The sequence below is a fragment of the Tamandua tetradactyla genome, chromosome 1, assembly GCF_023851605.1.
Source record: "Tamandua tetradactyla isolate mTamTet1 chromosome 1, mTamTet1.pri, whole genome shotgun sequence".
NCBI lineage: Eukaryota > Metazoa > Chordata > Mammalia > Pilosa > Myrmecophagidae > Tamandua > Tamandua tetradactyla.
In genome coordinates this window covers 141,636,226-142,558,766 of record NC_135327.1, presented here as the reverse complement: position 1 = coordinate 142,558,766, position 922,541 = coordinate 141,636,226, and the positions used below count along the sequence as shown (strand labels likewise).

General features: G+C 36.7%; 2 protein-coding genes, 2 long non-coding RNA genes, 1 other non-coding gene and 2 pseudogenes across 20 annotated transcripts; 5 read left to right on the top strand and 2 right to left on the bottom strand.

Moving 5' to 3' along the window:
• The window catches only part of LOC143681428 (serine/threonine/tyrosine-interacting protein-like), a 52,691-nt pseudogene extending 12,445 nt beyond the window's left edge, over nt 1-40,246 (top strand).
• Nucleotides 40,247-84,610: 44,364 nt separating this feature from the next.
• On the top strand, nt 84,611-224,368 carry ORC5 (origin recognition complex subunit 5). 3 transcript variants are annotated; one of them, XM_077159174.1, is made up of 16 exons: nt 84,611-84,627; nt 86,523-86,854; nt 88,998-89,090; nt 94,015-94,050; nt 95,365-95,565; nt 103,280-103,354; nt 114,633-114,744; nt 119,909-120,039; nt 157,567-157,615; nt 157,734-157,824; nt 179,180-179,232; nt 180,601-180,713; nt 183,491-183,538; nt 189,483-189,593; nt 209,763-209,875; nt 223,547-224,367. In XM_077159174.1, exons 2-16 carry the CDS (start codon nt 86,783-86,785, stop codon nt 223,590-223,592), a joined length of 1,344 nt encoding a protein of 447 aa, XP_077015289.1. In that variant the 5' UTR covers nt 84,611-84,627; nt 86,523-86,782; the 3' UTR covers nt 223,593-224,367. The 3 variants fall into 3 exon arrangements, with proteins under 3 accessions (XP_077015289.1, XP_077015349.1, XP_077015322.1); XM_077159234.1 differs by lacking the exon at nt 103,280-103,354 and having other exon boundaries at nt 223,547-224,368; XM_077159207.1 differs by lacking the exon at nt 94,015-94,050.
• Nucleotides 224,369-241,706: 17,338 nt separating this feature from the next.
• Nucleotides 241,707-278,374, bottom strand: LOC143686726 (uncharacterized). The gene is made up of 3 exons (XR_013177273.1): nt 278,283-278,374; nt 269,533-269,608; nt 241,707-241,797 (listed from the first exon to the last, which is right to left on the bottom strand). It is a non-coding gene; the product is annotated as an uncharacterized LOC143686726 (long non-coding RNA).
• A 14,172-nt stretch (nt 278,375-292,546) lies between these two features.
• On the top strand, nt 292,547-356,955 carry LOC143686705 (uncharacterized). 4 transcript variants are annotated; one of them, XR_013177269.1, is made up of 6 exons: nt 292,547-292,594; nt 292,844-293,051; nt 293,657-293,765; nt 304,034-304,098; nt 355,915-356,003; nt 356,523-356,955. It is a non-coding gene; the product is annotated as an uncharacterized LOC143686705 (long non-coding RNA). The 4 variants fall into 4 exon arrangements; XR_013177271.1 differs by lacking the exons at nt 355,915-356,003; nt 356,523-356,955 and adding an exon at nt 305,265-305,321; XR_013177272.1 differs by lacking the exons at nt 292,547-292,594; nt 292,844-293,051; nt 293,657-293,765 and adding an exon at nt 295,064-295,173.
• A 26,173-nt stretch (nt 356,956-383,128) lies between these two features.
• RELN (reelin) lies at nt 383,129-914,006 on the top strand. Of its 11 annotated transcripts, none has more exons than XM_077158967.1 (64): nt 383,129-383,599; nt 465,765-465,875; nt 552,012-552,147; nt 600,200-600,270; nt 629,040-629,072; nt 631,796-631,874; nt 647,920-648,016; nt 653,243-653,294; nt 676,325-676,421; nt 678,789-679,029; nt 697,785-697,930; nt 726,395-726,546; nt 735,462-735,574; nt 736,741-736,949; nt 737,720-737,848; nt 738,833-738,942; nt 742,835-742,901; nt 746,792-747,025; nt 747,711-747,872; nt 752,544-752,780; nt 770,744-770,936; nt 771,328-771,440; nt 777,150-777,287; nt 778,344-778,530; nt 784,293-784,498; nt 786,505-786,676; nt 787,129-787,329; nt 800,126-800,358; nt 809,094-809,251; nt 810,447-810,654; nt 811,823-811,899; nt 818,099-818,257; nt 818,446-818,634; nt 819,185-819,458; nt 821,911-822,051; nt 822,153-822,330; nt 825,799-825,883; nt 826,676-826,858; nt 828,716-828,887; nt 829,391-829,493; nt 831,189-831,418; nt 836,064-836,284; nt 837,560-837,707; nt 839,956-840,214; nt 841,047-841,296; nt 844,893-845,061; nt 858,949-859,089; nt 860,260-860,437; nt 861,877-862,070; nt 865,524-865,780; nt 873,723-873,877; nt 874,947-875,161; nt 877,198-877,375; nt 883,923-884,098; nt 884,278-884,384; nt 885,968-886,210; nt 886,794-886,969; nt 888,061-888,134; nt 888,945-889,106; nt 889,752-889,909; nt 901,160-901,379; nt 903,087-903,284; nt 903,994-904,092; nt 913,708-914,006. In XM_077158967.1, exons 1-64 carry the CDS (start codon nt 383,374-383,376, stop codon nt 913,802-913,804), a joined length of 10,377 nt encoding a protein of 3,458 aa, XP_077015082.1. In that variant the 5' UTR covers nt 383,129-383,373; the 3' UTR covers nt 913,805-914,006. The 11 variants fall into 11 exon arrangements, with proteins under 11 accessions (XP_077015082.1, XP_077015015.1, XP_077015163.1 ...); XM_077158900.1 differs by having other exon boundaries at nt 809,091-809,251; XM_077159048.1 differs by lacking the exon at nt 383,129-383,599 and adding an exon at nt 465,436-465,475 and having other exon boundaries at nt 809,091-809,251.
• TRNAR-UCU (transfer RNA arginine (anticodon UCU)) lies at nt 635,148-635,218 on the bottom strand. The gene has a single exon. It is a non-coding gene; the product is annotated as a tRNA-Arg (tRNA).
• Nucleotides 723,805-725,982, top strand: LOC143679197 (nucleobindin-2 pseudogene; annotated as a pseudogene).
• Nucleotides 914,007-922,541: the final 8,535 nt, after the last annotated feature.

Here is a 922,541-nt window from a genome sequence, read left to right as displayed (position 1 = left end):
CACCTTTGATCTTTCCATCCTTCTCTTTAGGGGTGTTTGGGCTATGGCAAATCTAAATTTTTCATGTAGGAAGGGTCTGTCACTAATATGGGTTAGGAAGATGGAACTATCTGATGTTCTGGAGATGCTGGGCTAGGTTTTAGGACTTATCTGGTCCAAGGACCCATCTGGAGGTTGTAGGTTTCTGGAAGGTTGCTCTAGTGCGTGGAACCCTTGTGGAAACTTATAAATTGCCCTAGGTGTTCTTTAGGATTGGCTGGAATGGTCCTGGTTGGGGGTTGGCAGGCTATGATAGGTAGCAATGTCTAACTGAAGTTTGTGTTAAGAGCAACCTCCAGAATAGCCTCTCGAATCTACTTGAACTCTCTCTGCCACTGATACTTTATTAGTTACACTTCTTTTCCCCCTTTTGGACAGGATGTAATTATTGATCCCATGGTGCCAGTGCCAGATTCAACCCTGTGAGTCATCTCCCACATTGCCAGGGAGACTTTCACCCCTGGATGTCACGTCCCATAAAGGGGAGAGGGTAATGATTTCACTTGAGAGTTGGGCTTAGAGAGAGTGAGGCCACATCTGAGCAATAAAATAGGTCCTCCAGAAGTAACTCTTAGGTATGCCTATAGGTAGTCTAAGTTTCTCTTCTACCTACATAAGCTTCACAAGGGTAAGCCTTATGATCGAGGGCATGGCCTATTGATTTGGGTGTCCTCAAAGTCTGACACAGTATCAGGGGATTCCCTGATGGAAAGGTTTAATAGCTCCAATTCTTTCTCCCATCCCTCAGGGGACTTTGCCAATACTTTCTGATTATCTTCAGCAAATCTTATTAAGAGATATGGCTTAATCATTTTCATCAGAAATTACGATTGACCTGATGTGGGACTTGTTCCTTCATCAGGTATATAGACTCAACTTCAGTGAACGACTGGTCACCCTGATATTCAATAACTCATTATACCCATCTGGCTTGTGGAATAAAAATACCATTGCTATGTAGTTCTTAAGGAATAGGGAACATAAGATTTGAAGGAGGTGCCTGTTGTTTGATTCTCTTTTGGCTACTCTAGAGGTCGCATGGTAACTGCAGTTTTCATTCTAGCCTGTAGGTATTATGATTCCTTGTCCTGGGCCTTTCTATAAAGCTAGGTAACTGTCAATCCAAGAATTACATAACTGGTCAAATTAATTGCTACATATGACCAAATGAGAGGGGGTATTTTTATTTTTCTCCCTAAAACTTTGCCCTGTGGTTTACTTGAAACAAGTTCTTAAGAGACTTGCCCAGACACTCCACTGGATTTATTTAATCTAAAATAAATAAATGACAAAAAGAGCTTTACCTTCAGAGCCAGACTTAGGCAAAATCTGATTCAGGAACAAGGAGAAAATAACCCCCCTACGAAAAGCAAAAAATTCTCTTACCTTCTGACTATGGTCTGAGATTCTTTTCACAGGAATCCAAGTGTCTCATTCCATAGTTAAAAATCAAGGGCAAACACCTGGGAGATTTCAACTTCCATATAGATGAGAGTCAATCTAACTGCAAATGTTGTTTCTGGGGAATGATTGTATAGGCTTGGGATGATGAAAGCTGGATCAGCAATAGTGAGGGTGGGAGGCTGTCAGCGAAGGTCAAGAGACGGTAAAAGAGAAGTGCCCTGGGAAATGCACTGACAGCTGGGAGAATGGCTAGAGTTGTTTTTGCCCTACTGGGTAAGGCTCTAATGACAATTACATAATTAAAGTCAAGCAGATGAAAACAGAAAGGGGATGGCATTTATACATGTATTTTTGCTTGGCTAAGATGTTTCTGAAAGAGTGTGAAAACTGGGAGAATAGGACCCACAACTGTCAATTTGTGGGCAATATTTTAGACTGTTCAAGAATCTTGAGGGCAAGTGTTTATACTCCAATCAAAGTATTTGGAATGCTTGTAACAGGGTATGATACAAGCCCATAAAATAGCTAATCAGAGTTTCTGAAGTGTGTTTATGTTCGTGTGTCAGGTATTAAAATATTGAATGAAAATTGTGCTTAGAACCGCACTATAAAACTTGAGATACTCTGATATGTGAGAGAAATATAAGCAGAGTTTTCTCTATTTTCAGGGATGGTTGTGTGATACCGTGGCAAGACGTATGAGAAAAAAATCCATATAATACAGGTTATGGGGAGTTTCTCACTATGGTAAGGAACCATGCAGCTGAATTATGCTAGCAAAGTATCCTAGAGCAGCAAAGTAAATCCTAAGGAAGGAATTCTCTCTGACCAATCATTTGGCCCAACTATTCAAGGAATGTACAGAAATGAGAAAGGAAGGTGTGATGCAGAAAACAATGTGTATAAAAACTAAAATAAAATCAAGATAAAGTAAAAGTTTTGAACATATGATTAAACAGAGGATTTAATGAAAGTGTGGTGCTCAATGGCTACCAGAATGAGTTCAGTAAGAACCATCATATTAAACTAATATTTTCTTTTTAGATAAGATGTATGATTTAGTAGAACACAGAAACAACATAGAAGGAGTTTGAGATTCCTTCAAAATAAAAAGTTAAAAGAAAATAAATACCATAGACAGTTAACGGATCTTGGTTTTTAATATATATTTGGTGAAGGTTTCCATGACAGCCTCAGGGATTGGTTATCGGCATGTCAGCATCTTTTATGAGTCATCACAGCTAGAACAACCACAGTCAGCGGGTATGAGGGACATCATATGGGTTGGGTTTCCTCCCAAGCACGGTGAGTAAAGCACATGGCGCTGCCAATGGGGTAGCATCTTCAGTAAAGGGTTAGTGGCTCTTTCCTTTTTCTTTTTTTTTTTTTAATTTTAAAATTTTTTAAAAAATACCAAAGAACACCAAACAAACACAAACATTCTTAACTTTTGATCATTCCATTCTACATATATATCAGTAATTCACAATATCATCACATAGTTGCATATTCATCATCATGATCATTTCTTGGAACATTTGCATTTATTCAGAAAATGAAATAAAAAGAAAACAGAAAAAAATTCATACATACCATACCACCCACCCCTCTCCCTCATTGATCACCAGCATTTCAATCTAAATTTATTTTAACATTTGTTCCTAATGGCTCTTTCTCGACTTCATTCTGTTCAAAATATCAACTTGAATAAAATTCTTGAAAGCAAGATTATCCAAATTTCAGAAGGCAGAATTGGGATTAATTATTTATATAATAGAAAAAAATTATAAAATAGATTACATAGTTACAATTTAATGTCTCTGTGAGCTAGAATGCTAGGCTCATATTTGTAGGGTGAAATTTAATAAAATAAATGTTAACTTCTGTATTTATCATTAAAAAATAACCAAATATGTCAATTTAGGCCAAGGGGGACTGGCTTGGAGACAAGTCGTTTCTCATGAAAAACAATGTGAGATGGCATTAAGTAATGTGAGTCTGCCCACAACACATCACATATAACATTAATAGGCCTTACAAAGAGGGCTATCAAGATCATGAGACTAATAGTTCCTTGACTCCTAGGCTGAGCAGGTGACATCTGGAGTATTTTGTGTGATTTTATATTGACCCATTTTAAGGGTCAATTTTTTCAAAGGTCAATGGGTCAATATATTTTCCCATTTTAAGAAAAATATTGACAAATAGTGAAATTGCTAGAGGCAGATGGAGCAGCCTGGAGACCATGTTGAGGAATAATGGAGAAAGTAAAATGGCTGTTTATTGTGGTTAAGAGAAAAGTAAGAAAGTCCATCAAAGTGGTTAAAAATATGTATTTCAAGAGTTCTCCTAGAGAATGAAAATAAGTTCATTTTATGTTGCCACAAATGACAAAACTAGAATTACAAGGTGCAGATTTCAATTTTATATGTGAAAGTTATTTATTAAATAACTAGGACTATGATACAGATTGCCCAGCAAGACATAGTGTTGCCTCTGGTGGTCTTAGTGGTTTCACTCACATTATGAGAACAGATGCAAAATTGTGGAGACTTGTGGAAAAATTAGAGGTAAGGAAGAAAGTCAGGATGGAGTGAAGATTAATTTTTCTAAAATATTACCTGAAAGAAAAGATTGCTATTTACAATTGCTATTGTAAATTGAATTTTTTTCTTGAATCTTCTTCCAGTTGTTCATTACTAGTGTATAGGAAAACTACTGATTTGGGGTGTGTTGCTCTCATACCCCACCACTTTGCTGAATTAATTTATTTGCTTTACTAGCTTTGTTGTAGATTTTTCAGGATTTTTGTATATAGGATCATGTCATCTACAAACAGGGAAAGTATTACTTCTTCCTTTCCAATGTGAATAGCTTTTATTTATTTTTCTTGTCTAATTGCTTTGGCTAGAATTTCCTTGTCTTAGAGAGAAAGCGTTAAGTCCTTCATCATTACATATGATTAGTTGTTAGTTGTGAGTTTTTCATATATACTGTGTCATGTTGAAGAAGTTTACTTCTATTCCTAGTTTTCTAAGTATTTTTATCAAGATGAGGTGCTTGATTTTGTCAGTTGCCTTTTCAGTATCAATTGAGATGATCATGTCATTTTTTCCTGTCACTATGTTAATGTGGTATATTACATTAATTGATTTTCTTATGTTGAACAACTCTTGCATGCCTGGGATAAATCCCACTTTATCATGGTGTATAATTCCTTTAATGTGCTGTTGAATTCATTTTGCTAGTATTTTGTTGAGGATTTTTGCATCTATATTCATAAGAGATATTGGTCTGTAATTTTATTTTCTTGTGGTATCTTTATCTGGCTTTTATATAAAGTGATGTTGGTCTAATAGAATGAATTAAAGAGTGTTCCCTCCTCTTCAATATTTTGGAAGAGTTTACACAGGATTTGGGTTAATTCTTCTTGGAATGTTTGGTAAAATTCCCTTGTGAAGTCATCTGGTCCTGGCTTTTCTTTGTGGGAGGTTTTTGATGACTGATTCAATCTCTTTACTAGTAATCAGCTTTTTTGAGATCTTCTGTTTCTTCTTGAGTCAGTGTAGGTAGTTTGTGTGTTTCTAGGAATTTTCCATTTAGTCTATGCTAATTAATTTTTTGGAATATGTTCATAGTATCTTCTTATTGTGATTTTTATTTCTATAGAGTTGGTATAATATTCTCTTTTTCATTTCCCATTATAGGTATTTGTATGCTCTCCATTTTTTGCTTCATCAGTCTAGCTAAAGTTTTGTCAAGTTTACTGATCATTTCAAAAAATAAAACCAACTTTTGGATTTGTTAACTCTCTGTGTTGTTTTATATTCTATATTTCATTTATCTCCTCTATATTCTTGTTATTTCCTTCCTTCTGCTTGTTTTGGGTTTAGTTTGCTCTTCTCTTTCAAGTTCCTCCAGTTTTGAGATCATATTTCTGATTTGACATCCTGCTGTTTTTTTAACAAAAGAATTTAGAGCTATAAATTTACCTCTCAGCACTGTCTGTGTAGCATCCCATAACTTTTCATTTTCATTCACTTCAAGATATTTACTAATTTTCCTTATGATTTCTGTTTAATCCATTGATTTTTAAAGAGTAAGTTGTTTAATTTCCGTGTGTTTATCACCTTTTCATTTCTCACTCCATAATTGATTTCTAGCTTCATCCTATTGTGGTCAAAGATATATTGTATGATTTCAATATTTTAAAATGTATTGGGATATATTTTGTGACCTACCATATGTTCTACCCTGGAGAGTGCTCTATGTGCACTAGTGAACAATGTGTATTCTGTTGCTGTTGGGTGAAGTGTTTTATATATTTCTATTAGGTCTAGTTGGTTTAGAGTATCATTCAAACTCTTCTATTTCCTTCTTGATCTTCTGTCTAGATGTTCTATTATGGAAAGTGGTGTATTAAAATCTACTACTGTTAATGAGGAGCTGCCATTTCTCCCTTCAAATCTGTCAGTGTTTGTTTCATATATTTTCGGGCTCGGTTGTTAGATACATGTATATTTGTAATTGTTACATCTTGTTGAATTGACCCTTCTATTAGCACATCATGACCATCTTTGTTCCTCATCTCAGTTTTTTACTTAGCTTATTTTATCTGATATTAGTATAGCTATCTTAGCTCTCTTTTGGTTACTATTTTGGTGGCATGTTTTTTTCAATCCTTTTACTTTCCACCTACCTATGTTTTTGAGTTTAGGGTGAGTCTTGCATAAATATATAAATGAATAATGCTCTTTTTTTTACCCATTCTGGCAATCTCTGCCTTTTGACTGGAGAATTTAAACCATTTCCTCTTAAAGTAACTTCTGATAATTTCTGACTTTCTTCTGCAACATTACTACTTAGTTTTTGAAGTCTTACACTTTTTGTGCGGCTCAATTCTATTAATGCCTACTTTTATATTTATTTGGGTTTTTTAGGTATTGTACCATACTGAGTCCCTTCTCACGTCCTTCTCAATATATTTATCATATTTTTTTGTGGTTACCATGGGGAAGCCATAAAAATTTAACACCTCAAATATATTACAATCTTTTTTTTATTTGATAGCAACTTTGCTTCAATAGCTTCTCATCTCTTTGTCTCCCTACATTTTTTGTACTTGTCATAAATTACGTCTTTGTACATTTTATTTCCAATACCAATAGACTTATTTCTTTTTATGCATTTGCATTTTAGCCCTGTAAGGACTAAGAAGTACAATTATATACCAAAAAATACAATACAATTTGTATTTTGTGATTACACATATGATTACCTTTACTGGAGGTCTTTAATTCTTCATGCCATTTTGTTTTGCTTTGTTTTTTTGGATACATGGTCCGGGAATCGAACCCGGGTCTCCCACAAGAAAAGCGCACATTCTACCACTAAACCACCCGTGCACCCTCTTCATGTCATTTTGAACTACTGCTTAGCATTCTTTCCTGTCAGTCTGTTGAACTCCCTTTGGCATTGCTTGTAGGGAAGGTCTACTTATAAGGAACTCCCTCAGCTTTTGTTTATCTGGGAATGTCTTAATCTCTCCCTCATTTTTGAAATAAGGTCTCACTGGATATAAAATTCTTGGTTCATAATTGTTTCCTCTCAGCGTTTAAGTATTTCAGTCTAGTGCCTTCTTGCCTCCATGGTTTCTGCTGAGAAATCAGCCCCTAATCTGATTGGTATCCCCTTGTACATAATAGGTTGCTTTGCTCTTTCAGCTTTCAGAACTCTCTCCTTGTCCTTTACTTTCAACAGCATGTGCTGGGGAAAATTTCTCTCCAAGTTTATCCTGTTTGATGTTCTCTGGGCTTATTGAATGTGCATATTCATGCCTTTTGCCTAGTTTTGGAAGATTTCTGTCATTATTTCTTTAAATATTCCTTCTTCCCCTTTCTCTCTGTATCCTCTTTCTGGGATTCCTATAATGCCTATTTTGGTATGCTTGATGGTGTCTCACAAGTCTCTCAGGCTCTGTTCAATTTTTTTTACTCTTTTTTTCTTTCTGCTCTTCAGCCAAACTCATTTTAGTTGTCCTGTTTTCAAGTTCACTGACTCTTTCAGCTCCATATTTCACATTTCAGTTATTGCATTTGTTTCCTTTTTAAAATTTCTGTTTATTAAGATTTTCATATTGTTCATTTATTGTTTCCATTATATCTTTTAGTTCCTTCTCTGTATTTTCCTTCATCTCCTTGAGCATACTGAAGGTCATTTTTTTAAAAGTCTTTGTCTAGGGCGGGTCACAGTGGCTCAGCAGGCAGAGTTCTTACCTGTCATGCTGGAGACCCAGGTTTGATTCCCAGTGCCTGCCCATGTTAAAAAATATATATATATCCACACTCCGGTCTGCTTCAGTGATGTTTTCTGGATTTTATCCTCATTCTTTGGCTGGGCTATCATGTCCTGTTTCTGTGTTATATATTGTAATCTTTGGTTACACATTCTACATTTTAATATTTTACAATGCTAAATCTGGGGATTATTCCCTTAGATTTGAGTTTGTATCCAGCTAGTGATATGACAGAGATTTTCTTGAGCATTAGGAGCTAACAAATCCAAGCAAACCTAAGCAAAAATACCTTTCACAGTCTTTGCAACTTGGCTTTATGGTGGCTGGTGCTCTCCTAAAGAATCCCCCTCTCAAGAAGGTCGGCTTTAGGCAAATGCAAAGTGCAGAGTCTCTGTTTTTTTCTGGCCTATGTCTTGTACTGGGCGTGTGTGTCCTAGTGGCCTTTGGAATTTCCCTGTTTTACGGGATTTTGAATATCCCCTCTACTCCCCAGAACACAGACCTTTCCCCTCTTCTGGATGTTCCACTGCAGAATTTAAGCCAATATGGAAAAAGCTTAGATGCAGATGTTTGGAAATGCAGAAGCCTTTGACCTAGGCCTCCCAACTGAATTGTTTCTTACTCTGCTTTTACCTTCTCAATTTTTTTTCTTGGAGGGAAAATCTTGGAAGGGAGGTACATAGGAAAGGAGATTCTCAAGTCATACTTTGCCAACCAGAACAAAGCCAGGGGTTCACAAAAGGAGATGACTGACTCTAAATTGCCCTGAAGAAAGGTTGAGGGGGGCTCCAGCAAGGGTGCCAGGAGCTTCTCTCATGGATCCCCAAAGCTGCAGTTTCTTGATTCAGCACCTACTCAGCAAGTGTAGCCCTCAACTGTCCTCTACAGCTCTGAGGAAGCATACCATCTGTTTTGGTTTACTAATATTGCTAAATGCAATATACCAGAAATTGAATGGCTTTTATAAAAGGGATTTATTAAGTTCCAAGTTTAGGGTCCTAAGACCTTAAAATGTCCAAACTAAGGCAACCAGAGAAAGATACCTTAACTCCAAAGAAAGGCCAATGTCTGTCATATGGAAAGTTACATGGCTGGAGTCTGCTGATTCTTATTTCCAGTCCCATTGCTTCCAGCTTCTGATTCTAGTGGCTTCCTTTCTAAGCATCTACTGGTCCTGCTCCAGGACAAAACTCTGGGTCTCATCTCTTAGCTTAGCATCTCATGGGAAGGCACATCACAACTTCTGCTGGGCTCTCATTCCTATCTATCTTCTGTTGGCCCTTCAGCTCCTGGTATCTCCAGGGGCTTCTGCATTTCCAAACATCTGCATCTAAGCTTTCTCCGTATTGGCTATCTAAGCATCTCTGTCAGCACTCCAAGTGGCTTCAAATCTCTGTGTCTCTGCTCAGCTCTTTAAAAGACTCTAGTAAACTAATCAAGACCCACTTTGAGTCACATCTCCATCTAATCAAAAGGTCACATCCACAATTGGATGTGCCACATGTCCATGTAAACAACCTAATCAAGAGGTCCCACCCTACAATACTGAATCAGGATTAAGAAAACATGGCTTTTCTGGGGTATATAACAATTTCAAACCAGCACACCAGCTTTAAGTCTTTTCCAGGGTGGGTTGGAACAATGGCCACCCTCCGAACTTGGACCGTAGTGATCAGAAATAGCTAATCAAAAACAGTGATCAGCGATGGGACTATACACCTCAAGATCTTGTGGAACTAGGTCTTTATGTCCCACCCTGACACCTGCATAATGCACCAGGGGTGAGTTTGAGTTTTTCACTGTTCCAGCCATAAGACTGGGAGATAGGTATTGGTAGCCAGCCATGGAGAGTAAATTCACTGGTATTTACTGCAGTTTATCAGCTTCTTCCTCCTGGTCTTCCCTGGAGGCTAGACAGTGTTCTATAAGACTCTGGAATTCTGAAATAGTTGATACAAACAATTCCTGCCTGTTTAATAGTTGTGCTGGTGGAGATAGTGAGTTTCCTACCCTGGAGTTTCCCTCAGTCATCTTCAGGGAAGATTTTCATTTAAAATTTTTAGAATGGGCAAGATGAGCATGTTTTGAGGCTAAAGAGGTAAAAGTCAATGGAAAAGGGAAGTGGAGGAGGTGGAAGATAAAAAGGTTAATTAATAGAGCAAAGCCCCTAAGGAAGCAGTAGTATATGAGGCCAAGAGCAGGACACAGGGATTGATCTTAAACAGGGAAAGTCCATAGTGGGTGTATATGATGCAGATTTTCCCAACGCACCATTCATGACTGGTTGTTCAAGTGCCTATTCTGCATTCATTGGGGGAAAGATGGATTCTATTTAATCAGGTGCTATGCTGGTTTACCAGCCCTCCAGAAATTATTTTTCTCTGGGTAGAAGAACCTTTACCTGTTTTCAGGGATAATAGAGAAAATTTTATTAGCATTTTAGGTATATAGTAAGAAAAAACCCACAGTCATCAAAATAAATGCTTAAATAACTGCTTCTAGGTAGAGTTGGCAAAACTCAGGGGCATATATTTCTATAACAGTCAATAAAAATAAATAATGGCTCACTGATGTTGCACAATACTCAGCCAAAGGCATTTTCTAAGGATTTTAAATGCAAAAACAGAGTGTCACGTGTATTTTTCAATGGAAATAATTTCCCCTTTCCTAGAATTATTAAATGTCCACTGTGTAAGATGTAAAACCATATTTCAGTATTGAATTATTTTTAAACTTTTTCAAATGTTATTTGGGCTCTAATAATCTCTGCTGATGATCATTATTACCACAATTTAACCCTGACTTTTCCATCCACCCCTGCTAAGGGATTCCATATTCTCTTCCAAGTGACAACTGGAAACTCTGAACTACAAAGACAATGTTTGCTAATCAAAGTCTCGTTGCCTTTTAGGATTTGCTCAGGAAGTAAGAAATGCAAAAATCAAAGCATAATTATGTATTGAGTCATCTAGTATTAGTTTCCTAGTTGCTAAAATAAATACTATTCAAAAGATTGGTTTAGCAACAGGATTTTACTGGCTTAAGGTTTCAGAGACTAGAAACCTTGTTTCCTTCCAGGGTTGTTATCGTCTGACTGGCTGGCAATCTTTGGGGTTCCCTGGCCTTTCCATCACATAGTAATGCACGTGGCAATATAAATATTTTTTTCTTATGGGTTTTCCTAACTTCCTGCTTCTAGCTGGTTTCAAGCTCCCTGTGGCTTCTTCCGTGTTCAATTTCCTTTGAGTACAGGGACATCAGCCATATTGGATTAAGGTTCACCCTTGTTCAGATTGGGCATGCCTTAACTAATAACATCTTCAAAAGACCTGAAATCTTTGCAGATGGGTTCACACCCACAAGATCAGGGATTGAGACCTGAACATGCCTTTTGGGGGGAACATGATTCAATCCTCATAGCATCCATATATGATATAAATAGCCTGATTATAAATAATAATCCAGTCTTCCTGATTTGCAAATGGAGCAAGTTTTAAAACATTGCCATCTACTGCAATAGCCATAAACTGCATAAGCATTTTATGAACTGTGAAAGTAGGCACAAGAGAAAATAATTTATCCAGTTATGCTCAGCTATGTCATTATACTTTTGAAGATGATTTAAAATAATAATTAAATAATTGTTCTTTTTAAGAGTTACACCATGAAAGTTATATTTGTATATGTTGCTCTAAGACAGTTTCTAGGGTAGTCAGACTTGTTCAAAGATAGAATTCAGAGTGCGTGTAGGTTCTGACATGGAATGCCTGGTATGAAACTCATGTGTTTAATATATTACTTCTGTTAAAAGTCTAAGAACTTCCTGTTTTGAATCACTAATCACCTTGAGAATTGAATCCAAGCTTGGTTTAAGAGGGAGGCTTATAAAGCTTTCAGTGAAGCTAAATGGCTGATTGTCTGGCATTCAGAGTCCTTGAAATTCTTAGTTTAAGGGAGGTCAAATAATTGTATCACTGTGCATGAAGTTAATTCATCTTTTTCTGAAGATTTTTGTTATAAAATATTGCTTTCAAAAGAATAATTTCACTGAGATTCTTTTTATATCTCATATGAGTATACAGTTGGCAGAGAAATTTTTATAAGTTTTATCTATAGGGCCTCTATCACTCTAACATCATAAAAAAATAACCTTGACTGAATTAAATAAAAAAGAATATACTTTGTGTTAGTCAGGGTCCTCCAGAGAAACAGAACCAACAGGATGTATGGGTGTGTGTGTGTATATCCAATTCCTATAATCGAGAGAGAGATTGATTATAAGAATTAGCTCAGACAATCATGGAGATTAGCAATTCAAACTCCTTAGGGCAGGCTGCAAGTTGGGAACTCGGATGAAGGATGAAGAGTTTAATGAATTCCCGGGAGAAGCTGGCTGGCTGAAGTAGAGACAGAAATTCTTTTTTCTAACTGCTGAAACCCTGCATTCTCTCTTTAAGGCCTTCAAATGATTGGATGAGCTTCTCTTATCGCTGTAGGGAATCACCTTTGTTGATCATAGGTATAATTAGCCATAGATACAACCAACTGGCATTATTTAAAACCATGAAATACCTTCACAGTAAGAATCAGGCCAGTACTTGCTTGACCAAACAACTGGACATCACAGCCTAGCCAAGCTGACACATAAACTTAATTATTACATGCTTTCATCGTTAAGTCTGTATTTGTCCAGGGGAAAAATATTCTCCAAATCTTAATTCTTTTTGATCTGTTTGCCTTTCACTGAAGTGTATGATCTATTCTTTGATTTTGCAATTATCGTCTTGTAATAAACATTTAGGTGACATATGTTAGGATTCCCATTGGCAAGACAAATATAAACATGCAAGTTATAGCCTGATGACCCATGGATCAGAACTTTGGAGTCTTAATGTTTACTCATTTTCTTTCACAGGCTTCTGTTTAGATATGTGCCAAGAATACCAAGTTTACCTGCTGGGAATCTCTGAATAAGCGTTTTGACTGAGAAAAAGAATTGACAGTCAAGACAATAGATGGTGCCCTCCTACTTTGTTAATAATCATTTTTTTAAATTTATGGTAGAAAATTCGGTAGTATTTCAATTCAACATTTAAAACTAGACTCAAAAGTTACACAGTCATAGTCATTCCCTTGTTTCATTGCTTATAAAAAGACCGAATACTGTAAGCTATAGAGATAATTCTTGATTTACAGGGCAGATATTAACTACTCTTCAGATGAAGAAGAGTTTTATTTACTCGGGGTTTAATTTTTTTTTGGTGGGGGGGGTGCATGGTCTGGAAATCGAATCTGGATCTCCTACATGAAAGGCGAGCATGAACCACCCATGCACCCGGGTTTAAATTTTTTAATTAAAAATACATGGTGGTAACAGAGACTTCCATTACAAGCAAAAGAATCTTGATTCTGTCTTACTTAGCTACATTTTTAATGACCCCATTAAGCAAGCTCTGGACTGGCAGAGGAAGGAGGTTGACATCTTCAGGGTAGGTATCTTGCTTACTTGCTAATCCAGGAAATCATCACAGGAGGCCTTTGGTCAGCATTCACAGAAGGCACTGCTGAGCCTAGGTTTTAGTCAACTAATCAAACAAACAATACCAATCCAATTTGCTCAAACGAACTCTAGTAAGTACACTCAGATTGATCCATTTAGTCCAATCTTAAAGTATTTATTCATGATTCCTTACTCTATCACTTTAGAAGCTATTACTATGTATATATTCATTCCTCTTTCTTTTTCATCAATATTTGCTAGCAAAATCTGGTAATTCTTCTGGTATGTATCTTTGCATCTGGGGTCTGGCTTTCTATTTGCCTACCTTAGGCTTACAGGGATCTGATTCCATAAGGATCTAGAGACAATTGGAGATATTGAAAATGTGGCAGAAAAATTGCCTTTCCCTTGCAAGGTAACTGAGAGGACATAATCCCAGAGTATTTATACAAGGTTGGAGTAGCTTCCTCAGAGAGGAGCCGATGGCGCTTCTCCTGGAGGGTAGTGCAGGGGAATTTGTAGGTTTAGAGCATTCTGAGTTACTTAAATCATCCCATACATTCCCATTCCAGTTCTTGGAATACTTTCCAAGATTCTCTTCCTAACTTTCTTAGATCTGGCATGGCTGTGAATTCAATGGATATAATTAAGTGACTCAGGAATTCGCATATTGAGTTTCATTTTTTGGTATGTTATCCTGTAACTACTTTCGATAAAAGAGATATCTTTTATCCACAGTCATAGATATTCCATGATTTTCTTTTTTCTGTGAGCTGAGAATTTAGAAGATTGTGTCATTTATTCTCTTCCTCTAAACTATTCAGTGCAGTTAGAAGCAACCAATTTACCCTACAGTCCTTAAACTATTCACAACCCTCTTTTTTTTTGGTGATAACATTCAGAATAGGAAAGTTAACATCATGACAAGATCCAAAGCATATGTTGATGGAAAGCAAATCCTGCAGTGACAAGCTAAAGGATAAAATAGAGACGAAGTAACACCAAAACAAAAGCAGGCTAAAAGAAGACGCAGAGTATCAATTTATTGCAGAGTTCTTGAGGTGTGGCTGGTGTCCTTCAATTCAGTCTTCTCTCATGGCTGTGGCAGGCCACTAAGAAGGAGCTGCCCTTTCTCTCTTATTTTGCACCGCACCTCTGGAGGATGAATGATTGGAGGAGTGACTTCTCAAAAGAAACAATCTAAGGTCTCCTTATATGCTGAAGATACTGAAAAATGGGTTAATTCATAAAGTTGGTAATCTAAAAAAAATTAAAACCTTTGGCAATTGATTCCATTAGACCATCGATTCTACTGGTCACTTTTGCTTTAATGTTTTTCTCCTGTGGCTTTTTTTTCTCTATCAAATAGTCAAGAATGCCATGATTTTTAACTAAAACTAAGTTGATTTTTGTTTATTTTGGTGCAGAATTTTATTTTAAAGACTCAAGAAGAAAGTTGCATATGTGGGGTATTTTTTTTTTAATCATTGCACATTTATATATTTTTTATCATTGCACAAAATATGTTTGCAGTACTAAGGACCCTGAGATGATTTGCTTCTCCAAAGAGAAGAGTGTTGTCAGGTGCTGGAGTTAGCTCATACCCCTGGCTCTTTGGATACCAAGACAAACACCAGTGATGTCAGGCCCAGGAATGTCACAGCCCCAGAATTGCATAACTACAGATTTTTCTGACTTTGTTTCTATATATTCTCTCCAGAAAATAGTTCATAGGCTTATTTCTTGCTAACCAGATATTCCCACAGTATGAACCTTTGCATTTTCTATGATACTCGGTAGATAATACCTTAGTTGGTTCTTCCATTTTCTACTAAGCTTATATCATCTTGATAGGACTATATGGCATACAACTAGATAGGACGTATTTGAGTTGTAAAATGCAAAATGTAAGTAAATGGATTTTTCTGGTAAAAATTCTCATTTTATTTAGGCCAGCATGATTATAGTTTTATAACATGATTTCAGCTATAATGACATTACTGGGCTAATCCTGAGGAAGTCAATTGGATTTTATATACTAGCTATAACAATCAGTAATATTTTATAGCTATATAATGGTTGTTATGAATATTAATTGCTAATTTCAACTATTCCTTGACTGCCACCATTTCTTGTCTATTCCTTTGGCTTTATAAAAAAAATGAGGGTTTTATAGGGAAATCTACTTATAATTATCTGTGCATGACATTTTTTAAACATATCTTTTTAAATCTTTTTGATTTACTCTAATTCTATTTTTTTATTTTTAATGAATGGGAATTTTATTAGATTATTTTGGTGTTAGAGACCTGATTTCACCCTTCAGTTACTCATATAATCTTTGCCAGTACGTATTCATACACTAAAAATACTTGCCAGCTGTTTTAAAGGGAGAAAAAAATTTTAATGTAATGGGTAAAATAGTTAACTTATAAAAGAAATGAATCAAAACACAATGTTTTTTTAGAATAGGTAATAATTTACCTAAACAATTAGGTAAATTTCAGAATAAAATAATTGTGCTTAAAAGCAATAGTCTGAATTATCTACATGAATAAGAAATAGCCGTTGATATTTAGGGAGCACTTTTTAGTGTTACTGCCTATTAAAAGAATGCATCCAACTATGTCTACACTGTTTTTGCCAAAAACTTCATTCCTAGGAATAGAAATAAGAAACAAAGTAAAAGAATATATTACAGAATGTTAAACAAATGGAGACTACAAACTGAATCTATTTTACATTTTTAATCAAAGTAATTACAAATATAAGAGAAACTCTGAGCCTAGTGTAGGAATAGGAGGAAACAGATTTTAAAGTAGATGAAATAGGATAATGGTCTACATTACTTATGTGTAGTCTGAGAAGATAGGAGACAGGGAAACAGGAGAGGATACTGAGAAAAATGCCAGAATAGCAGACCTGTTTTAGGATGGGCTCTAGGCATTAAAAATAACTAGATGGGGACTTCCAGTTCTAGTTGTAAAATGTAAAGAGCTTGAGTGTAGCCACTCTTATCCTTATAATAAGAAAGAAGTAGAACAAACTGAAAAGCATTGACTTTTATTAGTCCCATCAGATAATTAGGGTCACAGAGCAAACCTTCACCCCTAAATCTGGAAAGACAGGTAACTATGGAGAATAGGAGCTGATATCAGCTTGCCTAGAGCAGAAATGAGACTACTTTGAATCATAACAGGTAGAAACATTAAGTGGCAATTTTGTTAAATTTCTGGAGGCTGAGTGTGAATTAACTTGAGAATGGAAACTCCCAGGGGCCTAACCTTAGGGAAGCCCCTATACTCATGGATCTTACCGCCAGGAACCGCACAAGGTTCTCAAGGTAAAGATCTGAGAAACATCCCCTTTTGTTTCAGGCAGGAGGAGGGGAGAAGTCATCATTTTTAATTTACCCAGAACATTTGCCATCACAAAGTCTAGTTCTCCATGGCAAACTAGGGCCTTATCTACCTGGACGAAGGCAAGTAGCCAACTACAGCCTCCTTTTGCTCACATGTACCATTTAAGGGGACAAAAAATAAAAGATTAAGAAACACTTCTGAAAGTCACAGCCCAGGGACTCAGGCCCACTAAAAGACTGGATTTAAGATTTATAAAATCCTTAAGATTATAGAATGCTTCTTCCCCACCCCCCTCTCATCAGCAGGATTACAACTGAGAGAATTCCAAGACACAGATTATAGTTAATGAAGCCCAAAGACAAGAGAGGAGGGGATAAAAACTATAAAACTAAAAGGAAACAGAAGCTCCTAGTACCTACAGCAACAGCAGACATTAAGCACAGACTGATTCCTAGCCAGTTACTCACACTAAATACCTATTTACCTCAGTTTCTATTACCTGACCAGCTTTCAACAAAAAAATTGCAAGCCATGTTAAAAAGCAAGAAAAAAACAGTCTGAAGAGACATAGCAGGCATCAGAACCAGAGTCAGATATGACACAGATTTTGGAATTATCAGGGAGGGAACTTTAAAATAACTATTATTAATACGTTAAGGACTCTAATGGAGAGAGTAGATGACATGCAAGGGCAGGTGAGGAATGTAAGCAGAGAGGTGAAAACTCTGAGAAAGAATCCAAACAGAAATGCTAGAAATTGAAAATACTGTAAGAAAAATGAATGTCTTTGATGGGTTCATCAGTAGACTGGCCAAGGAAAGAATTAGCGGTCTTGGAGATATGCCAATAGAAACTTCCCAAACTCAAATACATGGAGAAAAAAGAATGAAAAAAAATTAAAAACAACAGCATAACCAGGTTCTCAGGAGCAATTACAAAAAGTGTAAGTGTAATTGGAATACCAGAAGGAGAAAAAAGAGAGGAAGGAGTAGAAGAAATATTTGAAGTAATAACGGCTGAGTCTTTTCCAAAATTAATGGTAGACACCAAATCACAGATGAGGAAATTTAGAGAACACCAAGCAGGATAAATTTTAAAATCTACCCCAGACATATCATATTCAAACTGCAGGAAACCAAAGACAAAGAGAAAATATTGAAAGGAGGCAGAGTTTTAAAACTACCTCAACTGTAGAGGAAGAAGGAAAAGAAGAATTACAACAGACTTCTTGTCAGAAACCATGCAAAAGAAGAAGAGAGTGGAACGAAGTATTTTAAAAACCGATCAAACTAGAATTTTATATCCAATGAAATTATCCTGCAAAGAAAGAATACACTTTTTCAGACAAACAAAAACAGGGAATTTGTTCACAGTAAACTTTTCCTGCAAAAAAAATTTTTTTTAAGTTCTTCAGGGAGAAGGAAAATGATATAGATCAGAAACTTGAATCTACATAAAAATAGGAAGACCATCAGAGAAGGAATGAATGAGGGTAAAATAAAATCTTTTGTTTTTCTTATTCTTAATTGACCTAATAAATTATTGTTTGTTTAATTGAAAATACACAATTTCAGGATTTTCTAGACCCTTTTTACCACAGAGCAGGCATAGGAGAGCTGATCCCAGGAGCAACCTCTCAGGCAGGACCAGCCACTCCCAATCTGAAAATTTCAGAGGCCATTTCAAGAGAGGAAGTAAAATGGTGCTTCACCTTTTTCCCCTGCATTTTAGTTTGACAACTAGAGGTTCTTTTGGGTGACCTAGAAGTCCTTTTTTGAAGACAAACCATTTGGAGAGAGAAAGGGTAGTACGCCTACACTTTAGTGTAAGTAACTTCAATCAGATTGCCTTTCTTCTAATACCTAGGCAAAATCAGATGCATTGCATGTTTTAATTATTTTGGAGCTTGGTGTCGTTTGGGAAATTAGGTAGATCTGGAAAAGGATTTATAGCACTGACCTCTGGGAAAGAGGAGACTAGAGGTGAAAGTGGAATACAGGAAGAAAGGATGAGTTTCAAATACAATGCCTAGGAAAATAAAAACTAGGCTTTTAAAAGTATGTACAATGTGCCAGGAGTTGTGAAAATTAATTTATATGTATTATCACATTTAATTCTCCAACAACTATGGTGTTATTTATCAGAGAGAGTGAGAGAGAGAGAGAGGATGAGAGAGTGTCTTGGCAATATGGAGTAACTTGCCAAAGTCAGCTGATTAGTAACATGGCCAGGACTGATTAAACCCAGACTTGTTTTCCTCCAAATAAAGCCCACCTTGCCACAATGGCTCCTTTGAACTAAAATCTAGCCATTCCTTATGTGGTAGTTAGATTCAGGTGTCAACTTGGCCAGATGAAGGTGCCTAGTTCTGTTGCTGTGGACATAAGCCAATGGTACGTGAACCTCATCTGTTGCACGTTACATCTGCAGTCAGCTAGGAGGTGTGCCTGCTGTGATGAATGATGTTTGATTTAATTGGCTGGTGCTTAAATGAGAGAGCTCAATGTAGCACAGCCCAAGCAGCTCAGCATATCTCATCTCAGCACTAGCAGCTCAGCCCAGGCCCTTGGAGATGAAGAAAGAAATCACCCCGGGGAAACTTGTTGGAACCCAGAAGCCTGGAGAGAAGGCCAGCAGAGATCACCTGTGCCATCTCACGTAAGAAAGAACCTCAGTTGAAAGTTAGCTGCCTTTCCTCTGAAGAACTAACTAAGTAAATCCCCTTTTATTAAAAACCAATCCATCTCTGGTGGGTTGCATTCCAGCAGCTAGCAAACTAGAACACCTTGTAAGAGTTTTCCTATGAGAAAATGTAGGTCAAAATCTTGACTTGCAAACGAAGTTTTGAAACACTACCTGTTTTTTTAATGAAGACTGTCCAATTTAATTTTGACCATAATGCTGTTTATTGTCCTGTAGGGGAGGAGGTGGGAAGAGATATGCTTCACGATATCTAGAACTGGCCTGAAAGGCTCCTTATATCAATGCTTGTTTTTAGATACTCTCCCCATAAATCTGCTAGCATTCTCCAAACAAACATATGCCTGGGTGTTATTTAACTTCAGAGCTATGAATATTGTGAAATTCAAGTTTACATATGTTTTCAAAGAATGTATTTTAAATAAAATTGTTTGCAACCAGAAGAGAAAGCTAATTTATTCATCATCCAAGTAATATACATTGAGCATCCCCTCTGTGCCAAGTGTTCTGCTAGGACCAGGGCTGCAGCAATGAACAAGATAGTCTCTTTCCTCAAAGAAACTCTGTCTCCTTTAAGCCTCTTCACAGTCTTGAGATGTTTTTATTATGGTGACCCTTTGGAGTAAAAACTAAAACTAGGAAATAAGAACAATATATTCAGAAGAAAAGGCATGGAAATAGCCCTTCTACTACATGAAATATAAATCATCTCTAGATGTTGCTGCTCATCTGGTACATTTAAAAATATTTCTTGGGTGAATGCCTGTCATTCAATCAAAAATTCAACTTTTTCTTAGGATGGAGTACATTGCAAAAGGGGGAAATATCATGAATATAAGCAGCCTCCAATTTAATGGAGGAGACCAGACAGGCTAATTCAAACAAGAAAACTCTAGGTCATCTATTGGTAAACATTTGCTATAAAGGACTAGATAATTTTAATTTTAGACTTTGTGGACTATATGGTTTCTGTTACAAGTACTCAACGCTGTCATTGTTTCAAGAAAGCAATCATGGATATAAACATAAATAATGAATGAATTGGCATTCTTCCAGTAAAACTTCATTTACAAAAGCAGAGGGCATGCTGGATTTGACCAACAGGCCATAATTTCCTGACCCCTGCTCTAGGTGAAGGCAATCTTGCTATGACACCCACCCTCCTTTTGATGGTCACTGTGGTGGGACAGGTAGGCATCTCCTTCCTTCCTCGCCACCGGATGTGTGTTCTTCTCAAAGTTACAAGGTCATCTTTCCAGTTAGACCAGCCATGCTCGGGTCAGGGACATTTTGAGTCACAGCATTCCCATGCTGGAACTTCCAGAAAAGCAAAAGGAAGCCCACATTTCAAAATTAAAATATTCTCTGCCACACAATATTACGAGTGGTTGGTGAAGAAAAGTGGGAGGCCATTATAGGTAAGAAACAAAATATATCCAGATTCAGATGAGAGAGAGTATGAGAGTATGAAGAATAGTCCAAATAGAAGAAAGAGCGTGCACGAGCAGGAATGCAGCAGGAGGCTTCCATGGGAAGATAAGGATAAGGTGAATCCTTGAAATTGGAATTTTAATCCAATTGGAAAATCAAGGTGGGGGTTGGGTACATGTAAAGGAGGAACACACTCAATGTAATAAGAGTTAAGACAAGAAGACATTGGCCACTGGAAGCAACATGGTGTCCCAGCATGAATTGTTTAAGGTCTACACTACAGTCAAGACTAGTTTTACAACTGAGGGAAATAAAAGACCTTGGTGACTTGTGGAGGTGAATCTGAAGGAAGGGGTATTGGAGGCTAACAAACCCCAACTGAGCCATCGAGTCTGCCAACCAAGTGCAGGCTGGACTGGGTGACATAATCTGACTCAGGCATGTCACAATACAAAACAGGATGAGCTAAACACCGTAATCTCAAGACAGGCACTTCATGTAAACAGCAGAGGCAGGTGGGTGTCATAATCCTAAATCAGGCTCCCAAAATAGGCAGCTGACCACCTCTAGCCAGACCATTACTCACATTGCGAGCCAATTAGTGACACTCAGAGGCTTTGTTTTCCTAATATGGGACAGAGACAGCTCTTTGTCTATAAAAAAATCTATTCCATTTCCCCTTTCCTGAACCTCAGCCCTAGGAGCCTAAACTATGTCCTAGATTTGTGTCCCTGTGTCCATTATGTGCTCAATCTTTGGTCTTTTAGTATTTTTCTTTTCTCTTTTAGTGAAGTGAAGTCCACTAAATTTCTACTTGCCCACTTATTTCCATGCCTTTTGTACGTCTGGATTTTTTTTTTTTTTTGTATTTCCATGTCCTGCTCCTCCTTAATATCTGCCCTATTACAATGACTCATTTTCCCCACCATCTGGTTCAATTCGGCCCAACAAAGATTTATTGAGCATTTCCAATGTCCCAGACACTGTCCAAGGCTTTGGAGATAAAATAATAAGATACTACTTTTGTCCTTAATGGGTTCACACTCAATGAGTACATTTACAGTTGATATAGATAGATTTATATACAATTTAATAGACATTGTTATTGATGCATGCACGACTATAATAGTAGGGTTTTTTTAGAGCTTTGATAATAATATATCTTAGATTTGCATAAGCAGGGTTACAAATGCAAAAGCCTTCAGGGTCAGGCAGTTATGCAAATTAAGGAAGTCTGCCAGATGTTAAACCTGTTGGGGACTGTCATTTATTCAAAGGCACCTAAATTTAAAAACACCCAAAACATAGTTTTATTAAAACCAAACATGTCCTTTAGTTATGTGATTAAGATCATTGGTTTAATGCTTTACTTTTTATGAAATCACTCCTATTTTTTTCATTTGACCAACATAAGAAACTATGTGGCAGGCTGTGCAGGCATGTTATCCTCATTTTGCAAACAAGAAAACTGAGGTTATAGCCCCTGTGCACCCCCAGCCTACCTGGGTGAAGTTGTAGTTATTATTCTAGTAAAATAATCGTAGATGTTTTTCAGTATAGCCACTAGCCTCTGAGGAAGTCCCCTGTGCAGTTTGGCCTTTTAGAATGTCATGTGGATAACCGTACAGGGTTGAGTGTGGCCTTGCTTTTCTAGAGCCAGGATTCCGAACCCCGACCTCCTTAATTACCATGCTTCACTATAGGCCAGTGTAAAACAGCTTCACAGGGCCACCTGTCATTAAAGAATTACTCGTCCTACGGAATGGAGTTCAGTGACCAGTACCTGTCCATGAGCACCCTGGTTGACATCATCATTCTCATCCACTACCCAGTAAGAATTAGCCAGGAGACAATCAACCTCAGTGTTTAGTCGGTTTCTGGACTCAGGTATGAACTCATGCTTTGGGGAATTCGATATAATTCAACAAACATTTAATAAACATCTATGTGAAAAAAACTGCTGGATGCCCAATCTTGTGGTTGGGAAGGTAGAAAGGAGATAGAGTTTGGATTTGTTCAGGCACTCTTTCTGAATGTTGTTTTTGAATCTCAGGACAGAAGTCTCATCCTTGAGGGGATCTAAGCTCCTGGTCATCATGATTTCCTCCAGCTGGAGTTGCTTCACTTTTCCATTAACCATAAAAATTGTGCACAGAAGTAGCAAGTGATTCACCAGTGGTAGGTGCCAAACATATTCCCACCTGCTCCCATTATGCAGCTCTGCCTCTTCTTGATGATCAGGTTCAATTACTGCTGCCAATAATGGTGACTCCCCTTCTTACCTGCCAGTCCCTGGGCCCAAGAACCCTGAGATGCTCAAATGGCAACCATAGTTTATAATCCAGTGGGATTTTTGCTTTGTCCCCTAGTGCGACTATTCCACCTTTGGGAACCAGAACTTGGTTATTCTCAACCTTGCATGATGAGAGTTGCAGGAATGGGAAACACCAATTACCCACATGGATCATTGTAAGTGATGGCAAGCAGGGCCACCCCTGTTTTCAACCCTTGGTTCCTAGACCCTCTATTTTTTCCTCTGGGGACCCAGAACCTTAACAAGTTCTTTGATTCAGAGTGTGTATTACATTTTCTCTTCACACCCTCAATAAATATTGCCTCCAAGCTGACACTGCAGCTATCCCTTTAACAGGCTATTCCAGTGCTCTCTCAGGTCTTTTGCTTCTGGATGATGCATTTTGTGATAGGAGCAGTGGATTCCCTAGTCATGGGCCTACTCCCACTCCTCCTTTGCTATAAAATGAGCCCTCTAATCTGAATGATTTTATGTAGATCCTGTCCTTGTGGATCAAACATTCTGTAAGCCTCTGAAGAGTGATATGGCAGAAGCCCTGCAGATAAGAAAGGCAAACCCATCCCAGAATATGTGGCTATTTCTGTCAAATGAATTTCTGGCCCTTCCAGAATGGAACAGGTCCAAAGTAGCCAACTTGCCACCTAGTGGCCAGGAGACTCTTTGAGAGATGGAAACATATTGGAGCTCAGTGTTGATTGCTGGCAGAAGGACTAGCTAGATCAATCTTGCTAAGTGAAAGTACATGAAGCTGGGCCCATTCCTATCTTCTATCCTTGCTGCCATGGCCACTTCACTCACCAGCCCTCCCACCCAAAACATTTTTCTCCTTAACTTGTAAGATAACAAAGATCTGCTGGTTTTACCTCTGCCTTCCTCTTCACTCTTTCTTGGTAATTTTCCCTGATTCATTTTCCTTTACTTAACTATTAAATATTATTGACTCCCAAGGTTCTACCCTCTATTATGTTTTTTCTCTAGTTATATATTTTCTCTAGTTGATCTCATCCATTGCCAAGGTTTCATTGATCAATTCTACACTAATGGGTGGTGACCTTGATCTTGAACTCCACATTCATGTTTGTAGTTTAGAAAAACAACTCATGAGGCATTGTGGAAAATGAATTCACTCAACCACACATTCACTTATTTAATGAATTTCACTGAATTCCTATTATCTATCTGGAAAGGGGAGAGAGTGGAAGCAGAGAGCAGGCAAATGCAGATGGTGGCTGAAACTGTGGATAATATAACAGAGTTCATGTGGAGGGACAAGACAAGGCAAACCACAATCAAGCCCTAGGATATACCAACATTTTATAGGCAGTACATGTCTTACTGAACTTGGATGAATTTTAAAAGGTTCAAAACGCATTATCTCTTTAAGCTAACTTGCTTTTCCTCTTCCTCATATCCTTTGGTCAAGTAGCCCCATCTCTCAAGCTAGAAAACTTGAAAGTTATTGATGCCTTATCCTCATTCTCTGCATCGAATTGGTGGCTAAGACTTTTAATTCTTCCTGTGATATATCTTTACCTCCAAGACCACAATACTTATTTAGTCCTATGTCCCCTCTCATCTAGACCTCTGGATTAGCCTCCTTACTGTCTAGAGTAAGACATGGGGTTAGAGAAAACTTGGCCTGAGCAGTCATGGAAATATAAATTTATGTGGGAGGTCTTAAGGCTGTGCCAAAAGGGAGTGTGTAACAGTTATTACTCTGTAAAAGTTTCTGCCAGATGAGAGATCTTAATCAGAATCACGGCAACAGGACAAAAGGGGAAGAAAGTCAATTGTGTCACAGGTAAGAGAAGTTAGGCTTGAAGAAAATAAAGAGAAACAAGCGTGGATCACTAACAGGGAAATCAGAGATATGCATATTTCACTTCTATGCTGAACTATTCCTCTCATTTGTTCTTTGATTTCCTATTAGAGTGGGAGCCAGATTTTAAAGGAACCACGCTGGCTGTAATGCAAATGGCTTACCTGGCCTCTAGCCTGTCCCTCTTTAAATCTGATACATGAGAGATGATCAAGTAATATTTATGGTAGAAAAAAATGAATTAGTCCATTGTCCACTACTGTAAGAATAGTCTTTCTAAAATACAAATTTTATTCTATCATTCTCTTGCTTAAAATAAGTCAATGGCCCTGTTTTAGTTTGCTAGCTGCCGGAATGCAATATACCAGAAATGGGACAGTTTTAAAAAGGGAAATTTAATAAGTTGCAAGTTAAAAGTTTTTAGGCTGTGGAAATGTCCCAATTAAAGCAAGTATATAGAAATGTCCAATCTAAGGCATCCAGGAAAAGATACCTTGATTCAAGATGGCCAATGAATTTCAGGGTTTCTCTCTCAAGTGGAAAGGCACATGGCAAATATCGTCAGAATTTCTCTGTCATCTAGAAAGGCACATGGCAAACATGGTCAGGGTTTCTCTTTCGGCTGGAAGGGCACAAGGTGACCACAGCATCATCTGCTATCTTCCTCTCCAGCTCCCCAGGAGGCATTTTCCTTCATCTCCAAAAGTTGCTGACTGGTGGACTCTCTGCTTTATTATGCTGCGGCATTTTCTGCTCTCTTAGAATCTCCCCTCTTTCTCTCTTGTGGTTCTCTCTTTTATAGGATTCCAGTAAAGTAACCAAGACCCACCTGGAATGTGTGGAGATGTTTAACACCCAGTTTAACATCCACTCTTGAGTGAGTCACATCTCCATGGAAATAATCTAATTAAAGTTTTCAACATACAGTACTGAATAGGGATTAGAAGAATGGCTGTTTTACAAAATGGAATTAGGATTAAAACATGACTTTTCTAGGGTACATACATCCTTTCAAACCAGCATAGTCCCGTTTGCTTTTAGCAGGGGTTCTTAACCTGAAGACTTTGGTAGAGAGCATGAAATGGGAAAGGGGACTTATTAATCACACTGAAATTGCTTGCAGCATGGTAAATGTGGATTTCCTGAACTGAAGAACCACTGACCAGTTAGAAAAATGTAAACTCCATATGACTTCCAGGTACATTTCTAGTCTCTTCATCTTGAATCAACCTCCAAATAGTTCTTCAATCCCTGTTCTAGCCAAATTAAGCTATTTCCTGCTCCCAAACATCCTTTTATTTTTTAAGCAGTTTTATTGAGATATATTCACATACCGTACAATCCATCCAAAGTGTACAGTGACTTTTAGTATAATCACAAATTCATCACCACAATCAATTTTAGAACATTTTTATTCTTCCAAAAAGAAAAGACTCATAGCCCTTAACAACCATTTCTCAATCTGTCTATCCTTCCACAGCTGTAAAGAACCACTAATCTAACTCTTTCTCTCTCAATTTATTTATTATATTATATTTTATATAAATGGAAACATGCAATGTGGCATTTTCTGTCTGGTTTCTCTCACTTAGCATGTTTTTTTTAATTTTTTTAATTAGAAAGGTTATACGTTTACAGAAAAGTCATGCAAAAAATGCAACATTCCCATATACTCCTCTGTTGTTGACACTTTGCGTTGGTGTGGTAACTTTACTACAATTAATGAAATAATATGAAAATGTTTACTGTTAAATATAGTCCATAGTTTACATAGGTGCATTTTTCCAATTTATCACTCTATTATTAACCTCTTATAATAGTATCATAGGTTTGTTATAATTCTTGAAAGAACATTGTTATATTTGTACTATTAACTATAGTCTATCATCCACAACAGGGTTCATTGTGTTATACTGTCCCATGTTTTATCTTCTAACTTTCCTTTTATATATACATGGACTCAAAACTTCCCCTTTCGACCACATTAACCAACAAAATTCAGTGCTGTTATCCACACAAACAATAATGTACTACTTGTCACCACTATCCATTTCCAAAAATTTACAATTAACCTAAATATAAATTTTGTGCAAATTAAGCATTGGCTCCCCTTTCTCTACCTCTATTCTATCCCCTGGTAACTTATTTTCTAGATTCTGACTTTGAGTTTGCTTATTATAATTAGTTCATATCAATAAGATCAAACAATATTTGTCCTTTTGCGTCTGGCTTATTTCAACTCAATATTATGTTCTCAAGGATCATCTGTGTTGTCACATGCATCTGGACTTCATTCCTTCTTATACCTGAATAATATTCCACTGTATGCATAGGCCACATTTTGTTTATTCATTCATTGGTTGATAGACACTTGGGTTGCTTCAATCATTTGGCAATTGTGAATAATGCTGCTGTGAACATCGGTGTGTAAATGTCTGCATTCCTCCTATCAGATCTTCTAGCTATATCCTAAGTAGCAGGATTGCCAGATCATAAGGCAACTCTATATACAGCTCCATAGTGGCTGTACCATTTTACATCCCCACCAGCAGTGAACAAGTGTTCCAATTTCTCTGCATCCTCTCCAACACTTGTTCCTTTAATAGAAGCCATTCTAGTGGGTGTGAGGTGATATCTCATCATAGTTTTGATTTGCATTTCCCTAATAGCTAATGAAGCTGAGCATCTTTTCACGTGCCTCTTAGCCATCTGTATTTCCTCTTCAGAGAAATGTTTACTCATGCCTTTTGTCCATTTTTTAATTGAGTTGTCTTTTTCTTGTTGAGTTGTAGGATTTCTTTATATATACTGATATCAAACCCTTATTAGATATGTGGTTTCCAAACATTTTCTCCCATTGACTGGGTTGCCTTTTCACCCTTTTGACAAAGTCCTTTGAAGCACTGAAATGTTTCATTTTGAGGCGCTTCCATTTATCTTTTTTTTCCCTTTCATTGCTTGTGCTTTGGATGTAAAGTCTAAGAAAGTACTGCCTATCACTTAATCTTGAAGATGTTTCCTTACATTTTCTTCTAGGAGTCTCGTGGTATTGGTTCTTATATTTAGGCCTTGGAATTCATTTTTAGTCAATTTTTGAATAGGGTGTAAGATGGGGGTCTTTTTTCATTCTTTTGATTATGGATCCAGTTGTCTCAACACCATTTATTGAAGAGACTGTTCTGTTCCAGTTGAGGGGGCCCCTCTGAGCATCTATTTCTGAGCTCTCAATTCAATTCTGTTGGTCAATATGTGTATCTTTATGCCAATATACCATGCTGTTTCTACCTTTGTGAATTGATAATATATTTTAAGTCAGGAAGTATATCTCCCACTTCATTCTTCTTTTCCAAGATGTTCTTTTTGACCATTTTTCATTGGAGTTGCTTGACTTTTATTGTTGTTAATTTTGAGGAGGTCCCATTTACCTATTTTTTATTTTGTTACTTGTGCTTTGGACATATAGTGTAAGAAGCCACTGCCTACCATAAGATCTTGAAGATGCTTCCCTACATTTTCTTATAGAAATTTTCTGGTCCTAGTTCTTATATTTAGGTCTTTGATCCATTTGGAGTTAATTTTTTTATAAGGTGTGAGTTAGGGATCCTCTTTAATTTTTTTGCATATGGATATCCAGTTTTCCCAGCACCATTTCTGAGAGAGGCTATTCTGCCCCAGTTGAGGCACATGGCCACCTTGTCAAATATCAATTGGCCGTAGATGTGAGGGTCTATTTCTGAACTTTCAATTCAGTTCCATTGGTCAATATATCTTTATGCCAGTACCATGCTGTTTTGATCACTGTAGCTTTGTAATATTCTTTCAAGTTAAGAAGTGTGAGTCCTCCAACTTCATTCTTAACAACTGTTTTTGGAGGAGGAGAGAGCACTGCAGCTCTGTACTTCACCATCTTCCCCCAAAATTCTCCTGCAAACATTCTTGTATAGCTTCATGCTTTTGCACAGACAAATCACTTTCCTGAAACAAACATTTCCCTCTTGTCTGCGTGTGAAACTTCTAATTATTCCCTCATTATCCAACTCAAACATCAAATATTCTTTGAAGTTTTTTCTTGTTTCTTCCAGGCAGTTAGACTCTCCTAGTATTTATACACATCTCTATGCCAGAAGTTAATATGTATGTATTTGTAAAAGTATAATTTGGCTCAATTAGGGATGTTTTGATGATAGAGAACTTGTCTCCTTCAACTTGATTTATTCAGCACCTCTATCCAAGCGTCTGGAAACTTGGGGAGATTGATGCTTAGTAATATTTGAGGTACGAAAAATGGTTCTTTTTGGGACTTGTGGATAACATGTTTGCAGGTGATGGTGGTGGTGGGTCTTACAAATATCTAATTTCCCTACTTCTGGGTGGAAGGTCAATTCAACAGAAACTGAACGTATCCAAAAGTCCATTGTGACATGGAGTTATTAGACTCAAAATTATAATGATAAAGGACACTGTTTTTCGCTTCCCTTCTTTAGAAGTAATTAACATTTCTATTTGAACCAGAAATGTTAAATGTTTAGTCAACTCATCAGACTATAACATTTCAAACTCTATTTACTTTCTGTTTAAAACCACAACCATAAAGTATCATTTTACCAGCAGTAATGTTCAACTAGTTCCTCTTAGACCTACCCTGGATAAAATTGAATGTTGGCCGTGATCATATCATTGGCTCAAACACAGGATGAAACTAGTCCTTGATACAGTGAATATTAAATGAGAAGGGAAAAGTTACATATGTGGGCAAACACTTTTAACTTTATTCTAATCTATTGAAATCTTAATACTTTGGGATTTTCCTTTTTCAACCTGATTTTTTAAATGATTCTTACATCCAGACTAAGATGCGATGCTAGTATTCAAAGAGCACATCTATTTGTGGCTGATGAATAATGCTCTCTTAAATAAAAGTCCATTTTAGCCTAATTTTCACATGGTTCTCACATTTTGCTTAGAAAGATTTCATACTCTAAATATAAAATGCAAAGGAAAAGAGACAAGAGAAAAGGAAGACGAAAGGGCAGAATGGAGATTCTGTTACCTGTTTTATAGGAAAGTTAAACTTCATTGGAAATCATTTTACGCATGCAGTTACTTAAGAGGCTAAAAGTCTGTTTCTTTTTTAAGCTCCTATTTTTGTGGTGGCAAGAATAAGAGGGACATTTCTAGAATAAAAAACAAAACAAAAACCACACATAACAAGACTGTGCAATCAGTTATTCTGACCACGTGCCTATTAGAATTCAGGAGTTCAGTTTGGGTACCTGTAAATCTGGGCCAGATGCCTTAAGGCAGCTGCAGCCAGTTGCTTTTCCTGTTTATGAAATAAATGATGAAGATTATGTCCCTCCAACTAGTACCTTAATTCATACATATTTGCTTACCACATGCTTTCATGGGTGAAAGGTTTCTTGTTGTGAGATAGTTAAGATTTTGACTTTGTGTTTATTAAACTACTGAATGCTTAGAAAGTGAGCTGCCTTGCTCAAACCATTTCATTAGATTTATACATGATTCAAAATGGATTCCAGCTATATAATGAGTCCAAACAAAGAATCTGACTCCTCTCAATGTATTTGTTTTATACCATCAACTGAAGAAAGCAAAAAAAAAAAAAAAAAAAAGAAAAAAGATTTTTTAAAACCTGACTGCTTAATGCAAAGGAATTTTGCTAGGCTTTTCCTCTCTGTCCTCCCTTCAATTTTACTGCTCATTTCAGGACACATTTCTTCTCCCAGATTGCTGCTCCAGATAGGCTTTAAAGCAAAGCCTGCACGTTAAGGATGACAGAAAGTCCTCTTCCATCGTGGGCATCGCTATAATCTTCAATTTCAGCATGATCATCTGACTATTCCAACTTTATTAACCTTTTCTAACTGATGGCTGCCCCACTGGCACTGTTTGAGGTGCCTCTAAATGAAACATATTTTGTGTTTTGCTAATTACAGAACTACTTTGACAATGACAGTCACTGCCTGTAATTACTCACCACAGTTTCCTCAGAATCTGAGGGAAAAAATTGTCAAGGCTGACAGGCCACCTTAACATTTCAAAAATAGTTATTTCCTTAGCTGCAAAATCATCTTCTGTTTTGCCTCCCCCATTCTGCCTGTTCAATTGTCTGGGTATAGCCTCCTGCCCGGTTCCCCAAAGGTCTTCACCAATCATTCTAGAACAGATACTACACATTCCTTCTCCCTCTGTACCCGCTGGACTAAGCCCCCAAAACACTACACTGGATATGTGCATTTTGAATCTGTGTGTACATCTCTGCAGCTCTACCATAACTCACACTACGCTTTCCACCAAGGGGTGAAAATGGGCAGAATGCAATGAAAATTTAGCCAGGCATCAGTTTCCTAGATAAAGGATTTCAAGTCCAATTTGTGATCTTGTGAAAAATAATCAACAGACTAATGAATTGTCTGTGACTCATATTAGAAGGGACGCAAATACATCTGTAGGGGAAATGAGACTCACCTCTGTGGGTTTTTTATTACTGAGAGAAATGGAAATTTTTTATACAGGATAGCATTTTTGAGCAAGAAAAAGTTAGTTAAGTAAAATCACCAAGGCATTGTACTATCACTTCTTTAACATCTCTAATTTACATATGTGCTCTGACCCAGGAAATAACCAAAATGTGACACTTCTGGATATTAAAAATATTTGGAATGACACAAAACAAATTCAATCATTCAACTTTCTTGTATATCATTATTATTATTTTACTTTCTCACTCCTCCCCTTCAACTCCTACTCAAGAAAAACAGAGTTTGTTATGATGGCAAACCATCCTGTGGGTGCTGCGCTAAGAAAATTTGATGTGTTAGTATTATTTTTCTATAAGGCAAATTAGTAATAGTGGTAGCACATCTTTATTAGTCATTATTGCCACTTACATTGCATCATTCATATTAGGCCAGTCAACACTGTGAATCCAAATTCTACATTTGTCATTATATTGACCGCTGAAAATTCAGGTTGTGTGCTGTCGGAGGACTACAGATCACTGAGTATTAGGCATAGAAAACACCTTATAGATGACTCAGCCCAACACTTATCTATCTTGGTTGTGCATCAGAATCACCTAAAGTCATTTTTAAAAGGACAAGGGACTCCCTGGGACCCACCCCTATAGATTTTAATTCAGAAAATCTATAGGGAACTCAAGCGTCTGAGCTTTTTTTTTTTTTTTAAAGAGAGAGGGAGGAAGGGAAGGAAAGAAGGGAGGAAGAAAGGGAAACATTTTTAAACATTTTCTTGTTTTATTATATTTTGTTTGTTTGTTTGTTTTTTACATGGGCTGGGGCCGGGAATAGAACCGGGGTCCTCTGGCACGGCAGGCAAGCACTCTTGCCCGCTGAGCCACCGCGGCCCGCCCGCGTCTGAGCTTTTTAAAGCTCTGTGGCAGACTCTGATGACCAATAAGGATTGTGAGCAACTGCTGTAATCCACTTCTCTTATTTTGGAGGATGAGAAAACAGACCTATAGAGTTTTAAATGTTTTTCAAAAGGTATATATATTTAGTGTATGGCACAGTTAAGCCCAAATCCAGCTTTTGTCACTCCTTGATCCATGCTCTTGAATATGAGCCAGGATTCTTTTGTTTGCAAGATTCTTTTGGTTCCAATTCAACCTTATTAAGCCAAACAGGAAATACATCGGCCCAAGCAATGGAAAAATCCAGGGTAACTGTGGGAGCAAGGGCACTGTCTCTCTTTAAGTCTCTCCAATATGTCCACCGGTAGCCTTAAACTCACATTCTACCAATTTAGCAGCTCTAGTGGGGAAAAAAGGAGTTTTTCTTGATATCTCTGGCAAAAACAGAAAGGAAGGAAGGAAGGAGGGGGGAGGGAAGGAGGGAAGATTCCAGCAAAGACATTATTGGACTGCCTTGTGTCATATGTCTCATCCTCAGCCAATCACTATGACTAGGGAATGGAGTTCTCTAAAGATGAACCTTGGTGAGTAAAGTCAGCCCTATTCAAGAAGCAAGGAATGGAGTGGTTCTGTTGCAAAAAAAAAAAAAAAAAAAAATAGCCAGAGAAGGTATTAGATAGACAGAAGCAACAAATGTCTAATTTACCATCTATCCTACCATCCAATGTAATTCAGGCTTTCAAACTTTTTAAACCATGACCTACAATGTTGTAAATTAGGTTTATCCCATGTGTCCTAACTGGTGTGAGACAAAAGTTTCATAAAACAATACTCCGTTTTGCGATGCATTCTGACATTTTGTATCCTATCACACTTTACTTCATTTTATAAAAAATTCTGGTCCTTGATTCACTAATTGCACTACCACAATCAATTATGGCTTTGAAAGCTGGTTTGATTGATATTTGATTCAACAAATAATATTCAACGAGCAATTAATAGTGTCCAGCAATATAAATAATCATTATGAAGAATTGAAAAGATGTGGTTGGCAGTCTCTGGTCTTGAAGTGTGTAAATAATCTAGGAGAAGCTGGGTAGGACAGCGTGGCGTAGATGGCGAAGGCTAAAGCAGAGGGAAGCTAATATAGGAGAGGAATGGTGATGTAGGGATAATGAATCTAGCCAGAAATGATCATGGGTGAGAACCAGGCAGGCAAGACGGATGTTATTCCAAAGGTCAGAAATAAATATCAAACCAAACATGAACAGAAGGTAATCCCAGGAGGCAGCCAGGAAAAAGTGGAATAACAGTTAGAAGCTGAGAGTAAGACAATTAGCAAAGAACTGGAAGAAATGTCAGATGAGAGCCTAGCAGCAAGTAAATATAGGTCACGGGCCTCTGTACAGATAGTGCTGGAAACCCGCAATGGACCTCCAGCGGGGAAGAAGGGATAGAGCCCTCCCCACCCCTGTTGCCTCTTCTGGGTCAGAAAAATGGGACTCCTGCCTAAATCCTGCCCCTATCTGCTGAGCAAACCAGCCTGTGAGAAGCACCCAGCCTCCTCAGCTTGCTTCATGAGAAGGTGCATCATGGAGAAACTACTACTCTAATACATACTGTTAGCAAGGATCTCTACAGCACAGATAGAATTAAAAATCTCAAATGGTGACACAAAATTCTGAGCTAGACAAATCCTGATGTGAGCTCCTTAGTGCTCACAGTAATGCAATTACAGAAGAAGCAGAACATCTCCAAGTTAAGTATGTTTCATACACTTCAATAAGAAATGGTTTATTTCTTTAAATGAGATGACCAGAACTCATATACATCACTTTAATTTATGCTCTATATTTACTTATTTATTTTCACCTCCCTTGCTCATCAAAGCAATTGAACCATTGCATATTAATGTTTTCTTATACAATAAAGACTCCACATTATGGGTGCTTCCTCAAACTGTGAAAATAACCCCCAGATGTATTTCCATACTGTGAAATATCTGCAAGGAAGTCCGCAAATGTCAGCACCTCTCCTCTTGATTTTCATGGATTCTCGTTTGCATCTTTATCTCCTAGAGCATACCCTCTTAGTGTATTAGCTCTGGTCATCTCATTTAAAGAAATAAACCATTTCTATTGAAGTGTCTTCCTATTTCATTTTCTTTACTGCTTTATTTTTCCCAACTAGGTCTCTTTCATATAAAACCGAGATCTAATAATCACAAAGTTCCTACCCAGCAAATTCCCTTGGTGATCTGCAAGACCTGGGATTTAGGTTTCCCTTTCTTCTAGTAAGCTCCGGACCAAGTAACAGTCACTGAACACTCCCCACTCTTCCTACCCTTCACCTCTGTCACAAGGACATAGAACCTAGGCTAATCTTTCCCTGTATTTCTCAATGTGTGAATAAAGTCCAGCCAGCAGGCAAGGAGTTACTGCTATCCTGGATTTATTGCTTCCGTGGCCAGCAAACTTAGACATCACATAGAGAGTCACATGCTACCTCTCCGCATGACTCATTATTCCCTGACTGCCCTTCGGAGAGAATAGGCCCTTTGGGCTAATCAATCTCAAGAGCTATAACCTGCACATCTGCTCTGAGAGTATATTTCCCTGAGCTTGAAAATAGGTAACTTGGGTCTATCCGGCAACAGTTGCTCTGTACATAAGCCAGAAAGCACCAAGTATAATTCCACAAGCAGTTTTTTTTTTTTTTTTAACTGTTGTGGATCAATCTTCTGGAATTCAGAATTTTCCAGATTTTATAAATAGGTGGTATGGTGCATAGGTCTGGGAGTCTGATGCCCTATGATAAAGCACATTAATATTTCTTCAGCAAAACATATATAACTACTGACACGAAAAAAGACAAAGACTATAAAAAGTGTCAGGCCAGATATTGCTTCCCAGTGATGACCAAAAAGCTTTTAATTTTTAGAGCTCTCTAGATTTTTGAATTGTGGACTTGTATTATAGACAGGAGTTAATAATGGGTTCTTGGTGGATTCCAATTGCAACACTTAGTTATTTATTCAGGATTAGCCATTCACTTGCTGAGGTTGTCGCGTTGTCTCAGAAGCCTTTGGTTAGGAGTATTCGCCCGTTATTGCCCTGTTCTTCACTCTAGGAAGTGCAAGCACCCATTCCAGTGTGATTCCTTTGTGACCCAAGTAAGGTGCAGAGCCTGGCAAAGCTTATTCAAGGTTTTGTTTACTTTAATATTTAAAGGAATTTATTGGAGATACTAATTTGATTTTGTTTTTGATCAGTGTTTTTCCCAATCCCCCCAGTTCCAAGAACTGAAACTTATGTTCCTTTGCCCTACATTAGGCAACAACTGCCTCTGGCATTTGTTCTCCAAAAGACTGAAACCATTGATGTGATTTTATTAGGAAGAAAGGTAGGAAAGTAGATAATTTTGAGAAATAAGAAAACAAAGTGGAAAAGAGAGGTAAGATTTCTTTTGAAGACTAGGAAGAGTTTGGGGTCAGCAGCTTCCACAGGCAGTGGTGGCCAGAGGCGGCTCAGGGAGGGTGGCTGAACATCAGTGAGAGGCTGACTGTATGATCACCAAGCTTTGACCAAAACTCACATCTGCCAAATTAAAAGAGTCCTTCAAAGGCCCAGCAAGGACAATGTGAATTATCAATGGCAACCATGGCAAACTGAAGGTGAGAGGGGTCACCCCATAGTGTTAGTATAGTAAATTCCCTGGGGTGCTTCATGGAATGATGGGTCAACACGGTGTTCCAATATGACTGAAATTGAACTTTCTGCCAACCTAGTCATGGGAATTGGGACCCAAATCACATTAATTAGATTTTAAAAAATAAAATGAAGTGATGTTTTATACACCTCAGTGTGTAGATTCATGTTAGCCATCATTAATTTTTCATCTTCTCTTTCTTACCTTTCTTATTTCTTGGCTGCTTTTTCAGTTATACTGCCACCGCATTCCTGATACCTAGAGTTTGATCTATATTTTGTTCTTTATATATATTTTTACTTCACATTTCTTCCTTATCACTCTCTTTTTCCTTCCTCTTTCCTTGACAGGGAAGAATCTCTTCTCAGAAAATTATCCAGTAAGACAAGAATAAAGATAGAGAGTTGGAGAGTCTGCATATGACTTCACATAGCACCAAACAATAAACAAACAAGCAACAGTTAAATTATATTTCTTTGTACCTGAGACCCTTGACCCATCTGTGTCTTTGGCCTGGGTTGTGGCATTGGGCTGAGAAGGCTTTGAGTATTTAGTAGATCTGTGCTTTTTGCTGCTGAGGTGACAACAAATGGCAGCAGATATATAAGTGTACGTGAAGTTCCTTGAACACGGTCCTTTATTATTGGAACATATCTGCTTCCACCCAGGAAGCAGTATGTCTTTGAGAACAAAGAAGACCAAAGATGAACCTTGGTAACCATACACCAAGAGTGTTCAGGGACCAGGCAGGGCTTCCCAAAGTGTTACAGGATATTGCTTATGAAGAATTCAGCAATAGATGCTTCATATGTTATTCTACATCTTGAATGAGCCATAGTTTTTTGGCTGGGAAGTATTACGGAAGAGGTCCAATATGTGGTTGGGGCCTTCCCTGATAAGGACAAATATCCAGCTTCATATTAGGCCAGTCAGCCTCCTGCCTCTCCATCCCCAAGGGACTTTCTGCAAGTGACCCTGAGGATTTGGGAAATGCTGCTTCCAAGTAACTGCAAACAGAACCAAATAACTGAAAGATTTTATACATGTATATATATTTTTAGAGTGATAAGCTCATGATTTCTTCAAGTCTTATTTTTTGTTAGATTTATTTCTAGGGACTCATGTTACTGTTGCTATTATGGCAAATAATTTATTTTTAAATTACATTTTTATACTATTACTGGTGTATCAAAAGGTTATTGATTTTTTTATCCTTTATGCTTTCAATGCAGTGAAATATCTCTGAATGTTCCTTTAAGGTGAAGACTTCTGCCAGTTTCGCTTCCTCTAGGACATCTTCATCCTTTATGTCATGTTCCTTGTTTATTTGGTAAGTTCACCTTCACGAAGTTCGTCTGGCTGCATAACTAGAGTTTCTCCAACAGCAGCAGTATTACATCCCCAGTCTGCTGTTTCTATTTCAGCTAACTCTGTTTATGTGTGATTAGAATTTCACCTCCAGCATTATCACTTTTCATTGTTTGCTGCACTTTCATTTTTGTTGACCACTTCCCTCTTTCGATGATTCAGTTTTCTAAAATGTCATGTGGGTTTATCACTGGGAAACAAAGAGGCAACACCACTCCACGCTCTCTGGTCTGTTTGTGAACTGAACAACAGACACACAGGACCAATCAGATAGACTTTGAAAGAAGTGACATGACTGGTCACCGACCATGGTGCACATCTGTTCTCTCTGCTCTGACATGTGGACTGAGCACTCTAAGCAGTCATTCAGTATACTGTAGTAGCTGAAATTTGAATATTGTTGGAACTGGTGTTATGTAACTAAATCACGGTAAATTAAATTCATGCATATTGGGACCATTCAAAGTTAGAACTGCCTATATTGAGTTGCCATAAAATTAATGATAGCTATAAAACGCAAAGCAATGACCAGAATGTACATTGTAATCTTGTAAAAAATACATAAGGAAAAATATTATTCACGATAACCTCCCCCAAATTAGTATTACTATGAATAAACTCAAAAAAGAATAAGCAACATTTACATTTTTTTAAAAGCCATACAACCAATATTGAAGGACATAAATGAAGACATGAGTAAATGGAAAAACATATCATGTTCCTTGGTGACAAGACTGAACATTATAAAGGCATCAATTCTTTCCCAAATTGATCTACATAACTCAGGTAAAAAAAGCACTAGGGAAATTCTAGACTGTCTTTACACATTTAGAATGGGGAAGACCTTGTAATTATGAGTCCTAATAATCAGGTCAGAAAGTAGAGTCCTAATAGAGATTACTGTAAAAATAAATTTTAACTTCTTTCCAAAAGGACTACAAAATCCATCATAAAATACAGACCAATATATAAGAAAATCTTTACATTACATATAACAGGAAAAGAAATACTATCTATAATGTAGAAAGAACTCTTATAAGCACCAGTATGGCTGAATCTCCAAATAATTATGCTAAATGAAAAAAAGCCAAAGGGACTACACACTACATGATTCCATTTCTATAAAATTCTAGAAAATGCAAACTAATCTATAATGATAGAAAGCAGATCCATGTTGTCAGGGCCTGTTAGGGGGAAGTGGTGAACAAGGAGGAATTATGAAAAAGCATGAGGAAGTTTGGGGGTGATGGATATGTTCATTATCTTGATTGAGGTGATGGTTTCATGAATGTACACAGTGAAAATTTATTGAACCATACAAATTAAATATGTACAGTTTATTCTATGTTAGTTACACCTCAAGAAAACTTTTAAAATCAACCTGAGCAACACTAAAAGCCAATATAAATAAATGAAGGATATGCATAACCAATTCACAAAAGAAGAATTCAAATGGCCAATAAAATTAAGAAGATACACCTTCATTAACGATCAGGGCAAGTCCATTTAAACCAATGCATTATAATACCATTTCTGTCTGTCAGATTGGGAAAAAAAATGAAAAAAGTATAATATCCAGTGTTGAGGAGGGTGTTGGGAAACAAACATTTTCATAAATTGTTGGAGGGTAATTTGGCTGTATCTATCAAAAAGAAATTTACATGTATCCTTTGATTGACTTCTAGGAATATTTCCTATAGAAATAATCATACAAATTGACAGAGATAAAATAATATCTACTGTAATGTTGTTTGAAATGGCACCTAATCATTAATGTAAGTAAAATATTTTAAACAATAAAATATTACAAAACCACCTAATCATCAATGTAAGTCAAATATTTTAAACAATAAGATACTACGCTACTATTAAACTGAGTGCGAAAGATATGTACTGAATTGGAAGCAATATCTTTGATTATTCTTAAGTGAAAAAGCAAGTTTAAGAGTAATCTTTTTGTTAAGAGTTAAGAGTGTTGGGGCTGTAGCCTGGCTGCCGGGTACCAGCTGTGGAATCCAGCTCTCCTGGCTGTCGCTGCACCGGAATCGTTTAGATGCACGGCTTAGTTGTAAACCCTCCTCCTGCCGGCCAGTCCTCTGGTCCATCGGTTCTCCATTGAGCCGCCACTGCCAGCTCTGACGTCGGCCAGCCGGGTAATTCCCCCTCCCACCTCACCCACCCGCTCGCGGACCGGGACCCTGGAGGACGTGAAGCTAGAGTTTCCCCACCCTCCCTCAGTGCAAAGAAGATGCCAAGGAATGGACCTACCCTCTGAGATGACAGATGCAGGAAATTTTACCTGGATTCTTTTTAGGCACACATTCTTCTGCTGTGTAAAGCAAGGTATGAGTTTTAGGCTAGATTCACCAAGAAAGTTTAATAACCAACTTTTCTGGGCTACCAGTACTATAGAAACATGGAAGCACATATAATACACATAAGACAGAATATTGAAGCAAACTTTATTAAACCAAACTTTCTGCAATTATTTAGATATTTAGCCTTGGATATTGCAGATAATCTAGTTGGAAATATAAAACGTTTTTTTCCCCATGACTACAGAATTTATTGTTGGATGCTTACAAACTGGAGGAAAGTCCTTGTCCATGAGCATGCAGGCCTCTGTGGGAGTGCTGCCTCTGTTATTGCGTACATTATGGAAACATCTGGAATGAAGTACAGAGATGCATTTGTTTACGTTCAAGTAAGAAGAGTTTGTATTGATCCTAATGCTGGATTCGTCCATCAACCTCAGGATTGTGAAGCCACCTGCCTGAAAAAATTAGCAATACAGATGACACCACTACAGAGTGAAAGGTCATCATCTGTCTATTCTGGTATCACAGGCAGTTTGAAGGGAATACATGAAGAAGATGATGAAACGTTCAAGTGGTGACAGCGCAGAATGGCTGACTCAAGAGCAACCTTATAGAAGACGAGAATTTCTATTTGGGAAGGAGAAAATACTAGAGGCAACCATTAATGTAAAATGGTAAAAAAATAATAATAATAAGTAGTAGTTTCTTTTCAGTTATGTGTTGGTTCCAGACATGTTTCTCTGCAACGTGTTGAGAAACATTTTAAGAAGCTGTTGGACTTCTACAATAGATGCGTTGATGGTTTTACTCCTTTTTAAAAATGTTTTTTTTTAATTTTTCAGTTTTAATATAAACCAAGAATTTTGGACTTGTAAAGAGGTATTATTGCAATATGTACTTTTCATACTTGAAATTTATGTGTATGATAGAAAGTTATTACTTTAAACAAAATGCAAGTCAAGAGGGATTTTTTTAATAAAATTAGGGTAATTTATAACAAAAGAATTTACTAAAGTTTGCTAAAAAATTCATTTTGTGTTATATATATCACATTTAAAAAATAATTTTACAGTTAACTTTTATAATGGCACCTCTTACAGAAACATTAATATAATGCAGGAATCTGCCACATTTCTTTCTTTTAGTACAGCTCAATACCTTAGTTCTTTTATATTTTTCTAAGCTCTTCTTGAGCCTTCATTAATAGCCTTCAATCATGTCATTAGCCAATTTTCCTCACTTTAACAGGATCCAGTTTTTGTTTCCTTTTTTGTTATCTCCCTTATTTGTTTATTCCATTTAAAAAAAGTTTAATGAACAAAGGAGGTTGTTTCACTTTATAGTATCAGATTCTCCCCCCAAAAGGATAGTGGTAGAGGTTTCGAATGACTTCTTTTTTTTTAACCTTTTTTTTGTAATATTGTGAAATATAACATATACACAAAAAAAGCAATAAATTTCCAAGTACATTTTAACAAGTAGTTATAGAACAGATTTTAAAGTTTGGTATGGGTAACAGTTCCACGATTTTTCATTTTGTCTTCTAGCTGTTCCAAGACACTAGAGACCAAAAGAAATAGCAATGTAATGACTCAGCAGTCATATTCATTTGTTAAATCTAATCTCCTCTGTTATACTTATCCTTCTCTCTTTTTTCTTTTTTTGTGAAAATAACATGTATGCAAAAAAAGCAATAAATTTCAAAGCACAGCACAACAATAACTTGTAGAACATATTTCAAAGTTTCATGTGGGTTGCAATTCCACAATTTTAGGTTTTTACTTCTAGCTGCTCTAAGGTACAGGAGACTGAAAGAAATACCAATATAATAATTCAGCACTCATACTTGTTTTTTAAACCCTACCTTCTCTTTTTAACTCCACCATCATCTTTGATCTTTCTTCTACTATTTAGGGGTATTTGGCTATACTTATTCTAACTTTTTCATGTTGGAAGGGAATGTTGATAATATGAGATAGGGGAATGATGTTCTGGAGAGGCTGGCCCCTCTGCATTTCAGGACTTTTCTGGTCCCAGGACCCATCTGGAGGCTGAAGGTTTCTGGAAAGTTACCCTAGTGCATGGAAACTTTGTAAAATTTTATACAATGCCCTAGGTATTCTTTAGGATTGGCAGAAATGGTTTTGTTTGGGGGTTGGCAAGTTATGATAGGCAGCAATGTCTAATTGAAGCTTGCATAAGAGTGGCCTCCAGAGTAAACTTTCAACTCTATTTGAGCTCTCTCAGCTTATTTTCCCCCTGTTGGTCAGGATGGTATTGTTGATCCCATGGTGCCAGAGCCAGGCTCATCCCTGGGAGTCATCTCGCACACAGCCAGGGGGACTTTCACCCCTGCATGTCATGTCCCACGTAGAGGGGAGGGCAATGGTTTCACTTGCAGAGTTGGGTTTAGAGAGAGAGAGGCCACACTGAGCAATAAAAGAGGTCCTCCAGAGGTGACTCTTAGGTATTCCTATAGGTAGGCTAACCTTCTCTACCATGTATATAAACTTCACAAGAGGAAGCCTCAAGATCAAGGGCTTGGCCTATTGATTTGGGTGTCCCTAATGCTTGACACAGTATCTGGGGCTTCCCCAGTGGTAAAGTTTAATAGTTCCGTATTTTTTCTCCCATCCCTCAAGGGACTTTGCCTATACTTTTTTTGATTATCTGCTTAATGTACTTTGGAGTGTATCCAGGAATTACATTAAGCTATACAGGATTAAGGCCCTCATTCTTCTTCTGGGCTCCCTGTGTTTGGATTGTTTAAATGAGTTATCCAGACAGGTTGAGTTAGATTACAAACAACTTCCTTTTGTGCATTACTTTTTATCTAGTTTTGAGAATGTGTTTTTTTTGTTTGTTTGTTTTAGTTTTGTCTGAAATAGTTCTACATAGAATATAGCACACTAATATAGCACTATTGTTTTTCTTTCCCCTAAGTAAACTAAAAAAAAAGTGCCTTATATCATTAAAAAAAAAAAGATAAATCCTTATGATCTCCAAAATTAATAAACAGAACAGTGAAAAGTAAGATTAATGTTTTCTATAATTTCTTTGTTTTTTAAAACCATAAATTAGTCTAAATAAAAATATATTAAAATTTGAAGAGTCCTTAGTAAATTGTTTGGAACATGTTCATTTTATGTTGTCTTAATGATTCTGTGAAATTTTTCCGTCTTTGATAGAAACTTTCTCTGAAAATGCACTTATTGGCAAAAGTGATTTGTGGGAGATTTTATTGTTTTAAATTAGCTTTTTAATAAGTTCTTTAAATTAAGTTAATCCAAATTTCCCCAATAATTTGCATTAGCAAAGTCACTTTATGAATCCTTGGTTCTATGTGTTTTATTTATATGTATAAAATTGTTCCAAGAAACAATTTGCTAATTTAAGTATGTGATGGGAGGGAGGAGCGGAGTGTCTTCGACTTTTTGAAGTTGCTAGTTTTAAGGTAGCATAAATAAAAATCCTTTTATTTCACTTTTCTCAGTCCTCTCTAGAGGTACTTTACTATGGGAGTGATTTCTGTACATTCCCTTTATGCAAGGTAAACTATTACACCAAGTTACTTGCTTTGTTTCCTCTGTATTATTATGATCTAATAATACAGTAAAAACTATTTTATCCGGCATAGTAAGAGAGTTAGAATGGATTAAAATGCTTTGTTAATTGAGTTAATTCCTGTTAACCCAGGTGATATTCCTTTCCTTTCCCCCATTTTGCCATCCTGAAAACAGCATCAGGTTAGTTAATGCCATTGTGGTAAAATATTCTGTTGTGTGATTAGGTCATTTGGTGGTCTAGTGGAGTCAAGATTTGCATTGGGTGTTCAGAAATCCAGTTAGCAAAGTGCCAGATCACATGCTATCCTGTATATAGATCACTTATTGGACAGGTCAGCAAAGATCTCTCTTGTAATTTAATAATCTCTGATGCGTCTTTCTACAAAGAATCTTCATAATTGTAAATTTAGGTTTGAAAAATGAGGCAATAAGATTTTTTTTATTAGCTTCTTAAATATACATATCCTCTCTAGAAATCTGGCCAATAATACAGGTTGGTTATTGATATTAATTTATAACTGTTAATTTCCCACTTTTTCTAACCACAATAATTTTTATGCTGTCACTACAATACCTTCCAGTACTGTATATTAAGGACAGTCTCTCACAAAAACTAGGAAAAGGACTGCCATTACCTTGGGTGGGCAAAATATGAATGTGTACAAAGCATGGAGTTTATTCTTTCTTCCATTGGAATAGTTCAAGTTTTTTTTTTTTTTGGATCAACTTTCACCTAATATTCAACTGGTTCTACTGGTAACTCATCCTATTCTTAAATCTCTTTGGTTTCATTTCTGTGGTTCCTTTATTTCCACTGATGTTTTGTGATAATTACTGTTTTGCTAGAAACAGGCTCTGAAAATCAAAGTATAGAAGAAGTTTTTCAACTGAAGTAGCATTAAGTGGAACAGCAACAAAAGGTTACTGCTTGATAAACAAAAAATATTGGCAAAGTCCCTTGATGAGTGGGAGAAAGAAAATGGAACTATTAAACCTTACCATCAGGGAATCTCCTGATGCTGCGTCAAACTTTAGGGACACCCAAATCAGTAGGCCATGCCCTTGATCCTGAGGCTTACTCTTGTTGAAGGTTATGTAAGTAATGGAGAAGCTTAGCCTTCCTATCGGTATGCCTGAGAGTTAATTCTGGAGGACCTCTTTTGTTGCTCAGATTTGACCTCACTCTCTCTAAGCCCAACTCTGCAAGAGAAATCATTGCCCTCCCCCCTATTTGGGACATGACAACCAGGGGTGAAAGTCTCCCTGGCAGCATAGGAGATGACTCCCAGGGATGAATCCGGCCCTGGCACCATGGGATCAATAATTCCATCCTGACCAAAAGGGGGAAAAGAAGTATCAGTGGCAGAGAGAGTTCAGAGTCTAGATGCTACTTTGGAAGTTGCTCTTATGCAAGCTTTAGTTAGACGTTGTTACCTAACATAACCTGCCAACCTCCAACCAGCACCATTCCAGCCAATCCTCAAGAACACCTAGGGCAATATATAAAATTCCACAAGCGTTCCATGAACTAGTGTCACTTTCCAGAAACCTACAACCTCCAGATGGTTCCCTGGACCAGATAAGTCCTGAAACCTATAGGGCCCAGCCTCTCCAGAGCATCAGATAGTTCTATCTCCCTACCCCATATTTGTGACAGATCCTTCCAACATGAAAAAATTAGAATGGCCATAGCCCAAACAGCCTTAAAGTCAGGGATAGAAAGATCAAAGGTGATGGTGGAGTTATACAGAGAAGATAGGATTTAACAAATGAATATGATTGCTGAATCATTTAATTGATGTCTCTTTTAGTCTCCAGTATTTTAGAGCAGCTAGAGGTAAAAACCTAACATTGTGGAATCGTAACCCATGTCAAACTTTGAAATATGTTCTACAAATAATTGTGATGCTGTGCTTTGAAATGTATTGCTTTTTTATACATATGTTATTTTTCACAGAAAAGAAAGAAAAAGTCAATTGCAGTGGAAAAAAAAAAGATATTCAAGCCTTGTAGCCGCTTATATTTTAGAGCAGCTAGAAGGAAAAATCTGAGAGGATTGTGTGGTGGCCCCTAACAAACTCTGGGATCTGTCCTGTAACTTCTTGTTGAGGAGTGCTGTGAAAACTATTGCATTTTTACTTCTTTGCTTTGTTTATATGTTATACAATGATTTCACTTACAGAGTTGGTCTTAGAGAGAGAGAGAGACCACATCTGAGCAGTAAAAGAGGTCCTCCAAAAGTAACTTTTTTTTTTTTTACATGGGCGGGCACCGGGAATTGAACCCGGGTCCTCTGGCATGGGAGGTGAGCATTCTTGCCTGCTGAGCCACCGTGGCCCACCCCAAAAGTAACTTTTAGGCATATCTATGGGTAGGCTAAGCTTGTCCACTACATACATAGCCTTCACAAGAGCAAGTCTCTGGGGACAACCAAATCAATAGGCCGAGCCCGCGATCTTGAGGTTCACCCCTATGAAACTTATTCCTGCAAAGGATAGGCTAAGCCTACTTAAAAATAGGCCTAAGAGTCACCCCCAGTGAACTTCGTTTGTTGCTCAGATGCGGCTTCTCTCTCTAAGCCAACGCAACATGTGAATTCACTGTCTTCCCTTCTACATGGAACATGACTTCCAGGGGGATAAATCTCCCTGGCAACATGGGATGAAAAGCCTGGGATAAACCAGAACTCAGCATCAAGTGATTGAGAAAGCCTTCTTGACCAAAAGGGGGAAGAGAGAAATGAGACAAAATTAAATTTCAGTGGCTGAGAGATATCAGAATTGAGAGGTTATCCTAGAGGTCATTCTTATGTATTATATAGACATCCCTTTTTAGTTTATGGTGTATTGGAGTGGCTAGAGGGAAGTACCTGAAACTGTTGAACTGTATTCCAGTAGCCTAGATTCTTGAAGATGATTCTATAAGATATAACATTTACAATGTGACTGTGTGATTGTGGGAACCTTGTGTCTGATGCTCCTTATATCCCGGGTATGGACTGATGAGTAAAAAATATGGATAAAAATAAATAAATAAACAAATAATAGGGGGAAAAAGGATAAAATAAATTAGGTAGATGGAAACACTAGTGGTCAATGAGAAGGAGGGGTTAGGTGTATGGTATGTATGAAGTTTTTTTTAAGTTTTATTTCTTTGGAGTGATGCAAATGTTCTAAAAAATGATCGTGGTGATGAATACACAACTATGTGATGATACTGTAAGCCACTGATTATGCATTATTATTGAAAGAATATGTGTGAAGATTTTTCAGTAAAAAAAATTAAAAAAAGGACAAGCCTCAAGATCAAGGCCTTGGCTTATTGATTTGGGTGTCCCTAATGTTTGACACAGTATCAGGGGTCTGCCTGGTGAAAAAGTTTAATAGTTCCATATTTTTTCTTCCATTCCTTAAGGGACTTTGCCCATACTTTTTTATTATCTGCTTAATATATTCTGGAATGTTTCCAGGTATTACATTAAGCTATACAGGGTTAAAGGCTTTCATTCTTATTCTGGGCTCTCTGTGTTTCAGTTGTTTAAATGAGCTATCCAGACAGGTTGGGTTAGATTATGTGCTACAGAAAATTTTTGCTCTGGACAAAGTAACACTTTCTTCCTTTGGTCTCAAAGAGTAGGTGAGGTACTAAAATATAGACAATGTTTTCCTTACCTCTGTGTTCTGAATTACCTTAATCCCGACCTGATCAGCTTCGTTCTTATCTCTAAAGACCAGGTTATACATATATAAACAGCCTCACAAAATCCAGAAATAATAATTACCACTCTGTACAAAATGTGACTTCTATAAGAGCTTACAATCTAGGCCCCTGTTCTCTTATAAGCATTTTCTAAATGAAGCCATACAATAATTGCTCTCTTGTGTCTGGCTTATTTTACCTCACCAAATGTCCCACAGGTTCATTCACAATGTTGCATGGCACACAATTTCATTGCTTTTTGTAGCAGCACAAAATTTGATCATATGTCTACACCATCGTTTGCCAATCTACTTTTCAGTCAGTGCATCCTTCAGCCAGCTCCATTCGTTAAGCATCATGTATAATGTCCAAAGTCAACAGTCCATTAAAAATTTGGATAGTTTCATTGTTCCCAAGAGAAAGATAACCAATAAACACACCCTCACCAAATCTAAACCTCCCCTTAACTCTGTTTCTCCTCCCAATTATTTACCCGTGGTATTGCTGTGGTACATTTGATGATTTCCTGTTAAACATAGCCCACAGCATGCAATAGCAGTTTTCCCCATATACCTCAACCTTGTACACTCTTTGGACAAGAATCATACCTTTGAAATAGTGCATGCAAAAACTTATTTATATTTGTAGTGTTGATCAATGGGATGCATGGGTTTTTACAACCCCTTTCACTCATGTTCACTTTCAATATGGTAATATTACTTATAGACCCATTAGTAGACAACCTTCACTTCTATCCATTCTCTTACATATGAGTTCAAGCTCATTAGCTAACTGTTCATTCATCTCTAGCTTCCATGTATCTCTAGATCCCCTATAATCTGTATTTTAATCCTCTGCTTTTACCTTCACTATGGTCATAAAAGTGGAATCATACAGTGTCTATCCTTTTATGTCTGGCTTATTTCACTCAGCATTATGTTCTCAAGGCTCATCCATCTTGTCATGTGCTTCAGGATGCCATTTCGACTTACTGCTGCATAATATTCCATTGTATGTATATACCACATCTGGTTAATCCACTCATCTGTTGATGGACAACTGGATTGTTTCCATCTTTTGGCTATTGTGAATAATGCTGCTCTGAACAGCAGTGTGCAAATGTCTGTTTGTGTCAATGCTTTCAGCTCTTCTGGGTATATACTAAGTAGTGCTATTGGTGGGTTATAGGACAACTCGATATTTAGTTTCTTAAGGAACCGCCAGACAGTCTTCCATAGTGACTGCACCATTATACATTCTCACCAGCAGTGCATAAGTGTCCCAGTTTCTCCACATCCCCTCTAAGTTTTATAGGTTCCTGTTTGTTCAATAGCAGCCATTCTTATAGGTGTCTTATAGGTCTCATTGTAGTCTTGATCTGCATTTCCCTTACAGTCAATGAAAATGAGCATCTCTTCATATGCTTTTGAGCCATCTGTATTTGCTTTTCAGAAAAATGCCAATTCATATCTTCAGTCTATTTATAATTGGGTTGTTCGCCCTTCTGTTGTTGAGTTGTATGATTTATTTGTATATACAGGAAATCAAACCTTTATCTGTTATGTGATTTCCAAATATTTTCTCCCATTGAGTTGGCTGCTTCTTCACCTTTTTGACAAAGCCTTTTGAGGTGCAAAAGCATTTGATTTTGAGGAGTTCCCATTTATCTATTTTTTGTTGTTGCGTGTGCTTTGGGTTAAAGTTTAGGAAGCTACCTACTATAACTAGGTCTTGAAGATATTTCTGTACATTTTCTTCTAGAAGCTTTATGGTGCTAGTTCTTATGATTAGGTGTTTGATCCACTTTGAGTTAATTTTTGTGTAGGATGTAAGATAGGAGTCCTCTTTCATTCTCTTGGCTATTGATATCCAGTTCTTCCATGCCCAATTACTGAAAAGACTATTTTGTCCCAGTTCAGAGAATTTGGGGGCCTTGTCAAAAATCAGTTGACCATAGATTTGGTGGTCTATTTATGCACTCTTGATTCAATTCCATTGGACAGAAGCATTGGTCAATGCTTCTGTCTTTGTGCCAATACCACGCTGTTTTTACCACTGTGGCTTTATAATAGGTTTTAAAGTCAGGGAGTATTAATCCTCCCACTTTGTTCTTCTTTTTTAGGAAGCTTTTAGCTATTTGGGGTCTCTTTCCCTTCCAGGTGAATTTGGTAGTTAGCTTTTCCAAATTTTCATAGTAGATTGTTGGAATTTTCATCGGTACTGTGCTGAATCTGTAGATCGATTTGGGGGAAACTGACATCTTAACTATATTTAGCCTTCCTCTCCATGAACAGGAATGTCTATCCACCTGTTTAGATATCCTTTGATTTCTTTTAGCAATGTTATGTAGTTTCCTGTGTACAAGTCCTTTATGTCCCTAGTTAAGTTCATTCCTAAGTATTTGATCCTTTTAGTTGCTATTTTGAATGGATTTTTTTCCTTAACTGATTCCTCAGCTAGGTCATTGCTTGTGTATAGAAATGTTACTGATTTTGCACATTAGTTTTACATCCTGCCACCTTGCTGAATTTGTCTATTAGCTCAAGTAACTTTGCTGTAAATTTCTCAGGATCTTCCAAGTATAATATCATATCATCTACAAATAACAAGAGTTTTACTTCTTCCTTTCCAATTTGGATGCCTTTTATTTCTTTGGCCTGCTTGATTGCTCTACTAGGACTTCTAGCCCAAGGTTGAATAATAGTGGTGACAGTGGGCATCCTTGTCTTGTACCTGATCTTAGGGGAAAGGCTTTCAGGCCCTCTCCATTGAGTTTACTGCTGACTATCAGTTTCAATATATTCCCTTTTATCATATTGAGGTAGTTACCATTGATTCCTATCTTTTGAAGTGTTTTTATCAGAAATCGAGGCTGAATTTTGTTGAATGCTTTTTCAGCATTGTCATGATCAGGTTAATGTGTCAGCTTGGCCAAGTTGGTACCTGTTTGTCTAGTTGGACAAGTGCCGGCTTGTCTGTTGCGAGGAGGACATTTCATAGAATTAAATCATGACCACATCAGCTGCATCCACAGCTGATTCCTTTTGTAATCAGCCAGGGGAGTGTCTTCTGCAATGAGTGATGATTAATATAATCACTGGAAGTTTTTTAAGGAGGATTCAGAAGTAACAGGCTCTCTTCCTGCTTCAGCCAGCGAGCCTCTCCTGTGGAGTTCGTCCAGACTCTCCACTGGAATCGTCAGCTTCACAGCCTGCAATGAGGATTTTGAACTCTGCATTCCCACGGTCACATGAGGCACTTTTATAAATTTTATATTTGCGAGTGTTTCCTGTTGATTTCATTTCTCTAGAGAACCCTAACTAACACAACTTGGTACCCTGAGTGGTCCTTAAGAACAGAATCTTAAAAATGGGTTTTTATGAATGGTTTTCTACTCAGACTGGACTCAAAGGCACTAAGGACCCTGATTCCCATAATCAGAATGACACTCCCAATCCATGGAGTGAGTTGGCAAAAGAGAGAGTCAAAATATCACCATTCGATTCTCCTAATACTTCGCTTATACGAAGCCAGGCTCTGGGGGATAATGTTTTTGACACCTTTATGGAGTTTTGTGGAAATAAGAGAGGTATAGAGATGTCGGCTGGCTGTTGTCAGATACGCTGGATACATTAATGAGTGAAAGGGATGTACTTAAGGCTTCAAACGAGAAGCTTAAGCACCATCTGACAAATGTAGAAGTTTCTATGAGTATCCTGAAGGAAAATCTTATTTCCTGTAACCATAGACTTGAGATCTCCGAAAATCAGACTCAGAATCTTATTGTTTGAGTAGCAACTTTACAACATAAACCGAAACTCAATGTTGCATGGTGCCTGCCATTAAAGTGAAGGCATTGATTGGAAAGGACTAGACCCTGAAAAATGGGATGGTGACATAGGGATTGATAATGATGTCGGGGGTGAGGTTGAAACCCTAGGTCATGCTGAGTCTTCTCTAGATAACCCTGTATTAGTCTGCCCTGAGGACATAGCCGCCCCACTTTCAGCCTGCCTTGAGGAGTTGGCCACCCAACCACCTCCTGAAGGGATTAGCCCTAGAATGATTAATCCTGTTTCACCAGAGGAAACTACAAATGGATGCCCTGAAGCAAATGACTTGGAAGATATTTCTAATTCTTTTCATGATCCACCCCACCACCCCTCATTTCTTCCAGACCTATAACTAGACTAAAGTCCCAACAGACCCCTAAAGGTGAGGTACAAAGTATCACACATGGAGTACATTGTACTCCAAAAGGACTGTGTGAGTTTTCCAATTTATATAGACAGAAATCAGGGGAATGTGTGTGGCAATGGATTTTAAGGGTGTGGGATAATGGTGGGAGGAATATAAGGCTGGATCAGGCTGAATTTATTGATATGGGCCCACTAAGCAGAGATTCTGCATTCAGTGTTATAGCTCGAGGGGTTAGAAAAGGTATTAACAGTTTGTTTGGATGGTTGGTTGAAACATGGATCAAAAGGTGGCCGACATTACCTGAGGTTGAAATGCCAGAACTGCCCCGGTATAATGTAGATGAGGGGATCCAGAGGCTTAGAGAGATTGGGACGTTAGAGTGAATTGATCATGCAAAGCCTGCTCTTACACCCCAGGAATGTCCGGAGGATGCACCTTCTACCAGAACAGTGAGAAATAAATTTGTGAGACTAGCACCATCATCCCTGGAGAGCTCTGAGGTTGCACCTCTCTATAGGTCAGATATTACTGTGGGAACTGCTGTCACTGAACTGGGATCCTTAAACACAACTGGGATGACTGGATCCTGAGTTGGCAGAAGCCAGGTGGCAGCACTTAATCGCCAAAGACAGGGTGGATGTGGCTATTATAATAGACAGCAAACTCAAAGCAGGAGTCAAAATAATATGACTCGCAGAGATTTGTGGCATTGGCTAGCAAATCCTTGGCCAGAAATACAATAGATGGGCAGTGTACTAAATTCTTGTTTGAGCTGTATAAACAAAAGAGTTCTAGGTCAAGTGAACAGAAGTCTAACCTGAATTACAAAAAACACAGAGTCATGGCCCCTTAATCAATTTCCAGACTTGAGACAGCTTTCAGACCCAGAGCCCCTTGAATGAAGGGGATTATTAGACACTGGTTCAGAAGTGACATTAATTCCAGGGGACCCAAAACATCACTCTGGTCCACCAGTCAGAGTGGGGGGTTATGGAGGCCAGGTGATCAATGGGGTTTTAGCTTAGGTCTGTCTCACAGTGGGTCCAGTGGGCCCCCGGACCCATTCTGTAGTTATTTCCCCAGTTCCAGAATGGAATGCATAATTGGAATAGACGTAGTGAGCAACTGGCAGAATCCTCACATTGGCTCTCTAACTCATGCAGTGAGGGCTATTATGGTGGGAAAGGCCAGGTGGAAGCCACTAGAACTACCCCTGCTGAGCAAAATAGTAAATCAGAAGCAATACTGGATTTCTGGAGAGATTGCAGAGATTACTGCCACTCTTAAGGACTTATAGGCTGCAGGGGTGGTGATTCCCACCACACACCCATTCAACTCTCCTATTTGGCCTGTGCAGATAACAGATGGCCAACAGATGAGGATAACAGTGGATTATCGTAAGCTCAACCAGGTGCCAACTCCAATTGCAGCTGCTGTTCCAGATGTAGTATCATTGCTTGAACAAATCAATGCATACCATGGTACCTGGTATGCAACTATTGATCTGGCAAATGCTTTATTCTTCACAGCTATTAGTAAGGACCACCAGAAACAGTTTGCTTTCAGCTGGCAAGGTCAGAAATATGCTTTTCCTGTCCTACATCAGGGATATATCAACTCTCCAGCCCTATGTCATAATCTTGTCCACAGGGACCTTGATCGTTTCTCCCTCCCAGAACACATCACACTGGTTCACTATATTGATGATATCAAGTTGATTGGACCTAGTGAGCAAGAAGCAGCAACTACTCTAGACTTACTGGTAAGACATTTGCGTGTCAGAGGATGGGAGATAAATCCAACAAAAATACAGGGGCCTTCCACCTCAGTGAAATTTCTAGGTGTCCAATGTGTGGGACATGTTGAGATATCCCTTCTAAGGCAAAGGATAAGTTGCTGCATCTGGCCCCGCCTACTACCAAAAAAGAGGCACAACGCCTAGTTGGTCTCTTTGGATTTTGGCGACAACTTATTCCTCATTTGGGTGTGCTACTCCGGCCCATTTATCGAGTGACCAGAAAAGCTGCTAATTTTGAGTGGGGACCTGAACAAGAGGAGGCTCTGCAACAGGTCCAGGCTGCTGTACAGTCTCCTCTGCCACTTGGGCCATATGATCCAGCAGATCCAATGGTGCTGGAAGTGTCAGTGGCAAATAGAGATGCTGTTTGGAGACTTTGGCAGGCCCCTAAAGGAGAAGCACAATGCAGACCCTTAGGATTTTGGAGCAAAGCCTTACTATCTGCTGCAGATAACTACTCTGCTTTTGAGAAACAGCTTTTGGCCTACTACTTGGCCTTAGTAGAGACTGAACACTTAACCATGGGCCACCAAGTTACCATGAGGCCTGAGTTACCTATGATGATCAGGGTGTTGTCTGACCCACCAAGCCATAAAGTTGGGCGTGTGCAGCAGCACTCTATTGTAAAATGGAAATGGTATATACGAGATAGGGCCAGAGCAGGTCCTGAAGGCACAAGTAAGTTACATGAAGAAGTGGCCCAAATGCCCATGATCTCCATTCCTGCCACATTACCTTCTCTTTCCCAGACCAGAGTTATGGCTTCTTGGGAAATTCCTTACAGTGAATTGACTGAGGAAGAGAAAGCTCAGGCCTGGCTACAGATGGTTCAGCACAACATGCAGGTACCACCTGAAAGTGGACAACTGCAGCACTACAACCCCTTTCTGGGGTGTCCTTGAAGGACAGTGGTGAGGGGAAATCTTCCCAGTGGGCAGAACTTCGAGCAGTGTACCTGGTTGTTCATTTTGCTTGGAAGGAAAACTGGCCAGAGGTGTGTTTGTATACTGACTCATGGGCTGTTGCTAATGGTTTGGCTGGATGGTCAGGGACTTGGAAAGACCATAATTGGAAAATTGGTGACAAAGAGGTCTGGGGAAGATGTGGATAGACCTTTCTGAGTGGGCTAAAAACATGAACATATTTGTATCTCATGTGAATGTGCACCAGAGGGTGACTTCAGCAGAGGACAGTTTTAATAATCAAGTGGATAAGATGACCCATTCTGTGGATACCAGTCAGCCTCTTTCCCCAGAAACTCCTGTCATTGCCCAATGGGCTCGTGAACAAAGTGGTCATGGTGGTAGGGATGGAAGTTATGCATGGGTTCAGCAACATGGACTTCCACTCACCAAGGTTGACTTGGCTACAGCCACTGCTGAGTGCCCAGTCTGCCAGCAGCAGAGACCCACACTCAGCCCCCGATATGGCACCATTCCCTGAGGTGACCAACCAGCTACTTGGTGGTAAGTTGATTACATTGGACCACTCCCTTCATGGAAGAGGCAGCAATTTGTTCTAACTGGAATAGACACATACTCTGGAAATGGGTTTGCTTTCCCTGCATGCAATGCTTCTGCCAAAACTACCATTCGTGGCCTTACAGAATGCCTTATCCATTGTAATGGTATTCCACACAGCATTGCTTCTGATCAAGGAACACAGTTCACAGCAAATGAAGTGTGGAAATGGGCACATGCTCATAGAATTCTCTGGTCTTACCACATTTCCCATCATCAAGAAGCAGCTGGATTGATAGAACGGTGGAATGGCCTTTTGAAAACTCAATTATGGTGCCAACTAGGTGGCAATGTTCCTTGAAGGGCTGGGTTAATGTTCTCCAGGAAGCTGCATATGCTCTGAATTAGCATCTGCTGTATGGTGCTGTTTCTCCCATAGCCAGGATCCATGGGTCCAGGAACCAAGGGGTGAAAATGGGTGTGGTGCCACTCACTACTGATCCACTAGGAAAATTTTTGCTTCCTGTCCCTGCGACCCTGAGCTCTGCTGGTCTACAGGTTTTAGTTCCAAAAGGGGGAGTGCTTCCACCAAGAGAAACAACAATGATTCCATGAACTGGAATCTAAGGCTGCCACCTGGTCATTTTGGGCTACTCATGCCTCTCGATCAACAGGCCAAGAAGGGGATTACATTATTGTCTTGGGTGATTGACTCTGACTATCAGGGGGAAATGGGACTGTAACTCCAAAATGGAGGTAAGGAAAAGGTTTCATGGAATATAGACGTCTATATTCTTTTAGTACTACCATGCCCTGTATTTAAAATCATTGGAAAACTGCAACAACCCAATCCAGGCAAGACTATCAATGGCTCTGAAACTTCCAGAATGAAGGTTTGGGTCACCCCACCAGGCAAAGAACCATGGCCAGTACTCAGTGCTTGCTGAGAGTAAAGGGAACTTGGAACCGGTAGTGGAAGAAGGTAGTGATAAATATGAGCGATGACCACGTGACCAGTTACAGAAACGAGGACTGTAATGCTGTTTTGTTCATGTTAGGCTATTTAAGTTGTAAGAAATCACATTTAAGAATGAATGCTACCCAAGGACTTGCACCCTATTCTGGAGAGAGTTAATGTGTTTCCAGTTATATGCAGGACAGTTGAGTATTGTTAGGTGAAAGAAAAATGTGGGTTTTATTGCTTTTTATTTAGAAATTAGGTATGGTTTAAGGTGATATGTATAGCTGCCAAGTTGACAAGGGGTGAACTCTCATGGTCAGGTTCATGTATCAGCTTGGCCAAGTGGTGGTACCTGTTTGTCTGGTTGGGCAAGTGCTGGCCTGTCTGTTGCGATGAGGACATTTCAGAGAATTAAATCATGATCATGTCAGCTGCATCCACAGCTAATTCCATTTGTAATCAGCCAAGGGGAATGTCTTCTGCAATCAGTGATGCTTAATACAAGCACTGGAAGCCTTTTAAGGAAGATTCAGAGGAGAATGGTTTTCTTCCTGCTTCAGCCAAGCTTCAGCCGGCTGCTTCAGCTGGCAAGCCTCTCCTGTGGAGTTCTGATTTACTATTTTGCTCAGCAGGGGTAGTTCTAGTGGCTTCCACCTGGCCTTTCCCACCATAATAGCCCTCACTGCATGAGTTAGAGAGCCAATGTGAGGATTCTGCCAGTTGCTCACTACGTCTATTCCAATTATGCATTCCATTCTGGAACTGGGGAAATAACTACAGAATGGGTCCGGGGGCCCACTGGACCCACTGTGAGACAGACCTAAGCTAAAACCCCATTGATCACCTGGCCTCCATAACCCCCCACTCTGACTGGTGGACCAGAGTGATGTTTTGGGTCCCCTGGAATTAATGTCACTTCTGAACCAGTGTCTAATAATCCCCTTCATTCAAGGGGCTCTGGGTCTGAAAGCTGTCTCAAGTCTGGAAATTGATTAAGGGGCCATGACTCTGTGTTTTTTGTAATTCAGGTTAGACTTCTGTTCACTTGACCTAGAACTCTTTTGTTTATACAGCTCAAACAAGAATTTAGTACACTGCCCATCTATTGTATTTCTGGCCAAGGATTTGCTAGCCAATGCCACAAATCTCTGCGAGTCATATTATTTTGACTCCTGCTTTGAGTTTGCTGTCTATTATAATAGCCACATCCACCCTGTCTTTGGCGATTAAGTGCTGCCACCTGGCTTCTGCCAACTCAGGATCCAGTCATCCCAGTTGTGTTTAAGGATCCCAGTTCAGTGACAGCAGTTCCCACAGTAATATCTGACCTATAGAGAGGTGCAACCTCAGAGCTCTCCAGGGATGATGGTGCTAGTCTCACAAATTTATTTCTCACTGTTCTGGTAGAAGGTGCATCCTCCGGACATTCCTGGGGTGTAAGAGCAGGCTTTGCATGATCAATTCACTCTAACGTCCCAATCTCTCTAAGCCTCTGGATCCCCTCATCTACATTATACTGGGGCAGTTCTGGCATTTCAACCTCAGGTAATGTCGGCCACCTTTTGATCCATGTTTCAACCAACCATCCAAACAAACTGTTAATACCTTTTCTAACCCCTCGAGCTATAACACTGAATGCAGAATCTCTGCTTAGTGGGCCCATATCAATAAATTCAGCCTGATCCAGCCTTATATTCCTCCCACCATTATCCCACACCCTTAAAATCCATTGCCACACACATTCCCCTGATTTCTGTCTATATAAATTGGAAAACTCACACAGTCCTTTTGGAGTACAATGTACTCCATGTGTGATACTTTGTACCTCACCTTTAGGGGTCTGTTGGGACTTTAGTCTAGTTATAGGTCTGGAAGAAATGAGGGGTGGTGGGGTGGATCATGAAAAGAATTAGAAATATCTTCCAAGTCATTTGCTTCAGGGCATCCATTTGTAGTTTCCTCTGGTGAAACAGGATTAATCATTCTAGGGCTAATCCCTTCAGGAGGTGGTTGGGTGGCCAACTCCTCAAGGCAGGCTGAAAGTGGAGCGGCTATGTCCTCAGGGCAGACTAATACAGGGTTATCTAGAGAAGACTCAGCATGACCTAGGGTTTCAACCTCACCCCCGACATCATTATCAATCCCTATGTCACCATCCCATTTTTCAGGGTCTAGTCCTTTCCAATCAATGCCTTCACTTTAATGGCAGGCACCATGCAACATTGAGTTTCGGTTTATGTTGTAAAGTTGCTACTCAAACAATAAGATTCTGAGTCTGATTTTCGGAGATCTCAAGTCTATGGTTACAGGAAATAAGATTTTCCTTCAGGATACTCATAGAAACTTCTACATTTGTCAGATGGTGCTTAAGCTTCTCGTTTGAAGCCTTAAGTACATCCCTTTCACTCATTAATGTATCCAGCGTATCTGACAACAGCCAGCCGACATCTCTATACCTCTCTTATTTCCACAAAACTCCATAAAGGTGTCAAAAACATTATCCCCCAGAGCCTGGCTTCGTATAAGCGAAGTATTAGGAGAATCGAATGGTGATATTTTGACTCTCTCTTTTGCCAACTCACTCCATGGATTGGGAGTGTCATTCTGATTATGGGAATCAGGGTCCTTAGTGCCTTTGAGTCCAGTCTGAGTAGAAAACCATTCATAAAAACCCATTTTTAAGATTCTGTTCTTAAGGACCACTCAGGGTACCAAGTTGTGTTAGTTAGGGTTCTCTAGAGAAATGAAATCAACAGGAAACACTCGCAAATATAAAATTTATAAAAGTGCCTCATGTGACCGTGGGAATGCAGAGTTCAAAATCCTCATTGCAGGCTGTGAAGCTGACGATTCCAGTGGAGAGTCTGGACGAACTCCACAGGAGAGGCTCGCTGGCTGAAGCAGGAAGAGAGCCTGTTACTTCTGAATCCTCCTTAAAAAACTTCCAGTGATTATATTAATCATCACTCATTGCAGAAGACACTCCCCTGGCTGATTACAAAAGGAATCAGCTGTGGATGCAGCTGATGTGGTCATGATTTAATTCTATGAAATGTCCTCCTCGCAACAGACAAGCCGGCACTTGTCCAACTAGACAAACAGGTACCAACTTGGCCAAGCTGACACATTAACCTGATCATGACACATGGGTAAGAAATAGGCTTCAGTTCGGGGATTGACAATCTCAGGGACACCAAACAAGGTCCAGTGTCTTCCAGTTCTTCAGAGTGGTAGTGAAGAGGCCATCCCTCTTCTCCCCTGTCCTCTCTTACTTGGCAAGCATGAGAATAATCTCAGTGAGGCAACTGCAGATTACTTGTCCCCTAGGAAATGCTGATTTATATCCTGCTATTCTCATTCTGTTAATAGGCATTGTCTGGGAAAGCCAGCTGTGCTGCCCCTTAGAGGTCTTGGGGCCAGTGAGAAGTGTGGTCCCTCACTATTGGGGTTGGAGGTTAGCTCCTGGATCAATGTAGTTCATTTTCCAGGCAACAGAGAGATTTCCAGAGTCATTTGCAGATAATTCAATTGTTGTATGATAATTCTACCGTCTAATCTCCATACTTCTCACATATCTGAGATAGAAAAAAGAGAGCCCCCACCTGCACCTGCAGCCCTTTACTTTGGATGTCTAAATTCAAGCAGAGTTTTTCATTTCCTCTCCTTCCCCCCCCCCCCCCCCCCCCCATGAAGGGCAAGGTTGAATCTGCATCCTTTTCCTGGAATAAAGAGCGGCCAGGGTCATAGGAGTTGTCATTTTGACTCAAAGGGAGACATCTAGAGGCAGAGAAGAGTACCTGTGGAGCTACCTGAAGCCACATTCCAGTGTGTGAATCATCCTTCCAGCCTTTTGCTGGAAGTCCTCTTTCTTGGAAGACCATGTCTCCTGCCAGGTTAGAATGGCCAAGAGTCCCTGGCTCCTTCAATGTCCCACCTATTCTGACCGTTTTGACTGCATTCTGGTCTGACAACCCTCCATTTTAAAGGCCATCAGCAGAGGGTTGTAATGAACCATCACGAGTTCATCCAAAGACCTGAAATTTTAAAATTGGGTAGATGGATTTCTCCTGCCATTGAGCATCAACAATCCCAGGGGTCAGGAAGTGGATGGAGGGCACAGAACACTAGATTCCACCCCTCGTTCACTTCCAATTCTAATACACCTGACTGAGGTAGCCACCTTGTGGCTCCCGACTGGCATTGGTTTGTAGGGCAACACCAGAGCTGGATGGGTGGGGCTGAAGATGTTCACTATCTTTGATACTTTTGAGAGGCATTTGTGGGTCAGCCTCATTTTCTAGCACTGGGAGACTGTGGGTTTTCAGGGCAAAATATGAATGGGCCCTTATTGCTAAATGAAATCCAGATTCTGCATACTTAGGACCTTCTTGCCCCTTGTCTTCCACCTGGTTTTCTTCCCTCCTCACTTGTATTCCAAGAGGGTTCCTTCCCTAAAAACTGCTCGAGCTTTTCTATTCCCCATTTACCCAGTACTGGTAACTTTTATGGATCTGATCAGGTTTTTCTATTATTTCTCTGACTTTCTCTTTCTCTACTTACTGCTGTCTGCAAACATCAAAGGAATTTGATCCAGAGCCAGAAACTCGTCACTCTCTTTGACAACTTGACAAGCCCTCTGCTCAACTGTGGTATTTTCCTAACTTGGTATGCTGTTTCCAGATGGTGCAGCCTCAGGTCATAGAAAGCACCTCTGCTCCAGCTCATACTGTTAAAGAATGGGGAGGACATGCCTATCTCACTCCTATTTCGTTAGTCCATCAATTTATCCTGCAGTAGCAGGTCCTGCCATTGGTTGATCTTAATCTATGGAGTCCCTGTCCATAGATGTTTCTCTCCAGGGAAGATGTCTATTTCCTTATACCCAGATTCAGGTGCCATTAATGACTTGTGACCATCTACTCCTTTTCCAGTCTCTCTGGTTTGATTCAGAAGTATCAGGTTCAGTTAAATTGGGAAAAGCTAATGGAAGGCTATTTGGTAGGTTTATTAAAAGTCTTCAAAATCTGTATAGACTTTTTTTTAGCATGGGCAGGTACCGGGAATCGAACCCGGGTCTCCATCATGGCAGGTGAGAACTCTGCCTGCTGAGCCACCGTGGCCTGCCCATCTGTATAGATTTTGAGCTAAATAATTCCAATTCTATTATTTTAACTTAAGGAATCATTGAACAGATGAAAAAGATGCATATACAAAGATATTCGCAGAAATGTTTCTAAAAGCAAGGATTGATAACAATATTTGTGTTCGTTTGTGATTAGATAAATTATGGAGCACCCCAAACAGTTAAATTCTATGTAGCAGCTACTTTATAGCTATTTTAAATTACAATGAGGATCCATTGATACTGAAATGAAGAGATGTCACAATATCTTGTAAGGAGAAAAGCAATCTACAGAACCACACATATACTGTGATCCCAATGTGTATCTCACTTGACTTGGCAGTGTTGAGCATTGTTGATCATACCCTCTTTCCTGGACCTCTTAGTTTTCATGGCATTGCTTTTCTCACTCCTCATTTTTGTGAAATCTCTCTGATCTCCTAGACCTTTCAAATCTTTAATCCATTCTTTTGCCCACTCATTGAATTTTGGTTGGTGTTTCTTCAGATTTCCATCCTCACCTTCTTTTATCTTCCCATACTATCTTTGAGTGATTCCTTGAGTGACTCTACTTATCACATGCATTTAATAACCCAGCTGAATGTTAATAACTTTCAAATCTGTATGGTTAGCTCAAATGGTTTTCCTAAGCTCTAGACCCATTTAGCCAACTTCAAATCTCCATTTGGTTATTTTCAAGGCCTCTCAAAATCTACCTACCCAAAACAGAATTCACAGATCCTTCCTTCCTGTTATGTGTTCAATTGTTTCCACAAAAGAGATGTGTTGAGGGACTTCTGGTCAACTAGATGTCAGCATAAGTCATTCCATGGTGCTGTCCTCCACAGAATCTTTGAACAACTAGCAAAAATTGGCAGAGCTATCTTTCTTAAAATTCCAGAAAACAGATAAAGGGTCAGAATAACTGGACAAGTGCCAAGTCGAGAAAAATCAGCTTTAATAATGGTAGAAGCTCATGGCACACTTGTTAGCCCCTCTCCCAGGCCTTTTCTGGCTCAGTGTATAGCCAGCCATCATGCCCATTGTGGGTCCCTGATTCTGTTCTGGAGGGAGCAGAGTAAGCTCCATATACACCTGGGGTGCCTGTATGTTGGTGCCTCATCAGGTGTGAAATGCAGCTTGGTGAGCCTTTGCAGGCTAGGTCATTCCAATCCTGTTCATCATAAAACGGGCACTTTCTATGTGTATCAACCTGAGTAACACAGATGGTGCCGTTCCACTTCACCGGTTATTTCCAAAGGTCCCTTCCCACATCATGGAACTTTCGATTCTCTGATCATGCTTCCTCCATGAATCTGACAAGACTGCTAAACCATTGGTGATGGCTCCTGAATCAGAAAACAGGCACATAAGAATGACTGAGTCTGAATGTTCTACTGTTTGCAGTTTGGCCTATGGAGCACATTTTTCCAGTGCTAGCGGTATTATATAGTCTGCCTGAGTCAAAGAAAACTGTGGCTGCCGCCCAATGGACACCAGATGGCTTCAGCTTGGCCAATCCATCAGTGAACCAGCACTGAGCATCTATGAGTCAGCTTTGAGCTTGGGTCCCCAGGATGCAAATTCAAGGAGAGAAGGGTCCTCATCTGGTGTTGCAACAGGATCATTGTGGAAGGGGGCTTCTACCACCTGTACATGTAAAAAAAAATCGAAGAGGAGAGAACACCCCTTAACTCATTCTATACGAGGCCATCACCCTAAAACTAAAGCCAGATAAAGATGTTACAAAGAAGTTTACAGCCCAATATCCTTTATGCATATAGATGCGAAAGTCCTCAACAAAATAGTAGCAAACTGAATCAAAGAAAACATTAAAAGAATTATGAACAATGATCATGGGTTATATCTTATTTATGCAGGGATGGTTCAACCTAAGGATATCTATTAATGTAAAACACTTCATGCATAGAATAAAGGGGAAAAAACATGTAATTATCTCATTTGATGCATAAAAAGCATTTAGCAAAATTCAGCACCCCTTCTTGATAAAAATAAATCATTAAGAAAACTAGAAATAGAAGGAAATTTCCTCGATACAGTAAAGGGCAAATGTAAAATCCCCACAGAGAACAACCTACTCATGGTGAAAGACTGAAAGCTTTCCCTCTAAGATCATGAACAGGACAAGGATGTCCATTGTCACCACTGCTATAATGGCAGTTACCATGTGCTGAGCACTGTGCTAAGCATATCACATTCTTTCATTCATTCATGCAATAGATCTTTACTGAAGACCTTGTGCTTGCTAGCTGCTCTTCTAAGGAGCTGGAGATAAAGCATTGAACAAAGCTGACAAAGTATCTGCCTTCCTCTGTGGTGCTGGCCTTCTAATGGATAGTCAGGCTGCTGAGCAGGTTTAATATGGGTGGAGATTATCTCTTTCTGGAGATACAGAGATGTTAATCCTGTGAAGTGGGTATTATTTTTATCTACCTACACCCACACTTTACAGATGAGGACACAGGATTAGAAAAGTGATATGGCTAACATGCTTGACAAGTGTTGTAGCCAAGATTCTTAGGTCTGTTTAACTATAGAACTGTGCTTTATTATTTATTTCTGAATAAGAATGTATTCATGAACATTCACTAGTAGAAGTGAATATAATTTCTTTTAAGAAGTGTTAAATAAGCCAGTTCAATAAATTTTCTTTAAAAAATTCAATATTGAAAGTTTAAAAAGAAGCAATATAAAAGTAATGTATCTTGCTGTGGCAGTGGAAAAGTTAACTGAATTGCTTTTTCAATATAATATTGATTTTTGATTTCATTCTGATATTAGATTTTTTAATATTTCACTACAGAAATCACTTTTGGATATAGTTCTATTTCCTTATTATTTTCTTTTTCTTTTGTAGTATAATTTTAAAAATCTATCTAATTGAAATAAATTTGAGATGAGGTGAATTTCAAATCACTTGTCCTAGTCAATGCAATATTATGCTAGATTTCTAACAAATGTTAATACCTCTTAGAGAGTTTGAAGGATTGGAAACTGAGGTCCTGTAACAAAAATTCAACATTTACAAAGAGCTGTTCTCTGATTATTTATCAAACAAAGAAAAAGTTTTGGGAAAAATATTTCCTGGAACTATATATAGTAAAATTCTAAAATAATATGATGGAGAACATAAGAAACATTAATTTTCAAGCTAAATTTAATATAAAGAAGAGAGAGAGAAACAATTATGGAAAAGATATTATTTATGCATTGATTTATTTGACCACTCATTCATTTTTAGTATTTTTATTAATTATTAATACATAGTGAAGCTTACCATTTATAGATCTCAATAAGCTTCTAATTAGATCTCAGTTATCTGTCTTCCCCACTATATTTTAAGTTTCATGAGGATAGGTTCAATGTCTCTTTTATTTGAGCTGCATCCCTGGCCCTCCAGCATTCCACATCTTCAACAAATGTCTGATTAATGAATGAAGGAATTAATAAATAAGACTGGGTACTTTAAATCAGTTGTCACAAAAAAAATACACATAAATACCCATAACACAAGATTGAGAGCGTTAGGTACTATACAAAATTTAAATAATAAATCTTTATTATTTAATAATATGGGATTTCATAAATTGGAAATTTTTGTGGAGAAAATAGGGGAAATAAAATAGCAGTGGAACTGGGACTTAAAAAATCGTAGATGCCTGAGGCTTATTTCCCCAGAAAATTCAGCCAGAGTCAACTATGAAATTGCTAATGCATTCAGATGGAAGTTTCAAACCAATGGTAGAGAGGGTGAGGAAAAAAAGAAGATAAGAAAAGAGAAGATATGTGAGCTTGGATTTTAAAAGTAACTAGGTGAGTTCTGCTATTGTCTAGATTGTAAACATCTGGGAAGAGCATCACTCCCACTTTAACAATATGAAAAAACTAGATTAACTGTAATATCATAATTTTTCTTTAGCCCATCAGAGAGCTGGGATCACGGGAATCCTGGTAGCCTGAAATCTCAGGAAACGTAGACTCCTCAGAGGAGAGATGGGATGTGAACGCTAACTCACTTGTGGCACAATAAAGGAGGAAAAGAAGCTAGGTGCCATATATTAGGAAAAACTATTCAGCTAAAATGTTTAACTCCTTGGTAAAGGCCAAATGGCTAGGATAACGGCAATGCCTTCTCTCAGAAGACTGTGGAGTTCTGGGGCTGCCTGTTAGTGATTCACGGTCCTTGCCTATTCTGTCACATGGCAGTGCACATGGCATTGTCTTCTCCTTTCTTTTCCAGGTCCCACTGACAGTCTTGCGTCCCATGGTTTCTCCTTTGTGCTTAAGAACTTATTTCCCAGCTTATCCCTTTCGTCTCACATTTTGTATAAACTGAAAGGCGAAATCAAGCTACACCTCCACACTTAGCACAAAAATGCTAGAACTTGCTAGAACTATCTTGTTCATCATTTCCACATTCTTAGGTATTGTGACAGCATCACAGTCTCAGTTTCAGAATCTGTATTGTTCAGTGTTCTCCAGACAAATAGAAATGACAGAGATCCTTGACTCCTCTGCCACATGGCAATATGCTTGGCAGCCTCTCTCGGCCTCTCCCTTCTCCTCCAGGTTCCATTGACTTTCACATTCTGGATGGTCCCCCTGACTTTTATATATATATATATATATATAAAAAGTTTATATATATATATATATATATATATATATATATATAAACTTCCCTGTAAGCCTTCAGTCATAGGATTAAGACCCATGGTGATTTTGCTGGGCCATACCTTAACTAAAGTAGCCCTGGTCAAAAGGTCCTATTTAAAATGTGTTCACACCCACAGGGATAGATTAGGTTTAAGAACATTTTTCTGAGATACCATGCATGTTATATAAAGAGGGAAAAAAGTTAAGAATTACAATAGACTTTCTGTCAGAAACTATGCAAATCAGAACACAATGGAGAAACAACTTTAAAATGCTGAAAAAAAAAAAAAACCCACCAGAAATTCTATACCAGCTAAAACATCTTTCAAAATTATAGGTGAGGCCCAAGAGAGCCTCTTTTGTTGCTCAGATGTGGCCTCTCTCTCCAGCCAACACAACAAGCAAACTCACCACCCTCCCCCTGTCTATGTGGGACATGACTCCCAGGGATGTGGACCTTCCTGGCAACGTGGGAAAGAAATCCTAGAATGAGCCGAGACTCAGCATCAAGGGATTGAGATAAACCCTAGAGTGGGCTGAGACTCAGCATCAAGGGATTGAGAAAACCTTCTCAACCAAAAGGGGGAAGAGTGAAATGAGACTAAGTGTCAATGGCTGAGAGATTCCAAACAGGGTCGAGAGGTTATCCTGGAGGTTATTCTTACGCATAATACAGGCTGGAGGGAACTGCCTGAAAATGTAGAGCTGTGTTCCAGTAGCCATGTTTCTTGATGATGATTGAATAATGATATAGCATTCACAATGTGACTATGTGATCGTGAAAACCTTGTGTCTGATGCTCCTTTTATCTACCTTGTCAACAGACGAGTAGAACATATGGAATAAAAATAAATAATAGGGGAACAAATGTTAAAATAAATTTAGTTTGAAATGCTAGTGATCAATGAGCGCGAGGGGTAAGGGGTATGGTATGTATAATCTTTTTTTTCTGTTTTCGTTTTATTTCTTTTTCTGTTGTCTTTTTATTTCTTTTTCTGAATTGATGCAAATGTTTTAAGAAATGATGATATGCAACTAAGTGATGATATTGTGAATTACTGATTATATATGTAGAACGAAATGATCACATGTTAATGTTTTAGTTTGTTGTTAATTTTTTAAAATTAACATATAAATAAATTTTAAAAAAATTATAGGTGAGGGCATAGGGCTTAGGAGCTGGAAGTGTATTGCTTTAGCCTATAAGGGAAATACTTAAATGGCTGTAGTGTTGATGATTTCAAGCTACTTCTTCTACTACCACTAAGGGTCCCATCAGCAAAAGGCTGAGGTATGAGAAATGTGAAAAGAAACTTGGTATTGTTATCACTCCAGATACATGGAAAGATGGTGCAAAGAATAGCACAGAAAGTGGTGGAAGAAAGCTGAATGAAAACAAAGCTTTGACTTAGAAAAGAGCAAGATTTGATCCATATGAAAGGAATAAATTCTCCACCTGCAGAATTTGTAAAAAACAGTTCTGTGCCCCAGCCAGTTTCTCTTTACCATCAGAGTTGTGCCTACAAAAAGTGCATCTGTGAAATATGGGGAGAAAATGTTTTGGATTCCAAGCTTAATGCAAAAGTCTGTCTAAATGTATTGATGAAGTTTCTGGCTCTCTATATAATTTTACTTTTTGCTTTAAATTTTTAAGACATAATGTTCTAGTTTGCTAGCTGCGGGAATGCAATATATCAGAATCAGAATGGCTTTTTAAAAGGGGAATTTAATAAGTTGCAAGTTTACAGTTCTAAGGCCGAGAAAATGTCCCAATTAAAACAAGTCTATAGAAATGTCCACTCTAAGGCATCCAGGGAAAGATACCTTGGTTCAAGGAGGCCAATGAAGTTTGGAGTCTCTCTCTCAAGTGAGAAGGCATATGGTGAACAGGGTAAGAGTTTCTCTTTCGACTGGAAGGGCACATGGGAAACACAGCATCACCTGCTAGCTTTCTCTCCTGTCTTCCCTTCACTGAAGGTCCCCAGGGGCGTTTTCCTTCTTCATTTCCAAAGGTCACTGGCTTATGGACTCTCTGCTTCTTGTGGCTATGTCGTTCTGCTCTCTCCAAATCTCTCATTTTCCAAAATGTTTCTTCTTTTATAGGACTCCAGTAAACCAGTCAAGACCCACCTAAATGGGTGGAGACATGCCTCCCCTACTCCAGTTTAACAACCATTCTTGATTGGGTTACATCTCCAGGGAGATGATCTAATTACATACAGTATTGACTAGGAATTATTCTGCCTTTATGAAATGGTATTTTAAGTAAAACATGGCTTTTTAAGGGTACATACATCCTTTCAAACCAGCACATATAACATTGATATAAAATGTTTTAAGACAAACAATTTAGTTTAAACCAGGGAAGTTGACCAGTACTCAAAATTCTCTTGCTTTCAAAAAGTTCGGAACAGCAAAAATGTAACTAGTGTTCTTTCTTAAATTATTTTCCTTACATTTTATTGAACTCGAATCAGTGACAAATTTTATGCAGAATATTTCCCAGTTCTGTATGCACTTTTTATTTAATGTTATTCATATCCTGTTTTTTTTTTTTTAAAGCAAGCAGGCATGTGCTTATTGAAAATACATGTAAGAGGACATGGGCACTCTTGAAAAGACAGAGGTGTGAAAGGTGAGAGGCAATAGGCAATGTGGGGCCATTTGTTTTCATAGATTAGCTTTACTCATTTCCTTTCCCCTTTCCTTGTTTAGGGCTTTTTACTTCTATCCTCCCTTGTCTCTGGGCAGTTCCTGGTGGTAGATAGCGCATTTGTGTCAGTTGGTTGGTCCTGCCTTTCTCTGTAGATGACTCACTCAGGTGGAAGTCATTTGGCTCCAGCTAAGTCTGCTGCCACTGGGTGTTTCTCACAAGTGGGTAGTCCCCAGGCAGATTGTCTGTCCAGGGCACGGGCCCTCCTGACCTTGTTTAACTGTCTTTGCTTTAGGGCTCCTTCACAGTTTTTTGCCCTCTCCTCTCTCTCTCTTTCTATCCTAGCCTGCCTCAAATTCCCCCTCAGAGAGTTCATGCCCCTTAATCTTAAGAGGTGTTGAGGGATGATTGAGGGATGAGAGTCTGTCTTGTGTAGTTGCTTCTGGCTTGTTAGGGGGTGTCAGCCCTGCCTGATGGAGCATAGAACTTTTTGGCTATCTCATTTAATTTGAGAGGGGAAGAGTCCCAGTGGTTGATCAGCTAAAAATCCTCACATCAGCATTGGTTTGGTGTGAAAGGCTTCTAGTCTGGAAGAAAAAACTTGGTGAGAAACTTAAAAGTGCAAGGGCCAATTAATAGCAAGAAGAGGATAGAAGTGAGCAAGCCTAGGAGATGTATTAGCCAAGTGAGACTGGGGAAGAGGGAAGGAAATGATCATCTTTCAGGTCCAAGTGAATCCTGGCAGCTCATTCCTGCTTAAGGAGGAATAAGAGGGCCCACGTACTAAGTTAAAGGGTGCGGGATTGAGGCTTAGAAAGGGCTTGATTGGGCTGTAGCTTTGGCTATCGTGTTGACCCAGTTATTACTTTGAGAGATGTTAGTATTATTTTTCTGATGATCAGGCAATGAATTACCACTATTTCTCTGTGGATAAGAGTGTGGCATTTAAGAAACTGAGTAATTCTTGGTGGGGTTTTGCCTTTTGTGAAAAGGACTCACTCTTTCCACACTACTGTGTGAGCATGCAGAACTAGGAAAGCATTTTTGGTTTTGGTGTAGAGATTTAACTTTTTTTCCTTTTCCTAGTTCTAGAGCTCAGGCAAGGGCAATTAGTTTTGCTTTTTGAACTAAAGTCCCTGGGGGCAGGGCTTTGGCTTATTAAATTTGGGGCCTTTATTGCTTAAGAGAATATAAAGAATTCCCTAGGTGGGGAATTTAATAGGCTTATGGTTTTTTAGTTCTAAGAGACTTTGTAAAAATATTTTATTTATTTATTTACTTAAAATACTCTGGCTCTTTTTTTGGTCTTACCAGAAGTTAAAGTTTTAGAATATAGACAATATTATATTATCTTAGTCCTAACTAGATCAGCATCATTTACATGTTGCTGTATAGAGAAATGCTGACTTTGACAGCTGGAGAACTTTAACTTTGAATCTTAGGTGCAACACATCCTTAAAGTTCTAGGGAACTACTAAGTTATACAAAGAAGAAGGCATCTCAGAATTCAGAAATAACAGTTAAAGCTTAGGAGTAAATGTGATTGCTGTAAGAGCTTACACTTTAAATTTTAAATTTATAAACATTTTAAATGAATTTACTTTCAGAAATGAAAACATTTGACAGTTGTTTTATATTGGGATCATTAACTACAAACTATAGCAGAAATTTTGTCCTGTTCTACTTTTACACTTTTACCAGGGTTATGTTAATTTTCAGGTAGAACATAATTTTTATACTTGCCTTGCTTCTCTTTTAAAGTCATTTTGTTGAAGACGAAGTTCTGACTTATAGCTGACCACTTGTATTTAGAGAAGTTTTAGAGTAAAGTAGTATAATTGACGAGCAAATTTGGTTGTCCTATGATTTGTTTATTTTTTTTAAAATTCATAACTTTTAACATTATACAGATCAGTATTAGGATAGAAATTATTTCTAAATATATGAATAACATTTCATCCATGCAAATTTAGCTAACAGAAGGATATAAAATCTCTTTAAATTATTGTAATACTTCTTAAACACTTTTTTTAGGTAATATGTTAAATTCTTTTAGCACTTTATTTTTGCAAGGTGAGAAAACAAACCTTTTGTCACAGTTTTTCTGTAAGAGTGAGAAGACTTGCCTTCTAAAATAAAGGATGATAGGTTAACATAAACATTAACAAGGATATTATTGTGATATGATAGAAAATTATCATTTAGCAGAGTACTCAGATGGTTAAGAAAAACTTTTTATAATTTTTCATTAAGAGCAGTTTAAGAGATAGCATCATTGGTTGGGACAAAATTCATTTTAATAAACTTTCTATAACTTCTTGTAGTAAGCAGTGACTACAAACAAAACTTACTTTCCTAAATTCTTACAATTTTCTGCATCCATCTAGAGCTTTCAGTCAAAATTCACTTTCTCATACCTTCTCCAACTTCCCATACACATTCAGGACTTGTACTCAGTAATAACTACAAAATTCACTTTCTTAAACCTTCTGCAAATGTTGGAGTGGCTGTGTAAGAAGCCATTGGAGCTGCTAGGGTCACTGAAAACTGTTAAAGTTGTAAAGAGGAAGCAGGTAGCTGGCTAGAACTGTAGAACAAGGATACCAAGTGCCCAACATTAAAAACTGATGAGATGTACATAAATTATAAAAGATTTGAATGTTGGCCTCAGTATAAAAGAAACTGAGGCCAACATCCTGTGCTTGCAGTTAACTGTATCCTGTTTCTCTGGTCAAGAGAGAAGCTGGATTCAACTGGTTGTGAGCATAAGCCCAGTAATCCCAAAATTGTCCTTAAGGCGATGTGCTGGTCTGAAAGTATTATGTACCCGAGAAAAGCCATGTTTTGATCCTGATCCAATCTTGTGGGAGCAGCCATTTCTTTTAATCCTGATTCAATACTGTAGGTTGGAAACTTTTGATTAGATCATCTCCATGGAGATGTGACACACCCAATTGTGGGTGTGACCTTTTAATTAGATGGAGATGTGACTCCACCCATTCCAGGTGGGTCTTATTTTACTGGAATTCTTTAAAGGAGGAAACATTTTGGAGAGAACCAGAAATGACTGAGCTGACAAAAACTTCATAGCAGAGCTGATACAGATGCCAACACTTGGAGAACAGAGACATGGATGTTTGGAAATGCTTGGAGTTCAGCAGATGTTGTCATGAGATATTAAGCAAGCTAGAACCTGGAGAGAGCCAAGGGAAGCCAAGAGATGAAGGCCATCCCTGGAGAAGCAAAGTGAGGAATCCCCACATGAAAAGAGGCTGAAGGTAACGGAGCCCAGGAACAAGGGACCCACAGATGCCAGCCATGTGACTGCCCAGCTGACAGGTGTTCCAGACCCATTGACCTTTCTTGAGTGAGGGTAACCTCTTGTTTGGTGCCTTAATTTGGACACTATCACTTCCTTAGAACTGTAAACTTGTAACTTATTAAATTCCCCTTATTAAAAGCCATTCCAGTTCTGGTATATCTTATTCTGGCAGTTAGCAAACTAATACAAGTGAACCCTGCCTTGTTAGTATAGTAAAAGACACACCTAGAGGTGGAGACTTTCCATCATTTTTGAACATGCAATATATGAAGTAATATGTAGTTAATATAGGATTATACAACTGTAGGAACATGCCCATTAATTAGTAGTCGACAGATAATGATAGTGCAAATGATGCTAGCTGTAGGTAAAATACTTGGCCTCAAGATATAAGCTAGGATAGAATAGCCTGGGGGTTCTGACTTGTCACCCCTTGCCTCTGCAGATGCAAATAAACTCTTTGAATCTCCAACTTAGGTTGTGGTTTTTCTAACTTAGAGCTGTCGTTGGCTTTTCTAAGAGGTTGAAGGTTTTCCAACCTAACAACTTTTTATATCTATTCAGGACTTGTAATCAATAATCACTACAAAATTCACTTTCTAAAACATTTCTGCAACTTTCCATATCCATGCAGTCAGCAAGGATTACAACAAACAAAATTCACTTATATTAGGAATATGGTAGTTTACAAAGTTAACATATTGCAAAATTGTATATCGAGGCAGTTGGAGGCCAATAAATTCTGCTGCTAAGAGATTTTTAAAGATATGGATATTATTTTGAAATCCTTGGGGCAGCACTGTCTAATTGAGGAGGGTGGGAATCTTATTTTTTTAAGTCCCTGCTAATCAACAGCAAATTGGTGTTAAGAGTTAGGGTGAAGAGGTATACAAAAACGTGTTTTTAAGATTTAGGACTGAAAACTTGCTGCAGTCAGGGGTTATTCATGGGCCAGCCCTAAGATACATTCATTCTATACAGGCAGGCTTATTTGTTCAAGGATCATCTTTGGGATGTCAAGAAGTCTCCATCTAGTGGGAGCCTCAGGGCAAACACGGGGTAAGCACTAGCTGGGTTTAGTAGTCATAAGGTGGATCCCAGGTAGTGATCTACCCAGTAAAATCTGACCTTCCCAGGACTCCAGGTTTACATTAGCATACTTTTTTTAGGGCTTCCACTAACTTCCACTGGAATAGGGCCATATGTTTTACTCTTTCTCCCAAGTGATTTCCTTTAGCTTATTACAATTAACCAGCTTGGTAGTACATTTTCTCATGCTGTTAAGCAAACATGTATTTTCTCCTCTAATGAAAGTTGATATGTGGGCATAATACAAGTAACAAGTCTTTTTAGGGCCTTGTCTTGATAGAGAGCTATAAATATCAGGGTACAGGGATTTCTGACTACTTTCCCTGTCTTCTACAGATCGGAGGATGGTATTATAATTGAGAGTCCCATTGGAAGACTATGTTTCCCCATTGTTTTTTTAGTTTATATTGACTGTTGACATTTCTCATTTTCTCTGGAAAAGTAAAAAGAGGAAAACTTTTGTCCTCTAAGTTTCCTGTTTCCTGAGGACTAAAAAAATTTATGCATTTTGAAAAGGAGTTTTATATTTGGCCGCAATGGGCTTCAATAGAGACTAAAGGAGGATTCTTTTTTTTTCGGGGGGGGGGGGTGGTATTTAAAAGGTGGTTATTTAAAATATTTGCCTCCTTTCACAATGAAAAGTCATAAGGAAGAAGTTTTTGACATTTTTTCCTGGACATAACATAAATTTGCAAGAACCCTTTATGGGTTTGTCCTGAGGTAAGTCAATAAGAGCTGTGCATAAGGAATTTTTTGCCACTTTCATTCCTCCTTATAAAAGATATTTAATTGTAAGATAAGGTTATGGATGATTGTCCTATTTGTGGTTCAGAGTGGGCTGTCCTCTGGGTGATATTGTGGCCGGGCAGTATGCTATAGAAAATATGAGAGGCGTCACGTGTATTTAAGGAAGAGAGAGAAAAAAGATTTCCCTGCTGGTTCCTGGTATCCTGGGTTACTAGCTTGCTATACTGAGGGCTGATCCCTTGGGCTCATAGGTTTAGGCTCTCTTTCCCTGGAAAACCCCAGGGGTTCTCAAAGGCTCAGAAGATGGATGGTCCCATACCATCTTTAAGCTGCTGAGCCAACCCACTCATCTTCCTGGGTGTCTGTGTTCTTAGCTTACTGCATAGAGTAATGCCTAAGAGAAGAATTGCCACAAACAAAGAAACTTTAGGGAGGGGATTTCCCAGGTGCCAGCCCCAGGTGTTGAATTAGAGAGAAAGAAGGGAATCTGGCTCCTTCTTAGAAAAAGTAACCAATTCCCAAGGGCATAAACCAGAGGTGACTCCCTAGACTATTAAAGACAATGCCTTGTTTGGTACAAGAATCCTTAGCCCACAATCCTGTGTTACAGAAGATGGAATATTTTAGGAGGTATTAAAAACCAGACAGAGGAGAAAGGAGATTCTCAAGGAAACAGGGTAGAGGATATCTCTGGAATAGATAGAAAGAAGAAAATATTCAGCAAGAGGAAGGGTCTGGATCCTCAGAGGGAGAGTGTAGGGAAGTGTTTGAGAGCTAAGGAGAGAGAGAGGGGGGGGGGGGGCCTTGATTTGGTCCCCTTTAGACTTCTGTTCGACACACTGTGACAAAGGGCCATATCACCGGCCACCCTGAGCCTCTTTGGATCTACATGGCATGGAGACAGGGCTCCTGCCACTTCTGAGGAGATAGCCAATGGCTCAGGGTGAACCAAGTTTATATCCTGGTAGAGCCACATTTAAGCCCCTAGATTCCTAGAGAGAACAATGGGTCAAGTGAGAAAGAAAGTGACAGCACATTGTCAAGCCTCCCAGTACTCACCAGTCCAGATGGTCAGAGAGGAGTGGCTCTTGGCTGGCTTGCCAAAATATGTTGCTGGATTTCAGCTTCCAGGTTCTTGGCCATGACATGGGAAAGAATTTAAGGGCACACATAGAATAGAGTAAGCAGGCAGAAAATTTATTGAGAGCATGTGTAAGAGGACATGCAGGCATTCTTTCAAAGACAGAGGTGAGAAAGGTGAGAGGCCTATATACCTCTTATTATCACCTTTCTCCATTTTATTTATAGATATGGCAAATGTGGGCAGGAGATTGTTGTTATTTTACTGTGAACTTGGCATCCAGGCTTATAATTCTTCCCTTCTTCCTTGGTTACATACTTCTTAGAATCAGCAGTCCCTTAATTAATTGCAGTTACACAGGGTGTTGAAGTGTTAAAGATTGTCATTGCTGAATGGTCCCTAAGTAGTTAGCCCGGAATCAAATCAAAGACAAGTTGGAATTTTAATTTTTAAAATTTGTTCTTGAAGCCAAAGTATTAAGTATTAAAACTTGAAATAAATCAAATGTCCTTAACGTAATGAATGGATAAAGCATAGTAAATCCATACAATGGGATTGTACTCAGCAATAAAAAAGGTATGAACTACCTATTCATGAAGCAGTATGGATGACTCTCAAGTGTGTTATGCTCACAGCATGTGTTCCAGTAGCCTTGATTCTTGAAGACAATTGTATAATGATATAGCTTTTACAATGTGATTGTGTGATTGTGAAATCCTTGTGTCTGATGCTCCTTTAATCCAGGGTATGGACAGATGAGTAAGAAAATATAGATAAAAAAATGAATAAATAATTGGGGGGATAAGGGGGAAAATAAATTGGGTAGATGGAAATATTTGTGGTCAGTGAGAGGGAAGAGTAAAGGGTATGGTATGTATGATTTTTTTCTTTTTTCATTTTATTTCTTTTTCTGGAGTTGTGCAAATGTTCTAAAAATTATCATGGTGAGGAATACACAATTAGGTGATGATATTGTGAGCCATTGATTGTACACCATATATGGACTGTATGTGTGTGAAGATTTGACAATAAAACTATTTTTAAATAAATAAAAGATCCATCCATGAAGTTGACTTTTGTGTACGGTGTATAGAAGGGATAAAATTCCATTTTTTCTTTCATGTGTAATTACTTTTTCTAGTTTCATTTACTAAAAATAGCCTCTTTTTTCTTCATTGATCTACCACGCCACCAAGTATTACATACACTTTGTCTGTTTTTGGACTCTATTCTTTGGCATTGGTTAATTTGTTTATCTCTGTGCCAGTACTATATTGTCTGATATTTAGGCAGAATCAACGTCTTTAATATATATTACTGTTCAAGAATATGACACTTTTCTTCATTTATTTAGGTCTTTTTAAAAGGTTTTCTATGATTTTTCTTTAAATTCTGTTGATTTTTTAAATAATTATCTGCATACGGGTTATGAACATTTTTGTTAGATTTATCTCTACTTACTCTATATTTTTCTGTAAACAGATGACTGTTATAAAAATTATATTTTGTTTATATAAATAAAGGACTTTTGTACATCAATATTCAATTATCTTATAAACTGTCATTTTTTACTAAACTACATTTTTACTGTAGATTATTTTAAACTTTCTATATAGATAATCATCTTATGTGTAAATGGATCAGTATCTTTTACTTCCCAATTTTTGTGCTTTAATTTCTTTTTGTTGTTTTATGGATTAGAATTATTGGTTAAAACTTCCAATACAATGTTGAACCTAAGTGGTAAAAGTGGGCATTTCCATCTTGTAACTAATTTTAATGGAAATGATTCTAGTATCCTTCTAGTTAGAATAATGTTTATTTTAGTTTTTTTTTTTCATCAGGCTTAAGGAAGTTCCTTGTATTCCTAGACTTAAAGGATTTTTCTTTTCATTTTTAACTATGAAAGTGCATTGAACTTTATATACTTTCTCTTTATCTGTTTCAATGTTATATGCTTTTCTTTTGTGCTGTGTTACTATAACCAATTGCATAGATTTTCTAATATTAAGCCATCTCTGCATTCTTGTGATGCTTGTCAGGGTGTATTATTAGTGTTTTTAAATTTTGATTTGTATCACAATTTGTATCATATTAATCTGCTAATGATTCATTTTAAGATTTTTGCATCTATGTTGATAAATGTTATGAGTTTATAATTTTCCTTTTCATACTGCCCTTATGTGGTTTTGGTAGAAAGATTATATTGGTTTAACAAATTGAGCTAAGGAGAAGTTATTATTTCTACTTCTTTAAGAGACAGTGATCTCTTCTTTGAAAATTTGGTTTAAATAACCTGAGAAAGGTGTGGGCCTGGTAGCTTTGTATGTTTCATTTTGTTTTCTTTTGGTGGGAAGATTTTATGCTATTGCTTCAATTTCTTTAATTGTTATAGCAATTCATAATTTTTCAGCAATTTATTTCAAATTTTATTGGTTTTCAAATTTATTAACATAAACTTTTTCAATAATATCTTTTTAATCTTAGCTGTAGCTTTAGTTATATAACCTTTTCCATTTATAGTATTATTAACTTTTGCCTTCTCTTTTGTCTACTTTCATTTTTCAAAACTGAATTTTTGGCTTTACTGAGTCTCTTGATTTTATATCTGTGCTAGTTAGAAACTGGTGTGTACCCCAGAAAAACCATGTTCTTTAATCCTCATTCAGTATTGCTGGGTGGGGTCTTTTCTATTGTTTCCATGGAGATGTAACTTACCCAGTTGTGGGTGGCACCTTATGATTAGGTGGTTTTTATGGAGCTGTATCTCCACCGATTCAAGGTGAGGTTGCTTACTGGAGTACTTTAAGTGCGAAGCATTTTGGGAAAGAACTTTAGAGCCCACACAGCCAGAGACATTTGGAGATGAAAGAAAATGCCCCAAGGGAAGCTGTTGAAGAAGCTGGGAGAGAAAGTTAGTGGATGTCATCGTGTATGTGCCTTCCCAACTGACTGAGGTGTTCAGAAGCCAAAGACCCCAGCAGACACCAGCCACTTGCCTTCCCAGCTGACAGAGATGTTCTGGATGGCATCAGCCTTTCTTGAGTGGTGGTAACCTCTTTCTGGTGCCTTAATTTGGACATTTTCATGGCCTTAGAATGTAAACTTGAAAGTTAATAAATTCCTCTTTTAAAAAGTTATATTGCATTGTCAGCAGCGTTAACAAACTAAAATAATATCCATTCTCTATTTCATATATTTTTGTTTCTTAATCTTTATTTCTCCTCCCTTATAAATTTTTTAGTTTATTCTTAAGTCTTACTTTTTGTTAGTTTCTTAGCTCATTAATTTCCAACTTTTCTGGCTCTATTTCCTTCTTAGTAGTGTGTTAACTGCATTCCACAAATTTTGATAGGTACTACTTTTGTTATTGCTCAATACTGAAAAATTTTGACTTGATTCATTTAAAGGTGTGTTTTCATATTTTCAAACTGTGAATATTTTTATCTTTCATTATTGATATGTATTTTATTGCATGTTGATGAGAACATGATTTGTATAATGGTTTAAAGCCACATATATCCCCCAAAAGATTGTATTCTTAATGCTAATCTATTCCTGTGGGTGTAAACCTAATGTAGGTGGGACCTTTTGATTAGGTTATTTCATTTGATGCATGCCCCAGGTGAGTCTTAATCTTCTTACTGGAGTCCTTAATAAGAGACTAAAGGACAGAGAAAATATACAGAGAAGCTCAGAGAGAAAAGCCAGAGAGGCTTAGAGAGAAGGACACACAGAGAAGCTAAGAGAGACAGAAGCTAAAAGAGAAAAACACACAGAAGCTCAGAGGCGAAGCCACCAAGTCAGAAGCTGGAAGCAGTGAAACCCAGGAGAGAAGGGAAAGACCAGCAGAAGTCTCTAAGTGCCTAGCCCAATTGTTTCCAAACATGATTACCATGGAAACTAATCAGCATGAGCACAATTAGCGCAGTGTACTTAAACTTCTCATCCTAAAAGAAAGATAATGAACTTTCTTGTAACAGGTAGTGTGCTAGGTTTCTATTGCCACTGACCAAATTTTCACAAATTTAGAAGCTTAAAACAATACAAATTTATATTTTGTTCTGGAGGTCAAAAGTCCAAAATGGGTCCTACTGGGCTGAAACACAGTCTAGTTTTCCTTTCTGAGGGCTCTAAGTGGGAATACATTTTCTTCCGTTTTCCAGCTTCTAGAGGCTGCCTGGATTTCTTGGCTCATTCCTGTATTTTCCAAGCCAACAATTTTGGGATGAGTCTTTTCCATGCTGCCATCTCTATGGTTCTCTCTCTCTCCCACTTATAAGGACCCTTTGATTACCTTGGCCCCACCTGGATGACCAAGCTACTCTCCCCACTTCAAGGTCAGCTGATTAGCAATCTTAATTCCACTTGCAATCTTAATTCCCCTTTGCCATATCCTAACATATGCACAGGTCCAGGAATTAGGATGGGGGCATCTTTTTTGGGGGGTGCATTATTCTGCCAACCATCACTGGTAAAGAGGGAGGGGGAGAGGTGAATATCATGTTCAGGTTGAAATAAGAGAGATTTATAGTAAGTTAAAGTTAGTGAAGTCATAAGATAATACAGCAACTGCCTAAGTATGACAGTTCTTTCAAATCCTATTTCATATTGTATTCTCTCTGAAAATAAATTTTTTGGACATAGGTAATTATTATTTAATAAGTATTTGTATGTTATTAAAATAAATTTATTTTGGAAAAAATAATAATTGGCTTATTTTCAGATAATGCTCTAAACAATGTGCTCATCCACCTGGGGTTGGGGTGGGAGAACAATATCTAGTGTGTTATTGAAGACATATTACCCAATTTCTAAAGACCATACTGGTCCTTCACGTTCAAACTTCCATGACAGTAAATGGCCAAAGGACCTAAAGATAACTTCATTGTAGAGTAAACTGCTTGGACTTTAACCCAATTTTATTGATTGATTGCACAACAATATAAGAATATTTTCTATTTTCCTTTTGGTTTAGGTTAGTTTTTGAAATGATTAAGACTTTGATAATGTCTGCTGATAAGTATGGAAGGTAATAGTAAAGACACAAAAAGTAATCATCTTTGAGATTAAAACCAGGAATTTATTTCCATTTGTCTATACTTTATGGGTAATTTTTCCTTGAATGTGTCAAGGAATTTTTCCTATTCTGTATCAAAACTTACATTAATCACTTGGGATAAAGAAAATTACTCAATTCAATAAATATTTATTGAGTGCGTATTATGTGCCAGGAACTTTTTAGGTTTGTTAAGCTCTTCAAAGAGCTTACATTTTAGTGTGGGAGACTGACAATAAACAAGAAAAATATGTAAGTTGCCAGATGCTGATAAATACTGTGAAGGAAAGTGAAAAAAGGAAGGGGAATAGGGAGTGAGGGTAGAAAGTTAAAGGTATTCAAAGTAGGCTTCTTTAATAAGGTGACACATGAGCAGAGATCTGAAGGAGCTGAGAAGTGAGCCATGTGAACAAAGTTGAGAAAAGGCTTCCAAAAGGAAAAGCAAGTACATAGTCACATGAAGCTGGAGCATGCCTCACATGTTCCAGTGGCAGCGAGGGAACCTGGGTTGCTCAAAGGGAGTGAGCCAGTGTAAAAGAAGTAGAAGATGAAGTGAGTATGGTTAAGCGATGAGGTGGAGATCAGATTCTGTAGGGTCTTATAGACCATCACGGAGGATCTGGGGTGGGGAAAAGATGAGAAGGGCTTGTGGGGGGGATTGATAATGGGATAACTTAATAAAATTAGATTAATATACTAAAATAAAATCTTCTTTAAGTTTTCCATATAGGGTTGGGGTTATCTCCAGCTTATCTGAAATGGGTAAAATTCCATAAGCACTGTTTAAAATTTTCCTTCTACCTGACTCTTTAATAAGAAATTAAGCTACATTCTATTAGTCCTGGGATGCTAGTTCATCACAATGTGTATCAGACTTTCAAAATGTCATTTAAAAAAAATTTACCAGAAAGCACACTTTATCACTCAATATTTTGAGAACAAATCTTCTGTTTGTTTTTAACTCAGAGGGTAAATAATCAAAGATTGAAAGAGCACAGATGTAATGTTGACAGCATTAAAAATAAAGATAATAAAATTAGCTTCATTTATTGTTGATGCTCATTATTCATGCATTCTGTACTTGTGAATTCACCTACTTGCTAAAATTTATTTGTAACCCCCAAGTCAGTACTTGTGGCATTTTCACAGCAATTGTTGGACTGTAAAAATTTGAATTGCCAGTTGTGCACATTTCCATCTGAGGTCAAACAAGGGGACGGTCCACCTTCTTATTTCAACTCTCACAATGTAAACAAGGATCCTTTTGGCAGTATATTTACTGCAATGTGTTTCACATTTGGGTGCTTTTTGCTGGTGATTTCACTGTTTTTAAATGGCTCTCAAGTGTACTGCTGAAGTGAAGTGCTGTCTAGTGTTCCAAAGAGCAAGAAGTCTTGTTCTTGACTTATTGATAGAGGTGGACAGAGGCTTGTAGGAACCTAATCCTGTATTTCCCTGGGAACAATGGTTCAGTTTTTGCTAATTCAGTGTTCACAGTAACTTTATATTTACCACAAATAACAAGAGTAACTGTATTTCCTTTTTTAGCTCTTCAATACTGTCATAAATAAGTTGTTTGAGTTTTGTTTTGGAAAATAAATTTTCCTGTCATATTGCGTTTCTTCAATGTTTTAGATTAAAAGACCAAAATTATAGTTAAATGCTTTTAACAGATAAATATTATCCCTAATTTCCTCCTTATTTACATATTTTAGACTGAGAAAGTTTCAGGACTCTTTAAAACATCCTTGGTGTATGTTCTAGTTTGCAGGCTGCTGGAATGTGGTATACCTGAAACAGAACGGCTTTTAAAAAGCGGAATTTATTAAGTTGCAAATTTACAGTTCTAAGGCCACGAAAATGTCCAAATTAAGGCATTCATGAAAAGATACCAGAAGGCCAATGATGTTCAAGGTTTCTCTCTCAGCTGGAAAGGCACATGGTGATGTGTGCTAGCTCTCTCTGCTTATTTCATAAGGCTTCCCCAGGGGCGTTTTCCTTCTGCATCTCCAAAGATCTCTGGCTGTGCGGGCTCTGTCAGCACTAAAACTTTTTCCAAAATGCTTCCCTCTTAAAGGGCTTGAGTAAGCAAACCCCACCTTGAATGGGTGGAAACACATCTCCATGGAAACCATGTGTAGCCAAAAGTCACCACCCATAATCGGGTGGGCCACATCTCCATGGAAACAATCCAAAAGCTCCTAACCAGCAATACTGAATGAGGATTAAAGAATTGGCTTTTCTGAGGTACACAACAGATTTAAACTGGCAGAATGTATAACCATTGGTAATCCACGGCTTGTGATATGCTGAGTTTTTCTTTTCTATAGAGAAGTGTTCTGACATTACTATGCTTAGCTCCTTAAAACTAGGGCCATATCATTATCCAAACTTTTGACAATTTATAACACTAATTCTGATGAGTAATCTGCTTGTAACTGTAGGTATTCATGATTTTATTTCCATTGAAACTTAGGAGTTAATACAGCAGGCCAAGAACCATCTTATTATTTGATGCTTCTTAAAGATACATTCTTTCTATAGAAAAATAATTTTAACAATACTTGATAGCAAAACACTACTTCAAATAACATTTTCTCTTTTGTGAGTGAGGCTTTTGTGTGTGTGCAGGCTTCATGTGTAACTAACATAAAGTTTATCTTCTGCAGGTAATCTCATCCAGAGGTCTAGCTCAACTGCTATATGCGAATGACTCACATATCTCCTTCTTCAGGCCGCTTTCTTTTGAGCTCCAGATGCTAATTTTCTTTACCTAGTTATCTTGCAGACAACTGAAACTTACTATGAAATACTTATTTTGTTCTTGTTTCATAAAAATAAATGAAAATCAATGCACTTGCTCCTTTATTTGTAACTTCATTGTGGGAAAACCTAAAATCATCTAAGTCAGAAGCTTAGATGTCTTAAACAATAGTGCTGGAAAAACTGGATGTCTGCACACAACAGAATGAAAGTGGATTCTTATCTCATATCACGTACAACAACTAACTTGTAATGGATTGACAATCTAAATATAAGAGCTAAAACTATAAAACTCTTAGAAGAAAATATAGGGGAAAATCTTCACTGTGTATTTAGGCAATGAATTCTTAGACTTTACGTCAAAAGCATGAGCAATGAAAGAAAAAGGAAGTAATTTGGATTTCATCAAAAATTAAAACTTTTGTGCCTCAAAGGACATTACCAAAAAAAAGTGAAAAGACAACCAACAGAATGGGGGAAATCATATATCTAATAAAGATTTAATATCCAGAAACGTAAAATCCAAAAACAAAATGATAACCCAATTTAAATTTCTTCAAAGAAGAAAATATACAAATGGCCAATGAGCACAAGAAAAGCTGCTCAATATCATATCAGTTGTTAGGAAATGCAAATCAAAACCAGAATGAGATACCACCTCACAAACACTAGAATGGCTATTTTAAAAAGAGAAAATAACAAGTTCTGGTGAGGGTAGGGAGAACTAGGAGCCTTAGTTCATTGTTGGTGAGAATGTAAAATGGTGCAGCCACTATGGAAAGAAAAGAGTTGGCAGTTACTTAAAAAGTTATACTACTATATGAACTGACAATCTTACTTCTAGGTATATACACCCAAAGATCTGGAAGCAGGGACAAATATTTGTATACCAATGTTCTCAGCATTATTCACAACAGATAAAAGGCGAAATGTCCATCAGCAGATGACAAATGGGAAAAAAAATGTGATATATATATCCAATGGAATATCCTTCAGTCCTAAAAATGAATGAAGTTGATGCATGCTACTACATGGATAAACCTTGAAGACATCATGCTGAATATAATAGGCCAGAAACAAAAGGCTAGATATTTTATGATTTCATTTATATGAGATAGCTAGAATATGCAAATTTTAGAGACAGAAAATAGACTACCGGTTAAGGGAGACAGGTAGGGAAAATGGGGAGTTAATGTATAATGGTGCAGGGTTTCTGTTTGGAGTGATGAGAAAGTTTTGGAAATGGATGATTGTGAGGATAGCACAATGTTGTGAATATGATTAATTCAACTGAATTGTATGCTTGGGAGTGGTTGAGATGGAAAAGTTCATTTTGCAAATATGTTTCCACAATTTTAAAAGAAGGAAAGAGGGAGACTACAGCAGCAATAACAACTAAATGCACAACATGATCCTGGACTGGATCTAATAATGAAGGATAAAATGCTCCCCAAAAAACGTTATTGGGATATATGGAAAAACTGGAATATAGACTGTAAGCTTTATGTCAATGCTAAATTTGTTGAATTTGATAACTGAATGTACTTAAGGTGGTTACAGAAGTGAATATCCTTGTTTTGGAGAAACATACATGGAAGCACTAAGAGTTCAAGGATCATGATGTATACAACATACACACAAATGTTTAGAAAACAGATGGACAGATAGGTAGGTAGGTAGAATGATTTGGCAAATATGATAAAATGTTAAAAGTTGGTAGATGTGGGTGGGGGATATATGTTGGCGTTCTTAGCATGGGTTTTGTATTAATTTGGCAACTCTCTTGTAAGTTTAAATCATTTCAAAATAAAAAAGATTATTAAAAAAAAACACCTAAATGCTATTCTCAGTGACCATTCTCTCTCTCTTCTAAGCAGCTACAGAGTCTTTTGGACTGTACTTTTAAATCTCTCTGATTTAGCCCCTTCCCATATGCTGTAGTGGAAAGATCATGGACTTTGGAGTACCCAAACCTATGTTCAAGTCTGTGAGACTTAGGATAAGTTACTTAAGCTAGTTTTTCTTTTTACAAAACAAGAATAATATCTCTATTATACTACAACTAATGTTTAAATGGAATGATATATCTGTCTAGTAAGTGCCTGCCACATTATCAAACACTGAACTTTAATTTCCATTCCCTCTCATGTCTATTGCCATTGCTTTAGTTTAAGCTGTTACCATTACTGTTTGGAACTTTGCAATAGTCTCTTTAACAAATCAGATTGATTCCACTTTCCATGTTGTATCCAAGCTTTTCTAAGAGGTCATTTTCTTCACTGCCTTAAAACTCTTCATTGGCTCTTTGTGGCCTACCTACCTGGTAGGGTACAATCCTCCCAGCATACATTTGTACTCAGTCTGATCCTCCTGTCTCTCTCTAGGTTTATTCTTACAAAACGACTTGTAGTCCTGGTTATGGGATTGGTTATTTGTTTTGTTTTGTTTTGCTTAGTATTTCTTTTTTGGTCTCACAGGTGAACTCCTATTTTTATAGGCTCAGCTTCCAGGTTCCTTATCCTGGGAAACTTCCCTAAAGCTCCCCAGGCAGTAAGCTTTTTTTTCCTAGGTCAGCAATTATTTATTGACTGCTTATTAATTGCTAGGCATTACAGTATACATTGTAAATAGAACTGTGAAGAAGGCAGTTTCCTGTCCTCATAAAGTATTTATAGGCGGAGACTAACACTTTAGATAATTATATTATGATTTTTTTTTTTAGTACTGCGGTCATCTTCCCGGAAGGCGACCGCTTGGGGACACTCTCTGACTGCTATGGGTGAGTACCCGAGCTCGGGGATGGGATCTAAGGCGGCGCCGAGGCTCAGCAGCAAGCTGCTGAGGGCCCCAAAGACTTGAGCCGAATACCAATTGATGGCACAAAGCTTCTTTATTGTTACATTGCAAGAGCTTAAGTGCTCGGGGACTCAAGATCTAAGAAGGACCCCGAGGCTTGGTGAGCCCCGGATTATATACAGTGTAAGGGAGGGTGGAGTGGAGACGTGGACCTCAGGGGAGGGTAACCAATCACACAAGTTTAGAAGTAGTTACTAGGCTTTGGGCAGAAGTTAGGTTAGGGATAGAGTTTGAATATAACAGGAAAGGTTTGTGGTTTTGTGGTGGGCTACGGAAATGGGCGGTCTACGACAAGAGGGGGAGAGGACAGTAAGTTAGACTGCAGGTATGGAGAGAATGTAAAGAAAAATATTTTTTTTAACTTTTTAAAGATGGCTAGGCTCTAATTCCCATAAATATGCCACAAGTACAAATAAAGAAGTTTGTAGGGTTATGAGAATGTATAACCCATCTTGGAAGGATAGTTTAAATAAAAATAATATGGTCACAGGTATTGGGAGTTGCTCTGAGCAGCCCTCTCTGAGAGATACTGCAGGGTAAAAACTGTGAAAGAATGGGACTTTCCAAGAGAAAGGAATAGTCCCAATCAATCTGCAATTTTTGCAACATTTAATGATTAGTTGGTCTCATGGGGATAGTGTAAAAAAATGGACACGTATGCTATATTAATCAATGTATATCTACTTCCTGCTTTATTAGACCCTCCCATGTGATGAAAAAGGTGTCAACCAATTATTGTAACCTCCCACTTGGAAATCTCCTACTAACCTTTATAAGCTGCTAAAACCTGCTTGTCATATTGAGATTTTCACTCTAACTTTCCCAGTTACAGATCTTCCGCTCCAGCACTCTTTCAGTAAACTCGCACCCTTGATTGTGCTGGTTACTGTTTGACAGTGGAGTGTAAAAGCTAGCTTCTCTCAGGAAAAGACATTGTAAGATTTTATGGGTCGTCCCAGGGTACCCTTCAGAGCTATTAAAATATTTAGGGAACTGGATTTGAATAGATGCTTCAAAAATATATATTTGGACTAGCTAATAATTCTAGGAGACCATAATTACAAAAGATCCTTTCAGCCATTACAAACATAAGATTCTGATTATAACATGTACAATTTAAATCTAAGTACACCAAGCACTAAGTACAACAATTCTTCATCCTAGCAATGACCTGGTTATTATTATCCCTATTTTATAGATAAGGAATTCGAGGTTCAAAATGAATGGTTCAGTGATTATTCTAAGGTCTCACGTTGGTAAGCAGTTGAGTTTGCGGTACCAAATCAGGGGTTTCAGGACTCCCAAGTCTTTTTTTCACCACGCAATTCGGCCTACTTATATCTTCCTATTCCCAGAATCTTCTAGTGTCTTGTTTCTAGTAGGTGTTCCACGAATACATACATGTGAAAGCCCTATGCGAAAGGTGGCATTACTGTTACCCCTGCCGCCCTCACCAGCACACACATCCCCTCCTCGGCAGTGAGATATTTCTGGATGTGGTGTCAGGTTTGCACGAAGAATGGCAATTCCAAGTTATTTATTCAACCCCATTACACTAGTTTCTGCACAGAACGCAACCAATTTTCCACACCCATGACAGTATAATTCCATCTTTTGAGAATATTGATCATCCCGAGTCCACCTTCCCGCAGCGGCCGCGCCCTAGTCCTAATGGACTCCGTCCGCCTTCCCTTCCTTCGTGGGGTTCTACATTTCGGACCTCCAAGTAGGAAATCGGATGCACGGGCTCGCACGTTCTCGGGAACCTACAGGGTCCGCTTAGTTCCTTCCTCCCTTCTCTTTCGTCCATTCCTGCAGCGTCTCCCAGTACCTTTCTCAAAGCACGCCCGCTGACCAGAAACCCGAAAGCCCAACAGCTCCGACGCCAGAGGTGGGCGTGTCCGCGCCTCTCCGCTTACGCACTGACGTCACTCAGACGCATGGCTGCGCCGGCCTCCCCGCGCCTTAACGGGTCCGATTTCCGGCGGGAGTGAGGACCGCCAGGCTGAGGTGAGGCTGTCGCTGCTGGCGCGGGTTCGACTGGAGCCGTAGTGTCCACTCCGGTGGTGTCCACCAGAATGCCTCACTTGGAAAACATGGTTCTGTGTCGCGAGTCTCAAGTGTCCACCTTGCAGTCCCTGTTTGGAGAGGTATTGTGGTCAAAACTGTCTTTTCTTTTCCAAACACTGGAAGCGGATATATGCGTGGTCTTGCAACACGTTCCTTTTTTTGTTTTCGTGTGTGGGTTGGGGACATCTTTTGCATTGCGAAAGGTGGTGTTGTAGGTTTACTCCCTATCTGCACGTAAAGGAATTTACAATTAGTAAAGAAAACTGCACAGGAAGACCAGGCCTAAGCTTTTGAAATGGGGTTAGCCCAAGGTAGCTTCTAGGAGTTAATTGTTATCTCTCCTGAACAGGTGTGTTCGCAGACTTATTTATTCAAATATAAGTTCATACATTTCAGTGAAGTAGTTGGTATAAGTCAAGGAGAGAGAGGGATGGTTTGTTTGCTTTATTAAAGAGGAGTGAGTTGCCAAAGCAGTGGTTCCAGTGTAAAAATCCAGTGGGTTTTCCAGAAATTGTAAAGGCCTGAAGAGGTTGGTCTAGTCTAGGCTTCTCTTTTCCGTTAATAGTTCAGAAGAGGCCAAAAGAGGTTAAATGTCTTGTCTGGATGAACATAGCTAGGGAGTCCTTTCCATAAGCAGCAGGTAGCATTCACTAATTTAAACTTAATCTATTTTTGATTATTAAAAGTCACATTTCTGATGGCTTTTGATGGGCCTTTTGCTTCAGATTCATTAATCAAACTTGGAATTGGCTTCACTTCTGATCATCTGGTTTGCTTTTTAAAGACCTCCCTCTAGGGTGCATGGGTGGTTCAGAGGTAGAATGCTTGCCTGCATGCAGGAGACCCGGGTTCGATTTCTGGACCATGTACCCCCCAAAATTAAAAAAAAAAAACAAAACCTTCCATCCAACTAGAAATGGTGGATGTTGGTCTGAGGTAACCTTTAGAGTATTAGTGGAAACTATCACTCTCCTAATTGGGAATTAAGAGGTTAGTGACTGCGTCCTCATACTATTTTCTAGTTACAATGCTTTCAGTTGTAGTTACCCAAAATATAACTGAAACATTTTCTTAGTTATGCTCTGTGTGTTCCTTCTCTGGAGTTGATAAACCCAGGCCGTTTCAGAAGTGCTGCTTCAGAAAAAGAATACTAACAAATAGAGATGACTAGTTTTGATTTAGTGGTATATCACAAAAAGGGTTTTAATCTATGCTCTTATGGCACATCATATTTAACAATATTAATATCACTTTTCAGAAGGAGCTGTACATGTGGGAGATACAAAGAACTAGAACAAAACTGTAAAAAACTGTCTTTTGTTCTTAAGCAAGATTTATTGATTTGTTCAACGTGTAAATATTTACTGAGTATCTTCTCTTATCAGGCACTATACCAGATCCTGGTACACCTTTATGCTTTCATAAAGATATAAGGCTAAATAGTGCAAGAGTTAAATATAATCCTAGATAACAATAGAAAAAATAGTTATAGGTGGAATATTATTATTAAGTACCACATAATGGATGTAGATAAGTTTGACAGGATTTTGGAGAAGGAGACATTTAATTTAGCTTGCAAAAATTTCCCGAAAAAAGATGGTCTTTAACTTTTCTTTAAAGGTAAAATATATGCTTTGCAGATTTTGTTGTTGTTTTATTTGATGGATTAAATACATTTAGACCAGGGTAAATAAGTACTGCCTACATAATTAAAATATATTCTGTAAATTTTTTTAAGAATGGAAGATTCTTGAAGTTCTAACTCATTGATTACATATACTTAGTTTTGAAGCATTAAAATATACAATGAAAGCATTAAGTGACAGGATTAGATTCTTTTAAAAAAGGATTGAGAAAAGGTTAACAGGGAATATGATGAAAATTATCCTTGAAAAATCCCTTAAAACTCTTAAAAAGTTGAAAATACAAAACTTTGTATATATAAACCTGTGTAATAATAAAAAGTATAAATATATAATCTATGGTGATATATAGTATATTATAAAATATGTAGAATGTAATTTAATGAAAAAATTTGATTTTATGAAAAAATTTAATTACATAACAAAGTTCATAGTGTTGATCTCAAGAGAGTTCAAAGTGTGAAGATCAATCACTGTATGCGAACTGGTGAAATAATTTGGATTGCATATTTTACTGTTTGATAAATAGTTTATTTTCTATTTTATTTGTATAGGCTTATATTTGTCTTTTCTCCCCTAGAAACATCATTTCAGCTTCCCGTCCATTTTTATTTATGGACATACAGCCAGTGGAAAGACCTATGTAACACAGACATTGTTGAAAACTTTAGAGGTAGGAATAACCCCAAATTCAATGTTAATTTATTTTTGTTCATAGACTCCAAGAAGGGGAATGGATCTGGAAGTTTAGTACAATCTTCTGAAGGATTATTTTCTACATCAAATATTTCTGTTCATCTTTTTTTAAATGCAGTTTTACTGAGATATATCACCCAGCATAGAAACCATCTGAAATACACAGTCACTGGTTCACAGTATCATCATATAGTTGTGCATACAGCCTCATGATCAAATTTGACCATTTTCATTACTCCCAAAAAGAAACACAAATAAAAAAGAAAACCCTCCCTAATCCTCGCATACTTCTTATCCCCTCATTCTAGTTTGCTAGCTACCGGAATGCAATTTACTGGAAACAGAACATGTTTTAGAAAGAAGAATTTAGTAAGTTGCTAGTTTACAGTTCTGAGACCATGGAAATGTCCCAGTTAAAGCAAGTCTATAAAAATGTCCAAATTAAAGCACCAACAAGAGGTTACCTTCACTCAGGAAAGGCTGATGAAGTTCAGGGATGCCCTCTCACCTGGAAAGCTTCATGGCGAACGTGGATAGTCTGCAAACTTTCTCTCCTCTCCAGGCTTCTTGTTTCATGAAACTCCCCGGGAGGCGTTTGCCTTTTTCATCTCCAAAGGTCTGTGACTGCCTGGGCTCTCGTGGTTCTCGTGGCTCTAAAAAGGGACTTTCTGCAAAATACTTCCTCTTTTAAAGGATCCCAGTAAACTAATCAAGGCCCACCTGGAATGGATAGAGTCACGTCTCCTAATTAATACCCACAGTTGGGCAAGTCATGCCTCTATGGAGATAATCTAATCAAAACATCCCAACCTATATTATTGAATAGGGATTAAAAGAAAGGTTGCTCCAAGATTGGATCAGGATTAAAATATGGCTTTTCTATGGTACATAATCCTTTCAATCCAGCACATTCCACCCTCTGGACTTTAAAAAACGTGTTTTTCCCATATACAAATTACATTCATTCCATCACAATATGAGAAACCCTTAAATCTTTTTAGCAACAATCCAAATACAATGCAAGATTAAAACCAGTACAAAGTTTTATCAAAGTCAGCTACAGACATGGACAGTCCTAAGGCAAAAGTTCCTCTGGCTCTGGACCTGTAAAACTCAGAACAAGTTATTTGCTGCCAACATACAAAGGAGGAACAGTCATAGGGTACATAAATCTGTTTCCATAGGGAGAAATTCGAAGGAACACAGGGATCACCAGACCCATACAGCTCCTAAAACCTGCAGGGCAAACTCCATTAGATTTCAGAGTCTGAGAGTCATTTATCTTTGGGGCTTTAGAAGGCAGCAGTCTTATCCTTTCCAAGGGCCTATGCAGCGGCTCACCTCTCTCCGATTGCAACCTTGAGGAACAATGGAGAGACCACCTTTTTTATTTGGCTCTACCCTCTCCAAGCACTGGGGCCATAACACCCTCTCCAAGCATTGGGGCCATACCCGTGCTCTCTCCCAGCTCCAGATACACACTGAACCCCTCCATGTGGTGACAGCTAGACTCTCCCCAATCCCCAAGGAGTGTGCTCCACCTGCTCCAAGACCTGAGGTGGGAGGCCCAGCCTCTGCCTTTGAGACAAACTCACCCTCTCCAAGTACTTGGGTGGGTCTACTCTCCTGGCCCGAGGTTTCTTGATTTTAGACTTTAGCTTCCAAAGTTCTGCCTCTGACGTTATTTTACCTTCACATTGTCTATTCTGAGTCCCCTAGTCCAGGCTAACAGAGACTCTGTTTATACAGGTCCCATAGCACTCTTGTTGGCTTTCTATTTAGTAAGCAAGGATTGTGCCCATCAGACAGCAGGAGTTTCCACAAATCCTTCCTGGATAACTCCATCTCCAGTCCTGGCTTTCTCTGAAATGGCTGACTGGTTACACATTTGGCCAGTTCCTCACATGGCACACCATTCTTTGGGGTTCTCCCTTCCTGGAAGCCCAGAATTTTCCAGAACATCAATTTCTGGTTTCTTTATATTCAAGAGTTCAGTTTTCAGCTTATCTCTTTCCTGTTGCATTTCACTGTACGCTACAAGGAAAAACCAGGCTGCGCTTTCCACATTTACTTTGAAATCTCTTCTGCTAAATATCCAAGTTCACGGCAAATTTAAAATTTGCCTTCCAGCCAAAGCCACTAGTCAATTTTGCCAAATTATCTGCCATTTTTAAACAAGGATCGCCTTCTGGTTTGCAATAACACAAGCCTCATTTCTGTCTAAGCCCTTATCAGAAGCATCTTTAGAGTCCACATTTCTACCAACAGTCTCTTCAAAGCATTCTAGGACTTTTCCATCAAGCTTCTCACAGCTCCTCCAGAATCTTCCCCTTATTCATTTAAAAAGCCACTCCCACATATTTGGTATTTGCAAACCACTTCTCTGGTACCAAAATCTGTTATAGTTTGCTAGCTGCTGGAATGCAGTATGCCAGAAATGGAATAGCTTTTAAAGGGGGGGTATTTAAGAAGTTGCTAGTTTACAGTTCTAAGGTTGTGAAAAGTCCCAATTAAAGCAAGTCTATAAAAATGTCCAAATTCAGGCACCCCCATATTATTGATCCATAGTAATGGTATAGCACATTTGTTACTGTTGATGAAAGAGTATTAAAATATAACTGCTAATTATAGTTGATACCCTGCAGTAGATACATTTTTTTCCAAATACCCCTCTATTTCTGACCAACTTTTGTTTGAAGACTTGCAGAGACTCCCAGCATGAACAGGTATTAGATAATTTGAACCTACATGTTAGTTATTTTTTAAGTTTTGTCAAATTTCCTTCTCTGTAACTTTTGCTCGCTGATGGTAATATTTTGGAAGAAATGCCACATAATATTAAGGTTTAAAATATTACAATCTGTTTCTTTTTCATTGTTTTATCTGTAATATTGACATTGATAAGTCTGAATTTCCACTAATTCAAACCTCAGTTCATCACCTTTATCCTTTCCTTCTTCCCATGCTGTCTATCTGAATTCTCCATTCACTGTTCACACTGTTGTTCAAACTTGCTCTTCAACTCTGCCATCTTCCTCATTCATCTAATTAATCAAATAGTCAACACATTATACTGATTCTCCATTCTTAAAGTTTTGATTCACTCTGTCTTTAGTCATAGCCATTGCTGCCAGCTTAGTTTCATTTACCGTTATTTCTTTTCTGTGTTTCTGCTGCAGTCTCCTGACTGCAATCTCTTCTTCACCCTGCTCCAGTTCATGCAAATCTTACTTAAGATCTTTAGGAAAATGTTTAGATACTTTGCCTGATACATAAGATCATTGATGAGCTGAATTCATAAAATAATGGCTAATAAGAGTTTGGGTTGTAGACTCTGGCAGATTCAAATTCTTAGGAGTAATAGTGACAACATTTGAGATTATTGTGAGAATTAAAGGATTAAGTACATGAAAGGTACCTACTACAATACTTAGTATATAGTAAGCCCTCAATAAGGATTAGCTGTTATTGTTAACAGTTATTGCTACTCCCTCTTTCACATTTTAAGGCAGGCATGGCAAGCTTTTTAAGGGCCAGATTGTAAATATTTTATTTTGTGGGCTACATGGTCTTTATGGCAACTACTCAATGGCCATTGCAGTGGGAAAGCAGCCATAGGCAATATATAAACAGATGGGAGTGGCTGTGTTCCAATAAAACTTTATTTACAAATTCAGGCCCATTTGCTATAATTTGCTAACCCCAGTCTTAAGCTCTAGCTGTGAGCATGTGGGGACTACTTACAGTTTCTGCTCTCTTACTTCTAAGCATATACTGTACCCTCTGCTTGTAATAGCTTTCTGGGCTTACTTGATTTTCTTCTACTACACTACTACTTAGTAAATGCCTAGTTATTTTGCCAGATTTTCTTCTTACACTTTGGAAAGCCTTTCCTTACTTCCCAAAACTGTGTTAGTTGCCACTTTGTTGTACAACCTCAATACTCTGACATAATGTTTAGTACACTCAGCTGTGACATTTTTGTCTTTCCCTAGCTCTGGATTGTAAATTCCTTGAGATTATCCCCAGCATTATGCATAGTACTTGGTACATATCAACTTGTGGATTTCAGCTTTGATCCCCAAGATCAGCTGTGCATTTTAAAAGCACAAATGCCTAGGTTCCATGTCAGACTTCAGAATCAGAATGTCCAAGGGCCTGGTCCAGGCATTTGCATTTGAGAACCCTCTGTGTGAAACGTCCAAAGATTATATGCTGAATAAAAGAATGGAAATCCAATAAGGAAGTTCTGTATTTAATGGCTATATTCCACTTTTTACCCCATAATTTTTGCTGCTTCTTAATCAGCATAGATGAGTATCACTACTTCTGGTACAGGTACATTACAAGATATGCCCTGACACTTAGAATATGCTGGCATTAAAGGACATAGATAGCAAAAACCCAGAAAACAAGATACTTGTTATCATAGAGACCTTGTAGACTGTAGTTTACAAAGAATGGAGATGAGAAGGGGTCAGTAAATGCTGGTAAAAATGTGCCTAAGTAAGTAAAATGCTTTCACTGTTACTTGGAGAGAGAGTGAGAAAAGTCTTATTGGGTAAAATTTTACCACTACAAATAGATAAGTTCCGTTATTTGTATTAGATATCATGTTACCTTTATGATTTCGCTTTGTGAAAAATAGGTCATGTTCATGAGTAAGTCTTTTGTTTTCTTGTTGCTGAAATTATCTCCATTTTAATAGTTCTGTAAATGAAAATCTAATTTTCATAATAGAAGGATTACTATAGCTTCTGACACTTAGAATTCCTTTCTAGATCTAGCTTTGTTCATTCATCAAGGATATTAAAATGATAAATATAAAATTTTCACTAAAAAAATTAACATTCAAATGTACTTAGATTTCTTTTTATTTTTTTACTTTTTTGTATGGACAGGCACCGGGAATTGAACCTGGGTCTCCGGCATGGCAGGTGAGAACTCTGCCTGCTGAGCCACTGTGGCCTGCTCTGTACTTGGATTTCTTTTAAAGAATTCTTAAGAGGAGAATACAAGTTTGGTGATTCCCTGGAGGAGATGAATGGCAAACTCAAAGGAATAATTGAAGTGGGTTTAATGAAAGGACTAGTCTACAAAGGTTGAGGAAGCATTCCACCAATAAAGGATGGTGGTACACTAGGGAGCTAACAACAGTAGGAAGCCTTTACCATCCCTGGACCCAAAGGAGTAATGGGAAGGAGCTGTCCCCAGAACCTAGCAAGAGATATAGCCTTAGGACAGGAGCTGCCAACTGGAGTTTTCTAGAAGCATATAGCCCACTGCAAAGCCTGGGCTAGCTATATGGGGATATCAAGGATATAAATATCCAACTTCTCTATCTTTCAGTTTCCTGCTGGTTCCTCCAATTGGCTAAATTCAACAGTTGCAGGAAAGTAAGAGATTCTCATAATGATCAACCTTCTTGGACAAGGACCAGGATAGAGAATAGTGGAGTGTAGATCTAGAAGGACAAAAGAGAATATCCAGCCACAGCCTTTGTTTTAGTTTGCTAATGCGGCTGAAATGCAATTTATCAGAAATGGATTGGCTTTTATAAAGGGATTTATTAAGTTAAAAGTTTACAGTTCTTAGGCCTTAAAAGTGTCCAAACTAAGGCATCCAAGAAAGATACTTTGACTCCAAAAAATGAAAGGCTAATGTCTGTTACATGGGAAGACAGATGGTTAGCATCTGCTGGTCCTTGTTCCCAGTTCCATTGCCTTTAGCTTCTGATTCCAGTGGCTTTCTCTTTAGGCATCTGTGTGTCCTGACTTTAGCTGCTCCAGGGAAAAACTCTGGCTTGCATCTCTTAATTTAGCATTTTATGGAAAGGCACGTGGCAATGCCTGCTGAGCTCTGATTCTCTTGTCTAGCTGGCATCTCCTGGACACCTACATTTCCAAACGTCTATGTCTCTGTGGCTCTGACCTCTTTCTCTGTGAGCTCTTTTAAGGATTCTGGTAAATTAATTAAGACCCACCTTGAATGGGCAAAGTCACATCTCCATCTAATCGAAAGGTTACACCCACAATTGGTTTGTCACATCTCCATGGAAGCAATTTAATCAAGTCACACTCAAAATTGGGTATGTCACATCTCTGTGGAAATGACTTAATCAAGAGGCCTCACCCTACAGTATTGAATTAGGATTCAAGGACATGGCTTTTCTGTCCTTTCAAACCAGCACAGCCTTGATTGTGTATGGGAGTTTATTTCTCTACTTATACTTGTTTGGTTTTTGTTTTCAGCTCCCACATGTCTTCGTGAATTGTGTTGAATGTTTTACCTTAAGGCTGCTTTTGGAACAGATTTTAAACAAGTTGAATCATCTTAGTTCTTCAGAGGATGGATGTTCTACTGAAATAACCTGTGATACCTTTAATGACTTTGTCCGCTTGTTTATACAAGTAACCAAAGCTGAAAGTCTCAAGGATCAGACTGTATATATTGTAAGTAATTTAATGTGATTTAACATGCTGTTTTTGAAAACTGATCTGTTCATTTACTCAACTTCTGTATATTATTTTTAATCAGGGTGTTGTTGGGATGTAAAAATGTATTAGATATATTCCTTATCCAAAGAGAGCTTCAGTTTAATAGAGAAGTTATGGCACATACTAATATGTGACCACATGTATAATGTGATAATTGATAACTGCAAAATACAAAGTACTAACTGAGGTGCATCTGGAACAGCTTCATGACATGATAATATTTTATAGAAACATAAAAGAATGATTAGGTTTTTATAGGAAGAAACAAAAGAGGAATTTCTGATGGAGGGAGTTATATAAGCAAAAGCTTGGAGGTGGTAACAGAGTCCAGAAAATGCCAAATAGTCTAGTTTTAGGGGAAATATGAAGGGAGAAAAAGAAGTCTAGAAAGGTAGGTTGGGGCTATATCAGGAAGAGTCTTGAAAACTATGCAGAAGCATCTTATTTCATTCCTTAGGCATGGGAAAGGTATTGAAGATTTCAGAACAACAGATTATGCCTTAGAAGGATTACTCTAAAAACATGTTGAATATGAGATTTGGGGAGGTGGGGTGGCTATTGTGACTATTTCTGTGAGATAAAATTTGATCTAATAGTGAAAGACAAATTGATAATGTAGAAAAGAAAGGGGAGAGTTACTAATGTGAATCCTTGTAAAAGAGAAAAGGGTTGGTCTTATATAGGAACGTGGGCAGTTCATCTGAGGGAAGACGGAGTATATGGCCATATGGCCATGTGGGTGGGACCTTGTGGACTTTCTCTCTTTATTGCTTCTATTTTCCCAGTGATAAAAGAAGCAAGGTGATCAGCTGAGAGAATTAGGAAGGTGATGTTATAGCTTTGAGGAGAGAGGTGAAGTTTTGAAATGTTTGTCTAGAGGAATGAGAGTGAATAGACCAAGTAAATATGGTAGGATTGCCAGGCAGTTCTGAGAGCTCATTTGAGCTTAATTGTCATGAATTTAATGTGATTTGGCATTAATGGGTATTATTTTCCAGTTATGTTCATTGTGTGGAAATAGACACAGATTAGATGAATAGCTGGCTTTTACCAAGGTCGGTGGCATGTGAAGCAGTTATAACAGTGAGAAAGAGACAGATGAGTTGAGGGTGGTTGCAAGGAATTAAATAAAATGTTGAAGCATGGACTCCAAGTAGAGTTAGTTTGCAAGCTGCCAGAATGTAATATATCAGAACTGGAGTGACTTTTGAAAAGGGAAATTTAATACGTTTTAAAAAAGGGGAATTTAATAAGTTACAATTTTACAGTTCTAGGTTTATGAAAATGCCCAAACTAAGACATCCAGGGAAAGATACCTTAATTCAAGGAAATCTGATGGGTTAGGAACATCCCTGTCAGCTGGGTAGTCATGTGGCTGGCATCTCCTGGTCCCTTGCTCCTGAGCTCTGTGCTTTCAGCCTCTGTCCCTGTGGTGGTTCCTCACTTTGCTTCTCTGAGGCTGGTTTTCATCTCTTGGCTTCCCTTAGCTCTCTCCAGGTTCTGCCTTGCTTAACATCTCATGGCAACTTCTGCTGGGCTCCAAGCATCTGCAAACATCTGTGTTTCTCTGTTCTCCAAGTGTCAGTGTCTGTGTCACTTCTGTTCTGAAGTTTCTGTTGGCTATGTAGTTTCTGGTTCTGTCATTTCTGTAGGCTCTGAATCTCTCCAAAATATTTCCTTTTTTAAAGGATTCCAATAAATTAATCAAGACCCACCTTGAATGGGTAGAGTCACATCTCCATCTAATCAAAAGTTCACATGCACAGTAGGACACAACATATTTCTGTAGAAATAATCTAGTCAGAAGATTCCAATTTATAATATTGAATCAGGATTAAAAGAAATGGCTGCTGCCACCAGATTGGATCAGGATTAAAACATGGCTTTTCTGGGGCACATAATAGCTTCAGACTGGCACAAGTAAGGAGGGAATTTAGGATATGAAAGGAGTGAAAAGGCATTTGGATTCTTTTTACCAGGTATAGGTCCTTAGGGTTTCAGAACGCTTTTGTACTCTTAAAAATATTATCTTTCTTTTACTGATTTCTAGTTTCATTCCACTGTTGTTGGAGAACTCATGATTTCAATTCTTTTGAATTTGTAAAGGTAGTCTGTGGCAACAGTTTTTCAGTGTTTTTAACACTTGTTATGTGGGGTAATGCTGACTTTTTTTTAAAATTTATTAATTAAAAAAATTAACAAACAAACAAAAATATAAACATATCATTCCATTCTACATATATAATCAGTAATTCTTAATATCATCACATAGTTGCATATTCATCATTTCTTAGAATATTTGCATCGAGTTAGAAAAAGAAATAAAAAGACAACAGAAAAAGAAATAAAACGATAATAGAAAAAAAGATTATGCATACCATACCCCTTACCCCTCGCTTTCATTTATTACTAGCATTGCAAACTAAATTTATTTTAGCATTTGTTCCCCCTATTATTTATTTGGTATATATTCCATGGGCACTTGAAAAGACTGTGTATTATGTTCTTTTGGGGTGGATTTTCTATACATTTTCATTAGATACTGTTTGTTGATGGAGTTGTTGAGTTCTGTATTCTCGGTGAGGTTTTTTTTTTTGGTTTAGTTCTGTTAATTGTTGAGAGGGTGTTGTCATTTCCAGCAATAATTGTGGATTTATCTTTTTCTTTCAGTTGTGTCAGTTCTGCTTTATATATTCTGCAGCTCTGTTGTTTCATGCCTTACACATTTAGGATTGTTATGTCTTCTTGGTGATTGACTCCCCAGGAGTCATGTCCCACATTACCAAGGAGATTTACACTCCTGGGAGTCATGTCTCCGTAGTGGGTAGGGCCGTGAGTTTACCTACTGAGTTGGCTTAGAGAAACAGGCCACATCTGAGCAATAAAAGAGATTATCTGGGTGTGACTCTTAGGCATAATTATAAGCAGGCGTAGCTTCTTTGCAGGAATAAGTTTCGTAAGGGCAAGCCTCAAGCTCAAGGACCTGGCCCATAAAATTGGCAGTTCCCAGTGCTTGTGAGAATATCATGTCTTCCCCAGATGGGGAAGTTTCGTATTTCCACCTTTATCCCCAGTCCCTCAAGGGAACTTTGCAAATATTTTTTAGTTGTCTGCCCACATTACTCGGCAATGTTTCAGGGGATCACACCAACCTGTACAAATCAACAAGATCTCACCCCCTATTCAAGTTTCCATGTAATTATTGTTTTTTAGTAAGTTGACCATACAAGTTAAATTAGATAGTGTGCTACTGAAAACATAAATTTTGCATCAAATAAATATTTCTTCCTTTGGTCTCACACAGAGTTGAAGTTTTAAAATGTGGTCAGTATCATTCTTTATCCTGTAGTCTAATTAGTCCTACCCAGATCAGCTTCATTCATTTCTCTAATTGAAGGCTGATCACCTTTTCAGTGTTTTTAACACTTGCTAATGGGGTAATGCTGACTTTTTAAAAAAAATTTATTAATTAAAAAAATTAACAACAAACAAAATATTAACATATCATTGCATTCTACATATATAATCAGTAATTCTTAATATCATCACATAGTTGCATATTCATCATTTCTTAGAATATTTGCATCGATTTAGAAAAAGAAATAAAAAGACAACAGAAAAAGAAATAAAACGATAACAGAAAAAAAAAGATTATGCATACCATACCCCTTACCCCTTGCTTTCATTTATCACTAGCATTTCAAATTAAATTTATTTTAACATTTGTTCCCCCTATTATTTATTTTTATTCCATATGTTCTACTCGTCTATTGATATGGTAGATGAAAGGAGCATCAGACACAAGGTTTTCACAATCACAATGTCACATTGTGAAAGCTATATCATTGTTCAATCATCATCAAGAAACATGGCTACTGGAACACAGCTCTACATTTTCAGGCAGTTCCCTCCAGCCTCTCCATTACATCTTGACTGACAAGGTGATATCTACTTAATGCGCAAGAATAACCTCCAAGATAACCTCTCGACTCTGTTTGGAATCTCTCAGCCATTGACACTTTGTCTCATTTTACTCTTCCCCTTTTTGGTCGAGAAGGTTTTCTCAATCCCTTGATGCTGAGTCTCAGCTCATTCTAGAGTTTTTCTCAGTCCCTTGATGCTGAATCTCAGCTCATTCCAGGATCTTTGTCCCATGTTGCCAGGAAGGTCCACACCCCTGGGAGTCATGTCCCATGCAGAGATGGGGAGGATGGTGAGACAGCTTGTTGTGTTGGCTGGAGAGAGAGGCCACATCTGAGCAACAAAAGAGGCTCTCTTGGGGGTGACTCTTAGGCCTAGATTTTAAGTAGACTTGACCTGTCCTTTGTGGGGTTAAGTTTCAAATGAACTATCCCGAAGACTGGGGGCTCAGCTTATAGATTTGGTTGTCCACACTGCTTGTGATAATATCAAGAATTCAACATGGGGAAGTTGCATTTCTCCCCGTTCTCACCATTCCCCGAAGGGGGCTTTGCAAATACTTTTCCACTCACTGATTGAATCACTCTGGGATTCATCTGGGCATCACTCTGGACAAACTAACAAAATCTCATGTCCTACCTGAGACTCCAAATACTTACGGCGTTCAATCAAACTATCTACATAAGTTATATTAGGAAATGCACTAGTCAAAGTATAAATTTTACAGCAAACATTTTTTGCTTTAGTCTCACATGTAAGGTGGCATTTTAAAATATTAATCACCATCTATTTTCAGCACCCTGCAATAATGACAGTCCTTTATTCCTCATACAAAAACATTTTTAAAAATTGTACATTGTACATTTCACTATTATTATACACTCTAGGCATTCCTAGATTATACCGTCTCAGTCTTTAACTTCTATCTTTCTTTAATGCTGACTTTTGTTGCTACAGTACTGTAGCTCTGAATTTGAGGTGTTACATAGATGCCCAAAGTTCCAGGGAATGACTAGGTTATATACAAAAAGCTCAACATCTCAGAATTTAGACGTAACTGTTATAACTCCAGAATACATGTGACTGCTGTAAGAGCTTACAATTTAGGAATTTTCACAACAGACTTTACCTGATAATGTATCCTTTCTAATTCAATTCTCAGATTTTGCACAATGTAGTTAATCCATATTAGCTATTTTTGGTCTGCTGGTGACAGATTCTCATAGGTTTCCTTTATTTGGGAAAATTTGTTTTCCCCTTCATCTCTGAAGATATTTTTGCTGTAAATAGGACTTGAGGCTGAGATTCCTTTTCACTCAGTGTTTGAAAAATGTTGTACTGCTTCCTTCTGGCCTCATGGTTTGGATGAGAAGTCTGCTGTCATTCTAATTGTTTTTTCCTTGTAGATAAGATGTCATTTTTTTAGCTGGCTAGGAGCTTAATTATGATGTGTCTTGGCATAAATTTCTTTGTTTATTTTTTTTCCTGTTTGGGGTTTTCATAATTTCTTGAATCTGTGGCTTTATGTCTTTTGCCAAACATGGGACATTTTTAGGCATTATTTCTTTGAGTCCTTTTTTTAACCCCTTCCCTTTTTTCTCCTCTTACCTAGGATTTTGATTACATGAATTTTAGATCTTACTTTATGGTCCCTTAGTTCTCTGAGAATCTGTTCAGTTTTTCTGCTTAAGAGCACATCCACTGAATTCATTCTTTGATTTTTTTATGTATTCAGTTCTAAAAATTCCATTTGGTTCTTCTTATATCTCCTGTTTCTTCACTGAAAATTTCTTTTTATTTACTGAGGCTATCTGTGCTTTCATTTGTTTCCAGTAATTCTTTCTGAAGCGTTTTTATTATGACTGCTTTACAATCTTTGTCAGATTATTCTAATGAATCTGTTTTCTCAGTGTTGGCATCTATTGGTTTTTTTTTTTAAATTCAGTTTGAGATCTTCCCATTCTTGGTATAACAAGTGATTTTCAATTGAAACTGACATTTGTATATTATACAAGATCCTGGGTCTCATTTTCACCTTCTCTTTTAGCTATTTTTTCCTGATATTGCTCTGTCAGAGGTAAACAGTTTGGGGTGGGGACATGGGGAGATATTTCTTTATTGCCTGGTGGAATTAGAAGTCCGGATTCCTCATTTGATCTCCATTGATTCCTGAGGTGGTAGGGGCTCTTTGTAACTATTTGGTGAATGATGAGAGTCCTCTCCTCTTCTCCACTGACAGTACTATGGACATGACCTTATCGCTTGGTTAAGGTGACAGTTTTGAATCTCCTGTAAGCCTCCTATGACACCACTACAGCAGGCAAGGAGTGATTATTTCATTATTGCTGAGTGGGGGAGTAAGTCTAGGCTTCTTCGAAATGGTCTCCACTAATACAGTGGTCAATGTGACCTCATTACCAGCTGGTCCCAGCTTTCTGTTTGGACATTTCGGACACCATGAAAGGATGAGGGGTGATCATGGTGGTGGTATGTCTTAAGCCTCATGGAGGGTGAAAATTTAGGCTGCCTACCTGTCCTTTGCAAGCAGAAGTGGTGGCCCCTGCTTTTTCTTTAGTGTTTGTCTGGAATAGAGCAATTATGTCTATAAGTTTTTTGGGTTTATGAGAGGGCCCTTTTCCTAGTCATTTGCTAAAGATAGCAGGTTTTTGTTGGAACGTTTTTGGCTGCTACCTTTGCCTTTCTTCATCGCCAGCTTCTTCAGCCCCCAAATCTGGGAAATATGAAGCAAAAAAGAGCCAACTCACCATTTTGTTATTCCTTGGGTCCCAATGTCTCCTGCTAGTCTGCATTCTTTCCACTTTCAGAGTCTTATGTTTTTGGTTTGTTTTTTTTTTTGAATATTGAATATTCAGTGTTCTTGATTTTAGTTAGTGGAAGAAATAACATGTACTGTATCTTCCCAGAAGCATAAGTCTATTTTTTTTTTTTAAATGCAGATGCCTAGTGGTGAAGAATACAATGACTACTAGTACAATTTGGCACCATTGCCTTAATTTATACTAAGGCATTTCTCATTTAACCTGCTGCTACTTTTGTTCCATTAGTTCAGGATACAAAAACCAATTTGAAAGGGCTTCTACTGGCCAAGGATGAGAAAGTTTGACCCTCAAAAAGAATAATGAATTCAGTGGGTGGAAATGCATTAAATGTATTAAAATCAGTGAATTCATAATGATGCTGAACAAACATATAAAACATAAAACTGCAACTGTTTGGTCACTTTAGGAGTTTAATAATAGTCTGTAATACTAATAGAGTTTACCATGCAGCTACAAAGTTCAAGCAAGTAGAGTTTTTATTCTTCCTCTCTTTCTTGGGCCAGAAAGCCCTATAATTTTTGGTACATGGTACATTTATTTTTTTATCAAATGGAATAAAGAATTTACACAGTTGTACTTGTATACTTAGAGGTATATACTCATAGGGCATCTTACATAGGGTATAATGTGCCTATAAAGTAAACTTTTAAAATGTAATTACGACTCACTTGCTGTTTAGAAATTTGGACTAAAAGGTGTTATATACTGAAAGCTTTATTTTTTCCTTCTTATATATTTGATCTATTTGAAATGCCTTTCTACAAATGTAAATAGCACTTAAACATTGAGAAGTTGCAATTTTTCCTCATAACTTGCAAAGTTTGCCTCGTGAACTGTGCTGTATGTTATGTAGATATTTGTAAAGGGCTTTTGTAAATTAATTTTGACAACTGTAATTATTTTTTAAGGTTCTAGATAAGGCAGAGTATCTAAGAGATATGGAAGTGAATCTTTTGCCTGGATTTCTTAGGTTACAAGAATTGGTAAGTAATCAAGATTAGAAAATAAGTAAGGGGTGGTGGTGGGGGGCTTCCTTTTTGTTTTATTTTATTTTGGAGTTTGGAGATATTAAGTGGTTTCATCTCTTTTCCATCTTTTGTTTCTGAAAACTTTGTGAGCATTTTTACTGATTCAGCAAGTTAAAGAGCCTTAAACATTAAATAGTTTGACACTTCACCCTATTATTAAGATTGATGATATTTTGTGGATATTATTTTCAAAGTTAAGCTCTCTCATTACTGAGAATCTCATGCAGGGGTGGTAGACTCACTTTTGTCTTCTCTACTTATTTTCTCCCCATCTTCATATAATTTGTGCTAACCCAGTTTCCCTCAGAAAAAAAAATCAACATGAGCAAAAAAGATTGTGGTAGGAACGTAGGAGACTTCTCAGAGAACCCAAAGGCAAGAATGTAGCTAGGCATAAGGGAGGAGCTAAAACTAGAAACAGCAGGCTGCCTAGACTGTCCATCTCTCATGTCTTTTTCTGTAAATTTTGAGCAATTTGTTACTTGATTACAGTTATTCTTTAATTATTAGTTTTTATTTCTAACTGTGAAGGATCAGCATTGTTTTCTATTAAAATAATTTTATGTGTTTGCTGGAGTAAATGGGGAGGGGATAGGTTTTGAGTTTTCTATAAGGACTTTCATATTTTCTTTTTGTTTCAATAATAGGCTAAAAAAAAAGAGAGCGAGAGCTTTATTTTGGATCATCTGCATTTCCACCTATTGCCAGAACCTAGCTTTGTATTTCAGTTTACAGTTGTGTTGGCACCAAATAGTATTAATACTGCTGTAATTGTCATGGCCAAATGAGAAAATATAGATTTTCTATACATGGAGTGAAAGCCAGATAACATTGTGGCAAAAACAAGACTTTGCAGTTCTTTGAATACAGATAATTTCTGGGATAATTCATTCTTCACAAAGACAAGGTAATAGAGTACTGTTAAATTCAAGAGCTGTAGCAGTTTCCTTTCAGTACCATACTCACAAAATGAGCTAAGATTTAGCTGAACAAAACAGTATTGTTCATCAAATTCAGTTAAAGTTAATTTGAATTTTATTGGTTTTAAATTTTATATTTAATTTATAATTTTATTTTGATTTTACAGTTTTGTAAGAGCTTTGAACATAAACAGTTTATACTTAGTTTTAGTATATATATATTTAAGTATTAAGTAACATTATAGTAAACATTAAATAAGTGCTTGAGGAGACTGTACTGGGGTCATTTCCAACCCTTAACAAAGTTAAGTAGTTTATTCATTTTTTTTTTCCATGCATATCCTTATTTTATTACTCATCTATCCAGACACTGGATAAAGAGGGTGTTCATCACAAGGATTTTACAATCACACCGTCACAAGATAAAAACAATATAGTTATATAATCATTATCAAAAAATAAGACTACTGGATTACAGTTCAGCAATTTCAGATACTTTCTTCTGGCCATTCTAATACACTAGACACTAAAAGTAAATATCTATGTAATGAGTCAGTAGTTATAATCATTTGTTAAATCCTAACTTCTCAGTTACACCTCCTATCTCTCATTTGATCATTCTCAATCTTCAGGGATATCTGGGCAATGACCATTTTAACTTCTTCATGCTAAAAAGGGGTGTCAACTTTATGAGCTAGGGGAGTGAAACTGGTTGATGTTCTTGGAAAGACTGGTACCTCTGGGTTTCAGGGCTTATCTGGCATGGGAGTCAGCTGGAAGCTTTTAAGTTTCTATAAAAATAACTTAATAGGTAAAACTTTTAGATAGAGCCCAGAGTATTCTTTAGAATTTTCAGAAATATTATTGGTTGGGGTTTGGCATACTGTGGCAATTTACAATATCTGGCTGAAGCTTTCATAACAGTAACTTCCAGAATGACCTCTCTACTCTTTTTGAAATCTCTTAGCCACTGAAACTTTGTTTCATTTTTCTTTCCTCTTTTGCTCGAGAAGGTATTGTCGATCCCACAATGCCAGGGCTAGGCTCATCCCTGGGAGTCATGTCCCACATTGCCAAGGAGACTTAGCACCCCTGGGAATCATGTCCCACATCGTAGGGGAGGGTAGTGAGTTTATCTGCAGAATTGGCTTAGAGAGAGAGGCCACGTCTGAACAACAAAAGAGGTTCTCTGAGGGTAACCCTTAGGCATGATTATAAGTAGGCTTAGCTTCTCCATTACAGAAATAAGTTTTATAAAGGCAGGCCTTAAGATCGAGGGCTTGTCTTTCTTTAAGTTGACTGTGCAGAAAAAGTCATTACCCTTCCCCCCTATATGGGACATGACTCCCAGGATTGAAAATCCCCATGGCAATGTAGGACATGACTCCAGTGCTGAGCCTGACCCAGGCATCATGGGACTGAGAAAATCTTCTTGACCAAAGGAGAGAAAGGAAATGAAACAGTTTTAGTGGCTGAGAGATTTCAAATAAGGTCAAGCGCTCATTTTGGAGGTTATTCTTATACATTATATAGATACTCCTTTTTCGTTAATAAGTGTAATAGAATAGGTATAAGAAAACACCTGTAACTGTTGAACTATAATCCAGTAGCTTTGATTATTGATGATGATTGTATAATTACAAAGCTTTTACAATGTGACCATGTGATTGAGAAAACTTTGTGACTGACACTCCCTTTATCCAGTGTATGGGCAGATGAGTAAGAAAATAAAGACAAAAAATAAATAATGAGGAATAAGGAGTATGGGATGCTTTGGGTGTTCTTTTTTATTTTTTTGCGGTAATGAAATGTTCTAAAATTGATTATCGTGTTGAATGCACATCTATATGATGATACTGTGAGCCATTGATTATGTTCTTTGGATGACTTTATGGTTTGTGAATATATCTCAATAAAATTGCATAAAACAAAAACGAAACAAAAAATGTTTGAGAGCTTAGTTTATTAAATTGGGAGTCCCTAAAATTTGCAAGAATATCAGAAATTTCCCAGGTGGATCATTTAATAGTTCCACATTTTCCCTCCAGTCCTTCAAGGGACTTTGCAAATGCTTTATTATTTTCTGCCCAAAATACTCAAAAATGTATTAGGGTATAACAATGACATGTACAGAATAATAAGATCTCATTACATATTCTAGGTTCCATGTAATTAGGTTGTTTAAATAAACTGTGACCAGACAGGTATTAAGGTAATGGCTATAGAAATTTAAATTTGGACAAAATAAACATCTCTTCCTTTAGTCTTACATAAAAGTTGAAGTTTTAAAATACGGACAATCCTTTACTCTGTATTCTTGTTTACCTTACTCCTAACCAGATCCACTTCATTCATATCTCTAATTGAAGGCTGATCTCTTTTTCACCTTCTTTAACAATTGATGTAAGTAATACTGACTTTCATAGCTGCAAAACTCTAACTCTGAGTCTCAAGTGTCATTACCCAAAGTTCTTGGAAACTACCAGGTTATACACAAAGAGCACAGCATCTGAGAGTTTAGAGATAGCACTTAAAACTCAGGAATAAATGTGACTGCTGTAAGAGCTTACAATCTAGGCCCTAATTTTCTTATAATGATTTTTACACAGTGTTGTGCTATTCATTTCTGGACTTTTATAATGAGCCTATTGAACATTCTGTACTCCTGTCTATTGTCCAGTCTCTGCCCAGTTTCTATCTCCTGGTAATCTATCCTCTCGAATTTAATTCTCAAAGTTTGTTCCTTATAGTTAGTTTATATTCACTAATATACATTTTATACATATGATGTTTGTCTTTCTGTTTCTGCTTATTTTGTTCAGACTAATGACCTTAAGGTTCATTTGCCTCATTGCCTGCCTCACAACTTCTTTCCTCTCTGCAGCTGTATAATATTCCATCATATGTATATACCACAGTTTGCTGTTCTGTTCATCAGTCAGTGTACCCTTGGGCCACCTCCATCCATTGGCAGTTGTGAATAATACCTCCTTCATAACTGCCAGTGATTAAATGGTGCGCTATTTTTGTACCTGCTTTTTGTTCTTCCAGGTATAGTCCTAGTAACAGGATTGAAGGATCATACAGTGTGCTGGTTTGAAACTATTATGTTCTCTAGAAAAGCCATGTTCTTTTCATCTTAATCCAGTCTTGCAGGGCAGACCCATTATTTTGATGGGACCCTTTGATTAGATTATTTCCATGGAGATGTATCCCCTGCCCATTCAAGGTGAGTCTTAATTTACTAGAGTCCTTAAATAGCTTGTGGAGAAACAGAGTAAAGAGCCAGCACAGCTGCCAGAGAGATGAAGCCAGGAGTTTGAAGATGCTAAGCTAAGAAATGAAACCCAAGTCTGCCCTGGAGAAACTAAGCGAGAAACCACAGATACTTAGAGTGAAAGCCACTGGAAACAGGAGCTGAGAGAGCTGTTTGAACCAGAAGCCAGGAGAGAAGAACTGTAGATATCACCATGTGCCTTGTCATATGACAGAGAAACCTCAGACCCTGTACAGTCTTTCTTGAGAGAAGGTATCCTCTTGTTGGTGCCTTAATTTGGACATTTTCAAGGCATTAGTATTAGAATTGTAGTTTATAACTTAATAAATCCCACCCATTTCTGGTATATTGCATTCCAGAAGCTTTAGCAAACTAAAACATATGGCAGTTCTATACTTAGCTTCCTGTGGAACTGCCACACTGCCTTCCAGAGGGGCTGTGCCATTGTACTTCCCTCCCAACAATGAATAGGTATTCCTCTCTACCACATCTTCCAGCACTTTTATCTTTCTGTTTGTTTTGAATTCACACACCATATAATCTATCCTAAGTGTATAGTCAGTGGCTGTTGGTATAATCACATAGTTATGTGTTCACTACCACAGTCTATATGAGAACATTTCTATTTCTTCCACAAAGAAGAAGAAAAACAAAAATCTCATACCCCTCCCTTATATCCCCCTCATGTTGACATTTAGCTCTGGTATATTTCCTTTATTACAATTAATGAAAAAATATTACAATGTTATTGTTAACTATATACTCTAGTTTGCATTAATTGTATTTTTTTCTATACACCATACCATTTTTAACACCTTGCAGTGGTAACATGTATTTGTTCTCTTTCATTTAAAAGCTACTTAGATTTGTACAATTAATCACCATCTTTGTTGACTGTAAGTTTTGCCAAGTTACACAGTCCCAGTTTTTACTCTCTGTCTTTCCTTCTGGTGCTATATATACCCCTAGTCTTCCTTTTTCAACTATACTCACACTCAACTTTGTTCATTATACTCGCAGTATTGTGCTACCATCACACAGTATTGTATTAACCATTTCTGAATCTACAATCTACCCTTTTTTATCTCTTGATAACTTGTTTTAAACTTTAACTCTCAGAGTTGGCTCATTATAGTTCATATTAGCAAGGCCATACAGTATTTGTCCTTTTCTTTCTGGCTTAGTTTGCTCATCATAATGTCCTCAAGGTGCATCCACATTGTTCCATGTATCATTATTTTATTCTGTCTTACAACTGCATAATATTCCATTGAATATATGTACCACAGTTTGTTTATCTACTCATTAGTTAATGGACATTTGGGCTGTTTCCATCTATTGGCAATCATGAATAATGCCACTGTAAATAGTACGAATATCTGTTTGCGTCCCTGCTTTCAGTTCTTCCCAGTATATATCTACTAATGAGATTGTTGGGTCATACAGTATTCTATACTTAGCTTTCTGAAGAATTACCAAACAGCCTTCCGGAGTAGCTACACCATTCTGCATTCCCACCAGTAGTGAAATAAGTGTATCTATTTCTCCACTACCTCACCAGCATTTGTAGTTTTCTGTTTTTTATTTTTATTTTTTATAATGGCCATTCTAGTCATAAGAAATCTCACTATGGTTTTTTAAAAATATATTTTTATTGAGATATCTTCATGTACCGTACAGTCCATTCAAAGTATACAATCACATAGCTGTGTATTAATCGTCATGATCATTTTTAGAACATTTACGTTACTCCAGAAAAATAAAAAGACAAAAGAAAAAAAGCATATGTCCCATACCTCTTATCCCTCCCTCTCATTGGCCACTAGTATTGTAATCTACCCATTTTGTTTAAGTTGTCTAGTTTGTTAGCATATAGTTGCTCATAGTATCTTCTTTATTTCTTGGTGTCAGTAGTTATATGACCCCTTTCCATTTCTGATTTTATTTATTTGCATCCTCTCTATTTTTTTTTTAGTAAGTCTAGCTGAGGGGCTATCAATTTTATTGACTTTCTTGAAGAACCAGCTCCTAGTTTCATTGATTCTATTGTTTTTATGTTTTCAATTTTATTTATTTATGCTCGAATATTTGTTATTTCTTTCCTTCTGTTTGCATTTTTCATTAGTTTGTTGTTCTTTCTCGAGTTCCTCCAGGTGAGCAGTTAATTCCTCAATTTTTGCTCTTTTTAAATATAAGTGTTTAGGGCAATAAACATCCCTCTCAGCAGTGCCTTTGCTGCATTCCATCTTTTGTTTTGTTTTTCTTCCTCATGCAAAACATTTTTTAGTTTGTACATTTAATTACCATCATTATACACTCAAGGCATTCCTGAATTATACCATCCCATCAGTTTTGATGTTGTGCTCTCGTCATTTGCCTCAAGATATTTACTGAGTTCTATTGAAAGTTCTTCCTTGGCCATTGGTTGTTTAAGAGTATGCTGTTTAGCCTCCATATATGTTTTTTAAACTTTTATAATATAGCATATATACAAAGCAAAGAAAGGAAAAGGCAATAATTTTCAAAGCACACTTCAACAAGTAGTTACAGAACAGATCCTGAAGTTTCTCCAGATCTGCCAATCCATCATCTCAGATTTTTCCTTCTAACTGTTCCAGAGCACTGGATAGCCTCCATATATTTGTGAATTTTCTAGTCCTCCACTTGTTATTGATTTTCAACTTCATTCCATTATAATCTGATAATCTGTTTTGTATAATTTCAATCTTTTTAAATTTATTAAGACTTGCTTTGTAACCCAACATGTGATCTATACTGGAGAATGATCCATGAGCACTTAAGAAGAATGTATATCCTGCAGTTGTAGGGTTCAGTGTTCTGTAAATGTCTAAGACTAGTGTATTTATCATATTATTCAAGATCTGTTTCTTTATTGATCCTCTGACTAGATGTTCTGTCCATTGATCAGGGTGAAATTTTGAGTTCTCCAACTTTTATTATAAAGTTGTCTACTTCTCCCTTTGGTGTTATCAGTGTTTGCTTCATGTATTTTGAGGCACTCTGTCTAGTTGCATAAATATTTATGATTGTTATTTCTTCTAAATGAATTTTCCCTTTTATTAATACATAGTATTATACTTTGTCTCTTTTTATTATTTTACAATCGAAGTCTAATTTGATGTTAGTAAGGCTACTCCTACTCTTTTCTGGTTGTTGTTTGCATGGAATATCTTTTTTCAACCTTTCATTTTCAATCTGTTTTTGTCCTTGGATCTAGAGTCACTTATAGACAGCATATATAGATGGATTCTGTTTTTCTATCCATTCTACCAGTCTTTGTCTTTTGATTGGGGAATTTAATCCATTAACATTTAATGTTATTACTGAAAAGGCAGTACTGCCTATATGCCCTGCCTGTATATGTCCTTTTTGTGTGTGTGCAGTTGTTTCATCCCTAAGAAAAAAGCTTTCTCCTATCTCTTCCTCCTCAGGAAATGTTCTGCTGTTTTGTGTGTGTGTTTTTGCCTTACTATGTTTTTAATACTCCTTTTGTTACCTCTAGCAACTTTTACCTGGAAGTTTGGCCCTGGGAGAAGGGTCCCTCCAAATAGGATCGACCCCAGTCCATTTTTCCCTGACAGTACCGGTCGAGGACTCATGAAGCAGATGTAATCAGTATCAAAGTTTCTTGGGGATGAGACCTAGGAAGGACCTAGGAGGGTGACAATCTTTCCTGTTAAGCCTCCTTGGTTTTCCTTCCTGCTCAGCAGATGGCTCTTGTCAGCCTACTGCTCCTTATAGGCCTAAAGTGGTACTGTGCCTTTAATTCTCAAGAGACCTGACCCTACCAGGGCCATGATTGAGACTGAGGCTGAGGCTGAAGGTGGGCTTAAACTGCTTCTGTTTTCCAGCTCCTGGGGTCGACTTCTCTGAATATCAGTCACCTTTTATGCTGGGCCTTGCCCTCTGCCTCTTTTGGGGGTGGGGTGGATCTGCTCTTCACCTTGCTGTTCCTTGCAGGCTGGGAAAGTTACAGGACTCTCAAGCAGCTCCACTATCCGCTCCACCCCTGCCCTGCCAGGAGTGTGTTTGAGATAGGCTGGACTCAGCTTTTTGTAGGTTGAAACTGCTACTGCTATCCCAGCCCCTGGGGACTAAATTCACTGCCTTGTGTACTGGGTTCTGCCCCCCACCCCCATTTCTTGGGGAAGATATGCTCTTTAGGGAGCTATCTCCTCTACCTGATTTCATTGTCTCACAGTCAGTTCTACTTCCACCCCCTTGTATAGGTCAGGGCTGAAAACAGAATGCCTGGTACTTTCATTAATGGGCTGCTTAAAAGGAAAAAAAAAAGAGATAAAAAAATCTGCTCTTAAGCTGGTCCCTAGCCCCTTAGTTTACCAATGAAGAGCCCTAGTTGGTATCTGGTTCTCTGTGCCCCTTTTCTTGGGCCATAACCCTTTTCCAGCATTCTGAACACTGCTATCTCCATCTGCCTGTGTTTTGTTTTGTTTTCTTCCGTCAACCCTGCCTTTTCCCTTCTGGGAGCAGGATTGTCACAGAACTCTGGGTTTATTTCTTGTTTACATTGTAGATTTATCTGTGTCCAGAGCTGATATTCAGTCTGAATTTTTTAATCAAATCCACACTTGGAGTGTGGTTCAACTCCCCTTCCCTTGCTCCTAGTAGATCGAGCTTCTGTTTTTGCGAGGAGATTCCAGGTCAGCCTGCCTTGCCATTTGGGGAGGGGCATCAGCCTCCAAAGTACGGAAGAATTTGCTTATAGTTCTGTTTTGTAATTTATCAGTCTTGGCCCCTCCAGTCATTCTTGGTTGGTGTACAATGTGCATGTGCTCTCCAAATTCCCCCAAACAATTCTAGACAGTTCCTGGCTATTTACTAGTTGCCCTAGAGGATGGACTAAATTCCATACCTTCGTATGCCATCACATTGACTCCAACCTCCACTTTATTCAAATTGGGGAAACTGGAAATTCAGAGAGGACTTCTAGGTGCCACTGAAATCATGTGTACCTGAGGCTGGCTCCTAAAGTTCTTTTTTTTAAGATTTTTTTTTTGCGTAAACTGGCACCAGAAGTCAAACCTGTGTCTCCGGCATGGCAGGCGAGAACTCCGCCTGCTGAGCCACCATGGCCTGCCCAAGTTTATTTTTAATAATAGTCTGGAGGTTGGTGGAAATAGTGGTGGAGAGTACAGGAGGAGAGTAAAGTGTATCCTGGAAGTTACCTCCCACAATCTAGCCTTTTTCAGTTTCAGTAATTCTTGGCATTTTATTATTGAGACCAGGGTCTGGTTCTCTTTGCATAAATGTCTCCTCCTTTCTTTCCTTAGTGTATTTATTTGTTTGGTTTGTTTTACATAACTCTCATCCACTATTTCCCATTGCTGTTTCTCATTGCTTCCAGTCTGCTATCCAGAATGCACTCTTGTTCTTTTGTCCTCCCAGTGCACATTTTCCCACATTGTTATTCCCTCAAACCTGGTCTTTTATCCTTAGGCCTTTCGTATTTTATTTTTTAAAAATGGGAACTGAAGAAAATTAAAAGATTTGCTATAGTCTTGACTCTACCAGAAAAGAGAATTGTTTTGATGTTTCTAAAATATGCTTGGTTTTTAAAAATATATTTCATTTAAGAGAAATCCAGGAAAAGCATTTTCCCATTTTTTACATTAAGAATTTATCTGAGTAAAAGGAAGTTTAAGTTATAATAAATATCATGTATTCAAAGTACTTTCAGAAGAACAGATGCAAGACTGTTATCTGTTTAAATCCTTTCAGACTGATAAATAGCCTTTATATTTTTAACATTGCAGTATTTTAAAATTGATTTTATAAAGTACTTGTGGATAATCATATACTAAAGCAAAAACAACTCAATACTTTGTAATCAGGTTTGTGGTTAGACCATACCTTTTTACTGCTGTAGTGATACAGTGATTCTTAAAAAAATCGATCTATTTATTGGACAAATAGTGAAAAGCGTTTGAAGGTAAAAAAAGTTTTTTTTTCCATTCATACTGATGCTAGATTTTCTGGGGAATTATTAATTTATTGAACTCAGCTGTCTTTGTTAACCATAAGAAATGTTTTTCTAAATAATGAAAATTTGTGTATAAGACTTCCTACAACATGTAGTTATGAATCAATAAATAGTAAATCATCATAAAGGTATGGTATAATTTTTTTATGGGTTGTGTCCTAAGAATAGTTGCAGACCAAACAGCCATCATTCTGCATTGTCAGTTTGGGTAATGTCAAAAATAATATGATAAAAAATAAAATTTATATGGAGAATGCAGAGGAATCTACATAAAAGTTCTAACCAGTCTGCACAGGATATTTGTGTCCACTCTGTAGAAGGATGACATACATATTGAGCTTGCTTTCTTTAAGGTTCTTTTTGATATGCTAATTGTAATTTCTAAATTACTTCAAAAGATTATATAATATTCTTTCTTGGATGTTTGTTTTACTTAACATTGATATTTTATATACTAGTAATCATAGTTTGTGTTTTTAATGTATATTCAACATCAGTTTTACTCAGTAATTCTGTAATAATAACTTCTGAAACACCATTATATTTTCTTAGTATATGGTTATATAGTATCTCTTTTCCTTCAGTTCAGATTTTTTATTCTTTGTGTCACTTATAGCTAGTCTAATGATGAGAAACGCTTTGTTTTGTTTTTTTGTTGTTGTTGATTTGATTGAAATCTTGTGCTTTCTTTGAAAATATCCTTAAAATGTCTTGTCTCTTTATTCAAGCAAAGGTATTTCTTAATTTGGGTAAATTAAACCCTTTTGTGACTGTCCTAGCAGTTATGAATAGCTGAAATGTCAATTAACCTGGAAGTTTTATGGAAATCACATGAAATTAAGTATGATGTTAGCAAATATATCAGTGCTTTGATTAGGTTTTCTAAATATGGTTTATTAATGTACAAATAATTTGTTATATGTTGGACTTTGCTGGATACCTTTGAAAATGGAATTACTGTTTTTATTAGGATTTTTAAATGTATAGTTACTTTTATTTTTCTTTCTTTTTCAGACTGACAGAAATGTGACTGTTATCTTTCTCAGTGAAATTGTTTGGGAAAAGTTTCGTCCAAATACCGGATGCTTTGAGCCATTCGTCTTGTATTTTCCTGATTATAGCATAGGTACATTTTAAAGCTTTGCTTTGACAAATGAAATTCATTGAAATAGTTTTTATTTGAGAAATTAAAATTAGGGTGTTCACATTGGAATACTTTGATGTGTTAATCTGATAAGATTTGCTACCAATCTCAAAATGTTGGCTATGCTTCCACACTTGTAGAGGTTTTATTTTGGAAATGTGAGAGGTTATTTTCTATGTATAATTACTAACATCTTTTGAATGAGCGGTTTTACATATTTGTGCTAATGGTACATTTATACAGCTCTCAGTCAGTACAGTAATATCTATATATTATGGTTAGAACCTCCAGACAAAGAAAAATTAGGCTAGGAGGGCAAAGTATATTAAAGTTGTATTAAAATCTTTATCATGTGGAATGTGTGTTTTGATTTTATATATCAATTTAGAAATTAATTTGTATTATATTTTTATTACTTTAACTCTTATAGTATCAACTGCTAGTCCTTGTGTTTCTTATTTCTCTGGGGTTGTGTTTAATCTTAAATTTCACTGATCCTGATGAATTTTGCTTTGGAAGAACACATAGCTTTTTGTGTAGCTGAATAGCTTTTTAGATTACTAATGGGACTGTCAGCTGATTCAAAGATGGTAACTGTGAAGCATAAGGTGGTTTTAGCAGACTGTGAAAAAGACAGCATTCCATGACCTTGGCCTCATTACCACTTTCCCTTTGAACTAATCAGCCATAAACATTCATTGTTAAGGACAACATATTTTTGCCTGCTTTGACAATAACAGCAATCAGATAACACTTCTTGCCTTAGCTAATGAACTGAAGTTGATAAAATTAACTCAAAATAGAGGAAGAGAACTCTCATTTTCAGTAACTTCTTTTCCATAAAAATTACAAAATGAGAAGAGTTTTCTCTTCTCAGCCCAAAAGAAAGGATAAATCAAGATTTTGTAAAGAGCACATTTATTTGTACCTATGTCATCATTACTTGTAGTTAAACTTTTTATGACCCAGTTTAGGCTTAAGTATTGAAAAACTATTTAAAACTTAAGAAAATTAGTTTTAAAATACTGCTTGTCTATAGCTTAATAAATTTGATTTAAAGTATGGTATAATGAATAGTACCATTTAATTAAAATTGTTGAAAAGTAAAGATATAAAGCACTATAGTTAAAGAGTGTTTGAAGATATAATTTTAGTAATTTTAGAAAAAGTTATGTTTAGATTTTTGAAAAGTGCGTAATATAATAGAGCCAAGTTTAATTGTGTTTTGTTAAATTTCAGAGACCTTTTGTTCACCCAATTTTGAGTTTTTTTTAAAAACAAAAACACCATACCCAGGACAAAAGGAAAAAGACGTTCTAAAAAGGAAGCATTAATTGACAAGCCAAATTATAGTCTCAGTCTCCTCAACTCAATGAGATTATTAGGGTCCTTTTGGAATTCTCTCTGCACCACACACAGTCTTTAAACTACCTTAGTTAGAAAGCCTTGGTGATGGAAAAGCTCACCTTATTTGTTTTCCTTTTTTTTTTTTTTAGGTGTCATAGTCCTGTACTGCCTGTTTGGTGTCTGAAAATAGTTGTTTTTCATATTTTGTTCAGTTTTTAGCTGTGTACGATAGGAAGGTGTTTCTGGACCCTTTTACTCCTTTATGATTGGAAGAAGTCCTTCTCCAAGTTAGGGATGGTTATTTTCTGTGAATTAGATCATACTTTGATAGAGAAACACTCAAGATACCAGAAAAGCAATCAAATTATTTAATACCTGGTGTACTGTTTTCATTTTTCTGTTAAGAGATGAGATGTTTGTAAGTTTAATTAGCACTTGACAATTAGAGCCAGCATGGCTTGCTTAATGTACAGTTGGATTGTGAGATTTTGTCTCTGGCCCATAGCCAAGTAGCTGGGCTACTTTCCCAGCAAAGTCAGCCACGTCTGATTCTTTTATCAGAGATAAATGGACCACTGGTAACATCTAATCAACTCTCATATGAGACATCAAGGAATATCCCCTGTAGAGATATCTAGCTGGAGATGCTTAGGAAGAGCTCAGGAGGACAGTGTGAGCCTGGAGACTTAACTGTTTTACAAATTTCCTGATATGTGCATTTATAAGGTGTCTGTTTTGCCTGTATATTTTATCTGTTCATCTGTTCAACCATTCCTCCCTTCCTCTCTTCCTCCTTTCTTCACTCTTCCTTTTCTTCATTCTATCCATCCAATTATTTGATGGCACATATATTGGTGATATATATATATATCTTGCACCTATACCTAACTGATAAGGAAAGAATAACTAAACTGAAGGACTGATGGTGAGTGGCCCTGATATCCACGGTTAAAAATGTTCACTTAATGAAAATCCTAAACGAATGGAAATTGACAGGATCAGAATATCCTAGAGAGTTTTTGCTTACAAGTATTACAAAAGACTTGATTCCTGTGGAACTGGATATAAAGTACTAGTTATATTAAAGAGCTCTTAACTGAAAAGTCTAATGAAATGATTGTACCAGGAAGTCAGATGGAATTCTAGTAGTGAATGAATGATTGATTTATGTACTATTACTGGAAAATTTTGAATAGTATGTTTGTTTCTCTTCATTTTTTTTTAAACTTTTTTATTATATAATATAAATATATACAAAGCAATAGTTTCAAAGCACGCACACTTCAACAAATTACAGGACAGATCTCAGAGTTTGTCATGGACCACCATACCATCATTTCAGATTTTTTCCTTCTAGCTGCTCCAGAACATTGGAGGCTAGAAGGAATAAATATATATTTTCTAATCATTACAATCAACTTTTTCCTTCTTTTTTTGGTGAAAATAACATATATACAAAACAATAGATTTCAAAGCACAGCACAACAATTAATTGTAGGATGGATTTCAGAGTTTGACATGGTTTACAATTCCACAATTTTAGGTTTTTACTTCTAGCTGCACTAAGATACTGGAGACTAAAAGAAATATCAGTATAATGATTTAACAATCATACTTGTTTGTTAAATCCTGCCTTCTCTGTTTAACTCCACCATCATCTTTGATCTTTCTCCCACTCTTGAGGGGTATTTGGGCTATGACCATTCTGACTTTTTCATGTTAGAAGGGCTGTGAGTAATAAGGGGTAGGGAGATGAAACTAGCTGATATTCTGAAAAGGCTGGCCCCTCTAGGTTTCAGGACTTAATCTGGTCCAGGGACCCATCTGGAGGTTGTAGGTTTCTGGAAAGTTACCCTAGTGAATGGAACCGTTGTAGAATTTTACATAATGCCCTAGGTGTTCTTTAGGATTGGCTGGAGTGGTTTTCGTTGGGGTTTAGCAACTTAGGTAGCAATGTCTAACTGAAGTTTGCATTAGAACAACCTCCAGAGTAGCCTCTTGACTATTTAAACTCTCTCAGCCACTGATGCCTTATTTGTTTCACTTCTTTTCCCTCTTTGATCAGGATGGCATTGTTGTTCTCACAGTGCCAGGGCCATACCCATCCCTGGGAGTCATCTCCCACGCTGCCACAGAGACTTTCACCCCTTGATATCATGTCCTATGTAGAGGAGAGGGCAATGATTTCACTTGCACAGTTGAAATTAGAGAGAGTGAGGCCACATCTGAGCAACAAAAGAGGTCCTTCAGAAGTAACTTTTTGGCATACTTATAGGTAGGCTAAGCTTCTCTGCTACATACATAAACTTCGCAAAAGCAAGCCTCATAACCTATTGATTTGGATGTCCCTAATGTTTGACACAGTATCAGGGTTTCCCTGGTGGTAAAGTTTAATGGTTCCATATTTTTTCTCCCATCGCTCAAGGAACTTTGCCAATACTTTTTGATTATCTGCTTACTATATCTGGGATATATCCAGACATTACATTAAGCTATATAGGATTAAAGGCCCTCATTTTTATTCTGGGCTCCCTGTGTTTCGATTGTTTAAATGAGCTATCTAGACAGGTTCAGTTAGATTATGTGCTACAGAAAATTTAGTTTCTGGACACAATAAAACTTTCTTCCTCTGGTCTCAAAGAGTAGGTGAGGTTCTAAAATATACACAATGTCTCCTTACCTCTGTGTTCTAAATTACCTTAATCCTGACCTGATCGCCTTTGTTTTTATCTCTGCATACCTGGTTTATGTATGTATAATCCCAAATTATGCATACATAAAACAGCCTCTAAAATTCCAGATATAATAATTACCACTACGGACAAAATGTGACTGCTACATGAGCTTCCAATCTAGGCCCCTGTTTTCACATAAGCATTTTCTAAATGAGACCAAACAGTAATTGCTCTTTTGTTTCTGGTTTATTTTGCCTCACCAAATGTCCCACAGGTTCATTCACAACGTTGCATGCCTCACAACTTGGTTCTTTTTTGTAGCAGCGCAACATTCAATCATATGTATACACCATTGTTTGCCAGTCTTCTTCTCATTCAGTGTATTCTTCTGCCATCTGCATTCAGTAGACATCATGTATAATGTCCAAAGTCCACAGCCCATCAGCACTCTCAGTTTTACATAATTTCATTGTACCCAAGAAGATAATTTCATTGTTCCCAAGATGTTTCTCTTTATTTTTTTAATTGTGCTTCTATATTCATGTTTTTCCAGCAGGATACAAATGTGTAATATTATATAAGAGGTTTGAGATAGAGAAGAAAAATAAAGTTGTGTAAAGACAACATGTTTTATAAAAGGGGAATAGCAAAGTAAGGATTGGGTTCAGTTGATTTTCATAAAAAATTTAATGAATTCTTTTTACTTTACAAAAAGAAAAGAACATTTGCCATTTTTGTGGTACTTTATATCCTACCCCTCTTCTTTTTTTTTTCCTGAGATTTGCTTAATAAGGTAGAAAAATGAAGTGGAATGTGTATTATTTTTCCTCATTGATATTGATTTTTCTAGTAACAAGTTTCTTGAGTTTTTCTTTATAATGGCATTGTTTTATATGAGTTGACCAATATTTACTGATCCTTTTCAGAACATTGGATTTGTAATTGTTTTCTTTTATCTGAGTTTCAAAATTTGTCTTACTTTTCTAATCTTTGTAACAGTTTTTTATTCCTTAATTATTGCTGGTCCAGAGCATGCTCTTCTTTAAATGTTTGATACAAGATGTTAAAAACATGACAGGGATGCTGTGCAAATCACTGTAATTTACTTTGTGTCCTATGAACAGGGAACCTTCAAAAGATCCTGTGCCATGATCATCCTCCAGAATATTCTGCTGATTTCTATGCTGCCTACATTAATATTCTTCTTGGAGTTTTCTACACTGTATGTCGGGATTTAAAAGAGCTGAGACATCTGGTGAGTGAGCATCTTGTTTTGTTTTGTCTTTTTATTCTGTCCGTCTGTCTCTCTCTCTCTGTATATATATGTGTACATGTAAATTTTTTTCCATGTTGAAATGTTGTGAGATAGGCTGGAAGCTAAAAATTTATTTTGGAAATTTGGTTTTGACCTTTTGAAGCTAATATACTATACGAAGGTAGTTAAAACTGGTTGTACTGATCAAGAAACTTTCATTTGTTTTTAGTTGTCTTTTTACTCTTCCTTAATTGTTTCTTTTTTCCATTTCTTTCTTTTTTCTAATTGCAGAAAATGCAGAAGTTCATTTAAAATCAAAATGAAGTGTAACAGAAAGGGGATGTAGAAACTTAATAAGCAAATTTATATCTTTTTGAAAATCTTCTTGTAACAGATTTCTGACAGTTTTTTTGTATTAGTGATTGTGGTCTAGTATCTAGATGGACTTGAGTGTTGTCTGAAGCTTAAATTACATGTCTTTCATTAGCTACTGACTTTGTGTTAATCTTTTTATGAAAGGTTCCTTTTTTTAAAAAAAAATCAGACGATTCGTATTCCAGGTAGTTTTGAACATGATCACATTTACTTTTGTTTTCCTTTGACCTTTCTATTTTAATTGTGGGCCTGTGGAAAGGTAGGAAACAAGAATAACTGGTTTCCCTTTTAGTAACTTTAATATTTAAGGTCTTATCTCCCATGTAATAGAAAGTAGTAATATATCTAAGGCTAGAAAACAGTTTTTTCAAAGTTAAGCAGATTCCATTGAATGCATAGTTTCATTGTTTTGCTCTTTTCTCTTTGCTTTGGAAAGTATTATTTGGAAGAATTCATTGTGTGTTAAAACATGTTTTTCCATTGATTACATAGAAGATGATCATTTAATATTGTGTTCATATTCAGTACGTTTTTGGAAGTGTTAAATTTCAGGCCTCTTTTGACTGAAAAATATAGATTTTCAAGCATTTTCTGAGTAGGGCAAAAACAAAAGACAAGCTGTTTCAGTTCAAGCTCATCACTAACACACCTTTCCAGAAAATGACTGTCTAGGAATCAATAGCCTGACACCCAGTGTCCTTGAATCCTGTGGGAATCTGTGCTGGCAGCCATTTGAAAGTAAATTGTAAAGTACAAGAAGGAAGAATTATATAGGGAAAATATTTCTGGGAAAATACAATGTAAAGGGAGGAAATTTAAGTATGGTATTTTATAAAGTGCTTTGGGTTTCACCTAGGAATGATTTTATTTAGGGATAGAGATGGATTTACAACATTTTTTTAGAACATCATATTCATAAGCTTGAAGTATAGTTTAAGCCTCTACTACTAATAAACATAGAAATGATCTTTAACCATTGAGGGGTGGGGAATAGGATAATGGTCTTAATTTTCTTCATGTGTGGAACTTTGGAGAATAAAGATACTTATAATCTTCCTTTCCTTCACTTGTATGCTGGTTTGTTTCAGTGTTTGCAAGTGGAGTATTTCTTGAAAGTTAAATGCAACACTTGTGTTCTAGTTTACTAGCTGCCAGAATGCAACAACACACCAGAGGCAGATTGGCTTTTAATAAAAGGGGATTTATTTTGTTAGTTCCTCAGAGGAAAGGCAGCTAACTTTCATCTGAGGTTCTTTCTTACGTGGGAAGGCTCAGGGTAATCTCTGATGGCCTTCTCTCCAGGCCTCTGGGTTCTGACAACTTTCCCTGGGGTGATTCCTTTCTGCATCTCCAAAGGCCTGGGCTGAGCTGCGAGTGCTGTGCTGAGGTATGCTGAGCTGCTTGGGCTGTGCTATGTCGTGCTCTCTCATTTAAGCACCAGCCAATTAAGTCAAACATCATTCATTGCAGCAGGCACGCCTCCTAGCTGACTGCAGATGTAATTAGCAACAGATGAGGTTCATGTACCATTGGCTCATGTCCGCAGCAACAGAACTAGGTGCCTTCACCTGGCCAAGTTGGCAACTGAATCTAACTACCATAGCTTGTAAAGGATTATTTCCAAATATCTTTTCTGTGTGTGTATTTTAAAATTTGCTTTAGGAATTAAAATGTTTTTAGATTTTTTTTTGTAGGCAGCACAAGGCAAGAGAAAGTAAAGTACTTTGAATATTCATTTAGGTTATAATATTCCTAAAATTAGGTATTATAATTTTTTTAAAAAGCCAGTTGAAGAAAGTTATTTAATTTTTTTTAAATTTTTTTATTAATCAAAAAAAAGAAAAGAAATTAACACAACATTTAGAAATCATTCCATTCTACACATGCACTCAGTAATTCTTAATATCATCACATAGATGTATGATCATCATTTCTTAGTACATTTGCATCGATTTAGGAAAAGAACTAGCAAAACAGCAGAAAAAGATATAGAATGTTAATATAGAGAAGAGAATTAAAATAATAATACTAATAAAAATATATATATATAAAAAGGAAAAAGAAAAAAAACAAAAACAAAAGATACAAACACACAAACAAACAAACAAAAAACCATATTTCAGGTGCAGCTCCATTCAGTGTTCCAACCTAGTTACATTACACTTAGGTATTATTGTGCTGTCCATTCTTGAGTTTTTGTATCTAGTCCTGTTGCATAGTCTGTATCCCTTCAGCTCCAATTACCCACTATCTTACCCCGTTTCTAACTCCTGCTGGTCTCTGTTACCAATGATATATTCCAAGCTGATTCTCGAATGTCGGTTCACATCAGTGGAACCATACAGTATTTGTCCTTTAGTTTTGGGCTAGACTCACTCAGCATATTGTTCTCTAGGTCCATCCATGTTATTACATGCTTCACAAGCTTAGTCCGTCTTAAAGCTGCATAATATTCCATCGTAGGCATACGCCACAGTTTGTTTAGCCACCCGTCTGCCGATGGACATTTTGGCTGTTTCCATCTCTTTGCAATTGTAGATAATGCTGCTATAAACACTGGTGTGCAAATGTCCGTCCGTGTCTTTGCCCTTAAGTCCTTTGAGTAGATACCTAGCAGTGGTATTGCTGGGTCGTAATCCATTCTGCCATTCTATGTCTTTTGATTGTGAAATTCAGTCCATTAACTTTTAGTGTTATTACTGTTTGGATAATATTTTCCTCTACCATTTTGGCTTTTGTATTATATATATCATATCTGATTTTCCTTCTTTCTACACTTTACTCCATACCTCTCTCTTCTGTCTTTTCGTATCTGACTCTAGTGCTCCCTTTAGTATTTCTTGCAAAGCTGGTCTCTTGGTCACAAATTCTCTCAGTGACTTTTTGTCTGAGAATGTTTTAATTTCTCCTTCATTTTTGAAGGACAATTTTGCTGGATATAGGAGTCTTGGTTGGCAGTTTTTCTCTTTTAGTAATTTAAATATATCATCCCACTGTCTTCTAGCTTCCATGGTTTCTGCTGAGAAATCTACACATAGTCTTATTGGGTTTCCCTTGTATGTGATGGATTGTTTTTCTCTTGCTGCTTTCAAGATCCTCTCTTTCTCTTTGACCTTTGACATTCTAACTAGTAAATGTCTTGGAGAACGCCTATTTGGTTCTAATCTCTTTGGGGTGCGCTGCACTTCTTGGATCTGTAAATTTAGGTCTTTCATAAGAGTTGGGAAATTTTCAGTGATAATTTCTTCCATTAGTTTTTCTCCTCCTTTTCCCTTCTCTTCTCCTTCTGGGACACCCACAACACGTATATTTGTGCGCTTCATATTGTCATTCAGTTCCCTGATCCCCTGCTCAAGTTTTTCCATTCTTTTCCCTATAGTTTCTGTTTCTTTTTGGAATTCAGATGTTCCATCCTCCAGTTCACTAATTGTAGCTTCTGTCTCTTTAGATCTACCATTGTAGTATCCATTGTTTTTTCCATTTTTTCTTCTTTGTCCTTCACTCGCATAAGTTCTGTGATTTGTTTTTTCAGATTTTCTATTTCTTCTTTTTGTTCAGCCCATGTCTTCTTCATGTCCTCCCTCAATTTATTGATTTGGTTTTTGAAGAGTTTTTCCATTTCTGTTTGTATATTCAGCATTAGTTGTCTCAGCTCCTGTATCTCATTTGAACTATTGGTTTGTTCCTTTGACTGGGCCATATCTTCAATTTTCCGAGCGTCATCCATTATTTTCTGCTGGTGTCTGGGCATTTGATCAGATTTCCCTGGCTGTGGGACCCAGCTGGTTGAAAGGTTTTTCTGTGAAATCTCTGGGCTCTGTTTTTCTTTTCCTGCTCAGTAGGTGGCGCTCCTGGCGCTCGTCTGTCTGCGGGGCAGTTGGCCCGGGAAACCGCGAGGAGGCGGGGGTCGCTGGCCGCCGCGGCTTAGGGGAGTGCCGGGCCAAATTGCCCAGCTGGCCCGAGACGCCAAGCGTGACGGGAGGGCCCCGCTATCCAACGTTCCCAGTCAGACCGGGGAGCCACGTGCGTGGAGGGGACCCCAGTCGCCAGCCGCCCCGGCCGGGAAAACGCGCGCCCCTCGGGTATCTCACCGCAGCGGATTCTCCCTGCCCGTTCAGCCGTTCCAGAATCGGGTATGCTGTCTTTTTGGTCTCTGTCGTGACTCCGGGAGCTGCTTCGTATTGTTTCTGTTTCTTTAGTTGCTTTTCTGGAGGAGGAACTAAGACCCGCGCGTCTTACTAAGCCGCCATCTTCTCCGGAAGTCAAGTTATTTAATTTTTATACTCTTATACATACAAATACCAAGTACAGAATACTTAATTTTCTAAAATGAACTTTAGTTTTCTATGATAATTTTCTTAGAAATTACTCAGAGAAAAATTCATTGTTTATCAGTTCTGAGTTAAAATTATAGACTTGAAAAATTATTTTAAAAATAAAAGGAGATTCCCTGGTGCCTTCTCATGCCCCCCAAAAAAGTAATAATGATAATACTATATAACAAGAGAAAAACACAAGAAAATTAAAAAAGAAAAAATGTAACAGGAGGCTTGGTTAAGTGAGAAACATAAATCCCTTTATTGAAATGACATCCTAGTTTTAATAATACAAATAAAAAATTGATGTTATGTGGAATTTTAAAACATATAAAGGAACTGATTTGAAATTAATGGTCAGAGTATGAGACCTAATATTAAGGAGTCTTCAGTCTTTCTAATCTGATTGTAGACCTGATAATCAAAAAATAACATGATTATTTCTAGCTTTCTTGGTTGTGTTAAGCTTTAAGTTTATTTTTGCTTCTAATCAGTGCAATCTAAACAGGAAATTTCTGATGATAGTATGCTAAGAAAATTGAATGGTCAAGATATTAATATTCTTAAAATGAATAAAGAATTAATGTAAGTGCTGTGCCTGAGCAAGTACAATAACTTGAATCTTAATATTGTAATGCATACTCCTGCCGTGTATTTCATGGAACATATAGCATATCAGGAGCTAGAAATAACTTAAATTCCTAACCTGATTACCCAACTCTGCTTTCCAGTACCCCAAGTGAGAGCTTATTTATCTTGTAGAGTACAGCTAATGACTGATGTCTGTTTCTTTTTTGGGCTACTAGTAGCTAGTGGCAGTAGCTAGTGGCTTAGGGACTAAGAATGTGTCCTAGTTTGCTAGCTGCTAGAATGCAGTATACCAGAAATGAAACAGCTTTTAAAAAGGGGAATTTAATAAGTTGCAAATTTACAGTTCTAAGCCTGTGAACATGTCCCAATTAAAGCAATTCTATAAAAATGTCCAAATTAAGACACTAATAAGAGGTTACTTTCACTCAAGAAAGGCTGATGAAGTTCAGGGTTGCTCTCTCAACTAGAAAGGCTCATGGTGAATGGCACGTCTGTTAGCTTTCTCTCCAGGCTTCTTGTTTCAAGAAGCTCCCCCAGGGGTTTTCTTTCTCTGTCTCCAAAGGTCTCTCTCTCTGCCTGTGTGGGCTCTCATGGTTCTCATGGCTCACATCTGAAATGCTTTATTTTTAAAGGATTCCAGTAAACTAATCAAGACCCACCTGGAATGGGTGGAGTCACATCTCCATCTAATCAAAAAGTTTATACCTACAATTGGGTGTGTCACTTCTCCACGGAGAAAGTCTAATCAAAATGATCCCAGCCTGTAGTACTGAGTAGGGATTAAAAGAAATGGGTGTGTCCACATGATGGATTGGGATTAAAGCACAGCTTTTGTATGGTACATAATCTTTTCAAACTGGCGCAGAAGCTATTTATAATTATGCAAAATACAAATAATCTTATTATACATATAATTGAGATTTGTATGGTAGGAGGAGCAGTATCCTAGTATTAAAATACCTTAACTCTGCTACTTACTAGCTGTGTCGTATGGAGTAGGACACTGAACATTCCCATGCTTCATTTTTTCTTTTCTAAAGTGGGACTAAGAATACATATTGTGCTGGTTTGAAATGATGTATGTATCCTACAAAAGCCATGTTTTAATCCTAATCCCATTTTGTAAAGGCAGTCGTTTCTTCTAATCCCTATTCAGCATTGTATATTTGAAACTGTAATTAGATCATCTCCCTGGAGATGCGATTTAATCAAGAATGGTTGTTGAGCTAGATTAGATGACGACATGTCTCCACCCATTTGGGTGGGTCTTGATAAGTTTCTGGAGTCCTATAAAAGAAGAAACATTTTGGAGAATGAAAGAGATTCAGAGAGAGCAGAGCAGAATGACATAGCCACGAGACGCAGAGTCCACCAGCCAGCGACCTTTGGAGATGAAGAAGGAAAATACCTTCTGGGAAGCTACATGAAAGAGGAAGCCAGGAGAAGAGCTAGCAGATGATGCTGTGTTCGCCATGTGCCCTTCCAGATGAGAGAGGAACCCTGACTGTGTTCACCATGTGCCTTTCCAGATGAGAAAGAAACTATGACTGTGTTCACCATGTGCCTTCTCACTTGAGAGAGAAACCCTGAACTTCATCATCCTTCTTGAACCAAGGTATCTTTCCCTGGATGCCTTAGATTGGACGCATCTATAGACTTGTTGTAATTGGGACATTTTCTCGCCCTTAGAACTATAAACTAGCAACTTATTAATTTCAAAAGCCATTCCGTTTTTGGTATATTGCATTCTGGCAGCTAGCAAACTAGAACACATATATCTAATGATTTTTAGGAGTATGAAATAACAATTTGTGTTAAAGTGCTTGTAAACAATACATTTCTATAAAAATGTTAGGTGATATTACTGAAAGAATAGTAATAGTCTATTTATGAGAATAGAAGTTTTGATTCCATTTCATTACGTCATTTTTTATATTCAGTTCTCTATTAGAGAAATTGTACATTTACAGAAAAATTATGCTGAAAATATAGAATTCCCACACACCCTCGCTCTTAGTTTTCCCAATGTTTTATTAGCATGGTACTTCTCTTACAACTGTTGAAACAATGTAATAATTATACTACTAACTATAATCCATAATTTACATCAAGGTTTGCTATTTATGTTGTAACATCTATTTCTTTTTAAATTTCATTCTAGGAACATACATCTGTACAAAATTTTCTCTGTTACCGCAATTCAAATATATAATTCAGTGGTGGTACTTACATTCACAACTTTGTGCTACTGTCTGTGGTAGTTAGGGTCAGGTGTCAACTTGCCTAGTTTTGTTGCTGTGGATTTGAATCATTAGCTTGTGAATCTCATCAATGGCTGATTACATCTGCAGTCTCTAAGGGGAGTGCCTGCCACAATGAGTGATGTTTAATTTAATTCATGGGAAGCTTAAAAGAGAGAGCTCAGTGCAGCACAGCCCAAGCAGCTCAGCATACCTCATCTCAGCACTCGCAGATCAGCCCAGGCCTTTGGAGATGCAGAAGAAGTCACCCGGAGAAAGCTCTTAGAACACAGAAGCCTGGAGAGAAGGCCAGCAGAGATTGCCCTGTACCTTCCTGTGTAAGAGAGAACCTCAGATGAGTTAGCTGCTTTTCCTCTGAAGAACTATATGTTTTAAACTAAATAAATCCCCTCTTATTTAAAGCCAACCCATCTCTTAGGTGTTGCATTCTGGCAGCTTTGGCAGACTAAAACACCATCCATTGCCAAAACTTTTCCATCAATTCAAACAAAAAATTTATACCAATTAAGCTTTAATCCCCCATTCCTTCCCCCTACCCTGGCCCAGGTAACCTGTGTTATAGCTTCTGACTCTATGTATTTGATTATTCTAATTATTTCATATCAGTGAGATGATACAGTATTTTCCTTCTGTCTGGCTTATTTCACTCAACATGATGACTTCAGGGTTCATCCATATTGTCACATGTATCAGAATTTCATTGCTTTTTATGGCCAAATATTCCATTCTATATGTATACTGCATTTTGTTTATCCATTCATCTTTTGATAAACACTTGGATTGTGTCCATCTTTTGGCATTTGTGAATGCTGCTGTAATTATCAGTGTGCAAATTTCCATTCAAGTTCTTGCTTTCATTCTTTTGGGTATATGCCTGGAAGTGGGATTGCAAGGTGTCTTAGTTTGTTAATTGCTGCCAGAATATGCTATACTAGAACTGGAATGGCTTTTCAAAAGGGGAATTTAATAAATTACAAGTTTACGGTTCTAAACATGTAGAAATGTCGAAACTAAGGCATCCATGAAAAGATACCTTAATTCAGGGAAGATCAATGGGTCTGGAACAGCTCTGTCACCTGGGAAGTCATTTGCTGGCATCTGCTGATGATCCCTTGCCCCTGGGCTTTGTTGCTTTCAATCTCTGTTCCTGTGAGGGTTCCTCACTTTGCTTCTCTGTGGCTGGCTTTCTTCTCTTGGTTTCTCTTGGCTCTCTTCTGCTTAACATCTCATGATGATGTCTGCTGGGCTCCAAGCATCTCCAAATATCTGTCTCTCTATTCTCCAAGTGTCGACATCTGTGTCACATCGGTTCTGAAGTTTCGGTTGGCTCTGTCATTTCTGTTGTTTCTGGTTCTCTCCAAAATGTTTCCTCTTTTAAAGGATTTCAGTAAACTAATCAAGACCTACCAGGAATGGTTGTTTGGAATCTCATCTCTATCTAATCAAAGGCCACACCCACAATTGGGCATACCACACCTCTGTCGAGATAATCTAATTGAGTTTCCGACCTACAGTGCCAAATAAGGATTGAAAAAAACAGCTGCCTTCACAAGACTGAATCAGGATTAAAACAAGGCTTTTCTGCGGTACATAATATTTTTCAAGCAAGCACACAAGGTTATTATGGACATTCTGTACTTTCTGAGAATCACCAAATTTTCTTCCATAGCAGTTGCACCATTTTATATTCCCACCAACAATAAAGGAGTGCTCCTGTTTCTCCACATCCTTTCCAACATTTGTTATATTCCATTTTGTTATAGCAACCATTCCAGTAGATGTGAAATGATATTTCATTGTGATTTTGATTTGTGTTTCCCTAGTGACTAATGATGTTGAATATCTTTTCTTGTCCTTTTTTGCCGTTTGTGTATCTTAAAGTCTTTTGCCATATTGAGCTGTTTATTTTTTGTTGTTGTTGTTTAATTGTAGAATTTCTTTATAAATTCTATAATGTAAACCCTTATCTGATTTGTGGTTTCCAAATATTTTCTCCTATTCTGTAGGCTGAATTTTTCACTTTCATTATGTCCTGTGATGCACTAAAATTTTTTATTTTGATGAACTCCCACTTATCTGTTTTTCTTTTGTTACTCATATTTTTGGTGTAAAATCTAAGAAACCACTGCACAACCTAAGATCCTGAAGATATTTCACTATGTTTTCTTCTAGGAGTTTTATAGTTTTAGTTCTTCTATTTAAATCTTTTATTCATTTTGAGTTAATTTTTGTGTGTGGTGTGAGATTGGGTTCTGTTAATTCTTTTGTGTATAGATCTCCAGGTTTCCCAGCACCACTTGTTGAAGACTGTATTGTTTCCCCTTTGAGTGGACTTTGTGCTCTTATAAAAAATCAGTTGGCCATAGATATGAAGATTTTATTCTGAACTCTAAATTCAGTTCTATTGGTCTCTGTGTTTTCTTTTGCCAGTACCATGTTGTTTTGAGTACAGTAACTTTGTAATAAGTTTCATGATTGGATATGTAGGTACTCTGATTTCATTCTTCTTGTTCAAAGTGGTTGTTTTAGTTTCCTAGGCTACTCAAAGTAAATACCATGAGATGAATAGGGTTGAACAATGGGAATTTATTTGCTCACAGTTTTGAGTCTGGGCAAATGTCCAAAACCAAGTCATCATCAGGGTGATGCTTTCTTCCTGAAGACTGGCTGCTGGTGATCCTTGGCTCTTCTGTCACTTGAAAAGGTACATGGTGGTGTCTGTTAGTCTTTCCTTTCTCTCCTGGATTTCATTGATTTCAGCTTCTTGCTTCCATGGTTATCAGTGTCTCATGTCTGAATTCATTTGAATTATAAAGGACTCCAGTAATGATTAAGACCCATCCTGATTGATGTAAGTCATACTTTAACTGAAGTAGACCCACTGCTGCCAGAACACAATATGCCAGAAATGGGTTGGCTTTGTCAAAGGGAGTTTATTAGGTTACAAATTTATAGTTCTAAGGCCATGAAAATATCCAGGTTAAGGCATCAGAGAAAGATAACTTGACTACTTAAAATGGGTTCACAGAACTCTGGGGGCAACCCCCCCTGCTGGCAGTAAATCTTCACCACTGCATGGAGAGTTGAGAACTGCCTTAGCTTTAACTGCTGTTTCAGGTGGCTGCAGAGCTTGGTCGTCATGTAAGCCTAGCCCAGAGGGGATGAAGGCATGGTACAGATGTTTCTGAAATGGTAAAGGTTTGTGTTTGTTTGTTTTGTTTTGTTTTGGAAAAAAAAGGAAAGGAAAATGATGCTAAATCGAAAACCATTCAGATTGGCCAACCTGCCTGTGCTCTGATCACTCACTTCCATTGTTGAGCGTTTTGCACGCATCTGTGATTTCTTTGTCAAGAGGAACCAAAACTTGCAATACTATTTTTAGCAGACAAAAAAACAAAAACAAAAACCTAAGTATAAATGTATAAATATTTTTTACTTGAACATTTGGATGACATTTGATACAAATAGACTATTAATCCTTCAGACAGAATGTTTTACGAGAAAGACTTGCAAAGAAGATGATAGTTTTGAGGCTGTTTAGGAGTTAAAGTCATACTGTAACTCATGACTGTTAATAAATAAATACATAAAATAAGACCAGTTGTTCCTATGCTGTCAACAAGGGTTTGCAGTACCACTAAGTTAGCTTTCAGCCACAGAAGATGCTAGTTTCTTCCTCTTTTTTTTTTTGTAGCAAGGGGGAACACCCTTCCTTGGTTCCTTCTGCACCCCCACTCCCCTTTCTGTTCTGTGTGCTGTTACTCTGTAGAGTCGAAACTGTTACTTTTTAGCCATGGCTGACATTGTATCAGTAACTAAACACCAGAAACATCCACCGCCACCAGGGAAACCCCAGGGCTCCAAGTCTTCTCAGAGCCCCTCCATGCGGTGGAATCCATCACCAACAAAGAAGTATGTGGTCGCTAACTGTAAAGCACTTTGTAAAATTCACATTTACATGGAGAGGCTGGAGGGAACTGCCTGAAAATGTAGAGCTGTGTTCCAGTAGCCATGTTTCTTGAAGATGATTGTATAATGATACAGTTTCCGCAAGGTGACTGTGTGATTGTGAAAACTTGTGTCTGATGCTCCTTTTATCTACCTTATCAACAGACGAGTAAAACATGTGGATTAAAAATAAATAAGTAATGGGAACAAATGTTAAAATAAATTTAATAGATTGAAATGCTAGTGATCAATGAAAGGGAGGGGTAAGGGGTATGGTAAGTTTGATTTTTTTCTGTTTTCTTTTATTTCTTTTTCTGAATTGATGCAAATGTTCTAAGAAATGACCATGATGATGAATATACAACTATGTGATGATATTGTGAGTTATTGATTATACATCAAGAGTGGAATGATCATACGGTAAGAATGTTTGTGTTTATACATTGTTATGTTGAATTAAAAAACTGAAAAAAATTATTATTAAAGTAAAAAGATCACATTTACAAAACAGTAAAGTCAGTTCAAACAAACAAAAAAAATGGGTTCACAGCCACAGGAATGGATTAAAATTAAGAACATGTTTTTCTGGGGTCCATACAGCTTCATATCAGCACAGTGGCTTTGGCTATTGGGCCCTCATACCTTTCCATAGAAATTTGGTTATTGGCTTTTCCATTTCTGCAAGCAAGGCTATTGGAATTTTTACTGAGATTGCAATTGAATCTATAAATTGTTTTGGGTAGAATTGACACCTTAACGATACTTAGCTTTCTAATCCATTAACACAGGATGTCTTTCCATTTGTTTGGGTCTGTTTTGATTTCTTTCAGCAATGCTTTTAGTTTTCTGTATACAAGTCCTTTATATTCTTGGTTAGATTTATTCCTAGATTTGGTTATTTTAGTTGCTATTGTGAATGGAATTTTCTTGGTTTCCTTTTCAGATTATCCATTACAAGTAGAGAGAAATACTACTGAATTTGTCTCTAAAGAATGCTGAATCACTGAGTGATCTTCTTCCCTGCCACTTTCTGAATTCATGTTATATCTAGTGCTTTGTTGTGTTTTTTTTTTTTTCAGGATTTTCTATGTATAGGATTATGTTATCTGCAACTAGAGAAGTTTTACTTCTTTCTTTCCAATTTGGATGTCTTTTATTTCTTTCTCTTGCTTTTTTCTTCTGACTAGAATTTTCACTACATGTTGAATAGCAGTGGTGACAGTGGCCATCCTTGTCTTGTTCCAGATCTTAGAGAAAACGCTTTCAGTGTTTCACCATTGAGTATGGTATTAGCTATGAGTTTTTCATATATGCCCTTTATCATGTGGAGGAAGTTTCCATCTCAGTTTTATGTTTGTTTTTTATTGAGAAGTGGTGCTGGGTTTTATCAAATGCCTTTTCTTGTTAATTGAGATGAATATATAGTTTTTCCCCTTCACGTGTGTTTTAGTTTGCTAAAGCTGACAGAATGCAATATGCCAGAATGCAAATGCCAGAAATGGGTTGACTTTTTCAAAGGAAATTTATTAGGTTACAAATTTACAATTCTAAGGCCATGAAAATGTCCAAATTAAGGCATCAGAAAAAGATAGCTTGACTCTGAAGATAGGCTGATGGCATCCAGCATTCCTCTGTCACATGGGAAGGCAAGTGGCTGGCATCTGCTGGTCTTTTGCTCCTGGAATCTCTTGTTCTCAGCTTCTGATTCCAGTGATCTTCTCTTTGAGTGTCTTTGGGTCCTTTCTTAATGTCTCCAGAGCCTTTTTCCCTCTATCTCCAAAATGTCTCTGGGCATTTCTTTCTATCTTAGTTTCTCCTGGGGCATTTTCTTTCTCTCTCGAAATATCTCTCAACACTCTTGGCTTTTTATTGTCTTTTTATCCTCTCACAAAGACTCTAGTAAAGAGGATTATGACCCACCTTGAATTGGGTGGGTCAGATCTCCATGGACACAACGTAATAAAAAGGTCCTACCCTTAATAAGTCTGCCCCCACAAGAATAGATTAGAAGGACATGGCTTTTCTGGGGTTCATAACAATTTCAAACAGCACAACTCATTAATGTGATATATTACATTAATTGATTTTTGTGTGTTTATCTACCTTTGCATACCTGGGACAAATCCCACTTAATTATGGTATATAATTACTTAAATGTACTGTGGGATTCTGTTCAACAAACATCTGTAGAAACAAATGTTTACTAGCATTTGTTGAGGATTTTTGTATCTATATTCATAAAGTATATTGGTTTCTAATTTTTTTTTCTTGTGGTATCTTTAGCCTTGGTATTAGGATGATGTTGGTTCCATAGAATCAGTGACAGATTGTTCCCTCCCCTTCAGTTTTTTTTGGAATAGTTTGAGCAGGATTGGCCTTAATTTTACTTAGAATGTCTGGTAAAATTCACCATTGAAGCCCTCTCACACTGGCTTTTCTTTGTTGGGAGTTTCTTAATTATTGATTCTATCTTTTTCCTTATTGGTCTGGTGAGACCTTCTTTCTTGAATCAGTGTAAGTAGTATGTGTGTTTAATTTGTTCATTTCATCTAAGTTACCTAATTTGTTGGTATACAGTTCATAATATCGTCTTATAATACTTTTTATTTATCGGTAGTAATATGCCCCTTTCATTTCTGATTTTAGTTATTTGCATCCTCTCTCTTTTTTGTTCTCTATCAGGCTAGCTAAAGGTTTGTCTACTTTTTTTGATATTTTCAAATAACCAACTTTTGGTTTTGTTGGTTTTCTGTACAGTTTTTTATTTTTTATTTCATTTATCTGTGGTCTAATATTTGTTATTTTCTTCCTTCTGCTCATTTTGGATTTAGTTCTTCCCTTTCTAGATTCTCTAATTGTGAGGGAGGTCTCTGAATTCAGCTCTTTTTTAATATAAGAATTTAGGGCTATAAATTTTCTTCTGAGCACTGCCTTTGCTGCATCTCATAAGTCTTGATATGTTGAGTTCTTCTTATCATTTGCCTCAAGATACTTCTTTATATCCCTTGTGATTTGTTCTTTGATCCACTGATTGTTTAACCTCCATATATTTGTGAATTTTCTGTTTTTCCATCGGTTATTGATTTCTAGTTTCATTCCATTGTGGTCACAGAAGATACACTATATGATTTCAGTATTGTAAAATTTAATGAGACTTGTTTTATTAGAGTTCTCTTGGGAAACAGAACCAACAGGAGAGACCTATAAATATGAAATTTTATAAAAGTGTCTCATGCAACTATTGAGGATGCATGAATCCAAACTCCATAGGACAGGCCGTGAGCTTTCATCTCCAATGAAGGTCTTAATGAATCTCCCTGGGGAGGCTAGCTGACTGAAATGGAGAGAGCAGTTCTCTCTTCTGACTTCTTTAAAGCTTTCAGCTGATTAGATTAGACATCATTAATTGTGGGAGACACACTCCCTTTGGCTTATTATAGATGTAATCATCTATGGATGCAGTCAGTATACTGATGATTTAATAACCAACCCTTTGATTTCTTAGCCAACCATGAAAATGTCCTTGCAGTAATGTTTAGGGCAGTGCTTGACCAGACAGCTGGGCACCATCACCTGGCCAAGTTGACACACAGACCTAACCATAACACTTGTTTTGTGACTTAACATGTTGTCTATCTTGGAGAATGGCCCATATGTATTAGAGCAGAATGTGCATTCTGCTACTGCTTGGTGAAATATTCTATTGTCAGTTAGGTTTAGTTGGTTTAGAGTATCATTGAAGTCTTCTAGTTTCTTACTGATGTGTGTTAGATGCTTTATGCATTATTGAAATTGTTGTATTAAATTATTCTATTTATGTAGAGCCTTCTTTTTCTCCCTTCATATCTGTCACTATTTGCTTCATTTTTTTGAGGCTTTGCCATTAGGTGCATATATTTGTAATTGTTATTTCTTCTTATTGAATCAGTTCCTTTATCAGTATATAGTGATCTTCTTTGTCCCTCATAACAGTTTTAACCTGAAGTCCATTTTATTTGATGTTAGATTAGCTACCCAGTTCTCTTTTAGTTACTGCTTGTATGATATATGCTTTCCATCTTTCAGCCTTCTTGTGTCTTTGAATTTAAGGTGAGTCTCTTGTGAACATGTAGTTGGTTTATGCTTTTTATTCCTTCTGCCAATCTCTGCCTTTTGCCTGGAGAGTTTACTCCATTTACTTTTACAGTATCTAGTGATAATGTACTTTCTTCTGCCATTTTATTATTTTGTCTTTATAAATTTTATGCCTTTTCACCTCCATTGTTCTATTGATGCCTAATTTCATATTTATCTGATTTATTGTAGTGTAATATTTTGAGGCACTTCTCATTTCTTTACCCTTTTTTAAGGTATTTTCTTTTTGGTTACTATTTTAGCTGCTAGAATGCATTATGCCAGATATGGGTTGGTTTTTATAAAGGGGATTTATTAAGTTACAAGTTTATCATTCTGTGACCATTAAAAATGTCCAAACTAAGGCATCCAGAGAAAGATACCTTGACTCAAGAAAGGCTGAAGGTATCTGGAACACCTCTATTAGCTAGGAAGACACTTGGCTAGTATCTATTGGTCCTTTGGTTTTCAGTTTCAAACAGATTTGAAACTGAGGGTGTTTTCTTTCTGCATCTCCAGAGGTCTCTACCTTTGTCCTTTCTGAGCTTTTTCCAAAATGGTTCCCTCTTAAAGGACTCCAGTAAGTGGATTAAGACCTACCTTGAATGGGTGGAGACATATCTCCATGGAAACCACCTAATCAAAAGGTCCCACCCATGTCAAATCCATGGAAACAACCTAATCAGAAAGATTCCACACTAATCAGGATTAAAGAACATGGCTTTTGTGGGGTACACAACAGTTTCAAACTAGCACAGTTATACCATGGGTCTTATATTTGATATCCCAGTCTATCATAATCATGTTTGATTTGATTTGAACTTAATATTAGTTTTATACACAGGTATGGTTTCTATACCCTTTTGTGTTCCCACCTTTTTGTTATATTTGTTGTAAATTATATCTTTATACATTGTCCCAAATCACAGTTTTATGGCTACTTTTTATTCATTTGTATTTTAGAACCTGGAAGAAGTAAAATGTGGAATCACATACCAAAAACCCAATTTGTTAGTACTGACATTTATAATCATCGATGTCATTATTTCTTTATGTTGCTTTCCTCCACTATCTAGTTTCCTTTCCTTTCCATCTGAAGAATTTCCTTTATCATTGCTTTTAGAAAAGGTCTAGCAGTGATGACCTCTCAGCTTTTGTTATCTGGGGATATGTTACTTCCTCATTTTTAAAAGACAGTTTTGCCACCTATGAAATTCTTGGTTGGCAATTGTCTTTCAGCACTCTTATTATGTCCCACAACTCTCTTGCTTCCATAGTTTTATGAAGAGAAATCAGTATTTAATCTTATTGGAACTCCCTTGTACATAACACATTCCTTTTTTCTCTTGCAGCTTTCAGTGTCCTTGCCATTTGACAGTTTGACTAGTATATGTCTGGGTGTGATTATTTTTGAGTTTATCCTATTTGGGTGTTGGTGGTTCTCTTAAATGTATCTATTCATATCTCATTAAATTTGGCAAGTTTTTAAAAGTTTTTTCTTTGATTATTCCTTCTACCCCTTTCTTCTCCTTCTGAAACATTATTGTGTATGTGTGTGTGTGTATACATATGTTTAAAATATTTTTATTGATATATCTTCACACACATATATTCCATTCATTGTGTGCAATCCATGACTTGCAATATCATCGCACAGTGCATTCATCACCATGATCATTTTTTAGAACATTTGTATCACTGCAGAAAAAAAAAAGAAACAAAAAAATAACACATACATACCATACCCCTTACCTTTCTTTCTCATTGACCACTAGTACTTCTATCTACCAAATTTATTTTTCCCTTTGTCTCCCTATTATTTTTTTTATTTTTTAATCCATAATTTTTTACTCATCTGTCCATATCCTGGATAAAAGGAGCATCAGACACAAGGTTTTCACAATCACACAGTTACATTGTAAAAATTACATCTTTATACAATTATCTTCAAAAATCAAGGGTAGGGGTGTGAGGGTAGTTCAGGGATAGAGTTCTTGTCTGCTGTGTGGAAGATCATGCATGTCCCCAAAACAAACAAACAAACAAAAAATTCAATGAATAGTGCCTCAATAACAGATAGTCACGTGGAAAAAGAATGAAATGTGACCCCCACCATACAGCATACAAAAAAAAAAATCAAGGCTATTGAATACAGCTCAACAGTTTCAGCTACTTCCTCTAGGTACTCCAATACACCATAACCAAAATGTGATATTTATATAATGCATAAGAATAACCTGCAGGATAATCTCTAAACTTTGTTTGAGATCTCTCAGCCATTGAAACTTTATTTTGTCGCATTTCTCTCTTCCCCCTTTGGTCAAGAAGGCTCTCTCAATCCCTTGATGCCAGGTCCTGGCTTATCTTGGGATTTCTGTCCCATGTTGTCAGGGACATTTACAACTCCAGGAATCATGTCTCAGGTAGGAGGGAGGGCAGTAAATTCACCTGCCAAGTTGGCTTAGTGAGAGAGTCCACATCTGAGTGGCAAAAGAGGTTCTCTGGGGGTGACTCTTAGGCCTAATTTTTATTAGACTTAGCCTGTCCTTTGCAGTAATAAGTTTCATAGGTGTGAACTTCAAGATCAAGGGGTCAGCCTATTGATTTGGTTGTCCCTACTGCTTGTGAGAATATCAGCGATTCTCGGAAAGTTGTAATAATTCCTCCATTCTCCCCATTCCCCCAAGGGGACTTTGCAAATACTTCTTTATTCACTGCCCAAATTACTCTGGATTATATTGGAGCATCACACTATGTACAGGTACATCTCTTTCTCCACATTTTCTCTGGACAAACCAACAAAATCTCATGCCCTATTCAAGATTCCATGTACTTTAGGTGTTAATTTATGGTGTAAACTGACCATACAAGTTATATTAAGAAATGCACTACCCAAAATGTAAATTTTGCACCAAATGAGCATCTCTCCCTTGAAAGAAGTTGAAGTTTTAGAATATGGACAATATCATCCTTTACCCTTACCTTATTCTGGTTTACCTTAGTCCTATCCAGATCAGCTCATTCATATCTCCACTCAAAGTCAGATCACTTTTTCAATTTTTTAAACAGGTCCTGTATAGGTACTGCTGACTTTCATAGTTTCAGAGCTCTAACTCTGAGACTCAGGTGTCCCATAAATACCTGAAGTTTCTGGGAATGAGAAGGTTATAATCAAATTGCTTAGTATCTCAGAATTTAGGAAAAACAGTTACAACTCCTGAATATATGCGACTGCTGTAAGAGTTTACAATCTAGGACCTTTTACAATAGGCCCCAACCTGATAACTCAGGATCTCAACTTCAGTTTACTGAGTTTTTATATTATAGTTAGTCCACATGATTGAGGCATGATCATATCTGTCTTTTTGTTCCTGACATTTCATTCCACATGCAGTCCTTAAGGTTCATATAACACTAGTTGCATACCTCATAACTTCATTCCTTCTTGCAGCCACTCAGTAGTCCATTGTATGTGTACGCCATAGTTCTCCATTCACTTCCTCAGTAGTTGTCCCCTTAGGCCCCTTCCATCCATTGTGGGTCACTAACACTGCCACCATAAACACTAGTGTGCCAATGTCCGTTCCCATCTCCACACTTTTTAGCTCCTCCAGGAATATACTGAGCAACAGGGTTTTAGGATCATATGGCAACCCCACCCCTGGCCTCCTCTGGAACCACCACACTGCTCTCCAAGGAGCTGCACCTCTCTTTCCCTACTGACAGTACAGGTACATCTCTTTCTCCACATTTTCTCTAGCACTTGTTTCTGTCTGTTCATTTTTAAACAGTTTTATTCACACATCATACAGTCCAACATGTGTATAGACATGCCTTTGCCACCATAATCTATATGAACATGTTTCTTTTCTTCCATGAAGAATCCACACCCCTCCCCATGCCTATTGACATTTAGTTTTGATATAATGCCTTTGTTGCATTCAGTGGAAGTTTATTACAATGTTACTGTTCGCTATTTACCCTTACTTTGATTGTACTCCCCCCCATACCATCTCTTTTTAGCACCCTGCACAATGTTGACATTAATGTGTTCTCCTTCTTGGAAAAGCTTTTTTTTATTTGTACATTTAATCACCATCATTGTCCACTGTAGGCATCCCTAAATTATACCATTGCAGTAGTTTGTCCTCTATCTTTCCTTCTGGTTTCATATGTGTCCTCACCCCTTCTCCTTCAGTCATGTTCACATTCAACTTCATTCAGTGTGCTTTTATTATTGTGCTACCATCAAGTAGTATTGTGCTATCCATTTCTGAATGTTTAGTCAGTCCTGTTGCGCAATATATATTCCTTCAGTATCAATTGCCCAATCTTTACCATATTTCTATCTCCTAATAACCTGTGTTCTCAACTTAAGTTCTCAAACTTCAGTCATTAATGTTAGTTCATATTAGTGAGGCCATATGGTATTTGTCCTTTTGTTTCTGGCTAATTTCATTCAGCATAATGTCATCAAGGTTCATCTATATTGTTACCTGCTTCATGACTTTATTCTGTCTTACATCTGCATATAATATTCCATCGATGTATAGCTTGTTTAGCCACTCATCCATTGATGGACATTTATGCTGTTTCCATCTCTGACATCGTAAATAATGCTCCTATAAACATTGGCAGATGGCCACTTGTGACCTTGCCCTCAGGTCCCCTGAATGTATATCTAGTAATGGGATTGCTGGATCATATGGCAGTTTTATATTTAGTTTCCTGAGGAATGGCCAAACTGCTTTCCAAAGTGGTTGTACCATTTTTATTTTTTTATTTTTTGCTTGGGCAGGCACCAGGAATCGAACCCAGATCTCCAGCATGGCAGGCAAGAACTCTTCTTGCTGAGCCACCGTGGCCCGCCCTTGGTTGTACCATTTTATGTTTCCACCAGCAATGGATAAGTATGTCTTTCTGTACATCCTGTCCAGCACTAGTCGTTTTCTGTTTTTTTGATAATGGCCATTCTAGTGAGCTTCAGATGATTTTGGTTTTGATTTGCATATCCCTAATAGCCAGTGAAGTTGAGCATGTTTTCATGTACCTTTTAGCCATTTGTATTTCTTCTTCTGAGATGTGTCTGTTCATGTCTTTTTCCCATTTTTAAATTGGGTTGTTTGTCTTTTTGTTGTTGAGTTGAAGAATATATTCTGGATACTAAACCCTTATCTGATATGTGGTTTCCAAATATTGTCTCCCATGGCATTCACTACTGTTTTTACTTTCCTGATGAAGTCCTTTGATACACAAAAGAGTAGAATTCTGTTTCTTTTGGGGGAGCTTGTTGATACTGATTCAATCTCTTGTGATTGGTTTGTTGAGGTTATCTGTTTCTTCTTAAGTCATTGTTGGTTGTTTATGCCTTTCTAGAAAGTTGTCCATTTCATCTACATTGTCTAGTTGATTAGCATATAGTTCCTCATAGTGCCTTCTCATTACCTCCTTTGTTTCTGCCAGGTCAGTGGTTACGTCTCCTTTTCCATTTCTGATTTTATTTGTTTGCATCCCCCCTCTTTTTTTTTTTTTTTTTTGGTCAATCTAGCTAAGCGTCCATTGATTTTAGTGATTTTCTTAAAGAATCAACTTCTGGTTTTGTTGAATTTTCTCAATTGTTTTCATGTTCTCAATTTCATTTACTTCTGCTCTAATCTTTGTTATTTCTTTCTTTTTGTTTACTTTGGAGTTAGTTTGCTATTCTTTCTGTAGCTCTTCCCAGTGATGAGTTAATTCCTTGATTTTTGTTCTTTCTTCTTTTTTTTAAAATAGACATTTAAAGCAGTAAATTTCCCTTTTTACTGCCTTTGCTGTATCCCATAAATTTTGATATGTTGTGTTTTCTATTCATTTGCCTCAAGATATTTACTGATTTCACTTGTAATTTCTTCTTTGACCTATTCTTTGTTTAAGAGTGTATTATCTAGCCTCCATATATGTGAATTCTCTGGCCCTCTGTCGGATATTGATTTCCAACTCCATTCTATTATGATCAGGAAGGTGTTTTGTATGATTTCAATCTTTTTAAATATTGAGACTTGCTTTGTGACCCAGCATATGGTCTATCCTTGAGAATGATCCATGAATGCTTGAGAAAAATGTATATCCTGCTGTTGTGGGATGCAATGTTCAGTAAATGTCTGTTAAATCTAGTTCATTTATCACATTATTCAAATTCTTTATCAATCCTCTACCTAGATATTCTATGCATTGATGAGAGCAGTGAACTGAAGTCTCCAACTATTATGGTCCAGGTGTCTATTTTTCCCTTCTGTGTTGTCAGTGTTTGCCTCATGTACTTTGGAGCACTCTGGCTTGGTGCATAAATACTTATGATTATCTCTTCTTGTTGAATTGTTCCTTTTATTAATACATAGTGTCCTTCTTTGTCTCTTAATTATTTTACATTTGAAGTTTAATTTGTCAGATATTGTTATCACTCCTGCTCTTTTTTGATTGTTATTTGCATAAACTATCTTTTTTCAACCTTTCACTTTTGATCTATTTTTGTCCTTGGGTCTAAAATGACAATCTCCTGTAGAGAGCATGTAAATTGGTCCTGCTTTTTAATCCATTCTGCCTCTCTCTGTCTTTTGATTGGGAGGTTTAATCCATTAAAATTTAATGTCATTACTGTAAAGGCAGTAGTGTCTTCTACCATTTTGTCTTTTGAATTTTATATATCTATTTTTTTCTCTTTTCACCTTTACTGATAGTCTTCATTTCTACACTCTTCTCCAGACCTCTCTTCTGCTTTTTCCTATCTGCCTGTAGTGCTCCCTGTAGTATTTCTTGCAGAGCCAGTCTCTTAGTCACAAATTATCTCAGTGATTGTCTGAAAATATTTTAACCTTCCCCTCTCTTTTTTTTGTATGCTGTATGGTGGGGTCACATTTCATTGTTTTTCCATGTGAGTATCCTGTTATCACAGCACCATTTATTGAATTTTTTGTTTATTTTTGTTGGTTTATTTGTTTGGAAAGTGTATGGGCCAGGAATTGAATGTGGGTCTCCCTCACGACAGGCGAGAATTCTATCACTGCAATACCGTTGCACCCCCCCTCCTCATTTTTGAAGTATAATTTTACTGTGTATGGAATTCTTGCTTTGTAGTTTCTCTCTTTTAGGATCTTAAATTTATCATACCACCACTGCCTTCTCACCTCCATGGTTTCTACTGAGAAATCTCTTGTATGTGATGCTTTTCTCTTATTGCTTTCAAAATTCTCTCTTTGTCTTTGATATCTGACAATCTGATTAGTAAACGTCTTGGAGTATGTATGTTTAGATCTATTCTGTTTGGGGTACACTGCACTTGGATCTGTAATTTTATGTCTTTCATAAGAAATGGGAAATTTTCAGTGATTATTTCCTCCATTAGTCTTTCTCCTCCTTTTCCCTTCTCTTCTCCTTTTGAGACACCCCAGCACATATATTTGTGTGCTTCATGTTGCATTCACCTTCCTGAGTACCTGCTTATATTTTTCCATTCTTTTCCCTATATATACATATTTTTAATGTGAAATATAACACATATACAAAAAAGCAATAAATTTCCAAGAACATTTTAACAAGTTATAGAACAGATTGTTAAGTTTGGTATGGGTTACAGTTCCATGATTTTTCGTTTTTTTTTCTTTTAGCTGCTCCAAGACACTGGAGACCAACGGAAATATCAGTATAATGATTCAGCAGTCATACTCATTATGTTAAATCCTGTCTTCTCTGTTATACTCCTCCTTTTCTTTATACAACGTACATAAATAAAAGCAATAAATTTCAAAGTACATCATAACAAATAGTTGTAGAACAGATTTCAGAGTTTGGTATGGGTTACAATTCCACAATTTTAAGTTTTTATTTCTTGCTGCTCTGAGGTATTGGAGGCTGAAAGAAATACCAGTATAATGATTCAGCACTCATACTCATTTGTTAAACCCAACCTTCTCTATATAACTTCACTATCAGCTTTGATCTTTCTCCCACTTAGGAGTGGGATGGGCTGTTGATAATATGGAATAGGGTTATATAACTAGTTGGTGTTCTGGAAGGGCCGACCCCTCTGCTTTTCAGGTCTGGTCTGGTTCAGGTACTCATCTAGAGGTTGCAGGTTTTGGGAAATTACCCTAGCCCATAGGGCCTGAATTCCTTGAAGGAGGGATTCTGGTTGATCTGGGTCTTACCCTGTTCATGGAGATGATGTACCCTTTAGGGACATTCACCTGACTAGTTACTTTGACTCTCAGACAAACTTAATTCTGCCCTTGGCTGGGGCAGTGCTGGAGCCTAGTGCTTCTAGTTCTATCTAATGAACTGTTAAGGAGTAGAGAAAAGCAAAAAAAAAAAAAGCCTTTTCAGAGCAGGACCCCTGTTCCTCACGTTTGTCAATCAGGAGCTTACGCTGGTAACTGGCTGTATGTATCTCCAGACTCCATATGCCCCCTTTTCTTGGGGTCCAACTGTTTTCCAGTATTTTGTACTGTCCAACTCCAAAAGCCTTTGGTTTTTTTTTCTGTCAGCCCTGCTCTCTCTTTGCTGGAGTAAAAACTTCTGGTACCTTTAGTGCTTATTCCAGGTTTATCTGTGCTGGGGGCCTATTTTCAGTAGTTAATTTGTGAATTAATTCTGCAATTGGAGCTTGGTTGAGCTAAGCCCTTGCTGCTAGTAAAGTCTGTTTCCTTTCCCTTAGGGGAACCGGCCCATTGGGAAGGGGTGCTCGCTTTGCAGCTTGGGAGGCTTGCAGTTCTGTGTGTGGTCTCAGCCATTCCACCTGGTCCAGACTGGTGTACGCTGTGTACTCAATCACTGATATCGCCCCAGCACGTGTTCTATACTGTCCCTGGCTATTTACTAGCTGCTCTGGTCTGGAGGATAAATTAAATTCCACACCTTACTAAGCCAGCATCTTACCCCTAAGATCAATAACGTGTATATTGACACACTTGTTGCACAAGTCTCTTAGGCCCTGTTCATTTTTTTTTCACTCTTCTTTCTCTTCCTCAGCGTAAATCATTTCTGTTGTCTTGTCTTCAGATTTACTGATTCTTTCTTCTCCCACCTCCAATCTGCCTTTGAAATAGTCTAAAGAATTTTTCATTTCAATTTTTGTGTTCTTCTTCTTTATTATTTCTCTTTAGTTTCTTTTTCAAATTTCTGGCTCTTTACTGGGATTCTCGTAGTGTTCATTCTTTTTTCCCTTGATATCCTTTATTTCCTTGAGCATATTAATGATCAGTTTTTTAAGTCATTGTCTAGTATGTCCAGTGTCTGGTTGTCTTTATTGATGGTACCTGGAGTTTTATCTGCTCCTTTGGTTGAGCCATCATTTTCTGTTTCTTTGTTCGTCTGGTAATCTTTTTTTGCACACTATGCATTTTAGTATTTTAAGGTGTTACCTCTGGGATTTAGTTACTGCGCTGTCTGCTTCTTATATTTTTATCCAGCTAGTAATCTGATAGATATTTCTTTGAGTGCCATTAACTAACCAAACAAACCAATGCAAAAAATACCTATTATGTGTTTTTCCAGAGCTCTGCTTTGGCTTGTGCTCTCTTTCAGTCTTTTGTCCTGTGAAGATCAGGGCCTAGGTGAACATGAAGGGCAGGGTCCTCTTTGTTTTTCTGAGCCTGTGTCTTGTTCTGGGCGTAGGCATGCCAAATGCCTTAGGAATTTCCCCATTTACAGAAATTGGAATGCCCACTTAACCCCTCCTGGGTGCTCTTAATGTATGTCTTAAAGCGGGTAATCCTTTGCTCCAGGCAACTTTGAGTTGTTTCTTAACTTTTTTAGCTGCTTAGAAGCTGCTTCTGCCTATGAGTAGGTTCTGAGAGGGTGAGCCAGAGAAGTGTCCTTGTTCAGGCTTTCAGGCTGCTACTGGATAGATTGGCACTGACATACAAAAATGTATGTGCATAGGGTGTAGTTTACTCCCTTTGAAACATGGCCTGGACCCCCCAGTGAAACCTCAAGATGGCTCCACACTGTGATGTTGAAGAGATTATGGGAAGGGTCAGCAAGAGAGCCTGCAGATTCTCCTGTAGCGTTTAAAGCTGCCTTTCTTGGTTTGGTTCTTGCCTTGTTACTGTAACCTTTTTTGGTTTTCTGGAGTTTTGACGAAAATGGCTTTTCCAATTTTTGCTAGTTATTTAAAGATTCTCTGGGTAGGAATAGTACCCTGGAGCATCTTATGCCACCATCATGGTCAACTGGAAGTTTCCCATCCCATTTTTGAGGATGAGTCTAGATAGATGACTTCATTGCTGTTTGGAGAGTGGGGAAGCTAATTCTGGACAGCAGAATAATGATGGAGGAGCTGGCACCAAAAAGTTGCCAGAAACACAAGTAGGTTTCTTCTACCACACACTTAGTCATTTCATGAGCAGCTGACTAAGCCAGGGTGGTCTCTGAATATTTCAAGTGATAGTATGATATTATTAAATCTCAAATACTTTAATGTATTTTTTTAGTGTGCAATTTGTTAGCTTTTAATATATTCACAAAATTGTGCAACGATCATCACTCTCTAATTCCACAACATTTTCATCAGCTCAGAAAGAAACCTCATACCCATTAGTAGTGATTCCCTGTTCCTCTTTCCTCCTAGTGCCTGGAAACCACTTGTGCTGGTTTGAAAGGATGTGTGTACCCTAGAAAAGCCATATTTTAATCCTAATCCCATTTTGTAAAGGCAGCCATTTCTTCTAATCCCTATTTAGTACTGTGTGTTTGAATCTGTAATTAGATCATCCCCCTGTAGGTGTAACTCAATCAAGAGTGGTTGTTAAACTGGATTAGGTGGAGACACTGGTTGGTCTTGATTAGTTTACTGGAATCCTATAAAAGAGGAAACATTTTGGAGAAAGCTGGAGATTCAGAGAGAGCAGAGAATGACATAGCCACAAGAAGCAGAGTCCACCAGCCAGCGACCTTTGGAAATGAAGAAGGAAAATCCCTCCTGGGGAGCTTCATGAAGCAGAAAGCCATGAGAGAACACTGTGTTCGCTACATGCCTTTCCATATGAGAGAGCATCCCTGGCTATGTTCACTGCATGCCTTTCCACTTAAGAGAGAAACCCTAAATTTCATCAGCCTTCTTGAATTAAGGTGTCTTTCCCTGGATGCCTTAGATTGGACATTTCTATAGACTTGCTTTAATTGTAACATTTTCTTGGCCTTAGAACTGTAAACTAGCAACTTATTAAATTCCCCTTTTTAAAAGCCATTCCGTTTCTGCATTCTGGCAACTTATTAAATTCCCCTTTTTAAAAGCCATTCCGTTTCTGCATTCTGGCAGCTGGTAAACTAGAACACCACTAATCCAATTTCTGTCTCAATGGATTTGCTCATTCTGGGATTTTCATATAAGTAGAATCATACAGTATGTCACCTTTTGTGTCTGGATTCTTTTGCTTAGCATAATATTTTCAAGGTTCATCCATTATTTTGCATGTATGGGCACTTCATTCCTTTTATTGCCAAATAATATGCTATTTTATGGCTATATAACATTTTATTTATCAATCCATCAGTTTATGGACATTTGAGCTGTTTCCACTTTTTGACTGTTATTTTGACTGAATAATGCTGCTGTGAACAAACATATACAAATTTTTGTGTGGATGTATGTTTTCATTTCTATTAAGTTTTACTTAGGAATAGAATTGATGGGTCATATGGTAGGTAACTTTATGTTTAACATTTTGAGTAACTACTAAACGATTTTCCACAGTGCTGTACCATTTTACTTATCAGCAGTATATGAAGGTTCTAATTTCTCCATATGCTCACCAGCACTTGCTGTTTTCTTTTTTATTAGAGCCATCCTAGTGAGTGTGAAGTGGTATCTCATTGTGGTTTTGATTTGAATTTCCTTAAAAGATTATGATGTTGAACATCTTTCATGTACTTGTTGGCAATTTGTATATCTTTTTTTTTTTTTTTTTATTAACGGAAAGAAAAAAAAAGAAATTAACACAACATTTAGAAATCATACCATTCTACATATGCACTCAGTAATTCTTAACATCATCACATAGATGCATGATCATTGTTTCTTAGTACATTTGCATCGGTTTAGAGGAACTAGCAACACAACAGAAAAAGATATAAAATGTTAATATAAAGAAAAGAAATAAAAGTAGTAGTAATAGTAAAAAACAACAACAACAAACAAACCAACAAGCAAACAAAAACAAAAAAAACCCTATAGCTCAGATGCAGCTTCATTCAGTATTTTAACATGATTGCTTTACAATTAGGTATTATTGTGCTGTCCATTTTTGAGTTTTTGTATCTAGTCCTGTTGCACAGTCTGTATCCCTTCAGCTTCAATTACCCATTGTCTTACCCTGTTTCTAACTCCTGCTGAACTCTGTTACCAATGACATATTTCAAGTTTATTCTCGAATGTCCGTTCACATCAGTGGGACCATACAGTATTTGTCCTTTAGTTTTTGGCTGGATTCACTCAGCATAATATTCTCTAGGTCCATCCATGTTATTACATGGTTCATAAGTTTATCTTGTCTTAAAGCTGCATAATATTCCATCGTATGTATATACCACAGTTTGTTTAGCCACTCTTCTGTTGATGGAGATTTTGGCTGTTTCCATCTCTTTGCAAGTGTAAATAACGCTGCTATAAACATTGGTGTGCAAATGTCCGTTTGTGTCTTTGCCCTTAAGTCCTTTGAGTAGATACCTAGCAATGGTATTGCTGGGTCGTATGGCAATTCTATATTCAGCTTTTTGAGGAACCGCCAAACTGCCTTCCACAGTGGTTGCACCCTTTGACATTCCCACCAACAGTGGATAAGTGTGCCTCTTTCTCCGCATCCTCTCCAGCACTTGTCATTTTCTGTTTTGTTGATAATGGCCATTCTGGTGGGTGTGAGATGATATCTCATTGTGGTTTTGATTTGCATTTCTCTAATGGCCAGGGACATTGAGCATCTCTTCATGTGCCTCTTGGCCATCCGTATTTCTTCTTCTGGTAGGTGTCTGTTTAAGTCTTTTTCCCATTTTGTAATTGGGTTGGCTGTCTTTTTGTTGTTGAGTTGAATAATCTCTTTATAAATTCTGGATACTAGACCTTTATCTGATATGTCGTTTCCAAATATTGTCTCCCATTGTGTAGGCTGTCTTTCTACTTTCTTGATGAAGTTCTCTGATGCACAAAAGTGTTTAATTTTGAGGAGCTCCCATTTATTTATTTCCTTCTTCAGTGTTCTTACTTTAGGTTTAAGGTCCATAAAACCACCTCCAGTTGTAAGATCCATAAGATATCTCCCAACATTTTCCTCTAACTGTTTTATGGTCTTAGACCTAATGTTTAGATCTTTGATCCATTTTGAGTTAACTTTTGTATAGGGTGTGAGAGATGGGTCTTCTTTCATTCTTTTGCATATGGATATCCAGTTCTCTAGGCACCATTTATTGAAGAGACTGTTCTGTCCCAGGTGAGTTGGCTTGACTGCCTTATCAAAGATCAAATGTCCATAGATGAGAGGGTCTATATCTGAGCACTCTATTCGATTCCATTGGTCGATATATCTATCTTTATGCCAATACCATGCTGTTTTGACCACTGTGGCTTCATAATATGCCTTAAAGTCTGGCAGCGCGAGACCTCCAGCTTCGTTTTTTTTCCTCAAGATGTTTTTAGCAATTCGGGGTACCCTGCCCTTCCAGATAAATTTGCTTATTGGTTTTTCTATTTCTGAAAAATAAGTTGTTGGGATTTTGATTGGTATTGCATTGAATCTGTAAATCAATTTAGGTAGGATTGACATCTTAACTATATTTAGTCTTCCAATCCATGAACACGGTATGCCCTTCCATCTATTTAGGTCTTCTGTGATTTCTTTTAACAGTTTTTTTGTAGTTTTCTTTATATAGGTTTTTTGTCTCTTTGGTTAAATTTATTCCTAGGTATTTTATTCTTTTAGTTGCGATTGTAAATGGGATTCGTTTCTTGATTTCCGCCTCAGCTTGTTCATTACTAGTGTATAGAAAAGCTACAGATTTTTGAATGTTGATCTTGTAGCCTGCTACTTTGCTGTACTCATTTATTAGCTCTAGTAATTTTGTTGTGGATTTTTCTGGGTTTTCTACATATAGTATCATATCGTCTGCAAACAGTGATAGTTTTACTTCTTCCTTTCCAATTTTGATGCCTTGTATTTCTTTTTCTTGCCTAATTGCTCTGGCTAGAACTTCCAACACAATGTTGAATAATAGTGGTGATAGTGGACATCCTTGTCTTGTTCCTGATCTTAGGGGGAAAGTTTTCAATTTTTCCCCATTGAGGATGATATTAGCTGTGGGTTTTTCATATATTCCCTCTATCATTTTAAGGAAGTTCCCTTGTATTCCTATCTTTTGAAGTGTTTTCAGCAGGAAAGGATGTTGAATCTTGTCAAATGCCTTCTCTGCATCAATTGAGATGATCATGTGATTTTTCTGCTTTGATTTGTTGATATGGTGTATTACATTAATTGATTTTCTTATGTTGAACCATCCTTGCATACCTGGGATGAATCCTACTTGGTCATGATGTATAATTCTTTTAATGTGTTGTTGGATACGATTTGCTAGAATTTTATTGAGGATTTTTGCATCTGTATTCATTAGAGAGATTGGTCTGTAGTTTTCTTTTTTTGTAATATCTTTGCCTGGTTTTGGTATGAGGGTGATGTTGGCTTCATAGAATGAATTAGGTAGTTTTCCCTCCACTTCGATTATGTTGAAGAGTTTGAGGAGAGTAGGTACTAATTCTTTCTGGAATGTTTGATAGAATTCACATGTGAAGCCGTCTGGTCCTGGACTTTTCTTTTTAGGGAGCTTTTGAATAACTAATTCAATCTCTTTACTTGTGATTGGTTTGTTGAGGTCGTCTATTTCTTCTTGAGTCAAAGTTGGTTGTTCATGTCTTTCCAGGAACCTGTCCATTTCTTCTAAATTGTTGTATTTATTAGCGTAAAGTTGTTCATAGTATCCTGTTATTACCTCCTTTATTTCTGTGAGGTCAGTAGTTATGTCTCCTCTTTCATTTCTAATCTTATTTATTTGCATCCTCTCTCTTCTTCTTTTTGTCAATCTTGCTAAGGGCCCATCAATCTTGTTGATTTTCTCATAGAACCAACTTCTGGTCTTATTGATTTTCTCTATTGTTTTCATGTTTTCAATTTCATTTATTTCTGCTCTAATCTTTGTTATTTCTTTCCTTTTGCTTGCTTTGGGATTAGTTTGCTGTTCTTTCTCCAGTTCTTCCAAGTGGACAGTTAATTCCTGCATTTTTGCCTTTTCTTCTTTTCTGATAAAGGCATTTAGGGCAATAAATTTCCCTCTTAGCACTGCCTTTGCTGCGTCCCATAAGTTTTGATATGTTGTGTCTTCATTTTCATTTGCTTCTAGGTATTTACTAATTTCTCTTGCAATTTCTTCTTTGATCCACTTGTTGTTTAAGAGTGTGTTGTTGAGCCTCCATGTATTTATGAATTTTCTGGCCCTCCGCCTATTATTGATTTCCAATGTATATCTTTTTTTGAGAAATTTTTTCAAATCTCTTGCCCAGTTTTAAATTGAGTTATCTTTTTATTATTAAGTAGTAAGATTTCTTTTTATATTCTGTATACAATTCTTTATATGATTTATGGATATTTTCATAGTGGGTTACTTTTACCTTCTTAATTATACCATTTATAGATCAAAACTTTTAAATTTTGATGAAATTCAGTTTTCTTTTTCTTTTGTTGCTTGTGCTTATGGTGTTGTATCTTAAGAAACCACTGCCTAATCCAAGGTCATGAAGATTTACCCCTTTGTTTTCTTCTAGGAGTTTTAGTTTTAGGTCTTATGTTTAGGTTTGAGGTTCATTTTGAGTTCATTTTTGTGTGGTGTGAGATTGGAGGTCTTATACCAACAAATATTTTCGGAACAACTGTTTTGGTGAGTAAGAGGTTGTCACAGTTCAACAGGTGTTACACATCTGTCCTGTAGGTCTTGATGGACTCATAAAGGTAGTATACACTAATGTGTTTTTATACTTACTGGTTATTTTGGCTTATTTTCTCTATCATTGTATGATAAGGAAAAAGGTTCCTGAGAAGTGAAATGAATAAAATTGTAAGATTTTGTGAATAAAGAATCATGGTTGCCAAAACAACTTCTCTTTCACCAGATGTTGTGATAGTAGTTGTAATAATAATGATAACATTAATATTAATAATGATAACTCTGTTTTGTATGTTCATTATCCAATTTTTATAAATTAAAAATCTGAGGATTAGAAGAAATTACTTGAACAAAATCAGACAGTTACTAAGTGACAGACTTCTGCTGTAAGAGTCCAAAGCCTGAGTTTTTAACTGCTATTTTATTTGTCTATACCTTTAAAAGCATGTATAATATATTAAAAAATGTTCCTATTTAAGAAAGATTATTCAAGTTACCTCATGGGAGGGTGAGATGGTTGGCAAAGGAATTAGAAGATCATAGAACTAGAAACTAAGGACTGTTGAAGAGGTCCAGCTTCTTTTCCTGCTATGCAATAATGAGAGCAGGGCGGGCCACGGTGGCTCAGCAGGCAAGAATGCTCGCCTGCCATGCCAGAGGACCTGGGTTCGATTCCCAGTGCCTGCCCATGTTAAAAAAAAAAAAATAGTAATAATAATGAGAGCATATCCTATTTTGAATTATTTTCAGAGAAGTTGTACAGATTCTGTTTCTAATGTGTTTACAATGATTATTATTTATTCATGATATGATTCCTTATTCCATCAGAGTAACTCATACTTGTAGTTTAAGCTCAGAAGGGCTTTGCAGTTTGACAGATCATAACTCTAATTTCTACTCTGTCATGTACTCTCTGAGGCAGTGAATTAAGTCATTTGCTTTTCTGAGCTTCTGTTTTCTCATTTCTCAATCCCTTTAAGAGTTTTGTCATATATCACATAAGTGCATGCACATGCAATACACACACAACTTGGATATCATTTACTACGTTTATTCAAAATGAAGAAGATAGCCAGTAAAAGTAACAACGTGTGGAATTGAAAAGTCAGGAAAAGACTGAACTCACTTGGGCTTTAAAATATTATGAGAATTGATTTACACTAATAACGTTGAAAAGTAAATGGACCAGCTATGTTTTGGTAACCTCAGAAATTGCATCAGTGGTATTGGATGTTAGAACAATTTTCAAATGATTATTACTTAAGGATAGGATCTAAGAAATGGGTTATAAATGTTGAAGGTACTTCTGAGAAGTTTTCAATTTTCCCAAGAAGAGTTTGAGATGTGATTTGAAAACGCTTTTATTTTGGCCTTGCTAATGTGTACTCATTCTTCAGGGATGTAATTTAGGTCTTGGGCCCTCTGAGGAGCCTTTCCAAACCCCTTGTTTCCTGGGTTTACCTTTATCCTATCATTTATCTTATAGTATTGTAATTGTCTCTCTATTGGTATACTTTCTCAACTAAATCTTGAAAAAAGTGACAGTAATTTCTGAATCACCTGGTTCATATATAATAAGACCTCAGTATGTGTTTAATGAATGAGTAGGTTTTGTAAGCTCTCAATCAAATTGCAACTAATAACAATAGCTGATGTCTGTTTAATGCTAGCACTGTTTGAAGTGCTTTATGTGTATTAATTCATTTAATCTTCATAATGACTCCATGAGGTAGGTACAATTATTATGCCCATTGTGCAGATGAGGAAGCGAAGGCACAAAGAAATTAAGCATCCCCACCATTAAGTACCCAAGTTCACATTGGTTTATGGTGGGCCTTTAGGTGGTCTGACTCCAGAGCATATGCTCATAACCATTATACTAAACTATCTCTTAAGTTGTGGCTAGCCTTTATTGAGTACTTACTTTGAACTGGGCGCTATTCTAAGACTTTTACCAATATTAACTCATTTAATTATTATACTTCCTCTCTGAAGGAAAGTAATATTATAAATCCCCATTTTACAGCTGAAGAAACAGAAGTTTTATCCTTTACCAGCTCTATGTTCTTGGGCAAGTTACCTGCTCTTTTGAAATTTTATTTTTTTCATCTGTTAAGTAGGTGTAATACCTATCTCAAAGGAATTTTGTGATGATGAAAGAGGAAACACATTTATAATGCCTGATACCTATTGGGGATAGGTTAATTTTAGTTCCCTTCCTTTCTTTGCAGAAACAAAAGTTCATGGGCTTAAAAATAAATTGAGATATTACTGTGCCTGGGAACATAAACTGGAGCCCAAGTATGGAGACTATTAATATCTACTGTAGTTTTGTTTAAGGAGGCACCTAATGAAATGATATATTCAAGAAAGGTGAGATTGAAGGGATGATTTGGCAGAACAGCTATCACTCTGTTGACAGTCAAATTTGACAGATAGCTGGATGAGTGGATGTCCTTCACTGCTCTTTTATATCTCTGAATTGATTGCCTTATGGATGAGCATATCTGTCCCATATAGAGGAGAGCTATTTGATTAAGGATACTTAAGGGAGTCTTTAATTAGAGTCATTTATTTAGGCCTATTTTTCTTTTCTTTTTATTAAGGTTTTGGTTAAGGTATAGAATGCACTCTTTTCCAGGAGGAAAGAGTCACTTGCGTCAGTTTTCCCTGAGGGTGAGACCCAGCAGGTTGAAAGATTTCTCTATGAAGCCTCTAGACACTGTGTTTTTCCTGCCCTGGTCGGTATGTGGCATTTGTCTGCCTGTGGATCCTACCAGCATAAAGTGTTGTGGTACCTTTAACTTCAGCAGACTCTTCCTGCTGGGGTTGTCATCAACACAGAGGAGAGGGTGTAGGCTGGCTTTAATTGCTTCAGTTTTCCAAACCCTGGGGTCTGAATTCATTCCAGACCCGTCTGAATTCTTTGAGGGAGGGATTCCACCTGATCTGGGCCCCACCCCTCTCCTGGGGAAGGCACAGCCTCCAGACAAGCTCTCAGACAAGCTTAATTTCACCCTTGCCTGGGGCAGTTGGAGCCTGATAAGCCTTGCAGGTGTAGCCAAAGAGCAGTCAAGCTGTAGCAACACAGTCACAAAAAAGAAAAAAAAAATCCGTTGCAGAGCAGGACCGCTGTTCCTTGGGTTTGCCAATCAAGAGCTTAAGTTGGTATGTTGCTCTGTGTATCTCCAGATCCTATGTGCCCCCTACTTTCCTTCAGGGCCCAAACCCTTTCAAGTATTTTGTGCTGTCCGAGCCAAAAAAAAAACCTGTTTTTTTTGGCTCGGATGTTAGATGTTAGAACAATTTTCAAATGATTATTACTTAAGGATAGGATCTAAGAAATGGGCTATAAATGTTGAAGGTACTTCTGAGAAGTTTTCAGTTTTCCCAAGAAGAGTTTGAGATGTGATCTGAACTCTTGTGCTCTGTGTTTTTTTTTTGTTTTGTTTTGTTTTTGTTTTGTTTTTCTGTCACCTTTGTTTTTCTGTCACCTTTGCCCCCTCTGCACTGGGGCAAAAAACAGCAACCTCAGCTTTTACTTGAGGTTCAGCTGAGCTGGGGCCTATTCTTAGTAGTCAGAATTTGTTAATTCCACAAATTAGAGCTTGGTAGAGCCCATCCCCTTGCTGCTAGTAAAGTCCCTTTTCTTTCCCCTTTGGGAAGCAGCCTGTGGGGAGGGGTGCCAGCTTCTACGGCTTGGGGGACTCATGGTTCCAGGTGGGATTGCAACTTCTTCAGCTTGTCTAGACTGGTGTGTGCTGTGTGTCCAGTCACTGATGTCGCCCCAGCAGTTCTTCTGCACTGTTCCTGGCTATTTACTAGCTGCTCTGGATACCAAACTAAATTCATACCTCACTAAGCCGCCGTCTTGGCTCCGTTATTGGGAAGATACTTTGAAGCTTTGTAATTATCTTGTTCCTCATCAGAATTTCTTTGTATCAGTATGAACTCAGGATATCCTTTTCATTTATTTTTTTCTTTTTTTACATGGACAGGCACTGGGAAATGAACCAGGGTCTCTAGCATGGTAGGCAAGAATTCTGCCTGCTGAGCCACCATGGCCTGCCCAGGATATCCTATTTTATTCAAAGGATTATAATCTATTACTGTCATTATTTTGATGTTCAGATTGTTCCCACATTAGCATTCAGAGCACCTTCAAGTTGGCCCCTGTGTCATTTCAGTGTGTCCTTATCATTCTTTCAGCCCTCCCTTTCTTTCTGGCACGAAAAGTTGCTCCAGGCTTATCTTACATTTTCCAAGCCCCTGGTACCTTCTAGAAGAGAATGGTATTTAGAAACCAGTGTTGGGGGCCAGATGCGTTCATTGCTATCGAGGTGTGGCTGCTCCTAGATCCTCTCAGTGGACAGAGCTAGGGGATAGCTCTGTGTGTATATGTATATATGGCTATATTTATTTTTGTTTATATATAATGAACTTAATGAGTTTACATCGATATCTCCTATTTTAGTTCATAATGACATGATACACTCTAGTTTTCTAACATTATCTGACAATGAGAAAAATTGGCTCCCAGTGATGTTAATATATTTTATGGCTGTTAACCTCTAGACAGATGTCCTCCTCAGTGCCCAATGACAGATCCTTCCTCCATATAGATAGATGCCTTTCTTGCTCTTCCTCACCTAATGGCTTAAGTACTGAATTATTTGGGAAAAGGAATGGCTGACTGTTTTAATTATATAGCTTTTACTACATTTCTATATTTTACTAGTATCATGGAGAAAAGAATTTAGCTGGGGCCTGTTAAACAAGTAGGTGACAATTTTCTTTGTTAATTGTGTGTTTGGTAGTCTTACACATTCAGTAAGTTCTCATAGAACCATTTGGAGAAAATACTGATTTTCTTCTTATTGTAGTTTATTAAAATGAGATTGTAGGATAGTCTTTTAAAATTATATTTATTGTCTTTCTGCTGCTATTTGTAAATTTTTTAACATATTTTACCAAGAAGAGAAGTAGTATGCTTTTATATAGCCAAGTTATTCACCAGTTATTGTTAACATTATGACATCTTTGTGTTATTAACCAGTGCTTAGATCTGAAAATCTGAAGCTGAAGTAAGAACATTGGCTGAAGTGAAAATTTCTTTTCACTCCCCTCTCACTATACTTATATGTTATGAAATAGTAGGAAAAACTGTTATAAGGATTTTGCTTTATAATTCTCTGTTATCCTCTTAATTTGAGGTTGTACATTTACGTATTTGTGTACCTCTTTCCTTTAGGCCACATTATTTAATTCACACTTTAATATGAAATGCCTGGGACCAAATTGATGTTAATAAATGGCAGTGCCATGTTTCTACCAATTTGTTTAAATTGTAGTTCAGTAGAACTCCAGTGTTGATTCATGAAAAACTACTAAACAGTTTTGATTAGTTAGTGCTTCTCAAACTTAAGAATGTATAAAAATTAGAAATTTTGATAAAACACAATTCTTGTGTCTCATCGCAGGGATTCTGATTTCATTGTGTCTGGGTTAGTGCTGAGAACTAGCATTTATACAATCTCAGTTAGTGCTGCCAACCCAAATATTTTGAGTAGTACCAGAATTGCATGATTATTTTCTGAGAATGTTCACACCTTAGAAAATAATGGGTCAATTATTTGTACTAGAGTACTAGAGTTTTATTTATATTTTGTGGTCCTATGGGACATATTTATGACCTATATGTACAAATTGTAATTTGTTATATTACTTTATACCCAGAGTTAATACCTTAGGTAGGATTTAGCCAATTTAGATGCATTTTACATGTTGTTTTACTATCATTATTGATTATTATTGTTTTATTATTTTGATAAGTTATAATAAAAGTTTACATGACAATCGTATTAAAATAAAATTGCCTGAATCATAATGAAAATTTTACTTGAAAAGTTAATGTTTAATTATGATAGATCAGTGTTTTAAGTATCTTTTCTTTTTTTTTTAATTTACAGGCAGTACTTAATTTTCCTAAATATTGTGAACCTGTGGTTAAAGGAGAAGGTAATATAATTTTATTTATTAATAGTAAAGGAGAAGGTAACTATAATTTTATTTGTTAATATTAATTTTAAAAACTTTTAAGGTCTAAATTATTACATTTTTCTCCTATTTGGAGTAGCAAGTGAACGTGATACTCGCAAACTGTGGAGAAATATAGAACCTCATTTGAAGAAAGCCATGCAGACTGTTTATCTCAGGGAAATATCAAGGTAATTTTCTATCTATTAGTATTTCTGTCTCTCTATTAATATAATTATTAGTATAATTAGTATGTTATTTCTGTGTCTTCATTGCAATATTTTTATGCTAACATGTCCATGTTTTGTGTTTTCTTCTCATTGGGTAAAAAGTTATGAAAGTCTTTCAGGTTTGAATCTTTTATTATTTTGAAAGGAACCGTTTTTAACCAGTATGCTTCACAATTTACCTTTAGCAAGGTATATATCTATTAATTGCTATTTTTTTTAACATGGAAAGTTACAAGAAAGTTAGTATTAGTTTTGTTTTTTCATATGTATCCTAGATATTTGAATTGTATAGTGAAAATTTATTTTATTGCTAAAGAACTTAACTGTATAAATCAAGTCATAAATCTATATTTGTCATGGTAATGAAACTGCTCAGGAATCATGGCAGCATGTTGTGGCAGGATATTGATGACAATGTGAATTATGAAGTGCCTTATAATATACTAGGCTAAGCCTAAAATACAAAACATTATAGGAAAAAGATTAATTCATCTCCTTTTCTCCTTTCTAGTTAATTTCAGTATCATTTTCTCTCATAAGTACCTTAATCTCCAACTAATTTATTAACCTTGTTTGCTTTTAATTTATCTGATTGAACTATAATTCAGCAGAATATTATAATATTTTGTTTCTGAATAAAAGTTTATGAATAAGTTTCTGAATAATATTACAAAAGATATTCCTCTTCCTTTTTCAATAATGAAAACTGATTTGATGAGAATTTTTGGAAATCACAGAATGTAAAAGCTTATAAGATACTCCTCTAAAGTCAGAAAAATTTGGAGGCCTGTTAAAAATGATACCTACATAATAAAGAAAGGATTTCCAGGTACCTATAGGATCATAGTGGTCACTCCTGACCAGATCTCTCCACAAGATCAATGAGGATAACAAATCATAACTTTTGTCTCCAGTATGATTAGGACACAGAGATTATAGATTTCAGTTTATATGTAGATGATAAAATAAACAACTGAAACCGTCATAGCCAGCTCTGAAACTCATGCTTGAGTGAATAGTCAAGTGAAGACTGCCAGGAAAAGAAGAGAGGATAGTGGGGGCAGGGAAGAAAGTTGATCTAGTAGTGGTGAAATACAAATGAAATCACCTCTAGAAAGAATGAATCCTGTCCTGAGTGGGAAGATACTGAGAACAGGTCTGATACCTAAATAGTCAGAGCATCGGCTATTGGAGAATCATAAGGAAATGTTTAAGAGTTTGTAGGACCAAAGTCAGTATGCCAGTCTTGGGAAAGTACTGTTTCTGAAGGGAGACAGGTAGGTTATTTGAAAGGGTGTGGGTTCTCTTGGAGGCTTGATAATAAAGGAAAAGAAAGAAGCAAGGGGTAGAAATGAAGGTTCCTCTTCTCTCCTCCCCTTACCCAAGAGAAATGGCAAAACCAGAAGATAAGCCTGTCCCTCCCCCTTAAAATGGCACTACATATTTAAAAAATACCTCATTACACCTGCAGAAGAGGGCACTTTAGAATGAAGAGATCTCAGCCACCTCAAACCCTCATTTTGCCTTTATAGAATCATTTGTCATTGCTGATCCAGGTGAATACTAAGCATTTAAAAATGAAGAGAAAACAAAATAGAAAATCCAAACAGTAGCATTATAAGAAGAAATGGAAATTGTGACTAAACATATTTTAGCTATTGGAAAGTCTCCCTCCCTCCCCCCCCAAAAAAAACAGGTAAAGCTGAGGAAAACTGCAACAATACCATAAACTGATTTAAATTTTTAAAGGGATTTTCAGATTAAAAAGTAGTTTAAATTAAAGATTCAGAAGCTCAGAAAAAGTGGACAAAGGACAGGAAGATATAAAATAAAAGTTGGCTGGACTCAGAAAAGAAATTCAAGCAAAAGTAATCATCTTAGAAATGAAAACCAAATTATAAATATCCAAAGGAGGGTAGATTAATCTGAAAATATATAAGAACACTGAGGAGAGAAATGAAAATAACAGGAGAACACAAGTAGAAGTAAAAACAATCAGGTGGAATGTGTTAATTATATAGAAGACAGGCAAAGAAAGTTCTGTTCTGGTTTGAAATGATGTATGTCCCCTACAAAAGCCATGTTTTAATCAAAATCCCATTTCAGGGTGGGCCACGGTGGCTCAGCAGGCAAGAATGCTTGCCTGCCAGGCCAGAGGACCCGGGTTTGATTCCTGGTGCCTGCCCACGTTAAAAAAAAAAAAATCCCATTTCATAAAGGCAGAATAATCCCTATTCAATACTGTATGTTTGAAACTGTAATCAGATCATCTCCCTGGAGATGTGATTTAATCAAGAATGGTTGTTGAGCTGGATTAGGTGACGACATGTCTCCACCCATTTGGGTTGGTCTTGATAAGTTTCTGGAGTCCTATAAAAGAAGAAACATTTTGGAGAATGAAAGAGATTCAGAGAGAGCAGAGCAGAATGACATAGCCACGAGATGCAGGGTCTACCAGCCAGCGACCTTTGGAGATGAAGAAGGGAAATACCTCCTGGAAAGCTACATGAAAGAGGAAGCCAGGAGAAGAAGCTAGCAGATGATGGCTATGTTCGCCATGTGCCCTTCCAGATGAGAGAGGAACCCTGACCTTGTTCACCATGTGCCTTTCCAGATGAGAGAAATTCTCACTGTGTTCGCCATGTGCCCTTCCAGATGAAAGAGAAACTGTGAACTTCATCAGCCTTCTTGAACCAAAGTATCTTTCCCTGGATGGATGCCTTTGATTGGACATTTCTATAGACTTGTTTTAATTGGGGCATTTTCTTGGCCTTAGAACTGTAAACTAGCAACATATTTAAATTCCCCTTTTTAAAAGCCATTCCGTTTCTGGTATGTTGCATTCTGGCAGCTCGCAAACTAGAACAGTTCAATATATGTATAATTAAAGTCCCCAGAGACAGAAAACAACTCTTAACAATGGGTTAGAATTAATAGCTAAAACTATAATCCCAGAAAAAATTTCCAGAAATAAAAGAAGACTTGAATCTACGTATCGAAAAGAATTCATCTTTCTAGTTACCTGGAATGATCAATTCTGAGCCCATATTAGTTTTTTTTTTTTTTTTTAACTTTTTTGTTGTTGTATAATATAACATATATACAAAGCAAAGAAAGAAAAAAGCAATAGTTTTCTAAGCACTGTTCAACAAGTAGTTACAGGACAGATCCCAGAGTTTGTCATGGGCTACCATACCATCATCTTAGATTTTTCCTTCTAGCTGCTCCAGAATACAGGAGGCTAGAAAGAGTAAATATTTTTTTATCATCACAATCGACTTTTTTTCTCTTTTCTTTTTCTTTTGTGAAAAATAACATATATACAAAAAGCAATAAATTTTATAGCATAGTATAATTAGTTGTAGAACTGATTTCAGAGTTTGGTATGGGTTACAATTCCACAATTTTAGGTTTTTACTTCTAGTTGCTCTAAGATACTGGAGACTAAAAGAAATATCAGTTGAATGATTCAGCAGTCATACTTGTTTGTTAAGCCCTATGTTCTGTGTATAACTCCACCATCACCTTTCATCTTTCTATCCTACTTTTTAGGTGGGATACATCTTTAGGGGTATTTGGGCTATGGCCATTCTGATTTTTCCATGTTGGAAGGGGTTGTCAATAATAAGGGATAAGGAGCTGGAACTAGTTGATTTTCTGGAAGGGCTGTACCCTCCAGATTTCAGGACTTACCTGGTCCAGGGACCCATCTGGAGGTTGTAGGTTTCTAGAAAGTTACCTTAATGCTTGAAACGTTTGTAAAATCTTATGTATTGCCCTAAGTATTCTTTAGGATTGGCTGGAATGGTTTTGGTTGGTGTTTGGCAAGTTATGATCAGTAGCAATGTCTAACAAGCTTGTATAAGAGGAACCTCCAGAGTAGCCTCTCGACCCTATTTGAGCTCTCTCAGCCACTGATACTTTATTAGTTACACATTTTACCTCCCTTTTAGTCAGGATGGAATTGTTGAGCCCATAGTGCAGTGCCAGGGCCAGATTCATACCTGGGAGTCATCACCCATATTAGTCTTTTATTGATGCTGTAACAAATGTCCACAAATTTAGTGGCTTAAAGAAACACAAATTTATTATCTCACAGTTCTAGAGGTCACAAGTCTAAGGTGAATCCACAGGGTTGTGTTCCTTCTGGAGGTTTTTGAGGAGAATCTCTTTCCTGGCCTCTTCCAGTTTCTAGAGTCTGCCTTCATTCTGTGACTCTTGGCCCCTTCATCCATCTTCAAAGCCAGCAGCATAGCATCTTTTCCCCTCTCTGACCTCTGCTTCCTTGTATAAAGACCCTTGTGATTACATCATGTCCACCTGGATAATCCAGGATAATCTCAAGATCCTTAACTCAGTCACTTTTGCAAAGTTCCTTTTACATGTAAGGTAACATATTCATAGATTCCAGGGATTCACACATCGACATTTTAGGGAGCAACATCGTTCAAACTATCATCGGTCAAACTATCACAGAGACTTTCTTTTAAACTTTTATACTTAAGAAGGCTTTAAAAAGTCTCTGAGCTTTCAGACAAAAAAAAAGTCATTTACAGGGGATAGATCATCAGTAGTAAACAAAGCAAGAGCAACATTTTCAGGAAATTCTAAGAGAAAGTATCAGCAAGCAATTTATATCCAGCCAACCTATCATTCAAGTATCAAAGCTTTAGGGAAAAAAATTTTGTTTTGTAGGAAAACTTTTTAAACTTGCAAGAACTCAGGAAACACTACTTATAAGCTCTTTCTAAAAAAATCTGGTGAGTAAGCTTGTTGCATCAAAGAGATAACTGGGGGAACTTTAGGAAAATGATTGATAGTGAGCTTTGAATTTAAATAATTTTAGCTGTAGAACTAGAACAAAGGTGAGAACAAAGGTAGAAGAATAGTATATAAATATTGTATGTTCTTACAAAGTAGAAATAACAAATTTAAAAAAAAACAAGAAGAGAAGGGTATTAGTCAGGGTTCTCTAGAGAAACAGAATCAGCAGGAGATATCTATAAATATGAGATTTGTAAAGGTGTTGCATGAAGCCATGGGAATGAAAGAGTTCAAAATCCATAGGGCAGACTTGTAAAGCTGACAGCTCCGATGAAGGGGCTGGATGTACTCCACAGGTGAAGCTTGCTGGCTGAAGAAGCAGTGAAAAAGTCTCTCTTCTTCCTTAAAAGTCTTCAACTGATTGGATTAGCTCATTGGTGGGAGATGTGGTGTCATTGATCATAGATATAATCAGCCACAGATGCAGTCGATTGGCTGATGATTTAATACACCAGCCTTCCAGTTTATCAACCAGCCACAAAATATCCTTGAGGCAGTGGTTAGGCCAGTGCTTGCCTGACCAGACAACTGAGCATAATCATTTGGCCAAATTGACACTAGATCCTAACCATCACAAAGAAAAAGAAAAAGGGGTGTATGTAGAATTAACTAATTGATTACTGTATGGATAATAATAGGTGGGAATCAAAGAATAACTTAAACTAAATAAGAAAAGCCTAAAAAAGGCATGATCGGGCGACAGTGGCTCAGCAGGCAATAATGCTCGCTTGCCATGCCAGAGGACCCGGGTTCGATTCCCGGTGCCTGCCCATGTTAAAAAAAAAAAAAAAAAGGCATGATCTTCCTGTAAAGGTAACTGGTTGAACAAAATGCAGACTTTCCTTTAACACCAAAAAAGTTTTTTCAAAATGAAAAAGCAAACAAATTCAGTTAAAAAAAAAAAAGAGTTAGTGAAACATATGTCCTTTCATATCAGTAAGTATAAGTGGGTTTAGGTGTCTCACTAAAGAAAACAGTTTTCAGATTGGCTCTGAAGCAATGCTTAATTTTGTGCTGCATACTTTTTTGTGAAAGAAATGTTACAGATTACATATTAATTGTAAAGGAAATAAGATATCTGCATACATGAGAATATATATGTATTTGCAAATTTGTGAAAAAAATATGGATGATAAACTAGGAACTGTATGAGTGGTGGAAGGGTAAAGAATAGTTGTGAAACTTGAGTACTTTTACTTTTTATAGTTACAGGTTTTAGAGCCTATAAATGTTTATATATTTTCAAAAAATAGAATGAAAGAAAACAAATGCTAAATTGGAATGAAAACTAAAATTAAGGAACCCAGCAGTATATCATATTGAAAACATAACCACATAGAAAAAGGAATTAACCCAAGTATCTTTTCAACATAGTTCTTTGACTGAATATCCATAGGATATATTCTGAGGACAAAGAGAACTGCAGAGAAATTTCCAACATTATTTGGCAAGTTCTTTATGGATAGCAGTACTGATTTAATAATTCTGAAAATGTTCTGCTTATATTGTATGTTAGTTTGCCAGAGCTGCTATGACAGGTGGGTTGTCTTAAGCAGTAGGTATGCTCATGGTTTCAGAGGTTAGAAATCCAAAATCAAGGCATCAGCAAGGTCATGCTTTTCCTCTGAAGTCTCTGGTGTTCTGGTGCTGGCTAATCACAGTCCTTGAGGTTCTTTGGCTTGCATTTCTGCCTCCTGTCATGTGGCAACCACTGTCTCTAATTTTGTCTTTCTTTTTGGTTTCCACTGATTTCTGTGCTTCTCTCACTTAGTGCATCTGGATTTCTTCTGTTTATAAAGGATTCTGTTAATGTGTATTAAGGTTCATCCTGATTCACATCTTAACTAATAATAAGTCTTCATTTATAGACCCTATTTACAAATGTGTTCACACCCACAAGAATGCAGATTAAAATTAAGAACATCTTTTATTGGGGTACATAATTCAATCACCACATTATAGGATGGAGAAAATGTGTTAAATATATTGGTGTTTGGGGGTACAATGCAGCATATTAACATTGAGTTAAAAACAAAAGAATTCCCTGACTCTTCAGTGATGCTTAACAACAACGAAAAAAAAGGAAACCGGGGAAAGGAAGGAAGGTTCCTCCCAGAAAAATGCCACCAATCATATGTAGACAGAATAATGAAATCACTGTTTTTGAGCCATCAATGAAATAATAGATTTTAGCAAGTAATATCAATTCACACTAAATCTTTTGGGTAGAATATTTAGAGGGAACAGAATATTCATGTATTCTCAAGTGTTACCCCACTGATTACACATTAATCACAAAGAGAAGAGGAAATTTTACAATGGAAGACCTGGCAGGCCCCACTTAACAAAATGTTCAGATTTAGAATCCCCTTATTATGAGACAAATGGATGTTTCATGCCTCCCGATGTGATAAGTAAGAAGCGTACAACATTACTTATGTAAAATTCATGGTAAAAATATTTAACTTGATCTTAACCATGAGAAAAATAAAAATTTGCTTATTTGTATTGGTCTGGATTCTGCAGAAGACAAAAGCCAAAAAAAAAAAAAAGAGAGAGACTAATTCTAGATTATAAGGGTCTATATCAGTTGAGGTTCTCCAGAGAAACTGAGCTAAGTGTGTATGTGTCTGTGTATGTGTAAGGAAGTGGATCATTCAGTTGTGGGGGCTGGCAATTCTGAATTCATAGGCATGGCAGAGGATGGAAATTCTAGTGATTGTGTTGAATATGTGAGTCCGAATTCCTTAGGATTGACCTTCAGGAAAGAGTTGAGGGTCTTGGGGAAGAATTCTTTCTCAGTTCTCAATCTTAAAGACCTCCAACTGATTGGAAGAAGCCCACCCACATTAAAAAGGGTAATCTCTTTTACTTAAAGTCAGCTGATTGCAGCCTCTAATCCTATCTATGAAATACTTCCACATGACAACCAAGCCAGTGTTTGACCAAACAACTGGCCACTATAGCCTGTCCAAGTTGATGCATAAGATTAATCACCACAGAGTCTAAAACAGACATGACTGTCAAATACAATGCCAATTCTTGATTGGATCCTGGCTATAAACAAACAATAAAATAAAACCCAATAATTTGTGGACAACTTGGAAAATTTGACTATGGACTCTTGAGTAGAGTATCAGTGTTAAATTTCTTCAATCATAGTATTGTAAGTATGCCCTTATTGTATACATGCTGAAGTAGTTAGTATTATGATGTTTGCGATTTCAAGTGATTCAACATAAAAAATGTATACATAAAAAAGAAAGTGTATACATAATATAAATGGAGAGGTAAAGCACATGTAGCAAACCACGAACGATTGGTGAATCTAGTTGAAGGGTATATTGGTGCTCATTGAACTATTCTTTGAACTTTTCTGTAGTTTTAAAATTATTCAAAGTAAAAATTGGAGGGAGAAGAAGCAAGAGGATAGTTAGTATAGTTGGTAAGGGTCAGCCTGGTGGAGAGACTGAAACAAAATGGCATAAAAGACAGTGAGACTCTCCTGTGGTGTAGTAGAAGAATGGGATTATAAGAATGGTGATTCCTACTGTTCCATTTGAAAGTGGTTGAGCTGCTTCCATGTGCTGGTTTGAAAGGATGTATGTCCCCTAGAAAATCCATGTTTTAATCTAAATCCCATTTTGTAAAGACAGAATAATCCCTATTCAATACTGTATGTTTGAAACTGTAATCAGATCATCTCCCTGGAGATGTGATTGAATCAAGAGTGGTGGTTAAACTGGATTAGGTGATGACATGTCTCCACCCATTTGGGTGGGTCTTGATAAGTTTCTGGAGTCCTATAAAAGAAGAAACATTTTGGAGAAAGGAGATTCAGAGAGAGCAGAAAATGCTGCAGCACCAGGAAGCAGAGAGTCCACCAGCCAGCGCTTTGGAGATAAAGAAGGAAAATGCCAGAAAGTGGGAGTCCTTCAACTTCATTCTTTTCAAGGAGGCTTTGACTATTTGGGGCCATTCCATATAAATTTGATGATTGGCTTTTCCATTTCTGCAAAGAAAGTTATGGGAATTTTGATTGGGATTGCATTGGACCTATAAATTGCTTTGGGTAGGATTGACATATTTAATCTTCCAATCCATGAACATGGCCTGGTCTTCCATTTGTTTAGCTTTTCTTTGATTTATTTTAGGAATGTTTTGTAGTTTTCTCTGTACAAGTCCTTTACATCTTTGTTTAGATTTATTCCTAGATATTTGATTCTTTTAGTTGCTATTCCAAATGGAATTTTTAAAAATTTCTTCTGATTGTTTATCGTTTGTATATAGAAACAGTACTGATTTTTGGACTTGATCCTATACCCTGCCAATTTGCTGAATTCATGTATTAGGTTTAGTAACTTTGTTGTGGATTTTTCAGGATTTTTTTCTGTATATAGTGTAATTTCATCTGGAGTGAGGGAAAATTTTACTTCTTCCTTTCCAAATTGGATGCCTTTGATTTCTTTTTCTTGCTTAATTACTCTGGCTGGAACTTCCGGTACGTTGTTGAATAATAGTAGTGACAGTAGGCATCCTTCACTTGTTCCTGATCATAGAAGGAAAGCATACAGTCTTTTGTCATTAAGTAGAATGTTAGCTGTGAATTTTTCATATATGCTTTTGATCATGTTGAGGAAGTTGTCCTTCTATTCCTAGTGTTGTAAGTGTTTTTATCAAGAAGAGGTGATGGATTTCATGAAATGTCTTTTCTTCTTCAATTGAGATGATCATGTGTTGCTTTTTTCCCTTTTTTCTGTTAGTGTGGTGTTCCACATTAATTGATTTTCTTATGTTTAACCACTTTTGCCTACCAGGGATAAATCCCTCTTGATTATGATGTATAATTCTTTTAATAGACTGTTACATTCTGTTTGGTAGAATTTTGTTGAGGATTTTTGCATTCGTATTCATAAGAGATATGGATCTATGTGGTTTTCTTTTCTTCGTTATCTTTTTTTATTATTATTTTTTATTAATTAATGGAAAAAAAAAGAAATTAACCCAACATTTAGAAATCATACCATTCTACATATGCAATCAGTAATTCTTAACATCATCACATAGATGCATGATCATCGTTTCTTAGTACATTTGCATTGGTTTAGAAGAACTAGCGACACACCAGACAAAGATATAGAATGTTAATATAGAGAAAAGAAATAAAAGTAATAATAATAGTAAAAAAAAAACAAAAAAACAAACAAAAAACAAACAAACAAACAAACAAACAAAACCTATACTCAGATGCAGCTTCATTCAGTGTTTTAACATGACTACTTTACAATTAGGTATTATTGTGCTGTCCATTTTTGAGTTTTTGTATCTAGTCCTGTTGCACAGTCTGTATCTCTTCAGCTCCAATTACCCATTATCTTACCCTGTTTCTACCTCCTGCTGGACTCTATTACCAATGACATATTCCAAGTTTATTCTCGAATGTCCGTTCACATCAGTGGGACCATACAGTATTTGTCCTTTAGTTTTTGGCTAGTCTCACTCAGCATAATGTTCTCTAGGTCCATCCATGTTATTACATGCTTCATAAGTTTATCCTGTCTTAAAGCTGCATAATATTCCATCGTATGTATATACCACAGTTTGTTTAGCCACTCGTCTGTTGATGGACATTTTGGCTGTTTCCATCTCTTTGCAATTGTAAATAACGCTGCTATAAACATTGGTGTGCAAATGTCCGTTTGTGTCTTTGCCCTTAAGTCCTTTGAGTAGATACCCAGCAATGGTATTGCTGGGTCGTATGGCAATTCTATATTCAGCTTTTTGAGGAACTGCCAAACTGCCTTCCACAGTGGTTGCACCATTTGACATTCCCACCAACAGTGGATAAGTGTGCCTCTTTCTCCGCATCCTCTCCAGCACTTGTCATTTTCTGTTTTGTTGATAATGGCCATTCTGGTGGGTGTGAGATGATATCTCATTGTGGTTTTGATTTGCATTTCTCTAATGGCCAGGGACATTGAGCATCTCTTCATGTGCCTTTTGGCCATTTGTATTTCCTCTTCTGAGAGGTGTCTGTTCAAGTCTTTTTCCCATTTTGCAATTGGGTTGGCTGTCTTTTTGTTGTTGAGTTGAACAATCTCTTTATAAATTCTGGATACTAGACCTTTATCTGATATGTCATTTCCACATATTGTCTCCCATTGTGTAGGCTGTCTTTCTACGTTCTTGATGAAGTCCTTTCATGCACAAAAGTGTTTAATTTTGAGGAGCTCCCATTTATTTGTTTCCTTCTTCAGTGCTCTAGCTTTAGGTTTAAGGTCCATAAAACCGCCTCCAATTGTAAGTTTCATAAGATATCTCCCTACATTTTCCTCTGTTTTATGGTCTTAGACCTAATGTTTAGATCTTTGATCCATTTTGAGTTAACTTTTGTATAGGGTGTGAGATACGGGTCTTCTTTCATTCTTTTGCATATGGATATCCAATTCTCTAGGCACCATTTATTGAAGAGACTGTTCTGTCCCAGGTGAGTTGGCTTGACTGCCTTATCAAAGATCAAATGTCCGTAGATGAGAGGGTCTATATCTGAGCACTCTATTCGATTCCATTGGTCGATATATCTATCTTTATGCCAATACCATGCTGTTTTGACCACTGTGGCTTCATAATATGCCTTAAAGTCTGGCAGCGCGAGACCTCCAGCTTCGTTTTTTTTCCTGAAGATGTTTTTAGCAATTCGGGGCACCCTGCCCTTCCAGATAAATTTGCTTATTGGTTTCTCTATTTTTGTAAAATAAGTTGTTGGGATTTTGATTGGTATTGCATTGAATCTGTAAATCAATTTAGATAGGATTGACATCTTAACTATATTTGGTCTTCCAATCCATGAACACGGTATGCCCTTCCATCTATTTAGGTCTTCTGTGATTTCTTTTAGCAGTTTTTTGTAGTTTTCTTTATATAGGTTTTTTGTCTCTTTAGTCAAATTTATTCCTAGGTATTTTATTCTTTTAGTTGCAATTGTAAATGGGATTCATTTCTTGATTTCCCCCTCAGCTTGCTCATTACTAGTGTATATGAATGCTACAGATTTTTGAATGTTGATCTTGTAACCTGCTACTTTGCTGTACTCATTTATTAGCTCTAGTAGTTTTGTTGTGGATTTTTCCGGGTTTTCGACGTGTAGTATCATATCGTCTGCAAACAGTGATAGTTTTTACTTCTTCCTTTCCAATTTTGATGCCTTCTTTTTCTTTTTCTTGTCTAATTGCTCTGGCTAGAACCTCCAACATGATGTTGAATAATAGTGGTGATAATGGACATCCTTGTCTTGTTCCTGATCTTAGGGGGAAAGTTTTCAATTTTTCCCCATTGAGGATGATATTAGCTGTGGGTTTTTCATATATTCCCTCTATCATTTTAAGGAAGTTCCCTTGTATTCCTATCTTTTGAAGTGTTTTCAACAGGAAAGGATGTTGAATCTTGTCAAATGCCTTCTCTGCATCAATTGAGATGATCATGTGATTTTTCTGCTTTGATTTGTTGATACGGTGTATTACATTAATTGATTTTCTTATGTTGAACCATCCTTGCATACCTGGGATAAATCCTACTTGGTCATGATGTATAATTCTTTTAATGTGTTGTTGGATACGATTTGCTAGAATTTTATTGAGGATTTTTGCATCTATATTCATTAGAGAGATTGGTCTGTAGTTTTCTTTTTTTGTAATATCTTTGCCTGGTTTTGGTATGATAGTGATGTTGGCTTCGTAAAATGAATTAGGTAGCTTTCCTTCCACTTCGATTTTTTTGAAGAGTTTGAGGAGAGTTGGTACTAATTCTTTCTGGAATGTTTGATAGAATTCACATGTGAAGCCATCTGGTCCTGGACTTTTCTTTTTGGGAAGCTTTTGAATTACTGATTCAATTTCTTTACTTGTGATTGGTTTGTTGAGGTCATCTATTTCTTCTTGAGTCAAAGTTGGTTGTTCATGTCTTTTCAGGAACCCGTCCATTTCATCTAAATTGTTGTATTTATTAGCGTAAAGTTGTTCATAGTATCCTGTTATTACCTCCTTTATTTCTGTGAGGTCAGTAGTTATGTCTCCTCTTCCATTTCTGATCTTATTTATTTGCATCCTCTCTTTTCTTCTTTTTGTCAATCTTGCTAAGGGCGCATCAATCTTATTGATTTTCTCATAGAACCAACTTCTGGTCTTATTGATTTTCTCTATTGTTTTCAATTTCATTTATTTCTGCTCTAATCTTTGTTATTCCTTTCCTTTTGCTTGCTTTGGGTTTAGTTTGCTGTTCTTTCTCCAGTTCTTCCAAGTGGACAGTTAATTCCTGCATTTTTGCCTTTTCTTCTTTTCTGATAAAGGCATTTATGGCAATAAATTTCCCTCTTAGCACTGCCTTTGCTGCGTCCCATAAGGTTTGATATGTTGTGTTTTCGTTTTCATTCGCCTCGAGGTATTTACTAATTTCTCTTGCAATTTCTTCTTTGACCCACTTGTTGTTTAAGAGTGTGTTGTTGAGCCTCCATGTATTTGTGAATTTTCTGGCACTCCGCCTATTATTGATTTCCAACTTCATTCCTTTATGATCCGAGAAAGTGTTGTGTATGATTTCAGTCTTTTTAAATTTGTTGCGACTTGCTTTGTGACCCAGCATATGGTCTATCTTTGAGAATGATCCATGAGCACTTGAAAAAAAGGTGTATCCTGTTGTTGTGGGATGTAATGTCCTATAAATGTCTGTTAAGTCTAACTCATTTATAATAGTATTCAGATTCTCTATTTCTTTATTGATCCTCTGTCTAGATGTTCTGTTCATTGATGAGAGTGGTGAATTGAAGTCTCCAACTGTTATGGTATATGTGTCTATTTCCCTTTTCAGTGTTTGCAGTGTATTCCTCACGTATTTTGGGGCATTCTGGTTCGGTGTGTAAATATTTATGATTGTTATGTCTTGTTTAATTGTTCCTTTTATTAGTATATAGTGTCCTTCTTTGTCTCTTTTAACTGTTTTACATTTGAAGTCTAATTTGTTGAATATTAGTATAGCCACTCCTGCTCTTTTCTGGTTGTTATTTGCATGAAATATCTTTTCCCAACCTTTCACTTTCAACCTATGTTTATCTTTGGGTCTAAGATGTGTTTCCTATAGACAGCATATAGAAGGATCCTGTTTTTTAATCCATTCTGCCAGTCTATGTCTTTTGATTGGGGAATTCAGTCCATTAACATTTAGAGTTATTACTGTTTGGATAATATTTTCCTCTACCATTTTGCCTTTTGTATTATATATATCATATCTGACTTTCCTTCTTTCTACACTCTTCTCCATACCTCTCTCTTCTGTCTTTTCGTATCTGACTCTAGTGCTCCCTTTAGTATTTCTTGCAAAGCTGGTCTCTTGGTCACAAATTCACTCAGTGACTTTTTGTCTGAGAATGTTTTAATTTCTCCCTCCTTTTTGAAGGACAATTTTGCTGGATATAGGAGTCTTGGTTGGCAGTTTTTCTCTTTTAGTAACTTAAATATATCATCCCACTGTCTTCTAGCTTCCATGGTTTCTGCTGAGAAATCTACACATAGTCTTATTGGGTTTCCCTTGTATGTGATGGATTGCTTCTCTCTCGCTGCTTTCAAGATCCTCTCTTTCTCTTTGACCTCTGACATTCTAACTAGTAAGTGTCTTGGAGAACGCCTATTTGGTTCTAATCTCTTTGGGGTGCGCTGCACTTCTTGAATCTGTAATTTTAGGTCTTTCATAAGAGTTGGGAAATTTTCAGTGATAATTTCTTCCATTAGTTTTTCTCCTCCTTTTCCCTTCTCTTCTGCTTCTGGGACACCCACCACACGTATATTTGTGCGGTTCATATTGTCCTTGAGTTCCCTGATACCCTGTTCAAATTTTTCCATTCTTTTCCGGATAGTTTCTGTTTCTTTTTGGAATTCAGATGTTCCATCCTCCAAATCACTAATTCTATCTTCTGTCTCTTTAAATCTATCATTGTAGGTATCCATTGTTTTTTCCATCTTTTCTACTTTATCCTTCACTTCCATAAGTTCTGTGATTTGTTTTTCCAATTTTTCTATTTCTTCTTTTTGTTCAGCCCATGTCTTCTTCATGTCCTCCCTCAATTTATCGATTTCGTTTTTGAAGAGGTTTTCCATTTCTGTTCGTATATTCAGCATTAGTTGTTTCACCTCCTGTATCTCATTTGAACTATTGGTTTGTTCCTTTGACTGGGCCATATTTTCAATTTTCTGAGCGTGATCCGTTATCTTCTGCTGGTGTCTGGGCATTTAGTCAGATTTCCCTGGGTGTTGGACCCCACAGGTTGAAAGATTTTTCTGTGAAATCTCTGGGTTCTGTTTTTCTTATCCTGCCCAGTAGGTGGCGCTCATGGCACACGTTTGTCTACGGGTTCCACCAGTAAAAGTTGCTGTGGGTCCTTTAACTTTGGAAAACTCTCGCCGTGGGGGAGGTTTGGCAGCCGAAGCAGCTTGGAAGAGTGCCAGCTGGCCTGGGGGTCCGAACGCGGGGAGGGTCGCCGGCCGCCGCAGCCTGGGAGAGCACCCAACCGAATTTCCCAGTCGGCCCGGGGCACCAAGCTTGGCGGGAGGGCGCCAGCCGCCGCAGCCCGGGAGAGTGCACCGTTCCCAGCCGGACCGGGGAGTCACGCGTTCGGAAGGGACCCCCCGGTCACCGTTCTCCGCGGTCTGGGGATTTCCGACCCAACTCTCTCAGTTGGTCCGGGGGTCCCTGCGTGGTGGGGGCACCAGCCGCCGTGGCCCGAGGGGACCACCTGCCCAATTCTGCCAGCTGGCCTGGGAGGAGGAAGGGAGGGACTCACCCAGGAAAGCCCGCGCCCCTCGGCGATCTCACTAAAGCTGGTTCTCCCAGACAGTCAGCCGTTCCAGGATGGGGTACGCCATCCCTTTGATCTCCATCTTGGCTCCGGGAGCTGCTCTGTATCGTCTCCACTCCCCTAGTAGCTGTTCTGCGCCCACGGCGACACCTGGGAGGGGACCGCGGGGCGCCGCAGCCTACAAGGAGGTGGGGGGGGTCCACGCGGGAGGCTTCCTGCGTCCCACCTCTTGTTCGTTATCTTTACCTGACTTTGATATGATGGTGATGTTGAATTTGTAGAATGAATTAAGGAGTGTTTCCTACTCTTTAAATTTTTGGAGGATTTTGAGCAGAATTGGAGTTATGTCTTGGAATGTTTGGTAAAATTTCTGTGAAGCCAGCTGGTCTCGTGCTTTTCTTTGTTGGGAGTTTTTGATTACTGATTCAACCTCTTTACTCGTAATTGGTTTGTTGAGTCTTATATTTCTTCTTGATTCAGTGTAGGTACTTTCCGAATTTTGAAGAATTTGCCCATTTCTTCTAGGTTATCTAATTTATTTGCACACAGATTTTCTTAGTATCCTTTTCTAGTCCTTTTTATTTCAGCAACATTGGTATTAGTGTCCTTGTTTTCATTTCTCATGATGGTTATTTGTATCTTCTCTCTTCCTTTTCTTTGTCATTCTATCAAAACGCTTGTTGATTTTATTGTTCCTTTCATTTTTGTTTGTTTTTGTTGTTCTTTGTTTCATTTAACTCTGCACTAATCTTTATTTCCTTCTTTCTGCTCACTTTGGGTTTAGTTTGTTCTTCTTTCTCTAATTCTTTCATTTTTGAGGTTAGGTCTCTGATATGAAGTTTTTCTTCTTTCTTAGTGTAAGCATTTAGAAGTATAAATTTGCCTCTCCATGCTGCCTTTGCTGCATTTCATAAATTTTGGTATGTTGTGCTTTCATTTTCATTCACCTAAAGATATTTCTGATTTCCCTTATGATTTCCTCCTTAACCTGTTGATTATTTAAGAGTATGTAATTTCCTTATGTTTGTGGATTTTACATTCGTCCCTCTCATTGATTTCTAGTTTCATTCTATTGTAGTCAGAGAAGATACATTGTGTGATTTCAGTATTTTTTAATTTATTAAGACTTGTTTTGAGACCTGACATAATTTATCTTGGAAAATGATCCATGTACAGTCTCTCTTCAAACTTATCAGTATTTACTTTATGTATTTTGGGGCTCTGCTGTTAGGTGTATATATATTTATAATTTTTGTATCTTCTTTAATTGACCTCTTTATCAGTATGCGATGACTGTCTTTATGCCTTATAACTGTTTTTTACTTAAAGTCTATTTTATCTAATATTAGTATAGTTATCCCAGCTCTCCTTTGATTACTTCTTGCATGGTGAATTAGTTAGGGTTCTCAAGGAAACAGAACCACAGGAGATATCTGTAAATATAAGATGTAGAGAAGTGTCTCACCAAGGGCGAGCCATGGTGGCTCAGCAGGCAGAGTTCTTGCCTGCCATGCTGGAGACCTGGATTTGATTCCTGGTGCCTGCCCATGCAACAAAAAAGTGTCTCACCCAGCTATGCGATGCAGGAGTCCAAAACCTGTAGGGCAGGCTGTGAGCTGACAGCTCTGATGAAAGTCTTTAACGAACTTGCCGGGAGAGGCTAACTGGCTGAAGCAAAGAGAGATTCTCTCTTATGGATTAGCCTTAAAAGCCTTCAGGTGATTAAATTAGCATCATTCGTTGCAGAAGACACTCCCCTTAGCCAACTGCAGATGTAATCAGCTATGGATGCAACCAGTGTGCTTATAATTTAAGTTCATGAAATGTCCTTACAGCAACAAGTGCTTGCTTGACCAGACAACTGAGCACCATCACCTGGCCAAGTTGACACATGAATGTAACCATCACACATAGTATATATTTTTTTCCATCCTTTTGCTTTTCATTCTGTTTACATGTTTGACCTTAAGGTTTGTCTCTTGCAGACAGCATATATTTGGGTCATGCTTTTTTATCTGTTTTGCCAATCTCTGCCTTTTGACTGGATAATTTAATCCATTTGTAATTAAAATCACTGCTGAGAATACTGGACTTTCTTCTTCCATTTTGCTGTTTAGACTTTGTAAGTCTCACATCTTTCCCTTCCTCAATTCTGCTAATGCCTACTTTTATATTTACTTGAATTTTTGTGTTATATCATATTGAGTACCTTTTCTTTTCTATCTCGATATGTTTTTTGTGTTTTCCTTGTGGTTACTATGTGGTAAAAATTAACATCCTAAATATATAACAATTATATTTAGTTTGATACAAATTTGACTTCAGTATTATACACATATAATATTCCCATACAACTCCATCCCTCACCTTTTTTGTACTTGTTACAACTTCTGTTTTTATTCATTGTATGTCTGACACCATAGATTTATCATTAGTTTTTGTGCATTTGTATTTTGGCACCTGTACAATGGAAGAAGTATGTTATATACCAAACAATACAATAATACTGCCATTTATATTACCCAAATGGTTACCTTTACTGACGTCTTTATTTATGCTGCTTTGAGACACTATATAGTGTCCTTTCCTTTCAGTCTGAAGAACTTCCTTTAGCATTGCTTGTAGGGCAGGTTTAGTGGTGATGAACTCCCTCAACTTTTGCTTGTATGGGAATGCTTTAATGTCTTCATTTTTTTTTGGCGGGGGTGCATGGTTCAGGATTTGAACCCAGGTCTCCCACATGGAAGGCGAGTATTTTACCACTGAACCACCCATGCACCCTCTCCTTCATATTTGAAAGTCTGTCCAGTAAAAAATTCTTGATTGGCATATTTTTTCTTTCAGCACTTAAAGTATTTCAATCCACTATGTTCTTGCCTTCATAGTTTCTGATTAGAAATTGACACTCAACCTAATTAGGACTCTCTTTTACATAACACATTGTTTTTCTCCTGCAGCTTTCAGAACTGTCTCCTTGTCCTTTGCATTTGATAGCATGACCGATATATGACAGTTATATTTTTCTTCATACTTATCCTGTTCTCTGGGCTTCTAATATGTGTATATTCATGTCTTTTGCTGAGTTTGGAAAGTCCTCTGTTATTATTTCTTTGAATGTTCTTCTGCTCCTTTCTGTCTTCTCCTCCTGAAATTCCTATAGTGTATTTATTGGTACACTTGATGGGGTCCTAGAAGTGTCTTCTAGAATAGTGGGGGCTATTTTCACTTTTTTATATTTTATATGTTTATACTTCTTTTTTTTTCTGTTCATCAGCCTGACTCATTTCAATTGTCTTGTCTTCGAGTTCACTGATTGTTTCTTCTGTATCCAATCTGCTGTTGAAACTCTCCTGGGAATTTTTCATTTCAGTTATTGTGTTCTTCAACTCCAGTACTTCTATTTGGTTCCTTTTTAAAATTTCTGTCTCTAAGATTCTCATATTACTCATTCATTGTTTTGCTGGTATCCTTTAGTTCTTTGTATTTTCCTTCATCTCCTTAAGGATTTATAAGATCCTTTTTTTTAAGTCTTTGTTTGATATGTCCACATTTTGGTCTGGTTCATTGGTGTTTTCTAGATTTTTATCCTCTTCCTTTGGGTGGGCTATCATTTTCTCTTTCTTTATTTGTCTTTAGTCTTTTGCACATTGTACATCTTAATATTTTATAATGTCAACTCCGGGATTTATTCCCTGATGCGTCTGTATTTTTATTTTGTAACTAACTGGTAGTAAGACACATTTTCTTTTGCTTCAGCCCTCCTATCAGGAAAGTCTTTTCTGGGCCTGTGTTTTCACCCGGACTTGTTAATGTTCATTTTTTGGAGTTTCCCTGTTTACTAGAGTTTGATTGCTCCCTCTATTTCCCAGGAGACAGACCTCCTTCTCCTGAGTATTTAAGGCAGGAATTCCTTTGCCTTGGACTCTCTGCCTCTATAGTTTCTTATGCTCCTTTCATTGTTTCAAACTTCTTTCATCTGGAGGACAGATTTTAGAATCTTGCTGTACAGGAGATTCCCAAGTAATCCTTCCCAGGGTAACAGGGCTAGGGATCTAGGAAGGTGATCAGGAAAGATACCAAGAGCTTCTTTCACAGCTCCTAAAGTGGAGCTTTCTTGACCTGTCCAGCTTATGCCACCTTTCAAATAACTGTCCCCAGCAATGCTGAGAATGTGTAGAGTCTTTAAGCCTTTATTAGCTCCCACCTGTGTTTGGTGTGGTTTCAAACAATGGCTGCCCTCAGAGTCAGGCCTTCAGCAATCCAAAATGACTAATCAGAAGCCATGTTTAGCAATCAGCTGTGCCTGGCCCTGGTGTTGGAGAAGAAGATTTTTATGCCCCTTTCTGTCCCCAGTGGACTAGCCAGGGGCTGTCCCCAGTGTGGCATGTTGTGAGAGTGGAGAATGGGAGATGGTAAATCTGTGTACAGAGAGCGCAATTTACAGCTCTTTACCAGCCGTTCTTCCCTGGGAGTACACTGTTCTACTGGTTCCGGATTCAAAATAGTTCTTTCAGATAGTTCCTGCCTGTTTAATAGTTAGTTATTCTGGTGGAATGACTGAATCCTGGAGGTCCCTACTCCACCATCTTCCTGCAGTCCCCCCGAAAACTGTGCATGGACTTTTTAGTCAGGCATTATAGTTGAAACTCATTCCACCCCGTAACAAGCTTTGCAACCTTGGTCAAATTAGTTAATCCCTCTGGATCTCAGTTATTTATAAAAACATAAGAAAAGATACTATCTCATTATTTTATGAGGATTAGTTATGGTATGTTAAGAATTGAGTTCGTAATAAACATTAATTAAGTGTTAGTTTTCCTCTCCCCATTAAAGAGGGTCAGTTCTCCCCTAGCTGTTTTAATAATAACATTAAACAGGCAGTTCTATTAAAAAAAACTTATCCGTTTAGACTGTTTATAAGTCAAGGTTATAGCATTGTAATTGATAAAAATTTATTCTTACTTGCATTTGAAAGAAGTAATGAATGTGAAAATGCCTTATAATCTGTGAAGCACTGTTCTACTGTAAAGTGGAGGAAATTACCCATTTTGAAAGTCAACTTGTTTTCCCACGTCTGCTTTCCACTTAGGTTGCTAGTAGCCATTGAGAGTTTCCCATGGTGCTATATTCCCAGAACTATCAGCTATACTTGCAGGTTTCAAAAAATGTGTTGAGTTTGGTTTGGGGTATTGAATTATTCTAATCTGGCATTTATTTTAAAATTGTCATTGTAAGAGCTAGATAAGAGAATTTCAGAACTGGAGGGGGCGTCTTACAAATTATTACATCTGACTGCCTAGTTTTAGATGAGGAGGTTATTTTCTAGGTCACCAGGTTTAAAACATCATCTCCTAGGTATTTCCTTATAAATTTTTCATCCTAACCATTTATATATCAGAAGAAATTATTAAAAAAATTAATATCTGGGTATTAATATATTAAGTTTATATTATCTTACATACACTAAATAATTTTGTTGGGATATAAACATGTGTATTACATGCATGTATTATTTTTCTTGTTTGTAAGGAAATTGAATCTATTTCTTCAATAAATTAAAAACATTTTAGTTTTTCTAGGACTCTGTTCTTAGTATAGTAAGTTATTTCATTTATTTTCAATCCATTTTTGCTCTTCATTTTCTTTCAGTTCACAGTGGGAAAAGATACAGAAAGATGACACTGATCCAGGACAACTGAAAGGTATAAAGAAAGTATTGAGACAAGTTACCAGAAACAATTCTTTAATTGATTACTAATATTGAAGACTCTAAACATAGTACTAAAGATAACATCATGTCAGTAAATAATATTATAAAAGAAGATTTACTTTTCAAGCTATAATGGTATTTCGAGTAATGATTTTCCTGTAAGAGAAACTCCAGTTTAATGGAGGGATATAAAGTTTGAATACTAGTTTGTTATTTTCTGAATGTTGGATTATGTTGTGAAAATCAAGCAATTTATGTTTCTTTAAATGCTTTTGATAAAATTGATTGTATGACACAATTTTATCTCAGAATGTGTTTCATGAGTTTTATAGAATGAAATCCAATTTTATTTTAACCCACTTTGGGAGATGCATTTCAGCTGATTATGTTTTGAAAGCTTTGTGCTTTTGTTTTCTTTAAATAAATTACTTTGCATTTGTCCCAAATATAACTACTTTTCCTTTTTTAGAGAAAGAGAATTTTTTAAAAGTTCTTATTTTAAAAACAGGTCAGTGGCTTATGATTGAGGGAAGTGATATGAAATGGTGGTGTTGAGATTCTATTTTAGTTTCTAAATGCTCTAGATGTTGTACAAGTGCTTTCTTGTTTCGTGTTTTAATGGGAAGATACAGTTGCTAGAGTTAGAAAATTATGCAGCCCTGGTCTGTGCTACTTCCTAGCTGTGTGACCTTGTACCCAGTTCAGTTTTTTGATTTGTAAATGGGAAGTCTATCAGACTTCAGGTTACTGTAAAGATTCAAAACTATGCTTAAGTAAAGGACCTTGTACAGTGTATGATATAGAGTATATATTCAGTAAATATCAGATGCCTTCTTCCCTTTGCTTAAGAATCAATGCTGCTTGATTGACTACACCGTTTTATCTATCCATTCATTATTTCCTATGTGCAAGGCATTGTAGGAATACAGAAAACAGATGTGACTCCTTAAGTGAATGGTATTGCTAATTAGGAGATGTAATTTATGTATAATTAATTATTAATTTAAGGAAAAAGTTCTGTGGATCATAAGTGAAATTCATAAAGTAGAAACTCAAGTAGAGACAAATATTTCTAATTTAGTATTAGAGGGATCATCACAGAAGACTTCAGGGCAATAGTGGTGTTGAAGGGAAGATGGGTAGGAATTTTAGTTTTGATAGTGGGAGGAGCCAAACAAAGTAATAGAATGAGCAAGGATCCTTGATGATAATATTCTTCCTCTTCATCATCATCATCATCATGACACTCCAGCCGCAGGGAGTAAGTCAGATCACCATGAGAAAGTTGAGAGGTAAGTGAGAAGAGATATGAGAAGAGAAATTTAAGGAAATACCTGCATAAAAATATTTTGTTTTGTAGGTCTTTCAGCATATACTCATGTGGAACTTCCATATTACTCTAAATTTATTCTAATTGCTGCATACCTGGCTTCATACAATCCAGCAAGAACTGATAAGAGGTTTTTCCTTAAGGTAATAGTAAGATGCTTTTTTTTTTCACTTTATTTTGAACATTCCAGAAATATTTGAAATTTCTTAACACCTGTAGATTTTTAAGGGGCAGAGATTAGAGATTGCTAACTAAGGATTAGGACTCATTCTGTTAAGGTTTTAAATTAATGTCACAACCTGAAACTTCAGGGAAGTACTTACCTTCACAGATGAGGTACCTTAGGTAATAATTCTAGACTTTAAAAATGTGTCAATAATTTGGAGATCTGAAGTATCCAATTTTGTTCACAAACATAAGGGAGAATTTGCAGATACTGGCAGTAACAGTTCCTTACTTGTGTGCAGATGGTGGTGGGTCATTTACAAAACAATTTCAAATCCATTATCCCTTTAGGGGAGACAGGAAGGAGATCAAAAGACACCTAAATAAAGTCTTGTTTAAACTGTGGGGGATGGGAATTTTTCAAGGGTAGTAACTCATTGGCTATCTAAAGCTCCTAATATAGGGCCATGTACTTCATGACCATTATCCAGGACATGCAGGAGTTCTGCTGCATGTATATTAGTCAGAGAGATCCCTGTTTTCTGTTTAAAAGAAATTAATGCAAATTGATTTAATATTACATTTATTTATTTTATTAGAAGAAGATTCAGTTAGAAATTCAAGATTTTCTGTGAAATCTAGAAAATCTTTCCACTGGGAAAGAAAATAACTATTTTCTTATTATCAGAAATCCTTAGATGAAGCTAAATTTTAAATTAAGTAATTGTCATCTAAGAATTATATTTCTCTTTTATTTTGTAATAGCTAGCAGGTTTTAATATGATTTAATTATGGCAAGTTGAATATTTTTGGGGATGGGTAAAGTGATCACAGCATCCTTTTTATCCAATATGATGTTACTTTGCTTTTATTTCTCCCCAGTGATGAATAATATTATGACAGTTCTTTACTCTTTTCATTTACATTTTAGAATCTCTAAAGAATTGGGCTCTTTAGATGTTTTTCAGAGAAATTTGGTCTGTAGTTAGATGATTATATTATGATTAATCCTCAAGTTATTTTATCTTCTTTGAATTACTTTCACACTTAAATTATATTTCCATGAATTATTTTTCTTTTGAAAACTTTTGCCATCTTTCTCTTCTCTTTGGTTTTCTAGTTTGTTAGCAAATTTAGTGAAGAATTGTTGGGGTCTAAGGCAGCGTGACAATTTGAGTATATATAATCAAGGTCAAATAACTTTGGGTTTCTTTTTATATGTTACATTCATTTCTCCAATTTATAGAAATTCAAGATTTAATAGCATTAAACATGTTTACTTTAGCCTTTTTGTTTATTAGGTTGGCTGGTTTTTGTTTTTGCTTTTGGGACTAACTACACTTTCCTAGGATATAGTAGGTGTTTCTTTTCTCTTCTTTATGCCACAGAATTTATTTTCTCATTTGTGTTTGAGACTAAGAGACCCCTTTTTAAGTAATAAGTAATGATGTCTTTTTGTGTTATGTAACCAAACAAAACTAAATCAAATATTTTCCCTTAGAGTTTGTTTTAAACATGATAGAGCAATTAATACATTTAATATTTTATTATTTTTAATAATTAATACCTTCTGTTCATATTAGTTTGGATTTAATAATGGTTGCTGTCCTAAAAGGAGACAAAAGCGTTTTAACTGATCTTACCTGTTAATAGCATAATACATCTAGAATCTATCTTTATTGCCCTCAGTGTCATCCAGACTGCATTATTCTCTTGCCTAGTATTTTACAGTAGCCTGTGATCTGGTTTGTCTCTTTTCATTTTCCACAAAGCAGTAGGGATTATTTTACCACATTATGTCAAGTCAATCCCAGTTTAAAGCCCTTCTGCATCTTCCCATGGCTCTGAGATAACTGAAAGTTAATCCTTTTTAGTATCACCTCTGTAGTTCTGGCCCCTCTGACTCCTGGCTTCCTCTCTGGCTACAGAGTGGGCTCCTTTCTTCCTCACCCTCCGTGTTCTCGTCTCAGTGCTTTTTCGACTTCCTCAATTGTTCCATTTCTCTTTCTTGCTTAAAGTCTTTGTACATGTTCCGTCATTCTGGAAAGCCTCTTTTCTAGAGAGGTCTTACCTGTATATGCTGTTTAAGTAGGCCCTTTGTGTTTCCTGTTTCATACTTTTTTACCATGTTTGTTTCCTTCTTTGGGCTTGTAATACTTTGGTATAAATTTGTATTTATTCTTTTGTCCATCCTTCCCACTCGTCTCTAGCTCCGTGAAGACAGGAATCATATTTATTTTTTTCTTTATCGAATTCCAAGTTCCTAACTGAATACCTCGCAATCAGTCTTAATTGTGTATTACCACCTTACTTTAAGGGATGAATAAAAACCCATTTTATCTTTGGAAGTTGTCTTTTCATAGCAATCAATATGCTGTAATAAATCAGTATAGTAAATTCTTTTATGAGGTATCACTATTTTATTTGAAAACTTCTTTCTTTATGTGCAAATGTAATTTTTTGTCCATTCTCAATCCAGGTTAAATATATAGAAGGTGATAAGAATAAAATTAAAAAGTCTAAGATGTAAAAATTAGTATTATGTGTGCCATGTTTTTTTTTTTTTTTTTTTTTAAAAAAAAACACTGTTTTCTGTTGTTGTTGTTCTTTGGTTTTGTTTATTTGTTTTGCATGGGCAGGCACTGGGAATCAAACCCGGGTCTCTGGCATGGCAGGTGAGAATTCTGCCACTGAGCCACTGTCACACCACCCCAAAACACTGGTTTTTATCTTACATTTTTTTCTTTACTTGCAGCATCATGGAAAAATCAAGAAAACCAATTTTCTAAAGAAACATGAAAAGGTATTTACATTTTAATTTCTCTAATTGGAAAACTTATAAACTTAGGATACTATAGAAAATGATTAAATACACAATCACATTAGTCATTTGTAAGATCTTATTTGTATTTATATATACTATTATAATGCTGTAATAGTGTTTTGTAATGTAGAGTACAGTTATGGAAGGCACATAGAAGTGAGCTGGCTCTGGAGATAAAACCGAATTACAAAGACTTTTTAAATGAATTCTTAGATGAAAAAAATCACTCTGAAATTTTTAATTAAATGAATGAATGACATAGAAGAAATAAATAAAGAGTAAACAGATGAGAGACTCATAAAATTTGGAATTGAATAATAGGCAGATATACAAATGCTTGAGCATACCAGAGAAGGCTGAGACTTCAGCCTCAAAGCTAGCTGATTTGACCTCACTCTTGTAAAAGCTTAGGAATTAGAGACACTGAATATCTTTGAAGATATGGGTCTGTGGAGTGAGGTTAAAAAGACAATTGGTTGAGATTTGTGAAAGGAACTAAAATTTAGATTGTTCAGACTACAATCTAAATTTTAGATTTTCCTGGCAGAAGTTGGAGAGGTTTGAACTATATACTTTTAAGTAGAGAAACTGTCATGTGTGGCTCTCATTGTTAAAAACAGTTTTGCTTGTGTACACTTCTAAATTGATAGTGTTTTCTCAGAACTTTGAAGACATTGTTTTACTGTTTTATCTCTTGCCTTGTCGCTGCTGAAACTCTTCTTGTTTATTCTTCCTTTGTGGGTATCTGTTTTCTCTAGCTGCTTTTAAGTTCTCTTCTTTGCTTTGATGTTTCTGTAGTTTCACTGTGATGTGTCTGAAGTTGAGGGTTTTTTTTTTAATTTTATTTACTTGGGATTAGTTTTGTTTCCTGAATTTGAAGAATCGTATCTTTATTCAGTTACAATGAATCATCATCACATCTCTTCAAATATTTCTTCTTCCCCATTTTCTCTAACGTTTTCCTGAAACACATTTGATCTTCTCACTCTATCCCCTTTGTCTCTTTAAAATTTCATATTCTGAGTGATGCCATAGTGGCTCAGTGGCAGAATTCTCACCTGCCGTGCTGGAGACCCAGGTTCATTTCCCAGTGGCTGCTCATGTAAAAAAAAAAAAAAAGGAAGAAAAAATATTTCATATCCTTGTCTCTGGGTGCTATATTTTGGGTAATTTCTTCAGTTTTGTCTTCTGATTTTCTGTTCAGCTTTGAATATTCTGTTTAAGTCAGCTTTGAAATAACAGTAATTTCTGAAAATTCTACTGGTTCATTTCAAGTCCATCTGACCAGTTATATAGTCTCTTCTTCCTTAGTCATATTTTTCTTTAACATAAAATATCACATTTTATATTCTGTATATTGTATTCCAGGGTAAAAAAGTCCTTATTGGTCTGATTCCACATTTGTTATTTTTATTGACTCTTACAAATGATGCCTTCTTTCTTGAATGTTTTATGAATTTTAACTGTTGGTTGAAAATCCTTTGGAATTTTTGAACCTGGGTTGTGTTCCTTCGTAAGAATTTTATATTTAGTTCTGCGCAAGCACCTGCAAGCTGGGTCATTTGAAATTCATTCTTAGTCTGGGAATTTTCAGACTGAGAATTTTGCTCCCATGTCAGCATTACCACTAGCTTCTAGTTAAAAATTCTCAGGGAAGACTTTTTCCCTTCCTACACATAGAGCCAAAGGTATGACAGGAAGTTTCCTTACCAAATCCATTTGCTGGGGATGGAACATTTTTTTCTGATGTGCTTTTTCACTATGAGCAGATCATTGAGTTCATACTCTGTTTCCTGTGTGGGTAGCCCAGCAAACTGCTGGTTAGGAAGGATTGCTAGGTGAGAGTACTTCTCACTGTTATGGTCAGGAAAGGATTTGTGGTAAGGCTGGCATTTGAACAGGCCCTTAAGAATGGTGAGGATTTGGATAGGCAGAGATAGGAGAAGAGATCATTCCCATTGAGGAAATTATTTAAGCCAAGGTGCTAAGATGAGAAAGTATAGTGTATATAAAAGAAATAATAGAATATATTTGACTGGAGTGAATATGAGTTTCAGATAAAAGTGAATTGAGTTCGAATTGTGGAAGAATTTCCTCACTCACCAGTTCCTTAAGGGAAGTATTTTAGTTTGCCAGCTTGCTATGACAAATACCATATAGTTGGTTGGTTTACATGAAGTGAATTTATTAGCTCATGATTTTGAGGCTGGAAGAAGTCCACGAATCAAGATATACACAAGGCTTGCTTTCTCCCCCAAAACTAGCATTCTGGTGCTGGCTCCTGGCAATCCTTGGGGTTCCTTGGCTTATGCTGCTTCCTATCATATGGTGATGTCCTCTCCTTTGCTGGCTTCTGTGACTTATAGGCTTTCTTTATATGCCTCCTGTAATCCAGCTTAAGGCCCAACCTCATTCAGTTTACTACACTTTATGTGAAAATAACATCTTCTAAAGGTTCTATTTAAAATGGGTTCACACCCACTGGGGTACCGATTAAGGTTAAGAACGTGTTTGTTGGGGGACATTTTTCAACCTACCATGGGTAGGGAATTCATCTATTCATCTTTATGTTGTCTGCATTTGATAGTGTTTGAGAAGTGTTTATTGAGAAAATGAATAAATTGAATGAGTGAATGAAGAAAAGTAAAGAATGAATGTAAAGTTACAATTTGAGGTCTTATTCCTAAAATATCAAATGACAGAGAGTCATTTAAGAATTTTGAGGAGGGTAAACATGCAAGCAGTGATGTAAGGCCTGTGAAGATGAGTGAAGAAGATAAAAGAGCTCAGCCTTATGAAGTGAGTAGATTTGTACAAGTCTAGGAAAGGGATAATCCTGACAAGGGAGCTGTATGAATGAAGACATCATAAAGATTTCTCTAGTTTTGAATGAACTCTAGTTCTGATGTTATTCTTACAAATTTGACTTTTTAAAAGTAGCCTGTATTGCCTTTGGTTCATGCTATTTTAAAATCTGAGCTCAATCAGAAATCTTCCTGTTTACACTTACTGATTTCTTTATATTTTGTTCTCACTCTGCTCTTAAACACTTACTTTATGCTAAGCACGCAGCTAGATACTACTAGGAATAAAGCAAAGAACAAAATAGTCATTGTCCCTGCCCTTATGGAGCTCTGAATGTAATTAGGACTTCAAACGTTAAAAAACAAACTATGCAAATAATTATCCTAGCAGTTGTTTCATGGCTATCATAGATATTCAATTGTATAATTCTCTTTCTCTTTGTTTTTTTACTTGACACTGATCTTTAAAATTTAACTTTAATCAGAGTAACGTGTATCATAACAGATTAGGTACTTACCAGTTAGTTTATACTGAATAAACAAGTATTTTTCCTCTCCTCACCCGTAGTCTCATTCCCCGCAGGCAACTTCTTTTAACCGTTTCTGGTTTAGTATTTCTGATATAACTGTCCATAGCTAAATTTGTATTTCTGCCTCTTTTTTTTTCTTAATTTATCTTGATGCCAATTTTAGTTTGATTTACCTTCTCAGAATTTATGTTAGGTTCCTTCTTTGAATATTTCTTCCATTCTTATAAGCCTTTATTCTCTCTAATAAGCTATAGTGAAAATAGTGAGGTATTGCTCTGACTTTGTCTTCCTCTCTGTGTGCGGGACCAGTTTGCACTTACAGCCCAGAAAATTAGTTCACTGAGAAAAATAAATATTATATACCCTGCTTACTACTAGAACATATTCTTTTTAAATTGGAAATGTGTTTTCTAGTCACAAAATAAAATAACAAGAGTGAAAATCAGAAAAGTTTCAGCAGCTTTTACAAAATAACTGTCAGCCAGATTGCTTCCTATACTGTTCTTGCTATTCCCATTTCAGGAATTTAAGTGTTTTTTACAAATCTCAAATTTCTTTAGATGTCTCAGTATTTACCTTTATACTAGTCTTTCTTCCCTCTAATGTTCATTCATTCATCCATTCTTCATTCATTTGTTTAACTAATAATCTTAAATACTAGGAATACAAAGAAAAATAAGACATTTTTTATTTTCAAGGCCTTTGTCTAAAAAGAGAAAAAACTAATAGTGAAAGCTCCTGAACACCTATGAGCCAACATCGCTAAATACTTCATATGTTTTCATCTAATTCTCACAGTAATGTAATGAATGTGGTTACTGTCATTATCCACTTTCTAGATGAGAAAACTGAATATTGAAGAGAAATTAAGTAATGTGTTCAAGGTTCCATAGTAAATATGTGGTAGAACCAGCATTCCATCCCAGGACTGCCTGACTTCAAAGCCTAAAAAGTTAACCACTAACTTTGAACACATACAACTGACAAATGATTAATCCAGACGTTTTAAAGACTACTCAAACTGATAAGAAAAAGACCAAAAAAAATAGAAAAATGGATAAATGCTACCAAAAAGGAACTTGAATGGCTAATAAGCATGACATGATTGTCAGCCTCATTCACTAATGAGAGAAATGCGAATTGAAGCAACAGTGAGATATTATTTCATACCTTCAGCTTGGCAAAACTGAAAACAGTCTGATAATTCCAGGTGCTCGTAATAATGTGGAAAAATAGTCTTCAGATAATATCTAATGAAGATAAATATGTGAATCATACTTTGTATTGGCCAAGTTAGGTTGGGCTATGCTGAAGTAAAAAAATGAACCCCCAAACCCTCAGTGGCTTGACACAACAAAGATTTATATATTGCTCAAAACACTGTTTATTATTAGTTGGGTGGTTCTCTTTCATATACATAGTGATGTCAGGTGAGACATAGTGGGTATCACGGAAGGTCAAGATAAGTGAAAGATCCATTAATTTGAAAGGCCAGGCTAGGAAGTCACTTTCATCACTTCCACCCACATGCCATTGGCTAGAACTCAGTCATATGGCCTCCATCTAACAGTAAGAGAGATGGAAATACAGTCTTCCTATGTGCCTAAGAAGATGAAACAGTATGGTGAAAACACATAGCACTGCCTCTGCCATATACTTTAACCTGACAGTCCCACTTAGAGAAACTCACACATATCCAAGATGAAATGTACATGATAGTCTGTCTCAGTATTACTTGTAATGTGATGAATTTTTGAAGGTAGAGAGTATATTCATACAATGGAATTCTATGTGGCAGACTAGACTACATGTATCAATATGGGAAAATCTTAACAACATAATTTTGAAGGTAAAAAGCAATTTGGTAGAGAGGTCCAATATAATATCATTGCTGCTAATAATGCTGTATATTGTTTATAGATGCATATGTTGTAGTAATAGTAGTAGTACAAAGACAGTCATGAACATGATAAAAACACCAAAGCCCAAAATATTAGCATTAGGTATAACTGAGTGATTGGTATATTGGCATTTATTATTTTAACCTTTATGCTTTCCTAAGTGTTTGAAAAAAGCATGCAAAACTTAAGATCTGGAAAGATAGTTTCTAAGCTACCTTCTAGATATAAAAAGCAGATAGATAATTGTGATAGTAATATTTACTGTATTAATCTTTTAGAGCTATTAATGTTGGACAGATATATTTTCCATTACAAAGAGGAATGTCAAGATATAATTATTAAGTCCCAGTTCAGGAGGCAGGAGACCTGAGCCTAGATTTTGTTATGCTTTATCTTGACCAATGACTTGACGAATTCATTTAAACATCTGGTTGCAGCAGTGAAACAGAGCTGATGTTCAGGACTGAGGTAGATGACTCAGTCAGAACTGAGTCAGAAAATGTTGACAAAATATTTAAAGATAAACCATGATCATATCAGGTAAAGTTTTAACTTAAAGACTCCAGGTTAGATGTATTACCATCTTTAGAGAAACCATAGAAAGGATAAATTTTTGTCATTGGGGATTTATAGTACAGGAAGTGCATGCAAGCTATAAGAAGAAAATCCATGTTCTTTTTTCTTATAGACAAGCAATCATCTACTGGGACCCAAACCATTTCCATTAGACAGATTATTAGCAATATTATATAGTATTGTGGACAGCAGAGTTGCTCCAACTGCAAATATCTTTTCCCAGGTAAGCTAAATCATAGGTTATTTATTATATTTGTGGAATTCTTCATGTAATATAATTGGTAGAGTTCCAGGCATTCTGATTTTTTTGTCAGTTATTATTTTAACTGCATGATGAAAAATTTTTTTGATAAGTTATTGAACTTTTCAAATATAGAAGTTTTGGAGATACTTCTCAATTTGTAAATTTTTACAGCTACAACTTAATAGCAAAAACAACTTGTATTTCTGGTTCTTTTTCAATAAAGGAATTTTTTGACGAAGTGATCGTAATTATCTTCCTGATTAAATAAGCAAGAAACTTGATAATTAAATTGATGAATTGTATAGAAGTATGATTTAATGAACATAAAATTTAAAACAATTATTTGTAAGAAAGTAATCTGAAATGTCCTTATTCATCATATATGACTGTGTTCGTTGAACGTATGTTTTTAAAAACTGGGAAACTTTAAATTTATGTTACCACAATAAAAATAATAATAAAAACCATCATACAACTGTACAGACAAACTGAACCCTAATATAAGCTGACTATAGTTAATAATATCATTATAATAATATTGGTTCTTCATTGGGGTACCCCATCAATCAAAATGTTAATAATAGGGAAAACTGGAGGTGGTGAATTTAGGAACTCTATTCTTTCTGCATGATTTTTCTGGAAGCCTTTAACTGCTCTAATAAAAAATTGATTTTAAAAAATTGATCTTTTTCCCTAATACTTGTTAGTTCTCAGATATTTCACTAGGTGGCAACAGTAGCATAAAAATAGAAAATGAAAATTTTAAAAAGTCGGTTTTTGTTTTGTTTTCTTTTTGTTGGCATTTTAAAAAAATCCCATTTATTAAAGGTATAGTCAAAATAGATTTCATGAATTGTTGAGAAAACAAAACTTAGCTTATGGTTGGAAGGAAAAGCAACTAGTATTTTTTGGAAAAAAAAAGTCATCTTAGATGTTGCAATTAACATTTTGTTCTAATTATATGTAATTAGGTTGAGAAATACCTAACAGCATTTGCATTTTAATTCACTGTAATTTTGGCACGGAGTGGTTGTCAGATTTTGCAGTTTAATGTGTGGTGGTAACTTTTCTATTTTTGTTTAGAAAAGTCTTTGAGAACTGAAAATCGATAGGTGCTCCAAATTGAAACTAGATAATTTTTTTATAAGTCAGCATTTAAAGAAAATCATATCTACATGTATTGAATTCTTAAAAGAAAGGTAGTCTAGCCCGTTTTTAAGCTATATAACTAGCTGGATAAGTGAATAACCCTAATGTCAGTCATTATTAGAAAAAATTTAATTCAATTTTAATCTGTATTATAGGGATATTCTCCCATATTTTAAAGAAAATGCTTTAAATATTAGTGTTGTTTTTAGTCAAGCTTTACATTTTATTAATAGCTCTCTACATACAATATATGGAGTTTTGTTTTGTTTCTAATTCTGAAATAGACAGCAGGTAGTATGATCTTTTACTCTAAGAAATTGAGCTTCAGAGAGGTTAAATGATTTGCCCAATATTTTAAAACAAGTAAATCTTTGAGAATTAAACAGAGGTAGGCAGTTCTAAACAGAGCAGCAAGTGTTTCAGTCACGTGGTGATTGTATTTCTCAGGTGCCCAAAAATTACCTTTCTGGGGTACACAAAGGAAGATATTAAATGTTGTTCTCCTTTCAGAGAAATTTAGATCAGAATAATGATGTAAAGCTGTAATGAGGATCCTGATTTAGATAGCAGATATACTAACTGCTGTGAGACTTTGGCTACAGGTGACCAATGTCATCAATTTTTATGGTTCTAATAACACCAGTAATATTTTCAAGATGAAACAATTTGGCCCAAAATGTACCTTGATCTTTCATTGCAATTAAATTCTTTTCAATATTAACAATTGTAGTTGATCTTTTATTATTTATCTCTTCTCATTAATGCTTAGTATTTTAAAATGATAAAACTTGTATATTTATAACATTGCTCTGATGTATTGATATTCATTTGATGACGAATTGTTTAGGAACTTAATCTCAGTCATTCCCATTTGGGTCACAGAGGGGCAGCACAAAGCAGGTAGAAATAACTAACCCTGAGGAATTGACCTGTACATTTATCTCTATGTTCAATAATGTATCCAAGAAAATCAAATAATTTTTGTACTGTGTTTGGAGACAGAAAGTGGCAGGGATTGCATTCGGAAGAAAGGTATAATATGTCTTTTCTTTTCTACCCCATGATTTTTTTCTTTCCTTTGATTCCCAATTCCCTTTTCTGTTTTCTTCTTTTATTCATCTATCAAAACCATACTCTTGTTCATAAGAGAGGCAATATATATTTAACCCATGCCCACTTAATTTTTTTAAGTGGGGCAGGGGAGAAAGACTACATTTGTATTGCAAGTGCTTATGTGATATGAAACCTAGATGGCAGTATTGCTGCATTCTAGCTTTAGGATGAACTAGGAAAACAGCTTTTACTTGTTAATATTGCTTTTGATATCCAGAGAAAGCTGTTTATTAATTTAACACATTGATTTAGTTGGGCAAAAAACCCACAAAATTTCATGAAAACATTTAATGTGTGTATATATATCTATATGCACACTTTTATGAAAATGAAAATAAAATTGATAAGGAATTGTGGTACCTGACTGTTTTCCACTTGGAAGTAAATTGCCTTTATTGGTTGTAATATGCCTATTTGAGATGAAAAATATATTACTTTTCTAATAATTTAATCTATATGCCACTGTTTTAAGCATTTACTTTATAGTAATGTGCTACTTTTATAGCTTTATTTAACAGTAATAAAAGTATTTAATTTTTTATATCAGTGAATTGATATATGGCATACACAGTCAAAATTATCTTAAAGTAAAAACTTGTTTCCATTACATTTTATTTAAATCTATTTTGTAATAAAAAAATAGTAGCTTAAGATATCTTTAAAGTTCATTGACATTCCAATTGTGAAAAATAATCAAATTCTTAATAATGTTATAAGTTGGTATCCTTCTGAATTTTTTTATTTCTATATTGAATTTTAGATAAAATTCTACTCATATTTTTGGTCTCGTAAATAAGTAAAAGATAATATTGGCACATTTTACGTTTTGTTAATACTCATATTTATTAAACTTTTAAACAGTTTAAAATTTTTTAGACTTTCAAGATAATTTTAGTCATGTCCAATTTTCATTTTCAGTATAATTTTACAATCATTATCATAAATGCCTTTCAAATTTTCATCCAGATACAATAAATGTAACCCTTCTATATATGCCTGTCCTTCATGAGTGACGAGACTTTAATTCCATTTTTTTAGTCCTCTTTCTTTTCTACTCTCAGCATGGATAGAATGAATAAACTATACAGTTTATCGACATTAGCTTTAAAATTTTTATTTGATCAGATATGTTTTTGAAGACCATTTATGTTATTTAAGAGATATTTGTGAATTATCTTTCTTCCAGAAGTATATTAAAACCAGAATATGCTTTTTTGTATCTATTTTTTTCTTGAACAAAAATGATAATTTTCTTAGAAATTTTTGAACAGTCTATTTCATGCATTTGATATTTCTGTATCTTCTCTTATTATTCATCCCCGCCTACCCTCACCCTCCAGAGTCTTGTAGTTAGATGAAGGCAGAAGGAATAGAGTTTTGAAGACTGTCAAATATATCACTTATTTTTAAATATTAAGCCCCACTGCTTTATCTTTTCACAGATGGTAAAATTGCTGAAGAGTTTCAATTCCAAAATTATTGGTAGAGGGTTCTAAAGTGAATTTTAAAAGGAAAATTACCTTTTAAAAACTGGAGACATTTTATTACACATATGTGTTTATATCATATATTATTCATCTTATATACTCAGTTAGCATTTTGAAAAATAATTTTTGAAGGTAGTTGACTAATTCATTCCTTTGGTGGCAGATTTTATGTTGTCTAGGAAGGGCTAATGTTTAATTTCTGAATGGTTCCGTATTTAGTTGGACCTATTTAATTTTAAAAATTAAGTTAAAATGCCCTTATAAAACTATTTTTATTTATTAATAATATGAGTGAAAAACATTTTGGAGCAAAGTTTAATGTGCAATTACAGTTTTTCAGAAGATACATTTTCGTTTATACTTCCTCTGCTTTTGAATTCACATTATGATATTTTATATTTGAATGACTTATTTGTTATGTCAATTTAACTTTTTAGTCATGAATCAGTCTTTTCCCACAAAAGTTGCATCAACTTTTAGGTAATAACCTTAAGCTTTCTACTCATTTAGGTGCTGAGTTATGAGCTACACAGGATACATTTACCTTAATTATCTTTATTTTTTTCAAAATGAATTTATTTTCAGTCAGAGAGCAGAATGATTATTTATTTATTTTATCTATGAGAGTTTTTTTTAAAGCAGGTACTTCATTTTTAATTCACCATAGTTGTAGGATGATGTCTTTGCTTTATTTTATTAGGACAGCTAACATTTAATTCAACTAAAAACAGATTTTTGGCATTTTTCTTCAAATGCAATTAGGTATGTAAGAAATTCATATAGTCTTCAGTTTTTTTAAAGTGAAAGGGAGTTTTCTTCATGTTTACTTAATTTAAAAAGGGTTTAAACATTAAAATAATAAATCCAAACTTCAAATTCAGTCAATATTTATCTTTTTTGCAGTCGGCATTTAATTTTCCTTTCTTTGTGCTTAAAATTTCCCTTAACAGGGAATAAATGTTAAAATAAATTTAGTTTGAAATGCTAGTGGTAAATGAAAGCAGAGGGTAAGGGGTATGGTATGTGTAACTTTTTTTTCTTTATTATTGTTTTATTTCTTTTTCTGTTGTTTTTTTATTTCTTTTTCTAAATCGATGCAAATGTTCTAGGAAATGATGAATATGCAACTATTTGATGATATTAAGAATTACTGATTATATATGTAGAATGGAACGATATCTTATTGTTTTGTTCATTTTTTTTTAATTAATGAAAAAAAAATTTCCCTTAACAGGTATTTATTAAGTTACCACTATGTTCTAGGTACTGTGTTAGATGACGAAATACAAAAGCAAAGAAAACACAGTCTCTAATCAAGGACCTTATAGTTTGTGGCTTCCCCTGCCCTTCATTTCTCCTTGGGGCGTTTACCCGATTCTTTCTTATACTGACTGAAGTTAATGGTGTATGTTCATTCACTGGGAGGACATATACATGCTGGGAGAATTAATACTTAAAGTGAATAAATAAAAAGAGTACCCTGATATTTGGTAATTTAGGTACTTATTCTCTACCAAGTGGTAACATGTTCCTTGACTGGTTTCCTTCTGACATGCCCAAAAGTTAATATCCTGGAGCAATGATTGTTTCATTCCTGTGTCATGACTAGATTTTGTTAATAACCAATGAAACTTAGTGATGGCATTGTTATCAGTCTCAGTTAAGACTTGAAACTTAATGCATGGCCTGTTACATAAACTAAGTGGCTTTAAAAAAATTGCATGACTTTATTTCAAATACTTTATAATTTAAAGTTTTACTCACTATGTCACTCCACTTTTACCTGTAGTATTTTAAAATACTTCTACAGATTTTTAATCAAAAGAACTTTAAACAAACTGATTTTATAAAGATTATAAATTTTCTTTATCTCAAATCAATTTGCATGTTACATAACATTATGGTTGGTGGTTTGCATTTCTGCAAAAAATGATTACATTTACCTAATGTTCATCATATAACATCAGAAATCATTGGTGATGATGCATATATTGATTAGGTAAGAATTTGAACCTTGTAAACATAAAGTGTAACATACTAAGATTTAGCTATAGGGTGCTCATATAAAGGAATTTGAGTCTGAGAATTATCTTTATAGATACTAAACTTGTGAGAAAAGGAACAGTTTTCCTGAAAAAAAACCATTCTCTCGGCACTAGAGTATTGGAAAATATTAAAAGCTATTCCTTTTCAGTTTCTCTGTGCTTCATTTAACTTGTACCAGCATTCCAGTGTCTATAATATCCAACTGTAAAACTTGATTTTATTGGGGAAAATTATGTAAACCACAGAAAATATCTTGAATGCTGACATTTCTATTGATCTTTCTATCTTTTTTCCTTAACTATGACTGTCAGATGTGAGGACTTTCATTGCAGAGATGGATACGGAGCATTATTTAAGGCCCTTTCACTGATGAATAGGTCACTGGGGGTGCTGTTTGACAGAGGATTGCCCTCCTCTCATGGCGAGTAGCATCCCCACTGTAATGCTCAGTTTCCTCTGGTGCAGTAAGTAGACTCTCATATCTCTTGCTACACCTGGTGTGGATAAAAAAATTGCTTTTTTGGGATGCTTCATCTTTGAAAAGAGTAAAGTTGATATGATTTTCAGTAGTTAAACTATTGTTAGGGATCCTTGGAATACTAATGTTAATTATTACCAAGGATAATAAAAAGCACAGTATATTTTACTCTACTGCTCAGGTGAAAAGTTTGTCTTCTTTTCTTTTTTTAAAAGAATAGTTTTTAATCCCACTCTTCTTGTCTTCCATGAATTTTGTGTTAAAATTCACCAAGGTAGCCACTTTGCCTTTGCAAATATGTCAGCCCATCAGTAGGCATTTTTACTGAATGCTAGCAAAATGGAACCGTAGCTCAAGGGTGACATGTATAATACTGCCTAAAGGGCAAAAAAAATTGCATAAATTATGCTTTCAACTTTTGTATAATATAATCTATTGATACCTTTTTTTGTAGACAATATTTTATAACTACCTTTCTCAAAACCTGGTATTGTTTCAATCAATATACCAAATGTATATTTATTCATATTTGGGGGGAAATGTATACAGTACCAATAAATTTTCTTTGACATGGTACGTTTTTTTTGCTAAAAGCACACAAAAAAGTTTGTACATGTGTGTGTTTGTGAATGCACATTTATTTAAGAGACTCCATACTATTAATATAATGACTGTATAGGAAAATACATACATTGGGTTGAGCTTTATGACTAGATTGTTTGAATGAGAAAAAAAAGTTAATAAAAAATCTTATAAGATAAATGATTTGGAAAAATCAATATTATGGGAATGTGTGCTGCATTTAAAAATAATCCTATAAAATCATGAATAAAAGGAATACTGATGTTTAAGGGAGTTTCCACTGATAAATTGTCTTGATTCTTTGTCAGCACACAGCTATTTGGAGTCCTTTGGAGAAGATTGGCCTCACCTGCTCCTATCTGTACACATTTCAGTAACTGATGCTGCAGAAGTTTTTTTTTCTCTCTAGATGAGAAATTTGGGTCCTCTGTCCCGGGTCACCTGCAGAGTTTTTCAAGTAGAAAGTTTTTCAAATAGGAATTATGCTCCTATAGTTCAGAATAAGAAAGGGAACTAGATTTGCCAGATCCATCTCCTTGCCTGCCTGACTTCAGATGTGATGTGTATGCTGATGACTTTTGAATTTGATACTTCTAGCCTTTATACTACTAACTCTGGATGCAAATTGCCTACTAATCAGTAGCACCTGAAAGTTCTGTACACATTACATGCTGGTATATCCAAAACTGAATTATCATTTCCTCTAAGCCTTTTGCTGTGTTTTCAGCCTAACCTAGAAAATATGTTCTAGGTTTTGTACACAATGTTAGGTGCTAGTAAAAGACTGAAAATAAACAGTTCCTAGTTTTTAATTTAGCTTAATTGAGAAATTATCTCTAAACCCTCTCTTTATTCCCTCTCTAGTTGATCAGCAAATCCAGTCAACTTTCCATCCTCAGGGCAAATGTCTCTTGAATATATTCCTTTCTTTCCACCCCTGCTGCTGTTCTTTCATTCCATAACTTTGTTTCTTTTTTTTTTTTTTAGAGCAAGTACGAATTAGGTTATTGACCTGACCTTATTATGCTTGAGTTATTATGTGTTCTACAAGTCTTCACTTGATTTTTTTATTACTTTTATTGTGAAAAATAACATATATACAAAAAAGCAATAAATTTCAAAGCACACTGCAACAGTTAGCTGTAGAACAGATTTCAGAGTTTGGTATGGGGTACGGTTCCACAATTTTAGGTTTTTCCTTCTAGCTGCTCCAAGACACTGGAGACTAAAACAAATATCAATATAATGATTCACGAGTCATTCTCCTTTGTTAAATCCTGTCTTCTATGTTATAATTCCACCTTCACTTTTAATCTTTTTCCCAGTCTTTAGGGGTATCTGTGCTATGCCCATTCTCACTTTTTCATGTTGGAAAAGGCTGTCGTTAATATGGGATAGAAGGATGGAACTAGTTGATGTCCTGGAGAGGGTGGCCTGTCTGGATTTCAGGACTTACCTGGCCTGGGAACCCATCTGGAAGTTGTGGGTTTCTGGAAAGTAATCATAGTGCATGGAACCTTTGTAGAATCTCAGATAAAGCCCTTGGTGTTCTTTAGGGTTGGCAGGAATGGTTTTGGTTGGGGTTTGCTAAAACATTATGCGCCAGTTAGAAAGGATTATGTGCCATAGAAAAGCCATGTTTTAATCCTCATCCATCCCGTGGACGCAGCCATTTCTTTTAATCCCTGTTTGGCACTGTAGGTTGGAAGATTGATTAGATTATCTCTAGGGAGATGTGATGCGTCCAGTTGTGGGTATTAGTGTTTGATTAGAGGGAAATGAGACTCCACCCTTTCCAGGTGGGTCTTGATTAGTTTACTGGAATCCTTTAAAAAAGGAAACGTCGTGGAAAAAGCTAGAGAACCAGGAGTGACACCAGAGTCCAGGCAGCCAGAAACTTTTGGAGATGAAAAAGGAAAACGCCCCCAGAGGAGCCTCATGAAACGAGAAGCCTGGAGAGAAAACTGGCAGATGTCACCATGGTCACCATGTGCCTTTACACTCAAGAAGAAACCCTGAACATCATTGACCTTCTTGAATCAAGGTGTCTTTCCCTGGATGCCTTAGATTGGACGCCTTAATTTGGACATTTTCACAGCCTTAGAACAGTCAACTTGCAACTTAATAAATTCCCCTTTAAAAGCCATTCCATTTCTGGTATATCACATTCCAGCAGCTAGCAAACTAGATAGAACACATGATAACTAGCAATATTTAGCTGAGGCATGTATAAGAATAGCCCCCATGGTAGCCTCTCTACTCTATTTGATCTCTCAGCCACTGATAACCTTATTTGTTACAATTCTTTTCCCCCTTTTCATTGTTTCTTAGATTACTGTACCAGTTTCCTATCTGGTTTGTCACCTGACTCCTTCCAGTTCATTTCCATGTGATATTCAACACAAACTTAAAAAATAAATTTCATCTGATTCTTCTACTTTCACTTTTGTGAGGTTACATTATCTACAAAACAAGTCTACATTTCATAGCAGTTCTTGCAAGCCTGTTCATAGCCTGGCCCCATTTTCTGCTACTTTTCTTCATTCACCCTATATACCATTAATACTAAGCTATTTCCTCTGAAAGAATACCAATTTTTTTGTTTTTGTGTTGTTACATGTGCTGTCTACCCACCACTGTTGAGTTCTCACTTATGTGTCATAGTCCACACCCCAAATGCCAAAATTCCACTTCTCAATGAATTAATACTCTGCCTTCCTTCCTCATAGTCGTTCCCTTTCTTAAAATCAGAAAACTGAGTGTTTCATAGCTCTTTCATGGCACTCATATGTTTGTTTCCCTCAATACCCTGAGTTCCTTGAGGACAAAGACCTACTCTTTTCATTTTTGTATCTCTTCACAGTGTCCTGAATATAGTATTTTTTAAAACTTGTAAAATTAAATTATAACATATATACAAAGCAAGAAAGAAAAAAGCAGTGGTTTTCAACGGACTCTTCAACAAGTAGCTGCAGGACAGATAACAGAGTGCTGTATCTACCATACCATCATCTCAGATTTTTCCTTCTTGCTGTTCCAGAGCATTGGACGCTAGAAGGAATAAATATTTTTTTTCTCATCACAATCAACTTTTTTTTCTTTGTTGTGAAAAATAACATACAAAGTAATAAATTTCTAAGCACAGCACAACAATTAGTTGTACAGGACAGATTTCAGAGTTTGGTATGGGTTACACTTCCACAATTTTATGTTTTTACTTCTGTCTGCTCTTAAATGCTAGAGACTAAAAGAAACATCAATATAATGATTCAGCAATCATATTCATTTGTTAAACCGTACCCTCTCTGATTATAAGTCCACCATCACCTTTGGTCTTTCTCCCACTAGTTAGGGGTATTTGGGCTATGGCCATTCTAACTTTTTCATGTTGGAAGGGGATGTTGATAATATGGGTAAGGAGATGGAAATAGCTGATATTCTGGAGAGACTGGCCCCTCTAGGTTTTAGGACTTATCTGGTCCAGGGACCCATCTGGAGGTTATATGTTTCTGTAAAGTTACCCTTGTGCATAGAAACTTTGTAGAATCTTGTATATTGCCCTAGCTGTTCTTTAAGATTGTCTGGATGGTTTTGGTTGGGGTTTGGCAAGTTATGATAAGTAGCAATGTCTAACTGAAGGTTGCATAAGAGTGACCTCCAGAGTAGCCTCTCAATTCTACTTGAACTCTAGCCACTGATATCTTATTTGTTACACTTCTTTTTCCCCCTTTTGGTCAGGATGGAATTGTTGATCCCATGGTGCCAGGGCCGTCACTGGAAGTCATCTCCCATGGTGCTAGGGAGACTTTCACCCCTGTATGTCATGTCCTATGTAGGGGGGAAGACAATGATTTCACTTGCAGAGTTAGACTTAGAGAGAGTGAGGCCACATCTGAGCCACAAAAGAGGTCCTCCAGAAGTAACTCTTAGGCATACCAATAGGGAGGCTAAACTTCTCTGCTATATACATAAGCTTCACAAGAGCAAGCCTCAAGATCAAGGGCTTGACCTATTGATTTGGGTGTCCCTAATGTTTGACACAGTATCAGGGGTTTCTCTGGTGGTAAAGTTCAATAGTTCCATATTTTTTCTCCCATCCTTCAAGGGACTTTTCCCAATACTTTTTGATTATCTGCTTAGTATAATCTAGGATGTAGCCAGGTATTACATTAAGCTATACAGGATTAAAGTCCCTCGTTCTTATTCCAGACTCCCTTGAATATAGTATTTTCTCAGTGGATGAATGTCCCCCTTTTCTCCAGAGAATAAAAGTTATGGTCTTCCTAACTAGTAAAGGTTTGCAACCATTTGGGTGCAATAAAAAGTTAAGAGATTAAAACACTAACTTTACTCTTATTGCATTAGCATAAACATATATGGTACTTTTTGCTTATCAGAACATATAGGAAGACTAACAATTCACCAATTCACCCTCCCCTTTTTAAATTTGAAAACAAAAATTTGTGATGATATTTAGGTTGAATAGTTTTACAGTATTTATGTATTTTTTCCATGTGCTGCACTAACCATCTCTACCTTGGATGTACAAGTTTTAGTTTAACTCTCCTGATATGTGCCACATGGTTAAGTATTGTCACACCTAAAATCAGATCAAACATGGTGCTTATTTGGTTGTGTGGGCCCCATACACTAACATATCACGTTGAGTTTTTTATTTAAATAATTTAATATTTTTCAGATTTTAAAGCTCTTCCAGGATAAGCAGGATAGGGTAGGACACAATTCAACTGATTTTTATATGAGGCTATGAAAGTTTCAAAATAAGGAGTATGTTAAAAATTAATTATAGCTGTAAATTGATTTCCTTCTGTTGGCAGAAAGAACATAGTTTGTTAGCCCAGGAAGAGTTCACACTGTTTCTACATCAAGTATTTCCAGCTGAAGCTTGTTACTAACTGCCTCTCAGATTAAGAAAAAGAAATCCTCACTGTGATACATGAACTTATATTGTTGAACCATAAATAATCAGTGCATCCCTACATGAGTGAGAACAAAGAACCTAATAGATGTAGAGCAAAGATTAAATAAGCAAATATTGCACAACTCCATTTAAGATGTACATCTAAAAACACTCTACATATAAAGAGGATTTTGTTTTGTTTTGTCTTTTTCTTTGTGAATGCCTCAGTCGTGGCATCTAAACTAGTGGGGGGCAGGGAATATATCCTTTGAGTTTTAAATCAGATAAATTGATTATTTTAAGCCAAAGTAAAATAAGGTACTTTAATTGGTGTCCATATGCTGGTAATATTTAAAAGCTAGAAAAGTATTATTCCATTTGATAACAAGATGCTTTAGATTTTTAGAGCTTTTGTTTATTTTTAAACCAAAAACTAAAAACCAGAATTTTTATATTGAGGAAAAACATCAGTAGAAATGTATCATTGAAAATTTAGAGGTAAAGTCATTGACATTTAGAATAGTTTTTTTCTTTAAAACTTCCTTCTGTATTTTCTATTATGAAATCTAGATTGTGACATTGAAAAGGAAAATCTACTCCCTGGGCTACTCTTTCATTCATTTGATTATAATGACAAGAAAAACAGCTGTGGAAAATAGTATATACTTTTCTAAAATCTGAGAATTATTGGCAAAAGAATATGTCTTCATAGGCAATAGGAACATAGAAGGGGAATAATAATTTTTCCATAAAATTTTAAATTTGCTTAAATAATTAAGATGGCATGTTTTGAAAAAAGTCCAGTGTTTTGGGAGAGATCTTTTCATTGTTCTACTTCTTAAAATTTTAATGTTTATTCTACCTTTTAGTTTATTCAACAATCATGCATTTGGTATGATTTGCAGTCATGATTTTTTGGTAAATGAGTTGTAATTCACAAGTGTGTAAGAAATTTTGCTTAGTATGCCATTTTCAGTGTTGTCTGTTATTTTCAAATTTTAAGAAATCATGCTTTTCACCCCACCTTAAATTATTTCTTTTAAAATTAACATTAAAAACAATAATTTTGCATGTAATAGTCTGATTTATGAAAAGTTAGCAGGTCATTAGGTCAATAAATTGCCCATTAATATTTAACTTTTGTGACATCAAATCCCACACATCTGTGTTGTATCTTTGTAATTGAGACTTCTGGATTAAATAATGTTGAAGCATATGCTAAAGTACCTCCACATATTAATTTGTTTTGGGGTGACTGACTAGGGACTGGTAATGCCAATCATCCTTTTATGGTGTCTGTTTTCTCATGTGTAAAATGAAGCAATGATATTCATTATCTCCAAGGTTTCACTCTTGATGGGCTATCTCAGAATTCTTTTTTGCATTTTTTTTTACATTGAGGGTTTTTGATTTTTAATAAACTTGAAGGACAATTGGATTATATAGGCTACCCCCAAATAAACCAAAACAGAACTTTCACCATAGAAATAAAAAGTAGAATTTGAGAAAATTTGAAACTCTCAGGTCAGGATTTGTATAATAACAGATTTGCTATATTACTCCTATGCTTTAGAAGAGGTAATAAGTTGTACCTGCCACGGGTTTGTGACAACCTTGTAAGAACCTTTATGGGCTCACAGCATGAAACTAACAGCTATAAATCCGTGAATTTGAACCACAAGTCATAAGTAATCAATCTCATTATCTCATTTAATAGGCACATCACTATTTCACACATTTTTAACAACCAACATTTATATTCACTTTTATTTCAATTAACTTAAGCCCTAAACTAGGTAACTGGGAAGTCTTTTTATGGAAATGTAGATGAACTCTTATTTTTTTGCTTTTTCTTAACTTTCCTCTCATAGAAATATGAAATATTACTAAGAAAAGCATTTACTAGCTTATGAAATATTTTTTGCCTTGAATCAGTTTTACATTATACTACTAAATATCTTGATTGCGTAGAATATGATTGTATAGGCATTTCCTAAGCATGGAAATAGCTTCATTTAGAAAATAACACTAGTTGATAAATAATTTGTTGACTGAATGAAAAAATTTTATATATGGTAGGTCATAGAATAACTGACTACATGTTTTTTTACTGGCCCCTTTGATGCCTGAAGTGAAATTTCTAAAGTATGGCATAAGAAACTGGACAAGTAGGAGAACAGAAAATAGAAATCCTTCTATAGGTGAGGTCATTGAATCTAGTAAAATTTCTCAAAATGTTGCGGTCTAAAGAAGCATTTAATCTACTGCATGTTAAAGAGAACTTTGATTTATTCATTGGTACTTTCTTATAATCATAGAAAATTCCTTAAAGTTTGGCTCTTTCTTCATAGTAGGGTATCACTGTTTAATAAAGGCTTTCAAAGGTATAAATGGAAATTTATTAACAGAACAATAAAATTGCCTTCTACAGAATCTTACCCCTACAGAAAATCTATGTCTAATTACTAAATATCCAGATAGGTAGCAAGTGTTACCAGTTTCATTGATTTTGACTATTTTTAAACCTCTTTCTTATCCTTTATAATCATTTTTTATTTAAGTAAGAGTTGATTTTCTTTCATATAGAGTTTGTGTGCAAGGACTTTAGCCAAACATATACCGCTGTGACATGTAGAACTTTTTTTTTCAGATATTTGAAAAGTTTTTAAATGTTCATGTTGTTACAGTTTGGAAAGTTAAAAGTGAGAGGCAACTGAGTGAGACTAGAGGATAGCAATAGTGAGGGAGCAGGGCAGCTGGAGTCTTGCTGTTCACCTGGACAGGGACTCTCTAAAGCAGGTCTTTACATGTATAACCGTAGCCCAGGAACTGGCCCTTTGCTTTTTAAGCTTTGAAGCTCGGTTTTATAGATTTTCTTAGAGGTGATCATTCTCTTAGGAATATGATTAGAATTATGTATACTAATCAAATCTCAAGAGATAAATGTTTATACTGTAATGCCAATTTATTGATAAATATTGCTAAGCAAACTAGATACTGAAAATACTGGTTAAGCAGATAGGATCTCAGAGTTTGTTGATTAACATATCTCCTCTTTGAGTGTTGTCTACGTGTAAAACTTTTAAAATTAATAGGGGGCGGTACAACAATGGCTCAGTGGCAGAATTCTTGCCTGCCATGCCATTCGATTACCAGAGCCTGCCAGTGCCAAAATAAATAAATAAATAAAATTAATAAGTACTATTTATTGAGTGATTGCTTTGTGCCAGGCATTGAAATAGCACCTTAATATATGTTCACTTTTAGTGATCTCGTAAGTACTTAGAACATCACCGTGTGGTTGCTACATTATTATTCTACATTTTAGTTTTAAAAATTAAGGCTCAGATTGTTTGTGGCTGATCTGAAGACTGCTGCTAGTAAGTGGCAGAAGATAGGTCTTTCTAACTTGGAATGTTCTTTCTCTTAAACTATGTTCCGTATCTTCTGAAATCAGAAGATTAAGCATGCAATCAGAGTGGGTTCTGAGATGGGAGCAGGAATGAGATAATTGGATGATCTTAAAACCTTGAGTGATAGGCAGACAACCTACCCCCAAGGTGAGTACATACTTTTAGCACATACCCAGCTTTCCAGGTTAATGGGCAAGGGACGCTTTGTCTTACTGCTGGAGGCACACTGCCAGGTTTATTCTCTTGAAACTCCTTTTATGACTGTTTTACAGATCATCCCCAGTCTTTTAATGCTTTTTTCAGGGAAGAGTTTAATGCAACTTATTAGATATAAGCTCTCTTAGCTGCCACCATAATTCACTCATACTTTTCAAAAGTTTTGGAGTTGCAGATAAAAGACCCAAATATCAGTCAAGTGAGTTTCTGCCACCATCCAGTCATTATGACTTTGGGCAAGTCATAGGTGCCACATTGGTTAAATTAATAATTTGAATCTAGCAATTTTCTAATGTAGAAGTCAGAAAACTTTTTCAGTAAAGGAGCAGATTTTAGGCTTTGCAGGCCAAGATTGAAAATGAAGGGCAAGTTGGCACTTGTGTAAGTAAGAAAGAACAATCTTGTTTCTTGAGGTGGATCATTCTGGATGGTGAGCATGCTTTTTCTCAGTTACCATCAACTGAAAACATTCTTGGGAGGTGAAACCTCACAGGCTGGGCAAGCAGGGCAGCCACCATTGACAATTTCATGTGTCCCAGTGACACTGAGATCCCAATGGACCCTTCTCTCCTCCCAGCCTTATTAACAAATTTCACAGGATTGCTTGTATACAGATCACATTCTCTTATCCCCCAAAATAAAACAAACATGCTATCTAGAAAAAGTCCCTGAATTGGAAACTGAGCCTTCTAAAACAGCATGAGGGGCCAAAGAAGAAATCAAAATGGGAATTAGAATTAAAATGGACTACATAGCTACTTGTAAGGTGGTAGAGGAAAAAAATACTCAATTCAGTAAAAGGCAAGAAAGATGTGAGAAAGGCACGTGGAAAAAGAAGGACAAATAGAAAGGTTGACATAATTGGAGGAATAAAATTTTAGAGAATCTATGAGTATGATAAAAGTGAATTCAGTAAGTGGTCCAACTGAAAGATAAGGTTTGTCAGACTAGCTATAAAAACAAAATTCCACTGCATGCTGTTTACATGATCATTGTTTAAAGTTAAGAAAACAAGCTTGAAAATAAGGTGATTGAAAGTAATATCTCAAGAAAAAAAGGCATACCACCCTAAATGTTGGTGTTGGGGATTGAATCATACTCCCCACAAAAGGCATATTTGGTTCCCAATCCCTGGTCCTTTGGGTGTGAACTCATTTGTAAACAGGACTTTTAATGATTATATTGGTTTGTTAATAGCTGCCAGAATGCAATACACCAGAAATGGAACAGTTTTTTAAAAAGGGAATTTTTAAAGTTACAAGTTTACAGTTCTAAGGCCATAAAATGTCCAAACTGAGGCATCCAGAGAAAGATACCATGACTCAAGTAAGACCAATGGATCTGGAACGCCTCTGTTAGCTGGTAAGGCACATGGTGGCATCTGCTGGTCCTTGGGCTTCTGGTTTCAAACAGCTTTCCTGGGGGTATTTTCTTTCTGCATCTCCAAACGTCTGGGTCTCATGTTGGCTCTGAGCTTCCTCCAAAATGTTTCCCCTTTGAAAGGACTCCAGTAAACTAATCAAGGCCCACCTCAAATGGGTAGCGTCACATCTCCATCTAACCAAAAGGCCACACCCACAATAGGGCACATCACATCTCCATGGAAATGAACCAATCAATGTTTCCATCCTGAACTGTGGGTCTGTCACCACAAGATTGCGTTAGAAAGAAACATGTTTTTTTATGGGGTATATAACAAATTCAAAACAGCATATTCCATCCTCTGGATCCCAAAAAGATATGTTCTTTCCATATACAAAATATATTCATTCCATCAACAGTATCACAAAAGCCTTAAAGCATTTTAGTAAAAGTACAAATACAATACAAAGTAAAACAACAGTTCAAAATTCATCAAAGTCAGTTACAGGCATGTTCTGTCTTAAGGCAAAAAGTTCTCTTCTACCTGTTGACCTGTGAAACTCAGAACAAGTTACCTCCTTCCAGTATACAAAGGAGGAATGGCCACAGGATGCATGTACCTATTTCCATAGGGAAAATTTGAAAGGAAACCAGGGATCAAGGGACTCAAACAGTTCCAAAAACTTACAGGAAAAACTCCATTAGATTTCAAAGTTTGAGGCTCATTAAAGAATAATGCTTCCTCCTCTAGGTTTCAGAGAGCAATAATCCCATCCTTTCCAAGGGCTTCCAGCAGCTTGCAGACTAGAAAAGTGCCAGAATGTAATATACCAGAAATGGAATGGCTTTTAAAAAAGGACTTAAGTTTCAGGTTTACACTTACAAGGCCATAAAGATGTTCGAACTAAGGTATCCAAGGAAAGATACCTCGACTCAAGAAAGGCTGTTGGGTCCAGAACACATCTGTCAGCTGAGAAGTCATGTGGCTGGTGTCTGCTGGTCCTTTTGGTCCTTTGGCCTCTGGTTTCAAACAGCTTCCCCAAGGGCGTTTTTTTTTTTTTTTCCTGCATCTCCAAACATCTGGGTCTCGTGTTCACTCTGAGCTTTCTCCAAAATGTTTCCCCTTTGAAAGGACTCCAGTAAATTAATCATGGCCCACCTTGAGTGGGCAGAGTCACGTCTCCATCTAATCAAAAGGCCATACCCACAATTGAGTAAGTCATATCTCCATGGAAACAATCCAGAGTTTCCACCCTAAACAATAAGTCTGCCCCCAACAAGATTGGATTGGGAGATAAATCATGGCTTTTCTGGGGTACGTAACAATTTCAAACCAGCACAAGGGTATTATTAGTTAAGGTGAGTCCAAACTGATTGAGGGTGGGCCTTTTTATTACGTGACTGAAGTCCTTAAAAACAAAGGAAATTGAACGCAGATAGAGAAGCCACAGGAAGCAGCAGAAGCTGTAAGCCAATGAGAGCCAAAGGAGAAAGAAGATGCTACTATATGTGTTGTCGTGTGACAGAGAAGCCAAGGATCAAGGATCATAGGCCACCAGCTATGAAATACCACAGTCTTTGAAGAGAAGGCATTGCTTTCATACACCTTGATTTTGAACTCTCCTAGCATCAAAACCATGAAGCAATGAATTCCTGTTGTTTAAGCCAACACATTGTATGATATTTGTTTTACCAGCTAGGAAACTAAAATAGCTGTTATAACTATATTAATATCAGAAAAACTAAAATTTCAAATAAAGGTTTTACTAGAGAAAAAAAGGATCAATATACAATAATAAATAAATTCAATTCACCAGCAAAACATAGTAATTTTAAGTCTGTGTGCATTTAATAATAACAAATTCAAAAATATAAAGCAAAAACTAATAGAATTGCAATGAGAAAAAGATTATCTGTCATAGTGGGAGAGTTTTAATACCTTTCTCAGTTTTGATAGACCAAGTTAATAAAAAATGATATATATAAGGTTTAAACAGCAGCTTGATCTAATAGATATATGTATAACAGAGCACACAACAGCTGCAGCATACATGCTCTTCAGCATACATAGACCATTTATAAAAAATGTTTCAAGGTATAACCCAATTTGTAATATTGAATTAAAAATTAAAGTCTTGGCCTTTTAGATACAAAACTTCATATTCTGATGTATTAATACAAAAGGTTTTTCAGTTGAAATAATGCTTCATATTTACAAAATGCAGTGTTGTCTCAATACAAAATACAGTGCTATCTACTATCTGTTCATCCTTGAACTTGTTATTAAAATAATGATAGCCAACTGAATACTGCATGGCATTTTTCCCTGTAAAATTATAATAGAAAATGTAGCAGGAGTCCATTCTTGCTAAGCCACCTACTAGTTCTGGGATTTGGAGAAACTTAATATTGCTTATGCTCATCTGTAAGTGAATATAATAATAATGTCCACCTTATAGGGTCATGAGAAATAGATGAGATGATGTGAACGTACTCAATAGTAAACAGATTGCTACTGCTATTGTTTTTATTATTCATAGACTGTTTACTGATGAGTGTCTGCAAGAATTAGTTCCAAATTAAGTGAAGAGTTTTAATTCTTCAGACATATAACTTAAACTTCTTATACCTTTATTGCCATAGAGCAGTTACAGGCCACAAAAATCTCCAAATCTTTTTTTTTTTCTTGCCTTTGTGAACCTCTTTCTCCCCTGGTTTAGAGGAAATGAGAATAAGAAATTGGTAGAAGAGAATGGGCTGCTCAAAATATTTTAGCTCTTGGATCGGCTTGCTTTCTTGGATTTCAGCGCACTTAATACTTTGGTTCGCCCTATGAGTGTAAGGTTATCTTGTGCCTTGGTTTTAACATGCCAAAATATGCTTTTGCTTTTGTCAATATTAATCTTTCTAGTGTTTTCCTGACTACCTGATTTGTGTTCAGTTTTAATGAAGATTAAAGTCAGGGTCTGAGGGATGCATTTCTTATCTCTCATTTAACCACCTGTCTGAACCTGAAAAAGGCCCAAATCCATGTTTTAATTGTTTGATTTCCAAGGGAGCATGGATTTGGTATTCTGAAGTATTTAAATAGAAACTTCATAAAATGCTTATGTGAAGAAGGAATGTGCTTTATTTACAGTTTTTAAAGTTTTGCATCTAGTCATTAATGAAACAAAGCTGTCTCTAGTGGAATCCTTTAAGACTGTTAGTTTGATTAACTAGGACTTTAAATATATGTACATGTTTAAATCCGTACTTTTGCAGATCCTTTGTGAATTCAGTTATATTTTTATCAAAGAAACTATAAAAGATTTCAGAAAGAAGGATATCATGTAATTTCATTTAAAATAGTTTCTCATGAAAATGCTTCCTGATTTTTAGATTACCTCTCTAGTGACCCTTCAGCTATTAACCCTAGTTGGCCATGACGATCAACTTGATGGACCAAAATACAAATGCACAGTATCTCTTGATTTCATCAGAGCTATTGCAAGGTAAGAGTAGAATAATCATTAATGTAAAATATCTTAGATTATGTAAATGATATACTAAATATAAAAATTAATGTTCTTCCTAATGTAATGTCATTAGGCCTTTAAAGAAGAAAAGAGATCATTTATGTGCCAAGATTGAAAAGATCCGCTGTAGAATAAATGCTCTCATCAAATTTACAAATGACATAAAATTGGGAGGAACAGTTAACATGTTAGATGGTAAAAATCAAGATTCTAAAAGATCTTAATAGACTGGTATAATGGTTCCATGTCAGCAGGGTGAAATTTAATGCAGACAGTTGGCTACAAAAAAATTACACTTACTAAAACAAAATGGGAGAGACCTAGCGTAGGTCCTAAGTATTTTAGCTGACTACAGGTTTTTAAAAACCCTGACTTAGGTGACACTGATAGAAATACAGTGTTCAGTTCAAGGGATGTAATAATTCTGCTGTGTGTTGCCATAAATAATTCAAATCTGCTGTGCTATGCCATCTTTGGAGTTTTAAGGGGGTCACTGACAGTTGGGTGTATGCCAAGGTGGTCATAAGGAGAGACGTATAACCAGGAACCAGATTACATACCTAACTGATGAATAAGGATGTGAGAGAAGCCATAGGAAAGACTTACTAGCTCTCTCAAATATTTCAGGAGCCGTCATGTGCAAAATGAATGAATCTCATTCTGCATAATTCCAGAGCATTAGAAATTCTATAAAGAAAAGTATGTTTGTCAGAATGAGAGCTGTCTAAAAATATAATGGGTTTTATCACAAAGAGGTGTACTTTTATTTTAGAAAACGTTTAAGCCATTTATATGAAAAAAAAAATAACCTCATCTCATGGTTGCAGTTAGATAGCTATGGCAGACATGGTGTGGAAGAACTGAAGTGTGTATAGACTGCTAGGTCGAACGAAACAATCTTAAGACAGTGATATCCCAGCCTTCTTGAATATGACGTTTCCATTTAACACCCTTTGCTTTTTAAAATAGTCATGAAAGTACTTACATATATTTCAAAATTTGTAATACACATAATATTTATTCAGCCTGAAGACAGCGCTTGACATGTGTATGGATTTGTAGATCAGCTCTAGTGAATGTCACAACTTCCTGAGGTTCTAAAGTCCTCTCAGATTAGCAGCCTGTGCCCTGAAATTTCTTCTGAATTAAAAGTTTTGTGATATTATGGTTCAAGTAGTTTGCCTCATTTTGATAGCACATAGACTCTAAAACATGAAATGAAGATTATGAAATGTTTCATTATAATAAGACCAGGCAAATTTTTACACAGAAATTAAGCAGAAACTTTCTTTGAATGTATTCAGTATGACCATAAAGCAGTAAGACTTTTTTTTTTCAACAATGATATTAGAACCTCTGTATCTAAGAGCTGCCACCAAAGCTCTAACTTTGGAATGATGCACATTTAATTCAGGGATTTTACCATTATTCTAAATAGATTGGATTATACCCCAACATAACTAAATCTTGTGTAGGACAGAAGTTAGTGAATATCTAATATAGTTGAACCAAATTGAATTTGATGCTACTTGATCCATAGTACCACACTAATACTACACACATCCCTAGGAAAAAGAGAAGTGCACTTTCCTTTTACCACTTCAGAAGGGAGCAGAAACTCCACAGACTTAGGATTTTGCCATAAGGACTTGGGAAATTTGTAGCTTCCTTTCTTTTATTTTTTCTAATCTTCTCTGCTTTCCCTGGGCGCTATAAGTGCCTCCTTCCACTTCCCGTATGTGCCCTCTTCCACTCTTTCATCCCATAATGATTTGTAGTTTTCTGCTGATTTAACCCCATTCTTTCCCCCTCTCCCATATCCCCCCATCTCCTAATATTCTTCCTCATTGCCTTAACTGAAACACAATTCATTCCTGGAATACAGCTTTTCCTAGAGTCATCTCTAACAGTAGTTATTTTCTCAAACCCTGATCCCTCAGTGCTAGAAGTTTATTTCAGTGCAATCTGTCCTTCTTGTTGCCACTTGCAGACTGTCAATCCCCCCAACTTCTTGTAAAAATGTGGGCTTCTTTGAGGCTCATGTGATCTGGTTCTATTTCCTCTTATCCTGTCTACCTGACCTCTAAATGTAGGTCTTCCTCAAAATTTGGTCCTAAGCTCTTTTTACTTCTCAAATTATACCCTTTTCCTAGACAATTTCAGCTAAACCCATGATTTCGGTAACCATCTGTATATGGATAACTCCCTTATTTTTAAAGACTAGAGCTTTTCTCTAATTTGTTTGACCTTTATTTGATGTTGCTAGCTACATCAATAAATTCCTAACACTGAACTCATAAATTCTAATCTCTGCTACCACCCCACCAACAACAACCAAAAAAGAAATGATCTAGCTTTCCTCAGTGTTCCTTATTTCATTGATTAGTACTATGGTCTGTCATATTGCACAGGTCTGAAACCTGAGCGTCATTCTTGATCCTTTTTTTTTTCATGCAAGAACTTATTTTTATTTGTAATATTAAATCAGTGGGACACATGGGTCTATAAATCCCCTTTCAATCATGTTCACCTTCAATATCATATTACTTATAGACCCACTAGTGAACCGCCTTCACTTATATCTATTCCCTTACATTTATGTTCCACCTCATTAGCTAACTGTTTACCTATATGTAGCTTCCTTGTATCTCTACGTTCCCTATATTCTGTATTATAAGCCTCTGATTTTACCTTTACTGTGGTTATAAAAGTGGAATCATATGGTATCTAACCTTTTGTAGTCTGGCTTATTTCACTCAGTGTTATTGTCCTCAAGGCTTATCCACCTTTTCATGTACTTCAGGAGGTCATTTCGTCTTACTGCTGTATAATATTCCATTGTATGTATATACCACATTTTGTTAATCCACTCATCTGTTGATGGACATTTGGATTGTTTCCATATTTTGGCAATTGTGAGTAATGCTGCTGTGAACATCAGTGTGCAAATGTCTGTTTGTGCCACTGCTCTCAGCTCTTCTGGGTATATACCAAGTAGTGCTATTGCCGGGTCATAGGCAACTCGATATTTTGTTTCCTAAGGAACTGCCAAACTGTCTTCCGTAGTGGCTATGCCATTATACATTCCCACCAGCAGTGCATAAGTGTCCCAATTTCTCCACATCCTCTCCAACATTTGTAGTTTCCTGTTTAATAGCAACGATTTTTATAGGTATGAGGTGATATCACATTGTAGTCTTGATCTGCATCTCCTTTATAGCTAATGAAAATGAGCATCTTTTCATGTGCTTGTGAGCCATCTGTATTTGCTCTTCAGAAAAATGCCTATTCATATCTTTAGTCCATTTTATAATTGGGTTGTTTGTTCTTTTGTTGTTGAGTTGTATAATTTCTTTATGTATACAGGATATCAAACCTTTATCCGATGTGTGATTTCCAAATATTTTCTCCCATTGAGTTAGCTGCTTCTTCACCTTTTTGACAGTGTCTTTTGAGGCACAAAAACATTTGATTTTGAGGGCTTCCCATTTACCTATTTCTTTCTTTTGTTGCTTGTGCTTTGGATGTAAAGTTTAGGAAGCTACCTCCTATTACTAGGTCTCAAAGATGTTTCCCTATATTTTCTTCTAAGAGCTTTATGATACTGGTTCTTATACTTAGGTGTTTGATCCACGTTGAGTTAATTTTTGTATAGGATGTAAGGTAAGGCTTCTTTTTATTCTTTTGGCTATTGATATCCAGTTCTTCCATGCCCATTTGTTGAAAAGTCTATTTTGTCCCAGGCCTTGTTGAAGATCAGTTGGCCATAGATTTGGTGGTCTATTTCTGTGCTCTCTATTTGATTCCATTGGTCAATATTTCTGTCTTTGTGCTTGTACCATGCTGTTTTGATGACTGTGGCTTTATTATAAGTTTTAAAATCAAGAAATGTTAATCTTCCCACTTCGTTCTTCTTCTTTAGAATACTTTTAGCTATTCAGGGTCTCTTTCCCTTCCAGATGAATTTGATAACTAATTTTTCCATGTCTTCAAAGTAAGTTGGGATTTTGATTGGTATTGCCTTGAATCTATGGATCATTTTGGGTAGAATTGACATCTTAACTACATTTAATCTTCCTGTCCACAAGGGAATATCTTTCCACCTATTTAGATCTTCTTTGATTTCTTTTCTCAATGTTACGTAGTTTTCTATGTAGAAGTCTTTTACATGCCTTGTTAAGTTCATTCCTAAGTACTTGATTCTTTTAGTTACTATTTTGAATGGAATTTTTTCCTTAATTGACTTCTCAATTAGGTCATTACTTGTGTATAGAATCAGCACTGATTTTGCACATTAATTTTATATCCTGCCACCTTGCTGAATTTGTTTTTTAACTCAAGTAACTTTGTTGTAGATTTCTTAGAATTTTCCTAGTATCATGTCATCTGTAAATAATGAAAGTTTTACTACTTCCTTTCTAATTTGGATACCTTTTATTTCTTTTTCCTACCTGATTGCTCTAGTTAGAACTTCTAGTACAGTGTTAAATAATAGTGGTGGTCACAGAGAGGGCATCCTTTCCTCTTTCCCAATCTTAGGGGAAAAGCTTTCTGACTCTCTCCATTGAGTATGATGTTGGCTATTGGCGTGTCATATATGTCCTTCATCATATTGAGGAAATTACCTTTGATTCCTACCTTTTGAAGTGTTTTTATCAGAAAAGGATGTTGAATTTTGATGAATGCTTTTTCAACATCATTTGAGATCATGTGATTTTTCCCTTGATTTCCTTTTGTTGAACCATCTTTGCATTCCTGGTATAGACCCAACTTGGTCATGGTATATAATTCTTTTAATGTGTTGTTGGATTCTGTTTGCTTGTATTTTTTTTTTTTTTTTTTTTTTTTTTTTTTTTAAGGAAAGACAGAGAGAAGGAAGGAAGGATAGAAGGAAGGAAGGAAGGAAGAAAGGGAAACATTTTTAAACATTTTCTTGTTTCATTGTATTCTGTTTCTCCATTTTTGTTACATGGGCTGGGGCCGGGAATCGAACCGAGGCCCTCCGGCACAGCAGGCAAGCACTTTGCCCGCTGAGCCACCGCGGCCCGCCCTGTTTGCTTGTATTTTGTTGAGAATTTTTGCATCTATGTTCATTAGGGAGATTGGCCTGTAGTTTTCCTTTCTTATAGCATCTTTACCCGATTTTGGTATTAAAGCGATGTTAGCTTCATAAAATGAATTAGGTAGTATTCTTTTTCCCTCAATTTTTTGGAAAAGTTTGAGCAAGATTGGTGTTAGTTCTTTGGGGAATGTTTGATAAAATTCCCCTGTAAAGCCATCTGGCCCTGGGAGTTTTTTTGCAGGAAGATTCTTGATGACTGATTAAATCTCTTTACTTTGATTGATTTGTTGAGATCTTCTATTTCGTCTTTAGTCAGTGTGGCTTGTTTGTGTGTTTCCAGGAATTTGTCCATTTCATCTAAGTTGTCCAGTTTATTGGTGTATAGTTGTTCATATTATCTTCTTATGATTTCTTCTGTTTCTTCAGGGTCTGTGGTAATGAACCCCACCCCCCATTTCTGATTTTGTTTATTTGCATCCTTACTCTTTTTTTCTTGCTAGTGGTTTTTTGGCCTTGCTAGTGGTTTATTGATTTTATTGATTTTCTCAAAGAACCAACTTTTTGTTTTATCTATTTTTATTCTTATTTCTAAGATGGGTCTCTTGTAAGAAGCATATAGCTGGATTATATTTATTAATCCATTCTGCAAATCTGTATCTTTTAATTGGTAAATTTAGTCTGTTAACATTCAAAGTTATTACTGAAAAGGCTTTTCTTGAATCCACCATCTTATCCTTTGGATTTCCTTTTTTAGAGCTATATATTCTTCCTCTTTCTCTTTTTATCCTTTAAATTACCCTCACTTATACTCTTCAATTCTCTGACCTCCAGGCCTCCCTCTCCTGTCTGTTTTTTTTTTTTTCAGCTGGTAGAATCCCTTCAGTGTATTTTGTAGGGATGGTCTCTTGGTGAAATTATAATCTCTCCCTCAGTTTTGAAGGACAGTTTGGCTGGGTACAGAATTCTTGGAAGTCTTTCTCTTTCAGGATCTTAAATATGTCATGCACCTGCCTTCTCTCTTCCGTTGTGCCGGTTGAGTAATCCAACGTCAGTCTTACGTAATTTTCTTTGTATGTAACAGATTGTTTTTTTCTTGTCACTTTCAGGATTTTCTGCTTCTCGTCAATATTTGACAGATTGATCAGTATGTTTCTTGGGGAAAGCCTGTTTGAATTTATTCTATTTTGAGTTCGTTGGGCTTCTTTGATTTGCGTTATTTATGTTTTTTATAAAGGTTGTGAAGTTTTCCAGCATTATATCCTCTAGTAATCTTCCTAGCCCTTTACTCTTCTCCTTCTGGGACACGAGTGATGCTTATATTTGCTTTGTTGTGCCCATCATTTTCCTCAGATCCAATTCAAAACTTTCCACCTTTTTTGCCAGTTGCTCTTTTGTTTATTTGAACTCAATCATCCTGTCCTCTAGTTCACTTATTCTTTCTTCTGCGTCTTCCATTCTGATGGTTGTGTGTCTCTAGCATTTTTTTTTTTCAGTGCATGGTCCAGGAATTGAACCTGGATATCCTGCATAGAAGGCGAGCATTCTACCACTGAACCACTCTAGTATATAGTATATTTTTTATTTGGTCTGTAGTATCTTTAATTTCTGTGATAGCTGCTATTTTTCTGTTTATTCTTTCAAAATCCCCTTTATGCTCTTCTAGTGTCTTCTTGATCTCCTTTATGTCATTAGTCTTCCCATTGATTTTGTTTAGCAGGATTATATGAACATCTTTGATTAGTTGTTCCAAAGTTTGTGTCTCCTCTCGTGTTTTAATTTGGTCATTAGGCAGGGCTGTATCTGTCTGCATGTTCATATGCTTGGTGATCTTCTCTTGCCTTCAAGACATGTAAATATCTTGATAGGGTTATTTTGGGAGTTGATTTCCTTCAGTAGTCTAATGCTTTATATTTGGAGGATGGTTCCTTGTGCCTTTCTCCTTTTCTGTGCACTCTTGAGGACTCTGGGCTTGTGTTTGGAAAGGGGCATGTTAGGCTTTTGCACTAGCTGGGCGGTCTCTAGTTCAAGTTTTGTAACCATTGCCTTCCTATGTTGTTTAGACACTTCCAGGTCACTTAAACCCTGGTATCACTGTCCTAACTGCCTTCCCGTCACTTCTCTAGCTGTTCCTTAGAGCAGGGGTAAATTCACCCTATCCTATTCCACCATCTTCTGAGAACCATTCTTGATACTTCTTTCTCTCATACTCCCAATATCTTATCATTAGTCCTGTTGAGCCTATCAGTTTCTTCCTACATGTCTCAAACTCATTAACTTTGTAATTACTTCTGCTGCTACCATTTTAGACCTAGACACTCTCATTGCTTCTCTAGTAGCCTCAGAACTGGTCTTCTGCTTACTCTTGTCCTCTTACAATTTATTGTCCACAGGTAGCCAGACGATCTTATAAAAATTTATTATAAAATATGTCACTGTCCTGCTTAAAAGTCTTCAGCAGATTCCATAGCTCTTGGCATACAAAATAAAATCCTAAAAATAGCCTAAAAGGCCCATGCCTTTGTGCTCAGCCATATCTGGTACATTCTTTTTCTTCCCTCATTGTTTGCATTTTAACCATACCAGCAGGGCAGTTCCTCAGTTTTCATATTTACCATTCTGCTTCCCACCTTTGCATATGCAACACTTTCAGTTCTTCCCCTCTTTAATCTAGCTAGCTGCTGCATAAACTTTAAATTTCAGCTTAGAAGTCTCTTCCTTAAAGAAACTTTCTCAAACATACCATGTCCACTGTCAGCATATGCACACACACTGTTAGGAAAGTCCTATTTTCTTCTTCGTAGTATTTATTGTAGTTTTAACTAAAAAATTAATTGGATAATTAGAGTTAATTTCAGTCTGTGAAGCTCAAGGCACTGAGTATGTCTGCCAACCACTGCCATATTCTCAAGGCCTAGCCCAATGCCTTATACTTAATGTGTGTGAAATAAACAAATATTGTTTAAATGCATGTTTTCTTACAGTGACTGGCAGTGAAACTTCAGGTTAAAAGAGAAATAGACTTGTTTTCTGGAGCAGCATGAAAAAAGGGATACTAGTCTCATTTGAAATCTAAGTTTGTGGGAGAGAGGAAGTCCCAAGGATAATTATCAGAGAAGAAATAGATAAGCCTAGTTACAGACATCTGTTGCAGAGAATGAAAGGTTAGATCACAGGTATAACCTGAATGTCCAATAATAAGGGAATGGATTAATAATTTATTGTACATTCTCATGAGGAAACACTATGCAGTTTTTAAAAATTGTATTTTGAAGGATAAAAGTACAGCTAAATTCTCATGATGAGAGCTTAAGTGGATTATACAGTTGTATATATAACATCGTATATACAAGAAAACTAGGAAAACCTAAGTGAAGGGAGTAATTGTCAGAATTGTAACATGCTGCCAAGAAGTCAAGCAGGGCTAACCTGTTTAATGATAAAACAGACACTCATAACTCTGTCAGGCGTACTTTCAGTGGTATAGTGGGATACAAGTTAGATTATAGAGAGTTTAATCAATATTTTTGAGAAAGCACATGTAGCAAATAGGTATCATTGCTTTTCATTCATTTATTCATTCAGAATTTATTGGATTGCCCATTATAAACAAAATATGATATTAGGCTTTGGGGAAGTAGCAACAAGTATTCATTTATATATATATAATTCTCACAAACTAAAAGTTCAGAAGATTTGTATTTAAAAGATTTGAACATATTTAAATGTTCATGGGAAATAACTGGCAGAGAAAGATTTTAATATAAAAGAGATTAAAAGTATGAAGTTCTAGAAGTGATATGTGAATGTGGAATGTAGAACATGAGTTGAAAGAAATCTTGGATAAGAGAAGGGAATCTTACAAGATGGATTTAGATGGAGCTGAGTTTGGAGGTTTGGTGATGAGAAGTTGAGAAAGTTCTGATCTGATAGTTTCTATTTTGCCTATGAAGGAAGAGGCAAATTCTCTGCTATGTGAAGGGCAGAAATGGCAGTGTGCTAGAAATATGGAATATTTGGAATAGCAGCCTTGGGACAGGAAGAATGCGCTGGCAAGGAAAACAATTTGCTGGGAGTGTTGAGGGCCCAGTTGGGTTGCTAACCATGAATTTACAGAGGCACCAATCTATGAGCCTTGTGACCCTCTCCAGTAGCATCCCATATGCTAAATACTAGGACGGCAAGGGAATATAATTGAGTTCACATAGCACTGGGGTTTTGCCAGGTGAGTTCAGTGAATGCTAACAAGTGAATGCTTGAAGTGCTGAACCATGAACTATGGAGTCTAAGGGTGGAAAGGAAGGAAGGAAAGCCATTGAGGGGCTAACAATACAGTCTCTGACATATAGATTTTAAGCAAATGTTTGTGGATCAGGAAAAAGTGAATGGGTTTGTGGGATTGTGTCCCAAGGGGTTGCAGAAAGATTTAAGGAAGAGATTGGGATCAGAAGGTACCATGTCTAAGTTTATATTTTCAGAGTAGAGTATTTCTTTTTTTTTTTTAATATTTTTATTGAGATACCGTCACACACCATACAGTCCATCCAAACTATACAATCATTGGCTCAAAATATCATCACATAGTTGTGCCTTCATCATCATGATCATTTTTAGAACATTTGTATCACTCCAGAAAAAGAAATAAAAAGAAAACAGAAAAAACTCATACATTTCATATCCTTTACCCCCTCCCTCTCATTGACCAGTAGTATTGCAGTCTACCTAATTTTCTTTTACCCCTTATTCTCCTTAATTTGTTTGTTTGTTTGTTTATGCTTACTTTCACTCATCTATCCATACTCTGGACAAAGGGAGTATCAGCCATAAGTTTTTCACAATCACTTTGTCACACTATAAAAGCTATATAGTTATATAGTCATCTTCAAGAACTGAGGCTACTGGAATACAGTTTCAGATATTTCCTTCTAGCTATTCTAACACACTAAAAACTAAGAAGTGATATCTGTATACTGCATCAGAATATCCTCCAGAATAACAACTCTATTTGGAATCTCTAAGCCACTGAAACATTATTTTGCTTCATTTCTGTCTCCCCGTTTGGTGAAGAATGCCCTCACAATCCCATAATGCCAGGTTCCAGCTCATCCTGGGAGTCATGTTCCACACAGAAGGGAGGATAGTGAGTTCTCCTTCCAAGTTGGCTTAGAGAGGCCACATGTGAGCAACAAAAGTGGTTCTCTGGGAGTAACTCTTAGGCATAAATAAGTAGTCTTACCATCAGAGTGGAATATTTCTGAGTGTGAAATGAGAATGGGAAAGAAGGGCACTGGATGTGAGAAAGAAAAATATACAATAAGTCTCTAAGGCTAATGCAGATTCTGGGGTGAAATGATGCTAAATTATTCAGCAACTGAGAGTGGTGACAAGGGAGAGTACAGAATGTTTAGTGGAATGGTCTTAGTCTAAGGAGCAAAGCTTGTTGCACAAGGACCCCCAACCCCACGTGTCAGGGCTTCCTGGTGTACAGGATAGAGTCTGACCTTCATTGGCGGTTGCTAAAGAGGAAGTCTTTCAGTATTCAGGTAAACCCAGAAGGGAAGAAAAACATTCACTGAAGAGGTGGAAGACATAGAAGTGGATCATACTTTATTGGTCATGGGATAAGTATGTGTAAGGTTTTGGATAGAAAAGTAGGAGGCTGGTTCCAAGGGAGCAGAGACTATGGAGGTGGAGTATGGGAGAAGGAAGATGACTGAGATGCTTCTTAAGTATTGTCCTTCATTTGTTCTTAATGTGATTGTTAGTTGTAAGTTTGCGATTGTTTTTCCTCCATAGTCAGTGGGAAAGACACAATGAAATAACATAAGGTTACTACTTAAAATTGTATGATTATAAGTTGTGAGACCAAATATTTAAATGACAAAAGAACCCAATCTCAAACTGCTCACAAAATAAAAGGAAATAAAATTGTATGCCATGAGAAAAAAGTATTTCATTGTGAAATAAAAGAATGAAAGAAAGAAACAAAGCAAAATAAGAAGATAAAGACAAAATTAAATTTGTGTGTGTGTGTGTGTGTATATATATATATATGTGTGTATATGTATATGCCATAAAATTTACTTATATTTAGGCATTTTAACTTCTGATTTAAGAAGTGTTCCTAGCCAATACTAGGAAAATAGTCTTTTCCTGTTTTCTTCTACGATATCTACTTCAGGAAATAATTCATTTGGGGTCTGTGGGAGATAATCTTCTATAGTATAAAAAGTTATCCTGAAATTAAATTTATATGAATCTAATATATGTCTGTCTGAAGCTATGAAAAAACAGGGAAACTACATGCAAAGTATATCTTTCTTTCTAAGTTAAAACTTTCTTTAAAAGTAATTTAATAAAATGTTTATCTCCAAGTCCTTTAAAGTGCAAAGTTATTTAGTCGGCCATGAATGTGGCATAATCTTTTATGTTGTTAATGATGACAGTTCTGCCATTGTCCTAGAAAATTATCTGTGGGGATCAGTTGGCATGTCAGGGGGTGGAGGAATGATAGAGATAAATGCCCATACATCTTGGTTAGCAAATATTTCTTAAAGGAATAATCTTATGTATTCAGTTCCTGATTAGATTCTTTTAAAAAGAAAAAAAAATCATACTGCATAATCCAGTTAGCTTCAGTACTTCCTAATGGCAAGCAGAGAAGTGAAATACATTTTTTATAAATGAATACATTTAAATCTCTCTGTTTTAAAATAAATCCATTCTATTAAAGAAAATTCTTTTGCACAAACTATTCTATTGTAATACAAATAGATTACTGAATGAAAGGAAGTCCTACCACTGTAACAAATCAAGGTTATTTTCATTTGTTTTATGTTTCTTCTAGTACTCATCCATAATAAAAGCATTTTTCTCCATTGCTCTTACTACTTAGTTGCAATTCTTTGTTTTCTCTTTACCCCTTAATATTGACATGTATATGTTCATATTGATCATTTGTATGATTACATAATATTCCATCAAATAATGCCTTGTATTTTAGGGATTCTTCTTAGTATTAGAATTTAAGTTGTTTTTAATATTAACTACTAAACTTTTTTTTTTTTTTCATTTGAAGCACCACCCACCCCACCACCTCGCAAAACAAGCAAAAAATTTAACATTGAGTCCACCTTACCTTGCCACTTTAAGTTTATAACCTGAGTCCCAAAGTCATTATGGGAACTGTGCTTGGAGAAATGTGCAGATTCCACTTCTTTTTTTGCCTATGGTTAAAATTAACCTACCATGTATATTCTTTCTGTGACCCTCTAGAAAGATCATTTCAACCAATATGCTGACTTAAAAAAAATTATTTGTTGATGTACCCTGTTCCCAGAAAATTTAGAAGGGTTCTATAGTTGAATGAAAGATAAGCATATAAAAATAAAATAGCTTTATGATTTAATAACCATACAGACCTTTTGAGTATAAAGTTTATACTTGAGATAAAGTTTCATTTTAAAATTTTAGTAACTATTTTTAGTTGTTTTATTACTGCTAATGAGTATAACAGAATTGTTTTGGCAGAGTTTTAAAACCATTTTGGAAAGGTTTAGAACTCTTCACAGACACACTATTGTATTGTAACAATTAAGATATTCTTCAGTCCAACATTAGCTACATCAATAGTCATAGCATCTCATTTGAGCTATTTTTGAATATTTCCATAACTAGTATCTATAGCTCCACATTCCAAATTAAAAAAAAAATTTATATGTCAATCATTTGCTTAGAAACTTTTCAGAAAGTGTATTACAAATGATAGACAAAAACGTTAATTGATGAGGGTTTAATAAATAAGAGCATGTAATTAGGGAAACTTTAAAAGACTCTTCTCACATGGATGATTATTTTTGTAGAACTGAATACTTTAAGGCTTTAATTTTATACTTATTGCTAGATCATTATATCTAATTATTTTGACCATTTATTCAAATAATAAACCTCCAAGTCTGAATATTTATAGTGAAGAATAAGTTTGAAGAAAAGAAAATAATTATATGTCTCTCTCTGCGATTTTATTCTCCCTGCCATCAGAATACAAAAATATACAATTCACAATATCTTTGTTGTAGCATATTCTTGGATCATACAGATTTAGTATGGTCACACACAGGTTCACCAGTGTTAAAAGACTGAAAGAATGAAAACTACAAATGAGGACAGATAAGCTATGCATTATATAATGATAAAACAGGTGTTTTGGAAGATAAACATTGTTCGGAAATAGATGATTTCAATACTTTTGCATCTCTAATTACTTTATTCTGTGTATTAGAAAAAAACCAAAATGCTTTCAAATGAAATCTAAACGTTCTGTATTATAGTTGAAATAGAGTGCTTAATAGTTCTTACTTTGTTCCTTTTTAGAAAAGCAAACTTTATGCATGGCATAAAAGCTTTAATTTAAAGAAACTGTCTTCCTAGTGACATTTAAAAAAATTAGAATCAATCTTATGGTGCACATGATAGCACTATAGGATTGTTTAGTGTTAGTTGTGAATTATTTTGCATGTGCTTCCTCATACAAATCTGAGCAATGTACAGGGTGAGGATGCTAATGTATTATCTGTTTTTGTTTTTAGGACGGTGAACTTTGACATAATAAAATACTTGTATGATTTCTTATGAAAACAAGCTTCAAAGCCATATGGACACTGTGACAATGACTAAGCCAAGCTGTGTTCATCCATCTACTTAGCTGGCCAGGGAAAGGAGTTCTTTGGCTCTATTGGATTTGTCCAAACAGGTGCTGGCCCAGCATGGAATCTGATGAAAATACTCTGATTGGTCTGGGTGGATGTGAGCAGAAGACTATTTACTAGGGACCCTGGAGTATTTGGAAGGAACGTGTTAATTATAAACAGCAGGGTTTGAGCACAATCTGTTCTGCTCTTAATGATGTTATCTTAACACTGAAATTGCCTGAAACCCATTTACTTAGGACTACATTTTGCTGTGTGAACTATCCCCTGTGCTTTAAATGTGCCAGCAGCCCTTGTTCATATGCCCAGTCTTTTCACTTCCTCTCCACAGGAGCCTCTGCAGTTGCTGCCAAAGCAGATTTTCCTAAAGCCACCATTTTAAAAGATCACAGTTACAAAATATAATAAATACAAGTTTGTTTTAAAAGCCAAGCTTGTATATGCCTATCTTTTCACTCTAATTGTCTCAAAAGGCAAGGTAGTTTTTTGATCTGATCAAATATAGACCAACTTTCCATCTCTGTGCCAACTTGATAAGTACAGTGTGGTTGTGGGAGGTTTATCTGGTCACTCTTCTGCGATTAATTACTTAACCTAGTTCTTTATCAGCATGACTTTTTTTTTGTCATTGTTCTTTAATAAGAGTTCCACAATAAAATTTTTCCTGATACATAATCTCTCAACCTTGCTTCTGCTTTTCTTGTCTGTCCACTGTTTTTGAAGAAGTTTTCTGTGAGCATTTGAATGCTTGAAAATTTTGAGCACATTTAAAGTGCTTAATTACAGGGCCAGGTTAAAATTTCACTGGCATTTTATTCTGTCATTCCGTTTTTGAAGAAAAATTCTCAAAATAGACACTCCCAGATAGGAAGCCTTCTTATGTAGTGATTGTCTGACACTATCAAGTTCAAAGAAAACAAGTGGTTGTCTACTTGCTTTATGCAGGGATGATGTGTGGGGAGAGAAAGAATGAAATTTCTTTTTGCCTCCCTGCATAAGCCAGCAAGGGGAAACTTGCCTGCACAGAGGATGATGTCTGTAATGAGTGATAGAGTGTCCTTGCTCTACGTTTTTGCCCCACAGAAAATGAGGAAGTTTTGTGTATCACAAGAAGTTTAGAGAAGCCAGGACCAGGGCAAAGCCATGTCCAGTGTGGATTCTTGCTTAGGTTCCTCCATGGGGAATATATCATCAAAATAGAAAGCAGTTTGGGTAGCCGATTCAAGGACCACCAACTAGGATAGTTTTCAGCCCCTCATAGTTTGTTAAAAAGAGGCATTTCTGCCACTTCCTCCTGGCATGGATAGGGTGAGACCAGTCTGCTTCAGTTCTATGCATTTTGAGGAAGAACTCTAGAATACCAGAGGGGAAAGAGATTGTCAAATAGGGAAATGGGGAGGATAGAAATGAGGTAAGGTTTTCTTCTAAGTGATTATCCATGCTTCCGTATGCTGGTCACCTGCCCCCTGGCCATCTCATTTCCTGTCCTACACTGTGTTACACTGTGTTACAATCTACAGGTGTGGCTTCCTTGTGACAAAATTTTCCCTGTCCCTGACTGGGCCATCAGAACATTACTGTTTAGTAATTTACTTTCTACTGGCTTGCTAAATCACCCACCAACTAATTTAATTAGTTCATTTAAATGAAGACTAACAGACCCTAACGGGGATGTTAGCATTTTAACAAGGTTCATCTGCAAATGGAATTCTCTAATTGGGAGACATAAATCTCCAATTACAGGAGGGAATCTAATGGTGAAAATTGTGTGTGCTGGTGGGCCAGATATTTCCGTTAAGAGAGGAGGAGCTTAAATTATACTTAGCATTTGCTACCTAAGTCTAAAAGTGATTCACGTGGTAGAAGAAGAAAGTTACTAAGCTGTGGGTTTTGGGGTTAGTCATATGTGGGTGATATTCCTTTTCAAAAAACATCTTTCAATTACCGTGACCTAAGTTTACATGGTTAAGTGGAGCCCTTACTCTCTCCTCCCTCTGCTTTAAAGTCATTTTCAATTGCTGGAACTACTCTTCATTGCTGCAGCAGTTCTCTTTCGACAGACAACTCTGGAGGAGATTCTTATCCACTAAGCCTTTTTTCATCAAACCTTGGTCAGAAAGGGGTCAAGTCTCAGCCTGGGCAGCAGATAAGTCAGGTCAGGATCAGACTACCTATGACTGAATATCGGTTGTATTACTACTAGCTGCGTGACCTTAAGGCAAATTGTTTAACCTCTCTGTGCTGATGTCTTCTCACCTGTGCAATGGAGACTGGCACTTACCTCATGGGGTTGCTTTGAGAATTAAATTAATTGGTGTATTTAAGACAGTATATGCTCAACCAGAATCAATTTTGCCTACTTGTTACATTTGGCAATTTCTGCAGATACTTTTGGTCATCACAACACAGGCTAAAGGCCAGGGATGCTGCTAAATATCCTATAATGCATTTCTCACAATGAAGAATTATCCACACCATAATAGTAGCACCAACAGTGAGAAGTAAGGTACCTGGTATTTGGTAAGTGCTCAATAAATATTAGCTATTGCTATTGCCATGAAATAGATATTTGTGAAAGGAGATAGGTGAGAGAATGTGGCAACATGCCTACTAAAAAGAGAAGAGACACATTCCCTTTTTACCATACTCTAACCACACCTAGAAAAACTTTTTCTAGTAAAGTCTCAGTTATTCAAAGGGCACAATGCCTTGAATTTTTATTTTTAGAATTTTAAGTTATCTACTGGGTTGTAATCCACATACAGATTTCATTACTTATCAGAATCCTGTGGGATAGCCAAGTGTAAGCTCAGTGATAAAATCAAGAGCAGCTGACTAAGGACTTATATTATTTGCCCTTAGGGTGTGATGGCTGAGAAAATTAGTGGTATACATCCAACTATTTATTTAACCAATGACTATTTAATGTAATTAAAGTGGTCTGGAGCATGAAATGCTCAGAAAGTAAGAAGCCTCTTCAGTCCCTCCAAAATGTGCACCAGTCTGCTTGTATTATGTACTATGGAAAGAAAACTAAAGTAATGAACCAAGCCCAAGAATAATGCATCCGTTATATTAACTACTCAGTAGGCCTCTAAAGTAGTGGATGAAATGTAGAAACTGTTCCATTTGTGCAATCAGGGCTATAATAGTGTCCTTCATTGATACCTGGAGTCTCATGCCATCCTGTAGCTTAATTGTTGTATTTTATGCCTTTAGCCATAAGGAAAACTTCTATTGAAGGTAATTAGACCAAAGGTTGATATTATTCAGCTTCATCTTCTACATTTTGAAAGCTTCATCTACTACAAAGTGTGACTGTCTATCATATGTGAATAGTTTAGATAATTTTGCATGTAATTTCAGTCTGCTGACACAATTTGCTTTGAAAAAATGCTTAGTAGAAAAAAAAAATGCTTAGTAGAGCCCAAATCTTTGCTATCAATATCAACATTTCACTCAAATTTGCTGTTAAATGCCCTGAATACACAGTTAATGTTCATTTTCCAGCAGTGACACGTTCATGAGGCACAGTATGAGAAGGAAAAATTTGGTAGAGCTGAGAAAATTATAATCAATTCATTCATTTAACTGCATGTTGATTCACAGTAATGATGGGAATTTTAGAAGGCATTCAACTGCTTGAGCAAATAGTCATAGCTCTGGCAGTGATAGAAAGAGCCTGAGTTTTTAGATGCATTATGGGTAAACTGTAATGTTCTGGTTTCCTAGCTGCTGGAATGCAGTATACCAGAAACAGAGTGGCTTTTAAAAAGCGAGATTTAATAAATTACAAGTTTACAGTTCTAAGGCCATGAAAATGTCCCAATTAAAGCAAGTTTATAGAAGTGTCCAATCAAAGACGTCCAGGGAAAAATACCTTGGATCAAGAAGGCTGATGAAGTTCAGGGTCTCATTCTCTCAAGTGAGAAGGTGCATGGGGAATACGGTCAGAATTTCTCTCTCGGCTGGAAAGGCACGTGGCAAACATGGCATCATCTGCTAGCTTTCTTTCCTGACTTCCTGTTTCATGAAGCCCCCGGAAGGCATCTTCCTTCTTCATCTCCAAAAGTCGCTGGCTGGTGGACTCTGCTTCGTGGTGCTACAGCATTCTCTGCTCTCTCTCCCATTCTCCAAAATGTTTCCTCATTTATAGGACTCCAGAAACTAATCAAGACCCACCCAAATGGGTGAAGTCATGCCTCTACCTAATCCAGTTTAACCACTCTTAATTAAATCACATCTCCAGGGAGATGATCTAATTACAGTTTCAAACATACAATGCTGAATAGGGATTAGAAGAAATGGCTGCCTTTACAAAATGGCATTAGGATTAAAACATGGCTTTTCTAGAGTACATACATCATTTCAGACCAGCACATTCCACCCTGTGAACCCTAAAAATGACATGTTTTCCCCATATACAAAACACATTCATTCTATAACAATATCAGTACCTTAAACCATTCCAGTAATATTTCAAATACAAGATTAACACAAGATTAAAATCAGTACAAAGTCTCATCAAAGTTAGTTAAAGGCATGGGCAATCCTAAGGCAAAATTTTCTCCATTTTCTCTGGACCTGTAAAAACTCAGAACAAGTTATTTGCTGCCAACATACAAAGGAGGAACATTCAGAGGATACTTATACCCATTTCCATAGGGAGGAAGGAACACAGGGGTCACTGGACCCAAGTAGTTTAAAAAACCTGCAGGCAAAGTCCATTAGATTTCAAAGTCTGAGAGTCATTTATCTTCCGGGGCTTTAGAAAGTGGGAGTCCCACCCTTTCCAAGGGCCTGTGCAGTGGTTTGCCTCTCTCCAAATTCAATCTTGGGGAACTTTGAGGAGACCACTTTTTTCTTGGCCCCACCCTCTCCAAGCATCGGGATTGCATCTGGGCTCTCTGCCAGCTCTGGGGCACACACTCAACCCCTCCATGTGGTGGCAGCCAGGGTCTCCCCAAACCCCAAGGAATGTGCTTCGCCCTCTCCAAGGCCTGAGGCAACATGACTCTTCCCTTGCAATGAGGTGGAAGGTTCATCCTCTGCCTTTGGGGCAAACTCGCTCTCTTCACAAGCTTGGGTAGGTCAGCCCTCCTGGCCCAAGGCTTAATTTCAAGAACCCAGTCTCCATGGCTTTACCTCTGAAGTTATTTTTCCTCCGATGTGTCCCTTCTCTGTTCCTCTCAGCCCCAACTGGCAGTGGTTCTCTTTATACAGATCCCACAACACTCTGATTGGCTTTCTATGCAGTAGCCTTGGATCATGCCCATCAGACATAAGGAGTTTCCACAAATCCTTCCTGGATAACTCCATGTCTGATTCTGGCTTTCTCTGAAATGGCTGACTGGTTCCACATTTGGTTAAATCCTCATGTGGGGCATTATTCTCTGGGTTCTCCCTCTGTGGAGGCCCAGAATTTTCCAGAACTCCAATTTCTTGTTTCTTTGTACCCAAGAGTTCAGTTCTCAGCTTACCTCTTTCCTGTCGCATTTCATTATAAGCTGTGAGGAGAAACCAGGCTGTGCTTTCCACATTTAATTTGGAAATCTCTTCTGCTAAATATCCAAATTCATGACTTTTAAAATCTGCCTTCCAGCTAAAGCCACTAGTCGATTTTGCCAGATCATCTGCCATTTTAAAACAAGGCTTGCCCTCCTTCCAGTCTGCAGTAATACATGCCTCATTTCTGTCTAGAGCTTCATCACAGGTAGCTTTAGAGTCCTCTTTTCTACCAACAGTCTCTTCAAAGCATTCTAGGCCTTCTCTATCAAGCTCCTCACAATTCCTCCAGAATCTTCCCTTATCCATTTAGAAAAGCCATTCCAACATGTTGTATATTAGCAAACAGCAGCAGCATCCCACTCCTGGTACCAAAATCTGTTCTAGTTTGCTAACTGCCAGAATGCAGTATACCAGAAACAGAATGGCTTTTAAAAAGGGAAATTTAATAGGTTGCTAGTTTACAGTTCTAAGGCCAAGAAAATGTCCCAATTAAAGCAAGTCTATAGAAATGTCCAATCAAAGGGATCCAGGGAAAGATACCTTGGTTCAAGAAGGCTGATGAACTTCAGGGTCTCTCTTTCTCAAGTGAGAATGTGCATGGCGAATACAGTCAGGGTTTCTCTCTCAGCTGGAAAGGGCGTCATCTGCTAGCTTCCTCTCCTGACTTCCTGTTTCATGAAGCTCCTTGGGAGGTGTCTTCCTTCTTCATCTCCAAAGGTCACTAGCTGGTGGACTCTGTTTCGTGGTGCTACAGCATTCTCTGCTCTCTCCGAATCTCTCTCATTCTCCAAAATGTTTCCTGTTTTATAGGACTCCAGAAATAATCAAGACCCACCTAAATGGGTGAAGACATGCCTCTAGCTAATCCAGTTTAACAACCATTCTTGATTAAATCACATCTCCAGGAAGATGATCTAATTACAGTTTCAAACATGCAAAACTGAATAGGGATTAGAAGAAACAGCTGCCTTTACAAAATGGGATTAGAATTAAAACATGGCTTTTCTAGGGTACATACATCATTTCAAACCAACAGACACTTATTTCCTTTGTCTTTGAAGGAGTTGAAAGTCTGACTTAATGACAGTTTCCATAAAAGTATTCAATATTCATTCAACAAATATTAACAACTAGATATGAGCCAAGCTTTGTATTACATGCAAGGGATATAGCAGTGGACAAAGGATAAAGATTTCTGGCTTGACAGCAGTGTTGGTAGAGCCAATCACTGAAGTAGGAAGTTCTGCGGGAGTACTAGGTCTGTGGAGGTGAGAAAGATTGTGAATTTAACTTTGTAGGTCTGACCATTGAGATCCTTGTGAGAAATCCAAGTGGAAATGTCAAGTATGTAGTTGGATATAGGTTAAGGACCAGAGTTGCAGCAAATATCAATAGGTGCCATCAGGATAAAACTGGTTATGTAGGAATTTAGAGATCCCTGTCCTTAAAGTGGTGTCCATGATATGGTGAGAAGAAACCAGCTTAAAGGGAGTTAAAGAAAGTTATAGAAGGTGGTCAACACAATTTGCTCTTCAGCACATCACAAAACTTCAAGTTAATTTATTTATTTCAAATTACCATTCTCCAACTATTCATATAAAACCCATTCCCTTCAGCATATGAAGTGGCTGTAAGAACCAGGCCCATTAATATCTGGTCCTAAAAAAGGAAGAACCATACTCTTTTAGAGTCTTAGTTCTGTAGAGAGTGTTAGATCCAAACACATGGGATTTCACACTCTTGCCAACTTTCAGAATATACAGTTGCTGCTCTGGCTAGAATTTCTGAATCTTCTGTAGAGTGTTCACATCCTCTGGGCAGTAACATTCATCCATGCTGGTTCTTGGGACTCACCCAGTTGGAAATAAAGAGAGCTTCAGAGGACTTGAGATGTGCTAATCCCACCATGTACTATCTTAACTCTTACCAAAACAGATAAGAAAAAGGTATCATGAAAAAGGTGCTGGAATAGAAAGCCCTTCTTTTCTGGACATCAGTCTTTTTTTAATTGAAAAATGTTGACTAATTGAAGGCAATTATTAAGGTTATTAGCCATTATTATTAGCCATTAAAGAATGGAGAGGCATGGGAAGGAGCCACATGGTTAATGCAGGGATAATACAATCAGCTGCTATAACAGTCTCTGAATTTAAAAACATAATAATTAAGATGAAATAACTTACAGAGAAAAGAATAAATCCAAAGAACATTATAACTAAGAGTTTTATTGAAAAATAAAACACATACCAATAAAAAGAAACTTTCTGAGATTAATAGAATTGGAAGGCTATGACAAAACTCTTAGCTAGGAATAAAATTTTAGGACTGTTGAACAGAAAAGGATAACTGTCCAGACTTCTGCAAAATGGGCGGGTTGCCATTTCTTTTAGTGATAAAAAATGGTTGGGCTAAACTGAAAAGAAACTGGAGAGTGAAAAAAAATGACCCCTCACCCCAAAAGAGAACACTTTTAAACATTTTTCATAATGCACTTATATATAATTTAAAAATCTGTCTTTATTATAAAAGGAACACATATATAACATAGAAATTTGGGAAATTGTGAAGAAGAAAATGAAAATCACCAGTTAGCTGAATACCGAGAATTTTGGTTACTACTAATTGCTATATTGTTCTTGTAATTAAAAAAAGAAGAAAAAACTTGTTTTTTTCACCCTAGGGAAAAGTAATAGGTATAATTGTGCTCTTTACGTTGGGAAAAAGAACAGGTCAAATGGAAACTAATGGTAATCACAACAGTCTGTGAAATATGATTGCTGGAGACTTAAGAGTGGAGAGTCACCAAAAATGTTTGGAATTACAGCAGTTTTTAAAACTTACCCATATCCAAGTAGTTGAAATGTGAAACCACAGCAACGTCTTAAAAAGTAATACCTCAATGACATAATATCAACAAACAATTCTCAAAAATTTGTGCCCAATAATATCTCTTTTTAATAAGATTGCTTATTTAAAATGCTTATCATGATAATATTCGAGAGTGAGGGGAAAGATGAAAAATGAAGTGCAGAAGCAGGAGGTCAGTGAAATCGATACTAACTTGTAGAAATATGAATCAGATATGGTATGGAAATAGGATGTTCCAGTGATCTAGTATTGGATAACAAACCACTCCACTTAGTGTCCTAAAAAAGATTTGCTTATGGATCTATGGCTTGGGCAGGGCATAGCTCCAGCCGAGTCGCAGGGTTGCCTTAGAGGCTGGGGCTGGAATCACTTGCGGACTTGCTTACTCTCAGGTCTGGATGCTGATGCTGGCTGATGGCTTTCACCTGGAATGCCTACATGTGGCCTCTCCATGTGTTCTCTCTACTTCTTCATGGCATGGTGATTAGGTTCCAAAAGCTGATGTCCCACAAGAAGCCAGCAGAAGCTGTATGGCCATTTCCAACCTAGCTTCGGAAGTCACATAGCATCACTTCTATTAAAATCAAATGTTCTTGGCCCTAACAGTATTAAGAAAGAGGAAAATAGCAAGAAGAGAGCGAGTGGGTCATAGAATTAGGTGTATCAATGTACATCATACCCAGTCCAGACAAAATGGCCTCTAAATTCTGAGTTCACAAGTTAAATATGCGAAATAAATTACAAAAGAACATTGTTCTAAAGCTTATTATTAAACATTTACTTTCCATTTCAAAAGTTTTAAAAAAATGCTAAATTTCTCCATTAAATTTAAAGATTCCCTCTACGTATATCTAATTGTGGAATATTTGGTAATTAGTACCTCTTCTATTCCCCTGGAAATAGAAAGGAAAGTGAAGGAGGTACTGATTGAATGTACTGATTTGAAGGTACTGATTGAATAGAGAGAATGATTGAAAAGAAGGAATGGGCAGACCTCAGGGATCAAGGCAGGCTTTATTAGAGAGCTTGAGAGGGACAGCCCAAGGAGCAGTCAAGCTTGGAGGGCTGACTGAACCCAGTTCTGTGCTAAGGGGAGGGAGAGTGGCATATTTCTAGAGCAGGGTTTGTTGAAATCAAGAAAAATAAACAACAAAAGAGCAATGTATTTTGTGGTTGCACATCTGTGGGTAAACGTTTGGTATGCTTTGGAGATTGTTAGGAATGGGCAGATGGGGCTCTCCAGTTCTCCAGGGTGGGTGAAGTTCAATCAGCCACAACAGGTAAGATCAGTTTTGACAGGTCAGGTCAGTTTCCTGATTTCTGTTTGTTTCATCAGAAATAACCATCTATCTTGTGTTGTATATTTTTGCCCTAATTATGATAAGTCTACCACTGAATCACACTCAGTAAAGTACATGCTTTGAGTTGTGGCTCCAGATGTTAGATTGATTTGCACTGAGTCTCTCTCTCTCTCTTAAACCCCATTATGACCAATGGCACTCATTAGCAGGACAGTTGTAGGAGGCAGAACAGAGCACAACTGACAGCTCATGAAATGATTAGCACAATAACATAGCCCCATCCTTATCATACAACAACCAGTATTGCTGAAAATGAGGGGAAAAAGCTAAGGGGATTACTGAACACAAAGGGCCCATTGAGATGGAAATTGGCTTTCTTTTCCTTTTTTAACTACATTGGTAGAAGATATTCTTCAATTGTACTTTTACTGGCAGTGTTAAAGCTATATGATTGTTACAGTGACTGCCAATTGAATTTCTATGTGCCTGGCTCTGTAATAGACAGAACTCTAATACTTCTATAGTTAAGATGAAAACTTTATTCAAACAACAGCTGACTCTGCAAGCCTCTTAGGGAATAAAATACCTTGATCAGCAACTAGGGGGCAGAAGAGTAGACCCTGAAAGTTCCCTGGGAGGAGGTAGGGCAGAAGAGATGGGTAACCCCTTTCTCATAAAAAAAATCAGAAGAATTTGTTTTTGCTCCTGAGAAACAGGACAAGAGCTCAAAAAGGAAACTCTAAACTGGGGAACTGATGAATGATACAGCCAAAGAGAAATTTTAAGTTATTACTTTTCCTGCAACCCTTATATTTTCAGTAACAGTTGACTACATGTGACAGCCTTGTTTTGGAGGAGATTATCAAAAAGCGACTGTTCACTACATACTGGTTGACCATAGGGCAAATGTGTTTTTAAAAGCCCACAGGAAATCTCTGAAATCTGTTCAAATAATTGTTGTGATGTGCTTTGAAATTTACTACTTTTTTTATATATATGTTATTTTTCACAAAAAGGGGAAGAAGAAAAAAAAGGAAAACCCCAGTGGTGGAGGAGCCATGGATTCAGGCTGCGTACACTTATGCCATTAATGGGTAGGAAGACAGGTTTGGAGTCAGACTGCTGGGATTATAACCCTGCCACTCACTACAATATGACCTTGAATGAGTGAACCCTGAGCCTTAGTTTCTTTATTTGAAAAACATGATCGTATACTTTATGGAGTTGTGTGATACTAAAATGAAATTAGAGGTGCTTAGAATGTAAGAAGTCCTCAGTTAATTTGTTCTTTTATTTGTTATTAATTACTATCATTTGTTACTGATTTTATTATATATTTTTATTAATTATTATTCTCATTTCTTAAAAAAGAACAAAGCCCACAGGATACCAAGTGGAAAACACAACATTAGCTAAAGTTAGAAGTTGGTTATAAGTGACTATGAGAATGTTAAGACTCAACCTGTTCCTCCCCACCTCAAGGAATTCAGAGAAGCCTTGGTTGTGACAATCCTGGGTGAGCAGAAACATTGTGTACTTTATTTTCTGAAACTGAAATTCACTTAGTTTTTGAACTCTGCTGATGGGGCAACTGGCCATTTTGGCTTCTGTTAGTTTAAACTTAGCCTCTTAGGATCCTTTTCCTCCCTCTTTTCCTTCTCACTTCTCATGCCTTCTCCCAGGTAGGGGTATCTGCACCATAGTTCATCCTCACCTTGTTGACCTCTTCAAGCTGTGGCTTCTCAGATCACTCACTGTGCACAGGTATCTGCTGCTAATGTCTTTAGTCTACCAGAACCCCCTCTGCACCTACCAATCCCAAGCATTTAAGTTCTCACAGTCATTTTTGAGCAACTTTTTGGGGGTAAGGGGGGGGATAGAGGGATATGGATGATTTCCAGCACCACTGCTAGTGCCACCCAAGTGCCATATTGGATATGGGGCCCATCTTGGAGGCTAGCAGCCTCTTACATTATGCCTTGGGAAGCTCAGCAATGGTCCCTTATGCATCCCCCAGATCATATGGCGTTTTGATGCCAGAGAGCCCCAAGAATTCTTGGAGAGGCTGAAACCTCAGCTAGGGGCTGGCACCCTGAGGTTCTTGGCTCAGCTGCAAGAAATAACTCAAGGACTAGTCAGTGTGTATAGTCAAAAAGTTAAATGCATAGCAAAAGTACAAGCTCAAAGGTAGAAAGCGCAGGCGTTCTCCAAAGGAAGAGAAGCACTCTGAAATTGGGATTCTTGCATTATAATGATTTAAAGGAGCCCTTCCCCCTCTGGTTATGCTAATAAGGGATTAATGCACTGTACTTTTCATTGGATCTGAGTGAGAAACTTTGTTATGGGTTACTCATCTAGCCATACACTGGATAAAGGGAGTGCCTGTCACAAGGTTTTTACAATCACATTGTCACACAATAAAAGCTATATATTTATACAGTCATCAAAGATGAAGGCTACTGGATTTTACTTCTGCAGTTTCAGATATTTCCTTCTGGCTATTACAATACACTAGCAACTAAAGAGAAACAACCATATAATGATTCAATAGTCATATTAATTTGCTAAATCCTAATTTCTCAGCCCTAATTTCTCCTCCTTCTCATTTGAGCATTCTCTCAATCTTCAGTGATTTCTGGGCAGTGACCACCTCAACTTCTTCATGCTGGAAAGGGTGTCAACTTTATGAGGTAGAGGTATGGACCTGATTGATGTTCTTGGAGAGACTGGTAGCTCTGGGTTTCAGGATTTATCTGGCATTGGAGCAATCTAGGGGCCTTACGTTTCTGGAACAAAAATCTTACTAAGTAAAACTTTTATAGAGTCTTGGATAGAGCCCAGGGTATTCTTTAAATTTTCCAAAGAATGCAGTTGGTTGGAGCTTGGCATACTGTGGCTATTGCAATATCTTGCTGAAGCTTGCATAAGCGTAACCTCCAGAATGACTTCTTAACTCTATTTAAGATATCTAAACTGCTGAAACTTTATTTTGTTTCATCTCTTCTTCCCTTTGGTAGAGAAGGTATTCTCAGTCCCATGATGCCACAACCAGGCCCATCCTTGGGAGTCATGTCTCACATTACCAGAGACTTACACCCCTTGAGTCACGTCCCCAGTAGTGGGAAGGGTAGTGAGCCAATCCAGAGAGTTTAGTTTAAAGAGTGAGGCTACCTCTGAGCAACAAAAGATGTTCTCTGGGGGTGACTCTTAGGTATAACTATAAGTAGGCTTAACATCACCGTTACAAAAACAAGCCTCATTTGGGCAAGATTGAGGGCTTGGTTTATTAAACTGGAAGGAATTAGACTGACAAATAATCTCACCAGACAGGGTAAATTATATAGTGTGCTACAGAAAAGTTAAGTTTGGGATAAAATAAACATCTCTTCCTTTAGCCTCACACAGAAGTTGAAGTTTTAAAATACAGACAATATCATCCTTTACCCTGTATTCTAACTTACCTTACTCCTAACTAACCCAGCCTTATTCATATTTCTAATTGAAGTCTAATCAATTTTCCAGCTTCTGTAACTATTGCTCTATGGTGTAATACTGATTTTCAGAGCTGCAGACTCTAACTCTGAGTCTCAGGTATCACACAGGTACCCAAAGTTCTAAGAAACTACCAGGTTATATACAAAGGACACAGCATCTCAGAATTTAGAGACAATGGTTAACTCTCAGGAATAAATGTGACTGCTATAAGACCTTACAGTCTAGGAACATTTACAACGAGCCTTAGAAAACATTCTGTACTCCCTAATCATCAATTGCCCAATCTCTGCCCACTTTCTATCTCCTGATAACCCATGCTGTCAAATTTAATTCCTGGAGTTTGCTCATTATAGTTAGTTCACACGATATTTATCCTTTCATTCCTAGCTTATTTTGCTCAACATATTGTCCTTGAGGTTTATTCACCTTGTTGCATGCCTCATGACTTCATTCCTTTCTGCAGCTGTACAATATTCCATCATATGTGTTCATCCTTCCACTTATCAGTTCATGTACCCTTGGGCCACCTCCATTAATTGGCAATTGTGAATAATCTCACTATGAACACCAGTATTCAAATGTCTTTGTATCCCTGCTCTCACATCTTCCAAGTGGATACCTAGTAACTGGAGTGCATGATCCTATACTTAGCCTCCTGTGGCACTGTCACACTACCCTGCAGGGAAACTGTACCATTCTGTTTTCCTACCAACAGTGAATAGGTATATCACTCTCTCCACATCTTTTCCAGCATTTTTATTCTTCTATTTATTACTTTTTTTAATATTTGATTTTTTGACTCTGCAGATTTTACTGAGATATATTCACAAACCATATATTCTATCCAAAGTTTATAATCAATGTCAAGAGTATTCTGAAACCCAAAGTTATGAGACTTCCAGTGCTAAGTAGGGTAGAATAGCAAGTTACAAAATACTGGTCTTGTTGCAATAACTGAAAAAAAATTGTGAGATCATATGTTTAAGGACTTCAGGGAGCTGTAGAAGCAAAAAAGACTAAATGAGTGGGGAACCCTTCTGAAGTGGACAGGCTGTCACTGGCTGCTTTCTTACCTAGGGGTGTTTGCTGTTGCTGGGTATAGGCTGAAAATGGAGCTTAAGCCAAATGAGGGGATATTATAGTGATGTTCTCTAGGGAAACAGAACCAACAGGTGATATCTGTAAATATGAGATGATATAAAGCTGTATCACGTAACTATGGGCATGCACATGTCCAAATTCTGTAGGGCAGATGGCAAGCTGACAGCTTTGATGAACATCTTCGATGCATCCCCTAGGGGAGCCTGGCATGCTAAAGTGGAAAGTGTGATTCTCTCTTCTGACTTCTCCTTTAAAGCCTTCAACTGATTAGATTACATGTCACTAACTGCAGAAGACAGTCTTCTTGGCTGACTACAGATGTAGTCAGCCATGGATTCCAGCAAAGCGCTGATGATTTAGTAAACCAGTCTTCTGGTTTATTAACCAGCCACAAAATGTCCTTGCAGGGTGGTGCAATGGTGGCTCAGTGGCAGAAACCTCGCCTGCTATACCAGAGACCTGGGTTTGATTCCCAGAATCTGCCCATGCCAAAAAAAAAAAAAAATGTCCTTGCAGTAACAGACCAGTGCTTCCTTGACCTGACAACTGGGCACCATCACCTGGCCAAGCTGACACATCAACCTAAGTATAACAAGTGGGAAGGGGACATCATCAAAGTTTTGGAGGTTTATGGGGCTTGTGTGACAGTCTGGGAACTTGAGAAGCCCAAAGTATGCAGTAGAGCTTTCCTCTATGTTCTTTACGGTATCAATCAAGGTACAGTACAAAAGGTCAGTAAGCTTCTAAAAGCAGATTAAAATCTATGATAGTTTTGAAGTATTTGAAAGATGATTACTGTTGGAAGAAAGAGGTCTGCCTGAAACACATGGTTTGTCTCCTCCTCCAGATAATTATTAAATATTGAAGCCAAGAAGAGCTGAAGACTGGTAAGCAAAGCTCAAAACCACAAAGGGCAGATTTAGTTTCTTACTGTTTTTCAGGGTCTTTTCCTTTGAACATTTTATACCAGAATCAGAATTAGTCTAACTAAACCTGCCACCCAGCTCAGCTCCAGCTCAGTCCTTGAGAGAATCCAGAAAGGACAAACCTTTAGAGGGTAGGAGCAGAAGATAAAATACACTTCCATCTCTCAGTTCAGCACACAATAAAAAAATTATGAAATGTGAAAAGAAGGAAAGGGTGACATATGAAAAAATTCAATAGAAGACATGCTGATGATCTGCTTAATTAAATATAACAGATAAGGACTTTTAAGTAATAATTATAGGTAGATTAAAGTAAAGAGAGTAAAAGATTGATAAAATATATGAAAATATGGAGAATTGCAACCAATAATTGACATCTATAAAAAAATGGACATTCTAGACTTGAAAAACACTACCTTTGAAATTTAAAAATTCACAGATTACACATTCAAACAATCTAACATATTTTTAATTGGTATTCCAAAAGGAGATGACAGAGAGAATAGGAGAAAAGCCATATTTGAAGAGATAATAGACGAGAATTTTAAAAAACGGATGAAAAACAACATTACATGGATTAAATAGCCTCAGTGAACCTAAGCAATAGAAACACAAAGAAAACACTTAAAAATATTGTAGCCAAACCATTGAAAAAAAATAGAAATTCTTAAAAGAAGCCAGATAAAAGAGACACAATACATTTATAGGAACAAAAATAAGAAAGACTTCTCAACAGAGACATCATGCCTTATGTCTTAGAAGCAGAACCTGAGAAGTAGATTCATGTGAAAGTGAAGGAGTGTTCTCAGGAGAAGGGCAGTGAGGGAAGGAGAACAAGGCAAGGGAGTAAAGCTAAGCAAGGGACAGCTTGACCATGGGGAGCTCTCGATTTTAAATTGTGCTACAGAATTAGTCCCATCTTGATGCAAGGAGGCCATCCTTTTGTACCTCCATGTCAGTCAGTAATTGGTTGCTGGCTACTCTCAAGGGGCTCCTTGTTGAAGAGGCTCCCAATTATCTGAGGGCATTTCTCCAGAGTAAGGACAGCTGCAAACTTAGCCACTAAGAATCAGCAACAGTAATGGGTGTACCAGTCTCAGTAGAGGTATAAATCCAGTATATGCCACACCTTGCATCACTTAGATCTATTTGCTTTTTGCATTAAATTTATTCTATTTAGACACAACCTCTACAGAATTCTTGTTGATCACAAGAAGGGAGTTAGTAGGATAAATCACAGCCCTCACTGCTGTCCCTGAGGCACCTGTTCTCTCTTCTGCTAGCCTAGGTGCCTTGCACGGTGGTCTGAACCTGTGGTGTGATGGTTAAGTTTATATGTCAATTTGGCTAGGTCATGGTATCCTGTTATATGGTCAAGCAAGCATTGGCCTGATTTTTACTGTGAGGGTATTTCGTGGATTTAAATCATCAGTAAGTTGATTGCATCTGTTGCTGATTACATCAACTAAGGAGATTGCCTTCTGCAATAAGAGAAGTCTCATCTAATCAGGCTTTAAAGAGAGAACTGATGATTTTAGTACTCAGAAGGAAGAATTTCCATCTTCAGCAATCAAGCTCCCCATGGGAAATTCATCAAAAACCATCAGAGTTCCCAGCTCGTAGACTGTTCTAGGAATTTGGACTTGCCCATCTCCCCATTCACGTGAGTTCATTGCTAGAGTTGATCTCATAATATTTGCATTATATATATAGATATATTTGTATATCTCCTGTCATTTCTGTTTCTCTGAAGAACTCTGACTCAGTTATAGTCAAAACTGGCCATGGGAGTACCAGGAGATAGCCCAGTGGACCAGTTGAGTCCCAAATATCTCTCTCTGTTCTTATTTTGTAACAGCAGTCCCACCTCCTCATGATCATCAGGATTGTTTACCCTGCAAGTATGGAAACTTTTCTCTGTGCCTGCTGGTCAACTGGCATGGGGATTGCAAAGTGACTAGGCAGCTGTAACTTTAATGGGGCTCTTGTCTCCCGTTATGAAATCTCCACTACCATCAAGTGACCCCTAAACTCATAGAGCCCAAATTTGTGGAGCCAAATAGAATAAGTAACCCAAATGGGTTTTGGATAGTGATGGAGATTGGGGCATCTCCTCTTTCACTCTTTGGTTCCCAGATCCATTCATTCTACTTAATGAGGATATAGTGCAATAATTTAATGGCCATTGGTTTAAGCTGGATCTTAAAGGATGGCATCCTTTCCCTTTATACATGCTCTCCAAGCTTGTTCCTCAGATGCTTTTTCAGGTGAAGTTCCCAATATTTTATCAAGCTAATAGGTTCTGGATGATGTGGAAGGTAATCCAGTGGATCCCATGGTCTTTTGCTCATTGCTGTAAATGTGCTGTAAAGCAGGTCTCTTATTCTAAGGCAATGTTATGCAGAATCCCAAGCCAATAGATCAATGAACCCTCTGGCTGAGGCATAGAGAACAGGAAAGACAAAATCATATTGGAAATACACACTGATCTGGGTCACAATGAACTATTGCTCTTTCTTTCCTTATGTCTCTGTTTCCAGCCAGACATTCAGCAGTATCAGTAGTTAAATTGGCCTTGGTGAGATGGCACTAATATTGCTAGACCCATGACTAGCTTGTATCTCTATCACTTGGGTGGCTGAAGACAAGCTGGCTGACCAATCATCATGTCCACTTGCTGATTTAGTGCCTCTTTTGCAGTAGATAGATAAGATCCTCCCATCCTGTGCCCACTCCCATAGGTCCATCTCATGCCTCTTCCATAGACCTCATTGTCCCTGATTTTTCAATCTTCCCGCTTCTGGACTCCTTATCAACCAGCCAAGTCATTCATCATGCCCCTGAGTCTGACAATAACCTTACCTTGAACTACTTCTCCACACAAAGTGATGCCCTCTCAAAGCTCTGCCCATAGGAGAATTTCCACTCACTGCTGTCATTCAGAAAAAAAAAAACAAAAACATGAGTTGGCTCTAGTACAACAATAGTCCACTTTAAACTTGCACCAACATTCAGAATTTCCCCATCCATGAAACAAAAATGGCCTTTTTCCTCCTCCATCAGTTGATTTTACAGAAACCCCTAAGAAGTCACAGGTATGAGCCAAGGGAGTGGCATCAGTATAACTGTGGATCTGTGCTACCTGTTCTTGCAGCTTTCTTATAATCTCTAGACCTATTTTACATCGATCCCAGATGTACTACTTCCACTGCAGAATGGATAGCTACTGATGGACTTGGGGCTTTAACAGTACCCAGGTCATCATAATGAGCAGTTCTGGCCACATTGATTCTTCATGTCCCATGGTTAGAAACTCATTTCCACTGAGGCACTGTAGCATGCCAAGAGCTGTTTGCTTCTGCACTGTAGAGGACTATGCTATGACTTCTGCTAGAGGTCAACTTGTTAGAGGCTCCACACAGCATCCTTCTCACCCGAAGGTCTCTATTACCTTGAAATCTGCTGGATTTATGGTCCAAGAGGAAATATTGCTTGTATTGCAGTCTAGATCCACTACAAAGATCTTTCCTGCTCTGCTCCCCTCTAGAACATAGTAGCTCTCCATAACAGCCTATAAAATGGTAGGAAGGGTATATGCTGCTTCCCGAACTCAGAGATGGCCATAAAGCATTATACTTCTTTGTTAGTATTAGGAGATGCAAGGTGCAATAAATAAGTTGACCTATGCTTGGGAGGGAATGTCTGCTCATGCCCTAGACCACAGGACTCATCAAACTTCAGAAATCTGGAAGGTTTTTGAATCTTCATGGGACTTATTTCCCATCCAATACATTGAAGGTATGTGTAATCATACCAAGGCATTTAGATTGCTTGTGGTTTCTTGTTCAAAAGGCCCAATTAACATAATGTCATCAATATAATGGACCAATATGACATTTTGTGGAATATCCAGCTGGCTCAGTTCCCTTTATCTATATTGCAACAGAGAACAGAAGAATTAATAACCTAGGGGTAAGACCGTGTGCATAGTTGACCATCACATCTGAATAAGAAATGCATGCTATTCTCCTTTCTAATGTGTGTTGAAAAAAAAATGTATTTGCTAGATCAAAAGCTGTGCATTGGGACTTCTGGCTTTTGTTAAGAATGTGGAAAGTCAGGAAAAGTATCATTTCCAAACTTCCAACAAGAAAAAGTCGGATAATCTACAAAATCATAGCTTTTCTTGGGTCCATCAGAAAGTGGAGATCACAGGGCAACCAACTAGGTTGAAATATAAGGAAAGATAGGTGATTCCAAAGCAAGACAGGGCATGAGCATTTGCTTACCTAATGGAGAGGCCAGGTATCATACAAATACAAATTGGTAAGAAGAATTCAGCTACAATTTTTAATAAAACATTAAAGACTGTGTATGGGCTAGTATGAGGATAAAGAAACCTGGGAGGTGCAGACACGAAGAGAATATGCATACATTCGCAGGCTTTTCTCCAGGTGCTTATGAAAAAAAAAACACAAGGGTAGGACAGAGAATAGAGAAAAGCTTCCTCATTATGCATGCCTGGGGCAGAGGAGAAAGAGCTGCTTTGGATAAGCACGAAGCTCCCACCAGGGCACAGGAAAAACCCATTGCAGCTGGGAGAAAGAAACAGAAAACTATACCTCTACCAGTGGGGAAAGCATAGAATTAATGATGAGGCTCTACTCCTAGAGACACTGCCTGCATAAGACTGAGGCTTATGCCAGATCAGTAGTGAACAGACCCCTCCCTGCAACCAGGCTAGCAAATACCTAGTAACAAATAACAACTGTCTATTGCTTCTGGAGAGGGAGGAGCAGGAAAGACAAACCTCTCTGAATCCCAGACTTAGAGGGAAAGCCTACAGCTCAGAGTGGAACAGGAACTTTGAGATAAACTCTTTGGCAACCTCCTCACTTGAAACACAAAGAAATTGAGGAGGAATTTGATGCCTGTTGTATACTGAGGATAATCATAGCAATAACAACAATGATAAAAATTCAAAACCAGCTCCCCAAAACTGCATACATATGCATGTGCACACACACATACCCACTTTCCATCTAGCACAAGAGGCATTCCCAATTCCAGATATAAATAGTGTTTATCTAAGTCTCTACTGTCTTACAGGTGCTGTCCACCAATTAGTAAAAAATTATCGGACATAAAAACAACCCACTCTCATGAGAGATGGCAATAAATGAAACCAGACACAGAAATAACCCAGATGTTAGAATTATCAGACAGGGAGTTTAAAATAACTATTATTAAATTTTAAAGGCACTAATGAAAAAGATGGCCAACTTTCATGAACAGATAGGTAATATTGGCAACAAGCTACAAATTATAGGAATCAAATGGAAGTACTACAGATGAAAACCACAGTAACAGAGATGATGATTGCCTCAAAGTCTCATCAGTAGATTCAAAGCAGCCAAGAGAAGAATCTGTGGAATTGAAAATAGTCTATAGAAATAATCCAAATTAAAACACAAAGAGAAAAAGAGAGTTGGGGGGTGGAGGATTGGAGCATTCAGAGCTGTGCAATATTATCAAATGGTCTAATATATGTAAAATTAGAACACCAGAAGAAGAAAAGAGAAAGATAAATGATAATAATAATTTGAAGAGAGAATGATAATTTGTCAAAATCACTGAAAATACCACCAATGATCCAAGAAACGGAAACACCAGAAACAAAACAATGCTCACACACCACAACTACGCACATCATATTCAAACTGCAGAATACCAAAAACCAAAGAAAAAACTCTTGAAGGCAGTCAGAGAAACAAGGCTTGTTACAAACAGTGGAACAGAAATAAGAATCGCAGCAGAACCAATTAGTCAGAAATTATGAAAGCAAAAGGCAATGGAGAGATAACTTTAAAGTGAGGAAAGGGGGAATACAACAACAACAAAAAATCTGTCAACCAAAAATGCTCTATCCAATGAAACTATATTTCAAAATGAAGAAGTCGGAAATTTCAACATTCCTTTATCAGGAATTGATAGAACAAGTAGGCAGAAAATCAATACTGATATCAGTGATCTGAAGAGCATTATCAGCCAAGTTAACCTAACTGATGTCTATGGAACACTTCAGCAAATAATAGACAATTTAACATTCCCTTCAAGTAAACATGGAGCATTCATAAACCCAAACCATATTCTGGACAATGAAGCAAATCTTAACAAATTTAAACGAATAGAAATGATACAAAGTGTGTTATCAGACCATAACAGAATTAAACTAGAAATCAGTAACAGAAAGATGGATCTGGGAATTCTCCAAATGTCTGGAAATTAATCAACACAATTGCAAATAACCTATTAGTAAAAGAGATTATCAAGAAAAATTAAAATATATTTTTAACTAAATGAAAATGAAAAACCATATTAAAATCTGTGAGATGCTGCTAAAGCAGTGCTTAGAGAGAAACTTATAGCATTACATGTTTATATTAGACAAGGAAAAGTCTAATATCAGTAACCTAATTTTTGACCTTAAGAAACAAGAGGAAATTAAATCCAAAGCAAACAGAAGGAAGAAAATAATATATATTCAGGCAGGAATTAATGAAGTGGAAAACAAAAACAAGAGAAAAAAATCAATAAAATCAAAAGCTGATTCTTTGAAAAGATCAATAAAGTTAAAAAAAAAAGAAAAGAAAAAATGTAAACAACACCCATAAAAACTCTGTAGTTTAATGTTTATGGTGGTTTTAATCATAATAGCAAAAATCTGGAGACAACCCATCAAGTGGTGAATGGCTAGATGCAATGCAATGCTACTAACCAAGAGCATTTTGGAGATGCCAAACTACAGGGTTAGGAAACAGATACTTTTTGCCAGGTCCTTGTGGTGGTGCAATTGAATTTATCACAAAAGAGCATGTAGGAATTTCTTTGTAGGGATTGAAATGTTCTTTTATCTTGATTGTGGTGATGGTTAAAGAGCATGTATTTCCCCAAATTCATAGAACTATATACTTATTGGATTAGAATTATCATATGTAAATTATGCCTCATTATGATCAGATTTTTAAAGAAAGATCCATCTATATACTAGTTACAGCAAACGTCCTTTAAATATAAAGATACAGATAGATAGAAAATGTTAGAAAGAGAAATACCATGAAAATACCAACCAAAAGAAAATTAGTTTGATTATACTAATGTATTAGTCAGGGTTCTCTAGAGAAACATAACTAACAGGATATATCTGTAAATATGAGATTTATAAAAGTGTCTCACGCAACTGTGGGAACAAAAGAGTCCAAAGTCTGTAAGGCAGGCCACAAGCTGGCAGCCCCAATGAAGGTCCTCAACGAACTCCCAGGAGAGGCTGGCTGGCTGAAGTGGAAAGAGAGATTGTTTCTTCTGAATTCTCCTTAAGCCTTCATGTGATTAGATTAAGCATCACTCATTGTAGAAGACACTCCCCTTAGCTGACTGCAGATGTAATTAGCCATGTATGCAATCAACATGCTCATGATTGAAGTCCATGAAATGTCCACACAGCAAAAGATAGGAGAATACTTGCTTGACCAAACAACTGGGCACCATCACTTGGCTAAGTTGACAACAGAACCTAACTATCAAAACTAAGATTAAAGTAGACTTTCTTTAGGCCAAAAGATAAAAAGGGACATCTAACAATGATTGAAAGATGATAAAATAATCCTTAATCTATGGTCATGGCCTGAGTTTGTAGCATCCTTCTCTCAGTAACTAAAAGAACAGGCACACACATACACTTGTACACACACAAATCCATAAATTTATAGAAGACTTGAAAAATACACTTACCCATCTGACCTAGTTTTTGTTTGTAGGAACTACATTCAACAACTGCAGATTACACATGGTTTGCATTGGAATATTTACCAAAATATAACATAGCTGTTCTCAACAAATGAAGTTTGAAATCATACAGTGTAGGTACTTTGCCTACTAGAAATCAATAATAGAAAGATAATTAGAAATCACCAATGTTTGGACATTATTCAAAACCTTCTAAAAAACCCATGGGTCAAAGAAGAAAAAACAGTGGAAATTAGAAAATATTATAATATTAACTGGAAATAAAATAAAACATAAAATCAGAGATACATCTAAAGTAGTGGTTAAAGAAAGATTTATACCTTTAAATCCATACAACTAAAAAGAAGAAAGATTTAAAATCAGGCAGTCTAAATTTCTATTCCAAGAAACTATAAAAGAAAAGAAACTCAATCCAAGTAAGTAAGCAAGAAAACAAACAAGAATATGAGTAGAAACCAATAAAAGAAAACAAATGAGCAATAGAGAAAACCCAACAAAAGCCAAATGGGATTGCCAAATGTGAAAAGATGAAGAAAATTGATAAATCCCTAGTAGAATTGATCAAGGAAAAAGAGAGGAAATGCAAATGATAATGTCAGAAATGAAAATGGGAGCATTAAATGTTGAAATTAAAAAGATAAGAGCATATCATGAACATTTAGTGCCAATAAATTTGACAACTAAGATGAAATGAACAAATTCCTTGTAAACCACATTTCAAATGTAGAACAAAGAGCAATAAGGAAAAAATTGCAATTATTTTAATTTATGTTGAAAAATCAATTTCAGAAGTAATTCTTCCAACAAAGGACATTTCAAAATCATATGGCTTCACTAGTGAATTCTACTAGAAGCTTGGATAAATAATACCAAACTCACACAATAAGGCAAGAAAAAGAAATGAAAGAAACAAAGATTAGAACTGAAGAAGTAATATTGTCTTTATTTGTTAATGAGATAATTGTGTATGTAGAAAACCCAAAGAATATATAAAATATAAGAACAATATGTTTCCATATAGTAGCAACAATTGGACAATGAAATAAAAATAACACCATTTACAAAAGCATAGAAATAGATGTAGATAAGCAAAGTATGCACATCAACTCTGCAATGAAAAAAATTACAAAACATTAGTGAGAGATATTTTTCAAAAACCTAAATAAATTTTCATGGGTTGGAAGACTCAGTTTTGTTAAGATGTCAATTATTCCCAAATTGGTTGTGCTGGTTTGAATCTGTTGTGTACCCCAGAAAAGTCACATCCTTTAATTTCATTCAAAATTACTGGGTGGTATCTTTTTTAAAGTTTTCCATGGAGATGTGACCCACCCAGTTGTAGGTGGTAACTTTTGATTAGATGGTTTCCATGGAGATGTGTCTCCACCCATTCAAGGTGGGATTGCTTACTGGACCCCTTTAAGAGGGAACCATTTTGAAAAAAGCTTTAGAGCCATGAGAGCCACCAGAACTGACAGAGTCCTGGGGAAGCCTTATGAAATGAGGACAGAAAGCTACAGACTTTGCCATGTGCCCTCCCAACTGAGAGAGAAACCCTAAGCGTGATCAGCCTTCTTGAACTTAAATATCTGTCCTTGGATGCCTTAGATTGGACATTTTTATATCCTTGCTTTAATTTGGACATTTTCACAGTCTTAGAACTGTAAACTTGCAACTTAATAAATTCCCCTTTTTAAAAGCCCTTCTGTTTCCAGTATATCGCATTCCGGCTGCTTACAAACTAAAACACTGGTATACAGATTCAATGTCATCACAATCAAAATCCAAACAGACTTTTTATAGAAATTAAGATGCTGATTGTAAAATGCATGTGGAATAAAATGATTTGAAAAAGACAAAACATTTTGCTAAAGGAAAACAAAGTTGGAGGATTTATACTGCCTAATTGAAAGCTTATTCCAAAGTAAATATGTATTTCAATAGTAATCAAGATGATATGGTACTGATGTAAGGAGATATATATATATATAAAATATTAAAACTCTCCATTTATATATATATATGTATATAAAATAGAGTTCAGAAATAAATCCCCACATAACTCAGCTACCTGGTTGGTAACAAAGGCACTGATGCAGTTCAACGGGGAAAGGATTGTTTTTCAATAAACAGAGCTGGAGTAAATGAATATCTGTATGGAGGAAGAAAAAAATTAACCCTTAACCCTCCACCATATGCAAAAATCAATTGTAGATGAATCCTTGACCTAAATGAGAAATGTAAATCAATAAAGCTTCTAGGAAAAAAAATATGAGTATCTTTTTTATCTTGGAGATGATAAAAATTTCTTCCCCTAAGTACTAATTATAAAAGAAATGAAAGGAAGATTGGACAAAATTAAATTTAGCTACTCTTATTTACCAAACAATATCATTAAGAAAGTGAAAAGGCAAGACATAGATTGGGAGATGATTTTTGCATTATATATATCTGACAAAGAACTAATATGCAGAATATATAACTCCTACAGTTAGTGATAAAATGTCAAACCAATTTTTAAAATGGCCAAAAGCCTTAACAGGCACTTCACAATAAAGATTATCTAAATAGGTAAGTAGTATAGTAGTATATAAAATGATATCACACATTATTATTTATCAGGGAAAGGCAAATTAAATCACGAGATAATACTGTGTTGATTTGAAGGGATGTATGCATCCTAGAAAAGCCATGTTTTAATCAAAATTCCATTTTGTAATGGCAGAATAATCCCTATTCAATATTGTATGTTTGAATCTGTAATTAGATCATCTCCCTGGAGATGTGATTTAATCAAATGTAGTTGTTAAGCTGGATTAGGTGATGACATGTCTCCACCCATTTGGGTGGGTCTTGAGAAATTTCTGGAGTCCTATGGAAGAGGAAACATTTTGGAGAATGAGAGATTCAGAGAGCAGAGCAGAACGACATAGCCACGAGAAGCAGAGTCTATCAGCCAGTGACCTTTGAAGATGAAGAAGGAAAATGCCTCCCGGGGAGCTTCATGAAACATGAAGCCAGGAGAAGAAGCTAGCAGATGACGCTGTGTTCGCTATGTGCCTTTCCAGATGATAGAGGAACCCTGACTGTGTTCATCATGTGCCTTCTCACTTGAGAGAGAAACCCTGAACTTCATAAGCCTTCTTGAACCAAGGCATCTTTACCTGGGTGCCTTTGATTAGATATATCTATAGACTTGTTTTAATTGGGACATTTTCTTGGCCTTAGAACTGTAAATTAGAAACTTATTAAATTACCCTTTTAAAAAGCCATTCTGGACTTCCAGAGAAGATGGCAGCTTAGTAAGGCACGTGGGTCTTAGTTCCTCCTCCAGAGCAACTACTAAAGAACTAGAAACAGTACAGAACAGCTCCCGGAGCCACGATAGAGACCAGACACACAGCGTACCCCATTCTGGACTGGCTGGACCGGCTAAGAGACTCCACTGCGGTGAGGTCCCCGAGAGGCGTGCGCTTCCCCGGGCCGTGGCGGCTGGCAGCTGGAGCCCCTCCCTCCCTCCTTCCCAGGCCGGCTGGGAGCTTTGGATTGGGTTCCCCAAGCCGCAGCGACCGGAGCCCCTTCCACACACGCGGCTTCCCGGGCCAGCTGGGAACCTTGGATCGGCGGTTCCCCAAGCCATGGCGGCCCTCCCACACGTGGCTTCCCGGGCCGGCTGGGCACTTTGGATCGGCAGTTCCCGAAGCTGCAGCGGCCGGCGACCCTCCCCAACGCGTGGCTTCCTGGGGTGGCTGGTAGCCTCGGAACAGCGGTCCCCCAAGCCGCGGTGGCTGGCGACCACAGCCTCTTCCACACACGCGGCTTCCCGGGCCGGCTGGGAGCATCGGAACAGCGGTTCCCCAAGCCGTGGCGGCTGGCGACCCTCCCCCACAGGCGACTTCCCGGAGGGAAAGGAAACAGTCTCCAATAGTAGTAGAGACTGAGCCCAACCTAACACCAATAGTGGCATTAAGGAACAACTTCTGACTACTAAAAATAGGCCCTCATCTCAGGCGAGAAGTCGCCGATTGGGCTAACTGAAAAAGAGGAAAGGGGGCGAAACAGAGCCTTCTGCAGCTGTTTCTATGGAGGCTTCGTTGCCTCTGGGCTCAGCGCTGGGATTACATAGGTTACAACTGCCCCAAACGCAGAAACAGGCTGCTTTTAGGGCTCTCTACCACCTGAACCTTCCCCACAGGAGGGGTGAAATCAACTCAGGTGGAATCCCTCTCTTAAGGAATCCAGATCCCAGGACTTCACAATTTGAAGCCATTAAAACCAACCTACAACCTTTCCTCTGTCTCCACCACACACCCAGCAGTGAGAGTCCTCCAAAGTTAAAGGAGCCACAACATCTTTTGCTGGTGGGACCCACAGACAGACAAGCACCACGTACTGGGCAGGATAAGAAAAACAGAGCCCAGAGACTTCACAGGAAAGTCTTTCAACCTGCTGGGTCCCACACTCAGGGAAATCTGATTAAATGCCCAGACACCAGCAAAAAATAACAAATCACACCAGGAAAATTGAAGATATGGCCCAGTCAAAGGAACAAACCAATAGCTCAAATGAGATACAGGAGCTGAGACAACTAATTCTGAATATACGAACAGAAATGGAAAACCTCTTCAAAAACCAAATCAATAAATTGAGGGAGGACATGAAGAAGGCATGGGATCAACAAAAAGAAGAAATGGAAAGTCTGAAAAAACAAATCACAGAACTTATGGGATTGAAAAACACAGTAGAAGAGATGAAAAAAAAAAAGGAAACCTACAATGGTAGATTTAAAGAGACAGAGGATAGAATTAGTGAACTGGAGGATGGAACATCTGAAATTCAAAAAGAAACGGGGACTATAGGGAAAAGAATGGAAAAATTTGAGCAGGGGCTCAGGGAATTGAATGATAATATGAAGCGCACAAATATACGTATTGTGGGTGTCCCAGAAGGAGAAGATAATGGAAAAGGAGGAGAAAAACTAATGGAAGAAATTATCACTGAAAATTTCCCAGCTCTTATGAAAGACCTAAAATTACAGATCCAAGAAGTGCAGCACACCCCAAAGAGAATAGACCCAATAGGCGTTCTCCAAGACACTTACTAGTTAGAATGTCAGAGGTCAAAGAGAAAGAGAAGATCTTGAAAGCAGCAAGAGAAAAACAATCTGTCACATACAAGGGAAACCCAATAAGACTATGTGTAGATTTCTCAGCAGAAACCATGGAAGCTAGAAGACAGTGGGATGATATATTTAAGTTACTAAAAGAGAAAAACTGCCAACCAAGACTTCTATATCCAGCAAAATTGTCCTTCAAAAATGAGGGAGAAATTAAAACATTCTCAGACAAAAAGTCACTGAGAGAATTTGTGACCAAGAGACCAGCTCTGCAAGAAATACTAAAGGGAGCACTAGAGTCAGATACGAAAAGACAGAAGAGAGAGGTATGGAGAAGAGTGTAGAAAGAAGGAAAATCAGATATGATATATATAATACAAAAGACAAAATGGTAGAGGAAAGTATTACCCAAACAGTAATAACACTAAATGTTAACGGACTGAATTTCCCAATCAAAAGACATAGACTGGCAGAATGGATTAAAAAACAGGATCCTTCTATATGCTGTCTACAGGAAACACATCTTAGACCCAAAGATAAACATAGCTTGAAAGTGAAAGGTTGGGAAAAGATATTTCATGCAAATAACAACCAGAAAAGAGCAGGAGTAGCTATACTAATATCCAAGAAATTAGACTTCAAATGTAAAACAGTTAAAAAAGACAAAGAAGAATACTATCTACTAATAAAAGGAACAATTAAACAAGAAGACATAACAATCATAAATATTTATGCACCGAATCAAAATGCCCCAAAATACGTGAGGAATACACTGCAATCCTGAAAAGGGAAATAGACAAATCTACCATAATAGTTGGAGACTTCAATTCACCACTCTCATCAATGGACAGAACATCTAGAGAGAATCAATAAAGAAACAGAGAACTTGAATATTACAATAAATGAGCTAGACTTAACAGACATTTATAGGACATTACACCCCACAACAGCAGGATACACTTTTTTCTCAAGTGCTCATGGATCATTCTCAAAGATAGACCATATGCTGCGTCACAAAGCAAGTCTCAACAAATTTAAAAAGATTGAAATCATACACAACACTTTCTTGGATCATAAAGGAATGAAGTTGGAAATCAATAATAGGTGGAGTGCCAGAAAATTCACAAATACGTGGAGGCTCAACAACACACTCTTAAACAACGAGTGGGTCAAGGAAGAAATTACGAGAGAAATTAGTAAATATCTCGAGGCGAATGAAAATGAAAACACAACACATCAAAACCTATGGGACACAGCAAAGGCAGTGCTAAGAGGGAAATTTATTGCCCTAAATGCCTATATCAGAAAAGAAGAAAAGGCAAAAATTCAGGAATTAACTGTCCACTTGGAAGAACTGGAGAAAGAACAGCAAACTGACCCCAAAGCAAGCAAAAGGAAAGAAATAACAAAGATTAGAGCAGAAATAAATGAAATTGAGAACATGAAAACAATAGAGAAAATCAATAAGACCAGAAGTTGGTTCTATGAGAAAATCAATAAGATTGATGGGCCCTTAGCAAGATTGACAAAAAGAAGAAGAGAGAGGACACAAATAAATATGATCAGAAATGGAAGAGGAGACATAACCACTGACCTCACAGAAATAAAGGAGGTAATAACAGGATACTATGAACAACTTTACGCTAATAAATACAACAATGTAGATGAAATGGACAAGTTCCTAGAAAGGCATGAACAACCAACTTTGACTCAAGAAGAAATAGATGACCTCAACAAGCAAATTACAAGTAAAGAAATTGAATCAGTCATTCAAAAGCTTCCCAAAAAGAAAAGTCCAGGACCAGATGGCTTCACATGTGAATTCTATCAAACATTCCAGAAAGAATTAGTACCAACTCTGCTCAAACTCTTCAAAAAAATCAAAGTGGAGGGAAAGCTACCTAATTCATTCTATGAAGCCAACATCACCCTCATACCAAAACTAGGCAAAGATATTACAAAAAAAGAAAACTACAGACCAATCTCTCTAATGAATACAGATGCAAAAATCCTCAACAAAATTCTAGCAAATCGAATCCAGCAACACATTAAAAGAATTATACATCATGACCAAGTAGGATTCATCCCAGGTATGCAAGGATGGTTCAACATAAGAAAATCAATTAATGTAATACACCATATCAACAAATCAAAGCAGAAAAATCACATGATCATCTCAATTGATGCAGAGAAGGCATTTGACAAGATTCAACATCCTTTCCTGTTGAAAACACTTCAAAGGATAGGAATACAAGGGAACTTCCTTAAAATGATAGAGGGAATATATGAAAAACCCACAGCTAATATCATCCTCAATGGGGAAAAATTGAAAACTTTCCCCTAAGATCAGGAACAAGACAAGGATGTCCATTATCACCACTATTATTTAACATCATGTTGGAGGTTCTAGCCAGAGCAATTAGACAAGAAAAAGAAATACAAGGCATCAAAATTGGAAAGGAAGAGTTAAACTATCACTGTTTGCAGACGATATGATACTATAAGTCGAAAACCCGGAAAAATCCACAACAAAACTACTAGAGCTAATAAATGTGTACAGCAAAGTAGCAGGTTACAAGATCAACATTCAAAAATCTGTAGCGTTTCTATACACTAGCAATGAACAAGCTGAGGGGGAAATCAAGAAAGGAATTCCATTTACAATTGCAACTAAAAGAATAAAGTACTTAAGAATAAATTTAACTAAAGAGACAAAAGACCTATACAAAGAAAACTACAAAAAACTGTTAAAAGAAATCACAGAAGACCTAAATAGATGGAAGGGCATACCGTGTTCATGGATTGGAAGACTAAATATAGTTAAGATGTCAATCCTATCTAAATTCATTTACAGATTCAATGCAATACCAATCAAAATCCCAACAACTTATTTTTCAGAAATAGAAAAACCAATAAGCAAATTTATCTGGAAGGGCAGGGTGCCCCGAATTGCTAAAAGTATCTTGAGGAAAAAAAACGAAGCTGGAGGTCTCGCGCTGCCAGACTTTAAGGCATATTATGAAGCCACAGTGGTCAAAACAGCATGGTATTGGCATAAAGATAGATATATCGACCAATGGAATCGAATAGAGTGCTCAGATATAGACCCTCTCATCTATGGACATTTGATCTTTGATAAGGCAGTCAAGCCAATTCACCTGGGACAGAACAGTCTCTTCAATAAATGGTGCCTAGAGAACTGGATATCCATATGCAAAAGAATGAAAGAGGACCCGTATCTCACACCCTATACAAAAGTTAACTCAAAATGGATCAAAGATCTAAACATTAGGTCTAAGACCATAAAACAGTTAAAGGAAAATGTAGGGAGATATCTTATGAAACTTACAATTGGAGGCAGTTTTATGGACCTTAAACCTAAAGCTAGAGCACTGAAGAAAGAAATAAATAAATGGGAGCGCCTCAAAATTAAACACTTTTGTGCATCAAAGAACTTCATCAAGAAAGTAGAAAGACAGCTTATACAATGGGAGACAATATTTGGAAACAACATATCAGATAAAGGTCTAGTATCCAGAATTTATAAAGAGATTGTTCAACTCAACAACAAAAAGACAGCCAACCCAATTACTAAATGGGAAAAAGACTTGAACAGACACCTCTCAGAAGAGGAAATACAAATGGCCAAAAGGCACATGAAGAGATGCTCAATGTCCCTGGCCATTAGAGGAATGCAAGTCAAAACCACAATGAGATATCATCTCACACCCACCAGAATGGCCATTATCAACAAAACAGAAAATGACAAGTGCTGGAGAGGATGCGGAGAAAGAGGCACACTTATCCACTGTTGGTGGGAATGTCAAATGGTGCAGGCACTGTGGAAGGCAGTTTGGCGGTTCCTCAAAAAACTGAATATAGAATTGCCATACGACCCAGCAATACCATTGCTAGGTATCTACTCAAAGGACTTAAGGGCAAAGACACAAACGGACATTTGCACACCAATATTTATAGCAGCATTATTTACAATTGCAAAGAGATGGAAACAGCCAAAATGTCCATCAACAGACGAGTGGCTAAACAAACTGTGGTATATACATACGATGGAATATTACACAGCTTTAAGACAGGATAAACTTATGAAGCATGTAATAACATGGATGGACCTAGAGAACATTATGCTGAGTGAGTCTAGCCAAAAACTAAAGGACAAATACTGTATGGTCCCACTGATGTGAACCGACATTCGAGAATAAACTTGGAATATGTCATTGGTAAAAGAGACCATCAGGAGTTAGAAACAGGGTAAGATAATGGGTAATTGGAGCTGAAGGGATACAGACTGTGCAACAGGACTAGATACAAAAACTCAAAAATGGACAGCACAATACTACCTAATTGTAATGTAATTATGTTAAAACACTGAATGAAGCTGCATCTGAGCTATAGTTTTTTGTTTGTTTGTTTGTTTTTATATGTATTTTTTGTATTTTTTAATTTTTTTCTCTATATTATCATTTTATTTCTTTTTCTGTTGTCTTGCTATTTCTTTTTCTAAATCGATGCAAATGTACTAAGAAATGATCATACATCTATGTGATGATATTAAGAATTACTGATTGCATATGTAGAATGGAATGATTTCTAAATGTTGTGTTAGTTAATTTTTTTTTAATTAATAAAAAAAAAAAGCCACTCCATTGTTGGTATATTGCATTCTGGCAGCTAGCAAACTAGAACAGATTTTGGTACCGTAGAGTGGGGTGCTGCTGCTGCAGTTTGCAAATACCAAACGTGTTGGAACGGCTTTTTAAGTGGATAAAGGGAAGATTCTGGAGGAGTTGTGAGAAGCTTGATAGAGAAGGCCTAGAATGTTTTGAAGAGACTGTTGTTAGAAATGTGGACTCTGAAGATCTCTGACGAGGCCTTAGACAAAAATGAGGCACGTGTTATTGCAAACTGGAAGGAAGGCGATCCTTGTTTTAAAATGGCAGATAATCTGGCAAAATTGACTAGTGGCTTTAACTGGAAGGCAGATTTTAAAAGCCATGAACTTGGATATTTAGCAGAAGAGGTGTCCAAATTAAATGTCAAAAGTGCAGCCTGGTTTCTCCTCACAGCTTATAGTGAAATGTGACAGGAGAGAGATAAGCTGAAAACTGAACTGTTGAGTACAAAGAAACCAGAAATTGATGTCCTTGAAAATTCTGGATCTCCAGAAATGAAGACCCCAGAGAATAAGAAATGGAGACCCCAGAGAATAGTGCTCCATGTGAGGATTAGACCAGATGTGGAATCAGTCACCTATCTCAGAGAAAGCCAGTATTGGACGTGGAGTTATCCAGGAAGGATTGGTGGAAACTCCTTACATCTGATGGGCATGATCTGAGGCTACTGCATAGAAAGCCGACGAGAGTGCTGTGGGACCTGTATCAACAGACCCACTGCCAGTCTGGACTGGGGGGTTGAGAGAAGGGACACATTAGAGGAAAAATAACTTCAGAGGCAAAACCATGGAGACTGAGGTCTGAAGTCAAGAAGCCTCAGGCCAGGAGAGCGGACCCACCCAAGCCCAGGGAGAGGGTGAGTTTGCCCCAAAGGCAGAGGATGGGCCTTAGGCCTTGGAGAGGGTGAAGCACATTCCTTGGGGTTTGGGTACAGCCTGGCCGCCCCCACATGGAGGGGTTTAGTGTATGCCCCAGAAATGGCAGCGAGCCCAGGGGTGGCCCTGATACCTGGAGAGAGTGGAGCCGAGAAAAAGGTGGTCTCCTCAGTGTCCCCTAAGGTTGCATTCGAAGAGAGGCAGGCCTCTGTTTAGGCCCTTGGAAAGCATGGGACTGCCGCTTTCAGAAGTCCTGAAGATAAATGATTCTCAGATTTTGAAATCTAATGGACTTTGTCCTGTGGGTTTTTGAAACTGTATGGGTCCGGTGACCCCTGTGTCCTTTTCTCCCTATGGAAATGTGTATATGTATCCTATGACTGTTCCTCCTTTGTATGTTGGCAGCAAATAACTTGTTATGAGTTTTCAAAGGTCCAAAGCCAGAGGATAATTTTACCTTAGAACAGACCATGCCTATAACTAACTTTGATAAGAGTTTGTACATTTCTAACTTTGCATTTCATATATATTGCTATTGAAATGGTTTAAGGAATTTTGATATTGTTATGAAATGAATGTATTTTGTATACAGGGAAAACATGTCTTTTTTAGGGTCCAGAGGTTTGAAAGGATGTATGTCCCCTAGAAAAGCCTTGTTTTAATCTAAATCCCATTTCATAAAGGCAGAATAATCCCTATTCAATACTATATGTTTGAAACTGTAATCAGATCATCTCCCTGGAGATGTGATTTAATCAAGAGTGGTTGTTAAACTGGATTAGGTGACGACATGTCTCCACCCATTTGGGTGGGTCTTGATAAGTTTACCAGAATCTTATAAAAGAGGAAACATTTTGGAGAATGAAGGAGATTCAGAGAGAGCAGAGCAGAATGTCATAGCCACAAGAAGCAGAGTTCACCAGCAAGTGACCTTTGGAGATGAAGAAGGAAAATGCCTCCTGGGGAGCTTCATGAAACAGGAAGCCAGGAGAGAAAGCTAGAAGATGATGTTGTGTTTACCATGTGCCCTTCCAGATGAGAGAGAAACTGTGACTGTGTTTGCCATGTGCCTTCTCACTTGAGAGAGAAACCTTGAACTTCATCAGCCTTCTTGAACCAAGGTATCTTTCCCTAGATGCCTTTGATTAGATGTTATCTATAGACTTGTTTTAATTGGGACATTTTCTCGGCCTTAGAACTGTAAATTAGAAACTTATTAAATTCCCCTTTTTAAAAGCCATTCCGTTTCTGGTATATTGCATTCCGGCAGCTAGCAAACTAGAACAAACACTAAACACTAAAATTAAATACATGGCTGAAATTTAAATGCCAAATGGAGTAAGAATATGGAGCAATTGAAACTCTCATACATTGCTGATAAGAATGTGGCAAAACTACTTTAGAAAACTGTTTGGCAGTTTCTTACAAAGATAAACATGCTTATTTTCTGCTCCAGCAAGTCCACTCCTAAGCATATGCTCAAAATTTATGAATGTGTTTGGCTCATTGATAAAAAATTAGAAAAAAAATTAATGTAAAAAAGAAGCCAAATGCAAAAACAGGGGGAAAGAAAATCCTAGGTTTAAATTTCTCATTTAAAAAATCCTGCTAAAATTTCAACAACACTTCAAGGGAAATACTATACTTTCACCTCAATCAGTGTGGAAACTGAAGTTTAGAGGGCTGAAGAGGCCGAGCTAAGCAAGTGACAGAACCAGGATTCATGCCCAAGTCATATTATACCCCATTTTCATGGCTACAATTTTGGTAAGGCTAGATAGATTAGTATATTTTCATTATTTTGTTCTTTAGAAACTGCATACATCCTAGTTTAAATCTTTGAGAGAAATCTTGGAATCCTAGTTAATGGGCATGTAGACACCACAAACACAAATTTCAAGGTCTCCTAGTTTAGTTCTGCCAAGTGTAGAGTTAGCATATTTGCATTATGTTGTGTTCCAGGGGACCCCAGAATGTTTGTGGCGCGGAGCTGTTTTGTTTTTCGTTTGAAACCGGGCCACTGATTAGTTGGGAGAGGGAGGGCATTCAGAGGGAAGTTCGTGGGCAGGGAAGGGGGCGGGTGTGGCTGCTAGATTTAGGCCAGGCACGTTTCCTTTTCACTGGAGATGTTCTCAGGTCATGTGAGGGCCTGTGGCTAAAGCTTGTGATCCTGCACTCATGTTCGGCTGAGTTTTCAATCTTCCAATAAGTCATGAACAGCCAGTGGGGACAGTATGGGGGTCAATTGTCATGAGAATCTGTTTTAACGTATGACAGTGAGAGGAAGAAAATACATTGAGCATAATATGCTAGTTTAAAAATCTGTGGCTTCCCGGTGCCTGCCCATGCAAAAAAAAAAAAAAATATATATATATATATATGTATATGTATACATATATGGTTTGTGCTATTGAGACAATGTAATGGACCTATTAAGAATACAGCAAAGGTTTGAAAATTATTTCCCAAACATCACAGCTTTGTATGAGTAGAGTCACAAACTTAACAAATAAGAATTGCTAGATGTCTATATTCAAATAAAATTGTCAGACAAAAGCCTTTACAAACTAGTTCTTATAAATTAATGCATCCAGAAGTGCACAAATAAAAACATCAAGCCCATAAAATGGCAATTCGATAGCAACATATTAGACAGTGAAGAGGTGCTTGGAGGAGGCTGAAGTTTAGATTAAGACTCATGTGAGAACTAGGTTCCTAAATGTGCTCTTAGATAAACAGAACATTAACGACATTTGATAATTATTCAGGTTGCAAATCAATGTCAGCATCAGGAAAATGAAATTATAAATGGACTGGGGAAGTGTGTGTGTGTGTGTGTGTGTATAAACAAATAAGAGTGAAGATGAGCTTCAAAAGAAGAAAAAATGAAGTGGTACCCACAGCAGTATTTCCCTGTCTGACAAAGTCACTTAATTTAAGGACCATCCAGCTGTGTCCTTGATGAATTCAGGGATTTCATTTATAGACAATATCATTATAGCCAAGTTCTACTGAATATGTATTTGTTGAATGAAAGAATCTCCAAGAAACTAATTGTAAATTAAGTGCTGGGTGTTGTGGAATAGGTAATTAGCCTTAACATTGTACACCGGCACAATAGCTGTCTGTGAAGGTTAAGGAATGTGAGGTTTTGCATGTACATGTAATTATTCAAGTGGATTCTATCCCTTCAATATTTTCCTCTACCTATTCTCCCATCATATGAGAATGTGAGTATATTTTCAACTCATTATTTTATGAAGGATTTTTGAAATGAGGATGCTTACTGTTGTTTATACCTATAGAAACCTGAATGAGATACAAAATTATAGCCAGTCATTTCACTAGAAAGTAAGGACTATTTTGCCAAATCAAGGTGATTTATCCATCCTGTTTATCTGAAGAGGCCAGAAAAACATCTGTCTTTATCAAATGATTTAGGACGTTATTATCTATTTTTTGTTTGGCATGTAATATCTTTAATTCCAGATGTCAAATTTCCCAGAATCAAAGTGGCAAAATTTACACATGTGTATTTTATTTTCAAATAAATTGTAACATCTTTTTGGGGGACATTGATCAACACCAAGAATTTTGTTTTTTATTGTGAAAAATACCATATATACAAAAAAGCAATACATTTCAAAGTACACTGCAACATTTCATTATAGAACAGATTTCACAGTTTGGTGTGGGTTACAGTTCCACAATTTTAGGTTTTTCCTTCCAGCTGCTGTAAGACACTGGAGACTAAAAGAAATATCAATATGATTCAGCAGTCATACTCCTTTGTTAAGTCCTGTCTCCTCTGCTATTACTCCACCTTCTTTGATCTTCCAATCTTTAGGAGTATATGGGCTAGCCCCATTCTAACTCTTTCAAGTTGGAAAGGCTGTCATTATTATGGGATAGGGGGACAGAACTAGTTGATGTTCCAGAGAGGCTGACCCCTCTGGGTTTCAGTACTTATCTGGCCTAGGAACCCACCTGAAGGTTGTAGGTTTCTGGAAAGTAATTATAGTGCATGGAGTCTTTGTAGAATCTCAGATAAAGCCCTCGGTGTTCTTTAGGGTTGACAGGAATGGTTTTGGTTGGGTTTGGCAAACCATGATAACTAGCAACATCTAGCTGAAGCTTACAAAAGAATAGCCTCTAGAGTAACTTCTCAACTCTATTTGAACTCTCTCAGCCACTGATACCTTCTTTGTTACAGTTCTTTACCACTTTTGGTCAGGAAGGCATTGTCAATCCCACAGCGCCAGGGCCAGGTTCATCCCTGGAAGTCATAGCCCACATTACTAAGGAGACTTTCATCCCTGGATGTTATGTTCTACTTAGGAGGTCATTACCTATTTTTTTCTTTTTTTAAATTTATTTTGTATTATCAAACCAAAGCAACATACAAACATGAACATTCTTAACATACAAACATTCCATGTATTGTGTACAATCAATGGCTCACAATATCATCACATAGTACTATATTTATCACCATGATCATTTTTTAGAACATTTGCATCACTTCAGAAAAAGAAACAAAAAGAAAAAAGAAAAAAGAAAGACTCACACATACCATACCCCTTAACTCTCCCTCTCATTGGCCACTAGTATTTCCATCTACTCAATAGATTTTAACCTTTGTTCCCCCTATTTTTTTATACCCCTTACCACTCCCTTTTCTTGTTCACTAGTATTTCAATCTACTCAGTTTATTTTAACATTTGTTCCCCCTATTATTGATTTATTTTTAATCCATATTTTTACTCATCTGTCAATATCATAGATAAAAGGAGCATCAGACACAAGGTTTTAACAATCACACAGTCACATTGTGAAAGCTATTTCATTACACATTCATCTTCAAGAAACATGGCTACTGTTTCTACACTACATTTTCTGGCACTACTCCTAGCCTCTCTAATATACCATAAAAAAAAGGGGGGATATCTATAAAATACAAAAGAATAACCTCCAGGATAGTCTCTCAACTCTGTTTGAAATCTCTCAGCTACTGACACTTTATTTTGTCTCATTTCTCTCTTCCCCACTTTGATCGAGATTTTCTCAATCTCTTGATGCTGAGTCCCAGCTCATTCTAGGATTTCCATCCCACATTGCCAGGGAGGTTTACGTCCCTGGGAGTCATATCCCACATAGAGAGGGGGAGGCTGATGAGTTTGCTTGCCATGTTGGCTGAGAGAGAGATGGTTCATGTCTGAGCAACAGAAGAGTTTCTCTGCGGGTGACTCTTAAGCCTAATTTTAAGTAGGCTTAGTCTATCCTTTGCAGGGGTATGTTTCATGTGAACAAACCCCAAGATTGAGGGCTTGGGCTATTGATTTGGTTGTCCCCACTGCTTGTGAGAATGTCAGGAGTTTTCCATATGGGAAAGTTGAATTTTCCCCCTTTGTTGCCATTCCCCTAAGGGGACTTTGCAAATACTTTTTTATTCACTGTTCAAGTCACTCTGGGATTTATCAGGGCATCACTCTGGACAAACCTACAAAATCTTATGCCCTATTCAAGGTTCCATGTAGTTATGCTATTCAGTTAAACTGTCCATATAAGTTACATTAAGAAATGCACTAGTCAAAATATAAATTTTGTATCAAATATTTTTTTCTTTAGTCTCACACATAAATTAAAGTTTTAAAATATGAATTACCATCTATTTTCAATACCCTACGATACTGACATTCCTTTGTTCTTCCTCATATAAAAACATTTTTTAATTTGTACATTTATTCACTATCATTCTACACTCTAGGCATTCCTAGATTATTACTATCTCAGTCTTTATTCATCTATCTTTCCTTCTGGTTTCATTTCTGCCCCCACGCCTCCTCCATCATTCTCACATTCAACTTCATTAATTGTACTAATGTTATTGTGCCCCAGATAGATAGTATTGTGCTATCCACTTCTGAATTTTTACAATCAGTCCTGCTGTACAATCTGTATCCCTTCAGCTCCAGTTACCCAAAATCTACCCTATTTCTCTCTTGATGGCCTTTGCTCTTAACTGAAATTCTCCAAGTGCTTTCATTAATGTTAGTTCATATCAGTGAGACCATACAGTATTTCTCCTTTTGTTTCAGCTAATCTCACTCAGCATAATGTCCTCAAGGTCCATCCATGTTGTTACATACGTCATAACTTTATTCTGTCTTACAGCTGTATAATATTCCATCATATGTATATACCACAGTTTGTTTAGCCAATCCTCTGTTGATGGACATTTGGGCTGTTTCCATCTTTTAGCAATTGTAAATAATGCTTCTATAAACACTGGTGTGCAAATGTCCATTTGTGTCCTTGCCCTCATGTCCTCTGAATAGACACTTAGCAATGGTATTGCTGGATCATATAGCAATTGTATACTTAACTTCCCAAGGAGCCGCCAACTGCCTTCCACAGTGGTTGTACCATTTTACATTCCCACCAACAGTGGATAAGTGTGCCTCTTTCTCCACATCCTCTCCCGCATTTGTCGCTTTCTGTCTTATTGATAATGGCCATTTTGGTGGGTGTGAGATGATATCTCATTGTGGTTTTGATTTGTATTTCCCTAATAGCCAGGAAAGTTGAGTATCTTTTCATGTGCCTTTTGGCCATTTGTATTTCGTCTTCTGAGAAATGTCTGCTCATGTCTTTTGCCCGTTTTGTAATTGGGTTGTTTGTCTTTTTGTTGTTGAGTTGAACAATCTCTTTATATATTCTGGATACTAGACCCTTATCTGATATATCATTTCCAAATATTGTCTCCCATTGTGTAGGCTGTTTTTTTACTGTCTTGACGAAGTTCTTTGATGCACAAAGGTGTTTAATTTTGCGGTGTTCCAGTGTATCTATTTCTTTCTTCAATGCTCATGCTCTGGGTGTAATATCTAGGAAACCGCCTCCTATTATAAGATTTATAAGATATTTCCCTGCATTTTCTTCTAAAAGTTTTATGGTCTTAGATCTAATGATTAGGTCTTTGATCCATTTTAGGTTAACTTTGTATAGGGTGTGAGATATGGATCCTTGGGGGTCATTATCTATTAATGTGAAAATTGTTTAACCCACGTTAGGCTTGGTCCTACACCTGCCAGTGACCTTAAGATGCGGAGTACCTCAGGAGGAACTCTGATTTGGGAGTCATCGGTTTATAGGCAGCAGCTGAACCCTGACCCTGGATGAAATCCTGCAGGGAGGAATAGTGCAAAGAAAGGAAGAACAAGGGTAAGCACAGGAGAAAGATGGGTCCAAGACACCAACGAAGAGAGTGTCAACTGGAATGGGTATAAATTCTGCCAGATTACGAAGATTAATAAAGAATGCAAGAATAAAAACTTATCTATTGGACATGACAATTAGATTAAGGTGACTTTTTAAATACCATTGTCACTGAAGTTGAGGGGGTAAAAGGCAGATGACAGTAACTTGAGGAGTGAATCCCAGAAAAGGGAATAGACAGGAAGTGTTGGTTTCATATTTCAGAATCTTGGCTCTGGGAGAAGATAGTGTAGAAGCTACATAGAAAAAGGCAGGGCTGATGAAGGTTAATCTCTTCAAAGTGGAGGAAAGGTAAACATACTTTCACGCTTAGGAAGAGAGAGAGGATAGAGGTCTGAGAAAGGATAATAGATGAGCAAGATCCTGAAGGAGATGGGCTCTAGAGGAGTGTTTTTACTACTTCTGATAATAATAAGTATTAATAATAAACACATGCAGGTAATACCAAATGTTTTTTATTACTATTAAATACTATATTGAAAAACAACCTAATATAAATCATACCAACACAAAACAAAAGGCAAAAATGCTGGCTGTAACCAACTAAATTTATTCTAACAATGTTTTAGAAAAGATAGTCTTAGAGGACAGCCAGAGCATTAGCTTCGGGCAGAGGAAGCCATGGGGGATGGATGCCCGTGGATGTAGCTTTGTATGAAGTGAAAAGCTAACCATTCTCACCATTTGGGCATGCTCTTTGGATAAGGAGAAAAGACTATCTGCTAGATGGTAGGTAGAGAAAGTGAGAGACACAGAGTTTAGAGGTGAATGGTAAAGATTTGTACTAACTGCAGTGGGGAATGACAAAGGGAGCAAAATTAAAAGGAAGAAATAAAGATACATAGCTCCAAGTATGAATCCTGGCTCCTAAGGAGCTCTTGACCAGAGAACTGCTGTGTCCTATTGGGAAGAATTAGATGAGATTGGGGATTGCTGCCTGGGTCAAATATCTTATACCTTGGCTATTTTTCCCAATCACCAATGCTTGGCTCAAGCACTTTTGACTTGATCCTGCTTAGATCTAGGTTGCTCTGAGCACAATTCAGAGGCTATGTTTCATGTTCCCTTTGAGTCCTCTATATACCTAAAATGTTGCTAGGCAACAGAAAATATGTCTGCTTGATTGATTGATCTTCCCTTAGACGTATACTACTCAAGCTTGTGATAAACAGAAATCTCAGGTTCCACCCCAAACTTCCTGAATCAGACTTTGCTTTTAACAAGATTCCTCACCTGATTCATATGCACATGAAAGTTTAAGGAGCACTGTCCTAGAACAGAAGTTCTCAACTTTGACTATATATTAGAAATTTCTGGGGACTTAAAAAAAAAATGTCCAGGCCTGAATTATAAAGCTCTAAGGGTGGAGCTCAGGCCTTGGCATTCTACTGTGTAGTCAGGGATGAACACTTGCACTCTAGAATCTTGTTGTATCTATGTAGTATTTCCAAGAGTATTTAGTTATAAGGGAGCACACCATAGTGGTTCAATATAAAAAGTCAAGTCATGCAAAACATCATGTTACTAGAACAAAGGTAAAAACCCACATGATCATCTCAATTGATGCAGAAAAGGCATTTGACAAAATCAAGCATCTTGATAAAACACTAAGTAAAACTAGGAATAGAGGGAAAAATTCCTCAACATGATAAAGGAAAGGACATAAATGAAAAATCCACAGTTAACATTATAGTTGATGGTGAAAGACTGAAAGCTTTCCCTCTGAGATCAGAAACAAGACAGCGATGCCCACTATCTCCATTGTTATTCTGCAAAGTACTGGAAGTCCTAGCCAGAGCAGTTAGGCAAGAAAAATAAATAAAAGACATCCAATTGGAAAAGAAGAAGTAAAACTTCCCCTAGTTGCAGATGACATGATCCCACAGAAGAAGATCCTGAAAAATCTACAACTAAGCTGCTAGAGCTAATAAATGAATTATGCAAAGTAATAGTGGACAAGAGCAATATACAAAAATCAGTAGTGTTTCCATACACTGCTAATGAGCAATCTTGAATAGGAAATCAAGAAAAAATTCCATTACGAGTAGCAATTAAAATAATTAATATCTAGGAATAAATTTAACCAAATATATAAAATACCTGTACATGGAATACTTTAAAACATTACTAAAATAAATCAAAGAAGACCTAAAAATGGAAGGATATTTCATATTCATGGGATAGAAGACCAACTGTCCTTAAGATGTCAGTTCTACCCAAAGCAATTTAGATTCAATGAAATCCCAGTAAAAATTCCAATATCCTACTTTATAGAAATGGAAAAACCTGTCATCACATTTATATGGAAGGGTAAGGGGTCCCAAATAACCAAAACCCTCTTGAAAAAGAAGGAAATTAGGTAACTCATACTTTCCCATTTTAAAGCTTATAACAAAGTGACAGTAATAAAAACATCATAGTATTGACACAAGGACAAATAAACCAGTGGTATCAAATTGAGAGTTCAGAAATGAACCCTCACATTTATGGCTTACTGATTTTGGACAAGGTTGCCAACTCTTCTCAATGGAGAAATAATAGTTTCGTCAACAAATGGTGCTGGAAATAGAATATGCAAAAGAATGAAAGTGGACCCCTACCACAGACCATATATAAAAATTAACTCAAAATTGATCAAAGACCTAAATGTAAGAACCAGAAATTTAAAACTCCTAGAAGAAAATGTAGAGAAACATCTTTAGGACCTTTTGTTAGGCAATGTTTTCTTAGACTTTAGTCCAAAGCAAGAGCAACAAAAGAAAAATATAAATGGAAGCTTAACAAAAACTTCATCATGAAAGTAAAAAGAAACCTACAGAATGGGAGATAATATATGGAGACCACATATCCAATCAGGTCTTAATATCCAGAATACTTAAACAAATCCTACAACAGCAAAAAGATAGAAAACCCAAGCAAAAATTGGGCAAAACAAACAGACATTTTTCCAAAGGAAATATACAAATGACCAAAAAGCACATGAAAAGATGTTTGACATCATTAGCCATCAGGGAAATGCAAATCAAAATCACAATGAGATACCATTTCACAACCAACAGAATGGCTACTATTAAAAAAAGAAGAAAATAACAAATGTTGGAGAGGATGTGGAGAAATAGTAACAATTATGCACTGTTGGTGACAGCCACTGTGGAAGACAGTTCAGTGGTTCCTCAGAAAGTTAGGTATAGAATTACCATATGTCTTATCAATCTCACTTCTAGGTGTATAACCAAAGAACTGAAAGCAAGGACACAGATATTTTCACACCAATGTTTATAGTGGCTATTTTGGTTTGCTAACTGCCAGAATGCAATATGCCAGAATGGAATAGCTTTTGAAAAGGGAATTTATTAAGTTGCAAGTTTACAGTTCTAGACTGAAAAAAATGACCAAATTAGGGCACCAACAAGAAGTTACCTTCACTCAAGAAAGGCTGATGCCATCTGGAATACCTCTATCAGCTGGGAAGGCACATGACTGGGGTTTGCTGGTCTTCCTCCTGGTTCCATTGCTTCCAGCTTCTGATGCTAGGGGTTTCCTCTCTAAACATCTGTGGGCCTTTACTTAGTGCCTCTGTGACAGAACTCTGGGTTCTGGCTTGCTTAGCATCTCCTGGGAAGGTACATGGTAATGGCTGCTGGGCTCTGCCTGTGTCTAGGCATCTGTTCTCTCTGTTGGCACTCCAACCATCTCCAAACTTTCGTATCTCTGTCAGCTCTGAAGCAGCTGTTCTCCAAGCATCTGCATCTGAGGTTTCTTCAAAATGTTTCCCCTTTTAAAGGACTCCAGTAAACTAATCAAGACCCACCTTGAATGGGTGGAGGCACATCTCCATCTAATCAAAAGACCACACCCACAATTGGGCATGTTACACCTCCATGGAGATAATCTAATAAAAAATTTCAGCCCTAAAATTTTGAATCAGGATTAAAAGAAACAGCTGCCCGCACAAGATTGGATCAGGATAAAAACATGACTTTTCTGGGGTACATAATAGTTTCAATCTGGCATACTGGCATTATTCACAATTGTCAAAAGATGGAAGGAACCCAAGTGTTCATCAACAGATGAATGGATAAACAAAATGTGGTGTATACATACAATGAAATATTATTCAGCTATCAAAAAGTAATGAAGTTCTGATACACGTGACAACTCAGCTGAACCTTGACAACTCGGCTGAGCCTTGAAGACATCATGTTGAGTGAAATAAGCCAGACACAAAAGGACACAAATTGTATGAGCTCCTTTATATGTAATTTGAATAAACATATGCATGAATTCAGAAACTAGAATACAGGGTACTGAGACAGTGGGTCAGGGGAGGATAGGAAATAGAGAGTTAATGCTTAATTGGTATAGAGTTTCAGTTTGGGCTGATAGAAAAGTTTTGGTAATGGATGGAGGTGATAGTAGGACAACATTATGAATGTAATTAACACTACTGAATTATATATTTGAATGTCATTAAAAGGGAAAATTTTATGTTTATTTATACTATTAGAATAAAATAAACACAGGATCTTAGGACTGTACAAATAAACTGTGACTCGATATTAACTATGGACTATATTTAATAGTACACTCATAGTAATCGTTTATCAACTCTAAAAAGGTACCACACTAATGCAAAATTTTAACAATAGGAAAAACTGCGGTGTGAGGGGAGGTGGGAACTCTGTATTTTTACAAGATTTTTCTGTAAACCTCTAACTTCTCTAGTAAAATGAAAAAAAGTTTTGTGGCTTCTACTGTTATCAACTTTCTTCTTTGTTAGACTGAACAATCCAATTTTTCAAGTTGCTGGTTCTGCTTGGAATGTATCTCCACCACTATTACAAAGAAAGCTTTGGGTTTTGAAATGTTGAATCCCACTAATATTTTGACAGTTTCCTTACTGCTTATAGCGTGTAGCTCCCTACAGAGGCTTCCTTTCCACTGTGCTCTCTGCCAAGTGGTTGTCACAGCATTAACCTGGAAGAATAAAGGCATTGCATATCATTTTCTGTATTGGATGCCTTCATGTTATGGATATATCTCCATGGAGAAAGCCTGTACATAAACAGAAAACAAATGCCTAGTAACATTGCAAAAGCTCAATCAGAGTACTGTTAAGTGGAGAAATTGCAGCATGCCAAAATGCGAACTCTGTTGCATGATCATATGGGCACAAACTTTTTAGGAAACCATTTCTTCAAGTGTCTAGAGAAATAAGAGTTTGCTCCCTTTCCTATTTTCCGAATTACATTTCAACTTTCTCCCCAGAACATAATAGGCAGTTTAAAGATGTCCACATCATTTTTGTAGATGTTATCCTTATCGTTACTGTATTATTGTAATAGTGTTATTATAATTACTGTATCAATTAACTGCTGTGGAATGAGAAAAATGTGTTGTTCACTCCATTCATACATATTGATAAAATTTTCGATTTTAAAAGTTTTCAGTCTCCATACATACAAACAGTATTAAACATACTGTGTTTTCAAATATGTGTTTTTTAAATAACAATGAGCATAACGAAATATCAAAGTGAACTAAAAATTTGTGTCCTGGTTGTTCTCCAACAGAAGAATGAACAGCTTTGGAAGCTGGTGCTTTATCCCCATATTTCAAAGGTCAACTAACTGGGCTCCTGTTAAACTAGAGCTTGCTAGGTTTCCCCAGAAAGACTCTGGAGACTTTTCCCAAAGAGAACGAGTGGGCTCAGTAAAGCACACACACCAACCTTGTTAACCTGAGGGCATGAGAGGGGCAGTGGGGAAGAGATAAACTCTGAAGGAATGTCAGACTACTGCTCCTTGAAGTTTGGTCTTTGGACCATCCTTGCTGGACCACAATGACATAAGTACAGAAACTGAAAGTAAGTGTCCAGAATTTTAATAGCAATTTGACAGAATAATTATATTTCTACTGAACCTAATAATAATAAATTGCATTATTATTATTTTAGTTATTATTTATTTATTTTTAAATTTTGTTTCTGGTCATTAATTTTCATTGTAATTTATAAAAGTATTGGAAACTAAAAAAAAAAGGTCCTTCACCACAGATAATCTGTGAAGTGCTGGTCTAAATCAAATTAAACTATGCAAATAAATCCATTGTAAAGGAATTCACTTTTTGCAGGGCTGAATTTAGAGCATAGAAGTACAGAGTGTCCTCAGGTTGTTTATTAGATTCATCTTGAAAAGTTTGAAGCATCATGTGGGAAGGCAGATGAACAAAATGATTAACTCAATTTAACAAATATGTATGCTTAAAGTTTCAGGTGCTTAGGGTACATCAATGACATGATAACAAAAATGGAGTTTATATTATAGTGGAAGGAGACAAACTATAAACAATAAACAAAATACACAGGTAAATTACACAAATGTAGAACAGGAAATCAATAATAGAAATAATAAATTTAGTCATGCCAGATTGAGTGTGTGTGTGTATATGTGTGCGTTATATGTGTGATTATTTAAAATACAGTGTAAGGGTACACCTCACTGTGAAAGTAACATTTAGATAAGATTTTGAAGATCATGGGGGTTAGTCATGTGAATATCTGGGGTAAGGTTGTTCCAGGCTGAGGGACAAGCAAGTGCAAAGGCCCTGGGGTGGGGCTGTAGCTAGGGGGTGGGGAGTTAGGCAGCAGCAAGGAGGCCAGAGTAGCACAGCAGAGTGGTCCGAGGGAGGTGATAGGAAATGAGGTCAGAAAGAGAATGGGAGCCCAGATCTCTTGAGGCCTTGTAGGCCATATAAAGACTTTGTTTTTACTCTGAGTAGCATCAAATCATATAGCATAATGCTTTGAGCATAGAGGAGGCATACTTTAAAGGACCACTGGCTGCTGTATTTAGAATAGAGGATAATGAGAGACCAGTTAGGAGGCTACTCCAAGTGAGAGATGATGGTGGACTGGAATAGGGTGATAATAGTAGAAGTGGTGGGACATGAGTAGATTCTATTTTTATGGTACAGCTAACAGGATTTCCTGATCCATTAGGTGTACTATATAAGAGAAGAAGAGGAATCAATTGTTTGGGTTTCAAATCTTATTTTGAAAGAAGTCATTATAGCTTCATAGTTATTTTGAAAGAAGCCATTATAGCTTCATAGATGTGCTTCCTTAGAAAAACTTTCTCTGCCTATATACAAAAACTATACTGAGGAACCCTGAATTCCAATATTGGATTGTGGCCTCCTTTAAGACAAGGGCTGTGTCTTTTCCCATCTAATTCTAGCTCTAGGAATGGCTCTAGGTACAGTGTAGGCTCTAAATAAGTGTTTGATGGCATAAGAAGCACGTTATACGTTCATTTACGAACAAGATACATGCATGTAATTTTCTCACTGAGGCATGAATCAGCAGGTAACTCCAGCACCCTATCATCACTTAACCCTATTAAATATCTAAACAATATCCATATGATATTCTTATTCAATGTTGTTGTTTTTTTACCACTAAATGGGACTTAGATATTTAAGCTACAATATTGGTTAGTTATGATTTCTGTTTTTTACTGGAATTTCCCAGCTCAAAGAAGCACAAGAAAATGCTGCTTTAGGAGCTTGCAGACACATAGATGAATCCTTCCTTGTGGTACTTAACAATAGACACCTTAAGACCTTAAATGAAATTACAGCCTACCCAACTTTCAGGGTCTGGACACTCATTGCTATGGGAGGATCCCCACACACCTATACCTGTTGTTGAGTCAATGGGACCTGCAGACATTTGGCACTCCTTAAGGTCCATTCACTGGACATGCAAACTGGAGAACTACATTTTTTTCATTTCACCCAGACCACTTCTGAAATCTGGCCCCCAAGAGGCTTTTGCCAACAGGCCCTGATACCCCCAAGCCCTGCATTTTGCAGCAGAGGAGGCTCTGGTTTTGAAACGGAACCCCAACCATAAGAGAACAAGACACAACTCATGGGGGGAAGTGTGTGCCCTCAGCCTGAGGGCTGAATTTCCATCCCAAATGACAGACAGGTGGACAGGCTTGGAGTTTAAGCAACTTGCTTAAGGTCACCCAGCTGGTTGATGCAGCCAGGATTTAAATTCAGATTGATTGATCCCAATCCATTCGATGTTCGCCCCCCATTATTCTACTGCCGGACACAAACTAAGATTTGCTAAGAGATAGTTCCATTCTGTTCCCTGCAACTCCAACATCCCCATGTGGAAAATCCCATGAAAAGAGGGACCACGGCTATCTCTTCTAATTTCTGTAGTTTAGCGACCCTGGGCATTCATTCTTGTCTGAATTGAATTTCTGCCAGTTCATTTTCAGCCAAGTCTCCAATTTAGCCAGCCAATGGATAAGATACAAAAACCATCCTGTCGGAATCGGATGAAAAAGAAATAAGGGCTGGGGATTCTTGGCATGATGATGAGGCGGGAGGTCCAGGTCCCTTGCTGGTATTTTAAATGGTCTCCTATTGACACCGAACAGAGAACATCCCTCTGGCAGGAGACACAAGACCAGCATCCTGTCGGTGGACGAGCAATCACCGCAAACCACCTTTTGGGTTTTCAGAGAGAAGATGGACTTGCTGGAGCCAAAACAAAACAAAACTCTATCCACTCCACCTCAGCACCCAAAATTGAATAGTGCTTGGCGATGGTACAGGAAGCACAATGAATATTAAATCAGCCGTATTCAATTTGATTGGCAGCAGGACTCCAAGTGGGAAACCAAGAAGAATTGATTGAAATGGTCTTGCTCATTCTCCTCCACCCACACTTCCCTTCCCTCTATCTGTCCTTTCCATCTGTACAGCCCTCAGACCTCAGGAGTGCTGAGAACCCACTAGCCCCAAGAAAAGTCCAAGGAAGGTGAGCAGGCAGAATGCAAGGGCATCGTGGGTGCTGAAACTTTTATCTTTGGTCTCTTCTCACCCAGGGAGCAGGGATCGGTCAGGACAGAAGGACCTAGAGCAAATATAGAGGGAGCAACTGCAGATCTGGATGCGAGGGAAATCAAGAAATAGGGGAGAAGGAAACAGAGAACTGAAGAAAGTAGTAGAGGACAAATGGGTGGAAAGATTACAAAGAAAGAGGAAGTGAAAAGGAAATAAGCTAAAAGGGAAGGCATAAGAAGAGGATCCCATGGCAACCCAGGAAGAATGATTCTCCAGGGTAATTTTGTCCAACCAGCTGTGTGCTTTTTCTCCCCCTCCCCCTCTTTTCTTTTAAATCCTTAGGGAACTTTTAAATACCTAATAGGTAAGGGTATACACATCTAGGAAGCAATTTTGACCTATCCACTGAGCCCCAGCGGGGCTGTGTCCCGAATCCTTTGAGCCCCACTGTCTTCCTTCTCAACATCACTAACTGGTATTGACCTGCCCCCATCTGTTTACACATCTGTCTCCCCTGCTAGGCTGGATAACCCTCAAGGGAGATACTGTCTGAAAGACCTTTGTAGTCCCTGCCCTTAGTTTGTTTCCTGCCTCAGGATGGAAACTTAATAAATGTTAAATTAAAAACTAAATACCGTAAAAAATATATATATCGTTGGTCAGACACAGAAAAGTGCATCCTCTGTGATTGCAATACAGAAAATTGCAAATCAGACAAAAGTAATCTGAGGATAGGAATCAGGATAGCAGGTACTTTTGAGTAGGGGTAATAACTGGGAGGCAGTATAGGGGAAGATTTTGGGAGGTGATAATGTTTTATTTCTTGATCTGGGTGGTACTTTACATGGGTGTGTTTCTTTTGTGAAAATTGTTGAGCTGTAAATTAGTGATTTGTGCTTTTGTCTGTACTAGGCTATGTATGTATGCTTTAATAAAAATTTTACTAAAAGAAAATTGGAAAAATCAAATAATTAACTCTCCAGCCAGAAAACCTATAAAAAAAATTGAAGTGGATGAGAGATTTTAAATATACAAGGAGATACTTCTTTCTTCTCTCTCTCTCTCTTTTTTTTTTTTGCTGAGTATGAATTAAGATAGCTTGCAAATTATATGACAATCCTCACCAGCACTTCCTAAAAATATTTACCCCAAAACATATCTTATTTCAATCATTTATCCTTAACAGGTCAACAAAAAGAAATGCTTCCATATGTAGGTACAAATTACAATCTAATTAAATATCTCCATAGTACCACATCCTGTATGATTGATTCCAAAAATGTTGCCACACTAGAGGTGGACAAAAAGATTTTTCTGCATGAGGAACTGTTCAGGATGTCAGGTACTGAAAAGTGAATTGTGCCTCTGATTAATTGACTTTAATAATAATAATTTTATTTATATAGAGACCCGGCCAAGGCATTCAGGGAGCTGTAAAGCAACCCATAATCCATGATTAAAACATTACACAAGCAATATATAACAAGCCTCCCTCCCAAAGTAAAACAAAGGGAAGAGATGGATGGGGCTGAGCTGTGAAGGTGCAGGAGAAGGAACCGGCTGTAGATTCAGTGTGGAGAGGGTGATAAATATTTCATTAGGGAAAGAGGGGAGTTTCCTGGGATTGGTGAAGGAGTGTAATTTAACGGTGTTGAATTGAAATAGTGGTCTATGGGGAGTCAGGACTAGCCCTGCAGAGATGTGCTCACGTTCTCCTCTGTGGGCCTCTTGGCGGGAGCACAGATAATAATCACATCTTGCCTGCCAGCTACATCCTATCTATGAGTGGAATTTTTCATAATGATCCCAACAGCAGAAGTTAAGGAAATACTTATAAATAAATTATTCCTCGCTTCTTGATATTGGCAAATGATCTAGGTTAATTTTTTTTTATCAGCTTTCAGTGAAGTCCTAGAAAATATAAGTGTACACATGAAATTGACTGTGGAGGTGGCCAAGTGGGAAAGTTCTGAGAATAACGGCAGCAGGAACTGAGAATTAGATGGGATTAGTTGGCCCTTCCTTCCCCGGCAGAGCGCCCACCCCTACCTGCGTTCCCTCCCCATGCCCTCACACCCACCCTCGCCCTCCAAGCGCCCCGCTGCCCTGCCGGATCACTTCTCTCCTCTTCAGGGCTCTTTCTGTTAGTCTTTGCAGTCTTAGGCTTTCTTTTATTGTGACTTGCAACCAATGCACAGACATTATAAAAAAAAATGTGGAAAGCAGAGAAAGATATAAATATATAGAAAAAAATTATCTCCTGAGGTTTTGGAAAGTATTGTATATGACATATATATGAAAATGTATTTTCATATATATATGAAAAATGTATATATATATATATATATATATATATATATATATATATATGTCCCCATGAATATATACCAAAGTGTATCAGTGGTTGCTTCTGGGTGGTAGAATGATGGTTGATTTTCACTTTTACTTTTTGCCTTTATGTAATATTAGAAAAAAATCTCAATGAACAGCTATTAATTAAAATCAGGGAAAAATAATAAGCAAAAACAGGTTCTCTAAGTGATCTTTGTCTACCTGATATTAAATATGTTTTATCTAGGCCATCTTTTTTAGGTGAAAAGATGTAATAATATATGGCTTCCAAAAAGGTAACGTAGCAGATGCTAAAATAACATGTCTTTGGAAAGGAAGCTGATGGTCTAGTTCTATTGCACTCTAGGTTACAAGATTAATTTTTATTCAGTTTGGGCATTTGCGTAACAAGCAAAGAAAGATTCATTGTAGGAAAGGGAAAGTCATTAACAAAACTCTAAGTGATAAGATGGAAGATTAGAAGTGATGTAGCCTCACCAGCAAGGTCCACATGTGTGCGGTTAACACAAAGTCGGAGACCACTGAGGGGGATTTCTCTCTAGCCGGAGCAGGGGCAGGGAATTCCCCCTTGTTCAATTAATTTCACTTAATCCCTGGGAAAATCAAATACATGTTTTTATCTTATGCTGGGTAAATATAGTGAATAATATCTACCCGATAATGTCCTATGTTGTCTGTCATGAAATGAAATTTTCAAAAAATCCTTCTTTGTTTTTGCATTATTCTCATCTAGTTTGGATATATAATCATATGCCTTTGTTTGATGAAAGCTGAAAAGATGTTCTGACAAGGCAGGAAGGGGAGCCAGAGTTTACTGAGAATCCTTGGGCAATGAGTGATTGATTGGTGGGTGAGGAGTCAAGTGAGAGCTAGTGCCCTGAATTGAATAAAAGAGTTTCCATTATTCAGAGAGTGCTAGGGAAGCATGGAGAGAGCCTGCATGGAAGGCTGCCATGAGCCTTTAGAGAAAAGCAACTTTCTGAAAAGAAAGCAGACATTAGGGCAAAGAAGGCAACCATATTCTACCCACTGAGCAAAAAATTTTACATTAGGGAGGGTAAAGGATAAAAGCAAATCTAGAGAGGAGAGATTATAAAACACTCTGTATGTGGGATTATTTCTTTTGTGGGATAATTTCTTCTTTGGTATTTGCCCTTCTCTTGATTGTTGATCATATAACCCCCATTTTAGATTTTTAATATTAAAGATGAGAGAATTTTTAAAAGCCTGGGACTGATGCTAAGGAATTTTTCAGTCTTATCTCTGTATGTTTGCATTTGCCCGCTATAGGTAGCATCTGAGACTATTACAGAATAAAGAAAACAGTAAAGAATATAAATCTTCCCAGTCACTCAAAATGGGGTGGCAGTTAGGTCAGACATGGGGCTGTCAGGTGACAAACTGAACTCCTATACATGATTACCCTGGTGTGATAAAACTGTATTTCTCTGAACTTCAAACTACAGCTGTAATCCATTATTAAATTGTGAAATAGGTTGGGTAAATTACCCAGCATTTTTGCAAATTGAAATAAATACAATAGAAATATCAAAGGAAGTATAGATAGAAAAGATAAATATTGTTTCATGAAACTTCTCTCTTCTCTCTCTCTCTCTCTCTCTCACACACACACACACACATGCACACACACCTTTTTATGTTCTGGGTTGCAAGTAAAATCTATTTCTTATGTGGGTCAAAATCAAAAAAAGTTTCAAAGCTCCTGTCATAGAGTATACTCCAATACACCAAATTACAAAAATATGCAAAACCTTAAAAGAACAATTCTTTAGGAGAGTAGACTTTATGATAATAATTTTCCACAAAGATTTTGTGGCAAGAAGAGCCCAGTCCTTGAATTGCTTCAAACCAGACTAAACAAGTATGTTCTCCCAAACTACCCCAAATTGCAGATTAAAATTTCAGTAAAATGGATGAGGGTGAATGTGTTTATAGGGGGAGGGGGTGGATAGGTGGGGGTATTTGTCCAAAAACACATTGCCTTTTGAAGCTCAATCACATTAAATCTGTGCAAGTTCAACTTTCAGCAACTTAGGGTAATACATGAGCAGCTCATGCATCAGTGAATTAAAAATATTAGATAAGAAAGAAATCATAGACTTTTGAACAGCAGAGGCAAATCTAGTGGCTGCAAGGAGTCAGGTTAGATTAAAAATTTCCTAATATAACCCACAAAATAGCAGTTTTGTAAGAGATTTTGCAGCTGGTAAATTTACATTTACAACATGAATTTTTGAATACTATTTCTTTTATTACATAGTGTTTGCCATAGAAAAAAAATTCAATCCTGAATCCTGTCGAAGAAGAATTTGTCTTAGAAGCCCCCAAATTATTTTGGTAGACATTTTAATACATAAATTGAGCCAGTAGACAGCTGGATACACTATATCTCAATATTCACCTACACACTCACCTGAATTGGTCCTCACCACTCTCCAGCAAGGTCCCTGACACTTTTTCAAGATAACCCAAGAGGTTGGTGTAAAATGACTCAGCAGTAACCTGGATGTAACATTCAAATATTTGAATAATTATAGACTTAAACTTTATTTTAATTTAAGATACATTTTAATTGCAAGCATAACATTAGAAAAAGAATACAAAACAAGAGGAGGTGGAGGCAAAGAAGGAGGAGCAGTAAAAATTCCATTCCAAGGGTTAGGTATGTAAACTAGTGAGGTGAGCATGTATCAGCCTTTATCACTGACAGCATTGCAAACTGAAATCCTAGGCAATCAGACTTCTATAAAGTAGCATTTTAAGAGCTTATACCCACAGATTGAAGTGTGGTTGTTGCATATTGAATTTTCATTTGCTGAAAATTCATCTTTCAAACTGTTTCTTGCTTTCTTAGTTGTTGGAGCTATATAGTACTGTCTTTAATAATTGGCAATCAGATTTCTTCAAAAGGAAAAAGAATCCCTTGAAAAATTATCTCTTCTTATCCAAAAAAGTTGCTGATTAAAGAGCATTAGTTCTTCGTAAGAGGGCTGTAGAATTACTTGACAGCACAAATCTTTATTCATGAACACCCTTTGAAATTCAGTCTTGCATGTATTTATATAATTTTTCTTCAAAATGAATGAAGTTATTTAAAAAGGAGAATAAATGCCATACATGTAGTCTTTGGAATATTTCAAATAAAATACTTGAAAATGATTTTCCGTGAAAAAACCCATGCTTAGAAAAGCTTATCAGCCATCATATTGAAGTCACCCTTTGGGAAGTTTTAAAAATATTAAGTGAAATCCTTATCAAAATCCTAGCTGCTCTTCTGCAAAAATTGACAAGCAGAACGTAAAACCAATATAGAAATTCAGGGGATACAGAATAGCCAAACAATCTTGGAAAAGAAGAATGGAGATGGAGGACCCATGCTTTCCAATTTCAAAACTTACTGCAAAGTTACAGCAATCAAGACTGCCTAGAATTGGCATAAGGGCACACATATAGGATGATAAAATAAGAATTGAGAATCTAGAAATAAACCCGCACACTTATTGTCAATTGATTTTCGAAAAAAGATGCCAAGATAATTCAATGGGGGAAGAACAGTCTTTTCAGCAAATGTTGCTGAGACAATTAGATATCCACATCCAAAAGAATGAAGTTGTTTTGTTGGACAAAACAAAAATAGAAGCAAAAATCTCAAAATAAACCTAAATGTAAGAACTAAAACTATAAAACTCTTAGAAAAACATAGGCATAAATCTTCCCAATCATGGGTTAGGCAGTAGTTTCTTAGATCCATCACAAAAGTACAAGTAGGAAAAGAAAAATAGATAAATTGGATTTCATCAAAATTAAAACATTTTGTGCTCAAAGGACGCCATTAAGAAAGTAAAAAGACATGGGAAAGAATATTTGCAAGTCGTATAGCTGATAAGAGATTTATATGTAGAAATATAAAGAACTCTTATAACTCAACAATAAAAAGGCAAGTATCTCATTTAACAAATGGGCAAAGGATTTGAACAGACATTTCTCCAAAGAAGATATAAAAATGGCCAATAAGCACATGAAAAGATATTCACCGTCATTAGTCATTAGGGAGACACAAATCAAAATCACAAAATACCACCTCACACCAAGTAGGATAGCCAGAATCAAACAAAGACAGACAATAACAAGTGTTGGCAAGGATTTGGAAGAATTGGAACCCCCATACATTGCTGATAGGAGTATAAAATGGTGTAGTTGGCTTGGAAAACAGTTTGGCAGTTCCTCAAAAAGTTAGACATAGAATTATCATATGATCCAGCAGTTCTGCTGCTAGTGATATACCCAAGAGAATTTAAAATATATGTCCACACAAAACTTATACACAAAAGTTCATAGCAGCATTATTCATAACAGCCAAAAAATGTAAACAGCCCAAATGCCCTTCACCTGATGAATGGATAAGCAAAATATGGTGTATCCATGCATACTGAAACATGGATAAACCTTGAAAACATAATTGTAAATGAAAGAAGCCAGACAGGCCACATATTGTATGATTATATTTATATGAAATAGCCACAATAGGCATAACTATAGAGACAGAAAGTAGATTAATGTTTCATAGGGGCTGGGGGAGGGTGAAATGGGGAGTGACTACTAATGGGTATGGGGTTTCTTAGGAGCGATTAAATATTATAAAATTGTATAGCAGTGATGGTTGCACAACATTGTGAATATACTAAAAACCTCCATTTTAAGAGGGTGAATTTATGGTATGTGATTTATAGCTCAGTAAAAACCAAAAAACAAAGGGATTACACAGACATAAAATGATGGAATAGAAAGTTAAACATCATTTCCTCCACCAAAAAATGACTGAACTGGAATACAGAATTGGAATTGATGAGTGGTGATCTTGGAACCAGATTTGACATTTAACAACCATGAGAGTGCCAGATGAAGGGAGGGGCTGCCCAAAATACAGCTTTTGTAAGTGAAACTGTGAACAATCGACCAGCCCAGCCCCTCCTCCTCAGCCTGCAGCAGTTGTGGAAACAGTGGCTGTGGCTGTGGGAATGTGGCCAGATTCTGGGAGCAGCTAGCTGACCAGGGTGTGCAGAGGGAATATTGTCTTCCAAAAGCTGGGGCTGAATGTTGAGGTCAGTCCGGGGGATGCCTGAGAGAGCAGCATGGGCACTGGCCCCAGTTTTGGCCCTCTAGGCAGCAGTGCTTTTGACCTCCCAGAACATATGAACATAAAGGAATTGGGCGCCTTTTTTGGGTCAGTTTCTTATTTTACTTCTGTTTGTGGTTATTTCTTTGTCAGACTGATTCCTGAAGGCCCAGTACAGCTGCTGGTCCTAGTTTTGGTCTTGATTTTGACCCTTTAGACAGCAACAACCTCTAGCTTACCTATAGCATCTTCTGGGACATAAAGAACCAGTGAACCTTTTTTTGTTGTTGGTTTTCTTTCTTTTATCGGTGGGTGCTTCTTGGCCTAGTGGATCCTGAGGGAACAGTGTAGACACTAGCCTAGGTTTGGGTCCTCTGGGCAGAGCAGCATCTACCAGAACTTAAAGGGCCATGCCAGAGAGGTTTTTGGTTTGTTTGTTTGGTTTCCTTCCTTGCCTTGCTTGTGTTGTTTGATCTGGCTTATCGCTGAGGGACCAACTTGGACACTGGCCTCAGTTTCACCTTGACAGCAGCAGTTTCTGGTCTTCCATTGGTATACTGACAGGCATGGAAAGGCAGTATATTTTTAAGATAAAACACATTAAGAATGTTTTTTATCTATTCAGTATTTCTCTTTACCTTTTTCTTTATTTTCTTCTCTTTCTTTCTTTTTATTTTTTAAATCTTATTTTAATTTGTCCATGGTCTGGTAGACTGAGAAGTGGCTAGAACTAGATTTCCAAAGTTACCACAATGTAAGACTCAGTATATCCATTTCTCAACAAAAACTTACAAAACATACAAGGAGACAGGAAAATATGGCCCAGTCACAGAAAGAAAGTTTGACAGAAGCTATTCAAGAGGAAGCTCAATATCTGCAATTACTAAACAAATATCTTAGATCAACTCTCTTAAATAATATTAATGAACTAAAGGAAGCCATTGAAAAAGAACTAAAGGAAATCAGGAAAACAATACATGAACAAAATGATAATTTCATTCATGAGATAGAAATGATAAAGGAGGACTTTAAATGGGGTTCAACAAGAGATTGGAAGAGGCGGAAGAAAGGATCATCAAACTTGAAGATGAGACATGGACATTGTCCAGTCTGAGGGGCAGAAAGTAAAAAGAATGGGGAAAAAACAAAGAACAGAGTTTGAGGAACCTGTGGGACACTGTGGAGCATATCAGTATACACATCATGGAAGTCCCAGAGGGAGAAGAGGAAAATAAAGGGTCAGAAAAAATAGGGAAATAATAGATAAAAAATTCCCAAATTTGATCAAAGGTGTGATTATAAAAATCTTAGAAGAGCAATGAATACCAAGTAGGATGAACCGAAAGAGATCTATGCAAAGATACATAACCAAGGACAAGGACAGAGTCATGAAAATAGCAAGAGAAAAGTGACAGATCACATATGAACGATCCTTAATAAGACTAACATCTGATTTCTCAGGAGAAACCATGGAGGTCAGAAGGTAGTGGGAAGGCATATTTAAAGGGCTGAAGGAGAAAAAGAGTTATCCAAGACTAATATATTCAGTAAAGCTGTCCTTCAAAGCAGAGGGAGAAATTAAGACATTTCTAGATAAATACAAACAGAAGGAGTTCATTATCAGTAGACCTCCCTTAAAAGAAATTCTAAAGAGAGTTCTTTATGTTGAAAGTAAAGAACATTTAACAGTAACTTGAAGCTTTATGAGGAAACAAGGAGTTACCTATTTGGGTAAATATAAATGCTGATAATGTTTCATTTTTCATCTGCATTGCAGTCTTTTACTCCTTATATGACTTAAAATTCAAATGCATAAAAATAAGCAGAAGCCCTTGTACTAAGTATGTAATGTATACAGATGTAATTTGTGACTAGAATACCATAAAGTGGAGGGATGGACAGACATAGGAAAAAAGTGTTTGTAGGCTACTGAAGTTAAGTTTATATCAATATAAACTAAATTGTAATAGATTTAGGGTGCTAAATATACCCCCATGGTAACAATAAAGAAGATATATAAAACATTTCCACAAGAGGAAATGAGAAGTGATTCAAAATCATTATAAAGGATTTTAATTATAAAAGATCATTTAAACATATGGTAGCCTATGACAAACTATGGGATTTGTCCTGTAACCACTTGTTGAAGAGTGCTTTGAAAACTATTGCTTTTTTATTTCTTTGCTTTTGTATATATGTTGTACTATACAATTTAAAAAGTTAAAAAAAAAGATCATTTAAACAAAAAAGAAGATGGTAGTGGAGGAAAAGAGGGATAAAAAAAGTAGAAGAATTACATAAAACAATTAGCAAAATAGAAGAAAAAAGTATTACATTATCAGTAATTACTTTAAATGTAAATGGATTAAACTCTCCAATTATAAGGTTGTTGTAGGCACTTATCTTAGATCCAAAGATAAAAATAGGTTGAAAGTGAAGGATGGAAAGAAATATTCCATATAAATAGTAATTAAAAGAGAAGCAGGGTGGCAATACTAGCATCAGAAAAATATATAATTTAAATTAAAAACTGTGATGAGAAACTAAATAGGACACTATAGATTTATAAAAGCATAGCTCAACAAGAAGATTTAAAATTATGACTATGTATGATCCTAACAGCAGGCCCCCAAAATATATGAAGTAAAGATTGAAAAAATTCAAGGCAGAAATAAAGAGTTCTACAACCATACTTAATTTTAATACACCACTTTCAATACTGGCTAGAACGTTGAAACAGAAGATAAACAAGCAAACAGGAACTGAACAACACTGTAAACCAGCTATATCTAACAGACATATGCAGAATATGTCACCCAAGTGCAGCAGAATATAGATTCTTTTCAAGTATTCAAGGAATAATCTCCAGGTTAGACCATATAATAGAGCACAAGAGAAGTCTCTAAAATATTGAAGTCTTACAAAACAACTTCTCTGACCACAATGGAGTGCAACTAGAAATCAATAACAGAAGACAGCATGGAAAATTTACAAATAAGTAGAAATAAGACAGCTCACCCTTAAACAACAAATGGGTTAAAGAAGAAAAACTACAAGGCATATAAGAAAATATTTAGAAATGAATGTAAATGAAGATGCAACATACCAAAACTTATGAAATGTGGTGAAGACAGTGCTCAGAGAGAAATTTGCAGCTATGAATGCCTATATTAAAAAAGAAAAAAGATTTCAAATTAACAGAACTTAACATCCCAAGGAACTAAAAAGAGGAAGAGCAAAGCAAAGCCTAAGTTAGCTGAAGGAAGGAATCATCAATATTAAAGCAGACATAAATGAAATCGAGAATGGAAAAACAACTGAGGAAATCAACAAAACAAAAAGTTGGTTCTTTAAAAAAAATCAATAAAATTTAAAAACTTTTAGCCAGACTGAAAAGAAAAAATAGAAAAGACACAAATAACTAAAGTCAAAAATGAAAATGGTGACATCACCACTGACTGTACAGAAATAAATATATTATAACAGAATACTACAAATACAGCAAATAAGATAACCTAGGTGAAATAGAATACTTACTAGAAATACATGAATTACTTATATGGACTTAAGGAGAAATAGAAAACCTCAACAAACCTATAACCAGTACAAAGATTCAATCAATGATCAAAAACCTTCCACCAAAGAAAAATACAGGACCAGATGGCTTTGTTAGTGAATTCTACCAAACAGAAAATGAAAAAAATTAATTCCCTGAGATTGGGAAATACCAAAGCCTGGTAAAGACATCACAAGAAAAGAAAATTACAGGCCAATTTCCCTTATGAATATAGATGCAGAAATATTTAACAAAATACTAGCAAAACAAATCCAACATGATATTAAAAACATTATTCAATCTGACCAAGTGGGATTTATCCTAATAATGCAAGGGTGGTTCAACATATGAAAATCAATCAATGTAATGCACCACATAATTAGAACAACTGCAAAAACTCACATGATTATCTCAATAGAATCAGAAAAAGCAACTGACAAAACCCAACACCCTTTCCTGATTAAAAAAAAATCAGATGTATGAATAGAAGGGAACTTTCTCAACATGATAAAAATCATTTATGAAAAAACCCACAGCTAACATACACAAAGATGAAAGACTTAAAGCCTTCTCTTGGATCAGGAACAAGATAAGAAGTCATGATTTTACTACTGCTATTTAATATTGTACTAAAATTTCTAGCCAGTGCAATTAGTCAAGAGAAAAAATGAAAGATATCCAAATTGGAGAGGAAGAAATGAAACTCTCTATTTGCTGACAGCATGATTTTATATGTAGAAAATCCAAAGGAATCCACATGAAAACTACTAGAACTAATAAATAATCTCAGCAAAATGGAAGGGTACAAGATCAACATGAAAAAATCTGTCATGTTTCTACATGCTAGTAATGAACAATTTGAATAGAAAATTAAGAAAACAATAGGATCCAAAAAAAATTAAAAGCCTGGGAATAAATTTAACCAAGGATATAAAAGATTTGTACATAGATAATTACCAAACACTGCTGAAAGAAATTAAAGTATACCTAAATAAATGGCAAGATATCCCATATTCATGGATTGGAAAGCTCAATATTGTTATGGTGTCACTATTACACATAGTGATCTACACATTCAATGCAATCCTTTTCAAAATCCAGCACCCCCTGCTGTTTTTGTTTTTGTTTTTTTTTTTTTTCCAGAAATAGAAAAGCCAATCCTTAAATTCTCATGTAATTGCAAGGGACCCTGTAAGCAAAAACAGTTTTGAAGCATAGAAACAAAGCTGGAGGACACACAGTTCCAGGTTTCAAATTATACTACAAAGATACAGCAACCAAAACAGTGTAGTACCTACATAAGGACAAACATATAGACTAATGGAAAAGAATTGAAAGTCAGGAATATACCAGCACATCTATGACCAATTGATTTTTTTCCGATTGATTTTTAAAGCTGCTTTTTATTGAGATATAGTCACATACCAAACAATCCAATTAAATTGTAAAGTCAATGGCTTTTAGTATAATCACAGAGTTGTGCATTCATTACACCAAAATGAAAACTCCACACCCCTTAGCAGTCACCTCTCCATCCTTCTATCCTTTCCCAGCCCTACATAACCATTAATCTAATTCTGTCTCTATAAATTTATTTATATTTGCATTTTATATAAACGGAATCATACAATATGTTGTACTTTGTGTCTGGTTTCATTCACTTAGCATAATGTTTTAAAAATTTGTTTTTTAATTAGAGAAGTTGTAGATTTACAGAAAAATCATGGAAAAATTGCTTCCATATAGCCCCCTATTGTTGACATGTTGCATGTGATATTTTGTTACAATTGAATAAAGAATATTAAAATATTATTAACTATACTACATATTTTATAGTAGGTATATTTTTCTCATATCCACACTATTATTAACACCTTGTAATAGTGTTGTTCATTTGTTATAGCTCATGAAAGAGTGTCTTATATTTGTACTATTAACCCCAGGCCATCATCCACCACAGGGTTCACTGTGTTATACAATCCCATGCTTTATCATCTAACATTCCTTCTGGTAACATACATGACCCAAAACTTCCTCTTTCAACCACATGCACAAACATAATTCAATGCTGTCAATTTCACTCACAACGTGTTGCCATCTCCACTATTCATTTCCCAATATTTACAATCAACCCAAATAGAAGTTCTGCTCAAATTAAGCATCAGCTCCCTTTTCTATATTCCCATTCTATCCCCTGGTAGCCTATATTCTAGGTTTGAACTAGACTGGTGTTTGTTATAATAATTAGTTCGTATAACTGGGAACATAGAATAGTTGGCCTTTTGTATCTGGCTTATTTCACTCAAAGTAATGTCCCTAAAGTTCATCCATGTTATGCATGTATCAGGACTTCATTCAATCTTACAGGTGAATTATATTCCTTTGTACATATATATTACATTTTGTTTATCCATTTATCAGTTGATGTACACTTGGATTGTGTCCATTTTTTGGAAATTGTTAGTAATTCCACTATGAACATCAGTGTGCATGTGTCTGTTCAAGTCCCTACTTCCAGTTTTTTGGGGTATATACCTAGGAGTGGGATTGCTGGGTCATAAATCTAGATTTTGCTAATTCTGGATTTAGCTTTCTGAGGGTTTGCCAAATTGTCTTCCATATGGCTGCATCATTTTACATCCCCCCCACCAGCAGTGAATGAGTGTTCTTATTTCTTCACGTCCTCTCCAACACTTACCATTTTCTGTTTTTAACAGTGGTCATTCTGGTAGGTGTGGGATAACATCTTGTGGTTTTTATTTGAATTTCCCTAATGGTTATGGTTGAGTGTCTTTTCGTGTGTTTTTTTTTTTAGCCATTTGCATTTCTCCTTTGGAAAACAGTCTATTCACTTTTTTTTTTTTTGCCTATTTTTAAATTGGGTTGTTTGTCTTTTTAATGTTGAGTTGTGATAATTCTTTTTATATTCTTGGTATTAAACTCTTATTGGGTATGTGATTGCCAAATATTTTCTCCCACTGGGTAGGTTATCTTTTCACTTTCTTGATGAAGTCCTTTGAAGAACAATTTTCTTTTTTTAATTGTTTTTTTTTTTTTGAGGATGTCCCATTTATATGTTTTATTCTCAAGTTGCTTGCACTCTGTGCGTAAATTCTAAGAAACCATTGCCTACCATGAGATTTTGAAGATGCTTCTCTACATTGTCTTCTAGAAGTTTTATGGTCCTGGTTCTTGTATTTAGGTTTTTGGTCTATTATGAATTCATTTTTGTTTAAGGTGTGAGATAGGGATCCTCTTTAATTCTGTCGCATATGGACATCCAGTTCTCCCAGTACCATTTGTTGAAGAGACTATTCTGTCTGAGTTGAGTGGAATTGGCAGCCTTGTCAAATATCAAATGACTATAAATGTGAGGGTCTATTTCTGAACTCTCAATTCCATTCCATTGGTCAATATATCTTCCTTTATGCCAATACCATACTGTTTTGACCACTGTAGCTTTGTAAAATGCTTTAAAGTCAGGAAGTATAAGCCATCCAAATTCATTCTTCTTTTTCAAGATGTTTTTGGCTATCAAGGGTCCCTTACCCTTCCATATAAATTTGATACTTGACTTTTCCATTTCTCCAAAATAGGCTGTTGGAAAGTTGATTGGGATTGCATTGAATCTGTAAATCAATTTGGGTAGAATGGACATCTTAATGGTATTTAGCCTTCCAATCCACGAACATGAATGTCCTTCCATTTATTTCTTCTTTTATTTCTTCTAGAAATGTTTTGCTGTTTTCTGTGTACAAGTCCTTTATATCCTTGGTTAAATTCATTCCTAGATATTTGATTCTGTTAGTTTATATTATAAATGGAATTTTTTCATGATTTCCTCCTCAGATCATTCATTACTAGTATATAGAAACCCTTTGGATTTTCGTATGTTGATCTTGCATCACACTACTTTGCTAAACTTGTTTATTAGCTCTAGTAGCTGTATTATAGATAGTGTGGCACTTTCTTTATATAGGATCATGTTATCTGAAGATAGCAAAATATTTTACTTTTTCCTTTCCAGTCTGGATGTATGTTATTTCTTCTTCTTGCCTAATTGCTCTTGCTAGAACTTCCAATACAATGTTGAATAATAATGGTAACAGTAGACGTCATTGTCTTAGAGGGAAAGTTTTCAGTCTTTCATGATTGAGTACAATGTTACCTCTGGGTGTTTTCATATATGCCTTTTATCATGTTGAGTAAGTTTCCTTCTATTCCTGCCTTTCAAAGTTTTTTTAATCAAGAAAGTATGTTGGTAACTTATATTCTAGACTCTAGAAAGTAGGTTACCAGGATATGGATTTGGACTAGGAAATGAGAATTTGACTTGTACAGATTTTCTATATAGGCTGATGGTAATGGTTTGGAAATGGATGGTGGTGATGGTATTACATTATTGTGAGTATAGCCAACAGCACTGAACTGTATGTGATTAGATGGGAGAACTTTAGGATGTAGATGTTGCTAGAATAAAAATTTGAAGATAAAACATAAGACTGTACAATGCAGTGAACCCTATTATAGATGAAGGACAATAGTCAATAATATAAGTATAAGAATGTTCTTTTATGAAGTACAAAAAATGTACAACACTAATGCAAGGTGTTAATAATAGGGAGGCGTATGAGGAAAATATAAACCTAATGTAAACTATGGAAATAGGTAAAAATGCTATTTTAATAATCTTTCATCAATTGTAATGGGTAACCATTGTTAAAAATAGTACAATTATTAAAAACTGCTATCAATAATTAAGTATTTCAATATGGTACAAGGTGGGGTATGGGAATCCTGCATTTTATGCAGGATTTATGCTGTAAACCCACAACTTCTCTAATAAAAAAATTTGTAATTAAAAAAAGAAAGGATGCTGGGTTTTATCAAATATCTTTTCTGTGTCAATCAAGATGATCATGTGGGTTTTCCCCTTCAATTTGTTAATCTAGTTACATCAGTTTCTTTTCTTGTGTTGAACCATCCTTGCATATATGGGTTTTATCAAACCCATTTGATCATGGTGTATGTCTTTTAATGTGCTGTTTGATTCAATTTCCAAATATTTTGTTGCAGATTTTTGCATCTATATTCATTAGAAAAATTGGTCAGTAATTTTTCTTGCAGCTTCTTTTATCTGACTTTGGTATTAGGATGATGTTGGCTTCATAGAATGAGTGATGCAATGTTGTCTCTTCAATCTTTTGGAAAAGTTTGAGCAGAATTGTTATTATTTCTTTTTAAAATGATTAGTGTAATTCATCTGTGAAGCTATCTGGTCTTGGGCTTTTCTTTTTGTGGAAGTTTTTGATAAACAGATTTAACCTCTTTACTTGTCATCAGTCTGTCAAGTCTATTTCTTCTGGAGTGGACTGTTCATATTTCTAAGAATTTTTCCATTTCATCTAAGTTTCTAATTTGTTGGTGTTCTAGTTTGCTACCTGCCAGAATGCAATATACCAGAAACAGAATGGCTTTTAAAAAGGGGGATTTAATAAGTTGCTAGTTTACAGTTTTTAGATTGTGAAAATGCCCCAATTAAGGCAAGACTACAGAAATGTCTAATCTAAGGCATCTAGGGAATGATATCTTGGTTTAAGAAGGCCGATGAGGTTCAGAGTTTCTCTCTCAGCTGTAAGGGTACATGGTGAACATGGCAATGGCTTCTTGTTTCCTCTTCAGGCCTCTTGCTTCATGAAGCTCCCCAGGGGAATTCTCCTTCATCTCCAAAGGTCATGGCTGGTGGACTCTGTGGTTCTCTCGTCATTCTCCTCATTCTCCTGTCATTCTCCCATCATTCTGAAGCTTTCTCCAAAATGTCTCCTCTTTTATAGGATTCCAGTAAACTAATCAAGACCCATGTAGAATGGGTGGAGACATGTCTCCATCTAATTGAGTTTAATACCCACAATTGATTGAGCTACATCTCCATGGAGATGACTTAATCAAGTTTCCAACCTATAATATGGAATAGGAGTTAGAAGAAACCATTGCTCCCGCAAGATTGATTAGTATTAAAGCATGGCTTTTCTAGGGTACATAAATCCTTTCAAACCAGCACAGTTGGCATGTAGTTATTCATAGTATCCTCTTATGATCCTTCTATTTCTGTGGAGCTGGTAGTAATGTCCCCCTTCTTATTTCTGATTTTACTTATTTGCACCTTCACTCTTTTTGTCTTTATCTGTCTAGCTAACAGTTTGTCAATTTATTAATCTTCTCAAAGAACCAACATTTGGTTTCATTGATTCTCTCTCTCATTTTAAAATGTCAATTTCATTTATTTCTGTTGTAATATCTGTATTTCTTTCCTTCTACTTGCTCTGGCCTAGTTTGCTGTTATTTTTCTAGTTCCACCTGGTTGCAGCTAGATCTTTGATTTTAGCCCCTTCTTTTTTTTAAATGTAGGCATGTGGTGCTATAAACTTCTCTCTTAGTGCTACTTTTGATGCATTCCATAAATTTTGATATGTTTTATTCTCATTTTCATTCATTTAGAGATATTTGCTGATTTCTCTTGCAATTCTTCTTTGACCCACTGCCTGTTTAAGACTGTTTTTTCAACCTCCATATATTTGTGAATTTTTCAGATCTCTACCTGCTATTGACTTCCACCTTCATTTCATTATGGTCAGAGAGAGAGAGCTTTGCACAATTTCAGCCTTTTTAAATTTATTGAGACTTGTTTTGTGACCCAATATGTGGTCTATTCTGGGGAATGATCAATGAGCACTTGAGAAGAATGTCTATCCTGCTGTTTGGGGGTACAATATTCTGTATATGTCTGTTAGGTCTAGTTCATTTATCACATTGTTCAAGCTCTCTGATTCCTTATTGATTCTCTTTTTAGATGTTCTATCTATTGATGAGAGTAGAGTGTTAAAGTGTCCAACTATTATTGTAGAGATGTCTGTTACTCCCTTCAGTTTTACCACTGTTTACCTCATATATCTTGGTGCTCCCTGGTTATGTACATAAATGTTTATGATTGTTATTTCTTCTTGGTTGAGTGTCTCTTTTGTTAATATATAGTTCCCTTTTTGTCACTTATAAATGGTTTTGAAGTTAAAGTCTATTGTTATGGTTAGGTTCATGTGTCAACTTGGCTAGGTGATGGTGCCCAGTTGTCTGGTCAAGCATGTACTGACCTACCCTTTTCTCCAAGAATAGTTCATAGCTGGTTAATAAACAAGAAGGCTGGTTTATTAAATCATCAGCATGTTGATTGCATCCATGACTGATTACATCTGCAATCATTCAAGGGGTGTGTCTTCCACAATTAGCGTTGATTAATCTTATATATTAATTATAATATTAATTAATTATAAAATTAGTCAAAGGCTTTAAAGGAGAAGTCATAGAAGAGAGAATTGCACTCTCTACTTCAACCAGCAGCCTCCTCTAGGGGATTCATTGAAGAACATCACAGGAGCTGTCAGCTCACGGCCTTCCCTAGGAATTTGAACTCATGAATCCTCATTGTTGCATGAAACACTTCTATAAAATATCATATTTACAGATATTTCCTGGTGGTTCTGTTTTCTTAGAGAACCCTGACTAATACAGCTTGTTACCAGGAGTGGGGTGGCTATTGAGACACAAAATCTTCAAAATGGGTTTTTGCAATTGGTTTTCTACTCTGATTAGACTTAAAGGCACAAATGATTCTATTTCCAATAATCAAGATGGCACTGACAGTCCATGGGGTGAGTTGGCAATAGAGATATACAAACTATCACCATTTGATTCTGCTAATTTCACACTTATATGAGACATGACCATGGGTGATAAGTGTTTTTGACATCTTAACGGAGTTTTATGGAATTAAGAGATATATGATGTTGCAGGTTTTTCTTAGATATATATACTGGATACTATTAGGAGGGAAAGGGATGAGCTGAAGATTTCAAATTTGCAACTTAAACATCATATTGAAAGACAAAAAATGTTTCTATACGTGCCCTGAAAGAAAATCTTATTTCCTATGGTTTCAGACTTGAGATCTCTGAAAAACAGACTCAGAGCCTCATCATGCGAGTAGCTGATTTACAAGGTAAACTGAAATCTCAACTTTGCAGTGTGTCTGATTTTAAAGTTAGAACTTTCAGAAAAGAATGCGATCCTGAAACTTGGATTGGGGACATATGGGTTGATAATGATAGCAGTGGGGACCATGGAATCCTTGGGTTCTGCTGAGTCTTCCTAGATAGACCTATAATGAGTGGTCTGTCCTGAGGGAACAGCCAGCTCACCTCCAGCCTGCCTGGTGGAAACAACCTCCTAATCTCTAGTGTGTCCTCAGGAGTCAGTTACCCAGCCTCCAGTCGGCCCTGAGGAGACAGCTTCCCAGTCTGCAGTCCCCCTTGTGGAATCTGCCATCTGACCTCCACCTAAAGACATTAACCCTTCAGTGTCTGCCAGACGTGTAACCACCTCCTCTGGGGAAACAGCCTTCATTCCTATCTGGAGAGATAAATCCTGTTTAACCAGATGAAACAGAATACCCTGAGGTAATTGGCTTGAGAGACACTTTTTATTCTTTACATGACCCATCCCTACTCTTCAAGACCTATAACTAGATGAAAATTCCAACATGGCCTGAAAGGTGAGGTACAAAGTGTGACCCAAGAGGAGGTATGCTATACTTCAAAGGACTGCATAACTTTTCTAATTTATATGGACAGAAATCAGGATTTTGTGTGGGAATGGATATTCAGAGTATGTGATAATGGTGGGAAGAATATAAAGTTGGATCAAGCAGAATTTATTGATATGGGTCCACTAATCAGAGATTCTGCATTCAGTGTTTTGACTCCAGGGGTTAGAATGGGCATTAACAGTTTGCTGAAACATGGATCAAAGATGGTTGATAAAAAATATATATATAGCTGACATTGCCTGAGGTCAAAATGCCGGAACTACCCTGGTATAATGTAAAGGAGGGGATCCAAAGGCTTAAAGAGATTTAAATATTAGAATGGATCTATCATGGAAGACTTGTTTACACACCCCAGAAGTGTCCAGAGGACACATCTTTTGTCAGGACTGTGAGGAATACATTTGTAAGATTAGCTCCATCATCCCTGAAGATTTCTGTTGCCACCTTTCTCTGTAGGTCAGATACTACTGTGGAACTGCTGTCACTGAGGTGGAATCCTTGAACACAATGGGAGTGATTGGATTCCAGTTGGCAGAAGCCATATGACAGTGCTTAATCACCAAAGGTAAGGTGGGCATGGCCACCATAATGGACAGCAGACTCAAAGCAGCAGTCAAAATAATCTGACTCACGGATTTACAGAGTTGACTAATAGATCGTGGGGTACCTAAAAGTAAAATAGATGGGCTGGCTACTAAATTCTTATTTGAGCTGTATAAGCAGAAGATGTCTAGGTCAAATGAACAAAAGTCTAACTTAAATTACAATACAGAGAATCAAAGCCCCTTAATTTCCAAACTTGAGAGTTTACAGACCCAAAGTTGCTTGAATGAAGGGAAGTCCAAGTGTCATTGGGTAAGGACCCTGTTACATTGCCAAAAATGTATATTATTAACCTTCCTTCTAGCCTTCCCCAAGAAGATATACAGCCTTTTATAGGGTAACTGTGCACTGTGGAAAAGAAAATGATCATATATTATATGGACTATTAGACCCTGGCTCAGAAGTAGCACTAATTCCAAGAGACCCAAAACGTCACTCTGGTCCACAAGTGAGAGTAAGGGCCTATAGAGGTTAGGTGATCGATGGAGTTTTATCTCAGGACCATCTCACAGTAGGTCCAGTGGGTCATCCGATCCATCCTGTGGTTATTTCCCCAGTTCCAGAATGCTCAATAGTAATCAACATACTCAGCAAGTAACAGAATTCCCACACTGGTTCCCTGACTCGCGGAGTGAGGGTTATTGTGGTAGGAAAGGCCGAGTGGAAGCCATTAGAACTACCTCTACCTAGCAAAGTAGTAAATCAAAATCAATACCAGATTCTTGGACCTAATACTAATACCTGGAGATAAGTGCCAGTCTTAAGGACTTGATGAATTCATGGGTGGTGATTCCCCTCACATCCCCCTTCAACTCTCCTTGTTTGGCCTGTGCAGAAAACATAGGTTTTGGCAGATGACAGTGGAATATTATAAACCTACCATGTGAACTCCAATTGTGGCTGCTATTCCAGGTGGGGTATCATTGCTTAAACAGATCAACACATCCCCCTGGTAACTTGTATGCAGCTATTAAAAATCTGGCAAATACTTTTTTTCTCAATGGGTGTTAGTAAGGACCACCAGAAATAGTTTGATTTCAGCTGGCAAGGCCAGTAGTATACCCTTACTGTCCTACCTCAGGATTATGTCAACTCTCCAGCCCTCTGTCATAATCTTGTCCATAGAGAACTTGATTGTTTCGCCCTCCTGCAAGACATCATCATTATATTGATGACATCATCATTATATTGATGACATCATGTAGAATGGAACTCATAAGCAAGAAGTTGCAACTGCTCTAGACTTATTGGTAAGGAATTTGCATGTCAGAGGATGGGAGATAAATCTAACAAAAACAGAGGGGCCTTCCACCTCAGTGAAATTTCTTGGTGTCCACTGGTGTGGAGCATGTGGAGATATCCCTACTAAGGTAAAGGATAAGCTATTGCATCTGGTCCCTCCTATGACCAAAGTAGAGGCACAATGCCTAGTTGGCTTCTTTGGATTTCAAGGCAACATATTCCTCATTTGGGTTTGCTACTCCAGCCATTTACTGAGTGATAAGAAAAACTGCTAGTTTTGAGTGGGAACTGGAACAAAAGGATGCCCTACAATAGGTTCAGCCTGCTGTACAAGCTGCTCTGCCACTTTGGCCATATGATCCAGCAGATCCAATGGTGCTGGAAGTGTCAATGTCAAATAGAGATGCTGTCTTGAGTCTTTGGCAGGCCCCTATAAGAAATTCAAAATGCAGGCCCTAAGGATTTTGGAGTAAAACCATACCATCCTTGTGCAGATAGCTATTCTCCTTTTGCAAAATAGCTTCTGGCCTGCTACTAGGCCTTAGTAGAGAATGAATGCTTAATTATAGGCCACCAGGTTTATATGAGACCTGAATTGCCTATCATGAGCTGGGTGTTGTCTGATCCACCAAGCCATAAAGTTGAACATGCACAGCAGCACGCCATCATAAAGTGGAAATGCTATATATGAGATAGGGCCAGAGCAGGTCCTAAAGGCACACGTTACATGAGGAAGTTGCTGAAGTGCCCATGGCCCCCCACTCCTGACACATTACCTTCTCTTTCCCACCCCTAGCCATGGCCTCTTTGGGAGTTCCTTATAGTCAGTTGGCTGGAAGAAAAAACTCAGGCATGGTTCACAGATGGTTCTGTACAATATATAGGTATCAACAAAAAATGGATGGGTGTAGCACTACAGCCCTTTTTCAGGATGTCCCTGAAGGACAGGGGTGAGGGAAAATCCTCTCTCTGGGTGGAAATTTTAGTGCATCTGGTTGTTCATTTTGCATGGAAGGAGAACTGGCCTGAGGTATATTTGTATATTGACTCATGGGCTGTTGTTAATGATTTGGCTGGATGGCCAGGGACTTGGAAGGAGCATGACTGGAAAATTAGTGACAAAGAGGTCTGGGAAAGAGGTATATGGAGAGAACTTTCTTAGTGGGCAAAGAATATGAAGATATTTATGTCTCATGTGAATGCACACCAGAGGAGGACTTCAGAAGAGTAAGGTTTTAATAATCAAGTGGATACGATGACTCTTTCTGTGGATATCAGTCAGCCTCTTTCCTCAGCCACTCCTGCCATTGCCCAATGGGTTCATGAACAAAGAGATCGTGGTGGTAGGGATAGAGGTTATGCATGGGCTCAGCAACATGAACTTCCACTCACCAAGGCTAACCTGGCTATGGCCACTGCTCAATGCATAATAAACCATCAACAGAGACCCACACTCAGTCCCTAATATGGCACCATTCCTGGAGGTGATCAGCCTACTACCTGGTGGCAGGTTGACTACATTGGACCACTTCCATCATGGAAGGGGCAGTGATATGTTCTATCTTTAATAGACACATACTCCAGATAAGGTTTGCCTTCCCTGAATGCAATGCTTCTACCAAAACTATCATCTATGGGTTTATTGAATGCCTTATCCACCATCATGGTATTCCACACAGCATTGCTTCTGATCAAGGAATCCACTTCACAACAAATGAAGTGTGGGAATGGGCACATGCTCATGAAATTCTCTGGTCTTACCTTGTTCTCCATCATCCACAGGCAGCTGGGTTGATAGAACACTGGAATGGCCTTTTGAAGTCCCAATTATGGTGCCAAATAAGCGGAAAAAACCTCCCAGGGCTAGGGCAGTGTTCCCCAGGGGGCTGTGCATGCTCTGAATCAGCATTCACTCTATGGTGCTGTTTCTCCCATAGCCAGGATTCATGGGTCCAGGAATCAAGGGGTGGAAATGGAAATGGCATCACTCACTATCACCCCTAGTTGTTGTGGGACGCACCAAAAGAGAGACCATGTAATTTAAAACTGCAAGCCAATTTGGAGTCTTTATTAGCCAGCCAGCAACTGCTTCAGAAACTTCTAAGGAGGAAGATTCAGAGAGCAGCCCCCAGAGGTTTTCAAGGTGTGCTTATAAAGGCTAAACTCATGTTGTGGTTTTGCAGATGTTAGCAAGCAAGTGTATCATAGAAGCAGAAAAATGCCATTAGCTGTTGCCAAAAACACATCCCATTCTCTCAGTTTCCTAACATTGGTTATTGTTTAACGTCTGGAGACATTCCGCCCCAGTGTTGTGGGGACTTTCCCTGCTTGGGCCTGATTGATTATTCCTGCTTGGGCCTGATTGATTGCTCCTGGTCCTCCACACTAGGGATCCACTAGAAAAATGTTTGCTTCCTGTCCCTGCAACCTTAAGTACTTCTGGTCTACAGGTCTTAGTTTAAAAAGGAGGAGTGCTCCTACCAGGAGATATAACAATAATTTTATTGAACTAGGAGTTAGAGCTGCCACCTGGCCACTTTGGGCTTCTCGTGCCACTGAATTATTGTAGTGGCTGGGTATTTCCCCTGATTGATCTTGACTATCAAGGGGAAATAGGACTGCAACTATGCAACAGAGGTAAAGAGTTTTCCTGGAATACAGTAGATCCCTCAAGCAACTTTTAGTACTACCATGCCCTGTGGTTAAATTAAATGTAAAAGTTTAACAACTTAATCCAGGCAGGACTACCAATGGTCCAGAAATTTCAGAAATGAAGGTTTGGGTCACCCCACCAGAAAAAGAACCACAGCCAGCCGAACTACTTGCTGAGGATGAAGGCAACATGGAATGGGTAGTGGAAGAAGGTGGTGATAAGTATGAACTATGACCACATGACTAGTTATAGACACGAGGACGGTAATGGTATGAATATTTCTTCATTGATTTGTTCTGAGTTTGTATTTGTACATAAAACAAGTAATTTTGTATTCTTCTCTATCATATCTCCTTATCATATGACATAAGTTGTATTATTCATGTTACAGTATTTAAGTTATAGGATATCAAATTTAAGAGTGAATTTTACCCAAGGACTTGCACCCTATTCTGGAGAGATTTAGAATGTTTCTGGTTGTATACAGAACAGTTGAACTTTGTTAGGTGAAAAATATGTCTGTTATTGTGTTCTATTTAGAGATTAAGTATTGTTTAAGGGGATGTGTACAGCTGCCAAGATGAGAAGGGGTGGACTGTTATGATTAAGATCATGTGTCAACTTGGCCAGGTGATGGTGCCCAGTTGTCTGGTCAAGCAAGCACTGGCCTACCCATTACTGCAAGGACAGTTCATGGCTCATTGATAAACCAGGAGACTGGTTTATTAAATCGTCATCACATTGATTGCATCCATGGCTGTTTACATCTGCAGTCAGCCAAGGGGAGTATCTTCTGCAATTATTAACATTTAACCTAATCATTCAAAGGCTTTAAAGGAGATGTCAGAAGAGAGAATCTCTCTCTCTGCTTCAACTAGCCAGTCTCTCCTGAGGGATTCATTAAAACCTTCATCAGAGCTCTGAGCTTGCAGCCTGCCCTACACAATTTGTACTTGTGCATACCCATGGTTGTGTGAGACACTTCTATAAAATCTCATATTTAATCTCATATCTCCTGCTGGTTCTGTTTCTGTGCAGAATCCTGACTAATACATTTGTTTTCTCCAATATTGGTACAGTGACCCCAGCTCTTTGTTGGTTAGTGTTGGTGTGGAGTAAAAATTTCCAATCTTTCACTTTCAACCTATTTGTGTCTTTTGGTCTTTACATGAGTCTCTTGTAAACGGCATATAGTGGGATCATACTTTTAAAATCCATTCTGCTAATATGTGTGATGGTTTGAAAGTGTAATGACCTCAGATAAGCCACGCTCTTTTAATGCTATCTTGTGGAGGCGGACTCCTTATCCATGGGATCTTTTCATTAGATTATGTCCATGGAGATGTGACTCCACCCATTCAAAGTGGGTCTTGATTAGTTTACTGGAGTCCTTAAAAGTATCCACAGAGAGAAAGAGAGCTCAGAGCCAATACAGAGAGCAGACACCTAGACACAGATGCTTGGAGACAGAAATTGACAGAACTGAATCAGAGTTCAGATGCATAGAGACAGACATAAGAAGCCCAGAGAAGAGGCCATTAGAACTGGGAGCTGAAAGTAATGAATCCAGGAGCAGAGGGCAGCAGATATCACTGTGTGCTTTCCCATGTGACAGAGAAAACCTGGACATGATTGGTCTTACCTTGGGTGAAGGTATCTTCTTGATGCCCCAATCTGGACATTTTCATGGCCTTGGAATTTTAACTTGTGATTTAGTAAATCCCCTTTATAAAAGACAAGCTATTTATAATATATTGCATTCTGATAGCTTTAGCAAACTGAAACAGGGAGTTTAATCCATTAACATTCAATGTGTTTACTGTAAAGGCAGAACTTCAATTATTTTATCCTTTCATTTTTATCAGTCATGTTTTATTTTTGTCTCTCTTTTCACTCTTTTAGTTACCCTTACTGATAATCTTCATTTCTATACTCTTCCTAAAGCCTCTCTCTCATGTTTTCCTCTCAGCCTGCAGAACTCCCATTAGTGTTTCTTATTAGGCAGGTCTCTTGTGGGCAAATTCTCTGTTTTTATCTGTGAACATTTTAAATTCCCCCTCACTTTGAGGGACATTTATGCTAAATAAATAACTTTGGGCAGGCAGTTTTTCACAGTACCTTAAATGTATCATACCATGGCCTTCTTGCCTCCATGAATCCTCATGAAAATTTCCTCAGATATCTTTCTTCCCCTTTTCACTTCTCTTCCTTTTCTGGGACAGCCATGTCTCATATTTATGAGCTTCATGCTCTCATTCAAATCCCTGAGACCTTGTTCAATTTTTTCCATTCTTTTCTCTATCTATTGTTCTGTCTTTAAAATTTTGACTGTCCTGTCTTCTAACTTATCAATTCTTTCTTCTATCTGTGCAAATCTGCTATTGTAAGCCTCTAGTATATTTTTGATCTCTTCTATTGTAGCTTTCATTCTATAATTTCTGTTATGTTTCTTTTTATACTTTCAAATTCTTTTTTATGCTCACCAGGTGTCCTCTTAATATTTTTTATCTTTTTAGCAATATTTTCCTTCATCTCCTTGAATTGATTTAGGAGATTTGTTTGATCTTTGATTAGTTGTTTAAATTCTGTGTCTCCTCCAATGCTTTAATTTGTCCTTTGATTTGCCATATCTTCCTGTTTCTTTAATGGCTTGTCAGTTTTTGTTGATACTTAAGCATCTTATTGTTTTGATGAGAGTACTCTCAGGTCTAGTTCTCCCTCTTTAGGGATTATATTGTTGATTGACTTTGTGTTGAGGCTATTTGATACTTGATCCAAATTATTCTAAACCTTTAGAATTACTTGTGTCTAACCGGTCTGGTATTTTTCAGCTCTTCTTCATCTGATTCTTGCCCTGGATATGTGATAAAAATTTTAAGATTGTACTATTTGTGCAATTGCTTCACCCGTAGGGGAAATCTTCCTTTCTTCCCTTTCTTCTTTGGGAATCTTGACTTTTTTATGTGTGTTTATGTTTTGTTTCTATAGTTTTTTTGTTTTTTATTGTCCCTAGTTTCTTTGCCCCAAAGGGCAAATTCTAGGAGGAGGAATGGGAGGATTGTCCTGGAATAGACCTTCCTAAGTCTGTATTTCCCAGCCAAAACAGGAGAGGGACCCATGAAGCAGGCGCATATAAGTTCCAAAGAGTCCTGGGGAGAGGGTCAGAAAAGATGCCCAAATCCTTTTGATGACTCTCTGAAGCTGTGCTTTCCTGGCCTGAACAGTAGACGGTGACACTTCAGGAAACTGTTTCCTGGCCATCCCTAAGGAGCTACTGTGTCTATAATGTGCCCTGCCTCTGTCCCTGTTGGGGTTGGGGTTGAAACAATGACCATGGCTGCTTTTGTCCAATATGGGCTGAAACAGCAGCTCAGATCTAGGACCCAGAGATCTGAATTCACTGTTCAAAAACCATATCAGTGCTCAGCCATGCACCAGCACCCTTCCTTGGGGAAGAGGACATCTATGTCCCTCTCCATATGCCGCAGTCAGCCAGAGACTGGACCCCAAGGCATCCTTAAGATGGGGGCACATGTGTTAGTAGCTGCTGCAGACCAAGTTACTGATGGTTTTTTACTGCAGCTTATACTCATTTTATACTCCCTCTGTTCCTTAGATGCTATACAGTGTTTCCCTTGCTTTCAGAACCCCAGAACAGTTGTCTCAGATATTTCCTTCCTGTCCACTGGATGTTTTGGAGGATGAGTGAGTCCTGGAACTCCCTACTCCACCATCTTCCCTGGAAGTTATCCCAGCCAACTGATTTTTGACAAGGGTATTAAGTATATGCAATGAGGAAAGAATAGTCTCTTCAACAAATGGTATTGGGAACAGGATACCCAATGCAAAAGAATGAAGTTAGACCCTCACACCCAAATTAACTCAACATGGATCATGGTCCTAAATTTAAAAGCTAACATGATAGAATTTTTTGAAGATAACATAGGGGCAAATCTTCAGGGCCTTTGAATTTGGTAATGTATTATGAGATATGATATCAAAAGCTTGAACAACAAAAGAATCAATAAATAAATTTAACTTTTTAAAAATTAAAATCTTTTATACATCCAAGAACAATTTCAAAAAAGTGAAAAGACAACCTAGAGAATGGGAGAAAGTTGTAAATCATTTATTAGATAAGGGTTTAATCTCCAGAATATATAAAGAACTTTTATAATGAAGAAAAAAAAACCCACAACTCAGTTAAAAAGTGGACAAAGAAATTGAGTAGACATTTTTCTAAAGAATGTATATAAATAGCCAACAGGCATATAAAATATACTCAACATCATTAGCCAGTAGGGAAATGCAAATTATAAAATCACAATGAGATATCACCTCATACCCACAAAAATTGCTAGGATTTTTTAATGGAAAATGAGTGTTGGAGAAGATAAGTGTATTGAAACACTAGTTCATTGTTGATGAGACTATAAAATGGTGCAGCCACTGTGGAAAGCAATATGAAGTTTCCTCAAAAAGTTAAATATAGAATTATCATATGACCCAGGAATTCTATATCTAGGTCACTACCTATAGAGAGTGAAAACAGGGTCTCACACAGGAAACAGCACAAGTGTCCCTCAATAAATGAATGGATAAACAAAACGTGGTACATAAACACAATGGGATATTATTGGACCATAAAAAGAATGAAGTTCTGAGACATGCTGCAAAATGGAAGAACTTTGAAGACATTATACTCAATGAAATAAGCAAAGCACATAAGGACAAATATTGTATGATGGCACTAATAAGAGATGTTTAGAAATAGCAAATCTGTCAAAACTGAAAGAAGTGTAGAGGATACCAGAGAATACAGGAAAGGGGTAGTGGATGTTTGCTGGATGTGGAGTGTGTGTAAATAAAATTAATGAAACAACAAAAACTTTTGGAGGATAATTGAGGAAATTTAGATATGAACTAAACATTAGATGACAGGTAATAATTTTGAAAATTTTCTTATGGTGATAATGATTATGGTTATAAAAGGAGAATGTCACTATTTTTAGTTGAGGAGTTCTGAATTATTTAGGGATAAAGGTTATGATGTTTGCAAGTTCTTTCCAATGGGTTCAGCAAAAAATATTTTTATACATCTATACATAAAGCAAAATTAGCAAAATATTAACAATGTTTCAATCTAGGTGGTGGACACCTGAGTATAATTTTCTTCTATTCTTCACAGAGTGATTGCGATGAGCAAAAGAAATAATTGGTTAGGTGCCATACAGATGTTAAGGATTATTACCATTTTTAAATGCTGTATTTTCAGAGCTTGGAATATCTATCACCAATGAATTGTGAGAAACGCAAAACTATTGTTTTAAGATAAATCAATTTACTACCCTTATTCTTCTATTTTACAAATTTAAGGCATGCTTTTTTACTTTCCTATTGGAATTCTTTTTTGAAAAATTTCTGGGCCACTTAGGATTAGGTGATGAATAGTTAACACCTATTATTTTGATAGCTAACTTTGTTTTTCAAGCTGCTTGGAAAAAATACATCTGGGCAGTCTTTAGACAATAAAGACAGAACCATAAGATTTAGCTAGAAAGTTATACCATGGGATTCTTGAGAGGAACAGCACATAGATAAGCATTAGACATATTGTAAATAGTATTGATGAGCTGACTAAATCAGGAGCTAGGAAAAATAGAAGAACTTAGGTAAACTTTTATATAGATAAATCTCCTTTAACACTGATGAAGCAGCCCTGTGGGTGCTTAGGCCCTGGGAAACTTGTAACCCTCAACCCTGTGGCCTTCCACATCCCTGATGGTATCCTTCTGTCGCATCCAACCCGAAAACTTTCTTCCACAGGGGACAGATTTATGCTTCTGTAGCCACCCCATCACCAAAGCAAAGCAAAGTCTGCTACAAAGCGGTTTTACCCCTTTCAATAAATTAGAAGTGTTCTATAGACCTTGTAATGTCTTAGGAACATCTTCAACACCCAAAAATACAAACATCCATCCATTCTTTCATCTATTTTCCCCATTCACTGACATGTATTGGGTGCATACTCTATGGGGACAAGAGTTCCCTCTATCTTGTTTACACTCTTTTCTACCTGGTATATAGGAGTTGCTCAATTAATATTGGTTGAATAAATGAATGTGATTGAGTGCCTGTTATGTGCCATGCCCTATTCGTGGTGCTGGGTTTACTGTGATGGATAAGGCTTGATCCTAGCAATTCAGAACCCAGACTCTCAGGGAAAGCATCCATAAATAGGTATGCCTACGTGTACTTCCTGAGTGGTTATTTAAGAAGGAAACTCCAGGGAATGGCCTCTGCTTCACTGACTTGGATTCACCATTACCTTCTAGTGGGATTCAGATCTTATTTCTGGTGCAAGCCTTCTCTGACCAACCCTCTCAGATTCATGCTTCAGGTATGTACTCTACCATTGTTTATTAATTTGTAATAACATGTTTATTTGAATTATTGTTCATGGTTTTGTATATCTATCTGATTTTTCCTATTGGATTGTCAAAGTATGTGGACAACTAGTTCTTCCATTTCTACTTTGTTTAGCTCTTCCTTCTTCTCCAGCTGTTCTAGTCTAGAAGGCTGCTGAAAGCAGATACCATAAAATGGGTTACCTTTTACTAATGGGAATTTATTAGGTTACAAGCTTACAGTTCTGAAGCCTTAAAAATGTGCAAATCAAGGCATCATCAAGATGATACCATCTTCCTAAAGACCAGCTGGTGGCAATCCTGGACTTCTCTGTCACACGGCAAGGTGTCTGACAGCCTCTGCTGGTCTCTCCCTTCTCTTTTAGGTTTCATTGCTTTCAGCTTCTTGGTCACCTATTTTTCTCTCTCAATGTCTGAGTTTCATTTTCTTATAATGGACTCCACTAATAGGGTTAAGACCCACACTGAATGAGGTTGGTCACATCTTAAATTAAGATCCCACTACCGAAAAAAAATCATTTAAAAAACCCCTTGGACTGGGTGAAAATGTGAAAATATTAAACTTCCCCACCTGGGGAATTCCTGATATGCTCGCATGCATGGGGGACTACCAATATCATAGGTTGAGCCCTCGATCTTGGGGCTTGCCCTTATGAAACTTATTCCTGTAAAGGATAAGCTAAGCCTATTTATCATTATGCCTAAGATACATGCCCAGAGAACCTCTTTTGTTGCTCAGATGTGGCCTCTCTCTCTAAGCCAACTTGGTAGGTAAACTCACTGCCATCCCCGCTATGTGGGACATGACTCCCAGGGGTGTAAATCTCCCTGACAACATGGGACATATTCCCAGGGTGAGCCTGGACCTGGCATTGTGGTATTGAGAAACACTTTTTGACCAAAAAGGGGAACAGACAAAGAGGGGAACAGAAATGAAGCAAAATTAAGATTCAGTGCCTAAGAGATTTAAAATAGAGTCAAAAGGTTATTCTGGAGGTTATTCTAATGCATTATATAGGTATTCCTTTTTAGTTTTTAGTGCATTAGAAGAGCTAGAAGGAAATACCTGAAATTGCTGAATTGTGATCCAGTATCATTGATTTTTGAAGATGACTGTGTATCTATATGGTTTTTACAGTGTGACTGTATGATTGTGAACACCCTGTGGCTGACACTACCTTCACCTAGTGTATGGACAAACGAGTAAAAAGTAAGGACAAAAAAAATCAATAATAGTGAGGGTTAAGCGGTATGGGATGTTTCAGGTATTTTTTTATTCTTATTTTTATTCTTATATTTTTAGAATAATGAAAATGTTCAAAAATTGATTTTGGTGATGAATGCACAACTATATGATGATACTGTGAACCACTGATTGTACACTTCGGATGATTATATGGTATAGTCACATATATCTCAATCAAATTACATAAAAAAGATCCCACAACCAGAAGAATCCTACTTACAATGGATCCACACCCACAGGAATGGATTAACTTTAAGAACATACTTTTCTGGGGTACATACAGCTTCAAACTATCATACTACCTTAGAACAGAACTTTATCCAAAGTTGTTCAGTGACAGAATATTAAATAACCAGTTGTTAGAATGTTTTCCCTTTCCCTTTTCTCTTGGCTGGAGACCTGCTGTGATTTCCTCCTAATGAAAGAATTCCCAGCTTCTCATGTGGGTGGTCAAGGCCCCTCTGATTCTTCTTTTGTTCAGGTGACCAAGTGACCTAGTGAGATGCTGACCAGTCAGACATGGCACTGCAAGGCAGGACTTGAACAACATTAGAAAGTGGGATTGTTTTAAGTCTCTCCCCTCATCTCTATGTAGCATGTGTTATTATTCTTCTTTCTTTTTATTCCAAAAACCCATTCTCTGGATGGGATCTGAAGTTTCATTCACAATAAGATACAAATAATTGCTAAGATTTAAAATATCTCTCTTCCTTAGGGTATTTGTAATTCAATAATCTAACGAAGTCTTAAACTAAGGAGTGAAACTCAAACCATGGAGTATCAGATGTTATCGAGCAGGAGGAGAAGGTCGGTCCTTTCTAGCCAGCTGCGTTCCTCAGCCACCTCAGCACCCTACTAAATGTACATCTAAAGCCAACATGCTCCCTGGGGGGTCATCAGTTCATATCTGAAACTGGCACTGGATGTTACCTTCTTGGCGACTTGATGTTTATGTGAAATGAAGTGGTAATTTCATTTCCTGTTCCTTGTACAAAGATACCCAACTCACAAACCCCATCTAACAGGTTTCCACCAATAATTAGCACTCTGTAGGAAGTCAGATACAGAGAACTGAATAGCCCAGAGAAAGAAAGTCTCTCTCCCCTGAGCACTTCTTTTAACTAAAAGTAGTCTTTTCCTCAGGCAGGGAGAGCTGAAAAGGACAGGAGATGCTTAATGTGAAACTTTCCAGTCTCTGCTGGGGATAAGTTGGGTGAACGCTGGGATTCACTAGAATCTGATTATGTAATCATTTGGAAAGCAGCTTATGAGTTTAACATGAATTTAAAGATACACTTGCAAGGAGAATCAGGCAATACCAGTATTGTCTTTTTGATTTACAGTTATAATAGACTCTGTATGGATTTTGAATAACGTGATCATATTCTGTCAAGCTCTATGGCTCTAGTGTGAACTCTTCTGATAAAAAACACATCAGGATATGAGCATGTCTTTCTTTGAGATCATAACAGAGAGACAGACAAGTCTCACGTGCTATGGCTGTATGAGTCGAAATACTGCTATCAATCACCCACAATAACTTGGGCCACCATAATGGTTAATTTGGTTTCAGGTAATAGAAAACTGAAATCATAGTACCAATGTCATGGATAGTTCTTAAAGGTTTCTAAATGAGATACTGCTTTTTAAGGGAAACCCACCTCTTAGAATAGTGTTATATAATAAAAAAGACGTAGAAACTGCCTACGTTAATTTCTTCCAAATAATAATTTTTTGCATATTTATAGTGTTTAACACTAAATAAAGCAACATATACAATGATTAAGAATACTGGCAATGCTAATTATTAGTTGTGTGACCTTGGACAAGCTATTTAGCCTTTATGTGCCTCAGTTTCTTCATCTGTAAAACAGGAATAAGAAGAGTATCTACCTAACGAGGTTGTGAAGACTGAATTAAGGAATATAGTTAATAATTAAAGCACTTAAAATGGGGTCTGACACAGAATAAGTGCTCCATAACACTTTTAGCACCTTATCCAGGGTCCTGGCCTTGCAGTACAGTCTCCAAGTGACTGGGTTCTTTGTACATGTATTATCAGTTACACAGCTTGGCTACTGGAGATTCACAATTTCCTGCCATTTAGGTGAATGATTTACTCAGTTCTCCCAGAGTTTCCTATTAGGGAAGACCTTGTCCTGTCCAGGAGCATCTCCTCTCTATCACCTAAGATGGCTCCTTATGGCTAATGTGTTGGCTTTGTTACTTAACTTATAAATAGAGTTGACTGACAACCTGACATACCACCTTCTTTCTGCTTCTTTATAATACACTCTAATTTCTTCCTCACTATTTTCACTATTTCCAGTATGAGTTTGACATTCCCATGGAATTTTCTTCCTCCTTTTGTGGAGTGAGTGTTGGGGGATGAACTCATATGCACAGAGCTGAGTTGACCAGACTCCTCAGCTTCACAGCACTATAGCATCATCAGTTTGGGCAAGGCCATCTTTGTTTTATTTCATTTATCATTTTTCTGCCTTCAGCCCTTCTCACTCCCATTCCTCCCTGTAAATACCCATGCTGGGTATATATGAATGCTTCTTCCAAACCAATTTCTTAATTTATTTAGATGCATGTGCATCCTTGAAATATATATATTGATTTAGTGCATGGGGTTTTAAAGGCAATATATGGCATTGTGTTGCATATCCCATTGGTTTTTTCCTTTCTTTCTCAACATTCTGTTTTGAGATCTCTCTATGTTACTATATACAATCTAGCTCATGATTTCTGGCAGTTATATAATATTCCATTATGTGGAATACACTATATTTTACTTATCCACTCCCCAGGTGATAGACCCTCTAATTTGCCTGAAGTTCTTGGCTACCAGGAACAATGATATCCTCATACATGACTCTTTGCTACTGGGAACAAAGAATATCCTCGTACATAGCTCCTTGTAGCCTGTGTAAGAAATTCTCTGGCGCATATAGGAGAAGTGAGTGCTATGCTGTATAAGGTAAACATGTGTAGTCTCAATAAATACTTCCACATTGCCTTTCGTAGTCATCTGATCAGAAGGACAAGAGGACTCCTCTTTCCCCATATCACAGTTAGCACTTAATAGCATCCTCTTTTCTAATATTTTCCACACTCCTCCTTCCCCCAAGATCACGAAAATATTCTTCTATGTTATATATCTATGATTTCATATTATTTAATTAGCTATATGGTATAAATTTCACATTTAGGCTTTATCCATTTGGATTTATTTTTGTGTAGTAAATACCGAGTAGTTACCTCTCAATTCTCATTCTTCTTTCATTCCTTAGGCATACAGCCTCAGTTTTTAGATGGGTGTAGCACCATCTTTAACAAAGACCATATTTCCCAGACTCCCCAAAAGCTAGCTGAAGTCACGTAACTTCTTTTTTACCAGTTACATATAAGCAAACATACGTGTGAGACTTCTGGGAGATTTTAAAATGAAGGCAACAAGTCCCTTCTTTTATTCGCTTTTTTGCTACCAGCTTGAAATGTTGACATGATGGCTAGAGTAATACAACTATCTTCGGACATAGAGTGACCTTGAGGATGGATGTCATATACTGAGAATGGTCGAGGAGAAAGAGAGGAGGCTTTGATGATACCGTGAACTTGCAATACCAGCCCTGTGTCCTACCTCTGGACTTTTCTTACAGTACATGGTAGAGAGCCATCCTTATTTTTCTCCATATAGTGAGCCTGTTTTTCAACTGCATCTACTAAATGACTCATTCTTTTCTGACTGGTTGCAAAGTTACTGGAATTCCACTAGTAAAAAGGAAACTGGGAATCCCATGCTATTCCATTTTATTTGTCTGCTCCAGCACCATAAAATAGCTGTTAAACTTTATCAAGTCTATTCTCACAAGCAGTGTGGGTAACCAAAGCTATATGCTGAGCCCCCAGTCTTGGGGTTTATTCATATGAAACTTAACCCCACAGGGGATAGGTCAAGCCTGCTTCAATTAGGCCTAAGAGTCACCCCCAAGAGAACCTCTTTTGTTGCTCAGATGTGGCCCCTCTCTCCAGCCAACACAGCAAGCAAACTCACCACCCTCCCCCTGTCTACATGGGACACGACTCCCAGGGGTGTGGACCTTCCTGGCAACATGGGACAGAATCCCAGAATGAACTGAGATTCAGCATCAAGAGAATGAGAAAAACTCTAGAATGAGCTGAGACCCAGCATCAAGGGATTGAGAAAATCTTCTTGACCAAAAGGGGAAGAGTGAAATGAGACAAAGTGTCAATGGCTGAGAGATTCCAAACAGAGTCGACAGGTTATCCTGGAGGTTATTCTTACGCATTAAGTAGATATTACCTTGTTATTCAAGATGTGATGGAGAGGCTGGAGGGAACTGCCTGAAAATGTAGAACTGTGCTCCAGTAGCCATGTTTCTTGATGATGATTGTATAATGATATAGCTTTCACAATGTGACTGTATGATTGTGAAAACCTCGTGTCTGATGCTCCTTTTATCTACCTTGTCAACAGATGAGTAGAACAGATGGAATAAAAATAAATAATAGGGGGAACAAATGTTAAAATAAATTTAGTTTGAAATGCTAGTGATCAATGAAAATGAGGAGTAAGGGGTATGGTATGAAAATTTTTTTTCTGTTTGTTTTATTTTTCTGTTGTCTTTTTATTTCTTTTTCTGGATTGATGCTAATGTTCTGGGAAATGATCATGATGATGAATATGCAACTATGTGATGATATTGTGAATTGCTGAGTGTATGTGTTGGGAATGTTTGTGATTCTTGTAATTTTTTTAATTAATAAAAAATTTTAAAAAACTTTATCAAGTGACATTTTCCATTTAGTAAAGTGATCATATGATTTTTCTAATTTTGCCGTATTTGTGAGATCAATTTAAATGTCTGTCATAAACAACCTATTGCTGGATTTTTCTCCAAAGTTCAATCTAAAAGTCTTTGTTCCATTAACATTTTTGGGGGGGTGGGAGGGGCATGGGCAGGCGCTGAGAATTGAACCCAGGTCTCTGGCATGGCAGGCGAGAACTCTGCCACTCATCCACTGTTGCCCGCCCAACATTTATTTCTGATTTACAGAAATGCTTTTTTGTCTGTTACTTGTTTCCTGTCCTCATTTGGATAGGTGATAATTTTTTTCAGGTGTTTGAGGGCTAACCATCTATTCCTAACTTATCCTAATTTATTAAACCCTCACTGATGCCTATTTTTCCCCAACAATACCTAAACAAGAATTTTAGCATGCTATCACTTTTTTCACATTGAAGCCTCTTATGCCCCACAACCCTTATACAAGTCTACCATGGACGTATCAACTAAAACTTTATTTCTGAATTATCATGGATATACTTTTTGGCCATTGCTTAATTAAACAAAATAAATCTTACCATGTTCTTTATCTATCCTTTCCCATATCTTGTTGTTTCCTCCTATATTACTTTCTCTTCTTGCTGAAATATATATTCCAAGAGTTCTTTCAGAGTCTTGATGTGTTAAATTTTCTGTCACATATATTTTGAGAATATTTTTTTCACTATCATATTTAAATGATAGGTTAGTTGGATATAAAATTTAAGGCTGAAAGTTGCTTTCCTTCAGTACTTTAAAGAGATTCTTTCTTCCATCCAGTTTCGCCATTGAAAAATCTCATTTCCTTTTTCTTCCTAGAGACAAAAAAGCAAAAAGAAAAAAGTTACTTTCCTCAGTATGTTAAAATTTCAAGATCATCTGTTTAAGTTAGGTTTTCATCTCTTTATCTCTCCCCAGTACCTCAGGAACTTCCTTGACTATCTTCCAGCTTACTAAATTGTTCTTTAATTATATCTACTCTACTATTAAACCCATTTGTTGATAATTTTCCATTTCAATAGTAAAATATTGGATTTTTTTCATAATTGCTCTTCTTTCTTCATGTTTCTAATATCCCTCCTTGCATCTCTGAGTATTTTTATTTATCTTGAATTCTTGTCTGCTTCATTAATTCTGCCCTTTTTAGTATAAATTTTCCATTATTTATCTTTATTTGATAGTACTTATGTTCCCAAGATGTCTCACTCGTTACCTCTTGGGGTTGTCAGCTAACTTGGTATGTTGGAGGTCTTCTGTTTGCTCTCCAGATCCGCTCTCCACCCTTCCCCGCCCTGCTCAGCGTCCCTTCCCCACCCTGCTCAGTGTCCCAGGAGGCCACTAATTTCCCACTGGGTTCAGTCACTGGGGAGCCCCAGCAGATAGGTGGGAAGGAAGGAAGACAGGTCAAGTTTATTTATTCTCTCAGGTCCCTCCCTGTGTGGTTGGCTGTTTCTTTCACTGAATATTATAGCTTCTGTCAAAATAGCTGTCTCCATATGAGTCCCTTCTCCTGATTCTGGCATATCTTCCCTTCCTTCTCTTTTTCAGGCCTATTACTAGCACTTAGGTGCTGCTCTGTGCTGCCTACATAACTGTAAATAGTCTAACTGTTAAAGTCTTCTCAAATTTTCAGTTTGATTATGCCACTATTTCCTTTTGGAACCTGATTAATAATTTCAGATAGTAATATCTACCTGGTGAGAGGGGCAAAAGTTTATGCCCTGGCCAGTGCATCTCCAGGTGAGATGGGAGATGTAGAGTGTTGACCTAAGGATTTGGGGAGAGTGCCTCATGGTAGAGAAGCTCTTGTGTTGAAGTCTAAATTAAGCCATACTTGCATCCACCCCCTCCACAGTGGAAGCTCAGGCCCTCCTTCTCAGAGACTGCTTTTATCCAGAGATACTGTAATTACCCAAGCTGTAAGTTGAGTTGAAGAGGAGAGGGATGTTTGGGTGCCTTCCAGTCCGTCTCCATTCTTGCTCTCTGCTCTTCACCTCAGTAGGGTCCAGAGCATCTAGGGTATTATCCTATTGGCCCTGTAATGAACTTCCCAGGGCAGTGCTGGGGAGAAAAAAGAGCAAAACTAGAAAACTCTCCACCAATATCCCCTTTTGTGTGTTTTAGAGCATACCTCATTATCTACCCCATCCCAGACCCAACTTCCTTCTAATTCACAAAGGGTTTCTCATTGTTTGTTTTATAATTGTTAGCTAGCTCTAAGATCCATTAACCTTCCTACTTCTTCAGTTTCTCTCATGTTGGATTTGGGGAAGGGAACCATCAGTGGAATTCCTTGGACCTGTAATTCAACCTGGCTGCTCGAACAGGTATCTATCCCTTGTCAGCTCTGACATTATGATTTACTAGGGCAATAATTATTTGCCCAGGGAGGCCTCTCAATTGTCATTGATTCATGGGCTGATAGTAGATAAGGTTAACCTCCAAAGGCCGCCCAATCTATTTCCCTAGAAAATTCTGCACTCAACGCTATCACAAAGAAACAGACAGGACATCTCTGCCCAAGTTCAGGAAGGTCTGTCTATGATTACTCTACCTACCACTAACTTGAATATTAGAGTAGATTCTCTCACACTCTGCCCAGAACCCACTTCAGTAATGAAGGACTTATTACCCCAGCTGCTAGGAGTGCTACTTATAGACAGCCCTCAGCTGGCAGCTCCCCTTCAGGGATTTCCTTGACTGAAGAAGCTGCTTGCCCAAGAGAGCTGTCACTGATTGTGGGTATGGGATTGGGGGCAAGAGGTGGTATAAAGGTCTGGCTCTCTCACCTCCATCCTAGGAAAGCTCTGAAGGGCCATCCCATCTTCACAACCCTTGACCCAAATAGCAGAGGCTACTCTTGGGCCTGCATTGCAGCTTGCCTCCTCTCTCTGCCCTACATCCTACAACCTTCCATTTCTTTCCACAGGTGTTGGTTTTGCAAGCCATCTCCAATAAACCCATGGCACAATAATCTCTATCCCAAAATCTGCTTTCCAGTAAACCCAGCCTGGGCCAGTGATTATGGTTGGGCTCTAGAGCAAAACTACCTGCAATCAAATCTCAAACCTGCCTGCCATTTGCTAATGGTGCACTTTTGTGCAACTTTCTTAACTTCTTTGTGCCTTGTTTCTTCATCTATAAAAATGGGCTAATGATAGTAACTACTATTTAGAATTTGTGGGTATCTTAAAGGAGTTTGTGCATATGAAACAGAAGAGTGGATTGTTATTATTGTTATGCTAAGTGCAAGGGAGAAATCAAAGGACTATTAAATCTCCCAACTTCATGTTTGGCAGACAATTCATAAATAAATGGAGATATAATTGAGAATACAAGACAATATGTGCTAAACCACAAAGGTCAGCCAAGCAGCAGTTACAGTAATTTGGGAATTTAGAGGAAGATGAATAATGCCCATTTCTCAAGGCTAGTATAGCAGATTCTATAGTATAAGAGAGATTTATTAAAGGTTTTGATGATAGCTAGAACTGGACAGGATATATTCCAAATATGGATATTCTAGAGCTTTCTTTAGTCTACCAGATACTGTCTCACCTATTTCAAATAAGACTGATACGTCTATTGGAGAATTCACCTTTGCAGTGATCACAGAAGCTGTCAGGTAGTAACTGAATTTTACCCAAACACTTTTATTGAGTGCCTACTAATCGTCACAACTTAATGCAGTAGATAGTACTTTATTTCCACTTATAGATAAGGTAATGAGGCACTGAATGATTAAGTGACTGGCCCAAGATTACATGGCTTGTAGGTGGTAGACTGGGGTCTAAATCTAGGGAATTAGTGCCAGAGTGTATGTTTGCCTACCCTGTTTACAAGCCATGCACTGCTTTCCTCCGAGACACTAAAAGATGAGAACTGGATTGAATCTGTTTATGAAGTGATAGTTATGGATAAGCAACTATGCCTCTGGGGAAAGGAGCTTGTTTATCATTTCTCATCTATTCTGCAAAAGCAATTTTTGCAGCAGCTCACATTCTATTATGAGTTAATGAAACAGGTGCTCATTAGGCTTCCGAGCTGGTGTGACTCTTATTTTGCAATTGCTATAAGGGGTGGTAAAGATGAACAATCTTCAATGTTTGCTGCGGAAACTGGACATCATTTACATTCATGTGAAGTTTTTTAACCCAAGCCTCTCTAACTGTGCCATTTTATATAACAAGCAAACGTGCTATTTTGGAGGTGGGAGAGCAAAGGACTGGAAGGCAGTGTATATTTTTTTGTTGTTGTTAGTGTCTTTTGCCATGCCTTCGTTGTATCTTTTTTTTATTTTTAATTTTTGTTGTATCTTTTTCAAAAGAAGAACTTTCCTGCCTCTTCCTTTTATGGTGGCCTCTGGGACACATTAGCACAGGCTCCCTAAGTGCTTTTAGTGAAAGTTAATAAAAGATACATTTTGAAGAGGGGACAGTACATACATGATGACCAAACAATCTGGAGTTCCAGCTTCGTGGCTTTAAAGAACAAAGAATGCATGGTTCTGTGAGATGACTGAACAGAATCCATTCAGTTCGAACAGAGATGAATAGACTTTTATAAACACAAGGGAGAACTATGTATTGATCCAAAGGATTTCTGAAGTCACTGATTTGTTTTAATAACTCTTTGGTAAAGTGTCTACTGCCATTCACCTGATGGTAAACATGGGATCAAAGTTCTGATTCCCCCAAGATTAATCATTTTCTTCTTTATCTGCATCAAAGTGCTTTGATATAGCAAAACTTTTTTTTTAGTCTAACTTACTGCATGTTTAGACTTCAGTCAATAATAGTAAATATTGACTTGAAAGATCTTTATTTACCAGGGGAAAGGGGTTATCCTTAGAAAAAATCCCATTTGCAATTTTTTTCTCTACTCCTTTCCATAAAAGAAGCTTTTCCAAAAAAACCCCAGTTAATTTGTGAAAAGAAATTTTAGCCAAAATTCCTTCACCTTTTCACCTTATTTTGAAATACTTGGGGCAATTTTCCTGATTCTCTGTGAGTTTTGTAATACAGTTATTATAAGCACAGATTTTGAAATAAAACAAACAAACAAACCTGAGCTGATTTGTGGCTCTGATACCTTTTCACTGCCTATAATTGGCAAGATTCCAACCTCTATAAAAGGTGATAATGACAAGGCCTACATTTTATGCTCAAAGATATAATCTGAAAGCAAGAAAAAACATCTTGTCATTCAGGTACATTTCTTTCACATGGTTCATGGAAGAAAAGGAGTGTTAACCGCATTGTGTAATGCCTCTTCTGACCACCCCACCTGAAAGTGCATACCTTCTTAAAAATGGAAGAGCCAGAAAAGAGAAGTAGTCTAAAATGTGCTGCATGTGGTTTTTTCCTTTCCTTGGGGAAAACCTGTTCGACCTTGGGTTTCACCACTCATAAATTATCAAGTTACTTCTCACTTATGGCATAAATATCAGTCTGGTTGGTATACGCACCCACACATCAGCTGAGACTGAAGAGAGCTAAATTTACAAAACATTAAGTCAATAAGTATGTGTGAATGGGTAAACAGCGTGATATGCCTAACTTAATAAGGCCACAGCATTACTGTTAATCATCTGTTTTACAACTTCTGAAGTTTTTTTTCTTCTAATCTTGTAGTGTCACAAGAAGTCCATATGAGTGAGGGTCCTTTTATTAGAAGAGAACAGTGTACCTCAAAGTAGAAAAAGAGAAGTTATCCCAGAGAGATTAAGCCATGATAATATCCAAAGTGCTACAACAGTTGCAAGATTTTGGGTTTATAAGGAAGAAATAATTATTGCAACTCATTTTCAATTGTCATCTCTACTAATGAGAAACCTTGGAACAGACAGGGCTATGAGATGTCTCTCATGAAAATACCAACCATCCAGGCCGGAGTTGGGGAGATGTGAATACAGATGAATAAAAATAGCATTTTTTCAGCAACCTCTGTCCTAGGGTTCCACCCTAAAATTTTTCCTCAAACCAACAAAGATATTTATCAAGGACAAATTGACAATGTCTGTACATTAAAAAATATCTTTCTGTAAAGAAGAACCCACTCCTGTATGGGATACCTTTTTTATGACAATACTAAACACATCATCTTGGGCTTGTCTAGAGTGTTTGTATTGGATTATTCACCAACGCGCAGAACTTTTTCCAAGAACAATGTACTGAGGGGAACCAGCTTCAGATTAGATACTTCATCTGGTAGACGATGTTGGTGACTATTAGGAATTGGTGAAAGTTATGGTCCTATGTAAATGCAGAGAAGGACTATAGTACAGAGACGGCCAGGGGTGATAGCAGGGGTGAAATGTGGGAATCAGAAGGGAAAAGGAAAACATGGCATGAATTGGAAATCTGGGTAAAGCCAGTGAACAAACTGCCTGAAGAGAATTAGGACTGCTGGACGGGTTCTGGAACTTAAGAGTAAAATCCTATCTATTCATTCAGCTGTCCAGCACATACATATAGAACAACTCTCCACTACTTATTTTGAAACAGATCTTATCTGTTGGCTCTGTCTACCCTCTACCACCATTAACATATAATCATAGCTCCCAGGCAGGTTTTCTATCTAGAGATCAGAAGAAACAAGAGAGCATACTAACATATGCAACTTTATCCACTACCTAGAAAAAGCAATCAAGTTCATTTATACATGTGAATAGGCAATGACTCATATAAAGAAAACAGGAGTTAAGAAATGGAAAGTCCAAGATAAAGAGAGAATCTGATCCCAAATAAATTTGAGATAATTTAGAAAAGAGAAGAGAATTAGAGAGAAAAAAGGAAATCTCAAATCATATTCTTAGAGATTCAAGAATGTATTTTTAAGCATATATATGTTTATAAAATGCATGAAATATTTCTGGATGGAAACTAAAAAATTAATAAGAAGGATGTCTCTAGGACTAGGAACAGGGTAAGAGAGAACTTACTTCTCACTTTATTTTTTTATCTAATGAATTTTGTCCCCAAAGCATGTGCTGCTATTCAAATGAAAATATTAATAAAAATATGATATAGGCATAAAATAAGAACAGGGCACCATGAGAACAAGAAGGAGCTCCTAGAAATAAAAAAAATTGATGAAATAATAGAAGTGATGTGCTAACAGAATAAAAATACAAAAAAGACAACAAATCTGACTAGTGGGAACTTAATAAAAAGAAAGAGAAAAAAATAAGGGAAATTGTCATTGAAAAAGAAGAAATTTTCCCAGAGCTGAAGTGAGAAATGAATCTTTAGATTGAAACTAATCTCTCGTAACTCTTCTCTTCTGTTTTAAAAGGCAACTGCATAAAGCAATAATTATGAGACTATGATGATAGACTTAAAACATCTGAAGATATAATTTGTTTAACAATAATAGCACAAAGAGATAAGAAGGGAAGGAGACATATTGGAGCAAAGTTTCTGCATATTATTGTAATTAGTAGTAATCTGAACTAGATTATTTTAAATTAACATGATGTTACTCATCAAATTAATGGAAAAGACCCACAAATAGACACATCATTGGGAATCTTCAGAAGATGGATAGAGAAATGGTCCTAAGTGCTTCAATAGAAGAAAAAGTGGTCACCCGTAAAGTAATAAGAATCAGACTGGAATGTAGCAACGTCTTCAAAATTCGGAGGAAAATATTTTTAAACTAGAATTCCACACCCAGTCAAGTTATCAATCAACAGTGATGGCAACAAAGACCTCTCTGTATATGCAATGTCTCAGAAGATATACTTGTAACAGTCCTTTTAAGGAATTTTCTTCTGGTAAAATAAGGTAAAAAATAATACAGAGGCACATGAAAAGATGCTCAACACCATCAGTCTTTAGAGAAATGCAAATCAAAATTCTGAGGTACCACTTCACACTAACCAGGAGGATGACCTAATTAAACAAAACAAAAACTAAAAAAGAAAAATAACAAGTGTCGGCAAGGAGGTGGAGAAATTGGAACTCTTGTGGAAAACAGTTTAGTGGTTCCTCAAAGAGTTAAACATGAATTACTATATAACCCAGCAATTCTACTTCTAGTGATATACACATGAGAATTGAAAACAAGGACTCAATATATAAATATGCATGTTCATAGTGTCACTGTTCATAACAGCCAAAAGGTGAAAGCATCTCAAATACCTGTCAACAGATGAATGGATATATTGTGATATCTACACACACAGTGGAGAATTATCCAGCCATAAAATGGAAGAAAGTATAGATACATCCTACATTGTGGCTGAATCTCAAAAACTTTATGCTAAGTGAAAGAAGCCAGGCACAAAATGTCTCATATTGTATGATTCCATTTATATAAAATGTCCAGAAGAGGGAAATCCATAGAGACAGAATGCAGAACTGGTGATTGCTGGGGGCTGGGTAGAGGGGTGAACAGGGAGCAACAGCTTAATGGGTACAGGGTTTTCTTTTTGTGGTGATGAAAATATTTGGAACTAGAGAGTTGGTGTTTGTACAACATTGTGTATGTACTAAATGTCACTGAATTATTCATTGTAAAGTGGTTAATTTTATGTCATGTGAATTTCACTTGAATAAAAATTCTTTTCTAATTTTTAAAAATAATAGGAGGAGTTGTGGGATGTGTAAAATGGCGATACCAGCTCAAGTGCACACTAAAAAGAAATCCCAGGAGGAGAATCCTGCAGCAGATCTAAAATGCAGTTGGTCCAAATTAGAGCAGCAAGTCAGGGGGCTTCTGTAAGAATGTAATTAAAAATGGGATCTTTGCAATAGAGAGAATGAATAAGTAGCTAAAAGATATAAGTGATATAGTGAAAGAGCATCTTTCTTTCCTCAGCAAAAGGAAGGGGGCAAAGAAAAACAAACGAACAAAAATACTGTACAAGCTGTTCATTAGCTAAACATGAAATAAACCATAATAGAAAGGTAACCTACCAATTTTTACTCCCTCCACACCTGGATCCATCGACCTCACCACATTTGAACTGTTCATCACCCACCACACACACCTCATTTTTCTCTGACTTGTATTTTGCAATCATCACTCCAATTACTTCTGTTTGAAAATACCATCAATACCTCTTCCTCTGATATAATCACCTGAATAGACAGCAACACAGGTTAAACACAACTTGATATCTGTGCTGTGCCTGTGTATCAGCAGCTGTTCATAGCTGGACAAACACTTGCAAACTTAATGATTGATCTCACTCTAAATACAGGACCACATATCTCATGGGTGCCGTCAGAATAGTCTACCAATCCTGTTATACTTAATTTCCAGTCCCTCTCTTGCATTGAACTATTGTATACTGTCTTCCTACATCCCAGACCTTATCCCAGACCTTTCCATTCCTTACTCTTAGCTAGGAACCTAATTTATTAATATATTGATAAAGTATAAGCATTTTCTATATGATTCTGCTCCTCAAGATCATGATTGATTGATCAGTGTGTTCCTCACAAAACCCCATATGGCTTGGAGGAGAGAAAGTTGGTCTGCGGAGAAAGAGAAGATGAAGAGGGTACACAGAAGGACACTGAGATAAGAGGCAGAAAGAATCCTCCTGACCGCCCTGTTCTTTGTTCTGCTTCCCAACTGACATCCAACAGCCTGGAGTTCAATGAAACATCACTGTACCCTCCTGGAAAACTCCACCCCCTCTACCTCCCTATTCTTTCTCTCCTTCTCGTGATAGCAGTCAACCAATACAGAGAATATGAATACTTTATGACCTACTGGGGACTTTTCAGACTGTCTACTAGGCAGATTTACATAGTTGAGATAGTGGGTTTCTGGCTTGGGTTGGGATTTGAAAGGGTCACTTAAAACACACTTCTCCCCTCATCCTAAATTCTGTACCAAGAGATTAAAGAGTCAAGCAAATGACAAAAGTATCATATCTATTGCTGATGAAGGTCAGATTGAAGGATGTGATATACATGTATGACCAAAGAAGCTTTCCTAATGCTCAGTCCCACAAGTAAATGAATTAATCCACCCATCACAGGTAGCAAAGGGAAGCTATGACTTCTGCCTCCATGGACAGAGACTTTACCACTAAACTTACCTTGTGGCTGAGAGCAGACCTAGGACATGCCCTCTACAAGCAGACAGATCCCAAAAAGGAAAGAGGGGAAGGAGGGACTCAGCTTCAAAGTCACAATCCCTGCTCCTAAAGCCACTAATCAGATGAGAGATTACTCCTCTCCTGGGCCAGGTGAGTGAAGGGTGAGAGTCCAGAAGAGTTATGCTAAAGGATGACCCTCCATAAGGGCTAAAACCTCTGGCAGGGGAAATACTTAGTCCCACTGAGTTCCCCTAGAGCTTGGTAAAATTGCTGATCCCCTGTTTGTTGTGTGGTGTCCCCTTTTGTCTAACCTCATAAAGGAGCAAATCTGCCATTATGGAAAAAGAAGACACAAATACAGCTAATCATGGGACAACATTTGGAGACCTCATTTAAAATAGAGATTTCTCCATCTAGAATAGTGCAAGGTTGAATTATGAGCCCCCGAAAAAAACTTGTTCTTAATCTTAATCCATTCCTGTGGGTGTGAACCCATTATAAATAGGATTTTTTGAAGATGTTATTTTTAGTTAAGGTGTAGCCAACTAAATCAGGATGGCTATTAATCCTATTACTTACTAGAGGCCTTAAAGAGAAAGCCACAGGGAAAAATCCATGGTGAAGAAAGAAAATGAAAGTCAACAGAACCCGGAAGGGAAAGAAGACATTGCCATGTGTATTGCTATGGTCAGGGAAAAGCCAAGAAAACTCAACGATTACCAGCCAGCCAGAGGATAATGACTCCAGGAGGAAGCAAGCCTTCTAGGCTCTGAAACTTTGAATCAATAAATTCCTATTGTTAACCCAACCCATTGTATGGTATTTTTTAGCTTATGGGAAACTAAACAAGTAAGTATAGGAAATTGACATATACTCCTGACAAAGACTTTTTAGTCACTTATAGAAGATGATTTCTTTTGATGAGTGGCAGACAATATTCTTATATATACCAGAATCTTTTGCAGCCCTTACAATATAGTAATCAATTCTGGGTCACTAAAATATGACATATGGTCAAGGACTTCTTGCAATCAATTGCTTATTATGTTTCACCTATTGTGGCTAAGATAACATGGAAGTTATATTAGCCACAATTCTGTTATAACAATAACAATGAGATTTCCTTGTAAAAGTCATTATCATATGGCAGCTTGTTAGAAGCTTAGGTTCCTCTGCCCTTCTTCCCTGGCCATCTCTCCACACTGCATTTGAGTTCAGGCAGTTAATATGATGTACCAGGCGGAAAAGACAAATCAAGGAAGTATTTCACATTAAAACTCTTGCAGGGAAGGTGGCTTGGCAGTTTGGGGGCCATTGGAACAGGTAGCCCAAGGTTCTGGAATTAGATGTTGTTCTCTAAGCCTATTAATAAGATTGAAATAACAATAGCGAGGCAGACACCTTTATTCTCCATATCCATCAATATAATTAGGGTGTACGCTGATCTTTAGGAAAAATGAACCCCAGAAGCCTTGTGACCAGGACAATTTTTTAAGGCACCACAGTAGAGTGAGCTACAGAACTCCTTTCTTCCTGTTTTCTTCCTTTCCTGATGTATAACCAATTCGGTGGTGAAAATGTGATTTGTTCTTAGTGGTGAGAAATCTCAATGCCATCTGATATTTGTGGCTGCATTATTCAGAGTAATTAATTGCAACGGACAACCTTAAAATCTCAGGGGTTTAACACAATTACAGTTTATTTCTCACTCTCATCACACCCCAACGTTAGCCAGGCAGACCTCCATCTTCTGTGACATATGAGATGCGTGCCCTCCACGGCTGCCTCCACTGGGAAAGGGAAAGATGAAAAAGGAGCACCAGCTCTTACTTGCTTCAGCCTGGAAGTAATAGTCAGAAATCATGGTCAAACTAGATGTATGGCCCTAACCTAACTGCAAGGTGGAATGGGAAATGTGGGAGAGCAAATGGGTGTTTGATGAGTGCAGTCTCCATCATAGCAGCTAAGCACGGCTCTCAGGCCATACTATAAATCATCAGTGGTTTATTTTAGCAAGGCAGCCCTACTTCTTTCAGGATCTACAGTTTATATTCTTAAATCTGTAAGCAGAACAGGTATTTACATGTCTGATTTAATCTGCAGATATTGTGAGGCATACATTTCTATCCTTTGCTAAACCTGTTAATAAAAGTTTATTTTCATGCTTTTATTACCTATTAGTAATGAGAGTTTAAATTTCTGTGATGCAATAATATAGATTCATTGGCTATTTTGGACTAAAATGGTTAAATTTGGTGTAGTCAAAGGCTGCTGTAAATGTCTCTTAGAAGGTGAACCTGCAACATTATCTAAGAACTGTTTAAGATTTCTGGGTTGAGACAGATGCGGCAGATCAGCAGTAAAATAATCAGTGTGCCCCAGACTATTGATCTTATATGTGCGTCATAAATCACAGACGATGATGATGGTGCCTGTGAATCTATTTCCCACAAGCTCATCAGATGTGTTCATCATAGTACAGCCAGAGAGCCTAGTGACTCTATTGTAATAATCATATAATACATAAGCAATAGAAGCACAATACATTTCTGACCAAAACAGTTTTAATTTGCTTCAGGGTGAAAGTAAGATTCTCAGGGTAGTATTCCCAAGAAGTGGCCTAAGTTCAGGTTGTACAATTTGTGTTAGTCCTCAGGTTTCATGTTTAAGGTTTCATTATTTTACTTATCAATAGTACCAGAAGATGGATTTGTACTGTTTGTTATTCACCAATATATTTTGGAAGGCATCTCCTCTTCTGATGTAAAAGACTTTGAGTTTGTTAAAAGTAAGAAGCAGTAATAGCTGAGCAGGCCTTTAGCAAGACTGTTCTTAATTATTTTAGAAAAATTCTAGCTACTCCACCTTTTTAAGTTCTAAGGAACTTAAAATACCAAAAACACTGATAGTGATGTGCTGTAGTTATAGATATGTATAATTCAGAAACCTCAAGTTTGAATGACTTTTACTCTATTTTATATAAGCTGTTGGAAGCTCAATACAGTATTTTGAATCTTTTAGTTACTTTTTTTTTTTTTTGCATGGGCAGGCACCGGGAATCGAACACGGGTCTCCAGCATGGTAGGCGAGAACTCTGCCTGCTGAGCCACCATGACCCGCCCTTTTTATTACATTTTTAATAGAGAGAGGCTGATGGCTTCATACTGTGGAAGCTGAAGCATGTTAGGGGACCATTAAATTCACATAGATTATCTGCATGTCTAGGAATTGCTAATTTGCCCATTACATTCAGAGTTATCCTATTTCATCACAAGTTCAATCACAGCGCATCTTCTCAGGAAGTCTATGAAAATACTGCTTCCTCTGAGGACGGGCTCAAGGATGTGTGAGTGTTTAGGAAATGTAGATTGAGGTGAGGTTAGTTACCTGCAATTGGCAGAGTAAGTACTTTTTAAATACGTTATTATTACCATAAGGACGGCAGGAAAACACTGTGGCTCAACATGTCTCTGAGCCTGTTCGTTCATCTGTAAAGAGAGGATAATAATATTATCTATCTCACAGCATTGTGATGGGTAGTGAAATTACGTTCATAAAGAATTTAACATAATTTTATACTCAAAGTTAGTATTATCTTCACATTTGCTAATTTCAAGGAGTTAACCTAGTGCTGTCCAAGGTTCTGATCTGAGCTCTGAATCATAGGCCATATGACATGACCATTTTAATAATGTAAACAGCTTGCCCAGAACTCTACAGTGTGTACAGACTATCAAATGGATGGTCTTCCAATCAGGGAGGCTATGTCTATGTGAGGCCATCACTGTGACTATACTGAAGTGGGACAACTGACAAACCGCTTCACATCAATTTTATGATGGGATTAAGTGCCGCCAAAACAACTAGTCACTTATGAAGACAACTGTTTTGACTGGTTTCCTGCCCCCAATGAACTGTCTTAATTGACCAATTAATATCTTTGTGCACACAACTTTAATTTTTAAAATAAATTACTTATGCAAATTTCTTCATTAATTAGTTTGTCTTCAAATTACATTTTATTGAAGGACTAAATAGCCAACTGGTCCATTACCCTTCATTCATATTTACCATTGATATAGACCATTAGCGTAGCTGTTAGTAGGGTACAAAGACATGCAAACAGGACTAACACAGGATAAACAAAAGAGAGGGACATTATTTTTTATTTGGAGCCCTTCAGAATTAAAAGGTGACACAGTCATAAATGGCTTTGGGTGATGTGGGAACCATGGCAAAAGTATACAATTTAACTATACTGATAAAATTATATTACCAGCATCGCATACTCATAATACTAGTTGCTACATTTAAAAGTTAAGAAGATGCAAAATTAATAATTCAGCAGACCAGGCTAAGTTAGTAAACCAGAAAAGGGGATCCAAAGAAGTCCTCAAAATAGGCAGTGGCTGAAGAGTATGAAGCCAAGGTGTTGAGTTTAAGAATCAAGAGAGGGTGTTAAAGATGCAGAAAGAAGAGTGAGGAAAAAAGTTAGCGAATGTGTAAAAGAAGCTCAATTAGGGATAAATAAGAGAAGACTATATCCTGAGCTTTTAAGCTACCTTTTATGAAATGCACTAATAGCATGGCTCCATTTAAAGAACAAGGATGGAATAAACAATGTACAGCAGCCTGAATATCACTTAATCTCTCCGAACTTCAGTTCCTCTCACAGGTAAATGAAGGTAATAGTATACAACTCATGGTGACACTGAAAGAATAAAAAGGGATAACATATAAGGCACCTTGTACTGATTTTGGACATACAGGTATTTGATAGCCAATAGGTTGGTAAAACAAAAATCTATTAAATTTTGCCCTATAATAAAGATTCTTCGTTACATTACATTACATATTATATAGCTTTTTATTTTTTTACTCAGTGTCCGCCTCTCTAATGAGAATGTAAGCTACATAGAGAATGGTATTGTTTCTTTTGCTCTCCTTTTATTCCTAACTTGGAACTGTTCATCGCACGTAGTAGTCACTCAATAAATGTTTGTTGAATGAATGAATAAATGAACATCTTTGTAACCAAGAAGATAGCCACCTTCATATTGTGATTTTAAATGTTCTCTATGCCTAAAACCGTCATGCCAATAAATCTATGGTGATCCAGATTAGTCAGTATCTGAAAGGAGTCAAATATGAATGAAGATAACAATAGCATGGCAATAACCGAACCAGAAGTTCCCACCCACAATAGGTCTGTACCACAGATATGGATTAAAAGAACACGGCCTTTTCTGGGGTGTATAACAGCTCCAAATGACCACATCCACTCTCACCACTTGTGCTGGTTTGAAACTGTTATATAACCCCCAGAAAAGCTGTGTTCTTCTAATCCATTCTCGTGGGTGCAGACATATTGTTGAGTGGGATCTTTTGATTAGGTTGTTTCTATGGAGATGTGACCCACCCAATTCAAGGTGGATCTTAATCATCTTAACCTGAGTCCTTTATGTGAGAATAAAAGGCAGAGACATTTTAGAGAGTGCTCACAGACAGAAATACCCCAGGAGGAACAAGTAAGGACACACAGAGACATTTTGGAGAGAAGGGGCAGCAGATGTCACCATGAAACTTCCCATGTGACAGAGGAACCCTGGATACTAGCGGCCTTTCCTCAAGAAGGTATCTTCCTCTTGATGCCTTAATTTGGGCATTTTCATGGCCTTAGAACTGCAAATCCCCTTTGTAAAAGCCAATCCATTTCTGCTATATTGCATTCTGGCTGCTTTAGCAAACCAAAACACCTCTTCTATTCAACATTATACTAGAGGTTCTAGCCAGAGAAATTAGACAGGAAAAAGAAATAAAAGGTATCCAGATTGGAAAGGAAGAAATTAAATTATATCTCTTTGCAGATGACATATTTTTGCATATAGAAAATTCACAGGAACATACAAAAAGCTTTGGAGCTAACAAAGGAGTTCAACAAGTTTTCAGGATGCAAACCAATATACAAAAATCAGTGGCATGACTATATATTAGCAATGAGCAATCTGAAAATTAAGAAAATTATTCTATTGATAATAGATAAAAAGAATAAAATACTTTTCTGTTAAATAAGTTTGACAAAAGAAGTGTAACACTTGTACATTGAAAACTACAAAACACTGTTGAAAGAAATGTAAAAAGCCCTAAATAAATGAAGACATCCCATATTTATGTATTGAAAGACTTAATCTTGTTAGATGGCATTTTTTTCTCCAAACCAATCTGCAGACTCAATGCAATCCTTTCAAAAACCTCAGCTGACTTTTTTTTGTGGAAGGTCACAAGCTGATCTCAAAATTCATATGGAAATTCAAGGGACCCAGAATAGCCAAAACAATCTTGCAAAAGAAGAGCAAAGTTGGGGAATTCACACTTCCAGATTTAAAAACTTGCTATAAAGCTACAGTAATCAAGACAGTGTGTTAGTAGTAGGAATATATACATCAACGGGATAGAATTGAGAGTCGAGAAATAACCCCTTATATTTATGGCCAATTGATTTTGACAAGGGAGACAGAACAATTCAATGGGGAAAAGAATAGTCTTTTCAACAAATGGTGCTGGTTCTACTGGATATTCACATGTAAAAGAATTATATGGGTCCTACCTTACACCATATACAGAAATTAACTCAAAATGGATCATGGACTTAGCTATAAGAGCTAAAACTACAAAACTCTTAGAAGAAAACATAAGAGTACATTTTCACGACCTTGGGAATGTTTCTTAAATAAGATACCAAGAGTACAGCAAAAGAAAAAAAAAAGAAATAACCAAGAAAGTGAAAAGAAAACCACAAGATCAGGAGAAATTATTTGCAAGTCATATATGTGACAAAGTTTATCCAAAATATATAAAGAACTCTTACAACTCAATAATAGAAAGACAAATAACATAATTAAAAACAAGCAAAGGATTATAAACAGACATTCTTCCAAAGAACATATATAAATGGTAAACAAGCACATGAAAAGATGTCTAATATCATTAATCATTAAGGAAATACAAATCAAAATCACCACAATGAGATATCACATCACATCCGTTGGGATAGTTAGAATCTAAAAGACAAATAATCACAAATGTTGGTAAAGATGTGAAGAAATTGGAACCCTCATACATTGCTGATAGGATGGCAAAATAGTGCAACTATTTTGAAAAACAGTTTGCTAGCTCATGTGAACATAGAGTTAACATGCAATTCAGCAATTCCACCCCTAGACATATACCAGAGAGAATTGAAAACATGTGTCTACACTAAAATGAGTTCACAAATTTTCATAGCAGCATTGATCATAGTAGCCCAGAAGTGGAAACAACGCAAATGCCAATCAACTGATGAATGGATAATATGTGGTGTATACATACAATCAATATTGTTCTGCAATGGAAAGGAATAAAATACTGATACTTGCTATAACATGGGTGAAATATGAAAACATCATGCTAAGTGAAATAAGTTAGTCATAAAAGATCATATATGTATGATTCCATTTATATGAAATACCCAGAATAGGCAAATTCATAGAAGTTGAAGATAGATTATGGTTGCCAGGAGCTGTAGATTGATAAAGTGGAGTCATTGCCAATGGTGGGGTTTCTTTCTGGGTGATGAGTATGTTCTGAAATTAGTGGTGATGGTTGTACAACCCCATGAATATACTAAAAATCACTGAATTGTGCTTTTAAAATGGTGCAATGGATTGTATGTGAATTATATTTCAATAAAGCTGTTTTAAAAATATGAATAAAGAAGCACATTCAATAGCCAAGTTTATTTTAAAAGGAATTTTATTCCTTACTTGCCTCTCTCAGAGGTCACCAACTGGAATCTAAATACATAGTCTATTGACCTCTCTCTTTGCATCAACTCTGGCACTTTTTCCTTTAACTCTGCAAAAACATTCCCAACTTTCTTAGCCGGTCTTACCATTTCACTTCTCTCCAAACTTTTCATTGTGTTAATAAACGTAACATTTCTCACAGTGAAAAAGAACAGTCTCTCTCTTCACAGGGAATAGAGGAAGTAGCTTGGAGTTATAGGATGTTTTTGGTAGGCTGGGGGGAAAAGGAAAATTGCACACACTCCCACACAAAAACTTTTATCCTGTCCCATATGTGTTTGCATATATGCAAAGAAATATATACAAATACATATAATGTTGTAACAAAGCAAATTGTTTTGTAGTCAAGATGCATATATGGTGAGAGTTCTTGAAAAGATAATACGTAGGAAGAGCTGAGTTTTCCCATTCCACAACTCTCCACCATTCCCCTCCCAGAACCTGGTGCTTCGAGAGCACTTTCTAATGTAACTGAAGGAAGGAGACAGACATTGATGTAGCATTCCAAGTGCTGGGAATATTTGTATCGTGAGGTGACTAAATGGTTTCTAGATTTTTCCACCCTAGACCAGACTTCTTTGATAAGTCTCTTCCCTCCTTCCTCTCCATTTGCATGATTCAGAGTTTCCCTTATTGTCCTCTGTGTTAGAGGAACTAGATGATGTGTAGAGTGACTACGGCTATGGGGCAGATGCAGAACACATGATGAGGTTTGTCCCTTGGCTGTGGGTAGAGAAAGGGTAATGGAGCCTGGGGCACTTTTGAGGGAGAAAAGAGAAGACACAGGGAGAGACACAGGAGAAATTCTCTCTGATTACTGAGGCCACCTAGGCTACCTGAGATCTAGGAATAAAGGCCACGGTCTAAAAGTAGATACCAAGAATGACCCAAAGAGATTAAGAATGTCAGTCTCAAAACCTTGCCAGCCCAGGTGCCCTAAGTGGGCTGGAATACCATATTACTTAACTCTGATGTAGTAACTGACAGCTTTCTCTGAGATTTTGTGCCTGGGTTTGATTGATTGGAAAAAGGGGTGGGTCACCCTTACCATCACCTCCAGATTACCAGCAAATTCTTAGATTTCTCCAATCTAAGGGTAGGAAGATTAAGACCAATCAACATTTCCTTCCTTGCCAAGGGACCTATTTTCTTGGTTTCAATAATAAAAATTCATATCAGTGATGAAAGTTCTATTTTCTTGTGATTTTCTGTTTCAAAAATCACAGTCTCATGCACAAACATACACATACACACACAATTGCCACATACTGGAATCATTTATACTGGTTACTGTATAAGGTGATCTCTGATTATATTAGGAAACAATACAGAGGAAGAGAAAGGATCGAATTCGGAATTAACATCTTTACCAAATAAAAAAGGAGAAATATTTAATAATTTTTAAAAAATGTTTAAATCTAACTCTACTTGCTAAATGTTACAGGGAAGCCCAGAAAGCTAGGGGTCCATGCACTTAGCAAGATCTATTCCTCTCAGCAGAATAAATATCCAGAGATTTGCTGCAGCCATCTAGTGGGAATTGTGTGCCAAGGAGACCTACCATTACCGAGGTCTAAATTCCTGTTTAAAGAAACAAATAAATAAATAAATCCACTGCCCTCTCATATGAGAATTTTTCATTTTTCGACAATTTAGACATTCTAATGATGTAATTTGTCTAAGAACCAAACTCAAACTTATTTTTATCAGGTGGGGCAAAATGACTCTTGTATCAAGACAACTTAGCATTGGAAGGGGCTGGGGCCCCTTTATTGCTATTGTTTCAATGCCAAGAAAAAATGCTTTGTTAGGAGCACATTGAAGAACAAATACATCTTTTGTGTGTCAGATTTCATATGCCTGCATCTTTTCCCAGTCCCTTACCTGTCATTTTATGAAACTTTTATGACTACTTACAGACAAAGGCTAATACAAAGGGAGGAAAATGAGAAGAGTTCAGTAAACAACAGATCAGCAATTTAAGCTCAGCTGAGGAATTCAGCTTTCAGGTCCCAGACTGATGAAGAGGCTGGATTCAGGTGTGGTTGGCACTGATGAATCAGAGATATGAGTTTTAGTTCCCTCGTGTGATACTGCTAATGGGACTGACCCTGCTTCAACTACTAGCCAATCACAGAACCTCACTTCAGTCACCTAATCTACTTGACTCTGTTTCTTTACCTGAAAGATGAATCTAGTAACAAGCACTCTCCTTTGAGATGAAATATTGCTATAAAGCACTCTAATGAAAATAAGAATTGCAGATGACAACTACAAATTGTGGCTTAAGTGGTCTATAATAAAGATGGCACTCCACAAACATGAAGAGGTGTAATTTGATTTCTCCACAATAATATTAACCTACATTTATGGAGTGTTTTACTATTTAATAGGAATTGTTTCATCTACTTTACTGGTTTAATTACTTATTTAATCTGTGTTGAAATCCATTAGTTCAGGTTTTCATCTATAAAATGCAGATAAAAATAATTCCTGTGTCACAGGATTGATTCAACAATCCCAGCACAGAATAAGCACTCAATAAATGCTCTTCGTTCACAATCTACTCTTTTCAGTCCTTGAAAATTCGAACATTTGTTTTTTCTCCAGTTTCTGGCTCTTCTTTTCTTCTCCATGACCTCTCAAAGTCATTATACAGTCACATACATAGATTCATTCCATGCCTTGGGGTGTAATTCTTAGAGCTTGAAAATTTGGATGTATTTAAAGCAACAATGTACATCCTTAATTGGTATCTTCTCTCCTCTCCTATCTTTGAATTCCCTTTTTGCTGTGGTTTACTCCATGCTCATTTAAAAATGATCCTGATATTTTAAATATTTCACCTGTAGTCTCTCCATGTAGCAGCCTTGTTTTGTAGTTGAGCAGACTGAGGTTTGAATACAGCATTTACTGTTGTGTAGTTCTAAAAGTAATTCACCAACCTAAATCTATTTTCTTCATATGTAACATGAAATTAATAAAAGTACACAATCTCTAAGGTTATTATGAAATTATGTGATGCATGTAAAGGGTTTAGCATAATCCCTACCACAATAGAAAATACACATAGTGAGTGCTGGTGGATATTGTTATTTGTTGTGGTCATGGTAGTTGACTTTTCAATATCTATTCCAACCCATAGGTTTAGTCTGAGACAGTCATGATTATGCCCTTACATTGACTAATTTCAGATTGGGCATTATTAATGAATTCTAGACAATAAGACAAGAGGGGAAGTCTGCTGGGGAGATTCTGGGAACAGTATAATTGCCCCTAAAAAAAAGAGATGGGAGAAAGAGTTTGTTCGTTCCTCTTTCTTCTTTGGACAATTCCTTGCCGGGATGTGATAAGGAGAAAAGCTGCAGCCGTCTTGCTGCCTGTCTGTAGATGAATCCAATTCCCAGTGGAGGGAAGAGGAACCAGACCCTGAGCTGCTGAGCTGGGAGCTGCTGAGTTTGGAGCTGCACTACTTCTAGGCTCCTAGTTACAATAATTTACTGCTTAAGCCACTTTGGGCTGGAGGTTGCTCACACAGCCAAAAGCACTCTCTGATACAAAATTTTGATACTAATCATCAGAATGTGAAAAAGACCTATAAGAGTTGCCATTTCTCTATAACAAATCTTTAAAGAGGTCTGAAGGGTAATTATTTAACCCAAACATTCACAAAGGAAACATTCTAATCTTTATCACTTATCCTGAGTTTATGTGTGCAAGTTGGTTTTCAGAATTTCTTGGGCTTTATAATTCAGCAGTATGTGCTAGAGGATGAGGTGGGGGAGAAGAGAAAAAAAAATTATAATCCAAAAAATCCAGCTTGTTTTAACTCTTGCCATGTTTTGATATAGATAGAGTTATAGAATTCCAGAAAGTAATGATTAATTAATTACTTTTAATTACCCCCTTGGTCTTTTTTTCATTATTATTATTACTGTTGCTTCCTAATATTCTCATAAATACCAGCTTTGATGACAGATTATCAAATAGCTAACATATTTTTGGAATGTCCTCTGCCTCTGCTCCAAGAATATTTTATCAACATCATTTGTGTTCAATTTTCTGTTCAAATTGAATATTTTTTCTGATTACCTGGAAGCCAGCATTCCCTAGATCAGACAATCCAGCTTTTTTTTTCAATCAGAGAAGCTGTAGGTTTACATATATGAATTGTGTATACATATGGAGTTCCAATATGCCACACTGTGATTAACACCTTGTATTAGTGTGTAACACTTGTTACAATTCATGACAGCACATTTTTATAATTCTTCTACTAACTGTAGTCCGTGGTTTACATTAGGGTTCACTTTGTTTTACAGTTCCATGGTTTTTTTTGCTTGGTGGTGTTTTATTTTAATTTTTATTCTAGTAACATATGTGCAGCCTAAAATTTCCTCTTTTAGCCACATTGAAATATATATGTACCAGCGCTGCTAATTACATTCACAATGTTGTGCTTCCATCACCACCACATATTACCAATATTTTCCCATCATCCCAAATAGAAGCTGTATAATTGAAGCATTAACTCCTCATTTCCAAACCCCATTCCAGCCCCTGGTAACCTATTGTGCTGGTTTAAAAGGAAGTATGCTCCCTAGAAAAGCCATGTTTTAATCAAAATCCCATTTCATAAAGGTAGAATAATCCCTATTCAATACTGAATGGTTGAAACTGTAATCAGATCATCTCCCTGGATGATGTGATTTAGTCAACAGTGGTTATTTAAACTGGATTAGGTGATGACATGTCTCCACCCATTTGGGTGGGTTTTAATTGGTTTATTGGAGTCCTATAAAAGAGGAAACGTTTTGGAGAATGGGAGATTCAGAGAGAGCAGCACCACAAAGCAGAGAGTCCACTAGCCAGTGACCTTTGGAGATGAAGAAGGAAAATGCCTCCCAGGGAGCTTCATGAAACCAGAAACCAGTAGAGAAAGCTAGCAGATGATACCATGTTTGCCATGTGCCCTTCCAGATGAGAGAGAAACTCTGTGTTCACCATGTGCCCTTCCACTTGAGAAAGAAACCGTGAACCTCATCGGCCTTCTTGAACCAAGGTATCCTTCCCTGGATGCCTTTGATTGGACATTTATATAGACTTGTTGTAATTGGGACATTTTCTCAGCCTTAGAGCTGTAAACTAGCAACTTATTAAATTCCCCTTTTTAAAAGCTATTCCGTTTCTGGTATATTGTATCCTGGCAGCTAGCAAACTAGAACACCTATATTCTGTTTTCTGTCTCTATATATTTGCTTATACAAATTGCATATCAGTAAGCTCACACAATATTTGTCTTTTTGTGCCTGACTTATTTCACTCAACATGATATCTTCAAGGTTCATCCATATTGTCATATGTATAAGAACTTCATTCCTTTTCAATGGCTGAATAACATCCCATTGTATGTATATGCTACATTTGGTTATCCATTCATCAGTTTGATGGACACTTGGGTTGCTTCCATTTTTTGGCAATTGTGAATAATGGCACTATGACTATCGGGGAAATATTTTTTCTGAGCCCCTAATTTAAGTTTTTTGGGGGGTGTGTACTTAGAAGTGGGATTATCGAATCATATTTAAGTTAATGAGGAGCCACCAAACTGTTTTCCACATGGAAAATGGAAAATGTTTGCACCATTTTACATTTCCACCAACAATGAATAAGTATTACTATTTCTCCACATCCTCTCAAAAACTTGTAATTTTTCATTTATTTAATAATAGCCATTCTAGTAGATATGAAATGGTATCTTGTGGCTTTGAGTTGCATTTCCCACATGGCTAGTGATGTTGCCCATCTTTTCATGTGCTTTTTGGCCATTTGCACATTTTTTTGGAGAAATGTCTATTAAAATCCTATGCTCATTTTTATTTTTTATTTTTTGCATGGGCAGGCACTGGGAATTGAATGTTTGTCTTTTTAATGATTGAATTATAGGATTTCTTTATATATACTAGATATTAAACCCTTACAGGAAATTTAGTTTCCAAAAATGATCTCCCATTGTGTAGGCTGTCCTTACATTTTCATGATAAAGGCCTTTGAAGCACAAAAGTTTTAATTTTGATAAGACCACACTTATCTATTTCTTCTTTTGACTTTTGATTATAAAATATAAGGTCCTGAAGATGCTACCTTAGGTTTTCTTCTAGGAATTTGGTAGTTCTGCCTTTTATATTTAGGTCTTTGATCCATTTTGAGCTGATTTTTGTATATGGTATGTGGCAGGGATCCACCTTCATTCTTATGCATATGGGCATCCAGTTTTCCCAAAGCCATTTGTTGAAGAAATGGTTCTTTCCCAATTGAGTTGACTTGGCACTCCTGTCAAAAGTCACTTGGCCATAAATGTGAGAGTTGATTTCTGAGTTCTCAATTTGATTTCAATGGACTATATGTCTGTCCTTGTGCCGGTGCCACGCAGTTTTGATTACTGTGACTTTGTAATAAGTTTTAAGATCAGCTAGTATGAGTCCTTCAACTTTGTTCTTAGAACTTATTATGAAGCCACAGCAATCAAAATGGCATGGAGAATGATCCTACGCACTAGAGAAGAATGTGTATTCTGTTGTTGTTAGGTAAAGTGTTTATTTATGTGAGTTAGGTCTAGTTTATTTAGAGTGTCATTCAAGTCTTCTATTTCCTTGTTGATCTTCTGTCTAGATATTCTATCCTATATTGAAAGTGGTGTATAGAAGTCTCCTACTACTAATGTAGAACCACCTGTTTCTCCCATCAAACCTGTTACTATTTACTTCATATATTTTGGGGTTCTGCTGTTAGGTACACATATTTTATAATCATTATGTCTTCTTGCTGAACTGACCCCTTTATCAGTATATAGTGACCCTCTTTTTCCTTGTAACAAGTTTGACTTAAAGTATATATTGTCTGTTATTAGTGTAGCTATACCAGTATAGCATGGTATATTTTTTTCCATCCCTTCATTTTCAACCTATTTATGTCTTTAAAATTCAAGGTGAGCCTCTCATAAATACCATATAGTTAGGTCAAGCGTTTTGACCCATCTGCCTGTATCTCCCTTTTCACTTAAGAGTTTAATCCATTTCCATTTAAGGTGATGTCTGATAATGCCAGGCTTTCTCCTGCCATTTTTAAATTTAATGTTTATATGTCTTATACTTTTTGTCCCTCAATTCTTCTGTTAATTATTATTTTATTTTATTTATTTATTTATTTATTTTTGTATTTTACCCTTTTGAGCCCCTTCTCATATCTTTCTGAATATGTTTTTCAAATATATTCTTTGTGGTTCATGGAGATAAAACTTAACATATTAAATCTATAACAATCACTTTTGATTTAATACCAACTTAACTTCAGTAGCATACACTTACACTGTTTCTCTACCCCTCTGTCTCCCACTGTTTTTGTGTTTCTTATGAATTTTATCTATACGTATTATGTCAAAACTATAAATTTGTCACTTAAGTTTTTTGCATTTCCATTTCACCACCTGTAAGAAATAAGTAGTATATAAGAAAAGTACAATACAATAACACTGCATATATAATTATCTATATGGCTACTTTTATGGGAAATTTTTGTTTCTTTATGCCATTTTGAACCATTGTCTAGTGACCTTTCTTTTCAACCTGAAGAATTCCCTTTAGCATTGTTTGTAGGGCAGGTCTAGTGATGATGAACTCCCTCAGCTTTTGATTATCTGGGAATTTCCTGATCTCTCCTTTATATTTGAAAGTACGTCTCACAAGATAAAAAAAAAATGTTTGAGAACTCTTTTCTTTCAGCACTTTAAATATTTTGTCCTCCTACCTCTTGCCTCCATGGTTTCTGATGAGAAATCATCTCTTGATCTTATTGGGACTCCCTCTTACATGTTGCTTTCTCTTGCAACTTTAGGAACTCTCTTCTTTTCACTGGCATTCAACAATTTAATTGCTATGTGTCTAGGCATGGTTCTCTTTGAATTTATCTTGTTCAAGGTTCCTTGGGCTTCTTGAATGTGCACATGCATGTCTTTCATTAAATTTAGGAAGTTTTATGCCATTATTTTTTAAATTATACCTTATATTCCTTTTGTTATTTTTTCTTTTCTTCTCCTTCTGGGGCTCTCCTAGTGCATATTTTTATATACTTGATGGTGTACCACAGGTCTCTTAGGCTCTGCTTGCTTTCTTTAAAATTATTTTTTCTTCCTGCTCCTTAGCCTGGATATTTTCAATTGTCTTGTCTTCAAGATCACTGATTCTTTCTTCTGCCAGCTCCAATTTGCTGTTGAAACCCTCTAGGAAATTTTTCATTTCATTTATTATTTTCTTTATAATATTCTTTATTTTCCAATATTTGTTTGGTTCCTATTGAGAATCTCAAAAAAATTCCCATATGTTTATTCATTATTTTCCTCATATCCTTTAGTTCTTTCTCTGTGTTTTCTTTTGTCTCCTTGAGCACTCAGAGAATCACTTTTTAAAAGTATTTGTCTGGTAAGTCCAAAGTCTTCTTCTCTTCATTGATGGTTTCTGGATTATTACCTTGTTCTTTCGGATAGGCCATCTTTCCTGTTTCCTTGTTTATCTTGTACTCGTTTGTTGCACACTGCATATTTTAATATCTTAAGTGTTAACCCCACCAGGACTTAGTTCCTGAGCTGATACCTAAATTTGACAGAGATTTTCTTGAGTGCCAGGAGCTAACAAAAACAGACCACCCAAAGCTAAAATCACTTTACACAATCTTTGCAAACTGACTCTTCTTTGGTTGGTAGTCTTCTTCAGAGGTTAGCCTTTCTATCCAGGATAACAGCCTCGGGCAAGTTCAATGTCCAGGGTCCTCTCTATCTTATCTGAGCCAGAATGGAGCCAGGAGCCTGCTTCTTATCTGAACTTGTGCTTTCTAGAGGCTTTAGAGATTCCTCAGTTTACAGTTTACAGGAGTTCAAATGAATTAATGAATACCCCTCTATTTCTTTAAAACAGACTTTCACCCTTTCCTGGGTACTATATTGTGTTACATCATGTAGGTAGTCCTTTGTCCCTACCCACTTGGACTTAATAGTTTCTCACACTGCTTTAAGGTCTGTAATGTACTTCTTTGCCTTCAGGACAAATTCTGGTGAGCCTGATACAAGTTTCCTAGCTCAGTTTTTCATATTTCTTCCTAATAGATTGGCACCATCCTTCAGGAACCCCATATGCACATAGAGGTTTCTCTGCTCTCTCTGGAACAGGGTTAGGGACCCCATGATTTGAGTGCAAGATGGATCCACCCTGTGCTTTGGAGGGGTTAGGGGAGGGGCCAGCAAAGGGCCAGGAGCTTCTCCTATGGCTGTTGAAGCTGCATTTTCTTGATTCAGCACTCATTCAGTTATTGAAGACCTTTAACTGTTTTCGGCAGTTTTAGGAAGGCACTGTTTTTAAGATTCCTCTGCCATTTTTTTGCATGAGAATTTTAGGACAATGGCTACACTCAGAGCTGGCCCCCAGCAATCTGAAGTAGATGATAAAAAGCAGTGATCAGAGGTCAAACCCACCACACTTGGAGTTTGGAGGACTAAGTCTCTATATCCTACCCTGGTACCAGCAAGCTGTACCAGGAGCTACGGCTCCAGGCCCCATTGCTGCCTACCATGAGACTGGGGGTGAGGCATGGCAGCTGCTAGGGTGAGGGATGGTAGCTGCAGCAGGGAGGGTGAAATTCCCCAGTATTTACCCTAGTATACTAACCTCTTTCAATAGCTCTTCTTTGAATGCTGCCCAATGTTCCACTAGACTCTGTAGTTTTAGAATAGTTTATTCAGACCGTTTCTGCCAGTTTAATAGTTTTTTTGGTGGAGGAACTGATTCCTGGAGCTTGCTTTTCTGCCATCTTTGCACAATCCTTCTGACCAGACAACACCCTTTTCGACCCTTTGCAATCAGTCCTGAGAGTGCCTTTTCCTAACATAATGGTTCTCAAATTTTGAAGTGTAACAAAATCACCTGGAGGACTCATTAAGACACAGTTGTTGGATAACTTTGGGTCAGAGTGAGGCTCTAGAAATTATATTTCTGACAAGTTCCCAGGTGAGTCTGATGCTCCTTGTCCAGGGACAAAGTGTTATATCATAACACCACATTCTAATCACTCCAGGTCTATTTTTAAAACTTTGAATATTTAGAAGAATGATGCTCTACATAAAAAATATTATCAGATCTTTCTTTTCTTTCAAAAATTCGGTATGGAATTCCTGCTACTTTTAGCAGTAGTTCATTCATTGTTGGTTTAATGCTGTTTTAACTCTACACCTAAGAAAAGCATGCCTGGGCCTTGAATATAGCTGTTCTTCAAAGTTCTTCTTTGGCTTTTTCCTTCTCTTATTGGTAACCTCACCAATGTTCAGTAAGTCAGCTGTGGTCCCTGTGTGTCTGTCTCTGAGATTCATGTCTCCATCCTCAACTTCCCTCTTAACCTCCAGACCACCTCTCTCCATAGCCAGCCTTGCAGGAATACTCAAACTTAGGATGTGAAAACACAACTTTGACTTAACTCCCATTATACTTATGATTTTTTCCCTAATTTTATTTCTCCAATTCCCCTGCACTTTCATACGTTCGGACTTCATTCAATATACTGTTCCCGAGAACCCCATTAGGGACTTCTCTCAGCTTGAAGACCCAGAACAGGTCTCTACTCCTCAAGGAATCTTCCCAGTTCTCCTCCAGGGAAGGTTTTTCCCCTCCCTTCTACTCCTCTTTCTGGTCCTTTTCATGGTGTGCAATGATTGACATTATTTTGATTTATATGTCTCTCTCACTAGGTCAGACCTCTTGAACCTGGGCTCCTGGGCTTCAAAGAATGCATGAGTGCACTTCAGGGGTTTTTAAACATCTGAAATTGTATGAAAAATCTTGCCAGTATTTAAGTGCATCTTTCTAGGCTCTCAAAATGTGGTTTGAAGTCTCCCAATCTCAAAATCACCTGGAATATGCATATTCCAGGGCCCTACCATAGGCAAGAGAATTCAAGTCTCTGGAGGCAGTCTTGGAACAAACATTTGTAACCATCTGATTAAATTCATGCAATGAAAAGCACTGGATTAGAATCATAACTTTTAGAAGACAGAAATTGTCTTGTTTCAGTTCTATATCTCTCAATTCCATTATATAACAGAAGCTAAAATAAATGTTTGAGAAATTTTTAAACTGAAAGTCTTCTTTTCAGCTTGATGAATCTGTACATGTCTGGGGCCCTGAATGGAGAAAGCTGTCAAGAAATGAGAAAATAATAAGGCTGCAGTGTGGCAGGAGCACACAATACACATGATCTACATGGTACACTGCCCTGTGTCTTTGAAGAAATGCAAAACATAAATTAACGTGTTGACTGTAGATTATATTATGTTCTGACTTTTCTTTGGCTGGTTAGCATTTCCATAGGACTTTTCCATACCTTTTGGTGTTCATTCCATTGTTAATCAAATCACCTAACAACCAAGTAGATCTGATAAAAATCAATAAAAATCACTTCCAATTCGTAAATGACTCTTGAGGGGTGGGCTAGAATTAATCATTGCCACTCTTAGGACATTTCAAAAGGAATACATGCCTCCTTGAGAATGAGAGGGAAGAAGGAAAGGGCTTCTGGCATAGACATTTCTCTGAGTTTATGCTTACTGTTTCTTCTCCTTGAATACATTTCCTGCCTTTTGCCAACTCCTCCTCATCCTCCAAGCCTCACCTCAGCCATCAGCTCCATCAGTAACCTTTCCTGAGCCTCAGCTGAGTTAGGAGTTTTTCTGCGTTACCATGGTATCTGGACAGAGCTTTATCACAAGTCCACGTGTGCTGTAATTACTTGTTCACACATCTGTCTGTCCCTCTGGGTTATGCTCCACAAGGACAAAGACCTTGCATTCATCTGCGTATCCCTGTTATCAAACAAAATGCCTGGCACAAAATAGGCTCCCATTAGATGTTTGCTGAATTGAGATGAGCAAGAATGGTGAATCCTTGGGAAGTCAGAGCATAGTCAAAGAGGAGATAAAATTTGGGGAGGGGGTGGATGACTTTGCTTTTAACTTTACTGAATTTGAGATTATGTGTGGGTTCATGAGGAGATGAGCACAAAAAACGTTACAGGGATGGAAGTGGAGATGCGCTTTATACACTAATGGTAAAGAGTTTGGGCCTTGGAAGCAGACTTCTTAGGCTTAAATCCCAGCTCTGCAATATAGCTGTGTGAAATTAACTTCTTTAGACCTCAGTTTATCTTAAAGTAGTGATGATAATATTAACTTAGTCATGGTTTGGCACAGGATGACCGCTCAATAAATGTATTTCATATATCTGACTTCTTTTCTAGGCTTCAAGTTCAGTAAATGTCAGTTATTGGTCTAAAACACAGATACGATACTTGAATCTTTGATGATAGGTGTATTAAGGAGTGAGATTAGGGCAAAGAAACAGCAAAAAAAAAAAAAGAAGTAAAGGAAAGAAAGGAGAGAGGGAGAAAGAGAGAAAAGGAATGAGGGAGGGGAGGAGGCAGGAAAGGAGGTAGAAATGGAGGGAGGAGAGGAGAGAGAAAAAGAGAGAGGAAAGGAGAAAAAAAGGGAGAACGAAGACAGTTCGTGTGCCAGTTTGAAACTATTACGTGCCCTAGAAAAGCCATGTTTTAATCCTGATACAATCTTTTGAGACCAGACATATTGTTTAGGATGGAAACCTTTAATTGGATTGTTTTCATGGAGATTGTCACACCCCATTGTGGGTGTGAACTTTAGATTATGTCCAGTGAGGTGTGGCATGTCCATATTTGGGTGTGGCCTTTTCATTGGATAGATATGTGACTCTGCCCATTTGAGGTGGGTCTTGATTGTTTACTGGAGTCCTTTAAAAGGGGAAACATTTTGAATGAAGCTTCAATGCTTAGAGAGCCAACAGAAATGACAGAGCCAACACAAAACCCAGATATTTGGAATTGCAACAAACCCCACCCCCCAGGAAGTTGTTTGAAACCAGAAGCCAAAGAACCAGCAGATGTCAGCCATGTGCCTTCCCAGCTGAGAGAGGTATCCTGGCTCCATAGGCCTTCTTGAATCAAGGTATCATTTACTGGATGCCTTAGTTTGGACATTTTTACAACCTAAGAATTATAAAATTGCAACTTAATAAATTCCCTTTATAAAAGCCAACCCATATCTTATATATTGCATTCTAGCAGCATTGGCAAACCAATAAAGTATGCTTCTTCAAGGCAAGCAGGGGAGTATCTCTGCTGCTTAGAATATCTTCCTGTACATGCTTTTAATGTGCATGTATACGATGAAGTTCCCCAATTATGGTAAACTGTGTCAAATGGAAGGCTAAGGCTCTTAGCTGCTTGGCTGTGTAGAAAGTTATAGCCAGAAGGCAGATGTTGAAGCCTAGCCTATTCAGATTTTACTCTGAGTTCCAAGCACCATTCCATCTTTGTGCCTGAAGGGAGAAAGTTATACATGGGTAACACCCATTCATTGGCAGATGAACGTCTTAGGGGCAAAGAGAAATTCATTTTTCCTCCCCATCAGATATTTATATTTTCAATAGCAATTTTGCCAACCCTCAAAATTCTGATTACTTATGCACATGGCGGAAAGATTTTTCTGTATGGTTTATGGTATATGACACATGCATAGCTGAGGAATATGCTTTCCTTTGTGATGAAATAGCCTCAAGAGCCACTGTGACTTAAACTTCCCACAAACTCTTTTTTTTTGTTTTTAACAAGGGGAATTTGATGAATTGCTAGTTTACAGTTCTAAGGCCGAGAAAATGTCCCAATTACAACAAGTCTATAGAAATGTCCAGTCAAAGGTATCCAGGGAAAGATACCTTAGTTCAAGGAGGCCGATGAAGTTCAGGGTTTCTCTCTCAAGTGGAAGGCATGTGGTGAACACAGTCAGAGCTTCTCTCTCAGCTGGAAGGGCACAAGGCGAACATGGCGTCATCATCTGCTAGTGTTCTCTCCTGGCTTCTGGTTTCATGAAACTCCCCAGGAGGCATTTTCCTTCTTCATCTCCAAAGGTTGCTGGCTCGTGGACTCTCTACATCTCATGGCTGCATCATTTTGCTCTCTCTGAATCTCCCACAAACTCTTTTTAATCCCTGCTTTCTATTGGGCTAAAAGCCAATAATAGGATATGGACCTTCCAAACATTGTGGTCATCGTTTGGCACATGGGTTTTCATCCACTCTATAAATGGTGATGAATTTTTAATCTCATGTTGTCTACTTCTCAGCTTGTCAAGTCTTCAAGAACAATTTTTTGTTTTTGTCTTTTTAAGGTGGTTTAAAAGGAATGATGGATTAATTAATTTACTCAGAATGTCACTTCTTGTGGGGAGGTGAGCCAATGAAAATGTACAGGCTGCTAAATGTGGGTTTTTATTTTACAGTTTGGATTATATTAAATTAATAACAATCAGTTATTTTGGAGTAGTTGTTCTCAAAGTGTGGTCTGCACACCCTGGGGGTCTTAGAGATCCTTTTGGAAGGTCTTCAAGGTCAAGAATGTATTCATAAAAAATGAAGATACTATTTGCCTTTTTCACAGTGTTGACATTGTCCAGTTAGTGCAAAGCAAACTGTTATGATGTTAGCATAAACCAAGGTAGTGGCTTCAAATCCTACTAGAAGACATTATATTCTTCACTCCATGTGCTTACCATTAACCAAACTCATGTTGCTTAAGAATATCCTAAGACAGCCAGAAATATTAATTTTATGAAATCTTGATCTTTGAGAACATATTTTTTAATCTATGTGAAGGAATGAGAAGTGCTCATAAAGCATCAAAGTCCAATGGTTGTCAAGGAAAAGTAATAAGGCAGTTTAAGTTGTGAGTTGAACTAGCCATTTTTTCCATGGAACACCGTTTTTATTTGAAAGAACAACAGATGAACAAGCTATGGTTTGTTAGACTTCTCAAAAATGAAACAAGTAAAGTCTGTCACTTCAAGAAAGAAAACTGTAGATACTTGTTGCCAATGATAAAATTTGAGCCTACAAGTGAAAATTAGAATTTTGGGGAGCTCATATCTGCAATCATGAGTTTGATAACTTGTCACTATTTAAAGATTTCCTAAATGTGATTTTTAAATTGTTGTTCAGTGAATTATGCCAAAGCTTGGACGGGCTGCTTTGACTCGGTGAAACAATATTTCCAAATGACTTATATTTGCTAATGACTAATGATGTTATTAAATCATGAATGGATAAAATATCATTCAAAATATAAGAGAGACCAAGAGATTTTTATATAGTAGAATATGAAAATTCACGGTTAGGGATTCTTTTTTATTTTTATTTTTTAGAGAAGTTGTGCGTTTACAGAATAATCATGCCTAAAATATAGAATTCCCATACACCACCCTATTATTACCTTCAATGAAAGAACATTTCTGTTATCGTATTATTATATTTAACTCTAGTCTATGGATTATGGATTAATTTAGGGTTAACTGTTTGTGTAGAGCAGCTCCCATGGATTTATACAAAAATGTGTATTCTATTACCATATATACAGTTGAACATTTCCCCTTTTAACCATATTTAGCTGTATATTTCAGTAATGCTAATTATATTCACAATATTTTACTAGCATCTTCACCATCCATTACCAAAACATTCGCATTATTCTAAATAGAAACTCTGTACATTTGAAACCTTAATTTTTCATTCCTTATCCCCACCCTGTCCCCTGGTAATCTATATTCCAGATTCTGATTCTATGACTTTACTTATTCTAATTATCTCATTGTTAGTGAAACAAATACAATATTTGTCTTTTTGTGTCTGGCTTATTTCACTCAATGTGACTGTCTTCACAGTTCATCCATGTTGTCACATACATCAGAACTTCATTTCTTTTTACAGCGGAATAATATCCCATTGTATTTACACCACAGTTTTATCCATTCATTGGTTGATGGACACTTGAGCTGCTTCCAATTTTCGGCAATTCTGAATAATGCTAACATGAGCATTAGTGTACAAATATCTGCTCAAGCCCCAACTTTCATCTTACTTGAGTATATATGCAGTAGTGGGATTGCAATGTAATATGGTAATTCAGTACTTAACTTGTTGAGGAATCACCAAACTGTCTTCCTCAGGGGCTAGACCATTTTATATTTCCGCCAACAATGAATGAATGTTCCTATTTTTTTTACTTCCTCTTCAACATTTACAATTTTCTGTTTTTTTTTTAATGGTAGCTAATGGATGTGAAATGGTATCTCATTGTGGTTTTGATTTGCATTTTTCTAATGGCTAAACAATGTTGAGTATATTTTAATGTACTACATGGCCATTTGTATATCTTATTTGGAGAGATGTCTGTGCAAGTCTTTTGCCCATCTTTTAATTGGGTTGTATGTCTTTTTGTTGTTACATTGAAGGATTTCTTTCTATATTCTGGATATTAAACTTTATTAGATATGTGATTTCAAAATATTTTCTCCATTGTGTAGGTTGTTTTACTTTCATGTTAAAATCCTTTAAGGTGTAAAAGTTTTAAATTTTCATTAAAATTAAATGAAATCATAATTTTTAATTAAAATTACGGTCCAATTTATCTACTTTTTCTTGTGTGGCTTGTGCTTTGAGTGTAAAGTCTAAGAAACCATTGTCCAACAAAACATCCTGAAGATGCTTCTCTTCATTTTCTTCTAGAAGTTTCTTTCATTTGCAAATAGAAATCCAGTTTTCCCAGCACCATTTATTGAACAGTCTATTCTTTTGCAATCAAATGGTCTTTGTCCTCTTGCCAAAAGTCAGGTGGCCATAAGTGTGCGGGTTGATTTCTGAGGTCTCAATTTGATTCTATTGGTCTATATGTCTGTCCTTGTGCTGGTACGATGCTGTTTTGAGTGCTGTGGCTTTGTAATAAGATTTAAAATTGGGTAGTGCTAATCTTCCAACTTCATTCTTCATTTTAAAAATGACTTTGGTTATTTGGGGACCCTTATTCTTCCATATAAATTCAATAATGGGCTTTTCCCTTTATGCAAAGAAGGCTGTTAGAATTTTGATTGGGATTGCACTGAATCTGTAAATTGCTTTGGGTAGGTTTGACATCTTTAAAAATCTGGTCTTCTGGTCCATGAACACAGAATGTCCTTCCATTTATTTAGATCTTCTTTTATTTCTTTTAGCGATGTTTTATAGTTTTCTACATACAAATCCTTTATATCCTTGGATTTTTTATTCTTTTAAGTTGCTATTGTAAATGAAATTTTTTTCTTGATTTCTTCTTCTGTTTGCTTATTACTTGTGTGGTAGAAACACTGCTGATTTTTTCTTTGCATGGGCAGGCACTGGGACTCAAACCTGGGTCTCTGGCATGGCAGGCAAGAACTCTGCCACCGAGACACTGTCACACCATCTGAAACACTACTGAATTTTGCATCATAGTCTTGTACCTTCCCACTTAACTAAGTTTATTTTTTAGCTCTGGAGGCTTGTGTGGATTTTCAGTGTATAGGATCATTCCTTTGATTTCTTTTCCTTCACTAAGTGTTCTAGAAAGAACTTCCAGTACAGTGTTGACTAACAGAGGTAACATGACTTTATTGTCTTGGTCCTGATCTTAGAGGGAAAGCTTTTGGTCTTTCACCATTAAGAAGGATATTAGCTGTGGGTTTTTTATAGATGCCCTTTATCATGTTGACAAAGTTTCCTTCTATTCTTTGTGTTCTAAGTGTTTTTATCAAGAAGTGGTGCTGGTTTTGATGATATGCCTTTTCTGCATAAATTGAGATGATTATGTTTTTTTCCCTTTGTTTGGTTAATATGGTGTATTATATTAATTCATTTTCTTATGTTGAATGATCTTGCATACCAGGGAAAATCCCTACCTGATTATGATATGTAATCTTTTAATGTGCTGTTAGATTTAGTTTGCTATTATTTTATGGAGGATATTTGCATGTATGTTCAGAAGAGATATTGGTCTATATTTTTCTTTTGTTAACTTTATCTGACTTTGGTATGAGAGTGATGTTGGCCTCATAGAATGAATTAGGAAGTGTACCATACTCTTCAATTTTTTGTAAGAGTTTGAACAGAACTGGAGTTAAGTCTTCTTGGAATATGTGCTGGTTTGACTCTATTATATACCCCAGAAAAGCCCTGTATTTTAACCCTGACCCAATCTTGTAGGGGCAGCCATTTCTTTTCATCCTGATTCAATATTGCAGGTTGGAAACTTTTGATTAGATTATCTCCACAGAGATGTGATGCATTCAATTATGGGTGTGACTTTTTGATTAGATAGAGATGTGACTCCACCTATTCCAGGTGGGTCTTGATTAGTTTACTGGAGTCCTTTAAAAGTGTAAACACTTAAAAAAAAGTGTAAACATTTTGGAAAGAATAGAGCTGACACAGACGTTGACACTTGGAGAACAGAGACATGGATGTTTGGAGATGCTTGGAGCCCAACAGACCTCACCATGAGATGTGAAGCAGGCCAGAACCTGGAAAGAGCCAAGGGAAGCCAAGAGATGAAAGCCAGCCCTGGGGAAGCAAAGCAAGGAACCCCCACAGGAACAGTGACGGAAAGCAATGGAGTCCAGGAACAAGGGACCAGCAGATGCCAGGCACATGACTACCCAGCTGACAGAGGTGTTCCTTGAATTACGTTATCTTTCCTTGGATGCCTTGGTTTGGACATTTCTATAGGCCTAGAATTGTAAACTTGTAACTTACTCAATTCCTTTTATAAAAGCCATTACAATTCTGGTGTATTACGTTCTGGCAGCTTATAAACTAAAACAGAATGTTTGGTAAAATTTCGCATTGAAGCCATCCAGTCCTGTGCTTTTCTTTGTTGGGATGTTTTTTAGTACTGGGTCAATTTTTACCAGGAATTGCTTTATTGAGATCTAGTTCTTCTCAAGTCAGTATAGGTTGTTCGCATGTGTCTGGGAATTTGTCCATTTTATATAGGTTGTTCTATTTATTGGCATCCAGTTGTTCATTATGCTTTAATAGTCCTTCATATTTTAGTGTTATCAGTAGTAATGTCCCCCTTTTCATTTCTGATTTTATTTGTATTCTTTCTCTTTTTTCTTAATCTGTGTTGCTAAAGATTTGCCATTTTGTTGATCTTTAAAAAAAAACAACTTTTGCTTTTTCTGATTCTATTGTTTTCTTGATCTCTATTTCATTTTCTCTACTCTAATCTTTGTTTTTTCCTTCCTTCTGCTTGCTTTGGGTTTAGTTTGTTGGTCTTTTTCTAGTTCTTCTAGTTTTGAGGTTAAGTTTCCGATTTGAAGTCTTTTTTCTTTTTTAATGTAAGAAGCATTTAGAGATAAAAATTTCCCTCTCAGCGCTGCCCTAATGTGTGTTTATGTACCCTAAGTGTGTGGCTATCATATTTGGCTTGATACCAACTTGACTTCCATAGCATACAATGCACTTTTCCTATACCCTTCCGTCTCCCTACCTTTTTATGTGCTCATTACCACTTATATCTTTGTATATTGTTTTTCTGAAACCATGTATTTATCAATTACTTTTCATGCATATGTCTTTTAGCATGTGTAAGAAGTTAGAAATGGAGTTACATATCAAACAGTACATTACAATAATACTAGCCTTTATAATTACCCAAATGGTTACCTTTATTGATGGTCTTTATTTTTCTATGCCACTTTGAACCACTGTGTAATGTACTTTCCTTTTAGTCCCTCAGCTTTTGTTCATCTGGAATGTCTTAATTTCTACATCATTTCTGAAAGAAAGTCTCAATAGATATTTGGTTGATAAGTGTTTCTCTCAGCACTTTAAGCATTTCAGCTTACTGGCTTTTTGTTTCCATGATTCTGATGAGAAATCAGCACTCAATATAATTGGGACTTTGTTATACTTACATGTTGTTTTTTTCTTGCAGCTTTCAGAACACTCTCATTGTATTTTGCCTTCAACAGTGTGATCAGTGTATGGTGGGGTGCATTTTTCTCCATGTTATCCTGTTTGATGTTTTCTTGGCTTCTTGGATGTGTATATTCACCTCTTATGCTAAATTTGGGAAGTTCTCTGCCTTTATTTCTTTGACTATTTCTTCTGACCCTTTTTCTCTTTCTTCTTCTAGATTCCTATATGAATATTGGTACAGTTGATGGTATCCCAGAAGTATCTTAGGTTATTTTCACTTTTTATACATCTTTTTTTTTTTTCTTTCTAACCTTCAACCTGACTCATTTCAATTTTCATATCTTTGAGTTCACTGGTTCTTTCTTCTGCCAGCTCCAATCTGTTTTTGAAATCCTCCTGGGAATTTTCGTTTCCATTAGTGTGATCTTCAACTCCAGTAGTTCTGTTTGGTTCCTTTTTAAAATTTCTATCACTTTACTAAGATTCTCATTTTGCTCGTTCATTGTTTTTCTGCTATCTTTTAGTTCTTTCTCTGTATTTTCCTTTATGTCCTTGAGCATTTTTGAAGTCTTTGGTATATCCACATACTGATCTTTTTCATTCATGTTTTCTTTATTTTTATCCTCTTCTTCTGGATGGGCTATCCTTTCCTCTTTGTTTGTATTTTACTCATTTGTAGCATCTCTGGATTATCTGTTTCTTGATTTTGCAATCGGCTGGTGATAAGACAGATATTTTCTTGAGCTTTAGCTTGCCTATCAGGAAGGTCCACCCAAGGTGAATGCAGAATGCAGGGTTCTCCTGTCTTTCCTGGGCCTGTGTCTTGTCCTGGGCTTGTGCTTGTTAGTTGTGTTGGAGTTCCCCTGTTTACAGGGGTTTGATTGCACCCTCTATTTCTGATGAGACAGACCTCCCTCTCCCAGGTTTTTAAAACAGGCAAGATTTTACCCCAGACTGTCTTCCTTTGTCATTTCTTACACTCCTTATTATTATTTCATACTATTTTTGCCTGGAGGGCAGGTTCTGGGATGGGGGTGTGCTGGTTTGAAAGGATTTATGTACCCTAGGAAAGCCATGTTTTAATCCTAACCAATCTTGTGGGAGTATAATGCTTATTCAGTACTATAGGTTGGAAACTTGATTAGGTTATCTCCATGGAGATGTGACTCAATGAATTGTGGGTATTAAACTTGATTAGATGGAGACGTGTCTCTACCCATTCTATGTGAATCTTGATTAGTTTACTGGAATCCTAAAAAAGAGGAGACATTTTGGAGAGAGTGACTTTTGAGGTCGAGGAGAGAGCCACAGAGCCACGACAAAATGACAAGAGAACCACAGAGTCTGCCAGCCAAAGACCTTTGGAAATGAAGAAGGAAAATACCTCCCGGGGAGCTTCATGAAGCAAGAGGCCTGGAGAGAAAGCCAGCAGATGCCGTGTTCACCGTGTGCCTTTCCACTTGAGAGAGAAACCCTGAACTTCATCAGCCTTCTTGAATCAGGGTATATTTCCCTGGGTGCCTTAGATTGGACATTTCTATAGACTTGCTTTAATTGGGACATTTTTATGGCCTTAGAACTGTAAACTTGTAACTTATTAAATTCCTCTTTTTAAAAGCCACTCTGTTTCTAGTATATTGCATTCCAGCAGCTAGTAAACTAGAAAAGGGGGCATCACACAGGAGTGGAGTTTCTCAAGTCATTCGTTCTCAGCTGATACAGTGCCAGGGACCTATGAAGGGGATGCAGACCAGTTCCAAAGTGACCTTTAGAGGGGATCAGGAAGGTGGCTAGGAGCTTTTTCCATGCCTCTCCAATGGTAAGCTTTCTTGACCTGTCCAGCAAATGCACCACTGTAACTAATTCCCCCTGCAGTACCCAGCACCTTCAAGTCTCCTCTACCATGGTCTTTGTCCAGGGTAGGTTGAAACAATGGCCCCAAAGAGTGATGATCAGCAAATGGACATGCCCATCCCTGTTCTTGGGGAAGAGGAGTTTTACATTCCTTTCTATCACCAGTGAGCTAGTCAGGGGCTGGACCCCATGGTGGCCTGACATGAGGGTGGGGGATGGGCACCAGTAACCACTGCAGGGAGAGAGCAATTTAGGGTATTTTACAGCCTCTTCCCTGGATGCTACACAGCATTCTACTGGCTTCTGGAGTTTTGAAATAGTGGTTTCAGACAATTCCTGCCTATTTAATAGTTGTTGTGGTGGAAGGATTGAATTTTGGTGCTTCTTACTGTACCATCTTTCCACCACCTTCCCAATGGGGTTTGATTCCACTTGCCAAGTTTTGCTGTAGTATCAAAGAAGATTATCCACAATCACATGAAAAGGTTATTAAAATAGTTCCTGCTTTTCCAACTAAACATCTGTATGAGGCCAGAGTTTCTTCATATACCTCAACCTGAAACAACATATTGCAACAGATCAAAGGCAGAAGTCAGTATGAAAATCCAGCCATCATTTCTTAAGCCAGACATTAGAAAGATTAACAAAAATGTTAAAACTATGCCACTCTTCTCACTAAGGTTTTGTGTGTTTATGTGTGGAAAGTAACTGTATTTCCACAAACCCATTGTTTGTGGAAAATAATGTGTTATTTATGTTAACATGTAATGGGTCTATTATTTTTAAGATGAATTTGTATGTAAATATTTTAAAGAGTCAGTTTCAATTCCTAATACAGTACACATTGATAAACAAGACCCAGGAAAACAAAAGCTTTTTGAGATCCTCAATAATTTGAGAGTTCCTGAAACCAAAAACTTTGAGAATCACTGTCTTAATGCTCTGGATTGGAGCTAAAGATATGCCTTTTGAAGCGTAGTCCTTGGATCACCAATCTCAGGATTATTAAAGTAATATGTATATATGTATAGATATGTATAAAAATGAATTTTTCTAGGCCCCTTCATGCACTACTGAAATGGACTGATCCATCTTAGTGATGGAAAAATCTATATGTTGAATCAGCTTCTTAGTGATTTGGTTGCACCTACAGGACTCTGCCCTGGTTCTGAGTCTAGATTGGCCAGAATATATTAAATGATTGTGAATGAGTCCTTTAGATTCTTGGAACTTAATAAATTGGACCCATAGGCTTACCACAGCAGACTATTATTCAGAGAGCCTCAGATAAAAGGCTTTAAAACATCCCACATGCTGCCATTTCTTAAATTACATGTGTTAAAATAAATGACCAAAGTCACATCGCAAAGTGGTATCCTTGGCTTATAAAAGTAGTCTCCTGATCTATTATCCATCAATTTAAAAAATTAACAGTGTATCTTCTTGTCATTAATGTATATTAGATGCGTTCTAACCCAAAGTGTATTCCCAAGAAACAAAACTTGAAGAGACCCAAAGGAAAACATAAAGGATAAAGTGGAGGACTACCAAAAATTCCCAAAATAACCTAGCTATAAAGCTCAGATATAAAATGCTGCTGAATTACCAAGGGCCCTTGAAAAATGAAAGCTTTTTAAAATGAGAGATGATCCTCCCTGCCTAGAGGCTGCAGAAGGAAAGAGATGTACAATCGCTTTAATGTTCTACCAAGCCCCAAAGTCCAAAGCTTGATTCCTTCAAATTCCCTGAAGGCAAGGGCTGGCCCAGAGTTCTTAAAGCTCACTTGGAAGCAGTCCTTCAAGAGATTTAAAAGTTAAAAGCACAAACCTTAAACTTAATCTGTTATTAACACAAACATCCATTCAAATATGTGCAGCTATGGGCAGACTGTGCCCTGTCTGCCCTTCTCAGGAAATGGTGGAGCTGTCATTTTTGCTTTTGATAACAGATCCAAGCCATCCAGTAACTCCTCATCAGGGTCCATAGTAGTACATCTCTTCCTTGTGCCCCAGATGCTGGAATATCATTTCTAGGTACAGCATATTTTCTTAAATGAGCAGCCCCTTGATTTCCTGTTAATAGGGAATATGCTTAATAGTAATGAGCTGCATTCATTTAATCTTTATATGTTCAGTACTGAGCTCAGCAATATTCCCAACAGCTCTGAGAGGCTGATACTATTGTTGTATCTATCTACACACAAGCATGTAGAGGTTGAAGAACTTCCTGATGCCACTCAGCTAGGAAGTAGTTGCACTCAAAGTCAATCCTATGATTATATAACTCCAGGACTTGAGTTCTTATCAACTCCCTTGTTTTGTGTCCTCATCCGATGAATTGAGGGGTAGAATAAGGTCTCTGGGAGCTTTAGAAGCTCAATGGTAGTCTTCAGAGAACCATTCTTACATTCACTGTGAATTTGTTCTCTAGATTTTATTTAGAATTTTCATTTTCATGCAACTTGATTGCTTCAATGTCCAATTTACTTTGTTGCCCACTTCATTTGTGAATTCACAATTCTTCACAGTTGCTGAAAGATGAAGGAAACTAAATGTCCACCAACTGATGAATGGAGAATGTGTTATATTCATACAATGGAACATTATTCAGCTGTAAAAAGAAATGAAGTTCCGATACTTGTGATAACATGGATGAACTCTGAAGACATCATGTTGAATGAAATAAGCCAGATACTTTAGGACAAATAATGTTTGATCTCACTGATCTGAAACAATTAGAATAAGAAAACTCATAGAGTCAGAATCTAGAATGTAGGTTACCAGGGACCGGGATGGGGGTGGGGAATGAGGAATTAATGCTTCATTTGTACGGAGTTTCATTTTGGGATGATCGAAAAATTTTAGTAATGGATGGTGGTGATAGTAGCACAATATTGTAAACATAATTAACAGGACTGAATTATATATTTGAATGTGGTTAGAAGTTAGAATGTAGTTAGTTTTATATGCCTTTCTAGAATAAAAAAACAAAAAGATAGGATGGTACAGTATAGACAGTAAACCCTAATGTAAACCATGGATTGTAGTTAATAATGTTCTTTCATCATTTGTAACAAATGTACCACGCTCATGCAAAGTGTTAATAATGGGGATTGTGAGGTATACTGGAATAGCGTATTTTCCACATGATTTTTCTGTAAACCTACAACTTCTCTAATAAAAGAAAATTCTCACTTTCATTCAACCTGATTGTTTTACTGTCCACTTGTGAATGGTAGAAAAGCTGCCAATTTTAGGACCATGTTGGTCAAAGTTTTCTGTATCACTCCACCCCACCCCCACCCCCTTTTTTCTGTTTTGCTGTGACCATTGGTTGAGATTCCAGGTAAAGTCCTAGGCAGGGGTTTTGTAGAATGGCCTAGAGCTATATATAAACAACGTTGGCCTTTATGTTAATTTTATATTTATTTTTTATTTTCTGGCTTTCTGGGAGTTCTTGTAGACAATGTCTAAAGATACTTCTTTTTTGGGGGGGCGGGTGTCTTTTTTTTCATTCAACATTATATTGTGAATTTCTTATCATTAACTGTTCCAGCTCTAGGTATTTTTTTTTAATTGTGTAAATGACTTTTTAAAAAATATTTTTATTAGGAGAAATGTTTACATACAACTAGTCTGTACATGGTATATGATCAGTGGCTTACAATATTATCACAGTTGTGCATTCATTACCGAGACCATTATTAGAACATTTGCATTACTCCAGAAAAAGAAAAAAGAAAAAAATTCATGCATCCTATACCCTTTACTCCTTCTTCTCATTGACTACTAGTATTTCAATCTACCCATTTTTTTTACCTTTATTCTCCCCTTATTATTTATTTATTTATTCCCTTATTTTTTTACTTATCTACCCATACCCTGTATAAAAGGAGCATCAGACACATGCTTTTCACAGCCACATGGTCACACCGTAAAAGCTGTATAGTTATACAATCATCTAAGAATACTTTCTTGGATTATGCCAGAGAAAGATGAGGGTTTGAAGAAGCATCTGTGTCTTACAAGATCAAGTTTTGGGGATTCACTATTGGGACTCCATTATTTTTTATTTTTTTCCATCCTCCAGCTCTTCCCTAATGGACTACATTGTTTTTTCTGCTTTACACTCTTAACGTCGACATTTGTTTTCAGTCTAACTTATTTAAGCCATTTGGGAGTTACACGATCATTGACTTGAGTTGTACAGATAGGATGTGCTGCAAAAATCTAAAGAAATAGTCAGTTTCTTTGCCCTGGGGAATGTCAACAGACAAGGGAAAGGGGAAAAAAATTATCCTGATATTCTAGAAAGCAGGTATTAATTTCTCAGCTCTTCTTTTCTTTTCTTTTTTTTGGGGGGAGGGTATTTTTCATTATTATTAGACCCCATTTCAGTGGAGAGAGGAATCTTTTGAAAGGTTGCCTATATGAATTTATGGGGTAGTTAAATTACAGAATATGTTAGGAGAGAAGGTCTTTTCATTAACATCAAATACAGTAACAGTATATCATCAAGGGCTGCCTTGTTGACATGGCTAAGGTGTTCAATGGCATTCTGAAATATTATACAATTGTAACTTTAATAAAATAAATAATATTTGTGTGGTGTTTTCCATACATTGCCATGTTTGATTTTCACAGCAATGCTTTTTTTTTTTGATAACATTCAGGATGTTAAAGAACTTGCTGAAAATCATTCAGCAACAAAAGCAGAGAAGCTCTTTCCTTTGCAACTAGCCTAACATTTCTATTTAGCAAATATGCTGTCATTCAACATGCAGTTATCTTGCATTTCTAAATCACTGAAGAAGTTTTCTTAAGAGATGAGTAATAGAATCTCTGCCCTTTTGAGGAAAATAGACATGTAAACCAACCTCAATAGCAACACAGAAAATCAAAAGAAGATGGAGTTTTAGGATGCAGACTGAATATGGACTTAAAGTTAACCAGGAGAACTTGCTATTTCATAGAGTACTATTGTGAATTATATTGTAATATGAATAATCACCTTTTAGTTTGTTCTGTCAATTGAATTTAAGCAATTCTGCATTTGCTTAGACTTATAATTTAGATTTTAAATATCTTTCCTTTATCATTAGTCTATAAAAAGAAAAAGGAAAATTTAGCTCAATCCTTTTCCAAGTTAGAGTAACTTCCAAGTGAGGTGAATCTTAATTACATTTTAAGGAAATTAGAAAGTCAGTTCCTTTTCAAAGTGAGAGAAAGTATTACCCACAGGGCTACATATAAAAGTATCTTTCAAATGTTATCTCCCCATCATCATCTCTGATAGTGATGAGCCTCAGGCCAACATTTTATCATCTGTATTTTGGTTGGAAGCAGAATCATTTGACCAATTAACCAAGCTTAGCCCCTGAAATTACTTTAGAATCCTTTGCCTCACATTTAATCTGTTTTGAGTAACCTGTGCATGATCTCAACTAGATTTCCAGAAAAGCATTTTATACTGTACAACCCTGTCAGCTAAAAGGGGAGGGAGGAGGCCTTTTAGATGTGCAGTGCCGTCTCCCAGATTCGTCCAACTGCCTGTAGTCAATTCCAAATGCTAAGACTCATATATCATGCTCTACTCCCAATAGGAGACAATATCAGGAAGTGGGAGAAGTTTAGGATTTGGAGTAAACAGATGTGGTTTAAAAGTTTTCTGCCAGTTATTAGTTGTGTGATGTTGGACAATTTACTTACCCCTCTTTGAAGCCTCAGTTTCCTCACCCATAGAATGAGGGTGATAATGATAATACTTCTCTAGGTTTTTAGGGGATGAGATAAGAAATGTATAAAGCACCCAACACAGTATTTGGCACATTCTAGACAATCAACAAATGTTAGTTTTATTTCTATCTCCCTCAGGTTACTCATTACCTAGTAAATCAGATTCTAACCTGACTTATCAGTGAACTAGTCCCAGGGTGCTCTCCTCAATCTTCTCTTACTCCTTGTCCTTCCCACAATCATCTTTATCATAATCACCACCTTGCCTAGCCATTGTTTCTGATTTACCTTCTTTCTTTGCCCACAGGAGCTTGCTAATCTGGAGGGCCATCCATCTCTATCTTGCCCTTTCATTCATCTCCAGCTCGGAGACAATTCCTCTAAGAAGTCTTCCTGGTAAAATTAGCAGGCAATGAATTGAATTTTCCCAGTTGTCATGTTTATTAGCTTAGCTTCCTACTCAGTTTAATGTTTTAACCATGCTTCTTTGTATGGGAATAAATGCACAGAATATGGAGTAAATACATAGAGGTATCTATTGCCTGTTTACACATTCTATAGCACATAGTGGCAAATGGCTGGTAGGCAAAATAAACTTTCTGCTAACTCAAACTATACTGTGAGTGAAGTCAAAGGTACAGAAAGGACCTGTAATGACATACTGATAAAATGAACAGGCATTATTTCTATGTGCTCTAAGCAGCCCTGATTTTAATTGATGAACAGATCTGTTATGCTTTATTGATAGCAAATGATGCTTGACACTTAAATAAGTAAATACCTCCCCAGGGAATTGTCTCTGACAGCATGGCAAAAATTCACTGAATATGGAGTCTCTGCTACTCACGATAGCCCATCCGAGATAGATCAGGGCATAGTGCAACATGTTGTTTCTTTCCCCCTTATCATTCACAGGTTTTATTGTCAGAAGACCTGCTCGTTGTCTACCTAGAATCCTATCTCCACTTCCTCCTTTACAATGGAACTCTGATTTTGCGTAGGCATCACAAAATGCAGCCCATGTGAATTTGGAGAAGGTGATCCCAGACCCCTGGATGGCCTGACTATTGAACCAATTATGGTGACCTCATGTCTTGTGATTGGTTAAGTACCCAGGTTGGCCAATCAGACCAAGAGGAAAGAATCTTATTCCATAATTGGGGGAGAAACTCTCATTTGCTCTCTGCTGGATATAAGTGATGAATCATGTACCTTTATTATACTGGCAATTATACTCTAACCACTGAGGAAACTTGTTGTAGGAAAAATACAGACTGGAAGGCAAAGCAGTGAGAGGGAAAGAAACTAAACTGGGGTCTGGATTTCTTAGAACTGCTAAATCAAACAACCCCAAAGCCATACTTACTTTAGAGTTTTATATGAGACAATACATTTTATTATTGTTTAAGTCAGTTTGAAAGCATCCTAACTGTTAACACCACTGAAAAAGAAAACAATGGAAATAATCAAGAATCTTTAAGGTCTTGTTGATGCCCAAACTTAAGGACATTATATAAATATACATTCTTGGGTGGCACACTTCTTAGGAAAATTCTCTCAACCCATCTGTGGATATGGAATGTGTCTCTTTAGGTTCAAGTTCTCATTAGGCTCCTTAGCATTCTGCAAAAGAGCTACTTGATATTGAAGCCTGTGGGTCTGTGTCCAACTAGCAACATATAATTGCTGAATTCAGGTATTTGACACTTCGGTTCATTGCCACAAGCTTCTTTCTACAAAGTTTCTTCCTATTCAAAAATCTACCTTCAAATCAAACCAGATCAGGAGGGTTATTTTTATTGAACTTCAGGCTAGTATGATGTCATCCCTTTCTTCCCAGGATCCTTGTAATTTTTTGTAGAAAAATGGACAAAACCATTATTACTTTAATTCCACATTGTCTTCTTCGATTACCACCATCCACCCACCCCCTTCCCATGTGAAATAACTGTCTTTTAGCATAAGGATTATTGGTACTTAAGCAATTTATTCATTTTAAAAAATTAATTACATTTTGTATTGTTTCTCCAAAAAGAAAAGGTTCCAAAAAATGGGTGCTTGAGAGTCCTTCACAGGATTTTTAAATTTTGTTTTTATTTCAATGACACTTTAGAAAGCTAATTAATATAAGCCAATTTTGGATTCCCATCTGATAATTGAAAACTGCTCCACAGTGACACTGCCTGAGATGGTGTTTGTGCACTAATAGAGTTGATGCCAAGTGGAATTTTGAATTGTTGCCAAGTGGGCATTGAAGGTGTCTCTCACCAGAGGAAGGCCAAACAGTATCACAAAAGGCCATCTGAACTAGGTGTTCCAGTAGTCTAATTAGGGAAAAATGGAGGGAGAATTGAGCCATTAACTGATAATATCATGTCAAACTTAAAAGAACTTTGTCTTAGCACTCAATTCCATATTAATGTTCTGAGCAGGACCTAGTTTCAAATGCTAACATTCGTCATATTTAAACTAGTTACCTTTGCTTGTTTTGGTAGCTTTGTTCATATTTACTCATTTTTTTTCATATAGGTGAATGTATAAAAGCTACTAGCACATAGCGTTTATACCTTGTTTAAGTATACATTTAACAACATTTCAGCTTACTAAGTGCATGATCTTAGGCAAGTTACATAACTTCCTTTTCCCTCAGTTTCCTAATCTATAAAAAGAGGATAGTCATATCACTTCCTTCTTTAGATTTTCTGAGGATTAAGTGATTTAGTTTATGTAGTGCTCTGAGAAGAGTACCTGGAATTATAGTACTCTATAATGACTTAGAGCTATAGTGGTTAGAGTTAACCACTATTATACTACTGCTACAAATAAAATAATTTAAGCCTACACTGAAAGTTGTAGCCTGAACTGAAAGTTCACAATATTTTTTTCCTTTAACAAGGATGTACTAGAATATGATATTTTCCTTTTGTCAGTCAAATCTGTGGCCCACCAGGAACAAGCGTGCAGGCCATTATAACCCGTTTTTGGCTTTATTCTTGACTCCATTTACGTGCCCCATATTTTCCTTTCTTCTTTGCTCATACCTTTAATTTATGCGTTCTTCTTGCATTTAGCGTGTGTTTGTAAGCTAGCTTAAATTCTTTTTGGAACAAAAGGAGTGGTACTTGAAAATCAATAAAAATCACATCTACTCAGACGGTGTGAAAGTAGGGCATATAATTGACACTAAGGCTCGCTGGGACATATTACCACACACAGGAAGGATCTCAGAACTAATTTCCTGAACTGCAAGATGTCTTTCTCAGGAGTAAGAGTAATATAATTGACCACAATTATCTTCTGTCTATTCTATGAATGTTGTAAGTGTTTATTTCATTTCTGCAGAAACCCCTGATGTAGTAAATTTTTATGATGCTTTTTTTTTCTTAAAACTCTCTCACAATGAGTGAGATGTTTGATGCTTAGGATGGTTGGTGCCTGTCTCTTTATATTTAGATTTCTAAATTTCTGATGAATTGTTTATTTTTATTGAGAGAGAAATAGAGGCGTTTGTGGAAAAAATGCTATGATTCAAATATAGAAGAACAGGATATTACTTGTAATTGACAGTTATATAATTTCCCTTTCCTAATCTTTCTGCTCCATTTTTTTAGGCCAGATTTCAACCTTAAATATTTTATACTGAGATAAATGAATACCTTGTAAGGCATTTTTCACTGCCTATTTGAATTTGCTAAGTGAGATGAGAAATAACATGATTCACCAGGTGTTGAAATTTGCTACTTATAGTTCTATTTGCTACTTATACTTATCAGTGTATCTAGAACTATTTTGCTTTTAAAGTAATTATCACTTCATGTCGGAGGATGAAATGGAAGAGAGAAAGGAAGTGATAACTTCACTTTCAAGTGTCATCCATATCCATAAGGACAATTAGTCTCCAATTAAAATTCCCTACTCACTCTGATATTCACACTAAGTTCATTTAATTTTCCTCTAACTGTATTTTCCGATATGTGATTAAGACGATGTAAAGAGAATTGAACTTGAGGTCCTCAAAAAATGGAACTTGCGGCTCTCCAAATAATAAATTACTTTTAAATGTAGCTTGTATTCTTCCACATCCAGTCAGTTCATATATGATAGCATGGACTTATGCAAGTAAATAATCTCTTCTTTTATTAATTGTTTGTAATTTCTGCCTGCTGGGTTTTCCTATAAACATAACAGCGGAATATTTGTTCTCTCAATATTGCCATCTGTTGCTTTATGTGATCAAGGTCTGCCGTCTGCTGGTGACATCAAGTTAGATAGCTTCAAATGGCTTTTCACAGTGTCCTTGGTAAATGCAATCACCAGTTCTAGGTTTCCTTCAGACAGGCACACCACAAATAATTCTGACATATAGGGCTTGTAGCTCTTTCTGATCTGTGAATCAGCCTAATGCAAAAACGAAATGTGGTATGGTGATATGAATAATGTTAATAGATGTGTAGCGTGTGTTTACCATCGTCTTCCCTTCACATTTCATGTATTAGTATCCTAATACTACAAGTGTACCTCCTGCCGTCAGTGGAGTCCCCAAAGCAAAGTTTTAAGTTCAAGAACTGACAGTCTAAATATGAGACAGGAAATAGTTGAAACTGAGAGGGCAGATCCAGTTAATGGGTAATCATCTTTATAATATGTTTTGAGGATCTCCTCTCTTAATGGTTCTGATGATGTATTTGAAATAGACTCATTCTTTTCAGTTCAGTAGTTCAGAGTTACCTAATAAAATTTAAATATTCTTTAAAGGGTGGCAGTAAGCTACTTTGTTTTTTGGGTACATGGTCTGGGAATCGAACCCGGGTCTCATTAAGCTACTTTTAGTCATTGGAATTTGTATATCAGATTGTTCTTCTTCCAGGAATTTTCTGTGCATATGCAAGCAGTTATTTCAGATTAAATTTTTTCAAGTGGGTTGTCCCACTTGAAGAAATTTAATATAAAAAAATTTAAAATATATATATTTTAAAAGATAACAGTCTTTTCCTCTGAACTTTCCTCCATTATGCAACTCCCTAGGGGAAACTAATTTCTCAATTCTCAGATCAAAGTTAATAATATTTTTTAAAATAGAAGGATATTCTACACATTATTTTGCAGTTGTTTTTTAACTTAACATTCTGTGGACATCTCCAAAAATAATATATAAATCCTATTTGTTTTCTTTTTAACAGCTGCATAATATTCCTTAAGACGAATATACCATAATAAAGTGCCACTACAAGAATCTTGTAATAATCAAACTTATGCAATAATCTTACATGCCATCCTTCTATATGATTTTATACTTTTTATATTATATGCATCTATAAGATGAAAATTCTCAAAAATGAGACTGAATTCTCAAAAATGGATGAAAAAGTATGTTATATATTACATTTTCAGTGATATTTCTAGACTTCAAAAGTGTGGCAATTCACCCTCAAACTCCTACCAGCAATGTCTGACAGCTGTCCATGACAGCACCAGATATTATCATCCTTTCTAATTTGCCTCCTGCTTTTATTTGTATTTGTCTGTTAGATAGAACATTTTTTATGATTATTGGTCAACTAGATTTCCTGTTTTGTGAATTAACCATTTGTATCCTTTGTCAGTGTTTCTATTGGGTTGCTTATAAATTAATAATAAAATAATAAATTTGTAGAATTTATTGTATATTGATGGAATAATCCTTTATCATATATGTTGCAAATATTTTTCCTAGTCAAATGATGTAACATGTTTAACATCTGACAAGGCAAGTCCCATAACAAAATTCTATTTTTCAGAGACTTCTTGGCTTTCAGGGTCAAAGGTGTTTTCATCTTAAAACTGTTTAAAAATGAGCAGAGAGAAACAAGTGTTAGAGAAAATGCAGAGAAAGAGTTTTTCTCAGCAGGGAAACTGAGAGGTGCAGTCCCTTGGAGGGCAGCGTGGTGGTTCCACAGGAGGCTAGGGGTGGGGTTGTCATATGATCCTGAAACCCTGTTGCTCAGTGTTTTTCTGGAGGAACTGAGTGTGGGGACATGAATGGACATTTGCACACTGGTGTTTATGGTGGCAGTGTTAGTGACCCACAATGGATGGAGATGGCCTAAGGGTACAACGACTGAGAAATGGAAGGAAACTGTGGTGTATACATACAATGGACTACTGGGCAGCCTCAAGAAGAAATGAAGTTGTGAGGCATGCAACTATGTGAATGAACTTTAAAGGCTGCATGTTGAATGAAATGTCAGGAATAAAAAGATAAATATTATCATGCCTCACTCATATGGACTAACTATAATATGAAAACTTGGTGAACTGAAGCTGTGAACATGGGTTATCAGGTTGGGGCCTATTGTGAAGGGTCCTAGATTGTAAGCTCTTACAGCAGTTACATATGTTCAGGAGTTGTAACTCTTCACTCTAAATTCTGAGATACTGAGCTGTTTGTATATAACCTGGCCATTCCCAGAAACTTTGGGTATTTATGTGACACCTGAGACTCAGAGTTAGAGCATTGAAGCTATGAAAGTCAGCGGTACCCCATGCAAGAACTGTTTAAAAAGTTGAAAAATGATTAGACTTTGAGTAGAGATATGAATGAAGCTGGTTTGGATAGGACTAAGGTAGATCAGAATAGAGGGTAAAGGATGATATCATCCATTTTTTAAAATTTCAACTTCTGTATGAAACTAAAGGGAGAGACGTTTATTTGGTGCAAAATTTACATCTTGGGTAATGCATTTCCTAATTTAACTTGTATGGTCAGTTTAGTTAAGTACCATAAGAACTTTTTTTTTGCCATAGAGTTGCACAGGCAAAGATTTGGCTTTTAGTATAAACAAGCAAAGCTCTTGATCTCATATAATCCACCAGCCTCTGTCACCCTTGGGTTTGGATCAGTTTGTCCATCCAGGTCAGAAAGCATGGATCCCTTAGACAGAAGGGCGTGTCAGGGCAGGTAGCTGGTCACAGGGGGACATCCTGACCTTGGATTCCTTGTGACTGGGAAGCATTTCTGGTCTTACTTCATGGGGAGGCTCTGAACTGCCCTATGGGTTAAAATCCTCTCTCAGATAGATATATATACTCTTTGGTTTGCATACAAAATAGTGTTCAGAACAATTTATTAGAACTTTGTTGCTCTGTATTTCACCTGGTATTTTCTTTGGTCTCATCTGCATTATATTTAACTACAATATTGGGGAGATAATGTCACATAGTTCTTTTTTTCCCATTGTATTTTTAATGCAATTTTATTGAGATATATTCACATATCTTATAATCATCCAAAGTGTAAAATGAACGGTTCACACTATCATATAGTTGTGTATTCATCACCACAATTTTTGAACTTTTTCATTTCTCAAAAAAAAAATACATGAATAAAAATAACAATAAAAATAAAAAAGAATACCCAAGACATCCCATGCACATTATCCTCCCTTGTTTTTTATTTATTTTTTTGTCCTTATTTTTTACTTGTCTGTCCATACACTGGATAAAGGGAGTCTCAGCCACAAAGTTTTCACAATCAATGGCCACACCATAAAAGGTATATCGTTATACAATCATCTTCAAGAATCAAGGCCACTGGATTATAGTTCAATAGTTTCAGGTATTTCCTTCTAACTATTCTAATGCACTAAAAACTACAAAGGGATATCTAAACCTCCAGGATAACCTCTTGACTGTCTGAAATCTCTCAGCCACTGAAATTTTATTTTGTCTCATTTCTCTCTTTCCTCTTTTGGTCAAGAAGGTTTTCCCCATGACGCTGGGTTCCAGCTCATCCCCTGGAGTTCTGCCCCATGTAACTGGGGAGACTCACACCTCTGGGAGTCATGTCCCACATAGGGTAGGAGGGCAATGAGTTCACCTGCGGAGTTGACTTCACTCTCTCAGGTATTTTAAAGGACTCTTGGAAGAACCGTGGCTTACCCACCTGAGGGCATCTGCTAGATAAAGCAGAGTGGCCAGGTTGTATTTTCATGAAAGTACTGAAGTTAAGGAAGTCAACTTTTAGATTTATCACATTTGATAGTCAATCTCAAACAATGAGATATTTAACTCAGTGAAATCTTTGAAAGCCACACATTATAACAGTATAAAATATAGTCCCCTCACCAGCTTTCTCAGCCTCCTTTTACTCCCAAAGGAGTAAAATTAGTCATACTGAGCAGAGAAACAATTATAAATACATTTGACTTGAATTGTAATTATAAATATATGTGACTTGAATTCTACCTTTACTGAAAAGGCATTCAGTTAGCAGCTTGCATTATTGTGTCCCTTAAATTAAGTTGTAAAGTGGAAGGAGGATCATCAACATTTCAAAAACATTTCAAATAAGAGTTTATCCAGAATTTACATTAACAAGTAAATTTTAAAAGCTGTAAATCCAAGTGGTGCTGTAGTGGTTCAGCAGGCAGAGTTCTTGCCTGCTGTGCTGGAAACCGGGGTTCGATTCGCCTGCCCATGCAAAAAAAAAAGAAGTTAATAGAAAAGTCACTAACAAAATCTGCCTTATAATTGAAAAATCTAACACTTTCAGAGTTATAAAACTGGTTACTGTTAAGATATGGTTTCACACACTGGTTGCCCATGCTGCACTGACTAATGCAAAATAATAATAATAATAATAACAATAATAATAATAGTTTAAAAGGCCTCAATTTAACCAAACTATCTTATATAATTCATAAAGGAAATACTAAAATTATACTTTGAAAACAATTACAATCACCATTTCTAAAAAATAAAGTTATAACTTAAAGTTATTAGACTTACTAAATTGGGTCAGAACAAGATTATTTCACTCCTAAGTTTGTGAGTTCTCTAAAACAAAACTCAAATAATCAAAACTACAGAGGTCTAGTTGAACATGCAAAACATACTGGGAATTTTGTTAGGTAGTGGGTTACAAAATCTTATGCTATAATCCCACCATTTATTTGATTGTTTTCAAAACTAAGCAGGATTTGAGCAGTTTCAGTCACAGATCTAAATTCATTTACATATCTTAATACTGAAGCTATAGCATGGCCTTGTTTTAAATACCTTGCCGCACATTTTAATGTAAAACTTGTGATATTTGGCACTTCCTTTATGAATTATATATATGCTAAAGAGTTTAGTTAAATTGAGGTCTTTTTAATTATTATTGTGTTTTTGCATTAGAAACTGCAGTATTAGCAGCAAATGTGTGAAACCATGCCTTAACAGTGACCAGTTTTTTATTTCTTAAAAATGTTAGATTTTTCAATTATAAGGCAGGTTTTTGTTAATGGGCTTTCTCTTATTAAATTCTATAATAGTAATGAACCATGAAATGTTCATTAAACTATTAGGAAGGAAAGATACATTGCACTGGACTGTGCAACGTTGAGAAGTTTATGTCTTCAACAAAATTTTTAGACCTGTCCCTGACTTCAAGCAATAGTCACCCTATAGTCATTAACTGAAAAATAAAGACAAAAACATGCCATTGTGCCCATTATGTGAAAAATAAAATCTCGTAATATCATAGGCATGGAAGTTGCTTATCATTTCACATTTAGTGCTTTGTTTGAAACTGATCTATGACCCATTTGAGATCAAAGTTCATGCAACTGGTGAGTAATGGTTGCATTATTGTGTATCTCTGACATGTGAAGTGCACAAAAAAGGAATTCATAGAGATAAATTGTTTGGCATGAACAAGTCCCCTCTAAGCCTTAAAGACTTCTCAAATTCAAATGAGGATAAAGAATGAGGGAAATAAATTATTAAAGGTAGCCAGTTTCATTCTTTTTTTTCCCCCCAAAAGGCTTGGGATTCCTCGTTCTTGAATATTTTTATGCCTTTCAGAGTGCGTTTCATGGTCTAAGACCCACACATTTACTAAACATGACAGAACTTTCAGCAGTGGAATAGTGCTGTATTTCAGCTATGTAATGTGTTAAATAGGATTTTATATCTAGGTTTAAACCCTAACTATGACTTACTACTTTTGGGGAGGGGAATGAGAGGAGGGAAATAAATTTCAGATTTGGAATGCAATGCTCCCTATAAATGGCATACGGTCAAAATTATTTCCATGCACACCTGTGTGCCATGTGCAGGCCAGGTCGGTGGTGAAGGCGGTCTGATGCTTCATGACATAAACCTGAAAGGCAGGCTTACAAGAGGAGCCACGTAGCTGTATAGGATTCCTACCTCCTGCCTGTCCAGGGCCGGGGAATGAGTGAAGCAGGAATGGGCAAAGCCTTCCCTGCTCTTTTCATCTCCATTTTCCAGACAGAAAGAGCCTCTTACATGGCTGATTTCTGGGAGGAAAATGAAGGGGAGGGAGGTGGAAGGGCTCCCAGGCAGATATTCAAAGTTGGGGAGACTTGTTGTGGGGGTCAGCATGCCTAGGAAAGGGCACTATTTTTGGACAGTATTTTCTCAAGCTTTTGCTTAATCCTCAGTGCTGTTACCTTAGTAGCTGTGGACCTCGGAGAAGCTGCCTGTTGTAAATCCCACGCCCATTCCCCTATGTATGGCCTGTGGCTGCTTTCACACTACAGCTGCAGAATTGAGTAGTTGCAATAGAGTCTATAAGGCTTGCAAAACTGAAAATATTTGCTATCTGTCCCTTATCAGAAAAATGTTTGCCAACCCCTGATCTAGACTAAGTGTTAGGACCACAAACGTATTAAAGTAATTGACACTAAAGTGTGAGTGACTGATATCTCTTCCATAACCACCACAAGAATATTAACATATTAAAATGCTTTTAAAACAAAATTAATTAAATGAATAAAATATCAATGCATATGTGACAGATATATTTTAATAGCTATCTTTCTCAAGACCTACCAGGAAGTGTCTATATTATCAGCTACAAACATCCTTAACCTAAGCCTATTTTTGGTTCTCTGAAGCATCGATGTTCACTCCTCTTTTGTTTATCCTGCTTCGGTTGCCCTTTCCATCCTGACCCTATCCCATGTGCTTGGATGATTCCTGCTTGTCCTTCAGACTTAGCTCAAGTCTCCCCAGGACATTTCTTCCCTCATGAAGAATTTTCCAACACCTCTGTCATTCTTCCCCATTCTTTTTCTTGCTGACCCTCAATTCTTAGTGCCACAGGTCATGTTATATATAAATATATATATGTTTATTACACTGAACTCTAATTCCCTGTCTGTCTGTTTTCTCCACAAACTATAAACCTTGAGAGCATAGACTGTCTCTCTCTACTCTTACATCCCCAGGGCATAGAATGGTGCTTGGCATTCAGTAGGTAAACAGTATTTACTGAGTCAATATTTATTAATCTTCCCGAGTCTAACGCCTTATTATCAAAATTCTGACCACTCATTTCAGTGGGAGGAATGCTCGTAAGTAGAGAAACTCCTCAGAAAATTTCCTTGAATATTGTGAAAGGAAAGTAAAATTTTGCCCTTGTCTGTTAAAGAAAACTTTCTGAGCACCGCTATTAGCTTTTGAACTCCAAGATAAATTTCTGTAGTGAAAAGCCACCGACAAGATTATATGCTCAGATAGTATAGATTATGGTTTTTAGGGGCCCAGGTATGCCAATGCCTTGATAATGTGGGCAGTATTTTCTCAAGCAGGAAATGTTCCTGAATAATTTTCCCATTATGTCGGTACATAGAATTGAATCCAACAGTATTAAACAGATCTTTCTTCTTTATTTAACTGTAGTGGAAAGCTTTACAGAATTATATGTTATCCATGTAGGACTTTATCATGGAAGTAGCGAGCAGAGGACGTGAATAGAAAACAGCATTTAATACTATTGTCCTATATAATGTGGTAGCCCTGGCCTCTATCTTAAACTGTCCAGACTTTTCCTGATTTCCATGAATGCTATTTCTGAAAAGCAGCCCTGACCAGAACCCATCATTAAACAAAATATTTCATTCAGACATATAGTTAGGTATCCTGTAGTTAGCAGAGAACCGTGTGACACTGGAATGAGCCTCTTCTGCTAGATAATAAAGGGGCATTTCAATCCTCAGTTGATGCAATGGGCATTTGCTGTTTCTTCCACTGAGCATTCACTTTCCCTTCTTTTGGTTAATTTTCTTTTGGGGGCACACCACACACCCCCCCCCCCTCATGGTTTAGGTGTTTGGGCTGGGCCTGATTTTATACCTACTCAACCTAGGTTCAAGGAGCCAACCTGTATTTTTCATCAGTGACTATTTCAAAGATTGGGACATGGCGTTAAGCCAGCCCCAACAAGACTGAATTCTGTAACCATAAAGTATAACTGTAAGTGCCAAGGACTGCCACGTAGAAAGGGCCTGTGTGAGAATGATACAACTGCAGGAAAGATCTGAGCCAAGGCATGGAGGGAGCCAGTGGATTCCTAGCAGCATAGTTTGGGCTACACCCAAAGCTAGATCTTCTTTTGGACTTTTCAGCTATCTCAACTAATAGCTTTTTTTTTTGGCTAAGCTAATTTGAATTGGGTTTCCCACTGCTTACAATCAAAAGATTCTATTAATTCTAATGCACAAATAATACTGTAATGAAATTAAAAAGTGACTTGGAAAAGATGTCTGAACAAAGTCCAAGGGCTTCAAATAATAAAGTAAAAGAAAATAAAAAGAGAATGAATATTAAACATGTCAAAAAGCATTTTAAAACTAGATTTAAAAATGAGATAAATTTCCTTGGGAATGATTCAATTGAATTGGTATATGAGAAAAGAAGTTAATGTATTTTCACGCTCCATTTTTTTAATTTCACAATTTTAAGTATACCATAATATTTTAGCCATATCTTTAACATTTATATTTTGAATATTATGATTAATATTTTAGTAGAGACTATAATTTTTCCTTAGTTACATTTTAATTCATTCTTTAAAAATTTATTATGGAATAGTTCAGATATAAAACAGATAAAATAATATAACAAACATCTGTATATCTACCTACCTGTTTAAGAAATATATTACTACAAGTAAAGTTGAAGCCCCTGAACTCCTCCTTGGACAGATTCCTCTCTTTTCCTCCTGTAGGTTATTACCATCATGAATTTGGTATTTATCATTCTCATATATTTCTTAATACTTTTACCATATACTTATGAACACCTAAACAATAGATGACAGTATTTAGCCTGTGTCACCACTGTTTACATAAGTGGTAAAATGTGTATATTTCTTCTGAAATTTGTTTTTAAAGTTAAATATTGTGATTGTGAGATTCATTCATACTAAAGAGTAGCTCTTCATTCATTAATTTTACAATGCAGTATAACATTCTACTTCAAGTGTTCTTAACAGGTGTTCCTTGAGTGGGGGAATCTATGAACAAGGACTTTCATTAACTTTTAACTGAAATTTCGTATTTCCTTCAGTTATAAAACAGGTAACCAATCATAATAGCATTAGTAAGGTATATATGATTGTCACGAAAAAAAAAATCACAGGTATTTTCCTATCATATTATGGTGGTGCAGAGACCTCAAAGTAGAGCCTAAATTCATTATTACTTTGAAATTAGCAGTTGTTAAACTCTCTGCTAGATCTTATTATTTAATGAGTCAATAAAACCACATGTATTACTGTGTTATAACATATTTAATATACTGACAACAATTGTATTTAATATCATTGGTTTCTTTGTAATCTTATGCATTTTATTTAAAGCATTAAAATGTTTGAAAACATTATTCTGAGAAGGGGTCCATAAGCTTCATCAGACTCCCAAAGGGGTCCTTTGCACAAAAAAGGTTAAGAACCTTTGCTCCTCCAGAAATTTCATTTCTAGAGAAGTGAAACATATGCTCACACAAAGACTTGTATGTGAATGTTTGTAGGAGTATGATTGACAATAGCCACAATGTAAATGACCTATAGATACTGTTTTGGTTTGCTAATACTGCCAAATGCAATATACTAGAAATGAAATGGCCTTTAAAAAGGGAATTTATAAGTTACAAGTTTCTAAGTTCATAAAAATGTCCAAACTAAGGCATCTAGGGAAAGATACCTTGACTCAAGGAAGGCCGATGGTCTGCTATACCTCTATCAATTGGGAAGGCATGTGGCTGGTGTCTGCCGGTCTTTTGGCCTCTGGTTTCAAACAGCTTCCCCAGGGGCATGTTCTTTCTGCATCTCCAAATGCCTGAGTCTCCTGTTGGCTCTGTGCTTTCTCCAAAATGTTTCCTCTTTTAAAGTAATCCAGTAAATGATTCAAGACACACCGTGAATTGGCAGAGTCATGTCTCCAGCTAATCAAAAGGTCACACTCACAATTGGGTGTGTCACATCTCCATGGAAACAATGCAATCAGTTTCCCATCCTAAACAATAGGTCTGGCCCCACAAGATTGGGTCAGGATTGAAATATGGCTTTTCTGGAGTATATAATAGTTTCAAACTGGCACAGATAACATTCAGATATTATTTAGCACTAAAAAGAATGAACTACTATTACATGCTGCAACACGGAAGAGTTTTAAAAAACATCATTTTAGGTGAGAGATGCCAAATACAAAAGACTACATATTTTAGGATTCCATTCTTATGAAATGTCCAGAAAAGACAAATCTGTAGAGACAGAAAATAGAGTAATGGTTATTTGCGTCTGGGACAGGTGGATGAGACTGCAAATGGGCATGACGGATGTTTCTGGGGTAAAGGGAATGTTATAAACTTGGTGCGGTGATGTGGCACAACTCTCTAAATTTACTAAAAATCATTTACTTATATATTTAAAATTGGTGAAATTTATGGTATTTGAATTATATTTCAAAGAAACTGGTAAAAAAACACAAGAACCTTACTCCATTGTATGATGAGAAAATTTATATCATTTATTCACTTTTCTATTAATGTACATCTAGGTTGTTTCTCTTTTTTGCTGTTAATAACGATACTACTATATGAATCCTAGAACATGTTTGATCATATCTCTGTACAGTTATCCTTTCACATCATGACTTTCCCCATCATGGTTTTGATATATCATAGTGAAAAAATGGCAATTTGGGGGAGTTTTCTGGAAGATTTAGATGACATGCGAAGGCAAGCAGAGATGTACCACAGGTTAATGGTGAGTACCAATAAGGAATTTCGAAGGTTAATTTTTTAAAATGTCTTTTGTTATACATATAATATGTTTGGTATTATTCTCCTTAAATTTGTTTTCATTTTAAAAAATTCATATTTATTTTGTGTTTTTTAGATTTCTTTTTCATATAGTATCCTTACTTAACATTGATCTACATATAGTCTATGACAGAATACTTAACCCAAATTTTACAATAAGGTACTATAAACACCCCATAAAAGAAAAAGAAAAAAATCAGACTTCTTTCCTGGTATGAAGGGAGGGCCAAAAACTTTTATGTCAATTTTCTAGATCAGTGGGGTGTGTGGTGTGCCACATCCCTAATTCTCCTGATGTGGAAGGGGTAACTGTAGTGTATAGCTAGTAGCAGAATTGCTAATTTGCTTTACCTTCACCATAAATTGACAAATGGCTATCCAGATGTTTATAGCAATTCATAAATTATACCAGCAGAATATAAGAGCTCCTGCTAATTCCCAGTCTCTAACACTTGGTACTGTGAGGTTTTTAATTTTTGGACAATCCAGTGGGTGTGAAATGGTACCTGGTTTTCATTTGCTTTTCAACATCTTCTCATCTGCTATGATTGTTGTGAACCAAAGTAGATCATGTAGTGGTTAGGTGCTAAGGGACAGCTTGTTTAGTTTTGAATTATGGCTTCATTCCTAGAGGTTAAGTAGCCTGGAAAAATTGTTTTATAATTTTCTCCACATATTTGTTTCAATGTATTTCTGGAGGCCACTTTTTGTTGTCATGGTGTAGCTACTCTGACTAATATCATTTTATGTCTCCCAGTTCTCCACGCAGGCAATCATATCATATAAAGACAAACTTTAGAATTAGTGTATGCTATGCAAGTCAGTTGGATTTTAATGCAGCAGGAAAAAAAGTATCACTTAAATTGTTGGACACCAAAGATAAAGAAAAATTTTTAAAAGAGCTAGGAAAAAGACAAATTATCTTCAAATAAGCACCAGCTAAAATGACAGCAGACTTCTCAATAGCAGCAATGAAAGTCAAAGGAAATGTAATATCTTCAATATGCTGGAAAATATTAACTGCTCATCAAGAATTTGGTTTAGTCCTTTCCAATTATCATATATTTTTTTCAGTTTTTATTCCACCAGCTAGACTTTCAGTATAATATTAATAAAATGGTGATGGAGGCTATACCAGTTTCATACTGTTGGGTACCCCCAAAAAAGCCATGTTCTTTATTCTTGATTTAATGTTGTAGGGTGGGATTTTTTTGATTAAGTTGTTTCCAAGGAGATGCGACCCACTCAACTGTGGATGATACTTTTGATTAGGTAGTTTCCATGGAGATGTATCGCCACTCATCCAAGATGGGTCTTCATTCGCTTACTGGAGTCCTCTAAGAAGGAACTATTTTGGAAAAAGCTTCAGAGTCAACAGAGAGAGAGAGGTTGGTAAATGTAGAAAGAAAATGCCCCCAGGGAAGGTTTTTGAAATCAAAAGCCAAAAGACAAGCAGACACAGCCACATGCTTTCCTAGCTGACAGAGGTGGTTCAGGACCCACTGACCTTTCTTAAGTCAAGGTATTGTTCCCTGGATGCTCCAGTTTGGACATTTTTTATGGACTTAGAACTGTATACTTGTAACTTAGTAAATTCCCTTTTTAAAAGCCATTCCATTTCTGGTATATTGCATTTCTGGAAGTATTGACAAACTAAAACAGAGGGCATCCTTATTTTGTTCTTGATCTTAAAGGGAATATTTTTGTTAATGTTTCAGCAACAAGAATGAAGTTTTCTTCATTTTTGTACATATTCTTTATCAGGTTAGTTACATCCTTTCTGTTTTCAATTTGCTGTGGCTTTATTGTAAATGATGCTGAATTTTATATTCTTGAGAGAATTCTTATTTTCCCCCTTTAATTGTTAATATAGTGAATCATTTAAAAAAGATTTTTAAATGTTAAAATATTGTTTTAGTCATGAAGTGAATACAACTTTGTCACCATAGATTCATCTTTGTTACTTTCTACTGGATTCATTTGCTAATAGATTGATTAGGATTTGTTCAGCTCTGTACATGAGTAACTGATATGAACCCATTATTATATTGGTTTATCTGTGCAGGGCAAGTGGAGCATAGGCTGATTTCATCTTCCACTCTGGCCCACTCAGCCAGCGCATGGGATATGATGTTTAACTTAACTCTCAAATTACTCTTAATAAAGATTAAATTCAGCCAATATACTCCTCCCAAAACTATAATTCTTCATTACACCACTCAACTTTCAACTTGAATACTATTGTTCAAGACTCTCTCTCTTGCTCTCTCTACATACACACACACACACACACACATATACACACACGACCACACACATATATATACATACACAAACATATATAATATCCTCACACACATATATAATACACATACATATATAGAATACATACCTGTATTTTTAAGCTACAATTTGAACTTTTTTTATTTCTTATGTACAAAGCATTTATTCGTGACTATTGTTATATTATTATTCATTATTTATCACCATTATTTTGCTCACAATTTCTATGTCTAAGAACTTTCCTAAGTGTATATCAAGTACGACATGATTAAAATTAAAAAAATAAAATCTCAATGGCAGCTTAGACACAGTGGGGAGAGAATTAATTAACTAAGACAGATCTGAAGAAATTCTCTCAAATGCAGCACAGAAACACAAATAAATGGGAAATATGTCAGAGAGGTTAAAGGATACAGACAAGCAAGTGAGAAAGTCTCTCTTACGTCTGAACAGAGTGCCAGAAGGAGAGGATAGACACAAAGTGAAGAGCAACATTTCAAAAAGGTAATGTCTCACTCACCTCACCCTAATCCAAGCTTTGTAAAGACCTGGCCTCATTCTCCATCCCCTTTTGAGGTACTGCTGTGGCTTTCCATTGACTGAACAAATACTACAAATGTCACAAAATTCAGAAAAATAGCACACTGTTTTTATTAACTAACTGCCTAACCCCACTCTAGGATACTTCTTTTCTTATACCTTTGGCTGCATATTTTCAGTAAACTGCTTTATATGTCATAGATTTCTAGTCCTTTGAGAACTCTTCACTAATAATGTCATCCAGTTGAAAACCCATCTGATATAGGCATACTCATATATTGTCTTGTCAAAAGAGTTTACAAACAATAGATGTATCCTTTACACTTGCAATGGTCCAGACTGGATCTCATAGTGATTTGTCCAACGGAACACTGAAAGGAAAGGAGAGGACGTCGCCATGTGATGCAGGGTAGGGATATAAGCCATTGAATCCCAAGGATTGCCAGTAGTCAACAACAGAATGTTACAGACATTATGCTGAAGTCCTGAGTTTTGGTCTTCTCTAGCCTCAAAACTGTGAGCCAATAAATTCCTGTTGTTTAATCCAGGTAGTAGGTAGTATTTGTCATAACAGCCTGGCAAACTAAGTCATTTTCCTTCTCATCTTCAATTCTTGTCTGGAGATGACCTAATTCTCATAATTTTCTTTATCACTTCATTGTCATTTTTATTATCTATATGTTTTGCCCATCTTTATTTTTTCCCTTGTCTTTATGACACTCACTATCCAAATTTCTGGTTTTCACTGTTATAAGATAGTTTTTGACATTTTGAAACTTCTTACCATCTTCTTAATTTAGGTTTACATTTTTGATATCCACTTGAATAATTCTTTCTCATCATATTTGCCTTTTGGTATAATCAACAATTCTGAATAAACATAAAATTAATCTGAATTTAAGGCCCACAAAGCAGTCAAATGCAACATATCTTTGAAATATTCATTATAATCTTATCTACCTAGTTTTCCTGAAGAAAATGTTTAGAAGTTTTGTCATTGGCACACTTGTTTCTTCAAGCCATTTCACTATCTTGGTGGCAATTTTGTGTGTAGTTTTGTTTGGAACCATCAGATTTCAGCAGAGCAAGATATACTAAATATACACTAAATATGCGATTGAATAGATTGGGAGGTATAAAACATGAGACAGCTGTAATTGCTGTTAGGGGTAGTACTACAGATTTGTGCCCATCACATACAGGAATTGTGGTTCCAATGAAAAAAGAAAAAATATATACTCAGGTTATAATTTTAAATGCTGTTTTATTTCATGTATATCTGACAAAAAGAGAACCTATATTTGGAAACATCTTAAGATTTGAAGAATTTTCTACAGACTTGTTTCCTACTTCATATATTTCATACCTTTTCCTTCCACTGTCTACATCATTCTGTTGCCAGAGGCCAAAGGACATATTCTATGATATAACCTCTAATCTCACCTACATATCATGACTATAGTTGGGTTGGAATAGTGGATAGTTGAACTATTTCTGGGAGTCATTCTTTACTGAGACTAGTAATAACTTAAGTAAACACAAAAGTGACTGCAAACCACATAAATATATTCTACTACACTCAAATGCTGTGAGTCTCCAAATCAATTTTCCTTTACCCATATGCAGAAAATACTCACAAACACTTTAGTGATGGTCTACACAAAGGGAAATGCGGTGGAGGGCAAGTCTATTTTAGCCAATGTGGTTAAAATATCTCACTTTTGTAAATTTTACCGAAAGATGACCATGTGACCATATCTCTAGGACCCTTCTCAGGACCTCTGAAGGGGTTCATGCAATTGAAGAGCCCTTATAAGCCTCTGGCCCTAGTTGGAAGGTGGAAGTCTACATTTATCATAATCCTTATAGACAGCCTATCATTTCAGCACATTTATTGAAAAGCCTGTCTTTTCTCTTGTGAGCTATAGAGCTGGTTGCCACATACTGAGTTGCCATATAAGTTGAGAATCCACATTCACATGTGCTCAATGTCCATTGTACTGGTTTCCCTTTAGGTCGTGTTTCCTTTTTTAAATTTCCTGGTTGCTTAGTGATTTCCTTTACTTTTTATAAGTCCAGTAGACACAAGAAAATGATGTATTATTCTGGATCAGATTGTTTTAAAGGAAGACGGCCTCCCAGAATTTCTATTATTCCATACTGTCAGAAGACGAAGTTTCTGCCTTTGGAGTTTTAAATTTTAGTTACCAAATTTTCTGTTTTGAGAATTTCTGGTCATCCTTGATGGTCCCTTATTCTTAAGTTATATTTTTGAAATATTAATTTAAACTTATTAAATACTCAGGTTATATTCCGTCGCCAATAATTCCAAATTTGAAGTCTTTGCAGGTCTGATTCTGGTTACCAGTTGTTTTTGTTGACTCACTGGGTTCTGCTTCCTCACAGTATTAGTGATTTTTTATTGTGAACTTATGGGCAGTGCACTTTCATCTACTGTATTTTTAAAATCCTGATTTAAAGGAGGTTTACTTTTGCCAGGTGCCTGGGAGCATTTTCAACCCAAGAAGACTTTAAAATCAGTTCTCGGTATGAGACTTTTCAAATCAAACAACAGTATGAATTTGGGCCACAAACTCTCTTACGAGCTGGATTGTGGTCTCAAATTTTTGTGAGATTTCCCCTGCCATCACTCCCCTAAACTAAGATTGAGACAAATAAGGAATTATTTTTTCCTCATTCACCTTTTCATTGAGAGCCTAGCCCTACTGGGATGGATCTTAGCTTTATGCATAGATTTCCCGTCACAGTACTATGCAGACTATCTGTGATGAGGGACATCCTCCCCTTAATCCATCAGACAGATACTTTTGTAAGATACAGTCAAAATGAGAGACAAAAAAAAAAAGGATTTTAATGCATTATAAAGATACTATAAAAGTTTCTAAACACTTATTCTCATTTTCTGGACATATCTTGATACAGACTGGCAACAGATAGTTTGTGAAATGGTCTGTATCATTTTTCCCACCCTGGGGAAGGTCCTAGGCTTTTTATCTCCTGTTCCCAAGACTTATATAGCCATTAAATAAAAGTTCAAAGTCTAGAGAAATGGGCAGATGTCTCAGAGTGCTGAATGGGTCAGATACTCACCAATTTACCTCTGGATTCATGCTTTCCATTATTCTTGACCTCTGAGGGTTTTCTCACTAGTTTGGCAATACTTTAAAAGAGGTTCCTTCTATGAGCCAACACTCCCATTCTTAACTGAAATATTTCACCAAAAGACATATATAAGAATATGCTTTAATGCATTATTCACATTTGCCCCAAACTGGAAATAACCAAAATTTCCCACAACAATGGATAAATTGTGATTTTTTTCATATAGTAAAATACCATATAGCAGTGAGAATGAGCAAACTATTGCTATAGTCAACATAGATGATTCTCACAGACATGATGTTGAGCCAAAGAGAGTTGATATAAAATCATATGTATTATAAAACTCTATTTATGTAAATTTTGGAAACAGGCAAAACTAATGAATGATTTTGGAAACAGGATGGTGGTTGCTCAAAGAGGTTATGAGGTTTTCTGCTTAATATTCTCTATATGCCGATTATATGGGATGTTCCAATTGTGAAAATACATTGAGCTTTATACCTATGATTTGGGCACCTTTTTGCACATGTTATACTTCATTAAAAAGTATACTTAATATATATATGTATAAAATACTTAATAGAAAGTATTTTAACAAATAGTTTATCCAATATCAACAATCACCAAGCTACAAAAGCTAGAAAGTTGGGCAAAATCTTCAATGCTCTCTTTCTCTCTTAAGCTCTATTACTATTCAATCTCCCAGACCATCATCCAGTCCTTGGTTCTACCTCGTAAATCCTTCTTAGTCCCATCCTCTTCTCTCCATCTCCCTCCACCATCGTCTCTCACCTAGCTACTAGCACCACATCCTAATCCTCTCCCTGCATCCACTTTCACTGCTGTCCAATTCAACCTCCCTCTGTAGCCAAAATGATTTTCCAAACATATAAATACGATCACTTTATGTTCCTGCTTAAAATCCCTTTCATGCTTCATCACTGAATTCAGGAAAAAGGCTAAAATCCTCATCATGGGCAAAAAAGGCCACATTCCGTCTGATCACGTCTACATCAGCAGCTCATCTAGACCAGTTTCCCTTGATGCTCTTGACTCTATCTGTACTGATATTCAGGCCTTGAAGCTCCCTCTTTCCTTTCCACCTAGGATCTTCTGCCTGAAATGTTCTTTCCCTCCTTTTCCCTACCACTTTTTCTTACTTAGCTAGAGGATCTTAGCTTCAATCTATTCCTCAGGTAAGTTTCCACTGTCCTCTTTTGTTTTTGCCATGCTTTATTTTGCTTTAGATCATTTATCACTTTTCTAACTCAATAGTTGATTTTAATAACTGATGTTGAATGTGTATCCTTTCCACAAAAATGTAAGTTACATGGAACAGGAACTGTATCTGTCTTGTTCTCTACAATTTTCTATGTGTCTGACACAGTGCTTTGCACATAATAATTGTTCACTTAACATTTATTGAGTAAATGAATGCATGTACTTTGTGATAGAAACTGTGCTAAAGATAACTACAATAAAAATATTATAAATATTTATCTAAACTCTGAGGAAAACTCATTAAAATTTTTCTTCTCAAATGTTTTTGCATTCCATCATTTAATTAATTCATTTGGATCATGTCACTCCCTGACCCACATCTTCCCATCATATTTGCATGATCTGGCCCCTGTTTGCTTCTCTGGCTTCATCCCGGTGCCACTCTTCCTTCTCTTACTGAGCTTTGAACATCTGAAGCATGGCCCTTATTAAAGCCTTCATACTAGATGTTCTCTCTGGCTGGACTGCTCTTTCCTTGCATGCTCAGAAGTTTCTGTTCCAAGTTCACTCTTTCAGAGGCACTTTCCCTGATTCCTCAATACAACGTAGCCTCCTTGCCCTAGACATACTTTACCACGTCATCCTGTTTTATTTATTCATGATACTTATACCATGGCCAGAAATTATGTTTATTGTCCTTGTTTGTTGTCCGTCTCCAACACTAGATTGTAAACTCCATGAGGGCAGGCATTGAACTTTCCTCATTCATCCTCTGCATCTAAAACTTTGGTATGTACGAGGTGTTTGATAAATACTGATTGAATGGTTGAATGAATAGGTTAGTGACCTTTCAATATTGAAGCAGTTCTGTCCAATAGAACTTTCTGAAATCATGGAAATATCCTATAAGTCTGCACTGTCCAACATGATAGCTGCTAGCCACATGACTACTGAGCACCTGAAATGTAGCTAGCATGACTGAGAAACTTCATTCAAAATTTTCTTTAATTTGAAGTCAAATAGCTGCCGGTGGCTAGGTACTATCATGTTGAACAGTGCAGCTCTAGAGAATCTAATTTAAGTTGAGGAGTCAGGAAAGGTCTTTCAGAGGCAGAAACATCTGAGTGAAGATTTAGAGGAAGAGTTTGTACCATCTATGTGAAGAGTAAAGTGGAGGACATAAGAGCTGATGGGGTGAAGTTAGGGCACAAGATATGGGAAGGACATTCCAGAGAGAGGAAATAACACATACAAATCCCTGGAAGTAGAAAATCTTTAAAAAGCTATTTTTAGTGCTGAGGAATCAGGTTGTTTTAGAAATTCCATGATATAACGTTTTATTTTTTGGTGCATAGTTTATATCATCTCAGTATTTCAATTTGGGTTGCTATGAAGTGACATGTTTTAGTAGGACATGAATATCTAAGCCAATCCTCAGATTTTCCATTTTTCCCAGTGAAGTTTCATTCCTTGAAAACTTAACTAACCCTTTTTTGCTTCAGAGACACATTTTCTTCAGACTGTACCATGTCTTATGGACAGTGGGGTTTATAAGTGTACAAACTGCTATGTCAGGAAGGGTTTCTTTTATTTGACCTTTAATTACCACATTGGAGCCTAAAGAGTTGACTGATTCCAGTCTGTTTGCCTTCTTCATATTTATATTTTTAATTTATAGACTTTAACTTTTACATAGTAAACAAGAGTAGAGGTTCACCTTCCTATACAAATCAACATGTCTGATAACTTTGGCTCAAAAAACAATGAAAAGGCAGGCAGTGAGTGAACTCTTGTAACTCTTAAACTTAATTGATGTCTTTTTTGTATTTCTTTTAGAGTCATAATCTCCCAATGATTTGAAAGTTGTGTATTTGGTATATAAATAAGCAGGATCTAAATCCCATTCTGTGATGATTATTTCAATACTGGGCAATAATTACTACTTATCAGCAAAAATGCATTTATAGTCTAAGAATGCTTTGGTGTAATTTTTTTTTGGCAGACTAATGATCACTTCAAATCTCTTTTTAATTAAAAAGAAACATCCCATTTTAAATCCCCTTTCCTACAAGTTTACTCATTTTTTACTTCTGACATCATCTCTTATTCTTGCAGACGCTGTTTTTGACATAAACCAAATATTCTTGAAACGCCCTTCTCTATTTTTCCATTCAGAAAGTTTGTAGGTTTTGTAGACTAGAAAAATATTATCGAAGATGTTTATGAGGGTTCACTAGATAGAAGAAGTTAAGGTCCAAAGTTTAGTACACCAGTTGGGAAATTGGAAATTGTGAATTTTAAACTGGCTTGTCACTATTTTTGGGGTGATTTCAAGCACATTTACTTGCTATGAGGATGCTACTTCCAATGTCCAAGATGATTCTATGTCTGTTTATAGCCCTGATTTCTTTAATCATTTCCCTATTTTACTTTTAAACATTTCTTATTATGAAATATATATACAAAAAAGTAATAAATTTCCAAGTACATTTTTTTTTTTAAATTTGCATGGGCAGGCACCAGGAAACCAGGAATCGAACCTGGGTCTTCGGCATGGCAGGCAAGAACTCTGGAGCCACCGTGGCCCACCCTCCAAGTACATTTTAACAAAGGGTTATAGAGCAGATTTTAAAGTTTGGTATGGGTTACAGTTCCATGATTTTTCATTTTTTCTTCTAGCTGCTCCAAGATACTGGAGACCAACAGAAATATGAATGCAATGATTCAGCAGTCAAACTCATTTGTTAAATCCTATCTTCTCTGTTGTAGTCCTCCTTCTCTCTAAATAACATGTATACATAAAAGCAATACATTTCAACATATATCACAACAATTAATTGTAGAACAGATTTCAGAGTTTGGTATGGGTTACAATCTTACCGTTTTACGTTTTTATTTCTAGCTGTTCTAAGGTACTAGAGGCTAAAAGAAATATCAGTATTCAGTACTCATATTCATTTGTTAAGCCCGACATTCTCTGTATAACTCCACCATCACCTCTGACCTTTATCCCACTCTTCAGGGGTATTTGAGCTAACCCCATTCTAACTTTTTCATGTTGGAAGGGGATGCGAATATTATGGCATAAGGGACTGGAACTAGATGTTTTGGAAGGGCTGGCCCCTTTGCATTTCAGGACTCATATGTAAAATGAGGACATTGATAGTACTTTTCTCTAACTACTTCTTACATTATATGTAAAATGAAGATATTAATAGTACTTTCCTTATAGGGTTGTTATGAAGATGAAGATATTAATAGTACTTTCCTTATAGGGTTGTTACGAAGATGAAAGAAATTAATATATGTAAAGTACTTAGGACAGTGCATGGCACATAGTAAACATTTTTAAAGAATTAGCTGAAAACACTGAAAGTTTCAGATATTTTCTGGAAGTGACCTGTTTTTGCCTTCAGTTATACTTACAGAGCTGAACAGAAAGACTTCCTAGCGATCTTGTTAGCTGAGAGTGAATTTCTTGTAATTTTGCTTTGGGCACTGTTGCTTGCCAGGAATAGTGGTGGTGGTAGCTTTTTCACTTAGCCAGAGATGTAGACCTTGCAGGACAGTTAGGGCAAGAGCTTTTGGAGCCTGCCAGGCTGCTTTACATCCAGCCTTTGTCAGTGACTTCGAGCAAGTTATTAACATTTCTGTGTCCTTCTTTGTGAAATGGGGGTAATTCTTGCCACTCTGGAGGGTATGAATAAATTAAGTCATGTGCCTACAGGGTAGCCTGCACCTAGCACAGAGCTTCAGTGGTAAGGACTGTTGCTATGACACTCACTCACACGCGTGCGCGCGCGCGCACACACACACACACACACACACACACGCGCGCGCGCAGTGGTTGAGTACAGCCCTCTGGGATTCTGAAGGATGGGAAACCAGAAGGCAGCCAGAAGTGGGTCTTTCCTACCTGTCTGAACGCGACCTGGGTAATCTCTTCTTTTGGCAAGGAAGCGATCACAGAGGTTCCTCCTGAACCCCACCTTTCACATTTACTCCTCCCCCACCAAACGCAGGCAAAGAAATCATCCTTTCCAATTTCATAATCTACTCATTTCTGTACGGGTTTATCGGCTTGATGGCAAGCCGGGGGTGGGATGGGGCGAGGCATTAAAACCTGGCAACCCCGCTCCCCCATCTCCGGATGCCGCAGGGCTCCTGCCAGCCGTCCTCGGTTAAAAACGTGCTTATGGATTATTTCACTTCCCCGCAGTCTCGTGTGCAGCAGCTCATTACCACCCGCTTCAATCACCACTGCCAGCGTCGCCCCTGAACGTTTCTCCCCTCCCTTCCCCCATTCGGGGGATATTGGTCGTAAATGACATTTAATGGAAATAAATACCGATTTTAAAACAACCACCACCATCTCCGCCTGAAAAACCCAGAAACGATGAGTAACACAACAGACCAGCTAAGAGCGCCTGTCGGGTCTCAGCTCCACCAACCCTTCCTGCCACACAATTGCCCACACCGGAGCATCACAAATCACCATTTCCAGGCACCACTCGAGGCTGCCAATTCCACTTTCGCTTAATCTCATTTAAAATCCAGCTACAGATGAGGCTCTTTCGCTGAGGCGAAGAGCCGGGCGGGGGGCAGTGGGAAGGACCAGAGACTTGGACGGGAGGGGAGCGCAGGGGCCGCTCCTGGTTCGCGGCCGCGGACAAATCCATAGAACGCGAACCGGCCGCAGGGGTTCAGAGGCGGTGAACCCCGAGGGGAGCGGGGCGCAGCCAGCGCAGACAAAGGAGTCAGCGCCAATGCCCATCTCCACCGCCCTTCTCCTTCCGTCACACATCCTCCCAGGAAAAAGTGGGAAATCTGAGGGCCAAAGGGCTTCTCCTTTTGCTCCCCCAGAAAGCCAGCCGGGAGGTTCCCTCTCTCCAGGGCGTTTCCGAACCCGCAGTATTCGCTGTTCCTGCCCTCCCACCCCCGACAGCGTCTCCTCGGCTCTCGCCCCTCCGCTGCCCTTTCTTTTGTGACTTGGGCGCGGGCGCCCAGGGTGCCAGGGACGTGTGCGCCCCGCACCGCTCAAAGAACTGGCGAGTGAGCCTGCGAGGGCGGGGGACCGACGGGCGCGCGCGAGGGCGGCGCGCGGGGGCGGGGGAGCAGCCAAGACACGTGTGGCGGCGACAGTGAGGGTGGGGGGTGGGCGGGGGACTCGGCGCCCCGGGCTTTAAGAAGGTGTGGAGGGGGGCGGATGCTTTCTCAGGCCTGACCAAGGGGCGTCGCGCAGAGACGGCGGCGGCGCACGGAGGCGGCGGACGACGCTCTCGGCGCCGGCAGCCCCAGCCCTGCGTTCCCGCGGCCCAAAGTAACTTTGGGAGCCGCCGTCTTCCGCAGAACTTCGCCGCGGGGCTCCAGTTCCCGAGCCCGCTCTGCTCCCATCCGCTTCCTTCTTGCCTTCCCCCGCGTGGCTCCTCTGTCCTGGCGTCTCCTTGCGGCTCCAAAACTGAATGAACGAGCGGCGCGCTAGGCGCGCGGCGGTGGCGGCGGCGGCATGGAGCGGAGTTGCTGGGCCCCGCGGACTTTCCTCCTGGCGCTGATGCTGGGGGCGACGCTGAGGGCACGCGCGGCGGTGGGCTATTACCCCCGCTTTTCGCCCTTCTTTTTCCTGTGCACGCACCACGGGGAGCTGGAAGGGGATGGGGAGCAGGGAGAGGTGCTCATGTCCCTGCACATTGCGGGAAACCCCACCTACTACGTACCAGGACAAGAATACCATGGTAGGTACCACCACATATGCGCGTTCGCTGCCCGGCCCCCTGCGCCTGTGAGCGCAGCTTTGGTCTCTTTCCTTCTTCCAAGGGCGCGTTTAAACAAGAACCGCGACAACCCTTATTCCAACCTAGCGTTCTAACGAGGGAGAGAGAGCAAAGTTACTGGAGAATCAAGTCGCGAGTTGAGATTTATTCACCACCCACCACACTCTCCATTCTAACGCATCTCTTCGTAATGAGCTGGGTTTTGTGCTAAATGTCTGATAATTTTCCGGGGCTAGTGTCTTTCCCCCCTCACTCCTCGTTCTTGCATTCTGGCGTGTTGAATGAATCCGTGCGTCTTGTTTTCTTAACCTCAGTACTTGGTTTCCAGACCTTTGTCCTGCTTCCAGACCTCTGGCGTTGAAACTGGCGCTGGCCTTTGCGGACGGGCTGGTGACAGATTGACGCACCCCGGTCCGTGGCCGCCCTACGCCCCCCGCCGCAAAGTTCCCCCTGCTCGCCAGCCAGGGGTCCCTCTCATTTCATTCAGGGTCAAATAGGCCTCCTGAATCGTAGCGGCTGCTTACAGCTCCGTTCTTTTTAAAGTGCTGTTTAAAATGTCAGTAATTGGTGCCTTTTCTGATTCCTCTCTTAATTTTAACGTGCTACTTGTCTTTAGAATTATCTCTGTGATGTTTATTAGTAACAGTCTTTTATTTGCATAGCTTTAATTAATTTTCAGGTAGGGTCCGGAAGCCCTTACAATTTAAAGGCATCTTTTTAAAAGGGGTCATAACACAGATCTTCATTAAGATTGAACAATATTGAAGAAGTAAAATTTTGCTCCAAGAAACATTATTTTATGTAGCACATATATATTTTTTAATGTCTTAAGCTAGCAAATTGAATACGTGGAAAGGAAAAAAATAAAACACCTGCCTATTCTTTGTAATTCTGCCGGGCCATCTGAATATTTCACTTTGTAAGTTCATAAACCATGACAGACAATATTTAACTAGAATTTCAATGCAAAATAGGTAAACTCAAGCAAACAGAAACTGTTGTCCAGTCAGCTCATGTTATAGTTTCAATCTCTAATAGCCCTACATTTATAGTCATGGCAGAAGATAAACCATGGGTTAGCTGACATTTCAGATAAATGTGCACATAACAATTATAAGAATCCTTAAGCATTTTCTATTTTTTAGAAAAAGACTCTCATATCTTTTGTGAGATGATTAGCCTAAATAAATGCTTCCTAGAGGCTTAAAAAACTGCTTTTACAACTTTTCTTGTGGCATGGTGGCAGTCTTGTCTGTAAAGCAGGGGTCTAAATTGGTGCAATTTTTTTGACTCTGGAAAATTAATTTTCTGTAACTAGTCCCTTCTTTAATAAGAATGCTACAGCACTTTCTTCCCAAGAATTATCTCATGATTTTCTGAGGTCAGGTGAATCTTGAAGTGCAAAGACCAGCCAGTATGATGGAAATCCAGACCTAACCCGAAGAGTGATTGATTAAGCCTGTCACTCTTAGCTTGACCCTTAGTAAAGGTACTTGCTGGTTATTAGCTCTAAGTGAGAGTGGTAGGTAAGTGAGCTATGGCTAGGCTAAAACATTGTAATATTGTGATGGAAGACCATATAATGAATCAAAGCATTATTATTATTATTATTTGTTTTTTGCATCCTTTGGAAGGAGCAGACATAGAAAACAATTTAAAACATCAATATATGATGTAGCCATTGCTTTTAAAGCGAGCAAATGCAAGTCAACCTAAGACTGATCATAATTATATCTCTGAGTGTGAAAAGGAATGGATGATAAGGAATAAGAATAAAGTATAACATTTCAAGTTGGACATTGGGGAATAAAGTCTCAATTTCTACCTCTTCTTCTACCAGTAAAGGTAGAGAAATTTTATTGTGTAAGTTATAAAATGTCAAATTAATAGAAGCTTTTAGAATAGTTAGCTGCCAGATTTTAAATTACCATTAGCTACTTTATCAAAGATACTTAGATTTTGCAACTGGCTGTGGTTACAGGCCCTCAGCAAATGTTTTCCTATAAAATATTCTACAGGTAGAAGAAATGGTTAAAAATGAAGTGATGCTTACATGTATCTTTTCCTTTTAGACATTTGAAAATTAATTTTAACATTAATTATTCAGAATCTGTAAGAATTGAGCTGAAAGGAAAAACTTCAACTGACATGCATTTGTGGTTGATCATTTTGGTATGTGCTTAAAATCATGTGCCAAATTGTGATACATACAAAATTTTTCGGTCATTTGGCCAAAAAATTCACTTAAAGCTAAGAAGTTTGTAAAATTTTATTTCTAACCTTCTAAATCTTTAAAATGTGGTAGTTACATCTGATCTACAGACTTATTACATTGAATTCAACATATGGATGAGTGGTTTTTGGGTGCAAACTTGATGTTTGTTACTATTTTATGCATTGAAGAAGAGGTAATATAGATCAGACATCAGCCCTTTGACATTTGTGCCATGTGACAGAGCTTGGAATTAGAAATGGAGAGGCAAATGTCAGTATAGAATAAAATTGGTTACCCATGTGTTTTGTATTTATTTAAGAATTTGTTGAAAATATTTTGACAAATAATATTGTATGTATATGTATATACTACTAAAGAATTTGAAGTTTGAGTGTCTAACAGAATTTTCGAAGATTTCCAAAACTCAGTAGTATATCCATCTATTTGCAGTACTGTAAACAGTACATGATTGCATCTAATGCATTCTCATCTAATATTAAGCAGTGTTGCTAGGTGCCTCTGTTCTTATCTTCCTATCTTATACTTTGTGGTCTGTGACTCTCTCATCATGGCAGAAGTAGTCCCAATGAAGTATTTCATCTTTCCATGAATACACCGCCATGTAGAGGTTCAACAAACAGAGGTCTCAATCACATGTTGAATTGGAAAAAAATCTCAGCATCAAAATTTTTTTCTAGAATTTCCTTTTATTTTTCCCACAAATCATAAGATTTATTCCATTTCCCTAGTATGGTTTCCAGGCCCCAAACCTGGAATTCTTTGCAGAAAGTTTCTAGTGATGGGAAATTAAATAGGAAATGGGAACCTAGGTGGTTAGTCATGAAGCCCTTTCTCTTTCCCAGGCACGCCCAGTGATGCACTGCTCCTTTTCCTAGTGGCCTTGGCAATACTGTGACCCATGCCAAGTTTGGGTTGAGCACCCTTCTTCTCCCATGACAATCTCTCTTTCTCACCCCATGCCTCAGGTATCCATCTTTGTTTGCAAGTTGAATGTGATTTCTCAGTATAACGTTCTCTTACAGGGTATTTATATTTGATGTCTTAAATACAATTATGGAAATATTTCTCCCCATCTCTTTTTTTTAAAAGAATTTGGGGCATCACTGAGCAGGCAGATAATATATTCTAGGATAGAAAGACTTTTAGATACATCTGATATCATGTCAGTGAGGACTTGCCTATTCAGAGAATGGGCTTTAGCCAAGCACCATCAGAAAGGAGAGGCCAGGCATTAGGAAAAAACATCTGTGAGAAAGCCAAGCATAGCTAAATGTTTCTATCTAAAGTACCCCGGCTTTGGTGAGACAGTTTATCTACATTTCTAAATAAAGCAGAATCCTTGTTATTACAGTGGCATAAGATGGGGAAGGCATTCTGTTACGGTGAGAGATAGACTCTAAAATGTTGATTGAGGAAAAAAAATTAGTAGAACTAAATTGATGATATAGCATGGTGCTTTAAAAAAAGGGGAATTTATTGTATTTTGTAAATCCAACATCACTATTGATAATTCTCTCATACTACATTTCCATTCCATTATTTATTTAATCATATCATGGAGTGAGCAGAAAAGTTGATTTCCTACTGCTAAAATTGAACATTTACCTAAAAGACGTTAAATTCAGGATAAAGTGTTTAGGGCACTTAGTTGTAATAATTGCAAGTGTTAGTGTTACAGGGAGGTATGTTCTGCTTTCAGCTGGTTACTACTTAAAAATCTCTGTTCAAAGATGGTACAATGTAATGACCTTCAAAGGAATAATATATATGTCAGACATAATTTTAAAAATGAATTCCAGATTTTATTCCTTTCAAGTGAATGATTTTATTACGTTAATCAAACTAATTTGACATTGCGGAAGTAACTGTGTTGTTGATCAGATGTCTGGTTATTTATCCTTTGTATGTCCAGGATTCTGAAATCAGCATATTTAAACTCTCAGAATCATGTGTCATCTGCCTGTATAAGGTTTGGAAAATTGGGCATTTTAAAGCATTTTTCTCAATTTGTCAGATCTTTCATCTTATTCTCTACAATATGTTTCAAAAATGTTTTGCTCCTGTGGTTCAGATTGTTTCTTAAATCGTAAAAATCTTGTACATTCGCTGTGTGAGTTGCAATTTCAAACATAGACCAAAAAAAAAAAAAAATCAGGTCTTTAGAATCATAATTCAAAATATTTCATGAAAGGCAGAACTTCTTCCTTTAGTAACAGCACTATGTTGTTAGAAATTATTTAATCTGAGTATTTTTCTCCAAGTTTTGAGCCTTTCTTTTAGGCTATTTTTTTATTTTCATTAAAAATGATAAAAAATAAATAAGAAAGCTGTATCAATGTAATCATAAAGCTTGTTTTTTTACAGAACCTATTCCAATTTTTTCATCTTGAAAAAGTGAGGTAGATGTTTTAATAATATTTTAAAACCGGTATTATTGACTTCCAATTTTTTCATGAATTGGCTTTATTCAAAAGAAAATATGTAGAATGTATCTCTGTTTTCTTTTTTCCCTCTACAGAATTGCTCAAATTTATAGAATGAGTTGGGAGTCTTATACCATAATCATTTATGATAGGTTGCATATTAAGCCAAAATTGTTTTTCTGATTATTTCAAACTCTGCTTTGAAACTTATTATGTCTTTAATCTTCACAAATAATTGCGTTACAAATAATCTTCACAAATCATTTTTTTTACAAATAGACTTTATATTTGGAAAACGTAAATAAATCGAGTAACCAGTAGTTCTTGAATATTTTGAACATAAAAAACTTGTATGTATTCTCACACAAAATAAAAAGCTCTTTGGGTCATATAGAATAGAAGCAATTGATAGCTTCTATACTCAGAAAAAAAAGGAAGGTGGTGAGTGCATTTCATTGACTGGGCAGTTTCACTATGACCAGAGGCAGGTGATTTAAACTATATCTGAATAATGCATAACACATATTAAAAAGTGAAATACAGTTGTCTAAATATTTTTATTTCAAGAAACATTGGGTTGACTAATTCAATCTATACCCCCCTCCATTTTAAAGTTATTTATAAAATAACCAAACTGTATCATTTCAATCTCATCAACTTTAGGCAAAGCCGTTTTTAAAGCACATTTTTAGATGTTTTTAAAGCACATTTAAAGGAACCCATAATGACCATTCAAACACAGGAATGATGTAGTTTTGAAGTGTATATTTGTTTTTGGCTCTCAGGAATTTCCCTGTGAGGTGATCTTCTTGGTGTCAATTGTGTGGCTCAGAATAATTGTCATCACGGCCCCTGCCATGTTCATCTCTTCGAAAGCAGTGTTCAAAAGGGTGGGATGATGAATCCCCACGGGTTAAGCAATTGTTTCTAAAACATATGCTTCTCTAAGACCAGAGTTTTGTTCCTTCCGTATTTGAGTTCCTGTAGGACGCAACCATAGCAGCTGGACTTGGGGTGTGGGGAGGGTCAGAACAGTGCACGAAGGTTGGTTTGTGGTATAAGGCAGCCCTAATCTCTCAGAGAACAAAGGAAAGGTAATCAGATAGCTTTTGAATGCCACAAAGAGATGTGTTTATGAACTCTGAAGTTCCAAAGTAAACATTTAAAATCCAGGCCATGTTTTAGTGCTGAATGCAATATTCAGCTTTTCTTAAAAAAAATACAGCTTTATTTTGAAAATAAGTTTAATAGGAGTGCTCATGAATGTTTCAAATAGCTGAAACAGGGGTTGACTTATACCAGCACCCACATACCAACCAGCTGGAGGAGAAACGATAATAGTTCAGTCGTAAGTGCTGCACTCACCTCAGAGCTGTCTCTTTCTTTCTCTGCTTTTCCTGCTTGTGGTCTCTCTCCTTCCATCTGTTTCTCTCTTGCTTTCTTCCTCGATCCCTTCTTTTCTTCACTCCATGTCGCAGGTTCTTTTCCTCTCCTCTTCCTTTCTCTTTCCTGTTTTACTTTCCATTTTTTCTCTTTTTCTTCCCCTCAGGTTTCCGCTTGACACTGTCTCTACTTCTCTTTTCCCCTCTAACTTATGTAAGTAATAAAAATATTACTTATATAAATAATATAAACTATGGTAGTCATTGGATATTTGCAAAATTGGTTGTTTTTTTTGTGACATGCCATTGCTGTTTTAAAAAATTATGGGTTAGTTATTCCTAATCAAAAAGTGGTTCCCTCTTCCAACATTAAAATCTCTTAGCAGAACTTTCAAGCTTGTAGCTATTTTAATCTTGCTTTCTCCACTGTGAGTTATATGGTCAAGATGTGGAATTTGAGGGCGGGCCACGGTGGCTCAGCAGACAAGAATACTCGCCTGCCATGCCAGAGGACCCGGGTTCAATTCCTGGTGCCTGCCCATGTAAAAAAAAAAAAAGGAAATGTGGAATTTGAGATTTGTGCACAGAAGCAAATACATATACCAGGTTGTAGAAATGAGAAAATTCCATGTTGAATTAATTGTAATTTAAAAGGCAACTCAGAAAAGTCTTGAATGCTTCAATGCACAGGACTCTTCTAGTAAGTTGATGAAGGACTGTCTCCATCCCAGCTATCTCCATCATTACCTCAGTTACATCAGGGCATTCCCATTTACTTGCTGATATCATAGCCAAAACTCATAAATGCACTTGCATAGCTACCAAACTGTTGATGCTACCTTTTTAGGAAACTAGCACCAATAACCCACAGGCCAAAGTGGAGGGGCAGAGGGGCACAGCATAAAATGAGGTGAAGAACCTTACAGGGGGAGTGTGTGCTGCTTTGGGCTACATCCCATAGTCTTTCTTGAACAAGATTGTTTTATTGTGTTTTATACTATGTGGCCTCTAGGACCCATTCCAGCTCAACAGTTCAAAGATTCTGTGGGTGACAGATTGGATTTATTATGCTAAGATGGAAGTCCAGAGAAGTACAGTGGTATAGTGGGAAAAGTTCTGGCTTTGGCAACTGAGGTTGTGTGACCTCATAAAGTCAGTGATGGGTTTCCTCGTTTATTACATGGACATAATAATATTCATATATCACGGTTGGAATTATTAAATAAATTGATGTAGATAAAGCACCTGGTATACAGTAGGTGCTTACTGAATAGCAGCTATCATCTGGAACAATCTCTTGACTTTAGATGAGGATGATATTTGAAGTATTGTCTATACAGATAAGGGCTATTCACCATGCCTTTTCTTTTTCTGTTTGTCATTATGTGGCAGTTCAAGGGAAATTTCAAATTGAATGTATTGGGGATGGTCACTAAAGTAGAAAAACAAAAATCACAACTCATCATCAAGTATGTATGTTCAGAAGGCTTTCTAGCCAAAATAAATATATGGCTTGCCTAGAATTATGATAGTTAATTACTATAGTTCTAGTCCAGCCAAAACTTTTATTAACTTGAGCCAATTCCTAAGTCAAACCTCTTGTTCTAAAATTGAGTATTTTTCCTTAGTTGATGGTCATGATAACAACCAAAATTTTATATGTGTTTAAGCAGTAGTCTCGGAAAGATGCCAAAACAAGTAAAAATTAACATCAGTTTAATATATTTGTCCTAATCCTATACTATGTGTATTTACAATCCCATGTCATTTAAAGGTACAAGACTATTTCAGTTAGCCTAGAACTTAGGGAGATTGATTTTGATAGTAGACCCAGAGTTCACCAAATCCTCAGGGAATGACCAAGGAAACGTACATCCACAATAATTAGTTAGTGAACTAAAGGGCTAGTTCATTTACAGTGAAGAAAAATATTTGTTGGAATAAAGGTATTGGCTGGCTTGTGCATTCTGTCTGTCCGCTGTAGGAAAGTTTATGTAGGTAATCAAAATGATTATTAGTAGGTTGTTTGGGAGCACGGAGTTAGGTGATTTTAATGATGAATTCCAGAATCTGCGAAAGCTTCTCCATTCAGTTTATGTCACGTCAACCCGTTGGCATCTTCTTTCCTAGACCGCTAATACAGGGGGAGGATTACCCTGTTTTTAGTCCCCATATTGCCTTGCGATGTGGTATGCATTGCTTCTTGCCTACCCACTCAGCACTAGAATTGCCTTTCTTACTGATTTTTTTGAGAGGACTATTTCCAGTTAAAAATACTCATTTCCAAGACTCCCTTGCAGTTAAGGGTGGCCATTTACCAATGTCTTCCAGCCTGGAGGTAGTAAACTGTCTTTTGGCCTTGAGGATAATGGCTGTATGCTAAGCATGGTGATTCAGGAATTTAGAAGGCATTGGGATCCTTATTGCGTTTTTTTTTTTTTTTTTTGAGCCCTGGGTTACCTCTTCTGGGTTCCTTTTATCATGAAAAAAATAAAAGTTACCCCTAAGTCAGGGTTCTGTTCTCTGTAGCTGAATATAATTCAAAAGCTCATATTTATAATTCTTCTAGACATGGGACTGGCCCTGTTGACATTCTGTTTTAGGTCACTGCAGTTCTTGTATCAAGCTCTAAACTCTGGTCCTTTCATAGAAGCTCTTACGGTCACCTTGATGGAACTAGGATGTTTGCCAGAACAGTTTTGACAGTACATTTTCAAAAAATCCCCCGAGATATGCCCCTTCTGCAGGGGGCAAAGAGAGTGCATTTTATGTTAACTTTTACTAGCTGTGCTTTGAGAAGGCGATGTGTGCCTGATCTTCAATTTCTAGAGTTGCTTATATGCTGACAGTTTATGCTAGTTTCCTTCTTTGAATTGTATCTCCTGACCGTCCTATCTCTTTAAAATGCAGTGTCACCATATGTAAATCCTGTTGACATTTAAAATATCTAGATGTTGTGACATGGTCCTGCATGAACTCTGACCCAACCTTAACCTTGTTTGTTATGTCTGGCTCAGCCTCTAGGACCAAATCCAGGACTGTCATTTCTCTTGCTTGTTACATATCGACAGAGGAAACAGACATCTCAGTTTTACCTTCAGGAGTGAAGGTAAACTAATCTTTTAGTTTAGGCCACCTTTGTTGTGAATGTCAAAATGTTCTATGATCATAGTTCCAGTTCTTTTCACACTTCCTTTTTTTGCATAAACACTTCCTGTGTTCTCATCCTGCAAAAAATGTTATATGTGCAGTGTTTGTGGTGAAAGAATATAAAGGAAATTTGTTGGTTTTAGGATCTTTTAGAAAAAGTGAATTTACTTCCCTTTCCAGGCGCTGAAATTATCTGAAACAACTGCAACTCAAGGAATTACAAATAAATTAATAATAACAATAGCAAACCTTTATATGGTACTTAATATATATGTGCCAGGCACTGATCTAAATACGTTAAATGTATGAATTCATGTAATTCTCTTAGCAACCTCATGAGGTAAGTCCAATTATCACTTAACAGATGCAAAAACTGTTTCACAGAGACATAACCGCCAAGCTGCTCTGTGGAAGCAAGCTACTCAGACAGCCTTGCTCTGGAGTCGATATCTTAGCCAGTGTGCATTTATTATTATTATTATTATTTTTATTTTTTGTATTTATTTTTGTAAATGAAGATTATTTCAGTAAAGGGGAAATAATAAGAAGTAACGAAAATTATTTCAAGAAAGAAGCAGCAAGGAGAAATAATAGCCAGTTTTGGTATTTAAAATCAAGATTGCAAAATCAAACCAGAGAATTGATATCCATGCCAAGCAAGACCATTTACATGGTCCTAAATATTCTTTCACTAGACATTATCTTTAGATGAAGCACTTAGCAGATGTATTATCTACTTACTGTTGGCCTGAAAGAGTTAACGTACCTCCAGAGAATGATGACAAATAAAAATATTCAAAAAATAAGTTTCAAATTTTGTACACATTTATTTTTAATATTTTGATGTATTTAATTTTCATTAAATCTTTTTTTTTTTGAGTGTGCTGTATGGTGGGGATCACATTTCGTTCTTTTTTCCATGTGACTATCTCATTATTGCAGCACCATTTGTTGAATTTTTGTTTGTTTGTTTGCTTATTTTTTAAAGAAGTGCATGGGCTGGGAATCAAACCCGGGTATCCTGTGTGGTAGGTGAGAATTCTGTCACTGAACTACCCTTGCACCCCCTATTTTCATTAAATCTTAAAGTAAATTAAAAAATTTGTTCTCTGACTCACTAGAAGAATTTAAGTAGAACCTGAATACAAGAGAATTACATATTTAGGCAGAGAGAGACATTTTAAAAGATTTTCAATGAAGTTCATCTATTTGTAATATATTTTTTTCTTTAGGAAATTCCTTCAAGAGTTTCCAGTCTGTGAACAGCCTGTGAAATTGAATGGTGTGCTGCACAGTGAAAGCCCTTGGGTGACAACCCAGAGCTTTCTGCAGTGTCTAACCTGCTCAGTACTCACAACAATATTGAATCCAATGATATAGCATTTGCTTTGCCCTGCCTTTGTAGAGTTATTTCTCCACGTGGATCACATGTTTAAAAGTTACTTTCTGTTGAGCCCATATGAATGAGAAAAACAGAGCAAGTGTTAACCATTCCCTCTTACCCTTGCCCTCATATCGTTCATCTTTTGCCCTGGTGGGTGGAGCAGCTCTGGGCTTCGTGGCAACCAAGTGACGAGTGAAAGGAAGAGGCTGCGAGGCTGGAATTATCTAGTTCCAAGAAGCAGGGTCTGCCCTGGCCTCATGCTATTGCCTTAGTAATGCAGATGTCACCTGATTTATCACCATGTAGTTTATCCCAAAGTTTACCACCTGATCTGAACTGAAATCACCTGAACACTTGTAAGGCTAAATCGGGGACTGGGGGGACAGATTCAAGGTAAGACATTCTAAAAGGGCCTGGAGAGATGCCCATGTTTTCACTTTTAGCAGCTCAAAGGACAGTAGCATTTATAAAAATGTTATCAGATAATATAGAGAAGTCCACCATATAGATTTTTCTTTGTCTTAGGCTTGACGAACTGTATCATTTTGATACTGTTATCCTTTTAGCATTTGCTGGAGAGCTGATAAATTTCAGGTCTAACAGGCAAATCTGTGAGCCTCGCGGGTGGGGTAGGAAGTCACAGGGGCTCCTACCCGGTGATCTGACCTGATGCAGGGGTTAAAACTGTTAGAATACTTCTCTCAAATAAAATTTGTTTTAAAAAAATTGGTGTATGCCAGCCTTTTAACAGAAACTGGGAGGCAGTCCATTCAATTCCAAATAAATTGTGAAATATTTCATACATTAGAAAAATACAATAAATGAAAATTCAAAATTGGTATCACTAATGAGTACTCAAGGGATAGATATCTGTAATCCATTGAAATAAGATGCATATGCTTTAGAAATCAGACTCTTCACTGTTGATAAAATAATGCATTTTGATTTGACCTGCCTTGCTGTGTGATTTTTGCTAGTTGGTCCTGTCTGAGCTTTATTAATCATTCCCAAGCATTTCTACTACATATGAAACAATGTGGAAGCCCTGCGAACACATGTGAAATAATAAGAAGTCTTGAATAAAGAACATGATTGGTTGCCAGTCTGTGGAAAAATCCATAAAAATAATGTCATTACTTTGATTAATTAAAAACAGATGTTTCCAGTGAATACGAAGAATGTTTCTTTTTAAGAATGTTTGCCAGTGAAAGCAACATTAACAATCAGAATATAAAGATGGTTGCTGGAATATTACCAAATAAAAGAATTTCTTAAATTTTTGTTATGCTGGTATGGTACTAGACTCTAAAACTTTGTTTATACTTGCCTTGGAAAATTGACCCAACTTGAAGATTTAATGAGGATTTTTTAGCTACCATGGAGCTGTATGGTTTGAAGTGGCAGGTACGTCAGGATACGCTGGTTGCTCGAGCCAGAAACTGGCTCTGGCTAACTTAGGCCTAAAGGAACTTTGTAATAGAAGGTGGGGGCAGGCTCACAGAAAGGCAGGAAAAGCCAGATAATGTCCTTAGAAGTGATGATAGGACATCATGGAGGGAAAGAGTGATCAACTGCTAAAGCAGTCTTGGTGGTAGTAGCCTGTAGACAGGCTTTTTTGGCCCCACAGTTGGGATGAATCTTCTCAGACTCTTCCTTACTTGTGTCGTTGAATTCAGTGTTCAAATTCCTGGAATCACAAGTCTCATGGGTCTAATGGAGGCATGACATTCCACTGAGATGAGTATTGGGGTGGGAGGGATATCTCTACAAAAGAAAATTGAGATGCAAGAGAAGATAGACTGTGTGTTGGGCAGGTGAGAACAAAAGGTGACCACCACAGTATTCCGTATATTTGTTTTGGGATAAAAAGAGGGAATGACCTCTGGGATTTCAAGGTGCGGTTTGCTGCACAGGCCCCGGGAAAGGCAGTGTTGTCTGGGCTTATGTAGCGTTTTGCATCACATGCGAGGAGCTGGCGAGGTGGAGGAGGGAGGTAGAGGGCGATTCTCTTATCATATGTGTAGATAAAGCCTAAAAGTGAGTTATCATATTTTTGTAGTTTTGTGAAAATGTCTAATTGTCTTCTGAAAGCTGCACAGTGCAGGATAAATTGTCTACCGTTGTTCAGAAAGCCCAGATTCTTTGGGATTGTTCCCACTTCTCTTTACCTCAACCCTCCCTACCCCCTCCCCAGGGATTTTATATTCAGTGACCTGTAAAGTAATATAAAATGTAATTTAGCAAATGCATGCCTCTGCCTGCAAGCATCCCTGTAGGAAGACCATCCCTGTGCTCACTAGGAAGATGTCTAAATGTTTCTCTCTTCCTCAGCTTACCAGGATGAAAGCAGCATTTGTCGCAGTTGACCACTCCCTTCTCCTTGATATACTTTCATCCTTTGGCTTTTGGGAGTTCATCCAAACCTGGTTTTCTTCCTACTTCCTGAGCTGCCCCTTTTCTGCTTTCTTTGTTGTTTCCTCCTCTGCTTCCTGACTCAGCGTTGGGGTGCTTAGGGTCCTGTCCTTTTTCCTCTTTTACGTCTGTCCTTTCTTCCTACCGATGCCGCCATTCTGATGGGTGGAGCCTGGCGACTCCTTGAACTCCCATGTCTTACTGCCTTCTTGACATCTCGCTGATATCTGTCGGCATCTCAACCTTATTATTCCACAGCTGAGCATCATATCTCCCCCCAACATTGCCACCCCAACTCGGTTAATGCTAACTCAGTCCTTTAGTTAGTAGTTCGGGCCCCAAACTTCTTTCTTTAATGTCCCACATCTGATCCATCCCCAAGTTTTTTTTTTTTTTTTTACATTAAAAGACACCCAGAATCTACCATTGCCACTGCCACTCTTACCTGGATATAACACAGACTCCTAATTAGTTCCTTACTTCAACCATTGCTCACCTTCACTCTAGTCTTAAACCAGCAGCCTCAGTGATCCGATTAAAAGCAAGATCATTTCACTCCTCCTCTCCAAACCTAAGTGTAACTGTATGCCCCACTGTTTTGCCTGTAACGACCCTTGTCTGCCTCTGTATTCCTGGTGTCACATCCAGTTTAACATTTTCCCAACAGAAATGATCAAATTTGGAAGATAAATTGCATAGTCAGCCTAATCACATCTTCTCTCTCTATGTGGCCCTCCAGGACCTTGCTCCTCTGCCACTTCTCTCTTATTTCCCCACTGAAACCATATTGCTCTTTTTATTGGTACGCAAGCACACTAGGGGCTTATTCCAACCTCAGGGCCTTTGCTCTTGCTGTTTCCCTATCTAGCATGTACTTTCCTGAACAGTCTTATAGATTGCTCCCTCTCTGATTCAGGTCTATACTCAAATGTCACCTTCACAGTGAGCCTTCCTGACCATGTCATTTAAAACTTTGATTCCCTCCTCCCCAGTACTCCAAATCCCCTGGACTGCTTTATTTTTTATAACTAAGAATAGCATCCATTTATTTTACTATTTTGTTTTATTTTCTGTTTCCTGGCAGTAGAATGCCTATAAGTTTTATGAAAGGAGAGACTTTTGTCTGTTTTGTTTACCTCTAGCACACAGTAGGAACATAAATATTTTAATTTAATGAATTACTGAACAAAATTAGCCCTTGGGATTCTAGTCTAATCTCTGTTATAATTAAGATTGTTATGTAAAAGCAGTAATTCCAAAATAATTAATCAAGAGGATCATTTGTAATGATGGATTTGTGAGTACAGTTTTAAAGTTTTAAAAATCTGTTATAACGACATTAAAACCTGGAGGCCTTGTTTCTGCTTCCCCATTCTCCAAACTAACAAAATTCTCATGACTTCTCTGAAACTATGCAAGGCTATTTATAGTAGTTAATGCTGGATTGGCTTTGTTTTACTATCTATTAGTATATCCAAAAAAAGTTCTCATAGCAATTAGTGACTGCAATTATTAATAGAAACCATAATAGATTTTAAGTTCTTATTCCCAGAAGCTTATCTATACCGTACCATAAATAAATTTGAAGCAGTCTTGATGAACGGGTAGCTTTTGTTTGTATTTAAATGGGAATAAATAATGGGAAGAACAGAGACCAAAATAGCTTGGCTCTGTTCTCAACGAATATGTGATCACCTTATGGAAAACACAAAAATGGAAACAAAAGATTTCTCAAAAGATTTCAACTTCTAGGAGAGGTTACTTGAGTAGCGATTAATACAGGTAAGGAATAGCAGCTGAGAATTTTGGATCTTCATTAAACTTCAATTATTGATACCCTATAGGTTGAGAGGATTAGAGGTTCCAAATTTCAGCCTGAGCTTTTCCAGGAGTCCTTAGTGAGAATCGCTCAAATTGTATAGATGAGATTAAAACATTTTCCCACTCCATTCTTAACATATTTGGACTTCAATTTATGAGCCTTTGAAATCAGAGGAGACCTAATTCTTAGGAGCTTTTGGTGGTGGGTAGCACACAAGCTTAGGAGACAGACTGGCTGGGTTCATTACCAAGCTTTGCACTTAAAAGTTGTGTGGCCTCACATATAATTCTCTGTGTCTCAGTTTTCTCTTAAAAATAGGAGTGATGTTAGTTCTTGTCTCATTAAATTATTGTGAAATGTCAATAAAATATTGCATATAAAGAGCAGCACAATGCCTAGCTTAGAGAATAACGTGAGGTGGTATTATAATGGTGGCATATTTTGTTAGTTCCTTTTTTCTGTGAATATATAGATCTGTAGTTACAATCACAGATCTATATATTCATAGAACTATAATCGCAATCATATAATCTTTTTTTCTCTTAACATTTGTGTGTTTATGACATTGACATTTTTTAAAAAACATCGTTTTAATGGCTGCATAATATTCTGTTGTGTAACCATACCATGATTTAGAAATTTATAATTGTTTTAGGCATTTTCATTTTTGTATTCAATGTTATAAACACTGAGTTGAATATCTTTGTGTACTTTTCAAATTTTGATGAAATTCTCTACCCCAAATTATAGTTTTATTTCTGGTTTTATTTCATATGAATTTTTGTATGTAGATTTAAAAAATAAATTTATGAAAACAGATGGTATCTTTTTTTTTCTTTGTTCTCTCATATTGCTTTTTTGCTTGGAGAGTCTTTTTTCTACTCAGGAACCTGGTAAGTTTTCAAGTAAACATTCCTGTATCTTATTTAATTTTAAATTGTGAGTTATTGTAATTTACATGTATTGTTAGTGTGCTGATCTCATTTATTTGTTGGTTTCTTTTCCTAGGGCAGATGGTTCCCCTGGAACTTCACAGACACTCCTTTTTATTGAAGTCACCTTCTGCCTCTTTGTCTTAGCTGCTATTAGAAACACTCATTTTTTTTTTTTTTTAATTTTTTTATTTTTTACATGGGCAGGCACCGGGAATCGAACCTGGGTCCTCTGGCATGGCAGGCAAGCATTCTTGCCTGCTGAGCCACCGTGGCCCACCCTAGAAACACTCTTGATAAAGCTGTCCTGTGCACCATCTGGATTGAATTACTGCTCTTGACTGCAGTGGTTGAGTGCAAACACCTTTACTTAAGCTTTCTGGGGAACTTTGCTTCTTTTAATAGGGACCAGTTTACTTTCCCATGCATAACTGTTGTGACAGTTCTAATATTCTCAATTGTGGAAAGCACTGGATCAGAGAAACTACTGGCATATTATGAATGTACTCTTGCTGATGGTACCATTTTATGCCAGTCAAAAGCATTTTTATCTAATCTTATAGTACATATGTATTTGCCCACATACATTAACAGTATGTGAAGCATCTGCCTTTTTGTCAAAATATTAACATGTCAGAAAATGAACACCTATGAAATGCAAACTTCATAACTTTCTCCTTCTTTCTAATTTATTTCTCAAGCCATTCCTATTGCTTTCAACTCTCATCTCATCCTTTTATAAGCCTCTCTCGGTTGTTGAGTCTGTTTATCATCATGACATTTTCCTTTCCTAAAGCTGGTGATGTTGAACTATAGGAATTGTCAACTGATGATGACCCCTTCTGTTCCAAACAGGAGTCAGGGGATTGAGGCCAGTAGTTGTGATGTGGGATCTGCCCGTACCTCACCTGTCTTCTTCCCATCAGTGCTTCTCAGTGAGAAGTGCCCTACCTTTTCTTCCTGTATGTCTGAGAAAGAAATACCAGTGGGGAACTTTAGAAAGTTTAGTTATGGGAGCCAATGACCTCCTCTTTCATGTGGTCCTCAGAACTGAGGCTTTCTGTATGAGAGAGGAAACTAATCTCTCAATCCAATCTCTTACTAGTAAGCAACCCATTTTTTTTTAATCTGCTTGTGTACATGCAGATACAAAGGGGATCAAACCATACTTACTGACTGCTATACCTACTGACTGCTTTTTCTCATTCAGCTATATGACTTCAGTATCTCTCCATGCAGAAAAATGCTGAGTTGCATCTTTGTTAGCATGGCAACATAGTATTACATGGTAAGTAGGAATGCAAAGGTATTACGTCAGTTTCTTTTAGTGTCCCAGTTTTTGATAATATGTACAACATTGCGAGCAATACTATTTTTCATTCACATTTATTATTCACTCACTGATTTCATAGTGTAAATTCATAGAAATTAAATTTCTGTATCAAGAAATATTAATTTTCAAGCTATTGATCCCTACTGCCAAATTGCCCTCCAAAAATGTTATGTCATTTTACATTTTGTCCTGCTGCCTGTCTACACACATACACTAATGCTGGGTGATAAATTCCTTTTAGTCTTTACCAAATGGATAGATATAAAAATGCTGTTTTATAATAGTTTTCTCTTCTTTGATTATTAAAAGGCTGAAAATTTTTCTTATGTCCCATTACTATTTTATGTGTGTGTGTGTATCATCTATTAGGTTCTTTGCCCATTATTCTATTTTGTTTCCTCTTTTTCATATTGTTTTATAAAAGGTCTTTATTAACATTTGGTAAACATTTGCCATATATAGTATGGATGTGGTCTCTGGAAGCCAACATGCCTGGGCTCTTATCCTGGCTCTGCTCCTTTCTGGTTATATACTGACGTGAAAGTTACTGAACCTCTCCAAGGTCCAGTATTTTTTTTTAAACTTTCTTTATTGTATAGTATAACATATATACAAAACAAAGAAATAAAAAAGCAATAGTTTTCAAAGCACTGTTCAAAAAGTGGTTACAGGACAGATCCTAGACTTTGTCACGGGCAACCATACAATCCTCTTGTAATTTTCCTTCTAGCTGCTCCAAAAAATAGGAGGCTAGCAGGCTTAAATACTTTTTTATCATCACAATTGAGTTTTTTTTCCTTTGTTTGTGTGTGTGAAAAATAGCATGTATACAAAAAAACTATACATTTCCAAGCACAGCACCACAATTAGTTGTAGAACATATTTCAGACGTTGACATGGGTTACAATTTCACAAGTTGGGGTTTTTACTTCTAGCTGCTCTAAAATACTGGAGACTAAAAGAGATATCAGTTAAATGATTCAGAATTCATATTCATTTGTTAAGTCCTATCTTTTATGTATAATTCCACCATTACCTTTGATCTTTCCATATCTCTCATTGCGATTGTTTGGGCAATGGCAATTCTAAATTGTTGATAATGCAAGGGTCTGTCACTAATATAGGGTAGGGAGATGGAACTATCTGATGTTCTTGAGAGGCTAGGCTAGGTTTCAGGATTTATCTGGATCAAGGGCCCATCTGGTGGTTGCAGGTTTCTGGCAAGTTACTCTAGTACCTGGAACCCTTGTAGAATCTTATATATTGCCCTAGGTGTTCTTTAGGATTGGCTGGAATGGTCCTGATTGGGGGTTGGCAGGTTATGATAGGTAGCAAGGTCTATCTGAAGCTTGCGTAAGAGCAACCTCCAGAGCAGCCTACTCTCTTTGCCACTGATACTTTATTAATTACACTTCTTTCCCCCCATTTGGTCAGGATGGAATTGTTGATCCCATGGTGCCAGATCTGGATTCATCCCTGGGAGTCCTCTCCGACGTCGCCAGGGAGACTTTCACCCCTAAATGTCATGTCCCACATAGCGGGGAGGGCAATGATTTCACTTGCAGAGTTGGCTTAGGGAGCACATTTGAGCAACAACAGAAGTTCCCCAGAAGTAACTCTTAGGCATGCTAGTGTTTTATACGTAGAATGAAAACTTACTTCATAGTGACATAACAATAAATTAGATAGTGTATCCTTAGTTTATAGTAAGCTGCTATTGTTTATGTTTGCTAATTATGTTAGATAATGTTAGCTGCCATTGTTTATGGAGCTTCTGCCTTTGGTATAATGCGTAGAAAGGCTTCCTGGACCCTCAATAAACAAAAACATCCCTTATCCCTTCTAGCACTATTAAAATGCTCATTTTTGTGTTTAAACCTCAAATTCATTTGGAATCAATGTCTAATAAGAGTGGTACTGATTTAACATTTTACCCTATGTGTTTAGCGAGTTTTGCCAATATTCATTTATGGAATAGAAAATTTTCTCCCATTAATTCTTAAATATTCCATTTTATTGTAAATGTGACCGTTTTGCTATATTTTCTAATTGAACATTTCTAGTATACAGGAGTGTTATCGACTTTTATATATTTATCTTGTATCTGGAAATCTTGTTGAATTCTCTTAAGGTGTTACACATAATTTGGGGGGTTGATTTTTCTCCATTTTTAAAAATTTTTTTAAGGCATTAAAAAAATAAACAGGGCAGGATGGAGGAAAGAGGCAGGTTGAGTACAAACTGGAAAGGGCTAAAGCAACATTATTTTACATCTCGTTGAACAAGATTTATTTCCAAGAAGTCATCAGGGCAATAATAGTACATGAAATTTTAAAATTCTAGAGCAATTTCAAAGCCCTCCTTTTTAATCTTAGAAGCATCTCTTTTATAAGTGCAAACCTCACCATTTTATGGATGCAAAAACAAGGATGTGGGAACACTTAGAATAAATTTGAAAGAAACCAAAACACTAATATTGAGTTCTCACCATGCACTGGGCCCTTCTCTAAACCCATTGTGAAATTAACTCATTTAGTCCTCATGAAAACCCTGTGAGGTAGGGACTAGCAAAATCATTTTACAGTTGCAATAATGGGTCCACAGAGAGACATTGAAATCCATAAAATATCAAGCTAAACAGTTCATCCTCTTCTCCCCTCATCTTGAAGTTTTAATTGAATTTGGTACCAGCTGACTTTTTATGTTTCAATAAAACAAAATTCGTATTAAATTATTTTAAATGTTATAAAGATTTTACACCTAATTCTTTTTTGTTTGTTTTTAAGCAGAATGTAAACATTTGACATCTTTTGGCATTTTTGGGTGATCATTTAAAAAGAGGCCTTTTCATGGGTTCCATTTCCACCTTGTCTAACTGGCTTTTAATAGTCTAGAGCCTCTTCTCTCTATTTGCAAATGAAGCAGGAATATCTTAGTGAAAAGGATTACTAGATGTTTAAGATTAGGTTTGAAGAAAGAAGCAGTCGTATCCTTTGCCTGTTGGATTTTTCATTGTGGAGGCTTAATTTCTTTGCCTTTATATTTGCTTACATTTCTAAATTTCTTTCATGCTTTTATTACCTCCTTTCTTGCCCCTCTCGTCTCTTCATTATTTATTTAATTTTTAAACTGATTCCCCGACTTATACTTGTTTTCCATCTTAATAAATATGCAGTTTGGAATTGACCACATTAGGAATGAAAACACTGTAACTGCAGAGATTTTCTACAAACCATTTTAGGACAATGATCCCATCTAATCCTAGAGGGACTCAGTTAATTGTGTCAGGAAAGTATTTTTTTGTGTGTCTGTGTCCACACTGGTTTCCTGCTGGGACCTCAAAGAGTGGGGCCACTTCACTGTTGCTACGTGAAGATGGATTCCTCTGCCCCCCTCAGTCATTTCTCATGGGCACCAGCTTGTCCTCAGTAGCACCTACTGGTGCCTTCAGACCTGGATGTCAAACCATTTGACAAAAGGCATTCAATGTTCCATGCACCATCTTTGAGCTAATCTGATAACACATCTAATTCTTTTATTTCTGGTTCACAATAAATAGAAGTTTAGGATATTTCCCTTCCTTTGTCCCATGCTTGAAAAACCATTTACTTGAAGATTATGTAAAATGAATCATGAAGTGATATTTAAACCAAATTTTTGCTTATTTGTGAAAGGGGATTTTTTTTCTTTTTAAATCACTAAACATTATTGAAGTCTTATATTGTACAAAGCCTTGTTGTTCAGTGAAATAAAAACATTTGATTCCCTGCCATCAAGGAGTTGGTAAATTAGTTTGAGATATATATATACTCCAAAATAAAACCAAACGTCAAATGTAAATAATAAGCACAAAATGATATGAAAGCAAGTAGCGCAGGTCACACGAGCTGTCCAGGTTTAGAAACAGAAATGCCCTTCTGATTCAGAGCAGTCAGAGATGACTCACTTGGTGGTTGGATGGAGAATGGACACCCAAGCTTAGGATATTGATGGAGGAAAGGAGGGGAAATGACACTTAAGGTGTGAGAAGTCGCATGAGGAAAGATGTAGGGACCTTAGGAAAGCTTTAGGGAACAGTGAGTGGAATTGTCTTTGGAGCTGAAGAATTGTGTATGAGAGGCCAGCGATAGGGCCAATGCTAGCAGATTCAGCCTGATTCCAAGACTTCTGCACCAGCCTGAGGCATCCTTTGTCTGTGGACAGCAGCGAGCCACTCATACTGGTTGGGAAGTTGTGTCCTGAAAGCAAATTTGGAATTTCTAGTTGGGAAATCTACTGGACCCTGACTGAAGAAGAGACCTGGTCTGTTTGGAGATGGCTGATGGGTTTGTGGCTTTGCTGTTGCCTGGGGCAGGATGGGCAACTGCCTAAATCAGTTGGCGATCGTGGCAGACGATGTGAGAGGTGCCCCCTGCCCAGGGAAAGTGTTTTAGTTTTTTGTGGGACTTTGTAAAATGAACTGGAATGGTGGAAGCCTGGAGAAGGGAGCCCAGAGGCAAGATTACTAGTACTAAGAGGGGAGGCAGTCTAGCACAGCTGGGTAAGTGTGGGCAGTTGTTGGACTGGGAGAATTAGAATCCCGGCTCTACCAAACTAAGCCTCGATTTCCTCATCTGTGTGATACAACACCCATTTCTTAGTAAGTCCGTATCACGGGCCTAGCCCATTATCTGGCGTATGGTAAGTGTTAACTATTACTACCACAGTGGCAATGAGAATGGCTGGGAAAGGTCAAAGAGAAATTACAAAGAAAGGATAGGCAAGGCTTGACTAATTGAATGTGGAGCAAGGGAGAGGGAGGTAGAATCCATTGTGTCCCTTCAACGACATCTGAGTTGTTGAAGAAATGGTGGAAGCAGTGGCAAGCACAGGGAAGCTGGGAGGAGGAGGCATTTTGATAGAAGGATTTATAGGTTTTGCCATTAGGTTGTAGATTCATTCAGTGCGTGATTTTCCTTCACGGGAGGGATGTGTGAGTTACTCTGGGACAACCATATGATCCAAAAAGTGCTGCCTGTTTGGCTTGTTAATTCAATACTTACATTTGGAACAGAAAGAGGAATAAAGGAAATGCTATAGCCCGAGCTTCTGGTATGTTTATTTCTTATCTCCACCATTCAGTTATAGGTTATAAAGCAGAATCACAACGAAGCATTTCTCATATTTTATATCCTTATTGTCATATGCTATGTGCAGAAATTAAAATATTTAAAATTTTCCTTAGTAAATTATCAATCCAAGAATTTGACTTGGTAAATATATAGAAAGGGAGAAATTATTCAAATGTTAGGAGTAAGAAATGGACAGAGCATATTGGTTTAGATTAAATAAATTCTTATTTTAGTTCATGAAATATTTTTAAATTTTAATTTTTTCATGTAAAAATCATTTCCAAAATATTGAAGTATTCAAAGTTCTGTTCATATAAGTGCTCTAGATTCTTTAGGTTTATATGAAGTAGAGACTTTGCTGTATTGGTAAAAAGAGAAAGGATTTGGTAATTGGATTGATCCAGCAGGTGAGCAGAAAAATATGTGAATAATATGTGAATAAAATGGGTTTTCATTGTCACTAAGTTTGAGATTAATTTCCTATGCCCAAATGGATTATTTGAAATAGAGTCCTAATTTTAAGGTACCGGGAGACCAAGAACAAAAATATCGGACTAGGTCCTTAAAAATATATATATAAATGATGGCTTCATTATATTGTTTCTGTCTAAAGACATCATTTTATTAGCGTCACACTATCATGTTCCAAGTTTTAATTTAAGTTGTCAATTTAAAAGGCCACTTTATAACGTATTTTCTACCAAGTGTGTTGATGAAAATGCTCAGTGTAACCATTTTCTCACGTAGATAAAGGCACTTCATTGATTTTGGATTCTGGGGCTCTTTTCAGCATTTATTCCTGTAGATTAACTTATTTTGTTTATTTGATACACTTTGTGTTTAGCAGCCTATGAATATGTTTATAAGCATAGTTTTAAAAATCCTTATCATTTTGATTTAAAAACAGATGTAAAACAGCAAGTTTGAAAAATCTTGTCCATAAGGTCTATAAAGGGAAAAAATTTTCTTGCATTTAAAAATTGAAAAAGTTGCCATGAATTTAAAAAGCACAGTAAGTTTACATGAAAATGTATTTTTAATAACATTTCTGTCTCTCTCTCTAGAAACACATCCTTTTTATAGTGCTTTGTTGATTACAATATGGCTTCATGTAAATTATTTGTTTCTCAATAAATATGTGAAGTAGCCTTATTATCTTTATTTTAGAGCTGACAAAGCAGAAGTTCGTAAAGGTTGCATGACTTGTCCAAAGTCCTAGTGCCTGTAACTGGCGTGCACAGTCAGGTCTCTGACCTCAGATCTCTGACTCTATCTGCTGTGAGAATGTCCTCCTTCAACATTACACTTTCACTAGCCCCATTTTACAGATGATTAAATGAGCTAAAGTACTATAGGGTAGGAAATGGACAAAGAATTTTGGTTTAGACCAAAACTATGCTTATGAATGTATCTACAAGCTACTGAACATCAAGCACATCAAATAAACATAATAAATTAATATATCACAAGAATGCCTTGGGGACTGCATGGTGGTACCTATGCCTATTGATGAACGGGGCAGCAGAAGTTAAGTGTCTCATATCAGTGGTTTTATTTTTAGATCATGAAAGAGGAAAACAAATGGAAAGTTTCTGATGCCTTTAAAAGGACAAAATGTAGGTGCCAATCATTTCAATAGATTATTTAGTGGTCTCAAAAGAGTGACAGTTGTTATGATTGTAGATTTCACCCTAACTGAGCCCTCGGGACAGATTAGACGTTATTGCTCAAAGTGACATCATCAGTGGCTAGTCAAGAGCCCATTACATTCTACTTTCAGCAGCTCTGGCTTAGGAGAGAGTCGCAGTTGATCCTCAAAATTGGCTGTAATTCATCGTTTAGTCATTTTCAGCCTGCTATATGGGAAATGAATTACTTTTTTTTTTTTGGATTGCTATCAATCACGTAAGGAAAATCTTACTTCATTCTCATTTGTTTCTTTCTTGAGTAGCATAATAAAGAAATCTACCATAGTCTCTAGGGCTAAGGAGTTAATATCTAGATCTTTCTTAGTTATTAATGTATTCATAGTTAAAGAGTTTGAGTCTTGTATCTGCAACTTAGGAAAGTAGTGTAACTTTGTGAGGCGAAACACCTAAGTTACCTGTTTCAGTTTACTCATCTGAAAAGGGAGATGTAAATATGCACCTGACAAGGTTATTTTTTCTTTCCCTTCTATTTCCTAAGAAATATTTCAAACACAGAGAAAATAAAAAGAGTAATTTCACAGCTGTGCATAGCCAACTAGATGTAACACATATTAATATTTACAATGTTAGGTCTGATTTTTAAAATAAATGAAGTAATACAGATATAGAGTTCAAGACTTCTTTATTCCCCAACCTATTTCTCTACTCTCCCAGGGAGATAGCCAGTGTCTTAGAGTGGGATTGTATCCATAGCTTATTTTGATGGCTGAAAAAGAAAATGTGTATCAAAACTCCTAACCTAGAGAACCTGAAGTGAACTTCATCAAGCCTTTATATTATCTGTTTGTATTTTGGAGATTAAAGTATTGAGTTACTTCCCTTAGAGAGTAACATGAGATCACTTCTGTAAAAATGCTTTGTAATCTGTAAAAGTAATATAGAAATACAGGGCAGCTAATGGAATTGGCTCTATAGAAAAGGCCGGGGTAAGAGAGAGGACAAAATTAAGAGAGAGGGTAGGTAAGGAGCAGAGAGGAAGACAACAAGAGAAAAAAGAATGAGAGACAGAGACAGGGACAAACAGACACCAAAGAGAAAAAGGAGAGCCAGAGTATCCTGTGTAAGGCAGTTTGGCTCCCGAGGGATTGCCTTATTCCCATCACCCGCTTACTTTTGCCTCCTTGTCCTGGCGTTTCGGTCTTTGGTCCACCTAGCAGAGCTGGACTCTTTTCTCATCCTTACCTCACTGTCTTCCCTGGCATTGGGTATCGTATGAATGAAATTTTATATTATTACTGGTTTTATCTCATTTTCATTGGCACATTTTAAAAAAATTGTATCACCTGAAGTAATCATTATAGCTTTGTTATAAAACAACAGTTATACATTTTTATCCTAATTTACTTTCTCTAATCCTTTCTGGTTAGATTATTTCAAAAAAGTATTCTATGGAATTGAGACTGATTCTTTCTGCCCTGCTACGTTTTGGCAATGGCAAACTTGTGGATTCAGTAGTCCGTCTGTCTGTTCTATCTGAAATGACTTCTGAATGGAAAGCCCAAAGAAATGTGCTCTGAGCTGTCTTTTAGATTTCTCATCTTCAGAGGTAACCTCTTTTCCTTTTAAATGTTTACATTCTCTAGAGCAGAAATCCACTGATGAGGTGCCTCAGGGCAGCAGCCTCGTGGCAGATCTCCTATTTGTGGTGCAGAGCAGTCGGTAGAGGCGCTTCACTCATTCATCTTGGTGGAGATTTGGGGAGGCAAGAGAGAGACATAAAGAACAAAGAGAGAGGAGGTGGCAGGAATGATGGAGAATGGTAATGTGACAAGAGAAAGGGAAGTGTTGGGCAAGTTGTGTGTGTATGTGTGTTATATGTATATGGGCTGTGTGCATGGGGTATGTGTGGAGTGTGTGTGATGTATGCGTGGGGTATGTGTGGAGTGTGTGTGATGTGTGCATGGGGTATGTGTGGAGTGTGTGTGATGTGTGCGTGGGGTATGTGTGGAGTGTGTGTGATGTGTGCATGGGGTATGTGTGGAGTGTGTGTGATGTGTGCGTGGGGTATGTATGGAGTGTGTGTGATGTGTGCATGGGGTATGTGTGGAGTGTGTGTGATGTGTGCATGGGGTATGTGTGGAGTGTGTGTGATGTGTGCGTGGGGTATGTATGGAGTGTGTGGAGTGTGTGGTGTGTCTGGTATGTTGTATGGTATGGATTGTATGGAGTGTGTGTGTGTGTAGATGTATGTGGTGTGTATGGCATGTTGTGTGGTGTGGAGTGTATGGAGAGTTTGTGGTGTGTGTGTGGCGTGTGCATGGAGTATGTATGGAGTGTGTGGTGTGTGGGGTGTGTGTGCGGGCTCTGGTGCGGTGCATGTATGGAATGTGTGTGAGGTTTGTGTGGGGGAGGGTACGGTATGTGCATACAGTGTGTCCGGGAGTGTGGGGTGGGGGGCGGGTGGTATTGAGGGGAATGTATATGGGAAGGAGTCCAGGGATAAGGCCAGTTATGAGGAGTGGAGGGGATGGTGTGTCGTGTAGGTAAAAGACAGCACTGAGCGGCGGGGAGGACGAGAGTTCAGTGCGGGGAGTAGAGAAGTATGTTTAGTAGAGGTATTGATCATTGCTTTCTGTATCAACTAGAGGTAGTTGAATATATAAAGCCTTAAATAAAATAATCCAGAAATGAAGAAGGACAGAAAAAAATAAGTACATATAGCCATTCAAAAATAGGGAAGAGAACTCTTGGAAGCCCACCCCCGCACCAAATGTTTTAAAATAAAAGCTTATTTTTATTTTGTGGTGATGGGGAGTGGGACGGAAAGACCCCTTCCAAAGGTTTTACTACTCCAGTACTGCAGAGTACTTTATGTACGTTATCTCATTTTGTTCTTACAACAGCTCTTTGAAATGATACTCTTATTCACACTTTACTCATGGAGCGATTAAGGCATGGAGAGGCAAAGTGACTTCCCCAAGGTCACAGAGCTAATAACTGGCAGAGCAGAATTCAAATCCACGGGAATGATTTCCAGAGCTTGGACTCACAGTCCTGAATTACCTTTGATGTATTTATGTTTTCAAACAAAAACAGAAAACAGAATTCAGTTCAGCAGCAGCCCCTTATGTTTGCATTGCTTTGCTTTAAGCTTGTAAGACTGTACCACTTTTCCTTTATGCATGAGTGAATGACCTGGTGAGCGCATTATTCAGTCAGCTAGCTCCTTTTCGCTTCTCTTCATCTTATTTTGCCCATTTATTATTTATTAGCTGCCACAAGAATATAAATATTTGAAAAGAGAGGGGAAAACCGAAATTTATCATCTGTTGATTTTTGAACCTCCTTTTAGTTTCTCCATAAGCACAGCAAAAATAGATAAAAGCGTTTCTCAGATGGTTGCCAGTCACAAATGTCAAAGATGAGTTTTGAATTCCTTACAATGTAATGCATACCAAAAAAGATATTTGGGGGAAAAATGGATCATTTCTTCATTAGGACCTAGAAGGACAATTGTTGAGTGCCTTCTTAATTCTGTCTTCTTTCACAGTTGTCAGCTGTTCACATTGGCTGGATTCGAGAACACCTGGCCTATAACATCCATGTCTTCTGTGCTTACATTTTAATGCAAATATCCCTGTTCCTTAGCACTTTGCTGACCAAACGCATAGTCCGTATTTGTGCTTAAAGGAATTCATCTGCTCTCAAATTTACATATCCCTCTTGTGCACACAGACCCCTCCACAAACACCAGCTATCCTAAAAGCTTGCCTGAGTTTGCCAGTGATTTCTGAAGACTAAAATTAGCTTGTATGTGAGGGAAGCATAGTGTTCAACATTAGTTACACCTGAATCTGCCATTTCTAATTTTTGGCACACTTTTATAGTACTTTTTCCTGCATATAAAGAAGGATATTGGGGGCCAACCAGAGTGTCACCTTTGCTCTTGCACAAACATCTTCACAGCATCTACACATACGTGTGTGTACTGGCATGCACATCTACACACACATACATAAATAAAGATACACAGGCACACTTAATATAATTTTTTGTTTTTCTTAGTGGTCATTCTAATCCTGTTTTGGGACCCAGTATTATTTAGAGAAGATTCTGCTGATCATTCATTCATTCATCTATTCATTAATTCATTAAATATACCAGGTTCTTTCTGTCTTCATGGAGACTGTCACCAAGTTGAGGGGGGGAGAGGTTTAAAAATAATATAACAAATAAAATATATAGTTAGATGAGAAAAATTAAGCTAAGGAGAAAAATAAAGCAGAGAGGATGGGAAGTGTCAGAGGGTGGAGTGGAGCGGGAGGCCTTCCTGAGAAGGTGCCATTTGAGTGGACGTGAAGGAGGTGAGGGAGTATGTTCTGCTCACGTCTGGAGGAGGAGCTCTCCGGGCAGAAGCGGCAGTGAGCACAGAGCAGTGTGCCTGGTGTGTCTCAGTCACAGCAGGCGTAGCCAGCACATCTCGAAGGGGACAGTCCTTACAGCGTGGGCCTTTGTAAGGACTTGAGTAAAAGTAAAAGGGAAGCTATTGCACGGTGTTGAGCTGAGGAGAAAGGATTTCTTCCTTTCCAAAGATTCATTCTGGCTGCTGAATTAAGAATGAACTGCAGAGGGGCAGGAGTGGAAGCAGAGAGACCAGCTAGGAGACTTTTGGTTGACAGCTGATGATGAGTTGGACTAGGATGGTATCAGATTTGGATTTGTTGAAGAAGAAGTCTATGTGTGTGTGTGTGTGTGTGTGTGTGTGTGTGTGTATGTGTGTGTGTGGGAGAGAGAGAGAGAGAGAGAGAAGGAGGGAAAGAGGGAAGAGTCAGGGTGGCTTCAGAAGTTCTGGCCTGAGCAACTTGGAGTTGTGGTTCATTGAGACGGTGAAGACTGCAGGAGGAGTAGGTTTTGGTGGACACTGGAGTTCTGTTAGGAACATTAACGTTGAAGGACCTGTTGGACCATCCCACGTGAGAATTTTTAGGGGACAGTTGCATGTGTAAGTCTGGAATTTCCAGAGGAGGCCTGGGCTGGGGATAAAATGTGGGTGTCAAGTGCATTTACTTGGTATCTAAGAGCTCCCCAAGGGAGCAAGTGGAGCTAGAAGGAGGAAGAGGTCCATAGGGATTCACCAAGTAACGCAGGAAGGAATAGAACAGTGTGTGGTTATGGAAAAATTACTAGGCTGGGTGCTTGTATGGCTTTGACCAAGTCTTTGTAGTTTTAGACTCAATTTTCTCATCTGTAGAATGGGGAAGTAAGTAATCTCAGACTTCTGTTTCTTGAGCTCTAGGGTTCTGGTGACCTCTAAAATGTAAACTTTATGTTTATGATTATTTTCAGATATTATTTGAGCAGTAGAGAAACTCAATTACTTTAGTCTCAGTTCAGTACATTTGTTTCTGAAATCCGTTGTAAAATGAGTCATTTGTTTATGGCTAATCATACTACTGGTTCTGATCCTAGGTTTCCCTTTGTCCAAACACAAGCTCTGACCAAAGATGCCATGAGGCTCATGCATGCAGGCACTCATTCTGATAATTCTTCTATCAGTTCTACCCTCAAAACGTTGGAGAGTTTTCTGCTGTGGGCTCTTTAGTGAAGGGAGAGATGTTTGGTTGGAGGAGAGAACAGTGAACGGCAAACAGCTATTAACAAGGCTGTTTTATTCAGGTTGAATCAGAAGCATCCTGCAGTGCACATGACTTGTAGGAAATTGATCACAAATCAGACAACAACTCCTATTTCAGGAATCTCAGCCCATGGATTTTACTATCTTTCCTTGAAATCGTAAAAAATACCCAGTTGTTTTGGTTTATTAAAACTGATGAAATGCAACCAGAAATGGGCTGGCTTTTAACAATGGGGGTTTATTAGCTTACAAATTACAATTCTAAGGCCATGAAAATGTCTAAATTAGGCATCAATAAGACGATACCTTCTCTACGACAGCCTGCAAGCACCCGGGACACCTCTGTTGCCTGAGAAGGCACATGGCAATGTCATCTGCTCCTCCTTCTTCTTGGGTTTCGTTGCTTCCAGCTTCTGACTTCAGGGATTTCTGTGTGTCTCCTTGTCTCTTAGCTTCTCTGGGGCCTTTTTTTTTCTGTGAGCTTCTCTTAATTTCATCTCTCTTAGCTTGTGTATGTGTTTTATCCTTTTGTAAAGGGCTCCGGCAAGATGATCAAGACCCACCCTGAATGAGGTGGGTCACAAATCAATTGAAATAACCTAATCAAAAGTTCCCATCCATGATAGGTCCACACCCACAGGAATGGATTAAAAGAGCATGGCCTTTTCTGGGGTACATAATAGCTTCAAACTACCGTAAATCTATCCAAGTTTTTAAATTTCAGGAACAATGACCGGTATTGGGTCCTGTTTGTGACAGGATGACTAATGTACCCCATAAATTGCCAGCAAGGGATAACTTACTCTTTGGAAGAAGAGAATATTATTAACTACTTCACCTATGTGGGGCATTGCTGGGTGCTTCCTTGCATTAATGTGCTTTAGTTTAATCTTGTATTAACATAGGGAGGCAGATGCTGTTCTTCCCATTGTGTAGATGAGGACTTGATAAAAAAGTAGCTTGAATCCCTTGCTTTAGGTTGCATCAGTAGGGCTGATAGAGTTAGGAATTAGAAGTCAGACCACAGTTTTGGGTCATCAGAATTCATGTTTGTCCCATGAAATACATTCTGAGCGGTCAGGAAACTCAAATATAAGACAGGTCGGGTCTGCTCAGAGAAGTCTACAGGCACCTGAGTCTACAGCTGGCCTGTGACCTGAGGCATGTGCTGTTTTACGTGTTTCCAAATTTTAGGAGAACTGGGGTGTATGCTGTTATCCTTTGGTCCATTACGAATGCTTTTTTTCAAATCTACCATGAAGCTATATATTTTGCCTTCATGCGGATTTCCTGCAGATTTAGTATATTTCCTCTCAGTCATGCAACTATGTGGTCATTACTTAATGAACAATCCAGGAATGGCTGCTAAATGTAAAAGGCCCCATGTGAAAATATTCAAGTATGTATTAAGCTAATATTGATGCATTCGTGAATGGGGGTGGGGTGGGATGGGGTGGTGGGTGAGTACAGAGGGTCTGGGTTCATGGCAGGGAGAGTGGGCACCATACCAAGCCCTGCTGTTGACTAGATTTTTTTGTTTGTTTATTTGTTTTGGTTTGATTTTTGGTTTTGTCATCAGATGAAATAACTTAACCTCCCTGGACCTTGTTTCACAAAAAGGCAGAAAGAGATCTAGTAATCCTTGCTTTCTCTAAATGACAAGATTACTGTGAAGGTTAATGAGACATGTGACAGTGTTTTATAAAGTGTTATGCACATGCTATTGTGAGTGCATCAACCCTGCTTAGAAGTAAATAATTCTTTATTTTAGTGCAAAACCAGTGGACTTAATTTTTTTAGCTTCAATCCTTGAGGTAATTATTGGTAGTCTACTCATTTGGCTCAGGAAATATTTAAAGAAAATGAATTGTGTTCCTTCGCATGTTTATTTTCTTCTGGAGTGCTGAAAAAAGTTCAAAAAAGTCTGTCTTCGCTTGAGACAGATTTCAGTGTGGTGCTCCCATTTTTAACTCAAAGGGAACTGAGTTCCAGAATTATTTCAGATGAAAACGGCTGGCTGAAGCCATGGCACCCTAGTGCATCTCCACTTATACTTTGGCCACGTAAATCATTTATCATTTCCTTATATTGCCATTTTTTTCTTTTTTTAATAGCAATTTTTAAATTTTCCCATTAGCTGTTTTTGTTTCCAGTTTCCAAGATGAAGTGTTAATCTGTTTGGCTTAGAGAATCTGAAGACACCAAAAAGCCATTCCTCCTTCTCCCCACTTTTTTCCTTTTCATGTCCTTGGACTGTTATTTTAAGAACAAGTTGTAAGGTTGCCAGAACAGTCCTCTTTTAACAGCCCAGTGATTCCATTCTTCATTGTTTTTGTCCAGAACCACAATTTTTGCCATCTACTACTTCATCCTTAATACACCATGCCCTTTTCAAGTCTGCAATGGAATTCTAGCTCTCCAAAGTCGTCTTAAATCCTTGCTAAGAACCCTTTTTGAGGAACAATGTAAACATTTTTTTTTTGTAATAACATACCTCTGTATCTTCTCCTTGTTAAGCAAGTTTCTATCCAAAGATTATAGTATATCAGTATGATTCCTAATTTAAAAGTTTTGAAAACTAGCCCAAAGGAGACTTTTTTTCCCCACAGGATCACTTCTTATTAGACCCAGAAATCATTCCGTAAGGCTACAGTATAGTTATATGTCTTGCTGATTAAAACTCATAATTTTTGTCATTTTTCTTAAATTCTGTTTAATTTTATCCTGGACTTTTCTTCCCATTATAGGAGATTAATTTAGCAATGTTGTTACCAGGTTTTCCTTAATTGCCACTTTTAACATTATGGTTTGTTTTACTGTGACCTCGTGTCTTTCAGGGAATCTATTTGTTTCAGTTATTGGCTTTTCTAGAAATAAGGGTCGCTCTTTTGACTAATGCCAGTGACCACCTGGGCGGTAGCACTTTATTGTCTGTGTAGAATGCAGATATAAAAGTACGTAGAGGGTGAACTAATATAGGAAAACTCTGGGCCCACTCCAAACTTGTTCTATGTTGGATAAAATAGGATAGAAATTATTTTTAAGAAGTATGTAGTGAAGAGCTAAAGTAAGTTAGAGGAAATCTTCAGGTGTCAGAACCAGAAGGAACCCATAGACATGAGTTGTTTGAAGATGAGGAAGCAATGGTGACCTTTGGACAGGTCTGGACCTAATATATGCCTTTTAAACTGAGTTTTTTTTCAGTTCTGAAACAAAGCTTCAGGCCCTTATGCACAGAAGAAAAATGGGATGAGTTCCCAGCTTAATGTCTGAAACTGCCATGGGGGTTCCTGTCCCTGCATGAGGACCAGTAAATCTCTGCCCACAGTTTGGCATATGACGTGGAGGTAGGCTTCTTGTCTTGGTTCTTGGATGACAAGAAAGATCACCCGAGAGAGACAGAAGCTGAAGTCTGCTTTATGTCGAGGCAGGGGCCTGAATCGGCGCTGCCCGTGGTTCAGAAACCTGAACCAAGAAAGTCACCACAGCTCTATCCTGTATCTAATAGGAGTTCTATTAGAAGGAAAGGGCACAGCAAATGAGGCAGATAAAGTACTCAAAGAAGTAATGGCAGAGAATTTTTTAGAACTGAAGAAAATTTTGAGTCTTCAGGTTGAAAATACGCGTGGAATATCACTGAGTAGCATTAATTTGGATGATGTAGAATCACAAGGAATTACCAAGTCATATCCATTCCTCTGCCTCTGATAAAAAACAAAGCTTAAGTTCTAATAGGAAGACAATTACTTGATTTAATTTATTTTTAATTTCTATAGAGAAGAATTTAATAATTATTCCTGGTAATATAATATCTTAAAAGAACACTATGGGCGTTGCAAGTTCAGTGGTAGAATTCTTGCCTGCTGTGCAGGAGACCCAGGTGCGGTTCCTAGCCCAGGCATTACTTCACACACCCCCTGCCCTGCCAATTCAACAAATGGTGCTGCAATCACAGGATAACCCCATGGAAAAAGAATGAGATATGACCTCTATCATACAGTATACACGCACAAAAAAGAAGAACATTATAGGGTCCTAGGCATTTTGAGCTGGAAAACATTTTGTATGTTATTGAATCCATTTCTGTTTTGTGTTTTGTTATATTGAAGTCCAGAAAAATTGGTTGGGTGACCTAAGGTCTTATAGAACTGGAACCCAGGCTTCCTGCCTTATACTTATACTTAGAATTGAATTAAGTATTTTGCTATTAAAAACATAGTTTATGGATTCCTACTGTATCTAACTTTCGGATCTGAACACTGCACTTGAATTGCTGGCCGCTATCCTTTCTCATTTTTGATGAGCAACATGGTCTGGCATTAGCTTAAATCTGTTTCATAAAAGAATGCCCTTGGCTTTCTATTCAGCTAAAAAAGTCTTTATTATTTTTTCTTTTTAATCTTAACTGATTATATTTTCTGAGGCTCTTGAAATTGTGGTCCTTTAAAAAATCAATATAAAATATACTTAGAAATATTTATTTCAGTCCATGTGCTTTTAAATTTTGAAGATTTACCCTGTATATACATGATAACTCCTTAACATTTGTTTTAGCTTGCAAGAAAACAAAAATTGGTTCTTGCCTATCCATATTAAAGCACTCTAATAATCTAATTACATCTGTTTGTGATATGTTAATTGTATGCCAAATTGTTTATTTTATATATTCTATGCCAGAACTGATCCAAGAGTATTTGACAATTCTAGTATCTTGTGTATAATTTGTTTTCTACTAAGTGTTGCTAAGACTTTGATTCATGTGGCCTACAGTTGGAAAATGATTGTCAGTGAATGGCTAGAAAGAATGGATGAAGAAAAGCTGTTGAGGTCTTTTCTCAATGAAAGAAAATGGGAGTATAACTCATACAACACACACACATTCACTCTGAAAAATGTATTCACACACACCAATACATTCAGTCACATACAAATGCTTGCATACTCACCCTCACCATTCTCTTCCAATGTGTTTGGTTCGGTGTCTAATACCATATTGTATTTGGTAACTGTACTTAGAAGCTAGAAGAGACTAAAGCAGAATATGAATTAAATAAGTCTGGTGGGTTTTGATCATTTATTTTTATCAGAACAAATTCACTATAACTGCTAGTTGAGATTACATTCCCATTTGGCATTTAGATTGGCAGATTTAATATTCCTTATATAAGACCACATATGTATGTGTGTGGTTATATGTGTGATATATATATATCTCCCCCAACCAGAGCCTCTCAGATATCAGCACTGCCTCAACATGATTTGTCAAGAGCATACTCAAGTGGCTTTTAGTGAAGCTGTGGAGATAGTTGAATGTTGCCAGTGTTCGGCTCACATTATCTTAGTTACTTGGAGTCCTGTAGATGCTCTGTGACAGTGTGGAAGAAGCTGTCTGTGGGGGACCAAATCCAAACAAAAAGTGACAGCACCTCAACTTGTTGTTGGGAACTTCAGGTGGAACATTGTTCTTATTTTTCCATAAATTGTTTGCAATAAATATGAGGTGAGTATATTTTCAAGAGTTGTCTTCCTTTAGGAGGCTTTTCTTGCTCAGTTTTCTTTCCCTTTGGTACTGATCTTGGAGCAGGTCTCCCTGTGAAGTTAGCAGGAATTTTGTAGCTGGGATCAGTGCACAGAATGAAAGATAAAAAGAGAACAGCCAGGCCCTGGTGATTGATCCCCTTCAGAGGCCCAGTGGCAGTGGATATGGCAATGACTGTGTCATCATAGAGGAGCCCAGCTTCATTTAAGGAGGCATTTTAGTTTGGCTGCCGGAATGTGATATGCCAGAAACAGAATGGCTCTTGAAAAAGGGACTTTACTGCGTTGCAAATTTACAGTTCTAAGGCCATGAAAATGTCTAAATTAAGGCAAGGCTATGACAATGTCCAAATTCAGGCACCAACAAGAGATTACCTTCACTCAAAAAAGGCTGATGAAGTTTGGGGTTTCTCTTCAGCTGGAAGGCCACATGGTGCCATCTATTAGCTTTCTCTCTCTGCTTCTTATTTCATGGAGCTCCCCTGGGGGTGTTTTCCTTATTTATCTCCAAAGATCTCTGGCTGTGTGGGCTCTGCTGGTTCTAAAGCTTTTTCCAAAATGATTCCTTCTTAAAGCTATCCAGTAAGCAACCCTACCTGGAATGGGTGGAGACATATCTCCATGAAACCATCTAATCAAAAGTTACCACCCACAATTGGGTGGGTCATGTCTCCATGGAAATAATCAAAAAGCACCCACCCAACAATATTGAATGAGGATTAAATAACTTGACTTTTCTGGGGTATACAGCAGATTCAAACTGGCACAGGAGGCTATAGAAAGGGGGTGACAATTTATAAGGCCAGAGCCCATTTTGAAGTTAAAATACCATTATCGCAGTTATTAAAGATGGAATTAATAAAATAAAAGAAAAAAAGCATTTAATCAGACTGTTTCCTTCATCCTTCTCTGAGAGTCAGAGACATTACAGAATTTCTCAGCTTCCTTACTGTTTAGACAATACAATGATTTAAAAAATTTTCCCTGAACTGTATGAATATAACATCTACTATGTTCGCTTTTTCAGAACATGGTTCCCCATTGCTTTATATGGGAAAGATACTAATTCTTCATGTCTCATTTATTTCATATGGATTTATGCATTTTGAGTCATTTTCAGTGACATATTTCAAGACCCTAGAGACTTTCCTTTAGTGCCAGGGTTATAGCAGAAGAGAGTGTTTAAAGTAACGTTTATAGAAATATATCAAGAGGTATACGTACTTTAGTTGGAAACTGGAAATGGCTGAGAGCAAGTCATTAACTCATAATTGTATAAGCAGTAAACTGTTAAATAAATTTACTTAAAAATTAGTGTTGTACAGTGTGTTTGCCAAGCCAAGAATTATAAGGAGTTGTATGTAACTAATATACTTTTTCCTGACTTTGTAGATAATCTGTAGGTTGATATGAAGAATCAGATTTCAGGTTTTCACTGATTCTTGTACTTGACTTGTTAATGCCTTAGAAGTTCAAATAACAAAATAGAAATCAATGGAAAACAACAACAAAATCACTAGTTTCAAACAGCCTCTGAAAAGAAATTAATATCAGTAGCACCATATCTAAATTACTTTCTTGAGGATTAACTTGACAAATGTGATAACAAAAAAATGTTTGATTACCCAAATGAGAACTGGCATCTGAATATGTGAATATAATCCTAATGGACTTTTTAAAAATATTGTTTATTATGAAATATAACATATACACAAAGCAATACATTTCAAAGTACATTTTAATAAGTAGTTTTAGAACAAATTTCAAAGTAATGGTATGGGTTACAGTTCCACCATTTCAGGTGTTTTCTTCTAGCTGCTCTAAGACACTGGAGACTAAGAAGAAATATCAGTATAATGATTCATTAGTCATACTCATTTGTTAAATCCTATGTTCTCTGTCACAACTCCTCCTTCTCCTTTGATCCTTCTCCCAATCTTTAGGGATATTTGGGCAATGGCCAGTCTAACTTCCTCATGTTGAAAAGGAGTATTGACATTATGGGGTAGGGGGATGCAACTGATTGATGTTCTTGGAGAGTCTGGTAACTCTGGGTTTCAGGGCTTATCTGGCCTAGGAACCATCTGGAGGCTCTAGGTTTCTGAAAAATACACTTAGTGAGTAAAACTTTGAAAAAGTCTCAGATAGAGTCCTCGGTATTCTTTATTTTTCTTTTTTCTTTTCTTGCTTTTTTATTTTTCTATTTTTTAATTTACTTTTGTTGGTATTCTTTAGAGTTTACAGGAATATGGTCAGTTGGGGCTTAACCCAATGGACTTTTAAATTTAGAGGTCAAAAGTCAAAGAAGGCTTGGAACATGGATGATTGTGAGAGATTACTTACATAAATGTACACAAAAGATATAATAAGAATGTTTTCATGGCCAGGGATGTTGGAAGATTTGATGAGAAAAGTTCAGACTAACCCATCTGCACTGAGTGTTGGAATATGAGAGTGAAGGGAATGTCTTATGGAAGTGGGCTTCTGTAGAATAAGTAGAGATGAACAAAAATCTCCTACAGCCATGTGTCTTACTTATGATTTGGTGATAAGTGCAACATCCAAAGTAGTAATTATATAGTGATAAAGCAATTATAAGGTTTAAATTATAGAACATACAATTTTATTTTCCCTCCAAAATACCATGTTTACTCTCTAGAATATTTCTCCTTTCCTATTTTATTTAGATATAATTCAGAGACAGTATATTGAATTAAGCTTACTTGCTTTCTCTTAACAGTATTTGACTTTTAACAGTTGGCAAACTTATAAACCAGTTGGTGCAAGTGGTGTCAGGTTTCTAATAGATTTAACTGCTGCTAGACTTGGGAGAGGGCTGGGGAACCCACCAATTAAAAATAAAATTCGCTGTAATTATACTGATAATGCACTGGAGATTATATTTTGCTGAACATTATTCTAGTATTATCTATCTAAACTGTATTTTCAGTAATGTTTCTTTAATATCTTTCATACAGGAGGAGTAATAGATCATCGTGACAGTATTCAGTGTTGGAATGTAGGAAAGAAAATATTTTCATGACAACTGCCCTTTAAGAGCCAAACTATTTTTTAAAAGGTCTTTAATTAAAAAAAAAATAGGATTCAGAATTTTCTTTTGGTAGTAGAAAGCCCTGGAAAGTACTTTTATACAACTAGATAGAATGTTAAAACCACTTAGTAGCTGAAACCTAGCTGAAACCTGAAATATTTGATGTTTGTTTTTCAAGTATATACTTGTTTTAAATATGGAAGATACTCTCAGGAGTCACTTAAAAATACATATCTAGATTTGTGTTTATATGCCTTTTTTTGGACAACTGAATTCATACTGTTAAATTTTTTATATCCTTAGTTTATCGTGAATTCATGTACTAGGAGATTTACTTTCTGTAGTTTTCTTGAAATTTTATTTTATAAAGTATGTTTTATAGAATCTTATTAACTTAAGCAAGCTAATTATAGATTTGACTATGTCTTGAGAACATGATTTCCTTTAAAAGGTGTAAGCTCAGCTTGATATAAGTTGCTTTGTTTGGTATTTTGATTCAAAAGTATAATTGTAGTCCACGGAACTTAATTGGGTCTTGTAGCTAAATGTTGAATATAGAGTATGTGAGAGAGGTATAAAGAGTAGGGAAAAAATTGCCTTTTCAAATTTATATTATTTTTAACTTTATATGCTAAAATTCAATACTAGTTGATTCATCTACTAATTATGAAAAGAAGGATTGTAGTTTAGACAATTTCAATAAAAATCCTATCATCATCACTCTCTCACATGTGAATAGACTAGTCCCAGATTTGGTCTTTTAACTTGATATGATCTTATGGAAATTATTTTTCTTTTGGTGGAGATTTCTTATTGCAAATAATACTGTTCATTCTAGACTTTTCACACATGAGCTCTTTGAAAAATGAATGTATATTCCAATTTATGCAAACTTGACTTAAAAAGCCCAAATTAAAAAAAAGTCAATTAAGATGGGGATGAAAAGAGTAACTGCATATTCAAGTATGTATGTATACACACAAACAGATTAATAAAGACTTTTTATAGATTTATATATGTTTTCACCAAAGATTCTTTAAATGGAGGATTCCTTAGAGCACCTTAATCCTGGTTTGTTTCTCCCAGGACATTTCTGCCTAAGCTTTCTCTCTCCCTGAGCTCTCTTAAAGGACTCCAATAAAGGATTAAGACCACCTTGAACTGGGTGGGTCACATTTCTATCTAAGCAGCATAATCAAAGGTTCCTGCCCACAATAGGCCTAGACCCAAGAATGGATTAGAAGAACATGGCTTTTCTGGGGTACATAACTGTTTCAAACCAGCATGGCACCAAGCAAAATACACATGTGTATTAAGTGTTTAAGAATGTTTTATACATTTTTTGAATATTTTTACTGCATTAATGATCATGGCCATCAGCAGTGCTAGTCATTGATAAACTTGTAGATATACTTGTTTAGGCTTTTATGTATCTATCCTGAATTTTCCTCATTAAAATGAAAAACAATGTTTTTCATCTGATGAAAATGACCATACTTTATAATTTATTCTTTGGTGTAGTCAGTTTTACTATATATTTAGACAGAAATGAAATGGTTTATTTGGAAAAGGAAATAGGCAATATCATTTTATAATCTACATCAATGTGGAAAAAGTTAGAAATTTCAGAAGAGCAAAGTCCGTAGCAAATATGAGTCTCCTAAGTATCATTGATTTAAGAAGTAATATTTAATAATATACAATATTTTATAATTTCTAATATTAATATGTTGCATGCACTAGAGTAAAATTGCAGCTGTATTGTGAAATATAATTTTATATTTTATGAAAGGGATATTTCCGTTGTAATGTACAATATTATATTTAGGTCAACCTTGTTTTGTACTTGATGCACAAAGTTGCTTTCCTGACAGGGTAAAGAAGTTGAATAGGCTGCATGATATATTAGGTCACAATTTTCTTGAGCTTTCTGAATGATACAGTCTATTTAAGACTAAAGCATTATTGTCATTATTGAATTTTTAAATGCCAACAGTAGTTTTAAGATGCCTGAGAGGACTTGAATGAAGGAATTCATTTGGGGAGATATTATTCTACTTCCACTGCTAGTACTTAGAAGATTTACTAGAATAACATGAAAGCACTAATAGTTTGTGTTACTTAAAATGCCTTTAACATACCATTTGCATTTGTTTAAGAGAGTTCATGAAAGCCAGATTTTTAGCAGGCCTCCACAAATAATTCATCATGGAAGAAAGACAGTCACATCCTGCCAAGTATTTATTTTTGCTTATCATGAGTGTTTTTGTTATTATTGTTATCTCTGCATCTGAGATAAATGTGTTGAGCATTTCACCAAAGGTCTAATGTGCTACAATCATGTTTCCCTCTAATGTGTACATCACTATGGTTTATATAACCAGAATTCTCAAATATTATATATCAACTTGATTGTAATTCCTGTGGTAAGAGACATAGTAAAGTGTAATAATTTCGCTTTATTATCTTCCATTGTAAGAGATTGTAGAAGCACTACCATTAAATATTAAACATTTAAATGAGCCAGCAGCGATTAATTCATAATATTCTGAGCAGCTCGTGAATGTTTAATGCCTATGTTTTGCCTTGACTGGGTCTTATTTAACTGGAACCATGGTCACTGTAGGACTAGTTGGTTACCATCCTTATTTCCAGGCTCAGTTTACAAAATGATTCTGTTACAAAATGAAAATGTTTACCGTTTCCTAAACTATAGAGCAGAGTGAATAATTAAAGTGAACAACCTATGTTAAACATTTTAAACCATAATTATCTTTAAAAGCAATAGTTGAGGTTAAGTTTGCATAGCCTTAATAAAGTGAAAATACCTTAGTGATAGTGTTACATTGATTTTAATGTTTAGATGGTCTTTTATTCTCTCATTGGTGTTATTCAGTGTCTATTATGTGCTAGAGAAATGGGAAATAGTCAGGAGCAGACAAGACAGACACTGTCACTGCGTTCATAAAGCTTATTATTGGGGGATTGCTTCATTACAATTATGGTGAGTGCTAGACAGAAGGAATGCAAGATTTTGTGGAAATAGTTTATAATCAGACAGGGGGTTAGGGAAACACAATTATTATGTGGTTTGAAGGCAGAGTAATCATTGGTCAGGGGAAGGGCTGGAAGGATGAGCATTTTGGGCAGACGGGACAGAAACAGACCCTGAGGCCCGTGAGTCTTTGGGGGTGGGTGGTGGGTGGAAGGGGTTAAACTGATACATGTTTGAAAAAATCCGAAATAATATTAGAGATGATAACTAATTTTCTCTGTAGATTAGAATTAGTTGTTGGAAAGTGTGTGAGAGTCCTGGGGAGTCAGCAGTGTAATCTCAGTTTGTGATAATGGATTATGAGTATTTGAGATCCAGACTAACTGATCCTAAGCAAAGGAATAAAATGATAGGATTCTCTTTGGCAGCAAGAACTTTCTCATGTCAGTCAGTTTTGTTGTCTTGCCATAGTTTCTGCTGGTCAGTCTTTTCAGAGCTCGCTTACCACCATGGCAATTTCTAATATTTAATGGTGTCATTCAGAGATTCTTGCCATTTGTAGTTTGTCTTTTGCTGTGAGTATTTTTAAGTCTTGCAGTTCTTCTTGCAATTTCGTATGGAAGGACACGTGAAGCTACATGTGGGTCCAATCTAATCCTCTTTCAAAAACCTACAGAGACTTTTTCTTTTTTCATGTCCTGTAACCTTTTATTAGCTGATGGTAGGTGTCTACACATGAGATCCAATTTCGAGTACATTTTCATTTGTAATTAAATTCTACGCTTTTATAGCCACTTGAAAAAAAGTGATACTTCATATTTCTTTGTTTTAAAATGCTTATTTTTAAAATTGTAAGCAAAAGGAATAATAAAGCCATAAATTTGAAGGAAAATAATCCATAAGGAAGCACATAACATTTTTCTTCATTCAATATAGTTATTTTCCTATCAGACATTTTTCTGGACCCAACCCTTTTTTTTTTTCCAAAGTGGAAATTCTTAATTTTGTTTGTTGTATAAAATTCAAACAAAAAATAATATAAAGCGAAAGACCTTTATAATCCCAACTTTCGGGGGAAATCATTGTTCACAATTTGGTGTACCTTTTTTCCTGAGCATATATATGTATTTTTTTAAAAATGTTTTATGTGTGTGTGTATGTGTATGTTTGTAAAAAGAGATTATACTATACTTTCTGAGTCAGTATTTGAAATCACATTATTCTTATGGCTGTATGTCACCATATCATATTTTATTCAATATTGTTAATGGTGCTTTAACAATACTGCAGAGAACATTTTTAAGGGTAAATCTTTGAATACTTGTGGAAATAATGTGCATTGGATGCATTCTTAGTAGATAAATCAGATTATGTTTATTGGCAATTTGCTTTCTCCTATAAATTGTCTTTTTATATCCTTTATTAATTGTTCTATTGGGCTATGTGATAAAAAATATGTGTCTTTTATTGCATATACTGTAAAGTTATCTGTTCGATTTGTCCAATGTATTTTAACTTGTTTATGGTATCTTTTGCAGGACGGAAATTTCAGTCTTAGGAATTAAATCTTAAAATTTAACTTTAGGAATTTCCGATTTTGGTGTGATGTTTGATTTTTCAAAAGACTGCTTTGGAAAATTAGCATCCAATATCCAATACTGTAGTTTCTTTTTTTTTTATTATTTAATTTATCAAAACAAAACAACATACAAACATGAACATTCTTAATATACAAATATTGCGTATATGGTGTACAATCAGTGGCTCAAAATATCATCACATAGTGGTATATTTATCACCATGATCATTTTTTAGAACATTTGCATCACTTTAGAAAAAGAAATAAAAAGAAAAAACTCACACATAACATACCCCTTACCCCACCCCTCATTGACCACTAGTATTTCCATCTACTCAATAGATTTTAAGTTCCCCCTTTTTTTTTCTATACCCCTACCAGTTCCTTTCATTGTTCACTTGTATTTCAATATACTCAATTTATTTTAACATTTGTTCCCCCTATTATTTATTTTTAATCCATATTTTTTACTCATCTGTCAATATTGTAGATAAAAGGAGCATCAGGCACAAGGTTTTCACAATCATATGGTCACACTGCAAAAGCTATTCCTAAAAAGGGAATATCTGTAAAATGCATAAGAATAACCTCCAGGATAACCTCTCTACTCTGTTTGAAATCTCTCGCCACTGACATTTTATTTTGTCTCATTTTTCTCTTCCCCCTTTCAGTCAAGAAGGTTTTCACAATCCCTTGATGCTGAGTCCCAGCTCATTCTAGGATTTCGGTCCCACATAACCTGGGAGTCATGTCCCATGTAGAGAGAGGGAGGGTGGTGAGTTTGCTTGCTGTGTTGACTGAGAGAGAGAGAGAGGCCACATCTGAGCAACAAATGAGGTTCTTTGGGGATGACCCTTAGACCTAATTTTAAGTAGGCTTAGTCTCTCCTTTGTTCATATGAACAAACCCCAAGATTGAGGGCTCGGCCGACTGATTTGGTTGTCCCCACTGCTTGCAAGAATATCAGGGATTCTCCAAATGGGGAGGTTGAATTTTCCCCTTTTCTCACCATTTCCCCAAGGGGACTTTGCAAATACTTTTTTATTCACTGTTCAAATCACTCTGGGATTTATTGGGACATCACTCTGGACAAACCTACAAAATCTCATGCCCTATTTAATGTTCCATGTACTTTGGTGTTCAATTAAACTGTCCATGTAAGTTATATTAGGAAATGCTCTAGTCAAAATATAAATTTTGTACCAAATAAATATTTTTTTGCTTTAGTCTCATACATAAGTTAAAATTTTAAAATATAAATTACCATCTATTTTCAACACTCTACAATATTGACATTCCTTTGTTCTTCCTCATGCAAAAACATTTTTTAATTTGTACGTTTGGTCACTATCATTGTATACTCTAGGTATTCCTAGATTATACCATCTGTCTTTATTGTCTCTCTTTCCTTCTGGTTTCATTTGTGCCTCCAGCCCTCCTTGCTGTATCATTCTCACATTCAGCTTCATTCAGTGTTCTAACATTATTGTGCTCCAGCTGGATAATATTGTGCTATCCACTTCTGAATTTTTACAATCAACCCTGTTGCACAATCTGTATCCCTTCAGCTCCAATTACCCAATAACTACCCTATTTCTATCTTTTGATGGCCTCTGTTCTTAACTGAAATTCTCCAAGTTCATTCATTGTTAGTTCATATCAGTGAGACCATACAGTATTTGTCCTTTTGTTTCTGGCGAATCTCACTTAGCATAATGTCCTCAAGGTCCATCCATGTTGTTACGTGCTTCATGACTTGATTCTGTCTTACAGCTGCATAATATTCCATCCTATGTATATACCACAGCTTGTTTAGCCACTGGTCTGTTGATGGATATTTGGGCTGTTTCCATGTCTTGGTGATTGTAAATAATGCTGGTATAAACACCGGTGTGCAAATATCTGTTTGTGTTCTTGCCCTCATGTCCTTTGAGTAGATATCTAGCAATGGTATTGACAGATCATATGGCAGTTCTATACTTAGCTTCCTGAGAAACCACTTAACTGCCTTCCACAGCGGTTGTACCAGTTCACATTCCCACCAACAGTGGATGTGTGCCTCTTTCTCCACATACTCTCCAGCACTTGTTGTTTTCTGTTTCTTTCATAATGATCATTCTAATGGATGTGACATGATATCTCATTGTGGTTTTGATTTGCATTTCCCTAATAGCCAGGGAAATTAAGCATTGTTTCATGTCCCTTTTAGCCATTTATATTTCCTCTTCTGAGAATTGTTGTTATGTCTTTTGCCCATTTTGTAATTGGGTTGTTTGTCTTTTTGTTGTTGAGTTGAATAATCTCTTTGTATATCCTGGATACTAGATCCTTATCTGATATGTCGTTTCCAAATATTGTCTCTCATTGTGTAGGTTGTCTTTTTACTTTCTTGACAAAGTTCTTTGATGTACAAAAGTGTTTAATTTTGAGGAGTTCCTGTTTATCTGTTTCTTTCCTCAATACTCATGCTTTGGATGTAAGATCTAGGAAACTGCCTCCTATTATAAGATTTATAAGATATTTCCCTACATTTTCTTCTAAAAGTTTTATGGTCTTAGATCTAATGTTTAGGTCTTTGATCCATTTCGAGTTAATTTTTGTATAGGATGTGTGATATGGATCCTCTTTCATTCTTTTGCATGTGGATATCCAGTTCTTCAAGCACCATTTGTTGAAAAGACTGTTCTGCCCCAGGTGAGTTGGCTTGACTGCCTTACCAAAGATCAATTGCCCATAGATGAGAGGGTCTATATCTGAACCCTCTATTCGATTCCATTGGTCAGTGTATCTATCATTATGCCAGTACCATGCTGTTTTGACCGCTGTAGCTTTGTAATTTGCCTTAAAGTTAGGTATGTGAGACCTCTGACTTCATTTTTCTTTCTCAGGATACTTTTAGCTTTTCAGGGCATCCTGCCCTTCCAGATAAATTTGGTTATTGGTTTTCCTGTTTTGAAAAGTAAGTTTTGGGGATTTTAATTGGTATTGCATTGAATCTATAAACCAATTTAGGTAGAATTGACATTTTAACTATATTTAGTCTTTCAATCCATGAACACAGTATGCCCTTCCATTTATTTAGATCTCTTGTGATTTCTTTTAGCAATTTCTTGTAGTTTTCTTTGTATAGGTCTTTTGTATCCTTAGTTAAATTTATTCCTAAATATTTTATTCTTTTGGTTGTAATTGTAAATGGAATTTTTTTCTTGATTTCCCCCTCAGATTATTCATTGCTTGTGTATAGAAATACTACATATTTTTGAGTATTGATCTTGTAACCTGCCACTTTGCTGTGCTCATTTATTAGCTCTAGTAATTTTGCTGTGGTTTTTTGGGGTTTTTGACATATAGTATCATATCATCTGCAAATAGTGAGAGTTTTCCTTCTTCCTTTCCAATTTTGATGACTTGTATTTCTTTTTCTTTTCTAATTGCTCTGACTAGAACTTCCGTCATAATGTTGAATAACAATGGTGACAGTGGACATCCTTGTCTTGTTCCTGATCTTAGGGGGAAAGTTTTCAGTTTTTCCCCATTGAGGATGATGTTAGCTGTGGGTTTTTCATATATTCCCTTTATCATGTTGAGGAAGTTCCTTTCTATTCCTATCTTTTAAAGTGTTTTCAACAAGAAAGGATGTTGAATTTTGTCAAATGCCTTTTCTGCATCGAGATAATCATGTGGCTTTTCTGCTTTGATTTATTGATATGGTATATTACATTAATTGATTTTCTTATGTTGAACCATCCTTGCATACCTGGGATGAATCCTATTTGGTCATGGTATATAATTCTTTTAATGTGCCACTGGATTCTATTTACAATTTTGTTGAAGATTTTTGCATCTCCATTCATTAGAGAATTGGTCTGTAATTTTGTTTTCTTGTAGTATCTTTGTCTGGCTTTGTTATGGGGGTGACGTTGGCTTCATAGAATGAGTTAGGTAGCCTTTCCTCCTCTTCAATTTTTTTGAAGAGTTTGAACAGGATTCGTACTAATTCTTTCTTGAATGTTTGGTAGAATTCACATGTGAAGCCATCTGGTCCTGGACTTTTCTTTTTGGGGAGCTTCTTAATGACTAATTCAATTTCTTTACTTGTAATTGGTTTGTTGAGGTCGTCTATTTCTTCTCAAGTCAGCGTTGGTTGTTAATGCCTTTCTAAAGTTGTCTGTTTCCTCCACATTGTCTAGTTTATTAGCATAAAGTTGTTCATAGTATCCTCTCATTACCTCCTTTATTTCTGTGGGGTCAGTGGTTATGTCTTCTCTTCCATTTTTTATTTTATTTGTTTGCATTCTCTCTATTCTTCTTTTTGTCAACTTTGCTAAAGATCCATCAATCTTATTAATTTTCTCAAAGAACAAACTTCTGGTTTCGTTGATTTTCTCAATTGTTTTCATGTTCTCAATTTCATTTATTTCTGCTCTAATCTTCATTATTTCTTTCCTTTTGTTTGCTTTGGGGTTAGTGTGCTGTTCTTTCTCTAGTTCTTCCAAGTGAACAGTTAATTCCTTGATTTTTGCTCTTCTTTTTTGATATAGGCATTTAGGGCAATAAATTTCCCTCTTATCACTACCTTTGCTGCATCCCATAAATTTTGATATACTGTGGTTTCATTTTCATTTGCCTCGAGATATTTACTGATTTCTCTTGTAATTTCTTCCTTGACTCACTGGTTGTTTAAGATTGTGTGGTTGAGCCTCCATATATTTGTGAATTTTCTGACCCTTTGCCTATTAGTGATTTCCAACTTCATTCCTTTATGATCTGAGAAAGTGTTTTGTATGATTTCAATCTTTTGAAATTTGTTGAGACTTGCTTTGTGACCCAGCATATGGTTTGTTTTTGAGAATGATCCATGAGCACTTAAGAAAAAGGTGTATCCTGCTGTTGTGGGGTGTAATGTTCTATAAATGTCTGTTAAATCTAGTTTGTTTATTGTATTATTCAAATTCTCTGTTTCTTTATTGATCCTCTGTCTAGATATTCTGTCCATTGATGACAGCGGAAATTGAAGTCTCCAACTATTATGGTAGATGTGTCTATTTCTCTTTTCTATGTTTTCGGGTATTTTGGAGCACTCTGGCTCGGTGCATTTATGATTATTATGTCTTCTTGTTGAATCGTTCCTTTTATTAATACATAGTGTCCTTATTCATGTCTTGTAATTGTTTTACATTTGAAGTCTAATTTGTTGGATATTAGTATAGCTCCTCTTGCTCTTTTCTGATTGTTGTTTTCATGAAATATCTTTTCCCAACTGTGCTGGTTTGAAAGGAAGTATGCCCCCTAAGAAAAGCCATGTTTAAATATAAATCCCATTTCATAAAGGTAGAATAATCTCTATTCAATGCTGTATGTTTGAAACTGTTATGAGATCATCTCACTGGATGATGTGATTTAGTCAAGAGTGGTTGTTAAACTGGATTAAGGGACGACATGTCTCCACCCATTTGGGTCAGTCTTGATTGGTTTACTGGAGTCCTATAAAAGGGGAATAAGAGATTCAGAAAGAGCAGAGAATGCTGCAGCACCACAAAGCAGAGAGTCCACCAGCCAGCGACCTTTGGAGATGAAGAAGGAAAACGCCTCCCATGGAGCTTCATGAAACCGGAAGCCAAGAGAGAAAGCTAGCACATGATGCCGTATTCACCATGTGCCCTTCCAGCTGAGACAGAAGCCCTGACTGTGTTCTCCATGTGCCTTCTCATTTGAGAGAGAAACCCTGAACTTCATCAGCCTTCTTGAACCAAGGTATCTTTCCCTGGATGCCTTAGATTGGATATTTCTATAGACTTGTTGTAATTGGGACATTTTCTCAGCCTTAGAACTGTAAACTAGCAACTCATTAAGTTCCCTTTGTTAAAAGCCATTCCGTTTCTGGTATATTGCATTCCAGCAGCTAGCAAACTAGAACACCAACCTTCCACTTTCAATTTATATTGATCCTTGGGTCAAATATGTGTCTTTTATAGTCAGTATATAGATGGGTCCTGTTTTTCAATCCATTTCTGCCAGTCTGTGTCTTTTGATCAGGAAGTTTAATCCATTAACATTTTGTGTTATTACTGTAAAGGCAGTACTTTCTTCTACCATTTTGCCTTTTGAATTGTATATGTCATATCTTAATTTTTCTTCTTTTGAATGTAGTCTTCATTTCTACACTCTACTCTGCATCTCTCTCTCCTGGTTTTTCCTATCTGTCTCTAGTGCTCCCTTTAGTATTTCTTGCAGAGCTGGTTTCTTGGTCACAAATTCTCTAAGTGATTTTTTGTCTGAAAATATTTTAACTTCCCCCTTATCTTTGAAGGAACAGTTTTGCTGGATATAGAATTCTTGGGTGGCAGTTTTTCTCTTTTAGTATCTCAAATATATCTTACCACTATCTTCTTGCCTCCATGATTTCTGCCGAGAGATCTATGCATAGTCTTATTGGGCTTCCCTTCAATATGATAGATTGCTTTTCTCTTGCTGCTTTCAACATTCTCTCTTTCTCTTTGACATCTGACATTCTGATTAGTAAGTGTCTTGGAGTACATCTATTTGGATCTGTTCTGTTTGGGGTAGGCTGTACTTCTTGAATCTATAATTTTAAGTCTTTCTTAAGACTTGGGAAACTTTCAATGATTATTTCCTCTATGAATTTTTCTCCTCCTTTTCCCTTCTTTTCTCCTTCTGAGACTCCCACAACACGTATATTCATGTGGTTCATGTTGTCATTCAATTCCTGAGTCCCTGCTCATATTTTTCATTCTTTTACCTATATTTTCTTTTGCTTGTCGGATTTCAGATGTCCTGTCCTTCAGTTCATTAATCCTATCTTCTACCTCTTAAAATCTAGCATTGTAGGTTTCTATTGTTTTTTTTTCATCTCTTCTACTGTGTCTTTCATTCCCATAAATGCCTTGAATTTTTTTCTAGACTTTCAATTTCTTCTTTTTGTTCATCCCTTGCCTTCTTTATATCCTCCCTTAATAAATTGATTTGATTTTTTTTTTCATGGGCAGGCACTGGGAATCGAATCTGGGTGTCCAGCATGGCAGACAAGAACTCTGCCTGCTGAGCCACCATGGCCCACCCTATTGATTTGATTTTTGTGAGATTTTCCACATCTGTTAGAACATCCTGAATTAATTGTTCAACTCCTGTATATCATGTGAATTGTTGGTTTGCTGCTTTGACTGGGCCATATCTTCAATTCTCCTAATATGATTCATTATTTTTTGCTGGTGTCTAGACATTTAATTTCCTTAATTAGTTTATTCTGGAGATTGTTTTCACTTTTTTTTTTTACCTCGGACTTTCTTGCTGGATGACTTTGAGTCTGTCTGTTCTTTGACATTCAGTTCAGCTTATTCTAGACCTCTAACTTAGGTTTTGTTTAACAGATCAGAATTTTTCAGTTTTCATTTTTTTGTTTCTTTCCCTGCTTACATGGTGCCTTTTCCCCCCTCCCCACTTAGGAGGGTCTACTTAGGTATTATAGACCCCAGTCAGATTTTCCCAGACCAGACTGGCCTCCTCTCAGGAGCAAAGAGTCACCTGTATCAACTTTCCCTGAGGGTGAGACCCAGCAGGTTGTCAGACTTCCCTATGAAGCTTCTAGACTGTGTGTTTTTCCTATCCTGCCCAGGATATAATACTTGTCTGCCTGCGGGTCCCACCAGCATAAAGTGATGCAGTACCTTTAACTTCAGCAGACTCTCACTGCCTTGGGCATGGTTGAGACAGAGGAGAGGTTGTAGGCTGGCTTTAATTGCTTCAGTTTTCCAGATTCTGGGGTCTGACTTCCTTAAGGGAGGGATTCCACCTGAGCTGGTCCCCACCCCTCTCCTGTGGAAGGCACAGCCTCCAAAGAATTAATTCCTTTCCCCTGACCAGCCTCTTTGTCTCTCAGACAAGCTTAATTCTGCCCAGTTGGAGCCTGAGAAGCCTTGCAGTTGTATGCAAAGAGTGGCCAAGTCATAGAAACCCAGCCACAAAAAAGAAAAGAAAAAAAATCCTTTTCAGTGCAGGACCTCTGTTCCTTGGGTTTGTTAATCAAGATCTTAAGTTGCTATGTTGCTCTGTGTATGGCCAGGTCCTATGTGCCCCCTCCTTTCCTTCAGGGCCCAGACTTTTATTTTGTGCTATCTGGTCCAGAAAAAAACTCTTTTTTTCTCCTTTTTCTATCAGCTCTACCTTCTCTGCGCGGGGCAGAAACCAGCAACCTTAGCTTTTACTGGAGGTTCAGCTGAGCTGGGGGTCTATTTTTAATAGTCAGAATTTGTTAATTAACTCCAGAATTAGAGCTTGGTTGAGTTCAGTTCCCTTCCTGTTAGTAAAATCTCTTTCCTTTCCCTTCTGGGAAGCAGCCTGCGAGGGAGGGGCACTAGCCTCTGATGCTTGGGAGACTCACGGCTCTGGGTGGGCTCGTAGCCAGACCAGCTTGTCCAGACTGGTGTACGCTGTGTGTCCAGCCACTGATGTGGCCCCAGCAGTTGTTCTGTACAGTTCCTGGCTATTTAGTAGCTGCTCTGGAGAATTAACTAAATTCCACTCCTCACTAAGCTGCCATCTTGGACCAGCCCTCTATGTAGAGACTTTTGACTTCTCTGAGAACAACCCTGACAGATTCTCCCACAAATAGTTTTGGCAAAGGGGTCATGGAGCCAAATAGCTGCTGGCTAGCCCTGTTATCCTGAAGCAGAACAAACATATGGCCATTTCCAACCCCTAAGCTTGGCCAGTACCAGGGTCTTTAGTGGTTTGCTTATATTTGGGTCTGCACCACACCAGAGGTGAGTGTCTAAATGTCCCCACTTATGGCTCACCTTACCATGTTGGCAGTCAACCCAAACCACAGCCTGGAAACTTGTTAATCCACTTCTCTGGAGTTTTGCCAGTCAGGGAAGCATCTCAAGGAATGGAACCATAGCTGCATCTCTCCTGGCTTCCCTGGTCCTCCTTTATAGGCATTCCTTTCAGATGGACACTAAAGTCCCCTCTTTATCCTCCTCAGCCCTAATTAGCATTATCCAAAGTGAGAAGTCAGGGGTCTCCTTAATGGTTGTGTTATAATCCAACATAGTGTATTGATAACTGGATGTGGCTACTTCTGGGCCTCCAGCCTTGTTCTGCCGCCTTTTGGCAGATGACTGATTGCCGTGTTTCTCCAAAGGAGAGCAGTGTTGGAGCCCTCTCTTCCAGTTCTGTACTGGTAAGTTATGAATCTGGCCTATGAATCCCAGTCACTATCCACCCTGCCACACAATTCTCTGCAGAAAAATCAGTTTTGTGGCTTTGAACACAACTTTGATTCCAGGACTTTGCAGTCCTTCTCATAAGTGGAGAATTATCTGTGCTCAAGACCTTCCCACCTGGGAAACCTTTTAAAAGTATGGTCTAACCCAGAGGTTTAAAAATTGTTCTCCATGACCCATTTAATAAAATAGAATAGATTGAAACAGAAGAGACTATGTCTAAAGTGAATCACAAATAGTAAGGGGAAGCATTGCTTCTTAACACTTTTATTTTATGAAACTTTTTATATTTGTATATTTGTATGTGATATGTATTTTACATACATATTAAATGTTACCGTATCTAAAGTGCATTTTGACATATGTATTGTATTTATGATGTATGTATTTACGATGATGATGATGAAGATGATTACTACAACAATTACTAAAACTACTGGATTACCAGTCTAATTTACCATGATTTTACCTTCAGTGTCTGGCAGTAAGAGTTTCTCAATTTCTGGATGCAGTTGGCACATTCCAGCAGTTCAGGGCCTGTGTGATCTCAAGTTCCACAGCAGCTGTTAGATCCCAGGGGTCTGGTCTTGATGCAATCTCAACATTGACCTTCCCTTATCAAGAAAGAGCAATGTCTTTTAAAGAAATAGTTGTCTATGGGAAAGTAGGGGAAAATAGTAATTTCTAATTTATCACCTCTGAAATGAGCTTTTTTAGACTTCTTCAGTTTTGTGCACTCACACAGTGCTTAATTCTCTGGTTGGTATAGTTAATCCTTAGGAGGGTAGTCTTCTAAAATTCACATATTCAACTTGAGTGTATGAGAACTTCAAGTTCTCATTAACCTTCCATTATTATTCCATTCGACATCATGCTTTGCTCTTCAGCAGATCCCATACACAAAGTTTTGAATGGTTATCTAGCATGATGGATATGTGTTTCTGTCTTAGGGCAGCTGCAATAATTTTAAACCAAGTTGTGGCTCAGGGCCCTACCTTATCTCCAGCTTGGTACCCACCCCTCCAACATCCATGGTGATGAAGATTAAATCTGCCTTCTCTCTAACAAGAAAGGAAAGTTTCTCTTTTGAAAGGGGGGAATTGGGGTTGTAGAATATGATTCTTCTTATCCTATCCCATATCCTTTATTGTATTTCAATTTAGGAGAAAATCATTATCATCAGTAAACCAGTTTAAATGTGCCATTATTACTGGCTAATCTGTATGTGGTACCAAGAAATGTAAATCTGTTTCTTTGATTTTTTGATTTGCGAACACCCCAATTTGATATTTCTATAATTGAGACAAAATGTTGGTTCCCAAGCTTTAGCAATTTTAAGAATTACTTGGAATACCTATTAAACGTACAGATTCCCTAAGTCTTCCTCCATGTCACTCCCACTACCTGCCTGGAAATTTTGTATTCTTAGATCTTTGGTAGGGGTTGAAAATCTGCATTATAAGCAAGTCCCTAGGTGATTCCTGTATGGATTGTATTCTGGGGGCCATATACTTAATGTTTGGGTAAATTAAATATAGTAAAGTAAATTGTATGTAAGCCTAAACTAAGCTATTTAAACCAAATACTTTTATTTTTAAAATTATGATGTCTATTTATCAGAGTTACCTAAAAAGATAATCCTGTCTGCCAAGTTCTCTTTCTTTCTCCCAGTGGCCTAGTGTTCTCTGGCTGGTTGCATTTGTAGTGCACTCATGACCTCATTCGTAACTTTTTAGCATAAAAAGTAATAACTCTTTGATTATCCAAGAAGTAGATGAGCAGATACTATGATTAAATATCATAATTTTGTCTATGTGCCTGAATGTTGATCGTGATGATTTCTGGGTAATTTTATCTGTTTTTAATAACATTTAAAAAATTTATTTATAGATATATAAAATCTTCAGGTGATTTTGTAATTTTTTAAAACATTTTTTCTAAAGTTTATCATGAATAGGCATTATGGTTATAATCAGAGAAGTGTAGGTTAGTTTTAATAACTAAAAAAGAATTTTCATCTGGCTGGAGGATATGGTTGGAAATAAAAATTTAATTAAAAATTAATAAAATTAAATTAAAATAGAGGAGCATTCTACATTTGAGAAGGAAAGCTTATTTCTTTTAAAAGAACAAAGGTAGCTTGAATTCTTCCCTGCCCTATGGACAGTTTTGACAGCCTGTGTTTGTCTTAATAAGTTCCATTTTGTCTAAAAAGGTTTTAGCTGCCTCTTAGAGGAAGCATAGGAGGGTTTGGGATTTATGGTCAGAGTAAATGTGGTAGAAATTTCAGTTTGTCTTTATCTTTTTCATCTGTCCAAAAACTCTCCCAAGGTAGCAGTAATTGAAGTCTGATCTCTTCTGAGGGGACAGTATGTTTTAAAGAAATTGGACCCATCTTGTTTTGACTGATAGTATGGAGGTAGGAAGGGAAGAGGAGACCACAAAGGGGGTAGATTTGGTCCTTGAATGTTTGTTGCGTAGAAGCCTCAGTTCATCTCTGACCTTTGGAAGGAGAGGTTATTATTAATTTAGCAATGATGTTTCCTGGCTAAGGTTGTATCCAAAGTGTCCTTCAAAGTGTGAGATGACAGGCCAAAGGTTAACAAAGAAAGAAAAGCATACCCACAGCTAATATCCTCTGAAATTACTTTACTAGCAAAGTCAAAGGTGGAACATTTTGATTCCAGATTCATCTCTTCTCAGAATCCATTATCTAATCAACCAACCAGCCATCTACCAACCAAATTAGGTGGTTTCATTGAATCTTTTTTTGTTTGTTTTTTACATGGGCAGGCACTGGGAATCAAACCCGGGTCCTCTGGCACGGCAGGCAAGCATTCTTGCCTGCTGAGCCACCGTGGCCCACCCTCATTGAATCTTGAAACAAATAAAATGAATTGGTTATCCTTAAGGATTAAGATTTGGTTATTTTATAGTCAGGGGTCAGATGAGCATTTATGCCTCAGGGTACTTCCAGGCTAGTCTTGGAACTCTATGGAGTGCTGCCAGGAAGAGAGCTGGGGTGTCCATATCTAGGAGACCCCATGCAGAAGTGCCTCTGGTAAGTGGTGCTGACTAGGGTTCAGGGGATTGATAACAGTGTCCTCTCCAAATATGTGCCTTTAGTGATTCTTTCCCTGATCTCATGCTCAGTAATAATTTAGGTCTAGTGCCATGTACTGTTAACGTTTTAACAGTGAATCTACCAGTTTTGCATATCTAGCATGTACCAAATAGTATTCTAAAAATTTTTCATATATTACCCAATTTAATTCCTCAATCTCTGTAGCCCCATTTTACAGATAAGGAAAGTGAAAAGAGGTTATATAGCCCCAAGTCACCCAGTCAGTAGTGAAAATGATCTTGAAGTCCTTTTTGCTTTCTAAATAGACATTCCTCCAACTCCAATAAATTATCAAGGCAAACACTGAAGAGGTCAAAATCATTTTTCCATATTTCCTTCTGTAGAAAACATATATAAATAAACCTTTAACAAACATTTCATTCATGTATATCATACATACACAATATGCACATAAGTGTTTAGCTTGCTGAGTTTTCACAAAGTGCAGACACCTGTGTAGTCTTCGCCTATGTCAAGAAGCAGAACTTATAAATATATTTTTAAATAGAGTTAAACCCTTCTATTACATGGAATTTGGCATCCTGCTTGTTTCACTTAACATTTTATTGTCATAATATACAATCTCTCCATAATATATCCTCGAGTGGATGTACAATAATTTATGTAGCTGTTCTTTAAATACTGCACATCCAGTTCCTTGTGAATAGCACTATTCAATATAATGTTGAACATAAATCTCTGGCTGCATCCTTGATTACTTCCTTAGGGTACATTTCTTAGAGTATAATTACTAGATCAAAGAACATCAGTATTTTAAAGCTCTTGATACATATTGAGGAAATGCCCCATAGAACGGTTATACCAGTCCACCAGTGTTGGAAAGTACCCATATTCCAGCACCAGTGTGTGGTGGTGTTATGTGTTTATTGTTGCCTTTTGTAAACATGAATTGATACTTGACTTCTGCTTTGGTTTTCTTTCATTATTAGTGTGGTGATTATGTTTTCATATATTTATTAGACATGTTACTTTTCCCAGTTATTGTATGTAGAGACTAAATGCTTACTGCAAAATTACTCCTTTCTTTTATTTTTAAAATTTTACTTTGGGAGATAAGAGCTTATAAAACTTCAAGAGGGTTTCATTATTTTTAGGTCAGAAAAATTGGGGAATGTGATGAAAACAAGTTTTCCCTTCATATTCATCTTTACAGGGCATCCATGTACCAGTTTTGGAGAAAAATCTGTGTTGATTCCAAAAAATTTCTCTGGAAAGATTCTGACAATATTTGAGTCTCAACCAATGCATTTTATAAACCTGTCTATACACTGTTGCTTCATGATTGCCTGTGATCTTAAGCAGTGACTCACTTTTATCAAGAGCCTCAAATTACTATTCCTATATTTAAAAAAAATTATTTTAGAAGACAAAGTTTGCCCTTTTGCTAGATAAAAGTGTGAAATTTAAGGAGTGGAAATAAAATGAGTGTTAAAATGACTAAAATATGGTATGCCCATAAAATGGGGTATTGTATTATTTAGTTGTGAAAATGAGTGAAATAATTAGACCTGCTACAATGTGACCTTGAAAACATGATACTAAGTGAAAGAAGTTGGACACAAAAGGTCCTATATAATAGGATTCCATTTATATGAAATATCCAGGTAGGCAAATCTGTAGAGATAGAAAGTAGGTTAGTGGTTGCCATGGGATAGGGGAAGAAGGCAGATAGGGAGTGGCAGCTTGATGGATACAGTCTCTTTTGGGGGTGATGAAAATGTTTTGAAACTAGATGCAACATTGTGAATATACTAACTTCCCCTGAATTGCACACTTTAAAATGGCTAATTTTATGTTATATAAAATTATGTATTTTTTATTAAAAATTATGTATTTCAAAGGCTTGATCATATGAAGGTTCTTTTTTCAGGCTTTAAAGCAGATTTGATTTTTTTTTTTTTTTTTTTTACCATGTCTTTGAGGTATAAAACGTAGGTAGTTTTAATAATTTCAGAAACTGGGGTCTATCTAAAGGAGCTTTTGCATGAAGACAGTGGAAGTTAAAAAAGAAACATTAACAAAGCTGAAGGTCAGTGTGGATGAGATGGGAGGTTTTTCTTCACACCGCCAAAGTATCTTTTTTTTGCCAGTGGCTCCATCCTGGGCTTGTTTCTGAGCAGATGTGGGCAGGGTTGGCAGATTGTGCTGTTTTTATGTAATGTGGACAGAAATCTTGTGATTCTGAGCCTATTACGATGAGAGCATTTTAACATGAGTTTGTTAATCCCTGTGTTGAAATTCTGATCTCCAGCTGTTACAAGCATTAAGCCATTATTCCTCTTTTGGTAATAAATTTGCTCAAATACTCTCTATACCCCAAAATACATAGATGCTACTTTGAGCTTTACCAGTTGTTTGTTCTTTGCTCTATAATTTGATGTCAACTAAATCCAATTTTTCCTCTTATTTCATAAATATTTCCCATATAATAGAAGTATAGATTATTTTTGTATAATGATAGTCTTGCAGATCTTCAAATCCAAATGCCTTCCAGGGCCAGCAGTACCTACAGGAAATTACCAGGGGTGAGACAGTTGGAAGTGATGTGGATTACGCAAGCTAGTGTATAAACCCCATTTAAATTCATCAGTTTAAAAGTTTCTTTGAACACTGTGAGCCACATTTGTCTGTGGGCTGCATTTGACTGGCAGGCCTCCCTTTTACAATCTGATTTAGTCTAATCCTCTTATTTTAAAAGTAAATTGTTCTTCCTAGTAAAGTTAGTGTGACCTGGGATTAGAGACCAAGTTTTCTGATTTCTAGTTAATTGATAAATTAAATATCTACTGTGTTTCCACTTCTACCAGACATTTTCGTGCATTTATTTAATTTATCATATATGTCATTTACTTACAAAAATGGAGTTGAGGCTAAGGACAATAAATATATACATAAATATGTTCATAGGTAGGATAAAATAAAGATTAAAAGATAAAAACCACATGGAAGAAAAGGGATACAATTTTAGAATAAGCCTGAAGTAAAACATGGTAGCCAATTTTAAAAAAAGGAAAATAAATGGGATATAAGATTCTAGACGTATTCTGGCCATTCTTTTTTTGCCCTGACTTTTTTAAATACAGTTTTTTACTTAAGAAATTGTGAGTTTCTAGAAAAATCATGCATAAAATACAGGATTTCCATACTCCTCCCCATCACCAGCTCTATCATTGGTTCAGAAAATTTGTTCCAATTGATGGTAGCACTTTTTTTGTAATTCTACTATTTTTTTAAGAGTAGTTACATTTGTTAAAATTGATGAAAGATTATTAAAGTAATACTGTTGTCTATTGTCCAGAGTTTATGTAGGGGTATTTTCCCCCATATTCCAAGCCTATTATTTTTTTTCATGTATGTCTTTATTTTATTACTCACCTGTCCATACACTAGATAAAGGGGATGTCAGTTAATAGGTTTTTACAATCACCTGGTCACAAGAGAAATGCTGTATAGTTATACAGTCATCAAAGATCAAGCCTACTGGATTACACTTCAGTGATTTCAGGTATTTCCTTCTGGCTATTCTAATACACTAGAAACTAAAAAGAAATATCTATATGAGTCAGTAGTCATAATCATTTGTTGAATCCTAATTTCTCAGTAACACCTCCTCCCTCTCATTTAAACATTCTCTCAATCTTCAGGGATGCTTGGGCAACGACTGTTTTAACTTTTTTGTGCTGAGATGCTGCCCTGACTTTTGATGGCTTGCATTGATTGACAGTTACCTTGGAAATAGCTCAAAGCAAAGCTGTAACTTTAAACCGAGAGAACATCTGAAAATCAGGGAAGGCTTCTCTGATGAAGTGACATTTAAACTAATGTTTAATATTAGTTTATTAATTACTAATATTGCAGGAGAAATAGAATTTTGCAGGGCAGTCACAGATGTGTGTGTGTGAGTGTGTGTGTGTGTGTATGTGAATGTTCCCAAGAAAGAAAACAGGAAATACCCAGGTTCCCAGAGAACCTTGGAGGTTCCCTAGGAGAAAAGAGAAGATCACTGTGGTTGGGACACAGAGAGTAAGGGGACACTCCTTATTTAACATGAGACTGAACAGTAAGCAAAAGTTTGTAGGTTATTGCTCAGGATTTTGTCCTATGTCAAAAACATAAAGAGATGGTGTATTAGAGTGGCTAGAGGAAAGTACCTGAAACTGTTGAGCTGTGTTACAGCAGCCTAGATTCTTGAAGATGATCGTATAAAGATATGATGTTTACAATGTGACTGTGTGATTGTGAAAACCTTGTGTATGATGCTCCTTATGTCCAGAGTATGGACAGATGAATAAAAAATATGGATTAAAAATAAATAAATAATAGGTGGGGAACAAAGGTTAAAATAAATTGGGTAAATGGAAATACTAGTGGTCAATGAAAGGGAGTGGTAAGGTGTATGGTCTATGTGAGTTTTTTCTTTTTATTTCTTTTTCTGAAATGATGCATAAGTTCTAAAAAATAATCATGGTGATGAATACACAACTATGTGATGATATTGTGAGCCATTGATTGTACACCATGTATTGAATGTATGTGTGTGAAGATTTCTCAGTTAAAAAAAAAACAACAGAGAAGCTAACAAAGAGTTTTAAACTGGAGTTGAGGGTGGAGTAGAATGGTGTCATGATCACATCTACCTTTTGAAGAAGAGCACTAGTGGAGAGGCAAACTAGAGTGGATGACCAAAGACCAGGTAAAACACTATTGATACAATTCATGAGCAATGATGGAAGCTTTGAATAGGGAGGAATAGAGGGGATGAACAGACTTGAGACATGGACAGATGAGATATATTTAAGAGACAAAATTGTCACTATTTGGAAATGGGTATAAACCAGGAGAGGGTAGGGTGATAATGAAGAGAGATGTTAAAGATGACTCCAGTATGCTTGGATTTTCACTTTTTGGATGGCTGTGCCATTCAGGGAGGTGGGGTACACTGAGAAAGGATCAAGTTGGGGCTGGGGACTGAGGACTTTTTTTTTTTGCATGGGTAGGCACCAAGAATCGAACCTGGGCCTCCGGCATGGCAGGCTGGGGACTTTTTATACTTCATAAAGTCAGGGGCATGCTCTCATTCATTGAGTCCCTCAGACCCAGAACAGTGTCTGACACATAGTAGGTTCTCATAGATGTTTATTACATAAGTGAATCGTGTATTCAGTCTTGGACATGTTGAGTGTGAGGGCCTTTGAGACATTCATGTGGCGATGTCAAGTAGGTATCTGGACTTACTGAGCTGGAGCTTAGAGGAGGGAGACTTTGGATCCATCGACATGTAGATGGTAAGATTGCCTAGGGATAGGAAAAAGCGTAAGGAGTGGAGAGGGCCTCTAGAACTGAGCCTTAGAGAATGCTGGTCTTGAGAGGTTGGGTAGGGTTTGGGCAAAAAAGCATAAGAAAATATTTCCAAGTAATTAGGAAGAAATCAAAATTGAGACTCGTAGAGAGTTTAGAATGGTACAGAGGGATCAAGTGAGATGTCTATAAATGCCACTGGATTAGCAACATGGAGGTTAGTGCTTTAGTGAGAGCTGTTGTAGTGGAAAGTTTGTGGTGGGAGCTAGATTGGAACTGATTGAGGAGCAAATGGAAGGTGAGGGAAGAGAGACAGTGGTTTGGAGCCAAAAGATGAGACTTTCAAGCACTTATAAAATATGACTATAGAAGAGCTAAAAACTCAGGAAATTAAGGAAACTGGAAGAGTACTTTAATATAAATACTTGGGGTGCAGAGTACTTTCATTCGTTTACTCACCAAATATTTACTGAGCACCTTTTTGTGCCAGATTCTGTGTTTAAGTAATGAACCAGTCATGCAAATCGCTTTTCAGTTCTCGTGTACCCACTGTGATTGGAGTTGCCTATACTTCTGCATTTCCGCCTTTTAGTTGTGATATGTTAGTGTTAAATAAGTACATAGGTTTAACTGATGTTCTGTGTGGGATCCCTTGTGAGGTATACACTCTTTTTATTGCCATGCTGGTGTCTCTTTATGCCTCTAGATTAGTGGGAGTCCCAAGTTGGTGAAGTGCCCTCTTCTCCTGCTGCCGGCCATTTTGACTACAGAGCCAGTGAGGAGGTGCTGCCTCCACCAGGTGGAATAGCCTGCCAGTCAGCATGGTTGCCTAGCAACAGGAGAAGCTGTGATGTCCATCCGGTGTGGAAACAGTATATAATGTTCAAGGTGTTCAGTGGTCACAGTGATTGCAGGGTCCTTTGCGTCATTTTTGGAAGCCATGGTTCTGAGGCAGAAGCTGGACTGTTCTCTGGAAGCTGAATTTGGAAGTGAAAGGAGGGAATTGTTATAGGTTATAATCATCTGGCTATGTAGATAAATATTGAAAAGCAGGATTCTGGTTTCTGGCTATGGCTAATCAACCAGAATAATGGGCTCCTGGCAAAGGATAAAGTATATCTCCTAGAAATAAGAAATAATGTGTCTGGTAGATGTGTGATTCTCACTAAATTTGTGGAAGTGGGAGACACATACCAAGATGAATTTAAAAATTTGGGCATGGAAGACAAATGCCTAGAAACAGATTTTATAGAGGACACCAGATGTGAAATAGAAAAAGCCACAGTGGAAAAGATGCATAGAACGAGTATGAAATTTTAATACAGATAGCAATTTATTTATCTCATAGCTATTATTGAGATTTGGAAGTGCTGTGCAAGGTGGGTCCCTCTGTGATTGTCAACTGTCTTGCAGGGAATTGTGACTAGTTCTATAATGTCGGAGTGTGGATCTATAAATAGGCTTTATTAGGGGAACTTAAAGAGCAAGGAGAGCAAAATTACAGGTTCATCCTGACTCTCATCATATCATGGGGAGATGGGCAGGGGCTGGGGTGCCTTAGTGTGGATCTGCATTTCAGCGGCCAGATACCACCATTCCCCCATTGTTCTCCCTTTTTTCTAGAGCAGTTGAGAGAAACCAGTCCTGTCAGTGGGGGAATGAATAATCAGTCTGCTTGGGGCCTGGCTGTTGGAAACCAGAGTTGTCTGGAAAGTCACCTGTCTAGCCTCTGGAAACCTTGGAGCCCATGGAGTATTGCAACACCCCTACCCCAGACCCCATCCTCTGGGCAGCTGAGTTTGGGTGCACTCCCTTGTGCTGAAAGAGGGAGGTCCAATCTCCAGCTAGCTCACAGTCCACGCCACCTGGATTTTTAGACAAGTCTGCTCATTGTTTTGCAAGTAGATAGAACACGTGATTGGAATACAGCATAGAAAGGGTATGTTTTGTTCAAAAGGGAACAGGTACTGTAACAAATATTTACAGTGCTCTCGTATCTAATAGGTTCAGAAAGATTGATTGTTAAATTTTCAATAAATTTGTGAGCCAGTTAAGCACAGCCATTATTAAATTAAATCATGTAAACTTACAATTAAATTATATTAAAAACAAAGGTAATATAAAACTCAAAAAGCATCAATTCCTGATTGTTTCACTACATTTTTCTATTGTTTGTCTTTTGTATTTGTATTGTGTAAATACTTTATGGTAGAATAATAGCATACTACTCTGCTTTTCTTTCCAACTCAGAATTCAGTGAGATAGTTGTTAGTAACTTGAAATTGGCCATGGTGGGAGTTTATAGTATTTATAAAACACTGCAAACCAGGGCCTTTTCCCTCAAAGAGCCTTTTTTTTTTTTTTTTTGCTCATTTGCCAGCATGCCACTGCCCATATCATTTCAATTTTGCCATTTCATTGTGCTCCAGCCTGCTCTTAACTAACAAAATCTACATCTCTATGCTGGAAGAATTTTCTGGAGGGTCACTCTGCTCCTGCCCATGGGCACTGCAGGCCAGAAGGGCTGGAGAATTAACTCCCCCCTGGAGTAGTCCTCACCAATGAATGATGAGAATCCATGTATTAATACCTCACTTTTGTCCAACACAGGATAATTTTTAAGGCAAGTATTTTGTACCATTTCCCAAAGTATTTCCATGGATTAAGCTTCAGTTGCATACTGTGGTAGCTGCATCCATACGGAGCTCTTTGTTGACCTGCCTTCCTTTTATCACTTCTTTCAGTTTTGAGCTGGTGTTCCCACTGCCTTGCCTCAGGGTCTGCTCCTAAGGAAACCCACACTCATAGGGTTGTATCTGAGTAGTGCTGTTTGGAAGGTGGAAGTGTACTGGAAAACTTCTAGGATTAAGGGAAGGGGCAGAAGTATGATATACTGTGAGAATCAACAATATACCTTCCAGCCGGGTGGCAGACATGAATGGTGACTTTCTAATAGCTGTCATGAAATTGGCCCAAATGCAAGGTGGCATGGTCATGAGGGACTTGAACTGTACTTGCCTAATTCGAATTGTACTAAAAGTGGAGCTTAACCATCTATAAAACACTTGCTAAAAGCCTATTAGAAAAGTGTGCAGTGGTGTAGGTGTGCAGTGATGAAGGAAACATTGCCAGTGGTTCAAGACATTTATAATCTATATAGGGATATCACATGTATACACAAAAATATCTCAAGGTAGAATATGCTAAGTTTAATATAGCCAGGAATGGTTGATTATGACTCCTGGGAGGGAGATGGCCAGCTTGAATGAAAGGGAAGTCCACTAGAGGAGGTGACAATTGCCTTAGGCCTTGAGGAGTGGGAAGAATTTGGAACTGGAGAGATGGAGCGGAAAAGAGTGGGGGTGGAGAGAATAGTGAGCACAGAGGCCTGAAATGGGGGAAATACAGTGATGTAGGGGAGCACAGAGTCAGAGGAAAACCCAGAAAGGCAGATTAGGCGCAGATTGTAGAGGTTTAGATGGAATTCTGGTGAATCACCGATTTGCCTCCTAATAAATTAAGTACTCAGGATGCAGAGAAACTCCTCTGGCCAGAAACTCCAAAAGGATTTTATAAGACTCAAGGAGGATGGAACTCTCCAAACAGCAAATTCTAATTATCAATTTTAACTTGTTCTTATAAGGAATAAAGGGGAGATAGTCCCAATCAGCCTGGATTTTAAAAGCAGTTAAAACGGGTAGAGAGACACGTAACTAAGAGTCACAATCTGAAGATTGCTTTTGGGAAACCCAAGCTCGTAATGAACTGAAACTCAGGGAAAAGCTCTGCAATAGAAAGGTGTTGCTTGGCATAAAGTGGACAGTGAATAGGGTATTCTTGGGGCAGATGATATGATGTTGAAGGATAGTGGGAAAGTAAAACTGATCAAATTTTGTTTTCATCTTTTCGACCAAAAAAGTCATCCAAGTGAGAAAGATAAAGAGTTGAAGCTTGAGTAGATAGAGATAGTAGGATGACCTAGACACTGAAATTGAGGTCAGTTCTCCAGTCTTGGGCAACTTACGATACTGAAAGAATTTTGCTCCCATGGTCGCTCAGTCACTGCTTCTTGTTTCATGGACAGCAGAAGACTCCAAGTTCTACTGATAGTAAAGATTCTACTGATAGTAAAAACCATAGGCTATTTAACTTGATGTTGCTTCATTAGTAGATTCTAGAAATTCTGATGGGCTAACAACAATCAGAAGGAGAGGAGCACACGCTAGTATCCAGCGAGGGTTCCCCATAACCGCATATGCCAATTTAACCTCATCCTGTCAGCTCCATCTTTATTTATTTATTTTTTTGGTAGTGAATTCATAACATGTTTAACATTGGCTAGGGCCCTTAAAAAGTACACCTGCCAAAATTAGGAAATATTTAGCTTCTTTTCTTTGTTTGATAAATCACAGTCAGGACATATGGTGGTTTTCGTTTGCCAAAAACATCACTGCAGGGCTCTGACATCGCTGTCTTTAGTGCTCACCCCAAATCCACTGCACCCTTGACTGCTCATCCTTATTGTGGATTTGTTTTCCTCCTCATCAGGCAGAGAAAATTTGCTGGCACACGTGCTGTCTCTTAAGAACAGGTGTCCTATTACATCCTCATCTTGTTAAACATCATTTGCACTAGGAGGAAACTGCAGTATAATAAAAGGCAAAGTGGTTTTTTACTGTAGTGGAATTCTTAATGTAGTCTCAATTCAATTCAACTATAATATTTAGTAGCATGGATAGCCTTCATTGGAACTTTCATTTCCCATGAGGTATAAATCTGGAGCTTTTCATATCACTATCCCGGGACTACCTACACAAAATTATCTGGATGGATGCTTGTGAAAGTGCTGATTCCTGGGCATTATCCCAATCCAACAGGGTCAGAATCCCTGGGGAAGTTGGAATTTGAATTTTAAAAAGCTTCTCAGGTGATTGAAAATTTTATTTATAAAAGTAAAATGATCTTTGAGAGAATTTAGTTTGGCTAATATTCTATCAAATACTCTTTATTTGAAAAAAAATAATTTACTTAGTCAAATTAGCACTTGTAGAATGAGCCCATCTGTGTTGAAGATATGTTAAATTCTGTTTAGAACTGTATTTTTTTTAATGGGAAGGCACCGATTATTGAACCCTGGTCTCTCTCATGGCAGGCAAGAAGTCTGCCTGCTGAGCCACTGTGGCCCACCCTAGAACTATATCTTAACTAAGCATTTCTGTATACAAATACTTGCAAGCAAAATGTGAAAATTTCTGCCTTTAATCCAACTCTAGTTTTCTATGCTAAATCCTCAACTTAAAAATTTAGATCAATTTTCTCAAAAAAAAAAAAATCGATAAATCAAAAGCAAGTGTGTGCTAAGGCTAGATGAAGATTAGTTAAGAAATTTGTAGCAAAAAATAAGGAAAACCATACCTGAAATCATATTTAGTCCTTTGTAAACTCCTTTCTTTTTTTCAAATGACCTTTAGGTAACTAATCACTTATCTCTTTCTTGTTTGTCTAGGCCTCAAGATATTTCCTGTTAAATATTCACCCGTGGACTTTTTCTTTATCCTTATCCTTAGAAAAATTATCTTATGGATATATTGAAAAATGTAGATTTATACTAAACTGTAAGGGATTTTATTTTAAGATTTAACATATTAGGTACTATGTTGTAAAATATGAAGTAACATTTTCCAGTTTCCACACAGAAGAAGCATTATATATGATCACAATTTAATACTATAAAATCAGCTGTGCATTTATTCTTTCTTCTACAATTTACCAAATAATTATCAGATGCCATCCATCAATGTAAATGTCATTTAAGCTATATTCTTATGTAGTGATTATTTTAATTTAAAAATTTTAGTGAAATATTTAATGGTAGCTTATTAGAAGAGCAACTAGGTATGCTAGTACCTGAGAATTTCTGTCACATCATTTAGTTAGCATTACTCTGTGAATTTCAATGTCAGCATTAGCAATTTTGGATTTTATGAATTGGATTTTGAATGACAGAATAGAGAATTTTCTGAAAATGGACATGAAAAATTATTCAAATGTTCTTTTTGTAAATATACAGATGGCTCACCATATATCCCCAGTATTAAATAGTAGCACTTTATAAATATTTGTTTAATAAACAAATTAGCTAAGGCACAGCTAATAAACATACAGTTTACACACACACATACATGCACACAAACACTAGGACTGACCATAAAATAAATGAAAAAGTTTTTTATTTGTCTTATATTTATCAAAGAGCTTTGTGATTAGTATAATCGTATGCATACCGTATGTGTAATATATTCAGAATGTATTTAAATGAATTGTTTGATTTTAAGAGAGTTGCTTATAATTAAAGTATATGGAAATGAACATTTGGAAGTATCAAATGAGGACACTGTGGAGAATTGTTTTATTTTATTTTATTTTTATTTTTTGCAAATATATCCACACACCATACAATTCATCCAAAATATGCAATCATTGAGTCATAATATCATCACATAGTTGTGCATTCATCACTGTAATCAATTTTAGAACATTTTCGTTACTCCAAAAAAAAAAAAAACCCTAAACGTAATGTTATTACAGCTATACTCAGGTTATGTTTAGTAGGAGTTCTTTCCATTCTTAATGTTAATTTAGTCACTTTACGACATAGTAGAGTTGTTTTATAATCCTAAATATAGAGTTATATGGCATACACGTGAAAACTGGCAATGTCACCCTTGGCATGTTCTTGAACAAGGGCACAGTTGTTGCAAATATGGAAATATTTTGAAAATCTGTAATGGCATTTTATTGCTAAGTTGAGCTAGAGACAACAGCATCATGTTTTAACATCTTGGAGGTACTTAGGAGTTCCCCTGTGATTTGTTATATGAGTTCAAATTTTCTTTAGTTAATTTCAGTAAAAAACACTTTTTGGGGGAATGAGGGAGCCCTTTGTGTTAAAAAAAAAAAAAAGGACAGCATAGTAGAAAGAAAGCAATCATAAGTCCTTTTGATTGTCTAAGAGCTTTAAACACCTGAGTATATTGGGAAAAAATCACACATGCTATTCTCTAGACATCTATGCTTTAGTTGTAACATATTTACCTGTATATTGCTTATGAGAATGCTTATTTTTCTCCGCCTGGAAAAGTTTATCCATGCCTCCAAGGAAAAAAACGTTAGAACTTCTTTTAAAAGGATGTGGGGTAATAAATCTCCCAAAATGCTTTCTTTTAAGGCTAATCTTGGCTTAAATTTTAAAAAGTTATAGATGAGATACTCTTCCTTTTAAAAAAGAAAGTACGAAAGGATACAAATTACTGAAAACCTGAACACTACATTCCTATTCATATCACTTTAATAATTTATTAAGTGCAGAGCCAACAATATGAAATTTTCATGTATGAATATCATCCTCCCTCATATTAAAGTCACATGAAAAATAAGGTCAGGCTTAAATCACAAATACCAATACTCTTGTTACAGTTCTCTGAATTATAACAATAATCATAAACTTATAATTTATAAAGAAAAAATTAGGATTTTTGGTTCTGGAAACTAAATTTTGTCATTGTTTGTAGAAATTCATTTTAAATTCAAAATTAAAATGTGAAAGTAAAAAGTGAATGATAAAAATAATTCCTGCTTTACCTGCAGTTGGGACTAGAAATAAGGTAGAGCATTGTAAAATTATATTTTTCTTCTTTATATTTAGGATCACTAATTAAAGAATTTGTGCTTAGGATGGATTGGACAGTCTTAAGGAGGTGTCAAAAATATTGCTGAGGACCTCATTTCAAATGCTTTACTCTGACATAGATTTCCAAGTCTACAAAAGAGATTTCACTTGAATAAGCTATGTGAGATTTTATCCCAAAGGTTTATGTTTTCTGAAATTCTGAGTGTGTGTGTGTTTCCTGGGGCAAAAAAGAACAGAGAAAGTCAATGTGGAGGGTTGGGGAAACAGATTTACTTTATATTCAGTGAACACTGTCATTTAAAGTTACTTTCAAAGGGATTAATGTTAAAATAATAAATTCACAAACATGTTTGACTGCACCCATTTTATCTCCAAAGAAGAATTTAAAGGAGGAAAAAAAAATCTCAGTGGATCTCCTTTTATTGCTGTTGGTGCCAGCAGATAAGGCTTAGAGTTTATGTGTGGTTCATCTGAATCTCTGATCTGTAATAAATATGTCAGGATGGGGTCCCACAGAGACGCTGGATCCTTTTCCATCTAGCAAAGAGCATTTTCCAGACCCTAGAAATGTTTTAACGCTTCATTAAATTTTGCATATAATGGGATCTCCTGCGCTTGTCACAATGCCTGGGTTGTCTTTGGTTTTTCCTTGCCTTCTTTCAGGAGGAGCTGCAGGAGGCATTCCTTCTGTTTCCTTTGTCAGCCAAGGAACGGTACAGATCCGCGTGAAATGAAAAGGAATAATAGTAATAATACAGGGTTGTGATAATGGTTGGTGCAGCAAACAGGTTAAGTGCATTTTGCAGCATGGCCTGGCGGGTGGACTCCACTAGGCTATTCCCGTGTATCTGGGGTCTTCCACAAGAAGGTAAAACGTGCCACAGTCTCAGGACTCTTAGGAGATGGAGGCTGCTGTTTATAACGCCGTCCATCCAGGATATCCACCATGGGGTCTATTTCTTAGAGCCACCTTTTACATGCCAGTTAAAGTATATTACTTAACCGCCTTTCGTTTCCACTTTCTCGTGGGTAAGAAGGGCATGATAATAGTGCTTACCTCATAAGGATATTGAAAGGACAGAATAAGTTAATACCTATAGAAGGCTTGAAATGGTTCCTGGCACATGGTGCTCAGATACTATTTAGTTATGGCAGGGATGATGGTGGTGGAAATGTCAATTAACTCTGAGGCTAAAGAGGTCTTAGAGGTAATCTGGTTTCTGCCACCGAATAAAGACTTAGGCAAACAGGAAAATGAGAGTGAGACACATTAGCAAGGCTTTTCTCATGATGGACAGGGGGCTGTTCTAGGTAGGCAGCCATCTCTCCCTATCATAGCCCTTTCTGTTATTGTGGGAATAAACAGATATGTCATGTGTGGTCTCCTCTACCCCTCACCTGGCTGGTGTCCATTTGTTCATGGTTTACTTATTAAGATCCCTGTGTTCAGTTCAGTGCTATAAATTCATGGCCTACCTCAGTGATTCTGGACCTTCAGTCATTTCTTTTACATAATTATTGGAATGTTTTTTCCCTTTGCTATTGTTGGTTTAGGAATTCTCCTATTGAAATGTCTGACTTAATGTTTGATAACCCCATGAAACCATGTCATAATGGAATTAAGGAATGCAATGAGAAGTCATTCTGGGTCATGTTCTTACAGAGGCTTTTGAATGTAAATTATAATGGATTTTTAGATGTTCTCTATTTGGCACCCAGAGCCAGTGGCTAAAAACACTGTGTTGAAATTTTGTAGCAAATAAATAAAATAATTTTCAGAATTATATGTTTGTTCTTCAGGCTGTTTAATCTGCTCTGTATTCAAAAGACAAACGAGCTTCTTTCTGTTCATACGGCAAAAGGCAGCACATTTTAAAATATTGACAATATTAGATTCTGCTGCTGTTTTTCATTTTCAAAATATATAAAATTAAGAAAGGGAACTTTGCAATCAGTGCATCGTTACGAATACTTAAATGCTAATTTCAGTGTTTTTGGAATTTGCTGTCCTCTGATATTTGCCATTTTGAAAAAAAGATGGAAACGTCGTTTCAAATATTATATGCTTCTTTTCTGCACATATTAAAGATCTTTTGTGTAAAGTAGTAATGGAATATGCTTGAAGTGATCAAAATTTAATGGACCATAGAGCATTTGTAGGCTAGAAGCTTTAGGATGAAATGCAAACAGCATCAAATGTCTAAATTTATTTTCTTCCAGACTTTCATCTTACAGTGATTTTCTGCAGGAATGGTATTACAGTCCTGTTGGGAACATTTAATAGAAACTGTAAGAGATAATGACTGTCTCGGTAATTAGTCATTTCAAGACAGAGGTACTCTTTGAGCCACTGATAAGAATTGAATTGTGTCACTACATCATGTTTTCATTCTGCTGTCACAACCCAGCGATCCATATTCATAGACTCCTGATGCTAAGCTCATTGCCGATTTAACACACATGTGGAACAGATACGTACAACCTCCTCAGCCTTTTGATCCTCTCTTTTATTTTTTATTTGAGGAAGTGGTAACTTCAGAGCGAGGATAATTGTATAAGATATCTTAGTGGCAAAATTATCAGAAGATTAATCTGGTATGCTAGTAAAATATGTGTACATATTTATGTATAAAGTATAAATTTGCAAAAGAAACACTTATGTTTAAATGTAAAATTCAACCCAGATTTTTCTCAGACATTTCTGATATGTGAGTATGCTAACAAAATACTACATTACTTTTTGACTTTGTGTCCCTTTCAGGAGAAACTTTGATTTCTCTTTATCTCTATGGATAACAGTGATCCTTTTTTTTTCCTGTAGAAGTTAGATTTCAAAATTTTAGTTACATTGGCTACACTATGTTCTCAGTTATATTTTATTTTGTTTTTTTAAAACAAATATTTCTGTATGGTTGAATTTAATGAGGTCCCCTTTGAGCCAAGCACTGTGAGGAAGGTGGAGTGTGATGAGCACGGGGGTTTTCGAGAGCTGTGGGGTCACTATGGAAAAAGAGGCGATTTTCTGCCAGGTCAGAAGAGACTTCATGAGGGGAGAGGTCATTTGAGCTGGCAACTGAAGGATAGTGGGACTTTTTTTTTTTTTTTTTACATATTCATGCATTTTAATATCTAGTCACTTTATATAATTGCATAGGTAAACAACACTGACTTTACATGAGAAATGCAGGGTACCAAACTTTAAGAATTAATATAAGTTGTAGAGAAAAGAAGGGCATATGTGCCAAAAAGTTAACAATGTTTGGATTATGGGAAGTTTTCCCTTCTTCTTTATAATTAACAGTACACAAAACTACACAGTTATGTATTTTAAGAATGTGCATTCATTACAGTTTACTTCAGATTAAATACATTTCCATCTGGGAAAATAAATCACACTTTGCAATAAACCTGTCACTTTTTTTTAACTTTTTTATTGTATAGTATAACATATACAGAGCAAAGAAATAAAAAAGCAATAGTTTTCAAAGCAGTCTTCAAAAAGTGGTTCCAGGACAGATTCCAGAGTTTCTCATGGCTACTATACGATCCTCTTGTAATTTTCCTTCTAGCTGCTCCAGAATATAGGAGGCTAGCAGGCTTAAATACTTATCATCACAATCAACTTTTTTTTCATTCTTTTTTTTTGTGAACAACAGCATATAAATATATATAAATATATATATATATATAAATTTCCAAGTGCAGCACCACAATTGGTTGTAGAACAAATTTCAGACTTTGACATGGGTTATAATTTCACAATTTTAGGTTTTTACGTCTAGCTGCTCTAAAATAATGTAGACTAACAGAGATATCTATTTAATGATTCAGCATTCATATTCATTTGCTAAGTCCTATCTTCTATGTGTAGTTCCACCATCACCTTTGATCTTTCTATACGTCTCATTGGGGTTGTTTGGGCTATGGCAGTTCTAAATTTTTTATATTGCAATGGTCTGTCATTAATATGGGGTAGGTGGATGGAACTATCTGATGTTCTTGAGAGGTTGGGCTAGGTTTCAGGACTTATCTGGACCAGGGACCCATCTGGAGGTTGTAGGTTTCTGGCAAGTTACTCTAGTCCCTGGAACCCTTGTGGAATCTTATAAATTGCCCCAGGTGTTCTTTAGGATTGGCTGGAATGGTCCTGGTTGGGGGTTGGCATGTTATGATAGGTAGCAAGGTTTACCTGAAGCTTGTGTAAGCTTTTGTAAGCTTGGTACCTCCAGACAACACTATTTGCACTCTCTTCCACTGATACATTATTAATTACACTTCTTTTCCCCCATTTGGTCAGGATGTAATTGTTGATCTCATGGTGCCAGGTCTAGATTCATTTCACCCCTAGATGTCATGTCCCACATAGGAGGGAGGGCAATGATTTTACTTGCAGAGTTGGGTTTAGAGAGACTGAGGCTACATGTGAGCAACAAAAGAGGTCCTCCAGAAGTAACTCTTAGGCGTGCCTGTAGGTAGTCTAAGCTTCTGTGCTACTTACATAAGCTTCACAAGAGTAAACCTCATGATCAAGGGCATAGCCTATTGATTTGGGTGTCCCTAAAGTTTTACACAGTATCAGGGGATTCCCTAATGGTAAGGTTTAAGTGAGGCTGTGTGCATGTGTGGTTCTAGGGCTGCTGTAACGTGCAGGTCCCAGAACTGAATGACGTGATTGGGGGCATGCGCATGTGTGGGCCTGGGAGTACCATAAATGAATGCGCTGATCTCGGGGAGGGTGAGGTGAAGCTGTGGGTCACTAAGGGCTGGGGTGGGGTGGGGGAAGAGAGGTAGCCTAGGTATGGAGGTTAATGCCTGCAACCCTTATGCACTGGTAACAGCCTGTAGGGAACAGGGAGGGAGAGGTAGTGCTTGGGAGGGGTGCAGGAGAGGTGGGTTGGACTGCAGTTGGGGTGGGAGTGGGGGGCAGATATGTGCGCTCGGGGCTGGTGGGGTGCAGGCACCTGGAGTGCAGGGAATGGGAGGGGGTGAGGGGGTTCAGGTGCTTGGGGTGTGGGGTGATTCGCTGTGCTGGTGAGGGTAGCGCACCCAAGGAATGCAGCCTGGCTTACTTCCTAGTCCAGCGTTCCCATCCCTGCACTCCATAGGCTCTGTTGTTCTGCACCTCCACGCCAGGCTCCAGCCCTCTGCCTCTCAGTTCCGTGGCCTCTGCAATCAGGGCTGCCCCATATGGTACTACCAGGTTAGCTGCACTCCTGAATTGCTGCCTCAGTTGCCCTCCTGTCCCTTCTCTAACAATTCCATGGAGCTGGGCTAATCTCAAACTGCTCTATTCATCCATCTTCCCGGAAGTCTCGATAGTAAGATTTTAACGGAAGAAAACAGGGGAAAGTCGTTCAGGGTGAGGGTGCCCTCTAACGAAGTCAAGGAGGTAGAGGAGGACCGAACGTGTTCTGGCTTAGCTGGAACAAAGTTTTCTGATGAAAGGGAAAGAATTTGACTGGAGAGATTTGTTATGATCACAACCTGAAGGCCTTTGAACACCATTTAGGACTTTAATCTTTGGAAGCAGAGATGTTTGTTGAACCAAGGAATTATGTTATCTGATAAGACACCTTTGCTTTCTGTTTATGGGTAAAATTATACATGCTTTATTTCCCCCCTAAAATATTCTGGTAAATTCAAAATTCTATTTGCAATCTATGATATTTATATTTCTTCTTTGCCCTATAGTTAAAAGACCTGGTTCTGCTGACAACATTTTAATGCAAAATTATGAAAAATATGAGAATTGACTCTAAGGAAGAAAAAAAAAGTCCCCTGGGGAAGAATTTCATAAATGTTACTATGAAAATTTGGAAAACCATGAATAGAAGGAGATCATATGGCAAATTGAATTTTTCAAAATAGGTGCTTACCTATTTAAAGTCATCTGATAATTAAATAGTAATTTTATGAATTTGCCTAAATCTTTGGTATCTGAAATGGATACGTTGTGGGTCCTATTGCATAGTGGTGATGTATTTTAATTTATATTTAATTTATGTAAAATAACTAGAATTGATAGAATTCAGAGTTCATTAACATTTTTGCCAAGGGGTAATAGTTCGAAATATGTATTTTTTGGCTTTCTAGTTAATAAAACTCAAACTACAGCACTAACACAGTTCTTGGCTCATGGTAGCTCTCAGTATATACATATTGTTTAAGGTCAAAGTCTGAATATCATTATACAACTTCTAGTACGTTTTATTGTTTGGGTTAGTTTGCTCATCCTAAGCGCATTTATAATAAACTTCTTTACCACCTGCCAACTTTTTAATATGAAAAATTTCTAAAATGAATGTTGAAAACTAGGGTAACAATACCTACCACGTACACTCAATAATTGTTTATATTTTATAATAAACTTCTTTTAAAATGAGTTGATAATTGGTAAATATTATCGGTTCCCCATCTTAACCTTAGAATGTTTGGCTGATAATCTTGGGAAAGAGATGAATGGTTTGCTTATTAATTGGGCTTACTTAGATAGCAATAGCACATGATTGTTTATCTTAAAGGAAGTTCAAATACAAATATTTTGTGCAATTTTTCCTATAATAATGTATCCCAATTTATACCTCCTAACTCTAACTTTTACTTATATAAAGATAGTTTTGTATGTAAATATTTTTTCCTTATTTTATTTATATTATTTTTAAGATATATTTTTTGTTTTTGTATATAAGTATTTTTAAAGAAAGTATTTTTAAATGATATTAGCTTTGAGGCATTTAAAATGGTATAGTTTAAGACTAAAAAATTCTGAATTGCAATATCAGAAACTGATAAAAAGATCTGTAGTGGGATTTATAACTGTGTATTTTACATTCTGCAAATGAGTATGTCTATAGCTATACACACGTGCATCTATTCCTACAATTAATATATTATTTAAAGTAATAATCAGCTTCAAAAATGGGCCAAATATTATAAAAGCTGTAAATTTTCTTTCTAGTTCATATACATATTAAAATAATTTTACATTCAGGGATGTGAGCTTCATTTTTTTCTATTGAGCAATATTAATATTCTATATGATAAACTTTTAATTTAGCATAAATCACTCTTCATCTTTCAAGAAGATTACAACTATTGCCTGGATTGTAACAGTTTGTGGATGTAAGTGATGAACTAAGACTAGAGAAGCTAAAATAGTGCCTAAATGGTGGCTGAATCCCAGAGAATTTGAAGAAAGAAAGTCCAGTCAGGGCATGTAGAAAGGGTAAGAGCCAGCACCATCAGGGCTCAGATGAACTTGGTAGAAAGAAATTTAAAAAATGATAGAGAATGAGGTGAGGGGAGAGGCCCCAAATGAAAAGTGAAATCTGTAGGGTCTGATAACATGGAGTTACTATGGGTAACTCTGCCTCTGCTGAATACAGGTAACCAGAGCAGCATCAGTACCTATACAACAATTTTTAAAACTTTAATTAAAAATTATTGTTTTTAGGGTGGGTCATTGTGGCTCAATGGCAGGGGTCTTGCCTGTCATGCTGGAGACCCAGGTTCAATTCCTGGTGCCTGCCCATGCAAAAAAATATATATATATGTTTTTAGGAAGCTAGCCAGGTTCTGAAAGTAGAAATAAGTGGAAGCATGTGAGTGAAAGGGAAAGAAGGGAGCAGATTTTGCATGCTTTCAAAGTCAAAGTCCCTCGGGCTAAAGTTTTCAGCATGCTAGCTCAGCTGCTCATGTGCTCACAGTGCTCTAGTCAGTTAGAACATGTGAGCTACAGACATTATGAAATCTCCCACAAATTAATAGGGAATTCATATTGTGTCAGATGTTTTTGAAACACAGAAATTGGTCCCATTAACCACTTGAGTAAAAGGGGACCTGGTGATCAGAAAGATATGTCTTAAATCCCATAAAAATCTGGGCAACTTTTCCTCTTTCTTAAAAAGAGAGACCAGTTATCAGTTCACATATGTGTTATGCATTACATCTGTTTAAAGAAGGAAAAGGAAAGCTGTTCCACAGTGTCAAGAGAGCAGCATCTCTCTGATGGAGAATATCAGTATTTTTTTTATCCAAATGCAATATCATTATTTTTCCCTAAAATAACTTCAGTGCCCATTTCTAGCAAGCAGAGAAATGGACTGTAATCAATATCAAACAAAAGAGCTTTTTGTTTAGATAATTCATATAAATATACAGAATGTGAGAATTTATGTATATTTAAGTCTGCTTGCCTTTTCCACAAATGTCTTTGGCTTGTCTCTTAGTCATCTTCTCTTTGAATTTATCAGTCTTGCACTATGAAAAATGTTTTATATACTTAAATAGCCTACTTTTCTCTATCTTCTTCCCTTTCCATGTTGGCTTTTCCAAGTGGGATTCATCTGACATATAAAGTCTGGGACTCATAATAGTTCTTGGAAACAAGTTGAAGATAAGATAACTTCTCACCACTTTTGTATGAATTATTCATTAAAAATTCAAAGTATTTATTCTGAGCACCTCAAAGTGTCAGGAATTATTCTAGACACTTGCTGTATATCATTGAACAAATACTCAAGATCTCTACCTGATAAAATGCACATTCTTCAGAATGAGACTGCCGATAAACTTATGTAAATACATTAGCATAATATGTTGCACAGTAATAATTTTAATATGGTAGAAAGAGATAAATACGTATTATTAGTATAATATATTAGAAGGTGATTAAAAAGGGGAAAAAGTAGAGCCAGTTAAGGAGAGTTGGGAATGTAGGGACTGCAGAGTGGGGAGAAGATTGTTTGCAATTTTAAATAATGTGGTCATGGCAGACCTCACAGAGAAAGCGACATTTGAGCTAAGACTTGAAGGGGGTGAGGGAATTGGCCCTGTAGGTATCTGGAGAAAGAGTATGAGGCAGAGGAAATGGGTAATGCAAAGGCCTGACATATCTGAGCAATAGCAAGGAGGCCATTATGCTTAGAGTGGAGTGGGTCAGGAGGACAGCAGAAGGTGGGAACAGAGACGTAATGGGGACAGATCATGCAGGTCCTGTAGGCCACTGTAAAGACTTTGTGAGCACAAGGAAGAGTCATTGGAAGGTGGGAAGCAGAATAGTTAACATGATTTTATGTATGTTTTAAAACAATTCCATTGACTCTTATACTAAGAATATACTTGGGAGGTGAATATACTAGGGAGGTGAGAGTAGAACCAGGTAGACCAGCTTGATGTCTAAGGCAGTAGTCCATGGAAGAGATGATGGTATCTCAGAAAGGGGTGGTGTGTGAGTAGATTCTGAACATGATCTGAAGTCAGAGCCAGCAGCATTTACTGATGGGCTGCTTGCAGGGTGTGAGAGGAAGATGATTCTAAGGATGATTCAGAGTTTTTTGGCCTGAGCAAATGGCAAAGTGGTCCATGAACTGAGCTGGAGAAGGTGCAGGAGGAGCAGGTTTGGGGGAAGGGTGGAAGTTCAGTTTTGGTCATGTTGAGGTTGAGATGCCTGTTGGACATCCAAGTGGATGTGTTGAGCAGCAGCTTGATATATATATGGAGTTTAGGGAAGAGGTATGGACTGGAGACAGAAATTTGGGAGTAGTCAGCTCATAAGTGATATTTAAAGCCAAGAAACTCTCCAAAATGATAAGTGTTTTCCTTAACAATTCCATTTTTTCCTAGTGTACTTGTGTTCAGAAATTATTTCTCAAATATTTAAACATACCTATGGAAGGAACTGATCTGAAGCAGGCATTGTGGTAGGTGGATGAATTAAGATCAGAATTTTCTTCATTCTCTGGGGTTGGGAAGGCACTGGGTGGTAGTGGAGTAAAGTTAATTGCTGGAATGGAAGAAAGACTGAAAACTCTCACCCATGGTTCTTCTCTTTTTCTACCCTTCCTCCAGGAGGGTTGAGCCTGTGTTCTAAATGAACACTGAGTGGATGCTTAATATCTTTTGGAAGGGAGTGCAAACTAATCACTAGCCTGGGATATGTACTTGTTTTGGGCCTGCTGAAATCACAGGTTAGGTTTGGGGTGGACTGTGGTTGAGATGAAATATAGCGGGTGAGGAGGGCAGATGGAGAATTCTAGCAGGCAGCAGTACACAAGTGTAGGGAATCCACTGATTGAATATGCCTAGGCATCTGACAAGGTAGATACCAGTAGTTGTAGACAGGACTCATGTCCTCACAAAGAGAATAGCAGGAGCAAGGTAGGGCTTCAGCTCTACGAATGAGTAGGGAAGGGGAAAAGGGACTAAAATATACAGAGTATGTAATATATGCATGATACTGTGTTAAAGAGATAGATAATAGATAGATTTGCTTTTAATTCTCACAGTAAACCTGATAGTATTATTAGCCCCTTTTATAAATAAGGAGTCTGAGACTCCCCCAAGATTACAAACTAATTAGTTATAGATAGATGAGACTCAAATACAGGTCTGCCTTATTCTCAAACCCATAAAGCCTTTACATTTTATAAAATCCTGGAAATAGAAATCAGATCAGAAGCATAAGGAATGGAGAGGAGTCCACGGGGAGTTGTGGACAGAACTGCTGCTGTGTCACTGTTCTAGAGAGGAGTGGATTGAGAGTGTTCCTTGGGTCCACAGTGAAACATTGCAAATTGGGTCTAATTTGCTGTGGCAGATGACCTGGGACACATTGGAGACCAGTGGCCAATATAGTCAGTTTAACAGGAAATAACTTAATTCTCAACACCACTCAATGCAAATACAGAGACATGTTAAGCACTTTCAATCTCAGTTGAGATTCATTCACTGAAGCAAAGGTGGGAAGCATCTGTAGAACCAATTGTAGAAATCTGGGGTAAGCAAAATGGGGGGCTGATGACTAGACTGTTATTCTATAGGTGAGTGAATTTCTGAGAGATGGTGTGAATAGCCCAAAGTCATGCAGTCAACAGGTGCCCAGGTCTCATCACTTCCCTGGCCTAGGGCTTCCTCCACCATGCCACAGGGGTCACCGTAGCAGCCTTTGGTCTTCTTTCTAGGAACAGTGATAATGACTGCTGAGGCTTTCACTTTCCTTTTCTTCAATTTTCCTCATACATGTGAGTAATTTGAGAAAGGGGCTCTGGTGCAAGCGTTTGGCCACTGCACCGTGTAAAAAGAGATTTGATGGTATTTATTGCCTACTGAGGTTCTAAAACCATGCTAAATGTTTTTATATTAATGATCTTATTTAAGAAAGAGGTAAGAAGAAAAGGAAAGAAAAATAGAAAAAATTGAAGAAAAAGTTTTAATATGATTGATATGGAGTTATTTTCATGTGTTCGAAAGTGGGAGACTGAAGTCAAGCCCCCTCTCCCAAACCTGAAATAAAAACTATTGAAAGGACACTTAAGGAACATTTAAAGTTTTAAGCATTGAAATGTTACACACTATCGTCCTGAGATGTGTATAACCTGTATGTAGGCTATTACAAAACTTAAATTTATAGAATCTTGGCACTGGACAGGAGGTGATATGATGAAGTTGCTGAGAGCATGGGCTCTGGAGTTAACTCTTTTGAATTCAAATCCAGGCCCCCACTTGGTAATAACATGGTCCTGGCCAAGGCTTCTAATCATTTTGTGCCACAAATTGCTTGTTTGTATGCTGGGAATAATAATCATAACAGTACTCCCTTTGTAGAGATGGTTTGACAATTAGGTGAGATAATATGTGTAAACCACTCAGCCCAGTACTCGGCTGGTTGGTTTACAGGTGGTTTACATGCCAGCACTGAAAAATATTAGCAATTATTTATTTTTCTATTTATTCTTTCAAATTCCTCTTTATGCTCTTCTGCTGTCTTTTCAATTTCCTTTATGTCATTTGCCATCCCACTTTAAAATTTTATTAAGTAGAGTTGTATGAGCCTTTTTGATTAATTGTTCCAACGTCTACGTCTCCTCTGGTGTTTTAATTTGGTAATTAGGCAGGGCTATATCTGTCTGCGTTGTGATATGCTTAGTGATCTGCTATCTTCGTCACAGGTAAATATCTTGATTGATTTACTCTGGGAGTTGAATTCTTTCAGTAGTCTAAGGCCTTGTGTTTGTGGGATGGATGTTCAGCAGGGAGCAGGGCATGGGATGGAGCACTCAGTACGGTGATTTGTTTCAGGGCAGGTATGGGCGCCGGTTGGGAATGTTACACTGATGCTTGTGAATGTGGGTGCCCAGCGGTCAGGGAGGTTGTAGCTGTGCGGGTGCACTGGTCTGGGGGTGTAACCATGGTGTGTGCTGGTCTAAGGCATGGGGCCCTTTGTGCACATGCATAGAGCTGTAGCAGCAGATGGGCGTTATGCCTTCGTGGGTTGGGGCAGATGTGATCTGGCAGCGCAGTTCAGCACTTGCTCAGAGCTGGGAAGTGAGGCTGAGAGCTGTGTGCATACACAGTTCTAGGACTCTTGTAAAGCACTGTCCCCAGAGCTGAAAGACGTGATTGGGAGCCCATGCTCATGCATGGGTCTAGGAGCGCCATAAATGGATGCGCAGAGGGGCTGGCGAGGGACACTATGGGTAAGGGGGCAGGGGTAGCCTGGGTATGGAGGTTAGTGCCCACAGCCTTTATGCACTGGCAACCACCTGCAGGGAACTTGGAGGGGGAGGTAGTATTTGGGAGGGGTGCAAGAGAGGTGGGTTGGGCTGCATTTGGGTGGGGGTGGGGGGCAGGTACGTGCACTGGGGGCTGGTGGGGTGGGGGTGCCTGGAGCACAGGGAATGGCAGTGGGTGACAGGGTTCGTGTATGTGGGGTGTGGGGTTAGTTGCCGGTCACGGGGCCACACCCGTGAAGGGTAGCGCGCCCAAGGAACACAGCCTGGCTTATTTCCTAGTCCCCAGCTCCAGTCCGTGCACTCCAGAGGGCTCCACGGCTCCATGCCAGGCCCCAGCTTTCTTCCTCTCAGTTCCTTGGCTTCTGCAACTAGGGTCACTCTATGTGGCGTAGAAGGCTCTCCCAGGTCAGCCGCACTCCCAAATCACCACCTCAGTGGCCCTCCTGTCCCTTCTCTAACTTTTCTGTGGAGCAAGGCTGATCTCGAGCTTCTCTATTCGGCCATCTTCCCGCAGCTATTATTTCTTATTAAAAGATGTGCAGGTGATTTATACCAACATCCAGTGCCATTTTGGGGGTAGAATGATGTCATGCTATCCTATTGATATACATGTCTTGTTTAGTGCTTTATACTGTGAATGTTTTAGACCTTTTAGCTCTCTTCACTGGATTTCCTGTGTTTTAAACATCCTCATCAGAGTTGATATGACTTTGGCCATGCTCCTTATTACCACCAAGTATGGTGACAACTGCATACTGTGCACTACCAAAATAATGTGTTGCCTTCCCCAATCTTTTCCTATACGTGGCATCATCTTGGTCTTATAACCTTAAAGCCATTTTAGGAGAAAATGTTATCATGCCACAGAGGAAATTGTGATCATTTGTTGGGGCGTGAGCAAGGTGAAATTTTAAGAAGCCAAGCCTGGTATCAGACAGATACATTTAATTTGATGCTTTTCTTCTCAGAAACATTCTGATTGTTTTGACTATTAAACCATTTGGACTCCTTTTGTAGACTTTGCCCTAAAACTTAAGGTGTACAGTGGTCTTTCTTTTCACAAGAAGTACAGGGCTGACTGTATTCATGCAAATTAGTCTTGCTTTTGTTGAAAACTTCAGGGAACTTATCTATAAAATGTAAACTCAAAATAAGAAATAACAATGCATCTTATTGTTCTTCTTTCAGCCGGTATAAGATTGTTTCCCACAGTATGGAATGCTTTTTTTTAAAAAAGTGTTTTCATCATAATGCCAAAATTCCAGCAATGCCTTTGACTGCTTTCAGGGGTGATGGAAATGGGAAACCATCTATTCAGTACTGCATTATTTTCGGATGAGTTTTCACATAGACAGGAAATGTGTAAATGAATGCAGAAAGGTTGAACTCATGTACTATATTTAGGAACAGCAATTATAGACACTGAAGTTCTGAGTTTCTTTTAGCTCCTCTGTAATTTCTAAAATAATGAAAATACTAACTAGGGATAGTATAAAAGTGGTTTGGTAATAATGAGTAAAGATTGTTTTGACAATGTCTAACACTTCAGAGATGTAATTCATTATTCTGACTGTATTAATTAGGGTTTCTTTCTTTCCTGTTTCAGTGACAATTTCAACAAGCACATTTTTTGATGGCTTGCTGGTGACAGGACTATACACATCTACAAGTGCTCAGGCTTCACAGAGCATTGGAGGTTCCAATGCTTTTGGATTTGGTAAGTTATCCAGACATAAGAAACCAGTACTTGTGTGGGCATTTTATATAGTTCAGGTCTTAGTTTTTAGAAAAAAATTATCTAAAAAGTATTGTACATTTTTTATTTCTGTGAAGATAAAGTGATTTTAATGTGTTTCTTTGAGGTTAGGTGGGTTAAAATAAGTTGTATAAATGTGCAACCAACCCTGAGCTTGGCATGACATTTCTATACCCCACTCTCCCTCTCCTGCTGTTATTTTCCTTTGTTCCTGTGAGGTTCATGCACATTTCCATGTTCTGTCACTTAGGTTATTGGAATTCATTCTGAGGCCTGTGCAATAATTTGATAACTTATTTTCATTAACAGTTCTTAAAATTCTATATTAGGTAAAAAGTGTTATTTTAAATTTTGCCAGTTAGGCATTGTATGAAGTAGAAGATAACAATAGTCATCAAAATGATTGCATTATCTGAGTGTGCATAAAGGATGGCCATGTAACATCTATTTGTATGAGGTCTTTGCCCTTAAATCAAAGTCCTGGCAGGTCACTTGGTGAAGACGGAGAAAGCTCTGGTCACTAATTCCAAAGGATTCTCAATTTGGAAGTCTCATATCTCTGGTTTACCCATAATGCTGTGAACCTGCCAAATGGGATTAAGTTAACCCTTTATAGCATCAAAAATGCAAATGTAAAATATCCATTTACATAAGACTGGAAATCACTGATCTTACTCTAAAGCTGAGAAATTATGCAAGACTTCTTCCACTGGTGTGAAGAAGATGGAATTGCATTATAAAAGGCAGCCATGTATTCAATCTTTTATTTTTACGGTGATATTTATTAGATAAATACTTTTTGCCTGCTTTTGATGAAAGGGCATCTCCTCTGTGTCAAGTTCCAGCGGTAGCCAGACAAGAATAATCTTGATGCTTCATTGTCACTTACAACTTTGCTTGCTCAAGATGAGGGTCACAGCTTCAGACCTTAAAGGAACCTAGAAGTCATTTAGTTACCATCTTAAATTATTTGACTGTCTGGAATTTGCCATATTTTTAAAAGATCCCAGGTAAGATTTTATAATCTGTTGGTAACTAATTCTAAATCTAGTCCTCAGGGGAAAAAACTCTTAAATCTAAAAATTCCATGTATTTTTCTCTCTAACCTTTTTTGTTCTCTGCAGAAATGAAAGATCAGGTTATAATCATATATATAGTATGTGTATATAAATATATGTTACAACATGACGTATAGGTAGAGTTGCCATATTTAGCAAATAAAAATATGGCAGCCACTTAGAAGTTTAGATAAACAAATATTTTTTTGTATGTAGTATTACTAAAGAAATACTGAATAAATTACTAAATAAGTACTAAGAAAGTTATGCAGCCTCTGGGACAAAATGTCTTGGGAGCCACCCTAACCTGATTAAATGAAAATCTCTAGGGATGGGGCTTGAGCACTGATAATTATTAAACCTGCCCAGGTGATTCTAATGTTCAACCAGGGTGAGAACCACCTCTTGGACCAGTCCCCAGTCCAGCGCTATTATCCAACCTGGGTACCTATAACTGCAGGGTTTCTGGCCTCACTCCAGTCTTAATGAATCTTAAATCACTGGGTCATCACTTTCAATGATTTTGATGCATGTTAAAATTTGAGAACCACGAGTTTAGTGGGTGAGACAGACATTAATTAAATAATGTTATAAATATGTAATAGCAAAGTTCACTAAGGGCAGGGAGACAAATTACTGAATATTGGGGAAGGGTATAACAGAGACTCGATCTGGTGTGGGATGAGATGGGGTACAGCTAGGAAAGGCCTACCTTTGGCCTAAGGTCTGAAAGACGAGTAGGAGTCATGAGCATAGGGTCTGTGGAAAGTGGGCACAACCTGCCAATAGAAGGAAACAGCATGTGTAAAGACCTCAAGGTGGAAAGAGGTTCACTGTATTCTAGGAACTGAAAGGAAATCTTTGAGTATCTGGACCTGGAGTCAAGACAAAGTGATAAGGCTGTATAGGAGACCAAGGGCAGACTACTTGGAATCTCCTAAATTTGTAGTCTTTACCTTAAGAGAAGGGGAAGCCACTGAGGATTTTACCTTAAGTAGTGACTCCATCAGCCTCTTGTTTTAGAGATCACTCTGGGTTCAGAATGGAGAATAGATTCTATGCAGGAAGACCACCCCATAATTAAAAATTCTGATATGACGGGTACATTAAGAGTCCATGTATAGGCTGGCATAGACAACTAGAGGGTTGTGGAGGGTTGAGATTTCAGGTTGTGGAGCTATGCAAACCTGCTTACAGATCCCATCCCCATCCCTTATTAGTTGTATGTCCCAGCCAAGTGGCTTACCTTCTGTCATTATTAATTTCCTCATTGTTGCAGTGGTGATGATGATGGCGTCTGCCTCAGAAAGATGGTGGGTAGCTGTGAGGATTAAATGAGGTTAATTTACGTAAAGCATGTAGTACCTAGAAAATGCTAAATAAAGGTAGCTATTCTAAAATTATAAATCTTGATAGCTGAAGCAGCCACTTTCCTCAGTCCAGGACTTTTACATACTATCTGTGGCAGGGGGCAGGGGGAGGAGATGCAGAAAATAATTCTCAGGTGGAATTAATCTGGGGCTTGTAATGTGAGATAATTTGAGAGGATTAATGGCATAATGAATTATTATTTTCTAATTTGGGGACTTTAAATGAGGAAAATCATTAAAGATCATTCACTTTGAATGAACATAAAAAAATGTTGTACACATTTAGCTCAGATTTTTGACTAGAAAATCAAACAACAAATGAGGAATCAAATTGTTAGAAATTATTTAAGACATTCGGGCTTTAAGGCATTTTCTGTGGTAGCTTTGAAAGCTGCAAAAAGGCCATTTTCACTTGAATTTGAGTATATTTTGCTTAGCTAAAATTATACTTAAACTTTCCATCTCTATCAACTCTACATGGTCTAAAGAGGCTTCTGAACATGGGCAGAGCCCATCAGTGGAGTCTGACTTCCATAGTTCAGCTCTCCCACTAGACACCTGGCATTTTTATAGGATATGCATTTTATATGAATAGATATAGAGGTAGAGTTTTTTTAAGTTCAGTAATATCAAACAATTTCACTTATATTTATGTGATAGTGGTTAATAATAACTAAAAAAATTTAATAGTATGTTTGAATATTATTAAATAGAATTTTCTTCATAAATAATGTTTCTGACTAGAAAAGAGGAGTTAAAATGTCTTGCTAGATAAAACAAATGTCTTGTTGGATAAAATGGTCCTGTTTTGGAAACAAAATCACATTAGTTTCTTTTATATTTGATTTAACATATTCTTTGCAATTTAACAACAAAGATTTAATTTGGTTAGGGTACAAGTGGGAAAGAGAAGGAAACTCTTGTAGAAGACAAAAATTTAAAAGAGTTGCTGCTTTTTTGTTAGTGTCTTAGCTTTGGTACTAAGCCTGGTAGGGCCAGGCTGAAATAATGTGAATTTTTTTGATGTAGAACAAAAGAGTTATTGAATATGTAATCTATTATTAGGTTCTAATTTTTTGATGGAGTGTTAAGCAAACGTGGTTATTTAGCATTTCTCAAAAATATTGTAGGATTAGTGTGTGGTATGTTCAACTAGCTGTAACAAATAAGGCAAAGTATAACATATAGTTGAGTCTAAATAGGCACCTTACTTCTGAAAATCTTCTTTGTCAGAGTTAATTTTAATTTTACTAATTACGCTAAAGCTATGGCTACTCTTTCTTGAATATAAAATATCCACATGAGCTGCCAAAATAAGGCCATAATTATTGTTAAGATACTGTCTTATAAATGTAATCTGCCAACATAACTACAGCCTTTAATGCAAAACCAAAATTCTTTAAAATGCATGCCTCACTGACCAAAAATAGACAGATGCCTAATAGCCAGAAAAACATTAAAACAATAGCTACACAAGAAGATGACTGTAAGCCAGCAATGCATGATTTGAAATACCTTATTTTGCTTGTCAATATAAGAAGACATGCTACCCTAGGGAAGTGTGATGTTTAATTATGAATATCTCTTTATGCATCATCCCACAAAAAATGCTTCCGTCTTTTCTTTGGCTTTAAATTTCAGCTCAATCATGTAAATCTTCGAAGCTCATTGTGGTCGATCAGTGAGACTATTTAGATATTCTTTTATACAAAATTGTTCTTTTTGCAGGGGCTGAAATGCATTTTACTAAATATTTAGTATTCTAGCCCCAGAAGCTTAGATTTTTACTCAATTTTTAGTATTTTGGCCCTAAAACCTGAGAATCCAGTTTGCAGATCTAAATAGCAGCCACATTTCAAATTATTGATCCTTGCATAAATTAAATTTTTATACTCTGCAATTCCTACATAACTTTTCTCAAGTAATACATCAGCCTTTTTAATAGCTTTTCACTTAAACTATTGTAATGTTCTATATGTTTCATTTATTTCTTTCTGTAATAATTAGACAAGCTAGATCCAAAATTTGCTAAGCTACAAGACTCTTACAAGGTTTGATGAAATCTGGGTATTGGTGGAAATGTAATGGACAGATCCAGGATTTTTTTCTATTTTGTGTTTTCTCTTACACATTCAGTAATTGTGCCATGTTTTTAACAGAGATTAAGTGAATAACATAAAAATTTAGTATTTTCAACATTATCTTTAAAACATAGTATTAAAATTCTTAAACCTAATAACCTGATTTTTTTGCAATATGATTTTTGACACTAAATTAGGTGAATGGGGTATATTTACAAAACAAATTAATTAAATGTTTTAAGAAAGACTTCAAATTTCAGTAAATTTTATATTGGTCATTAGTAAAAATGCATATTTCAGTAGATTTAGATTATTATATGTTAATGTTTTTCATTGCTAGTATGCAGGTTTTTGTTATTAATTTTTTTATTTGTTAACTTTCAGTTATCCTCCATATTAAGACGAAGTAGAACTTTTTACAACTTTACTAATTATTTCTCTCTCTCTCTCTCATACACACTTGCACGCGCACACACACACACAACTCTTACCCTGCTGGGGCACTAGTTAACAGTTCAATCTTACAAGTTCTGACTATGTGACTGTGTGTTCGGAATACATTCCACATACTTAGCACTCAATATCTGTAAAGAGGAAACAGTCACCTGCAACATCATTAATTTGGACCCTGTATAGAGGCAGTATTTATTTACTAGCCAAAACTAAGCTAATACTTCACTCAGAATGAACTTGTTGAATTTAGTTTGTCTTTCTCTTTACAAAGAAATGCCAAAATAAATGCAATTAAAATACACTTGAGGAATCCAAAGCATAACCTTTTACTGGGTATGGTAAATGATCTATAATTAACAAGAAGACTCTAGGTGAGTCAGCTTACTCTAATCAATAGTATAAGGCCCATAGCTGACAAGAGATGAAATTATCATTAATTTTTCCTATTTACAGAGCATTACTTTAAGTATGCTCTTTATTCATTCTCTTTACATGTGCTAGCATTACCTTCATTAAGAAGTAGTATTACCTAGTTTGTTTTCAACATAGAACAAAGAACACAGGGATATTTCCCAACTTCTAAATAACTAGTTTAAAAAGAATCTCTTAGTACAATAGTGAGTATGATGAGTTTCAAGCTGTTGAGTTAAGCAACAAATTTCTGAAGCCAGTATTCCTGGTCAAAAGGAGGAATGAAGTGGGCAAAGTAGAGAAGTTAGTAAAGAAAGGCAGCTAACTGCACTCTTCATTACCTCTTCTCTGCAATTAGGCCTCTTGGGTTCCATGTCTATTCCTGCTACTTGCTAACTTGGACCACATACCTACCTTCCTTGAGCCTCAGTGTCTGAACTTGTGAAATAAGGATGATAACATTAGTGTCCAGTTTACAAAGTTGTTGGGTAGATTAAATTAGATTTTCTGTTCAATTGCTTAGCATATGCTCAAAAATAGCTAGACATTTGTACAGTTAGGGTTCTCTAGAGAAACAGAACCAATAGGAGATATCCGTAAATATGAAATTTTTTTTTTATTAATTAAAAAAATTAACTAACACAACATTAGAAATCAATCCATTCTACATATGCAATCAGTAATTCTTAATATCATCACATAGGTGTATGGTCATCATTTCTCAGTACATATGCATCGATTTAGAGAAAGAAATAGCACGACAACAGAAAAAGAAATAAAGTGATAACACAGGGAGAAAACACAAATAAAAATAAAAAGTACAAAAATATATAAGAGAAAACAAAACAAAACAAAACAAAAAACTATAGATCAGATGCAGCTTCATTCAGCGTTCCAACATAATTACATTACAATTAGGCAGTATTGTGCTGACCATTTTTTTTTTTTTTAGACATCATACCATTCTACATATGCAATCAGTAATTCTTAACATCATCACATAGATGCATGATCATCGTTTCTTAGTACATTTGCATCGGTTTAGAAGAACTAGCAGTATAACAGAAAAAGATATAGAATGTTAATATAGAGAAAAAAATAAAAGTAATAATAATAAGAACAAAACAAACAAAACAAAACAAAACAAAAACCTATAGCTCGGATACAGCTTCGTTCAGTATTTTAACATGATTACTTTACAATTAGGTATTATTGTACTGTCCATTTTTGAGTTTTTGTATCTAGTCCTATTGCACCGTCTGTATTCCATCAGTTCCAATTACCCATTATCTTACCCTGTTTCTAACTCCTGCTGAACTCTGTTACCAATGACATATTCCAAGTTTATTCTCGAGTGTCGATTCACATCATTGGGACCATACAGTATTTGTTTTTTAGCTTTTGGCTAGACTCACTCAGCATAATGTTTTCTAGGTCCATCCATGTTATTACATGCTTCATAAGTTTATCCTGTCTTAACGCTGCATAATATTCCATCGTATGTATATACCACAGTTTGTTTAGCCACTCGTCTGTTGATGGACATTTTGGCTGTTTCCATCTCTTTGCAATTGTAAATAACGCTGCTATAAACATTGGTGTGCAAATGTCTGTTTGAGTTTTTGCCCTTAATTTCTTTGAGTAGATTCCCAGCAATGGTATTGCTGGGTCGTATGGCAATTCTATATTCAGCTTTTTGAGGAACCGCCAAACTGCTTTCCACAGTGGTTGCACCATTTGACATTCCCACCAACAGTGGATAAGTGTGCCTCTTTCACCGCATCCTCTCCAGCACTTGTCATTTTCTGTTTTGTTGATAATGGCCATTCTGGTGGGTGTGAGATGATATCTCATTGTGGTTTTGATTTGCATTTCTCTAATGGTCAGGGACATTGAGCATCTCTTCATGTGTCTTTTGGCCATTTGTATTTCCTCCTCTGAGAGGTGTCTATTCAAGTCTTTTTCCCATTTTGTAATTGGGTTGGCTATCTTTTTGTTGTTGAGGTGAACAATCTCATTATAAATTCTGGATACTAGACCTTTATCTGATATGTCGTTTCCAAATATAGATTCCCGTAAATATGAAATTTATAAAAGTGTCTCACACAGCTGTGGGAATATAAGAGTCTGAAATCCATATGGCAGGCTGTGAAGCTGGCAACTCCTATGAAGGGTCTTAATGAACTCCACAGGAGAGGCTCACTGGCTGAAAAGTGAAAATTCTTTCTTCTCCCTTAAAAGTCTCCAACTGATGGACAAACCCAACTGATTGGATTACCTCAGTCATGGCAGATGTGCCCTTAGTTGATGGTAGATGTAATCAGCCATAGCTGCAGTCAACTGACTGATGATTTAATAATCATCCTTCTGGCTTATCAGCCAGTCCCCAAATATTGTTGCAGTAACAGGCCAATGCTTGCCCGACCAGACAGCTGGGCACCATCACCTGGTCAAGGTGACACCAGAACTTAATCATCACAGCATTATTCTAAAATGCACAAAGTGAGATTTCATTCTTTGATAGGAGAAAAAGAATGAGAGGCAGAAGTTTTGAAAGGGGGGAGATTGATTCTAATGCTGAGTGGGGTGCACCCATTTCTTAACCATTGAATTTGGTGCTGAATGGACCTGTATAGTCTAGTTCAGAACTAAGTAAGGAAACCTGGCGTATAGGGGGCGAGTTGTGATTATTACATGTGATAGTAGGGAACTAAAGGCAGGTGTTCTGACCTGTCCAGTTCTCAGATTCTTGGTTTCTTTTTTTTTTTTTTAAGATATAATGCACATACTATAAAATTTACCATTGTAAAATCAGTGATTTTCATTTTTGCAAAGTTGTTCAGGTATCACCATCTAATTGCAGAATATTTTCATCACCCCCAAAAGGTAACATTGGCAATCACTCCCCATTTTTTTCTTCCCTGTAGTCCTGGCAACCACTAATCTGCTTTCTGTTTCTATGGATATGCCTATTCTGGATAGTTCATATAAACGGAATCCTACAATACATGCCCTTTTGTGTCTGCTGTCTTTCATTTAGCGTAATGTTCAAGGGTCATCCATTCTGTACCATGTAGCTGTACTGCATCCCTCTTTATGACTGCATAGTATGCTGTTAGTAGGTGGCCTTTTCTTTATCCCATTCATCTGTTGGAGGACACTGGGAAATTCTCAGATTCTTAAAAGGAGTTAGGGCTGTGAAAATTGGAAAAAAAAGTTTAAGGGGGATGCCAAGCAGTAGGATCATCAAAATTCTTATTTGTCTCGAAACCTTTGAAGACCCGCATTGCTTAGCCTGTTCTATGGCTCACAATGAAAATGGTTAAACTTGAAAATCAGGATGAATTACTCCCCTGCCCTCCCTTCCTGCCATTCAAAAGGGATACGGCCCTGTAGCCTTGTTTTTCCTGTGGCGCTCTGACTCGTTGGCCTCAGTTTAAACCACAAGATATATGAGCCACGCTGGCCCAATCAAATTATTCACACAGGATTTTGGAATAGAGAGTCACCAACCCCAGTCCACCTCTATGTGAGCTGGATTCAAGGCATGTGTAAACATTTAGGAGGTGTGGACAGCCATCCTCCATAGTGGCTTAGAAGAATCTCATACAGGGAGAAAAGGACAGTGAGTGGAAGCTGACTAATTTACCAGAGCTTTCTAGGCCCTATTTAATATGTACCAAACATTTGCTATTTGCCAGATGTGTTACAATGATTAACTTCTTTGATCCTAACAAAATCCAACTATAATTATCCTTATTTGTAGAACCTGAGGCACAGAGAGGGTAAGTGACTTGTGCCAAGGTCATGCTTAGGAAATTTCAAAGCTATAAGGCTCTGTAGTTTCTCCTTAAGTTCCTCTTTCAGCCTAAGCCAGCTTGAGCTGGTCTGTTAGAACCAGCAGAACTCTGCTCTGGCCCTGCCTGTTCCTAAGCCCTGTCTCTAGCCCAACCTCCTCCCAGTCCTTTCCAGTCACCCACAGCCACCACATACACCCGCATGCACCCTGTGCTCCAGTCATAATTGCCCACACGCAGTTCCGAACGACACCCCAGGCTGCTTTAAACCACTATTCCCTTGTTTATGATGCTTGTGATTCCTCTGACTTCCGTTTTCTGGGTAAACATCCTATCATCTTTTTAGGGCCTCAGTCCTGATTCACCTCATCTGGTGAACCTTTATGTTCCCTCCTCTTTGGCCCCACCTCATGGAACTCTCCGTTCCTTCCTCCATGCTCGGCTCTGCTCTCTAAACAGAGTTGGACCAGCCACCTCTAGTTCTCTACTGAATTTACTTGGTTAAAAATTGTGTTTTGCCTCTTTGAGGACAAGGAAATGGTTTAGTCATCTTGACTTCTTGTGGCATCTAACAAGTACTCAGTAAATATTTATTGAGTGAATAAACCAATAAAAATCATTGTGGATTCATGGGATATTTTGTTTCTGGAGCTGCCATTAGTTCTGTAAATTCATGACTGTGCTAACACTATATCCCTTTCTCTTCTGGAGGTGTCAGACACTGCTGCTTTTAGATAACACAGTGATTGATTAAATGCCTTCTATGGAATCAAAAGAATGTAAAGAACCTCAAGAGGCTGTCCAGTCCAGCTTGATACCTTATGACAGATTGATGTTTTGATCATACCTCATAGTTAAGTTCTTTTCTATCTACTAATCTGAGAAATGATGACTTTACAACTTCTTGGGAATATATTCTAAGATTATATCAATTAAGATGATGAGGGGAGATTTCTTTGTATAAGTGTGTTATCCCTTGCTTTAATTTCATGCACCTTTCTCATGTAGTTAAAAATGGCAAATGTTTATTTAAAAAAGAAATTAATCCACTTGTTTTCTTCCCTTTAAACAACAAAAAAAAATCACACTCTTCTTAAGACTCATCCATTTCCTAGTTTCTTAATAATTTACCTATCAGTATTCTCTGGATACTCCACAGAATGTAATAGAGGAATTTAGCTTTGATAAGATTGTACCCAAACCCCTGTAGGTACTTTAAAACTGTGTCCCTGAGGAAGAGGCTTTTCTCTAACTTAACTCCTACTTGGATTCATGTGCTCTGAATCACAGTGGTGGTTATAAATAAAAAAGTCAGGGAATGTACATTTGTAGGGCAAGTTTAATGGAAACTGACATTGTGCTGTATAAATTACGATTTTTAAAATGATTTTGCTATAATTGTGCCTGTTAAAATTTTGCAGTTTATTTGTGAAAGATTTTTCTGTCCTGGAAAATTATAGAAAAAGTTCCATGATTAAAGAAGACATTTGTAGCAATGATTGAGAAGAAAACAAACCAAGACATCATTACGTGAGGTGCTATCTCTTGTGCAAAAGTTTTTAAGAATTCTGGACAATCTGTTTCTGATAATGCTGTCTTATCCCTCAGTAGTAGATAAAAACAGAATCAAGAATACTTCCTCTCTCTAACCTAAATAATAACTTTAAAACCTGCTTAGGAATTGTGGGTCATTGCTGATAAGAGATGCTGTTTTCTAGGATTCTAACACTTTTCAGAGTGTGCCAGATTCTCTCCATTTTAACAGGAGACAGGATTGAAATATATGCTTAAGGGAATAAACTTCAAAGGGCGATTCTGTCTGAGCACTCATTTTATTGCAATGGTGTTTGTTCTTGAGATTTTCCAGTCCTGTTTTTTGGTTTCTCGATAATGATAAATGAGTTTATCTTCCATGTAAACAGCAATTGATTTATAAATACTCTTGGGTAAAGTTGGCTTCTTCCTTACTGACAGTTAAACCCAAGAACAATTTAAAATAACTTTATAATGCTATTACTTTCTAGAAATAATTCTGATAATTATCTTTTAAATATTAAAAATAAAGTAGTGAAAGAAAATTCCTTGCATTTTACAGAAAGTAGTTCTGGATGCAACATATGAATTTGAAAATAGATGTAGGAGTCTAAAAAAGGCTTTTCACCAAATGCCAGTTCTGTTTCTACTCATGTCCTCTGTTCTGTAGTTTGAATTTAACCTTCTGATGTTGAGTTTTGCATTTAGCGTAATAGATGGGTAGGCTGTTCTCTGAGGCAAGCATTCAAGTAAATGACTGCTTTTCAGGACGCTGACTGCCTGAATGGAAAGATACTTGTTAGTGTGGGAGTTGCCATTTGGAAAACAGAATGCAAAAATTAGTAATATTTTGGTAAAAGCTCAGGCTAAAGCTTCCCTTCTGTTTTTCTTCCTACATGTTTTCATACATCAGAACCATGTTCTTACTATTTCCAATTAATTGTGTTGTTTCTTATTCTCTAACTGAGAAGTTTCTCTCAACATGAACACTAGTAAAGAATAAGTTAAAAGTAAAATAAATGTAGTGATCAGAGATCAGTTCTGGGAAGACGTTTTGTTTATCCTTCATTGTTTTCTTTTTTACACAATTTTTGCATTATTATAAGATTCTTTTTTAACCTCTCTGACTTTTAAGCTATGTAATATGGTAGACTTTCTAATAATAATAACAGAAACAAATGGAAATTTTAAACTTTTACCAATAAAAAGATTCATTTGGGGTTTGGCTTTTTCTTCATTAGAAAAGTTGTGGGTTTACAGAACAATCATGCATAAAATACAGGATTCCCACAGGCCAACCTATTAGTAACAGATTGCATTAGTGTGGAACATTTGTTACAATTGATGAAAGCACATTTTTATAATTATACTATTAACTGTAGTCCATGGTTTAACAGTGAACGGTAGTTCCATGGATTTTTAAACTTTTTATTCTAGTACCATATATACCACCTAACATTTTCCCTTTTAACCACATTCAGATATATATTTCAGTACTGTTAATTACATTTGCTATGTTGTGCTACAATCACCACCATTCAGTACCATAACATTTCTATTGTTCAAAATAAGAACCTTGTGCATTTTAAGCATTAACTTTCCATTCACTATCTCAACCCTGTGTCCTGATAACCTCTATTTTATATTCTAACTCTATGAGTTTACTTATTCTAATGATTTCATAACAGTGAGATCATAAAATATTTGTCCTTTTGTGTCTGCTTGACTCAAAATGATGTCTTAAAGGCTCATCCATGCTGTTGTATGTATCAGACCTTCATTCCTTTTTATGGCTGAATAATTATCCACTGTATGTATATACCATATAATGTCACCTGTACATTGGTTGCTTGGATTGATTCTATCTTTTGGCAGTTGTGAATATGGCCACTATGAATATTGGTATGCAATATCTGTTCGGGTTCCTGCTTTATGTTCTTTTGGGTATATACCTAGTAGTGGAATTGCCAGGTCACATGGTAATTCCATACTTAACTTTCTAAGGAACGACCAAATGGTCTTCCACAGTGCTGCACCATTTTACATTGCCATCAGCAATGAATGAGTGTTTCTATTTTTCATATCCTCTCTAACACTTTTAATTTTCTGTTTTCTTAATAAGAGCTGTTCTAATTGATGTGAAATGGTATCCCATCGTCTGTTTCTTTATTTGCACTTCCCTGATGGTAAATGATGCTGAGCATTTTTTCATGTACTTTCTGACCATTTGTGTATCTGCTTTGGAGAGATGTATTTTCAAGTCTTTTCCCTATTTTTAAATAGGATAGCTTGTCTTTTTGCTGTTAAGTTGAAGGATTTCTTTATATTCTGGATATTAAACCTTTGTCAGATATGTGGTTTCCAATATTTTCTCCCATGTGTAAGTTGTCGTTGTACTTTCAGGATAAAATCCTTTTAGGTACAAAAGTATTAACTTTTGATGAGGTCCCATTTATCTATTTTTTTGTTCTTGTTGCTTGTGCTTTGGATGTAAAGTCTAAGAAACCATTGCCCAACATAAGGTCATAAAGATGTTTCCCTACAATTTCTTCTAGTTATGGCTTTTATAACTTAGGACTTTGACCATTTTGAGCTGATTTTTGTATAAAGTTTGAGATAGGGATCTTCCTTCTCTTTTTTTGCAAATGGAGATCCAGTTTTCCCAGCACCATCTGTTGTAGAGACAGTTCTTTCCCAATTGGGTGCTCTTTGCCACTTTGTGAAAAATCAGTTGGTCATGAAGGTGAAGGTTGATTTGTGAGCTCTCAATTCAATTCCATTGGTCTATATGTCTGTCCTTTTTGCCAGTACCATGCTATTTTGATTATTGTGGCTTTCTTTCTTTTTTTTTTTTTTCCGCATGGGCAGGCACCAGGAAACGAACCTGGGTCTCCAGCATGACAGGTGAGAATACTGCCACTGAGCCACCGTTGCCCTGTGCTGATTATTGTGGCTTTGTAATAAGTTTTAGCTCAGCTAGTATGAGTTCTCCAACTTTGTTCTTTTCGAAGATGTCCTTGGCTATTGTGGAGCTGTTATTCTTTCATATAAATTTGATAATTTTCTTTTCCATTTTTGCAAAGAAGGTTGTTGGAATTTTGATTGGAATTGTGTAAAGTCTATAAATTGCTTTGGGTAGGATTGACATCTTAACAATATTTAGACTTCAAATCCATGAGCACAGAATGTCCTTCTTTAATGTAGGTCATCTCTTACTTCTTTTAACAGTACTTTGTAGTTTTCTGTGTACAGTCTTTTACATCCTTGGCTAGATTTATTCCTAGATATTTGATTCTTTTAATTGCTATTATAAATGGAATATTGTCCTTGATTTCTTGTTCTGATTGTTAATTGCTTGTGTATAGAAGCACTACTGATTTTTGGGTGTTGATCTTGTACCCTGGCACTTTACTGAATTCATTTATTAACTCTAGGAGCGTTGTTGTGTTTTTGTTTTTTTTTCAGGAATTTCTGTATTTATAATTATGAATTGTGCAAATAGTGAAGGTTTTATTTCTTCCTTTCTAATTTGGACGAATTTGGTTTCTTTTTCTTGCCTAATTGCTCTAGTAATAACTTCCAATAAAATTTTGAATAACAGTGGGGACTGTGAGCTTCTTTGTCTTGTTCCTGATTTTAGAGGAAAATATTTGTCTTTCCTCATTTAGTAGGATGTTACCCATAGGTTTTTCATATATGCCCTTTATTATGTTGAAGGTTTTCTTCTGTTTCTAGTTTTCTAAGTATTTTTATCAAGAAGGGGTGCTAGATTTGCTCAAATGCCTTTTCTGCATCAATGGAGATGGTCATGTGTTTTTTTCTTTCGTTGTGCTATTGTAGTGTATTACATTAACTGGTTTTCTTATGTTGAACCACCCTTGCATAACAAGGATCCCATTTGATCATGATGCATAATTCTTTTAATGTGCTGTTGGATTTGGTTTACTAGTATTTTGTTGAGGCTATTTGCATCTATGTTCATAGGAGATACTGGTTTATAATTTTCTTTACTTATGGTATCTTTATCTGGCTTTGGTATGAAGGTGATGCTGGCCTTGTAGAGTGAGCTAGCGAATGTCCCTTCCTCTTCCATTTTTTGAAAGTGTTTGAACAGAATTCTTTGAATGTTTGGTAAAATTTCCCTTTGATGTCATCTGGTCCTGGGCTTTTCTTTGTTAAGAGGTTTTGATTACTGATTCAGTCCCTTTACTAGTAATTGGTTTGTTGAGATCTTCTGTTTCTTTTTTGGGTTGATGTAGATAGTTTGCCTGTTTGTAAGAATTTTTCCATTAATCTAGGTTATCTAATTCACTGGCATACAGTGGTCATAATGTCCTCCTTAGTCCTTTTTATTTTGACATGGTTGAATGAACAAATCATTTTTTACTTTAATAATTTATATTCTCACTTCTGTTTTCTTACACTGTAGCAAATGGTTTGTAGCAATCTGTATTTTCAAAGAACCAACTCTTGTTTTGTTGAGTCTGTTTTTTTTCTCTATTTCAATTATCTCAGCTCTAATCTTTGTTATGTCTGTCCTTTTGCTTGCTTTGGGTCTAGTTTGCTGCTTTTTAAAAAATTCTTCCAGTTTTTTTTTTTTACATAGGCAGTCACCGGGAAACGAACCCAGGTCCTCTGGCATTGCAGGCAGGCATTCCTACCTGCTGAACCACCGTGGCCTGCCCAGTTCTTCCAGTTTTGATGTTAGGTTTATGATTTGAAGTCTTCCTTCTTTTTCAATGTAATCATTTAGGTCTGTAAATTTGCATCCTCATTGCCTTTGCTGCATCCCATAAGTTCGGTATGTTGTATTTTCATTTGCGTTTGCATCAAGATATTTCCTAATTTCCCTTGTGATTTCCTCTTTAGCCCATTAGTTGTTTAAGACTATGTTGTTTAATTTGCACATATTTGTGGATTTTCCATTTGGTTTCTATTTTTCTAAATTCATTCCATTGTGGTTGGAGAAGATACATTATATCATTTCAGTATTTTAAAATTTATTAAGACTTGTTTTGTGACTTAATGTGTGGCCTATCCTGGTGAATGCTTCATGTGCATTCACATGAATCATGTGAATGTGTAGTCTCAAAAAGAATGTGTATTCTCTTGTTGTTGGGTGAAATAGTCTATGTATGTCTGTTATGTCTAGTTGGTTTAGAGCATCATTCCAATCTTGTATCTTGTTATAAAGCTTCTCACTAGATAGTCTATCTATTATTGAAAATGATGTATTAAAGTCTCCTACTATTATTAGTGTAGAACTGTCAATTTCTCTCTGTCAGTATTTGCTTCATATATTTTGGGATTCTGCTGTTAGGTGCATATATATATTTATAATTGTACCATCTTCTTGTTGAATTGACCCCCTTTTCAGTGTATAATGATCCTCTTTGTCCCTTGTTTTGACTTAAAAGTCTATTTTATCTCTTATTTGCACATCTACCCCAGGTGTCTTTTGGTTACTATTTTCATGTTACATGTTTTTCTATCCTTTCACTTTCAACCTACTTATATGTTTGAATTTAAGGTGAGTCTCTTGCAGATAGCATATTGCTGGGTCATGCTTTTTTATTTGTTCTGCCAATCTCTGCCATTTCACTTGAGAGTTTAATCCATTTATATTTAAAGTCATTACTGATAAGACAGGATTGTGTCCTGCCATTTTGCAATTTAGCCTTTATAAGTCTTATAATTTTTTTGTCACTCTTTTTTTCCATTGATGTCTACTTGTATACTTACTTGAGTTTTTGTGTTGTACCATATTGAGTGCTTTCTCTTTTTTATCTGGATATATTGTTCATATATCTTCCTTATGATGACTATGGGGCTAATTTAGTATTCTAAATATATAACAAATCATATTTGGTTGGATAGCAACTTGACATCAATAGCATACCAATATATTTTTCTTGTATCCAGTTTTTCCTCCCCTCAACCATTTTTTTGTATTTATTACCACTTATATCTTTGTATATTGCACATCCCCAACCATAGATTTGTCATTGCTTTTTTTTTTTTAACATGGGCAGACACCAGGAATTGAACCTGGGTCTCTGGCATACAGGTGAGAATTCTGCCAGTGAGCTACTGTGCCCGCCTGCCCTATTATTACTTTTTATACATTTGTGTTTTTTTTTTTTATTATTAACATGGGCAGGCACCGGGAATCGAACCCAGGTCCTCTGGCATGGCAGGTGAGCATTCTTGCCTACTGAGCCACCATGGCCCACCCTATACATTTGTGTTTTAGCACCTGTAAGCAGAAAGAAGTGGAGTTACATGCAAATAATACACTACAATAATGCTGGCATTTCTAATTATCCAAATCGATAAATTTATTGCAGGTCTTAATTTCTTTATGCTGCTTTGGACCACTGTCTAGTGTCCTTTCCTCTCAGTTGGAAGAATGCCTTTTAGCCTTGCTTATAAACAGTTATAGGGGTGATGAACTCTCTCAGCTTTTGGTGATCTGACAAAGCTTTTATCTTACCCTCCTTTTTGAGAGAAAGTCTCACCAGGTGTAAAATTCTTGGTTGACAAGTTGTTGTTTTTTTCCAGTATTTTAAATATTTCAACCTCTGTCTTCTTGCCTCCATGGTTTCTGATGAGAAATTGGCACTCAATCTAATTGGAACTCCCTATTTTTCTTCATGTTTATCCTGTTTGTTGTTGTCTGGGCTTCTTGGATGTGCTTGTTCTGTCTTTTGCTAAATTTGGAAAGTTCTCTGTCATTATTACTTTGAATATTCTTTCTGCCTTTTTCACTCTTTCTTCTTCTTATGGAACTTCTTTTTTCTTTCTGCTTCTCAGTCTGAATCATTTGAATTGTCTTGTCTTCAAATTCACTGATTCTTTATTTTACCAGCTCCAGTCTGCTATTGAAACTCTCTTGGTAATTTTTCATTTCAGTTATTGTGGTCTTCAACCACAGTAGTTTCGCTTGCTTCCTTTTAAAAATTTTCATCTTTAATAAAAGTCTCATATTGCTCATTCCTTGTTTTCCTCATATACTTTTGTCCTTTCTTTGTATTTTCTTTCATCTCCATGAACATTTTTAAGATCACTTTTTAAAATTATTTTTTTGATATGCCCACATTCTCATCTTCTTTGTTGGTGTTTTCTGGATTTTTATCCTTTTCCTTTGGATGGGCCATGCTTTCCTGTTTCTTTGTTTGTCTTGTTCGCTTTTGTTGCACACTGTAAATTTTGATATTTTAAAAGACGTTAGCTCTGGGATTTAGTCCCTAGAATGTCTGCTTGTTGATTTTGTAGCCAGCTGGTGATAGGACAGAGACTTTCTTGAGGTTCAGCCCTCCAATCGGAAAGTTCTACCCAAGGCAGTGTGCAGGGTCCTCCTTTTTTTGACCTGTGCTTGTGCTTGTTAGTTGTTTAGGAGTTTCCCTAACTCCTCATTTGGGAGTTTATCAGAGTTTGAATGCCCCCTCTATTTCTTAGGAGCCAGACCTCCCTCTCTCCTGGGTGTTTAAAGCACGCAAACCTTTGCCCCAGATCGTCAGCCGATATAGTTTCTTTCTTCTTTTTTTTTTGTAACTTTTTTTTTGTGAAAAATTGCATATATACAAAAAACAATAAATTTCCAAGTACATTTTAACAAGTAGTTAAACAACAGATTTTAAAGTTTGGTATGGGTTACATTTCTGTGATTTTTCAATTTTTCTTCTAGCTGCTCCAAGACACTGGAGACCAAAAGCAAAATGAATATTCATTTGTTAAATCCTGTCTTCTCTGTCATACTCTTCCTTCTTTTTTTTTCTTTTTTGTGAAAAATAACACATATACAAAACAGCAATAAATTTCAAAGTACATTGCAACAATTAGTTGTAGAACAGATTTCAGAGTTTGGTATGGGTTACAATTCAGCCTGTATAGTTTCTTACACTCCTTTCATTGTCTTAAGCTGCTTTGGCCTGGAGGAAAATTTCTGGGAGGGGAGGCAATTTCCCAGGCTGTCTTTCTCAGCTGAAACAGGAGCAGAGACTCATGAAGGGGGCTCAGACTGGCTCCTATATACCCTGGGGAGGGGATCGGGATAGGCAGCAGAAACTTCATCCACAGACCCCTGGTGCTGAGCTCTCCTGACTTTTCCAGCAAATGCAGCCCTTCAGCTTCCCACTACAGTCCAGAGGAAGCATGGAACATTTGTCTCCTCCGCTGCTGCCTTTTCCTGGGAGTGGTTGGAATAATGGCCGCTCTCGGAGTGGGGCCCCCAGTGATCTGAATCCATTAATCAAAAGCTACCATGATCTCAGTCACCTGGCCCACTGCTGGTCTTGGGGAAGAGGGTTCTTATGCCCTTTTCTGTTTCATAGAGCTAGTGTGGGACTGGGCCCTGAGAGTGGGGGCCCCACTCTCATCTATCATGACTAAATTGACTTTTTGTCCCTGAAATGTAACAATGTTTTACTTTTAGAGCATCTAATACTTTTCTGATTTGTTTTCTAAATTCATGACAGTAACAAATTGCTTGTATCTTAAACATTGAAAATATTTTAAAATTAAAAATATTGAACAAATTAATATTGGATATTAAATTATGTAACCCCACAAAACACATGATCTTAGGACCTTTTGAGATATTTTTAGTTAAGGTGTGGCCAAGTGCTTCAGTTTGGGCTTTAATTCAGGAGACTGGAATCCTATATAAGCCAAATAAGTTTCTGACATAGTAATGAAAAAGCCATAGGAAGAAGCCAGAAGTCATGGTACCCAGAAGAGAAAGAAGAATTTCTGTTTCTGCTTCAGCCACCCAGCTTCTCCTAGGGAACTCAGTATCCCCATTGAGTTTCCAACTTTGGCCTACCAAATGGAATTGACACTTGCCAATCCTCACCACTATATGAGCCTATTCCTGTAATAAATCTCTTCATATATACTTACATATATATCCTGTTTGTTTTGTTTCTTTGGAGAACCTTGACTAATACACCCCACAAGTTAACAGTAATTTATTTAGCCTTTACACAACAAAAAAAGCAAACCAATATCCTTAAAGAAAAGTGGCAAAACCAGACAGTTTATAAAAGAAGACATACAAATTCCAAAAATGTATAAAATAAAACAAAATAGTCAAGTCACTGCTAGTAAAAATGCATACTAAAACAATGATAAAGAACTATTTTTTTTTAATTTGGCAAAGATTTTTAAAATCCTTCATAATCAACACTGGCACCAATGCTTGAAAATAGATATTTATTGCTGATGTGGATATATATTGGTTTAGTTGTGTAGAATCTATGGAGCAATTTGACAGTATAGAAACAGGGCTATTAAAGCATTCATGCATTTTGTGCATTGTGTTAGTTAGATTCAGTTGTCAACTTGGCCAGGTGAGCATACCTAGTCTTATTGCTGTGGACATAAGCCAATGGTACGTGAACCTCATCTGTTGCTAATTACATCTGCAGTCGGCTAGGAGGCGTGTCTGCTGCAATGAGTGACGTTTGACTTAATTGGCTGGTGCTTAAAAAAGAGATCGCAACGTAGCACAGCCTAAGCAGCTCGGCATTCCTCATCTCAGCACTTGCAGCTCAGCCCAGGCCTTTGGAGATGCAGAAAGAAGTCACCCTGGGGAAAGTTGTTGGAACCCACGGGCCTGGAGAGAAGACCAGCAGAGACCATCTTGTGCCTTCCACGTAAGAAAGAACCTCAGTGGAAAGTTAGCTGCCTTTCCTCTGAAGAACCAACAAAATAAATCCCCTTTTATTAAAAGCCAATCTGTTTCTGGTGTGATGCATTCCGGCAGCTAGCAAACCAGAACATGCATTTTTTTAAACTTTTTAGGCTTTATTATAAATAATAATAATTAAAAACAGAAGTATAGATGAAGGTTTGATAGTTCACCACAAAAATATTTATGATGGGGAAATTATGAGATGGATCTAAATGTCAAATAATAGGAAAATAGTTAAATAAGTATGCTGGTTTTAAATGATGTATGTACCCTAGAAAAGTCATGTTTTAATCCTAATCCCATTATGTAAAGATAGCCATTTCTTCTAATACCTATTCAGTATTGTATGTTTGAAACTGTAATTAGATCATCTCCTTGGAGATGTGATTTAATCAAGAGTGATTGTTAAACTGGGTTAGGTGGAGGCATGTCCCCACCCATTTGGGTGGGTCTTGATTAGTTTACTGGAATCCTATAAAAGAGGAAACATTTTGGAGAAAAGGAGATTCAGAGAGAGCAGAATGACATAACTACAAGAAGCAGAGAGTCCATCAGGCAGCGACCTTTGGAAATGAAGAAGGGAAATGCCGCCTGGGGAGCTTCATGAAACCGGAAGTCAGGAGAGAAAGCTAGCAGATGACACCTTGTTTGCCATGTGCCCTTTCAGTTGCGAGAGAGGCCCTGACTATGTTTGGCATGTGCCTTCTCACTTGAGAGAGAAACCCTGAACTTCATCAGCCTTCTTGAACCAAGGTATCTTTCTCTGGATGCCTTTGATTGGACATTTCTATAGACTTGTTTTAATTGGGACATTTTCTTGACCTTAGAACTGTAAACTAGCAACTTACTAAATTCCCTTTTTAAAAAGCCATTCTGGCAGCTAGCAAGCTAGAACAATAAGTTAGAATATTATTAGAAAGAATAGTTTGCTGCCATTTAAATTACATTTTGAGACTTTCAGTCAACCAAAATTATGGTGAAAGATGCATCCAGAGTGCACTTATCTCAGAATCTTTGAACAACAAGCAAAAAACTAGCAGAACCATCTTCCCCCAAACTCCAGAAGACAGTTAAAGTGTTGCAGTAATTGGGCAAGTACCAAATCAAGAAAACAGCTTTAAAAAAGGGTAGGAGAAGCTTGTGGCACATCTGCTGGCCCTCTTTCATCTCTCCCAGGCATGGTGTGGAGCCAGCCTTTGCTCCTATTGTGGGGCCCTGGCCCAGTTCCAGAGGGAGCGGACTATTCCCAAAATGCATACTGAGATGCCTGAATGTCAGTGCCCATCTAAAGAGGACTGAAACGTTGGACTAGAAAACATATCTTTGCTCAACCTCCCAGAATTTGCACAGCAGGCAGAAACAGCTCGTAGACATCAAAAGCATTGTAAGAAACAAGTCAAAGAGGCCTAGGGCAGAGGATTACCAGCTTTAAGACGTACAGTGGAGCTCCAGGAGGGGGAGGATGTGCTTTTTCTAGGGAGTAGAGAGGACTTTCAGATTCCTGTAAATGGCCACGAACTAGAGCAAGCCCCAGACAAAACACAGGCTCAGAAAAGATGGAAGTAATCTTCATTCACTTTTGCCTTGGGTTGATCTTCTTGATTGGAGGACTAAATTCTGAAGGAGTGCAACAACCAATACACAGCCACTTTACAAACTGGGAAAAGGTGTCTTTGGTGTTTGTTTGTCTGTTTTTTCTAAACTCCTAGCACTCAAGGAAATCTGTTACATCATTTTCTGGAAGCAAGCTTAAGGAGCAGAAAACTCAGGTATGAAATCATTTTAACACATTAAAATTTAAAAATATACACTATGCAGGAAAATATTAGAGGAGGAACAAAGGAGCAGAGAATGAATCCCCAACTAAAGCAACAAGATAAAAATTCAGAAATCATCAATGAACAGGACCATACGTTGGACATACTGAAGAACTTTAAAAAATGTTCTTCGGTTTGATCAAGGAGATTAAGAAGAACAAGTGGAAAGAATAATTGGATATCAGGGAGACAATGAATGAATGTATTAATCAGGGTTCTCTAGAGAAACAGAACCAATGAGGATATGTATAAATTTCAGGTTTATAAAGGTGTCTTATGCAACTGTGAGAACGGAAGTATCTAAAATCTGCAGAGCAGGCTGTGAAGCTTGCAGCTTCAATGAAGTGCCTAGAAAAACTCAACAAGAGAAGCTTTCTGGCTGAAGAAGCAGTGAAAAATTCTCTCTTCTTCCTTAAAAGTCTTCAACTGATTGGTTTATCTTGTTGGTGGGATCCACGCCTTAGTTGATCACACATGTAATCAGCCACAGATGCAGTCAACTGACTGATAATTTAACACACCACCTTCCTGTTTATCAACCAACCACGAAATATCCTTGCAACAACAGTTAGGACAGTGCTTGCTTGTCCAGACTACTGGGCATCATCATTTGGCCAGGTTGACACCAGAACCTGACCACCACAGTCCGCCTCTGGTCAACTTGGCAGCTACACACATCACCTTGAAACATGCTTAATTTCCAAATAGAACACAGTAACAGACATACGTTTTGCCTAACAATACTCAACTGTCCTATGTACAACTGGAAACACACTGTATCTCTCTAAAATAGTGTACAAGTCCTTAAGTAACATTCACTCTTAACCTTCATATCCTATGACTTAAATACTATAACATAAACAGTACAATTTATGTTATATAATAAAAGGAAAACAAGATATTTGCTTATGTACTAATGCAAACATACTCAGTGAAAAACAGGGAGGAAATATACAATCACAGTCCTCTTTTCTGTAACTGGTCATGTGACCAAAGTTCATATTTATCACTACCTTTTTCTACTACCCATACCATGTTCCCTTTGCCCTCAGCAAGTACTTCAGCTGGCCATGTTCTTTACCAGGTGGTGTGACCCAAACTTTCAATCCTGAAGTTTCTGGGTGATTGACAGTCTGCCTGGACTGGGTTGTTGCAGTTTTCCATTGACTTTAATCACAGGGCATGGTAATACTGAGATGCCCTAGAGGATCTCCTATATTCCAGAAATACTCTTCTTTACCTTCATTATGTAGTTGCAGTCCTATTTCCTCTTGATAGTCAGGATCAGTCATCTCAAACAGAACAGTAATCCTCTTTGTGCCTGTTGATTCAGTGGCATGAGAAGCCCAAAGTGGCCAGATGGCAGTCTTAACTTCCAGTTCAGTGGAATCATTGTTGTGTTTCTTGGTAGGACCACTGTTCCTTTTGGAACTAAGATATGTAGACCAGCAGAGCTTAAGGTTTCTTTCAGGGACAGGAAGAAAAAATTTTTCCAGTGGATCACTAGGGCTGGTAGTGAGTGGTGCCATTCTCATTTCCATTCCTTGATTCCTGGACCTGTGAATCCTGGCTATGGGAGAAATAGCACCATAGAGTGGATACTGATTCAGTGCATACACAACCTCTTGGAGAACATTGCCCCAACCCTGCAAAGTATTGCCACCATAGCAACAGCCCATGAGTCAGTATACAAATGTACCTCTGGTCAGTTCTCCTTCTAAGCAAAATGAACAGCTAGATACACTACTTGAAGGTCCACCCACTGGGAGGATTTCCTGTCACCACTCTGCTTTAAGGACATCCCAGAAAGGGGTTGTAGTGCTGCAGCTATCCACTCCTTGGTGCTTACGCATATCATGCAGAACCATCTGTACACCAGCCCTGAGTTTTCTTTTCCTCAGTTATCTGACTGTAAGGAACTCCCCAGGAGGCCATAGCTCTGGTCTGGGAAAGCAAAGGTAATTTGGCACAATTGGGGCCATGGACATTTGGGCCACTTCCTCATGTAACTTACTTGTGCCTTCAGGACCTGCTCTGCCCCTGCTTATATATACCACTTCCATTTTATGATGGAGTGCTGCTGTGCCTGCCCAAGTTTATGGCTTGGTGGGTCAGACAATAACCAGCTCATGATAGGTAACTCAGGTCTCGAGGTAACTTGGTCACCCATGGTTAAGTATTCAGCCTCTCTAAGGCCCAGTAGCAGGCTAAAAGCTGTTTCTCAAAAGAAGAGTAATTATGTACTGCAGGCTTTGCTCCAAAATCCTAAGGATCTGCATTGTGATTCTCCTATAGGGGCCTGCCAAAGGCTCCAAGAGCATCTCTATTTGCCACTGACACTTCTAGCACCATTGGATCTGCTGGATCATATGACACAAGTGGCAGAGCAGCTTGCTCAGCAGTCTGGATCTGTTACAGCCTTCTCTTGTTCCAGTTCCCACTCAAAACTAGTAGCTTTTCTGGTCACGCGGTAAAGGGGCCAGAGTAGCACATCCAAATAAGGAATATGTTGTCTCCAAAATCCAAAGAGGCCAACTAGGCATTGGTCTTCTTTTTTGGTCACAGAAGGGGCCGGATTATTCTTCACCTTTGAAGGGATATCTTGACATGCCCCACACCACTGGACACATAGAAATTTCACTGAGGTGGAAGGCCCCTATATTTTTGTTGGATTTATCTCCCATCCCCTGACACACAAATGCCTTACCAATAAGTCTACAGTAGTTGCTACTTCTTGCTCACTAGGTCCAATCAATATGATATCATCAATGTAATGGGCCAGTGTGATATCTTGTGTGATATCTTGTGGGAAGGAGAACTGATCAAGGTCCATCTGGACAAGATTGTGATACAGGATTGGAGAGTTGATATGCCCCTGAGGCAGGACAGTGAAGATATACTGCTGGCCTTCCCAACTGAATGCATAATGTTTCTGTTGGTCCTTACTGACAACTATTGAGAAAAAGCATTTGCCAGATCAATAGCCATAAGCCAGGTATCAGGCGATGTGTTGATTTGCTGACGTCATAATACATGATCTGGAACAGCAGCTGCATTTGGAGTCACCCCCCTAGTTAAGTTTGTGATCATCCACTGTCATCCTCCAAGATCCATCTGTTTTCTGCACAGACCAAATAGGAGAGTTGAGTGGGGATGTGGTGGGAATCACTACCCCTGCATCCTTCAAGTCCTTAAGAATGACACTAATCTCTGTAATCCCTCCAGGAATCCAGTATTTTTTCTAATTCACTATTTCGCTAGGTAGGGTCAACTCTAGTAGCTTTCATGTGACCTTTCCTACCATAGTAGCCCTCACTCTATGAGTCAGGGAACCAATGTGGGTCTTCTGCCAGTTGCTTAGTATGTCGATTCCAATTGTGTATTCTGGAACAGAAGAAATGACCACAGAATGGGTCCAGGGACTCATAAGACCCACTGTGAGACTGACTTGAGCTAAAACTCCGTCAATCACCGACCTCCATAAACCCCTACTCTGACTGGTGGACCAGAATGACGTTTTGGGTCTTCTGGATTAGTGTTACTTCTAAGCCAGTGTCTAATATTCCCCAAATTATCTGACCATTTCCTTGTACATCAAGTCCCCCAGATATCTGATCATTTCCTTCCCAGTGCACAGTCACCCTGGTAAAAGGCCATAGGGGGAAGGTTTCCTTGGGGAAGGCTGGGAAAAAGGCTAACATATAAAAAACATGTACATTTTGGGCAGTGTTAAAGGGTCCTACCCCAGCAGTACCTGGCCCTCTCCTCATTCAAGGGGCTCTGGGTCTATAAACTGTCTCAAGTCTGGAAATTGATTAAGGGGCCATGCTCTCTGTTTTTGTAATCCAAATTAGTCTTCTGTTCACATAACCTAGAATTCTCCTGCTTATACAGCTCAAACAAGAATTTAGTAGACTGCACATCTATTTTACTTCTAGGTACCCCATGATCTACTAGCCAATATCACAAGTCTCTGTGTGTCCGATTATTTTGACTGCTGCTTTGAGTCTGCTGTCCATTATGGTAGCCACACCTACCTTGTCTATGGTGATTCTTGCCACATGACTTCTGCCAACTTGGGATGTGATCATCCCCATTCTGTTTAAGGATTCCAGAGCAGTAATAGCAGTTCCCGTAGTAAGATCTGACCTACAGAAAAGGATGACTATAGAGCTCTTCAGGGATGATGAAGCTAATCTCATGAATTATTTCTCAAGGTTCTGGTGAAAGATATGTCCTCTGGACATTCCTGGGGTGTGCAAGAAGTTCTTCCATGATAAATTCACTGGAACATGCCAATCTCTCTAAGCTCTGGATCCCCTCATCTACATTTACCAGGGCAGTTCTGGCATTTCGAACTCAAGTAATGTCGGCCACCTTTGGATCCATGTTTCAGCCAACCATCCATACAAACGGTTAATGCCTTTCTAACCCTCCAAGCTACAACTTTGAATGCAGAATGTCTGTTTAGTGGGTCCATATCAATAAATTTAGCTTGATCCAGCTTCATATTCCTTCCACCATTATCCCACACACTTAATATCCATTCCCACACATATTCCCTTGATTTCTGCCTATATGGATTGGAAAACTCATGCAGTTCTTTTGGAGTATAGCACACTTCCTCATGGCTCATGTATTTCACCTTTTGGGGCTTGTTGGGAGTTTAGTTACAGTTCTTAAAGAAAAGAGGGCTGGTGAAGGTGGGTCATGAAAAGAAATAGAAATGTCTTTCAAGCCAGTTACCTCAGGGCATTCTGTTACAGTTTCATCTGGTGAAACAGGATTATTCACTCCGAACAGTGGAGTGAGGGCTGTTTCCCCAGGGGAGGTGGTTATAGGGTCAGCAGGCACTGAAGGGTTAATCTCATTAGGTGGAAGTTGGACAGCAAACTCCTCTGGGCAGACTGGAGGCCCGAGGTCAGGAAGCTCTTTTCTCAGGGCAGTCCATTACAGGTTTATGTAGGAGAGGCTCAGCAGATTCCAGGGAGTCCATCTTCCCATTGCCATCATTATCAAGCCAAATACCCCAATCCCAGAATTCAGGATCCCATTCTGTTCCAATCAAAGCCCTTATTTTAACAGCAGACACTCGGTGAGATTCAGATTTAGTTTATGTTATGAATCTGCTGCTTGCACAGTGAAGCTTTGTGCTTGGTTTTCAGAGATCTCATGTCTGCGACCACAGGAAATAAGATTTTCTTTCAGAAAACATGGAAACTTTCACATTGTTCATATTCGCACATAAGTTGCAAATTTGAAGCCTTCAGCTCATCCCTTTCCCTCATCACTGTATACACTATATCTAACATCATTATACCCTAAATTCTACAAAACTCTGTAAAGGTGTGAAAACCACTCTTGCCCAGAGCCTTTTCTAGTATAAGTGTACAATTAACAGAATCTGTTGATGATATTTTAAGTATCTCTCTTGCCACCTCATCCCATGGACTGTCAGTGCCATCTTGATTATTGGAAACAGAGTCATTAGTGCCTATGAGTCTAATCAGAGTAGAAAAGCAATTGTAAAAGCCCATTTTTGAAATTCTGTTTCTCAAGAACCACTCCTGGTACCAAGTCAGGGCTCTCTAGACAAACAGAACCAAAAGAAGAGATCTGTAAATACGAGATTTATAAAGGTGCCTCACACAACTGTGGGAATGGAAGAGTCCAGATTCTGCAGGGCAGGCTGTGAAGATGGCAATTCCAATGAAGGGTACGGACGAACTTCACAGGAAAGGCTGTTGGCTGAAGAAGCAGTGAAAGTCTTTCTTCTTCCTTAAAAGTCTTCAAGTGATTGGGTTATCTTGTTGGTGGAGACATGACTTTGATCACAGATGTAATCAGCCACAGATGACAATCAACTGATTGACGGTTTAATATACCAGCCTTCCTGTTTATCAACCAGCCACAAAATATCCTTGTAGCAATGGTCAGGCCATGCTTGCCTGACCAGACAGCTGGTCATCATCACTTGGCCACGTTGACGCCAGAACTTAACCATGACAATGAACAATATGAGAAACTCAAGAAAGAAATAGAGATTTTAAAAAGGAATGAAAATGACATCTGAGACTCAGATTTAGAGCAGTGAAACAAGGAAAGTCAGCAGTATCCCTTACAGGAACTGTTGAAAAAGGGATCAGACTTTGACTGGATATATGAATGAAGCTGATATGGATAGGACTGGGGTAGATGAGGATACAGGGTAAAGGATAATATTTAAAAACTTCAACTTCTGTTTGAGACCAAAGGGAGAGATGTTTAGTTGGTGCAAAATTTATATTTTGGGTAGCATATTACCTAATTAAACTTGCTTGGGCAGTTTAGTTGAATATTGCAAGTACATGGAATCTTGAATAGGGCATATGATCTATGGTTTGTCCAGGTTAATGTGATGCCCCATATATCCCAGACTAATTTGAGCAATGAATAAAGAAGTATTTGCAAGTCCCCTTGGGGGACTGGGGAGAAAGGAGGAAATATTCACCTTCCCATTTGGAGAATTTCAGATATACTCATAAGTAGTGGGGACAACCAAATCAGTAGCCTGAGCCCTCAATCTTGCGTGAAACTTATTCATGCAAAGGATAGGTTAATAGCCTTGCTTCTTGGAGATGATTGTATAACATGTAGCTTTTACAATGTGATTGTGAAAACGTTGTGTCTGATGCTCCTTTTATCCAGGATATGGACAGATGAATGAAAAAACAAAGGATAAAAAAATGAATAAATATTAGGGGGAATAAGGGGTAAAATAAATTGGATAGATTGAAATACTAGTGGTCAGTGAGAGTGAGAGGTAAGGGGTATGGGATGTATGAGTTTTTTCTTTTCCTTTCTTTTTCTGGAATGATACAAATATTCTAAAAATGATCATGGTGATGAATACACAACTATGTGATGATATTGTGAGCCATTGATTGTATACTGTATGAACTGTATGTGTGTAAAGATCTGTCAATAAAAATATTTTTTTAAAAAGAAATTAAAAAAAACTACTGGAGTTGAAGACTACAATAACTGAAATGAAAATTTTCCTAGAAGATTTAAACAGCATATTGGAGCTGGGAGAAGAAAGAATCACTGAACTCAAAGACAAGACAATTGAAATCATTTAAACTGGGTAACAGAAAGAAAAATGAATTATAGAAAATGAAAATAACTTAAGACATCTCTGGGACACCACCAGGCATTCCAATATATGTGTTCTGAGAATTCCAGAAGGAGAAGGAGAGAAAGAGGTGAAGGAATATTCAAAGATATAATGGTCAAAGAACTAAAAACATGACAATAAGTATTCAGGATGCCCAGAGAACACCAAACAAGATAAATTCTCCAGATATTCAATGCCAAGGACATAGAATTCTGAAAGTTGCAAGAGAAAAACAATGTATTATGTTCAAAGGAGCCCCAATAAGATTAAGTACCTACTTTCTATCAGAAACCAGAGAAGCAAGAAAGCAGTGGATTGAAATAATTAAGACTGCTGAAGGAAAACACTTGCCAACCAAGAATTTTATATCTGGTGAGACTATCTTTCATAAATGAGGGAAAGATTAAGACATTTCCATATAAACAAAAGCTGAGAGAGTTTGTCAACATATTAGGTTTGTCCACAAGCAAAGCTATTGGGAGTTCTTTAGACATAGGAAAGGGCACTAGACAGTGATCAAAGCAGCATAAAGAAATAAAGATCTCCAGTAAAGGTGAGCAATTGGGTAATTTAAAATGCCAGTACTATTGTATTATTTTTTGGTATGTAATGCCACTTTTTTTTTCTCAAAGTTTCTAAAAAACAAATCCATAAACAGTAATGATAGGTTGTATATATGGTAACAGAATGAAAATTTAGAAAAATCCATGGAACTGCACTATTCAGTAGAACTAAGTTAAACCATGGCCTATAGTTAATAGTACAATTAGAAAATTTTGTCCTCATCAATTGTAACAATGTTCTACACCAATAGAAACTGTTAATGACAGGGTGGCATGTGGCACTCCTGTCTTTTATGCATGATTGATCTATAAACCTAGAACTTCTCTAATAAAGAAAAAAATGTAATGATAAATCAATGTTTTATATATATATATATATATATATATATATATATATATATATAAAATACAGAAATATATCATTTGTAACAAATGCATCCAAAAGGTGGGGAGACAAAGGGTACATGGGCGGTTCAGTGATAGAATGCTCACCTGCCATGTGGGAGACCCAAGTTCGATTCCGAATGTATGCACTAAAAAGAAAAGTAGGGTGTCAAGTTAGTATCAAATCAAACATGATTGTTAGAGATATAGCCTGTTAAATTTAAACCCCGTGGTAACCACAAAGAAAAGTCATATATATATATATATATATATCCAAGGAAATAGAATGGGACTCAAGATGGTACACCACAAAAAATTAAATAAATGTAAAAGTGGCATTAATGGAAGAATTGATGGACAGAAAAGTTATAAGATTTATAAAAAACACATACAGAAATGGTAGACAAAATTCCTGCTTTATCAGTAGTTACTTTAAAGGTAAATGAATGAAACTGTTCAGTCAAAAGGCAGAGATTGGCAGAATAGATAAAAAAGCACCGCCCAAGCTATGCACTCTTTGAAAGTGACTAAACTTAAATTCAAAGACACAAGTAAGTTGAACGTGAAAGTATGGAAAAATATACCATAGAAATGGAAACCAGAGGAGAGCCGAGGTGACTATACTAACATGAGATATATAGACAGTCAAAATTGTTCTGAGGGCCAAAGAAAGTCACTGTATTCTGTGAAAAACTGTTTGGTCGTTCCTCAGAAAGTTAAGTATAGAATTACAATATGACCCATGAATCCCAGGCCTAGATATATACCTAAATGAATTGAAAGCAGGGTCTTCAACAATCTTTCCTTATTCACAGTTGCTAAAAGATAGAAGCAACCCAAATGTCCATCAACAGATGAATGGATAAACTAAATGTGACATACACATACAATGGAATGTTATTCAGACATAAAAACAAATGAGGTCCTGATGCATGGAACAACATGTGTTTATGTGAAGTTATCATATTGAGTGAAATAAGCCAGATACAAAAGGACAAATATTGTATGATCTCACTGGTTTAAAACAATTGAAATAGGCAAACTAAATAGAGTCAGAATCTAGAATACAGATTGCAAGTGGCTGGGGTGGGGTTAGGGAATGGGGGATTAATGCTTAATTTGTACAGAATTTCTGTTTGGGGTGATGGAAAATTTTGGTTATGGTCCTTGGTGGTGGTAGCACAACATTGTGAATACGATTAACAGGACTGAATTATATACATGAGTGTGGTTAAAAGGGTATTTTAGTTTGTAAGTTGCCAGTGTGCAGTATGCCAGAAATGGAGCAGCTTTTAAAAAGGGAATGTATAAAGTTGCAACTTTATAGTTCTAAACCTATAAAAATGTCCAAACTAAGGCACCCAGAGAAAGATACCTTAATTTAAGAAAGGCTGTTTTGTCAGGATCACTGCTGTCAGCTGGGAAGATCCGTGGCTGGCATCTGCTTGTTTCAAACATTTTCTCTGGGAGCATTGTTCTTTCTTCTTCCTTTCCAAAGGCTGTGTGGGCTCTGTTGGCTCACTCATTGTCGGCTCTGAGGCTTCTTTCATTTTTGAGTTTTTTCCAAAATGTTTTCCCTTTTAAAGACTCTAGTAAACTAATCAAGACCCACTGGAATGGGTGGAGTCACATCTCCATTTAATCAAAAGGTCACACCCACAGCTGGGTATGTCATATCTCCATGGAGATAATCTAATAAAAATTTTCAACCCACAGTATTGAATCAGAATTAAAAGAAATGGCTGCTCCCACAAGATTGGATCAGGATTAAAACAAGGCTTTTCTGGGGTACATAATAGGTTCAAACCAACACAAAGGGGAAAATTCGGTTAGATAATATGTGCCAATTTGAATCTGTTATGTACCCCAGAAAAGCCAAATTCTTTAAACTGCGTTCAGTATTGCTGGGTGGGGATCTTTTGGGTTGTTTCCATGGAGATGTGACCCACCCAATTGTGGGTGATAAGTTTTGATTAGATGATTTCCATGGAATGTGTCTCTACCTATTCAAGGTGGGTTGCTTACTGGAGCCTTTTAAGAGGGAACCAGTTTGGAAAAAGCTTGAGAGCCATCAGAGTCTATACAGCCAGAAACCTTTGGAAACACATAAGGATAACATCCCTGGGGAAGCTGTTGAAGAAGCCTGGATAGAAAGCTAGCAGATGTTGGCATGTGCCTTTCCAGCTAAGAGAGAAACCCTGAACATCATCAGCCTTCTTGAACCAAATTATCTGTGTTACTTTGCTAGCTGCTGGAATGTAATATGCCAGAACTGGTACAGCTTTTAATAAGCTAATAAGGGGAATTCAATAAGTTACAAGTTTACAGTTCTAAGGAAGTGAAAGTGTCCAAATTAAGGCACCAACAAAAGGTTCCTTAAAAAAGGTTACCTTCACTCAAGAAATGCTGATAGTTCAGGAACACCTCTGTCACCTGTGTAGTCACGTGGCTGGCATCTGCTGGTCCCTTGCTCCTGGGCTCTGTTGCTTTCAGCCTCTGTTCCTGTGGAGGTTCTTCATTTTATTTTTCCAGGCTGGCTTTGATCTCTTGGCTTCCCTTGGCTCTCTCCAGGTTATGGCTTACTTAACATCTCATGGCAATGTCTCCTGGACTCCAAGCATATCCAAACATCCATGTCTCTCTTCCCATGTGTCTGCATCTGTGTCAGCTCTGCTGTGAAGTTTCTGTTAGCTCTGACGCTTCTGTCATTTCTCTAGGCTCTGTACAAAATGTTTCCTCTTTTAAAGGATTCCATTGAACTAATCAAGACCCACCTGGAATGGGTGGAGTCACATCTCCATCTAATCAAAGTTCACACCCACAATTGGGTGTGTCACATTTCTGAGGAGATAATCTAAACCAAAGATTCCAACCTACAGTATTAGGATTATATTTAGGATTGAAAGGAAAGGTTGCTCCCAGAAGATTGGATCAAGATTAAGACATGGCTTTTCAAACTGGCACATTGATGGATGCATTAGTTTGGACATTTTTATAGCATTTCCTTAAATTGGACATTTTCATGGCCATAGAACTGTAAACATAAACTTAATGTATTTCCCTTTTTAAAAGCCATTCTGTTTATTATGGTATATCACATTCCGGCAGCTTACTAACTAAACCAATACGAGACTCAAAATTAAAAAAACAACAACAACATGGGACTATACAACACAAACATGAACCCTAACATTAGCTATTGATTATAGTTAATAGAATAATTCTAATAATAGTCTATTTTTAGAATAGACTATTATTTTTATTTCATCAACTGTGTACAAAGTTACTACACAAATCCAAAATGTTAATAATCGGGAAAATTGTTTGTGTGGTTGGGGATATATGGAGCTCTGTATTTTTTGCATGATTTTTCCATGAAGTTACAAATTCTCTGATAAAAAAATTAAAATTTTCAATAATTGTATTTTTGGATAATGTTTATTGGCATGAGAAAATGGTTATAATATAACTGAAATAAAGATATAAAAACATATATACATGCACATATGTATGTATAAATATTTGATATATATATATATGTAGCATATAAAATCTTTTTTTAAGAAATTCACCTTTGTTCTCCAAATCCTTATACACTCATACCCACTCCCACATTCATATGATATAGAAAGCGTATTTGACATGATCTGGAATAGTATCGAGTCTGTTAAAATAATTTGGTTAGAAATGTTCATTGTTTATTTTCTAATGAGTAATTAAGCCACATTATTGTTAAAAGGTGATCAATCCTATTGGGAGGGCCTGGGCTTTAATATTAAATTGAGTGGTCAGGTAAAAAATTTGACAGTTTTCAGATGTCAATTGAGGACTGTTCTTTAAATATGGATCCACTTTTTAGAATTAGATCTTTCTTACATAAACCACATTTCCAGTATTAGTTTTCTTTAAGTGGAGGAAGAATGCAAATAAACATGTAAAGAATTCTCATGCATAATTCTAGTCATTTATGTTTTTTGTTTTGTAATCTGTTACAAGTGACTTTTCCACCAAATATGAAAACATTTCTTTAGCCACTCTTTATGAGTCTTTCCAAAGCATTCAAATTAGTTTGCATATAAATAACAACTGTTTTTTTTTGAAGAAATGTTTTTTATATCATTGAGTGAAATTACAGAGAATATCTACCACCTAGGTAAAATGTACATACAGTAAAATGCATTACTCCTAAGGATACTTCAGGTGAGTGTTGGTAAATACACTCTTACCAAAATATAGAATGTTACCATAACCTCAAGCCTCTCCATCAACTCTCACTTCCACCTCTCAGAGGCAGCTACTACTTTGATTTTATTCTACCATAGATTAGTTTTGCCTGTTTCAGAACTTCATTTAAAAGGCTTCATTCACTATGTATTCTTGTGTAAGACTTTTTCACTAAGCTTGTTTTTGAGATTCATCATGTTGTATGACTCAGTTCTTTCTTTATTGCTGAGTCAGTTATCCCTTTGTTGTTTTTCCCTTTCATTTTCCTATTATTGCACAACTGAATTTTTTTCTAGTTTCAAATTATATAGAGAGCTGCTATGGACAAAATTATGCAAGTCTTTTTGTGAATGTGTGCTCTCATTTCTATTAGGGAAACACCTACGTGGTGTTGCTGGCTTTGTTTTGTAAGAAACAGCTAGAACATTTCCCAGAATGATTGTGCCATTTTACACGCTGACCAACATAGAATTAGAGTTGCAGTTGTGCTGCATCTACATCGGTATTTGGTTTCATCACTCTTTCTACGTTTAGTAATTTTGATGGACGTGTGCTGGTATTCCATTGTGGTTTTAACGTACATTTTCCAAATGAAGCTGAGCTCTTAACGTGTGCTTTTTTGACATTCATACGTCTTTTTTTCTGGTCAACCATTTGTTCAAATCTGATGCCCATTTTTAAAAATGGACTTGTTTTTTATTATTGATTTATAGGAATATTTTAATATATACTGAATACCAGTTCTTTATCAGATATATATTTTGTGAATATTTTTCCCGCTTTGTGGCTTTACTAGTCATTTCTTAGTGATATTCTATCATGAGTGTGTTTTAAATTTTTATTAACTCTAATTTATCAAATTATTTTCTTGTATGGTTATTGCTTTCCATGTCCTACCTAAGAAGCCATTGCCTGCCCCAAAGCAAATCTGTTTTTTGTTTTTATTTTTAAATAATGAGTGCTTCAGGGGATGGAGTCTAAAAAAATAGATATCTTTCAGTCATCACAGTTTTTGGATGAGTGGAGCGCAGACACTAGAGTTGGTATACTTCAAGAAAGTTTCTCTTGAAGCATTGCCTGTCTGTTACAGATATTCAGGAATCTTTCCATTATATGTCATCATATTCATGCTTAAAAGTTTTCAATCCACACGTGTCAGCTTCTGATTTTAATGTGCCACTTTATGAATGAGTGAAATTGCTTCAGACCCCCGGATTACACAGTTATAAGCCAAATGGGCTTCAGGATACTCCCTTTACGCTAGAGACTCATGCCAGAAACTAAACAGATGGTAAACTAGGCAGAAATGACCCTCGGCATTCTCATTAGAGCAGTTTGGGAGATTTTAATGGGCCCCCATTTGCCTTGTGCTGTATCTAATACCCTTTGAACTGCCATTTTTTTTTCCCGTTATAAGTCAACAACTGCCATGTATATTTTAATAGGGATTATCAGACACAATTTGCTCAGAAGATGTACAGCCTTCCAATGCTAATTAGCCAAGTTTAAATAATCACTGAATTCTGGAATAATTGGAAAGGCACACTGTTTTTCTTGCCAGTGCATAATTACTAATTAACAGGAAAATAAAATATCTGTGTAGCAGTCATATCTAGAAGAATCTGTTAACAGTTAATTAACTTATGAGTTGGTGCCAAGTTGATGTTGGTCATGAAAGTTTACAGATGAAGTTCTTTTGTAAAATAAATAAATAAATATACTATGTAAAGAATGCATCCTTGAGCCATAACAGAGCATGGGTGGGGTAGCAGCTGTGCTACTTTGGCTTAGCATAACACTGCTTAAGGCAGACAGTTATTACATTAAGAATTAGTGTTTATTTGGCTTTAAGTATTAAAAATGCCAACTGCTGGTTGCTACTCTGCTGCTTACACATACGGTTTAAGGGTTCATTAATTTGCTTTCCTCTTGATCCTAATAATTGCATGGGCTTTCTCAGCCATAAAATTTCCTCATGAAATTAGGCCACAACCTCCTCTGTGTTTTTCTGCTTATTAGGTTTAGTTTTTGAGTGCACAGAATGGGTAGCAGGAAATAAAAACTTGACTGCTAATTTTCTTTGTGTTAATGCAAAAGTTACCTTCATGTTATTCTTTAAAAAAGTATTTGAAACGCATACAGTAAGCCATTTTTTTTAGAGTTAACTTTTAATTAAAGTATAGCATACTTTAGAATCTGTTTTTTTAATTTTTCCATTTAGAGTAAGGAGTGAATGGGTACTGTCAAGGACTTAACCCATACTTGAAGATTTAACTATTTTTAAATTGCATTTATTTGGGGAGTCCTAGTCACTGAGCAGAAACTGAAATTTCAATTATTTCTTTATAAATGCATACTTTTAATAACATTTTTAAATAAATTTTTTTCTGCAGTTCTAAATAAGCTGTATATCAAAATGTATTGATGATTTAAAGTTTTGTAAGTGATAAAATGCTGAATTGTTCAAGAAATGGAGGGGATAGAACACTTGGTAACAATATGGTTTGATAAACTATAGTGGAAATGAAGAATATTTTGGTAATTTCTTTTGAAATAAGCAAAATGCATAAAGAAAATTTGTATCAGGGCCATTTTAATCCTTGTACACGCACTTACATTTAACACACTGCAAAGTCTGGAAGGGCTATTGGTGTAGGAATTTCAGTAGCTCTTAATGTGTTCCTTTAAATTGAGACTACATTCATAACTAAGACGAATTTCTCTTTAAAGAATGAAGCACAAAAAATCAGTGCTTTGTCATTGTTTAATTTCACTTTATTATCTGTATTTCTAATGATGTAGAATTGCTTAATCAACTTACGTATTGTTTATACACATTCCTATATCTTGATGCTCAGTCTTTTGGGTCTATGTAATATTGTTTTATTCATGTTTAAAAATTTCATGACACATGTTAGTTCTGTTTTTCAGTTGCATGAGTGTATATGTGTGTGTCTTTGATTGCAAAATAAGGACATTTTCTCTGCTGGCTTGTGGTATTAAAAACTTTGCAAACACTCTCTGTGTTAACAGGTCTGTCCCAAACTGCATGGTTGCTAAAGTGTGTGTGCATTTTTGTTCAGATATCCACATACATTAGATCTTTGGGATATAAGATTTGAAATTTGCAGTTTCAGTGATTGGTAAGCCTCCTCAGAGAAGCATGTCGTATAATAATGTTATTCTGATAAAGCACAAATTTGAATGATGCACATTTCAAGACTTGATGAGTCAACTCTTAGTAAACATATTTCAGTGCAGTTTTAGGATTCTCTACTTGTTCTCTTGCAGTAAAGAAGTGAAAATAATCTTATTTCTGTATGAAAAGTGCCTACAAGAGCCAGAGATAGACGAGAAGGAAAAGAAAAGGGTCTTAGCCTGGATGCTCTCATTCCCGGGGTTGTAACCTTATGGGCACTGTCTGAGGGTTCCGAATCCTGTAGGAATTTCTTAAGAGGTGGTGAATGGGTACTGGCTTTCTTGTTCCCATCCTCATATGGAGTCACCTGTGAACATAGCTTTTGTATACAGAAAGGAGAAACCTAAATTTAGGAAACCTAAATTTCTAAAGATGCAACATCTTTCTCTCCTCTGTTCATGGACCTGAGTTGTACAAAGAGTTCTTTCTGGCCTCTTTTCAGAATCTGTTTATAGTCAGTCACCAAAATCTGCTCCAGCCCCTCTGTCTTCTCTGAAAATTCCTGTGTTGGCTAAGAACTAAAGACTTCTTTAGCTAAGCCATCACTTTGCCTGTTACACATCTAATGTATAGATTAATGATGGGTTACAGGTGTATTCTGAAATATGTTATTTCCTATAGGCATATAGGAATGTCCTAAAGTGATACTGGTTTCAGAATAATAGTATGAGTCTGTACTTGAAAAAGCAGTTGGAAAAACCTAGTGGTTTTAGTTTTAAACTGTGTACCACCTAATCTTTATGCAAGGACATGAAAAAATAAGCAAAACGAATTACAGTCTTGAAGGTCCCCACCTTTTTGTTAAATTGAAATCAGTTTTAAAAAATCTAATACATAATCTAACCTAAATTTTTAAAAAATGATTTGACTCCCAAAATTGAAAAAGAATTTAAATCTTAAATTACCACATGAGTAATTGAGGCACTACTGAAGTATTTATGTAGCACAGAGGACTGTCTTTGAGATGGTGTGTTGCTATTCTCCCCAGAATTTCAGCATGAGACTGATCCATGCAGGGAAAGAAGCATGTGCTGGGGTGGTGAGGAAGTATGACAGTGGGAAAGGAGCTCAGGTACATGCCTGAAACATTCCATTCACAACAACTAGTCACATAGCTTTGCCTGGATACACTGGGTAGGGATGATGCACCAGACAACATAGTTTTAGACTGGGCAGCTGCTTCCCAGCAGTTCTGATCTGTGGCAAGGGGAGCATGGCTTTCAGTTGACCGCTGTCTCGGACATCATTCCTCTTACTCTTTGCCCCAGCATGCTATATTCTTCCCTCCTCTTTTCATTCTGTTCATCTGGGCTGAGGTGAGGAGACTTAGGGTGATGATAAAAGAAGACCACGGTGTACATGAAGTGAAGTGCCATGGATCTGAGCTGGATGAGTATGGAACCAAGGGCTGGAATGCCTGGAAATTTGGGTTAAAAAGAAAGGTAGATGAGTCAGAGAGCTCAGTGAGGTGGTAGAGGCAGCAGATATTTGCTGAATAAATGAATAATGAGTTAACAGTGAGGTAGGGTAAAGCAGTAAGAAGCGCAAGAACAGGAGTATTTGGTTAGAGTTGGGATATGGGGAGCTGCTATTTCACAAAGGGTAGAATTCCAGGTGAGGAAAAGGTGGGAGGAGAAGGCAGTTGGTGTGTGTATGTCACAGAGCTGGAAGGGAGTGCAGACCAGCCAGGTGTTGGATATGCTCACAGGTGTGGCAGGGGCTGTGCTGGAGAGAGGAGTGCTGAGCCTGGTGCAGAATCATTGTGCCCTCATCAGGTGCCGGCCAGCAAAGACAGTAACCACAGAGAGCACGGTAAGCTGAGAATCACCATTCTTGCTATCACATTTGTGTGATACACTACAATTTTTAAACCAGTGCCATGCATATAATCCCATGTAATATAAGTCTGAAAGTGTCTAAACCTGACACAGTGCTGTTTTCAAGGTGAGGGAGACTATTCTAGTTCAGGCAGATTGGCCAAGGAAGACGGTTTAGAGACAAAGGAAGGATGACCTAGTAAATATCAGTTATTAATTTCTTTCTCTAACAAATAAAGAATTTAATGGAATTCCAACTTCAATTGCTGTTATTCACTTTTTGATTCAGAGAGAGAATGGGACTCCAGGATCATACCATTTTCTGTAGTGCTTAATTCTCTATATGAGGGGCTAGTGCTCAAATGCCAAAAAGGCCTTGGTGTCGCCTATAATAAGGTCGCATGGAGTGAATCTCAAAAACGACCTTCTACAATTTGATAGACACATTGTGCTAGAGCTATAATGACAGGGAACAACAGCCCTGCCTAACTGGAAAGAAAAGAACTTTTTAAAAGAAATTCTGAGTGCTGCTCACTAAGATGAGCCTAAGCAGATCCAAGACATAGGTATAACAGACTTGGGGAGAGGGAAACCAGTGGCCAGCAGAGTGCAGAAATTACTGCAAAGGTGCCACAGGAAGGGCTGGAGTGAAGTCAAGGAAACATAAGAGAGGAGTCTATTAACAAAAGGTCATGGAACTGAAAAAGAATTGAATTGGTGGTATAGAGAAGTCCACCCTAGAAGTGCCAGCTGAATCAGTGTTGGAAAGGTCACGTTTTTAGCTAGCACAAACTCTGTGTTGTGCTACTAACTTGGAGTAGGCTGGGAAAATGTTTCTAGTGCCAGGCCTTTAGACAAGGATTTCAGGGTTGGTGCCTCTAACTATGCCTTATTCCTCTCTAACAGGGAAGCAGTTGATTCTCTGCAGAAAACTTACCAGTTTCTAATTTTTATGTCACCCCATTTGTAGTTTCAGTGTCTCTGCCTGCCTTCCTCCCTCCGTCTGCCTGTCTGTATCTTTCTCTTTTAACTTGTCTCTGCCAAGCTGAAAGAATAAAATAAATCTGCTGGAGAAACCTATGACTCCGTATAAGCCCGTTCCTATCAATAGGGACTGGAAGAGTGAGAAAGCAAAAACAATCTCCTTCGATAGCCTAAACCCAGGCCTTTCCTCACTAAAACCTCTATCAGATACATAAAATTTTATATGGCTTTTGTACTTTCTATGAGTTGTGGACTTTACCTCATAAGTTATACATTAAATTCTTAGTAGCATTTTCAAAAGATAAGTAAGGGCGATGGACTTTCAGTCCTCTGTAGTTAGTGCGTTCAGCAGGTGGAATTGGCTGCCTTCTTGCTGCAAATATTTCTGTGTAGCTCAAGAACTGCCTGCAAATCTAATCACCTGCTTAAGCTGTGATATCAGAATGTGAAGACTGTTTTATTTACCTGACATAAGGTATAGATTGTTTTTACCTTCTAAAGCAGTCTTGGATCATTGTGCTTAGACTAAGTAAAAGATGGTGTAAATTGCCTCTCCACTGTTGCCCTTGATAAGCTTAAGTCTGTATAATTGACTATTTGGGCCTCTGTGTATTCTCCCTTGTCAGAATCAGGGCTGTATGACAAGGGGTCAGAATGAGGGGCCATAACTCGTGATTCCTTGGCATGCTGAGGTCATGGCTTGGGAGTCAGTGGCCGGCAGTCCAAGTGAGAATGTCAGGGCACTTCTGGGATCCAGGAACCAGAAAGCAAGTATGATAAGGGTGGGTCAGTAGGGAGTCATCCAGATGCATAAAGTAAGAAGTCAGAAGCTGAGGATAGGAGCTGCTATGAATGGCCATGCTTTCTACAAGTAGGCTTAAATCTGATTCATGGTACTCTCACCAAGCCTTGTGCTTTGAATCAGAACTGTATCTGCCAGGAGGAAGCATCTGCAGATTACTGAGCTCTGCACAGTAGGACTTCATCCACCCAGAGGAAATGTCCTCCTATTTTTTACAGAGTCCAAGAATAGGCTAGCAGTAACTGACAGGATATCTTCTTTACTATACTTTGATGCCATCTCTTTAGCAAGGTCCTAAATAAGTGTTTGTTAGAAAACTAGCTAAATGATTGGGTAAGTTCAGGCAATGCCACATGTTATCATTGTACTGATACCAATGAAATTTAAACACTAAAACAGTTTTCTGGCTCAGCTTTTGGAATTTCCTCTGGATCCCAGTGGCCCAACTCAGAGGTGCTGGTCTAAGTCCCATCTGGGGAAAGATCCCCAGTGAGGTGGGGGAGAGCAAAAACAGGTCCTTGGATTTCCTTTTGTCTGTACACCTTCACTCCGTACCACTTATTTGATTCTGAGTTCTCAGGTTACATTTTCTCTTTAGATAGGCAGGAATCGAAAAGCCTAGGTTCAAATATCTGTTTGCGAAAACAAGAGATTTTACTTAGGGGAAGGGAGATTTGTTTAAAGTTTTACACAGTTCAATGGGTAAATCTAGGACTCATGATGTCCTGGAATATTCGGAATCATTAGGAAACTCCTATACATCATAATAAGGTAATGAAAATGCTGGCATTCTGAGGCTTGTTAGAATTTTCCCACTGACTTCTAGAACAAAAGGAACACATTTGATCTATACCACAGAGGATGTTCTCCAGAACTCTTTGGGCTAGTTCAACCCTGGATATTTTGCCATTTTATGTCTCTGTGTATTTTTCCTGAGAACTCTTCTGCAAAAGCTAGAGGCTTTAGGAAAGGAAATAGAGTTTTCTCAATTCTTAGGCATCTTCAGTAAGTCCAATCATCCAATTCCTTTCCCACCGTATGCACCAAAACACTTTAATTGGAACAAAGTACTTTCTCTCCCTGTGGCTTTCCTTGAAATCCTTCTGTCTAGGCTATGTTCATCCCATCTCTGACCACAGAAACCTCATTCTCATATGAAATCCAATTCTTACTTCTCCCATTCTTCCAATCTCATCTGCTGCAGCTGAAGTAGACCATAAAGCATGATCCTGCTACACCTTTCACCATTTTCTTCTTTTTTGTTGCATAAGAGGCCTAGCCCTCTCTTTTAACTTTGGCTCTCCCCTAAATAACTTCCCTTACAGTTGCCAAGATTTGAGTTATTATCCTCCATTCCATGCAAGCTTTCTTTTCTCATGCAACTCATCTTTTGGTTTCTTCTTGTATCCTGTGTTAGGAGCAGTCTCGTGCAGTTTTGCAGCCCTCCAGGAGCAGTGGCTAGTCAGCTTTCTTCTGTTCACCTAAATCTACCTAAGACCCGACATACGGCATTTAACTATCCTTCACTACAGTGTCACTTTAATCAAATAGTGCTAATGTGGGTGTGAATTGTGATGTTTCTTGGGGTGCCAAATATTAGCATAGGAAATAGAAATGGCTTCCGAATTCCTCTGACCTGCATTTCAGTCTTTTGGCTGTCACCTTGTATCATGGCTGACCTGTTTTCTCTTTGGTGGTTAAATCGTTACCAAGACACAGGTATGGGAGCTAGTGGAAGTTTTGGAGAAGCTATTCATTTAATTTACAAATGCTTCCTCAATATTAGCCTGGATATAAACATTTGCATGAAGGAGAAAGTTACCTCATATTGTTCCGTATTTTTGTGGATTTTTTCTTTGTATTTTGTACTGCTACCTGTATTTATTGGTTCCTGTTTTAAATGTAAATCTCCTTGTCTACCTTATATCCCCACTAGATTGCTAGCAAATGAGTACAAGGCTGACAACTGCCTAAAAGTATACGAACTCCACAGCACCTATTATGAAGACAGACACGCTATTGTCATAGACTTAGTACTGGTGATGAAACACATCTTTATTTCATTGGGGGCTGATAAGTTTAGGTGACCTTAATTGTTATCACAATTGTTAGTTCATAAACAACTATCCTTATCTCATAGCTGTTTCCTAGATAAGATTATAACATTATGGGATTTGTTTAATTAGAATTATTTTTTTTCTGTTCTAAATATCAAAATGACTTTCATGTTTCCGTAAAACAAATAATTCACCATAGCTTAAAATCAAGATGTGCATTAATTTGTGCATGAAAGATAATCCCTTGATTGAAAAAGGCTAATTGGGGTTAGCTTCTGTTAGTACAAAATCAGGAAATAGCTTTGATAGATTTTAGCATATGGATAAATCCCTTCTCCAAACTTCCCATGATGCAGAATATCTTTTCATTGGATAGCCTTTAAAGAATTTAATGCATGAAGAAAGAATCTTATCAGGCAGAAAATGTTTGTCCATTTCCCCTTGATATGGATAATGAATTCCCTATCCTATCAACAGAGGTTGAACTCATGTATAACAAAGGGATGGGATTCTAGCATGTTTGTTTTTTTTTCCTTTCCTTTTTTCCTACTTATTTCATTTTGGTTTTAAGAACAACAAAAACAAGTTTAAATTGCTTCCTCACTATAGACATTATCTATCACCTATTCTATGGTCTTGTACATGGGTAAAGCTCGTTAAATAATAGGCTCTTAGATTTGTCCACTTCACAGAAGTTATTTTTAAGGTCTACTTACTTTCACCCTTACAAATAATATAATTTATTTTTGGAAGTGTGTGATGGCTATTTAAATAATCATAATTTCTTCTAAAGAAAGACCAAATTAGCATGACATTAAATATTTAATATATAAAAGACCCTCAGGCTGGTCATACCTGTGCTTTGAAAATACAAACTATAAGGCTCTCAATGCAGCATTTGAATTGTAAAACATTTTAAAATTGTAAGATATTTTGAAAACTTTTATAGTATTGCAGGAATGGGGTAAAGTCTAGCTAGAATGGGGGCAGAAGGACTTTATAGGAAAGGATGAATGCAAAAAAAAGCGCACTAAATCAATTAGAGGAAACTAGAGACTGACCTGATTATATTTATGGGGAGATGAAGGGATTTGTCAAAGACAACTCTGGAGTTTAGAGAATGAATGATAATAGTAGCATAGCCAGAACCATCATATAGGCCTCTGGTTTATGGGGTTTGGAAAAGTTCAGTTTTAAGTAACCGAGGAACACACCTAAAGTGGAAATATGTAGTACGAGATGGAAGTGAGACTAGATTTAGAATGTCAGAACTAGAGTTCTAGGTTGGAAAATCCCCCCATGGACATGAATTTAAATAGCATTGGTTCTTTCCATTTATCTCTCCCTTCTCCCCATTTTGGCTTCCCTTTGCTTTTAATGTAATTAAACATTTAATTAAAACAAGGGAAAAAGACTAAATTTGGGAATCTTTGATGGATGTACTGGCATGTTGGTGGTTGGTTGTTTGATTGATTCATTCATGACATCTTCATGAGTAAAGAACTATGTTGGTTTGAATATAGTATTCAGTGAGACATGATTCCATCCTTGAGAAGCTTATAATCTAGTGGGTTGGGTGTGTTTTAGGTATCGGTTGCTGCCTAACAAACTACCCAAAACTTAGCTGCTTAAAATAATAACAATCATTTATTTGCTCATAATTCTGTTATTTGGGCAGTGGTTGGTGAGGAAGCTTGTCTCTGCTCCATGAGACTTCTTTTGTGGATGGAACATCCACAATGACTTTTTCAGTCACAAAACTGGTGCTTCAGCTGTGATGGCTGGAGCAGGAGGTGGTTAATTCTAGGAACTGAGGGTACAGAAGTAGACAGGAGCCAGATTATGAGGGCCCATTTTTGCTGAACCAGAAACAGCCAAGGGCAGAGGGGATTGATAATGCCAACACACTTAATGGCCTGTAGAGGAAAAGGAATTTACAAAGAAATAAGAAAGAGCAAGCAGAAGGCAAGAAAGGAAACCAAGGGAGAGGAGTATCACAGAAGTCAGTGCAGAAGAGAGTTTTTAAGAAGGAGGCCATGATCAGTAGGACCAAATTCTTTAGAGAGTGCAAAAAAAATGGAGGGATGAGAAGTATCCATGGATTTAGTAATGAGAAAAGGTGGTTGGTAAGGTCCGTTTAGTGGAGGCAGAAGCCAGGTTACAATGGGTTAGGCACGAATTAGGAAGTAAGGAAATGAAAAGGGAGACAAAGAGGGTGGTAGTTAGAGAAAAATGGGGATGAAGAAGGAGTTGGTTTGTTTAAGATGAGAGTGGTTTTGGAATACTTTTTTTTGGCATAGGCAGGCTCCGGGAATCAAACCCAGGTCTCCAGCATGGCAGGCAAGAATTCTGCCACTGAGTCACCATTACACTGCCCAGAATACTTTTTTATTATAGAGAATGTAACTTAAATAACAAGCAAAATACATGTATTGAGTGCTTATTATGTCCCTGGATGAAGAAAAAGCTCAGGGAAGTTAAGCGACTTGATCCATGTCACACACTCAAGAGTGAAAGAACAGATATTTGAACTTGGGTCTGACTCTGTAGAGCTCATACTCTTTTTTTTTGGTTGTTTTTTTTATTTTATTTTGGTGCCAAACCATAGAGCTCATACTCTTAACCCTTGGGCCCTTAACCAGTATGCATGATGATGATGATGGAGGGACTCTTTCACTGATTTTGACTAATGAAATGGACATTGGGTATATGCAACCCATAATTATCGGTACCTTAATTTTTATTACATTTGGAATAGTGACTTTATAATAGTTATGATTCATGATCTACATCTTACTTGAGCTAAAAATAAAAGAATAGCTTCTTTAAAATAGCTTTAAAAGGATGTAAAGTATTTTGCATATATACAATTCAATTTGTATTTTAAACCTTCTTCAATTTCTAAATAAAGGTTACTTATGAATTACACCTAGGATATGCAAGCTTTTCTACTTAGATGTGCTATACCACCTTTCTGCTTGTGATGGTAGATGCTAAAATTGCCTGCTTCTTAAATCAGCCATCTGTTTTGTAGTCTAGAAGTAATATAGATGAAGAACAGGTGGGCTTGGCCTTGGCTAATGTTAGGAAGAAGTAATTATGTTTTCATACTTTTTCATTTCAGAAAAGAGAGAATGTCTGATTTAAATAAAGTATTAAACTATAGCTTATGTAAAATGCTTACCAGCAGTTTTTGTGATATTTTGATAAATATTCCAATAAGTAGGTGAGAAAAATGGCTCAAGGGAAAGGAAATCAGCGATAACTGGGAAGGAGCCAACTGTGTGATTATTTGTGTGGAAGATGAGTTTTTAGAAAAATGTCTTTATTTTTCCTATCAGTGTCTTCAGTTGTCAAATATTAAAAATTAGAAATATGTCCAAAATAAAATTGGCCCGGGGGAAGACAGCAGTCAAGGTTATCAAAACATTAGAAAATACTGAGTTATCCCTCCCATTCCTAGCACCTGTGAGAAACTGCAAAATGATGAAAATGCTTGTATTGCCAACTGTGCCATCTGTTCTGGCTACTGTTGGCCTGGTCAGTGTTTGGAATGGAGACACCTGTCAGAGAAATTCACATGTTGCAGGAAGCATAGTTGTTGGTTTTTTGGCAGGTCATTCTCTTCCCTTTGGATCAAAATGGGACAAATGTTTGGCATTAGGAGGCCTGCTTAAGATGCACCATCCTTCAAATGGAATATGGAAGTGCAGTGTGTTTTCCCCACTGTGGTGGGCAATCCTGTACACTTAATAGAAACATCAGAACGTGAAACTCCCATAGCACTTACTACAAACATCTGAGCATGGGGAGAGATGTTCTCCCCACCCCTGCTGCCTCTAGTCATCTTTGTCCAACTTATGAAACAGAAGAGGACAAATAGTAGCACTATTATTAAAGGGAGTTAATACTTATTTGTATCAGACATTGTTTTAAGCACTTTGCATGTATTAGATCAATTCTTATATTAGAAATGCTTTGAAATAGTTATGTGTAGAAATTTAAGCTAAATGTGTTTGCGTGACTTATCCAAAGTCACTCAGGTAATGAGCTGAAATTAGAATCTGGGTCTCTCAAACTGTAAAGCTCAGTTTCTTAATTATAAAGATGTACTTAGTTCCACATATGAAGAAGATGTAGTTGATGATATCTTACAGTTGGCCTGAAATTCAGGACAGGTTAGAGATGTCCATTATCTGTTGCTTCTCAAGCCTCCAGGCCTCATCCTGAGTAAAAGGCTGAGCTCTATCTTGACTCCAGATCTAGTGTTTGAAGATTGACCAAAAGGTAGAGCTAAACCTCGATCATTGCCCATTTGTAGGGAAAGAATTAAATAATACAATATCAATCTGATTTTGGTCTATAGTCAGAAGCATATAATTTATTGGAGGCAAACTCTTGAACAGATATTTTTAAAAGACTTTGGGAATCTGCCTTCTTTGAAGTTAGGAAAATAAATCTGATATTATTTCTTTCCCAAATTCTGGTGATTTAATATCCTACCTCTCATCCTGGGTACAAAGGGTTGTGTAATTTTGATGTATCTGTTAGAATTAAAAGTTTTGAAGTAGGAGGTTTCATCATGTGTTCCTTTCCATGTGCCTGACCACTCTGTTGGAAGAGTCCCACCCATCTATCTCTAACCAGCTCCACTGGTGGGGGTCTCTAGTGATCTCCCCCAGCATTTGTTTTTGGAGTAGGTAGTGACTCCTCTATCATGTTAATGGACTAGGCATTTCTCAGGAACATTCCTTAGATGTGTCTACCTGAAAAAGAAGACAAACACCAACAATTGATTAATGTTCAACTATTTGGTAAATATTTATTGTAGTAGATGCCAGAAATACAATGTTCAATAAGTCACAATCCTAGCCTTCAAGTAAACTGGTTGTGTGGTAGTTCACGAAGATGAGTAAGCTCAGATGCTTAGGAAGTATGTAAGAGCGACAGAGTTCCTTCTTAGCTGAGATGTGAAGGATGTTTAATTGTGTGTCTGAAATAGAAGGAGTAGGAAAGAATGGTATTCCATAGAGAAGAACCAACAAATTGCAAGACCTAGAGACAGGAGACAGCATGCTATTTTTGAATAACTGAAAGCTTAGCATGGTTGGAGATGAGATGGAAGATGAGATCCTGAGAAGAAAGCTGGGGTCAGGAGAGTCTTGTAGGCCATTCTAGGGAGTCTGGACTTGAGGATATTACAGCAAGAAATTCATATGATCAGTTTTCACTTTAGAAAGGAAACTTTGGATTCAGAGTATGTAAAATTGATTAGAGAAGGGCAGGAATGGAGCAGGGTGACTCTTGGCAGTAATCCAGGGAGGAAATGGTAGAGGCTGAGCCAAGGTAGTGATAAAGGGAATGGAGAGACATGCATATGTATAAAAGATATTAGAGAAATAGGATCTACAGGTTTAGAAGTTGGAGTTGAGGAAGAGTGGTGGGTCAGAGACATCATTCAGGTTTCTGACTTGGGTGGAAGATGATGGTGTTCATTCTGACAGGACACATCAGCAACAATGAATTCTCTTTCCGACATGTCATAATATTCATATGGAAGCATCCAATATGCAGCAATGAGGAGCTTAGTTAAGTTTCTTGGTTTCAGATATAAATTTAAGAGTGGACAATATTTCATAGATGGAAATTGAAGCAATAGGAGTAGAAGAGATCACCCTGGCAGGGGAAAGGGAGAAGAGAGATGAGGATTACACTATGAAGTTTACCAACATTTATGAGTGGGGAAGGAGAGGGATTTGAAAAAACACAAACAAAAACAAAACAACTCTGAAGAGAAAGAGCTAAGAGATAGGAGACACCCAGGTGGCTGCATGTCTCAGGGGCCAAGGGAAGAGAACATTTCCTGATGGGGCAAGGAAGGCAGCAGATCAAAGCTGTGGAGAAGTCAAGTGAAATAAAGTTTGAAAAGTATCCGCAGGTTTAGCTGAAGAGGTTGTTGTTGGCCTTGAATCTGATGTCTGATTACGTGAAATATTATTTGAAAGTAATTTTTAAATTTTTATTTTAAAGCTTAAATAGTGGTTTTTAACAAAGGTTGTTTGTATGTTTGTGTGTTTTTGCATGGGCAGATACCAGGTATTGAACCTGGATCTCTGACATGGCAGGCAAGAACTCTGCTTGCTGAGCCACCGTGGTCCACCTGAAGGTTATTTGTTTTTAATAACAGAAGTTTTAGCATGTGATATGATACAATTTTTCATATTTTGAATCAAAATTTTTAGATATCATCAAGCATCACATGGTATATTACTGAAAAGAAAAATCGTTTTTAGACTTTTTTGTTGGAGATTAGTAGGTCACATATTCACACAATAAAAATAAAATCAGCTATGCATCAGACTTTAATGTGTTAATGTACAGTGCAATTATAATAAAGCATTACTAATGAATGTCATTAGAAGTTGCAAAAGCAGTAAGGGCTTAAAAATAGTAATGGGTTATATTTGACCGTATTTGGTACTTCTCTCTATATATATATATTTAAGCCCAAACAAAGTCTTCAATTTAATAAATATCTTTGTAGGGATGGTGGTAACTGTTATTAAGGAAAATAGTAATTTACATTCTTTGTGTGTTAGGAACTTTCAACAGTATAGTAAATCTTAATGCTCTACATTTTTACTCTGTGTGAACTTACCCATGATACACTGTTCCAGATATGTCTGTGTTTAAACAAGGAAGCAAACATACCTTTTGAAGGATAAAAAGATATATTCTGATATTTTATCTTTCATTGAATCCCTTATTAATAAAGCACCTTTCTTTTTATCTTCGTGTATGTTAGCCCTAAAAAAGTATTAGTAATGGCCAACTGTTAAAGCCAGTGAGAGACAGAAACTGGAATTGATAGTCCCTTAGGAGTACATAATTAAGAAAAGAAATAGCCATCCTGCAACAAGAACATCTTCTAGGTTACTGCGGGAATTTGTGTTATTATGTTTATTCCTCAAAAATGCTTGCTGGAAAGTGGCTTTTGTGAAATGTTGCATTGACTCTTGGGAGTTGTCTCTCAGTGTACTTAAAATATGAATTAAGCCCTAAGTCTCTTGAATCACTTCAGAAAAACCTTAGTCTGAGAAAATTTCATTTAGCAGGTCCCAAGGTGCTTTCCATTCATCAATTATGAAAGAGAGATTCAGGGTTTTGCGTGTTAACTGCCAGCAATCTTTGACAAGTCCAAAATAGAACGATTTCTAAGTATTGTGTATATTTTATTTTGCTGTGGTCATTTAAGAAGCAAGTCATAGGTTTATGTCCCCTTTGAAGTTTTAACAAGGCATTTTAAGTTTGCTTAGCTTGTTATAAATATCTGGCATCTTTTTTGAGTGATAACACATTAATTTATCTTAAGTATTGTTTTAGTTTCTTGTTTGCTGAAGCAATTGCCATGCACTGAGTTGTTTTAAACAAGAGGAATTTATTAGTTCACAGTTTTGAGGCTAGGAGAAGTCCCAAATCAAGGCACCATCAAGATATTGCTTTCTCCCAGAAGATCACAGCATTCTGGGGCTGGCTGCCAGCAGTTCTTGGTCTTTGGCTTTTCTGTCACATGTCAATGCACAGAGCAGCCTCTCCTGGCATTCTACTTTCCCTTCCAGGTTCCACTGACTTCCAGCTTCTGGCTGCTCCCTATGACTTTCTTTCTCTGACTTCCCTATAAGACCTTCACTAAGAAGAGTAAGGCCCATCTTAACAGAAGTAACCTTACCCAAAGGTCCTATTTACAAGAGTTCACACCTGCAGAAATGCATTAGGTTGAAGAATATGTATTACTGGGGTACAGAGCTTCAAATCTCCACAAGCATATAGTAACCAACTTATATTTAATATGTTGGACAATATCTCAAACTGTGGTCTGCTAAGATGTTTGTAATTCCTATTAAAAATGAGTATATATCTTGACCAGAATGCAAATAATAAATAATTGTATGAATGATTATCATTATAGCATTTAACTTCTCATTGTTATTTCTAATAATAGTAAAACAGATATGATAATTCTGACATGGAATCTAGTCCTTAAAGCCTCTGGTAACTCTCCTATCTTGTAATATACGAACATTGAAATATACAAATGAATAAAACAGACAATAATTGGGATTACATGATCTTCCAAAGATGAAATGATGTTATGTTAGTGATATAATGTTTTGCTTTCTGCCTGTGTTCATTCAATTCTAGTCCATTCTTACCTTATTCCTGATGCCTAACTTAAAGATATTACCCACAGGATTTCTCTGTGACCCTTTTTGTTGTCAGCTTAATGGGTATGCTCACTCACTTCTGTCCCTCTACCTCTTCACTCCACAGTCCATATTAAGTCAATAAACAGCAAGTTGCTAAGACAAAGTGGTCATTCTTGTTCTGAAGGCATAGACTTAATCTGTGATTTTATTTATTAATATGATAAGTAGAGTCTTTTGTTTTAGAAATAAATTTCTAGTGGTTAGGAATTGTGTGGTGCGTGTGTTCTGTACATTACAAGTACAGTGATAAATAGTAAAGGAATATTTGGTTACTCTTATTTATAATTTGTAACTCCCCACTTATGAAAATAATTTGAGACTACTTATAAGAATTTTTACAAAACAGGAGTTCACAAAGTAAAGATTGAAAAAAAGCTATTTAGACAATAGAAAAAGATAGAAATGCAGGGAGTTGATTGGTTGAGTACTTAATTAAGCTCTGAAGTATTTTCACATGACTATAAGGGAGCTCTGGTTTGGACTAGCTTTCCCATAATAATCATCCTTAAAAGTGGACACAGTGTACACAGAAGCTGTTTTTACTAAATGGACGTCAGCAGTCCTAAAGAGAAGGTGAGCCTCATGATCTCCCCACTGTCTGCCTGAGGACACTTCTAACTGCAGTGGTCTGTAGTCTGTCTCTAAGTGGAGCATAGTGAGTGGTCCTGCTCAGATGAAGAGAAAGAGATTAGAGGTCGGAGCAGGTGAGTCATCAAGTATATGTAGGTAAGGGCAACAGTAGAGGACTGCTCAGGGGAGCACCCACAAAGTATTGTGATTTTTCAAGAGTTCTTCATTTAGGTCTTCACTGAATACATGCAGGACAAGACTACGCGAGGCTTGCCAGAAAATGGCTCTTCCAGAGTTGAGAACAGAATAGAACTACAAAGTGAATAGTTCTGGAGGATGTTGAAAATCTGCTCTAGCCAGAGTGAGGAGATCATGTTAATACCTTATAAACAACATGACATCCAGCTGAAATATCAAGAAGGCCAAAAAAGGGCATGCTTTAGGAGTAAGGATGTGATCTGCAGTCAGGCTAGCTAGTTTCTTTCTTTCTTTTTTTTCTTTTCAATCCTTTCCAGAGATCTTCAAGTATGACAAGGTTTAGAGGTCAAATCCTGCCAGGACTTGAAAAACTCATTGGGAATTGGAAACTCTAGTTATATATCCTTCCTTACAAAGTATAAAACAAGCTTATGTAAGTTTAAGGTGATCAGCCAGTAATTTAATTATCTCCCAGAATAATAATCAAAACTCTTCAGAGGAAAATAACACAATTTAGAGTCTCTACCATGTATCATCAACAAAGTCCAGAATAGAAAAAAAAATACAATATATCTGAAAGGAAACCCAAATCAAAACTCTTCAAAGGAAAATAACACAATTTAGAGTCTCTACCATGTATCATCAACAAAGTCCAGAATAGAAAAAAAATACAATATATCTGAAAGGAAACCCAAAAATGTGACCAAAGGTCAAAACACACCAACAAAGAACAGTCAATAGAAACTTATCTTAACATGATCCAGATGCTGGATTTAACAAAGGATTTAAAGTAGCTATTATAAATATGTTCAGAGAAGTAAAGGAAAATATGTTCAAAGTACTAAAGGAAAATATGTTCAAAGCATTAAAGGAAAGCATGATTAGTGAGTTGAATGCATAAGGAATCTTAATAGAGAAATGAATATGATAAAAGAACCAAATGGAAATTCTAAAATGGAAAAGTACAGTAAATTAAATTAGAAGTTCATGGGGTGAGCTTAACAGAATATTGGAGATAGCAGAAAAAATAGTCAATGACATGATATATCAGTAGAAATTATCCAATTAAAGAACATACTGAATAAAGTTTGCAGAAAAACTTAAAGAACCTATGGGACAGTATGAAATAGTCTGACATATGAATAATAGGAATCCCAAAAGGAAAGGAGGGTAACAGTTGGGCATAAACATATTTGAAAAACAAATGGCCAAGCATTTCCCAAATTTGATTAGAAACATTTATTTACAAATTCAAAAAACTCAACAAATCCCAAGCAGGATAAATATAAAGAAATTCATAATTAGGCATCCTGTAGTCAAACAGCTAAAAACAGAAAATAAAAAACAGACTTTTTATTTCATAAATAAGAGTGTCTACTTGCTTCTTGTTGAAAACCGTGGAAGCCAGGAAACTTGAATGACACCTTAAAGGCTGAGAGAAAAAAACCATACTGCCAGCCCATAATTCTATATCCAGCTTAAATATCTTCAAGATAAAGATAAAAAAGCTATTTTCATATAAATGAAAATGGAAATGATTCATTAGCATCAGAAATATACACAGGAGATGTTAAAATATATTATCCAGTTGAAGTGAAATGATAGATATATGGGTATCTAGATCTATGTAAATAAAGAAGATGTAAAGAAAAGCACTGGAAATAGTAAAAAAGTGGATAAACATAAAATACTGTGTGTTTTCCTCCCTGTAATTTTCTAAAGACAAAAGAAGAAGAGAAAAACAAAACATTATAAGATTGGTTTAACAACATATATAGTCACTATTATACATCTTCACCTCTGACCTTTTCTTTACACATCCTTCTACACACTTTTAACTTCTCGTTTCATACCTTTAAATAATACATTCCACACTTCACAAAGTTGACAAGGTTATTACTTACCTCCTAACCTTTGTGAACAAATGAAAAGTGGTGGATTGACACCCAACCATAGAAATAATTATATTAAATATAAATAGCCTAAACACTCCAATTAAAAGGCAGAGATTGTCAGAATGGATATAAAAATCAAGATCTACATATGTGCTATCACAAGAGGTACTGTTTAAATAGAAAGATACAAACAGGTTGGAAAGTGAAGGTAGAAAAAAAGATATAGTATGCAAACAGTAAGAATATAAAAGTTGGTATGGCTATATGAATATTAGATGAAGTATCAAGGCAAAGATTATTATAACAATAAAGAGGAACATTTCATAATAATAAAAGGTGCAATTTCATAAGACATAATAAATTTAAATTCATATATGTGTATCAAAATTCATAAAGAAAAATTGAAAGAACTAGGTGAAAATAGGCACATCCAAAATGCAAAATTGGAGTTTTAAATTTAAATCTAATTTCCAGAACACACCAACTAATGAAGGTAACATAATGCTTTTTTAGTTATAACTGACTAGTGGAGGCTGCTCTGGATGGGCAGACTTTCTCTAGTGCTAAATTCTGAGATGGTCTTAAATTTAAGACAATTTCTTAATAGATAATCATTTTTTAAAACATGTATGAACAATTTTCAGATTTTTTTACTATTTACAATTTCTATACAATGAAATTAGAATATATTTAATGCATTTTTTTGTGGAGCTATGTTTAGAATACATTGCTTTGCCTTTGAAATTTATTTCATCACAGAAACAGTTTATAAAACCTAATAATCGCTCGATATGAGATGTTTCAAACAAGGTTTTCACTTGGTCAGTTTGAGGCTACATTTTCAAATTGGTCCCTGATATCTTCTTTTACTGATTAAAAAAGAGATCCAGTTGTTTAAATCACAGAGATGCAGGTGGCACTCCATTATGAAAATTCAGGAGCACTCTTTTTGTCCATATGGAGTACCATCCCACTTACGCATGGAGGTGCCCTTAGGGGTGCCTTCGGGTAGGGCCAGAGATTTTTTTCTCAAAATAGAGCTTTGAATTTTGTCAAGCACTTGGACCGAGCAGGAGGGCATTTGGCGCCAGGAGGAAAAAAGGCATTGAAAACGGAGGTGGGAGGACACAGTGGACAAATTTGGCTGACTTCACAGCGTTGCCTGGGGTCTGCTCTGGTTTGGAATATGAATTAGGTAGTTTGCGATTGGTACACATTGTTTTATCACATAAAGAAAACTGGTAGATTCCCCCCTTTTGCTGTTTTGTAAAATGAAATCAGGAGTTTGTCCCCTTGTATAATTCCTAAACCTTACAACCAAGAGATTAAATTCTGGGATAACCCAGAGGAAAATATGGCAAATCTGAACAACAGCGATGATTTCTTTAAAGTAGCATAATCAAAGATGATAATTCTGGGTCAAACTTAGATATTTCAATTGAATAACTACTGATTTTTCTTCTAGGAAATATTTTAGGATATTCCAAGTTAAATGTTCATTCTTTCCTTATTTAAGCCTAATAGCTGCATAGAAAGCTCAGTGACTTTGATTTAGCACATTTTAAATGGTTTGTAATGTATATCCCAAAACAAAACGTGGTATACAATCTTCTGTGGTTTCATATTTTCATGCCCAAAGGACACATAACAAGCCTGTGTTCGGGTATTTTTTTTCCAGTAAGGCAATATAATGAACTAATCTTTCTCTTAAGGATTGACATTTTGGGGAACTATTATCAAACTGGGAAATATAAGTGCTTTGGTTTACCAAGTTTCTCTTTTAAATGAAAGTACTGTATGTGTCATGGTTTGAATGCACTGTATACAACATAAGAGTGCATAAATAATATTTATTTTGTAACAAGATCCACAGGAAATGTTTAGTTAAATTGCTTCGGGTAAATATTAACTGTCACTTATTCAGCTGTTGCAAAACTTATGTAATGTCTATGTTCAGTGATGCTTGTGAATTTAAAGTAATCTCATACTCGTTCCCATTTTTGATTATGGTTACTCAATATGTAAGCTATCAGACAACATTTTACATGCTTCCTGGTTTTGTTAAATAGGTGAAAATATTGCTGTAATAAGGCAGTAATTAGGGAGGGCTAATGATTTCCTCCTGGATTAATGAACAGGTACCATCTAGTTCTGTGTCTCTAAAGTGTGCTTATTTATCAGGGTTGGGGGGAGGCTGTGCATTCGTCATAGAGGGCAGACAAAATGATCCATTGGATGATGTAAAAAAATATCAAAACTTTTATATTTTGTTTGTTTTATCATTTTCTTGTCCTTTCAAAAATTCCAAACACATTTTAGAATGTGTTTTATAATGTGAGTAGTATGGTTGGTATAAAGTTTACTAAGTACAATACAGGTATACTAAGTAAGGCAAAATATTAAGTACATGTATTTTATAAAATAAAGAAGCATACGGGGTGAATGTTATAATCATGGGTGCTGGATTAAAAACTGGAAACCATTGATTGTAATTACAGTGCCTTTCCTGGTGACTTAACCTATCAAATAACTACTTTGTATATTACATGTTTTTGGTTACCTAAAGTATTTACTGGGATCTAAATAATTTCAGGAATATGATCACACATATTTAAGTATTTTGCTGACTATATGAATTGTGCGTTTAAGAAATTGAGTTCCCAATGCTGCATTCATCCCTAAGAAAAGAAGGTTAAGACTTGCTGTCAAACATGTTCGAAAGTGGGTCTTAGAAATGCTTTAACTTGATTTAGGAGAACTATCAGGGTAAAGCAAATTTGTTTTATTGTTTTTTCCCCAACTTTAAGAATTTTTTAAGCCATAGTGCTGTTTTGCATATGGTGACATAGTATTCATTTTTGTGTCTAGTAATAGGCTGAGGAATTTAATTATGTTTCCAGAACCAATTCCAAAAGACAGAAACTGTATCCAAAAGACAGATACAAAATATCTTAACCTATATTATTCCATGTATAAATAAAGGATCATTAATATTAACCTCATTTTGCAGGTAAAGAAATAAAAATCTTGTGATTAGGTGGTGTACCTGGAGTTCAGGAATTTCCACATTGTGCTTTTCAAAATAAATTCTCTTAATAAAAATTTTTATGTATCAGTGCATAAGGATCTGAGATGATGATAAATAGCCTCATGACCTTAGGGTACTCAATTAGGTAGAGATGCACAATGTCTGTGAACAATAGCATATATATATATATACACACACACACATACACACACATATATAAGCTATAAATTTCCAAGCACAGAACCACAATTAGTTGTAGAACAAATTTCAGACTTTGACATGGGTTACAATTTCACAATTTTAGGTTTTTACTTCTAGCTGCTCTAAAATACTAGAGACTAAAAGAGATATCAATTTAATGATTCAGCATTCATATTCATTTAAGTCCTATCTTCTGTGTTTAATTCCACCATCACCTTTGATCTTTCCATACTTCTCATTGAGGTTGTTTGGGCTATGACAATTCTAAATTTTTTATATTGCAAGGGTCTGTCACTAATATGGGATAGAGAGATGGAACTATCTGATGTTCTTGAGAGGCTGGGCTAGGTTTCAGGCCTTATCTCGACCAGGGAGGAACCATCTGGAGGTTGTAGGTTTCTAGTAATTTAATCTAGTGTCTGGAACCCTTGTGGAATCTTATAAATTGCCCCAGGTATTCTTTAGGATTGGCTGGAATTGTCCTGGTTGGGGGTTGACAGGTAGCATGGTCTACCTGAGGCCTGCGTAAGACAAACCCCAGAGTACCCTCTTGACTCTATTTGAACTCTCTCTGCCACTGATACTTTATTAATTACACTTCTTTTTCCCCATTTGGTCAGGATGTAATTGTTGATCCCACGGTGCCAGGTCTGAATTCATCCCTGGGAATCCTCTCCCACATCTCCAGGGAGACTTTCACCCCTGGATGTCATGTCCCACATAGGGGGATGGGCAATGATTTCACTTGCAGAGTTGGGCTTAGAGAGACTGAGGCCACATCTAACCAATGACAGAGGTCTTCCAGAAATAACTCTTAGGCATGCCTATAGGTAGGCTAAGCTTCTATGCTGTCTACATAAGCTTCACAAGAGTAAGCCTCGTGATCAAGGGCATGCATGCCTTTCACTTTTATGCTTTGTGTATTTCCCTTTTAGACTGATAATCATCTTAACACCTTCACTCAGAATGATCCACTTTGTTTTTTTGTATGCAGTATGGTGGGGGTCACATTTCATTCTTTTTCCATGTGAGTATCCCCTATTGCAGCACCATTTGTTGAAGTTTTTGTTTGTTTTTTTGGTTTGTTTGTTTTGTTTTGGGAAGTGCATCAGCTGGAAATCAAACCCAGGTTTCCCGCATGGCAGGTGAGAATTCTACCACTGAACTACACTTGCACCCCTGAACCACTTCTTTTTTTGTAGTTGCCAAGCTGATCATAATTGGTAGCCATTTCTTTTTCTGGGCATTGTTATTTGATCTTCCTTTTACTCTTTCTTGCTTGTCCTGTTTCAGCTCTTTGACTCGCCTGTTGGACTCTTTCACTCCTAGTATATGTTGATATTAACTTAAGTAGATGTTGGGTTGTCACCCTTCAGTCTGTGGCTCTCCCATGTAGGTCCTTCCATTCTTCTACATAGATGCTGTGACTTCCCTCCAGACCCGTTGGGGTCAGAGTTATGCTCATTTCTGATTTACTGCCTGTTTGGGGACAGATTAAGGGATTTTGACTATCCTAAATTTAGACCACCCAATTCCTGTCCCCCGTCTGCTGGAAGACAGATTTCTAGCTGCCTATGGATTCTCAAGGCTTTCTCAGATTAATGTGTAAATATTCCTAATCCTTTTTACCTTTCAGTCAGATCTCTTCACCATTGGATCTTTATCACATATGCTTGGCTTTATATGACTAGTTTGCAAAATGAAATTTGAATTCTTTGTTTCAGTAGAAATGTGGTGAGGGCCTACCATGTACCATGCATTTGAAATAAAAATGGAAACAATAAGTTAGAAAACCACAAAGAGAGAAATTCTCATTTAGGTATGAGAACAAATAAGAGAGCAAGGGAGAGAGTCCCCAGAATTAAAGTGGGGATTGTGGTGGTGGTGAAGGGAAAGAGAGAGAGGAAGGGAGATAGGGGTATAAATGCATACATAGAGGAGATCAGCAAACCAAAAGGGAGGCCCAAACTAAAAAGATTAATTTCCAGCTATGACTCCCATCACTGCCTTTTAACTTCCTGAAGAGTATGAAGATATTTAATCTGAAATCAAACGTAAATACTCAGATAATGTGGTGGTTTTCAGAATCACTGACAGCTCACCACTTTTCAGATCCATGCACTGACTGCAAGGTCAGCCTCTCTGCACTCCCTGAAAAGTCTAAATTCTGGGATTTTAGAAAATTTATACTTGTTTTATTCCACTCTGCTTCTTGAATTTCCTACATCTTGACCTTATCCAAGAGAGTTTGAAGATAAGACCAGAGAAAGCTGCAGCTGATGAGCTACCACTGAATTAAAATAGACTCCTCTATTGACAAAGTCTAACTTTATTTTTGCATACCTCTGTTTTTTTTAATTTTCAATTTCTCCACTTCCATTCAGCTTATAAACATGCTCAAAAAATGAAAACAAAAAATTCAACCCTGTACTTGATCATATCTCCCTTTCAAACTATCATCCTACTTTACCAGCTTTCCTTCATTGTCAAACTTCATGTAAAAACACTATATTTATTAGGTTAATTTCTTGTCTCCCATTCACCATTAAATCATTATTGTAAGGCTTTCTTTTGCCCATCCTACTATTACTTTTACTTTTATAGACGTCAACAGTGACATACTATTAGTGAAATGCAACCACATTTTTAATTTAAATCTTTTCTGCACTCTTGGTTGCGTTTAATACTGTTGGCTGAACTTCTCTTCTTGCTTTGGAAGATAAACTGTTTTTTTCTAATGTTGTACAGGAGCCTTTGCGTCTTTATATGGCCATTCTTGCCTGTTAACTCAAACCTAGGCAGTGTACCACTCACTGAAGAATATCTGTCACTTGAGACACCTAACACAGCACATACCTGTTTGTCTGAAAATATTGTGATTCATGTTCCTGCCTCTTCCACCCTCCGGTCTTGTTGAAGTCCCATACTCTCCTGTCCTGGGCTGATTAACAATGCAGTCATTCATAATAAGTCTCATTCTTTCCTAACTCTGAACCCCAAGAACTTGTCAGCATACTAGGCATTTGGTTTAATTGTTCTTTTCAAAAAAAGCTTGGATAATATTTGTAGCGTTTTGAGACGGAGTTCCCAGAAAATCCAAAGCATGTTCTAACGTCAGCTTCTTGGAACCTGAGAGAACCTTCAATCACAATTGTGTAAATCAGGAAAAACTTACTATTGTTTAAGCAATCCATTTCACTTATGCAGAAGCAGAATATACTCCCTACTCTGATATTACTTCAACATTTATAACTCAACACTTAAGTATCTTCTGTTTTGTACTTTAGTGTTCATTAGTCGCCTCAATTAGGGTATATGATCTTTGTAAGCAGGAGTTTTGAATTTTATGTCAGGATTCCTAATTACCTTTTATAATGCTGAAAACATAGTAGAATTATCCTTAGGATGTTATGAAGTTTTCACATCAAAGTTATACTGTTGATTGCCTGGAGGAAATTGGGAAAGAGTAGTATACCATGTATCTTTTAAATAATAATAATAATAAAAATAATCACTATGTTTTAGGTTTTTATAATAGTGCTCTTTATGATTTTTTTGTTATAGGACAAAAAATTCCAAATTTAGAATAAGAATGGTGTATTTCCTAGAAGATATCTAGCTCTCTCAAACAAAACCTACAATATAGTGTTTTTTTTATGAATTAAAAACCTGTTCTGAATTCGAATTATTATTGTGAAGTGTTAACTGTTACATCCCAGAATTATATAATAACTGCATTCTGAAAGTGTGCTCAAGAGCTGTTTTGATTGGCAAAATATGGATACCAATTTAATTGCAAAGGCCCAATGTTGGTGAAATTGTTTATAAATATAGAAAAAATGGTCACGAGGGATGAATATGTTCTAAAATTGGGTTGTGGTATTGGTTGCACAACTCTATAATGTTATTAAGAATAATTGAATTAATCACTTCAAATGAGTGAATTTTATGGTATAAAAATTATACCTTAATAAAGCCATTAAAAAGATATATTAACCCTTCAAACCAGGATCAAAAATAATATCCATACATTAAAAAGAGAAAAAAGAAATCATGGTGAAAGAATTTTGAATCTCCATGCATGCCTCCAATATATTGCCTTTTAGTCTTCCATTTGCTGTACCTGCTATCTCAGAGAGCTATTAATTTAATTCAGTGCTTCTTTAATTAGTTGATAAGTTAGGATGACATTGCTAATCTTTTCTTATACATTTTAATGAGTAACTTGTTGAAATACAGCAATTTTCCTTTTTTTTTAAATTTTGTTTTGGGAAATTTCCAAAATACACAAAAGTAGGGTGAATATGATTGGAACCCCCATGTACCCTGCTCTAACAGTGATCAATTTTTTGTACTCTTGTTTAATCCCCTTAACACCCCACTCCCAATTAATTTGAAGCAAATTCCAGACATCATAGCAACCCATTTATAAATATTTCAATTTGTATCTCTTTTAGAGATTTAAATTTTTTAATTAAATTTTTAAATTTAATTTTTATTAAGGACTCTGGAAGAGCATAACTATAATAATATTATCATGCCTAAATAAAACAATTCCTTCATAGCATCAAATATCTGATAATACTTATGTTTTCCCTATAGTCATATCTGCGGATCCTGTTTCGAAAATGTTATATGTATATGACATACAGATGATATAAGTGACATATAGACACATATATGACATGTATATTTATATGACCCCCTTCAAACTAGGATCAAAAGTTGATTGCTGTGGATCATAAATCTCTCTCTCTTTTTTTTAAATAGTAAAAGCTAATATTTCTTAAGTGGCATTGTTCTAAACCAGTGGTTCTCAGTGAAATCACCAGAATAGCTGGTTAAAACCTGATTCCCGGGCTTCACATCCAGACTTTCTGATTCAGTAAGTCTGGGGTGGGGATGAGGAATCTGCATTTCATTTCTTTTTTTTCTCAGTAGAGAAGTTGTGGGTTTACAGAACAATGCTGTATAAAGTCCTATAAAAAATACCCGTAGTCCACCTCACCACCAACACCTTGCGTCGGTGTGGAACATTTGTTACAATTGTTGATAGCACTTTTTAATAATTACATTATTTTTTAATAGTAGTTACTTCTGTTAAAATCAATGATTGATGAAAAATTTTTTAAATGGTGTTATTAACTGTTGCCCATTAGGTCTGTATATTTTTCCCATATACCTCCCTATTATTATCAGCTTACATTAGTATCATACATTTGTTATAATTCATGAAAGAACATTCTTATACTTGTGCTATTAATTATAGTCCTTTGTCTAAAATAGGGTTCACTGTATTGTGTAGTCCTGTGTGTTATCCTTCAATTTTTATTCTATTAACAAATACATCCTAAAGTTTCCCCTTTTTACCACATTCATCTAATCAGTTTAATCCTGTTAACTAATTCACGATAATAAGCTACCATTACTGTTGTCCATTTCCAAACCTCTATCATTAGCCTATAGAGAAAATCTGTATAAATTACGCATTAACTCCCCATTCTCTAAACCCAGTCTATTGCCTATTCTAGGTTCTAATTCCATGAGTTTTCTAGTTACGATTAGTTCATAACAGTGAAGTCATACAATGTTTGTCCTTTTGTGTCTGGCTTATTTCACCCAACACAGCGTCCTCAAGGTACATCCATGTACCACATGCATCAGGACTTCATTCCTTTGTGTAGCTGATAACATTCCATTCAGCTGTACATACATACACATGCCCTACCTTCATTCATTAGTTGTGGACACTTGGATTGCCTCCAGTTTTTGGCAATTGTAAATAATGTCACTATAAATATCGGCATTTAAATATCTGATTGAGTCTCTACTTTCGGTTTTTTTTGGGTATATACCTAGTAGTGGATTTTTTTGGGTCATATGGTAATTCTATACTTAACTTTCTGAGGAATTGCCAAACTTTTTTCCACAGTGACTACACCATTTTACATTCCCGCCAGCAATGAATGGGTGTTCCTGTTTGTTCACATCCTCTACAATACTTGTAGTTTTCTTTTTTTTTTTTAAATACTGGCCATTCTAGTAGGTATAAAATAGTATCTCACTGGTTTTGATTTGCATTTCCCTAATAGCTAGTGATGTTGAATATCTTTTCATGTGTTTTTGCTATTTGTATTTCCTCTTTGTTGAAATGTCTTTCAGGTCATTTGCCCATTTATAATTGGGTTGTTTGTCTTTTTGTTGTTGAGTTGAAGATTTCTTTATATATTCTGGATATTAAACTCTTACTGAATATGTGGGTTCCAAATATTTTCTCCTATTGAGTAGGTTGTCTTTTCAGTTTTTGACAAAGCCCTTTGATGCACTAAAGTTTTGAATTTTGAAGAGGTTCCATTATCTATTTTTTTCTTTTGTGGCTTGTGCTTTGGGGGTAGAGTCTAAGAAACCATTTCCTACCACAAGATTTTGAAGATGCTTCTCTACATTTGCTTCTAGGAGTTTTATAGTTTGGTTCTTATATTTAGGTCTTTGGTTCACTTTGAGTTCATTTTGTATATGATGTGAGATAGGGGTCCTGTTTCATTCTTTTGTGTATGGATATTCAGTTCTCTGAACACTATTTGTTGAAGGGACTGTCCTTTCCAAATTAAGTGGATTTGGCAGTCATGTCAAATGTCAGTTGGCCATAGATGTGGGGGTCTGTTTCAGAACTCTCAATCTGATTCTATTGATCAATAAATCTATTCTTATGCAAGTAGTTTGCTGTTTTCACTACTGTTGCTTTGTAGTATGCTTTAAAGTGAGGAAGTATAAGGCCTTCCAACTTTGTTCTTCTTTTTAAAGATGCTTTTGATTATTTGGGGCCTCATACCCTTCCAAATAAATTTGATAGCCAGCTTTTCCATTCCTGTAAAATAGGCTATTATTGTTTCTAGGTCTTTTCAATGGATGGCTCAAAAGTGTGTGTGTGTGTGTGTGTTTAAGATAAGATAAAATATATCATAAATTGTCCCTGCCATTTCCATTTCAAATTCAGGTGTTCCAAGGTTTTTACTTAACGTAAGTGGTGTTCTTTACTCAACTTTAGAAAATGTTTAAAAACCACTTCTCTGCAGAGCCCATCAGGTTGGGATGAAGGTAATGCAAAATATAGGGGTAAAGAGGACATTAGCTATATTTTAGAACCTCATCTACTCTTTGAGACCAAAGGCAGAAAGGTTTATTTTGTCCAGAACCTGAATTTTCTGTAGCACATAATCTAGCTCAACCTGTCTCGAAAGCTCATTTAAATAACTCAGGGAGCCCAGAGTAAGAATGAGGGTTGTTAATCCTATAGCTTAATGTAATGCCTGGATATATCCCAGAGTATATTAAGCAGATAATCAAAAGCATTGGCAAAGTCTCTTTGAGGGATGGGAGAAAAAAAGTGGAGCTATTAAACTTTAACACCAGGGAAACCCCTGATGCTGCTTCTACTTTACTTTTTTGCTATTATAAATAGTGCTATAAAGTAGTGGTTATCAGTTTTAACATCAAAGCAGATAGCTGTGTCGTACCTCTTCAACTTCTGATCCAGTGGGTCTTTATTCTGTTCAGTTGATTTGTTTATCCAATGTCGATACTGTTTGTATTTATATGTTTTAAAATTTTTATGGAAAATTTAAATCATATATAAAACAAGACATGATAGTTCAATGAATCCCTATATATCTAGCGCCCAGTTTCAACTCAGGATGAATATTTTTTTTTATTGTGTCATCGGTCATTTTCCCTTTCTCCATTAAATTATTTTGAAGCAAACCACAGGCTGGAATTTTTGGGGTCTTGATGAGATCATTAACCTTGCTAGGCTTCAATTACCTCTATTTGTAATTTGGGAATAATAGACACCTATTTCTATTGGTATGCTGGTAAATGTTTAATAATCAGCTCTACAGGTGACAAACAAGACTTGATATCTAACATTTGCCAATTTCTGTGGTGTAAATACTTCCACTGTGGCCTGTTTCAAGCTACCAGTTTGTTGCTACCGAACTCATAGATGGTGAAATATGGTGCACAATTGACTTTCTTGAGCCAGTACAAACTCCAGTTTATTAATTAGGGTTGTAATGAGAATTTATTGAAAACATAGTACAGGTTCTCAATATAATGAACAGCAATAAATGGTAGCTTTTACAGTTGTTATTATCATTTCTAATCTAATGAGCCCATTTGAAAAACTTCTTCAACAAGTTCTACCTCATTACATGTTTTTCTGCATCTAAACATTCCATTTTCAGTGCTATCCAAGGACTCATAAAGCAGTGTGATCCTACTCACTGACTTATTCCATCTAATAATTGGCTTCCTACACATTATAATTAAAATAAAAACTTAAATACTTTGATCCCTTGGAGAATATAATAAAAAAGTGTTAATGTATTTACCTCACAGCATTCACGGGATGAAGAATATTAAGTGTTTTGAGAGTTGAGTATAAAGTTATTGGAGAGTTTTTTTTTATTTTAGTTTTGTCATCATGAATTACCTACTGCCATTGATAGATGTGGCTGGGGAATATTAAAATTTCCATTTGTAGTTATAATTTAATGAACAGCATATGCCCAATTCAGTTTATCATATCTCGGCTTGCATGTTTAAAGCCAATAAAAAAACAGTTTCTAATGCTGTTAGAAAATGCAGCCTAATGGTTTACTTCATTGATTTAATGTTTTGTTGATCAGGGATTTGAGAATATTCATTGTTGTTATTGTCCACATTTAAAAAACCTGAAGTAGTTTGTGTCTTACATTAGTGTTTCTTCTCTTCTCTCTGTATTCTTTCCTCAGTGAGCTGAAAGCAAATTAGATAAATCCTGAAACCCATGTCACTCACAACATTCTATATTCCCTTTATTCAGATTTTTGGGAACTTGGTAAAGGTTTGATATCAACCGTAGCTATTGAACTCTAAGTTCAGGTATTGTCATGTTGTTTGATCACAGGGAATCAAATTGAATTGGATACATTGTGTACTATATTGTTAAAAGTCCAATTAATGATACTTATAATCATCTAGTATTACTAAGAGTAAATATAAAACTGTAATGACATTAAATATACAGAATATGATGGTGAAACGGAAATGGCCATTCTTTGAATGGTATTGGCCTCAGAGTTAAACACTCAGAAAATGCACAGAACAGACATTATTTTCTTTATTAAAGATAATATTTTCAGAATTTCTATAATCCTTTTTTTCTCACTCACCGCACCAGATTTTTTTTAATCCTCCAGTTGTAAAGTAAAACTCAACTAATTTACTAAATTATCCATGACAAACCCATATTCACAGAGTTGAGAATTTAAGTGGAGTCTTTTTACTTCTTGTCTTCTGTTTTCTGTATCTTCTAAACAAGCCTATGCTCAGATATTCATTATGTATAATAAAGTGCACTGGGATATTTTTCCCTGTAGGATTGCATTCATTCCTACAGGCCAGTTGAGCACAATAGGGTCAATTAACTAGTAAATAAGACCTGCACTGTGTTGCCAACATTTGCTGTAATAAAGGATAAAAGCTGTTTTAGAACCACTGCTGTATTGTTGGAAAGTCTTTGTATTTTTTAATGTGAAAGTGATGGGTAATCAAGATGATGAAACAAGAGTGTATAGTAAGAGCTACACTAATCACAATGGGGATATGTGTCAGAAAGGAAAGGCTTTTGTAACTAAGCTAAGTATAACTAAGTACTATATTTTCTCGGTGATGTTTAGGATTTATAACCATAATACTTAACTATAAAGAAATAAACACTGCAATACTTTCATGAAATGTCTTATTTCTGAGGATTTCTAACCCTTAATCCCCAATACAAATGAACTACATATTTTATTTAATAACTCAGCTTTATGATATTATATTTGAAATGCAACTATCATGTTAAAGATGAATAGACTATATATATATTGGATTAAAATAGTTACCACTTACTATGTGCTGGGTACTATTCTAAGGGTTTTGATTATATTAACTCATTTAATCCTCTCAATAGTCCTACAAATTAAATATTATTTTAATACCCATATTATAGATGAGGAAGTTAAGACCTAGAGAGTTAATCTAATTTGGTCAAGATTTCATGGTTATTAAATGACAGAGGCAGGATTTGAACTCAGGCTACAAGTACCAGCCCTGGTGTACTTATCCATTACACTATACTGTATTCTATAGAGAATGTTGAAAAGCAACTAGACATGATATATATTTTAAATGCCATATTTAACTTCAAATGGAAGAGAAAGGAATTTGAAGATTTCCAAAAAAGACCTTTGAAGGGTATAGTTGCATAAAATGTGACTATATTGTAAACAAGGATAGAAATATCAGTGAAGTTGTAGCTAGAGGTAAATGCAAAAAATTAATTGAAAACCTTTGCAAGGCTTTAAGAGGATGTGGCCTTTCTTTCTTCTTCCTGGGTGGCTTGTTTTTTGGGCACAGAACAACTTATTAGCATATTTTATTTCTGTTATTAAATGCCAAGCCTGTTTGCTACAACTGGGTTTGTCTCATTTGCAGCGTTTAGTGCAAGGCTTGGCGGTTCTCTAAGGAGCTCTTATACATCAGCTGTAAATCATCATCTGCTCAGCTTCCCTGCCTGTGAGCCCAGTACCTCCCACCTGGTGCACTGAGCACAGGCATCCACGTACTCGCCATATGCAGGAAGAATCATGCTCAGTCTCTGGGGGCAATATTGCAAATTAGAAGGTGAATTCGCAGCTCTCTGGGCAGGCCTTTACGTGTGCAAATCCTGTTCCTTGTAATTGGAATTGTGCTTGTAAATCCCTATACACCCAGGTGAGATTGGATTATACCCCTGTTATGTTGGATAGAAAAGAAAAGAAAACCTGCTTAAAAGAGATCAATTTAGATTCTTCTAAAAACTAGACAGTATACATGGGCTTTTTGCAATCATAGTCTTTCATAGAATGTGAAGTCTATTTCTTAAAAAACTATTGCAAAATCTGCACTTAATCATAATTGAAATAGTGGTATTTCCTAGCTATGCAGTCAGTCAAGAGTGAAAGTGATCTTGATATCACCTCTTGTGACATCTTTATATAGAGCCATAGAATATAATGTCAGTGTAAACTCTGTCTGGCTAATCTATAACATGTTGGCGGGGATGGGGGGATTGTAATTAATTGAGTTGGCAAATAAACTATGATAGTTTACTAATTACCTTTGCTAAGTGCAATGCCTTCTTTCTGTTTGATAGCATCTTAATAAAGAATGCTCTTTCACCTAACTCAGACTCACACAACAGAATCCATGCTTTTGTTATTGCAAACATATTTCACTGTGTGTGAATGCCGCAATTCCCTCAGGTTCCTTTTCATTCCCTTGAGGTATAAAGCAACCAATTCAAATCAAAACTTTTTTGGTCCCTCCTTCTAACACAAGAATTTAAATGCTTCTCATGCCTTGCCTGGTCTCCTGAACAATCTTCCAGGCATCATTCCTGATAATCTTTTGGTCTAGACCCATCCATTTTACCTGTCACCACCATTTTAATGTTTTCCTTCTTTGAACAAAAACTTCCAGTGGTCACTCCAATTGTGTCTACATTAGTGTAAATTCTTAGTGAGACATTTGAGGGCCCTGCATTCTGGCCCCACTTGCCTTTCCAGCCCTGTTCTTCACTGTGTATACCACTATACTCTAGCCACATTGTACTTCTTGTTAGTTCTCTCAATGTGACCAGCATTTGTCCACACCAAACTTGCTATTCCCTTAACCCTGTGTTCTAGTTTGCAAGCTGACAGAACGCAATATACCAGGAACAAATGGCTTTTAAAAAGGGGGAATTTAATAAGTTGCTAGTGTACAGTTCTAAGGCCAAGAAAATGTCCCAATTAAAACAAGTCTATAGAAATGTCCAATCTAAGGCATCCAGGGAAAGATACCTTGGTTCAAGAAGTCTGATGAAGTTAGGGTTTTTCACTCAAGTGAGAAGGCACATGGTGAACAGGGTCAGGGTTTTTCTCTCAAGTGGAAGGTGCACATGGCAAACACGGCATCATCTGCTAGTTTTCTCTCCTGGCTTTCCTTCACAAAGCTCTGCGGGAGGTGTTTTGTTTCTTCATTTCCAAAGGTGCCTGGTTGATGGACTCTCTGCTTCCCATGGCTATGTCGTTCTACTCTCTCTGAATATCTCGATTTCTCCAAAATGTTTCCTCTTTTATAAAACTCCAGAAACTAACCAAGACCCACACAAATGGGTGGAGACACGCCTCCACCTAACCCAACTTAACAACCACTCTTGATTAAATCACGTCTCCAGGGAGATGATGTAATTGCAGTTTCAAACATACAATGCTGAATAGGGATTAGAAGAAATGGCTGCCTTTACAAAATGGGATTAGGATTAAAACATGGCTTTTCTAGGGTACATAACATCATTTCAAACCAGCACACCCTGCAATGTACCCACTTAGAGAATTTTACTCCACTTATAAGTACCTGTCTCAACTAATGCTATAATAGTTTATTGAATCTCCTTCTCCTATAGCTGCATTTGCTGTCTCTTTGGACTCACAAATTTGTACTTCTTTTATGATACTTATAGTAATCTACTGTGCATTATCAATTTTTGTGCACCAGCTTTTCATTGTATAAATCCTTCAAGGCATTTTTAGCCCTTGTTGGCAAAAATGCAGCATCCTCAGGCAAGATCATAATTGCAGAGTAGACCAGCCAGAAATGCACTGCTGATTTTAGGCTTCTGCTGTTCCTCCTGGCATGTTCTCTTCATTCCCTTCAGTGGCACAGGGATTGACAATAACAATGATAAAAACTAGCAGATGATACCATTTGCCATGTGCCCTTCCACTTGAGAGAGAAACCCTGAACTTCATTGGTTTTCTTGAACCAAGGTATCTTTCCCTGGATGCCTTAGACTGAACATTTCTATAGACCCATTTTAATTGGGGCATTTTCTTGGCCTTAGAACTGTACACTAGCAACTTATTAAATTCCCCTTTTTAAAAGCCATTTGTTTCTGGTATACTGCATTATTATCAAAATCTTTTCTGTTCTTCCCATCACTCTTATACTTGATATCTCCTTACTGATCACAGGAGAATAAGCTGAGAATCCAACAGTTCCCTCATCACAGAAAGTCACAAAGGAGATGGATTTTTCACACTAAATCTCTTAATCTTTTAATTATCTTTATGGCCCATTGAAATCCCTAAATAATTGTAGCCAAATGTATTTTACTGGATTCCTCTATTTATAAAACTCATAAACGTGCCTATACAATTATATATTTATTTACTTTTAATTTGTAAATTATGTCCATATAATCCTATAGTAACATAATTTCTATATTATTGTTGTGAATTTGTTATTAAAATATGAAAGTTCTAATGCCTTCTTCCTATCTATAAATTGAGATATAAAAGTTAATTCTTTAAAAAAGTTTGAGTAATTGTCTTTTTAAGTTAGAAACTGTAAGTAAAATAATTCCAAGCCTAAAATTAAATTTGTTTACCTCAAGGAATATTAACTGTAGAGAATGTAAACTTTACCAAAAATGTAAGAAGTAATAAATTTTTATAAATTTACATGTAAAGATACTGGTCTACATGAAGCCTTAGAGAGACTGGGTAGCAAGAATATAATAATTTGGATTGATGCATAGAATTTGATTGAGAAAGATTGAAGGATTCAGATGGTCAGTCATGATTTATTGATAAGCAAATAAAACCCACAAGGGAGAAGCAAAGTTAAATTTGCTTTTAACAAATAACTTGCCCTTTGCAAGATCTTTTTTGAGATGATTCAAATGAATGTATTTCGAAATAATTCCAGTATCATTTTTCAGTCAATATGCTCTTTTTAACTTCAAGTTAATAGATTATAACAATTTTTAAAACTTTGTCTTTCTTTCCTTTACTTATTTTAAATATGAAGATACTAAGAATTTCTAAGTCTAGATTTATAATCATTTAGCTTCAAGAGGTATGTAGAACTCATTTTTTAATTCAGTGTTCAAATTATTGCCTCATAGGTGAGTGAGTTTTAATAAAAATTAAAAGAAGTTGGTATACATCATTATGAAAGTAATTTTTCCTGTGACTTGTCTTGGAAAAACATATTGGTATTTATCTTATAGAGGCACTGTTGGAATCAGTCGTACTGAAAACATGATGAAATGTGTTTTATCAGTATTCATTCATTAAGTGCCAATACTTTTCTCTGGTACATAGTCTGCTACCATAACATAAACTTTAAAGTGCTTGCAATATAAATAATTTTAATATGATATACATTAAAACTCGGTGTAATTTTCTGGTATTATGTATGATTTAATATCCTTTAATTAATGACAAATTCTGTAAGAAGATAAGAATTGGAATTGCTAGATGAAGTGGTTTTACTAGAAAAAAATCACTGATTTTGTAAGTCATTAGAGACATGGATAGAAACTTGGAGTTTCTAAAAAGAAGTTTCAACATTGTGGCAATAGTCAGTACCTGTATAGTATTTATCATGTGCCAGGCATTGTTCTAAACATTTTATGTACATTGACTATGTAACCCAGTTACTTGAATACTATTATATTCTATATTTTGTAGATGAGGAACCCAAGGTACAGAGAGTTTATGTCTAGTATGTGGCAGAACTGAAATGGGAATGCAGGCAGTTTGGCTCTAGCATCTTTGTTTTTGACTACTGTACATCTTACATTTATCAGAGCTTTCTTTCACAGCTGTAAAAATAAACTTATTGTTGGGGTTTTTTTTTGAAAGCAGGAAAATTGTGGAGAAGGGAAAAGCAGACTTAGTTGTCTGTACTTTCATTTAGCAAGCAATTATTGAATAATGCTGAGGAGAATGAGTAAGACCAAATTACATATCTCAAGAAACTTACAATCTAGCAAAGGAAATAGAAGTCTATTAGTCAGGGTTTGCCAGAAAAACAAAACCAACAAGATATTTATTTGTTTATTTACTTGTTTGTTTGTTTATTGTAAGGAATTGGCTCATATAACCATAGAGACTGGCAAGTTTAAACTCCAGAGACCCTAGAAAAGTTGAAATTGAAGTCCTTAGTCTGAATTCCCCAGGGGAAAGTCTCTAATTGGAAATTCTGCAGAAGCCAATGCTGAAATTGAGGGAGAAATTATTCTTCTGACATCTGAAACCCGTAGTTCTGACTTCTAAGACTTCCAATCAAGTGGATGAGAAGGTGACCCCCATTACTAAGGACAATCTCCTTTATTGATTGTAGACGCAATTACCTGATTGCAGATGTAAATCTCAACTACAACATACCCTCACAGTTACAAGCAGGCAGTGCTTGACTAAAAACTGGATACTATGACATAGCCAAGTTGACCATGAAATTAACCATCACAAGAAATAAGTGAATGGTGATAACTGTGATTTTGAAAGGACTGTGTTTTAGTTTCCGAGCTGCTGTAACAAATATCATACAATGGGTTGGCTTAAAAATTGGATCAAAGTTTCAGAAACAGAAGGCTTGCTTCCTCCTGGGTCAGTATCTTCTGCCTGGCTGGCAAACTTTGGGGCTCCATGGCAATGCACATGGCAGCATTTTATCCTTTCTCTTTGGTTTTCCATTCACTTCTAGCTTCTGGCTACACCCCTTGTCTTCTCCCTCTGTGGCCTTCTCTATAAGGCCTCCAGTTATAAGATCCATCCTGATTCAATTGGGACATAAATTAACTGAAGTAACCTCAGCAAAGGTTCCTAAAGGGTTCACACTCATGGGAATGGGTTAAGATTAAGAATATATTCTTCTGAGGTACATAATTCCAAATCACCATAGGATATATTAAGGGATGTCTAGTTTTTCTTTGATAGCAAATTAACCCCCAAACCTCAGATAACTTAGTAGTCTAATATAAGTCAGATGGCTCTCCAGGGTAGTTGTGCTCAAGGTAGGGATGCATTATTCTAGGCTATTTCCATTTTGTGGCCATGTCATCCCAACATATGGCTTCCATTAACATCAAGGCAAGGAAAGAAAAGAACATTGAGGACTCAAAACCTCTCTTTTGTGCTTCAACTACAAAATAATTAACTTCATTTATGCTCATACCCCACTGATTTAAAAGTGTTTACATGGACCCCTTGAACTGCAGAGAGGTTGGGAAATGTGAAGGAACATATGGCTATTTGGTGAACAATAAATGTCTTATCCTTAAGGTAAATATAAACAATTGCAGCATAACAAGGACTGGGCAAGAGTTAGTTAGGATTCTGCAGATTCTGACCGAAAAAGTGCAAAGTCTGAACAGCCATATTGGAGGCTGGTGGAGGTAATTTTGGAAAACGGAAATAGGTTTCTGGGCATTCAAAGGAAGGAGCTGTAAACAGGGCCCTCTCAGTACCATGGAGAGCTCCTTCCTTTTAAATTCCTGAGATAACTTATAAAGTCAATCCTAATGCCTTTATTTAGCAACACTTCTGTCCATAAACATTTGTTACTTGCCTATGATAGATTTGTAGATAGAGAAAAAAATCAGAACACATAATTTGTTGTATAATGGGGAAGACAGACAATTGTATGTAATGCACTGGTTAGTTTCAGTGACACAACTGTACACTGGGTATTTTGAAAGCATGAAGATATTCCTAGCATTAATGTTGGATAGAGGAAATAGCTGGGGGAGATGATTTATGATCTCATCTGTCCATTAAGTGATGAGCATAGGTGCCGCTACACAGAGGGAGAGAGGACAGTTTTGGCCAAGAGTGGCAAACTTTTTCTGTAAAGGACCAGAGAGTAAATAGTTTAGGCTTTTCAGCCCAATTTAAGGTAAGGGGTTAGGAACTCAATGTGTAGATGTCTGGAGTTAACTCTAAAGGTCATGACCTTTTAAGCTTATCAGTTACCTTAGTTAATTTTGGACCAAGGCATCCAGAATTTAATAGACTTTGAACTTATCTTTTGTAGTAGACATATCTCATTTATGGTTGTCAACATTTTTTTTATTGTGAAATACAAAATATATACAAAAAAACGATAAATTTCAAAATATATTTTAAGAAGTAGTTTTAAACAAATTTCCAAGTATGATCTGGGTTACAGTTCCACCATTTCAGATATTTTCTTTTAGCTGCTCTAAGACCCTGGAGACCAAAAAGAAATATCAATATAATGATTCAGTAGTCATCCTCATTTGCTAAATCCTATCTTCTGTGTTACAACTCTTCCTTCTCCTTTGATCCTTCTCCCAGTCTTTTGGGATATTTGGGCAATGACCATTCTAACTTCTTTCTGTTGAAAAGGGGTGTCAACATTATGGGGTAGGGAAATGCAACTGGTTGATGCTCTAGGAGAGACTGGTCACTCTGGTTTCTTATCTGGCCTAAGAACCATCTGGAGGTTATAGGATTCTGAAAAATGAACTTAGTGAGTGAAACATTTATAACAGCTCAGATAGAGACCTGGATATTCTTTAGGATTTACAGGAATACTGTTGGTTGGGCCTTGGCATACCATGGTAATTAGCAATTTCCCAGGTGGGAAAGTTTAATAGTTCCATATTTTTTCACCAATCCCTTAAGGAACTTTGCCGGTATGTAATTATCTGCCTAACATACTTTGAAATGTATCCGAGTATTACATTAAGCTATACAGAATTGCAGGACCTCTTTCCCAATTCTAGGTTTCATGTGTTTAGATTGTTTTCTGAACAGGCCGTACAGGTTAAGTTAGATTGTGTGCTACAGAAAATTTAGGTTTTGGATAAAATTAAACCTCTCTACCTTTGACCTCATACAGTAGATGAAGTTCTAAAATACATACAATATCATCCTTTATCCTGTATTCTGATTTACCTTAGTCCCAACCAGATCAGCTTTGTTCTTATCTCTAATTGACGCCTATTTCTTTCTCAGCTTCTTTTTGTATGCAGGAATGCTGACTTTCAAAGCCTCAGAATTCCATCTCTGAGTCTTAGGTGTCACAGAGATACCCAAAATTCCAGGAAAATACCAGGTTATATACATATAGCACAGCGTGTTAGAATTTAGAAATAACACTTGAAACTCAAGAATAAATGTGACTGCTGTAAGACTTACAATCTAGGCCCCAGTTGTCTTAAATATTTTCTGAATGAGACCATACAATATTTGTCCTTTTGTTTTTTGCTTATTTTGCTAAACGTAATGTCCTCATGGTTCATTCACCTTGTTGCATGCCTCACAACTTCATTCCTTTCTGTAACCGCACCATATTCCATCATATATACACACCACAGTTCACCCTTCTGCTTCTCAGTCAATGTCTCCTTCTGCAACCTCCATTGATTGGGTATCATGAATAATATCATCATAAATATCAATGTGCAGTTATCTCTTTGAGTCCCAACTTTCAGTTCTTTTGAGTATATTCCCAATACCAGGATTGCCTAATCATATGATGACTACATTTAGCCCCCTGTGGATCTACTGCATTATCCTCCAGAGGGGCTGCCCCATTCTACTACTGCACCAACACTGGGTAGGTATGCCTCTCTCTGCACATTTTCTGTAGCATTGGATTCTTTCTGTTTATTTATTTTGAATCTGCAGATTTTGTTGAGACATATTCATATAGCATATATAGTCTATCCAAAACAGTGTTTCATAGTATCCTCACTTAGTTGTACAATCATCCAGTGCTCTCAATTTTAGACAATTTTCTTTGCTCCAAAGAGAAAAATAAAAGACACACCCACACCAAAGAGAAAATCCAAAACTCCCCTTAAACTCTTGCCCTCCTGATTATTTATCCCTAGTATTACTGTAGCATTAGTGATTCATTCCTGTTAAATATAGACCATAGCATGCAATAAATAGTTTTTCCCGTATACCTTTCTATTATAAACTTTTTGTGTAAGTGTCATACTTTTGAAGTAGTTCATGCAGGGACTTATTTTTATTGTAGGCTAATTGGGGAGGCACATGACTCAAAACAACCTCTTTCAATCATATTCACCTTCAATTTGGCACTATTAATTATAAACCTACTGATGAACCGCCATAGCCTGTATCCATTCCCATACTTTTAAGTTCAATCTCGTTAACTAGTCTGTACATATTAGATAACCTTTTCCCCTTCTCTAGCTCCTGTCTACGTCTAGGTCTCCTATATTCTACATTTTAAGCCTCTGAGTTTACATTTTCCAAGGGGTTCATATTAGTGAAATCATACAGTTTCTAGCCTATTGTGTCTGGCTTTTTTTGTTCATTATGTCCTCAAGGTTCATCCATGTTGTCATATGCTTCAGGACCTCATTTCTTCTTACTGCTGAATAATATTCCATCATATGTTTATACCACATTTTGTTTATTCACTTGTCTGTTGATGGACACTTGGGTTGTTTCAATCTTTTGTTGATTGTGAATAATGCCACTGTGAACATTGGGGCGCACATGTCTATTTGTGACATTGCTTTCAGCTCTTCTGGGTGTATACTGAATAGTGGTATTGCCACGTCATAGGGCAACTCATTATTTAGTTTGCTGAGGAACTGCCAAACTGTCTTTCACAGTGGCTGTACCATTATACATTCCCACCAGCAGTGCATAAGCAGTGCATAAGATGTAAATACATCTTCCCCCAAACATGTAGTCTCCTGTTTAATGACAGCCATTCTTGTAGGTATGAGATGATATCTCATTATGGTTTTGGTTTACATTTCCCTTATAGTTAATGAATATGAAAATCTTTCCATGTGCTTTTTAGCCATTTGTATTTGCTGTTTGGAAAAATGTCTATTCATATCTTTTGCCCATTTTATATTTGGATTGTTTATTCTTTTGTTGTTCAGTTATATGATTTCTTTATATTTACAGGATGTCAAACCCTTATTAGATGTATGGTTTCCAAATATTTTCTCCCATTGAGTTGGCTACCTCTTTACCTTTTTGACAAAGTCCTTTAAGGCACAAAAGCATTCGATTTTGAGGAATTCCCATTTATTTGTTTTTTGTTGTTTATGCTTTTGGATGTAAGGTCTAAGAAGCTACCTCCTATTACAAGGTCTTGGATGTGTTTCCCTATATTTTCTAGAAGGTTTATGGTACTGGCTCTTAAATTTAGGTCTTTGATACACTTTGAGTTAATTTTTGGATAGGGTTGAGGTAGGGGTCCTCTTTTATTCCTTTGGCTATGGATGTCCAGTTCTTCCAGCCACATTTTTTGAAAAGACTGTTCTGTACCAGTTCACTGAATTTGGGCATCTTTTTAAAGATCAATTGACCATAGATCTGGGGGTCTATTTCTGAACTGTCAATTTGATTACATTGATCAATATGTCTATCTTTGTACCAGTACTTTGACTTGAGATTATGTGTGTGGGTGTAAGATAGAGGATGAACCTGTGTTCAAATGCCCATCACTAGTTCTCTTATCCTTGGCAAGTCATTTAAACTAACCAAGCCCTTGTTCCTTTACCTTTAAAATTGGAATGTTAATAATAGTTACACTTACTCATGTAGTGCTAACTATGTATCAGATTCTCATTTAGTCTTCACAGTGATCCTGTTGTTATCACCCCCTTTTTCCTGGTAAGGAAACTGAGCAACAGAGTGGATTCAAGGTCTTTGCTCTCAACCTTTACCCACTACTGCCTCTCTAATAGTAATAAGATATTAATATGATCAAGACACCTAGCATGAAGAAGACCTTCAGTAAATGATAAGTACTAGGAGAAGAACAGAGAGGCAGTGGCAAGGACTCTAATTCTTATAAATGCAATGAGTGCAGAAAGAATCACCTTGATTTTGAATAGGCTTTTTAAAAAATAAAACTGACAAAAGATGTAGAAATAACATAGATCTGCGTACATTTTTAAACTTATGTCCATAGACATATGATACCAGAATTATTTTTAAAAGCATTTAATACTTTTTTGCTTTTTAAGCTTAAACCTGAAACCAACTACCCGAAGTCAGTGCTTCAAAGAATAAACATAGAGAATGTATGTGCATGAGTATGTATGCATGCACGACTCATTATCTTGTAGTTGTACTTGGAGAGCTGTTCTTTTCATATGCATCTTCATAACACTGGTACTTCAGAGATAAGCTACAATAAGGGTCTTTTCAGGAGGTTCTTCGTTACCTTTCAGCATATAAAACATGTTTGGTTTAATTGAAATGTTTGAGTATATTGACAAAGCAAAGAAGGGAAATAATAGAGAACTAAATTCTGTATCTAAATAGTTATTCATATTTGAATTCATGAAAAGATTAACGAATGACACAAAGGGACTCCATATTCATTCTCTCTGTGAATTTACAGCATAACACTAACTTTCCAAACTAGAATTTCAGAATAGTCTGTTTTTTCTTAAGTAATGGAAGTCTTTACATAGCTTTAGAAAAAACGGACACAGATGAAAGGAAATAGAAATAATCTATTTCTATTAAGTATTTTTGCCATTTTCTTCTATTTCTTATTAATTTTAATATTACTAAGTTCTCTGACAAAACTTTCTACCTAACTTTAAAAAATTGAAATAATAAATTAAAATATTTCTTTTGAGATTTTGTCCCTTTTATAGAGGGAGTTACATTTTCTACATAACAAAAATCTGTAATCTTAATGTACAGATCTTTTGTTTGGTGTGATCCCATTCATGTATGTCTTAGTTCTTGAAATCCATGAGAAATAACAAGGACATATTACCACCAACTTTCATATTAACCATGGAAGATTATAAACTAAACGGATTTGAGTAATCCATATTTTTTTTAATCTAAAGACCATAGACTAAACCCAACATGAATGTGTAGTGTTCCCACTACACTGATTATTTTGGGTAATAAAATCTTTAAGATGTTTCTTGAAAGTGGAGAGCCTCCATTTTAATGAAAATATATACATTTTACTTTATAGAGATGGGGTAATAGAAATTCTAGTACAGGTCTAAAAATCCAGGATTATGCGTGTTAAAAGCATAGGAAAGTATTCTTGGGGGGAAATGGGGTTCATACAAGGTTTAGTCACAAACTTAAAATAACTGAAGACTTGTCAAGGAAAATGACATCCTGGAAGGTACAGGCATGTGTGTCACTGTCTTAAAAGGGATCATAGGCAACTTTAGAACAATTAAAGACATTGTGAGCCTAATCTTACAGAAGTACAGTGTGGGAAGGGAAACTGCTATAGTTTCCTAGCCTTTAGGAAATCAAAGCTGATTAACCTTGGAAAATTATAAACTAAACAGATTTGAGTAACCCATATATTTTTTAAAGACTATAGACTAAACCCAACATGAATGTATAGTGTTCCCACTACACTGATTGTTTTGGGTAATAAAATCTTTAGGATGTTTCTTGAAAGTGGAGAGCCTCCATTTAATGAAAATATATACATTTTACTTTGATTAAGAAGGAAAACTATAGCCAGATATCTAGTGATTTAAATGACTTCGTGAATTAAAAATACCCTTTTTAAAATAGTTGTTTTACATAGCTGTTTCTTGGTACAGAAACTACAACTTGATTGTGAATATTCTATTTTCCAAATGTGTGTACACAATATTTAAAAGGATAATTTGTTTATAACATGGATGTTTTAAAAATCTTGTTAAAATCATGATGGTTATCCATTCTGTAGAATTTAAGAGTTTGAAGGAGATACTCCATTTTTTTTGTCCAAAGTTAGATCAGAAGAGCCATACTTCTTGAAAGTGTTTACTTTTTGTCATAGTCCAATCCTCTTGGAAAAGTATAGTCTTTCAGGGGAGAAATTCTGTATGAAAAATTTTCATATGTCAGTCTATGTGTAACCCCAAAGGTGAAAATAAAATCTTCGTTATGACTATACTATACATATATGTGTTTTATATATAAATATCTTCTTCCAAAATATAGTGTGACCAAATTCTTTTTATTATGCATCCTATTTTACATTTTCCCAATAATATTAAAAGCTCAATGCCTTTATCTGGCATGTAGCAGGAAAATAACATTGTAAATTTAAATTCATGATCAAATTCAAATTCCAGTTATCCCAAGAACAGATTTCCAAATTGCATGTGTTGATTAAATGATACTTGTCTTTCATGACACAAACGCCATCAAGAAAGATTACTGTGGTAAATGGTGTCTCATAGATGCTGGGAGCAGATTCTGACTTCATATTTTTCTATTTCTCATTTTATATGTACACCTCTGTCCACTATGTCTGCCTTTGTGGAATATTCTTCCATCTTTCTTCTATGTATTTAAATTGTACTCAGAGAACTGTGAACCCGAAAGGGGTCTTGGTTATCTTGGACGTGCATTTTAAAGATGACAGATTTGAAGCTTGAGAGAGGGTACTTGATTATGCTACTCTTGATTAGACTATGCTGCTTCCTGTAAATTAAAACAAATATGGAAAGTCAGCTTTTTCCTTAAGACTCAATTCTATGCTTCCTTTTCAGTAGGCCGGTTCTGACTCATAGCTAGGGTCTTTCCAGGTTTAAATACAGTTCTTCCCACTGCCATTGTGACCATGAGCAGGTTCCTTTACTCCATATAGCTCAGTGTTCTCGTTTGTAAAGTGGAGGAAACAACAGCTCCTATTGCATAGGGTCGTTAAGAGCCTTAAATAAGTTGATATTAATGAAGTGCTTAGAATAGTGCCATGCCGATAGTAAGTGCTTAATAAGTATTAGCTGTCATTAGTATAATTGTCCATACTCATCACTTTTTCTCTACTTTGTATTTCTCATCAATACCACCAGTTTAACACGTGCTTATTTTCTGGCTGTTTAATTTAGATTATTCTAGTTTTAATTTATTTCAATTTGCTCTTCTCAGCTCATGTTATTTCAGAGTAGGGATTAGGTCATATTTCTTTTACATACCTCCATAGGCCTGACATAGTGTTTGATACAAAATAGGGATTCTGTAAATACTCTTGTGTGTGCTGGTTGGTATTAAGATAAACAGACTTTTATTAGTTGCAACTCTGGTCAGCTTTTAGAAGTTCTCAAAGAAAATGTCAGTTAAGTTGTGATAGCAGTATAATATGCCAGTGCTTTGTGTTAAAAAAGCAAAGACCATACCACGTTAATAGTGTCTGAAGGTACATAAAATGGGCCTCACAACACATGTTTGGAATAATTCTAGGAGCAGGGAGGGGTTTAGTTTCCCAACTGCTAAAACAAATTCGGTGCAATGGCTTGGCTTAAACAATGGGACTGTATTGTCTCATGGTTTTGTGGCTAGTAGAAGTACAGCACTGAGGTACAATACAAGGCAATGCTTTCTCCCTGAAGATTGGCATTTTGAGGCTGGCTGATGGCAATTTAGGTCCTTGGTTTTTTGTCACATAGCAATGCATTTGGCAGTGTTTGTTTTTTTTTCCCATGTCTCTATGTCCATTTTCCTTTGCTTTTGAGGACTTCAGTCATATTGGACTAAGGCCCTCTCTCATTCATTTTGGGCGCACTCTTCAAAGATCCTATTAAATGGCTTCACACCCACAAGACGAGGGATTGGTTCCTGAACATGGCTTTTGTAGGGAATATGTTCAATCCCAAACAGGAGGTAAAAAGATAGAAAATTTTGCAGTACTACCAGGGTCCTTATGTAAGATACTACTGGTACTTTCTCGCTTCATATTGTTATGGTAGTGACATAGACAATGTTTTACTAAGACACACTTTTGATGCAGTTTTTGACTATACATTAGAATTGTTTGGTGAGCTTTTAAACATCCCAATTCCCAGGCTATAACCCAGACCCTTTAATTTGCAATCTCTGGGAACTGATATTTAAAAAAAAATCTATGCAGGTGATGCGCAGTGCAGCCAATTAAGAGGACTGCCATACTAGACTGTTGACTTTTACAAGAATAATGTTCCCTGGCATATCCTCCCAGGGCCTGGCATGAGGTAATTATGGCAATGTAGCTCCCTTATGAAATTCTGTCAGGTAGTATGTGGCCTAGACATTGACTCATTCCTGAGAGGTATTTTGAGGAATGGAGAGAGATTGAACACAAATCCTGTTCCCAAGGCTCTGAAGCCCTGAAACCCTTTCTTGTTTGGTCTGTTTCCCTTCCCACACAATTGTGACTAGGATTTTCGTTTTCCATTTTGGCCAGACTGATTCCTGCAGATGTGTCATTTTCCACACACTGGCCCCCTGCATTTATGCCTGACCCGAGTGGCCTGCAGTGCCTGAGTCACAGTGATGAGTCGCCTCCAGCACTCTGTGTTTCTCCTGGGGGTCTTTATCCTCCCTTACATTGTGGTTTCTCTGGCTTGATGACTTTTGTCTCAAAATGTAGCTTAAAAAACGAAAGCTTGAGTGAGGAAAGAGCATCATTAGGATACGTCAAAATATAGTCTTGGTTTTTATTTCTTTGGCCAGTATAACCTATGTTGAACAACTCTCTGTTCCAGAAGAATCTAATTCACTCAAGTAATCTATGTATTATAATTTCTATTTTCTTTAACATTTATAATTAAGTTATTGTATCTATTCAGAGAATGTTTACTGAGTGTCTGTGATGTGCCACGCATTGGAATAGGTACCTGGAATACAGATGAATGACCTAGTTCCTCATAGACACCTTGAGGAGAATGTCAGTGCTGTTATGGGAATGAAGTGCTGTGATGACCTGGAGGAAAGGCACCTTTCTGAATATGGGGGCAGGAACATGAGCGGGGAGGGAGTCCTTTGAGGGCCGAGGCCATGTCTTATTGATCTTTGTGCCGTTAGGGCTAACTGCTGTGTATTGTTCATATCAATTTATGGTGTCAAACAGAGGCTACATTGATCCATGTCTTGATGAGCACTTAGGAGTTAGCAAAGCAGAGAAGAAGGATGGATGGGAGGAGAGCAAAATTCTGGCTCCTTAAAAAGACTTCATGCCTAGAAGCAAGGGTGAGGGTGGCTTGGGGAAGACTGTGACACAGGGGATGGTGATGGAGTGCCGGGAGAGAGGAAGACATCACATCATTTTGAACTGTGTAGCTGGTGGTAAGGAGTTTGGATTTCTCAGGAATCTGATGGGAACCCATTGAAGTGGTTTTAGTGGAAGCAGGGGATTGGCAATGGTCACAGATGCCTTTTAGAAAGATAATTTTCATAGAAGAAGGGGATGAGTCAAGAGACAGATAAACCTGTGGGGAGACATTCATGACAACCCAGGCAAATAGTGATGAGACCCTATTTCTATTTAGGAAAAAAAGGATAAATCCTTACCCTATACAGTACATAAAAATAAAATTCAGATGTGTTTTTTTAAGTTTAAAGGTGTAAATATAAAAATGAAGTAGTAGAAAGAAAATATAGGAGAATATATTTTATTCTGAGGATTGAGAATATATTTTATTCTGAGGATTCTTTTTAAGAATGAGAAGAAAAGCCAAAATTACAAAGAAAATGAATGATAGACGTGACTGTGTATACTGCTCTAGGTGCAATGGGGTATGGTAGCCACTAGCTTCCCATGGCCCATGAATGCCTGAAACATTGCTAGTGCAATTAAAGAAATGAATTTCTAATTTTTAATTTTATATGTTTAATTTACATTTAAATAACCACATGTAGCTAATGGCTAATGTATTGGACGGTGCACCTAGAGACAATGTGTGGCCATTAAGGATTTGTAGTAGCGAAATAGTGTGAATAGAATTCTATTTTAGAAAGATCAGTGTGGTGGTGAGGAAGAAAATCAACATTTTCTGAGAACCCACTGCTTCTAAGTATTATACTAAGTGCTGTCATATGTATTAGGTCATTTAATTCTTACAACAAATTTAAGATGTAGGTGATTTCCCTACGTCTTATACAATTCCCTACATCAATGTAGTTTCCCATTTTATAGCAAGGAAAATATTGGATATTGGAGAGAGAAAGTCATTTATCCAAGCCAGTAAATGATGGATTTTTTTTAATGCCCACTGATGACAATGGGTTTATTAATACTTTATGTCTGAGGGAAAATCTAACCTTATTTTAAAAAGAAAAGCATCCCGTGATAGCTCACCTGGGAGCTGGCCTGGCACTCATGGCCAGATGGAGGTGCTCTTATGTTGAACATAAACAATTTTGCAGAGTATCAACTTCAGGCAAGGCCACCCTGACTATGATGGTACATGAGACAAAAACAAGACACCCCATAACCATGTCTGAATACAAGTAAAAGCAAGAACATAGTGCAAACCACACGTGACTGCTGCTTCTTTACCAATGACATCTTTAGCCCTGTTTCATTCTTATACCTCCTAGAGAAAAGTTAAAATACCCACTGTTGCAGTTTGCTAGCTGGTGAATGCAATATACCAGAAATGGAAGGGCTTTTAAAAAGGGGAATTTAATAAGTTACAAGTTTACAGTTCTAAGGCCATGAAAATGTCCCAATTAAAGCAAGTCTCTAGAAGTGTTCAATCTAAGGCATCCAGGAAAAGATACCTTGATTCAAGAAGGCCGATGAAGTTCAGGTTTTCTCTCTCATCTGGAAAGGCACATAGTGAATATTGTGTCTGCTAACTTCCTCTCCAGACTTCCTGCTTTATGAAGCTCCCCTAGGGGCATTCTCCTTCTTCATCTCCAAAGGTCACTGGCTGGAGGACTCTGTGGTTCTCTCAGCCTTATGGCTCTGCTTGGCTCTGCTTGGCTCTGCTGTGGCTTTCTCATGGCTCTGTCTTCTCTGCTTTCTCCATAGCTCGCTGCCTGGTGGACTCTCTGCTTCTCGTGGCTATGTCATTCTCTAGCTTTCTCCAAAATACTTCTTTTATAGGATTCCAGTAAACTAATCAGGAATCACTTAGAATGAGTGGAGACACATCTCCACCTAACCAAGTTTAGTACTCACACTTGATTGAGTCACATCTCCATGGAGATAATCTAATTTAAGTTTACAATATATAGTACTGAAAAGAGATTAGAAGAAATGGCTGTCTTTACAAAATGGGATTAGGATTAAAAATGGCTTTTCTAGGGTACATAAATCCTTTCAAACCAGCACATCCAGTTATAGAATTTTCCCCACCATCCAGCAGCCCCTAATCCAAATGCAAAGTCATGCTTCCTGGAATGTTCTTCCAGTTGGGTGACCAATGTCTTGGTTTGACCAGGACTCAGGAGTTTCATGAAACACAGGATTTTTGGTACTAGAACTGGGAAATTCTTGGGCAAACCTATGCTCTCCAAAGTAACCTAGCACGAGGCCAAACCTGATAATGAGGTCCTCCTTATCGTCTCTTACTGAGACGGCTCAAGATTCCCCATGGTGAATGATCTTTCTCTGTTGGAAATGGTTCCAATAAACCCGAACCCTTTCAACTGCAGGTATGTTTCTGGTGGTCTTTGGTGATGGGCAATAAAATCAAACAAAGCAAAGATTTGGCAAGGATTTATGGGACTACTCCTTAACAATAATATTTTAAATTATTAATTTCCTACTAGTAATGGAAGCTGGAAAATTACATAACTTATGGGGAAGCCAAGTAGCATAATAAATCTTAGCATTAAAGAAAAATGCACAGAAAATATCATATGCCTTGATAAGAAAAGTTTTGTTCTACTTTATAACAACTTCCTTTCCTTTCTGGCCCTCAGGGATCATGTCTGACCACCAGTTTGGTAACCAGTTTATGTGTAGTGTGGTGGCCTCTCATGTGAGTCACCTGCCCACAACCAACCTCAGCTTTGTCTGGATCGCCCCACCTGCTGGCACAGGCTGTGTGAATTTCATGTAAGTACTAAGGTATCTGTGTCATACACAGAAGATAAATATTTTTATTTCTCATGTTACATATTGAAAAGCCATTTACATGTATTATTTTGGCAGGTTTGGCCTTAATTTGAAACTATTAGTTTTACTACCATAAAGAGATCTAAATTGTAAAAAAAAAAAGTAACTTTATTTTTGCTTATTTATACTTGAGAGTTCTGAATTGGAATTTTAGCTTATAAAAATACAAGATGAAAGTAAGTAAAGACATCAAGGCAATAGAAATAAGAAAATGTTCAGAAAAGAGATGAAAACAGGTATACAGAAATACCACGAAGTTCCATGTATTTTTTTTTTGGGGGGGGGGAGAGGAGGACCACAAATTTGGGTTTCAGCTTTCTAGCCAGTAGTGCCAAGAGGTTATGTGATCAATTAGGTGATTCATGGTGCCCAAAAGTAATCTGTAGATACCTAACTACTTTATCATAAGCTTTCATGATGAGGAAATTTGCGAATATAGTAAGCAGTGTCTTCAACAGAATTCTTAGATCAAACACGGCATTGTAGTACAATGGCTGTGACTTGTGATATCTCTCAATATAAAAGATACTTCTCCCCCAGTATCACCACTCTTAATCCTTTTTTTCCCATAGCATTTTTTATTTCTAGATTCTGACTCTGTGAGTTTGTTTATTGGGATTATTTCAAATCAATGAGATCATACATTTGTACTTTTGCGTTTGGCTTACTTCACCTCAGCATGATGTTTTCCAGTTCATCTATGTTGTCAGGTGTATCAGAACTTCATTTCTTTTTATGGCTGAATAATATTTCCTTTGTGTGTATATTCCACATATTTTTTATCCATTCATCAGTTGATAGGCACTTGGGTTGCTTCCATTTTTTGGTAATTGTGACAAATAGCACTGCAAACATCAGGGTGCAAATATCTGTTTGAGTCTCTGCATTCAATTCTTTTACATATAAACCTGAAGTGGGATTATTCAGTCATATCTTAATTCTGTACTTAGCTTCCTGAGAAACCACCAAACTGTTTTCTACAGCAGATTCACCATTTTACATCGCCACCAGCAATAAATGAGTGTTCCTGTTTCTCCACATCCTCTCCAACATTTGTAATTTTCTTTTTTTTTTTTTTAAAAAAAAATGGGTGTGAAATGGTATTTCATTGTGGTTTTGATTTGCATTTCCTTAATAGCTAATGATTTGACAATCTTTTCATGTGCTTATTGACCATTTGTATATCTTCTTTGGAGTTTTAATTGGGTTGTTTATCTTTTTGTTGTTGAGTTGTAGGATTTCTTTGTGTATTTTCTGGATAGTAAATCCTTATGGGATATGTGGCTTCCAAATATTTTTCCCTATTACATAGATTGTAATTTTATTTTCATGATAAAGCCTTTTGAGTTGCAAAAATTTTTTATTTTGATGAGGTCCAATTAATCTTTTTTCTTTTGTTATCTGTGCTTTTGGTATTAAGTCTAAGAAAGCACTGCCTAATACAAGGGCCTGAAGATGTTTCCCTACATTTTCTTCTAAGAGTTTGCTAGTTATGGCTCTTATATTTAGGTCTTTGATTCATTTTGAATAGTTTTGTTGTAAATGGTGTGAGGTAGGGGTCCTCCTTCATTCTTTTGCAAATGGAGATCCAGTTTTCCTGTCACCATTTGTTTAAGAGACATTTCTTTCTCAATTGAGTGGTCTTTTCCCCCTTGTCAAAATTCAATTTGACCATAAATGTGAGGCTTGATTTCTGAGCTCTCAATTCAATTCTATTGTCCTTGTGCCAGTACCAAACTGTTTTGATCTGTGACTTTGTAATAAGTTTTAAAGATTGAGAAATTTGAGTCTTCCAGTTTCATTCTTCTTTTTCAAGATGTTTTTTGCTATTTGGGGACCCCGTATCTTTCCATATAAATTTGATGATGATTATTTTTTGTTTAGTGTAAAGTAGAAATCTATTTTTGTTTTTTCCAGGTAGATAGCTAGTTATTCTAACATCACTTATTGAAAAGGCCATCCTTTCCCCATTGATTTGTAGTGCCATAACTAAAAAGATTCACTGTATGCAAAGGGTTGTTTCTAAGCTCTCTTTCCTGTTCCATTGGTCTGTTTGTCTATCCCTGCACCAAAATGACACTGTTTGCTATAGATTATAATATTTCACTTCTTTTTTCCTTCTTTAAAAATTATTTGGGCTTAATTTGGCACTTTACTCCTTCCTGTAATTTCTATTATGAATTTGTCAAGTTGCTGAAAAGTCTCTTTTGACATTTTGATGAGAATTCTGCTGAATTTATAGGCAAATTCTGGGGAAGCATTAAGTTCAAAATGTTGTATCTTTCTATTTGTGAATGTGGTATATATTTTCTTTTCTTTATGGCTTCTTTTTAATTTTTAAAATTATTCCATAATTGTTTTACAAAATTTTTTGTTGGAATTATTCCCAGGTATGTGTAGTTTTTACTGCATATAAATGGAATAAAGTTACATCTTAACTGTTTTTTGCCAGTGTATAAGAACCATACTGAATTGTTCTCTTTTTAGCTCTGGAAGTTTATCTATAGATTTTTTTTTGTTATTTCCTGTGAACCAAATAATATTATCCATAATAGTATCCAAATAATATTATCGAATCATGATGTTGTTTCTTCTTGAAAAATTGTATTACATTTTTTTCCTTTTTTCTTATCTTATTGAACTGGCTAGGTTCTCCAGGACAGTGTTAATTGAAGCTGTGATGTGAACATCCTTTTCCTATTCTTGATTTTAAAGGGAATGCATCTAATGCTTTCCCATTAAATGGGATCTTTACTGCAGAACTTAAGCAGACAGTCTTTTCTAGATTAAGTATATATCTGTTTCTTTCTAGTTTGCCAAAGATGTTATCTCATTTACTCATTAATTCATTAACATTGCATTAGAAAAGCCAGTAACATTATCATGAGTAACATTACCATGAGCACTGGCATTAATAAATTATATTTAATACCCCTTTAATACAAAATTTTAAAGTAAAGTTTTCTGAATATAAGAATTTTTGTGTTCAAGTTATTGCATTTTTTTCTTTATTCCTAAGAGTTATGTTGTTAGATGCTAGTGGATAACTTATTCTATTTCCAAGACTATGGAACTCTGAAAATTCTGCTCAATTTTTGTATTCTTGATAGTAATTCACATATATTTATATCTAGAAATTTTAATCTAGAGCTGGCAATTGAATTGAGACAGCATCTAATTCTGTAATTTCATTTTAGTATAGCCAATGTGTAATACAAGGTCTGTGATTTTAAAGCCCAGTTATTAAATTCCTCTTTGAAAATCCCGTGATAAGAATTAATGGAACATTTGAACGGAGATCCAAGAAAATTATATTTTGTGCTGCATGTGCCTTTCCCCAGTAGCGTAGGTGGCATGTTGTCTGAATAAACCACATTTTATTGGTAAGCCACTTAGCCACACAGTCATTTGGGTCATTTGTTTATTGCCTTTCTTATTAAAAATAACCAAGTTAGAAACGAAGCAGAGTGAAGGGTATAGGAATAAAATTTCTGGCTGTACTGGTACAGATATGTAAAATGAGTCAGTGATTAAAATTATTTTAATCATTACTTTTATGCCGCCTATTGTTAAAATTTATATTTGAAATAATTTCACTAGAGATCGACTCAGTATCCAGCTTTTATAACAGTGTAATATCTTAATTTTTACACCAGCCTTGATCTCTGGTGAACCTCAAGTTGAAAGAGGCATTTAATTATCCAGACTTTTTGGATGTAAATTTAAAAAATCCAAGAGCAAAGGGGGGCATGAAAAGAAAAGAAGGAGGGGAGGAGAGAGGGAAGGAAGGAAAAAATAAAAGAAGGAAGGAAAGAAGAAAAGAAAGAAGGAAAGAAGAAGATCTCAAGTCATCTAACCCCTAAAGTTAGTGAGAAACTACCAGGGAAAAAAAGGGGAGTAAAGTAATAACTACAACATTAATGATAATATTTTTGAAAATATAATATCCCAGGCAGTGTTCTAGATAGTTTATGTCTTTGAATCCATTTTACCCTCTCAGCAATTCTCTGAGGTAGGAACTATTATTATTTCCAATTAACAGAAGAGGAAATTGAAGTACAGAGATGTTAATTAATTTGCCTAAGGTAACTCTTCTCAGAAGCCTTGCATTCAGAAGGCAGTCAACTTCAAAGGAGGTGGCTTTTACTCCTACACAATTATTTTCTCTAAAATCATCATGTTTATTTGATTATGGTAAAATACCCACTAGATTGAGATAAGGAAAGTTAGAGTTTGCAGTGTGGTGTCAGAATTCCTCCAACTTTTAAAAATGGGCAACATGTGTTTCCTATCTTCATTTTGAAATCTTTCTCTATATAGAATATTGTAATATATAATTAATTCAAATGTCAAGTGACACCACTTTAAAATTTTTAAATGTGAAGAACACATTGGACTAATGAATGAAGCATATTCTTGATATGTATGATGTATGTTTATTCTTTGGATATTGATGGTATCCCCATTCCTTGTCACAAAGGGTCTCTGTCTAAGGAATGTGTGAATGAGAGGCAGAATTCATCACCAGTAGATTTAGGTTTAACTGCTTGGATAGAGATGCTGGCAAAATATTAGAATAAGAATGGAACATTAAAGGAAAGCCATATAGGGCGGGCCAGAGTGGCTCAGCTGGCTGAGTTCTTGTCTGCATGCCGGAGTCCTGGGTTTGATTCCCAGTGCCTACCCATGCAAAAAAAAAAAGAAAGAAAAAAAAAGGGTTAAAGGAAAGCCATATATGTGTCTAAATTAGTGATGATTTAACCATAAGTAAATGTCCTCAAAATTGAGAGCAGAGTGAACCAAGCAATTTTCTGTTTAAGCTACAGTAAATAAAGAATGAACTCAAGTCAGCAGAACAGACACTGGTGAGCATTTGATATCTTAAAGGAAGTGAGTGGACCTTTTTTATTTTAAGTACTAGATAAAAAGGTCTAGAGGGATTTTTTTTTAAGTGTACTAAATAAGAATATTTTAAAAATCATTAAAAAATTTGAAGACAGTAGCAATTTCTGAATATCTGATAGGCTTCGAATAATACTAATGGAGAGATTTGAAGTGATGCCTTGAGTTTATCAGAGATGGTTTAAGTTTTGATGAGCGTCATTCTCGTCTGTCTGGAGGATTCCTTAAGAACCATAATGTGGCTGTACATTTACTTCCATCCATCAGAAGAAAACTTCACAAATGTATTTGCCTTGTTACTTAAATATTTTAAATAAGATATGGAATTTCCCCATAGGAGTGTTTATGGGAACACGTTCAAATTTATAGATAAGGATACCAACAATTGATATATACAAACATTATTTTACTTTCTAGATTATATATCATAGTGAAATAAATTACTTCTAATGTAAGTCTGAAATGATCATATCCATGACATTAGATAAAACCGGGTATGCTAGTTTCCAAAGGAGGAATTTCAACTGTCACATGAGCCACAATCTGTTTTTTTTCCTAGTGGTCTAGGTTTATTTTTTAATAGATGTTTCCAAACTTGAGACATTATCTCAGTGCTGCTCAAAGACATACCTCTAAACAGCAGGGAAATAAAAAAGTATCTGCCCTTAAAGGTGAAGAACTAGAAGCCTAATCAATATTTTCACTTCTCCATAGGCCCATGGTTTCATCACAGTTAAATACCCAATTAGGCTTAGACAGGGAAACAATGTTTGGGGACTCACATGTGTTCTTATTTATCAGTGCTTTGGCAAATGAGATCAGAATGCTTCCTGCGGATTTAATTTTAGTGTGTGGTAAAGTGTTGAGATAAAATAGGTCTATAAATTTCTAGAAAGGTTTGAAGAAATTATTTTTGTTATATTATCTTTCTGACATTTTTTTTTATTTAACAAATTTTCAAAAGGCAAAACTAGCCCCTTCATTTTTCTCTCTCTCCTGTTCTCCCTGCCTGTTTTCTTCTTCATCTAAGAAGTCCCACTGCAAACAGCAGTGGTTATGTTAGAGCAATCTTTTGGTGTCCCACTATAATAACTTTTCTTTGCATCAAAATCATAAGACCTTCAGAGAAATGGAACTGCTTTACAATGAGAAATTTTTCTATTTCAGGAATGAAATATTTTTAGTTAGGATCCAAAGATGAACTTGCCTCTATGGAATTGTATCCCACAGTAAATTGTGATTGTGGATTTTTTTTTTAAATCTCTGCCTTTTTCTTTTTATACAGAAATATTAGTTTTTCCTAGTAAGTTTAAAAATGAGAGAAAAAAACAAAACTCTGGGGCCAAACCAACCCCGTCACTTATTCCCCTCCCTCCATATAATGTGAGAACTTGTGGAATAAACCCAGCCTGGAATCCATGGGATGCTTATTACAGGCTTGTGGTTTAGACAAGATTACTACTGAACTTGCACTTCTAGCTTGAAATCACATGGAACATTTGTGAAAGCAAGAAACAAAAATAAAAACAAAAGCAAGGTCAGTAAACGTAAAAGCTATATGTGCCACTATTATTTGCAGTTCTCTAAATTTAACAGAATTTCCTAAATATGATATGAGCAGTGATTTGGGTTTTCTATCACTAGAATTGATCAATCCAGTTTTAGAAGTCCTGAATATGAAATTATTTTTCTTCTTCAAACTGCCTACAAAATTATAAATGATGACAAAAATGGCTGGCAAACAGGTGGATAAGTGTTTTTTATGGCAACAGTAACTCCATGGTTTGCCAGTATCCTTCACTTAGGTAATATATACTAGCAGCAGGATATTATTCAGCTCTGCTTTGGGTAAAATCTTTCTGAATATTAAGCTATTATTACAAATACGAAATGAAGACTATTATATTTAAGTGCTTCTTCCAAATAAGAATTTGTTGAGATCTTATTTTGTCCTCTAAGACTTATTTGGAAATACATGCATATATACACATACGCATGCATAATACATACATATGTACATATAAATATATAAACATATATGAATACATCAATATATACATATACCCATATACACATATATGTAAATCCCGGTTTAGATCCTAGGACTGGGTCTGGATCTATGTGGGGTCTAAAGCTGTAGACATGAGCCCCTACAAAGACAGTAGGAGATGAGGAAGGGGAGGGAGCTGGACCTGGTCTCTGCATGATGACTGAGGCCTCAGTGTTATCCAAGTCTGTGTGGGAAAGCAGCAAAGAAGCTTGTCAAGGTGACTAGAAATTTTGGTGAGGAGAAGTCATTTATGAGAAACTAAAACAATGAGTCAGGAGCCTGATTTTATACAGTTAACCTGGTGCAGAGCGATATGTTAAGAAAATAACACGTAGTAGGTATTTCAGATAGAGAGAACAGAGGGAATGAGAAAGAGTATATTTCAAGAGATAATAGTGGAAAATTTTCTAGAAGTAAGAAAGATGTGAGACCTTTTAATGTAAATGAGATAAATAAAATAAATCAGTACTAACATAGATCATGGTGAAACTTCAGAGTATCAAAGACAGATAAAATCTCAGAGACAACCAAAGAGAAGACAGATTATTTGTAAAAGTTAGTTTGGCAGATGCATCTCATTATCGGCAGAAGTGCCAGAAGATAAAGCAACAGGATCTTCAAAGTAGTGAAGGAAAATAATTGTCATCCTAGAATTCTATACCTAAATAAATAAAAAAAATAATTTTTCAATATGAAAATAAAACAAATACATGTTCAAATAAATAAAGCTGAAGACTTTTTACTGTACATAAACTACTTTACTTCAGATTATTAAAGGATGCACTAATGAAAAAAACAAACCCAGAAGAAATGTGTATAATGCAGAAAAAAGGTGGTTTGATGCAATAATTAATGATAAGTAATTAAATTATTAAGCATGTTAGAAATGCTAAATAAGCATTGAATATGCAAATATATTTAAGTTTAAAATTTATACCAATAACTACTTTCAGATAGAATTTAAAGGCCAAGTGGAACGAAAATACCAAATAACATCAGTGTAGAAGTTGAGGAGAGTAGAGAAACCAGTATTAAAGTTTTATCATGTCCTCAAGTTGTTTTGGAAGATGGGTGTATAGGCTTAGTTAAGGATGATTGCTAAAACTATAATATAAAGAACAGAAATAAAAATATAACTTACAAAATAGGGGAGGGGTAGGGCAAAAATTAAAGAAAACCCAACAGAAAAAGAAAAAAGTGGCTAATTTAAAAGCATAAAAATAAAACAGTAATGTAAGATAATATAAATGTCTCAATATATCAGTAATTATAATAAATATAAATAGATTAAACTCATCAGTTAAAGGCCTGTGATTTTCAGAAAGCAACTTCAAAAATCCAGCAATAGATTACTTCCAGGAGAGAAACCTAAACATATTGGCACACAAAAAAATAAAAGTTAAGAGATGGAAAAAGACATACCAGGCAATTCTAGTCAAGCGAAAGTTGGTTACCACTGTATTAATATCAGACAAAATAAACTTAAAAATATGAATGATATTAGAGATATAAGGTGTAATGACCATAGAACACATTACCTAAGCATATAGACAAAGCTGAAAGAAACATGCAAAATTGAAAATTGCTTTTGGGGTGGCAGGATACTGAGTATGTTTTTTAAATATTTAGATTGTGATTAATGTTATAAAATTATTTGGGCAAAAATTCTTTAAAAATTATTTGTTGAATGGATGAGTGAATGCATGCATGCAATAATGAAAAAATGAATGAAAACACGAATGTGCAGAAAGTTGTGTTAGAACATTAAGACTTTTACTGTGCTATTTAGACCTCCAAGATCACTGGCTTTATTTCAGAACATTTTAGGTGTTCCGGAAATACAAATTTGGCCCTTTAACAAAACTTTCTTGATAACTTAAAATTCTGATTTGCAGGAGATTTTCTTCTAATAATTCAATTGACATTGCATAAATTCCTCTTCTAAATAGTAATTCTGAAGGCTAAGAAATGCTGGAATACAAATATTTCCATTATTATGAAGTTAAATGATATTTTTTCCTATTTTGAATGTTATTTTGACTGCAATAAATTTTAAAGGCTACTATTTATGATAGCATTTTAAAAATTGAATGACCCAAGTCCATGTAAAACTTTACTGTTAAGAAATTTTTTAAAAATTAAAATGTAATTTAATTAATGTAATTTAAGGAAAGAAAAAACATTAAATAACATTTTCTGGGATTTTAAGATTAGCCTCTTTAAAATTAAATCAGTGTACATTCAGAAGTTGTCTTAAGTAGTGTCAAGAAATAAATATTGAAGAAAATTAATAAAACATGATTAATAAAAAATACCTCCGTTTTAGCCCTTCACAATTTTGAGGTCAGGATTTGGTAACCTGCAATGATAAGTCCTAAACTGGAAACAAAAATGTGTTAGTTAAATCTCCTACATTTGTCTCCATCATTAGTATTTATAGAAGGGATTATGAATAATATGAGCACATTAGGTATCTGGGCTGACATATATTTCAAAGAGCAATGTCCTATAATTTTTCATGAAAGATAAATAGTCGAAGTACTTCTAATTAAAAATGTCCACTGTAGTTGCAAAGGAGCTAAAATGGTAGGTCCCTTAATCAACCCCTGGTTTTAACTTAAGCAAAGATACTGAAAGTGTGGCTATAAAGCTAAGCCACATAAGCCGTTCTTCTAAATCTGCGTGCATTAGTGCTCAGATTTGAGATGGCATCCTTATTTGCTAAGTGCAAAGATGGTTACAAAAGAGCTTTTCTCACTTTAAGGATTAAAGCTAAAGCATTCTTTAATTTTGGTTACTGCCCAGCTCATCTCAGCACCATAATAGTTTTCTGGCTCAAAACCAAAAAGTAGCAATATAGTACTTACATGTCTATGGATCAAAATTAGATGAAAAATTGCTGTTTCTCATCTCCAAAGCTTTTTGCTGCACATTTTATAACCCTCAAGATGCCTTTTGTAATATGTGATAACAGAGCCAACTGCAGCATCTGCCTGGAAAGAGATTACTTTAATTATGGACTCAATGTCCTATTTTCTGCAAGTGATCCCCAGAGATAGGCTTCCTACCGGAGGAGAGGTGCTAAGATGCACATTAAAGCCTATATGTCAACCATGAAGAGGTGGGTAAAGTGAGACAAGGACACCCATAAACTGCCTTCATTTGCCTAGTCAGTGATGTAATGAAGAGTCTGTAGTGATAGGTTTTTAATTATTCTAGCAGCTGTTGTTATGGACTTCTGATAGTAAGAGCAATAAAAGTGAAACCTTAGACAAGTCTGTGTAAGAAACATGACTATTTTTAAAAAGGTTTGGTAAAACACACTTCTTTTTAAAATTTCCCTTCCAAAATTGAAAAATATATATGCTTTGTAAATAACTTGCTATAATAATATTAGAAAATAGAGCTGAGTGGTTTTCTTGTCAACCCCAGTTCTGGATAATACACCGAGTATCTCCTTATTAAGAATTCACTTCCCAGTTGGTATTAATAGGGCTACTAATAACAGATTTCAGTTAAGAATCATTGTGGATATCTTGTGTATTTTTGTGTGATAATTTAACATTGATCATGTGTTATTAATGGACACAAAACAAATTACCTTGTTCTTACTAATTACAGAATTTGACTCCTTGGTGAATAAATGTTTTTTGAGGATGAGTGTGTGATTTAAAAAAAAACAACTTGAAATGTACTAACATAGGATATTTGCTTTTAATCTGATTTTTTAAAAAATGTGAGCATATTTTGCATATTTAAAAATATAGGGATTATAGAAGAGAAATGAGAATTAATTTTAAACTTCAAAAGAGGAATTTAAGGGATTAAGCTTGAAACCACTTTATGTGGAGGTGGGGAAGATGGGTGAAAATACCAAGTTTGAAGTATTTTAACAGCTATGTATTCACAATTTTCTAGTTCAAAGGAGGTGCTATTATTTTTATACTTTGATAAAGAAATATAAATAAATGTATCAGTGCATTTTCAATGGTAGCAGTTAAATGTAAAAATTAATATGAAATGTTTGATTTTCAATTTTAAAATTCAAAGCTATAAAATTTCATCAATATGTTGAAATGGACAGTTTTACAGGGATTTTTTATTGCATAGCTTTTAGATAAACAACTTAATCAGTATTATTGGTACATAACCAGAACTTTTAAATGAAAGAAAAGGCTATTTATTTTGCTTAAAGAATTTGGATATTAGGAATTAAAATAATATATGGAATTGTGGGAAAATAGAAACCTATTAGTAGAAGCTGAAAGCATAAACTATAGCAACTCATAAGTGCAAGGGAAATAGTTACTGATTTTTAAAATTTTAAAAATTTTAAAATTTTATATTTTGTTTTTGTAACACAGGTTACTTTAATTCATACAGTGGGCCTCAAGTATATTGTGTAATCAAATATTCCACAAATAAATAGCTAAGAAAGATTTCTAAATGTCATGATGCGATGACCTCTTCAAAGTTCAAAGGAAATCAGAGTTCGCTCTCAAAAAGTATTCTGTGGTTTTATATTTAATCCAAGGGTTGTGTCTGGAATGAATAATTTTTCTTCTTCCAACTCTTTGTTTTAGACATTGTGTATTTTCTGAATTTGTAAAAGTTGTGTTTTATGTTTGGAACAGAATGTAGCCATGCTTTAATTTGGATTTTAGAACTTAATGTAATAACAAATATATACTACAAATAGACTTCGCTTTTTGTGTTAAACTAAATGCATTAAATAAATATTACTTCTTTTTAAATGAGTTTTAAAATCATTTTATTTTCTGATTATGAAAGCAATGTTATTTATTGAGTGAAAACAATTCAAATTATAGCTAAGAAATATCTGTGTATATACAAACACACATTTTCTCTCTTTCTCTCCCCTTCCCCCCATCCACATACACACACGCACACATGTGAATATTTACCACTAACACGGAAGTAAGGGACATATTTCTCCAGACATATGTATGTTCACTTTTTTCCTACAAGATTGGGGTTCTGCCATACATTCTATTTTTTAATCTGGCTTTATTTTCAACCAAGCACTACATTATAAACATTTTTCCCAATAAATATCTATCTGCAACATCACCTGGATAGTATTTTATTATATGGCTGTTCCATAATACATTGAACCAATACCTTATTTATGGACAGTTTACTTGTTTCCAGTATACTATTGTAATGGCTTTGTGATGCACAACCTTATGACTCCTGATCCTTGCACACTCCTAATTATGGAAATATGTTAATTTATGATTAAATATGGTTAATTATGAAGTTAGGTTGATGAAAATGAAAAGCTAAGGTATATGCATAAAACCATGTCGTGATTTTTGTACTTAGGCTAGCATCATGTAGACTTTCAACTTCTAATAGTAATAGTCATGTATAATAATTTTGATAATTATTCATAGATTGAGATAAAAGTCAGCTTCCTAACCATTGTGGTAGTTATCTACTCATTACTTCAATTAAGAAAATATTGTCTTGCATTTGCAATTTTTTTCTGTTTCATTGTTGAATTTCAATAAATGACTTTAAATGTCTGTTTTTTAAGGCATACTCATTCAGTTGAACAAAATACATTTACCCCCTTTTTAAAGCTCCCTGGAATGCATAGCCATGCAAACTAACTCGTCAGTAGTGAGTGAGTTACTTAGTATGATGCTTTTGTTTTAAAAAATATCTTTATTATATAATTTAAATGTAACATTGCCTGTTTTTCTTTTAGTAAGGAAAACTAGAGAGTATATAAAATTCTCTAGTGACTGAGAGTTGGCTTTATTATATTTATTATTTAGAAAGTAAATATTCACTTTCTAAATTCCTAATTATTTAATGATTATAAATCCATAATCGGGCCTTTAAAATTGTTATGGGCAATGACATACACATATTTTTATTTTACTCTGTTAATCAGTGCTACTTTATTATAGCATTATTTTTGTCTATCTATATTCTATTTAGTCTTAACTGGGAAAACGAATTCTTAATATAAATATCCTTAAGCTTTTCCCAAGGAAAATCATACAGATGTGTTCTTAGATGCCATGGCTTATTGTACAAATCTGAACATGATTAGTACCATTTTAACCAGCTAGAAGAAACTTTAAACTAAAGCATTTTTTCACCTGAAGAGTTCTGTTTTTGCTGTATTAAAGGCAGGGAATTACCTCAAATAGAGACAGCCTGGTCGCATATTTAGAACCTTGGCATGCTGCTTGAATATTCTGTTGCCCTTGGTCTCATTCCATTGATTTATAAATCAACTAGAAGTGAGAAATCACAGAGAAATGGTGAAGTTTATGGATGGCACTCACTAGCCTTTTCCAGAGAGCGAAATGCTAACTTGAAGTGAATAAATTGCATTGTAAACATGAGTGAGCAGAAGAGTGGCAAAGTTGTTATCAATTTTTGACAAAAGTAATGAAAGGTAAGCAAGGAAAAGTAATCTGGGCTGTTATTACAAAATAATGGTCTGTGTCTTAACAGGTCCATTCCAAGAGGGAGACCCTAGGAGCAGTTATGGACTGTGTCTTGAAATCGGTCAGTGTTTATCATCCCCCCCAAATTCCGGGAAGCCTCTCAAAGGCTCCTAGAAAGAGAACAGAGAATGTTGCTCTCACAGGCAACGGCCATTAGAACAGTGGTTGCTACTTAGATGAAATTACTTCTTGTAGAGTCTATATTATATCAGTCCTAGAGGAAAGACCTTGGAAAGTGTGTACGTCTGAGTGTGTGTGTGTGTGTGTGTGTGTGTGTGTGTGCTTGTGTGTGTCCAGAAAGAAAAGGCTCTCGATGACCATTATAAATCATGTTGTTTACTATTGGGAGATAACTTCCTGCAAATCAATCTTTTTAATATTTGTATGCAAATTAAAAGATGATTTGAATTTTCTTGATTTTTTTAATGCAACAAAACCAGCCATAAAGGCTATATTCTTGTTTTGCTAATTTTAAATTGGAAAAAAATGAAGATAAAACTCTAGAATGCACAGAAGTACCCTTTCTTTATTAGCGGAGTTGACATATAACATTTTAACTCACAGGACATTATATATGATTAAACTTATGCAAAATAAGTGTTTTATTCTTAGTAACGATTTATTCAGGGATTTAAATTCCAAGTACCTTTCAAATACATTTTTGTTGTTTAAAATCCATTTACACAGAATTTTTCAGCACAGTAGTGGTGGGGATGGACATGGCCATAGGCCATTAGTATCTTTAAAAAAATGCTTTTTTCTTATGGAAATTTTCAAAGTAACATACTTTAATGTACCCAATTTAAAAAGTATTTGGTGATATCCTTTGCTTTCCACAAGGAAGCAATATGAATTAGAAATAGGAAAGATCAGCAGGCATTCCTCACCAGAGAGCAAATGGGTAAGCTACTAACCAACTCATGCAAAGCTCCTTGTAGAAGGGCAATGTTTTGGGAATGTCATGGGGATGAGTAGAATTCAGTAATACTAGGTGCTCTGATTTCTACCTTGATCCAAGTTAGCCCAGTGAACACTGTTGTAGACTCAGCACTTTGTGCCAGAATAATCTTGACCGAATTATACTTTAATATTTAGCATTCTGATTTTATTGAAGATGGCTGTATGTACCACTCAGATGAACTCTGATTTTGCATTTGTTGCAAAAATGAAAAATCTCATTGAAGATGTTATCCATTTCAGTGGTATCTCATAATACATGCACGTAACTTATGAGGCTATCATATGTGCTTGAGCATTGAGTGAAGAAGGGAAATCATTTAAATGATGTTAGGTAAACAACTGTGAAATAATATTTGCATATGTTCTATTCACTACAAACTGATTCACTTACTTTCATGGACAAATCTTTTCAGTATATAGAATTGCTTTAACATATAGACAGCTGAAATTTGACAATGGGAGATCATACAGCTAAAATTCCAACATATCTCTGTATTATTTTAAACATTGCCAAATTTCTCTCTAAACTTTCTTCTATCCCTGATTGCCTTTGTAACTGGCCATTTCTCTGGACAGTCAATGATGTATAATTTAACTTTGATGATGCTGCCATTTTTAAATATTGCCAAGTAGATATATTGATAACAGCTTTAAATATTGCCAAGTAGATATATTGATAACAGCAAAGGTCGGTTGGCATAGCATAACTTCGGGTTCCAATGATAGCTAGAAAGACCTAAATTCTCATTAAAGAAGAGGACTCTAAGGCCCAGAGAGGTTAATTCAGCATCACTAGAGCCAGGTGGTGACGGGCTATAGTAGAATCCAAGGGCTCTAACTTCCCGTTCACACCATGCCTACCTTACTGTTCATTGGTCTTTGGCATCCAAGGGCATTGCATGCTGAGCTCCACTCTTCTGCTCTCCATCTTTGTTTCATACATTAATAATGCAGTCATAACACTGAAGCATAACACTTAACACCATACTGATCCTTGATTACTGATCAAAATGGGGATGTTTCATTTGGATTTATTATCTGTATAGACTGGATTTTCTGGAACAGGCTTATTTTCAGGTCACTGCATTCTTTCCAATGAGGGCATTCTTGAATGTATAGAACTGAATTCAATTTTATTTTCATCCTTTTATAAGTCAGTCTGAAAAAATTTCCAAATCAAAACAAATCTTTGTCATAGTATCCATCTTTATTTTTGTTTCAGAATATATATTTCCTAAATGTCCCTCCATATGCCATACACTATACTAGACTCTTACCACATTCTTATTTAATCTTCGCAACAATGTCATGAAGTAAGCAGTATTTTTATTCTCATGTTTACACATGAGGAAACTGAGGCATAGAGCATTTAAATAGCTTTCTCATTATACAGTTAGTTTATATATGCTAGTAAGATTCAAGATTACAACTCAGGGTTAGCCTGGGCAAATTTGGTCCTTTAATCAATGCTCTTCCAATGACCACACAAAGTTAATTGTCATGCTATATAAAGGTAGAAGAAGAAACCAAGAAAATAGAGGAAACTCTTACTTAAAAAAATATTATGGTTTAGGATATACTTATATGCAAAATTGAATGTGAATGGTTAATTAAAAATTGATTAATGAGTAATGTTTGGTTTGAGTGTTTAGGTAAGCCACTATTGGAGGAAAATAAAACTTTAAATAAAAGAGTACATCATCTTCTGAGCCATTTAAGGCGTCAAACTGGCATACACACTAATCATTATGAGGAAAAATAGAGAAAAGGAAGATGACAGAAATATAGAGAAAGGAGAGCCTCAAGATTTCCTCCTTTTCTTGAAGACCTTCTTCCTGATATAACATTACTTGAACCCAAAGTTTAAAATTTTCTTGTTGTACTTCTGGCATAGCCTTTTCTGGAAGAAATTTAGAAGGAAAATCTCATTTTCCAACCAATCCAAATAATGGGGCATTATTATATAGTGCTGACTTTTTAAAATGATGTGTGTCCTCTCTCTAACATGTGTAAAATGAAAGTAGTCACATCGACTTGTTAAACTTTGATGTCATTGGCTTATCTGCCTCAGTCTATCCATCTGAAGGTAAAGATTTATTTTTATTTTATTATTAAGCCTTTTCCTGAGTTAATTAAGAGAAAATCATGAAGAATTGCTTTAGTGTATGTTACCTTGCTGCTCTTGAGTACCAGGAACTTCAGAGTCACAAAGCATTAGTGCTTGGCTCTATCTTTCTTCAGTTCCTGTGCAGTTGTTCTGAGAAAGATAAAATTGACAAGGATGTATAATAAGGGAAAAAAATCTGGCCTGAGAATCATAGAGGATAATTGGCCATGTGTTAAGCAAGAGAAAGCGTTTCCAGTGACCTGCCAGGGAGACTAATGTCACATCTGCACTTTACATCCTCATAATTGACCTGAAACAGAGGGAGAACAAGTTAATTAAATTCTCAGATGATGTTAAATGGGGAGGTGTTTGTTACAAAATATCAGTGAGGACCAAGAGAGAATTCAAAAGGTCCCTAGAGAATGTTAGAGATGGGCAGGAAATAACAACAACAAAGTTTCAGTTTAAAAGTGCAAACTAATATATCTAGAGAGGAAGTAATTTTAAACACTGTTATTAGATAAGCTAGAATGAGAATACCATAATGATAAAAGAGGCCTAAGGTGATAATAAGCAGACAATTTGATAGAAGCTTGAAATGTAATATAGTTAAAATACTACTGTATTTAGGACCATTGCATTCAGATTCTGCAAAAAGGATCAGATAAAAACTTGATGAGACTTCATTTTGAGTTTCTTGATTACGGATTGACTCAAGGAAGACATAAATATAAATAAAGGAAAGCGATAAGAAAAAGAAAGGATTAGTCTTTGTCTTTGAGTCACCACTTTTCAGTTAAGTTGCTGTTCCAACCGTTCCCATTAAAATTTTCATTGCTTACCTGTGAAGAAGAGTAAATCTGGAAATGAATTTGCTTGAAAGACTGCTCAGCCAGCCAGGTGGTAGAAAGCAGGGGTCTGAGTAGAGGCTGCAGGACGGGCAGAAAAGCAAGATTCTGGGCAGCCTTAGGGTCTTGGGTCCGGGGAGAAAGGTGGTTAGGGGGTGCTGGCTGGATGGTGAATGATGGGGAAGGATAAGGTCAGTGGCAGCCACTTGAAGGAAAATGTTTTCTGTTTCACAAAAAAGAAAACAAAGTAGCTGTAGCTACCTTTAGCTATGTTCTACAAGGCAAAAACATTTGAGTAAGTAGCCTCATTTTCACCAGCTGATTCTTTACAGAAATGCTATTAGTTTATTCAAGGGCTTTGTGACAGGACATTTTATGATTCACTGAATAGATTTATAATTTGGGCACACAGAAAATTCCATCACACAATTCCTGAAGTGTGTTTCCCTCTGGATGAAAGAAGTTTGGGAGCTCAATTTAAAAAAATCTGCATTGGTTTCTATTTGCCAAGGGAAAGCTACACTGAATTAATTCTACCCAATGAATTTTGCCCTTATAAAGTTGTTTTAATGCCAAACATTGCCTGTTTGGAATATTGTATCAGAGGCATTTATTTACAGTCTGGTACATATGTAGTTTGAGCTTCTTAGCATAACTTACAGTGAATTAATGACTTGTTATTTATTGCTTAACCAATCTGCAGAAGTGATTTATCGGACCATGCTAGGCACTGGCGGTTACCTTGCAGTCTCTGTGCTGGCTGTCTCATCAATATCATTAAATGAATTCACAGTGACACAGCTCTGCTACTGTAGTATTTGATATGAGGGATAACTGGACATAAATCAGGACTTATGTTTAATTCATGAGATGTACCAATCTCTCATGTAGGCATGAGTTAGGTTAGGAGATGTCACAAATGTGTTTTACAGTATCTCTTGTGATTAAACCCAAGCCTGACTATAAGACTTTATGTCCCAGGTGAAAATAATAGGTGGTTCTACGCTATGCCATTTTTCAAATAAATGCATTTTTTTAAATTTAGGTATGATTGGTTTCTATTGTTGCCCAACAAGTGGGATATATTTTAGAAAGTAACACTGAGAGAGACGGAAGAAAGAACAGTTATTTCAAGATTGTATTTTTTGTATTTTCTTTCAGTGGTTAAACATATGAATCAATAATTAAAATTTATTTTTTATAAATCTTATTTTGTGTAAGGTTTTTAAAATTAGGCCAATTGAACATTAATGCTGAATTAAATTAATTTTTATTTTAATGTTTAACTCATTGTGGGAAAATAGGCCTGGGTTATCTTTCCTTGTTAGTTCAGTCCACACAAAGAAGAAAATATTATGACAATGTACAGTGAGGAAACTCAGTACCTTGCTTGCTTGGAAGTAAACAACTATACAGAAAAAGAAGTCAGATATACTTATAAGCCAATTTCTTAAAAAGTGAGAGGAAAAACTAAGCTCTTCTAGAGTCAAGAGAATTTTTTTGTTGGCATTTTTGTTATCATTGCTACAATGACCAATAATTATTCTTTGAACCAGACACTGTGTGCATACTCTGTAATCCAGGTAGAAGATGTGAGGTTTTTTCCCTGGAGGAAAGGGTAATCTGACTCCAGCATTGCAGCGACCAGTGCCACTGGGATAATAGCAAGATTGCCAGATTGTAGAGCCTCTGCACTGGTCTGCTGTGTAGCCCTGTGATTATCTCTGCCGACTGCCACAAAGAAAGGATGTGACATGTTTCTGCCAAAAAAAATAATTCCAACATGTGTAAGAAACAGACACGGCTGTACCTACCCTCCCTCTTCCTCTGGTTCCAGTTGATTAGACCTAGCATTAGGTCGTGATTATTTTAGGGCCTACTTATTTGGTCCTTGCTCTGAAAGGAAGATAGATGAGCTATGGCATTCAAGGCTGGAGTGACAAAAGGATGAAAGGAAATGACATTACTTAGTAGTGTAATAAGTAATTGATTTCATAACGCTTGGGACAAAGGGCAGAATAAATGCACACATGAGAGCAGAGGATGCCCCAAGTAGGTCAGCAGAAGGGAAGGAAAGTTAGCATCCAAGCATTAGGAAACACAGTGGCTTGGAGAGTTAAAAAAAAACAAGTGACTAAAGAAGGGCAGGCATAACAGCAGGATAATTGCAATGGTTCCTTTTCGTATGAATTGTGAAATTAAGAATGTATTAAAAGTAGAGAATTTCAGTAATAACAATCAAGAAATATGCTTTCTGGAACTTGTGCCATTTGGGAATAAATCCCACTGCCCGTAAGAGAAAACCTGACTTTTAGTGATTTAAAAAAATTCAAGTCTGTCTCACTTACACAGGAAGTCATTAGTGTCACTCGTCCCCTGCTGTGTGTGCTTCTGATGCTCATGGTTGCAAGAGCCCTCTTGGGGCTGATTTTTTTCAGATTTTTTCTCTCTATCCCTAAATAACATGCTTATTTGGTCAGTTCTTAGTTTTCTTATTTTAGACTTTAGCTAAGTCACATTTCACAATGGCTGATTGGATGGCTGAATTGTAATTTTGATTGGATCCCATATATAGTTGAGCCATATAGTGTACTATGATTTCTTTTACTTTCCTGCCCAATTTGTAAATTTTCCCTGGAGTTAGTAATTGCCTTGCTTTTTCATTTGCTTCCTTTTATAGCATCTGTGTTTTCCCTGCTTATGTCAGCCTTCTCTCAATACATTTAAAACCTTTAGGTTTGCCATCAGTTTCAGCCTTTTGAAGAAGCTTCTCCTGAAGCCTCCAGACTTCTTCCAATCTGGATTGGCTCCTCTCTTGATCTGCTGCACAGCTGGTACCCTGAGGTCTCTCTCTCTGTCACTCTCCTACTTCGGGTTTTCAGTGCCCTTTATTTCACATATTCCCCCTTCCTATTATACTGCCCTTTTCTGCTTTTTTCTTTGTTTATTTTTAAAAGAGAGTATTCTCTAGTAGTTTTCTTGAGTAGAAATGTGTTTTGACACTTTGTTAGAAATGTTTTAACTCCACCCTCATGTTTGATAGTTTAATATGTAAATGAATTCTAGGTTAGCAATATGTTTTCCCTCAGAACTGGAAGTCAATGTTCCACTGTCTTCTATCTTCCATGTTGCTTGAGTAGACCAAGGTGATTCCGATTTTTGACCCTTTCTATGAAAACTTTTTGTTCTTTACAAAATTTGTAGGATCTTCTCTTTGATCTCAGGAATCTTCATAATGCTATACATTGGTATGGTTCGGTTTTTGCGATCCATTGTGCTAGAGACCTAGTAAGCCCTTCTAAATGCAAACATATGTTCTTCATGTTTGGGAGACTTCACTGAATTATGTTATTGTGAATTTATTCCAATCCCTGCACCATATTCTCTTTTCTCCTCTTCCTAGACTGCCTCTTTCAAGAAATTAGACTTTCTAGACAGGTCCTCTGGTTTCCTTTTGCTATTATTTTCTAGGTCTTTTTCTTTGTGCTCTACTTTCTGAATCATTTCCTTAGCTTTATCTTCTAAATCCTTTATTGTTCTTTCAGCTCTGCTATAATATTTAAAATTTTCAACTATTTATTTTCTCTGATTATTTTGATTTATGTAGAAGTACTTTAGAGAACCATTTTTTTTTTTTTTGCACCCATATGTAGCCTCTGCTTTCTGTAAGTGGCTTTTTTTTCTGCCTGTTTGGGCTGTTTTCCACAGAAGAGAAGTTCCTCCAAAGTGCAGGGATTGTTGACTGTAGGACAATAAAAAACAACCTGGAATCTCTGCATGTGTTTGTTTATGGGCGATGGCTGTTGATAGTTGTCTTCACTATAGATTGATCAAGTGGATTAATTCCCTGAAGAATCTCAGATTTCAGTATCTATAGGTTTTTTTTCTCTTGGGCCAGTTGGAGTTTCCTAAAAAGTCTTTCCAATCTGTTGAAGGAGGGTATCAACTTAGTTCCCAGCCTTCTGGAAACCAAGAAGAGGAAGAAAGTGTGGGGGTGAAGATGGGGGAATGCAGGGGTGGGGGTTGTCTAGATGTTTGGTACATACACTTTCACTTTTCCTTGTTTTCAGCATGGTGCCCATCCTCATTTGTGCCTGGTGTCTCAGGAGAATAATACCCATTCTTCAACTGGTATGAAAATAGAACTGGGGAGAAGTTCTAGGTTATCTAACTGCTTCTTAAATAAACTTCTGACTGATAGTTTCTATTTTCAGTCTCATCTTCTTCTTCTCTTCTAAGGGTATCTAGTGACATGAACTTCTCTGTCTCATTCCGTTTACCCCACTGCTGGCCTGGGATTCAGTGCTTTTTTGTGTATGCTAGATCAGTTACAATTCATCCATCTGCTTTCAAGTTTCCCAGATTTTGATGATGTTCTCTCTCCTTTTCTTTACTCTAGGGTTTATGCCTCTTAAAAAGAGGTAAAGAGGTTTCAGGAAGGAGTGAAATTTAATGTTTCCCTTCAAACGTACACCATCTTTAAAACTTGGCGAACTCTCGGTTAACATTTGAAACTCGGTTTAGGTGCTTCCTATCAGTTTCCTCGTTCAGATTAGGAGCCTTTTTTGTGCCGCCATTGCGTTTGCCACATTGCACTATCACTATCAATTCACAGACTCTTGTGAGGTCCTTGACTTGAAAGCTGCAAAATAATACACAATAATTGTCTTGTCTTCCTATCTCCAGTGCTTGCATGGAGCCTGTATACCTTAGGTGCCTGGAAGTACTTGTGAAGTGAACAGATGCATATGAATGTTAGGATATTAAGAAAGAGACACTTTTCCTGATTTAGCTTATCCTGAAGAGATTATACTGATTTTTTTTTTTTTGTAAATTTGGTTGTAGCAGGATCAGATTTTAAAACTAAGAAAAAAGATCAATTGATTTTTGTTCTTTTTAAATGGGTGATAATTTATTTTTCAGATTCTCTTGGTGGTTATTTAATTTACAGTTTGTTTTTCTTCTTCCTTAGAATGTGAGAGAGATAATTGTACTTTATGATTGTCTATAAGGGAAGTACTTACAGGAAGTTCTATTTTCCTTTAGTACCAAAGGTAATTACTTTAACCAGTGGACTGTACTGAAGTTACGCCCTGCCCCAATAATTATAGATAGATAACGCAGTTCTCTAGGATTTACCTCACACATTAGTGAAATGTTTGGTACTTTCTCTGTTCTTGAATATATATTGACATATTATGCCCTTCTCACCCTAAAATTAAGCATAACTTTATTCAGTTTTCTCTAAAATTCGTACCTTATTTTCCTCATCAACATTTTTTTCAAGATCAGTTAAAAACTCCCCACTATCATGAAACTTGGATTCCTCCTTGCTTAGCAGTTCAAACTCCATGTTCTCGTCCATATATTTTCCTCTTTTGAGCTAAAAAAATATATATATATATTCTATAAACCATAGTGAGTCAATGTTCATTCCAATGGAATATCTGGTAAATGAGGCCCTTGAAGAAACATTCCATTGTCCCTTCCAGCCCCTCCTTGCTTATCCTACATTTTTCTAGATACTTTTGTGACCTCATCCTGCTTGTCCCTTAAGTAAAAAACAACATTTTGGCTTATACTTCATTTTAAAAGTGCCTAACTTAGCAACCAATTAAAATACACTTCAGTAGGTTAAAAGAGTCTGGGACCTGGGAAAATGTGAACAGTTTTCTATACCTCCAAGATTAAGCCATCATAATACTAATGGCTAATAGAAGAACCCTTAGATTAAAATTCAGATGGCTAGAGGTTGGTTGTAGTATTCATGAGGGAGTTTTTTGCATGTGGTGAGGGAGTCTTGTGAAGGGTGGTGGTGCCACTTCTTCCTCTGACACTCTAAAACATTGTTTTAATATTTAGACCAGAGGAAGAGAACATTGAAAATGGGGTCAGAGTTCAAATATGAATGACAGTTTTATAAATCTGAAGGTTGGAAATGTATACAATTGTCTCCTGTATACTTTCATGCAGGTTTGTGCCCACATGTACACTCTCATGCCATGCCCATTTATATATCCAGAGTTGGTTAGAAAGTCATTGACTCTTGGAGAATTAGATTTAGATTCTGTGTATTATATTGAGTATTTTATCATATGCAAAGCACTTTTATATCTGTTGCCTCATTTGATACGTCAACCCATGAGATAGGGAGACCAGCTACTATTCCCATTTTACAGATGATAATTCTGGGGCTTAAACAGGTTATATGACTTGCTCAAGTTTATTTACCCACCTTGTTAGTGGCAAAAGCAAGAGCAGAATTTAATTTTCTTTTTCCTAGACTATGAGCTGCTTCTTGACATAAATATGTTTTACTTGACCTGAAGGAATATATGTTAGATATCTGATTATCTCTTTTAAAATCCTTTCATGAAAGGCAAAATTCCTGCTAGGCCTTCTGATCAGCAACAATTGCATATCATTCATTTTTCATTTTCTACATTAAAAATACCTTGGCTGGATGTGATGTTTAATAAAAGAATGGAAAGAAAATCCATCAAGGAAAGCTACTCCACACTGAACAATGTGGGCAACGTGTTTTGTAAGTTATGTTCACAAATAACATTTAAGATTTAAAAGTTTAATTTATTATTAAGATATAGCCTATTACTATTTTTATAAATTTCTTAACAATAACATGCATTAGTTCATTAAATGTATCTAAAAGATCTTGCTTCTTATCCTTTTAAATAATGTGTGGATGCCTAGACATTGCAGAATCAGGTTTAGTATTACTATAAATTATTTATGACTGCATTTCTTTAAACATATTTTAACCTGGGAATTGTGTGTAGATTTCATAGCTAATATATGCATTGTCGCTGCCACACAGTGAGAAATGCTTACCTGACAGACTGTGACCTGCATAGTGTAACAGGCATTATTCCTAATTTGTCAAACATTCTGAGCATAAATGATGGGTCTCTTTTCGGACCACTGTTTAGTGCCATTCTATTTGAAATAGAAAAGATTTCCAGAGACTTCAGATGAAATTTGAGATCTCTCCTCATTCACATTTGGCTTTGTTATCAGTCATACTGATGTCATTTAGAATAAGTTAAACATCATTTAGAATAATTATTTTATGTCCTTGAAATAACCTTCCTCTCAACACAAACAGAATCATCCTTTGTAAAATAGTTGATAAACAAATGCAAGTCTCAAAGGCAAAGATATAAATATTTTAAATATATACCAGTGGTAGGAAATAAATTGATGTAATAAAGACTATCTCCTTAGCGGGTTGTGAAGGTGAAGCTAATTACATAATGGAGATCTCCTTTCTGATTACACATCATTTAAAGATCTTAAATGCAGAATTCAAAGATTCTCAGTGGTTTTCATAGTCGTGAGATGTTCCTTTTATAGATATATCTGAGGTATTTTGGGGTGTAATTTTCAACCTTTTATACAAATTTCTACCTCTTAAAATACTTAATGAACCCCAATTTCTAAAGCATTTCCTGTAGCTGCATTTGTTGCTAGGAGAGGAGCAGAGGGAAAATGACAGCATCCTAAGATTTATAACCTTGCCAATTCCTTTTGTCTTGAAAATGTAAGAGTCAAGGTTGTCATCAAGTCTCATAATGATCTTCACCCATTATAATTTATGGAAGTGCCTGGAAAAATTCTACTAGGCTGTAAGTTCCTTCTAGCTCTAAACTGGATATCTTAACTGTAATCTCCAAACAATTTGATAGGGAGATAGGGTATTTACCCCCAGCAGAACATAGCATAGGGCGTGATGCTTAGAGGATGCCATGGAGTATTTGTTAAATCGATCATGAAACACTAGGCAAGGTTATGGAGTTAGTGTCATAATTTCCACTTATCATCACTACATATAGGTGTCTTTTATTATCTAAAACTAGGTTAATCACTGGATCCCTGATCACTAAGAATTTATTATATAAGGAAATAACACTATGTATCTATAGTAAAGACATCTAGCATATGAAAAAAAAAAGAGGTGAATGCAATGAAGTAAACAAGCAAAGAGTTAAGATATATTTAAAAGTGCTATATAAATTAAAGTGTTTTAATCACTAGTATGAACAAAAGATAAATGGCTTTGATTAAATGGCAGGTGAAAAAGCAACAATTGAAAATGCATTCAGAAAGTGTGAGCTTGAGTGGGAATAAAAGTGGAATATTTTAATATTGCAGTCATAAAGCTAGAAAGGGTTTCAAAAGTGAGATTATCTTTGACCCACAAAAGAGACTCCACACCCTATTTTCATATATCTATTTGGGTGACTCTATTTTGATCCAAATTTAAATTCACTTGGAATGTCATCCTATGTATTGATTAGAAATATGAAAATAAAGAATTTTAGGAAAGCTATAGGAAATTGACTTTAATTTGTGAAATTAATGCTGTTTGTTTACTTCATGTAATGGCCAAGTTGTTTTAAGAAGCTCTGTTTTATTTTAGTGAGAAAGGAAGCCTTTCAGGAATTCTTGTGTCTTACACTTCATACGAAAGGTACACTTCTTAAATCCCTTCTTGAATATTTCAAATGTAGTTATGCATCTATCCCTGAAGCCAATCCAGGCCTTTAAATGGAATTGGCACTCTGATTTCATAAGGAGACTAGCAATTATATTGGTGCTTTAGAAGTCTAGTTTATTTTCTTAGGGATTTGATACACAATGCTAATATTATCCTTTGCTATTAAGCAGAATGCATCTCAAAATTTTACTTTTGGGTATCTTGAATTTATGTGACTTCTGTAGCATTTTTATATTTAAATTAAATACAGGTGAACCTTTGTCTAGGAATAAATTTATTATATGAAAATTCAAGTTTATAGAAAAAGACCAATGAGAGAATGGTGATTTCTTTTACAAAAAATAATCCTTTAGCAGTCTCTCATTTTGCGCTTAAAATTTGAAAGCCCACATATCCTTATTGCATTCTGTGAGGCAAATACCTACTTTATTTCTTTATACCTTAATCTTATTTTATTAATTAAAATTTTTTTTTTAGCCCATGGTCAGTTTTGTTTCTTATTTTTCTCCTCTAAAGTTTTCAAGAACCCGTGGCTAAATTTGAAACATTGTAAACTTGTTTTCTTTAGTTTTTTCCTGCTGAATTTGTGAAAATTATTGATTTCTCACATAGCTCTTGCCTTTGTTTTCTTAAGTTCATGCACAAACAACCACCTACCCTCTTCCCCTAGTCTGAACGGTAAGCTGTCGAACAGGAGGAAATGAAATTTATGTTTATTTTTGTTTCTCATTCATTCATTAATTTAGCAAATATGTATTGACCCACTGTGTGCCACGAATTATGCCCCGTCCTAGAAATATGCAGTAGAGAACAAATAGGCATGCTCCCTGCCCTTATGCATCATTATCATTATCATCAGCATCATTTTGCAATTTTAAATCACAATTATTAGTATAACTAACATTTGCTGAGAGCTTACTATATGCCAAGACAAGTTTTTTAGGAGGCTGATATTTTTAAATCTTCACCACAGCCTGATAAGGTGGGTCCTATTAATAGTGAGGCACACTTTAAGTAATTTATTCATTTGATTTATTCCAATTAGTACCAAAATCAGAGTCGAACTCAGGCAATCAGATCCCAGCCTGTGCTCTTGACCACTCTACTATACTTCACATCAACAAATACATAACTATAATTGTGACAGATGCCATGAAGGAAGAAGCAAAGGTATAATGAGCAATTATAGCAAGGAACTTGATTTAATCTGGGAGGTAATGAAGGTTTCTCTGAGGCAAACATTTAGATTGAAACATTTTAAAAGTTGGCAAGAAGAGGAAAATTTTCACAGCGGTCCTTACAGAGCACGTGTAAATATCCTGAGGTAGGAAATAGTTACATGACTGGTAGAGGTGTTAAAAAAAAGCACTGGACTGTAAGTGTGATAGATATCGAATGAATACTGATAAGTAGAGGAGCATACACTATAAAAGCCCTGCTCTGTCTCACAGAGGCACAGTTTGTTAAGTATTATAACTTTCCAAGTTGCTAATTATAGTATAGTCCTGTGTAACCAGATCTATCCATATAAAAAAGTGCAGATTGTTAGTAAATTTGCAGCTAACTATACACAGCTATGTGAGTCCCTGTGTGTTTCCCACTCCTGATTGAAGAGACCTAGAGATATTGATGTATTTTGAATCTGTAAACCGATTACTTAATGCAGATGATTCTGGCACTATTCAGTTGGTTATTACTGGGAAGATTGTAACTCCACAGCTGTTTTTATTGCTATTATACATTACAATTCTGTTGCTAGGTGTGGTGGTTATAGCAACCCATGGCATGTGGGAAGCAGGAAGAGAGGAGGAATAGGTCTGACTCCAATGCTTGGGAAACAGATGCTTCAGCAGAGAATGGCTAGAAGCCCAGGGCCAGACAGCAGACAGCACAGGACACTGAGGTTGTGGTTTCCCTTGGTTGGTGCCCAGTGACAGGAAATCTGGACAGCCAACACTGAAAACCTGGAGGAAGGGTGGTTTTTATAGGAGCTCTAGCCATAGGTGACTAAGGTATAAACTTCTTCAGGTCACCAAACATCTTTTGTTCACTGTTTTTATTCCCAGTGCCTAGAATAGTGCCTGGTGTCAACAAAGCATACAAGGAACATTTGTTGAGTGAACAAAGTGAATGAATGTATAGGATGGGAAATAGGAAAGATTCTAGAAGGAAAGCTAAAGTCTTCTGACTTTAAGGCAGGATTGTGGTCAAATCTCCAGTTCCTGGAGGAGGTATAGGATACCGGGCATTATAAGCAGATTTTAGGAGCAGGCACCTAGGTAGGAAGTCCTAAGTCCTGAGACAACACGGAAGGGAGAAGAAGAGTGACCTAGGGATGTCTTTGAGGTAGAAGGGAACTGTGTCCTGGTCTGCCTGGAACTGAAGGAGATATAGAGAACAACAGGGATTCTCAGGAACCATGGCTACACCCCGAGAGCCTACATCTGAGAAGGTAGATTAATCGTAAAACCTCACTGAATAGCAGGGTTGAAACATCATTTTTACTTCCTGCCTCCATCAGGACTGGCTTAATAACAGGAATATTATTAAGCTTGTGAATGCTGGGGAGATTTTGTACAATGCAAGCCCATGTTCATGAGGATCACCCCATTTAATCCTCCCAACACTAATAGTTTGGTAATATAATTGTCCCCATTTTATAGATGAGTAAAATGAGGCTTAGTGAGGCTATTTAATTTACCTAACATCTCAAGACTATTAAGTGCTTTGGCTCAAATTTGAACCCACATGTGCTTGCAGAGTTCATGTCCTTCATCACAACGCTTTGTTGCTTCTTAAAGTACACTGTTGTCTTTAAGTTGCTTTCAGAATAAGACTGTAGCGAATAAGAGTGTTGCTTCTTAAAGTACACTCTTGCCTTCATGTTGTTTTCAGAGTAAGACTGTAGCAAATAAGAGCATCACTGGAGGTATATTTAGTAGCAGGTATATATGTTCTGTGTCAAAACTGGTTCTGCAAAGGCAGTGCTGTCCAGGGTGGGGCAATCAGAAGTGTGTTTGCACAGCTGGGAGAGGCTGAGGCAGCAAATGGGGGGCTGACCAAGGTCACAAATCACAGAGCATGTAGAATCCATATACAAAGATTTTAATCCGTGACTTATTAACATAATTAATGATTTGTTGTTTCCTCTCAAATGAAAATTAGTTTGTCAGATGTAGTAATTGAGGAAGCTAATTACACATAGCTATACTGGGCCAGCCTCAGGCAAAATTGAATGTCTTTGGCTTTGATTTGTCACCTCCTTTCTTGGCAGCATTTCCTTCCCTTCACGATTCCTTTATATGCCCTCACATGCCCCGGATTTTCATGCTGCCCTTATCTTTCCCTTCCAGAAGAAAATTGAGATAATAAATGAGTTCATAATAGGATTGGTTGGTAATTTAATAAATTATACAGTTTGGACATTTTTGTGTTTATCAAAGGGATCTCACTAAATGCAAAGTAGTATCTTGCATTGGATCCTAGGGAAGAAAGGACACTATCAGAAAAACTGATAAAATCTGAATGTTAATTCCTTAGTATTGGCACACGTACCTTGGGTGGATCTATAAGATCTTAACTTTGGGGAAACTGGGTGAAGGGTATATGGAAGCTCTCTACTATCCTTGTAACTTTTCCATAAATCTAAGCACATTCCAAAATAAAAATTAATATTAACAAGAAATAAATCTCTAAGAAATGTCAGGCATGTAGAACATACCACATGGGTATGTAAGAATGACTCTGGCTATATCCCCACGTACCTTCTAATACTTATTTAACCACTGAAAATTTCCCAGTTTTATAAATTTTGAATACTAAAAATTTTATTTAGGTTGGAAGATTGCAGCTTTTCTTCTCACTGAAATAAGTGACACTGAAAAACAAAAACAAGCTGGGAATTCAAGTCTAGGGAAAAAAGATGCACACAATCATTTTTCCTCTTTAGGAAAGGAAAATGGAGTCCAGAAATCTGAATTTGGAGAACATTAATCAGTGAACTGGGAGGTGAGCAATTTATGAAAGCCAAGACTACTAAATTGTCACTATGTAAACATTTTAGGAGAATAAGATACTGATTTGGACTTTCATATACTCAGATAGGATTTTTTTCTTTTTCCACTGGCAGCATAAAAATCAGTATTCTGTATATGACCTAAATTTAAGGGGGTAAGTACATATAGTCAGTTCAGTGTTCCAAAAGAATTTACTGTGTATAACTCCAGGGACATTCAAATTACACAAAGAGTTTTAAAACATGGTTTCCCTACTGGAAAATGTAGGCCAACCAGTTGTCAGATGGTTGACACAACCAGTTGTGTCAGATGAGAGACGATGGAAGCATGTTCTATTATTTATACAAATTGACTGGTTTGGCAGTTTCTACAACAATGAGCCATAATGAACTACAGAAAAACAAACATGCAGTTTCTTTAGCATCATACAAAAATAGGATTTTCACAAGGCTGAAAATGGCATTATAAGAACCCAAGCTGTATCAAAACGGTATTCCTTGTTGCTACTTTATCCAAAATGTAATTCAAATAGGGTGTGTTTACTGAGGCAAAATTGTAATTATATGCCTTCATTTTTGTGCTATTACTAAGGGGATTGTGTCTTGTAATCCCAGAATAATTTAAAATGTTCATTTTCCTTGACTTATTTTTCATTTTAAACTAGAGTGTCATTTGCCTTTGTTTGCAATAATGGCTTTCTTTTGGTTAAGTAGAAAAGTTCTTGAAGTTGGATGATTTTATTCATATTTTCCCAGCAAAGGGAAGGAAAAAAACCCTGAATAATGTAATTAAACTCTAAAGAACCTAATTTATAATAAATTGACTCCATCTCCTCTGCTTTGTTAGTAGTCCCTGGTCTTTGTATTATGCTCTTGACTTTGAATTTTGATGTTTAGACCTTTTATTTCCATCAACTCCCATTTATCCACACTAGGTTTTCTCTAACAATATTGTGTTTAATTCTAGAAAGGCCTTTTTAACCAAAATACTACACACTTCAACTTTCCCATCCCGAGGGCTGTGTTAGTCAAACAGTAAACTCACAGAAAATGTGAGTCAGGCAACAAACCAACTTTCCTAAAGCTGAGACTTTGCTTGAGCCTGCGAGAATCATTTACACAGCTATCTACAGCAGACAGTCTGTCAAATCTCACTTTTTTCTTTTGCCTACAGCCATGCAGGAAGCTGGTTATAAGTGTTCCACATAAAGTGACTTCAGTAGAAAATGCTGGTTAGCATTAGGGAATACTATATATAATTAAACTCTTAGAAATGAGCCAAATTTGAAATATTTCCCACGATATAAATGTCAAAATGAATAATATTCCATGTGGTAAACAGTAGATTCACTTTATGTATTGTAATTTTGATATGGACCGAGTTCTTACTAACCTATAAACCAGTGTTTCTCAGCCAGCGCTGATTTTACAGCTGCCCAGGGGACATTTGATAACATCTGGAAACATTTTTTTGTTGTCATATCTGGCATCTACTGGCTAGAGATCAGGGCTGCCACTAACTGTTCTGCAATGCACAAGACAGCCCACTCTAGCAATGAATTATCCAGCTCAAACGTCAGGGGTGCCGAAACTGAGAAACCCCGCCTCTACACCCAGCTTGTGGACAACTGTCCTTCATGTTCATAGGAGAATCCTATTCCACTGAAAAATTACTCTTTGTTGTGGTTGTTCTCATGAGTTAGATAAACATGTGATCCTCATCTAACCAGAGTAAGTGCAGAAGGGAAGGGAATGAGGGTGGTGCCCTGTCAGGGTCGACAGGATGCACTTTAACCCTTCCGAAAGGGTGTTTGTCTGTGCAAACAGGAATAAGACAACTTGCTGACAGTGATGCTGCTGTCACAAAATGGAAGATGTTACTAAGAAGGAGAGTGAAATATTTCTGACCCATAGTGAAAAATGTATAATGGTTTATCTCTTCAGACTAGTGATTTTCAGCCCTGGCTACAGTTCGAATCCAGTGTGCCTGGGCCCCACACCCAGAGTCTGCGCTAATTGGTTGAGAATGGAACCTGGCAATCTGTATATTTTTAAAGCTTCCTACTTTTAGAGTTGCTAGTCTAGATGGCTTAGAATTAGCCTTTTAAAATCTTAAAGTAAAAAATATTATCTGTCTAGTGAAATTTCATTTGTTCTACCCATGAAGACTGCTGTCACTCGCCGTTCCCTTTGCTGTCCCTGAAAATGCTCCTGCCTGAGCCTTACACTAGGGAGATTTCTATTTCTCATTGAGCCACTGTCTGTTTTTCATTAGGCCAGTAAAGGGCTCTTATCAGACTTGTTCTGTAACTGTACTGTTCCAAAGTCTGGCTACCTAGTGACATAACTGGTGATATCGCCAGGAAGCCCACCCTGACACTCTGTGTAGACTCACGGCAGCTCTGGAATTTACTTGGGATACTACGGAGGTTCTGTTTGAACTTGAGGAAGTATGCTTCTAGGTGAGGGGGGCGCAGGAAAAAATCCACCTTCATCCAGACATCACCGAGAGCATTCATTCTGGTGACTTAACTTCTGTGGTTTATCAAAAAATGGTACACGTGATTGCTTTTGAATGTACTTGTAAGCATTGTAGTTTTGCCTAACATGGGCCAAAGCACTTTGTTATTAATATGCTAGATAATTTAAGGGGACTTTAAATTAATCATTACATCAATAATTTAATGTTTTCTTTCATCCAAATGTATTATGAGGCAAGTAAGAATAGCACTACTTATACATTGTATAGAAAAAATATTCCCCTTCACTCAAAGATGTATATAATATATAGAAATTATACTTTGTTTTAATTCTAATTTGGTTGCAGTTTGAGGCTTTATAGTTTCCTTAGGCCAGCTACTGCATTCTTTTTAATGAAGCATTGAAGGGTAGCAGCGTTAAAAAATTGCCACTTTAGCTCTGCTCTCTGGACATTTAAAGCAACAAGAGACTTCCTTTTTGTCCTTTATAATATCAATTTCAAGGATATAGAGCCCCCCCACAATACAACTGACTGTAGTGATTTTGTATATATCAGCTGTTAGCTTATATATAGCCTTCTAAATATATATATTTTAATTTATGTATGTATTTATTTTTTGGCCTGGGCAGACTTCAGGAATCGAACCGGGTCTCTGGCATGGCAGACGAGAATTCTGCCACTGAGCCACTGTTGCACCGCGCTTTATTTATTTTTAATAGCAAATGTATTGAGATATAATTCATATACCATAACATTTAGCATTTTAAAGTATAATTCATTGAGTTTTTAGTATATTCACAGAGCTCTGCAACCAACCATGATCACTATCCAATTTCATAACATTTTCATTGGCCCAAAATAACACCCATACTCATTAGTGGTCATCCCTCACTCCCCCTCTTCCTACCCTCCAATCTACTTTCTGTCTCTATGCATTTGCCTATTCTGGGTATTATGCATAGATGGAGTCACATAATATATATCTTTTCATGGCTGATTTCTCTCATTTAGCATGGTGTATTCAAGGTTCATCCATGTTCTCGCATGTCTTGGTGCTTCATTTCTTTGTATTGAAAGTAATATTCTATTGTATAATATATAACATTTTGTTTATTCATTAATCAATTGGTGGACATTTGGGTTGTGTCCGCTTTTTGGCTATGATGAGTAAAGCTGCTGTAAACATTCGTGTGTAGGTTTTTGGATGGACACGTGTTTTCTGTTCTGTTGGGTATTTCCTAGGAGTAAAATTGCTCCTAGAAGTAACATTTTGAGGAATTGCCAGACTGGTTTCCAAAATGGCTACATTATATTTACATTCCCATCAGTAATGTACAAGGGTTCCCTACGTCCTCACCAACACCTGCTATTCTCCATTATTATTATTATTATTATTATTATTATTATTATTATTATTTGCTCTCCTACTGGGTGTGAAGTGGCATCTCATTTAATTTGCATTTCCCTAATGACTAATGATTTATAATCCGCATCTTTATTAGCCATTCATATATCATCTTTAGAGAAATGTCTATTCAAGTCCTTTGCCCATTTCTTAATTGGTTTATCTTTATTGTGTTCTAAAAATTCTGTATGTATTCTGGGTACACATCCCTTATCAGATATAGATTTGCAAATATTTTCTCATATTCTATGGGTTTTCTTTTCCCTTTCTTTATGGAAGTTTTTGATTGTGATGAAGTATAATTTATCTATTTTTTCTTTCGGGGCTTGAATTTTTGGTGTTTTATTTAAGAGCCCATTGCCAAATGTGAAGTCATGAAAATTTATTCCTGTGTTTTCTTCTAAGAGTTTTATAGTATTAGCTCTTACATTTAAGTCTATGATCCATTTTGGGTTAAAATTATTTTGCATATGGCTATCCAGTTGACCAAGTACCATTGTTTAAAAGTAAACCACAACTGCATGCTCATCTCCAAAATAAATTCCAGATAAGATAGAAAAAACTTCCCCCAGAAAAGTGCAGGCAAATATTTATTTAACTGAGCTTAGGATGGGAAAGAGTTTCTAGCTTGAAAGCCCTGGGAAAAATGAGAGGGAAATAGATCAAAAGATTTGATTACATGAAAATTTAGAACTTCTTTATTTAAAAAAAAAATCATAAAGAGAATAAGAGACCAATTTTAACTGTATAAAAAATATTGGGAACAAATAAAACAAGTAGTTAATAGCCTTAACATTTAAAGATCTCTTACAAATCAATTAGAAAAACACTAAAACCCATAACAAAATTGGCAAGGACATGAATAGATCATTCCTAAAGCTGAAAAATGTAACCAACAAACCAACAAATTATCTCTGCTAATAATAAATGGGATGGGAATTAAAAGTAACATGACAGCATTGGAGAGAAGACTGATACTGCTCAGTGCTGGCAGGGGTCTTATGTGTGCTCTAGTTCACTGGTGGAGAGAGGGGAGTTGGTACACCATTCCTGAAATGCTATGAGACAGAGCTTTAAGTGTTTATATGCATAATTCAATCATCCAAGACCTAGACATGCATCTTAAAATAGTAAAATATGACCAAATTTTATATAATTCATTATTTAAAATATTGAAAAACAGAAAATAAGTAAAATTCTATCAACAGAATAGTATATATTCTATTTAGCTATACAGTGGAATATTTTTGAATCTAAAAATCTTGTTTGTAAAACTATTCAATGGTATAGATATTATTCATAATATGAAAATATAGAATTCTTTTCAAGCAAGCAGTTTTCTAAATCCTTACATCCTGAATTAATTATAAAACTGGAAGGGTATACAGTTTACTAAAAAATTAACAATGATTATCTCTCCATAGTAGCAATAGGAGTAATTTTGTTTTTTCATTAATACCTTTATCTTCTAATTGTCGTAATGCACACAAATTATTTTTATAACAGAAAAATCATTAAATATTGCACCAAATATTTGAGCCTTGACCTATAACTTGTTCCTTCCAAAGTAACACTTGTAGGCTAATCAAGCAGTGTATCTTTATAAAAATATACAAATAATGTCCTAATTTGTTATGATAAATTAACTAGTTTAGAAATCCTGTCCTTCAATAGAGCTTTTATTGGTTTTGTCACACCCATAAAATACTTTAGAGTTTACAGTCTTCTTTTTCTTTTCTTTTTTTTGGGGGGGGGTGTTAGAACTTTTGATCCCCCTAAATCCAATAGGATATGTTCCTTTGATTGCCTTTTAATTTTGTGCCAGTATTTTCTGAAATAAGCAGCAGCAGCAGCATCTTTCACATTTTTACAGTGTTTCCACAGAGTTGGTTTGATTTTCACCACAGTTCTGAAAAATAAGTAGGGCAAGATTTTTAGTCCTATCACAAAAATACAGAAATATTTACCCAAGTTCAATATAATTCATCAAGCCATGGTACCAAAACCACATGTTCTGATTCCAAATTCCATATCTAGTTTGAACCTTAGAAATTATCCAGTCCAATCGGATATTTTTTTAAATTAAGAAAATGAGATACATAGAAGTTGACAAAGCCTAAGCCGTGTAAATAATGAGGTGCCAGACCTAGAACAAAAGCCCCATTGTTCTATATCTGAAATAGTCTGTTTCTCCACCCACACTTAGCATGGGTGCCTCTGCAGATATACAAAGTCTTTAATTCACTATCCAGTGGTGTACCATTTTATCAGTTTAGTCCTTGTCTTTCCTAAGAATGCCTGTGAGGCAAGATAATAGAAGGCTCCCTTGTTATTAAAAGGTGTTTTAAACAACAGAACCACTTATGTAGTTTTCTAGCTTTTTTAATTGTAGCTATTTTAAAAGGTAATAAGAATTTTTAATTTGAAGTTTTGGAAAGCATTTATGGAATTCAATTGGTTTAAGAATACTCTGGATGATGTTAAATGATGAAAACACATTGCAGTAGTTATCCAAATATATTGCTTATTTATTTTATTAGTATATATATTTTTTGCATGGGTAAACACTGGAAATCGAACCTGGGTCTCTGGCATGGCAGGCGAGAACTCTGCCACTGAGCCACTGTTGCCCACCCTGCTTGTTTACTTTTATTTTTCTTACTGTTAACTGATTTCCAAGATAAGTCTTACTTTACCTTAATGTGAATCTTGAATATCTATTATTTTCACCTTATCATCCTTTTCATAGTGTTTTTGATGCAATAATTTGCTTGTAACCTATTAAAACATTTAACATTATATAGTAAAAGTAACACAAAATAATTGTTCATGTATTCCACAAATATTTATTGCCAGGCTACTGAAGCATTGAACACAATAGTAAAAAGAAATAGACAAAGTCCCTGTATCTAGGTTGCACATAGTCTGGTATGGAAGAAACAGTTCAAATTAATTTGAAAAGTATTTGCTGAGCACCTATCTTTTATCAACAGGGTCAGACTAAGAAGTGAGTACCTAAAGCAGACAAATAACTTAATACCCTTTCAGATTCGTAATCCTTAAGAATTTGTTGAATGTTTAGTGGGTGCAAAGAGAACATGATCTTTTTTTCTATTTTTTATTTTTAGCAATACAGTATTTTTATTTTTTTATTTTATTTTATTTTAAATACCAAAAAACAGCTAACGCAAATATTCTTAACTTTTGATCATTACGTTCTATATATATAATAAATAATTCACAATATCATCACATAGTTTCATATTCATCATCATGATCATTTCTTGGAACATTTACATCTATTCAGACAAAGAAATAAAAAGAAAACAGAAAAAAGATTCATACATACCATACCTCCACCCCTCCCCCTCACCGATCACCAGCATTTCACTCTAAAGTTGTTTTAACATTTGTTCCCCCTATTATTTATTTTTATTCCGTGTGTTTTACTTGTCTGTTGATAAAGTAGATAAAAGGAGCATCAGACACAAGGTTTTCACAATCACACAGACACATTGTGAAAGCAATCATCTTCAAGAAACATGGCTACTGGAACACAGCTCTACATTTTCAGGTGGTTCCCTCCAGCCTCTCCACTACATCTTGACTAACAAGGTGATATCTATTTAATGCATAAGAATAACCTCCAGGATAACCTCTCGACTCTGGAATCTCTCAGCCATTGACACTTCACTTTGTCTCATTTCACTCTTCCCCCTTTTGTTCGAGAAGGTTTTCTCAATCCCCTGATGCTGAGTCTCAGCTCATTCTAGGATTTCCATCCCACATTGCCAGGAAGGTCCACACCCCTGGGAATCATGTCCCATGTAGACAGGGGAAGGGTAGCGAGTTTGCTTGTTCTGTTGGCTGGAGAAAGAGGGCACATCTGAGCAACAAAAGAGTTTCTCATGGTGGTGACTCTTAGGCCTAATTTTAAGTAGGCTTGACCTATCCTTTGTGGGGTTAAGTTTCATATGAACGAACCCCAAGATTGGAGGCTCAGCCTATAGCTTTGATTGTCCCCACTGCTAGTGAGAATATCAGCAATTCAACTTGGGAAAGTTGAATTTTCCCCCTTTCTCATCATTCCCTGAAGGGGACTTTGCGAATATTTTTTTATTCACTAGAACATAATCTTTTAATTAAGAAAAATTGTATACCTTTTACTTTGGTTCATGATCAAGGTTCTATTATTTATGGTTTTCTGGACCAGGATAATTTTTGATAAACATAAACCCAGATTAAGTCACTGAGAATTTAGACAATAAAAGCCATTTGTTCTTGGTAAATACCACTCTTACATTCAGTTTTAGAAATGTAGATGGTTTCACCTGCCTAGTACAGACCATGGCCAACTGGACTGGTCTTGGGGTTGTGGACATGTCCGGAAGTTTATACTTGTTATTGAGGTAGGTGATGGATTGCAAGGAGTTGGTTTTTTTGTTTGTTTGTTTTTGTTGTTTGCCTGCTTTTCTCATTAGGCTTAATTCATGATTTCATTTTCTCCTTAAAGGATTTGCAAATTCCTGAAAATTAAAGCTTATCCTAAGTGTGGGCTTTTGGAAGATATTTAACATCTGAGAGTAGATCCTTTTTGATACATAAATCTGTCAGATCAACCTCCCCTAATTTTAAAATGCTGAGATCAGTCTTGAGAAATGTGACATTTCTGCTTCCTTTAATAATTGATGAGCGCAATCCTTTCACTCACTGACAAAATGTAACATGGTTTTATCTGCATGTGTCTTCTTTCTCTGGGTCCACTTTGTTGTTGATTTGAGAAGTGAAAAAAGGGCGTAGAACTCCTCTAGTGATAAATGTTTGTTTCTCCTTAGTGATAACTATCCTGCAACTATTAGTGATTTTATACCACAACAATTTTTCTTTAGTTCAGTGCAGTACCGTATAGCTTGTTAGGGTTATTGGAAAACACTTTAGGTGAAAATTGTAGTTCCAACTACACTGGCTAAAGTCATACAGTGCTGCAGATGAACACACACTAAATGAACAGAGACCCTCTGTGCAGTCAAATCCCCACACAGGCAGGCACGTTGGCCACATCAAGACTTACAACTCTTCTGGGCAGCTGGAGAATTTGTTTTGACACATATGGTGAGATACTTCCAGATGTCAGAAACATAAATTGTTGGGGGAAAAATAATCTATTTTAGAAATGAGGAAATGGAGTTTACATTTCTCAAGTCAAACCATCTCAGGTCAAACTCGTAAGTTATCATTTGGTTCCATTTGTGAAATTGCTTTGCACACAATAAAAATATCCAAAGCTGATTATGAAAATAAAACACAAGTGCATGCTTTAAAAACAATGTTTTTAGGGCAGACCACAATGGCTCAACAGGCAGAATTCTCACCTGCCATGCCGGAGACCCAGGTTCAATTCCTGATTCCTGCCCATGTAAAAAAAAAAAGAAAGAAAAAAAACCAATGTGTATAAAAAACAGTGTGACATCTATATTCCTTTGGGAGGAATTTTTCTGCATGGGCTGAATACAGTGATGGTTGTACAAAAAATGTCTTTTTTCTTATAACAAGCCCAGACTTTCTATCCCCCTGCCCAAGGATCTTCATACTACATTCAAATTTGGAATCTCGTCTGTTCTAGTTTGCTAGCTGCCAGAATGCAATATACCAAAAATGAATGACTTTTAAAAAGGGGAATTTAATAAGTTGCGAGTGTACAGTTCTAAGGTCGAGAAAATGTCCCAATTAAAGTCTACAGAAATGTCCAATCACAGGAATCCAGGGAAAGATACCTTTATTCAAGAAGGATGATAAAGTTCAGGGTTTCTTTCTCAAGTGGAAAGGCACACAGTGAACACGGTTAGGATTTCTCTTTCACCTGGAAGGACACATGGCGAACATGGCATCATCTGCTAGCTTCCACTCCTGGCTTCCTATTTCATGAAGCTCCGCGGGATGCATTTTCCTTCTTCATCTCCAAAGGTCACTGGCTGGTGGATTCTGCTTCTCGTGACTATGTCATTCTGCTCTGTTCTCTCTGAATCTCTCTCATTCTCCAAAGTGTTTCCTCTTTTATAGGACTTCAGAAACTAATCAAGACCCACCCAAATGGATGGAGACATGCCTCCAGCTAATCCAGTTTAACAATCACCCTTGATTAAATCTCATTTCCAGGGAGATGATCTAATTACAGTTTCAAACATACAGTGCTGAATAGGGATTAGAAGAAGCAGCTGCATTTACAAAATGGGATTAGGATTAAAACATGGCTTTTCTAGGGTACATACATCATTTCAAGACAGCACAATGTCTTTAGAAAATCCCCTTTACTGATTCACTGTGCAGAATTCCTCTGAAAGTTTTTGAAAGGTAAATGTCAGGTAGGGAAGACTGTCCTTGACACCTTCTTCGGTGATGTCTTGCCCATTTTTTAATGGAGGTTACTTTAATGGAGGTTTTAATGGAGGTTACTTTTATAAATGGTAATCTTTCTTTTTAGTGATTTCTGCTAAAATTTCTGGAAGAGTATCATGCTCGTATGTCAGTGCTTATGATTCATTCCAGAACTCTGACCATATGTAAACTAGTTCTCTCCTACAAGAGATAAAAGAATCCTTTGTTTTCACTGAAAATGTCTTTATAGCTCAGCTGAGCTTGTTCTTAAACTTTCAAAGATAGACAGTGTCTTTGACAAAACTTCTGCCGGATTCAGAGACATTTGGATTCACAGTATCATTCATTTAGGCAGTTAGCTTCTTTTTAACCTAATTAATTGATCATAGTAATAATATTTTCATTATGAATTGCAGGAGCTTAGCCATAGCAGACTTGGAAGGCATCATCAACCTTGGTTTGGTGTTTTAAGGTTGTTAGGCAGTCATGAGTTTTGTTACTTATCACGTTGTTTGTATTTATGATAGTAATGACTAAAAGAAAGCGAGGCATAGGTTGCATATTAGTTTACTTAAGTTAGGGGATTCCTAAACTAGAAATGTGAAAATATGCAGGGTCATCCTTGAAGAAGGTATCTAACACTTACTGGGAGTTCTAGGAAGACTTTACAAGAGGAGGAGATTATTGGCTAAATTTTATAGGATGAATGCAAAAATTTTGGTGTGAGTCTTCCATGGACTTGTAACAATACAAGAAAACTCTTGGGGGCATGGAGGAAATTCATGTGTTCTGGAACCCATGAGGATGACTGTATGGCTCAGTGGCCGAGTATAGTGGGAGATGAGATTGGACAGATAGGCTGGGGGCAAAGCCTGAAGAATCTGCTATGTCTTCCAAGGAATTTGACAGAATCCTTTGAATGATTGAGAGCTGAAGAAGGACTTCAAGCAATTTTAGAAAGAAAGTTGGCACAGTGTGAAAGTTGGATTGTCATGGGGATGAATCTGGAGTTGGGGATTCCAGTCAAGAGAGTCTTCCAGTTTTTCAGATGATAAATGACTAAGTCCTGAAAATAGTGGCTATGGAAATGGAGAATTAAGGCAAATTTGAAAGAGAGTTAATAAATGAAATTAGCTGCACTTGCTAAGTAATGAGGAGGTAAGTCTATGACTTGCTTTTTGACTTGAATGACTAGGATCAAGTTAGTGTCTTTACATAAGTTAGGGGATGTAGCACTACTAGAGTTATATATTATCTATATGCAGCACATAATTTTATATGCACACATGCAAAATTGCACATTAAAATAAATATATAAGTATTAAAAGCTCTCATGGGCTGATCTGAGCCAGTTCTAGCACACTATTGTTTCTGATGTGCATGTGCCATGCTATTTGGGAAGACCTTGTCATGTCTCTATAGGTGTGTTTGTGTACACATACTTATATGTGTACACAATTTTGAATCATAAGGTCATAGAATTTTAGAATTTAAAGAAACTTAAGAGATGATCTGTCACTCTCTCTTGTTTTTTTTTATAAGTAAGGAAATTAACCAGAAAGGTTATCTCCCCATAGTCATAGAACTAGTTAGTTTTATTTTTATTGAAAACCAAACTCTACGTCTCAGTTTCAGTGGTTAGATTTGCTGAATCACTTGGAAGGAAGTTAAGTTACTAATAACTATTAACTATTGATTGATTTTGACCTATTTAAATGATCTTATTTATATGTTTTTTCTCTTGCTAAGGAAAATTATACTTTTATTATCAGAAAACAGGATTAAGACATTTATTTTGTGATCTTTAAGGACTTTGCAATTACTGGATAATGAACATTAATGCCAAAATTTGGGTTTTTTTGAGGAGGAGAAAAGATTTATGTATTTGACAGAAAGTAAAAAATGCTGGGTTGAGGATTAAAAGATGCAACTTTTAAAAGAATGAGAGTAATAAGGATTTGAAAAATGAAAGCACACACAAATTTACTCATTTTACAGTAGTGGCATAATTTAAGATGAAAACTTAGTATAGAAATAATATCTCCCTGAATTTTTTTTATTCCGTTTTATATTTTAAATAATTTATCTTTTTCTTGTTTTAATATGCATTAAGCTTATCCCCAACCTAGTTAGAAGGTACCCTAATTTGTTGATGAGAAGGGAGCAAGTATTTTAGTAAGTGAATTGATTTCTTTTGATGATTAACTCTACCAAACTCAGACCACCTCTCTCCTTTCCCAAGTTCCACCTATTTAGTTTCCTGGAGGGTGGCCTGGCACAGGCATGCTGATATTAAACTAGATTAGTGTCAGAGTGCTAATTAATTAATGCCCTTCCAGCTGTGAATGGACAAGTTTCAGTAACATACCAGATCTCATAGGTCAAACAATAGGAAAAGGTGGGAAAAGCAGCCCACCACTGCAAGTAAAACACATTGTCCTAGGTTTAAAAATGAAACAGCTGGTATGATTCTTAAGGTTAATCTATGAAGAAATTGATTATGAAATAAAGAAACAAAACACTTGGAAATTTAGCTATTTAACAACAATATTAAAGCCACTTTTTCTTTCTTGTTTTGAAACTGGGTGACAATATTGCACAATTTGCACAATTGAAAATTATGACCTAAAAAATATATTTTTGAATTCCCTCATATGTCAGGGCATTATAACAAGTGCCTTATGAGGGGGGATGATTTTTTTTTTTAATTAATGACTCATACACTTCCAGAAATCTACTTAGAATGAATGACTGTAAGTATCTGAAGAGTAAATATTTGTATCTTTAAATAATAATTATTATGAGTAAGGAATCTGAAGCCTAGAATGAATGAAAGATGTTGTCCAAAGTCATAAAGCTTCTAAGTGGCAGCTTCTTGTGTTCAAATAGCTGATCTTTCTGGTTCCAGAGCCTGTGAGTTTTACCACTATGCCACAGTTCAATGCATTCTTAATTCTTTAATGGCTTGGGCAGGCAGTTACTATAGGAGTTTAGTTAAACTTAGAATATGGCATATTCTTTATAAATCATAACAATAAAAGCTATTTCAAGCACTGAAAATGGTGATTATCATGAACTTTCTTTATTTGGGAAACTCTATAGAGCTTTTCAAATGATAGATTATAACTGCCCAAAGGGATTTTAAAATTACTATTTAATAAGGACTTTTGTTGGCAAGCTTGCCCTAGAGATCTGTACATCTCCCAAGAAGATAAGTACTTATTAGAAGCTTAGTTTAAGAAATGTAGTCTACTCCCCAGAACAGTGAACAATGAAGATATTTTCTGAACTCTTCTGAAAAATTATTGCTCATTATGGAAAATTAAGTACAAATAGTAGCAAAATTATTAGCTCTACAAATTTGATGAGCCTTCTCCCAAAGTAAGGTATAAATTACACAAAATAATAGTTCTGAAATTGTTGAGAAAAGATAAATATATCATTGGGTGAGTTAAAAAGTTGGAGGACATAACCTCTGAGTCTTTTAATTCTGAGCTAATATATTTAATCAATTTTTATGTAAATACTTTATTTCAGAAAATATTTTAAATAATTTCTGTAATTCTATAGATAAACTATGAATTATTTCATAGCTCTAAATATGTTCAAATCAGGCATGACATTATGGATATTAATTGTACCCTGCTGAGTTTGAGGCAGAGCTCTCAATGGCAAAGCAGTGAAATTTCTGTTCTTACTGGTCACCTGAGCTTCTGTACTTTCTTCTCCCCAAGATAAGCTAATATGTAACCTGCTTAAAATTGCCAGCATGCACCTACTAACCATGCCCTTTTATGTGTTTTTTTGTATGCTGTATGGTGGTTGTCACATTTCATTCTTTTTCCATGTGAATATCCCATTATTGCAGCACCATTTGTTGAAATTTTTTTTTTTTTTGCCAAGGGGACGTGCACAGGCTGGGAATTGAACTGAGATCTCCTGCATGACAGGCGAGAATTTTACCACTGAATGACCCTTGTACCCCTACCTATTTGCATTTTTATATTAAAATGTTACCTGAAGGATGTAAAGGTTTGCAAAGAAAGTGGAGCATGTGCTGGCCATCGCCACATGTGTGTATGCTGAGTATCCCTATCCCTGTGGGGTTTAGGCAGTGGAGTGGCTGAGAAGGGGGTCTAGTGCTCTTGTGATTGGTAGAGAGTAGGAAAGATGTGAGAGGCCGAAGGGCTGTTGGAGTAAATGTGAAACAGAGTTGAAAGGGGAGGATGCAGTGAGTGGATTAGAAGTGGAGGGACTCACAGAGAATTTCGGAGAACAGATCAAGAAAAATGGAATTTTTAGGGGCAACTTCATAGAATCACTGGCCAAGAAGTCAAGCTTCAAACTAGAAATAGAAAATAAGTTTGTTTGTCCAAGAGGAGATTAAATAAAAGAGCTCACGCTTTGTGGTAGTTTGAAGCTATCTGTACCCCAGAGAAACATGTTCTTAGATCTAGTCCATTCCTGTAAGTGTAAACACATTATAAGTAGGACATTTTGATGAGGTTATTTCAGTTTAGGTGTGTCCCACCTCAGTCAGGATGGGTATCCTATTACTGGTTCCTTTATGAGAGAAAGAAAGTCAGACAGTGGTAGTAAAAGCCATGGGAGCAAAAAGCTGAAATCAGTGAAACCCAAAAGAGAAGACAAAGAGCAGGTGACACAGCCACGTGCCTTGCCATGTGGCAGACGAGCCAAAGATCACTGACAGCCAGTCTTTGAGAAGAAAGCATCACCTCAATGATGTCTTGATTTAGACATTTTCCCAGCCTCAAAACCATGAGTAATAAATTCTCATTGTCTAGCCAAACCCATATCATGGTATATGTTTTAAACAGCCTGGGAAAATAAAATAGGTATCAAATGAAGGTTTGGAGGAGAGAGCACAAACCAGAGGAAGCTCAACTTTAAAGGTCAGTCCCAGCCAGCAGGTCCTCCCACTGAAAAGAGATTGAAAGCTGCCATGGGTTTGAATCCTGGCTTTACCACCAGTTGTGCGATCTTAGACAAGTCGAGCAATAGCTCCGTGCCCAGGAAAATGGGAATATTAGTACCTACCTCTAACATCACTGTCAAAATTTACTGAATTAATTTATATAGAGCCCTTATCACAGTGCCTAGCAAGAAATAAGTTTCCATTACTAATAAGTGTTATAATAAGAAGAACCATGATTCTTATTATTGCTACTTCTACTTTTCCCTTAGCAAAGGACTTCAGATTACAACAGTTGAGCACATGATGTATTGTGCTCCACAAGCCAAATTAAGCTGCTGAGACTTTCTTCAGATAAAATGGAATAACTAGAACATATACAGCCCAAGTACTTTAGTTGAATTGATTGGTACTAGGGGCACTTCCTGCTACCCTCTCCACTCTTGATTTCTAGGTGATACCTGCTGCGCCATTGCAGTGCACATTTTGGAAACTACTGATGTATTAGCAGGTTAATATTCTTCTTGGACCTCAGTTTCCTCATCCATATAAAGTAAGCACTAGACTAGTTCATTGGTTTTCAAACTATGCTCCATAAAGCCTGGAGAGTTCCAGTGAGGTGCCCCAGAAAGAATTGAGTAATGAGTCTTGGGGAACATGCTGGATGAAGAGAGGGAACCCAACAACTTCAAAAGCCAGGGCTGCTCTATTTTATCTTTTTTATATTTCTGAAATCCGTAATACTTGTTTGAAGAATTAGTACCACTGCTAAAGAAATTTTGGACTAGATGATCTTGAAGGTATCTTCAAATTCAATTAATCTTTGGTTCCTCGGAATTTCATGAAATTTATTTATTGAACAAAAAGCAGCAGTGGTAAGAATATGAATGGAGCTGGATTCTGAATCAGAAGAAACTGAATAATGTGGATTATTCAGAAGGTGGTGTACAGTGACTAAAACATCTGTATCTCTGATATCCAGAGGAAAGATAAATCCTCTGTCACATGAATTTAATGTAGACATTTTGCCCTCATTATATACATGGGGGCATGGGCTGGTGCAATAAAAACTAAGTTTGGGTACTAAAAAATTGCTTTATGATAAAAATATTACATACTTACAAGAAGAAGATAACTAAAATGAATAATTTGTAAACACTGTACATTGTAGGACTTTTCTTGACAGTGATTTCTGAAAACATGTCATCTTCACAATGAAAGCTAGATTGAATTCTAGATTTATGATCACAGTGTTGCTATTAGATGTGTATGTGAATTCAGAAGTGCTTAGCTTGATTGGGACTTGAACAGTGTACTTAAGTGAGTAAAGTTGCCCATGTTCCCTGTAGACATAAAACCTTTGGCTGACTAGTGAGTCTGTAGACCACATTTATAGCTTAGATTGACCCTACATTTAGTCCTCCTCATTTTCGGCTTGCTGAAGGTAAAGGAAAGCCTACAAACATATGTATAGAGAGTGGTAGCATTTGTTTATCTGTAATTTCAGTAATGATTGTTATGCAATAACAAGAGCTGGCTTCCTTTATAGGCTTCATATACAGTGTGATTTGAAGACAATGATTTGTCTCTCCAATTTTATCTCTCTTTCAACATTCAAAACTCTAACCTGTGCCATTTTTGTGTGTGTGTGTGTGTGTGTGCGTGTTAAAGTATAATATTTTCACAGTTTCATTGCTAAAATATGTTAGCTTGAGGCAACATCACCCATTAACACTTTAGCATGGCTTTGGTTTATCAGATTATTTTCAGAGAGTTGGGTCCTAGGGTACAGGGGACCAGAGGAAAGTAAATTATTCAGTGGAGTGTGGAAACAGGAAGGTCTGAAGCACAGAGGGGAAAGGTACCATCTACTGGGGGCAGAACCCTTGGGCTTCAGGAGGTCCCACTGGGGCCAGCAAGGGAGGAACTATTTACTGAGAAATGCAAGAATGAAGGGGAAATGCAGAGGCCAAACTTTGCCCTCTTGTGGCCTAGAACATGTACATAATCCATCTTCAGTAAATGATAACTAAATCAAATTCATTTTGTTTTGCTTTTGTTTTTTTTTTAATAGAGAGGATGGTTTTGGCTAAAACTAAAGTAGAGATTTAATGCTCATTTTTTTTTAGTTATTAAAAATCATTTGTGATTTACTTTCTTAAGTTTCTTAAAGAGCCATGGTTTTCTGTTTTAAATGGGTTTCAATAATGTTTTGTGCCAGAAGAGTCCCTTTTAAGGGAAAACACTCCATATTTATAAAGCATAAATAATTCTTCCTTTAATAAGACAGTTCCCATTATAACCACAGAATAACCAATCTGCTGCAAGGGTGGTGTTTTCTTTGCTGATCGTCGTGCACAGCTCTGATTAGAGGAGGTAGTAGACGCACATCTTCAAATGGTGAATTAGAGCTAGTGGGGTGAAAAGGTGCATTTTATGACGACAGATTTTGTTATGGAAGCTATGAATAGCCCTCGTTTTTTGAAGATGCCTTTAAAAAATGTAAGTCTCTGTCTCAACTCTCCATGTGCTACAGTGACTGTTGGTTTCAGAAATAAAGTGCCTTAAGAGCACCTTGTTCCAGTACTAATGTATTTCTTGCTCCGTAAAACAATTTTTCTCAAGTTCTGCTGAAGAAGAAATTTCAATAAACCTTTTTCCATACTTTTTTCTAATCAGGCTTTGTTTACAATCTACTGTTTATAGAACCAGAAGATAATTCTAAGCCTAGGTGCCTTGGTTTAAGCTTTGACTTTATTGTTTATTTACATCATTACTCAGGTGCACTTCATTTTTTAAAATCATATTCACACAAAGTTTAAGAATAAGATTTTTCTTAATTTGAAAAAACGTTGTTTAAGTTGTGAATCTCATTAAAAGATTTGGATTGACCCTTCTCTGTTCATTTCCAGGGCTACAGCCACACACAGAGGCCAAGTTATTTTCAAAGATGCTTTAGCCCAGCAGCTATGTGAACAAGGAGGTAAGAGTCATATTTGACTAGATTTGATGTGTTGGTTGTGTCGAAAGTATTCATGGTAGAACCTACTGTTCTGTGTACTGAGTAAGAATTTCATTAGTATCCCTTGATCATAATGCTTTTTAAATGGAGTTATTGACTCCTTAATATCTCTAATAATTATTTAGTAACTTTAATAAAGTTTGTACATCTGTAAATACTAAATGTGAGCAAAACAAATCAAGAGCAAATTTACCCTATTTTCATAATTTCTTCTAATGAATTACTCTTAGTTATTATGGAAATGTAAACCTTACTATTAATTTTAGTTGTCTATGAAACACATTTGCCTAATTTACCACTTAAATGCTTTGTCAACTGTGTTGGAAATGTTTCTGTTTATTGCTTTTACTATTTGATCATGTTGTACATGATCATGTGTGCAATATCTACATATTTGTTTCAACTGTGTACACTATTAATTTCGTACTTGTGGGTAGAGGCTGTATCAATATAGATTAAATTTCATATAATAGATATGTATAACTGGTCTCAGTAAACACTGTGACTTCTACTTTGTGACTGCTTCAGACACATTCAGACCTTTGCCCATACCAGACTCTCACATGTTGTGTGCATACAAGCACACGAAAGAGTGAAAACCAGGAGCCATGCCCCCAAACAGATTTGTTCCCAAACCCTTTCAACTTCCACCTGACTTTATGTCTCCAAAGTAGCAATTACCTCTGAACAGTGGTGGATACCACCCTGCAGACTGACCTTGTCTCAACTGTAGGGACTATATATGATATATGCATCGTCAATATGGTTTTATCAAAATAACGTAATACTTGATGATTATCACTGGCATACTTCTAATTATTCACACTGATAACTTTTGAATTAGAAAACTCCATTCTAATTATAGTTTGAAATGTGTTATCAGTATTATTGGGTTAAATAATTGTTCCTTCTGTGACCTTCAAGAAAGCTGATAGTCTTGTTGGTAGGCTCAGGAATTCCATCATAAAGTAAATCTTTTTCCAGACTATGTAAATGTTCACTTTACTTTATAATAATGGGATATCATTAGCAGTGAACATTAACATTCTGAAAAATACAGTCCTGAAAAATCAGAAAAGATATATCTAATTTTATTAATTTTCATCACTGCCTAAAATCTAATTTCTTTTTAGCCTCAGAATTCTGAGTAATTTTCTACTGTAAATGAATGGCTAGGATTGGGTTCATTTAAAATGAAAGAAAAAAGCCAAGAAAAATCAGTGGGGAAAAAAATCCTCAGTAAGTTAAAAAAAATCTCATATAGTAATATTGATCTTGAATGTGATTTACATGATGGTAGATATGGATGTTATTGAAAGGACTTATAGCCCAGGACCAAAAGGAAAACGTTGAGCTTTTCAACAGCACCTAATCAATTGAAATCTTATCAATCCATCTAAAATAGCATGAAAAAGAATGCTAACAATAGTGATGCTTTCCTGGGCGGGCCACGGTCGCTTAGCAGGCAGAGCTCTCGCCTGCCATGCCAGAGACCCAGGTTCGATGCCCGGTGCCTGCCCATTCAAAAAAAAAAAAAGAGTGATGCTTTCCTGCTGTCAGGAAATAATAAAGGGAATAATTTGATACTATGTAGTATATACTTATTTTGGTTCCTTCTATTTTTAATTAAAATATTAATTGTATCCCCAAATAAAATAACCATTTTAACATGTAATAACTTTCTGTGCATTGAATGAGGAATATCTAACATATTTATCGGAGAGAAATGGCAACCACTATATATCACAGCATAGTGCCTTTTATTTAGAATATACTCAGTATGTTTGTTAACTTTAATTACCTTAAACAGTTTAAACAAATGAGATTTCAATTTGTGAAGCTTGTGTTATTAATTCAAGACTATATTGCTGGTCAAACATATTGAAAAAATTAGAAGAATTAGGAAACATTCTAGTGACAGCTCAGCTAAGGGTAGTCTGGGCCCTTTCCTAAAAAGACATTCGTTGAAGGTCTTTATTCTGCAAATATTTATCGCAGGTCCTGCCTGCAGTTTGCAGTACCAAATGTGTATTTGAAAATGGGTAAGACCCATTTCCTATTCTACAGGAACTCTCCAGGGCTAGTGTGTAAAGGATACTAGTATGAATGGATCCCTGAAGTAACTAAATTTGCCTGAGAGCATTAGAAAGGCATCCCAGGGAGCCAGTCCTGAAAGGTCAGCTGCAGTTTAAGAGAAAAGGAGAGGAAATTCCATCATCTCCTCCTTTGCGTTCCCACTGACCCACCTTAGACCAGGCTCCCACCACCTCCCCTGGGAACTGCTCAGGAACCTCCTCCTTGTTTTCCTGCCCCGGTTTCCTTGGTGCCGTAGGCATGGCTTCTATAATGAGCTTTCTAAAATAGAAATATCGTCTTATTACCTCCCTGCTTAAAGCTCTTCAGTAGTTTCTTTTCAGCGTCAAATCCCCACTGCTTACCATGGCATATTAGGAAGACCCTTTATAATTTGCCTTCAGTTTGCTTCTCCCACCTCATTTCTTGTCATCCTCTTATTTCCACCTTAACATTCCCTGAGTGCACTTCCCTCTTTCACTCCAGGTTTATTTGCACTCTATGCCCTCCCTGATTTCTTTCCTGGACTACCTTTTTCTGTCTTCTTCATCTGCCTGAATCACACTTTAATAAGCATTATCTTTTCTAGAAAAAACATCTTTGATCCTTGGTCCAGGGACTCTGGTCCTAAGGAAGAAATGACTCTCATATATGGCAACACAGCTTCCTGTGTATAACCCTCAGGACACAATAATAATGCAAATGGCAACACTTTCAGCACTAGTATGTGTCAGCACCACTCATTTCATCTTCAAGCAACTCTCTGAAGAAGACAGTTATCATCCCCACTTTAAAGATGAGAAAACAAAGGCACAGTGAGGCTAAGTAACCTGCTCAAAGTCAGACAACTAGAAATCAGCAGAGTTGATTGGCAATTTGGCAGCATAGTCCATGGTATTAACCCTCACATTAAACTACTCTTCAAAGAAAGCACTTATTTGAGCATACGTTTATTCATTTGACAAATATTTATTGCATATTGTAATAAGAACATTATCATACTGCATTGGGATTTTCAGTGCACTTCCCTTGTCTGCCATTAGCTATAAGCTCCTTCAGGCTAGGGACTGTGCTTTTTATTCCTCAATCCCTAAAGCCTTGCCAAGTAGTATGCACCCAATAGATGTTTATAGAATGAATGAAGGTACAAATGAAGTGAAGTGGTCTGAGAAGTGTAAGCAAGGGAAAGCTGCCTTCAGCTAAGGCATGAAGCTGGGGGTTAAATGCTTTCTGTTACATGCCCAGGGGATCAAACATCATTCACTAGGCAGCGGGAGGCAGGGGAGTGACATGAACAGTTTGTGTTTTAGAAAGGGCAGAAGGGCTGAGTGTGCAATGCTAGTAATTGAGCAGGGGCAGGAAGAGGATTCTCCAGAGAGGGCAAGCCATGGAGAGGTGAGAGAAACTCAAGAAGGATGTATGAAAATGGTAGAACTGGCCAACAAGGACAAATGCTTCCAAGAGAATGGAGATGAGAAAGTATGAAAAATGATCTTGGGATTTAACAAATAAGAAGGCCATGGGCACTTTGGCTATAAATAAGGGTGGTTTCAGGAGAGGCTTAGAAATGAAAGCCAGGCCACCTGAGGTAGCTTTATAGCATGGAAAGCGCTGGCCAGGGCATTAGAGTCAGACAATCAAAGGAAGACAGATTACTGTGAGTTGAGAAGTGTTTGAGTGAAGCAGTGTTTGAAGTCTAGACTTAAACTTTTTGAGAAAGTCTAGCATTAAAGGGAAAGGAAAAGATAGGACAGTCAGAGGAGAAGGCAGGTTCAAGAGAAAGATGGTTTCTTTCTCTCCTTCCCCCTCCTTTCTCTGCTCCTCCTTCCCTCCTTCTTTTTCTTTCTTTCGTTTTCCCCCTCCCTCTCACTCTCTTCTCTTGCCCTGAGAATGGAAAAATCAGCACATATTTATAGACTGCTAATGCTTGCAGCCAAAACCACCAATAACGTACCTGAAGTTGAACACGTTGGGCTCAGTTCTTGTTCCGGTGTGGAGAATGCACACCGTGGGAAATGAAGGGGCATCTCACAGAAAGGATGGTACAAAAGTAATGACATGATTTGCGCCTGGGTTCCATGACTTGGGGAAGGGTTTAAGGAGATGGGTGTTCGCTCTGGATTATATGATGTCAAGAATTTTGGTAATTCCATGGTCAGATATCTCAATAACCCTTATTTAGAGGGAGGGCAGACGAGTGCAAGGCTTAAGCTATAATTGGTAAGGAAGCTGCAGCCACTCATGTTAGCCAGAAGAGGGGGATGTGTGGAATTTGGGGACTGGGACAGTGTTCACGTTTGGGCTGTGTTCAGTTGATTACGCAGTGGACTTATGTCTTGACCTCTCATGGTCACAGCGTGGCCTCATCTGGTATTAGTTTTCTGTGAAATTGTTTACAGAGTAGCAGGGCCTCGCTGTGAGCTCTAGGCCAGTCTTTGCAACACCAGGTCCTTGCTGGTAGAACCAGACCAGCTCCTGAATGTCAGAGGCTGCTCTTCTCTTTCTCATGGTAGAGGAGAGAATACTAGTGGGCAGTCTTTTCCTTTTGGATTTAGGGTTTATGAAGACTTTGGAATCCTAAATAAATAGGTTTGGATCAGGCTCTACCTGTGTGGCCTTGCTCTCCAGAGTTCCTGACACAAAATACGTTTTCAGTAAATGATAAAGGGAAAGGAAAATGGCTGAAGCAAAATTTTAGTTAAAATCAGCAAATGTGGAATCAAAAGCATAGGTAGCTCTGAGTGGTGGCATTGTGAGTGTTTAAATTATTTTCTTTAAACTTACCTGTATCTTCTAACTTTTGACAGTGAATTTATGTTATTTGGGTTGTGAAGAAACAACCCAAGTTTCCCCTAAAGAGCACAGATGTGAGGTTACACTTATGAAGGGGGTGGGGGCGGACGGGAGGGCAACACTGAAAAGGCATGTGGAGTAATCACTTCTCAGAAACTGAGGGGCAAATTCTAAATTGCAACACCCTTGTCCTGTGCAAGGACTTGCTTTATTCCCTTAACATAATTTGTATTTGCTGTATCATATTTATTTAAATACTCATTTCTCCCAACTGGGAGCTTCTGGAAAGTAGAAACTATGATTTAATTTTTGGTTTTCTTAACCCCTAACAATGTTTGGCACAATGTTTGGCTCAAACAATGTTTGGCACAAAATAAATGTTTATTGAATTGTTGGCTTAAACATTTTACAATTGAAAAATAATTCCCTTCCTGAAAAAAATATCCTTAACATTGAACCTCTGCTGTGGAATGTTCTGTGACAGTGTGGCTGTTACCGAAATAATGTTCCTTGCACCAATTTCAGTTTGTAAAATGTATGTGCCACCCTATTAAATAAAATCTGAAAATTTTTCACTCTAATGCATCCCCTCAGTACTCTTGGAACATGTAGCAGCTCAGGAATTTTAGGTATTCAGCTTGGATTCTCAGGGCCCCATGTCAGTGTAGACGTATCTCCAGCTGACTTCTGCTGGAGGCAAGGAACCAGAATTTTCTCATCTCCAATCCAGGGGGAGTAAACTGAATAACTCCCAATTGTTTTGAAAGTGAAAATGAAAAATACTTTGTTTCACTCACTAGAAGTAAAAAATTTAAAAGTGAATTCATTGACCATTCAGTTCTCAACGAGAATCATTGAATAGCCTTCTGCAGGTCCAGCACCATTGACAGTCTTGGGAAATACGTGTGATCTGAGCAGAAATCTGCTTCTCCTAGAGCCAGTGTTCCATTGAAGGGGAGAGAGACAATAAAGAAAAGACCTAATCAATGAGTAAAGGTGGTAAATACAGTGAGAAAAAAAAAATTAGAGCCGAATAAAACTGCAGGGTTGGGGAGAAAGGCAAGAGGCAGACAGCAGTTTTTAATAGGTGGCTGATAAGGCAGGTCGGCGACGACATCAGAGCACAGAGCCAGAGAGAGGTAAAGGATCTGCTCACATGCCTGGGGGACTGTTCAGATGTCACTGACTAACTCTGAGGACAAGCGTTTTTTTGTGAACCACTGTTAGAGATGATTAAAGCAAAGATAGAGGCAATTTCAGAATGAGATAAAAATCAGAAAGAAACTAGTGGAGATCGGTCTTTAGAAGTAATTATTGTACAACTAGGAAAAGACTGCAGAACTGATAAATATCCCTCTGAATCCTATAAACGGGTGCTGTTGGAAATGTTAATGTGATTACGTGGTACATATGGACTAAGGATGAGAAATAACATTTGAATTTATACTCTGATCATAGAATTATAGGTTCCTTATCTGTAGACAAACAATGAAGCCAAGAAAGTTAACTTGACACAGTAATCACTTCTAGTGAATGACAGTACTAGAATCCACACCTCTGGATTCACAGCCCAGTGTTGATTCCATTATATCAAGGAGATTCTCAAATTTATAAATTAGAAATTAAATACCTTGGAAATTACAACCTCAGTAAACAAGATTTTATCACCACTGCCTTAATTCCCTGAACACCTAGGAGAAGATGCTCCCTTTTTGGATACTTGTAAATCCCCAGGGTTAAGATGAGCCTTACGCCGATGTGAGCGTGTGTCAGCTCAGCTGTGGCTGGTCCAGCAATGTGCACAAACCTCAGTGAGGATGGAGCAGGAAGAATGATGGCCTGTGAGCTTCTTGGCACACCCTCTTCAGACACACACATTGATTATTTAGCAAGGCCAGATGGCCGGCTTAGCAGCCGACAGAAGCCGTGCCCTGTAGTGCCCCCAAAGGGTGCATGCCATTTATAAACTATGCTGGAATTCTCTGTTGTTGGTAGCTGGAAGTGGATGTAACCAAAGGTAAATGTTTTATGTCAGGAGGAAAGGGGTCAGGCTTACAGCTGGAGCAGAAAACCTTGGCTGCTTTCTTCCAGGCTCAGCAGTTTTTTGGCTGTTCATCACTCTTAAAACACTGAGTAATAGAAAATGTGGATATATTCTTTAAAAGCTATTCGGATCATGGTGGTAGATAGTGTATACACTTCTTTCAGACCCCAAACTCTGGAATTTTAAAATCCATTATATTAGGGGTTGGTGAAAGTGGTGTGAGATGGAAAAGAAATTGATAAATAAGTCCATAATGTGAATGGGTGTTTAACCTACTTCAGAGATATTTTCTAGCACTTTAGGAATGTTTTTTTATGCTATAATATTGCATGAATTATAGATGACAGCTACCAGAATCTTCCCTTGGCTATGTTTGTTACCGAGCAGTTTATATATAAAATATAAATTCTTTATTAATTCAGACCTGTTTCTCTCTAATAGCCAGAATTGGGTTTTATCATATCTTCTTTAATAGCTGAAGCGAGACATAATGAATAATATGTTTCATTTGAATTTGCTCAACATAAAAATATTTGCTGGCCAAAGACATCTGTTTTCCTTGTGGCTGTTTTGTAGTGTAAATTTCACTTTAGCAATTATTACTCCTGTTCATGGCTTTGTAACTTACAAACAAAGGTGGTTAAATTAGGAGGTTTGTGGAAACCATCCAGGAACCCCCAGTCTTGCTTAGAGTTCTCCAATCATGGCAAGGCACTGAGGCCCCCCTGGGGCTGTGGCAGGCACGTGTCCCTGAAGGCAGATAAGCTGTCCTCTTGGATAACCAAAGACTAATGTGGCCACAGTAAATTCCTTGTTGCTGGCTCTGGGTAGGTCCACCTACTTTTTTAATTTTCAAAAGAATGATGTTTGGGACTGGTTCTGTTCTATTTATCTCAAGGTGATTGAACATAGATTTAAACAGCTTTCTTTTCAGTTCTGAGGGTGTATACATTCCCACTTGACAGCTTTATCTAGTCCAAAGTCAAAACACCAAGATTTATGCCTGAGAAGAATTTGACATTGAGTTCTTCTGAAATCCCATAGAAATATGCGTCCTATTCATGCTGCTTATATAATCTATTTGATTCCTCCATGATTTGAATGACAAAGCCTAAGTTTGGATCTATGCAAGAATGTGGGAGAGAAGGAGGCAAAGGTGTTAGAAACACACCTAAGTCCCAGTTATTTCATCAACTTATTAATTCAAACTTATTTTTAATGTACACATGAAAATTTAGCTTTTTTAATACCATAATTAACACAGATTGTCCTAATTGTGTTTTTAATAGTTGGAATCCATTAATAGAAATTAACACATATTGTGTTTTATCCCTGTGTGGAGCTCTACACCAGATGCATAAGAGTTGTGTGATGGTAGACAGCAGTTTCACATCCTGTTCTTAAATAGCATATAATAGGGATATACTGATCCAGATCCAGACCTGAAGAATAAGGAGCAAAACACATTTACAAGGGATAATAAATTCAGTGGGAACAGCACTCTGCTTTGGAGCTTTGTCCCTGCGTCCTCCATCTCCTCTGACCTTGCTCTGACCATTTTGACCTCTCCTCTCTGTATCTTCATCTGTCCTTCACTGGCACTTCCTCCTCAGCATTTAAACATGCCAAGACCATTCCTACCTTGAACAAGAATTCCACCCTGTTTGCCCCTCCGGTCATCGTTCTCGTTCACACCCCAACTTCCTGAAAGAGCAGCGTGTGCTCCCAGGCCTCACTCCTAACCCCAGCTAACTGGATTCTTCTGCCACTTTCCACGGAAGCCTCCTTCTCCAGGTCACCGGGGACCTGCTTTAGGTGCCCCCTAATCTGAAGGACTCTGCCCCTCACCGTCCCTGACTTCCCAGCTCCTTCTCAGTTTCCTTAATCAGTTCCTCTTCTTCACACGTAGTACATTCTGGGATTGGCAGTAATTGTGTCCTCCAGCTGCTTTCTCACTCTTATATTGTCTCTGATGATCTCATTCACGCCTATGAATTTCCTCTCCTGAACTCTATTTTCTTGCTCCTTACTCAGGGAGTCAGTAATGCAAAGAGGTCAAGAACATAGAGTGTGGAGCCATATACACTTTGGTTTGAATTTCTGCTCTGGCTCTAGCTATCTAATTCCCTGAGTCTCAGTGCCCTCATCTGTAAACAGGGAAAATAATAGTGCCTACCTTTTTGACAGCCCTATACCGTGCTCAAGAGCATGGCACAATGTTATATGTCCCCAAGGAACTTAGTAAAGTTGTGAAGATTAAATGCAATCATAAAGTACATAGCATAATGGCTAGCACATATATATATCCATACATTTTAGATATCATTATTATGGGGCATCTCTATTTGGAAACCCTTTACATACCTCAAGCACCACGCATTCCAAACTGCCCTTGACATTTATTTCCTCAAATCTTGGCCTCCTTTTTTGAAGTTCTGGTTAGTGACTTCATAATCAACCCAGTTACTAAAACAGAAAATTAAATAACATTTCTTTGCTCCTTCCTTTCTGCCCTTCATGTCTATATACAAGACATCTCAATATCTCTTAAACCAATCCTTTTCTTTTCAACCCTACTCTCATTGCTTTGATTCAGGCCTTCCATACATCTATCAAAATGTCTTTCATAAACACAAACCTTATCTTATTCCCAGCCTCAAACCCTGTAGCTATCCCCAACTGCCTTGATGGAAGTTAAAACCCCTCAGCCTGGCTTTTAGGCCCCTCCATGATCTGGCCTCTGTCTTTAACCTCATCTCTGCATTTAGCCTCTCCTCCACCTTTCCCATGCTCCCTTACCACCAAACTCTTTGCTTCAGCTGTAATAAGCAGTTAAACTCACCAAACAAATCTTTCTGCCCCCTACCTCTCAGCTTTACACATATGCTAATTCCTTTCCCTGGAATACCTTCCTCTTTACTTGCTCCTGCATCTAATTGGTGGAGTCAAACTCATCCTTATAGATCAGACTTCCATTCCGGTATCTTAATGCTACACCACTTTGTATTCACTATTAGATTTATTTCACTATATTGCATTGTAATGAATTGACTTCTCAGTTTTGTTACTGTGCTTTGAATTCCTTGATCTCTCAGGGACTAGGTCACTTTTATATTCAAAAAACTTGGCGCAATACCTAGCACTTAGTAGGCACTCAAATATTAGTTGAGGGAATGATTGAGCCGCATAGAGTAGGTATACCTGTCCAAAATTGTTGAACTACTCTAAAGCCTTTATTTGCTGGCCAGCGTGCACCTCCTGTGCTCCAGAAATGTGTTCACAACTATATTTAGGCAGTATTATGTGCTCCTTCTGCATTGATGAACTTTATAGGAACAGCTTCCCTACAAACCCACAGTTGGATGGTTGTTACTGCAGATATCTTCACTCCATTGCTCAGTTTCTCCTTTGTAAGAAACCATGAGAAACTTCTTTCAAGTCCTGAAGTAACCATCTTCATCATCCTAATGGCTTTCCTTCCTCCCTCTGAATGTTTTTTACAAGCTGTGTGTGCTCAGACTTCAGGTCAATCTGTAGCTTCTTTTCCTCTCCAATGCCCTATCTCTGACCTTCAATCTTTTCAAGTTCTCAAAGTCTAAGATTAAAAAGAAGGAAAACATTACACAGTAATACTTAAAAAATAAAAATTCACATGATATTTTATATTTCGGTTTTTCACTTAAAAAACATTTATTTATATCATAGGCCTATTTTTTTAAAAATAGATGGCTTTCCCGCCAATAAAGATGGGGCATGAACATGGTAAGACAATGAGTCACAAGTTTTAGTGTTTATTGACAGCTTATAATAGAATAAATCTTACCTGAAAAGCTCTCTGTCCCCCAGTCATAGGTTTGAAAGATATATTTTGGGATTGCTCTTATTTCATTTATTTTAAAATATGAGAGATGCAAAGTTGTTAGGAGACACAAATCAAATTGAGGTGGGAAATGGAAGAGGGAGTGAAGAGAAAAATATTTCCTAATATTGCTGGTTCTGTGTATAATTTAGCTATCTTTAAATATTAAGTGATCTTTTATACTGATCATAAGTAAATTCCTGAACAGAGCGAGAACTATTTTCACTCTAAATTTATAACATTTTTGGAAGCTTAATTATCATACTTGAAGGTCAAATGGTGTTTTATTGCAATAAAATACAAAAAAGTAATAAAGAAATTATTCCTGGGGAGATGAAAGTCTAGGTTCATAGCTCATTAAATGGTAACTTCATAGACCATGTCTAATTTGTCATATTTAGCTTTGGAAGTTTAATACATTTGAATTTCAAATTAGGTGAAGAAATACCTGAGGCAAAACTACCTAGGGGCTTTGAATTCCAAAATGATTCAAGAGATGTGTATTTCCCCTAACATAATACCTTTAGTTGTAAGAATTGCCTATCATCATATATATAGTGCTTACCTGATTGAAAGGCTTTTTTTTTTTTAAGTAATCGATAATATTAGCAACAAAGCTCATTAACCACTTCCCATTTAGTCTGACAAAAAGATTTGTTTGGGCATCCCTTTTTTCTGCCCAGCATTATTGAAGCCTCCATCCTTTGTACTGAATAATTTGTTAACAAGTTGGCTGGTAATTATCAGTGTTACTGTATTTGGGGAGTCACAGGATTACTTAAAAGTTTCCTTCAAAATAAGTCAGTTAAAAGAAAAACTAGTTTGTTATAAGAATAAACTTTGAGGAATTAGACACAACCTCAGTTTCAACTGCTGTGATCTAACAAGATGCTGGTGGGCTCAACTTCAGAAGGAGCACACACACAGAAATGCTTTTTGAAAAATGAAGCTTTTCTTGACTTTTAGCATGTAATTTGTCTCTTGGACAAATTGAATTGATGATGGAAAGAATTTTGCTTCAGTTTAATATAGAGAAACTATGTCATGATCCATGTTTATGGTATTCACAATAAAGAAATGCCCAGTAGTTTAAGCTTTTGAAATGTGGTGCAGAAAAAAAAGAATAACTGTGAACCTAAGATCCAAATGAAATTATTAGATGCTAATAAAAAATCAGAGGCATTTGCTACCTGTTGAGGTTTACAGGAATCTGCCATCTTCCATTTTATCTACAAAACTCAATGAATGCTGTCTTGACTAATGCCAATATTGTCAGGGTAAATTGTAAATTAGAATCTGTGAGATGCTTGAAATTAATGGAGATAATAGAGAAAATGTGTTTAGTAAAAGAAAGGTAATGTTATTCACAGAGTAACTCTATCTAATGCTAAGCAATAGATATCCAACATTAATTGTGTTTGAAAGATTGGAAAATAATGATAATAGATATTTTCATTCACAGTAAAAGTAAGATTAATGTCTACTGAGTGGCAGAGGAATGGAAAATAGGTTGTTTGACATCTAACCATAGCACTATTTATAAGAGTTTACAAGTTATAGGTAGAAATTTCATGTTAAGCCAAATTGCCCACATCCTTGTGATATTGATTTCTTGTACTGATATGAATTGGGCCTTTCATGGACAGTTTCATAACTGTGTTACACATAACTCCCTGCGTCATTGCCTTTATCAAATCTGCATTAGTGTGAAGTTATTGTACTCATTCAAAGCAGTTTCTCTCTCTTTCTTATGGTAGTTCATGGTGATTAGCAAATAACTTCAAGAATAGCCCAACTGAATAAGGAACTTCTATAGCAATATATTTTTTCAAAGAAATTTTAGAGTGCTTTCTAAAAACAATGATTCAGGTTTCTTTTGTTCTCGACTGTATTATCTTATGCATTTAAAAATTTGTTACTATCCTCTTCATATAGTCTATGAAATCTTAGGAAAATGCATACCAAATTTTCAGGCATTTAGTAGTATTTTACCATGTAGGAAAATGCTGGACTAAGCAAAACAAACAAACAAACAAACAAAAAAAAAAACAGAATATCACTGAAGTATTTAATTACTAGTCTAAAATTTTGTGTTCTACCAAAACAAATCATGGTGATGGGTGCTGCTGGAGAGAGAATTTGAAGAAAAATACATTTAGGTTGTACTGTTTTAGTTTCTTAGGCTGGTCAAAGCAAATACCATGAAATGGGTTGGCTTTAACAAAGGGAATGTAATAGCCTACAGTTTTGAATCTGGGAAAATGTCCAAATCAAGGTTATGCCTTCTTCTTGAAGACTGACTGCTGGTGATCCTTTGTTTCTCTGCTACGTGGCAAGGCACATGATGAGGCATCTGCTGTTCTCTCCCTTCTTTTCCGGGTTCTTTTGATTTCATTTTCTTGCTTCCATGACTTTCTGTCTTTCTGTCTGAATTTCATTCTCTATAAAGGACTCCAATTAGAGGATTAAGACCCATTCTGATTGAGGTGGATCAAACCTTAATTGTAGTGGCCTCATCAAAAGGTGCTTCTTACGATGGATTCATACCCACGGGAATGGGATTAAATTTAATAACATGTTTTTCTGGGGTACATAGAGCTTCAAACCACTATTACAAGCAACTGAAGAAGTTGAGAAAAATAAAGCATGCAGTGCAGGTTTATGAGGAATTTGGCACTCATAGAAACACTTATTACCTGTCTAAGATGAAAGGAGTGTAAATGTGTCTAAAACTTTGACCATCTCCAAATTTTTCCCAGTTTACCTGTTCTTGGGAGTTCTGTGATGAATCAGATTAAGCAGATCCTCGCTTATCAATCCTTACCTGGTTAAAATTGCTACCAACCTGAATTGAGCTATAATTATATATAATTTTAACTCAACCTGAATTGAGTTAAAATTATACTTGATAATTTTAAAGATTTTTATTTTTTTATCAAAAAGAAAATCAAGATATGCCATGTCTTCATTCTTAATCCTTTGCTGAAGGCAGCCTTTTAACATGGTAGCTTTAGTGAGATTCCATAGTCATTCCTACATTCTGTTGGCATGCTTTTACTTTTATTTTTTGCTGTTTTTCTTTTTTAAGCAAAGTAGAATCATTGTTTTAAGTTGCCTGTTAGCAGTTCATATTTATCTGTTCTTTGATCTCCATGATAACTTTTAGCTAAACTGATTCATTTCAATGACATTTGGCATACGCCTTTAATTTTCAAGAAATACTTTAAATTCAGTTTCCAATTCTGTCCAGTTATTTGAATTTGATCATACTTCACAAAGGACATAGTATTTGTAATTTTTGTGGCTATTTAGTTTGTGGTTAAAGATTCCAGAGAAATGTGATTATTCTGAATGAGATTTGGAATTTATGTACACAAATTTATTGACCACTTTCTGTTGATCTATTAATACAGGTATTGAACTTACCACCTTGCATGAGATTATTGACAAACTAATAGATGTTCAGAGTTCAGAGTTCAGTTGATTTCATGTAGTGATTCAAGAAATCCAACCACAGGATATGGTACATGATAGTTACATTCTAGTTGTAAAATGCCATTGAATGTTTGATCTCTAACCATTAAACTGTTTACAAAGGTTTATAAGCTATTGGCAGAAATTTCATATTAAGCAGAATTGCCCCAATATTTATGGGAAGATATGTAATTTAATAAGTAATAAAGTGCCTGTGTAAACCAAAATTAACTCCCTGTACTTTTTTCAAAAGTAAATTTTTTATGTAATGTAGGGTGTATAACTAATAGTTTTTGTGAATCTGGGAGTATCCAATTTTGTGTTAGGATAAAAGGTGAGCTTTTCCTCACAATTTAGTTTGTCCAGCCTCCTTATCTGGTATCATGAGCCTCACCAGTGAAGCTAAATCAGGACCATACATCAATCTTCTCTAGTGATATGCCCAGAACCAGTTAAGCTTCCCTTCCCCTCTCTCCAATTCATTCTCCTCTGACAACTAACAGGGCCCCTTCCCTCATTCTATCCTCTGTTGTGCCTAGTTATGGTTGCTTAACCCAGGCTTCCACTTTTCTTTCAGGTGCGTTCTATTGCTCTATCCAAAGTCCACTCTTTTAGGAATATTTCTTTTCTTTCTCATTCTCAGGAACAATTCCCAGAATAAGCCATTTTGCAGCATTTGTGGTAGCTAGCATCTGACATGCAAATTTCAGAATAAAGATGTTGGGAAACTGGGCCAAGGTGGAAGGTGGATGGAGGGCTGTCTAGTTTCATTGAAGAGGCAGAGAATCAATAAGAGACCAACACAAGGTGGACATGAAACCATTTTAGCAATCTAGAAGGATGAGTCAGAACCAATTCAATGACAGAGAAGCAGGGAAGATATACATAGAGATATGCCACTGAATAAGCACCTGGGAGGTTGACAGATTAGGACCTGTCTGGCAAGCATACATTTTAAATTTAATAGAAGATTAAGGACATGTGTACCAAAGTCGTATAATTCAGGAACTTTGTAATTCATCCTTGTTCACAAGTATGAGGCAAGGCAAGTACTATCCAAGTGGGAGTGAAATAAATGATATTGAATATGTGATATTTCTTCAGTCTACCTACTCTAATGTTTCTGTCATTCATTTATCCCAGTAAAATATGGAAAAGATGGTTAATTTTCTAGAGACTTAGAAAATTTGTTTAGAGTGCATAAAACTAGATTGATAGCATCATTTATTCAGAGATCATTAAAATAAGCTTCCCAGGCACAGTACTTTACTAGATTTTGAGCCATTTTTACATCATTCATGTGTGGTTGTTTTTCAAGGAAATTAGTACTTTTTCCTTGCATTAAGTTGAATGTATAATAAGCATAAATCTCTTTTCGGGGAAATAATGTAATAAACCATATCATTTGGTTATCTCAGACCGGATAATTTTGCTAAAAAATGTTGAATTTTGTCTTCCTAATTAATGATTTAAAACATGATTTAAATTTGCTGAGTTAAATTAAATCCAGATGGACACTTATTTGGTGTTTACACTGCCCAGACCATTTTACTAAAGGACTTTTTGTCAATGCTATGAGTACACATAGGCATTTTTCTAAGGTTTGAATCTTCAATGGATCATTTTCCAAAATGTCAGAAAATGTATTGTAACTAAGAAATAGCTTTCAATCCGCTTTCGTATTTATTGAGAATCTGTTACCAGTTTTGGCTGGAATCTTGGCTTGACATATTTTCTGCCTTTGAGGAACTTAATTATATTTAGAAGAAAAGGCACAATACAGAGAAAAGTTCAACATGCTACAAAAATAAGGACTGGGTTGCATGATTAAGACCAATAGTTTCTAAACCAGGCATTCCATCAGAATCAGCTGGGCAGGTTTTTACAAATACTAATTCTGTCAGTCCTCCAAGCCACAGAGGCTAGCACCTCCTCACAGGCATAGCAGGCTGGTTCCCCCAGGAGAAAGGAAACAGACTTTAGCAAGGTCTTAGCTCAACCAAGCTTCAATTGCAGAATTAATTAACACACTTTGACTATTGAAAACAAGTCACCAGCACAGATAAACCTGGAATAAGCACTAAAAGAGCTAAGAGGTTTTGGGCTGGGACTGACAAGGGGGAAAAAAAAGGCTTTTTGGGTTGGACAGCAAAAATACTGGAAAAGAAACGGGGCACATAGAGCCTGGAGATACATAGAGCTACGTACCAAATAGAGCTCTTGATTGAAAATTTAAGGAGCAGGGGTCTGCTCTGAAAAGACTTTTTTCCCCCCTTTTGCTTTTTTTAAAAACTTCTTCCTTAACAGCTCATTAGACAGAACTGGAAGCACTGTCAGTTATCAGCACTGCCCCAGGCAAGGGTGGAATAAAGCTTGTTGGAGAGACAAAGTAAGTTGTCAGATGAAAGGTGTTAATTCCTTAAAGGGTGCATTTTCCCCAAGACAAAGTGGGTGGGGTCCAGCTCAAGTGTAATCTCTCCTTCAAGGAATTCAGGCCCCATGGTCTGGAAAACTGAAGCAATTAAAGCCATTTTATTACCTCACCTCTGTCTCAACCACACCCCTGGCAGGGAGAGTCTGCTGAAATTAAAGGTACTGCATTATTTTAATCTTGTGAGAAGCCACAGGCAGAGGAGTACCACATGCTTGGCAGGATAGGAAAAGTACAGAGGGTAGAGGCTTCATAGGAAAGTCTGACGACTTTCTGGGTCTCACTCTCAGGGAAAACTGATCCTCACTTCTCTTTTCTCCTGAGACATGGGCCTGTCTGTTCTGAGAAAATCTGGCTGGGGTCTATAATATCTGAGGAGACCCTCCTCAAAAAAAAAAAGAAAAGAAAAAGGAAAAAGAAAAAGAAGGCTCCATATAGGCAGGGCAAGAAACAGAAAAATAAGAACTGAAAATTTCTAATCAGTTAGACAAAACCTGTGCTAGAGGTCTAGAATAAATTGAACTGAATGTCAAAGAACAGATAGAGTACAATGCCATCCTGCAAGAAAATACTAGGCAAAAGGGTGAAAACAACCTCCAGAATAAACTAATTAAGAAAATCAAATGCCTAGACACCAGGAAAAAATGAGTCATACTAGAAAAATCAAAGATGTGGCTCAGTCAAAGTGACAATCCAACACTTCAAATGAGATACAGGAGTTGAAACAACTAGTTCAGGATGTTTGAACAGACATGGAAAATCTCATCAAAAATCAAATGAATAAATTGAGGGAGGATATAAAGAAGACATTGGGCAAACAAAGAGAAGAACTAAAAAGTTGAAAAAACAAATCACAGAACAATAGAAGAAAAAATGGAAACCTACAGCAATAGTTTTGAAGAGGTAGAAGAAAGGATTAATGAACTAGAGGACTGAATATCTGAAATCTAATACACAAAAGCAAACAGGGAAAATAATGAAAAATATGTGTAGGGTCTCAGGGAATTGAATAATATCATGAAGCACATGAATATATGTGTTGTGGGTGTCCCACAAGGAGAAGAGAAGGTAAAAGGAGAAAAGACTAAAGGAGGAAATAATCACTGAAAATTTCCCATCCCTTCTGAAAAACATAAAATTACTGATCCAAGAAGTATAGCATACCCCAAACAGAATAGATCCAAACAGACATACTCCAAGACAGTTATTAATTGTTCTAGTTTGCTAGCTGCCGGAATGCAACACACCAGAGACGGATTGGCTTTTAATAAAAGGGGATTTATTTTGTTGGTTCTTCAGAGGAAAGGCAGCTAACTTTCCACTGAGGTTCTTTCTTATGTGGAAGGGACAAGATGGTCTCTGCTGGTCTTCTCTCCAGGCCCCTGGGTTCCAACAACTTTCCCAGGAGTGACTTCTTTCTGCATCTCCAAAGACTCAGGCTGAGCTGCTAGTGCTGAGATGAGGAATGCCGAGCTGCTAGCTGTGCTACATTGCGTTCTCTCATTTAAGCACCAGCCAATTAAGTCAAATGTCACTCATTGCAGCAGACATGCCTCCTAGCCGACTGCAGTTGTAATTAGCAACAGATGAGGTTCACGTACCATTGGCTTATGTCCACAGCAACAAGACTAGGTATGCTCACCTGGCCAAGTTGACAACTGAATCTAACTAACACATTAATCAACTGTCAGATGTCAAAGACAGAGAGAATTTTGAAAGCAGCAAGAGAAAAGCTATCCATCATATACAAGAGAAGCCCAATAAGACTATGTGTGGATTTCTCAGCAGAAACCATGGATGCAAGAAGTCAGTGATATGATATATTCAAGATCCTAAAAGAGAAAAACTGCCAACCAAGAATTCTATACTCAGCAAATTTGTCTTTTGAAAATGAGGGAGAGATTGAAATATTTTCAGGCAATTACTGAGAGAATTTTTAGGCAAGAGACTGGCTCTGCAAGAAATACTAAAGGGAGCACTAAAGGCAGGTAGGAAAAGGCAGGAGAGAGAGGTCTGGAGAAGAGTGTAGAAATGCAGACTATATCAGAGAAGGTAAAAAGAGAACCAAATTAGATATGACATATAAAATCCAAAAGACAAAATGGCAGAAGAAAGTCCTGCCTTTACAATAATAACACTAAACGTTAATGGATTAAATTCCCCAATCAAAAGACATAGACTGGCAGAATGAATTAAAAAACAGTGCCCATCTATATGCTGACTCATTTTAGACCCCAAGACAAGAATAGGTTGAAAGTGAAAGGTTGGGAAAAGATAGTTCATGCAAACAGCAGTCTGGAAAGAGCAGGAGTAGCTATACCAATGTCCAACAAATTAGACTTTAAATGTAAAACAATTAAAAGACTCAAAGAATGACACTAAGTATTTAAAAAAGGAACAATTGAACAAGAAGGTATAATGATCATAAATATTCACGCACCAAGCTACAGTGCTCCAAAATACATAAGGCAAACACTGAAAACACTGAAGGGAGAAATAGACACCTCTACCATAATAGTTGGAGACTTCAATTCCCTTCTGTCATCAATAGATAGAACATCTAGACAGAAGATCAATAAAGAAACAGAGAATTTGAATAATACAATAAATAAACTAGACTTAACAGACATTTACAGAACATTACACCCCACAACAGCCAGATACACATTTTTCTCATGTGCTCATGGATCATTCTCAAGGATAGATCATATGCTGGGTCACAAGCAAGTCTCAATAAATTTAAAAAGATTGAATTCACATAAAACTCTTTCTTGAATCATAATGAATGAAGTTGGAAATCAATAACCCAGAAAATTCACAAATGCATGGAGGCTAAAACACACTCTTAAACAGTCAGTGGGCTGAGAAGAAACTACAAAAGAAGTCAGTAAATATCTCAAGGTATAAGAAAATGAAATAACAACTTATCACCGTTTATGGGATGCAGCAAAAGCAGTGCTGAGAGAGCTATTTATTGCCCTAAATGCCTATATTAAAAAAGAAGGACTGGCAATGGTGGCTCAATGGTAGAATTCTTACCTGCCATGTCAGAGACCCAGGTTCAATTCCCAGAGCCTGCCCATGACAAAAATAGAAAAAGAAGAAGAAAGAGAAAAATTTGAGGAATTAACTGTTCATTTGGAAGAACTACAGAAAGAACAGAAAACTAATCCCAAAGTGAACAAAAGAAAAGAAATAACAAAAATTAGAGCAGAAATAAATGAAAACAATAGAGAATATCAACAAAACCAGAAATTGGTTCTTCGTCAAAATCAATAAAATCGATGGACCCTTACTTAGGTTGACAAAAAACAAGAGAGAGGATACAAATAAATAAAATCAGAAATGGAAGAGGGGACAGAACCACTGACTCTGCAGAAATAAAGGAGGTAATGAGAGGATACTATGAGCAACTGTATGCCTATAAACTAAACAACATAGATGAAATAGACAACTTCCTAGAAAGGCATGAACAACATTTACTCAAGACGAAATAGATTACCTCAACAAATCAATCACAAGTAAAGGGGTCAAATCAGTCATCAAGAAGCTCCCAAAAAAGAAAAGTCCAGGACCAGATGGTTTCACATGTGAAGTCTACCAAGAATTCAAGAAAGAATTAGAACTAAACCTGCTCAAACTCTTAAAAAAATTTGAAGATGAGCGAAAGCTACCTAACTCATTCTATGAAGCCAACATCACTCTAATACCAAAGCCAAACAAAGATTATATGAGGAAAGAAAATTACAGATCAATCTCATCAATATAAATGCAACAGTCCTCAACAAAATACTTACAAATTGAATCCAGCAGCACATTAAAAGAATTATACACCATGACCAAGTGGGATTTATTCCAGGTATGCAAGGATGGTTCAACATAAGAAAATCAATTAATATAATAAAGCACATCAACATATCAAAGTGTAAAAAACACATGATCATCTTGATTGATGTAAAAAGGGTATTTAGCAAAATTCAACATCCTTTCTTGATGAAAGTACTTCAAAGGATAGTAATAGAAGAGAACTTCCTCAACATGATAAAGGGAATATATAAAAATTCCACAGCTAACATCATCCTCAATGGGGAAAGACAGAAAGTTTTCCCTTTATGATCAGGAACAAGACAAGGATGCCCATTGTCACTATTGTTTTTCAACACTGCTGGAAATTCTAGCCACAGCAATTAGAGAAGAAAAAGAAATACAAGGCATCAAAATTGGAAAGGAAGAAGTAAAACTCTTAGTGTTTGCAGATGATATGATATTATATGTCAAAAATCCCTAGAAATCTACAGAAAAGCTACTGGATAATAAATGAGTACAGCAAAGTGGCAGGGTACAGGATCAACACCCCAAAATCAGTAGTGTTTCTGTACAATAATGATGAGCAGTCTGAGGAAATCAAGAAAAAAAATCCATTTACAATAGCAACCAAAAGAATAAAATATTTAGGAATAAATTTAACTAAGGATGCAAGAGACCTATACACTAAAAAACTATAAGAAATTGCTAAAAGAAATCATGGAAGACCTACATAAATGGAAAGGCATATCGTATTCATGGATTGAAAGACTAAATATAGTTAAGATGTTCATTCTACCCAAATTGATTTATAGATTCAATGCAATAATAATTAAAACCCCATAAATTTACTTTGCAGAAATAGAAACCCAATAAGCAAATTTATTTGGAAGGGCAGAGTGCCTCAAATAGCTAAAAATGTCTTGAGAAAGAAAAATGAAGCAGAAAGTCTCACACTCCCCAACTTTAAAGTATATTATGAAGCTACAGTGGTCAAACCAGCACAGTACTGGCATAAAGATAGATATACTGACCAATGGGATCAAATTGAGTGTTCAGAAATATATTCTCTCATCTATAGATGGTTGATCTTTGATAGGGCCTTAAGCCTACCCACCTGGCACAAAGCCACATCTTCAATAAATGGTGCTTGGAGAACTGGATATCCATATGCAAAAGAATGGAAGAGGATCCATATTTCACACCCTATATAAATTAAATCAAAATAGATCAAAGACCTAAACATTAAAGCTAAGACCACAAAACTTTTAGAAGAAAATGTAGGGAAATATCTTATAAATCTTGTAATAGGAGGTGGTCTCCTAGACCTTATACCCAAAGCTTTGAAAAAATAAATAGATAAATGGAAACTCCTCAAACTTAAACACTTTTGTGAATCAAAGAACTTTGTCAGGAAAGTAAAAAGGCAGCCAATACAATGAAAGACAATAGTTGGAAACCACATAACAGATCAGAGTTTAGCATCCAGAATATACAAAGAAATTTTTCAACTCAAAAACGAAAGGACAAACAACCCATTTTTTAAATGGGCAAAAGACATAAACAGACACTTCTCAGAAGAGGAAATACAAATGGCTAACAGGCACATGAAAATATGCTTAACTTCATTGGCTATTAGGGAAATGCAAATAAAAACTATGATGAGATATCATCTGATACCCACTAGAATAGCCATTATGAAAAAAAAAAACAAAACAGAAAATGATAGGTGCTGGAGAGGACGTGGAGAAAGAGGCACACTTATCCACTGTTTGGGGACTGTAAAATGGTACAAGCGCTCTGGAAGGCAGTTTGGTGGTTCCTCAGGAAGCTGAGTATATAATTGCCATATAATCCAGCAATCCCATTACTTAAGTATATATTCAGAGGAACTGAAGGCAAGGACAAAAATAGACATTTGCATACCAATGTGTTGCTCTTGCATTATTTATGATTGCCAAGAGATGCAAACAGCCCAAATGTCCATCAATGGATGAGTGGCTAAACAAAATTTAATATATACATACAATGGAATATTACACAACTGTAAGACAGAATAAAGTCATGAAGCATGTAACAATGTGGATAAACCTTAAGAACATTATGCCGAGTGAAATTAGCTGAAAGAAAAGGATAAATACTGCATGTTCTCACTAATATCAACTAACATTAATGAGTGAACTTTGAGAATTAAAATTAAGAATACAGGTTATCAGGAGATAGAAATAGGGTAGAGCTTTGGTATTTGGTGCTGAAGGAATACTGATTTTGCAACAGGACTGATTATAAAAATTCAGAAATGGTTAACACAATACTCCCTGATGGTAGCACAATAATATAAGTACACTGAATGAAGCTGAATATGAGTATGATTGAGGGAGAAGGGCTGGAGTCATGTATGAAGGAGAGACAGAGGATACAGACTGAGATGGTATAATGTAGGAATGCCTAGAGTGAAGATGATGGTCATTAAATGTACAGATAAATAAACACTTTTGCCTGAGGGAAAACAAATGAATGTCAACATTGCAAAATGTCGAAAATGGATGGTATATGGAAAAAGTACAATCAATGCAAGCTAGGGTTTATAGTCAACAGTAATATTGTAATATGCTTCCACTGAATATAACAAAGGCATTATGCCAAAACTAAATGTCAATAGGTAGAGGGCACGAGGGAGAGGTATGGATTCTTTGTGGAAGGAAAGACAATGTTTTTATATAGATTATGGTGGCAAAGGCATGTCTATATACTTAGGTTGGATTGTATGATGTATGAATAAAACTGTTTAAGAATGAGCAGAGAAACAAGTGCGAGAGAACATGTGGAGAAAGAGATGTACCTACTCACTGTCGCTATGGAAACTGAGAGGTGCAGCCCGTTGGAGGGCAGTGTGGTGGTTCCACAGGAGACTGGTTGGGGCAGGGAGGGGGGGGTTGCCATATGATCCTGAAACCCCATTGCTCAATATATACTTGGAGGAACTGAGTGTGGGGACATGAATGAACATTTGCACACTAGTGTTTCTGGTGGTAGTGATTGTGATCCATAATGCGTGGAGGTGGCCTAAGGGTACAATGACTAAGGAATGGGAGGGGAACTATGGTATTTACGAACAATGGCCTACTGAGCCTAAACAAGAAGGAATGAAGTTGTGAGGCATGCAACTAGGTGAATGAACCTTAAGAGGTGTATGTTGAATGAAATGTCAGGAGCAAAATGACAAATATTATCAAGCCTCACTAATATGGACTAAGTATAATATAAAAACTTGGTGAACTAAAGTTGAGAGCATGGGTTATCAGGTTGGAGCCTACAGTAAAAAGGTCCTAGATTGTAGGCTCTTACAGCAGTCACATATATTCAGGAGGTGTAACTGTTATTTCTAAATTCTGAGATACTGAGCTGTTGGTATATAACCTGGTCATTTCCAGAAACTTCAGGTAGTTATGTGACAACTGAGACTCAGAGTTAGAGCTCTGAAGCTATAAAAGTCAGCAGTACCCCATTCAGAAACTGTTTAAAAACTTGTAAAACAGATCAGACCTTGGCTAGAGATATGAAGGAAGCTGATCTGGATAGGGCTAAGGTAGATCAGAATACAGGGTAAAGGATGATATTGTCCATATTGTAAAACCTCAAGTTTGAGACCAAGGGGAGAAATGTTCATTTGGTGCAAAATTTATATTTTGGATAGCATATTGCTTATTTTAATTTGTATGGTCAGTTTAGTTGAACATCATAAATACATGGTATCTTGAATAGGGTGAGAGATTTTTTTGGTTTGTCCAGTTTAGTATGATGCCCTGATATATTGCAGGGTAATTTGGGCAATGAATAAAGTATTTGTGAAGTCCCCTTAGGGGAATGGAGAGAAAGGAGGTTATATTCACCTCCCCATTTGGAGAATTTCTGATATTCCTGCAAGCAGTGGGGACAATGAAATCAGTAGGCTGAGCCCTCGATCTTGGGGTTGGCCCCTATGAAACTTATTCCTGCAAAGGATAGGTTAAGTCTGCTTAAAATTATGCATAAGTGTCACCCTCACACAACCTCTTTTGTTGCTCAGATGTGGCCTCGGCCTCTCTCTTTAAGCCAAGTTGGCAGGTGAACTTACTGCCCTCCCCACTATGTGGAACATGACTCCCACGGGTGTAAATCTCCCTGGAAATATGGGACAGAAATCCTGGGATGAGTCAGGACCCAGCATCATGGGATTGAGAAAGCCTTCTTGACCAAAAGGGGAAAGAGAGAAATGAGACAAAATAAAGTTTCAGTGGCTGAGAGATTTCAAAGAGTTGAGAGGTTACCCTGGAGGTTTCTCTCATGCATTATATAGATATCCCTTTTTAGTTTTTGGTATATTGGGGAGTGGCTGGAGGGAAGTACTTGAAACCGTTGAGCTGTATTCCAGTAGCCTTGATTCTTGAAAACAATTGTATAAAGATATAACTTTTACAATGTGATTGTGTGATAGTGAAAACCTTGTGTCTGATGTTCCTTTCATCCAGGGTATAGACATATGAGTGAGATATATGGATAAAAAATGAATAACTATAAGGGTTAAAATAAATTGGATAGATGGAAATACTAGTGGTCAATGAGATGGAGGGGTGAGAGGTCCGGGATGTATATGTTTTTTCTTATTTCTTTTTCTGGAGTGATGCAGATGTTCTAAAAATGATCTTGGTGACAAATACATAACTATATGATGATATTGTGAGCCATTCGTTAATGGCTCACAACCATGTATGGACTGTATGGGTGTGAAGATGTATCAATAAAAATGTTAAAAAAAAAGATCATTAAATTCACTATTTTAATGAATATTTAATGAATATCCATCTATCCAATTTATTTTAACCCTTATAGTTATTCATTTTTTATCCATATATCTCACTCATATGTCTATACCCTGGATGAAAGGAACATCAGACACAAGGTTTTCACTATCACACAATCACATTGTAAAAGTTATATCTTTATACAATTGTTTTCAAGAATCAAGGCTACTGGAATACAGCTCAACCGTTTCAAGTACTTCCCTCCAGCCACTCCCCAATATACCAAAAACTAAAAAGAATCTCCTGTTTCTTTCAAGACTTCCTTAAACTGGAAATGATTTGAAACATTTGTATGTGTATACTGAAAGATTTTAACAACTGTATCCATGATACTTTTTATAGCGTCTGCTTCAAAAAACTGAGCATAAATATTTTGTTTGTATCACATGTTGGTTTGAAGCAATAAGACAAACTCAGTCTCTTGTTTTAAAATGCTATTAAGTCAGGGGTGCAAGGGTAGTTCAGTAGTAGAATTCTTGTCTGCTGTGCAGGAGACCCAGATTCGATTCCCTGTCCATGCACTTCCCCAAAAAAGAAGAAAAATTTCAACAAATGGTGCTGTGATAATGGGATACTCATATGGAAAAATAATGAAACATAAAACCTGCCATATAGCATACAAAAAAAAGAAAGAAAAAAATGCTGTTAAGCCTAGTTTTAATCTAACATAGCAGAAACTCTTGCCCATTATGATAGAAAGTAGTTTTTCATATCTGGCTGAAATTCTTCTTTGACCGATATGATAAATTTTAAAATATCTAGACCATGAATTCTAATTTTTAGACAGTGAATTGACATTTCCTTATAAATTTGAAAGGCCTTTGAGAAAAAATTATACCTAAAATATTATTGGGGAAGTGTCTCTTATCTAAATCTAACTATTCATCTAAATCTAACACAAAATATTGGATTTTTCAAAATTTGAATCAATCTTTGCTATTGGTGGAAGTATCTTGTATTCTATATTCAGTAGCTTCACTGAACATGAGCTACCTTCTATACTATTCCAGTTGTAAAACTAGCAACTTCAACCCTACTCAAGTCTTCATCAGTAGCATGGCTTCATTTTAAATTTAAAAATTTATCTATGTACATTTAATATAAACTCTAAAGGTAGTTTAGTTATGTTATACTTAATATGTATTTCAACTTAATTACCAAATATAATTTACATAGATATCACTGTAACTCAAGTTGTCTGCATAAAATATTCAAATAAACTCATTACAATATTACATCAGCGCATAGAAAAGTATCATTCTACCTGAATCAGTCCACTGACACCCTTAGGTCAACGCTGTGTTTGTGTGTAATAATAGAGATGATGGGGCGGGCCACAGTGGTTCAGCAGGCAAGAATGCTTGCCTGTCATGCCAGAGGATCCGGGTTCGATTCCCGGTGCATGCCCATGTTAAAAAAAAAAAACTGTTAAAAAAAAATAATAATAGAGATGATGTACATGCTTGACATGTGTGGTACCATCCGGCAATAACTTACATGGGGTAGCTGTTAAAATGTAGTGTAAATGTCTGTTTGTGTCTTTTGCACACCAATGTTTATAGCAGCATTATTTACAATTGCAGGGAGATGGAAACAGCCAAAATGTCCATCAACAGACGAGTGGCTAAACAAACTGTGGTATATACATAACGATGGAATATTATGCAGCTTTAAGACAGAATAAACTTATGAAGTATGTAACAACATGGATGGACCTTGAGAACATTATGCTGAGTGAGACTAGCCAAAAACTAAAGGACAGATACTGTATGGTCCCACTGATATGAACTGACATTAGTGAATAAACTGGGAATATTTCGTTGATAGCAGAGACCATCAGGAGATAGAAACAGGGTGCATCTTCCAGGAATCTAACCCAGACTCCCTCATGGAAGGCAAGCATTCTACCACTGAACTACCCGTGCACACTATGATACAGCATACTTTTAAGTTTAATCTGCATTATTAACATTTTTCTCTATCAGTTTCTTTAATCTAGATAATCAACAAAGCAATAAATCAAGCTCTTATTTGTAAATGCAGTGTAATCCTATCAAGTTAATAAAGTTCTGTTTCACAGAAAAAAATGTATATATTTCATTTTGGTTAGTTTCTTGGTGTGTGCATGGTCCAGGACTCAAACCCAGGTCTCCCTCGTGGAAGGCGAGCATTCTACCACTGAACCACTTATTTTGGCTAGTTGTTTAATTTAAATGTAGAGGAAATGAAGGAAAGCACTGAGTTCTCCCAGCACCCTGGCCACATGCAGATGCTCAGTAATGGACTAGGTCCTGCTCCAGCTGCCCCTCCGCTGGAACCCGTGATCATTAACTCCAGTTCCACACATCCACTTACTCCGCTCCTCACTGCATACATACCCTCTCTTTGCTAATCACTGGTCAGCTAGGCCAGAATCCTGGGGCTCATCTTGGACTTCATCTTCTGCTTTACCCCCGTGCCCAAGCCATCACTCAGTGTTGTTGGTTCTATCTTGTCACACCTTTCTCTCTTCACCACCACCTGCAGCATCTCCCTTATTTTACTAAAATGGCTCCCCCAGAGTTCTCTCTGTTTCCGTCTTACCCCACCCCCCATCATCGCCTGTTCTCATATTGTTGTCAGGTTACCCTTTCTTAAAGTTTGTATTTGAACATGCCACTCCTTTGTTCTCAGATGTTCCAGGATCATTGTGCTTTTAGGGTGAAGTACAAGTTCCTTGGTATTTGTTTTCATGACCTTGTTCTTTCAGTCTTTCCAACAGCACCTTTTCTACTCTCCTCTCAAACTTTCATCTGCTTGTGCTGAATTTCTTGTAGTTCTCCCAAAAGACCATCCTCTCTTGCTCTCTATACTGTTCCACTTTCACTTCAAAGAGAAGCATCTCTCCCTTCCCTCGGTCCTTCCTGGCTTCCTCCCATTAGTCTTTCAAAACTCAATGGAGAAATCATCTCTGGGAAGCCTCTCCTGATACCCCACTTCCCCTGGTCAGGCTGGATTTGCTCTTCTGTCCCCCCACCTTGTGGGCACTCTATCATACACATACTACACTCTGTCCTAGCTGCCCCCTCAGACCGTGACCTCTGAGGGCAAGGATAGTGTGTTTCTCTTATTTCCCTAACAGCCAGCATAGCTCCTGAGATGTAATGGGTGCTTGGAAAGGGTTTTCGCAGATCCATAGGTTATCCTATCACATTTATGTTGTGTGTTGCAAGGAATAGTTGACTAAACCATATAAGTAACTATCCTTTGTTTACTAGAACTTTCCTTTTATTCCTCTAAAAAAGCTCTTTTTGAACATGTGATTTGTTGAATGTAACCTAAATTTTGTGACTGTATTTATGATTACTGCTGGATTTTGCTTTTGTTATTAATCACCCATCTTTCCCTTTTTTCCCTTTCTCAATCCAGCTCCAACAGAGGCCTCCATGTACCCACATCTCGGTAAGCATTTAAGACCCTGATGTCATTAGTCTTAGTGCTTGATCTTGTTTCACTCAGGCTATGTGGGAAGATGCTACAGAGGTGAGGAAACTCTACCCTCCCTGACTCATTGATTATTCCTGAATATAGACTCGGGTCCAGATAATCCTTGAGCACAGAACCTCGCAGAGGTGGCAGTGATGCTGCCCAGCTGGGGCTCTCGCAGTGCGTTTCACACCTGTTAGTAGCCTCGTCCTTGGAATCCTGGTGGGTGTGGAGCAGACTGCCCCTTTGTGGAGCCTTCACTGCTGACTTTTCCCCCAGCCCCTAACCACCATGATAGTAGGGGATGTAGGCAGTGGACAGAGAGGCCCGTGTGGCAGAATTGATCATTTCAGATTTGAGATTTCTGCTTAAATTAGGACTGGGTTATAAGAAGATAATGTGGTATTTTCTTCAAAAGCTGTGTAGATATCTAACTGTCCTTTTTTTTTCATGGCATCATGTAAATAACGACTCTCATTTTCCCTGTGAACTTTTCATAGTGCCATGTACCTAGTAACCCACAGCTCTTGAGGCAGGGTAATGTAGTGGGTGCTGAGTTTGGGGCCAGAGTGCCTGGGTTTATCTCACTTCTACCACTTACAAGCAGTATGACATTGAGCGAGTTACATAAATCTTCTGTGCCTCATCGTTAAATGGAAGCAATAATAGTACATACCTCATAGGGCTGTTATTAGGATGAAATAGATTTGTATTTGTAAATGTACAGTCAGTGCTATACAATGTTTGGGCATAAATAAAGACATGTACAAATCACCCCTGAGATTTACCCAGTTGTCTTTGTCAAGTAGAAAACAAGTGATCTTTAAGAGTTAAATTTCTCATTTGTGTCAGTGAAGACTTATTTTAAAAGCAGCTTCCTACACTACACTATTTAATAGGAATGAAAGGAGCTCATCTTAGCTGGTTCCAGCCTTTTCAGATGCTTCTCACTGTGAGACTTCCAGATAGGTCAGTCATTTGTCTCTTGGGCTTTTCCTTTCAACCTATAAACCCAATTAATTTATTTTTCTCTTTGGAAAATCTGCCTTGAGAAGCTCTACTTTTATGTAATGCTACAGCTTGGGGCTCTTATTTGGCAGACTAACGTAAACGCTTAGAAGCGTGCCTTCTGGCAGCTGAAACAGGCTGGTGACCTGCAGTGGCCCAGCAGCGTCTCAGCCAGGTTGAGTGTCTCAGAGAACTGCACCCTGTAGGCATTTCAGGTACTGTATCTAATCTCTGGGAGACATCATTAAATCACTCCAATGCACAGAATAGATCACAGCATTCTCTCCAGTGTAAATCCATAGTCCACTCGTTCTCCTGCCTAAGGCTTCGTTTCTAGGTAGCCATTCCTCTCAATATGTGCTAATTCACAGGTTTCCAGTGACTTCATTATGTGCTCACCTGCTGATTTACCTGTTACCATGAAAGGGGCCTAGGTCAGCAATTAGTGGTGACGTCATCAAAGAGCACTTGAAATTATGCTTCCTGAGATTTGGACATGTTTTTCATTACCTGGTAATCAGTGAATTATTTTTCAGTGAACAACAACAGAATACCCAAAAAATATCACCTTTGGACAAAGTAACAAAAATTTTCGTTGTTTTTTTATTAATCAGATGATGTACTTTTTTTTTTTGTCTTTTGTGTTTTAGATGATATACTTCTAATTTTTCCAGAAAGCATGGGTTAACTAGACAAAATTATAAAGGCACAGAGAGTGTTGTCAGACAAAATTGTAAAGGCACCGAGAATGTTGATTGGTTGAAATGAACTCCCTCAGTAAACTGTGGGTATAAGATGAGAGGTTTTTTTAAAGTAGTAGATTCACTGTTTACAAGTTTAAGTAGAAATAATTATCATTTCTCACACAATCTTAAAAATGCACACACTCATGTTATAGCTGACCATGAAATAGTTTTTACTTGCCTACCCTCTACTCCATAGAAATATCATGTTCTCTACAATTTATGAAATAATTCTCTGTTCTTGGCATGCCCAAAGTTCTTCTAGAGCTTAAAAATGGGTATTCAGTACAGTTTCAAGTGTTGTGATAATATATTTAGAACTTTGGATGATTTCTGGTCTTCTTCCTGACTTCTAATATGACTTTATTTGGTGATTTTATTTATTTATATGGATAATTTATCTTATGTAGTTCATAGAATTTCTCTCTAACAATTTAAAACGCATTAAATTTTTAGAAACAAGCAAATATAGGGAATGAGAGAAAGAGATCCAGGGTAGGAGAGAAAGAAGAAGTAGTACAGCAAATATCAGCAACCTTAGTTAAAAATAAGTAGCCAGAATGTTCCTCTCCTTCCTTGCTTTAATATGAAATTAGACATTGAATTTCCCCCAGATAGTTTCTTGGGAGCTGTTGACGGGTATATGGGGGGCCATGAGTCCTGTGTTTGGCCTCTCCCTGTGGATTAGTGCTGACCCCTTCCTGCCACTCGACAGTTTGGTAGGTTTCTCCTTGGGAGCCGTGGCTTCCACACTGCTAGGTTTCTAAGAGGAGAGCCTTTAACCTTGTCCCTTAGTAGTTTAGGGGCAAAGTAAATATAATCAGCTGCTCAGTTAAACTCAGTTTTAATTTAAAATGCTGTCCTTCTTAGTGAATGTAGCATATTGACACTTTTGTTTAGCAAAATATATTGCTTTAGTATAATTTTTTCTAAATGTTTTTCCTTTAGCTGAAATACATAGTGACAGTGTTATCCTCAGAGATGACTTTGACTCCTACCACCAACTGGAATTGAATCCAAATTTATGGTAAGTTACAGAAATGTGCCTCACTTTGGTTTATTTTATGCAAGACATGGTGTTGATTGTTCCCTTAAAAATTATTTAAAATTAAATTGCTCTTTGGCACTAAGGTATTAATGAAAATTGTTAAACTATGAAACTGGAGTTAATGCAGACTGCATAATGTCTATTTTTGAACTTCTTTAAGAATGAATCTAGGTTCCTCAAAGCCATGGGTATAGTTGTATGTTTTCTCCAGTTGCGCAAGTGCTATGTAAAAGAAAACATATATTTTAAACTGTCTAATAATTACACCTTTGCCAAATGAAAGCGGGACATGATTTAACCTGGAATGACAGGTGATTTGAGTCATAATCCCAAATAATTTCTAAGTTCTAGGGGGTACCTCATTATTTATACTCCAGTCTCTCTTTGGAAGACTGTTTAGATGTGACTTTGTAGTAATTTTGAGAGCAAAGAAATTATGAACCAAAACTCAGTCATTAAAAATTTGTTGAATATATCTATAGATGCATGAAATCATTGGCAAATCATTACATTTTTGCTGGATATTGACTCCGAACTACAGTCAATCAGCGTGATTTGGGGGCCTCTCTGAGTTTGGATTTTCTGTGATACTAAACTTTTTTTGCATAGACAATTGAAAGTTCAAAATAGAAATGTTAATATAAACTTTCAAATTGGAACTGAAATCCAAGCTGTACTCAGAGCTAAAAAGAGAATGATAATTTCATCCTTGAATGCCAGCATGTTATAGTCATTCCAGTTTTGTTTATTCTTACTTACTCAACGATATTAGTAATAATCATTCTACTTAGTTAGTAAATTAAAAGATAGGATCTGTCTCTCAAGCAGATTATGGTTTAGTAGAGGAGACCCTAAAAACACATTTTTTAAAAATTTGCAATACAGGATAGAAATCTCTGGATGATAGAGGGATACAAATAACATGCCATAGGAGTTCCTCAAAAAAGGAGAGATGGCTTCTAGTGGGGGGTTATCAAGAGAGTTTTGTGGACTCCCAGGGGGATGAGCCTAGCCCTGGCATCATGCAATTGAAAATGACTTCTTGACCAAAAAGGGAAAAGAAATGAAGTAAAACAAAGTTTCAGTGGCTGAGAGATTTCAAATAGAGTCGAGGGGTCATTCTGGAGGTTATTCTTGTGTATTATATAGACATTCCTTTTTAGTTTCTAGTTTATTGGAAAAGCTAGAAGGAAATACCTGAAACTGATGAGCTATACTGCAATAGACTGGATTCTTGATGATGATTGTAAAACAATAGCTTTTATCATGTGAGCATATGAAAACCTCTTGACTGACACTCTCTTTACCCAGTGTATGGGCAGATAGGTAATAAAATAAAGAATGGGGGGGGGGTAAGGGGAATGGGATGTTTTGGGCATTCTTTTTAATTTTATGTGTATTTTTGTTGAAGTAAGGGATATGTTCTAAAATTGTGGTGATGAATGCACAACTGTATGATGGTACTGTTAGCCATTGATTGTATACTTTGGATAGATTATTTTGTGGGTGAATATATCTCAATGAAATTGTATTAAAAAAAGAATTTCATGCGGAAAATGGCACTAGACCTCAGTGTTGATGATGACATGTAGAAATATGAAGTTTGGTGTTTCAATGCTAAATAAAGGAACTTTTATACATTTTCTAGAGAGAAATATAGGTTAAGAATATAGAAAAAACTATGATCAGACTAAACAGTCACCAAGTCTTGTAAATTATGTGCCATTTAAAGAAACAATTTATCAATAAACTTTGCTTTTCTATGAATATATCCTAAATATAAATTTCTTAAAATAAGTTGAAAATCTTCATTATGAAAAGGCAAAAAGCTTTATAAACACATCTTTTATCCTTGAAAAATTATCTTCTTTTCCTGACATTTGGCTTTTTATATTCCATTAATATAGATGTTATCAAATAATCTGTTTCTTTCAAGGCAAGTTCACTCCTGCCAAGCTAATTTATTTTCTTCAGTGAATTTTCTTGACAAATACAAAATGTGACTTTTATGTGGTTCAAATTGTTGTGTTTTAAATCAATAAAATTTGATTGATTTTTTTCACCCATTTTTATGACTGATCTGAAATATGCTTTCTTGACCAAAGTAATGGATTTTGTGTCTCTTTTACTTAAGCTATGGTTTTTCCTACTTCTTTAAAAACCTTTCTTTTTAACTTTAAAATGCCAAGTGCTCCAACAATATCAAATATGTCCCAGAGTAATTTTAACATATCCCTTATTGTCCACAATCTCCTTCATTTGACCTCTGTGAGATTTCACACACACACACACACACAACACACTGAATCTCCCATTATTTTGGAGATAACTTGAACAAAAGGTGGCAGAGGGCAGAGGCTCTGAGTTCATGCCAATCTGTTTGACTTTTGAGTGAGCCACTTGCCAACAGGATACCTTAAAAAAGCAAAACACTACTTCATCTCATCAGTAAAACTGAGTATAATACTATCCTCTCAGTATTATTTTAAGGTTTGATGAGTTAATGTGTGTTGAAAGGTCTGGCACTAGGCCTGGTATATTGTAGGTGCCCAATACATTTTAGTTCCCTCCTCCCCTTTTTCGCTCTTTCCCTCTATCCCTTCATCTCTCTCTTTCCCTCCTTTAGTTTATCTTTCCTTCCTTCCCTTTTGCTCTTCCCCCCTCTATCCTTCCCTCCTTCTTTCCCTCCCTCTCTTCCTCCCTCACTCATGTAATAATAATATATATTTTTATTAATATATCATTATCAATATATAATAATACATTATTTATTATTATAAAATATAATTTATAAAATATAGATTATATTGTAATACATTTAATATATTATATATTTAATAAAATTAATAATATATTATCAATATATAGTTATAAATATATTAATATGTATGACTAATATAATTTCCACTTATACAGTAATATTAATATAATATTTATAAGTGAAAATTAACACAAATGAGCATATATCCTATAACACATATAGTTAATTTGATATTTATTTTTCATATAAATATAATAAAAGAAGACTTTGGGACTCCATTAAAGAAATTAGCTGAAGACCATTTTAATAGTAATGATTTTTGGTGATATCTGGGCCTTGAGGAGACAACTCATCCGATGTGCAAATTTGCAAAGGGGTGTTTGCTATGTGGTGGGGTCACATTTCATTCTTTTTCCATGTGACTGTCCTGTTGTTGCAGCACCATTTGCTGAATTTATTTTTATTTTTATTTTTTTGGGGGGGAAGGGGAGTGCATGGACCGGGAATCGAACCCAGGCCTCCTGCATAGAAGGCAAGAATTCTACCACTGAACTACCCTTGCACCTCCCTTAATTTGTAATTTTTAAAGGCGAGCAAAAGGTGAAATTAAAAAACTAAGGTTAGGTCTGTGCAGCATGGAGAGGTAGATCAGTTTAAAAGTTAAAATTCACTCACAACTTATTGGATTCCATTAATTCCACCTAATGAAATCAACTTTTTTTTTTTTTTTTACCTTATTTCCTGTAATTCTCTAGTATCCAAGTTTTTATCTCACGTACAAGTATTTGCACAAAAAACACAGGTGTCATAAAATGACATTGCTGTTACTATGAATGAACGTAACAGCTAAGTTACAATTCCAAGTGTTTGACAGCATTTGGATTAGAACTAAGAAATTATATATTACATCAATTCATTACATCATTTCAATACTGAATGTATTATCTATCTACTTAGTTTAAGTAGATTTGATTGTAAAATCAATAAAAGTACTTGGTGAAAAGTCCAACTAATGCAAAAATATAAACAATAAAAAGTAAACCTTTCTCCCACCCTAGATGCGTATTCCCTTTCTCCAGAGTAAGCAACTGTTAGCAATTTCTGTTTGTCCTTCCAGAAATTGTTAATGCTTACTTAAGAGTAGTACTTGTAAATTCTGTTCACAAGCTTGACTATCAAACCAAACTTCTTTTATCCCTTCTTATGCTAATTTAATTTATTTTTGTCATCCTTCTACCGGGTTGGTAGGAACTTAATTTCAGTCGATTCTGACTTGCCCTTTCCCATTTTTTGATGTTGTGTCTAAGTTTCAGGGGATTTATTAGCACAAAGCAGGGAGTAGGGTGGGGGAGATACTACTGATCTCCCTGTCATCTCTTCCTGCAGGTACCCAACTGTGTTATCTCCTTCCTCTTATCTAGCCCTCAGTCACTGGCCCATACAGACAGTCCCTGTCCTAACCACTCCTTCTGGGCAATGGCTCTGTTTTGAACCCTGCTTGTGGACACAGAAAGTGTGCTGCTACTCCCAGGGCCATGGCTTCTTTGAAGTGCTGTGTTCTCGTCTGCTACCATACAGCTATGGTCCTTCTGCCTCCCTGACGTGCAGAGCAGATTCCTCTTGCTCTTTGTCCCCAAATCTTTCTGGAACTCTTCTAGGGAAGTAGCCCTTTCATCCTGCACCCCCAGCTGCTTCTGATTGCCCTGTTTGAATTAGAGATAAGAAGGGATGTTACAGGAGACATAACAAAACCCCTTCAAGGGAATATAGTGACAGCTTAGACTAGGATAGTTTCATTGATGAGAGTGAGTTCTCCACTTGGACTTTGCCCTGATGCTGGACCACACACAGCTATGTTTCTGGACCACAGTAGTAACTTCATTGATTCTAATGTGCCATTGAACCTGAGAAGGTGAGAGAGTGTGCGGATTGAACACCATTTTATCAGCACTGTTGACAACTCCCCGTCATAAAGTGTGTTCCCTATGATTGCTCTACTGACTGTGGAGGGGGTCCTGGTGTCCTAATCATTTAGAGGCAGTTCTTTTTATGAGTTAAAATATTTTAGTATGAGCCAAACACTGAAAAGCAATCTTGATTTTTTTTTTCAAAATGAATGTCTTAGTTTGCTGGTGTTGCCTTAACAAAGTACCACAAACTGGATACCTGAAAACAGCAGAAATGTATTGTCTCACAGTTCTGGAGGCTAAAAATCCCAATCAAGGTGTCTGCAGGGCCATGCTTGCTCTAAGCCTGTGGTGCCCTGGAGGCGGCATGCCAGCAGTCATGGCATTCTTGGTCTGTTGCATAACTCAGTCACTGCCTGTGTCACATGGCTGCTTTCTCTTGCTGTCAGTCTGTCTGGGTACAAATTTCCTCTCCTTATAGAACACCAGTCATTTTGAATTGGGGTTTACTCTAATCCAGTTTGTCCCTATCTTAACCAACAATACCTTCAAAGATCCTATTTCGAGAGTACATGGGTGGTTCAGTGGCAGAATGCTCGCCTTTCATGTGGAAGACATGGGTTTGATTCCCAGACCATGCACCAAAAAAAACACACACACAAAAAAAACAACAACAAAAAACAGATTGTATTTCCGAAAGGATCATATTCAGGAGAATGGATGTTTGAGCTTGGGCATATCATTTTGGGAGATACAACTCAATCCATAGCAATAAATATACCTAATAATCAAGAGCTGAAAACAGCCCAGGTTTTCATCAACAGAAGAATGGATAAACAAACTGTGATACATCTATATGATAGAATGCTACTCAGCCATAAAAGTCAGTGAATCGCTTATCATTACAATAACATGGATGGATCTTTAAAAACCATGTTGTATGAAAGAAGCCAGACTCAAGAGTTCATACTGTATGATTCCACTTATATGAAATCTAGAAGAGGTCAAGTTATCTGAAGTCATAGAATTCAGATCAGTGGTTATTTCGGGGCAGGGTGTAGTTCATAGGGAAGGGGCATGAGGGAACTTTCTGGGGTGATGGACATATTATATATCTTGAGAGGGTGTGGGTCAAATAGATGGGTATATTTGTCAGAACTGGTGTGCTGGTTTGAAAGGATGTATGGACCCTAGAAAAGCCATGTTTTCATCAAAATCCCATTTTGTAAAGGCAGAATAATCCCTATTCAATACTGTATGTTTGAAACTGTAATCAGATCATCTCCCTGGAGATGTGATTTAATCAAGAGTGGTGGTTAAACTGGATTAGGTAACGACATGTGTCCACTCATGTGGGTGGATTTTGGTAAGTTTCTGGAGTCCTATAAAAGAGGAAACATTTTGAAGAATGTAGGAGATTCAGAGAGAGCAGAGAAGAATGACATAGCCATGAGAAGCAGAGTCCACCAGCCAGTGACCTTTGGAGATGAAGAAGGAAAATGTCTCCCAGGGAGCTTCATGAAACAGGAAGCCAGGAGAAGAAGCTAGCAGATGATGCCGTGTCCACCATGTGCCCTTCCAAATGAGAGAGGAACCCTGACCGTGTTCACCATGTGCCTTTCCAGATGAGAGAGAAACTCTGACTGTGTTCGTCATGTGCCTTCTCACTTGAGAGAGAAACCCTGAACTTCATCGGCCATGCTGAACCAAGGTATCGTTCCTTGGATGCCATTAATTGGACATTTCTGTAGACTTGTTGTAATTGGGACATTTTCTCAGCCTTAGAACTGTAAACTAGCAATCTATTAAAATCCCCCTTTTAAAAGCCGTTCTGATTCTGGTATATTGCATTCCAGCAGCTAGCAAACTAGAACAACTGGAAAAAACTGTCACTTGAGATCTGTGTATTTCACTGCATGTAAATTTTACCTCAATAAAACTTTCAATAATCATAAGAAAAACAATGGGAAAACATCAGAAATAGGAGATATCTCTGATTCATTACTTCAAGTTACAAGAGTTCAGACAGAGAAAGAAAGAACTGATGGAACTAAAAAAAATACTATTCTTAAAAGTGTTTACTTTTTTAAAGAAGTATCTTTGCCCTCTAAGCAATTACAAAGTCAAAGAGGAATCTTTGTTTTGCTTAAACAGATGATCTCTTTAATGTGTGTTTTCTGAAGATCACAGAAGGCGTTGAGAGCTATACTATCAGTAGACTCTGATGGGAAACGTAGGACTGTAAAAACATGATGACAAATGGCAACTAGATGACAACAGATGTTTTCCCTCCAGCACAGTGATAGAACAATACCCGTGGCAGGGATGCTGTATGCAGCAGAGAACAGGGAAGGACAGGAGTGGCTCTTGAGAAAGCCACTTAGATAAGTGAGTTTTGATGCAGACCCGGCTTTTCAGCAGGAAGAAAGGCCCTGTGGGATGTGAAGACCTTCATCAATTGGTTTGTGATACAGGGACAAACCAGAATTTACAGGGATGCTAAAACCATGGCTGGCATTGCATAGGATTGCTTGAATTAAGAAAAGACATTTCCACTTTTATGTTGAAAGATTGCGTTACAGGGTGAGGGAAATAGAGATCAAAGAATGCAGCATCTGGTATTCTCTTGAAAATGCTAATTTAGTGGAGCTGTTAATCTGAAATAGAGAAACAGAACGGAAAAGATTGGGTGGTTTGAATGATCAAAGTCCATTTCCTTTGAGGAAAAAAAGTCTGAAAGAAAAATATTCGATTGCTAAAATTTTAGGATGGGCGCATTATAACTGGGGTTTATTCTGTGATTAATAGCCCATAAGAGAAAAGAAGTCAAGCAGCAGACAAGGCATTTGTAGTTGATTAGCTCCTCATAAAGAACTGCAAACAGAAAGGACTCCATTATTTAGAAGCAAAGTGTGGAAAACCTAGAATATAAGTGGTGTCTCCAGATAATGAGAAAGAAGTAAGACTGATGAACAATGTCACTGAGAAAGAAATTGAAAAAAAAATGCTTCCACTTTGCTTAGAGTCCACCAGGCCCCTCGGCAGCAGCCCGGGAAATAGTGCTGGGCAGAGGCAGCTCTAACCAGTTCCTGTGGCCAGCACCACTGCTGACGCATTTCAAAGAACTGTTTGTTGTGATCCTTTAGAAGACACGTGACCTAAAGGGCTTCCCTGATGTGATGCATAGCATAAACCTGACTTTTTTTCAAGAGCTGGTGACTCCAGAGATCGTGAGTAGGTGAGAAAAGAGTGGCAAAATAAATGATTTCTCTGATGATAGACCCTTGCTGGAACCTCTGAATGAATAATTTGGGGGTTGTGGAATATTCTTTAGATTTTAAGAGTTTAATGATCCAATGTTCAGATCTTGTGTGCATTTTTATTGTCCTTTTCTCTCACATCCTCCCTTTTGATTTCTTCACCTCTTTCTTCTTTCTCTCAGTCTCTCACTCCTCTTGTTGATAACTTTTTCCTCTTGGTATGCAACTCTGCCCTAACCTTCCCCTCTTGCTTCCTCTCCAAGCTTCCTCCTTTTTCCTTGACAAGATGTAATTGCTCTGGGGAAAACTCCCTGTACAATAGAAAGGTTAACAGTAGGTGTCCCACTAATAAAATAAGGTATGAATCTGGAGGCTTATTATTTCCTTTTTTAATCTCAGTTTTAGACGACAGAAACAAGAGCTCACTCAGTGGAATTAAATGTCAAGTATATTTGAAACAAGGAAATATTTCTTCAAGCGGCATGTAGTGGAATTCACCCTAGTAGGAGGGCTGAATATTATGTGCAGTGGTAAGATTATAAAGGGGCTATTTTTAACCCAAATAATATTTGCCTTTGTACCTGTTAACAAAGAAGAGATCACATTTTAAAACTCTCTAGTGAAATAAGAAGAGTTCTCTTACCTTCCTCGGTGAGAAAGTAATAAGAAAGAACGAGCTATAAATGGAGTTTTTCATTTTCACGTTTAAAATATGTGTTAGCTTCTTAGAAAAAAAGCATGACATCGTTGAAGGTGATATTCTTCTCAGTCTTATAGAGTGAACTTTCCTTGCTGTTTTTCTAAAAATATCCCACATTTACCAAGATAATATGATTTTTTGAGATTTATTTCGTAAAAGCTTAATCTTTCAGTTTTTGAAAATGATCAGTGTAAGTTGCTTATAAGTAAATAGTCATACTCTCTTTATTATAAAATTTAGCCTCTTTATTATAAAATGTGGTCAAAAGTTTAATGTTCTGGTTATTGAGGTTTGAATGGAAGATTCAAAGCACTCCAGTGTCTACAGAAGTCAGCAGACTGCCCAGCTAGAAACGGCCTCCAGGGTTCTATTTATTTTGATAGATTCTCCAGTCCCTGATATGACCTTGCTTTGCCTTGCAAACATCCAGACTTTTGTCAGCACAAGCAGTGTGATTCTGTGCCTAGGTGTTATCTTTGAGTCAGGGAATTGTAAGAGATTTTTATTTTCTTTTTCCAATTTTAAATAACTTTTTATAATGCATCTGTGTATCTTTTATACTCAGAAAAAAATGTTAAATTTATTTTAATATATCTTTTCAGAAATGCTGGTAAATAGACAGTTTTGGCTCATAGAATGCTAGATTGCTTCTTCTGGGGCTGAGCCCCAGACCCTGACCCCTTCAGAAGCAATAAATTATGGATGATAATATGATGTCTTAGGTCTTGGGGACAAATGGCATGTATCTCAAATGAGAATTTGATGATAACTGATAGTTAGTGGGTTTCCAGGTGATTAACTTGTTTCACCAGAGTGCCTGACTAAAGGCTGAGTGATTTCACTATGATCTAAAAAGAAGAATGAGCTGTGTCATTAGACTTGCTTTTGAGAAAATATTTCAATTTATTTGTCGTAATCGGCATGATGTCACCACTGACCATTCATAATTCTTCAGTTGTGCAAAGGAGCTCAATTCTCTCATTAATCTGCCTCCTCTTTCCTGTATCCTGAAAGCCTCCTGTGAGTCACTGCAGAATGTGGGGGCTCCAGACCCCAGGGACATTTCACTTCTGATTTCTCCATGGCTACCAAATGGGTGCCTTGGTAGATTTTCATGTCAATAATTTTAAATCAGGATTAAAAACATAATTATACTTTCATAAGTGTACTCTCTACAGCTCAAATGCACATCATGTATAATTCTTTGTCCTGAGACAAAAACAGCTACCTAAATAATAGAAAACAAAGAGAACTGAGATCAGAAATAAGTTTCAAACTTAAAAGGAGCTTGTTGAAGCAAGAAACAAAACCCCATTTCAAAGCATTTATCTTTCTTGTATGTTTATGGTTTGACCCTTGTTTTCTTCATCAGCAAGTACCTGTCTTTATAATTAGTGTTTCTTTTAAGTTTTTGTTATTAAGAAAATACCATATCTATGTAATAGACAATGGTGAATTTTCTAAGGCTGTACATAGTCAAAGGAATATCGAATTAGATTGTTACTTCATTTCAGCAAATTCATTCTTTAAGTTTTCTATGAATTCCATGTCATTTCTCTTATTTTTGTACATTTAGTTTGCAAAACAAAATCTTTTTATCCCATAAATGAAAAAAGAATTTTTAAGAAAAGTCATTGCAGATTTTCACAATAAACTCTAGCAGTAAAAAAGATGACAAACCTTCTTAGAAATGCACATTGTTCTTGTAGAATTGGAATTCTTTGCTCTTATTGGCTCCATCAGGGCGGAGTGGGAAGAATACTGGACAAGGGCCTGTCTTCTGGCACTATTTTATTTTGATGAGACTGGGTGATATCCCAGGTCCCATCTAACCTAACGTTCAATGATCTGTGAACTCTAGTAATAAGTAAGTTTCATGTGAAGCCTAAGCATGTGGTAAATGGGTTCAAAGAGGATTCAGTGAATTCAGGGTGATCAGGCATGCTCGTGGTCTTGGAGGATAGCAAGTGTTTCCCTTAAAACGTTATCTACTCTTACTGTTCATGGCAGAATAATCTTTGAGGTGAGCGATTTGTATGCTGAATCATATTTGTCAGATTTTTATGCTCTGTTTTCATATTAGGAAATATAAAAAGAGGAGGAAAGGTTTCTGAGATTAGAGAAACATTTGGTATCAGGTTTACTGTTAGGCAGAGCAAAAATCTATTTCTAATCCTTAGACTGAGAGGTCATAGACCTTTTTAAATTGAAATCAAGAGTGTTTAATCTAGATTATTTGAACTTCTTCCTTCCACATATCTCTGAAGTAGAATATGTTATCTAACTTTTCGAAGCCCATCATTTTTATGAGAGAATGAGAAAGTAGAAGAAATTCATTTGTGAAGCCACAGATTTAAATGTCAGGAATAAGCAGCAGTATATTTTTGCTATGAACCTGCAGAAAATTGAGCCGCTCATCTTCCAGCACAGTGAATGCCAGTCCTTAGAATTCATAGTAGTCTTCCATAAGGAAAGATTAGAATGTCAGACTACTAGCAATCTTCACAGAGAACACCCTTCGGATTTAGGTCCCTAGCTGTGCTCAATCAAATTAAATTGTTAGGCACAGAAGCGTTTCAAGAGAATGAGGAAAATAGGACTAAAAGATTGCTTAGATAATTAGGTATTATTTTAAATTCTAGGGTGAGCCAGGAATTACTTTTTTTGGAATTTGGATATTTACTTACATCTTCAGGTTTTCTATGTTCACCATTTGTATGCATGACATGGAAAACTATTTTCTTCTAGGAAGCCGTGTCCATCATTTAAAATTTGTACCAACTAGTCTCTGTGAGCGTTATTATGTGTATCAGGAAATTATGATCTCTTTTCCTTTATGATAGTGGCATTCATATATATATACTTCTACAATGCTTAACTTTAGAAATAGAAGATACATATTAGAAAGGTCATACTATAGATTCACTATCAGTATAGGTTAGTTAATATGGTCAGTACAGATTAGTTAAGAAATTGAATAGAAATGAACCTCATTGCCAATAATCATGGAAAAGTCAGCAAGGACAGGCTCAAATTTATATATATTGGATGGTCAGGACCTGTCAGAGCTCTCCAAAAACCAGACTAAGAATATGATTATACCCCAAGGATCTGATCTTGGGCCTTTTATCTTCTCACTTTCTACACCCTCCCCTCCCACCTCCCATGATTTCGATCAGATCCTAAATATCATGAGTCCCCATCTCATTTCCCTGAAGTTCAGACTCATACAATGTCAGCTAATCATCTTCAGTTGCCACATATCCAGAAAGTCATTTCCAAGACCTGTAATTCTCTAGAGTTTTATTGTCTAGTATGGTAACCACTAGTCATAATCGGCTACTAAGCACTTGGAATGTGGTTCATCTGAACTGAAATGTGTTGTAAGTATAAAATAGACCTCACAATTTGAGGACAGTATGCAAAAAAAGATTGTAAACTATATTGTTAATTTTTATATGTGACGTGTGAAGATATAATCTGAATATACTGCATTAGATAAAAATATTGTTAAAATCATTTTCATCTCTTTCTTATTATTTTTTAATGTCACTATTAGAAAATTAGAAATTACATGTTTGGCTCACTTGCATTTCTATTGAATGGCAATACTCTAGAGTGTGTCAACTTTTCTCCATCCTCACCTTATTCCAAGATGTTATTATATCTTGCATAGGTTGCATCAGCAGCCCTCAGCCTTTTCTACATCTCATCTATCATTTGCTAAAGTAATTTTTCTAAATGTTGTATCTTTATCAAAAATTTGGAGACAGAATAACCTGAGTTTGAATCTCAGTTCTATAACCTACTTGTTGTGTAACTTTGGGCAATAATATAATCTTTATAAATCTCAGTTTTAGCATTCTCTAAATGGAGATAAATTAGAGGGAGTGGGTTTTATATGGATTAATTGAGACTGTTTTCAGAGCTCCTAGTACAGCACCTGTCATTTAATAAATGGCATATGGGGCCTTCCAAAGCCTGATCCCCACTTTCCAGTCCCATCTCTTGCCCACATCTCCAGACCCATCCCTTCTCTGCAGACCAGTGTGATTCCAGGCAGACTGAACCCCAGTACTAGCAGTTCTACTTGTATGCCATAATCTCTGTGTTTTTTGTGCCCTATCACCCTCACCTTTCTTACTTGCTTCAATAACTCCTATTTCTCATTGAAGACTGGTCTGGGACTAGTTTTTTGGATGCTTTCCCTCACTTACCCTAAAGCTCATTTATATTTCTTAGTCTTTCTGTAAAATAGTTATCAATATCCATCATAATGTGTGCATACTCCTGTTACGAGGAGTGAGGAGCAAAGGAGAACTTCATGGGTATTGGAGTTAACAAGCCCTGTGTCCAAATTGTAACTCTGCCAACTTAGCAGCTATGTGACCTTGAGCAAATTGCTTAACCTTTCTGAAGCTCACTTTTCTAATTAGTAAAATGAGAATACTGATAACTATTTTATAGAGAGGCTGAGAGATATAAATGAGCTTTAGAGTATCTGGCACATAATAGAAAGCAATAAGTGACTGTCATTGCATTGGCACACTATACTATAATTATGTATATACTTCTCTGCCTCTACTTCTGGAATGTAAGCTCCTTGGGGAAAATGACAGTGTTTTATTGGTGTTTGTACCACTAATGCTCAGCACAGTGCCTGTTCAGGCATCAAGACAGGTTTGTTAAATATAAAAATGAATGAACAAATTATGAATGAATAAATAAGACAATTGGTAGCTAAGAGAGGGTTGGATTTGACCACCCAGAGGAATGGGTACTCAGGATAAATTAAAGTAAATTATGTTTACAGACCCAGTCAGACTGTGAATAATTTAAGCAAAGGACATTTAAAAGGCCTTGGCAAGAAGCTGAGGAATTTGTCCCACCAATCCTTGGCAAAGCCGTTCTCCCTACAACTAGCAACCCAGTAGGTAATGTCTAATAATTATAAATCTTTAAATTTCTTAAACAGGGTACTAATACCTTTATAAATTTTACTTTAAATTTCTGGAGTTAAAAAGCACAATGAAGAAGTGAAAGGTGTACAGGAGTTGTTGAACCAAGTGGGGCAATGAGCTGTATCTGTTTTGTTTTTTTCTTCGTTTATTGCCAAGGTTTAACTTCTGTTATGCCACAAAATAGAAGTGATTTTCCAAGCACATCAAGCATCGATCATCTATTCACTTGTTTTCTAATGGAGGCTGTATGCTAGCTACATTAGAATGATCTTTAAACAATATGCACATACCCAGGGTCTGCCTGGATCTTATTGAATCAAAACGATGGGAGAGGAGATTTTTAATATCTGTATTTCAAATAGATATTTTTTATGTGATTTGGGAATACTGATCAGTATTTATAGATAGAATATCTGCTATGGGAATTCAAGCATCTGGCCTTAGACTTTATAGCAACAACGAGTCTTTTAGTTTAGAATCGCTGCTGGCAAATGGCAGATAGTCATTATGAGGTTTGAATATTCTTTTATTTTCTCTGTCAAAGTTGACAAGTCTCTCAAGTCATTTCAAAATGACTTGAAAGTCAAAGAATCTTCATATATACTAAGTAAGGAGCTCACTATACTTTTTGTGCTGTTTCTCTGTACTTTTATTACAACCATACTCTTTCTAAAAAAGTTACATCTATAATTTAAAGAATTAAGAAACAATAGCAAGAAATTCATTTAATAGGTTCTCTGTAGGGAGGAAAGGTCCTACCCTAGTTTTGTAGTAGATGATGTGATAAAAGTCCATGATAAATTCATAGTAACAATAATAGGTAACACATATCATCATACTTAAGGTGGCAACTGCTATTCTAACTGCTTTACACCCCATACCATACTAACAGCCATATTTATGAAATTGTCTTGTATTTGTTGTCAACATGTATTCACGGAGTACAACACAGCAGAATAGATGGTAATATGAAATGCATTCATTGCCCTTGTGAAGCTACAACTGTCTCTATTCTAATGTCAGGGACATTTTAGTAGAATCTTGCTTCAGGTAATCAAGAGGAAATTTTCTCCTACTAACATTTGTAGTGCTAGGAGATACTAACATTTTAAATTCCATATTTTAAAAACCTGCTATGTTTTACCTAAAAAAAATCAAGTGTTCTTGACATTGACCTCACGTGGGAACACAGGTCAAAAGTGCAGTACACATTTCAGAAGTATTTATATTTACTTGCCAAAGTTTTACTTATCGTGCCTCTGCATCTTAGCTTAGCCCATCTTTATGGGCTATACCTGTCTCTTTTCACACTTTTATCTTCTACCTACTTGGAGGGGATTTCCTATTCCCTCACTTTTTACAATTAGCAGATAGCTGAAAGGGGATAATAGATTGCTCTCTTAAACAAAGGGCATAGTGCCCTTTCCACAGTATTTGGCACCTGGAATGTGAAAGTCTTTGAAAACGTTCATTCTGCATGAAATACAGCTCTCATGTGGTTTGAGGTTCAGACAGGAGAAACATAGATCTTTCTTTCTACATGCTAGATATGTAGTGATTGTAGGTTGAAGTGTCACGATTCAGAGCATTCTAAATGTTACTGTAAGTGTGCAAAGTCAAATCCAGAGTATGCATACTTATAATTTCTACTAAACTTATGAATAATCATCGTCGAGATTCCTGTCTTAAGGTTTTATTGACCATTTCATTTTATGGTAATAATGTAAGCAACTGATTAGATTATTTGCATTATGTCACTCTCCAAAATTGTATTGGATTTGAATTATTATTTGCGTATATTTCATATTAATAGTGGATGAAATGTAGTCCAATTCAATTATTTTCAGCATGGTATGTTATATACATACAAATTTAGTTGACTCAATTGATTTAAACAATTACACTGACCATAATGTAAAAGAAAAAGCTTTAAAATTTATAAAACATCTGATTCAGAGAAACAAGATTTTTGTTCATTGTATAATTGGATGTTACTTTGCTTATCTTTAACATTTACAACATCCTTGTACGGGATGTAGTATATATTATATGTGATTACTGATGATAATATCTGGCATTATTAAGTGCATACTGTAAGATTCATTCTGTACTATGTGTATTACATATGCTCATTTAGTTCTCACACACTATATATATATGTATATGAGACACAGGTCAGTGTTATTATCCTCATTTTACAGGTGAAGAAACTGAAACTTTGGGAGATTAAATAATTTGTCCAACAAAGGAACTTGAAAGAACTGGGATTTAAGTTCAGATCTTTCTGGTTTCAGGTCACTTTAACCAATTGCAATATATATATAATATCATTATATGTCATTAAATGTTGTTATAAGTCAAATAACAGTAATTACTATATCTTTCCTGCCTTGTACTTAATACTCAGACTGAGAGTGTGTTCTATGTCCCCACAGGGCTGAATGCAACAACTGTGAGACTGGAGAACAGTGTGGTGCAATTATGCATGGCAATGCTGTCACCTTCTGTGAGCCATATGGCCCAAGAGAATTGGTAAGTATATGCTATTTATGTACATTATTCCAAGCACAGTATTTACGGAGCTTTCTGAAAACAAAAGGTTCTCTTATGATCTTTCAATTAAGGTAAAGTTTTGAAATACTTATATTTTGAGCCCTATTATAAATTTGAGAGGGGTGATTTATTCTGTATTTTCATATGTAAAAATAAAGACTACAGTAATGCAACTAGCAGCACCATTTGATCCCATTAAACATGGTACATCACTACGATTAGATGACTTTTTGAAAGTTTTATGACATGATATATTTATTATATATGAACACATGTATTATATATGTATATCATGTCTAAACAATTTTGTGACTTCTAAGTTCTTATATAAAGCTTTACTCTTAAAATTGTCTTTATTTTCTCCTTGCAGCCAAAAATGTTAGATGAGCAATTTTATCACATTATTTTTAAACTTTGGTTCCCAACTACAGGGGAACTTTGACGAATTAAAAAAAAAGTGAAAGCATACTGAATAAGCCACTTGAAAAACAAAACAAAACAAAAAAAACTTTGGTATATGCTAAATTATTCAGGAGTGCGTTACTCTCCTTCAGTATAAATGTATTAGCCTTTGCTTGCAAAGATAAGTTCTTGGGGCATATGCAAAATGAAACATGAACATTCTAAATTAAAAGCAAGGAACTTTCTAGAAAAATTGAAAAAAAAAAATAAAATAAAATAAAAGCAAGGAACTCATTAGCATCAGCATGTGGCTAATGAGCCTTTTGTTGTTACTTGATACTTCTTTCTGGCATCAAGACGACATTCATTTCATATTGTTGAAAAAGGATATAAAAGTAGTTGGTATTATATTATGGCTCAATTCTTTTGCCCTGATACTCTTTTTACAATATCTCTTGTGCTTTGTTTTTCTGCTTTTTAACTAGGGATTCAATGCTTTTCCCTCTCCACTTTTCCTCTCACATCATCTGTATCTTGGGGCTTTTAGTAACAGGTTGTAATTTTTACTCCTAAAGTCACACATTGTGTCTCAAAATCATTAACTTTAAAAATTGCCAAAAGACTGGTTTCCACAGTAAAGGGAGAAAAAAGCCTAGATAGGCAATTAAACGAAGATTTACTTATCAAAATGTGAAAGCCAATTAATTTTTGTAACATGGTTCTTATTTTATGCTGCTTGAATACCCCTTTCATGGCAATAGATCCATTTAATTTATTAACGATATGAGCTTCAGAACATTGATGAATTAAAGAGTTTTTAGTTGAAATTGGAACACAAACAGAATTAATTGGATGCAAATTAAGATAATAGGTATTCATAATTCAAGTCTCAGGAGGTGTTATAATATTCCTGCAGACAGATGTGACTCTGCTAGTAAAGTTTTTCTTTAAAAATAGATTTGCTAGTGTGTTTAAATAATGTATTATGACTAAACTTGTTATGTATGAATGTTAAAAACAAAAGTAAATTTTTAACCATAGTTAATTGATCTTAGAATTAATGTCTATTTTAGAACGTTCCCTGTTCCATCATGTTTTTGGAAATGTGTACCAATTTTTTTTTTATTTTTTATAAAATTTTATTGAGATATATTCACATACCATATAATCATCTGAAGTGTGCAATCAGTGGATCACAGTATCATCATATAGCTGTGCATTCATCACCACAATCAACTTTTAAACATTTTCATTGCTCCAAAAAGCAAATTCATTTTGTTTCTACTAGTCAATAGGAAATATTTTAAAATCTAAGAATATAATGCCAAAATTCTTATTTCCATAGCATAAAAACTGAAATATCTAGTTTACTTGATCCATATATATTTAATCCTTGTTGCTATAATGTTCCCATTTATTTATATCCAATGGCCCAGTTTTGATTTGTATTATATAATTTATTTGATATAGTTTACATTCCTTTCAACTAAAAATGAATATGTTGAAAATAGTTTTCTTCATCTGAGTAAAAGAAAGCATATGCAGATTTATATTCTCAACATAAGCACTTAAGATGAACATGTATTATAGAGTCGAGGGATAAAGAATGAGATAGATTGAGAAGAATAGAGATGACATGTATTTTAGAGCAACTTTTTCTAAATTTCATTGATTTATGTACTATATTGGCATCCTAGAGGGAAAATATATATTGTGCCCAGGCTGTATTTACAGAAGGCAGATGTAGCAAATGAAAAGTCAGGATTTCAGTTGTCAGTTAAAATGCTGTGTTAACACATTTGTGTTTTCACTGTTCCTTGTTCTGTAGCCCTAACATCTCTTTTTTAACCCAGGAAAGTCTCCATATTTCATGGGAAAGAGCACTAAGCTTTATTCATCTCACTGGTATCAAATGAAGATAAAGAGGAATTAATTTACCCACTTTTTTAAGAGAAAGAATGCTCTCTGAGAACTTAAAACTAAATTTATGTCACTCACTAGTTTTTTAAAAGACGGTACTTACTAACTTATTCTCATATATTTGGAATGCATTTAAGTTACAAGGGTGAGTTAAGGCTTAAACAGAATCAAACCCAATAAAAATATGTAGGGAAGAGGGACAGAATGACAGAAGAAAGTGATAATGAGAAATACATCCCTTGCATCCCAGTGTCCTGAGTTCTCTTCAGATTCGTGTGGTTCTTAGGCTAATTCTCATAGTTCGTGGTCTATTTGGTAATTTAAAAGCACTGTGATTTTACAGAAAAAAAATTTTATGAGTCTTTTACAGTTGCTCTATTATTCATTGAAAGCCCTGTAAAAAGGCCCTTTAGTTTTCAGAATGTCTGATATAAAGGCTTAATAGCCTTACAGACTAAAATTACCCATTTGAGGTAAAGATTAATAAATAAGTTGTAAGACACAATTGTAAATTCTATTTTTATATATAACAATTATAAATGTAAGTGAATGGACTGTACAGGCAGTACTTATCCCTTTTTTCCCTTTTTCTTTTTCCTATTCTTGTAGCTGACATTTTTACTAAAACACTGAATGAGTAAAGGGAAAGAAATGAGAGTGGGCCATTCCACTACTCCTTGGCTTCCCTGGTGAGGAAAATAATTTGGAGTCAATGATGAAACGAAATCTAAGGTCACCCTCAGTTAGTACCTGTAATTTGGAAATTGGCAATATTTTCCATCCCTTGCTGTTCATTAGCAGAAGTCACGACTGTGGACCTTGATCACACAGTGTCACAAGCACCATGTACACCACCAGGGTAAATATTTAAGACTCTCTAGGATATTTAATGCATTAACAGTAGAAATAGCCATGGTGCTCTTAATTTATGAAATACCATTGTTTCAAGGAACTTATATTCAGCAGTGCTTCATAATTCATCCTGTGAATCTAATTGAGTTACATAAAATCAGAGGGGAAAAGATTATTCATTCTATTTACGTTGAAAATTTAAATGTGTCTATATTGTCTTTGTGCCTTTTCAGAGTTTAAGATTAAACTATTCAAGTGGAAACCTGTGAGGTCAAATAGTTGAGCTTACTCTAAAAGCTGTGAGAAAAACAGATTTCTTTTAAAGGAATCTTGGAAAGGAACTAGTATGTTGGCTATCTGAAGAACATTTGATCTGATGACGGTGGGGAAGGGAGAGAGGGCTGGAAACATACATCATAGTGCCACAATTAGTTGTCGTTTAGCGAACAGTCTACCATAATGAAGGATTTAAATGAAAATTCAGAGATTTCCTCTGATACCCAGACCCCAATGATCTCTGCTGCTGTTGTTAAAATAAATTAGGAGTTGATATTGATACTGATAGCTGGAAATTTATCAAAGGTCTCTCTTGCCCATCTATTAACTTCCCTGCTTCTTCTTTGAATCTTAAAGCCATGCCTTCAAAGCATGTTCAAATCATCCCTTCTAATCGTGTTGTAGAGATAGGAAGCATACATCTGACTTTCTAATATCTTCATCTGCACTGCATTCTGGTCGGGCAAGAGGCTTGCTCTCTAGTTTGCCCTTTAGTTTCCGCAGCGATTCACGAACTGGCCTGGTACCACTTGGCCGTTCTGCATTTATGAGTTCTGCCACAGGGGCCTAACAAAGTGCAAGGATATGTCTAAGGCTATTACTGAGACATATAAGGAGCAAAAGGAAGAAAGCCTACTGTTTCTATCACTGTGAACACACAATGGAACACTCTGTATTTTACAGGGTGGAGTCACGTGAGGCATCCCAGACTTCATCATAGGGGTTCTGAAACCCAACAGGAAAGTCATTAAAGATGAGAACCTTAATTCTCATCTCATTTGAACTGTTATGGGTCAAAGTCACTTCTCCAAGTAATAAGTAAATATTTTTAAATAAAATTAAATAAAATGCCATTCAAAAAAGAAAAATAATAATTTATGATGATAATACACAGCTATATGATATTATTGGGAACCACTGATGTACACTTTGGATGATTACATGGTATGTGAATATATAATATATATCAATGAAAAATAAATAATTAAAAAAATAATGTGCCATTCCTCTTTCAGGATAGGGAAAGTTGTTTAAGCCTGCTTCTTCATGAAATGAAGGAAAAGGAACAGAAATGTTACTTTTAGAAATTATGGTTATTTCTAGGCCCATAATTCTATTTTACTTTTTAATATTGTAACGGATTTATTTAGGAATAATTCACAGACCCTGAAATCCATTCATATAAAATGTACAATTCTGTGATTTTTAGCATATTCGGAGTTGTACAACCATTACCACAATCAGTTATAGAACATGTTTATAACCTCCAAAAGAAACCCCATACCCTTTAGCTATCAGAATTCTGTTTACTTTTCAAAATAATCTTATTCTGCTCCATTTGCTACTAATTTAATTTCAAACTTTGTTTGATAGCCTTTTTATGGCATTTTGTTTTTGGTCCCGGATCTGTTGATAGAGGATGAAGGGAAGCAGGTGGAGGGGACAGGGGTAGACTGTGTTAAATGCCTTCAAACGATCACTTAGTAGATTCCACTATAAATGGTTCTCAGGCCTGAGAAATGTCCTTCCTGTTAGTGCCTAAGTCAGGATCTCACCGCTTTGTTCCCCAAGGGTAATGTGAGATCTGTGTTCAGATAAATTGGTAAAAATAAACCAACAAATGGATAAATACACCTTCTGTTAATAGATCCTTTCTTTCGTCTTCTTTTCACTGCCCCCGTACTCCCCCCCACAACTTCCTCCCCCTTTCCTCTCTTTCTGTCTTGTCTTATTTTTGAATATTCCTTTTTGTAGATTACCACAAGTCTTAATACAACAACAGCCTCTGTGCTCCAATTTTCCATTGGTAAGTGCTTTTGGCAATTACAGCAATTTAACTCGGAAATGTTAATTTTAATCACAGTGTACAATCAATATTGTAGTGCCAAATGCTTTTACATGTAGAGAAGAGTAAAAAATTTAAAACATGTTTAAAGTAAAAAATTTTTGACGGTACTTTCTGTTTTCACTTTTCTCTAGCAGTGAGTGGTACTTCACAATGCTTCAGATGATCCAAAATGTCTTAAAATGATTTACATTTAGATTTTAAATGCATAGATTCAATATGCTGTTCTGTTACAGCACACTTTCCTTACCAGCTATGCTTTGCTCAAATTAGGATGGTAATCTGTTAAATTTCCTGAGCTTTTACTGACTGATTATAAAAGAGATAATTGTTGGCTTCTTAGAGAAAACACATAGTGCTTCCTGTTTGACATAAAGAATCTATATGTTTAATTCAGACATGGTTAATGAAAAAAAGTAACTTTATCTGGCAGTAGCTCTTTTAAGTGCTTTTGTATTAAAGTGAATGTTCCCATCCAAAGCATTGAGTAAAATAGTAAATGATCTGATCAAGTGTTTATAATTTTGTTGTCTATTTTATTACTTTCCATTTAATTTTCCAAAGGTATATATTAATATATAACTTGTCCAAGTTTTCAAGAGGAATGTTCTAGGAAAAGAAATGTTTCATTTCTAAATGGGTCCTACCTAGCTTTCTTTTTTAAAAATATTTTTATTGAGAAATCTTCACACACATGCAGTCCATCCATAGTATACAATCAGTGGCTCACAATATATCACATAGTTGTGTTTCATCACCATGATCATTTTTAGGACATTTGTATCACTCCAGGAAAGAAATAAAAACAAAAAAGAAAAAACTCACACATCCCATTCCCCTTGCCCCTCTCTCTCTCTCATTGACCACTAGTATTTCAAATCTACCCAATTATTTTCTACCCCTTATCTCACCCTATTTTTTATTTAGCTTTTATCCTTACTTTTTTTTTTGCCCATTGTCCATACTCTGGATAAAAGGAGCATCAGACACAACGTATGGGGCCTAGCTTTCTTGATCTGGGTCCCAGGACAGGGAAACCTCCTCATGGTCCCTTCCTGTGGCCTGAGGCTTGTTGGCCTTCCAGCATCTGTGTCCTGGAATAGTTTCCCCCTCTGGCTACCACCATCCTCACCCTCATATCTTTGGGAGAACTACCATTAACAAAAAGACTGATTTCCTCTGAAACCTTCTACCCCAAATTGTGAGTCAGCATTCTCACAGCTGGGAGCCTGCTATGGTAGATTATGTCTCGGAGCAATTTCCTTCCAGTCATGTAGTTTTCCTCATGTTTTCATCAGTGTATCTCATTTCAGCTTCTGTAGATATTATGTGAAACTGTCTGATTATAGTTTGAGTTATTTTCTTCTCACAGTGATAGCATTTCTATCAACAATCTACAGACTATCCAGAAGTCCATGTGTGGTCAAAGAAAAAACATTAGGAAAAAAAAAATAATGGTGGGTTTTTTTTTAATGAGTAGGCTTTCCTTGATCTATTAGCAAGTATATTCCAACTTTTCTATAATTAGCATGTAATTCTTTTGTAATAAAAAAAAATAAGTTTCATTTTTTTTCAAGTTGTGATTCTGCATAAACAAATTTTAAAATTCTAGCTGAGAAGGAAGTGGCTTAGAGTTCTTTACCAGAACAAATGAATTTAGATTCAATATGCTATTAAATATAAAATAATAAATTGATGTTGTTTTTCTGTGTTCCAGTTTTATTCTTACTTTCTGTTAGTGCAGTGAATATTTAACTTCAGATATTATCTTTAAACAACTAAAGAATACAGGAGAATCCATTTTAGAATAAGTTACACATTTCTTCTAGTATTTGCATTTCATTCAAGGTAAGAGAGATCTAGCACCAATTAAATTATCCTTTCTTAAAATAAAAGTGTCTATTTTTGTGAATAGTGAAGATTATACTGCAGAGTTGGCATAGGTTCTCTATTTCCTTTCCTTTCATTCACAACCCTACTGGAACAATAGCGCTGGTGAGAAAGGACTGAGAAGGGGAGGTAATCAGACAATACAGGGTTTGTTAAATAAGACCCAAAACCTAGAAGTAGCACCAGGCCCAAGGTCTTGGGACTAGACCAAACCACATGGGTTAACAAGAGCCCTCACTTTTCCCACAAGCTAGAGGTCCGTAGTCTACTAGGCCAGAGGTGCTTGTTATTACTTAAAGCTTGGGTTTGAATCCTGGGATATAAGACGGGAAAAGTGACAGAAGCAGGGAGTTAAGAGAAAGAGAGAGAAAGTGATCAATCGATCTCAGGTTTGTAATTTTACAATTCCTTTTATGAAATCTCTTTTTTGATTGGTAGCTTTTAGAATCAAAAGTGAAATTTTAGTATGCCATTGTTTGAGAATGAAACATAAAATATTTAGTAAAAGAAATTGTTGTTTGTTGCTGAGAAACTTCACTGGGGATTTAGTGCATTTTAAGAGAAAATTTCTTGGGAACAAAGACGTAGGGTGGTTGAGAAAAAACGTAATGACAAACCATTAGCTGCTGAATTATATGGTAAATACAATGTAGTGGACAGAACTTTCTAGAAATATTTTTCCATATCTCATTATGACTATTTGTTGTAGCATAATTTTGTTCATGTGGATGATATAAGGGCTAGAGTAGGACACACACAAAAATTTCAGAGATGGCATAATCATGCACATTTGTTATGAGCTTTTTAAGTTCCACGATTACCAAGTACCAAAATGGCAACCATAGTTAAAGAACCACTGCATTTATACTCAGTTAAAAAATTATATTGAGTGTTATAAAAAAAAAACTATGAAGACAGCTTGACATTTGTATTTCTTTGTGTATTATGGAGTTTTACACATCGATATTGATAATGTAGTTAAATATGGCCAATCAGATTTTGTGTCACTCCTTAGGAAGTCCTTGTGGATGTTAAATGTTTATTTCATAGTATAGTGATTCAGATGTTATATAGGCAATTTTGTAGCAAATTTTATCTTTATTTATGGCTTCCATGATGAATAATGCTTGTAATTGTGTTTGTATAACCACAGTGGGAGAAATCATTGTCCTGATATTTTCATATTGCTCATGTAAACATTTTCAAATGTCATCTAAAAGAGTTCCAAGTACCTCAGAGACATGCATCCAGCAGTTGCTCACATTACTGGTGTCTCAAACTCTTCCATGCCAGTTTTTAACAGCAGTGCTCTCCCAACTCTTTCTAACACACACACGGTCTCTGTCTCTCTCCTACATGTATACATACATGCAACATACATACACATTAATATATATAAACTTACATAAATGTACACAGACTTGCTGGTTATCTTAATTAAATGAGTTTTAAAGTCAAAGCATTCTGAAAAGGCAGTTCTGCAAGCTAATATTTATCAGGTTATCAAAAGCTAAATCATTTTGAAAGTGTCCTAAGGTAATCTTAGAAGAACTTTTCATTTTTCCATTCCAGTGAAAGATCTCATATCCATTTCTGTGCTGAAACATCAATCTGCTACAATGCTCACTTGATTCATTAGATTCAACTTGTGGAATTTATGGTTGGAGCCTTAGGGCCATTTACCCATTTCCTTTAGATTTCTTCTGGGATAGGAAGAAAAAAATTGAGATGATACGCTTGCAAAGCATTGTCATACAGGTGCTTCCAAACTCTCTTTTCCAAAGCAGTATCCTGGGTCCAAGGGAAGTACTGATAGTGTTTTGCATCATCATTCACATAACAGATTTCCCTGAGTATTTCCTGTGTGTCCAGCATTGTCTCAAGCTAACTTAAACTATGGAAAGGTAAATTGAGAAAACAGAACATTTTGCAACACATAGTGGTATAGTGGAAGGTGGGTACATAAGGATCGTGAAACTCTGGAGAACTGGCAGATTGTTATAAACAGAAATGGGGCATGTGTTTAGGTCCCTGCATGGCCGGGCCCAATGAAGTCCAGTAGGATGAGCAATTCAGGGAGTCTTCTTAGAGAGGATAGTCCCTGCAACCCAGTAGTGTGAGTTACTGGGAAGGACAGAGAAAATTTTCCAGGTGAGGAGACAGAGTGAATACAAACAAGACATAGGAGGGATGAGTGCCTGCCTAGAGAAAAAGCACAGGGTGACTATGGACAATGTCAGATAAAAATTGTGCTCATCTGATGAGTTAACCTACAGTGACTGAAGTTATTTAATTTATTTAATAAACAATGGAGGTCCTCAACAGGGTCTGTTTCTCTCTTGAGCAATAAAAAAGGTAATGAAGTTAATTCTTAAAAGAGATTTGGGCAGGTATCCTAAGGATGGACTTGTTCCTTCCTTGATACAAAATTGTATTGACTTAAGAATCTACCAAGTAATGTACTAATTCAACTTAACCCAACTCTTTCTTCAGATTAATAGGATTAAGTAGGCATATGTGGATTTAAAGTAAAGCGTTTAAAAAATGTATGCCAAAGAACAAGTAGTCTTGTCCAGGATGGTATTCTTAGCCCCAAGCACAGGGACTCACAAAATACAGATTTTGATAAATATTTTCTTTCTGGAGTGACAAATAGTCATTACAATAATATTGTGTAACCAAACTAAATAGCTGTGATGCAGAAATTTCACTTCAAGAAGGGTACTAGGGAATGCGACCCAAGGACCTTAATCAATGGATAAGATGACCCAGAAGGAAATGGAGAATCACCAATGAACATAATTTCAGTAAAGCAAGTGGACAAAAATGTATACCCATGTATTTATCAGTTTGCAATTATTGAACTAGGAATAGGCTAAAATCTATCTATTACTTATTCATAATTTATAGAATTCATACCTTAGAGAAATTTGGTTTTACCTATGGGTATTTTAAAAATTGGGGGTGTTCTTGTTTGCTAGCTGCCAGAATCAACACACCAGAGATGGACTGGCTTTTAATAAATGGGGATTTATTTCATTAAAACATTGTTCTTCAGAGGAAAGGCAGCTAACTTTCAACTGAGGTTCTTTCTTACATGGGAAGGCATAGGACGGTCTCTGCTGGCCTTCTCTCCAGGCCTCTGGGTTCCAACAGCTTTCCCCGGGGTGGTTTCTTTCTGTATCTCCAAAGGCCTGGGCTGAGCTACGAGTGCTGAGATGAGGTATGCTCAGCTGCTTGGGCTGTGCTAGGTTGAGCTCTCTCCTTTAAGCTTCCAGCCAATTAAATCAACATCATTCATTGCAGCAGGCACACTTCCTAGCCGACTGCAGATGTAATCAGCTACAGGTGAGCTTCACATACCATTGGCTCATGGCCACAGCCACAGAACTAGGTACCTTCAGCTGGCCAAGTTGACACCTGAACCTAACTACCACAGGGGGTGTTGTATGCTTGTATGTGCAATTTTTGACTGCTTCTTTGTTTTTATCATCTCAATAAAGAGAAAAGTCATTAAATCATAAATGCTTTATGTTTACAAATTAAAATATGAAAATGTTCATAGACCTGAATTATTCTCTTATGTACTGTATGTGCTACAGAGTCTCTGAGCAAATGAGAGCTGCTCATTTTCTTGAGTGTTTTTTAAAGTAATAAACATAGTAAAATTATGAAAGTTAAAGGTACCTTTAATATTGTGTTTGAAGATTACTTTGTAAAAAGAAAAGAGATACTAGTATTATTTTTTTTCTTAAATATATAGAATACAATGCTACTTGTAAGTGATTACAAGTAATACTTGTAAGGTATTATGTTTCAATCAATGTAAGAGACAGTTTTTCCCTTGAACTTAATTTATAAACATCTTAATTACTCAGAACTTGATTCAGTAGAGAAATTCTCAACTACTTCAGAGCAGGTAATTCATGAAGAGAAATTTGCTGAGCCCTCCGTACTTTGCTGTGAATTATATTGCTCATTTCCTCTCTGAACTTACTGAAATGAAATACATTTCTGATTAGATTCACATTTTTTTTTCTAAATAGCCACTCTCCCAGGTAAGTGAGTAAGACCATGGGGAATTTATTATGAAATTGTGAACATCTCTCCTGAGAACATGAAAGTCTATAAGAGACTAACAAACTCTCTCATGACTTGAGCTCAAAAAATATATAAATCAAACACAGAAGTTTAGAACATACATTTTAATCATAAATTAATTTAAAACATATGATTTTATAAGTTTATATAAATGCTTTATTTCAGCATAAGATTTTTGTATATGAGACATTAAAGCAAGATTCCTTTAAGACTGGATTTTCAGATCTTCAGAGATAAAGATTAACACAAAGGAAAAAATAATGAAAGATTTATAACATGGAAAAACATCTCTGTCATCTAGCTTAGTAAATAAAGGTATGGAATAATTATAACCCAAATTATCTTTCCACTTCATCCTGGAGTAAACCTGCTCCTGTTCAGGGCATGTATGTTTAAAAAGAGCAATTTATATGAACTTTATATATATGCCAAATCCACCTTTCCCCAAATTAAGTCCCATTTAAGAAATAAAAAGTAATATTCTGAAACACTGTGAAATTCTATCAAGCCTAAATTCTGGCAAAGGTTATTGAGATTAACTATAAGTGTTTTTGAATAATTAAAAATGATTAAATAAGTGTTAACTTCATATGAATTAAAATACACAATTTGAGAGTAGATAGGATGCCCTTTCTCTTTTGAAATACTCAGTTTGTAGTAACTCACTTTGATGAGGCTTAAAATATAAATATCAAAAATTCTATTTCTACTAATATTTTTTGAGGACTGTTCTAGTAAAGGACTACTGCAGTGAAGTTCAGGACCAGAACAAATTGAGTGTTGATATTTATCTAATGGTCTTTCTGAAATACTACTCCTCTATGAAAACTCATTATCCAATCCTGATCTCTCTCTGGACCCCCACTTTCTCTGTACTTATTTTATGACATACCTTTTACTCTACTTTGATTTATACACTGACCATTTCTGTACCTCCCCTTTTACCCTTTATAGTTGAGATATTCCTTGAGGTCAAAGGAATTAAGAAGTACCCCTCTTTGTGAAGAGGATAGAATTTTGCTCACAACTAGAACAGAATAAATGTTAATGAAACTGAATTAAACTCACAGATTAGAAAAGTGGTTTACTTCGGTTCCAGACAGGTGTTCAGTACTATGCCCGTTCTTAACTGCTGAGACAAAGGTGTATAAAGGAGCATGTGGAATGAAATCCAAGAGCAGTATTGGAATTTGATCTAACTCAGCAATTTCCTCATTCTTACCAATTAATCAAAGACTTTTCTGTCAGAGTGGAGATCTTTAAGATGTGTATTAAATACAATTTGATGTTCCTGCATCCATGGAGGGGAGAAGACACTGCATAGCCCTCAAAGACTTGATCAAATAGGTGAAAAAAGCTCCGCGTGTGAGAAGGAACAAATAAAGCATTGAACATTGATCATTAATTCAGAAGTGCAGACCACAGAGCCCTGGAACTCAGAGGAGAGTAAAAGCACAGTCTGTCAGATAGTCCAGGCGAGAGGGAATCCCAGAGGCCAGACTTCATCGTGTGGGAGGTAGACTGACAAGAGCAGACCAGGTATCAACCTCAGAGGTGGAGGACGGCATCCTGCATGGAGGACGAGGTAGGATCCAAGGCCAGAGTCAACACAGCCACAAGGGTGGTGATTCCAGTCTCCAGATTGCTGTGGCTGGAGGAAGGGAAGGACGTTAACACCTGCTGCCCAAGGTGTGCATTCATACTCCTGGAGAATGGACCAGGGATGAGCACTCAGGCATAGGTTATGTGGCCTGGTTCTGGGTGAGGAGAGCTGCCTGGCAGGGAACCGGCTGAGCCTGACACGTTTGCCTCCTCTTCCCTATGCTTCCCTGACATAGGTGCTGGTGAAAGTTCTACACTGTGCACTTGGTAGGATGCTTGCAAAAGAGTGGGAATATGGTTGGAAGATGGCATAGATATTCCATAAGCTGAAAGAGAATCAATCCCTCTTTCTTGTGAAGGAAGTGGCAGTGAAAATGAAATAAAGCAAATATTTTTGAAGTGAGGGAATGGGAATAGGACTGGAAGGGAGAAAGGTGCAAAAGGGGAGGAGGACAGCTGTTCATTTTATATCCTGTTGTCACTGTCCATCTGTCATTAACTAAAGAAGTCACGTAATGAGATTTGGAAATTTCAGCCAGGGAAATGACTAAGGGGCAAAATATTAAGTACAATAAATCATATACTGTCATATTTCTCCAGAAAGAAAGCTTTGCAAAACCAATACCCTGCTTACAAATAACGTTAGTCAAAACAGAAATATGTTTATTGTTTAAAAATAATACAATATTGTTCTTTAAACAATAGAATATTGTTTAAAGGTAAACAAATATAAAATAGAAAGTGAAGAAGAGTTGCTTTTGAAATGTGGCTTTTTTCTATATTTTGTGAAAGATCTTTCAGGTTTAAAAGAAGTATGTTTTTAGTGTACATACAGAATTTCTTAGGATATTTATTGTTATACTTCATTTGACCTTTTTAAGTCTTTGATATCAATTTTAATAAATGCTTGAAGTGAAATTTTCCTTTCTCATAATGATCCCTCTTATAATACTGTCCTTGAAGTAGATTCCTTCAGTTAGAAATAGGCTAAATTACCAGTAGGGGTATTTTCTTGGTAGGCAGCAAAGAGAGATATAGATGTAAACTCTAGATTTTCACATTCAAATTATTGTTCAATTGATAATTTGAGCTGACCAAAGATTTGGGGTATTTCATGCCTCTAAACCAACAGTTTCTATTCATAAAAGAATGATTTATCTCAACTTTTCTATCATATTTTACCAAAATTGAATTCATTTGTTCTTCACAGATCCAAGAGTAATTTGAAGATATCCTCTCATACAGAATGGAACTGGTCTTAAGGAAGTGTTCTTAATTCAAGTCCTATCTGTGGACTCCTTTCAGTCACAATTCCCACTCCTGTCATTTGAGATTTAGAAGCCCCAGGATGCTTCCTGCCTGGGCTGCCACAAATCATTATCCGATACAGTGACCTTTTTTCCCTCCCCCACTTCTTACCCATGGATTGCTGCTCCTTTGGCTACAGCCCCTTGAACCTCAGCAAGGCTTGAGCTGCCATCTCTCTGTGTAGGCACAGGCAAGGCGAGGCGGAGCCCATGTTGTATGAAAGCCTGCGACAGCGACTGGGGGGGATGTGTAAGCATGGTCAGACACAGGGCACCAGCCAACAGTGTGCCTGGCGGCAGCGGAGAAAAATTATATCTCAGCTATGAAGGGCATTCCCTGCTAAGCCAGTCTGCGTGCATTTATATCACCTGTAGTCTGAGAATTGGTAAAATAGCTAACTTAGGGCCAAATTCTCATCTTCCCAGGTGGATTTATTTTTCCCTTCACCTTGAAGTCTGCATCCCAAAGTCTTCTGCGGATGATTGATTACGGGAAGGTAATAAGAGTAATATAACCAAATTATTTTGAAGAATATTAGGCATGAAACTAGCTCACTACTAGAAAACAAACTTGATTATATGTTTATTTTATAAAATTTACAAAATAATGAAACTAAATTATATAGATATAACTCATTGCAAAATAATATGCACAGATACATAAAATCTTATAAACTATAGTTTATTTCACTAGAAGGAGAATAGAGGAAACATGAAAATTGAAACATTAAACAAGTTATCCTATAAATTACAGCATTATTTGCTTAAAACTGGGATTCATATTTTATGTGCTGTTCAGAAGGTAGTACTTCTAGACGTCCATATTATCAAGATGATGTTCTACTTATAGCAGATTCCTGTGACACCAAGAGCCAATAGACCTAATACTCATAGGATTTTTCTGGCAGACTCAATAAGAAGGAAATAAAATTCTAAGTGTCACATAATCATTGCTCTGCATCTTTATTGTTACTGGAGAATTAAAGTTTGTAGAACTATCAAAATATTGCTCATCTGATAATGCCCCGTAACTTTCTTGGAACAGAACTTTTTTTTAGAAAAATTGCAAAGTGGCAAATCATCTTTTATAGTGTTTCTTGTGCTTTGGGGTGAATAGAGAGTATTTTCACCACCATCCTCAAAAATTATTCAGCAAAAAACATGTATAGGCAATTATTAGAACTGCTTATTCTACCAAATGTCTTCATGTTTGCTCATCAAGTTTTCTCATTTGAATGCAGAATGAGGCAAATCCCTTTCTGGAGCACCCTAACCTAGAATAGTGTGTAATATTCCTTGAGCCACAGTGTAAAAGTAAAAGCTCTGAAACTTCCACATTCATTTGTCTTTTTCTCCTTCCATTCACTACGACCTCAAGGTAATGGTCCTGTCCTCCATGTATTTACCTTGAAAAGATGAAAGGCTCCTCCTGCTAAGATTTGCTCCAGTCATAGCAGAGTGTTCCACGCAGCCAGATTCCATCCATTTCCTAACTTTATGACCTTTTTATACCAAACACAGTTGTTTATGTGCTGCTCTGAGCACCCTGCTGGCTCTGAGGTCTGAGAGTGAGGAATGGCAGAGGCAGCGCTTGTGCTGCAGGAATCCTCAGCAGGGCTCTGTCCAGGGCTCCTGAGCCTGCAGTATTTACAGGCCCCGCTAGGCTATCCAGAGGCCTGATTTCTGGCAGTGCTTTTCCCCATCTATCAATTCTGCAAGATCAGTTCTCTCCTCCGTCTAGGGCTCTGTGCCACATTGAAAAGGCAGCTCGTTTTGAAGGAAGACCTTCGGGAAAAGAGGCTGCTCCCAGCAACCACTACCAGTCCCTGGGAGGACAGTCACTCCTTCTGTTGTCTGCGCTCTGATTTACTTTGAAAAGCGCTGGGCTTGGTGGAGGAGCGCATAACCAAATAAAGTGAAAACTGCCCAGGCCTTGGAAGACTAAAAACCAATTGATTTATCCTTCTACTGTAAAAATGAAGAGAAATAGAGGCGGCCATTGGAAATACAGGTTCACAATTCCTGATCTGTAATTCCATATTACAAATAATTTGGGAAAACCGTGAACCTTCTTTTATATATGTGTATATATACATATAATGCTGAAACTTGACGTGAATTGAGTTCATTTAGCAGCAAATCCTGACTTGAAATTATTTAAGGCTGTTAATCTTTATTTATACTACTTAAGTGAATCTTCATGCATTTCACTACAGACTTGTTAATGTGTTTGATTATAAAACATTGCCCCAGATCTTGTTGGGGATGTTGCACAATGTATGTTATATGCAACATGTTATCTTTCTGTTATCCATTCATTAACTAAAATCCTGAAACTCATCTAACTCCAAGGGATTATGGAGCTGTATGATTATTATCCCAAGGAAGGTAGTAACTCTTGAGTTCTTAATAGAAGAAAGTTCTAATATTACTATTTTTAAGTGATCTTGATTTCATACCAAATAAAGCAATTTTTTAAGTTGTTTATTTTTATGGGAGTCACCTATGAGGGATGAGAGGAAAGAAAGAAGTTTATATGTGAATTTTGGAGACTTCCATCCTCTAGGAGGTATTCACATTCTCTTCCATACATGTATTTTGTGGTTAATAGGCCACTGCACAATGAGGAGGTTTTCAGTGTGCTTAGTACAGACTTTGTTTGATTAGCTCATAATTGCTATTTGTTCATGTGTTTGTGTATTCTTGACATTACGATGTGTAACAGCTCTTCAGGATTCTACTGGCCAATCCTGCTAAGAAGCCCTCCTATTACTGAGTCCCAGGAGTATAGGTCTCTTTAGCTTTTGTGGAGACCCTGAAGTTCATGAGGTTCAGTGTAGGTTTCATTCTAGTCCATCTTCAACATAGTCCACAGATGGATGACGTGTTTCCTGTGTAAACAAACAATGCCTTAAAAGCCATTTCATTAATCCTAATTCAATGTAATGCCATTCATTTTCTTATAAGAACTTATTTTTAAAATAACAGACTTATTTTTAGAGCAGTTTTAGAATTATTTAAAAATTGTGAAGAAAGTACAGAATTCCCATGCATTCTCTTTGCACCCCCAAACCTCTACCCCTGTGTAGTTTCCCCTATTATTAACATCTTGCATTAGTGTGCCACATATGTTAATAATAGTGATTCATTGTTACTAAAGTCCACAGTTTATAGAAGGGGGAAGAATGTCATGCATCCACTATGACAGTATCATGCAGGGTAGTTTTGCTGTCCTAATAATGCCCTTTATCCTACCTATTCATCCCTTCCCCTAAAACTATTGCAACCACTGATCTTTTTATTTTCTCTATAGTTTTGTGTTTTCCAGAATATCAAGTAGTTGGAATCATATAGTATGCAGCTTTTCCAGACTGGTTTATTTCACTTAGAAATATGCATATAAGATTCCCCCATTTCTTTTTATGGTCTAATAGCTCATTTCTTTTTATTCTCAATAATGCTTCATTGTACAGATGTCCCAGTTTGTTTATCTGTTTGCCTATTGAAGGCATCTTGGTTGCTTCCATTTTTTGGTAATTATGAATAAGCTGCTATAAATATCCATGTGCAGGTTTTTGCATGGACATCAGTTTCCAACTCATTTGAATAAATTCCTGGGTACATGATTGCTAAATTATATGGTAAATCTATGTTTAGCTTTGTAAGAAACTGCCAAACCATCTCCCAAAGTGGCTGTACCATTTTGCTTTACTACCAGCAATGAGTGAGCATTCCTATGGCTCCACTCAGCATTTAATGTCGTCGGTGCTTGAAGCTTTCTTTAAGCAAAAAACATCCATAATTACACATTCAAAATTAGGTACAAATATGAGAAAAAAAACTCCCCAAAATACAGTTTTTTAGAAGCTACCAATACTGTAAACATCACAAAATCCAAAACTTCACAAAATATTTTAATTTTATTAACTCCCTGAAATGCCCTTTGATACTTTTTTCCTTACATGTTTGACTACGTACTCTTAGACTGTCTCTCCTATTTTCTATAGAGATAATAAAAAGATAATTCAGTCTACCTCTAGCTTGGTGTATCAGAATTTGTTTTTAATTATTCAAAACTCCTTATTGATAATGTCATGTAAATTTTAGGATCATCCATAAATTGGGAAAAATCCATGTCATTTCTTTCATATCTGAGCTATAAGATTACAGGGCATTTTAACTTTTTTTGTTCAGTGACTAATCTTAACTACTCTTTGAAGTGCCATCACTCATTAAAAAGTTTATCATCACTGTCCTTGAGTCATGATGCTGGTGAGTCAGCACAGTTGTGGGAATCTTCCTGACAGCCATTCCTATGCTGAGAATGGCTACACTGGTAAATAGGAGTGACCTGTTAGCCACATAACCATAGTACACCAAACCCAAAATAAATGTATCTCCACCTCAGTTCCCCCTTAGCTGGGTCCCAGAATGTGGTCCGGCCATACCAGTGCCACCTGATTCTGGGGGAGCATAATGAAGGGGAGGTCAGATGGAGGCAGCAGTCTTAGCCAATTGCAGATGTCATAAAACATGGCCTTAGAAGATGCTCAGACAAGTGAGAGGTCCCAAAGCCTAAGTTTCATAGCTTCGTAGTAAATCCTCTTCAGTCTTCATTAAATAGTTAGAATTAGGCCTTATGTTTATATATGATATATTGGCACATATATGTTTACATTCTGATAGTAATCTTATTGTCACTTCCTCACTGCTTTCACCCTTTCCTTCAAGAAGCCTTAACTTCCCCCTTTCAAGTACATCCTGTCACCTTCCTTTTACTTATTAATATTCTATTGCTCTTGTTTATCTCTGTAGTCATAACGTTGTTGTGCAGGGAATGTGGATATTCCTATATGCTGCTGAAGATAGTGTTCCTATTTCTAATAAGTAGTCATCATTTATGCAAAAGAATACTTTTTATTTTAGGTAGATATTTCGAGTCATGAGATTTTTTGCATTCAGAATATTATACAGCATCTTTACATGAATTTATGACTCATTCACTGACAGCTTTTGCTGTTGGTGTAAATTGGGGAAAGGAAAGGAGCATCAGATTGGGAACAGTTTTCAAGCCCCTTATCTGCCAAATGAACTTATCATATAACCTTTGATGAATGGTGGAGCCTGTCTGGACCCCTGGCAACTCATTTGTAGAGCAAATGTTCATCTTCATGATCTCTTAAATGTCTTTCCACTATAAATCCTAAATACTAGAAAGGTGATAATAATGAATTATAAGTTACCCACGAATGTGTTTTGTTTGAAAAGATGGTTAGTATTTTAGTGAAGGCAACCTCTACAAGAAATATCAATGTAGTTGTCATATCCTTATTCTATCAATTATAGATAATTTATACCTGTAGCTTGTGAATTACATTGGTATCTTAAATATCATCCTGACTGCAATATTATAGCAATTTACCTCTGTTCACATAATAAAAATCGTCTAACTTGGGAAATGTTTAAGTCTTGCTTTTTGGGAAGGCTTTTAAAAAATCTATTTAAAATGTCTCTATAGATTTATTTTGGGGGGCATGCATGGTCTGGGAATCTATAGATTTTTAAAAAGTAAATGACTAATAAAGAAATTCTTTAGAATACGGTTAACCTTTTGTATGTTTTCCCTGAGAGTCCAGTTAGGAGGCTGTCATGTTAATCTGGTGGGAGGTGGTCTAAGGACGTAGTGATTGAATGTAAAGAAAAGGTACAGATTAATGAAAATGCAAAAGGGGAGTCCACAGGTCTGGGCATGGAGGGGGGAAGAGGAGAGGAACACACAGCAAACATGCAGAGAAAGTGATACTCAAGTAAATAGCATTTTTCCTTGGTACAGTTTACTGGGAGCTTCTCTTATGGTGAAATCTGAGAGAAAACTATGTAATGACTAACAGAGCTTTCAGGCTACGGGCGCTTCAGTCCTTTAGGTTTTCTCTCTTTACCAATAATAGGCTTATTATGGCCTCTAGTCCTGAGACTGAGTAGAAGCACAGAAATATGTCCCAACCCCAGTCCATTCAGGAGAATATGTTCTGACTGTGAAAATATGGCACTGTTATTAAAAAAAAAAAAAAAAGTATACATTGTGCACCAAAAGCAGTATAGTAAAGTGGTTGAAGTGTGGATTCTGGTCTACTCAGCTCTGAATCCCATTGGTTGGCAGGTGTGGCTTTGGATGCTTAATCTCCCTTTGCCTCAGTTTATTTACTTGTAAACCAGAAATACACATAATGTTAGTCATGGATTCATAGCATCGGCGGTTATCATCTTGAGTAACTGGAAGTTTTTTTGGTCTTCATGGATGCTATTTTAGCTTCACAACTGCTAATACAAATATCATACAATAGGTTGACTTAACAATCGGAATTTATTGGCCCAGGTTTCAGAGGCTAGAAGGCTTGCTCCTCCCAGGGTTGATATCTTCTCTGACTAGCTAGAAATCTTTAGGGTTCCTTGGCTTTTCTATCACATGACAATATACATCACAGCATCTTCTCCTTTCTCTTCAGAGTTCCTTCCTTCACAGTTAGCTTTTTGCTATTCCCTATGCCTTCTCTCTCTGTGGCCTTCTCTATAAAGACCCAGTAATAGAATTAGACTCATCCTGATTGGGCTGGGCCACACCTTAACTGAAGTAACCTCTTTAAAAGGTCCTATTTACAATGGGTTCAAACTTATAAGAAAGGAGTAGATTAAGAACATCTTCTTCTGGGATACATAACTCCAAGCCACCACAGGTGCTATAAAGATTATAACTGGTCAAGTTTTCTGTTTATTTAGGATGGTAAAAAATGCTGAACCTAATTTTTAACTCCACTCTAGCAGTTATACAACCCTTATAAAATTTTATACTGATTTGCCTTAACTAGCCTATTTACAAGGTATCTTCTTTCTTTTTTTAACCATGAAAACTCTTCTCTTCCTTTCCTAGTGCATTTACAAGTCATGCTAACAAACAGGTTAATCATTTCGGCCTGTTTTCATTTCCTTATTGAACTTCTAGCATTTCCATCAAAGAACAGGGAGATGGCCCAAACTGAAAGAAGCTTTGGGAAGAAAGATGTACTGAAAGTTCTCTGCTAAGCCATTGATTCAATTTGATATTTAGCCAGTAAAAATTATACAGTCAAGCATGTTCCCCTTTTCCTAGAATGAATGAATTTATTAAATGAGACAAAGATACTGCTTCATAGCTAAAATTTATTAAACAATATGGGTTAAGAGCAGTTCTCTGAGCGCTTTTCATGTTTTAACTCCTTAAACTTCACAACATTCCTATGAAGTGGTTGCTGTCATTAAACACTTTTTACAGATGAGGAAATTGGAGCATAAGAAAGGTAAGTGACCTGCCCAAGGTCACACAGCTAGTGCCAAAGCAAAGATTCTGATCTGGCTGCCTGGCTCCATTGTCTACTTCCCTAACCCCTATATTGTATTGCCTCTCTAGAGAATACCTTGTGTCAGGGGAATTTCACTACAAAAAGTGAAATATAAAATTGTATAGAATTATCAGTATTGCAAGCAAGCATTAATTTTATCTTCATGTAAAGTTGTCCCAAATGAGAAAAAATAAGTAATTTTTGTTTAATATTATATGATACATTCTAAGATGCACCTAATCATCAAAGATTTTCTCCTTAATCCATCACATTGCAATTTTTTGAGGAACATGTTTCTATAAGATTACAGCTTTATTAAATTTCTCTCTCAACATCCAAGTGTTTTCCCCTAAGAACAATATGTTAATCTGTTTATATATTCAAACAGAAAAATATAAATCAATTTAAAAAGACAAAATATTATCTTGTGATCAAGAAGATACTACATTTGAGAAATTGTTTTTTGTTTTTTTTTTTTTAAACATGGGCAGGCACCAGGAATTGAACCCGGGTCCTCTGGCATGGCAGGCAAGCATTCTTGCCTGCTGAGCCACCGTGGCCCGCCCTGTTTTTTTTTTTTTAATGTAGTAGAAAATAATTCCTGATGGAGAGATCAGAGCATGAATCTTGTAGATGAGATTTTATGTGGTTTATGACCATTTTGTAAGACATTGCAAATTGCTTATTTTCAATTATACTGGGACATTATTAAAAGATTCTACTAATAAGTAACATAATTCATCTATTTATCATTATTCTTCTATTCCTGATAGAAAGGTTGCAAATTTACCACTTCTACTCAAGTAATTTGTCTCTCATATTTTATTCCAAAATCAGATGGTCTCTGGATTGTATAGGCACATCAGTTGCTTTAGGCATTTTCTCATTGATTTATGAAATTATTACCTTGTTGACTATACAAACAGTACCAAAGTTAATCAGCCTTAAAAGTGGGTAAGGTCACTGTTCTAGTTTGCTAGCTGCTGGAATGCAATATACCAGAAACAGAATGGCTTTTAAAAAGGGGATTTTAATGAGTTGCTAGTTTATAGTTCTAAGGCCGAGGAAATGTCCCAATCACAACAAGTCTATAAAAATGTCCAATCAAAGGCATCCATGGAAAGATACCTTGGTTCAAGAAGGCCGATGAAGTTCAGGGTTTCTCTCTCAAGTGAGAAGGCACATGGCAAACACAGTCAGGGCTTCTCTCTCGGCTGGAAGGGCACATGGCGAATACAGCGTCATCTGCTAGCTTTCTCTCCTGGCTTTCGGTTTCATGAAGCTCCCCGGGGGCGTTTTCCTTCTTCATCTCCAAAAGTTGCTGGCTAGTGGACTCTCTGCTTCGTGGCACTGCAGCATTCTCTGCTCTCTCTGAGTCTCTCTCTCCAAAATGTTTCCTCTTTTCTAGGGCTTCAGAAACTAATCAAGACCCACTCAAATGGGTGGAGACATGTCGTCACCTAATCCAGCTTAACAACCACTCTTGACTAAATCACATCAACCAGGGAGATGATCTCATTACAGTTTCAAATATACAGTATTGAATAGGGATTATTCTACCTTTATGAAATGGGATTTATATTAAATCATGGCTTTGCTTAGGGGACATGCTTCCTTTCAAACCAGCACAATCACCAAAGGAGGCAGTATACATAAGAGAAAAGAAATACACTGCAACATTTAGAGATGAAGCAGGAAAATGGAAATAAAGGACGCTGAAGAGAAGTGGCTGATGAAGTGGGAGAAAAATCAGGAAGGTGATACAAGCCAAGAGAAGACTGTATCACAGAAAGTGGGGTGGATTGACTGTAATCAGTCTTGCTGAGAGGTCAAGTGAGCTGAATTTGGAAAAGTGATCTATTGTGATTTGGCAACCTGAGTTCCCCAGTGACTTGACCAAGAGCAGTTTCAGTAGAGTGCTTGAGAGGAGGAGACTATATAAATGGGGAAAGAGAATAGACACATGGAAGTGGAAAAAATAACAAGACAACTCTTGAGAAGTTTTACTGTGAAGGAGAGCAAAAATAGGATGGGAAGAAACAGGAGAAGAGGTGACATCAAGAAAGCTTTAAATCTTAAAGATGGGACATGCTTGATCATGTTTGTATGATGTTAGAAATGATTCAGGAAGTCATTGGAAGAAATTGATGATGCAGAAGAGAGAAGCAGAATTCAAAATTTTTTAATTTAAGGAATTTTAAGGTCCTGAGAGTAGATGGGTATCCAGCCAGACTACATGAGGAGTTTCACCTTTGATTGGAGCAGAAGAACTTCATCCACTATAACAGGAGGACAGCAGAAAACATGGGTACAGAGGGGCAGAGAGGTTTGTTGGTGAAAAATGAGGGTATTATTAGGTTTTTCTATTTTTCTTAATTATAGGCATTACATTGTTAACCTAATAAGGATGAACTTAGACATGTTAAAAATCTGCAAATTTCACAAAATAGCCCAGTATTTTTATATTTAACTTGAGAGAATACAAAACATGTTACGAAAATAGCGCCAATTCATAGACAGGATGTATTAGTTTGTTAAGCTGCCAGAATGCAGTATAACAGAGAATGTAATAAGTTAAAAGTTTGCCGTTCTTAGGCTATAAATATGTCCTAATTAAGACATCCAGAGAAAGATACCTTAGCTCAGGGAAGGTGGTTCCGTTACTTCCAGCTTCTGATGCCAATAGTTTCCTCTCTAAGTGTCTGTGGGCCTTCACTTAGCTCCACCAGGACACAACTCTGGTTTCTAGCTTGCTTAGCATCTGATGGGAAGGCTCATGGCAATGTCTGCTGAGCTCTAAGCATTTCCAGACATACGTCACTGTGTCAGCTTGGAAGCAACTGTCCTTAAAGCATCTGCATCAGCTCTGAACTCTCTCCAAAATGTTTCCTCTTTTAAAGGGCTCCAGTGAACTAATCAAGATCCACCTGGAATGGGTGGAGTCACATCTCCATCTAATCAAAAGGTCACACCCACAATTGGGCATGTCACGTCTCTGTGGAGATAACCTAATAAAAAATTTCTGCCCTACAATATTAAATCAGAATTAAAGGAACAGCTGCCCCGCAAGATTGAGTCAGAATTAAAACATGACTTTTTCTGGGGGTACATAATACTTTCAAACCAGCAAATAGGACATCATCAATAAAGTGTTGTTTGTTTGTAAGGCAGTTTCAGGACATTGCATAGACATCTGCTTTAGCAAATGATTAGAGATGGCTTTTATTTATATTGCAATGCATATGTGTCCTAAGCTGTAGAGCAAACTATGAGACAATAATTAGCCCAAAATGTTGACAAAAATATCCATCATAATAATGTATGGGGTTCACTGAAAAAGCAGTAATAATGTAAATGACACTTGTAAATAATTGTGTTTATCATTATCAATTTATTTGTCAATTTAAAAATCAAGAATTGATAACCATGATCAACTGGGTTCAACACTAATGAGATACCTTTAACACAAAATATCCTGTCTTCCTACAGACTATGAGCATTGCAGAAATCTCCATGTGTGCAGACTGAATGGGAGCCAGATTTCTTGGACTGTTGAGTTGGGGTCCTCAGTAAATTTTAGAAATTCACGCATTTTATTTTATGAATGCTGAACTGTCAGAATGCCTAATTCCTTTGTAGGTATTGTGTACCCTTGCTGTGGGTAACCATGAAATAACGTGGAAATGTTCCTCCTTCAGCTATAAGAACCAAAGAAAATACTTGAGTTTTTAGACTACTTTAAGCCCCTCAGTGGCTCTAAAACCATATGTTTTATCTTCCCTCCATCACTAATTCTTTAAGTCCCTGCAAAATTGCTACTTAGAGTGAATGATTATGTTGGAAGTGATCTGAAGGAAGGAAGATGGATGTGCAAATCAGAGGATGTTTTGCATTTAACATTTGGGATTGCCTTTCCTTTCCAGTTTAGATGTCAGTTTTGGCAATTAAATATTCTTTGTTTATGAGGGGAAAGAAAACTGTACCTGTTACAAAAGGTACCTGCTTAGTATTGTCTACCCACTGCCTAAGAGGTGATTTGGGGGATGTGAGAGCTCTGCATCATAGCTTCTGGGTATAGGGAGATGTTTGGGCTGGCATTAAGTTATGAGCACTGATTTAGTTTCCTCTCCTCACTGCAGACAGTCAAGCAACCATTGCCCAAGGGCGAAATGGTAATTCTTATGCTGCTGACCAAAATCTGTATGACAGTGGGGTTGCAATTTGAGATTATGTGAAGAGAAATTTCCTCCAGTTTGTGGCACAGCTGCATTCGTGGTAGGAGGATCATTTTATTTATTGGACCATACCACTGGAGTGGTAGTTTGTTGTGAGTGGCCTCTGGGTGAGGCCAGTATCCAAAGTGACTGGCTGTCTGAGGGGTGTCGAAGGGCTCTTCCAGGTGGGGACCTCCCACTTCCGTTCCCTTGGCATGAGTGGCTGGCCACCGATAGCCCCACCTCTCACCTGGCCTTCCCATTGCCCACCCTTCTGTTGGGGGCCCTCGGCCTCTTTGGTCATCTTCTTTCGTGGGAATCCTTTAAGAGGCTCCTGGGCCGGTTTTGTTTCCCAGAGTGTATATTTGGAATTTGAGGAGCCATGCAGCAGTGTATTTTCCCACTGGCAAGGAAATACAGCTCTATTCCTGAAGGGACTGAGGAATTTTTATAAATTGGAAACGGGGAGGTAACATAATTCAGTTCACCATTAGAAAGAGCACTGTGGTTAGCAAGTAGATGGGTGAGGACAGGTGAGCCTGGAGACAGAAAGTCCAACTAGTAATAACTGCTGCAAAGTCCTGGCAAGAGCTACTGAGAGTCCATTCAGATGAGGAAGAGATGAATTCAAAAGATATTAATGTTTTAATCATTTAACAAATGTGGCAAAATACTGATAGTTGATAAATCTGGTTATCTGGGTTGGGGGAAGGGTACATTGGAGTTCTATGTATTGTTTCTGTGTTATTTTTGCAACTTTCTTATATGTTTGAAATTATTTCAAAATAAAAAGTTTTTTTAAGAGATAGTTATGTCTTAGATATGAGAGATCTTAGTAACTAAGGGATGAAGAAGAGTGAGTCACCTGCCAGATGCCTCTTTATTTTATAGGTGCATAATACGTTTAATCTTACAACATTGAGAACTTAGCATAAGGAAATAGACAGGAAAGAAGTCGTATTTGTTAGGAAGGCCATGCTTGGACCATTTTGATTTTGATGTATATCATCTTTCTTTCTCTCTTCCAAATTTGTAATCAATTTGCAAGACATTTTTGATTATCATCTATTCTATTCTTTCCTCTCCCAGAGATTCACCTTGTACATTTAATTTTAAGTACTTATAGTGTATAAAACTTACAGGAAGCACAAAAAAAACCTTTACACTAATTTGAACTTTCCTTTGAAATAACAGATTCTCTGCCAGAGCTTGCTGTTGTTTGTGTTGAAGTTTGTCCTACATAATCCTGCCTGTTTCCATTTCCAGCCACACAGTTTGATATTTATTTTAAGCAGCTGCTTATGAACAGTAGAATTTAGCAATGATTAAAATCGCATAAGGTGGTATTCTATTTGAGCTCAGGGTTGCTGGGTAGCTTTCCTTTGAATACCCCTTTCGTGCTTTTTCACCAAGTTTTGGCTGAGAGAGTAAATACAGGAAAATTGCTGTTTGGCCTTTTAGCACATTGCCAGCTTTGGCAATTGCGAACTCACTGGTTTGTACTAAGCACCATTGAAATAAAATAAATGAGTCTGATTAAAGCTTGGAACCCCTGAGTACTACAAATGTAAAAATCGTCAGTAGATGCCATTTGCTGAAGAAGAGTCTCCTCTAGCAGATGGGTAAAAGTGAAACATAAATTGCACTATTTCATTTTCTTTTGGTTCATTTGTTTTTAATGTATTATTAAAAAATCCTGCTGTCAGTAACAGTAATTTCTGGCAAATGATTCACGGCTGTTTTGTGCATTCTAAGAAGATACTTGAAATTATAGTCATACTACGCTTCACTTTACGAATTCGTTGAACATGTAAAGACAAATTCTTGTCAGGATTTTAAAATTTGCTTTAATGTTCGTATTGCAATATTGAAAATATTAGAAATGATTACAAATAATCATGAGAATGTTCACAATAGAACATAATCTCTGTATTTTAAATCTTTAATGTTGGATTATAGTAGAATATTATCAATCACCTCTGTAATAGTTCTTATTCATTTACTACTTGAATTTTCTTTGTAGTATTTTAGCTTCCTACATATCATCTCATCATTTAGATAATATTAAAAAAAGAATTAAGGATGATGTTTTCATTCATCATTCAATTTAATGTCTTATGTACCAGTTAATGCAATTGTTTTAATTGATATTAAATTTCAAGAACCATAATGGCATAATTAATCATTCTGTAATATTTAGACTATTTTTCGGCAGAGAACTGAGTGCTTACTTTATCATTTAATTTAGTAGCTCATGTATCTCTAAAGAAATTTGCAATGTATCTTTTTCACATTATTTTTGGCTCTTAAAATTATTTATCAAATAATATATCAAATAATATTTAGCAGCATGAATCACAAATTTTTTTCAGCATGGGGAGAAGGATGGGGAAATTATTAGATAAATATCTAAATAGAAAATATCTAAATATTTATAAGGAAGGATAGTATATAGTTTCTCTGTTTTTTAACTTCTAATTTTTTGTAATTGTTATTCACAGGGTCAGGTTCATGTCGATTTAGTTATTCAGACCCCAGCATCGTCGTGTCATATACCAAGAATAATACTGTGGATTGGATTCAGCTTGAAAAAATTAGGTTTGTTATAATTTAAAATGTTTTTATATATTCTAACACAGGTAGATTTCTACTTCTCAGTTTGCCTTCATTCTAACGCTGATTGTTAATTATGTTGAAATGCATAATGCACATATTATCACATGCCCTACTTAAAGAAGATACTGTGAAAAGTGTCAGTTCTCTTTTGGATCTTCCCAGTTCTGGTAGTAAAAAAGATATTTATTTTTGGTAAAAGTTCAGGTTATCATAAGTTTTCTGATAACATCTTTCATAAATGCCATCACCACCCATCTCTAGGTGGCCTAGCCATGGCTTGGCTCATAAACCTGACACTACTGCAGACGACTACCCAAGTCCCTTCTGGTCTGTGATGATAATGGATTAATAGCTACTGGGCCCTTTGTATCTAATCTCTAGTTCTTTCATTTCCTTTAACTTCCCTAAGGCCAGTTCTTAAATTTTATTATCATAATTGTGATGTGACTTTATGTTTTCTTTATTAAAAAAAAAAAATCCCTCATAAGAAAATGAGGTATGCTTGAGGACAAAGAAACGCATTTGTGTTGAAAAAGTTTAGTTAAATTAGCAAAATTAAAATTGTTTGCTATTTCTACGTAGTTTAATCCATAAATTAAAATTCAAAACGGAAGCTTAAATTCAGATATAGTTTAAAAGGAAAAAAATACCTTAAAATACCTTGAAGTTTGTACAAGTAGTTGTCATAATTGTTTATTTCTTAAGTTAGCATAATTCAAGTAGAACATTTTTCATCAGGTTTGTGACAATCTTATTTTTTAAGGTATTTTCCTTAGCATATTTCCATATTGAAACAATTGTTATTTATTTGGGTGAACAGAATAAATATTAGGTTCTTATTATACACACTAGTCTTTAATATTAGACTAATCCTTCCAATGTTTCTAGTAGTATTTCAAATAAAACATCAAAACAAAATAAAACAAAAAAAAATTGTCTTCATAAGTCTAAGCTCTGATCTAACCAAAAGCTGAGAAAAGTGATTCTAACTCATGGATTTTATTATATTGTCTTACTCTGTGGCAGGATAAAATATAATTTATTGGTTCCTGGTACAAGCTGAGCTCTGGCATGCTATGCCAATTCTATAACAAAACCATTTTGCTATTCTTTCTAATTTCTAGTAGCCAATATAAATGTGAATTCATGTTAAATACTTATTTAAATAAATGGCTTTAAGCATTGCAGCATAAGTACTGGAATTTTTAACCATATTTCCATTTTTCTCTCTTTCTAATATGTTATATATATATATATATCACAGTTTAGTAAATTGTAGTAGATGTTTCTTGTTGGAAAATAGTGACATGCTTTGATATTACAAATAATGAAACTACATATTTAATTACAACATAATTAGCTGATTCCATTTATTTTTTACATTAAATGGTACTTTCAGTTTTAAGCCATGCGCCAAACCATCGTAGTCATTCGTGTAAATTTTCTTTACCCTTAGTTTTCAAACTGAACGTATTTTCAATCACTACCTAAAACCAAAATACATTCTCCTCAAATTCTTTGTGAAACTAAAAGCATAGTCATCATAAAATATTTTAAAAGAAAGAGGAATTGATTATCTCCAAAGGTAAGGTACAACATTTATAACCTCCACTGACAAGTCTACAGATATATATGTGCTTCATTGGTGAGTGAAAAATATGGCTTTTCTCTAGCCCTTTCTAAACTGATTTATAGCAAACCCAGGGTACCACTAGTTTGCATTTTAGTACCACTTTTAATCTTGGCTAAGGCAATCATTTTTACACTAGAAGGTTTCAACTTTGGTAGAGTAAAATATTTAATAAATGTATTTTATTATATAGCAGAAGGGCTTAGGTTCTAACAGGTGAAATGTTAAAATTATAAAATTTAATTATATCATGTTTTCAAAGATTGCTGTGTGTGGAATTATAAAGAATTATAAGTGGGAACCTTTAATTTTCATTGCAAATGTCACATTTCCTATAAGCAAACCATATAAAATGTATCTGGTTTCTAGAAATAAAATAACTGTTACTTAAACACTGATTATGAAATATATTGCACAATGGCTCCTAACGGGTATATAATTTCAAAGAATCAAAGTTCTTAATTTCATATTTTTTCTTCTTTATTTCTTCTTATTATCAAATAAATAAACCATTTTAGATTGTGTGTCATCTGTCATCACCCAATATGAAAATCAGCAGATATTAAGAAATTAAGGGCTATGATTAAGCTGTAATGAATAAAATATTTTTGAGAATTTTAAATGATAATTTTAATTAAGAAGATTCATCTCTGTGGAAAAAAGTAGACATTGTTGCATTGTACTGTGGCACCAATTGCCCATTTCATCATGTTTTCTAGAGCCCCTTCCAATGTTAGCACGATCATCCATATCCTTTACCTTCCTGAAGATGCCAAAGGAGAGAACATCCAGTTTCAGTGGAAGCAGGAAAATCTCCACGTAGGTGAAGTGTATGAAGCTTGCTGGGCCTTAGATAATATCCTAGTCATCAATTCGGCTCACAGACAAGTCGTTTTAGAAGATGGTCTTGATCCAGTGGATACAGGCAACTGGCTTTTCTTCCCCGGAGCAACAGTTAAGGTTTGAACTCTCTTTTGTCCCTTCTTTTCCTCCTCCTTCCCTCCACTTCTTCCTCTTTTAAAGTTCCTTCTCAACCTTAAAGGTCAGTAAGCCAAGCTGTGAATGGAGAACCATTTTATCAAAGCTTCTATTAAAGGAATGATTGGTATTATTATGAGCCTTAGCCTGCCTTCTAAAGATAGAAATTCATTAGTACAAAGTACTAAGTACATTCATTTGTACATTAGTACAAAGTACATTCATTTTTTCATTCACATAACAAATGTATTTGAGGATACATTGTGCTGTGTACTGAGCTGAATCCAGAGTATATAAACCAAAAAAGAACAGATATTTTTCTTGAGCAGCTAAGTCTAGCTGTCACTTTCATGGGGGTATTTATGTGAGAATAGACATGTCTATATGCAAATGCAAACAGTGTAATGGTTATGACTTGTTGAGAAAATTTATGTTGCTTTGGAAATATAATATACAGTACTAAACCCAGTGATGGGAGTTAGACAAGCTATCCAGAATAATAGGGAATCCAAGCAGAGATGGAAGGGTAACTTGGAGTTGGAGGTAGGAGGAATAATGTTTCTGGGATCAAAAATCACATGCATGAGCATTGTTAGTGATTGCTAAGAGATGGAAAGAGCCCAAATGTCCATCAATGGATGAGTGGCTAAACAAGCTGTGATATATACATATGATGGAATACTAGGCAGCTGTAAGACAAAATAATGTCATGAAGCATGTAACCACATAGATGAAAACTTGAGGGCATTATGCTGAGTGGAATTAGCCAGAAACATAAGTATAAATACTGTATGGTCTCACTAATATGAATCAGCCTTAATGAGTAGACTTTGAGAGTTGAAGTTAGAAAATACAGGTTATCAGGAGGTAGAAATAGGGCAGAAATTGGGTATTTGGTGCTGAAGGAATATAGATTGTGCAACAGGACTGACTGTAAAAATTCGAAATGGATAGCACAATACTACATGATTGTAGCACAATAATATAAATACACTGAATGAAGGTGAATGTGAGTATGATTGAGGGAAAAGAGCTGGGGGCACGTATGAAACCAGAAGGAAAGATAGAGGGTAAAGACTGGACGGTATAACTTAGGAATGCGTAGAGTGGACAATCATGGTGATTAAATGTACAAATACATAAACATTTTTGCATGAGGGAAAACTAATGAATGTCAACATTGCAAGATGCTGAAAATGGATGGTATACAGGAGAAAGTAGTACAATCAATGCAAGATAGGGTCTATAGTCAACTGTAACTTTGTAATATGCTTCCACTGAATGTTAATAAAGTCATTATGCCAGAACTAAATGTCAACAAGCAGGGTGTATGGGGGAGGGGTGTGTATTCTTTGTGAAAGAAAAGGAAGTATTTTCACATAGATTTTATGGTGGCAAAGGCATGTCTATATACTTACATTGGATTGTATGATGTGTAAATAAAACTGTTTAAAAATGAACAGAGAGAAACAAGTGCTAGAGAGAATGCAAAGAAAAAGATGTGCCTATTTACTCTTGGTAGGGAAACCGAGAGGTGCAGCCCCTTGGAGGGCAGTGTGGTGGTTCCACAGGAGGCTAGGGGTGGGTTTGCCATATGATCCCTGAAAGCCTTGTTCAGTATGTGCCTGGAGGAACTGAGTGTGAGGACAAGGATGGACACTGGTATTTATGGTGGCAGATTCTCAGTGGATGGAGGTGGCCTAAGGGAGTGAGGAATGGAAAGGGAACTGTGGTGTATGCATACAATGGACTACTGAAGGCTAGCAAGAAGGAGTACAGTTGTGAGGCATGCAACCAGGTAATTGAACCTTAAGGACTGCATGTTGAATGAAATGTCTGAAGCTAAAAGACAAATATTATCATGCCTCACTCATATGGACTAACTATAATATGCAAACTTGGTGAACTGAAATCAAGAGCATGGGTTATCTAGTTGGGACCTACTGTAAAGGGTCCTAGACTGTAAACATTAAAGCAGTCACGTATATTCAGGAGTTGTGACTTATTTCCAAATTCTGAGATACTGAGCTGTTTGTATATAACCTGATCGTTTCCGGTAACTTCGGGTGTTTATGTGACACATGAGACTTAGAGTTAGAACTCCGAAGCTATGGAAGTCAGCATTACTTCATACAGGATCTGTTCAAAAAGTTGAAAAGGGGATCAGTCCTTGACTAGAGATATGAAGGAAACTGATCTGGATAGGACTAAGGTAGATTAGAATACAGGGTAAAGGATGATATTGACCATATTTTAAAACTTCAACTTCTGTGTAAGACCGAAAATGAGAGATGTTTTTTTGATGCAAAATTTATATTTTGGGTAGCACATTACCTGATTTAACTTTTATGATCAGTTTGGTTGAACACCATAAGTACATGGAATCTTGAATGCGGCAAGAGATTTAGTTGGTTTGTCAGGTTATTATGATGCCCCAATATATTCCAGAGTAATTTGGGCAGTGAATAAAAAAAGTATTTGCAAAGTTCTCTTAGGGGACTGAGGAGAAAGGAGAAAATATTCAACTTACCCATTTAGAGAATTCCTGATATTCTCACAAGCAGTGGGGACAACCAAATCAATAGGACAAGCCCTCGATCTTGGGGTTCGCTCCTATGAAACTTATTCCTGCAAAGGATAGGCTAAGCCTACTTAAAATTATGCCTAAGAGTCACTCCAGAGAACCTCTTTTGTTGGTTAAATGTGGCCTCTCTCTCTAAGCCAGCTCAGTAGGTGAACTCACTGCCCTCCCTGCTACATGGGGCATGACTCTCAGGGGTGTAGATCTCCCTGGCATCGTGGAATAGAACTCCTGGGATGAGCCGGGATTGAGATTGAGATTGAGATTTTAAGGGATTGAGAAAGTCTTCTTAACTAAAAAGGGTAAAAGAGAAATGAGACAAAATAAATTTTTAGTAACTGATTTCAGTAGAGAGGTTACCCTGGAGGTTATTCTTATGCATTAATTAGATATCCCTTTTTAGTTTATGGTATATTGGAGTGACTGGAGGGAAGTACCTGAAACTGTTGAGCTGTGTTGCAGTTTCCTTGATTCTTGAAGATGACTGTAAAACGATATAGCTTTTACAATGTGACTGTGTGATTGTGAAAACGTTGTGTCTGCTACATCTTTTATCCAGAGTATGGACAGATGAGTAAAAAAATATGGATAAAAAATAAATAAATAATAGGGAGGAAAAGGGGTAAAATAAATTGGGTGGATGGAAATACTAGTGGTCGATGAGAGGGAGGGGTCAGGGATATGGGATGTATGAGTTTTTTCTTATTTTTTTCTATTTCTTTTTCTGGAGTGAGGCAAATGTTCTAAAAGATGATCATGGTGATAAATACACAACTATGGGATGATGTTGTGAGCCATTGATTGTACATCATATATGGAGTTTATGGGTGTGACCTTTTGTCAATAGAAATATTTTTTTAAAAAATCACATGCATGAAAGCTTGAAGGTGAGAGAGCAAAAGTAAAGGTCTTGAGCAAAAAGTTGAAAATAGCTGTTGTATAGTTTGAGTTGAGATGTGCGATGTGTGAAGATCTGGCTAGTGACAAGACTTGAAGGTCTTGCAAACTGCTGTGGAGTCAGAACTGTATCCTGAAGTTGATAGGGAGTCCTTGACATGCTTTAAATAAAAGCCAGACTTAATCAGATTTGATTTTTGAAATAGCCCTTTGACGTCAATGGAGGATGGGATGGGAGTATATGTAGGGACACCACATAGGAGGCTGATAACCACATCCAGTGAGAGATCATATCAGGCAGAATTATGAGAAAAAGGATAGGAAAAAGTGGATATATTTCAGAGACTTTTAGGAGAGAGAATGGAGAAGACTAGGGACTAATGGGGAAGATGAGGGAGGGGCAGGTACCAAGGACCACTCCCAGATTCTGCCTAGGGCAGCTGAGTGGATGAGGTGCTATTTACGGAAATAGGAGACACAGGAGGAGGACAAGTGCAGGGGAAGGTAATGAATTCACTTTGGACACATCATCCTTGAGGATCCTGTGGGCAGGCAAGAAGAAATAGTAGTTGAGAGGTTAGATGCATGGGTCAGAAGTTCATCAGAAGATCCTCATGTGACTATTATCAGCCTGTGAATGAGAATTGAAATCATGGGCTGGCCTATGGGAGTGTGTAGAATAAAAAATTGCACTTAGAAAGCAGGGAAATGCCATTGGATTCTCAGCTAGACCCTCTCAAGCTTTTAATATATGAAAATAAAGTACAAATGCAGCTTGGAGAATTAAATAAAAACAACTGTGACTTGCTGATGGCAAAAAATACTGTGCTTGATTGGGGTGAGATCACAGAAGGAAAAGCAGGTAGAACATGAAAAGATCCAAGATGCTCACCTGTTTTTAATAATTTATTTAAACCAGAAAAAAAAAATGAGTGCAGATTGTTTAGTAATCCCTCAACACAGAAGTTCCCCTGAAAGGGTAACTTCTTATATTAAAAAATCAAAACCTGGTCATTTTACTTTAAGTGGTTGAAATTACATCAATTGATTGGCATTAGAACAGGCATTCTCTTTGCACAATACAAGAAAATGTCCAGAAAATGTCAGGGAAACTTATCCTAACAAGAACTATAAAACCATAGCCCCTTTAAGAGGGCATATATTGATTCTTTTCATCTAGTTATTGAAAAGAACCTTCATAAGGATATCCCATGTCATATCTCACTATCACCTCATTAAAAGGGTGATTTCTACTGTTGTTCAGCATTGATGACGAGATGATTGAGTAAACTCATGAAACACATGTAGACTTCAGGGCCTGGGATTCACATACTTCTTCCATGATGGTCATTTATCATTTGGACCCAGTACTCTTTACGGTATAAATGTACTTTTTCTGCCTCATTTTACAAGCCATTATGCTGATCTAATTAGCTATTCAGTTCCTTAATGATTGTACTTCAGTCCACCCATGATAAAAATGCATGGAGTGTGGTTTTGCTTTAGTAGCAATATTTAGTTAAAGTAGAACTTTGTGTGAGATATGCTTTTAGTTTGTGGTCCCTCTTCCTACTCATAAGCTTACCAGTCACACATTTGAGACTTGTCAAATAACTTGTGTGTATCAAAAAAAAAATCATCACATTAAAGATTTATATCATTTTCCTTTACTTGGCTGTCAGGTAGAAATTCTTCTCTGATGTTTCTCTTTAAAATGTCAAAGAAATGTAATAATGAAATCTAAGAAGTTTTCATTTTAACTCATTTGCATGACCCCTTTTTTGCTTTCTGGCTCAGGCATTGGAACATGAAAAAATTACTTCGCTAATTGATTGGGAGTTCTATAACTTGTTTATTTAAACTGCATGTAGCTTATCAAATTTCTTTGCTTCATAGCCTCGAGATGAAAACTGAATACAACTGATTAGAAACCATGTTTCACTGTTTCTATTGGTGACAGAATATGTTTTAAACATTGCTTTATTTGGACTTTTGGTTTTTAGGGTTGTGTTTGTTAAAGCTACGTGTGATCTCTTTTCTATGTTAATTAAAATTTTCCAAGATGTTTCTGTCTTAGCTAAATCAATGAGTAAGTCTAACTACAATTGAGGAAAGTGTGCTTAATTACAAAATAGGGTTTTCTCAAGGAAAAATTTCCGAATGCAGATAGAATTTCTTTGGCCAAGTAGTAATGGCTATTTTTAAAGTGCACATATACTATTCCAGGCACGATTCTAAATACATGTATCATCTCATAAAATTTGATCCTTACAGACCTGTAAAGAGGGTACTATATGGGCCTCACTTTGAAGACATGAAAACTGGAGCGAAGATGTCAGGTCACTTGTCCAAATCCATCAAGGCCAGGATTCAAATCCAGGAATTTGACTTTGGAGCACTTGCGCTAAGACATCACATAGCATTTGCTCTTACAAGTAGTGAGAATATAAACAGATGTGATTCTTGTTTGTCCTGTGTTTCTTCCCAGCATCCAGATGTTTCAAATTATCTATCCCCTTTTCTCCCCATCACTTTCTGACTACAAGGTAAAAGATTCTTGTTCTTCTAATATTTCGTGATCTTGTTCTAGCTTTGTTCCCTGTACACTACATGTTCCTTCCTCCAGATGACTGATTTTATATATCAGAATTCAGCAAGTTGAATCCAAGCATCACCGGTCATTTTCCTCTATTCTACATTGCCACAACTCCTTACGTTTTCACAGTCTTAGTTGCAGGTCCATCTCAGGTATTGAGTGCTGACTCAAGTGGACTTAGTCACTTATGGTGGCAAGAGGCATTTGCAGTAATCCATATAGATATGAAATAGAATGAAGGATATGGGACTGTAGAGAAAGTAATCGATATTCTAATGGTAACAGACTGTATGTCACAGAGATGTTGGAGCCAAGAATCAAACAAAAGGATGCCACTGACAGAAAGACCAACATCATTTATTATCACAGATTGTGTCATGCTTCCTCAATGCTGAAGACCTCTGATGGCTTCCTATGCAGCCCGAGAGGAGACAGGCCAAACTCTCTCGTATGTAATTAGAGACCCTCACCAAATGAGGCCCTTCCTAACTGTTCATCCTCATCTCCTGCCCCTGTATGCTTCAACCTTGCAAACACATTCAGAATTTCTCTCATTCCTTTAGCCATGGTTTTGCATCTTTCTTTGTTCTCTGCCTAGTAATATCTCCATATCTGTCAGGACCCAGTTCAAATGTCATTATCTCTATGAGATTTTGCATAGCTAATGTCTTTATCCACTCTGTACTCGTGTAACCATTATGTTGAATGAGCAGGATTTGTTGGGGGGGGGGTGCTGACTACAGAAGTAACTTCATTCTTTTTCCCCACTGACCATTTAAATTCCCTCTGACAGCTTTTCTTTTTTAAAAAAATTTTTATTAATGAAACCAATCAATATACAATATGAACATCCTTTTTTTCATCACATAGTTGTATATTCATCATCATGATCATTTCTTAGAACATTTGTATCAATTCAGAAAAAGAAATAAAAAGAAAACAGAAAAAAAAAATTCATACATACCATGCCCCTTACCCTCCCTTTCATTGATCACTAGCATTTTGGCCTAAATTTATTTAACATTTGTTCCCCCTATTATTTATTTTTATTCCATATGTTTTACTCATCTGTTGATAAGGTAGATAAAAGGAGCATCAGACACAAGGTTTTCACAATCACACAGTCATATTGCAAAAGCTGTATCATTATACAATCATCTCCAAGAAACATGGCTACTGACACACAGCTCTACATTTTCAGGCAGTTTCCTCCAGCCTCTCCATTAACGTCTTGACTAACAAGATGATATCTATTTAATGCATAAGAATAATCTCCAGGATAATCTCTTGATTCCGTTTGGAATCTCTCAGCCATTGACACTTTATTTTGCCTCATTTTTCTCTTCCCCCTTTCAGTTGAGAAGGCTTTCTTAATTCCTTGGTGGTGAGCCCCAGTTCATTCTAGGATTTCTGTCCCACCTTGCCAGGAAGGTCCATACCCCTGGGAGTCATGTCCCACGTAGAGAGGGGGAGGGCAGTGTGCTTGCCTGTCATCTTGTCTGAGAGAGAGACCATATCTGAGCAACAAAAGAAGTTCCCTTGGGGGTGATTCTTAGACCTAACTTTAAGTAGGGTTAGCCTATCCTTGGCAGGGTCAAGTGTCATATGAACAAACCCAAGATTGGAGGCTCAGCCTATTGCTTTGGTTGTCCACACTGCTTGTGAGAATATCAAGAATTCTCTGCTTGGGGAAGCTGAATTTTCTGCCTTTCTCACCATTCCCCCAACAGGACTTTGCAAATACTTTTCTATTCACTGTTCAAATCCTTCTGGGATTTATCGAGGCATCACTCTGGACAAACCTACAGAATCTCATGCCCTACTCAAGGTTCCATGTACTCATGATGTTCAATTAAGCTGTCTGACAGCTTTCTTACCCCTGACCTTTTTGCATGAAAACTAGGACAGATCCCAAGACTTTGCCAATCAAACAAAAAAGTCATCCAATCACTTTAGTCTCCCAAACAGTCTCAGTTCCAGAAAAAAAATATGAACAGTTCAGTGCAATAATCCAAACTCCAAGCTTCATCCATCACTTCTGCCCTCCTCTAGTTTGGGTCAGCTATAGTTTCTTCCTCATTGCTCCCCTCACACACTAGTTTTTGACCCTGATCCCTCCAGGGCCAATCTAGGAGAATGAGAAGAGGCAAAAAAAACATGGTATTTTCGTGCGCTGGCATTATTGATCCCTGAGTTAGAAAATAACCAAAGCTGACTCTCTCTTGATACTACTAGTGGGGTCTTTGGACTCTTCGCCAGTTCCTGCCAAAGCTTTCACCTGCAAGGAGGGATCTCTCACCTGCAGTTCCCCAATGCATTTCTCTAGCAGGTCATGTAGCTTCTTATCTTAGCTGCTGGACCTCTGGCTAATGACTAGAACCTCTTTCTGCTGAGGGCTCCTTACCATTCCAGGCAGCTTTTGGGCAGGATCTGAGCCAATATAGACTTTTATGTGCATGGCCCATACCTAGTCTGTGGTAAGCACTCACCTTTGATCCATCATCAAGAGAGGAGTAATTACTTTCTAAGTGCACACGCTCTTGTTAACTCGTCCTCTGCCAAGCCCCTCAAGCCACAGGTCCAAGCCCTAAACCCCAGAACCGCAGTGTGTCCTATGAGTGGTGACAAGAAGTCCTGCACATTGGGCTTGAGGTGAGCAAAAGGTTCCCTCTTCCTCACATATGGGCATGGGTGGGGCTATTAGGATTCCAGCCATTCTTCCTAAAGAAATCATCTCTCTGCTCTCCAGCTTACTGGCCACTTCAGCCTCAAGTTCCAAACCCCCGGCATGAGGAGTGACTAAATCATTTTTAGCACCTTTTTTGAGGTCATTATAGTTGATCCGTTTTCTCATTTTGGAAATGTGGAATAATTTCCACTTCTTTTCTTAGTGTCTCAACTAAATCCAAGGCTAAAATGATGCAATTTTAACATTCTGTTCTACTGGACATATACCCCTGTGATAACATTGTAACGTTGCATTATAATTATTTACGTTTCTCTCTCCTTAGTTAGAATGTTATGCTCAGAAACTATCTTAACCATTTTTGAATCCCCAGTAATTAACATTACCTAATGTTCACTGAAAAACTGGGAAAATATAAAAATTTAATTTGCGGGAAAGAGAAGACAGAATTGAAATGACACCTCACAATTATAAGTAGAGGGAAAAAATAGATGGGAAAAATATGGAATTCACACATTATGTCATGCTTATCTGTCATTAAAGTAATATAAAATCAAATAATTTTAATCAATTGGGTTGGACACAAGGATTGCCCATTTGTGTAACCCTTGACAATCAAAATAAGAAATGGTTTTCATTAGAGTTAAGTTTCATTGCCATTCATGTAATTGAAGTTCTAGTAGTAGTTTTAATTATTCATGACAAAAGATTTAAGTGCTACTGTTGATAAAATAAGGCAATACAGAGAAGTGAGTATGTAAGGCATACAGCTGATGATCTTAAAAATAATGTTTGAGGGTGGCTAGCCGAATAGGGAAGATTTAGCATTCACAGGACATATTTCTCCTTGTCTTCCTTAGATTTCTTTCTGTTTCTTTGGGAAAATTGCATCAGTTTCATCCAGGCCTTGTTTTTTTCAGGAAGGGCAGGATGATATAAGACCAAATAGAGTACATAGCTTGAGGAGTTTATGTGATCTGGAGAATTGCAATTATAGGTTGCCAGTTTAAATCTACCCTGGGTTGGTGGAAGGTCATTACCATCTGTTAGCTCTTTAGTAATTAATATGAAATAGATGTATAGCAAAATTGCTTTTAATGTAGTATTCAGCCATGTATTTGTTGTGCTTTTTGATTTGGGGCTGGTAAACTGAGGAGGATTGTAAGAGATTCTTAATACGTTCTTCCTATACAGCCAGTTTATCTCTCGCACATTCTGATTATAAGCCCATGGCCTTACCTGGTTCATTTTCCAGTGTTCTTCCAGAGAACTTGCACATGTGGAAGAGGAGGCACCAGGTTTCCTATCGTGCTTCTAATTACCATCATAATTTTTTATTTCCCACAAATCCCTAAGCAGCCCTTTGTTCATTACCAAGTAGGTGGGGCTTTAACTGACTATAAATATAGTTCTGCAAGCCAAAAAGCTCCCCAGAGCACCACCCTCATTAGCAATCTCCCAAATTAGCAGAGCTGCAGTTTCAGACAGAAAAGGGGCCTGGCCTGAAACCCACTTATATTAAATCATTGGTTACAACAACTTGGACTTGTTTTACAGACTATTATATCATTTTTACTTTGGGATACTATTTCTGTTGCATCTGTTGTTCCTGTTGTAAAGATATGGTGTATACTCTGTCACCTCATCAACTGCAGTTACTAGAATAACTATTGTTCCCACAGCTACCATCCCCCAGCAGTGCCTCTGTCTCTACCAGGAGTCTATGAGGGTTGGTGCCTTTCTCCTTACCTTGTCACATTGAAAGTGATAGGCACATTGAGCCCAGTTGAAGTGGAGGAATAATTAATTTCAGGACAAGTCCTGGTGTACCAACTCTGTGAAATGGTCTTCATTTGCCTTCAAGATTTAAGGGATATAAAACAGGTTTGGGGGGGCTCCCTCCCTTTAAGACATATAGTATCAAAATTCAACATTCACTTTGGGTAGAATTCTCAAATCCAGGAATGCTACTGCAATAATAATAAACAGTAATAGTAGTGGTAAAAGTCGTTATGATAAATCTTCATCATCATCATCATCATCCTAGTGGTAGTAGTAGCAATGGTAACATTTAATGAGTGCTTTTTAAGTGCAGACTCTATGAGGAAGATCCTATCATCCAAGTTTTACTTTTGATAATAGATAACTTTGACCTTAGCTGTCCATGCTCAGTTTTCCTTACTCTTGAAATATCAGCATAAGACCTTCAGAGTTATTCCTTTCCAACTCTTCAGTCACACATCTTAGAATCTGAAAAAAAAATCTTAATTTCAAGTTCAAAGAAATGCATTAAATGTAAGTTTCAAGAGGCTCAACCTGGTGCTGCTGCAGCTACCTGCCTGCTTGCTATAATTCACTACCAAAGAGAAGAGCCACAAAGTTCAGTGAAACACTCAGATGAGAACCCAGGGACAAATTACTTAACAGGAGCCGTGAACAGGGTCTTCTTTTCTTTCTATTCCTGTTTTCCTCATCCTTTAATAGTAACCTGTGAAGCAGAATTTCTGAATGGGTCATATGCCATGGAAGTGAATATCTGTCAAGCAGCTGCTTCATTATGTTTGTTTGTTGCTCCCATCTTTCATGGTGGCCATATTTTTTATTTTGAAAATGTTAATCGCTCATGATTCCTTAATATCTATGGGTGAATGTTTGTGTGTGTGAGTGAAAGAGAAAGAGAGAGCAAGCCCTTTTCTTCCTCACAGTTAATAAATGTTTATATCTGCTCAGCTAGCCTGGATACCCTCAGCTTGCAAAGGCATAAATCACTGGCTTCTGTCAACTCTGGAATCGACCCACAGATTAAATGCAGATTACTGTGTGATGGGTGCTGTTCTGTGTATTTTTTATTTTTAAGAAATCTTCCCACTTTGATTGCTGTGCCTGCAGCTGCTAATCTTTTCCTATTTATTACCCTAGTTCATTGTGTGGATTGCAAAGAATTCCACATGACTCCTTGTACACATTGATGGTAACTTGTGCTGAGGAATAAATCAGCGCTATCACAAATTCTATTGAGAAGGTCTGTCCTTTGCAATAGGCTGCAATTTGATTACATATATTTGAAAACTTCCCTTAAAAAGGTCGTTTATTAAGTTTTGCAAAATTTTGCCAACGGTTGGAGGTAGCTAAGTATACAGAATTTAGAAGTGTCATGCCTTAATTTTCTGCCTACTGCTAGTTCCGGTTAGACCACATCCTCTTTACCACATTTACTGTTTTATAAATACACAATAATAATAGCAATTTTCTGAGCTTAACAAACACCAGAAAGCCTTAATGAAGAGAACAGCCATTAGGTAAATCAACAACCCATTAGGAGAAGAATTAAGTCAGAACAGGAGAGTCTATTAATTTTCTTGTACATTATACATTTTCCAAATTCATGTCTCAGTGGGCACTAGAGAAGTTACCAGTCCTGAGTAAGGATTAGAGTTTTCATTCTGGACTTCTTTTGCCGTCTGTCCAAAGTTGTCATCACAAATTGCTGAATTGTTAATGTAAAATAAAGGTCATTATAGTCAACTTATGAAAAAATGTAAATTAATTTGAAAAATTAGCACAAGTTGAGAGTCATGGAAAAATCTGAGACAAATGGTGAAATGGATGAGCACACTCGAACAATTCATTTTTAAATTTGCTTTTGGGGCATATTACTCCTTGGCAGAGCCGTGCCTGTCTACTACCATGCCCAGTTTGTCTTCCATACAATATTATTCCATTGGACACCCCAGAAAAAGTTTTCACCAACCTATTGAATGATTTTATTTTTTTCAGAATGTAAAGGACAAACAGGAGGAAATCAGATTTGCTCTAAAGAAATGTACTTTGCAGCTCATTTTACTGAAAACTATTTAGTGTGTAACTTAGAGGGATTTGGGTTTTGGCTTTCTACTGAAGATAAACCTGAGCTCAGTATGACTTGTGGCTACTATATTCTCATGTCTCTCCCCATTAAGATTTGGAATGTTAACTATGATTTTCTGGCCAGACTCCAGCTTGGTTAATTGCATGCTGTTCTCCCTAAATTCTCTTTGTTTGGGATGTTCTTCACTTTGGATAGTTTTGCTCTTATTGCCATGCTTCATCCAAGAGGTAGTACCTGATTTGTAGGATGAGCCAGAATATAATTTGTTAAACTAGTAGAGTACTTTGGGGATGAAGGGTTAAACATACGTAGTATGCCTTTCAAAATTTTTACCCAATGTGGCCTATTTATTCAGTAATTAATATGGAATAACATTAGTGAAACGTGGAAGTGAGCCAGATCACCATGACAAGTTACCTATAATAGAAAAACAAATAATCATGATAAAATCTACAGAAAATAGCTCTATGCACAAATCCCTAGAGTCTCCCTGCCTGATGCATGTTGTTGTTGGTTTTTTTTTTAGTCTGAAGCTGACACATTTAATCACTAATTGAATTATTTTAAGCAGTGTTCAGTAACTGAAATTTAATTTATGTGTTTGAACGTTAAAAGCATAGTAACATTTTCCATACCTTTGTACTTAACACGGTCCCAGCATAATAACTTTCATAAAGGCACTCATTATAGTAAAGTTTGTTAAATGAATGCAAAAAAAAAAGAAAAACGTAAGGGAGGCAATCAGCATTTACTGATTTCTAAGATTCACAGATCTTTAGGCTAGGCATGTCACCTGTAGAATCTCAGCTAATCCTCATAATTACCCCCATTTCACAGATGGAAAAACAGGCTCGGAGAAGCCATATGACTACCCCAAGATCAAAAAGCTTTGCACTTCGAACCTAAGTGTGTTTTGCCATTAAGCCTGGTCCATTCTTTTCAAAGTATCTCACAACCTTCCATATTATGCCTGGCATCCCTGGCCTTAATTTGAGGAGGCAAGTCTGAAAATCTCAGACACTGTGAAAGTCCAGTTGATCCCCACAGACAAGATTAACAACCGCCCTATGGAATTTTACCTTGTTATTCTTCCTTTCATGATTCCAATTCAAATCTGTCACTATTGCCATTTTGGAGTTGTCATAACTATTGCCAGGTAATTATACACTTGTCACAAAATATACCATAAACTGAATCTTTATTAATCTTATTACAAAGTGGATCAGATGTGAATGCTGGCTGAATCCAGAAAATAATGAGCAAAAACACTCTTTAAATTCCCTAAAATTCACTCACCATGGTTGAATCTATTGTGTTGACTAGAGAAAATGCACTTCAGCCTCCTGCACCTGGACTACATTCATAGCCAAGTTTTCAGTTTTTTAACTGGCATTAAATTACCTAGAAATTGAATGTGTGTGAAATGACAGAAATTCATTTTGCCTCATGACAGGATGTAGGAAAAGTACTTCTATGTAAGTGCTATAACATAGTAAAAGTCTTAAGAAACAAAAGAGTATGTAAACTATAAATCAATTTTCTATCACTCAACCACACATCTCACTTTAATCCAGAAATTCCTACACCAATGCATTTTATTTTTAGCCAGACAGTGGCTAATTTATGGCTCTGCTAACAATGCCATTTTAATTAATTTTATTCATCTTATTTCTCTTTCCTCCACTCCTCATATCTCATCTGTTTGCATTGCCTAGATTTTAATTAAAAAATGTCTCCTCTCTAAGGAGCAATCTGAAGTGGCAAAAATAATCACTTAAAATATTACAGTCATTAAAAAATTGGCTGTGGTGGAAGCCTTGCATTTTCAATTTTCCTACAAATGATGTTTTAGCTTCCTTTTAAAGTGCACTTTGTATCTGAATTGTCTGCCACCAGCCAGCTTGGCTATCAAAAATGGTCTTCCAGCTGGGTGGGCTGAGTGACAACTCCTTAATGGAAGAAATAGATGGCTCTCTGCTCGTGTGAAGGAGAAGGCATACCGGGCAGATTTCATTCCATCTGCCACCAGCACTCTGCAAGCTGGCATTGCCCAAATACCCAGTATACTCATTCCAACAAAAAATATATTGTCAAAAAATAAATCGTAGAGCTACAGATGCCTAAAAGAATCATCAGGGCCATTGACCCCAGGGAGTTAATATTAAGAGGTGCATCAGTGTTCATCTTTGATGAAAACCTAATTAAATGATTGTTGAGGCAATTGCGAATACTTTTGCAAGTAGAGATGAAGCCATTCACATTTTCAGCAGAGTTTAGGGAGCAACCTTAGAAGTATGCTAGCTTGAATTATGGCCAAGGACTTGTTATATTGAGGAATTTGCACTGGTGTTTCCTGTTGTTGCTTTTCTGAATGGCAAATTCTTGTCACTTAATTACACTGTGTTCTGCCTGTCAAGTTAAGGAAATCCATTTATCAGCAACATAGGAAAATATTTTTGATTGGCAAACAGAAACAAATAAAGACAAATAGAAATGAATAAATACTTGTATTTAAAGGTATAACGTGTATGTCAGTGGTCAATGTTAATATAATGAAACAAAGTAAAAATAATTATAATTAATATCATAATCAGTATATATTAGAGGGGCCAGAAATAGAAAAAATTAGAGCCATCTACAGAATCTATGTTTATTTTCTCCAAAATAAATGCTTAGTTACTTGATATATATTCCCTATTAGTCAATCAAAGGCTTGTGACTCAGAAAGCCACATGATTTATAGCCATTTGCTCCTGAAAACCTGATAGATTTTTCACTGTGCTTAAAATAAAATAATTCTAAATAAAATGAAAAATAAAATGGTTGTAAATTTAGAAGTATTCTTTTTTGTCAAATTAATAGCTTACGTGTCCCCCAAATTTAGACATTTCATTACTTTGAAGTTGTTTAGATTTAAATTCTTATTGCAAACAAATATGTTTGAATAGAGGTTGAACAAAAACATGCATTAAAATCATTGAGATCTCCATGCACTTCCCAAAAAACAAACAAGCAAAACAAATAAAAAACTAGCAAACAGAAATTCAACAAATGGTGCTGCCGTAACAGGATACTCACGTGGAAAAATAATAAAATGTGACCCTGCCATACAGCATACAAAATAAAGTCATTGAGATAAAATTTCCTGAAATTCTCATACTTTCAGTGCACATTTTGTTTGGGTTTTTAACGTAATAGATTGATGTTATGCAGTGCAGGTCCATCTGTATGAAATGTGGCATCTCATATCTTCTTGCATTATCACGTTTTCCTTTCTTAGGAGAATGTTTGGTAATTGCCAAACTTTGAAAAGTTTTGAAAGTTCTAATTGATGATTCTGTCTGACCTGAAAATGATTGTTTGAAGTCATTTTTACCAGATTGTATTATGGGATTTTTGGTCTGAAGAATTTTAATAACTATTCTGATGAGAAACAGTAAAAAATAATAATAATTTGAATACTCCCCTATTTCTTTATCCCCTACTGCTAAGAGTCTGGAATACAGCAGATTATTTTTTCAAAAAAGTACATACTCTTCTGCCCAGAGGCAGAGACACAGACAGAAAACAAGTAGAATCCCAAGGACTATATTTCAATGATAATGCATTCAGGCAAAAATTTTTAGTTTGAAGAGTATGTAGGCCAATTCCAAGATATTGGGCCCACTGTGACTAATCCTAGAATAGAATTAACATGAAACCCTAACTTAAGTTGTAATTATTTTAGGGATCCTCAGAATGAGAACCCTAAACTTGCCTCCTATCCTACACAAGACTCCTAAATACAGGGCTTGTTAATCGACTTCATAGAGAGAAAAGGAAGTCAGTCAGCCCTTTCATGTTAGGTGATTCACTCTTATTACACATATAAATACTTTTTAATATGTATAGATATTTCATGTATGCCTTTTCCTTATTCAGTGTCTTGCTGTGTCATTTATGCTGATTTCAGAATCCTTATATTAATTTCAGGTTAGCATAGGCCACAGCTGATCAGGATTCCAGGATGTCAAGATGAATCTGAAGACTTTTATTTAGTACTCAGTGGATTTATTGTTACAGGATGCATAATAGTAGTGGAACCTCAAGTTAGTCATCATTTGATTGTTTCTATTTATGGTTAAATAAACTGAATCCTAGCTTTTGACCAACATGTATAGGTTAAGGATCAAATAATCATGAGTTCAATTTAGCATCCATGAATAAGCTGTATTTATTGTAGTGCGAAGAAGATTCCCAGACACTTGATGTATTCCACATTTTTTTCAGTATTATCTAAAATCATGATAGAACCCACTGGATGCACCTTGTGTCTTAGTGTTGTGAAATGGCTCATGCAAGATCATATACTCCTACTCTCTTGGACTTCTCTCTGAAAGCTTCATTTACTCTTTCAGTATACTAGAAAGTCTGCTTGCTCCCCATTTGATTTTACCAGCCACAACCAGTTTAGCTGTCTTAAAATATTTCTTTACCCACATCGTTTCCCTATTCTAGGACCCCATTACCAGCAGTGTAAAGCCGGGTCCCTCAGACAACCATGTCTAATTCTCAAAATCATGACATCTCATCCTATACAGGAACTCTTCATCACCTTTGTAATTCACTCACATTTTTCATCCAACTTCAATTTCTATCCATCCTTGAAATCCCAGTTTAACACTTGCTCATCCAAGAAGCCTGATCATCCAGTCTTGGATACAGTGACATTCCAGCCCCAACCCCATTCATTGTTCCTTACCAGATGCTGCCTTCTATAGGAAAGTATCTTTAGTGTATCTCAGCTAGACTGGGATTTTTTTTGGCATTGGGCAGGCTCCAGGAATCGAACCCAGATCTCTGGCATGGCGGGCAAGAATACTGACACTGAGTCACCACTGCATCGCCCTAGACTGGAATTTTTTGAAAGCAAATGTTATTATTTTACTTTATTACAAACCCCTTTACTCCCAAACCTTTCAGAATGCTTTGCAACACAATAAAAGTCCTAATAATAAACAATAATTTAAGATAAATTACCTCAAAAGAGGTAACCATACCATTCATTCATTCATTTATTCAACCATTTTTTAAAAATACCTACTATATATCAAGCACTGTATTAAGACCTGGAAAACCGTAGGAAACAAAATGGGCATGATCCTGCCCTACAGAACCCAGTCTGAAGGCCTAACTGATATTTTCTGTTTGGTTGTTTTTCTTTATGTCTGTTTCATTTTAAGTGTATATAAAACTGAAAAGAATATGTGATCTTTCATATATTAGCATTTCTCTCTATATTACTTGTTACCAAAATGATTAATGCAAATTTATAATATTTCTTAGAAGTTAATACTAAGTTTACTCAGCTCAATAGTTTGATCTTGCCATTAAGATCTGAAGTGTTAATTGCCACTTACCTGAGATTCAGATATTTTATGCTGAAAAAATATAGGCTAAAAACATATCACAAGAAATTATTTTCTTTATTCTTCTCAAGCATAGTGTTCATTTGGAAAATAACAAAATATGTGATTTCCCAGCTCTTCATTGGAGACATCATGTAATTCTCAGTTCTGGTCAGAAACTTTTCCTCAAAAGCTGGTCAAAAATATACGATCATCTGCAGGATTACTCTGACCTTTTCTGTATTCCATGTTTTGATTAGCTGGCTAGTCTACACACATCCCATTTACAGACAAATTATGAAGGGCTTGAATGGCAGGCCAGAAATATATGGAATATTGAAAAGGTCAGTGTGATTTAGCCCATAACCTTATTATTGAAAATATATGACACCTCATTATCACATTTAATTCCCATAACAAGAGCTGTGGTAAAGATAGAAATTGTTCCAATTAAAATATTCTTGTTTCATACCGGAGGCTGAGAAGGCAAAGCTCAAATGCCCTCTTGGCTTCTTTTTTGTGATAACTTAATAAGTTAGAAAGAAATTGTAATTGAATTAAACAAGGCAAAGAAGGCGGTAACTAGCTCTTTTGATTTGAGAGTCCATTGTAGAGGGAAGGAAATAATGACTTTTCTAAAAACTCTAATTATACATGAGTAAGACAGATATGGCTGCAAAACCAATTCAGCAGTCACCCCCATGTTCTCTTTTTATCTGCAGCATAGCTGTCAGTCAGATGGGAACTCCATTTATTTCCATGGAAATGAAGGCAGTGAGTTCAATTTTGCCACCACCCGGGATGTAGATCTTTCTACTGAAGATATTCAAGAGCTGTGGTCAGAAGAATTTGAGAGCCAGCCTGCAGGGTAAGTAATTGTTATCTCTCATGCTGTGTATAGCACTTACATTTATCCCACTAGACTCGTTTAACACATTGCTAAATAACAAAAGCATACTTAGATCGACATTGATGACTTTCACCATGGACAAACTAAAAGGGGGGTACACTTATTCTTAGCACTCTTTATTAAGTAATCAGCTGTTTTCATGCATGTTAAAATTAGTGATTATGAATAGCTTTCAACTTCAGTTGAATACTTTCTATCTTATTCAGTTTTTATTGGGAGAAAGTTTTTGTTTTCAATGTTTATAGATTGAAGAATCTTTCCACCAATAATATATTGAGACTTTTGGTTGTCTTCCTGGGGCTGAGATTTACAAATGCTGCCACCTGATTTTCAGTGGAATGTGTTTTCTTTCCCTGTATTAGAGAACTTATGGGTTTATAGAACAGTCAGGCATAAAATACAGGATTCTCATATAACCACCTAGTATTAGTGCTTTACATTGGTGTGGAACATTTCTTACAATTGTTGAAAGCACAATTATAATTGTACTATTAACTGTAGCCCATAATTTAACTTAAGGGTCCACTGTTTCTATAATGTAGTTCCATGAATCTTTTTTTTTAAAGGACTTGGATTAATTTTATTTAACCCAAAAGTTGAGTGATTTTATGTGACTACCTATTTATCAAGTAATATCTGTTGGCATGTCAAACACACAGGAAAATCTTGTTTATACCCTAGTTTCTACCATCTAAATCTGCTCCATTCAATTATATCACCTGTGGCATATTAAAGGAAACAGGCTATTTTGACCCTATAACAAGTAGGATACACAAATGATCACCCACACTCATGACTGAAGCCTGTTAGGAATCTATTATTAGAAAATTTCATGTTTGTAAATTGCCGTAAACCCTCATTACTCTAAGTGTGGTCCGTGAATCAGTAGCATTAGCATCTCATCCCTAACCCAGATATCCTGGATCAAATCTACAGTTTAACAAAATCTCCAGGTGATTCATATGCACATCAAAGTTTGAGAAGACCTGCTATAAACTAGAAGCTTCTATATAGAGATTAGCTATGTGTTGTTTTTTTTTTCATTTTTAACTTTTTTGTTGTATAGTATAACATATATACAAAGCATAGAAATAAAAAAGTAATAGTTTTCAAAGCACTCTTCAACAAGTATTTACAGGACAGATCCCAGAGTTTGTCATGGGCCATCATACAGCCTTCTCATATTTTTCCTTCTAGCTGCTCCAGAATATAGGAGGCTAGAGGACTTAAATATTTTTTTATCATCACAATCGACTTTCTCCTTCTTTTTGTGAAAAATAACGTATATACAAAAAAGCTAAAAATTTCAAAGCACAGCACCACAATTAATTGTAGAACACATTTCAGAGTTTGACATGGGTTACAGTTCTACAATTTCAGGTTTTTACTTCTAGCTGCTCTAATATATTGGAGACTAAAAGAGATATCAATTTAATGATTCATCATTCATATTCATTTGTTAATGAATGGAAATCTGTTAATGATGAAAAGATAAAACGTGATGGTGGAGGATTGAAGGCAAGATGGCAGCTTAGCGAGGTGTGGGATTTAGTTCATCCTCCAGAGCAGCTAGTAAACAGTGATAAACAGTACAGAACAACTGCTGGGGCCACGTCAGTGAGCGGACACACAGAGTAGCCCAGTCTGGACCAACAGGACCGGCTGCAAGCCCCCCTCAGAACTGTGAGTTCCCCAGCAGTGGTGGCCGGGGCCCCTCCCCCATAGGCTGCTTCCCAGAGGGTAAAGGAAAGGGATTTTACTAGCAGCAGGGGCTGAGTGCAACAAAACTCCAAATGTGGAATTAATTAACAAATTCTGACTACTAAAACTAGGCCCCCAGTTCAGCTGAATCTCCAGTAAAAGTGGAGGTTGCTGGTTTTTGCCCTGGCACAGAGGAGGCAGGGCTGACAGAAAAAGAAAAAGCAGAGGTTTTTCTTGGATCTGAAAAAGGTCTGAGTCCTGCAGGAAAGGAGGGGGCACGTAGGACCTGGAGATACACAGAACAACATACCAACTTAAGCTCTTGATTGACAAACCTGAGAAATGGGCTCACCTTATGCTGGTGGGACCTGCAGGCAGAAAAGCACCACATACTGGGCTGGATAGGAAAAACACAAAGTCCAGGAGACCTCATAGGAAAGCCTTTTAATCTGCCGGGTCTCACCCTCAGGGAAAACTGATTCAGGTGACTCTTTCCTCCTGAGAGGAGACCAGTTTGGTCTGAGAAAATCTGTCTGGGGTGTATAATACCTAAGTAGACCCTCCTAAGGGTTGGGGGAAAGGCACCATACAGACAGGGCAAGAAACAAAAAAACAAGAACTGAAAAATTTTTATCTATTAAACAAAACCTAAGCTAGAGGTGTGGAGAAGAGTGTAGAAATGAAGCTTACTAGTGTAAGCTGAACTGAATGTCAAAGACCAGATAGACAACAAAGTCATCCAGCAAGAAAATCCTAGGTAAAAAAAAAAAAGTGAAAACCATCTCCAGAATAAACTAATTAAAGTAATTAAATACCTAGATGCCAGCAAAAAAATAACAAATCATACAAGGAAAATTGAAGATATGGCCCAAAGGAACAAACCAACAACTCAGATGAGATACAGGAGTTGAAACAATTAATTCAGAATGCTCGAAGACATGTGGAAAACCTCATCAAAAATCAAATCAATGAATTGAGGGAGGATATAAAGAAGGCAAGGAATGAACAAAAAGAAGAAATCAAAAGTCTGAAAAAGCAAATCACAGAACTATGGGAATGAAAGGCACTGTAGAAGAAGATGAAAAAAACAATGGAAACCTACAATGTCAGATTTTAAGAGGCAGAAGATAGGATTAGTGAACTGGAGGGTGGGTATTCTGAAATCTGACAAGCAAAAGAAAATATAAGGAAAAGAATGAAAAAATATGAGCAGGGACTCAGGGAATTGAGTGATAATATGAAGTGCATGAATATACATGTTGTAGGTGTCCCAGAAGGAGAAGAGAAGGGGAAAGGAGGAGAAAAACTAAGGGAGGAAATTATCACTGAAAATTTTCCAACTCTTATGAAAGACTTAAAATTACAGATTCAAGAAGTGCAGTGTACCCCAAATAGAATAGATCCAAATAGACATACTCCAAGACACTTACTAATCAGAAAGTCAGATGTCAAAGAGAAAGAGAGGCTCTTGAAAGCAGCAAGAGAAAAACAGTCCATCACATACAAGGGAAGCCCAATAAGATTATGTGTAGATTTCTCAGCAGAAACAATGGAGGTGAGAAGACAGTGGGATGATATTTAAGATACTAAAACAGCAAAACTGCCAACCAAGAATTCTGTATCCTACAAAACTGTCCTTCAAAAATGAGGGGGAAATTAAAACATTTGCAGACAAAAATTCACTGAGACAATTTGTGACCAAGAGACCAGCTCTGCACGAAATACTAAAGGGAGCACTAGAGACAGATAAGAAAAAACAGGAGAGAGAGGTGTGGAGAAGAGTGTAGAAATGAAGACTATCAGTAAAGGTAAAAAGAAGAAAAACTAGATATGACATATAAAATTGAAAAGGCAAAATGGTAGAAGAAAGTACTGCCCGTACAGTAATAACACTAAATGTTAATGGATTGAACTCCCCAGTCAAAAGACATAGACTGGCAGAATGGATTAAAAAACAGGACCCATCTATATGCTATCTACAGGAAACGCATCTTAGACCCAAGGATAAACATAGGTTGAAAGTGAAAGGTTGGGGAAAGATATTCCATGCAAATTACAATCAGAAAAGAGCAGGAATAACTATACTAATATCCAACAAATTAGACTTCAAATGTAAAACAGTTAAAAGAGACAAAGAAGGACACTGTGTATTAATAAAAGGAACAATTCAACAAGAAGACATAACAGTCATAAATATTTATGCACCGAGCCAGAATGCTCCAAAATACATGAGGCAAACACTGAAAAGAAAAATAGACACATCTACCAAAATAGTTGGAGACTTTAATTCCCCACTCCCACCAATGGACAGAATATCTAGACAGAGGACCAATAAAGAAACAGAATTTCAATAATACAATAAATGAGTTACACTTAACAGACATTTATAAAACATTACACCCCGCAACAGCAGGATATACCTTTTTCTCAAGTGCTCATGGATCATTCTCAATGATAGACCATATGCTGGGTCACAAAGCAGGTCTCAATAAATTTAAAAAGATTGAAATCATACAAAACACTTTCTCAGATCATAAAGGAATGAAGCTGGAAATCAATAATAGGCAGAGTGCCAGAAAATTCACAAATATGTGGAGGCTCAGCAACACACTCTTAAACAACCATTGGACCAAGGAAGAAATTACAAGAGAAATCAGTAAATATCTTGAGGCAAATGAAAATAAAAACACAACATATCAAAATTTATGGGATGCAGCAAAGGCAGTGCTAAGAGGGAAATTTATTGCCCTAAATGCCTATATCAAAAAAGAAGAAAGAGCAAAAATCGAGGCATTTACTGTCCACCTAGAAGAACTGGAGAAAGAATGGCAAGTTAACCCCAAAACAAGGAAAAGGAAAAAAATAATGAAGATCAGAGCAGAAATAAATGAAATTGAGAACATGAAAACAACTGAGAAAATCAACAAAACCAGAAGTTGGTTCTATGAGAAAATCGGAAAGATTGATGGACCCTTAGCGAGGTTGACAAAAAGAAGAAAGGAGAGGATGCAAATAAATAAAATCAGAAATAGAAGAGAAGACATAACCACTGACCCCACAGAAATAAAGGAAGTAATGAGAGGTTACTATGAACAGCTCTATGCTAATAAAGTCAACAATGTAGGTAAAATGGATAACTTCCTAGAAAGGCATGAACAACCAACATTGACTAGAGAAGAAATAGATGGCCTCAATAAACCTATCACAAGTAAAGAAATTGAATCGGTCATTAAGAAGCTCCCCAAAAAGAAAAGTCCAGGACCAGATGGCTTCACATGTGAATTCTACCAAACATTCCAGAAAGAATTAGTACCAATCCTGCCCAAAGTCTTCAAAAAAATTGAAGAGGAGGGAAAGCTACCTAACTCATTCCATGAAGCCAACATCACCCTCATACCAAAGCCAGACAAAGCTATTACAAGAAGAGAAAACTACAGACCAATCTCTCTAATGAATATAGATGCAAAAATCCTCAACAAATTCTAGCAAATTGAACCCAGCAGCACATTAAAAAATTATATACCATGACCAAATAGGATTCATCCCAGGGATACAAGAATGGTTCAACATAAGAAATTCAATTTATGTAATGTACCATATCAACAAATCAAAGCAGAAAAACCACGTACCGTCTTGATTGATGTTGAAAAGGCATTTGACAAAATTCAACATCCTTTCTTGTTGAAAACACTTCAAAGTATAGGGATAGAAGGAAACTTCCTGAACATAATAAAGAGAATATATAAAAAACCCACAGCCAACATCATCATCAACAGGGAAAAGCTGAAAATTTTCCCCCTAAGATCAGGAACAAGACAAGGATGTCCACTATCACCATTGTTATTCAACATTGTGTTGGAAGTTCTATCCAGAGCAATTAGAGAAGGAAAAAGAAACACAAGCCATCAAAATAGGAAAGGAAGAAGTAAAACTGTTTGCAGATGATATGATACTATATGTCTATATGTTGAAAACCCTGAAAAATCCACAGCAAAACTACTAGAGCTAATAAATGAGTACAGCAAAGTGACAGGTTACAAGATCAACACTCAAAAATCTGTAATGTTTCTATACACTAGAAATGAACAATCTGAGGGGGAGTTCAAGAAAAAATTCCATTTACAATTGCAACCAAAAGAATAAAATATTTAAGAATAAATTTAACTAAAGATACAAAAGACCTATACAAAGAAATCTACAAGAAACTGTCAAAAGAAATCACCTATGACCTAAATAAATGGAATGGCATACTGTGTTCATGGATTGGAAGACTAAATATAGTTAAGATGTCAATTCTACCTAAATTAATTTACAGATTCAATGTAATACCAATTAAAATCCCAAAAACTTATTTTTCAGAAATAGAAAAAACAATAACTGAATTTACCTGGAGGGGCAGAGTGCACTGAAGAGCTAAAATTATCCTGAGAAAGAAAAATGAAGTTGGAGGCCTCACGCTACCTGACTTTAAGGCGTATTATGAAGCTACAGTGGTCAAAACAGCATGGTACTGGCATAAATGTAGATATACTAATGGAATCAAATAGAGTGTTCAGATATAGGCCCTCTCATCTATGGACAATTGATCTCTGATAAGGCAGTCAAGCCAACTCACCTGGGACAGAACAGTCTCTTCAATAAATGGTACTTAGAGAACTGGATATCCACATGCAAAAGAATGAAAGAGGACCCATGTCTCACACCCTATACAAAAATTAACTCAAAATGGATCAAAGACCTAAGCATTGGAACTAAAACCATAAAACTTTTAGAAGAAAATGCAGGGAAATATCTTATCAATCTTATAATAAGAGGCGGTTTCCTAGACCTTACACCCAAAGCCTGAGAATTGAAGAAATAAATAAATGAGAACTCCTCAAAATTAAACACTTTTGAGCATCAAAGATCTTTGTCAAGAAAGCAAAAGACAACCTACATAGCATCCAGAACATGTAAAGAGATTGTTCAACTCAACAACAAAAAGACAAACAACCCAATAACAAAATAGGCAAAAGACACATGAACAGACACTTCCCAGCAGAGGAAATACAAATGGCAAAAAGGCACATGAAAAGATGCTCAATTTCCCTGGCTATTAGGGAAATGCAAATCAAAACCACAATGAGATATCATCTCACACCCACCAGAATGACCATTATCAATAAAACAGAAAACAACAAGTGCTAGAGAGGATGTGGCGAAAGAGGCACACTTATCCACTGTTGGTGGGAATGTCAAATGGTACAACCGCTGTGGAAGGCAGGGTAGCGGTTCCTCAGGAAGCTGAGTATGGAATTGCCATATGATCCGGCAATACCATTTCTAGGTATCTACTCAGAGGACTTGAGGGCACAGAACACAAACGGACATTTGCACACCAATGTTTATAGCGTCATTATTTAAAATTGTGAAGAAATGGAATCAACCAAAATGTCCGTCAACAGAAGAGTGGCTAAGCAAGCTGTGGTATATACATACGATGGAATATTATGCAACTGTAAGACAGAATAAAGTCATGAAGCACGTAACAACATGTATGGACCTTAAGGACATTATGCTGAGTGAGATTAGCCAGAAACAAAAAGACAAATACTGTATGGTCTCACTGATATGAACTGACATTAGTGAATGAACTTGGAGAATTTCAGTTGGTAACAGAGACCATCAGGAGATAGAAATAGGTTAGATACTGGGTAATTGGAGCTGAAGGTATACAGATTGTGCAACAGGACTGATTGTAAAAATTCAGATTGTGCAACAGGACTGATTGTAAAAATTCAGAAACAGATAGCACAATACTACCTAACTGTAATACAATAATGTTAGAACACTGAATGAAGCTGAATGTGAGAATGATGGAGGAGAGCTGGGGGCACAAATGAAATCAGAAGGAAAGATAGACAGTGAAGACTGAGATGGTATAATCTAAAAAAAAGTGATGGTGGAGATATGAAGAGAAGGTAGGATTTAACAAATGAATATGAAATCATGGATTTTTTAAAAAAATATTCTATTACCGTATATATACTCTAACATTTTCACTTTTAACCACATTCAGATGTATATCTCAGTGCTGTTCATTACATTCACAATGCTGTGCTACCATTGCCACCATCCATTCTCAAAGCATTTTCATCATTCCAAATAGGAACGCTGTACATTTTAAACCGTAACTTCCCATTCCCTACCCCCACTCCATCCCCTGGTAACCTAGATTCTAGATTACAACTCTATGAGTGTGCTTATTCTAATGATTTCATATCAGTGAGATGATACCATATTTGTCCTTCTGTGTCTGGCTTATTTCATCCAACACGATGTCTCCAGGGTTCATCCATGTTGTTCATCCATGAATCAGGACTTCATTTATATGAATGGAATGTGGTTTTGAGCTATAAAAATTGTTCAGGGGTAAAACTGATCTTTGAGAGACTTAAAAAGAAAGAATTTGGGGCTGAGGGTGAAATGGAAGAAAACAGAGCAGTGACGATGGTTTGGTGGTGGTGTTTCCTGGCTGCTGTCATCTGTATTCTTTCTTTTGGGTTTTATGTCCCAAAGATATCTGCTACTAGTTGATCATCACTTTCAGAAGTATGCATTGAAGTAATTAGTTGGCTCAGAGATCCAAAATTTAGTAGGCAGTGTGAGTTGGATGGAACTTCTAGAAATTTACCCATTCTCACTTGACTTTGTGTGTATGTGGGTGTGTGTGCGTTAAACACATGTATTCAGAGCATCATATCCTTACTATTTACTGCATATTTTCTAATGCTGTGATGAAGATGAATGAAATTAACATGAAATATTTCATAATAAATATGAAATAGCAACAATTTAACTATGAAAAATTGTTTCAGAATATAACATTTGCGGTATAAACAGTCATGTCTCTCTGATCTCAACAAATTATATAAAAACTGAATTGAACTTCCATATGCCTGAGTGGCAAGAAGGGCAACATTCCTCTCTTGTGCTGTCCCTTGCCCTGCATTGCCCAAGAACATCATTCAGACTCTACAAGAGGGACATCTGACCGTTGGTCCAAGCTGCTGCTGCTACTGTGACTCTTTGCTGCCACAATGGGTGTGTCATTGTTGTGCTCTGCATTTCTACTGCAGCTGACCCAGTCCTGCTCCTTCCCATCTTGAAGGCCTCTTTGGTCTAGCCCATGGCACAGGCCTAGATGAGCCTCTGAAGGAGATTGACACTTTGAGCAGCAATACCTCCCAGTGCCCACTAGTTGACCTCCTTGAGCACAGCTCCGAGTGCTCATGCCCTTCAGTCCACAAATCCCTTCTCTTCTGAGGTCCGTGGTGCCTTTGTGGCTTCATGGCAAGTGTCCTTTGATGTCTCTTTGAGGGACTTGAGGGACCAGCAACCATTGCTCTTCTTTTTAGTCCCCAGGATCTCCCCAGAATTCAGGCTGCTTTCCTTTGTAACCCTTAACATAACACAAGGGCTTATTCCACTCTCTTCACAAACCACATAGATTTGATAGAATCCAAAACTTAGATTATTACAGAAGGATTTTTTACTTATCTTCTGGAGACAGAGAACCCATCTCAAAAATATCAGTTCTTTCTATCTACCCCATTAGAACTTGTTACAAAAGATAAGTTCAAGGGATGGAAGAAAAAATATGGAACTATTAAACCTTACCATCAGGGAATCCCCTGATATTGTGTCAACCTTTAGGGATACCCAAATCAATAAGCCATGCCCTTGATCATGAGTCTTAACTCTTGTGAAGCTTATGTAGGTAGCATAGAAGCTTAGACTACCTATAGGCATGCCTAAGAGTTATTTCTGGAAGATCTCTGTTGTTGCTTAGATGTGGCCTCAGTCTCTCTAAGCCCAACTCTGCAAGTGAAATCATTGTTCTCCCCTCTACATGGGGCATGACATCCAGGGGAAAAAGTCTCCCTGGCAATGTGGGAGAAGACTCCCAGGGATGAATCCAGACCTGGCACCATGGGATCAACAATTCCATCCTGACCAAAAGGGGGAAAAGAAGTGTTATTAATAAAGTATCAGTGGCAAAGAGAGTTCAAATAGAGTCGAGAGGCTACTCTGGAGGTTGCTTTTACGCAAGCTTAAGGTAGACATTGCTACCTACCTGCCAACCCCCAACCAGGACCATTCCGGCCAATCCTAAAGAACACCTGGGGCAATATATAAGATTACACAAGGGTTCCAGGCACTAAAGTAACTTTCCAGAAACCTACAACCTCCAGATGGGTCCCTGGTCCAGATAAGTCCTGAAACCTAGCTCAGCCTCTCCAGAACATCAGATAGTTCCATCTCCCTACCCCATATTAGTGACAGACCCTTCCAATATCAAAAATTTAGAGTTGCCATAGCCCAAACAACCCCAATGAAAGGTATGGAAATATCAAAGGTGATGGTAGAATTATACACAGAAGATGAACTTAACAAATGAATATGAATGCTGAATCATTAGATTGATATCTCTTTTAGTCTCCAGTATTTTAGAACAGCTAGAAGTAAAAACCTAAAATTGTGTAATTGAAACCCATGTCAAAATCTGAAATATGTTCTACAACTAACTGTGGTGCTGTGCTTTGAAATGCATAGCTTTTTTGAATGTATGTTATTGTTCACAAAAAAAAAGAAGGAAAAAAAAGTCAATTGTGATGATAAAAAGTATTTAAGCCCTCTAACCTTCCATATTCTGAAGCAGCTAGAAGGAAAAATATGAGAGGATCGTATGGTAGCTCATGACAAACTCTGGTGTCTGTCCTGTCTTGTTGAAGAGCTTTTTTTTTCTTTCTTTGCTTTGTATATATGTTAAACTATACAATAAAAAAGTTAAAAAAAAAAAAAAAAGATATGTTCAACTCCCCTTCCTGATTATGGAGATTGACCACATATTAGGTTACCCAAATTCTGAAACACAAGAGCTCATTTACCTCCACCCCTTAATCTTTCGAAGCAAGTACCATCCGTGTCTCACTCATGACTCATTCACTTCACTGAGACCCACTTCCTCTTGGGACTCATACCTCCCCAGTGACACCCAGCCTCCATCCCACTAGAGCAGAGATAGAAAGCACAAGTTTGATCTCTAGTAGTATATTCTGATACATACTGTGCTGGTCCAAAGCTGTTATGTACCCCAGAAAAGCCATGTTCTTTTAATCCTAATCCAGTTTTGTAGGGGCAGACCTGTTGTTTAGGGTAGTACCTTTTGATTAGATTGTTCCTATGGAGATGTAGCACACCTAACCTTGGGTGGGATCTTTTGATTAGATTATTTCCATGGAGATGCAGCCCTGCCCATTTAAGGTGGGTGCTGATTAGTTTACTTGAGTCCTTAAAAAAAACTCATGGAGAGAGAGTTCAAAACCGACACGGAGAGTAGAGAAATGAAACCAAGATGCAGATATTTGGAGATGCTTGGAGACAGACAGAAGCTCAGAAAAGAAGCCACTGGGGCCAGAAGCCAATAGCAGTAAAACCCTGGAGGAAAGAGCCAGCAGCGATCACTATGTGCCTTCCCTCATGACAGAGAAACCCCAGGCGGGATCGCCAGTCTTAAGTGAAGGTATTCTCTTGTTGATGCCTTAACTTAATTTGGACATTTTCATGGCCTTAGAATTGTGACTTGTAACTTAATAAATCCCCTTTGTAAAAACCAGTCCATTCTTGGTATATTGCATTTGGCAGCACTAGCAAACCAAAACACATACCTAAATCCCAAACAACCAATCAGTTGTGCTCTCTCTCTCTCTCCTTTCTTTCTCTTTTCTTCTCTTTCTTTCCATAAAACTCAAAGTCTTTAATGTCACTTACTGTTATTCTTTTGAGGAGAGATACAATTTCTTTTTCACCTATGGCCTTCATAACCTGGTATTCTCTCTCTGAGAATGCCCTCCTTTTAGCTTGTTGCATTATTAAAATCATTCAGTAGAGGAACAAAATAAATGCTTCACTGGAAGTATTAATGGTCCATCCAGTTCCCTGTTAGTAATAGTCATTGAGATTTGGTAAAAAACATGGAAACCCCTTTATGTATTAAACTTATAAAAGAATTGATTTGATGTTAGAAACAATCACATACGTTTTTTAAAATTAGTGTAGGAGCCTAGAGACATAACTGGCACAAAAATTTCCAGTGAACAGATCTTTGGAAAGTTGAAAGGCATTCAGCTTTCACAGAGAGCTAATGATGAAAGAGAATGTGTGACTATAACTGAATCAAATATCCCTCCCAAACAAAAATAAATTTTAAATATTTGTGCCTGAAAAAGAAGTTGTAGTCAATATGGATACAGAGGAACATCAGAGTAAATACCATTCACTAAATAACTCAGGTGGTTTCGATTATGCTTTTTGGACATTTCTCAGGATGGAGGATTTATCAGGATTTTGGTCACAGTTAGGAAGCTGGTGCTTCCAGACCATGGCATTGTCATCCAGTTTGTTCCAATAATGTATAATAATGTGCTTGACAAAAGCACACTTGTGCTACTCTAACTGGTTTACAGTTATTTCATCTAAAGTCATTTAATTATTCTTGCAACTAATAAAAAAAAAACTTGTGGCATTTGCCCCTAGGATCTCAGGCCACTTTCCCCAGAGTAACCTCACTCATCCTCACATCTGGTGGGCCAGCTAAGTTGGCATCATGTTATAGAGTTGCAAAAGGATAACAAGATGACCTAGTATTTTCTGTGCTTCTGGTGACAACAAAAATGCTGGTTTAGTCTGTACTATTTGTGTGTGTGTGTCCTCCACACACCCACTCAGCCCTAAATATTGCATTGTTGGTCTAGGAAAGAGTGTTATTATAATAATTTTTAATCGTGGCTTCATAAAAAATTCCCTCACAAAATCAAATTAATATGAAGTATTTTTACCTACCAGAGTAAGAGCTGATTAAGAGAAACAGATTAGGAATTCTGGTAGTGAAATTCTTGATGAGTTTTGTTTTCTCAGCCACCTTTCCTGAATTTCTTGTTCTTTTCTTTAACCATCACCATCCACACAGACAATTTATCATTATAAATGATAATGATATAAATATAGGCATATATTTAAATATATCTAATTTTAGAATACATAGGTTGTAAATCCTTACTCTGTTCAAGAGTGACAATTGAATCCTGCAGCTTTGAGGTCACTTAAGTAAATAAACAAATAGATAAATAAATAAATAAAAATTTACTTATTATTAAAAATATGTTTTTTTATCTCTTAATTATCTTTCACCCCACAAGAATTTTTTTTTTTTTTTTTGGATGCATGATCCAGGAACCCCCTAAGAATTTTGAGAGAAAAAAAGAATATGCAGTTTTCTCTAACTTAATTTGAATGGTCGTTTGCATAATAAAAAAAAAAGAAAGAAAAGAACACCACTAGATCATTAGGACTTTTTTTGAAAACCACTTTCCCAAATATGCTGTTTTACTACTGTTTGAAACCAAAGTTTTTTTTAATCTCTGTTTTAATTTGCTAATTAGCTGCGGGAATGCAATATATCAGAAATGGAATGGCTTTTTTAAAGGGATTTATTAAGTTCCAAATTTACAGTTCTAAGGCCTTAAAAATGCCCAAACTAAGACATCCAGAGAAAGACACTTTGATGGCATCCGGTTTCCTCTGTCACATGGCAAGGCACATGGCTGGCACCTGCTGGTCCTTCCTTAGCTTCTGTGGGGCAAATGCTGGATTTCTTGGCTTTCCTTAGTTCTCTCCATGTTCTGGCTTTTCAGTACTGTGGGTCCTTGCTTAGCATCCCATGGGAAGGCACATGGCAATGTCTGCTTGGTTCCTCTCCTGGCTTCTGGTTTCAAACAGCTCTCGCAGATCCTGTGGGTCCTTCTGGAGTTTTCCTCAGCATCTCCAAATGTCTGCATCTCCAAACGTCTGTGTCAGCTCTGAACTCTTTTTTTCTCTCCATGCCTTCTCATAACGACTATGGTAAACTGATTTAAGACCCATCTTGAATGAACAATCACATCATCATCCAATCAAAAGGTCACACCCACAATTGGGTATGTCACAGCTCCATGGAAACCATCTAATCAAAGTTTCCACCTTAAGCAATAGGTCTGTCCCCCACAATGTGGTATAGGATTTAAAAAACATGGCTTTTCTGGGGTACGTCAAGTTTCAAACCAGCACAATCTCAGATTAGAAGGATGCAAGAGCTGTTTGCCTCTAACATCACTAAATTGTTCCAAATCCAATATTGATAGGTTTATTATTTAAAGTGGGATTTCAAAGTTTTTTTTTCTTTTTCCTTTCTCTTTTGCTATTACTTCAGCAAAAGAGAAACTTTAATAGATACACTGATAATTTATGTGAGTCTTTCTGAACTTTGGCTTAGTCTTACAAACACATCATTTAATTAGCAACTGCTGTATCTCACCTAGTTGAGGCAGTCTTTAGGTGGGAGGATGCTTTGTGGAAAAATACGTTGCTGTAATATGGAATTTCTATACTTGTCTTTCATTCCAAATGCAAAAATTATATTTTTTATTATTCAAATACCTTGTTTAAAACCTGTTTCATTGCTGTTACAAAGTATACATGCTAATGAGAAACTCCACAAATGTAATGAATGTTAGGAGATTGCATCAAGACAGCACACTTGACTCTCCCCCACTGCCCAAACACTTGGGAATTACAGCAAATGAATCCACAGGCCGTGTAAAACAAGAAAGTGTGCCCTTTCTTGTTGAGCCAGAAATTATGAAGGACTGTAGAAAAGAAGACAGGAAGATGGGCTCTGATGGAAGGAGGAAACTATAGACCAAGACACTACAAAGGTGACCCAGCCCTGCTCTGCTCATCAGTGCTGAACACAGGAATCAGGATGGGGCTCTGGGGTGCCACAGCAGGGACTGGTAGTGGGTGATCCCTTTGCCACACATACTTCGGAGCAGAAACTTCTGACCCCAGAAAAAGTCGTGAATATGGACACTTGGCATGGAGAGGCAGGGCAGTGCCCCAGATGGCTGGAGACGTCAAGGGGATAGAGAGCCTCATGGTAGTTAGTCCCACTGACAGTGGCACTTTTACACAAAGACAGAGAGAATAGTGAGTACATTTAAGCAAATAACCTGCAATCACAAAATCTGAGGAAAATCAACATAATAAAGAAATATCAAACTACAGAACTAAGAGCTGAGAAAATGGAAATAATAGAAACGATTTTATTTTTAAAATGTAATTAGTATCTTCAGAGGGATAGAACGTATGCTGCATTTGTGGTTTTAGTTAAGAAAAAAAAAAACAATTGGAGATGTAGGGAATGAAAAAATAAAATGGCTGAAGCAAATGTAAGGAAATTTTCCCCCTGAATATCATCATAGGCATAGCTGAAGAACAAATAAGTAAACTTCTCCAAACATAGGGTCATTTGATATTTAAAAAAGGGGTAAAGAGTATGAAAAATAGTTGGTATCTGGTGTGTATAGATTCAGCATTTCTAACACTAGAAATAATAGAAATTCCAGAAGGAAAATTCAGAGGGAATACATAGAATGAAATATTCAAAGAAATAATTGAAAAAAGTTCCAAGATTAAAAAAGAAAACATAGACAGAATACCTATGAGTGAAAGTGTTGAACAAGATGAATAGAAAAATCCAGTCTTAGTCCATCAGGGAGAAACTTCAGAAAACTGATAAAAGAGGAAACCCTAAAAGCTTCTATTATGAGTCACAGTATTTGCTTAGTAGGCACTAGTTATAAACTTTTTAAATGAATGAGTTTCTTAAAGTTTTGAGAAAAAGTTATTTGCAACATAAAATTCTTTCCCTTATCAAATATCATTCAAGTGTTAGAAAAAAATAAAATCCTTTACAGACACACAAGTGTTTATAAAATTTACCTCTCATGAACACTCTCTGAAATAATCATTAGAAGACATCCTCCTAGAAATCAATTCAAGAAGATGTGAAATTCAAGAAACAGCAGTAAGCAGAAAAGTAAAACATAATCCAGTTTAAGTAATTGGTGATTATTTAAAAATTTTGATCAAATCTTGGACATAAAACCGATATGATCTCAATGTGGGAGAGATATAGGGCAGTCAGCAAGAAGAGAAACAGAAAAAGAAAGTAAAATGCTGCCAATGTACTTAACTTGCTTAGGGCGAAACTATGGATCATAATTAACTCTTCATGTTAACTGAAAATTTCAAGTTTAAATATGTGTGCTGAAAATTTTACATAGGTCAAATATAGGATATATGTCCTCTAAAGCATTATGGGGAACATAGAACAAAGAAAACTTAATCAGTTCAGCATATGTCAAGAAAGTGAAAAGAGTAAACAATAAGAAACAAGGAAAGTAGAAAACAGATAATAATGAAATGGCAGTAACCAACCTAAACATATCAGTTACATAGTAAATTTGAATGGGTTATATTCATTCACTTATTAAATGAGATTCTCACAGCAAGTTTTTAAAAAGAGCTGTATAGATGCTATTTATAAAGAGAACCAAACCAAAATAATGCAGAAACTTAAAACTCAAAATAGTGGAACTAGTATCAGGCAAATGTAACAGCAGCAATAAAAAAGAACAACAAAGAGATGTATTAAAGTCAGATAAAATAGAATTCAGATTTAAGCATTAAAAGGGCCAAAAAAGGATACTTTATGCAATAGCATATATAGAGAATTTTGCACAATTCATGGCATATAATAAGCAATTAAAGTAGCTAAAAGTTGTTATTATCACCATAATTACTATCAGTAATGGGATATGGCCAAAGTGGTACTCAAAGGAAAACACATATTTATATTAATTAATAAAATTTAAAAGAATCACACAACAAAGTTAAATAAGCCAATGAAACCTAAATTAAATTCTCTAAATAAACCAACAAAATGAAAGTCTGATTGAGATACAACACTATATTAATTAAAATGATAGTTGGATTATGTTTAAAAAACTTGGAAGTGATAAAATAAATCAGGGTGAATTTGTTGCAAGCTGTTATTTTTTATTTGCTCTTGTTTTCTTTTGACCTGGGTTCTAGCATGACTTTAAAAAAAATTGTTTTTAATATCTTAAAAATATAAACAGTAATTTTCAAGTGATTTTTAAAAATAAGCTCTATTTGATGAAGTGTGCTTAAATTATTCTGCAAGTCCTTCATTGAAATTCTAAACCCTTCTTTCATTTACAGCCCGTTTGCATGCCATCTTTTCTCTGGGCACCTCCATGCTTGTTTGAGTTGGTTAATAGGCCCCTCCAAAACTAACTGTCCCTAATCCCTACCCAAGAATGGACTTTCCTTACTGAAGCACAGGAAAAAAAGAGAGAAAAATCTGAAGTCTTCCAGAAGGATTTAATTCCTAGCAGCTTGGCAGATCATTAGCCAGAGGCAGGTTTTTTTCTGTGGAACCCAAATGTTCAGCTGCCCACTTGTTCATCACATCTTTACTTTCCATAGTCCTTCCTGTAGTTCACCTGATCAATACTAGCCACAAAGCCATCCTGAATCTCTGGGAGTGTATGTGAAAGAAGCCCAGAACTCTGCACGAATCTTGGAGTTGTCTGTACTACAGAATATATGAGTGAGCATTAAGGAATTGGGGATTTAGTTCCTCAGTGCCATAATGGACACTAACTGGTATAATGACGCATTATTGTATTTTGAAATCCAACAATAGAATAAGACTAAATATATTTTGGCACATTCATAATAAACTATATTGTGGCCCAGTTTACACTAACCTGGAAAATATGTACATTACTGATATAAGGGACAAAAAAAAGCAGGATGCAAAATCATATATGCAATATGATTACAACTATTTAAAAATATACATATAAAAATATCACAAATAAATATGCTAAAATATTAATTGGGCTTGTCTTTGGGGTAGTGTGGGTTTAGATGAGTTTTTTCTTCCAAAATATTTTCCAAGTTTTCAATAAACAGCATATTGTTAGCACAGTCGAAAACAATTATATAGGATCTCTCTTTTTAAATGTTAAAAAATATTCCTAATCCTTTTTTCTTAAATGACTTATATAGGTGTCCTCTCCTAGGCTACAGTCATCACTACTATGAAGATTCTTTCTCCAATTAAAAAAATAAAAGCATAAAAGCAACTAGTGGCAAATATTTTTTGTACACGTTGCAATACCCAGAATTTCCACAAAACAACAAGACACAGAATAGATACCAGAGGATAACCGTGACTTATGCTGGGATCAAATTTCCTTTTCCTTCTTTGGCATTGCTGACTTTTTCTAATGGTCAAACACAGGAGTCTCTGAACTCCTCACTCTCAACCTAATTCCAGTTCCCTTCAAGTTCTAGCCCTAACAGTCCTGTTCTACCACCACCCATACCCTACGGTAACTGATTTTAAAATTTGCTCTGAAGAAGCTCTTTCAAGACATATGTTTAAAATTCTGAGCATGGACAATGGTTTTCTTCAGGGTAAATGAACAATAGGTAGATTGGCAGTCTGAGTTAACATTATGTTGGGGTTTTTTCCCAGACATGTTCATTTTTACTAAAGCAAAGCTCAGTTGACCATATAAATAATATGAATAATAAATTTAGTAACCCAAATAGATTGTATCTAAAATCTTAGTACAAAAGATACACAGGTAGATAAAACAGTTTTCCTTTCAGCTAAGTTCCGTGCTTAAAATGACTTTTTCATGTAAAATTGTTGCTGTTAATTCTAGTATGAACAAAATAAAAGTACTCATAATAATTTAGAAATTCATTTGAAACGCCACTTTGACTTATTTTAAAATAAAAATAGCACTCTGTTTCATAGGAGAGAAAGGAAGTAAGTATTTATTGAGACTGCAATGTCCTAGGCAATATATTATTTTCTTTAAACAATCTTCCAGTATAGGGTATATTTCTGTCTTGATGAGAAAGCTGAGTGCTTTCTACCATTTTGAAGCCAATGTTCTTTATTGGTGTTATTACAGCAGTAGTGTAAGTAAACATGCTATGTGTAATAAAAATCCAAAATAAAATTGAATTTGAGTGAAATGCAGTGGAACCAATTGAAGAGAAGAATTGTTGAAATGTAGTGCATACAGGGATGCCTTTAGATGGAGTTCATCCTGTACCCTTCCCAGTAGCTAGCATGCTGGAAGGAAAGCCTGTAAGTGCAGTGACAACAGAGAAGCCTTCAGTCAGTGTTCGCTTTGTTAGACATCAGAGAACTCATACTGGAGATAAACCTCATGAATATAAATGAATAAGGAAGAGTCTTTACTTGTGTCACATCCCTTATTAAATCTCAGCAAATTCATCCCAAATAGAAGCCTTATGGATGTAATGACCGTATTCAACCTCGGAGAATTTATATTAAATAAAAACCTTATGGATTTGATAAAAATGAAATTGTATAGCCAGACTTTATTCTACATCCTAGTTCATAGCTTAGTTTGTTCACTTAGGGGGTTTATTGTTTTCTGGAAAATATAACAAATTTAATCAAAATGTGAAACATTCCATTCATTACCTTTGGCGCCTTTAATGTCAATACTTGTACAGAAAAAATTTGATTAAAATGTAAGGCCTCTATTTCCTATGTTCGGATGCTTTGTATTTCCATCAATTTATAAATATAATTATATATAAGATGATTCAAATTTTCATTCTGAATTAATTAATAAATGTATTTAAACTAAATGTCTTTCTTTTTTTTCTTTAGTTTTTCCTGGAATTTATTTGCTTATTACAAAACAGAAGTATAAAGTAAAATAGAAATTCTCCCCATACTCATCCCATTCTTCACTGTTAAAATAAGCGTATTTTTAAAATATTTTTAGAAATTTTCCTATGACCATGTCTCCCCAGAAAAAAAACCCATGAGAATGATACTTTGCATACTGTGCTATAACTTGATTAATTTACTGAACAACATATTATAAATGTCTCTTCTAGCCAATAAATACAGATCTTCATTGTTTCTAAAGAAGGATATACCACTGTTTATCTCTAAAAGAGAATATACCACTGTTTATCTAACTGAAAGTCTATTGATAAGATAAAGAATATCATAGTAACATTCTGTGTATTTTGTAAGTATTTCTGAAAAATAAGTTTCTAAAAGAAAAAGGAAAATTCAGGATCAGATATATGTGTGCATGTCATTTTAATTTTTATAGTTATTGCCGAATTTCCCCTCAAAGAATATATACCATTCTTAAAAGTACTAAAGTTTGCATCTATTCAGAAAAAGAAATAAAAAAAAACAGAAAAAATTTTCCAAGAAATAATCATGATGATGAATATGCAAGTATGTGATGATATTGTGAATTAATATATGTAGAATGGAATAATCAAAAGTTAAGAATGTTTGCATTTGTTTGGTGTTTTCTGGTATTTTTTTAAAAATTGAAAAACTAATAAAAAACAAACGAACAAAAAACCCCATAAGATTGGGGGGGAAAAAGTACTGAAGTATGAGCTGATGAAAACATAATTGTTTTTATCTCCAAGTATTTTTGAAATAGCTAATAGGGTGGAGCATCAGCTTTCCAGCTAAGAAATTTATTTCAAGTTTTTTTTTTAACATGGGCAGGCACCAGGAATTGAACCCTGGTCCTCTGGCATGGCAGGCGAGCATTCTTGCCTGCTGAGCCACCGTGGCCCGCCCTTCAAGTATTTTTGCTTTCAAAAAAATATTTCTCATTTTAAGACACAGAAAGGAAGTTATTTTTTTAACTATAAACATTATTGTGACCTTGCTGTCTCTAAGGAACAAGGTTTCCTTAAGACACTTAATTGATTACAAAACTGTTTTCTGTGTTACAACTTCACCCCCTCTATTGATAATAAATAACAGATACAACTGTATTTATAATAAGATAAAGGGGGTTTTTTTGTGTTTTTTTTTGTTTGTTTTAGAATTAGTCATCAGAATAAATATATATGCAGTATTGTAAAGAGCTCTTCCCCCAAAGACATCATTACTTGAAATGCATTTCCTTGGCGAAAATATAATTTTTTAAAGATTTTTTTTTCACATGGGCAGGCACTGGGAATTGAACCCGGGTCCCCAGCATGGCAGGTGAGAACTCTGACACTGAGCCACCGTTGCCCATCCTGAAAATATAATTTAAGCCACAGAAAAGTTACACTCCTTTTGAGGGAAATTATTGTAATAACATCCAAGAAAATACTATAACTATAAAGGTCCTCAAATAACACTGCTGGCCTCAGTGATTTTGTTATGTGATAATTTCGCTTCATGTAACTATCATATTAGGAGAGAGTCAGGGACCACGTCATTTTTGTAATTGGAAATGACCACAACCTTGCGACCTCTTAGGTCTGGACTCTGAAGTCCAGGGAGATGAGAGTCTCTCCCCGAGAGAGGAGAGTTCCCTCAGTCATTGATGGAGCTCTGGAATCCCCTCAAGGATGCTTTCCCTTCAACCATGTTTGAACTAGTGTTTAAACATCCACTCAAAGCAGGGGACTTTTATGAATTTATTTTTCCCCACTTCAGACTTCTCTCTGCTCTTTCTCTTCAAAGTAAATTAAATTTCCCATCTCACTTTTGATGATAAATATTAGAATTTCTGAAGAGAATAACTTCACTCTTGTTATCTTCCATCAGAGTGAGAAAGATAAAGATTAATTTGAAGTAAAAATGGATATATTGAACTTAAAAAAAGATAAAAAATGAATGTATAGTCTGAATCTTATCTCATACAGCTCTGTCTGGGGTAGAGGTCATGAAAATTTTTCATTTAAATTAAACTAGAAGAGTTATTAGTTTACAACTAATAAATGATTATAAACTATTAGTTCATAACTAAGAGGACGAGTCTATTAATCTCATTTCTCACTTGAGTAGAAGGTACTTAAGTCCATGATAATTCCATCTTTTTGATCAATTTAATTTTGCACTAGAAAAATACTCTAAAGCAGAGAGATGCCTAAAGGAGTCATCATCTGCATCATTTATAACCTTAGTTTGCCCTGTGGATCAGTAGACTGAGTGCTTTAATCGGGATTAATGGAGCACGTAAAAGACCAGTGTACCTGTTTGAGATTTTCTTGTATAACTCAAGTAGGACTCCTGGTAAATTTGCTAGTGGCTCAGTATTTTTAAGAACTACTACAAAAAGTTATTCATTATGCTCCCTGTATGTTTCATATAATCTGTTAAAATTAAAAGAAGAAAAAAAAAGACATTTCCTAACATTTTTGGTTCTAAATCTATTGAAATGGTTCAACATATCAGCCTGACAGAGTAACCCCATTAGAGCTGTAACTACCAAAATAACAGTGAACTGAGAACCAACGTACTCCATTTGAGAGTGAAGCCAGTAGTTTGGACTTAGGCAAGCCATTTACCTCTGTGTGTCCTAGTTTTCTCCATCTGTAGGCGCGTTAGTTGTATAAGTAGTAATACCAAATCAGACATGACCAGAAATAAATGAGAAATAAAAGTTTCATAATGTTAAGTATGCATTTTAAATATTAAATTTCCCTCATAAAATAACCACACAATCACTAAATTGTATTTATAATCATGTATAATGCTTCCTATAATTCACCTTCAATATCTGTTGCTAAATATGTGATTTTGTAGTAGTGTTAGTTGTCCCTAAAAATATTTTCCAGAAGAGCCTTTGCTATGAAAACAGAATTGTCAACTGTAGTTGATAAATTTTGTAGAAGCAAGAACTATAACATGTCCTTTTTAACTAGAATGGCTAAACATTTTATCTAAAAGAGCTGTAATTCTATTTGTACATATTAATGATTCCCAACCAAGTTTTGCTATTTAATGAAATTTAATGGAACTAGTGTCCATATATTAAGAACTGAGCCTATGACTTAAATACATTCTTTAGAGACAGTTTCAATATGTAATAATCTTTGGGTGGAGGAAATTATGGCTAAAATCCTTTATATTTATTTTCCTAGTAGGAAACATATCTTCATACCGTAGGGAAACGGTAAAAATTCGGCAACTAATACTTGAGTTCTTTTTTCGTTATTTATTTATAAGTTGCTTCCTTTATAACAAAATCACCCATTAAAAAGCATGCAATTTGAATGTGTGAAATAAGTAGAAAAGTTAGTAACCAGCCTAAGTGTTAAAATAGATATTTTTTTTTCTAAAAGAAATATTTTGAATCTTACTTGAAAGAGAAATTCACTGATTCAAAGAGGTGACACTGAATTGGACACATTCAAACAGTAGTCCTTTAATTTGTTGGGTGAACACCCCTGATAGCATAATTAAATGAGGCCCCAAAAGTGATCTAACCTGTTTCTCCTTCAGTTCTACTGTCATTGTTAATAGTACCACCCGGCTGAAATATTTGAAACTGACACAACAAGGCTGATTGAGCTCCTACACTCCCTCTTACCTCTACAAACCTATAGAAATGCTGGGCAAAGTATAATCATTTTCTTTTATATATATATAGCCTAGGGTCTGTGGAGAGGAAATGAGCAGTTGCTGTTAGCAACGGAAAATTTAAAGCCTGAATAGTAAGTAAACCCTTCTGCTAAAACTTAGGTTATTCAAGTTATCATACCCAGATACAACCTAAGGCTAAGGATCGAGTTTTAAAACATACCCATTCAGGTTGGTTGGCACATGGGAAGTAGAGGTGATATTCCTATAAAAATGTGGAATACTGAAGAGCAGCAATTCCTTAAGAGATGATTAGGAAATGATTCCTCTCAGAGTCAAAGGGAAGAAGATCTCCCATGAGAAATGGAAACTCCAAGCAAATATAAAATTTACATTTTTTTCCTCTGAAGTTTCCCACCTGGGTTGTAGGAACATTCTAAACTGAGAAAGTAATATTAAAACTGATCCAGTCCCTAAAAAAAAAGTCGATTGTGATGATAAAAAAATATTTAAGCCCTCTAGCGTCTTATATTCTGGAGCAGCTAGAAGGAAAAATATGAGAGGACTGTATGGTATCCCATGACAAACTCTGGGATCTATCCTGTAACCACTTTTTGAAGAGTGCTTTGAAAACTATTGCTTTTTTCAATTCTCTGCTTTGTATATATGTAATACTATACAATTAAAAAAGGTTAAAAAAATATTTTAACCTTTTTTAATAGTTTTTTAATAGTTTAATAGTTTGGCTATTACAGAAATCAGTCCCTGATTTCTGTAGTAGTCAAAAATGTATTACAAGGTTTCTTTTTGGAGTCCTTTCAAAGTCATCTGTATGTGATGTGCTGTTAATACCTTTTGCTTGGACTGATCGGCTGTTATTGAGCCACTGCTTTGTTTTCACCTACCAGGACCTAGGTGGCAACAGATGGATTAGACTCCAGCAGGTAAGGGGACAGAGAGATCAGAAAGGCTGGTAGGGGGCGTAGAAAGATTATGAATAAAGGGAGAAGCATTGGGGCAGAAAGGCCTACCCATATCATTGAGGCCTATGAGTCCTGAAAAGAGATCTCAGCCTGAGGATGTCTTTGAATGTATTGGACATTCAAAGTGTGTGCCCAGAGCCAAGGTTGATGGAGAAGAAAAGATGTGGGAGGTCATTCCAGGACTTGGGTCTAGTTAGCAGACAAAGATCCAAGAAGGAGAAGAGTCTGAACCACCAGAACCATGACTTTCAGGTGACAGGGATTCCCAAACCAAAGCCAAGTGGTCATGTGGCATCTAGCATCAAGAGCAGGTGCAATGGGACATTGAAATTGAGAGATCAGATCACCAACTGAGGGTGAGACTGATGGTGAGACCTGACTAATGTGTGATAAGAGGATAGCTACAGGGGCAGCTTTATGCTTAATGCCCTGGGTGTGAACTGTCCCAAAGGACAAGAGCGAGACTATAGAAATCAGAGGAAACTGAGGTTGGGATCCACACAGAGCATTGGGTCGATTTCATTAACCCTCCACATCTGGAATCCTTTCATGTTTCTGTCATTCAACAAACATTTATTGAGCTTCTACTGTGTACTGGGGACTAGGCTAGGGTCTAGGAACATCAAAATAAGACATGGATCCTGCTTCAGAAGTTGACATTTTAGAGAAAAAGAAAAGCATATGAAGACATGCTGACAATTTAATGTGAAAAATGGGATGAGAGGGAAGGGGAAATCTAATTCGGTTTGGGATGGGGGTGAAGAGACTGGCTAGGAGAGGGTAGGGACTTGAAGAAGGGCTTTACCGGAGAGTGTTCAGTGATTGAAGGTCATCTTGAAAAATGACTCTGAGTTTTTTTGGTAGACAGGGAAAGATATGTGTGAAATAGGGGGCCTATGAAAACATGAAATGCTTTGGTAACTTTTAATTTATTGTTTGTGGTAAAAGATTTGATTCAAGACAGGGAGGCAAGGCAGGGCCAGAGAATTGGGACAAGAGATGTGTCATTGGGCCAGATGGAGAAGAACCTTACGGGCGGGCCATGGTGGCTCAGCAGGCAAGAATGCTCGCCTGCCATGCCAGAGGACCCAGATTGATTCCCGGTGCCTGCCCATGTAAAAATTTAAATAAATAAATAAATAAATAAGAGAAGAACCTTGTATTCCACATAAAAAGAGTTAGGTATTTATCAAGATAGTCACAGGAAGGCATTAAAGGATCTTCACCAAAGGAGAGACATAATCGTATTTGCACTTTAGAAATATTTAGAAACAGACTCTATTTTCTGCTTGGAGTCTGAACACCTCTCCTAGAATTCTCCAAGGACTGGCTCCACTCTACTATTCAAATGTATTTTCTACTGTTTCCCAACACTCAACCTCTACCAAGGTCTGTTTGGTATCTGCACTGTTAATAGTTTCAGGCTCATTTCCATTTCTCCTCCTGTATCCATTTGACTTTATCAACCCAAAATACAGTACACCTTCATGGTTCAGAACACAGGCTGGTTTAGAATCCTGCCCTCACCCTTTGCTAGCTATCCTTACTGGCACAGTGTATCAGTTTCTTCTTCTAAAGCGAAATAGTAATACTGACTATCTCAGAAGGTATTGTGAGAATTAAATGAGTTTAACTGTGTAAGTACCTAGGAAAGAGTCTTAGCAAAAATTAACTAGCCAAATACCTATTTGACAAGACCCAGTTTAAATCCCATCTCCTTTTTGAAACTTGCTAGATTCTTACCAGCTCTTAGAGTTTTTCACACTAGCACCATTTTAATGTGCAAAACACTGTACAAGGAGATGGGCCAGTGTGTAGGACACTCAGCAGGTGAAGCCCGATGCACCAAGACAAGAGGTAGTTTTAAACCGAAAAGCATTAGGCCAAGACCCATTTCTTCTTGAAGTGGTGCAAGTTATCTCACCTCTCTGATCTCAGTTGCCTTATCAGTGAAGAGGAAATAAAAATTATTTACCTGCCTAAAGATCTCTATCCTTTTGATTGAAGAAGAGGGTGATAAAGGAAATGAGCATACAATTCCTATTGGTCTGATAATGGAAAAAAGTAGATGAGGTAAAGGAACATCCTACTATAATACTGTTTCTTCTTGGTTACATGTCTACATACTGCTTTTTAAATTGTACCTATAGATATAGATAAGGTAGAAATAAAAACAAAAAAAATCCATGTAAAGTACAAAGATAGAATCAGCAGATACTGGACTTTATTATGATGAGTATTTCAATCAAGGATTGACATGCTAGGAACAAACATTTCAGAGGAATGCTCCGGAAAGCAGACATAGAGGAAATAAAGAATAGGAGGTTAAACAAAGAGCTATTTTTAGTAAGTCAACTTGGGAGGACAAAATTTGATGAACCGAAGAAACAAGAAGTGGAAAGGTTAAAAATGCTGATTGAAGCTCAATTGTATTTCCTTCAAGCTGCATAGAATTCTATTATGTGTATATATTATAATTTCTTTAACCAAGCCCCTGTTGACATTTTTATTATTTCTAGTGAACAAGCTTTTTTATTTTTTTCTGAATCTTTATTTTGTCTCATTTCTCTCTTCCCTTTTTTGGTCAAGATTTTCTCAATCCCTTGATGCTGAGTCCCAGCTCATTCTAGGATTTCTGTCCCATGTTGCCAGGGAGGTTTACACACCTGGGAGTCATGTCCCACGTAGAGGGGGGAGGGCATGTAACTTTTTTTTTTTTTTACTTTGGGAATAGACTTTTCTTTTCAATTTTTTAAATTAATTTTTAAATTTTTTTAAAAATATAACAACAAACACAAACGTTCTTAACATATGATCATTCCATTCTACATATATAATCAGTAATTCACAATACCATCACATAGTTGCATATTCATCATCATGATCATTTCTTAGAACATTTGCATCAATTCAGAAAAAGAAATAAAAAGACAACAGAAAAAAATTCATACATATCATACCCCTCACCCCTCCCTTTCATTGATCACTAGCATTTCAATCTACTAAATTTATTTTAACATTTGAGAAGTTCCCCATATTATTTATTTTTATGCCATATGTTTTGCTCATCTTCTAGTGAACAATCTTAACTAGGCATAGCCCAACAAATCTTCTAAAACAGATCCCCTGAACCACCTGAATCCTGACACATTTGAATTCAGAGTTAGATATGCTAATGAAAATCACTAAAGGGATCTGAACTCTATGACAAGACATGACAGGAAGAATTTTTAAAACATGAAATGATGAAAGAACTCTAAATGAGAGGCTATTTTAAAACACGGAATTAAGAAAAATGAAAAAACAATCTAAATTTGAGGAAATGAAGAAAAAGCATGAAAATAATCTCAAAGTCAATTGTCCAGGAAGCAAAAATCAATGCAAAAGATGTATGGAAAGGATACTTCTTCCCATGATGGAATGTATCATAATGACTTTGACCCCAAGACATTTTTCAAATTACATGGTGTCAGTAATGATACTCCTTGATGAACAAGAATTAGAAGGTCTGTTTAGTAGAGTTGAAAAAAAAACTAAACAGTTGGAGAAAAAATTAGAAGCCTTGTTTACTAAAGAGTTGGAGAAAACCAAAAAATGAAGAGGGTGATATGGTAGAAATGGAGGAAGAAAAGCTTAGAACAAGGAAACATGTAATTGGTAAGGCTGATGCTAACAAAAACTGATTAATGGCTGGAAGTTTTTGATAGTTAGAGAGAAAAAAGGAAATCTTGAAGCTAGATAACTGGGAGACATTGCATCAATAATTGTTCACAGAGGAAGAACTGAAAGAATATGAAAATTGTATCTTTATAAGAAAATGAACTTAAGAAACAGGCAGATAAGCTTCAAAACAAAAAGAAGAGCTAAAATGTCAGCATGACCAACTTGGGGCTTAGAAGCTGGAATATCATCAGGCCATAGAGTAGATGAAACAGAAGAAGTTACAAAGAATTCTTCTGTTAGAACCAGCTGAAACTTAAATTCCAGCAATTTTTTTTGTTTGCTTGCTTAAGGAAATAAATAATTTCATTAAAAACATCTGATTATTTATGATATTATGATACTGTGCTTTGTGATTCATTGTTTTCTTAGTTCAAATTTGATCCCCTGTCTCAAGTGTAAGTACTTTGGGAATAAAGACTGTCCCAGTCTGAAACAGGGGCTTTGATGACAAATAGACACCTTATACATATTTTTGACTAAACCTATCCTCTACAGGAAGACCACAGGTAGGAGTGGGATGTGTTTAAAGGTTTGTTCATTACCAAAAATTGTAGTATCACTTCTTTATTTCACAGTTATTCAGAATGTTCTTCATTAAAGGTAAAAGACTGTATTTTATAAAGCTTTGATTTAATATTCTCTTACTGATTCTCATTTTTTTTTAAAAAGGTGGGACATCTTGGGAGCTGTCATTGGTACAGAATGTGGAACAATAGAGTCGGGTTTATCAATGGTCTTCGTCAAAGATGGAGAGAGGAGGTTATGTACTCCATACATGGACACAACTGGTTACGGAAACCTGAGGTTTTACTTCGTTATGGGTAGGTACATTTTGAACAAACTTTGTTGACCCAGGTCAGATTCTAAGCAAACAACCACCCCAAGGAAGCATGATTGTTATCCACAATATAAAATACAAATTCATGCAGTGTGAGTTTGGATGACAGAGCAGAAGCCTCTGGTATTCACGCCTGCTTCAGGCTAGCCATACTGGAACTATTCTGTAAGAAAGCTTATCTTGGCTTGCCATGACTAGGCCTGAAGGCAAATCACTATAACAACTTCTTCCCCACCCCTCCCTCAATAGTTATGACTGAAATGAGAATGGGAGAAAAGCTAAGGAAAAAGCAACTAGGTCAACAACCCTAGTTTCCCAAAAGGCACTCATCAAGGTGAGTCATTTGTTTTCATGGGTGTTTCAACATTCTATGACTCTTTAGTGGTGGGAAATTGAGAAAGGGGCAGGCTTATAATACTTTGGGGTCTTCTCTACTTTGTTTTTATAAACACATAAATAAAAGAGGTTCATAAGACATACTTTCCCTCAAATTATTATGGAGCAAAAAAAATAAACTATAGAAAAATACACAATGAAGAATCAGGGTTGACATTTGTGACCTACTCAATTGATCGTTTTAGCAATAATATCATGTAGTATCACTGCCATTCCAGTGATGTAAGTGTCAAGTGCCTCTTTCGTTGCATAACTCGAAAAGCACGGGTGACACCTGGAATTGAAGCAGGAAATACACATTATGCAGCCTTTGAGCTTACTGACAAAGATGTGGGTTCATCAGGATGGAAGGCCTCTTGAGCTAGGCTCCAGTAGTGACTATTCATTTCTCTTACATCCTTCGCTTGGCGTTTGTGATAATCTTACAAATCCTGCATAGTGAACTACAGGCTGTATCATGCTTTCGAGCACATTACTTTGTGAGATGCTACCTTATTTTCAGTAATTATGTGATGATAAAACGGAAGTTGTGGGGAATTGTAGAAGTGTAAAATATAATATTGTAATCTTTCTTAAATTTAACAGTATCATCACTATGACTCTGAGATTTACATATATATATATATAAAGGCCATATCTCACTTCCTTTAGGTAATTTCAATTCAGACTGGCTCTCATTTCATTAAAAGTGATTCCTGGGACATCTTAGATCAAAAAAAAAAAGCTGTAATAAACATTCAGACATACTCAGGAACTAGAGTAGTGATTTTCTTTAATTCCTTACTAAGGAGTTTGGATTCCTTTTCTGTAAGCAGTGTGGAACCATCAGAGGATGGCTGTCAATTCTGTAATCTAGCCTGTGTTTTAGAAATAAAATTCTGGGAGGAATGTAAGAAAAGTCTGAAACAGTTAGAAATTAGAGGGTAGGTGACCAGTCAGAGTAGAGTTGCCAGATTTAGGGGAAAAAAAAAATTACAGCCTAGTCAAATTTGAATTTCAGATCATTTTGACTAAAAAATGAATTTTTTTTAGTATAAGAATTTTCCATGCAATGTATTTTTTTTTCATGCAATGTATTTTTATCTGGCAACCTCAAATTAGGAGGCTCTTACCCTGGTCCAAGCAACAAAGGAGGGGGACTGAATTAAGATTGTGATGTGGTAAAGTAAAGGGGACAGAGAAGGGATAACTGAAGAGATGAAATCAACTAAGGGACACAAACTTCTCTCCTGGGTGATGCCACTTCCCAAAATAGGAACTATCAAAAATAAAAGGGGCAAGTGTGAAACAGAAGATTTTGATATTACTTATGTCGAAGGCTAAGGTTCTGGAAGACTGGCCATATTAAAGTGGGAATTCTTTTTAAAATTGTATCAGATTTGAAAGCCATTAGTGTGCAGGTGATCATTGGAGTCACTGGAATTACAGTGCTCCCTTCCTAACCAAAGGTAGATGAAGCAAAGGAACTTGAAAAATTCTTAGAGAACACCTTCCTCTGGGTGTAGGTAGAGGGAAAAGGAGTAGACAAATGAGACTAAGAAAGGAGAGAGAGCAGACCAGGATGGTGTCTGGTGGCGTGATTCTCACTAAAAGGAGGAAGGGATAAGAGTGATTCCAGGGTATGATGACAGGGAGGTTATCCACAGTGTAGGGAATGCTACAGAGAGAAAGTTAAATAAGAAAGGGCAGAGACGCTACCTGTGACTTTTAAGAGAGTACCCTCGATGGTGTGGTGCTCATAGAAGAATTGAGGTCTAATTCTTGGGTAGAAAGCAGGGTCCCAAAAGGGTGCTTTTTAGGGTATGTTAGAGGAGAGGAGAGAAGGACAGAAGAGGAAAGGTAAAGGAGGGGAGGGAAGGGGGCTGTACAGAAAAGACTTTAATTACTTTGTTATCTAATAGAGTCATATAGGAAGAGATTTGAGATGTGATAGATGGTTTATAAGTAACCTCTCACTAAATATGGCACCTTAGGAAAATCTGTGGCTGATTGTTAATCTAGAGCAGATCACACTTCCTCCTTCATAGCTGCTGCTTGTTCTGACCTGGTCTCTTCCTCAGTTCATATCAATCTGCAGTGGCTTCCATTCCTGAAAAACTTGCTCAAATTCCAAAGTTCAGTTCAAGGTCTATTTCCTTCCTCCATACATTCATTTATTCAACACATTTTCACTGAAGACCCATCTCCAGCCCTGTTCTTGGTGCCAGAAAGCAGTGAACGAGACAGAAACGAATGTGACATTTTTTTTTTTTACAACTTAGCATGCATCATTCATTGGTTCAATTGTTCATTTGTTTATTATTCCTTCAACAAATGTTTACTGGGCATCATCTGTGTGCCCAGTTCTTTTAGCTCACAGTTGTATTTTTTCTCTGTATTTTTACTGCAATTATGAAAGCACAACAGAGTTTACTACCAATTGTCATTCTTTCATATATATTAGTCTTGTTTTCCTTGCTAAATTATTAAGTTTTGAGGTCAAGGCTTAGTTCCTTTTCTAGCCCAATGCCCTGCACATAGGAAATCTTCAACAAATCACTTTTCTGATATAAATATCTTAACGGTACTTAAAACCATATTTAAAATATTTAAAAACTGACCATATAGCTAGTTTTTATTGAAATATTGCTGTACAAGATACACTTGAGTCATACCCTTCTACAGTGTACTGGAGGGTATGAAGCTGAAGAATTCATTTTCTTCTGTAGGAGCTGCTGTCACTGAAATATCACAGAACAGATAAATCACCCCCCAGAGGGACCCTTTAGATAAAGTCTGCCATCATTCTAAAGTCTTGGCTCCTTTTGGACTTCCTTCTTCTGTCACTCTGGGCTGGGGGAGGCTCCCATGTGTATGTCACTTCTCTCTGACAGGCAGATACAGTTCACGAACTATTCTTAAAACTGCTGTGAGGATTTTCAGGAACAAATTATTAATGAAATTGGAGAGAACTGAAAGTTCAGTTCATATATCTGTTGATACAGTGCTCTAAACCCACACTACCTGTGACCTTTCACCTCTCTTTGTTGTTTTTTAGTGATTCTTTAATATCTGTTCAAAGCTTAATAAAGTTACATTTTCAAAAAGGGAATTTAGTTTTCATGTGGCTCTTTCCCTCAAAGACTATTATTTAGAATAGCTTTACCAGCTATGGTTATCATAACATTGAAATATGCAATGAAATGCTACAAATATTATATCAAATGTTAACATCCTAAGACTTTCTCTACAGGTTGTACCCTTGAATGATAAGCATCTTTTGGATGAAGTCTACATCATCACCAGATCTGGCTTCTCTATTTGCAGTTCAGATTATTCAATTCTGTAAACATTTATTACTTACTTACATATATCTAGCATGCGTAACATGCCAGATTTCAGTGCTTTACAAATATTAGCTACTGGGGCTGCCCCTAATAAAGGTTTGAGGTCAGTTAGAATAGGAGAGACTCGTTCGCAGAACCCTCCAATCCTTTCTAATATGTCCTTAAAGCTGCCACGATTTTTACATCAGACACTGGCTTCTCTGCCATCAAGCCCACTTCTTGAGTTGCTTCCATGGATATATGCTGAGATATGCCAAATAACTTTAGAATTAACCTAGGAGCATTTAATTAAGAATATCTGCACAACATGATTCCAATAGGATACGCTTCCAAAGTCAGATATAAATTATTTGTTATTTATATTGCTAGTTTAGATCGTTGAAAATTCTTGCATTTTGGCAGATGAAATAAAAATGAAGTATAAAGAGGACAGCTGGGCAATCAGGATGAGCCTCACAAGTAACCTTAGTGGGGTTACCAAAGTCAACTGTGCAGTTCTCAGGTTTATAGATTTAGTAAACCAGTTTTCTTTTCTTTTTTTTTTTTCTTAGCATAAGCAGGCAGAAAATTTGTTAGATGCACATGTAAGAGGACATGTGGGCACTCTTGCAAAGAAAGAGGTGAGGGAGACGAGAGGCTGGTAAACTAGTTTTCTTAATGACCCCAGTGGCATAGTCATTGACACTGGCTCATGCTATCCGAGCAAAGAGGACTCTTATAGAAAAATAAAAATTCTCATTTATTAATAAGCCATGAAAATTAAAACTGCTAAGCTTGAAGGAATAGTCAGTAGAATCAGCACAGGTCTATCCATCACCCATTCATTTATATAGCAGGAATTCCAAATAATCTGATGCATCCTTCTTCACCATAGCATACATCTTACCAATGGGAATCCCCAATATTTTGCCTTACTCACTAAAAATTCCTGCCCTGTATGTGGGCAGTGTATAGACACCCAAAGTCTTGCTTTCTGATGTCCCCTTTTTTAGCTAATATAACTCCAGTGGTTATACTTTTTTGCAATTATTAGGTTCTAGCTTTCCTTCTTATTGTTAAATATCAGCGTTTCTCCCTAACATTGTAGTCTAATCTCCCAGTTTGAGTTTGAGCCAGATGTTTATTCTAATTGACACTTTCTTGGGTTATATATTCAGATAGTGAATATCAGCAATTATTTGTTGATTTTACTAGATTAACTCTCCAAAGGTAACTTTTTCTAGTTTTGAGGTTGGCTTACTGTAACTATAAAATATTCACAACAGAAATTTTCTGTAGATAAATATTAATATTGATTGTGATTGATTAAAGAGCTGGAGGAAAATTTTGAAAGATAATAAAAGAAGAAAGTTAATGATATAAACTATGGACCTTAAGGATAGAATATTTGGCAAGAAGTGTACATACATACCATGATCCTGCAGAGAGAGACTTCTAGTTAGCCATTTCATCCTTTAAAATCTAGGTTATGAAGAAAGTTGAAAGAAGCCAACAATGGCAAGTGCTAGTGACCATATGCAATAGTGAAAAGAATACAGGACCAAGGGTAAAAGACATAACTTCCACCCCTGGCTCTTCTACCAATTAATTAAATAATCTTCAGTTTCAGATTCTTGTTCTGTTATTCAGTTTCATGATCAAAATGATCTTAATTGGCTTTCAGTTCTAATGTTATATCATTTCATGTGATTGTAAAGTAGAATGATATGGAATAAACTATTCTATACAACTTCTAAATATCAAATGAAGTTACCAAATGTAAAATGAACTGCATTTAAAATACAAATATGTAATATATACTAAAGCATTAAAAATATTATACTAAGAAGTTTAAATAATACTGCCGCATAAATGAGGCAATGAGTCCTCGAACACACTTTTTTAAATAAAATATAATCAATAAGTCCTGAACCTTGACCATAGAGATTTCAAATATAAGGAAGTGATAGTTTATTAAAAAGCAGAGCCCGTCTTTTTTAATATGAGTTAAAATATGGGCAGATAGTCACTGTGCATTGTAGACTGTTATTCATTAAGCAAATAGTTTTACTTTGGCCTTCACAAATGTCAGGTGTTTGATAAATCAGGTAAGGATCTAGTATCCAGAATATATAGATCATTCAACTCTACAACAAAAAGGCAAACAACCCAATTACAAAATGGGCAAAAAACATGAACAGACACTTCTTGGAAGAAGAAATACAAATGGCTAAAAGTCACATGAAAAGATGCTCAACTTCCCTGGCTATTAGGGAAATGCAAATCAAAACCACAATGAAATATCATTTCACACCCACCAAAATGGTCATTATCAATGAAACAGAAAACAACAAGTACTGGTGAGGATGTGGAGAAAGAGGCACACTTATGCACTATTGGTGGGAATGTAAAATGGTACAACCGCTGTGGAAGGCAGTTTGGCGGTTCTTCAGGAAGCTAAGTATAGAATTGCCATAGGATCCAGCAATACCATTGCTAGGTATCTGTTCAGAGGACATGAGGGCAAGAACACTGTTCTAGTTTGCTAGCTGCTGGAATGCAACACATCAGAGATGGATTGGCTTTTAATAAAAGGGGATTTATTTCATTAGCTCTTCAGAGGAAAGGCAGCTAACTTTCAACTGAGATTCTTTCTTACATGGAAAGGCACAAGGTGATCTCTGCTGGTCTTCTCTCCAGGCCTCTGGGTTCCAACAACTTTCCCCAGTGTGGTTTCTTTCTGCATCTCCAAAAACCTGGGCTGAGTTGCGAGTGCTGAGATATGTATGCTGCGCCTGCTTGGGCTGTGCTACATTGTGCTCTCTCATTTAAGCACCAGCCAATTAAATCAAACATCATTCATTAGAGCAGGCACGCCTCTTAGCTGACTGCAGATGTGATGAGCAACAGATGAGGTTCATGTACCATTGGCTCATGTCCACAACAACACAACTAGGTATCTCCACCTGGCCAAATTGACAACTGAATCTAACTACCACAAACACAAATGGACATTTGCACAACAATGTTTATAGCAGCATTGTTTGCAATTGCCAAGAGATGGAAATGGCCCAAATGTCTATCAACAGATGAGTGGCTAAACAAGATATGGTATATACATATGGTGCAGCTGTAGGATGGAATAAAGTCATGAAGCATGTAGCAACATGGATGGACCTTGAGAACATTATGCTGAGTGAGATTAGCCAGAAACAAAAGGACAAATGCTGTGTGGTCTCACTGATGTGAACTAACATTAATGAATGAGAATTTTAGTTAAGAACATAAGCCCCCCCCCCAAAAAAAAAGAACAGAGGCCATCAGGAGATAGAAATATGGTAGAATTGGGATAACTGGAGCTAAAGGGATACAGATTATGCAATGGGACTGATTGTAAAAATTCAGAAATGGATAGCACTATACTACCTAACTGTAGCACAATAATGTTAGTATACTGAATGAAGCTGAATGTGAGAATGATAGAGGGAGGAAGTCTGGAGGCACAAATGAAATCAGAGAGAAAGACAATAAAGACTGAGATGGTCTAAATTAGGAATGCCTAGAGTGTACGACGATAGTGACTACACGTACAAATTAAAAACGTTTTTGCATGAAGAAGAACAAAGGAATATCAGTATCGCAGGGTGTTGAAAATAGGTGGTAATTCATATTTTAAAACTTGAACTTATGTGTGAGACTGAAGCAAAAAAAATGTTTATTTGGTACAAAATTTGTATTTTGACTAGTGCATTTCCTAACATAACTTATGTGAACAGTTTAATTGAACACCATAAGTACATGGGGCATTGAATAGGGCATGAGATTTTGTAGGTTTGTCCAAAGTGATGCCCTCATAAATCCCAGAGTGATTTGAATAGTGACTAAAAATGTATTTGCGAAGTCCCTTTGGGGAAATGGCGAGAAAGGGGGAAAATTCGACTTCCTCATTTGGAGAATTCCTGATATTCTCGCAAGCAGTGGGGACAACCAAATCAATAGGCTGAGCCCTCAATCTTGGGGTTTATTCATATGGAACTTATTCCCGCAAAGGATAGACTAAGCCTACTTAAAATTAGGTCTAAGAGTTACTCCCAGAAAACCTCTTTTCTTGCTCAGATGTGGCCTGTCTTTCAGCCAACAAAGCAAGCAAACTCACTGCCCTCCCCCTCTCTTTGTGCAACATGGCTCCCAGGGGTGTAAACCTCCCTGGCAACGTGGGACAGAAATTCTAGAATCAGCTAGGACTCAGCGTCAAGGGATTGAGAAAACCTTCTCAACCAAAAGGGTGAAGAGAGAAATGAGACAAAATAAAGTGTCGGTGGATGAGAGATTTCAGAGTAGAGAGGTTGTCCTGGAGGTTATTCTTACGCATTTTATAGATATCCCCTTTTTAATTTAAGGTGTATTAGAGAGACTAGAGGGAAGTGCCTGAAACTGTAGAGCTGTGTTCCAGTAGCCATGTTTCTTAAAGATGAATGTATAATGATATAGCTTTTGCAATGTGATTATGTGATTGTGAAAACCTGGTGTCTGGTGCTCCTTTTATCTATGATATTGACAGATGAGTAAAAAATGTGAACTGAAAGTAAATAAGTAATGAGGGAACAAATGTTAAAATAAATTGAGTAGATTGAAATACTAGTGAACAATGAAAGGGAGTGGTAACGGGGGTATAGAATCAAATAGGGGTAAAAAGGTTAAAATATATTGAATAGATAGAAATGCTAGTGGTCAATGAAAGGGAGGGGTAAGGAGTATGGTATATATGAGTTTTTTCTTCTTTTTATTTATTTTTCTGGAGTGATGCAGATGTTCTAAAATATGATCATGGTGATGAATATACAACTATGTGATGATATTGTGAGCCACTGATTATACGCCATGCACGGAATGTTTGTATGTTAAAAATGTTCATGTTGGTATATTGTTTTGGTTTGATAATAAAAAATAAATTAAAAAAAAGATTTACAAAAGTTAAAAATTTTTTTTTTTAAATGTCAGGTCTTTGATTTTCAGTGTGGCCTACCTGAATGCTCTTCATGAAATTATTTCCTTGAATCTGGTTACCTCTGTTTAGGGTCATTCTTAATGACATCTGGGTGCTATAACTATCTTTTATTCTGAAACTCAATGCCATATTTAACATGATTATGGATGCAAATTGGTACTAACAACTTAAAATTTTTATTTTGTATAGGAGGAATTTGTGACTCTGGAGACTCTCATGAAAATGATATTCTCCTGTATGCAAAGATTGAAGGAAGAAAAGAGCATATTTCACTGGATACCCTTTCGTATTCCTCATATAAGGTACTGGTACCAATCCATGTGCCAAATGGCCTTGCCCCAGGCAAGGTTCCCAGCCATGAAGCCCATACTAGATGCAGAGGGTAAAAATTCCTCTTTTGGCAGCCCCAGGAAGTTACCAGCTTTCTATAAATGTGATGTGGACATTCTGACATTCTTCTTTTTCTGATACAAATGAAACATGAGGTTTTGTCAGGAAGAATTAATTAAACCCATCAGAGACAATGAGGAGGGGCCCAACTCTCTGGCTGACAGTTATTCTTGTCCCCAGGAAAGCTCTAAAAATGCCTCTAATTATGCAGCTCACAAGCATGGTATCAGGTATAATGAGTATTTACCCAGCATTTTGAGGTTTCCTAGCCAGAAGACAGTGCAGATTATTATTACTGTTTGCTTCTTTCTTTGCTAATTATGGACACTGAAGTTAACCATTTTCCTTTGCCATTTAGATTTAGGACAAGTATTAGCACTGATTATTTTGAAACATCTGCAAAATTATCATGCTTGCCATCATGTGTACAATTATTTTTCTAATAGATTTATTTGTGTTGAGACCATACCCATACAACTATTATTTGTTAAGCCTTCTCTCCACACTTATGGAACCCTAGGTACTTTAGAAAGTTTAACCACAGTCAACATCTAGCATCTCACAGTTTAAGTTTGGAAGATATAAGATAAACACCAAAGATAGAATAGGGAATAGCCAGAGAAAGTATTCAGCATATTCTGCATGCTAGGATAGTCCACTTGGGATTTTGTAATGGATTCTTTTCCAGCAGTGACTAGGTGGGGTTATACCTGTTTCAGTCATCTGTATGTTTCAGACCAAATCAATCCTGAATGTTATCATGCCTTAATTTGTTGGCTTTGGATGTTCTGCTCAGAGCCCTATTTTCAGAATAACTAATTTGGAAAACCTTTAATACAAGGACTGATAAGAGTTTAAATGTCAAGTGGCCTTTGCCTTATGCTGAAGTAGTTAAAATGGATCTGTGTGCAATGAAACTTTTAAGAAGGTCAGCATCTCCTACATGAAATGACAAATGGAACACCCAGAACTTTTGCCTGGTAGCTAATAAATGGCAGCTATGCAAATAGTGATTGCTAAATAGAATCTAGGAAAATGCACACAAATTCTGAAGGATTTTGGCTCCTTTATTTTGAAGGTTCCATCTTTGGTTTCTGTGGTCATCCATCCTGAACTTCAAACTCCTGCTACCAAATTTTGTCTCAGGCAAAAGAACCATCAAGGACATAATAGGAATGTCTGGGCAGTAGATTTTTTCCACATCCTGCCTGTTCTTCCTCCTACAATGTCTCACATGATACAGTTTTCCATTAATCTGGGATGTGGAACGCATCAACCTGGTAACAGGTAGGAAGCTCTATTTTGTGAGTGTTTTTAATTAATGAAAAAATGAGCATGTGGACTTGGCTATTACAACAGAGGCAGCATAATGGTTCTTAGCTGGATTTTTAATAAAAATATTCATTAATAAAATATGCACCCTTTCACAAAAACCAGAAATGTTCTTCAGTTAATGTGTGGGATATGATTAGATATTTTACTTGGCATTGGCTTCGTTCTTATAGCTTGGTCTTAGACAGTAGAGGTGTTTGCACGTGCTGTGGCAGCCATCCATTCTGACAGATTGCAGAGAGGAAAGAAAAACCAAATAATTGAAAAAAAGCTTGACCTCATGTCAGCTAGTGACCCCTTAATAATAGGCACGGAAATCAATTAGCACTTCAAGAGCTCTGACTTTTCAGTTTCACTTGCTGAAGTGTTGCTCCTGTCCTTTCTCTGAATTTTGCCAGTCTCACATTCACGGAATGAAGTGACAGTGTGAGACGTGGTAATTGCCTTGTCATCTATCAGATTCAAGAGCACAAACTTGAGCTACCATTTGCTGTCTTTAAAACATAGTTTGTTTTTATAACAGTGATTTAAGTGCTTGCCCCTTGAAAGCTAGTCAGACTTCAGTGAAGGGGAAAACAATCATTTAGGAAACCACATCCTAATATTTTTTTTTACTCAAGTTCTACAGATGTGTAGTGTACTTGGCTGGAGATGAGTCATTTCATTTTCTTTCTCTTCACCCCCCCCCCCCTTTTTTTTTGTTGTGGTTGTTCTGGTGTTATCAGCATCAGCTTGGAGTTTTCTACCAACCATGGACGTACCTGGTCCCTCCTCCACACTGAATGTCTACCTGAGATCTGCGCCGGACCCCACCTCCCACACAGCACCATCTACTCCTCTGAGAACTACAGTGGGTGAGTAAAGTATATCTGCGCTATTGAAAGATTTGGATCCAGGTTTCAGATTAAAAATCAATGAGTAGGCCTGAGACTAGCATTTTTTACATAATAAGTAAGGAACCTGACTTCTCTTTTCAGTTAATTTAGGAGTGAATTAATTTAAACTCATTAAAAAAAAAAAAAGACAGTATCCTTGGTAAGTCTTATGCAAGATCATAAATTATGGGTTCAATTCATTTTCTCTTTATGGAATTGGCTCTTATATTTTTGGATTACATTGGAAAGTATCTTTATGGTTTAAAATTCTATATAACAGTTCTATGGTTATTGCCAAAATACTTATGGAGAGATGTAGCATAGAGTGGTGGAAGAAGGTCAACTTTGGAATCAGACCTGGTTTCAAATCTTGAGTCTGCCATCTGCTACCTGTGTAATAGTATTCATACTCTTAGTTTCTTTTCATGTAAATTAAAGACAATAATATACTCCTATGGGGATTGCTATGATAATTAAAGATAATTATATGAAATACTGGGTGCTTTGAAGAATAAACACTAGAAAAAATTAAGTTGGGGGTCATCTTTTTTCTTAACCTATCTTTAACTGTGCATAGGACTAGGGGCCTGAAAGAAGAAGTCATGGGTTCCACTCAACACTCTACAGAGTTCCGTCTTTGTTGTGCTTGCACTCCATCTCTGAAGAGAATGCTATCTAAGATCTGAGTGTTGATGTAGCATTTCCTCAAAAGAAAGTTTAAAAACAAAATATGCATCAACTTGCTTTTAGGAACAAATCCACTATTCTAGCATGAAATAGATACTTTTAGAAGTTCTATGTTTGTTTTAAAACCATTAACAAAGAAAACCCTCCAGGTGAGTTTATTGATAAAATTTTGTGTTATTACAGGTATACAGAGAACAGAACATTGTAAGCATGTAAAATAGACTCAGAAGATATGAACATAGTTGTGAAACTGATTCTGTACTAAATTTCTTGCAGGTGGAACCGAATAACAATTCCTCTTCCTAACGCAGCACTAACCCGAGACACCAGGATTCGCTGGAGACAAACGGGACCAATCCTTGGAAACATGTGGGCAATTGATAATGGTTAGTGTTTGTGCCTGTCATAATCACATGCCATTGATGTAGCATCTTCCTGTGCTTTTGTTCAATAGCACAGACTTAATCACATTTCTAAGGCATGGTCTTGCAATTCATTAAACCCCTTTCTTCCTTTTCTCCTTTGCATTCTGTTAGAAGCCTGGGATTTGCAATCAGAAAAAAGGCAGTGAAGTCAGCAATATTTGATTTTGATATTTGCTGGAATGCTTCAACATACATAATTTTAAAATGCATAAAGCCCTGAGACCCAAATTCACAGTCTTGATGACAAGGGATATCCTAACATTTTCTTTGAATATTTTACACAAAATTAACATAAATACATACCGTACTGCACATATTAAAATAAGACCCATTCTTCTCTTAGTAAGTGCCAAAACATCTGGTATGCTTATCTTTTAGAGCCAGACACCACACATAAAGAAACATCATCTCTAAAGTGCCAGTGAAACTTCTAAATTTTTTTCAGAAAATAGCATAAAAGGAAAATTTAGAAATACATATAAATATTCTATTCTTTAATTTTTAAGTGAATTGTTGAAAATCTTTATTCTTTTGCATCATTTTAAATCCAGTATGACTTAGACAAGTGCACAATGAGAGAAAGTATTTAAGCTGTTGAGTTGGATGGTTGTATGTTTATTGTATTTGCTATTAATATCCAAACTGTGTTTGTTTTTTAATAATTCTAATTAAAGTAGATTCATAGATTTCCTACTTTTGGAGAGCATATAAATTTGATTGAGGGTTATGGTGCAAGGAATTAAAAAGAGATGGAAGGAAGGACAAAAGTGTCAATACTTAAACACATTCCACATAGTCATTGATTTGTGGTCAGTTTTATGAATTGGAAAACAATCTACATCGTTTAATGCTGATTTTTCATGTTGTAATAATCTTTTTTTAATTTTTAATAATTTAGACATTGAGACATAAGTAATTAAATAATTTTTTTAAACCTGATGAATTATTTCAGGCAAAATAATTTGCTGATGAGCCAATATGAATTCTTTAAATTCATATTCAAGAAGACCAATGAAAACAAAATGCCCGGACTTCAGAGAGCACATGATTTATATTAATATTGACATAGTGCATTTGTAAACCCATCTAAAGTTGAATTTGTTAAAATGGAGTTTCTCCTTTGAAAGAACATTTTGCATAACATTTGAGTTACTGTCGCTCTTACTTAGCTCTAGGGAATAAGTATGTGCCTCTTGAGTAATGGAATCATGGATGACTTTTTCCTGCTATCATACTTTTCAAGGATCCTACAACTTATATTATCAACTTATATTGATAATCATAAAATAAGTTTAAAAACCTGTAATGAAATAAAGTATATGAGGAAATTAAGAATGCAATAAAGCAGATAAAAGCCTATGAAAAGAGTATCTAAATTTCTGGAAGAAGGCTAATTACAACATATGTTCACCACACATCCTCTGAGTTCCCACTATCAGGCTTTGAGTAAAATGAGTATAGGTACTGAGATATGGAATTAGAGTGGCTAGCTGTGTGTGTTGAATGCAAAACTTGGGGCAGAAACTCTTCAATTCTGCTGCCATTTGTGGTGCTTTGAAGTTGCATGTATCCCAGAAAAGCATGTTCTTAATTTAATCCGTTCCTGTGGATATAAGCCCGTTGTAAGCAGGGTCTTGTGAGAAGGCTACTTCAGTAAATGTCTGACCCACCTCATTAATCCTATCAGTGGAGTTCTTTATAAATAGAATGAATACAGAGAGAGAGGGAAGAAGAGCCACAGAAGCAAGAAGCTGAAATCAACAAAACCCGGGAGAGACGAACAGGTGCGGCCGTGTGCCTTGCCTTGTGACAGAGGAGACAAGGATCTCTGACAGTCAGTCTTGAGGAAGAAAGCATCACCTTGATGATGCCTTGATTTGGACATTTTCCTGGACCCAAGCTGAAAGCTAATAAATTCCCATTGTTTACCAACACGTTTCATGGTATCTGCTTTGAGCAGCCCAGGAAATAAAAACACCATCCTAAGGAGGCTTTTCTAACAACAGGATCTCCTCTGAGAGAGTTAGATCCTTCTTCCCAAGAGAAATGGGTCCTAACTTGTCAAAGAACACCCCTGAAATCTCTCCCATTTCACCAGAGAATTCCCAGAGCATTTCAAGAAAAACAAGTGCAGAGTGGAAAAAAGGCCAGTAACATTGTTAGGTATGCTTTTCCTTCAGGGCAGAATCTGTTCCTGTTAGTGTGTGAAGAAAGTACTTCAGAAGATATCCTGAAAAATCGTAGCCAAATGGAAAATCCTAGGGCAATGTTCATTGTCCTTAAAAATTTTTTTTTTCCAGCACGATTACATTAACAATAATAGTGGAATAAATAGAAGCTGTTCTTTCCACACCCTTAGGAAAAAGAAGCCTGTGAATTAACTCATCATTAGTAATTCATAATTTCAATATTTCTCAGTAACTTGCAAAGTTTTATTTTAGCGTTATGTTGTTATTTTACTATTGAAAATTTTTAATGATAGAGGGCTTTTGAGCTATGACGTGAGTATGTTGTAATACAGCAGCCAGAGTGACTGAAGAATGTGTGCTGGGAATATGATCAACACACTTCTCCCAGCTAAAGAAGAATGGAGTCCCTTTCTGACTCCTCAGCACTCAGTACACAGAGAAGCCCTACCATCCAAACAGATGGATCAGGAGGGTGGTGAGGGATACTTGATGATTATAACTGTTTGGTACCAGGTACCATGCTAAGATAGAATATTGCATTTATTCTTTCCACCCAGAAATATTATCTCATTTTAAAGAATAGGGACACAGAAGCATAGACAGGATAAATCATGTATCCAAAGTCTCCCAGGTGAAGTTAGGAATTGAATCCAGGATTATATGGCACCTAAAACCAGTACTTTCGACCACTCAACTTTCTATCTAATCTCCTACTAAACTAGCAGTTTCCTTGACCAAGCGTTTTTTCCATTGGCTTCCTTCACATCATGTTTGGTTTACTATACCTGTTAATTGCCTTCAGGAAATAGAAGTTTGAGTAAGATAGGCCAAGGAAATGTATTTTAAAAAATAGGTTAACTTTTTAGGTATGATTACAGGACGGAGAAGAAAATGATATGGGATGGTAAATATATTTATGCCTGAAATTAAATAAATGAAGTCTTAATAACTATTGCATCTCTAATTCTTCATTGTTTTTCTCTCCTCTGGTATTATTGATTATGTTGATTATTAAAAGGCTTACAATCTTTAAATGTATTGAGTCTGAATATCTCAGAACCTACTAGTTATTCAACAACCAAGAGTCCCTTTCTCAGCATTCCAAAGATTAGAATTTTGGTTTGTCACATCTAATTATCATCAAGCCCACATTTAGGGGAAAAAAAATCTACATTGTGCTTATATAGACTTTTCACTCCCCATTTCCACAGAAGATGGATTAATATTTAGAAATATATATTATGACCATCTGCAATTAGTCTTAGACTCTTCCCATATAAGAATGGAAATTGTAGTTACAACCTTTCCATTATATTAACTACTAATATTCTGCTTCAATGAGTTTTAGCAGAAGGCAGAGACTCCCCATTTAGTAATCAAAATTATATGTTACTACCTTCTCTGCTATGAACATATCAAAATCTTGAAAGGATTATTTCTGTAAGTTAAATCAGTTCCAGAAGATTTGTAGCAGAGTGCTTCCTTATCACACGAAACTCTACATATCACCCTGGATTCCTGCTTACGATGTGACATAGGCATCACATCTTACAACAGGCCATATTTCACCAGTATTACTTGCCAAAATTAGTTCAAATGCTGGTGGTGTGCTTGGCTTTTCCAATTCTGTTGCCATCTTTTACATAATGTCTTTTGCCCTGCAGTTTATATTGGTCCATCGTGCCTCAAATTCTGCTCTGGCAGGGGACAGTGCACTCGACATGGTTGCAAGTAAGCATTTAAAAATAATACTTATGCTTTTCTTTTTTGATAATGTACTTTGTATGTTAAAACCATACATTGTTTTAATCTGTTTTACTTTCCTTCTTAGGCTCTTTAGGTCTTGTCAAGACCAAAAATAGATTGTTCCAGATGAAATTTAAGTGTAATAGAATATAAAATATATTTTGAAGGTGGGACATAAATTAATAAGTAAATTTTCTGTTAGGCTAAACTGTGAAGTAATTTAACTTATTCTTTTGAATTCCTCATACCTTGATGGCTGCCACTTCTGATTTTAGTTACATTCTTTGTTGTGCTGTTGCCATAAACTTGTTCTAGTGTTCAGGACTTGCAGTTAAGTTCCTAGCATACTTTGCCAATGAAAATTAAATATTAGTAATGAGCCTTTGACCCAAAGCAAAAGGAATCTTGATAGAGTAAGCAGATTTAGTAAGAAAATTCATCATCTTTAGATATAATTTTTCAATCTTAGGTACTTTTGAAAATCTTTTGGGTCTTCAAAATTATGTATAAAGTATTGTATGTATCAGTGTTATTGAATATGAACTCTGAAATTATTCATTAATAGTTTAATATCTAGTTACCACTTGAGGCTTGTCTTATGTTTACCAGAATGGAAAACATTTATTAAGTCATTTTCCTTATTAATGTAATTATAAAATATCCTAGATTACCTGAAACCACAGGCAATATATGCATATACAATTCAGTTTTCAACAACTATATCATCTAGTTTACCTCTTCTTATCTTTCAGTTAATTATTAATTAGCAGAGAATTCATAAACGGGCATGCAGCCTGATCCCTTTTTAATTATGTTATATGTTTGAGGCAAAACCTTTGTCAACACTGAGACTAAAGTGTCAAGTTAACTGTTTAATTGTACTTCAATGGATTTAATTACTAAAGAGATCACTCTGCACAATAGAAATGTGTTTTAAAGTACATGAAGAATTGAGGGCCATGGTGGCTCAGTGGCAGAGTTCTTACCTGCCATGCCGGAGACCGGGTTCGATTCCCAGTGCCTGCCCATGCAAAAAATAAAAATAAAGTACATGAAGAATTGAAAGTTACTATTTTTAAAAACAATATACATCTCCATTTTGCAGAAGAAGAGTGTCTTTTAATGAACTCACCACCTTCCTCCCATAACCTTACTCATGAAATCTGTGGAACACTGGAATGCTGTTTACCTCAGGTTATGGTCTTCATCCTTTTTCCATAACTGGGCCATCCTCTTTTTAAATGCACTTCAAATAAAATTAATATAAAGAGGCCACACATTTTTGCAATTTCTGAAATTTTTTAAAACAAATGATCTAAAATGCTGACTGCTTTTATTAATGAAAATAGAAAGTGCTATCTCTAAAACACCTATCTATAACTAGAATGCGTCTACTCCATCTTTCATTTTTTGTGTGCAATATTCCTCTTAGAATTAAATGGTTTTAAAGCAACCATCTGTGTCACCCATGATGGATATAGCAGACAAACAGAAATCTGAATGGCAATTTAATGCCTTTGAGCATTATGCTTTCTTTTTTCTTTTTTTTTTTTTGACACTATACATTATACCGAATAATCATAGCCTTTTCCTCCTCCTGAAATTTGTAGAATATTTTCACCAATTGGCGCTTTAGTTTTTACCTGTTTGTGACAATGTTTTATGTAATTTTCATTGGCTTTGTTCACTTGGGGCTGAACTAGACATTTGGTCACTACCTCTCCCTCCAGCAATATGTGCCTTGTCAAATTTGAGCAAAAATGCATGGAAGGTGAAATTCATTATCAATGCTACTTATTTGCTTGAAATGCATCCTTAGATTTGGGGCCTACACAGATTTGTGTTTTTCTTCTTCCTTTGTTCCTCTTGTCACTACATTATTTGCCATCAGGATTCCGCCCTCACCTGCTCCCTGACACTTTCTTGCCTGTGTATAATCCTCAGGCCTGGGCTTCTAAATTGGGCACTCACTAACCTGATAAGCCCACTTCTCTTAGAGATACTAATGGGAAGAGGAGAGAACCTTTAAAAACCTTCCTACACATATGTCATCCATGTCCCTTATCAATGGGGCCTCTTTTCCTGACATACAGGGTGTCTACAATGCTACATTTAAAGGCAGGTAGATGAACTCCTAAGGGACATAATCGGGGTCAGCCAGAGCCTGGTGTCCTCCCTGAAATCACCAGTGTGTATCACCCTACTGCTTACTACAAAATAAAGGCTACTAGGGCTACTAGGCTATTTAACAAAAATATGAGTGGAATCTCTATCTATGTTCTATTTCAATCGTTCAACCTTTGATTAGGAACCAACTTTCAAAACCACTATATGGGAAATACCTCCAATCACTAATGATCACCCATTCCTCCCAATCACTAGGAAATGCATTTAAGATATATAAAAATTTATATGCCCTGAAATGCACTCTGACAGTAGATAGTCTTGTTGGCGGATGCTAATTCCCATTTGTGGCCATAGTAAAAGTGTATCCTCTTTGATTTTTCATCCTTTTTTTGAAAATGCTGTGGCTATTCAGAATCTAAATCAATGAGAAAATATATGAAAGAAGCTAACTGTTTAAGGCTCATTTACATGAATGGTAAATGATGGGTTTCCTTCCCTCCCCCTGTCTAATGCTGCTTAATACATCAGGACAACTCTCAAACTTCAAATTATAATAGTTGTTGGCATTTGGGGTTCCAATTTTGTTGATAATCTGATGATAACTGTGGCCCCCTCGCCTAGAAAGTACAGTACATGTAAAATTTGCCACTGGAATTTGATTTCAACACATTCATAACCCATGAATTTCCTCTGGTAAAGGAGCATAGACCCCAATTTAAGTTATAGAGCTAAGGAAGTACCTTTCTGAGTCAGGCCATAATATTGCTTCTTTGGAACACTTGCTTTATAAGAGACCTGTTTAAGAGTTTAGGAAGTTGTGAATACTTAGATGAGAGCCCTTCACCATTAATAAAGACATCAATTTAATTTTATAATGAACAACCTTTAAATGTAATGAGGAAGAAGTAGTGTAGTGAAAATGAAGAAAATTAACTCTCAATGAGTAAACTCTTTAAAATATGTGGAGTTTCTTATATTCAAGTATGGAGTCATCCATAACAAAGTTTTCTCATTGTTAGACGACTCAGGGTGTCCCATATATATTATAGTCAGTTAAATAAATACAGGACATTCTTACATGGCAAGCAGTTTGTTATGTATATGTGTGTGTTTCTTAAATTTATACTAATTTGTGATCCCACTGAGAGGTAACATGTTTCTGCTAAGGACATCTATCTAGGTCAAGGGAGTAGGCATTCCCTTTTGAATGCCAGTCTTAGTTTGAACTAAAGATAGATTTATTTCCCAATCATTTAAATAATTCAAATAATTCCTGTCATAAGCACAACATGTATTTTTATATTTGTTCTAAATGAAGATATAGTCTGTGTATCTAATTTGAAGTGTTTTCTTTGTTTTTCTTTATACATTTGATGACCTTAGGTATGAATAAAATTATGCACAGAATATACATATATATTTTTTACAAAGATTTTAAGTTGAAAGTGTGAATGAACATAGATGCATTTGCTGATAAATTACTGACTTTGGTTGAAGGTGAGTGCTGAATTATTGTTTGAATCATAACCTTTTTACAGCAGAGTGGTGCATAGACTGAATTCTTCTGGAATATTTACAGTCGATTCACCCTTGCCAGGTCTTTGGCTCCAGTATTTTCCAAAGACTAATGAGCCTCACTTACCATTCAATCAAATCCTTGCCTCCGGACTTACTCTGGCCCAAAGTAGTTTCAAGAATCCCTGAAAATATCAGCAGTTAAAAATTTAATTTCATGGTATTTCTTTCAGGTGTGACCCAGGATTTTCAGGCCCAGCTTGTGAGATGGCATCCCAGACATTCCCAATGTTTATTTCTGAAAGCTTTGGCAGTTCTAGGCTCTCCTCTTACCATAACTTTTACTCTATCCGTGGTGCTGAAGTCAGCTTTGGTTGTGGTGTCTTGGCCAGCGGTAAGGCCCTGGTTTTCAACAAAGATGGAAGGCGTCAGCTGATTACATCCTTTCTTGACAGCTCACAATCCAGGTGAGTTAAGACAGAGTGAAATGCAAACAGAAACCTGATACTAGTGATTGAATTTAGAGCTGTTTATTTTCAGTTCTTCCTTTGTTCTTTTTTGTTAATGTATACATCTTTTGATTTTTAGCCAGAATGGGAGGGAGTTAATAGTTTATTTGGAATTAATCTGCCCTAGTTTTTCGTAAGTTAAAAGGATCATCAATGACTTTAAGTTACTAATGACTGTCTAGATTTTAAAAATATATGAAATACTACCATCAAAACTGTGTTCTTAAGCCAAGGACTAGTTAATTATTTATGTAGTTTTATTTATTTGACAGCTTGCAGAAGCTGATTAGATTTACCCTACATCATCCCTTCCCCCAGTGCCTGATAAATAATGAAGTAAAGGAATGATTGACATTTTAAGTGTATGCACACAAGTAAATAGTGTATAAATATGTATAAATGCACAATTATATTTATATGGCTTTAACCATATAGAAGCATACATATTGACCTCATCTTCTGCACATATTCATGTTTCTCACAGATAAATTACCTACATTTTTTTTAAAGGCAGAAGAGTGGGAACCTACTGCTTTTGGGTAGTTCATCTAAATTGGTTTGAAATTCTTTAAAAGCCATTACAAACATTGTGATTAAATTTTTCTTTTATACACTCACTTATTTGTAAACTATTCTCCTCCAGATTTCTCCAGTTCACACTGAGGCTAGGGAGCAAGTCTGTTCTGAGCACATGCAAAGCACCTGACCAGCCTGGTGAAGGAGTTTTATTGCATTATTCTTATGATAATGGAATTACTTGGAAACTATTGGAGCACTATTCATATCTCAACTATCATGAGCCGAGGTATGTAGAATAACACTGGAAAAAATACTGAAGTGATATCTTCTTTCTAGAGAAATCATAATTCAAATGGCATAAGATTCCAGATATTTTTCTTTTGAGAGATGGTGAGGACAAAGATAGATGAATCTTGCAATGAAAAGCTAAGCCAGCCACATTCCTGTAATCCATTCGTCCTAGCTGCCTTCTGATAATTTGAAGAAATTGATCCTTATATTTTGAAGTGTGCATATAAGGGAAATATTTTTATGCATTTCAAAGAAGAAAATTTGTAACACTGTATTTTCCTTATTCAACTATGTTGTAAACTATTCATGTTAATATGGCTCTAAATTATAAATGTTGACAAGTGCTAACAAAATTTCAATACGTTATGTGAGGCAATAATTTACACAATCTATAATCAATCTGTTTTTAAAATTTACATGTAATTTATTTACAAATAAACTAAGTAATGTGTGGTGGGTCAGTGGTAGAACGCTCGCCTTTCATGTGGGAGACCCAGTTCAATTCCTGGATCATGCACCCAAAAAAAAAAAAATTGAGTAATGTGTATACAAAAATTTTTCTGGCATTTATTTTATGTAGTCCCTGGTAGCAGAGGAGTGTGAGGATATATTTAAAACCCCTTCTTCAAGCCACTTTTATTTTTTTCTTTATCTTACGTATTTTGTAAACTCACAACTGCGAGATTAGGTTTTACTTAAAGCAGGCTATTCTTCAATGTTGACAGAGTAGTAACCACCCTTAGCTGTCCAATTCAGAAGTGTCAGAAACATTCTTTCCCCTCCTAGAACGCTTACTGGCCTGCTCATTGAAATGCTTTTGGAAAGGGCAGGGGAAGAGAAGAGTGGGAAATCTCAAAGTTAAGGTTTAAAGGTAAAATAATTTTAGCAGAGGTGACACTATGGCTTACATTTACAGTCACATATACCATATACAGGGAACATACACCATGTCCCTTCCTGGAAGTATGTTTTGGTCAGGGAAAGATATGAAAGAGTAGTAGGGTTTTGAACATTATTGCATTGGCACCATGGCAACAAGACAAGGGTCAAGATGTAAGAGAGAGAGCACCAGTGATGCACTTAAGTGCTTTAAGATTATCCCTAGGGCTGCCCTATATTTAAGAATTTGCAAAAATAATAATAACTTCTATTCTCATAAGAATGAAACCACATAGTAATGGATGATTAATTATTATGAGCTATAAATATTATATATTGTAAAAATTTAAGAATGCACTAGATATATTGAGTATTTTCCTTGTACAGGGAAATGCAAAACTCAGTTCAACTTTCTCACCTATAGGGGTATGAGTCCTCAAGAAACATTTCAACCTTTCATAAACTCTCAGTAAAGATAAAAGATAATTAAACAAAAATCGGTGCGATGGTAATAATGAAAACATCACCACCTTTAGTTAACTTGGCCTGAAGCACAATTTTTTCTAGCAAGAATGGACAACTGCAAAATTCAGTAATCAATCTATATCATGAAATTTAATTAATCTTTGTTGATAGGAAAAATAATTATGCATTTAATGTGCTATTGCAAAGGTGCATTTAATCTTGCCTGCCATTTGACAGCAACATTTTTCTTCTAACCGGAATCAAGGTGGGTTTTCAGTATTAGGCATGCACATGGCTTGGAAGGTTAAGATCAGAGTGGAAATTCTTTCTTAAAAGGAGAACATGGTAGTCGTAGCAAGAATACTTTCATTTTTATATGTAATTCTTTTCATGAGATTCTTTCACCCTCACCCCTCAAAATATTATTAATAAAAGCTAATGTGGCAGAAAATTTTGATGTATTCTAGACACTAAACTGTATTTTACAAACCATCTAAATTCTTCATAGGAAAGTTAATATATCTTGATGCCTATAGCCACTTGCTGTATTTTCTTCAATATAAATTACTGCCTATAATTGATGTGAATCCCATATTGTTCATTTCTGCCGTGGTTGTTTGAAAATGAAGTGTGATCAATAAATTAGATATGTTAGTTGACTAGTCACTGTTACTCCTAGTCTATTTCAAATTTGATTGCCCATGATTCATTTAGTAAATAAAATAACTTTTATTTTTTCTGCCTGTTATTTATAATACTTAAAGTCTGGCAATAGATCTAAGCTATTCTTTCAGTTCAAACTGACGAGAATAACTTGTGAATTGCTATTTTTATTAATGTAAAACTTTATATTGTTGTTGAGACTAAAATTATTGTAGCTTCTTACTTAAGTACAGGGCTTGTTTTTTATTCCAAAATTATTGTGGAGCCTAATCTGTTAATTTTAATGTCTTGGTTATTGTATTTGATTTCCACATTTTTTTCTATCATGTCACCCAATTCCATTGAACATATCATTATAAAACATTTTTAAAAAGAAATCCATAACTTTCGCTTCCTAAAAAAGGAAGATTAAAACAGAAAGTCTTAGTAGTCTCATCTAGTAATATTCTGATCAAGTGGTTCTCTAGTTATTCTAACCAGCCAGTGTACTCTATGCATAGATTGTGAATCTATGCATAGAGTGTGAAATTAGCAGAGACTCCTACTGTATCCCAAGGTGGGGTGCTCCAAAACCAGACCACCTAGTTCCAAATTCTGACATTGTCGTATAGCTGCTGCCTCACCTTAGACAGAGTTTAACCTCCTCATACCTCTGGATTCGCATCTATGTCAGGGACATAGTGATAATACAGACTTCATTCATGCAGCAAGAATTTACTGAGTCCTCATTATATGCCAGGTATTGTTCTAAGTGCTAAGGACACAATAGTGAAAAAAGCAGACAGTAAGGTCGCTGACCTTTACGTTAATGATATTATTATCTCCGTCTCACAGATGCAGATAATAAGGCATAGAGAAGTAACCTCTATGTAGTTGCAGAGACATTAGCCATTAAGTGTAAGAGCGGGGACTGTGATCCCAGAGTCTGATTACAGAGCCCTCATTCTTAACACCTATGCTGGGAAAATACTGGTCACTGCTGTCCCATATAAACACACTTTGTTTTCCTTAAAAGTTTGCCTGGGAAATTCTATTTTTTCATTGTTTTTTTTTTAAATTATATTTATTTTTACCATTTTAATAACTATAAATATAAAGGAAATTCGTAATTTTCTAATGACATAGTACTTAATCAAATTAAATTATTACACTAATGCTTGATGTTCTCATTGTTGAACCAGTATGGATATAATTTAGTTATTTAAGTAAACATATATTTAGAAAAAATAAAATTAAAATTGCTAAAATATTCTTTAAAATGTACTATTCCCTTCTAATAAAAAAAATCCCACTCTGGGAAAAATCTGCTGAGATTGTGAAAGTATTTTTAAACTATGAACATAGGGTAACTATGTTTTTTCAGTTTAAGTGGTTTTTTTTTACCTTTTATATCTGTGTTTGCATATTGCTTTTCCCTTATTTAAAAGATACGTTTTCTCACAATGCTGGAAGTCCTACCAGCTTTTTACTGTTTTTATAACCAATGATGATAGTCATGTGTTTTCATGCATATGTACTTAAAGGGAAAATAAGTATAATTTTTTAATAACTTCCAGTGTGTTAAAATACATTTCTAAGATGGTGACTAACATGTTTCTTCACACAATAACAGGCAGAAAATTGGAAATCTCAATGTTTGTAATAAGGGGAGAAGTATTTTTTTACTATTATACTTCAGAAAAAGTCCTGCTGTAAGTGTTTGTATTTTGGTATAGCCAGGTCATCTGAATTTTAACTTTTATTTTTCCCTTTAGAATAATTTCTGTAGAATTACCAGATGATGCAAAACAGTTTGGAATCCAGTTCAGATGGTGGCAATCATATCATTCTTCCTAGGGAGAAGTAAAATATAATACAACTAAGAAAATCAATCTAATTTCTCAGTAAATCCAGCTTTAGAGTAAAATTTTTAACTGATTTATTCCTAAATTATCCAACTAATTGCTTACCTTAGGAATTTTTGTTTCCTCACTGGGAAAAAAAGGAAAACAAACAAAAAAAACCTCAGACCCTTAAGTATATATTTACTGCAAGCACTTCTCCTGGTGTTTAATTGTACATTGACGGAGACAAATGCTCCATTTGCCATTCGCTTCACATCTCACCTTGTGTATGGATGTGAGAGCATGGGACTATGATTTACGGAGCTTTCAAGCAGATGTCATTGCAGTGGCAATTAATGTATGGTTCCTGCGGCTGTGTACAATAATTGCTCCTGGAAATTAGATATTATTCTTAATTTTTTTCCCCATTTGTCAGGTACAGGTTTGTTGTCATAACTGCCATGACACAGCAAGTGACCTCACACACTATGCTAAACTCATGAGAATGAAGAAGCACCATGTTTCCAATTAGCCCCAAACTATAATATATATAATGAGCCACCAAGTTACTGTATCAGGCTGAGATGAATCCTGCCACTTTGGACAATTGTGTTCTATTGGTTTACCTTTTCCAAGAGGAGAAAAATGAAAGTGAAGTCTCATGTGTGGACTTTGAAGGCTTTCTTGGAGTCAGGCAGAAAATTGGAAATCTCAATGTTTGCAGTCGGGGAATAACTATTTTTTTACTATTGTACTTCAGTAAAAGTCCTGCTGTAAGTGTTTGTATTTTGGTATAGCCAGGTCATCTGAATTTTAACTTTTATTTTTCCCTTTAGAATAATTTCTGTAGAATTACCAGATGATGCAAAGCAGTTTGGAATCCAGTTCAGATGGTGGCAACCATATCATTCTTCCCAGGGAGAAGATGTGTGGGCTATTGATGAGATTATCATGACATCTGTACTTTTCAACAGCATCAGTCTTGACTTTGCCAATCTTGTGGAAGTCACTCAGTCTCTGGGATTCTACCTTGGAAACGTCCAGCCTTACTGTGGCCATGACTGGACCCTTTGGTGAGGACTCCATTACTGTTGTTCTCGTTGTTATTGTTTGCGTTAGGGATTGGAACACAAGGGAAAATTTCCATGAGTTCATTCAGCATTCAACCATCCCCTGACACTGAGCATAAACCATGTGATATTCTCTCTGCAAGTAAGAGGACTTAGGAAGGAGAGCTAGAACAAAGTACTGATAAATTAAAATAGAAATAACATTTCAACATATTTAGAATTCACAAAATTTCATTCTCCGTGGTTACATATAAAGACCCTATTCCAAAAGTGTTCACTTAAGTGACTATCATAGTATCCCTCCATGGAGGTCCTCAGTGATGACAGTGAAATGTGAAATCATTCTAATAACTATTTTAATAAAATTTTTCATGTGTACTTTTGTTTTTATGCTGTCTTATATAACGTCCAGCAGTTTGCTCAATCCTAATTTATGAAGCTCTCCTGGTTAATCCATTTTATCATGCAATTTTAGACTCATATAGTTGATGTTGGTTGGATTTCAACCCATGGGATATCCAAGTCCAGATGTCCTTCATTCTTAGATTCTTTTCCATTTAATAATATGCAAATTTAATTTTACAATAAATAATTTCAAACTGTGGTTATCACTTCAAGAATATGATAGATAGTGATTAACTAGGGTCTGGTGGTAGCTACTTTAGATATGGAGCTTACAAGAGGCCTCTCAGTGGAAATTGTTTGATCGATAGAGGAAGAAAAAGTTCCAGCCACAAGACAATCTGAAGGAAGAGCTATCCAACTACAGGAAGCTTTAGAATGTAAAGACAGTTAGAGCAAGAGTGAACACAGAAGCCAGTGGTTCTAGAGCGCAGATAGTGAGGACATCTCTCAGATGTCAGAAACAGAGACCAAAAACTGTGCAGAGGCCAGGTCATCAAGAACTTTCTAGGTCTAGGGATCCTGGTTTAAAACCCAGGTCTTACCTGTTCCCAAAGCCTATGACCTCTACCCCCATGCTGTACTATCCCTCTTTAAGTCCCTTTAGGACTTTAAACATCATTGTAGAATAATTTTCTAAGAGGCTTTTACTTTCTATTGAGACATGGTTAGACCAATTTAATTTCTCCAGATGAATCCTGCCGAAGCTATTCACCATAATTGTCTCCAGAGAGCATGTCATAAATGACCCATCAGTGACCTTATCATAATTAGAAGTAAATTTTATACACCATTGCACCGAAAATTGCCTTTGATGGGAATCCTGCAAGCACAGTCACATCCCACACACAGCAGGTTAAAATACTAGCATCAAAATAGCAGGTAATGGAATGGATGTATAGCTGGTTGTTTCGGCTGTGAGCACTGTCAGACCAGGCAGAATGAGGTTTCTATACCACAGCATATGAAAGGTTATATATGTTTCTGTTTAGCAGCCTCAGATGCTTACTTAATTTATAGATGTTATTTCTTAGTCTTGGGGTTCTCGAAGAAAAAGAGGTGAACCAAATAAGAATACATATATAAAGATGTAAACCAAAATGAAATTTCTTAGAATTTTAGGTTTCTAAAAATTCAAAATGACCTAAATTAACTGTAATTCAGATCAGTTATTTACCATAAATTATATCCCTCAATTTTTATAGTAGTTTTTTCCAGTATCTGTAATTAAACAGAGTTACATCATGAAAGGAAGTCCTGTAAAATGTTTATTTTCAGAAATAGTTAACATCTGCTCAAACTCCAAAGTCGCTGGGCATTTTGATTTAACACTTGGGTTGAATGCATGATAACAGCAGTTTAATTTCTGTGCTTTGATCAAAACCCTAAGAATAATATCCTTTCACACAAGTCTGATGACTATTCCTAAGCCACCACTGCTTTAATTGATGCAGATACATTTACTTTGTGAAAGGACAATCAAGGTAATTATAGAAAACCATAAGAAAATACAAATAGTTGTACAATCCCTGTGGGCACCTTGAGTAGCTCCGTAGGAGTTTTATTAACAACCACATGTGAGCAATCAGATTTGACTTTCTGATCTTCTCTGAAATGGTAAGGAGTTATCTTGGTTGTGAAGCAACAGAGAGTAGAGTCTGGCAGTGATAATGAGACTAGAGAAACACATTAGCCACTTTAATAAGGACATGAAAAATGCTCACTGCTCATTAAAATGAAACATGAAAGATCTCAAACTGTTCCCATTTTCTTAGCCAATGAGTCAGAATAAAGTTCCTTTTAATAACACAGGTTTCTCTCTGTCACTGTTGAAGAATATATATATAGTCCAAGATTCAATGTGAACTTTATTAAGGGATGTTTTTCGGGAACACTTGTTACAAAATTGAAATTCAAGTGATGGTATTGAGCAACTATTTATCATAACTTCCTAGTTCTAAAACAAGTTGTTGTTGTTGTTGTTGTTGTTTTTTAATGTATAACCCTTGGATAATAGTATTTTCTTAAGTAAAATTTCTTTGAACATATTCAAATATGTGACTCTGCCTTTCACTGACCTTGTTTTTCTCAAAGGAAATTTTGAAATGTATAGATGTTCCGTACAAATGACTGGTGTTAAATTAATTCTTGTTGGCTTGTCCCAGCTGTGAGTTCATTTGGTTCTCATTTTCTAACTCATAACTTTCCGTGAGTCTGGATTGTTGTTACCAAGGATGTTCTCCAGGGAAAACTTGGACAGTTGCTTTATCATTAGAAGAACTACCACCAGTATGCTATAAATCACTTGACTCCATGTCGTCTGCGAGCAGTATTTTCAGTAGAAAAATGAGTTGTTTTAATTATTTCTAACACTTTCCTGTCTTCTATACATAGTGTCTGAAATCAGAACCTATGCCTGCTTTAGTTTTTAAAAGCAGTCTTTAAAGGCTTTTACATAAATATTAGGATTCTTAAGGGAATAAATTTAATGGAGGTTTGTTAAACATTGCATCTGACTAATACTAGTAGTAATAATACCAAGGGACATTTGCATTCCTCCATCCTATCTAATGAACTAGCAAGATATAGCAGGTGGGAAGGACATTGCTCTCATATCATATAGAGTTTTCACTTAAATGTGTACAACTGTGAGGGGATGATTCCTAAGCATATTAGAATTAGCAACTGTTTCTGGTAGTTGAGGTGTGGTAGGAAAAGATAGGTTTTGAAGTCAGAGACCTGAGTTCAATTTCTAGCTCTGCCACTAAGAAACTCAGAAAACCAAACCAGGACATTTTTAACTGATGAGACATTTTGAAGAGTATAGTTTGATGTAGTTGTTTTAAGAAAGTTGCATTAAAGCAAGTGTATAAAAATAGGAAATTATGCATTACTGAGTAATGTTCAGCAGACATCTTTGATTTCCCAACTGCACCCAGGATTCTCACCCTGTCTTTGTTCATCCCCTGCATAACCTAATCCCATTTTTAATCCTAATGGAACTCTAACCGCTACCCCATCTCTGAGCTTCACTCCATTGCTAACCCCTAATTCTGGGTTAGGAATTAGGGCAAGAGTGAGGACAAAAGTCTTTCGCATTCTTTAATAATTTCTAGAAGATGATATTGTAATGACATTTCTAAATTATCAAAATATCCCCATATCAAAATAGTAACATCAACAGACCACATTCAGGAGAATTTATTTAACCTCTCTAAGCCTGAGTTTTTCTTCTATAAAATGGGAGCAATAATACCTCTATCCAAGATTGTTATAAAGATTAAATGGAATTGCAGACAGAAAGCACCTAGCCTACACCTGTCATTTCCATTCTCTCTACTAACTGGTTGAGAAAGAATTGTGGTATTTCTAGTGTTGTATTTAGGTCTACATTATGAACTTTTCAAATTTTAGAGACTAATAAACATTATTTTCCTTAAGTAATGCAGAAGAGCATGTCTCTGAATCTTAAAAAGAACAAAACAGAAACATTAAATAAGATTTTTCTTGTATAAACTAGCTTGTGGTTGAGGGGAAAAGTTGGAGGATTGTGTAAGGAAAAATTCACAGTGGATACACTTACTTTTGTCATTATCTTCCTCTCTGAATACAAATCATCCTCTCCACTTAGATAGAGTACATTCCAGCAATGCCGAATGTTTTACCATAGAAAAGATTCTGCGTGTCCTGTTAAAATTCCAGGAAATCTGAGGCATAATTTCTTTAGCACCTGTTTATCCCATAACTTAACTTAAATACAGTTCATTTGAAATAAAAAGATAGAAAACAGTACCAAAACTCTATTCATAATTAAATAATATAAAAACAGTAAGATGGGATAAGAAAAGTGGTAGTTTTATTTATCTTAAATGGTGCTTGGGGAAAAACAGATTTAATTAAAAAGGTTCAGAGATAGATGAGAGAGAGAAATATTGAAAGGACCTATTGGGTACTCTCATGGGTGTTAAAAATAGAAAGTACAGGTCTTTGTTATGCCTAATTTTAGTTTTTAAAATTGAAATTATCTTTTTTCTTTTCACAAGTGAATCACTAGTTTTAGTGTCATTTTTTTTTTAGCAAGATAAGTTTTCTTAAATAGTGAAAGTGGAAAGAGCAACATTTAAGATGTGAAATTAGCCGTGAATGATAAAAGGCATGTGAATAAAAGGGTAAGATTATGGTATGTGATGATGTGAAGAGGAAGGTTTTCGAACCTAGCTTTTCCCACCAGTGCCTGGAGACAGAGAGAGTTAGGCATGTTAAACAAAGAGAACAGTTACTGAGCTGGGTGGCCCAAGTCAGACACATGGCTGTGCTCAGGACCTGCAAAAAGTATGTGTTCAAGTTGAGTAACGGTGTGTCAGTGGCTGTGTTCTCTCACCTGCCATGCCAGAGACCCAGCTTTGGCTCCTGGTGCCTGCCCATATAATTAAAAAAAAAATTTTTTAAGTGCGTATTCATATCTCATGGGCTATGTGTGAACATGGAAAATGAGAGACAATTATATATATATATATTATGAGATATAGGAATTCCCCAGGGAAAACTCCCAAGCTGAAAAGTGCCTAGAAGCCTGTTTATCTCATAATTTAACTTCAGTATAGTTCATTTGAAGTAAGAAGTTTAAAGAACATACTACCGTGACCAGTAAGTTAATGTTATATAATAATATTTAATTGGGTAAAATGTGCTTTAACATATACAAAAGGAACCATGGAGCAGTTGTGAAAGTACTGCTAGCTTATAAGAGCCTTCAGAAATGATGTGTAGTAATGAATACCACAGAAAGACTTCCAAAACGACTGAGAGAAACACCTTCAGAGCTCCTGCTTGCACAGACCTGACATTCACCTCTAGACATTCAGGTCCACAGGAAGCTCTAAGATGCCTGCATCAAACATGGGAGGAAACATTTCTTAATGAGATGAACCTCTCCATCTGAAATGTTTTGGGCAGATTCTTGATTCTTTTGGACTGGTCTTGTGAAACTGGTCAAAGAGGTTGTCTCATACTAAGGAATGTGTCCTTGGGAAACTTGGACAAAAGAGATGTACAGTTCATGCCCAACTGAAACTTTAAACAATCCAGATTGCTTAGGTTACAAGAAAGAAAATTTCTGACAATCCCTTTATAAGATGAATCAACCAATAAAATAAAAATAATAGCCTAGTAAATTTCTGTAGGATTTTTTTCACTAAACATCAACCTATAATTTTACAGAAATTTTTCTGTTTAAATATATTATTATCAAGCCTAGAATATTCTTAGGATTATTTTTTAAGACTATTAAAAAGAAGAGTAAAACAACTAAAATAGTGCTAATGAAGGACAACCGTCAGGTTGACCCAGCTCCCATAGGCTGCCTCAACTTCTGTTTCACAGTAGGCTGTCATTTTGGGAAGGCTGGCAGGCAGATGAGCTAACTACATTGAGTGACAAACGGAAAAGTCACTTACTGTTATTCTTCACAGCTGTGAAATGAATAGTCTCAGTTCCCAGTAGTATGTAGGTCTCTATAAAATTGCTAACGTGCTTAGATAGACCCCAAATAAATTAATAAATGACTTCTAAAATAGAACCGTCTTAGGGTTTTTCATTGAGATGTTTTCATCATATGAAAATAAGCTTTTCATTCATTGATAGATTAATTTATTCAAGTCTGCATTGATTACATTACAGGCACTGTAAGGGGCGTAGCAGTCGGGACTGGAGATGGAGATAGAAAAGCCCCTCACTTGGGCACTTAGATTCCACAGGGGCAGAAAAACATTGCACAAGTAAACAAATTAATAATACTAGTTCAGAGAGTGATGGTGCCATGAAGCAAATAAATCAGGGTCAGAGAATTAGTGTTAGAATTAGTAGATCATTAGGGAAGCCCTTGTGGGCAGCAGCAGAGAAGAGAATGAGACAGTGGCCGTGATGTCAAGATGTGGAAGAGGTATTCCAGGTGGAGGGAACAGTAAGGACGAAGGCCCTAAGTAGGTGAGGAATTAGCTAGCATTAGGGCCTTGTAAATTTTGGACTTATTCCAAGTATTACAGGAATCCAGTGAGTAATTTGGAGGGAAGGAGTAGTGTGATTGTATTTATGTTATAAAAATACATGTGTCTGCTGTGTGGAGAATGATGGTAAAGAAGAAGAGAAGTAGTTTGAGAAGCCCAGTTGCAGGGTAATGGTGTCATCTGCATGTGCACTTGAAAGAGGATGATGACAGTAGAGAAATGGACACATCTGGATCGGTATTGGAGGACAAAGGATTAAGACTTACCTGTGGAATGAATAACACGGCCCTATTTTCCAAAATTCATGTCCTATTGATATCCACAGGGTTGATTTTGAATTCATTTATTTCTCCAAAGTTAAATTTCTCTAAAAATCTTTCTTTGGACCAAGTAGCCCAGTGCAGTTTCAGAAGTAAGTAAGAGCAAAAGGAAGCTACATGCAATGATTTAGAGTCATGGTTATGTCTGGCTTGTGGAAGAGAAGTTCAGCAGGCTGAGACATTTTCTTTCTATGGACAGTGTTTCACAAAAACTTTCTGGTGTGGGCCATGTGCTCCTGACCTGGCTTCTCTGCAGTGTTTGTTCAGACGCAGTGCCCTTCCCTCCCGCCATCCCAGCCACCCTGGCCTTCTTCTTTCTAGTCCTCTAACAAGCCAAGCTTTTTCTTACCCCAATGTTTCTGCCAGGGAAGCTCTTCCATTGCTCATTCTGGGCACAGTGCCTGGGGCTTCCAAGGTTCCAAGCTGTTCCAGGGAACAGGAAAAAGTCCAAGGTCTGAGAAAATGTATATCACTTCAGCAATATATTGAAATTACCAAAATTTAAATCAATAACATTATTTAAATATAACATTATGCCAACTTAACTAATGGCTAAGTTTAACATTCATAAAATTTTATCTTATTGGAAACAATTTTTAGATCACATTCCTGAGCATACTGAGAAATCAGAGCCAAAAAAAATTAAACGCGTTACCAATGGCCAAACAAAATTTTAAAGCTAAATTTTAAAATCATTTGAGGCAACAAGTGTTGACAGGGCACTTGTTGCCAGGTCAAGTCCTAATGATAAGTGATATGAATGTGGGTTGGGCAAGGTCACTTCAGTCAAAGCTGCCTCATGAGATAATATGGATGCCACCTAAAAATAACAAGAATTAGGAACTTTGGCATAGCAAACGTCAGAAATGAGTTGAAATTAGTAATAGAAGTAGGAGGAACTGAAAGCAGCTAAAGCTCTTCTGAACTCCTTTCCGCAAGGGGCAACAAAATGTGGTCAGTGTGGGGATGTGAGGGTGGTTCAGTGATAGAATTCTCGCCTGCCATGCCGGAGACCCAGGTTTGATTCCCGGCACATGCACTTCCCAAATAAACAAAGAACCTGTGTTAGTTAGATTCAGTTGTCAACTTGGCCAGGTGAGCATACCTAGTTCTGTTGCTGCGGACACAAACCAATGGTACGTGAATCTCATCTGTTGCTAATTACATCTGCAGTCGGCTAGGAGGCGTGTCTGCTGCAATGAGTGACATTTGACTTAATTGGCTGGTGCTTAAATGAGAGAACGCAATGTAGCACAGCCTAGCAGCTCGGCATTCCTCATCTCAGCACTAGTAGCTCAGCCTAGGCCTTTGGAGATGCAGAAAGAAGTTCCGGGGAAAGCTGTTGGAACCCAGGGGCCTGGAGAGAAGACCAGCAGAGACCATCTTGTGCCTTCCACGTAAGAAAGAACCTCAGTGGAAAGTTAGCTGCCTTTCCTCTGAAGAACCAACAAAATAAATCCCCTTTTATTAAAAGCCAATCCATCTCTGGTGTGTTGCATTCTGGCAGCTAGCAAACTAGAACAGAACCCAACAAAAGCAAACAAACAAAATATCCAACAAATGGTGCTGCAATACTGGGATATTCATGGAAAAAGAATGAAATGTGACCCCACCGTACAGCATACAAAAAAAAAAAATCAAAATATGGTCAGTGAAAGGGGCCCTGACAATTTGATTACTCACCCATATCCTCATGGCTTCTGGACAAATGGCTGGAGGATACACAAGAGCTGTGAGGAGATATTCCCCTGGGTCCTTCAACACTCTCCTGGTCTTTGTCCTGTGTCCTTCCTCTTTTCCTCTGGGACCACAGCCTGGGCTGTGCTTTGTACTCAGAGACCTCTCCGACTTTCAACCAGGTGAATTTCCCTTTTCTGCCACAGTTTACTCCAGCTGATGAACATTTCCTCAAGGTGCTGTTAAGTGGGCAAGATGAAGACTTGTTGACTGAAACTTGATAAAAATTTTCGACTGTTCTCTCACCAACACACGTTTCTCCAAACTTTAAAACTAGGTCTTCTTTTTTAAGTTACTAAAATTAGCTGTTGGCCTATAAACTTTGGGTTAATTGGCCTAGTTCCACAGGAGATGATAATGGGTGATGGGCTGCAAATGGCACTCTGGACTCCAAAGGAAGGGCCGGAGGAGGGGCTGCAGATGCCCCTCTTCTGTGGATCCTGGCAGGGTCTCCAGCACAATCCCATCCATCCGCCTGTCCAGTGGCAGTGTCCCTGGAGGTGCACACAACCTGATGAGGAAGAAAAGCCAGTGCTCATTTGTGGCTGTGACCACTGACTACGGACAGCCTGAGTCTAACTGAGGTGGCACATTGCCCCATTTCTGTCTCCCACAATGAGATTATCCAGTCCTTGAGAGAAAACTGCCCTTAAAGTGCCAAATTTTTCTTTTTCTTTTTCATGGGCAGGCACTGGGAATCAACCCCGGGGCTCCGGCATGGCAGGCAAGAACTCTGCCTGCTGAGCCACCATGGCCCACCCTGAATTCCAATTTTATTCTGAAATTCTTTTAGAAAGAGGCTGCTCTCTGTAAAGGCTGAATAAACAGTAGCCAGACAGCTCAACATTTGCACTTAAAATGTTTAAACTTTTTTTTATTTTATTTTTTATTTATTAAATATACCGACATTCAAACACAAATATTCTTACCATAAAATGTTTCTCCCCAAAACTAAACATAATCAAAATTTGAGGAATGTATGTTTCTGCATATATGACAGACTATGTACCCTAAATATGTGGAGAATAACTCCAATTTTTTCAGTGTTCTTAAATTGAGCAAAGTCATGAAAAAACTCCTCATCCAAAAAGATGACAAATAGCCAATAAACGTGAAAAGCTTTTTACCTTCTCTAGGAATCAAAGAATACAGGTATAGAGTAGTGTGCTGGTTTGAAAGGATGTATGTCCCCTAGAAAAGCCATGTTTTAATCAAAATCCCATTTCATAAAGACAGAATAATCCCTATTCAATGCTATATGTTTGAAACTGTAATTAGATCATCTCCCTGGAGATGTGATTTGATCAAGAGTGGTTGTTAAGCTGGATTAGGTGACAACATGTCTACACCCATTTGGGTGGGTCTTGATAAATTTCTGGAGTCCTATAAAAGAGGAAGCATTTTGGAGAATGAAAGAGATTCAGAGAGAGCAGAGGATGCTGCAGTACTGTGAAGCAGAGAGTCCCTCAGCCAGCGCTTTGGAAATGAAAAAGGAAGACGCCTCCCAGGGAGCTTCATGAAGCAGGAAGCCAGGATAGAAAGCTAGCAGATGATGCTGTGCTCGCCATGTGCCCGCCATGTGCCCTTCCAGCTGAGGAAGAAACCGTGACTGTTTTCACCATGTGCCTTCTCAGATAAGAGAGAGAGACCCTGAACTTCTTCGGCCTTCTTGAACCAAGGTATCTTTCCCTGGATCAAAGGTATCCAGGGAAAACATTTCTATAGACTCACTTTAATTGGGACAATATTTTGGCCTTAGAACTGTAAACTAGCAATTTATTAAATTCCCCTTTTTAAAAGCCATTCTGTTTCTGATATATTGCATTCAGGCAGCTAGCAAATTAGAACAAGAAGCTAAATTTAAAAATATTGTCAATGGTAAGAATTGGCACTTCTGTTCATTGTCAGTGTTCTTGGTAATATACCTTGGTACAGCCTTGTGGAGGGCAGCTTGTCAGTAAAGGGCAACTTTTAAAATAAGCATTTGCCTTGGCCAAGTTATTTTGCTTCTAGGAAATTATCCTATGGAAATAACTGGACAAGTGCACAAAGATGTACAAGCATGTGTATTATAGAAGCATTGTTTATAATAGCGGAAAATGGAAATAACTTCCCAAATTTTTCATAATTGGTAGTTGGCTAGATTTCATTAAAAAATACTATCTCCATATGTTTATATGAAATGATGGCTAATTAAATACTGAAACAAAGAGCAGGCTTATTATGATTTCATAGTTATTCTTTTAAAAGAAAGAAAAGTGAGTGTGAGTGTAGAGCTAGTTGTGTGTGTGTGAGCATAGGAAAAAAATGTCTTGAAGTATTTACACCAAAATATTTTCAGTAGTTTTCTCTAGGTACCAGAATTATAAATTTTTACTTCTTTTGAAAGTGTTTCCCTATGTAAGATTATCTTTTCTAATAAATATAACGCTTCCATAATCCTCTAAAATAACATGGTTATTTCTGTTTTTAAAAATAATATAGTAGAAATAAGAAAAAGTGAGTTAAGGGCAGGCCATGGTAGCTCAGCAGGCAGAGTTCTCGCCTGCCATGCTGGAGACCCAGGTTTAATTCCTGGTGTCTGCCCATATAAAAGAAAAAAAAAAAGAGGAAGAGTTAAAATGCTACCTTTAATTCTGCAATATCAACAGAATTTTTGTGTGTGAAATCTTGTAAACACATTTGATGATTATGAGACTAAAACCAAAAAATGATGTGTCATAGAAGCTGGATTCTTTCACATCTCCTTCTACAGACAGATACAACTTCTGAATAATATCAATCCAAAGAGAGTATTGTGTGCTTCTTCTTTTTCTTTTTAAATGAGCTCTGCAAATGGTTCTTTTTGGCAGAATTATTTTTAAAAATGGAATGTTGCTTTAGTTTCTAAGAAATGTAGATACTGATGCACTGTTTTCTCATATGGTGCATCAGTATTGCACAGCAGCAATATGGACTGTTCTTAAAGGGATGAGATCATTCGTCAAAAATTGCTCAGCCCTGGGTGATTCGTTTGTTTACATCAATTTGCTTTTAAGGAACCTTGTGGCCTGAGTATCCTCCCACTTACTTTGGTTATCTTTATTGCTTTTCATATTAAAGACCTTTTGTTTCCTAGAGATGGGAAAGAGTCTCTGGGGATATGTCAGAAGAGTGATTTCCCTAAGTGAAGATAAACTCAAAACCTTCTCTGTGTTCCTTGCACCATTTAAGTAACTGTAGCTTTGTAAAACTTTCTATCTTCCCACGTTAGAGTCCTTACTCAGGCACTCATTTTATTTAACATTCTTTGAAGGCCTTTAATAGAGCTGGCAGCGGAAAGGATATCGAAGTAGAAATTAGAAGGCCTTTTCGAGTTTCTCCTGAATTAGTAACAGGAAACAGAAACTCAGTCTTTCAGCTTTCCTTCTCCATAATACAATGTTAAGGATCCCTGATGATCCTCCAAATATTTTTGACACATGAAATGAAATAATCCAGGTGTTGGGAAATCAAGATGTCCTGCCTCAATGCAATGTGTCTTTGCAAGGTGCATTACACGATTGATTCTGAGTACTTTGGGAATGCTGAAGTCAGTGAGATAGGATCCCTTCCTGCAGAGGGTCTTCCAATTTGGTCATGAAAACAGACAGATCCTCAATAGAAAATGAGATTAATAAGCAGGGGAGGGAGAGGTGCAGGAGCTAAGTGTGAGTTGATTGTAAAACTATGGAGACTCAAGTCACAATAGAGAGCCATCTAGCCTTCTTGGAGATGGGAATGAAGTAGTATCTTTTAATCTTGTCCTAGTAGAAAGAGTTATCCCCATTCTCTCGTTAAATCTTTTTTTTTCCCCCATGGGCAGGCACCAGGAAGCAAACCCGGGTCTCTGGCATGGCAGGCAAGAACTCTGCCACTGAGCCACTGTTGCCCACCCTCATTAAATCTTGTAAATTTGAATTGGTAGCTTTCTTGTTGTTCCTTTATTTTTGAGCCACTTTTGCTACTTAGCATGAATAAAGTTAAGCCTCCTGATTCCCAATGTATTCTGTTTCCAGAATTTCTCTGCAAAACACTGATGTGAGCTGTTATGATTATAAGAGAAGTTCGACTTCATTTTTTGTCTTTATAAACAGATTTTTATTTAAATAATCAGCAAAAAGAGAAATTTTGTAAATTAAAGAATCACAGCCTATTGTTTTCTCTGCCCCAAAACTCCAGTAGAGTATGAACATAGGGGTATTAAGGAGGGAAAAAACAGACTTATATCACTAACTTTTAGCCACTCTTGAATAAATCATAAATAATCAAATGAACTTGTACTATGAATGGTTTAGTATTTAAGGCACAAATGTCTGTGTTTCCTTGTGTTATTTGCTTCAAATTAAGGCAAAAGGACAGGTACCAAATAGACTCATGAAATACAGCAGTTATGTCAATAAAAATGCAGTCAGCTGTAGGTGATTACAAAAACAACAAGACTAATAATGGGCATAAACAAAAGTAAAGAAGCTTATGTGTTGGTTTAACAAGAAGTCCTAGGATAATCCAGGACTGGTGAGCAGCTTAACAAGGCCATCTGGGTCCCAGGCTCTCTCCATTTTTCTACTCCACCATCTCAACAGGGAGGCTTCCATCCACATGGCTTTCTCCTTCATTGTCACAAGAGGGCTACCACACCCCTTTGGAGAAAGAAAGACAGTAGGCAAAAGGTCATTCCAGCCAAGTCTGTCCCTTTTAAAAATCCTTTATCAAAAACTGAGTGAATAAGAACTCATTGGTGAACACATGGCCACCTCTAGGTGACTAAAAGGTGATTGGAGAGGAAAGGGAGCCATGAATATGAGCTGCATCAGACAACCCAAAAGTCTGCCCATTATAAGAAACACCAAATATACTCCAGCTCCTAGTCTGATGGTTGAAAAGATATTGGAGCTAAGCAAGAATTTTATTGTTGGTTAACTCCCCTCATTTACCTTCCTTAACTTATTCTTTAACACGATTTTCATATTGCTACTTTCTTGGTGTTTTAGCACATTTAAAAGCTTTTGCCATCAGGGTGACTCAGAGTACACACCTTTTCTCGGGTTTGAATGCTTCCTTTTGAGGAAATTTCTAACCATGAAAAAATTAGGTGTGAGCAGTATTTGCAAAACACAGCATTTCCTTCAGCCATTTCAGAAGGGAAGAACTGACCTAGTTGCTGATTGTGAAAACAATGAGTTATTCCAGAAGTGCTGGGTGGGAAAATACTATGCATGACCTTGGTGAGGAAGTTTTAGTGATTCCTTGTTGCCTGCCGACCTCCAACCTATACACTAAGTTTATGATGAGTCTTCTCTCCAGATGCCCAGGCACACAGGGTCTGAGATACAGCACTGCCTCTAACTGCCTTTCGCATAAAGGGTACTAGAAAGACCGTTTAAGCCTTGAAACTGGAAAAAAAAAAAAAAACAGCATTTATTTCTCACTGCGACAAGCTGTGAGATTTTTTTTGTGCCTACTTAAAACACCCTGGAATCTGTGTAGACAAGTTGGAGCCTATACAGCCTACCGCTATTTTTGTTCTACATCGATTACTTTTATTTTGCCAATACTGTTATAAATTGCCTGCTAAATCTTTCTATTTTCTAGATCACATCCTGTGTATCCTAACACATAGCAGCGATCATGGTTTTCTATCTCTCACATCAGAGTACGACTGCACATGAACTGAAAGTTAATGATTTTCAGATTACCCATAAAAGAAATTTATTCAAAATTGCAGTATTTCCTTCTCCCCATCTTAGAGTAATAGAAGGACAAAGAAATAGTATAATGTTTAAGAGGCTTTGGAGCTGCGTTACATTGAATCTCTACCAATTACTAGTCGCATTTCCTCATCTATTAAATAGTAATAATTATTCCTACTTCACAGGCTATTGTAAGGATGGAACCAAAGAAGGTAATGTGGGTGATTATGGTATTGAGCACAACAGTAGAATGTGGCCTATACTCGACAAAGGGGGGTATCTTTATTAAAAAACATTATTATTAAATAAAAAAAATTTTTTAAAAATGTGATATTTGCTATCTCTTAACTGCATTTGCAAGGCCAGCTGTGTTGAATATGACTTTGCACTTCATTATTACAAATTCAGCCATCACAGAGCTTGGGCCTCTCACACGTTACTCCTCTATTCATCCCCCAAGTGCATAGCCTTAGTTAAAAGACTGTTAGGCAGCCAGGTTCCTTCCTCTACCCCAGAAGGTCAACACTCCTTTCCAGCACAAGGGTAAAACGGCCATTGCCCAGATATTCCTGAAGACTGAGAGAAAGATCAAATGAGTGGAAGGAGGTGTAACTGAGAAATTACGACGTCACAAGTGACTGTGGTGACTGACTCATTATAGAGATAGATTTTTAGAGTCGAGTGTTTTAGAATACCTAGGAGAAAATACCTGAAGTAGTTGAACAGTAATCTTGATCTTTGATAAGTGTCTGTATGGATCTTTCCACAGATATCTATCTCTCTCTCTCTCAATGCTACTTATCTTAGTTAACCTACCTCTATTGTAAATCTTAAAGTTGAATAGCTTGCAGTATTAGTGGTTGATAAAAGGGAGGGATAAGGGGAATGGGATGTAAGAGCTTTTTATTTATTTTTCTAGATTAATGCAAATACTCAAAAAAAATGGTCATGGTGATGAATACACGACAATGTGATGATATCGTGATCCATTGGGTGGATTGTGAACATATCTCAAAAAAATCACATTAAAAGAAACTGTTAGGAAGACAGTAATTAGTCATTGTTGGGAAGAACTTACTACATTTTCTAACCTTGAGCCCAAGTCCATGGTAATGCTCTATTATATTTCATCTTTGAACAACATCGTAATCTGTACAAGAAACAGGTGAGAGTAGATACTCCTTATTTTGCTGATTCAACAAAGAATAAATAAGAAAAAACACCAAGTGCCTCAAAGGTTTCAGAGTGTTGCATATCTCCTTTGGCTATCTCAGCTAAGCCCTCTGACTGGTAGACGTCGTTGTTGAAGAGTGTTATGGCTTACAAATAACAAAAACAAGTACTGTGGTGGACAAACCCTAATGTGTTTGATAGTGGAAATATTTATATAGATCAATGTAGCTCCAGTGAAAATGTGTCCAAATTTTCATCTCCTCTGATAGATTATAAACCCCCTAAGCAGTTTTCTCTAAATAATATTTGTGCCTGCCTTCAAGCAGTTTATAATTACATAGTACTCAGTTGGGACCCAATAAAATGTAGATTTTACTAACTTGAGGCACAGTCATTAAAATAAAGATAGGACATTTTTCTGTACCTATGCATGAGCATTAAAGACTATATTGAAAATACGGGAAAACAGAAAGAAAAATTTGTAATTATATAAAAAAAATTTCACACTACCAGACACAACTGCTGCTAACATTCTGGTAATTTTCCTTTCAGATTTTTTTTTTCATGTATCATTAGAGGATGTTTTTAAAGAACCTTGATACATGTTAGGAGATTATTTTCTAAAAGGCTTGTAATAAATTTATGCTGCTTCCATGACAGCAGTGTCACTCTAATCAGGAATTTGGGGGTCATCCAAGACTTGTTCTCCTCAAAACAAAGTCACCAATCCAGCCTATTCTGTCTCATTCATTTATTTGTACTGTCAATAGAATTTTTTCCAAAACAAAGATCTACTTAGGCTTGCCTTATGAAACTTATTCCTACAAAGGAGAAGCTTAAGCCTACTTATAATTATGCCTAAGAGCCACCCCCAGAGGACCTTTTTTGTTGCTCAGATGTGGCCCCTCTCCTTAAGCCAACTCAGTAGGTGAACTCCTTGCCCTCCCCCCTATTTGGAAATGACTCCTGGGGTGTGAATCTCTCTGGCAACATGACTCATCCGGGGATGAACCGGGACCTGGTTCGTGGGATTGAGAAAGCCTTCTTGACCAAAAGGGGAAAGAGAAGTGAAAATAAACTTTCATTGGCTGAGAGATTTCAAAGAGAGTTGAGAGGTTATCTTGGAGGTTGTTCTTACGCATAATATAGATATCCCTTTTCAGTTTTTAGTGTATTCAAATAGCTGGTAGGAAATACCCGAAACTGTTAAACCGTAATCCAGTAGTCTTGATCCTTAAAAATGATTGTATAACTAAATAGTTTTTATGATATGACCAAGTGATTGTGAAAACCTTGTGACTATAACTCCCTTTATCCAGTACTAGGACAGATAAATAGGAAAACAACACAAATAAATGAGTAATAGGGAGGGAAGGGGGTGTGGGATGTTTTGGGTATTCTTTTTATTTTTTTTTTACTCTTATATATATATATTTTTAAGTAACGATATGTTCAAAAACTGATTGTGGTGATGAATGCATAGCTATCTGATGATACTATGAATCATTGATTATACACTAAGGATGATTATATGGATATATCTCAATAAAATTGCATTTTGAAAGATATCGTTATTCCCGGCGCCTGCCTATGCAAAAAAAAAAAAAAAAATTTCTAAAATCCTTGGAAGATTTGCTATATTCTTCAGGAAAGAGTGCAAATTCTTAAATAACTTGTGGTTTACTTCATCTAAATAGTCTACTTCATTCCCCTCAAGCCCCAAACCACATTCTTCAGACTAGTCATAAACTGCTAAGTTGCACATCCTGCTTTCTTTTCTCTGTACATTTTTCCACACTGTCCCCTCCATCCTTCTTTTACATCTGTCTACGTTCCTCCATCCCATCCCCGCTGCCTGGAATATACCCTTAGGCTGTATAATGTAGTGATTAAGCATTCAAACTAAAATCTAACTGCCTGTGTTCAAATTTCCCATCTACTTATCACAGTCTACACTTTTGAGGAATTTTTAAAGCTTATTCTATCACACACATTTTAATTTGATCACATTACCTTCATAAATATTTGAAATATGGATAATATTCAGTCATGTGGCTATACAAGCTTACTTGGCTATTCCATTTTCCCTATAGTTTGACTGTGAGGTTGATACCAATTACTATTATAAGCGATCCTGCATTAGTCATTATATTATAAAATTGTCTCTGGATTTAAGATTATTTTCTTAGGATAGATTCCAAGAAGTGAGATTATGGAGTTAGAGGGCTTATAAATCATATATGAGAGTGTCAGTTTTCAGATACATTTGTTAACTCTAGGTATTAACTTAAAAAAAAAAAAACTTAGCCTCTCTCATAAGGAAACTGTTTTAAATTACATTTATTAAATTGACTGAAATCCATTCTAGAATTTAGCATAGTTTAAATAAATAGAATGTGGGTGGGCCACGGTGGCTCAGCAGGTAAGAGTGCTTGCCTGCCATGCCCGAGGACCCGGGTTCGATTTCCGGTGCCTGCCCATGTAAAAAAAATAAAAATAAAAATAAATAAATAAATAGAATGAAACTATTTTGTTGTATGGTATAAAGTGAAGAGCTTAATTTTTCCCTACTATATTGTATTTTGGAGTTTTCTGATTTCCACCTCTGTATTGCTTAGCTTTACAGGAGATTCTAAACTTGCCTCCAGTATGCGCTATGTGGAAACACAATCAATGCAGATAGGAGCGTCCTATATGATTCAGTTTAGTTTGGTGATGGGCTGTGGCCAGAAATACACCCCACACATGGACAACCAGGTGAAACTGGAGTATTCGACCAATCATGGCCTTACCTGGCACCTTGTCCAGGAAGTAAGTCTCTTTTTTCTAAAGCTTCTGATAGGCAACATCTTTTTTTGCATATGAATCAAAGTTTAGATATGGTTAAAAAGAAGTGGTTACTTACAATTGACATACATTTGACATTGCAGTAAATATGTAAATACCATAGTGAATAGAATAATTTCCATTTTTACATGTGAGCAAAATGAGATGCTTAATTCCATTGTGGTATCTCATTTACAATTATTTTCCCAATGTTTTAGCTTCACAGAAATCAGTCTTGGATTATCTCCAAATCACAAATGGTAAAGATTGTGATAGAGATTTCTCTAAGGTCATTTTCATTTATGGAAGATGAGTAAACATATTGTGCCTGGGGAAAATAGATGCTGAGTTTGATTTTTACCTAACTCTCTTTTAGGAATGCCTTCCAAGTATGCCAAGCTGTCAGGAATTTACATCAGCAAGTATTTACCATGCCAGTGAATTCACACAGTGGAGAAGAGTCACAGTCCTTCTTCCTCAGAAAACTTGGTGAGCCATGACATTTTTAGATACAGCTGTTTTTTCCACATTACTTGGATATGAAGAAGAGCAGTGCACAATAGCAAGATGTTTATTAGTTTGTGGTATATTTTTGTTTCTCTATCAAAAGGCCCATAGCCTTCTTATATTTTGAGGATATTTGAAAAATCAAATGAATGAAAACTATGGAAATTTGATTTCACAACTGTCTGATCTTTTTCTGACCTTCCTCCTTGTGCCAACTTTTCCTTTTTATGGGAGAACTCAATGAGCCAGTATACAAGGAAATAATGTAGGATTTTAGATAATCCTATCTCAAGACAATTTGGTTTACAAGGCAGTTTCTCAATGCAAAACCCTATTTTTTATGTCAAACACTTAATATGCACTCTTTTTTTTCTTTCTGCATACTGACAGTAACAATCAAATTCATGGCCTAGATATCAGAGGCCTCAGTTAACCAGGGAGAAAACTAAACATTTGAAAATGTGAAAGAGAAAAGCACATTTTTTCCCCCAAAATATTATCTTGTTTTGTGTTCAACTGAACATTCTGACCATTGTGTGAGAAATAAACCATAGGGAAAAGAATGAAGGCAGCAGGGAGTTCAGCTGGGTGGCTGCTACTGTAGTCCTGCCAGTAGATATGGCTATGAATCTAGCAGAGGAGATGGCAAGAATGATCAGTGGTAAAATATATTTTTAATCCTATAGAACTTGCTGATGGATTAAATGTGGGTTGTGATAGAAAAGAAAGAATAAAAAATGATTTCTAAATCCTGAGCCTGGGAAACTGACTTATGTTGCCAATGACTAAGATGGCAAAGACTTGGGAGTAGTGGGTAGGGCACAGGAAGTTAAGAATTCCATTTTTTTGATGTGAAGTTTGAGATAATTATCTATCGAAGCATAAACGCCAAGGAAGCTGTTAGACTTATGAGTATGAAGCTCAGAACAGTGGTCTGGGCTGAAGAGTTAAATACTGTGTACGTTATTTAAGGCCCTGGGACAGAAGGAACTCGCCCAAGAAACAGCACTGGACTAGAAGTTAAAAGGCTTGGAGTCTCACTGTAGCTCTACCAGTGGATTCATCAGCCACACAGTCTTCACAATTCACAGCCTACTCAAGCCTGTTTCCTTATAACTGTATTCAACAGTTTTAGTTAGATAATCTTTTTTTTTTTTTTTTTTTTTTTTTTTAAAGGAAAGGCAGAGAGAAGGAAGGAAGGAAGGAAGAAAGGGAAACATTTTCTTGTTTTATTGTATTCTGTTTCTCCGTATTTTGTTACATGGGCTGGGGCCGGGAATCGAACCGAGGTCCTCCGGCATAGCAGGCAAGCACTTTGCCCGCTGAGCCACCGCGGCCCGCCCAAGTTAGATAATCTTAAAGGTCCCTCACAGTTCAGGAATTCTAAGATTCTGTCATTTGTGCAAAAGAAGAAGCACAAAGGAGACAAGAATTGTATTTCTCTGTGGTATCTGCCATCCAAGAGCCCTTTCACAAAGACAAAATTGCTACATAAATCCTTATGAAACTATTTTATATGAAAGTTCAACTCTACACAAAAACAATTGTTAGATAACAACCCTGAATTATTTTTATACCTCTTTTAGTTGAAGATTGCATTATAGCATTATATAAAAATGTCTCCTTGATTATTTTTAAGGATGCAAATTATGTCCAGCGGAATAAAATGCTTGAAATTTGATTTCTGCGAATTTTTTTTTTAGTATCCAACTGTGAGCCATTTCCTAGATACACTGTTCATGCTTTGTATAACAAGTTGCTACTTTCTCTAACATCCTACTTTTAAAATGTCGACTGCTGGGAGTAAAATCAGGCTTCTATTTAATTTCAGTGGTATTTCAAGCATATATGATAAGATAATGAAAAACAACCCATCAAACAATTGAAATACTGGTCATACTGGGTACAAAGCCACTGAGACTTTTATGTTTCATTATTTCACCATTAAGAATATATCCATTATTTAAAAATCACTGGATTTGTTCTTTAATGTGGGGTACAGTTTCAATAGTAAATAAGTATTGATGGTATATTTTAGATATATCTTTTCATCCCCAGAAATGTTATGAACTCTTATTTTTATTTAATGTAGTTTAAGCAGTATCCAACAAGTGTTATCCTTATCAGAGACCCCTTTGTAGGATTTTTAATAGTCACATTGTATGTTGCATTATTACATCTTAATTCAAAAGATAGCACCACTGAATTGAAAGTTTTAGTATAGTCACAAAAGATCAATTCTCATCAGTGTTAGATCCTTGAGAGGAAATATATTGACCCTTAAACACTTTACCTCCAGCATCGTGCCTGCCACCCTCATTACATGTTGGGGAATTAAATAGAATTCTAATTCAGTATGCTACAATGGATTAAAGAGATGATTTACTACAACGTATCTCTTTTACAAACAAGTAAATTACTACTAGTTTATTCCTTTTAACTATATGCCTTTAAGCACATGTAAACAAATAATTTAAATCCGTTTTCCCAAATTTCCTTCAAAACACTGAGAAAAGAAAGTGAAAAAAATTTTTAAGAACAAACAGTCCATTAGGATATTTATTTTAACATTCCTACTGACTAATACATAAACCAAACATTGTTACCATATTTCAAAAAAGTCAGTCTTAAACTGACCATTGTCATTATTTTTGGATCTTTGATGCTTAAAAGCCCTGCTACAAGGATAGTCTATTTATTCTCCTTGGCATTGTTGATAACTTCGTATATTCTGTTCATTTTAAATTTGTGCAGACAGCATGCTTTTCTCAAGGATTGAGGGATGCAGTTTTTTGTTTTGTTTTGTTTTTTTTAAGCAGTCTTCCTATTTGACAAATCTTTCCAAATGTTCTGCTGGGTCTTTTTCCAAACATAGACGACATGAATTGAATCCATACAAGCAAATGTGATCCCTGCATTATCAAAGAACTGTTGTTAACTTTGGAAAATGTACTAGGTAAGACAGCTTAGAGTAGAAATATAGGATGAATGCACCTGCTCAGAGAAATTATATTGTATATGAACTGAACATTTGTTATCGAATGAAAATTAATTTAGTTTTTATGAGAGGCATTTACATAAGAACAGGGCCTAATGAGACATGAACAGCTGTCAGTTGCTGACTTCATAAACAAATCAACACCTAATGACTGAATGAGTTTCAGAATAATTCAGAAAATGTAATTACAGTAACTCTGAAGGTGGAAAATACAATTTAGTCAGCCTTCATTTACCTAGATTCCTCAGGTTATCTAACTATCAAGAGATGACTCAACGCCATTTTAGTTCAGGCTCAAAGTTTATATCAGGCAAAAAAAATCAAATAAAGGAAAGACTGCCAAGTTTCATAACCTTTGGGAAACCATAAAGTTTGAATTTTAAGACCAAGTCATCTTCATTGCATGACCCACACAGCAGAAGAGTAGTTCTACTTTCAAACTCAATCCAAAGCATACATGGTTTCTTCCCCAAAGTCCTTAGAGAGACAGAGGCAGAAAGGGATTTGGCAAATTAAATATTTATATTGAGGGCAGTATTTAGCAGTGATTCAGCTGCAAATTTAACAAGGTCACATCTTGTGTTCTTACATGTGACCAGCTGGAGATTGTTCACGTGACTAATTTTTTTTTCTCATGAACAACATACCCAGTATTCAACATCTTTTTCCTTTTCCCTTCCTTTTCAGTTAGCGAGCATCAGCGCATTAGACCTGTGGATTATAATTTTAAATGAGATCATCCACTTTAATCTTTTTATTTTATGGAAATATTATCTCTTTCAAGAACTTATAAGATGCATGAAAGAGTTAATTTACTTAGAGAAAATAATTTAGAATATGTCTGTGGATTATTTAGAAGCATAAATAAACTGGGAAGTCTAAGATGGGTTTCTGAAACTCTCCACCCCCATTTTAATGTTTGAGGTATTAAAACCTCAAAATAATTTCTGCTATGGGTTTTTTATAGGTGTGTAACTATGAAGAAAATAAATGTGAGAGCCAGGGGGATCTTAGAGATCAGCTTTCCTAATCCATTTATTTGAGAGGTGAAGAACTGGAAGCCCTTTTCCCATGGGGGTCAGGTCTCCCAACTCCTAGCACATTCTTCTTTCCAATGACCCTAGAAATCAGAAGCCAACTGCTCTTCCTGGAACTGATTAACTGCTCACCGACTCATTATTTTACCAAATTTTTGTGCACACCTATGTTATTCTGTCCCTTTGAGAACTGTTGAGACACAAGATGTCCCTTCCCCAAAAGAGCTCACAGCATAGTCATGTATGGCTCTAGACTTGACTCAGATTATAATCAATCTTAAAAGAATATAGTCAACTCTCATTTTCATGACACTAATGCATGGGTTTTATTTAACTCTCTTTTATAGGACTCGATGATCTAAGACAATGTATCTAGTTTTATAGTACACTCTTCTAAAAAACTTGTCTTAATGGAGTTATGAAATTGTGATTGCCAATTACAAACATAAACTATTATCATAGAGGAGGTGCCCCTGCCCCATTGTACATGCCACAAGTAGCCCTAATGTGCAGCGGACCTGTGTCTATTGGACACACCTCAGTGAACCCTGAAATGATCCTACTAGGAATCAAATCGTAACCTATTAGCCACAGATCATTGGTAAAATAAGCAATAAAAGCTTAGCCTGGATTTTAACAGTCTGCTATGCACATAGGGAGTACTTAATATCTGGATAATTAATGCAGTAGACTTTAATGGATCATTCAGAGCTGTTAAGATCAAGTGTATCTGTGGATTGCATGCGTGGGAAGGGCTTAGTCAATGGAATTGAGCATCTATATTAGTTGTTTTTGTTGTTGTTGTTTTTGTTTGTTTTTTCACTTTGACAAAAAGAACTAGTTATAAACCCCTGAAAATTCCTAGAGGCAAAAATATGCTGCAGTTTTAAAAAGAATGTTTTGTGCAACCAATGATAGGAGCCTTGATATTGCTCTCAAGATAATCTCTTCTTTGGGCCTAATATATGGGTTAGATGGACCACGGTCCCAAGAGTTTCTCTATGTGTAATGGACTGTTTAGCTTTTTATCTCCACTTAGCTTCAGCTTGTCCATGAAACACAAGCAAGTTAATATTTCAGAAATAATAAGCACAATTTAGCATCCAGACATTCCTCTTTGTAGTATAGCACATTGCAGTATGTCCCCTCAACCCAAAAACAATACCCACAGACAAAATCTTGATTTATATTGAGAGCTAACTAATGTATTTCTTCCCATAATTAATAATATGTTTATTGTAAGAACGAGTATGACTCTAAGTTAATGTTTAGATGAAATGCTTTATATTTTTATTGGTGAAAGACAGGTTCAGAATAGAAGACATCATCATTTGTAAAACATTCTTTCCTACTATATTTCTTTCCCTAACATCAAATCTCAGTGCAAGAACAACTCTAATATTTTATTTTCCTTTAGAATTTCTCAAATCAAACTGTTTGAAATGTACTCACTCAGGCAGATTTCTTTTTTACCTTCTTCCATGATAGAACTGTTGCACTGTACAATAATTTAATGCAAATTAAGCTAAGAAGAATGATTGGCACTAAATGAAAGTTCCAGAAAAGTTATCTGAAAGATTTTGAACATTGATACTCTATATCTATACCACCACGTATCAGTCAAAAATTTTTTTTATTATTTTGTCTTGTGTCTAGGTCCAGTGCGACCCGCTTCCGTTGGAGTCAGAGCTACTACACAGCCCACGATGAGTGGGCATTAGACAGCATCTACATTGGACAGCAGTGCCCCAACATGTGCAGTGGGCATGGCTGGTGTGACCATGGGGTCTGCAGGTATGCACATGCTCCAGAAAGTGCAAGATCGATGCCTTGCTTCTTGGGATTTATGTTTACCAGAATACCCCATCCGTTGTCAACAGAATTCTAGGAATAGATAGATGAACAATAAAATAACCATGAGAGAGATGGCCTTCCTTTCCTTTTTTATTTAAATGTAAAAGGTATTGTTACTCTTTAGAAAGCATAGAACCATATTTAAACCTAGAAATCTAACCTAAAGACAATGCCTTATTTATTTATTAATTAACATCAAGGTCCTCTTTGAAAGTTGAAAGAGCCTTGCTGTGGCTTCCCTTTCCTTCCCCCAACAGTGTATGTGGGGAGATGGTGATTATCACTAATAAGGATGAGATAAGAAGACACTTGAATACTTATAGACTCTCAAAGAACAGTAACTTAATCAGAAAGAGGCACCATGAGACGTGGCTAGAATTCCCAGTTGGTTAAATAGACAAACATTTGTATGTAACCTTTTAAGTCTATGGGAAAAATCACATTATCTCACCCAGCCACCTACAGACCCACTAGCACACTACTTGGTACCTAAATTCTACTGTTAACAGCATTATTTCTTTTAAGAAAGGTTTCTGTCCATTTTGTTGTGGTGTGAAAAACCATATCCTTATTCACCCACCAGCCCTTCAGGTACCTTCTTCTCTCCAATGCTGAGGCCAGACCACTGGGGTTCTCTGCTGCAGGAATTGGGGCTGGGCAAGGGAGGAGGGAATGCTGACTGGTGGAAGCTGGGGTGTGGTGGTTGAGCATGCATTATTTTGTGGAAAGTCCCTCTTCCTAGCCCGCTGAGCTGCACTGGGATCCTTCCCTCTGCCCCTTATTTCCATTAAGGCAAAAATCATAGCAGGACCACGTGGGTATTTTAGTACCTTTCAAAATGTCTACTAAAATAATTCTAATTCAAAAATAATAATAACATGTGTTACTACCACATTCACAGATTAAGATTGTGGAGAAAAACCTAGTGTGAATGATACGGCTAGAACAACATCATAGTTGAGTCTAGGACTTGTTCATTTGGCCTGCTCCTCACAGGTGTGACCAGGGATACCACGGCACTGGCTGCCACCCAGAAGCTGCTCTTCCTTCCACAATTATGTCAGATTTTGAGAACCAGAATGGATGGGAGTCTGACTGGCAAGAAGTTATTGGGGGAGAAATTGTAAAACCAGAACAAGGATGTGGGGTCATCTCTTCTGGATCATCTCTGTATTTCAGCAAGGTATGACTATGAGCCAAGAATGCATGATCGGGGAAAGTAGCTATTTTAGTATGTGACTGGTTTATGGAGAAGTCTGAACTTGGGGTGTACTAATATGAAATGGTTTTATTTTTCTCCATGTTCCCTGTTTTGGGTTGGGCTTAATCGAATCCGTATCCCTTAACTGCATCTTGGGAAGCTTCTGTAGTTTTATGATTGTTTTTGGCTACTTCATACCAAAAGTAGCCAATCAGATGAGAGGTATGAATTTAAATTCATACCTCTCATCTGATTTAAATCTTATTACTGACCCTCCCTCCAGTGCTAGTAGGCTTGGGTCTTGTGGGCCTTTGAGTGGGGAAGGGTCTTGGTCTCTTTTCACCCCCGCGTTTGGAGAGTGTGTGAGTGTGCGGGCACGTGGGTGAGGGGGAGAGTGATGGCGTAGGTGCTGGTGCATAGAGGTTAAGACCAGCAGCTCTGGAGCCAGACTGCCTGTGTCACTTTGATTCTACCACTTTACTTCCAACTTCTTCCACTTCCTAGTAGAAGTGGCACTTCCTAGAGCAAATTACTTAACCTCTATGTGACTTGGCTTCCTCGTCTGTAAAATGGGACTAATAAGAGTATCTCACTCATAGCGTGATTATACAGATTAAATGAGTATTTACCAATATGTAATACATCGAATACCTTTCTATATAAGTGTTTGTTAAATTTGTCAATCCATTAGTCTCAGGAATATAGTTGAAGGAAGGAACAAATAGGTGAGGGTGGGGTAGGCAGAGCTGTTCTTGGGGTACTGACCAGCTGTCCATGGTGAGGGGACATCTTGGGCCTCATTTTGGCCTGGGTTGTGTCTGCTCACAGCATCCACTGATGTGGGACTCTGTAAAAAGTTTTTTTGCAGTATTCAGCTTCCCCAGTGGCAACACCAGGTTGGACATCAGATCAATATCAACTACTGGACCGAGGTGCCAGCTACAATGTCTGAGAGGAATTCTCTTGGCACATCCCAATCCGTGTTACTTGGTTAGGGAGGGGACAGTGAGAACCACCTCCCTCTCCTCCCTTGCTGCAGTCTAGGCAGGACATTCTTTCCCTTCTCCACTCTCCAGTCTATCTCTTTGTATAGTCTTCAAAGGGATTGGAGAGGAGCAGTGTGTCTGATCCTAACTATTGGCAGCTCTCTTTAGAATGTGGGTCCTTAACACCATTCCTTTCCAGCAGGGACCAGAACCACCCGTTCCTGGACAATTGGATATGTCCTTCTCTATATCGTGTAACAAGTAGAGGTATGGGTTACATACCATAGGGCCAATATGCTATAGAATTATGTTTGGGCAGAAATCCAAGACAAGTTAATTTATGCAACTACAAAAATAGGTACAGGTTTTGTTTTGATGCAGGTGCAGATCAAAGAATCAGCAAGTAAATAAGATACAGAAGGATAGAAAATTAGAGATGGTTTCTAGCATATTTCCTATCCATTGACATTTAAGGTTCTCTGATTATTATCATCAAAGAAAAGATTCAATAGGTTAGCAATATAAAATGAATAGACCTGGATTCACTGTGCAAAAATGGCAAGGTTCTGCCTCCTGTAACATCTGTTTTAAAACAAGATTATAGTATCCAAATGCCCTAATAAGTATATACCTGTGCCCCCACACACACATACACAGATAACATAAATATATAAAGGGTCTGGGTAATATATCACTATTTCTCCTGCTTAATTCAAAATGATCTCTGCAGTTAGACCACTGAGTTCGCATCTGAGCTTGAAAACTCATTCATCAGTTCACCTTGCAATATTATTTCCTGCGGTTATAACACTTCTCCAATTCAGTTTCCTCAACTGTAAAGTGGGATATTGGAAGGGTTAAATGACTTAATGCAAATAAAGAATAATGAATAGTGTTTGGCACATGGAAAGAGCTCAGTAAGTGTTATCTTTCATAAATATATTTTATAAGATTAATTTTCATATTGGTATCATTGAATATTTCCATATATATTACCTGCCACTATCTTAAAATTGGCATTTCAAAAGCAAAATCATCCTCTCCCGATCTAGCTTTCCCTCTAAATTTTTGTCAAAAATATCTCAAGGTCAATTTGTACTTTTTTACTGGTATTATTCAGCTCTCATTTTGAATTCTGAGTTACAGAAACTAACCAAAGCAAAAGAAAGGGATAAATTTTATTCAAAACACAGGGAGGGCATAGATGGAATTGAGCTGGGAAATATCTGAAATTCAGAACTCAGATATCCACAGAACTAATACTGTCTGTCTGTCTGTCTCTCTCTCTCTCTCTCTCTCTCTCTTCTCTCTCTGAGATTGGCTTTGAGGTCAGCTGTCACAGAGATTTATACTCAGGAAACAAAGGGAAGACTTTTCTAAGTAGCTCTGTAGAAGAATCTGGGAAAGGCTTCCGACCGGCCGGTCACACTGTCCTGGGGGTACTAGTGTGCTATGACTGGTCTAGCCTGAATCCTGTTCTCTCCCTTTCAGCAGAGAGGTGGGGTGATAGTTTGGCAGCCTCACCAGCAATCATGGTGGACCTAGAGAAAGGCAATAACCTGAAGGAAGGTTTTCTTAACACCATTTCCACAGCACCCTAGATTAATGTTTCTAAAAATAAGCTTCCACCCTATCACTCTCCTACTCACAGATGTTCAGGATGGTGTCCAAACTTCTCCCTCACCACATAACTTGCATTCTTCCTGCAGACATGGACCATGTACCTCCCATTTCCCTGTATTCATTCAGGCTCCTCTGCCTACTATGCCTTCCAGTTTCCTGTGCCCATATAAAGCTTTCAGCATCCTGATCAAATCCCACTAGTTCCATGAAACTTTCTGGGACTCGGGCAAATCACATGACTCTTTCCTTTCTCTGAATGTCTCTCTCATTTATATTCTTTACATATATTTTGGCGCTGTTTCAGTGGACTACTGTTTGACCCTTTTATACTATAATGTATTGATTGGTTTTCAGGTAACTTGAGGGCAGGCTCAGGATCATATTTTTGCTTTTGTCCTCCTAGTTCCTGGCAGAACGAAGAGTCTTACGGACTGAGCAGAACAATGGAGAACATAGTCAGTCAGGAAGGCATGCCATGTGCTGGGCATGTTACATCTCAATGAAAACTTTGAATCTGAGTAGATTAGAGAATTGATAATGATCATTTGGCCAAAAGAGGCTCAACTAGGAATCAGGACTTGTCCTGCAGTCCCCAGTTGTCGTGGCTTGTATACATATCTGTCTCCACCAGGAGTCTATGAACCCTTTTCATGTCGTTATCCCACCATACAGTATTGTACCTGGCGTAAGCAACACCCAATAGCTATTTGTTGATATAATTAATTAAATTATTTTAGATTATGAAATTGAATGATTAATTAAAATCATTAAACAATCTTTAATTGAATTAAAGAAAATAGAAAACAATGAAAGGTTTTAAAGACATTATTATTTTCAATTAATATATTGTTTGTATTCAAGTAGCATTTTGATTAAAGAAGACAAATGGAAGGCACAGTGTAAAGGTTCACAGAGTGCTTTAATGGTATTATTGTTAGGCTTCTTGGTTCTGAAGTTGTCGCCTGTTAAATCCTGCCTTGTTTTTAACTAAACCCTTAAAGCAGTGAACCATTTTAACATAGAATGTTCAAAAATTGGTGATTATTTTCCACGCTCCGAGAGTGAAGAGATCCTTAACCTATCACACCAGCATACATACAGATGCGTTACACGTGTCTGTGTATCTACACACGCACACCCAAATTCATTGATCATTGTACAGTATAAAACTTCAAAACATTTGTTACATCACATTCCAAATTCTGACAATAATTTTGCCATGAACCATTTCCCTTTTCTTTCTTTCTTCCTTTAAAACAATGTTCAGCATTTCAGGTCACTGAACAAAAAAGAAAATGATTTGTGCTGTTCTCTAGGAAAAAAACACATTCAGTGCCAAACTAAGCATTTGTGTGGTATTTTCCATCATTTACAAAATTCTCACAAAACAGTTTTTGAAAAACTCTATTGTCTAATACTGTAGTTTCCTGGAAAAAAGAATTCTACTCTGTGAATTTCACAATAGACGACTCATTCCAGCCAGCTCAATCCAATTGTGATAATTGGATTTTTATACTTCTCTTCACCTTAGATCTTTATCCTTCTGGCTCATTTCCACATGCCAAGTTTCTCACAGAAGTTTGCTAAATTGGGATTAATCTGCTAGGTTTTCTATAGTTTTTCTTCTTGAAATATTCTTACTATAGTGATCCTGACACATGAAAATTCTGGGTCTGGTTATAATAATCTCTAAGATGTTTCTCAATTGCAATATTTTGTCAATGACAAAAAAATTAAAAGCACATATAAAGTGTTGAAAATTCATATTGTTTAAGGTATTTCCTCAGATACGTACTTAAAATTGATAGTTCTAAAGAATGAGCTCCTGTCTCAGAATTAACTTTAATTCTGGTTTTTCTGGTACCCTCATTTATGATTGGAATTTTTTAACTTTGCTTTAGCTCTATCAGTAACAGTGTACTCTTTAAATTAGCCCCAAATATTTCCCCAATGGATTCTAATAAGTGAAACACTTTCTTAATTAACTTAATGGATTAGAGTAGGGTTGAATTAAAAGTGTGAGAGGTATTTTTCTCTATAATGTGTATATTATGTTTGTTTTCATCCCAACTTTGATGGAATTCCTTGGGTGCTCTCTGGGGCCAATGCAGGCAAGTCCATGGATATCTTTGGTAGAATACATTTGGTTAGAAGAATCTCACTATCCTATTAACCTGAAACCATTTACGTACAACAGGAATGATGACAAACCTTGTCAATTTGCATCTAACAGTTCACAATGGGACTGTGACATGCAGGGGACACACCCCAAGGAAGCAAGTTGCAGTTTTTGAGGAAATTTTCAACCTTTTAAGATATAAAGAAATCATTTAGTGGTCAAAAAACCTTATTAAAATGGCTTATCCCAATATCTCTATTAATAAGAGAGATGGAGATGAAGTGAGAGGGAGCGTCAGAAAAAGTAGACGAGAGACTGTGGATGTCTTAAGAGCCTGAGATACTCAGGTCCTCTTTCTTTTGCCAAACAATTTTTACTTGCCTGTTTCACTTCAGTTCTCATGAAGAGAGGTCAGGAGCATATCTCTGGAGAGGATGTTCCCTCAAGATGGCATGCTGTGTGCTAGTCAATTCACATACAGCATCTTATTTCATCTAATTGTCACAGTGCCCCAAGAGGAAGATATTATTATCCATGTTGTGCCTTTGAAGAAAATAAAAACTCAGCTAGTGAACGGTAGGCATTGTGGGCTGAGATTCAAACCCAGCTCCAGCTGATTTCAAAGTATATGGTCTTTCTTCTCCATTTCCCTGCCTGGAGGAGATTTACAAGACACGGATTGGAAATGTTTTAATTAGAATTAATTCTGCTTGATTTTTAAAGACTTTCCAGTTCTCTTTGGTGTAATTTACAGTTCCCAATTGTCTCATAGTCGAATTTTGGAATCAGGGATATGGAGACTAATTGAATATATCCAGGAACAGTTATCACAACCAGAGTAGAGACAACTAAATGGCATAATTTTCTTCTTTCAACTATAAATGGGAACAAAATAATCTCACTGCAATGCTGGGTTGCTCATATGATATAGAAACTGAAACAACAGAATTCCAAATTCTAAGATAATCAAATCAATGATTTTATTTATTTATTTATTTATTTTGTCCTTTTGAAAGGCTGGGAAAAGACAGCTGGTGAGCTGGGATCTGGATACTTCTTGGGTGGACTTTGTCCAGTTTTACATCCAGATAGGTGGAGAGAGTGCTGCATGCAACAAGCCCGACAGCAGAGAGGAGGGCGTCCTCCTTCAGTACAGCAACAATGGGGGCATCCAGTGGCACCTGCTGGCGGAGATGTACTTCTCAGACTTCAGCAAACCCAGGTACTCATCCACCTGATGGGCTGCCCTGTGATCCCAGCAATTGTTGTTATTAACTGCAGAATACCCAGACTCATGACTGATAGCATGATATATAAGGATTTCAGTCATTTAAGTGTCTGGAAAGATAGCATTTGTATTCATATTTGAACATTTAAAAACTTTGAGAAGAATTGTGACTAAAAGAAAAGCTGGATGATTGACCATTCTTCCCAAAGAAATTCTGTGGTGTAGAGATATTCTAAGTTCCCTGCATTATTTAGGAAAAACTGAGACTCTTTCCATTTGTGAGTTTTCAAATGCACCAAATTATGCACAGCTGTTAGATTTAACAGGAAGATAGATTTCATTAAATTATTTTACATGGTGGCAGCGAGGACTGGTCATGGATAGTATATTAAATGAGTCTGTAGAGATCGCTTTCTCTGCAGCTTTGCACTCACCATCATTGTATTGATTTTGATGGATGGAGAATATGTATGTGTGAATGATATATATATATAGCTATAAATGACAATGTCTTAGGCAATGGCTATTACGGAACTTGGGAAAATGGCTCATATTTAATATTAATACCTATGCAAGGCAGTCAATGTACTTATATACATTTAAATTTATTTCTTTTGAAGCTCTGTAATATTTTGAAAATTTATATTTTATGCTTATACTTTATATTTTAAATGATAAATATCATTAAATTTACTCAGTATCAGTTCCTTTTAACAGGCTCTGTATTTTTATTTTAACATAATGACAAAAAAAAGTTTTATGGGTTGTCCACCAATCATTAAGCTTTATCATATATTTTGTCTCTGTGTTGTATCTACAGCTGAACCTCGTTTTATTGAAAAGATTTATTATTGAATATATAGATCAAATTTTTATAACTTGAATATATTTTAAATATATTCCTTAAAATATGCCTATTTTATAGTTTGAAGTTTCATAAATTTGCTTTTTAATACATTGAGCCCTTAAGGGCAATATAACTTTCCACAATATAGCACAAGGAGACGTGGATGTAGACAGGCCAATGCAAATAATTTCTTACGAGGGACACAGGTGAGAGGCAGAAACCAGAAAGGAGGCAGTTGATTGAAATGGGAGATATAACATCAAAGGAGAAAATTAGGAATGGTGGTTGAGAAATAGAGCCTGGCAAGAGTCCCAGGGTTGCAGAGCAATAGAGAAGCAATTGATAATGGTGCCAAAACTGGTTTAAACAACCATCTAAAATGGTAGAACATTATTTTTCCAAGCACTTTAATTGTCAATCTGGAAATTATTGTGAGTTCGGAAAAGTGACTTGGTACCTGAATAGACAAACAAAATGTCCTTAGCTTCTTCAACTACCAGAAATATGCAATTTTAACAGAAATTCTTAATCTGGACTCAAATGGTAATAAATCCCCTCAAATAATATGCAAAATATTTTATTTATGGACAGTTTTCTGGAACACACCCAACTTTTCACCATATTCTCAAAGCGTTCTGTGGTGATTAAAATGGTTTAAGAACTCTGAGTTGGAAGTTTAAGGGAACGATCCCATTCACAGTGGCAAATAAATATAAGGAACACTTTTAACAGATTATACTGAGAATCTCTGTGAAGAAAACTACAAACCTTCCAAACTTCCTTCAGAGATATAAAAAGAAAACAAATAAGTGGAAAATAATACAGCATCCCTGGAGAAGAAAACTAAATATTGTGATATAAAGATATCTCTTAATTTATAATTTTAGTGTAGTTCCACTCAAAATACAAGTGGTATTTTGGAATTTCATATTTAGAATTATATGAAGGCAAAATAGCCTTTCCCATATATATTTCCCATATAATATTAAAGGAAATTATAAGGCTTAAATTTTAAATGGAATACCAATACCAATATATGCATAAACACAGCAATCAATGAAACCAAAGAGGTATTATTATCCCTGTTATTTTAACACCTGCTAAGAAAAACACAACTTTTCCTTTTCCAATGAAATGATTTGCTCTTATGCAGATTTGTCTACCTGGAGCTTCCAGCTGCTGCCAGGACCCCTTGCACCAGGTTCCGCTGGTGGCAGCCGGTGTTCTCAGGGGAGGACTATGACCAGTGGGCAGTGGATGACATCATCATCCTATCAGAGAAGCAGAAGCAGATCATCCCAGCGGTCAACCCAACTTTACCCCAGGTATTTCTCACATATCTAAACTCCAAGAAAACAGAGCATTGTAAAAGTGGAGGGGTTTGGGGAACTACTCACTTCATTTTAGTATTTGGCATTGAATACACAATAAGTTTTCTGTGGTTGCACTTAATTTTTTGTTAGTTCCTGCCAGTGCTACTAGTTCACAGATTATGTAGATATAAAAAAGATTATGAAGTCTGGCCAAGTCATCAAGCAAAATTATTAGTGCATTTATAGAATAGTTAGTTACATAGTAGTAAAAGATTTTCATTTGTAAAGTCATTGGGAGTAAAAGGTAATAGCTGTTTAAAAAAATGAGTCAACTTACATATTCTGCTGCATTTGCCTAGAAATGCCAATGGTACATGATCCTGCATGTCGAGATCTGAGAATTCTTTTCTTGGTTTCAAAGCTATTACATTGCATTTCTGTGCTATTTGTATTGTTTCTACTAGAACTTTTATGAGAAACCAGCTTTTGATTACCCTATGAATCAGATGAGTGTGTGGTTGATGTTGGCTAATGAAGGAATGCAGAAGAATGAAACCTTCTGCTCTGCCACACCATCGGCCATGGTCTTTGGAAAATCTGATGGAGATCGATTTGCAGTAACTCGGGATTTAACGCTGAAACCTGGATATGTGCTACAGTTTAAGGTATTTATGCATAAACTTCCTACCGTGGCAAGTTAAGGAGCAACACATCTTCAAGATTTATAAGTAAAAGTCACAAAGAACACAAATTTTTCATACTCTGTAAAAGAAAAGACTTCATTGAAAGTTCAACTGTCTTAGAATGGCAAAGCTTTTCAACGCTACTCATGAGAAAAACAGCTGGTCAATTTGTAATGAGCCCCACGAGTTGTAGCAATGTCATTATGCTCTTTAAGTGTACATGAAATTCTACCAGAGTTGAAAAAGAAAATTGAGTTTTAAAACTTTAATCTGATTCTAACTTAACGAAGTTCAGTATCTGAATGGTAATGGATGAGTTCTGCTTTTCATATAACAGGTGATTTTAGAAACTGCAAGTTATGCTGTGCTTCTACTGTAGGGTTTTCAAGCAAATTCTCTTTCTTTGAATAAAATTTTACTCTGATATAATTTTCTCTCATTTTTTTTATTAGAGAAGTTGTAGGTTAATAGAAAAATCATTCATGAAATACAGAATTCCCATATACCCCCACACATACATGCACACACACACTTTTCCCTATTATTAACACTTTGCATTAGTGTAGTATTTTTATTACAGTTGATGAGACAATATTATTATAATTATACTTATTTGCTATAGTCTGTGGTTCACATTACGGTTCACTGTTTGTAGTGCACTGTCCTGTGGTGTTTTTTTTTTTTAATTTTATTTTAGTAGCATATATAAAAATTTCCCCTTGTAACCACAATCAAATATATAATTCAGTGGTGTTAATTACAGCTAAAATGCTATGCTAATATCACACCATCCATTACCAAAACTTTTCAATCATCCCAAACAGAAACTCTAAACCAATTAAGCATAATCCTCTATTCCCTACCCCCACCTCGATCCCTGGTAATCTGTGTTCTATCTTCTGACTCTAGGAATTTGCTTATTCTAATTACTTCATCTCAGCGGGATTATACAATATTTGTCCTTTCTGTCTGGCTTATTTCATTCAATATGATATCTTCAAGGTTCATCCATGTTATTGTATGAATCAGAACTTTGTTTCTTTTTATGGCTGAATATTATTCCATTGTATATATATATATATATGTGTATTATCATTTTTTATCCATTCATCTGTTGATGGACACTTGGTTTGCTTCCAACTTTTGGCAATTGTAAACAATGCCACAGTGAACATCAGTGTACAAATATCTTTTCGAATTCCTGCTTTCAATTTTTGGTGGTATGTAATTAGAAGTAGATTTAGAATTTGGTGGTAGAAGAAATTATACCATTTTACATATTTTCCATTTTTTAGTAGTCATTCTAGTTGGTATGAAATGATATCTTATTGTGCCTTTGATTTGAATTTCCCTAATGGCCAGTAATGCTGACCATCTTTTCTTGTGCGTTTTGATCATTTGTGTATCTTCTTTGGAGAAATGTCTGTGCAAGTCTTTTCCCCACTTTCAATTGGGTTGCTTGTCTTTTTTGTTGTTGAGTTATAAGATTTCTTTATATATTCTGGATATATATAAATCCTTATCAGATATAGTTTCCAAATATTTTTTCCATTCTATAGGTTGTCTTATCAAATGTGGTTTCCAAATGTTCTCTGCCATTCTGTAAGTTGTCTTTTTATTTTCATGATGAAGACCTTTGATGCACAATGTTTTTTAATTTAGGAGAAGTCCCATTTACCTATTTTTCCTTTTGTTGCTTATACTATGAGTATAAAGTCTAAGAAACCAGTGCCTAACACAAGTGCCTGATGAATTTTTCTTCTAGAAGTTTTATAGTTTTAATTCTTATTTTTAAGTGATTAATCCATTTTTGAGTTCATTTTTATACATGGTGTTAAGTAGAGGTCCACACCCATTCTTTTGCGTGTGAATATCTAGTTTTCCCAGCATAATTTGTTAGAAAGACTATTCTTTCCCCATTAAATGGCTGTGACACACTACTCAAAAGCCAATTAATATGTGGGAGACCCGGCTTCGATTCCCGGACAATGCACCCCCCAAAAAAAATTTTTTTAAGCCAATTGACCATAGATGTGAGGGTATATTTCTGAACTCAGTTTTATCCCATTGGTCTCTATGTCTCTTCTTGTGCTAGTACCATGGGGTTTGTTTATTGTAGCTTTGGAATTAGTTTGTTTTGTTTTTTGTTTTTTTGAACATAACATACAAACACAAACATTCTTATCATATGATCGTTCCACTCTTGGTATACAATCAGTAACTCACAATATCGTCACATAGTTGTATATTCATCACCATAATCATTTCTCAGAACATTTGCATCAATTCAGAAAAAAATAAAAAGAAAAAACTCATACATACCATACCCCTTACCCCTCCCTCTCATTGACTGCTAGTATTTCCATCTACCTACTATATTTTAGCTTTTGTTTCCTCTATTTTTTCTATTCTCCTTACCACTCCCTTTAATTGATCATTAGCATTTCAATCTACTAAATTTATTTTAACACTTGTTCCTCCTATTATTTATTTATTTTTAATCCATATGTTTTATGCATCTGTCCATACCATAGATAAAAAGAGCATCAGACACAAGGTTTTCACAATCACACAGTCACATTATGAAAGCTTTATCATTATAAGGTCCTCTTCAAGAAACATGCTGCTGGAACACGGCTCTACATTTTCAGACACTTCCCTCCAGGCTCTCCAATACACCTTAACTAAAAAGGTGATAACTACATAATGTGTGAGAGTAAGTGGGAATCTTCCAACATCATTTTTTTTTTTTTTTTGCATTCAATATGATTTTGGCTATTTGGAGCCTGTTTCATATAAATTTGATGATTAACCTTTTCATTTCTGTATAAAAAGCTGTTGGAATTTTGAGTGGGATTGTGTTGAATCTGTTAATCACTTTGAATAGTGTTCTAGTTTGCTAGCTGCTGGAATACAACACACGAGAGATTGAATGGCTTTTAATAAGAGGGGATTTATTTCATTAGTTCTTCAGAGGAAAGGCAGCTAACTTTCATCTGAGGTTCTTTCTTACGTGGGAAGGCACAGGGTGGTCTCTGCTGGCCTTCTCTCCAGGCCTCTGGGTTCCAATGTCTTTTCCCGGGGTGATTCCTTTCTGCATCTACAAAGGCCTAGACTGAGCTGCGAGTGCTGAAATGAGGTATGCCAAGCTGCTTGGGCTGTGCTACATTGTGCTCTCTCATTTAAGCACCAGCCAATTAAGTCAAACGTCATTCATTGCAGCAGGCATGCTTCCTAGCCAACTGCAGATGTAATTAGCAACAGATGAGGTTCGCGTACCATTGGCTCAAGTCCACAGCAACAGGGCTAGGTGCCTTCCCCTGGCCAAGTTGACAACTGAATCTAACTACCACATGTCCATCTTTACAATATTTAGTCTTCCAATCCATGAAAATGCAATGTTCTTTCACTTATTTATGTCTTCTTTGATTTCTTTTAGCAATGTTTTTAAATTTTCCATGTATAAGTCCTTTACATCCCTGGTTTAATTTAGTCCTAGATATTTGATTCTTTTAGATGCTATTACAAATGTGGTTTTTTCCCCTTCATTTCTTATTCAGATTGTTCATTCCTAGTGTACAAAAACACTACTGATTTTGGGTGTTGATCTTTTACCCCACCACTTTGCTGAGCTCACTTATTAACTCTAGTAATTTTGTAGCAGTTTTTTCAGGATTTTCTGTATATACAATCATACTATCATCAAATAGGGTAAGTTTTTCTTCTTTCTTTCCAATTTGGATGCATTTTTTTCTTGCCTAATTGCTCTGACTAGAACTTCCAGTACAATATTGAATATAATAGTGGTGACAGTGGGCAGCTTAGTCTTGTTCCTGATCTTAGAGGAAAAGATTTCAGTCTTTCCACATTAAGTAGGATGTTAGCTGTGGGTTTTTCATATATGCTCTTTATCATGTTGAGAAAGTTTCCTTCTATTCCTAATTTTCTAAACTTTCATCAAGAAGCCGTGTTGGATTTTGTCAAATGACTTTTCTGCATCAATTGAGATGATGTGTGGCTTTTCCCCTTATTCTATTAATGAACCACCTTGCTTACAAAAGATAAATCCTACTTGATTATGGTGTTTAATTATTTTAATGTGCTGTTGGATTCAACTTTCTAGTATTTTGTTGAAGAGTTTTGCATCTGTATTCATAAGGAATATTGGTCTATAATTTTCTTTCATTGTGGTATCTTTATCTGGGTCTTGGTATGAAGGTGGGGTTGGCCTCATAGAATGAGTTGGGAAGTTAATTTTCCATGTGTAAGTCCTTTACATCCCTGATTTAATTTAGTCCTGGATGTTTGATTCTTTTAGATGCTACTGTAAATGCTTTCAATTTTTTGAAAGACTTTGAGCATTATTTGTGTTAATTCTTCTTGGAATGATTGGTAAAAATTCCCTCGTGAAGTCATTTGGTCCTGGGCTTTTATTTGTTAGGAGATTTTTGATGAGTAATTCAATCTCTTTACTGATTATTATTTGTTGAGATCTTCTGTTTCTTCTTTAGTTAGTGTAGGCAGTTTGTGGGTTTCTAGGAATTTGCCTGTTTCATCTAGATGATATAATTTGTTGGCATACAATTGTCATGGTATCCTCTCAAAGTTATTTTTTTTCGGTGGGGTCAGTAGTAATGTCCCCCTCACCCACCCTTTCATTTCTGATTTTAGTTATTTGCATCTTATCTCTACTTTTCTTTGTCAGTCTTGCTAAATGTTGCCTATTTTTTTTTTTATCTTTTCAAAGCACAACTTTTGTTTTCATTGGTTGTTTCCATTGTTTTATTGTTTTTCTACTTAATTTATCTCCACTCTAATCTTTTTTATTTGCTTCCTTCTACTCACTTTGAGTTTAGTTTGCTCTTTTTTTTTCTAGATCCACCAGTTGTGAGGATAGGTCTCACCAATTGTGAGGTAGGTCTATTTTAATGTGAGCGTTTAGAGCTATACATTTCTCTCTCATACTTCCTTTGGTCCAACCCATAAGTTTGGGTATGTTATACTTTCATTTTCATTTGCCTCAAGTTGTTTCCTAACTTCCCTTGTGATTTTTTCTTTGATACATTGGTTGCTTTACTTCTAAATATTCGTGAATTTTCCAGTTCTTCTTCTGTTTTTGATTTCTAGCGTCATTCCATTGTGGTCAGAGAAGATACATTGTATGATTTCAATAATTTTTAGTTTATTTAGACTTGTTATGTGACCTAACATGTGGTCTATCCTAGAGAATGATCCATGCATATTGGAGAAGGATGTGTAATGCACTGCTATTGGGTGAAATGTTCTATAATGTCTATTAGGTTTAGTTGGTTAATAGCCTTGGTCAGATTTCCTATTTCTTTATCAATCTCTTGTCTAGATGTTCTATGCAGTCTGAAAATGATGTTGTGAAGTCTCCTACTACTAATGTAGAAAGATCTAGTTCTCTTTTCAAACGTCAATATTTGCTTCGTACGTTTTGGGGCTCTCTCATTGGATGCATTAAAATTATAATTGTTATGTCTGCTTGTTGAATTGACTCCATTATCAGTATATAGTGACCTTCTTTGTCTCTCATAATGGTTTTTTACTAAAATCTATTTAAACTGATATTAGTATAGCTACCCCAGCTCTTTTTTGGTTACTATTTATATAGCATATGTTTTTTCTATCTTTTGACTTTCAACGTCCTTGTGTCTTTTTAATTTAAGGCAAGTCTCTTGTAAACAGCATATACTTGGATGATGCTTGTTTTATCCATTCTGCCAAGCTCTTCCTTTTGACTGGAAATTTAATCAATTTATATGTAAAGTAATTACAGATAATGCAGCAGTCTCTTCCGCAGTTTGCTATTTAATCTTTAAAAGCCTTATACCTTTTTGTCCCTCAACTCTTCTATTAATACATACTTTCATATTTATTTGATTTTTGTGTAGCATATCATTCAATTTTGAGTCCTTTTTCATTTCTTTCTCTGTGTATTTTTCATATATTTTCTCTGTGATTACCATGGGGCTTAAATTTAACATCATGAATTCATAACAATCATGTTTGATTTAATACCAACTTAATTTCGATAGTATACTGTACACTGTTACTATACCCCTCCATCCCTCCACCTTAGTTTTGTACTTGTTATAGATTATATCTTTGTAGGGTATAAAACTATAGATTTATCATTACTTTTCATGCATTTGCATTTTAAAACCTGTAAGAAGTAAAAAGTGGGGTCACATAACAAAAAATACAATAGTACTGGCATTCATAATTACCCATAGGGTGGCCTTTACTGGAGATCTTTATGTCTTCAATCCATTGTCTGTTTTCCTTCCCTTTCAGTCTGAAAAATTCCCCTTAGCATTACTTGTAAGGAAGGTCTAGTGGTGACGAACTCCATCAGCTTTTGTATATCTGAGAATGTCTTAATCTCTCCCTCATTTTTGAAAGAAAGTCTTGCTGGATATAAAATTCTTAATTGACCATTATTTTCTTTCAGTACTTTAAATATTTATTCCCACTGCCTTCTTGCCTCCACAGTTACTCATAAGAAATTTGCACTTAATCTTATTGGGACTCCCTTGTACATAACTTTCTGCATTTCTTCTGCAGCTTTCAGAACTCTCTTTGGCCTTGGATTTGACAGTTTGACTGCTATATGTTTGGGTATGTTTCTGTGTAAGTTAATCCTGTTTGGAGTTTTTTTGGCTTCTTGAATGTACATACTCATGCCTTTTGTTAAATTGGGGAAGTTTTCTGCCATTATATCTTTGAATATTCTTTCTGCCCCTCACTCTATTTCTTTTCCTTCTGGACTTCCCATGATGAGTATGTTGGTATGTCTTTATAAACGACATTGTAAATGACAAGTAAATGACATTGAAATCTCTACTTCTAATTGTTTTTTCTTTCTGCTCCCCAGCCTGAATCATTTGAATTTTCTTGTCTTTGAGTTCACTGATTCTTTCTTCTGTCACCTCTTATCTGGTCTTGAAACCTCTAGGGAGTTTTTTGCTTTAGTTACTGTGATCTTCCACTCCAGTATTTCTGTTTGGTTCCTTTTTAAAATATCTATCTCTTTATCAAGATTCTCATGTTATTCAGTCATTGTTTTCCTAATATCCTTTAGTATTTTCTCTTTATCTCCTTGAACGTATTGAAAATCATTCTTTTTTAATTCTTTGTCTGGTATACCTGAAGTCTGGTAGTCTTCACTGGTGATTTCAGAATTTTTATCTTGATCCTTGCAATACAAAAAAAAAAAAACAACAAAAACTATTTTTATAGTCTTTGCAGATTTTCACTGCATTGGCTGGTGCTCTCCTTCAGAATATAGCTATTGTATCAAAAAGATCAGCCCAAGTCAAATGTGAAGTTATGAAGTACAAGGTCCTTTCTGTCTTTTCTGAGCATGTGTCTTGTCCAAGGTTTAACCTTGCTCATGGCCTTAGAAATTCCTCCACTTTACAGGAAATTGGATGCCCTCTCTACTCCCATGAAGTAGACTTTCTCCCCATCCCAGGTACTCTATTTTATGACTTAAGCCCCAGACAACCTTGATTTTGTTGCTTTAGCGCCAAGACAAGTTCTGAGAGAGTGAGCCAGATATAAGTTTCCTGATTCATTCTTTCAGGCTGCTACTGGGTAGATTGTGCTCAACATACACACAGCCTAGAGGGTGCATAAGGGTTACTCTGCTCCCTCCAGAGTACAGCCAAGGACTCACAGTGGGAGCTCAGGCCAGTTCCATACTAGGCTGCAGAGGGGTTAGGGGAGAGACCAATGTGGGCACCAGGAGCTTCACCTACCTTTTTTTTATAGCAGTGTTTTCTTGATTCAGCTCTTGCCCATTCCTGCAACCCTTTAACTGTTTTCCGGTGTTTTAAGAAAGATGTCAGTTTTTGCTAGTTGTTCAAAGATTCTGAGTAGGAACAACCTCCTTTAGCATCTTATTCTACTATCTCTGATAACTAGGGTCTTTTCCACATTTTTATGGTCACAGTTCTGAGACAGGGAAATAGTGAGTGGCTCAACTCATCTTTTTGAGCCGTTCATGTCTTTGGGTGCTGATGAGGCTATGGGTCAGCTGCTCTTCAAGTGGGCACTGGAATCACCTGGTATAAAACATGGCCACCTATAGAAGTCCTTTTGCTACTTTTCCTCTTAAAAGCTTGTTTTCCACGTTGTGATAACATCAAATATGTATGGCAAGTATTTACTTTGACAAGCTCTTGTTTCAGAATCCTAATCAAAATTTCATTGTGTTTATAATAAAATCCCATTGGTGAGTTCTGGGGTCAAAAGTTATGCAGTTTTTATGAGCTAGTACAACTACATGGTCCTTCCACAACAGCAGGAAGAGGATGCTAAATAATTTACAAATGAAGTTATTAAAGATATCAGAAGGTTATAGGAAGCTCTTCAGTTATAAGTTCCATAGGTCAGTAAATAAGGAAGTTATAAATAAAATGATTAGTAAAATGTTTTCCTTTGCTATTTATAATTTGATGTTAAACTGCAATAGAAAAATATCAGTAGCATTATTTGCGTCTATATTAATTTGTTGGTACTGCCTAAAATGGTAACAAAGTAATATTAATAGCAGATACACTGTCAGATTTTTGTGTCATTTCTCATCTGACACGTTTTCTATTTAATTAGTCACAGAAATGATAGTGTAGGTGTTAAAGTCTGCAAGGTGGTATTCTGAAGTTTAAAAAACTAAATAAAGAAACATTGTTAAATGTTTCAAGTACTTAAATAGCCATCCATAAAACATAATGCTTAAGAAGAATCTTATTTTCACATTACACCAACAGAAAGCTATTGGTTTGTGGCTATTAGTTGAAAATAGCTGTGTAAAATGGGTGATTCAGAAATTGATGACTAATGTCTGTCTAAGATTTGTAAACAAGAATTTTTGGTGTCATTTGTCCAAAAATACACAGTGCTACATTTTTTATGACTGCCTGCCATGTGCTGAACACTAGGTGTTAGGAATATAGAGATGACAACTATGGCTCCAGCCCACCCAGAACTTAGAAACTTATGACTGAGTTAGAAAAGTGAATAGTTGTAGGACTGTCACAAGAGAGCAATAATAGAAGTAGGCTTTATTAGGTATGTTGGGAGTACCTGATATAGTTCCTGACATGTGGCAGGCACTCAAAAAAAGAAAAAAAGAATAAATAAATGAATGAGTGAATGAATGAATGAGCAAAACTGGAAGCCTCTGAAAATATAGACCTAGCCAGCTGTTGAATGGAGGGGGAGGAATTAAAGGGAACCAAATTTGCAAGTACATGTAAATACACAAAAGTATTAATGAGAATGGCAAATCTGAAAACTTTGAGGGTTTGGAGTATGTGCTGCAGAGGTGAGATATGAGGCTGATCCTGATAGGCATTTTATTCTACACAAGTCTGTTGGATATTATCCCAAGAGCAATGATCATTAAATATTTTTAATCCACTGAGTGGCAGAATCAGATCTCTGTTTTTAGAAAGATCGTTCTGACAGCAGTGTATGTGTTAACAGGAGGAGAAACTGGAGTCAGCAAATCCATTCATCATTTACACAACAAATACTCATAAAGCCTTTATTGTGTGCCAGGCACTGTTCTAGGCACTGGGGAAACAATAGTTAAAGAAAACACACAAAGCCCCTTTCCACATTGAGTTTCTGTTCTGAGAGAAACAGAAAATGGCAAATGGGCTGGCAAATATGTAGTAGGTCAGAGGGTGGTAAGTGCAATGAAAATGTATAAGAGAGGAGAGTTAGGGCTTGTTGTTGAAGGCAGGTTACCATTTTATAAAAGTTTGTCAGGTTTGACCTCACTAATAAAGTGGCATTTAATCTGAGACCTAAAGAAAGTGAAGTGAGCCATGCCGCTGTCTTGGAAAGAGCATTCCAAGCACAGAGAACAGAAAGTATAAAAGCCTTGAACTGGGAATGTACTTAGCAAGGTTCAAGAATCCACAAAAAGGCCTATGTGACTAAAGTAAAGAGAGCAAACATGGGTACAGATAGAAAAATATAAAGTCAAGCTTTGATATTTTGCTTTGCATAAAATGGAATATTGACATGCTCTGAATTGGCTTTTAAAGAATCACTTTGGTGTCCATATTGGGGACACACAGGCTGGCTCAAGGGCAGAAACAGAGAGAAGTAAGATTGCAGTGGTCTAAGTAAGAGATGATGAGAGTTTGCATTCCTGGAGGAGGCAGAGAGAAGTAATCAGATTTTTTATACATTTTGAGTAAAGTAAGCATGCTAGAGCAATAACCGAGTGAGGAAGGAAAATGCCACGTTAAGGCATAGAACAGGGTGTAAAGATAAGTGGATAGTCCCGAAAGATATTAAAGGGGTATAGGCACCAGGTTGGGTGACCTATTGGATGATAGAGAGAATAGATTCTAGATTGACCCCCACATATCTGGCTCCAGTCAGTGAAACTGGAAATTCAAGAGCAGGATGATTTATTTTAGGGAGGTATATGTTGATATCAGGTGTAGACTTACAGAATTAGGGATGCCTACGACTGCTGAAGTGGAAATGCATGGGAAGTCGTTATATGCATTCATCTGGAGAGCAGGCAGAGGCCGTACCTAGGAGCCATAGGTGTCCAGAAATTATGGTTGTGAATGAGATTATGGAGCATGCCTTGAGTAAGAAGATAGGAAAGCCAAGAACAGCAACTCTTAAGAGGCAAGTTAAGTGGTCAATAAAAAAAGAAGTGGTCAGCAGTGTAAAAAGCAGCATAAGAGTCGAGTAATTAAGGATTGGACTTTTCCATTGGATTTAGTTCAATAGAGATCTCCTTCGTAATTTCATGGGTTGGTTCCTAAGGGCAGAAATAGCTGACAATGATTGAAGAAGGAATCTGAACAATCAATATGGCTTTTCTACAAGATGTTAGGTGTGTAGTTAGAGACAGACCTAAATTCAGGTAGAGTTTTAATTTCCTTTTGTTTTGTTTTTAAAGATTGACATAGGTGGCTGGAGGTTATCCCTGTGATACCTCAGAGAAGTACCCCCGTAAATATTTGTTAAATGTGTGAGTTAATCTTGAATGGGAAATTTAAGATGAATTATATATTTAATGCACCTGAGAGTATGTCTGCACCTATTTTATAAACTATACCCATCAGAATAAGTCAAAACAAACAGAAAAGCTAATGATGTGTCCCCAGTGTGACTGCCCTCACCACATGCCATTCAGACTCTAATGGGTGACAACAAAAAGGAGCTGCATTAGAAGAGTTTAATCAGTATATGGAGGGTCAAATCTTTTATAACTAAATATATTACTATGTAGATTACTACTATAAATAACTGCATAAATCTGAATAAATTTAAGAGTAAGAGCAGAAGCAAAAAATAAATTTAATAATAATATAATCTCTACTGACCAAAATATAAATCTTTCTGAGATGCTTTCTATCTCTGTTTGCATATCAGGGAAATCATAGAATCACCTTCTTTTGAAAGATTAGATCAGGCTCTTAAAGTAGCCATAAAAATGAACATTTGCCCATATGGCTCTGGCTTTCCTTCATCCTTTATTCTTTGGTGATAATCATGTTCTTCTGATTCCTTTACTTCAACTGTTCTGCTATAAAATTTGGCAATTATTATTTATAAAACCTTCTACAATACAATCCTATGATGCCTCCAACCAACAAATGAAATAAGGTATGAATAGACCATATAAGACAGTGTGTAATAAAATAAATATCAGAGTTTGAAATTTACAATTATCAAGAAATATAAACTAAAGCCATAATGAAATTATTTTATACATTTAATAATTTAAGAAGAAACTGTCTTAAACTGTGATGATACCCAGGATTGGTAAGGCTATGGTCAAACTGATACCTTTGAATCCAATTAATGTATCTTGACATAATCCTTTTTGATGCAAAAGGAATATTTATAAGTAGAAAATTTTTTAATGTTTCTATATTTTGACTCCATAATATTATTCCTAGGAAATTTATCTGACAGTAAATCTGATGAAGAAAAAAAGGTGCATCCTTTGCAATACTGTATTTTACAATAATAAAATAATATGTTATAGAGTAGGGATAAAATTCTAGAAGTATGATCATTTAAGATATTTGACCAAAACATGTACTTCTATATAAAGATTAGAAGATAAAATAGAAAAATAAAAATACTTATGCTAAGGTATTGATATTGAGGTTAATTTTTTTTTAATTCCTAATATTGCTAATTCTATGATGACAGTGCCCTACGTGAGTAGGAGCAATAATAGTTTCATTTCTGGATTATTTTGCTTTTTTGATGCTGTAAAAGAAAACAGCTCATATATCTGAATTGACACTGAGCTTTGACAAGCAAACAGAATAAAGATGCTTGTTCCATTGGAAACAGGAAGACTGCCCTCTCTTCAGGTGACCCTCATGTGCTGGAAAGGGCAGCTACTTCATCTTCTGCTTCCCTCTGTTTATATCCTCTGGGAAGTAAGAAGAAAGCAGTTTCTTGGCTTTTTATCTTTTGTTTGAGGCTCTAACACCAAAGACACTGCGCTTCTCTCTTCCCAACTGTAAATCCCAAGAAATCTACAAAATGGGCAGCTGGTCCAGCTTTCTACTAAAACACATCTATTGCTTTCCTAAACAAAGAATTCTAGAATCTGTGAAGGAGTCTTTATTGAGATAGAATTGCATGTCTTATCACTGTAAATTTAACTCATTAGAAAGGGCCCTGGCTGCTGTTGCACCTAACTTGTTGAATAACTGAACAAAAGCCTTGTATAATTCTATCTTTCCTTTAACAGCTGAATATAGGGTGTGCCAGTCAGTTCAGCAGTGCTGCTCCAGTTCTTCTTCAATACTCTCATGATGCTGGTATGTCCTGGTTTTTGGTCAAAGAAGGCTGTTTCCCAGCTTCTACAGGCAAAGGATGTGAAGGAAATTCCAGAGAACTGAGTGAACCCACTGTGTATCACACGGGGGACTTTGAAGAATGGACTAGAATCACCATTGTTATTCCAAGGTCTCTTGCATCCAGGTAAAGTAGATCATTTCTAGTTGGTGCTATAACTATTTCATGAAAATGTAGCTTTATAGAATATTTTGATGACTCAAAAGAATTCAGATAGCCTAGATATACTTATACAAGTAGTGACTCTTGAGCAGAAGAGCTCTAGGACAGAATTCCCAGAGCAGTTGTGTGTGTGTGTGTGTGTGTGTACCTTTCTGCCTGTGTAGGCTTTCTTCCCAATATTTTTCAATTAGACGGTCCCAGAGATCCAAAAGAGTAAAAGTATAAACTGCAAGGCCTTAATTTATCTGCCGCATTGCATTGGTCACAGCAAGACACATGTCAGTCTAGATTTAAAAGGTAGAGAAATAGACTCCCCTTTTCTGGGAAATGTGAAAAAGTCACATTACAAAGAAACACGTATTCAAGGTTGTATGATTTGTTGGAGAGGCATTTTTGTAACACTCTACCATAGTTATTCACATCTTTCCACTTGCAAAATACAGCCACTCTCCTTCCAAAGACCCCCAAACTTTCATCCCATCATAGCATCAGACACTAAGCTCCAGATCTCATAGTCTACATCAGGTCAGGATATGGATGCTAGTTCTTGGGTGTGGTTTCCCATAGAGGTGTGAATAAAAAAGACAAGTTATCTACCTCACACATACAGTGGTGAAACAAGAACAGGATGACCATAAGATATACTCCCACTCCACCCCTCCAAAAAAGGAAGGAATGGGAGGCACATAGCATTGTCCTGTAGGAACTCTGAAATCTAAACAGATTTTTCCAGGAGCAATATCCAAGAGAAGGGTTCCTTGATAAGTCTCAGTTCTGCACCATGGGAGTGATTTCCTAGTCCATTCTTCTCCTCAGTTCTGGGTTCCAATCTCTAAACTTCACCTTCTGAAACATATTTCCTTTTCCATAAGAAAGAGTTTGTATTTGCAGCTAAATAGCTATCTCATCCAGCTTCTTGCCTTCAAAAGTTAGGGACTCAGAGGCCTTTTTACATTTTTTACATTATTTCTGCCCTTTTAGTCTAAGCTGGTGTTGCTCTTGCTCACACAATTTTCTCAAATATTTTGTGGGTTTTCCATGTATCTTATTAGGATTCTCTCCATGTCTCAAAATCCCCATTCATGAACCATGCACCCTCCAACAAAAAACAAAAAACAAACAAAAAGCTCCATTCATATTTTCTTCTCTTCTTTCCCAATATCAGACTGCTGTGGGAAAAACTTTAAGGTTCTTAGAGCCCTTTTGTTTAATTAGACAGAGAATGAAATCTTTCTTAGGTCTTAACAAAGGATCTTTTAGCCACACACTTGATTTGAATTTTACCCTGAGGACATTTGCCATTTCTTACTTTGAAATCTTTTGCCATCTGGAGAGACTAGAAATGAAGAAAAGATTTATTACCAACACAGTAAGTCCTGTTCTTCTATATTTCTGTATGAACTATATATTTTTATGTGAAATACAGAGAGAACCTGAGAAGTTCTCTCAATAGTTTATTAATCTTTCTGTTCCTAATCATACATGGAAGAATTAAATACCTACTCTTTGCCTGAAAATCCCGTTGGCAAGATCCACAAGTACATTATATACATTTTTGATTATATATAATTTACTTTAGAAAACTTCGGTATACAATGTTATATGTTCCACAACTATACAATATGAATTGTCCATTTTCCAGTCTCTTGTGATCATTCTAGCCATTACCTGCTGCTTGTCACTAAATCCAAGACCTTGTGTTTTAGGTTTTATTAAGGCAGCACTTTTAGGCACTAATTTCTGTGTCAACTACCTATTGCTGCCTAAAAACCAACATGACATTTAGTGGCTTATAACAGCAAACGTTTATTTTTCCTGATTATGTGGGTTCCTGGACAGTTCTTCTATTTGTCTCACCTGGGTTCACTCACATGGCTATATTCAGGTGAACTAAGGAGCAACTACATTTCTGAGACCCTGGCTGGTATATCTGAGCCTACTCCCCACATGAGATTCTGAGCTTCTTCAGATGGTGGCAGAAACATTCCAAAAGGCAAGTCCTTTGTACATGTGCTTATTAAAGCTCTGTGTATGTTATCTTTGCTAGTGTCAAAATAAGTCACATGGACAACCCCAGAATTAGTATGGGAAGAGGATACTTAAAAGAATGAATACTGTAAGGTATGATTCATTTGGGAACCAATGTTAGACAATCCACCACAATAATAATTCAAGATGCTCTGTGGGGCTTAGGAACTTCCAAAGTTTGAATGCCGTTTTACACACTGGAAAACTTTGGCTCTGGGGTCTCCAGTCATCTTAATAGAAGTGTCTGTCTAGAGCAAAGGCACAACTGATCCCCAGCACCACAGCCACTCTCTCAGCACCTGCCCTGAATGGAATTCCACTCCAGAGCATGGCGTGTGGTTTAAGGTATTTTCCCATGCATTCAGCAAATACCTGAGCACCTGGTAGATATTGTATATCCTTCTAGGAACTGTGGAAACAATGGTGAAGGGAGATAAACCAAGTAAAGGGATTAATATCCAACATCATTTCAACTAGTACTAAATATTACAAAGAAAAATAAAGCAGGAAAAGATAACACAAACTATTTTTGTTTGGTTAGTCAGGGAAGGCTTTTTAAGAAGATGTTTGAACAGAAACCCAGTGAAGCATTAGACCAAGGTTTGCAAACCTCTTTGTGAAGAGCATACCCAGCAAAAGTCAAGTCCCTGAGATGGAAATCAGCTTAGAGTGCTCAGAATCTGGATGGCCCTTAGTCTAGAATGGAGGATGTGAAAAGGAAGGTGGGAGAAGTTAAGGTCAGGGAGGTAGACAAGGGCCAAATCACATATGGCCTTGTAGGCCACAGAAAGGAGTTCAGCTTTTAGTCTAAGTATAATGGGAAGCTATTGGAAGGGTTTGAGCGATGGGGCAATACAATATGGTTTGTATTTTAGAACAATGACTCTGGTTGGTATATAGAGAGGAGATTGTGAGAGACCAAGGGTAATAGCAAATACCCAACCTAAGGGCTATTATAGTCAGTCATCTATATGGTTTGCAAAGGTGGTAGTGGTAGTAGAGGTGAGACAGTGAGTGATTTGATTTAGAGTGCATTTTGAAGGCACAGCCAACAGGACTTGTTAAAATGAATTGTAAGGAAAAGGTAAGTCAAGGATGACTCCTAAGTCTTTGATCTGAGCAAGTAGGTGAAGGATGGTACCATTTACTAATTTGAATAAAAATAGGGGGGTGACAGATGAAGAAAAACAGAAATTTAATTTTGGACATGTTGAATTGCCTATAAGATACCCAAGCAAATATTCTGTGTAGGCAATTCAATATATAAATCTCCAGATTTATATATAAGAATTTGAGGGTTATCAACATGAAGACAATAAAAAAAAAAAATCCATGGTATATCCGGATAAGAAGAAAGTATAAATAGAAAAGATAAGAGATGTAAGGACTGAACATTCAGAGATCAAGAAGAAGAGGAAGATATGACAAAGCAGACTAAGAAAGACTAATGGGATACAAGAAAAGCTAGATGCATATGGAATCTGCTGGTTCGAAGCTATCTTATGTACTCCAGAAAAGGCCATGTTCTTTTAATCCACCCTGTGGGGGCAGACCTGTTGTGGGTGGGACCTTTTAATTAGGTTGCTTCCATTGAAATATGACCCACCCAATTCAAGGTGGGTCTTAATCCTTTATCGGAGTCCTTTATGAGGACAAGAAAGAGAAACACCGAGAGAGAGAGCTCAGGGAGGGAGAATATCTCCAGAGATGCTAAGAGAGGACCCATAAATGCTTAGAGGAAAAAAAAAACTATAATCAGAAATTGAAAGTAATGGAACCTGGGAGTGAAGGACCAGCAGAGGCTGGCCGTGTGCCTTCCCATGCATCAGAGACATCGCAGATCATAGTGACCGTTCTTCAGAGTCCAGGTATCATCCTGTTGATGCCTTAATTTGGATATTTCTATGGTCTTAGAACTGTACATTTGTAAATGAATAAATCCCCATTGTACAAGCAACCCATTTCTGGTATATTGCATTCCAGCAATGTTAGCAAACCAAAACAGTATTCTAAAAGCTAAGTTAAAAAAGTGATCAGCAGAGAGACATGGACTCTCATTCAGTAGTCCTAATATATTTATCCCTTCCTTGTTGTAGCAATCTCCCAAAATGAATAGTTTCTCTGAAAAGTGTGATCTGCACTATTGTGCTTCAGAGTTTAACTTAAAACTATAAATGAAACTAGCTTCCCAGATCTGGCCTAGGGCTGATCACTTGGCCTACTCCGTTCCAAATACAATGGGTTAATTTGCTATAACCCCACAGACTGGGACCTACCCTGGAACTGTTGCTTGACCCCATCTCAAAAGTTGTGTCTATAACAGTGAAGTTCTTGTACTCCTCACCTTTACCACTGTCTTCCTTCCTCCGTGCTTTTCTGAAACTGTCACCCAACCACAGTTTTTTCCAAATAGACAATTGCAACATGTCACATAGTTGGGGAGCATCAAATGGTGCGTATTTGCTGCAACAACTAAAATATCAGGGGGCTGGAAGACATCACATTGTAGGTAGTCAATACAGTCAAGAGCCAAGGAACACAAATTTGGTTTGATTTCCCCAAAGCCCAATAATATACAGCTGAATCTGAAACTACAGTCTGTTTGATGTTGGATAGAATAACCCAATTGGTAAAGCCATGTATGAGAAGAGAGGGTTGTCCTTACCATCACTAAGTGAGTCAACATATTGACATCTCACTGTATTAATATTTTCTGTTTTTGAAAGATAAAATCTTCCCCATTGGAACTCAGCTCCCTGGTTATCTTGACTACCATCCAGCTTGCTGATTGATGGCATTTGTGATGAAGAGCTCTCTATTAAAAAACAGAAAATATGTTTCCACTTTAAGCCAAGTACATGAGCTGTTGTTGATCCTTCTGCAATATGTTCAACAAACTCAGATATATTGAAATGGCATGTTGGAAAGCTGAGACTTCTAAGTGTTAAAATTGTTTTTAAATTTGAAGCTATTTTCCACAAAGCAATATGCTTATAATAGTTACTACAACATTGCTCTCTCGAAAATAACTTTAAGCTAATTTTCTCAAAAGAGCAATTTGGGCTTATGTTAATTCACCTGATTCTTGCCTACAGAGAAGAGATACTGGTGGTGGTAAATGTATGCTGGCACATCCCTCCCAACTCTCAGAGGCAACCCTATTCAGACAGCAGGCCATGTGGCCTATTCTAGGTTCCCTCTACAGAATGCGAAAAGATGTTCTCTCTGGGCAGGGATAGAAACACAATCACAAGGATCCTGCAGAATGTTTCTTCCACCACTGTGCATTACCTGTACTTCTCTGCATGGGACAAGCGCATGCCCAGGAGCCTCCCTGGTCTGGGAGGCAGCTGCAGCATCTCTCAGAAGTATGTGGTGGTGGAAGGATGAGGATTTAGAAATGAATTGTCCTGGTCACTCATGCCTTCTCTACGCAAAAGGGAAAATTGAGGAAGGAATTGTATCTTCTCCTCCTTCTTCTTTATCTGGATATATAGGACAAAGGAGAAGGTTTGTGTGATTTGATTAGTCGACACTATGCTATGGCTTAGATCTAGTAAAATTGCATAAGATTAAACCTCTCTCTTTTCATCAATTTCTCAGAGCCCTTCCCAGACCTGCCTAACTATCAAGTTACAGACCTCCCTTACAAGCTTTCTTACCTCTATGTTCTCCTTAATGGTAGCATTTATCAGAGTGGCACATTTACATTTCTTTGTGCAGGGGGTTGGTTAAGGAATTTTCATCACTCAACTGTGGGCTACATGAAGGCAGAAACCATGTATACATTTTACTCCCCATTCTATCTCCAGCCCTGGCACTATGCCTGGCATATTGTAGGGGCTTGGTAAATGTTGGTTGAATGAAAGGATGTTGAATAAGGAATAAGGTCCAGCAATAGATGATCAACTACAGTAAAGACACCTTCTTTTAAAATATGTTTTCTAAAATAATTGCAATGTTATTAAATAAAGAAATAATTGTTCTGCATTCTTTCTGCTGTGTTTCTCTGAAAAGGCATGAGTAGCACATGTGCACACATACATCATCATCATCATCATAATCACAAGTCCTCATCTCTGTTTTAAGAAAGAAAAACTATGCGAAATATAGACATAATTACTAGCTCAATTTTGGCCTAAATATTTCTTCCCTTCTTCTAATAATCTGTGATTACAGTTTTTTAGTGAACTCCTTGCCAGTTTTTCCTCTTATTCCAGAAACTTTGAGGATGCCAAATTACTTGTGCTCAATCTTCAGATTGTGGTACTAAGAGGAGGACACAATAGCAGGCACAACATTTCCTGAAGACTGGAAATGAAGCAAAACTTGCTTGTGTCCTGACCAGTGAAAACTTTGTTGCTTTTATTCACAGCTTCCAACTGAAAATCAACTAGCAAAATTAAGAGATGGAAAAGAGGAACTGTCTCTTGCTCTGTCACTTTGAAATATAATCTTCCACCCAAGATTCTCAGCTTTGCTTCACCATATCCTGGCCTCACCCTATGATTCAAATGATTAGGGTTTTTTTTATTTTTTTTTGTTTTTGGTGGGGGAGTGTGTGGCTGTTTATTTCTTTGTTTAAATATGGATTCCTTAAAACTGAGCTGCTGAGGTCTGGGTCTTCTCCGCTATCTAACGCTGCACTCTACTTCTTGAATAACTTGAGTCTGTAGGAGCCTCAGGATCTGCAAAAAGGGATGCCTCCTCTCTTGGTCAGACCAGGCCATGATTTTTTTTTTATTTATCATAATGAAAATTACAGTATCCCAAGAAACATAGTAGGTCTAAAGGTTTCACTTACCATTTATTCCCTGTAAAATTAGCAAAATTGCTTCTAGAATTCCACCTAAAGTTGGTATTCAACAATCTGAATGCTTCTAGGCCCGAATGTAAGCCTATGTCTTCAATGAAGTGAGGCGGTTGATAGAGAGACACCCCTGTCTTTCTGCTGCTTGGGGTGGGAAAAGTTGTTCTTACTTCTCTTATTACTTTCCATAGACAGAAGTTGTGGATATGTGTTTCTCTGGGTTCTACTAGAGAACTAGAAAGAGAAGAAGCAACCTAACCTAAGAGGTCTCCTATCAGGGAATTGATGTGTTTCTCTTTTATGAAAGATAAGCAGACTATTTTTTTGGAAGGGACATAGATGCATGAATATTATCCTTAAGAGCATTAAGCAAAAACTGTTGTTCCATCTACTCCCTTTAAGAGGAAAAATATCTTCACAGGCTGAGTAACTTTACAGGCCCTGTGGAAGGAATTTTCCCAAGTCCATGCAACTAAGACAACTGTGATTTCTTTTGACTCTTTTTCTGTTTCATTTTTCTAGTTTTTCTAATCCTCTTTAATTCAAATCTCCTTTACCTTCAAATATAAGAACCATATATTTTGGAATGCTCCCAAAGGAAATAAAAGATGTGTTCACCTTCCTTTTGTCTTAGCACACTGACACTGGGACTGGCATTAATAGGCAATTAATCTCTGAAAACTTTTAAACTTAGTAAACAATATTGTTGTTTAAATTTTGCAAACTTGCCAAAAGTAAGTAATGCAAAGTAATGAAGAAGAAGAAAAAAAAGCCAGAGTAATGATTTTTAGTATTGCCAAATTCTCAAACCTATTTGAAAAGCCAAAAAAGAAAGTATTCCAACATTGCTGTGTTTTATATTCATAATAAGAGAAAGGAGGAAGAACTATCTTTGTTTATAGTTAATCTCGTCCTTAAGCTTTAAGCTTCTGTACCTTGTTTACTCAGACTCTGGATTCACCCCAAAAGTCTATAAATATTTGCAGTAAAAAAAAATAGAATCCAGACATCATAGTATATCTTCCTTCTTTGATTTCTGTAGAACTGAGAGTGAAGAGGTGTTTTCCTAGCATGGAAGTATAGATGTGTGTCTGTTCTCATATATTTTAAAAGAAGAGAGATATGTTGAAAGAACTGAAAAGATTGAAAAGTTATTGGGACAAGTTTTAGTTTGGCAGAATAAAAACTTTTGTTCCGAGGTAAGAAGAACTGGGCAGCAGCCCAACCCACTGGTTTTCCAGGATTTTAAAGCACAGCTACCAAGTTTGCCTTTTATCCATTGGCAATTGCCAGCGTTCATTGGCAGCCCGGTTGGTTGCTAAGAGTTGCTAGAATAAGCTTCTTAGAGATTTGAAGATGAACGAGGAAGAGGAAGGTAACAGGTAGAAGTAGAGCTGTCAGTACAGACTTACTCTTATTGCTTGATTTATGCCAGTGCCAAATAGTCAAATACCCCTTTATGTCCTAACAAAAATATTCTGTTGATGGGTTCAAAAATTTCAAAATAACCTCTTCTAAAAATACCCATAAAATTAGAAAAAAGTCTTTATGGTTTTTTGTTTACTATTGGAGGAGCATGAGGTGGGAAAATACATGAGTAAAATTATATAATACATTTTTCCCTATCAAAAGTCTTCCATACCTGAGGTCCTTATGGTATTCAATCGTTTAGGCTGAAGAAGAAATAAAAAAGTTTTGAAAAAGGTCCAAGAGACACACATTATAAAGATTGTATGTGATCAAGCTGTCATGACTCTCAAATAAATATTAAATCTCTCTTGAATTTTCCAAAGTAGTCTGCATTAAGGGCTTTGGTGTGAGATCTTACTGTAAGAAACAGATGTGTTATTTTTCCCAGCAGCAAGACCAGATTCCGGTGGATCCAGGAGAGCAGCTCACAGAAAAATGTGCCTCCATTTGGTTTGGATGGAGTGTATATATCTGAACCTTGTCCCAGCTATTGCAGTGGCCATGGGGACTGCGTTTCAGGAGTGTGTTTCTGTGACCTGGGGTACACAGGTAAGCCTAAATGCATTGTGTCTCATAGTTTGTTTGTAAAATAGTCACCTCTGGTTTCTGTTTCATGTTACATCTTTCAAGCAAATAGTTTATGAGTTTATTCTTCTTTAAGGCTAAGAATTGTAGAAATATACAAACCAGATCATGAGGTGAAAAGTTATTTTGTTGTTTTGAGATTTCTAAGGAAGAAAAGCATGATGACAAATTTCATACCTAATGTTACTAGTAATATTAATAATAGCTAACATTTCTTGAGGCCCTATTACACACCAGTCATTGTAATAAGTCATTTTTATTTCATCTCCTTTAATTCTAACAATAACCCTGTGTCAATAGATCTATTATTGTCTCAGTTTACATATGACTGAAGTTAGGCACAGAGAGGTTTCATAATTCTCCCACAGTCACACAGCTAGGAGTTGCTGAAGTTGGGCTTCAAGCCCTGGCCATCAGACTCTAAAACCCAAGTTCTTAATCATGAGGCTGTAAGCCCTTCCTGTGCTCTTTAAATAGCTTTTTATTTAAATTATATATACTTTTATACATTTAAGGTGCAAATGCAATTTTTGAAATGATAAATCCAAGATTCCCAAGAGAGAACCTCATAAAAGAAGTATTTTCTCATCACAGTCTCCTTTGTATGTTGCTATAAACAAAAATAAAAAGAGAGTTGAGATGAAAGAGTAAAATGGGAGAAAATATTATAAACCTCAGAATCTTTTAAAGAATTTTTTCAGGAGGCAACTTCAGAAGAACCCTTCAGCTTCTTTCTGGCCTTCATATGACGTGACCAAAGACAAATGTATATTGTAGCAGGCCTTCTGTGGCGAGTGCTTTTTCCACTTTTATCTACAAGTGTGGCTAATTAAAAATCTTATTAATCCTCTAATAGAAGAACCGCACATTTTGCTATAGAGCAACACCTGTTTTTCATTTATACAAAACCTCTGAGTAGCAAGAACTATGGAAATGTGGGGTCCCCAATGCCTTTGTTTATTAAATATTTTTACATCTAGAGATAGCATGGGCATGATAGTGATGGCTATATTTCAGACAGACAATTTTGAGATACGTTTTCATAAGGCTCCTTTCCCATAAATGTGGAAATGCTTCCTTTTTCCATGTGCTCAATGTACCTTCTGATAGTTGGCAATTTCAACAAAGGTTCTCTCCCGTGTGTTTCTTTTCTCTGAAGCTGCACAAGGAACCTGTGTGTCTAACATCCCTAATCACAGTGAGATGTTTGATAGGTTTGAGGGGAAGCTCAGCCCTCTGTGGTACAGGATAACCGGAGGCCAGGTTGGAACTGGCTGTGGAACGCTCAACGATGGCAAGTCCCTCTACTTCAATGGCCCTGGGAAAAGGGAAGCACGGACTGTCCCCCTGGACACCAGGTATATCAGGTAGGTAGTTAATTGGTACACTTCTCCATGATCATATTTGACACATCATATGGTCTAACTTGCAGCATTCTTCTCTGTTATTGAGGGTTTGATATATTCTCTGTATCATTTCTGATATGTAAAAATGTAGAATAACTTGAGCTCTAACAAAATAGGTAGTTTCTACAAAAATTATATCACAATTTATTCATCAGTGTACAGTTATCATTACTATGACATGTATGTCTCATGTAAGTCAGCTTGATTTTCAAAAGTTCTGTATTATTATGAAGACTGTCAGGTATTATTTTTAATGTATTCTGTGTTAATCAAACAGTTTCCGAACTTTAAATTCTGTATCCAAAAATGTTGCATACTCATTTTTCTAAGTTTAATTTGTATTTGCGTATTGAAACTAGCCCCAGAAATCTAAAATACTTACACTGACACCTACTGGTAAAATAAATAATTGCTTGTTTTAAGAAGAAATGAAATAATAGCACACCTAAGCTAAAACTGTGCTTTGTTATCAATTCATTTACTTGAGAATTGGAAGATAAGAAACTGATTAAATGTCTGAAATTTTTAGACCTTGTTCTCACTAAAATTTTGGGTTCTGTGTCATTTTTTTTCTACTTGTAATCTCTTGGCCATTCTTTCTGCATCCTTGTCGCAGAGGCAGTAGATTGGTTATGGTGGAGTTAAGCATAATTCACGTCACACAGTGAATATCAGTTGTGAAAATTTAGACTGTGTGCGTCTAAGTTAATAACACATGGGTAAATATCTGACCTTAAACAAACATATTCACCTTCTTATTGTTAGATTTGGAGAAATACGTTTTTCCTCATCTTGAGTTATCTGAATTTGAAGAATTCCCGTTCCATTCATTCCATTAAGTTATATCAGACTGTCATGACGAAGCAGATTTAATGACTCAGGAGCTGAGCTCTGTTTCCTCTTTTTAAGTCATTGTTACAGCATAAAATGAGTGGTCATATTAATTAACGTTTTCTGAACGATTACAGAATTAACTTGCTATAATCTGTACAGCCTCTGCTTGTCGTATGTCCTTTGGGTTTAATAGTAGTGCTTAAGAATTATAGGGTTTGTTTAATGTGTCAAAATACAAAGGATTAAATCTCTTCTGAACTCACCTTGGTGTAAGTAAACTGAATTTCTCCCCCAGGCTCGTTCAATTTTATATACAAATTGGAAGCAAAACTTCAGGTATTACCTGCATCAAACCAAGAGCACGAAATGAAGGTAAGATGCTGTATTTTCATAGAAATTACTATTGGTAAATAACTCCTTTTTTATCCCCGAGTTCAGCCAGGGTTTTGCAGACTGATGCAATGCCCTAAACCATTCCTTCTCTCCTCTCCGTAGAATGGGTGGCCAGATAGAAGCATGACCAGACCCTTTAGTGTTCCTCATCCAGATCCCTAAACCACACCAACATGAGGTCTTCCCAGGGCATAGGTAGGATCAAAGGGCATTTGCTTTAGTTAACCCTGTTTCTTTGTAACTTTCCACAGGGAGAAATAGTGGCAGAAATGTAAACATTCAGCATGGGGGCTAGAAACATGTTGGCAAAAAAACATAATAAAATGCAGATCAAGTTCTGCTTCCTGACCTTAAACATGTTGGGGATACTAGGTTTTTTGGGTAGAAGGAGTAGTTCTTGGTAATAATAAACTTAAACTTTTACTCAGCATCTGTTATTTGCAAGGCACTGTTCCAGGTGTTTTACCTGTGTTACTTCATTTAGCTCCATCACACCTGTTTGCCAGAGATATCAGTCTTAGTCCTGTTTTACAGGTGTAAAAACTGAGGCACAGCAAGTTTAAGTAATTTACCCAAGGACATGTAGCTCATCAGTAAATGAGCAGGGACTTGCACCACTCAAGCTGGCTCCAGAGCCTCTGCCTTACCCACCTTGCCATACTGCCTCTCTCCTTGGCCAGAACTCCCCATCCCCTTCTAGGCGCCCATACCATCTTCTGCCTCATGATTCAGTTATGAGAAATGCAAAACTTAAAGCATAGGTAGCACTCAGAAATGGTGCCCCAAATGTGACTTGTCTTAGCACAGAATCATGTGCTTCCCAGATGGGGCCCACTCCTAACCTTATTCTCATGAAAGGCATGTGAAGAATTTGCGGCTTTAAGTCTTTTATTATCTCAGACATGACTGTAAAACGCACTGGCTTAAACAGTACCTATTAATCAATAGAGTTACTGATAGTCTGTTCATCAATTCTCCATTTCCTTGGCCAGATCACACTAACTGATGGCTTTAATGACCTTTGCTGAGAATCTCAGTATGTTTATTCTAGTAATTATCCAGTTCATCTGTTGAAAGCAGCAATCTAGAAACTTTTATAACCATTTTGTACCCATTAATCTCTTCAACAAATACATATTAAGAATCAGTTCTGAGCAGAGTTCTAGATCTGAGTTCTAGGTGCTGTGGATACAGTGTCACTGAAAGATATCTCAGTCGATGATAAGCCAGGTTAGCCTGCGATAACAAACAGCTCTCCAAATCTCGGTAGGTTAAAACAAAAATTAAGGGCGGGCCATGGTGGCTCAGCAGTCAGAGTTCTCGCCTGCCATGCCAGAGACCCAGGTTTGTTTCCCGGTGCCTGCCCATGCAAAAAATATATATATATATATATATTATTTCTTTCTTTGTCAGGCTCCACAGATCATCTGATATTTCTTTCCCACACTGCCCTGATTCCAGTCCCCAGAATAATGAAGTGGTGGCCACTGTCTAAATTCTATTAGTGTTGCCAGCCGTTATGGCAGAGGGAAAGAGAGAATGTGGTGAATTGCACACAGTAAAGCTTCATTCATAATTCATTTGCTGAGGAAATGCACATGGTTACATCAATGTCAAAGGAGCAAGAAGTGCAAATCTCTCCCACGTGCCAGAAGAGAACCAGATTGTGTCTGATGACCACAGCACACAAAGTCCCTCCCCTTATGGGGGCTTACATTCTAGTAAAAGAAGTCATATAATAAACAATAAATTAGAAACAGAAAAAGTTTAGATTGAAATGACTGGGTGGATTTAGATCTAGATAAAATGGTCTTGGTGGTCCTGGACTCACTTGAGGATGTGACATTTAAGTTGAAATTTTAAGGATGAAAAGAAGATGACCATATTATATTATATGCTCAGGTGAAATTTTACAGAAGAAACAACAAAAGTCTTAAGGTGAAAAACAATCTGTTGTGTGGAAAGAACAGATCGGAGGCCAGTGTGGTTAGGGGCTTGTAAAGCACATCCTGAGAGGATGGTAAGGAGCCAGGTGACAGAACCTTCCTGGCCACAGTAAAGTGATGGGGTTTCAATCTACATGTCATCAAAGCCACTAGAAGCTTTTAGGCAGGGCAGCAACAAAATCTGACTTAGGTTTTTAAAACATCACCCTACTGAATCAGTATGAAGTTCAGTGCAAATGAGTGGTTCTTGAGTACCTGTTCTCCCCATGCAGGGAGGGTATCGTCACAAGACAAAGGTCGTGGATTCTTTTGTCCATTGCACTCAGTAACCAATTCCTGAAACACCAGGGTTCAAAGATAGAAAGTTTCTTACTAGGCACGTAGTAAGAGAGCAGATGGCCTAGAGACCCAAAATCTTTCTCCCCGAACTGGAGTAATTTTGATAGTTTTATTAGAGAAAAAATGGGCAGGGCTAAGGATAATGAGCACAGTGGCCCCACATGATGTACTTAGAGGTGATTTAATCATGGAGCATGCTTGATTACATGCTTAGAGAACATATGTAAGGAAATGGCGGAATGAGGCACAGGTGACTTGTAGGTTAAAGTCTAAGCTACTGCGCATGTCAGGTGGGCCTATTTTGGTTTGATCCAGTCTAGGTTATCAAGATAGCTTTGGACTTGGGGTAGGTTAGTTCTGGGCTGGTCCAAGATCCTTCATTAATAAACATTAGGGGCTGTCTGTAGTGATTACAAGATTCTTGTGAGGCAGAACCTCTTCCCCCTTGAAGTAACCAACCCAATAGCAAGCATCCCAGGAACTTCCCCCACAATAACTTCAAGGAAGCCTCTTGCAAAACTAACCTGCCCCTGACCCCCGCTCATGTGGCAGTTGCATGAGTACCCTTGCATCCCCCTCTAGCAGCTACATTCCTGCTGTAATCCCCCTTATACGACATCTGCCCTCTGGCAGTTACAACCCTGCATGACTACAACAGAGTTTAACTTTTAAACCCTGCCAATGAAGAGTTGCCAACTCCCACCTTAACCCCCACCCCCACCCCCTGCTTATAAACACCCAATAAACAACTGCCAACTTCCTGCTCCCAAGCTCCACAAAGAAAACTCACTGCCTCCCTTTCTTTATTTCCCACCGACCATCCTCTGTAAGCCCACCCGCGCATAGCCTCACAATTAAACTCCTTTAATCGAGTTTAGGCTCTCCTCTGGGTTGAAAAGCCTATCAGCTCTTAAAGTTGAAAAACTGGATAACTGGGTTCAAATGAAGGTTAGTCACAAGGTTTTTACAATCACAGGGTCAGAAGATAAGGGCTATACAATCTTTATCAGAGATCAAGGCAGCTGGATTACAATTTAGAAATTTCAGGAATTTCCCTCTGTGTACTCTAATATACCAGAAAGTAAAAAGGAACGTCTACATAATGATTCAGTAATCAACATCATCCCTTAAATCATGATTTCTTGGCTACAATGTGATACAAAAGAAGAGATGGTCCTGCCCAATGGAACTGTTTTCTGATTGGAAAGACATTGCTTTTAAATGTTCCTTTAAATCTTTGTAATAAAACTACTATTTTAAAATAGTTCCTATTCAGGATAGTGTAGCAGTTGTGTATATGACTTCTGAAAATTACAAATCCATACCAATGTACAAATGAGAGCTAAAACTCTGAGCAGCATATGGTTAAGAAACATCTGCTTAGCATAGATATGAGGCTCAGTGCTATACTTAACCACCACTTAACCAAGTGCTATTGTCTTCCCTTTGGGGAAAATTCTCCTTAGCACCTCCCTAGGAACAAGCAAATTCTTCTAACTAGTCTTGAGCCATTTTCTTAAACTCAATGCTGGCTGCATAATTCACATCCCACAGACATTACTCAGCCTTTTATTGAAAACTGGCTGTTAAAATGTAAATCTGCTTAAATCCTTGAGCAAATATCTTCCAGTGATGAAAGTAAAGATTTTTACTTACTCAAGCTGAAGGATCAATTTACATATTTGGGATTAAAATCAAAATTAGGCTGTTTTCATTAAGACTGGGCAGAATACAAATCGAGTCGAAGTTGAAAAAGAGAGAAGATGTTTTACATATCTTAAACACCCAATAGATGATATAAAATTATTTGCTTTATTCAGGCATAAGGAGATGGGGCTCGAGTCTACCTGTCAATGTATTCAGTGTACAATGTACACAGATGTGCACCATGTTGATGCAGCTAACAATGCCTAGCAATTGATATAAAATATAGATATTACTATTTCTCTTTCTTGCATTTCTCTCTTTCGTGCTTCTCTGAGAGGTACTTCCTTCTTTGTCCTTTAGAACTGGGGCCCTTATCTTTGCAGATATTGTTGCCACCTGAAAGTGTATTTGAGGCTCCTGAGCAAGTTGATTAGGAAGGAGGCAACAAGCAGAAACCAAATGGGGTGTGGTCCTCTTGAGCCATCCTTCTCTACTGTAATGTACATTCGAACCATTTAGGGGCTTGTTAAATTGCAGATTCTGATTCTGTAGGTCCGGGTAGATATGCTGTATAAGAAATTACCCCAAAATTTAGTGACTTAAAACCACAAAAATTTGCTTCGAGTTTCTGGGAATCAAGAATTTGGGAGCGCTTAGCTGGGTACATCCTGGCTCAGGTTGGGTAGGACATAAAAGCCAGCGGTGCAGTCATCTGAAGGCTTAACCAACTGGAGAATCTGTCTCCAAGAATCTGTCTCATTCACAAAGCTGTTGTAAGAGGCCCTCAGTTCATTACTACATGGGCCTACCCACAGGACTGTTTGAGTATCCTCTTACAGGTCAGCTGGCTTCTTCTAGAGCAAGCAATCCAAGAAAGAGCGCAAGGAGAGAACTGCAATGCCTTTTTTGAGCTAAGCTCAGAAGCACAATACACTGTCACTTCTACCGTACTCTATTCTTCCAAAACGATTACTAAGTCCAGCCACACTAAAGGTGGAGAAAATTCATCTCGACCTTTTGAAGGAGGGTGTATGAAAGAATACACGGACATCTTTTAAAATCACTACAGCCAGGGCCTGGTCCCAGGTGAAGTGGGCGCTGGTCCTTGGAAAACACTTTCAGAAGAAAGCACTAGGTAGATAGGACAGCCAGTGAAATGTTTTTCTCAGGATGCTTCATTTCTGGTATTATCTACCATCTGAATAAGTCATCTCTAGATAAATTCTCTCTCTTTTGTTTGCCTTATTAAATTAAACCATACTACCACGAATTAATAACTACAAGAAAAGCTAAATTTTGAAGTGTCAGCACTCTCAATCCCCCCAACATCATATTAAAAAGCCAATATGACATATAAATATCAAGGTCTGGAGAACAGAGCTTTTGCCAGATGCTCTTGAATTTGAAGAATTAATGTTAGAAGCAGCCTGTCTTCACCGATTCGTTTCTTTGGTGTGACTTGCATTCAGCATTACCCTTTCTCTGTGTCCTCTTTTAAAATAAAAATGTTTCTGGGAGAAGTAGCAGGGGTACCACATGATATTCCTTACACATTAATGTACAGTCCCATAGGTCAGATTGCCCTGGTGACAGGCAGTTGCAAGGGGTGAGGGTGAGCCAGGTAAGTTAAGGGGTGACAGGGGTACTACAGAGAAATGAAGGTGGAACAAACATTGGAGGGGAGTGAGTTTTTTGCTTAATCATTTGGCTTCATTGAGGCTTCAGTGACCAAGGTCTGATAAAATGTGAAATACAAGTGAAAAAGATATTTCTGCTTAATAGAATTTCAAATTGCGCTGTGCTTACTCTCTGGCAGTTCAGCAGCAAAGTGCGTTACTTGATTTTGTGCTAGGGAGATTGAGATGTTTCTTCTGTGTATGTAATAATGGTCTGAGTCTTGGTAATGTTCAGGGCAGAATCTAAAATTCAAATACATGATATGGAGAGAATTTTTATGTTCCTCTTGCAAACCTACTCATCACTCATGCAAAGCTGAGTGGTCTTTAAAAGGGCTTATGTGCTTTTGCCCCATTTCCTGGGAGTCACTGCATTAGAAGCTGTCAAGAAATTGATGAACCTCCAGGTCTACTAATTCATTCCTTGGAAGTTAGATGAATGTGCCCCCATTCTCTAAGATGCAATTTGGTGTTTCCACTGTAGTCTTGCTATTTAAAAATACTGTTCCTTGCCCATACTTTGCCTCTAGGAGAGCTGTCCAAGTAACTGGATTTGTGTCTTTAACTCAGGGCTTGTTGTTCAGTATTCAAACGACAATGGAATGGTATGGCACTTGCTTCGAGAGTTGGACTTCATGTCGTTTCTGGAACCACAGATTATTTCCATTGACCTGCCACGGGAGGCAAAGACACCTGCAACAGCCTTCCGATGGTGGCAGCCTCAACATGGTGAGTTGCTGTTCACCCCATGTTTCTTGGTAGCTTTTAGATCATTCAGATTAAAGCCGCATTGTATTGTGTATGTCTTAATTTACTGCCAATTTCTAGACAATTTGATTTAAAAGTCATAGTCATAAAGTTATCCATATTGCTATGTAATGAACCTTCTCTAATTGCCTTGTTTCATCTGATTTCAGGGAAGCATTCAGCCCAGTGGGCCTTGGATGATGTCCTTATAGGAATGAATGATAGCTCTCAAACTGGGTTTCAAGACAAATTTGATGGCTCTATAGATTTGCAAGCCAACTGGTATCGAATCCAAGGAGGCCACGTTGATATTGACTGCCTCTCTATGGATACTGCTCTGATATTCAGTGAAAACATAGGTAATATTATCACCAGATAAAAGGGGAGTATTTGAGTAACTAGAGAACTAAATCAACTAAAATTCAAAAGGAAATCTTCTGATGTAAAACTGTACCTAACCGCCTGTGCTGACCTCTCAGCTTTTGGAAAAAAGAGTTACATGGTCCTTCAATAGAAGATCCTAAGCCCAGTGACCCACTTTATTTGGGACTGTCTTTCACACAGCATGGATGATATAATTAAGTTCTCTTAAAAGCAGAGCAAAAAAAAAAACCTATAAAAAGACATTCCCGTGTTTCATAATTTGTAGAGTAATGGCCTTAATGCTCTATGTTGGCCTTAGTAAAGAGGGAGTAAAGCTTTTCAAGTTCACACCCTTCCGTATTTCTGGGTCTATGGTAGCCAAATAAAAAATGAGTAAATGTGAGAAAGAAAGTCAAAACACAGATGAGGCAATAAGGTAAGGCGTGATTTTTGTTTGCTACATAAAATGTTAGTTACAAGCATAAACACCGAGTAAGGAAAGAGCAAAATTATGTGCTACCATTAAACTTTTTCTTTTTTTTGTAGGAAAACCTCGTTATGGGGAGACCTGGGATTTTCACGTGTCAGCATCTACCTTCTTGCAGTTTGAGATGAGCATGGGCTGTAGCAAGCCCTTCAGCAACTCCCACGGTGTACAGCTCCAGTATTCTCTGAACAGTGGCAGAGACTGGCGTCTTGTTACCGAAGAGTGTGTTCCTCCAACTATTGGCTGTCAGCACTACACAGAAAGTTCAGTTTACACCTCGGAAAGGTTCCAGAATTGGAAGCGGATCACCGTCTACCTTCCACTCTCTACCATGTGAGAATTGCCATTTGGCTACATGTCAGAACTGTCCGTTTCTGTCATCTAATTTGCAAATAATTGTGTTTCCTCTTGAGGATTCTACTATTCTTTCACGATAATTACACATGGATTGTGCCAAGGGGATCAGGGGGGAATACAAGGTGCTTTAGGCTACAATTTTTAAATGTGTTGGAGAGTTCTAAAAGTTGTATAAGGCTGAACTTTCCCCATCAGATTCATTTTTAAAACTGTTGTGAAGGTAAGTTTACCTATCTGTAAATATACTGATCTTTATTCATAGTAAGCAGCATGTTGTATTATCACAAATGGGAGAGTATCCTTAGTTTCTTAGGTCTGTACCACGTTAAGAATAAATTGTTGGTTCCATTGGAATGCTCATTTTGTCTCCCATCTTCCTTCCCCTCCCCAGCATATCAAACCACATTCAGGAGTTGTGTTAGGGTGGCCTGCACAGATTCCTTATGGCATGCCCCACTTCTGCAGTGTGAACGTGTGAATAATTGGGGAATCTTTCTTGAGTTAATGGGTACCGTGCTGACTAGTTAGAGATCGTGCCATCCTGGGACTGCCCTCCTTTCCCTCTAGCTCCATGCCTCACCCTTCCGCTGCTTTGTTCTCAATTGCAGGGAAATTGGTGTCTGTGGGATACATTTCCCAGTTTCCTACAGCTGCTGGCTCACTGACAGATTAGACACTGGCAGGAACTAGGAAGAGATTGGAGGATGGAAATAAGGGACAGGCCAGGGTATTTCTCCTCTCCTTTCCTGCCTCAGACTGCATCTCGGCCAACTTCAGTGGCTCCACCTTCTCCCAGATGGGTTGATCATTTGGCCCTAGCCCCCTGGTGCCATTTACAGTGCCTTCACCTGTGTCCCTCCAGGCTTGGCATGGTAGCTCCCTGATTTTGCTAAACTCTGGTTCCTTTACTGACCCTACTGGCTTCTCAGCTTTTCCATTAACTGTACGTCCAATTCCTTCCATTAAGTTCTCTCTGTATTAAATAGAATGTTTTCTGTTTTCCTCATTCAATTGTAACTAATTCTGAGCTGCGCACCAAGTGCCAGGAAAAAAAAAATGCAGCAAACCGAAGTATTTTAGTATTTAACCTGAAATAGTTTCTTATAGACCCCCAAAACTTTAAAGAGTGTTTGTTTGTAATTCATTTATTCTTCTTTTAATTCAACATATGTTGAACATCTACTGTGTTTTAGGCACTTTTATACTAAAGGAATAAAATATGGTAGCTGATTGCAGAATATAAATGGACTCTTTGAGAAAACAGCCCTCTCAGCAGCTCTTTATGATACAGAATGATAGCAGATACAATACTCAGGGGTAATATGGAAACACAGGGAATGATACCTAACAGAGGGAGCTTCCTGGGAAACCAATGTCTGAGCTGAGTGAGTAAGGGTTATCTAAGCGAAGAGGACACATGGGAGGGCATTTCGTGCTATTGCAAGCCAAAGCAAAATCCCAGAGGCCACAAAAAGCATGAAATGATGGGAAACTTCAAGGATTCAGTGTTGCTAGAGTATAAATTGTGAGGCATGAAATAGAGAAAGATAATGGGCTGCGTCAGCAGATGAGGGCAGAAGTATGTTGGCTAGAGTTGTTTGTCCTTGACACTGTATCTGTTGGGGGGCCAGTGAAAGGTGTTAAGCAGAGTGGTGACCTGATTAGATGCCCACTTTAGAGCATCCACCCTGGCCGCTGTGTCGCGTTGAGGAGGAACTTATATAGGCAAACATGAGTACTTGAAATGGTATTATGAACATTCTATTGTCTTCCTCATCCCAAATAACTAACATCCTTCTGCTTTGCAATCTGTTTCTAAATGATGGGCTGTCACTATTGTTTTGTTAAGTCTGCATGTATTTCTGGAGAAAATGGTCTTCTGGCCAGTGTCTTTCAAACCTGAAAGTACAACGGGAAATGTGTGCGTGCATCACATCATTCTAGCCTAAAACCCAGGAATAAAATAGAAGGCAGAATTCACTGGGGCTTCCACTTGCCATCTCAGAAACCACTTAGGGACAGTAAATGACTACAAGAAATTTGTGATTCCAGTCCTTCCTCATATTTGTCATACCTCAGTCTCTTTCCCAGTACTGAATAGCAGTAAAATCCTTAAAGCGAAAACTAAAATTCTGCATGTATCCCAAGAACAGAATAAATTGGATAGTTCAAATAACTTTCACATCTCACGTGGTTGCAGAATCTTGCTTGACAGCCGTGATGATGTATTTGAATGGGATGTTTTCTACTCTCCTGTTTGTGAGTCAGAAGGAAACAGCAAATAAAACTTAGTACAAAAATAAAATATCTCAAATAAAACAGAACTGGAATCTAGAGGAGGACACTTTGATGGGAAAAGAGAATTAAATAAATGTTCTCATGTTTTCAAGGTTGCTTGTCAAACCAATGGTGTGTTTTCTTTGGTTAGTTCTCCCAGGACCCGGTTCAGATGGATTCAGGCCAACTACACTGTGGGGGCTGATTCCTGGGCCATTGATAATGTTGTACTGGCCTCAGGCTGCCCTTGGATGTGCTCAGGGAGAGGGATTTGTGATGCTGGACGCTGTGTGTAAGTTTAATTAACTTATGCCTTTTTCTGCAATGCAACAATGAAAATGGCTTGTTGAACTCATGACGAATAATGTCTTTTCCCCACTTATTTTTTCTTAGATGTGACCGGGGCTTTGGTGGGCCTTACTGTGTCCCTGCTGTTCCTTTGCCTTCAATTCTTAAAGATGATTTCAATGGGAATTTACATCCTGACCTTTGGCCCGAAGTGTACGGCGCAGAGAGGGGGAATTTAAATGGGGAGACTATCAAATCTGGAACATCTCTAATTTTTAAAGGGGTCAGATAAGATTCTATTTCTCTACACTGCTACTAAAAGTCCTTTCTTCATTTGCAGCTCCACACAGTTGCATTTCTGAGTCTGTTCAAATAACGTATTTTTTAATACACATTTTTTTGTCTTCCACTCCAAATCATGTTTCCATTTCCATTCAGCATAAAATTTTTGATCACTTAGGCATGAAATATTTATTCTTCTTTGGTGATCAGACCTTCCAAACTTTCTGCTGGAGTGAGAAATAAAATTATAGAGATACAATTTTTAGAATCTAGACTTAACATCTAGTATGTAGCATTTTATGCATTACTAAATATTTAATATTTAGCTTACAATATTATAAAAATGATTTTATGAAAAATTTTTGCCATTCTTTCTTCTCTTCCACACTTCTGCCAATATAAACTATTTAGTGACCTAAAGGAAACCAAACATTTAAGTCAAGTTAAATAACATTCTCAAACATTATCAGGATACTTTTGTATATTAACCTAGATGTCTGGTTAGGGAGGCTTGTTCTTGAGCAATTGTGTGAAGATGTATGGTAAGCTGACACATCTTCATAGATGAATGCATGCTACATCCCATCTCTCAGCATGGGAAAGGGGCTAATCTAAGTATGCAAATGAAGCCTTTATCAAAAACTTGCATGGGGTTTTACATAACCTTGATCATTAGCACTAAATACTTAGAAAATTAGATACCCTGGAACTTTTTCAATTGCAGTTTCAAATATAGTTATATTCAGTTAATAAAATTCAATTATGGTTAGCATCTTTATTGGAATCCAAATTCCTTCTCAAATGTTGGATGAGAAAGAAAGCGCTTAGAAACCTGAGAGATTTACAAGTCTCTAAGAGCTATGAGGAACTGAAGAAATTGAGCTGCAACATTTCAGAGTAAAAACTGCTTTTATTTTTTTGAGTCTTGTCTAAGGCTTTAGCTCTCATTACCACTAGCTGATTTCTGATCCGTTTGGAGCAGTTTGAAAAGACCAAAAAGCAGAAGCCCTGTGACTTTTCATGATGTTAATATCTTTACCTAATGAATTTTTAAGCAGTAGAGTTTACTTGGCCCCTAGATTCTATAAACTAGAAAGACACACAGCATTTTTGTATTTTCCCTTTAGCCATCCAAATTCAAGAGCAGCCAAGCATTGTATGTGTTAGACATATTATCTATCAGCTCTGCAAGATGTAGAAAGGTCTCAGCGTGTGTCATTCAGTATGTTGCATTTGACCTAGAAAAGCATTCTTTCGTGAAAAAAGGAATGATAGTCTCTTTTTAATGTTCATAGATTCATGACTACTCTCAGGTATTATAATTGCTTATTGGCTACAAAGAAATTCCTCACATTTAGCACAAATGAATCACTGAACTTAGAAAAAGAATGAAAAAGAAACATTCCTGTGAATTAGAATATATACAGCAGCAGGGCTTGACAGTTCCCGACATGTAAACATGTAATTATTCATATAAAAATCCTGTAATATTCAAATATTACAAACGTGAAAGGATACCTTCAGATTATGGATCATCCCCAATTTAATAAAATTTGCATCTTGACGGCAGTGCAAAATGGGTCCTTTTATGGGTGACTTGTATTTACCCATGGGAACAATTTTATACTTACATTTCATAATCATGGAGAACAGTAGTCATGTTTTTTTACCTAGATGTTAGAAAAGGCTATTTAATACCTGAATCTATCATCTATCCTCTTCAACGTTTTTTCATTGCAAGCTGAGAAAGCCGCTTTTCCCCAAAACCTGAGCCTCTGCACCAAGCTGTAAAATAATTAGAACTATTCAAGTTTGTAAACATATAAGGGAGAAGGTAAAGACATTGAGCAGGTCAGTGTGACAGTGGCTCAGCAGGTAGAATTCTTACCTTCCATGCCGGAGACCCAGGTTCAATTCCCAGTGCCTGCCCATGCAAGAAAAAAAAAAAAAAAAAAAAAAGTACATTGAATAGTAAAGAAATGACATTGATTAAGTATCATTGACTGACCAGGGCAGTGAATTGTTCACCGTAAAAGGAAAGCGAACACTGCAAATACCAGTTTTCTACTCGGTATCCTTCAACCCTGGAAGTATGAATCTCTGCTTTTGGGGAGTTCGGAGATGGGAATAAATGCAGTTGATTTTTCATTACAATTTCAAATAATTCTCATTCTTTATTTAACATTCTCTGGATTTCTTTTCCCCAGACTAAGAGAGGTTTAAAAAAACAAAACACTGGTGTCTTATAAAAGATGGAGGATAAGTTTTCAGATCTCTTAAATCTTGGTTTGAATCCTGCCATCATCAGTTATAAACCATTTAACTTTGGGCAAGTCACTTTCCTTCTCTGAGTTTCAGTTTCTTTTTTTTTTATAATATGGGAATAATAATATCTTTCCCTCAAGAGTGTTAGATGATTTAAATGAGGAAGGTGTCCATTTTAGAACCTACCATGTTTGTAGGCGCTCAATATATGGTTGCAGTTGTGAAATTAGCTCTTTTTTAAATGTCAGCTGTTGAGGAAGTGCTCTATAATAACTGTTAAGGAAAAAAGGAAAAATTTGCTTTCTCTCACTAACATTACATTTTATGTTTGCTGGTTGATGATTAAGAAATTAGTTGGCAGTGTCCATCGGTATTGCACAGCCCTGCACCACTCAAGAGCCACTTCATCCAGAAGCCAGAGCTGAGAAACCAAAAAGGCATATGGATTTTGGACATTTGCTTAGTGAAATTGTATTTTACTGGTTGTCACTGCGACCTCAAGTACACATGCAGAAAACAACCCTTCAAGCTCTCAATCTCAGGCAACCAGAAAGAGTCAGTTAACAGAAATATTACTCAAGTTAATGTGATCAGTTTCCTCAGTCCTTGGCTTCTCTGCATGATTGGTTACAATCTGGGCAAGGAGACTTGCCTCTCTTATGCCTTATTTCACTTGACCAGTGGGGGGTTATTGTCTTGTTAGCCTGAATGAGAGCCCCCCAGGGTGCCCCAAGCTAGCAAAGGAGTAATAAGTTCCTAAGATTTCTTGGAACTCGGAGAAAGATACCCATTAGTTATCAGCTTTCAGCAGGAGCACTTGGCATATTTTCAGTCTGCTTCCTCTTTCCTCCTCTCACAACACACTGTGATCAAAGGAAGCTATTTTTTTAAAGGCCAGTAGATACGTAATGCTATCATTTTTGCAATCCTCTTTGTAAAAGTCATAGCAAAGCATGATCTAGGGCAGAGACAATGAAACTGTGTTTACTCAGGCATAGGAAATGAAGAAAGTAGGAATGAGGATTGTTCAATTTTTTCCTTTTAAACTGCATCAGATGTAATTGATTCAGCCTTACAATTTTAGTTTCTGCTTCTTAATCATTGGTTCTTTGTTTCCAGTACTTATGTAACGCAGGTTAGGTCTAGAAAATAAAAATGTTGCAAATAAAATGTGGTTGCTTACCATATATGTTTTTGTTTTCAGGAGGGACTCCGGATACTTATTTCAAGAGACCTAGATTGCACCAATACGATGTATGTCCAGTTTTCACTTAGATTTATAGCAAAAGGTAAGCCATTTACATAGGTCTAAGTCCTTATTTTCCTTCCAAAAAAATTCCCCATGTACAGTTCCTCAGAAATAATGGAATAACATAAATTTTGTTATATGGAAGCGCTAACATTAATTTGTGTACACAAGTGTTCACAAAAGTTTTTCTGTAATGAAAATTCATCCTAATATAAGGGTAAGATAACGACTATTTTTAAAATCATGTTTATATTAGCTGTAGTAAGTGTGCTAACTGTGGTAGTTAAATTTATTACTATGTCCCTGAGTCTTTCCAACCATGGCTTTCTAGATGTAAGAATTTTAAGCTTAAAAATTTCATCCTGTGGAATTTTGGCTTTTTTTTTTTTTTTTTTACAGAGGAAACCACAAAAAAATCCCTACTCTTTGTCATTCTGACCTTTCATATTAATTTTGAATTTGCCATTTTGAATTTAATAAATTTTGAAGTAGTTTTTTTTAATCATGAGATCTAAATGTTTGACCCTTTCTTTGTAAAATTGTGAGTACAGAAAAGTGTGTATGCGTATCTGAGAGAAGGAGAGATAGAAAGGTATTATAGTATGCAATATTGGATGCAATATTGAAGGCAAGATTTGGTGGGTGTCTTGAGATATTGCCATACAGAAATCGCAAGCTGTCATCATTTCAAGTGCCTCTGAAGTGACTTTGGGCTATAAATCTTCTGTATAAATAGAAGTCTACTTATGCACTGTCAAAAGAATGGACTAATAATATACCATTTGGCCACTTTGTAACAATACAGTTTATGCCAGTGTTATCTCTTCTCTAGGTACTCCAGAGAGGTCTCATTCTATTCTATTACAATTTTCCATCAATGGAGGAATCACTTGGCACCTAATGGATGAGTTTTATTTCCCTCAAACGACCAATATACTCTTTATTAATGTTCCCTTGCCATATACTGCTCAAGCCAACGCTACAAGATTCAGGCTCTGGCAACCTTATAATAATGGTAAAAATGCCTATGTTCTCCTATTATCAGAACTGACTGTTGACATGTTAACTTGTTTGTTTCTAAGGCTGGAGGAAGTATTTGCCAACTAAGTCGCTTAGCTCTCCATAGCACACGTTTTATATGCTTCACTTTTACTGCATCTCAGTGAATATTTAGTTTTATAAATCTATATCATCTATTTACATTTAACTAGTAAGTTCCCTTGATGATATAAATATAGTTTAACCCTGTCACAAAGCTAGGATTTTTAAAACATAATCCCTCATACCATTGGGCTCTCATTAATTGTAATACATTCATGCCAAATTCATTTAGAAATACATAGTTTTTCCTGAGTCATTTTGTTAGTGAAATAGAACAACATTATAACAAATGACATGACAAAATGAGAAGTAACTTAGATCAAGCTGTTGGTGACTTAAATAAAACATTCTGATCACATACAATTATTAAAATTATAGTCTTTCTTCAGTAATAAGTTAAAGTGAATGTATAATTTAATAGAGTTTTCAAATAGTTACAGAAAACGATTATACAGATTTGTAATGTTTTATTGCTTCCTGTATTTCTATTAACTATTGATTATAAAGGCCGTTAAATGCATAGCATCAAATCATGTGTTTAATTGTCAAAGCAAGCACTGAGAAACCATATTAAACAGATTCTTTGCAGAGGTAACACAAAAAAAGATACAGAAAAATGTACTGCATCTGTAACATTTCACCCAATTATGTCCTTTATAAAATATGCCAAAAATAAAATAAAAAATTCAACTTACTGTAAACAGAAAAAAACGTATCTTCTGTAATCACCGAATAATAGTTTTAAAAAAAAAAAAGTAACCAGTTTCATAATCCAAGGGTCATTGTCTTCATGTTGTGTTTGGAATGCCTACCTGATATTTTTTCAGTGTTTCCATCAATTGCATCCAAAACAAGGAAAGGGAGAGAAGCTACTAGAATCAGAAGAAAGATAGGATTAAAGAGAAAAATGAGTGGGTTCATTTAAAGAATCATAATAATTTCTGTAGTTTGTAAGACTTGCACTAAAGTGAAGCAAACCAGGGAATCTTCACTTTGCTGCTTGGCATGATCATATTCAATCCAAAAAGTGCTTTATAAAAGCAGTCTAGTTTTTCCCTTCTTATCTACTATTCTATAACAGCTTCCTCAAACACCCAGCCTTTATCTTTTTAACAGTCCAAGTAATGATTTCACTAGTTTTCTATATCTTTCCAGGTATCTTCAAATATAGAGAGATGTTTTTAAAAGCATTAAGAAAAAGTCTTGTAAAACACAGGGTATTTTTCTTCTTTGTAGTTCTTAGCAATTAAAACGATGAATAAGAACAGTGTATTAATGGCCGTGGCCCTTCAGCCCAGTAGACTGAATCATGGTCCTAAGAAGTCATGGATCAACCCTGAGAATCATGAACTGGTCTTTGCATGGACTAAGTCAGCCTCCGTTGGTTCTGATTGCCCAGCCTCACTGATGCAGATGTCTCACAGTCCTTTAAACCGCTGCAAACACAACCCAATGCCCTCTCTTGCCAGTGGAGGGCCTGTCGCTCCTCGATGACTAGAATGGGCAGCCTGTGTGACAAGCAGTTGGTCACAGCTTTCTGAAATTAGTGAAACTGTTCTTCAGTGTGTCAGTTTAATATGGTTGCAAATTTAATTTGTTCACACTTTAATCACTGTAAATACACTGTTATGTATTTTGTGTTTCTTCATTGGAAGGCATATGTTAACCTGTTGTTACTGGGTTCCTCTGTCTTTTTACTTTCTTCCAATGGGCAGAACTATCTGTTTGACTTTGACATTGGACATACTTGCTTTATCCCAAAATGTATTAGGTAAAAAAGAAGAAATCTGGATTGTGGATGACTTTGTTATTGATGGAAATAATTTAAACAACCCTGTCATGCTGCTGGATACATTTGACTTTGGGCCCAGAGAAGACAACTGGTTTTTCTATCCTGGCGGTAACATTGGTCTTTATTGCCCATATTCGTCAAAGGGAGCACCGTAAGTATTTAATTGAGAGGCTTAAAATAAATCCACTGTTCGAGGGGCTGGAGGGAACTGCCTAAAAATGTAGAGCTGTGTTCCAGTAGCCATGTTTCTTGAAAATGATTATATGATGATATAGCTTTCGCAAGGTGACTGTGTGATTGTGAGAACCTTGTGTCTAATGCTTTTTTTATCTACCTTGTCAACAGATGAGTAAAACATATGGATTAAAAATAAATAAATAATAGGGGGAACAAATGTTAAAATAAATTTAGTAGATTGAAAACTGGTGATCAATGCAAGGGAGGGGTAAGGGGTGTGGTATGTATGAATTTTTTTCTGTTTTCTCTTTATTTCTTTTTCTGAATTGATGCAAATGTTCTAAGAAATGATCATGAAGATGAATATACAACTATGTGGTGAAAAAAAATTTAAAAATAAAATAAATCCCCTGTTCTGTACTCATCATGATGAATTCTTACCTAAACAGATCCCTTGTTGCTTTTGTTGTTTACCAGGGAGGAAGACTCAGCTATGGTGTTTGTGTCAAATGAGGTCGGTGAGCATTCCATCACCACCCGCGACCTGAACGTGAATGAGAACACCATCATACAATTTGAGGTATTGGACTTCGTTCTATTAGAAATGCTTTAAATTTGACCTTGAGCAAAACCTCAGAAAGAGGAGGAAAATATCAAATAATTTCATGCATTATGACTTCTCATTTTGTGCAAGGACACAGAGGTCTCAACGTCATAATTCACTTTTATTAGCACAGTCCATTGTCATACTTAGGTTTAGTTCTGACTTTTCGTCCTTTATTTATGACATCATCTCCCCTCCCTACTTATAATGGGAAGTTGTTGAAATAAATTCTTTTAAACATTATAAAAATGATAATTTTATTAAAAATTATACGATGATAATATTCTACTGTTATTATCATCATAATCAGTTACTTAAGATTCAGGTCAGTGTAACTATAGTCTATACCATGTCTGCACATTTATACAGTATTTATCATGGAGTCATGTATTTTATGCAAAACAATCCTATGCTAATTTTATAATTTCAAATATATTTGCTCCATATATTCCATTAATATTCGTGTCCTCATATTTTTCAAGAGAGCAAATTAATAAAATATAGAAGAAAAACCTTTATCTATTTTAAACCCCGTAATCTATTTCAAAAACTTAGATGAATAAGTAGACTTGAAGGTGCATTTGCCTGCGTTCAATAGTATTAACTTGAGAAGACACACATTTCATACTGAGGTCTGTACCCATCCACAGGAGACTTACTTAAAATAGTACCTAATTGTAGCAATGCAATTTTGAATATTTGCTTTACATTAAATGTGTGTTTCTTCCATATTAGAGTTTTTTCTTGCATCTCAAAAGTCAACAGTCAAATAATGCACTGGGAGAGAAATTTTCCTGGATCTGTTTTAAACTTTGTTATATTTTCTAATTTTATTTTACGTTTAAAAATATTAAGACAAGGTAGCAACTATGGCCCCTTTAAGAGCTCTGTCATCAAAAGAATCCAGGTAGAAACAAGTACCTAGAATTGAAAAAGTTTATTAAATGTCAGTAGTTTACTAATCAGAAGGTAAGATCAGGAATAAGTTCACCTCAAAATTACTGGTTGCTATAATGACAAGAAAATGTTCATACCAATTGAAAAGGGGAAAAAGTTCGTAGAAAGAATCACATGCATTTATTTAATTGTTTTAGTTCAATTCACTTGAAAGCAGGCGAAGTGGAATAGGGTGGTTATTTCCCTAATGCTTAAAAAGATTTTTCTCCTGTGCCAGGGAAATAGTGACAATTGTATTTTATATTGTTTTAATATTGAACATGTGTTAAAGGTTCTTCTGGTGCACAACTTTGGGGATTATTTAGAAGGCATCACAGGAAGGAAAATAGAGGGTATTCCTATTGACTAGACTGTAAAAGAAAAAACCTAAAGCTTAGGGTTAGGGAAATTGTCTTTTCACTATGATTGCTTGTCTTGTCTATGAAAGTAGACCAAAGATAGCATTTGGGATTCTATCCCAGCCTCTGCCTTGCCTGCTTCCTAGCTTTTTATAAAATGAGGGAAAATAAATTTTTCATGAGGGCCTTTGAGATTCTTTATGAAAAAAATATATTTGAAGGTAATATACAATATTATTCAGTTAGGCAAAACAAAATTTTGCAGTGTTAAATATTTCAGCAAGACAGTTCCCAGGAAAATAGACCCTAATGTAGTGAATCATTTCAAAGCTTATTGCTCTGAGATAATTCCTATCACTTTTCCTTCTTCCCAAAGATCAATGTTGGATGCTCGACTGATAGCTCATCTGCTGATCCGGTCCGACTGGAATTTTCAAGGGACTTTGGGGCAACCTGGCACCTGCTGCTCCCCCTCTGCTACCCCAGCAGCAGCCACGCCAGCTCCTTATGCTCCACTGAGCACCACCCGAGCAGCACCTACTACGCAGGGACCACCCAGGGCTGGAGGAGGGAGGTCGTGCACTTCGGGAAGCTGCACCTTTGTGGGTGAGGACCCACTACTTCATGCCGCATCTGTCTCTCATTTAACTGTTTCCTCCCTGAATTCAAGGGTTATCTGCAGTGTTATCATGGAGACATTTTTAAGCACAGCACACTGAGCTGATGTAAAAGCTAACTTACAGTTCAAAGAGGGATTTAAAGGAACACAGCATGGGCCACACCCTGGGGTGGAGGTCACATCCACAGGGTCTGTTATTAATTACTTAGGTGACAGTAGAAATCTGGTTTTCCCCTAATGTTGTGATGACCCCCCACACACACACAAGCACACACAATAGAGATGCAGTTAGAATCGTGTGACTATTGTAAACTTGCCTCTGTCTTCTCATGAAGGGTTTGACAGCCACAGAATACTACTGTTGTCTCATTAAAAATATATATATATATTTAGTTAGCTCTTCCCCACCCCACCCCACCCCCCAGGCATTTCTACATTTTCAATCTCTCTCTCATCATTCTTGTTAAATTTATTTGACTTTTCTGTTGAGAGCTCTTTGGAGATGAAGAACTTCAACCCTAATAAAAATTAAATTTAAAGTATAGTTAAAAAATAAAATTAATGATGCAAGTGAACCGAGAGAGGAAGTTAACAAAGCACCCTGCCTCAGAATTCCTGCTTTCTGTCTTTTCTCACAGAATAAAGAATTTATTCCTTCAGAATATGTCAAAAAAAGAAGAAAGTGCTAAAATCATGCTTTCAAAATGGAAGTAGATTATATTCTCGATGTGTAACTGAGCATAATTAGAAGCCTTGGGTCTTCAAGCAAAACTGTTAATATGTAGTACTCTTCCAAAAGGGTGAAAGTGAATTTTCAAAAGCCTACATATTCTTTGAACATAAATCCATTCACTCATCATTGTCTCATCAACATAATTTTTATAATGTGATTACCAATGATTTTGATATTTTGTGTGGTTTAATATGCCATTACTAACCCTTGCTATTACACTAGGATATTATTCTTATAGAAAATCTATTTTTAAAAAATAGCATTACTAAGCAAAATGTCTTTAGAAGTGATAGCCAGAGGAGGTGAGGACAGTTTGGCGATACGGCTGATAACTCAGAAAGCTAATAGTGGAGGAGAGCTTGTCTATCTGTACAAGACACTGACATAGAAAGTTCTTTATCTCAGGAAAAACATTTTATCCAAAATCAGTTGTACTATTTAAGAGTGTTTGTAACAAGAAGTATAAAAAGGCTTTCAAAAATGTGAAAGAACTTGTTCAAAGATAGGGGAAAACTTCCTGGACTCCACTCAACGAGGACCTCGGCAATGAGACCGCGAAGCTTATTTTTATCATGCTGACATTATTGTTACTCGGCAAATCAGGGATCTCATTTTTTGTCACTTAATTCCAAATGGCCAGAAAAGAAAATCTGAACCAATCATCTCTAGTTAGGAAGCTGAGTCTGGCAACAGGATCAGAGCTGCCAAAAGTCCGCACCTGTGGGTGGGGTAGACAAGGGACATGCATGGGCCCCCAGCCGCTAAATATCCATTACTCCACCAACTCCGTCATGGTCTTGCTGAGAAGCTCCAGGTGGTCTCTTTTCTTGGCCCTGTAGCTTCCTCCAATTACCCAGCTAAGAATTAGATTAAATGGGAAACACCCCTAAAGAGAAGTTGTAGGCTGTGATTTTAGACTGTATAACAACTGAGGCTTGCTTGCTTCAGAATTTCCCACGTGGAAATAACCCTGTCTAATGGAGCTGGAAATAAGATCTTAAAGATCTGCCAACCTTAGGAGTTGAGTGTAGCACCCACACCAGGATAGTGCTCCAGTGTCATCGAGACCCCCTGGCTTCATTAGCATTTGGTGACATCCACTGTATTGAGCTTGCACATAAGCCATGGCAATAGAATTTGGGAATATGAACAAGGGAAATGCAGATGTCTACAGTTCTACCCATTGGTGTTGGATGTCAACTTAAAATATAGTTCCTCCAGTTATAAAGGCCACTTGAAAAACAATCCTACAGTAGTGTGCGGAACTTAGACTGTCCTTTAAATTCCATGTTATTTCTATCCCATGTCATTTATATTTCTATGAAAACAAAGTAAATGTGTTATGGAGACATGCCCACTTTCTGAATGGTATAAGCCTACCTTTCTAACTGCCTTCAAACACTTCCATGAAGCAAAGAATTCACCTTAACAGTACTGTTGAGTTCTTGTGTCAGGAAAAAGCACTCTTCTTAAAACCCACGCAGGCATGAATTGCTGGAAGGCAAAAGTTAAATTTTCTCCAACTCAGTGAACCATTCCTTGGTTTGTATTCAAGATGGTACATAATACCACTACAAGTACTAGATGCTAAAAAATATATAGACCATGTTTAAATTACCCTTTCTTTGCACTTACTGGACCCTCACATACACAAGGAAGTATATTGAATATTTTCAAATGCAAAAATGGCTGGGTTTGGGTTTTTTTGTTTTTGCCTCCACATATAGTCAATTCTCATCTGAAGCATAAGTACTGAGCTTTCATCTAATTTTATTCACATCACCTTTGTGTCCTTTTAGTCTGGAGTCTTTTTGTCTTTAAAACTTCCTCATTGTTTTTGTTTCACGCAGTTTCATAAGGAGTCAACCCAAGCCCCTATTTAATGAAGGCAGTGTTGCATGCTTGAAATTTTAAGTTTATGTTTAAAAAAAGAGAAAAAAGAACAACACATCCTTTGAATACAACCAGCTTGGGAGAATAGATGCTGACATTCACTGGGGAGGATGTCAGTGAGAAATTTTCAAAATAAGATTTCAGCAGGAAGGAACAACAGTCAAACCAGACCCTTCAGCCTGTTTATTACAGTGCTTGTGGTTTCTGTGTCAAGGCAGGTGAACAATAAATATCCAACCAAGGTGGTTCATTTATATTCAGATCATTTGAATAAATAAGAAGTTCAAAAAAATCCATGTAGGTTTTTGTTCAAAGGAAAACTCCAGCCATTTCCCTCAGCTCAGCAGTCTGAAAGTTCAAAAAGTAAGTACTTCTTGCCAAGACTAAACTCTGAAAAGTATTTTAAAATAAAGTTTAATAATGAACTGGCATTTGGGTTCATTAATATGGTGGAATCATGATATAAATAATGAAATTAGGTTAAAATTATATATGGGAACTTGACTCCATCTGCTTTACTAACACACACATTTTCCTCCCACCACCCCTCGCCAGCCCTAGTCTGTCTTCTAATTTCTGTTCCTCAAATAAAAAACTGTTTTGCATTTGGTTTATATAAAAATTGGAAATTTTCACAAGGCACAGAAATAAGCATACATGCCTTTTCTATCTGTCCTCCCCCCCGATAGAAATCCATTTTATACGTCTTTCTAAAGTACTATCCCATTGTCAACAATATGATAGGACAATTCGTTTATAAATCAAAAGAAAAAATATTTTTACAGAAGAAATGAAGAAATCAGAAACATTTAACCAGAAATGAATGATTTTGTCACCTTCTCAATTAAAAATAATCTTTTGGGGCTCTTTGTTCCAAAACAATCTTAGTTTGATTCACAAGACCCTTCACAACAAATTCCATCCAACAAATATGTATTGCATGTCTCCTGTGTATGAAACACTGCGGTACACACCAGGAGAGGGTACAAAGAACAATGAGACAGTCATTGGCTCTAGGAGCCCATGGCTATTAGGGGAGATAGTTTTAAATAAGTCCTACTGTGATTATCGTAATAATGGAGATTCCATCAAAATTAAAGAATGAAGAGAGAGAGAGAGACAGAGAACAATTAAAAGATTAGTTATTTACCATATAACTCAGGAATTCCACTCCCAAGTATATAACCAAAATAATTAAAAATAGGTATTCAAACACTTTTTTATAAATGTTCATAGCAGCACTATTCACAATGGCCAAAATTTCCATGAACTGATGAATGGATGAACAAATTGTAACATATCTAGATACTGTAATATTATTAAGCCATGAAAAGGATCAAAGTACTGATACATGCTGCAACATGGATGAACCTCGAAAATGTCATGCTAAGTAAAAGAAGCCAGATGCAAAAGGCCGTATATTGTATGATATTGTTTTTATGTAAATATAGGTATATCCATAGGTACAAAAAGCAGACTAGTGGTTGCCAGGGACTGGGGGAAGAGGGGAAGGCACAGAGACTGTTTAATGAGTCGAGTTTTCTTTTGGTGTAATAAAAGGTCTTGGAACTAGACAAAGATGATGGTTACACAACATTGTGAATTGCTATATGCCACTGATTGAACACCTTAAAATGATTATTGGTTAATTTTATGTTATGTGAATTTTGGCTCAATTAAAAAATAATTAATTATATGGGAGAGTAGATAGTAGGAATGGAGAAAGCCTCACCAAGGAAATAAATGCTGAAGGCGGTGGGAAGGACAGGTGGAATTTTGACAAACTGATAGTACTGGGAAGGTTTATAGGGAGCAGAAACTGTATTTACAAAATCCTGGAAGTTAAAGAATGGAACGTGTGTCCTCAAAATGGCAAGTCATATTTTCTGCTTCTTGAGTGTGGTACTGAGGTGGTAACTGCCCAGTGCTCATTGATCAGATGTGCTTACTTCGATGATGTATTGATGTATTGATTCACTTTTGAAAGACATGTACTTCTTTTCCAGATCTGTGCGTTTCAGATGGTACCAGGGGTTTTATCCTGCTGGCTCTCAGCCAGTGACATGGGCCATTGATAACGTCTATGTTGGTCCCCAATGTGAAGAGATGTGTAATGGACACGGGGGTTGTATCAATGGGACCAAATGTATATGTGATCCTGGCTACTCAGGTCCAACCTGTAAAATAAGCACTAAAAATCCTGATTTTCTCAAGGATGATTTTGAAGGTAAGTTTTTTGCCTAAATCCTATGTAGCTTTGTAAAAGAACTTAAATGTTAAACATAATTTGTAACATAGGAGTAATCATTAAGTTCCACTATATTATGTTATTATTCATCATTATAATTGTGACCACCAAAGTCTTCATTTGGTTCTGAATTTTATAGGATGCCATTTTTGAAACGATAATCAGTAAAAGTGAGCAGGACCTTAATTGAGAAAAATGAAGACTATTTTCATCATTTTTTCTACCACATGTAATTGCTGAGTAATGATAATTTTAGAAAACATTTATATAAGGTTAATCTTCTTAGATAGAGAAAACAGTTCACAAAAATATAAATTTCTCCCGCTGCTTTACATAAGCACAATAATTTTCTGTATCTTTGTTTTGCACCTAATTGTCATTATATGTGAAGTTACAACAGAGAAATGCATATGATGTAATGACTGAAAAAGAAGTATGCAAGTTTTATATGCACTCTGATCAAACTATGGAAAAGCATTCTCATATGAAAAAGTCTTGAATATAATAATTGTCTATGTTAGAATAAAAGAAATTATTTTTCTTCTTTTTCCCAAGTTTCCATAAAATTGTTATATTTATGATTTAAGATGCATTTTGTTTGTTTGTTTTTTGTTTGCTTGTTTTTTGTTTTGGGGTGCATGGTCTGGAAATCGAACCCGGGTCTCCTGCATGCAAGGCGAGCATTCCACCACTGAACGACCCATGCACTCAAGATACATTTTAAATCCAGATATAGGATAAGTATCTGAAGAGATCTGACAGCTGGTTTTGAGAGACAGTGTTTAATAGGAAATGTTAAATCATGCTGACATTTTTCCTGTTAACTGTGTTTTTACAAATATCACATTATACCTGTCTTATGCTGTCCTCACATTAGCAAGGACACGTGAAGAGGTCAGTGGAAAGGCCACTGTACCCTCCCTTGCTTTTGACCTGGACCATCCTCTAGCTGTGCAGTGTCTTTTCTTAGCAAAGTGGGGGAGTGGAAAGGAGAGACCCATCTGGCTAGAGCAGAAATACTCAAGCAAAGGCCCCCTTGCCCTGTCATGTGGACCCTTAAATTGTGCCAGCAAAGGCTAAACAATTCAAACAACCTAGAAGACTGAAGAAACTGCTTATCCCCAAACTTATGATTTCAGTATTTATGACTTCATATTTTAAAACTACATGATGCATTTACCATCCCCCTTTGAAAAAATATTATATGACTCTACTTGGTGTCATAGATAAGCTATATTTTCCACTTTTTTTCAGGCCAACTAGAATCGGATAGATTCTTATTAATGAGTGGTGGAAAGCCATCTCGGAAATGTGGAATTCTTTCCAGTGGGAACAACCTCTTTTTCAATGAAGATGGCTTACGCATGTTGATGACACGAGACCTGGATTTATCACATGCTAGGTAATCATTTTTTAATGCCACTAAGAAGCCACATTGTAAGATACAGTAGCAGGACATAATCAGATCAGAAAGAAGCAGAGATCTCAAAGATTAGGGCTTCCACTGGAAAGGCTGAACCTCCTCTGTCGAAGACTCCTTTAAGACGCAATTTATGTAATTTCCATTTTAGAACTGAATGTGATTTGTACAATCACTAGGTCAGAAAGTAAACACAGCTAAACAGACAAAAGTCAATATCTGGCATACTTAAAAAATTGTAACCGGGAAATCACCATGTTTAGCTTACTTTAACTTCAAGAAAATAATCATGTATCTTCTTTATACAGAATACTTTCCATTGGCACTTCGGACTAAATTATTTACATTTATTACAGCCTGCTTAAACAAAACTTTATACATCCCCAAACAATTCACAATTAATTTGATCTCCGTTACCAATTTAAGAAAAGGGCATTTAAAGTACATTTTTCCCAATGATTCGCTAACACATTCTAAGCAGTCATTCCCTAAATTGAGCAAAGTCACTCAGAAACAAACATTTTAAACTGGCTCAGAGGATTAAGTCCTGTCAAGACGTATATCCCTTGATCATCTGATGAGCCAAAAACTTAAAAAGGAACATAAAAAGGATAGTTTAACATGCACAAAATGGAACCCTGACCTATTTTTGCAAATGAACAAAGAAATCATGTTTTTAAAAACTAGTTCAGAGTATGTTTAAAAACATCGTATAAAATTAACCTCGTCTTTCTCCTAAACCCTTCATTTATTAAATTATAAATTTGATCATAGTTCATAGAAAATACAGTTCTATATATGAGACAATAATTTAACAGTTATAGAGAGCACGATTGTATTTATTCTTATTACATTTTAATGCATGTGGTTTAATCTGATGCTCTTTACTTCATATTTTCTTTGGCAGTTGAATTATCTAATTTAGAAATTATTAAATTTTTCTCCAAATCTGTGATTCCAACATGGTTTAGCTATCACTAAATTTAAAACATTTTTTCCAATGCAAGTAGACTCTATGCTAAACATTTTTATTTATAAATGAATATTGTTTTTATAAATGTAAACATCACTAGGCAACAACTGTGTATTTTTTTTCATTAATTCAAAGTTAAGCGTTCCCTTATTTATCTCACCTCAATAGCATGCTGTGTAGGATTTGCATATATTGACCTCCAAATGCTCCATGTAAAAATCCTACTTTTCTCAGGGTCATGCGATGAATAAATGCCCAGTTAATGGGGTTGGGGAAGAGGGGCAGGTAAGGGGGTTTCTCATAAAGAATACATGGTTTTATATATGATACTGCTAACATTTATTACAAGCCCCAATGTAGTTCATATGTCTAACAATCATACAGTACTGGGTATGTGTGTGTGGTTACACATGAAATTTATTCTGCACTACCAGCTAACAAAGCAGCCAGACCAGGCACCAGCAGCTTGCCTGCCAAAGATAACATGTGAGCTAGTTTTCATTGGCACCCCAGCTGGTTGTTACCACTCTGTCCACTTCGCTGCCAGCTGGGAAGGCTCCCACTGGCTGGTCGCCACAGTACTTGATGGCCAGTATCATCAATCCCCAGACCCAGCAACAGTCAGAGGCTGGCACAGTGCACCCCCCCCAACCCCCCATATTCACGCTCCCTTGCCCCCAGCGCAAAACAGAAAAGAGGGCCAGGCTTAACACACATCTTCCAAAAGATGTCTGGCCTTTCACAAAGAGACGCTACAAGTGTTGAATTTAAATGTGTAATCCCAAAACCAATGACATAACATATGAAAAAGTACTGGTGAAACCTGAGAATGGATGATCTTTCCAATAATGTGGTGTAAACTGTATTACTTATATTCTGCCAGTTTCACATACTAAGGAGAACAATCCAAATTTGCACATTCCCAACCTTGAATGGATCTTTTCCATCCTCTTAAACAAGAGCCAAAGGGTGCAATGAATGTCACTTCCCTCAGACTCTCTTCTGAGAAAACATACCATGATATAAATACGGACACGGTATTGCCTTCTTTTCAGACTTCACATTTTATCAACTCCCTTTCACATTAAAAAGGGAAATCAGTCTTTGAAATGTTTGCTTGGAACATTCATTAAATTATCATATTCATCAAAGCCATGTACACACATACACACCATATTACCCTGTGTGCTTATCTTTTGTTAATGATGTGGACTGTTCATTAAAGTAAAACTCTACAGTAAAATTTACTAATGTCAGGTTTGTGCAGTTCTTCATGAGACTAGGATGTGGTAAAGGTGTTCCAGACCCCAGGAGCCAACCTGTGCTTCTACAATATTCTCTCAATGGCGGCCTCTCATGGAATCTTCTCCAAGAGTTCCTCTTCAGCAATTCCAGCAACGTGGGCAAGTACATTGCCCTGGAGATACCCATGAAAGCCCGTTCTGGTTCTACCCGCCTCCGCTGGTGGCAGCCATCTGAAAATGGGCACTTCTACAGCCCTTGGGTTATTGACCAGGTCAGTCCCTTCAGGATTAACTATTTTAATTTTTGTCTCTTGAACTGAATATGGCCTCAGTATAGCATTTAGTCTAGTCCCCTCATTCGGTAGAGGAAGTCCAGAACAGTTGAGTAATTGCCCGAGGGCACACAGCTAGTTTAGCTAAGGCATTTATTTCCTTCTATTCTCTATTCCTTCCATTGCCTAAGTTTATAAAAACAAAGGACACAGCAGAAGGCTTAGGATGTGCTCACAGAGGATTCTGCCATATAGATGGAGGGACTTTATCAAGCGTGATACAATGTTATAATTCTCTGAAAAGGAAAATGTGCATTGGCTGCCACATGCACTAGTTCCCAAATCCTCTTTCCCAGCCTTTAAAGAAAAACATAAATTTCCCCAGCATTCCTTATGGACTGTCCTAAAGGATCTTCATACATAATACAATGTGCATCAAATAGAATTCGAAGAACCTGTTAACAGTAAAGTCCAAGCAAAGAAAGAAACTGAAATGGTATAGGGTACAAGTTTCCTTAAATAGAAATTTTAAATACGAAACAATCAAGCGTGAGCCAAATTTTGCTTTCCCAGCTTGAGTACATGTGGTTTCCAAAGGCAGAATTTGGCCCATTAAGTCTGTGAATGGTTTTGTCAATCCTTTGATTTGTTTTCAGTAGCTCCTTGCCAGATGGGCGAGGAGAACACATAAACAACAACTTTCTGAAAGGTCCCCTGACATTAAGCTTGCTGTATTATGCCAGTTCTGAACAGGTTGACAAAAACAAAAGACTGAGCTTTCCTGTATCTTGAAATCAAATAAAAAATTTATTTTTTTAAAAATACATTTCAGATTCTTATTGGAGGAAATATTTCCGGTAATACAGTTTTAGAAGACGATTTCACAACTCTGGATAGTAGGAAATGGCTGCTTCACCCTGGAGGCACCAAGATGCCTGTGTGTGGCTCTACTGGGGATGCTCTGGTCTTCATTGAAAAGGCCAGCACCCGTTATGTGGTCACCACAGATATTGCCGTGAATGAGGATTCATTCTTACAGATAGACTTTGCTGCCTCCTGCTCTGTCACAGACTCGTGTTATGGTAAGTATTCTATTTCCAGATAGACAGAGGCATGCAAATGGGCATCTATGGCTGCCTTGGTCAAAGGACTATTCTGCACCTCTGATGAGTCCATAAGTAACACACAACTGCACTTTGAGTCAAACCATAGCTGTATTCTTGAAAATGATGTTTGTGAATTGATTTTTTCAAAGCATCAGGATGTGAGCAGGTGTACATGAAGCTCTCCTTTATAAAGTAAATAACATAGTCCCCAGTTTATCTTTTTGTAAATCCACATATCTTCATATCAGACTTGCAAAATATACCTGTTTTTAGTAGCAGACTTGAAAAATATATCTATATTCAATGCATTTTCTTGTGACAGTTTTCCATTCAAGGTTCTCATTGCGTATGGAACTCTAGAATTAAGTAATAAGATTTATACATTTATTTTTATACATGTGGATTTTAATTCATGGGGCTTTAGATTAGTCCAGCTATTGTCTCTTTTCCACCTCCCCAGTAATCAGTGATGAAATTATGCTGTTCCCGTCTTCCCTTATACTTTGTGGGTCATAGCTTATTCTAGGCAACCCTCATTGACCAATTTGCATCCCCCAGGTTGCACACACATGTGCACACACACTCATCCACACATACCATATGCACTCATGCACACATGGCCCTATCTTGGAAGAAATACATACTGATTTCATTATGTATTTGGACCCTTTATCTGAACTGACAGACCTGTCAGTATTCTTGGGGTCTCCTAGTCTTTCACCATCCATATCATTCTTTTTCTAAGCGATCCAAACTACAGTGTTCACAAGGCTTTGCTCCATTTGAGACTCTGGCGGGCCCAAATCTGAGAAATTTGGTTTCTTCCAAGGCCCCATGGAATCCAGATTTTTGTATTTCTGCTACATGATGGGGATATCTTAGGAGGAATCCCAGAAGTCCTCATCCTACCTCAGACTCTATCGATCAGTCAACACTAGACAAGGTAGTGGGGGTAGAACTTGGAAAAGAGAAAATGGAACAGAATAAAGAGTAAAGTATTCATCCTGCATCCAGTAGGTTATGCTGCCTAGCTGAAGGGATGCTTTAAAAAGTTGGAGTTTAATAATTGACTAAGTCAAGTGCTATGGAGTACTGATGAGAAATGTAATGAGAGTTCCAAGGAGAGAGAGAGTTGAACAATGGATGGTCAATCTAAGCAATTAGAGAGGATTTCCAAAAGGAGCAGAGTCTTAACTGCTTCTTGATGATGAAAGCAAATTTGAAGAGTGGACCGAGAAGAGAGGACAAGCTGAACTGGGTTTGTAGCATAGCGGAGAAACAAAGGTGGGGGGTTCCCTGGTTCATGGGGAAACAATGAGCAGACTGGCCTGACCAGGCAGTGTTGGCATCGAATGGAGTAGAGCAGAAAGCATTGACAATGAAAGCTGAAATGTACTTTTAGGTCCTGTACTCCTACTTCCTCATTAACGTAGGAGTTCAGTGAGAACCTAAAGAAGTGAGTTGACAGCAGGAGCACCAGGACTGAAAGTCTATCCTCATAAACATTGCCACGTGTACCTTCTACCATAGGCTGCTGCAGCCTCCTGAGAGAGGTTAAACGGAACCATAAAATGAAAGAGGAAAGAATCAAGTGGATTTGGCAACAAATTATGAAGGGCCTTAAAGCTAGGCACATGATTTTGTGCTTGATTAGGTCAAGAATAGGAGGGTACACACGCAAGGGAGTGACTTACTATGTTTCAGTTATTGATGAAGGAGGAAAGGAAAGAATCCCAGTAAAAAAGCCACAGTGGTATCTCTGTAGGAGGTGATGAAGACCTGGACTAGGGGGCATGAAGAGAAATGAAATGGATAAAATTGATATGAGACAATGCAAATAGAAAGGAAAAGAGCAGTGCACCTCAGGACTAGGTGTGACAGGTTAAACACAGGAGTGAAGGACAGCGAGGAGTGAAATGCTTGTAAATTTTGAACCCAGATAACTAGTGTAATAGTATTGCCATTGATAGAGTTTGGTAATTAAGAGAAGATTTTCATTTGTGATGGGAAATCATGAGTTAAGTTTCGGTGAAAGTAGTTCTAAGTGGAGATGTCCTTCAGTAAGGAGGATATTGAATATAAAAAGCAGGAATTTCATCTACACTGTTCATCACTACACGCCCAGCGTCCATCACAGTGCCTGACTAAATAAACATTTGTTGAATGAATAGAATCAATTTTTGAGACATAAGATTGGGAGAGTCTGACACAGAGGGAATAGTTGAAGACCCAAGCGTGTACACATGGAATAGAAAGAAGGCCAGAAGCAGAGTCTGGAAGAATGCCCAAAGCTGAACTAGTTAGCAAAGGAGAAACTTGGATTCACATCTGCCAAAGTAAAATAAAATTTCGAGATCCAGGGAGTAATCTCTAATGTCCAGTGCTGTAGGGAGGACGAGTACAATGAAGAGAGACCAGGTCATTGTATTTAACTACAAAAGGGCCATAGTAACCTTAGAGCAGTATGTGTACCCCATGCTGGCTGCACTGAAGAATTACCCGGGGAGCTGTCAGCTCTGCCTGTCTTGGCTGTGCCCCAGAAGAGTTCAATCAGAATCTCTGGAGGTGGGACCCAGGCATCAGTAGTTTGTAGAAGTACCCAGGTGATTTGTGTGCAGCCAAGATTGAGAACAAATGCCGCAGAGAAAGCAATTTCTGCAGAGAGGTGTGGGCTGAGGCCAGTTTGTACAGCATTAAGAAGGAACTCGGGAGAGAGAAATATGACAGGGAGTATAGATTGAATGCCTTAGAAGTAGAGAACAGGAAGAAAGAAATATCTTTCCATAGACCCACAATCTGAAAAGTAATGAATTCCGTGACCTAAGTCTATCTCCTCACCCCTCTGATTTCCTGTATATTCCATAACATGGCAGAGCAAGATATATAGGTAAAAGTGATTTTTACTATTTCTTGGAAGTTTCACCTATACCATGAGCAAAATTGGCATTGGTTGGTCAGGATACCTACAGAATGGCTAAAATTTGAGAAGACTGCTCAAGTTTTTTTTTTTTTAACTATTTAAAAAAATTACTAAAAACATAATTTAATATCTTTATAATTAAGATCTATACTTATATGTTAACCATTAAATTAATTTACAATGGATGTATAAATTAAATTACATTTATTATAAGATAGTAAATTATATATTTTGTGTGATATATTTATGTAATATACTATAGCTATTATAATATATTAAATTATGATTATATATAAATTATAACTATGGTAACTTTGCATATAAGCAATAATTTTCCTTGATTGTTCTAAGTTTCTCATAATAAGGAGTGGTTCTGAAAAATTTAGTCCATTTTTCAGTTGACCATATCCCCAGAAAAGAAAAATGATCACCAAATGGAAAGTTAAAAATAATAACTAAAAACATGCAGAGGGGAAAATCAATACAGGAAACATTGCAAACTACAAAATATAAATATGGGGGGGATCAAATTGACATTTGATTGAAATTAAAACATACGAAAACATAATTTTCCTGCCTAATTGCATAGATAATTATGGTTTTGGGGTCTGCAGACATGTATTTATAGCCAGAATAATGCTTCCTGTTTTAGCTATTGAGTTGGAATATTCAGTAGATCTTGGATTGTCCTGGCACCCATTGGTAAAGGACTGTCTACCTACAAATGTCGAATGCAGTCGTTATCATCTGCAGCGCATCCTAGTGTCGGATACTTTCAACAAGTGGACGAGAATCACTCTGCCGCTCCCTCCTTACACCAGGTATGGATGTATTCTGTATGCGCTGAACCCAAATGTGATATAATTTAGCATGTCAGCTTTTGTGGTGATATTTTTCTGTGTTTTCCCAAAATCTAGGCCTTTATTTACTTTTAAGTCAAATATTTTATTAAAAATGGGATATGCAACGACATAGTGGCTAGATCACTAAGTTTCTCCAACTTAATTCAAGTATGCCAAAGAGCAAGTCATTTGAAATAGACCCATTGGCTGCAAATAGCTTTAAATGTAGTCTGTTTTTTTTCTGTCTGTCTAGTGTAAATATCACAGTGAGTGGGGTCATATAAATGGGATTTAGTATTAAAATTAGTGTCCATTTTTGAAATTTTATTTTGAAAAATATCTTGAGAATTATCACCTAAAGCATTCTTTTATGTGGAAAAAATTCTAAGTGCTTCATTAATTGTGTCTATAAGAAATAATGGTGGTTTAATAAAGTTGCCTGATAAATGCTGATAAGGAAATTAAATCTAAATTATTCTGTGCATTTGCACTCCTGTTTTGAGGAAAGCAGAGAATTACCCTTGTCTAGTATTAATACTATACCCTGGATAGTTTTATATGACTCACTGTCTTTTGCCATCTAAAATTGATGCTAATCATAGAATAGCTTTAAAATCTTGGTAGAAATTCCTTTTCCCTAGAAGAAAATGGTGATCAGTTGCTGCTGTTAAGAAAAAAGCAAAGCAGCCCCTGTAGAACGTGGCACAGGAGTAATAGTTTGGACTCATGATTGTTCTGTCACCTTCCTTCAAATGAAGAATGAATAAAACTTCCTAGTAAATGGCCATAAAATTCAACCATTTATCTACGGCATAACTTTTCTTGGGGTAATCATAAATGGGATCGTTTCAGTTACTAACAGCCGAGGGCTGCTCAGCAATTGCTGGCTCAGAAGCGAGCGACTATATTAGCTGTCAGCAGAGTTGCCAAGGTTAAATGAGATACGTGAGATTTTGTTGCTCATTAGAGGTATTGCCACACATGAATTATTAAGGTGATCTTAATAAGTAAAATAGAAAAAAACTCCATTAAGGCAGGAATCCTTTAAGTCTTTATGAATTCTGGGAATTATTACCCAGCTACTTGATATCATTTTGCAAATGAGCAGCATTCTAAGATTTACTCCAGTTAGTCGTTATACCCTTGAGTCTTTTACTCAAGAAAAGTAATTATTCCTTATCTGTTCATCTATCTTTTAATTGTCTTTTGCACCTACCAGCAAGAATTTTGACGCTTTTAAATGATATTTGAAAAATTGGATGAGCCTCCATTCCTGTTACTGTATTGAAAATGTACAGTTGGTTTATTATACAACCATCAGAATTTGTGCCATAAAATGGGTCTTAAAGGTGACCTGCCTTACAACCAGGGCCTCTGGGTAATTCAGAAAGAAATGTACATTGACGGGGCCCAAGTCGCCCACTTCTCGCCGTGCTCTGCTATATGCCACAGATCATAAGAACAAAAGGCCCATCTCAGAGCTCTGTACCCCAAACACGATTTTTATTTACACTATGGATGACTAGTCTTATATTCAGTTACATTTTAAATATAGTGTTTACTTGCTTGAAGGTAAACCTACTGCCTCACTCTCTGGAACTGTGTTCAAAATTCAATGTTTATGTTGCCCTGCAGGTCAGAATGGAGGATTTCAGTTTGTAGCTCATTGTATAAACATGACTGCTGACAAGTTAAAGCCATGTGCTAGATAGGGGTTGGGACTGATTGTGACAATGTGCCAGGTTCAGGCTTGTCCACTCATTCATTGGTCATATGAACACAGGCTGGGAGGCCAGCATTGTTGGCAAAAGAACAGTGAACGTCAGATGAGGTTGGTTTCCACAAATTGACATCAAACCATTCACCAAACTGAAATGGCAAGTAGCTATCAGCGGTGATTATTCATTCATTTGGTTATTCATTAAGCAAGTGTTTTGAAGTGTTTAATTGTGTGCTAGCCCCATGTGAGATGCTAAACTGATTCCTTGTGTCCAAAGAACTTGTTTTTCAGTGGTAGAGAAAGTTATTAACCAGAAATCATTGGTAATCGCAGAAGTAAATATAAAATCACAACTATGATAAGTGAAGAGGACAGGTACATGAAACAATGAGATTATATATCATAGGGAGATTTGATTTGGTTGAAGAAGTCCAGGAACACTTCCAAGAGAAAAGGATAATTGAGGTAAGACATGAAGGATGAATAGGAGTTAACTAGGTGAAGAGGAAGCATATGAGTGCTCAGGTAAGGATAACAGATCTATACTGGGAAGAACCAGTCATATTTGAAATACTGAAAGTATATATAGAGAGGAAGATTGAGGTGTGAGAGGTGTCAGAACATGACAAGCACTGTAAGGTATAAATCTTTGGGGATTTATTAAATGAACACTAAAATGCCTATTATAGGGTTTGGGAATAGGGAGACATAACCAGATTTGCATTCAGAAAGGCTTATTCTAACTGAAGAAAAATTTGGAGGGTAGCTGTAAGGCATGTCTTACAGAGGCAAGAAGTGCTGGTAGTTTAGACTTAAGTGCCAACAGCAGAAATGAAAGAAGTAGAGAGATTCAAGAGATATGAAGGCAACAAAATTGACTGATCTGGATAACGAAATGGACTGGGACAGTGAGGGAAAGAACAGTGCTGGAGATGACTCCTTGGTTTCTGAGTTGCACACTGAATGGATGCTTGTAGTTTTTCCTGGAAAGGGACACAAGATAAATCACACTCTGCTCCAGACATTGCGATGTTAAAACCTAAATAAATTGGAGAAGATAGGATCTTAGTCTCCATTCCTTGTCATATACACTGGTGAAGTTATATCTTCTTGGAAGACAAAAAAAAATTAATGAAAAGCATTGTGATGTAATGCAGGGCTCTGGCTTTTCAGTGCTGTGAGCTTTGAAGCAACTCATTTCACTTCTCTAATTTTCAGTTTACCCATCTGAAAAATGGAGAGTCTTTTTTGCCATATAAAAATCAAATGAGTGTGCATGGAAGCACCAGGACATTGTAAATATCTATAAAAGTGTAAATGAGCTAATCACATAATCACACTAGTTAACCATAGTACAGCTTATTATCAGACTTCAACTTCAGTTGAACTAAGACTTTCTAAGTCACAGTTTAACTTAAGAGCGAGCCCATGACGTTGGTAGGGCACTGCCCTGGGAAACTGCAATCTGCTTGGGGAAGATGAGAAAAATACCTAAGGAACAACCTAGAAATACTACAGGCTATATATAATTAAGAGCTTTACTAAGCAGTGGGCTAGACATGCTATAGGTGTTGAGAGACGGGAAGGGGTTTTGAATGCTAGAGTAAGAGAGAGTCTCATGGAAGAAATGGACCCTGGTCTTCATGGACAATAGTAATTAGGTGGGTAAGGGAACGAACATTCTAAATCAGAGGAAGGATGTAAACAAAAGCAGGGACACTTGTACTTGAGCTGGGAGGAGCTCAGGAGATAGTGATTAAGAATGCTTGTATATGGAATTGGTGGGAAGAATGTTATTTGTAGAGGTGGGTTAATTTATATCAAGCATTGCTACAAAGGCAGAGGAGTTTGGACTTATAGGAAAATGAACTATGGTAGCCCAGAATATTCTTCTAAGAAAAAAAATGGGAGAACAGAGAGACTCACGTAAGGTATTGTGATAATAACCCATGCATGAAGTAACGAAGACCAGGGCTGTGGGCTGTACATGAGTAATATGGAGACAATGAGGTGGATATAATGGGATGTTTCAAAGGAATTATTGATAAAACGCAATACTAACTCCTCCCTCCCCATTCCACACATCAAGAGATGGCTGTAAAGTCTAAAACCTGGGAGAACGGTTAGAAAAAGTGAGGAGAGATGTAAAGTTGATTCCAGAAGGGACAATAAGGCAAATTTAATTAAATGATGCTGAATTATATGTAATGGCTAGACATATAAACAGTAACATACATTTGACAGAGTAGATGAAGATATGAGCCCAGGGAAAATAATATACTTAGAGGCATAAGCTTAGAGGTGGAAGGCAGGGCCATAAAATTGAACCAGCTCTCCATTGGAGAGAATTTAAGAATAAAAGATAAGACCCCTAAATTTAAGAACAAAATAAACAGAAATATCTAGCAAAGGAACCAAGAGGATGCAGTTAGGGAAGTAAAAGAAGAATCAGAATAACATGGTATCCAGAAGTCAAGTGAGAAAAGAGTATCAAGCAAGAAGAGGAGGCCATGACAAATGCTACAGTCATAAAGAACAAATTTTCACAATGAATTTATTTGACTTCTTAATAAGAAGGCAATCAGCAGCTTTCAGAGGAACAGTATCAGTAATATACTGGAGACAAACAGCTTGTCTGGCCCCAGAGTTCAGGGGCTTAACTGTGATATTAACATTGTGTCTTTATCACTTGCCTAAGAGATAGGTCCTGAAAGAAATGAGAAGGGAGGAATGCCAGGAGTTCTTGAAAGAGACCAAAAAACCGGATGGGGAGATGCCAAAATCACTTTCATAGCCCCTGATCTGCATCTGCCTCCTTCTCTTTACTAACCCCAAACCTAAAAATAACAAGTAACTCAGCTGGCATGGGTTCTTGAAATGTCACCTGAGAATGGGGTGAGGGAATGGAAGGGCAGGTAACCCAATGCCACCAAGAAAGGGAGCAGGGGGCTACCATTAGTAGGCTCAGGTGTGACTTGGCTATTTTAAGTCACAGTTTGAAGTTGATCCATTCCCTTCTACTAACCCAAATGCCCTAGCTGATACCACCGTTTTTAAAGATTAACTGCAACACTTTGGAAGCCAGGTGCTTTTAGCCAGAATATAGAAGCTACTTAATATTTGCAGGAAGTTTCCAGAAAGGAGATAAACACAAGAAAGGGCAAGAAGTTTGCGCGAGGATTGGCATGATGGGGTGGGGTAAGGGAAGGCTATAGCTCTTTGCAGTCAAACAAATTTGCAAGGAGGAAATGTTCTACCTACTATAACTGCAAACAGAGAAAAGTACTTATTCTAAGAGAACCTAGTAACGAAGCATAGTATTTATGGAGTTCTTCATTGAGAAATATTCTAAAAAGCTTCAAGTTCATTTTTAAGGAGAAATTCTTTAAAACTTCCCATGTACTTGATTTAACTCCATTGTTACTTCCAACTTCACAGAATCTTTTGAAAGACTTCTTACAGGCATTCACATTAGTGAACATCTTGTTAAAATTTTCTACAAAGTCAAGGAAGGATTAGACTGCTCTTACAAATCCAAGTTCTTATGCATCATTTTTATGCTTTGAAAACCACTGCTATTAGCTGACCCAATTTCTGCTGGTCTTTTAAGATTGCAAAAAAGGAATTAGTTTTATTCTAGCATAATAATAATAGTGTCAGTGTCTAGCCATGATACTGTTGCTTTTCACGTAGTGAACATGTTAATATATATTTTAACATTATGTTAAAACAAATTAAATCTACTTTCCATTTCCACTACAATGGAAAATGAAAATATCTCCAGAAATTCTGTATGCCTTCTAAGCTTTATCACTTGTCAACATTGTTGCCAAAGTTTTATCAGAGAATTTGAGATTTTGTTTACTTTGTACATACTGCTACATATGGTTTACTAAGATTTGTTTTCACAACTAAATATAATTCTTTCTCTATTGAAAAGGTATTTTGTAAGTTATGGGAAATTTCCTTTGCAATGTATTTGGAAGATGGGCCCATATGTGTTTGATGCCCTCAGTGGACTTCCTCAGAACACTATTGTTTTATCATTTTAAATTATAAATAATTATCAGCAAAAATAATACACCTCATTTTAACTGGAAAAAAAGAGGCATTCTCTTTTATTTTTAAACTTCAAATCAGAATTTTACTGTGAGTTTGGGGGGACAACAGATTATTTGGGGCTCAATTTTATCTATTTCATTTAACTTTTTAGAATGGAAAATCCAAGCATACAGAATTAGAGTAGTATACTTCAACAATTAAACATTCATGACCCAATCAATAATTGTTAGTTCACTACTAACCTGGTTTCATCTATACCCCCACTCACAGATTATTTTGAACCAAATCCAAGATATCATATCATTTCATCTGTAAAACTTTTGTATGTATCTCTAAAAGAGGACCTGTTAAAAGCATAACTCAATATCAAACCTAACAAATTAACGATAATTTCTTATTATCATCAAATACATACTATTCAAATTTCCCTGTATATCTCACAAAATGGGTTTGCTTCAAATCAGAATACAGATAAATATAATTGGTTCAAATGTCTTTTAAATCTCCTTTAGCTTGTAAATTCCTCTGCCTCCCTTTTGTAAGATGGGAACTAAGATACAAGGAAGTTATATGATTTTCCCCAAGAAAAATCGCTCAGTGACTTGACCAGGACTATTCCAAACCTCTCTATTTTTCGCTATCAAGAAAGAAAGAAAGGCCGTGTGGGGCGGCTCATTTAAATTTTTCTAGTGTTAACTCTGTAATATGCTCTATACCTTAGTTCCAGAGAGTTATTATGAAGGATATTGGTTACCTTATGAGAACTTGATCACCTTTGTTTTGTCATATCCCATAGTCCAGACATTTCTCCTCTCATGCAATTATTCAGCCCTGAGTATATTATAAGAAATTGAGGAGAAAGGATAATCAAATGGCAGTTCACATTCTTCCATGGACAGATTAATGTTAACTAAAAACCCCATAAAGCCCCAGTCTCTTCAGTGTCCTATAAATTCCCAGTGTTAATTATAATCACTGTGGTAGTTGGGTTCAGGTGTCAACTTGGCCAGGTGATGATGTCCCGTTGTTCTGTTGCTGTGGACTTAAAGTATCAGTATGTGAAATTAATCTATGGCTGATTACATTTGCAGTCAACTAAGGGGTGTGCTTTCCACAGCAAGTGGGGTTTAATTTAATTAGCTGGAGGCTTAAAAGAGAGAGGTCAGAAGAGAGCTAGCAGCTCAGCCTACCTCATCTCAGCATTCGCAGCTCAGCCCAGACCTTTGGAGATGCAGAAAGGAATCGCTCTGGGGAAAGCCATTGGAACCCAGAATCCAGGAGAGAAAGACAGCAGACGTCACCAGATGCCTTCACATGTAATAGAGAACCGCAAATGAAAGCTAGCTGCCTTTCTTCTGAAGAACTATAACGTTTTAACTACATAAATCCCCTTAGTAAAAGCCTATCCACCTCTGGTGTGTTGTATTCTGGTATCTTTAGCAAACTAACACAATTGCCAAGAGAAAATTTTCTTACCACAAGATATGTGATACTTAAGTTAAGCAACCCCTCCCTGCTAGCTGTCAGATCTGTTATCTTCTAGCATTTGCCTGTCATCCAGGACAACCAGGATTCTTCTGCCTCTGGCAAAGAAAGCAGATTCGCTTTGTGAATTCCAGTGGTTCTCTCAGCAGCATAACTCCAGCAATAATGTGCTGTCAGGAGATGCTGGTTCTAGATTCAGCTCTAAGGCTAAGTGACTGCTAACCTTCAGTGGGTCCCTCTCTCTGGCTGGCAGTCTCCACATCTGTGGAATGTGTGAATTGTGCAAGACAGTCTCTGAGAGTCACCCCCTCATTTCCACCAGAAAGTGTACTTTCCCTCTTTTGTTCATAGTTAATGTCTTCTTCATGAGAACCTAGCCTAGGGCAGGGTCTTTGTGCATACTAGTCAGATGTCCCTCCACTTTAGAGTGCTTCATTCATAGCCCTGGACCGAAGATTGTGACTCCCTCTAGACTTACTTTTCTCCAGCTCTCTTCTGTTGGTCATTGGCTGTGGCCATCTGCCCATTTGTGCGATATGCTTTTTCTCCAACCCTGGGATCTTTCCAGCCTTTCTTGGCGGACCCTTGTCCTAGGAGCCACAGGCTACTTCAGTTTGCTTAATAGAAGGGCCTGAGACTCAGTTCAAAGATTAAAGACAGGAGCACCAAAAGGAGCATCTTTGTTAGTGGCTATGGACAATACAGACAGGAAATGTAAGAGTACTAAGTAAAAGTTATAGGGAAATATTTTGTCTGATGCATTTTCATTCATAATCACTGCACAATGAACCTTGAATGCACAAATAGTTTGTAATATATCACTGCATATTGCACTAGAAAGATGTGTCCTGAGCAAGGCTGTTAAGCTGTCCACAGCTCTGGAGTATACTCCTGCTTCTAGGAGCAGTCTGCTGTACTGACACCTGGGCTTGGAATGTAAAGGTGTACTGAAGATATGGTCACCGCTGCCTTCGCATATCCACCTTCTCATGTGCCAGTAACAGCAAGGCCAAGCCTGCTCCACGTATTTCTCAGAGGCTGCCTCTGCCGTCTACTCAGGTCCTTTCAGGGCCCCTCAGCACAGGGGCAGACTCACCTGAACTTAGTTCAGCAAACAAATTTGGCCCCAGAAGACTCCCTTTCTATGTACACTTAATAAGGAACTTCCAACTGAATGCGTGATTAGTATTCCTGAGGAAAAGTTGCATTTTAACAATGGCCTCCTGTAACTAATATTTGTCACTTTTACAAAACAGCTTTATTGAGATGTAATTCATATCACATACAATCTATACAAAGTGTACAATTCAGCGTGGTTTTTGTCATTTAAAAAACTTACAAGGGGGTACACATGTGGTTCAGTGGTAGCCTGCTCACCTTCCATGCAGGAGACCCGGGTTCGATTCCTGGACCATGCACCAAAAAAAAAAAAAAAAATACAATGTTGTGCAGTCATCACCATGATCTGTTTTTTTTTTAACACGGACAGGCTCCAGTAATCGAACCCGGGTCTCCGGCATGGCAGGCGAGAACTCTGCCACTGAGTCACAGTTGCCCACCCATCATGACCTAATTTTAGAACATTTTGTCCCTCTACCCATTAGCAGTCATTTCTAATCCCCCACCCCAGCCAGAGGCAGAACTAATCTACTTTTTGTATTTGCCTATTCTGAAAACTTAATATAAACAGAATCATGTAATGTGTTTGTTTTGTGACTGGCTTCTCTCATTTTGCATCAACAGTCATCCATGTTGGATTATTTATCAGAACTTCATTCCTTTTTATTGCTGAACAGTATTCCAGTGTGTGAATATACCACATTTTATTTATTCATTCATCAGTTGGTGGACATTTGGGTTTTTACCTTTGGCCTATTATGAATGATGTTGTATGAATATTAGTGTACAAATTTTTCTATGAAAGTGTGTTTTCATTTCTCTTGGGTATCTACCTAGGAATAGAATTGCTAGGTCCTATGGTAACTCTGTGTTTAACATTTTGAGAAACTGACAACCTGTTTTCTAAAGCAGCTGCACTATTTTACATTCCCCCCAGCAACGTATGAGGATTCCAGTTTATCCACATCCTCACCAACACTGGTTATTGTCTATCTTTTTTATTTTAATCATTCTAGTGGGTGTGAAGTTGTATCATACACATTAGTTCTCATTTCTGTAATGGCTAATGATGTTGGGCATCTTTTCATGTGCTTATTGGTCATTTTATATCCTCTTGAGAATTCTCTATCTTTGTTTAACAGAAATGTAGACTAATAGAGGGAAATTTGTGTCAAATATAAAGGGAGGGTCTTGGCTAGCAATTCAGATTTAAGATACAGTTTGAAATGGGTCAGGCATTGCACTCAAACACTGAAGACTAAATGCCTCAGCTATGAGACTGACTTGCAGAACTCAAGATTAAATACAGTGTATACATACAACAGCAATACCCAAAGCCTTACAGAGCTGAACAACTGTGCATATTTAGGAGTAATGTTAGGGGTAAGATGACTTTGTAGAGATTGAGATAGAGTTTTAAAATTTGTATTTAATGATAATGCAGAGAGTAATAATGAACCAAGAGATCCTCACCTTGTCTCGGTTTTGTTATGAATCAGTCTGTGACTAGGTCACTGGGTCTCAACTTCTTCAGTGATGGAGTGGGAAGGTTGGCCTACATTTTCTAGCCCTAAATATTTTATGTATCTTTTTTAGAGTAAAGGAAATGATAGGGAAGAATGAAAAGGTTTTTTTTTTAAATTACATCTGGTTCCACTCAAAGGGCTTGCTTTCCTGATGATGATTGATAATGACAAAGACTCATAGTTAGACAGCCTCATCCTGCAGAAAGGAGCAGAAACAAAGACTCAGAAATGTCCATCGAAAGCTGTTAGAAGAGAGGAAAGGCACCTAGCAAGAACAATGATGAAAACCATCCTACTGGCAGTATCATTCTTAACTGCTGAGCAGTGGATATTTATTAATTAAGCCACAGTTAGGTGGCACTTACTATGTGCTTTAGGTGGAGAAGAAATAGTCTAAATTCAGGAAAGAAGTGAGGGGAGAGATTTCAAGGTGGTGGAAAAGAGATGCGCTCTGGGGCCATCTTCCCAACCCTACTCCGGACTCCAAGAAGCAGCAGCAGGTGGAGTTGTCATTAGAGGGAAGCTTTGGGATGAATGGTGACACTTGCTGGGGGACTTCGCCAAGGCACTCATGGGCCTTGGTGAACACGAACTAATTAATTTTCACTACACCCTTGTGAGGCAGGTAGTAGTATTCTAGTTTTACAGACTGGGAAATGTCAGCACATAAACATGAAGCAATTTGGCCCCCTTACATAGTGAAGCTGTGACAGAGTCTGGCATAAGGAGTCCCAGCAGTTAACTTCCAGACTTTCATTATTAACTTATATTCCAATTTTCTCCTTAGTGAAAGTTCTTCCTTTTCTTATAAAAATGTTTTATAGCAAAAGTTTCCCTGTATTTTATTTATTCTTGAGCATATAAAATCACATTTGAGAAGGACCTTAGAAATAATCTAATTTAACCCCTTAATTAAATATGTTAAGTTACTCACCATGGATGTAGAATTTACTGGTGCCAGGGTACAGATTAGAACCCTCACTTATCTTTGTTCCTTTTGTCCAACTTCTTTTTTAGTACACTCTACGTATGGTCTCCCACTGTTTCCTTTTCTGTGGAGAATGTCACAGCGTCATACAAACTGAAAATGTCAGAGTTGGGAGTCCCCATAAAGCTGCTAACGCCAGTAATCCATCTCAGTCTTAAATCTCCTATATAATCTCTCTGTTAAGTTTTTGTACAGACTGTAATTATACACAGCCATGATCAGGCACCACCTGCTAAGCAGTTCTTGCCACCTCTTAACCCCTGGGAAATTCTCTTCCTTCTTTAAATCTCTGCTCCCTCCACAGCTGACCACCAATCCTACCTGTCCACCTTAAAAGAAGCACCTTATTTGACTCTTCCTGAGCATTTTTATTGTTATTAATGTAATATTCTTTCAGTAAATTTTATAAAGCACGACCTATAGGTGTCACTGACAATAAAATGACAAGAAGTGTGATATAATAGAGGAAACATAAATAATATATGTTAAATATAATATAATATAGAATATTATATATAAATATGTATTAAAAGGCACTTTTAGTATAGGGTGATAAAACCTTTGATGAAATATGTTTATGATACAAACATATCTTAATGAACAAGGACATTTTACTACTATAAGCACTGAGGATATAAAACAATATGAGATATTCCCTGCCCTTCAGAAACTTAAAATCTAAAAGAATAAAACTATTTTGACTAATGTTCAGACTGTAAGTAACAATGTGCTATGGCAATACGGTGTTCTACAGTGTCATTTCTAAGATGTTGCTGTATATAAATAGGCATAGCTATTAGTAAACTTAGTCATAAAAATGAACTGATCACAGGGCCACGTAGTTACACAACTCCAGGAGCTTCTTCACATGACTTCCTGTGAGAATGGTGGTGGCCCCTGGGTAATAATTTCCTGCACCTGTACACACCTGCAAAGCCCTGGGCGAACTGTGCACTGCGCAATGTAAAACAAAAAGGGAGTAACTCCAAACCCTTGTAACTCACTGAGACAGACATTTAACAAATAAGTATGCAAATAAACTTACAGTTGCAATTGCAATAAATACTGTAAAGAAAAAGAAGAGGTTTTGCTGTGACAGAGAAAAACATGAAAAATCATTTAAAAAAGGGTCAGGGGGCGGGCCGCGGTGGCTCAGCGGGCAAAGTGCTTGCCTGCTATGCCGGAGGACCTCGGTTCGATTCCCGGCCCCAGCCCATGTAACGAAAACGGAGAAACAAAACACAATAAAACAAGAAAATGTTTAAAAGATGTTTCCCTTTCTTCCTCTCTTCCTTCCTTCTATCCTTCCTTCCTTCTCTCTGTCTTTCCTTTAAAAAAAAAAAAAAAAAAAAAAAAAAAAAAAAAAAAAAAAAAAGGGTCAGGGAGTGGGTGCACTGGTGGTTGAGTGGTAGAATGCTCGCCTTCCTTGTAAGAGACCTGGGTTCCATTCCCGGACCATGCATCCCCCCCAACAAATGTTTTAAGGATCAGGGAGAAGATATCTCTGTGAGGACCAGACATTCTAGCTGAGACCTGAGGACACATAGTGGTTAAGGAGGCACAAAGAGGCAGGACATGCAGGCAGAAGAGGGGGAAATTTGATGTGCTTTGGAAACTGAGAGAAGGAACAGTGCCTTGGGGCCGGGGGAGTGCCTGGATGAGGGAGGAGAGGAGAGCGCCCAGCTCCCTGCAGAGCCTCATGGGCCATGTGGAGGGTTGGGGTTCACGTGCCATAGGAAGTATAGATTGGTATTTAAAAAGAATTACTCTAGGTGGAATATGTGAGAGCTGGGGAGCAAGAAGTGTTGTGGAGGAAACAGTTAATGATAGAAGTTCAGTAAACAGTTCTTAAATTGAACTGTTTATTCTCATAGTGAAAAATTTAGCTCTCTTCATAACTCATCAATTTTTCCCTGTTTCCTAAACTTTATAAATATTTTCATTTAAAAAATATAAAATCTTTGCTGTTGTTTTTTTTTTGTCCTGTCTAGAAGAGATATTCCTTAGTCAAATGACTTATGGTCTCTTAATGACAAATATATATTAATCAGTAAACACACAACTTGCTTTGGCTAATTATTTCCTCACAAGCCTTTTAATGTTCAACTTACAAGAGCCTCAAGGCGTTGTTTGAGTTTTACTGCCATCTAGTGCCTCTGAAAGCATGTTTATTAGTCTTTCTGAAAAAGATACTCTGCAACTGTGCAATTTATAGTGTATGTACATTAAAAATGCCTATATATATCAAACATAGTTCTCTTCCTAGGATGGAAAACCTACCTTTTGGTTTTATTCATACTGCTTTTAAATCAATAGAAAGTAAATCTGGATTTGTTTATTACCCTCTCTTTTTTTTCTGTCCAATTATGTAGTTTCATTGATCCCAGTTATCTAGGGTTTCATTGACACTTGTACTGTCTCTTATAGCCTTCATTGGCAGAATTATTCCGAAAACTGTGTTAGATGGAGCAGTCCGCTCCCTATACAAAGGTGTCTGGCCTTGGGCAGCAGGTAGGGGCTGAAATCCACCCAGTGTCCTGCTTCCCACGTCAAAGCAGAAGGATTGCATCTGCTCAAGAACGACTCCTTTCCCTCACTTGCACTTGCTAGTTAGCAGCAGTCCTGGAATCTCCTTGCAGTGGTTCCTACACAAAATTCCAGACTCACTGTTCTGTTAGGGCTTCTGGTTTTAATCCTAGTTTCAGGTTCTGTTTTGGTCTGTATAAAACTTAGAAAAATCACTAGGCCAGAATGTATTATCAAGCTATTGCAGTTCGGTTTGGCTTGGTTTTGTGAACCAAAATTTGCTTAGAATATTGCAGTAATGAAATCCACCTTTCCAGAACGTGAGCGGGAGTGTGTGTGCATTTGCAAGTGTTGCATGTCTCTCTGCACATGTTCACGCATACCAGAACATATTCTCTTTTCCACTGTGTCCTTCATTATAATTCTCTTCTCCTTCAAAGGTCCCAAGCCACTCGTTTCCGTTGGCATCAACCAGCTCCTTTTGACAAGCAGCAGACATGGGCAATAGATAATGTCTATATTGGGGATGGCTGCATAGATATGTGCAGTGGCCATGGGAGGTGCATCCAAGGAAACTGCATGTAAGTGGTTTTTTCCTTCCTTCTGTGGAAAGTTCCTTGCTCACATTCCAGCCAAGAGACTTTTCTGAAACTGGTTTTGAATCACTCCCAAGCTACTTTATGTTATATATTTGTTCCTAAAATATAATACTGAGTTCACTGTAGGATTGATGGATATTGTATCTTCTTTCCTGCTAAGAGTAACAATAGCTATCTTGTCAAGAGAAGGTGAATTGTAATTGACTATATTTTATTTCCTTCTGTGTTTCCATGATCCACTTGAGGCTTGAAAAAAACATTAGAAGAGGTTCAGGAGTTCAGTGTGTTCTGACTGAAAATAATACATTATAAGAATCTTCTCACTTAGGTCTGAATATGTATAGTGAGCTGCATTACTCCTTTAATATTCCAGTGTTGTTGCATTAGAAAGTCTATAAATGCCTGGTCAATTAACCAGCTGTATGCGATGGAGAGGCTTCGTGTACAACTTTTAGAGAGCCTCAGCATCTTTAAGAGGATCTAAATAAGGTGTATGTGTGAATATGTGTGTGCTGTCACATTTATAGATCTCTGTGCTTTATTTTCAAAGATATTTGATGGGGTAGTAAATGAAGATGCTGATGGAGAACTTGTAGTCCCTTAGTCACTAAGCTCCACACACCTGGGAAGTCCCTCCTTTGATGAATGAATCTAGCCAATATCCAGAATGACCCCTGAGCTTCCCTGTCCTATATTCATATTCCCCTCCACACTGAAGTCAGTCCTTTGGATCGGTGTTATTTAAAGTATCTTCTGCTATTTGGTCTCGTGGGTTCCTAATTGCCCCAAAGCCTTGGTTAAAAAGAACAGTTGCGTAAATGATTAGGTCCTACAAGTTGAGTTTGGCAGCTGCAATTGTTTATCAACCATCCAAAGCTGAGCCTTTTAGAGGCACAGCCTTAGTAACTTCTTCGAAGGTGCTTCTTTCTCTCCACCTGTGAGCCCAAGTCACTCCTTATTAGGTTGTTAATTTACAACTTATTTCTAGTCTAAAGCACTGTTAAGGAGAGCAGGTGGATTCTGGCAGTCTCTGTGAAGATAAGTAGCCTTTCATCATCCTGGACTAGGAAGAGAGTCAGCTTCACTTATTTGAGAACACACTTGTGGGGGGTGTTTGATGTTGACTTTTCCTTTTTCTTTCTCCACACCCAGCTGTGATGAGCAGTGGGGTGGCCTGTACTGCGATGAGCCTGAGACCTCCCTTCCAACCCAACTCAAAGACAACTTCAATCGAGCTCCATCCAGCCAGAACTGGCTGACTATGAATGGAGGGAAATTGAGTACCGTGTGTGGGGCTGTGGCTTCAGGAATGGCGCTTCATTTCAGCGGGGTGAGCTAGTGGCTGCTGGTTTTTCATTTCACTGTCCTCTAAATTCCCTCCAATAGTTGAGTATCTTCAGAAGCTTAATTGACAAGCCAAAGTGTAGTTAGTCACCCTAAATACACAACTCTGATCTGAACTTGCAACTTTATACGAATCAGAAATAAATATAGATTTCCAGTATTTTCCTATCACAAATCAGTTGGAGCAACTTAATTATGCAAGGTACTATCAGCACAAGGAATATGTAATAAGTACATATAAAAAAAAAGACAAATGGATTTCCATCCTGTGAGATAGTGTTTGAACAATGCTCCATTTGGATTACGCTCTAATTGAAAACTCCTGAGCTTGCAACAGATTTGGAATTTAAAGAGCCAGAAATCTGGAAAGTGAGCTTCTGTTGTGTCTGAATTTTATTATCAATTAATCTTTTCTATGAATTATGAAGAAAAGATAATATCAGTAATAGACACTTGTACGTGTAACAAATTTTTTCGTGAATGACAGCAATGATGTTGGAAATTTGCCTTAAGAAATTTTAAACCATTCTAATTTTTGCAGCAAGGTTAGAACGAAATAGTATTTTGTTTAAGAATACCATTTCTCAATACAATAATTAGATGCTCGTCATAGATAAATTAGTTTAAAAGATAATAAATTCATTGTCAGCTATTTTTTTCTCTACATCCCCTAACATAGAGCTTTTATTGGGGCCAGTAAAGTATATTATTTATGTTCAATATTTTATCTCAAAAGTAACAAGAGTGTATAACAGTGTACAGGATTTTTATAATCATCAGCACTAACAATGCAATATTCACAACTCTCATCCCAGCTTAGTTGGAACTCTTAACTGATTTATTAAAATCCTACAGCCTAGTTTTCCTCATATGTTCAACTAAGAAATATCTACCTATCTATAATGAATTAATATATATGGCATTAAAATCTGTTATAAAAGTTTAAGTAAAAAGTATTGTAATTATTATCTAATTATATAATATAATCGTATGACATTTTCAGACATAGTCATTTTTAAGATTCATTTTAAAATGGTGATCTCAGCCTTCTATTCCATTAATAGCTGATGCCTTTTTTAAAAAATCTAATAAATGTTCAAGAGTCACTGGAAATAGTTGATAAAAACAGAACAGTTGCTCTAATTTCAGCTCTCATCTTGCTTATGAAAACTAAAAGAAAATCTTAGAATAACTTGCCCTCTGATAGTAAAGTCTTTAAAATTGATATTTCACAGTTCAAGAACATTTGCTGGCACCATGCTAGGTGCTAGTATAGAAAGAGAGATGATAAGAAAATTAGTGCCACAATACCTTGTGACATATATTACAAAATAAATAAATAGTGGATAGAAGCCAGAGGAAACTTATAATTTGAACATTGTTTCCTTTTCCTGACTTTTTTGCATCTCTGCTTCTTTTCCTTAGGGTTGCAGTCGACTGTTAGTCACAGTGGATCTAAACCTCACGAATGCTGAGTTTATCCAGTTTTACTTCATGTATGGATGTCTGATTACACCTAACAACCGTAACCAAGGTGTTCTCTTGGAGTATTCTGTCAATGGAGGGATTACCTGGATCCTGCTAATGGAAATTTTCTATGACCAGTACAGTAAACCTGGGTTAGTATTTGATTTTATCCTAAAAACTAGTATGTTCAACAGTGACAGAGGGTAAGACCTGCTAGCAATCATTGCAGGAGCCACAGTTACTCTTACTCATTGGTGGCATCTCTGGATCTAATAGTAAGATAAGATTTCTGACCTGAATGAATAGCTGTTTTGGGTTTTTATTTTAAGAACTTATTTTTGAATCTCAGAGTAAGATACAATATGCTCTCATAATGATGATAGTGAATAGATGCAGTGCAAAAAATATATAAATTTATGATTATAAGTTAATTTATTTCAACATTTTAGTCAATAAACTATCAATGTAATCAACTGGAAAAGTCAAACAGGCTGTTGAAAAAGGAAAAGGGTATATTTTCTAAAGGAGGAGGAAAAGGAAGGGGAAGAGAGGATAAAAAAGAGAAGAGAAAGGAGGAGGGAGAAGGCTGGAGAGGAGAAAGGAGAGAAGAGGAAGGGAAGGGAAGGACGGCATTTTAGTTTCCCAGGACTACCATTACAAAGTTCCACAACTGGGTGCCTTAAAACAACAAAAATTTATTGTCTCATGGTTCTGGAGGCTACAAGTCCAAAATCAAGGTTTGGGTGGGGCCATGCTTCCTTCAAAGTCCAGAGTCTGTAGAGAAGATTCTATTCCATGTCTTTCTGTTTCAGGCAGTTTTGGCAATCCTTGGTATTCCTTGGCTTATGACAGCATAACTCCATTTCTGCCTCTGTCACATAGCCATTTTCTCTCTGCAGAATTTCTTCTCCTTGTAGGATACTAGTCATAATAGATTAGAGCCCTCTCTAATCTCTGGCCTCATCTTAACTAATAGCATCTTCGGATATCCTGTTTCCAAATAGGATCACATTCACAAGACTAGGAGTTAGGATGTGACTATTTCTTTTTGAAAGGCACAATTCAATCCATAATAAAAAGGAAGGGAAGGGAAGGAAAATACAGCTCAATCAAGTAACATGCGTAGCACACCTTAATGCATGTCAAGCCAGGTATAAGCTAGAAAACAGGTAAAATAAAAACAATTAAAATAATCGTGTATATGATTATTTAAATTCATTATATTAGTTAATAGGTTTAACTATGCATGACAGAAAACTCAAGATAATTTAAATCAATTTATTTCTCTCTTATGTAAATTAGATCCAGAAGAAAGTAGCACAAGGCTGCTATAGTGATTCCACAGATACAAGAGATCCAGTTTCCTTCTTATCTTGTGGTTCTGCCACTCTCAATCATAGCTTCTACTCCATGGTCCAAAGCAGCTAGTGTAATTCCTCCACAGTCCAGCCATAAGGAAGGAGAGTGGGGCAGGAAGGGTGCACATTCTTCGATTCACATTCTGTTCACCAGAACTTAGTCACATGGCAACACCAGATGCAAGGGAAGCTGGAAAGCATCATCTTTATTCTGGGTAACTCTTAGCCTCTACTGAAAATATGGGCTGCTATTATTAAGGATGAAGGGGAGAATGGCAATTTAGGAAATATCAGCAATCTCTGCTACAAGCAAAATCCTGCACTTACAATAAAATTGGGCACCTATAAAGAAATCCAACAAGAAACTAAGGGGTATACAGTGTAATAGTGCAGAAGTGTGCTCCTCTATTAGTATGGGATAATGGAGAAAATAAGTAAACCATTTTCCTGGTCTCTGTGGAGGAATTTATAAAGACTCTCAAGTGTAAATCCTAACACTTAAAGAAGAATGTTTCTGTAAAAGCATGGCTGTCAGATCTACTTTAGTTCTGTGAAGAAGAAAACAAATTGACGAATGGAGAAACAATGGTCATCATTTATTTAGACTTTCAAGAAACCTTAGATAAATTTACACTCAAAAGCTTTTAAAATGTGGTCAAGGTTTTATGAGAGAAAGGAAACTAATTTAGGAACAGGAAAGAAAAAAAATAGAGATAAAAATTCTTTGCTCTGGGTGAAGAAGCATAAACTATGTGTCCTTCCAGGAATTGATAGATTTCTGGTACTATTTAATGCATTTTAAAATGTTAACCAAACTTGCCAAACCAATGGAGATAAATTATAGAAAGAGCTCACATGATGAGCATACAAAAAAGTGGAGGCAGATGAGCTTCAAAATTGAGAAACATGAGAGAAGGAACTTTTGAAAAGATTATTTGCCTAAAGAGTAATGGTCCCTAAGCTTCCATACTTCCTAGAATTCTCAGCCTACACTTTCCTTCCCCAAAACAAGTCACTGATACTCTCTTGGCCCAGAGGACACCCAAATGATGTGGATAGTCAAGAAAAGTATTCAAAATCCAAGTGTTGCACATCGAACTAAAGGCATCCTAGCTTTGGCTGGTTCTTGGTTGGTCCCCATCTAGAATACCGCCTGCTCTTCTGGTCACTGTATCTCAAAGAAGACATAAAAGAGAAAAGGAGGAGGAAAAATAAAATAAACAGAGACACTGCATAAACAAAACTAAAATAATGAAACTTCTTCAAAACAACAAAGACTAAAGGGACTCTCATTGATGCCCCAGCTTAAGGATCCTTCACAAATGAACTTGGACAGACTGGCTCCGTCCTGTAGCTACAGGGCAGACCCTGAAATTAAAAGGAGGTTAGATTAGCATAAAAAGATGGTACTTTATGCAAAAGGTAATCTCTCTAAAAAAATTATCTTCCCTAATAGACCTTACAAGTTGTGAATGTAAGCTCAAAAAGCGTTTGATACATTCCTGGGTTTGAACTGCATAATTATGATTAAGGAGCATTTTAGATCTTATTTCTAGCTGGTTAAAGCTGATGTTAGAGAACGGAGCCCTGTTTTTCCAAGTCTGTCCTTGGTGACTGAGTCAGAGACAGTATATTGGGCTTATTAGCTCATGGTTCTCACTCAGCATTTCTTAGTAAGTTTCCATTAGGACATATAGAACAAAGTCAAATGTGCTATGGGCAGCTGATTAATTAATTACACACAGCCTGTTGTCCTCAGGTGGAAGGCTCAAGTGTCCTGCAGTCCCAAATCCAGAGTGCAAGCAAATTGTTGGCACCCATGAGAGTAGAGTGAAAAGAACTGAACTTTAGAATGGGGGAAGGAAACAGATGAAATTAACCCTTAGAAGGCAGAAAAAAAATCAGTCTGGGCTTCTGGCTTCCGAAGTATGTATGCTCAAGCCCTGTAGGTCTAGTATACAAATCCAGAGGGACTCTCGGTATACAGAGAATCCGGAAGTCCCTCTGAGATCTGCCCAAGGACAGGTAAAGTAGAAAGGTAGTTCAATGATGCTTGAATTTTCTCACGTACTATTTCTCCTATTCAGTGACTTGTGAGGTTTCATAAAATCAAGCCAGTTTATCATGTTTTGTTTTTTTAATTATTTTGGCAAATGTTCTCCCCTCAGCCACCAAATTATCTTATTTCTGGTTGTTTTCTGATGTGACAAACGTTTTTCCTCCACCCTTGTCATCATTCTCTTACAGATTTGTGAATATCCTTCTCCCTCCGGATGCTAAAGAGGTCGCTACCCGCTTCCGGTGGTGGCAGCCAAGGCACGACGGCCTGGATCAGAACGACTGGGCCATCGACAATGTCCTCATCTCAGGCTCAGCCGACCAGAGGACGGTCATGCTGGACACGTTCAGCAGTGCCCCGGTACCCCAGCACGAGCGCGCCCCCGCTGACGCCGGCCCCGTTGGGAGGATCGCGTTCGACATGTTTATGGAGGACAAAACTGCAGGTGGATTTTATTAGTGTTGACATAAAACCCAGTGGAAATGCAGAGGTTTAGGCGACTTTTCATAAGCGTAAAATGTGGAACCTTTGCAGATGTTTGAATGGTATATAAGTCATGACAAGGTTTATTTGTGACATCTTTTTATTTCCTCGCAGCCTTCCTGATTTACATGGTAACTAAATCTTTTCTTCCATTCAAACCAGCGAGTGTGTTTTAATAAATAAGATTCTCTAATTTCATTGAAAGGATAATTTTCTTTTCTTAAGGGGAACAGGACAATTTTCTTTTCTTTCCTTTTTTTTTCTGCTTGGGAAAGCACCGGGAATCAAACCCAGGTCTCTGGTATGGCAGGTGAGAGCTCTGCCACTGAGCCATGTGGCGCACCCGACAGCTGTCTTTTAGTAGAGGAAAAGTAGTCATATCTGTGTGTTCTGTTTTCTACCTTGGGTGGAAAGCTAGTATTTCTCAGTCATTTGTTTTAATATCTAAAGCTAAATGTTTTGTTTTACTACATCAGGCACATTTGTGATGGCATCATGTGTTTCAGAGAATGTTCACAGGCTGGCTTCCTACTTTTCATTCTTTTTTTGGGGGGTAGGGGGGCGTGGGGAGGCGTGCATGGCCCAGGAATTGAACCCAAGTCTCCTGCATGACAGGTGGACATCGTACCACTGAACCACTTGTGTATCCTGCTCTTTGCTCCTTTTATTTATTTATTTATTTATTTTTGCATGGGCAGGCACCGGGAATCGAATCCAGTCTCTGGCATAGCAGGCAAGAACTCTGCCACTGAGCCACCCTCTTCACCCTACCCTCCTCACTCTGTTTTTTTAATGTATATTTATGTCGAGAAATATCCACACATGTGCAGTCCAACCATATTATATAATATATAATCAGTGGCTCACGATATCATCACATAGCTGTGTATTCTTCACCATGATCATTTTTAGAACATTTGCATCTCTCCAGTAAAAGAAATAAAAATAATAGGACTCGTACATCCCATAACCCTTACACCCCCCCCATTGACCTACAGTATTTCAATCTACCCAATTTTTACCCCTTATCTCCTCCTATTATTTATTTATTTATTTAACCTTTTTTTACTCATCTGACCATAACCTGGATAAAAGGAGCATCAGACACAAGATTTTCACAATCACACAGTCACACTGAAAAGCTAAACAGTTACACATTCATCTTCAAGAATCAAAGCTACTGGAACACAGTTCAACAGTTTCAAGCACTTCCCTCCAGTTTCTCCAATACACCATAAACTAAAAAGAGATTTCTATATAATGCATAAGAATAGCCTCCAGGATAACCTCCCAACTCTGTTTGAAATCTCTCAGCCACTGAGAGTTTATTTTGTCTCATTTTCCTCTACCCCTTTTGGTCAAGAAGGCTTTCTCAATCCCATGATGCTGGGTCCTGGCTCATCCCCAGGCTGCTCTTCATTCTTGGTAGGAGTAGTTCAGTGATGCTGCTGAGCTACTGTCTCTTTGTGCCGTTCTTATATTTACTAACTTTTCTGTTCATTTCATGATACTATTTTTGTTGCCTTTTAAGTGATGTCTTACGTTAAGTACTGCTTTATTATGCCACATCTTTAGTTCTACTACACAAAATTTGATGTCTTCACATTAAGTAGTGATAATTATAAATCTCATATGAACACTGAACACATTATCTGAACAATAAAAAGAGATATAATATTACACCACTCTAGAGTCATCAGAGAGCGGGGACTGTGAGTCTCATACAACTCAGCCCTACTATCTTGCCCAAAAAACACCATCTGGATTCATTTTATAATAACAAGAGTGATAAGAATTTTTCAGGGGAATGACACATTTGCTGTAAGAAAATTATAAATTTGGGGAGTCTTAATACTTTAAAATATTCAATTATTTGTGTTTATGTGTTTATTGTAAAAGTAACTCATGTTCAAAGTGTGAATTTGAGAAAATACAGAAAATCCTGAGGATAAGAATAATCATTGTCAATATTTTGGTATATTTCTTAGCACCTTTTTTTTCTGCCTTTATATAAACATGTTTTAAACAGAATTAAAATCTTATGTCATATATGTATTTTTTCATTTTTTTCTTCTTTGTCATATTTTTATAGCCTGCTTTTATCATGCAGAATTACATCCTGATATTTCCCCATGGCCCTAAGTATCATTTTTAAAAATAATTTTAATAGCTATATAATATTCCATCATAATTTATTTTAATTTCCATATTGTTGAATATTTAGGTTGATTAATTTCATTAATTTAATCCACCCTTAGTATATCACATGACACAATAAACTACTAATGTTTACTAAATGAAAACCCTTGTATATAGAAGAAGCTTAAAATGTCCCTCCTCACTAACAAGTAGTCTTACTCCTTAAAAAAACCATTGGGATTTGCTCAAGTAGATCTGATTCAGATCTACTTGAATTATTGATTTCAGATCTTACTAAATTATTCATTTTTTCCCTGTGTGGCAGTTTATGTAAGTGACTTTACAATCAGAGATAATTTAAGCAGTGTTTCTACGTAAATAAAAGCAAATATAGATCTTTTTTAAGTGCCTAGGAGAATTATTTTTTCTTCAGGCTTAATCGGCGATATACAATTGAAGGAACAAATTTTCTGGCTCCTGCCTGTCTTGGCAAAAATGGTAGTCCTAGAAACTGTAACATCTACCTGATATTGCAGAAGAGGTTGATGAGATAATTGACTAATATTAGCTCTGTTTCATCAGGATTATATAACTCTAGCAGAAAAATTTAATAGGAACCCCCAGAATAACCTGAATCAGAGTATTCTTATTAGAATACAAATCTCTGAGACTTTGACTATTGAGTCCTTTATCTGTGAATTGGAATGAAAACTGATAATGGCATTGCAGTAGCCATTTGAATGGGACAAGCTGCTTGTTCTAGAAGCACATGTTTTGCTCAGACAAAATCAAAAGCACACAACACAGGTGAAGGCTGAATTACATTTAAAGTATTTAGTCTCTTCTTTAGCGCCTCAGAGGCTATCCAACTGCATGGCAGCCCCACCCCTCAGTTGCACCTGTCCATCTCCATTGCAAATGCTGGAGCTAACCAGGAAACTTTCAAAGAAAAGTTGGAACTACAAATCAAAGTATATCAGGAATAAGATGCATTGTATACGTATGTTTACTTTCTTACCTTTTGAGGATGAAATCATGATGTAAAAACACTTCCAAACAGAACAAGAAAGACTCGGCATAGAGGACTTACTTTGCACTGATTAATTCCATCTTATTTTCTAGATTTTCCTTAGAAACTCTTCCAAATCTATGTTTTCACTAGTTTTTTTTTTTTTTGTTAACTAATACATTTCCTCAAAGTATAACTACCTGTTGATCTGGTTTAAAACAGAGTCAAAATGTAGTAAACCGGGACTTCCAGGCCAAGACGGTGGCTTAACAATGTGCGCATTTTAGTTCATCCTCCAGAACAACTACTAAATAACCGAAACAGTACAGAACAGCTCCTGGGGCCACATCAGTGACCGAACACACAGCGTACCCCAGTCTGGACCAGCTGCGAGCCCCCCCCAGAACCATGACTTCTTCAAGCTGTAGTGGCCGGTGCCCCTCCCCCACAGGCTGCTTCCCAGAGGGCAAAGGAAAGAGACTTTACCAGCAACAGAGGCTGAGCCCAACCAAAAGCCAATTGTGGAATTAATTAAGAAATTCTGACTACTAAAAATAGGCCCCCAGCTCAGGTGAACCTGGTCAAACTGGAGCTTGCTCATTTTAGCCCCGGTGCCAAGGGGGCAGGGCTGACGGAAAAAGAAAAAAGAGGAACCAGGGGTTTTTGTGGCTGTGTTTCTACAAAGGCTTGACTGTCTTTGGATACAGCAGCAGGGCTTCTCAGGCTGCAGTTGCCCCAGGCATAGGCAGAAACAAGCTCGTTTGAGGGCTTGTCTGGAGCCTGTGCCTTCCCCAGGGGAGGGGTGAAGCCCAACTCAGGTGGGATCCCTCCCTCAAGGAATTCAGACACCAGGGCTTGGTAATTTGAAGCCATTAAAACCAGCCTACAACCTCTGCTCTGTCTCCACCATGCCCCCAGCAGGGAGAGTCTGCCAAAGTTAAAGGTACCGCATCATCATATGCTGGTGGGACCTGCAGGCAGACAGGCACTACATACTGGGCAGGATGAGAAAAACAGAGCCCAGAGACTTCACAGGAAACTCTTTCAACCTGCTGAGTCTCACCCTCAGGGAAAACCATCACAGGTGACTCTTTCCTCCTGATTAGAGGCCAGTTTGGTCTGGGAAAATCCGGCTAGGGTCTATAATACCTAAGTAGACCCTCCTAAAAGTGTGGGGGGGGGGGGGAGGGTAAGGCACCATAACAGCAGGGCAAGAAACAAGAAAACAAGAACTGAAAAATTATGATCTGTTAAACAAAACCTAAGCTAGAGGTGCAGATAAATGCTGAACTAAATGTCAAAGAACAGATAGACAAAAAATTCATCCAGCAAGAAAACCCTAGGTAAACGAAGTGAACGCAATCTCCAGAATAAACTAATTAAGGTAATTAAATGCCTAGACGCCAGCAAAAAATAACAAATCACACTAGGAAAATTGAAGATATGGCCCAGTCAAAGGAACAAACCAACAAATCAAATGACATACAGGAGTTGAAACAATTAATTCAGAATATACGAACAGACATGGAAAACCTCATCAAAAACCAAATCAGTGAATTGAGGCAGGATATAAAGAAGGCAAGGAACAAACAAAAAGAAGAAATTGAAAGTCTGAAAAAACAAATCACAGAACTTATGGGAATGAAAGTCATGGTAGAAGAGATGAAAAAAAACAATGGAAACCTACAATGGTAGATTTCGAGAGGCAGAATATCTGAAATCTGGCAAGAAAAAGAAAATATAGGGAAAAAATGGAAAAATATGAGCAGGGACTCAGGGAATTGAAGGACAATATGAAGTGCACGAATATACATGTTGTGGGTGTCCCAGAAGGAGAAAAGAAGGGAAAAGCAAGAGAAAAACTAATGGAGGAAATTATCACTGAAAATTTTCCAACTCTTATGAAAGACTAAAAATTAAAATTCCAAGAAATGCAGCATACCCCAAAGAGAATAGATCCTAATAGACATATTCCAAGACATTTAATAATCAGAATATCAGATGTCAAAGAGAAAGAGAGGATCTTGAAAGCAGCAAGAGAGAAGCAATCCATCACATACAAGGGAAGCCCAATAAGACTATGTGTAGATGTCTCAGCAGAAACCATGGAGGTGAGAAGACAGTGGGATGATATATTTAAATTATTAAAAAAAAAAAAAAACTGCCAACCAAGAATTCTATATCAAGAAAAATTGTCCTTCAAAAACGAGGGAGAAATTAAAACATTTTCAGACAAAAAAATCACCAAGAGAATTTGTGACCAAGAGACCAGCTCTGCAAGAAATAGTAAAGGGAACACTAGAGACAGATATGAAAAGACAGAAGAGAGAGTTGTGGAGAAGAGTGTAGAAAGGAAGACTATCAGTAAAGGTAAAAAGAAGGAAAATTAGATATGATATATAAAATCCAGAAGGCAAAATAGCAGAAGAAAGTACTACCTGTGCAGTAATAACACTAAATGTTAATGGATTAAACTCCCCAATCAAAAGACATAGACTGGCAGAATAGATTAAAAAACAGGACCCATCTATTTGCTGTCTCTATTCATAGGACATGAGGGCAAGGACACAAATGGACGTTTGCACACCAATGTTTATAGCAGCCTTATTTACAATTACCAAGAGATGGAAACAGCCAAAATGTCCATCAGCAGACGGGTAGCTAAACAAACGGTGGCATATACATACAATGGAATATTATACAGCTGTAAGACAGAATAAAGTTATGAAGTATGTAACAACATGGATGGACCTTAAGGACATTATGCTGAGTGAGATTAGCCAAAAACAAAAGGACAAATACTGTATGGTCTCACTGATATGAACTGACATTAGTGAATAAACTTGGAATATTTCATTGGTAACAGAGACCATCAGGAGATAGAAATAGGGTAAGATATTGGGTAATTGGAGCTGAAGGGATACAGATTGTGCAACAGGAGTGGATACAAAAACTCAGAAATGGACAGCACAATACTACCTAACTGTAATACAATTATGTTAAAACACTGAATGAAGCTGAATGTGAGAATGATAGAGAGAGGAGGGCTGGGGCATAAATGAAATCACAAAAAAAGATAAATGATAAAGATTGAGATGGTGTAATTTAGGAATGCCTAGAGTGTATAGTGATAGTGACTAAATGTACAAATTTAAAAAATGTTTTTGCATGAGGAAGAACAAAGGAATGTCATTACTGCAGGGTGCTAAAAATAGAAGGTAATTAATATTTTAAAATTTCAACTTATGTCTGAGACTAGAGCAAAAAAATGTTTATTTGGTACAAAATTTATATTTTGACTAGTGCATCTCCTAATATAACTTATGTAGATAGTTGGTTGAACAACATAAGCACACAGAACCTTGGGTAGGACATGAGATTTTGTTGGTTTGTCCAGAGTGATGCCCCCAATGAATCCCAGAGTGATTTGATCAGTGAGTGGAACAGTATTTGCAAAGTCCCCTTCGGGGAATAGTGAGTATGGGGGAAAATTCAACCTCCCCAAGTTGAATTCTTGATATTCTCACAAGCAGTTTGGACAACCAAAACTATAGGTTGAGCCCCCAGTCTTGGGGCTTGTTCATATGAAACTTAACCCCACAAAGGATAGGTCAAGCTTACTTAAAATTATGCCTAAGAGTCACCCCCAAGAGAACCTCTTTTGTTGCTCAGATGTGGTCTCTCTCTCTCCAGCCAACACAGCAAGCAAACTCACCACCCTCCCCCTGTCTACATGGGACATGACTTCCAGGGATGTGGACCTTCCTTTAAATGTGGAACAGAAATCCTAGAATGAGTTGAGACTCAGAGTCAAGGGATTGAGAAAACCCCTAGAATGAGCTGAGATTCAGCATCAAGGGATTGAGAAAACCTTCTTGACCTAAAGGGAGAAGAGTGAAATGAGACAAAATAAAGTGTCAGTGGCTGAGAGATTCCAAACAGAGTCAAGAGGTTATCCTGGAGGTTATTCTTATGCATTTAATAGATATCACCTTGTTAGTCAGGGTGTAATGGAGAGGCTGGAGGGAACTGCCTGAAAATATAGAGCTGTGTTCCAGTAGCCATGTTACTTAAAGATGATTGTATAATGATATAGCTTTCGCAGTGTGACTGTGTGATTGTGAAAACCTTGTGTCGGTCCTCTTTTTATCTACCTTATCAACAGACGAGTAAAACATATGGAATAAAAATAAATAATAGGGGGAACAAATGTTAAAATAAATTTAGGTTGAAATGCTAGTGATCAATGAAAGGTAGGGGTAAAGGGTATGGTATGTATGAATTTTTTTCAGTTGTCTTTTTATTGCTTTTTCTGAATTGATGCAAATGTTCCAAGAAATGATCTTGATGATGAATATGCAACAATGTGATGATATTGTGAATTACTGATTATATATGTAGAATTGAATGATCATAAGTTAATGTTTGCACTTGTTTGTTGTTATATATATATTTTTAATTTAAAAAAAATAAATTTCTATCAAGCCTTAGATGTACATTTCCCTTTGACTTTCACTTACACCACATACAAAACAAACAGTTTTCTCCCCAAATCTAGACTTGCAAAAGCCAGATTAGGAGATTTATCTCAATCCGCACAGTATCCATGTTCCTAAAACTATGTGTCTGTGTCAGCATGTTATCCAGGTTTGTACATAAGATGAATTTCTACTGAAAATAATTCTATGTCTTGCTTAAAATGGAAATTTAATTCCCGTATCTTTGTTTGCCATAAAATGTTTGTCTCTTTTTCAAGTGAATGAACATTGGCTATTCCATGATGATTGTACAGTGGAAAGATTCTGTGACTCCCCTGATGGGGTCATGCTTTGTGGCAGTCATGATGGAAGAGAAGTGTACGTGGTGACCCAAGACCTCACTCCCACCGAGGGCTGGATTATGCAGTTCAAGGTGAAAACATTAAGGTCTCCATTACGTAAATAACAATATGTTAGCAATATAAGAAATGAAAACAATTATAGAGGCAAACACTCTAATATTGACTTAACATATACTTAGGAAAGTAAAACTAAATGTTAAGATAATATTATATAACTCAACTCTATATTACTTAAGGATGAAAGGCATTTCCTTTCTCAACTATTTCAAGGTAATACTTTCATGGGAGAAAAATGTTTCTATTCAGGTCTAAATACATGTCTAATTCTTCTAAATACTATTGGATATTAAATACTGATAATAAAAATATAGGATATGATTCCAATAATAGCCTGAGTTAGCTCCCTGAGTTAAATCATTATATGATTTAGACAAATTTTCTCTTTAAGAGGAGATTAAGTTATAATGGCTATATCTACTTTTTTATGAGAGCATTTTGATGTTTATGGAGGAAGAAAATTATAGGAAAAAAACACGATTAGCATTAATATCAATTTAGATTTAATTAACATCAATGTTTTGACCAAGATTCTATGTCAAAAAATTTTTCTGTCTATCTAAATTCCACTCTGTTAGCAACAAATGGTGCGTATGGCTATCTCCATCATCAAAGGGTGCTTGGCCTATTAAAAGCACCTTCTGTTATCACTTCATTGCATTTCAGTTTAGTTGAAAGTGATTTATAGAGTGTCATAAAGTGTACTACAAAATGGCAAAATTGGTAAAGTTGTTAGCAGTCCTTCTTGGTCAAATATCCTGCCAAACAGAAGTATCAGTACACAGCAAACAACAATTTGTAAGGTTGGGTCCAAGCCTTCCAAGGCAACTAGCCAACCATGGCAGACATGCAAGTTTCAGCTTTTCTCCAAACCCCATGCAGTATATTTGGCACTTTCTATAATTTGTTACCTTGGACAAGCATCTCAGTTCTCCCAGAACAAAAATGAACCTGAAAATACAGGATGGTTTAGTGCAGTGTATATCAAGTAATCAGTAATTTTTATGCTGCTTAAGTCCACAGAGCAGAAATATGTAATATAATTTTAATGCCTTGACAATCTTACTTTACTCTATTTCTTAGATTGCTGTTGGATGTAAAGCTTCTGAAAAAATTGCACAGAATCAAATTCACGTGCAGTATTCTACTGACTTTGGTGTGAGCTGGAATTATCTGGTTCCTCAGTGCTTACCTGCTGACCCAAAATGTTCTGGAAGTGTTTCTCAGCCATCTGTGTTCTTTCCAACTAAAGGGTGGAAAAGAATCACCTACCCACTTCCTGAAAGCTTAGTGGGAAAGTAAGTAGAAAATTAAAATAAAGCTTAGTACTGAACAGTCAGAAATGGCTTAGGAACACTTTTGTCAAGCCTGAAATTATGTTGTAATTGTGGGTAAGTGCTTACTTCTTCCCAAACCCTAAAGGTTCTCTAATTGGTGACATCCATGATAAGCTAACTTCAAGAGACCTTAAGTTATAATTCTTGGCAAGAAGGGCCTTGGCAGGCCTTTCCATTTTGTACAATTCAATGTCGTCAAATGAGGAAAGACCAATAGTGATGACCTTGGAGCCCCCCCCAAAAGGTATACCCTACCTGATCAGCTTTATAGACATTTGTCCACCATGAATCATGAGCTCTTCACATTACTGCTTTATCAGTCCATGATATACATAGCCACAAGCAAGCCCTAATTCATTATGCTATTTGTACATGTGTGGTTTATTGGTTTCATTTTTCTCTTATTAAAGCACTAAGTCCTGCACCTACAGAGAAAATTAATTAACCTGGAGCAATGGTGAAGCAAAGGTGATTAAACCATTCTCTGGAAAGTCTGTAGATATGTTAAGGCAATTCAAAAAGATTAATATTTCTCTTCTGTAATATTTAGGGAAAAAAGAAACATTAAAACGACAGGAACACCTCGACTGTATAAATCACATGGTCTGGCCAAATGAAGAAACTTCTTGTCAAACAGAATATGATATATAACCACAATAGACTGAGCCTTTGGTTAAAGAATCTACATCTGGCTTTGTCAGGACCCCCATAGACATCACTTACTACAGGACCACTCACAGTTTTCAGAAATTAATTTAAAAGGTTTATTCAGTTAACATGCTAGGACTCTTAAGTCAAGATTCTCCTAACTGCAGACAACAGAAAACCCAGCTCAAACTAATTCAAATAAAAATGAAATTTATTGTATCTATAATGAAAATTCCAAAGATAAGTGGACTCTAAGATTGGTGGATTTGTGGACTAAACAATGTCTTTGAAGACTCTCATGCTTTGCTCTGAAATCCACAGTGTTGGCGTCACACTAAGTGTTAAGGCTGATTACCCCCGTGAACATAGCAGGGCTACTAAAAAAACTAGACAGAATGCTTCTGTAGCCATGTCAAATGGGAGAGAAAAGGAGTAGCTTTTCTTTCTAAAAGAGAAGCATTTCATGGGTCCAAAATAGCTCAGGAATGCTCATTCCCCAGCCAGTCAATGGTTAAGATCGCAAATGAATATTCTAGAGTGAAATGGATGCCCAGGCACCATCACATTATCTATCTTAGACTGATTTTCCCCTCCCATTCTCTCTTTTTTTAATATAATGAGGTATAATGTATATACAGTACTTTGCCAGTTATTAACTGTTCAGTTCAATGAGTTTTTACCATTCTGTAACCTATGTAACTACCACACAAAGCAAGATATAGAACCTTTACATTATCCCAGAAAGTTCCCTCGTGAACTTTGGGCTTTTTATTCAAATAGGTTGGTATATTTTAATAAAATGTTAATTATGAGGCTTGTTTTTATCCCCAGAAGACAGAACTCTCAGGAAAATTGTCCCAGAATATAACTCCCCCAAACTGTTTTCTAATTAGCGTAGTTGCTCTGAGAATATTGATTATCTTCAGGGAATTCAGAAGTTGCTGTTCCTCAGAAGCCTGAAGGCTGAGCAAATCTCTGTCAAAAAACTCAGTCACCTTCTGTACAATTTCAGAAAAGTAATTAATGAATCCAAATTATGTCACAACCACTGGACTCCAGTTCACAAGAAACCTGTTTAATGATAGTTACAGAGTTGTTTTTTAAAATATTCCCATTGCTTGAAATAGAGATTCCACTGTATTTTCATTTTGTTTTGCTCAAGTTTGCTCAGATATTGTAAAATGTCAGTAAAACCAGCATTACAGTTCCATCACTAGAAATAGAGAAAAACAGTCAAAAAAAAAAAAAACATTTTTTATTGAGCCTTTTTGTCCTAGAAGAGTATTTTAAAAGGACATGAATAAAGTTAACTTCTGCTTTTCACTCCTTTTCTTTTGTGCTGCTGATAGTCCTGTGAGGTTTAGGTTCTATCAGAAGTACTCAGACATGCAGTGGGCAATCGATAATTTCTATCTGGGCCCCGGCTGCTTGGACAATTGCAGGGGCCATGGAGACTGCCTAAATGAGCAGTGTATCTGCGACCCAGGATACTCTGGCCCAAACTGCTACTTGACTCACACTCTGAAGGTAAGGTGACTGCTGGGAGCACTTGCATTGCATATCAGGACGAATCAACTTATATGTGAGACTAAAAATCTAAAACAATGTCCTTTGGGATCCTTGGTAAATAAATTATTTGGATGGAAACTAAGAAAATATGTCTTAAGTTTCTTATATGCAAGAATATTAAGAGTAAGTTCTAATGCATATGGAATATAAATAAATAATAGGGGGAACAAATGTTAAAATAAATTTAGTTTGAAATGCTATAGTGATCAGTAAAAGCGAGGGGTAAGGTAAGTATAATCTTTTTTTTTCTGTTTTCGTTTTATTTCTTCTTTTTCTCTTGTCTTTGTATTTCTTTTTCTGAATGGATGCAAATGTTTTAAGAAATTATGAATATGCAACTAACTGATGATATTGTGAATTACTGATTATATATATATTAATGTTTTATTTGGTTTGCTAAATTTTTAAAAAAAAGAGTAAGTTCTAATGAATTTGTCTAAATCACAATATCAACTAGACTGTATGGATTAAACAACATAAATACACTGGGTTTCTTTTTTTTTTACCTTTAATTTAAAATTGATCAGTATTAAGCCTTCTTTACTTCACTTTTTCAATAGATGCACTATTTGAAGGAGGTTACTGTGTTGTTACGAAATAAAGTAAATATAGCTACATTAAAACAAAAGACCACATTTTCAAAATGGCTCGAAAAGTACTTGAATTCCTGTTCAGAAAATTCTGTATCCTAATTCACTAACTACTGAAGTGTGGTAGTGTTCAGAATAGAGAGCTCATTCTTGGAAGCTTTAGCTGTTATATTATTATTTAGTATACAAAGCATATTTAGTTGTCCAACATAATTTGCTGTTCATTCTATTTCTGGAAATAAATATAGTACATTCATCATTATAACAACAGAAAACACAAATGATTGAAATCCAGCATATGAAAGGTAAATCATCTAAGCAAAATCTATTTGGAATTTTTAAATTAAAAATTGAGTCTTACTTGTCTCTGAAGATGTTAGTCCATTTGTTATCAAATGAGATTATCACATGACAAACATAGCTTTGATTACCACAGTAATAAATAAACGAACAAAATTATAGTTTATTTCATAAACAGTAAAATTTTGTTAGCATTCCCCATATGGATTATGGATTATGAGCACTTATTCAAATCTTTATAATGAGAATTTACATGGTTAACCATGCTTTCCTTCTGACTCATGTTCTTACATGGAAACCTCCTTTTTAAAAACTGTAATTATTTCCTAACCAACAGTGAGGTGAGGTAAGACTGACACATGACTGCATACCTTTAACTTTATATTTGATTGTATTCTAGGTTTGGAGAAAAGAGGGTTTATTTATAGAATTTTAACTACTATGATAAGGTAGCAACAAAACAACTCTTCTAAAGAAGTAAAAAGTTTAGTAAATTTGCATAAATCCATATACAGTTCTGCAGATGCAACTATGACAAATTATTTTCAGTGTTATCGCAATTATTTTCATGATATATTCCCATTATTTAAAAAAAAACAATGCTGTGATCCTAGGTTTCAGCATTAAAAAAAAAGCTGTGTGCCTTAGCTCAAAGTAAAATTGTACTATGGACAAAATAAATAGAAAATCAGAATTATCCTCAAATAGAACATTAATAGGGAGTTAATTTTAGGTCTTTTTCAAAGATCCTGACTGTGATAGGAAGGGATGAGTTAATTTTATATGAAGTGCGGCCATAATGAACTTAATATTTTAATCTATCCACTCTTAGGAAAATAGACCATTTTTTTAAAACTTTTTTTTAATAAGATGCTGATTATACCTTTATGGTGGTCATAAAAGTAGAATCATACAGTATCTTTCCTTTTGTGTCTGGCTAATTTCACTCAGCATTATGTCCTCAAGACTTATCCATCTTGTCATATGCTTTAGGACATCATTTTGTCTTACTGTTACAGAATATTCCATCGTATGTTTATACCACATCTTGTCAACCCACTTGTCTGTTGACATGCATTTAGTTTGTTTCCATGTTTTGGCAATTGTGAATAATTCTGCTATGAACATTGGTGTGCAAATGTTTGTTTGTGTCATTGCTTTCAGCTCTTCTGGGCATATACCAAGTACTGCTATTGCTGGGTCATAGGGCAACTCGATATTTAGTTTCCAAAGGAACCACCAAACAGTCTTCCATAGTGGCTGTACCATTATACATTCCCACCAGCAGTGCATACGTGTCCCAGTTTCTCCACATCCTTTCCGGCATTTATAATTTCCTGTTTGTTTAATAGCAGCCATTCTTATAGGTGTGAGGTGGTATCTCATTGTAGCCTTGATCTCTATTTTCCTTATAGCCAATGAAAAATGAGCATCTCTTCCTGTGCTTTTGAACCATCTGTATTTGCTCTTCAGAAAAATGCCTATTCATATCTTTAGCCCATTTTATAATTGAGTTGTTTGTTCTTTTGTTGAGTTGTATGATTTCTTTGTATATACAGGAAATCAAACCTGTGTCTAAAATATTTTCTCCCATTGAGTTGGCTGCCTCTTCACTTTTTTTTTTTTTTTTTTTTTTACATGGGCAGGCACCGGGAACCAAACCTGGGTCCTCTGGCATGGCAGGCGAGCATTCTTGCCTGTTGAGCCACCGTGGCCCACCCTTCACCTTTTTTGACAAAGTCTTTTGAGGTGCAGAGCATTTGACTTTGAGGAGTTCTCATTTGTTTATTTTTTTCTTTTGTTACTTGTTCTTTGGGTGTAAAGTTTGGGAAGCTACCTCCTACTACTAGGGCTTGAAGGTGTTTCCCTATATTTTCTTCTAGAAGCTGTATGGTGCTAGTTCTTATATTTAGGTGTTTGATCCACTTTGATTTAATTTTTGTGTTGGGTGTAAGATAGGGGTCCTCTTTCATTCTTTTGGTTATTGATATCCAGTTCTTCCATGCCCAATTATTGAAAAGACTAACTTGTCCCAGTTCAGAGGATTTGGGGGCCTTGTTAAAATTCAGTTGACCATAGATTTGGTAGTCTATTTCTACACTTTCAATTCGATTCCATTGGTCAATGCTTCTGTCTTTGTCCCAGTACCATGCTGTTTTGACCACTGTGGCTTTATAATAGGTTTTAAAGTCAGGGAGTGTTAATCTTCCCACCTCGTTCTTCTTTTTTAAGATGCTTTTAGCTATTTGGAGTCTCTTTCCCTTCCAGATGAGTTTGGTAGTTGGCTTTTCCAAATCTTCAAAGTAGGTTGTTGGAATTTTGATTGGTGTACTGTGTTGAATCTGTAGATCAATTTGGGGACAGTTGACATCTTAACTGTATTTAGCCTTCCCATCCATGAACAGGGTATGTCTTTCCACCTGTTTAGATCTCCTTTTATTTCTTTTAGCAACGTTATGTAGTTTTCTGTGTACAAATCCTTTACGTCCCTAGTTAAGTTCATTCCTAAGTATTTGATTCTTTTAGCTGCTATTTTGAATGGAATTTTTTCCTTAACTGACTCCTCAGCTAGGTCATTGCTTGTGTATAGAAATGTTACTGATTGCTCTAGCTAGAATTTCTAGCACAATGTTGAATAGTAGTGGTGATAGTGGGCATCCTTGTCTTGTACCTTATCTTAGGGGGAAAGCTTTCAGTCTCTCTCCATTGAGTTTGATGCTGGCTATCAGTTTTCAATTAATCCCTTTATCATATTGAGGTAGTTAACCTCTTATTCCTATCTTTTGGAGTGTTTTTATCAGAAAAGGATGCTGAATTTTGTCAAATGCTTTTTCAGTGTCAATTGAGATGATCATGTAATTTTTTCCCTTTGATTTGTTAATATGCTGTATTACATTAATTGATTTTCTTATGTTGAACCATCCTTGCATTCCTGGTATAAACCCCACTTAGTCATGGTGTGTAATTCTTTTGATGTGCTGTTGGATTTGATTTGCTAATATTTTATTGAGAATTTTTGCATCTATGTTCATTAGGGAGATTGGCCTGTAGTTTTCCTTTTTTTGTAGCATCGTTAACCGGTTTTGGTATTAAAATGATATTAGCTTCATAAAATGAGTTAAGTGGAGTTCCTTTTTCCTCAATGTTTTGGAAAAGTTTGAGCAGGATTGGTGTTAGTTCTTTCTGGAATGTTTCATAAAATTCCCCTGTGAAGCCATCTGGTCCTGGGCTTTTCTTTGTAGGAAGATTTTTCTCTTTATTAAATCTCTTTATTTGTGATTGGTTTGTTGAGATCTTCTGTTTCTTCCTGAGTCAGTGTAACTTGTTTGTGTGTCTCCAGGAATTTGTCCATTTCATCTAAGTTGTCTAGTTTGTTGGCATATAGTTGTTCCCAGTATCCTTTTATGATTTCTTTTATTTCTTCAGGGTCTGTGGTAACGCATCTCTTCTAATTTCTAATTTTCTTTATTTACATCCTCTCTCTTTTTTCTTTGTCAGTCTTGCTAGTGGCCCATCAATTTTATTGATTTTTCTCAAAGAAAACTTTTTTCACATTTTTTATTGTGAAATTTAACATACATACAAAGAAAAGAAAAGCAATAATTTTCAAAATATATTTCAACAAGTAGTTACAGAAAAGATTTCAGATTTTGTTATGGGTTACCATTCCACTATTTCAGATTTTTTCTTGTAGCTACTCCAAAATACTGAATGCTAAAAGAAATATCAGTGTAATGATTTGACAGTCATACTCATTTGTTAAATCCTGATTTATATGTTATAAATCCTCCTTCTCCTTTGATCCTTCTTCCAGTCGGTAGTGATCTTTAGGCAATGCCCATTCTGAATTTTTCATGTAGAGAAGGGGTGTTGACACTAAAGAATAGGGATGTAATTAATTGGTAATCCTGGACAGGCTGGTTCCTCTGGGTTTCAAGATTTGTCTGACCTAGGGATGCTCTGAAAATTATAGGTTCCAGGAAAGCAAACTTAGTGCGTGAAACTTACAGAGTCTCAGTTCAAGCCTTAGGTGTTCTTAAGAGTTTACAGAAATGGTATTGGTTGGGGTTTAGCAAACCATGGCAATTAGCACTATCTAACTGAAGCTTGAGTAAGAGTAACCTCCAGAATAGCCACTTGACTCTGTTTGATCACTCTAAGCCACTGATGCCTTATTTTATTACACTTCTTTTCCCTCTTTTGGTCAGGAAGGCATTGTCGATCCCCTGGTGCCAGGGCCTGACTCATCCCTGGGAGTCATGTCCCACATTGTCAGGGAGATTTTCACCCCTGAATGTCATGTCTCACTTAAGGGGAAGGGTAATGATTTTTCTGAGTGTTGGGCTTAGAGAGAGAGAGGCTACCTCTAAGCAACAGCAACAAAAAAGAGGTTTCCTGGAAGCAACTCATTGTCCCCCAGGTTTACTCAATTTGTTGCTTGCCTCTTGACATCCTTCCTTTTTATAGCCACACCATATTCCATCATATAAATGTTTCACAGTTCGCCATTCTGCTTCTCAGTCATTGTACCCTTTGGCTCCCTCCACGTACTGGGCATCATGGATAATGTCCAAAATAAACAAACATGTCTTACAGTATCCTCACTTGGTTATACAATCAGTAGCACTCTCAATGTTAGACAATTTTCATTGGTCCATGGCAACAAAGAACCAACAAACTCAGTGTCACCAAATACCAAATCAAAACTACCCCTTATCTCTTGTTCATTGCCCCCCCCCACCCCAACTGGTTGCCCCTGGTATTGCTGTGGCACTATTGATGTTTTCTTGTTAATTATTGGCCATAGCATGCAATTTTAGTTTTCCCCCGTACCCCTCTACTGTTGACTCTTTGTCCAATAGCAAACCTTTGAGAATATTCTATTTTTGCTTAGGAAAAAAATGTAGACCCAGTGAAAAGATTTTATCCTAGGCTTTGAGTTCTTCTCTCCCATCACCCTGCAAGATGACTTGTAAAGTATGTGATAAGCAGCTTTGACTTTAGACAGAAAGATTTGGTCTCAGATCTCCCTGAATAACCATATATCCTAGAATCACTCTGTGTAGAAGCTGGTGGATCCTGGTGGCCTGAAAGAGTGGTCCCCAAAGTGAGGGGCATACACTCCAAGAAGGACAAGAAAATCCACCTGGTTGAAAAATAAAACATTAGAACTTCTGTTTATAGTTTTTCCTTTTAATTTAAAATTTCACTTTTTGCATATGTTTCATAATGTATATCATAATACCATAGTACTTTTATATACTATATAAATTAATAAGTGTATTTGGGGAATACATGCTTGTACGTGTTTAAATAACTCTTTACAAACAGAAGTGTTACTATAATCAGCTATATAATTCTTCTATTTTAAGGTTTTTCTCTAAACTTTAAAGTCCAATTATTAAACATTATTTAAGCAATTAAATGATCTTAAAAACACAATAGAAATGAACATTGAGGAGATATCCTGTTGTTTTTAAGTATGTGTGGAAAAACATTTGAAATGAGCTCCATTTTTAAAAAAAAGTCCAGGATGTAACTCTATATAATTTTAAAATTCCCTGGTTGGTATCTGAAATTGTTATTTTTCTCCACATCCTGCCTATTTCTTCCAGACTTTTCTGAAGGAACGCTTTGACAGTGAAGAAATTAAACCTGAATTATGGATGTCCCTGGAGGGTGGAAGTACTTGTACTGAGTGTGGAATTCTGGCAGAGGACACTGCACTCTATTTTGGGGGATCCACTGTGAGACAAGCGATCACTCAAGATTTGGATCTCAGAGGTGCAAAGTAAGTTGATTCCTTTGGCACTTTCATCTCAGCATATAGCAAATTGGCCCCAAAGCAAGGCACACGTGTGAAAGTAGTTGTTATCCAACAGCTTGGTAAAGTCTTTAGTAGAGTATTTGTTCTAGATAGTGGCCTTCTAATTAACCATTCTGATTATCCCACTATCTGCTTGCATTCAGATTCCTGCAATACTGGGGGCGGATTGGTAGCGAGAACAACATGACCTCCTGCCATCGGCCCATCTGCCGGAAGGAAGGTGTGCTATTGGACTACTCCACTGACGGAGGTGAGTTTTGGGGGTGAAAGCCATGCTTTGGAGTATTTTGTAGTTTCCTAGGGCTGCTGTAATAAAGTACTACAAGCTTGGGAGCTTAAAACAGCAATAATGTATTGTCTTATAGTTCTGGAGGCTAGAAATCTGAAACCAAGATGTGGCTAAGGCCATACTCCCTGTGAAACTTGTTGGTGAAAAGCCTCTTTCTGCCATCTGATGATTTGCCTTGGCAATCCTTGGCTTGCAGCTGCAGCACTTTGCTTCCATCTTCCATCCTCACCTGGGATTCTCTTCTCCTGTCTGCATGTAACTGTGTTCAAATCCCCCTCTTCTTATAAGGACACCAGTCGTATTGGATTAGAGCCCACCCTAATCCAGTGTGGCTTTATCTTAAGTAATCACATCTTCTAAGATTCTGTTTCCAAATAGAGTCACATTCACAGGACCAAGGGGTAGGATATGAACATGTCTTTCCAGGGGATACAGTTCAACCTACTACAGAGCAGATTCCCAGATTCCATCCTATGCCTCTCAGAAAAGTCTCTGCAAAGCTTTGCTGACTGCACAGTATAGAAAGCACTATTAAAAATGATCAAACCACAAAGAGAAAGCTATACATCTTTCATGTATTACCTGTTCCATGTCATATAAAATCTTGCCGAAATAGGAAAGAGAGAAATCATATTTTAAAATAAACCCCCAATTTTTTGTCTAAAGAAAATAATCTCTATGCGTAACTGAAGCTCAGCAGTTGGTACTATTAAGAAATTTTGAATTTTATATGGTTTTCAAGTAAAAAGTACATTTTAAACATTTTAAAAGTATTTTTAAATAGCTTTAATGTGAATAAGCATAAAATAAATGCTGTAGACAGTCTCTAAGAAAGCTTCATTCATTGTGAAGGAAGATGGGCTGGATTAGTAAAAAATCCGTCATAGACTATTTTAATAAAATTTTCTTTCATCATTTTGAGGTAGCTGAACTAGACCAGTAATAAAGTCTTTAGAAAGTCTGCTTTAACAGATAAAGACAGTCTGTTTTAACAGATAGATATGACATCTCAGCAACTAGCATATAGATAGATAACCCTAAAATACTTTAGGATATTTTCTTAAATAAACATCCTACGAACAGTTGATCAATTTATAAGAAATAACCTTTAAGTCCAACTAATTCCTCATTATAGCAGAATTGTAATAGCTGCATTTTTAAGTGTTATCTAGAAGTTCTTGGCTAGAAACATGCAAAACATAGGTGTAACTCATATTTGAGAAATAATGCTTAGAGAAATGTAGAATAAAATGTTAAAAGCAGAAAATATATCATTTTCACTTGGGTGTTGTTTTTTTTTTTGGCTATACTCTCATATTTCAAAATCAATTATTATAGCTTAATTATGAGCCAAGTAGTTCTAAATATCCATTCCCCCTCCCCCATATGGTCAGCTCATTTTTGAGACTGTGTTTATAAGTGGTGCACACGCCTGTGTTAAAGTAAAAGAAATCACCAAGAACCAATTTTCCATTTCCTTGGATGTTTTGTTGTTTTCCCAGCTATGTTACCATGTTGCTATGTTGGAATATTTGTTATTATAGGGATTACTTGGACTTTGCTCCATGAGATGGATTACCAGAAATACATTTCCGTTAGACACGACTACATACTTCTTCCCGAGGACGCACTAACCAACACAACTCGACTTCGCTGGTGGCAGCCTTTTGTGATCAACAATGGAATTGTGGTCTCTGGGATTGAGCGCGCTCAGTGGGCACTAGACAACATTTTGATTGGAGGAGCAGAAATCAATCCTAGTCAGCTTGTGGACACTTTTGATGATGGTAAGAAAGAAGGCATCAAGCAGTTTTCTTTCCTGTGAGCCCTTTGTCTGCTTATGTCTTCCAGTGAGTTACTATATGCAAAGCATTCGGGATCGTGACTAGCACATATTCACTGCTCAGCAGATGTTAGCTATTATTTTGTCCAACGGTTTATAAATCTTCAAGGTTGGATGCTTAATTGCAGTGTCAACCGCAACATTAATAAATCCTATTAAAGACAAAATGTCTAGCTTTAAATGTATTTTGAAATTTCAATAGTGCAAAATAATATTTATTTCTTTGGAAAATTCTGTAACACAGAGATACATTTGTACTGGTTTAAAAAGTGTTCCAAGAAGAATTTTTTAATGGTGCAAGTTACCCAGACCAGCAACTACTTTTAAAAGTTGGATAATCATTATATAAGCATTTGATAATTTTTTTCTAAATTATATTTCTTGTCTTGAATTTATATGTTATGCTAATCTAAAATCTTAAATTTGAAAGGGCAAGCAAAAGGTGGAGCTTTGACTTAAGTAATTCAAAAATAAACCAATCAGTTTAAGAGACTAACATTCAGTATTGCTTCTAATTTACCTAACAGAAGGCACTTCCCATGAAGAAAACTGGAGTTTTTACCCTAACGCAGTAAGGACGGCAGGATTCTGTGGCAATCCATCCTTCCACCTCTACTGGCCAAATAAAAAGAAGGACAAGACTCACAATGCTCTCTCCTCCCGAGAACTCATTATACAGCCAGGATACATGATGCAGTTCAAAGTAAGGGAAAGAGACTCTTCAGACCCAAATATGGCATTACATCAGCAGGGGAGGACATTGCTTATTTGTACAACTATAAAGAAATGATCGATTTCATCCATTTAGAGAGACTTGATCTTATGAATAAAAGAAGTAATCTTTTACAAAGGCCTTCATCCAAGTATGATTAGATAAAATGCACAGACACGTAGGGACATAGCAAGAAATGTAACTGTGTCCGGTATTATATATGTCATCTTGAGTTCAGTTTCCCAAACCTTATAAATAGAAAACTCATATGGGTACCTCTGCCTACTTCTAAATCCCTTAACTCTCTTTCTTTTCTTACATTGCATAATTTTCTCTCTCTCTCTTTCTAGTAATAGTATTGAAATAGGACTTGTTGATTAAATAGATGAATAGGACTTAGATTTGTCTCAGCAAATTTTTATAGTGTTTATGCATTATTCATTATGCAAGCATTTAAGTGCATATTATGTGAAAAGCTTTTATTCAAACAGAAATGGAGAATCCCTTAAGAATATTAACTAATTAAAAATTATTATTCTTAATTCCAAATAAAAATTTAATATTAATATCAAGGAAGTTCAAAAATCAATGAAAATGTCTTCAGCCAGTGATACTTTGAGTTTCTTTCCATAAATTCTCCAAGTATTCTTTTCTTTGTGGCCAATTTATCTTCTTTAAATTTATTAATAATCTGTGATGCTAATGAAGTAAATAGAAACAGTCCTTTTTAAATCTTAATTTTCATCTTGAGGAAAACTGCGTGTCTTTAACAGAATGCAAAAGAATGCATTCTTGGTGTGGGTAGGCTGCTCTGTAAAAGCATATATGAATATTTCTTGATTACCTATCATGGAGAGCCATGAGGTTTCTAATTAAGAAATTAGATATCTTCTTTCTCTGAATGGATGCAAATGTTCTAAGAAATGATGAATATGCAACTAAGTAATGATACTGAGAATTACTGATTATCTATGTTAATGTTATATTTCGTTTGTTAAATTTTTTTAATTAATAAATAAATTTAAAAAAAAAAGAAATTAGATATCATTTCATCTTGCCTGATCCATACTTATTTATTTTAGATTGTGGTGGGTTGTGAAGCCACTTCTTGTGGTGACCTTCATTCTGTAATGTTGGAATACACTAAGGATGCAAGGTTAGTGAAATAATATTTTACACTTTAAAATATGAATGCATAATTCAAATGTGAACACATAATTTTAATACAGCTGCCTACCAAAGAATAACCTTGTGCAGGAAAAGCATATTTTCATATATACAAATTTCATATGTATTTCATATATACAAATTTCATTTGTATAAAAGGTATGTATATGTCTTCTTTTGAAAATTTTCCTGCAAATCAAGAAAAAGCAATTTGCATACTGAACGGCGGCCAACAAATTTTATAGTTTAAAATAAGGAAGACACTACATTTGTCTTCAAGTAGAACTTTCTGTTTTCAGGTTGCTAATGAAAATTTAAAACAATGAAGTATTTGAATATACTTTAGCCACAGTCACATCTCCTAAAGCATATTGGCAGCACTGAATAAGTGCGACATAATACAATTACTTTATTAGATGTTGACAGCCCTTATTCCACCACTACTTATAAAAATGAATTATATTGAGTTAAGTTTGGATAGATAGAGAGTTGTGTCAGTTATACTCCAGTATATATTTCTAGTAAGAGATATCATCGGGAGGAAGCCATTAGACTACACTACCATGCATGCTATTTTTTTATATTATTGTCTTTGAATATATCAGTGTACTTTTTTTAAATCAGCATATTTCTTGAGTGAGCTTATTTCCAGTTTTTCTTTTTATGGCCTGTAATTATAAACATGTTGGTTAAGTAAATAGTTTACTTTAAACCACAACACTAAAACATTACCTTGATTTTAGACAGATCATACATTTCTCTTAAGATTTATCTAAAGTAACTTCTTCGGTTTCTGCAGGTCCGATTCCTGGCAGCTCGTTCAGACCCAGTGCCTCCCTTCCTCTTCAAACAGCATCGGTTGCTCTCCCTTCCAGTTCCATGAAGCCACCATCTATAATGCTGTCAACAGCTCCAGTTGGAAGAGAATCACCATTCAGCTGCCTGACCATGTCTCCTCCAGGTAGGCAGCAGTATAAGGTACACTTTGTGGATTTTCTGACAATTCCACAGAGCTCATGCAGGGAGCTGGGGACAACTGATAAAGTGAAGCCAAAATGGTAAATGAATCTTCCTAGAAGAAATAGGAAAAAATAGGAAATTTTCTGTAAGTGATACACAGATCCCAGATTTTTTTTTAACTGAATATCACATACTAGACTCAATCACAGGCCTCCAATCACAGACCCTAAACAAAGACATGGAGTTTGCACCAGTTGCCCCACTGTTCTGACCTCACAAGCTTCTCAAGTTGGATACAAGTACTCTCTGGGGTGTGCAGGGCTGATTTGGGCTGTGCAAAGACACAGTTTGATTATATGAAGTCTTCCTTAAGCAACATTCGTTTACTCAAAGATTTAGAAAATAATGCACCTTTTTAGGAGCCTAGAAAGGGAAATCACATAAAATGTTCAGGGAGCGCACATGCTTTCAGACATTTTGGGATGTCCTCCCAGAGTCTGAGAGATGCAAGTTCACTCGCTTCTGCGACTGGGGATAGTTCAAGGGAAGGTTTGGAAGCCCTTTCTCAGAAATGGTCTCCAGACTGGCTGCAGCTGTGGGAGATAACAACCTGCTGAATCTTCTCTGGTTTCTGTGGGATTTTCAGTGCAACACAGTTCCGCTGGATCCAGAAAGGGGAAGAAACTGAGAAGCAAAGCTGGGCAATTGACCATGTGTACATTGGAGAAGCATGCCCCAAACTCTGCAGCGGACATGGATACTGCACCACCGGCGCTGTCTGCATCTGTGATGAAAGTTTCCAAGGTTTGAATCCCAGACTGTCATTTTGTTATAGAAAGCTCTGAGGTACTTCTCATCCCAACATTTATGCAAAAGTCTGCTAGGAAATGGGTAGAAATTCCAGCCTCTCAGGGACTTGGGATGGATAAAACATTCCTTAATCACAGAATTATTTACCATAGGAATGCTAGTTGTAAAGGATAGGAATCAAGGATTGTTTTATACTGTGTTCCTGAACGTATCCCTATAGTACACTGAGGATAGTCCATGGTACCTCACATTCCCCATCTTCCACACAACTCCCTGCCGTCACCCTGCCCCAATACTTGGTTTCCATTTCTGGGCCTCTCTCCTTCCTGGCAGCTGCCCACCCCTAGAAGCCCTGTCAATATTCTTGGTCCCTCAGCCTTTCTCAACAGCAGCTGCCACAATCCTCCCAAGATACAACTGGCAAAATGGTCCATTCCCAGGTTCACTCTGTCACACTGAAAAGCCTTCAAAGTAATTCATGTTTCCTGCTTGAGTTTTAGAGGCAGTGTTTAATTTAGACAGGGTATCATATCCTCATCCCATCAGAAGAAATAGGTATCTGCATGGTAGAAGGCCTGCAGCCTTGCTTTCCTTTGATCCAATGTTTCCAACAGATTTCAGCCTTGATCATTCTAAAGTTGACTTTATACAATAACCATTATATCTCAGGCATAATACTCAGCTTATAGCTATGCTCAGTAATATTTTATTTTTTATTTTTATTAACAAAACCAATGAACATTCTTTTTTGTCAACACACAGTTGTATATTCATCATCATGATCACTTCTTAGAACATTTTCATCAATTCAGAAAAAGAAATAAAAAGAGAACAAGAACAAAAATTCATACGTACCATGCCCCTTACCTTTCCCATTCATTGATCACTAGCATTTCAATCTACTAAATTTATTTTGACATTTGTTCCCCCTATTATTTAGTTATTTTTAATCCATATGTTTTACTCATCTGTCCATAAGGTAGATAAAAGAAGCATCAGACACGGGTCCTCACAATCACACAGTCACATTGTGAAAGGTATATCATTATACAATCATCTTCAAGAAACATGACTACTAGAACACAGCTCTACATTTTCAGGCAGTTCCCTCCAGCCTCTCTGTTATGCCTTAACTAAAAAGGTGATATCTATTTAATGTGTAAGAATAACCTCCAGGATAACCTCACAACTCAGTTTGGAATCTCTCAGCCACTGACACTTTATTTTAACTCATTTCTCTCTTCCCCCTTTTGGTCGAGAAGGTTTTCTCAATTCCTTGGTGCTGAGTCCCAGCTCATTCTAGGATTTCTGTCCCACATTGCCAGGAAGGTCCACACTCCTGGGAGTCATGCCTCACACAGAGAAGGGGAGGGCAGTGAGTTTGCTTGTCATATTGGCTGAGAGAAAAAGGCCACATTTGAGCAACAGAAGAGGTTCTCTTGGGGTTGACTCTTAGGCCTAATTTTAAGAAGCCTTGACCTATCCTTTGTGGGGTTCAGTTTCATCTGAACAAACCCCAAGATTGGGGGCTCAGCCTATTGCTTTGGTTGTCCACACTGCTTGTGAGAATATCAAGAATTCAACTTGGGGAAGTTGAATTTTCCTCCTTTCTCACCATTCCCCGAAGGGGACTTTGCAAATACTTTTTTATTCACTGTTCAAATCCTTCTGGGATTTATCGAGGCATCACTCTGGCCAAACCTACAAAATCTCATGCCCTACGCAAGGTTCCATGTACTTATGGTGTTCAATTAAGCTGTCCACATAAGTTATAATAGGAAATGCACTAGTCAAAATATAAATTTTGTACCAAATAACCATTTTTTGCTTTAGTCTCACGTATAAGTTAAAGTTTTAAAATATTAATTACCATCTGTTTTCAACACCCAGCATTATTAACATTCCTTTGTTCTTTCTCATGCAAAACATTTTTAAATTTGTACACTTGGTCACTATCATTATACACTCTAAGCATTCCTAGATTATACCATCTCAGTCTTTATTGTATATCTTTCCTTCTGATTTCATTTGTGCCCCCAGGCCTCCTCCATCTATCATTCTCACATTCAGCTTCATTCATGTTCTAACATTATTGTATTACAGTTACGTAGTATTGTGCTATCCATTTCTGAATTTTTACTATCAGTTTCATTGCACAATCTGTATCCCTTCAGTTCCAATTACCCAATATCTACCCTATTTCTATCTCCTGATGACCTCTGTTCTTAACTGAAATCATCCAAGTTCATTCATTAATGTTAGTTCATATCAGTGAGACTATACGGTATTTGTCCTTTTTTTCTGGCTATCTCACTCAGCATAATGTCCTTAAGGTTCATCCATGTATTACATACTTCATAACTTTATTCTGTCTTATGGCTGCATAATATTCCATCATATGTATATACCACAGCTTGTTTAGCCACCCAATTCCATCTCTTGGCAATTGTAAATAATGTTGCTATAAACATTGGTGTGCAAATGTCCGTTTGTGTCTTTGCCCTCATGTCCTCTGAGTAGATACCTAGCAATGGTATTGCTGGGTCATATAGCAATTCTATACTTAGCTTCCTGATGAACCACCAAACTGCCTTCCACAGCAGTTGTACCATTTGACATTCCCACCAGCAGTGGATAAGCTTACCTCTTTCGCCACATCCTCTCCAGCACTTGTCGTTTTCTGTTTTATTGATAATGGCCATTCTGGTGGGTGTGAGATGGTATCTCATTGTGGTTTTGATTTGCATTTCCCTAATAACCGGGGAAGTTGAGCATCTTTTCATGTGCCTTTTGGCCATTTGTATTTCCTCTTTTCAGAAGTGCCTGTTCAAGTCTTTTGCCTGTTTTGTAATTGGGTTGTCTGTCTTTTTGTTGTTGAGTTGAACAATCTCTTTATATATTCTGAATACTAGAACTTTATCTGATATGTCGTTTCCAAATAATGTCTCCCATTATGTAGGCTGTCTTTTTACTTTCCTGACGAAGTTCTTGATGTGCAAAAGTGATTGATTTTGAGGAGTTCCCATTTATTTATTTGTTTCTTCAATGCTTGTGCTTTGGGTGTAAGGTCTAGGAAACTGCCTCCTATTATAAGATTTATAAGATATTTCCCTGTATTTTCTTCTAACAGTTTTATGGTTTTAGATCTAATGTCTAGGTCTGTGATCCATTTTGAGTTCATTTTTATATAGGGTGTGAGATATGGATCCTCTTTCATTCTTTTGCATGTGGATATCCAGTTCTCTAGGCACCGTTTATTGAAGAGATTGTTCTGTCTCAGGTGAGTTGGCTTGACTACCTTATCAAAGATCAATTGTCCATAGATAGATGAGAGGGTGTATATCTGAACACTCTATTTGATTCCATTGGTCCGTATATCTATCTTTATGCCAGTACTATGCTGATTTGACCACTATAGCTTTGTAATACGTCTTAAAGTCAGGTAGCATGAGACCTCCGGCTTCATTTTTCTTTCTCAGGATATTTGTAGCTATTTGGGGCATGCTGCCCTTCCAGATAAATTTGATTATTGGTTTTTCTGTTCCTGAAAAGTAAGTTTTGGGAATTTTAACTGGCATTGCCTTGAATCTATAAATCAATTTAGGTAGAATTGACATCTTAACTGCATTTAGTCCTCCAATCCATGAGCACAGTATGCTGTTCCATTTATTTAGGTCTTCTGTGATTTCTTTTGACAATTTCTTATAGTTTTCTCTGTATAGGTCTTTTGTCTCTTTAGTTAAATTTATTCCTAAATATTTTATTCTTTTGGTTGCATTGTAAATGGGATTTTTTTCATGTTTCCCCCCTCAGATTGTTCATTACTAGTGTGTAGAAACACTACAGATTTTTGAGTGTTAGTCTTGTAACCTGCCACTTTGCTGTACTCATTTATTAGCTCTAGTAGTTTTGCTGTGGATTTTTCGGGGTTTTTGGCAGATAGTATCATATCATCTGCAAACAGTGAGAGTTTTACTTCTTCCTTTCTGATTTTGATGCCTTGTATTTCTTTTTCTTGTCTAATTGCTCTAGCTAGGACTTCCAACACAATGTTGAATAACATGATGGACATCCCTGTCTTGTTCCTGATCTTAGGGGGAAAGTTTTCAGTTTTTCCCCATTGAGGATGATGTTAGCTGTGAGTTTTTCATATATTCCCCTTATCAAGTTGAGGAAGTTCCCTTTTATTCCTATCCTTTGAAATTTTTTCAACAGGAAAGGATGTTGAATTTAATCAAATGTCTTTTCTGGATCAATCGAGATGATCATGTGTTTTTCTGCTTTGATTTGCTGATATGGTATATTACATTAATTGGTTTTCTTATGTTGAACCATCCTTGCATACCTGGGATGAATCCTACTTGGTTATGGTGTATAATTCTTTTAGTATGCTGCTGGATTCAGTTTGCAAGAATTTTGTTCAGGATTTTTGCATCTGTATTCATTAGAGAGATTGGTCTGTAGTTTTCTTTTTTTGTCATATCTTTGTCTGGTTTGTATGAGGATGATGCTGGCTTCATAGAATGAATTAGGTAGCTTTCCCTCCTCTTCAGTTTTTTTTTGAAGAGTTTGAGTAGAATTGGTAGTAATTCTTTCTTGAGTGTTTAATAGAATTCATATTGGAAGCCATCTGGTCCTAGACTTTTCTTTTTGTGGAGCTTCTTAATGACTGATTCAATTTCTTTACTTGTGATTGGTTTGTTGAGGTCATCTGTTTTTTTCGAGTCAGTGTTGGTTGTTCATGCCTTTCTAGGAAGTTGTCCATTTCATCTATATTATTGTCGAGTTTATTAGCATAAAGTTGTTCATAGTACCCTCTCATTACTTCCTTTATTTCTGTGGGGTCAGTGGTTATGTCTCCTCTTCCATTTCTGATTTTATTTATTTGCATCCTCTCTCTTCTTTTTGTCAACCTTGCTAAATGTCCATCAATCGTATTGATTTTCTCATAGAACCAACTTCATTCTGGTTTTTTTTTTTATTTTCTCAATTGTTTTCATGTTCTCCATTTCATTTCTTTCTGCTCTAATCTTTAATATTTCTTTCCTTTTGCTTGCTTTGGGGTTAGTTTGCTGTTTCTGTAGTTCTTCCAAGTGAACAGTTAATTCCTCAATTTTTGCTCTTTCTTCTATTTTGATATAGGCATTTTAGGGCAATGAATTTACTTCTTAACACTGCCTTTGCTGCATCCCATAAATTTTGATATGTTATGTTTCATTTTCATTTGCCTTGTGATATTTACTGATTTCTCTTGTAATTTCTTCCTTGACCCACCGGTTGTTTAAGAGTGTGTTGTTGAACCTCTATATATTTGTGAATTTTCTGGCACTCTACCTATTATTGATTTCCAACCTCATTCATTCCTTTAAGATCTGAGAAAGTGTTTCGTATGACTTCAATCTTTTTAAATTTATTGAGACTTACTTTGTGACCCAGCATATGGTCTATCCTTGAGAATGATCTATGAGTGCTTGAGTAAAAGGTTTATCCTGCTGTTGTGGGGTATAATGTTCTATAAATGCCTGTTAAATCTAGCTCATTTATTGTATTATTCAAATTCTCTGTTTCTTTATTGAGCCTCTGTCTAGATGTTCTTTCCATTGATGAGAGTGGGGAATTGGAGTCTCCAACTATTATGGTAGATGGGTCCATTTCTTTTTTCAGTGTTTTCTGTGTTTGCTTCATGTATTTTGGAGCATTCTGGCTCAGTGCATGAATATTTATGATTGTTATGTCTTCTTGTTGAATTGTTCCTTTTATTAATACATAGTGTCCTTCTTTGTCTCTTAACTGTTTTACATTTGAAGTCTAATTTGTTGGATATTAGTATAGCTACTCCTGCTCTTTTCTGATTCTTATTTGCATGGAATGTCTTTTCCTAACCTTCCACTTTCAACCTATGTTTATCCTTGGGTCTAAGATGCATTTCCTGTAGACAACATATAGATGGGTTCTGTTTTGTAATCCATTCTGCCAGTCTACATCTTTTGATTGGGGAGCTTAACCCATTAACGTTTAGTGTTATTATTGTATGGGCAGTACTTTCTTCTACCATTTTGCCTTTTGGATTTTATATGTCATATCTAATTTTCCTTCTTTTTACCTTTACTGATGGTCTTCATTTCTATACTCTTCTCCACACCTCTCTCTCCTGTCTTTTTGTTTCTGTCTCTAGTGCTCATTTTAGTATTTCATACAGAGCTGGTCTCTTGGTCACAAATTCTCTCAGTGATTTTTTTTGTCTGAAAATGTTTTAATTTCTCCCTCATTTTTGAAGGACAATTTTGCTGGATATAGAATTCTTTGTTGGCAGTTTTTCTCTTTTAATAATTTAAGTATATCATCCCACTGTCTTCTCGCCTCCATGGTTTCTGCTGAGAAATCTACACATAGTCTTATTGGGTTTCCCTTTTATGTGATGGATTGCTTTTCTCTTGCTGCTTTCAAGATTCTTTTTTTTTCTTTGACATCTGACATTCTGATTAGTAAGTGTCTTGGAGTACATCTATTTGGATCAATTCTGTTTGGGGTTCGCTGCACTTCTTGGAATTTTAATTTTAAGTCTTTCATAAGAGTTGGGAAATTTTCAGTGATAATTTCTTCCCTTAGTTTTTCTCCTCCTTTTCCCTTCTCTTCTCCTCCTGGGATACCCACAACACATATATTGTGTTTCATGTTGTCATTCAGTTCCCTGAGTTCCTGTTCATATATTTCCATTCTTTTCCCTATATTTTCTTTTGCTTGTCTGATTTCAGATGTCCCCTCCTCCAGTTCACTAATTCTATTTTCTGCCTCTTGAAATCTGACATTGCAGGTTTCCGTTGCTTTTTTTCATCTCTTCTACTGTGTGTTTCATTCCTGTAACTTCTTTGTTTTTTTAGACTTTTGATTTCTTCTTTTTGTTTATTCCTTGACTTCTTTATATCCTCCCTCAGTTCACTGATTTGGTATTTGATGAGGTTTTCCAAATCTGTTCGAACATTCTGAATTAATTGTTTCAACTCCTGTATCTCATTTGAGTTGTTGGTTTGTTCCTTTGACTGGGCCATATCTTCAATTTTCCTAGTATGATTTGTTATTTTTTGCTGGTGTCTAGGCATTTAATTACCTTAATTAGTTTATTCTGGGGATTGTTTTCACTTTTTTTACCTAGGATTTTCTTGCTGGATGACTTTGTTGTCTATCTTGTCTTTGACATTTGTTCAGCTTATTTTGACCTCTAGCTTAGTTTTTTTTAACAGATCAGAATTTTTCCATTCTTGTTTTCTTGTTTCTTGTCCTGCCTGCATAGTGCCTTTTTTCCGCCTTAGGTGGGTCTACTTAGGTATTATAGACCCCAGTCAGATTTTCCCAGACCACACTGGCCTTCTGTCAGGAGGGAAGAGTCACCTGCATCGGTTTTCCCTGAGGATGAGACCCAGCAGATTGAAAGGCTTACCTATGAAGCCTCTGGGCTCTCCGTTTTTCCTATCCTGCCGAGTATGTGGTGCTTGCCTGCCTGCAGGTCCCACCAGTATAAGGTGATATGGTACCTTTAACTTCAACAGACTCTCCCTGCTGGGGGCGTGGTGGAGACAGAGGAGAGATTGTAGTCTGGTTTTAATCACTTCACTTTTCCAGACCCTGGGATCTGAATTCCTTGAGGGAGGGCTTCCACCTGGGCTGGGCCCCACCCCTCTACTGGGGAAGGTACAGGCTCCAGACAAACACGCCAACTAGCTCAATTCTGCCTATGCCTGGGGCAGTGGAGCCTGAGAAGCCCTGCAACTGTATCCAAAGAGCAGTTAAGCCATAGAAACACAGCCAGCAAAACGAAAGAGAAAACTCCTTTTCAGAGCAGTACCCCCACTACTTGGGCTTGCCAATCAAAAGCTTAAGTTAGTACATTGCTCTGTGTATCTCCGGGTCCTGTGTGCTCCCTCCTTTCCTTCAGGGCCCAGACTTTTTCAAGTACAAAAAAACCTGTGTTTTTTTTTTTTTCTTTTTCCGTGAGCCCTGTCCCCTCTGCACCAAGGCAAAAACCAGTGACCTCAGCTTTTACTCAAGGTTCAGCTGAGCTGGGGGCCTATTTTTAGTGGTCAGAATTTGTTAATTAATTCCACAATTGGAGTTTGGTTGCACTCAGCCCCTGCTGCTGGTAAACTCTCTTTCCTTTCCCCTCTGGGAAGCAGCCTGTGGGGTAGGGGTGCCGGCCCCCGCGGCTTGGGGAACTCATGGTTCTGGGGAGGCTCGCAGCCGGTCCAGTTGGTCCAGACTGGGGTGTCTGGTCACTGACATGGCCCCAGAAGTTGTTCTGTATTGTTCCTGGCTATTTATTAGCTACTCTGGAGGACGAACTAAATCCCACACCTCGCTAAGCCACCATCTTGGCCAAGACTCTCAATAAATCTTTTTTGAGTGAATCCTTGCATTGTCTTAAGATTTACTGCTTATTTAGTATTCACCAATTCATTCATCAGTGCCACTGAGGACACCCCAATAAGTTAGTGATGGTAAATATTATTTATTCCCATTTTTCAAGTGAAGAAAACTTCACTTGACTCAGAGAGGTTAAGTGGCTTATGTAAGGTTACATAGCTAGTAAATGTCAGAAAGAAGACCAATACTCAGGATGTTCTTTCTAATAGGCCTTACTGTCTCTCATAGCTAAGATATTTATCCAAAGAGTATCAGAATTATACAGTTCCCCCCAAGTGAACAATGTAAGAATCCAAGTAATTGAGTTCTGGAGTATAGTCGATTCAGATTTATTGGTTGATATTATTTCCTCACTTCTAAATGAAATTGATATGATTGATATAGTCTGCTGCAATCATCTGATATCAGAAATCACTTAACAGTCTCCTCTCTCCCTTGACATCCTCATCACCACTGAGACTGCCTGGGTCTGTCTGTGCATTGGCTGGGAAATTTGAACTTTTGGCAGATGAATGAATAAAGCATCTCTCAGAGCTGACTGGAGTTTGCTTTCTGCCCTGATCCAACAGAACTATGACCTTTTGATTTTAAACTATTGTGGACATTTAGGGAAAAAATGTATTGCATGAATCAAGGGAAAATGCAAGCACATGTATTTACTAATATAGTATCTTACTTAAATGCCAGTATTTCAGCTCAGGTGTCTCTGAGGGATGCTTCCAGTTTATTCACTATTACATTTATTGATCCTTGCCTCATTTTTTTTATCTCTTTTAGTCTCCAGTATTTAATTTTATTTATTTTTATTTTTTTTTACTTTATTTTATTTTTTTAAATACCAAAAAACACCAAACAAGCGCAAACATTCCTATTTTGATCATTCCGCTCTACATATGTAATCAGTAATTCACAATATCACCACATAGTTGCATATTCATCATCAAGATCATTTCTTGGAACATTTGCATCTATTCAGAAAAAGAGATAACACGAAAACAGAAAAAAAAATTTATACATACCATACCCCTTACCCCTCTCTTTCATTGATTGCTGGCATTTCAAACTAAATTTATTTTAACATTTGTTCCCCCTATTATTTATTTTTATTCCATATGTTCTACTCATCTGTTGACAAGGTAGATAAAAGGAGCATCAGACACAAGGTTTTCACAATCGCACAGTCACATTGTGAAAGCAATATCATTATACAATCATCTTCAAGAAACATGGCTACTGGAACACAGCTCTACATTTTCAGGCAGTTCCCTCTAGCCTCTCCATTACATCTTGAATAACAAGGTGATATCTACTTAATGCATAAGAATAACCTCCAGGATAACCTCTTGACTCTTCGGAATCTCTCAGCCATTGACACTTTGTCTTATTTCACTCTTCCCCCCCTTGGTCGAGAAGGTTTTCTCAATCCTTTGATGCGGAGTCTCAGCTCACTCTAGGATTTCTGTCCCACATTGCCAGGAAGGTCCACAGCCCTGGTAGTCATGTCCCACGTAGACAGGGGGAAGGTGGTGAGTTTGCTTGTTGTGCTGGCTGGAGAGAAAGGCCAGATCTGAGCAACAAAAGAGGTTCTCTTGGGGGTAACTCTTAGGCCTAATTTTAGGTAGACTTGACCTATCCTTTGTGGGGTTAAGTTTTGTATGAACAAACCCCAAGACTGGGGGCTCAGCCTATAGCTTTGGTTGTCCGCACTGCTTGTGAGAATATCAAGAATTCAACTTGGGGAAGTTGAATTTTCCCCTTTTCTCACCGCTCCCAAAGGGGGTTTTGCAAATACTTTTTTATTCACTGATCAAAACACTCTCCTAGCCTCATTATTGAATATGTGATATGCACTAAGTACTGTGCAAGATACTGGGGACCCAGCAATGAATAGGATACAGTTTAATCAAGTATTATGCTAGAAGGAGGACAAGATCATGACCTATCCTCCACAATTAATAGAAAGAACAATTAAAGAGTTGATGACAAGTAAATGAATACATGATCCTGGATGGGATCTAGCAAGGGCAGATAAAAGATTCAGAAGGACAGTACTTGGACAGATGAAAAACTTGGAATAAAATTGTAAGCTTTATATCAGTGTTAAATTTCTTGAACCTGATATATAAGTGAGTACCCTTGTTCTTAGGAAATGTATATGGCAGTATTAAGTATTCAGGAAACATGATGTATGTAGTCTACACGCAAGTGTTCAGAAAATGGTTTAATAAGTATATAGACAGACGAACAGACAGATTAATATATTGATGGATAGCTAACTAGAATGATATGGCAAAGGTGGCAAAATGTTAAATTTGGTTGATCTTGGAATCTAGAGGAGTACCTGGGTATCTGGGGGTGTGTGGAGTTTGCATTATTTTTGTAGCAAGGTTTCAAAGTATTTCAAAATAAAAAAGGTAAGAAAGAAACATGACTTTCCCTATTTTCTACTATAAAATCATGCTAGGACAAAATAAAATAGTTGGCCTCTCATGCCAGGGTGAGTGTTCCCTGCTCAGACCCATCACTGATAAATCAGCAAGTCCAGCCAGATGCTGTGGTATGTGAACAGCAGATTTATGTAAGTGATAAGTCATCCGCACCTACACATTCCAGTAAACTTTGTCTCAAAGGTAGTAGGATTTTTTCTCAACAAAGTAAGTGATTAATTGCCAAAATAAAAAAGAGAATTATTTATTCCTGAGAGTCTGCTACTGTTTTGTCTTTTGCCGGTTTCACAGTAAAAACAATGGATGAAACCTTAAATTGAATTCTTTTTCATCTTTGATGATTCTGCTTATTCCAGCTGATTTCTTTCTTTCTCTCCAGGTGATGATTGCTCTATTTTCAGTCATGATCTTCCCACCTATATTAAAGATAATTTTGAGTCTGCGAGAGTCACCGAGGCAAACTGGGAGACCATCCAGGGCGGGGTGATAGGAAGTGGCTGTGGACAGCTGGCGCCCTATGCCCACGGAGACTCGCTCTATTTTAATGGCTGTCAGATAAGACAAGCCGCCACCAAACCTCTGGACCTCACTAGAGCAAGGTAACAAAACCCCCGTGTTCCGGTCCAGATGTAGAATCAGTCCCAAGGCTGTTATTGTCACCTGTCTGTTAGATATGATAATTTACTTCATGACACAGATGTTACCAAGCAGTGGAAAACTAAATGTGTTTCCACTGTATATTTTCACAACTCAGAATTATACTTTTCTTAAATTTATTATAGAATTACTTTGTATTTCATCAAACACCACCAGATGAGTGATTGTAACATAGGTATATGCCAGGGGAAATGATCAAGTGTGAAAAGTTGGCTATGTATAACCTATATAGATCATTTAATGTTGATCATTTATAAGCATGTAAATGTGAATTATATAAGAAGTCAAATTTTTAATAATGCAAGCATATCTATACTGGGCATATGTAAGTATATAAAAATGGAGGATGGATGGTTGCATGGGAACTTTAAAAATTCGCATGCTATAGGAGCTTGAGATTAATGCAGAATAGATGGAGAGCAACTGTGCAGATGGACTGGAGAAATAATAGGAAAAGAGATCCCAAGAGGGTAGAATTTCCTTCCCCACCTGCCATCCCAGCTCTGCCACCTCAGCCAGATCAAACACAGCGTTTATCTCTATAATTCAAGAAACAATTCTAAGACTTTAAAAACATTGCGAAGTATTAGACTAGAATATTCTCCTAGGGCTGAAAGTATTCAGTAGTTATAAGGGTATTTGAGAATTATCACTTGGTTCATGAGAATGTAGATGTTTATATGAAGCCTTCTACTTTGTAAAAAAAATAATGTATTTTCCGAAGCAGGAAAGTAGGTTTGGGGTTGGAGGGGGTTCCTTAATATGATAAATAATGAAAAGATACTAAAATTAACTCCTGTATGGTGACCACAGAAATGCCTAAAGTTGTGGTGTCTACCTATTCCCCATTTTCTCCCCCCCCCACCAAAAAGATATACGCAACCTAGAGATAACCTATTGCTTCCCCTTACTCATATGTAGATGCAGTTAGCTGCTTAGTTAACAATTGCACACCATGTTGACAGGTATAACTTTGTTTTAGATTAATCTATGCATTCACAATTTTTAAGTCCAGTTCTGTCTAACCACTTCTCTAATGGGACTACTTAGTTAATCATTAGGACTCTTATGAGGATACATTTCCTATATTTAAAAACTGTATCTTCTAAGGAGAAGATGCCTGTGTAAAGCAAAGGGACATGTTGAAGAGAATTGCAGGGATAGTCAGAAGCCAGCAGGTCTCTACCTCATTTTTCCCTTTCAGTCATTCCTTTCCTAAAAAGGGCCTGATGATTTACCCTTGTCCAGATGCTGTTCGGCTCGAAGCGATTTGTAAAAAGTATGTAGCATAAATATTGTTATTTTATTCCCTGTCCTCTCTGTGTCCGTAGCTACCTGTTTGGCTTGTAATCCCTTTCAGAAAATATCAAGTGTTTTAAGTGACATACAGTCACAATATTTCCAACATCATGAAAAATTTCCAACATCTTGAAAGTCAGAGTTGTTTGCTTGGTATAGAAAGCCAGCCTTCCTAGGTTATTTTCATAGGTATGATTGACATTTATAAATAAATTATATTACTAATATGCTTTAGTCATAAGGCTGAACTCAGGGACCTAGGGAACAAGGGAAAAAAATCATAAAGTACGACTCCTCCTATAGTATGTCCTGGCTCTTTTTTAAAGATGTATCTCACCTGTGTTTTCCAGCAAAATCATGTTTGTTTTGCAAATCGGGAGCACGTCCCAGACGGACAGCTGTAACAGCGACGTGAGCGGCCCGCACGCCGTGGACAAGGCCGTGCTGCTGCAGTACAGCGTCAATAACGGCCTCACCTGGCACGTCATCGCCCAGCACCAGCCGAAGGATTTCACGCAGGCTCAGAGAGTGTCCTACAACGTCCCCCTGTAAGTAGCTGAATGGAGAGGCATGTCTCACACATGGCCCTGAGGACCACAGAGTTTGAGTTAGAGAAAGCACAGACGCCTCAAAGGGGACACAATTAGCAAAGCCCCTTGAACAAGGCCACAAAAGCAGGTGGTAGCAGAACCAAGACAAACCGAGCTCTCTCCGAAGTTTTATGACTGTTTTCTATAGGATTAGAGGCATAGACTGAAGCAAGGAATAATGGCAAAAGGGAATAGAGAATAAGAACTAAATCTAAAGATGATTTTTGCACATTTCCCTTCCTTGAACCAGTATTTCTAGTCCTTGAGAAAACAACATTTTTTCCCCTGCCAAGTATGCTTGTTTGAAAACTTGCTGAAGTTAGGCAATTATGTCAGCTTTGCTTAGCACTGTTCTCTTACCTTCTAACGCAGTGCCTGTCACACAGACAGCACTTCATATTTGTTGACTGAATATATTGCTCTCCCAAGTACTACCGGAGTCAGAGGAAGGAGGAAGAGAGATATAATAGTATTACAAAGCCCTTGAGTAGGAAGTGAAGTTTAAGGCTGCTTAGAAGAGTACTAAGACCTATGCAGCTCTGCATTCTCTGTCCAAAGCTTTGTTGATTTAGATTAGCGAATTTAATCTTTGCAGTCTGGAAGTCACAGACCAGAAAGTTCTCCATTTCCTAATGTTTATCCTCTTTGTCCTTCTATCGTGACACAGGGAGGCACGGATGAAGGGCGTTTTACTGCGCTGGTGGCAACCACGCCACAATGGAACAGGTCATGATCAGTGGGCTTTGGACCATGTCGAGGTTGTCCTGTGAGTATCTGATATGCATCACCCGTGTCCATTTCACAAAGGTTTGAAATTCCTTCCGCACGGCACGCTCCTTAATTTAGTAAGAACTGTTTCTGATGAGAAGCCCCCAAAGGACCAGTTTGACTGACATTCTTCAGCATCTGCAAGCTATAGCTCATGTCAACAGCGAAATAACAAAGCCCTGAATAGAATTTAATGTACCTTAGAAAACTTCAATAGGCAAAGCATTTATTTAAGAATATGACAATTGGATAAAACTAACGTCTCCAGGTCTTTGGGAAACAATGTCTTATGCCAGATCTAGGTTGCCTTATAAAAGGGAATCATATCTCTTAAGAGAAAGAATCTGTACTGGTTGATGTGCCCAATTACAAACACTTGTTTTAGCCACAGATGCCTGAAGCATTCTTCCACTTAGTGACATAGTTTACAACTAGGATTTGTGCTTTTAGATTCTTCCTGACCGATCCCAACCCCTAACAAGTCCAAGGTATTCCCCCACTGTGTCTCCCAAATAATAAGCCTCTCACCTAGCCAGGTTGACTGTTCCTCACAGACAGATGATTTGCTTTTTCTCCAACAATCTAGTTCCTGTAGAACTGGAATGCTTATGTCTCGACGGGTTCGGACTGATGGCTCCAAGTGGTTGGCAAGGAGAGGCGAATCTTCTCGGTAGATAGGTTCAAATGTTCATTTTGTTTACCAAAGCAAACGTGAAATCAGTCCTTTTGCTGATTTCAGTCATTTTGAAAGCAAATTTAAATGCTTAATGGTAGGAGAACTACCAGATTTGTTTTCTTTTGATCATAGTCATGAGCTGACTTTTCCAGTCTTGAGTTAGCCCTCGTCTTAGCTTTCACTGAGGCACCTGCTTGCATGGCATCCATATCAACCCCAAACCAAAGAGCAACCCAGTCCCTACACAAGTTCCCACCGTGCGCTCTGCTGCTTTTGGATAACTTGCTGGGCTCTGCCTCCACAAGACAAAGCTGAAGTTTAAAGGAATGGTCCAGACTCATTTGAATCTAAGTATGAGGCTGATGTATTGCTTGGATATCAATTTCCTCAGATTACATTCTTCCAGGAGAACAGAATAAACTGGGCTCTAAATGAATGAACGTAAGGTATGGCCATCAAGAGATGTTCAAATAGACCAAAAATCAGCCCTAAAGCCATTTTGCCCTGTCTTCTTGCCTTTTAGAGCTGCACTTCTCAGATTAAACATCAGAATCACTTGAGAAGCTTTTGAAAAAAAATCAGTGAATGTCCCAATGCCCAGACCCATCCCTAAAGGTTAAGATTTAAATTAATCTGTGGTGGGACCTGAGCATCAGTCTTTCAAAATCACCTCAGGTGATTTTGTACTCCATAAACATACAGGTTGAAATGAGATTTAGAGTCAATAGAGTTTATCTTTTAAGTATCTTGCCAAGAAAATTTACATCGATGGGGCATGCTGTGCCTGACAAAGCATTACCAACTCCTGTGGAAACTTCAACACTTGACAGTCCTCAAAAAGAAGGCAGGATGTTAATACTTCCCTTGAGTAAACATAACAATTCTTAACATATCCTGCATTTGAGTAGATGTTTCTTCTCCTCCCAATCTGTCAAGCAATTGCAATTATCTATATTGGTTTTCAGACGCATAGCAACACCATAATTCTTCCCTTGGGCTGAACATACAAAGCAGGTGGGGTCAGAAATGTAATTATATTCCCCCAGTATAAAATAACTCCCACCCAACCTGGAAACAGAACTCTGTTCTCTGCTCCTTGTCAACCTGCTGCCTCAGAGGCTCATGGAGTCTGGAGGAGGAAGCTCCCCATTTCACCGCCCTGAGGAAACCTCACAGATACCTGGCAGTTGCCCCTAGGATGCCTGATGTTGGTGTCACTTTTAAAAGCAACTACCAGCATCATAATATTATTACAAAGATCAGGTTCAGATTATATGAGATACCAGAAACTTATTGTAATTGGTATTTTTATGAAGCTATAATCTGTACTTGTAAAGACTTCATTTTTCTTCAGTCCCCAGAATTTTAATAATTTGAAGAATTTATCACTTACCAGGGTCCTGTCTGTTTTTACCCTGTGTTATCGTCTCTCACTCTCAAGGACACTAAAACGTTTCTAATGAGAAAAGAACATTGCCACACATGCACAGGGCTGCATGAGTTTTATTCAGTGTCTCCTTTGGTGAATTTTTTTTTAATAATAATTTTATAATATATATTTTTATATATTTTTTAAAGTATAATTTTGTACATCTATATATATATTACACATATTATCTTAAGACATAAAGGCTATGTCTTTAATGACATTCTAAAATTTTATTAAAATGAAAGGAGTTACTTTTACTTAATTTTCCTCCTTTTTCTGGAGAGAGAAAAATATCTCATGAAACTGAGTTCAATAAGTGAATTGTTTAAAAAATACAATACTAAGAAACTATATTTTTAAGAACTATGGTTTTTGATGTTTTGCTCTTAGGATTTAACATTTGTCTGCACTGTACCTTTTAAAAGTACCCTTTTTTAAGAGTCACAAAAAGTTTTACAGCATTCAACAATAAATATGCAATAGATAGCTCTATAAAATAATTATTTCAATTCTTTCCATTTACTTGTTTAAAATAAAGAGGAAGTTCCAGAGAATTCAGAAAAATAAAATATAGTCATTTCCCCATGAGTTGTTCAGATGAGTCACAAAGAAGTGAGCCAACGTTCATGTCATGATTCACAAATATTACTAATTATAACTTTTGCATAGCAGAGGTATATTTAGAAATAAAGAGATGGAATATTTCCCTGGAGTCCTATTAATTGAAAATATCCTCTTAATTAACTATACTTTTGCATAAGAACATTTAGTTATGTGAATTAGTAATGTTAATCCTCAAGCAGAGAGGAAGGAAAAGCAGAATGGGGTGCATCTCGTCACAGATACAAGCCCTACCTGATTAGATAGCAGCAAAATGGAGTACTAATATGTTTTTGCAACTAATGGTTGGGGGCATACATTTCACTTAAGAATTTTTAGAATGTGTTTTCTCATTTAAGTGAAGATTGGCCTTAATCTAGCTTTATTACCATAGTTTTGCTTTTGTGCATGTGCACCAAGGACACATGCTAAAAGTCCCCAGAGAGAAAAACAGTGTCACGCATGGTATCTTATTTAACTTCAGCACTGCCCATAATAACCAAGAAGGTATACAAGATTGATGAGAGCAAATTTGGTACTTTTGAAAATATTTCAAGGTTAGGAGTGTATCTGAAATGAAGAAGAAACATAATATATTTTGTAATTTAATGGTTTAACTCAAAAATACTATATGTGGAAGGATTTGAATTTCACAAATATGGATGTACAAACTGACAAGCCCCACACCATAAAGATTAAAAAAAAAAACCACCCTTTTAGTATTTAACAAGTAAAGTCACCTATGCCTCATACTTGTTTGAGAGTATAGACTTTGATGATGTTTTTCAATAAAACCTGCACAAAAAAGTCCTTCATGATTATTAGCCCCTGCTAATCTACCGTATATGAGATAAAACTAAACTGAGAAATCATTTTTTCCAGCCTCACTAATTTACAAAAAAAGTCCTTATTCTGTAAAGTCTGAACGAAGTAGCATAACCCAATCCTTGATAAACAAGTGTCAGAAATCTAATTTCTCTGAATTCATTTGCTGGCATAGAGTATTTGTTTTCCGGTAATTATTTGTGAATACATTTGGGCAGATCCCTTACAAGATCCATGCTGGTGGGGTTCTTCTTAGGATAAAAGAGAATTCTCCCTCTTAACCTTTATTTTGGGGGTAGAGAGGTACTTGTACTTTTATCCTAAGAATCTCCCTCACCCAATTTTGCATTTCATTCACACATCACATTTCCTGTGTACGTGTGTAAATCACAACCTGTCATGTGTATAATGAAGTGGGCCAATTTTTGCATGTGTACCTTGAAGGCAAATTGCTCAGTAAAGACTTGGCCTTTTTAAATTGATGTATTAAAAAGTGAGTTATCACAAGAATTGAAAACCAATATATTGCTAACTATGGTCTTAACGCATTTATCAGATTTTAATAATGTGAGTTCCATCACGACCATCCCCTCATGCTATTCATTACCAAGATACTGTCACTTTTTTGGCACAAATGATTTATGGAGATGAGCATATTACATTTGTTGCAAAGCATATTTATCCTTTATTAAATTTGACTGTTATTTAATATGGAGGACTTCTGTATTTTCAAAAGCCAGTTCCTTAATATATTCAGGAATAAGTATTTCCTAAAATGTAAATAATTGACAAATCAGAAAATAAAATTAATAATAGTGGCTATTAATCTATTACTTTAATATTTGTACTTTTTATGCAACATTTATGCCAAATGTAGTACTATAGCCCATGTACCTTGACATACTGTTATGAGCAAAATATTGCATGTTGCATTACATAGAGAAGTTAGATATATGTATATCTGAATATAGAAGAATAAGAAATAACGTCTTTAATTTTTATTTTCAAAAGAGATGAAAAATCCCATATTGCGTCTAAACCTGATCAGACTTTTATGACTAATCACAGTGCTGCATGCATTGAAAGGCATTTTTTAACTTGTGTTATATTTCATTATTTGCTGTCATTGGTTTTCCACTAGAGTAAGGTAAGTCCTCTTACTAAATCTGGGGAACTATTTGCTGATAGTTTCATCAGGGTCATCTCAGTTAACTAAGAAGTTTTGTAGAAGACCTTTGTATCTGAAAAAAAAAAAAACTATGAAAAATTTATAAATGTGTTTGGGATCTACTGGAATATTTGAAATTTATATCATATAAACTAAGAAATCAGCCAAATTGAGATAATTCCCAAATTTATGCCATGTTAAGCACATCAGCATGGACCAGGATGCCAATTTGCATACCCTCATTGGGCAACAAATTTTATTTAGTTCCTCCTCTGTGCCTGGCATGGTGCTAGGTGCTCTTGAAGGACTCACAGTTTGTAAATTTGTTATGAGGGAAAAGTGAAAATAGAAATGTGTGGAAAAGAGCTATGGGCTCTGATTAAGTTTAATTTCTTTTGAAAGACTGACAATGCTGAAGATGTGTGAGGGTGCCTTGATTTATCAATGTTATCTTAAGTTAATGAATTGGCAGAGGGGCATGGATGTATTCATGATACTTGTGAGTTCTAGATCCTACTCTTAGGTAGGTTTGGCCACCCTTAATATACATTCACATTTGTGCTCTGATTGAGATACTTTAAAACTTAAGAAAAAAGGTAAAATGGTTGTCATTTATTGAATATGTATATATATTATGCTAGTTTTCACTTAACCCTTAAAACTCCCTGCCGTAGACATATATATTATAATCCACATTTAGCCAAGAAAAAATATGAAATCTACAGTATTTTTTAGATTGGTGTACCCTATATTTATTTATATGTTGTCTTCCTGAAAATGCATGGCCTTGAAAGTAAAATCACAGCATCCTGTATGCAGGGAAAATTTACTGATTGGTTTCAATGGCAGCTTCCTATCTGACAATCATCAGTAGTTCTCTGAAAGATGTGCTGTCTAAAAGTGCACTAGATTCTTATTTCTGCATTCATATATCTCATTATTTCTTTTACCATGTGTTTTGATAGAAACAAATTGCTGATCAGTAAAAATGCCAAAATTTCTGTGAGCTCAAATTACCAATCTGAGCTTCTGCCATTTCTCTGTCTTCTCCAATCCTCTTGGAATTCCATTAAAAATCAATTGTAGCAGGTCACCATGGCTCAGCAGGCAGAGTTCTCACCTGCCATGCCAGAGACCCAGGTTTGATTTCCGGTGCCTGCCCATGAAAACAAAAAATCAGTTGTGAAACTGGATGAGCTAAGATTGTGGCTGCAGTGAAGAATTCAGTTCAAAAAGGCAGAGTCCCTAGTTCTTCAAGGATCTTGCAATATCCATATGCATTTCCTATGCAGAAACAGTGAAGCATTTATAGTTCCATACGCCATCTACGTCCCTAAACTCCCTTAGCCATAAGGAAATTTAAATCAGCATTTCCAAGATATTATTAATGTTCATTCTCTCTTCATTCGATGACTTTAACTCCTACTAGGAGAATTTAAAAATGGACCTATATTTATCCATGGCCTAAGCAAATTGACATGTCAAGGGTCATAGTTGACGTCCCTTGGAATGAATATTACTTACTTTCATTGAACTTATAATGCAAATTACTTCCCTCTGTAATTGCAGTGAAAAGATAAATCTTAAAAATTCCATCACACCTATTATTATTTCCATTTCAAGATTATCTGTAACTATACATATATATGTATCAGAACAAAAATAGGACTCTTGGATTTGCTACCCACACAACAAAAATAAGATATTTAAACTTGTTAATTTTCCTTTATGCCCAATATTATAAGTTAGACATTTTAGAAGGCACTATTACTGCTTAATAATATATCTATTTATTTAAAGATCCTAAAAGCAGACAGCATTTTGGTATAGCTTCCCATGGTGGGTGGTTGATTTTTAAAAGCTTATGCACTGAAAAAAAAAGTTATGCACTGGAAAAATTTCCTTCATTACATTCCGACCTGACTCCAGAGATTGGTATTTATGTTTTACATACCAAGTTACCAATTAATTTCAAGGATGTTGAAAATGTGGCCATTTGATAATGTGAATTTATAAACACATTAGCATCTGTTCAACTGCATTACTGTATACATATGAACATTCTCAGGGATCCAAAGATATGCTACTGTTACACAAATTTACTCCAAAAAGAACCTCATGAATCAAAATGTCTCTAAATGCAATGTAAGCTTCCACTGTTGACCTGATCATTTAAATTATCCATCTAATATTTATTTTCTTGCTGCTAATATTTATATTCTTACCTATAAAGATGGAGAATTTAAATCAGTTCCATAAGTGAATAATTACATGGAGAAGTTGCTTTAAAACCATTGAACATGCATGTCAACTTTTGTCAAAATTAAATATCACTTTGCTCCCATATATTGAGAGCATCAAGCTAGGTTGCACTGAGATAATGAAATGTCTTGAGGTTCTGAGCTTATCTTTTTCTTCAGTGTAAAATATTTCGACTATTTAAAATTCTCTTTGAGTTCCTTATATTTTTAAACGTTTTCAACAGAATAATTTTCATTGCTTTAACTTTGCAATTATTCCTTATAGTTAAAGAGTAATGATTTACAGCAGGAATCCAATCAGTAAGTCACGAAAAGTTCAACAAACATGCCTTGACACCCCATGGGTCAGGCAGAGGCTCAGCATTGTGGGGGGTGGGGGAGGTGGGGTGCTGGCTCCTAGCAGCAGAGGAAGTTGAGTTGAGGGGAGGCAAGATATGAACACAAATTCCATGCACAGCAGAAAATGAGCATTGTGGGTGTCCAAAGTAGGGGGGGAAATCACTTCTGGAGGGGATGGACAATAAAGAAAATGTGATCGAAATTTACAATAAAAAAGAAGGCCAGTGAGGCAGGTAGAAAAGGCTCAAGGCAATTTTGAATAGAGAAGTCTATACAGAAGTATAATGGAAGAAAAGACCTGAAAAGCAGAATGGAATTAAATGTGTAGAGGTCTTGAAATACCTAGCTAAATTGCCTTATATGGTGCTCCATAGACAAGATTATGATTGAGTTTGGGGCAAAGTAAAGCCAGCATTTAAGGGAAAGTTGGCTAAAACTGGTGTGCAAATCAATTATATGTATGTGTAGGATTATACACAGACATACATGCAATTATACATTCAATTATGCTTAATATTTCACAGCCTATTTTCAGCGGAATCTCTTTCCTAAGAGGAAAGAATTGAGATGAGGAGGTGAGTTTAGGGGCCGTGATACTAGCTCAGGCGAAGGGTCAGAGGGTGATGTAGGCCATCTCAGGAAGACAGCAAGGTCCTATCCCAAGATTGTGTGAGGAAAGAAGTAACAGGCGTCTTTCTCCTGACACTTGATAAGTTCAATACATTAGGTCATTGACCTTTTTAAAATTTTAATTTGACTATTTTACATAGCCAGCAATTAGTATGTATCGCATCTAATAAATGATGGGTAAATTAGTTTCATCCTTCAAATCTGAAATTGAAACTGATCAAATTAGTTCATACATGTGATATTGCCTCATTGGGGAAAGTTGGGGCTGTGGGGGGCAGGGTGGGGAGGGGAGTGATGGGGGAACATTAGCAAAGCTACCTGAAGACAAAACCTTATGGTTTTTGCCTTACTTTTTTTTTTGTACAATGTCTCCAGAGTATATGTTTTGTTTCCATTTTATACTTTCTAGTGTTTTGATAATATAGAAATCCAGGGTGGAAAATTATTAGCACAGTAATTAGTATAAGACATTAGGTAAAACAGTATCATTTTATACCTTGACTAGTATATTGATTGTTGATAACCCAGGAGACCAGGCTGCTTAGTACAAAATTACTCTTTCCCTCTTCTTTACCCTAACTCAAGTTCATTGTCATATAGACCTTTATTGTGAGATCACATCACAACGTGACGTTATCCCACTCCTGATGTATTAGACAATCCCATGAAATTAAATAGAAAAGGTGTTTGGGACCATGAAAGTAATCAGCAGACTCAGTGAATGTGGAAAATATTGGTAGGCACACACTTATAACCCATATACCGATGCCACAGGCAGATATGCTGTCACTCAGGTCAGTGTGTTAGAGAGAGATGTGTCTTTTCAGTACTGTTTTAAGTCATGACCCTTCTGAAAGTAGCAGCCATGACTACCAGTATTGTGTAATTACCTACAGGCTCCTGAAATCCATTTTCAGTATTTTCATCAGCTTCACATATAGTATAAATATATGTACATGTAAGGGGGAGGGGACATATACACACATATATACAATTCTGTAGTCAGTTATACTTTCTTAGTATTTTATGATCTCTTTTCAGTGGAATCCCCCTTTCATAAGGCCATATTTATATAATATGTCCATAGCTGCCTATTGATTTAGGAAGACAATGGAATCCAATATTCTGAGAAAGACTTACCTCCTCATTTTGCCTTCAAGACTGTATAAAATAGAAGATCAAGCCATGTCAGCTAGCAAGTTTGTTTTTATTTTGTTTTTGCTGTCTAAGCTTTAAATGAGAATGTAGCTTGCTATAGAAACAAAATTATTTTTCCTACTTTTTAAACGTGCATTTAAATAAGTTAATAGGGCCAACCAAATAAATGTTCTCAGTAAAGATTCAAGAATAAAATTAAAATAAAGTAAGGAAAAAAAAACAGTTTTGATCTGTTTTGCTATGAATCAAGGAAATATACCATTTTATCTGGTTTGGAGAATTGAGATGAGGTTCTCAGTCATAAAAAGAAAGAGATTTCGTCAAGGCCGAAGGTGGTAAATACAGATGTCAGACTAGTTACTCTGTCCCTGGGGGGTAACATTAGCATGACCTGTTAACCCTGACATTTTTTTTCAAATAAATATCAGAGTAAATTAGGACCTAGAATAGATTGTGCTTTCAGTGATGGGACTTACATGCTCTTTCTTCTTTCCCTCCCTGCCTCCACCCTCTTTGGTTTTTAACAGCACTCGCAAACAAAATTACATGATGAATTTTTCACGACAACATGGGCTCAGGCATTTCTACAACAGAAGACGAAGGTCACTTAGACGATACCCATGAAGAATCAAAACGTTTATTTTTCCTTCCAACATGTGATGTGTTGCTTTCTATTCTTTTAAATCTCACACTGCATTTGGTATCAGGAAACTTCTGTGGAGGACTTGCTGAAAGCCCTTCTCGAAACAGAGTATACATCACTTTCCCACACTGTGAACTAATGACAAGTGACTTATTTTCTCATAAGTAAATGTCTTAATGTTGATGTGTCTGTGCAAATTGTGATCTGTTGTAAAATCAGTTACAGTGGCAGTATTGAGAGTAAGACATAGTTTAACAGAATAAAATAACTTTAAGCACAAAAATTTAAGAGATTTTATGTTTTAAATGGCATTTAGTACAGTATTTAACATTCTTGGTCACAAGGCTATTTAAGTGGACTGTATTTCAGCTACGTATCATGTTTTATATGATTAAATTATCAGTTTGTCCTTTATGTATTCTCTTCTACAATATAACACATTGACACTGTATTTACTTGTTATGTTGCAATATTTTGCTGCTGAATTTTGGGCTACTTATACTCTGCAGAAAGTTCACTGAAATACCTATTCAAGAAGATAGTTGTAAAAATTGCATCTCCTTTAATATGCTTCTTAAAATGTATGTTGGTTTAGCGTTGTTTTGTGGATAAGAAAAATGCTTGACCTTAAAATATTTTCTACTTAAAAACTGTGGGTGAAGACCCTATTTCCCCTGCTCCCCACTGAGGAGTTCCCATTTTACTGGTCTAAAGATTTTTTTAATTTGTTCTGTGGCTGATTTACTAACAGTAACTGCCATTTTGTGTCTGTGGTAACAGAGTGATTTGTAAAACAGTGGATGTTTTCATTGTGTTCTCTTCGTGGATTGTTTTTCCTGTGGGTCATATTCATACTTTCTGATGAAGTTGTACAACACCAGCAAGATTATAATGGCCCCATAGCCCTGAACTGTTTATTAAGATAACTAAAAGGTTGCACTCTAAGGTGAACCAAGCTACAAGCCCATGCTTAAATAAAAATTATGTGCAAAAGCCATTTGAAGGTCATTTGACTTTATTCATTTTAATTAAAGTTTATGTAGGATTTGTAAGCCTGGGCAGGTGCAGAAAGATAATGTCAGAAACTTTTATCTGTTTTTCTGTTTCATCATTAAAATAGCAATTATGAAGTCACACTTTTAATTTAGCCATTTTCCTTATATTCTAGACATAGACAATACATGCAAAGACCCAAAGGTAGGACCTAGACACTTAAGGGTAACCACATGTCATTTGAATTTGAGGAGGGACTTAAGAACAGCCTAACGAGATAGCCAGTTTTGCTGGAGGCGTCAGAAGTGGGGGTAGGATGGAAGACAGTTTCTTAAACCAACAAATTTCAGTTTTCACCAGGAAGCATCAGGAAGCCGTTGGAGGGTTTTAAGCAGATGGCTTTTGTTAAGTTCACTCTGGCCTTGTATCAAGAGTGGTTGGAGCAGGTTAAGATAAAGAAGGGGACAGCTGAGAAATAATAACAGAAGGAATTTTTAATTGTCTGACAAAAATTTTACTAAGGATTCATACTTCTCCAGAGTGGCTCCAAACTTCACAGGCAAAATACATGCTTCATATGAAAAATATAGTAGTAAATACAAAAAGTAACTACTGGTTTATTTATTGTGTAGAAAAAATATCAGCTGTTGTTAAAAGAATCCCAGTTCAGAGGTGAGAAAGTTTTGTAATTATTACTGCATCTTCTATTTAGTCCTTTGGGTGCTTATTATAAATGAATTTTTACAGTCTTTTAAAAAAAAAAATCCAACTTGAATGGGAATTGATGCTGTCTTTATAGACATAGGAGACCATGCAATGAAAATGGAAAAGTCTGTCACTCTCTAGTGGCCTTATTACCTTATTCCAATGTCTGGACCCACTATCCAGAACTCATGCCAATACATCAGAGAAAGAGAAGTTAAGTCTGGAAAACATAACTTTTTATGTTGAGAGTACTGGCAGAATAATACATGGCTACATATGTGAATAATAAAAAAGCGCAAAGCATGTGTAAGAAATACTGTGTTGGTAAAACTAGAGACAGTAAATTCACACCGAAGTTATTACAATAACCCCTTCAGGTTATTGTTCATGGAAAGCAGATATATTTTGGTAAGTCAGACACTTTTGAACACCTCTACAATCACCTTGACAGAAACTAAACAACTCCCATAAGAACTAAAGAAGAAACCCAATCACTTGTTATTCTAATGTAATTGCTTTTGCCTTGATACTTTGAGTGAATTGAAATTGATTCTTTGGTCTCTCTCTGTCACAGAATACTTGTTTTCTAGCATTCTCTACCTTTGAAGCCTGGGTAAAACAGCAAAGAAAGAAAGTTATCTTCGGGTTTCTTTCCATAAGATGAACCCCCATACAATTTCCCACACCACAGAAAACCTGCCTGTGTCCCAACCCTACAGATGAAAACCAACCTTTATACAGAAGAAAGAAAGGGGAACTAAGATGTATTGAATGTTAGAAACTGTAGCAGACATTAACATATTTACCTCATAAAAATGTTAATGTAAAATAAGCCATATAATTGGGCAGTGTGATAGTGGCTCAGTGGCAGGATTCTCACCTTCCATGCCAGAGACCCAGGTTCGATTCCTAGTACATGCCCATGGAAATAATAATAATAATAATAAGCTATAATTTTTCCCAAGGGAGCTATATTTTAACAAGGAATGCTAAATTCAAAAATGCTTATATTTTAACAAGGAGTGCTAAACTCCGAAATGCTTAATGATCCAAAAGAACGAGTTTCTAATGGCGAGATTTCAGCCATTTGTTTAAATGATCAAGGTAGGTATTAGGGCAAAAATACCTCTGAAATCTTCCATTTGGATGGATCGAATACTGGGTTGGGAATCAGGCATAGGTTCAGGGCTCCCCCTTTCTCTGAGACTTTGGACCTTCGGATTAGTCCACTATGACTGTTTCAAACCATTAGTGCACACAAATGCCCAGCATTTGATAAAGTGCCTGGAATAGCGTATTTGCCCTGCCCTGCCTTGCCTTTATAATCAAGAAAACAGACCTAGTTCTCAATCAAAAGAGACACTCAGGAATTGTTTCAGCAGAGTTGAACAACATATTATACCTATTCTTTAAATGACACTCTCATTTCAACTCTTAATTATCTCCCCATGCTTGCAGGAGACATTAGGGGCAGAGCCAGGTTTTGTAGACCTGAAGATTAAACCAATTTGGTGCACTCCCTTTAAGAAATAGATTGCAAAATTATGAATACAAAAGTATGTACAAAAGTGAACACTTATTTAGAATAAGAAAATAAATCGCAACATTTTATGAATTTATAAAATTAAAATTTCCTGCAACTGCCAGGCTTCATCAAGAACAGATCGGTGAGACACAGTGTGATCCAATTTATTGGAATATATAAAATAGGCAACTTCACACACAGATGAGCTTGCAATTTATTTGAAAAAAAAAATAACCAAAAATTTTCCAAATTGGATGAAATCTCTAGTCCTACATACCCAAAAAATTCAGCAAACTCTATGCAGTATAAACACAAAGAGAACCTCTCCAAGTCACATCATAATTAAATGGATGAAAATGAGTAATAAAGAAAAAAAATGCTAAAACAATCATAAATCCATTCCCTATCTCAGGCCAGTTCTTCTACAGTGCTCTGGATTCAATCCCCTCTTGCTTCTCAGAAAACTTACTGTCAAGAACTGTGAAGGGTCTGGAATTTATCCTGCCTGCATTGTTTTGCAGATGCTAGCAGAAGACACAAGACTCCTGGGTCGGAGACAAAGGGTTTTATTATTCACAGCACATCAGGCAGCATGAACTTCATGTTCAAGATGGTTACCCTAACTATCTTCCCAGAGGTCCCATGGGGGTGAAATGGAGGTGGACCCAGATGGGTGCTGTGTACACAGTGGGTTTACATCAGAGTTGAGGAACCCTGAGCTTAGGAAACCAATATTTTAAAGGGGCTCCTAGCCAACCCATCCAATCGTAGCCCCAGAAGGAGACATTGCTTTATTATCCTGGACAGAACACGAACCTGCCCTCTTTTTTGAAAAGAGACACTACTGCTATCTTCTAAGGCTGTTTGCTATACAAGCATCCTCAAAAAGAGAGGTACAAAAGCTGTCACGTGGGCGGTGTGGTGGTGGCTCAATGGCAGAATTCTCGCCTGCTATGCCAGAGACCCAGGTTTGATTCCCAGTGCCTGCCCATGCAAAAAAAAAAAAAAAAAAAAAAAAGCTGTCACATGCAAAAATGTGAGAAGTCCATGGAGAACTATCTTCCCACATTTACTATAAATCATTCCTTCTTTCCTTGGTATTTTCTTGAAATCTCCATAAAATGGATCCTATCTATCTATATTTAAACATGCCCAACCTCTCCTAGCTATAAATAAACAGATAAATAACTTCCCTTGACACCATACATTTCCTTCCCTTTCACAAACCAAACTTCTTGAAGGTTTTAATTATATAAGTTATCACCTTCCTATCCTTCTATCCAATTCTCAGTTCACTGAAATCTGACTTCTGTGACCATCACTCCATCAAAATAGATCTTGCTCCAGGTCCCAATGACCTCCACATTTTACTGGGGTGTCCTCTTCCTATGTGACCTATCAAAACCTGGTGACATTGTTGACCGTATCCGGCTTCTTGATACATTCTCTTCTCTTGTCAAACACACTGAAATCAATTGTGCAATTTGTGCTGCACCAATATGCCTCGTCTTGACCATGATACAGCTAAAATAGCTCACAATCGGTTTCACCAAAGCCCTGTAGTGGAGCTGAATCTGTTCAGAGAAAGCAGATACCTTATTTTTCTCACAAGGCTAATGCCCTCTGTCAGTAGGAATGCCTCTGCTAGAGGAGATGACTTGAAAATTTGGCTTTCCTATAAAGGTATTGCTTTCTAATGCTCATAAAATCTAGTGATGGCCTTGCCCTTAACTACTTCCAGCTTCCCCACTACTATTCTGTTTGTATTTTCTCAGTCTTCTTTGCAGACTCAATCTCTTCTACTTGAATTATACAGTAGTCAGCATTTGGTCCTGCTCTGCATCCATTCGTATCCTTCCAATCCATTCTCCAAGCAGCGGCTACATGATCTCTTCAAAATGCAAATATGATCACACCGCCTTATGCTCAAATACTTTACTAAATTCACATTGCTCTTAAGACAAAAACCAAAATTCTTAACATGACCTCCTAGGGCTTGCCTGATCTGGCCCTGCCTTCCTCTCCAGCTGTATTTACATCCCTCCACTTTCGTGCTCCTTCCACAGTGACCTTCTTCATGATTTTTTTTGTTCCTCAAGTGTGCCACGCTACTTGCATTCACACAGCTTTTGTAAGAACTGGCCTGTCCCCATCCCTCTCTCTAGTTGATTCCTAATGTTTGATATTCCATTCCTTCCTAATCTGGATTGGGTTTTATTTATAAATGTGCCCATACATGCATATTTTTTTCCTTTAGAGCATTTATCCAACTTTACAATTAAACTTCTATTAGTGTGACTATCTGACCAAACTCTGTCCTCCTCTCCCCCAACTAGCCTGTAAATTCTGACAGCAGTTTACTACTGTAGTCTCAATGCCTGCCACAGAGTATTTGAAAAACTTCAATTGTTGAATGAATACATAAGTACTTGCAAACCCAACATGATACTATTTATTAGCCTAATGTTCTTAAGTAAGTCACTTAACATCAGGTTGTCTGTTCTTCTGTAATATGGGAGGAAAAAATATCTACTCATGGAAATCATGTGAGAATTAAGTAGAAAAATATACATAAAATGCTTAGAAATCTACCACAGTGTTTTCTATCATCAAAAATAAAGTTTCAAGTCAAAAAACAAATCAGAAAATGAGAGAATATATTTGTTAAACACAGATAAACATATATATAAATCATATACAAGACACATATATACACATAAATAACATGTAACACAGATAAAGAATAACTCTAATTTTTAAACTTTAAAAATTGAGGCGGAAAAGGCCAAAATTCTACAGAAAAATGGGCAAAATACATGAAAAGATAACTCACAAAAAAGATACAAAAATGGCCCTTAAACATGAAAGGATGTTCAACTTCACTCACTATAACAGAAATGCAAATTAAACTCACTGAACTACCATTTCTCATCTATTGAACTGGCAAAATTCAAAAGCTAGATAATTCAAGCTTAGCAAGGCTGCAGAATGCAGAACCATTCATATATTGCTGATGGGAATGCAAAATTACATAATTTCTAAGAAGGGGATTATGGCAATAGCTAAGAAAATAAATATGCATTTACCTTTTGACCCAGCAGACAGCCATCCCATCACTTGGAATTTACTCTGAAGATACAACTCCAATAATATGAAAATATATATGCACAAGCTAAATTTGTAACTGCAAAACAGTGGAAACTACCTAAATGCCCCAAATAGGTGATTGAATACACTGTCACATCTACATAATGGAGAATTATGTATCTGTAAAAAAAAGGAATGAGAAAGATTTCTGCGAGGTGACAGAATAATTTGCGTAAGATATTAGGAAGTAAAAAAAAAAGGTAAGTGTCAAAGAGAAGACAGGATGTGCCACGTTTTGCGTAAGAAAGGAGAAACAAGAACACATACATAGATCTGCTTAGCTGTACAAAAGAAAACGCTGGAAGGATAAACCAGAAAATCGTGAAGTTGTTTACACACAGGGTATTAGAATAGGTAGAAGGAACACAGGACGGAGCGGCACTTTTTTAAGTATACATTTTTGTAAAGTTTTCACTTTGGGATTCATTTTAATGATCTACATATTCAAAAAAGAAAATTAAGCCAACAAGGATGAAGGAGGGGGGGGGACTAAAACTGACAGCAAACTAATCTGTAAACTAGAAATAATAGCAGTATCTAGCTCAGAGCTGTTGTGTGATACGAAGTAATGCGTGTTTTCAGTAATGGGACTTAGAACAATGTGCTTAGAACAATGCCTTGTACCTGAGGAGACTGAGCACATGTCAGCAATCACTATTACTGTTGTTATTATAGTGCCTGGCTGCACCCCCAAAAGTGGTTTACAATTCATCTTTCACAGTGTTGCTGCTCAAACAGTGATCCTGGGACCAGCAGATTAGCCTCTCCCCAGGGGATTGTTAGAAACATATCTCAGACCCCAATCCAGACCCATTAACTCAGAATCTGCATTTTTAACAAGATCCCCAGGAGATTCCTATGCACATTATAGCTAAAGAAGTATTGGGCTAAATAAGGGGATGAAGGGAACAAAAATAGTAGAACCCGAAAAGGGGCAAAATACATAAAGTCAAGAAAATATGAAACTGCAAATCCATATCACTAGGGTTCACCTGTGTTATGATCTCAACCAGGATTGGGGGGGGGGGGGTTAACATAATGTGGAATTTTAACTCAAACAATCTTAAGTAAAATAGTAATATTTTTTAGCTCTATCATCCAAACCTTGGGAAAGACAAGGACATAGGAATGGCTAAAACAAGATCAGGATTCTCTCCTGTCTTTTTCTACTTTTTCTTGAATTTTATTTGCTTCAAATGCAGAAGGGCTTTATCCACACAGCCAACAGCAAACCCACAAGTATTCACTTTCTTCCACCTCCATAATCCAAGAAGTAGAAGAGTGTGCTCCAGAAATCCCAGTTAGTAAAATTTAGATAGGGACACGGAAAAATAAATGTTTTCCAGGCAAACCCGGGCCGGGACGGGGGGGAGAGGGTGGGGGGAGGAGGGAAGTTCTGGGCTACAGGATATGTGTGTGATGAAATAATTGATCACATAGAATGGTACAGGCCAAGTATCAAATGACACAAGAAAGGCAAGCCACGGGAGACCCACCTCCTCCTTAGTATCTTATGCCATTAGGATTTGCCGAGAGATGCTCAAAATCTGAGGAAACACAAAATTGGTTTTAGCGTGCCCAGAAGTCGGTGATGCTCCGCGCAGGAGGTTGAAGAGTCTGTGCCTTTGAAAAGAGTGCCCTCGTGTGGGGTACAGAGGCGGATCTCCAGCCCTGCCTCCCTCGGATGAAAGACAGCCCCAGCGCTCCAAGGGCGACGCCGGGCTCGGCTCAGAACGTGCGTCTCAGGATCGGACGCCACCGGTGGCCCTGGGCGCGCTTTCCAGCTTTGAGGCCGGCTGCCAAATAGCTAGAGCATCACAAGTGTGAGTACCGTGTGCCCACGCAGGAATGCACAAAGCAGAAAACATGATGTTTCACGATGAGCCAACTATAATAAGCCTTGCTAAGTCAAAAGGACAGAGGGAAGTTTTTATCCTGAAGTCGTTTTCTACGCCTCATCTTCTTCGACGAGGGCACTCTGGTGCGATGTTCTATTGCATCTCAGTTATCGTCAAAAAAAAAAAAAAACCTGTTTCCTCCTCTTCTATTTCTCCCTCCCAATCTTCCTTCCATTCTCCGTTTTTCCCTTTTTAGCTGCTTGCTCATTACTAACATCTTATGTTACTTTACTAAATTTAAAAAAATCAAAAGTTGTTCATAAATTCTAACTCGAGTGCCTGGAAAAATAACCTATACTGACAGTGCCTCGAACCTGCTAAATAACCCCCCTACGCGCATGGCCTTGGTGCACGGTTAAAAGTCAATATTTATAAGTAAATTGTTAAAGAAAAAAAAAAAACCAACAAAAAAACCCAAACACTGCCATTCGGCATTTCGTAAGCTTTCGA

Bases quoted from the DNA above. Each gene is read 5' to 3' on its own strand.
- ORC5 (XM_077159174.1), top strand. From the start codon at position 86,783: ATGCCTCACTTGGAAAACATGGTTCTGTGTCGCGAGTCTCAAGTGTCC. The intron at 89,091-94,014 runs GTAGGAATAACC...TTGTATGGACAG, and splicing joins CATTGTTGAAAACTTTAGAG to GCACCGGGAATTGAACCTGG. The intron at 114,745-119,908 runs GTACATTTTAAA...TCCTATGAACAG, and splicing joins TTTTCCTGATTATAGCATAG to GGAACCTTCAAAAGATCCTG.
- RELN (XM_077158900.1), top strand. From the start codon at position 383,374: ATGGAGCGGAGTTGCTGGGCCCCGCGGACTTTCCTCCTGGCGCTGATG. The intron at 825,884-826,675 runs GTAAGCCATTTA...TCTCTTCTCTAG, and splicing joins ACTTAGATTTATAGCAAAAG to GTACTCCAGAGAGGTCTCAT. The intron at 859,090-860,259 runs GTAAGTGGTTTT...CTCCACACCCAG, and splicing joins TGCATCCAAGGAAACTGCAT to CTGTGATGAGCAGTGGGGTG.